The 1153433-nt window shown below is 47.9% G+C and overlaps 1 protein-coding gene across 6 annotated transcripts; it reads left to right on the forward strand.

The window, feature by feature from the left end:
• Window positions 1-62936: 62936 nt before the first annotated feature.
• Window positions 62937-910313, forward strand: agap3 (ArfGAP with GTPase domain, ankyrin repeat and PH domain 3). Of its 6 annotated transcripts, none has more exons than XM_041189384.1 (16): window positions 62937-63317; window positions 436770-436828; window positions 465876-465963; window positions 477354-477439; window positions 486520-486661; window positions 490720-490854; window positions 496407-496534; window positions 497454-497606; window positions 528518-528610; window positions 611291-611395; window positions 633424-633592; window positions 828109-828263; window positions 832221-832311; window positions 833601-833823; window positions 897371-897626; window positions 910080-910313. In XM_041189384.1, the coding sequence occupies exons 1-16, from the start codon at window positions 62957-62959 to the stop codon at window positions 910293-910295; spliced, it is 2460 nt and encodes an 819-aa protein (XP_041045318.1). In that variant the 5' UTR covers window positions 62937-62956; the 3' UTR covers window positions 910296-910313. The 6 variants fall into 6 exon arrangements, 5 of the variants coding, with proteins under 5 accessions (XP_041045318.1, XP_041045319.1, XP_041045317.1 ...); XM_041189385.1 differs by lacking the exon at window positions 62937-63317 and adding an exon at window positions 368691-368893; XM_041189383.1 differs by lacking the exon at window positions 62937-63317 and adding an exon at window positions 391926-393729.
• Window positions 910314-1153433: the final 243120 nt, after the last annotated feature.

Genomic DNA, 1153433 nt, shown 5'->3' on the forward strand with positions numbered 1-1153433 from the left:
GGCTGTTCACTTCAATGTTTCCCCCATAGAGTTAACCCTGGGTTGCCCTTTTAGCAGCAGTTAGCACATGGAGACAATCCTGCTGATTAAGCAACCTGTTTAGCTGTAACAAAGAACTGGCAAGCAGCTCGAGTCTGCTGTGATTCTACCATTTTGTACAGACTGAGGGTGGACTCTTCATATAAACAAAAACATTACTTTGAAGATCTCCCTTTTCACTCCTCACAGGCCTTTATCTGTGTGGTAACTTTTAACAGAGAATTGAAAATATTCAACCTCAGAGACTGAATGAAGCAGCAGATTCTAGCCTATAAAAGTGAATAGGTAAAAGCAATTATATGCAGTGTTACACCACTGTAAAATAATCTGTCACTGTCACAATGCGTGCCAGTATATGTGCTGATGTATTCTGTCTTTATAATACAGGTGCATTATATGGGACATCCACAATTGTTTGCATCAGTTTAAAATAGAGCAGATTAAAATTACAATATATATGAGAGTGATTTCTTGGTTACACAGTCTGTTGTGCAATATATAAAGTACTGTTATGCCATTGTAAAATATTGCTATTGTGAGTGTTGTGTAATATTGAAGAGGTGAGAATTTTTATCTCTGAGGGTTCTGCAACTTTGGAACTCTCTGCCTCAGAAGGTGGTGGAGGTGGGGTCATTGGATATTTTTAAGGCAGAGGTAGATAGATTCTTGTTAGGCAAGGGAATCAAAGGTTACCGGGGTTAGGTGGGAATGTGGAAATCAAAACAAGATCATCGGCCATGATCTTACTGAATGGTGGAGCAGGCTTGAGGGGCCGAAGGGTCCACTCCTGTTCATGTTTCTTATGTGTTCTTATACCCATTAGCCTCTAGTTGTGCTGTTAATTTATTTATGTTGTTCATTTCCTCACTGATTAAAAATGTGTTGATCTGAGCCTTGAATATATTTAACGACCCAGCCTCTATAGCCTCTGCGGTAAAAAATTCCACATATTCAGCACCTACCCTGTCAAACCCCCTCACGTTCTTAGATGTTTCAATAAAATTATCTCTCATTCTTCGAAACTGCAATGAGCATAGACCCAACCTACTCAACATTTCCTCATAGACATCCCCTTGGTCCAGTCAGTAGCATTCTCACCTCTGGGCTAGGTGGTTATCAATTCAAGCTCCACTCCAGGGACTTGTGCCCATTATCTAGATCGACACTCAATGCAGGACTGAGAGAGCGCGGCACTGCCAGAGGGTCAGCACTGAGGGAGTGTCGCACTGCTGGAGGGTCAGCACTGAGGGAGCGCCACACCGCTGGAGGGTCTGCACTGAGGGAGCGTCGCACTGCTGGAGGGTCAGCACTGAGGGAGCGCCGCACAGCCGGGGGTCGGCACATAGAGTGCACGGCACTGCTGGTGGGGTCAGTGCTGAGGGAGTGCCACACTGCTGGGAGGTCAGCACTGAGGGAGCGCCGCACTACCAGGGGGTCACTACTGAGAGAGTGCCGCACTACCAGGGGCCAGCACTGAGAGAGTGCGACACTGCCGGGGGGTCAGCTCTGAGAGAGTGCCATACTGTTGGGGGGTCAGCACTGAGAGAGTGCCGCACTGCCAGGGGTCAGCATTGAGAGAGTGCCACACTGCCAGGGGTCAGCTCTGAGAGAGTGCCATACTGTTGGGGATCAGCACTGAGAGAGTGCCACACTGCCAGGGGTCAGCATTGAGAGAGTGCCACACTGCCAGGGGTTAGCACTGAGAGAGTGCCACACTGCCAGGGGTCAGCACTGAGAGAGTGCCACACTGCCAGGGGTCAGCACTGAGAGAGTGCCACACTGCCAGGGGTCAGCACTGAGAGAGTGCCATACTGTTGGGGGGTCAGCACTGAGAGAGTGCCGCACTGCCAGGGGTCAGCATTGAGAGAGTGCCACACTGCCAGGGGTTAGCACTGAGAGAGTGCCACACTGCCAGGGGTCAGCACTGAGAGAAGGCCACACTGCCAGGGGTCAGCACTGAGAGAGTGCCACACTGCCAGGGGTCAGCACTGAGAGAGTGCCACACTGCCAGGGGTCAGCACTGAGAGAGTGCTACACTGCCAGGGGTCAGCACTGAGAGAGTGCCACACTGCCAGGGGTCAGCACTGAGAGAGCGCTGCGCTGCCAGGGGTCAGCACTGAGAGAGCGCTGCAGTGCCAGGGGTCAGCACTGAGAGAGCGCCGCACTGTTGGGGGGTCAGCGCTTAGAGAGTGCCACACTGCCAGGGGTCAGCACTGAGAAAGCGCTGCACTGTTGGGAAGGGGGTTCAACACTGAAGGAGCACTGCCCTGCTGGAGGGGTCAGCACTGAGAGAGCGCCGCACTGTTGGGGGGTCAGCACTGAGAGTGCCACACTGTTGGGGGGTCAGCACTGAGAGAGTGCCACACTGCCAGGGGTCAGCACTGAGAGAGTGCCACACTGTTGGGGGGTCAGCGCTGAGAGAGTGCCACACTGTTGGGGGGGTCAGCGCTGAGAGAGTGCCACACTGTTGGGGGGTCAGCACTGAGAGAGTGCCATACTGCCAGGGGTCAGCACTGAGAGAGTGCTGCACTGCCAGGGGTCAGCACTGAGAGAGTGCCACACTGCCAGGGATCAGCACTGAGAGAGTGCCACACTGCCAGGGGTCAGCACTGAGAGAGTGCTGCATTGTTGGGGGGTCAGCACTGAGAGAGCGCCACACTGCCAGGGGGTCAGCACTGAGAGAGTGCCACACTGTCAGGGGATCAGCACTGAGAGAGTGCCACACTGCCAGGGGTCGGCACTGAGAAAGTGCCACACTGCCAAGGTTCAGCACTGAGAGAGTGCCGCACTGTTGGGGGGCCAGCACTGAGGGAGTGCTGCACTGTCAGGGGTCAGCACTGAGAGAGCACTGCGCTGTTGGGGGGTCAGCACTGAGAGAGTGCCACACTGCCAGGGGTCAGCACTGAGAGAGTGCTGCACTGTCAGGGGGTCAGCACTGAGAGAGTGCCACACTGCTGTGGTGTCAGCACTGAGAGACTGCCACACTGCCAGGGGTCAGCACTGAGAGAGTGCCGCACTGTTGGGGGTCAGCACTGAGAGAGTGCCACACTGCCAGGGGGTCAGCACTGAGAGAGTGCTGCACTGCCAGGGGTCAGCACTGAGAGAGTGCTGCACTGTTGGGGGGTCAGCACTGAGAGAGTGCCACACTGCCAGGGGGTCAGCACTGAGAGAGTGCCATACTGCCAGGGGTCAGCACTGAGAGAGTGCTGCACTGCCAGGGGTCAGCACTGAGAGAGTGCTGCACTGTTGGGGGGTCAGCACTGAGAGAGTGCCACACTGCCAGGGGTCAGCACTGAGAGAGTGCCACACTGCCAGGGGTCAGCACTGAGAGAGTGCTGCACTGTTGGGGGGTCAGCACTGGGAGAGCGCCACACTGCCAGGGGTCAGCACTGAGAGAGCGCCACACTGCCAGGGGTCAGCACTGAGAGAGCGCCACACTGCCAGGAGTCAGCACTGAGAGAGTGCTGCACTGCCAGGGGTCAGCACTGAGAGAGTGCCACACTGCCAGGGGTCAGCACTGAGAGAGTGCCACACTGCTGTGGTGTCAGCACTGAGAGAGTGCTGCACTGCCAGGGGTCAGCACTGAGAGAGTGCCGCACTGTTGGGGGGTCAGCACTGAGAGAGTGCCACACTGCCAGGGGTCAGCACTGAGAGAGTGCCACACTGCCAGGGGTCAGCACTGAGAGAGTGCTGCACTGCTGTGGTGTCAGCACTGAGAGAGTGCCACACTGCCAGGGGTCAGCACTGAGAGAGCGCCGCACTGTTGGGGGGTCAGCACTGAGAGAGTGCTGCACTGCCATGGGTCAGCACTGAGAGAGTGCCACACTGCCAGGGGTCAGCACTGAGAGAGTGCTGCACTGCCAGGGGTCAGCACTGAGAGAGTGCCACACTGCCAGGGGTCAGCACTGAGAGAGCGCCGCACTGTTGGGGGGTCAGCACTGAGAGAGTGCTGCACTGCCAGGGGTCAGCACTGAGAGAGTGCCACACTGCCAGGGGTCAGCACTGAGAGAGTGCTGCACTGCCAGGGGTCAGCACTGAGAGAGTGCCACACTGCCAGGGGTCAGCACTGAGAGAGTGCCACACTGCCAGGGGTCAGCACTGAGAGAGTGCCACACTGCCAGGGGTCAGTACTGAGAGAGTGCCACACTGCCAGGGGTCAGCACTGAGAGAGTGCCACACTGCCAGGGGTCAGCACTGAGAGAGTGCCACACTGCCAGGGGTCAGCACTGAGAGAGTGCTGCACTGCTGTGGTGTCAGCACTGAGAGAGTGCCACACTGCCAGGGGTCAGCACTGAGAGAGCGCCGCACTGTTGGGGGGTCAGCACTGAGAGAGTGCTGCACTGCCAGGGGTCAGCACTGAGAGAGTGCCACACTGCCAGGGGTCAGCACTGAGAGAGTGCTGCACTGCCAGGGGTCAGCACTGACAGAGTGTGGCACTGCCAGGAGTCAGCACTGAGAGTGTGCTGCACTGCCAGGGGTCAGCACTGAGAGAGTGCTGCACTGCCAGGGGTCAGCACTGAGAGAGTGCTGCACTGTTGGGGGGTCAGCACTACGAGAGTGCCACACTGCCAGGGGTCAGCACTGCGAGAGTGCCACACTGCCAGGGGGTCAGCACTGCGAGAGTGCCACACTGCCAGGGGTCAGCACTGAGAGAGTGCCACACTGCCAGGGGTCAGCACTGAGAGAGCGCCACACTGCCAGGGGTCAGCACTGAGAGAGCGCCACACTGCCAGGAGTCAGCACTGAGAGAGTGCCACACTGCCAGGGGTCAGCACTGAGAGAGTGCTGCACTGTTGGGGGGTCAGCACTGAGAGAGTGCCACACTGCCAGGGGTCAGCACTGAGAGAGTGCCACACCGCCAGGGGTCAGCACTGAGAGAGTGCCACACTGCTGTGGTGTCAGCACTGAGAGAGTGCTGCACTGCCAGGGGTCAGCACTGAGAGAGTGCCGCACTGTTGGGGGGTCAGCACTGAGAGAGTGCCACACTGCCAAGGGTCAGCACTGAGAGAGTGCCACACTGCCAGGGGTTAGCACTGAGAGAGTGCTGCACTGTCAGGGGTCAGCACTGAGAGAGTGCTGCACTGCTGTGGTGTCAGCACTGAGAGAGTGCCACACTGCCAGGGGTCAGCACTGAGAGAGTGCTGCACTGCCAGGGGTCAGCACTGAGAGAGTGCCACAGTGCCAGGGGTCAGCACTGAGAGAGTGCCACACTGCCAGGGGTCAGCACTGAGAGAGTGCTGCACTGTTGGGGGGTCAGCACTGAGAGAGTGCCACACTGCCAGGGGTCAGCACTGAGAGAGTGCCACACTGCCAGGGGTCAGCACTGAGAGAGTGCCACACCGCCAGGGGTCAGCACTGAGAGAGTGCCACACTGCTGTGGTGTCAGCACTGAGAGAGTGCTGCACTGCCAGGGGTCAGCACTGAGAGAGTGCCGCACTGTTGGGGGGTCAGCACTGAGAGAGTGCCACACTGCCAGGGGTCAGCACTGAGAGAGTGCCACACTGCCAGGGGTTAGCACTGAGAGAGTGCTGCACTGTCAGGGGTCAGCACTGAGAGAGTGCTGCACTGCTGTGGTGTCAGCACTGAGAGAGTGCCACACTGCCAGGGGTCAGCACTGAGAGAGTGCTGCACTGCCAGGGGTCAGCACTGAGAGAGTGCCACAGTGCCAGGGGTCAGCACTGAGAGAGTGCCACACTGCCAGGGGTCAGCACTGAGAGAGTGCTGCACTGTTGGGGGGTCAGCACTGAGAGAGTGCCACACTGCCAGGGGTCAGCACTGAGAGAGTGCCACACTGCCAGGGGTCAGCACTGAGAGAGTGCCACACTGCCAGGGGTCAGTACTGAGAGAGTGCTGCACTGCCAGGGGTCAGCACTGAGAGAGTGCCACACTGCCAGGGGGTCAGTACTGAGAGAGTGCTGCACTGTTGGGCGGTCAGCACTGAGAGAGTGCTGCACTGCCAGGGGTCAGCACTGAGAGAGTGCTGCACTGTTGGGCGGTCAGCACTGAGCGAGCGCCACACTGCCAGGGGTCAGCACTGAGAGAGTGCCACACTGCCAGGGGTCAGCACTGGGAGAGTGCTGCACTGCCAGGGGTCAGCACTGAGAGAGTGCCACACTGCCAGCGGTCAGCACTGAGAGAGTGCCACACTGCCAGGGGGTCAGTACTGTGAGAGTGCCGCACTGTTGGGCGGTCAGCACTGAGAGAGTGCCACACTGCCAGGGGTCAGCACTGAGAGAGTGCCACACTGCCAGGGGTCAGCACCGAGAGAGTGCTGCACTGTTGGGCGGTCAGCACTGAGAGAGTGCCACACTGCCAGGGGTCAGCACTGAGAGAGTGCTGCACTGTTGGGAGGGGGTTCAACACTGAAGGAGCACTGCCCTGCTGGAGGGGTCAGAAATGAGAGAGCGCTGCACTGCTGGGGGCGTGTCAGCGCTGAGAGAGTGCTGCACTGTCAGGGTGGCAGGGGCTTTCAGCAACCTTATCTTGCTGTATCACTGTTCACTTTAAAGGGATTCTGCACTGCTGTCTCCTACCAGGAACTGACTGGAACTGGAACTTCTCCGAGAAGGAATCCTCCCTGGACTTTGATTTTCTGGACTCTAGAAATAATGTGAACTGATATCCATTTCTGTTTACTGTTAAGTTATTCATAGTTGTAAAACTCATCTTTTCTATCCCCCTTACTGCATGTGCATGATGTTGCAATCATTCCCTGGGGTTTAAATGTGTGAATAAACTAACCTTCTGCTTTAACCATAAAGAGAGTTTGCTGCGAGTCACTTTAACAATTGGACTTCACAAACTAAGAGCTTGGGGAAACACACTATTTTTAAACAATTGAAAACACGTCTGCTTAGAGGTAGGTGGCAAGAGGATAAAGGAGTTCTATTTTGCTTCTCTCTCCTGTCTAACACATTCTGCCAGTTTGTTTTCAGACAGTGCGAACCTTTATTCTGCTATTAACACCTATTCTTTGTGTCTTTAACATTAGCATTTCCATTCCCTTTATCTTGTGTTCTATGATATTTTTGTCATTTAATTTCCCCACCCTATAACCTATCCATGACCTTCTCTTTTGCTCCACCTGCCCCACCCCTTTTTTCAACAGCATAAAACCCATCTCATTTCTACCCCTCCTCGGTTTGGATGAAGATCATATTGGAACCAAAACTTTAACTCTGCCTCTCCTCAAGTGCTGCCAGACCTGCTGAGATTTTGCCAGCTCTTTGTTTTAATTCTATACAATAAAGTCAGCTTAATATTTCCGAAGGATGATCATCATGTACTTTAGATCTTTGCAACTACGTTGGAAAACTGCAGATGTGGTTGATGGCCCATGTTTCGACTTTCTGAAATTATTTGATAAACACTCTCAAGGGATGTAGAACAAAAGTGGTATTAAACTGCGGAATAGAATTAGAAGAAGAGTAATTCTAAAGGAATGGTTTAGACATTTAATCACTCCTGAGATCGCTGTTTCAAATCTATTTATCTGAATCATAAATTAAAAATCTTATATCCATGTACACTTTCTCTTGTTAGGAACTAGATATAGTTTAAGTAAGTTATATTAGTATTTATGGGTGTTAGGAATGAGTTTTAGCTTTAAGTTTAATTTGTATTTATGTATAAAGAAAGGGGTTGGGGGGGGGGACGAGTTTTAGTTTCACCTCAAAAGGTGCCTGCTTTTTAATGAGGTTTTACGATTCTTGAAGGGGAGTTAAAACAAACGAGAGCAAAAACTGTGCTGATGCCTAGCAACAGGAGGCCCACACAGAGTCGGGGACAAACAGAATAGCAGGTTTATAGTTCAGCTGAAGCCAGGAACCAGGAGAGGCTGGACACAGCAGAGGGAACTGCAGAGAGAGCAGATTTCCCAAAAGAATAGGAGAAGATCCAGAAACCTGGGAGCAGGTCCTAAATGGAAGAAAGAAAGTCCCAAGAAGACCTTCTAGTCCAAGGAAAAACCGGAGTCTGGAAAAAGGTCCTGTACAGTGGAAGTGAAAGTCAGAAGCAGAGAGGAAGACTCCAAGCTTAAAGGGAGAACGCAGCAAGATGTCAACTTAAAGCAAATAGACTCACGAGAAGCCAATAGATCCAAGGAGACAGCTGAAGGTCTGTAACTCTTTGGGCATATGAAGCAGTGGTGTTCATTGACACAGCCAAGTATATGAGAGAGAGAATGTGTGGAAGGCAAGGCTTGAATACGTGTGGCAATCCAGGGGAGAGGAACAACTGAAGGAGTGTTTGAAACCCTGGAGGAGGACCCTTATGGAAGGCGTCCAAGAGAAGTGTCATTTGGGAGAAGATTCCAACACGGATTCTTCAAGAGTGGAGACTGGAAACCCTCGTGTGAAAGACGGAGTTCACTGAGACTGGTTGGCTCACAGTGTGACAAGCATCTGGGGGCAGTTGATGAGGTTCCATAGCATCTGGTTGGTGTAGCATCTGTCACTTGGTTTCAGAGTGTGTTGTGCCTGACTACAGGTCACCTATTGATTCACATGGACTGTGTACTTGCTGTGAAGATGAAAGTATAAGATAGTTTTTGTAACTTGTGCTTTCCTTATGAATCTGTCTATATCTGTAAAGGTATAGTTGTGGATTAAGGAGTATTGTAATATAGTTAATCTTTTCTTGTTTAATAAATGTTTTATTCTTTTGTTAAAAGTTCAACACTGACTCCTGTGACTCTGTTCAGTAGCCACTCTCCATGTTTCTAAAGAAAAAAATAAAAGTATGGATTTATCAAGCTGGGTTCTACCCTGGGATCTGACTTGTCCAGTAGTACCATCAGCTGGGATCATAACACTCGAGACCACTTAACTTCCATTTGGCAGATTTTTTCACACTCGTTATATGAACACTTCCCAATTATAAATTATCTTCCCATTTATGATGGAAAATGTTGTTATTTTCTCTTCACTCAGATAATACAGTCTGGCAGCTGGGTGACATCAATTCTCAAAAAATGTCTGAGATTTTAAAATTTTTGTTATTCATTTCCCTATTATTCATTCATGGGGTATGGGCATCACTGGCTAGGCCAGCATTTATTGTGTATCCCTAATTGCCCTTGAGAAGGTGGTGGTGAGCTGACTTCTTAAACTGCTGCAGCACGTGTGGTGTAGATACACTCAAAGTGCTGTTAGGGAGGGAGCTCCAGGATTTTGACCCAGTGACAGTGAAGGGACAGCGTTATATTTCCAAGTCAGGATGGTGTCAAGTTTGGAGGGGAACTTGCAGGTGGTGGCGTTGCCATGCCTCCTGCTGCCCTTGTTCTTCTAGGTTGGAGGTTGCAGGTTTGGAAGTTACTGTCAAGGATGCCATGGTGAATTCCTGCAGTGCATCTTGTAGATGGTACACACTACTGATACTGTGAGTCAGTAGTGGAGGGAGTGAATGTTTAAGGTGGTGCATGGGGTGCTTTGTCCAGGCTTTGGGGAGTCAGGAAGTGAGTTACTTGCTGCAGAATTCCCAGTCTCTGACTTGCTCTTGTAGCCACTGTATTTATGGGCCTTGTCCAGTTAAGTTCTTATCCACCAATCCTGTTATCTTACCCTTAGATACTTTTTGTAACCCAATCAGAGTTATATCTTCTACTTTCAAAAAAGTTTTAGCCATGGATGCAGCCATTTTTCTAGTCTCACCACTTTAAAATCCCTCACACCAAGCCCTGAATTCAATGTGCTTCTGTTGCGCAAATGTTACTTGCCACTTGTCAGCCCAAGCCTGCATATTGTCCAGGTCTTGCTGCATTTGGACATGAACTGCTTCAGTATCTGAGGAGTCATGATTGATGCTGAAGATTGTGCAATCATCAGGAAACATCCCCATTTCTGACCTTATGCAGGAGAGAAGATCATTGGTGAAGGCATTGCTGAAACACCTTCCAAACCCACAACCACTACCATCAAAATGGACAAGGGCAGCAGATACATTGGAACACAACCACCTGGAAATTCCCTTCTAAGCCAATCATCATCCTGACTTGGAAATAGGTCACTGTTCCTTCAATGTCACTGAGTGTCATGAAACTAACATATAATTTTCATAATATTTTTCTGGTTTATTGTGGAGTGGGTTTATGGGGGTAAGTATAGTTGGGTCTGTCTGTGAATTAATTACATTTTGTAGTCAAGCAGACTGCAAACTTTAAATCATCAAAAGACACTCAATGCTTACATGCTAATAAGTAAACATGGATGCTCTCCTAGCATGTAAGATGTGAAAGGAATTTGCATTTTTAGATAAGTGAAGGGATATTTCAATTTCAAGGGATGTTAGTCTGTCTTACAACTAACCAGATAAGCAAGGCTAAGGAATATGTTTATTTTTCCCCAAAGGTTACTGGCAGTGTTGGCATCATGAAAGTTTTTATGTCATGAGGAAGATACAGTTTCAAAGACACATGGAGCAATAGCATTTACATGTTAAAGGAGAGAAACATATATAAAGGAGAATGAAAGGCTATGTGAGAGGATAAGGCTATGTAGGATCTAACTGGAGTGTGTGAAATAGCCTTAATGAAGCATTTGAGCATGATTCTGCTATGCCGCAGAACTGAAGTGGGGAGAACGCCATTTGGAATTCTACTGTCCAGGGTATTGTGTTAACTTGCTCAGTTTGTTTTAAATCTAAACTCTATTTTTGGACCATTGCCTTAAAGGGAGTGTAACTGGGAGCCAGGTTAATTAGAAATTATTATAGTAGTAATTGTAGCCTTACATGTGTGCTTGACATCTTTTATTCTGTTAATAAATATTTTCTTTTTTTTTAAATCTCTAAAGGTCTTGGTTGACGTATTAATTCTCAATTCGGTGCCTGCATCTCATAATAAATACAAATTGCAAAACCGTTGCGATAGCGCAACCAAGTTTCCCTCATTTCCATCATCTGCCATGTCATTACAAACTGGGGGCTTGTCCCGGAGTTTTAGAATTCCTTGATTGGCTTGGAGCTGGTGAATCTTAAGGTTACGAGTATGGGAAGCACATTGAATTCAGGGGTTGGTGTGAGGGATTTTAAAGTGATGAGACTAGAAAAATGGCTGCATCCATGGCTAAAACTTTTTTGGAAGTAGAAGATACGGAACCATAGAAAAGTTACAGCACAGCAGGAGGCCATTCGGCCCATCTTGCCCATGCCAGCCCAAGGACACCCAGGTGCCCTTTCTAATCCCACCTTCCTGCACCCGGCCCATAGCCCTGCAGCTTACAGCACTTTAGGTGCAGATCCACATACTTCTTAAAAGAGTTTCTGCCTCTACCACCAACTTGGGCAGCGAATTCCAGACACCCACTACCCTCTGCATAAAAAAGTTCTTCCTCATGTCCCCCCTACACCTTCTGACACTTATCTTGAATCTATGTCCCCTGGTTCTAGACTTCTCCATCAAGGGAAACAATTTTATCCTGTCCACTCTATCTATTCCCCTCATAATTTTGTACACCTCAATCAAGTCACCTCTCAGCCTTCTTTGTTCCAAGGAAAATAACCCCAATCTATCCAATCTCTCCTCATAGCTACACTTTTCTAACCCTGGCAACATTCTTGTAAACCTCCTCTGCACTCTTTCCAGAGCTATTACGTCCTTCCTGTAATGTGGTGACCAGAACTGCACACAATACTCCAGTTGTGGCCTCACCAGTGTTTTATACAATTCCAACATTATATCCATACTTTTATATTCTATACCTCTGCCAATGAAGGAGAGCATTCCACATGCCTTCTTTACAACCTTGTCTACTTGAACTGCTGCTTGTACACCAAGATCTCTCACTTCATCTACCCCTCTTAGTATATTCCCATTTATTTTATAATCCCTGTAACTGTTTGACCTCCCTAAATGCATGATCTCACACTTCTCTATGTTAAAATCCATCTGCCACTTTACCGCCCACTCCACCAACCCTGACCAATTTGCCATGTGGGACCTTGTCAAATGCCTCTGATTGGGTTAGATAAGGGTAAGATAATAGAATTGGTGGATAGGTTGCAGTTGAGGTTACCTGTAGGGGCAAAGAAAGCAGATATAGTTGAAGTGATAGAACAGCATTTGAATTTGAAGTGATGCCTGACACTAGTGAGTCACAGCTGGAAGAAGTGAGACTTAAGTTACAGATGAAGAAGCTTGAATTTGAACAAACAATGGAAACGAAAAATAATTTGAACTCGAGGCAACAGAAAAAGAGAGAGTATTTAAGAGGGAAATGGAAATGCGAAAATTTGACCTCCGGGGGTAAAAGTTTACAATGGCAGAGCAGGGGAAGGAAGGAGAAACAGAACGCCAGCTTAAAAAGTTGAACTTAAAAAGCTGAACTTTAAAAAAGAGACCTCAGATGCTGAGGGAGGTTCTGATGATGAAAAATCCTTCAACCGAAAACCCAGTGGGGTTTAAATTTGTGCAAGATCTTTCGAAGTTTGAAGAAAGAGATGTGGAGGCATTCTTTATTCCATTTGGGAAGATAGCTAAACCGATTAAATGGCCACAAGAAAACTGGATGTTGCTTTTACAGTCTAGGTTAGTGGGTAGAGTTCATGGAGTTTCTGTTTCGCTGTCAGAAGAAGAGTCAGTGGGTTATGATGCAGTGAAAAAAGGCTATTTTGAGTGCATATGAGTTGGTTCCTGAGGCATACAGTAAGAAATTTAGGAATAAAAGGAAAGAGCCTGTGTAAACTTACTTTGTTTTGCTCTCTAATTTTGACCGGTTGGTATGGGCATTAAAGATAGAGACAACATATGCAGCCCTTAGAGAAGTAATTCTTTAGGAAGAATTTAAAGATTCAATTCCTTCGGTAGTGAGAACTTATGCGGAAGGACAGAGGGTTAAAATGGCAAGACAAGCAGCAGAGATAGCTGATGATTGTGAGTTAGTTCATAGACCTAAGCCTTTTTTTGTCACCCTTTTAAATCATAGAAGGATTTAAAGTGGGAAGGTGAAAGGAAGGTGGGTCATCAGGGAAGAGAAGAAGTAGGTGGAAATTCCCAGGAAGTTTTTTCTTAGACTAAAAAGGAAGGTGCTGAGGGCAGAAGTGCCACTCGGAAATTGAGGTGTTTTCACTGTAATAAAGTTGGGCACAAGAAGTCAATTTATTGGAAATTACAGGGAAAATCTGTTACAATACTTGGAATGCAGAAAAGTCCTGGAAGTAAAAATACTGTGGGTTCTGAGGTCCAGGCACAGAAATAAACAATGGTTTGTGTACAGGTAAAACAGGAAGAATCAGTGATAGGTAAAGAAGTGGGAATGTGTTCACAATTTACCCAAGAGAATTCTAGGGAGCAGGTTGCAGAAATGTTTAAAGATTTTTATGTGAAGGGTAAGTCTTTCCATGTGTACAGGGTGGAGTAGGTAAAGATGTTAAGATTTTAAGAGACACAGGAGCTAGTCAATCCTTAATGTTATGGGTTGGTGATATTTGTTGTTCAGAGGGAATATTACAGGAACAGGTGATAGTAAGTGGGGTTCTTGGAGATGCTAAACCTATTCTATTGTGGAAGGTAAATTTAACGAGTAAGTGGAAAACAGTTAAGGTGATTGTTGGAGTAGTGGAAAAATTTCCCATTGTAGGGGTTCAATTTATTTTAGGTAATGTTATTGCTGATTAACAGATGTGGTTGATGCCTACAGTTGTTGAGCAGAATGTAGAGGTTTTCCAACAGAAGTTGTGGAAAGAGCATTCTGGATTGTTTCTAGATTGTGTACTTATGAGATCACAAGCTCGCAAGTTGAAACAGGATGGAGAGGAAGTTAAAAGGCAAGGACAGGGTGTTGAAGTTCAATTAGCTGATGCCATCTTTGATAAGATTATTCAGGAAGAGTAAATGGAAGAGAATGAAGTTGAAGTGTTTAGCTCAAGGCAGTTGGTAGAGCTACAACAAAAGGATCCACAAATAAAGCAGTTATATCAGACAGCTTACTCAGAAACAGGGGCAGAATGTATTCCAAAATGTTATTACCGTGAAGGTAATGTGTTAATGAGGAAGTGGTGACCATATCAAATTTCAACAGGTGAAAAATGGGTGGAATTGCATCAGATTGTTATACCATCTGGATATAGAAATGAGATACTGAGAATAGCTCATGGAATTCCAAAAGGAGGACGTTTAGGAGTTAGAAAGGCATAGGCGAAAATACAAAAGCATTTTTATTAGCCTGGATTGCAAAGAGATGTAGTCAAATTCTGTAGAACATGTCACACATGTCAGATGATAGGGAAACCACAAGCAGTGATTAAGTCAGCACCTTTAATTCCAACTCAAGCATTTGTGGAACCTTTTTCTAGAGTCATGAATGATTATGTAGGACCCCTCCCTAAGACTAAAAGTGGAAATCGGTACTTGCAGACAATAACGGATGTGTCTACAAGGTTTCCGGAAGTGATACCTTTGAGAAATATTATAGCAAAGAGAATTGTGGAAGAGTTGATTAAATATTTTACAAGGTATGTTTTACCAAAAGAAATACAATCAGATCAGGATTTGAATTTCATGTCACAGCTGTTTAAGAAAGTAATGAACAGTTTGGGCATAAAACACTTGAAGTCAACAGCTTACCATCCTGAGTCACAAGGGGCTTTGGAAAGATAGCATCAAACTTTAAAAACCATGATGGGGATTTACAGTCAAGACTATCCACAGGACTGGGATGTGGGAATTCCATTCTTGTTATTTGCTGTTAGGGATGCATCAAATGCATTGACTAGATTTAGTCTTTTTGAATGAGTCTATGGTCATGAGGTAAGGGGACCACTAAAGTTAATTCATGAGAAATTAGTGGGTCAAAATTCGGAAACGAGCCTCCTGGATTATATATCAAACTTCAGAGCAAGATTGGACAGAGCATGTGAGTTGGCTAGGGAACATTTAAAGATATCACAACAAGTGATGAAAGTGTTAGTTTTGTTACCAGTACTAAGTGAATCATTAATGGAAAGGCTTAATGGGCCTTACAGGATTGAAAAGAAACTGAGGGCAGAATTTTCTGCCTGTTGGACGGGCTGTGCAGGAGTGGGTGTGGGTGGGCGTGGACCTGATTGCGGACTGTGTGATGTCGGCTGCATTTGGCCAAGGGTGGGATGGGGGCAGGGGGGTGGGAACAGGCTTGGCATCTCTGTGTGAGTGTGCGGCAGCTGCGGGGTGAGGAGGCACTGGAGTCCTGCAATGTTCCAGTCTGGTTGGGGTGGGACAGCAGTGAAGAGATTCCAGGTACAAGTTGCACTAATCAATGCCCTTTTCTCCTTTTCAGGAGAAGAATGCTCATAATGCTGCCGAGCGGGTGAGGACTGGCGGAGAGCTGGCCCAGCTTGCCATCATTTCCAGGTTCGAGCTGGAGGCCCTTGATCTGGAGAGGCAGCAAGCGCCCAGGTCCACTGGTGTCGGTGAGGCTGGGGTGCCACGGGCAGGTTTGTTTGCCCAGCAGTGAGGTCAGCATTGTTCTCCCAGTCATGGGAACGTTGACCCTGCTGAATGTTCACTGATTGAAGTTTGCAACATGGCTTGACTATTGCTTATGGAAGGATGAGTGCATAATCATCAGGGTTCAGGGATGCACATTGACATTGTCTCCACGTTAATTAGTCAAATGTTCTTGTTCTTCCTTTCAGCATCAGTGGAGCAGGGCTGGGAGGAGGAGAAGCAGAGGCCCCTCTCACACCTGAGAGTCCTGAAGTCACTGACCCACCAGCATCATGCTATCTCTGCCAGGCAGGCACCAGCATAGATACCGGCACCTCAGTGGGAATTAGATCATTGGATAGTGTCCTGGGGCACAGCGGTGAGGGCACTTCACAGCCGCTGGAGGAGCCGGCAGAGAAGGAAAACGCCTATGGCGCCAGCAGTGGGAGGATGCAGGGGACCTGGCACAGGCTCAGTCAGTGGCTGATGATGGGCTTCTGGAGTCGTCCACGAGGCAGCAAATGCTGGAAGTGCAGCAGGGTTTGTGGGAAGATCTGGCGGAGATACATAAGGCTATGCTTGGCTTGGTCTCTGTGGTGAAGGAGTCCACGCAGACTCTTGCCAGTGCAGTGAGCCTCATGGCCAAGTGCCATGCTACCTCCATGGAGAGAGTGGCGACGCTTGTGGAGAGGCTCATCCACGAGACCAATCAGGGCTTCCTGGGGATGCACGAGGACCTCACAGTGGCATTGATCTCAGCTGGTCAGTGCCAGTATAGGAGATGGATTGGGCACCAAGTATCCCAGCTCGGTGCCCATCCATCCATGGTGAGCAGGGAGGTCCAAAGCGACTGTACGTCGGCGCAGCAGCTGCCTGTTGTCTCTGTGGGCTCCCCTCAGGGTGCTCCGGATGAGGGTGGCAGCTCCTCCGCCCCTCTGCCAGTGCCCATTGCATCCAACAAGGCTGTGACGGCTGGGGAGATGCCAGCCGTGGAACTGGCCCCAATGTCACCGTGCGTCATTTTACACATCGGTGTGTGGGGCCCACCCCCGCACGCCAATGGGAAAATTCTGCCCTGAGTGAAGTAAATTATTTAATAAATACTCCAGATAGAAGAAATTAGCAGTGGGTGTGTCATGCAAATATGCTTAAAAAGTACTTTGACAAGGAAGAGGACCAAAAGGAGATATTAGTGATGGTAGATAAGGAGAAAGAGTTAGAAATGAAGGATTCTGAAATTGATTTTCCTCTAATCAAATTGGATAATTCAAGGCTGAGATGGACAGATTTTTAATCAGTAAGGGACTCAAGGGTTATGGGGAAAAGGCAGGAGAGTGGAGTTGAGGATTATCAGATCAGCTGTGATCTTGTTGCATGGTGGAGCAGACTCAGTGGGCTGAATAGCCGACTTCTGCTGCTACTTCTTATGGTCTTATAATGAGGGGGTACTTAAAAAACTTTAAATGTAATATTGAGTTATCTTCTAGACAAGCATCAAAGTGATTTGGAGAAGCTATTGCGGTCACAAAAAGCTATATGTGGGAATGAGCTGGGAAGGACAAATTTAGCTACACATGATGTGCAGTAGGTGATTCATCTTCAATAAGGCAATATCCCTATAGAATAAGTCCAGCAAAGTTATGCTTCAACATGACATCATTGAGTCTAGTTGCAGTAACAGGAGTTTGCATATTGTGATGGTACCAAAACCAAATGGATCACAAAGACTGTGTGTGGACTATTGAAAGGTGAATGCAGTGAGAAAAACCGATTCATATCCTATACCATGGTTGGAAGATTATCCCAATTTCTCAATGCAATCAAAGTTTATCACAAAGATTGACTTGCTGAGAGGATATTGGTAAGGACCATTTTCAGAAAGAGCAAAGGAGGTATCACTTTTGTGATGCCAGATGGATTATATCAGTTTAAAGTCATGCCATTTGGTATGAAAAATGCACCAGCAACATTTCTGACAACAAGACTGACAAACAAAGTAATTGCAGGACTGAGCAATTGTGCTGTTTATGTTGACGACTTGATAGTTTTCATTCAAACATGGAAGGAGCATTTACAACATCTGCAAGAATTATTTAATCGATGCAAGAAGCTAATTTGGTGGTGAACTTGGCTAAAAGTCAGTCTTCAAAACGTAAGTTACAGATCTAGGTCATACCATTGGACATGGTAACCTGGCTCTGAGAGATGTGGAAGTTAAAGCCATCATGGCTTTCACCATGAGAAATGTTGAGATTTCTGGGCATGAGTGGGTTTTGCTGGAACTTTGTACCAAATTTTAGCAGCGTGGTTGCCCCATTGACTGAACTCGTAAAAAAGAACAATACGTTTCAATGGACACAGAAGCGTCAGAAGGCATTCAACAGTTTGAAAACTGTATTGACTATGACACCAGTTTTGGCAGTACCCAATTATACCAAGCACTTTAAGTTGGCCATTGACACGAGTGATTTAGGCACTGGAGCTGTACTGTTGCAAGAAGATGAAACTGAAATTGAAAAATCGATAGGGTATTTTTTATGGAATGTACAATAGAGAAAATATTGAATGATCAAAAAGGAGACTCTGGATCTGGTTGGTGTTGCAGCATTTCGAGGTTTATGTTGCAAACAGTTCATCAGAAATGATTGTTTATGTAGACAACAATCCTTTAAAATTTCTGGACAGATTTCAAGACCGAAGTGCAAGACTGTTCAGATGGAGTTTATTACTGCAACCATTTAATTTACAGATTATACATGTGGTTGGATGAGAACATCGAATTGCAGATGCATTGTCGAGAGTTTGTAGCTCAAAGGGAATTTGGACATTTAGAACCTGGACACTGGACTGAAATGACCTCTCTTGACACCAAGAATTTGTATATATCGTTATGTTAATGCTTGCATCAGGTAATATAATATTGTGGGTATATAAATAACTATAGAAGGTAGTGCAAAATGGGTTAAGAAAATGAAGCCGCCTATTAAAATAGTGATGGTTCATTTTCTCATAAGGATGGAGGTGTCATGAAACTAACAGATAATTTTCATAATATTTTTCTGGTTTATTGTGAAGTAGGTTAATGGGGTTAAGTATAATTTGGTCTGTTTGTGATTTAATTACATTTTGTAGTCAAGCAGACTACAAGCTTTAACTCATCAAAAGAAGCTCGGTGCTTGACATGAGTAAACATGGATGCTGGCTCAGCATGTAAGGTGTGAAGGACATTTGTGTTTTTAGATAAATGAATGGATTGTTGGATTTCAAATAGACCCCAGTCTGTTTACAACTAACCAAATAAGCAAGGCTAAGGAATGTGTTTATTTTTCCCAAAGGTTACTGGAAATGTTGGCATCATGAAAGTTTTTATGTCATGAGGAAGATACAGTTTCAAAGGCATATGGAACAATAGAATTTATGTATTAAAAGAGAGAAACATATATAAAGGAGAATGAAAGGCTATGTGAAAGGAGAAGGCCATGTAAGATCGAACAGAAGTGTGAGCAATAGCCTTAATGAAGCCTCCAGCATTTGAGCATGAGTCTGGTATGCCACGGAACTGAAGTGGGGGAAAAGCTATTTGAAATTCCACCGTCCAGGGTATTGTGTTAACTTGCTCGGTTTATTTTAAATCTAAAATCTATGTTTGGACCTTTGCCTTAAACAGTGTGTAACTGGGGGTCAAGTTAATAAGGAATTTTAGGAGTTATTATTGTAGTAATTGTAGTCTTATGTGTGTGCTTGACATCTTTCATTTTGTTAATAAATATTTTAATTTAATTTTTTTGAATCTCTAAAGGTCTTGGTGGACTTCTTACGTCTGAATTCAGTGCACACATCTTGTAATAAATACAAATTGCAACACTGTTGTGATAGCGCAATGACTGACCTCCAACAACCACAACCATCTTCCTTTGTGCTAGGTATGACTCCAACCAGCGGAGAGTTTTCCCCCTGATTCCCATTGACTCCAGTTTTGCTTGGGCTCCTTGATGCCACACTCGGTCAAATGCTACCTTGACTTCAAGGGCAGTCACTCTCACCTCACCTCAGGAGTTCAGCTCTTTTGTCCATGTTTTAACCAAGGCTGTAATGAGGTCAGGAGCTGAGTGGCCCTGGCGGAACCCAAACTGAGCGTCAGTGAGCAGGTTATTGCTAAGCAAGTGCTGCTTGATAGCACTGTTGATGACCCCTTCCATTACTTTACTGATGATCGAGAGTAGACTGATGGGGCGGTAATTGACTGGGTTGGATTTGTCCTGCTTTTTGTGTACAGGACATACATGGACAATTTTCCACATAGCTGGGTAGATGCCAGTGTTGTAGCTGTACTGGAACAGCTTGACTGGGGACCAGCAAGTTCTGGAGCACAAGTCTTCAGTACTATTGCTGGAATATTGTCAGGGCCCATAGCCTTTACAGTATCCAGTGCCTTCAGCCATTTCTTGATATCACGCGGAGTGAATCGAATTGGCTGACAACTGGCATCTGTGATCCTGGGGACCTCCGGAGGAGGCCAAGATGGATCATCCACTCAGCACTGCTGGCTGATGATTGCAGCAAATGCTTCAGTGTTACCTTTTGCACTGATGTGCTGGGCTCCCCATCATTGAGGATCGGGATATTTGTGGAGACTCTTCCTCCAGTGAGTTGTTTATTTGTCCACTACTAGTCACGACTGGATATGGCAGGACTGCAGAGCTTAGATATGATCCATTGGTTGTGGGATCGCTTAGCTCTGTCTATCACTTGCTGCTTATGCTGTTTTACATGCAAGTATCCCTGTGTTATAGCTTCACCAGGTAGACACCTCATTTTTAGGTATGGCTGGTGCTGCTCCTGGTATGCCCTCCTAGTCTTTTCATTAAACCAGGGTTGATCCCCTGGCTTCATGGTAATGGTCTTGAATTGCTAGATCTGTTCAAAATCCACCCATTGAGCATGGTGGCAGTGCTACACTACCCGATGGAGGGTATCCTCAATGTGAAGACAGGACTTCGCCTCCACAATGACTGTGAGGTGATCACTCCTACCGATACTGTCATGGACAGATGCATCTGCGACAGGCAGGTTGGTGAGGATGAGGTCAAGTATGTTTTTCCCTCTTGTTGGTTCCCTCACCACCTGGCACAGACCCAGTCTAGCAGCTATGTCCTTTAGGACTCGGCCAGCTCAGTCAGTAGTGCTGCTACCGAGCCACTCTTGGTGATGGACAATGAAGTCCCCCACCCAGAGTACATTCTGCACCCTTGCCACCCTCAGTGCTTCCCCCAAGTGATGTTCAACATGGAGGAGCACTGATTCATCAGCTGAGGGAGGGTGGTACGTGGTAATCAACAGGAGGTTTCCTGGCCCATGTTTAACCTGATGCTATGAGACGTCATGGGATCCGGAGTCAATGTTGAGGACTCCCAGGGAACTCCCTCTCGACTATATACCACTGTGCTGCCATCTTTGCTGGGATGGTAATGGTAGTCTGTAAGATATGATTCCGCGAGGATGACTGTGTCAGACTATTGCTTGAATAGTCTGTGAGACAGCTCTCCCAATTTTGGTAAGGAGAACTTTGCAGGGTCAACAGGGCTGAGTTTGCTGTTGTCGTTTCCGGTGTCTGGGTCGATACCGGGTGGTCCGTCCGGTTTCATTCCTTTTTTGTGACTTTGTAGCGGTTTGTAACAACTGAGTGTCTGGCTCAGCCATTTCAGAGTTAACCACATTGCTGTGGGTCTGGAGTCACATGTAGGCCAGACCAGGTAAGGACAGCAGATTTCCTCTGTTAAAGGACATTAGTGACCCAGATGGGTTTTTACAACAATCGACAATGTTGACAATGTTTTCATGGTCATCATTAGACTTTTAATTCCAGATGTTTTATTAAATTCAAATTCCACTATCTGCTATGGTGGGATTCAAACCTCAGTCCGCAGCTCATTACTATTCCATCGACAATATCATTATGCCATCACCTCCCCCCACTACATACCGATGTCTACAAAATTGCTACTCTAATAACTACAAAAAACTCCTAATTAATCTGACTATCAGTTACAACCCCGTTAAGGCAACAGTAAAACTCATGGATTTAACAGACCCTGGACAGTCGACGTCAAAATGAGTTTCTTTCAGCTCTGGGTCCTGCAGATAGACTTGAGGCTTACAGGCTGGAGGCTTCTCACACTTGGTGGATCTTAAAATGCCTCTCCCTTACACTCAATCTCCTTTCTCCTTGACACATATCTTTCTCTTTGAACATAAATTTTCCATTGTAGCACTAGGCTTTTAACTTTACCTCTTCTAACAATAACATCCTTTCATCCCACCAATTTTATTAGTAAGCTGAAAAAAAATAAATACATTGCCTGGCATCTTCTAGCTAGGTGTAATATTTCACCTGCAATCTTAATGGTTTCTTATAACAAATGCAAATTTACACTTTACCTTCTACCCTCCTCACGTTTAATTAACATCTCAAAACTACTATACATCAAAGCACCCAGACTAGCTGGCTTTAATCCAATTAAGACACACAGACACACACACAGACACTAGAATTCTATTTTAAAATAATTTACAATAACATTATTATATCTTCTTGACATAAGTGTTGTAGCTGAACTGGAACAGCTTAGCCAACAGTGCAGAAAGTTCTTGTGCACAAATCTAGCATTAGCTTGGTTCAATAGGCAGACTTTTGATCTTTGAGTCAAAGGTCATGGGTGCAAGTTCCATTCCATGGATTTCAGCATATTGTAGGCACTCCAGTGCAGCACTGAGGGCGTGCCACACTGTTGGAGGGTCAGTGTTGCGGGAGCGCTGCACTGTCGGGGGGTCAGTGCTGCGGGAGCGCCACACTGTCGGGGGGTCAGTGCTGCGGGAGCGCCGCACTGTCGGGGGGTCAGTGCTGCGGGAGCGCCGCACTGTCGGGGGGTCAGTGCGGCGGGAGCGCCGCACTGTCGGGGGGTCAGTGCTGCGGGAGCGCTGCACTGTCGGGGAGTCAGTGCTGCGGGAGCGCTGCACTGTCGGGGGGTCAGTATTGACGGGCCACCACACAGTCGAAGGGTCAGTACCGAGGGCATGCACATGTATTGGCTCAGTACTGAGATGTCACTGCACTGTGGGAGGCTCAGAATTGAAGCTGTGTGGCACTGTCGGAGAGTCATTACTGAGGGCATGCCACAGTGTCGGAGGATCAGTACTGAGGGTGCGCGCACTGTAGGAGCGTCAGTACTGAGGGTGCGCGCACTGTAGGAGGGTCACTACTGAGGGTGCGCGCACTGTAGGAGGGTCACTACTGAGGGTGCGCGCACTGTAGGAGGGTCACTACTGAGGGTGCGCGCACTGTAGGAGGGTCACTACTGAGGGTGCGCGCACTGTAGGAGGGTCACTACTGAGGGTGCGCGCACTGTAGGAGGGTCACTACTGAGGGTGCGCGCACTGTAGGAGGGTCACTACTGAGGGTGCGCGCACTGTAGGAGGGTCACTACTGAGGGTGCGCGCACTGTAGGAGGGTCAGTACTGAGGGTGCGCGCACTGTAGGAGGGTCAGTACTGAGGGTGCGCGCACTGTAGGAGGGTCAGTACTGAGGGTGCGCGCACTGTAGGAGCGTCAGTACTGAGGGTGCGCGCACTGTAGGAGCGTCAGTACTGAGGGTGCGCGCACTGTAGGAGCGTCAGTACTGAGGGTGCGCGCACTGTAGGAGCGTCAGTACTGAGGGTGCGCGCACTGTAGGAGCGTCAGTACTGAGGGTGCGCGCACTGTAGGAGGGTCAGTACTGAGGGAGTGCTGCACTGCAGGAGGGTCAGTACTGAGGGTGTGCGCACTGCAGGAGGGTCAGTACTGAGGGAATGCTGCACTGCAGGAGGGTCAGTACTGAGGGTGTACGCACTGCAGGAGGGTCAGTACTGAGGGAGTGCTGCACTGCAGGAGGGTCAGTACTGAGGGTGTGCGCACTGTTGGAGGGTCAGTACTGAGGGTGTGCGCACTGTAGGAGGGTCAGTACTGAGGGTGTGCGCACTGCAGGAGGGTCAGTACTGAGGGAGTGCTGCACTGCAGGAGGGTCAGTACTGAGGGTGTGTGCACTGCAGGAGGGCCAGTACTGAGGGAATGCTGCACTGCAGGAGGGTCAGTACTGAGGGTGTGCGCACTGTAGGAGGGTCAGTACTGAGGGAGTGCTGCACTGCAGGAGGGTCAGTACTGAGGGTGTGCGCACTGTAGGAGGGTCAGTACTGAGGGAATGCTGCACTGCAGGAGGGTCAGTACTGAGGGTGTGCGCACTGTAGGAGGGTCAGTACTGAGGGAGTGCGCACTATAGGAGGGTCAGTACTGAGGGAGTGCTGCACTGCAGGAGGGTCAGTACTGAGGGAGTGCTGCACTGCAGGAGGGTCAGTACTGAGGGAGTGCTGCACTGCAGGAGGGTCAGTACTGAGGGAGTGCTGCACTGCAGGAGGGTCAGTACTGAGGGAGTGCTGCACTGCAGGAGGGTCAGTACTGAGGGAGTGCTGCACTGCAGGAGGGTCAGTACTACGAGGCTGTCGCACTGTTGTAGGTTCATTAGGAAGACAGAAAAACTGGAACACAGGTGCAGGAGGAGGCCATTCAGCCCATCAAGCCTGCTCCACCATTCAATATGATCATGGCTGATCATCCACTTCAATGTCTTTTCCCCGCACTATCCCCATATCCTTTATGTCATTGGTACTTAGAAATCTGTCAATCTCTGCTTTAAACATACTCAGTGACTAAGCTTACACAGCCCCCTGGGGTAAAGAATTCCAAAATTCACAGCCCTCTGAGTAAAAAAAAAATCTCCCCATCTCAGTTCTAAGTGGCTTCCCCCTTTTTTGAAATTGTGTCCCCTGGTTCTCGACTCCCAACCAGGGAAAACATCTTACCTGCATCTACCCTGTCTATTCCTTTAAGTATTTGATAGATTACAAGGAGATCACCTCACATTTTTGAAATTCTAGGAATGCAGTCCCAGTTTCCCCAATCTCTCTTCATAAGACATTCCCACTATCCCCGGAACAAGTCTGGTGAACCTTCATCGCACTCCCTCTGCGTATATAATATCCTTTCAGAGGTAAGGGGACCAAAACTGCACACAGTACTCCAGATGCGGTCTAACCAAGCTTCTAAAACAAAAACAGAATTACCTGGAAAAACTCAGCAGGTTCTGTTGAAGGGTCATGAGGACTTGAAACGTCAACTCTTTTCTTCTCCGCCGAAGCTGCCAGACCTGCTGAGTTTTTCCAGGTAATTCTGTTTTTGTTTTGGATTTCCAGCATCCGCAGTTTTTTGTTTTTAACCAAGCTTCTATACAACTGAAGAAAGACTTAACTACTCCTGTACTCAAATCCTCTTGTAATATAGGGACACTCTCTAAAATGGCAGAGTTGAGCACATCAGGGAGTTAGGCGGAGGAAGAGAAAGAGATGTTTGGTTGCTTTTGCCTCAATCTTTTCAGCCTCCAGGAATTGATTCTTGCTCTGCCCAGGAGAAGAAGCTGGTTAATTGGTGAGTATCTAGTCACTGATTAAGGTTTATTCTATTCCTAACACTCAAAATAATATATTTTGAGCGAGAGGTGAGTGGGAGAGAGTAAAAGTTATGGATTGAGATGCCTACCTGCAATGAAACCAGCAGCGGAGTGATGTCACGAACCACAATGTGACACAAGCACACGGAAAGCAGCTGATTGGTGAGTAGGATCGGTGAGTATTTCTGTCTTTAAAGATAAAGTAAGATCTTTTGTTTGTGTTTAGGTCGCTAGTCTTTTGATCTCTCTTTTTCTTAAAAATAGCTTGTTAAGTATAAGATCGGTACTGGTGTAAAATAATTAATTACAATAAAGTGTAAAGAGCCAGGGATTCTTCAAGTATAAAGAGAAGGGATACAAAAGTAATTAATAAATACATTAAATTAAATATGATAGCGATGGCAGGATGGGTGTTGTGTTGCTGCTGCAGCATGTGGGAGCTGCTGGGCACCAAGGTGATCCAAAACGAATACATCTGTACCAAGTGTTTGTAGCTCGAGGAACTTCAGATCCGAGCTAAGGAGCTGGAGTCTGAACTGCAGATATTGTGTCACATCAGGGAGGGGGAAAGTTACCTTTGCCCCAGGAGGCAGTCACACCCCTCAGATTAGGTCATTCAAATTTGGTCTGTGGTCAGGGACAGGAGGGTGTGACTGCAGGTAAGGCAGGTTTGGGAACCCAGGGTGTATCGTTCAAGGAGCCTCGGCCCCTGCAACTGTCCAACAGTAATAAGGTTCTTGCAAGCTGTGTGGATGAGAGTGGGGACTGCAGGGAGGGTAAGTGAACTGACCACGGCACCGTGGTACAGGGAGACAGTCAAGTAGGGGGAGGAAATAGAAATGTAGTAGTGATAGGGGACAGGATAATTAGGGGGCTAGATACTGTTCTCTGCAGCCGTGAGCGTGAGTCCCAAAGGCTTTGTTGCCTGCCCGGTGCCAGGGTTAAGGACATCTCCTCAGGGTTGGAGAGGAATCCACGTTGGTACCAACAACATTGATAGAACTAGAAAGGAGGTTCTGCTGAAAGAATTTGAACAATTAGGAGCTAAAGTAAAAAGCAGAACCTCCAAGATAATAATCTACCTGAACCACAGGCAAACTGGCATAGGGTAAATAAAGTCAAAGAGTTAAATGCATGGCTCAGAGATTGGTGTGGGAGGAATGGGTTTCAGTTCATGGGACACTGGCATCAGTACTGGGGTAGGAGGGAGCTGTTCCTGTGGGGCGGGCTTCACTTGAACCATGCTGAGACCCGTGTCCTGGCGAATCGAATAACTAAGGCTGTAAAGAGGGTTTAAAACTAAATAGAGTAGGGGAGGGTTCTGGAAAGGAGATAAACAGGCTTACCAAGCAAAAGGATATGGCAGCCTTGCAGGGCAACTACGAGACTTAGAGTGTGACAGGAAGGGACAGAGTGTAGAAGCATTAAAAAAAAAAGCAGCAAATAGGGTCAAAAGGGGAAAAAACAGTAAAAAGGCAAAAGTAATGGCTCTTTATTTAAATACACGTAGTATTCGCAACAAAATAAATGAATTAACAGCACAAATAGAGATTAATGGGTATGATCTTGTAGCCATTATGGAGAAGTGGTTACAAGGAGATCAAAGCTGGGAACTAAATATTCAGGGGTTTGTGATCTTTTGAAAGTACAGGCAGGATGGAAAGGGTGGTGGGGTAGCTTTGTTAGTGCGAGATGGTATAAGTGCAATAGCAAGAAATGATCTTGGATCAGAAGATGTAGAATCCATATGGCAGGCCTCCTAACAGTAGCTATATTGTAGGGCAGAGAATAAATCAGGAAATAATGAGGGCATGTAAAAAAGGCAGTACATTAATCATGGGTGACTTTAATCTTCACGTAGATTGGGAAAATCAAATTGGCAGAGGTAGGCACAAGCAAGAATTCATTGAGCATATTCAGGACAGTTTCCTAGAACAATATATTGTGGATCCAACCAGGGATCAGGCTATCTTGGATCTGATAATGTGTAATAAGGCAGGTTTAATAAATGATCTCAGAGTAAAAGATTCCCAGGAAACAGTGACCATAACATGGTGGAATTTAGCATTCAGTTTGAGGGTGAGAAACTTGGGTCAGAAACAACTGTGCTAAACTTAAATAATAAGGGTAATTACAATGGAATGAGGGCAGAGTTGGCTGCAGTGGACTGGGAAAGGAATTTAGCAGAAAAGATGGTTGATGAACAAAGGCAGACGTTTAAGAAAATACGTCACGACTCACAACAAAGATATATCCCAGTGAGGAAGAAGGATTCTAGGGAGGGGATGAACCAACCACAGTTAACCGAGGAAGTTAAGGATGGTATCAAATTGAAAGAAAAAACATACAATGTGGCAAAGATTAGTGGTAAATCAGAGGATTGTGATGTTTTAAAAACCAACAGAAGGTGACCAAAAAATGATAAAGAGGGAGAAAATAAACTTTGAGGGTAAACTAGCAAGCAATATAAAAACAGACAGTAAGAGCTTCTTTAAATATATAAAAAGGAAGAGAGAGAACAAAGTGAACATAGGCCCCTTAGAGAATGAGGCTGGGGAAATAATAATGGGGAATCAGGAAATGGCAGAGAAGTTGAATAAATTCAGTCTTCATTGTAGACCACACTAATAGCATTCCAAAAATACTAAATAATCAAGGGACAAAAGCGGGGGAGGAAATAAATGCAATAAGCATCACTAGAGAAAAAGTATTGGGAAACTAATGGGACTAAAGGCCAATAAGTCCCCTGGACCTGATGGTTGCATCTGAGGATATTAAAAGGAAGTAGCTACAGTAGGGTGGATGCACCCGAAGTAATCTTCCAAGAATCCTTAGATCATTGGCCATTCCTTCACTGTCGCTGGGTCAAAATCCTGGAACTCCCTAACAGCACTGTGGGTGTACCTACACCACATGGACTGCAGCGGTTCAAGAAGGCAGCTCACCCCCACCTTCTCAAGGGCAACTAGGGATGGGAATTAAATGCTGGCCCAGCCAACGAAGTCCACATCCTGTGAATTAATAAAACAAATTTTTCTCTTGGGAACTAAAATAAGTTCCAAAATAACCAAAATAAAAAATGTTCAGCAAATTCACATAATTCAGACTTGATCAAGGAATAAGATGCTACCCAGGCCACAGTGAAAGAGGAGCTAATTCAGATACTTGAAGGGTTTAAAATTGATAAGGAGCAGGAATTGGAAAGGCTCCAGGATACAGCACCAGGACCGGATGAGATGCATCCAAGGATACTGAGGGAAGAGATGTTGGAAATTGCAGAACACTGGCTAAAATCTTTCAGTCTTCCTGAGACCCAGGGGTGGTGCTTTGTTCAAAACAGGGTGTAAAGATAAGCCCAGAAACTACAGGCCTGTCAGTTTAACTTCGGTGGTGGGAATACTTCTAGAAACAATAATTTGGGAGAAAATGAATAGTTACATGGACAAAAGCGGGTTAATTAAGGAGAGCCATCGTGGATTTCTTTAGGGAAATCCCTGCTTAACTAATGTCTGGTGTTTTTTGAAGAGGCATCAGAGAGGGGCGATGTGGGCAATGCTGTTGATGTCGTGTACATGGGCTTCCAAAAAACATTTGATACGGTGCCACACAATCAACTTGTGAGAAAAGTTTAGCTCATGGAATAAAAGGGACAGTAGCAACCTGGATACAGATTTGACTGAGGGATAGGAAACGGAGAGTAATGTTTATTGGATGCTTTTCAGGCCGGAGGAAGGTTTGTAGTGGAATTCCCCAGGGGGCAGTATTGGGACCCTTGCTTTTTCTGATCTAGATCTTAGTATAGAGGGAAAAATTTCAAAATTTGCCGGTGAAACAAACTTGGAAGCATTTTAAACTAGGAGATGGACAGTGTAGAACTTCAAAAGGACATAGACAAGTTGGTGGAGTGGCAGATAGTGGAGTTCAATGTGGAGAAGTATGAGGTGATGCATTTGATAAAAAAAATAGAGACTCAGTATAAAATTAAGGGCCCAACTCTAAAGGAGGTGTAGGAAAGAGGGACCTGCATGTATATGTGCATAAGTCATTGAAGATGTCAGGACAGGTTAAGTCCAGGTTAAGGGAGCAGTTAACAGCAGTGTGTGTGAAAGAGAGAAATTGGGAATGTTTTGATCACATTATATATAGTTGTCTTTGTTTTGTGTTTTATAAATGTATGTAAGAGAGAATATGTGAAACAGAGAGGGGCTGGGGTCAGGAAGAAAGGGAGACAGAGACAATGAGCAAATGGGACAAAGAGAAAGAGATAAAGATAGAACATGAGGGGGAGAGTAAGAGAGTGAGAGAGATAGACATAGGGAGAGAGAGAGAGACAAAGAGGGAGAGACAGAGAGACAAAGAGAGTACTCAAGACGGAGAGAGAGAGAGAGACAGTGGGAGACTTTGAGGGTTAGTGAGAGAGAGAGCGTACCTTTCTTCAAGTTAATCTGCAAACATCTGCATGCATGCCCTGTTAATTTTTAGTGTTATAAATTCCCATTTCTATAGAATTGAAATTTCCTATGTAAATTTGTCACATTGCTCCCGCCAGTGACAGCATTACAGCACCACCACTGATTCGTCACTCTTCTGGGAATCAGGTCAGCGTTTTGGAGATTGGATCAATGTTTTCAGTCTCCATTCCGTCTCTTCACACACTCTGAGCACCTGTGGCCAGGATTGTAGCTTCTGTGTGCTGGGGGTGGAAAGCTCGCATGAGCAGTGAAGGGGAGGAGGTGAGTACATTTGGAGAAAAATAATTCTTGAGAAGAGAGGGAATGCTGAGGGAGAGTAAGTGGAAAGAGGAGAATTCAGGGGATGGTGAGTTCCCTCCTTAAATATCTCTTCTTCTCCATCTCTGTCTCTCCCTCCTCCTTTCAGATGCTCCTTAAAACCTACCTCTTTGGCTAGGCTTTAATCACCTGTCCAAATATCACCATATGTGGAATGGTGTCACATTTTGTTGAATAATTAATCCTGTGAAGCATCTTTAGATGTTTTACCATGTTGTGAAGGTGCTATTGAAATGCAGCTTGGTGTTGTTGTACATCTGCCAGTTTAGACCAAGACGATGAAGAGATAGACAGACCTATTGAGGCCAAGGTACAGAGTTTATAGGATGCATTGAGCAAACCGTGTGCACAAACTGTGTGCAAGGATTAGAAGGGGTGAGCAGGAGAAGTACAATGTAAATGGCTGAGCCAAGAGCAAGTATTAGAGATGTTCACCTTGTACAGGCTGAAGACACACCTTTCATTAATTCTTTCACGGTACATATTGGTTTTTAAAATTCAGCTCTGCTGACAAGTAGTTGTGGAATTTAGTATTTTGCTTCAGGCAGGTGTCTGAGAGAAGGTCAAGCCATTCAATTTAAATACAAGCATCCTCACAGGATTGCCACAAACACTTATTTGACTGACTACAGACAGCTGTTGAATTTGCTTGTTGATGATAATATTTCTTACCCTGGTTGGTTCAAATTGAAGAGTCTGTCTAAGGCCTTCAGAAAGCAAAAGATAAAAATTACATTTACCTTTCACAGGGGTGGTTAACAGGAAATGTAATGATCCTGTTTAAAATGTGAAGGATTTTGGTAGATTGAATTGAGAAGAATTATTTCCTGCCGTTGGGAATGCAATGACGAGGGGACAATAATTTAGAATTATCATTAAGAGGGTGAATTAAAAGGTTAGGAGAAATTTGTTTACCCAGACAGCCGTTGAAATATGGAATGCTTTGTAATGCTTTACCGTACAGGATGGATTGAAAGACCTGTTAGTATCTTGTAAAGTGCTACAGTTCTAACTCTGCCACCAAAGGCTGTGCCTCTACTCCCCAAGCTCTTACTGCACTGTGGAAGATTGTAGTTACAGTGTGACAGCTTTATAGAATCAGTTTTCAGGTACATCTGATTATATAGGATATACAGCACAGAAACTGGCCATTCAGCCCAACCAGTCCATGCAGATGTTTAATGCTCCTCTTGAGCTTCCTCCCATCTTTTCTCATCTAAATCTACCATTGTAATCCTCTACTCCCTTCAAATTCAGTCACTTGTCCAGTTTCCCCTGAAATCCATCTATACTATTCACTTCAACCACTCCCTGTGGTAATGAGTTCCACATTCTCACCACTCTCTTGAGTAAAGGAATTTCTTCTGAATTCCCTGTTGGATTTCTTGGTGACTATCTTATATTGATGGCCTCTAGTTTTGCTCTTTCCCACAAGAGGAAACATTCTCTCTGTATCCATTCGATCAAAACCTTTCAGCATCTTAAAGAACTCTGTTAGTGACCCCTAAGCCTTTTTTCAAGAGAGAAGGGACCCAGCCTGTCAATCCTTTCCTGATATGTAAACCCACACATTTCTGGTTTCGTCCTTGTAAATCTTTCTGCACCCTCTCCAGTGCCTCTATATCCTTTTTATAATGTGCTGACCAGAATTGCATACAATGCTCTTGGTGTGGACTAACCAAGATTCAATCTAGGTTTAACATCTCTTTCCTAATTTTTAAATTCTATCCCTCTTGGTTCACTTCTTTTTATGGCCTTGCTAACCGGCAACTTTTAGTGATTGGTGCATTGAGACTCAGAGATCCCTTTGTTTCTCTACCCAACCTATACTCGCACCAATAAGTGACCTCCCAATTCTTCCCACCAAAATGCACTTACCTGACATTTATCTTTGTTGAAGTACATTTGCCAATTATTTGCCCATTCTGTAAGTTTAATAATATCCTGCTGTAATTTGTTGCAGTCATCCTCAAAATTGACTATCTCCATTCTCCATCCATGCCTCCCCCCCAAATTTGGTGTCATTCATAAATTTAGAAATTATGTATTTGATGCCAAAGTCCAACCTGTTAATGTAAATTATGAACCCAGTTAACCCAGCACTGACCCTTGTGAAACAGCATTTCCCACTTCCCATCACTCTGAATATTAACCCTTTACTCCCACTTTATGTCTTGAAGCCAGCCCGCAATTCATTCTGTCACTTGTGTTAGGAAATAGAGATAGTTTAGATAAGATATATTGGTATTTGTGGGTGTTAGGGATGAGTTTTAGCTTTAATATTTAAATTTGATTTGTATTTCTGTATCTGTGTGTTAAGGAAAGGTCAAATTGAGTTTTAGTTTCACTTTAAAACGTGCCTGCATTTCTAATGAGAGTTTACGACTCTAAGAGAGGTTAAGCAAACACAAGAGCAGAAAAAAACTGAGCTGCTGCTTTGCAACAGGTGTCCAGAGTGGCAGGCCCCACCCACAGACACACCCACAGACACACACACACACAAACTAAAGAGAAAAAAAAACAGTTTTGAGTTCAGTTTTGAAAACTGCTGCCAGGCAGAAGCAACCTAGTAGAAGCAGATAGCCAGCCTCAAACTAAAGTTGGTTGAAAGTAGCTGCCAGGGAGAGACTGGAGCAAAGGGGATAGAAAGCAAGTCCCAAGCTAAAGAAGAAAGTCCCAAATCCAGGGGAGTAGAAATTAGCAGTTCAGGAGGAAGTCCCAAGAAGACCTTCTAGTTAAAGGAAGGACAGGAACCTGAGAAAGGTTGTTCTCCCACCTGTCTCCGTCCATAACAGACACAGAACATTATCAGACAGGGCAGGAAAAGGTAAGGGAATGATGGGGTAGGAAAGGGCAGGGCAGGGTATTCTATTTCAGAAAGCTAGTTGGTGATGAGAGAACTGGGACCAATCTTTACACACTTTTATACGTATTTACAGAGTTTTACATTACAAACCTGCACCTCCTAATCCAACAATCTCAGTTTCAGTCCGTGTCTGTTTACATTTTATTTCGCAACTACTGTACATGAAGGCACAGTACCACAACAGACCAATGTACAAGATCTTCTCATGACCAGCATCTGAAGTGCCTCTAAATTGTTGGTCTTAGAAAAAGATGTACAAACAGAAGCGCAGAGTCCATTTGCCATGTAAGATTCAACAAAGACTGATCAGTACTGCATTTTCAGCAGTTGTTCACCTGGACCTCTGCCTCATCTTCCGTCTTTTACGCTTCAGCCTGCGCATACGCTTCTTCCGCCACTTAGCTCTCATGAGCTCAAGTGAATCCCCAGTTAACGTCCACCACTTACACACAATTAAACATAATTAGTATACAATTAGCACAGGGTTTGACAGGAGTAGAACAGGACAACAAAAACAACTTATATTTATATAAAAACACGAATAGAGAAACAAAATACTGCAGATACTGGAAATCAAAACAAAAAGTTCTGGAAATACTCAGCATGTCAGGCAGCATCTGTGGAGAAAAACAGAGTTAATGGGCAGAATGTTTCATCTATGAAGCACAATGCAGTAGCAGGTGGATTCACCCCCCTGCACTTGGAAGCTCATTAATTATACACGGGCAAGGATCAGGCTGAATCACCTGTCAGATCGGGAGCTGATTTGTCTGCCCGCTGTCAGCTGGCGGGGTCAAAGGTCCAGGGGCTACATTTAAATGCCAGTCCAACACGTACAACTGACTAAGATACAAGCAAAATACTGCGGATGCTGGAAATCTGGAACAAAAACAGCTGGAAAAACTCAGCAGGTCTGACAGCATCTGCAGAGAGGGATACAGTTAACATTTCAAGTCTGAATGACTCTTCATCAGAGGAAAAATAGAAAAGAGGTGAAATATAAGATGGTTTAAGGAGGGGGGGGGGAGAACAGGTAGAGCTGGATAGAGGGCCAGTGATAGGTGGAGATTGCCAAAATGTGTCATAGACAAAAGGACAAAGAGGTGTTGACGGTGGTGCCACGTGGGGTAAGTCGCAGATGGAGACAGTCATTGAAGAAAGTCCCACTGTTCCCTGAGCCGTGATGAATGTGAAAAGTTTGACCAAACCACCAGATTGCCCCAATTCTACTCAACAGTCTAACTTAGGTTAACAGAATACGAGCACCAAGTTTGTAAACTTAATAAGAAAATAACTGTTTATTGAACAAACTGTCGTTAACCAGTGGCAAAAGAAAAAATCATGAACTGCCAATTTCTAACTCTATAACTTAAACTCTACCCCTTCTTAAATCCCTATATATACACACACACACACACACACACACACACAACACATAAGACACACAAAACATGGATTTTCAGTTTGGGATAAAACAGTTCAATAGCACCAATTCCGGAGCACAGGATTCGGTGGGTTGATTTTGATCGATGTCTTCTAAATTCCTTTCCTTTGATGATACGAGGTGCAATTCCAGCACTTTCACTATTTACTTCACTGGTTGAGAACTTGCTTTTTAATGTCTCTAACAGCGATTTTCCCCTTTTCCTTTTTACAGGGGGTTCCTCAGAGAGACAGCAGGTTGTAGAGATATGAAGAAAAGAGATTTTAGATGTTTTCTCTTTACAAGCCAGGAGCTTTCTGTTGCATTGCTACCACACAAAACCTTGGTCACCCAGTCAGGGGCCACTTAAAATGTTATTGACAGGCAGCTCCCTTGGTCTAGACCTCCTTTCTGGTACCTGTATTTCACGGCACACTCTGTTCCAGGACTACAACATTGTATATATCTCTGATCCTGTTCCAGTGGACATGTCCTTTAAACTGCAGCCATTGTCATTTGACTGTCCAACAGAAAATAAAAAGTTATGCCCTTTACAACAGTCCAACAGAAATTAAAAGATATGTTCCTTACATGCCTCTACCCTTAAAAGAGATGAAACGCCATTTCAAAAATGTGTTTCATCACAAGGTATGTGACACATGGACAACAAAACATGAGACTGACTTTCATTCATCCTTCCTCCCGCTTATACAATCTTATACAATCTTCAGAATTCCTTACCCCTTTACTTATTTTAGTATTTTACACCCAGGACAATGCATCTGCAATCATATTATCTTTACCGGCAATGTGAACAACTTTTACATTGAATGGCTGAAACAATAGTCTCCATTTAAACAGTCTCGCATTGCGATTTTTAAACTTTTCAATAAATGCCAGCAGATTATGGTCAGTGTAGATTATTGTTTCTTTGTTCTCATGTCAGACATAAACTTCAATTTGTTGAAGAGACGACAACAATGCTAGAGTTTCTTTTTCCATTATAGAATACTTCCTCTGATATCGATTTAGTTTCTTGGAAAAGTACCCCACTGGCTTCTCTATCCCTAATTGATCATTTTGTAACAGGACTGCACCAATCCTCAAATTGCTAGCATCAATTGCCATTTTAAAAGGTTTGGTAAAGTCAGAGGTGGCCAACACTGGTTCATTTATTAAAACTGCCTTCAGCTTTTCAAAGGCTGCTTGGCATTCTGCTGACTGTACCACTTTTGCCTGTTTTCTTAACAAATTGGTGAGACGGACAGCTACTGTGCTGAAGTTCAGCACAAACTTCCTGTAAGCCCCACACATTCCCAAAAATCTCAGGCTTTCTCTTTTAGTTTTAGGAATGGGAAATTCTGTTAGAGCTTTCACTTTTGCTGTTCTCCTACCCTTGTCCGACAATGCGACCTAGGTAAGTTATCCTTGCTTTTGCAAATTCGCTTTTGGCCAAATTTATGACTAAGCCAGCCAACTGCAATTGCTTAAACAGGTCCTCTAATTGCTTTCCATGTTCTTCCCATGTGTTACTATATATTACGACATCATCTAAGTAAACCATACAGCTAGGTACTTCAGCTACAACTTGATTCATAACTCTCTGAAATGTAGCTGGGGAGTTTTAAATCCAAAAGGCATGACTAGACATTGATACAACACACCTAATGTAACAAAGGTGGATATATCTTTAACCCTTGATGGTAATGACACCTGCCAGCACCCCTTCAACTGATCAATTTTAGAAAGAAATGAGGCACTGCCCACCCTGTTGATGCAATATTCTAACCGAGGAGTTGGGTACAAATCTGTCCTCGTTACTATATTCACTTTCTGGTAGTCTATACAAAACCTAGTGGATGCATCTGGCTTAGGAACCAATAATATCGGTGAACTCCAGCCACTTTGGCTAGGCTCAATCAATTGATTGTCCAGCATATATTGGAGTTCTTTTTCTAACTGATTTTGTTTTTCTGGGTTCAACCGATAACGATGTTGTTTGATCGGCATTAATTCTCCTAGGCCCACATCACGTTTGGCTAACGTAGCATATCCAGGTGTATCCCTACAAATTCCTTTATATTTCACAAGTAACCTTATTAGATCTTTTCTTGGTCCTTCCTCTAAATACCTGCCCCAGTATTGTCATATTGGCTAGTCGAATTGTAGGAGGTTCACTCTGGACACTGTACAATTCTCCTTCTACCTTACCCTTATTGTCTCTGTCATCCTCCGCTATTCCTATCACCTGGCACACTTGCTGTGTTTTATCATCTTCTCAGTGATGATATTGCTTCAACATGTTTATGTGACGTAACCTTTTCTTCTTCCTACGCTCAGGAGTATCTATCAGATAAGTCCCTTTACCAACTCTCCTAACTATCATAGGGGCTACTGAATTTTGCTTTCAGGGGTTCACCCTGCAAAGTTAACAATACCAATACTTCATCTCCTGCTCGGAACGTTCTGTTGTCTGCCCATTCTTTCATTTTGGCTTGGGAAATTTTTAAGTGCTCCTGTGCTACTTTACATGCTCACGAGTCTTTCTAGAAACATGGACACGTAATCCAACATGGAGGATTTGTCTTTCCGCTTTCGGAACTTTTCCTTGATCACCTTTAATGGATCTCTTATTTCATGACCATAGATCAATTCAAATGAATTAAATCCAGAAGATTAATTCAGAGAATCTCTGGTAGCAAATAGTAAGAAATCTAATCCTTTGTCCAGTCCTTTTGGTATTTATGGCAATAGGTCTTACTCATAGTTTTGAGAGTCTGATAGTATCTCTCTAAAGCTCCCTGTGTCTGTGGGTGATAGGCAGTAGACTTTAGTCGTTTGATACCCAAATTGCTGATTATGTGCTGGAAAATTTTAGACATTAAGTTAGAACCTTGGTCAGATTGTATTTCAATTGGTAGGTCATAAAGAGTGAAAAACTGAATTAACTTTTCCACTACCACCTTAGGCTGTAACTGTCCTGAAAGGAATAGCTTCTGGGACTTGGGTTGTCATATCAATGATTGTAAGGATATACTGAAGTCCTGCTTTCCTTTTGGGTAATAGTCCTACACAATCTACTAATACTTGATTGAATGGTTCTTCAAAAATTCTTCAAAAATCTTCAAAGTCCCAAACATGCCAAACACTTCTTTTGAATTATCCTTATCCTTAAAGAAAGTTTCAGCTACTCTAACATCTGCTCATTGTATTACTTTGACCTCTGGTGATAGATTTTGTTTAGCCATTGCTCTGGCCACCACACACAATGAAAAAATACCAGAAACTTGTCCTTGAAACTGCTCCATCTCTTTAGCCTCTCTTGGACTTTCCATAGTTATGGGCAAAACTATAACCTTCACTCCTGCCAAATCATTCCCCAGGAGCAAATCAACTCCATCCATGGGTAATTTCTTAACCACTTCTACAACCACCGATCCAGACAACAAATCACATTCCAGTTGTACTTTGTACAGTGGAACCAGGATATACTCTCCACTTATCCCATTTACCAATACTTTATCTTTCATTGAACCCTCTGGAGGGAAAACTAGGCCCTTATCCAGCAAAAGAGTTTGAGTAGTTCCTGTGTCCCTTAATATAGTTATGGGTTTAGCTGCATCATTTGATGAAAAAGGGGTTATATTTCCTTTAGACAAAAATCCTTTATATGTCTCATCTACCTTATTCACTTCACCTGCATTAGAGCAGTGGCATTTTCTTTTTGAGTTCTCTTTTGGACTCACACTGACAAACTCTAATAAGTCCCATGGGTTTCCCTTGCAACTTCCAGCATTCTGAACCAATATGTCCCACTTTACTAAAATGGAAACATTTAGGTCTTTGAGTTTCACCACCACCCTCAGTACCTTCCTTCCTTCCTGATCTGGGGAGGAGATCTCAAGGTAATCCCAGCTATCCATTCTTTACTTTGGCTTCTTACCTTCCTTTCACTCTCCCACTTTCTATCCTTTTCAAATTAATGGTGGTGACGGAAAAAAAGTTTAGTTTTATGGATCAGCTCATAATCGTCAGCTATTATTGCCACCTGTCCAGCAATTGCAACCCTTTGGTCTTCAACGTGGGTTCTTATTAAAGAACATAAGGAGTTTTTTAATTCTTCCAAGAGAATGGTCTCTCTGAGAACTTCATAGGTAGTTTCAACTCCTATTGCTTGTATCCACCTGTCAAAATTACTTTGCTTGATGCTTTCAAATTCAATGTAAGTTTGCCCAGGATGTTTCCTTCAATTTCAAAACTTTTGTCTGTACGCTTCAGAGACCAATTCATATGCACATAAACTGGCCTTTTTCACCAAATCATAACCCCTAGAAACCTCCTCTGACAGTGAAGCATAAATTTCCTGTGCTCTCTCTCTCAATTTGCTCTGCATGGGCAATGTCCAGTTTTCCTTTGGCCAGTTCATCTGTTTAACTATCTTCTCAAATTAAACAAAGAATGCTTCAACATCCCTTTCCACAAATTTTGTAAGAGCTTGTACAAATTTAAACATCTCGTCTGGGTTCTGATCTGGAAATAAGTCCTGCCTCACCTCCTGGTGTCTCTTTTTAACTGCCAGCATTGTAAGCTAGAACTCACTCTCTCTCTTTCTCCTTCCTCCTTTTGTAACCTCGCCATTTCTAATTCCCTTTCTTGTTTTCTTTCTCTATCCTGCCTTTCTGCCTGTTCCCTTTGAAATGCCCTTTCTCTAGTTCCAATTTTTCCATTTGCAACTGAATTTGAGCCATTCCAATAAACCACCCCTTGGAGAACCCAGTCTCTCGGGTACTCCTTCCAGTTTTAAATGCTGTGCCATCTCCTCGATTAACTCAGCCTTCCTAGTTTTGGCAGGCAATCCTACTCTTACTTTACTTGCCGATTCAATTTACCTGGCTTTTAGGATCCCTTGTAAAATCATCAAGGACATCTCTTCCACTTGCAGGAATGCTTTAAGCAGTTTCCAGTGCCACCTTATAAACTTTTCAGCTTTTATTACTTACTAAATCTACATCTAAATCATCGTTTACTTTTGTTCCAATATATCCCAGACGAGCCCCCAAACTTTGTAATGACTCACAGGGGACAGTGTGCTGTCACATCAAACCCCACTGTTCCCTGGAGCACAACAAATGTGAAAAGTTTGACCAAACCACCAGATTGCGTCAATTCTACCAAACTGTTTAATTTGGATTAACAGAATACAAGCACCAGGTTTTTAAACTTAATAAGTAAATAACTGTTTATTGAACAAACTGTCATTAACCAGTGGCAAAACACACACACACTTTAAGGGTGGATAAAACAGTTCAATAGCACCAATCTGGAGTACAGGATACGATGGGTTGATTTTGATTGACGTCTTCCAGATTCTTTTCAGTTCTTGCTGATGGCCACAGGAGAAGTGCCAGAGGATTGGAGGACAGCCAATGTTGTATTCAAGAAGGGAGGAACAGATAAACCAGGGAACTACAGGCCAGTCAGTCTAACCTCAGTGGTGGAGAAACTATTGGAAGCAATTCTGAGGGACAGAATTAATCTACACTTGGAGAGGCAGGGATTAATCAAGGACAGTCAGCATGGTTTTGTTAAGGGGAGGTCATGTCTGACCAAATTGACTGAATTTTTCGAAGAGGTGACCAGTGTGTAGATGAGGGCAATGCATTTGACGTAGTCTACTTGGACTTCAGCAAGGATTTTGATAAGGTCCCACATGGGAGACTGATAACAAAGGTAGGAGCCCATGGGATCCAAGGCAATTTGGCAAATTGGATCCAGAATTGGCTGAGTGGCAGGAAGCAGAGGGTGATGGTCGAGGAGTGTTTTTGTGATTGGACGCCTGTGTCCAGTGGGGTTCCACAGGGATTGGTGTTGGGCCCCTTGCTGTTTGTGGTATAAAAACAATTTAGACTTGAATATAGGAGGGTTGATCGGTAAGTTCATGGATGACATGAAAATTGGTGGGGTGATAACTAGTGAGGAGGATAGCCTAAGATTACAGGAGGATACAGATGGCCGGTCAGATGGGCTGATCAGTGGCAAATGGAATTTAATCCAGATAAGTGTGAGGTGATGCACTGAGGCAGGACAGACAAGTCTCGGGAATACACAATGAATGGTAGGTCCCTGGGAAGTACCGAGGATCAGAGGGGCCTTGGTGTGCATGTCTATCGGTCCCGGACAGGTAGATAAGGTGGTTAAGAAGGCATATGGGATACTTGCCTTTATTAGCCGAGGCATAGAATATAAGAGCAGGGAGGTTATGCTGGAATGTATAAAACACTGATTAAGCCACAGCTAGAGTATTGCATGCAGTTCTGGAATCTGCATTATAGGAAGGATGTGATTGCACTAGAGAAAGTGCAGAGGAGATTTACCAGAATGTTGTCTGGGATGGAGAGTTTTAGTTATGAGGAGAGATTGGATAGGCTGGGGTTATTTTCCTGGGAGCAGAGGAGATTGAGGGGGGACATGATTGAGGTGTATAAAATTATGAGGGGCATAGATAGGGTAGACAGGAAGGAACTTTTCCTCTTGGTGGAGGGATCAATAACCAGGAGGCATAGATTTAAGGTAAGGGGCAGGAGGTTTAGAGGGGATGTGAGGAAGAATTTTTTCACCCAGAGGGTGGTGGGAATCAGGAGCTCACTGCCTGAAAGGATGGTAGAGGCAGAAACCCTCATAATATTTAAGAAGTATTTGGATGTGCACTTGTGATGCCATGACATACAAGGCTATGGGCCTAGTGCTGGAAATTGGGATTGACTGGCGCAGACTTGATGGGCCGAAGGGCCTTTTTCTGTGCTGTAAACCTCTATGACTCAATAACTCTATGACATGAGGAGGGCCTCCAGAACTTTCAGTATTTACTTCACTGGTTGAGAACTTGCTTTTCAATGTCTCTAACAGTAGTTTTCTCTTTTCCTCAGAGAGAGAGCAGGCGATAGAGATATAAGAAAAGAGATTTTAGATGTTTTCACTTTGCAGGCCAGGAACTTTTTGCTACATTGCTACCACACAAAACCCTGGTTACCTAGTCAGGAGCCAATTAAAATGCTGTTGTCAGGCAGCTCCCTTGGTCCAGAACTGCTTTCCGGCACCACCCTGTCTTTCAAGGCACAGTCTGTTCCAGGAATGCAATAGTGTATATCTCTCAACCTGTTCCAGTGGACATGTCCTTTAAACTGCAGCCATTATAATTCAAATCCATAGTCCAACAGAAAATAAAAAGATAGGTTCCTTACAGCGCATAGAGATGTCTTCCATCCACAAGAAAAAAGCCAAAAGCCTCAAGAAGACGGCAGCACCCCACTTCACCACCAGGCCCTCCAGGCCTTGACCAGAGGAGTGCAGGCACACAGGCATGTCCTGTATCCCAGAGATGCCTCCAGGAAGCACAGCGGCCTCACGTCTCCAGCCTGGGAAGTTGTCACAGAGCAGGTCAGCACGCTAGCAACCATGAACTGCTTCCAAAATGCTATCCAGAGCAGGCATTAGGATGAATGGTCTCATCTGCTCCACCAGGGAAAGTCGCCCTTCAACTGCCTCTAATATCAAACTTTCATCATAGCATTATACACTCAAACAGCTACTCTCTTCAGGGGTCTCACACAACAATTGGCAGGGGAGATATATCAACACTCATTCTCTCACAGAGTCTTTCACATCACCACCATCATATCTATCATGTTGCTTACACTCCATCCTCTGGCCTTTCTAGGGCCATGCACAGGAGACATGCACCTTGCCCAACATCTGCTCCATCCCTTCTCATCACATGCCTTTTTCCTTCGTACAGGCCAAGCGGGTGCAGAACCGGCGCGAGAGAGCACAGACTGGGGGAGGAGCGGCCGACATCGTTGCCCCCACTGAGTCCAAGAAGGATGCAGCGAGCTGGCTGAGGAGGACAGGGATCGCTCCTGTGGGGAAGGGGAGATCGGCCTCTACCAGCAACCTAGTACAGATCACAGCTCCATCACTTCATCAAACCCTGACAATCACAGTGAGTCTTGTGTAGTCTTCTATAGCTCATGCTCATTGACTGAAACACTATTTTATATTTTCTAGGCACCAGTAGATCGAGGCCCACAAAGCAGTTAGGCACCAGTCTGAGCCCCTAGACCATGTCCGAAGAGGAAGCTCTGGAAGAACCATTACGAAACTCACATGCACCCTCCACCAGCTCAGAGACACACATGTTGGTGGGGCACAGCTATAGATTGAGCTCAGGCTCACTTTCTGGAGAACACCTCACTGACACGTCCCCACAGCAGTCAGAGGCAAGGACAGGCAGGTCTCCGGCACTCGGAGGGCTGCTGGAGACCAGCCACCTCTCACTCCAAGTCAGATGATGAGCCTCTGGAAGTGGCTGTCAACTCAATGCTGGAGATGCAACGACAGGCGGAGGAACATCAGGCAGAGATTTGACAGTCACTCAGCAGACGAGAGTGAATGATGGAGAAGTCCGTCCACGTTCTGTCTGATGTCGTGGCCTCAAGGTCACCATGGGAAGGCTGGCAACCACCAGGGAAAGTTTGGTCCTGCAGGTATTGCCAGATTTGTGCTCGGTCCAGCACCATGGCCACACACCCTGGTGGGCACCATCAGGATGTAGGCGACATGGGGACGAGGCCACTTGACCTCCCTCTGGGTGCACCATCTCCTGCAGGTGCCAGGGCTGAGCCCCCCAGGCCTCGGGCCACCAGAGGACATGCACCAAGTTCATCACGGGTTCAGGATGTAGCAGTCAGCAGGCTGCATCTGCCTCTGCTGTGGATGTCAGGGCTGCTCCCAGGCGTAATGACCAGGTTAGGAAAGTTCAGAAATTTTGATGTCACTTTTGTCATGGGTGTGCTACACATGTAAAGAAATTGCATTCCTGATTTTGATGGTTATGTGAATGCTTTGGTCAGTTGAAGGCGTAATTTTATTCCTTGGAATCCTCTTATTTTGAGTTTAAACCATCATCCCATTGTGAGATTCACCTTCCTGTGATGTCAAACTAGTCTCCACACCCTTGTGCGATGCCAGGGAGATGTGTTTAAATCTTTATTTGAAGTGTGTGATGTAAGTGTTTCTAATTCTTCTTCCCCAAGGAACACCATTAAGAGAGGGTAGCTCATCAGCATTGATATTCTAGCAGCATTTGTCTCCTCAGTGGAAGGGGCAGAAGACAAGGCATGCACGGGAGGAGGAGATCTCTCGGCATGTCCACATCTCAGTCGGAGCAGTGCTTACATCATGAGATAGTGGCGAAGGGTTCAAGTCTTCTCTAACATCACTTTTATTCCTCAGTGACTCTCAGTTCCCAGGGTGAGCTCACTCACCAAAGCAAAGATCATGGCCTGGAGATTCATGAGGCCAGAACGCGCAAGTGTGAATGCAGGTCTCGTTCTCGCTGCAAGTGTTGGATATCCCCCAAGATGAAAAAAAATGGCATTGAGAGCAAGGAGAGATGTGGCTATATGCCCTCACTCAATTTTACTCTTCCTGGAACCTGTCAACAATTAACATATCACAGGCACATCTCCCATGTCCTCCTTCCTCCATGGTGTGATTGTGCTCATACTAACCCTCAGCAGCCTCCTGAGATTCCTGGGCCTCCGGATCCTCATCCTCTGAGAGGGAGTCACCTCTTTGCAATGCCAGATTGTGAAGCGTGCAACACACTGCGAGGATGCGGGAAACCCTGTTGGATGTGTATTGGAGAGAGCCACCTGAGTGGTCCAAACACCTGAAGCGCATCTTCAGAAGCCCTATGGTCTGCTCTAAGAGAGCATGTGGAGCTGTGAGCAGTGTTGTACCTCACCTCGGAAGGACTCTGAGGGAGGCGCTCTGGCATCATCAGCCAGGGTTCCAGTGGGCACCCCTTATTCCCAAGCAGCCATCCCTGAAGATGTAATGGCCCCTCGAAAATCTCAGGCAGGTGGCAATGACTCAGGATGTAGGGGTCATGGCAACTCCCAGGGTCCTGTGCACAAACATGCAGTATGTGCTCCTGGTGATCACATACCAGTTGTACATTGATGGAATAATAGCCCTTGCAGTTTATAAACACTAGGGGCTGCTGCCATGGAGCCCGTATAGCCACATGGGTGCAGTCTATTGCATCTTGCATTCTAGGGAAGGCTGAGAGGGGAGTGAATCTCGTAGCCAGGCTATCTTCATCCAGAGGAAACCTAACATAATGATGGGCCTTCCTGTAAAAGGGCATCTGTGACCTCCTTTATGCATCGATGTGTTGTGGACTGAGAGGTGCCACACAGGTCCCCTATTAAGCCTTGGAAAGGCCCAGAGGCAAAGAAATTGAGCGCTGCAGTCGCCTTCAAAGCCAACTCCACGTGGCATCAGGTCTTCATGAAGAATGTGGCATATGTGATGTACAGAGCTCGGGGCAAGGCAGATGTGCATGGCTTTGCCTCTCACTCATTTGTAAATATGAGGCTCTTCTACGATAAAGCCTAGGTCTGGCGAGTTGCCCCAGTTGTATGGGTCTCTCCTCCTGACCCTCCAGTTCATGCTCTGGCTCTACTCGACCATGTCCCTCCTGCTGGAGCTGAGTGTGGCATTGTCTCTCCCTTCATCTCCTCCATTGCATTAGGACCCTGACAAAAGCAGCATTGAGCCCTGAACCCCTATGTGCTTTTGCCTTTTCTCTGAAAGGAAACATTGAAGACATTAATGATTCAAGGGGCAAGAAAGTGAAGCTCAGAAGATGAAAGAATGGAAACTGTAAGAGCCCATAGCTTTTCCTGCCCCACTTGCATAGTGGCTGATGCTGCCTTGACCCTGAGACACTAACACACACATCGAGGTGACCAAGATGGCATCACAGGTATGTAACATCTTGAGCCCTGCGTGGGATGCTATAGTTTAACTGGGATGAGTGGCCCAACCTAGCTCTGTGCTCCAAGCTCTGATGTGGCAAATTAATGTACAATCAGTTACTCATGGTCAATGAGTGGAGGCTCTTTAGCTCATTAGGAATATCAAATCTGGAGAACTGTTTTGGCACAGCCAATGGTAAATGCTGAGCTGCTCAAATGCCAGAGGGAAACTTGAAGTAGTTGCCACAATTATTTTCAATTTGTATGTATTTTGAGACATGGCTTTTAAATTCAGTAATAATAAGAGCACCAAGTCTTGTTGGATTCTTACAAAACTAAATTAAACCTTTATTAATAGAAGAAATGATCTGAAGCATGCACATAGATCTACAAATTACTACTTTAACTCCTAAATCCTCTAGTTAATCTAACTCCTATTTACACTTTTGTTAAAGCAAAAGAAAGGCACATAGATTTTAAACAGATCCAGGCAAAGCACATACCCTGGACAGTCAAATTCAAAGTGACTTTTCTCTGTTTAAGTTCCTTGTGGACAGCAGCTTGAGGCTTAGATCCTGGAGGCTTTTCACACTTGTTAGATCTTAAAATGCTTGCCCTTACACACAGCCTTCTCTCCTTTAAACATATTTTCCCCTTTGAATGCAAATTTCCATTGTTTCACTATGTCTTTGGACTTCACCTCTCTAATAATAAAAAAAAATCATAGTGCTAATTTTACGAGTAATCTTTGGGAAAAGTAAGCATACTGTTTCTTAACTTTTCCTGGCTAGTGAAATATTTCACCCTCTTTTGAATTCAAGCTAGTCAGGTTTATTTAAAAATGCAAATATTCCCGTTACACTTTACATTCCAAAACTTCCCCCATGTTTACCTACTTAACATTTCAAACCTAACTTATCTTCTGATACATCAAAGCCTTTAGACCAGTTGCCTTTAATTCAAGTAAGTCATACACACACAAAGACAGGCATAGACACAAACCCCACTATTACTCTACAATAAGTTCCAATAACATTATGAAAATTATTCTTCCTGACATCCCCCTTATTAATATAAATGAACAGTCATAATTTTAAAAAGACGGCTTCATTTTCTGAACCCATCTTACATTACTTTCTATACTTATTACACTTTTACATTACCAGATGCATGCATTAATAATATAATATATACAACAAATCCTTGGTATCAACAGAAATCATTCTAGTCCGGTGTCCAGGTTTTTAAATGTCCAATTTTCCCTTTAAGCTTCAAACTCTTGACAACATATCATCAATCAGATTTTCTCATCCAGCCACACATATAATCTGGAGATTAAATGGTTGCAGTAATAAACTCAATCTGAATAGCCTTGCACTTCTATCTTGAAATCTGCCCAGAAACTTTAAAGGATTGTAGTCTGTATAAACAATTGTTTCTGACAAATTATTTGCAAAATGTAAATCTCAAAATGCTGCAACGCTAACACCAAAACCCAAAGTCTCCTTTTCAATCATTGAATATCTTCTTTGTTGTACATTCATCTTCGTGAAAAATACCCTTTTGGTTTTTCAATTCCAGTGTCATTTTCTTGTAACAATACAGCCCCAATGGCTATATCACTTGCGTCAATGGCCAACTTAAATTGCTTGGCATAATTGGGTACTGCCAACATTGGTGTCATAATTAATACAGTTTTCAAACTGTCAAATGCCCTCTGACACTCCTGTCTCCGTCAAAACTTGTTCATTTTTAATAGTTCATTCAATGGAGTGACCACTTGGCTAAAATTTGGTGCAAATTTCTAATAAAACCCACTCATGCCCAGAAATCTCAAAACTTCTCATTTTGTTCTAGGCGCTGGGAAATCTACAATATCCTTAACTTTCACATCTCTCGGAGCCACCTTACCATGTCCAATGGTTCGGCCCAGATACATAACTTGCACTTTTACAAATTCACTTTTAGCCAAATTCATCACCAAATTAGCTTCCTGTAATCAAGTAATTAATTCTTCCAGATGCTGTAAATGCTCCTAAGTCTGACTGAAAACTATCAAGTTGCCAATATACACAGCAGAATTGCCCAGATCTGCAATTATCTTGTCAGTCAGTCTTTGAAATGTTGCAGGTGCATTCTTCATACCAAACAGCATGACTTTAGACTGATATTGTTCATCTGGCATCACAAAAGCCGACATCTCCTTTGCTCTCTCAGATAATGGAACCTGCCAATATACTTTTTAACAAGTCAATCTTTGTGATAAATTTAGATTGTCCCACTTTCTCAATACAATCCTCCACCTGTAGTATAGGATAGAAATCTGTTTATGTCGCCACACTCACCTTCAATAATCCACAGACAGTCTTTGTCCTTGTCGGGCGGGGTTAGCAGGGGCAGGCGGGCTGGGTGGCAGCAGTCAGGAAGCTGACCACTGCCCACGATAGAGGCCGGAAGGCCATTCCATGCTGGTGGGCCAATTAAGGCCCGGCCAGTGTGAAACGTGAGCGGCAGTGCTCAGTGCTGCCTTTGCAGGCGGGGGAGGGGGTGAGTGCGAGCAGGGCGAGCACGAACTTCAGGCATGTGCGTGAGTGAGTGTTTCAAAATTTCTCTGAGGCACAGAGCTGCCTCAGGGAGATGAAGAGTTTAAAAAACTAAGGTTGGATGGGCAGTGAAAAATTCTGTTTCATTGATTCTTTGATGGCCTTAACAACCCTTTTAATTGTCAATGGGTGCACTGCAGAATCCAGTGTGCGCCCACCAAATGAAATAACATGTGACTGCGTGTTGACATCAGGATGCTCACCCGACATCAACCACGTCATCTTACATCCAAACAGGTTGGGCACACGCCTGTCCGCCGAGCTAAAAATTTTGCCCTTTGTGTTCCCTCTGGTTTTGGGACCAGCAGAATAGGTGAACTGCAGTTACTGCAACTAGACTCAAGGTTATCATTTTGAAGCATGAATTTGATTTATTTCTGTACTTGTGATAACTTTGCCGGGTTTATTCTATAAGGATGTTGCCTGAGCGAAGATGAAACTTCTACAGATACATTATGTAGAGCTAAATTTGAGCTTCCTAGTTTATTTCCTTTCATAAATAGATTTGTGTGACTGCAATAGCTTCTCCAAATCATTTTGACACTTGTCTGGAAGGTAACAATATTAAATTTATATTTTCAAGTACCCGCTTATTATCCAATTTGATTAGAGGAAAATCAGTTTCAGAATCCTGCATTTCTACTTCTTTCTTATTATCTACCACCAACAATACCTCCTTCTGGTCCTTTTCACCGTCAAAGTACTTTGTAAGCAAACTTACAAGATATACCTACTGCTTCTTCCTTCTGTTCAGAGCATTTGTCAAATAATTTACTTCACTCAGTTTCTTATCTTTCCTGGAAGGTCCACTAAACCTTGCCTTTAACGAGTCACCCAATACTGGTAACAGAACTAACACTTTCTCCCCAGCTACAAAACTACGGGCTGTAGTTTTTCTGTCTGCCTTCACTTCCATCATTTGCTATGATATCTTTATATGTTCCCTAACCAACTCACATGCTCTGTCCAATCTCTCTCTGAAATTTGATACATAATCCAGGAGACTATTTTCTGAATTTTGACCCAACAATTTCTCATGAATCAATATTGGTGGTCCCCTTACCTCATGACTGTAAATGAGTTCAAAAGGACTAAAACCAGTTGGTGCATTAGAAGCATCTCTAATAGCAAATAAAAAGAATGGAATTCCCACATCCCAATCCTGTGGATAATCCTGACTATACGTCCTCATCATAACTTTTAAAGTTTGATTCCATCTTTCCAAAGCCCCTTATGACTCAGGATGATAAGCTGTTGACTTCAAGTGTTTTATGCCCAAACTACACATTACTTCCTTAAACAGCTATGACATGAAATTCGAACCCTGATCTGATTGTATTTCTTTAGGTAAACCATACCTTGTAAAAAATTTATTTAACTCTTCCATAATGTTCTTTGTTGTAATATTTGTCGAAGGTATCGCTTCAGGAAATCTGGTAGACAAATCCATTGTCAGTAAGTACTGATTTCCACTTTTAGTCTTATGGATGGGTCTTACACAATCAATGATAACCCAAGTAAAAGGTTCTTCAAATGCTGGAATGGGAATTAAAGGTGCCGGTGTAATCACTGCTTGTAGTTTCCCTGTCACCTGACATGTGTGACATGTTCTACAGAATTTGACTACATCCCTTTGCAATCCAGGCCAAAAAAATGTTTTTTGTATTTTCGCCTGTGTCTTTCTAATTCCCTAAATGTTCCCCCATTGGAATTTCATGAGCTATCCTCAGAATCTCATTACTATATGCAAATTGTATTACAATCTGATGCACCTCCCTCCAGCTTCCATTGTTGAAGCATGATTAAGGCCTCAATTTTCTCATTAAAACATTACCTTTACGGTAATAACATTCTGGAAAACATTTTGCCTCTGTTTCTGAATAAGCTGCCTGATATAACTGTTTTATTTGCAAAACCTCTTTCTGTAGCTCCACTAATCATCTTGAGTTAAACACTTCAGCTGCATTGTCCTCTGTTCTTTCCTCCTGAACAACGTTATCAAACACAGTGTCAGATAATTGGACTTCCACACTTTCTCTCTGCCTTTGAACATCCTCCTCTTCTTGTTTCAACTTATGAGCCTGTGATCTAATTATCATACAATCTAGAAACAATCCAGGATGCTCCCTCTGCAACAAAGGTATTGCTTCTGTTGAAGACTCTTCCACTGGTTGCTCAACTACCATAGGCATCATTCACATCTGGGACCCAGCTATATCATTACCCAAAATAAATTGAAACCCTTCAATGGGCAATTTTTCCACAACTCCAACAATTGCCTCACCTGTTTTCCACTTACTCTTTGAATTTACCTTCCTCAATAGAATAGGTTTAGCATTTCCATGAACCCCACTTATTATCACCTGTTCCTGCAACAGTCCCTCTGAACAAATGTCACTATCCAACAGCATTAAGGATTGACTAGCCCCTGTATCTCTTAGAATTTTAACATCTTTACCTACTCCACCCTGTACACACGGAAAGACTGTCCCTTCACATACAAAATCTTTAAAATGTTTCTGCAAACTGCTCCTCAGAACTCTCTTGGGTAAATTGTGAACACATTCCCACTTCTTTACCTATCACTGTTTCTTCCAGTTTTACCTGCTACAACACTGGCATCTACCTGGCTATGTGGAAAATTGTCCAGGTCTGTCCTAACAATAAAACAGGACAAATCCAACCCAGCAAATTACCGCCCCACAGTCTACCTGGACAATATCCAGGCTTGGGCTGACAAGTGGCAAGTAACATTCACGACACACAAGTGCCATCTCCAACAAGAGAGAATCCAACCATAATCCCTTGATGTTCAATGGCATTATCATCACTGAATCCCCCAATATCAACATCCTGGGCATTACCATTGACCAGAAACTGAACTGGACAAGCCATATAAATACTGTGGCTACAAGAGCAGGTCAGAGGCTAGGAATCATGCAATGAGTAACTCACTTTCTGACTCCCCAAAGTCTGTCCACCATCAACAAGGCAGAAGTCAGGAGTGTGTTGGAATATCTCCACTTAGCTGGGTGAGTGCAGCTCCCACAACACTCAAAAAGCTCAACACCATCCAGGACAAAGCAGCCTGCTTGATTGCACCACATCCACAAACATTCACTCCCTCCACCATCGACGCACAGCTGCAGCAGTGTGTACCATCTACAAGATGCAATGCAGGAACTCACTGAGGCTCCTTCAACAGCACCTTCTAAACCCACGACCACTACGACCTAGAAGGACAAGGGCAGCAGATGGATGGGAACACGTGGAAGACCCCCTCCAAGTCACTCACCATCCTAACTCGGAAATATATCGCCATTCCTTCAATGTCGCTGGGTCAAAATGCTTCAGCATCTCTTTCCCCAAACTTTGGAAAAGCTTCTTCAAATTTAAACATCACCCCATTGGGTATTAGGTTAAAGGATTTTTCATCGTAAGAACTTTCCTCAGAATCTGAGATCTCTTTTTTAACTTCCAGCCTTTTAAGCTGGTATTCCCTTTCTTGTTCCTTCTCTCTTTCCCTTGTCTCTCTTTCTTTATCATTCTCTCTTGCCTGGAATTCCAGTTCCAGCTTCCTTTCTTAATCCTGCCCTTCCGCTTGCTCCCTTTGAAATTCCCTTTCTCTTTCTTTTTCTGCTGTCTCTAACTCAAGGGTTTTCAGTTCCTTTGTTTGTTCAAGTTTAAGCTTCTTCATTTCTAATTGAAGTCTCACTACCTCCAGCTGTGACTCATGAGTATCAGGTGTCACCTTTAACTTTAAATGCTGTGCTATACCTTAAATTAATCTGCTTTCCCAACCCCTGCAGGTAATCTCAATTGTAATTTATTCAACAATTCCAGTAACTTAACTTTAGTTACTTTTTGTAAGCCAGCCAAAGTTATAACTTCAACTCCCAGACAAGTCTTAGCAACTACCAAAGCCATATTGCAGTCTCACCACTATAAAAAACCCTCACACCAGCTCCTGAATTCAAAGTGCTTCTTGTACTCGTTACCTTAAGATTCACTAATCAAGGAATTTCAAACAGATCCCACAAAAAGCCCCCAACTTTTTCATAGCACAGCAAATGGTAAATGCTGAGCTGCTCAACTCCCAGAGGGAAACTTGAAGCAGCTGCCACAATTATTTTCAATTTGTATGTATTTTGAGATGTGGACTTTGAAGTCAGTGGTAATAAGACTACAAAGTTTTATAGTTTTCTTACAAAACTAAATTAAACCTTTATTAATAGAAAAAATGATTTGAAGTACACATATAGATCTGCAAATTACCACGATGATAACTTGTAAGTCTTCTAATTAGTCTAACTCCCAGTTACACTTGCATTAAGGCAACAGTAAGAGACATAGATTTTAAACAGATCCAGGCAAAGCACACACCCTGAACAGTTAAAGGCAAAGTGAGTTTTCTCAACTTTTAGTTCCTTGCAGATAGCAGCTTGAGGCTTAGATGCTGGAGGCTTTTCACACTTGTTAGATCTTAGAATGATTGCCCTTACACACAGCCTTCTCTCCTTTAAACATATTTTCCCCTTTGAATGCAAATTCCCATTGTCATGAAGAGATATTAATGCCGATAATATTACTGGAATTGTAGTGGGGTCTGTGTCTATGTATGTGGCTGTGTGTGTCTTAATTGGGTTAAAGCCAGCTAGTCTGGCTGCTTAGATGCATAGTAGTTTTGAGTGTTAATTAGATAAAACCTAAGGAGGATAGAAGGTAAAAGTGTAAATTTGCATTTGTTCAATAAAGTATTCAAGAGTGGGAGTAAAATCTTGCACCTAGCTGGGAGACACCCCAAGCAATGTGTTTATATTACTAATAAAATTAGTGGGATGAAAATGTTATTGTTAGAAGATGTGATGTTAAAAGCCTCAGTAATACAACGGGAAATTTACATTCAAAAGAAAAGCTAGGTATAAACAGAAAGGAGTTTGTGTGTGTGAGTCAGAGGCATTTAAGATCTAACCAGCCTATATGCCGACAACTGTGTCTGCAAGGAACCTCCTTTTGAATTCATAAGATCAAAAGTACTTTGCCTGGTGTCTTTTAAAATCTGTGAGTTTTATTGTTGCCTTAACAGGGGTGTAACTGAGAGTCAGATTAATTCAGGGATTTTTGTAGTTATTATAGTAGTAATTTTATAGACATATGTATGCACTTACAATCTTTCTCGAATTAATAAATATTTAATTTAGTTTTATAAAAAACCTTTTGAGACTCTGTGGTCTTATTACTACTCATTTCAAAGCCTGCATCTTGAAACATACAAATTGCAAAAATGGGTTATGACAGTTATTTTTAGTTTCCCTTTGGGATTTGAACAACTCAGCCTTTACCATTGGCTGTGTCCTAATACCATTGTTTCACTATGTCTTTGGACATTACATCTCTAATAATAAAAAAAATCTATCAGAGTACCAATTTTACCAGTAGTCTTTGGGAAAAATAAACACACTGGGCTGAATTTTATGGCTGACGCATGGGTGGCAGAGTCCACATGTCAGCGCTTAAAGTGTCGTGTGCTGATGTCATGTGAGCATCCCAATGTCAGCGCACTGCATCGCAATATTGAGGTGGGCGGGCGCTATGAAGCGCAACGCGAACCCGCCATTAACTAAAGGCCTTGTTAAGGCCCTTAACTCGGCAATTGAAGCTGATTTTGAGGAGCCCGTGTGAACTTCGGCTCAGTGCACAGGCCCAACGAGCAGGCAGGTAACTGATTTTTTTAACAAACCTCATCCACGGACAGGATACGTGGGCTCAGAGGTGTTGTTCATGTTTTTTCTGAAGTATTTAATGCAGAAAGTGTTTTAAACTTGTCTGTGTGATTGTTACCAGTTCAGATTGATATTCAATAGCTCTCTCTGTACTTTGAAGCTTCAGCTCAGCATTTCTGCAGACAGGAATCTTTATCGGGCCTGCAGCTTTCTGGAGGCCTCCATTTAGCCTGGGTATGGGTTCTGACATCTCCACTGGAGGCAGCTCCTCTGAGGAGGAAGGGAGGGTTAGAAGGAGGGGGAGGCCAGGAGTGGACAATCAGCCTCCAGGGGAGCCACCTTTGGGAGGACAGGCACAGACACAAGGGGCGCAGGGTCAAGAGATTGTCCAAGGTGGAAGGGGCCGCAGAAGATGCCATTATCCTGCTGCCAGGGTTTACAGGCAGCAAAGCAGCTACCGCAATATGACTGAGGTGCAGAGCCATAACGAGGCTCCGTCTGTCAAGAGAGACAGTCAACTACATCTGTCAGATGATTGGCCCTGAGATCTCCCCTAACTGTGTGGGTAGACACCCCATGCCAGTGGCTCTGAAGCTAACAGTTGCCCTCAACTTCTATACATCTGGCTCCTTCAGGGCTCGGTGGGTGATCGTTGTGGTGTCTCCCAATCAGCTGTCCACACTTGTGTCAAGCAGGTTACAGACACTCTGTTCAGACGGGCATTGACCTTCATCCACCTCCGCTGTGACCAAGCAAGTTAGACACAGCGAGCCAGAGGCTTCGCGGCCATTGCTGGCTTCCCCCGTGTCCAGGGTGCTATAGACTGTACACATGTGGCCATCAAGGCGCCAGCAGGTGGATACAGTTGACGATGAAGACCTTGACGCCCTGGATGAGGCTGCACATGATGAATCCAGCAGTGACTCAGAGGAAGCACAGGGCGATGATGAGGAGCAGCACGCTGACCCGCTACTACACCAAGGAGGCAGGGACACCCGGGACAATTTAATCCAATGAACCTTCAGCTAGCTCCACACACATCGATCAGCAGGAGCAGCATTGCCTGGAACTTCCACATGTGGCACTCGGGTGCAACATCTTCCACCTCATCAGCTGCAACTAAGGGCTGAGTACAGAAACATCAATGTCCACTCAAACACTCATGAGATGTCTGTGAAACATACAAATGCAGCACAAAGGAAACACCCTCAGCCCTGGTTAGAAAAGTGGACTTTATTCCATCCAAAATAAACAACAAATGTCGCTCTGAAGCACATTATATTTTCCCTAATCTAGGGCCAACACAAAATCACCAGTGACATACCCGTGGAGTGCCTAACGTGCCTTATGTTTATTTTTGCGGGTGCTACGTCTAGGTGCCGCCCCATCGCTCGGAGTGGTTTGTGAGACAGCTGCTGACTCTGCTGTCCTGTTGGCCTCGATGACCTTGGCGGCCATCCTCTGGCCTGTGAAGCCTATGATGGCCCAGCCTGGGAGGGAGTGGCCAGTTCCAGAACTGGCACCTCCCCAATTGTCGCAGTCTCAACGGATGCAACGGTCATTGGCAAAGGGGTGGAGGAGCTGCTGCCCTCATCCGGAGCGCCCTGAGAGGAGCTCACAGTGATGACAGGCAGCTGCTGCACCGACATGAGGTCACATTGGACCTCCCCACTCACCACAGATGGATGGGCACCGAGCGGCGACACTTGGGGCCCAGAACATCTCCCACATTGGGACTGACCACCTGTGGCCATTAATGCTGTGAGGGCTGCAGGTCAAAGCGTAAATCAATCAGAAGAGTCTCCATTCGATCGAAGCCCCTCTCCATGAGAGTCGCCAATCTCTCTGGAGGAAGCGTGAAGCTCTGTCCTGAGGTTCATGCCTTCACTTGCACTCTGCATGGACTCCTCCACCACAGAGACCAACTGAAGCACACCCTCATGCAACCCTGCCAGATGCTCCCACGCATCCTGCCGCTTGTCTTGCAGCTGCTGCATTGGTGACATCTCCAGAGGCACATCATCACTGCCGGACTCAGCATGTGCCTGGTCTCCTGCAGTCCTCTGGCTGCTGGTGCTATCGGCACTCTCTGTCCCTGCCATCTCCTCCAGTGATTGCCATCTCCACTGTGCCCCAGGACACCAGCCGACATTATATTCCCCACTGAAGTGTTTGTTGCTGCGCTGGTGCCTGACTGGCTGAAATGATGTGTTGCACGTCTTGGCCCTCAGGTGTGGAGGGGGGGCTGCGGTATCTCTGGCCGCGGCCATGTGGTGGTGATGCTGAAATTAACAACAAGGACAGTGCATCAGTTAGCGTTCAGTCAGTAACACCTTTCATCCCTTTCCCCCCCAGTCTCATTAGTCGCTCACCCTTCAAGAACCTAAGGAGACGAACATTGGTGGGGTGGAAAAGAGTCAAGAGGAGGCCCAAACATTACACGTGCAAACAGACAGGCTGGTCAGATGGCCTCAGGAATATATCATGGAATGTTATGTAGATAAGTGTGCAGTTAAGCACTTGGGCAAGACAAGCAAGGTATGGGAATACATGAGTAATGGTAGGACCGTGGGAAGTCACGACAATTACAGGGACCTTGCTGGGCAGACCCGTTAAGGTAGCAGAACAGGAACATAAGGCTTTTAACAAGGTCAAAGCCAGACTTGCCTTAATTAGCCAAGGAATAGAATGTAGGAAAAGAGAGGTCATGTTGCAAGTGCAGAAAACACCGTCAAGGCCACATCCACACTTCTACGTTCAGTTGTGACCTGCGCTTCGTGGGAGGGATGGGATTGGAGTGGGGAGAGTGCAGAGGTACCTGACCTGGATGCATGTGGCCTAGAGTGTTGGAGTGATGAGGAAACATTGCAAACACTTGCGACATTTGCCGTGGAGCACAGGAGATTGACAGGTCACATTATTGACCTTCATAACGTTATGAGGGGCATAGAACGGGTGGACAGAAGGCAACATTTCCCCTTGGCGCAGGGATGATTAACGTGGTGGCATTTATTTAGTTGAGTGTCATGAGGTTGACAGATGAGTTGCTGAGGAGCTTTTGGACAGAGTAATGTGGGACGCAGTGGCTGAAAGGGTGGTGGAGGTACAAATCCCCCTAAGATGCAATAAGTCTTTGGCTGTGCAGCAGCGATGCCATGGCATGTTAGGCCATGGAGATAGTGTCACAAATGGGATAAGGCGACTTTGGAAGGTGGTGGAGACGTGAATCCTCAAGGGGCCGAGGGACCTTTGTGTATAACCCTCACGTCAGAGTGTCTCAGTCTGTGAATGAGCAGTGTTGCAGCATTAATGATTGCAGCAACCATAAATGGTTTGGATGGTGGGCAGACAGAGTGGATGGGACTGTGGACCTCAAATACCTGGCTGCTGGACTCCAGCCTCGCTGACATCAGCCCCCCTGGCCTCCTGCCTCCTCCCCAGCTCCATGGCCTGCTCCTCATAGGAGTCACCACCAGTCCACTGCCGCTCTCTCATATTGTGCGCAGTTTTTGCCTGCAGAACAGAGAAGAGCATTTATTGGGGCTGATCGCTCATGTACTCTGCACACGCATGCCACACCCCAACCACAGTGGCCCATCTGAGGCCTCCAGCAGCTCCTGTCCACACTACTGGTGATCAGTCCCCAGAAGATAGTACGGCTGCTCCCAACCCCCTCCCCCAATGGCCACCTTGGACACATTCGGCGTCCATCACGTTGAATAACACACGGGTCTTAGCGCCCATGGCAAGGAGGCACAACTAGGTGCGGCACTGAGACCAGCAGATGGCTCTTGGCCACGACACCTTGAGTCTCCCCTTCCACCATCTCATCACCATCAATAAGACATGTATTGGAGTTCTGAGTATGTGTCGAGCTGCCTCCCTTGCAGGTTGCCCCCAGACTACTCAAATGCGACAAACACCAACATATGCTGCGGGGAGAACCCATCTTCTCATCAACCACCAAGGCTGATGTAAGCATGGTCACTATCTGTTTGCCCACCCAGCGTGTGCCAACTGCCCGATACAGTAATGATACGAAGACATGGGGGGGTCAAAGGCTAAGGCTACCTGCTGGGTCAAATGGCCAAAGCCGACATGGTCGTCACCCTTCCAGAGCGCAGCAAATCATTGAAGCGCTTGTGGCACTGCGTTCCAGTGCGCCACACATCGTCATGGGAGCTTACAGCCTCTGCCACCTGCCTGGTGATGTGGGGGGCCCTCTTCCTCCCATCCTCTGGAGGAGGACAGCAAGGCAAGCATCTGAGAACCGAGGTGCACAGTGTCTCCCCCACTGGCCTATCCTGCAGCCTGCACCCCCTCCTCTTCCTCTGCCCTCAAATCATGTCCTTCCCTGTGAGTGGCCATGGTGAACAGCCTAAAGGAGGCTGCCTGGCCATACAGACAGCCAGTTCCTCATTGGAACCAGTGGCCTGAACACGCCTGCCGCCGATTGGATTTTCCCGATGAACATGGGAGTCGCTAACCTGCTGGGCGGGCCTTAATTGGCTCTCCCGCGCAAAATGGCGGCGTGGCCCGTTTCGGCGGCGGCGATCGGCTGTCCGTTCACCACCGAGTCGGTCGGGCCTGCCCGCCTGTCAAGGGCAAAATTCAGCCCACTCTTTCTCAACTTCTCCTGGCTAGGTGAAACGTTTCACCCCCTCTTTTGAATTCAAGCTAGTCAGGTTTATTTAAAAATGCAAATGTTCCCTTTACACCTCACATTGTAAATCTTCCCCCATTTTTACCTACTGAACATTTCAAACCGAACTTAGCTTCTGATACATCAAAGCCTTTAGACCAGTTGCCTCTAATTCAGTTAAGTCACACACACACACACACACACACAGACACAGACATAGACACTGATCCCACTATTGCTCTACTCTACAATAAATTCCAATAACATCATGAAAATTATTCTATCTTCTTGACATGAACATTTGACAGGTCTTCACTGATGGAAGGCAGTATATGAAGCGGCTGCGTCTCCTTCACTACTGCCTTCATTCCCACACTCTAAATTCCTCTGTGTCACTCTTGAGATGCAGTGAATGTGATGTGAAGCCACTGAGTTCTGAGTAACCCTTTAACAGTGCTAATGAAGCCATTGGCTTTCAGTGGTTTTCATCACAAGGGGGTCTTCCTCCATTCTTTCTAAGCAGACTCCTGTTTGATCTTGCGGCAACAAATTAGAGGGTGACCCTGGAAAGGCCTCCTTGTGTTTGCCCTCCCCCCTCACAGCCCTTCCTTCCCATTGCCACGACTATTTTCAATTTGTATGAATTTCATGACGTGGCTTTTGAATTCAGTGGTAATAAAACCACTGAGTTTTATAGGTTTCTTACGAAACTAAATTAACCTTTATTGACCACCACCGCACAGTAATGTCCTTGTGGATAACGGTTTACCACTGGGAGTAGAAGACCCCCCGCACTCCCCAGCCCTGGCTGCAGGACTGGTCACTGCCTGAAAGTGGAGGCCTGCATGAGCACCACAGCACGGTGGTGTTCCTCGGGACAACACAGGCAAAGAGCAGGAGCAGACCCAGCAGTGTGGTGTTCATCACAACAAGACTGGCACAGCGCTATGGCGGCTAGGCTATGAATGTTCCCTCGAAGTTACGAGTGAACTGAGGTCGGACTTGTGTACGCGTTCCCTTTTCAAACGGGTTTGAGGCCGATGTAATTTCCCGCTGGCGTGATGGAAGATTGGAAGGAGTGACAAGATTCCGGTGAGCAGCTATTTTAATGAGCATTCATGAGATGTTAATGAATGCAAATAGCTTTCACTCCACTAGTCGGCGTGATAACTGACCCACCATAAACACACCATCAGGAGAATTGCAAACTACTTTTATGCTGGTGGATTCCTGACTTTTTGCCTGCTGTTGGATTCTCCACTCCCGCCCGCCGTGGAACTCATGGGAAAGTTGCACCCAATGTCTCAGGTCGATGATCTTTCATCAGAACAGTATTTCCAGCATTTTTTGTTTTTATTACTTATATTTATATAGCATCTTTAATGTAATAAAATATTCCAAGGTGCTTCACAGGGGCATTAGAAAACAAAGCATGACAATGAGCCATATAAGGAGATATTAGGTCTGATAACTGAAAGCTTGATCAAAAAGGTGTTTTAAGTAGTGTCTTATAGGAGACAAGCAAGGTAGAGAGGCGGAGAGGTATAGGGAGGACATTCCAGAACTTAGGGCCCAGACAACTGAAGGCATGGGCACCAATGGTGGAGCGATTAAAATCGGGGATGCACAAGAGGCCAGAATTAGGGGAGCACAAGTCAAAATCCAGGAACTCCCTCCCCAACAGCACTGTGGGTGTACCTACACAACATGGACTGCAGCGGTTCAAGAAGGCAGCTCACCACCACCTTCTCAAGGGCAATTAGGGATGGGCAATAAATGCTGGTCTAGCCAGCGAAGCCCACATCCCTTGAACGAATAAATTAAAAAAACCTGAAGAGGGAGAACTGTCAACGAGATTGGCTAACGTGGGACCAGGTGGGGAAGTTGGATGGTCAGCAGTTTAGTGAGAGAGGATTGAGGGAACAAGAGATGAGTCTCATGGAGAAGACAAGCTTGGAGAGAGCATGAAGGGTGATGAAAGAAAAACTATAGAAAGATGTAATTTCAGGGGTAAGCGAAAGGAACAGGCCAGGGAAGCTTCTGAGGAAAGGCAGGACAGACAGGGCTAGTGTTGTGCATGGGTAGCAAGACATTTATCCACTGAGCTACCAGGGAACTTGGGACAATAACATTTTAATCAGGCAATAATTAGATTGTGTTTTACATGTTTGTTACTTGTTATTTAATTTGGGAGTTGACTAAAGAGGTACTTATTATTCTCATAAGTGAAATATACCAAATTTATCTCCAGGCATTGCTTGCTCTTTGACTCATTACAGTTCAAACCCTCACAGATCAGTGGTTTTTGTGAAGATGATATACTTCAGGTCAGAGTATAGACATAGATTGCACAGATCCTTGGCCAACTCCTCCATCTGTCTCCCTCCTTTTACTCTGTTCCGTTTCCTGTTGGTAATGCCACCATCATATCCTTGGTGACTATTAAAGTGATTATTTTCCGCTTGAGTTACAATTCCCTAAACGATGAGGCAGCAATCTCCAGCCATTTGGGGCCTATCCACCACAATCTTCACACTGTAACATGATTTGTTAATGCATTTTTTTCTTCATTCTCTGAATGCAGCCAATGCCGACAAGTTCAGATTTAATTACCCTGAGGAGGTGAGGCACCTTCTTGTACTGTTCTAGTTCCCGTGGTGTAGGTACACCCACAGTGCTGCTTGGAAGCGTTTCCAGGATTTTGACCACGCTTTCTCCTTAGTGATGCCAAAGATACTCCTCTCATCATTGTCCAGCCCTTGGCTTTGCACTGGATTCTCGTTTCACATTGTTTTATCTTTCTGAGACGCTTCCAGTCCCAGCAATGCATCTCTTTGTCTCTTTCTTGGATCCCTTTGTGCAGATACAGCTTCCCACATGTATCATCTCATTTGTCACAGAATTACAAGGACTATATATGTGCACTGAGGATTGGGCTATTGTCCCATCAGCAGAGCCATCGCAACAGAGACTTATCTATTGACTCAATGGAAGGCTTCGTAACAGAATTTACAACACAAAAACCAGTCTATGTTTATCCTCCACATGTACCCCAATCCAATGTACCCATCCTCTTCCTTCAACTTCTCTTTATTTTCCGTATTCTCAAATGCTCATTCTTAAAAATTGATATGATCCCCAACTCTCGTAGTGAACAGCCTCACAATCCTCTGTGTAAAAAGATTTCTCTTGCTCGCTCTTCTCCTTGGTTCGTGGGTCCAATATTTAACTCTTGGACTATTCTCAATTCTTTAGTCCTTATCTGATACGGTCTTTCTTACACAATAGGCATGATCCCGGTCCCAGAGAAGTTGCTGTTGTGCTTTCATTTCTCCTCTTTATCGCGCAACTCCTTTGCCATCAGCATCCAGTAAGAATGGCATCGCCTTGCTCATATTTGAGATCCTAGCTTTCCAGCCTTTGTGTCTTGGCCTTTAATGTTAGTGCTGCCTCACCCGCGAGGGGATTGGCAACAGATCTGAATCAGAGGAAGAGAAAGTTTAGGGAAGGTTGTATGACCTGAAGGGATTACAGAGGGTAGGGAAATGTGGAACTTTCTTGCTGCTCTTCAAATAGTGTCATGAGAAATTTAACAACCACAAGAGCAGGCAGTTGGGGCCTTAGGCTTAGCTGAAAGCCTCTGGCAGTGCAGCACTCCCTCGATACTGCACGCAAAGAATCAGCTTGGATTGTGGTCTTGAATCTCTGGTGTGAAAGTAACAATCAAGCTGTACTTTAACTCTAGTCAGACTGAATCTTGGGCGCTGTGTGCAGTTCTGGTTACTGAGACGACACAAGGGAGACATTAAAGTGGTGGCTGAGGAATGAACGTTGACCAGGATAATTTCCTTGCTCTTTTGTAAATGATGTACCACTTCTGTTCCTCTGCTCCTGTTCCCACCATCACTCCCACACCCGGCCTCCTCCTCTACATGCCCCCACGTTGCTGCTCTCATTCCCGGGCTCCTGCCCCAGCTTCGGCCCCTGTCCCACCCTCACCTTCTCTTTGATCCATGTGCTGCTCGGCCTTTCCCGGCCAACTGGAAAGGGGAACAACGCTTCAGTCTGCTGATCCCTGTCAAACATCCTCATTCTATAATTAATAAAGCCTTCAAAAATATATGTCTTGTGATTTTTCTCCGTATTTGCCTGCTGGCAATTAATCTGTTACCACTGGAGGTTCCAGGATCCATCCTGCCCCCATCTGCAGGCAAGGCCTGAATGATTGGACAGGTGGTCTAGGCAGAGGCCCGGAGCACATGGGCAGATGGTGGGCGGGGTCTGTGGCGGGGCGGGGCCACGAGAGGGGCGGGGTCAAGAGCGGGACCTGTGGCAGGGGGGGGGGGTGGGGCCATGAGAGGGGCGTGGTCAGGAGCGGGCTGGGACCGTGCGAGGGGCGGGGGAAACCATTCGAGGAGCGGGGGGCGGGGCCAGGAGAGGGGGCGGATCTTGAAGAGCAGGCGGGGCCAGGAGGTGGGGTGGGGTTTGGGGGGGGGGGGGGGGTGGGGGGGGGTCGGGTCAAGGAGGGGGCGGGACCGGGCTGTCGTCGTCAGAAGTGGGGCTGCAGACAGGAGGAAAGGCGGGGGAAGGAGGCGGGGCCAGGCTGCGCCGGGGCGGGGCCAGGGGCGGAGGCGGGGGACATGAGGACTCATGGGTGGGGCCTGGCTCCCAGCGTGATGACGTTGTGCGTGATGCACGTACGCCGTTGGCGGTGAGGGAGTGCGGCTTGAGCTGTCCGTGTGGAGATTTTGATGTAAAAAGTCGCGGGGTTGAGGAAAATCCTCATCGATAATTATCCGAATCTGAGAGAGAGAGAGAGAGAGGAGGATGGAGCGGGACAGTAACGGGCTCCGGCAGCAGGCTGGCAGCGGCCTTCTGGGCACCAGGCTCTGAACTAACGGACTCTCCTTTTGTGATCGGAGCTGAGGAGGATCCGGCCGAGCCCGAGCCCCCCCCAGCCCCCTGACCTCTCACCCCCCCCTGACCTCTCACCCCCCTGACCCCTCACCCCCAGCCCCCCTCACTCACTCACTCACACACACACACACACACACACATACCCCCCCCCCCCCCCCACCCCTCTCCTCCCCACCCCCCCCCGGCCTCCTGGCCATGAATTTCCAGTCTCAGCCGTCTCTTCATGCCGGCTCCCCGGGCTCTGGCTCGGGGGGTTCGGGCGGCTCGGTGTCGGTGTCGGTGCTGGGACCTCCTGGCGGGGCGCTGGGTCTGGGCTGCGGCTCGGGTTCGGGCTCCATGCCGGTGTTGTCTCACTCCGGCTCCAACTCGGCCGCCTCGGCCACCTCCCCAGCCCAGGCTCAGCAGCTGGTGCTGTCCAACTCGGCGGCCATCCGAGCCGAGATCCAGCGCTTCGAGAGCGTCCACCCCAACATCTACGCCATCTACGATTTAATCGAGAGGATCGAGGACATGGGGCTGCAAAACCAGATCCGGGAGCATGTCATCAGCATCGAAGGTAGGAACGCGATCATTGCAAACATCGGATCGATAGCACACCGCTCACTGGGCATATCAACACCGATTACAATCGGATCTCGGATCGATATGGCAGTAGATATCTGCACTGATATCGCCTGGGATGTGTGACATGGCGATAGGTGTAAATTCCGACTGTTGGGAATAAATCTACTTTTGGTAAATGTTATGCAGATGTGCTTTGAAAAAATCCCCCTAAATATTCTGTTCGATACGTTGTTGAGAAGATTTCCTATCATTGTTATAAATGAGAAACTTTACATTCTGAGGTCCGTTCAAACAGATGCTGAATGTTCAAATAAAAGCCAAGTTATCTGAAAACCTGTCTTTATTGTGGTAAATACGCTGCTGCCTAATACTGGGACATATGAAAACTGAAGGCAAAGAATGCAATATTTCTGAGTAATGTTTCTTCTAGATGAACACTGCTTATTAGATTAGTGTGTAGGAGACTAGCTGGACATCAGTTCTGCTTTGTTTACAGGTAACCTGTGAGATTAAATAGTATCTTGGACAATTCTGATCATTTAATTTTGTACCTTTAATCTCATGTTTGAGATTGTATAACTTGCATATTGAAGAATAAAGATCAACTTCATGCTAAGATTTTGCTTATCAACAAAAGTGGATTATTATTTGATCATGTCACTGACCTTGTCAGTACTGAGCATAGATTGGACTAATTTATTTATTTTAGTATAATTTACATACTATACAAATGATCGTGATCACAACGTTTAGGACAATTGTGAGATTCAAATGCAACAGCACATATAAATTGTTATGTTTGTATGGGACAGCAAGGTTGTAAGCATTTGCTTGACTCTGTATCCATTCATTTAACTGTTATATCTCTTTAACACGTACTTATTGACATGAGGGTGAGATGGAACAGTTACTCCATTTAAAAACAGAAAATGCTGGAAACACTTGAGCAAATCAAGCAGCAGCTATGGAGGGAAAAACTGAGTTAACGTTTCAGGTTGATGGCTTATCGTCACTAAATACCTCATCCTCATAAATATTAAGGAATATCATATTAGCAGTTAAGATATGCTTTGCCATAAAATATATGGATTTAGGGGGATGAGATGTGGTGCTCCCAGATATGATTCCTGCTCCCTGTTCGGTCATTTGGATAGTGATTCTTGTTGCAATGTTTACTGAGTAAGAAAGATAATTTGCTCTTTGCTGATACAGATAAACAGATTAATCTTGCTTTCATTCTGTACCCAGTCAGTGTAGTGTTTATTTTAAAGCTATAATAGGGACTAGTTTACTCTCCAGGAAGAGGCGAGTTTGATCATGAATGTTACTTCAGGGGCTTAGGTTATTTAGACCGCAGGTTATCAATCAGTTTCTATCTCTATTCTTGAAGATTTGAGCAATCTTGCTGCACTTGTGAAAAAAAAGTGTTTTGAAATTGATCGAATGCTGTGTACCTTTTCTCGTTTTGGAGCATGGTCAGGACTGGACATGGTAAAAAAATGGATGTAAAATGTGCAATAAGCACATTGTGGTGCTGTGTGACACTGTTGCAATCTGGATGAAGACCTCATTGAATTGACAGCTCTGTTGCATTATTAGTTTCCCAGCTGTTCAAACACTGCACTGTGGTAGGCAGCACTGTGATTATATCAAACAATTAATTTAAATAGGATTCTGTTCTCTAGAACTATATCTCAAAGTGTATGAACCAAACATTAATTCTAATGCAGCATTGTAACATTTGTAGTAGATTGTGTGGGTGTCCCAGGAATTTAGAATTGGCAGTGAATATTGGTTTGCTCGACCATGGTAAATCATGGACAAGTAAATGCATCCCATTTCAGATCCTACGAGTGGGAGCTTTCTTTTGTGAGCCTTATATTTTACACATTCCGATAAGTGTTGAGGAGGGTCGTGAGATAATAAAGGACACTGTGTATATTATTGCATTGGGTCACTGTTGTTTGTCATTGTTCCTTTATATGTTAATTCTGAGTCCTGTCTCCGATCCAGAGCATTGTTGCTTGTCATCTTTACTTGAAAGTGAGCTTGAAATTTCTTTGGGAGTTTCAGGATAATCATATTGCTCATTGTGGGGCACTCACAGCAAGGAAGTTATGCTAAACCTTTATAAAGCTCTGGTCAGGCTGGAGTATTGTATCCAGATCTAGTCACACTTTAGGAAGGATGTGAAGGTCCTTGTGAGGGTGCAGAGGAGATTTACCAGAATGGTTCCAGAGTTGGCGGGGGGGAATGGGGTGAGAGGGGAGTGGGATGAGGGAGGGTTGTGGAGGGAGAAGTTTATGTACAGAATTAGTTAGGAAAGGCTGGGGTTGTTCTTCTTGGAGCAAAGGAGATTGAGGGGAGAATTGATAGAGGGGGACAAGATTCTGACAGGTTTGGATAAACTAGACAAGGGAAAACTCTTTCCATTGGCTAATGGTGCAAGGACTAGGCGATACAGATTTAAAAATTAGGGCAAGAGACGCAGGAGGAATGTGAAGAAAAACCCTTTTATACAGCGACGATGAAGTGGAAGCGGAGATGATCAATGATTTCAAAAGGAAATTGGGGTGGTCACTGTCAGGAAATAAATTGCAGAGACACGAGGATAAAGCAGGGAAAAGGACTGACTGAATTGCTCTGCAGGGAGCTGGCATGAACTAAATGGGCTGAATGGTCTTCTATGATGTAAATGACTCTATGACTCTAAATTATGCTTTGGACAAGCTCAAAATATTATGTGCAGTTTTGGGGATACCCTTAAAGAGAGGGTATTAGGCCATGGCGAATGCATATCTTGGATTCAGCAGAAATAAGACAGGGGTGTGAAACCATATTTATGAGAAGAGAGTTGAAACATGTTCAAACTATTTTCATAGGAGCTGAGTGGGCCAAGTGATTTAAGAGGTTTTAAAAAACAAACGGTTGAGGCTTTTGATAGAGTGAATAGGGAAAGACTGTTTCCTCTTGTTGGAGTGATGAAGGATCATCAATTTTAAACTGTCACTGAGAGTGAAGAAAGTTTGGGAGTAATGTATTCCAGTGGGTTGTTGGAGTATGGAATGATTTGAGGCAGAAAACACTTCACCTTTTAAGGAAAACATGGGTAAGTATTTGAAGCAGAGAAAGAAGCACGGCTAGTGGGGAGAGAACGAGGCAGTGGGATTTGTTATGGAGTTGACTCGAAACGTCAACTCTTTTCTTCTCCGCCGATGCTGCCAGACCTGCTGAGTTTTTCCAGGTAATTCTGTTTTTGTTTTGTTATGGAGTGCTGTGCCAAAGAGCCCATTCAGACACAATGGATTGAATGTCTTCCTCCTATGCTGTAAACATCTGTGATTCTGTTGCCTCTAATGTGCAAAACCTTAGGCCATATTTAGATTATTGTTTCCTGTTTTGGGAAACACAAACTAAGAAGAATATGAAAGTAATGTAAATGGAATAGTGTAGATTTACCAGGATATTCGTGGGGATAAAGGGGTTAAGAGTGATGTTAGAAGTTAAGGATCTTCACTGCAGCTGAAAAGCTGATAGAACTCATCAAGCGCACACAAGATTTTGAGAAAGTAATAATGATAAGTTCTTTCTACTGCTCAACAAAATGGTAACACGGCAGAAATTTAAGATAATCAAAATTTTTAAAGGGAGGCTAGAAAGAATTAATTTTAGAACGTGCAGTTCTCTGTCACAAAATAATAAAATATAGTGTCCATATATCCTTTTGAAAAGGATTTAGAAAGTTGTGTGAAAAGAAAAGTTGAGCATTGGACTTGGAAGCAGGAGGAGGCCATTTAGCCCTTCAAGCCTGTTCCGCCATTCAACCTGATAATGGTTGATCTGGTTGTGGTCTCAACTCCACTTTCCTGTCTGCCCCCATAACCTTTAATTCTCTTGTCTATCAAAAATCTATCAAACAGCCTTGAATAAATTAAAAAACCCAGCTTCTACTACCTCCTGGGGAAGACAATTCCATACACAAATAACTCTCTGAAAAGTATTCTCCTCATCTTTGTCTTAAAAGGGCGACCTCTTAGTTTAAAACTAGTCTCCCCCACAAGGTGAAACATCCTTTCAGCATCCACCCTGTCAAGTCCCCTCAGGGTCTTATACATTTCAATAAGATCACCTCTCATTCTTCTAAACTCTGATGGGTATCGGCCCAACCTGTTCAACCTTTCTTCATAAGATAAGCCCTTCATCCCAGGAATGGGTTGAGTGAACCTTCTCTGAAATGTTTCTAATGCAATTATATCTTTTTTCAAATAAGGAAACCAAAACTGTGCACAATATTCCAGATGTGGTCTCACCAAGGCCCTGTGCAGCTGCAGTAAAACATCCTACTTTTATATTCCATTCCCCTTGCATTAAACACCAACATTCCATTTGCCTTCTGAATCACTTGCTATAGTTGCATATTAAGTTTTTGTGATTCATGTACCAGGACACCCAGATCCCCCTGTACTACAGAGTTCTGCAATCTCTTTCTATTAAAATAAATGCTGCTTTTCTACCCTTACTGCCAAAATGGACAAGTTCACATTTTTCCACACTATACCCCATCTGCCAATTTTTTGCCCACTCACTTAACCTGTCTATATCCCTTTGCAGACTCACTATCTCCTCTTGACAACTAAACTTTTCTAACTCTCTTTGTGTCATCAGCAAATTTAGCGACCATCCATTCAGTTCCTTCACCCAAGTCATTGATATAGATTGTAGATAGTTGAAGCCACAGCACTGATACCTGTGAACACACCATTAGACCCATTGATCCCTACTCTTTGCTTTCTTTAGCCAACCAATCCTTTATCCATGCTAATATGTCAGCCCTTACACCATGTGCTCTTATCTTGTGTTGTTTCTTTTGATGTGGCACCTTATCAAATGCCTTTTGGAAATCCAAGTTCACCACATATACAGGTTCCCCTTTATCCACCTTGCTTGTTACTTACTCAAAAACTCTAATAAATTAGTTAAACATGATTGCCTTGCACAAAAAGATGTGGCGAGTGAGCAGGAGAGAGGGATTAGACTGGGTTGGGTATTAAAGGGTGTGGGGAGTTGGATTAGATTGGGTGGGACATTGAAGTGATGGGGAGAAAGTAGGAGAGGAGTGTTAAAAAGAGGTGCAGAAAAACACTGGCCCTGATTTGGGCTCAAATGGTTTAGCTATGTTCTGTAACAATTTGATATTCTGACTGCTTCCTTTCTATTATAAAAATATTGTTCTGGGGTCTTGGTTGCTTTAGTTGTTTAACATCATCTTTCACTTGTGGGATCTATGTTCAGTTACAAAAATAAAAATGGTGTACAGAGGTCTTTGATTCATGCAGATTGCATATAGCAAAATGTGCCCACAGCCTGAAACCAAGATAAATTATCATAGCATGAGAAGTGGAGGTTGGGTGCTGAGTAATTTATGCAAATATGCAAGCTTATATTTCTGTTCCCAGAGCAACATAAATTTATTTTTAGGCAATTTTAGCTCCAGGTTAGTTCCATTGTCTTCTGAACAGCAGCTGTAGCTGTGTGAAGCACGATACATATGCATGGTGATTTGTCCTTCCCCCAGGTTTTTCCACTCATGAACACAGTGGTTTGACTAGGTAATGGTTTTCTGGACTCTGGAGTGCCCTCCAATACCTCAATCAACAGTCCATATCTAATATGTGAGCGGAAATAACACCTGTCAGTTTGTTTTCCAAATGTTTCATGCCTAATCATGAGCACCACCACTGATCAGGAGAGGGATCCTTGGGTGGATTTTTTCCGTTTACCAAACTACCTTTAATTCTCTTCACCCCACTGCCACCCCAACCCCTCCCACCCCACTCTGGCCTTAATTTGAGGGATCCTGCAGACTCTTGAAGGATTACAAAGATTGGTTATTTGCTATAAAAACAGAAAATGCTGTAAAAACTCAGAAGTTCCAGCAGCATCTATGGAGAGAGAAACAGGGTTAGTGTTTCGAGTCCGTATGACTCTTCTTCAGTCATACGGATGCGAAACGTTTACTTTGTTTCTCACTTGTTGTACGGAGCCACTGGAAGCAACAATTCAGTGCGTGCAATTTACATGTAAATAAGGGGAACAAGGTGGGTTATTTGGCAAGTGTTTATGGATGTGTTGGTTGACTGTAAGTCTGTAAACCCAGTGTGAGGATAAAGGAAATGTTAGGTTCACTTGTGAGACTCTGTTGGCAGAAATATTTTGTGGCCTCAGTGTAAAGTTGGTCCTAGTACTGTTTTTGCACAGGACTGCTACTTTACAGGGTTGTACGTGCATGTCTGTGTGATTGTCGCGTTAGATTTCTTTCTAAATTGATTCTGGTATGATCAGCACTCTGAACTTTTGGAAGTTAGAATTTTTTTCCCCAGGGAGTTAATAGAAGATTAGACAAGTGGCTATTGAGCTTTAACATCATTTCAAAGGGAATTGAATAAGTGTTTCAAGAAGGATATAAAATGTACAAGAAAAAGAGAGTCTTGCATTTCCATAGTGCCCTTCATTACTTCCGGAAGTCCCAAAGTGTTTTAAAGCCAATAAAATACATTTGAATTGTGGTCACTGTTGTAAAGGAGGAAACATAGCACAGCAAGCTCCCGTGTACAGCAAGACGATAAGTATTGCTGAAAAAAGACATTTTGTCGAAACTTTTTGTCTTGTACTCGTGAGGGCAATCACAAGAATACCAACGTCAGGGGAAGCAATAACTTTATACTGCATGAGAAGAGAGTGTTGACTGGTTGGCAAGTGGACGCTGATTGCTAGAGGCGTTGCTGTGGAGAATGCACCATTTAGTGGTGATTGACAGTTAACTGCCAAGCACAGTTTGAAATTTAAACCAGGCAGCTTGACTCTGATTGGTTAAGTCATTGCCCTGAGGAATGAATCAGCGAATGGCTGTCACTTAGTTTGTTTAGCTGAAACAAGCGCAATGTGTGTACATGTTCTTTCTGTCTGCAAAGAACAGGACCCTGTGTATTAATATATGTAGCTTCCAGTACATGCAAATGCAGCACATTGTGAGTCCGAGTGACAATCTTAGACTGGTTGTCAGTGTCATTCTTAGCACATTGAGGATTATTCAGCAAATGCTGTCGAATCGTGAAATCATATCCAATGTTGGACACTGTGTTTTGAGTTTTGCAAACACAAGCTGATTGGGCATGGTCTGTACCTTGCCTGTTGTGAATAGCGGAAGAGACATGCTGTTTGATACGATCTGCCAGTCTTTGGGGTGTACGACCGACATATCTAGCATCACATGGCACTGAAATTCATTTATCGCATTACTCATTTGTGTGATAGGTAGAATGTCTCTTTGGCTTGACAGCAACACCCTGTTTGTGGCGAATACCACTCGTGTTGCTTCTGCATAGTAGCAGCGTGAAATAGCTAGCTTCACCTGTTGCTCAAATATTTGAGATGCCCAGGGTAATCTGAAGTAGGCTGAGCACTTTTCAGTGGATCTGGCTACCTGGTCAGATCATTTCACGATGTATATCGCGCAAACTCATGAATGGGCCCAAGGCTGTCACATTCGACCCAGAAAAGTGCCCAGTCTACCTCAGATTATCCTGGAAGGGTAAGGCATCTCAAACATTTGAGCAATAAGTGAAGCTACCTGCTTCACACTGCTACTATGCAGTAGCAACACGAGTGGTATTTGCCACTAACAGGATGCTGCAGTCAGGCCAAAAAAGACGTTTTGCCTATCATACAAATAGGTAATGTGTTAAATGAATCTCAGTGTTAGTGTGATGCTAGGTACGTAGGCCATACATCTCAAAGCTAGGTGGATTGTATCAAACAGCATGTCCTTTCCACTGTTCGCAGCAGGCAAGGTACAGACCATACCCAATCAGCCTATGCTTGCAAAATTCAAAGCACAGTGTCCAACATTGGATGTGATTTCACAATTGGACAACATTTGCTAAATAATCCTCAGTGTGCTAAGAATTACACTGACAACCAAGTTAAGATTGTCAGTCCGGCTTGCAGTGTGCGCATTTGCATGTACTGGAAGCCACGTATATTAATACACAGAACTCTGTTCCTTGCAGACAGAAAGAACATGTACACGCATAGTGCCTGTTTCAGCTAAACAAAATAAGTGACAGCCATTCGCTGACTCATTCCTTAGGGCAATGGCTTGACCAATCAGGGTCAAGCTGTCTGGTTTAAATTTCAAACAATGCTTGGCAGTTAACTGTCAGTCACCACTAACTGGTGACAGTTGGTGGCAAAGCCTCTAACGATCAGAGTCCATTTGCCAACCAATCAGCACTTTCTTCTCATACAGTATGGAGTTGTTGCTTCCCCTGACATTGGTATTCTGGCGATTCTCCTGATGAGTGCAAGATGAAAAGCTTTGACAAAATATATTTTTTCAACAATATTCAAGTTCTGTTCTATCAAATGGCTATTTAAGATGCTAAGTATCAAGTTTGCTTTTTTAATGATGTTGTTTTGGAGACAAATATTGGCCAGGACACTTCTGCTCTTTGAAATAGTTCCAGGGGATCTTCTGTCTACCTTTCAGAACAGATGAGGCCTTCATTTAGCAACAACTTGCAGTTGTATATTGCCATGAACATAAGAAGTCCCAAGGCACTTCATAGGAATGTTATGAAGCAAATTTTGGTGCTGATGACATAAGATGACATTAGGGGAGATAGCCAAAAGCTTGGTCAAAGGAGAAAGGGAGATGGAGAGGTTCAGGAGGTAATTCCAGAGCTTAAGACTGTGGCAGCTGAAGGTATGGCCACCAATGGTGGAACAGTTGAAATCACTAGTGCTCAAAAGGCCAGAATTAGCTGAGCACAGACATCTTGGAGGGCCATGAGGTTGGAGGAGATTAGAGATAGGGAGCAGTGAGGCCATGAAGTGATTTGAAAACAAGGTTAAGAATTTTAAAGTTGAGGCATTTCTCGAGTGGGAACCAGTGTAGATCAGCGAGCATAGGGATGGTGGGTGACTATGACTTGGTGGGAGTTAAGACAGGCAACAGAGTTTTTGATTACCTCAAATGTTAGGAGTGTGTTGGAATACTAAAGTCTTGAGGTAACAAAGGCATAGGAGTGTTTCAGCAGCACATGAAGTTGAGGCCTGGATAAAGTTGGGTCATTTAATGGAGGAGGAAATAGGCGGTCTTGATGATGGCATAGAAATGTGATTGGAAACTCTTCTTGGGATTGAGTATGACACCTTGGTTGCAAATAGTCAGGTTCAGCCTTAGATAGTTGCCCAGGTGGCAATTGGAGTTCGTAGCTAAGGAACAGTGTTTGCAGAGGGAAGTGACAGCAGTTTCTTCAGTCTTCCCAATATTAAATGGGAGAAAATTTCTGCTCATCCTGTACTGGATGTCGGATAAGCAATCTGGTAATTTAGCAACCCTGGAGGAGTCGAGCAAGTTGATGTTGAGGTGGGTGTTGTCAGTGTACAGTGAAACCCAGGTGATGTTACTGAGCAGTAGCATATAGATGAGAAATAGGAGGGGCCAAGGATAAATTTGGTGCCAGGCCAAGGTGTGATTTGCGGAAGAGCCACACTACCACTGCCAAAGGATGATGGGGTGAGTGGTAGAAAGTCTATTAGGCAGTGAGGCTTCATTTACCAGAATATGTCAGCACCGTTTGGGCAGCTTTCCATTATAGCCATGATGACCATGCAATCATCCACAGTAAGCCCATGCATTGCAGGGCCCTTATTGATTAGTGGACAGACAATCTGGCAGGACTTGTGGTGAGAACTGATTAGTTCACAGGGCCAACAATGGGAGGCATGAGTTGGACAGGGAGGAGATTGGCAAGAATATCTCCTTGTGGAGGCACTGGGCAAGAAGTTTGGTGAGCTAGTTGGACTGGGCAATTGGAGTTGTTGCTTATAATGAGCCAGCGTTGAGTGTCTGTCTCAATGAATCCTTCCAAGGATGCCAAGAGAGGCACAGAGGGAAACCGTAGGCTAACCTTAGAGGGCGTAAAGTCTGGAATGGTGGCAGGGGAGCAGGAAGGTTGCGGAGTACTAAAGAGAACTGGGAGGGCAGAGTACCTGAGAGGAGAGAAGTGAAAGGAGCCATGACGATTGAAGAGAGTTTACGAAGGGTAGAGAGAAAAGGTTTTAAAAAATATGGAAGTAGAAGTGATGGACTCTGGTTTGGAGTGATAGCCAAAATACACATGTGAATGAAAAAGGGAAAACTCAGCTATGTAGGCCTGGTTATGTAGCAGTTAATAAGAGATGCAAAATCCTGAGGATCGGGGATATGAGGAGGGAGATCAGAGTTAAAAACCAGTATTGGGGTCCTGATATAGGGAGAGTGGAGTCAGTATGAACATTGACATCTCATCTGAAAGATGGCACCTCTACCAATACAATATAGTAGATTGATATCATTTGTGCTATAAACTGCTGCATTTTGCCTCCTCATCACTTTGTTTCTGTGAGCATTTCAGAGATATGTTAAGTTTATTATTTGTTTTGTACATGTGCTGTTCCCCTTGAAAGTGAAATCTGGCACTAAACTTACCTACAGATTTCCATTATCTACCAGGAGGTTCCACTGCATTAAAAGTGTAAAGTATGCTAAGCAAGAAGTAAAAATAGAAATTTCATTTACAATTAATAAACAAAATCTGTTTATTTTTGCTCTCACCTCACATTATTTGTAACCTATTTGTGAGCTATCCTCATTATGATGTTTTGATTTATACAAACCTGTTTTAAGATGGTTACCTATCCTGTTCCCCTATCTTGCCAAATCTGATTTTAAAAAAGTATGTGTGTGTACTGAAGCAATTTACATTATAGATGAGGAAATGTTACAGGGAGTTTTGGAGTGTGCTGTAAACTAGCACCAGCTGCTTTGCACCCATTTCTAAGACCAAATTATCAACTGGAAACTGGTGTCTCATTCAGTCTGGGTCTATATTATCACCTGCCTGGGATACTAATGATAAAGGGGTTGGTGCTCAAAGCATAGATCAGCTCATTTTTTCCCCTGAAATGTCTCCCTTTGCTTCCTCACAATGCTGAAGTGTCTCATGCTAGGCTATGTGTTCATTAGAACTCGTAGCTATAAAACTATTAAGGTAACACTTGCAGCACACAAGCTGACCAGCGAATCAGGAAGAAATTAACTCTGATACAAAATGGATAGTCAAAAATAAAATTGACCTAGTCTACACTGAACCAGATGATCTCAGTCAAGGCAGCTGTGGAGTGCACTAGGGAGGGGCAAATCGTCCAAGATTCCTGCCTCTGACCATTATCCAGTGGCTTGTGACGCGTGGTGAAGACAGAATTAGGCTCAACAGTTGCTTTGCTAAAATGTTGTCAAATCAGGATTTTTTTGTTTTGATTGCTATATTATGAGAATATAAGAAATGGAAAATAGTGGTTATTGCAATTGCAGGTTTCTACGGTCTGCATTTTACATTCTGAATTCTTATTATCTGCCATGTTTCTGCAGTTGTATACTAATAAAACAAATGTTAGCTTCAGTGATAAGACTGCTTGTCATTGGTTTGCAGACACTGCCTTTCAGAGGCTGGTAGTGGAAGGAGTTGTTGAGGAATATGGAGGGAATGTCCTATCCGGAAAAGTTTGGAAATGATTGCTCCATCCAGCTGAATTGTCCATTTATAAGTCGACTGCCAATACTTGGTGAAACATCATAGCAGTCTGAGTAATTAATAGAGTGAAGGTAGATATTAGCCATGATCTAATAGATAACAGAACAAGATTAAGGTACTGAGTGGCCTACTTGTATTCATATGTAAACACGTCGTTGCTAGTTGCTGATTGTACTGGTGAATTTGGATAAGGACTTGGATCTGACTTATATAGAGTTGTCTTGGTAACAAAAGCGCTGATAGGTGACGATTGGCAGGATATTGACTTGAACGGTGAAAGGTCGGGGTTGGACTCTGTACTGATATATGTGGTAATGATTTTCAGCTGATATGTACTGCGACGAGGGATCTTCCAGTCTCAGCTTTTACAGCGAATATAAATTTTATGCTGCTAGGTGGTAGCAATGATAAGAAACAAATCCAAAATGAAAGGCTGAAATTTAAAAATGGCTTCTTGATTGTTACGGTTTGTTGGAATCTTGGGTGCATGTTTGGAGGTCTTGGCATTGTGTTTGACTTGGTTTCTTGGTGTGTGTCTGTGGTCCCGGCAGTGGGATTTATATAATAATAAAGCTGCTATTCTCATGAGAAACTTTGTGGTGATCAGATTTGGGTTGGGATGATCTGGGACAGTGGAACTAGATTAAGATGAAATACTGAATATTATAATGGGCAGTGTCATTAAGTGTGTTGGAACTCCTTGTGGCATAAACCTTTTCCCAGAACAAAGCCTTACATTTCAGATTAGGAAATAACTTTTCTCCAGTTTAGTTTTCAAAACTGTTAAAGAGGTAAGTGACTGGAGAGCACTGATGCTGGAATGATCTGCACACAAGAAGTAGGATGTTATGGTCCCCATGAACAATTTGGATTTGGTGAAGAATAAACTTGCATTTAGAGAGCTCGTTAGCACACTTCTCGTAAAGATTCCAGTATGCTTCAAATACAAGAAATGACCTGGTGTAGTTACAATTGTATAAAGATATAAAAGCAAAATACTGTGTGGATGCTGGAAATCTGAAATAAAAACAGAAAATGCTGGAAAAGCTCAGCAGGTCTGACAGCATTTGTGGAGAGAGAAACAGAGTTAACGTTTGGAGTCTGTATGATTCTTCTTCAGAGCTGAAGAAACATTAACTCTGTTTCTCTCTCCACACTTGCTGTCAGACCTGCAGTTACAAGTATGCTGTGAGTAAATGTAGCAGCCAGATTATATGTACTAAGGTTCCACAAAGAGCAGTGAGATGAATTTCCTTTTAATCTATTATTGGTGATGGAGGGAGGAATATTGATCGAGCTACTGGCCTGGTTCTTTAGGTGTAATGGAATCTTTAAGGTCCACTGGAACAGGAAGGTCTTGGTTTTTAATGTCTCATTTGAAGGATAATCCTCTGCAAATGTAGTTCATCAGTTTGATTTTCCAGAGGGCCTAGTGGCCATAGCATTTAGAAATACTAAACCACACAGAGCGGATGGTCCCAAGTTTGATCCCTCATTTGTACGTGGTTAGTTAACTTCAGTTGGGGCAGTGCTTGTGAGCAGAAGCAAATCAACCAAGGTCTGTGCTTCTGATTGCTACTGAGTGACCTTCCAAGAAAGTCCAAGTGTACTTGGTACGAGAGGACAGGATTGGTTTTGGGCAGGATGCTCTTCACAGACTGATATTAGCTTGCAAACATTCTTTAAAAATGGCCAACAGCACAAGGAATGAGCATGTGAATCTGCTGGCACTCAGTGTACCCAGCAAGAATACATCTCCTACAAAGTAGGGAGGAAGAAGATTGAGGGGAAAAAGTCAAAAGTGGAGAGTATGCTGTATTGAAGTAAGAAAAGAGGATGACACTAGGTTAGTTCAGCTCATTGACTTCCTGATGGTGAGCTGTGTCATAATGGAGGAAGATCCAGACCTGGAAGCTAACTCCATCCAGAGGGAAGAAGTTGTCACTGATTATAGTTTGATTTTTTTACCATCTTGACCTGTTGATAATGTTAGGGTACTGGTGGAAAAGATTTGAGGATGATTCATTTTCAGACACGACAGTATCGTGTCCTCTGAACATTTCCTTTGTTGCTATCATGAGAAAAGGTTTTCTGCTTAGTTTCTTGTCAAATCCATTGAATGTTTGGTGAGTACTCTGCCTCTTTTTTTTTGCAGTCTTGCGCTGAATGGTTGCATCGCTTGGAGTGGGAGGTCTTTTAAGTGTGTTGGATACTCTATCTAAGTCTTTATTAAGGATGTTGCACACATGGTTTGAAGCTAAGGAACTGCTCTGATTCCTGCAGCCTTCTGTGGGCTTTCAGGGAATATTTTCAGGAAACAGCTGTTGTGTTGGTGCTGTTGCAGCTATTGTTTTTCATTCCCTTCTCTTCAGAATTTTTAAGCTGGTTGCAGTCATTGCATACCACAATATCTGAAAAAGTATCCTAAGGAAAGCATTACTTCCTAGTTTCAGCCTTGTTACTGACGTGTATTTTATTTTAGTTGACTGATCACAATGCTTTTCAGCGCAGCTGTCATTCTAGTTGGTGCTACTTGCATGGATGAACTTTATGCCTCATTTCTATTGCTGGATGACCATCTTGAGAATAGTGTCTTTGTTATTTTCAATGCATTCTCCTTTCTTGCTCTCTCAAACACTTGGCAGTTATATGTAGGTGGCCTGTTCAGGCTACCCAGACCATCAGAGTTGCGCAAGAAGACTGGCATTTACTTTTTTTGTCCCCCCTGCCGTGCTCTGTCTCTCTTTCAGATTTTTTTTCTTGGGATATGGGCAACACTGGCAGGCTGTTATTAGTTACCTTAACCAAGCCAGGGAATCAACCCTGGTTCAAGAGGAGTGTAGAGGAGCATGCTAGGGGTAGCACCAGGCTTACTTACAAATAAGGTGCCAACCAGGCAAAGCTACAACATGAAAATAGTGGAAAACAGCGGAAGCAGCAGGCTACATACAGAGCTAAGTGATAACACAGTGAATGGATCAGATCAAAGCTCTGCAGTCCTGCCATGTTCAATCATGAGTGGTGGTGGACAATTCAACAACTAACAGGACGGGTGGTGACATGAGCATTCCCATCATCAGGGATGGAGGAGCCCAGCATATCAGTGCAAAAGAAAAGGCCGATGCATTTGCAGCCATCCTCAGCCAGAAGCATTGAGTGGATAATCCATATCGGCCTCCTCACATGTTCTTCACCATCAGAGCCCTCAGCCAAATCAATTCACTCCACGTCACATCATGAAATGGCTAAAGGCACTGGATACAGTGAAAGCTATGGGCCCTGACAACGTCTTGGCTGAAGTGCTGAAGTCTTGTGCCCCCTAGCCAAGCTATCCCCTACAGCTACAACACTGGCATCTACCCGACAATATGGAAAGTTGCTCAGATATGTCCTGTCTGCAAAAAGCAGAACAAATCCAATCTTGACAATTACCATCCCACCAGTCCAATCTCGATCATCCGCAAGGTGATTAAAGGAGTTGCTGATGAGCAGTGTGTACTTGCATATTGCCTGCTAACTGTCGCTGGGTCAAAATACTGGAACTCCCTCTCAAAGAGTATTATGGGAATGCTTGCACCACACAGACTGCAGTGGTTCAAGAATAAAGCCTACCACCACCTTGAGGATAATAAGTGATGTGGTAACTGCTGGCCTTGCTAAGGACAGTGCATCTTATCAATCAATTTTTAAAAACCATTTATTTTTGAGGGTGTTAAGAGCAAGCACATAGTTTGGGACTTGAATCGCATGTAAATCAGATAAGGTTAGGCAGGTGAGAGCCTTCCTGAGGGACATTAGTACACCAGCAACTTTCATGGCACCATTTCTGCTGTCAGCCGATAAATTACTGATTATTAAATTGAGTTTCAACACTTGCAATGGTGGAATTTGAAGTCATGACCTTTTGGTTCTATGTCCAATCTGCTAACCACTGAGCTGCCATTTCTTCTTCGCGTCGCTTCTGACATTTGAGTTCAATGTATCGCCTTGTTCTGTGATGAAGTGTGCTGGTACGCAGTTGCTGTGCCTCTGAGCTGCCCTTGAGCACTTGAAGAGCATCCAATTACTGTTGCAATGTGGTGTAGGTTTGTGCTACGCTTACGTCCTGAGAGCAATGATAGAGCTCCCTTTAGCAGCAGAAAGTAATATAGAAGATTTCCGCTAATTTCATAGAAAAACATGCTTTTATTTTTCATCTTTTCATGACCTCCGGATGTCCAGAAACATTTACAGCAGGTAAAGTACTTTAGAGGTGCAGTCATTGTTGTAATGTAGGAAACACTGAAGCCAACTTGTACACAGTGGGTCCCACAAACAACAATGTGATAATGACCACGCAATCTGTTCATTGAGGGATAAATATTGGCCAAGACATTAGAGTTAAACCCCCTGCTGTTGCTCAGAGTAGTGCTTTAGAATCTTTTACACATCCACTTGAGGGAGTTTGATGTTCATGAAAGAAGGCAGCTTTGACAGTGCAGCAGCCCCTCAGTACTGCATAGTGTCATCAGCCTGGATTTTTGTGCTTTGATTCATTGACTGGGATTTGAACCCACAATTTTCTGACTCTGAGATGAGAGCGCTACCAACTAATACACAGACCTGACAAATTCTCTTCTCTGATGAGGTTTGCAAGGCCTCTGATCTCAGACCAGTGGAATGCATCAACTAGTTTAAAACTCCACTTGGTTTGTGCATGTTGCCAGCAAGTTCCCATTTGTTGGCATTCTTTGGTTGAGAAAGAGGTGGTGGGGCAGCTTTTTGTATTGACGAGGGAGTCCCAAAATTTTGATCCAACTGCGATGAAGTAGGGATGATATGTGACCAGGAGCAGAACCTAGAGGTGATGATGTTTCCACAAAGTTGTCCTTGTCTTTGTTGGTGAAGGAACTTGGCGTTTGGGAAGTAATGCCCAGTTTGTGCCACCTTGTTACATGATTATTTATTGTATCTGGTGATGTATGTCTTCAGATTCTTCATTAAAATACTTAATTCATTGTGTTCTTAGGCAGAATTTTTACCTAAAAATTTAAACTGTAAAACTTGCTTAGTTTTATTGGCACTTAATACCTGGAAGTATCATGTTGATCTTTTGTTGTTGGTAACTTTATCCCTAGTCGTCCTCTTTGGAGGCAGTGAATTTGTGCTGGGAATGGATGCTGGATATTTCTGGTAACTTGCTGAAATGGTTATCACTTATGTATAAAGTTTGCCCTTGAATGCTGACAGGCTATTTGTCTGTGACAGACATCACAACTGAGCTTGCATTGACCCAACGCTGTTACATGATCACTTCCAGAAGTGGTCACCGATCAATGTTAGAGGAATTAAACCTGGAGAAGTGTGAGGTAATGCACTTGGGGAGGGCTAACAAGGCAAGGGATTACACTATGAATGGTAGGACCCTGGAGAGTACTGAAGATCAGAGGGACCTTGGTGTGCATATCCATAGGTCCCTGAAGGTAGCAGGGCAGGTAGGTGGTGGCATAGTGGTATTGTCACTGGACTAGTATTCCAGAGACCCAGGGTAATCTCGCCATGGCAGATAGTGGAATTTAAATTCAATAAAAACCTCAAATGATGACCATGAAGCCATTGTCGATTGTTGTAAAAACCCATCAGGTTCACTAATACCCTTTACGGAAGGAAATGTGCTGTCCTTACCTGGTCTGGCCTACGTGTGACAAGTAAATACTGGCTTGGTCCAGCAATGCGCAGACCCCGTGAATGCATAATAAAGGTAGATAAGGTGGTTGAGAAGGCATATGGGATACTTGCCTTTATTAGCTGAGGCATAAAATACAAGAGCAGAGAGATTATGCTGGAACTGTATAATACTGTTAGGCCTGGTTAGAATGTGATTGCACTGGAGAGGGTGCAGAGGATATTTACCAGGATGCTGAGCTATAAGGAAAGATAGGCTGGGGTTATTTTCCTTGGAGTAGTAGAGGTTGAGAGGGGATCTGATAGAGATGTATAAGATTATGAGGGGCGTGGCTAAGAGGAGAGTTGAGGAGAAACCTTTTCACTCAGAGGGTGGTGGGAGTCTGGAACCCACTGCCTGAAAGGGTGGTCGAGTCAGAAACTCTCCTAACGTTTAAGAGGCGTTTAGATAATCACCATAACATCCAGGGCTATGCGCCAAGTGCTGGAAAATGAGATTAGTGTAGTCAGATCTTTATTGACCGGCATGAACATGATGGGCTGAATGGTGTCCTCCTTTGCTGTAGATGTCTATGAGTCTCTGAGAATGGGAACTCTGGTTCATTTTTGCGCCTGCCCCTCCCTTTGCAGCAGAATTGAGGCTAAACATAGACAATACTGGAAGCCTTTGGAAAGTCGGGCACAGCACCTGTGGAGACAAGTGACAGGTTGTTATTTCAAGCATGACTCTACATCAGAATGGAGGCCAACCATACTTGACTCACAGGCACGTTGGTTAAAATCAGCAAAGTCACCATGTGCTAAGAATTATACCCGAGATTGCATGGTTTCTATGGTTCATCTAATGAGTGGAGAAACCTGCTGACCCGCGGGGAAACATTCAGTTGTTCCTTCCTTTAAAAGAAATTCTTCAACACTTCACGGTGGTGATGTAACTTTTTTTTAGCTGACCTACGATGGAGAATGTGCATGAACTTCAGGAGCTATAAGGGGTTAGCGTAGATGTAGACATTGTTACAGGTCGGCTTGTGAACCAGACTCTGTTCTGGCTTTCTATTGAAGACATTATGTTGAATGTTGGGAGTTAAGCTCTATATTGCTCTACCGAACTTTAGCCTGAGTTCAGTGGACCTGCTGTCCTTTGTCAAAGTACAGCTTTCCGCCTACAGCCATAATCTTTTAAACTGTTGCTATGGCACCCCAACTTCAATTTGTTTGGCAAGTCACAATTTTACTTGCATGCCAGAATATTTGGTGGTCAACTCCAGAGGCCAAACCTCATTTGTGGTAATCAGGGATGAAGTTAATTTTGGACAGTGTAATATTTAATAGAGGTGTGCTGAAAGTCTGCATTAAGTGCCCTTTTAAACTGAAATTTCAGATATGAATTTTCAGTATTTGGCCTCAAAGCCAATAATTTTACCCAATGTGACTCTGTTTCAACCACCAGAATATTAAGAGCTAAAAGCTGTTCAAGGTTTACTTGTTCTTAGGGAAATGTTTGTGACAAGCCATGTATGGTTTGAGCTAGGGACAGGGGACCAATTTAAATAAATTATTTGAATATAATGGCTACTTTGAGGTTTGGTTTGATTTTTAAAAAGCGGGAAGGTCAGGGACCTTTCAGTAATGGTACGAATATTGGCATTGGTGATTTAGATACATCTTTTAGACTATGACGAGGAATCCATTAGGAAATGTGTATTGGGGGAAAACTCTCGCTGGGTTGGAGTTACACCTAACGCAAATGAAGATGGTTGTGGTTGTTGGTGACCAATTAACTCAGTCCCAAGCCACTGCAGCGAGAGTTCCTTATGGACGGTGACCTAGACCCAACTATCTTCGTTACTGATCTTCCATCCATCATAAGGTCAAAAGTGGGATGTTGACTCCCTCCCTAACAGCACTGTGGGTGTACCTATACCACAAGGACTGCAGCGGTTCAAGAAGGCAGCTCACCACCCTGGCCTTGCTGTTCTTTCCAGCGATGTCCACATGTTGAGAGGAATGACAATACCTAAATAATCCAGACTTTTCTCATTGACATCTTAAGTGTTTCTCCTGTTTTGTCCCAGTTTAATGTCCTTTGTATTTCTTCTGTTTGTTTTCACTTCTCTTCCTTCTGATCCAGCCTATTCCTCCGTGAAGGATCACAGGAGTAGCAGGGGAAACAGTTGTTCATCTCATTTCTATATACCTTAGTTCTGATGAAGGGTCATACGGACTTGAAAGGTCAACTGTGTCCCTCTCTGCACATGCTGTCGGACCTGCTGAGTTTTTCCAGGTTTTTTTTGTTCTAGATTTCCAGCATCTGCAGAATTTTGCTTTTATCTCTTGTGCTTCTGTTCTTGGGCCTTACAATTGCTGCTATCCACTACTTTAAAATTCATAAGATTGTTGGGCATGGTTCGTCTTTAAACCAAGCACTGTTTTATTTTGAGAGGACTAGAATTGGAAAGTAGAGAAGCTATGCTATAACTGTATTGAACTTTATTTAGACTACGCTTACTATGTGCAGTCCCAATTGTCACATTATAAAAACATATAAAGGCATTGGAGAGAGTGCAAAGAAGATTTACAAGGATGATACCAGGAATATGTGGGTTTACTTATGAGGAAAAGGTTGACGGTCTGGGTCTCTTCTCTCTTGGAAAAAGAAGGCTGAAGGGTGACTTCCTGGAGGTCTTTAAAATTATGAAAGGTTTTGGTAGAATGAATCCAGAGAGAATGTTTCATTTTGTGAGGAAGAGCATAACTAGATTTAAGATAGTCACCAAGAAATCCAATTGGAAATTTAAAAGAAGCTTCTTCACTCAGAGAATCACAAAATTGTTGCAGGGCAGAAGGAGGTCATTCAGCCAGTTGTGTCTGCATTGGCACATTCTTCCTTTTCAGATAGGAGTCTAATTCTCTTCTGATTGAACCTCTACCACATGCTCAGGCAGTGCATTCCAGAGTCCAACCACCAACTGTGTGGAAAAGTTTTTCCTCCTGTTGCTTTTGCTTCTTTTGCCAAAAACATTAAATCTGTGCCCTCTCGTTCTCCATCCTATCACAAGTGGGAGCAGTTTCTCCCTATCTGCTAAGATAAAAGTAAAATACTGCGGATGCTCAAAATTTGAAACAAAAACAGAAAATGTTGGAAAAACTCAGCAGGTCTAGCAGCATCTGTGGAGAGAGAAACAGAGTTAACATTTTGAGTCGCGTATGACCCTTCTTCAGCTCTGCTTTTGTTTCTCCTTATCTATTCTGTCCAGACCCCTCACAATTTTGAATACCTCTGTCAAATCTCCTCTCTGCTTTCCCTTCTCCAAGGAAAACCGTCCCACTTTTCCAGTCTGTGTTAATAACTGAAGTCCCTTATCACTAGAACCATTCTCGTGAATCTTTTCTGCACTCTGTCTGATGCTTTCACATCTTTCCTAAAGTGCAACACCCAGAACTGGATGCAGTACTCCAATGGAGGCTGAACTGGTGCTATATACAAGTTCAACATAACCTCTTTGCTCTTGTACTCTATGCTCTTATTAATAAAACTTAGGATACTATCTACTTTATTAACCACGCTCTCAACCTGCCCTGCCACCTTCAATGACTTAGGCACATATGCACTCTGCTCCTGTACCCCCTTTAGAATTGTACCCTTTCTTTTATATTGTCTCTCCATGTTCTCCCTACCAAAATGAATTACCTCACATTTCGCCACATTGAACTTCATCTGCCATTTGTCTGCCCATTCCACCAAATTGCCTATGTCCTTCTGAAGTTCTACACTATCTGCCTCACAGTTCACAATGCTTCCAAGTTTCTTATCATCTGCAAACTTTAAAATTGTGCCCTGTACACCAAGGTTTAGGTCATTAATATATATCAGCAAAGGCAAGGTGCCAACACTAACCCCCGGGGAACTCCACTACAAATCTTTTCCCAGCTCAAAAAACACCCATTAACCACGACTCTTTGTTACCTTTCCCTCAGCCAGTTTTTTTTATCCATGTTGCTACTTTCCCTTATATTCCGTGAGCTATGACTTTACTCACAACTCTATTGTGCGGCACTTTATCACCTTCGGGAAGACCAGTCAGAGACGCAGATCTGCGGGAGATGCATGGAGTGGGGAGAGAATAAATACAGCCGGGGAGCATGGTCTACATACATAAGAACGTAAGAAATAGGAACAGGAGTCGACCATTCGGCCCCTCAAGTTTGCTTCACTATTCAAAAAGATCGTGGCTGATCTTGTGTTTCGACTTCCACATTCCCATCTACCCCTGATAAACTTTGATCCCCATGCCTGACAAGAATCTGTCTACCTCTGCCTTAAAAATACTCAATGACCCCGCCTTTCCTTAAATCACTCATCTTTGGGAAGAGCAGCTGGAGAGGTGCACCTATCAGCTGCTTGGTACAGCACAGAGTTCAAAAGCAGAGTGAAAAAAGACAAATTGTGACATCACAGCAAAGAAGCAATTTGATTGGTTGGAGAATAATCTAGCTGTTTGGTGAGTATGGTACCTAGGCTTGTATCTGCTGGAGTTAAGAGTAAGAGGCGATTTGATTGAAACATATAAAATCCTGAGGGGTCTTGACAGGGCAGATGTGGAGAGGATGTTTACGCTTGTGGGAGAATCTAGAACTAGGGGTCACTGTTTAAAAATAAGAGGTTGCTCATTTAAAACGGAGATGAGGCGAAATTTTTTCTCTGAGGGGTGAGAGTCTTTGGAACGCTCTTTTAGAAAAGGCGGTGGAAGCGGAGCCTTTGAATATTTTTAAGGCAGAGGTGGATAGGTTCTTGCTAAGCAAGGGGGTGATAGGCTATCGGGGGTAGGTGGGATGCAGATTTCAGTTTACTATCAGATCAGCCATGATCTTATTAAATGTCAGAGCAGGCTCAAGGGGCCGAATGGCCTACTCCTGCTCCATGATCTGTGTGTTTTTATGAAAGCTGGAGCTCAGGCTGCTGCAGCTGACGACACTTTATCCAGGACATGGGAAGCGTCTTGGAGTTCCCACATAGCACAGGATGTACGCTCCTGACAATGGAGATCCCTGTCCTTCCTCTATCTGTTGGTTAGTAACCTTGCTGCTGCTAATAAACCTTTACCAGTACTAATAAATCTTACTTCTGGTAATAAACCTTGCTGTTATTAATGAACCTTACCAAGACTAATAAACCTTACTAATACTGATAAACCCTAATAATACTTAGGCTTACTATTATTGGCAAGGTATATTTAGTTAAAAAAAATTAGATTCACCAGTTACTAAGCTTGTTTAGATACGGTAAATAAGAAACACTCTCAAGCCAATCACCTACTTGCTTCCCTGTGATGTCACACCCTGATTTTTATTTCCAAATGTGGCTTTGAATCTACAAACTGGCTCTTGGTGGTGGCAATAACCCCGCCCTGCTCTCGCTGTTTCCCACCACTCAAATCTAACATAAGAGTGGTAATGTTGCAGAACTTGGTGCTAGATGGAGTGGTTGAAGCGAATAGTATGGATGCATTTAAAGGGAAGCTGGATGAGCATTTGAGAGAGAAGGGAATAGAAGATTACGACACTAAATTTCGATGAGGAAAGATGGGATGAGACTTGAGTGGAGCATAAACACCTGACTGGTTGGACTGAACGGTCTGTTTCTGTTCTGTATATCCTACGTAATCCTAACTGGATGCTTTCCTGTAAACTATTCACTACCACTTGCACTATTTGAGGACTATTACAGCCAATTATGCACTGATTACTGCCACACAGGAGATTGGCTAACAACACAAATATTAGACCAACTACAGATGTGAACAGTGCAAAATTATAAGCTCTTTGGCCTGTGCCTTTTCCAAGCGATCCAAAGTTGCCCTGTGCTTTCGTTATATCCTTGTAATTTGCTCTACTAAAGCTTATCCGCTTTTCTCTTAAAGGATGCAATGGCCTATGTCTCAACTACTTTGCTCCTTCCTGGTTTTGTTGATGTAACACCACATCAGACAATTCAGTTTCCCTGTAAGCTGTCATGGACACTCACTTTCTATTTTTATCCATTTGCCTTTAAAGGGATGAGGATAATTTCATTTTTAAATAAATGGACAGATAGTACAATTTGTTCCTGCAGTTGTTCACTTCTGTTCTTAGCCACATGATCAGTTTGTGGAGGCATTTATAGAGGTCTTATGACAGAACAGATTGTCTGTACATTTCAAAAAAGAGAATTATGGAAACTGAATAGAGATGAGAGTGACACAATGTGTGCTGAATAGACAGTGGCTCATTTTGTGGTGTAAGCTAAAACAAAACCAATACATGTAGTCATTACTATAAAAAATATAGAGTATGAATTACATATTTCTGCTTTACGTTTAGTCAGGGTCATCTGAAAATTGAGGAATGATGAAAGACTGTATGAGGTTTGTTTGCATATTGCTATGATGCTAGACCAGACCCCCAAGTTGTAGCTAAGATCTGGTTAGGGAATGATAACGTTTTGTTTAAAGTAGACAAAGTTTGAGATTCAAGAAACTTGCTAATATATAATATAGCCACAAGATTCCACAGGTTTTTGAACAAACAAAAATAAGCTTTACCAGACAAGGTCAAAAAGATGAAACAATTTACAATATCTATCTTATTCTCTAACAATCAGGGTTAATATGAGGTAAATGTGAATTAACCAGCAAACTGGACGAACACACCAGATAAAACAAATTGCAGATGCAACCAAGGCAGAGTCCACTGATTTCTCAAAAGTCCATCCAGATGTCAGTAAACACTAAGTCAACCAATCTCTCTGAAACTCTGTCCCTCTCACAACAGATTCACCTGTGAAGATGTTGCCCTGGAATTCTCTCCACAAGTCTTTCCAATGGTGGCCCACTATGTCGGGTTGCAGTCCCAACTCCCGAGATTCCGTTCCCTGGGATTCCCGAGTGTGCACTAAAGCACCAACTCACAAGCACAACTTCATCTCTTTGGTTGTGCAGAGCAGAACACTGCTGCTCCAAAGGGGTACCCACTGCAGGGAGTCACCAACTTTCTGCTCCCTCCTTGGGTTACCAGGGCTTCACATGAGCCCTCTTCAATTACATAGAAACCAAGAAAATAGGAGCAGGAGTAGGTCATTTGGCCCTTCGAGCCTGTCGCCATTCAGGATGATCATGGCTGATTCTCTATCTCAAAGCCATGCCTCCGTGCTCTCCTCATACACCTTGACACCTTTGGTGTCCAGAAATCTACCTATTTCCTCCTTAAGTAAATTTAGTGACTCAGCCTCCTGTGGTAGAGAATTCCAAAGGTTCACTACCCTTTGAGTGAAGAAGTTTCTCCTCATCTCAGTCCTAAATGGCCTACCCCGTATCCTGAGACTATGACCCCTTGTTCTAGACCCCCCTCCCCCAGCCCGTGGAAACAATGTCCCTGCATCCAGTCCGTGCACCCTGTCAGAATTTTATAGAACCAGAGAAAAGTTAAGGTGCAGAAAGAGGCCATTCAGCCCATTGTGTCTATGCCGGCCAAAAAGATAAAAAAGAAACTAGCTGCTTATTTTAATTCGACTTTCCAGCACCTGGTCTGTGGCCTTGCAGGTTACAGCACTTCAGATGCAGATCCAGGTACCTTTTTAAATGAGTTGAATAGTTCAGCCTCAACCACCAACTTGGGCAGTGAATTCCAGGTGTCCACCGCCCTCTGGGTGAAAAAGTTTTGCCTCATGTCCCCTCTAATCCTGCTACCAATCACTTAAATCTATGCCCCTTGGTAATTGACCCCTCTGCTAGGGGAAACGAGTCTTTCCTTCCACCCTATCTAGGCCCCTCATAATTTTGTACACCTCAACTAGGTCACCCTTAGCCCCCTCTGTTCTAAGGAAAACAACCTCAGACCATCCAATTGCTCCTCATAGCTGCAATTTTCAAACTCTGGCAACATTCTTGTAAATCTCCTCTGTGCACTCTCCAAAGCAATTATGTCCTTCCTGTAATGTGATGACCAGAATTGTGTACACAGTTCCAGCTGTGGCCTAACCAGAGTTTTTTTTACCATGATTACATCCCTGCTTTTGTATTCAATACCTTGCCCAATAAAGGAAAGCATTACATATGCTTTCTTGACCATCTTGTCCACCTGTCCTGCCACCTTCAATGACCTGTGGACATGCACTTCAGGGTGTCTCACTTCCTCAACCCCTCTCAATAATTACCCATTTATTGAGTATTCTCTTGCTTTGTTTGCCCTCCCCAAATGTATTACCTTCCACTTTTCTGGATTGAATTTCATTTGCCTCTTCTCTGCCGATTCAGCCTAACCATTTGATATAATTCTGGAGTCGACAGCTATCCTCTTCACTATCAACTGCACAGCCAATTTTTGTGTAATTTGCAAATAAAAATATAAAATAAACAGCAGGGGTCCCTACACTGAGTCCTGTGGAACTCCACTGGAAACAGTTTTCCATTCGCAAAAACATCATCAACCATTACCCTTTGTTTCCTGTCACTGAGCCGAGTTTGGATCCAACCTGCTGCCTTCCCCTGTATCTCACGAGATCTGCTGACCAGTCTGCCATGTGGGACCTTGTCAGATGCCTTACTGAAATCCATGTAGACAACATCCACTGCACTACCCTCACCAATCCTCCTTGTTACTTGCTCAGAAAATTCTATGAAATTAGTAAGACATGATCTTCCCCTAACAAAACCATGCTGACTGTCCCTGATTAATCCGTGCCTTTCTAATAACAGTTTATCCTGTCTCTCAGAATTGTTTCGAACAGTTTGCCCACTACTGAAGTCAGACTGACTGGCTTACAATTTTCTGGCCTATCCCTTACATGCTTTTTAAATAATGGTACACCATCCGCAGACCTCTGATCCTCTGGGACCTCGCCTGTATCTAGTGAAGATTGGAAAATGATTCTCGGAGCATCTGCTATTTCTTCCTCGGCTTCCTTCAACAGCCTGGGGTACAATCCATCTGCCCTGGTGATTTATCCACCTTCAAGGATGCCAGTCCCTCCAGTACTTCCTCTCTCACAATGCTTATTGTATCTATATTTCACACTCCTCTTGAATTAGAAAGTCTGCATCATCCCTCTCCTTAGTGAAGACAGAGACAAAGTACTCATTGAGATCCCTGCCCACATCTTCAGCGTCAAATCACAAGTTGCCATGTGCATCTCTGACAGGCCCGACCCTTTTCCTTGATTATTCTCTTGCTCTTGATGTACTGGTAAAACATCTTAGGATTTTCTTTGATTTTACCTGCCAGTATTTTTTCATATCCTCTTTGCTTTCCTAATTTCCATTTTTACTTCACCCCTGTACTTTCTATACTCCTCTAGCCTTTTTACAGTCTTTTGTCACTGTCATAAGCTTTCTTTACTGCTTTATCTTACTGTATATGCTTCTGGATAACTAGAGGTCTCAAGATTTGGCAGTACCACCCTTTTTCTTTGTGGAAACATGTCTACACTATGCCCGCAGAATCTTGCCTTTGAATGCCTGCCACTGATTTGACACAATTTTCCCTTCTAATAGCTGTATCCAGTCCATTCTTGCCAGTTCACCTCTCAGCTTTGTAAAAAAATTGACTTCCCCCAATTCAGAACTTTTACTCCTGTTCTATCTTTTCTATCATGATGCTAAATCTAACTATTATGATCACTATCTCCGTACGTTTAAATGAGATCCCCTGTCATTCTTCTAAACTCCAGTGAATTCAGGCCTAGTTGGCCCAATCTCTCCTCATATGACAATTCTGCCACGCCAGGAATCAGTCTGGTGAACCTTCGCTGCACTCCCTCAATGGCAAGTATATCCTTTCTTAGGTAAGGACACCAAAACTGCACACAATCCTCCTGCTGCAGTCTCACCAAGGTCCTGTACAGCTGCAGTAAGGCTCCTGTACTCAAGGCCCCTTGCAATGAAGGCCAGCATACCATTTGACACTACTTGCTGCACCTGCATGCTTGCGTTCAGTGATTGGGTCGGCTTGGCCTAAATAGCCAAGTGGTTATGGTACTGGGCTTGGAACCCCAAGATCAAGAGTTCAAATCTCACAATGGCAAACTATGGAACAATGTGACTTCATCTGAAACAGATGGAAACGTGTTTGTGCTCGAAAGAGTTACACACTTGCACGTGGCACTGGGAGTAATCTGGAGATCAGAGACCCTGCTTGCTAATTCTCTACCTAGCTCCCTAAATTCGGATTGCAGGACCGCATCCCCTTTCCTACCTAAGTCATTGGTACCAGTGTGGACCATGACCTCTGGCTGTTCACCCTCCCCCAGAAAAACGTCCTGCAGCTGCTCTGTAACATCCTTAACCCTGGCACCAGGGAGTCAACATAACATCCTGGAGTCTTGTGTACAGCCGCAGAAATGCCTGTCTGTTCCCCTAACCAGTGAATCCTCTATCATTATTGCTCTTCCTTTCTTCTGCCTCCCCTCCTGTGCAGCCGAGCCGCTCGTGGTGCCACAAACTTGGCTTTGACTGCACTCCTGAGGAACCAGCTTCCAAAATGGAAAACTGATTTGTGAGCGGGACCCCAGGGGACTCCTGCACCACCTGCCTACTTCTCTTGGACTGCCTGGCAGTCACCCATTCCCCCTCTGTCTCCAGGCCCTTAAGCTGCAGTGTGACTACCTCACTGTACGTGCCTTCCGCGGAGCTCCCGGCCTCAGCTCTCAACACCAAGCAAAGTCTGGTTTTCATAATAGCATGATCCATGCATACTGCCAGCAAGAGAATTAAACTCCAGTTAGGGAACTGGGTAATTATTACATGTATTCTTGATGCAGCTAAAAATCAGTTCTTCTAGATTGGGCAAACTCAGTTCGCTGATACATGGCACATACTAATATTGGAGAAGGTGGCACTAATGTTGCTTATATCTGTATTTGTCTTCACATTCATCCTTCATTGTTGTCATGAGTTCTGTTTTTTGTATCTGTTCATTCCCAGATGAAGAAGCTGCAGATGCTCACTGAGCGGGGACTGAAGGAGGAGCGTATTGATGTTGAATTGTGATTCAGAATGTAACTGTAATAAACAGGCTGGCTGGATGACTGACTAAATATTCTGAATCTGACTCAGGGATTTGTGAGCACACGCATGCACGTGTGTATGTGCACCACAATTATTTGTGGAGTCTATCCAGCAGTCTAAAGTGGATTTTCTGGGTGACTAGCTCGGGACCAGCAAATGTGAGAGTGGGTCCTGATTTCAAAGCAACTTGGCAGAATTTTATGATACACTGCATGTGGATGCCTTGTTCTTGTGTCTCTTTCCATTGTCAGGTTCCACTTTTCCTCATTTTTTATTTAAAAAAACAAACAAGTTGTTGTCTGACCATGTCTTTGGCATTATTTTCCTCACTATTTTCCTTACTCCTCCTGAACATTCTAGCTTTGGTCCCAAGAATGTGAGGCAACACACTGTTTCTGTGCCATTTGATTATGGGGCACATCTAAACTCCAACCAATGTCAAAAGTGCTGTTTTCTCATAGGAGTCACTGGAAAATGGTCATAAACAGGAACCTTGGCTGATTTTCTTTTCCCAAAAGAAAAATACTGCAGATGCTGGAAATCTGAAATAACAAAACGTGCTGGAGACACTCAACAGGTCAGGTAGCAACTATGGAGAGAGAAACAGAGTTAGTGTTTTGGGTCTGTGATGAAATGTTCTAATGAAATGTTATTTCTGATTTTTATTTTCTTGGCGAGTTCTTGGGTACTGAAGCCAATTTTTAAAAAAGTTCGTCCGTGGGATGTGGGCATCCCTGACTAAGCCAACATTTATTGCCCATCTCTAAATGTCCTTGTTCAGAGGACATTTTAAGAGTCAACCACATTGCTCTGGGTCTGGAGTCACATGGAGGCCAGACCAGGTAAGGATGTCAGATTTCCTTCCCTAAAGGACGTTAGTGAACCAGATGGGTTTTTATGACCATCAGCAATGGTTTCATGGCCATCATCAGACTTCTGATTCCTGATTTTTTTTTATATAGAATTTAAGTTTCTCCATCTGCCATAGTGGGATTCGAACCTGGGTCCCTGGAGAATTACCCTGGGTCTCTGGATTACTGGTACAGCAACAATACCATTACGCCATCACCTCCCCCGAGTTCAGTATTTCCTACTATTGTGCTGCTTTGGCTAAAATTAGTCAGCTTAGCACAGACCAAGAATTAGTCCTTGGATCTTGGTCATATTTGACTGCAAACTGAACGAGTTTCTGACCACATAGCTGGACCATCACTAAAAACCAGCTATTTTCACCTCCGGAGTATTGCCTAACTCCATCCCAGTCCCACCTTAACTGTCGCCGAAACTTTCATCCTTGCCTTTGTTACGTATAGACTTGACTATTCCAACGTACTGCTGGCTGGCTACCCACCTTCTGCTCTTCGTAAACTTGAGGTCATCTGAAACTCTGCTGCCTGTATTCCAACTCTGATCAAGTCCCTTTCACCCATCACCCCTGTGCTCACTAAGCGACATTGGTTCCTGATTAAGCAACACATTGAAAACTCTCATATTTGTTTTTCAATTCCCTCCATGGCCTTTTCCCTCTATATTTCTGAAATCTCTTCCAGCCATACAATCCTCCTAGGTATCTGCACTCATTTAACCCTGACCACTTGAGAATCCCCGATTTTATTTGCTTCATCACTGGAGACCGTGTCATGAACTGCCTGGGCCCCAGCTCTGGAATTCACTTCCTAAGCTTCTCCATCTCTGTGCCTCTTTTCCCTTTTAAGACATTGTTTAAAAGCCACCACTTTAATCTGCCCAAATGGCTTGGTGTTAAGTTTTGTTTGATAACATTCTTGTGAAAGGCCTTGGGACATTTTACTACATTAAAGGTGTTATAAAAATACAAGTTGTTGTTTTCTAATCTATCTGGAGGGAATGGGATCTCTTACATTTCCTGTATTATCTCACTTGTCTTAAGGGAAATTGTATAATGTGATCCTGTTTCTTTCTTAAGACAATGGGCATTTAGACTCTCGTGATATTTCACCATTGGGGTTAGTGCTGGTTTGAATGCACGTTGGAAAATAATTTGGGTGTAGAGTATTAATGTGTTTCTGTTTTAAAAGAAAATATGCTTGAATAGACTTGGAAGATTGAGAAGGGCTCTTTTAGTAATTCTGTTTCACACTGAACCTGAGATGAATGTCAGTACTTCAAATAAGAAATGAAAATGTTGGAATCAGCATTCAGCAGGTCAAGGCAACATACATGGAGAGAGGAAGGTTGATGACCTTTGTCATAATCCTTGCTTTCCTCTTTTCACAGATGCTGTTTCCAGCACTGTTTTTATTTCCAATTGCTGGATTCAGTTGCAGCATTTATCTCTTTAATTAAATGATCGAAGTATGCTGTCAGTGAGAATGAAGATGCTTTAGTAATTTATAACTTGTATTAACAATTATCATAATTTCTTTCGCTTCGCTCACCTTTATATGTTGGTGTTTCACATCTGCTTTTGAGAACAGCATCTTTTCTGACAGTTTCATCCTTTCACTGTCTACAGCCTGTGTGTACCTGGTTGTGACACGGTGTGGTCTGGGCTCCAGTTCACCTGAAATGTTTTCCTCTGACCTCTGGTGTGGTTTGGGCCAGGGTTTGGTTCAGTGCAGTGGTGCGAAACTGGTTTAACTGTATGGTCGAAGGAGTGCACAATTATTGCTTTGGCATTTTTCTGAGGAGTATTGTGCGCTTTACAAATCTTCCTGCTGTGGCTGCTGCTCCTGTAATGTTTGAGATTGGGATTTAATCCTGCAGTGATAAAAACAAAAAAACTGCGGATGCTGGAAATCCAAAACAAAACAGAATTACCTGGAAAAACTCAGCAGGTCTGGCAGCATCGGCGGAGAAGAAAAGAGTTGACGTTTCGAGTCCTCATGACCCTTCGACAGAACTAAATGAATCCAAGGAAGGGGTGAAATATAAACTGGTTTAAGGTGTGTGGGTAGGGGGGGTGGGTTTGGGTGGGGGGAGAGAAGTGGAGGGGGTTGGTGTGGTTGTAGGGACAAACAAGCAGTGATAGCATATCATCAAAAGATGTCACAGACAACAGAACAAAAGAACACCTAGGTGTCGAAGTTGGTGATATTATCTAAACGAATGTGCTAATTAAGAATGGATGGTAGGGCACTCAAGGTATAGCTCTAGTGGGGGTGGGGGGAGCATAAAAGATTTAAAAATATTTAAAAATAATGGAAATAGGTGGGAAAAGAAAAATCTACATAATTTATTGGAAAAAACAAAAGGAAGGGAGAAGAAACAGAAAGGGGGTGGGGATGGAGGAGGGTGGTCAAGACCTAAAGTTGTTGAATTCAATATTCAGTCCGGATGGCTGTAAAGTGCCTAGTTGGAAGATGAGGTGTTGTTCCTCCAGTTTGCGTTGGGCTTCACAGGAACAATGCAGCAAGCCAAAGACAGACATGTGGGCAAGAGAGCAGGATGGAGTGTTAAAATGGCAAGGGACAGGGAGGTTTGGGTCATTCTTACGGACAGACCGCAGGTGTTCTGCAAAGCGGTCGCCCAGTTTACGTTTGGTCTCTCCAATGTAGAGGAGACCACATTGGGAGCAACGAATGCAGTAGACTAAGTTGGGGGAAATGCGAGTGAAATGCTGCTTCACTTGAAAGGAGTGTTTGGGCCATTGGACGGTGAGGAGAGAAGAAGTGAAGGCGCAGGTGTTACATCTTTTGTGTGGGCATGGGGTGGTGCCATAGGTGGGGGTTGAGGAGTAGGGGGTGATGGAGGAGTGGACCAGGGTGTCCCGGAGGGAACGATCCCTACGGAATGCCGCTGGTGGGGGGTGAAGGGAAGATGTGTTTGGTGGTGGCATCATGCTGGAGTTGGCGGAAATGGCGGAGGATGATCCTTTGAATGCGGAGGCTGGTGGGGTGATAAGTGAGGACAAGGGGGACCCTATCATGTTTCTGGGAGGGAGGAGAAGGCGTGAGGGCAGATGCACGGGAGATGGGCCGGACATGGTTGAGGGCCCTGTCAACGACCATGGGTGGAAAACCTCGGTTAAAGAAGAAGGAGGACATGTCAGAGGAACTGTTTTTGAAGGTAGCATCATCGGAACAGATGCGACGGAGGCGAAGGAACTGAGAGAATGGGATGGAGTCCTTACAGGAAGCGGGGTGTGAGGAGCTGTAGTTGAGGTAGCTGTGGGAGTCGGTGGGTTTGTAATGGATATTGGTGGACAGTCTATCACCAGAGATTGAGACAGAGAAGTCAAGGAAGGGAAGGGAAGGGAAGTGTCAGAGATCGACCACGTGAAAATGATGGAGGGGTGGAGATTGGAAGCAAAATTAATAAATTTTTCCAAGTCCCGATGAGAGCATGAAGCAGCACAGAAGTAATCATTGATGTACCGGAGAAAGAGTTGTGGAAGGGGGCCGGAGTAGGACTGGAACAAGGAATATTCCCCATAAGGAGACAGGCATAGCTGGGGCCCATGCAGGTACCCATAGCCACACCTTTTATTTGGAGGAAGTGAGAGGAGTTGAAGGAGAAATTGTTTAGTGTGAGAACAAGTTCAGCCAGACGGAGGAGAGTAGTGGTGGATGGGGATTGTTCGGGCCTCTTCGTGGAAGAAGCTAAGGGCCCTCAGACCATCCTGGTGGGGGATGGAGGTGTAGAGGGATTGGACGTCCATGGTGAAGAGGAAACGGTTGGGGCCAGGGAACTGGAAATTGTTGATGTGACATAAGGTGTCAGAGGAATCACGGATGTAGGTGGGAAGGGACTGGACAAGGGGAGAGAGAAGGGAGTCAAGATAACGAGAAATGAGTTCTGTGGGGCAGGAGCAAGCTGACACAATCGGTCTACCGGGACAGTTCTGTTTGTGGATTTTGGGTAGGAGGTGAAAGCGGGCCGTCCGAGGTTGGGTGACTATCAGGTTGGAAGCTGTGGGAGGAAGATCTCCAGAGGAGATGAGGTCAGTGACAGTCCTGGAAACAATGGCTTGATGTTCAGTGGTGGGGTCATGGTCCAGGGAGAGGTAGGAGGAGTGTCTGCCCCACAGAACTCATTTCTCGTTATCTTGACTCCCTTCTCTCTTCCCTTGTCCAGTCCCTTCCCACCTACGTCCGTGATTCCTCTGACACCTTACATCACAACAACAATTTCCGCTTCCCTGGCCCCACCCGCTTCCTCTTCACCATGGACGTCCAATCCCTCTACACCTCCATCCCCCACCAGGATGGTCTGAGGGCCCTTAGCTTCTTCCTCGAACAGAGGCCCGAACAATCCCCATCCACCATTACTCTCCTCCGTCTGGCTGAACTTGTTCTCACGCTGAACAATTTCTCCTTCAACTCCTCTCACTTCCTCCAAATAAAAGGTGTGGCTATGGGTACCCGCATTGGCCCCAGCTATGCCTGTCTCTTTATGGGGTATGTGGAACATTCCTTGTTCCAGTCCTACTCCGGCCCCCTCCCACAACTCTTTCTCCGGTACATCGACACCACCCCGTTCCCACGCAAAAGATGTAACACCTGCCCCTTCACTTCCTCTCTCCTCACCGTCCAAGGGCCCAACACTCCTTTCAAGTGAAGCAGCATTTCACTCGCATTTCCCCCAACTTAGTCTACTGCATTCGTTGCTCCCAATGTGGTCTCCTCTACATTGGAGAGACCAAACGTAAACTGGGCGACCGCTTTGCAGAACACCTGCGGTCTGTCCGCAAGAATGACCCAAACCTCCCTGTCACTTGCCATTTTAACACTCCACCCTGCTCTCTTGCCACATGTCTGTCCTTGGCTTGCTGCATTGTTCCAGTGAAGCCCAACGCAAACTGGAGGAACAACATCTCATCTTCCGACTAGGCACTTTACAGCCTTCTGCACTGAATATTGAATTCAACAACTTTAGGTCTTGACCACCCTCCTCCACCCCCACCCCCTTTCTGTTTCTTCTCCCTTCCTTTTGTTTTTTCCAATAAATTATGTAGATTTTTCTTTTCCCACCTATTTCCATTATTTTTAAATATTTTTAAATCTTTTTTGCTCCCCCCACCCCCACTAGAGCTATACCTTGAGTGCCCTACCATCCATTCTTAATTAGCACATTCGTTTAGATAATATCACCAACTTCGACACCTATGTGTTCTTTTGTTCTGTTGTCTGTGACATCTTTTGATGATCTGCTTCTATCACTGCTTGTTTGTCCCTACAACCACACCACCTCCCTCCACTTCTCTCCCCCCACCCAAACCCACCCCCCCTCCCCACACACCTTAAACTAGCTTATATTTCACCCCTTCCTTGGTTCTGTTGAAGGGTCATGAGGACTTGAAACGTCAACTCTTTTCTTCTCCGCCGATGCTGCCAGACCTGCTGAGTTTTTCCAGGTAATTCTGTTTTGTTTTTAATCCTGCAGTGTTGTTCCCTCGAGAACATCTGAAAGGGTTCCTGGTGCTTGCTTGGATTTGGATGATGATTATTTTTCCAAAGTCTTAATGACACTGCCAGGAAAGCACTGATATCAATACTCTTTCTCATCAAATAATCGATAGTCCTTTCTCATAAACTGTGGTTGTCCATGTAAAGAGAACAGTGTGTTGTCTGTGCAACTCAGTGCTTAATATACTCAGCAGTGTTTGACTTTTGACATAACCTAGGACTTGAATGAATTGGACGGAGAGTTCACTGCAGCCTTACTGCTTTGCATTTCACTGTGTGTGTGATCCCTGTTACTTATTCTCGCTGTCTTGTTCTGTGTGGACAGAACCCCAAGGTAAGGTTCTGATTTGGGGGTTTGAGCGGGAGGGCTGTTGAAAGAGAGAAAGTAAATGGCATTGCTAAAGATAAATTTATCATTTCATTCTATTCTAATACTGCCTGACCTGAAAAACACATGCTACTTTGCTAGCTCCTTCTGGCTTTTAGTGTGTACTGGAGCATTTTTCTGCATCCCCTTATTAAAATTGATGAGAATGTTGGTCACTTTGATACTTCACTTAGAGTTGTCACTAGTGAAGTATAATGGTGGTTGTGTGAATTTCTCATTCTGTATCTACTTGAATTGTGAAAAATACTCAAACCCCATTATAACTCTTTGACTTCCAGATTTTGATTGTATCTGTTAAGTGCATTTTAACGTATATGACATTGGGTGAAGTACTGGGAGTAGAGTTGCCACTTTGGACGCAGTGGGTGAGCTGAGCACAAATTGCATGTAAAATTGTGTTAGTTTTGAGCATTGCATTCGCTCCAGTCCCCTCGCAAGTTTCTGCTCAACTGTATTGCATATTGTATCACAAAATGTACCATGAATCAATCCAGTCAGGCAGTGTTTTAGAAAATACTTTTAAACCATGTGTTTTGCTTTATAAATATTCCACAATATATTTAAATGATAGCTTGGTGCAATTTTATTAAAACAACTAAAAATGGATTTTTCACAAAAGAAGCACTTTTGATCAGTCCGGTCCACCATCTATAAGTAACCTGATTTTAAATCGATGAAAATGAATTTTAAAAAACTGCACAGAATCATTTGCTAGTTATATTGGTCTACAGTAGTCAGTTTCTTAGTAAAGCAAGAAAGGCAAGATAAATGCAAATCTTTCAGGACCACCAAACATCTCAAAGCACTTTACAGCCAGTGAAGTACTTTTTGAAGTGTAGGCACTTGTATTATAGGAAACATAAGGCCATAAGAAACAGGAGCAGAAGTAGGCCATTTGATTCCATGAGCCGTCTCTGCAATTCATTGAAATTATGGTTGATCTGATTGTGGCCTTAACTCTATTTTCCTGCTTGCCTACCCATAACCCTTCATTTTCTTGCCTATCAAAAATCTAACTCAGCCTTGAATATATTTAATGACCCAGCCTACATTGTTCTCTGAAGAAGAGAATTCTAAAGTCTGACAACCCTCTGAAGGAAGAAATTCCTCCTCTTTTCTGTCTTAAAAGGAAGACACCTTATTTTTAAACTCTGCCCCTTCGTCCTGCCCCCACAACGGGAAACATCCAGCATCTACCTTGAGAAGTCCCCTCAGAGTCGTGTGTTTCAACAAGATCACCTCTCATTCTTCTAAACTGCAATGGATATAAGCCTAACCTGCTCAACCTTTCCTCATAAGGCAACCCATTCATCCCAGGAATCAGCCTAGTGAATCTTCCCTGAACTGCTTCCAATGCGGTTATATCTCTCCTTAAGTAAGGAGACCAAAACTGTATGTAGCACTCCAGGTGCGGTCTCACCAAGGCTCTGTACAGCTGCATCAACGCTTCCCTACATTTATATTCCATTCCCCTTGCAATAAAAGCCAATATTCCATTTACCTTCCCAATCACTTGCTGTACCTATGTGCTAGCTTTTTGTGATTCATGTACCAGGACACACAGATCCCTCTGTACCACAGCATTCTGCAGTCTCTCTCCATTTAAGCAATAATCTGCTTTTCTGTCCTTCCTGCCAAAATGGAGAAGTGCATATTTTCCCACATTATACTCCATCTGCCACATTTTTGCCCACTCACTTAACCTATCTGTATCTCTGTGTTCTCTTCACAACTTATTTTCCAAACTATCTTTTTTGTCATCAGCAAATTTAGCAACCATACATTCAGTCCCTTCATCCAAGTCATTAATATAGATTGTAAATAATTGAGTCCCCAGCACTGATCCCTGTGGCACTCCACTAGTTACAGTTTACCAACTCAAAAATGATCCATTTTTCTCTGCTTCCTGTTAGTTAGCCAGACTTCTTGTAATATTGTAATATATCGCCCCCAAAGTTTTATGCTCTTATCTTGTGTAATAATCTTTTATGTTGCACTTTATCAAATTCCTCCTGGAAATCCAAATATACCACATTTACTGGTTCTCTTTTATTCACTCTACTAGTTACTTCCTCAAGGGACTCGAATAAATTGGTCAAACATGATTTCCCTTTCACAATGCCATGTTATCTTTGCCTGGTTGTATTATGATTATGAAACAGGGCAACTAGTTTGTGTACAGCAAGCTCCCACAAACAGCAATGTGATAATGACCAGATAATCGTTTTTTTGATATTAGCTGAGAGATAAATATTGGTTATTGGACACCGGTGAGAAGCCCTCTGCTCTCCTTTGAAATAGTGCTATGGGATCTTTTTTGTGCACCTGAGAGGGCAGGCAGAACTTTGGTTTAATACCTCATCTGAAAGATGGCATCTCTGACAGTGCAGCACACCTTCAGTATTGCACTGAAGTATTGGCCTTGACATCGAACTCACCACTGCTAACACAAATGAAAAATATTATTTATTGAAAAAGTTTTAAAACGTGACTATTCACGTCCTTGCATCCAAAATATCCAGCTTGATTTTAAGAGTCTCAGCGAAGGCACACAAATGGTTGCAATTTGCAAAAATGGAAGCTTGCAGTGTTGATTAATTTGACCCGGGGCTGTGGCCAGTTTTGTGGGCGTGGCCAGCTTCAAATGCATTTTTTTTTTAAAGTAGCGCAAAAGATCTCCGAAACTTGATTTACATGAATCAATTTTGAAACTCTACAATCTTCTGTGTGGTTTGGCAGATTTTGTTTAAATCGTGCTGGAAGCCTGGTGGAAAGAAAGAAAGACTTAGATTTCTCTACTGCCTTTTAGGACCTCAGGATATCCCCACGTGCTTTAAAGCCGATGAAGTACTTTTGAATTGTAGTCACTGTTGTAGGAAATGTAGCAGCCAATACATGCAAGCAAGCTCCCACAAAGTGTAATGTATGATAATGACTAAATCATTTTTTTTTAACTGGTATTGATTGAGGGATTGGCTCGGACACAGGGCTGAACTCTCTGCTCTTCCTTGAAATAGTGCCATGGGATCTTTTGCGTCCACCTGAGGGCCTCAGTTTAACGTCTCATTCAAATTACAGCACCCCTGACAATGCAGAGCTGCTTTAGCATCAACCTAGATTTTTGTGCTAAAAGTTTCTGCCATGAGAACTCACTGCCTTCTGACTCAGTGGCCTGAGATTTACTGAGCCATAGCTGACTCTCTTCCTTGGTGCGTACAGGTGAGAACAATTTGAGGAGACAAATTACAAGCTTTATAAAATACATGAATACAAGTTGAATGTTTTTCAGTCCATTGTGGAGTTTTACTTGGAGCTGGTGTACCTTCCAACATGGCGTGCTTGGCCACTTCCCCGGACAGCAGCAGGCGCTCAGCGGTCTGGATCTCCCGGGAGCTGATGGTGCTGCACTTGTTGTGGTGAATGCCCATCTTGAAGTTCTGCTCTTCTTTCTGGCGGGATTTCCGTTTGTCTCTTTTATCTTGTCCACCTTCATTGCTTTCAATTTCCCTCCTTGAGTTACCTGTCCCTTTGCCTTTGCAACATGTCATTTAACCTCTCCTACCCTCCATCCTATCACAGACATCCCCTTTTGTTCTTTTTCCCTTCCTTCCTTCCTCCTTTCACTTGCCCAAAACTTATTCCCCATTTCTAGTTTTTCTCCATTGTGGTGAAAGGCCACAGACCTGAAACATTAACTCTGCTTCTGTCTCCACAGATGCTGCTAACTCTGCTTCTGTCTCCACAGATGCTGCTAGACCTGCTGAGGGTTTCCAACATTTTCTGTTTTTATTTTTGTAGGTCTTTTGGCTAGATTCAGCTTTTCCTAAGCATGCTGGCACATGAAAAAGTCCAATAACAACACTGACTGATTCTTCAGTTCTGTGCTAGTTTGAATTGTAGCCCTGTTCCGATTAAGAGCTCCCAGCCCACTACTCTAATTAACACAGTTAACTGTTCTGCAAATTGGGTACATGTAGGACAAGAAGAGCTGATACCTTCAGCAGCATCTGAAAATTAATATCTGAATATATCACACAGTAATGACAAACGTGAGATTCCCATTATCTTAATCTACAGAATGTGATCCTTGATTGAAGACCATGGTCCCAGTAATTGCCTAATATTTAATCTTTAGGGCTTCTGTTTCAGGTGCATTTGGGTCAATGAAATATGTCGTTTGGAGAAATATGATTGATTTTATCCATTTTTAAAAAATATTTCACCATGATAAGATTTAAAGCACTATTAATTCACAAAGGAATATCAGGTCTAAGTGGTTCAGAATGTAATGAAATACTTTAAGTCTGCCATGTAGAAATAATGCCTTAATATCTGTTTTTCAGCTAATGGAGTAGCCACCCAGAAACTCTTATTGAATCCTTTTTGCAAGAGATGGGAAGGAAGAAAATTAATGTTAGTCATAGAGTTGTGGAGTATTCTCTGATTTCTTCATTTTCCTCAAAGTTTCTACTCTTGCTTTCATGGGCACAAGTTGCATTCTGGTAGCATACCCAAGTGATGATGCTTGTTGGGCGCAGCGGTCATGAGGCATACACTGAATAATGACTTGGGACTGTAGTTCAGATAGATTTTTTCCTTCCTCAGTTACACAGAGCTGAGGCCAATTTAGCACCTCAGCTCTCCCTACTTTGGCTGTGGCTTTCTATTTTAATTCAGTTCAGGAATGGAATGTGTGTGTATAGTGTCCACTGTCTTTATTGACAGACCTGAGGAATATTCTTTTCTAACCAGCTACAAACCTTTGCCCATAATTAATGCTATTAGTATCATAGCATAGTATCTGGCAGAGATGAAAAACAGCCAGCTATTCTGGGGATCTGAAACTAACATAGAAACTGATAGAAGTGCTCAATGCTTTTGTTAGCTTCTGAAAGAGAAAAATGAGCTGACTTTCCAGGTATGACCAATCACCTGAAACAGCTAGTTTTGGTTCAGACTTCTTCAAAATCTTTCAGATATTGACAGACTTGCACTGTAGTCCCTGGTTTCTCTTCAAAGCATCCTATTAAAAAATGATTAAATTGATCCAGGCATATTTTTCATCAGCAGGTTACTGGACACAGCATACCAGAAAAAGTCATTATGGTTGGCGATATTAGTGGATTTAAGAGAAAATGCGGTGGATTTTAAATTCATTTATGGGATATGGGCATTGCTGGCAAGGCCAACATTTATTACCCATTCCTAATTGCCCTCAAGAAAGTAATAATATTGAGCCACCATTTTGGACTGCTGCAGTCCATGCGCTGTTAGGGAGGGAGTTCCAGGATTTTGATCCAGTGACAGTGAAGGAATGGCAATATATTTCCCAGTCTGGATGGTGAGTGGCTTGAACCTGAAAGGTCAGGTTCTTAATGGCATAATGAGGATGTGTAATCAGAGATCCATACCTTTAATGGAAGATTCACTCCAGGAAGCTCTGTGCATTGTTAGCTGAAGGAGTTGGTTCAACTCTAGAAGGTATTTGGTACAATTCATGACATTTCACCATCTGTGGATATTTTTGGCCCCTCTAATATTTGGCAGGTGATGAGAAAATTGCATCTTGGAGTTGTTAGTTCACATGACAGGATGATTTTCTTTTGCTGGTAAGCAAAGGAACTCTAGGATGGATATGCATAGTTTATAGTCAATAACTGAATGTGATGATGGAAGAAGATAGATCACCTAAATTAATCATGATCAGCCCAGAGGGAAAGGAGAACTGCACTGTATCTTGGAAGCCTTAAGTGGCATGGGGAAATGTTAGCTGAATGATTGTACAAGCTGATATATCTGCCGGCAGCAGCTAATGAGCCGCAATTGGAATTAGGATTTTTTAAACAAGGATCTTTATTCCCTAATTTTTTTCTGCTTCTCTCTTGAAGGTACTGTTTTATCCTGGTTATGGTTCCATTGGCTCAGTAACTCCCTGGCACTCCAAGCGAGGAATTCTGGTAGTGAGAAGGGGGAGGAATCATGGCTGATTTTATTTTTCTCTCCTTGACCTCCGAGTGCTGAGACTCATTTTAACTCTTCCAGTTCTGCTCAGGCTTTGAAATGATGGGGATTGAGCCTGCACTTCCTGGTTTGTGTAAAATGTTTTCTTTATTTTTTCATGGGATGTGGGTGTCACTGGCAAGGCCAGCATTTGTTACCCATCCCGAATTGCCCTTGAACTGAGTGGTTTGCTAGGTCATTTCAGAGGGCAGTTAAGAGTCAAGATAAGGATGGCAGATTTCCTTTACTAAAGGGCATTAGTGAACCAGATGGGTTTTTACAACAATCGATGATAGTTTTATCGTTATCTTTACTGATACTAGGTTTATATTCCAGCGTTATTGATGGAATTTAAATTCCACCAGTTACTGTGGCCGGATTTGATCCCAGAGCATTAGCCTGGGCCTCTGAATTACTAGTCCAGTGACATTACCACTATGCCACCACCTCCCCTGTGCATTTACCCACCAAGCATCTTTGAGAATTGTGATGGAGAAGTATGTGCCTGTTTTGTCTTTGATGCCAAATAAATTTGGCATCCTTATTCAACCTGGTGATACAGGGTAAAGTGCTTGTGTCCACAGTGTTTATAATGTATTCTGAATCTTGTCAAATTCTCAGCAACTGACATTTATTAATACATCTGTTGCTGTATCAGACACATTGTCAGAAATGTGCATGGCAATTTTTCAGCTCACGACTGAAACCTCTTCTGATTTCTGACTGAATGGCAGCACAAATGTAGTCTCTGAGAGTGCGTATCTCCATAAAACTGTATTGTTGGAAACAGGGGGAAATGTTTGCTGAGGGTGCAGGAGATGAGCTGGGAAGTAGAAAATTTCAGTATTGCAATTCCATGATTTGGAATCATTTATAATCCAAGTATTCTTATCGGGGAGCAGTAAGGATTCTATGAAGAAACATAGGAGCTGATTGTGTTCTTTTCAATTGAATTAAATTGCTGTCCTTTATCAAGATCTTTCCTCAGCCTTTTGTCAAGTGTTGGCAGACTGTTTGACTGCAATAGGCATCACAGCCAAATCTGATCCTCTCACGGAGGATGGGCATTGCTGGCTAGGCTAGTATTTATTGCCCATCCCTAATTGCCCTTGAGAAGGTGGTGGTAAGTCACCTTCTTGAACCACTGCAGTCCATGTGGTGTAGGTACACCCACAGTGCTGTTTGGGAGGAAGTTCCAGGATTTTGACCCAGTGACAGTGAAGGAAGGTGATATATTTCCAAGTCAGGATGGTGAGTGAGTTGGAGGGGAACTTGCAGGTGGTCGTGTTCCCATTGGATAGTTGGGGGTCGGTTTGCTCAGTTGGCTGGATGGCTGGTTTGTGATGTAGAGTGATGCCAACAGCACAGATTCAACTCCTGTACCGGCTGAGCTCATCTTTGAAGGCCTTGCCTTCTCAACCTCACCCTTCGCCTGAGGCGTGGTGGCCCTCAGGTTAAACTCACCACCACTGGTCTCTCTAATGAGAGAGCAGCCTATGGTCCTCTGGGACTACGTTGACTTTCTCTTCACTTTTCATTGGAAAATTGGGCTAACTAGTGGCAGGTTTCATTTATTATACCCAAATGCGCAGTCAGATTGTAAAGAACGATAAATGGTGGTAGTATAAGACAGCTGATATTCTGTGGGGCACAACGACAGGAGAGGGATTTTCAGAAACTGGTGGATAGTTTGCTGAAGCAATGTGTGACAGCAGTAAGAGAGCAAATAGGATGTTGGGTTAGTGACATTGCTAGAGCACAAATATTGGGAAGTGATCCTGGGTTTGAAATGAACACTAGTCTCGCCGTCTGTGTACTGGGTCCAGTTTTGGTCACTATTATGAGAAACACACCCCGGTATTAGAGTGGATACAACACAGAGCAGTTACATTGACCAATGGGACAGAGTACCTGATTTGACGAGGAAAGGTTGTGGAAGCTGGGAATGTTTACACCAGAGCAGGAAAGGTTCAGGATGATCATATTGAAGTATTAAAGATCCTAAATGGTGCAGACAAGATAATTTTCAGATTCTCCAAGAGAGCTGAGCCTGAAACTTGAAAGTGGAAGGGTGCAAAGGTATTTCAGATGTAACTGCTTCATGCACAATGTGATTAATTTGTGGAATCTGGGGAGATAATGAAGGCTGATTGCACCAAGAATGATTTGTACCATAAAATGATAAGAAATAGGAGCAAGAGTAGGCTATTCGGTCCATCCGCCATTCAATAGGGTCACCGTTGATCTGATTGTGGCCTTAACTGCACTTTCCTTCCTGTCCCCCATAACTCTTGACACTCTTTTCGATCAAAAATCCATCTAACACGACCTTGAATATATTTAGTGAGCCAGCCTCCACTGCTCAGTACCTGGAGAACAGTTTGATTCAGGGGTATGAGGTATGTTAGAATATAATTATTCCCCAGAGCCTGGATGGGTCACAGCCTTTTCTGCTTTTTACACTCCAAAGTTCCTGTGCTGATGGTGCTCACTCAGAATCCAGTCACAAACTGAACGAAGTGGCTTGCTAACAGTTGCTGTCGTGTGGTTCACTGCTGAATTTTTAAGCAGTTTTGAGGAGTTGTTAAGTTTTCATACACGACAACTACTGCTGAACGCAGTAAAACTCAGTCAATAAAAGATTTCCTTGTGGGGCTCTGGACTAATACTGACTGATTTACTCTCCTGTTATTCCCAGTTTTACCCATGTGGTTAATTATATTGTTTATTATGGAATTGTTTTTTGACCCATTTCTCTCAGTGCTTTTGAAAGAGATGGAAACCATTGCTGACAATTTCTAATCAAATCCCTGACTACATTTCAGCTGATTTATCTGAATCTTGGGTGTAACAAAATGTTTTGTACTGTTGCTTAATTAATCCTGGCACTATATGTTAATTAAATCTGCCACTGTATATTATAGAAACAGTTATTTTTAACTTTTTATACAAACTGGATTGTTGATTGGGAAAAGGAGGAGCAAATATTTTGCCATTGGGATAGTGCCTGAGAAATTGCAGTTTTATTCCTCTTGCAGGTCCACACTCTGCTGGGTGTATTTTGAATGTTGTGGTGACTTTGACACGCAAAATGCTGTTAGTGATCCCTTTCTCTCCCACCCACACCCCCTCCCAAACCACCCACACCCCCTCCCAAACCACCCACCCACACCCCCTCCCAAACTGTCCACACCCCCTCCCAAACTGTCCACACCCCCTCCCAAACCACCCACACCCCCTCCCAAACTGTCCACACCCACTCCCAAACCACCCACACCCCCTCCCAAACCACCCACACCCCCTCCCAAACCACCCACACCCCCTCCCAAACCACCCACACCCCCTCCCAAACCACCCACACCCCCTCCCAAACCACCCACCCACACCCCCTCCCAAACTGTCCACACCCCCTCCCAAACCACCCACACCCCCTCCCAAACTGTCCACACCCCCTCCCAAACCACCCACACCCCCTCCCAAACCACCCACACCCCCTCCCAAACCACCCACACCCCCTCCCAAACCACCCACACCCCCTCCCAAACTGTCCACACCCCCTCCCAAACTGTCCACACCCCCTCCCAAACCACCCACACCCCCTCCCAAACTGTCCACACCCCCTCCCAAACTGTCCACACCCCCTCCCAAACCACCCACACCCCCTCCCAAACCACCCACACCCCCTCCCAAACCACCCACACCCCCTCCCAAACCACCCACACCCCCTCCCAAACCACCCGCCCACACCCCCTCCCAAACCACCCGCCCACACCCCCTCCCAAACCACCCACCCCCCCTCCCAAACCACCCACACCCCCTCCCAAACCACCCGCCCACACCCCCTCCCAAACCACCCACACCCCCTCCCAAACCACCCACACCCCCTCCCAAACCACCCACACCCCCTCCCAAACCACCCACACCCACTCCCAAACCACCCACACCCCCTCCCAAACCACCCACACCCCCTCCCAAACCACCCACACCCCCTCCCAAACCACCCACACCCCCTCCCAAACCACCCACACCCCCTCCCAAACCACCCACACCCACTCCCAAACCACCCACAACCCCCTCCCAAACCACCCACACCCCCTCCCAAACCACCCACACCCCCTCCCAAACCACCCACACCCCCTCCCAAACCACCCACAACCCCCTCCCAAAACCACCCACACCCACTCCCAAACCACCCACACCCCCTCCCAAACCACCCACACCCCCTCCCAAACCACCCACACCCCCTCCCAAACCACCCACACCCCCTCCCAAACCACCCACACCCCCTCCCAAACCACCCACAACCCACTCCCAAACCACCCACACCCCCTCCCAAACCACCCACACCCCCCTCCCAAACTGTCCACACCCACTCCCAAACCACCCACACCCCCTCCCAAACCACCCACACCCCCTCCCAAACCACCCACACCCCCTCCCAAACCACCCACACCCCCTCCCAAACCACCCACCCACACCCCCTCCCAAACCACCCACACCCCCTCCCAAACCACCCACCCACACCCCCTCCCAAACCACCCACACCCCCTCCCAAACCACCCACACCCCCTCCCAAACCACCCACACCCACTCCCAAACCACCCACACCCACTCCCAAACCACCCCCCACACCCCCTCCCAAACCACCCACACCCCCTCCCAAACCACCCACACCCCCTCCCAAACCACCCACACCCCCTCCCAAACCACCCACACCCCCTCCCAAACCACCCACACCCCCTCCCAAACCACCCACACCCACTCCCAAACCACCCACACCCCCTCCCAAACCACCCACACCCCCTCCCAAACCACCCACACCCCCTCCCAAACCACCCACACCCCCTCCCAAACCACCCACACCCCCTCCCAAACCACCCACACCCCCTCCCAAACCACCCACACCCCCTCCCAAACCACCCACACCCCCTCCCAAACCACCCACACCCCCTCCCAAACCACCCACACCCCCTCCCAAACCACCCACACCCCCTCCCAAACCACCCACACCCCCTCCCAAACCACCCACCCACACCCCCTCCCAAACCACCCACACCCCCTCCCAAACCACCCACACCCCCTCCCAAACCACCCACACCCCCTCCCAAACCACCCGCCCACACCCCCTCCCAAACCACCCACACCCCCTCCCAAACCACCCACACCCCCTCCCAAACCACCCACACCCCCTCCCAAACCACCCACACCCCCTCCCAAACCACCCACACCCACTCCCAAACCACCCACACCCACTCCCAAACTACCCACACCCACTCCCAAACCACCCACACCCCCTCCCAAACCACCCACACCCCCTCCCAAACCACCCACACCCCCTCCCAAACCACCCACACCCCCTCCCAAACCACCCACACCCCCTCCCAAACCACCCACACCCCCTCCCAAACCACCCACACCCCCTCCCAAACCACCCACACCCCCTCCCAAACCACCCACACCCCCTCCCAAACCACCCACACCCCCTCCCAAACCACCCACACCCCCTCCCAAACCACCCACACCCACTCCCAAACCACCCACACCCCCTCCCAAACCACCCACACCCCCTCCCAAACCACCCACACCCCCTCCCAAACCACCCACACCCCCTCCCAAACCACCCACACCCCCTCCCAAACCACCCACACCCCCTCCCAAACCACCCACACCCCCTCCCAAACCACCCACACCCACTCCCAAACCACCCACACCCCCTCCCAAACCACCCACACCCCCTCCCAAACCACCCACACCCCCTCCCAAACCACCCACCCACACCCCCTCCCAAACCACCCACACCCCCTCCCAAACCACCCACACCCCCTCCCAAACCACCCACACCCCCTCCCAAACTGTCCACACCCACTCCCAAACCACCCACACCCCCTCCCAAACCACCCACACCCCCTCCCAAACCACCCACACCCCCTCCCAAACCACCCACACCCCCTCCCAAACCACCCCCCCCCACCCCCCCCCCAAACCACCCACACCCCCTCCCAAACCACCCACACCCCCTCCCAAACCACCCACACCCCCTCCCAAACCACCCACACCCCCTCCCAAACCACCCACACCCCCTCCCAAACCACCCACACCCCCTCCCAAACCACCCACCCACACCCCCTCCCAAACCACCCACACCCCCTCCCAAACCACCCACACCCCCTCCCAAACCACCCACACCCCCTCCCAAACCACCCACACCCCCTCCCAAACCACCCACACCCCCTCCCAAACCACCCACACCCCCTCCCAAACCACCCACACCCACTCCCAAACCACCCACACCCCCTCCCAAACCACCCACACCCCCTCCCAAACCACCCACACCCCCTCCCAAACCACCCACACCCCCTCCCAAACCACCCACACCCCCTCCCAAACCACCCGCCCACACCCCCTCCCAAACCACCCACACCCCCTCCCAAACCACCCACCCACACCCCCTCCCAAACCACCCACACCCCCTCCCAAACCACCCACACCCCCTCCCAAACCACCCACACCCCCTCCCAAACCACCCACACCCACTCCCAAACCACCCACACCCCCTCCCAAACCACCCACACCCCCTCCCAAACCACCCACACCCCCTCCCAAACCACCCACACCCCCTCCCAAACCACCCACACCCCCTCCCAAACCACCCACACCCCCTCCCAAACCACCCACACCCCCTCCCAAACCACCCACACCCCCTCCCAAACCACCCACACCCACTCCCAAACCACCCACACCCCCTACCAAACCACCCACACCCACTCCCAAACCACCCACACCCCCTCCCAAACCACCCACACCCCCTCCCAAACCACCCACACCCCCTCCCAAACCACCCACACCCCCTCCCAAACCACCCACACCCCCTCCCAAACCACCCACACCCCCTCCCAAACCACCCGCCACACCCCCTCCCAAACCACCCACACCCCCTCCCAAACCACCCACACCCCTCCCAAACCACCCCCACCCCCTCCCAAACCACCCACCCACACCCCCTCCCAAACCACCCACACCCCCACCCAAACCACCCACACCCCCTCCCAAACCACCCACACCCCCTCCCAAACCACCCACACCCCCTCCCAAACCACCCACCCACACCCCCTCCCAAACCACCCACACCCCCTCCCAAACCACCCGCCCACACCCCCTCCCAAACCACCCACACCCCCTCCCAAACCACCCACACCCCCTCCCAAACCACCCACACCCCCTCCCAAACCACCCACCCACACCCCCTCCCAAACCACCCGCCCGCACCCCCTCCCAAACCACCCACACCCCCTCCCAAACCACCCACACCCCCTCCCAAACCACCCACCCACACCCCCTCCCAAACCACCCACCCACACCCCCTCCCAAACTGTCCACACCCCCTCCCAAACCACCCACCCACACCCCCTCCCAAACCACCCACACCCCCTCCCAAACCACCCACACCCCCTCCCAAACCACCCACACCCCCTCCCAAACCACCCACACCCCCTCCCAAACCACCCCACACCCACTCCCAAACCACCCACACCCCCTCCCAAACCACCCACACCCCCCTCCCAAACCACCCACACCCCCTCCCAAACCACCCACACCCCCTCCCAAACCACCCACACCCCCTCCCAAACCACCCACACCCCTCCAAAACCACCCCACACCCCCTCCCAAACCACCCCACACCCCTCCCAAACCACCCACAGCCCACTAGCACCACCTCCGAAACCACCCACACCCCCCTCCCAAACCACCCACCCACACCCCTCCCAAACCACCCACACCCCCTCCCAAACCACCCACCACACCCTCCCAAACCACCCCACACCCCCTCCCAAACCACCCACACCCCCTCCCAAACCACCCACACCCCTCCCAAAACCACCCACACCCCCTCCCAAACACCCACAACCCCCTCCCAAACCACCCACACCCCCTCCCAAACCACCCACACCCCCCTCCCAAACCACCCCCACACCCCCTCCCAAACCACCCACACCCCCTCCCAAACCACCCACACCCCTCCCAAACCACCCCCCCACACCCCCTCCCAACCACCCGCCCACACCCCCCTCCCAAACCACCCACACCCCCTCCCAAACCACCCACACCCCCTCCCAAACCACCCACCCACACCCCCCTCCCAAACCACCCACACCCCCTCCCAAAACCACCCGCACCCCTCCCAAACCACCCACACCCCCTCCCAAACCACCCACACCCCTCTCCCAAACCACCCACACCCCTCCCAAACCACCCACACCCCCCTCCCAAACCACCCACACCCACTCCAAACCACCCCCACACCCCTCCCAAACACCCACACCCCCTCCCAAACCACCCACACCCCCTCCCAAACCACCCACACCCCTCCCCAAACCACCCACCACCCCCTCCCAAACCACCCACACCCCCTCCCAAAACCACCCACACCCCCTCCCAAACCACCCACACCCCCTCCCAAACCACCCACACCCCCTCCCAAAACCACCCACACCCCCTCCAAAACCACCCACAACCCCCTCCCAAACCACCCACACCCCCCTCCCAAACCGTCCACACCCCCTCCCAAACCACCCACACCCCCTCCCAAACCACCGCCACCCCTCCAAACCAACCCGCCCACACCCCCCTCCCAAACCACCCACACCCCCTCCAAACCACCCACACCCCCTCCCAAACCACCCACACCCCCTCCCAAACCACCCACACCCCCTCCCAAAACCACCCACCACACCCCCTCCCAAACCACCCGCCCACACCCCCTCCCAAACCACCCACACCCCCTCCCAAACCACCCACACCCCCCTCCCAAACCACCCACACCCCCTCCCAAACCACCACACCCCCTCCCAAACCACCGCTCACACCCCTCCCAAACCACCCACACCCCCTCCCAAACCACCCACACCCCCTCCCAAACCACCCACCCACACCCCCTCCCAAACCACCCGCCCACACCCCTCCCAAACCTCCCACACCCCCTCCAAACCACCCACCCCCCCTCCCAAACCACCCACACCCCCTCCCAAACCACCCCACCCACACCCCCTCCCAAACCACCCACACCCCCCTCCCAAACCACCACCCACACCCCCTCCCAAACCACCCACACCCCATCCCAAACCACCCACACACCCCTCCCAAACCACCCACACCCCCTCCCAAACCACCCACACCCCCTCCCAAACCACCCACACCCCCTCCCAAACCACCCACACCCCCTCCCAACCACCCACACCCCCTCCCAAACCACCCACACCCACTCCCAAACCACCCACACCCCCCTCCCAAACCACCCACACCCCCTCCCAAACCCACCCACACCCCCTCCCAAACCACCACACCCCCTCCCAAAACCACCCACACCCCCTCCCAAACCACCCACACCCCCTCCCAAACCACCCACACCCACTCCCAAACCACCCACACCCCCTCCCAAACCACCCACACCCCCTCCCAAACCACCCACACCCCTCCCAAACCACCCACACCCCCTCCCAAACCACCCACACCCCCTCCCAAACCACCCACACCCCCTCCCAAAACCGTCCACACCCCCTCCCAAACCCACCCCACACCCCCTCCCAAACCACCCACACCCCTCCCAAACCACCCACCACCCCCTCCCAAACCACCCACACCCCCTCCCAAACCACCCACACCCCCTCCCAAACCACCCACCCACACCCCTCCCAAACCACCCACACCCCCTCCCAAACCACCCACACCCCCTCCCAAACCACCCACACCCCCTCCCAAACCACCCACACCCCCTCCCAAACCACCCACACCCCCTCCCAAACCACCCCACACCCCCTCCCAAACCACCCACACCCCCTCCCAAACCACCCACACCCCCTCCCAAACCACCCACACCCCCTCCCAAACCACCCCCCACACCCCCTCCCAAACCACCCACACCCCCTCCCAAACCACCACCCACACCCCCTCCCAAACCACCCCCACCCCCTCCCAAACCACCCACACCCCCTCCCAAACCACCCACACCCCCTCCCAAACCACCCACACCCCCTCCCAAACCACCCACACCCCCTCCCAAACCACCCACACCCCCCCCCCAAACCACCCACACCCCCTCCCAAACCACCCACACCCCCTCCCAAACCACCCACACCCCCTCCCAAACCACCCACACCCCCTCCCAAACCACCCGCACCCCCTCCCAAACCACCCGCCCACACCCCCTCCCAAACCACCCACACCCCCTCCCAAACCACCCACACCCCCTCCCAAACCACCCACCCACACCCCCCTCCCAAACCACCCACCCACACCCCCTCCCAAACCACCCGCCCACACCCCCTCCCAAACCACCCACACCCCCTCCCAAACCACCCACACCCCCTCCCAAACCACCCACACCCCCTCCCAAACCACCCACACCCCCTCCCAAACCACCCGCCCACACCCCCTCCCAAACCACCCACACCCCCTCCCAAACCACCCACACCCCCTCCCAAACCACCCACCCACACCCCCTCCCAAACCACCCGCCCACACCCCCTCCCAAACCACCCACACCCCCTCCCAAACCACCCACCCCCCCTCCCAAACCACCCACACCCCCTCCCAAACCACCCACCCACACCCCCTCCCAAACCACCCACACCCCCTCCCAAACCACCCACCCACACCCCCTCCCAAACCACCCACACCCCCCTCCCAAACCACCCCACACCCCCTCCCAAACCACCCACACCCCCTCCCAAACCACCCACACCCACTCCCAAACCACCCACACCCCTCCCAAACCACCCACACCCCCTCCCAAACCACCCACACCCCCTCCCAAACCACCCACACCCCTCCCAAACCACCCACACCCCCTCCCAAACCACCCACACCCCCCTCCCAAACCACCCACACCCCCTCCCAAACCACCCACACCCCCTCCCAAACCACCCACACCCCCTCCCAAACCACCCACACCCCCTCCCAAACCACCCACACCCCCTCCCAAAACCACCCACACCCCCTCCCAAACCACCCACACCCCCTCCCAAACCACCCACACCCACTCCCAAACCACCCACACCCCCTCCCAAACCACCCACACCCCCTCCCAAACCACCCACACCCCCTCCCAAACCACCCACACCCCCTCCCAAACCACCCACACCCCCTCCCAAACCACCCACACCCCCTCCCAAACCACCCACACCCCCTCCCAAACCGTCCACACCCCCTCCCAAACCACCCACACCCCCTCCCAAACCACCCACACCCCCTCCCAAACCACCCACCCACACCCCCTCCCAAACCACCCACACCCCCTCCCAAACCACCCACACCCCCTCCCAAACCACCCACACCCCCTCCCAAACCACCCACACCCCCTCCCAAACCACCCACACCCCCTCCCAAACCACCCACACCCCCTCCCAAACCACCCACACCCCCTCCCAAACCACCCCCACACCCCCTCCCAAACCACCCACACCCCCTCCCAAACCACCCACACCCCCTCCCAAACCACCCACACCCCCTCCCAAACCACCCACACCCCCTCCCAAACCACCCACACCCCCTCCCAAACCACCCCCACACCCCCTCCCAAACCACCCACACCCCCTCCCAAACCACCCGCCACACCCCCTCCCAAACCACCCGCCCACACCCCCTCCCAAACCACCCCCACACCCCCTCCCAAACCACCCCCACACCCCCTCCCAAACCACCCACACCCCCTCCCAAACCACCCACACCCCCTCCCAAACCACCCACACCCCCTCCCAAACCACCCACACCCCCTCCCAAACCACCCACACCCCCTCCCAAACCACCCACACCCCCTCCCAAACCACCCACACCCCCTCCCAAACCACCCACACCCCCTCCCAAACCACCCACACCCCCTCCCAAACCACCCACACCCCCTCCCAAACCACCCACACCCCCTCCCAAACCAGGGTATTGACAGTTACATAGTCATAGTCATTACAGCACAGAAGCAGGCCACTCAGCCCATTGATTCTGTGCTGGCTCTCCGTAGAGCAACCCAGTTAGTCCCATTTCCCCATTCTGGTACTTTGTCCAAGTGACTATCATTTCATGTGTAACTGTACAACAGTGGGAGTACTTGCAGCAGTGGTGATTGGATAAAATTGAAAGCAGAAACTTAGCTCTAATCTATTTCCTGAGGCTGTTGGTAGCACACCCATCTGCACTCTAGACTTCTCAGTTCCATGTATTTTTCTGTCCCTTTCACTCTTCAAGTTGTTATGCCTTATTTATAATCTTGGAATGGTGGGTTAGTCACATTGCTAGAGCACAAATATCAGGAAGTGATCCTGGGTTGAAATGAACACTAGTCTCGCCATCTGTGTACTGGGGCCAGTTCTGGTCACTATTATGAGAAACACACCCAGGTATTAGAGTGGATACAACACACAGCAGTTACATTGACCAATGGGACAGGGCACCTGATTTGACAGGGAGAGATTTGAAATTAACTGGGTTGACTTATTTTGATTTTTGGAATGGTTAGCACAGAAGGAGGCCATTCGGATCATCATGTCTGTGTCAGCTCTCTGCAAGAGCAATTCAACTCATCCCACTCTGCAGCCTCTCCCTTTAGCCCTGCAATTTTATTCTGTTCATGAGTTTATCTCTTTTGAAAGCCATATTTAAACCTACCTCCATTACACTCTCTCTCTGATAGTGCATTCGAGATCCTAACCACCCGCTACGTTTAAAAAAAAAAGCTTTTCCTCATGTCACCATTGGTTCTTTCATCAATCACCTAAAATCAATGTCTTCTGGTTCTCCAAAACAAAAACAGAATTGCCTGGAAAAACTCAGCAGGTCTGGCAGCATCGGCGGAGAAGAAAAGAGTTGACGTTTCGAGTCCTCATGACCCTTCAGCAGAACTGGGTGAATCCAAGGAGAGAGGTGAAATATAAGCTGGTTTAAGGTGGGGTTGCGGCGCGCGGGGGTGGGGGGGGTGGGGGGTGGGGGGTGGTGGTGGTGGTGTAGGGACAAGCAAGCAGTGATAGGAGCAAATAATCAAAAGATGTCACAGACAGAAGAACAAAAGAACACAGAGGTGTTGAAGTTGGTGATATAACATCTTTTGATTATCTGTTCCTATCACTGCTTGCTTGTCCCTATAACCCACCCCCCCCCCCCCCCCCCCCCCCCCCCCCCCCCCCCCCCCCCCCCCCCAACCAGCTTATATTTCACCCCTCTCCTTGGATTCACCCAGTTCTGTTGGAGGGTCATGAGGACTCGAAACGTCAACTCTTTTCTTCTCCGCCGATGCTGTCAGACCTGCTGAGTTTTTCCAGGTAATTCTGTTTTTGTTTTGGATTTCCAGCATCCGCAGTTTTTTGTTTTTATCTTCTGGTTCTCGCCCTTTCTGTCAATGGGAATAATTTCTTTCTACTTTGTGTACTCTCATTGTATTTTTGAACACTTCTATCAAATCTCCACTCAACCTTCTCTAAGGACAACAATCCACCTTTCCAGTTTATCCATATAACTGAAGTCCCTCATTCCTGGAAACATTCTCATAAATCTTCTCTGCCTCCTCTCTAAAGCCTTTACATCTTCCCTAAGGTGTGGTCTGCAGTATTGAATTCATTACTCAAGTTGAAGCCAAACCAATGATTTATATAGGTTTGTCATAACTTCTTTGCATTTGTACCATGGGCCCCTATTTCTAAAGCCCAGAATCATATGCCCCTTTTCAACTACATTCTCAACCTCTCCTGCCACCTTTAATGATTTGGGCACATTGACCTCAAGGTCCTTCTGTTTATGCACCCCCTTTGGAATTGTACCCTTTATTTTATATTCCTTTTCTTTGTTCTTCCTACCAAAAAGCATAACTTTGCACTTCTCTGCATTAAATTTCATCTGCCATGTGTCTGCCCATACCACCAGCTTGTCTGTGTCCCCTTGAAGTGTATCACTATCCTCCTCACAGTTCACAATACTTCCAAGTTTCATGATATTGACAAATTTTGAAATTCGCCCTGTAAACCCTAGTCTATATTATTAACATAGATCAAGAAAAGCAGTTAGGGGTACTGTATACCACCTTCCACTACTATTCGTTGTTTCTTGTCACTTTGCCAACTTCATATCTTTGCTGCAATATTTCCAGATGCAGCAATAATTTGTTATCTACTTCACTGAAAGTGGCACCCTGAATCCAGCATATCTGTGGACCCAGGTCTTTGGGGTTGTGATGCTGCCAATGGCCTGATAATTGTGCTGTATTGGTTATATTATGGCGTGCAGTCCCACTGGCAGGAGACCCTTGCGCATTCTCAGCTGTATTTTTGTAAATATTTCCTTCGCTCATCTACTTGCCGAGGGGGAGAGTGGAGCTAATTAAAATATAAAAGACTGTTGTGCAATACCTGTTTATTTGATGTGTATGTCTGTACTGGAGATGATGCAAATACTGATGAACAGGAGTGACTGACGAGAGAATGCATCACTGATTTGTTTCACTCATTTGAAGATGAATGCTAAATTGGGAAAAATAAAATTCTGGATGGTAGCCTTTTGCTGCTAAGATTGTGTTTCTTTTTTTTCACCTGATGTAAGCTCAAGGCAGATGCCAGATTGTGGCTGCTTTTGTTCTATGCTGTGTGTCAGAGACACTGGGAACAGTGCAGTCAGTACAACACAATACATCTGCATTGGGCCCATCGAGACTGATGGAGAATCATCTCAGCGCGGGAGCCAGTTTTGAATATGTAATCTGCTTTATTGCTGTTAAGGTCTTTGGAGAATTAAGTTGCCACATGCTGTGTCCGCCCACCTCCTGGTTGTGTTTTCTACTGCTTCTCTCCACATCCAGCGCCTGAAAGCACCAACAGATTATGGCTCCTGAACACTGGCTGCTCTGTTGTCCTTTATCTAAGTGGCTGTTCTTTTATGAACTTGGACAGGTGTAAACAGGCTATTCTGACATGGATGATCGTTTCCCTACTTGATATCAAACTGAGCCACTGGACAGCAGTCAGGAGAGAGAGCATTGCCTGGTTTATTTTCGATCCCGGCCCCAGAGGAACTGAGACCAGTTCACACACTGCTCTGTTCACTGGCTGAGATGATTGGTACCTATAACATTTTAATTTATTTTTTATTATTCATTCATGGGATGTGGGCGTTGCTGGCCAGCATTTATTGTCCATCCCGAATTGCTCTTGTTCAACCACATTGCTGTGGGTCTGGAGTCACATGTAGGCCAGACCAGGTAAGGACGGCAGAATTCCTTCCCTAAAGGACATTAGCGGACCAGATGGATTTTTACAACAATCAGCAATGGTCACCATCAAACTTTTAACTCCAGATTTTTATTGACTTCAAATTCCGCCATCATCCGTGGTGGGATTCGAACCTGGGTTCCCAGAGTACACCCTGGGTATCTGGATTACCAGTCCAGTGACAATTCTACTATGCCACTGCCTTCTTTTTTCCTTTGAAATCTGACTTGACTGTTTATAAATGTAACATCTCTCATGCATGAACATTAGAACAAATCTGTTCTTCAATTCTTTTGAAGTACTATAAAGAAAGATTGGCCAATCTAGGTAGAACTGACCATAGTATCAGAGATGGTGCGGTGGTGTACTATTCAATAATTTCAACAAAGTTTAAGTCACTGCACTTGTATTACTATGTCTTCATTATGTAAGTTCCTTGCCCACCCTAGAGGTTCTAGGATTACCTGAAAAGCTGGCCACAATTGATTGCAGCGTTCTCCAGGCCTTCTGAAACAAGCTGACAGGCTGGTTTTCTGCACAAAGTGCAGATGATTCTGAGGAGACTAATGCCTGATTGCCTTTGGGGAGAAAGAGCCAATCATTGTTTAGCAAAATACAATCTCCCTTTTTAAAAAAAAGTAATCATGTTGCACTTTTCTGAACTCTTATTCTGAGTGAATTGCCATGTGCTAATTGTTTTAAAAAAAAAGGTCAGGTTTTAAAATACATGAAGATTTAATAATTTTGTAGAAAATAATGACAGGAATATTAATTGAATCCTGCAGTGCCTGTTTTTTAAAACATTCTTCTTGAGAATTGTGCAATTTTAGAAGCCATCATTTATTACCCATAGGACAATAAGAGTCAACCACATAGTATTAGAATAGAGTTGCAAGTAGGCCTGAATAGATATGAGTGTTAGGTTACCTTCCCTGATGATAGAGCTGTCCATCAAATTAGAGTGCATGTTGTGACTCTGTTGGGCTTTTAGCTTGGAGATTAGGACACTTAGAAAATCTCATTGCATCAGGCAGAGCCAACATGGTTTTGTGAAAGGAAAACCATATTTGCCTAATTTATTAGATTTCTTTCAGGAAGTAACAAGTAACATGGATAAAGGGGAACCTGTGGATGTGCTGTGTTTAGATTTCCAGAAGGCATTTGACAGGGTGCCACATCAAAGGTTACTACACAAAATAAGAGCCCAAGGTGTAGGGGGTAACATATCAGCATGGATAGAGGATTGGTTAGCTAACATAAAACAGAGAGTAGAGAAAAATGGATTAGAGTCATTAAGTCAATAACAGCACAGAAGGAGGCCATTCAGCCCATTGAGTTCATGCTGGCTCCCCACGGAGCAGTTCAGTTAGTCGTATTCCCACTCCAGTGACCACCCCAATTTCCTTCTGAAATCATTGATCATCTTTTTGCATAAAAGGGTTTTTCCCTCACATTCCCCCTATGTCTCTTGCCCTAAATTTTAAATCTGTATCGCCTAGTCTATGCACCATCAGCCAATGGGAAGAGTTTTCCCTTGTTTAGTTTATTCAACCATTTTGGAATCTTGTCCCCCTCTATCAATTCTCCCCTCAATCTCCTTTGCTCCAAGAACAAAAACCCCAGCCTTTCCAATCTAATTTTGTAAAAAACTCCCCGCCCCTGCCAATGCTGGAACCATTCTGGTAAATCTCCTCTGCACCCCAACAAGGACCTGCGCATCCTTCCTAAAGTATGACCAGATCTGGATACAATACTCTAGCCTGACCAGACCTTTATTAAAGTTTAGCATAACTTCCTTGCTTTTGAGTGCCCCACTCTGAGCAAGGTGATTATCCTGAAACTCCCAAAGAAACTTCAAGCTCACTTTCAAGTAAAGATGACAAGCAACAATGCTCTGGATGGGAGACAGGACTCAAAATTAACATATAAAGGAGCAATGACAAATAGCGGTGACCCAATGCAATAATATGAACAGTGTCCTTTATTATCTCATGTCCCTCCTCAAGTCTATCGGAATGTGTAAAATATATGGCTCACAAAAGAAAGCTCCCACTCGTAGGATCTGAAATGGGATGCATTTACTTGTCCATGAATTACCATGGTCGAGCAAACCAATATTCACTGCCAGTTCTGGTTGGCACGATGTGCTGAGTGGATCAATGCTGCAACTTTTACAATTTAAATCAAATTGGATGAAGGGACCAAATGCATTGTTGCTAAATTTGCTGATGTCACAAAGATAGGTAGGAAAGTAAGTTGTGAAGAGGAATTAAGGAGCCTGCAAAGGGACATAGTGAGTTAAGTGAGTGGGCAAAAAATTTGGCAGCTGGAAGAAAATATGAACATGCCTGGCTGCGGTAGGAACTTAGTGTTAGGGAGCAGGAGTAGGCCATTCAGTCTGTTCCGTTATTCAGTGAGATTATGGCTGATCTGGTTGTGCTCTCACTCCACTTTCCTGTCTGCCTCCCATAATCCTCGACTCCTATGTCTATCGAAAACTTATCTAACTTGGCCTTGAGTATATTCAGTGACCCAGCCTGCACTGCTTTTTGGAGAAAAGAAATCCACAGACTAATGATCCTGAGAGAACAAATTTCTTCTCGTCTCCCCTTTAAAAGGGAGATCTTTTATTCTTAAATTATGTCCCCTCCTTTTAGTCTCCCCCACCAGTGGAAACATCTTCTTGCTATCTACCCAGTCAGATCTCCTCAGGATCTTATATGTTTCAATCATCTCTTGTTTTTCTAAACTCCAATGGATATCGGTTCAACCTGTTTAACCTTTCTTCATAAGATAAGCCCTTCATCCCAGGAATCAGCCGAGTGAATATTCTCTGAACTGTTTCGAATGTAATTGTATCTTTTATCAAATAAGGAGACCAAAGCTGTACACAGACTTCCAGATGTGGTCTCACCAAGGCCCTGTATAGTAAAACTTTCCTACTTTTATATTTTATTCTCCTTGCAATAAACACCAACATTCAATTTGCCTTCCTAATCACTTGCTTTACCAGCATACTAAATTTTGTGATTCATGTACCAGGACACCCAGATTCCTCTGTACCACTGAGTCCTGCAATCTTCTGCCATTTAAATAGTTTGCTGCTTTTCTATTCTTCCTGCCAAAGTGGACATGTTCACATTTTCCAACATTATGCTCCATCTGCCAATTTTTTTGCTCACTCTCTTAACCTGTCTATATCCTCTTGACAACTTACTTTCCTACCTATCTTGGTAAGAACAGAAAAACAGCATATTATTGCAATGGAGAGAGGTTGCAGAATTCTGAGGTACAGAGGGATCTGGGTGTCCTGGTACCTTATTCAGGAAAAGTTAGCATGCAGGTACAGCAAATGATTAAGAATGGAAATGGGATGTTTGTCGTTTATTGCAAAGGGAATGGAATATATAAGTAGGGAAGTTTTGCTACAGTGGTATAGGGTCTTTTTAAAATTCATTCATGGGATATGTGTATTGCTGGCTAGGCGAGCATTTATTGCCCATCCCTAATTGCCCTTGAGAAGGTAGCGATGAGCTGCCTCTTGGACCGTTGCAGTCTATGTGATGAGACCACACCCAGAATATTGTGTACGGCTTTGGTCTCCTTACTTAACAAAGGATATAGATGCGTGAACAGCAGTTCAAAAAAGGTTCACGCAACAGATACCTGGGATGGGGTGATTATCTTGTGAGGAAAGGTTGGATAGGCTTGGAAGATTGAGAGGTGATGTTATTGAAACATACAAGAACCTGAGGAGACTTGACAGAGTGAATGCTGAAAGGATGTTTCCCCTTTTGGGAGAGACTCGAAATAGGGGAAACAGTTTAAAAACAAAGGGCCTCCCATTTAAGATGGAGATGAGAAGAAATTTTCTCTCTCGGAGGCTGTAAGTCTTTGGAGCTCTCTTCCTCAGAGAGCAGTGGAGGCAGAGTCTTTGAATATTTTTCAGGCAGCGAACAAGGAAGTCAGAGGTTTTCGGGGATGGGCAGAATGTCGAGTTGAGGCCACAGTCAGATTGGCCATGATCTTTTTGAATGGCGGAGCAAGCTCAAGGGGCCGAATGGCCTACTCCTGCTCCTAATTTGTATTTTTGTATGTATGTCCATATTCATTGAATTCTGATAACGGATATAGAGAAGGTTGATCACCCAGCATTGTGGCAACTCCCAAGTAAAATGGGAGAAGCTGAAAGAAGAAGACTAAACTCTGTAATGATCGGCCTTGATTTCTCAGCCTTTAGTTTGATGTGGTACCAAAAGCCATGAGGCTGCTATACCCCCACTATACTTTTCAAGGCCCTTGTTTCATCCCAGAAGCAGATACTGAGTGACTGATTTCACCTGCGCTACTGTGAGCAAAGGGACACCTGGATTCAAATACTAACCCACAGACTGGGAAGATCCAAGAGGTAATTGCCCTTGGATGGCTTTGAGTTCAATCAGAGACTAGGGTCTTATATCTAAACAAAGGAAACTATGAGGGTATGAGGTGCAAATTGGATATGTTAATTGGGAAACTATGTTAAAGGGTATGGCGATAGACAGGCAATGGCTATATTTAAAGAACTAATACATAGTTTATAACAAAAATACATCCCTTTAATGCATAAAATCCCCGCAAGGAAAATGTTCTAACTGGCTAACGGAAGAAATCAAAGATTGCATTAGATCAAAGGAAGAGGTGTATGAAAATGTCAAAAAAATGATAAGCCTGAGAATTGGGAGCGTTTTGAAATTCTGCAGAGGAGGACCAAGAAAAAGATTAAGGGGAAAATAGAATATGAGAGTAAACTAGCAGGAACAGAAAAACTGACTGTGAAAGCTTCTATAGGCATGTAAAAAGGAAAAGAATAGCAACAACAAATGGGGGTCCATTTTTAAAAATTTTACAGGATGTGGGCGTTGTTGGCTGGGCCAGCATTTATTGCCCATCCCTAGCTGCCCTTGAGAAGGTGGTGTTGAGCTGCCTCCTTGAACCGCTTGCAAGCAGAGCGGGGAATACAATGGCAGAGAAACTAAACAAATACTTTGTGTCTGTCTTAACGGAAGAAAATACTAAAAACCTCCCAGAAATAATGGAGAATCAAGGGACTAGAGTGAATGAGGAACTGCAAGATATTGATATTAGTAAAAAAAATAGTACTAGAGAAATTAATGGGACTGACAGTAGATAAATCACCTGGACCTGATGATCTACATCCCAGAGTGTTGTAAGAGGTGGCTGTAGAGACAGTAGATGCATTGGTGATCTTTCAAAATTCTCTCGATTCTGGAATGGTTCCTGCAGATTGGAAGGTAGCAAATATAACCGTACTATTTAAGAAATGAGGGAGAGAGAAAATGAGGAACAACAGGCCTGTTAACCTGACTACAGTAGTAGGGAAATGCTAGAATTTATTATAAAGGATGTGATAATTGGAGACATAGAAAATAATGGTTGGATTGGGCAGAGTCAACATAGATTTATGAAAGGGAAATCATGTTTAACAAGCCTGTTGGAGTCTTTTGAGGATGTAATAGGTAAGAGGGAACTGGTAGATGTGCTATATTTTGATTTTCAGAAAGCTTTTGGTAAGGTCCCACTCGAGGCTGGCAAACAAAATTAGAGCACATGGAATTTGGCGGGATGGGATATACTGTCATGGATTGAGAACTGGTTAAAAGACAGAAAACAGAGAGTGGGAATAAGTGGGTCATTTTCAGGATGGCAGGCTGTGTGTGACTAGTGGGGTACGCAAGGTTCAGTGCTTGGCCGCCAGCTGTTGACAATCTATATCAATGATTTTGATGTGGGGATTAAAGGTAGTATTTCCAAGTTCGCAGATGACACAAAACTAGGTGGATGTGTGAGTTTTGAGGAGGATGCAAAGATGCTTCAAGGGGATTTGGAGAGGCTAAGGAAGTGGGCAAAAGTTTGTCAGATGGAATACAATGTGGAGAAATGTTCCACTTTGGAAGGAAGAACAGAAATACAGAGTATTTCTTAAATGGTGAGAGGGTGGGAAGTATTCATGAGTCACTGAAAGCTAGTGGGCAGTTACAGCAAGCAGTTAAGAAGACATGGTATGTTGCCCTTTAATACAAGAGGATTTGAGTATAGGAGTAAAGATGTTTATTACGATCGGGATGGGAGGAGTGTGCGAATTATCAAGCCCACTCCACAGGCTGTACCATTAATTTAAATGTTTAATTTTCTTATCAAAATGGCCAATTGTGTACCTATACCTTTAGCACCCAGAAGAAAAGAGACTCTGACCAGGCTTCTTTCAAAACTCAGAATGATTAATTTAATTTTAAAACAAAACACTTTTTAACAAGTTGCAAGCCCTGGTTAACACACAATTGTAATCGGGAAGTATAACTATCTATCTCTTCCTAAAGAATTCCCCCAGCATGCACAGAGGCGCAGACAAACAGGTACACAAACAATAGACACACACGCATAGACAAAGGAGGATAAACAGATCTGCAGAGATGGGCTTTGGAGGATGGGTGTCATAAAATAAAGGAGAAAGTCCACAGGGTCTCGACTCTCTTGACCTGGAGTTCTCTCGTGTGCAGACGGGGCTGGTCCTGGTGGATGCCTGGAAGTTCCCACCCAACTGTCCACCTTTGCAGGTCCAAATGCAGACTGGTTACACTTGGATGAGGGTTTTCTGGCTACTGGTTGATGGCCACACACAATTTTAGGCAAGGTTGAAAGAACCTTCTTTCCTCTGCTTGATCTCCAACAAGACTGCCTCCCAAAGCAGGTTCACCACTTAAGTTTTTTTTCCCTCTTTCTCATGAGATTTTCAGCAAGTTACCAACCTTCCTTCAGTTTTTTCCCCCCATCAATTAAAGTGATTGCAGTTTAAACAAACAACAGATCTTCCTCAAGTACCATAAAGAGCAGGTGATTTCTTGGAGAAGGCCTGATTGTTTACAATTCCAAGGTGAACTTATGAGCTATGTGGCATCCACATGTTCAGATCGTATCAAAACCTTCCATTTTGTAAAAGAAAACTTCAGTCTTGACAGAAAGGATTTTTTTTATTCATTCAAGGGATGTGGGCTTCGCTGGCTGGGCCAACATTTATTGCCCATCCCTAATTGCCCTTGAGAAGGTGGTGGTGAGCTGCCTTCTTGAACTGCTGCAGTCCATGTGGTGTAGGTACACCCACAGTGCTGTTATGGAGGGAGTTCCAGGATTTTGACCCAGCAACAGTGAAGGAACGGTGACATATTTCCAAGTCAGGATGGTGAGTGGCTTGGAGGGGAACTTCCAGGTGGTCGTGTTCCCATCTATCTGCTGCCCTTGTCCTTCTAGATGGTAATGGTTGGGGGTTTGGAAAGATTCTAACATGTTTTACAGCAATTAAATAGAGCCTTGGTGAGACTGCACCTGAAGTATTGTGTGCAGTTTTGGTGTCTCAGAAAAAATATACTTGCAACAGAGGTTCACTAAAATAATTCCTGAGATGGGGGATTGTGCAATGAGCAATGATTAAATAGAATGGGCCTTTATTCTCTGGAGTTTAGAAGAATCAGAGGTGACCTCATTCGAATATAGAAAATTTTTACAGGGCTGAACAGGGTAAATGCAGGAAGGATGTTTCCCCTGGCTGGGGATGTCTAGAGCCAGGGGCCACAGTCTCAGAATAAGGAGCATGTCATTGAGGACTGAGATGAGGAGAAGTTTCTTCACTGAGGGTGGTGAATCTTTGGAGTTCCCTGCCCCAGAGGGCTGTGGAGGCAGAAGTTGAGTATGTTCACGACTGAGATCGATGGATTTCTACAAATTAAAAACATCAAGGCATAGTGCAGGAAAATGGCGTTGATGTAAAATTTCAGCCATGATTTCATTGAATGCTGGAGCGGGCTTGAAGGGCTGAATGGCCTACTACTGTTTCTCATGTTCTTATGAGCATCTCTTAGTGTCTGACTTGATTTTGAGAAGCTGGTTGCCTTCCTTTTTGCTGAGATGGTGTATAACGCAGTGAGGCAGAATGGAATGGTGAAAAATTACTTGAAACATTGAGAAGAAGGAATGAGAAGGTCACACAAACAGAAAGTCCCCATGTCCGCAGATCATTAAAGGACAAATTAAGGAAGTATGACTCTAAATAGATGAGTATAACAAACAGAAAAATACTTACAACAAACTTTACAAAGGGATAAAGGTGAGGAAAACTACTGGAAAGAATTCAGAAACTGTTATATTAAAAAAGTATATGTAAAAGGTGGTCAGGAGGCAAGAGTGTGTAGCTGCAGAAACCAAATATAACAACAGAAATTCCTCCAGTCAAACAGCAAAGTACATTTGAGATTCCTTACAGGTGGAAATGGGGTTCAAGCTAAGGATGAATAAAAACAATGAGTGTGTAGATTAAATCATTAATTCCTGGAAGCAGTCACTTGAGAAAGGACTCTGACTACAGGGAAATAATATAAACAAGCTTGCCCCATTCTGAACAGGTTAAAGGGCTCAAAAACCAATAAATCTTCACAATTAAATGTCATACACCTGAGGGCACAGTGAGATTAAGGATGAAATGGATGCTATTCTGACAGTCATCTTGGATAGGTAAGGTAAGGTGGGAGGTCCCACTGGATTGAAAAGAAAACAATATGCTCCTATATATAAGGAATGAATAAAACAAACCCATCAGTCTTAGATTTGTAACTAACAGAAGGTTATTAGGAAGAAAGCTGAGAAGTATATATAGAAAGTAACCCATTAACTGGCAAACAGGCAATACAGTTTCAGATTGGTCAGGTCCTGTCTCAATAAAGTTCATTACGTTTTTGTGACTTGGAGATGGATAAGGGAAATGAATAGCATTTATATTGTATCTTGCACAATCTCAGGCTGTCCCAAGTGCTTTAAAGTGAGCAATGTACTTTTGACCTGTAGTCGGTGTTGCAATATTTTTGCTCCACAAGTGTTCGGAAATGCCATGTCCAACAAGAGACATCTTTGTTTGATGTTCAGTGGCATGAACCATTGTTGAATCCGCTCAACATCTGCGGGGGGTTGGTTACCACTGACCACAAGCACAACTGGACCAGTCATATAAATACTGTGGCTACAAGAGCAGTTCAGAGACTAGGAATTTTGCGGCGAGTATCTCATTACCTGACTCCCCAATGCCTGTCCACTATCAACAAGGCACAAGTCAGGAGTGTGATGGAATACTCTTGCCTGGGTGAGTGCAGTTCCAACAACACTAGAAGCTTGACACCATCCAGGGCAAAGCAACCTGCTGATTGGCAACCCATCTGCCAACCTAAATATTCACCACTAACTCAGTGGCAGCAGTGTGCACCATTTATAAGATGCACTGCAGCAACTCACCAAGCCTCCATTGATGAACCTTCATACCCATGATTTTGATCACCTACGACAAGGCCAGCAGATGCATGAAAACATCATCACCTGCAAGTACCTCTGCTGGATGCTTGTATAAACCAGGGGTAATATGTCTGCAATAGGTGTTTGCAGCTTGAGAAGCTTCGGCTCAGAGTCATTGAGCTGGAGGCTGAGCTGCAGACACTGCAACACATCAGGGAGGGGGAGATTACCTGGATACTTTGTACCAGGAAGCAGTCACACCTCTTAGGATAGTGTCTTCTGATTTGGTCAGTGGTCAGGGACAGGAGGGTGCAACTGCAAGTGAGACAGGCAAGGGGACCCAGAGGGCAAGAAAGCAGGAGCCTCAGCATTTATACTTATCCTATAGGTTTGAGGTTCTTTCTGCTTGTTTGGATGTGAGTGGGGATTGCAGGGTGGATGAGCAAACTTACCATGGCACCATGGTACAGGAAGCCATTCAATTTGGGGGAGCAAAGAGAAATGTAAGTGGTGGTAGGGGACAGTGTAGTGAGGGGGATTAACACTGTTCTCTGCATCAAAGAGTGAGAGTCCAGATAGCTGTGTTGCCTGCCTGGTGCCAGGATTCGAGAGGAATTTGCAGTGAGAGGGAGAGCATCCCATTGTCGTGGTCCATGTAGGTACCAACAACTTAAACAGAACTAGGAAAGAGATTCTTTACAGAGAGTATGAGGAGCTAGGCACTAAATTAAAAAGCAGAGCCTCCAAGGTAATCTCTGGATTATTTACCTGAGTAAATTGTCATAGGATACATAAAATTAGAGAGATGAATGTGTGGCTCAAAGACTGGTGTGGGAGAAGTGGGCTTGGGTTGTGGGGCACTGGCACCAGTAATGGAGAAAGTGGGGGCTGTACTGTTGGGACGGTCTACACCTGAACCTAGCGAGTTGCCTAACTTGGGAAGTAGAGAGGCTTTTGAACTAAATAGTGGGGACAAGGGATCAAATGTGGGCAGATGTGGCAAATCAAAGAGCAGAGACAAGGCAAGAGAAAAAAATATTAATGTGGTAAAGATAAACAGACCATGACAGGAAAGGACAGAAAGCACAGGGGGTACTAATCTAAAAGTAAATCAGCAGATAAGGCTGGAGTTTACAAAAATAATAAAAGGACAAAACTAAAGGCAATGTATTTGAATACACCTAGCATTTAAAATAAAACAGATGAACTGATAGTGAAATTGAAGTAAATAAGTATGACCTGATACAAAAACAAAAAATGCTGGAAAAACTCAGCAGGTCTGACAGCATCTGTGGAGAGAAAAACAGAGTTAATGTTTTGGGGTAGGACGTTGTATGACTTCTACAGATCTATTTTGCCTTTATTTAAGTATGACCTGATAGCCATTACAAAGATATGGCTGCAGGATGGTATAGATTGGAACCTGAACATTGAAGGGTTCTTTTTTGTTCATTCAAGGGATTTGGGCTTCGCTGGCGGGTCAGCATTTATTGCCCATCCCTAGCTGCCCTTGAGAAGGTGGGGGTGAGCTGCCTTCTTGAACCGCTGCAGTCCATGTGGTGTAGGTACACCCACAGTGCTGTTAGGGAGGGAGTTCCAGGATTTTGACCCAGCGACAGTGAAGGAACGGTGATATAAGTCAGGATGGTGAGTGACTTGGAGGGGGACTTCCAGTTAGTGGTGTTCCCATCTATTTGCTGCCCTTGTCCTTCCAGATGGTAGTGGGCTTGGGTTTGGAAGGTGCTGTCTAAGGAGCCTTGGTGAATTCCTGCAGTGCAACTTGTAGATAGTAGATACTTCTGCGACTATGCATTGGTGGTGGAGGGAGTGAATGTTTGTGGATGTGGTGCCAGTCAAGCATGTTGCATTTTCCTGGACAGTGCCTAGCTACTTGGGTGTTGTGGGAGCTGCACCCATCCAGACAAGTGGGGAGTAATCCATCACACTCCTGATTTGTGCTTTGTAGATGGTGGACAAGCTTTGGGGAGTCAGGTGGTGAGTTACTCACCTCAGGATTCCCAGCCTCTGACCTGCTGTTGTAGCCACAGTATTTATTTGGTGAGTCCAGTTCAGTTTCTGGTCAATGGTAACCCCGAGGATGTTTAGTTAGTGGCGGATTCAGTGATGGTAATGCCATTGAACCATCAAGGGCGATGGTTAGATTCTTTCTTGTTGGAGATAGTCATTGCCTGGCACATGTGTTGTGCGAATGTTACTTGTCACTTGTCAGCCCAAGTCTGGATATTGCCCAGTTCTTGCTGCATTTGGACCTGGACTGCCTCAGTACCTGAGGAGTCACAAATGGTGCTGAACATTGTGCAATCATCAACGAACATCCCCACTCCTGACCTTATGATGGAAGGATGGTAATCGATGAAGCAGCTGAAGTTGGTTAGGCCTCGAACACTACCCTGAGGAACTCCTGTTGAGATATCTTGGAACTGAGATGATTGACCTCCAACAATCACAGCCGTCTTTCTTTGTGCTGGTCATGACTCCAACCAATGGTTCTCCTGATCCCGATTGATGCCAGTTTTGCTAGGACTCTCTTATGCCACACTCAGTTAAATGCTGCCTTGATGTGAAATGGTGCATGTATTGTATTTCGATTTCCAGAAGGCATTTGGTAAAGTGCTGTAAGCTATGGGTTATAAACAATGAGTTGGAAAGTAGGATTAAATTGGAAAGCTTGTTTCTGGCTGGCAGGGATAAGGTGTGTCCTGAATCAATCTACGTTTCTAAGCTCCCACACATGGCAATGAATTAGGTGATCAGATAATGTTTTTTTTTGTTGCTGTTGATTGAGGATAAATAATGACCAGGAGTTTGAAAGAGCTTCCCTGTTTTTTGAATGGTGCCATGGGATCTTTTACATCCACCTGTGAGGATAGATGGGGCCTCAGTTTAATATGGCATTAAAGAAAAGGCACTCCTGGCAATGCATTACTCCCTCAGCACTGGGCTGGAGCGTCAGCCTAAATTAAGTGTGCTCACTCAACTCACTGGATCGGGACTTAAGCTTGCAACCTCCTGACTTAGAGGCATGAGTGCTACTCGCTGAGCCAAGCTGACATGTGAAAAGGAATAAGTTGATAGATTGGAAGCAGCAGGTGCTAATTATTGATGTCACCATCACTTCTATAATCTGGAATGAGAACTGTAAATTGGTCATTTGGGTGAGGCATCATTTATGGGCTCTCAGACCCATATCATATTTGTTAATGGACAGATCTAAGGCAGGTAAACATGCAAGATCGGAATGGAACTGACTGGATTGCTCTATGGAGATCCAGCATGAACTTGATGGGCCACATGGTCTCCTTCAATGCCATAAATGACTCTATGGTTCTCTAAGATCTGGCAGGCTGGAATTAGAAATGGGGGATATGATGACCTTGATAGACATGTGGAGGAATGGCTGACTCAACACCAACCCTGTCCATTCATTGCAGAGCAACAAGCGAGAACTGGAATGCTCTCTGGATAGTTGAGTGGTGGTAAAAAGTTGAGTCATTTGAGAGGTAGTTAGGTTCTGGAATTGGTGTGGGAGGGATGTGGTCCTTTGTAGGTTTCTATGGAGGATGAACTAGATGGGTAGAACAACCTCTCTGATCTACATGACCCTTCATAAATATGGACAGAAAATGCTGAAAATGATCAGAAGTCTGTCAACATATGTGGAGAGGGCAATGGTGTTATTGTTTCAGGTCAATAACCTTTCATCAGTTCTGAAGGCCACAGAACTGAAACATTAATTCCAAATTTGCAGATGACACAACGCTGAGTGGGAGGGTGAACTGTGAGGAGGGTGCAAATATGCTTCAGTGTGATTTGGACAAGCTGAGTGAGTGGGCAAATACATGGCAGATGCAGTATAATGTGGATAAATGTGAGGTTATCCACTTTGGTAGCAAAAACAGGAAGGCAGATTATTATATGAATGGCTATAAATTGAGAGAGGGGAATGTGCAACGAGACCTGGTTGTCCTCGTACACCAGTCGCTGAAGGTAAGCATGCAGGTGCAGCAGGCAGTAAAGAATGCAAAAGGTATGCTGGCCTTCATAGCGAGAGGATTCGAGTACAGGAGCAGGGATGTTTTGCTGCAATTAGACAGGGCCTTGGTGAGACCACACCTGGAATATTGTGTGCAGTTTTGGTCTCCTTATCTGAGGAAGGATGTTCTTGCTATTGAGGGAGTGCAGCGAAGGTTTACCAGACTGATTCCTGGGATGGCGAGACTGACATGCAAGGAGAGATTGAGTCGATCAGGATTATATTCGCTGGAGTTCAGAAGAGTGAGTTGGAGGGGGGGTGATCTCATAGAAACCTATAAAATTCTAACAGGACTAGACAGGGTAGATGCAGGAAGGATGTTCCTGATGGTGGGGGAGTCCAGAACCAGGGGTCACAGTCTGAGGATATGGAGTAGTCCAGTTAGGACTGAGATGAGGAGAAATTTCCTCACCCAGAGAGTGGTGAGCCTGTGGAATTCACTACCACAGAAAGTAGTTGAGGCCAAAACATTGTATGTTTTCAAGAAGGAGTTAGACATAGCTCTTGGGTCGAAAGGGATCAAAGAGTATTGGGAGAAAGCGGGAGCAGGCTTTTGAGTTGGATAATCAGCCATGATCATAATGAATGGCAGAGCAGACTCGAAGGGCTGAATGTCCTGCTCCTAGTTTCTAGGTTTCTATGTTTTTCTCTCTCCACAGATTCTGCCAGACATGTTGAGTATTTATTTTAAATCTCCAGCATCTGCAATATTTTGCTTTTGTATTGTGGTAACCTCGTTTGAGTTAGTTTTCATGGGCACTAGAGCCAGTTGAAGCTTGTCTGCTGCAGGTCATGAATGCGGAAAATGGATGGGAAAGAAAAGTGCGGCTGGTCCATTAGGTCTGCTCTGCACTCATGATGGCCACAGCATCATGTTTGTCCTCCTTTTTGAATGTAATAACTACAATACTTAGCTTCCAGTCTAAGGAAACTACCCCTACTGTTAAACTATAGAAGATGTGAGCATACCCCATCTCTTTAATCATCCTTGGATGGATATTATATTGACCTCGAGCCGTATCAACTTTCAGCTTTACTAAACTATCTAAAGTTATTTTATTATTTCTAGCTTCTGGAGGTTTTCATATAATTTTTATTTAAATACAATGACTGTGGAACTCATAAGGATTGTCAATTGAATATTCTGTTGGAGTAGAATGAAATTGTATCCAAGTTTTTAACCTGCTACAGACATTGTGCCAGAAATTGCTCAATCATGAAAATGGCTTCCTCTTTGATTTTTCACTGTATAACAGTACATTATTTTAGGAATTACCAGTTACCAAACTATTTCATGCATCATGACCTGTGCAATTTCCTTGAAAATCTCCCATTTGATTTCAGAATTTATGGATATTTTCCAAGAAGTTTTGATGCAATTTCCTCACAAAAGTATCCTGGTCCCAAATTTGCTCTTTGTCTTTTGTGACCATTGGGATGATGTCATCAGAAGTTACTCTTCGCTAAAGACATTCTCTCTCTCTCTCTCTCTTTCTCTCTCGCTTGAGGTAAATTCCCTCTGAAGGAGGATCAGGCAGATATCAACTGAATGAGACAGTGGGCAGGCAAGTGGTTTTTGATCCTCAGTGGTGAGAAAGTGAGAAGAATAAGTTAACAGCTCTGAGTAAGCTCAACTATGATGGATTCCACCCACCTGTTTCTGTAGGCGTTGCAAACTTTCACATTATTTTGTTCAGTTTGGATTGTAAGAGCGTACACCAGCATTAACTCCTCACATTTACACTGCTAGATCAAGCTTCCTTATTCAAGCAGGAGAATTGTCTGTCCAGTTTTTCATTATCATTGATAGGATAGAAGAAACTCTGCTTCATCCCAACTCCATTTTTCGTAACATGAGCATTACATGGTTGGGATATCATCCCTTACAAAAACTTGTGAGGAGTTAGATTTACCTCCACTTAAGTCAAACTTTCATGTTCATGTGGAATATAAAACATAAATTGCAGTGACCTTCTCATTGAATTATACTATGTAACAGCAGGCCATGTGGCCCATCATGTCTGTGCCGGCTCTTTGAAACATTTATCCAATTAGTGCCAATGCTGCTGCTCTTCCCCCAGTTTGGCAAATTTATCCTTTTCAAGTAATTCCATTTTGAAAGTTATTGAATCATCATCTGCCTTTTCAGGCAGAACGTTCCAGATCACAACAACTCACTGTGTGAAAAGAATTCCCATCTCCCCTCTGGGTCTTATGCTGATTATCTTCAATTTGTGTCCCTGTGGTTACCGACCCTCCTGCCAGTGAAAACAGTTCCTCCTTATTTCCTCCATCAAAACTTGTCATGATTTTGAACATCTTATCTAAATCTTGTTTTAACCCTTCTGCTCTAAGGAGAGCAATCGCATCTTTCTCCAATCTTCCACATTAACTGAAGTCCCTCATCGTTACCCTCCTCAGCTTTGCAGTCTACCACTGTCATTAGTGTTGTGCCATGTGCAAATTTGGAACTGCAGTACTGTGTCCAACTCTGGGCACCACACATTAAAAAGAATGTCAAAGCCTTGGAGAGGGTGCAGAGGAGATTTATCAGAATTTGACCAGATTGTAACACAAGTAGGAATTGGTTAGATGACTTCTTGTGATGGCTTTGTTGGTTTACACAGTACATTGCTGAGTCATAGAAATGCACAGTCTGTACTGTGAGTGTACTCAATGCCCTTGAGTGAGGGAAGGTGAAATGAGCCAGGTTTCCTGTTCCTGTTTGTGCCCAGCAACTCCCTGTTTTGGCTTTGGTGAGTTCATACTTGGAATACTGTGTGCAGTTTTGATCTTCGTATTGAAGGAAGGATGTACTTGCATTGGAGGCAGTACAGCGAAGATTGTCCTAGATACTAGATTGGTCCCTGATACAAGAAGCTTGCCTTAAGATAAGAGGCTGAATAAACTGGAGCTGTGCTGTCTGAAGTTTAGAAGAATAAATCTCATTGGAACATCCAAGATTCCGAAGGGGCTGAACAGGATAGACCCTGAGAGGTTGTTTCCCAGAGCTGGATAATCAAGGACATGGGAGCACAGTCTACAAAGTTTGAAGTTGACAGAATTTTGTGTCTCAGGGAATTGAAGGATATGGAGAGTGGAAAGTATACCTGAGGCCGAGGATCAGCCATGAATGACAGAGCAAGCTTGAGGGGCCATTAGTCTACTGCTCATATTTCTTACATTCTTATGAGTCTTTACCTCTCATTGTGGAACTTTCAACTTCCTTAAATAAGGAGACCAACACTGCATGCAACATCCCTCTCGTAATAAAGGATAGCATTCCATTAGTCGTCTTAATTGCTTTAATAAGAACACTGAAGAAGCTTGACACTTTCCAGGACAAAGCAGCCCGCTTGATTGGCTCCCTTTTCACAAACATTCCCTCCCTCCACCACTGATGCACAGTAGCAGCAATGTGTACCATCTACAAGATGCAGCGCAACTACTCACCAACAGCACCTTCTAAACCCCTGACCTCTACCACCTAGAAAGACAAGGGCAGCAGACACATGGCAACCAACTGCAAGTTCCCCTCTAAACCACACACCATCCTGACTTGGAACTATACCGCTGTTCCTTTACTGTCGCTGGGTAAAAACCCTGGATCTCCCTCCCTAATGCTGACCTTGTCAGCAACACTCGCACCCACTGAACGCATGAACTGTGGAAATACGTTTGATCAGCTATAGTATCTGTGGAACACATCCAGTTAGAATCCTATTTAAATCTTTTTGTTCCCACGTGGGAAAGAAGTGCATAATTTCTACTGAAACAAGAATAGGCAGAGTGAAGTCCCAGGGGTCTTGTAGATAGGAACGTTGCTGGTGAAATGTGTGTTTATTCCATGTATGTAGGAGAAGGGAAATTTCTGTTGCCTCCAAAATACTCTTTAACTTAAAATTACATTTTTGTACTGTTCTCACCAAGCCTCACTGCTTTTTCCAAAATTATCCACTGGCTGAAATGTTAAAGATCACAGAGGCTTCACCCCCATTTAAGATTGATTGTTCACCTCAGCTGTTGGAATATATTTCACACCCATTTAGTTTAAGTTTGCACCATCAGAGGTGCTGTATTCCAGATAAGACAAGAACCGTCTTGTCTTCTCAGGTGGTCATAAAAAATCTTGGAAGAGGAGCAGGGAGTTCTATTTGGGCCCAGGCAGACGCAGAGTAATGTATCCAAGTTTGCTGCTGATACAAAGCCAGGTGAGAATGTTATCTGAGTGGAAGACATAAAGAGGCTGCAAAGAGATATAGACAGGTTAAGTGAATGGGCAACAAGATGGCAGAGGTAGTATAATGTGGAGAAGTATGGGATTATTCCCTATGATCGTAAGATTTAAAAAGCAAAATATTTTTAAAAGGCGTGAAACTTCTACATGTTGATGTTGAGAGGGACTTGGCTGTATTTTGACAATCAACATTAAAAGTTACCATGCAGGTACAGCAAGCAAATAAGAAGGCTAGTGGCACTTTGGCCTTTTCTTTAAAAAGGGGATTGGAGTAGTAGAATAAGGAAGTATTGTGACAACTGCAAGGAGTATGCTGAGACCAAACTTGGAATACTATGTCTGTGGAGAGAGGAACAAAGTTAACGTTTCAAGTATGACTTGAACATACGAGCATACGAATTAGGAGTGTGAGTAGGCCACTTGGCCCCTCAAAGATTCTGCTTCCACTGATTTTTGAGGAAGAGTTCTAAAGACTCACGACCCACTGAAAGAAAAAATTTCTCGTCTCTGTCTTAAATAAGTGACCCTTATTTTTAAACAGTGACCCCTAGATTATCCCACATGAGGAAACATCCTTTCCACATCCACCCTGTCAAGACCCCTCAGGATCTTTAACGTTTTGAACAAGTCACCTCTTAATCTTCTAAACTCCAGCAGATACAAGCCTGGCCTGTCCAATCTTTCCTCATAAGACAATCTGCCCATTCAAGGTATTAATCTAGTCAGCCTTCTTTGAACCACTTCCAATGCACTTACATCCTTCCTCAAATAAGGAGAGCAGGTCTGTACACAGTACTCCAGATACGGTCTCGCCAGGGCCCTGCACAGCTGAAGCATAACCTCTCTAATTTTGTATTCAATTACCCCAGCAATAAACAATATCATTCTATTAACTTAGCTAATTACTTGCTGCACCTGCACACTAGCTTTTTGTAATTCATGCACTAGGAAACCCAGATCCCCCTGCATTTCAGAACTCTGCAATCGCTCACCATTTAGATAATGAGCTTCATTTTTAGTCTTCATGCCAAAATGGACAATTTCACATTTTCCCGTATTATACTCCATTTGCCAGATCTTTGCCCACTCACTTCACCTGTCTATGTTCGTTTGTAGCCTCCTTGCGTCCTCTTCACAATTTAGTTTCCTTCCTATCTTTGTGTCATCAGGAAATTTAGCAACCATACCTTTGATCTGTACACATTAAGGTTGAGTTTAGAAGAATGAGAGAGGATCTGTTTGAAACACACAAAATTCTAACAGGGCTAGACAGAATAGATGCAGGGAGGATGTTTCCCCTGGTTAGGGAGTCTAGAACCAGGGGCCACAATCTTAGGATATGGGGCAAGCCGTTTAGGACTGAGATGAGGAAATATTTCTTCACCGGGGGTGGTCAACCTGTGGAATTCTCTACCAGAGAAGGCTGTGGAGGCTGGGTCACTGAGTATATTCAAGAAAGAAATAGAAATATTTTTGGATATTAGGGGCTTCAAGGGGTATGGAGAGAAAGTGGGAATATGGCGTTTAGATAGAGGATCAGCCATGATCATATTGAATGACGGAGCAGGTTTGAAGGGTCGAATGGTGTACTCCTGCTCCTGCTGCCAGGCCATTTCTGAGTCAACCACATTGCTGTAAGTCTGGAGTCGCGGGTAGGCCAGACCGCATAAGGCAGATTTCCTTCCTTAAAGGACTTTGGTGAACCAGATGGGTTTTTATAACAATGACAATTGTTTCACGGTCATCATCAGATTCCAGATTTTTATTGAATTCAAATCCCCTCACCTGCCGTGGTGGGATTCGACGCTGGGTCCCCAGAGCATTGCCCTGGGTCTCTGGATTATTAGTCCAGCGACAATACCACAATGCCATCGACTTCTGAAGTGAGAGTGACTGCCCTTGACATCAAGGCAGCAGTTAACTGAATGTGGCATTAAGGAGCGCTCAGCAAAGCTGGAGTCAGTGGGAATCAGGGGGAAAAATCTCCATTGGTTGGAGTCATACCTAGCACAAAGGAAGGTGGTTGTGGTTGTTGGAGGTCAGTCATCTCAGTTCCAGGGCATCGATGCAGGAATTCCTCAGGGCAGTGTCCTAGGCCCAACCATCTTCAGCTGCTCCAACAATGACCTTCCTTCCATCATAAGGTCAGAATTGGGGATGTTCACTGATGATTGCACAATGTTCAGCATCGTTCGCGACTCCTCAGATACTGAAGCAGTCCATGTCCAAATGCAGCAAGACCTGGATAATATTCAGGCTTGGGCTGAGAAGTGGCAAGTAACACTAGTGCTACACAATGACCATTTCCAACAAGGGTGGGCCTAACCATTCCCCCTTGACTTTCAATGGCATTACCATCGCTGAATCCCCTATCAACATTCTGGGAGGTTACCATTGACCAGAAACTGAACTGGTTGGGCATATGAATACTGTGGCTACAAGAGCAGGTCTGAGGCTCGGAATCCTGGGATGGATTAACTCACCTCCTGACTCACCAAAGCCTGCCCTCCATCCACAAGTCAGGAGTGTGATGGAATACTCTCCACTTGCCTGGCTGAGTGCAGCTCCAACAACACCCAAGAAGCTTGACACCATCCAGGACAAAGCTGCCCACCTGACACGCACCCCATCCATAAACATTCTCTCCCTCCAGTACCAACACACAATAGCAGCAGTGTGTACCATCGACAAGATACACTGCAAGCAGCCTCCTTGGACAGCACCTTCCAAACCCCATGACCACTGCTATCTAGGAGGACAAGGGCAGCAGACACATGGGAACACCACCACCTGGAATTTCCCCTCCAAGTCACTCACCATCCTGACTTGGCAGTGTGTTGCCGTTCCTTCACTGTCACTGGGTCAAAGTCACAGAATCACAGAATTGTTATGGTGTAGAAGGAGGCCATTCAGTCCATTCTGTCTGTACCGGCTCTCTGAGCATTTTAACTTAGTGCCAATCTCCTGTCTTTTCTCCCTAACCTGCACATTGGATGATTATCTAAATAGAAACAATGCCCTCCTTAAACACTTTAAAACTGTGTCCTCTGGCTTTCAATCCATTTACAAGCGGGAACACTTTCTCCCTATCTACTCTGTCCAGGTCCCTCATTATTTTGAAAACTTCTATCCAGGTTTCCCCTCAAACTTCTCCTCTCCAAGGAAAGCATTCCCAACTTCTCCAATCTTTTCTCATAACTGAAGCGCCTCATTCCTGGAACCGTTCTTGTAAACACCCCCTGCACTCTCTCCAATGCGCTCACACCCTTTCTATCATGTGGCACCCAGAACTGTACGCAATGATTCAGCAGAGGCCTAACCAGTGTCTTATTTCAGTTCATCATAACCTTCCTGCTCTTGTAATCTATGCCGCCATTAATGAAGCCAATTCCATACGCTTTACAAACAGCTCTCTCTACCTGTCCTGCCACCTTTAATGACTTATATACACATGCACCCTGGTTTCACTGCTCCTGCACACACTTTAGAATCGTATCCTTTATTTCATATTGTCTGTCCATGCTCTTCCTACCAAAATGCATCACCTCACACTTCTCCACATTGAACTTCATCTGCTGCCTGTCTGCCCACTTCACCAATGAGTCAATGCCCTTTTGAAGCTCTACACTGTCCACCTTATGGTTCACAATTCTCCCAAGTTTTATATCGTCCACATTCTTTGAAATTGTCCCCTGCACACCAAGATCTAGATCATTTATATATATCAGGAAAAGCAAAGGTCCCAATACTGACCCCTGGGGAACTCCACTACAAACCTTCCAGCCTGAAAAATATCCATTAACCATTACTCTGTTTCCTAACTCTCATCTAATTTTGTATGCACATTGCTACTGCCCCTTTTATTCCATAACCTATAACCTCCTTCACAAGTCTGTTCTGTGGCACTGTATCGAATGCCTTTTGGAAGTTCATATACACCACATCAATGGCCTTGCCCTCATCAACCATCTCTGATACCTCTTGAAAAAACTCCAGCAAACTAATTAGATATGGTACAAAAATACCTGGAAAAACTCAGCAGGTCTGATAGCATCTGCGGAGAGGAACACAGTTAACATTTCGAGTCCATATGACTCTTCTAATTTTCCTTAGTTCTGTTGAAAAGAGGTGAAATATAAGCTGGTTTAAGGGGGGGGGGGGGGTGGGACAGGTCGAGCTGGATAGAGGGCCAGTGATAGGTGGAGATAACCAAAAGATGTCACAGACAAAAGGACAAAGAGGTGTTGAAGCTGGTGATATTATCTAAGGAATGTGATAATAAAGATACAGATAGCCCTAGTGGGGGTAGGGTGGGGGGAAGGGATTGAAATAGGCTAAAAGGCAAAGATAAAACAATGGATGGAAATACATTTAAAAATAACGGAAATAGGTGGGAAAAGAAAAATCTATATAAATTATTGGAAAAAAGGGGGATCGGAAAGGGGGTGGGGATGGAGGAGAGCGCTCATGATCTAAAATTGTTGAACTCAATATTCAGTCTGGAAGGCTGTAAAGTGCCTAGTCGGAAGATGAGGTGCTGTTCCTCCAGTTTGCGTTGAGCTTCACTGGAACAATGCAGCAGGCCAAGGATGGACATGTGGGCACGAGAGCAGGGTGGTGTGTTGAAATGGCAAGCGACAGGGAGGTCTGGGTCATGCTTGCAGACAGACCAAAGGTGTTCCGCAAGGCAGTCACCCAGTCTGCGTTTGGTGTCTCCAATGTAGAGGAAACCGCATTGGGAGCAACGAATGCAGTAGACTAAGTTGAGGGAAGTGCAAGTGAAATGCTGCTTCACTTGAAAGGAGTGTTTGGACCCTTGGACGGTGAGGAGAGGGGAAGTAAAGGGGCAGCTGTTGCACCTTCTGCGGTTGCATGGGAAGGTGCCGTGGGAGGGGGTTGAGGTGTAGGGGGTGATGGAGGAGTGGAACAGGGTGTCCTGGAGGGAACGATCCCTGCGGAATGCCGCCAGGGGGTTGAAGGGAAGATGCGTTTGGTAGTGGCATCATGCTGGAGTTGGCGGAAATGGCGGAGGATGATCCTTTGAATGCGTAGGCAGGTGGGGTGATCAGTGAGGACAAGGGGGACCCTATCATGTTTCTGGGAGGGAGAGGAAGGTGTGAGGGCGGATGCGCGGGAGATGGGCCGGACACAGTTGAGGGCCACCGTGGGTGGAAAACCTTGGTTAAGGAAGAAGGAAGACATGTCAGAGGAACTGGTTTTGAAAGTGGCATCATCAGAACAGATGAGACAGAGGTTAAGAAACTGAAAAATGGGATGGACTCCTTACATGAAGCGGAGTGTGAGGAGCTGTAGTTGAGGTAGCTGTGGGAGTCGGTAGGTTTGTAATGGATATTGGTGGACAGTCTATCACCAGAGATTGAGACAGAGAGGTCAAGGAAGGGAAGGGAAGTGTCAGAGATGGACCACGTGAAAATGATGGAGGGATGAAAATTGGAAGCAAAATTAATAAATTTTTCTAGGTCCAGATGAGAGCATGAAGCAGCACCGAAGTAATGATCGATGTACTGGAGAAAGAGTTGTGGGAGGGGGCCGGAGTAGGACTGGAACAAGGAATGTTCCACATACCCCATAAAGAGACAGGCATAGCTAGGACCCATGTGGGTACTCATAGCCACACCTTTTATTTGGCAGAAGTCAGAGGAGTTTAGTAAGAAATTGCTCAGTGTGAGAACAAGTTCAGCCAGACAGAGGAGAGTAGTGGTGGATGGGGATTGCTTGGGCCTCTGTTCGAGGAGGAAGCGGAGAGCGATCAGACCATCCCGTGGGGGATGGAGGTGCAGGGGGATTGGACGTCCATGGTGAAGAAGAGGCGGTTGGAGCCAGGGAACTGGATATTGTTGATATGATGTCGCGTGTCAGAGGAATGACGAATGTAGATGGGAAGAGACTGGACAAGGGAAGAGAGAAGGGAGTCAAGATAGCAAGAGATGCGTTCCGTGGAGCAGGAACAGGCTGACACGATCGGTCTGCTGGGACAGTCCCGTTTGTGGATTTTGGGTAGGGGGTAGAAGCGGGCCGTCCGAGGTTGGGAGACTATGAGGTTGGAAGCTGTGGAAGGAAGATCTCCAGAGGAGATGAGGTCATTAACAGTCCTGGAAACAATGGCTAGATGTTCAGTGGTGGGGTCATGGTCCAGGGGGAGATAGGAGGAAGTGTCTGCGAATTGACGCTCAGCCTCTGCGAGGTAGAGGTCAGTGCGCCAGACAACAGCAGCACCACCCTTGTCAGCGGGTTTGATGATAGTGTCAGGGTTGGACCTGAGAGAACGGAGTGCAGCAAGTTCAGAGAGAGAGAGATTAGAATGGGTGAGAGGAGCAGAGAAATTGAGACGACTGATGTCACGCCGACAGTTCTCAATGAAAAGATCAAGAGAAGGTAAGAATCCAGAGGGAGGGGTCTAGGTGGAGGGAGAACATTGGAGGTGGGTGAAAGGATCCGTTGAACGGGGAGAGGACTCCTGCCCAAAGAAGTGAGCACGGAGATGAAGACGGCGGAAGAAGAGTTCAGCATTGTGCCGAGCCCGAAATTCATTGAGATGAGGGCGCAAGGGTATGAAACTAAGTCCTTTGCTGAGCACTGAACGTTCAGCATCGGAGAGGGGAAGGTCAGGGGGTATAGTGAATACACGGACGAGGCTGGGATTGGAAGATGGGTTGGGGACAGAGGGACAGGCAGGGGTGTGGGGTCCTGGATGGGTGTTGGTGTCGATGAGTTGTTGGAGCTTGCGTTCCTTTGCATCTGAAAGAAAGAGACAAAGTTTCTTGTTGAGACATTGGACGAGACGAAGAATAAAATGAAACTGGGGGCACGTGCAGCTTTGAAAAAGGGTGCGGTGGTGCTGCTGGAGGGAGAGGTCGAGTGTGTTCATATGGCAGCGCATGGCACTGAGTCTGGATCTCAGAATGTGACGGGAACAGCAGTCCAAGGAGAGTTGTATGTCCCGGAGATACCTGTAATCTTGGGTGGGTTTGAAACATGAGGGATGGAACTTGAGTTGAAATCCACGTGGGGTAAATCGGAGACGGAGACAGTCACTGAGGAAGGAAATATAGCTGTGAAAGCGAGTTTTAGTAAACATCTTTAGTTAGATATGATTTTCTTTTGACAAATCCATGCTGACTCTTCCGACTCAATCCAAATTTTTCCACGTGACTGTTGGTTCTATCTTGAAGTTTCCCCACCACTGAAGTTAAACTGACTGGCTTGTAAATCCTAGATCTCCCTTCCTTACAGCACTGTGGGTGTACCTACACCACATGGACTGCAGCGGTTCAAGAAGGCAGCTCACCACCAAGGTGAAGGGCGATTAGGGATGGGCAGTAAATGCTGGCCTCGGCAGCAACACCCACATCCCATGAATGAATTTTTAAAAAGCCTTCTCCTCTGCTGTAACCATCTGCGACTCCATTCTGTGATTCCTTTCTGCCTCCTTCTGTTCTTTCCAGCTGGCTTTCAATGGCCCGTTTGTATCCTAACTTCCTACCTGCCCTGGCTCCATATGCCTTAATAACCTTGGCAAGCCGTAAAATCTACTGATCTCAGATATTTGTGGGAGCATGTTCCTTGCTTGTGCCATGCTTTGCCTGAAGGTGTGATTCCTAACTTCTCTCCTGAATGGCCTTCCTCTGATTCCAATGTTATGTCTTCTCGTCCTGGGCTCCCCTGCCATCTACCCTATCAATTTCCTTTGAAATCTCAAAAGCCTCAATTGCCTTCAACCCTCAACCTTTCGACATTGCAATGTGTAAGCTCCCGGTTTATCTCATGACTGCTCATAATTTAACCGTTGGAATCCTGTAACGTTTTTGCAACATGCTGAAGTGGAGCGTTGCAGCGAGCTCAAGTCAAGCATTTTAAAAGGATGGTTCGCGCAGATGGACTGAGAGCACAGCACTGTGTAGCTGCTGTGAAAAATGGCTACACAAATGGGCAATGGCAGCAGCAGAAGCCCTTACATTTTCCAGTGGCCAGGTTTTATCTTTGGATACAAGGAATGCAGCCACCGTTCCTTGGCTGAAATGGAAGGTTGGAGACTTGCTCAATCCCATTCTGGTGTCCGCTTCCTTGAAGATACAGGCGAACGGTTCTGGAGATAGTCTCCACCTATTTTTAGTCCTTAGTATGTCCATTTTTTCCAAGGTCCTCCCTGTTGGTAGGTATCCGCTCAGTGTGTCCAATCGCCGCCTCAAATGCCAGTTATGGATTTGAATTTGTCATTTGACGAGCCTGCGTCCCTCATCGGCATGGCACAGCTTTGCAGTTGTTTGGAAGCCTTCTATTGGAAGGTAGTAATAGAGTTGGTTCCGGTACAAACCACACTTGCATTGTGTGGGCGTGGGTGTATGAGAGTTGTTCTGCTGTGAATAGTGCAGGTGAATTTCACACATCATTAATTGCTGTGCTGATTGTTTCAATTCACCTGATCAGACTGTGTTATCTGCCATGTGGCCAATGTTAAGCTTCAATATCAATGGCAATTTGTATTATATAGTACCTTTAATGTAATTGAATGTCCCAAGGCACCTCACATAAGCATTCTGAAACAAAATTTGAAACCAAGCCAAAAATGGAGGTAAGAGGATGGATGACCAAAAGCTTGATCGAAGAAGTAAGTTCTAGGGAGCACCATAAAGGAGAAAAGAGAGGTGGAGAGATTTTGGAGGAGTATCCCAGAGATCAGAACCTTGGCAGCTAAAGGCACGGTTACCAGTAGTAGAACTAATTAAAATCTGGGGAAGGCCAGGATTCGAAGAGCACAGAGGCTTGTGAGGCTGAAGGAGATGACAGAGATACAGAGGGGTTTCCCATGGAGGGATTTGAACATTAAGAATGAGAATTTTAAACTTAAAGCATTGTTTAACTGGCAGCTAATCGTGAGTCACAGGTAACAGAGGTGATTGGTGATAGGGCCTTGACGTGAGTTGAGACATGGGTAGCAAACTTTTGGATGATCTTGAGTTTACAGAGGGTAGAACATGGGAAACCAGTGAGGTCTGAGTTAGAATAGTCCAGACGTAACGAAGGCATGAATAAGGCTTTTGAGAGTAGATGAGCTGAGACAGGAGCAATGTTGAGCGATGTTATAGAGGTTGAAATAGGTATTCTTAGTGGTGGTGTGAATATGTGGTCAGAAGCTCATCTCAGGGTCAAATATGACACCAAGGTTGTGAACAGAGTAGCTTAATCTCAGACTGTTGCCAGGTAGAAGGATGGAGTTGGGAGCTAGGAATTGGAACTTGGAGCATAGCCTGAAAACAATTGCTTCAGTCTTCCCAATACTTAATTGGTGGAAATTTCTGCTGCTCCCCAAAACGCAAGTATTGAAGGAACTGAAATGCAGACTTATCACAGCTCGCATGGGGTGATGCTGCAGAGCAGGGTTGCACTGGTCATTATTTTGGACCCAGCCAGCATGAAGATCAGGGCATTTAGTGATGGCCACGGTCTCTCATCTCCCTCCTGAATCAGTGTTGACACTGGGTCTCTGCATATTTAGCAGCAGTTGGAGGCCTATTCTGGGAGTTTGTAAATCATGCCTTAACATCCACCCTGGTTTAAATTGGGCAGACCCAGAAATGCCCAGAATGTTTTCCTCACACAGTGAGAGGTGTGGCACCCTAACCAGGGTGCAGTGGAGTGTGATAAAATGACTTGCTTTAATTGGTTCCAGAAGATGATACAACATGCAGTATGTTAATATTCTAGCTGCCTCGGTAGTATGCAACATATGTAGAGATCAGAAAAGCATGCATTGTAAAGAAACTCAAAACCTGATATGTTGGCAGGGCACCTGGATTGAATGAGATGTAGCCCAGAATCCCTCGGTAAAGGAGTCAAGAAATAGACAGAGCTCTAAACAATTTTAGGAAATACTGGCTACCAGAAGGCATTGCTGCCATGTAACCACTTGTCGCTACACACTGAAACAATATTTCTCCTTCAAGCAACATCACTAAATAGATTGCCTTATCATTAACACGTAGCTGACATGGGAGCTTGCTGCACCCAGACTGGCTGCCACGTTCCTAAATGTCTGCACTCAAAAACACTTAGCTGGCTGTAAAGCCATTACCAGCATTTGGGTGGGGGTGGGGGGAAGGGTGGGGGGGGGGGGGGGGGGGAGAGAAGGGGGTGGGGGGGGGGGGGGGGGAAGAGGTGGGGGTGGGGGTGTGGGAGGGGAGGGGAGGGGGGTGGTTTACCATTGACCAGAAATTGAACTGGACTAACCATATAAATACTATTGCAACAAGAGCAGGTCAGAGGCTGGGAATTCTGCAGCGAATAATTCACCTCCTGTCTCCCCCAAAGCCTGTCCACCATTTACAAGGCACAAGTCAGCACTGTAATGGAATACCCACCACTTGCCTGGATGAGTGCAGCTCCAACAACACTCAAGAAGCTCGACACCATCCAGGACACCAAGTAGCCTGCTTGATTGGCACCCCATCCACCACTTTCAACATTCACTCCCTCGATCACTGAAGCACTTTGGCAGCAGTGTGTACCACCTACAAGATGCATTGCAGTAGCTCACCTAGGCTCCTTCAACAGCACCTTCACAACCCCCAAACGGCACCATCTAGAAGGACAAGGGCAGTGGATGCATGGGAACACCACCACCTACAAGTTCCCCTCCGAGTCACTCACCATCCTGACTTGGAACTATATTACTGTTTCTTCACTGTTGCTGGGTCAAAATCCTGGAACACTCCCTCTACACCACACGTACTGCAGCAGTTCAAGAAGGCGGCTTATCACCACCGTTTCACGGGCAGTGAATGCTGGGCGAGCCAGTGACTCCCATGAACAAATAAGTTACAAAAAATGCAGTTTTTGATGTCCCGAGGTTATGGAAGCTGCTGTATGAATGCAAGTCATTTTCTTTTTCAAACTTGATGTCACCTAAGCAATCGTCTCTGATTTCCTATTCCTTCTCACCTTCTGTTTGCAGTCCTAATGGTCTGCATCTAGGGCAGGGGTTTTGAAGTAAGGAGAAGCATGGAATACATTGCTCTGCAAACATGATCTTTTAATGCCTTTGCACCAATTACTTGGTTGATGGGGCTGCATTTTGTACGATCCCAAAGACTTATGATTTGCAGGAACCAAGTGGCTTTGAGTCAGAAAAAATCCACAAGTTCCATAAGTCAGAATCAAACCTTGATAAATTAAAAGTAAAGAAATGCTTTGAAGCACCTGGATTAGCAGCTGAAACAAAGTTTAGATAAACCCTTCATCAGGTTTCCAATGGTGGGGGGTGGGGGGGGGGGTTCCTTTAAAGAACCAACCAAAGCAAGAGGGGAAGGCAAATCAAGTAGAGGCCCTGACTGGTGAGCAGTAGCATAACCTGAGGTTAAGTTGAAAATGTGGGGAATGACCAAATCTGTGTAAAATAGAATGGAATAAGCAGCAGCAAGCTTGTACTTGGGGCAGTGGATTACTAAGGAATTGCTACTTCATCACAGAATCATAGAATTGTTACAGTGCAGAAGGAAGCCATAGAGCAATATCCTGAGTGCCATTCGCATGCCTTCTCCCTTTAACCCTGAACATTCTTCCTTTTAAGATAACAGTCTAATTCCCTTCTGAATGCTTCGATTGAACCTGCCTCCACCACCCTCTAGTCAGTGCTTTCCAGACCCTAACCACTCGCTGTGTGATAAAGTTTCTTCTCATATCGCTTTTGCTTCTTCACTAATCACTTGAAATCTGTGCCCTCTTGTTTTTGAACCTTTCAAGAATGGGAACAGTTTTTCCCTATCTACTCTGCCCAGACCTTTCATGATTTTGCATACCTCTATCATCTCACCTCTCAGCCGCCTTTTCTCCAAGGAAACCATTCTTAACTTACGAACATACAAACATATGAACAAAGAGCAGGAATAGGCCATTCAGCCCCTCGAGCCTGCTCCACCATTTACTAAGATCATGGCTGATCTTATAGTAACCTCAAATCTGCATCCTATCTACCGCCGATAACCTATCTCCCCCCTTGTTTACCAAGAATCTATCCACCCCTGCCTTTAAATATTCAAAGACTCTGCTTCCACCTCATTTTCAGGAAGAGAGTTCCAAAGACTCACAACCCTCTGAGTGAAAAAATTTTGCTTCATCCCTGTTTGAAATGGGCAACCCCTTATTTTTAAACAGTGACCCTTCCCCAATCTGTCTTCAAAGCTGAAGTTCGTCATCCCTGGAACCATTCTCTGCACTCTTTCCAATGCCTTCACATCGTTCCTAAAATGCGGCACCCAGAACTGGATGCAGTACTCCAGCTGAAGATGAACTGGTGACTTATACAAGTTCAACATAACCTCTTTGCTCTTGTACTCTCTGTCTCTCTTAATAAAACTTGGGATATCGTATGCTTAATTAACCACTCTTTAGAATTGTATCCTTTTTTTAATATTCATTCATGGGACGTAAGCTTTGCTGGCTAGGCCAGTGTTTATTGCCCATCCCTAGTTGCCCTTGAGAAGGTGGTGGTGAGCCAGGGAGCAGAGTTGGAGGGTGGAGTTCCAGAGAGGTGAGTATAAAAACCTTACCTCGGGGATTCATGGCCTAGTTCCAGGGAGCAGAGTCGGAGGGCGGAGTTCCAGAGAGGTAAGTATAAAAACCTTACCTCGGGGATTCGCGGCATAGTTCCAGGGAGCAGAGTCAGAGAGCGGAGTTCCAGAGAGATGAGTATAAAAACCTGACCTTGAGGATTTGCGGTCCTCGAGTCTTTAAAAAAAAAATTAAAAGTGGCGTCACGGTAAATCTGTGACCTGATTGGTTGGTAGAGAATCTACACTGAATTTGAAACTAAAACATTGTTAAACTAATTAAACCAAATAAATTAATCACTTAATTAATAAGTAGAGGGTATTTAGACCAGAATCAGGGGATTACTGTTTTTAGAATTTAGCATTTATAGTAGAAATCTAGCCCTAGGTAACGTATAGTTAATAAGGAGAAAATAAGCAGTTATTAGATTTAAATTAATTTATTAAATCGTTCTAGAAATGGCAGTTGCTGGGGTGAAGTGCTTCACCTGTGGGATGTGGGAAATCTGTGACACTTCAAGTGTCCCGGACAACTACATCTGCAGGAAGTGTACCCAATTGCAGCTCCTCAAAGACCCGCATGGATCGGTTGGAGCAGCAGTTGGATGCACTTAGGAGCATTCAGGTGGCAGAAAGCGTCATCGACAGGAGTTTTGCAGATGTGGTCACACCCAAGGTACAGACAGATGGGTGACCGCTAGAAGGGACAGGCAGTCAGTGCAGAAATCCTCTGTGGCTGTCCCCCTCTCTAACAGGTATACCGTTCTGGATACTGTTGGGGGGGATAGCCTATCAGGGGAAAACAACAGCAGTAGCCAGAGCAGTGGCACCACGGCTGTCTCTGTTGTTCAGCAGGGGGGTGGTGTCAAAGCACAGAAGAGCAATTGTTATAGGGGACTCTATAGTCAGGGGCTTAGATAGGCGCTTCTGTGGTCGTGAAAGAGACACCGGGACGGTATGTTGCCTCCCTGGTGCCAGGGTCCAGGATATCTCTGATCGGGTACGGGACATTCTGAAGGGGGAGGGAGAACAGCCAGAGGTCGTGGTACACATTGGTACTAACGACATAGGCAGGAAGAGTGACGAGGTCCTGCAGCGGGAGTTCAGGGAGTTAGGCAGAAAGTTAAAAAAAAGGACCTCTAGGGTTGTAATCTCAGGATTACTCCCTGTGCCACGTGCCAGTGAGGCTAGAAATAGGAAGATAGTGCAGCTGAACACGTGGCTGAACAGATGCTGTAGGAGGGAGGGTTTCCGATATCTGGATCATTGGGATCTCTTCCGGGGCAGGTGGGACCTGTACAAGAAGGAGGGGTTGCATCTAAACTGGAGGGGCACCAATATCCTGGCTGCAAGGTTTGCTAGTGTCACTCGGGAGGGTTTAAACTAGTATGGCAGGGGGGTGGGAACCAGAAGAATAGCTCAGCAGGTGAAATAAATGACTGGGAACTAGTGAATATGACCAGTAGGACTAAGAGGAAGGGCAGGCAGGGAGAAATTACTGAACACGGTGGGACTGGGGGTCTGAAATGCATTTGTTTCAATGCGGGAAGTGTAACAGGCAAGGCAGATGAGTTTAGAGCTTGGAGTAGTACTTGGGACTATGATGTTATTGCTATTACAGAGACTTGGTTGAAGGATGGACAGGATTGGCAGATAAACGTTCCAGGATTTAGATGTTTTAGGCAGGATGTAGAAGAGGTGGGGGAGTTGCACTGCTGGTTAAGGGGAATATCACAGCTTGGTGGGCTCATGCAGCAAGGCAATATTGGTAGAGCTCCGGAATAGGAAGGGTGCAGTCACAATGTTGGGGGTTTACTATAGGCCGCCCAATTGCTGGTGGGAGATTGAGGAACAGTTATGTAGGCAGATTTTGGAAAGATGTAAAAGCAATAGGGTTATAATGGTGGGTGATTTAACTTTCCCTATATTGATTGGGAATCACTTAGTGTTAGGGGTTTGGGTGGTGCAGAACTTAAGGTGCATCCAGGAAGGCTTCCTGAGACAATATTTAGATAGTCCAGCTAGGGAAGGGGCAATACTGGACCTGGTATTAGGGAATGAACCTGGCCAGGTGGTTGAAGTTTCAGTAGGGGAGCATTTCGGGAAAAGTGACCATAATTCAGTAAGTTTCAAGGCACTGGTGGATAAGGATAACAGGAGTCCTCGGGTTAAGGTGCTTAATTGGGGGAAGGCTAATTATAACAATATTAGGCAGGAACTGAGGAATCTAGACTGGAGGCGGATTTTTGAGGGCAAATCAACAACTGACATGTGGGGGGGCTTTCTATTAGTTGATAAGAATTCAGGACCGGCATGTTCCTGCTATGATGAAGGATAAGCATGGCAAGTTTCAGGAACCTTGGATAACGAAGGATATTGTGAGATTAGACAAAGAGAAAAGGGAAGCAATCGTAAGGGCTAGAAGGCTGGGAACAGATGAAGCCCGTGGAGAATATAAAGAAAGTAGGAAGAAACTTAAGCAAGGAGTCAGGAGGGCTAAAAGGAGTCATGAAAAGTCACTGGCAACCAGGAATAAGGAAAATCCCAAGGCCTTTTATACATATGTAAAAAGCAAGAGGGTAAAAAGCCAGGGAAAGGGTAGGCCCACTCAGGGACAGAGGTGGGAATCTGTGTGTGGAGCCAGAAGAAATGGGAGAGATACTAAATGAATACTTCTCATCAGTATTCACCAAAGAGAAGGACGTAGCGGTCGATTTGTCTAGGGAAGAGTGTGTAGAAAGCCTGGATCATGTTGAGATCAAAAAAGAGGAAGTGTTAGGCGTCTTGAGGAATATTAAGGTGGATAGGTTCCCAGGGCCAGATGGGATCTACCCCAGAGTACTGTGGGAGGCAAGGGAGGAGATTGCTGGGGCCTTGACAGAAATCTTTGTATCCTCACTGGCTATGGGTGAGGTCCCAGAGGACTGGAGAATGGCCAATGTTGTTCCACTGTTAAGAAGGGTAGCAAGGATAACCCAGGAAATTACAGGCCGGTGAGCCTTACGTCAGTGGTAGGGAAATTATTGGAGAAAATTCTTTGTGACAGGATTTACTACCATTTGGAAGCAAATGGGCGTATTAGTGAGAGGCAGCAAGGTTTTGTGAAGGGGAGGTCGTGTATCACTAACTTGATCGAGTTTTTCGAGGAAGTGACAAAGATGATCGACGATGGAAAGGCAGTGGATGTTATATATATGGATTTCAGTAAGGCCTTTGACAAGGTCCCTCATAGCAGACTGATACAGAAGGTAAAGTCGTACGGGATCAGAGGTGAGCTGGCAAGATGGTTGAAGGTAGCTCATTGTCCAGCTACTGTATTCCCTGCCAACCTTTGACTACAATTTATTTGACCCAGGTTTGTTCTTATCCGATTGAAGTTGGCTTTCCCCCAATTAATTATTCTTACTCAGACTGTCCTTTGCCCTTTACCATAGTCAGCCTAAACCTTATGATGCAATGATCACTCTTTCCTAATTGTTTTCTGACTCACACTTGATCCATTTGACCCACCTCATTCCCAAGAACCAGGTCTACCAGTGCCCACTGTTTTGTTGAATTGGAAACCTACTTCTGTCAAAAATGTTCATGAACACATTCAAGGAACTCTTATCCCTTTCTACCTTTTACACTAGTACTGTCCCAGTTTATAATTGGATTGTGAAAGTCCCCCATTATGACTGCTCGATAATTTTTGCACCTCTCTGTAATTTACCTGCAAATTTGTTCCTGTGCAAATTTCCCACTAGGTGGTCTATAGACTACACAAAGCCATGTAATTGCTCTTTTTTTGTTCCTTAGCTCTAACTAAATAGATTCTGTCCTTGACCCCTTTGGGACCTCCTCTTTCTCCTTCACTGCAATCCTCTCCTTAATCAATACCATCACCCCTCCTCTTTTCCTTCCTTTCCGATCTTTCCAGAACAGTTTGCATCCAGGAATATTTAACAACCAGTTCTGTCTTTCTTTGAGCCAGGTCTCTGTTTTAGCCACAACATCATATTTCCGCATGGCAATATGTGCCAGTAACTCACCAGTCTTATTAACCACATTCTGTGCATTCACTGGGACTAAATGATGACCATGGAACCATTGTTGATTGTTGTAAAAACCCATCTGGTTCACTAATGTTCTTTAGGAAAGGAAACCTGCTGTCCTTACCTGGCCTGGCCTATATGTGACTCCAGACTCTCAGCAATGTGGTTGCCTCTTAAATGCCCTCTGAACAAGGGCAATTAGGGTTGGACAATAAATGCTGGCCCAGCCAGTGATACCCACATCCCATGAATGAATAAAAAAAGTGCAAGTGCCTGGCAATGACCATCTCCAATAAGGGAGCATTTAACTGTCTTTCCTTGATGTTTAAGAGCATTACCATGGCTAAATCCCCCTGCATCAACATTTAGGGGCTTACCTTTGACCAGAAAACTAACTGGACCAGCCATATTTTTAAAAATTCATTCAGCCATGATCTTATTGAATGGCAAAGCAGACTTGAGGGGGTGAATGGCCTACTGCTGCTCCTATTTTGTGTGTTCGTGTGTGCATGTTTTCCTTTTTTTCTAGTGCTTATTTGTACTTGGATCTCTCCTCTGCCTTCACTTCCTCCCTCCACCCACCAATTATTTGCACATTCTTTGGTCCTTTTTCGAGGTCCAGCTAAACTCGTTGTTGTATAGCCTTTGTTTTCTATTTTGCAGCTTACAGGTTATCTAATACATAAACTATGATTGTTGCGTCTGTTGACTATCTCCCCTACCTTCCTTTGTTCTTCTGGATCCCACAATCCTCTGAGATATCTGATCCTATTGAATTGTGGTCTCTTGTGCATCATGGATTTTAGTCACTCAAGTGTTGGTGGCCTTACCTTCAGCTTCCTGGGCACTAAGCTCTGGAGTTTGCTCCTTAAACCACCTCCGTCTCTACATCTCTCTTTAGACTCCTTAAAACCTAACTCTTTAACAAAGCTTTTGGCTCTCTCCCTCGTATCTCCTTATGTGGCTTGGTGTTAAATTTTGTTATATTATGCTCCTGTGAAGTGCGTTGGGATGGTTTAATATGTAATTGAAAATATTCAAGGCTGAGTTAGACAGATTTTTGATCAACAAGGGAGTTGACAGTTAAGGGGGTCAGGCAGGAAAGTGGCGCTGAGGCCACAATAAGGTTAGCCATGATCTTACTAAATGGTGGAGTAGGCTGGAGGTGCTGAATGGCCTCCTCCTTTTCCTGATGTTCTTATGTTAAAGGTGCTATATAAATATAAGTTGTTGATGTATTTCCATCCTTACTAAAATGTCAATTGATCTCTTGCCCTTCAGGTTTGGTGAATGGTATATGCTTATTCATGAAGTGTCGGTGATACTGGTGAGCTTAGCACCTTGTACTTTCCCTTGTTGCCCTTGAGAAGGTGTGGGATCTTAATTTTGCACTGCTTGCAATGCTGTTAAGTAGGTTGTTCCATTGATGATGAAAGAATGGCAATGGATGTCTAAGATAAAATGGTGTTTGAATAGAAGAACTTTCAGGTTTTCACAGTGCTTGTTATTGTTTCTGATGTTACCTGAGCTCCTTGTTACAATTACAGCTGTGCAGCTCTATCTGACCCTGACTATTAACCTGTATTGTGATCATTTGACTCAGATTCGCAGAATGGTTACAGCGAAGAAGGAGACCATTCGGCCCATCGTGTCTGAGCTGGCTTTCTGAAGGAGCAATTCACCAAATGCTATTCACTCACCTTCTCGCCATAGCATTTTTTCTTTTCAGCTAACAGTCCTATTCCCTCTTGAGTGTCTCAATTGAACCTGCCTTGACCATAGTCTTGGGCAGCGCATTCTAGGTCCTAACCACCCGTTGCGTGGAAAAACTTTTCCTCATGTTTCCATTGCTTCTTTTGCCAATTACCTTAAAACTCTTGTTTCAACTGCAGCTGATGGTAATGCTGAGCAAGCCAGACGTCCGATAGAAATCCGCTTTGGCTGATTGTAATGTGTTTTTTTTGTATTGTGGAAATGAGGATGGATAACTACTAGACTCAAAAGCATGGAACTTCAGTGATAACTTTTAAAATTCAATAAATTAACGGTTTATTAAAAGAAGATAACACTTAAATAGAAAGATAAAAAATACAGAGTTAGAAAAGATCTTACAAAATAACCACAAAAATGTTTTACCAATAGTGCACAATGAGATTATCATTTTGGCAAACAGCCCTTATAGATTCTTAACTGTAAAATCCAGGAAATATTACTTAAATCAGGAAATTGCCTTTCACTGCAAGCAGAAGTACAATCCATGACTTCTCAGAACCACAGCACGCTGATGTGGTTTTCCAAAGGCAAATTCAAAGCAAATTGTTTCACAGGACAAATATTCTCCAGGCCTAAGACTGAGTTGCTTTTTTCACAGCCAAAACAACAGAGCTGGCCGTCAGTGAGACATCCCCCACAGCAGCTCACTCCGGCTGAAAATCTGTTCTCATAAATACTTTTTTTCCCTATCACCTTTGTTTTCCATTGTCTTCACAAATCCCTTTAAACTTAGTTCCCCCAAATAATAAAACCTTTTATGTTCCTACGTTACCTCCATTTTGGATCAATAAAATTTAAAATGTCTGCCCCAGGTTTCTCAAGAATCTCCTTTTAAGATGCAAATGTTCCTTGGAACTTTTGAAACTCTCTGGAATTGCAATAGCTACACATTAAGTTTCACTGCTTAACCCCAAATGTACATTTCAAATCTAGGAACAGCACCTCATCTTCTGACTAGGTACTTTACAGCCTTCCGGACAGAATATTGAGTTCAACAACTTTAGATCATGAGCTCTCTCCTCCTTCCCCACCCCTTTTCCAATCCTCCTTTTTCCAATAATTTATATATATTTTTCTTTTCCCACCTATTTCCATTATTTTTGAATGTATTTCCATCCATTGTTTTATCTCTACATTTTAGCCTATATCAATCCCTCCCCACCCCACCCCCACTAGGGCTATCTGTCCTTTGCTTGTCCTGCTTTCCACCCTTAATGTTCCCATTAGGACATTTCTTAGCAAATATCACCACCGTCAACACCTCTTTGTCCTTTTGTCTCTGATATCTTTTGGCAATCTCCACCTATCACTGGCCCTCTATCCAGCTCTACCTGTCCACCAGCTTATATTTCACCTCTTTTCTATTTTTCCTTAGTTCTGATGAAGAGTCATTCGGACTCGAAACGTTAACTGTATCCCTCTGTGCAGATGCTGTCAGACCTGTTGAGTTTTTCCAGGCATTTTTATTTTTGTTTTTGTTCTAGATTTCCAGCATCCGCAGTATTTTGCTTTTAAATTTCAAATCTGCTCTGTTGACTTGTAAATTAAAACCCACCATAAGGTTTTATTACAAGTATAAAGAGATAACACCTTTACTCTTTCATCCCTTAGACTCCACAGACAATTTGACTCCAAAAACCTCTCGTTTGATTAATCTGGGCGCACACAGGCACAGTTTCCCTTATACAGAATATGTACATGACACAAAAATAATACATGTCATTCACAACCTTCCACCGGTGTGAACGGTTTCAGCTGATCTTTTCTGTCCGGACCCCTCATGATTTGAATACCTCTATCAAATCTCCTGTTAACCTTCTCTGCTCCAAGGAAATAGTCCCAATTTTTCCAATCAATCCACATAACTGATGAATCTTTTCTGCACTCTCTTTGATGCCTTCACAGAGGCTGGATACAGTAATGATGACTTACCTTGCTGTTTGCTGATACTTCTACTTGTGGAGCATTATTCGGTTTATTAATCATATTTTCTTCTAGCACAGCACTGATTTCAGTTTAAGAGGGAACTGCATTGAATTGTGGAAATTTCAGCATCAATATAGCAGTAAGTCCCAGTTCTATTTTACACTGTTTCAGCCTGAAATGTATAGGATAAGATAGAACAAAACCCACTTCCACTAATGTACTATCAGGTTTATCGCTGCTGAAAAGATGGATAAAAGCCCTCCAGCAGAACTGCCATTGCCCAGTAATTGCACTTGCGTTTACATACTGTCGCTGCTCATCCCATTGCCCAGCAATGTGTCAAAGTGCTTCACATATTGTGAATTAGCCTTGAGGTGCAGTGATTTAAGGTAGGCCTCACAGCTATTTCTGTTTACAGCAATGGGATCAATGACCAGTTAAGTTGTTTTAAATATTGTTGGTAAAGTGAGGAAAGTTTGCCAAGACCCCAGAAGCACTTGCGGTTAGTTATTGTGTGCAATTTTAGGCTTTCAATTAAGCAAGGTTATGAAGGCAATGGAAATGACAGCACGGATCAGGGTGAGGGAATACAGTTATGGTATAAGTTACGGTTCATCTTGCTGGAGCTGAGATGGTTAAGGGGTAACCTGATGGAAGCTCACAAGATTATGGACAGTAAGGTGAATTGTTATGCATTGTTTCCACTGGTCAGTGAAATGGTAAAAAATTTAATAAGGGATGAATAATGATCAATGATATAATTTCAGCAATAAAAAAAAATGTAATGGAATTCCATTGGATTACCGGATATACAGCTCAGAAACAGTCCTTCAACCCAATTAGTCCATGCTGGTGTTTATGCTCCACCAGCCTCTTCCCATGTTTCCTTCTCTAGACTGTGTGGGATATTAAAGGGCACGGGGAGTGAGCAGGAGTGTGGGATTAGATTGGGTGGAATATTAAGGGTTTCCTTCCTGTAAGAGGAGTGGAAGCAAGAAATTGAGAGAAATGCTTTGATGAGTATAGTTAGGTGAGAAAATGGATTTTGACATGGATTTTGAAGGAGGAACGCGTTCTTGTAGAAAACAGGATTCTGCAAGCAGCTGAAAAACTTGCTACAGAGTGGGGTGAAGGGAGGGTTTGCATGGAGTTGAAGGCAGTTGGAAACAAACCAACAATGGAATCAAAGGGTATTGGGGATACGCAGGATAGTGGAGTTGAGGCTACAGTCAGATCAGCCGTGATCTTACTGAGTGGAGGAGCAGGTTCAAAGGGCTGAATGGCCTACTCGTGCTCCTAATTCATATGTTTGTATGAAATCTGAAGAAGATTCTCGAGGTAGGGTGGAGACAAGCCATGTGGGCATTGAAGCTAGTGGTAAGGATTTCACGTTTGAAGTGCTGAGGTCAAGGAAGTCAATAAGGATGGGAGTGATAAGCGAAGACTGCTTTATACATGGTAGGATAATGGCAGCTTTGTATGGACAAGCAAGACTATGAATTGTTGAAAAAGGAAGGCCAGCAAGGAAATAACTGATCCAGTACTACACTGGGCTATCAACCTAGATTATTTACTCAACTCCTGGAGGAAGACTTAAACTCTAAACTTTCTGACTCACGTGCATACTCAGACCAACAAAATCTTGCTCCAAATTGCGTCTCTCCCCATGTACTACAAGAATTAAACTCGTCCACTGTGCCTGGGCAATCTGCTAAAGTATCTTTAAGGAAACAGTGGAGATTGAGGGGGGATTTAATTGAGGTGTATAAATTTCAGAAGCTTAGATAGGACAGGAAGGACCTATTTCCTATAGCAGAGAGGTCAATAACAAGAGGGCATGGATTTAAAGTAATTGGTGGAAGGATTAGAGGACAGTTGAGAGAGTTTTCATCCAGAAGGTGGTTGCTTCTGGACCTCAAGCCTGAAAGTGTGGTAGAGGCAGAAATCTCAGAATTATAGAACAGTATGCACAGAAGGTCATTCATCCCATCGTGTCTGTGCCAGCTAGTTAAATGCAGCCTCAGATTCAGCTTGAACATAAAGATTGAACCAATCATTGAATTGTTTTCTAGAGAGGAACAATGATCCTCATTTAATCCTTAACACTCCATAAACACTGCCAAACTAAAGGTGCAATTGGTCTTTTTCGCTATTTCAAAGCAGAATGACTGAATTCATCCCTTCTCCATGATCTGGTGTTCCTGGAGTGTGGCCATGATTGGAAGTTAAATGGTTTTGGGAAGAGTGCTTCTTTGCTGTTAGATCAATCCTGAAGTGAGATCACGGCAGCAGCGCTTGTAGCCCATATCAGATTCCAGTCTCCAGTTTACTAAAACCTTTGCCAGATTTCTTCCTCATAATCAGCAGCCTGTCCTCAAATTCTACATCACACAGTAACTTCTTCCTAATATTTATTACTCAATCAGCATCTCTGAAGAAACTAATTACCTGGTCATTACCACATTGCTTTGTGGGACTTTGCTGTGCACAAATTGGCTGCCAAGTTTCCTACATTCAAGAGTGTTTCACAGAGTAACCTCTTCCTCTGCAAGAGCCACAGGATGTAATACAGCTCACTTTTCAGGATTCTGCAACCTTTCTCCACCAGCGCACACACCGCCCCCGCCCCTGCCCCTCTGCTGGGAGTAGGTGCTTTCTTCTCCTTATTTAGTTTCCTGCCCGAAGGCTGGTCTGACTCACCGTAACCTCCACCATGGGTAGGGCAAGGAGACAGGTCCAGAATCCACCCCAGCCGGAACAGGGATCGAACCCATGCTGTTGGCACCCATCTGATCCACACAGTCTTTGAGCCAACTGCCCCCCCCCCACCGCCCCAAAGGAGTCTTGAGTTGCTGTGGTGACATACACTTTGACATGCATGCTGTAGCCTGGAGCTATGAACAGTGATGGTGCGGTTCCAAGGTTTTTTCTATCACATGGCTGACCAAGAATCTCTTAATGCCTGCTGTTGGCGTATGTTGGAAGGATTTGCAGGTTGATACTCACTTTGTTTGGCAGCATTATGAACACACTGTCCTTTGGTCATCAAGTTGTGGAGTGGGACTTGAACCAGGATCTTCTGTCTCAGAGGCAGGGAGGTTACCCACTGCATCACAGGACCTCCAGTAGGTGCTTTAAGATGAATTAATTCCATATCGTCTTTTCAGACACATTTGCCTTCAGGTACAAATTAAAAAATAGTTGGTTATGTACGTGAAGTTCTGTAACTTACAGGACTATGGACCAAGAGCTGGAAAGTGGGATTAGCCTGGTTAGGTCTCCTTAGATCAGCACAAATACAATGGGCCAAATGGCCTCCTTCTTATGGTTATATAAAACCCAGGATTGAATCGTGCACCCTTACACTTTTCATGGTTCATATTAATGTGATAGAGTCATTAAGGAATAGAAGGGGACCATTTGGCCCATTGAATTCTTGACAGGACTCTGAGCCAAATCGGTGTCATGACTCTGGGTTGCCTAATCTGGTAAAATATTAAGATAAAGTACACCAGCTCCTTGGGATAGATTATTTTAATTGTCACTCCTTGACCTTTGAGTCAGGTGGTTGTGGGTTCAAGCCCTATTGCAGACTTGATTTGGACTGATGCTCCAGTGCATTTCTGAGGGTGAGCTGCATTTTATTTTGGATAAGATATTAAATTGACGCCCCATCTTCCTGTGCTTGTGCATGTAAACGCTCCCATGCTATTATTGGGAGGAGAACACATGAGTTCGTTCTTTCTCTTTGTACAGTTCTTTCTCTCCTTTTTGATCTCTTTTTCTTTTTTCTCTTTACTTTTTCTCGTTTTCTCAATATCTTTCTTTTTCTCTTTTGCTTTTCCTTTCTTTCTCTCTTCCATTCTCTATTCCACTATCAGGTTGACAGATGATGGTTTTATTTTTCTTCAGCTATTTAATTACTGATACAGTGCGCAGCTTGGCCATGATATACTGGCCGTGATATAACTACTTTCAGTATCCAGATGTAGTTGAACCCCATTGTTTGTACCTCTTGCAACTTGGCACTGGCCTGTCACATCTTGGAGATGTGCAGTGCCACCAATGAAACAGCACAATTTACCATAAAAATATCCTCAGCTGTTGACCAGCTCCCCTCTGAAATCTCCTTTCTCAGGAATGCTTTGATAAATATTTTAGAAAGAGAGAAGAATCCTGCTGTGGACACCTTGGATTGGCAGCGAACCCCTTTATCAGTCCATTCACAGACTCCCTGATTGACAGGAGCAGGTGGGCAATGGTGGAAAGTACAGGGTATAAGAAATAGGCTTAGCAGATCCACTTAGTTAACAGACCTTTCTGTACTTATGGGATCTCTTGTGCAATTTATATTTTGGTTGTGATCACAGCAAGGAAGGAAAATAACTTGCATCGATGAATTAACTTTAAAATGTAGCCGCTATTGTGCTGTTAGCAAACTCAACAGCCAGTTTGTACACAGAAAGATCCCACAAACAGCAGTGAAATAACTGACTAGTTAATCTGTTTTTTCGTGTTTGTTGTGGAATAAATGTTAGCTGGGTCATTGGGAGAATTAACCTGCTCTTTTTTGAATAGCGTTGTGGGATCTTGGGTCCAGAACCTGTCCTGTTTGTTCAACTGGATGATTTTGATCATTGCTGCTGCCCAGCACCCTATCTTTTGTTTTATTGGGAGGGTCCAGAGAGTATGTATGTCATTTTCCATTTTTGGCTCTGGTTTATGCCTGCTTATGGAACCTGGTACTGCATTTCCTTCTCATTCTTTTTCTCTCCCTGCTACTCCCACCCTGTCTGCAATTGGAGTGGGTGGAATGGACGTTCAGTACTATGGGAGTGGAGAAAGGTGGGGATGAGTTCTAAACCATTTGAGAAGCTAAGTTGACTGGATCGACAGCGTAGCAACCAGTAAGGTTTGATATGAGGTGAATTGGGAATAGTGATTGGATGAAGCTAGGCTTTGGTTTTGAAAATCTACTTGGACGATAGCAGGACTGAGGGAGCTAAGTTCCATAGTTTTCAGGCTCGAGGAAAGAATGATGAGTTTGGCTGGGCCACTGTTTGATGACTCTTGATTTGAACAATGAATGTACTGTATAACAGGGTGGTTTCGAAATTGAGAGGAAAGCTGAAGAAGCAGTGATCATTGGTAGTGATTAAGTAGAGAGTGGGATAAAGTGCGTTTCAAAGTTTTAATTCCCTGAGAAATACAGGGGTATTTATGAACAAAAATATTATAAATCATATAATTGTCCACTGCCATGTGATATGCTCTAGATATTTCCTTCAGTGCTGTACCCATTACGAGACATTTGAGACTTAATGTTGCAGATGTACAGTGCAGAGTTGTTCAGTACCTGATGAGTTGAGCTGCCAGGTATAAGATTATTTTGTTAGATTTTTTTCTCTCTCATATTTGCCAGACATCTGATTCACTTGCAGCTGTTGTTGCTGATAATACTTAACCTCAGAAGCTTTAGAGTTTATCCAATGCAGATTGTTTCCTGTCCAGCTTCCAGCAGAAACTCAGCAATTCAGCACAGAAAATGCAGTAGACATGGGAAATTTCAAAACAACATGTGGAGGAAAGAAAGACTTTTATTTTTCTTTTGTACTTGAATTTCTATAGCACCTTTCACAACCACAGGAAGTCCCAAAGTGCTTTACAGCTAATGAAATACTTTTAAATGTAGTCACTTCTTTTTCTTTCATGGGATGTGAGTATTGATGGCAAGGTCAGCATTTTTTGCTCTTCCCTAATTGCCCTTAAAAAGGTGGTGAGCCATCTTCTTGAACCCCAGCAATCTAGGTGGTTGTAGGTATGCTGGCATGTAGGTGTGTTGTTGGGAAGAGAGTTCCAGTGACTCCGAAGGACACAATATAGTTCCAAGTCAGGATGGTGTGTGACTTATAGATTCATGGTTGCAGTGCAGAAAGAGGCCAATCGGCCCATAGTGTCTGTGCTGGCTCTCTGCAAAAACAACTCACCATTCCCATTCCCCATCCTTTTCCATAAGATGTAGGAGCAGAAGTAGGCCATTTGGCCCATCAAGTCTGCACCACCAATCAGTGAGATCATGTCTGATCTGATAATCCTCAACTCCACTTTCCTGCCTTTTCTCCATAACCCTTGAGTCCCTTACTGATTAAAAAATCTGTTTATCTCAGCCTTGAATATACTTAGCGACCCAGCCTCTACAGCCCTCTGCGGTAAAGAATTCCACAGATTGACTACCCTCTGAGAGAAAAAATTCCTCCTCATCTCTGCCTTAAATGGCTGACCCCTTACTCTGAGATTATGCTCTCTGGTCCTAGATCCTCCTACAAGGGGAAACAATCTCTCAGCATCTACCCTGTCAAGCCCCCTAAGAATCTTATATCTTTCAATAAGGTCAACACTCTTATAAACTCCAATGAGTACAGGCCCAACCGATTCAACCTCTCCTCATAAGAAAATCCCTCCATACCCTAGTGAACCTTCTCTGGACTGCCTGCAGTGCCAGAATATCTGTCCTTACATAAGGGAACCAAAACTGTTCACCGTATTCTAGGTGTGGTCTAACTAGTGCCTTGTATAGTTTTAGCAAGGCTTCCCTACTTTTATACTCCATTCCCTTTGAAAAAATTCTATTTGCCTTCCCTATCTGCTGTTGAATTTGCATGTTAGCTTTTTGGGTTTCATGCAGAAGGTCCCCCAAATCCCTCTGTGTTGCAGCTTTCTGCAGTCTTTCTCCATTTAAATAACATTCAGCTCCTCTATTCTTGCTGCCAAAACGCAGAACCTCACATTTTCCCACATTATATTCCATCTGCCAAGTTTTTGCCCACTCACTTAACCTGTCTATATCCTTCTGTAGACTCCTTGTGTCATCCTCACCACTTGCCTTCCCACCAATTTTTGTATCATCTGCAAACTTGGCAATAGTAGATTTACTTCCCTCATCTAAGTCATTAATATATATTGTAAATAATTGTGGCCTCAGCAATGATCCCTGTGGCACTCCAAGAGTTACAGGTTGCCACCTGAAAATGCCCCCTTATACCAACTCTCTGTCTTCTATTAGTTAGCTAGCCCTGCAGATATTCCCTCTTCAGATGATTATCCAGTTCTCTTTTGAAGGCCACAATTGAATCTGCCTCCACCACACTCTCAGGTAATGCATTCCAGATTCTAACGATTTGCTACCCTTGCCAATCACTTTAAATCTTTGTCTTCTGATTCTTGATCATTCCACCAATGGGAGGAGTTTCTACCTAATAAATGATTTTAAAAACCTCTAAATCTCCTCTCAACCTTCTATTGAAAGAGAAACAGCCCAAGCTTCTCGAATCTATCTGCAAAACAGAAGTTCCTCTTCCCTGGAACCATTCTTGTGAATTTTTTCTGCACCCTCGCTAATGTCTTCATATTCTTCTTTGAATAGCTGCACTAACAACCAATTTAAGTTGATCAGTCAAGCTCGTAACGTGGTTCATTTAAGCTTGCTAGAAGCGGCATACTTTGGAGGGGAGCTTTCAGGTGGTGATCTTAGCATGCATCTGCTGTCCTTGCCTTTCTAGGTGGTAGAGGTAACAGGTTTGGAAAATGCTGTCGAAGGAGCCTTGTGAGTTCCTGAAGTGTATCTTGTCGGTGGTACACACTGCTGCCACTGCTGCATTGGTGGTGCAGGGAGTGGATGTTGAAGGTGGCGGATGGGGTGCCAATCTGGTGGGCTGCTTCGTCCTGGATGGTGTAAAGCTTCTTGAGTGTTGTTGGAGCTGCACGCATCCAGGCAAGTGAGGAGTATTCCATCACATTTCTGACTTTTGCTTGTGGATGGTGGACAGGTTTTGGGGAGTCAGGAAATTAGTTACTCTCCCTTGAATTCCCAGCACCTGACCTGCTCTTGTAGTCACAGCATTTCGATGGCTGGTCCAGTTCAGTTTCTGGTCAATGGTAACCCCCAGGATATTAATAGATTCTGTGATGGTAATGCTATTGAATGTCAAGGAGCGATGGATAGATTCTCTGTTGTTGGAGATAGTCATGGCCTGGCACTTGTGTGGCGTGAATGTTACTTGTCACTTATCAGCCCAAGCCTGGATTTTGACCAGGACTTGCTGCATTCAGTATCTGAGGAGTCGCGAATGGTGCTGAATATTGTGCAATCATCAGTGAAAATCCCCACTTCTGACCTTATGATGGAAGGAAGGTCATTGATGAAGCAGCTGAAGATTGGTGGACCTAGGACACTACCCTGAGGAACTCCTGCAGTGATGTCCTGGGACTGAGACGATTGACCCCCAACAAACGCAACCGTCTTCCTTTATGCCAGGTATGACTCCAACCAGGGGAGAGTTTCCCCCCTGATTCCCATTGACTCTGGTTTACTTCATGCCACACTCGGTTAAATGCTGCCTTGGTGTCAAAGGCAGTCACTCTCACCTCACCTCAGGAGTTCAGCTCTTTTGTCCATGTTTGGACCAAGGTTGTAATGAGGTCAGGAGTCTCCCAAACTGAGCATCAGGGAGCAGGTTTATTGCGAGCAGGTTATTGCTGCATAAGTGCCGCTTGATAGCAATGTCGAGGACCCCTTCCAACATAGCTGACGATCGAGAGTGGACTGATGGAGCAGTAATCAGCTGGGTTGGATTTGTCCTGCTTTTTGTGTACAGGACAGAAATGGGCAATTTGCAGTATTTGGGTAGGTGCCATTATTATTATAATATTGGAAACACAGCTGCGAGTTTGCTCACAGCAAGACCCTGCAAACAGCAATGCGATAAAGACTAGATAATCAGTTTTTGGCATGTTGATTGAAGGATAAATATTGGACAAGGCACTGGGGAAATCGCCCCTATTCTTTGTCAAAATAATGCCATGTGATTTTTTTGTGTTCACCTGAGAAGGCAGATGAGACCTTGGTTTAACATCTCACCTGAAAGACAGAACCTCCAGTAGTATAATGCTTCCTCAGTAATGCACTGGAGTGTCTGCCTTGGTTTTTGTGCTCAAGTCCTGGAGTGGGACTTGAATCCACAATATTCCGACTCAGGAGGCAAGAGTGCTTACAACTGAGCCACAAATGACTCATAGAAATGTGTACAATAATAAAATGCTGCATACAAAACTCAGGTACAGTGATGGCAGAGAGAGATTTGGTGGCTGATGAGCGATAGAAAGTGCAGAGAAGTCGATAGGTTTTTCTGAGACGGGCAGAGTGTTATAGCATGTGCCACAGAGCTGTGCTGTAACCTCTTCTCTTTATAAATGTCCCGGATCTTAGCACAGAGGGTACTAAATCTAAATTTGCTAAGATTAAATTGGAAGACTGTGAAAAGTGCTGTAGAACAGAGATGGAAAGGAGAGTTGGCAGCTGTGTGGCACATATTGGTGAACGTGAAGAACTTCCTTTCTTCTGAAAAATGGAGAGTGGAAATATACTTGAAAACCAAAATTCTCAGTGGAGGGACAGGGAAGTTTTATGGCATGGGGCGCAAATTTCTAAAAGCACAATTACAGTTGAAAAGGGCAAATTAAATTTTGGGTTTCAAACATTGGAATACAAAGGCAAAGGTGTGATGAGAAATCAACATGAGACATTCATTAGTTAGAGTATTGTAGCCATGGAAATAATGCAATACAATATACCAAGAATGAGAGGATATAGCACTGTAAAATGCTCAGCAAAGGAATACTGTGTGAAACTTGAAAAAAATCCAACTGGCCTTAGAGTGTTAGTTGGGAGGAGAGGGCTAATTGAAGCGTTCAAAATTTTGAAAGATCTAAGAGGATTATTTGCACTGGTTCATGAACTGAAAACAAGGGGGAGCAAATTTAGGAATAATCCCCTCAGTATTGTTCTGAGTAACGCTGTTTGGTGTGCAGCTTTGCTGTGCAGCTGTCGTGTTTTCTTTAAATCTTGGCATGGCCTTGCATAGTGACGACCTTTCTTGTGCGTTCTCTTCTGAGGCTGTGGATGGTTGCTTGAAGGACATTGCGCATTGTCTCCTCCATTCTAATAGTGACTACACTTCAGAAGTACTTGATTGGCTGAAAGTGCTTTCAGACGTGGCTGTGGTGAAAGGCACGATGTAAATTCCAGTTTTTCTTGTTTACATACTGACTTATCAAGGAGTGGGCAGTTCTGTTGTGGGTTTGGCCTATGGCTTGATGTTTGTTGTTGTTAACTTCTGTGTTGATGGATGCTTCTGGCGTAACAACAGATTTCTATAGATGTGGCTGTTTTGCGCTGTCTGTAGCTACTTAAGGGCCCTGGCTGGTAACTCTCAACCAATGGCAGGCAGTGAAACAGGAAGTTACACATCCAGCACCTAGAAAATGAAGATATTTTAAAAAATTGTTTTGCTGTGTTTTGCCAGAGTGTGATACATGTTGTACCCCTGATAGGTAGTTGGTAAAGGAAGAAACCAGAACCAGCCTTTGCTTGGAATAGATTTATTCACAGTGCGGAACATTACAGATATGTGCCTCCTCACCAACACATCCTCAAGGACAATTAGGGATGGGCAACAAATTCTGGCCTAGCCAACGATTTCCACATCCCATGAACAAACTTAAAAAAGCCCACACCCTTTTCCAGTGTATATTTCGGCTTATATTTCACCCCTTTCTTGGACTCACTCAAGTTCTGTCGAAGGGTCATGAGGACTCGAAATGTCAACTCTTTTCTTCTCCGCCGATGCTGCCAGACCTGCTGAGTTTTTCCAGGTAATTCTGTTTTTGTTTTCCCTTTTCCAGTAAGTGTCTCTTTATATGTGCTCAGATATCCATGTGACCAATGCCCTGCGCCTATACATACTTAACCTCAATTGATACAATTAACAATACATATCTGTTGTGATGAAACAACTTACATAGAATATACAGCAAAGAAACAGGCTATTTAGCCCAGCCCATGCCAGCCTTTGTGCTCCACTTGAGCATCTTCCTGTTCTTCCTCATCCAACCGTATCAGCATAAAGTCTCTATTCCCTTCCATCTCACATACTCTTCTAGCCTCCCCTTAAATGCATTTCTGCTATTTGTCTCAACCACTTTCTGTGGTAGCAAGTTTTGCATTCTTACCACTCTCTGGGTAAAGCAGTTTTTTCTGAATTCCCTACTTGGCTTCTATTTTATACTACAAGTTTGGTTTAACCAAGGTTCAGTGTGTGAAATGATGCAGAGTCAGAGTTCCACTCTGGAGTTTAATCTTTGTTGACATTTCAGTGGAATAATGAGGCAGCATTGTAATGTTGGAGATGCCATGATTCATATGAAACTTTAAATGAATGGCCAAGAGGCTCGGTCTGTGTGTGTTTAGGTTGATGTTAAAGATCCTGTGGAACTATTTGAAGAGGAGCAGGGGAGTTTTCCTATTAAGAAAACAAGTTATCCAGTCACTTAACCTATTCCTATTTGTGGGAGCTTGCTGTGCACAATCTGGCTCCCACATATTTTCTGCTTCAATTGCTGTGAAGCCCTTTGGGGTGCCATGAAGATGTGAAAGATGCTGCGTAAAATCATTTTGACCAGAATGTTTCTGAATAAAACAGAAAATGCTGGAAATACTCAGCAGATCTGGTAGCTTCTGTGAAGAGAGAAGCAGAGTTTCAGGTCGATAACTTGTCAGCCGATTTGAGTTCCACGAGAGCTGAAAGTATTCTCTCAAAAATCTGTCCTTTCATGGCAGAGGAGAAATGGGGCAGAAAATGGCACCATGTAGTTTGAGTACAGTATGTCCCACATTGAATCTGTGGGTGGCAATTTTACACATCTGAAACAGTCACATTTTTCTCGCACTGAACATTTTGATATGCTGAACTGTAGATCTCGCAGATTAAAACAAACAATTCTCATTGAGAGGCTGCAGTTCCAGCCAATTTGTTGGATCAGTCTTTTATCAAGTGGTTCCAGCTGCCAATATTTTACTTGTGACCCAGGCACCAGCTGAATATGCAGCAGTTTGAAAAAAAAAATTGTGCTCGAATGATACAATTGTCTCCAGAGTGTTGCCAATGCAAAAGTTACTTTTGTAGGCCCATCTTTGTGTCAGGTCCCTGGGAGCTGGGTATCAGTGCTTTCCTAACTTTCAGTTCTGTGGTTGACCTTTGTTATTTTCTCCAAATTTCCTTTTGGCATTTTTTTTTGCCTGTTTGTAATCATTAGTTTGGTGTTTGAGTTATTGATGGCTATTTTATTTCTGTATCAATATTTTTTTTTATCCTTTCATGGGATGTGGATGTCATTCGCAAGGCCCACATTTGTTGCCCATCCCTAATTACCCTTGAGCTGAGCGGTTTGCCACACCATTTCAGAGGGCTGTAAAGAGTCACCCACATTGATATGGATATGGAGTCACATGTTGGGTAAAGATGGCTGATTTCCTTCCTTAAAAAACATTAGTGAAACAGATGAGTTTTTATGTTAATCGACAATGGTTTCATGGTCACTATTACTGAGACTAGCTTTACAATTCTCTCCAAGGAGAACAGTTCCAACCTCTCCAATCTATCTTCTTAACTGAAGTTTCTCTTCCCTGGAACCATTCTTGTAAATCTTTGCTGTACTCTCTCCAGTGTGTTCACATTCTTCCTATAATGTGACCTCCAGAACTATACACAATATTCAAATGAAGTCTAACAAGTGTCTTATATTAATTCAGCATAACCTCCTTGCTCTTGTACTCTATGCCCCTATTAATAAAGCCCAGGATACTATGATTTTATTAACTGCTCTCTCCACCTATCCTGCCACCTTCAATGATCTATGAACATATACACCCAGGTCTTTCTGCTCCTGCACCCTCTTCAAAATTTCACCCCTTATCTCATAATGCCTGTCGATGCTCTTCCTACCAAAATGCATCACTTCACACTTCTCCACATTGACCTTCATCTGCCACCTATCTGCCCATTCCACCAAATTGTCAATGTCCTTTTGAAGTTCTACGCTGTCCTCTTCGCAGTTTACAACACTCCCAAACTTTGCATTATCCACAAACTTTAAAATTGTCCCCTGCACACCAAGATCTGGATCATTAACATATATCAGGAAAAGCAAGGGTCACAATATCGACCCCTGGGGAACTCCACTACAAACCTTCCTCCAGGCTGAAAAATATCCATTGACCATTACTCTCTGCTTCCTATTTTTCAGCCAATTTTGTATCCACATTGCCACTGTCCCTTTTATTCCATGAGCAATAACTTTGTGTGGCACTGTATCAGATGCCCTTTGATAGTCCATGTACACCACATTAGCAGCATTATCCTCATTGAACTTTTCTGTTACCTCTTCAAAAAACTCCAAGTTAGTTGATCACAATTTTCCATGCTGGCTCTTTCTTAACAACCCATACCTTTCCAGGTGACTACTAATTCTATCCCGAATAATTGTTTCTAGAATCTTGCCCACCACTGAAGTTAAACTGGCTGGTCTATAATTGCTGGGTTTATCCTTACAACCTTTTTTGAACAAGGGTGTAATGTTTGCAATTTTCCAGTCCTCTGTCACCTCCCCTGAGTCTAGGGAAGACTGAAAAATTGTGGCCAGTGCCCCTGCAATTTCTACTCTCACTTCTTCAAGATCTTTGGATGCATCTCATCCAGTCTACCTGACACCTGTCTACGCACACTTTTTCTTAATTTCTATCTCCCTTTTCATCCTGGATTTGTTTGCCCTACCTTTTCAATGAAATATACCTTGACTATGCCCGAACCAATTCTTTTTTGAAGGTAGCCCATTGTTCAACTAAGCTTTTTCCTATCAATCCTTTGTTCCAGTCTATCTGGCCCAATTCTGTTCTTGCCCCATCGAAGTCTGCTCTCGTTCAGTTCATTATTCTTACTCTGGATTGCCTATCATCATCTTCTATCATTATCCTAAAACATACAATACAATGATCACTCTCTCCTAAATGTTCCCCCACTGACACTTGATCTACTTGGCCCACCTCATTTCCCAGAACCAGGTCCAACAGTGCATCTTTTCCTAAACAAAAACAAAAATAAAAATACCTGGAAAAACTCAGCAGGTCTGACAGCATCTGCGGAGAGGAATACAGTTAACAATTCGAGTCTGTATGACTCTTCTACAGAACTATGCATCTTTTCCTATTGGATTGGACACATACTGCTGTAGAAAATTTTCCTGGGCACAATCTAGGAACTTTTGCCCCTCTCCGCTCTTTACACTACCACAGTGCCAGTCTACATTTGGGTAATTAAAGCCACCCATTATAACTGCACATAATGCCTGCATCTCTCTGCCATTTCCCTGCAGATTTGTTCTTCTATGTCCTTCTCACTATTTGACAGTCTATAGACTACATTGAGCAATGTAATTGCCCCTTTTTTGTTTCTTAGCTCCAGCCAAATAGATTCTGTCCTTGAATCCTCTGGGACATCCTCTTTCTCCAGCACTGCAATGCTCTCCATAATCAATATGGCCAGCGCCCCCACCTTTCCTATCTTTTCTGAACACCTTGTACCTGGGAATACTTAACACCTAGTTCTGCCCTTCCTTGAGCCAGGTCTCTGTTATCGCCACAACATCACATTTCCACATGGCAATCTGTGCCTTTATTTCCCCAATCTTATTCACTACACTCTGTGTGTTCACATACATGCATAGTAATCCTGAATTAGATTTTGTTACTTTCTCCCTCATCCTGACTTCACCTATTAACTTAATATTCTCTATACTAGTGCTATCTGCCACCACCCCCCCACCCCCCAGTATTTTGTGCACACTGGTATTCTTGTCTAATATTTTCTCTTGGTTCCCACATCCCTGCCGAGTTAGTTTAAAGCCCTCCAACAGCATTAGCACCACGCCCCGCAAGGAACTCAGTCCCAGCTCTGTTCAGGTGCAACCCGTCCGGCTTGTACAGGTGCCATCTTCCTCAGAGCCAGTCCCAGTGTCCCAGGAATCTAAAGCCCTCCCTCCTGCATCATCTTTCCAGCCACACATTATGCCTTAACCTCCTATTTCTGTACTCAATGGCACGTGGCACTGCGAGTAATATGGAGATTACACATTTGAGGTCCTACTTGCTAATTTTCTACCTAGCTCCCAAAGTTCTGATTGCAGGACCACATCCCCCTTCCTACCTAAGCCATTGGGTACCAATGTGGACCACAACCTCTGGCTGTTCATCCTCCCCCAGAAGAATATCATGGAGTTATAGAGTTATACAGCACAGAATGTCCCATCATGTCCGTGCTGGCTAATCCCATTTCCTAGCATTTGGCCCGTAGCCCTGTATGCTATGGTGTTTCAAGGGCTCATCTAAATACAACTTAAATGTTGTGAGGGTTCCTGCCTCTACCACCCTCTCAGGCAGTGTGTTCCAGATTCCAACCACCCTCTGGGTGAAAAATTTTTCCCTCAAATCCCCTCTAAGCCTCTTGCCCCTTACCTTAAATCTTTACCCCCTGGTTATTGACATCCCTGCCAAGGGAATAAGTTTTTTTTCCTATCTACCCTGTCTATGCCCCTCATAATTTTGAATCCCTCAATCAGGTCCCCCCTCAGCCTCCTCTGCTCTAAGGAAAACAACCCTAGCCTATCCAGTCTCTGTTCATAGCTGAAATGCTCCAGCCCAGGCAACATCCTGATGAATCTCCTCTGCACCCTCTCCAGTGCAATCACATCCTTCCTATAATGTGACAACCAGAACTGCGCACAGTGCTCCGGCTGTGGCCTAACTAGCGTTTTATACAGCTTCAATATAACCTTCCTGCTCTTTTTTCTATGCCTCGGCTAATAAAGGCAAGTACCCCATATACCTTCTTAACCACCATCAGGGTGCTGCTGCCTTCAGGGATCTATGGACATGTACACCAAGAACCCTTTGATCCTCTGTACTTCCTAGGGTCCTACCATTCATTGTGTGTTCCCTTGCCGTGTTAGTCCTCCCAAAATGCATCACCTCACTTCTAATGTCCTGCAGCTGTTCTGTGACATCCTTGACCCTGGCACCAGGGAGGCAACATAGCATGGAGTCACGTCTATGGCCACAGAAGCCTGTCTGTTCCCCTAACCAATGAATTGCCTATAACTATAGCTCTCCCTCACTTCTTCCTCCCCTCCTGTACAGCCGAGCCACTCATGGTACCACAATCTCAGTTCCGACTGTACTCTTCATAGGAACCAGCGCCCTCATAAGCTTCTAAAATGGAAGCTGAGTTGCGACCACCTCTCTGAACATGCTATCCACCTAGCTCTCAGCCTCATGGATGCGCCACAGTGTCTCCAGCCGCCGCTCGAGCTCTGAAGCCCGGAGCTCAAGTTTCTGCAGCTGACAGCGCTTCCTGTACATCTGGTCATCTAGGACATCAGTAGTGTCCATGACTTTGCACACATTATAGGACATGTATTCCACTTGACTGAGCTGCCCTGCCATGCCTGACCTTTACTTCCCTAACGTTAACTTTATTCTACTTTGGATTATTTATATTACTTTATTATATTGACTCTAAATTTCCCTTATTCCTGGCGCTTCTCAGTTAGATCCAAGTATAGTTCTTTGTTTAAAAATATTACACTTTTCTAATTTACTCACCAGGTCCTACTTATCAAGGCCGCTGCTCTTCTTTCTGAGGAAAGGTAGAAAAGGAAAGGACCACTTCCTCCCTCCTCACCAAACTCCATCAGTCACCTCTGCTCTGGAACATTTGCCGCTTCTCGTGCAGTTTTTATAGCTGTCCGCTCTCCTCTAGGTGCTGCTGACTCACTGTCCCATGGTGGTCCTCTCACATTCTCCCCCAGCTACCGTGGTATAATTTGCATCCTTGTCCTAGGAACATTAACCTGGGCTGCTGCTTTACTAGTCTAGTGACATTACCCCAACACCGCCCCTGAAGTTTTCCTCCACATTCTTTTATCACATAACTTTGAATTGATGTTAATTTGGCCTCTCTTCTGGCTTTTGCTATATGATTTCGGTAAGTATGGTGTAGTTATTGTAAAATTCTGAACAACATACATTTTGGTCTTTTACACCAAAGATTTTCGGTGTTTTACTTATATTCAAGGCTGAGATAGACAGATTTTTAATCAGTAAGAAAATCAAGGGTTATGGGGAAAAGGCAGGAAAGTGGAGTTGAGGATTATGATTTCATTGAATGGTCGAGCAGACCCGATGGACCGAATGGCCTATTTCTGCTCCTACATCTTATGGGCTTACACAGGAACATAGGACTTACCAGGAGGAGGTCATTCAACCCTGCAAGCCTGCTCTGCCAGCTTTTGAGTAAGATCATGGCTGATCTGGTTGTAGTCTCCATTTTACTTTCCTATTTGGCACCTATAACCTTTGACTACCCTGTTTATCAAAAATCTGTCTAACTCAGCCTTGAATAAATTCAGTGACCCAGCCTCCACTGCTCTCTGAGGAAGAGAATTCCAAAGACTAACGACCCTTTTAGAGAAAAGATTTCTTCTCATTTCAGTGTTAAAAGGGAACTCTCTTATTCTTAAACTGTGTCCAAGCAATAACAGGCCAAGAACTGACCATAACCAACCAGCCTGTGTTTACAAAACTCAAACATAGTGTCCAACTTTAGAGGTGATTCCGCGATTGGTCAACATTCCTGATTGTGCCAAGAATTAAACTGAAAACCAATTTAAGATTATCAGTTGGGCTTGCGGTGTGGCTTACTTACACATGCTAGAGGCCACATAAATTCACATACAAGTCCTGTCCTTAGCATGTCCATACATTGCGCCTTATTCAATGAAACAACAGCTTGGTGGACAGCCATTCTCTGGTTTACCAATTTACCAATCAGAGTTGACTTGCCTAGTTTGATTTGAAACAAAAGCTCAGCATGTAACTGTTCCCTGCTGCATTCTCCATGGTAATCTATCAATCAGAGTCCACTTGCCAACCAGGTAAGCCGACCAGATAACTGGCTTAAACAGGTTTTCAGAGGCTAGGTTCAGAGAGTATAAAAACAGGCCAACTTACAGTGTTGACTTTGCCTGTACTGGAGTGCTGCTTTGGGCTGCAGTAGAGTGCTTAAGTTGGAGCTTGGTGACTGAGGGAGATCAGTGAGGAGGGAATGAGGTGATTGTTTGAGTACTGTGAGTACGGTCAGGTAGGTATTTACTACTTTTATGACATAGCTTTTAAGGTCTTATTGTGCGGTTCATCGTTTGTAAGGGCTATATTCTGTAACAATGAGGAGCAGGGAAGAAGGGCCCTAGAGTAATTGATATTATTTGACATTAAGTATCTTCCAGAAGGTTTAATTTAATTTAAAGGGGTAAGTCATGGCAGGAGAGCTCAAAGCCATGGTGTGCTCCTCCTGCTCAACGTGGGAAGCTGGGAAAATTTCCAGTGCCGGGGGCCAGCACGTGTGCGGGAAGTGTCTCCAGTTGCAGCTCCTGGAAGCCCGGGTTTCGGAGCTGCAGCAGCGGCTGGGGACACGGTGGACTGTCCGTGAGGCGGAGAGTATTGTGGATAGCATGTATAGAGAGGTGGTCACACCGCAGGCTAAGAATCCACAGGCAGGAAGGGATGGGTGACCTCCAGGCAGAGCAGGAGGACGATGCAGGCAGTGCAGGAATCTCTTGTGGCTATTCTCCTGCAAAACAGATATACTGCTTTGGATACTGTTGAGGGCAATGGCCTCTCAGGGGAAAGCAGCAACAGCCAAATTTATTGCACCATGGTTGGCTGTACTGCACAGGGTAGGAGTAAAAAGTGTGGGAATGCAATAGTTATAGGGGATTCAATTGTAAGGGGGAATCGATAGGCATTTCTGTGGCCGCAAACAAGACTCCAGGATGGTATGTTGCCTCCTTGGTGCTATGGTCAAGGATGTTTCAGAGCTGCTACAGGACATTCTGACGGGGGAGGGTGAACAGCCAGTGGTCGTGGTACACATTGGTACAAACAACATAGGTAACAAAAAAAAGGGATGAGGTCCTAAAAGCAGAATATAGGGAGTTAGGAAGTAAGTTGAAAAGTAGGACCTCACAGTTAGTGAACTCAGGATTACTACCAGTGCCATGTGCTAGTCAGAGTAGAAATACCGGATGAATACGTGGCTGAAGAGATGGTGTGAGGGGGAGGGTTTCAGATTCCTGGGACATTGGGACCGGTCCTGGGGCAGGTGGGACCAGTACAAACTGGGTGGGTTACACCTGGGCAGGACTGGGACCGATGTCCTAGGGGGAACATTTGCTCAAGTGGATGGGGAGGGTTAAATTAAAATGGCAGGATGGTGGGAACTATGCAAGGAGTCAGAGGAGGGGGAATCAAGGACAAGAACAAAAGACAGAAAGGGGAATAAGAAAAGTGATAGGCAGAGAAATCAAGGGCAAGAATCAAACTGGGCCTCAGTGAAAAATAGTGGGAACGCGACAAGCAATGTTAAAAAGGCAAGCCTTTGGCGGATGAATTAACCACGCAAATAGATGTAAACAGGTATGATATGGTGCCGCACAGGAGGCTGCTCAGTAAGATAAGAGCCGAAGATTGGCTGTCTGACAGGAGGCAGAGAGTGGGGATAAGGGGGTCCTTCTCAGGATGGCGGCCGGTGACTAGTGGAGTTCCGCAGGGGTCAGTGTTGGGACCACAACTTTTCACTTTATACATTAATGATCTAGATGAAGGAACTGAGGGCATCCTGGCTAAGTTTGCAGATGATACAAAGATAGGTGGAGGGACAGGTAGTATTGAGGAGGCGGGGAGGCTGCAGAAGGATTTGGACAGGTGAGGAGAATGGGCAAAGAAGTGGCAGATGGAATACAACGTGAGGTAGTGTGAGGTCATGCACTTTGGTAGGAGGAATAGAGGCACAGACTATTTTCGAAATGGGGAGAGAATTCAGAAATCTGGAGTGCAAAGGGACTTGGGAGTCCTAGTCCAGGATTCTCTTAAGGTTAACTTGCAGGTTGAGTCGGTAGTTAGGAAGGCAAATGCAATGTTGGCATTTATTTCGAGAGGACTAGAATATAAAAGCATGGATGTGCTGCTGAGGCTTTATAAGGCTCTGGTCAGACCACATTTAGAATATTGTGAGCTATTTTGGGCCCCGTATCTCAGGAAGGATGTGCTGGCCCTGGAGAGGGTCCAGAGGAGGTTCACGAGAATGATCCCAGGAATGAAAGGCTTAACATATGAGGAACGTCCTTGATTCCCCCTTCTCTGACTCCTTGCATAGGTTCCCATCCCCCTGCCATTTTAATTTAACCCTCCCCAACCACTTGAGCAAATGTTCCCCCTAGGACATCGGTCCCAGTCCTGCCCAGGTGTAACCCACCCAGTTTGTACTGGTCCCACCTGCCCCAGAACCGGTCCCAATGTCCCTGGAATATGAGGAACGTTTGAGGACTCTGGGTCTATACTCGATGGAGTTTAGAAGGATGAGGGGGATCTGATTGAAACTTACAGAATACTGAAAGGCCTGGATAGAGTGGATGTGGGGAAGATATTTCCATTAGTAGGAGAGACTAGGACCCGAGGGCACAGCCTCAGAGTGCAGGGAAGACCTTTTAGAACAGAGATGAGGAGAAATTTCTTTAGCCAGAGAATGGTGAATCTATGGAATTCATTGCCACAGAAAGCTGTGGAGGGCAGGTCATTGAGTGTATTTAAGATTGAGATAAATAGGTTCTTGATTGGTAAGGTGATTAAAGGTTATGGGAAGAAGGTGGGATAATGGGGTTGAGAAACTTATCAGCCATGATTGAATGCCGGAGCAGCCTCGATGGGCTGAATGGCCTAATTTCTGCTCCAATGTCTTATGGTCTTATATAGTCGGGATTACGGAGACATGGCTGCAGGTTGACCAGGTATGGGAACTGAACATCCAGGGGTATTCAGTATTTAGGACAGACAAAAAGGAAAAGGCAGCAGAGTTGCATTGCTGGTTAAAGAGGAAATTAACACAATAGTGAGGAAAGATATTAACTCCGACGACGTGGAATCTGTATGGGTAGAGCTGAGAAACACTATGGGGAAAGAGATGTTAGTGGGGGGTTGGATAAAGACCCCCAAACTGTAGTGGCAATGTTGGAATGGCATTAAACAGGAAATTAGAGACGCATGCAATAAATGAGCATCTGTAATTAAGGGTGACTTTAATCTGCATGTAGATTGGGCAAATCAAATTAGTAACAATACCGCAGAGGAGGAACTCCTGGAGTGTGTACGGGATGGTCTTCTGGACCAATACATTGAGGAACCAACTAGAGAACAGGCTACCCTAGACTGGGTAGTGTGTAATGAGAAAGGAATAGTTGGCAATCTAGTTGTGCAAGGCCCCTTGGGGATGAGCGACCATAATATGATCGAATTCTTCATCAAGCTGGAGAGTGAAGTAAAAAACAAAAAAACTGCGGATGCTGGAAATCCAAAACAAAACAAAAACAGAATTACCTGGAAAAACTCAGCAGGTCTGGCAGCATCGGCGGAGAAGAAAAGAGTTGACGTTTCGAGTCCTCATGACCCTTCGACAGAACTCAAGTTCTGTCGAAGGGTCATGAGGACTCGAAACGTCAACTCTTTTCTTCTCTGCCGATGCTGCCAGACCTGCTGAGTTTTTCCAGGAGAGTGAAGTAGTTGATTCTGAGACTAGGGTCCTGAATCCTAATAAAGGAAACTACAATGGTATGAGGCGCGAGTTGGCTATGAAGGATTGAGAAATGTTACTTAAAGGGATGACGGTGGATAGGCAATGGCAAACATTCAAAGAGTGCATGGGTGAACTGCAACAATTGTTTATTCCTGTCTGGTGCAAAAGTAAAATAGGAAAGGTGATCAAACCATGGCTTATAAGGGAAATTAGAGATAGTATTAGATGCAAGGAAGAGTCATACAAATTGGCCAGAAGAAACAGCGGACCTGAAGATTGGGAGCACTTTAGAATTCAGCAAAGGAGTACCAAGGGATTGATTAAGAAGGGGAAAATAGAGTACGAGAGTAATCTTGCGGGGAACATAAAAACTGAGTGTAAAAGTTTCGATAGGTATGTGAAGAGAAAAAGATTGGTGAAGACACATGTAGGTCCCTAACAGTCAGAAACAGGGGAATTTATAATGGGGAACAAAGAAATGGCTGACCAGCTAAATACATACTTTGGCTCTGCCTTCACAAAGGAGGACACAAATAACATACCAGAAATGTTGGGGAACACAGCGTTTAGTGAGAGGGAGGAACTGAAAGAAATCAGTATTAGTAGGGAAATGCTTTTGCAGAAATTGGTGAGATTGAGGGCTGATAAATCCCCAGGGCCTGATAATCTACATCCCAGAGTATTTAAGGAAGTGGCCTAAGAAATAGTGGATGCATTGGTGGTCATCTTCCGAGATTCTATAGACTCTGGAACATTTCCTACAGATTGGAGGGTAGCTAATGTAACCCCACTATTTAAAAAGGGAGGTAGAGAGAAAACGGACTTATAGACCAGTAAGCCTGACATCGGTAGTGGGGAAAATTCTAGAGTCCATTATAAAAGATTTAATAGCTGAGCACGTGGAAAACAGTGGCAGAATCGGACAGAGTCAGCATGGATTTACGAAAGGGAAATCATGCTTGACAAATCTACTGGAATTTTTCGAGGATGCAACTAGTAGAGCTGATGAGTGGGAACCAGTGGATGTGGTTTATTTGGACTTTCAGAAGGCTTTCAACAAACTCTCACATAAGAGATTAGCGTGTAAAATTAAAGCATATGGGATTGGGGGTAGTGTATTGAGATGGATAGAAAACTGGTTGGCAGACAGGAGATAAAGAGTAGGAATAACTGGGTGTTTTTCCTAGTGGCAGACAGTGACACAGAGATCGGTGCTGGGACCCCAGCTATTCACAAAATATATTAATGATTTAGATGAGGGAACTAAATGGAATATCTCCAAGTTTGCAGATGACACAAAGCTGGGTGGGAGGATGAGCTGTGAGGAGGATGCAGAGATGCTTCAGTGTGATTTGGACAAGCTGAGTGAGTGGGCAAATGCATGGCAGATGCAGTATAATGTGGATAAATGTGAGGTTATCCATTTTGGCAACAAAAACTGGAAGGCAGATTATTATCTGAATGGCTATAAGTTGGGAGAGGGGAATGTGCAACGAGACCTGGGTGTCCTTGTACACCAGTCGCTGAAGGTAAGCATGCAGGTGCAGCAGGTGCTAAAGAAGGCAAATGGTATGTTGGCCTTCATAGCGAGAGGATTCGAGTACAGGAGCAGGGATGCCTTGCTGCAGTTATACAGGGCCTTGTGAGACCACACTTGGAATATTGTGTGTCGTTTTGGTCTCCTTATCTGAGGAAGGATGTTCTTGCTATAGAGGGAGTGCAGCGAAGGTTTACCAGACTGATACCTGGGATGGTGGGACTAACATATGAGGAGAGATTGAGTCGGTTAGGATTATATTTGCTGGAGTTCAGAAGAATGAGGGAGGATCTCATAGAAACCTATAAAATTCTAACAGGACCAGACAGGGTAGATGCAGGAAGGATGTTACCGATGGTGAGGGAGTCCAGAACCAGGGGTCACAGTCTGAGGATACGGGGTAAACCATTTAGGACTGAGATGAGGAGAAATTTCTTCACCCAGAGAGTGGTGAGCCTGTGGAATTCACTACCACAGAAAGTAGTTGAGGCCAAACCATTGTATGTTTTCAAGAAGGAGTTAGATATAGCTCTTGGGGCGAAAGGGATCAAAGGATGTGGGGAGAAAGCGGGAGCAGGCTATTAAGTTGGATGATCAGCCATGATCGTAATGAATGGTGGAGCAGGCTCGAAGGGCCGAATGGTCTACCCCTGCTCCTATTTTCTATGTTTCTATGTTTCAATCAGCATTCTTATCTCATGCAGTATAATTTATTCCCTTTACTGTCAGTAACCTTATGACCTGTCCTAATGTGTGCAGGATGAAAAGTTTAGACAGTGTGTCTCTTTTTCAGCAATAATCTGACTAATTTTGGAGGATTATCACCAATGCATCTACGATATTGGGGGAGATAGTGGCTTAGTGGTATTGTGTTTCCAAGACCCAGGGTAATGCCCTGGGGACTCGGGTTCGAATCCCACCATGGCAGATTGTGGAATTGGAGTTCAATAAATATCTGAAATTAAAAGTCTAATGATGACCATGAACCTATTGTCGATTGTTGTGAAAACCCATGTGGTTCATGAATAAAGGAAACCTATCATCCTCACCTGGCCTACATGTGACTCCAGACCCACAGCAATGTTTACTCTTTAAAAATGCCCTCTGAATAAGGGCAATTAGGGATAGGCAATAGATGCTGGCCTAACCAGCGACACCCACACCCCATGAATGAATAAAAGAACAAATCTGCAGCCACTTCTCAAAACCTTAAGATGCAGACCATCTGGTCCTGGCGACTTGTGAACCTTCAGTTCTAACAGTTTTCTCAGCACTTTTTCCTCATTTATGGTGATTGTTTTAAGTTCCTCCCATTCACTGTTTGATTTTGAAGTATCTTTGGGAAGTTTTCTAACTCTTCAACAGTGCAGACAGACACAAAATACCTGTTCAACATCTCCGTCATTTCCTTGTTCTCCATTCTCAATTCCCCAGACTGACTATCTGGAGGACCAGCACCAGTTTTGGTTATTCACTTCCTATTTAAGTACTTGTCGAAACTCTTACCATCTGTTTTTATATTACTAGCTAGCTTTTTCTCATACTCATACTTCTTCCTCTTTATTCTTTTTTTCAATCATTTTTTCTCTGGTTCTTAAAATCTGAGCAATCTTCTGACCTGTCACTAATCTTTGCAGATTTGTACAGTGTTTCTTTCAATTTGATGTAATCCTTAACTATTTTATTCAGCTACGGAAGATGCAGCCTCGCAAAGAGTCTTCCTTTCTTCATGGGATAAATCTTTGCTGAGGGTTATTAATACCTCCTTAAAAGTCTGCTGCTGCATCTCTAATCTCCTACCTTTTAAACTCGTCTTCCAGTTCACTTTAGCTAGCTCTGCTTTCATACCCTTATTCAGGTTTAAAACACTAGTCTCAGACCCACACTTCACCCCTTCAAAATGAACATGATATTAATTTTTCTTTTGTTCATTCATAGGATGTGAGCTTCATTGGTTGGGCCAGCATTTCTTGCCCATCACTGGTTGCCCTTGAGAAGGGGTGGTGAATCGCCTTCTTGAACCATTGCAGCCTATGTGGTGTAAGTACACCCACAGTGCTGTTAGGAAGGGAATTCTAGGATTTTGTCCCAGCGACAGTGAAGGAACGGCGATATATTACCAGGTCAGGACATTGATTGACTTGGACGGGAACTTCCAGGTGGTGATGTTCCCGTCTATCTGCTGCCCTTATCCTTCTCGATGGTAGTAGTCATGTGCTTGGGAGGTGCTGTCTCAGGAGCTTTGGTGAATTCCTGCAGTGTATCTTGTAGATGATACACACTGCAGCTACTGTCCATCGGTGGTGGAGAGAGGAAATGTTTTTGGATGCGGTGCCAATCAAGCGGGATGCTTTGTCCTAAATGATGTCAAGCTCATTGTGTGTTGTGGGAGCTGCACTCATCCAGGCAAGTGGGGAATATTCCATCACACTCCTGACTTGTGCCTTGTAGATGATGGACAGGCTTTGGGGAGTCAGGAGATGAGTTACTTGTTGCATGATTGCTAGCCTCTGACCAGCTCTTGTCGCCGCAGTATTTATATGGCTAGTCCAGTTCAGCTTCTGGTCAACGGAACCCCCAAGGATGTTGATAGTGGGGGATTCAGTCATGATAATGCCATTAAACACCAAGGGGTGATGGTTAGATTCTCTCTTGTTGGAGATGGTCATTGCCTGGCATTTGTGTGGCACTCATGTTACTTGCCACTTGTCAGCCTAAGGCTGAATATTGTCCAAGTCTTGCTGCATTTGGACATGGACTGCTTCAGTATCTGAGGAGTCGTGAATGGTGCTGAATATTGTGTATCATCAGCGAACACCCCCACTTCTGACCTTGTGATGGAAGGAAGGTCATTGATGAAGCAGCTGAAGATGGTTGGGCCGAGGACACTACCCTGAGGAACTCCTGCAGTGATGTCCTGGTGCTGAGATGACTGACCTCCAACAACCACAACTATCTTCTTTTGTGCTAGCTATGACTCCAACCAGCAGAGAGTTTTCCCCCCGATTCCCATTGACTCCGTTTTGCTAGGGCTCCTTGATGTTACACTTGGTCAAATGCTGCCTTGATGTCAAGGGCAGTCACTCCCACCTCAGCTCAGGAGTTCAGCTCTTTTGTCCATGTTTGCACCAAGGCTGTAATGAGGCCAGGAACTGAATGTCCCTGGCGGAATCCAAACTGGGCATCAGTGAGCAGGTTATAGGTAAACAAGTATCGCTTGGTAACACTGTTCCTGACTCATTCCATCACTTTACTGATGATGGAGAGTAGACTGATGGGGTGGTAACTGGCTGAGTTGGATTTGTACTGCTTTGTTTGTATACAGGACATATCTTGGGAATTTTCCACATTGCCGGATAGATACCGGTGTTGTTGCTGTACTGGAACAGCTTGGCTAGTGGCCTGGGACATTCTGGAGCACAAGTCTTCAGTACTATTTCTGGAATATTGTCAGGGCCCATCCAGTGCTTTCAGCTGTTTTTAGTTATCGGGTGGAGTGGATCGAATTGGCTGAAGACTGGCACCTGTGATGCTGGGGACCCTGAAGGAGGCTGAGATGGATCATCCGCTTTTCACTTATGTCCAAAATCTCTAGACTACTGGCCCTTCATGCTGGGGTACCTTTTACAGTTGGGTTTAACTATTTTTCTGTTAGTATATGTGTAGCTTTGCCTATAGGCTCCTTTTAAAATCAGTTTCTTATTTTTGAGTGCAATTTCTGCTGACTGTACAAATACATGTCATTTTCAGCATCAGTGCTCGAGAGATTTTTATGTTATCCCAGTTGATCTCCTACTCAAAGGGAGTGCAGCCTTCAAATGATTTTAGTGAAATAAGAGAATTGATAAAAACAAAAAACTGTGGATGCTGGAAATCCAAAACAAAAACAGAAACAGAAATACCTGGAAAAACTCAGCAGGTCTGGCAGCATCGGCAGAGAAGAGTACAGTTGACATTTTCTTCCGCCATTTCCAGCATGATGCCACCACCAGACACATCTTCCCTTCACCCCCCCCGGTGGCATTTCGAAGGGATCGTTCCCTCCATGACACCCTGGTCCACTCCTCCATCACCCCCTACTCCTCCTCCCACGGCACCTCCCCATGCAAACGGAGAAGATGCAACAGCTGCCCCTTCACTTCCCCTCTCCTCACCGTCCAAGATGCCTAAACACTCCTTTCAAATGAAGGAGCATTTCACTTGCACTTCCTCCAACTTAGTCTACTGCATTCGTTGCTCCCAATGCAGTTTCCTCTACATTGGAGAGACCAAACGCAGACTGGGTGACTGCTTTGCAGAACAACTTCGGTCTGTCCGCAAGCTTGACCCAGACCTCCCTGTCGCTTGCCATTTCAACACTCCACCCTGCTCTCTTGTCCACATGTCTGTCCTTGGCTTGCTGCATCGTTCCAGTGAAGCCCAACGCAAGCTGGAGGAACAGCACCTCATCTTCCGACTAGGCACTTTACAGCCTTCTGGACTGAATATTGAGTTCAACAATTTTAGATCTTGAACCCCCTCCTCCATCCCCACCCCCTTTCCGTTTCTTCCCCCTTCTTTTTGTTTTTTCCAATAATTTATATAGATTTTTTTCTTTTCCCACCTATTTCCATTATTTTTAAATGTATTTCCACCATTGTTTATTTCTACCTTTTAGTATTCCCCCACCCCCCAGTAGAGCTATCTGTACCTTATCTGAAAGAAAAATAGAATTACCTGGAAAAACTCAGCAGGTCTGGCAGCATCGGCGGAGAAGAAAAGAGTTGACGTTTCGAGTCCTCATGACCCTTCGACAGAACTTGAGTTCGAGTCCAAGAAAGAGTTGAAATATAAGCTGGTTTAAGGTGTGTGGGGGGGGGGGGGGGCAGTGGAGAGAGAGAGAGAGAAGTGGAGGGGGTTGGTGTGGTTGTAGGGACAAACAAGCAGTGATAGAAGCAGATCATCAAAAGATGTCACCAACAATAGAACAAAAGAACACATAGGTGTTAAAGTTGGTGCTATTATCTAAACGAATGTGCTAATTAAGAATGGATGGTAGGGCACTCAAGGTATAGCTCTAGTGGGGGTGGGGAGAGCCTAAAAGATTTTAAAATATTTAAAAATAATGGAAATAGGTGGGAAAAGAAAAATATATATAATTTATTGGAAAAAAAACAAAAGGAAGGGGGAAACAGAAAGGGGGTGGGGATGGGGGAGGGAGCTCAAGACCTAAAGTTGTTGAATTCAGTATTCAGTCCGGAAGGCTGTAAAGTGCCTAGTCGGAAGATGAGGTGTTGTTCCTCCAGTTTGCGTTGGGCTTCACTGGAACAATGCAGCAAGCCAAGGACAGACATGTGGGCAAGAGAGCAGGGTGGAGTGTTAAAATGGCAAGCGACAGGGAGGTTTGGGTCATTCTTGCGGACAGACCGCAGGTGTTCTGCAAAGCGGTCGCCCAGTTTACGTTTGGTCTCTCCAATGTAGAGTACCTTATCTGTCCTGTCTTAGACTCTTAATTAGCACATTCTTTTAGATAATATCACCACCTTCAACACCTCTTTGTTCTTTTGTCTGTGACATCTTTTGGTTATTTCCACCTATCACTGGCTGCTTGTCCCAACAAACCCTTTCCCACCTCCCCCTTAAACCAGCTTATATTTCACCCCTTTCCTAATTTTACTTAGTTCTGTTGAAGGGTCATGAGGACTCAAAACGTCAACTGCGCTCTTCTCCGCCGATGCTGCCTGACCTGCTGAGTTTTTCCAGGTATTTCTGTTTTTGTTTTTGTGAGAGAATTGATGGTAGGTTGGGAGTTGAAGCAGATGATCAGCCACATTGTTGAATGTTGGAGCAGGCTCAAGGGGCCATTTGGCTTACTTCTGATCCTATGGCTTATATTCTTATGAAGAAGAATTTGAAGGTGGGGAAATGAAACTAGACAGCACATATGACTGAGTCCCAGTTTAAGATCATACATTCTGTTCTCATTTTTACAAAGGTACATTAAACATGTGGACATGGGGGTTTAGAATGGAAGCTGCCTATGTACATTTGTCAGGTTGTAATCACACCCTGTGGAGTGTGGAGGTGCTACGGTGCCTCCATTTCTGGGGGTGTAATTGCAGTGTGATTAGTTTACGTAGGCAATTTCAGTTCCAGATGTGGAATTGAGAGTTTAAAAGTGGATAACAGTGACGGGCAGTTCATGTAGATTAAAACTTTTGACATGTTGCTAATTGACCCCCTGTGACGTTGTACTCTGTTGGACAATTTGGTCTCTGTCTTAGCTGCCTCTGCAGCCTCTTTTATGCTGTTCCTCTCTGTGCCTTGGTTCTCTCTCTCTCTCCTCTGCTTCTCTGTATCTTTCTTTCCTTTGGACTAGGAGGCAGTCACTGTTATGGTGTATTCATTTGATTCAGGGGGAAATGTGGCTGTCAGCTGCTGCTTTCGTATTGCTTCCTTCAATCGGTCCCCTTGCTTTCATTCCCTCCATCCCCTCGGTTTCTGTTACTTTTCTTCTCACACCCTTACCCTGTATAACTGACTGACTGACACTGGTATATCCTGGGGCATTTGGCACACAGACTTCTGTTTAAATTTAGGTCACAGCTGCAGAGTGAAATATTCACTCTTCTGGAAGCGGCTGAGACCTTCAAATAAAATTTTTAATAGAAGCGCCATGTTCTTGTGAATTAATTCATAATTTTGATTTTTTAAAACTTTATTTTGGATATACGAAATGTGAATTCATGAGGAAAATAAAATGGGTGAACATACATGTCAACGAGCATTCCTATCACCTTTCTTCTGTGCTCCTTGTTGCTATCTTCTCATCATCCCATATCGTAGTGCCCCAAGACCTATTCTTTACTTCCATCAGACCCTATTGTCTACTCACAATTTTCTCATAATCCCAATTTTCAAATCTCCCAAATAGTAAGTGGGTCGTAAGACTTGGGGTGAGTTCTATTTAAAACAAAGAAGCTGATTATGCTCAGAGGGACAGAGCAAGGTTAGAATGCTTGCTAAGTATTTTGTATCAGTGTTTACTAAGGAAGATGATGCTAACAAAATATCAATGGAGGAGGACATAGTGGAGGCAATGGATAGGATGAAAATTGAGGAGGAGAACATACTGGAAAGGCTGGGAATACTTCGAGTGGATAGATACATAGCAAATAGAAGAAGGAGTAGGCCAAAACAAAAACAGAATTACCTGGACAAACTCAGCAGGTCTGGCAGCATCGGCGGAGAAGAAAAGAGTTGAGTTTCGAGTCCTCATGACCCTTCAACAGAACTGAGTAGGCCGTTCGGCCCTTTGAGCCTGCTCCGCCTTTCAACATGATCATGGCTGATCCCCTATCTCAATGCCATTCTCTTGCTCTCCCCCCATACCCCTTGATACCTTTCGAGTCTAAAGATAAGTTGCCGGGTGGTTTGTATCCCAGGTTGTGAAGGGACATGGAAGCTGAGATGGTGAAAGTGCTTGCCATAATCTTCAAATCTTCTCTCGATGTTGGGGGGGGTGAGGAGGAGGAGGAGGGGGGGTGGGGGGGCGAGGGGTGAGGAGGAGGAGGAGGGGAGGGGGGTGGTGCCAGAGGATTGTAGAGTGGAAAATCTGACAGACACCCTTATTCAAGAAAGGGTGTTAGCACAGCCCCAGTAACTAGAGGTCAGTCACTTTAACATCACTGGTGGGTCAAGTTTTAATAATTAGGGAAAAAATCAACAGGTACTTGGAGAGGTTTGAGTTGATTAAGGAAAGGCAGTGCAGATTTGTAAAAGATAGATCATAATTGAATTTTTTGATGAAGTAACAGATGTTTGAAAGGTAAGCAGTGGACATTGTCTTCTGTACATACTTGAGTAAAAGTCAAAGTTTTGAGACTAATATTTTAGGCCAAAAGTCATTGGTAATGTTTGAGAGATTGACCTACATGATTTGGGCCCAAGTAAAATCTAAAAAAGGCTTTAATGAACCGTAGTTATGAGCGATAATTAATTCATAATTGCAACACCATTTGTCATTCATAATTTGCTCTTCAATAATTTGAATAAATGGATCAAAACTTAACTGTAGAAATGTTTTAAACCACCATCTACAAGGCACAAGTCAGGAGTGTGTTGGAATACTCCCCACTTGCCTGGATGAGTGCAGCTCCCACAACACTCACGAAGCTTGACACCATCCAGGACAAAGCAGCCCACTTGATTGGCACCACATCCACAAACATTCACTCCCTCCACCGCTGATGCACAGTAGCAGCAGTGTGTACCAACTACAAGATGCACTGCAGGAATTCACAAGGCTCCTTCGACAGCACCTTCCAAATCCACAAGCTCTACCATCTAGAAGGACAGGGGCAACAGATAGATGGGAATGCCACCACCTGGAAGTTTCCCTCCAAGCCACTCACCACCCTGACTTGGAAATATATCGCCGTTCCTTCACTGTCACTGGGTCAAAATCCTGGAACTCCCTTCCTAACACCACTGTGGGTGTACCTACACCACATGGACTGCAGAGGTTCAAGAAGGCAGCTCACCACCACCTTCTCAAGGGCAACTAGGGAGGGATGGGCAATAAATGCTGGCCCAGCCAGCGAAGCCCACATCCTATGAATGAATAATATATATTTTTTTAGAATAGGAGCAGAAGTAGGCCATTTGGCCCCTCAAGCCTGCTCCTCCATTCAATAGGATCTTGGCTGATCTGATTGTGGCCTTAACTCCACTCTCCTGTCTGCCCCCCTATAATCCTGAACGCCCTTGTTGATCAAAAGTCTTGAATATATTTAGTGCTTCAATGAGAGGTGGCGGTGAGGTAGAGCTGGGTGTCGTCGGTGAACACGTGAAAACTAATACTGTGCCTTCTGATGACGTTGCTGACACGTAGCATGTAGATGAACAATAGGAGGAAATATCACAATTTGTTATTTTCTGTCCTTAAGCCAAATTTTTAGTCAAGCTAGGATTGACCCTCATTTTCCATGATCCAAAATTTTTTGTTAATCAGCCTTTTAATTTGTCAACCATGTCAAAGGCTTTCTTAAAATTTATATTTCATATACTCATATTTTATATGCTCATGGAAAAGTCGATCTCTTTGTCAAAGTTGACCCTGTGATTTTTGGCCAGAAGTGCCCTGCACCTTATCGCTTTCTACCTTGCTTTCCTCCTTTAAAACACTCATTAAAACGTACCTCTTTGACCAAGCTTTTGGTCATCTGACCTCATAGCTCCTTCTGTGGCTCTGTGTCATACTTCATTTTATAATGTTCCTGTAAAGCATGTTGGGACATTTCATTATGTTCAAGGTGCTATATAAATACAAGTTGTTGTTGTTGTAATTGGTTCTTTTTCAGACTGGAGGGAGTTAACAGTGGTGTTTACCAAAGCTCAGTGATTTATATAAATGACTTGTATACTGGAATATAGAGTTCCATTTCAAAATTTGCTGCTCATTTCAAACTTGGATGTGTGGCTGACAGTGAGGATACCAGTTGAGTGCAACAAGACATGGATGGGCAACAGGATGGGCAGACAAATGATAGATGCAATTTAATAGAGAAGTGTGAGGCGATGCATTTTGGCAGAAAGGACAGGGAGAGGCAATAGCGACTTGATGACACAGTTCTAAAGAGTGTGCAGGAACAGAGGGACCTGGGGGTTCGTGTGCATTGATCTTTGAAGGTGGAAGGACATATTGAGAGAGCAGTTAGCCAAGTTTATGGGATCTTGGGCTTCTTAAATAGAGGCATTGAGTACATATGCAGGAATGTTATGCTGAACCTTTATGAAGCTTTGGTTAGGACACATTTGGAGAATTGCGTCCAGTTCTGGTCACCACACTTTCTGAAGGATGTTAGGGTGCAGAGGAGATTAATGGGAAAGGTTTGAGGGTTGAGGGATTTTAGCTACAAAGTTAGGATGGAGAAGCTGGTGGGTGGTGTTCTTGGAGGAAAGGATATTCAGGGAAGATTTGACAAAGGTGTATAGGAGTATGATAGTTTATATAAAGGAGAGAAAATCTATTCCCATTAGCTGATGGTACAAGGAACGGTGGGGGGTGGGGGGGGAGGGGGGCGTTGTGTGTGTGTGTGTGTGGTGGTGGTGGTGGTGGTGGTGGTTTACAGATTTAAGGTTTTGGGTAAGGATTGCAGGGAAGATGTGAGGAAGAAATTTTTTTTGCAGCAGTGGTAACGACCTAGAACTTACTGCCTATGAGGTGGAAGAAGACTCTAAGAATGATGTTAGAAGGAAATTGGATTGACACTTGATGGAAATAAACTTGAAGGGCTACAGGGATAGGGCAGGAATATGGGACTTGATGGGCCGAAGGGCCACTTCTGCACTGAGATTCTGTGATTGGACTGCTCTATAGAGAGCTGGCATGGATTCCATTTGGAAGAAGAGTCATATTTGATTCAGCTTTAACTCTGTCTCTCTCTATGCATGCTGCCAGACCTGAGCACTTAATGTTTTTATTTCAGGTCTCCAGCAACCACAATTTTTTGATTTTATTATAGACTCGATAGGCAGAATGGTTTCCTTCTGTGCTGCTATGACTCTCAGTTTTTAAAAAAATTAATTCTTTCATGGGATGTGGGTGTCACTGGCAAGGTCGTCATTTGTTGCCCATCCTTCATTGCCCTTGAACTGAGTGGCTTGCTAGGCCATTTCAGAGGGCATTTAAGAGTCAATCACATCACTGCGGGTTTGGAGTCACATATAGGCCAGACCGGGTAAGGATGGCAGATTTCCTTCCCTAAAGGACATTAAGTGAATCAGATGGGTTTTTAGAACAATCGATGATAGTTCCTTGGTCACCATTACTGAAATGAGCTTTCAATTCCAGATTTCATTAATTAAATTCTACTAGCTGCTGTGGTGGGATTTGAACCTGTACCCCCAGGAAATTATCCTTGGCATCTGGATTACTAGTCCAGTGACATTACCCACTATGTCATCATCTCCCCACAAATCTCCAGACTTCCCCATTTGGGGCTTGTTAAAAATGAATTTAACAGCCTGTTACCTTTCCTGCCCACCAGCTCCTTTCCAGGGCTCTCCAACCTCATGGACATCTTGCTGCATCATAGGAACAGTCTGTTCTACCTTTCAATTAGATCATGGCTGATCTGTATTTTAACATCATCTACCTGCCTACCCAATAATTTTCCCAACAAAAATCCATTAATTTCAGTTTAGAAATTTTTAAATAACCCACAGCCTCAGCAGCCAATTGGGGGAGAGAGTTCCAGATTTTCTCTCCTCTTGTGTGACGAACTGTTTCGTGAGTTTGATTCAAATTTTAAGGTTACGCCCCCTTGTTTGGGCTCTCCGACCAGACAAAATGAGTTCTTCCCTATCATCTTAAACCCTTCAATTAATTCACCCCTTAATTTTCTGTGCTCAAGGAATACAAATGTGGTTGATGCAACCATATGCATTAAAGAATATGCATTACATGTACAAAATATTTGAGACATAGAGAAGGGAGAAATGACAGAAGAGAGGATATGTGTGCAGAACGAGTGAGTCACCAATAGTTGGAAAACAAGTTGGACTTAGATAGAAACAATTGCAAAGGGAAACAATGCGAATGTGACAAAGAAAAGGAGACTGGATATGCTAGCACTTTATAAATGACTGGATAGTCATCGACTGAATTATTATTATATAACAAGGGGAAGAAGACACTGATGGGAGTAGTTTATAGGCCCCATAACTAGCTACACTGTTGGACAAAAAATAAGTCTGGAGATAATGAGGGCATGTAAAAAAAGGCAGTACATTAATCATGGGTGACTTTAATCTTCATGTAGATTGGGAAGATCAAATTGGCAGAGCTAGCCACAAGCAAGAATTCATGAAATGTATTCGGGACAGTTTCCTGGAACATTATGTTGTGGATCCACCTAGGGATCAGGCTATTTTGGATCTGGTAATGTGTAATGAGGCAGGCTTAATAGATAATCTCAGAGTGAAAGATCCCCTTGGAAACAGTGACCATAACATGGTAAATTTTAGCATTCAGTTTGAGGATGAGAAACTGGGTCAGAAACAACTGTGCAAGACTTAAATAAAGATAATTACAAAGGAGTGAGGGTAGAGTTGGCTGGAGGGAATGGGAAAGGAGTTTTAGCAGAACAGATGGTTGATGAACAATGGCAGACATTTAAGAAAATAGTTCATGACATAACAAAGATATATCCCAGTGAGAAAGAAGGATTCTAGGAAGGTGATAAACCAACCATAGTTAACCAAGGAAATTAAGGATAGTACCAAGTTGGAAGAAAAAACATACAATGTGGCAAAGATTAGTGGTAAGGCAGAGGATTGGGAAAGTTTTAAAAACCAACAAAAGATGACCAAAAAACTATTAAAGAGGGAGAAAATGAACTTTGAAGGTAAACTAGCAAGTAATATAAAAACAGACAGTAAGAATTTCTTTAAATATATAAAAAGGAAGATAGAGGCCAAAGTGAACATAGGCCCCTTAGAGAACGAGGCTGGGGAAGTAATAATGGGGAATCAGGAAATGGCAGAGGAATTAAATAAATACTTTGCATCAGTCGGCATGGTAGAACACACTAATAGCATTCCAAAAATACTAAATAATCAAGGGGAAAAAGGGGTGGAGGAAATAAATACAATAACTATCACTGAAGAGAACATACCAGGGAAACAAATGGGGCTAAAAGTTGATATGTCCCCTGGACCTGATGGGTTGCATCCTCGGATATTAAAGGAAGTAGCTGCACAAATAGTGGATGTACTGGTAGTAATTTTCCCATAATCCTTAGATTCTGGAGAAGCCCCAGAATATTGGAAAACTGCCATCGTAACACCCTTATTCAAAAAGGGAGGGAGACAAAAAACAGGTAACTATAGGCCAGTTAGCTTAACATCCAGCATTGGGAAAATGCTAGCGTTTATTACAACAGATGTAATAGGGCATTTAGAAATGCATAATATAATCAAGCAGAGTCAGCATGGCTTTATGAAGGGGAAATCATGCTTGACAAATTTATTAGAATTCTTTGATGTGTTAACAAGCAGGATAGATAAAGGGGAATCAGTAGATGTAATATATTTAGATTTCCAAAAGGTGTTCATTAAGCTACTGCACGTAAGGCGACTTAATAAGAAAAGTGCCCATGGTGTCGGGGGCAGTATATTAGAGGATTGGCTAACTGATAGCAAACAGAGTTGGAATAAGGGGGGCATTTTCAGGATGGCAACCTATAACTAGTGGAGTGCCACTGGGATCAGTGCTAGGGCCACAATTATTTACAATATATATTAATGACTTGGATGAGGAAAGTGAATGGACTGTTGCCAGGTTTGCAGATGACACAAAGATAGGTGGGAAGGCAAGTGGTCAGGATGATGCAAGGAGTCTACAGAGGGGTATAGATAGGTTAAGTGAGTGGGCAAAAACTTGGCAGATGGAATAAAATGTAGGAAAATGTGAGGTTCTGCATTTTGGCAGGAAGAATTGAGGAGCTGAATGTTATTTAAATGGAGAAAGACTGCAGAAAGCTGCAACACAGAGGGACTTGGGAGTCCTCATGCATGAATCCCAAAAAGCTAACATACAAATTCAGCAGCTAATAGGGAAGGCAAATAAAATGTTGGCCTTTATGTCAAAGGGAATGGAATATTAAAGTAGGGAAGCCTTGCTAAAACTACACAAGGCACTAGTTAGACCACACCTAGAATGCTGTGAACAATTTTGGTCTGCTTATCTAAGGAAAGATATACTGACATTGGAGGCAGTCGAGAGAATGTTCACTAGGTTGATCTTGGATATGGAGGGATTTTTTTATGAGGAGAGGTTGAGTAGGTTGGAGTTGTACTCAGTAGAGTTCAGAAGGAGAGGTGACCTTATTGAAACATAAAAGATTCTTAAAAGGCTCAACAGGGTAGATGTTGAGAGATTGTTTCCCCTTGTGGGAGAATCTAGGACCCGAGGGCATAATCTCAGAGTAAGTGGTCGCCCATTTAAGGCAGACTTGAGGAGGAATTTCTTCTCTCAGAGGGTAGTGAATCCGTGGAATTCTTTACCGCATAGGGCTGTTGAGGCTGGGTCGTTAAGTATATTCAAGGCTGAGACAGACAGATTTTTAATCAGTAAGGTAATCAAGGATTATGGGGAAAAGGCAGGAAAGTGGAGTTGAGGATTATCAGATCAGCCATGATCTCATTGAATAGCAGAGCAGATTCGGTGGGGCGACTGGCCTGCTTCTCCTAAATCTTATGATTCTGGGCATGACACTTCAGGGAAAATATCAAGGCCTTAGATAAAGAGCAGGTTTGTATATTCATTCACGGGATGTGGGCTTCGCTGGCTGGGCCAGAATTTATTGCTCATCCCTAGTTGCCCTTGAGAAGGTGATGGTGAGCTGCCTTCTTGAACCGCTGCAGTCCATGTGGTGTGGGTACACCCACAGTGCTGTTAGGGAGGGAGTTTCGTGATTTTTCCCCAGTGACAGTGAGGCTATGGTGATATATTTCCAAGTCAGGTTGGTGAATGACTTGCAGGAGAACGTCTAGGTCGTGGTTCTCCCATCTATCTGCTGCCCTTGGTTCTTCCAGATGGTAGTGGTCGTGGGTTTGGATAGTGCTGTGTAAGGAGACTTGGTGAATTCCTGCAGTGCATCTTGTAGATGGTATGCACTGCTGCCACTGTGCGTCGGTGGTGGAGGGAGTGAATGTTTGTGGATGTGGTGCCAATCAAGCAGGCTGCTTTTTTCTGGATGGTGCCAAGCTTCTTGAGTGTTGTTGGAGCTGCACTCATCCAGGCAATTGAAGAGTATTCCATCACACTCCTGGCTTGTGCCTTGTAGATAGTGGACTGGCTTTGGGGAGTCAGGAGGTGAGTTACTCATCATACGATTCCTAGCCTTTGACCTGCTCTTGTAGCCACAGTATTTATATGGCTAGTCCAGTTCAGTTTCTGGTCAATGGTAACCCCCAGGATGTTGATAGTGGGGGATTCAGTGATGGTAATGCCATTGAATGTCAAATGGCGATGGTTAGATTCCTTCTTGTTGGAAATACTCATTGATTGGCAATTATGTGGCGTGAATGTTACTAGCCACTTGTCAGCCCAAGCCTGGATGTTGTCCGGGTCTTGCTGCATTTGGACATGGACTGCTTAAGTATCTGAGGTGTTGCGAATGGTGCTGAACGTTGTGCAATCATCAGTGAACATCCCTATTCCTGACCTTGTGATGGAAGGAAGGTCATTGATGAAGCAGCTGAAGATGTTTGGGCTGAGGACACTACCATGAGGAACTCCTGCAGTGATGTTTTAGAGCTGAGATGAATGACCTCATACAACCACAACCATCTTCCTTTGTGCTAGGTATGACTCCAATCAGTAGAGAGTTTACCCCCTGATTCCCGTTGACTCCAGTTTTGCTCGGGCTCCTTGATGCCACACTGTCAAATGCTGCTTTGATGTCAAGGGCAGTCACTCTCATCTCACCCCAGGGGTTTAGCTCTTTTGTCCGTGTTTGAACCAAGACTGTAATGAGGTCAGGAGCTGAGTGGCCCTGGTGGAACCCAAACTGGGCATCAGTGAGCAGGTTATTGCTAAGCAGGTGCCACTTGATCGCACTATTGATGACCCCTTGCATTATTTACTGATGATGGAGAGTAGACTGATGGGCTGCATTGGATTTGTCCTGCATTTTGTGTACAGGACATACCTGGGCAATTTTCCACATAGACGGGTAGATGCCAGTATTGTAGCTGTACTGGAACAGCTTGGCTAGGGGCGCAGCAAGTTCTGGAGCACAAGTCTTCAGTACTGTTGCCAGAATATTGTGACGGTCCATAGCCTTTGCAGTATCCAGTTCCTTCAGCCATCCCTTGATATCACGTGGAGTGAGTCGAATTGGCTGAAGACTGGCATCCATGATGCTGGGGACCTCTGGAGAAGGCCGAGGTGGATTATCCATTTGGCATTTCTGGCTGAAGATTATAGCAAATGCTTCAGCCTTATCTGTTGCACTGATGTGCTGGGCTCCCCCATTGAGGATGGAGATATTTGTGGAGCCTCCTCTAGTGAGTTGTTTATCTGTCCACTACCATTCACAACTGGATGTGGCAGGACTGCAGAGCTTTGATCTGATCTGTTGGTTGTGGGATCACTTAGCGCTGTCTGTCACTTGCTGCTTGTGCTGTTTGACATGCAAGTAGTCCTGTGTTATAGCTTCACCAATGACACCTCATTTTTAGGTATGCCTGGTGCTGCTCCTCGCTTGCCCTCCTGCACTCTTCATTGAACCGGGGTTGATCCTCTGGCTTGTTGGTAATGGTAGAGTGGGGGATATGCTACACCATGGAGTCACAGATTGTGTTTGCGTATAATTCTGCTGCTGTTGAGGGCCCACCGTGCCTCATGGATGTCACATCTTGAGTTGCTAGATCTGTACGAAATCTATCCCATTTAGCATGGTGGCATTGCCACACAACACAGTGGAGGGTATTCTCAATGTGAAAGCGGGACTTTGTCTCCACAAGGACTGTGTGGTGGTCACTCCTACCGACACTGACATGGACAGATACATCTGTGGCAGGCAGGTTGGTGAGGATGAAGTCAAGTATGATTTTTCCCTCTTGTTGGTTCCCTCACCACCTGCCACAGACGCAGTCTAGCAGCTATGTCTAAGACAAGTTTACTGAGACAAGACTGGACAAGTTTACTAGGATAATACCTGGGATGACAGACTTCAGTTCTGAGGCGAACTTGGCAAAGTTAGGACTGTTCTTCCTTAGAAGACTGAAGGATAAGATATGAGCTAATATAAGTGTTCAAGATGATGAGAGGTTTTGGTGGAGGAGAGAAATATTATTTCCTCTGTCAAGTGACTCAGATTAGACATTCAGAGTCATTGGCAAGATATCTAGAGGAGAGATGAGGAGAAACCTTTCAACTCAGTTGACAGGGTCTGGATTGCTTGGCCTGAGAAGGTAGTGGTTAGCTGACTCCATAAAGAAGTGTAAAAGCGAATTGAACATGAACGTGAAGAGGAGGAACTTAGAGGGTTATGGACAAGAATTGAGGATCGGCATGACTGATCTTCCAAAGAGCCAACACAGGCATGATGGGCTGGATAGAGACAATATGAAATAAACGGTACAATTTGAAAGGAGGTTAAGGAGCAGAGGGACTGGGTGTTTCTGTGTCTAAGTCATTGAAGGTGGCAGGACAGGTTGAAAGAACAGTTAAAAAGTATACAGTATCCTGGGCTTTAGTAATGGACTACAAGAGCCATGAGATTATGTTGAACTTGTATAAGTCACTAGTTTGGTCTGAGCAAGGATATTGCTTCCAGTTCTTGGTGCTGCACTTTAGGAAGGATGTGAAGACATTAGAAGGGTGAAGAAAGGATTCACGCGAATGGCTCCAGGGATGTGGAAGTTCAGTTATGAAGATAGATTGGAGAGGTTAGGACTGTTTTCCTTGAGAAGGCTGAGATGAGATTTGATAAAGGCATTCAAAATCATGACAGTCTGGACAGAGTAGATAGGGAGAAGCTTCCCACTCATAAAAGGATTGAGAATGAGAGGGTACAGATTTAAAGTAATTAGTAAAAGAAGCAAAAGTGATATGAGGAAAAACATTTTCATGCAGCGAGTGGTTAATGTTTGGAATGTATTGTGTTACAATCCCACAGAATCACAGTGCAGAAGAGGCCCTTCGGCCCATCAAGTCTGCACCAACATGTGAGAAACACCTGACCTACCTACCTAATCCCATCTACCAGCACTTGGCCCATAGCCTTGAATGTTATGACGTGCCAAGTGCTCATCCAGGTACTTTTTAAAGGATGTGAGGCAACCCACCTCCACCAGCCTCCCAGGCAGCGCATTCCAGACCGTCACCACCCTCTGGGGAGAAAAGTTTTTCCTCAAATCCCCCCTAAACCTCCTGCACGTCACCTTGAACTTGTGTCCTCTTGTGACTGACCCTTCAACGAAGAGGAACAGCTGCTCCCTATACACCCTGACAATGCTCCCCATAATTTTATACACCTTGATCAGGTCGCCCGTCAGTCTTCTCTGCTCTAACAAAAACAATCCAAGTCTATCCAACATCTCTTCATAACTTAAATGTTCCATCCCAGGCAACATCCTGGTGAATCTCCTCTGCACCTCCTCCAGTGCAATCACATCCTTCCTATAATGTAGCAACCAGAACTGTACACAGTACTCCAGCTGTGACCTCACCAAGGTTCTATACAACTCCAACATGACCTCCCTACTTTTGTAATCTTAGCCTCAATTGATAAAGGCAAGTGTCCCATATGCCTTTTTCACCACCCCACTAAATGCCCCTCTGCCTTCAGAGATCTATGGACACACATGCCAAGGTCCCTTTGTTCCTCAGAACTTCCTAGTGTCATGCCGTTCATTGAATACTTCCTTGTCAAATTACTCCTTCCAAAGTGTATCACCTCACACTTTTCAGGGTTAAATTCCATCCGCCACTTATCCGCCCATTTGACCATCCCGTCTATATCTTCCTGTAGCCCAAGACACTCAACCTCACTGTTAACCACCCGGCCAAACTTTGTATCATCCACAAACTTACTAATCCTACCCCCCACATAGTCATCTGTGTCATTTATATAAATGACAAATAATAGGGGACCCAGCACAGATCCCTGTGGTACACCACTGGACACTGGCTTCCAGTCACTAAAGCATCCTTCTGTCATCACCCTCTGCCTCCTACAACTAAGCCAATTTTGAATCCACCTTATCAAATTACCCTGTATTCCATGTGCATTTGCCTTTTTAATAAGTCTCCCATGTAGGACCTTGTCAAAGGCTTTGATGAAATCCATAAAAACTACATCAACTGTACTACCCTCATCTACACACCTGGTCATCTCCTCAAAAAATTCAATCAAATTTGTTAGGCATGACCTCCCTCTGACAAAGCCATGCTGACTATCCCTGATCAAACCTTGCCTCTCCAAGTGGAGATAGATTCTCTCCTTCAGAATTTTCTCCAATAGTTTCCCTACTAACGTGAGATTCACTGGCCTGTAGCTCCCTGGCTTATCTCTGCAACCCTTCTTAAATAGCGGAACCACATTAGCTGTTCTCCAGTCCTCTGGCACCTCCCACGTGGCCAGAGAGGAATTAAAAATTTGGGTCAGAGCCCCTGCGATCTCCTCCCTTGCCTCCCTCAGCAGTCTGGGACACAAATCATCCGGACCTGGAGATTTGTACACTTTTAAGCCTGCCAACATCTCCAATACCTTGTCACTCTGTATATCAATTTGCTCAAGAGCCTCGCAATCCCTCTCCCCGGGTTCGATACCTTCATCCTCATTCTCTTGGGTGAAGATGGACGTGAAGTATTCATTCAACACTCTAGCGATGTCCTCTGGCTCCACCCATAGATTGCCCCCTTGGTGCCTAATGGGGTCCCTACTCTTCCTCTGGTTATCCTCATCCCATTGATATACTTACAGAATATCTTGGGATTTTCCCTACTTTAATCAGCCAGAGCTTTTTCATTTCCCCTCTTTGCTCTCCTAATTGCTTTCTTAAGCTCCACCCTGCACTTTTTGTACTCCACTAATGCCTCTGCTGATTTGTTTCCCTTGTACCTGCTAAAAGCCTCTCTTTTCCTTCTCATCGTATCCTGAATATCTCTGGTCATCCATGGTTCTCTGGGCTTGTTACTCCTTCCTATCACCCTAGAGGGAACATGTTAAGCCTGTACCCTCCCCATTTCCTTTTTGAACACCCCCAACTGCTCTCCTGTAGATTTCCCCACAAGTAACTGTTCTCAGTCTACCTTGGCCAGATCCTGCCTTATTTTACTAAAATCCACTCTCCCCCCCAATCCAAAACATTTTTTGCAACTTGTCAATTTCTTTGTCCATAACAAACTTAAACTGCACTGTCCCTTGTTGGACCCCCTACATACCCCAGCTGACAATACTGGACAAACTTGATCCCAGATTGAAACCTGACTTGATCATGGGTCCTAATTTTGTTTTAGAAACCATGGAGTAAAATCACAGAACAAATTCACATGAGTCTGCTGATGAACTTTTCACACGAAGAATAAAAGATTGATTAAACAAGAGAATGACCTATCTTACAGCAGACAAATAGTTTGGGAAAATCTCAATACAAACACAAGACGACGATTCAAATTCACACTACTACTAGCCCGGCAATATCTTTCCGGATAGTGGGAAAGAGCAGGGAAGTGGGATTAATTGGATAGTACCTGGTACTTTTAAAAAGAAGTGATTCATGTGATAATTGGTATAGTCATATACTTGTTATATGTGCAGAAGACATGGCCTGAAGGGCCTGCTTCATTGTTCTGTATCATTGTGTGATATTCACAGTACAGTAGTTAGGCCTGTTCTCCTTGGAGCAGTGGAATATGCAGAATGCGTAAGTTTAAAATATTTGTCCTTCAACATTGTCATGAGGCCAACTAATGTATTAATTGAAGGTCATGCAAGTATGCATTTGTTCGTTGTTCTTTTTTCTGTTGAATTTACACGGCCTGATTTATTTGTAGTTATTTTAATGCATGTCAGCATGTTCTCCTGATTTTGTGGGTTTTGGATCTTGCATGTTATTATTTTTTGCTCGTCTTAAGCAGCCCTGATGACTGCCCAGAGTTGCTCGGTGTGATTTGAAGCTGTGCAAACAGCACCAGTTATCTGGGCAAATTGCACCTCACTCAGTGAAAAGAATGATCAAAACTGCGTGTGTAGAAACCAGGTGGGAGTGTGTCAGGCTGCTGCATTTGTTAAAATCTGTTAAAGCTGCAACAGGACAAAGTGTCCAAAGTGGAAGACCATGGCTGTTTAAAATATTCTGTGAGGTGGTGGTGAAAGGTGGTGACATGCTGCCAGCTTTATTTTCAGTTTCCAAAGTGGGGAGGAGAAAATTATACAAAACCTTTCCCACCTCTCTGCCACACTGTGAATAAAACGTACTGGCAATTCAATAGCAACTTCAGCAAAATGATCATAATTACTAGTAATTAAACAGGAATAGAAACTTTCAAAGATAGCATCACAATAACCGGAATTTATACTGTGTGAGAATGCTTGCCTCATCACCACCAATGCTGAAAGGGTCAGTTGCTTTACCAGCATGGCATTTAATCCCAGTTCTGAAACAAGTATCTTCTGCATGTTTTAAAGTTCCTGCCTCTTTTGTGGCGAAGATATCATGTGAGACTGTTGTTGGAATGAATGACTGCAGTTATTGATCTGTTGTGAACTGTGGGAGTTGCACTTATGTGTCAGAATGGCTGGTTTAATATGGCCAGGAGACACTCTAGAAGTTCATGGTGTGTGAGTCTTGTGATAATTGGTATAGTCATATACCTGTTATAAATTTGAGACTGCCATACAAAACTCTTATGTTCAAAGGCATCCATTACTCTCATAACCAACCTGAGCCTCTTATTTTGATAGTAGACGGCTCACACTGCTCTCTAACTACCCCAAAATAACGTAGCCCTGAAGTGCACACTTGCCCTTCTTCAAACTCCCCAAAGATGCACTCAACAAACATATTGTGAAACAAGTCTGGTGCTAATCAAAAAGCCACTTTATTTGAAAGTGAAATGAACATGCAGAACAGTTAAGATTAATTTATTCAATTGATACAAAATCTAGAGGATGCTATGCTTCTCCCCACCGCACCCCCCCATCTTACTTGACTTCAGGAAGATGGCTTTTATCTGGCCTCCAGCATTTCTAACTTCTTAGTCTTGATAGCTTTTGCTTAAAAAAACCTGGCTGAATACCTGTGTCTCTGACTCAATTTTATCTTCCTCTGCTTGCAGCCAGAAAGAGATCAATGTTAAATCTTGGTTAGTGAGAGAGTGTAACGAATTCTTTATCATTTACGGTGTGGGGTTGGGGGTGGTGGTGTGGGTGGGGGGGGGGGGGGTGGAATTACATGAGTACTACCTTAATTATTTTTGTGGTGGAACTTTCACTTCTGTGGCAAAAGTATGTGGCTTCAAGCCCTGGTCCAGAGGCTGGAACAAGCATTTTAGGCTGACAGCTCAGTGAAATGTTGAGAAGTACTGCTTCGTCAGAAATGGCTGTCTTTTGGATGAGATGTTCAGCTGAGGCCTCTATTACTCCCTCAAGTGGATATAAAGGATCCCTTGGCACTGTTTGAAGAAGAGCTGAGTGGTTTTCTTAGTGTCCTGTTTATTGGAACATAGGAACGTAAGAAATAGGAGAAGGAGTAGGCCATTTTGGCTCTCGAGCCTGCTCCGCCACACAGCAAGATCATGGCTGATCTCCTACCTTAATGCCATTTTACCATATCCCTTGATGTCTTTGCGATTGGAAAATATATCAACCTCTACTCTGAACACATTCAGTGACTGAACCTCCATAGCTCTCTGATTTACCACCCTTGGAGTGAAGAAATTCCTCCTTGTCTCAGTCCTAAATGGCATATCCCTTATCCTGAGACTGTCCCTTGGTTCTACAACCCCCCAGCCAGGAGAAACATCCTTTCTGCATCTACGTTATTGTGCCATGTAAGAATTTTGTATGGTTCAATGAGATTGTCTCTCTATTTGTTTAGTTTCCCTGCCATTTCTTTATTCCCCATTATATATTCTCCTTCTTTGCTTGCAGCAGACCCACATTTGTCTTTGCTAACCTTTTTCTTTTTACATACCTATAGAAGCTTTTACAGTCCATTTTTACGTTTCTCGCTAGTTTACTCTCATTCTATTTTCTCTTTATCAGTTTCTTGAATCACTTTCCTGTTGGCTTTTTATGCTTCAAAGAATGTAAATCTGTTGTAAACCATGTATTAATTTGAAATGCTTATTATGAGAATGCAGGCCCAGTCCCTCAATCTGTCCCGTCATCTCAGGAATCGGTCTGGTGAACCTTTGTTGCTCTCCCTCTGTGGCAAATATACCCTTCCTTGGGTAAAGAAAGCAGAACTGTACACAATACTCTCGTTGAGGTCTCACCAAGGCTCTATACAATTGTAGGAGGACTTCCTTATCCCTGTGCTCAAATCCTTTTGCAATAAAGGTGAATATACCATTTTCCTTCCTAATTGCTTGCTGCACCTGCATGTTAGCTTTCGGTGACTCATGAACAAGGACACCTGGGTCGCTTTTGGACATCAGCATTTCCCAGACTCTCACCATTTAAGAAAAACTCGCATTTCTGTTTGCCTACCAAAGTCAATAATGTTACATTTTTTCACGTTATATTCCATCTGCCATGTTCTTGCCCATTCACTTAGTCTGTCTGAATCCCCTTGAAGCCTCTTTGTATCCTCTGCACAACTCACATTCCCACCCAGTTTTGTTTCATCAGCAAACTTGGAAATATTACATTTGGTCGCACAGCCACATAGATAGTGAATAGTTGGGCCCAGGTACCGATCCTTGTGGTAACCCACTAGTAACGGCCTGCCAACCTGAGAACGACCTGTTTATTCCTATCCTCTGTTTTCTGTCCGTTAACCAATTCTCAATCAATGCCAGTATAATACCCCCCAGTCTCATGTGCTCTAATTTTGTTCACGAACCCCCTGTGTGGGACCTTATCGAAAGCCTTCTGAAAATCCAAACACACCACATCCCTGCAAGTTATATCCTCAAAAAACTCCCAACAGGCTTGTCAAACATGATTTCCTAATTCTGCCATTATTTTCTAAGTGTTCAATTTTCATACCCTTTGTAATAGATTCTAGCATTTTCCCTACTACTGATGTCAGGATAACAGGTTTATGGTTCCCCCCCCCCCCCCCACCCTCCATCTTCCTTAAACAGTGGGTTTACATTTGCTCCCTATCCACCTGCATGAACCATTCCAGAATCTATAGAATTGCTGAAAAAAAGAGACACTTTTGTTGAAGCTTTTCGTCTTGTGCTGCAAAGGAATGTATATTTGTAGTTAACCATGTATTAATTCTTTAAATGACTATTTGGCTTTAAATGCTTAAAAGCTATATTTATACTTCAACCAACATCACTGGTCATTTATCTCCTTGCTGTTTATGGGACCTTGCTTTGCACATTTTGCTGCTGTGTTTTTTCATTTTGCAACTTCAAAAAGAACTTCACTAGTTGAAGTGCTTTGGGACATCCCAAGGCTGTCAATTGTCACAAATAAACACAACTTCCTTCCATCTCTCCCCTCCTTCCCCCACCCCCCTTGCCTCCTCTATTCCGCTCACTCTCATCCCCTCTCTCCCCCGCCACCCCTCCCGTTCTCTTTCCTTTTGTAGAGTCTTTCCGAGAGTTGCAAAGACATGGAGCTATAATTTATGAGTTAGCACCTTGAGGGTGGGCAGGGGAGTGAAACAATTGGGTGAACTCCAACTTCCCCACTTGGTGAGAAACAATGTTAGCAAACTGTTAGCCCATTATATATCAGGTCTTATTTTCCTGTTCCACTGATGTCAAAATGGAAGGAAAGTCAGGTGGTTGGGGGGGGGCGGAGGGAGAGATAAAATGGATGGCTGAGCTCTCACCACCAGTTTCTAATCAGCAGTACAAATTTCAAATCTACCCCGAAATGTCTTTCTTGCCATGAGGCTATAGTGCATTGTGGAGATGATACACTCCAATACCTATTTAAAATTGGTAGATATTTGAACTAGTAAAGTCCCTGTTTTTCTGCTTCACATTCTTATTTTATGCTTCCATCATCTAAACCATTACAACACTCAAATTATGTACATTTACACTGATATGACAACGGTTTAAAAAGTACAAGTCTATCATATAGTGGAAATTGCTTAAATCAGGCAGCTGCCTTATTCTCAGAAACTTGCAGTATGTTATCAAAATAAAAATTATAGTGTAGAGGAAAGTTTAGATCTGCGTATGACATAGCATGTACAGACTTTCAGGATGGAATTTTACAGCCCCTCCTGCCTGCAGGATCTTCCGGTCCCACCGAAGTCCATGGACATTTGAATGGCTCACTGCATTTTACAGCCTTGCCCCCACTTGCGACAGGGCCATAAAATTCCATCCTTAATTATCTTAATTTGAGAATTCCAGTACATAGCTTAATTCAAAGTATTGGTCGCTCATTTTTTGAAACAAAAACTGCCTTTTGTTTTTGGAAGTAGACTGTTCTACTCTTTGTTATGGTATTGGATGGGTTAATGAAGGAAATAATTGTTGCAGAACATGACCAAATCTCCAGACACGCTGAAGTTGTAAAAGATGAGAAGAACTCTTGAGGGTTATTCTCGCTGGAATACTGTTTCCTGTTCCTTTTTTAAAAATCTGTATAAAAATTATTGTTCCTGCCATCTATTTCCTGTCATGTCATGTGCATATATATATATATATATATATATATAATATATATATCTATTTAAGGATGGATGCTTCAGACTCTGGCCCTGGTTATTACGAGGAACACTTATGAAAGGTAAACAAAGACTTGCTTTTATATAGTGCTTTTAACAACCATAGGGCATCCCAAAGTGCTTTACAAAGTTTAAAGTAATTTTGAGATGTTGCACTTCCCGTGGAGGTTGATAACTTTTAAAAAGAAATTCAGATTCCCATTGGCCAGCTTAAAGGTATTGCACAACAAAATTTCAAGTTTTAAGACGTATACTGTAACAAACTAAAAGCAACATTGACCAAATAATATTTCTTATGTAAATTATGCTTTAAACTACAGAAAAATTCCCCTGTTAATGCTTTAACACAGCCCCCACCCTTATTCTTCAGTTGTGAACCTTAGAGACTTGCTGCCTCTAACTGTCAGCTCTTTTGGATTCTCACAGACAGAGACTGTGAGATTCAGTGATATTTTAAAAGAAAATGCCCTGTAACCCTATCCTACAGTGGCTTCCTGTGGTCTCTTACCCTGCTCACTGCCCCCCCAAGCCCACCTACATGGCAACATTTATCACATGGACTCTGTATCCAAATAGAAATAAATGCTAATTATTTGTCCTTTAAACTCCCAACTTCATTTTCTCTTGAAACTAATTAGACAGTAGTTCAACTAGAGATGGGAATAAATGCTGGCTGAGTCCCATATCTCAAGAATGAATTAAAAAATGAAACTTCCTGGAACACAGCTTGGACCCACAACCTTCTGACTGAGATGCGAGAGTGTGACCAACTGAGTCACTTAATAGGATTGAAGATGTTTTAATCAGTTCCCCCAGAGCTGCAGCACAAGTTTCTGAATTAGCAGTTCCCATGCCAAATGCAGCAATTCACCAGGATTATCTAAACAGCATGGTTCTTTCCTGTGACCTCTATCACCAAGGAGGAACAGAGCAGCAATATTGTGGAAAACAGTCACACACCATCTTAACTTGAACATATATTGTTGTTCCTCTATCGTAGCTGGGTCAAAATCCTGAAATTCCCAATCTAACAGCATTGCAGGAGGACCATCATCTGAATGACTACTGTAGTTCAAGGGAAGGCCCACTCTCCCCTTTTTCAGGGCAACTTAGGGATGCACAATAAATGCCAACCTTGCCAAAGCTGTTTACACACGCTCTGTGTCTTGTCTTTTATGAGCATATGAAATAGGAGCTGAAGTAGGCCATTCAGCTCCTTGAGCTTTTCAATAAAATCATGGCTAATCTGTGTTTCAAATTCCACATTCCCATCTACCCTGATAACTTTAGACTCTTGTTAGGCAAGGGAATCAATCTACCTCCGCCTTAAAAATATTGAATGACTCCACCTCTACTGCCTTCTGAGGCAGAGAGTTCCAAAGTCGCATAACTCTCAGAGGAAAAAAATTCTCCTCATCTCTCTCCTAAAAGGGCGACCCCTAATTTTAAAACAGGGACCCCTAGTTCTGGACTCACCCACAAGAGGAAACATCCTTTCCACATCCACCTCGCCAAGGCCATTCAGGATCTTATATACTTCAATCAAGTCACCTCACTTTTCTCAACTCCAGTGGAAACAAGCCCAGTCTGTCCAATGTTTCCTCTTAAGACAATCCATTCATTCCAGGTATCAATCTAGTAAACCTCCTCTGAACTGCCTCCAACCCATTTACAAATAAGGAGACTAAAACTGCACACAATACGAAATGTGGTCTCACCAATGCCCTGTATAACTGAAGCATAAAATTCTTACTTTTATGTTAAATTCCTCTCGTAATAAAGGATAGCATTCCATTACCTGCTTTAATTACTTGCTGTACCAGCATATTAACTTTCTGTGACTCATGCACCAGAACACCTAGATCCCTCTGCACCTCAGAATTCTGCAGCTGTTCTCCATTTAAGTAATACTCTGCTTTTTTATTTGCTCCCGTTCAGTTCCAAAACATCATGGGCAGAAGTTTACCATGGGGGGGGGGGGGGGGGGGGGCGCCCGCTCGCCGCCGTGTAAAATGACGCGGGATGATGTTGGGCGGAACCCCCGACATCATCTCGCCCCATTTAAATTTTCAGGAAGGCAGGAGGTGCAGCAAAATCGGCTGCAGGCCCGCTGACCTGTCAATGGCCAATTGAGGCTATTGACAGGATCAGTTAAGCAATTAAAGGACCTGCCCGTCCAACCTTATGGTTGCCGGGTCGGCCAGGAGCCCTAGTGGCAACTGGAAAAAGTATGAAACCTCATCCAGCGGCGGGATGAGATTTCATGTAGGGTTTTAAAAATTGTCATAAAGTTGTGATGGAAATTATGAACATGTCCCAGCTCTTGTGACATTGTGTGTATGTGTGAAAAAGCGCACTCTTGATTTCAGGGCTTCTCCCCCGCCCGCTCAGGGAGCGCATAGTGCTTCCCTGTGGACGTCACGCTGGGTAGGCCTTAATTGGCCCGCCCATGTAAAATGGCGGCGCGGCCCCAATCGGTCCACGCCCGCCCGCGATTGGGTCACCTCCACCCGCCCGACAAACGGAAAATTCAGCGCATGTCGTAGCCCACTCTGCTTTATTGGTGACAGCAGTGTGTATTACCCAGTCACAGCTGCCTACTCACCTCCTTAAAGCTGGCTTATCTCATCTTAGAGGACCTGGTCCATTGCAAAGTAAGGAGAATGTGCAACGACTTAAGGTTCTGTGCAAATTGTCACCACTAAAGACAAATGAAGCTTTGAACTTGTTTTTCTTTAAATGAGCTCTTTGCAAATCTTGTAAATGGGGTGTGTGTGTATGTGCGTGTGCATGTTAGGGATAGTTTTGTTTTGTGGTTTTCTATTATATAGTCTTCTATTTATGCCACTTGGGATTGGGGGTAGTGTATTGAGATGGATGGCAAACTGGTTGGCAGACAGGAAACAGAGAGTAGGAATAAATGGGTCTTTTTCCAAATGGCAGGCAGTGACTAGTGGGGTATCGCAGGGATCGGTGCTGGGACCCCAGCTATTCCTGATTTAGATGAGGGAACTAAATTTAATATCTCGAAATTTGGCACAAGGCTGGGTGGGAGGGTGAGCTGTGAGGAGGATGTAGAGATGCTTCAGTGTGATTTTGGACAAGCTGAGTGAATGGGTAAATGCATGGCAGATGCAGTATAATGTGGATAAGTATGAGGCTATCTATCCACTTTGGTAGCAAAAATAGGAAGGCAGATTATCATCTGAATGGCTATAAATTGAGAGAGGAGAATGTACAACGAGACCTGGGTGTCCTCGTATACCAGTCACAGGTGCAGCAGGCGGTAAAGAAGGCAAATGGTATGTTGGCCTTCATAGTGGGAGGATTAGAATTCAGGAGCAGGGATGTCTTACTGGGCCTTGGTGAGACCACATCTGGAATATTGTGTGCAGTTTTGGTCTCCTTATCTAAGGAAGGGTGTCCTTGCTATAAAGGGAGTGCAGCGAAGATTTACCAAACTAATTCCTGGGATAGCAGGACTAACATATGAGGAGAGATTGAGCTGGTTAGGATTATATTCACTGGAGTTCAGAAGAATGAGGGAGGATCTCATAGAAGCCTATAAAATTCTAACAGGACTAGACAGGGTGGATGCTGGAAGGATGTTCCCGATGGTGGGGGAGTCCAGAATCAGGGGTCACAGTCTGAGGATACGGGGTAGACCATTTAGGACTGAGATGAGGAGAAATTTCTTCACCCAGAGAGTGGTGAGCCTGTGGAATTCGCTACCACAGAAAGTAGTTGAGGCCAAAACATTGTATGTTTTCAAGAAGGAGTTAGATATAGCTCTTGGGGCGAAAGGGATCAAAGGACATGGGAGAAAGTGGGAGCAGGCTGTTGAGTTGGATGATCAGCCATGATCATAATGAATGCTGGAGCAGGCTCGAAGGGCCGAATGGCCTACTCCTGCTCCTAGTTTCTATGTTTCAGTTATTTAACATTATCCTCTTACGGATTTGAGCCTTTCGCAGAATATTATTTTTCTTTGTGAGGATGTATTTTTCCACCTCCCCCTTGTCGCTGTTCTGTTCTGTTCTTTTTTTAAATGCTGTCCATCCATAATATATTCTGGCAATCCTGGTGAATTGCTGCAGCTGGTTGTAAATCATGGGCACTAATTCAGATTAAACCATTGCTGCAGCCCTGGGGGCAAATGATTAAAATGTCTTTGGTTCTGATGAGGAATGCAGTCATACATGCAATAATGACAGCTGAAGATATTGGATGATTTTCGGTCCAGACATTCAGTGGTGAAGATGTGGCCCTGAGACCGGTGGGTTCATGATAATGTGCAGTTAGATCAACATGCCCGCAGTACTTCTTTCATTCGGATAATGCAGAAAATGAGGAAATTGTTAGGAGTACGCCTTTCACTCCTCTCAGCCAATACCCATTTCTGGAAGCTTATTCTGTTCTAGTTTACTGCATGCTCCTGTGCCATTTTGTCACAGAGTTTGTTTCAAAGCCTTGCAAGTGTTGTTTTGTAAATTCAATACTCGGAGATTTAATCACAACTGAACTACCTATAAGTCCCAGTAAATAACAGGTTACTCCTAGATTGAACAGCCAGAAAACAAACGTGACCAGTTAACAGCATGAGTGAGAGCTGGCTTAAGTAATCACTGTTTAAATTGCTGTTGGGACTAAATTGAACCCACTCAGTTCATTTCAGTTCTATTCAGCAGGATTCAACTGCCTTAAGGAGCAGTCTCTGCAGTGACTACAATCCAGGAATAAAGTAGAAATTGAGCCTGCTGTCTGGTCATAATTTACACAATTCTGTGCTTATATTTGAATTAATGAATGTGCGTGTCAGTGGTTTCTAGGAATTAAACCGGAACTCCCTGTCTGATTTTTAAAAGGACCCATAATGTTGCATCCAGAGGGAATGGTAAATAGGACTGGTAATGGAAAGGTCAAAGATCAGAAAGGCTTTTTGGATTATCATAGCTTGTCACACAACTGCTAAATCTGCTAATCAAATTGTTTTTAATAAGCCCAATATATTTGCCTCTGTTAAAAAATTCACAGCCACCGGACATCTCAAAGCACTTTACAGCCAATGAAGAACTTTTGAAGTGAAGTCACTGTTGTACTGTAGGAAACGGCGCAGCTAATTTGTTCACAGCAAACTCCCACTTACAGAAATGTGATAATGATCAGATTATCTGTTTTTGTGATGTCTATTGAGGGATAAATATTAGCCAGAACACCAAGGATGACTCCTCTATGCTCTTTCGAAATGGGATTTTTACATCCCCAAGCAGGCAGTTGGGACCTTATTTTAACATCTCATCTGAAAGATGGCACCTCAGAGACTGCAGCATTCCCTCAGTGCTGTGCTGCTGTGTTAACATAGATTTTAGTGCTCAAGGCCTGGGAGGGACTTGAACCTGGAAGCTTATGGCTCAGAGGCAAGACCCCTGAGCCGTAGCTGACACCCTTTTTAAACCCCTCCCAAATGTAATGCAAGGTGGTCTTTTAATCTAATGCTGTCGTTTTATCTATTTCGTTGGCCATGGGTGGACCTATTTTTCCTTCATGATGGGGGTAGATACGCTGTAGGAGGTGAAATTCATTGGGCTGAATAACCTTTCATTGGTCCACACATTATTTTCTTTTGTTTGTTGCTCTCCCTGTAAAGTAACCTGACCCATTGGATCTAAATCAGGGGCAAACCATGAAGATAAAACCAGCTAGGACTTCAAAGACAAAATTGTGGACTGTTTAAAAGAAATTATTCATCTGAATTAATTATTTGTTTTTTGTTTGCTGATATCATATTCTAATTGAATGCATATTCCGGACATATCTGCATTTCATTTCAGTTCTAAGCAATAATTTCCATTGAGTGTGAGTTTATGACCGAAACCAAAAATGACATTTTAAATCACAAATTAAAACAGGTTATAATTCTTCACTTGTGTACAATTTTTCGCTTTTGCTTGAGAAATAAATTGCCCGGAACACACATTATTGTTTGCTAAACTTGAGTGTGGCAAGATTTATAATCCATAATTTTATTTTGGGCGTAGTGAATATTCCAAGCATTTGCTAATGTCCTTCAACCTCCTGTCAAAACCGGCTGTCTGATACTGGGAAAGCTTTTCTTTAAGCTTCCACCAGGCAGTGGAGTGATATGCACATCTTCAGCCACTGCTGTGCCCTCACAAGGTGAAAATGGGGTCTTCTCCTGTGCTAGAGATTACCTAGCACTGAATTGAGGAAGGGCTTAATATTTTCAAATCACTGTGACAGAGGCAAACACATAGGGCTTATTAAAAAGTTTGATTCTATTGGAGGAGACTTAGCAATTGTGTGCAGAGCTTTGGTAGTCCAAAGAATCTTTCTGATCCCTGATCCTTCTCTTACCAGTTCTACTATTGCCAAGGAGTAAGCCTAAGATTGGGAGAGTTTTAAATATGACAAAGGTCTACCCCCAATGCCATGCAAGATCATGAATAGGAGGATAGACCAGACGAATGCATGGCTGGAGAAATGGTGCAGGAGGGAGGGATTTAGATTCCTGAGGCATTGGGACTGATTCTGGGGAAGATGGGGTCTGTACTAGCTGGATGGGTTGCACCCCAGCAGGACCGGGACCAATATCCTCGCAGGGGTACTCGTTAGTGCTGTGGGGGAGGGTTTGAACTAGAGTGGCAGGGGGATGGGAACCTGAGCAGAGAGACACAAGAGAGGAAACAAACATAGGAATGAAAGACAGAAAATTAGAAAACAAGAAGTGGAAGGGAGAGGAAACAAGGACTAGCAGCAAGTAGGACCATTGCGCAAAAAGAAGTGTAAAACTGTTTAAAAAAGGCAAGTCTGAAGCACTGTATCTGAATGCATGGAGCATTCGCAATAGGGCAGATGAATTAACTGTGCAAATAGATGTAAACAGATATGATTTGATTTGATTCCGGAGACATGGCTGCAGGGTGACCAAAGCTGGGAACTGAATATCCAAGGGTACTCGATATTTAGGGTGGACAGACAAAAGTGAAAGGAAAAGGAGGTAGAGTGGTGTTGTTAGTTAAGGATGAAATCAGTGTGATTGTGAGAGAGGATATTGGCTCAGAAAATCTAGATGTAGAATCAGTCTGGGTGGAGCTAAGCAGCAACAAAGGATGGAAAATGTCAGTGGCAATTGTCTATAGGCTTCCAAACAATGATGAAGAGGTAGAGGACAGCATTAAACAGGAAATTAGAGATGCTTGTAACAAGGGTGCTGCCGTAATCATGGGTGACTTTAATCTACCTATAGACTGGGCAAACCAAATTAGCAATAATACTGTGGCAGATGAATTCCTGGAGTGTATATGAGATGGTTTTTTTTAGACCAGTATGTCAAGGAACTGCCTAGGGAACAGGCTATCCTGGATTTGATGTTGTGCAATGGGAAGGGGTTAATTAATAATCTTGTTGTGCGGGGTCCTTTAGGGAACAGTGAGCATAACATCATAGAATTCTTCATGAGGATGGAAAGTGAAGCAGTTCGATCTGAAACTAGGGTCCTAAATCTAAACAAAGGGAACTACGAAGGTATGAGGTGTGAGTTAGCTAAGATAGATTATGGAACTTCATTAAAAGGCATGGTGGTGGATAGGCCAGTGGCAAATATTTAAGAAATGAATGTATACATTGCAACAGTTATTCCTTTCTGGCACAAAAACACAACAGGCTAACAAAAAAAAAAGAATAATAATATTAGATCCCAAGAGGAGTCATGCAAAGTTGCTAGAAAAAGTAGCAAGTCTGAGGATGGGGAGCAATTTAGAATTTGGCAGAGGAGGATTAAGAGAGGAAAATAGAGTATGAGAGTAAACTTACAAGGAACATAAAAGCAGACTGTAAAAGCTTCTATAAGTATGTCAAGAAAAAGATTGGTGAAGACAAATGTAGGTCCCTTACAGTCTAAAACAGGAGAATTTGTAATAAAAAAACAATGAAATGGCAGAGCAATTAAATAATTACTTAAGTTCTGTCTTCACAGAGGAAGACACAAATAACTTCCCAGAAGTGCTAAGGAACCAAGGGTCAAATGAGAAGGAGCAATTGAAGGAAATTCGTATTATCAAAACAATAGTGCTGGAGAAATTAGCAGAAATGAAAACCGATAAATCCCCAGGGCCTGATAAATCTCTAGCCCAGGGTGTCAATGTATCAGTAATTACATTGCATTGTAATTACATTGTTGAAGACAATTGCTAGATAAAACAGGTGATGGGCATTGGTTTCTCATCAAAACAGTATAAATAGATAACAGCTGGAATACTCTGGGATGGGAGGTATTAGAAGTGTTACACTGAAGAGCTGTCTCAAGAATAAACCAACTTGTGAAAAGGACTAGCTTAGGGCGATAAGACATAGGAGCAGAAGTAGCCCATTCAGCTCATCACGTCTGCTCCACCATTCAGTGAGATCTTGTCTGATCTGATAATCTTCAACTCCATTTTTCTGCCTTTTCCCCATAACCCTTGGTTCATTTACTGATTAAAAAATCTATCTATCTCAGCCTTGAATATACTTAACGACCCACCCTCTACAGCTCTCTGCGGTAAAGAATTCTACAGATTCACTACCCTCTGAGAAAAGAAATTCCTCCTCACCTCAGTTTTAAATGGGTGATCCTTACTCTGAGGTTATGCCCTCTGGTTCTAGACTCTCCCACAAGGGGAAACAATCTCTCAGCATCTACCCTGTCAAGCCCCATAAGAATCTGTTATGTTTCAATAAGGTCACTTCTCATTCTTCTAAACTCCATTGAGTACAGGCCCAACCTACTGAACCTCCCCTCATAAGAAAATCCCTCCATACCCAGGATCAACCTAATGAACCTTCTCTGGACTGCCTCCAATGCCTGTATGTCTTTCCTTAGATAAAGGGGACCAAAACTGTTTACAGTATTCTAGGTGTGGTCTAACAAGTGCCTTGTATAGTTTTAGCAAGACTTCCCTATTTTTATACTCTATTCCCTTTGCAATAAAGGCCAACATCCCATTTGCCCTTCCTATTACCTGACCTTGTATGTTAGCTTTTTGTGATGCATGCCCGAGGACCCCCAAATCCCTCTCTGCTGTAGCTTTGTGCAGTCTTTCTCCACTTAAATAATCTTCAGCTCCTCTATTCTTCCTGTTAAAACGCATAACCTCACATTTTCCCATATTATATTCCATCTGCCAAGTTTTTGCTTTAACCTGTCTGTTTCGCTCTGTAGGCTGTGTCATCCTCACCTTTTGCCTTCACACCTATTTGTGTGTCATCCGCAAACTTGGCAATTGTACATTCACTTCCCTCATATAAGTCATTAATTATAAACTTATCTTAAGCCGCCTTATGTGCGGAACCTTATTGAATGCCTTTTTGAAATCCAAATATATTACATCTACTGGTTTCCCTTTGTATATCCTGCTTGTTACCTCCTCAAAGAATTCTAATAAATTTATCAGGTATGATTTCCCCTTCATGAAGCCATGCTGACTCTTGCTTATATTATGCATTTCTAAATGCTCTGCTATTACATACTTTATAATAGACTTTAACATTTTCCCAATAATGGATGTTAAGCTAACTGGCCTATGGTTATCTGTTTTTTATCTCCCTTTTTGAAAAAGGGTGTTACATTGGCAGTTTTAAAAGGGTGTTACATTGGCAGTTTTCCAGTCCTCTGGGACTTTTCTAGAATCTAAGGATTCTTGGAAGATTACTACCAGTTCATCCACTATTTGTGTAGGTACTTCCTTTAACATCCTAGGGTGCAACCCATCAGGTTCAGGGGACTTACCGGCCTTTAGCCCCATTTGTTTCCCGAGCACTTTTTCTCTAATGATAGTTATTGTATTGATATTGTATTTATTTCCCACCCCCCCCCCCCCAACTTTTGCCCCTTGTTGACTTAATATTTTTGGAATGCTATTAGGGTCTTCTACCATGAAGACTGATGCAGAGTATTTATTTAACTCCTGCCATTTTCTGGTTTCCCATTATTATTTACCCAACCTTGTTCTCTAAGGGGCCTATGTTCATTTAAGCCTCTCTCTTCCTTTTTATATATTTAAAGACGCTCTTATTGCCCGTTTTTATATTACTTGCTAGGTTACCCTCAACATTTATTTTCTACTATCCCTTACCTTCCTGGTTTAACCATGGTTGGTTTATCCTCTTCCTAGAATCCTTCTTATATATCTTTGCTGTGAGTCATGGACGATTTTCTTAAACGTTTGCCATTGTTCATCAACTATTTTTTCTGCTAAACTCCTTTCCCAGTCCATTCCAGCCAACTCTGCCCTCATTCCATTGTAATTACCCTTATTTAAGTTTAGCACAGTTGTTTCCGACCCAAGTTTCTCACTCTCAAACTGAATGCTAAATTTAACCATGTTATGACCACTGTTTCCTAGGGGATCTTTTACTCTGAGAATGAGAGGATCTCATTGAAATGTATTAAGTTTTGACAGGGATGAACAGACTGCATGCGGCGATGATGTTTTCTCTGGCTGGGGTGTCTAGAACAAGGGCTCACAGCTTCAGGATATGAGACAGACTATTTAGGAATGAGATGAGGAGAAACCTCTTCACTCAGAGGGTGGGGAACTTGTGGAATTCTCTACCACAGAGGGCTGTGGAAGCCAAGTCACTGAACATACTTACAAAGGAAATAGATAGATTTTGGACTCTAAAAGGCGTCAAGCGGTTTGGGAGAGAGTGGGAGTATGGCATTGAGATAGAGGATCAGCTATGATCATATTGAATGGCAGAGCAAACCCGAAGGGCTGAATGACCTACTCTTCTTAATTTCTATGTTGCAATGTGGGGAAATGGCAGAGGCATCAAGCTAATATTTTGTTTGTCTTTTACAGTGAAAACATATCAGATATAGTGGGAAACAAAATCTTATGCGAGTGAGGAACTTAAAAAGTAATTAATATTAGTAAAAAGTAGAATTGAATAAAATAATGGAATTGAAATCTGACACATCCTTTGGACCTGAAGGGTTCTCAGATGGTGGCTGCAGAGGCATTGGATGCATTGCTTGTGGGTTTGCAAAATGTCCTCACTTCTGGAACTGTCCGATTGAATTGGACGGCAGCAAAAATATAACTTATTCAAGACAGAGGTGGGAGAAGAAAACGGAACTACAAGTCAGTTGAGTTGCATATGTAATAATCCCTTTTTTAAATGACTATCAGAGCTGCTCCTCCTGTCTTGCTGCTCATCTCTAGAGGCATCGCTCATAGTGAGGGTTCAGGAGAGGGAAATGGCAAGCAGGAGCATTTTAAAAATAAAAATGGATTGTAACCCCAGCTCAGAGCTTCTGCACCATTGGGACCTGCACTTTCACAATCCCAGAGCCCCTGCTTTGGATCTTGAACGGGAATGTTGGTTCAGGAGAGTGAAGCGGCGAGTGGGAGGGACTGCGGGTTGGAGTGGGAGAGGCTGTGAATCAGCGAAAGGGTCCGCAGTGACCAGGAGGCTTAGAGAGTGGGAGGCTTGGCAAACAGGATCAACGGTGAGCACAAGGTAGTGTAAGTAGAATATTACCATATTTCTTTTCTATTTTTAAATTTAGTTTATTTTTAAAAGCTACTAAATTTCTATATTGGTAAATAATGTGTAAAGTATGTCTACTTGCAGGGTATAATGTTTTAATATTTGTTCTTGATGAGCAAGATCCTACAGAACCGAACTACAGCTTTTACATTGGTTTTATTGGAAAAATGTGATTTGCTTAAAGTTGCAACTCTCAGAAATGCAACTACAACTTTAAGTGAGGACTTAGAGTATTTGGATTTTCAAAAGGCAGTTGATAAGGTATCTTCTGAAAGGTGGTTGCACAAGACAAGGTTTTTGGGGTAATGTATAGGTGATTAGTTATAGGACAAGAATGAATAGGTCATTTTCAGATTTGCAGTCTGCTACTAGTGGAGTGTCTCAAGGAACTGTGCTGGGACCTCAAGTATTTTAATTACTTAGATTAAGGAACCAGGTGTCATTTATCCAAGTTTTCTAATGGTACAAAGCTAGGTTGCAAAGTAAGCTGTGAGAAGGATACAAAGCCTGTAAAGGAATGTCAATATGTTAAGTGGGCAGGAAGGTGGCAGACTGAGTATAATGTGGAGAAATGTGAGGTTAGTCATTTTGGTAGGAAGCATAGAAAAACTGATTTTTTTATTTAAATGGTGGAGAACTATTAACCCTTGGGATTTGGGTTTGCTTGTACACAAAACACAATGTTTACATTCAGGTGCAGTACCAAGAACAAAGAAGTCTAGCTGCAGCTGTACAGGGCTTTGATGAGATCACACCTGGTCTACTGTGCACAGTTTTGGACTCTATCCAAGGAGGCATATACTTGGTCCATGAGATTGATTCCTGAGATGAGAGAGTTGTCCTATAAGAAGAAATTGAGTGGAGGCCTTTATCCTCTGAACTTTAGAAGAATGACAGATGATCTCATTGAAACTTAAGATTCAAAGAGGGTTTGATAGGGCAGATGCTGAGAGGCTGTTTCCCCTGCTTAGTATGTGTAGAACTGGGCAGCAGAGTCTCAGGTTAGGTGAGGTCATTTCAGACTGAGATGAGAAGTTTCTTTTGTGGGTTGTGAATCTTTGGAATTCTCTTACCCTAGAGGGTGATTGATGTTCAGTCATTGAGTATATTCAATGTTGAGATCAATAGATTTTTGAATTCCAGAGGCATCCAGGGATATGACGAAAAAAAAAGTGGAGGATGGGGAGGTGGAGGACCAGCCATTATCTTAGTGAATTGTGGAGTAGGCTTGAAGGACCCACTTAAATCACCGCAGTGCCACACTTCCTCTCACATTGAAGTATCCATATTTACCCCTGCACTAGATCCTTGGTTCTCTAGTATATCTACGAAGTTATTTGTGTCTTCCTCAGTGAAGGCAGAGCTAAAGTAGTTGTTTAATTGCTGCCATTTCCTTGTTCTCTATTGCAAATTCTCCCATTTCAGATTATGTAGATTAAAAGTCACCCATGATTACTGTAGCACCTTTGTTACATGCATCTCTAATTTCCTGTTTAATGCTGTCCTCTACCTTATCACCACTGTTTGGAGGCCTATAGACAATTCCCACTAACATTTTCCGTCCCTTGTTGCTTTTTAGCTCCACCCAGTCTGACTCTACATCTAGACATTCTGAACCAATATCCCCTCTCACTATCGCACTGATTTCACCCTTAACTAACAACGCTACTCTACCTCCTTTTCCTTTTTGCCTGTCCATCCTAAATATCGAGTGCTCTTGGATATTCAGTTTCTAGCCTTGGTCACCCTGCAGCTATGTCTCCATAATCACAATCATATTGTACCTGTTTACATCTGTTTGCACTGTTAATTTGTCTGCCTTATTGCGAATGCTCCATGTATTCAGATAGTGTCTTTAGACTTGTCTTTTTAACATTTTCACACATCTTTTTGTACTGTAGCCCTGTTTGCTGCTAGCCCTTGTTTCCTCTGTCTTCCACTATTTTCTATTTTTCTATCTCTCATTCCTATCTTTGCTTCCCTCTCGTGTCTCCCAACTCAGGTTTCCATCCCCCTCCCAATTTAGTTTAAACCCTCCCCCACAGTATTAGCGAGTACCCCCGTGAGGATATTGGTTCCAGTACTGCTGAGGTGCAACCCGTCCAGCTTGTACAGGTTCCCCTTCCCCAGAATCGGTCCCAATGCCTCAGGAATCTAAATCCCATCCTCTGACACCATCTCTCTAGCCACGCATTCATCTGGTCAACTCTCCTATTCCTGATCTCATTAGCACATGGCACTGGGAATAATCCTGAAATTACTACCTTTGAGGTCCTGCTTTTTAATTTATTTCCTAGCTCCCTATATTCTGCTTTCAGGACCTCATCCCTCTTTTTACCTGTGTTGTTGGTACCTATATGGACCAGAACCTCTGGCTGTTCACTCTCCCCCTTCAGAATGTCCTTGAGCAGCTGCTCAATGATATCCTCGACCCTGGCACCAAGGGGGCAACATACCATCCTGGTGTCACGTCTGCGGCTGCAGAAATGTCTATCTGTTTCCCTCACAATAGAGTCTCCTATCACTATTGCTCTCCCACTTTTCCCACTCTTCCCCCCCTCCCCCAATCCCCCTGTGTGCAGCTGAGCCACTGGTGGTGCCAGAGACTTGCTGCATTCCACTGAGAAGCCATCTCCCCCAGCAGTATCCAAAATGGAAAATCAGTTGGAGAGATAGATGGACCCAGGGGACTTCTGCACTACCTGCTTAATGCTTTTATTCTGCCTGGTGGCCACCCATTCCCTTTCTGCCTGTGAACTCTTACCTGCGATGTTACCACCCCACTGTATGCTGTCCATGAAGATCTCATCCTTGTGGATGCACCACAGTGACTCCAGGCACAGCTCCAGCTTCGAAACACGGATTTTGAGGAGCTGCAACTGGAGACACATCCTGCACACATGGTTGCCGTGGACACTGGAAGTGTCCCTGACTTCCCACACCAGACAAGAAGTGCCTTCCACTTGGTGGAGTTGCCCTGCCCTGTCTTACCCTTAAACTACTCCCTTTACTTTTACTTCCTCTAGTTTAGAGAATATTAATGACAGAAGAAATACTTACCAAGGCCACTGCTCTTCTTACTGAGGAAAGGTAGAAAATGAAAGGATCCCCTCTTCAGCAGTCTTCCCCCTTACACCAAACTTCAACTGAAGCACTCTTATGCTGCCTAAAGCAGTACTCCCGTGCAGACAAAAAGCCATATTGTAGATGGCTTTCATTTATGCTGTCTGAATCTAGCCTCTGGAAACTTGCTCAAGCCCGTTAACCTTATTTACAAGCTGCAGCAGCAAGCATAGCCTGTTTGGCCCCTGGTTTAAGGCTGGATTAAAACTCACCTTCCCCCAACCCAAAGAGCAACTTTTCATTAGTTGCTCAGTTAAAGAAAGGTTAGTCTTTAGATAGAAATTAATCCTTCAAAGTCCCTCTCTCACCAAACTCCAACTGAAGCACTCTAATGCAGCCCAAAACAGCATTCCAGTGCAGACAAATGCAGGACTGCAAGGAGTTTGGTGTAAGGGGGATGCAAGATGGCTTGCTTTTATGCTGTTTGAACCTAGCTTCTGAAAACCTGTTTAAGCTGGTTAACTAATTTAATAGTTATTAATTAAGCTTCTCCAGTCTATCCACATAACTGAAGTCCCTCACCCCTGGAACCATTCAGATGAATCTTTTCCACACTGTTTCCAAAGTCTTCACATTGGGCGGGTCTCAGAATTGGATGCTACATTCAGTTGAGGTTGAATCAGGGATTTATAAAGGTTTATTATCACTTCCTGGCTTCATACTCTGCCCCTATTTATTAAGTCCAGATTTGTGTATTCAACATCACTGCTTTCTCAAGGGTCCTGCCAGCTTCAATGATTTGTGCACATTTACCCCCAGGTGACTCTGCCTCTGCACTCCCTTTAGAATTGTACTCTTTTATTTAGTCTCTCCTCATTCTTCCTACCAATATGTATCACTTCACACTTCTCTGCTCTAAATTTCATCTGCCACTCATTCTACCAGCCTGTCTGTCTTGCTGAGTTCTATCATAATCCTTTTAACAGTTCAGAATACTTCCAACTTCTGTGTCATTTGCAAATTTTGAAATTGGTCTGTACACCCAAGTCTAGCTCAAGAATAGCAGTGATCCTGGAACCCCAGTATAAGGTTCCTGCTAACCACTACTCTGTTTCCTGTCCCTTGGCCAATGTTGTATCATGCTGCCACTACTCTTTTTACTCCATGGGCTTCAACTTTGCTGACAAGCCTGTTATGTGGCACTTTATCAAATGCCTTTTGGAAGTCAGTGTGCACCACATAAGCTGCATTATCCCCATCAATCCACTTTGTTACCTCATCAAAAAACTTCAGTCGGTTACACTTGATTTGCCTTTAACAAACCTGTACTGGCATCCTTTTATTAATCCGCACTCGTCAAGTTCAAGGGTGCTGAGCTTCTGAGACCTGCCTAAGTGGCTTTTCTTAATATGTGAACTGTATACTAAATGTTGGCAGGCATGTTAATTTGTTATGGATGGGAGAGGGGAGAGGATGGTTGCACTGCAGCCAAATGCTGCCTGCATTAGATGTTCGCACATGTGCACTTTACAGCAGGAATCGTTGGATGATGTCAGGAGCAGGAACCCTGGCTGTTATTCCTTCCCCATTCCAGGAACATTGCTGCTAATTATAGCATCTCAACTGCTGTTCAATTAATTCAGCACAGACTGGGGATTGAACACGACATCTTCCTGGTCTGTGTGGATCAATATTATACTGTGCAGTTCACTTGCCAACTGAGCATCAAAGGAACTTGAAGTGTTTGTTTCTGACCCATAACCTTGACATCAAGTCTCAGTGTAAGTGCACTATTGGCTATTGGTCTAGGATTTTGGGTGCTTAGCCTTTATTAGAGTCTCTTTGAATTCAAGCTATTCCTGTTACCAAGGTTTAGCTTTATTAATATTTGTTTTCTTTGATTTCTTTTCTCAGATCAGTCATGATGAAATAAAGGATTTACTGCTTCATTTAATTTTGAAGCAACTTGTAGGCAGCCTGTTTGACAGCAGTTGAATGAGGTGGTAGATGAGCTGTTAGATTTCTGAGCTGAAAAAGAAAATGACTGTTTATTCTTTGTCACTTGGCGTTACCAGGCTGTGTAATTAAATGAGGAGAAAAATCTTAGCATAACAGTACTACAGAGCACAGATCAGCTCATTTCATTCAGAACCCTTATCTGACTGATTGTCAACCAAGAATGAATATTCTTCCTTACAGAAGAAACCAAGTATCTCCTAATTGGATTTAATAAAAAATCACCTGCTTAGAATTTGTTTTCTCAGAGCGCAGGATGTTCTTCAGCCCTGCTCCATTTTCCCACTGAAGGTGCTGACTCATGATGGTGTGGGGATGTACTCTGGGAGCTTGCCTAGCTGGCAAGTCTTCATGTGAGTCTGATCCTGGGCGATGTTGTTCATACCAGTGGCACTGCTCTTACCTGATGCCCATACACACATGCTTTCCAGTGGGATTTACTGAGTAACTCTTTCGAGTACAAACACGTTTCCATCTGTTTCAGATGAAGTTACATTGTTTCATAGTTTGCCATTGTGAGATTTGAACTCTTGATCTTGGGGTTACAAACACAGTACCATAACCATTTTCTGAGTAATCATGTGGTCGGAAACCCAAGCTAATTGGATGCTAACCAGTTAAGACCAATTGTGCTGCCCATCTGCTCCTGGCTACTGTAAATGATCACAGGTGGGGGGATTGAACCTGCAACCTTCCAGTCTGGAAAGCCAATTACCGGACAGTGTGGTGCTTTTACTGCAGAAATTATTCAAATTGTTTTAGGCCTATATAAGTGGGGAACTGTTCTCCAGTACAAATTGTCATCTGATAGGACAGATCATGAGTATTGCTGAAAAAAGAGACATGTCTAAGCTTTTCATATTGCACTCATCAGGGCACCTCACAATATAATTTAGGGGGAAAACAACAATTCATACTGTATGTGAAGAGAGTACCGATTGATTGGCAAGTGATGTTGCCAGTGGAGAATGCACCACTGATGGTGATTGGCAGTTAATTGCCAAGTATTGTTGGAAATTTAAACCAGGCAGCTTGACCCTGATTGGTCAAGGCATTGTCCTGAGGAATGAGTCAACGAATGGCTGTCACTTATTTTGCTTAGCTGAAACAGGTGCTATGCGTGTACATGTTCTTTCTGTCTGAAAGGAACAGGGCTCTGTGTTTTAATATATGTTGCTTCCAGTACATGCAGATGTGCCACACTGTGATCACTACTGACAATCTTAAATTGGTTGTCAGTGTAATTCTTAGCACACTGAGGATTACTTAGTAAATGTTGTCCAATTGCAGAATTCCGTGATGTGAGCCCAGCCAGCGAAGCCCAAATCCCGTGAATGAAATTTTAAAAAATTGTTTTTGCTCTATATTAGCATTCTTGCGAAATGTGCTGATGAGTGCAAGATGAAAAGCTTAGACATATCTCTTTTTTCAGCAATGTTTTCTGGTAATGAGGGCAGTGCAGTCTGAGCTACTCCATGTAGGATTGCATTCTCCAATGAAAAGACCCACCTTGCGTCATCTTCCAGTGAGGAGTGGGATGAGCACTTCTCATAATGTGGTGTCTTCAAATGAGGAGAGTGGAAAAGACTGGTATGCTTCATACCTTGATGTGTCCAGAGGTGACAGTGGCGCTCTCTGAGTGTGAACTTCACATGATTGTGGGAGGTATGGCTGCAGCACCAACCCTTTTCCTGCAAAAAGGAGCCTCTGACCAAAATGAGGGGGGAGGGGGGGTCTCTTTTTTATTTTGATTCAATCATAATACACAAAGGCTAAACAACCTGCATGTTGTATGAAGGCTATTTTGCTGGATAGGAAAACGATTTAAACTTGAACTCCAATTTCTTTTTCCATAAGACAACAACTTCTTGGATTTACGTGGTACCTTTTAACCCAGTAAAACATACCAGGTGCTTCACAGGAGTGTAATGGGGCAAGGTTTTGACATTTTGTCATATAAGGAGATATTAGAACCAAAGGTCAAAGAAGTATCTTTTTTATTCTTTCATGGGATATGGGCAGCATTTGTTGTCCATCTCTAATTGCCCTCAAGAAGCTGATGATGAGGAACGTCATGAAAGCAGCAGAGATGTTTCCGGAGGGAATTTTGGGGCTGAGGGCCGAGGCGACTGAAGACACAGCCATCAATGGTGAGGCGATGGAAATCAGAGGAGTGCAAGAGGCCAAAATCAGAGGAGCACTGAGATCTTAGAGGTTGTGGGGCTGGCGGAGATTACAGAGATGGAAAAGTTGAGGCCATGGAGGTAGTTAGAAAGAAGGATGAGAATTTTGAAATTGAGGCATTTCAGAACTGGAGCCAATGTTGGTCAGTGGTGTGTTACTGAGGGAGAACTGCATGTCAGAAAGGGCGATAATCAGTAAGCTCTGCGTTGTTTGAAGGACTGTACTTCAGTTGAAACATTAGGTTGAAGTCCTGTGTACTTGCTCCAAGAATTCAAGTAGACATGTAAAAGTTCCCCTAGCAGCACTTAAAGGATAATCAGCACTACTAATACCAAGTTAGCTGCTCAGTCATAAAATAAAAACAGATAACGCTGGAAATACTTTACAGGTCAGGTATCTTCTGTGGAGAGAGAAACAGAGTTAATGTTTCAGGTCGATGACCTTTCATCAAAACTAGTAAAAATTCTAGATGTGATAAGTTTTAAGCAAGAGAAAGCAGGTGGGAGGAGTGGTGGGTGGGAAGTATTTGGTGTGGGAAGATGAACAAAAAGGAAAAATGAATAAAACCGAAAACTGCACGGAAAAGAAACAAAATGGGGAGGGCCGAGGTTATGATCTGAAATTGTTTGTCATGGCACAGTGAATGGTAAATACTGAGCTGCTCAAATCCCAGAGGGAAACTTGAAACTGCTGTCACAACTGTTTTACAATTTGTATTTTTATTTCGAGACGTGTACCTTGAATTCAGTAGTAATAAGTCCACTGAGTCTTAGAGGTTTTTTGTAAAACTAAATTGGACATTTATTAATAGAAGAAAAGATATTAAACACATACATAGGTCTGCAAATTACTACTATGATAACTCCTAGCTCCTCTAATTATTCTGACTCCCAGTTATACCTCTGTTAAGGCAACAGTAAAACAAAATTAGATTTCAACAGACCTAGGCAAAGCACACAATACCCTGGACAGTGATCTTCAAAGTGAGTTTTCTTAGCTTTGGTTACTGTAGACAGCAACTTGGTACCTGGAGGTTGGAGGCTTTTCACACTTGTTAGATCTTCCCTTGCACATAACCTTAGCTCCCTTATATAGGTTTCTCCCTTTTTAATGTAAATCCCATTGTTCCAGTATGTCTTTGCAACTTTACTTTTTCCATAATATAAATCTCCCATAGTACTCATATTATCAATAATCTTTGGGAAAGATAAACACACTCTTTGGCTTAGCCTCCGTTGGCCTTACCATCTCTCTGAAATTCATGACTCTTATCTAAAAATGCAAATGCCCTTCACACCTCACATTCTAAAACTTCAGCCATGTTTACGTTTTTAGCATTTCAAAGCTAGCTTCTCTTTTGATAACTTAAAAGTCTGCGATTCAGTTAAACCCCCCCGCCCCCCCCACACACACACACACACACACACACACACACACAGACACAGACACACAGACAGAGAAACTAATCCAAACCCCACTATTAACCTACCTTTACAATAAATCACAATAATATTATGAAAAGGATTATGTTTTCATGACATTGTTGAGCTCAATGTTGAGTTTAGATGGCTCTAAAGTGCCTATTCGAAAGTTGAGGCATTCTCCCTTGAGCTTGTGTTGAGCTTCATTGGAATATTGCAGAAATCGAGGACGGAGAGGTCAGCGTGAGAGCAAAGTGGAGAATTAAGTTGTTTTGGGTTAACTATTCAGTCATTTCATTGCTGCCCGTGAGGTTTGTGGTGTGCAAAATGGCTTTTATGTTTGCCTGCTGAAAACCAATACCTGAATTTTAAAGTAGTTCATCATGTGAAATGTTGAGGCTCTTGAGATATGATAAGGTGCTATATAAATATAAGTTCCTTACTAATGGATTTGCCAGTGTTTCAGGAATATTGAATTGTCATATTCTTGAGTAGGGAGGGTCTTAAAGCAGTGCAGATTGAAATGTACAATAGTGGAATAATCCTTGATTTGAATTTTTTTCGGGACTAAACTAGAGTACTGGTCCTGAAAGCTGCGTTGTCATGGTTTCAATGTTATTCTGTGACAAGCAAAAAAAAAAATCCATCATGTGTCACATATTCGTAGGATTGGAAATAGAAGATTAAATGACAATGATTAATCCCTATTTGTGATTTTATTTAAAAAGGTTGCTTAAAAAATTTTGAACAGAACAGACTTCATCCAGTTTCCCAGTTGTGTCTCTTCTTTCCTTGAAGGGGCTGACCTTTACTGGGTACAGTGGGTGCCTTTTGATTGTTTGACTTAATGATCATGGAGAGGTACCACAGCCAGGCCTGATCCTGTCCTTGCCATCAGCAGGGTCCTTGGGTTTGGTCTGGAGTATTTTCCATCTAGCCCCCCTTCATAGTTCAGGATGCTGAGGCCAATTCTGGCCCTCCAATACTGCCCTGGCTCTGTTAGACAAAGGCTTTATGAATGAAATCTAAGGAGAGTATTTTTTCAACGACAGTGCCACAGATTTGGACCTCATCTCACCTGATGTTTGCAGGCACCTTTGTGGGTACAGCAGTGAGTTTGCCAGTGTAACTGGGCTCATTGCAGGAGAGCAGCCATAGACTGTATAAGGTGCACTTCTTGACAGAACAGATGTGCTTATGCATCATTCTCACATGGTGAGTATCTGAACTGGGCCTTGGTTTCTAGGAGAGCCTCTCCTGTTAATACCTATACGATGGAAAAATAACAACAGCTGATGCCCAACAATGAATCATTTGCCAAACTGCTCAAGCAGGGAACTGTGCTGATGTACAGTCCTGACAGGGTGGAAGAAAATAACTTGTAGGATGCAAGGGGACAGGAAGGATGATGAAGTCTGTAGGTTGTTTTGTGCCAGAACTTAAGAAACTCGATGACCAGCTGGCCTTTTCCTATCCTCCTTTTCCAAATGTTCATACAGCAAAACAGATGTGCATTCTGACCTTGTTCCATGTTTCTCTCCTTTCGACAGTGGCCAAGGATAGCTGCTAAAAGGCAGCTGAACAATTTAATCAAACTGTACCACCCTCATATCTCTGGTCTTTTATCTGATTCATCAAGGCTTTACGTAGCAGCCATTGCAAGCTATGAACTGCCTTGGCTGGAGTAGGCGAATCAACCTTGGTTCCTGCTGCGAGTTGCAATCCAGTGGACTTTATTGAAAATGCAGCTACGTGATTGATTTGTCTGTAATGGTTTCTTTCATGGCTGAATAGCCTGCCGACATTCCATGTCTAAACTCTGATATGAAGAAAGGCCTTTTGGACAAATATCAGTGAGCTGCTGACACTCAGAAAACCGTGTTCAGCAAGAATCAGTAGATCCAGCAGAATCAGATTGGAGAAATCAATCCACCCACACCTCTGTATGCAACCTATTATCAATAAATCAATCACATCTACAATATAAATCTATTATATACGTATTATTTATAAGCCTTGCATCCATTGCACATGGTATGTCACAGTTCAGCTTTTAGACTACAAAGAGCCAAGAGCAGAAATGAAAACACTTCTATTTTATTCCGAACCTGGAGCTGGAAATATATAAGCATCTGCCAATCTACAAAAAATTGTTACAAACAGCAGTTTAACATCTGCTGTTTAATTAAAGACCTCAAAATAGCTCCACTTCAGGAGCAGAATAATGCCTCGTGAGTTGCATGGTGTGACTTCCTTGCTGTTGTTAAACTGTAAGCAAAGCTACAAGAGAACTGGTTGTTTGAAAAGTGATATCATGATAGGGATGCAGGAACCTTTGGATTCTGTTGGCTGCAAGTGTTGATGCTTGCCATTTTTGGAAGTGTCTGTGGGTACTGATGTGGACTGATCTGTATTAGAGTTCTGCATCTGCATTGTGTTCGAATGAGCTCTACAGTGCTTCCTCCCATCAACTTCACAAACCCACAGTTAACGGTTTATCAGTGTGTGTGGGCTACACTTGAGCCACCGTCTCACTTAAGTTGTCAGCCACCTCTGGTGCATTTTTACATTTCTGTCTCTTTGTTATTTAGACAAAACTAGAACTAAATAGTCAGGGTTTTAAGAAATGGTTTGGTAGAAATTTCGAGATTCATAATACAGGGTGATGAATATTTTCGATAAAATATTTGGTATTTTTCAGTATTTTGATGCAAAAAGGATTCAGTGGAATTTGGACACCCTTAGTGAGTGGAAAGAATATTGCTGTTGGAATATAATGTGGAAAAATATGAGGTTATCCACTTTGGTCGGAGGAACAGATGTGCAGAGTATTTCTTAAATGGTGAGAGATTAGAAAGTATCAATCTACAAAAGGACCTGGACATCCTTGTCAATAAGTCACTGAAAGCTAACATGCAGGTGCAGCTGATGATGAGGAAGGCTAATGGAATGTTAACCTGTATTGCAAGATGATTCGAGTACAGGAGAAGGCTTGGCCTAAATAGCCAAGTGGTTATAGTACTGGGTTTGTAACCCCAAGATTGAGAGTTCAAATCTCACAATGGCAAACTATGAAACAATGTAACTTCATAGGCTTGGCCTAAATAGCCAAGTGGTTATGGTACTGGGTTTGAAACCCCAAGATCAAGAGTTCAAATCTCACAATGGCAAACTATGTAACTGCATCTGAAACAGATGGAAACGGGTTTGTACTCGAAAGAGTTACAGGAGAAGGGAGGCTTGGCCTAAATAGCCAAGTGGTTATGGTACTGGGTTTGTAACCCTAAGATCAAGAGTTCAAATCTCACAATGGTAAACTATGAAACAATGTAACTTCATCTGAAACAGATGGAAACGTGTTTGTACTCAAAAGAGATACTTACTGGCACTCCCACTCTGAGTGGGAGGGTTTCATGTGCCTAAATAGCCAAGTGGTTATGGTACTGGGCTTATAACCCCAAGATCAAGAGTTCAAATCTCCCAATGGCAAACTATGAAATAATGTAACTTCATCTGAATAGGAACAGATGGAAACATGTTTGTACTTGAAAGAGTTACAGATAGGCAGATCTTTAGCTTGGCCTAAATAGCCAAGTGGTTATGGTACTGGGTTTGTAACCCTGAGATCAAGAGTTCAAATCTCACAATGGCAAACTATGAAACAATGTAACTTCATCTGAAACAGATGGAAACGGGTTTGTACTCGAAAGAGCTACAGGAGAAGGCTTGGCCTAAATAGCCAAGTGGTTATAGTACTGGGTTTGTAACCCCAAGATTGAGAGTTCAAATCTCACAATGGCAAACTATGAAACAATGTAACTTCATAGGCTTGGCCTAAATAGCCAAGTGGTTATGGTACTGGGTTTGTAACCCCAAGATTGAGAGTTCAAATCTCACAATGGCAAACTATGAAACAATGTAACTTCATAGGCTTGGCCTAAATAGCCAAGTGGTTATGGTACTGGGTTTGAAACCCCAAGATCAAGAGTTCAAATCTCACAATAGCAAAACTATGAAACAATATAAAGGCCTAAATAGCCAAGTGGTTATGGTACTGGGTTTGTAACCCCAAGATTGAGAGTTCAAATCTCACAATGGCAAACTATGAAACAATGTCACTTCATCTGAAACAGATGGAAACGTGTTTGTACTCGAAAGAGTTACAGGAGAAGGCTTGGCCTAAATAGCCAAGTGGTTATAGTACTGGGTTTGTAACCCCAAGATTGAGAGTTCAAATCTCACAATGGCAAACTATGAAACAATGTAACTTCATCTGAAACAGATGGAAACGGGTTTGTACTCGAAAGAGTTACATTCTATAAAAGGGCTTGGCCTAAATAGCCAAGTGGTTATGGTACTGGGTTTGTAACCCCAAGATCAAGAGTTCAAATCTCACAATGGCAAACTATGAAACAATGTAACTTCATCTGAAACAGATGGAAACGGGTTTGTACTCGAAAGAGTTACAGGAGAAGGGAGGCTTGGCCTAAATAGCCAAGTGGTTATAGTACTGGGTTTGTAACCCCAAGATTGAGAGTTCAAATCTCACAATGGCAAACTATGAAACAATGTAACTTCATAGGCTTGGCCTAAATAGCCAAGTGGTTATGGTACTGGGTTTGAAACCCCAAGATCAAGAGTTCAAATCTCACAATGGCAAACTATGTAACTGCATCTGAAACAGATGGAAACGGGTTTGTACTCGAAAGAGTTACAGGAGAAGGGAGGCTTGGCCTAAATAGCCAAGTGGTTATGGTACTGGGTTTGTAACCCCAAGATTGAGAGTTCAAATCTCACAATGGCAAACCATGAAACAATGTAACTTCATCTGAAACAGATGGAAACGGGTTTGTACTCGAAAGAGTTACAGGAGAAGGGAGGCTTGGCCTAAATAGCCAAGTGGTTATGGTACTGGGTTTGAAACCCCAAGATCAAGAGTTCAACTCTCACAATGGCAAAACTATCAAGAGTTCAAATCTCACAATGGCAAACTATGAAACAATGTAACTTCATCTGAAATAGATGGAAACGGGTTTGTACTCGAAAGAGTTACAGGAGAAGGGAAGTCTCGCTTCAATTGTATAGAACCTCGGTTAGATCGTACCTGGAGTAGTGTGTGCAGTTTTGGGCCCCTTACCTAAGGAAGGATATTATTGTCATAGGGGGAGTTTTTTTTAAAATTCATTTATGGGAATTAGGTATTGCTGGCTGGGCCAGCATTTATTGCCCATCCCTAATTGCCCTTGGGCAAGTGGTGGTGAGCTGGCTTCTTGAACCGCTGCAACCCATGTGGTGTAGGTACACCCATGGTGCTGTTAGGAAGGGAGTTCCAGGATTTTGACCCAGCGACAGTGAACGAATGGCAGTATATTTCCAAGTCAGGATGGTGAGTGAGTTGGAGGGGAACTTCCAGGCGGTGGCGTTCCTGTGCATCTGCTGCCCTTGTATTTCTAGATGGTAGCAGTTGTGGGTTTGGAAGGTGCTGCTTAGGCAGCACCTCAGAGGGTGGTGAACCCATGGAATTATCTGCCACAGAAGGCTATGGTGGTACCACAAAAGGTTGGGGAGGCCAAGTCACTGAATATATTTAAGAAGGAAATAGACTTCTGGACTCTAAAGGCATCAAGGGGTATGGGGAGAGCGTGGGGGTACAGCGTTGAGATAGAGGATCAGCGATGATCATATTGAATGGCAGAGCAGGCTCAAAGGGCCGACTGAGCTACTTGTGTCCTATTTTCTATGTTTCTATGAGCCTTGGTGAGTTTGTGCAGTGCATCTTGTAGATGGTACGTACTGCTGCCACTGGTTGCTGGTGGTGGAGGGAGTGAATGTTTGTGGAAGGGGTACCAATCAAGCCGACTGCTTTGCCCTCGATGTTGTCAAGTTTCTTGAGTGTTGTTGGAGCTGCACTCATCCAGGCAAGTGAAGACTAATCCATCAAATTCCTGACTTGTGCCTTGTAGATGATGGACAGGCTTTGGGGAGTCAGGAGGTGGATTACTCGCTGCAGGATTCCTAGCCTCTGACCTGCCCTTGTAGCCACAGTATTTATATGGCTAGTCCAATTCAGTTTCTGGCCAGTAACCCCCAGGAAGTTGATAGTGGCGGATTCAGCAATGGTAATATCATTGAATGTCAAGGGGCGATGGTTAAATTCTCTCTTCTTGGAGATGGTCATTGTCTGGCACTTGTATGGTACGAATGTAACTTGCCCCTTGTCAGCCCAAGCCTGGATATTGTTCAGGTCTTGTTGTATTTGGATACAGACTGCTTCAGTATCTGAGGAGTCACGAACGGTGCTGAACATTGTTCAATCACCAGCGAACATCCTGATGGAAGGATGCAGCTGAAGATGGTTGGGCCGAGGACACTACCCTGAGGAGCTCTTCCAGTGATGTCCTGGAGTTGAGATGACTGATCCCCAACAGCCACATTTTCCTTTGTGCTCGGTATGACTCCAACCAGCGGAGAGTTTTCCCCCTGATTCCCATTGACTCCAGTTTTGCTAGGGCTCCTTGATGCCACACTTGGTAAAATGTGGCCTTGATGTCAAGGGCAGCCACTCTCACCTCATCTCTGGAGTTCCGTTCTTTTGTCCATGCTTGAACCAAGACTGTAAAAAGGTCAGGAGCTGAGTGACCCTGGTGGAACCCAAACTGGACATCAGTGAGCAGGTTATTGCTAAACAAGTGCTGCTTGATAGCACTGTTCATGACCCCTTCCATCACTTTACTGATGATCAAGAGTAGACTGATGAGGTGATAATTGGCCAGGTTGGATTTGTCCTGCTTTTTGTGTACAGGACACACCTGGGGAATTTTTCACATAGCCGGGTAGATGCCAGTGTTGTAGCTGTACTGAAACAGCTTGGCTAGAGGCGCGGCAAGTTCTGGAGCAGAAGCCTTCAGTACTATTGTTGGAATATTGTCAAGATTCATAGACTTTGCAATATCCAGCGCCTTAAGCTGTTTCTTGATATCACGTGGAGTGAATCGAATTGGATGAGGAACTGGCATCTGTGATGCCGGGGACATCTGGAGGAGGTTGAGATGGATCATCCACTTGGCACTTGTGGCTCAAGATTGTTGTGAGTGCTTCAGCCTTATCTTTTGCATTGATGTGCTGGGCTCCTCCATTCTTGAGGATGGGGATATTTGTGGAGCCTCCTCCTCCAGTGAGTTGTTTAATTGTCCACCACCATTCACGACTGGCTGTGGCAGGACTGCAGAGCTTAGATCTGATCTATTGGTTGTGGAATGGCTTAGCTCTGTCTATCACTTGCTGCTTATGCTCTTTGACATGCAAGTATCCCTGTGTTATAGCTTCACCAGGCTGACACCTCATTTTAAGGTATGCCTGGTGCTGCTCCTGACATGCCCTCCTGCACTCTTCATTGAACCAGGGTTGACCCCCTGGCTTGATGATGATGGTAGAGTGGGGGATATGCTGGGCCATGAGGTTACAGATTGTGGTTGAGTAGAATTCTGCTGCTGCTGATGCCTAGTCTGAGTTGCTAGATCTGTTCAAAATCTATCCCATTTAGCACAGTGCCACACAACATGATGGAGGATATCCTCAATGTGAAGACAGGACTTCGTCTCCACAAGGACTGTGCAGTGGCCACTCCTATCAATAATATCATGGACAGATGCATCTTTGACAGGCAGGTTGGTAAGGATGAGGTCAAGAGTTCATGGGGGCCGGAGCTGATGTTGAGGACTCCCAGGGCAACTTACGGTATACCCCTGTGCTGCCACCTCTGCTGGGCCTGTCCCGCTGCTGGGACAGGACATACCCAGGGATAGTGATGGCGGTGCCTGGAATATTGTCTGTAAGGTATGATTCTGGAGGATGACTATGTCAGGCTGTTCTTGACTAGTCTGTGAGACAGCTCTCCCAATTTTGGCACAAGCCCCCAGATGTTAGTGAGGAGGACTTTGCAGGGTTGTCAGGGCTGGGTTTGCTGTTGTTGTTTCCGGTGCCTAGGTCAATGCCAGGTGTTATTTCCGGCTTCATTCCTTTTTATTGACTTTTTAGTGGTTCGATATAACTGAATGGCTTGCTAAGCCATTTCAGAGGGCATTTAAGAGTCAATAACATTACTGCAGATCTATCATCACATGTAGGCCAGACCAGTAAGGTGACAGATTTCTTTCCCTAAAGGACATTGATGAACCAGATGGGTTTTTACGATGATCGATAATGGTTTCATGGTCATTATCAGACTTTTAATTCCAGATTTTTATTGAACTCAAATTCCACCAAATGCCCCAGTGGGATTTGAACCTTGGTCCCCAGAGCATTACCCAGGGTCTCTGGATTACCGGTCCAGTGACAAAACTACTATGCTACCGCCTCCTCCCTAGCGCAATGAGGGTTCACCAGACTTGTTCCTGGGATGGCGGGACTGTCCTATGAGGACATATTGGGAGAACTGGGCCTGTATTCTCTAGGGTTTTGAAGAATGAGGGGTGATCTCATTCAAAGCTACAAAATACTTAATGGGATAGATAGGGCAGATGCAGATAAGATGTTTCCCCTGGTTGGGGAGTTGCGAACCAGGGGACACAATTTCAAAATAAGGGGGAAGTCACTTAGCACTGAAGTTTTTTTACTAGAGCGTTGTGAATCTTTGGAATTCTCTAGCCCAGTAGTCCGTGGAAGCTGAGTCATTGAGTACGTTTAAAACAGAGATTGACAAATTTCTAAATACCAGTGACATAAAGGGATAGGGGGATATTGTGTGTATTGAATGGCAGAGCAGGCTCACGTGGGCTGAATGGCCTGCTCCTACTCTGATGTTCTTATGACCCTAAAACTCTTGTGACAGTAGTGAGATGATGATGATGCTACGGGCAGGAGGGGATTAATTTAAACAGCTCTAATTTCTCCTCTCACCACACGTCCGTAAACAGAAAAGCATTTTTTATTTGCTTCCCCATATATTTCCCAATCCTTCAGTTTTGGTGTGATACAATTTTCTACTCATAACCCACAGCAAACTTGAAGTCAATGCGTTAGTTTATTTGCACAAACTCAAAATGCCAGTGGCGGGTGGCGGGTCGTAGCGTTGCCTCCATTGCAGTCATACAGTAAAAGAGACATAAAGGGACATAAATTTACAATGCAGATACCACAGAGGAAAGACATAGTTTTTCACATGGGTTCCAGAGTCTAGAATCAAAGCCCTATGAGGTATTCCTTCACTGGGGTCAGTGGGCTGAAAACTTTTCCAGTGGTGTTGAGTTCACACAATGCGGAGATGAGTCAGCCTTGTAAGTGATGGTACTGAATTCCTGGTAGTAGCAGTGTAGGTGGGAACCAGGTTTCCAACCCTGAGCGGAGACCCTTTTCTGTGAGGCTGCTGTTAGGATGGTAAACAACAGACTGAGCTTGCAGTTCCATAAGGCAATATTACTGGTTTCACAAACTCGAGGTCCATGTCACATGTCTCCCACCTCTCCACGTTGTCTTTGTCAAGGGCGTGTGTTCCTTGTCTGGGCCCCCAAGATTGCTAAATATCCCAATCATTTACAGGACCCTTTGTCCTAGCAGATTTACTTGTATGAGATGCTAGTTAGGCCTCACCTGGAGTACTGTGACTTGTTCTGGGCGCTATACTTGAGGAAGGATGTGAGAGTACAGAGGCAATTCACAAGAATGATTCCTGGGATGAAGAACTGAAGCTATGAGGATAGATTGGGGAGGTTGGGACTGTTTTCCTTGGAGAAAAGAGGGCTGAGAGGAGACACGATAGAGATATTCAAAATCCTGAGGGGAGTGGACAGGTAAGTAGTGAGAAACTGTTCCCAGTTAAGAGAGCTTCAAGAACTAGAGGGCACAGATTCAAAATAATTTGCAAAAGGAGTAAATATGATGTGAGGAAATATTTTTTCATCCAGAGGGTGGTTGGAGTCTGTAAAAAAGACTTCCTGAAAGGGTGGTGGAGGCAGGTTCGATTGAGGTATTCAAAAGGGAATTGGATTGCTGCCTGAAAAGAGAGAATCTACAAGGTTACACGGGCGAGGCATGGGAATGGGACTAGGTGGAATGCTTTATTAGAGAGCCAGTGCAGACTCGATGGACTGAATGGCCTCCTTCTGCACTGTAAAGACTGTGAGATGAGTAGACTCTGGTTGGCCAACCTGTTTGAAATGCAGATGGTCTTTGTACAGCTCTTTTTAAATTTGGTCTTTGCAGCTCCCAGGCGGATCATTAGTGTCTCGATACTGCCATGGTAGCTCCTTTTGTTCGAGGGTCACAGACAGACATAGCTTCAACCATTTTGAAAGATCTTTTTCCAGTTTTAAAAATTTTAGAAATCGCCGTGAGGATGTCTATATTTCATAAAAAATATACAGGGTAAGGTCTTCGTCCCTTCACAATGCACATCATGGTCCTGAATGACTCCCTACAACCTCCCTAATTTTTATCTTATACATTTTCTTCTTTTAAGCCCCAGAGGCTGCAAACAAATGCAGCAAGATAATGCTGTTCCAGCCCAGATCAACTAACCTAACATTAGCCTGGTGTTTCGGTGCCAGATCAGCCTAACAGAACAGGCTGGAGGGCTGAATGGACTACTCCTGCTCCTGTGTCCTTGTACTGAATGATGTTTTTGAAGGGCTTGAGAAGGTGGAGAGGTAGAATTGAATAAACCCAGTCTGACTATGACCACAGTTCGGGACAGTGTAAGAAGAGAGACCAGCACTATGATAGGTGCAAGTAGGTGATAACTGGATAGATTGAATGTAGGTTTTGAAGCTAAGGTTAGGATTGAGCAGATCAGTGAGGTTGTACGTCAAACTGTACCTGAACAGGCAAGGGCTAAGGCACTGAGTTACTCTAGGAACCTGAAAAGACCATCTAAGACCTAAAAATGTCAAGCTGCAGGAAGTCTCAACTTGTCCCAACTTCATTTCACAGTAGTGACAGTAGTACAATTGGTTGGTGGGGCAGTGGGGGTGTGTGTGGATTGTTAAAGCTCAGTATCATCAGCATACATGCGAATGCTGACCCCATATTCTGTAGGTAAAGTTGCCAAGAGGCAGGATGTATAGATGAGGAATAGGAAGGGATCTATCCAACAATAAAGAGCCTGGTTTAATTGAGGCAGGGAGGAGTAGAGCCATGGTAGGTCAGTGACATGAAGTTGGAGCATGGAGGTAAGGTGGTGGAGGAAGGTGGTATGGCATACATTATAAAAATTCCAGAGGTCAATATACAAACAAATTAATAGTAGGAGTAGGCCACTCAGCCTCTCGAGCCTGCTCCACCATTCAATAAGGTCATGGCTGATCTTGTGGCCTCAACTGCACATTCCCCCTTCTCCCAATAAACTTTGACTCCCTTGTTAGTCAAGAATATGTCTACCTCTTCTATCTAGATCAAAGAGGAACATGTTCAATTACATGTAAAAACTCTAAAAGATGATCTAGATGGAACGTGCAGTGAATAGTCAACATATTGGTCGAGCAGCAAACTCATGGTCATGCACAATAAGAAATCATCCGGTCCATTAATTAACTGTTTGTTGTATGAGTGGGCAATTCTAACTGAGGGAGAGCTATAAGGCAGAAGTGACCTTGCTAGCCTCTGGCGTTAGTATCATTCCAAGGTTATAAACTGACTGTGTGTTATTTGCTATCGGTCACTGTCGTGATTACACAGAGGGAATTGATGAAGTTGTTTTGGATCATTGTTGGTGGCTCTGCCAAGGCATGTAGGTATGGGCTGGAGCACATTGAGCTCCCTGGCATGGCTCCTTTCACTTTCTACTAACTTGAGCATTAAATACACTAACTGAGGTGCTTCAAAAACAAACTTAAGAGAATTTTAAAAAAGTTCCCTAAGATTTTTCTCAATTCAAGAATATTGAAAAGTGTGCAGCAAAAAACTGTGTTTATTTTAGCATTTTTTTTAAATAAAGGCAATATAAGAACTGCATTGCCATTGAGGTTTCCTTGCTCACCTGAGAATGGATGAATGAGAAAAAAAGCAGACGCAGTGATTTAAGTATTTTTAGATTAAAATTGAACCTTAGAGACTCGAGCCTGAAATAGGTGCAAAAACACAAGCGTTGAATTGCACTCAAGAAACTGGCTCAGAACTTTAGCTCCAGATTCTATGCCATTAAGTATTCCTGCTGACCACTAACTCGGCCTTAATATCCCGGCAAGAATCAGCATTCCATCACGGCAGCTGAGGAATTTGTATTCAGTTTATTAAATCTGGGATATAAAGCTTATTTCATTAATGGTGACCATGAAACTACTGGATTATTGTAAAAACTCATCTGGTTTCCTTGGCAGAGGGAATCTGCTGTCCTTCCCCGATCTGGCCTATATGTAACTTGTTGGAAATGTGGAAACGCCCACTTAATTGCAGTCTGGAGTAGCCTACAAGCCACTTTGCTATACAAAACCACTATACTTGTAGCGGTTTAAGAAGGTGGCTCACCACCAGCTTCTCCACAGCAATAAGAGACAGCAATAACTGACGGTAAGAGATGACCAATATTCTGCGAATGAATAGAAAACCATGTGCAGGGTCGGCTGGGAAAGAACTATTGAAAAAGTAAGTTCCACCTGCACTGCACTCTGCAGAATTATCACTTGCGGTCCCCTGTCAGTTACAAGTTATTAATCAGTATCTACTCTAAGGCTCGCACTTTACTTCTAAGTTAACGTGCTACAGGAAAAGAGCAGCAGATAAACGGGAACACCACCACCTTGAAGCTCCCCTCCAAACCACTCACCATCCTGACATGGAAATATATCACCGTTCCTTCACTGTCACTGGGTTAAAATCCTAGAATTCCCTCCCTAACAGCACGGTGGTTGTACCTACACCACATGGACTGCAGCGGTTCAAGAAGGCAGCTCACCACCATCTTCTCAAGGGCAACTAGGGATGGGTAATAAATACTGGTCTAGCCAGTGACGCCCCATGAAAGAAGAAAACAATTACTCGTGTTCGTTAGTGCATCTATAGCCATGGTCATTTTTAGTTTCTGATAACTGTCTTCTACTGAGTGTTGCATGCACTCTGAGTGTTTTAAGCAAAGGCAGTGCTGTGTATTTTGGATGGCTGTGCTGTATAAAAGGCCCATGCAATGCCTCACTTGCTTCTCAGTTCAGTGGAAGTATTATTATGTGTAGTGTAGCCTGATGTAGCTCATGAAGCCTTTAAAGACTCAGGGATAGTGACAGTACATTGCTGTAAGCTGCACTGATGATTGCAAATAGTGTATAGTGACGTCCTGTAATATGCAAATGCTTTAGGATGTGAAGGATCTTGAATAAAACCAGATGGAGCAGTGGAACCTTATGAAAAGACTATGCTAAAATCAAATTAAGTTTGTGGGGAGCTTCTGAACTTGCTGCAGTTTAACGCTGTAAGTCTGCTTGATGCTAAATGTCATACTGTAGCACGTACAGCAGAAAGGTCTAAGCTGCATTATCATACCTCTGCCATATAATTGGCCATGGTATCTGTAAGCTTGTCAAAGCAAAATAAAAAAACCCAGTTGTCAGGTTTGTCAGGTTTGCCCACTTACAAAGATAGGCATGTGCAGGGGTGGGGGCAACTGTGATCCCTCCTCCTCTGTGGTCAAATAAACTGCTCCCAGCTTCAAGAACCTTTGGCACCTGCTGAGCCTCAGTCTTCAACAGGGGAGGAGAGGAAGATGGTTGGGTAGGTGAGGGACAATGTCCTTGAAATTACTTTTGAATTTGCATATCGGTTTAAAAAAAGTTGACATTGCCTTTTCTGTTTACCCATTACTAGATCCAGTGAGTAACAGGTTACTGATCTGTTGGGTCCATATCCAAGCTCTTGGGTCCTCAATATACAAATGAAGAAGATTAAAAGGACTCTTTGGGATTGTCATTGATAGTCAAATGCATTTATCCAGGCAAACAGAAATGAGTGTTACACATTCAGTGTATTGGGAGCCAAAGTGGAATTAATAGTCTGAGGTGTACTTGTGCTTACTGTGGGTGAAGGTGCTGCAGTGTTCAGTGACATTAAAGCAAGCAGAATGTCCTGTGCGTAATATTGCTGTGACTGCAGGATGGGTTTCATTGGTTAGTTCAAGGCTCATGTTCATGGGCGTCAGTATGGGAGTGTTTGGCAAGGAGTGTGCAGTTGAAGGGAGTTTTGCTAAAGAGCATGAACAGCAAGTGTAGCTCATGGTGCCCATATATGGAGAGAGATTAGTCACGTTAAAAATTGTCTCTCTTGGTGTTATGGAATGAATAGAGAGTTCCAGTGAGTAGTCTGGCAATGAACATATGAAAAAGATCAAATTAAGACTGGTTGAGCTTCTCCCATTACAGTGCAATCACGCCCCTCCCCCCTCCCCCCACCACCAACCTCTCTCAATCTCCTGAGAAAGGGCAAAAAACAAGAAAAATCCTAGGCAAAAAAGACTCTCCAGGAAAGCCCTTTGATTTGCATCAGTGATCAAGTAAGTTCCTGGGACTGGGTGACAATGCAAAATTATCTTTCAAGATGTAGATAGATTGGCCACTGTTAGACCTTGACCAGTTTATTAGGAATTAACTTGCACTCATTTTATGTGCTGACAACGTATGCCAAAGATTGGTGATTCTCTGCAAAAAGTACTTCTGAGCATCTAACCTAGTTCTTTACCTCTGGAACTTATACTCATGTCCTTTATCTTCTCTAATGTATCTAGCTCAAATTGCCCATCCACTTGGACCGAGTTTCTTTTTTATTTGCAGAATTCTGAAGACTATGCTTTACTAAAGTTAAAAACCATAGCTCTCTCAGAATATCCTGGTCACTGAGGGCTGTTCAGCTAGTCATCAATCCAGTAGCTTCCTTGGAACCTATTCCAGGAATTTTATATCTCCAACTGTGTGAGGGAAACAATACTGTAAACAGTATTGCTAGAAGGCTCGAGAACCAGAGGGCATTGATCTCAAGTGAACGGCAAAAGAAGCAGTGTTTCGGATCTGTAATGCATTGCTTGACAGCGTAGCAGGGTTAGATTTAATCACAGTTTTTAAAAGGGTATTGAATAATTATCTGAAGAGAGAAAATTTACAGGGTTATTGGGGAAAAGGTGGGGGAGTGGGACAAAGCTGAATTGTTCTCGTGGAGGCCTGGCACAGACATGATGGGCTGAATGGCCTCATATGTTGTAACCATTCTATGATTTTATTCTAGATGTGGCTTGACTAAGACCTTATTTTAGAGAGCATTTTTACTTCTAGATTTAATTACCCTAGGCAGTGGAAAAGGCTGAACAGTTGCACACTTTGCTATCTCAGATGTACCCTTGGTATCTCTTGGCAGGACAAGGTCACCAACTCGGAGGTCCTGAAGCATGTTAACTCTATCATACACTCATTGCTAAGCCAGTGCTAGCTTGGCCATGAAACTATCATTGATTGTAATTAAAAACCCATCTGGTTCATGGATGTTCTTTAGGGAAGGAAATCTGCTGTCTTTATTTGGTCTGGCCTACATGTGGCTTCCGACCCACAACAATTTAGTTGACTCTTAACTATCCCTCTGAAATGGCCTAGCAAGCCTCTTAGTTCAAGGGCAATTAAGGATGGGCAACAAATGCTGACCTTGCCAGTGCTGCCCATATCCCATGAAAGAATTAAAAAAAATAACCAAAGACCATCAGTATACTGAACTGGCCACTGGGTCATGACCTTCTGAAAGTCCATGCCTCTTTCACAAGGGATGTGCAAGTGAGATACGTGTGTGCTCGTCCATTGAGAACTTGCTAACTAATGTAATCAAGAAGATGACCAAATGCCTGAAAGTGGCCTCCCGCTCTGAAAATCATATGAAAGCTTCAAACCTATCACCTTCCACAATGAAGACTAATGTAAAGTAGCTGTGTGAAATCCTTGTCATGTCCTTGTACTCCACCTGAATCTATCCTGTGGAATTCTTCAGGACTCTACAGCCCTTGTAGGCCCTCTGACTACCCACGCAGTTGAAGAAGACCTTTCTGTTGTTTACAAGATCTATTAAATCTTTCAGAGCCCTGTCCTCAATACTAGGTGGATCATTATTGATCAGTTGATAGTTGTGTTGTATCTGTTCCGAGTTTTCTTAAACTGTCAAACTTATAGGCCTTTTTGGGGTGTAGTTGACATCGGTGACATCTATTGCCAATTCATTGTTGTCCTCAGGGCTTTAAGAGTCAACCGCACAATGTGGGAACATAGTTATGTGGTGGCCCAGATTGGGTAAGGATGGTAGGTTTCCTTTCGTCAAAGGACAGTTGTGTTATGACCACCTTGGAGGAGCCGTAAACCAAAGTAACTAAATTTACCAAATTACCCCCAAATGAAGAAAGTACCAACAAGATTCTACATTTTGTAGTTTTACTTAAATACAAATCAAAGCCAATGCAAATTAAACATGAATTAACAAGAAAATAACATTTCAAATAAAAAGTTCAGTTTCACTTGAAATAGTTGATACAACAAAGATGCGACTTATACAACCACAAGCACCTGCTTCCCACATAAATGTGGCACTACGTAGCTACACAGTTCTACAATAAGCTGTTCTTTTTCATGCAGAGTAGTCAGGAGTCTTATCCGACAACAGCTTTCACCTTTGAGTTTCATGGGTTAAGATTACCATCAGCAAGACATACTTTTGTGAACACTCCTTGCATTGGATCACGACAGTCCTGATAGTGTAGCTTTCCAGAATTCATGTTTAACCAAACAACCAGTAATACTCTGGTTCATGGTTTGGCCACTTTAGGAAAAACACCCAGCAGTGTCTCAACATAGGGACATAGGGACATAGGACTTAGGAGCAGGAGTAGGTTACTTTGCCCTTTGGTCCTGCTCCACTATTTGATAAGATCATGGTGGATCTGGTTGTGGTCTCAACTCTACTTTAATGTCTGCCCTCCCATAACCCTTAGCTCCCTTGGGAAGAGAATTCCCACATATTGACAACCCTCTGAGAGAAAAAAATTCTCCTCATCCCAGTCTTAAAAGAGAGACCTCTTATTCTTAAACTTTGTTCCCCAATTCGAGTCTCCCCCATGAGTGGAAACAACCTTATAGTATCTACCCTTTCAAATCCCCTCATTTGTCTAAACTCTAAGAGGTATAGACCCTGTTCAATCTTTCTTCTTAGGATAAGCCCTTCAACTGAGGAAGTGAGTCGAATGAACCTCCTCTGAACTGCTGCTAATGTAATTATGTCCTTTATTAAGTAAGGAGACCAGATCTGTACACAGTATTCCAGATTTGTTTTTACTAAGGCCCTGTGCAGCTGCAGTAAAACTTCCCTACTTTTATACTCCATTCTCCATGCAGTAAACGCTAACATTCCATTTGCCTTCCTAATCACTTGCTGTACCTATATCCATACTTTGTGATTCCTGTACCAAGACACCCAGATCCCTCTGTACCACCGAGTTCTGCAATCCCTTTCCATTTAAATAATATGCTGCTTTTCCATTCTTCCTGCCAAAGTGGACAAGTGCACATTTTCCCACATTCTATTATATCTGCCAATTTTTTTTGCCTACTCACTTAAACTGTCCATATCCCTTTGCAGACTCTCCGCCTCCTCGTGACAACTTAACTTTCCTATCCATCTTGGTGTCATCAGCAAACTTAGCTGTCATACATTTGGTCCCTTTGCCCAAGTCATTGATGTAGATTGTAAAATAGATGAGGCCCCAGCACTGATCCCTGTGGTACTCCACTAGTTACAGCTTGCCAACCTGAAATGGATCCATTTATCCCTACTTCCTGCTTCCTTTTAACTAACCATTCTTTATCCATGCTAATGTTATCTCTGACAACATGTGCTCTTGTGTCGTAACCTTTGATGTGGCATCTTATCAAATGCCTTTTGGAAATATAGTATACCAAATCTACAAGTTCCCCTTTACCCACCTTATTTACAACTTGCTCAAAAAGCTCCAATAAATTAGATTTCCCTTTCACAAAGCCATGTTGACTCTGCCAAATTGCATTATGATTTTCTAAGTATCCTGCTATAACCTCTTTAACAATGGATTCCAGCAATTTCCCTTTGACAGATGTTGAGCTAACAGGCCTGTGATTTCCTGCTTTCTGTCTCCCTCCTTTCTTGAATAAAGGTGTTACATCAGCTATTTTCCAATCCACTGGAACCCTTGCAGAATCTAAGGAATTTTGGAAGATAATAGCAATGTGTCTATTATCTCTGCAGCCACTTCTTTTAAGGCCCTAGGATGTAGGCCATCTGGTCCTGGCGACTTGTTAAACTATAGGTCTGATAGCTTTCCAGCACCTTTTCATGAGTGATGGTGATTGTTCTAAGTTCCTCCAGCCCATTCACATTTAGATTTTCAAGTATCTTTGGGAGCTTTCTAAGTCTCTAGAATCTCCATTCTACCGCATTCAACACATCAGTCGCACAATAATTTGATCCAGCTAAGAGATTTTGCTGAGATTCAGAGATAAAACCAAACTTTATTCACAAAACAACACTATAATGGAGTCTGCACCCTCCCTTCCCACCTCTGCCCAATCCTGGCAGCAGTGGCAGATTAATTAAGGGAAGCATTTCCAACCTGAATTGCAATGTGTCCCTAAAAAAAATGTCAATTTCTTGCTCTATTTTGCACCTCTAACTTTGAATTATGCCCTTTAGACCTCGACTGATATGCCTGGCAGAATTACTTCTGTGGATCCAAATGCTGCATTGCTAACAAGTCCTCTCTCGTTCTCCTCTCCTAAGGAAAGTCAAGTCCCAGGGCAAATCACCTTTCCTCAACCTGTAATGAGTAGAGAATCCCAATCTTATTAAAAAAACCTCAGTTGTGTGCTATTCTCAGTGAGTGGTTGAGCACAGAAAGCTATCACAAGTAATGCGTGACTGCTAGTGCCATCAATGGCGATGGCGTAGTGGTATTGTTGCTGGACTAGTAATCCAGAGACCCAGGGTAATGCTCTAATGGACCTGGGTTTGATTCTTGCCAAAGCAGATGGTGGAACTTGAATCCAATAAAAATCTGGAATTATTGCTGATTGTTGCAAAAACCTCACCTGGTTCACTAATGTCCTTGAGGGAAGGAAATCCTTACCTTACCTGGTCGGGCCTACATGTGACTCCAGACCCATAGGAATATGGTTGATTCTTAAATGTCCTCTGAACTAGGTGACAACTAGGGATGGGTAATAAATGTTGGCCTCGCCAGCGACGCCCACATCCCATGACGGAATAAAAAAATCCGTGGACATTGAACTTTAGGACTGAAAACACTTGTATTAACATTAGCTTGAAGCATATAGTAAACATTCTGAGGAGGCCCACAGAGGAGAAATTTAATTAATATGAGGATTAAAGGAAATGACAAGGATTGGTTTGAAGGAGGAATGCAGATGAGATTTGGCAAGATAGAGAAATGTAGGGACAGAGTTCCAAACGGTAGTGACTAAATAACTGAAGGTTCTGCTAATGATGATAGAAAAGGTGGGGAGTGGGCAAGAAAGGTGAGTGTACTGGAAGCAGAGCAGAGAACCAAAGGGTGTAAGTTGGGAGATAGCACGAAAAAAAGTTGCAGAATCACAGAATCTCTACAGTGCAGAAGGAGACCATTGAGTCTGCACTGGCTCTCTGAAGCAGCATTCTACCTGGTCCCACTCCCCTGCCTTATCCCTGTAATCTTGCACATTCTTTCTTCTCAGAAAGCAATCCAATTCCATTTTGAATACCTCAATCGAACCTGCCTCCATCGCCCTCTCAGGAAGTTTGTTCCAGATTCCAACCACCGTCTGGATGAAAACAGCTTTCCTCACATCAGTATTATGCCAATTATTATGAATCAGTACCCTCTAGTTCTTGATGATTTTTTGCGTGGGAACAATTTCTCACTATTTACCCTGTCCATGCCCCTCAGGATCTTGAATATCTCTATCAAGTCTCCTCTCAGCCTTCTTTTCTCCAAGGAAAACAGTCCCGTACCTGCCCAATCTATCGTTACAGCTACAGTTCTTTATCCCTGGAATTATTCTTGCGAATCTGCCCTGTATTCTCTCCAATGTCTTCACTACCTCCCTCAAGTATGGCTCCCAGAACTGGATGCGGTCCTCCAGATGAGGCCGAACTAGTGTCTTATACAAGTTCAACATGACCATCTTAGCCTTGTACTCAGTGCCCTATTAATAAAAGCCTAAGATGCTATATGTTTTATCAATTGCTCTCTCAATCTACCCTGCCATCTTCAATGATTTAACAACCATTTATCACCACTCTTTGTTTCCTGTCACTCAGCCAATTTCTTACCCAAGTGGCTACTTTCCCTTTTATTCCACGAGCATCTAGGGATGGGCAATAAATGCTGGCCTAGCCAGTGAAGCCCACATCCCCTGAATGAATAAAAATGAAAATTGGGAGGACCAACTCTGCAATGGAATACACAATGAATGGTGGGACTCAAAGAAGTACAGAGGATCAGAGGGACCTTGGTGGACATATCCAAAGATCCCTGAAGACAGCAGCACCCTGAAGGTGGTTAAGAAGGCATATGGGATACTTGCCTTTATTAGCCAAGACATAGAATGTAAGAGCAGGGAGGTTATGCTGGAACTGTATAAAACGCTAATTCGGCCACTGCTGGAGTACTGTGTACTATAGGAAGGATGCGTTTGCATTGGAGAGGGTGCAGAGCAGATTCACCAGGATGCTGCCTGGGCTGGAGCATTTCGGCTATGAAGAGAGACTGGATAGGCTAGGGTTATTTTCCTTGGAAAAGAAGAAGGTGGAGGCGGAAACTGATAGAGGTATACAAAATTATGAGGGGCATAGATAGGGTAGATAGGAAGACACTTTTCCTCTTAGCGGAGGTGTCAGTTACCAGGGGGCATAGATTTGAGCTAAGGGGCAGGAGGTTTAGTGGGGATTTGAGGAAGATCTTTTTTGCCCAGAGGGCGGTTGCAATCTGGAACACACTGCCTGAGGAGGTGGTAGAGGCAGGAATCCTCACAACATTTAAGAAGTATTTAGATGAGTACTTGAAATGCCATAGCATACAGGGCTACGGGCCAAGCGCTGGGAAATGGGATTAGAATAGATACGTGCTTGATGGCCGGCACGGACACGATGGGCTGAAGGGCTTGTTTCTGTGCTGTATAACTCTATAACTGAAAGTTGCCTGATTGATGTCAGTTTGAAGGCACAAGTGTGTAGCAGTCATTAGGATGGACCTTGTCAAACTGGATAGAGAAGACACATGATGGAGTGGAACAGCTAGCATTTCTAATTAATAACCACTTAGTGCAACAAAGTGAAAGATGAGGCATAAAGCAATGTAAATGAAAGCATTGAGGAAATGAACCTGATTTGACTTGAAAGTGATTAACTATCTTAGAAGAACAAGAAGCCTGACATGAAAAATCAGTTCTTCTCATCTCTGTGTGACAGCTAAGCAAACAAAAGGCGAGCTGCACAAAATCAGCCTCTTTATTTGCAGCATTCACTGACTTACTAAACTACCTACATATCAAAGTAGGAAAAGGATGGAATACATTATCTGGCATCCATGTATACCAGTTACTCACACTCCCAGTCCACCTGCAGAAGCTCTTTAGGAAAATGCTAGAAAAGTCCCGACTGTTATGGCAGATCTCCGGATCATGGTAACTCGTACATCTTTCAGCGACAAGCAACCCCACGTTCCTTTGCTCTACAACTCACTCAGAAGTTTTTCCAGCACCCTTTTGAACTCTTGATCTTGGGGTTACAAGTCCAGTACCATAACCACTTGGCTATTTAGGCCAAGCTGTTTCATTGTTTGCCATTGTGAGATTTGAACTCTTGATCTTGGGGTTACAAACCCAGTAACTCTTTCGAGTACAAACACGTTTCCATCTGTTTCACATGAAGTTACATTGTTTCATAGTTTGCCATTGTGAGATTTGAACTCTTGATCTTGGGGTTGCAAGCCCAGTACCATAACCACTTGGCTATTTAGGCCAAGCAGCACCCTTTTGAAAGGTAGCATATTTTTCACACTCACTAAATACTTCATTAATTGACTCCAATGGGTGATGATTGTAAAAGGTAATGATTCCTAATTTCCAACTCTGCATGAAGACTTTATATGCATTTATATGCACTGTTCAAATCTATTTACAGGACAGTATCACATTATAATAGCCAGTCAGTGTACTTGTGCCCACTTACTGAAGTGTTTCTCCTATCGCTGAAATATTTTAGTGCTGTAAGATGTAATTTGTTAGTTTTCGCCCTTTCTCTTGATGCCCACAGGTATCATATGCCAACTCCCATTGAAAAGGACGAGATGTCCTGTCAAACATCAACCAGTGCTTGTTGAAACCATCGACTATGCACTGTTGGTAAGCTATTTCAAAAGATGCTCATATCCACTCCTCCTTCCATCCAAAGGCATTTAATGTCCATGTAGTTCCTGTGGCTAAGATCACTCACTGTATGGGGATTTGGGGCACACATTCATTGCATTTCGTTGATGCCAGCATCATATGTTTTGAAGCTCCCAGCTGCAAGTGGTGTGGGGGTAGCTGCATTCCAGTAAGTGTCTTGAGCAGCGCCCCAAACATATGAAACAAAAACAGAAATAGAAATACCTGGAAAAACTCAGCAGGTCTGGCAGCATCGGTGGAGAGGAGTACAGTTGACGTTTCGAGTCCTCATGACCCTTCAACAGAGCTAAGTAAAATTAGGAAAGGGGTGAAATATAAGGTGATTTAAAGTGGTGGGGGGAGGGGGGGTCGTTGTTGGGACAAGCAGCCAGTGATAGGAGGAGATAACCAAAAGCTGTCACAGACAAAAGAACAAAGAAGGTGGTGATATTATCTAAAGGAATGTGCTAATTAAGAGTATAAGACAGGGCAGATAAGGTACAGATAGCTCTACTGGGGGTGGGGGAATACTAAAAGGTAGAAATAAACAATGGTGGAAATACATTTAAAATTAGTAGAAATAGGTGGGAAAAGAGAAATCTATGTAAATTATTGGAAAAAAACAAAAAGGAGGGGGAAGAAACGGGAAGGGGGTGGGGATGGAGGAGGGAGTTCAAGATCTAAAGTTGTTGAATTCAATATTCAGTCCGGAAGGCTGTAAAGTGCCTAGTCGGAAGATGAGGTGCTGTTCCTTCAGTTTGCATTGAGCTTCACTGGAAGGATGCAGCAGGCCAAGGACAGACATGTGGGCATGAGAGCAGGGTGGAGTGTTGAAATGGCAAGCGACAGGGAGGTCTGGGTCATTCTTGCGGACAGACCGAAGGTCTTCTGCAAAGCGGTCACCCAGTCTGCGTTTGGTGTCTCCAATGTAGAGGAAACCGCATTGGGAGCAGCGAATGCAGTAGACTAAGTTGGGGGAAGTGCAAGTGAAATGCTGCTTCACTTGAAAGGAGTGTTTGGGCCCTTGGACGGTGAGGGGAGGGGAAGTGAAGGGGCAGGTGTTGCATCTTCTGCTATTGCATGGGGAGGTGCTGTGGGAGGAGGAGTAGGGGGTGATGGAGGAGTGGACCACAGTGTCACGAAGGGAACGATCCCTACGAAATGCCACCGGGGGGTGAAGGGAAGATGTGTTTGGGGGTGGCATCATGCTGGAGTTGGCGGAAATGGTGGAGGATGATCCTTTGAATGCGGAGGCTGGTGGGGTGATAAGTGAGGACAAGGGGGACCCTATCATGTTTCTGGGAGGAAGGAGAAGGCGTGAGGGCAGATGCATGGGAGATGGGCCGGACATTGTTGAGGGCCCTGTCAACCCCTGTGGGTTGAAAACCTTGGTTAAGGAAGAAGGAGGACATGTCAGAGGAACTGTTTTAGAAAGTGGCATCATCAGAACAGATGTGACGGAGGCGAAGGAACTGAGAGAATGGGATGGAGTCCTTACAGGAAGCGGGTGTGAGGTTCTGTAGTCGAGGTAGCTGTGGGAGTTGGTAGGCTTGTAATGGATATTGGTGGACAGTCTATCACCAGAAATTGAGACAGAGAGGTCAAGGAAGGGAAGGGAAGTGTCAGAGATGGACCATGTGAAACTGATGGAGGGGTGGAAAATGGAAGCAAAATTAATAAATTTTTCCAGGTCTAGACGAGAGCATGAAGCAGCACCGAAGCAATCATCGATGTACTGGAGAAAGAGTTGTGGGAGGGGGCCGGAGTAGGACTGGAACAAGGAATGTTCCACATACCCCATAAAGAGATAGGCATAGCTGGGGCCCATGCGGGTACCCATAGCCACACCTTTTATTTGGAGGAAGTGAGAGGAGTTAAGGGAGAAATTGTTCAGTGTGAGAACAAGTTCAGTCAGACGGAGGAGATTAGTGGTGGATGGGGATTGTTCGGGTTTCTGTTCGAGGAAGAAGTGGAGAGCCATCAGACCATCCCGGTGGGGGATGGAGGTGTAGAGGGATTGGATGTAAAATACAGGTTGTTGTTGGTTTTTGTCGCTGTGCCATTATCAATTTGTACTTGAAGCAATTTTATGGCCAAATATGTCTTGAACTGAAGGCTGTAGATGCAAGTTTCTCTAATGGCAGATGCTGTTAGATGTCCTACTGCATAAAATTCTGGTGCATTAATGTATACTGAGAGCAAAAGTGGACCCAGAGCAGATCACTTGGTTAAAGTAAAATACTGCAGAATTACCTGGAAAAACTCAGCAGGTCTGGCAGCATCGGCGGAGAAGAAAAAAGTTGACGTTTCGAGTCTTCATGACCCTTCAACAGAGATGATTGCTTCGGTGCTGCTTCATGCTCTCGTCTAGACCTGGAAAAATTTATTAATTTTGTTTCCAATTTCCACCCCTCCATCATTTTCACATGGTCCATCTCTGACAGTTCCCTTCCTTGACCTCTCTGTCTGTTGAAGGGTCATGAGGACTCGAAACATCAACTCTTTTCTTCTCTGCAGATGCTGCCAGACATGGTGAGTTTTTCCAGGTAATTCTGTTTTTGTTTTGGATTTCCAGCATCCGCAGTTTTTTATTTTTATCAAAATACTGCAGATACTGGAAACCTGAAATGAAAACATAAAATTCTGGTAAAACGCAGCAGCTCTAGCAGCATCTGTGGAGAGAGAAGGAGAGTTAATGTTTCCAGTCTGATATGGCTCTTTTTCAGAACTGGAGAGTGGTGTTTTGTGCTGTTGATAAAGGGACCCCTGGGTACCTCACTTGTAATCTAAGCAATGTTCATTAACCCCAATTCCTTATTTCCTGTCTGTCAGGCACCTTCCCACTCATGCTGCTACTTTTCATTTTTTTATAACAAACATCTTGTGAGACATCCTATTGAAAGTCGACTGAAAATCTTCACATGTGGCACAGATCTTTTATATTCATTCCTGGAGCTTTTCTTTTCATGTACACACACATACACACGGTGGATCTGAAAATCATTGAGTGACTGAATTAACTGAACTCAATTTGAATCTTTTTTGATCATTAACACCAGCTAGAATTTGTAGGCAATACAGCTCCAAACACATTTCAACTTGAATGACAAAATAAATCTGTGTGATGCAGTTTTCCATCTGGAGTTTTTTTTTCTCCTTGATGATTTTATGATGTTAGGTAGTCTCTATCCAAATTCTCCTGTGAACAAATTGACATTCCCACTCAAAGTTCATTGGGAAAGCTGTTGTGCAAAACAAAAATAACACTTTTTTTATTCGTTCCCGCCTTATCTCAGTATTGGGCAAATTATTGGAAAGAATTCTGAGAAACAGTATAAATCATCATTTAGAAAGGCACGGATTAATCAAGGATAGTCAACATGAATTTGTTAAGGGAAGGTCATGTTTGATGGACTTCATCAATTTTTTTGAGGTAAGGAGTGTCGATAAGGTTAGTGTTTCAAAGAACAAAGAAAAGTACAGCACAGGAACAGGCCCTTCAGCCCTCCAAGCCTGTGCTGATCATATTGCCTGTCAACTAAAACATTTTGCTCTTCCGGGGTCCATATCCCTCTATTCCCATCCTATTCATGTATTTGTCAAGCTGCCTGTTAAACACCACTATCGTACCTGCTTCCACCACCTCCTCTGGCAGCGAATTCCAGACACTCACTACCCTCTGCGTAAAAAAACTTGCTCCGCACATCTCCTCTATGGTTTTCTCCTCTCACATTAAATCTATGTCCCCTGGTAATTGACTCTTCCACCCTGGGAAAAAGCTTCATGCAGTCCACGTGGTTAAAGCAAGGCTTTTGTCAAAGTCCCACAAAGCAGACTGATCAGTAAATTAAAAGTTCATGGGATTCAAGTGAAAATGCTAAGTTGGATCCAAAATTGGCTCAGGGGCAAGAAGCAAAAGGCAATGGTCGATTGGTGTTTTTGTGGTTGGTAGGCTGCTTCTGATGGGATTTCACAGGACTGAGTACTGGGACCCTTACTGTTCATGTATATATCAGTGATTTGGACTTGAATGCTGTGGGCAAGATTAATAAATTTGGCAATGGTACAAAACTTGGTTGTGTGATTGGTAGTGAAGAAGAATCACTAGACTGCAGAAGGATATCAATGGGCTCGTCAAGTGGGAAAAAGAAGGACAGATTAATTTCAGTCCAGAGAAGTGCGAGGTAATGCATTTGGGAAGGAAAACAGGGCAAGGGAATACACAGTAAATGGTAGGATGCTGATAAGTGTAAAGGAACAGAAGGACCTTGGAGTGCATGCCCACAGATCCCGAAAGGTAGTAGCACAGGAGACAATGTAGTTAAGAAGGCATGTGGGATTCTTTATTGGCCAAGGCCTAGAGTATAAGAACAAGGAGGTTCTGCTCAAACTGTTTCAAATACTAGTTAGTGCTTCGTACATTTTTACAGGAAAGATGTGATTGCACATATGGACATCAGGGTTGAGGACTGTGAAATATTAGAGGAAATTAACATAGAGAGAGGAGCTACTAGCGGGTTAGTGACCTTAAAAGTGGATAAATCTGCAGGCCCAGATGAGATGTATCCCAGGCTGTTAAGGGAGGCAAGGGAAGAGATATCAGATGCCCTGGCAGTAATTTTCAAATCCTCTCTGGCCATATGTGAGGTGCCAGAGGACTGGAGGACTGCTAACATTGTCCCATTATTAAAGAAGGGAGGAAGGGATAGACCAGGAAATTACAGGAAGTCAGCCTAACCTCAGTGGTGGGGAAGTTACTGGAAAGAATTCTGAGGGGCAGAATATATCTGCACTGGGAGAGACACGGATTAATCAGGGATAGTCAGCATGGATTTGTTAAGGGAAGGTTGTGTTTGACAAATTTAATTGAATTTTATGAGGAGGTAACCAGGAGTGCTGGTGAGGCTAATGCATTTGATGTGGACTTTAGCAAGGCTTTTGATAAGGTCCCTTATGGCAGACTGGTCAAGAAACTGAGAGCCCATGGGATCCAAGGCAAAGTGGCAGGTTGGATCCAAAATTGGCTGAGAGGCAGGAAGCAGAGGGTGACACTGGAGGGATGTTTCTGTGACTGGAAGTCTGTTTCCAGTGGGGTTCCGCAGGGTTCGGTGCTGGGGCCCTTGCTGTTTGTGGTGTAGATAAATGATTTGGACTTAAATTTAGGGGGTATGATGAAGAAATTCGCAGGTGACATGAAAATTGATAGGGTGGTAAATAGTGAGGAGGATAGCGGTAAACTGCGGGAGGATATCAATGGACTGGTTAGGTGGGCAGAGCAATGGCAAATGGAATTCACCCCAGAAAAGTGTGAGGTAATGCACTTCGGAAGGGCTAACAAGACAAGAGATTACACTATGAATGGTAGGACCCTGGAAAGTACTGAGATCAGAGGAACTTTGGTGTGCATAACCACAGATCCCTGAAGGTAGCAGGGCAGGTAGAAAAGGTGGTTAAGAAGGCTTATGGGATACTTGCCGTTATTAGCCGAGGCTTAGAATACAAGAGCAGGGAGGTTATGCTGGAACTGTATAAAATGCTGGTTAGGCCACAACTGGAGTACTGTGTGCAGTTCTGGTCACCACATTATCGGAAGGATGTGATTGCACTGGAGAGGGTGCAGAGGAGATTTACCAGGATGCTGCCTGGGCTGGAGGGTCTGAGCTATGAGGAAAGATTGGATAGACTGGGGTTGTTTTCCTTGGAGCAGTGAAGGTTGAGATGGGGCCTTACAGAGGTGTATAAGGTTATGAGGGGCATATATAGGGTGGTTAGGAAGGCAATTTTTCCATTAGTGGAGGGGTCAATAACTAGGGGACATAGATTTAAGGTAAGAGGTAGAAAGCTAAGAGGGGAATTGAGGAGAAATTTTTTCACCCAGGGAGTGGTGGGAGTCTGGAACTCACTGCTTGAAAGGTTGGTTGAGTCAGAAACTCTTGGAACATTTAAGAAGTATTTAGATATTCACTTGCATTGCCACAGCCTCCAGGGCGATGGGCCAAGTGCTGGATAATGGGATTAGTGTAGTCAGATCTTTGTTGACTGGCGCAGTCACACTGGGCCGAATGGTCTCTTTTTGTGCTGTAAATGTCTGAGTCAAGGAGTCTATGAGACCTGTATGAGAAACTTTAGTTTAGGTGTACAAAGTTATAAAGGGCTTATATAGCATGGATAGGAAGGATTCATTTCCATTTGCAGAGGTCAGTAACCAGGGATTGTAGATTTTAGGAGATTGGCAGAAGGGAAAGAGGGGAGTTGAGGGGAATTTTACTCACCCAGGTGGAAGCCTGGAACACTCTACTTGAAACATTGGTAGAAACATCGAAACTAGGAGCAGGAGTAGGCCATTCGGCCCTTCGAGCCTGCTCCACCATTCATTATGATCCTGGCTGATCATCCAACTCAATAGCCTGCTCCCGCTTTCTCCCCATACCCTTTGATCCCTTTCACCCCAAGAGCAAGAGCTAACTCCTTGAAAACATACAATGTTTTGGCCTCAACTACTTTCTGTGGTAACGAATTCCACAGGCTCACCACTGTCTGGGTGAAGAAATTTCTCATCTCAGTCCTAAATGGTCTACTCCGTATCCTCAGACTGTGACCCCTGGTTCTGGACTCCCCCACCATCAGGAACATCCTTCCTGCATCTACACTGCCTAGTCCTGTTAGAATTTTATAGGTTGCTATGAGATCCCCCCCATTCTTCTGAATTCCAGCGAATATAATTCGAATCGACTCAATCTCTCCTCATATGTCAGTCCCGTCATCCCAGGAATCAGTCTGGTAAACCTTCGCTGCACTCCCTCTATAGCAAGAACATCCTTCCTCAGATAAGGAGACCAAAACTGCACACAATATTCCAGGTGTGGTCTCACCAAGACCCTGTATAATTGTAGTAGCAAATCTCATCACGTTTACAACATACTTGGATCTTGATTTGAAGTGCTGTAACAAAAACGATTCCGCATCAAGAGCTTCTCCTTATCATGTTCACGGACAGTCTATACATGGCCCAGCCAGAACTGGACACGTTTTTGTGCCTTGTTGTTGAATACGACAAGACCTGCAACAGTTCAGGGTTCCTCTAGCAATAGACATTGCAGGAGATGTTGCATAGTCTGTGGCTCAGGTAGAAGCGTTCACGTTGCGGCCCTGTTTCAGCCAATTCTACCACCATCATGTACAGCAAGTAGTGTATCAAGAGCTAGAAAGTGGGATCAGATTTTTTTTTTGGCTGGTATGGATTCAAAATCGCCTCCTACTGTGCTGTAAATTTTCTATTTTGCTATGTTCATAGCATTTGGGTGACATTGGTAAGGCCACATGGTCTGCTGCAGTCCATGTAGCGTAGGTACACCCACAGTGCTGTGAGGGAGGGAGTTCCAGGATTTTGACCCAGTGACAGTGAAGGAACGGAGATATATTTCCAAGTCAGGATAGTGTGCGGCTTCAAGGGGAACTTCTAGTTGGTGGTGTTCCCATGCGTCTGCTGTCCTTGTTCTTCCAGGTGGTAGAGGCCGTGGGTTTGGAAGATGCTGTCGAAGGAGCCTTGGTGAGTTGCAGCAGTGCATCGTGTCAATGCTGCCACTGTGTGTCGGTGGTGGAGGGGGTGAATATTTAAGGTAGCGGCTGAGGTTGAGTGGGCTAGTTTGTTTTGGATGATGTTGAGTTTCTTGTGTTTTGTGGGAGCTGTACTCATCCAGGCAAGTGGAGAGTATTCCATCACACTCCTGGCTTGTGCCTTGCAAATGGTGGATAGGCTTTGGGGAGTCAGGAGATATGTTACTCACTGCGGGATTCCTGGCCTCTGACCTGCTCATGTAACCACAGTATTTATATGGCTGGTCCAGTTCACTTCATGATTTACAGCTAATTAATTATTTTTGAAATGAGTTTATTATTGTAATGTAAAAAAATACTGCAGCCAATTTGCACAACAAAGTTCTACAAATAGCTAGGATATAAATGACTCATTAATCTTCAAAGTTATTTCCAACTTTCACCTAAGGTACTTGTTGACTGTCGGTTGCGTGCCAATATTTGGCCTTAGATGGAGCTTACCATCGCTTTGGGCTGCATTCACAAGCAACCCAACTCTGAGAAGAGTTGACCCCGATTGTGTTGTGTGGCACCACCACCATGCTAATGGGACAGATTTCCAACAGATCTGGCAACTCAAGACTGGGCAACCATGAGGTGCTATTGGCCATCAGCAGCAGCAGAATTGCACTCGAACACAATCTGTAACCTCATGGCCTGGCATATCCCCTACTCTACCATTACCATCAAGCCTGGGGAATCAACCCTGGTTCAATGGGATTAGATAAAATCAACGTGGAATTATGAAAGGGAAATCATGTTTGACAAACATATTGGAATTTTTTGGGGATGTAACTAGCAGAATAGATAAGGGAGAGCTAGTGGATGTGGTGTATTTGGATTTTCAGAAAGCTTTTGATAAAATTCTACATAAGAGATGACTGTGTAGAATTTAAAGCCAAAGCAACTGGGGGTAATGTTTTGGCGTGGATTCAGAATTGGTTAGCAAACAGGAAACAGAGTAGGAATAAACGGTCTTTTTCGATGTGGCATGTGGTTACTAGTGGGGTACTGCAGGGATCTGTGCTTGGGCCCCAGCTATTCACAATATATATCAATGATTTGAATGAGGGCAGCAAAGATTTCCAAGTTTGCTGACGACAGGAAGCTTGGTGGGAATGTGAGCGATGAGGAGGGTGTTAAGAGGCTTCAAGGCAATTTATACAATAAGACCATAAGATGTAGGAGCAGAAGTAGGCCATTCGGCCCATCAAGTCTGCTCTGCCATTCACTGAGATTATGGCTGATCTGATAATCCTCAACTTCACTATCCTACCTTTTCCCCATAACCCGTGATTCCCTTACTGATTAAAAATCTGCCTATCTCAGCCTTGAATATACTTAACGACCAGCTGAGTGAGTGGGCAAATACATGGCAAAAGCAATTTCACGTGGATAAGTGTGGTTATCCATTTTGGTAGGAAAAACAGAATGGCAGAGTATTATTTAAATGGCGATAGATAGAGAAATGTTGATGTACTAAGGGACCTGGATGTTCTTGTACATCAATCACTGAAAGCAAGCATGCAGGTGCAGCAAGCAGTTAAGAAGGCAAATGGTATGTTGACCTTCATTGCAAGAGGGCTTGGATACAGGAGCAAGGATATCTTACTGCAGCTGTACAGGGCCTTGGTGAGACCCCACATGGAATATCGTGTACAGTTTTGGCCTCCTTAGCTAAGAAAGGATATACTTGTTGTAGAGGGAGTGCAGTGAAGGTTCACCAGACTGATTCCTGGGATGGCAGGATTATCGTATGAGGAGAGATTGGGCTATCTAGGCCTGTATTCACTGGAGTTTAGAAGAATGGGAGGAGATCACATTGAGACGTATAAAATGATGTCAAGGCTGGACAGACTGGATGCAGGGATGATATTTCCTCTGACTGGGGGGTCTAGAACAAGGGGGTCACAGTCTCAGGATATGGGCTAGACCGTTTAGAACTAAGATGTGGATAATCATCTTCACTCAGAGGGTGGTGAACCTGTGGAATTCTCTACCACAAAAGGCTGTAGAGGCCAAGTCACTGAATATATTTAAAAGGGAATAGATAGATTTCTGGACTTCAAAGGTGTCTTGGGCTATGGGAACAGAGTGGGAGCATGGCATTAAGATAGATGATCAGCCATGATCATATTGAATGGTAGAGCAGGCCCGAAAGGCAGAATGACCTTCTCCTGCTCCTATTTGCTATGTTTCTATATTTCTACTCAACCACAATCTGTAACCCCATGCCATTGGCATATCCCCAACTCTACCATCACCACCAAGAAAGGGGATCATCCCTGGTTCAGTGATAAGTGTAGGAGGGCATGACAGGAGCAGCACCAGGCATATCTAAAAATGACATCTCAATCTGGTGAAGCTACAATACAGGACCATTTGCGTGCCAAACAGCATAAGCAACAAGTATTAGACAAAGCTAAGCAATTCCACAACAGACGGATTTGATTTAAGCTCTGCAGTGCTGCCACATGCAGCTGTGAATGGTAGTGGACAATTAAACAATTCACTGGAGGAGGAGGCTCCACCAATATCCCCATCCTCTTTGATGGAGGAGCCCAGCACATCAGTGCAAAAGATAAGGCTGAAGCATTTGCAACAACCTCCAGCCGGAAGTGCCGTGTGGATGATCCCCTCCATCATCACAGATGCCAGTCTTCAGCCAATTCAATTCACTCTGTGATATCAAGAAACGGTTGAAGGCACTGGATACTAGAAAAGCCATGGGCCCTTACAATAGCACTGAAGACTTGTGTTCTAGAACTTTCCGCTCCCCTAGCAAAGCTATTCCAGTACAGCAACAACACTGGCATCTACCCAGCATTGTGTAAAATTGCCCAGATATATCCTGTCCACAAAAAGCAGGACAAATCCAACCTGGCCAATTACTGCCCCATCAGCCTACTCTCGATCATTAGTAAAGTGATGGAAGGCTCATCAACAGTGCTATCAAGTGGCCCTTGCTTAGCAATAACCTGCTCACTGACGCTCAGTTTGGTTTTCGACAGGATCACTTAGTTTTAACCTTGATTCAAACTTGGACAAAAGAGCTGAACTCCTGAGGTGAGATGAATGTGTCTGCCCTTGACAGCAATGCTGCACTTGACTGAGTGTGGCATCACGGAGCCCTAGCAAAACTGGAGTCAATGGGGAATTAGGGGAAATCTCTCCGCTGGTTGGAGTCATATGTAGCATAAAGGAAACTAGCTGTGTTTGTTGGAGGTCAATCACCTCAGTCTTTTTTCATTCATTCATGGGCTATGGGCTTCGCTGGCTGGGCCAGCATTTATTGCCCATCCCAAGTTGCTATTGAGAAGGTGGTGGTGAGCTGCCTTCTTGAACCGGTGCAGTCCATGTGTCGTAGGAACATCCACAGTGCTACTAGGAAGGGAGTTCCAGGATTTTGACCCAGTGACAGTGAAGGAACGCGATATATTTCCACATCCAGATGGTTAGTGATTTGGAGGGGAACTTCCACATGGTGGTATTCCCATCTATTTGCTGCCCGTGTTCTTCTACATGGTAGTGGATATGGGCTTGGAAGGTACTGTCTAAGGAGCCTTGGTGAGTGCATCATTGCAGGAGTTCCTCAGGGTAGTGATCTAGGCCTAACCATCTTCAGCTGCTTTATGAATTGCCTTCTTTCAGTCATAAAGACAGAAGTGGGATGATCGCTGCTGATTGCACAATGTCCAGCACCATTCATGACTCCTCAGACACTGAAGCGGCCCATGTCCAAATGCAGAAACTCCTGGACCATATCTTGAGGGGGAGGCGATGGTGTAGTGGTATTGTCGCTGGACTAGTGATCCAGAGAGGGTAATGCTCAGGGGACCCGGGTTCAAATCCCACCATGGCAGATGATGCAATTTGAATTCAATATATATCTGGAATTAAAAAGTGTAATCACGGAATCTCACAGTGCAGAAGAGGCCCATCAAGTCTGCACCGACACGTGAGAAACACCTGACCTACCTACCTAATCCCATTTACCAGTACTTGGCCCATAGCCTTGAATGTTATGACGTGCCAAGAGCACATCCAGGTACGTTTTATAGGATGTGAGGCAACCCACCTCCACCACCCTCCCAGGGAGCGCATTCCAGACCGTCACCACCCTCTGGGTAAAAACGTTTTTCCTCACATCCCCTCTAAACCTCCTGCCCCTCATCTTGAATTTATATCCCCTTGTAACTGACCCTTCAACTAAGGAGAACAGCTGCTCCCTATCCACCCTGTCCATGCCCCTCATAATCTTGTACACCTCGATCAGGTCACCCCTCAGTCTTCTCTGCTCCAACAAAAACAATCCAAGTCTATCCAACCTCTCTTCATAACTTAAATGTTTCATCCCAGGCAACATCCTGGTGAATCTCCTCTGCACCCCCTCCAGTGCAATCACATCCTTCCTATAATGAGGCAACCAGAACTGCACACAGTACTCCAGCTGTGGCCTCACCAAGGTTCTATACAACTCCAACATGACCTCCCTACTTTTGTAATCTATGCCTCGATTGATAAAAGTAAGTGTCCCATATGCCTTTTTCACCACCCCACTAACATGCCCCTCTGCCCTCAGAGATCTATGGACACACATGCCAAGGTCCCTTTATTCCTCAGAACTTCCTAGTGTCATGCCGTTCATTGAATACTTCCTTGTCAAATTACTCCTTCCAAAGTGTATCACCTCACACTTTTCAGGGTTAAATTCCATCCGCCACTTATCTGCCCATTTGACCATCCCGTCTATATCTTCCTGTAGCCCAAGACACTCAATCTCACTTTTAACCACCCGGCCAATCTTTGTGTCATTGGAAAACTTGCTAATCCTACCCCCCACATAGTCATCTATGTCGTTTATATAAATAATGACTATGAAACCATTGTCAATTGTTTTCAAACCCATCTGGTTCACAAATGTCCTTTCGGGAAGGAAATCTGCTCTCCTTACCTGGTCTGGCCTACATGTGACTCGAGTCTGACAGCAATGTGGTTGATCCTTAAATGCCCACTGAACAAGCGCAATTAGGGAATGGCAATAAATGCCGGTCTAGCCAGCAACGCCCACTTCCCATGAACGACTAACTAAAAAAAACTTAGCCTGACAAGTGGCAAGTAATATTCACGCCACACAAGTGTCAAGCAATGACCATCTCCATCAAGAGAGAATCTAACCATCGCCCCTTGACAGGCAGCAGGCCTGAGGGGCCGAATGGCCTACTGCTGGTTCTAATTCATATGTATTCAATGGCATTACCAACCCTGAATCCCCCACTATCAACATCCTAGGGGTTACCATTGACCAGAAGCTAAACCGGACCAGCCATATAAATACTGTGGCTGCAAGAGCAGGTCAGAGGCTAGGAATCCTGCAGCAAATAACTTAGCACCTGACTCCCCATCGCCTTTCCACCATCTGCGAGGCAGAAGTTAGGATTGTGATGGAAGACTGTCCACTTGTCTGGATGAGTGCAGCTCCAACAACACTCAAGAATCTAGACACTGTCCAGGACAAAGCAGCCCGTGTGATTGGCATCATATCCATAAACATTCACTCCCTCCATCACTGAAGCACAGTGGCAGCAGTGTGTACCATCTACAAGATGCACTGCAGGAATTTACCAAGGCTCCTTAGATAACACCTTCCAAACCCATGACCACTACCACCTAGAAGGACAAGGGCTGTAGGCACATGGGAACACCACCACCTGTAGGTTCCCCTCCAAGCCACACACCATCCTGACTTGGAAATATATCACCGTTCCTTTACTGTCACTGGGTCAAAATCCTGCAACATGCTAACAGCACCTAATGTACTGCAGTGGTTCAAGAAGGCAGCTCACCACCACCTTCTCAAGGACAATTAGGGATGGGCAGTAAATGCTGGCCTAGCTAGCTACATGAATGAATTAAAAAAATTCTGTTTTAGGTGTTGATTGAAGGTTTAAATTTATCCAGGATACAAGGGGGGAGCTCCTGTCCCTGTTCAAATAATTCTGTTGGGCTTTTTAATGTCCAGCAGAGTGGTCTTCAGGATAGCCTTTCATCTGAACGATGGCCCCTTCATGGCACAATCATTGCTCAGTTCTGCACTGAAGTGTTAGAATAGATTTTGTCCCAGGTCTGGGGTGGGGACTGAAACCTAAACCTTCTGAGTCAGACAGCAGAATGCTACCCCCTGAGCTTTTGTCTGACTTTCCCCAAATAACTTACAAATGTTCTCACTGGAAGTTGAGGGAGGTTAGGTCTTCAGCTGCTAATTTGACTGCCTGTTTCTTGAAGGAATCATCTTGGGGGCACTCTGAGTATGTCTTTGTCACCGACGGATACATGTGAGGCGCAATGACAGATTCTGCGAAGAAAAATTTCAAATTATTTTTGAACTTTGGCTAAAGAGGAGACATTAGAAAGGCTGCGAGGACTGAATGCGATGCATCTGAGAATACTGAAGGATATAAGGGTGGAAATTAGGGTGGCCCTGTCCATAATCTTCCATTTCACCTTGGATACAGGAGTGGTGTCAGAGGACTGGAGAATTGCAAATTTTACATCCTTGTTCAAAAAAGGGCGCAAGTATAAGCACGGCAACTGCAGGCCAGTTACTTTAACCTTGGGAGTGGGAAAGCTTTCAAAACAATAATCTGGGGCAAAATTAACAGTCGTTTGGACAAGTGTGTCCTAATTAATGTTCAAAGGCAAATTGTATTTAACTAGCTAGATTGATTTTTTTAACGAGGTGACAGAGTGTTGATTTGGGTAATGCAATTGATGCGGTGTACATGAACTTCCAAAAGTCATTTGATAAAGTGCCACGTAGGCTTGTCATTAAAGTTAAAGTCCATAGAATAAAAGGGGCAGTGACAGCATGAATACTAAGTTGGCTGAGTGAAAGGAAACAGAGTAGTGGTGAACGGTTTCTTTTTGGACTGGAGGGACGGTACATAGTGGGAGTCAGTATTCGGACTGCTTTTCTTGACTCACATTAATGACCTAGAGTTAGGTGTACAGGGCAGGATTTCAAAATGTGCAAATGACACCAAACTTGGAAGTGCTGTGAACTGTGAAGAGGATACTGATTGGGTTGTGGACAGGCTAGTGAAATTGGGTTGACGTGTGGCAGATGAAATGTAATGCAGGGAAGTGGGAAGTTATTCATTTTGTTAAAAACAATAAGGAGGCAAAATAAAATAAAAGGTACAATTCGAAAGGAGCAACAAGATTAGAAAGACCTTGGGGTATGTGTGCACAAATTGGTGAAGATGGGAAGGGAAGTTGAAAAAACGGTTAATAAGGCATATAGGATCCTGGGTTTTATAAATAGAGACATAGAGTACAAAAGCAAGCAAGTAATAATGAATCTTTATGAAACACTTGCTCAGCTTCAACTGGATTATTTTGTTCAATTCTGGACATCACACTTTAGGAAGGATGTTAAAGCATTCGAGAGGGTGCACGAAAGATTTACAGGAATGGTTCTTGGGATGAGGCACTTCAGTTACATGGAGAGATTGGAGAAGCTGAGATTGTTTCAGAGAAGAAAGGTTGAGAGAAGATTTGATGGGTGTTGAAAATTAGCAAGGTTCTGGACGGGTAGTTGGGATGAAACTGTTACCATTGGCAGACACAGAATTAAGGTAATTGGTAAAGAAACCAATGGTGACATGAGAACAACTTTTTTAAGCAGAGTGTGGTTTGGATTGGGAATGCACTGCCTGAGGATGTGGTGGAGGCAGGTTCCATTGTGGTCTTCAAAATGGAATTTGATAAGCATTTGAAGGGAAAAAATGTTGCAAAGCCATGGGGGAAAGGCTTGGAGTGGGATTACTTCTGCAGAGAGCTGGCACAAACATGATGGGCTGAATGACCACTTCCAAGCTGTAATCATTATATGATTCTGCTGTTTTGAAATTATTGAAGTATTGTGTTTATGCGATATAAGACTACTAACTGGAATATAAATATAATTAACCTTTTATGAATGTTGTTTATATGCACTTCTATAAGGTATTGGATAAGGTTCCACACAAGTGACTGTCATTAAATGAGTTTGGGATCACTCAACATGTTGTACAGTCTTTTGTTGGAATATCTCTCATGTATTCTCCAAGCTCGAGCAGTGAGCGTGCTGCCCTTTGCCGGGAATTAGATGCATTAACAAAATTGGTCAGATGTAAAATAACTGCAAAACGTTGAGCTCTTGATTGGGACAGCAGTTTATGAAGTCCGGTTAGTATCAGAACCTGTATTTGCATGGTGCTGAGAACTTCTCTGTGGGAGAAAGGGGAGAGGATGGCTTACAGCTCAGAACATAGGAACAACTTGAGGCCATGCAACCCTTTGAGCACATTCTGCCACACAGTTAGATCATGGCTGATCTGTATCTTAACCCTTCCATAACCCTTTAATACCTTTAATCAACAAAATTCTATCAATTTCAAAATTTGGAATTTTAATTGACCTTCAGCCTCAACAGCTTTTTGGAAGACAGTTCCAGGTTTCCACACCCCTTTGAGTGAAGAAGTGCTTCCTGACATCACCCCTGAAGAGACTGGTTCTAATTTTCAGGTTACATCCCCTTCTGTAATCCCCACCAGAGGAAGCAGTTTCTTTTTGTCAACCCTATCAACTTCTTTAAACACCTCAATTAGATCACCCACAAATTCTCTATACTCAAGGGAATAAACATAGAACCTTTTCCTATGCAACTGGTCCTCATAATTTAGAAACATACTACTAAATTTTGCACGACTCCTGACTTACAGATGAGCTGTTGTGAGCATTCTGGTCCATTTTGGAAATAAATTCAGGCATCAGTGGTCTGGTGTGGAAGGGTTTAGTTACGATGATGTAAAAGCCCTAATACAGCATCTGTAACAGATCATTACAATATGAGCCTGAACATAAATCTATGTAATTAGTGCAATAGACAGAAAAATGAGCAGGCATGTCGATTTGATGTTTTTGTTTGTAATTAAGGATGATAAGGCTTGGGTTTCTAGCTGCCTTGTTCCCTCAGTGAGAGATAGTATGATTGTAAATGACTTTTCAATTATGTGTTTTTTAGGAATGGTGGAATGTCTTGTTGATTTAGGATGTGTTGTCTCCTTTCTCCTTTAGAGCTTCTCTTAGAAGCGTTGAATCATAGAAGGAGGCCATTCGGCTTGCCATGTCTAGGCAGCCTTCACCACCCTGAAGGAGCAATTCACCTTGTGCCACTCCCCTATCGTCCCCAGTACCTCTGCAAATTTTCTCTTTTCTGATAATGATCCAATTTCCTTTGAAAGTCTCAGTTGAACCTGTCTCCGCCACACATTGAGGCATCCCAGATCCTCACCACTCACTGCATGAAAATGTTTCCAGTCATGTCACCGTTGCTTCTTTTGCCAATTACCTCAAACCTGTCCTTTGATCCTCGATCCTTCCACCAATGGGAACACCATCTTGGGTCACCATTTTGTAGGATATTGTAAAACATGTACAAGACTCCAGTGTTGTTGTTGCTGGCCTATACATAAGTTCAAAATCACCATCAAATGAAAAGCAGGCATCCTATAAAGCAATTCTGATTGCAGTGAGGGTGAACGATTCTGTCGGATCCATTCTGGCATTTTCCTCAGAGTCATGCTACTGATTTTTGCAAACACAGACACTGGCCGCCGTCTGTACCTTGTCTAGGTGCATTCTTCTTTTGCATGAGCCTGGATGTGAAGTGGCTATTTGACTCATTACTGACTCAGATTCTCTGCTTGCCTGAAGTCTGCACATACAGTTTATAGGAGGTCAACAGTTGGAGCGGGTATGTGGGATGATTATTGCTCTGCTGAGAGCAGCTGTCTCTGCACAGGCTAGGGAAGGAACCTGGTACCTTCTGATCTGCATGGTTCACCACTATGTTAAATGATGCACTTATTGTTCAGCTAAGGTGCAATCACTGCTTACTATTGTTATTGAGATCTGATGAGTATTCCATTGATGAGAAATAATGACTGATGTTTGCATCACTGGCAATTTACTTAGTTTGTACCATCCTGTTTTCAGGTGCTGTGGCTGGCGTTTTTGCTAGCTTTGCTTCTGCTCAATTATTTTTTATTCTTTTATGGGATGTGGGTGTCGCTGGCTTGGCTAGCATTTATTGCCCATCCTTAATTGCCCTTGAGAAGATGGTGGTGAGCCACTGCCTTGAACTGCTTTGGATCATGTGGTGTAGGTGTACCCACAATGTTGTTAGGAAGTCCAGGCAAATGGAGAATATTCCATCACATTCCTGACTTGGACCTTATAGATGGTGGACAGGCTTTGGGGAGTCAAGAGTTGAGTTACTTGCTGCAGATTTCCCAGCCTTTGACCTGCTCTTCTAGCCACAGTATTTATATGGCTAGTCCAGTTCAGTTCTGGTCAATGGGAAGCCTCCCAGGATGTTGATAATGGGAGATTCAGTGATGGTAATGCCATTAAATGTCAAGGGAGAGGGTTGAATTTGCTCGTTAGAGATGGTCATTGCCTGACACTTGTGTGGCGCGAATGTTACTTGCCACTTATCAAGCCAAGCTGAATGTTGTTGAGGCTTTGCTGCATATGGACATGGACTGCTTCACCATCTATAAGACCATAAGACCATATGGCATAGGAGCAGAAGTAGACCATTTAGCCCATCGAGTCTGCTCTGCCATTCAGTGAGATCATGACTGATCTGATAATCCTCAACTCCACTTTCCTGCCTTTAACCCATAACCCTTGATTACCTTACTGATTAAAAATCTATCTATCTCCGTCTTGAACATACTTAACTACAGCTCTCTGTGGTAAAGAATTCCACAGATTGACTACCCCCTGAGAGAAGAAATTCCTTTTCATCTTCTATTTAAATGGGCAACCCCTTACTCTGAGATTATGCCCTCTGGCACTAGACTCTCCCAGAAAGGGGAAACAACCTCTCAGCATCTACCCTGTCAAACCCCGTAAGAATCTTATATGTTTCAATAAGGTCACCTCTCATTCTTCTAAACTCCAATGAGTACAGGCCCAACCTACTCAACCTTTCCTCATAAGAAAATCCCTCCATATCTGGAATCAACCTAGTGAACCTTCTCTGGACTGCCTCCAATGCCAGTATATCTTTCCTTAGATAAGGGGACCCAAACTGTTCACAGTATTCTAGATGTGGTCTAACTAGCACCTTGTATAGTTTTAGTAAGCCTTCCCTATTTTTATACTCCATTCTCTTTGAAATAAAGGCCAACATTCTATTTGCCTTCCCTATTACTTGTTGAACTTGTATGTTAGCTTTTTGGGATTCGTGTACAAGGACTCCCAAATCTCTCTGGGCTGCAGCTTTCTGCAGACTTTCTACATTTAAATAATCTTCAGATCTTCTATTCTTCCTGCCAAAATGCATAACCTCACATTTTCCCACATTATATTCCACCTGCCAAGTTTTTGCCCACTCATTTAACCTGTGTATATCTCTCTGTAGACTCCTTGTGTCACCCTCACCATTTTGCTTTCCCTCCTATTTTAATATATATTGTAAATAATTGAGGTCCCAGCACTGATCCCTGTGGCACTCCACAAGTTATAGGTTGCCATTCTGAAAATGCCCTCTTTATCCCAAATCTCTGTCTTCGATTAGTTAGCCAATCCTCTATCCATGTTAATATACTACCCCCAACACCATGGGCTTTCATCTTATTAAGTAGCCTTATGTGCGGTACCTTATCGAACGCCTTTTTGAAATCCAAATATACTACATCTACTGATTCCCCTTTATCTATCTTGCTTGTTACCTCCTCAAAGAATTCTAATATATTTGTCAGGCATGTTTTCCCCTTCATTAAGCCATTCTGACTCTGCTTGATTAGATTATGTATTTCCAAATGCTCTGCTATTACATCCTTTATGGTAGATTCCAACATTTTCCCAATGACAGATGTTAAACTAACTGGCCTATAGTTACCTGCTTTTTGTCTCCCTCCCTTTTTGAAAAGTGTGTTACATTGGCAGTTTTCCAATCCTCTGGGACTTTTCCAGAATCTATAGACTATTGGAAGATTACTACCAGTACATCCACTACTTCCTTTAATATCCTGGGATGCAACCCATCAGGTTCAGGGGACTTACCGGCCTTTAGCCCCATTCGTTTTTCTCTAGTGATAGTTATTGTATTTATTTCTTCCGCCCCCCTTTTGCCCCATGATTATTTAGTATTTTTAGAATGCTATTAGTATTTTCTACCGTGAAGACTGAAGCAAAGTATTTATTCAACTCCTCTGCCCATTCCTGGTTCCCCATTATTATTTCCCCAGCCTCATTCTCTAAGGGACCTATGTTCACTTTGGCCTCTATCTTCCTTTTTATATATTTAAAGAAGCTCTTACTGTCCATTTTTAGATCACCTGCTAGTTTACCTTCAAAGTTTATTTTCTCCCTCTTTATTATTTTTTGGCTTTTAAAGCTTTCCCAATCCTCAGACTTACCACTAATCTTTGCCACGTTGTATGTTTTTTTCTTTCAATTTGATACTCTCCTTAACTTCCTTGGTTTACCATGATTGGTTTATCCCCTTCCTATATCCTTCTTCCTGACTGAGATATATTTTTTTTGTGAGTCATGAGCTAGTTTCTTAAAACGTCTGCCATTGTTCATCAACTGTCTTTTCTGCTAAAGTCCTTTCCCAGTCCACTGCAGCCAACTCTGTCCACATTCCATTGTAATTACCCTTATTTAAGTCTAGCACAGTTGCTTCCGACCCAGGTTTCTCTCACTCAAACTGAATGCTAAATTCTACCATATTATGGTCACTGTTTCCTTGGGGATCTTTCACTCTGAGATCATTTATTAAACCTGCCTCATTATACATGACCAGATCGAAAATAGCCTGACCCCTGGTTGGATTCACAGCATATTGTGTGGCTATTCTTGCTCGTGGCTGCCTCTGCCAATTTGATTTTCCCAATCTACATGAAGATTAAAGTCACCCACGATTAATGTACTGCCTTTTTTATGTGCCCTCATCATCTCCTGATTTATCCTCTGTCCCACAGTATAGTTACTGTCAGGGGGATTATAAACTACTCCCACCTGTGCCATCTTCCCCTCGTTATTTCTTACCTCCACCCATATGGATTCTGCATCTTCCGATGCAAGATCCTTTATTGCTATTGTACTTATTCCATCTCATACTAACAAAGCTACCCCACCACCCTTTCCTTCCTGCCTGTCTTATCGGAATGTCATGTACCCCAGAATATTTAGTTCCCAGCTTTGATCTCCTTGTAACCATGTCTCCTTAATGGCTATAAGATCATACGCTTAAACCTTTATAAAAGCAAAATACTGTGGATGCTGCAAATCTAGAACAAAAACAAAAATTCCTGGAAAAACTCAGCAGGTCTGACAGCATCTGCAGAGAGGGATACAGTTAACGTTTCGAGTCCAAATGACTCTTCATCAGAACTAAGGAAAAATAGAAAATAGGTGAAATATAAGCTGGTTTAAGGGGTGGTGGGGAGGGGTGGTGGAGAACAGGTAGAGCTGGATAGAGGGCCAGTGATAGGTGGAGATTGCCCAAAGATGTCATAGACAAAAGGACAAAGAGGTGTTGATGGTGGTGAGATTATCTAAGGAATGTGCTAATGGTGACATTAAGGGTAGAAAGCAGGATGAGCAAGGTACAGATAGACCTAGTGGGGGTAGGGTTGGGGGTGGGGGGAGATCGAAATAGGCTAAAATGTAAGATAAAACAATGGATGGAAATACATTTAAAAATAATGGAAATAGGTGGGAAAAGAAAAATATATATAAATTATTGGAAAAGGGGGGAATCAGAAAGGGGGTGGGGATGGAGAAAGAGAGTTCATGATCTAAAGTTGTTGAACTCAATATTCAGTCCAGAAGGCTGTAAAGTGCCTAGTTGGAAGATGAGGTGCTGTTCCTCAATGACGGACATGTGGGCATGAGAACAGGGTGGGGTGTTGAAATGGCAAGTGACAGGGAGGTCTGGGTCATACTTTCAGACAGACCAAAGGTGTTCTGCAAAGCGGTCACCCTATCTGCGTAAACCTTTATTTGTGCTGTTAATTTTTTTATTTTGTTCCGACTACTATGTGTTTTTAAGTAAAGAGCCATTAATTTTGCCTTTTTACCATTTTTCCCTCCTTTGACCCTATGTGTTGCTTTTTTTTATGTTTGTACACACTGTCCCTTCCTGTCACACTCTGGGTATCATTACCTAAATAGCTGCCTTGCAATGCTGCCATATCCTTTTCATTTGTAAGCCTACGTATCCTCTCTCCAGAACTTGCCCCCCCCCACACCCATTTAGTTTAAAGGCCTCTCTACAGCCCTAAATATTCTATTCGCCAGGACACTGGCCCCAGCACGGCTCAAGTGTAGCCCGTCCCTCGGAACAGCTCCCTCCTACCCCAGTACTGGTGCCAGTGCCCCATGAACTGAAACCCATTCCTCCCACACCAATCTCTGAACCATGCATTTAACTCCTTGACTTTATTTACCCCATGCCAGTTTGCCCGTGGCTCAGGTAGTAATCCTGACAATTTTACCTTGGAGGTAATTTCAATTTCAATTTAGCTTCTAACTGTTCAAATTCTTTTAGCAGAACCTCCTTTCTAGTCCTACCAATGTCGTTGGTACCAACATGGATGATGACAACTGGATCCCTCCCCTCCCACTCCAAGTTCCTCCCCAGCCCTGAGGAGATGTCCTTAACCCTGGCACCAAGCAGGCAACACAGCCTTCGGGACTCATGCTCACGGCAGCAGAGAACAGTATCTATCCACCTAATTTTACTATTCCCTACCACCACTACTCTACCGTTTCCTCCTCCCACTAGAATGGTTCCCTGTACCACGGTGCCGTGGTCAGTTCGCTTACCCTCCCTGCAGTCCCTACTCTCATCTACACAGCTTGCAAGAACCTTGTAACTGTTGGACAGTTCCAGGGCCTGAGGCTCCTTGAATGCTACCTACACCTGCTTCACCTGCAGTCACACACTCCTGTCCCTGATCACAGACCAAATTTGAAATACCTAATCTGAGGGGTGTGACTGCCTCCTGGGGCAAAGTGTCCAGGTAACTTTCCCCCTCCCTGATGTGGTGCAATATCTGCAGCTCAGACTCCAGCTCCTTAGCTCGGATCCGAAGTTCCTCGAGCTGTGAACACTTGGTACAGATGTGCTCGCTCTGGATCACCTTGGTATCCCACAACCTGCAGCAGCAACACATCACCTGTGCTGCCATTGCTATTGTATTTTATTCAATTTATTAATTAATTACTCTAGTATCCCCACTCTTTGCACTTCATTATAATTATTGTTTTATACACACCAGTGTCAATCTTACACTTAACACGCTATCTTTAGGAGAAAGAGAAATAAAAGCCTGGGGATCTAAACACAAACTAAAGACCTTACTTTTACTTTAAAGACTAGAAATACTCATAAATCATATTCACCAATCAGCTGCTCTCTGCGCTCTTTTCCCTCTCATGCTCTTTAATGGTTTCACACTCTTCCCTCACTCTCTCATTGTTAAAAGCCCTGCTCCTCTCTCTCTCTCACTGTAAATGACCATGTTGTTTCTCACACACACTCTCGCTGTAAATGACCACACAGTTTCTCTCTCTCACTCTCACTGTAAATGGCCCCACTCCTCTCTCACTGTAAATGACCATGCTGTTTCTCTCTCACTCTCTCGCTGTAAATGGCCCCGCTGTTTCTCTCACACTCTCTCACTGTAAATGACCATGTTGTTTCTCACACACACTCTCGCTGTAAATGACCACACAGTTTCTCTCTCTCACTCTCACTGTAAATGGCCCCACTCCTCTCTCACTGTAAATGACCACGCTGTTTCTCTCTCACTCTCTCGCTGTAAATGGCCCCGCTGTTTCTCTCACACTCTCTCACTGTAAATGACCATGCTGTTTCTCTCACACTGAAGTGGGCCATAGGTGGTAACCAGCAGGAGGTTTCCTTGCTCATGTTTGATCTGATGCCATGAGACTTCATGGGGTGTGGAGTCAATGTTGAAGACCCCCAGGGCAATTCCCTCTCGACTGTATACCACTGAGAGTTTTGTGGGCTGTCCTGTCAGTGGAGCAAGACATACCCAGGGATGGTGATGGTGGTGCCTGGGACATTGTCTGTAGGGTACAATTCCGTGAGGATGACTATGTCAGGCTGTTGCTTGACTAGTCTGTGAGATAGCTCTCCAAATTTTGCCACTAGCCCCCAGTTCTTAGTAAGGAGGAATTTGCAGGGTCTAGAACTCTGGGTGTACTGTTGTCGTTTACGGTGCCGAGATCAATACCTTTGGTTTCATTCCTTTTTTTAGACATCGTAGCAGTTTGTTACAACTGAGTGGCTTGCTTGGGCTATTTCAGAGGGCATTTAAGAGTCAGTCACATTACTGTGAGTCTGGAGTCACGTGTAGGCCAGACCAGGCAAGGACCGCAGATTTCCTTCTCTAAAGGACATTAGTGAAGCAGATGGTTTTATTTTTGACGATAACCCTGACAATGGTTTTATAGTTACTGTAACTGAGACAAGGTTTTAATTCCGATTTATTAATTGAATTCAAATTCCACCAGCTGCCTTGGTAGGATTTAAAAACATGCACCCAGAGCATTAGTCTGGGCCTGTAAGTTACTAGTCTTTACCACTGGTACATTACCACTATGCTACCGTCTCCACTGGAATTACTATGAAAACTGCTGTAAAATTTCCTGGTAATTTTAAGCCAAGTTATGCATAAATCTCATTAGCTCCCCCGCTGTGTACATAATAGGCTTTGAATTAACCATCGGCTGCAGCCTTCTCTTTTTGCTCAGATGGACCTACTAATAAAGGCTAGTAAAATCTTTTAAAAAGAAGTTTGCAGATTAAAAGTTGAACTTCCAGAGCTACTTTCAAATATCTCCCTGTCTTTCATTCTCAGCAGCTAGGTGCTGTCATGTGATAATCCAGAGTCTCCAGATAATCATGTGATAATTGGTCCTGATTCCCAGTGTTTGTGAATAAAATCGATGTCAGCCTGAGAAATAAATCTCTGCATCATGATTGGTGTCATATTGACAATATTTCAGCCATCAGCTCAGGGACAGCAATAGCCACAATTGCTTTATTTGTCACTTTAGGGACTTTTCATACACTTTGAGGGTGGTGAAAGCTACATTGCATGACAATATGTCAAAGCTGCAGTCATCACAATGTGCAAATGAAATATTGCAGACTCTACTTATTGGCAAGTTTGCACAACCATAACTTGAAGATTACACCCAGCAGCCCATACATTGACTACCATTTACATATTACCCAACTCGTTAGCTTCCAGTCGATTTTCTCCTGTCTACTTTCCAGAAAGGATTGAAGAAGTACCTGGGAAGGAAGGCTGTCAGAGCTCGGTTACCTTGGACAATTGTTTTTTGCTTTTGAAAAAAACTTGCCAGCTGGCTGTTCGACTATGGGAGGCAGCACTGCTGAGTCAGATTCTCTCCGTCATTTACATTGTAGCTGGGCTCACTGGGTCATGTTCAAGGGTCATAAGCCTAATTTCTCCCTGTTGCCATTCCCCTCCTCATCCATCTGTGCAGGACTTGGCCATTGAGACACATGGCAGTGAATTCATCTGACTCTGGATTCAAGAGTAATTGTAGAATAATGAAAGCAGGCAGCAGATTAACGATTTGGATGGAACAATCATGGAACTATTTTTGAGTATATGAAAGCTGAAAAATTGGGATAAACTGATGTCAGGATCTCACTGTAATAGAAAAGAGTTGACGTTTCGAGTCCTCATGACTCGAAACGTCAACTCTTTTCTTCTCCGCCGATGCTGCCAGACCTGCTGAGTTTTTCCAGGTAATTCTGTTTTTGTTTTGGATTTCCAGCATCCGCAGTTTTTTTGTTTTTATCTCACTGTAATACTCCTTTTAAAAAGGACCAAGGGTGAATGCAGTAGAAATGTAGGAGTTGACAGGTTATAAGTGACCAACGTCCATCTAGTTTGCTCTTTACCACCCTTGTAGTTGGCACTGATAATGGAGAAGTTGACTAGTTAGGGCACAGTCATCTTTGTTGATCCTGGACAGTTGTGGAATTGCAGGAGTTTTGGCGTTTTGCCTATTCATAGCCCCAATGTTTGCGTTGGAGCTGGCCTCAGTCCAGGTTTTCTGTAACATTGCAGCAATCAGCTGAGCAATTTTAATTGTGTTTTTGTTGTGTTTATGTTTTTGGTTTCTTTATTCCTTCCCTCACTTTATACAAGCTCCTTGTCCTTGCTGCTTGCACCCCTCCAGTACACACTTCTCTACATGGAAAGGTTATTCCTCAGTCATTCCATGTTCTAGTAAACCCCTGAGGAGACTCTGGGTTACCCCAGTGGCATCAAACAAAGGCACAGAACTACTAATGAATTAAATCGCAAAACCAAAGGAGACTTTGAACTTAAATAATATTACTGCCTGCATCTAGAACATGTGTCAATCCCTGTGGTGCCCATCCAGTCCCAGCAGACAAGTCCTCTGTGTTCCTTCTCTAGGGGCATCTGATGTTGATAAGTTTGCAGAAGAGATGGCTCGGTGGATAACACATATGCCACAGGACATTGTTAGTTCAAACCCGACTGCATACTCTGGCATTCAACTTCATAAACTAGGGCAGCGCAGTGCTGAGTAAGTGCTGCACTGTCGATGATAATTGAAACCAAAGCTTACTCTTTCTGTTCTGGTGGCTTCCATATGAACTACAACATGGAGAAAGGCTGTTCAGCTTAATTAGTCTGTGTTGGTAACATGGTAACAGGGCACATTTTCAAAGAAGAGCAGCCAGAGTTCCCTTGGTGTTCTGGCCAACATTTATCTCTCAGCCAGAACAAATTAAGTAATGATTCAACACCTTTTCCCCCTGATTGAGAATCCATGGCTGCAGTTCTGGAGTGATCTCTCTCCCGGCCCTGACTGGGATTCCAGCAATAGAATGATATGGGGAAGCCTGGTTTCAATTTGTTTTCATTCCAGTACTGCAGTTTGTGTTTGTAAGCGGTCAGTCAGTCAGTGACTGGGGCTGTGGTCTCAGCCACACCCAGCCTGGCCGATTCACTGTTCTGAGAGCAAACTAACTCGGACATTCAGATGACTTTAGTGTTACAGTCACCTCTCTTCAGCACCACCAACCCCACCCCAGCAGTGTACTTCATCTGCTCTCACAGTTTGACTCTGCCTCCCCCTGAAATTTGGTTCTGATTGTGAGAGAACTGAGTCGGGTGAAGTCACATTTTGTTGCATAACTTGTTCTGGTTCTACTTAAGAGAAAAAGAACCACATTCCCACTAACCAAGTTTAACTGGAGGAGCAATTAATAACAGTGCCCGTCCTTTTGCAGCTTCCCTTGTGCTTGCATAAAACTTGTCAATTGCACGAGTGTGGATTTGTTGCAGTCATAAATTCGTTAGGTTTGTGGAGCTAATTTGTTTGTGTTGCCTGTGATACTATGTGACAGTGTCATCATGCGTATAGTGTGATGTGACTGCTTCCCTCTGTGCCTTACACCTTGTTTATTTAAAGAGAGCTATTTATTCCCAGTCTGCTTGTTAAGTGTTAGAGGATAGCCTGTAATGGATTACTGCCTTAGGGTAACAACATGATATGAGAGACTGAGATGGTGCAGCAAAGGGAAACCTGTGACTGTTGTTTGACATTTTTGGTTTCTTCTTTAGCTTCTGTTGTTTCAGAATGGCATTGAAACCTGTCCAAGTTATGTGAGGCAGGGTTCTGTCGTCATTTCTGCTGTTGCTTATCTCTGCCTATGCAGATTTTGTTGTTGCTTTTGCAGACATGCTTGGTCCCACAGTTTTGTTGTCAGGCTGTAAAGTGCGGCAACATTGCAACTGGATCATCTCCACGTGTGTTGTGTCCTCACTACAAGGAAGTGATCTAAAATCTCATTTGAAGCTCAGGCAAAATGCCTTGCACTAAGAGTTGTTGGATTTTATTGTGTGCTGTGGCTGGTGCTTCATGTTGTAAATTGCAGCAGTGTGAAGCAAGCATTTCCCAGAGTACTGTTGATTGGAGTCCTTACACCAGAGACCAACCAATCATTCAAAAGTTCTTGTTGATAATAAGCAAGCTGATTGGGTCCAATTCATTTTTTCTGAGAGTTGTGTGAAGCATGTGCCTTTCACAGCTATACCCTATTTACTTGGTGAAATCTTCAATGTTAAAGACTAGTCTTGCAAAAGAAACATGTCAGCAGGTTGAAATTGTAATTATTTCAGATTTTCTTCCACTTCACTGAAGCTTGGAGATGTGTTGTGAAATCGTGGCTTGCTGCGCGTGTTCACATGTTTTCTATTTCTGGGCAAACAGTGATGCAGCACTTGAAAACAGCACCTCAGTTAGTGAAAGTTTGGGTTGCCATACCTCTTCCAGAAGCCCTCATCAATCTGAATGTCTACTAGGCTCAACTGACAATCCCCCTGAAGGAGGCTGAACCAAACTTTGAGACCTTTCATCTTATTAACCCAGAACCAAGCTTCTGGCCTCATCATTAATACTACTCACTTTCACCTCCATCATATTACCCATTTCTGCCCCATCCTCAGCTTAACGTTTGCTGGAACCCTCATCCTTGCCTTTGTTGGTGATGGAACCAAAACTGGGCTTTGATGGTCAGGAATGTGTTGGGTTGCTTGTCAGTTGGCCGGAGAGTGCAGTTCCAACATCACTTAGGACCATCCAAGACAAAGCAGTCCATTTGATTGACACCCCATCCACCACCTTAAACTTTCACTCCCTCCACCACTGATGCACCATGGCTGCAGTGTGTACTGCAGCGACTCACCAAGGCGGCTTCGACAATACCTTCCAAACCCTTGAATTCAACCCTAGAAGAGTAAGGGCAGCAGATATATTGGAACGCCACTATCTGCAGCACTGTGGGTGGACTGCAGCAGTTCAAGAAGAGGGCTCAACGCTGCTTTCGAGGGCAATAAATGCTGGCCTAGCCAGCGATGTGAATATACCATGAAAAAAACCTTTTGCCTTATAGATGATATGGAGAGTCAGGAGGTGAGTGACTCACTAGATAACTAGACCCTGACTTCTGACTTGCTGTTGTAGCCACAGTATTATGGTTTAGTAAGCTTCTGCTCATGCTGATGCCCAGGATGATGTTGATGGGGAATTTGATGATGATAATGTTATTAAATATCAGGGGTGGTGATTGGACTCTCCCATTGCTGGCACTTGTGTGACAGGAATTTACTTGTCATTATTCAGCTCAAGCCTTAATATTGTGCAGGTGTTGCTGCGTATGGACATGGACTGCTTCATTATCTGAGGAGTTGCGAATGGTGCTGAACAATGTGCAATCATCAATGAATATCCCTACTTTTGATCTTAGGTTGGAGGGAAGGTCATTGATGAAGCAGCTGAAGATATTTGGACCTAGGACACCACCCTGAGGAACTCTTGCAGTGATGTCCCAGGACTGAGGTGATTGACCTCCAACAAGCACAGCCATCTTCCTTTGTACTAGGTGTGACTCCAACCAGCAGAGAGATTTCCTCTGATTCCCAGTGACTTCAGTTTTGTATTTCAAAGGCAGTCACTCACCTCTCGAGTTCTGCTCTTGTGTCCATGTTTGGACCAAAGCTGTATTGAGCTCTGTAGCTAATGGCCCTGCTGGAACCCAAACTTAGCATCAGTAAGCGGGTCATTGGTGAATAAGTACAGCTTGATAGCCCCATTGACAACACTTTCCATCACTTTGCTGATGATCGAGAGTGGACTGATGAGCCGATAGTTAGCCAGGTTGAGTTTGTCCTGCTTTTTGTGGACAGGACATACCTGGAAAATTACCGGGTAGATGCCAGTGTTGAATCTATACTGGAACAACTTGGTCAAGGGCATGGTTAGTTCTGGAGCACAAGTCATTAGTATTATTGCTGGAATGTTATCAGGGCCCCAAACCTTTGCAATATCTGGTGCCTTTCACTCTTTCTTGATAAACATGATGTGTAAGAAAAAGTTCAGAATCTCAGAATTTTACTGGCACAGAAGCAGGAGGCCATTTGGCTCATCATGTCTGCACCGGCTCTCCAAATGAGCATTATGAACTCGTGCCATTGTCCTGCCATTTTCCCTGTACCCCTACACACTGTTTCTATTCAAATAATCATCTGACGCCCTCTTGAATGCATCGATTGAGCCTGCCTCCACCACACTTCCAGGCAGTGCATTCCAGACTTGAAATAGTTTTTTCTCACGCCACATTTGCCTCTTTTGCAAGTCACTTTAAATCTGTGCTCTCTCGTTCTTGATCCTTTTACAAGTGGCAAGAGCTTCTCCCTATCTATTCTGTCCAGCCCCCTCATGATTTTGAACACCTCTATCAAATCTCCTCTTAGCCTTCTTCTCTCCAAGGAGAACAGTTCCAAGCTCTCCAATGTAACTTTGTAAGTTTCTCATTCCTGGAACAATTCTTGTAAACTTCTTCTGCACTCTCTCCAATGTGTTCACATCCTTCCTATAATGTGGTGCCCAGAACTGTACACAGTACTCCAGCTGTGGCCTAACGAGTGTCTTACATAAATTCAGCATAACCTTCCAGCTCTTGTACGCTATGCCCCGATTAATGAAGCCCAGGATACTGTAAGCTTTATTAACTGCTCTCTCCACCTGTCCTGCCACCTTCAATGATGTATGAACATGTACACCCAAGTCTTTCTGCTCCTGCACCCTCTTCAAAATTTCACCCCTTATTTTATATTGCCTGCCCATGTTCTTTCTACCAAAATGTATTACCTCACACTTCTCCACACTGAACTTCATCTGCCACCTATCAGCCCACTCCACCAACTTGTCTATGTCCTTTTGAAGTCATACACTGTTCTCCTTGCAGTTTACAACATTCCCAAGCTTTGTATCATCCACAAACTTTGAAATTGTGGCTTGCACATGAAGATCTAGATTATTAATATATACCTGGAAAAGAAAGAGTCTCAACACCGACCCCTGGGGAACCCCACTACAAATCTTCCAACAGCTTGAAAAATATCCATTGACCATTACCCTCTGCTTCCTATTTTTCAGCTAATTTTGTATCCACATTGCTACTGTCCCTTTTATTCCATGAGCAATAACTTTTCTCACAAGTCTGTTGTGTGGCACTGTGTCAAATGCCTTTTCAAAGTCCATGTACACCACATCAACAGCATCGCCCTATTTGACATTTTCTGTTACCTCTTCAAAAAAATTCCAGCAAGTTAGTTAAACATAATTTCCCCTTTAGAAATGCATACTGGCTCTTCCTTATCGACCCATATTTTTTCCATGTGACTACTAATTCTATCCCGAATAATTGTTTCTAGAATCTTGCCTACCACTGAAGTTAAACTGACTGGTCTGTAATATCTGGGCTTATCCTTGCAACCTTTTTTGAACAAGGGCGTAATGTTTGCAATTCTTAAGTCCTCTGGCACCTCCCCTGATGTTAGGGAAGACTGAAAAATTATGGTCAGTGCCCCTGCAATTTCATCTCTTCCTTCCTTCACTATCCTCGGATACATCTTGTCCGGTCCCGGTGCCTTTTCAACTTTAAGTACTGATAGTCTATTCCACACTTCCTCCTTATGAATTTTGAACCCTTCTAGTGACAGAGTTTCCTTGCCTGTCACCCTAGCCTGGGTAGCCTCTACATCCTTGGTAAAGACGGATGATAAGTATTCATTTAATAACTCAGCCATTGTCCCTTTGTCCATAGGTAAATTTCCTTTTAGGTCCTTAATCGGCCCTACTCCTCCTTTTACAACACTTTTACTATTTGTATGTATAAAGAAGACTTTGGGATTCCCCTTTATGCTGCCAGTCTTTCCTCATAATCCCTCTTCACTTCCCTAATATGCTTTTTCACCTCCCCTCTGAACCGTCAGTATTTCTCAAGGTTCTCAGTTGTATTTTCTACCTGACTCCTGTCATAAACACACTTTTTCTTCTTTGTCTTAATTTCTATCTCCTTTTTCATCCAGGGAGCTTTGTTTGACCTACTTTTCCCTTATGATGGAAAATATCTTGACTGTGCCTGAACCAATTCTTTTTTAAAGGTAGCCATTGTTCAACTACAGTTTTTCCCGTCAATCCTTTGTTCCAGTCTATCTGGCCCAGCTCTGTTCTTGCCCCACTGAAGTCGGCTCTCGTCCAGGTAATTATTCTTACTCTGGATTGCCTATCTTCCTTTTCTATCATCATCCTAAAGCATACAGTACTGTCTCTTAAATGTTCCCCCACTGACAATTGATCTACTTGGCCCACCTCATTTCCAAGAACCAGGTCTAACAGTGCATCTTTTCCTGTTGGATTGGACACAAACTGCTGTAGAAAGTTCTCCTCAACACAATCTAGGAACTTTTGCCCCTCTCCGCCCTTTACACTACCACAGAGCCAGTCTACATTTAGGTAATTAAAGTCACCCATTATAACTACTGTATAATGCTTGCATCTCTCTGCAATTTCCCTACAGATTTGTTCTTCTACACCATTCTCACTATTTGACAGTCTATAGACTACACTGAACAATGTAATTGCTCCTTTTGTTTCTTAGCTCTAGCCAAATAGATTCTGTCCTTGAACCCTCTTTCTCCAGCACTGCAATGCTCTCCTTAATCAATACGGCCAGCCCCCCTCCTTTCCTTCCTTTCCTATCTTTTCTGAATACCTTGTACCCGGGAATATTTAACACCCTTTCTTGAGCCAGGTCTCTGTTATCGTCACAACATAATATTTCCACATGGCAATCTGGGCCTGTAACTCCCCAGTCTTATTCACTATACTCTGTGCATTCACATACATGCATAGTAACCCTGATTTAGATTTCGTTACTTTCTCCCTCACTCCGACTTCACCTATTCCCTCCCAGTATTTTGTGCACGCTGGTGCTCGTCTCTCATATTTTCTCTTGATTCCCACAACCCTGCCGGGTTAGTTTAAAGCCCTCCAACAGCACTAGCACAACGCCCCACAAGGAACTCAATCCCAGCTCTGTTCAGGTGCAACCCGTCCGGCTTGTACAGGTGCCATCTTCCCCAGAGCCAGTCCCAGTGTCCCAGGGATCTAAAGCCCTTCCTCCTGCATCGTCTTTCCAGCTATGCATTCATATGCCTTATCCTCCCATTTCTGTATTCACTGGCACATGGCACTGGGAGTAATCTGGAGATTACTACTTTTGAGGTCCTACCTGCTAATTTTCTACCTGAAGATATCTTTCCTGGAATTTCTCTCAAGCTTTCTTCTCTAATTATTTCTTCTCCATTTTTTTCCTACATTTTTTTCTTCTCCACAGTTTTCCTTCTTCCATTTCTTGGCTACAATCACAACACACTGCTGCCTTACCACTGAGATTGGCAATTTTCCTGCCATCCTGCATCTGCCTTTGGTGCTCTCAGCCAGCTGGATGCCCAGGGTTATGACGTAGTTTGATGTGACCTGTGCTTTTACCTTTGCCTTGGCATCGATTGTGGAGAATCACAGGGGAAGCAGACACATTATCAGATCAGCATGTTGCACTTGACTGCTCGCGTCTGTTTAAACTTCAGCTCTATGTATGTGTTTGTGTTAGCTCTTGGCTGGAGCAATTCAAAACCAATTCCGCTACCCTGGACTCTGCCAATAGACCTAAAGATTTCTTTGCTTCAAATAATTATCCAATTTCTTCATAAAATATTCCATGGCCTTTGCCTCAACCACTCCCTGTGGCAAAGCATTCTCGGATGAAACAAATCTCTGTAAAGAAATTTCTCCTAATCCCTTTCATCACTCTCCTGGGGGTTCTAGAACAAGGGGTCACAGTCTCAGGACATGGCCCTGCCATTTAGGACTGAGATGAGGAGAAACTTCTTCACTCAGAAGGTGGTGAACCTATGGAATTCTCTATTACAGAAGGCTGTGGAGGCCAAGTCACTGAATATATTTAAGAAGGAAATAAATAGTTTTCTAGACTCTAAAGGCATCAAGGGGTTTGGCGATAAAGCGGGAGTATGGCATTGAGATAGAGGATCAGCCATGATCATATTGAACGGTGGAGCAGGCTTGAAGGGCCAAATGACCTATTCCTGCTCCTATTTTCCATGTTTCTAAGCACTTGTAAATTGATGGATCCTCAGGACTGACTTCCCAACCAGAGGAAATATTTTTGCACTCAAAACCCTTCATAACTTTAAATAGCTCCAAGAAATCTTATTGTTCCCTCTGCACCAAAAATTTGTAAGCCTTGCACATGAATTAAAACAATTTTTTAAAAATGTAACAAGTGCCTCAGTGGAAATGTGAGACTTGGGGAGGAAGGATTAATGTCAGACGCAAGCAGATAATATTCACCACAGAAGGTTTGTTTTTAAACTGAGAAGAATTGCATACGGAACATCGCCTCTGCTTCCTTCAGCTTTTACTGACGTGGGAAGGAAAGCTGCAGTTATTGGCCACTGACAGCTCAGCTTTGCTTTCAATTGCTGGGAACTAATGCTGTTGCTTAGCAACACAGTCAGTTGTAGAAGGATGTTGAAGAAAGCAAAGTGACTTTGACAGTGTCAAGGATCTAGTCTGGATACCCGTGTGTGAATGCACTGGGAAGGTTAAAACGTTTAAAGGGTCATTGCTCCAGGTGACACATCTGTTGCTCAGATTTTCATTTTCCCCACTCCTTTCTTGGACATGTTGAGTCTCACTACTGAATCGATCCATTGATACCCTGCCCAAGACAGTAAGCGTCAGCAGCCTGTTTGCAAATGTCAATAATTAGAACCAAACCCAGTCCTGTCCTCAACTAGTGCTAACGTAAAAAAGCGTCAGATAGGAAGAGACCAACTGATCTGTAATGCACTGTTTGGAAGGACAGTGGAAGCAGATTCAGGAATAACTTTCAAAATGGAATTGGATAAATACTTGAAGGGAAAATATTGCAGGACTGTGGGGAAAGAACAGGAGTGGAACTAGTTGGATAACTTTTCCAAAGAACTGTCACAGGCACGATAGGACGTATGACCTGCATCATTCTATGATTCTATGGCCTAACCAGCCTCTCATACGGATGTGATGCCTTATCCATCACATGCTCATGCTCAGAAGTGGAAACTGCACATTGATTGAGAGCATCAATGCTGGCTGATTTATCTCTTCACACCCTCACCCACCAAACCTAGACTAGTTGTAGCAGTCAAGCTGTTTCCCTAGTTAAGATTGGCTAACGTGGCTGGGAATCAAATCTAAGAGCTTTTTGTCTGCTGAACACCTTTTTCCCAGGAAGCCACAGGACAGCTTTCCTCAGCTTTGTTTTGCCACAGTTGCTGTTGACCACTACAACGCCAACTTGCATTTATATAATCCTTTAATGTGGGAAAATGCCGTAAGATACTTCACAGACCAGCATATTCAGACATAAAATGGATACCAAGCCAAAGATTGTGGCATACCACAGGGATCTGTGCTGGGTCCCCTATTATTTGTCATTTATATAAACGACCTAGATGACTATGTGGGGGATAGGATTAGTAAGTTTGCCAATGACACAAAGATTGGCTAGGTGGTTAACAGTGAGTTTGAGTGTCTTAGGCTACAGGAAGATATAGACGGGATGGTTAAATGGGCAGATAAGTGGCAGATGGAATTTAACCCTGAAAAGTGTGAGGTGATACTTTGGAAGGAGTAATTTGACAAGGAAGTATTCAATGAATGGCATGGCATGAGGAAGTTCTGAGGAAGTAAACGACCTTGGTGTGTGTGTCCATAGATTTCTGAAGGTGGAGGGGAATGTTAGTGGGGTGATGAAAAAGGCATATGGGACTTTATCATTTTATCAATCGAGGCATAGATTACAAAAGTAGGGAGGTCCTGTTGGAGTTGTATAGTACCTTGGTGAGGCCACAGCTGGAGTACTGTGTGCAGTTCTGGTCACCACATTATAGGAAGGATGTGATTGCACTAGAGGGGGTGCAGAGGAGATTCACCAGAATGTTGCCTGGGATGAATCATTTAAATTATGAAGAGAGGTTGGATAGACTTGGGTTGTTTTCATTGGAGCAGAGAAGACTGAAGGGCGACCTGATCGAGGTGTAAAAGATTATGAGGGGCATGGACAGGGTGGATAGGGAGCAGCTTTTCCCCTTAGTTGAAGGGTCAGTCACGAGGGGGCATAAGTTCAAGGTGAGGGGCAGGAGGTTTAGGGGGGATGTGAGGGAAAACTTTTTTCCCCAGAGGGTGATGACGATCTGGAATGCGCTGCCTGGGAGGGTGGTGGAGGTGGGTTGCCTCACATCCTTTAAAAAGTACCTGGATGAGCACTTGGCACGTCATAACATTCAAGGCTATGGGCCGAGTGCTGGTAAATGGGATTAGGTAGGTAGATCAGGTGTTTCTCACGTGTAGGTGCAGTCAATGGGCCGAAGGGCCTCTTCTGCACTGAGATTCTGTGAATATTAGGCAGGGTGATGAAATGCCTGCTCAAGGAGAGAGGTTTTTGGGATGGTCAACAACAACAACTTGCATTTATACAATCCCTGTCACAATGATTTTTATCTCACAGACTGGAAACATGAAATTGGACTTTTAAAAATAGACTTTTTTAAAAACAGTCTAAAAGTGACTTGAGCACAGTCAAGATGGCTATCTAATCTGCATTACTACACATCTCAAGTTCCAACCCCACTGGAATGAAGACAGCAAGTCTGCAAAGCCTGTCCCCTGAGGAGTGTGGAAGACCCCACATCTCTTGTCTCATTAACAAGGCACCTACAGCATTCACCTGAGGTATTCAACTGTTGGAAATGGACCATTCAAGGCTAATTGCTTAGACAGTGGAGCCCTGGTTTAAATTAATTTTCAGAACATGAGCTAACTGAGTTAGAATTGGAATATATGATTATGTTTGAATTCTGGCAGTTGTAGAGGAGAGGTCACATGACAAGCCATCTCCTTTGTGTGTTTTAAGCACATGCTTTGCTCTGAGCCCTGTGGAATGCCACTGGAAACCACTTTCCACATGCAAAAACATCCATCGACAATTACCCTTTATTTCCTGCCGCTGAGTCAATTTTGGATCCAACTCGCCACCTTCCTTTGTATCCCATGGGATCTCACTTTTCTAACCAGTCTGCCATGTGGGACCTTGTCAAATCCATGTAGACAACATTCACTGCACTACCCTCATCAATTCTCCTTGTAACTTCCTCAAAAAACTCTATTAAGTTAGTAAAACACAATCTTCCCCTAACAAATGCTGACTGTCCCTGCCTTTCTTAGTGACTTTTTATCCTGTGTCTAATAGAAGCAGGAGTGGGCCATTCGGCCCTTCGAGCCTGCTCCACCATTCATTATGATCATGGCTGATCATCCAACTCAATACCCTGCTCCCGCTTTCACCCCATACCCTTTGATCCCTTTCGCCCCAAGAGCTATATCTAACTCCTTCTTGAAAACATACAATGTTTTGGCCTCAACTACTTTCTGTGGTAGCGAATTCCACAGGCTCATCACTCTCTGGGTGAAGAAATTTCTCCTCATCTCAGTCCTAAATGGTCTACCCCATATCCTCAGACTGTGACCCCTGGTTCTGGACTCCCCCACCATCGGGAACATCCTTCCTGCATCTACCCTGTCTAGTCCTGTTAGAATTTTATAGGTTTCTGTGAGATCTCCCCTCATTCTTCTGAACTCCAGCGAATATAATCCTAACCGACTCAATCTCTCCTCATATGTCAGTCCCATCATCCCAGGAATCAGTCTGGTAAATCTTTGCTGCACTCCCTCTATAGCAAGTACATCCTTCCTCAGATAAGGAGACCAAATCTGCACACAATATTCCAGGTGTAGTCTCACCAAGGCCCTGTATAACTGCAGCAAGACATCCCTGTTCCTGTACTCGAATCCTCTCGCTGTGAAGGCCAACATACCATTTGCCTTCTTTACCGCCTGCTGCACCTGCATGCTTACCTTCAGCGACTGGTGTACAAGGACACCCAGATCTCGTTGCACATTCCCCTCCCTCAATTTATAGCCATTCAGATAATAATCTGCCTTCCTGCTTTTGCTATCAAAGTGGATAATCTCATATTAATCCACATTATACTGCATCTGCCATGCATTTGCCTACTCACTCAGCTTGTCCGAATCACACTGAAGCATCTCTGCATCCTCCTCACAGCTCACCCTCCCACCCAGCTTTGTGTCATCTTCAAATTTGGAGATATTACATTTAATTCCCTCATTTAAATCATCAATATATATATTGTGAATAGCTGGGGTCCCAGCACCAATCCCTGCTGTACCCCACTAATCACTGTCTGCCATTTGGAAAAAGATCCACTTATTCCTACTCTTTGTTTCCTGTCTGCCAACCGGATTTCTATCCATCTCAATACACTACCCCCAACCTCATGCGTTTTAATTTTACACACTAATCTCTTATGTGGGACTTTTGTCGAAAGCCTTCTGAAAGTCCAAATAAATCACATCCACTGGCTCCCCCTCATCAACTCTACTAGTTACATCCTTGAAAAATTCCAATAGATTTGTCAAGCATGATTTGGAAAATCAAAATAATTTATGGAAAATGATCTTCAGAGCTTCAGCTATTTCCTCCTTGGCTTCCTTTAACAACCTGGGATACAATCTATCTGGCCCTGGTGATTATTCCACCTTCAAGGATGCTGGTTCCTCCAGTACTTCCTTTCTCATCAAGCTTATTTTATCTAATATTTCACACTTATCCTCTTTAACTCGAATATCTGCATCATCCCTGTTGTGAAGACAGAGACAAAGTACTCATTGAGAACCCTGCCCACATCTTCAGCATCAATGCACAAGTTGCCATGTACATCTGATAGGCCCTACCCTTTCCTTAGGTATAAAAGCTGCATGGCCTGAATTTGCAGAAGGAGCTTCATCACCATCTCTCACGCTGGGACATGTCTATGCTTACCCTTCTGGCTGAAGATTTTCTGACTGAGATGTATATAAATTAAATGTATTGTGCAGGACTTACTAATGCAGGACTTTACAATTTGAAAAAGGAACAACATTCTTTATTCCAACACAGTTTGGATGAGCATCCTTTGGTATCATACCTCAGCAAGACTGCAGCCTTGAATGCTAAGAACAGAGGAGAACAGAATGCCTTACACAAGATTATTACACCAAACACTTGCTGATGATCAAAAATGTCAAGGTCTAACAAAACTGAAAGCTGCTATTTGGAACCATAGAAGGATAGCAATCAATAGTGACTTTTGTGTCCCAAGTGCAAATGATTGCCCAGCTCAGACCATCTTAAATTCTTGCAGCATCGGCGGAGAAGAAAAGAGTTGACGTTTCGAGTCCTCATGACCCTTCGACAGAACTTGAGTTCGAGTCCAGGAAAGAGCTGAAATATAAGCTGGTTTAAGGTGTGTGTGTATGGGGGCCGGAGAGATAGAGAGACAGAGAGGTGGAGGGGGTTGGTGTGGTTGTAGGGACAAACAAGCAGTGATAGAAGCAGATCATCAAAAGATGTCGTTTGACATCTTTTGATGATCTGCTTCTATCACTGCTTGTTTGTCCCTACAACCACACCAACCCCCTCCACCTCTCTGTCTCTCTATCTCTCCGCCCCCCACACACACACCTTAGACCAGCTTATATTTCAGCTCTTTCCTGGACTCGAACTCAAGTTCTGTCGAAGGGTCATGAGGACTCGAAACGTCAACTCTTTTCTTCTCCGCCGATGCTGCCAGACCTGCTGAATTTTTCCAGGTAATTCTGTTTTTGTTTTGGATTTCCAGCATCCGCAGTTTTTTTGTTTTTATCATCTTAAATTCTTAACAGGTTGGCTGTGGAAAAATGACAAAGTCAAGGGCAGTCTACCTGAATGCAATATCCTCTCCCAAGGTGTGTGCTCAGCAGGAACTATTTATCTAAGACATTATTGGACACATATGGAGCAGATTGAGTTTCTCTGGTACCAGTTTCTGTCACTGCAAGGGATTTATCAGATACCTTTCATACTCTTTGGATGTTCCAAATCGCAATGACCGATAAAAATACTGTGCATTCTCTGTTGCAATGAGAGCAAATGTAGCTGCCAAATTGCACAAAGCAAGCTCCCACAAACAGCAGTGAGATAACGACCAGATGATCAGTCTCGGAGATGTTGACTGGGAGCTAACCGTTAGATAGAAACAGGGGAAGTAGGAGTAGGACGTTTGGCCCATCGAGCCTCTTCTGCTATTCAAACAGACCATGGTTGATCATACACTTCTACCCTATTTTTGGTCGCACTATCCCTTGATGTCATTAGTATCCAGAAACCTAACGATTTCTGTCTTGAACATGCTCGATGGGTTGAGCTTCCACAGCCCTCTGGAATAGGGAATTCCAAAGACTCACAACCCTCTGAGTGAAGAAATTTCTTCCCATCTCAGTATTAAGTGGCCTACCCTTCATTCTGAGACTCTGTCCCCTGGTTCTAGACACACCAGCCAGGGGAAATATCCTATCCACATCTACCCCATCATGCTCTGTAAGAATTTTGTAAGTTTCAATGAGATCTCCTCTCATTCTTCAAAACTCAAGCGAATACAGACCGAGTTGCCTCAATCTCTCCTCACAAGACAATCCTACCATCCCAGGGATCAGCCTGGTGAACCTTTGCTGCATTCCCTTTTTGGCAAGTATATACTTTCTCAATTAAGGAGACCAAAACTGCACACAATACTCCAGGTGTGGTCTCACCAAGGTCCTGTACAGCTGCAGTAAGACATCCTTGCTCTTGTACTCAAGCCCTCTCGCAATGAAGGCCAACGTACCATTTGCCTCCTTAACTGCTTGCTGCACCTGCATGCTTGCTCTCAGTGATTAGTGTGCAAGGACACTCAGGTCCCTTTGTACATCAACATTTCCCTGTCTATCACTATCTAACTAATACTCTGCCACTCTGTTTTTCCTACAGAAGTGGATAACTTCACACTTATCCACGTGAAACTGCATCTGCCATGTATTTGCCCAATCACTCAACTTGTCTAAATCTCCATGATGCCTCTTAACATCCTCCTCACCACTCACATTCTCACCAAGTTTTGTGTTGTCGGCAAATTTGGAAATATTACATTTGGTTCCCCCATCCAAATCGTTGATATATATTGTGAACAGCTGAGGCCCATGCAGTGATTTCTTCAGTACCCCTCTAGTCACCGCCTGTCACTCCGAAAAAGATCTATTTATTCCTACTCATTGTTTCCTGTCTGTTAACCAATCCTTAATCCATGCTAATATATTACCCCCAATCCCATGTGCTTTAATTTTACGCACGAACCTCTTTTGTGGTACTTTATCAAAAGCTTTCTGAAAATCTAAACACGCCGTATCCACTGGCTCTCCCTTATCTATTCTGCTAATTAGGTCCTAAAAAAACTCCAGTGAGTTTGTCAAATATGATCTCCCTTCATAAATCCATGTTGACTTTGTCTAATCCCGTTGATTTTTTTTCTAAGTGTCCTGGAAATACATCCTTTATAATAGACTCTAGTATTTTCCCTACTATGATGTCAAGCAAACCAGTCTGAAATTTGCTGTTTTCTCCCTCCTTCCTTTTTAAAATAATGGGGTTCTATTTGCCATCCTCCAACTTGCCGGGACTGTTCCAGAATCGACAGAATTTTGGACAATGACAACCAATGCGTCCACTATTGCTATGGCCACCTCCTTTATTATCCTGGAATGTAGATTCTCAGGCCCTGGGGATTTATCGGCTCTCAGTCCCATTAATTTCTCCAACGCTATTTTTTTAGTAATAGTAATTTCCTTCAATTCCTCCTTCTCACTGGACCGTTGGTTCCCTAATATTTCTGGGAATTTATTTGTGTCTTCCTCTGTGAAGACAGAACTAAAATAGCTGTTTAATTACTCTGCCATTTCCTTGTTCTCTATTATAAGTTCTCCCATTTCAGCATTTCAGACTGTAAGGGACATACATTTATCTCCACCACTATACGCATCCATCTGCTGCCTTTGTCCTTCTAGGTGGTAGTGATCGTGGATTTGGAAGGAGCTGTCAAAGGAGCCTGGAGAAAGTCTTGCAGTGCATCTTGTAGATGGTACACACTGCTGCTACTGTGTGTCGGTGGTGGAGGGCGTGAATGTTTGTGGATGTGGTGCCAATCAAGTGGACTGCTTTGTCCTGGTTGTTGTCAAGCTTCTTGAGTGTTGTTGGAGCTGCACTGACCCAGGCAAGTGGGGAGTATTCCATCACACTCCTGACTTGCGCCATGTCAATGGTGGACAGGCTTTGGGGAGTCAGGAAGTGAGTTACTTGTCACAGGATTCCTAGCCTCTGACCTGCTCTTGTAGCCACAGTATTTATATGGCTAGTCCAGTTCAGTTTCTGGTCTGGGCTGTTGACAGTGGGGGATTCAATGATGGTAATACCGTTGAACATCAAAGGCGATGGTTAGATTCTCTCTTGTTGGAGATGGCCATTGTCTAACATTTGTTTGGTGCGAATGTTAGTTGTCCAGGTCTTGCTGCATTTGGAGATGGACTGTTTCAGTATTTGAGGAGTCGCAAATGGTTCTGAACATTGTGCAATCATCAGCGAACATCCCCACTTCTGACCTTATGATGGAAGGAAGGCCATTGATGAAGTGGGGAGGCGGTGGCCTACTGGTATTTTCCAGAGACCCAGGATAATTCTCTGTGGACCAGGTTCGAATCCCACCATGGTAGATGGTAGAATTTGAATCCGATAAAAATTTAGAATTCAAGGTCTGATGATAACCATGAAACTGTTGCACCATTGCCGATTGTCACAAAAACCTACCTGGTTCACTAATGTCCTTTAGGGATGGAAATCTGCCACTTACCTTGTCTGGCCAACATGTGACTCCAGACCCACAGCAATGTGGTTGACTCTTAAAAAAAATTCCCTCTGAACCATTAGGGATGGGCAATAAATGCTGGCCTAGCCAGCCACACCCACATCCTATGAATGGAGCTGAGATGACTGACCTCCAACAACCATAAACTTCTTCCTTTGTGCTCGGTATGACTCCAATCAGCGGAGAGTTTTCTGCCTGATTCCCATAGGCTCCAGTTTTGCCAGGGCTCCTTGATGGCACACTGATGTCAAGGGCAGTCACTCTGACCTCACCTCTTAAGTTCAGCTCTTTTGTCCATGTTTGAACCAAGGAGGTCAGGAGCTGAGTGACCTTGGTGGATCCCAAACTGGGCGTCAGTAAAGAAGTTATTGCTAAGCAAGTGCCATTTGTTAGCACTGTTGATGACACTCTGCTTTATTTTACTGATGATTGAGAGTAGACTGGGGCGGTAATTGGCTGGGTTAAGATTTGCCCTGCTTTTTATGTACAGGGCTTACCCAGGCAATTTTCCACATAGCCAGATTGATGCCAGTGTTGTAGCTGTACTGGAATAGCTTGGCTAGGGATGCGGCAAGTTCTGGAGCACAAATCTTCAGTACTAAGGCGGGACTTTGTCTCCATAATGACTGTGCAGTGGGGACTCCTACCAATACTGTCATGGACAGATACATCTGCGGTAGGCAGGTTGGTGAGGAAGAGATCAAATATAATTTCTGCTCTTGTTGGTTCCCTCACCACCTGCTGCAGACCCAGTCTAGCAGCTATGTCCTTTAGGACTCGGCCAGCTTGGTCAGTAGTGGTGCTACCAAGCCATTCTTGGTGATGGACATTGAAGTCCCCCACCCAGAGTACATTCCGTTCCCTTGCCACTTTCAGTGCTTCCTCCAAGTGGTGTTCAACATGGAGGAGCACTGATTCATCAGCTGAGAGCGGGTGGTATGTGATGATCAGCAAGAGGTTTCCTTCCTTGTGTTTGACCTGATGACATGAGACTTCATGGGATCCAGAGTTGATGTTGAGGACTCCCAGGGCAACTGCCTCCTGACTGTATACCACTGTGCCGCCACCCCTGCTGGGTCTGTCCTGCCGGTGGGACAGGACATACCCAGGGATGGTGATGGTGGTGTCTGGGACATTATCTGTAAGGTATGATTCCCTGAGGATGACTTTGTCAGGTGATTACCTGACTAGTCTGTGAGGCAGCTCTCCCAATTTTGGCACTAGCCCCTGTATGTTACGAAGGAGGACTTTGCAGGGTCGACAGGGCTGAGACGCTGTTATTGTTTCCGGTGCCTAGGTTGATGCTGGGTGGTCCGTCTTTCTAGTGGTTTGTTGCAACTGAGCAGCTTGCTAGGCCATTTTAGAGTCAACCACATTGCTGTGGGTCTGGTGTCAGCCAGACCAGGTAGGGATGACAGATTTCCTTCCGTAAAGGGGATTAGTGAACTAGATGGATTTTTACAACAATCGAGAATGGTTCCATGACTTTTAGCTCCAGATTTGTATTGAATTCAAATTCCCCCATCTGCTGTGGCAAGATTTGATCCCGGGTCCCCAGAGCATTACTTTGGGTCTCTGGATTATTGGTTCAGTGACCATACCACTATGCTTCCCTCCTAAGCCACTGGTTGATGATAGTTTGTTCAATAAACAGTTATTTTCTTATTAAGTTTACAAACCTGGTGCTCGTATTCTGTTAACTGAAATTAGACCGTTGGGTAGAATTGGGGCAATCTGGTGGTTTGGCCAAATTTTTCACATTTGTCGCAGCTCAGGGAACAGTGGGACTTGTTATTACAGCGCACTGTCCCCTGTGAGCTGTGACATGAGGAAAAGTCAGCTCTGTTGCAGTTCCAGAAGCCAGATTAGCCTAGTTAGCTAATTAACTAATTACAGCTGCACTCCAGTCAAGCTTGTTGATCCCTTCCTGAGATTGGAAGAAACTTATTTCACTTGCGTAGTAAATTTCAGTTAAATGCTAAATGCAGACAAGATTGGATTTTTAGAAAGAGATTGACCCTTAAGGTTTCCTATTCACCAAACTCCTAGCTTCTCACTTAGTTCAAGCCACACTCTGTTGGTCAGGATACTCCCTGATCATCATCAAAAAGTGTCATGGGATTTTTTAAACATCTGCCTCAGAGGACAAATAGCACCTCAGTTTTATGTGCCATCTGAAAGACTGGAACCCTGACTGTACAGAACACCCCTCAGTACTGCACTGGATTATCAGCCTGGATTATGGACTCACCTCCCTGGAGTAGGTCTCAATGACCTTGTGATCCCAGATGAGAATGCTACCACTGAGCCATGCCTTACACTGGTAGCCACTGTTATGATGACTCTGAAGCATGAAGCTGAGTTTCCATATGTCAAACAACTGGTTGTACGATAGCTAAAATATTTCACATTAATGTTATGCTGAAATGTTTTATGAAATTAATATTGCCCTCAGCAGACTTTGTGCTCTCTGAACCCATTCCTGCAGGTATTGATTTTTTTTCGGTGTTTGTCTTTTATTGCATTTCACCCCCTTCACTCTTGCTCTGAAGGTGCTGGCTTTTGCTGGAGTATATTATCGGCCCCTTTGGCGTCTTCCCCAAGCGATCGTTTTCATGTACGATCCTTGATTTTGAGTAATGACAGCTTATCCAACTGTGATAAGCCCATTCATTCCTCAGTCAGCATTGCAGAACACTTTGCTAATAGTCATTAGTAATGGAAAACTTGCCTGCTTTTTACTATTCCCCTACACCCGTGCTGAGGTGGATCTTACTATCATGTTGGTTCTGAACAGTGGACTCCGTGCAACATCAAGTTTGAACCTGGAGCGTTTTGTTGTGGATGGTATATGTGGACCAGTGTAGTTGTGTGGAAAATGGAAGCTATAGCTGGGAATACCATGGCCATGATAAAACAGACTGCTTAAGTATGCGATTTATATCTATCTGCAGCACCTTAGTCTACCTTACAGCTTTGTAACCTCTCTTTAGCATTTAGAAGATTAAGTGTAGTTTTATTACTTCACATTGTATAATGCATTGCCCTAAAGACTTAATAACAGCAGCCCACCTAGCATCAATGACAGGTGGGTGCAGAGTTTCGGTGATATTCACAGTCAGGTATGTAATAGCAGATGAGCAAAATGGACTTCTTAATCCATAACTATCTTGTGATCTTATCTTTCACTTTGGCAGCTCAGTTGCTGTGCATTCCCTGTTTTTAATGACTATAGTTTTTTTTAAATTTAAATAGGGAAAGGAAGAGAGGCACTGGCTGGATGGCATTTCACTTGTCACTTTGTCCATCCAACCCCAATCTAGAAGGCTGCTCAGTTTGAGTTGCCCACCGGCTGTTCGTTTTGGCATCAGGTGGCACCTCATAGCTGTGAAGTACCTCCATGATGAAGAAAGCCTGTATTAACTGTCGAGTTGTATAAGATTCTCTCTGTTATTAGTCACCATGCTGTTTTGCATTTAATAGATTGCAAATTAGGTTATGTAAGAAACTCCAGTGTAGGAGTATAGCCCTGCCTGGGTGAGGCTGGTGCAAGAAAATAACAAACAGGGAATGTCTCACTCCTGGTCTACGGTGAATGAAAGGAACTTGGCGGGGTTGGGGGGGGGGGGGGGGGGGGGGGGGGTGGAGTTGGGGGGGATGAAAATTTCAAGAAATTGTATTGAAGGGAGATTAGATTTTCTTCTTGCTTTCTCTACTTGCTTATGTCCCTGCAGTGTTATTTTAAAAGCAATCTCCCAGTTTCTCTTTGCCACCTCCTATTCCGCCCCCTGAACTGTTGACTCATACTTGGGGCTTAGTTACACAGGTGCTCACAGTTCTCTGGTTCCTCACCCATTTGGCCATTATTGATGTGTGAGCATGGACAATGAGTGGTGGCAGGATACTTCAAAGGAGCCTTTGTTAATGAACAAAATAAGTTAAGGAGCATTTTGGCTCGGTGCCCAATAAATGCCAGCCTTGCCAACAACACCCACGTCCTGCGAATGAATAAAAAGATTTGGAATTTTTCCTATGTTGCTTCAGGTGATGATGTGAGCTGTTGGTTGGGGAAAAACTACAGCATGATGAGAGAAAATATTTTATCAAATCATTCAGGGAGGAGAGGAGCAAAAAATCTATCATGATGAATCAGCTGTGCTTATCTGGGACGGTGGGGGTTTGGGTGCTACAACTAGCCTCAGAGCCCTTGTCTAATGTGGGCAAAAATTAGCCATTTCCCAATCCTGATTAGCATTCAGTGAACCCTTGTAGAAAGAGTGCATGGATGTTGGGTATTATAGGATTTGGAGTTGACTGTGATGCCTCCCAGGGACTGCCAGCATTCGTCATCCATGCTGATATGAAGAATAGCCATTGGATGAGGTATTAAAAGCTTCAAGTATGCCACTGGTACGGTGGAATTCAGCAGTGTCTCTTATCATATCTTGTTTCTTGTATCCAGTTTTCAGCAGTGACTATTTGTTACAAGTGGTGTAAACTTTCACCCAGACAATGGGAAAGTCTGTGAAATAGTTGCATTCCCTGATTTGTGAAATTCAGATTATTTGTCTCTTTGCGAAGGGGTCTTGACCTTTACTGCTTTCTTCCCAATAGTAGAGTCAGTGTTTTGCAGTTCTTGATGTTAGTTGAAATCCTGTTTATGGTAGTCGTACAGCTGCAGATTGTTGCTGTGTCGAACATTTGCCCTGTGGTACAGGATAGTGATTGTCACTGGGCAGTTTTCACTCTGGAAACAAGTTACAAGTAATTCTTCAGGTGTTAGTTTTGGGATCCTTACTAATTTACATAGAATATAGGGGTTCAAGCTAGACAATGTCATTCAGTAATTCTATCGCTGTCAGTATATGGCCTTCAACTCAAGCTGTTCGTTCTACGCGATGGCATAATGGCATTGTTGCTGGACTAGTAATCCAGAGTCCCAGGGTAATGCTCTGGGAACCCGGGTCCAAATCCCGCCACGGCAGATTGTAGAATTTGAATTCAGTAGAAATCTGGAATTAAAAGTCTAATGACGAATATTGTCGATTGTTGTAAAAACCCATTTGGTTCACTAACGTCCTTTAGGGAAGGAAATCTGCCGTCCTTACCTGGTCTGGCCTACACGTGACTCCAGACCCACAGCCATGTGGTTGATTTTTAAATGGCCTAGCAAGCCACTACAAACTTCTACAAAGTCACAAAAAAGGAATGAAACCGGACGGACCACCCCGCATCAACCTAGGCACTGGAAACGACAACGGCAATCTCAGCCCTGTTGACCCTGCAAAGTCCTCCTTACTAACATCTGAGGGCTAGTGCCACAATTGGGAGAGCTGTCTCGCAGACCAGACATGCAACAGCATACAACAGCCTGACATAGTCATCCTCACGGAAGCATACCTTATAGATAATGTCCCAGACACCACCATCATCATCCTTGGGTATGTCCTGTCCCACCAGCAGGACAGAGCCAGCAGAGGTGGTGGTACAGTGGTATACAGTTGGGAAGGAGTTGCCCTGGGAGTCCTCAACATTGATTCCGGACCCCATGATGTCTCATGGCATCAGGTCAAACATGGGCAAGGAAACCTCCTGCAGATAACCACATACCACCCTCCCTCAGCTGATGAATCAGTGCTCCTCCATGTTGAACACCACTTGGAGGAAGCACTGAGGGTGACAAGGGCGCAAATTTTACTCTGGGTGGGGACTTCAATGTCCATCACCAAGATGGCTCAGTAACACCACTACTGACGGAGCTGACCGAGTGATAAAGGACATAGCTGCTAGACTGGGTCTGTGGCAGGTGCTGAGGGAACCAACAAGAGGGAAAAACATACTTGACCTCATCCTCACCAACCTGCCTGCTGCAGATGCATCTGTCCATGACAGTATCGGTAGGAGTGTCCACCACACAGTCATTGTGGAGATGAAGTCCCACCTTCACATTGAGAATACCCTCTATTGTGTTGGGTGACGCTACCACTGTCCTAAATGGGTTCGAGTTTGAACAGATCTAGCAACTCAGGACTGGGCATCCATGAGGCTCTGTGGGCCATCAGCAGCAGCAGAATTGTACTCAAACACAATCTGTAACCTCATGGCCCAGCATATCCCCCACTCTACCATTACCATCAAGCCAGGGGATCAACCCTGGTTCAATGAAGAGTGCAGGAGAGCATCCCAGGAGCAACACCAGGCATACCTAAAAATGAGGTGTCAACCTGGTGAAGCTATAACACAGGACTGCTTGTGTGGCAAACAGCATAAGCAGCAAGTGACAGACAGGGCTAATCGATCCCACAACAAACGGATCAGACCTAAGCTCTGCAGCCCTGCCACATCCAGAAATGAATGGTGATGGACAATTAAATGGCTCACTGGAGGAGGAGAATCCACAAATATCCCCATCCTCAATAATGGAGGAACCCAGCACCTCAGTGCAAAAGATCAGGCTGAAGCATTTGCCACAATCTTCAGCCAGAAGTGACGAATGGATGATCCATCTTGGCCTCCTCCAGAGGTCCGAAGCATCACAGATGTCAGTCTTCAGCCAATTCGATTCACTCCACGTGATACCAAGAAACGGCTGAAGGCACTGGATACTGCAAAGGCTATGGGCCCTAACAATATTCCAGCAATAGTACTGAAGACTTCTGCTCCAGAACCTGCCATGCCCCTAACCAAGCTGTTCTAGTACAACACTGGCATCTACCTGGCTATGTGGAAAATTGCCCAGGTATGTCCTGTACACACAAAGCAGGACAAATTGAACCTGGCCAATTATCGCCCCATCTGTCTACTCTCGATCATTAAAGTAACAGAAGGGGTCATCAACAGTGCTATCAAGCGGCACTTACATAGCAATAACCTGCTCACGGACGCCCAGTTTGCCACTCAGCTCCTGATCTCATTACAACCTTGGTTCAAACATGGACAAAAGAGATGAACTCCCAAGGTGAGGTGAGAGTGATTGCCCTTGACATCAAGGCAGCATTCGACCAAGTGTGGCATCGAGTAGCCCCAGCAAAACTGGAGTCGATGGGAATCGGGGAAAACTTTCCGCCGGTTCGAGTCATACCAAGCACAAAGGAAGGCGGTTGTTGTTGTTGGAGGTCATCTCAGCTCCAGGACATCTCTGCAGGAGTTCCTCAGGGTAGTGTTCTTGGCCCAACATTTTTCAGCTGCTTCATCAATGACCCTCAGTCCATCACAAGGTCGGAAGTGAGGATGTTCGCTGATGATTGCACAATGTTCAGTGCCATTTGCGATTCCTCAGATACTGAAGCAGTCCATGTCCAAATGCAGCAAGACTTGGACAATATCGAGGATTGGGCTGACAAATGGCAAGTAACATTCGTGCCATACAAGTGCCAGGCAATGACCATCTCCAACAAGAGAGAATCCAACCATCGCCCCTTGATGTTCAATGACATTACCATCACTGAATCCCCCACTATCCTGGGGGTTACCATTGACCAGAAACTGAACTGGACTATCCATAGAAATACTGTGGCTACAAGAGCAGGTCAGAGGCTAGGAATTGTGTGACGAGTAAATCACCTCCTGTCTTCCGAAAGCCTGTCCACCATCTACAAGGCACAAGTGAGGAGTGTGATGGAATACTCCCCACTTGCCTGGATGAGTGCAGCTCCCACAGCACTCAAGTGGCTTGACACTGCCCAGGACAAAGCAGCTCACTTGATTGTCACCACATCCACAAACATTCGCTCTCTCCACCACCGATGCACAGTAGCTGCAGTGTGTAGCATCTACAAGATGCAATGCAGGAATTCATCAAAACTCCTTCAACAGTTCCTTCCAAACTCACGACCACAACCATCTAGAAGGATAAGGGCGGCAGATAGATAGGAACACCACCACCTGGAAGTTCCCCTCCAAGCAACTCACCATCCTGACTTGGAAATATATCACCGTTCCTTCACTGTCACTGGGGCAAACCCCTGGAACTCCCTCCCTAACAGCACTGTGGGTGTACCAACACCACATGGACTGCAGCGGTTCAAGAAGCAGCTCACCACCACCTTCTCAAGGGCAACTAGGGATGGGCAATAAATGCTGACCCAGCCATTGAAGCCCACATCCTGTGAATGAAGTTAAATAAAAACCTTTTTTCCTACCCTTTCCTGTAACATGGTCTTCTTTTTAAAATGTTTATACAGTAAACTTCAATGTGATGCTGCAGTTTGTGCCTGCACCTGGTACTCTGGGTGGGATTTCACCAAAGCCCTGTACAGATGTTGCAAGACTTCCTTATTCTTGTAATCTAGGTTCGTTAGCTTGGTCCTTGGGATGTAAAGATTGTCCTCTGAGGGGAGGCTGAGTAAATTAGGCCTATATTCTCTGGAAGCTAGAAGAATGAGAGTGATCTGATTGAAACATATAAGATTCTGAAGTGGCTTGACAGGGTAGACTCTGGAAGGATATCTATGCTGGCTGGGGAATCTAGAACATGGGGACATTGTCTCAGGAGATGAGGAAAAGTTCCTGCATTCGAAGGGCTGTGCATCTTTGGAATTCTCAATCCCAGAGGATTGTTAATGCTCCTTCATTGAATATATTTAAGGCTGAGATAGACAGAGTTTTGGTGCCTCACAGAATCGAAGGATACGGGGAGTGGGCTGGAAAGTGGAGTTGGAAGTGAGATCAGTCATGACTGTATTAAGTGGAGGAGAAAGTTTGATGGTCTGAATGGTCTACTCCTCCTATTCCTTATGTTCCCACACCACTTTTTGACCCACATGTTTAATTCTCTAATCTGCTTCACCCTATGTCAATTGGCATGTGATTCAGGTAACAATGCAGAGATTATTACCTTTGATGTCTGTGTTTTAATTTAGACCCTAATTCCTCAAACACTCTCAGCAGAACATCATTGCCAGCTTTATCTGTGTCGTGGGTTCCAACGTAAGGGCTTTAAACTAAATAGTGGGGACGAGGGATCACGCGAAGGAAGATGTGGTAAATTAAAGGGAAGGGACAAGGCAAGACAACAAGCATTAAAGGTTAAGCATTAAATCAGAACATTGTAGGATGGGACAGAATGTACAAGCTTAAGAGTGCGACAGCAGATAAGGCCAGAGTTTGTAAAAATAGTAGAAAGATAGAACTAAAGGCTCTGTATCTGAATGCCCGTAGCATTCGTAACAAAACAGATGAATTGCCAGCTTAAACAGAGATAAATATGTATGGCCTGAAGGCCGTTACAGAGACGTGGCTGCAAAGTGACCAGTGTTGGGGCCTGAATATTCAAGGGTGCTTGACCTTTCGGAATGTTGGGAAGCTAGGAAAGAGTGGTGGGGTTGCTCTGTTAATCAAGGATGACAGTACAATAATGACAGATTATGCTAGTTCTAAAGATCAATATGTAGAATCAGTTTGTGTCGAGATAAGAAATAGCAAAGGGAAGAAGTCAATTGTGGGAGTAGCTTATAGGTCTTCTAAAAGTAATGACACTTTAGGACAGGGTTCACAGGAAGAAATAATTGGGTTTTCTAATAAAGGCAACAGATTGGCAAAGGTAGCCTGGAAGGTGGTTCATCATGTTCTCAGGGCAGTTTCTTACAGCACCATGTTCTTGAGCAAACCAGAAAGCAGGCTATTCTGGACCTGACTATGAGGTAGGATTAATTAATCACAGTATTTTAACAGCACAGAAGAAGGAGGCCATTTGGCCCATCAGGTCTACACTGGCTCTCCAAATGAGTATGATGACCTAATGCCATTGCCCTGCCTTTTCCGTGTACCCTTGCACATTGTTTCGATTCAAATAATCATCTAATACCCTCTTGAATGCCTTGATTGAACCGGCCTCCACCACACTTCCAGGCAGTGTATTCCAGACCCAAACCACTCGTTGTGTGAAAAAGTTTTTTTCACGTCCCATTTGCTTCTTTTGCAAATCATTTTAAATCTGTGCACTCTCGTTCTTGATCCTTTTACGAGTGGGAACACCTTCTCCCTATCTACTCTGTCCACCCCCCTCATCATTTTGAACATCTCTATCCAAATACCAAAATCTCCTCTCAGCCTTCTTCTCTCCAAGGAGAACAGTTCCAACCTCTCCAATCTATCCTCAAAGCTGAAGTTTCTCTTCCCTGGAACCATTCTTGTAAACCTCTTCTGCACTCTGTCCAATGTGTTCACATCCTTCCTATGATGTGGTGCCCAGAACTGTACACGATGCTCCAACTGACGTCTAGCGAGTATCTTATATAAATTCAGCATAACCTCCCTGCTCTTGTACTCTATGCCCCTATTAATAAAGTCCAGGATTCCATATGCTTAATGACCTCATAGTAAAGGACCCTTTAAGTAGCAGTGGTCATAACATGATTGAATTTCACATTCGGCTTGAGGAAGGGAAGAGTGGGTCTAAGATTAGTGTTTACACTTAAATAAAGACAATTACAAGGGAATGAAGATGCTAAGGTGAACTGGGTAACTAGGTTAAGAGGTAGGTCAGTGGAAATGCAGTGGCAGAAATTTAAGGTGATAAATCATAATCTCCAGCAAAGATACATTCCAGTGAAAGAGAGACTCTAGGAGAAGGATGCACCATCCGTGATTAACTAAGGAAGTTAACAACAGTGTCAAATTGAAAGAAAAGTGTACAATCCTGAAAAAATTAGTGGGAGGTCAGAAGATTGGATAGAAAGAATGACTAAAAAATAAATAAAGAGGGAGAAGTTAGAGCACAATAGAAAACGAGCTACAAATATATAAACGGTAAGAATTTCTGCAAGCATTTAAAAGGAAAAGAGTGAGCGTGGGCCCTCTAGAGACTGTGTGTGGGGAATTAGTAATGGAAATAAGGAAACGGCAGAAGCGTTGAACAGATATTTTGTGTCTGTCTTCACTCTAGAGGACAGAAAATAGCATCTCAGAAATACTTCTAAGGAGGAACTTAAAATAGTTACAATCATCAGGGAAGGGGTACTGAGAAAACTATTAGAAACAAAGGCTGATATATTCCCAGGACCTGATGAACTTCATGCAAAGTTCTTAAAAGAAATGTTTGCAGAGATGATAGCTGAATTGATTTGGATTTTCCAAAATTCCCTTGATTCTGGAAAGGCCCCATCAGATTGGAAAATAGCAAGGCTGCAGACCACAAGGGTAAAGGTACCCTTTTGGAGCAGTGGTGTTCCGCTTGACACGGTTGAAGATCTGATATTGTGCTTGGAAAGTGAAGCTTAAGTGTACTCGGAGATCCTAGGGAAAGGAATCTTGGAAGGTAAAGATTTAAACTCTGGAAGAGGATCCTGGTTGAAGCTGTCGGAGTGGGAAAGATGTTTGGAGAGAATTCCAAGGCGAGTTTTCCAAAAGTGGAGATTGGAGACTCTGGTGAGAAAAACAGAGTTTCAGTGAGATGGGTATGAGGTACATGTGAAATAACTGGCGAGCTGCAGTCAGACACATGACACCATAATGTAAGTTACAGATGCGACCAATGCAGATTCTATGGATTTCTCAACAACCCACCCTGGCGCTTGTCACCGTGAGCCAACCCATCTCACTGAATCTCCACTTTTGGAGAACTCGCCTTGGAATTCTCTCCAAACGTCTTTCCCACTTCTTCAGTGGCTTCATCAATGACCTTCCTTCCATCATCAGGTCAAAAGTAGGGATGTTTGTTGATGATTGCACAATGTTCAGCACCAATTGCAACTCCTCAGATACTGAAGCTGTCCATGTTCAAATGCAGCAAGACCTGGACAATATCCAGGCTTGGGCTGACAAGTGGCAAGTAACATTCATGCTACACAAATGTCAGGCAATAACCATCTCCAACAAAAGAGAATCCAACTATTGCCCCTTGATGTTCAATGCGATTACCATCACTGAATCCCCCATTATCAACATAGAAAATAGGAGCAGCAGTAGGCCATTCAGCCCTTCGAGCCTGCTCTGCCAGTGATGATGATCATGGCTGATCATCCAACTCAATAGCCTGCTCCCGCTTTCTCCCCAGATCCTTTGATCCCTTTCGCCCTAAGAGCTATATCTAACTCCTTCTTGAAAACATACAACGTTTTGGACTCAACTACTTTGTGGTAGTGAATTCCATAGGCTCACCACTCTCTGGGTGAAGATATTTCTCCACATCTCAGTCCTAAATGGTCTACCCCATATCTTCAGCCTGTGACCCCTGGTTCTGGATTCCCCCACCATTGGGAACATCCTTCCTGCATCTACCCTGTCTAGTCCTGTTTGGATTTTTTAGATTTCTATGAGATCCCCCCTCACTCTTCTGAACTCCAGCGAATACAATCCTAATTGACTCAATCTCTCCTCATATGTCGGTCCTGTCATCCCAGGAATCAGTCTGGTAAACCTTTGCTGCACTCCCTCTATAGCAAAAACATCCTTCCTCAGATAAGGAGACCAAAACTGCACACAATATTCCAGGTGTAGTCTCACCAAGGCCCTGTATAATTGCAGCAAGACATCCCTGCTCCTGTACTCAAATCCTCTCGCTTTGAAGGCCAACATTATATTTCCCTCCTTTACTGCCTGCTGCACCTACATGCTTACCTTCAGCAACCCAGGTCTCGTTGGTCATTCCCCTCTCTCAATTTAGAGCCATTCAGATAATCTCCCTTCCTGCTTTTGCTACCAAAATGGATAACCACACATTTATCCACATTATACTGCATCTGCCATGCATTTGCTCACTCACTCAGCTTGTCCAAATCACACTGAAGCATCTCTGCGTCCTCCTCACAGCTCACCCTCCCACCCAGCTTTGTGTCATCTGCAAATTTGGAGATATTACATTTAATTCCCTTATCTAAATCATTAACATATATTGTGAATAACTGGGGTCCCAGCACCGATCCCTGCGGTACCCCACTAGTCACTGCCTACCATTCAGAAAAAGACCCGTTTATTCGTACTCTTTGTTTCCTGTCTGTCAACCAGTTTTCCATTCATCTCAGTACACTACCCCCAATCCCATGCGCTTTAATTTTACACGCTAATCTCTTATGTGAGAGTTTGTCGAAAGTCTTCTGAAAGTCCAAATAAACCACGTCCACTGGCTCCCCCTCATCAACTCTACTGGTTACATTCTTGAAAAATTCCAGATTTGTCAAGCATGATTTCCCTTTCGTAAATCCATGCTGACTTTTTCTGATTCTGCCCCCAGGAGGTTACCATTGACCAGAAACTGAACTGGACTAGCCATATAAATACTGTGGCCACAAGAGCAGTTCAGAGGCTAGGAATCCTGCGGTGAGTAACTCACCTCCTGACTTTGCAAAGCCTGTCCACCATTTACAAGGCACAAGTCAGGAGTGTGATGGAATACTCCCCACTTGCCTCGATGAATGCAGCTCCTGCAACACTGAAGAATCTGGACACTGTCCGGGACAAAGCAGCCTGCTTGATTGGCACCATATCCACCAACATTCACCCCCTCCACCACCGACGCACAGTAGCAGCAGTGTGTACCATCTACAAGATGCACTGCAAGAATTCACCAAGGCTCCTTCGACAGCACCTTCCAAACCCACGACCACTAACATCTAGAAGGACAAGAGCAGCAGTTGGATGGAGACACCACCACACTTGGAAGTTCCTCTCCAAGTCACTCACCATCATGACTTGGAAATATGTCACCGTTCCTTCACCATCACTAGGTCAAAATCCTGGAAATCCCTTCCTAACAGCACTATGGGTGTACTTATACCGCATGGACTGCTGCAGTTCAAGAAGGCAACTCACTGCCACCTTCTCAAGGGCAACTAGGGATGGGCAATAAATGCGAAGCCCACATCCCGTGAATGAATACCAAAAAAAAATTCTGCAGACTCCTGTGAATTTGTTCAGTAACTTAGCTCCACAGTTTTAAAAAAAAAATTGGATCTAGCAAACCAGGTTTCACTTTGGGATCTGACTTGTCCAGTATTAACATAAGCTGGGTTCGTAACACTGCAGCTTAGACTCCAGCTCAACAACTCTGAGCCAAAGTTCGTCAAGCTGCAGATGTGATTGTCCGGGGCTGGAGTACATTCCACTTAGTCCCACATGTTGCAGTCATGGCACACCACCTGCCCTAATATGTCTGTTTAACTTTATTTGTTTGTTTAGTTAATTATAATTTAGTAAGGAAATAACAAGTCTCCTAACTTATAGACAAAGGAAAAATACTCGTCAGCTACTGGAGGTAAAACATGAATAAAAAACAGCACCTCCTCCCGCCCCTGTTCACCAAATTCCCACTTGCATCAAATTCCTGACTTAACAGTATCTCCCCAATCACTTTAAGGCAGCAAACTCTGTCTTAAACGGAGAGCGTATGACTTACACCCAACCCATGATTGCTGGCCTCGTAATCCAGAGGTCCACAATAATCATCTGGAGACATGAGTTCAAATCCCACCATGGCAGCTGTGGAGTTTAAATTCAATTCATTACATAAAATCTGGAAGGGAAAGCTGGTATCCTAGTGGTGAGCATGGAACTACTGGATTATTGTTAAAAACCCGTTTGCTTCAGTATATTCTGTTAGGGAAGGAAATCTGCTGTCCTTGGCTGCTCTGGCCTATATGTGACTTCAGACTCTCAGCAATGTGGTCGATTCCTAACTGCCCTCTGAAATTGCCCAGCAAGCCACTCAGTTGAGTTCAAGAAGGTGATTCACCAACACTTTGTTATGGGCAATTAGGGATGGAATAATTGCTTGCCTTGCCAGGTGTGCCCACATCCTGTGAATGGAAATTGCCCAGAGTCTGGTGGACTGACAGTGTCAAAAGTGGAGGAAAGGCATTGCAGAGCACAGAGATCTGGCTAGTGGGATGGAAGCGGTGCTTTTGAGAGTATTTATAGACGAAAGGAGGGAATGGAGGGGTTGAGTGCAAGAGGATGTTAAGAAGAAAGAGCTAGAGACGTGATCAGAAAGAGCATGTTCTGGATGATTTCAGAATATGTGACATTTTTGGAGGGTTACTTTGAAATGCAATGATACCTTTTCACTGTCAGTTTGGTTACATATTGTGCTGAGCCAACAAATGGTTCTCAGTACTGCACAGAACGGAAATGAGCAGGAGCTGCTTGCCTAATTTGGTCATGATTTTGAGACCAGGCAAGACACAGTTGCCTGAATTGACGTCAGTTGAATTGCATGTACAGTGTTTAAACTACGACATCAATTGTATTCCTCTATCTCTCTGTCACCTCTGTGCCCATCAAGTGTTCATCTGTAATAACACATTCACTTGTGAATATTCTGATGCGAGGCAGGCTGGTATTAAAGTGGCTAGGCCGGAGCTGCTGTGTAGACCCTGTAGATCATAGTCTGGAATCATTACATAGGATTACATGGATATAAAGCACAGAAACAAGCAATTCAGCCCAGCCAATCACTGCTGGTGTTTCTGTTTCACTTGAGCCTCCTCCCATCTTTTCTCATCTAAATCTACCATTGTGACCCTCTACTCCCTTCTCCCTCAGTTACTTGTCCGGTTTCCCCTTAAATGCATCTATACCATTCACTTCAACCACTCCCTGTGGTAGTGAGTTCCACGTTTTCACCGCTCTTTGATACACAGGTTTCATCTGAATTCCTATTTCATAATGATCATCTTATATCAATGGCCTCTAGTTATGCTCTTCTCCACAGGAAGAAAGATTCTCTCTATCAAACCTTTCATAATTTTAAAGTCCTCTTTAAGGTCACCCCACAGCCTCCTTTTTTTCATGAGAGAAGAAACCCAGCCTGTCAATTCTTCCCTGATATGTATATCCACACATTTCTGGTGTCATCCTTGTAAATCTCTCTGCACCCTCTCCTGTGCCTCTATATCCTTTTCATAATATGGTTACTGGAAGTGCACGCAATAATCTGTGTGGTCAAATCAACGTTCGATACAGGCCTTGCATAATTTTCTCTAACTTCTCAATTTGGTGCTTGATTTTCTTTTTTTGAAGGCCTTGTTAATCTGTGGCGCAGCTTTTAGTGATCATTGTCGCTGTATGCTGAGATCTCTTTGTTCCTCTACCCAACTTAGACTTGCACCTTGGTTATGAAATGGCTGATGGTATTTGCCAGGCTGACCAAACCCACAAAGAAAACTTGGCCACGCCATCACAACGATTTTGCAATTTGTATTTATTACGAGAAAGCTGGTGCACTGAAGTCAGAAGTAATGAGTCCACTACTAGCTTTAGAGATTTTAAAGATTAAATTAAAACAAAAGAAGAAAAAACTTTAAACACACACAAAATTACAGTTACACAGTTATAACAGTTCCTAAAACTTCTACTTAACCAGACTATTAACTACACACCCCTTTAGGGCAACAGTCCAAACAGATTCCAAATTTCTAGAGTATTCAAGCAACATTACCACACGCACCCATTGGACAATGGAATTCCAAAAGCTTTTAACACAACTTTGGTTAATGGAATAGCAAATTTGATTCAGGGTGACTCGAGACTATTTCCCCAAGTCTGTTTCACACAGTCATCTTTCAAGATCTCACATGGCCACACCTCACGCAGCCTTCCATCCTTCTTTAAACATATTTTGATTTGTAAATCCCATTGTTTTCACTAGTCTTTAGAAGTTACTTTTCCCAGAATATAAAAGCTGTCATGTTCACATTATGGCCAGCACTTTTGGGAAAAATCAACCTCATAACCTTGCCTTATTTATCTTGCCAGCTGTAAACATTTACCATATCCTAGGTAGAACATGGACAGACAATATAAAATAAGGGGTGAAATTTTGAAGGGGGTGCAGGAGCAGAAAGACGTGGTTTTATATGTGCATAGATCATTGAAGGTGGCAGGACAGATGGAGAGATCAGTTAATAAAGCAGTTTCCTGGGCTTTATTAATAGGGCCACAGAGTACAAGAGCTGGGAGGTTATGCTGAATTTATATAATTTGTTAGACCTCAGTTAGGGAGTATTGTGTACAGTTCTGGCGCCACACTATAGGAAGGATGTGAACACATTGGAGATGGTGCAGAAAAGGTTTACCAGAATGGTTCCATGGATGAGTCACGAAGATAGATTGGAAAGATTGGGACAGTTCTCCTTGGAGAGAAGAAGGCTAAGAGGAGATTTGATCGGGATGTTGAAAATGATGAGGGGTGCTGGAAGAGTAGATAGGGGGAAGGTGCTCCCGCTCATAAAAGGATCAAGAACAAGAGGGCACGGATTTAAAGTGATTTACAAAAGAAACAAATGTGACATGAGAAAAATCTTTTTCACAGAATGCGTGGTTTGGGTCTGGAATGCATGGCCTGGAAGTGTGGTGGAGGCAGGCTCAATCAAAAAATTCAAGAGGGTATTAGATGTTTCCAATCAAATAATCGATGTGCAGGGGTCTGGGGAAAAGGCAGGGCAATGACTCTAGGTCATAATGCTCATTTGGAGAGCTGGTGCACACATGATGGGCCAAATGGCCTCCTGTGCAGTTAAAATTCAGTGATTTCAAATACCTGTTTTGCACCTCAGATATAAAAACAAAAAAACTGCGGATGCTGGAAATCCAAAACAAAAACAGAATTACCTGGAAAAACTCAGCAGGTCTGGCAGCATCGGTGGAGAAGAAAAGAGTTGACGTTTCGAGTCCTCATGACCCTTCGACAGAACTTGAGTGAGTCCAGGAAAGAGGTGAAATATAAGCTGGTTTAAGCTTGTTTGTCCCTGCAACCACACCAACCCCCTCCACTTCTCTCTCTCTCCCCAAACCCCGCCCCCGCACACACACACACACCTTAAACCAGCTTATATTTCACCTCTTTCCTGGACTCACTCAAGTTCTGTCGAAAGGTCATGAGGACTCAAAACGTCAACTCTTTTCTTCTCCGCCGATGCTGCCAGACCTGCTGAGTTTTTCCAGGTAATTCTGTTTTTGTTTTACACCTCACTTCTTTGATAATTTAAACCTTGCACTGCACCAGTATCATTAGGAACTCCTCCTCCAACCTCTCCTAAATCTCTGCTGTTCAGCTTTCTATCAGTCACACCCTCTCTTTCTGAACCTATTTTTATTGTGGATAGAACTCCTCCCCCTCCCTTTTGTGTCAGAGCCTCTCCAACCTGCAATCCTGCCCAATAGCTCCTTCAGCAGCACCTCCCACACTTGCGACCTCTACCTGTAGAAGGAGAAGGGCAGCCGATGCTTGGGAACACCACCACCTGCAAGTTCTCCTCTAAGCCACACATAATCCTGGTTTGGAAATATATCGCCATTCCTTCACTGTCACTGGATCTAAATCCTGGAACTCTCTACCTAACAGCACTGTGAGTGTACCTTCCCTACATGGGCTGCAGCGGTTCAAGAAGGCAGCTCACCACCACCTTCTCAAGGGCAATGAGGGATGGGCAATAAATGCTGGTCCTGCCAGCGACGCCCGCCTCCCATGAATGCATATATCTCTGGTGTTTATATTAGCTGGAATTCCAATAACCTGAGTCAGATCCTGCCAACTAGGGAAACAGTTCTAATTAACCACCTAAATTAGGTGCTAAATAGAAAACTTGTGTAGATTATAGAGCAAGATCAACCCTTATTATTCCCTCACTCATCAAATTCCCTGAGTTAAAGAAGTACTCTGTCTAGCAGTACTCCGTTGAGTTGGACTTCATGCTATTTACTTTGGACAAATGTGGATTCATTAAGGAAGCCAGCATAGATTTGTTAAAGGCAAATTATTTTTAATTAGCTTGATTATGTTTTTTGATGAGGTAACAGAGAGAGTTGTTGAGGGTAATGCACACGTACTTCCAAAGGTGTTTGATAAAGTGTCACCTAACAGGCTTGTTAGACAAGTTAAAGGACATGGAATAAAAGGGACAATGACTGCATGGATGTGAAGCTGACTGATCGCAAGAAACAGAGAGTAGGCAGAACATAAGAAATAGGAGCAGGAGTTAACCATACTGCCCCTTGAGCCTGCTCCACCATTCAGTACTATCATGGCTGATGATGGGCGTCATCTCCATTTTCTCAGGTGCTCCCCATTTCCTTTAATTCTCTGACAGACCAAAAATCTATCTAACCTAGCCTTAAATATACTCAGTGACGGAGCATCCACAACCCTCTGGGACAGAGAATTCCAAAGATTCACAACCCTTTGATTGAAGAAAATCCTTCTCATCTTAGCCGTATATGATTGGCCTTTTTATCCTGAGAACGTATTCCCATGTTTTTGGGTTGAATCGTATTTCAGACTGGAGAAAGATATATCGGGGGTTCCCCAGGAAGTCCGTATTAGGGGTCTAGGTCATAAATATTAATCCTAATATGGACCTTCTGTGATATAACCATTCTATGATTCTATCTTCTTTCTCCTTTCAAGCAATGTAGCTCAGAGCCTGAGATCTTCCACTCTGTCCTGTCAGGCACCGTATCAGCATGTGTAAACTCACAACAAGAGGAGATGGTGACTACCTGATTGCCATGCAGTATTACTCACTACAAATTACAATGTGTAAAGTGCATTCACAGTGAGGTGGGTAGAAGAAAGGTGCAGTGAAAGCTGAGGGAGTGGAACATTGTGGAAAAGGAACCTTTTACATTGTGACTCAGAATATGGTAACATTTGAAAGATATGGTAATGAAGCACTTTCTTCACTCTCTCTTGATGATGAACCTGGGGTCAAGTGATGCTCTCTCTTTCACATCCCCTGTTTTGGGTTTAGAGTGAAGGCTGGAGCTGATGTTCTGTAACTTCTATTTCAGCATATGGACCAGAGCTAGTTGTGCTCTTATGTCTTTGTGTGGTAGCTCGGAGACAGGATAGCGGGGACTTCGGGCTGTGCTGAGACCTCTGAGAGACAGTGAGATCATGGTATAAGTACAGTCAGTCCTAGGTTAAAGTTGTGGTTGCATTCCTGAAAATGACAACTTTAAGTGAAACATTGGTTCCCATGGGAATCAATGGTAAAACTATAGTTAGGTTCTGTAGGACTTTCCTTATCAGAAAAACAAATATTAAAACAATAAACCCTGTAAGTTGAAATATTTTACACTGATAAATTCCTATATTGGTAAACAGAAATAATTTTTTGATATATGTTTGAAAATATGGAAGAAAAATGTAACTATCTACTTACGGTACCTCCTGTTTGCCACGGATTCAACTTCCTGAAACTCCCGCTCCCAGATCGTCCTAGTTGCTGCACATCCTCCCCCTCCCTGAATCTCCCACTTGCAGCCTCCCCCTCTCTGAATCTCCCACTTGCAGCCTCCCCCTCTCTGAATCTCCCACTTGTGGCCTCTCCCCACTCCCCCACCCTCCAAGTTGTGGCTTTTTTCCTCTCACCGACCCACCCACTCCCTGACTCATCCTCTTGCTGCTTCCCTTTCCTGGACTTGTGTTCCCGTTCAAGATCCAGATCTGATCTGAACTGGAGCTCCGATGTGTAGAAGTGCCGAGCAGTGGCTGTGCTACAATCCATGTTTTTTAATGCAATGACTGTTGAAGCTGCTCTTGCCTCACTGCTTTTCTGCTGAGCCCTACCTCATAGCGAGGGTACAAGGGAAGGAAGTGGCGAGTGGGAGCATTTAAAAAAAAATTAGATTGTAGCAGCCCTAGCTTGGCACTTTTACACCATCTTACCAATGTTAAAGTGAAACAACATTAAATGGGAGAACAAGGATTTACTGTACAGAAAGGGTACAAAGAGTTAAGGCATTGCTTTGAACCATGCGGAGGTGGATGGAGAATGGAGGCTGCGACACTGGATATGTCTGGATATTTGAAACTCCTGAGTCTGTGTGGCTCGGGGATCGCAGCTGAATATTAACTCTGTAGGTGAAGGAGTTGAGTCTGTTGTGTGAACCTCTTTTGTACTGACTGAGTCAAAGCCATACCACAAACCCCACTGAGTCGGGGAAGGTTAAGGTGTGTCATGAATGCAGATGATGGGAGCAATCAACACTGCATTTCTATAACAAAAACAGAATTACCTGGAAAAACTCAGCAGGTCTGGCAGCATCGGCGGAGAAGAAAAGAGTTGACGTTTCGAGTCCTCATGACCCTTCAACAGAACTGATCTTTCTTTACAAGGAGAGGGAAATATAAGCTGGTTTAAGGTGGGGGGTGGGGGGAGAAGTGGGGGGGTGGGGGGTGCATTTCTATAGACAGGTCTGTGCATTGAGCCTCGTTGGGTTGTATATTGAACACCGGTATCTACCTCTGGTGCCCCTAACTAAGGATATGTTGGAAGTTAATAGATGCAATTCAAGTGTTGTTGGGGAAGTCGGGGGTCGGGGGGTGGGTGGGGGTTGTCCAGGGTCCGGGGTGAGGCTGGGATATACATTGCTGTCGGGGAGGGGATGGGGTGTACATTGTCAAGGGGGAGGGACCAGGGTTTACATTGATGAGGAGGGAGGGGCCATGTTGTACATTGAAGAGGTGGGAGGGGCTAAGGTGTACATTGCTGAGGCGGGAGGGGACGGGATGTACATTGAAGAGGGGGATCGGGACAGATATATATTGCATTCATAGGTTGTGGTGGGGGAGAGGGTGGTGGGTGAGGGTGGGATATGTATTGCCAATGCGGGAGATGGTGAGAGCTTTAATGGTGAGGATCCGGTGTGATTTCTTCACTTACTTTCCTTTCTCAGCATCTGCACTGGGTAACTTTTTATCCTGTCTGATTTCAAGGTCCATCTCAGTTTTGTGTCCTCACTCTCCTCTGAGTTCATTGTTCCCTGTCCCACCCTTAGTCTCTTCATTTAAAAAAAGACTCCTTAACCTATATTTACAATCACTGCATTGATCTTTCTATCTCATTGAAATGTACAAGATCCTGAGGGGACTTGACAGGAGAGATGCTGAGCGATTGTTTCCGCTGCCCGGGGAGCCTAGAACACGGGTCACAATCTCAGGATAAGGGGACAATCATTTAGGAGTGGGATGAGGAGAAATTCTTCACTCAAAGGATTATGAATCTTTGGAATTCTCTATTCCATTGGGTTGTGGATGCTCCATTACTTAAGACTGGGAGAAACAGATTTTTGATGTCTCAGGGAATTAAGGGATATGGTCGAAAAGTGGAGTTGAAGCCCAAGATCAGCCATGATTGTACTGAAAGGCGGAGCAGGCTCCATGGACCTTGTGGTCTCCTCCTGTTCCAATTTCTTATGTTCTTATCTCACATGACTTTGTGACTCACATGGAGTCAATCACTGTTTAAGCTATCTCTGATCACAACCTTCTATTGCTCTCCACTCATGCCTACCATCCCCCTTCCTACCTCCCCCTCCCTACCCTACTGCCCATTCTCTACCCTTCCTCCCCCTACATCTGGTCCTGGAAAAAGACTCCCAATTAAAACTCAACTTTCAAAATCTCAGCTGTCTAACCTTTGGGTTACCATTCACCACAGCGTTTCTGCAGTTAATGATTTGTTCAACGACACCATCTCTTGCATCTCTGTTGCCCTAGCCCCCTTTAAAACCATTACTCTCTCTCAACTTGCCTGTTCCACCTGACACGGCTCTCATCCCCACTCCTTCAATTCCAAGGGATACAGATTTAGCAATCTCCCACCAGTTCTGGCCAGACTGCTCACTATTTCATAATAATCCTGGAATGCAAAGATAACCCTTGGCTTATTTTCTTGACCGAAAATCGCCTACTTAAACCCCTCTCCCCACCTCCTCCACCGTCACCTCCAACAGGAAGTGAAAGGAGCTCATGAACTACTTTGTCATTTAGGATTCAAACTATCCAGTCAGTGACCTCTACTGCTTCCCTTGTTTACCATAACCCACTGATCAAACTCATATAAGGTTCCCCTTGAATGTGCATCTTTCTCCAGTTTCTATTCTATTTCCCCTAATGCCTTCTCCAAGCTCCTTGTACATGAATCACAAAAAGTTAGTATGCAGGTACAGCTAGTGATTAGGAAGGCAAATTGAATGTTGGCCTTTATTGCAAAAGGAGTGGAACATACAAGCAGGGAAGTTCGAATGCAGCTGTACAGGGCCTTGGTGAGGCTGCGTCTACAATAATGTGTACAGTTTTGGTCTCCTTACTTAAGAAAGGATATAACTGCATTAGAAGCAGTTCAAAGAAGGCTCACTCAACTGATTCCTGGGTTGAAGAGAATGAGAGGTGATCTTACTGAAACATATAAGATTCTGAGGTTATTTGACAGGATGGATACTGAGAGGATGTTTCCCCTTATGGGAGAGAATAAAGCTAGGGGACACACTTTAAGAATAAGGGATCTCCCATTTAAGACTGAGATGAGGAGAAATTTTTTTCTCTGAGGGTTATTCTCTGTGTAATTCTCTCCCCCAGAGAGCAATGGAGGCTGGATCATTGAATATATTCCAGGCTGAGTTCGAAAGATTTTTGATTGACAAGGGAGTCAAGTCAAGGGTTAGGGGGGCAGATAGGAAAGTGGAGTTGAGATCACGGCCAGATCAGCCGTCATCTTACTGAATGGTAGAGTAGGCTTGAAGGGCAGAATGCCTACTTCTCCCATTTTGTTCCTGTGATTTTCTGGTGACAACTATATAGCACTGTGGATGTACGTACACCACATGGACTGCAGTGGTTCAAGCAGGCGGCTCACCACCACCTTCTCAAAGGCATTTAGGGATGGGCAATAAATGCTGGACTAGCTAGTGACGCCCACATCCCATAAAAACTATATAAAAAAGAATGGAACTAGGCGAGTGCATTATCACCAGCTGGACAATTAATAAGAGGTGATGGAGATGGATAATGTGGTTAATTGTGTTAAAGACTGCAGACGGGATGAAAAGAACAAGGGACGGATAGCTCATGGAACCATAGGCCTGAATTTTGAGCTCGTCAGTTGCACGCGATTGGCGGGCCCAAAAGCAGACACGAACCTTGCTTTTGGCCCCCAACCGCAATCTTACGCTGGCTGGCCAATTAACAGCCAGCCAACATGAAACACAGCCGAAGAAAGGCTCAGCATTGCCGTTGGGTGCGGGGAGAGGGCGGGCGTCGACGTCACTGTGGGTGCGGGTGAGCGCTTTGACAGAGCTCCCGGAAGGCAGACAGCTGCAGACCCCCAAGTAAGAAAATAAAGCCCAAAAATGCAGCAATAAATGTCCATGCAGCACAATCAAGCACCTGAAGGCAGATCTCATTAAAAGAAAAACAATCCCCAGATATTTTTCCTTATTTTAAATCCGCCCAGCCCGCCCTTGGATGAGGTTTCATCAAAAATATAAACCCGCCGGGCTGTTTGGCCCACCCGCCAACCATAAGATTGGACGTGCCACGAAAAGTGGCTGACATTGGGGCCATTAATGGGCTTAATTGCCCACTTAATTATCGGTGGGCGCTCTTCCAACTTCTGTGCATGCCCGCTGAGTGAAATATCACGCGATGACATCGGGGCACTTGCCCAACGTCATCCCGCACGATTTCCCACCCGTTCGAGTCAGGCACCCACCAGTGGGATGTAAAATTCTGGCCACAGAACAGTTATGGTGCAGAAGGAGGCCTTTGGCCTGTCAGGATGGTGCCACTCTGCAAGAGCAATTTAATTTGTCCCACACCCCTCCTCTTTCCATGTAGCCCACAAATAGTTTCCCTTCAGTTGTTTATCCCATTTTCTTTTGAAAGTCACAATTGAACCTGCTTCCACCACATTTTCAGGCAGTGCATTCCAGATTCATAAGGTCCATAAGACGTAGGAACAGAATTAGGCCATTCGGCCCATCGAGTCTGCTCCGCTATTCAATGAGATCATGGCTGATCTGATAATCCTCAACTCCACTTTTCTGCCTTATTTCCATAACCCTTGATTCCCTTAATAATTAAAAATCTGTCTACCTTAGCTTTGAATATACTTAATGACCCAGCCCCTACAGCCCTCTGTGGTAAAGAATTCCACAGATGGACTACCCTCTGAGAGAGGAAATTCCTCCTCATCTCTGTTATAAATGGGCGCCCCCTTACTCTGAGATTATGCCCTCTGGTCCTAGACTCTCCAATAAGGGGAAACAACCTCTCAGCCTTTACCCTGAGAAGCCCCCTAAGAATCTTATATGTCTCAATAAGGTTCCCTCTTAATCTTCTAAACTCCAATGGGTACAGGCCCAACCTACTCAACCTCTCCTCATAAGAAAATCCCTCCATACCCAGGATCAACGTAGTGAACCTTCTGTGGACTGCCTCCAATGCCAATATATCTTTCCTTCAATATGGGGACCAAACCTGTTCACAGTATTCTAGGTGTGGACTAACTAGTGCCTTGTATAGTTTTAGCAAGACTTCCCTATTTTTATACTCCATTCCCTTTGAAATAAAGGCAGACATTCCATTTACTTTTCCTTTACCTGCTGAACTTGTATGTTAGCTTTTTGGGATTCATGCTACTTGCTATGTAAAAAAGTTTTCCCCCATGTCATCTTTTGCTAACTGCCTTAAAGCAGTGACCTTTGGTTCTTGATCATTCCTCTAATGGGAACAATTTTTCTTTGTCAACTGAAGCCATTGTTACCGGGCCCACCACAAACTCTGTTTCTTAGGCACCAACTAAATCCCTGGCATGTGCCTGAGGCTTAACCAGACTGTTTACAACCTTGGTGTCGTATTTGACGATAGGTGATTTTCTGACTATGTAATCTGAGACATCACTAAGACCATCTATTTCAATCTCCATGCCATTGCTCGATTCTGCCCCTTCCTCAGCTCACCTGCTGCTGAAACCCTCCATGCATTTGTTAGCTTTGCATTAACTATTGCCACGCACTGTTGGCCAACTACCCAGCACAGATTTGTAAAGGGCAGATTGTGCTTGACTAATCAAATTGAATTTTTTGATGAAGTAACAGAGAAGATTGATGAAGGGAATGCAGTGGATGTTATCTATATGGATTTTGAAATGATTGACAAAGTACCACATAAAGGACTTGTTAAAAAAATTAAGGCTCATGAACAGGAAGGTCAGTGTCAGCTTGGATAAAGAAATTGGCAGAAGGACAGAAATCAGTGAGTTGTGGTAAGGCCTTCTACTTCAACTCTACCTTCCCATATCCCTTCATTTCCTTAATATTCAAAGATCTGTCGACCTCTGTCTTGAATATTCTCAATGACTGAGCATCTACAGCTCTCTGGGCTAGAGAATTCCAAAGATTCACAACCCTTTGAGTGAAGCAATTTCTCCTCATCTTAGTTCTAAATTGCTGAATCCTAAACCTTAAATAGTTCCCTGTGTTCTCAATTCTCCAACCATGGTCTCACCCACTCCTTATCTCTGAAATCTCCTCCAGTCGCACAACCCTCCAAGGTTTCTGTGCTCTTCCAGCTTTTCTGGCCTGACGAGCCTGTCTGATTTTAATTGCTGTACCATTGGTGGCTGTGCCTTTGGCTGCCTGAGCCCTAAGTTCTGGCATTCCCTCCCCAAAACTTTCTGCCTCACTTTCCTCCTTTAAGACACTGCTTAAAACCTAACTCTTTGACCAAGCTATTGATCACCTGCCCTAACACCTCACTATTGTCAAAATTTGTTTGATGACGTGCCTGATGAGGCGCTCGAGGGGCAGGGAAGAGGAGAGCTGCATGGATGGGGTGGGGGAGAACTGCAGGGACGAGGGAAGGGGAGAGCTGCAGGGAAGAGGGGAGAAGCTGCAGGGATGAGGGGAGGGGGAGAGTTGCAGGGACGAAGGATGGGGAGAGCTGCAGGAATGGGGGAGCAGGAGAGCTGCAAGAATGAGTGGGGGTGGAGACTGCTGGGACGAGGGAAGGGGAGAGTTGCAGGAATGAGGGGAGGAGCTGCAGGGATGAGGGAGGGGGAGAGTTACAGGAATGGGGGAGGGGAGAGCTGCAGGAATGGGGGAGGAGGAGAGCTGCAGGGATGAGGGGAGGGGGAGAGCTGCAGGAATGGGGGAGGGGGAGAGTTACAGGAATGGGGGAGGGGGAGAGCTGCAGGAATGGGGGAGGAGGAGAGCTGCAGGGATGAGGGGAGGGGGAGAGCTGCAGGAATGGGGGAGGGAGAGAGCTGCAGGGATGAGGGGAGGGGGAGAGCTGCAGGAATGGGGGAGGGGGAGAGTTACAGGGATGAGGTGAGGGGGAGCGCTGCAGGAATGGGAGAGGGGGAGAGCTGCAGGGATGAGGGGAGGGGGAGAGTTACAGGGATGAGGGGAGGGGGAGAGTTACAGGGATGAGGGGAGGGGGAGAGCTGCAGGGATGGGGGAGGGGGAGAGCTGTAGGGATGAGGGGAGGGGGAGAGCTGCAGGAATGGGAGAGGGGGAGAGCTGCAGGGATGAGGGGAGGGGGAGAGTTACAGGGATGAGGGGAGGGGGAGAGCTGCAGGAATGGGAGAGGGGGAGAGCTGCAGGGATGAGGGGAGGAGGAGAGCTGCAGGGTCGATGGGAGGGGAGAACTGCAGGGATAGGGGAAGCTGTATGAATGGAGGGAGCTGATGGGACAGGGACAGGGGAAGGGAGAGCTGCAGCGATTGGGGAAGCTGCAGGGACAGAGGGAGGGAGAGCTGCAGGGATTGGGGGAGCTGCAGGGACAGGGGAAGGGAGAGCTGTAGGGACAGGGGGAGGGAGAGCTGCAGGAATTGGGGGAGCTGCAGGAACAGGGGAAGGGAGAGCTGTAGGGACAGGGGGAGGGAGAGCTGCAGGACCTGGGGGAGCTGCAGGGACAGGGGAAGGGAGAGCTGCAGGGACAGGGGGAGGGAGAGCTGCAGGAATTGGGGGAGCTGCAGGAACAGGGGAAGGGAGAGCTGTAGGGACAGGGGGAGGGAGAGCTGCAGGAACTGGGGGAGCTGCAGGTACAGGGGGAGGGGGAGCTGCAGGGACAGGGGAAGCTGCAGGTACAGGGGGAGGGGGAGCTGCAGGGACAGGGGGAGGGGGAGCTGCAGGGATTGGGGGAGCTGCAGGGACAGGGGAAGGGAGAGCTGCAGGGACAGGGGGAGGGAGAGCTGCAGGAATTGGGGGAGCTGCAGGTACAGTGGGAGGAAGAGCTGCAGGGACAGGGGGAGCTGCAGGTACAGGGGGAGGGAGAGCTGCAGGTACAGGGGGAGGGGGAGCTGCAGGGATTGGGGGAGCTGCAGGGACAGAGGGAGGGAGAGCTGCAGGAACAGGGCAAGGGAGAGCTGCAGGTACAAGGCAAGGGAGAGCTGCAGGGACAGGGGGAGCTGCAGGGACAGTGGGAGGGGGAGCTGCAGGGACAGGGGAAGGGAGAGCTGCAGGGACAGGGGAAGGGAGAGCTGCAGGGACAGGGGAAGGGAGAGCTGCAGGGACAGGGGAAGGGAGAGCTGCAGGGACAGGGGGAGGGAGAGCTGCAGGGATTGGGGGAGCTGCAGGTACAGTGGGAGGAAGAGCTGCAGGGACAGGGGGAGCTGCAGGTACAGGGGGAGCTGCAGGTACAGGGGGAGGGGGAGCTGCAGGGATTGGGGGAGCTGCAGGGACAGGGGAAGCGAGAGCTGCAGGGATTGGGGGAGCTGCAGGGACAGAGGGAGGGAGAGCTGCAGGGTCAGGGCAAGGGAGAGCTGCAGGTACAAGGCAAGGGAGAGCTGCAGGGACAGGGGGAGCTGCAGGGACAGTGGGAGGGGGAGCTGCAGGGACAGGGGAAGGGAGAGCTGCAGGGACAGGGGGAGCTGCAGGTACAGGGGGAGGGGGAGCTGCAGGGATTGGGGAAGCTGCAGGTACAGGGGAAGGAAGAGCTGCAGGGACAGGGGGAGCTGCAGGTACAGGGGGAGGGGGAGCTGCAGGGATTGGGGGAGCTGCAGGGACAGGGGAAGGGAGAGCTTCAGGGACAGGGGAAGCGAAAGCTGCAGGGATTGGGGGAGCTGCAGGGACAGAGGGAGGGAGAGCTGCAGGGACGGGGAGCTGCAGGGACAGTGGGAGGGGGAGCTGCAGGGACAGGGGAAGGGAGAGCTGCAGGGACAGGGGGAGCTGCAGGTACAGGGGGAGGGGGAGCTGCAGGGATTGGGGAAGCTGCAGGGACAGGGGAAGGGAGAGCTGCAGGGACAGGGGAAGCGAGAGCTGCAGGGATTGGGGGAGCTGCAGGGACAGAGGGAGGGAGAGCTGCAGGGACAGGGCAAGGGAGAGCTGCAGGTACAAGGCAAGGGAGAGCTGCAGGGACAGGGGGAGCTGCAGGGACAGGGGAAGGGAGCGCTGCAGGGACAGGGGGAGGGGGAGCTGCAGGGACAGGGGAAGGGAGAGCTGCAGGGATTGGGGGAGCTGCAGGGACAGGGGGAGGGGGAGCTGCAGGTACAGGGCAAGGGAGAGCTGCAGGGACAGGGGGAGCTGCAGGTACAGGGGGAGTGAGAGCTGCAGGTACAGGGGGAGTGAGAGCTGCAGGTACAGGGGGAGGGAGAGCTGCAGGTACAGGGGGAGGGAGAGCTGCAGGGACAGGGGGAGGGAGAGCTGCAGGGACAGGGGGAGCTGCAAGTACAGGGCAAGGGAGAGCTGCAGGGACAGGGGGAGGGAGAGCTGCAGGGACAGGGGGAGCTGCAAGTACAGGGCAAGGGAGAGCTGCAGGGACAGGGGAAGGGAGAGCTGCAGGGACAGGGGAAGGGAGAGCTGCAGGGATTGGGGGAGCTGCGGGGACAGGGGGAGGGGGAGCTGCAGGTACAGGGCAAGGGAGAGCTGCAGGGACAGGGGGAGCTGCAGGTACAGGGGGAGTGAGAGCTGCAGGTACAGGGGGAGGGAGAGCTGCAGGGACAGGGGGAGAGGGAGCTGCAGGGACAGGGGGAGAGGGAGCTGCAGGGACAGGGGGAGAGGGAGCTGCAGGGACAGGGGGAGAGGGAGCTGCAGGGACAGGGGGAGAGGGAGCTGCAGGGACAGGGGGAGCTGCAGGGACAGGGGGAGGGGGAGCTGCAGGGACAGGGGGAGAGGGAGCTGCAGGGACAGGGGGAGGGGGAGCTGCAGGGACAGGGGGAGAGGGAGCTGCAGGGACAGGGGGAGAGGGAGCTGCAGGGACAGGGGGAGAGGGAGCTGCAGGGACAGGGGGAGCTGCAGGGACAGGGGGAGGGGGAGCTGCAGGGACAGGGGGAGAGGGAGCTGCAGGGACAGGGGGAGAGGGAGCTGCAGGGACAGGGGGAGCTGCAGGGACAGGGGGAGGGGGAGCTGCAGGGACTGGGGGAGAGGGAGCTGCAGGGACTGGGGGAGGGGGAGCTGCAGGGACTGGGGGAGGGGGAGCTGCAGGGACTGGGGGAGGGGGAGCTGCAGGGACTGGGGGAGGGGGAGCTGCAGGGACTGGGGGAGGGGGAGCTGCAGGGACTGGGGGAGGGGGAGCTGCAGGTACAGGGCAAGGGAGAGCTGCAGGGACAGGGGGAGCTGCAGGTACAGGGGGAGTGAGAGCTGCAGGTACAGGGGGAGTGAGAGCTGCAGGTACAGGGGGAGGGAGAGCTGCAGGTACAGGGGGAGGGAGAGCTGCAGGGACAGGGGGAGGGAGAGCTGCAGGGACAGGGGGAGCTGCAAGTACAGGGCAAGGGAGAGCTGCAGGGACAGGGGGAGGGAGAGCTGCAGGGACAGGGGGAGCTGCAAGTACAGGGCAAGGGAGAGCTGCAGGGACAGGGGAAGGGAGAGCTGCAGGGACAGGGGAAGGGAGAGCTGCAGGGATTGGGGGAGCTGCGGGGACAGGGGGAGGGGGAGCTGCAGGTACAGGGCAAGGGAGAGCTGCAGGGACAGGGGGAGCTGCAGGTACAGGGGGAGTGAGAGCTGCAGGTACAGGGGGAGGGAGAGCTGCAGGGACAGGGGGAGAGGGAGCTGCAGGGACAGGGGGAGAGGGAGCTGCAGGGACAGGGGGAGAGGGAGCTGCAGGGACAGGGGGAGAGGGAGCTGCAGGGACAGGGGGAGCTGCAGGGACAGGGGGAGAGGGAGCTGCAGGGACAGGGGGAGCTGCAGGGACAGGGGGAGGGGGAGCTGCAGGGACAGGGGGAGAGGGAGCTGCAGGGACAGGGGGAGAGGGAGCTGCAGGGACAGGGGGAGCTGCAGGGACAGGGGGAGGGGGAGCTGCAGGGACTGGGGGAGAGGGAGCTGCAGGGACTGGGGGAGGGGGAGCTGCAGGGACTGGGGAAGGGAGAGCTGCAGGTACAGGGCAAGGGAGAGCTGCAGGGACAGGGGGAGCTGCAGGGACTGGGGGAGGGGGAGCTGCAGGGACTGGGGGAGGGGGAGCTGCAGGGACTGGGGGAGGGGGAGCTGCAGGGACTGGGGGAGGGGGAGCTGCAGGGACTGGGGGTGGGGGAGCTGCAGGGACTGGGGGAGGGGGAGCTGCAGGGACAGGGGGAGCTGCAGGGACAGGGGGAGAGGGAGCTGCAGGGACAGGGGGAGAGGGAGCTGCAGGGACTGGGGGAGCTGCAGGGACTGGGGGAGCTGCAGGGACAGGGGGAGAGGGAGCTGCAGGGACTGGGGGAGCTGCAGGGACTGGGGGAGCTGCAGGGACTGGGGGAGGGGGAGCTGCAGGGACTGGGGGAGGGGGAGCTGCAGGGACTGGGGGAGGGGGAGCTGCAGGGACAGGGGCAGGGGGAGCTGCAGGGACAGGGGGAGGGGGAGCTGCAGGGACTGGGGGAGAGGGAGCTGCAGGGACTGGGGAAGGGAGAGCTGCAGGTACAGGGCAAGGGAGAGCTGCAGGGACAGGGGGAGCTGCAGGGACAGTGGGAGGGGGAGCTGCAGGGACAGGGGAAGGGAGAGCTGCAGGGACTGGGGGAGCTGCAGGGACTGGGGGAGGGGGAGCTGCAGGGACTGGGGGAGGGGGAGCTGCAGGGACTGGGGGAGGGGGAGCTGCAGGGACTGGGGGAGCTGCAGGGACTGGGGGAGGGGGAGCTGCAGGGACTGGGGGAGCTGCAGGGACTGGGGGAGGGGGAGCTGCAGGGACTGGGGGAGGGGGAGCTGCAGGGACTGGGGGAGCTGCAGGGACTGGGGGAGGGGGAGCTGCAGGGACAGGGGAGGGGGAGCTGCAGGGACTGGGGGAGCTGCAGGGACTGGGGGAGGGGGAGCTGCAGGGACTGGGGGAGGGGGAGCTGCAGGGACTGGGGGAGGGGGAGCTGCAGGGACTGGGGGAGAGGGAGCTGCAGGGACTGGGGGTGGGGGAGCTGCAGGGACTGGGGGAGGGGGAGCTGCAGGGACAGGGGGAGAGGGAGCTGCAGGGACAGGGGGAGGGGGAGCTGCAGGGACTGGGGGAGGGGGAGCTGCAGGGACTGGGGGAGGGGGAGCTGCAGGGACTGGGGGAGGGGGAGCTGCAGGGACAGGGGCAGGGGGAGCTGCAGGGACAGGGGGAGGGGGAGCTGCAGGGACTGGGGGAGAGGGAGCTGCAGGGACTGGGGAAGGGAGAGCTGCAGGTACAGGGCAAGGGAGAGCTGCAGGGACAGGGGGAGCTGCAGGGACAGTGGGAGGGGGAGCTGCAGGGACAGGGGAAGGGAGAGCTGCAGGGACTGGGGGAGCTGCAGGGACTGGGGGAGGGGGAGCTGCAGGGACTGGGGGAGGGGGAGCTGCAGGGACTGGGGGAGGGGGAGCTGCAGGGACTGGGGGAGAGGGAGCTGCAGGGACTGGGGGTGGGGGAGCTGCAGGGACTGGGGGAGGGGGAGCTGCAGGGACAGGGGGAGAGGGAGCTGCAGGGACAGGGGGAGGGGGAGCTGCAGGGACTGGGGGAGGGGGAGCTGCAGGGACTGGGGGAGGGGGAGCTGCAGGGACTGGGGGAGGGGGAGCTGCAGGGACAGGGGCAGGGGGAGCTGCAGGGACAGGGGGAGGGGGAGCTGCAGGGACTGGGGAGGGGGAGCTGCAGGGACAGGTGAAGGGAGAGCTGCAGGTACAGGGCAAGGGAGAGCTGCAGGGACTGGGGGTGGGGGAGCTGCAGGGACAGGGGGAGGGGGAGCTGCAGGGATTGGGGAAGGGAGAGCTGCAGGGATTGGGGGAGTTGCAGGGACTGGGGGAGCTGCAGGGATTGGGGGAGGGGGTGCTGCAGGGACTGGGGAAGGGAGAGCTGCAGGGACAGGGGGAGGGGGAGCTGCAGGGATTGGGGAAGGGAGAGCTGCAGGGACAGGGGGAGGGGGAGCTGCAGGGATTGGGGAAGGGAGAGCTGCAGGGACAGGGGGAGGGGGAGCTGCAGGGATTGGGGAAGGGAGAGCTGCAGGGATTGGGGGAGTTGCTAGGTGGGTATGAGCTCTTTGGTGCTGTTTCTGGAAGCTTGTTGATGTGCCAGGATGTGAAAGTGGATGTGGTTTGTGTTGAGTGAATGCAGCTTTACTGCCTTGCGTTTATGTGGGTTGATTATTTTGTGGTTTGGTTTTTCTCTCGCCCAAGAACTGGTTTCACACCTTAGACATCCTTTTAAAAAATTCTCTAAATCTTCATGGTTGATTGTGTTTTTTTACTGGGTTTCTCCTCACCTCTGTTCTCCTAAAGCTGCTGACTTCATTTGGTGCACAGTTCAAAAGGCATTTACAGTCCTTTTGTATCTTGCAGAAATGCCCCTTTTTTCTTTCGTGTGGGTTTTATAAAGAGGCAGTACACATCCCTCAACTCGTATATTCCTAAGTTTTATAAAGCTGTGTTCTTGAACCTCTGCAGTCTATGTGGTGCAGGTATACCCACAGTGCTGTTAGGGAGGGAGTTCCAGGATTTTGCCCAGCGACAGTGAAGGAACGGTGATATAGACTTGAGCTGGTTTTGTGTGTGTCTGTTTTTTAAAACTTTCTCATGGGATGTTGGCGTCGCTGGCAAGGCCAGCATTTGTTGCCCCCCCCCCCAATTGCCCTTGAACTGAGTGGCTTGCTCGGTTATTTCAGAGGGCAGTTAAGAGTCAACCACATTGCTCTGGGTCTGGAGTCACATGGACATTAAAGGGCATTAGTGAACCAGATAGATTTTTACAACAATGATGATAGTTTCATGGTCGTCATGACTGACACTAACTTTATATTCCAGATCTATTAACTGAATTTAAATTGTACCAGCTGCCATGATGGGGTTTGAACCTGTGTTCCCAGGACATTGGCTGGGGTCTCTGGATTACTGGCCCAGTGATAACACCACTACACCGCCATCTCCCCCTTAAACATTGTTATTTTTCTTAATTCTTTGAAACACAGGATGGAATGCAACCAATATGATGGGAATGTTGAGTTTAATTGGTGTTCAAGATGGATTGTAACATACAGTTCTCCCAAAGTCTTCCGATTCTTTATTCTAAGACTGTGTACCCGTGTTTTAGATTCCTCAGGCAGGGGACACAAGCTCTCAGTGTCTTCCCAGACAAACTTCTCCAGAATGTTCTATGTTTCAACAAGATCGCCTCTCATTCTTCTAAACTCCAGAGAATGTTGACCCAATCTACTCAGCCTTTCATCATAGGACAACCCCCTCATTCCAGGGACCAATCTAGTAAAACTTCGCTGTACTGCCTCCAATGCAAATATATCCTTCCTTAAATATGGAGACCAAAACTGCACCACCTGGGATGCATGCCATTCAGACCAGATGGTTTATCTACTAGCCTTTCCAGTACCACCAACAAGAGTGCAATTAGGGAAAGACTTGGATACTAAAATAGGGCTCTGGAAGTTTGGGACCCCTGCCTGCAAATGGTAATTGGTATTGAGACAATTGTTCATTTTAAATCTGAGATTGATAGATTTTTGTTACCAAAACCTAACAGAAATATGGGATTATGTTGCAGATCACTCGTGACGTTATTGATTGGGGGAACAGACTCAAGAGGCTCAGTGGTCTTTTTTTTCATTTACGGGATGTAGGCATCACTGACTAGACCAGCATTTATTGCCCATCTTAGTTGCCCTTGAGAAGGTGGTGGTGAGCTGCCTTCTTGAACCGCTGCAGTCCATGTGGTGTAGGTACACCCACAGTGCTATTAGGGAGGGAGTTCCAGGATTTTGACCCAACGACAGTGAAGGAACAGTGATATATTTCCAAGTCAGGATGGTAAGTGACTTGGAGGTGAACTTCCAGGTGGTGGTGTTCCCTTGCATCTACTCCCCTTGACCTTCTAGATGGTAGCGGTCGTGGGTTTGGAATGTGCTGCCTAAGGAGCATTGGTGACTTTCTGCATTAATAATCTTGTGCAGGATCCTTTAGGGAATAGTGACCATAACAGGATAGAATTCTTACTTAGGTTGGAAAAGTGAAGTAGTTTAATCCGAAACTAGGTCCCAAAATCTAAACAAAGCTATGAGGCATGAGTTGGCTAAGATAGATCGGGGAACATCATTAAAAGGTGGATAGACAATGGCTAATATTTAAGGAACAAATATATGCATTGCAACAGTTATATATTCCTTTCTGGTGCAAAAACACAACAGGAAAGTGGCCCAACCATGGCTAATAAAATAAATTAAGGATAACATTATATCTAAAGAGGAGTCATATAAAGTTGCTAGAAAAAGCAGCAAGCCTGAGGATTGGGAGTGGTTTAGAATTCAGCAAAGTAGGACCAAGAGATTGATTAAGAGGGAAAAATAGAGTATGATAGTAAACTTGCAAGGAACATAAAGCGGACTGTAAAAGCTTTGATTAGTATGTAAGAAGAACAAAAGACAAATGTAGGTCCCTTACAATCTGAAACAGGAGGATTTATAACAGAGAACAAGGAAATGGCAGAGCAATTAAACAACTGCTTTAGTTCTGACTTCACGGAGGAAGTCACAAATAAATCCCCAGAAATACTAGGGAATCGAAAGTCGAGTGAGAAGGAGGAATTGAAGGAAACTTGTATTACTAAAAAAAAGTGCGGGAGAAATTAATGGGACTGAAAGCTGATAAATCCCCAGGGCCCGATAATCTACATCCCAGGGTACTAAAGGAGGTGGCCATGGAAATAGTGGATGTGTTGGTTGTCATCTTCCAAAAATCTGTAGATTCTGAAACAGTTTCAGCAGATTGGAGGGTCGCAAAAGTAACCCCACTATTTGAAAAAGGAGGGAGAGAAAACAGACCGGTTAGTCAACATCAGCAGTAGGGAAAATGCTAGAGTCTGTTATAAAGGAAGTGATATCAGGACATTTAGAAAATATCAAGGGGATTAAACAAAGTCAACGTGGATTTATGAAAGGGAAATCATGTTTGACGAACCTACTGGAGGGTTTTGAGATGTAACTAGCAGAATAGATAAGGGAGAACCAGTGGATGTGATGTATTTGGATTTTCAGAAAGCTTTTGTTAAAATCCCTCATAAGAGGTTAGTGTGTAAAATTAAAGCATGTGGGATTGAGGGTAATATATTGGCATGGATTGAGAATTAGTTAACAGACAGGAAACAGAGAGTAGGAATGAATGGGTCTTTTTCGGAATGGCAGGCAGTGAATAGCAGGGTACCACAGGCATCAGTGCGTGGTCCCAACTACTCACAATATATATCAATAATTTAGATGAGGGAGCCAAATATAATATTTCCAAGTTTGGTGACGACACCAAACTAGGTGGGAATGTGAATGGTGAGGAGGATGTTAAGAGGCTTCAAACCGATTTAGACAAGTTGCGTGAGTGGGCAAATACATGGCAGATTCACGTGGATGAATGTAAAGTTATCCACTTTGCTAGAAAAAACAGAATGGCAGAGTATTATTTAAATAATGGTAGATTGGGAAATGTTGATGTACAAAAGTACCTGGGTGCCCTTGTACACCAATTACTGAAAGCAAACAGTTAAGAAGGCAAATGTTATGTTGACCTTCATTGTGAGAAGACTTGAGTACAGGAGCAAGGATGTCTTACTGCAGTAATACAGGACCTCGGTGAGACCACACCTGGAGTATTGTGTGCAGTTTTGGTCTCCTTACTTAAGAAAGGATATACTTGCTGTGGAGGAAGTGCAGTGAAGATTCACCAGACTGATTCCTGGGATGGCAGGATTGTCATATGAGGAGAGATTGCGCCAACTAGGGCTGTATTCATTGGAACTTAGAAAAATGATAGTGCTGTAAATTCTAGATTTACCTCCTGAGCTATGAATAGGAATTAGTATGAGACTCATTGAGGTGAGTGTGGTTGGAAAACCCTTGAGCTACTAGTCTGATGAGTCAGCACTTAACTAAACAGGTAGACCTGACAGGAAAGGCTCCTACAGAATGCTCTGTGATCTTGTCAGCAGTCCTCACTGCCGTCAATTTGAATTCTACTTTGGATTGACTCCAGGCCGTTAAATGTTCTGATTTGTTATTGTCACTGTGTGACACAGCCGTGAAGCCTTATTGATGTGACACTTGGTTTAAGTATGGAGCACCTGGAGTGGATGCAGATCAATGAAGAACATGACACATTACGGGACTTGGTGTGTGATTAGATTGTTACGCCACATTTCCTTATTGAGCTGTGTGGATTATTTCCCTGCTTGTTTCTCCCAGTGCTTATATGCAGTGGTTTCACACTTCTTCCAGAAGTCCACTAGCTGCCATTATGTAGGCAAACATAGCAGCCACTATCGATGGCCAAGTCATAGAATCATAGAATGGTTACAGTGCTGAAGGCCATTCAGCTTGTGATGTCTATGTTGGCTTTCTGCAAGAGCAATTCACCTAGTCCTTGTGCCACACCTTTTCCCTGTAGCCCTGCAAATTTTTCCTTTTCAGATAATGATTCAATTTCTTTTTGAATGCCACAATTGAACCTGCCTCCATCACACTTTCTGGCACCGCATTTCAGTTCTTTACCTCTTTCTGTGTAAAAAAAGGTTTTCCTCACGTTGCCATTGCTTCTTTTGCTGATTATCTTAAATCAAGCCCTCTGGTTCTCCATGACGTTAGCTAAAAACATTGTGGACCACTTGAAGATTGTCATCTCTGAGCCACCATAAGTAGGTTGCACTGCCATACTTCACATGTATGGCATTTGATATACTGCTGTATTTAGTTCAAAGCAATAGATGCAGAGCTTGGAGGCACTGGATACATCACAAGTGTGTGTCTCTTGGAGAACAAGAACACCTTTGGCAGTTCTTGACAGGTAGTTACACTTGGTCGCAACATACCTCTGACATTTAATTGGTAAATGCGAAGAGTTCTCCCCATTCAATAAGATGAACTGCCACCTGAACTCAGCCTCCCTTGAAACCATTGGCCTACACTCAACAGGATCCGCACGCTCCATGCAAGGATATCACATCTACTCCACAAACAGAATTTCAAGGGCAGTACATCTTGTGACTGTGGGCACCCAGATCAGACAGTTTACCACATTGGGAATGAATGTGGCCTATGAAAATATGCATTGAGATTTAAGGTGATCCACCTGATAATGCACGGTACTGTGACTTGGCTGCCCAACTTGGACTTAGTCTTGTAAAGCTGCAAGATGTCATACACAAGAAGGTAGCAGCCAATCTCCAACAACAGTGCCTGGCCAACAGCAATCAGCTCAACAGATAAGGAAAAACTAAAATAAAAACAGAAAATGCTGGAAAAACTCCAGGTCAGTCAGCCCCTGTGGCAAGAGAAGCAGAGTTAACGTTTCGAGAGTTGGCATCTCTCCATAGATGTTGCCAGATCTGCTGAGTTTTTCCAGCATTTTCTGTTTTTTATTTCAGATTTCCAGCATCCACAGAATTTTGCTTCTATGTTAATGAAAAACTGAATGCTGGAAATAAATGGCAGGACCATCAATGCAAACTGAGAACAAACAGGTTGATACGTCACACACTAAAACAAAAATTGCTGGAAAAACTCAGCAGGTCTGACAGCATCTGTGGAGACAAAGACAGAATTAACGTTTCAAGTCTGTATGACTCTTCTTCAGAGCTAAAGGGAAGTAGAAATGTGGTGCAATATATACTGTTTAAGGTGGGGGGGCTGGTGGGACAGGTGAAGCTGGATAGAAGGCCAGCAATAGGTGGAGGCAAAGGAGAGATTGACAAAGATGACATAAACAAAAGGTCAAAGGGGTGTTAATAGTGCTGGTGCTGGCTAAAGGATGTGCTAATGGTGACATAAAGAGTGGAAAGCAGAATGTGATGATGGCAGGACCATGGTAAGCTCTCTGGAAAATGACCGATGGCCCTAGTGGGGGCGGGGTAGGGAAGGGGATGGTGGTGGGGAAAAAGATCGAAAAGGCTAAAAGCTGGGGATAAAATGATGCATAAAATGGAAATAAATAATAATGATGAAACTAAGTGGGAAAAAAAATCATAAATAAAAATTTAAAAATACAAGTGAATAAGAAAAAAGGGGGGATCAAAAAGCGGTGGGGATGGAGGAGAGAGTTCATGGTCTGAAGTTGTTGAACTGAATGTTAAGTCCTTTATATTAGGTTGATACGTCAGGTGGGTGGCTCTTTATTGGAATTAAAACTGTAAGATAAACAACATTTTAGCAAGTGTGGAAAAAAAATAGGGAATAGAAGGGGGGAAAGAGAGAGATATGCCAATCACAGAGAGGGACTGAGGTGGAAAGGCTTTATAAGCTGCTTAATAGAGGAGTGTCCGATGATGTAAAAAAAGTAAATGTAATGTAAAAAAAAATCATCAGTGTAGTGGAGAGACCAAACATGAAAAAACATGAGAGCCCCCTCACTGCTCCTCCCCCCAAAACACACACAGTAAAAGAGCAATAAAATGAGGAAAATAGAGATTTGATCTTAGAAGAGAAAATTCTCCCAATAGTGGGTCAACATTGAGATCACCTGCTTGTGCTGTGCTCAGATGAAGGGTTTCTGTTCCAGAGATCAACCTGTCTCCCTCTCCAAAGACATCAAAAAGACCCTCACCTCATTCACCCCTGCTGCAAAGAAATCAAGTTACTAAAGTCACTGTTCAGATCAGGGAGCTGCAGAGTGCCAAGCAAAACGAGGAACTACAGTTCTTCATACTGGCATTGAACTTTGTCCATACAAAATGGGAGATCAGAGAGTGGGGGAGGAGCTACATAGAAACTTGGAGCAGGAGTATGCCATTTGGAACTTCGGGCCTGCTCCGCCATTCAATATGATCATGGCTGATCCTCTATCTCAACACCATACTCCCGCTTTCTCTCCATATCCCTTGATGCCCCTAATATCCAAAAATTTATCAATTTCTTTTTTGAATATACTCAATGATTTGGCCTCCACAGCCTTCTCTGGTAGAGAATTCCACAGGTTGACCACCCTCTGAGGGAAGAAACTTTTCCTCATCTCAGTTCTAAATGGCCTGCCCCATGTCCTGAGACTGTGGGCCCTGGTTGTAGACTCCCCAGTCAGGGGAAACGTCCTCCCTGCATCTAGTCTGTCTAGTCCTGTTAGCATTTTATATGTTTCAATCAGATCCCCTCTCATTCTTCTAAACTCTAGTGAATACAGGCCCAGTTGAACCAATCTCTCCTCATACGACAGTCCTGCCATCCCCGGTATCAGCCTGGTGAACCTTCACTGCACTCCCTGTATGGCAAGTATATCCTTTCTTAGGTAGGGAGACCAAAACTACACACAATACTCCAGGTGTGGTCTCACCAAGGCCCTGTATACAGTAAGGCACATGAAACAATAAGGCACATGGAACAGAAAATCAAAATCAGTGCTCAGGAAGGTGGTCATCTAATCTTTATTAGAAAATAAACCACACAGTGAGCAGTGAATGCAGTAAATTGGATTAGATGGAAGTGCACCAGAACTGTAGTCTCACTCAGAACAATTGTTTTGGGCTCTGGATATAGTACATGTGAAAAAGCTGCATCTTCAGTGGTTGCAAAGGAAACTGCCAGGGCAAGGACATCAGGAAGTGGGATTGAAGAATGAGATGCCAGTCCTCGAGGGAAGGTAATTAGCAAAAGAAGCAATGGCAACATGAGGAAATATACGGCAAATCTGGAGGTTGGTCATAGAATGGTTACAGCACAGAAGGAGGCCATTTGACTTGCTGTGTCTGTGCCGGCTGTCTGCAGGAGCACTAGTCCCGCTTCCCCACCCTTTCCCTGTAGCCTTGCAATTTCTTTTCTCATTCCCTTTTTAAAAGTCATGACTGAATCTGCCTTCACCACACTACAGGCAGTGCATTCAACTTGCTGCCCGCTCAGGTGAATGTCAAAGATCCCATGCTACGCTTTTAAAGACAAGCAGGGGAGTTCTCCCCTGTGTCCTGGCCGGGAGAATTGAGTCAAGAGGAAGCAAATTTACTGGGATACAGGCAGGTTGAGACAAGAGGTCAGCCAGGGACAGCTCTTTAGTGGACCTTGGAGGGGGTAGAGTAGCTTTGCAGTGACTGGAAACTATAAGATTGGAGACAGTGGCAGAGAGATCTCTAGAAGCGATGAGGTTATTAACAGTCTGAATGTTCAGTGGTGGGGCGATAATAGAAATTGTTAGAGAATTAGTGTTCAACATTGGTAAGGTAGGAAAAGATTGAGAGAGGGTAGGAGATAGGCACAGGAGGTCTAGGTGGATTGCAGGTCTTGAGAGGAGAAGGGGTCAGACATTCAGGGAGAGGTGAGCACAGATATTAAGTTGGCAGAAGAGTTGCTCAACACCATGTCAAATTCAACTTTTGTCAAGGTTGAGATATCGGGTAGCTAAGCTGAGGAGGCCCTTTCAGTGGGTCAGAGAGGAGAGATTAGAGGGATAGTGACAATAGACAGTTAGGGAAATTGAAAGGAGAGATGGGGTCAGAAATGATGGCATCCAGGAGTTGTTGAAGTTTACTGTCCTTGCCACCTGAAAGGAACATCCAAAGTTTTTTTGGTATAGGTATTGGATGCCCTGAGGGCCAGATCAAGTTGGTGCTCCTGAAGAGAGATTGAGAGTGAGCTTTCATTGTGCACTGTGGACTTCAGGAAGTAGGGGATTGGTAATAACACGATAAGATGCCAGTGGTTATGTGTGATTCTAAAGCAGGCGGTGTTAACAGACAAATGGCAATCATGTCAGTGAGAGAGAAGTGGGAAACTTACAGAGAAATGGCAGTGGTTAAAACAATATGAAGAAATAGATGCAGATGCTGGAAATCTGGAACCAAAACAGAAAGTGCTGCAAATGCTGTGCAGGTCCTAATTGAAGTGAATTAGGATTCAGTTACTGACAGAGGTTAAAAATAAAGGCTTTGAAATGTAGATGCCTGTGATTGACCATGGAATGGACATCATGACCTATTAAAATGCAATATTTGTAGGCCGACTTTATTACCTATAATGGGGGAGTGGGCTCGATGGGCCATATGGTCCACTCCTGCTCCTACTACTCGTGTTCTTGTGTATCTGCACATTAACATGCCACTGCACTTGGTGTGAGAGGTATTTCAGACAACTTGTAAACTGAATTTTCATCAGATAAATCAGTGTGCAGGTCATTGCTGTTGTAAAGTTCTGATTGTGTGCTGTGGGAATTTGTATCATCTTTTTAACCATCACACTGGAGGTAAAGGAAAGACTGTTCAGTTTTTTGGCTTTTTAAGCTGTGTGGGAAATATGGGTACTTCAGCTTCTTGTGGACTGATTCAATCCTTATTGGTTTGAATATTGTGCTTGCTCCCTTTTGCCCTGTGTGTGTTATTTAACACTGCCGGGGGAGGCAGTGGTGCAATGGTGTTGACACTGGACTAGTAATGCAGAGACCCAGGGTAATGCTCTGGGGACCCGGGTTGGAATCCCACCACAGCAGATGGTAGAATTTCAATTCAATAAAAATCTATAATTAAAAGTCTAATCATGACCATTGCCGATTGTTGTAAAAATCCAACTGGTTCACTAATGCCCTTTAGGGAAGGAAATCTGCTGTCCTTACCTGGTCTGGCCTACATGTGACTCCAGACCCATGGCAATGTGGTTGACTCTTAAATACCCTCTGGGCAATTGGGGATGGGCAATAAATGCTGGGCTAGCCAGCAATGCCCACATTCCATGAATGAATTTTAAAAAATGTAAAAGACACGTCCATTAACTTTACCCTGTATTCACTCGTCTGACAACATTGCATTTGTTGATTGTGCTGGGTATGCAACATGATCCATGATGTGCCATGTGCTGTCATTAGGTGCCTGATGGTGCTGACTGCTCCACACATGATTTGTATAACAGCAGAACCACTGTCAGCTTATTGAACATAGAACTATTGGCAGAGACAGAAATTGTAATAAAAAGTCGAGGTTTTACATCAGATTGATGATTTTCTTTTAACTCAAGTAATTTTTGCAACTGTTTTCAAACCTGAGAATTCATAGCTTGGACTCATGGTTGTTGGAAAGTTGAGAAGTTATGTGTGCTTGGTTCCAGCTGGGGGCCCAGTGGGCAGAAGGGGAGGGGCACACTGGCTGGGCTGGAGGAGAGGGGCACACTGGCTGGGCAGGAGGAGCAGGACATATTGGCTGGGGAAGAGGAAAGGGGCACACTGGCTGGGCAGGAGGATGGGGAACACTAGCTGGGCAGGAGGAGCAAGCACACTGACTGGGCAGGAGGAGAGGGTACACTGGCTGGGCAGGAGGAGAGAGTACACTAGCTGGGCTGGAGGAGAGGGTACACTGCTGGGCTGGAGGAGAGGGTACACTGGCTGGGCAGGAGGAGGAGACATACTGGCTGGGCATGAAGAGTGGGCACACTGGCTGGGCAGGAGGAGGGGGTACACTGGCTGGGTGGGTGGAGGGGGCTAGCTGGGCATGAAGCGGGCGTACACTGGCTGGGCAGGCGGAGGGGGTTCATTGGCTGGGTAGGTGGAGGGGGCACTGGCTGGGCAGATGGAGGGGGCACTGGCTGGGCAGGAGGAGGGGGCACATTGACTGGGCAGGAGGAGGGGAGTACACTGGCTGGGCAGGTGGAGGGGGCACTGGCTGGGCAAGAGGAGGGAACACACTGGCTGGGCATGAGGAGGGGGCACACTGGCTGGGCAGGAAGGGAGGGACACACTGGGCAGGAAGGGAGGGACACTGACTGGGCAGGAAGGGAGGGACACACTGGGCAGGAAGGGAGGGACACACTGGGCAGGAGGAGAGGGGCACACTGGCTGGGCAGGAGGAGGGGGCACATTGACTGGGCAGGAGGGGAGGGGCACACTGGGCAGGAAGGGAGGGACACACTGGGCAGGAGGAGAGGGGCACACTGGCTGGGCAGGAGGAGGGGGCACACTGACTGGGCAGGAGGGGAGGGGCACACTGGGCAGGAGGAGAGGGGCACACTGGCTGGGCAGGAGGGGAGGGGCACACTGGGCAGGAGGAGAGGGGCACACTGGGCAGGAGGAGGGGGCACACTGGCTGGGCAGGTGGAAGGGGCACTGGCTGGGCACGAGGAGGGGACACTGGATGGGCATGAGGAGGGGGAACAGGGGCTGGACAGGAGGAGAGGGGCACACTGGCTGGGCAGGAGGGGAGGGGCACACTGGCTGGGCAGGAGGGGAGGGGCACACTGGCTGGGCAGGAGGGGAGGGGCACACTGGCTGCGCAGGAAAAGGGTGGAGAAACATGAAGTTTAACCAGTTGGAATGAATCTGAAAGAGGAACTAAATGTAAAGCTAAAGTATAATAAAAACTGGTGATTTTCTGGACCTTTGCCGTCCCTCCTCACTTGAGTGATATGCATTGTTTTATTCTTTCATGGGGTGAAACTAACTAGTGATGCCGCTTTGCCATAAGATTATTCCCTGGATTGGAATCTTTAAGTGGTGAATAGAGACTGCTGTATTATCGAGGAGCTGACTGCAGATACTTTGAGAAGTGCAGCTGCTGAGTTTGAAATTTATAATGTGTTTCACACCGATGACAGCAGCACAGTCTTGTCATTGATTGCAGTCATTAGGCCAGTGATTGAATTTAAACAATGGGCTTCGTGACCTGCCTGCTAGGATGTAAAAGCTCTGGGTCAGGCCATTACAAGCTGATCCCTTGAATGAAAGGAGCTGTGTCACGGTGTGTGAGCTGTAAAACTGTCAGTGAGGCTGGCCTTTAGTGGAATGATGCAGTCACAGGGGAACATCACATCAGCCGCATTTCGCTGAGAATCGAGCCTCTCTGATGGATTGTGGGGACACAGCCTCTGCTAGGGAATGGAGGTGGGGGGGGTTGTCTTTCTTACTTGCTCCACTTTGGCTGTGGGCACTGCAGTGCTGAGCAGTTTTCATATCGATCCAGATGTGTTTGCTCGTGCGGTGTGGGCCTGGTACCATCAGTAAGCACATCAAGAAAATGAGACTAGATTACTAAACAAAAGACTGGGAAAACTTATCATTTTTCCCTTCATGCAGATAAACTGGTGCTATACCTCAGCTCTGAGCTTACTTTGCGCCAACTGGCTGTCTCTTTTCTTAAATTACAACATTGATTACACTTCAGAAGCAATTAATTGGTTGTGGTGCGCTTTGGGACATCCTGAGAACACAAAAGACATAGCAACGTATTGAAATACCTATTGTTCTGCAAAGTGTAGCATGCAAAGCTTCAGAATGTTGATTTGCACATTTTCACTATAGAAACCTGGCTTACGTACAGACATATGAATTATGAGCAGGAATCGGTCACTTGGCCCTTTGTGCCTCCTCTGCTATTTAAAGTAAGATTGTGGCTGACCTGATTTTAATCTCAACTCCACATTTAGTTGTTTGGTAGTACAGAACTTGAGGAACCGTCAGTAACTATCACTGGTGCATTCTCCATGGCAACACCCCTACCAATCAGAAACCACTTGCCAACCAATCAGCACTCTCTTCATACAGTATAAATTATTGTTTTCCCCTTATATTTGTATTCCTGCAAAGTGTCCTGATGAGTACAAGACAAAAAACTTTGACATGTTGCTTTTTTCAGCAATACTCAATTCCACATTCTTGCCCACTCCCAATAACCTTTCACCCCCTCGCTTAGAACCATAGAAAAGTTACAGCACAGAAGGAGGCCATTCGGCCCACCTTGTCCATGCCAGCCAGAGGACACCCAGGTGCCTTTTCTAATCCCATCTTCCTGCACCCGGCCCATAGCCCTGCAGCTTACAGCACTTAAGGTGCAGATCCAGGTACTTTTTAAAAGAGTTTAGAGTTTCTGCCTCTACCACCAACTTGGGCAGTGAATTCCAGACACCCACTACCCTCTGCGTAAAAAATCTCTTCCTCATGTCCCCCCTACACCTTCTGCCACTTATCTTGAATCTTTGTCCCCTGGTTCTAGAATTCTCCACCAAGGGAAACACTTTTATCCTGTCCTCTCGATCTATTCCCCTCATAATTTTGTACACCTCAATCAAGTCACCTCTCAGCCTTCTTTGTTCTAAGGAAAATAACCCCAACCTATCCAATCTCTCCTCGGAGCTACACTTTTCTAACCCTGACAACATTCTTGTAAACCTCCTCTGCACTCTCTCCAGAGCTATTACGTCCTTCCTGTAATGTGGTGACCAGAACTGCACACAATACTCCAGTTGTGGCCTCACCAGCTTATCAAGAATCTATGTACCTCAGCTTTAAAAATATTCAAAGATTCAGCTTCCACCATATTTTGGTGAAGAGTTTCAAAGACTCATGACACTGAGAGAAAAAATTTCTCCTCCTCTCTTTAATAAGGGCAGCCCCTTATTTTTCAACAGTAACCCCTAGTTATAGGTTCTCCCACATCTCCACATCCAGCCAGTCAAGACCCTTCAGAATCTTATATGTTTCAATTAAGTTGCCTCTTACTCTTCTAAACTCCGGCTTACTGGCATCCATCATCTCCCACTCAGTACCTCAGCAGGACAGCAAAACCGAGATTGGTTCATCCACACTTAAAGCTGTATGAGCATTAATGGAAAGATGGATTTTTCTGGCACATTAATCTTCTAGCCAAAGGCCACACTTCCAATATGTGTACTAGAAACAAGGGCTCTTTTCATGTAGTTAAGAGGAAGTTTCAGAGAGATCGGGCAGAGATGTTTAAACATATGAGATGTTTTGATGATGAAAATCAGAAGAAACTGTGTTCACTGATCAATGAGTTGATAACAAGGGAGCATTAATTTTAGCATCACCCACTGATAGAGATTGGCTGCAATTTATTTTGCACATGGAACTTAAAAAAAAATATTCATTATTAATGGGATGTGGGCGTCGCTGGCTAGACCAGCATTTATTGCCCAACTCTAATTGCCCTTGAGAAGGTGGTGGTGAGCTGCCTTCTTGAACCGCTGCAGTCTATGTGGTGTAGGTACACCCACTTTGCTGTTAGGGAGGGAGTTTCAGGATTTTGACCCAGCATCAGTGAAGGAACGGTGATATATTTCCAAGTCAGGATGGTGAGTGACTTGCAGGGGGACTTCCAGGTGGAGGTGTTCCCATGAATGTTTTGACCTTGTCCTTCAAGGTGGTAGAGGCCATGGGTTTGGAAGATGCTGGCAAATGAGCATTGCTGAGTTGTTGCAGTGCATCTTGTAAATGGTGCACACTGCTGCCCTGGTGCATCGGTGGATGGGGTTTCGAACAAGCGGGCTATTTTGTCCTGGATGGTATTGAGTTTCTTGAGAATTGTTGGAGCTGCACTCATCCAGGCACGTGGAGAGTATTCCATCACACAAAAAAACAAAAACAGAAAAGGCTGGAAAAACTCAGCAGGTCTAACAGCATCTGTGGAGAGAGAAAAAAAAACAAAGTTAACATTTTGAGTCTTTATTTCTTCAGAGCAGAGCAAAGAAGAGTCATAAGGACTCGAATCGTTAACTTTTTTTTTCTCTCCACAGATGCTGTTAGACCTGCTGAGTTTTTCCAGCATTTTCTGTTTTTGTTTCAGATTTCCAGCATCCGCAGTATTTTGCTTGTATTCCATCACACACCTGACTTGTGCCTTGTAGATGATGGATAGGCTTTGGGGTGTCAGGAGGTGAGTTACTTGCTGCAGGATTCCTAGCCTCTGACCTGCTCTTCTAGCCACAGTATTTATATAGCTGTTCCAGTTCAGTTTCTGGTCAATGGTAACCCCCAGGACATTGATAGTGGGGGATTCAGTGATGATAATGCTATTGAACATCAAGGGGCAATGATTGGATTCTCTCTTGTTGGAGATGGTCATTGCCTGACACTTGTGTGGCATGAATGTTACTTGTCACTTGTCAGCCCAAGCCTGGATATTGTCCAGGTTTTGCTGCATTTGGACATCGACTGCTTCAGTATCTGAGAGTTGCGAATGGTGTTGAACATTGTGTAATCATCAGCGAACATTCCCACTCCTGACATTATGATGGGAGGGAGGTCATTGATGAAGCAGCTGAAGTTGGGCAGAGGACACTGAGGAACTCCTGCAGTGACGTCCTGGAACTGAGATGATTGACCTCCAACAACCACAGCCTTTGTGCTAGGTATGGCTCCAAACAATGGAGAGTTTCCCCCTGATGGTCATTAATATATTTCGGGAAAAGCAAAGGTACCAACGCTGATACCTTGGGGTTGATGCTGTATTGCCTGGTTTAAATGAACTCTTGTCAAAAAGTAATTTTAGAATTTACTGAACAAAAACAGATATTTCATGATAACTTTTGGTTTGATTGATTTTGAAATGTTTTCTTAAGGCGAGGCTGTTGCTAATTACAAATTATGTTTGTTACATGCTGCTGGGGTACAGGGGCCCAGGGACCTGTGTATCAGGTATAAATGAACTGTGTTTATTCAAGGTCACAGCCCTCTCTGTGGGCAATACTGTGAGTTACTTCTATCGCGCTTGTGTGAGTGGAATTTAGATTAAAGTGCTGCTTGCACACTGGTTTCAAACATGGTAACCTGGTTAGTGTATCTTATGTATTTTATATTTATATGCCGTGTTCACACTAGCTCCTTGGGATTTAATTGTTGCAGCTTCAATCCAGGGCCCTTTGCCTTTTCACAGTGTGACATCTTAATTACAGGCGCTGAGGTACTCATTAAGATGGAAAGTTCCAGCATCCTCTTGTTGTTAGTCTCCTTGTAGTCACAGCAGTGGTTGGAACAGTGTTATTATTACATACTCTCCCCATTCCCCCCGGATTTGTAACCAGGGGGCATGGGTATAATTGATGTACTGCAGAAATATAATGTCAGGGTGTTGTTGGGTGGAATGTCCATAATAAGACTTCAGTAAGTGAGCCCACAGGTCTTGGGGTGACCTACACGACATGGTGCTGAATTGAAGTGTGAGATTACAGCAGGTTCTGTGGCGGGATAGGGACCTGAGAGTGGAAGAGCTGAGTACAGAAGTTTCTATTGAGTCTGTTCCACTATAAAAGCTGGTGGACTCAACACCTTCCATAGCCTTATTTTAATATTGGTTTTGTGCACATTTCTTCTGAAGCATTAAGATAAAAGCAAAATACTGCGGATGCTGGAAATCTGAAACAAAAACAAAAATTGTTGGAAAAACTCAGCAGGTCTGACAGCCTCTGTGGAGGGGAAGACAGAGTTAATGTTTCGAGTCTGTATGACTCTTCATTAGAACAGATGATGAGTCATATGGACTCGAAATGTTAACTCCGCCTTCCTCTTCACAGATGCTGTCAGACCTCCTGAGTTTTTCCAACAATTTTTGCTTTTGTTTCTTCTGAAGCATTGTTGTGTTGGCTTTTTTAGCATTACACCAGATGGAAACATGGAGACATCAGAAAAACTGTGTGAAAAAAGACCACAGTCCAACCCATTTCATCTTCTACCATCCTGTTAAGTTGGAGAATGCAATGGTAATGGAGTCGCTGAGTGTTCATGGCAATCAGCCTCTCAATTAGTCTACAAATGCTAATACTGGAAGTTTGATGTGTGATTCCCAGGCGAGGCTCAATTAGCTGCGCTTGGTGTTAGCTTGACTTAGTAGGTGACTCTCTCATCTCTGAATCAGTGGCTGTTAGGTTAAGCCCCACTCCAGAATGTAGCAGTCTCGGGTGATGAGAGATTGCTACATTATCAAAGGTTTTATATTATTAAAATTATGAGGTTGATAAGGTTATATTTTGTGACAGTAGCTTCAAATTTAAGGTAAATGAAGGGGTCATGTGACTTGTTCTGCAGTCTGCCTGATAGAATGACTGGTGGTTGGATTGTTCGAGATCAAAGGAAGGCTTGGATTATTTTACTGGGAAGGAGTGCAAGGTACTTGGAGACAACGAAACAGTTTCTGACTTTATAATGAGTAGATTCTGAGTCTCCCAAAGTCCCACACACACAAAATGGATACAGATAGTGCATTTTTACAGAATACAGTTAATTCAGCCTCTGATTTATGATTTCCGATTTCCCATGTGCTCGAATCGATTCAACAACTTAAAGTTGAAGTTCGAATCTTGTAAAGTGAAGATTTCACAGCAGGCTGTGAGGTTTCTTGTAGCCAAATATCTAATAAGCTGGTTCTCAGGTGAACTTTGAAACTGGAACAGGTGAAGTACTTTGGCTTAAAAATAAAAAACTGCGGATGCTGGAAATCCAAAACAAAAACAGAATTACCTGGAAAAACTCAGCAGGTCTGGCAGCATCGGCGGAGAAGAAAAGAGTTGACGTTTCGAGTCCTCATGGTCATGAGGACTCGAAACGTCAACTCTTTTCTTCTCCGCCGATGCTGCCAGACCTGCTGAGCTTTTCCAGGTAATTCTGTTTTTGTTAAGTCCTTTGGCTGTTTGATGACTTGCAGCCAGTTGCTGAGTCTGGTTCTCAGACTGGCTGACTACTGATGGTGCTGATGGATCTGCTGGGTCCTGGATGCAGTCCCTGAAACCAGCTTTGACCACATGACTGCTGGGTTAATACTTCTGAGGCCCACCCAGTCTAGTCTGGATGAGGGAGACCATTGTGATACAATGGGAAGTTGATAGTGGCCATTGAGTTGCGATCTTCCTTTTTGCCCAGCATGTAACATGGAGACAGGCAGTCTGGAAACTCCATAGTCTTTAGGTGTTGGCCCATCCTTAAACAATGAGATGTGTGAATTCTACACGTGGCTGTTAGGTATCCTCACCTATATCCATATTTCATTAGGTATTCGCTGGAGACTTGGTACTGTCTGTAGGCCAAATGCCAAAATTCACATGATTTACGGCAGCCATCTTAACAGCTTGTTTTTGTCCAATGTGCATAAGTTTTGACTGAAAGTTCATAACATGACAAGCCTGTGCTAGGCATGACAGATGGTATGTTAAACTGTGCCTGTGAATTTCCCAGGTGGATTTTAAAGATCTCAAGGTGCTATTGGAAAAAGAACACCAGGTTTTCCAGATGTTCTGGCCAACATTCTTCTCTCAACCAGTAATTGAAAACAAGTTAATTGAACATTTATTTCAGTGCAGTTTATGGGATGTTGCCCTGCACAAAATTGCTATTACTCAAAACAATAAATAGATTTCAGAGTAATTCATTTCTTGAAGCATTGATAAGTATTTCTGAGAGGAGTAAGATCAGGTGCTGGATAAATGTGAATAGGACATTGCACTGGGTAGACAAGTTTTTGTATACTAAGGGAATCAAGGATATGAAGATAGAGTGAGAAGGACTGTGGCAGATGGAATGGGCTTCCTTGTCATATCTAAGTTCTAATCATATTCATGAAGGATCAGTCATGATCCTATTGAGTGGCAGATCAGGCTCAAGGGGCCAATTCCCCCTTTTTCCTAAGTTCTTATATTCTTGGGAAGGGAAAGCATTTTGAGTCTTGCTTCTGATTGTCATGCAGTGACTGACTTGTATGCATACGTTGTTAAGAGTTGAGAATAGAATTAGAGACTGCTGTGATCCCCTTCAGGTAAGAACCGCCAGAGAATCCTTGGTCATTGCAACTGCTTGCTTATCCTTTTACTCAGGAATGAATGGGTTTACCAGTTGGGTTCTGAGTCACATTCTCATATAGTGTTGTTTTGCTGCCTTTTGAATGTCGAGCAAGGTCATGTGAGGACATATTACAGAATCACTCAGGGCCATACTAATTCCTCAAGATACTGTGGCTCACTTACAGGAGTGGTATGAAACAAACCCACAAAACAACAGAACAGATGTCGACTGCAGTACCTGATACTCCATTGAAGTGCTGAAGGAGCAGTGAATGCCAAGTCACCATCCTTTGAAAAGGAATTTACACCGAGATCCTATTTGCATGTTCTTCAGGGATCAAAGGGCGGATTCAGCTTGTGTGTCTTTTAGGTCATCCTTCAATTTCCTGCAAGTGAGATTCAGAGAGTGTCAGCAGCCATCCACTAGCTTGACCAACTGACCATCTTGTGAGGGCCTGGATGAGTGCTGGTGGCCCAGCCACTGTGGGCTTTGAAATGCTTAAAGTGAAAGAGAGAAGCTATACATACATATGAACTAGGAGCAGGAGTAGGCCATTCAGCCCCTCAAGCCTGGTCCTGGTGCAATGGGGGTGTTTGAGGACATGTGTATGTGCAGTGTGCTCTTCTGTGTGGGTGTGCAAGCATGTTTGTGTGTCTGAGCATAAACATGACTGTGTGTGCCCATTCATTTGTTAGTGTGTACACGATACTAATGCACTGTCAGTGTTCAGGTGATCTTCATGAATATGATCCGAATTTAGATATGACAAGGAAGGCCATTCCATTCAAAAAGAGCCTGGCGCCTACTTTCCCTTCCTGAATCCATCACGGAGCCAACTCTTTCTTAAATAATTCTCTAGTTTTTATTTACACGGCCTTCTGTTGATAAAGATGTGATATCATCACAGCCAAGGATATGATATTGATCCTGTACGAGCAGCCCAGAAGCAGTGAGCGCAGCCTACCAGTTTGAATTCAGTAAATCTGGTCACTTAGGTTGTTCTTGTTGTTGAATTGATTGTCTGCCAGTCTGTCTCGCCACACTGATTGCCTCTTCATGCTCCTGGAGTGGCTCATCAAGTCAACCAGTTATAAACGCGGTCACTCCAATAAAATATGGGAATGGCATAGAACCATAGAACACTACAGCACAGAAAACAGGCCATTCGGCCCTTCTAGTCTGTGCCAAAATATTATTCCGCTAGTCCCATTGACCTGCACCCAGTCCATAACCCTCCAGACCTCTCCCATCCATGTATCTATCCAATTTATTCTTAAAACTTAAGAGTGAGCCCGCATTTACCACGTCAGACGGCAGCTCGTTCCACACCCTCACCACTCTCTTAGTGAAGAAGTTCCCCCTAATCACCAAATGTATTGGAGTGAAAAGGAAACGGCCCATCAGCATAGTCTTAAGGTTTACAGTAAGCCCATTCTTGCCAGTGGCAAACATGTCCCAGGACCAGATGAATTGTGCAAGCTAAAACGAAATCAGAGAGACACTGTACGCACTGATACTCGAGCAGAGACAATGTACACTGACACATGAGCAGAGACTGTAAACACTGACGCATGAGCAGAGACTGTACACGCTGATGCACAAGCAGAAACTGTACACACTGATGCATGAGCAGAGACACTGTATACACATAAAGACTCACAAGCAAAGACACTGTACACGCTGACGCACGAGCAGAGACTGTACATCCTGACGCACAAGCAAAGACACTGTACATCCTGATGCACAAGCAGAGACACTGTACACGCTGATGCATGAGCAGAGACATTGTACACACTGACTCACAAGCAAAGACACTGTACATCCTGACGTACAAACAGAGACACTGTACAAGCTGACGCACAAGCAGAGACACTGTATACTCTGACGCATGAACACCGGCAGAGACTGTACACACTGAGGCACAAGCAGACACTGTACACACTGATGCACGAGCAGAGACATTGTACACTCTGACACACAAGCAGAGACAACGTACACACTGACGCACGAGCAGTCACTATACAAGCTGATGCAAGAGCAGAGACACTGTACAAGCTGACTCATGAGCAGAGACAATGTACACACTGATGCACGAGCACGGGCAGAGACTGTACACACTGAGGCACAAGCAGACACTGTACACACTGAGGCACGAGCAGACACTGTACACACTAATGCACAAGCAGAGACACTGTACGTACTGACGCACGAGCAGAGACAATGTACACACTGGCGCACGAGCAGAGACTGTACACAGTGAAGCACGAGCAGAGACTGGACAAACGGACGCACGAGCAGAGACTGTATACACTAACACACGGCAGAGACTACATAGTGACACACAGGCAGATGCTATACACACTGACACACAAACAGAGATACTGTATGCATTGACACAGGCGGAGATGATGTACTGTCATGAAGCTATTAATGTACACAATATTATTGGAAAATATTTTTCTTTTAAAATAGAAGTTTAGTCTGTGGGTGTGTCTTATTTGGATTAAAGCCAGCTAGTTTTGATGTGTGCTAGTTTTGAAATGTAAGAGAGGTAAAATATATTTGCATTTTTTTGAATAGAGCATTCAAGAAGGGGTGAAATCTGTTACCTAGCTCGCAGAAACCAAGCAATATGTTTATGTTACTAATAAAATTGGTACTATGAAAGGGGCTTTATTGTTAGAAGAGGGGGAATTCAAAGGGCTGATGATACAATGAGAATTTACATCCAATGGGCTGTGTTGAGTATAACAGACAGCAGATCTGTGTGTGCAGGGCAGAGGCATGTAACATCAAAGCAGCTGTAAGCCTACCACTGTCAGTACAGGAACCAAAGTGAAAAGAAGCTCATTTTGAATTTGTAAGGTGAAAATGCATTGTCTGGCATCTGCTTGAAGTCTGTGTGTTGTTGTCTTAATGGAGATTAGTTTGGGAATTTGTTCAAAGTTATGATAAAATAGGGTTGGGGTAGAGGGTTCTGGAGTGGGGATAAGTAGGTTTATAAAGCAAAAGGATATGGTGGCATTGAAGGGCAGTTACTTAGATAATGATACCCAGAGTGTGACAGAAAGGGACAGAGTGTACAAACATAAAAAACAGCAGCAAATAGGGTCAAAGGGGGGAAAAATGGTAAAAAGGCAAAATTAATGGCTCTTTACTTACAGGCACGTAGTATTTGGAACAAAATATATTAATTAATGGCACAAATAGAGATTAATGGATATGATCTTTTAGCCATTACGGAGACATGGTTACAAGGAGATCAAAACTGGGAACTAAATATTCTGGGGTATGTGACTTTTCAAAAGGACAGGCAGGAAAGAAAGGGTGGTGGGGTAGCTTTGTTAGTACGAGATGGAACAAATATGATAGCAAGCAATGGATCGGAAGATGTGGAAGTCATATGGGTGGAGGTAAGAAATAACAAGGGGAAGAACACACTGGTGGGATTAGCCTATAGGTCCCTAACAGTAGCTGTGCTCTCAGACAGAGGATAAATCAGGAAATAATGAGGGCATGTAAAAAAGGCAGTATATTAATCATGGGTGACTTTAATCTCTGTGTAGATTGGGAAAAGCAAATTGGCAGAGGTATCCATGAGCAAGAATTCATAGAGTGTATTCGGGACAGTTTCCTAGAACCATATGTTGTGGATCCAACCAGGGATCAGGCTATTTTGGATTTGGTAATGTGTAATGAGGCAGGTTTAATAAATAATCTCAGATTAAAAGATCCCCTAGGAAACAGTGACCATAACATGGTGGAATTTAGCATTCAGTTTGAGATTGAGAAACTTAGTTCAGAAACGTCTGTGCTAAACTTAAATAAGGGTAATTTCAATGGAATGAGGGCAGAGTTGGCTGCAGTGGACTGGGAAAGGAATTTAGCAGAAAAGACAGTTGATGAACAAAGGCAGACGTTTAAGAAAATATTTCATGACTCACAACAAAGATATATCCCAGTGAGGAAGAAGGATTCTAGGAAGGGGATAAACCAACCATGGTTAACCAAGGAAGCTAAGGGTAGTATTAAAGTGAAAGAAAAAACATACAATGTGGCAAAGATTAGTGATAAGCCAGAGGATTGGGAAATTTTAAGAACCAACAGAAGATGACCAAAAACAATAAAAAGGGAGAAAATAAACTTTGGGGGTAAACTAGCAAGTAATATAAAATTGACAGTAAGAGCTTCTTTAAATATATAAAAAGGAAGAGGCCAAAGTCAATATAGGCTCCTTAGAAAATGAGGCTGGGGAAATAATAATGGGGAACCAGGAAATGGCAGAGTTGAATAAATACTTTGCATCAGTCTTCACGGTAGAAGACATTAATATTATACCAAAAATACAAAATAATCAAGGGGAAAAAGCGGGGGAGGAAATAACTACAATAACTATCACTACAAAAAAAGTACTAGGGAAGCCAATGGGGCTAAAGGCCGATAAGTCCCCTGGACCTGATGGGTTGCATCCTAGGATATTGAAGGAAGTAGCTGCAGAGTTAGTGGATACACTGGTAGTAATCTTCCAAGAATCCTTAGATTCTGGAAAAGTCCCAGGGGATTGGAAAACTGTCAATGTAACACCCTTACTCAAAAAGGGAGGGTGACAAAAAAACAGGTAACTATAGGCCAGTTAGCTTAACACCTGTCATTGGGAAAATGTTGGAGACTATCATAAAGGATGTAATAACAGAGCATTTAGAAATATATAATCCAATCAAGCAGAATCAGCATGGCTTCATGAAGGGGAAAACATGCCTGACAAATTTATTAGAATTCTTTGAGGAGGTGACAAGCAGGATAGTTAAAGGGGAATCAGTAGATGTAATATATTTGGATTTCAAAAAGGCGTTCGATAAGGTACCGCACACAAGGCTACTTAATAAAATGAAAGCCCATGGTGTTGGGTGTAGTATATTAGCGTGGATAGAGGACTGGCTAACTAACAGAAGACAGAGAGTTGGGATACGGGGGCATTTTTGAGATGGCAACCTTAACTAGTGGAGTGCCACAGGGATCAGTGCTGGGGCCACAATTATTTATAATATATATTAATGACTTGGATGAGGGAAATGAATGTACTATTGCCAAGTTTGTGGATGATACGAAAATAGGTGGGAAGGGAAGTGTTGAGGATGACATAAAGAGTCTATAGAGGGATATAGACAGGTTAAGTGAGTGAGCAAAAAACGTGGCAAAATATAACGTGACAGAATATAGTATGGGAAAATGTGAGGTTATGCACTTTGGCAGGAAGAATAGAGGAGCTGAATATTATTTAAATTAGAAAGTCTGCAGAAAGCTGCAGCACAGAGGGATTTGGGGGTCCTCGTGCATGAATCCTAAAAAGCTAACATACAAGTTCAACAGGTAATAGGGAAGGCAAATGGAATGTTGGCCTTTATTTCAAAGGGAATGGAGTATAAAAATAGGGAAGTCTTGCTAAAACTAGTTAGACCACACCTAGAATAGTGTGAACAGTTTTGGTCCCCTTATCTAAGGGAAGATATACTGGCATTGGAGGCAGTCCAGAGAAGGTTCACTAGGTTGATCCCGGATATGAAGGGGTTTTCTTATGAGGAGAGGTTGAGTAGGTTGGGCCTGTACTCATTGGAGTTTAGAAGAATGAGAGGCACCATTATTGAAACATATAAGATTCTTCAGGGGCTTGACAGGGTAGATGCCGGGAGGTTGTTTCCCCTTGTGGGAGAGTCTAGGACCTGGGGACATAATCTCAGAGTAAGGAGGCACCCATTTAAAACAGAGATGAGGAGGAATTTCTCCTCTCAGAGGGTAATCGACCTGTGGAATTCTTTACTGCAGAGGGCTATAGAGGCTGGGTCATTAGGTATATTCAAGGCTGAGATAGATTTTTAATCAGTAAGGAAATCAAGGGTAATGGGGAAAAGGCAAGAAAGTGGAGTTGAGGATTATCAGATCAGCCGTGATCTGATTGAATGGCAGAGCAGACTCGATGGGCTGAATGGCCTACTTCTGCTCCTACATTTTATGGTCTTATTGTAATTTGTAGCCATGTATATTATCTTTAATGTGTTGTAACTTAATAAAATGTTTAATTTAGTTTAGTATAAAACCCCTCGAGAACTGGGGACCTAATTCCTGAATTTAGAATTGCATCTCAAACATACCACTTAAAAATATAAGTTATGACAGTTGTTTAAGGTCTCCCCTCTGGGGTTTTTAAATAACTCAGTTTTACCAACTACTGGGTCATAATAGTACGCACTAACATATAAGTGGAGACGATGTACGCATTGACACATGAGCAGAGACAGCGTACACACCAATGCATCAGCAGAGAGTTTTACTTTTATACGTTCATGGGATGTGGGTGTCGCTGTCTAGGCCAGTATTTTATTGCCCATCCCTTGTTCAGAGTCAACCACATTGCTGTGGGTGTGGAGTCACATGTATTCCATAAGGACAACAAATGTCCTTTCCTAAAGGACATTAGTGAACCTGATGGGTTTTTACAACAATGGTTTCATGGTCATCATCAGACTTTTAATTCCAGTTATTTTTATTGTATTCAAATTCCACCATCTGCCGTGGTGGGATTGGAACCTGGCACCCCACTGGAATACCAGTCCAGTGACAATACCACTATGCCACTGCCTCCCTGATGCAGGAGCAGGGACTGTACACACTGACACTTGAGCAGAGACAACGTACACACTGACGCACGAATGGATACATTGTTCATACTGATACAGGAGTGGAGACACTGTACGCATTGACACATGAACGGAGACGTTGTACACACTGATACAGGAGTGGAGACACTGTACACAATGACACATGAACAGAAAAATTGTACACACTGACACACGAGCAGAGACATTGTACAAACTGATACAGGAATGGAGACACTGTACACACTGACACATGAACAGAAACACTGTACACACTGACACGAGCGGAGACATTGTACACACTGATACAGGATTGGAGACACTGTACACACTGACACATGAACAGAAACACTGTACACACTGACACACGAGCGGAGACATTGTACACACTGATACAGGAGTGGAGACACTGTACACACTGACACATGAACAGAAAAATTGTACACACTGACACACAAGCAGGCTGATGAGATGAAATTCTGTGAATGCTAGAAATCTGAAAGAAGTAAGAAGTTGCTGCTCCTCCATACCTGGGATTGTTTGGAGGAATGCCTGCCTGGTTATCATTGAATTTAGACTCCACCCTCCTGCTAGCTGATATTCTTGATTGCTGCCCATCCCCTGATGCTGATGTGATTGTTTATTAATGGCTTGCTATATTTTTCTCCCCCTAAAGATGGTTCTAGCTGAGATGTTCCTGTGAAGTCCAGCTCTGCCTCCTCCTCCATTCTAGTGCGGTTACATTCCAGAGAAGATGCAGCTGTTCTCTGAAGCAGCCTTCCATTTCCTCCTGCAGTCATGAAGCAGTGGTTCAGTGATCTCTGATCTCAGTTTTAGTGTCAGGGGAAGGGTTGAATGGATTCTTGAGAGTGTGGGTGTTACCTACAGATTGCCTAGAGTATGGCAGCAGTGAATTCACTAAAAATACAGTCTGTGGCCGTGTGAGCCATCAGAAATAACGCGAGTGTTTTTGTCTGTATAGAAGTTAATTCTAACTTTCGGAATGGATGCAACCTCCACTGTTAGTGCTGCCTTACGGATGCCGTTTTATGTACATTCATCAGGATTCTCAGGCTCATTGCTGTAAATGTGGCTGCTTTGATAGTTATTTAGACACTCGGTGCGATGTACTGTCACGCTGCATGGTGCCATTTCTATAAAAAGCAAAGTGCATTGGAGCGTGCGGAGTCTGCGTGGTTGTTTACTTCTCCAGGAAAGCGGAGCTGTTGGAAGACAATGCTTTTGTGTCTGTTTTGTCTGTTTGATCCTGGAGCTGTCCTGAAGAGTTGCCTTAATTGAAGAGCGTAATTTTCAGTGAGCAGCTGTCATAAGCTTGTGATGTGTTTAACTCTCCAGTCTCTGGCATGTGGGTGGGAGGGAGGCAGTGTAGACAAAAGCTTCTCAGCACGGCCTTGTCATATTGGATGTCTCTGCCCTTTTCTCCTTTTCTCTCTTTCCTGAAAAAGTGACTGCTAATGAAAAAGGAAGATCACTGTAAACTCTCCGCTTTTTGTCTTATTTATTTCATTTTTCCCTTCCTCATAAAGTTTTGGAGTTTTACTTTCCCCTTGCACTGCCCCTCAAATTGTTCACAGCCTTCTTGAGTTGTGAGTGTAGCAGCCGTGTGGCCTGTCTCTCAGACTGGGGTTTGGTGTTTGATGTGTCTGAAACTGCAGAGGGATTAGAATTAGAAGGTGATGAGAGCTAGGAGCCCTGATAATTACTGAGATAACTTCATCACCTAAAACCAATGGCAACAAATTGGATGACACGTAGTTAGAAGGGGATGAATCACTGTCAGATATCAGAGTTTTAGTGTGGAGGGGAATGGATCTCTGTGTCAGATATCAGAGTTTTGATGTGGTTTGAGATACAGTCAGTTCTCACTCTAAGTCTTAAATGTGGTTTTGCTTTAACGCCATACATTGTTTAGAGCCTTTCTTTTCCAAGTTGCGTTGCCATTTTTGGTTTATTGTTATCTTCACTCTGGCCCTGCTCCCCTGCACTGAACTCTGGGACAGCCGCCAACATGCTCAGAGGCCAGAGCCGCCGCTGCAATCACCAGAGGCCCAGGCTGCAAGGAGAGGTCATGGCCCGAGATCTGGGAGCTGGGGTGCAGGGCACGGATGGGCCGCTGACTGGAGATGAATTTTGAGTAAGCCGGGGCAGGAGGGAGCGGGGCCTTGGCTCCATCCACAGCCCCACCCCTGCTGCCCCCCCCCCGGCTCAATCACACCCCTCATGCCCAGCTCCATCAGCAGCCTGGGACAGGGGCTCAGCTCCAACAGACTGTCAGAAACGGGTCCAGGCACTGGAGAGAGAGCCAGAGAGAGAAAGACAGTGGGAAAAGAGAGAGAGAGAGAGACAAAGTGGGAAAAGAGAGAGAGGCAGACAGACAGAGACAAAGTGGGAAGGGAAAGCAAGCAGAAAGTTGAGCTGATTTTTCAGGAGTGATGTGGGTGAGGCACAGAAGTTGTGCCACTCAGGCCTTTCTCGGGTGGTTCACTGTTATCTAATTTGAATTTGTACATTATTTCTGTTATATTCAGTGATTTATTTTATTTTGCAAGTTACCTCAGTTGGGAATGCACAACGCTGCACATGTATGGGACAGTATTTCAACTTGGACATTTGTTTCTCTAGGCAAGAAATGTCCAAAGGACCCTAACTCTGGCTTTAACATTGATTCCTCTGGGAACCTATGATTCACATTAAGTTGTTCCACTGAAAGAAAGTTGCAATTTTCAGGAATGCAACCACAACTTTAAGTGAGGACTTACGGTGATGGATGATTCTGCTGTGTTAGACACCAGAGTTTGGATGTAAAAGGGAATGGATCCCTGTGTTAGATATCAGTTTTGGTGTGGATTTAGATAATGGATCACTGTGTTAGATATCAGTCTTCCCAACCTTATCCTGTAACTCAGGGGTGACATTCAGGATCAATCTCGTAACAGTTGTTTCCAGTTATCACTCTACTGCTGAAATAAAGTACACAGCCTCCAGATATTTCAGCTGGATGCATGGTGATGGAAATACACAGCAGGTACATCAGCATCTGTGAAAAGGCAGGTTGACGTTTTGGGTCGGAACCTTTCGACCATTTATTTGACAGAAAAGCCAAGTGTTTCCAAACATTAAATCACTTGATTTCTATCTACAGATGTTGAAGTACCTGCAGTGTATTTGCAGAATTTGTTATTTATCAATGATGTGGTTGGGTAGTGCTCATGGTGCTGAACGAGAAACCCGCAAGGGCAAAGGGAGCTTATATCCGCTAAATCTGGTCATTTGTGAATTAGCTCCAGAAAATTGCTAAGTTGTTTTACAAACTCAACTGGATCACCAGTGAATCTTCCAGTCCTATCTGGTCAAGTCCACACATGACCCCAGACCCATGCTGTAGTGAACTTTTAGTTGCCTGAGTCTGCCACTCCGGGCCACAAAAGTTGGCAGTGAATGTTTCCATCACCTTTCACATTCAAGAACAAATATTAAAAAGATTAGTGGATCCCGTTTTGGTTATACAGTTTTTTAAATTCTTTACTTGTTCATGGGATGTGGGCTTCGCTGGCTAGGCCAGCTCTTATCGCCCATCCCTACTTGAGCTTGAAAAAGGTGGTGGAGAACCACCTTCCTGAACTGCTGCAGTCCATGTGGTGTAGATACACCCACCGTGCTGTTAGGGGAGGGAGTTCCAGGATTTTGACCAAGTGATAGCGATATAGTTTTAAGTCAGGATGGTGTGATGGAGGGGAACTTCCAGGTGGTGGTGTTCCCATGCATCTGCTGCCCTTGTCCTTCTAGGTGGCAGAGGTCACAGGTTTGGAAGGTACTGTCGAAGGAGCCTTGGTGAATTCCTGCAGTGCATCTTGTAGATGGTACACACTGCTGATGCTGTGCGTCAGTGATGGAGGGAGTGAATGTTTGTGGATGTGGTGCCAATCAAGCAAGCTGCTTTGTCCTGGACAATGTCCAACTTCCAGGCAAGTTGAGAGTATTCCATCACATTTTTGACTTGCGCCTTGTTGATGGTGGACAGGGTTTGGGGCATCAGGAGGTGAGTTACCTGCTGCAGGATTCCTAGCCTCTGACCTGCTCTTGTAGCCACAGAATTTATATGGCTAGTCTAGTTCAGTTTCTGGTCAATGGTAACCCCCAGGATGTTGAAAGAGGGGGATTCAGTGATGATAATGCCATTGTCTTTCAAGGGGAGATGGTTAGATTCTCTCTTGTTGGAGATGGTCATTGCCTGGCACTTGTGTGGCATGAATGTTACTTGCCACTTGTTAGCCCAAGTCTGAATATTGTCCAGGTCTTGCTGCATTTGGATATGGACTGCTTCAGTATCTGAGGAGTCGTGAATGGCGTTGAACATTGTGCAATCATCAGTGAACATCCCCACCTCTGATCTTATGATGGAAGGAAGGGGATTGATGAAACAGCTGAAGATGGTTGGGCCTAGGACACTACCCTGAGGTACTCCTGCAGTGATGTCCTGGAACTGAGATGATTGACCTCCACCAGCCACAACCATCATCTTTTGTGCTGGGTATGACTAACCAGTGGAGAGCTTTCCTCCATTCCCATTGACTCCAGTTTTGCTCGGGCTCCTTGATGCCACACTCGGTCAAATGCGGCCTTGATGTCAAGGGCAGTCACTCTCACCTCACCTCGGGAGTTCAACTCTTTTGTCCATGTTTGAACCAAGGCTGTAATGAGGTCAGGAGCCGAATGACCCTGGCAAAACCCAAACTGGGCATCAGTGAGCAGGTTATTGTTGAGTAAATGTTGACAACACCTTCCATTGATGATGGAGAGTAGACTGTTGGGGTAATAATTGACTGGGTTGGATTTGTTCTGCTTTTTCTGTACAGGCCATACCTGGGCAATTTTCCACATAGCCGGGTAGATGCCAGTGTTGTAGCTGCAGTGGAACAGCTTGGCTAGGGGCGCGGCAAGTTCTGGAGCACAAGTCTTCAGTAGTATTGCTGGAATATTGTCAGGGCCCATTAGAACCACAGAAAAGTTATGGTGCAAAAAGAGGCCATTCAGCCCATCATGTCTGTGCCGGCTAGAAAAAGGTGAAAAAGAAACTAGTCTCTCATTTTAATCTCACTTTCCAGCATCTGGTCCGTAGCCTTGCAGGTTCCAGCAGTTCACATGCAGATCCAAATACCTTTTGAATGAGCTGAATGTTTCAGCCTCAACCACTGATTTAGGCCATGAATTCCAGAAGCCCACCATCCTCTGGGCTAAAAAGATTTTCCTCATGTCCCCTCTAATCCTTCTACCAATCACCTTAAATCTACGCCCCCTGTTATCTTTGCAGTATCCAGTGCCTTCAGCCATTTCTTTATCATGTGGAGTGAATCGAATTGGCTGAAGACTGGCATCTGTGATGCTGGGGACCCCGAAGGAGGCTGAGATGAATCATCCACTCAGCACTTCTGGCTGAATATTGTTATAAATGCTTCAGGCTTGTTTTTTGTACTGATGTGCTGGGTTCCGCCATCATTGAATGGGGATATTTGTGGAGCCTCCTCCTTCTGTTAGTTGTTTAATCGTCCACCACCATTCACGACTGGATGTGGCAGGACTGCAGAGCTTAGGTCTGATCCACTGGTTGTGGATTGCTCAACTCCATCTGTCGAATTCTGCTTCCACTGTTTGACACGCAAAGTATCCCTGTGTTATAGCTTCACCAGGTTGAAACCTCATTTTTAGGTATGCCTGGTGCTGCTCCTGGCATGCCCTCCTGCACTCTTCATTGAACCAGGGTTAATCCCTCAGTTTGATGGTAATGGTAGAGTGGGGGATATGCTGGGCCATGAGGTTACAGATTGTGGTTGAGTACAATTCTGCTGCTGCTGATGGCCCACAGCACCTCATGGATGCCCAGTCTTATTGTTAGATCTGTTTGAAATCTATCCCATTTAGCACAGTGGTAGTGCCACACAACACAATGGAGGTGGGACGTCGTCTCCACAATGACTGTGCGGTGATCACTCCTACTGATACTGTCATGGACAGATGCATCTGCAGTAGGCAGGTTGGTGAGGATGAGGTCAAGTATGTTTTTCCCTCTTGTTGGTTCCCTCACCTCCTGCCGCAGACCCAGTCTAGCAGCTATGTCCTTTAGGACTCAGCCAGCTCGGTCAGTAGTGGTGTTACTGAGCCACTCTTGGTAATGGACATTGGAGTCCCCCATCCAGAGCTCATTCTGCGCCCTTGCCACCCTCAGTGCTTCTTCCATTTGGTGTTCAACATGGAGGAGCACTGATTCATCAGCTGAAGAAGGGCGGTACACAGTAATCAGCAGGAGGTTCCCTTGCCCATGTTTGACCTGATGTCATGAGACTTCATGGGGTCCGGAGGCAATGTTGAGGACTCTCAGGGCAACTCCCTTCTGACTGTATACCACTGTGCTGCCACCTCTGCTGAATCTGTGCTGCTGGTGGGACAGGACATACCCAGGGATGGTGATTGTGGTGTCTGGGACATGGTCTGTGAATATGACTATGTCAGGCTGTTGCTTGACTAGTCTGTGAGACAGCTCTCCCAATTTTGGCACAAGTCCTCCATATGTTAGTAAGAAGGACTTTGCGGGGTCGACAGGGCTGGCTTTGCCATTGTCATTTACACCGTCTGTCCTTTTAGAATTTGGAGTGGCTTGATACAACAGAGTGTATTTCAGAGGGCATTTCAGAGTCAGCCACATTGCTCTTGGTCTGGAGTCACATGTAGGCCACACCAGACAAGGTTGGCAGATTCCATTCTCTAAAGGGCTTTAATGAACCAGATGGGTTTTCACAACTGAGAATGATTTCAAGGTCACCATTACTGAGACTAGCTTTTAATTCCTGATTTATTAACTGAATTTAAATTCTACCAGCTGCCGTGGTGGGATTTGAACCGATGTCCCCAGAGCAATAGCCTGGGTCTCGCACTGTCCGCACCCAGCTCACGCTGCCCACACCCAGCTCACACTGCCCGCACCCAGCTCACACCCAGCTCACACCCAGCTCACACTGCCCGCACCCAGCTCACACCCAGCTCACACCCAGCTCACACTGCCCGCACCCAGCTCACACTGCCCACACCCAGCTCACACTGCCCACAGCCAGCTCACACTGTCCGCACCCAGCTCACACTGCCCGCACCAAGCTCACACTGCCCGCACCCAGCTCACACTGCCCGCACCCAGCTCACACTGCCCACAGCCAGCTCACACTGCCCACACCCAGCTCACACTGCCCGCACCCAGCTCACGCTGCCTGCACCCAGCTCACACTGCCCGCACCCAGCTCACACTGCCCGCACCCAGCTCACACCCAGCTCACACCCAGCTCACACTGTCCGCACCCAGCTCACACTGTCCGCACCCAGCTCACACTGCCCGCACCCAGCTCACGCTGCCCGCACCCAGCTCACACTGCCCACACCCAGCTCACACTGCCCACACCCAGCTCACACTGCTCACACCCAGCTCACACTGCCCACAGCCAGCTCACACTGTCCGCACCCAGCTCACACTGTCCGCACCCAGCTCACACTGCCCGCACCCAGCTCACACTGCCCACACCCAGCTCACACTGCCCACACCCAGCTCACACTGCCCACACCCAGCTCACACTGCCCACACCCAGCTCACACTGCCCACATCCAGCTCACACTGCCCACACCCAGCTCACGTTCCCCGCAACCAGCTCACACTGCCCACACCCAGCCCACACTGCCCACACCCAGCTCACACTGCCCACACCCAGCTCACACTGCCCACACCCAGCCCACACTGCCCACACCCAGCTCACACTGCCCACACCCAGCTCACACTGCACACACCCAGCCCACACTGCCCACACCCAGCCCACACTGCCCACACCCAGCTCACACTGCCCACACCCAGCTCACACTGCCCACACCCAGCTCACACTGCCCACACCCAGCTCACACCCAGCTTACACTGCCCACACCCAGCTCACACCCAGCTCACACTGCCCACACCCAGCTCACACCCAGCTCACACTGCCCACACCCAGCTCACACTGCCCACACCCAGCTCACACTGCCCACACCCAGCTCACACCCAGCTCACACTGCCCGCACCCAGCTCACACTGCCCACACCCAGCTCACACTGCCCACACCCAACTCACACTGCCCACACCCAGCTCACGCTGCTCACACCCAGCTCACGCTGCTCACACCCAGCTCACACTGCCCACACCCAGCTCACACTGCCCGCACCCAGCTCACACTGCCCACACCCAGCTCACACTGCCCGCACCCAGCTCACACTGCCCGCACCCAGCTCACACTGCCCACATCCAGCTCACGCTGCCCACACCCAGCACACACTGCCCACACCCAGCACAAACTGCCCACACCCAGCTCACACTGCCCACACACTGCCCACACCCAGCACACACTGCCCACACCCAGTTCACACCCCCCACGCCCAGTTCATGTTCCTCACACCCAGCTCTCATTCCACAGCCAATCTGCTCTCCCAGTTGACCTGTAGGTGGACCCTGAACATGGTGTCTAATCAGGAGTTATATGCAGTGATTGAGTAACTGGAATTGAAGCAGTAATGAAATTTGGAGACTTGCAAACCTGTATGCATGAGTGCTGCATCTCCTGGTACTTTAACAGCATTGTCATGGGGAGACGGAGGAGTGAGGCTGAACAAATCAGGCACCACCAAAGTTTTCACAGAGACCTGGTTGTAACGTCTATCGATCTACAGTAATTATGTAGTAAATAAATTTGAGGAAATGCAGGTTCTTCATATATGAGGGGAAGTATATACGAGAGGACTTTGTTGGAATTTACCAGAGACTAAGTTAAAATACTAATGCAGGACAAGGTGATATAGATGCAAGTTAAGAGAGACAAGTTGAGCACTGATGTTGGGAAACATTTCACAATGGTGGAATTGATATCTAGAATGGAGTCCATGTAGGGGAATAGAGGTGAAATCTCAGCAATCATTCACAAGGTGAATGCACTGATTGGGGTCAGTTTTCTAAGGAGGTGAATGAGCTTAATGGGCCGAAAAGCACCTCTTATCCTTATCGATCTGTGTGAATCTAGCTGAGATTTAAATCCCTCCCTAAATCTCTCCACTTCTCATCTCTTTGTCCAAGCTTTTGATTATCTGCCCTAATATTTCCTTATGTGGCTTGGTGGCAGATTTTGTTTTCTAATACTCCAGGAAAATGCCTTGATATGTTGTTCTATGTTAAAGGTGTGATATAAGTACATGTTTTTTGCTTTAACTGCAAGATCTAGAAACTGAGTGAGTGACTGTTCTGCACAGAGCTGCTACCTCAGTCATACAGGAACAACTGCTGCCCTCTTGTGGCTTACTGTTGATTTGCTGCAGCCCGATGTTTAATTCTTCCTCAGTTTTCATTTTACTTCGTCTCCAGAACATTCCCCTCTTTGTCCTTCGAAACTGTACCTATGTGGACAGCACGCAAGTGAGTGAACCAAAATTGCAGCATATTGAATGCGCAACTTCAGGGCTGAACCAAATCCTCTTGCTTGCCTGAGTGTATTCAATATGTACTTGGAAAGGAAATATTTGCAGGGCTGTAGGGAAAGGGGTGTGGGAAGGACTAGCTGTATCGTTCTTTCAGAGAGCCAGAATAGGCATGTTGGACTGAATGGCTCCCTGTATGACATGATTGAGTTGAACATATCCTGATGGCATGGCCTGTCCATGGTCATGCTCATAGCCAAACACGCATGATCACCCATTCATCCCCCGCCCACCTCTGCCATACATTATGCTCCACTACTGCAGCCTGTTAACCATCAGCTCAAACACACTGGGCAGAGACACAGGAAAAGGCCATGTAGCTTTCTGTCTGATGGGGGGATGGTGTGTGACTCGTAAGGAAAAGATGATATGTCAGCCGATTGCTGGAGGGAGATGAAGAAAGAGGAATATATGACAATGATCACACCACCTATACACACAAAGCACCAATGTCCTGACAGCATGGACAGGAATCAGCTGCAGAATCTATGTCAAATTCATGTATATTCCATGGAGTGACCCATGCTGAAGCTTCATGTTTTCTGAAAAGTCTGAGATTGGTGTTGCAGTGAGTTAATACTCCTGCCAGATTTTATCTCGGCAAATATCTCTCACAGAGAATTTGACCCAAATGGTATTGAACTCAGGTGAATGTTAAAATCCCACAGTGCTATAGGAAGAAGAACAGGGCCTGATGCCTAGTCAAGGCTTATCCCTCAAGCAACATTGACTAAAGACGTTATTTATAACACTTCCCTGAAGACATTTGTTAAAGTCCCTCATTAGAGACTGTCAGCTGAAGTTGGAGCTCATGGGATTGAGGGCAAATATTGACCTGGTTAGAAAATTGGCTGAGTGGTAGGAGACAGAGAGCTGAGATAATGGGCAGGTACTTGAATTGGCAGGGTTTGACTCGTCATGATTCACTGGGATCTGTATGAGAGCCTCAACTATTCACTATTTATTAATAACTGGATGATGGGATAGAGAGTCACATATATGCTGACGACACAAAGAAAGATGACATTTAAGCAGTGTAGATTGTAGAAAATTGCAAAGAGATATTAGAGATGACATGACTGGACAAAACTGTGAAAATGGATTTCTATGTAGGGATGTGTGGTCATCCACCTTGAGTCTAAGAAGGATAGAACATGGTATTTTCTAAATGGTGGAAAGCTAGAAACAATGCAGGTCCAAAGAGGTATGCACCTACTCAAACCATTAAAATGTCATGAGCAGGTACAGGAAATAATCAGAAAGGCTAATGGAATGCTGGCCTTCTAGAGGATTAGAATAGAAGTGGGTAGAAGTTATTCTTTAGCTATACACCTGTAGTCACTGTGAGCAGTTCTGAGTACCACACCTTTGGGTGGAGAGCAGTGTAGATTTGCCAAAATGATATCTGGACTCCAAGGGTTAAATTATGAGGAGAGATTACACAAACTAGGATTGTATCCTGGAATTTAGAAGTTTTGAGAATATCAAGGGGATCAGCTAGAGTAGATAGAGAGAAACTATTTCTGCTGTTTGGGGAGTCTTGGATAAGGGGTGCAGTCTAAAAATTAGAGCCAGTCCTTTCAGAAATGAAGTTAGGAATCATGTCTTCAGGCAGTCTCAGATTTAAAATTAGCAATTGACCTGGCTCAGTTACCATTTGCAGAAGAGAGTTCCAAATTTCTGCCACCCTTTGTGTGTAGAAGTGTTTCTGAATTTTGCTCCTGGTCAATAATTTGTCTTCAATTCTATGAACTTTAACTAACAGTCCCTTGTGAGCGACTTTATCAAATGCCTTCTGGAAACCAGTGTAACTTACATCCATAGACATTCCCTTGTCCACTATTTTAGTCACCTCTTCAAAAAATTCAACTGGGCTCTTCAGGCATGACCTACCCTTTGCAGATGCATGTCCCCATTAACACAACATCCTCACTTGGAAATGTTTTACCATCCTTTTGTTGTCACTGGGTCAAAATCCTGGGAAAGCACTGTGGGTGTACTTACACCACATGGACTGCAGTCACTCAGGAAGGTGGCACACCACCATCTTTTCAAGGGTAATTAGGGATGGGCAATGAATGCTGGTCTTGCCAGCAATATTTATAATCGTAGAGTATCGCAGCACAGAAGGAGGCCAGTTGTCTCATGGTATCTATGCTGGCTCTTTTATCAATTAGTTTCACTCCTCCTCTCTTTAGCGGTGTAAATTTTTCTCTTTTGGATGTTTATCCCATTTCCTTTTGAAAGTTAGCATTGAATTGGATTCCACTGCCCTTTCAGGCAGCGCATTTTAGATCATCAAAGCTCACTGTGTAAATGTTTTCTCTTCATGTCACCTATGGTTCTTTTGCCAGTTGCCTTAAATTTGTGTCCCTCCGGTTGGTGACCTTCCTGCCAGTGAAAACAATTTCTCTTTCCTTTACTCTATCCAAACCATTCATGACTTTAGAATACCTTGATCAAATTTTTTCTGCTGTAAGGGGAACAACCCCAGCTTCTCCAGTCACTCCATTTAACTGAAGTCCCTCATTCCTGGTACCCCATTCTAATAAATCCCCTCTGCACCCTCTTCAAGACCTTGACATCCTTCCTGAAGTGTGATGTCCAGAATTGAGGCCCAACTGGGGTGTCTTATGAAGAATCAGCAGAACTTCCCTGATGTTGTACTCTATGCCTGTATTAATAAAGCCAAATATCCTGCCTGTCTTTTCTAACAGGCTTCTCAACTTGTCCTGTCACCTTCGAAGATGTCCAAGAATGAATGAAATAATCAATGCAACCCACACCCCTCCCTGCTTTCATTGTTCCTATTACTCATCAAACTGCTGTCTGTTTCTACTGGGGATTTTGAAAGTTCTGGGTCCGTTGAGCTTATAGCTCCACCAATGGGATCATTTACTCATGTAGCTCTGTAGCAGCTCAGTATAGAGCAGTTCTCAAAGGCAGTAACTGCATCAGATTGTCTCTTCCTGTGTTGATTCCAAAATATAAACATTGTCTCTATTGCTTGGGCAGGTATAATGAGGCTGATCTCACTTATTGAGCAGTTAACCTCTGTACACATGGCACATGCAAACAGGGCAAGTAGGGTGGGCTTGAAACTAAATAATGGGTGGTGGGGGGAGGGGGGCAGTCAGGGTTTACGTGAGGGGAGATTTGGAAAGTTAAAGAGAAAGGACAAGGCAATCGGGCAGGGTAATCATAAAGGTAATTATAACCTGAGTATGACAGGAAGGGACAGAGTGTGCAAATGTAAGTGTGCATCAGCAAATAAGGTTAGAGTAGGCAACAATGGAAAGGTCCCAGTGGGTTGGAAAACCACAAATGGAACAGCTTTGTTCAAGAAAGGAGGGAGACAGAAAGCAGGAAACTCTAGGTCAGTTAGTCTAACATCTGTCATTGGGAAAATGCTAGATTACATTATTAAAGAGATAGTAGCAGGTTATTTAGCAAATCATCATGCAATCAGGCAGAGTCAACATGGTTTTGTGAAAGGAAAATTGTGTCTGACAAATTTATTAGAGTTCCTGAGGATGTTAACAAACAGATTGGATAAAGGGGAACCGATAAATGTAGTTTATTTGGATTTTCAAAAGGCATTCAATAAGGTGCAATATAAAAGATTACTGCACAAGATAAGAACATAAAGTGAAGGGGGTGATATACTTGAATGGATAGAGGACTGGCCAACTAACAGGAAGCAAAGAGTCAGGATAAATGGGTCATTTTCAGATTGGCAAACTAACTAGTGGAGTGCTGCAGGAATCAGCGCTGGGGCCTCAAATGTTTACAATCCATAACAGGGGTGTCCAAACTATTCGCATGAAAGGCCACATTTCAATTTTTTCTCACGCAAGGGGAAAATTAGCAAATTTCCGAAAACATAAAATTTGGCAATAAACATGCATTAAAAATAAAACGTCAAAGCAATGAAATGATCATTTTAAAAAAAAGAGTAGTGAATAAAAATGACAGTTAAAAAGTGCCAAGCGACAGAGCCACTAAAACCTTTTTTGCCTTTTCGCTTAAGAATGGAGAGTTAGAGAGATGGACTAGGCCCCAAGTCCTGGTCACCATGGAAGGGGTTGGGGCCTGGGGACAAGCTAAGGAGTTGAGCTTAACCAACACTGACCTTTTGTTCGCCTCTGGAGGCAAACACTCCTCCTGCCCTTCACTTCCTCTCTCCTCACCGTCCAAGGACCCAAACACTCCTTTCAAGTGAAGCAGCATTTCACTTGCATTTCCCCCAACTTAGTCTACTGCATTCGTTGCTCCCAATGTGGTCTCTTCTACATTGGAGAGACCAAACGTAAACTGGGCGACCGCTTTGCAGAACACCTGCGGTCTGTCCGCAAGAATGACCCAAACCTCCCTGTCGCTTGCCATTTTAACACTCCACCCTGCTCTCTTGCCCACATGTCTGCGCTTGGCTTGCTGCATTGTTCCAGTGAAGCCCAACGCAAATTGGAGGAACAGCACCTCATCTTCCGACTAGGGACTTTACAGCCTTCCGAACTGAATATTGAATTCAACAACTTTAGGTCGTGAGCTCCCTCCCCCATCCCCACCCCCTTTCTGTTTCCCCCTTCCTTTTTTTTCCAATAAATTATAAAGATTTTCCTTTTCCCACCTATTTCCATTATATAAAAAAAAATAAAAAAACCCCACTAGAGCTATACCTTGAGTGCCCTACCATCCATTCTTAATTAGCACATTCGTTTAGATAATATCACCAACTTTAACTTTAACACCTATGTGTTCTATTGTACTATTGTGGTTGACATCTTTTGATGATCTGCTTCTATCACTGCTTGTTTGTCCCTACAACCACACCCCCCCCCCCACTCCACCTCTCTCTCTCTCTCTCTCTCCGCCCCCCACACACACACCTTAAACCAGCTTATATTTCAACTCTTTCTTGGACTCGAACTCAAGTTCTGTTGAAGGGTCATGAGGACTCGAAACGTCAACTCTTTTCTTCTCCGCCGATGCTGCCAGACCTGCTGAGTTTTTCCAAATAATTCTGTTTTTGTTTTGGATTTCCAGCATCCGCAGTTTTTTTGTTTTTAACTCCTCCTGGCCTGCTTTGTAGATAAGTTCTTGGAGAGGGAGGAGCAGGAGGGGAAGGGTGTCTGCGCCTGTGTCTGTGTCCCTGTTCGGCTTACTCCCAGTCTCAGGGCTCTTACTCTTACAGACACACGTGGCACACACACACACACACACACACACACATGGCTCACTCTCACTCACTCACTCGCTTTCTCAGGCTCTCCCATATACTCTCTCAGACTCTCTCACTCAGACTCACTCAATCACCTAGTGTCCTTGACCCAACCATCTTCAGCTGCTTCATCAATGACCTCCCTTCCATCATAAGGTCAGAATGGGGATGTTCACTGATGATTGCACAGTGTTCAGCACCATTCGTGACTCCTCAGATACTAAAGCAGTCCATTTCCAAATATCCAGGCTTGGGCTGACAAGTAGCAAGTAACATTCATGCCACACAAGTGCCAGGCAATGACCATCTCTAACAAGAGAGAATCTAACCATCACCCCATGACATTCCATAGCATTACATCGCTGAATTCCCCACGAACAACACTCTGGATGTAACCATTGACCAGAAACTGAACTGGACTAGCCATATAAATACTGCAAGAGCAGGTCAGAAGCTAGGAATCCTACGACAAGTAACTCACCTCCTGACTCCACAAAGCCTGTCCACCCTGTACAAGGCACAAGTCAGGAGTGTGATGGAATACTCCCCACTTGTCTGGATGAGTGCAGCTCCCACAACACTCAAGAAGCTGGACACCGTCCAGTACAAAGCAGCCCTCTTGATTGGCACCACATCCACAAACATTGACTCCCTTCACCACCAATGCACAGTAGCAGCAGTGTGTACCATCCACAAGATGCACTGCAGAAATTCACCAAGTCTCCTGAGACGGAACTGTCCAAAACCACGACTGCTACCATCCAGAAGGAAACACACACACACACACTTACCCCTACAGATTCATTCACTCACTCCCACAGACTCACTCACTCACTCCCACAGACTCACTCACTCACTCCCACAGATTCACTCACTCACTCCCACAGACTCACTCTCTCTCTGACATACACGCGTGCGCGCACACACACACACACTCGCACTCTTAGTTATGAACAAAGACTAACTCACATCCACACAGACCCTCTCACACACTCACTCGAACAGGCTCTCCCATACTCTCCCACTGACTCACTCAGACTAAAACACACACTAACACACACACACAAACACTCACCTTTCCCACGCACACTCGCACAGACTCACACACACACTTAACACACTCAGACTCATACAGTCACACAGACTCACTCACTCACATGGACTCTCACACTCTCACAGACTCACTTACTCACATAGACACACTCACTTAGACACACACACAGATGCACTTGCATATACTCGCAGACACACACTTGTACATACTTGCACAGAGACTCACACAGACTTACTCTCGCGCAGACTCATTCACTAACCCACACATGCGCACGCTTGCACGCACGCACACAAACACACACATTAACATACGCTCACACACAGACACACTCCTCACACACAGACACACTCCTCACACATAGACACACTCCTCACACACAGACACACTCCTCACACACAGACACACTCCTCACGCACGGACACACTCCTCACACACAGACGCACTCCTCACGCACGGACACACTCCTCATGCACGGACACACTCCTCACGCATGGACACACTCCTCACGCACGGACACACTCCTCACACACAGACGCACTCCTCACGCACGGACACACTCCTCACGCACGGACACACTCCTCACGCACGGACACACTCCTCACGCACGGACACACTCCTTGCCTACGAACACACTCATCACCTACGGACACACTCCTCACGCACGGACACACTCCTCACGCACGGACACACTCCTCGCCTACGAACACACTCCTCACACACAGACGCACTCCTCACGCACGGACACACTCCTCACGCACGGACACACTCCTCACGCACGGACACACTCCTCACGCACGGACACACTCCTCGCCTACGAACACACTCATCACCTACGGACACACTCCTCACACGCAGACACACTCCTCACACACAGACACACTCCTCGCCTACAAACACACTCATCACCTACGGACACACTCCTCACACGCGGACACACTCCTCACACACAGACACACTCACACCCGGCTGGGTCCTGCGAGGCTTGACATTTTACAGCCGAGGAGGATTTCGGGATGTTTTTGTTTCAGATTTCAGGATGGCTGTGAAGATGCCAGGTTGTACTTCCTCACTCTGCCCAGCAGGAGACCCCAGCCGTCTGGGCAGTTGCTGCGACTGCTGTTCTTTGTGTCTGCTCCACCAGCTTGACCTCTGCACTCTTTAAGGGGCTGCCGCCTGAATGGGAGGGTGAGAGTGAAGTGGGGAGGAAATGCACCATGGCCACTCACCTTTACACTGCTCACTGCTCCTCCAGTGCCAGACTGTTTTTCTCCCTGGATCTGTGATTGGAGGAGTATTTCCTTACAGACCTGTCCCTCCCACTTACTGCGGGCTGAGAGGCATGGCGGGCTAGATTGGTTCCTGTGCGCCATATATCAGGCAATCCTGATTGATCTTGATGATGTGGATGAAGGGACTCGACTATTGTAGCCAAATTTGCTGATGATACAAAGATTGGTCAGAAAACAAGTTGTGAGGAAGGTACAAAGAGTCTGCAAAGGGACATAGATAGGTTATTTGAGTGGGCAAAAATTTGGCAGATGGAATATAATGTGAGAAAATGTGAGATTGTCCAGGCAGGAAGAATAGAAAAGCAGAATATTGTTTAAGTGGAGAGATTGCAGAATATTTTTTTCATTTGTTCGTGGGATGTGGGTGTCATTGGCTAGGCCAGCATTTATTGCCCATTCCTAATTGCCCTTGTTCAGAGGGTATTTAAGAGTTAACCACATTGCTGTGGGTCTGGAGTCACATATAGGCCAGACCAGGTAAGGACGGCAGATTCCCTTCCCTAAAGGACATTTGTGACCCAGATGGGTTTTTATGACAATTGTCAATGGTTTCCTGGTTGTCATTAGAATTTTAATTTCAGAATTCAAATTTCACCAACTGGTGGGATTTGAACCCAGGTCCCCAAAGCATTACCCTGGGTCTCTGGAACACTGGTCAGTGACAATACCACTATGCCACTGCCTCTCCCCACATGAATTTCAAAAAATCAGCATGCAGGTACAGCAAATAATTAAGGAGGCAAATGAAATGTTGGCCTTTTTTGCAAGGGGGGTGGGTGGGGGGGTTGCTGGTGGTGGAGTATATAAGTGTGTAAGTCTTGCTAGAACAGTAACAGGGCATTGGTGAGGCCACACCTCGAGTACTGTGTGAAATTTTGGTCATCTTACTTAAGGAGGGATATACTTGCATTGGAAGCAGTTCAGAGAAGGTTCACTAGGCTGATCCCTGGGTTGAAGGGGTTATCTTATGAGGGAAAGCAGAGGAGGTTGGGCCTGTACTCATTGGAGGAGAATGAGAGGTGATCTTATTGAAACATATAAGATTCTGTGGGGACTTGACTGAGTAGATGCTGAAAGGATGTTCTCCCTCAGGAGGAGGAATCTAGAACTAGGGAGCCATAATTTCAAAATAAGGGGCTTCCCATTTAAAATGGAGATGAGAAATTTCTTTGTTAGTGTTTGGATTTTTCTTTCCCAGTAAGCAGTGGAGGCTGGGTCCTTAAATATTTTTAAGGCTGATTTAGACAGATTTTTGATTGACACGAGAGTCAAGGGTTATGGGGGACAGGCAGGATGTGTAGTTGAGGCCACTATCAGATCAGCCATGATTATATTCAATAGCAGGGCAAGCTCGAAAGGGATGAATGGCCTACTGCTGCTTTTTCTTATGTTCCTGTGTTCATGGATTTAGTGAGGTGGATTGACAGGTTAATCAGTTTAACAATGGAGCCTCTGTATTCCTCCATCAGATGGAAACAGGAACCGCTTTCAATCGAGATTGGGAGGGAACTTTCACTCAGCAGCTTTGTATCTGAGGAAGCAATGTGTTTTTCAGAGCAGACTGGACAAATCCTTGCTACCTGTACATGCTCCATTGGGATTGCTTCACAGTGTGCAGAAGCTTCCTGTAAATCACCAATTGTTCACATAGACCTGCACACTGGGTCAGAGTGTTTAGGGTTATGGAGCCTAGGCAGGTGGATAGAGTCAATATGCAGATCAACCATGATCCAATTGAATAACAGAACATACTTGAAGGGCTGAATGGCCCCCTCCTTACCTCTGATACTCTGCCAAGTTAGTGCAGGTGGGGGAGGGCAGGCAGAGCTAGGGGAATAGCAGCTTCCCAGTTTTTTCGATGTTGACAGTTGAGAATGTATTGGACTCTCAGGCTGACACAGTGAAGCAGCCTGTTAACCCCCTCTGGTGTGTGCAGTTTGGGTTTCTGATAGCAGTGAGCCTGGAGCACAAAGAACATTTATGGAGTGCTGGCAGCCATGGTGGTATTATCTGGAAACTGGACTCTTATGTTTGAATTTTGAACCGGGGCCAAAAGCTGAGGAATTTTCCAGTTTTGAAACTTTAACTGCCCCGACCAGTCAGGTTTCCTGCAGTCAGGCAGTTTGTTTGCCGTGTTTATGTGAGGATCTTCTTGGTGCAGAGCAGCACTGCAGCAGCTTTAACAATTTCAGTGCAAAGTGTCTTTGGCACAGGCAGCTATGTGAAGAGAAGTGTCAGACAGAGACACAATGATGTGCTTGGGGACCGGCCGGCTGCAGAAACTATTGAGGCAGGAGGAGGAGGAAGATGATGTGTTGGTCATCGCGAATCCATACAGTTTGGAGACAGGTACAGCAGAGTGCTGGGACCCACGGGCAGGCAGTTGTGTTCACTGCAGTTTACACCAGATATTTAACCAATGTTAAATACCAGTGGCAGAAGCAGTGACACTTGCTGCAGGCGTGTTTGCTTGGTCACTGTCTGTGATTGCAGCTACATGAACTTAAAGATCAGACACTGAGCAGAGCCGTTGGAATGCACTTTATTCACTCATTGTCAATTGTGGAAACTGAGCTCAGGGTTGCACAGGATCCAAGGTTCTGTACTTCCTGACCTGGAGACCTGGGTACTTGTGGGAGCCAAAGTAGTTTCTCTATCATTAAGTGCGAGGGAATTTTGGCATGTCGGTAAGATAATGTCCGACAGACAGCTAGAGGAGGTGACAGGCTTCAATCCACTGGGGGAGGGGGAGCTGTGAGTTATGGCTGGGTATGATTACCATGTAATTTAAAGCTGTATTTCCCTCTTCAGTGGAGTTTAGTGTATAAATCAAGCATAGGGTGAGCTAGAGGTGACAAAACAGAGAAGATGTTGAAAGGGATGTACTCTTTCTTAGATTTTTTACTTGATGCTAAATATTTAGTAATACCTGGTGAGAGGGAGTGAGTTTCAGGAGATGTTACCTTGATCTGGGCTGTAGAGTAGAGATCCTGGAGAAAGAGAGAGTTGTCAATGCTAGACCATAATAGACCATAAGATGTAGGAGCAGGATGCTTTTCGGCCCATCGAGCCTGCTCCGCCATTCAATAAGATCATGGCTGATTGGATAATCCTCAGCCCCACTTCCTTGCCTTTTCCCCATTGCCCTTGATTCCCTTACTGATTAAAAATCTGTCTGTCTATCTCAGTCTTGAATATACTTAATGACCCAGCCTCTACAGCCCTCTGTGGTAAAGAATTCCACAGATTGACTACCATCTGAGAGAAGAAATTCCTCCTCATTTCTGTTTTAAATGCGTGATCCCTTACTCTGAGATTATTTCCTCTGGTCCTAGACTCTCCCACAAGGGGAAACAACCTCTCAGCATCTACCCTGTCAAGCCTCCTAAGAATCTTATATGTTTCAATAAGGTCACCTCTCATTCTTCTAAACTCCAATGAGTACAGGCCCAACCGACCTGATCTCTCCTCATAAGAAAATCCCTCCTTACCCAGGATCAACTTAGTGAGCCTTCTTTGGACTGCCTCCAATGCCAGTATATCTTTCCTTTCCTAAGGGGACCAAAACTGTTCACAGTATTCTAGATGTGGTCTAACTAGTGCCTTGCATAGTTTTAGCAAGACTTCCTTATTTTTATACTCCATTCCCTTGAAATAAAGGCCAACATCTCATTTGCGTTCCCTATTATCTGTTGAACTTGTATGTTAGCTTTTTGGGATTCATGCACGAGGACCCCCAAATCCCTCTGTGCTGCAGCTTTCTGCAGACTTTCTACATTTAAATAATATTCAGCTCCTCTATTCTTCCTGCCAAAGTGCATAACCTGACATTTCTCACATTATATTCCATCTGCCAAGTTTTGCCCACTCACTTAACCTGTCTATATCCCTATGTAGACTCTTTGTGTCATCCTCACCACTTGCCTTCCCACCTATTTTTACGCCATCTGCAAACTTGGCGATAGTACATTCACTTCCCTCATCTACTGGTTCCTCTTTACCTATCCCATCTGTTACCTCCTCAAAGAATTCTAATAAGTTTGTCAGGCATGATTTCCCCTCCATGAAGCCATGCTGACTCTGCTTGATTAGATTATGCATTTCTAAATGCTCTGCTATTACATCCTTTATGATAGAATCTAACATTTTCCCAGTGACAGATGTTAAGCTAACTGGCCTATAGTTACCTGATTTTTTGCCTCCCTCCTTTTTAGAATAAGGGTGTTACATTGGCAGTTTTCCAATCCTCTGGGACTTTTCCAGAATCTAAGGATTCTTGGAAGATTATAGCTACTATTTGTGTAGCTACTTCCTTCAATATCCTAAGATGCAACCCATTTGGTCCAGGGGACTTATCGACCTTTAGTCCTATTAGTTTCCCTAGCACTTTTTCTCTAGTGATAGTTATTGTATTTATTTTCTCCCTCCCCTTTTGCCCCATGATTAGTTAGTATTTTTGGAATGCTATTAGTGTCTTCTACAGTGAACACTGATGCAAATTATTTATTCAACTCCTCTGCCATTTCCTGGTTCACCATTATTATTTCCCCATCTCATTCTCCAAGGGGCCTTTATTGACTTTGGCCTCCATCTTCCTTTTTATATATTTAAAGAAGCTCTTACTGTCCATTTTTACATTACTTGCTAGTTTACCCTCAAAGTTTATTTTCTCCCTCTTTATTATTTGTTGGTCATCTTTTGTTGGTTTTTAAAACTTTCCCAATCTTGTGACTTACCACTAATCTTTGCCACATTTTTTCTTTCAATTTAATACTACGCTTAACTTCCTTGGTTAACCATGGTTGGTTTATCCCCTTCCTAGAATCCTTCTTCCTCACTGGGATATATCTTTGTTGTAAATCATGAACTATTTTCTTAAACGTCTGCCATTGTTCATCAACCGTCTTTTCTGCTAAACTCCTTTCCCAGTCCACTCTGCCCTCATTCCTTCATAATTACCCTTATTTAAGTTTAGTACAGTTGTTTCCGACCCAAGATCTTACTCTCAAACTGAATGCTAAATTCCACCATGTTATGGTCACTGTTTCCTAGGGGATCTTTTACTCTGAGATCATTTATTAAACCTATCTCAATACACAGGACCAGATCCAAAATAGCCTGATCCCTGGTTGGATCCATGACATATTGTTCTGAGAAACTGCCCTAAATATACTCTATGAATTCTTGCTCATGGCTACCTCTGCCAATTTGATTTTCCCAATCTACATGAAGATTAAAGTCACTCGTGATTAACATACTGCCATTTTTACATGCCCTCATTATCTCTTGATTTACTGTCTGTCCTATAGTATAGCTACTGTTAAGGGGCCTGTAGACTACACCCACCAGTGTCTTCTTTCCCTTGTTATTTCTTACCTCCACCCATATGCATTCTACATCCTCCGATCCAAGATCATTTCATGTTATCATACTTATTCCATCCCTAACAAAGCTACCCCACCACCCTTTCCTTCTTGCCTGTCCTTTTGAAAAGTCAAAACTTTTCCAATCTTGTGGCTTACCACTAATCTTTGCCACATTTTTTCTTTCAATTTAATACTACGCTTAACTTCCTTGGTTAACCTTGGTTGGTTTATCCTCTTCCTAGAATCCTTCTTCCTCACTGGGATATATCAGTTTCCAGTTTTGATCTCTTCATAACCATGTCTCTGTAATGGCTATAAGATCATACCCATTAACCTCTATTTGTGCCGTTAATTCATTTATCTTGTTGTGAATATTATGTGCATTTGAGCAAAGAACCATTAATTTTGCCTTTTTACCATTTTTTTCCCCTTTGACCCTATTTGCTGCTGTTTTTTTATGTGTGTACTCTCTGCCCCTTCCTGTCACACTCTGGGTATCATTACCTAAATAGCTGCCCTACAATACTACCATATCCTTTTGCTATGTTAGCCTACATATCCCCTCTCCAGAACCCTCCCCCCTTCTATTTAGTTTATAGCCCTCTCTGCAGCCCTGATTATTCTATTCGCCAGGACACGGGTCCTAGCACAGTTCAAGTGAAGCCTGCTCTACCAGAACAGCTCCCTTCTACCCCAGTACTGGTGCCAGTGCCCCATGAACTGAAACCCATTCCTCCTACACCAGTCTCTGAGCCATGCATTTAACTCTTTGACTTTATTTACCCTATGCCAGTTTGCCCGTGGCTCAGGTTGTAATCCTGAGATTATTATCTTGGAGATTCTGCTTTTTAATTTAGCTCCTAACAGTTCAAATTCTTTCAGCAGAACCTCCTTTCCAATCCCATCAATGTTGTAGGTACCAATGTGGATAATGACAACTGGATCCCTCCCCTCCCACTCCAAGTTCCTCTCCAACCCTGAGGAGATGTCTTTAACCCTGGCACCGGGCAGGCAACACAGCCTTCAGGACTCATGCTCACGGCTGCAGAGAACAGTATCTATCCCCTTAATTATACTGACCCCTACCACCACTATGTTCCTATTTCCTCCCCCTGCCTGACTGTCTCCCCGTACCATGGTGTCGTGGTCAGTTTGCTCATCCTTCCTGCAGTCCCCACTCTCATCCACACAGCTTGCAAGAACCTTATAACTGTTGGACAGTTGCAGGGGCCGAGGCTCCTCGAACGCTACCTCCTGGGTCCCCAAACCTGCTTCACCTGCAGTCCTCCTGTCTCTGATCATAGACCAAATTTGAATGACCTAATCTGAGGGGTGTGACCGCCTCCTGGGGCAAAGTGTCCAGGTAACTTTCCCCCTCCCTGATGTGACGCAATATCTGCAGCTCAGACTCCAGCTCCTTAATTCGGATCCGAAGTTCCTCGAGCTGTGAACACTTACTCCAGATATGTTTGCTCTGGATCAACTTGGTGCCCAGCAGCTCCCACATGCTGCAGCAGCAACACAACAGCCATCCTGCCATCGCTATCATATTTAATTTAATTTATGAATTAATTACTCTGGTATCCCTGCTCTTTACATTTGCAGAAATTCCTGCTCTTTACACTTTGTGATTTTTTTTACACACCAGTATCGATCTTATACTTAACAAACTATTTTTAAGAAAAAGAAAATAAAAGACTAGAGACCTAAGCACAAACTAAAGACCTTACTTTTACTTTAAAGACTAGGAATATTCACCAATATGCTGCTCTCTGCCCTCTTTAATGGACTCTCACTCTTCTGGCACTCTAAAAAAGCCCCACCGCTCCTCACACTCCCCCGCTGTTAATGGCCCCACTGCTTCTCTCGTTCTCTCACTGTTAATGGCCCCGCTGCTCCTGTCGCTCTCTCACTGTTAATGGTATTGAAGGGCAGTGAAGAGTAAAGAGGCAATAGCTTGCAAGGTGTCACTGTGGCTCAGTCAGTAGTACTCATGCTTCTAAGTCTGAAGGTTGTGAGTTCACTCTTAAGATTTAAGCACAAAAATGAAAGCTGCCAATTCGGTGCAGCGCTGAGAGTGAACGGCATTGTCAGAGGTTCCGTCTTTTGGATGAGATGTTAAACCTCTCAGGTGAGCATAAAAGATCCCATGGCATTACTTGGAAGAAGGGGAAGGTCCCTGGTGTCCTGGACAATATTTATCCCTGAAACAACATCACCAATAACAGATCATCTGGTTATTATTAAGTTGCTGTTTGTCGGATCTTGCTGTGTGCAAATTGGCTGCCGTAGTTCCTACATTAAAACACTTCAAGAGCACGTCATTGGCTGTAAAGTGTTTGAAGACATCCAGTGTTCATGCGAGGTGCTATATAAATGCAAGTCTTTCTTTGCACAGTGCCTTTATTGGAGAAAAACCTTCTGAGGTGCAAACAGACCTTAACTCCTGTTTGGTGCATTTGTGTCAAAGGGGTGGGTTTGAGGAGATGGTTGGTAGATATGAGAAGAAAAGCTGTAATTGTATTTGCTCTCCAGCATGATCCTGGAGTAGTGAGTGTTCTGACAGTAATGCTCTGCAGTCTGCATCCTATGGATTTGAGGGAGATACAGGAGGGACCATGCAGGATGGCAGACAGTGAAGAGTTTACTGGAGACAAGGACATCATCAGTAGAGATGAGGGAAGGTTTGAGAGATTAGCAGCTGCAGAAGTGCGCTGGTGAATGGCTGGCCATAGGCTAGACTACTGGCTTTTTGGGGCTAGCTTTTTCAAGGGGTGTACACTGAAGGGGATTGTATTGGAAGAGGACTGAGGTGTGTGGGAGTTGAGGGATTTGTGGATGTGGGCAGGGATGGTCTTCTCTGTGAATGAGATGATGGGAATCGAGAGGCCATGGTAGATGGCAAGGCCTGTGGGGTGACCATGAATATGGGTGGAAGTTTATATGGAGGACAGTGAAGAGGATAAGGAGAGATGACAGCAATATGCATTTCACAGAATCACAGAATTGTTATAGCGCAGGAGGAGGCCATTTGGCCCATCTTGTACACATCAGCTCTCCGGATGAACAATTCATCTAGTTCCATTCTTCTGCCTTCTCCCTGTAACCCTGCACATTCATTATTTTCAGATAACAGTCTAATTCCCTTTTGAATACCTCAGTGAACCTACCTCCGCCACACTCTCCGCCAGTGCATTCCAGACCCTGCCCACTGGCTGCGTAAAAAAGTTTCTCCTCACATCACTATTGCTTCTTTTACTAATGACTTTAAATCTGTGCCCTCTCATCCTCGATCCTTTCACGAGCGGGAACAGTTTCTTCCTATCTACTCTGTCCAGACCCCTCATGATTTTGAATATCTCTATCAAATCTCTTTTCTGCCTTCCTTTTTCAAAGAAAAATAGTCCTAACTTCTGCAATCTATCTTCAACTGAAGCTCCTCATCCCTGGAGCCATTCCCGTGAATCTTTTCCGCACTCTCTCCCTTGCCATCACATCCTTCCTAAAGTGTGGCACCCAGAACTGGACACAGTACTCCAGCTGAGGCCGAACTAGTGACTTATACAAGTTCAACATAACCTCCTTGCTCTTGTACTCGATGTCCTGGATACTGTATACTTTATTAACCATGCTCAAAACCTGCCCTGCCACCTTCAATGATTTATGCACATATACACCCAGGTGCCTCTGCTCCTGCACCCCATTTAGAATTGTACCCTCTATTTTATACTGTCTCTCCATGTTCTTTCTGCCAAAATAAATCACTTCACATTTCCCTGCGTTGAACTTCATCTGCCACCTGCCCGCAAATTTCACCAACTTGTCTATGTCCTTTTGAAGCTCTACACTGTACCCCTCACAGTTCACCTTCTGAGTTCTATATCATCCACAAACTTTGAAATTGTGCCCTGTACACCAAGGTCCAGGTCATTCACATATATCAGGAAAAGCACAGGTTCCAATGCTGGGTAACTCCACTACAAACCTTCCTCCAGCCCGAGAAACATCCATTAACCACTACTCGCTGTTTCCTGTCACTCACCCAATTTTGTAACCATGTTGCTACTGTCTCTTTCATCTTATGAGTTACAACTTTTCTCACAAGCCTATATCAAATCCCAGAATTTTGAATCTAGAGAATGTAGAGGAGGCCATTTTATACCATATCAACAACATTGCTCTCATCAACCCTCTTTGCTACCTCTTCAAAAAACTCCAGCAAGTTAGTTCAGCATGAGTTTCCCTTAACAAATCCAAGCAGGCTTTCTTCAATTTTTAAAAATTTGTTCATGGTATGTGGGCATCACTGGCTAGGCCAGCATTTATTGCCCATCCCTTGATCATAGGGCATTTAAGAGTCAACGATATTGCTGTGGGTCCTGAGTCACATGTAGGCCAGACCAGATAAGGACAGCAGACAAAGGACATTAGTGAACCAGATGGGCTTGTACGACAATCAACAGTGGTTTCATGGTCACCATCAGACTTTTAATTCCAGATTTTTATTGAATTCAAATTCCACCATCTACCGTGGTTGGATTTGAACCCAGGTCCCCTGAGTTTCTGGGTTACCAGTCCAGTGACAATGCCTCTGTGCCACCACCTCCCCATGAACCTGCATTTGTCCACGTCACGATAAAATTTGTCCAGAATTATTGTTCCTAGAAGTTCCTCCACCACTGAAGTTAAACTGACTGGCCTGTTGTTGCTGGGCTTATCCTTACACCATTTTTTGAACAAGCGTTTAACGTTTGCAATTCTTCAGTCCCTTGGCACCACCCCTGAGTCTAAGGAAGACTGAAAAATTCTGGCCAGTGCAATTTCCACTCTCACTTCTTGTAGTATCCTTGGATGCATCTCATCCAGTCCCGGTGTGTTATCAACTTTAAGTACAGACAGTCTACCCTTCTTTATCAATTTTAAACCCTTCTAGTGTCTGAATTATCGCTTTCACCATGGCCTGGTTGTCATCTTCTTCCTTGGTGATGGCAGATGCAAAGTATTTATTTAATACCTCAGCTATGCCCTCTGCTTCCATGTGTAAATTCCCTTTTTGGTCCCTTATTGCTCCATCTCCTCCTATTACCACCCTTTTACTATCTATGTGCTTATATAATACTTTGGGATTCCCTTTCATGTTAGCTACCAGTCTCTTTTCATACTCCCTCTTTGCTTCCCTTATTTGTTTCTTCACCTCTCTTCTGAACTTTTTAATGTTCTTTAGGGAAGGAAATCTGCCATCCTTACCTGGTCTGGCCTACATGTGACTCCAGACCCACAGCAACGTGGTTAACTCTTAAAAATGTCTTCTGAACAAGGGCAATTAGGGATGGGCAATAAATGCTGGCCTCACCAGCGGCGCTCTCATCCCAAGAACGATTTAAAAAAAAAATTCAGCCTGGTTCCCCATTTTATTTTCTACCTGACTCCTGTCAGTTTATCTCCTTTGTCATCCAGGGAGCTCTGGATTTATTAGCCCTTACCCTTTTGAGGGAATATACCTTGACTGTGCCTGAACTATCTCTTCTTTGAAGGTAGCCCATTGCCCAGTTACCGTTTTTCCTGCTAACCTTTGACTCCAATTTATTTGGCCCTGATCCATTCTTACTCCATTGAAGTTGGCTTTCCCCCAGTAACTTATTCTTACTCTGGACTGCTCTTTGTCCTTTTCCATAGTCAGCCTAAACCCTATGATGCAATGATCATTGACCCCTAAATGTTCTCCTACTGACACTTGTTCTACTTGGCCCACCTCATTTCCAAGAACCAGCTCTATTAGTGCCTCCTTCCTTGTTGAACTGGAAACATACAGCTGAAGAAAATGTTGCTGAATACACTCTAGGAACTAGGATTTCTGCCCTTTACACTAGTATTATCCCATTCTATATTTGACAGTTAAAGTCCCCCATTATAATGGCTCTATTATTTTTGCACCCCTTTGTAATTTCCTTGCAAATTTGTTCCTGTATACCCTTCCCACTTGTTGGTGGCCTATAGACTAGACCGAGCAATGTAATTGCACCTTTTAGTTCCTTAGCTTGAGCCAAATAGATTCTGGCCGTGATCCTTGTAGATCATCCATTTCTCCAGTAGTGCAATGCTCTCATTAATTAATACTGCCCCTCCCACTTTTCTTCCTTTCTTATCTTTTCCTGAACACCTTGTATCCTGGAATATTTAACACCCAATCCTGCCCTTCTTTGAGCCAGGTCTCTGTTTTTAGCAACAACAATATATTTCCACACAATAACGCAACAATCTTACTTACCACACTCCGTACATTCATATACATGCACAGTGACCCTGATTTAGACTCTATTACTTTCATCTTTACTTTGAACACACCTAGTAACTTACTCTTCCCTACTCTAGTGCTATCTATCTCTTCCAATATTTTGTGCACCTTGGTATTCCTCTCTGATAATATCTTCTGAAGGAGAGAATCTATCTCCACTTGGAGAGGCAAGGTTTGATCAGGGATAGTCAGCATGGCTTTGTCAGAGGGAGGTCATGCCTAACAAATTAGATTGAATGTTTTGAGGAGGTGACCAGGTGTGTAGATGAGGGTAGCGCAGTTGATGTAGTTCATATGGATTTCAGCAAAGCCTTTGACAAGGTCCCACATGGGAGACTTATAAAGAAGGCAAATGCACATGGGATACAGGGTAATTTGATAAGGTGCATTCAAAATTGGCTTAGTTGTAGGATACAGAGGGTGATGACAGAAGGATGCTTTAGTGACTGGAAGCGAGTGTCCAGTGGTGTACCACAGGGATCTGTGCTGGGTCCCCTATTATTTGTAATTTATATAAATGACATAGTTGACTATGTAGGGGGTAAGATTAGTAAGTTTGTGGATGACATGAAGATTGGCCGGGTGGTTAACAGTGAGGTTGAGTGTCTTGGGCTACAGGTAGACGGGATGGTCAAATGGGCAGATAAGTGGCAAATGGATTTTAAGCCTGAAAAGTGTGAGGTGATACACTTTGGAAGGAGTAATTTGACAAGGAAGTATTCAATGAACGGCATGACACTAGGAAGTTCTGAGGAACAAAGGGACCTTGGTGTGTGTGTTCATAGATCTCTGAAGGCAGAGGGGCATGTTAGTGGGGTGGTGAAAAAGGCATATGGGACACTTGCCTTTATCAATCAAGGCATAGATTACAAAAGTAGTGAGGTCATGTTGGAGTTGTATAGAACCTTGGTGAGGCCACAGCTGGAGTACTGTGTGCAGTTCTGGTCTCCACATTATAGGAAGGATGTGATTGCACTGGAGGGGGTGCAGAGGAGATTCACCAGGATGTTGCCTGGGATGAAACATTTAAGTTATGAAGAGAGGTTGGATAGACTTGGGTTGTTTTCGTTGGAGCAGAGAAGACTGAGGGGCGACCTGATGGAGGTGTACAAGATTATGAGGGGCATGGACAGGGTGGATAGGGAGTAGCTGTTCCCCTTAGTTGAAGGGTCAGTCACGAGGGGGCATAAGTTCAAGGTGAGGGGCAGGAGGTTTAGGGGATGTGAGGAAAAACTTTTTTACCCAGAGAGTGGTGACAGTCTGGAATGTGCTGTCTGGGAGGGCGTTGGAGGCGGGTTGCCTCACATCCTTTAAAAAGTACCTGGATGAGCAATTGGCACATCATAACATTCAAGGCTATGGGCCAAGTGCTGGTAAATGGGATTAGGTAGGTAGGTCAGGTGTTTCTCACGTGTAGGTGCAGACTCGAAGGGCCAAAGGGCCTCTTCTGCACTGTGATTCTGTGAAAGCTGAGGTTTCAGAGAAAATTCGGCGGGCCCTAAGGCAATGCATAAGACCATCAGAAATACAGTTAGACAAGGAGACATGGTGTATTATAAAAGGGAAGGCCAGAAAGAATGGAAAGGACCTGGCAAGGTTATAGGGAGTGACGGGAAAGTAGTAATTGTGTAACACGGCAATCAATCTTTTAGGGTACAGTCTTCATGTTTAATTGGTACTGACTATACCTTTACAGGCTCTGGACAGGACATAGAACGCGAGGACGCACCATTCACTTCACATACACATACACTGGGTAGTTATGAGAAGCAGACGACGGCAGATACAGGGTTGATTGACTATGAATAAAGTAATACTGAGGCACAGGACAATGCTATTTGTCCATAAGGGCAATTACCCAAAGTAGGAACAAAGTTAGTTCTGGTATGATAGCCAAGTGGTTATGGTACTGGGCTTGTAACCCCAAGATCAAGAGTTCAAATCTCACCATGGCAAATTATGAAACAATGTAATTTCATCTGGGCAGGGAAAAGATCCAGAAGGGTGCAGTGGAAATTGCATTTTAATACTCGAAAGAGTTACATGCTAGAAGGCACCAATGTGTGGAGGGATGACACCATCATAGGGGGAGCAGGAAAGGCCACTGGTAAATACAAACATTGGCTAAATGTGCAGGATGAAGGACAGGAGACAAGACCTAACGATTGGCAAACTGAGGTAAAGATGTGGAAACCCAGAAAACACAATATGAGTTCTGACAGTGGACCAGAAAGTGATCGTGGCCTTAAAAAAAAAATCACGGACTTGTGAACAGAGTTCTGTTCACATAGGAGGATGATCGTATCGTAGCAGCCCAGAAGGGGAGAGGGATGTGAGTAGAGGCCGTAGCTTAACAAGGAAGACTAGAAAGCAAGCTAGCAATCTCAATAGAAGCAGAAGTCCTTATGATATAGATTCTAGTAGGTGCCAATAAATTGGAAAATAAGCTGATAAAGGAAGCCAAACAGAAAGAGTTGGAAGGATTTTGGGGTACATTCTGAAATACCTGACAGAGGACAGCCAGCTTTATCTCTCAGATGGATCTGTACAGAAAAGATACTCCCATACGGTACATATAAGGCCAAAGCGAGAATAGTAGCCCGAGGCTTTGAAGAGAGACTAGGAGATCAGGATGTCAGAATGGACTTGCCTACTATGGGGAACGTGAGTTTGAAGACGTTTTTAGCTATTTTGGCATCCTTTTCCTGGGAGTGCAAATCGATTGATATAAAGGCTGCGTTTTTACAGGGGGAGAAGTTTCAAAGGGAAGTTTCTTTGAAACCCCCTAAAGAAGCCGGGGATGTTGAAGGAAAGCTATGGGAATTGAATAAGCGCATTTATGGGTTGAATGATGCATCAAGAGCTTGGTATTTTTCTGTGAGGTCTGTCTTGTTGAAAACAGGTTACATTCAGTTAAAGGCAGACCCCGCAATGTTCTACTGGTACCATACGGGGAAACTAGCTGGGATCTTTATCATGCATGTTGATGATTTCCTGTGGGAGGCTCTGTAGAATTTGAACAATGAGTAATCGAGACGATAAAGAAGGAATTCCAGATCGGGAGTCAGGTTTCTGGGGCCTTTAAATACTTTGGTTTAGATATTAAGCAGAGCCAGTTAGCATTGACATTGAATCAACAATCTTATCCAGAAAATGTTAATCATACCCCAATAACTCGTGGTAGATCCCCACAAAAAGAGGATCCTGCTACCAAGGAAGAAATGGAACAGTAGAGAAGTTTGGTTGGGCAGTTGAACTGGTTGTGCCTGATGCTAGTTATGATGTGTTGGAGCTGAGCACCATGATGAAACAGTTGGAAGTTCTGAGAGCAAATAAAACACTTAAAAAATTAAATTCTGAGAGATGTGCGCTCTAGTTTCCAGCCTTTGGTGATGCAGAAGATATGAGGTTGGTCATTTTTAACAATGCTTCACAATCCAATCTTCCAGATGGGTCCTCTAGCACAGCCGAGTTCATCATATTCTCTAGCACAGCCGAGTTCATCATATTCTCTAGCACAGCCAGGTTCATCATATCCTTGGTAGGAAAGAACGATAAATGTTGCACACTGGCTGGGGAGACCGAGAAAATAAAAAGGGGGAGTGAAAGGCACTTTAACTACTGAAACTTTAGCCTTAGTAGAAGCATTAGATATGGGGGTTTACTTGTCCAATATATTGACAGAAATATTACATAGGGCAATGTGGGAAATGTTTGCCCATAGAATGTTATGTTGATAACCGGTCTCTTTGGGACAACGTTCATTCCCTGAAAAGCGTCACGGAGAAAAGACTACGAATAGACCTAGCCAGCGTGACGGAGATGTTAGAAAGAATAGAGATCTCTAGAATAAAATGGGTTGATGCAAGTCACCAACTATCAGACTGTTTTACAAAAAGAAGGGCCTATTCTCAAAAAAACAATTATTAAGTGTGTTGGAAGAGGGGTGTCTTATAATGATGCAATGAAAAAAACCTTGTTTTTGTTTTATAATTGTGTGTATATATGTGGTAAAAGAAATTCGGGAATTATAGATGTGGAAATACGTGACATTATTTCCTTCAGCTTTTTTAAAAAAAGTGTTCAACATGGCAATCTTCTTGTTAAAACCAATTGGTAGTTAAACAGGTGATGGGCATTAATTGTTCCAACTGAATAGAATAGAAAGATACAGCTGGAACACTTTGGTTGGAAGCTACTAGGAAGTTCGTGGCACTGAGAAATTGTCTTGGAAATAAACCAGCTTTAACCAAGAGACCTGCCTGGATTAATTCTTCCACCACAAGCTCTTATTGCGAGTAACATCCCTGAGTCTCCCCGGAGCCCTCACCCCGAGCCATAACTCTGTCTCTTTTGTAGTGTGATTATTTTAAATCTCTGCTAATGGAAATGGGTCCTTCCTATCCACTCTAGCTAGGCCCCTCATAATTTCATACACCTCCATTAAATCTTCCTCATCTGTGTCCATCTTGACTGGCATTTCCAGAGTTTTTTATTCATTCTTGGGATATGAGTATTGGCCTTCACAAGGTGGTGGTGAGCAGTCTTGTTGAATTGCTGCAATCCACTTACTGTTCATAAAACCATTGAATGGTTACATTCAGAAGGATGCCATTTGTCTGTATTGTATTTCGTATGATCTTCAACTTGTTCTTGCAGACCTTTCCCAATGCTCTTGTTGCTGATCTACTTCAAGTCATTTTCCAGTTGCCAGTGGCCTAGCCTATGGCCATTCACCCACCAGGATCCACCAGTCTCTTCACCTTAGCCACAGACCGGAGGCTGCACAGTTGATTTCCTATCTGTATGGTTGCCTTGGTACACAGCAGAGAGAGATGGATATTCAGAGAGAACATTCAATTTCCCGATCAGTTGTTGGGAAAGTGCTAGAATCTATTACTGAGGAGGTCTTAACAATGCACTTAGGAAAGAATAGTCTGATTAGCTACAACAAGTCAGCATGGTTTTACTGAAGGGCAATCCTATTTGACAAATTTCTTAGAGTTTTCTGAGGAGGTAACTGTTAAGGTAGATAAAGGGAAACCAGTAGATGTAGTATACCTGGATTTCCAAAAGGCATCCGATAAGGTGCCACACAAAAGGTTAATAGGTAAGCAAGGGCTCACGGAGTTGTGGATAATATATTAACATGGATAGAGCATTGGGAAATGGATAGAAAGCAGAGAGTGGGTGTTTATGGGGCTTTTTCAAGTTGGCAGGCAGCGAATAATAGAGTGCCACAAGGATCAGTGATGGGCCTTCCGATATTTACACTCAATATTAACGACTTATATGAAGAGATAATGAGTAATGTATCAAGGTTTGCTGATGGTACAAAGCTAGGTGGGAAGGTAATCTGTGGGGAGGACGCAGAGGCTGCGAAGAGATATAAACAGGTTCAGTGAGTGGGCAACAGAAGGGCAGATGGAGCACAATGTAGAAAGTGTGAAGGTATTCGCTTTGGTTGTAAGAATAGAAAAGCAGAATAATGTTTAAAAGGTGTGAAATTTGTAAATGTTGATGTGCAAAGGAACACAGAAAGTTAGCATTCCGGTGCAGTTAGCAATTAGGAAGACAAATGGCATGTTGGCCTTTATTGTAAGAGGATTGACGTACAAGAATAAAGAAACCTTGTCACAGTTGCACAGGGTTTTCGTGAGACCACAGCTGGAATACTGAGTGCAGTTTTGGTCTCCACATTTAAGAAAGGATGTACTTACGTTGAATATGGTACAGCAAAGGTTCACTTGATTGGTCCCTGGGGTGAAGGAGTTGTCCGATGTTGAGAGGCTGAGTAAATTGGGCTGATATTCTCTGGAGCTTAGAATAATGACGAATTATCTTTTTGAAACCTACAAAATTCAGAAAGCGTTTGATAGGGTAGGCACGGCGAGATTGTTTCTGTTGGCCAGGGAATCTAAAACACGGGCACTGAGATGAGGAGAAATTTCTTCACTCAAAGGGCTGCGAATCTTTGGAATTCTCTGCCCCAGAAGGTTGTGTATGGCCCAACATTGAATACATTTAAGGCTGGGAGAGACAGATTTTTGGTCTCTCAGGGAATTAAGAGATATGGTAGGAAAATGGAATTGAAGCCCAAGATCAGCTATGATCATATTGAATGGCAGAGCAGGCTTGATGGGCTATGTGCTCTCCTCCTGCTATTTCTTGTGTTCTTCTATTCTTGAGGAGAGCCAGGGTTCCAGTTCCTGGCTGCTCTGGAGTATCTGATGTCTTGATCCCCTGCTTTGTTTATTTTGGGTGAGTTTGGGCCAATGCTCCCCCAGGGTATCTCACGGGCAGGGGCAGGCCTGCATTAATTGCTGATTGGGCCTGAAACTGAGCCTGTCTATTGGAGGTGAACTTTCCCCAAGGCAAACTCATTAACAATATCTCAAATTGCCCAGCATATTTGATTTGTGACTGGGACAGAGCCAATTGGACCTGAAGATGCTGGAATGGGCAAGTATAAACGGTGAAGATAAGCACTCCTTCAGTGCACGGGTGGAGACTAGAAACAACACTTTGCTCTTTGCCCTCCAAACTTCTACAGCTGTGAATTCAAATCACCCTGCAGAACCATTGACAAAGAAAGCTGCTTTAAAAAACAGATTTCTGCAGCAGTAAGCTGTTCAAGGCTTCACTGCTCCTGTACTGATTTGTGCTGATTCCTGTGAACTTGACAATCTGGGGGTGAAATCCCAGTGGGGAGATCAGTGCCTGGGCTCTTGGGAAGAGGCTGGTTTTGTTGAGTGATGTTGGGTTTGGATGAAGGATTCAATGCACTTCATACGCAGTTACTTGGACATGTTAAAGTAACTCAATTATGCCTAAATTTCCAGCATCTTTTTACGCTGTTTTATTTGGTTGCATCTAGATTAAATTGTTAAACTTTCACTTTCTTATCCTTCCCCTACTGTCATCGGCAGTAATGGGTGCAAGGACAATGCAGGTTATAGGCAGCAGGTTAAGATGAGCTGGTGTTTTCAGAGCATGGAGGCCGTTCAGGAGAATGTTGGAGTAGTTGAGTTGGGAGGCGACCAGGGCATGGATGAGAATATTGGCAGCATATGAGCTGCAACAGAGGTGAAGATAGAGGATGGTTGAGAAATGGAGGTCAATGACAATAGCCATAGTTAGAAACTACCGATATCTGGGCAAGTATGTACCCGAGGACTCTGTGGATCAAGGAGCAGAGAGACAGAGTGTGCACACTGTATTCACACTTTAGTGGAAAGAAGAGACTGATTCTCCATCGCTGGATTTGATCCAGATACAGTTCAATCTTTTGATTTCTCCTCTCCTCAAGGGCCCCACATTTCTGGTGACAGCCCTCGATTCCCTCACTCAATAAGTAATGGCAGGTAACATGGAGGTCACCATAGACAGGCCTGGTCTTAGTCTCACCAAATATTCTCTTTCACTTTCCAAGAAGAATATTATTGTAGAGTGAACGACATGGGTGATGGGTTTCGTGGAAAGATGAATGAACTTGGATCCCCAACAATCTCACAGCCGCGTGCAATAAAAGCTGAATGTAACTTTTTCAGCCCGTGTATGTCAGTGACTGCAGCAATCTAGAGTCGGAACTTTGCATCGTATTCACTGTTCCTCCCCAGTCCAGGGTGATCAGCCCAACTGCTGCCTTAACTGAGAGCAGTTAACTCACCTCAGGCCACTTACACTGTATGGTAGGTCTGTCTAGAGGGAGGAATATGGGACTTAGGAGCAGGCATAGGTCATTTGGCCTTTCAAGCCTGCTCGACAATCCAAGAAGATCATGGCTGATCTGGTTGTGATCTCAGTTCCACTTTCCTGTCTGCACACATAGCCCTTGATTCTCGTATCTATCAAAAATTTGTCTAAGTCAGCCTTGAATAAATTTTACAAAACCCTGCCTCCACTATCTTCTGGGGAAGAGAGTTCCACTCTAATGACCTCAGAGAAAACAATTTCTCCTCATCTGTCTAAAAGGGAGAGCACGCTTGCACTTGCTGCTCATGAACCCAATGGTTCTTTGTTTCCAGTGAGTTCGATCCCAAGACATAAGGTGGAGGGACCCCCGAAAGCCCCTAAAATCACTGACAGACAATATCCGGTGAGGGGGGTGTTCAGGTCCTCATCACCAGAGGGCGCTGTGTGTCCAGGCTTGGCCAGTGTGCAGTGGAGGAACAGCAGAAATCAGTGTGTTGAGGTAAAAGGGGGATCAGCTTTTCTCAAAACAAAAATAGAATTACCTGGAAAAACTCAGCAGGTCTGGCAGCATCGGCGGAGAAGAAAAGAGTTGACGTTTCGAGTCCTCATGACCCTTCAACAGAACTTTTTCAGCTTTTCTCATCTGGCTCGTACCCAGTAGCTGCTGTAAATAATTCTCAAGGACGTTTGATGGGAGTTTGAGGTTGAACACACTTCACTCTGATCATACTCTGAACCTGTCTCTGGTGACTGGTTGCTTTCTTCCCCACCCCCCCCCCCTCACTCCCATTCCCATATTACATTGCTCCCAGCGAGGGCTTCCTTACTGATTAAACATTGCTGGAAATGTACAGGAGGAAGTCAGCATTTGAAAGACACTCGCTGACCTCCTTCCCTTCTTGTCAGGTTTCATATTCCAACATTTACGCCAAATGAATGGCATCAGGTCTGTTACCAGGAGCTACCTTTCAGGGTTACTGAACTCATTGGAACCATAGACCCATAGAACCCTACAGCACAGAAAAACAGGCCATTCGGCCCTTCCAGTCTGTGCCGAAATATTATTCCGCTAGTCCCATTGACCTGCACCTAGTCCATAACCCTCCAGACCTCTCCCATCCATGTATCTATCCAATTTATTCTTAAAACTTAAGAGTGAGCCCGCATTTACCACGTCAGATGGTAGCTCGTTCCACACTCTCACCACTCTCTGAGTGAAGAAGTTCCCCCTAATGTTCCCCCTAAAGCTTTCACCCTAAAGCCATGTCCTCTCGTGTTTATTTCTCCTAATCTAAGCGGAAAGAACCTACTTGCATTTACTCTGTCTATACCCCTCATAATTTTGTAAACTTCTATCAAATCTCCCCTCATTCTTCTACGCTCCAAGGAATAAAGTCCTAACCTGTTTAATCTTTCCCTGTAACTCTACTCCTGAAGAGTAGCAACATCCTAGTAAATCTTCTCTGCACTCTCTCAATCTTACTGATATCCTTCCTGTAGTTAGGTGACCAGAACTGCACATAGTACGCTAAAGTTGGCCTCACCAATGTCTTATACAACCTCACCATAACATCCCAACTCCTACACTCAACACTTTGATTTATGAAGGCCAGTATGCCAAAAGCTTTCTTTACAACCCTGTCTACCTGTGACGCCACTTTCAGGGAACTATGTATCTGAATTCCCCGATCCTTTTGTTCCTCCGCACTCCTCAGTGCCCTACCATTTACTGTGTATGTCCTACCTTGGTTTGTCCTTCCAAAATGTAACACCTTACACTCTTCTGCATTAAATTAAATCTGCCATTTTCTGGCCCATTTTCCCAGTTGGTCCAGATCCCTCTGCAAGCTTTGAAAGCCTTCCTCGCTGTCCACAACGCCTCCAATCTTAGTGTCATCAGCAAATTGCTGATCCAATTTACCACATTATCATCCAGATCATTGTTATAGACAACATCAACAATGGTCCTAGCACAGATCCCTGAGGCACACCACTAGTCACAGACCTTCAGTCTGAGAAGCAATCATCCACTACCACTCTCTGTCTTCTTCCACAAAGCCAATTTCGAACACAGTTTACAACCTCTCCATGGATACCCAAGTGTCTGAACCTTCTGAACTAACCTTGTCAACGGCCTTACTAGAGTCCATGTAGACAACATCCATAGCTTTTCCTTCATCTACTTTCTTGGTAACCTCCTTGAAAAACTCTACAAGGTTCGTTAACCATGACCTACCACGCACAAAGCCATGCTGACTATCCTTAATCAGGCCTTGGCTGTCCAAATAATTGTATATCCAATCTCTCAGAGCACCTTCCAATAATTTACCTACTACTGACGTCAGGCTCACTGGCCTGTAATTACCTGGTTTATTTGTGAAGCCTTTTTTAAACAACGGAACAACATGAGCTACCCTCCAATCCTCCGACACCTCACCTGTGGCTAAGGACATTTTAAATATTTCTGCCAGGGCCCCTGCAATTTCTACACTAGTCTCCCTCAAGGTCCGAGGGAATATCATGTCAGTCCTGGGGGATTTATCTACCTTTATTCGCTGTAAGGCAGCAAGCACCTCCTCCTCTTTAATCTCTATATGTTCCATGACACGACTGCTTGTTTCCCTTCCTTCCTTATACACTATGCCAGTTTCCTGAGTAAATACTGATGAAAAAAAACTGTTTAAGATCTCCCCCATTTTGTGAGGCTCCACACATAGACGACCACTCTGATCTTCAAGGGGACCAATTGTGTCCCTTACTATCCTTTTACTCTTAATATACTTGTAGAAATCCTTCGGGTTTACCTCCACATTATCTGCCAAAGTAACCTCATGTCTTCTTTTTGCCTTCCTGATTTCCTTCTTTAGTATTTTCTTATATTTTCTATACTCTACAAGTACCTCATTTGCTTCATGTTGCCTCATTGGCTTGTCTTTTGTGGTACAGAATGGTCAGAGCGATCCCAGCTTGTATTTCTGGCCTGCCCAGTTAACAGCCCTTAGCTGGACATTAAGTAAGGCCCTAGAATATGTCTCAAAAAATGAGGTTCACAGGAGGGGGAAGTTCAGCTTCGATTCTAGCCCTGAATAGCTGAGTATAAGCAGCGTGGGACAGCAATAGGAGAGGCAAAGTGCACAGATTAGGGAAGCAATATGGATCTCCGATGCTGGAATAATATAATGGAATAGGATCAGGATCACCAGATGAATATACAGAAATATATTGGCTCAATGAAGGGTGCAGGAAGGCATGTCAGGAGCAGCACCAGGCATACCTAAAAATGAGGTGTCAACCTGGTGAAGCTATAACACAGGATTACTTGCGTGCCAAACAGCACAAGCAGCAAGTGATAGACGGCGATAAGCGATCCCACAACCAACGGATCAGATCTAAGCTCTGCAGTCCTGCCACATCCAGTCGTGAATGATGGTGGACAATTAAACAACTCACTGGAGGAGGCAGCTTCACAAATATCCCCATCCTCAATGATGGGGGAGTCCAGCACATCAGTGCAAAAGATAAGGCTGAAGCATTTTCTACAATCTTCAGCCAGAAGTGCCGAGTGGATGATCCATCTCAGCCTCCTCTGGAGGTCCCCAGCTTCACAGACGACAGCCTTCAGCCAATTCAGTTCACTCCACATGATATCAAAAAACAGCTGAAGGCACTGGATACTGCATAGGTTATGGGCCCTGACAATATTCCAGCCATAGTACTGAAGACTTGAGCTCTAGAACTTGCCGTGCCCCTAGCCAAGCTGTTCTAGTACCAGCTACAAAACAGGCATCTACCTGGAAATATGGAAAATCTTTTTCCTTTTTTTGATTCATTTATGGGATGTGGGTATCACTGGCGAGGCCAGCATTTGTTGCCCATTCCTAAATGCCCTTGAGAAGGTGGTGATGAGCTGCCCCTTGAACTGCTGCAGTGGTGTAGGTACACCCTCAGTGCTGTTAGGGAGGGAGTTCCCAGATTTTGACCCAGCAACAGTGAAGGAACAGCGATATATTTCTAGGTCAGGATTGTGAGTGATTTGGAGGGAAACTTCCAGATGGTGATGTTTCCATTTATCTGCTGCCCTTGTCCTTCTAGGTGGTAGCAGGCGTGGGTTTGGAAGATGCTGTCAAAGGAGCCTTGGTGAGTTCCTGCAATGCATCTTGTAGATGGTACACACTGCTGCTACTGTGCGCCAGCAGTGGAGGGAGTGAATGTTTGTGGATGGGGTGCCAATCAAGGCTGCTTGGTCCTGGGTGCTGTCAAGCTCCTTGAGTGTTGTGGCACTTATCCAGGCAAGTGGAGAATATTCCATCACATTCCTGAGTTCCCCAGGTATGTCATGCAGGAGAAAACCAACTCGGCCAATTACCGCCTCATCAGTCTGCCCTTGATCATCAGTAAGGTGATAGAACATGGGATCATAGGAACAGGAGTAGGCCATTCAGCCTCTTGAGTCTGCTGTGCCATTCAACAAGAACGTGACTGATCATCTATCTCAATGCCATTTTCACTCCCTGTCCCAATATCTCTTGATGTCATTAGTATCCAGATCTCTGGATTTCTGTCTTGAACATGCTCAATTGACCGAGCTTCCACAGTCCTTTTGGGTAGAGAATTCCAAAGACTCACCACCTTCTGAGTGAAGAAATTCCTCCTCATCTCAATCTTAAATTGCCTACCCCTTATTGTGAGACGGTGTCCCCTGATTCTAGACTCACCAGCCAGGGGAAACATCCTATCCACATCTACCCTGTCTACATCTTAAGAATCTTGTAGGTTTCAATGAGATCACCTCTTATTCTTCTAAACGCTGGAGAAAAAAGGCCCAGTCTCCTCAACCTCTCCTCATTGAACATTTCCACCCTCCCAGGAATTAGCCTGGCGAATTTTTGCTCTCCTCCCTCTATGGCAAATATCCCTTCCTTAGATAAGGAAATGCAATACTCCAAGTGAGGTCTAACCAAGGCTCTGTACAATTGCAGCAAGACACCTTTACTCCTGTACCCATAAATCCCCTTGTGATGAAGGCCAATGTACTGTTTTCCTTCCTAATTGCTTGCTGCACCTGCATGTTAGCATTTAGTGACTCATGAACAAGGACACCCAGGTTACACTTGGTCCTCACATCTAAATCATATAGATTGAGAATTGGTGGGGCCCAAGCACTGATCCTTGTGGTACTTCACTAGTCACAGCCTGCCATCCTGAGAATGGCCCTACTTTAAGCCTACTCTCTGTTTTCTGTCCTTTAACCAATTCTCAATCAATGCCAGTAAATTTCCCCCTATCCCATGTGCACTAATTTTGTTTACCAACCTCCTGTGAGGGACCTTATTGAAAGCCTTCTGAAAATCCAAATACACCACATCCACTGGTTCCCCTGTATCATTTCTGCTAGTAACATCCTCAAAAAAATTCCAACAGGTTTGTCAGACATGGTTTCTCTTTCATAAATCCATGTGGACAGTACTGTCGATAGTGCTATCAAGCAGCACTTATTGACGCTCAGTTTGGGTTCCGCCAGGGCCGCTCAGCTCCAGCTGTAAGTGAGACTGGGCATGCAAAGGAATTGGCTAACCAATGCAGTGGTTAGTGACACTGAGCCCAAGGTGTTGAATGTGAAATGGAAGGGCAGAAGCTACAGTTTAACTGAACAGTCACACACAATCTGCTTGTGGCAGCCCCACTTTCCCAAATCTCTCTCAGTCTGCTCTTTCTGCCACTCTACCTTCAGTCAGTATCAATGTCCTGCTTACCGTTGCCTCAACTCAGCTGTACATTTCCTCTTCAGGACGGTATGAGCTGGCACTGGGAGTGAAGTGGATCCATTCCATGTTTTCCCTCTCTCTGTACTGATAGATACAGTACAAGGTGCAGGCATGCAGGCGCGGTGTGTGAACATTTCTCAACTAATCACGTCCAGGTCTGACACAGAAAGCAACTGACATGTTGCAGTTTTGAGTGCAAGCCACAACAAGAGGTTAGCAGCCAGGAGCTCACAGCAGTATTGCTATATGCTGTACTTGGAGAAGAGAATTCAAGTTTGTTCAGCGCTTGTTGCAATAGCTGGAACATTGTTAAACTGAGAGGATAGACGCTTGTATGCTGTAGAATTCCGACTTTGAAGCAGCATGTGGGAGAACTCTTCCAGCAACACTCATGTCTAGTTACTGCTTGGTCAAAACTCCCTCACATACTGCGCGTGGATTGTTATTTTTTAAAAGCTGGTTTAGCTCCAGTTTTTGAAGTGACTCAAGCAGAGTGGAATGTTTTCCTTTGGGCTGGGAGACTCCAGCACCCAATGAGACGCCTGAGGGTAAAAGATGTTGGTGGTGCCTGACAGGCCAGTGTTCTCCCTCAACAGCAGCAGTTCCCAGCGTAAAGTTGTGTGTAACACAGAGGACAGGGGTGGCACAGAGTTACAGGTCAGTTTGCAAGTGTACAGCGGCTGAAGAAATTGTATTCATCAGATGGCTTTGTTCTCCCGGCTCCTTGAGGGACCAAGCTGAGTTTGGGCAGTGTGGGAGATGGTGTGACTGGCAACTGTGAGGGCACTGACAGAGAGCTAGGAATGGAGTCCAGCAAACTGGAACACAAGAGGATATTGCAGGCAGAAGCTGATCTCAGTGTAAAGAAATGTCGCTGCTGTCACCCAGCTGGTGAACAGGCTGAGGTTGCTCAATCTGCTGCTGTGTCTGAACAGGTAAATATCACCGGTACCTTACAGGTTAAATTCAAGAAATTAATTGAGGGCCGGGCAGGTTGGCCCCGGAAAGAGACCAAGCCCAGTGACGCTATCGAGTTCTCCAGAAAGCTGTCAAGTGTGATGGTTGATTCCCCGCTGAACTCCGTCAGTGACAGACTGAGACGGCCTAGGAGCATCTGTGTCCCAGAGAACAGGATCGGATTATTCCCAGAGCTGGAATCACAGTCACTGCTGCCAGCTGTAAGGAAGAGAGGGATTGATCGCAATTCACTGAGTAAAGGGGGACATTCTCAGCAGCACGATGAAGCAGCAACAGTAACTGTACAGCCTAGAGTGTGCATTTTGCACCCTGGAAAGAAGGAACTACGCCGACCTCTCAGCATGAGTTTCCTTGAGATTAACAGAAGTGCTTCACATGGTCGCGTTGGGGTACCAGACAGTGAAGTGGCTGAACGGACCACCACTGCCACCAGATCCGACAGCACGAGCTTTCTCCGAACCAGCTACCGATGGTCCAGTCACCGATGGGTTAGTGCTGCCGGGAAAGCGGCGAGTGCAAAAGAAGCAACGAATGATCACAAGGCCCAAAATTCCAAAATATCCCTGAAATCGTTGAGAAGAAGCCTGAGCTTTCGGATCAGGAGAGGGGCTGAGAACAAAAAAGAGTGTGAGAGCAGCAGGGCCAGGACACAGAGTGTTGGAGACTCCTTTCCACAAAGACTGAAGTCACCTGTAAGTGCGTGCTCGTCCCCCTCAGAAACACCAAGCCGAGAAATGCCCAGCTGGCATGAACAAGGTCAGAATTGCTTGGTGCATCAGCAGCCTCTTACCGATACCCACACAGCTCCAACAGTGAAGTCTGCACGTTCGCCAAAAGGAAACTTAGAGGAGAACAGCTGGTGGAAGTTTCTGACTGCTCATTTTCGCAAAAAAAATTCACCTGTGGGCAAAGACTCCTGGAAAACTGACGGATTGAGATCTGAGATACAGAGCAATGGCTGGACTTTGACCGAGGAACAGGATGTAGCCTCATGTAGGATCCTTGAGCCTTGCTCCATCACTGAGTCTATTACGGAGAGCTGTCATCATCTGTCCAGATGTGAAGTGTCATCACCATCATCAGAAGGTAAGCAGGAACAGCAAGAAACATTTTTTAAAAATTCATTGGATGTGGGCATCACTGCCCAGTTATTGCCCATTCCGACTTGTCCTTGTTCAGGGGGCATTTAAGAGTCAACCACATTGCTGTGGATCTGGAGTCACATGTAGGCCAGACCAGGTACAGACAGCAGATATCCTTTCCTAAAGGACATTAATGAATCAGATGGGTTTTTACAACAGTTGACAATGGTTTCATGGTCATCATTAGACATCTAATTCCAGATTTTTATTGAATTTAAATTCCACCATCTGCCACGGTAGGATTCGAACCCAGGTCCCCATAGCACTAACTTGGGTATCTGGATTATTAGCCCAGCAACAATACCACTATGCCATCGCCTCCCCTGTAATCAGGGTGATACAGTTGCGTTGCTTATCATGCAGGACTGGTTTGGAGTGCGTGTGTATAAGTAAATGTAGTCCATATAATGAAGGTAATCAGGTATTGCAGAATGCCATTAACCAAACAATAAATAACCATAAAAGTTGGGTATCTATGTATGAACCGACCCAACCTGCCATCTCTTAGCAAACCCTGTCTTGGATTTGGACACGCATGGTGCCATGAATAAGTGTGAATTTAAGGAGCAATTGTGGGATTTGGGTGAATCCAGCATCCCTGGTGCTAGATTTTCACAATTCAGTTTGCTTTAAGGAGATGTGGATTTGTAACCAGGATTTCTCTGGAATGAAGCTTGGGAACTTGCTTGCCATGGAAAGGTTATCAGCTCAGGGGGTAATGACAGATGGGTTAGGATGGAGTATTGAAATTGTCATGTTAACCTTGCAGTATCAAAGGCCTCTTTGTGAACTGGGATACTGAGTTCCACCAACACTTATAAGGATAAAGTAAGTTGATGGCAAAGGGTTGAGGCAGGAATTGGAACTTTTGACAGTTATACACTTTACCCCATGTAGGGAGCATTGTTACAGGGGACACAGAGTGTTGAGACTTTTTTATGAAGGAACTCTTTCAGGGGAGTCCTTACAGGTTGTTAATTCCATTTTAATTGTACACAAGTGATGGGCATTAACTGGGGATTCATTCCTGTCCATATAGATACTGACTGAAGTTCTGATATGATAGCCAAGTGGTTATGGTACTGGGCTTGTAACCCCAAGATCAAGAGTTCAAATCTCACCATGGCAAATTATGAAACAATGTAATTTCATCTGGGCAGGGAAAAGATCCAGATGTTCACTGTTGATTGCACAGTGTTTAGTACCATTCACAACTCCTCAAATGATGAAGCAGTGCATGCTGGCATGAAGCAAGACCTAGATACTGACTGAAGTTCTGGTATGATAGCCAAGTGGTTATGGTACTGGGCTTGTAACCCCAAGATCAAGAGTTCAAATCTCACCATGGCAAATTATAAAACAATGTAATTTCATCTGGGCAGGGAAAAGATCCTAGATACTGACTGAAACTGTGGCTGTTGTGTTAGGAGGTGTATGCTTGTAATGTGTATCTCTGTAAATAAATGCTCATAAAAGTGTGTAAAGGTTGGCTCAAGTTCTATCCTTTGCCAACTGGCTTTCAAGAGTATAACACAGAATACAGAGCTGTCCCATTACTGGGGCCCAGCAGGATTGAATTTCTGTCTGACCCATAGTGACTGGTCCAATCTTTATGGAATATTAAAATTCTACTGAGCAGAAGGAGGCCATTCAACCTAACATGTTTCTAAAAGACCCATTGATTCTTTGCCCCATTTCCCCAGCCATTTCTTATACTGATATTAAATTTTAAATTTTCAAATATTTATGCATTTTTCCTTTCCAAAATAGTTTCCTTTTCATGTTTCAGATGAACAAAAGACCTGAATAAATTTCAGCCTTTATGAATACTGCATCTAGTGGATGTATTACTCCAATTTTTGCTCATCAGTAGATAGCACACTCACCTCTCAATCAGAAGGTTGTGGGCTCAAGTCCCATTCCACAGACTTGTGCATTTAATGCAGACTGATGCTCCCTGTGCAGTGTTGAGGGAATGCTGTCTTTTGAATCAGGGCTTGGTTACCTGAATGTTGCTGAAAAGAGAGACATGTTGCTGAAGCTTTTCATTTTGCACCCATCAGGACAAACACAAGAATACTAAGTTCAGACATCTGAAATTTGTGCTGATGAGTGCAAGATGATAAAGCTTCAGCAACATGTGTTTCTCTTCTGCAGATATTCAAGTTGTGTGCTACCAAGTGACTGCCTGGTTACCTCTTCAGGTGAATGTGAAAGATCCCCTGACATTGTTTGAAAAAAGCATTTCTCACTGAGGCTAATACTGTGTTGTCTGTCAGTGCAAGTTGTTGTTGGTGTGTTTATCATTCTAACTCTGCACAGATCAGGCCTCGAATCTGAGCACTTCTGAAAGCAGACTTCTATTTCTTGCCCTCTTGATGAGCGAGTAACGCAAGGCTGCTTTTGCCTGAGTACAGTCACCCATGTCAGTGAGTGAGCACAGCCAGCTAAAGGTTAAGAGGAAGAAACAGTGAATAGGAGCACTTAAAGCAAATGAATTTCTTGGTGTCATCTGCATCACACCTGCCCCATTCAATTGCTTGTTTCTGGGATGAGCCATAGACTCATTAAGGCACAGAAGGAAGCCATTTTGGTCAGTTTAGTCCGTGCTGGCTCTCTGTACAGCAATCTAATCAGTCACACTTTCCCACTCTGTCTCTATAGCCTTGCAAGTTTATTTCCCTCAAGTGCTCATCCAATCTCCTTTTGAAAGCATTGATTGTCTCCAATTCCACCGGCCTCGTAGGCAGTGAGTTCCAAGCCATTAACATTTGCCGCATTAAAAAAAAATCCTCACATTTCCCCTGCATCTCTTGCTCTCTGCATCTCTTTATTCTGTGTCCCCTTGTCCTTGTACCATCAGCTAATATGAACATTCACTTGAAGGGGAAAGAAGTGCAGGACTGTGGGAAAGAGCTGGAGGAGTGGACCTAATTGGATAGCTCTTTCAAAGAGCTGACACAGGCACGTTGGGCCAAATGGACTCCTGCGCTGCATCATTCTATGCTTCTAACCCTGGCTTTACTGGGATTACGGATTTTATTCCATAAATTGATCGGTTATCCTTTTTCTGGGAAATAAGATGATACACGCCTGAGTTTGAGGCTGTTGGTTATGTATCTGTGTTCATGCTCTACAACTTTGAGGCTGTTGGTTATGTGTCTGTGTGCTCATTGTGATGACCCATTTTCTGGGAAAAGCCTACAATTTCTTTGGTGCAAGAGCAAAGTGGGCTGGGAATATTCTGAAAGAGGGTTAATTGGTTTGCTGATTGTTTCATCATTAGGTTCAAGAAAATGCCCATGTGACCTGAGGTTGCCATGGGGATGAACAGCTAAGAGGTGAAGGGTAAATAGAAAGCAAATTGCAGTGAGGTTGGATCAGCCAGTGTTTTCTGCTAGGTAGTTAATGGACACGCTGAAAATTTTGCAAAGAGGAAACTAGCAAGATTCACTGAATGGAGCAGGTGTTCTGTTCGTCAGCCTTTGAACAGATCCTGGTGTTGAAGGTCTGTGCTCTATTTTCAGAGACTATGTTACTGTGTGTGTTATACCGTTGAAAAGAACGGAGAATGCAGGAAGGGCAACAGATCGTGGATTGGGTAAGACCCTTGCTGCTGTTTCAGTGTTGCCAGAGCCCACCAGATCATTTAAAGGGGTCAGAGAAGGGAATCTCTGAGGATTCTTTGCCTTCAGGACTGTTGTGGCCCGAGTGAGAGAGGGTTCATGGACTTGCACCTTATCAGTAGTAACCATGTCCAGGGACTTCAGAATGAACATGACTGCTGGTGAATGAGACTCTGCTAAAATATAGAGTGGGAAGTGAGAGACCCTATATAGTGGAGGTCGAGTTGGAAAGACTGTGAGATTTCATGTGGTGCCACATTTGTGTGGGAAGTAAAATGAATGCTTGTAACTACATGAGGCGTACCTTTGGTGTATTGACTATTTAAAGTGAAATTTACCTTTTTTATTTGAAATATCCTTCACCTGTTAATTTTTGAATTATGTTTGTTTTCATTGGCTTGTTATAGTAAAAGTTTTAAAAAGTGATATCTTGTCCAGTGATTTTCTTTCCATTGATGTAGTAGGGTTCCTTTCTTTTTGAAACATTGGCCTCTATGGGAATTGTAACATTATGCATTTTTCTGTCCCAGCCTGGCTACAGTAGGCCCTATTTACCCATCACCCCCTATGCTCGCTGATCTACGGTGACTGTATTAACTATAAAATACTGTCAGGTCCCTAAGGCATGAATGAGAGCCTAAACTGTTTACGTCAAACCTTACAAAAAGTGGATGTTGCTGAACCAAAAAATGGCTGCTACAGGTCACATGATTCACAAGTTGGCTACAGATTCTGAAAATTTCTATCAGTAGTTACAGGACAAAAGCTTAACCTTCAGATAAAAACAAAAAAACTGCGGATGCTGGAAATCCAAAACAAAAACAAAAACAGAATTACCTGGAAAAACTCAGCAGGTCTGGCAGCATCGGCGGAGAAGAAAAGAGTTGACGTTTCGAGTCCTCATGACCCTTCGACAGAACTTGAGTTCGAGTCCAAGAAAGAGTTGTAATATAAGCTGGTTTAAGGTGTGTGTGTGTGGGGGGCGGAGAGAGAGAGAGAGAGAGGTGGGGGGGTGTGGTTGTAGGGACAAACAAGCAGTGATAGAAGCAGATCATCAAAAGATGCCAACAACAATAGTACAAAAGAACACAGGTGTTAAAGTTAAAGTTGGTGATATTATCTAAACGAATGTGCTAATTAAGAATGGATGGTAGGGCACTCAAGGTATAGCTCTAGTGGGGGTGTTTTTTTAATATTTTTTTAAAAAAATAATGGAAATAGGTGGGAAAAGGAAAATCTTTATAATTTATTGGAAAAAAAAAGGGAGGGGGAAACAGAAAGGGGGTGGGGATGGGGGAGGGAGCTCACAACCTAAAGTTGTTGAATTCAATATTCAGTCCGGGAGGCTGTAAAGTGCCTAGTCGGAAGATGAGGTGTTGTTCCTCCAGTTTGCGTTGGGCTTCACTGGAACAATGCAGCAAGCCAAGGACAGACATGTGGGCAAGAGAGCAGGGTGGAGTGTTAAAATGGCAAGCGACAGGGAGGTTTGGGTCATTCTTGCGGACAGACCGCAGGTGTTCTGCAAAGCGGTCGCCCAGTTTACGTTTGGTCTCTCCAATGTAGAGGAGACCTCATTGGGAGCAACGAATGCAGTAGACTAAGTTGGGGGAAATGCAAGTGAAATGCTGCTTCACTTGAAAGGAGTGTTTGGGTCCTTGGACGGTGAGGAGAGAGGAAGTGAAGGGGCAGGTGTTGCATCTTTTGCGTGGGCATGGGGTGGTGCCATAGGAGGGGGTTGAGGAGTAGGGGGTGATGGAGGAGTGGACCAGGGTGTCCCGGAGGGAGCGATCCCTACGGAATGCCGATAGGGGGGTGAAGGGAAGATGTGTTTGGTGGTGGCATCATGCTGGAGTTGGCGGAAATGGCGGAGGATGATCCTTTGAATGCGGAGGCTGGTGGGGTAATAAGTGAGGACAAGGGGGACCCTATCATGTTTCTGGGAGGGAGGAGAAGGCGTGAGGGCGGAAGCTTAACCTTCATCCTTGTGGAATCTCACACCTCTCCATGTGAGCGCACATTACAATCAATGAAGCCAGGGACCGGCTGGGACTATAGCAAAGGGAGAGCCATTGAAACTCATGATAACTGCAGAGGTGCTAAAAGGTGAACAATGGATTTTGACCAGAGGCATAGAAACTGCTTGTTAGCCTGCAACTGACTCATTAATGGGGCAATGCTAGGAAATAAATAGTTTAAGTATGTTATATTTGTATTTGTGAGTGTTAGGAATGAGTTTTAGCTTTAAATTTTAAGTTTGATTTGTATTTCTGTATCTCTGTGTTAAGAAAGGTCAATTTGAGTTTTCGTTTCACTTTAAAAGGTGCCTGTATTTCCAATGAGAGTTTTACAATAGTTGCAGCTAAGTAAAGCAAACAAGAGTGGAGAAACTGAGCTGTTGCCTAGCAACAGGGGTCCAGAGAGGCAGGACCCTCCCACAAATACACACAAAAGAAACTAGAAGCAACAGTTTGATTTGGAAGCTGTTTGAGTTCAGTTGGTTTTGAAGACAGCTACCAGGAGAGACTGGAGCAAAGGGGATAGATAGCCAATCCCAAGCTAAAGATAAGACTCTAAAATTGAGGGGAGTGGAACAGGAGAAAGTCTCAAGAAGACCTTCTAGTCAAAGGAAAGGACAGGAACCTGGAAAAGGTCCTATTAAGTGAAGTCAAGAGTGAGGGACAGAGAGAAAGCTTCAGATTTACAAAGACACAAGTGGCAGAAAGCAGAATTTAAAGCGAGAACAGCTTGTAAGAGGCTGAAGTTCCAAAGAGGCGGCTAAAGGTCTGTAACTCTTTGTTATGGGCATTTGAAGCAGTGGCGTACTGTTGACGGCTGAGTCAGTGAGAGAGAGTGTGTGACAGTTTGAATGCATGTGGTGACCCAGGGCAGAGGAACATCGGAAGGAGAATTCGAAACCCTGGAGGTGAACCCTTGCAGAAGGCACCTCAGAAAAAGTGTTGGTTTGGGAGAAGATTTCAAAGTGAGTTCTTGGGGGGTGGAGATTGGAAACCCTCATGTGAAAGATGGAGTTCAGTGAGACCGGTTGGCTCACAGTGTGACAAGCGTCCATGGGGGGAGTTGAGGAGAGATCCATAGCATCTGGTTGAGCTAGCCTCAGTCACTTTCACAGTGCGGTGTGTCTGACCACGGGTTGCCTATTGGTTTACATGGACTATGAACTTTCTGTGAACATTAGAGAATAAGATAGTTTTTGTAACTTGTGTTATCCTTACAAACCTGAAGGAGTGTTGTAATATAGTTCACCTTTTCTTGTTTAATAAATGTTTTATTCTTTTGTTAAAAGTTCACTAGCTGACTCTGTTCAGTAGCCCCTCTCCATGTATATAAACAAACAGATAAAAGCTGGCTTCGTCTCTGAGGTTAGGCTTGTCCAGGGGTAACCTCAACTGCGATCATATCAGCAAAATCACATGACTATGCTCTGGCCTTTGGAAAGTTTTAACTTTACAGACTCGAAACGCAGTCTGCTGTTTAACCTCCAGCCTGCAAACACAACAGCAGGACTCCAGGCTGACCAACGGCCTGCATCAAATCTAAGTCTCCTCAATCCTGTTTCTCTGGAAGATTCCTGCCATTGCCTGCTGAACAGTCTCAGTATATCAACCTTATCTCACTGTGTCACCATCAACTTCAAAGGAATTCTGTAGCTTCTGCTTTAGGGAGCTGAACCCACCTGAACTCTAACTCTTCCATGAAGGAACCCATACTGGATTCTGACTTCCTGTACTCTGGCAATCATGTGAACTGATATCCATATCTCTGTGGCTCTATTTCTTTTAAGTTATTCATAGTTGTATTCTTATTGTATGCTTGCGCATGTCTGTGTTTGTGCGCGTGTCTATGTATGTGCACGTGTCTGTCTCTGTGTTTGTGCGCGTGTCTGTGTCTATCTGCGAGTGTGTGCGCATCTGTGTCTGTGTGTGCACGTGTACGCGTGTCTGTGTGTGCGTGTGCGCATGTCTATGTACGTGCGTGTGTCTGTGTGTACATGCGCGTGTCTGTCTGCGAGTGTGCGCATCTGTGTCTGTGTGTGCACGTGTACGCGTGTCTGTGTGTGCGTGTGCACACGTGTCTGAAAAGTTCTGATCATCCCCGGGTTTGAATGTGTGAATAAACTATTCTTCTGATTTAACCCTAAAGAGAATTTGCTGAGAGTTACTTTAAAAATTGACTCTCCAAACTGATGGTTTGGGGAAACATGCCTTAGCCTATTTCAAAAACTAAAACGCTTCTGCTTGTGGACAGGCAGTGAGATAAGTAAAGGAGATCAGGTTTGTCTCTCCCTTGTTGGTAACAATGCTATCCTTGTGTTTAAATCCCCCAGGTCAACCTGTACCCTTTGCCTGTAACCTTCCAGCAGCCTGACAACCACACCATCCCCACCCTCTCCACTGCCCTCCCCCTTCCTTTGGCCCGGCCACTTGTGCACCTGCCTTCCTCATTATTGGCCTTCAACTTCCTGGGCTCCATGTTCTGGAAATATCTCCGTAAACTATTTCACCTCCCAGCCCGTAATACCTTGCGATATTAAAGGTGTTTTAGAAATGTAAACTAGTTTTTTTTAGACCCAATCTGGTTTTGTGTGTGTGTATTTGCATGTGTGCCTGTGTGGGTGGGTGCTTTATTCTTTCATGGGACATGGGTGTCGCTGGCAAGGCCAACATTTGTTACCCATCCCTGATTGCCATTGAACTGAGCAGCTTGCTCGGCTGTTTCGGGGGCAGTTAAGAGTCAACCACATTTCTGTGGGTCTGGAGTCACATGTAGACCAGACCAGGTAAGGATGGCAGATTTCCTTCCCTAAAGGACATTAGTGACCCAGATGGGTTTTTTTCAACAATGCAGTAGCACTGAGACTAGCTTTATATTCCAGATTTATTATTTGAATTTAAATTCCACCAGCTGCCGTGGTGGGATTTGACTCCTGTCCCTCGACTATTAGCCTGGGCCTCTGGATCACTAGTCTAGTAATATTACCTTCTCCTTGCGTATCGGCATGTGCGTGTTTGTGTACCCATCGTGTGTGTGTGTGTGTGTGTGTGTATATATATTTGTGTTCCCACGTGTGAGTGTGTGTGCGCTTTCATGCATGTGTGTATGATTGAAGGCCCGTGTATTCATCTGTGTAGTACTGGACTGTAACCTTGCAAGCTCTGCTTTTGTTTATGTCTAACACCATCACAAAAGTTTTTTTCAGATCTGATAAAGTATTTTTGTGATGTGGAAGTGTGACTATTAAAGCTCTGGGTGTTAAAGTTGGTTTTGGGTTCTGATTTGTAACCTGATTAAGGTTGTTCCAGGCAGCACTGAGCAGGTGAAAATTGTAAAGTGTGCTCTTCCATCTGTCCTTAAAACCGAGCAAGTGACCTTGCTGCCCCTTTGTTCCTCTGTGGAATGCAAACAACGGTGTTTAAAAAACCGACTGCCGTTTAACTGACTGACTGGTCTCCAGTGTGACACTTCCACCTCAATCTCTGATGAATTATTAACATATTCTTCCTATAACCATTACCCTCAGGTATCTCACATGCAGTGCTAAGAGAATCAGAAAATACTGGAAATGCTCAGCAAGTCAGGCAGCATCTGTGGAATGAGAGAAACAGAGTTAATGTTTCAGGTCAATAATTTTTCATCACATACAGTGGGTTTGATTCTATTAAATGATCACAATTTATCTGTTTTCCCTTTGAATATATTTGCTGTGTAAAGCCCCTCCTGAAGTTCCTTAACTTGTTGCTTGAAGGCCCCCCCCCACCACCCTTTGTGTTGATGTGATTGTCAAGTTGGGGCTGTACATACACATGTATAGGTTGAGGTTTGAACATATTGTCTCACTGTGGCACTGATTAGGTTGGATTAGATTTTTTAAAATTCATTTATGGGTTATGGCTAGGCCAGCATTTATTGTCTGTCCCTAATCTCCCTTGAGAAGGTGGTGGTGAGCTACCTTCTTGAACCGCTGAAGTCCATGTGGTGTAGATATTCCAACAGTGCTGTTAGCGAGAAAGTTCCAGGATTTTGACCCAGCTCCTCACCCTGGTGACTGCACTCAACTGTTCTTTTCATACCATTCTCTCCTGTTTATTGTGGGCTCACCAACAGTGTTTCCTTTTCACAGAGTCCCAGTGGCTGGCTCTCTTCCTCATTTCCTTGCTTCTCTGGTTTAAAGTCTCATCTGAAAGAGGGCACCTCTGACAGTGCAGCACTCCCTCAATATTGACCTCTGACAGTGCAGCACTCCCTCAATATTGACCTCTGACAGTGCAGCACTCCCTCAATATTGACCACTGACAGTGCAGCACTCCCTCAATATTGACCTCTGACAGTGCAGCGCTCCCTCAATATTGACCTCTGACAGTGCAGCGCTCCCTCAATATTGACCTCTGACAGTGCAGCGCTCCCTCAATATTGACGTCTGACAGTGCAGCGCTCCCTCAATATCGACCTCTGACAGTGCAGCGCTCCCTCAATATCGACCTCTGACAGTGCAGCGCTCCCTCAATATCGACCTCTGACAGTGCAGCGCTCCCTCAATATCGACCTCTGACAGTGCAGCGCTCCCTCAATATCGACCTCTGACAGTGCAGCGCTCCCTCAATATCGACCTCTGACAGTGCAGCTCTCCCTCAATATCGACCTCTGACAGTGCAGCGCTCCCTCAATATCGACCTCTGACAGTGCAGCGCTCCCTCAATATCGACCTCTGACAGTGCAGCGTTCCCTCAATATCGACCTCTGACAGTGCAGCGCTCCCTCAATGTCGACCTCTGACAGTGCAGCGCTCCCTCAATGTCGACCTCTGACAGTGCAGCGCTCCCTCAATGTCGACCTCTGACAGTGCAGCGCTCCCTCAATGTCGACCTCTGACAGTGCAGCGCTCCCTCAATATCGACCTCTGACAGTGCAGCGCTCCCTCAATATCGACCTCTGACAGTGCAGCGCTCCCTCAATATCGACCTGTGACAGTGCAGCGCTCCCTCAATGTCGACCTCTGACAGTGCAGCGCTCCCTCAATGTCGACCTCTGACAGTGCAGCGCTCCCTCAATGTCGACCTCTGACAGTGCAGCGCTCCCTCAATGTCGACCTCTGACAGTGCAGCGCTCCCTCAATGTCGACCTCTGACAGTGCAGCGCTCCCTCAATATCGACCTCTGACAGTGCAGCGCTCCCTCAATATCGACCTCTGACAGTGCAGCGCTCCCTCAATATCGACCTCTGACAGTGCAGCGCTCCCTCAATATCGACCTCTGACAGTGCAGCGCTCCCTCAATATCGACCTCTGACAGTGCAGCGCTCCCTCAATATCGACCTCTGACAGTGCAGCGCTCCCTCAATGTCGACCTCTGACAGTGCAGCGCTCCCTCAATGTCGACCTCTGACAGTGCAGCGCTCCCTCAATGTCGACCTCTGACAGTGCAGCGCTCCCTCAATGTCGACCTCTGACAGTGCAGCGCTCCCTCAATGTCGACCTCTGACAGTGCAGCGCTCCCTCAATGTCGACCTCTGACAGTGCAGCGCTCCCTCAATGTCGACCTCTGACAGTGCAGCGCTCCCTCAATGTCGACCTCTGACAGTGCAGCGCTCCCTCAATGTCGACCTCTGACAGTGCAGCGCTCCCTCAATGTCGACCTCTGACAGTGCAGCGCTCCCTCAATGTCGACCTCTGACAGTGCAGTGCTCCCTCAATGTCGACCTCTGACAGTGCAGCGCTCCTTCAATGTCGACCTCTGACAGTGCAGCGCTCCTTCAATGTCGACCTCTGACAGTGCAGCGCTCCTTCAATATTGACCTTCTGACAGTGCAGTGCTCCTTCAATATTGACCTTCTGACAGTGCAGCGCTCCTTCTATATTGACCTTCTGACAGTGCAGCGCTCTCTCAACATTGACCTCTGATAGTGCAGTGCTCCTTCAATATTGAACTTCTGACAGTGCAGCGCTCTCTCAATATTGACCTCTGATAGTGCAGCACTCCCTCAGTATTGACCCTCTGTCAGTGCAACTCTCCCACACCACTGACCTTCCAACAGTGCGGTGCTCCCTCAGTACTGATACTTCGACAGTGCAGCACTCTCTGAGAACTACATTAGGAATGCCTTCCTGGAATACGGGCTCAAGTTTTTGGAACGCAGAACCCCTTGAACCTACAGTCATCTGATTCAGAGGTGAGAGCCACTGAGCCACAGCTGACACCTAAAAAGCAAAAGTGTTCAGGTGGCAATGACAATAGTCGGAGGGACCTGGTGTCACACACACTTTAGCCTTGAAGAGTCACATTTGACCTTGTGTCTCATGTGCATTGGCTGCAATTCACTAACTGAAGTTGTTTCCTGCTGTAAGCTGCTTGTGACTATTGTCACACTTTCTGAGCTTAAGTACTTTGTAGGAGTGCCTGGCTGATGGAATGTTTGATCCTGATCATTGCAGAAACAGCATTTGCTGTGACAGCTGAGTTAGTGAGGCTGTCGGGAGGTGATTTAACGCTGAGGGCGGGAATGTTGAAATTGCCAAGAATAATTTTCACAGCGTGTACTTCATGATGTCGTCGTCCTCAGCTGGAGGATTGCGCCCGGTTCTGGGCACCGCACTTTAGGAAGGATGTGAAAGCAATGGAGAGGGTGCAGAAAAGATTTACAAGAATGGTTCCAGAGATGAGAAATTTCAGTTATGAAGATAAATTGGGGAAGTTGGGACTGTTTTCCTTGGAGAAGAGAAGGCTAAAGGAGATTTGATAGAGGTATTCAAAATCATGAGAGGTCTGGACAGCGTAGATAGGGAGAAGCTGTTTTCACTCATGAAAGAGTTGAGAACAAGAGGACACAGATTGAAAGTATTTGGCAATAGTAGCAAAAGCAACACGAGAAAAATCTTTTTCATGCAGCGAGTGTTTAAGGTCTGGAATGCTCTGCCTGAGAGTGTGGTGGAGGCAGGTTCAGTCAAGGCATTCAAAAGGGAATTAGACTGTTATCTGCAGAGGAAGAATATGCAGGGTTACAAGGAGAAGGTGGGAGACTGGCACTAAGTGAATTGTTCATTTGGAGAACCGGTGCTGACACAATGGGCTGAATGGCCACCTCCACAGTAAAGATTCTGTGAAGAGGAATGATATGATAGAAGGAGCATCAATTGAAACCATTACCCTAATATTAATTGAAATACATTCTGTATAAGAGGTATGGAGGGCACAGAATTCTTCAAATATATTCAGAAGTTTTTTTTTTAACCAGTATGTAGCATACCCAGTAACAGAAGGGCCAGTTCTGGGCTTAGTTTTAGCGAATGAATGTGCAGAGGTGGAAGGGGGTATCAGTGGGAGAGCATTTTAGTGGTAGAGATCATAATTCAGTTAGATTTAGAGTAATTATGGAAAAGGACATAAACCAAGAGTAAAAGTTTGAAGTTAGGGAAAGGCCAATTTTACTAAGCTAAGATATGATTTGGCAAAGGTGGGCTGGAAACAGTTACTTAAAAGTAAATTAGTGTCACAGCAATAGATGACATTCAGAAGGAGGTAGAGGGTGTTCAGAGCAAATATGTTCCCACAAAGAAAAAGGGTGAGAATTACAAATTCAGAATCCCACCCCTTCCCGTTCAATGTCAAAAAGCACACAGAGTAGGGATAAGAGAAAAGAAGATGGCATCTGACATAAACTAAGAGTTCAACACTGAAGAAAGCCTAGAGGAGTATAGTAAGTGCAGGGGTAAAATTGAAAAGAAAATTAGGAAAGCAAAGAGAGGACATGAAATCATATTGGCAAGTAAATTAAGGAAAAACCACAGATGTTTTATAAATGCATAAAGAACAAACGGCTAAATAAGCAAAGAGTAGGGCCTGTTGTAGACCAAAAATGTGGAGGTGCAAGACATGGCCATCGTTCTTAATGAACATTTGCATTGATTTTCATAGGAGAAGGATGAAGCAGACATTGTTGTTAAGGAAAAGTGTGAAATATTGAATGAGATAAACATGGAGAGGGAGGAATTTGTAAGGGGTATTAACACCTTTGAAAGTGGATAAATCCCGAGGCCCGGATGAAATGTATTCCAGGCTGCTGAGAGAAGCAAGGGAAGAAATAGCAGAGGCTCTGACCATCATTTTCAATCCTCTCTGACTATAGGCATCATGCTGGAGGATAGCTAATGCTGTACGGTTGTTTAAAAAGGGAGGAAATGATAGACTGAGTAATTATAGACCAGTCAGCCTAACCTCAATGGTGGGAAAATGATTGGAAAAAATTCAGAGAAACAGTATAAATTGTTATTTAGAGAGTCAGGGGTTGATCAAGGCTAGTCAGTATGGATATGTTAAGGAAGGTCCTGCCTGACTAACTTGATTGAATTTTTTGAGGTAACAAGATGGCTGACGGTGGAGGATTTGATGAAGTCAACATGGATTTTCACAAGGCTTTTGACAAAGTACCACATGTTAGACTGGTCAGAAAATTAATAGCTCATGGGACCCAAGGGAAAGAGGCAAATTGGATCCAGTGGCAGGAAAAGTGTTTTTATGACTGGAAGGCTGTTAACAATGGGATTCCTCAGGTCTTGTTACTGGCTGTCACTTGTATATATCAAAGATTCAAATTTTTAAAAATTTGTCCATGGGATGTGGGTGTCACTGGCCAGGCCAGCATTTATTAGCCATCCCTAGTTCAATGTGTCAACCATGTTGCTGTGGGTCTGGAGTCACATGTAGGGATTTCCTTCCATAAAGGACATTAGTGAACCAGATGGGTTTTTACAACAATTGACAGTGGTTTCATGGTCATCATTAGACTTTTAATTCCAAATTTTTATTAAATTCAAATTCCACCATCTGCCGTGGCAGGATTTGAACCTGGGTCCCCAGATTACTAGTGCAGTGACAACACCACTATGCCATTGCCTCTCCCACTTAAATATGAGGGTATGATTAAGAAGTTTGCAGATGAGATGGACCATTGACCATGTGATTGATGCTGAGGGAGAAAACTGTACGTTTATATTTTCCTGCATTGTACGTTTAGTTCTTTCCCGAGTCAGTAGTTGCAAAGCAAATAGAGTATATCATAAGGCCTTCAAACGTTCATAAATAGTGTTTGAACAGCATTAACAATCATAAAACCCTAGTCCTCAGCTGACCCTGCCTTTGATTTGTCTTGCTGCTTGGCTGACATTCAATATTGGATGAGCAGTAATTTCCTCTGATTAGACATTGGAAAGCCTGAAGACATTGTCTTTGGCCCATGCTACAAATTCTCTTCCCTTTCCACAGTTCCATCCCTCTCCCTGGCCTTGTACCAGACTGAGCCAAATTGTTCACAACCTTTGATGACTGTTGACCCTGAGCTGAGCTTCCAACCCCATAAACTCTCCATCAGAAAGACTGGGTCCTTCCACCTTCATAACATCACCTGGCTTCCTTCCTGTCTCAGCTTATCCACTGCTGAAACCCTCATCCATGCCTTTCCACCTCTGGACTCGACTAATCTAACACACTCCTGACTGGCCTCCAACCCTCCAAACCTTGCTGCTCTTAGCCTAACTTGCACAAACTCCCATTTATTTATCTTCCCTGTGCTGGCTGACCTACTTTCGCTCCAGGCCTAGCAACACCTTGATTTTAAAATTCTCATCCTTGTTTTCAAATCCCTCCATGGTCCCAGCCTTCCCGACCTCTGTAATCTCCTCCAGCCTCACAACCCTGTGAGATATCTGCACTCCTGTAGTTCTGGCCTCTTGTGCATTCCCAATTTTAATCGCCTCACCATTGGAGGCTAATCCTTACACTGCCTGGGCCCTAAGCTCTGGAATTCTCCCACTAAACTTCTCTGTCTCTCTCCTCTTTTAGACAGACGCGCCTTAAAACCAACCTTTTTGGCCAAGTTTTTGATTACTTGCCCTATTACCTCCTTGTATGCCTTGGTCTCAAATTTTGATTATGCCCTTTGAGATTTTTAAAAATTCTTTCATGGATTTGAGCATAGCTGGCAAGGCCAACATTTGTTGCCCATCCCTAATTGCCCATGATAAGGTGGCAGTGAGCTGTCTTCTTGAACCGCTGCAGCCCTATAGTGCTGTTTTACAACAGCAACTTGCATTTATATAGTGTCTTTAACATGGTTAAAAAAAGCCCAACGCATTTTACTGTGTTCAGGATGCTATATAAATGCAAGTTGTTCTCATTTACAGACTTCCTCCTAACAGCACTGTGGGTGTACCTACATCACAGGGACGGCAGCGGTTCAAGAAGGCAGCTCACCACCACCTTCTCAAGGACATTTGGGAATGGGCAATAAATTCTGGCCTTGCCAGCAAAGCTCAGATTCCAAGAACAAATATAAAAAAAAACTCCTCCATGATCTCAGACTCTCTATCTCTCCACCCTCCTTCATTCCTACCTGCCGGTGTATATTGCCCTGCTCCTACCTCTGGCCTCTTCTGCCTTGTTCACTCTCTCCTATCCCATTTTGGCCCTGAACTCTGAAATGTTTTTTCCTGTCTTAACAGCTTTCAGTAGGTTTAAAAGCTTCTTAAAAGTTAGTTCCTTGATAAAGCATTTGGTAACTTTTGCTGATTCCTCTCTCTCAGCTGCTTGTTAAAGGTGTTGTCTTATCTTAGTGCTATCTGCTGCTCTGGGCTATGCTGCCTTCTTTATGTTACTTGCATTCAGAGAAAATGAACCTGCCTTGCTTGGGTCTGACGTTGCTTGGATACTGGGTTGATGGAACTTGTTCTATTCTTAAATAAAGGCAGTGGTTCTTTAAGTTCGTTTGTTTGGACAGGTTGCACCTTAGGGGATGAAACCTAAAGTGCAGAGTTTGGAAATGACAAGAGTCTGCATTTCTCTGATGGCGAGAAGGACTTTGTTTCTCTGTTGAGGATTTGAAGTCCCCTGTGAAGGTTTTAACTTGCTCAGCTGGTTCTGGACACTTGGGATCCCAGTAGTCAGAAAAAACAAAGTAAGTTTGTCATATTACAAAAAGCTGTCAGCCGCAAATTGGTGACACAAAACCTGTACTGAGTGCAACATTAAAGCAACTGTAATCTGTGGGAGGGCATGTAGAGGCAAATGCCAACTTCTCTCTCACTGTACCTGTGGGAGGGCAGAACAACAATGGAAATAACATATTTACATAGCACCTTTAATCTGGTAAAACATCCCAAGGTGCTTCATGGGAGTTTTATTGAACAAAATTGGACACTGAGAGACAGGAGATATTAGGGCAGATGGCCAAAAGCTTGGCAGAAGAGGTGGCTTTTAAGGAGCTTTCAAAGAAGAGAAGTGAGTAAGGGAGGTGAAGAGGGGTAGGGAGGGAATTCCAGAGTTTGGTGCCTAGGCAGCAGAAACCAAGACCGCCAACACTGGGATACAGAGATTGAGAGGGACCAGGCCATGGAGGGATTTGAAAATGAGGATGAGAATGTTAAAACTGAGGTGTTGTTTAACTGAACTCAGGCAAGGTAGGACTTTGTGCAAGTTAGGATGTTAGAATTTTTGAATGTGGGAGGTTGACCAGGAAAGTATTAGAATAGTTAAATTTCTTCATTCTTTCATGGGAGGTGGGCGTTGCTTGAAAGGCTAGCATTTGTTGCCCATCCTTAATTGCCCTTGCTAGGTAATTTCAGAGGGAATCTGGAGGTAACAAAAGCCTGGATGAGGGTTTGAGCAGCAGATGACCTGATGCACGGTAGTGTCGGGTGATCTTACAGAATTGGACATGGATGGTCTTAGTGACAGTGTAGATCTGTGGTCAAAAGCTCATCTTTCAGTCAGATACGACACTAAAGTTGTGAACAGTTTAGTTCAGCTTCACAAAGTTATCAGGAAGAGGGATGTAGTCAATAAATAAGGAACAGAGTTTGGAGTGGGAACCAAAGATGATAGCTTCAGCCTTTCCAATATTTAATTGGAGGAAATTTCCTCACATCCAGTGTTGGATGTCAGATGAGCAGTCTGATAATTTAGATACAGTGGAAGAATTGGGAGAGATGGTGATGAGGTAGAGCTGGGGTGTCATCAGTGTACATGTGAAACTCTGTTTTTAGACGCTGTCGCCAAGGGGCAGCATGCAGGTATAAAATAGGAAGCGGCCAAGGATAAATTCTTGGGGGACACCAGAGGAAATGGTGCAAGAACAGGAAGAGAAGCCATTGCAGGAGATTCTGTAGAGCTGAATGGGTAAATAAGAACAGACTCAGACAGGTGCACTCGCACCCAGCTGGGCGACAGTGGGCAGAGACAAATAGCAACTTCTCACTGTCTCTCGCTACAACCTGTAGTAGTATGGCTCATGGGGTAGTGTTATTTTCAAGCTCTCTGCAGGATCTGGTAATGTCGATGACAGGACATTGTTGTGAGATTTTATTGTGAGAGTTTTATTGCACTGATTGCAGGTGTACAAACAAGTCACAACTCGAACAAGAGCAAAATACTGCAGATGCTGCAAATGCAAATTACTGTAGATTGTGGCGGATAAGTCGACCTGGCATATAAGACGACCACATTTTTCTCAGCTTCAAGAATCATATACTCTGCGTATAAGTTGATTCCCCCTTTTCAGCTATGAAATGCTATACTTACATTAGTAGTTGGTCTCAATTTTTCACCCCAGAAATGCATGTTTTACTGACCTTACACTGTAACTTGGTAGCAGACAGGATGGGATCAAGCAGGTTATATGGGCTGTGTGCGAAGAAGGTACACTGGAGTTTAAGACACGCCTAAGCAGAGCAGACTGTTCAAGGCATGGCAAGTGATGAACTGAAGTGGATCCTCCAGCAAAAAGAATGAAGTATGAAGCTACTTTCAAGTTGAAGTTGTAACATTTGCTAACTCCTCAAATAACTGCTGCAGCAAAGGAATTCAGTGTTAACGTGAAACTGGTGTGAGACTGGAAGGAGAAAGAATCCGCTCTGAAGAAGATGCCCAAGATCAAATGCGCCATGAGAACAGGGACCAGCCATTGGCATGACTTTGAGAAGTTTGTACCAGAATGGGTCCTTGAACATCATTGAAATAGTTACCTTGTCACCAGAACTGCAATGTGTATATATTAAGTGGGCTAAATCAAACTCCGAATCCAGTGAAGATTTTGGAACAACAGCTGGCTGGTGTAGTCGCTTTGTGGAATGAACCAGTCTAGTGTTGTGACTGAAGACCAAAGTTGCTCAGAGACTACCAAGAGACAGTGATGTCAAAATTAACAGTTTCCAGCGGTTTATCATCAGACAGTGACAAGAACATGCACCTAGGCAGAAAAATTGAAGAAACCGTTGAAGAAGCTTCACTTAAAGTGTGAGGAATCCACCAGAATGAGTGGAAGTCCATTGAGAGACCCCTGAGTGGCGCTTAGTTCACAAGATGGTGTGTAAAAGTACAAAAATTGTAAGACCCTGTGTAATGCAGAGTCAAAGAACCTGGACAGTTTAAAAAACGGGCCCTGATCAGACCACAAGCCTGCCAAAACTCCAAAGAAGAGGACCGACAGAGAAAAAAAGGAAAGAATCGCAGAGAAAAGCAATACTCCTACCTGGAAAGTTCAGAAGTTCAGGAACAAAAGCAGCCACGATCACTGGAGAGCCCACCAAAACCTAAATAAGTGTGGGAACCTCGCTGCACAGGCAGCCGACAGCTACAGACAAGCCGAGTGGGGAGAAAGGTTACTGCACTGACAGTCTTAAAGCAGTAATAGCATTTAAAGCAGTAACTAGAAAAGGAAGAAAACAGCCGTGGACAGAAAGTTAGAAGAGCCTGATGCCTTTGTGCCATGGAAAGGACTATACCAGACCCAAGAGTGGGAAACTTGGAGAAGACAATTTTTAGTTTTATTTTGTACTCAGACAAATGTAATTCCAGCTGACCCTTCAAAAAACCATCTAGTGTCTGTAACTGTTCGGGTTGGACAGGTCACAGCAATACTCTGTTTACATAAAATAGTTTAATGTGCATTTGTGCTATGGATAAAGGGGAACCGGTGCATTTACTGTATTTAAATTTCCAGAAGGCATTTAATAAAGTGCCACATCAAAGGATATTGCAGAAAATGAAAGCTCACGGCATAGGGGGTAACATATTGGCATGGATAGAAGATTGGCTGGCTAACAGGAAGCAGAGAGTAGGCATAAATGGGTTTTTTTCAGATTGGCAAGATGTAACGAGTGGTGTGCCACAGGGATCAGTGCTGGGATCTTAACTGTTTACAATTTATATAAATGACTTAGATGAAGGGATGGATGGGATGGTTGCCAAATTTGCTGATGACACAAAGTTAGGTAAGAAAGTAAGTTGTGAAGAGGACAAAAGGAGGTTACAAAAATATATAGATAGGTTAAGTGAGTGGGCAAATATATGGCAAATGAAGTATAATGTGGGAAAATGTGCAATTGCCCATTTTGGTTAGAAGGATAAAAGAGAAGCATATTATCTAAATGGTGAGAGATTGAAGAGCTCTGAAATGCAGAGGGATTTGGGTGTCTTAGTGCATGAATCGCAAGAGGCTGGTGTGCAGGTAAAGCAAGTAATTAGGAAAGCTAATAGAACATTATTGTTTATTACGAGGGGAATGAATACAGAAGTAGGGAAGTTATGCTTCAGTTATACAGAGCACTAGTGAGACCACATCTGGATTGGTCAGCTAATTTGAGGAAGGATGTAAATTCATTCGAAGCAGTTCAGAGAAGGTTTACCAGAGTAACACCAGGAGTGGGCGAGTTATCTAATGAGGAAACATTGGACAGGTTAGGGTTGTATCTGCTGGAGTTTAGAAGAGTAAGAGGCGACTTGATTGAAACATATAAGACCCTGAGCGGCCTTGACAGGGTGGATTTGGGGAGGATGTTTCCCCTTGTGGGAGAACCTAGAATTCCGGGGTGGTGGTGGGGGGTGGAGGGTCACTGTTTCAAAATAAGGGGTCACCTATTTAAAAAGGTGACTAGGTGGAATTTTTTCTCTCAGAGGACCGTAAGACTTTGGAACTGTCTTCCTGAAAAGGTGGTGGAAGCAGAGTCTTTGAATATGTTTAAGGCAGAGGTGGATAGATTCTTGGTAAGCAAGGGGGTGATAGATTATTGGGGTTAGGTGGGATGCACTATCAGATCAGCCATGATCTTATTAAATGGAAGAGCAGGATCGAGGGGGCTGAATGGCCTACTCTTGCTCCTTGTTCGTATGTAGTTTACAGGAGACTGACAGGATTAAGTAAGGAATCAGAAGTTGATAAGCTTTTATTCATGTTTGGTTCATTTGCTGGTCAAGTACTGCACAGCCAATAGATCAATACTCGACAACATTTGATGAGATATTAAAAGGCTTTGACAGATGTTTGAAACTCCAAATTGTGGAGAGCACTGACCCTAGAACAAGGTCTAGCGCATCCCCAATAAAATGCCGAGGGCAACAAGCGACCCCAGAGAGAGGGCAACTGTGAATAAAGCAGCGAGGGCAACAAAAGACTCCAGAGAGTGGTTGCCAAAAGACCCCAGAGCGAGGGAGACAGATAGCAGTGCAGAGTGAGCAGATAGCTGTGAATGAAGTAAAGCGGTAACTCAAAAGAGGCAAAACGTAAAAAATAAGCGGGGCTGTTCTACAGGAAAATGTTGGCATCAAAGCTGAGCTGGAAGATATGAAAGACAAGATTCAAGCTGAGTATATATCTGTGACAACGCATGATAAACTGAAATCTTCAATGAAGCATTTTCTTTAGCTCTGAAGAAGAGTCATACAGACTCAAAATGTTAACTCTGTTTCTTGCTCCACAGATACTGTCAGACCTGCTGAGTTTTTCCAGCATTTTCTGTTTTTTGTTTTCAATGAACCAAGCTGTTTGATTTCTGAACAAATAAATTTCAGAGATGACTTGGGCTGGAGCGGTTCAAGAAGGCAGCTCACCACCACCTTCTTGAGGGCAACTAGGGATAGGCAATAAACGCTGGCCCAGCCAGCGAAGCCCACACCCCGGATAAAACAAAACACAAAGGTATCAGAAGGAAATAACGATCCTCAATTGCGCAGTTGGCAAATCAAAGCAGGAGTTGGGAAAACTCAATCAGACATACAGCCAGGCAAAGTAGCAGGCAGAAAAGGCACACAAAAAAGTTGTGACCCTGAAAGTCTCCTTGAAGAATCAACGTGCATATATGGAAAGATATGAGGAACTACCTAGGATGTTGAATATTGCTTCGGAAAAAGCTGTGTTGGAATTATCAGTAACAATGAAATGATGCAATGAAGCCCAGATTGAGTTGACAAAATGTTAACAAGAAAATAAACAGTTGAAAGAATTGATCACCATTCAGCAACATGAAGAAATGAAGATTGTCTTAAACAGTAGAATGGAAAAACAGCAGAAGATACTTGAAGAGACTCTGCTGCACTACAGGAAAACTCAAGATGAAGCAAGTGAGCTTTGCCAAGAAAAGGAAAACCTGGTGAAGGACCTTCACATGTTACAACAATCCTTTAGGCCAAAGCTTATTCTTCTGGAAAATTACAAAGAGAAAGAACGAATTTGACGTCAGTATAAACAAACTGAAGAATCAGTTGGCAGGAAAGACTCAGCGATGTTTGATATTTCAGGAGGAAACTGAAAGCTACAAGAAACAGACTGGAGAGCTGAGGGAGCAGTTGAATGAAAAAGAGGAAAAAATGAATGGAATAACCATAGATCTTTCCAAACTGTGAGCGGATAATGAAGCCATGAGTAGCACAATTACAGAACTGAAACAAATTAAGACTTTGCTGGAGACAGACCTGACCAACAGTAAAATCAAAATGAAGGACAAGGACAAAGTTCTATCGTAGACAGAGAATGAGATTGGAAAATGTAAATCCAACACTGAAGAGCAAGGAACTAGAAGAAGAAAGAGCCCTGGATGTCTGAGATGTAATGAGAATCATTCAGCTGAATTAAATGATTTATAAACTTGCAAAATGATTTGAAAATAAGATACCAAACAAATGTTTGGTTTTAATTGTGAAACAAGTGGTTACACCCGTTAGAAGGGAGGAAAGTTCTCTTAAAGAAGGAAGGGACGTGTTGTATGATGCTGTGTGTGCCTGTAAGCCATTGTAATGTAAAGATGCTCGACAGAGCAAGGGTTAATGTGGGACTGGAGAATAGCACTACCAGTGGTATGATGTATAGAGTTACATGGTAATAGACTGAGAGAGCAGTCCAGAGAGAACACTCTGGAACGTAGGCAGCAGCACTATAGATGATGGTAACCTGGGATAACAATAAACGCTTCATGGTTAAATATACAAGTCTCAAGATCTCATCATTGAGACATCTGAAGAACCCTTATTACAACATCCATTTTGTCACATCAGCAAAATGGATGAAGCTCCCATGAATTTCGATATGCCCAACAGCCAAACTGTGGAGTAGAAAGGTTTGAAAACAGTTCTAGTGAAATGAGAAGACAAGATTCATGATGGTACAAGCCTATATGGCCAACGAGACAAAATTAAAGCCTGTGGTAATTTTCAAACTTAAACCCATGATGAACATCAAGTTCCTTGCAGGAGGTTTTGTGCATGTTCTTGACAACAATTGGATGGATGAGGATGGAGTGAAGATACAGATGGATAATGTGTAGAATAGGCGTCCAAATAGCCTATGTAAAGAATGCAGCTTATTAATGTGGGACATGCTCAGATCCCATTTAACCAATGAGATCAAGAGATGCCTGCGAAGAAATAGCATCCACATTGCAGTTATACCTGGAGGGTCGAACGCCTGTGGTTCAACCTTTGGTTGTGTGCCTCAGCAAGTCACGTTTGCACCGAATCGAATAGGTGGATAGTTGGCTGAGAAAAAACCTCAACAAAGAGTGGAAATATGTGTGCTGCCCCACAGGATTTTTGTGTGGTTTCATTATCAAATCGTGGAATGCTATCAGAGCCCAAAATATCATCAGATGGTTCAAAAAATGCGAAATATCTGTTCAATGGATGGCGATGAAGATGATTTGTTGTGGAAGGATGATTTTGAAAGCAAAAGCACCACATCAGATCCAGAGTGGGAACCTTACGATGATACCATTGCCAAAGTGACTCAGAACGAATTCAATAAATTCTTTGTGTTGGTGAGTTGCAAGAACTCACCCAGGCTCCTTTTAAGATTTTTTTTTATTCATTCATGGGATGTGAGTGTTACAGGCTAGGACAGCATTTATTGCCCATCCCTAATTGTCCTTGAGAAGATGGTGGTGAGCCGCCTTCTTGAACTACTGCAGTCCATGTGGTGTAGGTACACCCACAGTGCTGTTAGGGAGGGAATTCCAGGGTTTTGACCCAGTGACAATGAAGGAACGGTGATATATTTCCAAGTCAGGATGGTGCGTGGCTTGGAGGGGAACTTGCAGGTGGTGGTGTTCCCATTTGGTCTGCTGTCTTGTCTTTATAGGTGGTAGTGGTCGTGGGTTTGGAAGGTGCTGTCTAAGGAGCCTTAGTGAATCCCTGCAGTGCACCTTGTAGATGGTACACACTGCAGCTACTGTGCGTTGGTGATGGAGGAAGTGAATGTTTGTGGATGTGGTGCCAATTAATCGGGGCTGCTTTGTCCTGGATGGTGTCGAGCTTCTTGAGTGTTGTTGGAGCTGCACTCGTTCAGACAAGTGGAGAGTATTGCATCACACTCCTGACTTGTGCCTTGTAGATTGTGGGCAGGCTTTGGTGAGTGAGGAGGGGAGTTACTCACTGCAGGATTCCTAGCCTCTGACCTGCTCTTGCAGCCACAGTATTTATGTGGCTAGTCCAGTTCAGTTTCTGGTCAATGGTAATCCCCAGGATGTTGAATGCCAAGGGCCAGTGCTTAGATTCTCTCCTTGTTGCAGATGGTCATTCCCTGACACTTGTGTGATACGAATGTTACTTGCCACTTGTCAGCCCAAGCCTGGATATTGTCCAGGTTTTGCTGCATTTGGATATGGACTGCTTCAGTACCTGAGGAGTCACAAATGGTACTGAACATTGTGCAATCATCAGCGAACATCCCCACTTCTGACCTTATGATGGAAGGAAGGTCATTGATGAAGCAGCTGAAGATGTTTGGACCTAGGATACTACCCTGAGGAACTCCTGCAGTGATGTCCTGGAGCTGAGATGATTGACCTCCAACAACCACAACCAGCTTCCTTTGTGCTAGGTATGCCTCCAACCACTGGACAGTTTTCCACTGATTCCCATTGACCCCAGTTTTGCTGGGGCTCCTTGATGCCACACTCTGTCAAATGTGGCCTTGATGTCAAGGGCAGTCACTCTCACCTCCCCTCTGGAGTTCAGCTCTGTTGTCCATGTTTTAACCAAGGCTGTAATGAGGTCAGGAGCTGAGTGGCCCTGGCGGAACCCAAACTGAGCATCAGTGAGCAGGTTATTGCTAAGCAAGTGCTGCTTGAGAGCACTGTTGAAGTGTTCCATCACTTTACTGATGATCGAAAGTAGCTGATGGGGCGGTAATTGGCCGGGTTGAATTTGTCCTGCTTTTTGTGTATAGAACATACCCAGGCAATTTTCCACAATGCCGACTGTATGTCAGTGTTGTAACTGTACTGGAACAACTTGACTAGGGGCGCAGCAAGTTCAGTACTATTGCTGGAATATTATCAGGGCCTGTACTCTTTGCAGTATCTAGTGCCTTCAGCCATTTCTTGATATCACATGGAATGAATCAAATTGGCTGAAGACTGGCATCTACGATGCTGGGGACCTTTGGAGGAGGCCAAAATGGATCATCCACTTGGCACTTCTGACTGAAGATTTTTGCAAATGCCTCACCTTATCTTTTGCACTGATGTGCTGGCTCCCCCATCATTGAGGATGGGGATATTTGTGGAGCCTCCTCCTCCAGTGAGTTGTTTAATTGTCCACCACCATTCACGACTGGGTGTGGCAGGACTGCAGAGCTTAGATCTAATTCATCGGTTGTGGAATCGCTAAACTCTGTCTATCACTTGCTGCTTATGCTGTTTGGCAGGCAAGTATCCCTGTGTTGTAGCTTCACCAGGTTGATACCTCATTTTTAGATATTCCTGGTGCTGCTTCTGACATGCCCTCCTGCACTCTTCATTGAACCAGGGTTGACCCCCAGGTTTGTTGGTAATGGTAGAGTTGGGGGTAATCTGGGCCATGAGGTTACACATTGTAGTTGTGTATAATTCTGCTGCTGATGGCCCACAGTGCCTCATGGGCACCCAGTCTTGAGTTGCTGGATGTATTCGAAATTTATCCCATTTAGTGTGATGGAGGGTATCCTCAATGTGAAGGCAGGACTTCGTCTCCACAAAGGCAGTTTGTTGGTCACTCCTACCGATAATGTCATGGACGGATGCATCTGTGGCAGGTAGGTTGGTGAGGATGAGGTTAAGTATGTTTATCTCTCTTGTTTGTTCCCTCACCACCTGCACCAGATCCAGTCTAGCAGCTATGTCCTTTAGGATTTGGCCAGCTTGGCCAGTCATGGTGCTACCGAGCCACTCTTGGTGTTGGACATTGAAAATATTCGAAATACTGAACAGGTCAGGCAACATCTGTGGAAGGAGAAACAGAATTAATGTTGCAGATCTGTGACCTTGCATCAAACTGGGAAAATTGCAAAATGTAATGGGTTTGAAACAAGTGAAAAGGGGGAAGGGTGGTAAAAGAACAAAAGGGGAGATCTGTGATGGGGTTTAACTGAGGAGACATTAAATGACAAAAAAGTTGGTGCTGCAAGGCCAAAGGGAGTGGCAATGGGGCAAGTAGAAAAATAAAAGATGGGTCCAGAGGAGGTGTGACTAGCAGAATAATGAACAGCTGTGGCCTGAAAGCAATAACAGGAGGAAAACAAGGTGAAGACCAAAAAACTTGCTAAGAGTAGGAAACAAGGTGGGGGCAGAGATTACAGTCTGAAATTATTGAACTCGGTGTTAAATCTCGAGCTTGCCATTCAGCACCACCTTCTCAAGAGCAATTAAAATGGACAATAAAGCTGGCCTTGTCAGTGACTCTCACATCTCATGGGAAAAGATTTTTAAAAATCCCAAAATGTGGTTTTCAGAAAGAGGTCTTGTGCAATGTTTTATCAGCTGTCCCTGCTCAAGGCCTTCTTGGAGCAGAAGAATTGGATGCAAAGCAAAAGCAGGACCCGAGGGATATTTGTAAACTATGATTGGATAAATCGTCTCCCTTTATAGCAACACATGAGTTTCAGCCTTTTGTAAACCCTTTTCCTGCTGCTGTACCTGAGCGCCCTCAGCCCCTACCCACGGCTCCTGGATTCCATTAATCTCAGTATTGCAAACTGGACATTTTGCTCAATCTTCTTTCTGAAGCCTGGAGAGAGCAAAAGTACATTTGAAAGAAAATCACATTTCTAATTAAAGATTGAGGGAAGCAATGGAACTGGAAACTATTGTAAGAAAACCTCTTTCATGATGGGCGGAAACAGACATCAACACTTGCTCACTTGTCCAGTCTGTTCAGCTTCCATTAAATCAAACAAAATACCATTGCACTGAATTGATGGAGTGCCTGCTGGTGTTGGTAAAGCTTTCTCTGTGCTGCACTGAGCTTGTGATTGGACAGAGAGAGACTGCTTAGCACAAGGGCTCGTCAGTGGAACATTCTGATCAGGAGCACACTGCTCTGCTTCATGTGCTGCTGAATGCTAATCTATTTCTCTTTTTCTTAGTTTGTTCTTTAGAATTCGGAGTGGCCACACTGGTGCTTTTGTCATTTATTTGGTACATTTTCATTATAGAATGTTTCTGTGAGAACCTTCCTGTTTGGTCCCTGTACTGATGGGCTCTCTGTGTATGTCTCTTGATATATCCTTTTCAAAATTCATGCTTCCTGTATTTAAAAAGCTTCTTATTAATAGTTGACACTTCCAATATCAGGCCTTTCAGTTGATTAAAAGTTTGGAGTCACTGATACAGGTGGATAAGCTGTACTTAGTCCAATAATCCATTGTGTTTATGTGCCATGGAAAGTTGGCTTTAAGTGGAGGATTGGAATGTTTTTTGGTATTAAGAAATGCAGCTTAGTGTTGCTATTCTTCGGCTCAGGAATGTGCGACAGATGTATGTTAAATCAAGAGAGGAAGTGAAAGTCTAACAAGGTTGTGTGGTTTCTTTCATCCCAATTTCTTTGCCCCAATAAATTTTCAAAAATAAAGGCAAGCGATTACCGTCAGGCACATTGAGGCTGACCCATCAGGTCAGTACACCAAATGTGTACACCAAGCACCCCTTCCAGTGTACTGGGAGAGACAGCAATCATGTACACCAAGCACCCCTTCCAGTGTACTGGGAGAGACAGCAACTATGTACACCAAGCACCCGTTTTTGCTTAGAGGGGAGAAACTGAGCTCTAGGTCATTGTTGACTCCTTCTCTGAAGTATATGAGAAAATGAGCCTTTCACAAAACGCTGAGAAAACTAATGTCTGCTTCCAACCAGTAACCAAAGTACAACACCTCCCCCTGTCGATTAAGATCAGTGGCGAGACCCTGGCAAATGTGGGCCATTTTCAGTACCTTGGGCGTCCCTGATGAAGGCTGGCATAGACGACAAAATTCATCATCGCTTCAAATGTACCATTTCAGCACGCCTGACACCAGATTCCCGAAGCAATTGCTGCTCTTGAAACTCAGTTGTGGCAGGGAAAGGCTTTAGGGATGCTCTCAAAAAATCCCTGCAGAGGTCAAGTATCCCTTCCGACTCATGAGGACTGCGGTGATTGATCTGAGTGATCGTCGGCTAGAGAGGGACGTATTTTCCATTGATTGTTGATCACTGTCCAGTACCTGTTTTCCCCCTCATTCTTGAGCCTGGCTGTCTGTGTTGTCCTCTCTGTTTGAACAGCCTGTTTGAGCTCATATCTGATGAAATTGGACAAAGTGCTGCTAATACACTCACACGTGAATCGGAGAACTGAGAGAAGAGAAAGATAATAACAGTGTAGTGTGTGGTGTAGTGCAAGAGATGAAGATCATGTGGGATACCTGTCTGCTCTTGACATGTCCTGGGGTCAAGACCAGTGTGCTTGGGTTCAATATGTGAGGTCATCTCTACTTGCAAGTTAATTAATGTTTAGAAGCTAAATAATAACAGGATGGTGAGAGTACAATAACTAGATCAATATACTCGATAGACTGGTTCAAAACAAGAGGGAAAGGCTCAAAATCCACATTAATCATTCAGCATTCTGTGAGAAATAATTTCTGATCAAAGCCAAACGAGGAATGATCCACACAAGAGGAAGAGCAAAGCAGGAACTGAAAAGTGCACAATAATGATGTGTGTTTAGCCTGATGGCAAAATGCATCTGCTTAATGCTCCAGCAATTTGTTACTCCCAGTGCAGCACTCTGCTTTTGATCAGCACAAAGATGAAGTTGCCCCATCAGGGCAGGTTTCTGTTACCGGCTCATGAAACTGACTCTTAAACAATGACACATGCCCAGAGATCCACTTGGTTCAACCAACCATAAATCCCTTAAAAATCAGAGCAAATATAGGCGTTGTCAAGTCTTAGTGAAGCTCCTGGAAATTGAGAGAAAATGTTATATTGTAGTTCCAGGGTTTGCAACAGAGGCTGGGATCTTCCGGTCCCACCGAAAGACTTCTGGCTGGCCCGCTGCTCCCTAGCGGCAGGTCCCACCACGAAGGGGCCGGAAAATCCCGGCCAGAATCTTAACAGTTATTGTATGACTATCAAACCATGTATTGGTACGGTGAAAAATACCCTGCAATGCCATGATAGAACTTCAATTTTTAAAAAATTTATTCACGAGATGTGGGCTTCGCAGGCTGCGTCAGCATTTATTGCCCATCCCTAGTTGCCCTTGAGAAGGTGGTGGTGAGCTGCCTTCTTGAACCGCTGCAGTCCATGTGGTGTAGGTACACCCACAGTGCTGTTAGGGAGGGAGCTCCAGGATTTTGACCCAGTGACAGTGAAGGAACGGCGGATATATTTCCAAGTCAGGATGATATGTGATTTGGAGGTGGTGGTGTTCCCATGTGTCTGCTGCCCTTGTCCTTCTAGATGGTAGTGGCTGTGGGTTTGGAAGGTGCTGTCTAAGGAGCCTTGGTGAATTCCTGCAATACATCTTGTAGATGGTACACACTGCTGCTACTGTGCATCAGTGGTGGAGGGAGTGAATGTTTGTGGATGTGGTGCCAATCAAGCGGGCTGCTTTGTCCTGAATAGTGTCTAGCTTTTTGAGTGTTGTGGGAGCTGCACTCATCCAGGCAAGTGGGGAATATTCCATCACACTCCTGACTTGTGCCTTGTAGATGGTGGACAGATTTTGGGGAGTCAGGAGGTGAGTTACTCATCGCAGCATTCCTAACCTCTGACTTGGGTCACATCTGAAAGGATACTTTGATCAATCTAACGCTGACTTCCCAGTAGATACAGGTCTGTCACCATAGAACACTGGAGTACAGTACTGGTGGGGACAGGTCTGTCACTGCATAACACTGGGGTACAGTACTGGTGGGGACAGGTCTGTCACTGCATAACACGGGGGTACAGTACTGATGGGAACAAGTCTGTCATTGTATAACACTGGGGTACAGTACTAGTGGGGACAGGTCTGTCACTGCATAACATTGGGGTACAGTACTGGTGGGGACAGGTCTGTCATTGTATAACGCTAGGGTACAGTACTGGTGGGGACAGGCCTGTCACTGTATAACACTGGGGTACAGTACTGGTGGTGACAGGTATGTCACTGTGTAACACTGGGGTACAGTACTGGTGGATACAGGTTTTAATATACGTCTACAATACCAACGTATAGAAGAAGCATAGACAACATAGGTAAAAGCAAAATGCTGCTGATGCTGGAAATCTGAAATAAAAACAGAAAATGCTGGATAAACTCAGCAGGTCTGGCAGTATCTGTGGAGAGAGAAACAGAGTTAACATTTTGAGTCCGAATAACTCTTTTTCAGACAACATATGGCTGTATTCTTTCTTGGCATGAAGACTGCAGGATGCTGTTAGGAAAATTTGTGTGCATCTGTGTCACTGCAGTTGCTGTTCATGCTTTTACCCAGATAAGTCAATATACTCAGCTGTAATCACACAGCAGGTAACATGCAGTAACTAGTATATTTCTAGCCAAGCCCCTTAATTGAAGCACAGGCTCCAATGAGTCAGTTTGTACTGAAATAATTGATGGAGCAAGGGCTTGCAGCGCTCCTTAACTCATTGAAGGCAAAGCGTTGACATCTTTCACATTGAAGTGGCGTGATGACGTGTGTGACGGTGGACTGAAGATGCGTCTGGGAAACCGCTTGAAGCTCATGCTGTATTACTGGGCCAAATCTAACAACCCTCACAGCCTAGGCAACTCTCTGCCAGTTCTTCATTTCCACTCACTGGTTTATCCTGTTTGTATTTTATACACCTGAGGGTTGGAAAGGGTTGGTCTTAGTACTAATGCCTAATTGGTGCATACATCCAACATCCGAATGCAAAGATCTGTTGATATGTAAGGAAAGTGAGCAGGGATTTATACCCAAGAATCTAGGGCTGAGCAGTAATTTGTCTCCTTTTCCTCGTGTGAATAAACTGTTTGAGAGCACCCTCAGTCCTGCGTCTTTCTGTAGTTTGAACAAATCAGGTTTAACTCGGCAAAACTACCCCATGAGGCACCCCTCACAGGTGGTCACTCAAAGTTTCTTTTTTAGGGGTTTGACTTTACCCTCATAAATGTGCACTACCCTGGCATGCTGCCATTCCAAACTGATGAGCTTAATGATATTAGATCCAAAGCAGAAAGCTGTGAATGCTGCTAATCTGAAACATAAACAGAAAATGCTACAAACACTCATCAGGTGGAGAAAACTGGACAAAGGGTCAACAGTAAAATGTTAAAACATCTGTTCTCTCCACAGACACTAACTGACCTGAGAAAGTTTGATTGCTTCCTCTCTAAGCCCTGTTTCAAATTGAATGTTCTGCCTCTTCCAAACTGTAATTTTGGGATGTGGATATCATTGACAAAGCCACATTTAGGAACAACATAGGAACAGTCCATTCAGCCCCTTGAGATTGTCCCATTGTTAAATTAAATCATGGCTGGTCTGTACCTTTACTCCATCTACCTGCTTTGATTCTGTAACCTTTAATCCCCTTCCCTAATGAAAATCTACTGATCTCAGCTTTGAAATGTCCACTTGGCCAGCTCCCAGTCTCAACAGCATTTTGAGGAGAGAGCTGCAGATTTCCACTTCCCTTTGTGTGGAAAAATGTTTCCTGACATAACTCCTGAATGGCTGGGTTCTAATTTTATTGCCCTTCCCTGAGAAGGTGGTGGTGATTCTTCTTGAACCTCTCTGGTCCCTGCAGGTCCTGCAGGAGTTTGTTTGTATGGGTTCGGGGAGGGTTGTGCTTAATGTTAGCTTCAGTAAAGATTAAGGTCAACATTAATTAAGATTAAATGCCACAATGACTCTGGTTTTAGAATTCGTTAAACACTGGCAAATGTGGCTGGGCAGCATCATCTCTCTACAGTGCTATGATACATAAAAGTTCCAATCCAGGTTTGATTCATCCCTCTGGGCCCATTTCCTGACTGAGCAAAGTGGGTGGACAGGGGGAGGTGTCACATCATTCCAATTGCATTTTTTGGGGGCATTTTGGCATAAACCCCATGTACCTCTTGAAGCAGCTTGTGAGTTAATCATCACAGGACACAATCCATCAGGCTTTCCTCTGTGCCAGATTTTACTGAGCGCACAATCACTGCTAGAGATCAGAGCAAACTAGTCCAGGAGCACCTGAAGCAAACCACACCCCACTGTATAGTTAGCACTTCATTATCAGGCATACTGCCTGCAGACAGCAGTTCACTGCACATGAGAACAGTGCCCCAGCCTGATCTGTGGATGTGTGAATGGAAGGGGTTTACTATGCTCTACAGGCCCTCGGACGTTTCCAGCTCCAATCTCTTACACATCGCTTGTTTATGGTTAGCTGTGTCATCTCACAATGATGGCACCAGCTACTGGGCAGGGTGATAACAGAGTGCTGGAACTGACAGACCACCAATCTATACTGTAACACAGGGCTAGAAACATACATAGACAATGTGTCACATGGTAGATATATGGAGCAATTGTACTTTAAAATGGTGTGTGTGTTGGCTTATTTAAGTTCTACAGTTTGCCAACACCTAGCCCAGATATGATTTTGAATAACAGCAGAATGTCATGACTTCATCCTATGTTGCAATATATGTTCACATTATCTTTCCTTGCTAGTTTGTGCCTATGAATGAAGTCTGATTGGTGAGAGCAGAGGATCTGAGATTGTGAACTCCTGTTTGTCCAGTCTAACATTTCAGTTCAAAGGTAATTTCAAACTATATGGGGAGGAGAGACACAGCATTAGTTGAACTCAGCCAATATTAGGGATGCCTAAGATTCTGGAGATTGTATTGAAGAGAGGTTTTGTTGCAGATGCTATCAGTATGGGAAGAGAGGAAAGCAAGTGGTTGATTATAGAACAGGAATTCTACAGTGTGAAGCTGAAATGACTGGTGGAGCAAGAGTGCACAGGTGACAGGATGAACTTGTGCCTGTCTGATTTTACAAATGGCACTTATAAATACATGAATGACTCAAACAGTTTGGGTGATGTAAATTGAGGGATTAATATTGGCTCAGATGTTTGGAGAACCCCGCTGCTGCTCTTTGAATCATGGTATGGGATCTTTTACATCCACCTGAGAGAGCCTCAGCTTAATGTCTCATCCAAAAGAGAGCATCAATTCAGAGAGCCAGCACAGACACAAAGAACTAAATGGCCTCCTCCTGTGCTGTAATCAGAGGAACATTGGGATGGGAGTGGGCCATTCAGCCCGTCGAGCCTGCTCCACCATTCAGTGAGATCATGGCTGATTGTTTACCTCAGTGCCAGTTTCCTAAGTTATCTCCATATCCCTTGATGTCATTAGTCTCTAGAACTCTTATCGATTTCTGTTTTGAACATACTCAATGATTGAGCTTCCACAGCCCTCTGGGGTAGAGAATTCCAAAGATTCAACACCCATGAGTGAAGAAATTCCTCTTCACCTTAGTCTCAGAATAAGGGGCAGGACATTTAAGACTATGTCCCCTGCTTCTAGACTCACCAGCTCATAACATCTCTTATCATAAGGCAATACTGAAATCCCAAGGATTAATCTGGTGAACCTTCATTGCACTCCTTCAATGGCAAGTATATCCTGCCTTACATAGGAGACCAACACTGTACGCAATACCTCAGCGGCTCTATACAATTGCAGCAAGATACCTTTACTCCTGTATAATATAAAATAAAAACGAATTACTGTGGATGCTGGAAATCTGAAACAAAAACAAATATTGCTGGAACAGCTCAGCAGGTCTGACAGCATCTGTGGAGAGGAAGACAGAGTTAACGTTTTGAGTCCGTATGACTCATCATCAGAACTAAAGAGAAATAGAAATGTGGTGAAATATAAGCTGTTTAAGAGGGGTGGGACAGGTGGAGCTGGATAGAGGGCCAGTGATAGGTGGAGGGAAAGGAGAGTTTGCCAAAGATGTCATAAATAAAAGCTCAAAGGGGTGTTGACGGTGGTGATATTAGCTAAAGGATGTGCTAATGGTGACATTAAGAGTAGAAAGCAGGATGAGCAAGTGACAGCCCTAGTGAGGGTGGGGTGGGGGGAGGGGATCAAGGTAGGCTAAAAGGTGGAGATAAAACAATGGATGGAAATACATTTAAAAATAATAATAGAAATAGGTGGGAAAAGCAAAAAATATATAAAAATAAAATAATAATTATTAGAAAAAAGGGGATCAAAAAGGGGTGAGGATGGAGGAGAGAGTTCATGATCTGAAGTTGTTGAACTCAATATTCAGTCCGGAAGGCTGTAAAGTGCCTAGTCAAAAGATGAGGTGCCGTTCCTCCAGTTTGCATTGAGCTTCACTGGAACATTGCAGCAGGCCAAGGACAGACATGTGGGCAAGAGAGCAGGGTGGTGTGTTGAAATGGCAAGCGACAGGGAGGTCTGGGTCATGCTTGCGGACAGACCGAAGGTGTTCTGCAAAGCGGTCACCCAGTCTGCATTTGGTCTCTCCAATGTAGAGGAAACCGCATTGGGAGCAACGAATACAGTAGACTAAGTTGGGGGAAATGCAAGTGAAATGCTGCTTCACTTGAAAGGAGTGTTTGGGCCCTTGGCCGGTGAGGAGAGAGGAAGTGAAGGGGCAGGTGTTGCATCTTCTGCGGGTGCATAGAAAAGTGCAGTGGGAGGGGGTTGAGGTGTAGGGGTTGTTGGAGGAGTGGACCAGGGTGTCCCGGAGGGAATGGCCTCTATGGAATGCTGACGGGGGTTGAAGGGAAGGTGTGTTTGATGGTGGCATCGTGCTGGAGTTGATTTACCCCCGTACTCAAATCTCCTTGTGATGAAGTCCAACATACCATTTGCTTTCCTAATTGCTTGCTGCACTTGAACGCTAGCTTTTAGTTTTTCTTTATTCATTCATGGGATGTGAGCTTTGCTGGCTGGGCCAGCATTTATTGCCCATCCCTAGTTGCCCTTGAGGTGGTGGTGGTGAGCTGCCTTCTTGAACCACTGCAGTCCATGTGGTGTAGGTACACCCGCATTGCTGTTAGGAAGGGAGTTCCAGGATTTTGACCCAACGACAGTGAAGGGACATGATATTTTCCAAGTCAGGGTGGTTCGTGACTTGGAGAGGAACTTCCAGTTGGTGGTGTTCCCATGTATCTGCTGCCTTGTCCTTCCAGATGGTAGTGGTCGTGGGTTTGGAAGGTGCTGTCGAAGGAGCCTTGGTGAATTCCTGCAGTGCATCTTGTAGATGGTACACACACTGCTGCTACTGTGCATCGGTGGTGGAGGGAGTGAATGTTTGTGGATGTGGTGCCAATAAAGTTGGCTGCTTGTTCTAGATGGTGTCAAGCTTCTTGAGTGTTATAGGAGCTGCACTCATCCAGGCAAGTGGGGAGTATCCCACCACACTCCTGACTTTTGCCTTGTAGATGGTGGACAGGCTCTGGGGAGTCAGGAGGTGAGTTACTCATCACAGGATTGCTAACCTCTGACCTGTTCTTGTAGCCACAGTATTTATATGGCTAAAACAAAAACAAAAATACCTGGAAAAACGCAGCAGGTCTGGCAGCATCTGTGGAGAGGAACACAGTTAACGTTTCGAGTCCGAATGACCCTTCAACAGAACTAAGGAAAAGTAGAAAAGAGGTGAAAAAAAAGCTGGTTTGGGGGGAGGCGTGGGGGGGGAACACAGATAGAGCTGAATAGAGGGCCAGTGATAGGTGGAGATAACCAAAAGATGTCACAGACAAAAGGACAAAGAGTTGTTGAAGGTGGTGATATTATCTAAATGAATGTGTTAATTAAGGGTAGAAAGCAGGACAAGCAAGGTACAGATAGCCCTAGTCGGGGTGGGGTGGGGTGAAGGAATCGAAAAAGGCTAAAAGGTAGAGATAAAACAATGGATGGAAATACATTTAAAAATAATGAAAATAGGTGGGAAAAGAAAAATCTATATAAATAATTGGAAAAAACAAAAAGGAGGGGGAAAAATCAGAAAGGGGATGGGGATGGGGATGGAGGAGATAGTTCATGATTTAAAATTTCAACAATTTTTCCCCCTCCTTTTTGTTTTTCCTATTGTTTTTCTATTTTTACTTAGTTCTGTTGAAAGGTCATTCGGACTCGAAACGTTAACTGTGTTCCTTTCCGCAGATGCTGCCAGACCTGCTAAGTTTTTCCAGGTATTTCTGTTTTTGTTTTGGATTTCCAGCATCCGCAGTTTTTTGCTTTTATTTATATGGCTAGTCCAGTTCAGCTCCTGGTAATCCCCAGGATGTTGATAGTGGGGGATTCAGTGATGGTAATGCAATGAACATCAAGGGGTGATGGTTGGGCTCTCTCTTGTTGGGGATGGTCATTGCCTGATACTTGTGTGGTGTGAATGTTATTTGCCACTTGTCACCCCAAGCCTGGATATTGACCAGCTCTTGCTGCATTTGCACATGGACAACTTCAGTATCTGAGGAGTTGCGAATGTTGCTGAACATTGTTAATTCAGCAGAGACAAAGTCCCACCTTAACATAGAAAATACCCTCCATTGTGTTGTCTGGCAGTACCACCATGTAAAACGGGATAGATTTCGAACATATCTAGCCACTCAAAACTGGGCATCCATGAGGTGCTGTGGACCATCAGCCACACTTATCCAGGCAACAGGTGAGTCTTCCATAACACTCCTGACTTGTGCCTTGTAGATGGTGGACAGGCTTTGGGGAGTGAGGAGGTGAGTTACTCTCCACAGGATTCCTAGTCTCTGACCTGCTCTTATAGCCACAGTATTTATATGGCTGACCCAGTTCAGTTTCTGGTCAATGGTAACCCCAGGATGTTGATAGTGGGGTATTCAGTGATGGTAATGCTGTGGAACAAAAAAAGAGAGATGGTTATATTCTTTCTTATTGGAGATGGTCATTGTCAGGATGTTGTGTTGTGTGAATGTTACTTGCCACTTATCAACCCAAGTCTGAAAGTTGTCCACACCTGAATGTTGTGCATGTCTTGAAGCATGTGGGCTCAGACTGTCTCAGTGTGTGTGGAGTCATGAACGGGACTGAATACAGCAATCATCCCTGAACATCCCCACTTCTGACCTAATGATGGAAAATTGATGAAGCAGCTGAAGATGGCTGAGCCGAGGACACTACCCTGAGGAACTCCTGCAGTGATGTCCTGGAACTGAGATGATTGATTGAACTCCAACAACCACAACCATCTTCCTTTGTATTTTAGAAGTGATGCTGCTGTTTGGAACGATGATAAAGTGAAAGCTTTGAAGCAGCCCAGATACAGATTTTGTTGCGGGTGGCCCTGTACCTGATGGGTGAATATTCCCCTCAGTGGTAGAGAAATTATTGGAAGTAATTCTGAGGGCTAGAATTAATCTACACATGGAGAGGCAGGGATTAATTAAGAGCAGTCAGCATAGTTTTGTTAAGGGTTTGTGGGTCAAGAATATTGTGTGGGTTTTGATAGATACATGGATGGGAGAGGTCTGGAAGGTTATGGACTAGGTGCAGGTCAATGGGACTAGTGAAATAATATTTTGGCACAGACTAGAAGGGCTCAATGTCCTGTTTTCTGTGCTGTAGTGTTCTATGGTTCTATGGGAGGTCATGTCTGACCAATTTGATTGAATTTTTCGAAGAGATGGTCAGGTGTGTAGATGAGGGCAATGCATTTGACACAGTCTACTTGGACTTCAGCAATGCTTTGGATAAGGTCCCGCATGGGAGACTGATAACGAAGGTAAGAGCCCATGGGATCCAAGGCAATTTGGCAAATTGGATCCAGAATTGGCTGAGTGGCAGGAAGCAGAGGGTGATGGTCGAGGGGTGTTTTTGTGACTGGATGCCTGTGTCCAGTGGGGTTCCACAGGAATCGGTGTTGGGTCCCTTGATGTTTTTGGTATATATAAACGATTTAGACTTGAATGTAGGAGGGTTGATCAGTAAGTTCGCAGATGACATGAAAATTGGTGGGGTGGAAAATAGTGAGGAGGATAGCCTTAGATTACAGGAGGATATAGACGGGTTGGTCAGATGGGCTGATCAGTGGCAGATGAAATTTAATCTGGACAAGTGTGAGGTGATATGCTTGGGCAGGACAAACAAGGCATGGGAACACACGATGAATGGTAGGACCCTGGGAAATACCGAGGATTAGAGGGACCTTGGTGTGCATGTCCACCGGTCCCTTAAGGTAGTGGGACAGGTAGATAAGGTGGTTAAGAAGGCATATGGGACATTTTATTAGCTGAGGCATAGAATATAAGAGCAGGGAGGTCATGCTGGAACTGTATAAAATGCTGGATAAGTCACAGCTAGAGTATTGAGCAGTTCTGGAATCCACATTATAGGAAGGATGTGATTGCACTAGAGAGAGTGCAGAGGAGATTTACCAGGATGTTGCCTGGGCTAGAGAGTTTTAGTTATGAGAGAGATTGGACAGACTGGGGTTATTTTCCCTGGAGCAGAGGAGATTGAGGGGGGGGACTTGAGGTGTATAAAATTATGAGGGGCATAGATGGGGTAGATAGGAGGAACTTTTCCCCTTGGCAGAGGGATCAATAACCAGGGGGCACAGATTTAAGATAAGGGGCAGGAGGCTTAGAGAGGATGTGAGGAAGAATGTTTTCACCCAGAGGGTGGTGGGAATCTGGAACTCACTGCCTGAAAGGGTGGGAGAGGTAGGAACCTTCATAACATTTAAGAAGTATTTGGATATGTACTTGCGATGCCATGGCATACAAAACTATGGGCCTAGTGCTTGAAAATGGGATTAGAATAGTTAGGTACTTGGTTGACTGGCGCAGATGGGCCGAAGGGCTTTTTTCTGGGCTTTGGACCTCCAAGAATCTATTATTCAGTTGGTGCCGATTCAGCGACACAGAGTAGGATGGTGGTAAGTTCAAATCCCAGGCCATGGTGCTTTAACGGGTCTTGGCTGAGATGATTGGGTTACTACAATTGTCCTCTGTGTTCCTGGGCTACTCTGTGTTGCTGTCATTTTTTTCTTCCCTCTTTTTTCTGCTGATGTCCTCCTGTGCCTCTTCTTTCCCAGGTGTAACCTCTTGCCCAAGCTACTGTTTTTCAGAGGTCACATAATGGCGCACATGGCAGTGTCTCTAGATGGTGACCTAAAGCAGCATATGATAAGTTTTTGCACAAGAGATTAGTAGCAAAAAATGCTGAATTGGAGGTAACTTTGCGAAGAGGGCTGTTAACTGGTTGAGAGGCAGGAGATGGAACATGGAGATCAAAGGAATGGTCTCTGATTGGTGGGATGTGGTAGGTGGTGTCTCCCGAGGTCTATCCTGGCGCCCCAACTTTTCACCACATTTCTTATTAGCTTGGATGAAGGAATAGCGAGTTATATATTCAAGTTTGCAGAAGGCATTATGTTGGGGGTGGGGGGGACAGGAAGTTGCATGGATGGGAGCATGAGGTTACAAAGAGACATGGACAGATCAAGCGAGTGGGCAAACGATGGCAGATGGAATTCAATGCAGGAAAGTATGAGGTCATCAATTTGGCTTGGATATTGCTCCAACAAGTAGTGAAAAAGCTAAAGGAATGTTGTCTCGAGGGCTGACATAGAAAAATATGTTACAATTGTACAGAGTGCTAGTTAGCCCCTTCTGTAGTAACCACGTTCAGTTTTAGGTCCCACCTTAGGAAGGACATATTGGCCTGAGAGGGGGCGCAGCACCAAAAATATTGTGTGGGTTTTAAATCTTAAATTATTATGAAGCTAGTTTGTACTCTCTTGATTTTAAAAGTCTGAAAGATGATTTAAACGAGGCATTTAAAGTAGTGGGTACATACAGAGAATCTTTCCTTTTTTATTCTTTCTCAGGACGTGGGTGTCGCTGGCTGGGCCAGCATTTTTGTTGCCCATCCCTAATTGCCCTTGAGAAGGTGGTGGTGAGCTGGCTTCTTGAACCGCTGGAGCCCATGTGGTGTACGTATACCCACAGTGCTGTTAGGGAGGGAGTTCCAGCATTTTGACCAAGTGACAGGGAAGGAACGGTGATATATTTCCAAGTCAGGATGATGGGTGGCTTGGAGGGGAACTTCAAGATGGTGGTGTCACTTTGAGTCTGCTGCCCTTGTCCTTCTAGGTGGTAGAGGCCGCGGGTTTAGACTATAAGATCATAAAAAGTGGGAGCAGATAGGCCATTTGGGCCCATCGAGTCTGCTCCACCATTCAATGAGATCATGGCTGATCTGATAATCCTCAACTCCACTTTCCTGCCTTTTCCCCATAACCTTGATTCCCTTACTGATTAAAAATCTGTCCATCTCAGACTTGAATATACTTAATGACCCAGCCTCTACAGCCCTCTGTAGTAAAGAGTTCCACAGATTGACTACCCTCTGAGAGAAGAAATTCCTCCTCAACTCTTTTAAATGGGTGCCTCCTTACTCTGAGATCATGCTCTCTGGTTCTAGACTCTCCCACAAGGGGAAACAACCTCTCAGCATCTACCCTGTCAAGCCCCCTAAGAATCTTATATGTATCAATCTTATATTGCCTCTCGTTCTTCTAAACTCCAATGAGTACAGGCGCAACCTGTTCAACCTCTCCTCATAAAAAAACCCCTCCATACCTGGGATCAACCTAGCGAACCTTCTCTGGACTGCCTCCAATGCCAGTATATCTTTCCTTAGATAAGGGGACCAAAACTGTTCACAGTATTCCAGGTGTGGTCTAACTGGTGCCTTGTATAGTTTGAGCAAGACTTCCCTATTTTTATACTCCATTCCCTTTGAAATAAAGGCCAACGTTCCATTTGCCTTCCCTATTACCCGTTGAACAGCTTTTTGGGATTCATACACAGGGACTCCCGAGTCCCTCTGTGCTGCAGCTTTCTGCAGTCTTTCTCCATTTAAATAATCTTCAGATCCTCTATTCTTCCTGCCAAAGTGCATAACCTCACATTTTCCCACATTATATCCCATCTGCCAAGTTTTTGTCCACTCACTTAACCCGTCTATATCCCTCAGTAGACTCCTTGTGTCACCCTCACCACTTGCCTTCCCACCTATTTTTGTGTCATCTGCAAACTTGGCAATAGTACATTCACTTCTCTCATCTAAGTCATCCCTCTGACACACCATTAGTTACAGGTTGCCATCCTGAAAATGCCCATCCCCGCTTATCCCAACTCTTTGTCTTCTATTAGTTAGCCAATCCTCTATCCATGTTAATATACTACCCCCAACACCATGGGCTCTTATCTTATTAAATAGCCTTATGTGTGGCACCTTATCAAACACCTTTTGAAAATCCAAATATATTACATCTACTATCCTGCCTGTTACCTCCTCAAAGAATTCTAATAAATTTGTCAGGCATGATTTCCCCTTCATGAAACCATGCTGACTCTGCTTGATTAGATAATGTATTTCTAAATGCTCTGCCATTACATCATTTATAATAGACTCCAACATTTTCCCAATGACAGATGTTAAGTTAACTGGCCTATAGTTACCTGTTTTTTTGTCTCCTTCCCTTTTTGAATAAAGGTGTTACATTGTGAGTTTTCCAATCCTCTGGGACTTTTCCAGAATCTAAGGGTTCTTGGAAGATTACTATCAGTGTATCCACTATCTCTGTAACTACTTCCTTTAATATCCTACGATGCAATCCATCAGGTCCAGGAGACTTATTGGTCTTTAGCCCCATTAGTTTCCCTAGTACTTGTTCTCTAGTGATAGCTATTGTATTGGAAGGTGCTGTTGAAGGAGCCTTGGTGAGTTGCTTTGGTGCATCTTGTAGATGGTATGCATAGCTGTCACTGTGCTTTGTTGGGAGCGAGTGGATGTTGTAAGTGGTGGACGGGGTGCCAGTCAAGCGGGCCGCTTTGTCCTCGATGATTGTCGTTGGAGCTGCACTCATCCAGGCAAATGGAGAGTATTCCATCACGCTCCTGACTTCTGTCTTGTAGATGGTGCACAGGCTTTGGGGAGACAGGCTTCTTCAACAGCACCTTCCAATACAATAACTATCACTAGAGAAACCGTTGAATTCTGAGCCTCTGACCTGCTCTTGTAGCCACAATATTGATGCGGTTAGTCCAGTTCAGTTTCTGGTGGAGGGATGCCAGAAGTCTTCAAATTGGAGCTAAGCTCTTCTTCATACTTCCTCATCCAAAAATAGTGGAAATCTAGAACACTCACCAAAAGATGTTGATGCTTTGGGTCAGTTTTCAGCTTTGAAGACCTACAGAATTCTGTAAGGCTATCAAAGGATGCAGAACAAAAGTGAGTAAATGGGTTTGAGGCACAAATCACTTGTAATATCATAAAGTGCAGAATGAGCTGTAAGGCTGAATGGCTTTTCCTGTTCTTATCTTCCCATGAATGCAGTCAGTTAGATTTTTACAGCACAGGTAAGCAGTGTTTGGATGCCTAGGGACATTTACTGTTAAAGACGATACATGTTCCTGTTGTTGTTAAATAGAACAAAAATGACTAATCCTCCAAGGCAGCTTGTGCCAACTCGGCTCAGTCCTATTACAGCAGTAACTTCACAAGTGACTTAATGGCTGTAAAGTACTTTGAGATGTCCTGAAGATGTGAAAGGTGCTAACGCTAAAGATTTAAGCAAAATACTGCGGATGCTGGAAATCTGAAACAAAAACAAAAATACCTGGAAAAGCTCAGCCGGTCTGTCAGACCTGCTGAGTTTTTCAATGCTAAAGATTTGTTGTTTAGCTGTGGGGTGAACCTTTAACTAACATGGCCTGTGGTGTTTGTTACAGACTCGTTTGTGAACAGTCAGGAGTGGACGCTGAGTCGGTCTGTCCCAGAACTGAAAGTGGTAAGTGATCTTCTGTAACTTGTCTGGTTTTGTTTGAATCAAAAATCGTATTCCTTCAATGTTTAACATCACTTGGAGGAAGCACTGAGGGTGGCAAAGGTGCAGAATGTACTCTGGGTGGGGGACTTCAGTGTCCATCAACAAGCGTGGCTCGGTGGCACCACTACTGACTGAGCTGACTGAGTCCTAAAGGACATAGCTGTTTTACTGTGTTTGTGGGAGGTGGTGAGGGAACCAACAAGAGGGAAAAACCTACTTGACCTCGTCCTCACCAATCTACCTGTCGCAGATACATCTGTCTATGACAGTATTGGTGGAATTAAAAAAGTCTAATGATGACCATGAAACCATTGCCAATGTTGTAAAAACCCATCTGGTTCATTAATGTCCTTTAAGGAAGAAAATCAGCTGTCCTTACCTGGTCTAGTCTGCGTGTGACTCCAGACCCACAGCAATGTGGTTGACTCTTAAATGGCCTAGCAAGCCACTCCGTTGTATAAGTTGCTGTGAAGTTTTAAGGAACGTAACTGCACGGACTACTTGGCATCGACTTAGACACTGGAAACGACAATGGCAAACTCCCTCCCTAACAGCACTGTGGGTGTACCTACACCACATGGACTGCAGTGATTCAAGAAGTCAGCTCACCCCCACCTTCTCTAGGGCAATTAAGAATGGGCAATAAATGCTGGCCTAGCCAGCGACACCCACATCCCACAAGTAAATAAAAAAGGAGTGACCACTGCACATTCATTGTGGAGATGGCATCCCAATTCACATAGAGGATACGCTCCATTGTGTTGTTTGCAACAGCCACTAAATGGAATAGCTTTTGAACAGATCTAACATCTCAAAACTGGGCAACCATGAGGTGCTGTGGGACTTCAGCAGCTGCAGAATTGTACTCAACCACAATCTATAACCTCATGGCCTGGCATATCCTCCACTCTACCATTACCATCAAGCTGGGGAATCAGGCCTGCTTCAATGAAATGTGCAGGAGAGCATGCAAGGAGCAGCACCAGGCATACCTAAAAATAAGGTGTCAAGCTGTTGAAGCTATAACACAGGACTATTTGTGTGCCAGACGCAGCATGTGATAGGCAGAGCTAAGCTACCTCACAACCAACGGATCAGATCTAAACTCTGCAACTCACTGGCGGAGGAGACCCCACAAATATCCCCATCTTCAATGATGGAGAGTCCAGCACATCAGTGCAAAAGGCAAGCCTGAAACATTTGCAGCCATCTTCAACTAGAAGTGCTGAGTGGATGATCCATCTTTGCCTCCTTCTGAGGTCCCCAGAATTACAGGTGCCAGTCTTCAGCCAATTCAAGTCATTCTAGGTGTCACAAGCAGGAGAGGGTTTAAATTAGAACAACTCTGATTTCCCCACTCATTACCCATGCGTAAACAGAAAGGCATTTTTTTATTCTTGATTTCCCCCTTTATAAGTGGTGGTGTATTTTCTCCAATCCTTCAGTTTTAGAGTGATCCAATCCTCTTTTCATAACCCCACAACAAACTTGAGATAGGGTAAAAGAAGGGAGCTGCTTTATTTCACGCACACTCAAAACGTGGGCAGGGGTTTTGCAATATCCACCCCTTCTTGCATTCATATAACAAAAGAGGAGTTCAGGGCAAAGGCCACAAACAAAAAAAATAAGGATTATGGTTTCATGTGAGCCCAGAGTCCAGGATCAAAAAGACAAGTGTTGTATCCCTTCAGAGGTTAGCAAGCTGAAACTGTTGCAGGCTGATCTGCTTTTCCAGAAGCGATGACTTCCATAATGGAAAAAAGCACGTGGGGATGAATTAGTCTTAATACAAAAGTTCAAATTGTTCCAGTAGAACATAGTGTAAATGAAGGCCAGGCAATTTAAACCTGGGCTGAGCTCTGTTGCTACCTGTTAGGTGGTAAATGGTAGACAGAGGCAAGCTGCTAACCTGGAGTCCTGCTTCTCTTCTGAGGCTAAACAGCGACTGATGATAGAACCCAAAAGCTGTATAAATAAAGAAATTCAAACAGCTGAAGTCTCAGTCATGTGACAGGGTGGTTTTGGGTCAAGCTATTCAGCTAACAAGTCCCCCCTTGTTAAAACCCGTTGTGCTTTCAGCAGGTAACTGTGGAAGCATTAGCAAGAATTTGGAGATGAGGAGTCCCAATAGCTCTGCCTTTGTCTCGTGCTGGCTGGTGCAGATGCCCTGTCTACTAACCCTTTGAGTTGGCTTGGATGGAATGTTTATAAAATTCAAGGAGTGTTACATTCCAAGAGTTCAGTAATTTAGCCTTTGTCCATCTTTAAACTGCTCAGAAACTTCCAAAACAACCATCATGTGGTTAGCTGCGACCAGTTTATTAGTTCAGCTATTTGTCCATTTTAAAACAAAGTAATGTTTATAAAGTAGCCAGGATGATATGGAGATATATATTTTTCCACCTGTCTTCTGATTGTGACACTAAGCGATATCTAGAAATGGCTGAAGGGCACTGGATACTGCAAAGACTATGGACCTGGAGAACATTCTGGCAGTAGTACTGAAGACTTGTGCTCCTGAATTAGCTAAGCTGTTCCAGTACAGCTGCAACACTGGCATCTACCCGGCTATGTGGAAAATTGCCCAGGCATGCCCTATCCATAAAAAAAAAGCAGGACCAATCTAACCCGGCCAGTTACCCTTTTTCAAAGCTGCGCGTGCCCCAGTTTCATTTTATCCTTCGGCTCATCTGACGCCTCAACAAGAAACTTTTTCTCTTTCTCTCAAGTGCTAAGGAACGCAAGCTCCAACAACTCATCGACACCAACACCCATCTAGGACCCTCCACCCCTGCCTGTCCCTCCGTCCCCACCCTTTCTTCCAATCCCAACCCCAGCCGTGTATTCACTATACCCCCTGACCTTCCCCTCTCCGATGCTGAACGTTCAGTGCTCAGCAAAGGACTTAGTTTCATACCCTTACGCCCTCACCTCAATGAATTTCGGGCTCGGCATGATGCTGAACTCTTCTTCCGCCGTCTTCGTCTCCGGGCTCACTTCTTTGGACAGGAGTCCTTTCCCAGTTCAATGGATCCTTTTACCCATCTCCAATATTCTCCCTCCACCTGGACCCCTCCCTCTGGATTCTTACTTTCTCTTGATCTTTTCATTGAGAACTGTCGGCGCGACATTAGTCGTCTCAATTTCTCTGCTCCTCTCACCCATTCTAACCTGTCTCTCTCTGAACTTACTGCACTCCATTCTCTCAGGTCCAACCCTGACATTGTCATCAAACCCGCTGACAAGGGTGGTGCTGTTGTTGTCTGGCGCACTGACCTCTACCTCGCGGAGGCTGAGCGTCAACTCGCAGACACTTCCTCCTACCTCTCCCTGGACCATGACCCCACCACTGAACATCAAGCCATTGTTTCCAGGACTGTCACTGACCTCATCTCCTCTGGGGATCTCCCTCCCACAGCTTCCAACCTGATAGTCGCCCAACCTCGGACGGCCCGCTTTTATCTCCTACCCAAAATCCACAAACAGAACTGCCCCGGTAGACCGATCGTCTCAGCTTGCTCCTGCCCCACAGAACTCATTTCTCATTATCTTGACTCCCTTCTCTCTCCCCTTGTCCAGTCCCTTCCCACCTACATCCGTGATTCCTCTGACACCTTACGTCACATCAACAATTTCCAGTTCCCTGGCCCCAACCGCTTCCTCTTCACCATGGACGTCCAATCCCTCTACACCTCCATCCCCCACCAGGATGGTCTGAGGGCCCTTAGCTTCTTCCTCGAACAGAGGCCCGAACAATCCCCATCCACGACTACTCTCCTCCGTCTGGCTGAACTTGTTCTCACACTAAACAATTTCTCCTTCAACTCCTCTCACTTCCTCCAAATAAAAGGTGTGGCTATGGGTACCCGCATGGGCCCCAGCTATGCCTGTCTCTTTATGGGGTATGTGGAACATTCCTTGTTGCAGTCCTACTCCGGCCCCCTTCCGCAACTCTTTCTCCGGTACATCGATGATTACTTCGGTGCCGCTTCATGCTCTCGTCGGGACTTGGAAAAATTTATTAATTTTGCTTCCAATCTCCACCCCTCCATCATTTTCATGTGGTCCATCTCTGACACTTCCCTTCCTTCCTTGACCTCTCTGTCTCAATCTCTGGTGATAGACTGTCCACCAATATCCATGACAAACCCACCGACTCCCACAGCTATCTCGACTACAGCTCCTCACACCCTGCTTCCTGTAAGGACTCCATCCCATTCTCTCAGTTCCTTCACCTCTGTCGCATCTGTTCCGATGATGCTACCTTCAAGAACAGTTCCTCTGACATGTCCTCCTTCTTCCTTAACCGAGGTTTTCCAACCACGGTCGTTGACAGGGCCCTCAACCGTGTCCGGCCCATCTCCCGCGCATCCGCCCTCATGCCTTCTCCTCCCTCCCAGAAACATGATAAGGTCCCCCTTGTCCTCACTTATTACCCCACCAGCCTCCGCATTCAAAGGATCATCCTCCGCCATTTCCGCCAACTCCAACATGATGCCACCACCAAACACATCTTCCCTTCACCCCCCCTATCGGCATTCCGTAAGGATCGCTCCCTCCGGGACACCCTGGTCCACTCCTCCATCGCCCCCTACTCCTCAACCCCCTCCTATGGCACCACCCCATGCCCACGCAAAAAATGCAACACCTGCCCCTTCACTTCCTCTCTCCTCACCGTCCAAGGACCCAAACACTCCTTTCAAGTGAAGCAGCATTTCACTTGCATTTCCCCCAACTTAGTCTACTGCATTCGTTGCTCCCAATGTGGTCTCCTCTACATTGGAGAGACCAAACGTAAACTGGGCGACCGCTTTGCAGAACACCTGCGGTCTGTCCGCAAGAATGACCCAAACCTCCCTGTCGCTTGCCATTTTAACACTCCACCCTGCTCTCTTGCCCACGTGTCTGTCCTTGGCTTGCTGCATTGTTCCAGTGAAGCCCAACGCAAACTGGAGGAACAACACCTCATCTTCCGACTAGGCACTTTACAGCCTCCCGGACTGAATATTGAATTCAACAACTTTAGGTCGTAAGCTCCCTCCCCCATCCCCACCCCCTTTCTGTTTCCCCCTTCCTTTTTTTTCCAATAAATTATAAACATTTTCCTTTTCCCACTTATTTTTAAAAAAAAACACCCCCACTAGAGCTATACCTTGAGTGCCCTACCATCCATTCTTAATTAGCACATTCGTTTAGATAATATCACCAACTTTAACTTTAACACCTATGTGTTCTTTTGTACTATTGTTGTTGACATCTTTTGATGATCTGCTTCTATCACTGCTTGTTTGTCCCTACAACCACACCACCCCCCCCACCTCTCTCTCTCTCTCTCTCTCCGTCCCCCACACACACACCTTAAACCAGCTTATATTTCAACTCTTTCTTGGACTCGAACTCAAATTCTGTCGAAGGGTCATGAGGACTCGAAACGTCAACTCTTTTCTTCTCCGCCGATGCTGCCAGACCTGCTGAGTTTTTCCAGGTAATTCTGTTTTTGTTTTTGTTTTGGATTTCCAGCATCCGCAGTTTTTTTGTTTTTATACCGGCCAGTTATCTCCCCTTCAATCTGATCTTGATCAACAGCTTAGTGATGGAAGGTGTTGTCGATATTGCAAACATATGAATTAGGAGCAGGAGTAGGCCATTCGCTCCCTCGTATTATGACACAGCCGATGGTAAAGGCTGAGTTGTTCAAATCCCAGATGGAATCTTGAAACCACTGTTATAACCCATCTTTGCAATTTGTATGTTTCGAGATGCAGACTTTGAATTCAGTAGTAATAAGACCACAGAGTCTTGAGGTTTTTTATAAAACTAAATTAAACATTTATTATTACAAGAAAGATTGTAAACGCACACATAGGTCTACAAAATTACTACTATAATAACTACAAAAATCCTCTAATTAACCTGACTCTTAGTTACACACTCATAAAGGCAACAGTAAAACAGACCCTGGACAGTCGCATTCATAATGAGTTTCTTTTAGCTCTGGGTCCTTGCAGATTGACTTGGGGCTTACAGGCTGGAGGCTTCTCACACTTGTTAGATCTTAAAATGCCTTTCCCTTACACTCAATCCCCTTTCTCCTTTATACATATCTTTCTCTTTGAATGTAAATTTTCCATTGTATCGCTAGACTTTTAACTTTACCTCTTCCAACAATAACATCCTTTCATCCCACCAATTTTATTAGTAAGCTGAAAAAAAATAAACACGTTGCCTGGCATCTTCTAACTAGGTGTAAGATTTCATCTGCAGTCTTAAATGGTTTCTTTTAACAAATGCAAATTTATGCTTCATCTTCTACCCTCCTTACGTTTATCTAATTAACATCTCAAAACTACTATCCATCAAAGCACCTAGACTAGCTGGTTTTAATCCAATTAAGACACACAGACACATACATAGACATAGACCCCACTAGAAATTTATTTTAAAAAATGAGTTCCAATAACATTATAGACATTAATATATTTTCATGACACTCGAGCCTGCTCCCCTATTCAATAAGATCATGGCTGATTTGAATGTGACTTCAAATCCTTTTTTGCTTACCTCCCGATAATCTTTGACTCCCTTGTTTGTCAAGAATCTATCTACCTCTGTCTTGAAGATATTCAATGACCCTGCCTCCACCACATGTTGGGGAAGAGAGTTCCACAGCTTCATGACCCTCTGGGAGAAAAAAAATTCTCCTCATCTGTGCCTTCAATGGGAGGCACCTTGTTTTTAAACTGCGTCCCCTGGTTCTAGCCTTTCCCAGAAAGGGAACCCTCCTTTCAGCATGCACCATGTGAAATTCCCTGAGGATCTTTATATCACCTCTCTCTTCTAAACTCCAATGGATACCTGTCCAACCTTTCTTCATAAGATCACGTTCCTCCCATCCCAGTTAACAGTTAAGTGAACTTTCTCTGAACTCTATCTTATGTATTTACATCTTTCTTTAAGTAAGGAGACCAAAACTGTACACAGCACTCCAGATGTGGTCTGACCAATGCCCTGTAGAAAACATCATGACTTTTATGTTCCATTCCCCTTGCAATAAACGACAAAATTCCATTTGACTTCCTAATCACTTGCTCTACCTGCAGCCTTCTGTGATTCATGTACCAGCACAACCAGATCCCTCTGTACGTCAGAGTTCTTTAATCTCTCTCCATTTAAACATGATGCTACTTTTCTGTTCTTCCAGCCAAAGTGGACAAGTTCACATTTTCCCACATTATACTCCATCTGCTAAATTTTTGCCCACTCACTTAACCTGTCTATATCCCTTTGCAGACTCCTTATGTCCTCTTCACAACTTACTTTCCTACCTATCTTTGTGTCATCAACAAATTTAGCAACCATACGCTGTATCCCTTTATCCAAGTCATTGATATGAATTGTAAATAGTTTAGGTCCCAGCACTGACCCCTGTGGCTCGCCACTCGTCACAGCTTGCCAACCCGACAATGACCTGTTTATGACTACTCATTGTTTCCTGTTAGCCAACCAATTTTTTATCCTTGCTATTACGTTAAACCCTACTCCATGAGCTCTTATTTTGCAGTCACTTTTGCTGTGGCACCTTATCAAATGCCTCTGGAAACCTCAGTGCACCACACCCACAGGTTCCCCTTTATCCAGGTTGCTTCTTACCTCTTCAAAGAACTGCAATAAATTAGGGAAACATGATTTCCCTTTCATAAAACCATGTTGACTCTGCCTGATTGCTTTGAAATTTTCTAATTTCCCCACTATAACCTCCTTAACAATAGATTCCAGCAACTTTCCTATGGTAGGTGTTAAGTTAACTGGCCTGTAGTTTCCTGCTTTCAGTCTCCCGCCTTTCTTCAATAGAGGAGTCACATTCACTATTTTTCAATCTGATAGGACCATTCCCGAAATTAGGAAATTTTGGAAAATTAAAACCAATGCATCTACTCTCTCAGCAGCCATTTCTTTTAAGGCCCTAGGATGAAATCCATCAGGACCTGGGGATTTGTCAGCTTTTATTTGTAATAATTTTCTCAGTACCCTTTACCTGGTGTTTGTAATTGTTTTAAGTTCCTCCCTCCCTTTCACCTCCTAATTCGCAATTATTTCTGGGATGTTATTTGTTTCCTCTACAGCCATTTCCTTATTTTCCATTATTAATTCTCTAGACTCACTCTCCAGAGGACCAATGCTCACTTTACTTATTTCCTTTTGAAATACCCGTAGAAACTCTTACTATCTGTTTTTATATTTCTAGCTAGCTTTCCCTTGTACCCTAATTTCTCTGTTCTTATTAATCTTTTCATCATTCCTTACTGTTCTTTATATTCTGTCCAATTTTCTGATTTGCCAATGTCATCCTTAATTAACGGAGCAGCCCTTCTACCTTTTTCTAGCTTCTTGTCCTTTTTAAATGCCTTGAATATTCAGGTACTGGTCTTTGTCATCCTGTAACCATGTCTCTGTAATGGTTATCAGATCATATATATTTATTTCTATTTCTGCTGTCAATTTATATGTTTTGTTACGAGTTATATGTGCATTCAAATACAGAGCCTTTAGTTCTGTATATTTACTATCTTTGTATCCTCTAGCCTTATCTGCTAATGCACTCTTAACCTTGTACAGTCTGCCCCTTCCTGCCTGCTTTGATTATCAATTTAGATATTCCTACCTTGCTCCTTTGTCTTGTCTTCCCTGTTTAATTCATCACACCTTCCCAAACTTGATCCCTTGCCCCCATATTTAGTTTAAAGCCCTCTTTACTGCTCTAGTTTTGTAACTCGCCAGAACATGGTTCAGGTGAAGACCCTCCCAATAGTACAGCTGCCATTTCCCCAGTACTGGTGCCAGTGCCCCATAAAATGTAACCCATTTCTCCCACAGCAACCTTTGAGCCACGCATTTAACCATCTAATCTGATTTACCCTATTGTTATGACACAGCTATTGGTAAAGGCTGAGTTGTTTAAATCCCAGAGGAACTGTCATAACCAACATTTTCAATTGGTATGTTTGTGATGCAGCTCTGAATTTAGGAATAAAACCACCGAGCCTCAAGCCTCAAGAGGTTTTTTTATATAAAACTAAATTAAAGATTACAACAAATTAAATACATACACATGTCTACAAATTACTACCATAATAACTTTTAAACAAATCCCCAACTTAATCATTCCCAGGTAAATCAAGGCAGCAATAATCCACAGGCCAGGATTTTACTTTCAGCATGTGGGGGTGGGTGTGTGTCCCAATGTCATCATGCTGTCTCGTGATATTTTGTTCCGTGGGCGCACGCTGGAATTGGCTGCATGCCCGCCGCTAATTGAGAGGCCTATTAAGGCCATTAACGAAGTAATTAATTTCAACTTTACGCTGCCCGTCCAATCTTAAGGTTGGCGGGCAGATGAGAAGGCCAAGCAGCCTTTACGTTTTTTAGGAAACCTCACCCACGAGTGGGATGAGGTTTCCTAAAGCTTTTACTACTTAAATAAAAAGTTTCTATGAAAAATAAAAACATACCCCATCTCATGTGACAGTCACACGAGGGGAAATGTTTCATTAAATTTTTAATGTCTTTAAAAGTTTTTTAATAAACCGCTTCATTCTCCCTGAGGCAGCTCCATGGCTCAGAGAGATTGAAGCGCTCTTTAGTGCGCATGCGCAAAAGAGTGCTGGACCCGACTCTCCCTCCCCACCAGCCTGCATAGGTAGCCCGCTCGCATATTGCACTGGGTGGGCCTTAATTGGCCCACCCATGTAAAATGACAGTGCAGAGCTTCTCAGGGGTGGTGTTTGGCTCCGCGACTGCTCCTGCCAAGCCCGCCCGACGTGGGAAAAATTCAGGCCATCGGCTTTAAACAGATACCAGGTAAAGCACGTTTGACCCATATGGATTCAAAATGAAATTCCTTTGCAGACACAGTTGTAGGCTTCCAGGCTGGTTAGATCTTGAATGCCTCTTACTGACATACAAACTCCTTTCTGTTTATACCTAGCTTCCCCTTTGAATGTAAGTTTTCCATTGTGTTACTATGTTTTTTAATTTTACCTCTCCTAACATTAACCCTATCATCCCACCAATTTTATTAGTAATATACACATTGCTTGGCGTCTCCCAGATTGGTGCAAGATTTCACCCATTCTTTTCAATGGTTTGTTTAAAAATGCAAATTGTATTTTACCTTCTTACATTTATCTAATTAACATCTCAAACTACTATACATCAATGCATCCGGACTAGCTGGCTTTATCCAACACACAGACACACACATAGACACAGACCCTACTACAATTCCAACTTAACAATAATTTCCAATAACCTTATAGACGTTAATATCTCTTCTTGACACCGACACCAGATTCCTCGAGGCTGAGGTATTAACCCAGAAATTATTACCTTTGAGGTTCTGCTTTTTAATTTGGCCCCTTGCTGTTCATAGTCCCTCAACACAGAAATACAAAATCACAGAATTTTGCAGTGCAAAAGGAAGCCATTTGGCCCGTTGAGTCTGCACTGGTTCTGTGCAAGAGCATTCTACCTAGTCCCACTCTCCTGTCTTATTCCCATAACCTTGCACATTCTCTCTTTTCAGATAGAGACCCTATTCCCTTTTGAATCCCTCGATTGAACCTGCCTCCACCACCCTTTCAGGAAGTTTGTTCCAAACTCCAGCCACCCGCTGGTTGAAAAAAATTTTCCTCATGTCACTTTTACTCCTTTTGCTGATTATTTTGAATCTGTGCCCTCTAGTTCTTGATGCTCTCTTAAATGGGAACAGTTTCTCACTATTCACCCTGTCCATGCCCCTCAGGATCTTGAATACCTCTATCAAGTCTCCCCTCAGCCTTTGTTGCTCCAAGAAAAACAATCTCTCCAATCTATCCTCATAGCTACAGTTTTTTATCCCTGGAATCTTGTGAATCTGCTCTGTACTCTCTCCAATACCTTCACACCCTTCCCCAAGCATGGCACCCAGAACTGGACACAGTACTCCAGATGGGGCCTAACTGTTGTCTTATACAAGTTCAACATGACCTCCTTACTCTTGCAGTCAATGCCCCAATAATAAAGCGTAAGATACTATCTGCTTTATTAACTGCTCTCTGAACATGCCCTGCCACCTTCAATGACTTATGAACAGAACCTCTTTCCTAGTGCTACCTAAGTCATTGGTATCTACGTGGACCGTGAAAACTGGATCCTCCCCCTCCCACTGCAGGTTCCTCTCCAGCCCAGAGCAGATTTCCTGAACCCTGGCAATAGCCAGGCAACACAGCCATCTGTACTCTCGCTCTTGACTGCAGAGAACTGTGTCTATCCCTCTGACTAAACTGTCTCCTACTACCACTACATTCCTATTAATGCCCGCTGCTTGAGTGGCTTCCTGTATCACAGTGACATGGTCAGTTTGCTCATCCACTCTGCTGCCACTGCTTTCATCTATACAGGTTGCAAGAACCTCAAACCTATTGGACAATTGCAAAGGCTGAAGGTCCTCCACTTATACCTTCTGGGTCCCCATACCTCCCTCACTTGCAGTCAGACCCTCCTATCTCTGACCACTGACTAAATTAGAAGACCCTATCCTAATGGGAGTGACTGTCTCCTGGAACAAGTGTCCAGGTCACTTTCTACCTGCCCAATGCATCGCAGTGTTTGCAGCTTGGTCTCCAGCTCAATGTCTCTGAGCCAAAGCTCCCCAAGATGCAGACACTTACTGAGGCATGTTTGCCCTCGATAACACCGGTGTCCAGGAGCTCCCACATTCTGCAAGCTGGCACACTTGACCTGCCCTTCCATCTTTATTATTATGTGCTAATTAATTTATTTTCTTAATTAATTTTGAATTAATAAACCTTACTACTCCCAATAAGCTTTATTACCACTAATGAACTTCTCCAATACCAATTAAATATTACAATTACAAATAAATTACCTGAGTTTTGAAAGGTAAATGAGTAAAGCACTCACCAACCAATCACTTATCTGAAACAAAAATAAAAATAGCTGGAAAAACTCAGCAGGTCTGACAGCATCTGCAGAGAGGAACACAGTTAACGTTTCGAGTCCGTATGACTCTTCATCAGAACTGAGGAAATATAGAAATGAGGTGAAATATAAGCTGGTTGAGGGAGGGTGGGACAGGTAGAGCTGGATAGAGGGCGAGTGATAGGTGGAGGCAAAGAGGAGATTTCCAAAGATGTCATAGACAAAAGGACAAAGAGGTGTTGATGGTGGTGATATTAGCTAAGGAATGTGCTAATGGTGACATTAAGGGTGGAAAGCAGGACGAGCAAGTGACAGATAGCCCTAGTGGGGGTGGAGTGGGGGGAAGGGAACGAAATAGGCAAGAAAGTGGAGATGAAACAATGGATGGAAATACATTTAAAAATAATGGAAATAGGTGGGAAAAGAAAAATATATTAAAAAATATAAATTATTGGAAAAAGGAGGATCAGAAAGTGGGTGGGGATGGAGGAGAGAGTTCATGATCTGAAGTTGTTGAACTCAATGTTAAAGCCGGCAGGCTATAAAGTGCCTAGTCGGAAGATGAGGTGCTGTTTCTCCAGTTTGCGTTGAGCTTCACTGGAACAATGCAGCAGGTCAAGGATGGACATGTGGGCATGAGAGCAGGGTGGTGTGTTGAAATGGCAAGTGACAGGGAGGTCTGGGTCATGCTTTCAGACAGACCGAAGGTGTTCCGCAAAGTGGTTACCCAGTCTGTGTTTGGTCTCTCCCTTGTAGAGGAGACCGCATTGGGAGTAACGAATGCAGTAGACTAAATTGAGGGAAGTGCAAGTGAAATGCTGCTTCACTTGAAAGGAGTGTTTGGGCCCTTGGACGGTGAGGAGGGGGGAAGTAAAGGGGCAGGTGTTGCACCTTCTGCGGTTGCATGGGAAGGTGCAGTGGGAGGGGGTTGAGGTGTAGGGGCTGATGGATGAGTGGACCAGAGTGTCCCAGAGGGAACGATCCCTGCGGAATGTCACCGGGGTCGGGGGGGTTTGGGGGGGAGGTGAAAGGAAGATGTGTTTGGTGGTGGCATCATGCTGGAGTTGGTGGAAATGGCAGAGGATGATCCTTTGAATGTGGAGGCTGGTGGGGTGACATGTCACAGGAACTGTTTTGGAAAGTGAAATCATCGGAACAGATGTGAAGGAACTGAGAGAATGGGATGGAGTCCTTACAGGAAGCGGGGTGTGAGGAGTTGTAGTCACTTATCTGTTTCCCTGTGATGTCAAACTTTGATTTTTCTCCAAACCTGATTAACGTTCAGTCTACCTAGCTCTCCGCACCCTTTTTTAAAATACAATGGCATACTGAATCCCACTCTATCAACGTCCTGGGGGTGCCCTAAAATAAAAGCAAAAAACTGCGGATGCTGGAAATCCAAAACAAAAACAAAAATACCTGGAAAAACTCAGCAGGTCTGGCAGCATCTGCAGAGATGAACACAGTTAACGTTTCGAGTGTATGACTCTTCAACAGAACTAAGGAAAAATAGAAAAGGGGTGAAATATAAGCTGGTTTAAGAGGGCGGAGGGGGCTGGGGTGTGGTGTGGTGAAACAGGTAGAGCTGACCTGCTGAGTTTTTCCAGATATTTTTGTTTTTATCCAGGGGGTGCCCATTCACCAGAAACTGAACTGGACGAGCCATATAAATACTGTGGCTTCAAGAGCAGCTCAGAGGCTGGGAATCCTGTAGCAAGTAACTCACCTCCCGACTCCTCAAAGCCTGTCCACCATCTACAAGGCACAAGTCAGGAGTGTGATGGAATACTCCCCCTTGCCTGGATGAGTGCAGCTCCCACAACGCTCAAGAAGCTTGGCAGCATCCTGCCCCACTTGATTGGCACCCCATTCACCACCTTCAGCATTCACTCCCTGCATCACTGATGCACAGTGGCAGCAGTGTATAGTTTCTACAAGATGCACTGTAGCAACTCACGAAGGCTCCTTCAACAACACCTTCCAATCTCATGACCTCTACCACCTAGAAGGTCAAGGGCAGCAGACACATAGGAACACCATGACCCGCAAGTTCCCCTCCAAGGCACTCACCATCCTGACTTGGAAATATATCGCCGTTCCTTCACTGTTCCTGGGTCAAACTCGTTCCCTAACGCACTGTGGGTGTACTTATACCACAGGGACTGCAGCGGTTCTAGAAGGCAGCTCAGCACCACCTCCTCAAGGGCAATTAGGATGGGCAATAAATGCTGGCCTAGCCAACGATGCGCACATCCTGTGAAAGAATAAATTTTAAAAATCCAAGCCTAAATGGTCTAGGTCTTACTTATATGGACATGGATGTCTTCAGGATCTGTGGAATCATGAGTAAGAGCATAAGAAGTAGGAGCAGGAGTAGGTCATTTGGCCCCTCAAGCCTGCCCCACCATTCAGTAAGATCATGGCTGATCTGCCCTGGGCCTCAACTCCTCTTTCGTGCCAGCTCCTCGTAGCCCTCAACTCCCCGATATTTCAAAAATCTATCTACCTCCTTTTTAAATACTTTAAGTGATCTCGCCTCCACAACTCTCTGCAGTAGAAAATTCCAGGCATTCACTCTGAGAGAAGAAATTCCTTCACTTTTTAGTTTTAAATGAGTTTCCCCTTATTCTGTAACTATGTCCCCTAGTTCAAGATTCCTCCACTAGTGGAAACATCTTCTCAACATCTACCCTGTCAAGCCCATTCAGAATCTTATACGTTTCAATAAGATCACCCCTCATTCTTCTAAACTCTAATGAATAAAGGCCTAACCTGTTTAGCTGTTCTTGATAAGTCAACCCCTTCATCCTATGAATTAACCTGGTGAATCTCTTTTGAATTGCCTCCAATGCCAGTATATCCTTTCTTAAATACGGGACCAAAACAGTACACAGTGCTCCAGGTGCGGCCTCACCAACACCCTGTACAGTTGTAACAAGTCTTCCCTATTTTTAAACTCCAACCCCCGAGCAATATTGGCCAAAATTCCATTTGCTTTCTTAATTCCTTGCTACACCTTCATGCTAACTTTTTGTGTTTCATGCCCAAGAACACCCAGATCCCTCTGTACTGCACTTTTTTGCAGTCTCTCTCCATTTAAATAATAGTCTGCCTTTTGATTCTTCCTATCAAATAGCATGTCCTAACATTTAAACTCCTTCTGTCAAGTTTTTGCCTACTCACTCAACCTTTCTATATTCCCTTACAGATTCCGTATGCCCTCATCACAACATGCCCTCCCACCTATTTTTGTATTGTCAGCAAATTTGGATACATTACTCTCTGTCCCCTCCTCTAAGACATTAATATAGATAGTAAATAATTGAAGCACGAGGACTGATCCTTGTGGTACTCCACTAGTTTGGTCTTTCCAACCCTGAAAAAGACCCATAAATCCCAACTCTCTGTCTTATGTGTGTCAACTAACCCTCAATCCATGCTGACACATTACCCCCAATACCATGAGCTCCTAGCTTGTGCAATAACCTTTTATGTGGCACCTTATTGAGTGCCTTCTGGAAATCCAAATACGCTACATCTACCCGTTCCCCTTTATCAGCTCTGCTTGTTATATCCTCAAAAGAACTCGAGCAAATTTGTCAAATTTGATTTCCTTTTCACAAAACCATGATGACTCGGTTTGATTGTGTTAAGCTTTTCTAAATATCCTGCTATTTCTTCCTTAATAATGGACCCTAGCATTTTCCCAATGATAGATGTTAGGCTGACTGGCGTATAGTTTCCTGCTTTTTGCTTCCCTCCTTTCTTGAACAGGGCGTCACATTATTGGTTTTCCAATCTGCTGGGACCCACCTGGAATCCAGTGAGTTCTGGAATATTTTGACCAATACCTCCACTATCTCTGCAGCCACTTCCTTTAAAGCCCTTGGATACAGGCCATCAGGTCCTGATGATTTGTCTGCCTTTAGTCCCATTAGTTTGTCAAATACTTTGTCCCTCATGCTAGAGACAGTTACAAGATCTTCCCTCCCATTAGCTCCTGGTTTCTCTGATATGTTTGGGGTGTTTATACTGTCCTTCACCATGAAGACTGATGCAAAATATTGGTTTAAATTACCTGCCATTTCCTTGTTCCCTGTCATTAATTCTCTAGTCGCATCCTCCCATGTTCACTTTAGCCACTCTCTTTTTGTATCCCCGTAGAAACTGTTTGTTTTTATATTTCTTGCCAATTTACTTTCATAATCAATTTTCTTCCTCTTTATTAGCTTTTTAGGCATCCACTGCTGGTTCCTAAAAAAAATTCCCAATCCTTTGGCCTACCACTAATTTTTGCTGCTTTGTATGCCTTAGTTTTTGATTGGATACTCTCCTTGACCACCTTTGTTAACCACAGCTGGTTCATCCTTCTCACCGATTCCTTCTTTTTGACCGGGATGAATTTTTGCCGAGCTTTATGAAATATGTACTTAAATGACTGCCATTGCTCATCCACTGACCTTCCCCTTAGTCTATTTTCCCGCTTTAGACAACTCGTTCTTCATAGCTCTGTAATTACCCTTATTTAAGTTGAAGACACTGGTTTGAGACCCGAGTTGCTTGCTCTCAAATTGAATTTGAAATTCTAACATTTTGTGATCGCTACCCCTTAGAGGATCCTTAACTACAATATCTCTTATCAATCCCACGTCATTACACATTACTAGATCCAAAATAGCCTGTTCCTGGGTAGATTCTGCAATATATTGTTCCATGAAACAATCCCTGATGCACTCTACAAATTTGTCTTCCATGCTACCCCTGCCAATCTGATTTGTCCAGTCAACATGCAGATTAAAATCACCCATGACAATTGTTGTTCTTACATGCCTCCATAATTCCCAGATTTATACTTTGTCCTACAGTGAGGCAACTCTTCGGGGGCCTATAGACCACTCCCACCCATGACTTCTTCACCTTGCTATTCCTTATTTCCACCTAAACTGATTCCACATCACGATCTATTGCACCTATATCACTACTTAGCACTGCACTGATACCTTCCTTTATTAACAAAGCTACCCCACCTCCTTTTCCTTTTGCCTATTTTTCTGGAATGTTGAATACCCTTGAATATTGACTCCCCCAGTCTTCTTCACCCTGCAGCTACGTCCCTGTAATAACTATCAAGTCATATTCATTTATTTCTATTTGTTCCATCAACTCATATATCTTGTTACAAATACTGTTTGCATTCAAATAAAGAGCCTTAAGCTTTGACTTTTTACCATTAGTACTCATTCTGGTTCTAATTTCTGCTGCACTCTTCTGCTTGTATTTTCTGCCCCTTCCTGTCACACTTTGATTATCGTTTGCCTCTCCACTACTCTGCACCTCTGCTCTCTCGTTTCTTTTTGATTTTTAAACTTCCCTTCAATTGAATCTTTCCCCCACTAATTAGTTTAAAGTCCTACCTACAACCCTAGTTATACAATTCGCCAGGACACTGGTCCCAGCATGGTCCAAATGAAGCCTGTCCCAGTGGAACAGCTCTCTCCTTCCCCAGTACTGGTGCCAGTGCCCCATGAATTGGAACCCATTTCTCCCACACAAATCTTTGAGCCATGTATTTACCTCTCTTATCTTATTTACCCTATGCCAATTTGCACATGGCTCAGGTAGTAATCTGGAGATTATTACCTTTGTGGCTCTGCTTTTTAACTTAGCCCCGATCTGCTCATAGTCCCTCAGCAGAACCTCTTTCCTAGGCCTACCTATGTCGTTGGTACCTATGTGGACCACAACCTGATCCTCCCCCTCCCACTGCAAATTCCTCTCCGGCCCAGAAGAGATGTCCTTGACCTTCACACCAAGTAGGCAACACAGCCTTCGGGGCTCTCTATTTGCTGCGGAGAACAGTATCTATTCCCCTAACTATGCTGTCCCCTATTACTACTACATTTCTCTTTTCTCCTCCAACTTGAATGGCGCTCTATACCATGGTGTTGTGGTCTTCGCTCATCCTCCCTGCGGTCTGTGCCCTCATCCACATTGGGAGCAAGAACCCATTGGACAATGGCACCGGCTGAGGCGTCTTCAAAACTAAATTCTGGATCCCCTTACCTGCCACATTCGCAGTCATACCCTCCTGTCCCTGACCACGGTCCATATTTGATGTAATTAATCTAAGGGTGTGACTGTCTCCTGAAACACCGAGTCCAGGCAACTCTCCCACTCGCTGATGCGCCACAGTGTCCGCAGCTTGGACTCCAGCTAATCAACTTTGAGCTGAAGTTCCTCGAGCAGCCAACAGATGGTGCAGACGTGGTCACCATGGATTGCACCGGTGACCACCAGCTCCCACATACTACAGCCGCAACACCTCACCTGCCCAGCCATCTCTATTCTATTTAAATTCATTAATTTGGATGTTAAATATTTAAAACTGAATTTCTTAACTGTACTCTTCAGCTGTATTTACGCCTCCTGATTTAAACCACTTGGCCAATTGAAAGAGACACAGAAGAGATACCCTGGCTCTCCTTGCTGTTTTAAACTGAACTCCAGGCTTTCCTCGCTGTTTTAAACTGAACTCCTGGCTCTCTCTTCTCTGTTTTAAGCTGAACTCCCAGCTCTCTCCTTGCTGTTTTAAACTGAACTCCTGGCTCTCCTTGCTGTTTTAAACTGAACTCCTGGCTCTCTTCCCTGTTTTAAACTGATCTCCTGGCTCTCCTCGCTGTTTTAAACATGGTGTTGAACATTGTGAAACCGTCAGTAAACATTCCCACTTCTTATTTCTCTAATCATAGCCAGAGAATAACTTGCAATGGCTTCACTTCCTGCTCCTGCACTGTTACCTTGGTCTCCCTCAAGGATCTGCCCTTGGCCCCTCCTATTTCTTACCTACTTGCTGTCCTGCAGCCATATCATCTGAAAGCAGAGTGTTTGTTTTCACATTATCACTGATCTCTTTCTCAGCCTCTCCTCTCCTGCTCCTTCACTGTTGCTAAATTATCAAACTGCTTGTTGCACATGTAGTACTGGATGAGCAGAAAATTCCTCCAATTAAATATTGACAAGTCTGAAACCATTGTCTATGGTCCCTGCTATGAACAATACAGTCCCTGCTATGATCAAGGTTCCTTGGCTACTGACTCCATCCCTCTCCCTGGCAGCTGTCTGAATCTTAGCCAGACTGTTTAAAACCTTGGTGTCACATTTGGCTCCAAGATGGACTTTTGACCACACATTTGAGCCTATTTCCATCTCAGTTACATTGCCTGACTTTGCCCCTGTCTCAGGTCATGTGCTGCTGATACTCTGTGATACCTTGTTACCTGCAGACTTGACTGTTCCAATGCTTTCCTAGCTGATGTCCCTCATTCTACCCCCTGTACACTTGAGGTCATCCAACACTTTGCTGCCTCAACCCCATAATTTTAAAATTTTCATCCTTGTTTTCAAATCCCTTCATGGCCTCGCCCCTCCCTTTCTCTGTAATCTCCTCCAGCCCCACACTGTGTAATAAGCCGTTTTTAGAATAACGAGAAGTTGTGGATGCTCCATGTGTCCCTGACAAACACAGCTGTACAACGTGTCACCAGCTACACAAGCTTGAGCTCCAGCTTTTGGAATTTCAGTGGTGGCTGAAGTCACAGTTGTGCATCCGCGAGGCAGATGACTACGTGGATACCTCGTTTAGGGAGGTGGTCACATCCCAGGTCACAAGCGTACAGCCAGAGAGGGAATGGGTGACCACCAGGCAGTCTAAGAGAACCGGGCAGGTAGCGCAGGAGTCCCCATCCTGCTTGCTAATCAGTCTTTTCCATTTTGGATGCTGATGAAGGTGATGGTTCTTCAGGGGAGTGCAGCCAAATCCATGACATCATGGGCAGCTCAGCTGTACATTAGAGAGGAAGAAGAATAGAAGGGCAATAGTGATAAGGGATTCCATAGCCAGGGGATCAGACAGGTGTTTCTGCGGCAGTAAACGTGACTCCAGGATGGCATGTTGCCTCCCTGGTGCCAAGGTCAAGGAAGTCACGGAGAGGCTGCAGAGCATCCTTTGAGGGAAGGGGATCAGCCGGAAGTCATGGTCCACGTTGGTACCAATGGCATAGGTAGGAAGAGGGATGAGGTCCTGAAAGCAGATTTCAGGGACTTTGGAAGGAAATGAATATTCAGGACCTCAAGAGCAGTAATCTCGGGATTACCCCCAGTGCCAAGTGCTAGTGAGCATAGGAATAGGAGGACTGATCAATTAAATATGTGGCTGGAGAACTGGTGTAGGATGAAGGGCATCAGATTTCTGAGGTATTGGGACTGGTTCTGGCAGATGGGATCTGTACAAGCTGGATGGGTTGCACCTGAACAGGACTGAGACTGATATACTCGCAGCGAGATTTGCTAGAGCTGTTGGGGTGTGTTTAAACTAGCTTGTCAAGGAGGTGGGAACCTGTGTGGCCAAAATTGGAAGAAAGTAAAGTTGGTAACAGGAAGTAGCAGTGAGACTAGAAGGCAGGAAAAACAAAGCAGAGAACTGAATATGCTTCGAATGCGAATGACATCAAAATGATTGGGAACTGAATAGTCAAGGATATTTGACATTTAGGATGGACAGACAAGAAGGGAAAGGAGACGGAGTTGTGCAGATAATAAGGGATGGAGTCAGTGCATTAGTAAGGGAGGATCTCAGATCGGAACGACAATGTGTGGAATCTGTTTGGGTGGAGCTAAGAAACAGCAAAGGACAGCAGAGATTGGTTGGAGTTGTTTATAGGCAACCAAACAGTAGTGGTAATGTGGGGCATGGTGTTAATCAGTAGATGAAAGAAGCATGTAGCACGGGCAATACAGTAATCATGGGTGACTTCAATCTGCATATAGACTGGGTAAATCGATTGAGCACTAATGTTGTGGAATTCGAGTTTCTGGACTGTGTGAGGGATGGTTTTCTGGAGCTGTATGTTGAGGAGCTGACTAGAGAACAGGTTACTTTAGATCTAGTATTGTGTAATGAAAGAGGCTAATTAATAATCTTGTTGTAAAAGAACGTTTAGGGATGAGTGACCACAATATGATAAAATTTTGCTTTATGTTTGAAAGTGAGGTAGTTCACTCTGAAACAAGGGTGTTAAAGTTGAATAAAGGAAATTATGAAGGCATGAGGGACAAGTTGGCTGAGGTGGTTTGGGAAAGTACATTAAAAGGTATGACTGTACCTAGGCAATGGATAGTCTTCAAAAAACTATTACATTAGCTTACAGCATCTATACATTCCTTCAAGGTGCAAAAACCCAGAAAAATTCAGTCAACTGTGGCTGACAAAGGAAGTTGAGGATTGTATAAGATTAAAAGAAAAAGCTTATAAAGTTGCTAGAAGTAGTAGTAAACCTGAGGATTGGGAGGTTTTTGGAATACAGCAAATGAAGACCAAGAAACTGGTAAAGAGAGGGAGAATAGAATATGAATGCAATCTAGCAAAAAACAAAAAGAGACTATAAAAGCTTCTATAGGTTTGTAAAAAGGAAGCGTTTGGCTAAGACAAATGTGGGTCCATTACAGGCAGAGTCAGGAGAATTTATATGGGGAATAGAGCAATGGCAGAGACGCTAAATGATTATTTTGTGTCTGTCTTCACTGAGGAAGATACAGGAAATCACCCAGATTTAGAGACCCAAGGGACATGGGAGAATGACGAATTGAAGGAAATTAGTATAAGTAGGAAGGTTGTATTGGAGAAATTAATGGGACTGAAATTTGCTAAGTACCCAAGACCTGATATTCTGCATCTCAGAGTGTTGAAAGAAGTTGCTATAGAGATAGTGGATGCATTGGTGATCATTTTCCAAAATTCTATGTATTCTGGAATGGTTCCTGAAGATTGGAAGGTGTTATGGCACAGCCGATGGTAAATGCTGAGTTGTTCAAATCCCAGAGGGAAACTTGAAACAACTGCCACAACTTGTTTTGCAATTTGTGTAAATTTTGAGATGTGTGCCTTGAATTCAGTGGTAATAAGACCACCAAGTCTTATAGGTTTTTACAAAACTAGATTAAACATTTATTAATAAGAGAAATGATTTTAAATACATACATAGATCTACAAATTGTTACTGTGATGACTTCTAAATCCCCTAGTTAATCTGACTCCCAGTTACACTTTTGTTAAGGCAACAGTAAAACACACAGATTTTAAAAGACCCAGGCAGGGTGACACACGATACCCGAACCTGTCGAATTCACAGTGAGTTTTCTTAACTTCAGTTCTTTGAAAACAGAAGTTTGAGGCATAGATGCTGAAGGCTTTTCACACTTGTGATCTTAAAAATGCCTACCCTTACACACAGCCTTCGCTCCTTTTTACATACTTTCCCCTTTGAATGCAAATTCCCATTATTTCACTATGTCTTTGGACTTTATCTTTCTGGTAATAAAAATTTCATAGCAATAAGTTTTACCAGTAATCTTTGGGAAAAATGAATATACTGCTTCTAAACTTCACCTGGCTAGGTGACACAGGTGACCTCCTTTGAAAACAATCTAGGCTGGTTTATTTAAAAATGCAAATTCCCTTTTACATCTTACATTCTAAGCTTCCACCATGCTTACCATGTTTATATCAAAGCCTTCGGATGAGCTGCCTTTAATCCATTTAAGTCTCACACACACAGACACCACTATTTTACAATAAATTCCAGTAACATTATGAGAATTATTATATTTTCTTGACAATGGCAGCAAATATCACCCCATTGTTTAAGAAGGATGGAGAGAGAAAATAGGGAACCACAAACCTGTTAGCCTTACATCAGTAGTAGGGAAAATGCTAGAATGTATTATAAAGGATGTGATAAATGGACACTTGGATAATCATGATCTAATTGGGCATAGTCAGCGTGGATTTGCGAATGGGAAATCATGTTTGATGACCTTGTTGGAGTTCTTTGAGGATGTTACTAACAAAATTGAAGAGGAGAATTGATGGATGTAGTATACTTGGATTTTCAGAAGATTTTTGATAAAGTCCCCCACAGGAGGTTGATTAGCAAAATAAAAGCACATGAGATAGGAGGCAATATACTGACATTGATTAAGGATTGGCTAGTAGGCAGAAAACAGAGAGTAGGAATAAATGGGTCACTCTCGTGTTGACAGGCTGTGACTAGTGGGGTACCACAAGGATCAGTACTTGGGCTCCAGCTGTTCACAACATATATCGATGATTTGGTCGATGGATGCTCTTGCGAATGGAAAGTTGTCTCAAGTGGTGTTCCACAGGGCTCGGTGTTGGGACCCTTGCTGTTTGTGTTATATATTAACTATTTGGACGTGAACGTGGGGGACATGATTGGGAAATTTGCAGATGACACAAAGATTGGCCGAGTAGTGGATAGTGTAGAGGATAGCCATAATCTCCAAAACGATATAGGTGGGTTGGTGGAGTGGGCAGTAAAGTGGCAGATGGATTTTAACATAGAGACATGTGAGGTCATACAATTAGGGAGGTCAAACAGTTACAGGGATTACACAATAAATGGGAATATACTAAGAGGGGTAGATGAAGTGAGAGATCTTGGTGTACAAGTACACAGGCCCCTGAAGGCAGTAGAGGGTAGTGGGTGTCTGGAATTCGCTGCCCAAGTTGGTGGTAGAGGTTATAAAGAAGGCATATGGAATGCTCTCCTTCATTGGCAGAGGTATAGAATATAAAAGTAAGGATATAATGTTGGAATTGTATAAAACACTGGTGAGGCCACAACTGGAGTATTGTGTGCAGTTCTGGTCACCACATTACAGGAAGGATGTAATAGCTCTGGAGAGAGTGCAGAGGAGGTTTACAAGAATGTTGCCAGGGTTAGAAAAGTGTAGCTACGAGGAGAGATTGGATAGGTTGGGGTTATTTTGCTTAGAACAAAGAAGGCTTGATTGAGGTGTACAAAATAATGAGGGGAATAAATAGAGTGGACAGGATAAAATTGTTTCCCTTGGTGGAGATTTCTAGAACCAGGGGACATAGATTCAAGATAAGTGTCAGAAGGTGTAGGGGGACATGAGGAAGAAGTTTTTTATGCAGAGGGTAGTGGGTGTCTGGAATTCGCTGCCCAAGTTGGTGGTAGAGGCAGAAACTCTAAACTCTTTTAAAAAGTACCTGGATCTGCACCTAAAGTGCTGTAAGCTGCAGGGCTATGGGCCGGGTGCGGGAAGGTGGGATTAGAAAAGGCACCTGGGTATCCTCGGGCTGGCATGGGTCGAATGGCCTCCTTCTGTGCTGTAACTTTTCTATGGTTCTATGGATGTGGGGACCAAATGTAATATTTCCAAATTCACAGATGATACAAAGCTAGGCGAGATTGTGTGTTGTGAGGAAGATGTAAAGCGACTATAGGAGGTTTTGGACAGACTTAGTGAGTGGCCAAAAACATGGCAGAATACAATGTGGAAAAATGTGAGGTTATCCACTTTGACAGGAGGAATAGATGTGCAGAATATTTCCAAAATGGTAAAAGATTAGAAAAGTGCCTGGGTGTCCTCATCAATAAGTCACTGAAGGTTAACATGCAGGTCCAGTAGGTGAATAGGAGCTAATGGAATGTTAGCTTTTATCGCAAGAGGATTTGAGTACAGGAGTAGTGAAATCTTGCTTCAATTGTATAGAAGCTTGGTTAGTCTGCACCTGGAATACTATACGCAGTTTTGGTCCTCTTACCTCAGAAAGGACATTATTGTCATAGAGGGAGTGCAATGAAGGTTCACTAGACTTGTTTCAGGGATGGTGGGACTGTTTTATGAAGAGAGATTGGGCAAACTGGGCCTGTATTCTCTGGAGTTTTGAAGACTGAGAGGTGATCTCATTGAAACTTACAAAATACTTAAAGGAATAGACAGGGTAGATGCAGGTAAGATGTTTACCCTGGTTGGGGAGTCCAGAACCAGGGGACACAATTTCAAAATAAGGGGGAAGCCACTTAGGACCAAGATGAGGAGAAATTTCTTTACTCAGAGGGCTGTGAATCTTTGGAATTCTCTACTCCAGAGGGCTGTGGAAGCTCAGTCATTGAGTATGTTTAAGGTAGAGATTGATAGATTTCTGATTAGCAATAACATAAATGGTTATGGGGATAGTGTGGGTAAAAGGCATTGATCAAACATGAGCAGGCTGAATGGCCTGAATGCCTTCTCCTGTTCCTATGTTCCTAATCCTTTGCGGTTTCTGCGCTCCTTGATTCTGACCTGTGGAGCTTCCTCCGTTTCCATTACTGCATCATTGGTGTCCAAGTTTCAGCTGCTTGGGCTCTAATCTACGGAATTCCTTCCCTAAACCTCTCTACCTCTCTTTCGCCTTTAAAATATTCTTGAAAAACTACCTTTTTATAGCTCCTTATGCGGCTCAGTGTTATAATTTGTTTGATAACGATCCTGTGAAGCACTTTGGGGCTTTTTACTGTGTTACGGGTGCTATATAAACACAATTTTTTGTTGTTCTCCTCCTGATGGCCTCTCCTTTCCATAGTGACCCTGGTATATTGCATGTTTATCAACTCTGAAATTGAGCCCAGTTTACCCTCCTATTGCTCTGTGGAGAGTGAAGAGGACACCATGAAACTGGTGTGAACTTTCCAGGGTTTGGCAGGGTGACAGAGGCCCAGGTATCCATTACTTTATTCCTCGTGACCAGGACCAAAGGATTGTGTGCCCTCCTACCAATCCTCACCGTTGGTTGTCAGGTACCATCAAGGGCCGTTTGTTCACTTAATGAAGGGGTGGATCCTCACTGAAGACTCTTTGTCTTGTTTGTGTTGATTTTGGGCTGTACTATGTAATTATCAGTCTGTGCTGACGCAGAACAAAGTGTACAACCCAAAAAACAAGCCTGATCAGCCCAAGTGCCCAGAATGGCAGTATCAGCTTGTTTAAAAAAACACACAAGAAAGCCTCCAATTGCATAATGCTCAGGCATGACTTAAAGTGTACCACACACAATACATTACTATGATTTTGTTAAATACAATCATTGCTGCTTTGTAGAATGAAGGGTCACCCCTTTGGGCACTGTATCCGAGAGAGGCACTTAGCTATTGTTCTCCGAAGAGCATGTGTGTGTAAATGAGAGAGAAAGAGCCTTTGGGTATTGTATGCCAGAGGGGTGCATTGTACCTTGACTTCACAATCATCTGTTAGCATGCAGTGGAAGAAGGGGCAGGAATCCTCTGTTAGCATGCAGTGGAAGAAGGGGCAGGGAGTTTGAACCGGTGTGTGTTTCTTTTCCCAGTCATCCTCTGCATTGCTCAGGAATGCTGAGATCATTGTCCACATCCTGACTGTCATTTGAAGTCACTGAGTGCAGGCTGGGTGGACTTGGGGTTTTTTAAAACCTGCAGAGTTTATCTGGATGGTGCAGTTACCAGCTGAGGAGCTGTGTAGACTCTGGACACTTGTTCATGTGAAAGTACAGTGTGGACTGACCTGGGGGTCTGCAGTGTGCCAGGTGTTTGTGCAGAGTATATGAGGTATCTCTGTAAACACGGTGCTCTGATATCAATCCACAGACTCATTCTTCTGTGAAGCAAGACATATTCCATAAAAAGAGCAGTTAGAGATTGATATCAGTTCTTACTCGAGAAATACTCTCATAAATTCAATATTTTCCTGTCCCTGTGTGAGCTGAAAGTTTACAGGTATAAATACAGTGTGAGCTGACAATCTCTGCTCTCCCCAGGGCAGCACTTACTTGGAAAACATAGTTACCTCACTCCCCCTGATGGCTTAGTGGGAAATGGCACTATTCGACAACATTGAGCCAGACACAAAGATGCACAAAATCATGATGGCTAATGTATTATTTTTGAAGTTTAATCACCATTGTTAATAAAGCAAAGATGGCAGTCAATTCGTTCACAGCAAATTGAAGCAAAAAAACCATCTATAAATGACCACATGGGGGAGGCGGTGGCAGAGTGGTATTGTCACTGGATTAGTAATCCAGAGACCCCGGGTAATTCTCTGGGGACTGGGTTCAAATCCTGCCGTGGCAGATGGTGAAGTCTGAATTCAGTAAGAAAAAACCTGGAATTAAAAGTCTCATGATGACCACAAAAACCATTGTCCTAAAAACCCACCTGATTCACTAATGCCCTATAGAGAAGGAGGAGATCTGCTGCCCTTACCTTGTCTGGTCTGGCCTACACGTGACTCCAGACCCACAGCAATGTGGTTGACTCTTAAATGCCCTCTGAACAGGGCAATTAGGGTTGGGCAATGAACGCTGGCTAGCGACACCCACGTCCCATAAACAAATAAAAACAATCTGTTTGTGATGACTGAGGATCAAATTGGCCAGACCTAGGCACCATTGACCAGAAACTGAAGCTAATTGAACTGGACCAGCCATATAAATACGATGGCTACAAGATCAGGTCAGACGCTGGAAATCTTGGAGTGAGTAACTCCTCAAAGTCTGTCCACCATCTGCAAGGCACAAGTCAGGAGTGTGATGGAATACTCTCCTCTTGCCTGAATGAGTGCAGCTCCCACAACACTCAAGAGGCTGGACACCATCCAGGACAAAGCAGCTCACTTGATTGGCACCCCATGATGCACAGTAGCAGCAGTGTGTGTACCATCTACAAGATGCACTGCAGGATTTCACCAAGGTCCCTTCAACAACACCTTCCAATCCCATGACCTCTCCCACCTAGAAGGACAAGGACAACAGACACATTGGAACACCACCACCTGGAAGTTCCCCTCCAAGTCACTCACCACCCTGACTTGGAACTATATCACCGTTGCTTCACTGTCACTGGGTCAAAATCCTGGAACCCGCTCCCTAACAGCACTGTGGGTGTACCTACACCACATGGACTGCAGCGGTTCAAGAAGGCAGCTCACCCCCACCTTCTCAAGGGCAATTAGGGATGGACAATTAGGGTTGGCCCAGCCAGCGAAGCCCAAATCCTGTGAATGAATAAAAAAAAATACCTTGCTTCATCATCAAAGGGATCTTTCTTATGATTGGACAGTTTAATATCTGATCCAAAAGACTTCAACTCCAGCAGTGCCCTCATTACTGACCGTCCAACAGTGCAGCGCTCCCTCAGTACTGACCCTCCAACAGTGCATTACTCATTCAGTACTGACCCTCCGGCAGTGCAGCACTCCCTCATTACTGACCGTCCAACAGTGCAGCGCTCCCTCAGTACTGATCCTCCAACAGTGCAGCACTCCCTCAGTACTGACCCTCCAACAGTGCAGTACTCATTCAGTACTGACCCTCCGGCAGTGCAGTACTCATTCAGTACTGACCCTCCGGCAGTGCAGCACTCCCTCAGTACTGACTGTCCAACAGTGCAGCGCTTCCTCAGTACTGATCCTCCAACAGTGCAGCACTCCCTCAGTACTGACCTTCGGACGGTGCCATGCTACCTCAGTACTGACCCTCCAAGCGGGCGGTGGTCCCTCAGCACTGACCCTCCGACAGTGTAGCTCTCCCTCAGCCCTGACCCTCTGACAGTGCAGCTCTCCCTCAGTACTGACCCTCCAACAGTGCGGCGCTCCCCCTATACTGACCTTTTGACAGTGCAGCGTTCCCTCAGTACTGACCCTCCGACAGTGCAGCACTCCTTCAGTACTGACTCTTTAACAGTGCAGCACTCCCTCAGTACTGATCTGCCGACTCCCTTGGTACTGACCTTCCGACGGTGCAGTGCTCCCTTAATAACGACCCTCCGACAGTGTAGCTCTCCCTCAGCCCTGACCCTCTGACTGTGCAGAGCTCCATCAGTATTGCCCGTCTGACAGTGCGCCATTTCTTCAGTACTGCACTGGAGTGTCCTTCTGGATCCTGTGCTGAAGTTTCTGAAGTGACACTGAAACACATAAACCTCTGATTCAGAGACCAGACTGTCTGTCAATCCATTGTTCAATGGCTGTATTTTCAACAGCAACAACTTGCATTAGCTTCCATTTCCCACAGCCAAGGAAATTTTAGTGAATCAGAGTGCTGAGTGACCTTTTCTCATCATCGCTGAACTAGCTGGTGGTCACTGAGATTATATCATGACTGAGCTCACTATGTTCTCTTTTCCAGGGAATCGTGGGGAATCTGTCGAGTGGGAAGTCTGCTCTTGTTCACCGGTATTTAACTGGCACCTACGTGCAGGAGGAGTCCCCAGAAGGTAAGATGTGTGTTGCCTGTATGTTGATCGTCCTGATGAAACTATGTTGGACGCAATGTGATGGGGCTGCATCCATGATTTTCTTCCTATTCTTGCAATGTGATAAAGGCATTGATTGATCACAGTGATTGATACCCAGGAGCTCATTGTTAAAGGTAGATTCGATGCTATATCCTCACCCAAAAACTGAAATGGATCAGCACAGATAGCGAGAGGAAGTCTGCTTGTAATATGGTTGGTCTGTGCATAAAAGATTAAAGAGTGCAGGAGATAGGCAGGAATCCATTAAAGAGCATGAAGAGAGAGGCGAGAGTCCAGTGAAGAACAGAGGGAGAGGTGAGAGTCCACTAAAGAGCAGAGAGCTAGGCAAGAGTCCATTAAAGAGCATGGAGAGAGAGGCGAGAGCCCACTAAAGAATGCGAAGAGGCGAGATTCTATTAAAGAGTGCAGAGCGAGACGTGAGAGTCCATTAAAGAGTGAGGAGAGAAAGCTGAGAGTCCATTAAAGAGTGCAGAGCGATAGGCAATAATCCATAGAAGAATGTGGAGAGAGAGAGGTGAGAGTCTATTAAAGAGTGTGGAGAGAAGGCTCGAGTCCACTAAGCAGTGTGGATAAAGAGGCAAAAGGATGTGGAGAGAGAGCTGATAGTCCACTAAAGAGTGCTGTGAGAGAGGTGAGAGTTCATTAAAGAACGTGGAGAGAGAGGCGGGAGTCTATTAAAGAGCTTGGAGAGAGAGGAAAGAGTCCATTAAATAGTGCATTGAGAGAGGCGAGAGTCCATTAAAAAATGCAATGAGATAGGCAAGAGCCCATTGAAGAATGCGGCGAAAGAGAGGTGAGAGTCTATTAAAAGGTGCTGTGAGAGAGGTGAGAGCTCATTAAAGAGCGTTAAAGAGAGGAAAGAGTCTATTAAAGAGTGTGGAGAGGAGGCGAGAGTTGACTAAGCAGTGTGGAGAGACAGGCGAAAGCCCACTAAAGAGTGCGGAGAGACAGAGGCGAGAGTCCATTAAAGAGCACAGAGAGAGAGGCAAGAGTCCTTTGAAGAATGTGGAGATAGAGGTGAGAATCCACTAAAGAGTGTGGAGAGAAAGGCGAAAGTTCTTTAAAGACCGAGGACAGAGAGAAGAGAGTCTATTAAAAAGTGCAGAGAGAGAGAGAGAGAGGTGAGAGTCTATTAAGGAGTGTGGAAAAAGAGACAAGAGTCTATTAAGGAGTGTGGCGCGAGTCCATTTAAGAGTGCGGAGAGAAAGGTGAGAGTACGTTAAAGAATGCAGAGGGATGGACAAGAGTCCATAGAAGAATGTGGAAAGAGAGAGGTGAGAGTCTACTAAGGAGTGTGGAAAGAAGGCGAGAATCCACTAAGCAGTGTGGAGAGAGAGCCAAAATTCCACTAAAGAGTGCGGAGAGAGAGCTGATGGTCCACTAAAGAGTGCTGTGAGAGAGATGAGAGTCCATTAAAGAGCGTGGAGAGAGAGGTGAGAGTCCATTAAAGAGCTTGGAGAGAGAGGTGAAAGTCCATTAAAGAGCGTGGAGAGAGAGGTGAGAGTCCATTAAAGAGCTTGGAGAGAGAGGAGAGAGTCCTTTAAAGAGCGCAGAGCGATAGGCAAGAGTCCATTGAAGAATGCGGAGAGAGAGAGAGAGAGGTGAGAGTCTATTAAAGGGTGCGACGAGAGAGGTGAGAGTTCATTAAAGAGCATGTTAAGAGAGGCGAGAGTCCATTAAAGAGTGATGTGAGAGAGGAGAGAGTCCATTGAAGAATGCGGAGAGAGAGGCACGAGTCTATTAAAGAGTGCAATGAGAGAGGCAAAGTCCATTAAGGAGCATGGAGAGAGAGGAGAGAGTCCATTAATAAGTGCGGAGAGAGAGGTGAGAGTTCACTAAAGAGTGTGAGAGAGAGACAAGAGTCCATTAAAGAGCCTTGGAGGGAGAGGTGAGAACCCATTAAAGAGCTCATTGAGAGAGGAAAGAGTTAATTAAAGTGTGCAGAGAGAGGTGAGAGTCCATTAAAGAACATGTAGAGAGGTGAGAGTGCGAGAGGGAGAGGCGAGAGTTCATTAAGGAGTGTGGAGAGAGAGATGAGAGTCCATTAAAGACATGGAGAAGAGGTGAAAGTCCATTAAAGAGTGCGGTGAAACAGGTGACAGCCCGTTAAAGAGAGCAGAGAGAGAGGCGAAAGTTCAGTGAAGAGCTCAGTGAGACAGGCGAGAGTCCATTAAAGGGCCTTAGACAGAAAGGTGAGAGTTCATTAAAGAGCGAGGAGAGAGAGAGAGGTAAGAGTCCATTAAAGAGTGTGGAGAGAGAGGTGAGAGTCCGTTAAAGGGTGCGGAGAGAGAGAGAGGTGAGAGTCCATTAAAGAGGATGAGAAAGAGCTGAGAGTCCATTAAGAAGCTTGGAGAGAAAGGTGACAGTTCATTAAAGAGCATGGAGAAAGAGATGAGAGTTCATTAAAGAATGCGGTGAGAGAGATGAGATTCCATTGAAGAGAGAGGAGAGAGTCCATTAAAGAGAGTGGAGAGAGGGGCAAGAGTTCATTAAAGAGCATGGAGAGAGAGGCGAGACTCCATTAAAGAGAGCGGGATGAGAGTCCATTAAAGATCATGGTGAGCGAGGTGAGTGACCAAAGAGCTTGGAGAGGTGAAATTGTTGAAGAGTGCGGAGAGAGAGGAGAGAGTCCACTAAAGAACTTGAAAAGAGTGGTGATACTCCGTTAAATAGAGTGGCGGGAGGGGCGAGAGTTTATTGACGAGCTTGGAGAGAGGGGTGAGAGTCCATTAAAGATCACGGTGAGAAAGGCAAGGGTCATTTGAAGAGTGGGGAGAGAGGAGCGAGAGTTCATTCAAATGTGCAGAGAAAGGAGCACAAGTCCATTAAAGAGCTTGGATAGATGCAAGGGTCCATTTAAGAGCTTGGAGAGAGAGAGGCGAGACTCTGTTAAAGAGAGCGAAGAGAGGGGCGAGAGTTCATTAAAGAGCTTGGAGAGAGAGAGGGGCGAATTCATTTAAGAGTGCGGTGAGAAAGGCAAGGGTCTTTTAAAGAGTGGGGAGAGAGAGGTGAGAGTCCATTAAGATGTGCAGAGAAAGTGGTGTAAGTCCACTAAAGAGCTTGGACAGAGGCAAGAGTCCATTAAAAAGCACGGAGATAGAAATGAGTGTCCACTAAAGAACCTTAGAGAGAGAGAGAGAGGTGAGAGTTCATTAGAGAGCGTGGAGAGAAAGGCATGGGTCCATTAAAGAGCGCGGAGAGACATGAGTCCATTAAAGAGCTTTGGAGAGAGAGGCACAAGTGCAATAAAGAGTCTTAGAGAGGTGAGAGTTCATTAAACAGTGTGGAGAGACAGGCGAGAGACCATTAAAGAGCTTTTTTTTATTCATCCGCGGGATGTGGGCTTCACTGGCTGGGCCAGCATTTATTGCCCATTCCTTGTTGCCTTTGAGAAGGTGGTGGTGAGCTGCCTTCTTGAACTGCTGTAGTCCATGTGGTATAGGTAAACCCACAGTGCTGTTAGGGAGGAACTTCCAGGATTTTGACCCAGTGACTGTGAAGGAACAGTGATATATTTCCAAGCCAGGATGGTGAGTGACTTGGGGGGGAACCTCCAGGTGGTGGTGTTCCCATGTCGCTGCTGCCCTTGTCCTTCTAGATGGCGGTGGTCATGGCTTTGGAAGGTGCTGTCTAAGGGGTCTTGATGAATTCCAGCAGTGCACCTTGTAGATGGTACACCCTGCTGCTACTGTATGTCGGTGGTGGAGGGAGTGAATGTTTATGGAAGTGGTGCCAATCAAGTGGGATGCTTTGTCCTGGATGGTGTCAAGCTTCTTGAGTGTTGTGGGAGCTGCACTCATCCAGGCAAGTGGGGAGTATTCCATCACACTCCCGAATTGTGCCTTGTAGATGAACAGACTTTGGGGAGTCAGGAGGTGAATTACTCGTCGCAGGATTCCTAACCTCTTGTAGCCACAGTATTTATATGGCCAGCCCAGTTCAGTTTCTGGTTAATGGTTACCCCCCCAAGATGTTGATAGTGGGGGATTCAGTGATGGTAATGCCATTGAACGTCAAGGGGCGATGGTTAGATTCTCTCTTGTTGGAGATGATCATTGCCCGGCACTTGTGTGGCGCGAATGTTACTTGCCACTTGTCAGCCCAAGTCCAAGTCTTAGCTGCATTTGGACATTGACCACTTCAGTATCTGAGGAGCCACGAATGGTGCTGAACAGTGATCGTCCCCACTTCTGACCTTATGATGGAAGGAAGGTCATTGATGAAGCAGTTGAAGATGATTGGGCCGAGGACACTACCCTGAGGAACTCCTGCAGTGATGTCCTGGAGCTGCGGTGACTGATCTCCAACAACCACAACCATCTTCCTTTGTGCTAGGTATGACTCCAACCCACAGAGAGCTGTCCCCCTGATTCCCATTGACTCCAGTTTTGCTAGGGCTCCTTGATGCTTTGACACTTGGTCAAATGCTGCCTTGATGTCAAGGGCAGTCACTGTCACCTCACCATGAGAGTTCAGCTCTTTTGTCCATATTTGAACCAAGGCTGTAATGAGATCAGGAGCTGGGCGATAGTGAGAAGGTTATTGCTAAGCAAGTGCCCCTTGATAGCATTGTTGATGACCCCTTCCATTACTTTACTGATGATGGAGAGTAGACTGATGGCATGGAAATTGGCTGGGTTGGATTTGCCCTGCTCTTTGTGTACAGGACATATCTGGGCAATTATCCACATAGCCGGGTAGATGCCAGTGTTGTAGCTGTACTGGAACAGCTTGGCTAGGGGCGCGGCAAGTTCTAGAGCATAAGTCTTCAGTACTATTGCCGGAATATTGTTAGGGTCCGTAGCCTTTGCAGTATCCAGTGCCTGCAACCATTTCTTGATATCAGGTGGAGTGAATCGAATTGACTGAAGGCTGGCGACTGTGATACTGGGGAGCTCCAGATGAGGCTGAGATGAATCATCCACTTGGCAATTCTGGCTGAAGATTGTTGCAAATGCTTCAGCCTTATCTTTTGCACTGATGTGCTGGGCTCCTCCATCATTGAGGATGGGGATATTTGTGGAGTCTCCTCCTCCAGTGAGTTGTTTAATTGTCCACCCCCATTCATGACTGGATGTGGCAGGACTGCAGAGCTTTCTCGTTGGTTGTAGGATCTGTCTAAGACTTGCTGCTTATGCTGTTTGGCATGCAAGCAGTCCTGTGTTATAGCTTTACCAGGTTGACACCTTGTTTTCTGGTTTTGCTCCTGGCATGCCCCCCTGCAATTTTCATTGAACCAGGATTGATCCCCTGGCTTGATGGTTATGGTAGAATATGGGATATGCTAGGCCATGAGGTTACAGATTGTGTTCGAGTACAATTCTGCTGCTGCACATGGCCCACAGCGTCTTGTCTCACAGGTGTCCAGTCTTGAGTTGCTAGACCTGTTTGAAATCTATCCCATTCAGCACGGTGGTAGTGCCACACAACACGATGGGGGGATTCCTCATTTTGAAGACGGGAGCTTGTCTCCACAAGGACTGTGCAGTGGTCACTCCTACCAATACTGTAATGGACAGGTGCATCTGGGACAGGCAGGTTGGTGAGGATGAGGTCAAGTCTGTTTTTCCCTCTTGTTGGTTCCCTTACCACCTGCCGCAGACCCAGCTTAGCAGCTATGTCCTTTAGGACTCAGCCAGCTTGGTCAGTAGTGGCACTACCGAGCTACTCTTGGTGATGGACATTGAAGTCCCCCACTCAGAATGCATTTTGCGCCCTTGTCACCCTCAGTGCTTCCTCCAAGTTGTGTTCAACATGGAGGAGCACTGATTCGTCAGCTGAGGGAGGGTGCTAGGTGGTATTTCAGAGTCAACCACATTGCTGTGGGCCAGGAGTCGCATTAAGGATGACAGATTCTGAACCAGATGGGTTTTTACAACAATCAACAATGGTTTCATGGTCATCATTAGACTGTTAATTCCAGATTTTTATTGAATTGAAATTCCACCATTTGCCGTGGTGGGATTCGAACCCAGGTCCCCAGAACATTACCCTGGCTCTCTGGATCACTAGTCCAGTGACAATACCACAGCACCATCACCGAGAGATGCGAGAGTCCATTAAGGAGCGCGGTGAGAAAGGCAAGGATCCTTTAAAGACTAGGGAGAGAGAGAGGCGAGGGTCCATTAAATAGCTTGGAGAGAAAGGCAAGAGTCCTTGAGTGCAGAGAGAGAGGTGAGAGTCCATTAAAGAGCCTTGGTGAGAGAGAGAGGTGAGAGTCCATTAAGGAGCCTTGGTGAGAGAGAGAGGTGAGAGTCCATTAAGGAGCCTTGGAGGGAGAGGTGAGAGTCCATTAAAGAGCCTTGGAGGGAGAGGTGAGAGTCCATTAAAGAGCCTTGGTGAGAGAGGTGAGAGTCCTTTAAAGAGCCTTGGAGAGAGAGGTGAGAGTTCATTAAAGTGCACCAAGGGGGAGAGGCGATAGTTCAAGATGTTGGTATTTATTGCAAAGGGAACAGAATATAAAGTAGGGATGTTTTGCTACATTTGTACAGGGCGTTGATAAGACCACATCTGGAGCATTGTGTACAGTTTTGGTCACCTTATTTAAGAAAGAATATAAATGAGTTAGAAGCAGTTCAGAGAAGGCGCGGTAGACTGATAGCTGAGATGGCAGGGCAGAGTTATCTAACGAGGGAGGCTTGGACAGGCTAAGGAAAGGCTGCGCTTGTATTGGAGTTTAACAGAATAAGAGGATGATCTTATCGAAACATATAAGATCTTGAGAGGACTTGACAGGATGGATGCTGAAAGGATGTTTCCCTTGTAGGAGAGACTAGAACTGGAAGACAGTTTAAAAATAAGGGGTCTCTTATTTAAGATGAAGATGGGAAGAACTTTTTTTCTCAGAGGGTTGTGAATTTTTGGAACACCCTTCCCTGGAGACTGGTGGAGGCAGGGTGAATGAATATTTTTTAGGCAGAGGTAGGTAGGTTATTGATTAACAAGGGAGTCAAAGGTTATCAGGGCTAGGGGCGATTGTGGAGTTGAGGCCACAATCAGATCAGCCATGATCGTATTGAATGGCAGAGAAGCCTCGAGGGGCTGAATGGCCTACTCCTGCTCCTGATTTGTATATTTGTATGTTCATAGGCTTCAAGAGGATTTAGACAGGCTAAGTGAGTGGGCAGGAATATAGCAGATGAAGTATAATGTGGAAAAATGTGAAATTATCCACTTTTGTAAGAGAAATGTTGATGTCCAAAGTGACCAGGGTGCCATTGTTCATGAGTCACTGAAAGCTAGCATGCAGGTGTAGCAAGCAAGTAGGAAGGGGAATGGTATGTTTACCTTTATCACGAGGGGGTTTGAGTACAGGAGTAAAGATGTTTTGTTGCAATTGTACAGAGCCTTGATGACACCACACCTGGAGCATTGTGTACAGTTATGGTCTCCTTACCTAAGGAAGGATATACTCACCATAGAGGGAGTGCAATGAAGGTTCACCAGACTGATCCCTGGGATGATGGGATTGTCCTGAGTAGAGATTGAGGAGACTAGGTCTGTATTCTCTCAAGTTTAGGAGAATGAGAGGTGACCTCATTGAAACATACAAAATTCTTATAGCGTTCAACAAGGTAGATGCAGGAAAAATGTTTCCCCTGGCTGGAGTCTCTAGAACCAGGGGCCACAATCTCAGAATAAGGGATAGGCCATTTAGGATTGAGATGAGGAGGAATTTCTTCACTCAGAGGGTGGTGAATCTTTGGAATTCTCTACCCCAGAGGTCTGTGGAAGCTCAGTCATTGAGTATGTTCAAAACAGAGATCAGCAGACATCTAGGTATTAAAGGCATCAAGGGATACGGGTATAGTGTGGGAAAATGATGCTGAGGTGAAAGCTCGGCCATGATCTAATAGACTAGAGGAGTAGGCTCAAGGGGCTGAAGGACCCACTGCTGCTTCGATTTCCTATGTTCGTATATGACTGTGACAAAGGTAAACTTTCCCATCTAATCCTTCTAAACCTGTCTGCAGTCTTTGACACAGTTGACCACATCATCCTCCTCTAGCTCTCTCCACTGTTGTCCAGCTGGGTGGGACTGCTGTTACCTGCTTCCACTCTTATCTACCCAAATCATGGCCAGAGGATCACTTGAAATGGTTTCTTTCCTGATCTGTGTCCCCCAAAGATCTATCCTTGCACCCCACCTCTATTTCTCATCTACGTGCTGCCCCTTGGGGACATCAGCTGAAAGCACAGCGTTAGTTTTCACATGTTCGCTGACGACACCCAGCTCTACCTCAGCACCACTTCTCTCGATGACTCCACTGTTGCTAAATTATCCGACCCCCATACTGGAGGAGCGGAAATTTCCTCCAGTTAAATATTGGGAAAACTGAAGCCATTGGTTTCAGCCCTCCTCCAAATTCTGTTCACTAGCTACCGACTCCATCCCTCTCCCTGGCAACAGCCTGAGATTAAAATGCATTGTTTGCCAACACACTGGACCCTGAGATGAGCTTCTGACCTCATATTCATGCCACCAGTAAGATTGCTTATTTTCACCTCTGTAACATTGCCTGATATCGCCTCTGTCTCAGCTCAAAATATGATAATTAGCTGAAGAACAAAAGATTTGCAGAGCTACAGGAAAGAAGTGTGGAATTAGGACTTGCTGAGTTGCTCTTGCAGAGAGCCAGCACAGATACAGCAGGTCGAATGGCCCCCATCTGTGCTCTTAAGTATTTCACGATTCCATGATCAGCTGTTGAAACCCTCAGCCACGCTTTTTTGACTTCCAGACTTGACTTTTCCACTGCTTTCTTGGCCCGCCTCCCACATTTAATCTCTGCAAACTTGGAAGTCATCCAAAACTCTACTGCTTATGTCCTTACATGCTCCAATCATCCATTTCCCCATCACCTCTGTATTTGCTGACCTGCATTGGCTCCCAGTCAAGCTCCTGGTCAAGTAATATCTTGATTTTAAATTTCTCATCCTTGTTTTCAAATCCCTCCATGGCCTCACTCCTCCATATCTCTGTAACCTCCTCCAGCCCCACAACCCCCTGAGATCTCTGCAATCCTCTATCATAGAATCACAGAATCACAGTGCAGAAGAGGCCCTTTGGCCCATCGAGTCTGCATCGACACATGAGAAACACATGACCTACCTACCTAATCCCATTTACCAGCACTTGGCCCATAGCCTTGAATGTTATGACCTGCCAAGTGCTCATCCAGGTACTTTTTAAAGGATGTGAGGCAACCCACCTCCACCACCCTCCCAGGCAGTGCATTCCAGACCGTCACCACCCTCACATCCCTCCTAAACCTCTTGCCCCTCAATTTGAACCTATGCCCCCTTGTGACTGACCCTTCAACTAAGGGGAACAGCTGCTCCCTATCCACCCTGTCCATGCCCCTCATAATCTTGTACACCTCCATCAGGTCGCCCCTCAGTCTTCTCTGCTGCAACGAAAACAACCCAAGTCTATCCAACCTCTCATCATAACTTAAATGTTTCATCCCAGGCAACATCCTGGTGAATCTCCTCTGCACCCCCTCCAGTGCAGTCACATCCTTCCTATAATGTGGCGACCAGAACTGCACACAGTACTCCAGCTGTGGCCTCACCAAGGTTCCATACAACTCCAACATGACCTCCTTACTTTTGTAATCTATGCCTCAATTGATAAAGGCAAGTGACCCATATGCCTTTTTCACCACCCCACTAACATGCCCCTCTGCCTTCAGAGATCTATGGACACACACGCCAAGGTCCCTTTGTTCCTCAGAACTCCCTAGTGTCATGCCGTTCATTGAATACTTCCTTGTCAAATTACTCCTTCCAAAGTGTATCACCTCACACTTTTAGGGTTAAATTCCATCTGCCACTTATCTGCCCATTTGACCATCCCGTCTACATCTTCCTGTAGCCCAAGACACTCAACCTCACTGTTAACCACCCGGTCAATCTTTGTGTCATCCACAAACTTACTAATCCTACCCCCTACATAGTTATCTATGTCGTTTATATAAATGATAAATAATAGGGGACCCAGCACAGATCCCTGTGGTACACCACTGGGCACTGGCTTCCAGTCACTAATTCTGGCCTCTTGCACATTCCTGATTTCAATTGCTTCACCGTTGAGGGCCGTGCATTCAGCTGCCTGGGCCCCAAGCTCTGGCATTCCCTTCCTAAACCTATCTGCACTTTGACTTCTCGTTCTCCATTTAAGGCATTCCCAGGAGCCTGTCAGTGTTTGTGGATGAATTCCTGGGAGACTGTCAGTATTTGCAGGGGATTCCTGGGAGTGTGCCAGTGTTTGTAGGGCATCCTGGAATATGTCGATATTTGCAGGGCATTCCCAGGACTTACAAGTATGTGCAGGGAAGTCCTGGGAGTGTGCCAGTGTTTGTAGGGCATCCTGGAATATGTCGATATTTGCAGGGCATTCCCAGGACTTACAAGTATGTGCAGGGAAGTCCTGGGAGTGTGCCGATTTGTAAGGGGGATTCCAGGGAGTGTGCCTGTATGTGGAGGGGTATTCCCAGGAGTGTACATGTGTGGGGGGATTCCCGGGAGTGTGCGCGTATGTAAGGAGGGGATTGCCAGGAGTGTCCTGCATGTACAGGGGATCCCTGGGAGTGTGCCAGTGTGTACAGGGGATTCCTGGGAGTGTGTGTGAGGGGATTCCTGGGAATGTGTGTGTGTGGGGGGATTCCTGGGCGTGTGCCAGTATGTATGTAGGATTCCCAGGAGTGTTCCTGTATTAATAGGGGATTCCCAGGAGAGTTTTGGTGTTTGCAAGTGTGGTTGTGAGTGTGTGGGAATCACCCAGTGTATCCTCCAAGGATGATGTGTCTTTTCTGTCTTGGACAGTTATAAGTGGCAGTGGAATGGGGTCTTTCTTGTTTTTGAAAGATAAATAAAGACTTGGATTTATATAGAGGTTTTCATGACTAGCGAATGCCTCAAAGCGCTTTCCAGCCGACAAAGTACTTTCTGAATTGTAGTCACTGTTGTAATGTAGGAAACCCAGTAGCCAATTTGTGCACAGGAAGCTGCATTATGATGATGAGCAGGTAATCTGTTTCTGTGATGTCGATTGAAGGATAAATATTAGCCAGGACACAAGAATAACACCCCTGCTCCTTTTCAAGATAGTGCCCTGAGATCTTTTACATCCGTCTGAGAGGATAGATGCGATCTTGGTTTAATGTCTCATCTGAAAGACGGCACCTCCGATTGTGAAGCACTCCCTTGGTGCTGTGTTGGAGTGGCAACCTGGATTACATACTCAAGTCCTGGAGTGGGACTTGTATCCCCAACCTTCTGACGCACAGGCAGGAGTTCTACCCACTGAGCCGTAGCTGACAGCTTTTGTTTTTTTTATCTTGAAGGTGGTCGCTTTAAGAAGGAGATTGTGGTTGATGGACAGAGCTACCTCCTGCTTATTCGGGATGAGGGAGGACCTCCTGAAGTGCAGGTAAGCAATGACACTCCAGCTGCTGAGCTGCGTAACTTTACCCTGTGGGTTCTAGTCACAGCCTGTTGCACACTCACCAGTTTCTTCCAGATGTCAGCACTTGGATAGGTGGGCTGTTCAGCATTGGACCCCACTGAAAACCCTGCAATAACTTTATACCTGCGCCCTAGGTTTAACATCTCACTCAAAAGAGCATCTGATTTTGCTTGAGTAGAAAATGATTTCCTTTGTTGATTGGGTCAATGGATTACAAATCTATTTGTAGATTTAAAATAAATGGAAAAGCATCTAGAGGGGTGCTGAGGTGAAACCTTTTCACTTGGAGAGTTGTTGGGACCTGGAGGCTGATTTCATCGATAATTTTAAACTTAAAAGGGAATTGGACAGGAATTTGAAGATGGGGTATTTACAGGGTTACGGATAAAAAGCAGGAACGTAGGATTAAGCATGATTGCGCTTTCAAATCTCAAGTACAGACACAACAGGCAGAATGGCCTCCTTCTGTGCTCTACCTTTCAATGTTCCCTGACAGTGCAGCACTCCCTCAGCACTGAACTGGAGCTCCAGCCTAGTTTCTGTGCTTAAGTGGATTGAGGTGAATTTGAAGCCGTGTACTATTGACTCAGAGGTGTGAGTGTTGCCAATTGAATCACAGCTGACACCGCAGAGCTAAGATAGAGTGGATGGTGTGGAGGGCTGGTCCTGGAATTATCACTAGGCTTGTCAGTGCTTTACCAAAGTTTAATAGCTCATGTTCGGCAGTTGATGGTTAATGAGCTTTTTCAAAGTTAACGATCACACACTGGTGCTGTTACCAGGTGTGCCACTGGCAAAATGCTCAGTAAGGATATAATGACTGATAAACTCCGTCCGTGGTAATACATAGCCCACTCTCAATGGACTCTAGCAAGAGCAAATCTGGATCAACACTCTTGATTCCTAAAAATTTGAGGCAGAAGTCAGGATGATCCATTCTTGCACTCTTTGGTCCAGGGGCCCAGTAATACATTTTTCGCAGTGTTTACCTTAATTGTCTGTAATATTCAATCTTTTTACCGTCTGATTCACTGCTCAGTGATTCTGGCAAGATGTTGACATTGCTGCCAAGGCCGGCGTTTATTGCCCATTCCTAGTTACCCCGAAGTTGCTGGTGAACCTTTGTACTCAGTGTTTGGAATGGTTTCATACAACTGAGTTGTCTTGAGGATTCAGTTCAGTTACATAGATGGTTTGGAGGAACTGGGACTGTTCTCCTTGGAGAAGAGAAAGTTGAGAGGAGATTTGATAAAGATGAACAAACATATGAAGGGTATGAACAGAATACATAGGGAGAACCTGTGGTGGAAGGATCGAGAATCAGCGGTCACAGATTTAAAGTACTTGGCAATAGAAGCAATGGCAACTTGAGGGAAAACCTTTTCACACAGCGAGTCGTTAAGATTTGGAAATAAAAACAAAAAACTGCGGATGCTGGAAATCCAAAACAAAAACAGAAACAGAAATACCTGGAAAAACTCAGCAGGTCTGGCAGCATCGGTGGAGAAGAGCACAGTTGACCTTTCGAGTCCTCCTGACCCTTCAACAGAACTAAGAGAAAATAGGAAAGGGGTAAAATATAAGCTGGTTTGGGGGGGTGGGGGCGTTGTTGGGACAAGCAGCCAGTGATAGGTGGAGATAACCAAAAGCTGTCACAGACAAAAGAACAAAGAGGTGTTGAAGGTGGTGATATTATCTAAAGGAATGTGCTAATTAAGAGTAGAAGACAGGACAGATAAGGACAAAACAAAAACAGAATTACCTGGAAAAACTCAGCAGGTCTGGCAGCATCGGCGGAGAAGAAAAGAGTTGACGTTTCGAGTCCTAATGACCCTTCGACAGAACTTGAGTTCGAGTCCAGGAAAGAGCTGAAATATAAGCTGGTTTAAGGTGTGTGTGTGGGGGGCGGAGAGATAGAGAGACAGAGAGGTGGAGGGGGTTGGTGTGGTTGTAGGGACAAACAAGCAGTGATAGAAGCAGATCATCAAAAGATGTCAACCACAATAGTACAATAGAACACATAGGTGTTAAAGTTAAAGTTGGTGATATTATCTAAACGAATGTGCTAATTAAGAATGGATGGTAGGGCACTCAAGGTATAGCTTTAGTGGGTTTTTTTTTAATTTTTTTATTTTTTTTTATTTTTTTTTATATAATGGAAATAGGTGGGAAAAGGAAAATCTTTATAATTTATTGGGAAAAGAAAAAAAGAGGAAGGGGGAAACAGAAAGGGGGTGGGGATGGGGGAGGGAGCTCACGACCTAAAGTTGTTGAATTCAATATTCAGTCCGGAAGGCTGTAAAGTCCCTAGTCGGAAGATGAGGTGTTGTTCCTCCAGTTTGCGTTGGGCTTCACTGGAACAATGCAGCAAGCCAAGGACAGACATGTGGGCAAGAGAGCAGGGTGGAGTGTTAAAATGGCAAGCGACAGGGAGGTTTGGGTCATTCTTGCGGACAGACCGCAGGTGTTCTGCAAAGCGGTCGCCCAGTTTACGTTTGGTCTCTCCAATGTAGAGGAGACCACATTGGGAGCAACGAATGCAGTAGACTAAGTTGGGGGAAATGCAAGTGAAATGCTGCTTCACTTGAAAGGAGTGTTTGGGTCCTTGGACGGTGAGGAGAGAGGAAGTGAAGGGGCAGGTGTTGCATCTTTTGCGTGGGCAAGGGGTTGTGCCATAGGAGGGGGTTGAGGAGTAGGGGGTGATGGAGGAGTGGACCAGGGTGTCCCGGAGGGAGCGATCCCTACGGAATGCCGATAAGGGGGGTGAAGGGAAGATGTGTTTGGTAGTGGCATCATGCTGAAGTTGGCGGAAATGGCGGAGGATGATCCTTTGAATGCGGAGGCTGGTGGGGTGATAAGTGAGGACAAGGGGGACCCTATCATGTTTCTGGGAGGGAGGAGAAGGAGTGAGGGCGGATGCGTGGGAGATGGGCCGGACACGGTTGAGGGCCCTGTCAACGACCGTGGGTGGAAAACCTCGGTTAAGGAAGAAGGAGGACATGTCAGAGGAACTGTTTTTGAATGTAGCATCATCGGAACAGATGCGCCGGAGGCGAAGGAACTGAGAGAATGGGATGGAGTCCTTACAGGAAGTGGGGTGTGAGGAGCTGTAGTCGAGATAGCTGTGGGAGTCGGTGGGTTTGTCATGGATATTGGTGGACAGTCTATCACCAGAGATTGAGACAGAGAGGTCAAGGAAGGGAAGGGAAGTGTCAGAGATGGACCACGTGAAAATGATGGAGGGGTGGAAATTGGAAGCAAAATTAATAAATTTTTCCAAGTCCTGACGAGAGCATGAAGCAGCACCAAAGTAATCATCGATGTACCGGAGAAAGAGTTGTGGAAGGGGGCCGGAGTAGGACTGCAACAAGGAATGTTCCACATACCCCATAAAGAGACAGGCATAGCTGGGGCCCATGCGGGTACCCATAGCCACACCTTTTATTTGGAGGAAGTGAGAGGAGTTGAAGGAGAAATTGTTCAGCGTGAGAACAAGTTCAGCCAGACGGAGGAGAGTAGTGGTGGATGGGGATTGTTCGGGCCTCTGTTCGAGGAAGAAGCTAAGGGCCCTCAGACCATCCTGGTGGGGGATGGAGGTGTAGAGGGATTGTACGTCCATGGTGAAGAGGAAGCGGTAGGGGCCAGGGAACTGGAAATTGTTGATGTGACGTAAGGTGTAAGAGGAATCACGGATGTAGGTGGGAAGGGACTGGACAAGGGGAGAGAGAAGGGAGTCAAGATAACGAGAAATGAGTTCTGTGGGGCAGGAGCAAGCTGAGACGATCGGTCTACCGGGGCTGTTCTGTTTGTGGATTTTGGGTAGGAGATAGAAGCGGGCCGTCCGAGGTTGGGCGACTATCAGGTTGGAAGCTGTGGGAGGGAGATCCCCAGAGGAGATGAGGTCAGTGACAGTCCTGGAAACAGTGGCTTGATGTTCAGTGGTGGGGTCATGGTCCAGGGAGAGGTAGGAGGAAGTGTCTGCGAGTTGACGCTCAGCCTCCGCGTGGTAGAGGTCAGTGCGCCAGACAACAACAGCACCACCCTTGTCAGCGGGTTTGATGACAATGTCAGGGTTGGACCTGAGAGAATGGAGTGCAGTAAGTTCAGAGAGAGACAGGTTAGAATGGGTGAGAGGAGCAGAGAAATTGAGACGACTAATGTCGCGCCGACAGTTCTCAATGAAAAGATCGAGAGAAGGTAAGAATCCAGAGGGAGGGGTCCAGGTGGAGGAAGAATATTGAAGATGGGTAAAAGGATCCGTTGAACTGGGAGAGGACTCCTGCCCAAAGAAGTGAGCCCGGAGACGAAGACGGCGGAAGAAGAGTTCAGTATCATGCCGAGCCCGAAATTCATTGAGGTGAGGGCGTAAGGGTATGAAACTAAGTCCTTTGCTGAGCACTGAACATTCAGCATCGGAGAGGGGAAGGTCAGGGGGTATAGTGAATACACGGCTGGGGTTGGGACTGGAAGAAAGGGTGGGGACGGAGGGACAGGCAGGGGTGGAGGGTCCTAGATGGGTGTTGGTGTCGATGAGTTGTTGGAGCTTGCGTTCCTTAGCACTTGAGAGAAAGAGAAAAAGTTTCTTGTTGAGGCGTCGGATGAGCCGAAGGATAAAATGAAACTGGGGGCACGCGCAGCTTTGAAAAAGGGTACGGCGGTGCTGCTGGAGGGAGAGGTCGAGTGTGTTCATATGGCGGCGCATGGCACTGAGAGTGGATTTCAGAATGTGACGGGAACAGCAGTCCGAGAAACGTTTTATGTCCCGGAGATACCTGTAATCCTGGGTGGGTTCGAAACATGAGGGGTGGAATTTCAGTTGAAATCCATGTGGGGTAAGTCGGAGACGGAGACAGTCACTGAGAAAGGAGATATGGCTGTGAAAGCGGGTTTTAGTAAACACCTTGTCAAACACTAGGAGAGAAATGGAAAGCAATGAAGGTGAACAAGGCAACAGAGAGATCCGGAAATCTTGTCGCAGAGAGGAACAGAACTTCTTCAAGGAGGTAGGCATTTCTTGAAGAGCAGTGGCAGTCAATTAAACACAGAGATAAAAACAAAAAAACTGCGGATGCTGGAAATCCAAAACAAAAACAGAATTACCTGGAAAAACTCAGCAGGTCTGGCAGCATCGGCGGAGAAGAAAAGAGTTGACGTTTCGAGTCCTCATGACCCTTCGACAGAACTTGAGTTCGAGTCCAGGAAAGAGCTGAAATATAAGCTGGTTTAAGGTGTGTGTGTGGGGGGCGGAGAGATAGAGAGACAGAGAGGTGGAGGGGGTTGGTGTGGTTGTAGGGACAAACAAGCAGTGATAGAAGCAGATCATCAAAAGATGTCAACCACAATAGTACAATAGAACACATAGGTGTTAAAGTTAAAGTTGGTGATATTATCTAAACGAATGTGCTAATTAAGAATGGATGGTAGGGCACTCAAGGTATAGCTTTAGTGGGTTTTTTTTTTTAATTTTTTTATTTTTTTTTTATTTTTTTTTATATAATGGAAATAGGTGGGAAAAGGAAAATCTTTATAATTTATTGGGAAAAGAAAAAAAGAGGAAGGGGGAAACAGAAAGGGGGTGGGGATGGGGGAGGGAGCTCACGACCTAAAGTTGTTGAATTCAATATTCAGTCCGGAAGGCTGAAAAAAAAATCTATATAAATTATTGGAAAAAACAAAAAGTAGGGGGAAGAAACGGGAAGGGGGTAGGAATGGAGGAGAGAGTTCAAGATCTAAAGTTGTTGAATTCAATATTCAGTCCGGAAGGCTGTAAAGTGCCTAGTCGGAAGATGAGGTGCTGTTCCTCCAGTTTGTGTTGAGCTTCACTGGAACAATGCAGCAAGCCAAGGACAGACATGTGGGCAAGGGAGCAGGGTGGAGTGTTGAAATGGCAAGTGACAGGGAGGTCTGGGTCATGCTTGCGGACAGACCGAAGGTGTTCTGCAAAGCAGTCACCCAGTCTGCGTTTGGTCTCTCCAATGTAGAGGAAACTGCATTGGTAGCAGCGAATGCAGTAGACTAAGTTTGGGGAAGTGCAAGTGAAATGCTGCTTCACTTGAAAGGAGTGTTTGGGCATCTTGGACGGTGAGGAGAGAGGAAGTGCATCTTCTGCGATTGCATGGGAAGGTGCCGTGGGAGAGGGTTGAGGAGTAGGGGGTGATGGAGGAGTGGACCAGGTTGTCACGGAGGGAACGATCCCTACAGAATGCCGCCAGGGGGGTGAAGGGAAGATGTGTTTGGTGATGGCATCATGCTGGAGTTGGCGGAAATGGCGGAGGATGATCCTTTGAATGTGGAGGCTGGTGGGGTGATAAGTGAGGACAAGGGGGACCCTATCATGTTTCTGGGAGGGAGAGGAAGGTGTGAGGGCGGATGCATGCGAGATGGGCCGGACATGGTTGAGGGCCCTGTCAATGACCGTGGGTGGAAAACCTTGGTTAAGGAAGAAGGAGGACATGTCAGAGGAACTGTTTTTGAAAGTAGCATCATCAGAACAGATGCGACGGAGGCGAAGGAACTGAGAGAATGGGATGGAGTCCTTACAGGAAGCGGGGTGTGAGGAGCTGTAGTCGAGGTAGCTGTGGGAGTCGGTAGGCTTGTAATGGATATTGGTGGACAGTCTATCACCAGAGATTGAGACAGAGATGTCAAGGAAGGGAAGGGAAGTGTCAGAGATGGACCATGTGAAAATGATGGAGGGGTGGAAATTGGAAGCAAAATTAATAAATTTTTCCAAGTCCCGACAAGAGCATGAAGCAGCACCGAAGCAATCATTGATGTACCGGAGAAAGGAAGGGGGCCGGAGTAGGACTCGATCAAGGAATGTTCCACATACCCCATAAAGAGACAGGCATGGCTGGGGCCCATGCGGGTACCCATAGCCACACCTTTTATTTGGAGGAAGTGAGAGGAGTTAAGGGAGAAATTGTTCTGTGTGAGAACAAGTTCAGTCAGACGGAAGAGAGTAGTGGTGGATGGGGATTGTTCGGGCCTCTGTTCGAGGAAGAAGCAGAGAGCCATCAGACCATCCTGGTGGGGGATGGAGGTGTAGAGGGATTGGACGTCCATGGTGAAGAGGAAGCGGTTGGGGCCAGGGAACTGGAAATTGTTGATGTGACGTAAGGTGTCAGAGGAATTATGGATGTAGGTGGGAAGGGACTGGACAAGGAGAGAGAGAATGGAGTCAAGATTGCGAGAAATGAGTTCTGTGGGGCAGGAACAGGCTGAAGTGATCGGTCTGCCGGGACAGTTCTGTTTGTGGATTTTGGGTAGGAGGTTCCAACAGCTTTCAAACTGATAGTCGCCCAACCTCGGACGGCCCGCTTCTACCTCCTACAAAGGTGTAATATTTGCAATTCTCCAGTCCCCTGGCACCACTCCTGAGCCTTAAGGAAGACTGGAAAATTATGGCCAGTGCCCCTCCAATTTCCACTTTCACTTCCTCAGCATCCTTGGATGCATCTTACCTGGTCCTCATCAGCTTTAAATATAGACAGCCTGTCCAATACTTCCTCCATATCAATTCTAAACCCTTTAAGTGTCTGAACTACCTCCTCTTTCACTATGGCATGAGAACCATTTTCTTACTTGTTAAAGAAAGATGCAAAGTGTTCATTTAATACCTCAGCTATGCCCCTCTCCTCCTTTCTCACCCTTTTACTATTTATATGCCTATATAAATTGGGATTCCCTTTTATGTTGGCTGCTAGCCTCTTTTCATATTTTCTCTTAGCTTCTCTTGTTTGCTTTTTCACTTCCCCTTTGAACCTTCTATATTCAGCCTAGTTGTACATTGTATTGTCCGCCTGACATCTGTCTGAAGCACACTTTTTAACTTCGTCTTAATCCCTATCTCTTTTGTCATCCACAGAGCTCTGGATTTGTTTGTCCTACCTTTCCCCTTTGTGGGAATATACCTTGACTGTATCTGAGCTTTCTGACCTTTAAAAGTAGTCCATTGTACAGCTCCTGCTTTTCCTGCCAACCTTTGATTCCAATTTATTCAGCCCAGATCCATTCTTACCCCATTGAAGTTGCCTTTCCCCCTAGTTAATTATTCTTACTTTGGGCATTGCCGAAGGTTTTTGTCTTGCACTCAGCAGGACAAATGCAAAAATGCCAAATTTCAAATGATCATAATAATTTATACCACAGGAGAAAAGAGGTGCTGATTGATTGGCAGATTGACTCTGATTGGCTGAGGATTTGCCATGGAGAAAGCAATGGGGAACTGTAGGCTCCCCAAGCTCCTAGATAATTCAAAGAAGGTGCAAGGCTTGAACTTGCTCATTTTGTTTGCAGAGAGTGGGTCCCTATGGATGAATGTATGTCACTTATAGCAAATGTAAATGAGCCACGTTACAATCTAGACTGATTATCTTAATTGGTTATTAGTGTAGCTGTTAGCAAGCTCAGGATTGTTCAGCAAGTGCTGCTCAATTGTGGAATCACATCTAGCAGTAGACATTTTGTTTTGGGTTTTGCAAGCGCAGGCTGGTTGAGTACAATCTGTACTCTGCCTATTACAAACAGCTGGAGGAACATGTTGTTTGATTCGATCAGTCAGTCATTGGGATGCATGGCCTACATACCTGGCTTTGCATTGGCACTGAAATTCATGCACAGCGCTGCTCCATTGTGTAGTCGGCAGAGCTTTTCATTCTTCCGCTGTGCAGTGGTAATACGAGTAATATTTTCCACTAATAGGATGCTGCCGTCAATCCAAATAGATTTTCTGTTTATAGTATGGAGACAACTGGCTGAATGGCCTCCTTCTGTGCTGTGTAACCATTCTCTGATTTTACTGAGTGGAGTGTGCCCGGTATTGACTTGGGAATGATGTAGTGAGGGGAGTGTGACAGGGACTCGGTAAGTGGGGAAGAGGAATTTGGTGCAGTAGCTGGGCCTGGAGGGTATGGAGAGAAAGTGGGGAGGTAGGGTCGAGGGATATAGGGAGAAGGTGGGTTTTTTGCATGATACAGGGAGATGGTGGGATATATTTGTTGGATCCATCCATTAATCCTCCGGTTTGTTTGTGTCCTCTGCAGTTTGCAGCCTGGGTGGACGCCGTGATCTTTGTCTTCAGTCTAGAGGACGAGATCAGCTTTCAGACAGTTTACAATTATTACATGCGACTCTCCAGTTACCGTAATACAGCTGAGATTCCGATGGTACTTGTAGGGACACAGGGTAAGTGAACCGTGCATTGCTTTCTATAATGTCAGTTTGTGACAATAGTATGAATAGTCAGTGGGAGAGACCAATTAAAATAGAATGACGTTAGCACAGTGGAAGGAGCTGGTGAGTGTGTGTTTAAGTCTTAAATTTATTTACCTTAATTTATTTAACAGTCTAATAAATAGAGACTTGGCAGAGCACTTCAGTCCCGTGGAATGCGTTTCTCGGGTTCTGAGCAAACACATGCAGGAAGTGTAGTCAGTCAGATGAGCTTGAACCACAGTTGGTGTCAATGCATCTGCCAGGCTGAGAGTTTCATGGATTGTACATTCCTGGGGGGTAGTCATTTCAGGTTGTGATAGAAGAGAGGGAATGGGTGATGGCCAGGCAGTCCAGAATGCCCAGGCAGATAGTGCGGGAGTTCCCAGAGTGCATCTCACTCTCCAACCTGTATTGAGTTTGAATATTGATGTATGTGATTGTTCATCTGGGGGGTGCACCATGGCTGGCTCAGCTGTACAGTGGGATAGGATGAAAATTGGAACAACAATAGTGATGTGGCATTCGATAGAGGAACATAGGCATTTCTGCTGCTGCAGATGTGAATCCAGGATGGTACGTTCCTTCCTTGGTGCTAGGGCCAAAGAGCGGTTGCAAAGCACTCAGAGTGGGGGAGGATGAACAACCAGTGGTTGTGATCCGTATCGGTACCAAAAACATTGGTCGGAAGAGGGATGAGATCCTGCAGTCAGAGTTTAGGGAGTTAGGTAGCAAGTAGGACCTCAATGTCCGGATTACTCCGAGTGCCATGCACTATTATGTACAGAAATAGGAGGATTGAGCCAATTAATGTATGGCTGGAGAGATGGTGCAGGAGGGAGCACTTTAGATTCCTGGGACACTAGGACAGGTTCTGGGTAAGTTTGGACCCCAGAAGTTTGGAACAAGGTCCTAACATGGCAGTCTGCTGGGGAGCGTTTAAACTATAATAATAAAAACAAAAAACTGCGGATGCTGGAAATCCAAAACAAAAACAGAATTACCTGGGAAAACTCAGCAGGTCTGGCAGCATCGGCGAAGAAGAAAAGAGTTGACGTTTCAAGTCCTCATGACCCTTCAGCAGAACTCCTCGAAACGATAACTCTTTTCTTCTCTGCCGATGCTGCCAGACCTGCTGAGTTTTTCCAGGTAATTCTGTTTTTGTTTTGAGCGTTTAAACTAACTTGATAGAGGGTTGGGCACCAAGATGTAGCATTAGAAAGAAGAAACACGGTGCACAAAGGATTGGGAGAGACAGAAATATTAAAGTATTAAGTGGGATCAGAGGAAGAGAAAATGCAATATGAAGAGCAAAATACTGCAGATACTAGAAACCTGAAATAAAGCAGAAAATGCTGGAAAAACTCAGCAGGTCTAGCAGCATCTGTGGAGAGAGAAACAGTTAATGTTTCGTGTTGACTATGGCTCTTCAGTTCTGTTTTTATTTAAGATCTAAGTTGGGTTTACAGTGCACCCATGTGGATGCACAAATTATGGTAAAGAAGGTTGGTGAACTGCAGGCTCATTGGAAATAGCCACATGGGAATATAATGTTGTAGCAATAATGCAAACCTGGCTCAAAAGAAGGGTAGGAATAGGTACTAAACATTCCTGGATTCATGGTGTTCAGGAAAGATAGGGAAGGATGGAAAAGAGGAGGAATGGTAGCATTCATTAACAAGCTACGGTGGAGAGAGAAAGTTTTGGAGGGCCCATGGATAGAATCTATTTGGTGAGAGCTAAGAAACAATAGCGGTACCAGTACACTACTGGGTGCATTCTATAGGCCAACAACTAGTGGAAAAGATATAAAGGAACAAATTTGCCAAGAAATACAGAGAGGTGCAAAAATTCTTGAGCCCTGATAGGGGTGAACTTCAACTATTCTAACGTACTCAAGGATAGTAATAGTATAAAGGGTGGAGGGGGGAAGACTTTCTGATGTACATTCAGGAGAATTTTCGCTATCAGTATGTTTCTGTTCCAACGAGGAGGGAGGCACTGCTCCTGCTAGATCTGGTTCTGATGGATGAGGTGGATCAAGTGCTAAGTTGGAGAACATTTAGAGAGTAGTGATCACAGTATTGTGAAGTTTAGGTTAGCTATAGAAAAGAACAAGGAGCAGTTTAGAGGATTAGACTTCATTGGAGAAGGACTAATTTCAGTAAGGTGAGAATGGATCTGGCTCAGGTAAATTGGAATCAAAGATTGACAGGCAAAACTGTAATTGAATAATGGGCTGCCTTTAAAGAGGAGATAGTTCATGGGCAGACAAGGTACATTCGCACAAGAGGGAAAGATAGGACAAACAAATCCAGAGCTCCTTGGATGGATATAAAGAGTAAGGTGAAGCAGAAAAGGGTGCATATGGAATATGTCAGGTCGATAATACAATTAAGAATCAGGCTCAGTGTAGAATGTCCAGTGGAGAAGTGATAAAAGAAATGAGAGAGATTTTAAGAAGAGACTGGGAGCTAACATAAATGGGAATCCCTAACTCTTCTGCAGGCTTTTAAATAGTAAAAGGTGTGGGCTTGGTTAGAGACCAAAAAAGGGATCTACGCATGGAGGCAGGAGCCATGGCTGAAGTAATAAATGAGCACTTTCCACCTGTCTTTATAAAGGAAAAGATGCTGCCAAAGTCATCGTGAAAGAGGAGATGGATGAGATGCTGGATGGGCTAAAAATTGATGAAGCAGAGGTATTAAGCTGGCTGTACTTAAAAGTTGATAAGTAACCAGGACCCAGATGAGATGCATCTAAGAATACTGAGAGAAGTGAGGGTGGAAATTGCAGAGGCACTGGCCATAATCTTCCAATTCTCCTTGGCTACAGGGGGTGATGTCAGAGGACTGGAGAACTGTAAATGTTACACCCTTGTTCAAAAAAGGGTGCAAGGATAAATCCAGCAACTGCAAGCCAGTCAGTTTAACCTCAGTGGTGGGAAAGCTTCTAGAAACAATAATCCTGGACAAAGTCAACAGGAATTTGGACAAGTGTGGATGAATTGAAGAAAACCAGCATAAATTTGTTAAAGGCAAATTTTGTTTAATTAAATTGCTTTGAATTTTTTGTTGAGGTAACAGAGAGGGTTGATGAGGGTAATATGGTTGATGTAGTTTACGTAGACTTCCAAAGACATTTGATAAAGTGCCACATAATAGGCTTTCCAGCAAAGTTGAAGCTTAAGGAATAAAAAGAACAAGAACAGAATGGATACAAAATTGGCTGTGTGATAGGAAACAGAGGAGTGGTGAACAGTTATTTTTCGGACTGGAGGAATGTCTTTTGGAGTTCCCAGGGATCAGTATTAGGACCAGTGCTTTCCTTGAATTGGACTTGGATTACAGGGCACAATTTTAATATTTTCAGATGACACAAACTTTGGAAGTATTGTGAAATCTGAGGAGGATAGTGATAGACCACAAGAGAACTTAGACTGATGGAATGGACAGACACATGGTGGAGGAAATTTAATGCAGAGAAGGGTGAAGTGATGCATTTTAGCAAGAAGAACACAGGGAGACAATATGAAATAAAGAGTACATTCTAAAGGGGGTACAGGAGCAGAGGGACCTGGAGGTATATATGTACAAATCAACGAAGATGGCAGGGCAGGTTCAGAGAGGGGGTAATATGGCATATGGGATCCTTTGCTTCATAAACAGTGACATAGTGAGAAAAAGTAAGGACTTTATATGATAAACCTGTCAAAAGAAACAATGACAGCATGAGGAAAATATTTTTCACACAGCAAGTGGTTAGGATCTGGGATGCGCTGCCTTGAGAGTGTGATGGAGGCAGGTTCGATTGAGACTTTCAAAAGGTAATTGTATAATTATCTGAAGGGAATAAATGTACAGAGCTACTGGGAAAAGGTGAGGGAGTGGGACCAGACGATTTGTCCCTACAGAGAGCTGGCACAGACGTGATAGGCCAAATGGCCTCCTATGCTGTAACCATTCTATGATTCTATGCCTGTATTAATCTGTGACTGTTTATTAACCACCTGTAGTTGGTCCATTTATTAGATGCAATCAGTGCAACGAACCCTAGGGTTATCGATGATGCTCGGGCCCGGAAGCTGTCCAATGACTTGAAGCGATGCACATACTACGAGACGTGTGCTACATATGGACTGAATGTAGAACGGGTCTTCCAGGATGGTAATGTCACCTTCTGATCTTTTACAGCACACATTCAGTTTACAGGAGCAGCATTTCAGCCAGCTGTTTCAGCAGTCAGGGTCCCTGTCAGGAAGCATTGTTTTCTTTCGTCCCTTTGCTCTCTTTCTTTGATTTTGCTGTTCCTTAAGGACTTAAAAAATAGGAGCTCAAGTTGGCCATTTGACTCCTCAAATCCACTCTGTAATTCAAGACAATTAAGGCTGATCTCCTACTTCAACTTCGCTTTCCTGCTCTTTCCCTTAATTCCCTTAGTACCTAAAAATATATCAATCTCAGTCTTGAATATACTCAACGACTAAACATCCACAACCCCCTCGGGTAGAGAATTCCAAAGATTCATGACCCTCTGAGTGAAGAAATTTCTCCTCATCTCAGTAATAGATAACTGACCCATTAATCTGAGAATTTGACCCCTACGTTCAGGTTCCCCAACCAGGTGAAACGTCCTTCCAGCATCTAATCATTCTGATAAAAGATCACAGACCTGAAATATTAACTCTGTTTCTCTCTCTGCTGATCCTGCCAGACCTGCATTTCCAGCTGTTGTTTATTCTTTCAGCATCCACCCTGTCAGGCACCTTAAGGATTTTATACGTTTCAATGAGATCCCTGCTCATTCTTCTGAATTCCAGGGAATATAGGTTTCGTCTACTCAATCTCTTATAGGAAGACCTCCTCAACATAGAAACCAGTCTAGTGAACTTTCATTGCACCCCCTCTAAAGCAAGTTTGTCCTTCCTTAGGTAAGGAGACCAATAATGTACACTGAATTCCAGATGTGGTTTTATTAAAGCCCTATGTAATTGTAGTAAGACTTCTTTACTCTTATACTCCAATTCCTTTGTAATAAATACTATTTGCCTTCCTAATTGCTTGCTGTACCTGCATGTTAACTTTACGTGATTCATATTTGTATGCCAAAGGTCCCTCTGAATACAAAAGTTTCCAGTCTCTCACCATTGAAAAAAAATTCTGCTTTTTTTTATTTTTCGTACCAAAGTCGATAACTTCATGCTTTGCAATATTAAAGTCCATCTGCTGTATTCTTGCCCATCACCCAACCTGTCTATGTCCTTCTGCAGTCCCTCTGTGTCCCCCTGACCGCTTACTTTCCACCTAGCTTTATATTGTCAGCAAACTTGGATCCATTACACTCAGTTGCTTCACCTGTCATTACTATAGATTGTAAATAGCTGAGGACCAAGTACTGATCCTTTTGGCGCTCCAGTAACTACCCCACTAGCCTGCCAAGCTGAAAATGCCCTGTTTTTCTCTTCGCTGTGTTTTCTGTCAATTAACCAATCCTCAATCTATGCTAATATATTACACCCAATCCCATGAGCCCTAATTTTGTGTAATAACCTCTTGTATGGCATCTTACTGAATTCTTTTTGAATTCCAAATAGATGACATCTTCTGGTTCCCCGTTATCCTCAAGAACTCTAACCAATTTGTCAAACACTATTTCCCTTTCATAAATCCATGCTGACTCTGCTTAACCATATGACTTTTCAAATGCCCTATTATACAGTTCCTAATAGTAGATTCTAGCATTTTGACAATGACAGATTTCAGGCTATGTGGCCTATAGTTATCTGTTTTTCTCACTGCTTGATGTTCAATGGCATTACCATCACTGAATCCCCCACTATTCTCCACTGTCGCTGGGTAGAAATCCTGGAACTCTCTTCCTAACAGAAGAGAGTGTGGGTGTACCTACACCACATGGACTGCAGCAGTTCAAGAAGGCAGCTCACCACCACCTTCTCAAGGGCAACTAGGGACGGGCAATAAATGCTCCTGGAGGTTACCATTCATCAGAAACTAAACTGGACTAGCCATATAAATAATAACAAATAAATAAAATAAGTCACTGTAGTCCCAGAGGATCTTAGGCTGCTCCCTCATTAGAGAGCCATAGTAATACTGTGGCTACAAGAGCAGGTCAGAGGCTGGGAATCCTGTGATGAGTAACTCACCTCCTGACTCCCCAAAGCCTGTCCACCATCTACAAGGCACAAGTCAGGAGTGTGATGGAATACTATCCACTTGCCTGGATGAGTGCAGCTCCCAAAGCACTCAAGAAGCTCGACACCGTCCAGGACAAAGCAGCCCATTTGATTGGCAACCACATCCACAAACATTCACTCCCTCCACCACTGACACACAGTAGCAGCAGTGTGTACCACCTACAAGATGCACTGCAGTAACTCATCAAGGCTCTTTTGAAAGCACCTTCCAAACCTGTGAACTCTACCACCTAGCAGGACAAGGGCAGCAGATAAAAGCAAAATACTGCAGATGCTGGAAAACTGAAACAAGAACAGAAAATGCTGGAAAAACTCAGCAAGTCTAACAGCATCTGTGGGAAAAAAAAGCCTCTCTTCCTGCTCCTGTGTGTCCCCTAATGATCAAGCCTTGGTGTCCCCTCCCATTTCTCATCTGCAAGATGCCCCTCAGCAACACCATCTGTAGGTACAGCATTAGTATTCACATGAACACCGATGACATGCAGATCTGCCACTACCTCTCAGAGCTACAGTTACTAAATCATCACCTTAAACTTTCACTCCCTCCACCACTGGCGCAGAGCAATAGCAGTATGTACATATACACGATGGACTGCAGGAATTCACCAAGGCTTTTTCGACAGTAGCTTCCAAACCCACGACCTCTGCCATCTAGAAGGACAAGGGCAGCAAATAGATGGGAACACCACCACCTGGAAGTTCCCCTCCAAGTCACTCACCCTCCTGACTTGGAAAAATATCACCGTTACTTCACTGTCGCTGGGTCAAAATCCTGGAACTCCCTCCCTAACAGCACAGTGGGTGTACCTACACCACATGGATTGCAGCGGTTCAAGAAGGCAGCTCACCACCACCTTCTCAAGGGCAACTAGAGATGGACAATAAATGTTGGCCCAGTCAGCGATGCTCATCTCATGAAAGAATACAAAAGAAATCAGATTGCTTATCCAATATTCATGATTGGATGAGGAGGAAATTGCTCCAGTTAAATATTGGAAAGTCTGAAGCCATTGTTTTCAATCCTGCTCCAAACTCAGTTTTTTAGTTACCGACTCCATCCCTCTCAGCAGACAACAGTCTGCAATTCAGCCAGTCTGTTCATAATCTTGATGTCGCACTTGAATCCGAGATGAGCTTCTGATCTCATATTCATCCACTTTTAAGTCTGCCTATTGCTACCTCTGTAACATCGCCTGACTTTGCCTCTGTTTCAGTTCATCTGCTGCTGAAACTCCCATAATAGCCTTCGTTCCCTCTAAATGTCACTATTCCAATGCACCCCTGGCTGGTCCTCCCATTCTCTACTCTCTGTAAAGTTAAGGCCATCCACAACTGCTGAGCATGCCGTAACTCACAGCAAGTCCTGTTCCCCCATCACCCCTGTGCTTGCTGTCCTGCATTGGCTCCCGGTCAAGAAATGTCTTGACTTTAAAAGTTTCACCATTATCTTCAAGCCTCTCCAGTGCTTTGCCCCTCCCTATCTGAGTAATGCCCTCCAGCTGCACGACCTTCCAAGGTACCTGCACTTCTTTAATTCTGGCCTCTTGAGCGTCTCTGATTTTAATTGCTCCACATTTAGTCGCTGTACCTTCAGTTGCCTAGGCAGCAAACTCTGGAATTCCCTCACTAAACCTTTCGCCTTTTACCTCACTTTCCTCCTTCCCAATGCACCTTCAAACCGACCCTCTTTGACTAAGCGTTTGGTCAGCCAACCTCATATCTCCTTCTGTGTCTCGATGTCATTCTTTTGTTTTATAATGATCTTTGTGAAGTGTCTTGGGACATTTTATTACCTTAAAGATGCCATATAAATATAATGTATTTTATCTCTTCCTCCTTTTTTAAATTGTGAGGTTAATCTTTTTTCAGTTTATCCACCTGTTCTAAAGTCAAGTACCCTGGAATATTTAGTTCCCAACTTTGGCCACTGCACAACCACGTCCCAGTAATGGTTATTGGATCAAATTCATTCGTTTCTGCCCTGGATATGAATCCATCTATTTTGTTGTGAATGTGTTGTGCAATCAGATATAATATCTTTTGCTTAACTTTTTTCTTGTTTTTACCTGATCTCACTTTTGTCACTCTGCTCTACAGCCCTTGGCATTTTTCTTTCCTGCCTTTGTATTTATCTTTTGTCGAACCCTCTCCCTCTCTCCACCCTCTCAATTAGTTTAAAGCTCTGTCTACTGACCCAGTGATTTGATTTGGGAGGACACTGATCCCAGCTTGCTTTAAGTGGAGCCACTTCCAGTGGAACAGCTCCCACTTTCTCAGTATTGCTGCTGGTGCCCCATGAATTGAAACCCCTTTTTTCCCACGTAACACTTTCAGCCACGCACTTCAGCTTTTTACCTGTTTGCCCCTATGCCGATTTGTGAATGGTTCAGGTAACAATCCAGAGATTAGTATCTTTGATGCATTTTAATTTGGACCCTAACTCCTCAAACTCTTCATCACATTGTTCCTGGTTCTACCAATATCATTGGTTCCAATGTGAATCACAACAACTGGATCCTCTGGTCCCCCCCACTCCAAGTTCATCTCCCGCTGTGAGCAGGTGTCCTTAACCTGGCACTGGGCAGGCAACATAACTTTCGCAACTCCCGAGTCACGACTGCAGAGAACAGAATCTCTTCCCCTAAGTAAACTGTCCCTTATCACTACCACATTCCTTTTCACTCCACCTACTTGAACGGCCTCTTACAAAATGTTCCCACAGTCAGTTTGTCTGTCTACCTTGTAGTTTGCATTCATCCACACAGGCAGTAAGAACCTTGTACCGGTCTGATGAGTGCAAAAGAGGCTCCTCCAACACTTAGCTGCCTGATTCTCAGTCGTACTTTTGACAGAATGCTTTCTGCTGCAGATCTTTGAGCAGTTGATTATTGTTTTTAACCTGTATTAATGACATAGCAAATTGATACCTGTTAAAATTCACACATGGCTGGCATGGCTGCAGTACCACTGAGCTATCTGCAGGTGGTGGTGTTGATCCAACTGAAATCACAGGTCTCACTGGCACCCTTTGCTGGTTCTCTGTGGTACCGCAGCTGTGCAGCAGAGTAATAAAAATCCCTCAGACTATTAGGATTTGACTGAGAAGTTGTAGCATTTGTTGCTGCTCTGTTTATATCATCTGGTTTGTGTGTAGCCACCTCTCTGCCTGGCCCTCAACAACAAGGTGAGCTACAGCTAACCTCAGCTAGGGTTGGAACTGGTATGGTCTCAAACAATACCTGTTGCTGGGGAGGGGTGAGGAGTGCATTGGGTTCGGTGGTGATGCTGCTGCAGGTGGATAGCTTTCTGTCAGTTGGTGTCTCCGCTCACTAGTGGAAAGTGGTTGCTTGGGTGAAGTACCTGGAAGTGTTGCAACTTTGTTGAGTGAGAGTCAGCACCTTAATGAAAAAGGAGATGCTGAGTCTGTCTGTACAGGATCTCTGTAGATAATCGATTAGCTCAGTCAGAAGATTTAATCTTGCCTGCTGTTCACTCATTTAGTGGCTCAGAAGATTGTGGCATTACGGAAGAAGCAGCAGTTATCGATTGGACCCTGCAAGTCACTGCCAAACTCTCCCAGTCATTCCTCTGTTCCTAATGCCTCCATCCCATCTGTGCACATCAACCAGGTGAGGTTCTGCTGTTTGTGTCTGTCAGCCTATCAGAAATTGAGGGAGTTAGTGGTAATGTCACTGGAGTAATAATCCAGAGACCTAGGCTAATGCTGTGGAGACACAGGTTCAAATCCCTAATTTTAATTAATAAAAAAAACAATTCAGTTAGAAAAAACCTGGGATTGAAAGCTAGTCTTCGTCATGGTGACCATGAAAATATTATGGATTGCTCTAAAAACCCATCTGGGTCACTAATGTCCCTTACCTGGTCTGGCCTACGTGTGACTCCAGACCCACAGCAATGTGGTTGACTCTTAACTGCCCTCTGAAATGACCCTAGCAAGCCGCTCAGTTGTACCAAAAGCACTACAGAGAAGTTGACAGCACTGTGGGTGTACCTACACCACATGGACTGCAGTGGTTCTAGAAGGCAGCTCACCACCACCTTCTCAAGTGCAGTTATGGATGGGCAATAAATGTTGGTCTTGCCAGCGATGTCCACATCCCAGGAAAGAACAAAATAAAAATTGGGTTGAGTGTGAGTGCCAGCTGTGCTGTTTGATGTTGGAGCTGGTATCTCCTTTCTTACCTGTTACTGCCAGAGCGAAAAAGACAAAGGTGAAGAGACCGCTACACATAAGCACACACGTATGCAAACACGCATTCCCCTGTCCTGCTGATTGGAGAAGGTGGGGTTGAGGGAGATGACCCATCTCATCTCCAGTCTCAGTAGGGACCATTGCACAGCTAAGAAACAAGATGGATTTATACCACCCTTTCACAGCTTCAGGACCTCCCAGAGTGTTAGAAGTTTAGTTTAGAAGTGTTGTCAGTCAGGGTGAAAATTGGTGGCTTGTTTAATAGTGTTAGATTGGGCCCTGCTTAGTGGAGGCTGTTGTATTTTGATGGTTTTAATATGTTGTGAATCCCACAGGCTGCTAATGGAGGGGTCTTCAGTGACTATTCCTCTTCAGTGCCATCCACACCCAGTATGAGTCAGAAGGAACTGCGAATTGAGACAATTGCTGCGTCCAGCACTCCCACTCCCGTCCGCAAACAATCCAAGCGACGCTCCAACATATTCACGGTAAGTACAGAGCTCAGAACCCGATTGCTCGGCACCTCCTGGATCCGATGTTTAATGATAGCCTGAGCCTTGTAAATTCACTGGGATGGTTTTTGGCATCAGACGTTTAAAAAAGGCGGATATTTATGTAGCACCATTTTGCCTACAGCAAGGTGTAGCAAACAGCAATGATGAATGAGCAGTTGATCTGTTTATGTTGCTGTTGGTTTTGGGAGAAGAATTGACCAAGGACATCACATAAACTCCCTGCTCTCCAGATAGTGCTTAAGGATCTCAAACATCCACCAGATCAGGGTTGCAATAATTTGCATTTATAAGAACCTTTAATGTCCCATGGCACTCGTTAAGAACATAAAGAAAAGATTGACACTGGGCTAAGGAACGAGATATTAGGGTGAGCTTAGTCAAAGCTTAGTCAAAGAAGAAGGTTTTAAGGATGGCCTTAAAGGAAGAGAGAGAGGCGGAGAGGTTTAGAAAGCACAGAGCTTTACATGTAGCACTCCTTCAGTATAGTACTGAAGTGTTAGCCTAGGCTATCGGCTCAAATCTATATCGGAAGACGGCAGTGAGCTTGCATTCAATACAGAAAGTGCGGGAAATACTCAGCAGGTCAGGCAGCAGGTGTGGAGAGAGAAACAGAGTTAACATCGCAGCTCAGCAGGTCAGGCAGCAGGTGTGGAGAGAGAAACAGAGTTAACATCGCAGCTCAATGACCTGAGGCAGAACGTGGGCTGTCAACCTCAAACACTAACTCTGTGTTTTTCTTCCTGCACCGATGCTGCCTGAACAGCTGAGAATTTTTTCATATTCTTTCACAGGATGTGGGTCTCGCTGGCTGGGCCAGCATTTATTGCCCATTCCTAATTGCCCTTGGGAAGGTGGTGGTGGGCTGCCTTCTTGAACTCTACAGTCCATGTGGTATGGTTCAAGTTCCAGGATTTTACCCAGTGACTGTGAGGGAATGGTGACATTGTTTAAGCGTGCTGGGACCAATGTCGAATAATATGTAGAGAGGGCTTTAACCTAAATAGAGGGAGGGGGGGACATTCTGGAGAGAGGATACAGAGACTTACAAAACAAAAGGGTATGGCAGCATTGCAGGGTAGCTATTTAGGTAATGATACCCAGATTGTGACTGTGTACAAACAAAACAACAGCAAAAAGGGTCAAAAGGGGAAAAAATGGTAAAAAGGCAAAATTAATGGCTCTTTACTTAAATGCATATAGTATTCAGAACAAGATAAACTAATTTACGGCAAAAATAGAGGTTAATGGATATAATTTTATAGCCATTACGGTGACATGGTTACAAGGAGATAAAGCTGGGAACTAAATATTCAAGGGTATGTGAGTTTTCGAAAGGACAGGCAAAAAGGAAAAGGTGGTGGGGTAGCTTTGTTAGTACAAGATGGAATATGTACAATAGCAAGAAATGATCTTGGATCTGAAGATGTAAGTCCACATGGGTAGCGGTAAGAAATAACAAGGGGAATAAGACGCTGGTGGGAGTAGCCTATAGGCCCTCAAACAGTAGATCTACTGTAGGACAGAGAATAAATCAGGAGATAATGAGGGCATGTAACAAAGTACATTAATCATGTGTGACTTTAATTGTCATGTAGATTGGGAAAATCAAATTAGCAGAGGTAGCCACAAGGAAGAATTCATAAAGTGTATTCGGGACAGTTTCCTAGAACCATATTTTGTGGATCCAACCAGGGATCAGGCTATTTTGGATCTGGTAATGTGTAATAAGGTAGGTTTAATAAATGATCTCAGGAAACAGTGACCGTAGAGTTTAACATTCAGTTTGAGAGTGAGAAACTTGGGTCGGAAACAACTATGCTAAACTTAAATAAGGGTAATTACAAATGAATGGGGACAGAGTTGGCTGGAGTGGACTGGGAAGGGAGTTTAGCGGAAAAGATGGTTGATGAACAATGGCAGATGTATAAGAAAATAGTTCAAGATTCAGAACAAAGATATATCCCAGTGAGGAAGAACGATCCTAGGAAGGGGATAAACCAACCATGGTTAACCAAGGAAGTTAAGGAAAGTATCAAAGTGAAAGATAAAACATAGAATCATAGCAAAGATTAGGGATAACCAAAGGTTTGGGAAGGTTTTAACAACCAACAGAAGATGACCGAAAAACTAACAAAGAAGGAGAAAATAAATTTTGAGTGTAAACTAGCATATAATATCAACTTGTAATATATTTAAAGAAGCTAATAATAATAGAAATTGCTGGAAAATGGTCTCTCCAAGGCATACACTATCCTGACTTGGACTATAAGACCATAAGACGTAGGAACAGAAGTAGGCCATTCGGCCCATCGAGTCTGCTCCGCCATTCAATGAGATCATGGTTGATCTGATAATCCTCAACTCCACTTTTCCCCATAGCCCTTGATTCCCTTACTTATTAAAAATCTGTCTATCCCAGCCTTGAATATACTTTTCTTAAATATATAAAAAAGGAAGAAAGAGGCCAAAGTGAACATAGGCTCCTTAGAGAATGAGGCTGGGGAAATAATAATGGGGAACCACAAAAGGGCAGAGGAGTTGAATAAATACTTTGCATCAGTCTTCACGGTAGAAGACACTAATAGCATTCCAAAACTACTAAGTACTCAAGAGGCAAAAGGGGCGAGGAAATAAATATAATAACTATCACTAGAGAAAAAGTACTCGGGAAACTAATGGGGCTAAAGGCTGACCCCTGGACCTGATGAGTTGCTTCCTAGGATATTGAAGGAAATAGCTGCAGTGTTAGTGGATGTACTGGTAGTAATTGTCCAAGAATCCTTAGACTCTGGAAAAGCCCAGTGGATTGGAAAACTGCCAATGTAACACCCTTATTCAAAAAGGGAGGGAGACAAAAAAACAGGTAACTATAGGCCAGTTAGCTTAACATCTGTCATTGGGAAAGTGTTGGAGTCTATTATAAAGGATGTAATAGCAGAGCATTTAGAAATACATAATCTAATCAAGCAGAGTCAGCGTGGCTTCATGAAGGGGAAATCATGCCTGACAAATTTATTAGAATTCTTTGACCCGGTAGCAAGCAGGATAGATAAAGGGGAACCTTTATTTGTATTTGGATCTGCAAAAGGCGTTTGATAAAGTACCACACATAAGGTGACTTAATAAGATAAAAGCCCATGGTGTTTGGCGTAGCATATTAGCGTGGATAGACGATTGGCTAACTAATAGAAGACAGAGAGTTGGGATATGGGGTGGAGGGCATTTCCAGGACAGCATCCTGTAACTAGTGGAGTGCCACCGGGATCAGTGCTGGGGCCAAAATTGCTTACAGTATATATTGACTTAGATGAGGGAAGTGAATGTACTATCACCAAGTTGCAGATGACACAAAAATAGATGGGAAGGCAAGTGATGAGGATGACACAGAGTCTACAGAGGGATATACACAGGTTAAGTGAGTGGGCAAAAACTTGGCAGATGGAATATAATGTGGGAAAATGTGAGGTTATGCACTTTGGCAGGAAGAATAGAGGAGCTGGATATTATTTAAATGGAGAAAGATTGCAGAAAGCTACAGCACAGAGGGATTTGGGGGTCCTCGTGCATGAATCACAAAAAGCTAACATACAAGTTCAGCAGGTAATAGGGAAGGCAAATGGAATGTTGGCCTTTATTTCAAAGGGAATGGAGTATAAAAATAGGGAAGTCTTGCTAAAACTAAACAAGGCACTCGTTAGACCACACCTAGAATACTGTGAACAGTTTTGGTCCCCTTATCTAAGGAAAGATATCCTGGCATTAGAGGCAGTCCAGAGAAGGTTCACTAGGTTGATCCCGGGTAAGGAAGGATTTTCTTATGAGGAGAGGTTGAGTAGGTTGGGCCTGTACTCATTGGAGTTTAGAAGAATGAGAGACGACCTTATTGAAATATATAAGATTCTCAGGGAACTTGACACTGTAGATGCTGAGGGGCTATTTCCCCTCGTGGGAGAGTCTAGGACCAGGGGGTATAATCTCAGAGTAAGGGGTCACCTATTTACAACAGAAATGAGGAGGAATTTCTCCTCAGAGGGTAGTCAATCTGTGGAATTCTTTAACACAGAGGCCTGTAGAGGCTGGGTTGTTAAGTACATTCAAGGCTGAGATAGACAGATTTTTAATCAGTAAGAGAATCAAGGGTTATGGGGAAAAAGCAGGAGATGGAGTTGAGGATTATCAGATCAGACATGATCTCATTGAATGGGGGAGCAGACTCGATTGGCCGAATGGCCTACTTCTACTCGTACATCTTATGGTCTTATAGTTCCAAGTCAGGATAGTGGGTGCCTTGGAGGGACCATTTTCCAGCAGTTTCTATTATTATTTCAAACTTCTAGTATCCACAGTATTTTGCTTTAGTGAGAATGCATTGCCAGGCTGTAGACAACTGAATCGGGTCCTGAGAGAGGGGATGAAAGAGGGTGGATGAGAGCTGGGTGAATCGCTGCGGTTCCTGCCTTGGGCATCAGCATTCTCTTTCACATTGAGGCTAAGGACCCTGGTCCAGCCACAAGAAGGCTGGCCTGACAATATGGAGAGCTGATCTATGCTAACCCTCACTGTGACTGGGTGATATGGAGAGCTGATCTATGCTAACCCTCACTGTCACTGGGTGATATGGAGAGCTGATCTATGCTAACCCTCACTGTGACTGGGTGATATGGAGAGCTGATCTATGCTAACCCTCACTGTGAGTGGGTGATATGGAGAGCTGATCTGTGCTAACCCTCACTGTGACTGGGTGATATGGAGAGCTGATCTATGCTAACCCTCACTGTGAGTGGGTGATATGGAGAGCTGATCTGTGCTAACCCTCACTGTGACTGGGTGATATGGAGAGCTGATCTATGCTAACCTTCACTGTGACTGGGTGATATGGAGAGCTGATCTGTGCTAACCCTCACTGTCACTGGGTGATAGGCAAAATAAAGTCGTTGGTTATTCAGCCTGGCTGCACAGTGTAACGAGTGTATAGCACAAGAAGGCCCTATTCGTCCCAGTTGATCTATGCCAGTGTTCATGCTCCACACTAGCCTCTTTCCACTCTACTCCAAATCCTTCCAACACCCCTATTGCAGGCAATAAGAGTGGGAGAGACTGCTGCTCAGCCATTCTTGATGCAGAGTGGCCCCCTACCCCTCCCACCTTTAGGCCAGCAACTGAAAAATAAGCTGTGGAAAACAGACTTCATCATGTCTTTGTCTGCTTCATGCACCTTGAGAAGTGAGATATCTTCTAAGTCTAAGTTACTCTCATATTCTATTTTCTTCCTCTTATTTATTCCTTTATTACAAGCCCCCATTTATGCGGGATGAATACTCTGCCCTAGAGTGTAGATATTGTTATGGGTCCTGTAAACTACTCTTCTCAGTGAATTTTTCCCTTGTTATTTCTTATCTCCACCAAAACTGATTCTACATCTTGGTTTTCCTAACCAAGATGATTTCTCAGGATTGTAATGATCTCATCCTTTATTAACCAGTTTGACCACAGCAAGATCCAACATAGAGCAGTGAGATAAAGTATCAATTAATCTGCCTTTTTCAGGTGTTGGCTCAAGAGGAATGTTGGTCTGGATGTATTGCCCTTTGTCAAATACAACCAGTGAATCTTTCGAAACTTCCTGAATCAGAACCATCCGGCAGCCAGGACCTTAGTTTAAACCCTTAGCTAAAAGACAGCACCCTCGACAGTGCAGCACTCCCTCAGTACTGACCCTCTGACAGTGCAGCACTCCCTCAGTACTGACCCTCTGACAGTGCAGCAGTCTCTCAGTACTGACCCTCTGACAGTGCAGCACTCCCTCAGTACTGACCCTCTGACAGTGCAGCACTCCCTTCAGTACTGACCCTCCGACAGTGCAGCACTCCCTCAGTACTGACCCTCTGACAGTGCAACAGTCCCTCAGTACTGACCCTCTGACAGTGCAGCACTCCCTCAGTACTGACCCTCTGACAGTGCAGCACTCCCTTCAGTACTGACCCTCCGACAGTGCAGCACTCCCTTCAGTACTGACCCTCCGACAGTGCAGCACTCCCTCAGTACTGACCCTCTGACAGTGCAGCTCTCCCTCAGTACTGACCCTCCGACAGTGCAGCTCTCCCTCAGTACTGCCCCTCCGACAGCACAACACTCCCTCAGTACTGCCCCTCTGACAGTGCAGCACTCCCTCAGTACTGCCCCTCTGACAGTGCAGCACTCCCTCAGTACTGACCCTCTGACAGTGCAGCACTCCCTCAGTACTGACCCTCTGACAGTGCAGCAGTCCCTCAGTACTGCCCCTCTGACAGTGCAGCACTCCCTCAGTACTGACCCTCTGACAGTGCAGCACTCCCTCAGTACTGTCCCTCTGACAGTGCAGCACTCCCTCAGTACTGTCCCTCTGACAGTGCAGCACTCCCTCAGTACTGCCCCTCTGACAGTGCAGCAGTCCCTCAGTACTGACCCTCCGACAGTGCAGCACCCACAAAGTACTGACCCTCTGACAGTGCAGCAGTCCCTCAGTACTGACCCTCTGACAGTGCAGCACTCCCTCAGTACTGTCCCTCTGACAGTGCAGCACCCACAAAGTACTGACCCTCTGACAGTGCAGCACTCCCTCAGTACTGACCCTCTGACAGTGCAGCACCCACAAAGTACTGACTGTCTGACAGTGCAGCACTCCCTCAGTACTGACCCTCTGACAGTGCAGCACTCCCTCAGTACTGTCCCTCTGACAGTGCAGCACTCCCTCAGTACTGACCCTCTGACAGTGCAGCACTCCCTCAGTACTGACCCTCTGACAGTGCAGCACTCCCTCAGTACTGACCCTCTGACAGTGCAGCACTCCCTCAGTACTGACCCTCTGACAGTGCAGCACTCCCTCAGTACTGACCCTCTGACAGTGCAGCACTCCCTCAGTACTGACCCTCTGACAGTGCAGCACTCCCTCAGTACTGACCCTCCAACAGTGCAGCACTCCCTCAGTACTGACCCTCTGACAGTGCAGCACTCCCTCAGTACTGACCCTCCGACAGTGCAGCACTCCCTCAGTACTGACCCTCTGACTGTCTGACAGTGCAGCACTCCCTCAGTACTGACCCTCTGACAGTGCAGCACTCCCTCAGTACTGACCCTCTGACTGTCTGATAGTGCAGCACTCCCTCAACATCCCCGTCCATCAGTGCAATGCTTCCTCACAATGGCAGCACATTTTATTTTGTTCTTTCACACGATGTGGGCGTCGCTGGCTGGGCCAGCATTTTGTGCACGTCTCTAATTACACTTGAGAAGGTAGTGGTGAGCTGCCTTCTTGAACCGCAGCAGTCCATGTGGTGTAGGTACACCCACAGTGCTGTTAGGGAGGGAGTTCCAGGATTTTAATCCAGCGACAGTGAAGGAACGGTGATATATTTCCAAGTTAGGATGGTGTAGCTTGGAGGGGAACTTGCAGGCCCTTGTCCTTCTACTGGTCGAGATCAGGGGTTTGGAAGGTGCTGTTGTAGGAGCCTTGGTGAGCTGCTGCAGTGCATCTTGTAGATGGTACACACTGCTGCTATTGTGTGTTGGTGGTGAAGGGAGTGAATGTTTGTGGATGTGGTGCCAATCAAGTGGGCTGCTTTGTCCTGGATGATGTCAAGCTTCTTGAGCGTTGTGGGAGCTGCACTCATCCAGGCAAGTGGGGAGTATTCCATCACACTCCTGACTTGTGCCTTGTAGATGGTGGACAGGTTTTGGGGAGTCAGCAGGGTCAGAAGGGTCAGCACTGCTGCTGATTGAGAGTAGACTGATGGAGCAGTAATTGGCTGGATGGATTTGTCTTGCTTTTTATGGACAGGCTATACCTGGGCAATCTTCCTCAATGTCGGGATGTCAGTCGTGTAGCTGTGCAGGAACACTTTGAAAAGGCGTATGGCCATGGGCCACATGGAACGTGCTGCAGCCTTGAAATGGAGTTTTAAGATGCCATCTTTTCCTCTCACACTACAAGTCGAATATTGGATAAATTTCTTTTTATTTGCTCTGTGGGATTGGATTGATAACAATGTACCACAGGGATCTGTGCTGGGTCCTCTATTATTCGTCATTTATATAAATGACATAGTTGACTATGTGGGGGGTAGGCTTAGTAAGTTTGTGGATGACACAAAGATTGGCCGGGTGGTTAACAGTGAGGTTGAGTGTCTTGGGCTACAGGAAGATATAGACGGGATGGTCAAATGGGCAGATAAGTGGCAGTTGGAATTTAACCCTGAAAAGTGTGAGGTGATACACTTTGGAAGGAGTAATTTGACAAGGAAGTATTCAGTGAACGGCATGACACTAGGAAGTTCTGAGGAACAAAGGGACTTGGTGTGTGTGTCCATAGATCTCTGAAGGCAGAGGGGCATGTTAGTGGGGTGGTGAAAAAGGCATATGGGACACTTGTCTTTATCAATCGAGGCATAGATTACAAAAGTAGTGAGGTCATGTTGGAGTTGTATAGAACCTTGGTGAGGCCACAGCTGGAGTACTGTGTGCAGTTCTGGTCGCCACATTATAGGAAGGATGTGATTGCACTGGAGGGGGTGCAGAGGAGATTCATCAGGGTGTTGCCTGGGATGAAACATTTAAGTTATGAAGAGAGGTTGGATAGACTTGGGTTGTTTTTGTTGGAGCAGAGAACACTGAGGGGTGACCTGATCGAGGTGTACAAGATTATGAGGGGCATGGACAGAGTGGATAGGGAGCAGCTGTTCCCCTTAGTTGAAGGGTCAGTCACGAGGGGGCATAAGTTCAAGGTGAGGGGCAGGAGGTTTAGGGGGGATGTGAGGAAAAACTTTTTTCCCCAGAGGGTGATGACGATCTGGAATGCGCTGTCTGGGAGGGTGGTGGAGGCGGGTTGCCTCACATCCTTTAAAAAGTACCTGGATGAGCACTTGGCACGTCATAACATTCAAGGCTATGGGCCAAGTGCTGGTAAATGGGATTAGGGAGGTAGGTCAGGTGTTTCTCACATGTCGATGCAGACTCGATGGGCCAAAGGGCCTCTTCTGCACTGTGATTCTGTGGATAACAGGAGGTTGATGCTGGTCTCAGGGTTGTGAGGGGCTGAAGGAGCAGTTGGGAAGTGTGGAGTGAGGTAGTGTGAAGCTGAATGGGCAGCTAGTGATGTGAGAGCAAAGGACAGCGAGGGTCACTGAACGTGGCGGGAGAGTATGCAGAAGAGGAGAGTGAGGGGCAGAGTGGGAGAGTGAGGAGAATTGGCCAGTGGGCAGTGTGGGAGAGTGAGTCGAAGAGGGCAGTGTGAGAGGGTGAGCAAAGAGGGCAGTGGGCAGTGTGGGAGGGTGAGCAGAGAGGGCAGTGGGCAGTGTGAGAGAGTGAGTCGAAGAGGGCGGTGTGGGAGAGTGAGTTGAAGAGGGCGGTGTGGGAGAGTGAGTTGAAGAGGACAGTGTGGGAGAGTGAATCAAAGAGGGCAGTGGGCATTGTGGGAGAGTGAGTCGAAGAGGGCAGTGGGCAGTGTGGGAGAGTGAGCAGCAGAGGGCAGTGGGCAGTGTGGGTGTGAGCAGCAGTGGGCAGTGGTCAGTGTGGGAGAGTGAGTAGCAGTGGGCAGTGGGCAGTGTGGGAGAGTGAGCAGAGAGGGCAGTGGTCAGTGTGGGAGAGTGAGCAGCAGTGGGCAGTGGGCAGTGTGGGAGAGTGAGCAGCAGAGGGCAGTGGGCAGTGTGGGAGAGTGAGCAGAGGGCAGTGGGCAGTGTGGGAGAGTGAGCAGCAGTGGGCAGTGTGGGAGAGTGAGCAGCAGAGGGCAGTGTGGGAGAGTGAGCAGCAGTGGGCAGTGTGGGAGAGTGAGCAGCAGAGGGCAGTGGGCAGTGTGGGAGAGTGAGCAGCAGTGGGCAGTGTGGGAGAGTGAGCTGTGGGCAGTGTGGGAGAGTGAGGGGCAGTGGGTAGTGTGGGAGAGTGAGCAGCAGAGGGCAGTGTGGGAGAGTGAGCAGCAGAGGGCAGTGTGGGAGAGTGAGGGGCAGTGGGCAGTGTGGGAGAGTGAGCAGCAGAGGGCAGTGTGGGAGAGTGAGCAGCAGTGGGCAGTGTGGGAGAGTGAGCAGCAGAGGGCAGTGTGGGAGAGTGAGCGGCAGTGGGCAGTGTGGGAGAGTGAGCAGCAGAGGGCAGTGTGGGAGAGTGAGCAGCAGAGGGCAGTGTGGGAGAGTGAGCAGCAGAGGGCAGTGTGGGAGAGTGAGCAGCAGAGGGCAGTGTGGGAGAGTGAGCAGCAGTGGTCAGTGTGGGAGAGTGAGCAGCAGTGGGCAGTGTGGGAGAGTGAGCAGCAGTGGGCAGTGTGGGAGAGTGAGCAGCAGTGGGCAGTGTGGGAGAGTGAGCAGCAGTGGGCAGTGTGGGAGAGTGAGCAGAGAGGGCAGTGGGCAGTGTGGGAGAGTGAGGGGCAGTGGGCAGTGTGGGAGAGTGAGCAGCAGAGGGCAGTGGGCAGTGTGGGAGAGTGAGCAGCAGTGGGCAGTGGGCAGTGTGAGAGAGTGAGCAGCAGAGGGCAGTGTGGGCAGTGTGGGAGAGTGAGCAGCAGAGGGCAGTGTGGGAGAGTGAGCAGCAGAGGGCAGTGTGGGAGAGTGAGCAGCAGAAGGCAGTGTGGGAGAGTGAGCAGCAGAAGGCAGTGTGGGAGAGTGAGGGGCAGTGGGCAGTGTGGGAGAGTGAGCAGAGAGGGCAGTGGGCAGTGTGGGAGAGTGAGCAGAGGGCAGTGGGCAGTGTGGGAGAGTGAGCAGAGAGGGCAGTGGGCAGTGTGGGAGAGTGAGCAGCAGAGGGCAGTGTGGGAGAGTGAGCAGCAGTGGGCAGTGTGGGAGAGTGAGCAGCAGAGGGCAGTGTGGGAGAGTGAGCAGAGAGGGCAGTGGGCAGTGTGGGAGAGTGAGCAGCAGAGGGCAGTGTGGGAGAGTGAGCAGAGAGGGCAGTGGGCAGTGTGGGAGAGTGAGCAGCAGTGGGCAGTGTGGGAGAGTGAGCAGCAGAGGGCAGTGTGGGAGAGTGAGCAGAGAGGGCAGTGGGCAGTGTGGGAGAGTGAGCAGCAGTGGGCAGTGTGGGAGAGTGAGCAGCAGAGGGCAGTGTGGGAGAGTGAGCAGAGAGGGCAGTGGGCAGTGTGGGAGAGTGAGCAGCAGAGGGCAGTGTGGGAGAGTGAGCAGCAGAGGGCAGTGTGGGAGAGTGAGCAGCAGAGGGCAGTGTGGGACAGTGAGGGGCAGAGGGCAGTGTGGGAGAGTGAGCATTGTGGGCAGTGTGGGAGAGTGAGCAGCAGAGGGCAGTGTGGGAGAGTGAGCAGCAGAGGGCAGTGTGGGAGAGTGAGCAGCAGAGGGCAGTGTGGGAGAGTGAGGGGCAGAGGGCAGTGTGGGAGAGTGAGGGGCAGAGGGCAGTGTGGGTGAGTGAGGGGCAGAGGGCAGTGTGGGAGAGTGAGCAGCAGTGGGCAGTGTGGGAGAGTGAGCAGCAGAGGGCAGTGTGGGAGAGTGAGCAGAGAGGGCAGAGGGCAGTGTGGGAGAGTGAGGGGCAGTGGGCAGTGTGGGAAAGTGAGGGGCAGTGGGCAGTGTGGGAGAGTGAGCAGCAGTGGGCAGTGTGGGAGAGTGAGGGGCAGAGGGCAGTGTGGGAGAGTGAGGGGCAGAGGGCAGTGTGGGAGAGTGAGGGGCAGAGGGCAGTGTGGGAGAGTGTGGGGCAGAGGGCAGTGTGGGAGAGTGAGGGGCAGAGGGCAGTGTGGGAGAGTGAGCAGCAGAGGGCAGTGTGGGAGAGTGAGCAGCAGACGGCAGTGTGGGAGAGTGAGTAGAGAGGGCAGAGGGCAGTGTGAGAAAGTGAGGGGCAGTGGGCTGTGTGGGAAAGTGAGGGGCAGTGGGCAGTGTGGGAGAGTGAGCAGCAGAGGGCAGTGTGGGAGAGTGAGCAGCAGAGGGCAGTGTGGGAGAGTGAGGAGCAGTGGGCAGTGTGGGAGAGTGAGCAGCAGAGGGCAGTGTGGGCCGTGTGGGAGAGTGAGCAGCAGTGGGCAGTGTGGGAGAGTGAGCAGCAGAGGGCAGTGTGGGAGAGTGAGCAGCAGAGGGCAGTGTGGGAGAGTGAGCAGCAGAGGGCAGTGTGGGAGAGTGAGCAGCAGTGGGCAGTGTGGGCAGTGTGGGAGAGTGAGGGGCAGTGGGCAGTGTGGGAGAGTGAGCAGCAGAGGGCAGTGTGGGAGAGTGAGGGGCAGTGGGCAGTGTGGGAGAGTGAGGGGCAGTGGGCAGTGTGGGAGAGTGAGGGGCAGTGGGCAGTGTGGGATAGTGAGGGGCAGTGGGCAGTGTGGGAGAGTGAGGGGCAGTGGGCAGTGTGGGAGAGTGAGTCAAAGAGGGCAGTGTGGGAGAGTGAGGGGCAGTGGGCAGTGTGGGAGAGTGAGCAGCAGAGGGCAGTGTGGGAGAGTGAGCAGCAGAGGGCAGTGTGGGAGAGTGAGCAGCAGAGGGCAGTGTGGGAGAGTGAGCAGCAGAGGGCAGTGTGGGAGAGTGAGCAGCAGAGGGCAGTGTGGGAGAGTGAGCAGCAGAGGGCAGTGTGGGAGAGTGAGCAGCAGAGGGCAGTGTGGGAGAGTGAGCAGCAGAGGGCAGCGTGGGAGAGTGAGCAGCAGAGGGCAGTGTGGGAGAGTGAGCAGCAGTGGGCAGTGTGGGAGAGTGAGCAGAGGGCAGTGGTCAGTGTGGGAGAGTGAGCAGAGAGGGCAGTGTGGGAGAGTGAGCAGCAGAGGGCAGTGTGGGGGAGTGAGGGGCAGTGGGCAGTGTGGGAGAGTGAGCAGCAGTGGGCAGTGTGTGAGAGTGAGCAGCAGAGGGCAGTGTGGGAGAGTGAGCAGAGAGGGCAGAGGGCAGTGTGGGAGAGTGAGCAGCAGAGGGCAGTGTGGGAGAGTGAGCAGCTGTGGGCAGTGTGGGAAAGTGAGGGGCAGTGGGCAGTGTGGGAGAGTGAGCAGCAGAGGGCAGTGTGGGAGAGTGAGCAGCAGAGGGCAGTGTGGGAGAGTGAGGGGCAGTGGGCAGTGTGGGAGAGTGAGTAGCAGAGGGCAGTGTGGGCCGTGTGGGAGAGTGAGGGGCAGTGGGCAGTGTGGGAGAGTGAGCAGCAGAGGGCAGTGTGGGAGAGTGAGGGGCAGTGGGCAGTGTGGGAGAGTGAGGGGCAGTGGGCAGTGTGGGAGAGTGAGGGGCAGTGGGCAGTGTGGGAGAGTGAGCAGCAGAGGGCAGTGTGGGAGAGTGAGTCGAAGAGGGCAGTGTGGGAGAGTGAGCAGCAGTGGGCAGTGTGGGAGAGTGAGCAGCAGAGGGCAGTGTGGGCTGTGTGGGAGAGTGAGGGGCAGTGGGCAGTGTGGGAGAATGAGCAGCAGAGGGCAGTGTGGGAGAGTGAGGGGCAGTGGGCAGTGTGGGAGAGTGAGGGGCAGTGGGCAGTGTGGGAGAGTGAGGGGCAGTAGGCAGTGTGGGAGAGTGAGGGGCAGTAGGCAGTGTGGGAGAGTGAGGGGCAGTGGGCAGTGTGGGAGAATGAGGGGCAGTGGGCAGTGTGGGAGAGTGAGGGGCAGTGGGCAGTGTGGGAGAGTGAGTCAAAGAGGGCAGTGTGGGAGAGTGAGGGGCAGTGGGCAGTGTGGGAGAGTGAGCAGCAGAGGGCAGTGTGGGAGAGTGAGCAGAGAGGGCAGTGTGCAGTGTGGGAGAGTGAGCAGAGAGGGCAGTGGGCAGTGTGGGAGAGTGAGGGGCAGTAGGCAGTGTGGGAGAGTGAGGGGCAGTGGGCAGTGTGGGAGAGTGAGTCAAAGAGGGCAGTGTGGGAGAGTGAGGGGCAGTGGGCAGTGTGGGAGAGTGAGCAGCAGAGGGCAGAGGGCAGTGTGGGAGAGTGAGGGGCAGAGGGCAGTGTGGGAGAGTGAGCAGCAGAGGGCAGTGTGGGAGAGTGAGCAGCAGAGGGCAGTGTGGGAGAGTGAGCAGCAGAGGGCAGTGTGGGAGAGTGAGCAGCAGAGGGCAGTGTGGGAGAGTGAGCAGCAGAGGGCTGTGTGGGAGAGTGAGGGGCAGTGGGCAGTGTGGGAGAGTGAGCAGCAGAGAGCCGTGGGCAGTGTGGGAGAGTGAGGGGCAGAGGGCAGTGTGGGAGAGTGAGCAACAGAGGGCAGTGTGGGAGAGTGAGCAGCAGAGGGCAGTGTGGGAGAGTGAGCAGCAGAGGGCAGTGTGGGAGAGTGAGCAGCAGAGGGCAGTGTGGGAGAGTGAGCAGCAGAGGGCAGTGTGGGAGAGTGAGCAGCAGTGGGCTGTGTGGGTGAGTGAGGGGCAGAGGGCAGTGTGGGAGAGTGAGCAGCAGAGGGCAGTGTGGGAGAGTGAGCAGCAGAGGGCAGTGTGGGAGAGTGAGGGGCAGTGGGCAGTGTGGGAGAGTGAGCAGCAGAGGGCAGTGTGGGCCGTGTGGGAGAGTGAGCAGCAGAGGGCAGTGTGGGAGAGTGAGCAGCAGAGGGCAGTGTGGGAGAGTGAGCAGCAGAGGGCAGTGTGGGAGAGTGAGCAGCAGTGGGCAGTGTGGGCAGTATGGGAGAGTGAGCAGCAGAGGGCAGTGTGGGCCGTGTGGGAGAGTGAGGGGCAGTGGGCAGTGTGGGAGAGTGAGCAGCAGAGGGCAGTGTGGGAGAGTGAGGGGCAGTGGGCAGTGTGGGAGAGTGAGGGGCAGTGGGCAGTGTGGGAGAGTGAGGGGCAGTGGGCAGTGTGGGAGAGTGAGTCAAAGAGGGCAGTGTGGGAGAGTGAGGGGCAGTGGGCAGTGTGGGAGAGTGAGCAGCAGAGGGCAGTGTGGGAGAGTGAGCAGCAGAGGGCAGTGTGCGAGAATGAGCAGCAGAGGGCAGTGTGGGAGAGTGAGCAGCAGAGGGCAGTGTGGGAGAGTGAGCAGCAGAGGGCAGTGTGGGAGAGTGAGCAGCAGAGGGCAGTGTGGGAGAGTGAGCAGCAGAGGGCAGTGTGGGAGAGTGAGCAGCAGAGGGCAGTGTGGGAGAGTGAGCAGCAGAGGGCAGTGTGGGAGAGTGAGCAGCAGTGGGCAGTGTGGGAGAGTGAGCAGAGGGCAGTGGTCAGTGTGGGAGAGTGAGCAGAGAGGGCAGTGTGGGAGAGTGAGCAGCAGAGGGCAGTGTGGGAGAGTGAGGGGCAGTGGGCAGTGTGGGAGAGTGAGCAGCAGTGGGCAGTGTGTGAGAGTGAGCAGCAGAGGGCAGTGTGGGAGAGTGAGCAGAGAGGGCAGAGGGCAGTTTGGGAGAGTGAGCAGCAGAGGGCAGTGTGGGAGAGTGAGCAGCTGTGGGCAGTGTGGGAAAGTGAGGGGCAGTGGGCAGTGTGGGAGAGTGAGCAGCAGAGGGCAGTGTGGGAGAGTGAGCAGAGAGGGCAGAGGGCAGTGTGGGAGAGTGAGCAGCAGAGGGCAGTGTGGGAGAGTGAGGGGCAGTGGGCAGTGTGGGAGAGTGAGCAGCAGAGGGCAGTGTGGGCCGTGTGGGAGAGTGAGGGGCAGTGGGCAGTGTGGGAGAGTGAGCAGCAGAGGGCAGTGTGGGAGAGTGAGGGGCAGTGGGCAGTGTGGGAGAGTGAGGGGCAGTGGGCAGTGTGGGAGAGTGAGGGGCAGTGGGCAGTGTGGGAGAGTGAGCAGCAGAGGGCAGTGTGGGAGAGTGAGTCGAAGAGGGCAGTGTGGGAGAGTGAGCAGCAGTGGGCAGTGTGGGAGAGTGAGCAGCAGAGGGCAGTGTGGGCTGTGTGGGAGAGTGAGGGGCAGTGGGCAGTGTGGGAGAATGAGCAGCAGAGGGCAGTGTGGGAGAGTGAGGGGCAGTGGGCAGTGTGGGAGAGTGAGGGGCAGTGGGCAGTGTGGGAGAGTGAGGGGCAGTAGGCAGTGTGGGAGAGTGAGGGGCAGTGGGCAGTGTGGGAGGAGTGAGGGGCAGTGGGCAGTGTGGGAGAGTGAGGGGCAGTGGGCAGTGTGGGAGAGTGAGTCAAAGAGGGCAGTGTGGGAGAGTGAGGGGCAGTGTGGGAGAGTGAGCAGCAGAGGGCAGTGTGGGAGAGTGAGCAGCAGAGGGCAGTGTGGGAGAGTGAGCAGCAGAAGGCAGTGTGGGAGAGTGAGCAGCAGAAGGCAGTGTGGGAGAGTGAGGGGCAGTGGGCAGTGTGGGAGAGTGAGCAGAGAGGGCAGTGGGCAGTGTGGGAGAGTGAGCAGAGGGCAGTGGGCAGTGTGGGAGAGTGAGCAGAGAGGGCAGTGGGCAGTGTGGGAGAGTGAGCAGCAGAGGGCAGTGTGGGAGAGTGAGCAGCAGTGGGCAGTGTGGGAGAGTGAGCAGCAGAGGGCAGTGTGGGAGAGTGAGCAGAGAGGGCAGTGGGCAGTGTGGGAGAGTGAGCAGCAGAGGGCAGTGTGGGGAGTGAGCAGAGAGGGCAGTGGGCAGTGTGGGAGAGTGAGCAGCAGTGGGCAGTGTGGGAGAGTGAGCAGCAGAGGGCAGTGTGGGAGAGTGAGCAGAGAGGGCAGTGGGCAGTGTGGGAGAGTGAGCAGCAGTGGGCAGTGTGGGAGAGTGAGCAGCAGAGGGCAGTGTGGGAGAGTGAGCAGCAGAGGGCAGTGTGGGAGAGTGAGGGGCAGAGGGCAGTGTGGGAGAGTGAGGGGCAGAGGGCAGTGTGGGAGAGTGAGGGGCAGAGGGCAGTGTGGGAGAGTGAGCAGCAGTGGGCAGTGTGGGAGAGTGAGCAGCAGAGGGCAGTGTGGGAGAGTGAGCAGAGAGGGCAGAGGGCAGTGTGGGAGAGTGAGGGGCAGTGGGCAGTGTGGGAAAGTGAGGGGCAGTGGGCAGTGTGGGAGAGTGAGCAGCAGTGGGCAGTGTGGGAGAGTGAGCGGCAGAGGGCAGTGTGGGAGAGTGAGGGGCAGAGGGCAGTGTGGGAGAGTGAGGGGCAGAGGGCAGTGTGGGAGAGTGTGGGGCAGAGGGCAGTGTGGGAGAGTGAGGGGCAGAGGGCAGTGTGGGAGAGTGAGCAGCAGAGGGCAGTGTGGGAGAGTGAGCAGCAGACGGCAGTGTGGGAGAGTGAGTAGAGAGGGCAGAGGGCAGTGTGAGAAAGTGAGGGGCAGTGGGCTGTGTGGGAAAGTGAGGGGCAGTGGGCAGTGTGGGAGAGTGAGCAGCAGAGGGCAGTGTGGGAGAGTGAGCAGCAGAGGGCAGTGTGGGAGAGTGAGGAGCAGTGGGCAGTGTGGGAGAGTGAGCAGCAGAGGGCAGTGTGGGCCGTGTGGGAGAGTGAGCAGCAGTGGGCAGTGTGGGAGAGTGAGCAGCAGAGGGCAGTGTGGGAGAGTGAGCAGCAGAGGGCAGTGTGGGAGAGTGAGCAGCAGTGGGCAGTGTGGGCAGTGTGGGAGAGTGAGGGGCAGTGGGCAGTGTGGGAGAGTGAGCAGCAGAGGGCAGTGTGGGAGAGTGAGGGGCAGTGGGCAGTGTGGGAGAGTGAGGGGCAGTGGGCAGTGTGGGAGAGTGAGGGGCAGTGGGCAGTGTGGGATAGTGAGGGGCAGTGGGCAGTGTGGGAGAGTGAGGGGCAGTGGGCAGTGTGGGAGAGTGAGTCAAAGAGGGCAGTGTGGGAGAGTGAGGGGCAGTGGGCAGTGTGGGAGAGTGAGCAGCAGAGGGCAGTGTGGGAGAGTGAGCAGCAGAGGGCAGTGTGGGAGAGTGAGCAGCAGAGGGCAGAGTGGGAGAGTGAGCAGCAGAGGGCAGTGTGGGAGAGTGAGCAGCAGAGGGCAGTGTGGGAGAGTGAGCAGCAGAGGGCAGTGTGGGAGAGTGAGCAGCAGAGGGCAGTGTGGGAGAGTGAGCAGCAGAGGGCAGTGTGGGAGAGTGAGCAGCAGAGGGCAGTGTGGGAGAGTGAGCAGCAGTGGGCAGTGTGGGAGAGTGAGCAGAGGGCAGTGGTCAGTGTGGGAGAGTGAGCAGAGAGGGCAGTGTGGGAGAGTGAGCAGCAGAGGGCAGTGTGGGGGAGTGAGGGGCAGTGGGCAGTGTGGGAGAGTGAGCAGCAGTGGGCAGTGTGTGAGAGTGAGCAGCAGAGGGCAGTGTGGGAGAGTGAGCAGAGAGGGCAGAGGGCAGTGTGGGAGAGTGAGCAGCAGAGGGCAGTGTGGGAGAGTGAGCAGCTGTGGGCAGTGTGGGAAAGTGAGGGGCAGTGGGCAGTGTGGGAGAGTGAGCAGCAGAGGGCAGTGTGGGAGAGTGAGCAGCAGAGGGCAGTGTGGGAGAGTGAGGGGCAGTGGGCAGTGTGGGAGAGTGAGCAGCAGAGGGCAGTGTGGGCCGTGTGGGAGAGTGAGGGGCAGTGGGCAGTGTGGGAGAGTGAGCAGCAGAGGGCAGTGTGGGAGAGTGAGGGGCAGTGGGCAGTGTGGGAGAGTGAGGGGCAGTGGGCAGTGTGGGAGAGTGAGGGGCAGTGGGCAGTGTGGGAGAGTGAGCAGCAGAGGGCAGTGTGGGAGAGTGAGTCGAAGAGGGCAGTGTGGGAGAGTGAGCAGCAGTGGGCAGTGTGGGAGAGTGAGCAGCAGAGGGCAGTGTGGGCTGTGTGGGAGAGTGAGGGGCAGTGGGCAGTGTGGGAGAATGAGCAGCAGAGGGCAGTGTGGGAGAGTGAGGGGCAGTGGGCAGTGTGGGAGAGTGAGGGGCAGTGGGCAGTGTGGGAGAGTGAGGGGCAGTAGGCAGTGTGGGAGAGTGAGGGGCAGTAGGCAGTGTGGGAGAGTGAGGGGCAGTGGGCAGTGTGGGAGAATGAGGGGCAGTGGGCAGTGTGGGAGAGTGAGGGGCAGTGGGCAGTGTGGGAGAGTGAGTCAAAGAGGGCAGTGTGGGAGAGTGAGGGGCAGTGGGCAGTGTGGGAGAGTGAGCAGCAGAGGGCAGTGTGGGAGAGTGAGCAGAGAGGGCAGTGTGCAGTGTGGGAGAGTGAGCAGAGAGGGCAGTGGGCAGTGTGGGAGAGTGAGGGGCAGTAGGCAGTGTGGGAGAGTGAGGGGCAGTGGCCAGTGTGGGAGAGTGAGTCAAAGAGGGCAGTGTGGGAGAGTGAGGGGCAGTGGGCAGTGTGGGAGAGTGAGCAGCAGAGGGCAGAGGGCAGTGTGGGAGAGTGAGGGGCAGAGGGCAGTGTGGGAGAGTGAGCAGCAGAGGGCAGTGTGGGAGAGTGAGCAGCAGAGGGCAGTGTGGGAGAGTGAGCAGCAGAGGGCAGTGTGGGAGAGTGAGCAGCAGAGGGCAGTGTGGGAGAGTGAGCAGCAGAGGGCTGTGTGGGTGAGTGAGGGGCAGAGGGCAGTGTGGGAGAGTGAGCAGCAGAGGGCAGTGTGGGAGAGTGAGCAGCAGTGGGCTGTGTGGGTGAGTGAGGGGCAGAGGGCAGTGTGGGAGAGTGAGCAGCAGAGGGCAGTGTGGGAGAGTGAGCAGCAGTGGGCAGTGTGGGAGAGTGAGCAGCAGTGGGCAGTGTGGGAGAGTGAGCAGCTGTGGGCTGTGTGGGTGAGTGAGGGGCAGAGGGCAGTGTGGGAGAGTGAGCAGCAGAGGGTAGTGTGGGTGAGTGAGGGGCAGTGGGCAGTGTGGGAGAGTGAGCAGAGGGCAGTGGGCAGTGTGGGAGAGTGAGGGGCAGTAGGCAGTGTGGGAGAGTGAGAAGCAGTGGGCAGTGTGGGAGAGTGAGTCAAAGAGGGCAGTGTGGGAGAGTGAGGGGCAGTGGGCAGTGTGGGAGAGTGAGCAGCAGAGAGCCGTGGGCAGTGTGGGAGAGTGAGGGGCAGAGGGCAGTGTGGGAGAGTGAGCAACAGAGGGCAGTGTGGGAGAGTGAGCAGCAGAGGGCAGTGTGGGAGAGTGAGCAGCAGAGGGCAGTGTGGGAGAGTGAGCAGCAGAGGGTAGTGTGGGAGAGTGAGCAGCAGAGGGCAGTGTGGGAGAGTGAGCAGCAGTGGGCTGTGTGGGTGAGTGAGGGGCAGAGGGCAGTGTGGGAGAGTGAGCAGCAGAGGGCAGTGTGGGAGAGTGAGCAGCAGAGGGCAGTGTGGGAGAGTGAGGGGCAGTGGGCAGTGTGGGAGAGTGAGCAGCAGAGGGCAGTGTGGGCCGTGTGGGAGAGTGAGCAGCAGAGGGCAGTGTGGGAGAGTGAGCAGCAGAGGGCAGTGTGGGAGAGTGAGCAGCAGAGGGCAGTGTGGGAGAGTGAGCAGCAGTGGGCAGTGTGGGCAGTATGGGAGAGTGAGCAGCAGAGGGCAGTGTGGGCCGTGTGGGAGAGTGAGGGGCAGTGGGCAGTGTGGGAGAGTGAGCAGCAGAGGGCAGTGTGGGAGAGTGAGGGGCAGTGGGCAGTGTGGGAGAGTGAGGGGCAGTGGGCAGTGTGGGAGAGTGAGGGGCAGTGGGCAGTGTGGGAGAGTGAGTCAAAGAGGGCAGTGTGGGAGAGTGAGGGGCAGTGGGCAGTGTGGGAGAGTGAGCAGCAGAGGGCAGTGTGGGAGAGTGAGCAGCAGAGGGCAGTGTGGGAGAGTGAGCAGCAGAGGGCAGTGTGCGAGAATGAGCAGCAGAGGGCAGTGTGGGAGAGTGAGCAGCAGAGGGCAGTGTGGGAGAGTGAGCAGCAGAGGGCAGTGTGGGAGAGTGAGCAGCAGAGGGCAGTGTGGGAGAGTGAGCAGCAGAGGGCAGTGTGGGAGAGTGAGCAGCAGAGGGCAGTGTGGGAGAGTGAGCAGCAGAGGGCAGTGTGGGAGAGTGAGCAGCAGTGGGCAGTGTGGGAGAGTGAGCAGAGGGCAGTGGTCAGTGTGGGAGAGTGAGCAGAGAGGGCAGTGTGGGAGAGTGAGCAGCAGAGGGCAGTGTGGGAGAGTGAGGGGCAGTGGGCAGTGTGGGAGAGTGAGCAGCAGTGGGCAGTGTGTGAGAGTGAGCAGCAGAGGGCAGTGTGGGAGAGTGAGCAGAGAGGGCAGAGGGCAGTTTGGGAGAGTGAGCAGCAGAGGGCAGTGTGGGAGAGTGAGCAGCTGTGGGCAGTGTGGGAAAGTGAGGGGCAGTGGGCAGTGTGGGAGAGTGAGCAGCAGAGGGCAGTGTGGGAGAGTGAGCAGAGAGGGCAGAGGGCAGTGTGGGAGAGTGAGCAGCAGAGGGCAGTGTGGGAGAGTGAGGGGCAGTGGGCAGTGTGGGAGAGTGAGCAGCAGAGGGCAGTGTGGGCCGTGTGGGAGAGTGAGGGGCAGTGGGCAGTGTGGGAGAGTGAGCAGCAGAGGGCAGTGTGGGAGAGTGAGGGGCAGTGGGCAGTGTGGGAGAGTGAGGGGCAGTGGGCAGTGTGGGAGAGTGAGGGGCAGTGGGCAGTGTGGGAGAGTGAGGGGCAGTGGGCAGTGTGGGAGAGTGAGCAGCAGAGGGCAGTGTGGGAGAGTGAGTCGAAGAGGGCAGTGTGGGAGAGTGAGCAGCAGTGGGCAGTGTGGGAGAGTGAGCAGCAGAGGGCAGTGTGGGCTGTGTGGGAGAGTGAGGGGCAGTGGGCAGTGTGGGAGAATGAGCAGCAGAGGGCAGTGTGGGAGAGTGAGGGGCAGTGGGCAGTGTGGGAGAGTGAGGGGCAGTGGGCAGTGTGGGAGAGTGAGGGGCAGTAGGCAGTGTGGGAGAGTGAGGGGCAGTGGGCAGTGTGGGAGGAGTGAGGGGCAGTGGGCAGTGTGGGAGAGTGAGGGGCAGTGGGCAGTGTGGGAGAGTGAGTCAAAGAGGGCAGTGTGGGAGAGTGAGGGGCAGTGTGGGAGAGTGAGCAGCAGAGGGCAGTGTGGGAGAGTGAGCAGCAGAGGGCAGTGTGGGAGAGTGAGCAGCAGTGGGCCGTGTGGGTGAGTGAGGGGCAGAGGGCAGTGTGGGAGAGTGAGCAGCAGTGGGCAGTGTGGGAGAGTGAGCAGCAGTGGGCCGTGTGGGTGAGTGAGGGGCAGAGGGCAGTGTGGGAGAGTGAGCAGCAGAGGGCAGTGTGGGAGAGTGAGCAGCAGTGGGCAGTGTGGGAGAGTGAGCAGCAGTGGGCAGTGTGGGAGAGTGAGCAGCAGTGGGCCGTGTGGGTGAGTGAGCGGCAGAGGGCAGTGTGGGAGAGTGAGCAGCAGTGGGCAGTGTGGGAGAGTGAGCAGCAGTGGGCCGTGTGGGTGAGTGAGGGGCAGAGGGCAGTGTGGGAGAGTGAGCAGCAGAGGGCAGTGTGGGAGAGTGAGCAGCAGTGGGCAGTGTGGGAGAGTGAGCAGCAGTGGGCAGTGTGGGAGAGTGAGCAGCTGTGGGCTGTGTGGGTGAGTGAGGGGCAGAGGGCAGTGTGGGAGAGTGAGCAGCAGAGGGCAGTGTGGGTGAGTGAGAGGCAGTGGGCAGTGTGGGAGAGTGAGCAGAGGGCAGTGGGCAGTGTGGGAGAGTGAGGGGTAGTAGGCAGTGTGGGAGAGTGAGGGGCAGTGGGCAGTGTGGGAGAGTGAGTCAAAGAGGGCAGTGTGGGAGAGTGAGGGGCAGTGGGCAGTGTGGGAGAGTGAGCAGCAGAGGGCCGTGGGCAGTGTGGGAGACTGAGGGGCAGAGGGCAGTGTGGGAGAGTGAGCAGCAGAGGGCAGTGTGGGAGAGTGAGCAGCAGAGGGCAGTGTGGGAGAGTGAGCAGCAGAGGGCAGTGTGGGAGAGTGAGCAGCAGAGGGCAGTGTGGGAGAGTGAGCAGCAGTGGGCTGTGTGGGTGTGAGGGGCAGTGGGCAGTGTGGGAGAGTGAGGGGCAGTGGGCAGTGTGGGAGAGTGAGCAGCAGAGGGCAGTGTGGGAGAGTGAGCAGCAGAGGGCAGTGTGGGAGAGTGAGGGGCAGAGGGCAGTGTGGGAGAGTGAGCAGCAGAGGGCAGTGTGGGAGAGTGAGCAGCAGAGGGCAGTGTGGGAGAGTGAGCAGCAGTGGGCTGTGTGGGTGAGTGAGGGGCAGAGGGCAGTGTGGGAGAGTGAGCAGCAGAGGGCAGTGTGGGAGAGTGAGCAGCAGAGGGCAGTGTGGGAGAGTGAGCAGCAGTGGGCAGTGTGGGAGAGTGAGCAGCTGTGGGCTGTGTGGGTGAGTGAGGGGCAGAGGGCAGTGTGGGAGAGTGAGCAGCAGAGGGCAGTGTGGGTGAGTGTGGGGCAGTGGGCAGTGTGGGAGAGTGAGCAGAGGGCAGTGGGCAGTGTGGGAGAGTGAGCAGCAGTGGGCAGTGTGGGAGAGTGAGCAGCAGAGGGCAGTGTGGGAGAGTGAGCAGCAGAGGGCCGTGGGCAGTGTGGGAGAGTGAGCAGCAGAGGGCAGTGTGGGAGAGTGAGCAGCAGTGGTCAGTGTGGGAGAGTGAGCAGAGAGGGCAGTGTGGGAGAGTGAGCAGAGAGGGCAGTGTGGGTGAGTGTGGGGCAGTGGGCAGTGTGGGAGAGTGAGCAGCAGTGGGCAGTGTGGGAGAGTGAGCAGCTGTGGGCAGTGTGGGAGAGTGAGGGGCAGTGTGCAGTGTGGGAGAGTGAGCAGCAGAGGGCAGTGTGGGAGAGTGAGGGGCAGAGGGCAGTGTGGGAGAGTGAGCAGCAGAGGGCAGTGTGGGAGAGTGAGCAGCAGAGGGCAGTGTGGGAGAGTGAGCAGCAGAGGGCAGTGTGGGAGAGTGAGCAGCAGAGGGCAGTGTGGGAGAGTGAGCAGCAGAGGGCTGTGTGGGTGTGAGGGGCAGAGGGCAGTGTGGGAGAGTGAGCAGCAGAGGGCAGTGTGGGAGAGTGAGCAGCAGAGGGCAGTGTGGGAGAGTGAGCAGCAGAGGGCAGTGTGGGAGAGTGAGCAGCAGTGGGCAGTGTGGGAGAGTGAGCAGCAGTGGGCCGTGTGGGTGAGTGAGGGGCAGAGGGCAGTGTGGGAGAGTGAGCAGCAGTGGGCAGTGTTCGAGAGTGAGCAGCAGTGGGCAGTGTGGGAGAATGAGCAGCTGTGGGCTGTGTGGGTGAGTGTGGGGCAGAGGGCAGTGTGGGAGAGTGAGCAGCAGAGGGCAGTGTGGGTGAGTGAGAGGCAGTGGGCAGTGTGGGAGAGTGAGCAGAGGGCAGTGGGCAGTGTGGGAGAGTGAGGGGTAGTAGGCAGTGTGGGAGAGTGAGGGGCAGTGGGCAGTGTGGGAGAGTGAGTCAAAGAGGGCAGTGTGGGAGAGTGAGGGGCAGTGGGCAGTGTGGGAGAGTGAGCAGCAGAGGGCCGTGGGCAGTGTGGGAGACTGAGGGGCAGAGGGCAGTGTGGGAGAGTGAGCAGCAGAGGGCAGTGTGGGAGAGTGAGCAGCAGAGGGCAGTGTGGGAGAGTGAGCAGCAGAGGGCAGTGTGGGAGAGTGAGCAGCAGAGGGCAGTGTGGGAGAGTGAGCAGCAGAGGGCAGTGTGGGAGAGTGAGCAGCAGAGGGCAGTGTGGGAGAGTGAGCAGCAGAGGGCAGTGTGGGAGAGTGAGCAGCAGTGGGCTGTGTGGGTGAGTGAGGGGCAGAGGGCAGTGTGGGAGAGTGAGCAGCAGAGGGCAGTGTGGGAGAGTGAGCAGCAGAGGGCAGTGTGGGAGAGTGAGCAGCAGTGGGCAGTGTGGGAGAGTGAGCAGCTGTGGGCTGTGTGGGTGAGTGAGGGGCAGAGGGCAGTGTGGGAGAGTGAGCAGCAGAGGGCAGTGTGGGTGAGTGTGGGGCAGTGGGCAGTGTGGGAGAGTGAGCAGAGGGCAGTGGGCAGTGTGGGAGAGTGAGCAGCAGTGGGCAGTGTGGGAGAGTGAGCAGCAGAGGGCAGTGTGGGAGAGTGAGCAGCAGAGGGCCGTGGGCAGTGTGGGAGAGTGAGCAGCAGAGGGCAGTGTGGGAGAGTGAGCAGCAGAGGGCAGTGTGGGAGAGTGTGCAGCAGTGGTCAGTGTGGGAGAGTGAGCAGAGAGGGCAGTGTGGGAGAGTGAGCAGAGAGGGCAGTGTGGGTGAGTGTGGGGCAGTGGGCAGTGTGGGAGAGTGAGCAGAGAGGGCAGTGGGCAGTGTGGGAGAGTGAGCAGCAGAGGGCAGTGTGGGAGAGTGAGCAGCAGAGGGCAGTGTGGGAGAGTGAGGGGCAGTGTGGGAGAGTGAGCAGCAGTGGGCAGTGTGGGAGAGTGAGCAGCTGTGGGCAGTGTGGGAGAGTGAGGGGCAGTGTGCAGTGTGGGAGAGTGAGCAGCAGAGGGCAGTGTGGGAGAGTGAGCAGCAGAGGGCAGTGTGGGAGAGTGAGCAGCAGAGGGCTGTGTGGGAGAGTGAGGGGCAGTGGGCAGTGTGGGAGAGTGAGCAGCAGAGGGTAGTGTGGGTGAGTGAGGGGCAGTGGGCAGTGTGGGAGAGTGAGCAGAGGGCAGTGGGCAGTGTGGGAGAGTGAGGGGCAGTAGGCAGTGTGGGAGAGTGAGAAGCAGTGGGCAGTGTGGGAGAGTGAGTCAAAGAGGGCAGTGTGGGAGAGTGAGGGGCAGTGGGCAGTGTGGGAGAGTGAGCAGCAGAGAGCTGTGGGCAGTGTGGGAGAGTGAGGGGCAGAGGGCAGTGTGGGAGAGTGAGCAACAGAGGGCAGTGTGGGAGAGTGAGCAGCAGAGGGCAGTGTGGGAGAGTGAGCAGCAGAGGGCAGTGTGGGAGAGTGAGCAGCAGAGGGCAGTGTGGGAGAGTGAGCAGCAGAGGGCAGTGTGGGAGAGTGAGCAGCAGTGGGCTGTGTGGGTGAGTGAGGGGCAGAGGGCAGTGTGGGAGAGTGAGCAGCAGAGGGCAGTGTGGGAGAGTGAGCAGCAGAGGGCAGTGTGGGAGAGTGAGGGGCAGTGGGCAGTGTGGGAGAGTGAGCAGCAGAGGGCAGTGTGGGCCGTGTGGGAGAGTGAGCAGCAGAGGGCAGTGTGGGAGAGTGAGCAGCAGAGGGCAGTGTGGGAGAGTGAGCAGCAGAGGGCAGTGTGGGAGAGTGAGCAGCAGTGGGCAGTGTGGGCAGTATGGGAGAGTGAGCAGCAGAGGGCAGTGTGGGCCGTGTGGGAGAGTGAGGGGCAGTGGGCAGTGTGGGAGAGTGAGCAGCAGAGGGCAGTGTGGGAGAGTGAGGGGCAGTGGGCAGTGTGGGAGAGTGAGGGGCAGTGGGCAGTGTGGGAGAGTGAGGGGCAGTGGGCAGTGTGGGAGAGTGAGTCAAAGAGGGCAGTGTGGGAGAGTGAGGGGCAGTGGGCAGTGTGGGAGAGTGAGCAGCAGAGGGCAGTGTGGGAGAGTGAGCAGCAGAGGGCAGTGTGGGAGAGTGAGCAGCAGAGGGCAGTGTGCGAGAATGAGCAGCAGAGGGCAGTGTGGGAGAGTGAGCAGCAGAGGGCAGTGTGGGAGAGTGAGCAGCAGAGGGCAGTGTGGGAGAGTGAGCAGCAGAGGGCAGTGTGGGAGAGTGAGCAGCAGAGGGCAGTGTGGGAGAGTGAGCAGCAGAGGGCAGTGTGGGAGAGTGAGCAGCAGTGGGCAGTGTGGGAGAGTGAGCAGAGGGCAGTGGTCAGTGTGGGAGAGTGAGCAGAGAGGGCAGTGTGGGAGAGTGAGCAGCAGAGGGCAGTGTGGGAGAGTGAGGGGCAGTGGGCAGTGTGGGAGAGTGAGCAGCAGTGGGCAGTGTGTGAGAGTGAGCAGCAGAGGGCAGAGGGCAGTGTGGGAGAGTGAGGGGCAGTGGGCAGTGTGGGAGAGTGAGCAGAGAGGGCAGTGTGGGAGAGTGAGCAGCAGAGGGCAGTGTGGGAGAGTGAGCAGAGGGCAGTGGTCAGTGTGGGAGAGTGAGCAGAGAGGGCAGTGTGGGAGAGTGAGCAGCAGAGGGCAGTGTGGGAGAGTGAGGGGCAGTGGGCAGTGTGGGAGAGTGAGCAGCAGTGGGCAGTGTGTGAGAGTGAGCAGCAGAGGGCAGTGTGGGAGAGTGAGCAGAGAGGGCAGAGGGCAGTTTGGGAGAGTGAGCAGCAGAGGGCAGTGTGGGAGAGTGAGCAGCTGTGGGCAGTGTGGGAAAGTGAGGGGCAGTGGGCAGTGTGGGAGAGTGAGCAGCAGAGGGCAGTGTGGGAGAGTGAGCAGAGAGGGCAGAGGGCAGTGTGGGAGAGTGAGCAGCAGAGGGCAGTGTGGGAGAGTGAGGGGCAGTGGGCAGTGTGGGAGAGTGAGCAGCAGAGGGCAGTGTGGGCCGTGTGGGAGAGTGAGGGGCAGTGGGCAGTGTGGGAGAGTGAGCAGCAGAGGGCAGTGTGGGAGAGTGAGGGGCAGTGGGCAGTGTGGGAGAGTGAGGGGCAGTGGGCAGTGTGGGAGAGTGAGGGGCAGTGGGCAGTGTGGGAGAGTGAGCAGCAGAGGGCAGTGTGGGAGAGTGAGTCGAAGAGGGCAGTGTGGGAGAGTGAGCAGCAGTGGGCAGTGTGGGAGAGTGAGCAGCAGAGGGCAGTGTGGGCTGTGTGGGAGAGTGAGGGGCAGTGGGCAGTGTGGGAGAATGAGCAGCAGAGGGCAGTGTGGGAGAGTGAGGGGCAGTGGGCAGTGTGGGAGAGTGAGGGGCAGTGGGCAGTGTGGGAGAGTGAGGGGCAGTAGGCAGTGTGGGAGAGTGAGGGGCAGTGGGCAGTGTGGGAGGAGTGAGGGGCAGTGGGCAGTGTGGGAGAGTGAGGGGCAGTGGGCAGTGTGGGAGAGTGAGTCAAAGAGGGCAGTGTGGGAGAGTGAGGGGCAGTGTGGGAGAGTGAGCAGCAGAGGGCAGTGTGGGAGAGTGAGCAGCAGAGGGCAGTGTGGGAGAGTGAGCAGCAGTGGGCCGTGTGGGTGAGTGAGGGGCAGAGGGCAGTGTGGGAGAGTGAGCAGCAGTGGGCAGTGTGGGAGAGTGAGCAGCAGTGAGCCGTGTGGGTGAGTGAGGGGCAGAGGGCAGTGTGGGAGAGTGAGCAGCAGAGGGCAGTGTGGGAGAGTGAGCAGCAGTGGGCAGTGTGGGAGAGTGAGCAGCAGTGGGCAGTGTGGGAGAGTGAGCAGCTGTGGGCTGTGTGGGTGAGTGAGGGGCAGAGGGCAGTGTGGGATAGTGAGCAGCAGAGGGCAGTGTGGGTGAGTGAGAGGCAGTGGGCAGTGTGGGAGAGTGAGCAGAGGGCAGTGGGCAGTGTGGGAGAGTGAGGGGTAGTAGGCAGTGTGGGAGAGTGAGGGGCAGTGGGCAGTGTGGGAGAGTGAGTCAAAGAGGGCAGTGTGGGAGAGTGAGGGGCAGTGGGCAGTGTGGGAGAGTGAGCAGCAGAGGGCCGTGGGCAGTGTGGGAGACTGAGGGGCAGAGGGCAGTGTGGGAGAGTGAGCAGCAGAGGGCAGTGTGGGAGAGTGAGCAGCAGAGGGCAGTGTGGGAGAGTGAGCAGCAGAGGGCAGTGTGGGAGAGTGAGCAGCAGAGGGCAGTGTGGGAGAGTGAGCAGCAGAGGGCAGTGTGGGAGAGTGAGCAGCAGTGGGCTGTGTGGGTGAGTGAGGGGCAGAGGGCAGTGTGGGAGAGTGAGCAGCAGAGGGCAGTGTGGGAGAGTGAGCAGCAGAGGGCAGTGTGGGAGAGTGAGCAGCAGTGGGCAGTGTGGGAGAGTGAGCAGCTGTGGGCTGTGTGGGTGAGTGAGGGGCAGAGGGCAGTGTGGGAGAGTGAGCAGCAGAGGGCAGTGTGGGTGAGTGTGGGGCAGTGGGCAGTGTGGGAGAGTGAGCAGAGGGCAGTGGGCAGTGTGGGAGAGTGAGCAGCAGTGGGCAGTGTGGGAGAGTGAGCAGCAGAGGGCAGTGTGGGAGAGTGAGCAGCAGAGGGCCGTGGGCAGTGTGGGAGAGTGAGCAGCAGAGGGCAGTGTGGGAGAGTGAGCAGCAGTGATCAGTGTGGGAGAGTGAGCAGAGAGGGCAGTGTGGGAGAGTGAGCAGAGAGGGCAGTGTGGGTGAGTGTGGGGCAGTGGGCAGTGTGGGAGAGTGAGCAGCAGTGGGCAGTGTGGGAGAGTGAGCAGCTGTGGGCAGTGTGGGAGAGTGAGGGGCAGTGTGCAGTGTGGGAGAGTGAGCAGCAGAGGGCAGTGTGGGAGAGTGAGGGGCAGAGGGCAGTGTGGGAGAGTGAGCAGCAGAGGGCAGTGTGGGAGAGTGAGCAGCAGAGGGCAGTGTGGGAGAGTGAGCAGCAGAGGGCAGTGTGGGAGAGTGAGCAGCAGAGGGCAGTGTGGGAGAGTGAGCAGCAGAGGGCAGTGTGGGAGAGTGAGCAGCAGAGGGCTGTGTGGGTGTGAGGGGCAGAGGGCAGTGTGGGAGAGTGAGCAGCAGAGGGCAGTGTGGGAGAGTGAGCAGCAGAGGGCAGTGTGGGAGAGTGAGCAGCAGAGTGCAGTGTGGGAGAGTGAGCAGCAGTGGGCAGTGTGGGAGAGTGAGCAGCAGTGGGCCGTGTGGGTGAGTGAGGGGCAGAGGGCAGTGTGGGAGAGTGAGCAGCAGTGGGCAGTGTGGGAGAGTGAGCAGCAGTGGGCAGTGTGGGAGAGTGAGCAGCTGTGGGCTGTGTGGGTGAGTGAGGGGCAGAGGGCAGTGTGGGAGAGTGAGCAGCAGAGGGCAGTGTGGGTGAGTGAGAGGCAGTGGGCAGTGTGGGAGAGTGAGCAGAGGGCAGTGGGCAGTGTGGGAGAGTGAGGGGTAGTAGGCAGTGTGGGAGAGTGAGGGGCAGTGGGCAGTGTGGGAGAGTGAGTCAAAGAGGGCAGTGTGGGAGAGTGAGGGGCAGTGGGCAGTGTGGGAGAGTGAGCAGCAGAGGGCCGTGGGCAGTGTGGGAGACTGAGGGGCAGAGGGCAGTGTGGGAGAGTGAGCAGCAGAGGGCAGTGTGGGAGAGTGAGCAGCAGAGGGCAGTGTGGGAGAGTGAGCAGCAGAGGGCAGTGTGGGAGAGTGAGCAGCAGAGGGCAGTGTGGGAGAGTGAGCAGCAGAGGGCAGTGTGGGAGAGTGAGCAGCAGAGGGCAGTGTGGGAGAGTGAGCAGCAGAGGGCAGTGTGGGAGAGTGAGCAGCAGTGGGCTGTGTGGGTGAGTGAGGGGCAGAGGGCAGTGTGGGAGAGTGAGCAGCAGAGGGCAGTGTGGGAGAGTGAGCAGCAGAGGGCAGTGTGGGAGAGTGAGCAGCAGTGGGCAGTGTGGGAGAGTGAGCAGCTGTGGGCTGTGTGGGTGAGTGAGGGGCAGAGGGCAGTGTGGGAGAGTGAGCAGCAGAGGGCAGTGTGGGTGAGTGTGGGGCAGTGGGCAGTGTGGGAGAGTGAGCAGAGGGCAGTGGGCAGTGTGGGAGAGTGAGCAGCAGTGGGCAGTGTGGGAGAGTGAGCAGCAGAGGGCAGTGTGGGAGAGTGAGCAGCAGAGGGCCGTGGGCAGTGTGGGAGAGTGAGCAGCAGAGGGCAGTGTGGGAGAGTGAGCAGCAGAGGGCAGTGTGGGAGAGTGTGCAGCAGTGGTCAGTGTGGAAGAGTGAGCAGAGAGGGCAGTGTGGGAGAGTGAGCAGAGAGGGCAGTGTGGGTGAGTGTGGGGCAGTGGGCAGTGTGGGAGAGTGAGCAGAGAGGGCAGTGGGCAGTGTGGGTGAGTGAGGGGCAGAGGGCAGTGTGGGAGAGTGAGCAGCAGAGGGCAGTGTGGGAGAGTGAGCAGCAGAGGGCAGTGTGGGAGAGTGAGGGGCAGTGTGGGAGAGTGAGCAGCAGTGGGCAGTGTGGGAGAGTGAGCAGCTGTGGGCAGTGTGGGAGAGTGAGGGGCAGAGGGCAGTGTGGGAGAGTGAGCAGCAGAGGGCAGTGTGGGAGAGTGAGCAGCAGAGGGCAGTGTGGGAGAGTGAGCAGCAGAGGGCTGTGTGGGAGAGTGAGGGGCAGTGGGCAGTGTGGGAGAGTGAGCAGCAGAGGGCAGTGTGGGAGAGTGAGCAGCAGTGGGCAGTGTGGGAGAGTGAGCAGCAGAGGGCAGTGTGGGAGAGTGAGCAGCAGAGGGCAGTGTGGGAGAGTGAGCAGCAGAGGGCAGTGTGGGAGAGTGAGCAGCAGAGGGCAGTGTGGGAGAGTGAGCAGCAGAGGGCAGTGTGGGAGAGTGAGGGGCAGTGGGCAGTGTGGGAGAGTGAGCAGCAGAGGGCAGTGTGGGAGAGTGAGGGGCAGTGGGCAGTGTGGGAGAGTGAGCACAGTGGGCAGTGTGGGTGGGTGAGGGGCAGTGGGCAGTGGGCATTGATTGGATGCACGCTTGTGAATGCCTGACTAGGTGTTAGTGTATGTTCTGGGACATGTCTTTGGGCAGGAATGAGTTCCTGGGGGTGGGGAGTTGGGTGCGGTTGATTGTGATAGAAAGTCTTAACAATTTTTAATATTTTTTAATCTCTGTTTTTTCCTCTTTTACCTTAGTCTCGAAAGGGCAGTGACACTGATAAGGACAAGAAAAGCTTAGATGGTAAAACAGACAATATCGGGAGTGGACGAGCTATCCCCATCAAACAGGTAAGCAGCTTTTTTACTTGTTGGTTCTCTGTCAGTGGAGTCTGTTCCCACAATATCAGAAAACCCTACGTTCCTCGGGATAATGCAGGTGCTGAGGGGCAGGGGCCTCCCCCTAACTGAATCTGTTGGTATAGTCAGATCTCACTCAGACTGTTTCCATTCGGTAGCCATTCCTGTTGTAGTCCTGGGTTCAAAAATCTTTCGACAACCTAAAGGCACTAAAAGAGTTTTAAGATAATGAACAAGACTTGAAGGCTGAAATAGGTGCCATGCCTTTTGCAGCTGTGATGCAGTAATGGCTGGGTCATCCAGTACCTCCCCCAATGGCAGGTATTAGTACCTGTGCCCTTGGCATAGAACCTGCACCAATGGCTGATCAGGGTATCATCTGAAACTGTTTAAATGATGTTGAGAGGTTGTCACTTTCCAGGAGAGAGGCAGGTTCTGTTGTCACTGCTTTATTGTGAGATGAAAGAGCTGAATGAGATCGGACTTTGTGATTCATTAGCCCCATAGGCACTTGTGCTGTTTCAGACCTGTAATCAGGCATTTCATTGTGGTGATCATTTGAAGGCCATCTGTTTATACCACAAGTTGCAGGCCTGTGCTTTATAGTGAACTTTGGGTATGTCACTGAGAATGGTCAAAAGTAGAGCAAGTGGGTGGGGTGTAATCAGCCAACCTACCTGTGTCAGGCCAGTTCTGTAACTGGAATTATTCCATTATTCCGAATGCTCTTCTCACACTCTGCATCCTTTAATATTGGGCACATTTGTACTGCTTCATGGATATGCTATAGCTTATTTGTAATGTGCCTGTTGTTTATTACACCTGTTTGTAGCATTTGGAGTGTATGTCATATAGCCTTTCTGGGTGCCTTGTCCATATTACAGATCTGTTTAAAGCAGATATGTATATTACTGGGTGATTGATGATGTGTTTTTATGTGACAGGTATGCTTAACTCGGGTGTTGCATTTTATCAGTGTCTGTATCGTATCTGTAGTGTGTGTATAAAGACTGTTATATACCATGTGCTCTGTATGCATGGGTCTGCTTAGAGCATGTTTGGTTATAGAACCATTACAGCAATAAAGGAGGTCATTTGGCTCATCAAGTCCATGCCAGCTCTTAGTTCCATTACTCCATTCTATCCCTGTGGACCTGCCAGTTTATTTCCTATAACTGACCAGCCAATTTCCCCTGGAAATCACTGATCGTCTCTATCTCCACCTCCCTTGTCGGCAATAAAAGTTCCAAGTCGTTACCACTCACAGCCTTAAAAAATGTTCTTTCTAACATGCCCCTTCCCAACACCTTAAACCTGTGTACCCTCTACTCCTTGTACCATCATCTCAAGGGAACAGCATTATTTTGTCTTGGGGGGTAATTAGCACGGAGGCTAGTTTGATGGAGTGCAGCTTCAATGGTACCTAACTTGAGAGTTTGGCGAGTGAGGGAATCCTTGAGGAAGGAGGTGCTGTTCAGGTCTTTTACAAGACAAGGAGAGTCTCAGAGAGGTAGTGGGACGCAGCAAGACCTGAGAGCTGAGGTCTTAAGGCATTAATTAGGTGAATAGGCAGGTGAATGGTTGGTGAGTTTTACAATTTTCTTTTTCTAAACTGGGGCAGTGGTTTAAATTAACACTGGGGAGCTATAAGTGCTGTATTAAATTTATAATTCAACTACTTAATTTTAAGTAGAAATAATTGCTGAGTGATCATTTTAAACTTCAAACCCTAATCACTTAAACAAACCACAGGAAAGATGGCAGGGCAGGTTGCATCGGTAGTATGTGGGACTGGTGGATGCAGTGTGATCCACGGCACTCACATCTCCAATCAGTGCCTGCAGCTCCAGGAATCTTGGCTCAGAGCTAATGAACTGGAGTCTGAGCTTTGAACACTGCAACGCATCGGGAGGAAGAAAGTTATCTGCAAACTTTGTTCCAGGAGGCATTCATACCCCTTACTTTAAGTAACTTAGATTTGGTCTGTAGTTGGAAATAGGAGGGTGTGACTATGAGTGAGGCAAGTATGGGGACCCCAAAGGTAGTGCTGGAGGAGATTCAGCCCTTGCACTTGTCCAGCAGGTTCAAAGTTCTTGGAGCCTGTGTGAACAAGAGCAGGGACTGCAGGAAGTAGGAGCAAACCAACCACAATATCATTATACAGGGTGACATTGAAATGGGGCAAGTAAAAAAGGGATGTAGCAGTGGTGGGGGTCAGTATAGTCAGGGGGATAGATACTGTTCTCCACAGCCAAAAGCGTGAGTCACGAAGGCTGTGTTACCTGCCAAGTGCAGGATGAAGGACATCTCCTCAGAGCTAGAGAGGAACTTGGAGTTGGAAGGGAAGGATCCAATTGTTGTGCTCCACTTGGTTACCAACAACATAGGTTGAACTATGAAGGAAGTTCTGATAAGTGAGTATGAACAGCTAGGGCTTAAAATCAAAAAGCAGAACCACAAAGGTAATCATCTCCAGATTACTACCTGAGCCATGAGCAAAGTGACATAGAGTACGTAAGATCAGGGAGTTGAAAGTATGACACAAAGATAGGTCTGGGAGAAATGGGTTTCCATTCATGAGGCCTTGACACCAATACTGGGGAAAGAGGGAGCTGTACCACTGGGATGGTCTTCACTTGAACCGCGCTGGGACCAGTGTCCTGGCTAATTGCATAACTCGGGTTGTAGAGCAGGTTTTAAACTAAGTAGTAGGCAAAGTGGTGGGTGAGATGGAGAGGAGGATTCACGTGAGGTGAGATATGGAAAGTTAATGAGAAAAGACAAGGGCAATAGCGCAAGGTAACAATACAGGTAATGATAACCAGAGTGTGACAGGAAGGGATAGAGTGTACAAACATGAGTGCACCAGCAAGTAAGATTAGAGTAGGGAAAAATAGTAAAAAGACAGAATTGAAGGCTCTTTATCTGAATGCACAGAACATTCGAGACAAGATAGTTGAGTTGACAGTACAGATTGAAATAAATAAGTATGATCTGAAACCACAGAGCTGTGGTTGCAAAGTGATCAAAGGTGGGAACTGAATTTTCAGGGTATCTGATATCTCAGAACGACCGGAAAAAAGGATAAGGAGGTGGAGTAGCCCTGTTAATAAATGATGAGTACAGTGGTGAGAAATGACCTTGGCTTGGAACGTCAAGATGTAGAATCGGTTTGGGTGGACATAAGAAATAGCAAAGTAAAGAGTAGCAGTTTATTGTCCCCTAATAGTAGCTATACTATAGAACAGAGTATAAATCAAGAAATAATGGGGTCTTGTAAGAAAGGTACTGCAATAATTATGGGTGATTTTAATCTTCATATATGTTGGACAAATGAAATTGTCCAAGGTATCATTGAAGATGAGCTCACAGAGTGTATTCAGGACAGCTTCTACAATATGTTGTGGAACCAACCAGGACCAGATTATTTTAGACTGGTAAAGTATAATGAGGCAGGAATAATGAATGATCTCATAGTGAAGGATCCTCTAGGTAAGAGTAATCATAACATGATAGAATTTCACATTCAGTTTGAGGGTGAGAAACCTGGGTTTGAAACTAGTGTCTTAAACTCAAAGGCAATTACAAAGGAATGAAGACAGAGATGGCTAAAGTGGACTGGGAAAATAGATTAAAAGGTAAAACAGTGGATGAGCAGTGGCAAACCCTTGAGGTGATACTTCATAACGCACAAAAAGATATGTTCCATTGAGAAGGGAAGACTCTATGAGAAGGATGTGGCTAAATAAAGAGGGGTGGCGGTAGCAAAGTGGCATTGTCACTGGACTAGTAGCCCAGAGGTCCAGCTAATGCCCATAGCAGCTGATGGAATTTAAAAAAAGAGGAAAAAAATTACAGGAGAATTTGAGTACAGGAGTAAAGATGTCTTGATACAATTGCATAGATTCTTGCTGAGACCACACCTGGAGTATTGCATACAGTTTTGGTCTTATCTAGAGAAGGATGTACTTGCCATAGAGGGAGTGCAACAAAGGTTTGCCAGGCTGACTCCTGGGATGGCAGGGTTGTCCTGTGTGGAGAGATTGAGGAGACTGGATCTGTATTTTCTAGAGTTTAGATGCATAAGTGACGATTTCATTGAAGCATACAAAATTCTTACCAGGCTCGACAGGTTAGATGCAGAAAGGATGTTCCCCCTGGCCCAGGGTCTCTGTAACCATGGGACAAAAGTTGGGACTTCCTGGCCCCATTGTGGCAGGACCTGCCAGAGGAGATTCAGATGCCCAGCCAAGAGGCCATTGACTTTCCGCAGGATCAGACAATCCTGGCAGCTTGTGGGGCCAGAAAAATCCTGCTCACAGTCTCAGAATAAGAGGTAGACCATTTAGGACTAGAATGAGGAGGAATTTCTTCATTCAGAGAATGGTAAATCTTTGGAATTCTCTACCCCAGAAGGCTGTGGAGGCTCAGTCATTGAGTATGTTCAACAACTCAAGGGATCTTGGGATAGTCAGGAAAATGATGACAATGTAGATTAGCCATGATATAACAATGGTAGAGCAAGCTCAAGGGGCCAACTGGCCTAATCCTGCTCCTATTTCCTATGTTCTTTTGTCCCTCAGTAAGCTAAGGATTGTATTGAAATGAAAGAAAAGGCACACAATGATGCAAAGATTAGTGGTCATTGGATGAATGGGAAAATTTTAGGAACTAGAAAAGGATAATTAGAAAAAAAAATAGAGGGAGAAATTAGAATATGAGAAAAAAAACCAGCAAGAAATATAAAAACTATAAAGGCTTCCACTATTATCCAAAAAGGAAGAGAGTAGCTAAAGTACACATTGGTCCTATAGAGGATGAGACTAGGAAATTAGTACTGGAAAACAAGGAAATGGCAGAGATTCTGAACAGGTAATTTGTATTTGTCTTCATGGTATAAAACACAAAAATATTCCAAGAATAGTAGAAAGTCAAGAGGCAAAAGTGAGGGAGGGACATTTAAAAATCACTATCACTAGAGGAAAAGCGCTAGAAAAACTATTGTGACTAAAGACTAACAAGTGCCCTGGGCCTGATGGTCTACATCCTGGGATCTGAAGTGGCTGCAGAGGTAGTGGATGCATTGGTTGTAATCTTCCAAAATTCACTTGATTCTGGAAGGATCCTGGTGAATTGGAAAACTGCCAATGTAACATCTCTATTCAGGAAAGCAGGGAGCCTGAGGGATGAAACTGTAGGCTAATTTGTCTAATGTTTGTAATTGAGAAAATGCTGGAACCCATTCTTAAGGAAGTAGTAGCAGAACATTTAGAAAATCATAGTACAATCAAACAGAGTCAACATAGTTGTATTAAAGGGAAATTGTGTTTGACAAATTTATTAGAGTTCTTTGAGGATGTAATAAATGGGATGGATAAAGGGGAGTCAGTATATAAATATAGTTGAGGTTGGATTTCCAAAAGGCATTTGATAAGGTGCCACATAAAAGGTTATCTCACAAGATAAGAGCTCGTGGTATTGGAGTCTATATTAGCATGAATAGAGAATTGGCTAATTAATATGAAAATGAGAGTCGGGATAAATGGGTAATTTTCAGGTTGGCAAGCTGTAACTCATGGAGTGTCACAGGGATCAGCACTAGGGCCTCAACTATTTACAATCTATATTAATGATTTGGATGAAGGAACCAACTGTATTGCAGCCAAATTTGCTGGTGATATAAAAATAGTTAAAGAAGAACATTATAGTGGAAGACATGAAGATTCTACAAAGGGCTTTGGATGGGTTAAATGAGTGTGAAAAGATTGACAGATGGAGTATAGAAACATAGAATATAGAAACTAGGAGCAGGAGTAGGTCATTCAGCCCTTCGAGCTGCTCTGCCATTCAATATGATCATGGCTGATCCTCTATCTCAATGCCTCATGGCCACTCTCTGCCCATACTCTTTGATGCCTTTAGAGTCCAGGAACCTATGTATTTCCTTTTTAAATATATTTAGTGACTTGGCCTCCACGGCTTCTGTGGTAGAGAATTCCACACGTTCACCACCTCCTGCGTGAAGAAAATGTGGGATAATGTGAGGTTGTCCACTTTGGTGGGAAGAATAGAAAACCAGAATATTATTTAAATTGAGAGAGACTGCAGAATGCTGCGGTACAGAGGGATCTAGGTGTCCTTGTACATGAATCGCAAAATATTAGCGTGCAGATACAGCAAGTAATTAGGAAGGCAAATGGAATGTTGGCCTTAATTGCAAAGAGAATAGAGTATAAAAGTAGGGAAGCCTTGCTACAAGTGTACAGGGTATTAGTGAGACCACATCTAGAGTACAGTTTTAGTCTCTGTACTTAAGGAGGGATATACTTGCATTGGAGGCAGTTCAGAGAACGTTCATTAGGTTGATTCCTGGGATGAAGCCGTTGTCTGATGAGGGAAGGTCGGGCAGGTTGGATCTCAACCCATTGGAGTTTAGAAGGAGGTGATCTTATTGAAACATACAAGACTCTGATGGGTCTTGTCAGGGTAAATTTACATCATTTATGGCAAGGAGGAGACCATTCAGCCTATCGAGTCCACACCGGCTCTCTGTGGATCAACCCAGTCAGTCCCACTCCTCTGCTCGGTCCCTTTAGCCCTGCAAGTTTATTTCCTTCAAGTGCCCAGGATATTTCCATAGAAACATAGAAAATAGGAGCAGGAGTAGGCCACTCAGCCCCTCGAGCCTGCTCCACCATTCAGTATGATAATGGCTGTTCCTCTATCTCAACACCGTACTCCTGCACTCTCCCAATATCCTTTGATGCCTTTAGAGTCCAGAAATCCATTTCCTTCTTAAATATATTCAGTGACTTGACCTCCACAACCTCCTGTAGTACAGAATTCCACAGGTTCACCACTCTCTGAGTGAAGAAGCTTCTCCTCATCTCAGTCCTAAATGGTCTACCTTGTATCCTGAGACTGTGACCCTTGTTCTAGACCCCCAGCCAGAGAAAACATCATCCCTGCATCCAGTCTGTCCAGTCCTGTCGGAACTTTATACATTTCAATGAGATCCCCACTAGTTCTTCTAAACTCCAGTGAATACAGCCTAGTCAGCCCAAGCTCTCCTCATACGACAATCCTGCCATCCCAGGAATCAGCCTGGTGAACCTTCGCTGCAATCCCTCTATTGCAAGTATATCCTTTCTTAGGTAAGGAGACCAAAACTACACACAACACTTCAGGTGTGGTCTCACCAAGGTAAGACATCCTTGCTCCTGTACTCAAGTCCTCTTGCAATGTAGGCCAACATACCATTTGCCTCCTTAACTGCTTGTTCCTTTGTTTCCTCATCCATCACTCTCATGGGCAGTGATTTCCGGATCATTGCCACTTACAGTGTGAAACAGTTCTTCCTAATATTCCCCTTCATTCTCTTGCCCAAAGCTTTTAATCTGTGTCCCTTAGTCCTTATACAATCAACTAATGGGAAAAGTTTTTTTCCTCGTCTACCTTATCCAAGCCTGTCATAATCCTGTGCACCTCTGTCAAATTTCCCCTTGTAACTAAAACCCCCTCATCCCTGGAACCATTCTGGTAAATCTCCCCTGCACCCTCTCAAGGATCTTCACATCTTTCTTAAAGTGTGACCAGAACTGAATGCAATACTTCAGCTGAATCAGAGATTTATACAGGTTCAACATAACTTCCCTGCCTCTATTTATGAAGCCCAAGATCCCATATGCTTTGCCAATCATTCTCTCAATATGTCCTGCTACCTTCAAAGATCTATATGCATGTACCCCCAGCTCCCACGGTTCCTGCATACTCTTTAGAATGGGGCAATAATGCTTATATTGCCTTTCTCCATCGCTTCTGCTATAATGTATCACCCCATACTTCTCTGTATTAAATTCCATCTGTCACTTGTCTGCCCATTCTGTTAGCCTACCTATGTCCTATGGCAGTCAATTGAAATCATCGTCACTGCTTTCCGCTCCTCCAAGTTTGGTATAATTGGCAAATTTGGAAATTTTACTCTTATTTCAAAATTGAAGTCATTCATATATAGCAAAGAAAGCTTGGTACTGTGTCCCTTGGGGAACGCCACTATCCACCATCCCCTGTCTGATAATTAACCATTTACCACAACTCATTGTTTTCTGTCCTTAAGCTAATTTTTTATCTAAGGCTGACCCTCCTATTCCATAATCCTCAAATTTGTTAAACAGCCTTTCATGTGGTGACTTGTCAAATGCTTTTTTAAAATCCATATAGACAATATCCACTGCATTCCCTTCATCAACCTTCTTTGTTACTTCATCAAAAAATTCAATTCGCTTAGTCGAACACGATCTGCCTTTTACAGATCTATGCTGGTTAACCTTAATTAACTCAAACCTCTCCAAGTCACTGGTGATTTTTTTTCCCTGATTAAGGATTCCAAAACCTTACCAACCACTGATCTTAGATTAACATTTGAACTTACAAAATAGGAGCAGGAGTAGGCCATTTTGCCCTTTGAGTCTGCTCTGCCATTCATTAAGATCATGGCTGATCTGTTTGTATTACTAGTTAACTGGCCTGCAGGTACTAGGACTGTCCTTGAACTCTTTCTTGAGGAAGGGTGTTATATTTGCCACTCTCCAATCCTCCCTTAGGGAAGATTGGAAGATTATGGCAAGCCCTTTTGCTACCCCCACTCCCACTTTCTTTAGCAATCTTGGATACAAGCCATTTGAACTTATCAACTCTAAGCCAACCTTTCCAGTACATCCTGCCTCTCAATTTTCACCCCATCCATTACCTCTATCATCTTCGCATCTACCAATATTTTGTCAGCTTCCTCATTCTTAGTGAACACTGATACTAAATACTCATTAAGTATTTTAGCCTTGTCCTGTGTCTCTATACAAATATCACCTTGTTGGTTCCTAATAGGCCCCATCACGCCTCTTACTACCTTCTTACTATTTTCAAGCTGGTTGAAGATTTTTGGATTCCTTTTATGTTGACTTCCATTCTATTCTCAAATTCTCTCTTTTCCAATCTTATTTTCCTCTTCACTTCCCATCTCAACTTATTGTATTTGGCTTGGTTCTTGCTTGAAGAATTCACCTGACATGCATCATACACCCTCTCTTATTGTTTCATCATATTCTCAATCTCCTTCAAATCCTGGCTTTGATTCCCTATCTAGCCTGTACCTGAAACATGGCCTCCTTGAAGGTTACCTGTTGTACGGTTACAGTTTTTCTTCTAAGTCCTTGTTTTCATGATCCCTTCTCATCACATTGAAATCAGCCCTCTTCCAATTCTACTTTAGATTGTTTCTTGCTCTTTTACATTACTAGTCTAAATCATATAATACAATGATTACTCTTATCCAATTGCTCCTCCTCAGACACTTGACCCACCTCATTCCCCAGCACCAGATCCAGCAATGTCTCCTTGCGAATTGGGCTAAGAACATACTGATGAAGGAAGCTCACCTTAACACATTTCAGAAATTCCTCAGCCTCCTTACTCTTTATTCTAACATGATCCCAATTGATATTTGGGCAATTAAAGCCCCTCTGAATAGTCCTTGTACATCTCTGATTTCCCTGCTGATTTCCCTGCCTCTATCTCTCTCATTATTTGGAGGCCTATAAAATACCCTCGTATCATGGTCATATCCTTTTCTTGCTTCTTAACCCTAACCAAATGAATTCTGAGTTTGCTCCCTCAAGGACATTCCCTCTTTCCAATACTCTAATATCTTCCCTAATCAGTATTGTAACCCAACTTCCCTTTTACCTTCCCTATCTTTTCTGAACATTTTGTATCCTTGGTGTATGCATGAGCATGTTAATAGCATGTGTGGTGTATGCAACGGTGTGTTTATAGCATGTCGGTATGCATAAACATATTTATAATGTGTTTACATGAGTGTTAATAATCATGTATGTTGCATGCATGAGCATGTTTATAAGCATGTGGTGTATGTATAAGCCTGTTTATAGCAAGTGGAATGTGCATGAAGATGATTACAGCCTGTGTAGTATGTTATGGGGCCATTATCATGAGCATTGCAGTAGAATCGGGAATTATTCGCCGTGTTGGCTGTTGATGGCCACATAGTCCTCAGACCTGTTCCCTGTGGTATGAAACAAGAGTGATGGGAAGTAGGAGAAGGCACTAACTGCAGCTGTGAGTTAAGTGAATATGCAATGCTGTACTGAAGGAACTAGGCAGCTTCAGAATTGCCTCCACATCTCCTTTCTGTTTCATTTATTTTGTATTTTATTTTGATTTGTTGACAATACAAGTTTTGATTTCTTTTCATGTGAGAGTGTGGTCAATTTGCCAGCTTGTTGCAGCTGTTCCATCGCTAATCTGTTTGTACTTTCCTGAGTGACCATATTTCAACTGATTTGCAGCATTTCTCTCGCTGGGTGGGTGGGGAAATGAAAGCTTGAAACCTTCTTGTCTGTCTGTGTATGAGCATCTTTCTACATTTGTAAATGTTTCTGTATCTCAAAAAAAAAACCAAACACTCATATCTCACCCAGCCTTGGTGGGATAGAGTCTCTGCACATTCTGATATCTCAGCCTGCACGCAATGCTTTCAATGTGTTTGTGTCCTTTTGTTCGCGGTCCGAGGTGTTTGCTGGAAGCAGTGTTCCCATTGTGTTGGTGGCAGTGAGAGGTTAAAGCTCGTGCAGGGCATGTTGTTCTGCAGCACCTACACATCCTGGGGGTGAACGTGCACAGGCACCATCGCCATCGCTATCACCTTCATCGCCATCACCATCGCCATCGAAGTCGTGCAGAGATCTGAGCCCGTGCGTTCCCTCACCACGATCGGAGGCCCCAAGATCGGGCCTGTGCCCCCAGATGGACAAACGGAACAGAAGAGCTTGGATCACTTCACCCCATCCTACCAGCTACTGCCAACTCTTCAGCTCATTTGTCCTATGGCATTTCACACAAATGTTCTTGGTGCAGCCTCCTCCCCAGATCTAGGGTCAGAACATTTTTACTATTGCTTCAACTCCTGGCCCCTGGAAATGAAGAGCTGAGCTTTAATTTAGCTTTGAAGAGCTCAGCCCTTTCGGTAAAGCTTCTTAGCCCTGCTATCTGGGACAGAACCACTTCAGTCTGTGATCCATGCTCTCTGCAGAATCCTGTGCTACTAGTTACAAACAAGAGGTTCAAGTGTTGACCTGCTTCTTGCACCAGTCCCTCTGCTCAAATCTCTCTCCTGCTCACCCTACTGCACATTCTCTGTCACTGTCTCTGGGTTACCCTGAATTAGGGGCTTGCCTCCTGCCCAGCACACTCTGCCCACAATAAAGCTCAGAAGAAAAGTTGCTCCAGTGCCCCTGTGTCATTGACCTGGTTTAACATTGGGCAATTGGTTGGGTCAAGTGAGAGTGACAAAACGTGAGTCAGGGGAGTGCCTTCCTAAATTGCAACTTTTCTTATTTTTCTAGAGAAATGTAGAAAGGACAAGGATAGAGTGTGCTTCGGCTGTTAATGTGTGATGTTATTCAGCAATTATCGGTGGTTAAATGGCGGGTTGTTTAGTTTGTGGGATAACTATGCAGAGTCACTAAGATAAAAGTAAAATACTGCAGCTGCTGGAAATCTGAAACAAAAACAGAAAATGCTGGAAAAACTCACTAGGCCTGATAGCATCTGTGGAGAGAGAAACAGTTAACATTTTGAGTTCGTATGACCTTCTTCAGGGGTCAAACGGACTCGAAACATTAACTCTGTTATACGGGGTCATACAGACTCAAAACGTTAACTCTGTTTCTGAGTCACTGTTTATTCAGTGTACTGATTACTCAGTGTAACTGTACAGAGTCACTATACTGATTACTCACTAACTGTACAGAGTCACTATACTGATTACTCAGTGTAACTGTACAGAGTCACTATACTGATTACTCAGTGTAACTGTACAGAGTCACTATACTGATTACTCAGTGTAACTGTACAGAGTCACTATACTGATTACTCACTGTAACTGTACAGAGTCACTGTTTATTCAGTGTACTGATTTCTCACTGTAACTGTACAGAGTCACTGTTTATTCAGTGTACTGATTTCTCACTGTAACTGTACAGAGTCACTGTTTATTCAGTGTACTGATTTCTCACTGTAACTGTACAGAGTCACTGTTTATTCAGTGTACTGATTTCTCACTGTAACTGTACAGAGTCACTGTTTATTCAGTGTACTGATTATTCACTGTAACTGTACAGAGTCACTGTTTATTCAGTGTACTGATTTCTCACTGTAACTGTACAGAGTCACTGTTTATTCAGTGTACTGATTACTCACTGTAACTGTACAGAGTTACTGTTTAGTCAGAGTAAGGATTACTCACTGTAACTATGCAGATTCACTGTTTATTCAGGGTTAAGTTTGCTCACTTTGTAACTGTACAGAGTCACTGTTTATTCAGGATAAGGGTTACTCACTGTAACTGTACAGAGTCACTGTTTATTCATTAGGGTAAGGTCACTCACTGTGTAACTGCACACTCACTGTTTACTCATTAGGGTAAGGGTCACTCAACGTGTAACTGTACACTCACTGTTTATTCAGCACAGTAAGGGTTACTCACTGTGAAACTATATAAAGTCACTGTCTAATTAGGGCAAGAGCTGCTCACTGTGTAATTGTACGGAATCACTGTTTAATCAGGATAAGACTCATTCCCTGTGTATCTGTACAGAGTCACTGTTCATTCAGGCTAGGGGTCATTCACTGTGTAACTGTTCAGAACCACTGTTTATTCAGAGTAAGGGATATTCACTATTATTGCTGTTTACTGAGCAGAGCAATAGTTATTTACAACAATAATAAGAGCAACTTGTATTTATATCATTGGTTTAATGTGGAAAAAATTCCCAAAATTGATATAAGGGAAAGAAAAGCAAATTGGGGGGCTTTAGGAAAGGTTTAAAAAGAAGTGCTGAAGGTGGAGAAACAGAGGGATTTAGGGAGGGAATTCAGGACATGGGGCCTGGACAGGTGAGGTCATTGTGCCGGTGGTGGGAGAAGGGACAGAATATGCACAAGGGGCCAGATTCAGAGAAATGTGAAGTTCTTTGGGGGAGGAGGCAAGTCTAGGCAAGGCAGCAGTGTGGGAAGGGTGAGGCTGTGAAGAGGTTTAAAGGCAAGGATTAAATGTTAAATTTGATGCGATGGAGCAACAAGCACAAGCACAAATGTATGTTGGTCAGACCAAGGGTGGATGGGTGAACAGGACTTGGTGCAAGTTAGGATACAGGCAGCAGAGTTTTGGGAGGGCGGTGGATGAGAGACTGGCCAAGCAAGCATTGGAAACAACAAGCTTGAGGTTGACAAAGGCATGGACGAGAATTTCACAAACTGATGAGCTGAGACAGGCTTGGAGATGGGCGATGTTACAAAGCTCAAAGTAGGTGAGTTATGTGATGGAGACGGTATGTGATTGGAAGCTCAGCTTGAGGTTGAACATGGATTTGCAGGAAGATGGGCATTGTTTAGGGGGACAACACATTCAGTTCAGAAGATGTTTGCTAGGTTGATTCCTGGATGAGAGGTTGTCTTATGAGGAGAGGTTGAGCAGGTTGGGCCTATACTCATTGGAGTTTAGAAGAATGAGAGGTGACCTTATTGAAACATAAGATTTTGAGGGGGCTTGACAGGGTAGATGCTGAGAGGATGTTCCCCTCATGGGGGAATCATCATCAGTTCAAAAATAAGTGTTCTCCCACTTAACACAGAAATGAGGAGGAATTTATTTTCTCAGAGGGTCATTAGTGTTTGAAATTCTCTTCCCCAGAGAGCAGTAAAGGCTGGGTCATTGAATATATTCAAGGCTGAGTTAGACAGATTTTTGACCTGCAAATTGGTTCAGGGTTTTGAGGAACAGGCAGGAAAGTGGGGTTACAGCCACAATCCAATCACCTTTTATTTTATTGAATGATGGAGCAGGCTCTATGGGCTGAATGGCCTACTCCTGCTCCAGCTCCCATTTCTTATGGTCTTATGATTCAAGAACTTTGGAAAGGAAAGGGAGTTTGGGGATAATTTCCAAGAGCAGAAAAGCTGATGGTTGCGTTTTTTTATGGAGGGGTGGGAGAAATTTTTGTTTAAAATGGCGAACCTGAGAAGCGAGAATCATTTGCAATATCAGCTAACTGGGAGTCGGGAAGGGAAGTTGGCTGATCAGGTTAGTGGGAATAGGATTAAAGGAGCAGGAAATGGATCCCGTGGACAAAATGAGCTTTTGAAGGGCATGGCGGAGATACAAGAGGACTAGAGATGGCCACGGGATCAGTCTAAGGCAGACGCAAACCTTGGGGGAGATTTGGCTTGGAAATCAAGTGGAAGGGAGGGAAGCAGCCAAGGCAGCTGAAAGGATGGCCTCAATCTTTATGACAAAGTGTTCAATGAACTCTTTGCACTTTGTTGGAACTAAAAGTGAAGAGAGAGCGTCACCACCTCTCTCGATTGCCTGTGGTTGCCAAATTATCAGACTGTTTATCCAGCATACTAGTACTGGATGAGGAGAAATTTCTTCCAATTAAATATTGAAAATACTGAAGCCATTGTTTATAGTCCCTCTCCAAACCCTGTTCCCTGGCTATCGACTCCATCCCTCTCCCAGCAACAATCTGAGATAAAGCCAGAGATCACCCTGAGATGAGTTTTGATCTCTCATTTGTGCCATCGTTAAGGCTGCCTAGTTTCCACCTCTGTAACATTACCTGACTTTGCCCTTGCCTCAGCTAATCTGCTGCTGAAGCCCTTACTCATGCCATTGTAACCTCCAGACTCGATTATTCTAATGCACTGCTGATGACCTCCCACATTCTACCCTCCATAAACTTGAAGCCATCCAAATCTCTGCTGCCCGGCACCTATGTTCACTGACCTACATTGGCTCCCAGTCAAGCAACATCATGATTTTAAAATTTTCATCCTTATTTTAAATCCCTCCTTGGCCTTGCCACTCCCTATCTCTGAAACCTCCTGCCCTACAACTCTCCGAGATATCTGCACACCTTTAATTCTGGCCTTTTGTGAATCCCCAATTTTAATTGCCCCACCTTTGGTGGCTGTACCTTCCATTGCCTAGGTCCTAGGTTCTAGAATACCCTGTCTACACCTCTTCACCTTTCTACCTCGTTTTTCTCCTTTAAGACACTACTTAAAACCTACCTGTTTGGCCAAGCATTTGGCCACTTGGCCTATTATCTCAATCTGCATATGGGCACAGACTGCCGGAGCAGTCGGTGCTCATATGCAGCAAGACCTGAACAACATTCAGGCTTGGGCTGATAATTGGCAAGTAACAAGCAATTCGTGCCACACAAGTGCCAGGCAATGACCACCTCCAGCAGGAGAGAATCTAACCATCTCCCCTTGACATTCAATGACATTACTTCACTGAATCCCCTACTATCAACATCCTGGGGGTTACCATTGATCAGAAACTGAACTGGATCAGCCACATAAATACTGTGGCTACAAGAACAGGTCAAAGGCTGGGAATTCTGCAGAGACTAACTCGCCTCCTGACTCCCCAAAGCCTGTCCACCATCTACAAAACACTCTGCACTTGCCTGGATGAGCACAGCTCAAAAACACTTAAGGACAAAACAGCCCACTTGATTGGCACCCCATCCACCACCTCCAATATTAATTTCCTCCACTACTGAAGCACAGTATCAGCAGTGTGCACCATCTACAAGATGCACTGCAGCAACTCATCAAGGCTTCTTCAACTGCACCTTCCAAACCCTGACGTCTACCACCTAGAAGGACAAGGCTAGCAGATCCATGGGAACACCACCACTCGCAAGTTCGCCTCCAAGCCACACACCATCCTGACTTGGAAATATATCACCGTTCCTCCACTGTCGCTGAGTCAAATCCTGGAGCTCCCTCCCTTAACAGCACTGTTGGTGTACCTACACCACATGTACTGCAGCAGTTCAAGAAGGCAGCTCACCACCACCTTCTCAAGGGCAATTAGGGATGGGCAACTAAATTGCTGGCCTAGCCAACGATGCCCACATCCCATGAAAGAATAAAAATAAATATGGCTCCTTGTCATACTTTGTTTTGCAAAGCTTCCGTGAAGCACTTTGGGGCATTTATTAAGGTAAAGGTGCTGTATTGTTGTTATTAGTGTTTAAGGAGGGAATTGACAATGGAGGAGAGAAGCCAGGGTTATCTTTGCATTCCAGGATGATCCTGGAAGAGTGGCTGGATTTTGGTTGAGGGGTGCAGGGCCCAATGGTGCTGGATGTTCTTCTGCTGAGTCTGTCGATAGATGGCTAAACCAGTTGTGTGCCGTAGACACTGCACACTCTGCACCTGCAACTTGAGGGTGTGAAGATCAGGGCCATATCAGGAGGTGTGACTGGGTGGGAACGAGTAGAAACTTCACTGGGGAAAGGGGAATAGTTGAGCATATTAACTGCTGCAGAGTATTGTGGGAAAATGGAAAAGCTAGGCAGCTGGGAGTTTGAAATGGCAGTTTGAGTGAGTTGGAGGAGATTTTTTTCCAGAAGCAGAGAGTAAAGCAAGTGGGATTAGAAGAGAGCGGAAGGATGTGGGTGATGAGAAATGCAAGGAAGTGGTCAGAAATAGTTTTGATTGAGATGAGGGCACGGGGTGGTGGTGGTGGTTGAAAGATGGCAAGAATGAGGGGGTGACCATGAATATGGGTTGGAGGGTATCTGTGGAGGGAAGGGTTTAAGAAGGGCAACGATTCTGCACTTTACATAGTGGCCCAAGTACAAAAATAAAGAACTTTTGCGAAACCTCAAAAGAATACTGGTTTGACCTCAGTGAGTATTGTGTCCAGTTCTGGGCACCACACTTTTGAAAGGATATCAAGACCTTGGAAACAGTGCAAAAGAGATTTACTAGAATGATACTAGAGGTTAGGGACTTCAATTAATGTGGAAAGACGGGAGAAACTGGAATTGTTTGCCTTAGAGCAGGGAAGGTTAAGGGGTGATTTAACAGCGATGTTCAAAATTCTGAAGGGTTTTGATGGAGTAAATAAGGAGAAACTTTCCGCTAGTAGGCAGGTCAGTAACCAGTGGGCACTGATTTAAGATAATTGACAATAGAACCAAAGAGGAGATGAGAATTTTTTTATGCAGCGAGCTGTTATGATCTGGAGAGTGCTGCCTGAAAGGGCAGGTGAAGCAGATTCAAAAATTACTTTCAAAGAGAATTGAATAAATATCTGAAATGGTTATGATGTGTAGGTTAGGATTGCTAAGTCAGGGTGGAGCAGCTTTTCGTTCTGTTCGTTCAACCTTTACCCCTTCCTAGTAGTGTTCTCTCATTATCCCTGTCCCTCTCTCTACCCACCGTTCTCAGGAATATGATTTCTGCTGCTCTCTTGCCAGCTTGTGTGCAATACGAAACAATCACTGCACAATATCAAGAAGCCAGGGATCATCTTAATGTTGTTAGTTGGAGCCTTGGATTGCAAGTAAGAGCTATGGTGCTGGGCCATTTCAGCCCTACACCATTCAGCCATAATACTCTACATGACCCCTTCACACTAATGTGGAACCCTCTCAAAGGCCCGTGTGTAAACTGCCAAGAGGAGTGATTCAGATGCTGTGGGCTGTACTAAATGGTACAAGGGAGAGACCTGCAGAGTTTCAGTATCCTCCATCCCTCTGGAAAGTATTTACTTTCACTAGTGCTGAACAAATCTCACACTACAAGCAATCTGAGAACGATCTGTACAATTGTTGCAGCAATGGCCCATTTGTTTTCAACAAAGCAATCCTTCTGCTAGAAAAGATAGTCTGAATGACAACTGGCTTCAATGGCTTTGGCTTGCTGCTCTTCATTCATCTTGTTTTTGTTGCATTATTGCACCATTTTCAGTCAGTATGCTGCGTCTTGATGTTTTTCTGTTGAAAATGGATCATGCCATTGAAAGCTGGAAGTATAAGCATTTTGTTAGCTAGACAGAGTGTGTGATGCTTACTTTTCATTATCTGTACTGTCTGGTTCTGTTTCCATGTTCGAGGGTAACAGAATCCGAGTCAGTCTAACAGTAAACATTACTGTCAGACAGATAACTGGGGCCTGTTACCCAGCCTTTTGGAGAATTCTAATTCATTTTATGCTTTTGGAAAATTGACTTCAATAAGTTATTACTTAAATGGTCAAAGGTATTGATTCGATTATAGCTAGTATAGTAGGCATTTAGTCATAGCTGTAGAAGCACAGTTAGTGTAGACATGATGAGCCAAAGATCTAGAGAAGGTTGCAGTGAGAAGAGATTTGCCAGTACGGGTGTGATGAGTAAAAGTTATAAATCTAGAAGTAATATAGGAGTAAGTCAAAATATATAGTTAAGAGCGGGTTGAAAATGTCAACCTATAGTTGATATGGAGTTGTGCTGCCCACTTACAAGATGATGATTATAACCGTGAAATTTGAAAAGGCAGGTGGTCCAAGGCTATAGAACTGAAAGGAGTTAGTTCTTTATGGGGAGAGTAGAGTTAATGGTGTCAGTTGAACTGGAGCTGAGAAACTGGAAGGGTCGTTTGGCCATGGAGAGGGAGGTAGAGTTGGAAGGTCCAGCTGAGATGGGACCATAGAGTGAAGGTGAAACTTGGATGGGAGTCATAGATGTATAAGGAGCAGTTGGCTTGGAAAGAAGTGGGGGAAGGATCCAGCTGACCTGGGGGTGGTAAGGTTTAAAGGGCATACTTTGGCACCAGGGTATGGTTTACAGACCACGGAGTTGGAAAGAGACAGTGGGGATGATGGCTGTACACTTTAGTGATGGAGAGTTGGAAGGCTTTGAGTTGGGAAAGAGCTGTGCAGTGGAAGAGGATGACTGGTTAGAACTTTTGAGTCAGGATGCAGTTTGGAGAATAGAAGTGGTGTTATGGTACCTTGTAATAAGGTAACAATGTGGGGATACAGCAGTAATAGAAAGTCAGGAAGCTAGTGTAGCTTATGAAAACCAAGTGTTATCTTGTGGGCTATAGTGGTGAGATTTTAAGTGCTGTACAGTTGGCTTGGCAGGTTCACTCAGCTCTTGCAGGCCAGAAACTTGCCAAACTTGATTCCTGGTTTGTGCTAAGTGAGTTGCTCTCAGCCTTGACTGTAGAAGAAGCAAAATTAAATTTGGCATCCCTAGATCAGGATTTAGAAAGAAATAGACAGTCATCCTTATCCCGATTGCTATTCTGTATCCTCAGTGGGAATTACTGTGTGGCTTTCAGTTAAGGACAGAATTGTGTTTGGCTTGATTGTGATGCTCACCATCATTCCGGCCAACTCTAACTGTCAAGGATCATGAGTTAATTGTGCCCAGTTCAGTGGGATGCCAGGGATGCCTATTCTTCATGGAACTGCACCCAACAGGAAGACTGTATCTTCCTGAGTAGGAGAGGAAAAGAGTAGGAAGAGAGAAGTGGGCCTTTGTTGGGTTAGGTAAATTAAAAAGGGAAATAGATTTAGAAGCCTATGAGCAGCAACAGGAGTTGGGTAAGATCTGCAGATATAGATGTAGATGTAATAGGATACTTGAGAATTAGGCTGCAAAGCAGAAGGGGACTATTTAAAATAGGACATCTGAAATAAAGTGAATCATAATGTGGAAGGTAGGAAGTGGAGATAACAGACTGCAATGATGAATAAGAAGGCAAACATAAGTCCAACCTGGCTTGCAGGGGTGAGGTGTACTGGGAAAGATGTGTGTTTTAGAGTTAGAATGGGAAGGAATCTGGACTAAAAAGCACTGGACTTTGAGAGTAAAGTTCAAGCACAGATGTTAGAGTAAAAGGGTATAGCCATTGGTGGGAGGGAGGGGGAGAAAGAGATGGAGCATTGGGCTGTCCAGTGGAAGGTTAAATTAGGTGATGGGCTGCAGAGTTGGAGCTGGTTCAACATAGATGACAAGCTTGGAGTTGGATAGAAGACTCGGGGAGAGCATAGTGAGAGCACGGCAGTAGAGTGGAGGTTAGGAATTGTGCAGTAGGGTAGAAGAGGAGAGGGTAGAGTAGGAGTGTGGCTTTGGAGAAGAACAAGGGCAACGTGAGCAAATACTGCATGCAATAGAATATACACAAGAATCAGAGGCTTAGGGGAGGGGGTGGGGGTGGGGGGGGGTATGTCATCTTGTATAGTAAAGCAAAAGCCAATACTCCCAAGGCTGTAATAACACTCTAAAGCTTGCATTCCTCCATGTGACATGAATATTTTGAATTCTGATGAAAGATTGTGCACTGACAGTTCTCCAATGGGCTCCATTTTTGTCAGTCAGCTACATTGCTGCCTTAAATGTTTAAAGCTCTGAAGCTGAATTTAAAGATTTTTCCAACTCTTATTATTGGAGGGAAATTGGGTAGCTGCCTGTTCTATGCCAGGAAACTGAGACTTGAAGGACAAGACCTTCAGGTTAGGTCCTCTATTCACCCTGTTGTCCTGTAATGCCCGGTACAATACACATTACCATCCATCCATTACTGCTCTTCGATCATACCTTGTCATTTTTCTCCCCCAGAAATTTATCATGCTTTTTTTCTTTTCCCGTTATTTTCCTGTAGGCTTCGTTGGCGATTTGGCGCCATTGCTGAGGCTTGTTGCTTGAGGGTCTCCTCAATTGTGCCGAGGCATCCTCAATCGTAGTTGAAAGTGCAGCGTTCAGCCAAACAGAACGCTACACTTGGCAGAAGGTATGATCGAATGAGTGATTGCTGCTCACCATAACGTCTGCATTCTCTTGGTTAATAATTTTTCAACGTGGAGGCTGTTGAGTGTTTGGGAGGGAGGCAGGGAGCAGTTTGAGGGCATACGAAATAAGATTGATCATAATGCAGATGGTAGAAAGTTGGGATAACAAACCATAGTGGCAAGTGAGAAGGCAAACATAGTGTGAAATAGCCTGCTGAGGTGAAAGCATGACTTCATTAGATTGTCTCGTTCCCTCTGTATAGCAGAGATTGTCTCATTCCCCCTGTATAGTAGAATGAATGACTCTTCTCTGCCCCACACCAAAACTTTGCCCTGCTTCTGTGAAGCAACCAAGCTTTGCCACAAATAGAAGTTGCAACACAAACTGGCAGTTTGGCCCAATCAATCCATATTGCTGATTACTCTCTTTACGAGCTAATAGTCCCCATTACATTTTATCCATCCTGTTCCATAGCCCTTCAATCCTTTTTCCTTCACCTCTCCAAACTACTCACACATATTGACACAGACTAAATTTCACAGCCTCACTGCGCTGTGTGAAGAGGTTTCTCATAATTCCTGTTCTAAATCTTTCCCATGTCCCACCCTTTCATCATTTGAAACACTTCTATCATATCACTGCATAATCTGTGTTGCTCAAATGGAAAAAACAAACATTATTTCAAGTTTTTCTTTGTATTTGCATCCTAGTGAATCTGCGTTGAACACATTCTAAAATCTTAATATCCTTTCTTTGTAGTCCTCTCCAAACCTCCTCCTATATTCCTACACAGCCTCTATCCTTCCTCTATTCTCCTACCTACTCTCTATCCTTCCTCTATTCCAGCTTCCATCCCATCGTGGGAGGCGATGGTGTAGTGGTGTTGTCGCTGGACTGCTGATTTACAGACCCAGGGTAATGCTTTGGGGACTTGGGTTTGAATCCCACCACGGCAGATGGTGGAATTAAAAAAAAAAGAATCTGGAATTAAAAGTCTAATCATGACCATGAAACCATTGTCGATTGTTGTAAAAACCCATCTGGGTCACTAATGTCCTTTAGAGAAGGAAATCTGCTGTCCTTACCTGGTCTGGCCTACATGTGACTCCAGACCCACAACAACATGGTTAACTCTTAAATGCCGTCTGAACAAGGGCAATTCCGGGATGAGCAACAAATGCTGGCCTAGCCAGCGATGCCCACATCCCATGAATAAATAAAAACAAAATTCTCCTACCCACCCTCCATCCATCCTCTATACTCCTTTCCAAATTCGGTCCTTCCTTTATACCTAAGCTTTGCCTTGCCTTTCTGCATTCATTTTCTAGAATCAGAGACAGCACCGAAACAGACAGCCTGACCAACCTTGTTCACCCTGATCTTTTCTCCACATGAGCCATATTGCAAAGAATTCCTCAGGGGAGGCGATGGAGTCACTGGACTAGTATTCCAGAGACCCAGCGTGATGCTGTGGGGACTCTGGTTCGAATCCCACCACAGCAGATGGTGGAATTTGAAATCAATAAAAATTTGGAATTGAAAGTCTCATGATAGCCATGAAACCATTGTCGATTGTAAAATGGTTCCCTAATGTCCTTCAGGGAAGGAAATCTGCTGTTCTTACCTGTTCTACCTGTGACTCCAGATCCACAGCAATGTGGTTGGCTCTTAAATGTCCTCTGAACAAGGGTCATTAGGAATGGGTAATAAATGCTGGCCTAACCAGTGACCCCACATGAATATAAAAATCCCAAAGATTTTTTTCTAAACTGCCCTTTAATTTTTGCGGTTACCCTGAACCAAAGAACAAAGAAGAACAAAGAAAAGTACAGCACAGGAACAGGGCCTTCGGCCCTCCAAGCCTGTGCCGATCATATTGCCCGTCAACTAAAACATTTTGCACTTCCATGGTCCGTATCCCTCTATTCCCATCCTATTCATGTATTTGTCAAGCTGCCTCTTAAACACCACTATCGTACCTGCTTCCATCACCTCCTCTGGCAGCGAATTCCAGACACTCACTACCCTCTGCGTAAAAAACTTACCCCGCACATCTCCTCTATAGTTTTCTCCTCTCACTTTAAATCTATGTCCCCTAGTAATTGACTCTTCCACCCTGGGAAAAAGCTTCTGACTATCTTCTCTGTCCATGCCACTCATAATTTTGTAAACTTCTATCAAGTCGCCCCTCAATCTCCGTCGCTCTAGTGAGAACAATCCGAGTTTCTCCAACCTCTCCTCATAGCTAATAACCTCCAGACCAGGCAGCATCCTGGTAAACCTTCTCTGCACCCTCTCCAATGCCTCCAAATTGTTCTGGTAATGTGGCGACCAGAATTGCACGCAATATTCCAAGTGGGCCTAACCAAGGTTCTATACAGCTACAGCATGACTTCCCAGCTTTTATACTCAATACCCCTGCCAATGAAGGCAAGCATGCCGTATGCCTTCCTGACTACCTTATCCACCTGCGTTGCCACTTTCAGTGACCTGTGGACCTGTACACTCAGATCCCTCTGCTCGTCGATGCACTTAAGGGTTCTGCCATTTACTGTATAATTCCTGCCTGTATTAGACCTTCCAAAATGCATTACCTCGCATTTGTCTGGATTAAACTCCATCTGCCATTTCTCCGCCCAAGTCTCCACCCGATCTATATCCCATTGTATCCTTTGACAATCCTCTTCACTATCTGCAACTCCTCCAACCTTAGTGTCGTCTGCAAACTTACTAATTAGCCCAGTTACATTTTCCTCCAAATCATTTATGTATACTACAAACAGCAAAGGTCCCAGCACTGATCCCTGTGGAACTCCACTAGTCACAGCTCTCCATTCAGAAAAGCACCCTTCCACTGCTACCCTCTGTCTTCTATGACCAAGCCAATTCTGTATCCATCTTGCCAGCTCACCTCTGATCCCGTGCGACTTTACCTTTTGTACCAGTCTGCCATGAGGGATCTTGTCAAAGGCCTTACTGAAATCCATATATATAACATCCACTGCCCTTCCATTGTCGATCATCTTTGTCACTTCCTCGAAAAACTCGATCAAGTTAGTGAGACACGACCTCCCCTTCACAAAACCATGCTGCCTCTCACTAATACGCCCACTTGCTTCCAGTTGGTAGTAAATCCTATCACAAAGAATCTTCTCCAATAATTTCCCTACCACTGACGTAAGGCTCACTAGCCTGTAATTTCCTGGGTTATCCCTGCTACCCTTCTTAAACAATGGAACAACATTGGCCATTCTCCAGTCCTCTGGCACCTCACCCTTAGCCAGTGAGGATACAAAGATTTCTGTCAAGGCCCCAGCAATCTCCTCCCTTGCCTCCCTCAGTACTCTGGGGTAGATCCAATCTGTATCCATTTACCTTATTATTACCGGGTATCCGTTTAAATTTCACAATTAACTCAACATTCCTACACGGCTTCTTTTATGTCTTTTTATTCTTTGGGCGTGGTCTCTGCTGGCATTTGTTGCCCGTCCTTAGTTGCCCTGAGATACTTTCCTTGGGCAGAGTGTCTTCCTAGGTCACTTCAGAGGGGAGTTAAGAACCAATCCTGTTGGTGTAGGGACTGGAGTCCCGTATAGGTCCAGGCTGGGTAAGGACAAAAGGTTATCCTTCCTTAAAGGACGTTAGTGAATTAGTTGCGTTTTTAATGACAGTCTGATAGTTCCGTGGCCACTTATACCGATATTAGCTTTTTATTTCCCAGATCCTTACACTGGATTTAAATTCTCTCACGGCCGTGGTGAGAATTGGTCTCTGGATTATTGGTGAATAATAGAAACACTAAACTGCGTACTTCCTGTAATGGGACATCCACCACAGTACATAACACTGCACTACAGCCTGAATAGGGTTTGCCCAAGCGGGGCAATGGGAAACAAAGCTGGGAAATGGGTCCTATTGGACGGCTTTCAAAGAGTCGGCACAGGCACCACAGACCAAATGAGGTGTTTTCAGATTCTGTGATTCTAAGGCCACTATTATTTCCCCGCTTTTTCATTTTATACATCCAGATATAAAATCAAGGATACATTTGCCTCTTTTAGACTCTCCCACTGCTACCTTTAATGGCCTGTATATCTGAGCACGCAAGGCCCCTTTACTCCTCAACTCTTTTAAAATCTTACTATTTAAGGTGTATCTCCTCTCCCTACTCTTGACAAGGTATTTAATAAACGTAAACATTTTCCCATGCTGAAGTACCTTTTTGCCTATCCTGCCAGTGAATTCCCATAGTCTCACTCTCCAAACCCAATTCATTTTTGTGGAGCATCACTACCTCACCTTTTCAGCCCAAGAACCTTACTATTAAGTCCTTGCTTTGATCCTTCACCAATCCCTCTTTCCATGTAGCCTCATCCCCCTTAATTCCAATGTTTAAGTCTCCTCTGTTTCAAATTTTTTCAGGTTAGTACTTTAGGACAGGGGCTGTGGGAGGGACAGGAAAAGGGGAGCCTTAGGCAGCTGGGATGTAGGCTTGACCATGCGACAGGTTCCCCGTCACGTAATGTGAGCTGTCCTGTAATGCCAGAGCTTGGGGGTGTGGGGGGGGTGCTGTGCCCTTAAAGTTATTTGTGTGGTGGAAACCAGATGCCCACTAGGAGAATGAAGACTGTTATGGTGAAAAGTCATCTCTCCTGAATGATGTCCAAAAACACGTTTATTGTACAAAATAACTTGAAAGGTAAGGCAGCCCCAGAGCAACTCACATGATCCAATGTGCTGTTTGAATGTGGAAGGGAATGTATTCTGCTGCACCATTCTGAGGAGGGAGTAAGTAAGTCAGTGCTCACTTTCTTAATACAGTACTAGGCAGGACTGCGATACTGGGGTAACAACACCTCTCCCACGGTCGAAGGATGGACCGCATTATCACTGTGTGTGGCAGCCTGCGAGTACATGTTAAGTCCTGCACAAGGGAGGTTGGAGTGCTTTTGGAAAGAATTTTGAGACATCTGAGACTCGCACATTTCATCTGACCAAATCCATAGCCGACACCAATGGCAATGGACTCCTGTCGACCATCTTTGCTTTGCCAGAGAATAAATTGACTGACTTGAATCCACGGAGTGTTGCCTCTAATTATATATTAAGAGCAAACTGATTTAATGTACGCTGTATACATCGGATTGTCTTGCAGTGTGTTTGATATCTTGTCTGCATTGTCCACTGTACAAGGAGCTGTTTTCAGGTGAATCATTCTTCTGTATTATTCTTGTTGTAAAACCAATAAAAACATAAATTATAATAAGTTGTGTATAATTATTAAAAATAATGTTATTGCAACTTTACACTAAATTTGCTTGGATATTTTTTTGGCCATGTTTTGAAAGGGAATTCAGTTTTCTGGAGGTTGGGCAGGCATGAGGAGCAATCGCATTGTCTTATAAATATCAGCTGCTTCAAATGAGCACAGCCACTGGGTTAAAATACACATTCAGATATTGGTGCAATCTGTAACTTATAGCAGACTGAACCCCTGCACCTAGAATAAGGTCCAGGATTCAATTACAGAAACCTGCCCTTCACATGAGGACCTCAGTTCACAGTCTGGGAAACTGCTGAAGCTTGCGATGTACCAGACAGATTATAACAGCTTCAACGCTAAACACCTAAAGAAGTTGCCTTTCTGACAATGGCCAGAGTTGTGGTGGGTTGTGGAAACCCTGTCTCCTATATTTTATTAGAGTGGGACTCTGTGTCCAGGATTAGGAGATGGGAGCTCAGCCAGCATGCCTGACGTAACTTAGACTTCTGTCCCAGACCCCTTTTCACCAGGTTTCTGACCAATGTCATTGTACTGCACAAATACATCACATTCAGAACTTGCTGCAAAAGGCTTGAGGGAAATGAGAATGTTGCAGAACCATTTACAAATGTGTGGAGACTCTTAACAAACCTTCAGTGATGGATTGATCTTAATTAAACATCATAACAATGTGATGTGCAAATGATATTATACAATGAAGTTATGTCTGGGATAGAGTGACTCAGTGGATAAGTACAAATTGCTCAATTCTTTGTCTTCTGTTTTAATGGAATGTTATGTCCCTTCATCAGTGTTTATTTCCCTCACCTCAGCAATTTAATTACTTGAGAGCTAGGATTCATGAATCTCTTAGTCTCTGCTATTCCTTCAAGAATGTTGCATGTGAAGTGCTGTTGTTTGGTTTTCCATTGAATTCCAGTAGGTGGAACTATTGTACTGTCAGTCACTTGCCTGTCTCACTGGTAAGTATTTACACACTCTCACAAACAGGTGGATTCCTCTTTTCACAAATCACAACTTATTGTGGTAAGTTTGAATCTTAAGTATCGGCTGGTCAGAGTCCAAGCATTAAAACTGGCTGTGAATCATTATCATCTCACTGATTGTTTCTCCTTAAATCTCCAATGCAGTTAACTGCATGGTACAGACACAGTTTGAGAACGGTTTGCAGTCAGTATAGCTAACAGTGAAGGGAATACTGGGATGCAGTCTGCTAGGGGTGATACAGTCTCTAAAACTTAACCCTCTAATTACATGTTCACTCAAGATAATAGTTGAGATTTATAAAACTAAGGGAGTCTTATATTCAATTGTTCCTTTCACAGTCTCAGAACATCCCAAAGTGCTTTACAGCTTGAAGTGTAGTCACTGTTATTATGTAATACTCCCTTAGTACTGCACTGTGGTGTCAGTGTGGATAATGGACTGAAATTTCTGAAGCAGGACTTGAATGTACAATCTTATTATGACAAGACGAGAGTGCTACCCATTGAACCGAATTGTTTTCTCTCAATAAATGTTCAAGCACTGGTGACTAGGTATCCATTTGTCCTGTGAATTTCTAAAACTGTTGTTTCAAGAACAAACTCCAGCCCACAACCTGCGATAGCTCTGCAGTCCCACAATTCTGGCCATTAATGTATCTCAGATTTTCTTCGTCTCACCATTGGCAGTCATGCTTTGGCATTCCCTCCCTCAACCTCTCTATCTATCTCTCCTCCTTTAAGACAGTCCTTAAAACCTACCTCTTAGGTCAACCTTTTGATTACCTGCCTTAATATCTCTTTATGTGGCTCAGTCAAATTTTGTCTAATAATTGCTTCTGTCAAGCACCTTGTAACGTTTTACTATGTTAAAAGCATAATCTGATTGCAGGTTGTTGTTCAGTACCATAGGGAAAGGGGGACATGTTTGATGGGATGCATTTGAAAGTTAATGCTGTCCCCTGTACAGGAACGGTAACTGAGATGAGGATGCATCGGTATTAATATAGGTTATACTGTCGTTCTGCTTATCCGTTACCTTGGGATAATTAGCAAATATTAATGGGTTATTAATTTAATAAGCATGACTAAGAACACAGCTGTGTTTATAGTATATAATTTAGTATGCAATTAGAACAAATATTAGATAGTTTGAAATGCTAAAGCCCATAATTCTCTAATTGGCAAAATGTAAGACTGTGGTACAACTTGTGTGACAAGAGGTGTATTTCTAAGGAACTTGCATGGATACAGCATCTTACACATCTCTTGGAATGTCCCACAGTGCTTCACCTACAGTGAATTACTTGTGAAGTGCAGTCATTGTTATACAAAACCCCACAAACAGCAGCCTGGCCACTTTATCTGAGTTTGGTGGCGTTGGTCGAGGGATGAATCTCTGGGAGATATATAAATACTGTGGCTGCAAGAGCAGGTCAGAGGCTGGGAATCCTGCAGCAAGTAACTCACCTCCTGACTCCCCAAACCTGTCCACCATCTACAAGGCACAAGTCAAGAGAGTGATGGAATACTCCCCACTTGCCTGGATGAGTGCAGCTCCCACAACACTCAAGAAGCTCAACACCATCCAGGACAAAGCAGCCCCTCTTGATTGGCACCACATCCACCAACATTCACTCCCTCCACCACTGAAACCAGTGGCAGCAGTGTGTACCATCAACAAGATGCACTGCAGCAGCTCACCAAGGTTCCTTAGGCAGCACCTTCCAAACCCACGACTGCTACCAACTAGAAGGACAAGGGCAGCAGAGACATGGGAACACCACCACCTGGAAGATCCCCTCCAAGTCACTCACCATCCTGACTTGGAAATATATCACCGTTCCTTCACTGTCACTGGTTCAAAATCCTGGAACTCTCTTCCTAACAGCATTGTGGGTGTACCTACACCACATGGACTGCAGCGGTTCAAGAAGGCAGCTCACCACCACCTTCTCAAGGGCAATTAGGCATGGGCAATAAATGCTGGCTTAGCCAGCAATGCCTATATCCCGGAAATGAATTTAAAAAATCTCACCAAGCTTATCTTGGAAGTTTTACATGCACCTGAATGGGAGACGGGGCCTTAGGTTGCTGCAGTGGAATATCAGCCTAGATTATAGGCTGGTCTGCAGTGGTGATGCAATCACAGCTTTCTGACCCAGAATGCTACTGAAGCTTGCTAATGGTTGTAAGATAAGTGTGAAAGGCTGTGTCTCTGCTAATGCTGAGCAGCCCTGTGTTAGGAATGATTGCAATGTGTGGATCAGGATGGAGTGTGAGGGGTTCAGTGGGACAGAAACACTTTGTCCTGTTTGCATCAAAGTTTAACGTGGGAGTGGTTTCTGTTAAACAGTAAGACAGTTTAGGAATAGGAAAAACAGATTAGGCCCAGTTCCTTGTCTCTGTTTGTAGATCAGACCCACCTACCCCTATCATAGTAAATCCCTCAGCCCCACTACCCCATCTCAGTAAATTCTTCAGCCCCATTACCCATCGTCTCCTCTTTTCTCTGCATCTCACGTACCTACCCTGTCCTCATATCCTTTAATCCAATCTTTTGCTCCATCCCTGAATCCCATTTCCCCACCCTCCCTCTATATTTCTCAGCCCCACCTGCTCGCCTTCTCCCCACATCCCTCAATCCCACCTACTACCCATATACCACAACAACGATTTATGGGGCACCTTTAACATAACGAAACATTCAAGGTACTTCATAGGAGCACTGGAACACAATGTATGACACCAAGCCAATTAAGGAATAGTAGGTCAGATGACCAGAAGGCTTTAAAGAGTGTCTTAAAGGAAGAAAGTGAGGCGGAGAGGTGGAGGGAGGGTATTTGAGAGGTGATCTCATGGAAACATACAAGAAATTGGGGAGGTTTCACAAGGCAGGCACGGAAAGGTTATTTCCCCCAGCTGGGGGAATCTAAAACACGGGGGCACAGTCTCAGGATAAAGGGTCGAGCATTTAGGACTGAGATGAGAAATCTCTCAAAGGATTGTGAATCTTTGTAATTCTCTACCCCAGAGGGTTGTAAAGCTCCATCATTGAATACGTTTAAGGCTGGGATAGACAGATTTTTGTACTCCAGGGGAATTAAGGGGTATGAGGAATGGGCAGGAAAGTGGAGTTGGGGCAGAAGATTAGCCGTGATGGTATTGAATGCCAGAGCAGCCTCCATGGCTGTAGGATTCACTTCTGCTCCTATTTCTTATGTTAGGGGGCCAGAATTAGAGGAGCCCAGCTATCCCAGAGATGGCAGAGAGAGGGAGGGGCAAGGCCAGGGAGAGTTTTGAAAACAAGGATGAGAATTTTACCATCATGATGCTGCCTGACCGGGAGCCAATGTGGGTCAGTGAGCACAGGGTGATAGGGGAACGAGTTAGGACACGGGCAGCAGAGCTTTGGATGACCACAAGTTTACAGAGGGTGGAATGCAGGAGACGAGCCAGGAGTGCATTGGAATAAAAATACCTGGAAAAACTCAGCAGGTCTGGCAGCATCTGCGGAGAGGAACACAGTTAACGTTTCGAGTCCGTACGACTCTCTGCAGATGCTGTCAGACCTGCTGAGTTTTTCCAGGTATTTTTGTTTTTGTTTTGGATTTCCAGCATCCACAGTTTTTTGCTTTTATCTTAGTGCATTGGAATAGTTGAGTCTGGAGGTTACAGCGGTCTGGTTAAGGGTTTCAGCAGCAGATTACAAAAGTAGGGAGGTCCTGTTGGAGTTATATAGAACCTTGGTGAGGCCACAGCTGGAGTACTGTGTGCAGTTCTGGTCGCCTCATTATAGGAAGGATGTGATTGCACTGGAGGGGGTGCAGAGGAGATTCACCAGGATGTTGCCTGGGATGAAACATTTAAGTTATGAAGAGAGGTTGGATAGACTTGGGTTGTTTTCGTTGGAGCAGAGAAGACTGAAGGGCGACCTGATCGAGGTGTACAAGATTGTGAGGGGCATGGACAGGGTGGATAGGGAGTTGTTCCCCTTAGTTGAAGGGTCAGTCACGAGGGGACATAAGTTCAAGGTGAGGGGCAGGAGGTTTAGGGGTGATGTGAGGAAAAACTTTTTTACCCAGAGGGTGGTGACGGTCTGGAATGCGCTGTCTGGGAGGGTGGTGGAGGTGGGTTGCCTCACATCCTTTAAAAAGTACCTGGATGAGCACTTGGCACATCATAACATTCAAGGCTATGGGCCAAGTGCTGGTAAATGGGATTAGGTAGGTAGGTCAGGTGTTTCTCATGTGTCGGTGCAGACTCGATGGGCCGAAGGGCCTCTTCTGCACTGTGATTCTGAGATTAGCTGAGGCAGGGAAAGGTTGGACAATATTACAGAGGTGGAAAAAGGCGTCTTAGTGAGGTCAGAATCTCATCTCAGGGTCGAATGTGACCATAAGGTTGCAAACAGATAGGGTTAGCCTCAGAAAAGGGAGGAATGTGGCGTTAATAGCTAGGAACGGGGTTTGGAGTGGGGGCCAAAACTAATGGCTTCAATTTTTCCACAATTCCAGACCCACAGCAATGTATTTGACTCTTAAATGCCCTCTGGAACGGCCTAGCAAGCCACTCAGTTGTATCAAATCGCTAAAACGTCAATAGGAAATGAAACCAGACAGACCACCTGGCATTGATGTAGGCACCTGAAATGACAATGGCAAACTTAGCCCTGTCGACCCTGTAAAGCCCTCCTTACTGGGGGCTAGTGCCAGAATTGGGAGAACTATCTCACAGATTAGTCAAGCAACAGCTTGACGTAGTCATACTCATGGAATCATACCTTACAGCTCATGTTCCAGACACTACCATTATCATTCTTGGTTATGTTCTGTTCCACCAGCAAGACAGACCCTGCAGAGGTGGGGGCATGGCAGTAAGCAGTCGGGAGGGAGTTGCCCTGGGAGTCCTCAACATCGACCCCGCGCCCCATGAAATCTTATTGGCTTCAGGTCAAACATGGGCAAGAAAACCTCCTGCTGACTACCACGTACCACACACACACACCCCCACCCACCCACTCAGCCGATGGATCAGTGCTCCTCCATTTTGAACACCACTTAGAGGAAGCACTGAGGGCGGCAAGGGCACAGAATGTACTCTGGGTGGGGACTTCAATGTCCATCACCAAGAGTGGCTCGGTAGCACTGCTACTGATCGAGTTGGCTGAGTCCTAAAGGACATAGCTGTTGGACTGAGTCTGCAGCAGGTGGTGGGTGAATCAACAAGAGGGAAAAACATACTTGACCTCATCTTCACCAACCTGCCTGTCGCAGATGCGTCTGTCCATGACAGTATCGGTAGGAGTGACATCTGTACAGTCGTTGTGAAGCCTTTACATTGACGATACCCTCCATTGTGTTGTGTAGGACTACCATCGTGCTAAATGAGATCGATTTTTAACAGACCTGGCAGCTCAAGACTGAGCATCCATAAGGCTCTGTGGGCCATCAGTAGCAGCAGAATTGTACTTGAACACAATCTGTAACGTCATGAACCAGCGTATCCCCCACTCTACCATTACACCATGCCAGTGGATCAACCTTGTTCAATGAAGAGTGCAGGAGGGCATGTCAGGAGCAGCACCAGGTATACCTAAAAATGTGGTATCAGCCTGGTGAAGCTACAACACATGACAAACAGTAATAGCAGCAAGTGATGAGCTAAGTGATTCCAAAACCAATGGATCAGATCTAAGTGCTGCAGTCCTGCCACATCTGGTTGCAAATGGTGGTGGACAATTAAGCAACTCACTGGAGGAGGAGGCTCCACAAATAGCCCCATCCTCAATGATGGAGGAATCCAACACATCAGTGTAAAAGATAAGGCTGAAGCATTTGAGTGAATGATCCATCTTGGCCTCCTCCAGATATCCCCAGCATCACATATGCCATTCTTTAGCCAATTTAGTTCACTCCATGTGATACCACGAAATGACTGAAGGCACTGGATACTGCAGAGGCTATGGGCCCTGACAATATTCTGGCAATAGTACTGAAGACTTGTGCTCCTGGACTTGCCCTAGCCAAGCTGTTCCAATACAGCTACAACATGGGCATCTACCCACCAATGTGTAAAATTGCCAGGTATGTCCTGTACACAAAAAGCAGGACAAATCCAACCCGGCTAATTACCGCCCCATCAGTCTGCTCTCGATCATCAGTAAAGTAATGGAAGGGATCATCAACAGTGCTATCAAGCGGCACTTGCTTAGCAATAACCTGCTCACTAATGCTCAGTTTGGCTTCCACCAGGGCCACTCAGCTCCTGACCTCATTACAGCCTTGGTTCAAACATGGACAAAAGAGTTGAACTCCCGAGGTGAGGTGAGAGTGACTGCCCTTGACATCAAGGCAGCATTTGACCGAGTGTGGCATCAAGGAGCCCTAGCAAAACTGGAGTCAATGGGAATCAGAGAGAAAACTCTCCGCTGGTTGTGGTTGTTGGAGGTCAATCATCTCAGCTCCAGGACATCACTCTAGGAGTTCTTCAGGGTAGTGTCCTCGGCCCAACCATCTTCAGCTGCTTCATCAATGACCTTCCTTCCATCATAAGGTCAGAAGTGGGGATGTTCACTGATGATTGCACAATGTTCAACAACATTCACAACTCCTCAGATACTGAAGCAGTCCATGTCCAAATGCAGCAAGACCTGGACAATATCCAGGCTTGGGCTGACAAGTGGCAAGTAAAGTTCCTGCCACACGAGAACACTCAAGAAACTTGATGCCATCCAGGACAAAGTACTCTGCTTGCTTGGCACCCCATCCACAAACATTCACCCTGTCTGCCACCAATGCACAGTTGCAGTAGTTTCTAGCATCTTCAAGGTGCACTGCAGTAACTCATCAGGGCTCCTTTGAAACCACCTTCCAAACCCAAGACCTCTACCATCTAGAAGGGAATGGGAACACCACCAACTGGAAGTTCCCTTCCAAGTCACTCACCATCCTGACTTGGCAATATATCGCCTTTCTTTCACTGTCGCTGGGTCAAAATCCTGGAACTCCCTCCCTAACAGCACTGTGGGTGTACCCTACACCACATGACTGCAGAGGTTCAAGAAGGCAGCTCACTACCACCTTCTGAAGGGCAACTAGGGAGGGGCAATAAATGCTGGCCCAGCCAGCAACACCCATAACCCATGAATGAATTTAAAAAATAGTTAATTTGAGGATTTGCTGCTCATCCAGTACGCGGTGTCGGTTAAGCAGCCTGATAATTTTTCAACAGTGGAGGAGCCGAGAGAGGTGGTACTGAGGTAGAGCTGGGTGTCCACAGTGTACATGTGAAAACTAACACTGTGCCTCAGATGATGTCACCGAGGGGCAGATGAGAAATAGAAGAGGACCAAGGAGAGATCCAAGGATCTAACCAAACCCCACCTGCCTATTAAGATATCTTTTAATTTTTTTCTCTCCAGAATCTCACTCATTGCCTCAATTATTCATTTAGATTTAATGTTTTTCCCAGGTGAAATATACTATTAGTTGAGTATCTTTGGAATCTTTGGAATTCTCTGCCCCAGAGGGGCTGTGGAGGCAGATGTTGAGTATGTTCACGACAGAGGTCGATAGATTTCTACATATTTAAAACATCAAGCAATACGGGGATAGTGCGGGAAAATTATGTTGAAGTAGAAAATCAACCATGTTCTCACTGAATGATGGAGCAGGCTCGAAGGGCTGAATGGCCAACTCCTATTCCTGTTTCTTATGTACTAACCCTTCAGGTGAAAAATTTGTATACTTGCCTTATTCCATATTTCATTTTATTTGTCGTCCTTAGAAATTGAATCTTCCAACACCAGGGACAATTTGTCCCTGATGCTTTGAGAATTTTGTAAAGTTCAGTTGCTTCACCTCATATTAGCTTCCAAATAAATAAAGCAGTTTTTAATGATGACATGGAGGGAGTTGGTAAGGGCATCAAGGGAGCACCTACTGCTCTTCTCCCAATGGTGACATTGCATCTTTTACATCTACTTGAACAAGCAGACAGGACCTCAGTTTTAACATTTCACTTGAAAGTTACCTCACATAATACGCTACTCCCACAGAAGTGTTTAAAATTATGAAATGATTATGAAACTACATTTTCAATAGTTGAGGGGTCTAGGATGAGGGAACTTAGGAACAGGATTAGGCCAGAAACAAAATATTTCAGATACTGAAAATCTGAAATAAAAACAGAAATGCTGGAACTCTTAGCAGATCAGGGAGCACCTGTGCAGAAGAACTGAGCTAACGGTTCAAATTGAAAACGTTTCCTAGCTGTTGAAAGACATTTCCAGCATTTTCTGTTTTTACAAGAGGAGGAGGCCGATTAGCTGCTCAAGCCTGTTCCATCAGTCAATGAGATCATGGTTGAGCTGCAACCTAACTCCATATACACCCCTCTGCCCCATATACCTTATAGGGGCCACAGATGGAATATTAAACATAAGAAGTGAAGAAGAAAGAACAAGAGGAACCTGTCCACATGGGATTTGTGAGGCAGTGGAATTCACTTCGGGGATGGCGTTTGAGAGAGAAATAGAATCACCATTCATGATTAGATTTAAATGGAGATAAAAGGACATGGGAGCAGGGCAGATAAATGTGATCAAGAACATAAGAAATAAGAACAGGAGTGGACCATTCGGCCCCTCAAGCCTGCTCCGCCATGCAATAAGATCATGACTGATGTTGTGTTTGGATTTCCACATTCCCACCTAACCCTGATAACCTTTGATTCCTTTGCTTAACAAGTACTTATCTACCTCTGCCTTAAAAACATTCAATGACTCTGCCTCCACCACCTTCTGAAGCAGAGAGTTCCAAAGTTGCACGAATCTCTGAGAGAAAAAATTTCTCCTCATCTCTCTCCTAAAAGGGCGACCCCTAATTTTAAAACAGTGCCCCCTAGTCCTGGACTCACCCACAAGAGGAAATATCCTTTCAGTGTCCACCTTGTCAAGGCCGTTCAGGATCTTGTACACTTCAATTTAATCACCCCTCACTCTTCTAAACTCCAGTGGAAACAAGCCCAATCTGTGCAACCTGTCCTCATAAGACAACCCACTTATTCTTGGTATCAATCTAGTAAACCTCCATTGAACCGCCTCCAATGTATTTACATCCTTCCGTAAACAAGGAGACCAAAGCTGCCCACAGTATTCGAGGTGCGGTCTCACCAATGCCCTGTTTAACTGAAGCATAACATCCTTACTTTTATGCTCAATCCCCCTCGTAATAAAGGATAGCATTCCATTAGCCTTAATTATTTGCTGTGCCTGCAAACTAACTTTTTATGATTCACGTACTAGAACGCCTAGATCCCTCTGCATCTCAGAATTATGCAACCGTTCTCAATTTAAATATTACTCTGCTTTTTTGTTCTTCCTGCCAAAGTGAACAACTTCACATTTCCCATATTAAACTCCATTTTCTAGATCTTTGCTCATCTGTAACCTCCTCATGTCCTCTTCACAACATACTTTCCTACCTGTCTTTGTGTCATCTCCAAATTTAGCTACCATGTCTTCACACCGCTTATCTAAGTCATTGATGTAAATCATAAAAAGTTGAGGTCCCAGTGCAGACCCCTGTGGGACTCCACTCGTCACATCCTGCCAATCCCTGAAAAAGACCCATTTCTGCATACACCCTGCTTTCTGCCAACCAGCCAATCTTCTATCCGCGCTAATATGTTACCCCCTACACTATGCACTTTTATCTTCCGTAATAATCTTTATGTGGCACCTTATCAAATGCCTTCTGGAGATCCAAGTGCAATACTTCTACAGGCTCCCCTTTATCCACTCTGTATGTTACTCCTTCTAAAAACTCCAATAAATTGGTTAAGTATGATTTTCCTTTCACAAAACCATGCTGACTCTTCCCAATTGAGCTCTTCTAAGTGCCCAGCTATAACCTCCTTAATGACCGATTCTAATAACTTCCCCATGACAGACGTCAAGCTAACTGGTCTATAATGTCCTGTTTCTGCCTCCCTCCCAATCTGATGGAACCTTTCCAGAATCTAGCGAATTTTGGAACATTAACACCAGCGCATAATGACTACCTCATTAATCACCTCTTTTAAGACCTAAGGATGTAGTCGGTCGAGACCCGGAGACTTGCCAGCCTGCAGCTCCATAAATTTGCTCGGTCCCATTTCACTAGCAATTTCAATTTCACCACAGAATCACAGAATCTCACAGTGCAGACGAGGCCCTTCGGCCCATCAAGTCTGCACCGACATGTGAGAAACACCTGACCTACCTACCTAATCCCACTTACCAGCACTTGGCCCATAGCCTTGAATGTTATGATGTGCCAGGTGCTCATCCAGGTACTTCTTAAAGGATGTGAGGCAACCCGCCTCCACCACCCTCCCAGGCAGCGCATTCCAGACCGTCACCACCCTCTGGGTAAAAAAGTTTTTCCTCACATCCCCCCTAAACCTCCTGCCCCTCACCTTGAACTTATGCCCCCTCGTGACTGACCCTTCAACTAAGGGGAACAGCTGCTCCCTATCCACCCTCAATCTTCTCTGCTCCAATAAAAACAACCCAAGTTTATTCAACCTCCCTTCATAACTTAAATGTTTCATCCCAGGCAACATCCTGGTGAATCTCCTCTGCACCCCCTCCAGTGCAATCACATCCTTCTTATAATGTGGTGACCAGAACTGCACACAGTACTCCAGCTGTGGCCTCACCAAGGTTCTATACAACTCCAACATGACCTCCCTACTTTTGTAATCTATGCCTCAATTGATAAAGACAAGTGTCCCTTATGCCTTTTTCACCACCCCACTAACGTGCCACTCTACCTTTAGAGATCTATGGACACACACGCCAAGGTCCCTTTGTTCCTCAGAACTTCCTAGTGTCATGTCGTTCATTGAATACTTCCTTGTCAAATTACTCCTTCCAAAGTGTATCACCTCACACTTTTCAGTGTTAAATTCCATTTGCCACTTATCTGCCCATTGACCATCCCGTCTATATCTTCCTGTAGCCCAAGTCACTCAACCTCACTGTTAACCACCTGGCCAATCTTTGTGTCATAAACAAACTTACTAATCCTATCCCCAAATAGTCATCTATGTCGTTTATATAAGTGACAAATTATAGGGGACCGAGCACAGATCCCTGTGGTACACCACTGGACACTGGCTTCCAGTCACTAAAGCATCCTTCTGTCACCCTCTGTCTCCTACAACTAAGCCAATTTTGAATTCACCTTATCAAATTACCCTGTATTCCATGTGCATTTGCCTTCTTTATAAGTCTCCCATGTGGGACCTTGTCAAAGGCTTTGCTGAAATTCATATAAACTACATCAACTGCGCTACCCTCATCTACACACCTGGGCACCTCCTCAAAAAATTCAATCAAATTTGTTAGGCATGACCTCCCTCTGACAAAGCCATGCTGACTATCCCTGATCAAACCTTGCCTCTCCAAGTGGAGATAGATACTCTCCTTCAGAACTTTCTCCAATAGTTTCCCTGCCACTGACGTGAGACTCACTGGCCTGTAGTTCCCTGGCTTATCTCTACAACCTTTCTTAATTAGCGGAACCACATTAGCTGTTCTCCTGTCCTCTGGCACCTCCCCCGTGGCCAGAGAGGAATTAAAAATTTGGGTCAGAGCCCCTGCGATCTCCTCCCTTGCCTCCCTCAGCAGTCTGGGACACAAATCATCCGGACCTGGAGATTTATCCACTTTTAAGCCTGCCAACACCTCCAATACCTTGTCACTCCCTATATCAATTTGGTTAAGAGCCTCGCAGTCCCTCTCCTCGAGTTCATCCTCATTCTCTTGGGTGAAGATCAATGTGAAGTATTAATTCAACACTCCAGCGATGTCCTCTGGCTCCACCCATAGATTGCCCCCTTGGTCCCTTATGGGCCCTACTCTTTCCCTGGTTATCCTCTTCCCATTGATATACTTATAGAATATCTTGCGATTTTCCCTACTTTTACCAGCCAGAGCTTTCTCATATTCCCTCTTTGCTCTCCTAATTGCTTTCTTAAGCTCCACCCTGCACTTTCTGTACTCCACTAATGTCTCTGCCGATTTGTTTCCCTTGTACCTGCTAAAAGCCTCTCTTTTCCTTCTCATGGTAACCTGAATATCTCTGGTCATCCATGGTTCTCTGGGCTTGTTACTCCTTCCTCTCACCCTAGAGGGAACATGTTGAGCCTGGACCCTCCCCATTTCCATTTTGAACACCCCCCACTGTTCCTCTGTAGATTTCCCCACAAGTGACTGTTCCCAGTCTACCTTGGCCAGATCCTGCCTTATTTTACTAAAGTCCACTCTCCCCAATCCAAAACACTTTTTTGCAACTTGTCGATTTCTTTGTCCATAACAAACTTAAACTGTACCATGTTGTGGTCGCTATCACTAAAATGCTCACCCACCACCACCTCAGCCACCTGTCCGGCTTCATTCCCCAGAATTAAGTCCAGCAATGTCCCTTGTTGGACCCTCTACATATTGACCTAAAAAGTTCTCTTGCACAGATTTCAAGAAATCGACTCCATCCAAGCCCTTAACACTACGTCGATCACAATTACTGTTGGGAAAGTTGAAATAACCTATAATTACCCTATTGTTATTGCTTTTACACACCTCCACAAATCGTGCACATAATTGATCCTCAATTTCCTGCTGACTATCTGGGGATCTATAATAAACACCTAATAATGTGGTTGCATCTTTTTTATTCCTAGGCTTTACCCACAAAGCTTCATTCGATGCCCCCTCCAAAATATCATCTTTCCTTACTGCAGTAACTGACTCCTTAACTAACAATGCAACACCTCCTCTTTTACCCCCTCCCCTGTCTCGCCTGAAGATTCTATATCCCGGAATGTTGAGCTGCCAATCCTGCCCTTCCCTCAACCATGTCTCAGTGATGGCTACTATATCATAATTCCACATGTCACCTCACCCTTAACTCATCCGTTTTACCTGTAATACTCCTGGCATTAAAGTAGAGGTCATCTAGCCTTGCCTTACTCCCTTGAATCTTATTGCAGCTGTACTCCCTCTGACTTGATTGTTTTACTGTATAATAATGGTTCCCTATTCTGCTAACATTCTGTGTCCCCACCCCTTGCTGAATTAGTTTAAACTCCTCCCAACAGCACTAGCAAACCCGCCCGCAAGGACGTTAGTCCCGCTCTGGTTCAGATGTAGACCGTCCCGCTTGTACAGGTCCCACCTTCACCAGAAACCGTCCCAATGATCCAGGAATCTAAAACCCTCCCTCCTGCACCAACTCTTTAGCCATGTATTTATCTGCGCTATTCTCCTATTTCTGAGCTCGCTAGCACGTGGCTCTGGGAGTAATCCAGAGATTACAACCCGAGAGGTCTTGCTTTTTAGTCTACTGCCTGACTCCCTGAATTCTTGATGCAAGACCTCATCCCTCTTTCTAGCTATGTCATTGATTCCAACATGTACCATGACCTCTGGCTTATCACCCTCCCCCTTCAGGATGCCCTTCAGCCGTTCAGTGACATCCCGGACCCTGGCACCAGGGAGGCAACACACCATCCTGGAGTCACGTTGACGGCCACAGTAGTGCCTATCTGTTCCCCTGACTATAGAACCCCCTATTACTATTGCTTTTCATCCCTTCCTCCCCTCCTCTACAGACAGGCTGCTTGTGGTGCCAAAAGCTTGGCTCTGTCTGCACTCCCTGGAGGAACCAGCGCCCTCATCAGCCTCCAAAATGGAATACCAATTTGTGAGCGGGACCCCAGGGGACTCCTGAACTACCTGCCTATTTCTCTTGGATTGCCTGGTGGTCACCCATTCCCTTCCTTCCTCAAGTCCCTTCATCTGCGGTGTGACCACCTCTCTAAACGTGCTATCTACGATGCTCTCAGACTTGCGGATGCTCCACAGTGTCCCCAGCTGCCGTTCCAGCTCTGAAACCTGAGCTTCCAGGAGCTGCAGCTGGACACACTTCCTGCACACATGCTGGTCCCGGGCACTGGAAATGTTCCCGGCTTCCCACATTGAGCATGAAGAGCAGACCACAGCTCTGAGCACTCCTGCCATGACTTATCCCTTGAAATTAAACCTTTTAAGTCAATTACTGTAGGGCCCTTCTTTACTGATCCTCGTTTTTGTAGAGTATACAAACTGTAAACCACAAAAAGACCTTAAAGTATAAGCAGTTAAAGTAATAAAACCTTACCCACTACTTACCAGTGATTCCTTTCCCTTGTAGCCTCGCCTGCTGCAGCACGCTCTGAAGATTTAAGCAGTTGGATAGCAAGGAAAAAGTGCTAAGAGCACCTCATCCCCTATGTACCTAATTCCCACTTTGCACCAAATTCCGAATACCCTCTCTGGCTGTGCCCCACTCAGGAAGTGCTCACTCTCACGTTCAAGTGCAAGTTCCGTTCTCCTCGTTCACATCCTGATTTGTAGCTATTACTGAAATGATTTTTAGGACTTGCTTGCTTGTGTGAAGAGTAAACAGTAGCATGGGTACCAGACCTTAGGAAGGATGTGAAGGCATTCGAGAGAGTGCAGAAGATTCACGAGATTGGTTTCAGGGATAAGGGATTGGAGAAGCTGGGGCTGTTCTCCTTGGGGAAGGTTGAGATGAAATTTGATAGAGGTGTTCATGATGGATCCGGACAGGGCAGGAAGGGCAAACCTGATGCCATTGGCAGAAGGGTTAAGAACTGGAGGACACTGCCAAAGGTGACATGAGGAAGAAGCTTTTTCCACAGAAAGTGGTTAGGATCTGGAATGCACTGTCTGAGAGTCTGGTGGAGGCAGATTCAATCATGGCATTCAAAAAGGAATTGAATCATTATTTGAAGACAAAGAATTTGCAGGGCTATGGGGAAAACGTAGGGGAATGGAACTAGCTAGGTTACTTTTGCAGTGATCTGGCACAGACACAAAGGGCCGAATGGCCTCCTGTGCTGTAACTTTTCTAAGATTATTGCATTCCTTCTTAATCTGACCCCATCAAATATCTTGTTATTTGTTACTCTAGTGTTATCTCCCTCCTGCTATCCTTTATGCATCTTGTTTCTCCTTTCTAATGCCAGATCCTGGTTGCCATCTGATTGCCAGGCAAGTTTAACTCCGTCCCAGTATCCCCAGAACCTCGCTGCACAAGGACATGGAGTTTCAATCTGTCCAGGTGCCCCCGAACTGCTACAAATGGAATCTAAAGCCTACCCTTCTGCACAAAACCTCCAGCCAGGCATTAACCTGCTTTATCCTCCTACTCCTCTGCTCACCAGCAACAATCCTGAGCTTACCACATTTGAGGTTCTGCTTTCTAGTTTCTTTCCTAACTCCCTAAACTTTTTTTAAAAATTAATTCATAGGATGTGGGCTTCGCTGGCTGGGCCACCATTTATTGCCCATCCCTAGTTGCCCCTTGAGAAGGTGGGGGTGAGCTGCCTTCTTGAACCGCTGTAGTCTATGTGGTGTAGGTACACCCACAGTGCTGTTAGGGAGGGAGCTCCAGGATTTTGACCCAGCGACAGTGAAGGAACAGCGATATATTTCCAAGTCAGGATGGTGAGTGACTTAGAGGGGAACTTCCGGGTGGTGGTGTTCCCATGTGTCTGCTGCCCTTGTCCTTCTAGATGGAAGTGGTCGTGGGTTTGGAAGGTGCTGTTGAAGGAACCTTGGTGAATTCCTGCAGTGCATCTTGTAGTTGGTACACACTGCTGCTACTGTGTGTCTGTGCTGGAGGGAGTGAATGTTTGTGGATGTGGTGCCAATCAAGTGGGCTGCTTTGTCCTAGATGGTGTTGAGCTTCTTGAGTGTTGTGGGAGCTGCACTCATCCAGGCAAGTGGGGAGTATTCCATCACACTTGCGCCTTGTAGATGGTGGACAGGCTTTTGGGAGTCAGAAGGTTAGCTACTCATCGCATAATTTGTAGCCTCTGACCTGCTCTTGTAGCCACAGTATATATATGGCTAGTCCAGTTCAGTTTCTGGCCAATGTTAACTTCCCAGGATAAAAGCAAAATACTGCGGATGCTGGAAATCTGAAACAAAAACAGAAAATTCTGGGAAAACTCAGCAGGTCTAACAGCATCTGTGGAGAGAAAGGCAGAATTAACGTTTCGAGTCTGTATGGCTCTTCTTCAGAGCGGTGAAGTTCTGAAGAAGACCATAAGACATAGGAGCAGAAATTAGGCCATTCGGCCCATCGAGTCTGCTCTGCCATTCAATCGTGGTTGATAAGTTTCTCAACCCCATTCTCCTGCCTTCTCCTTGTAACCTTTGATTCCCTTACCAATCAAGAACCTATCTATCTCGTTCTTAAATACACTCAATGACCTGGCCTCCACAGCTTTCCGTGGCAATGAATTCCACAGATTCACCACTCTCTGGCTAAAGAAATTTCTCCTCATCTCTGTTCTAAAAGGTCTTCCCTTTACTCTGAGGCTGTGCCCTCGGGTCCTAGTCTCTCCTACTAATGGAAACTTCTTCCTCACGTCCACTCTATCCAGGCCTTTCAGTATTCTGTAAGTTTCAATCAGATCCCCCCTCATCCTTCTAAACTCCATCGAGTATAGACCCAGAGTCCTCAAACGTTCCTCATATGTTAAGCCTTTCATTCCTGGGACTATTCTCGTGAACCTCCTCTGGACCCTCTCCAGGACCAGCACGTCCTTCCTGAGTTACGGGGCCCAAAATTGCTCACAATATTCTAAATGTGGTCTGACCAGAGCCTTATAAAGCCTCAGCAGCCCATCCCTGCTTTTATATTCTAGTCCTCTCAAAATAAATGCCAACACTGACTGCATTTGCCTTTCTAACTACCGACTCAACATGCAAGTTAACCTTAAGAGAATCCTGGACTAGGACTCCCAAGTCCCTTTGCATTCCAGATTTCTGAATTCTCTCCTCATTTAGAAAATAGTCTATGCCTCTATTCTTCCTACCAAAGTGCATGACCTCACACTTCCCCATGTCTTATTCCATCTGCCACTTCTTTGCTCATTCTCCTCACCTGTACAAATCCTTCTGCAGCCTCCTCAATACTACCTGTCCCTCCACCTATCTTTGTATCATTTGCAAACTTAGCCAGGATGCCCTCAGTTCCTTCATCTAGATCATTAATGTATAAAGTGAAAAGTTGGGGTCCCAACACTGACCCTGTGGAACTCCACTAGTCACCGGCCGCCATCCTGAGAAGGACCAGAAGAAGAGTCATACGGGCTCGAATCATTAACTCTGCCTTTCCCTCCACAGATGCTGTTAGACACGCAACGTTTTTCCAGCATTTTCTGTTTTTGTAACCCCCAGGATGTTGATAATGGGGGATTCAGTGATGTTAATGCTTTCAACATCAAGGGGCGATGGTTGGATTCTCTCTTGTTGGAGATGGTCATTGCCTGACACTTGTGTGGCATGAATGTTATTTGCTACTTGTCAGCCCAAGCCTGGATATTGTCCAGGTCTTGCTGCATTTGGACATGGACTGCTTCAGTATCTGAGGAGTCTTGAATGGTGCTGAACATTGTGTAATCATCAGCGAACATCCCACTTCTGACCTTATGATGGAAGGAAGGTCATTGTTGGAGCAGCTGAAGATGGTTGGGCCGAGGACACTACCCTGAGGAACTCCTGCAGTGATGTCCTGGAGCTGAGATGACTGACCTCCAACAACCACAACCATCTTCCTTTGTGCTAGGTATGACCAATCCAGTGGAGAGTTTTCCCCTGGATTCCCATTGACTTCAGTTTTGCTAAGGTTCTTTGATGCCACACTTGGTCAAATGTGGCCTTGATGTTAAGGGCAGTCACTCTCACCTCACCTTGGGAGTTCAGCCCTATTGTCCATGTTTGAACCAGGAGCTGAGTGGCCCTGGCGAAACACAAACTGGGCACCAGTGAGCAGGTTATTGCTAAGCAAGTGCTGCTTGAGAGCACTGTTGATGGCCCCTTCCATTACTTTATTGATGATCGAGAGTAGACTGATGGGGCGGTAATTGGCCGGGTTGGATTTGTCCTGCTTTTTGTGTGCAGGACATAGCTGGAACATTTTCCACATAGCCGGGTAGATGCCCGTGTTGTAGCTGTACTGGAACAGCTTGGCTAGGGGCGCAGCAAGTTCTGGAGCACAAGTCTTCAGTACTATTGCTGGAATATTGTCAGGGCCCATAACCTTAGCAATATCCAGTGCCTTCTGCCCTTTTTTGATATCACGTGGAGTGAATCAAATTGGCTGAAGACTGGCACCTTTGATGCTGGAGGAGGCCGAGATGGATCATCCAGTCTGCATTTCTGGCTGAAGATTGTAGCAAATGCTTCAGCCTCATCTTTTGCACTGATGTGCTGGGCTCCTCCATCATTGAGGATGGGGATATTTGTGGAGCCTCCTCCCCAAGTGAGTTGCTTAATTGTCCACCACCATTCATGACTGGATGTGGCAGGACTGCAGAGCTTAGATCTGATCCATTGGTTGTGGGATCGCTTGGCTCTGTCTATCACTTGCTGCTAATGTTATTTGGCACACATGTAGTCCTGTGTTATAGCTTCACCAGGTTGACACCTCATTTTTAGGTATGCCTGGTGCTGCTCCCGGCATGCCCTCCTGCACTCTTCATTGAACCAGGGTTGATCCCCTGGCTTGATGGTAATGGTAGAGTGGGGGATATGTTGGGCCATGAGGTTACAGATTGTGTTTGAGTACAATTCTGCTGCTGCTGATGCTCCACAGCGCCTCATGGATGCCCAGTCCTGAGTTGCTAGATCTGTTTGAAATCTATCCCATTTAGCACAATGGTAGTGACACACATGATGGTGAGTATCATCAGTGTGAAGACAGGACTTTGTCTCCACAACAACTGTGCAGACATCACTCCTACCGATACTGTCATGGACAGGTGCATCTGCAGCAGGCAGGTTGGTGAGGATGAGGTCAAGTATGTTTTTCCCTCTTGTTGGTTCCCTCACCACCTGTCACAGACCCAGCCTAGCAGCTATGTCCTTTAGGACTTTGCCAGCTCAGTCAGTAGTGGTGCTACTGAGCCACTCTTGGTGTTGGACGTTGAAGTCCCCACCCAGAGTGCATTGTGAGCCCTTGCCACTCTCAGTGCTTCCTCCAAGTGGTGTTCAACATGGAGAAGCACTGATTCATCAGCTGAGGGAGGGTGGTACTTGATAACCAGCAGGAGGTTCCGTTGCCCATGTTTGACCTGATGCCATGCAACATCCTGGGGTTCCGGAGTTGATGTTGAGGACTCCCAGGGCAACTCCCTACCAACTGTAAACCACTGTACCACCACCTCTGCTGGATCTGTCCTGCTGGTGGGATAGAACATGCACAGGGACGGTGATGGTGGTGTCTGGCAGATTATCTGTAAGACAATCATTACATTATCTGTAAGATATTCTTTCGTGAGGATGACTATGTCAGGCTGTTTCTTGACCAGTCTGTGAGACAGCTCTCCCAATTTTGGCATGAGCCCCCAGGTGTTAGTAAGGAGGACTTTGCAGGGTCGACAGGGCTGAGTTTGCAGTTGTCATTTCCGGTGTCTGGGTCGATGCCGGGTGGTTCGCCCAGTTTCATTCCTTTTTTGTGACTGTAGTGGTTTGTTACAACTGAGTGTCTGGCTCGGCCATTTCAGAGTCAACCATATTGCTGTGGGTCTGGAGTCACATGTAGGCCAGACCAGGTAAGGACAGCAGATTTCCTTCCCTAAAGGGCATTAGTGACCCAGATGAGTTTTTACAACAATCAACAATGGTTTCATGGTCATTGTTAGACTTTTAATTCCAGATTTTTATTGAATGCTGTGACCGCAGGACCTCATCCATCTTTCTACCTCGATGGTTGGGACTGATATGGACTATGACTACAGTGACAGACCTGTCCGCACCAGTGCTGTCCCCTAGTTTTTGTACTGTGACAGACCTGTACTCAGCAGTACTGTACTCCAGTGTTATACAGTGACTGTCCCAAACAGTGCTGTAATGCAGTGACAGACCTGTCCCCACGAGTTCTCTACCTCAGTGCTATACAGTGTCAGACCTGTACCCACCTGAACTGTAAAAGTGTTATACAATGACAGTCCTGTCCTCGCCTGTACTGTACCCCACCGTTATACAGTGACAGACCTGTGCCCACCAGTACTGTAACCCAGTATTATACAGTGGCAAACCTGTATCTACCATAAAGTAACCTTGTGCTATTCAGTGACAGAGATGTCCCCACCATATCTGTACCCTAGTGTTGCACAGTGACAGACCTGTTCTCACCAGCACTCTACGCCTGTGCTGTACAGTGACTGACTGCCCCAACCAATATACTGTGAAATACGGTGACAGAACTTGTGACCAACAGTAATGTACCCTGTGTTGTACCGTGACAATCTGTAATCACCAGTACTGTACCCCAGTGTTATACAGTGACAGACCTGTCCCCACTAGTACTGTACCCCAGTGTTATACACTGATAGACCTGTCCCCACCAGTACTGTACCCCAGTGTTATACAGTGACAGACCTGTCCCCACCAGTACTGTACCCCAGTGTTATACAGTGACAGACCTGTCCCCAGCAGTACTGTACCCCAGTGTTATACAGTGACAGACCTGTCCCCACCAGTACTGTACCCCAGTGTTATACAGTGACAGACCTGTCCCCACCAGTACTGTACACCAGTGTTAGACAGTGACAGACCTGTCCCCACCAGTACTGTACCCCAGTGTTATACAATGACAGACCTGGCCCCACCAGTACTGTACCCCAGTGTTATACAGTGACAGACCTGTCCCCACCAGTACTGTACACCAGTGTCATACAGTGACAGACCTGTCCCCACCAGTACTGTACCCCAGTGTTATACAGTGACAGACCTGTCACCACCAGTACTGTAGCCCAGTGTTATACAGTGACAGACCTGTCCCCACCAGCACTGTACCCCAGTGTTATACAGTGACAGACCTGTCCCCACCAGTACTGTACCCCAGTGTTATACAGTGACAGACCCGTCCCCACCAGCACTGTACCCCAGTGTTATACACTGATAGACCTGTCCCCGCCAGTACTGTACCCTAGTGTTATACACTGATAGACCTGTCCCCACCAGTACTGTACCCCATTGTTGGATAGTGACATTCCTACCCCCACCAGCACTGTATGCCATTGTTATACATGACAGACCTGTACCCATGTGTACTGTATCACAGTGTTAAGCAGTGACAGACCTGTACCCCCACCAGTACTATACCCTATTGCTATTCAATGACTGACTGTCCCTACCAGCGCAGTACCACAGTGTTATACAGTGAGCGACCTGTCCTTGCCAATAAGGTACACCAATGTTATCCAGCAGCAGACCTGCCCCACCAGTACTGTGTGCCAGTGCTATACAGTGCCGACCTGTCCCCACTAGCACTGTAAAAGCGTTTTACAGTGACAGACCTGTACCCACCTGTACTGTACCCCAATGTTAAACAGTGACAGACCTGTGCCTCTCTGCACTGTAACCCCATGTTATACAGTGACAAACTTGTGCCCACTTGTACTGTACCCCAATGTTAGAATGGCAGTTCTCTAACCACCAGTACTGTACCCCAGTGTTATACAGTGAAAGCCTCTACCCACCAATACTGTACACCAGTGTTATACTGTGACAGACCTGTCCCTACCAGTACTGCACTCCAGTGTTATACAGACAGACCTGCCCCATCAATACTGTACACCAATGTTATATAGTGAAGGGCCTGTCCCTACCAGTGGTGTACCCCCGTGTTATACAGTGACAGAGCTGTCTCCAACAGCACTCTACCCCAGTGTTATACACTGACAGACCAGTACCCAGCAGTGCTGTATCTCAGTATTGCACAATGACAGACCTGTTCCCGTCAGTACTCTACCCAGTGTTGTACAATGACAGATCTCTTCCAGCCAGTACTGAACCCTAGTGTTGTTCAGTAATAGACCTGCCCCCACCAGTACTGTGCCCCCGTGTTACACAGTGACAGAACTATTCCCACCAATAATGTACCCCAGTGTTATACAGTAACAGACCTGGCCAACATGTACCATACCCCAGTGTTATACAGTGATGGACCAGTCCCCATTTGTACTGCACCCCAGTGTTTTACAGAGTCAGACCTGTCCCTACCAGTACTGTACCCGTGTTTACAGTGACAGACCTATTGCCACCAGTACTATACCCTAGTGTTATAAATTGACAGACCCATCCCTGCCAGTATTGTACCCCAGTATTATACAGTTACAGACCTGTCCCCACCAATACTGTACCCCAGTGTTATACAGTTACAGACCTGTCCCCACCAGTACTGTACCCCAGTGTTATACAGTTACAGACCTGTTCCCAATATTACTGTACCCCAGTGTTATACAGTGACAGACCTGTCCCCAATATTACTGTACCCCAGTGTTATACAGTGACAGACCTGTTCCCACCAGTACTGTACCCGTGTTTACAGTGACAGACCTGTCGCCACCTGTACTATACCCTAGTGTTATAAATTGACAGACCCATCCCTGCCAGTATTGTACCCCAGTGTTATACAGTGACAGACCTGTTCCCACCAGTACTGTACCTGTGTTTTACAGTGACAGACATGTCGCCGCCAGTACTGTATCATAGTTTATAAATTGACAGACCCATCGCCATCAGTATTGTACCTCAGTGTTATACAGTGACAGACCTGAATCCATCATTACTGTGTGCCAGTGTTAAAGGATGACAAAACTGCACCCAACTCAACTGTACCGCAGTGTTATACATTGAGCGACCTGTCCCCGCCACTACTGTAGCCCAGTGTTATACAGTGACAGACCTGTCCCCACCAGTACTACAGTGTTCTAAGTGACAGACCTGTCCCCAACACAACAGCACAGATTTTTCTACTCTTGTGTTTGCTTTAACCTCTTCGCAGGAGTCGTAAAAATCTCATTAGAAATGCAAGTATAAAAATAGCTTTAGACCTACTTCCTCCCTCAAAAATGATATTAGATCCCAGGTTTCATCTTTTAAAGTGAGACTAAAACTCAACTTGAGTTAGCACACAAATACAGAAGTACAAGTCAAAGTTAAACTTTAAAGCCAAAACTCATTTCTAACATACACAATGAAATCTCATGGCACCAGGTCAACCGTGGGCAAGGAAACCTCCTGCTGATTACCACATACCGCCCTCCCACATCTGATGAATCAGTGCTTCTCCATGTTGAACACCACTTGGAGGAAGCTCTGAGGATGGCAAGGGCACAGAATGTACTCTGGGTGGGGACTTCAATGTCCATCACCAAGAGTGGCTCGGTAGCACCACTACTGACCGAGCTGGCCGAGTCCTAAAGGACATAGCTGCTAGACTGGGTCTGCAGCAGGTGGTGAGGGAACCAACAAGAGGGAAGAACATACTTGACCTCATCCTCACCAACCTGCCTGCTGCAGCTGCATCTGTCAATGACAGTATCGGTAGGAGTGTCCACCGCACAGTCATTGTGGAGACGAAGTCCCACCTTCACATTGAGGATGCCCTCCCCTAACAACAAACGGATCAGATCTAAGCTCTGCAGTCCTGCCACATCCAGTCATGAATGGTGGTGGACAATTAAAAACTTGCTGGAGGAGGAGACTCCACAAATATCCCCATCCTCAATGATGGGGGAGCCCAGCACATCAGTGCAAAAGATAAGACTGAAGCTTTGCTACAATCTTCAGCCAGAAGTGCCAGGTGGATGATCCATCTCGGCCTCCTCCGGAGGTCCCCAGCATCACAGATGTCAGTCTTCAGCCAATTCGAGTCACTCCACGTGATATCAAGAAATGGCTGAAGGCACTGGATACTGCAAAGGCTATGGGCCCTGACAACATTCCGGCAATAGTACTGAAGACTTGTGCTCCAGAACTTGCCGCGCCCCTAGCCAAGCTGTTCCAGTACAGCTACAACACTGGCATCTACCCAGCTATGTGGAAAATGTTCCAGGTATGTCATGTACACAAAAAGCAGAACAAATCCAACCCAGCCAATTACCGCCCCATCATTCTACTCTTGATCATCAGTAAAGTAATGGAAGGCGTCATCAACAGTGCTATCAAGCTGCACTTGCTTAGCAATAACCTGCTCACTGACGCCCAGTTTGGGTTCTGCCAGGATCAATCAGCTCCTGACCTCACTGCAACCTTGGTTCAAACATGGAAAAAAGAACTGAACTCCCGAGGCGAGGTGAGAGTGACTGACCTTGACATCAAAAGGCCTCATTTGACCGAATGTAGCATCAAGGAGCCCTCGCAAAATTGGAGTCAATGGGAATCAGGGGTAAAACTCTCCGCTGGTTGGAGTCATACCTAGCACAAAAGGAAGATGGTTGTGGTTGTTGGAGGTCAGTCACCTCAGCACCAGGACATCACTGTAGCAATTCCTCAGGGTCAAACCATCTTCAGCTGCTTCATCAATGACCTTCCTTCCATCATAAGGTCAGAAGTGAGGATGTTCACTGATGATTACACAATGTTCAGCACCATTTGTGACTCCTCAGATACTGAAGCGGTCCATGTCCAAATGCAGCAAGACCTGGACAATATCCAGGCTTGGGCTGAGAAGTGGCAAGTAACATTCATGCCACACAAGTGTCAGACAATGACCATCTCCAGCAAGAGAGAATCTAACCATCGCCCCTTGATGTTCAATGGCATTACCCCCCACTATCACCATCCTGGAGGGGGTTACCATTGACCAAAAACTGAACTGGACTAGCCATATAAATACTGTGGCTACAAGAGCAGGTCAGAGGATAGGAATCATGTGACAAGTAACTCACTTCCTGACCTCCCGAAGCCTCTCCACCATCTACAAGGCACAAGTCAGCAGTGTGATTGGATGCTCCCCCCTTACCTGGATGAGCACAGCTCCCACAACACTCAGGAAGCTTGACATTGTACAGGAAAAAGCAGCCTGCTTGATTGGCACCAAGCCACAAACATATAACATCGTCGGCTTTATTAATTGGGGCATAGAGGGCAAGAGCAGGGAAGCTATGCTAAATTTATATTAGACACTTTTTAGACCTCAGCTGGAATATTGTGTACAGTTCTGGTCCCCACATTATAGGAAGGATGTGAACACATTGGAGAGAGTGCAGAAGAGATTTACAAGAATGGTTCCAGGGATGAGAAACTTCAGTTACGAAGATAGATTGGAGAGGTTGGAACTGTTCTCCTTGGAAACAACGTGCAGGGGTACAGGGAAAAGGCAGGGCAACGCCCCTAGTTCATAATGCTCATTTGGAGAGCCAGTGCAAGCATGATGGGCCAAATGGCCTCTTTCTGTTACGTTAAAATTCTGTGATTCACTCCTGTCACCACCGATGCACAGTGGCAACAGTGTGCACCATCTATAAGATGCACTTAGGAATTCACCAAGGCTCCTTCAACATCGCCTTCCAAACCATGACCACTTCCATCTAGAAGGACAAGGGCGGCAGATAGATGGGAATACCACCACCTGGAAGTTCCCCTCCAAGTCACTCACCATCCTGACTTGGAAATATATCGCCGTTCCTTAACTGTCACTGGGTCATAATCCTGGAACTCCCTCCCCAACAGCACTGTTGGTGTACCTACACCACATGGATTGCAGCTGTTCAAGAAGGCAGCTCACCACCACCTTCTCAAGGGCAACTAGGGATGGGCATTAAATACTGGCCCAGTCAGCAATGCTGACTGACTGAATCCCATGAATGAATAAAAAAACACAAATATGAATATAAATTACTTACTTAATCCGTCTTTATTCCCTAACAAGTGACAGACTTGCTCCCACCAGTACTGTATAACACTATATAGTGACTGGCCTGTACCTAATAATACGGTACTCCAGCAGTACGGGAGAAAAATCTATCCTTGGCAATGAAATCCCACCAACAGGACAGATCCCCGGCAATGTGACTAATGTGGTAAGTACATGGCCTCCCTTCTGCCTGTGCGGCTCGACACCATGCAGCATCGATGGATTTCTGGATATAATGACATGAAGGGATTGCATGTGAAAATGGCGTGAGCTAGATTGGCAGCCATGATCTAATTGAATGGCGGAGCTGGTTGTTGGGTCTAATGGCCTACTCCTGTTCCTACATCCAAACCCTCAGCTTGAGCGACCAACACAAACTGCAGCAGTGTGTAGTCAGGGAAGGAGAAATCTGATGAAGGTATTAATCTGATTGAGGGAGGAGATAAGCAGAATAGCAGAAAGTATTTTCTGTCCGGAGGTGTCCAGAATCAGGGGTTAAAGTTAGAGCCAGGAAGCACTTATTCAGTGAAAGAGGAGTGCAAATCTGGAACTCACTTTGCTAATCAGCTATTGATGCTGGGAGTTAATAGAAAGTTTCATAACTGAATTCGATAGATCTTTTTTAGGGGTTATTGAGGAAGCAAGACATGCTAGGATCTCTGGAACCTGCACCCCAGTGTCACAACTCAGTGGGGTTGGTGCGGTGTGTTATCAAGCCCCAGTGTTCTCTGAGCCGTGACAAATCTGAAATGCTTGCCAAAACCAGCCGATTGCCCCAATTCTATCTAACTGTTTAATTTAGGCTTTTGTTTATTCATTCAGGGGATGTAGGCTTTGCTGGCTGGGCCAGCATTTATTGTCCACCCCTAATTGCCCCTTGAGAAGGTGGTGATGAGCTGCCTTCTTGAACCGCTGCAGTATACCCACTGCAGTATACCTGTTAGGAAAGGAGTTCCAGGATTTTGACCCAGAATAACAGAATATGAGTGTCAGGTTTGTAAACTTAATAAGTAAATAACTTTATTGAACAAATTGTCTTTAACTAGTGGCATAAGAAAGAAATATGAATTGCTAACTTCTAACACTATAACTTAAACTCTACCCCCTTCTAAAATTTCTATGTACACACACACAACACACATAAGGCACATAAAACATAGATTTTATGGGCGGGATAAAACAGTTCAGTAGCACCAATCCGGAGTACAGGATTCGAAGGGTTGATTTTGATCAATGTCTTCCAAGTTCCTTTCAGTTCTTGTTGATGACACAAGGTGGTCTTCTAGCACTTTCAGTATTTAGTTCACTGGTTGAGCATTTGCCTTTCAATGTCTCTGACAGTAGTTTTCTCCTTTGCCTCTTGGCAGGGATTTTCAGAGAGAGAGCTGGTTATAGATATGAGGAGAAAAAAACAGCTAGCTATTATTGTAGAATTACTGTTATCTTCCACACACAGGAGAAAGAGGTTTTAGGTCTTCAAAAAAATGCTACCTTCAAAAACAGTTCCTCTGACATGTCCTCCTCCTTCCTTAACCGAGGTTTTCCACTCACGGTCGTTGACAGGGCCCTCAACCGTGTCCGGCCCATCTCCCGCGCATCCGCCCTCACGCCTTCTCCTCCCTCCCAGAAACATGATAGGGTCCCCCTTGTCCTCACTTGTCACCCCACCAGCCTCCGCATTCAAAGGATCATCCTCCATCATTTCCGCCAACTCCAGCATGATGCCACTACCAAACACATCTTCCCTTCAACCCCACTGTCGGCATTCCGTAGGGATCGTTCCCTCTGGGACACCCTGGTACATTCTTCCATCACCCCCTACTCCTCAACCCCCACCTATGGCACCATCCCATGCCCACACAAAAGATGTAACACCTGCCCCTTCACTTCCTCTCTCCTCATCGTCCAAGGGCCCAAACACTCCTTTCAAGTGAAGCAACATTTCACTTGCATTTCCCCCAACTTAGTCTACTGCATTCGTTGCTCCCAATGTGGTCTCCTCTACATTGGCGAGACCAAACGTAAACTGGTTGACCGCTTTGCAGAACACCTGCGGTCTGTCCGCAAGAATGACCCAAACCTCCCTGTCGCTTGCCATTTTAACAATCCACCCTGCTCTCTTGCCCACATGTCTGTCCTTGGCTTGCTGCATTGTTCCAGTGAAGCCCAACGCAAACTGGAGGAACAACAACTCATCTTCCAACTAGGCACTTTACAGCCATCCGGACTGAATATTGAATTCAACAACTTTAGGTCTTGACCTCCCCCATCCCCACCCCCCCTTTCTGTTTCTTCCCCCTTCCTTTTGTTTTTTTCCAATAAATTATATAGATTTTTCTTTTTCCCACCTATTTCCATTTTTAAATATTTTTAAATCTTTTATGCTCCCCCCACCCCCACTAGAGCTATACCTTGAGTGCCCTACCATCCATTCTTAATTAGCAAATTCGTTTAGATAATATCACCAACTTTAACACCTATGTGTTCTTTTGTTCTGTTGTCTGTGACATCTTTTGATGATCTGCTTCTATCACTGCTTGTTTGTCCCTACAATCACACCACCCCCCTCCACTTCTCTCCCCCCACCCAACCCACCCACCCCCCCACACCTTAAACCAGCTTATATTTCACCCCTTCCTTGGATTCACCTAGTTCTGTTGAAGGGTCATGAGGACTTGAAACGTCAACTCTTTTCTTCTCCGCCAATGCTGCCAGACCTGCTGAGTTTTTCCAGGTAATTCTGTTTTTGTTTTGGATTTCCAGCATCCGCAGTTTTTTGTTTTTATCTTTAGGTTTTAGGTCTTGTTACTTTCAGGCTAGGAGCTATTCTATACACTGCGCTTACACAAAACCCTGGTCACCTGGTCAGGAGCCAAATAAAATGCTGTTGTTAGGCAGCTCCCTTGGTCCACGACTCCTTTCCGGCACCACCCTGCCTTTCATGGCATCTCCACTAAGAAAGAACCTGACCATTGCCCCTTTACCTTCAATGGCATTACCATCACCTAATCCCCCAGTATCAACATTCTGGGAGTTACCATTGACCAGAAACTGAACTGGACTAGTCATATAAATACTGTGGCTACAAGAGCAGGTCAGAGGCTAGGAATTGTGCGACGAATAACTCACCTCCTGACTCCCCAAAGCCTGTCCACCATCCAAAAGGCACAAGTCAGGAGTGTGCTGGAATACTCTCCACTTGCCTGGATGAGTGCAGCTCCCACAACACTCAAGAAGCTTGACACCGTCCAGGACAAAGCAGCCCGCTTGATTGGCACCACATCCACAAACATTCACTCCCTCCACCACTGATGCATAGTAACAGCAGTATGTACCATCTACAAGATGCACTGCAGCAACTCATGAAGACTCCTTAGACAACACCTTCCAAACCCACAACCCCTACCATCTAGAAGGACAAGAGCATCAGACAAATGGAAACACCACCACTTGGAAGTTCCCCTCCAAGCCACACACCATCCTTCACTTGGAAATATATCGCTGTTCCTTCACTGGGTCAAAATCTTGGAAATCCCTTCCTACACCACATGGGCTGCAGTGGTTCAAGAAGGCAGGTCACTACCTTTTCTCAAGGGCAGCTAGGGATGGGCAATAAATGCTGGCCCAGCCAATGAAGCCCATATCCCGTGGGTGAATTAAAAAAAGCCATATCCCAGTGAGAATCTGTGTGTGTGGAACCTGTACCCCAGTGAGAGTCGATGTGTGCGTATGGAACCTGTACCCCAGTAAGGGTCAGTGTGCATCTAATTATCAGTACTCCAACAGGAGTGGGAGGAGTGTGTGAATGATCAAGCCCCACTGCTCTGCAGGCCATACCATTAATTTACATGTTTAATTTTCTCTCCAAAATGGCCAATTGTGTACCTATACCTCTAGTAGCCAGGAGAAAGAGACTCTTTCAAAAAACGCAGAATGATTAATTTATTTTAAAACAAAACTTCTTTTAACAGGTTGCAAGTACTGGTTAACACACAGTTGTGATCAGGAAGTATATCTATCTATCTCTTCCTAAAGAATTCTCCCAGCACACACAGGCAAACAAAGGACAAACAGACAGAGTCTCTCTGCAGAGATGAGCTTTTGGAGGGTGCATATTATAGAATAAAGGACAAAGTCCGCAGGTCTCGACGCTGTCGAGCTGGAGATCCCTCATCTGAAGGCTGGTCCTGGTGGATGCCTGGAAGTTCTCACCAACTGGTCTCAGCTTTGCAGGTCCAAATGCAGACTAGTTACACTCAGATGAGGGTTCTCTGGCTACTGGTTGATAGTCACACACAGTTTTAGGCAAGGTAGAGAGAAAGAGAGAGAAACAGCTAGGGTCGCCTTCCTCCCTCAGCTTGTTCTCCAACAAGGCTGCCTTCAAAACAAGCAGGTAAACAACTTGAGTTTTTTTCTCTCTCCGGTGTGATTTGCAGCAAGTTACCAACCTTTTGCCTTTTCAGTTTTTTTCCTCCATCAATTATAGTAATTGCTGTTCAAAACAAAAAAAACAGATTTTCTTCAAGGACCATATAACGCAGGTGATTTCTTGGATGAGGCCGGCTTGTTGACAGTTCCAAGATGAACTTATGACCTTTTAAAAAAAGTTCCAGGTTAACATCCATATGCCCAGATCATGCCATGTCCACCTTGAGAGATATGCTTCTAACATTAGCCCATGAGAATGGTGCCCATACCTCAGTGGCAGTCAGTGTAATCAGGTGTGGAGAGGTGGAGTTGATATTAGCTGGGATCCTAGCAGCAAGCAATCCCTTCCTGAGCAGTGAGCAAGGCCTCTCAGGAACTGATGCATTGTGGCACTGCTGGAAAGAAAATCACATGTTAATTTTCTTTTTGATTGATGCAAGTTTTTTTTTGCTTCACAAGGGACGTTGCTCGTAGACTAAATTTTAATTGAGTCCTGAATTTGTGACGGTGTCTCAATAATGAGAACTTGACAAGGAATCTTGCCCTTTCTGAAAAATGAGTTCCCACAAGTGGATTCAGTATATTCAGCGTATACATTTGATGAACTTGTGAGGAACTGGAATCCATTTGGGGAAGTAGTCTAGAGTCCTTTAGCTGTCTACAAACTGTCTGCTGTATTTGTGACAATCTGGTGGTTTAGTAGTACTGGACTAGTAATTGCATTTGGAATAACACAGGAGGAACTTATGCCAGTAACTGGAGTAACTGGGATCAGAGAGGGAGAAACTATTTCCTCTGGTTGTGTCGGGTGGTGCGTGTGGAGGAGGGGAGTCCAGAACAAGTGGGCAAAACCTTAAAATTCGAACCTCATCTTTCAGGGGTGATGTCAGGAAGCACTTCTTCACACAGAGGAGAGTGGAAATCTGGAACTCTGTACCAACTGGCTCACTAAAGTCCTCTGGCGAAGGAAACCTGCTGCTCCTTCCTGGCCTTGGCCTACATGTGACACTTCATAGTTTACTCAGGAGATACTCAGAGTTGGCCAGGTTAACAATCACTACCGAGCACCACATGATCACTATGTAAGCACCATCATCTGTAGGACTGCAACAGTCCCAGTCAGAAAAAGAAAGACATGCATTTCTATAGCACCTTTCACCTGGTTAGCAAAATTAAAGCACATCGGATAGAAGGTAACATTCTGGCAGGGATTAAGGATTGGCTAACCGGCAGAAAACAGAGAGTCGGAATAAATGGGTCATTCTTTGTTGGCATGCTGTAACTCTGGGGTACGGCAAGGATCAATATTTGGGCCCCAGATGTTTATAATGTATATCCATGATTTGGATGTGGGGACCAAATGTAATATTTGCAAATTCACAGATGACGCAAAGCTAATGTGTATTATGTGGAAGATACAAAGTGGTTTCAAGAGGAGTTGGACAGACTTAGGGCAGAATTTTTACCTGGTTGGATGGGTATGTAATGGACCGCTGCCTGTGATCAGTCCCTGACTGCGATTTCACGCTGGCTGGCCAATTAACGGGAGGAGTGCGAGCACTGAAGTTTGCACATGTGCACTGGATGAGCTCAGTGAAAGCTCCCTCAAGGCACAGAACTGCCTCAGGGAACTGAAGATTTTGAACATAAAAATAAAGAATTCACAAATAAGGAAAACGTGTCCCCTCGCGTGTCTCTGTCACATGAGCAGGGACATGTTAAAAACGAGTTTGAAGATTTTAAACTTTTTTTAAATCACTGTCTGAACCCTTATCCCGTCCGTGGATGAGGTTTCATTAAAAATGCAAAGGCTGCCTGGCCTATTGGCCCGCCTACCGGCCGAACACTTGGACAGGCCGCAGAAAATTCCATTTAATTAATTGATAAGGGCCTTAATAGGCCTGTTAATTGTCGGCGTGCATGCTGTTGCCTCTTGTGCACGCCTGCCAAGCAAGACATTGCGAGTGTGTCTGATGTAATCGCGGACTATTTTCCTCCTGTTGGGGTTGGGTATGCGCCTGCCCGACAAGGGTAAAGTCCTGCCCTTAGTGAGTGGGCAAGAACATGGCAGATGGAATATAATGTGGAAAAATGTGAGGTGATCCACTTTGACAGAAGGGACAGATGTGCAGAGTATTTCCTAAATGGTGAGAGATTGGAAAGTGTGGATGTACAAAGGGACCTGGGTGTCCTTGTCCATAAGTCACTGAAAGCTAACATGCCGGTGCAGCAGGCAAGTAGGAAGGCTAATGGAATATTAGCCTTTATCGCAAGAGGATTTGAGTACAGGAGTAGTGAAGTCTTTCTTCAATTGTATAGAAGCTTGGTTAGACCACACCTGGAGTACTGTGTGCAGTTTTGGTCCCCTTGCCTCAGAAAGGACATTATTGTCATAGAAGAGAAATTGGGCAAGCTGGGTCTGTATTCTGTGGAGTTTCAAAGGGTGAGAGGTGATCCCATTGAAACCTACAAAGTACTTAATGAGTAGACAGGGTAGATGCAGGTAAGATGTTTCTCCTGGTTGGGGAGTCTAGAACCAGGGGGGACAATCTCAAAATAAGGGGACCAAGATGAGGAGAAATTTTTCTTACTCAAAGGGCATTGAATCTTTGGAATTCTGTACCCCAGAAGACTGTGGAAGCTCAATCATTGAGTAATTTTAAAGCAGAGATTGACAGATTTCTAAATTCCAATGACGTAAAGGGATATGGGGGTAGTGTGGGAAAAAGTTATTGAAGTGGATGATCAGTCATGATCGTATTTAATTGCGGAACAGGTTTGATGGGCTGAATGGCCTACTCCTGCGTTCCTATGTTCCAAACCTCAGGATGTTGCAAAGTGTTTTACAGCTAAATGTGTTTTTGAAATGTACTCGTAGTTGCAATTTAGGAACCAGGCAGTCAGTTTGCACCCAGCATGCTCCCACTAACTGAAGCTAACTGTGGTTGTTTTCTCATTGTGGTTAGGTTGGTTCAGGGATGAATGTTGGCAAGGACACTAAGGAGAACTCCCAGCTCTTCTGCAAACTGACTTGCCAGTGATTCCCACATCCTGAGAGAGGATCTAAAAACTGTGATAGGAGTTTAACATGAGAATTTTTCAATTTGATCTGTAGCTATTGAAACAATGTTCATTATGAGGAGGGGGAGTACACCTCTGACACTGCCTTACTCAGTGAATAACAGGGAGAAGGGGGAGTGTGGGGGGAGGGAGAAGGGGGAGTGTGGGGGGAGGGAGAAGGGGGAGTGGGGGGAGCGAGAAGGGGGAGTGTGGGGGGAGCGAGAAGGGGGAGTGTGGGGGGAGTGTGGGGGGAGGGAGAAGGGGGAGTGTGGGGGAGAGAGGAGGAGTATGGGGGGAGGGAGAAGGGGGAGTGTGGGGGGAGGGAGAAGGGGGAGTGTGGGGGGAGGGAGAAGGGGGAGTGTGGGGGGAGGGAGAAGGGGGAGTGTGGGGGGAGGGAGAAGGGGGAGTGTGGGGGGAGGGAGAAGGGGGAGTGTGGGGGGAGGGAGAAGGGGGAGTGTGGGGGGAGGGAGAAGGGGGAGTGTGGGGGGAGGGAGAAGGGGGAGTGTGGGGGGAGGGAGAAGGGGGAGTGTGGGGGGAGGGAGAAGGGGGAGTGTGGGGGGAGGGAGAAGGGGGAGTGTGGGGGGAGGGAGAAGGGGGAGTGTGGGGGGAGGGAGAAGGGGGAGTGTGGGGGAGAGAGGGGGAGTGTGGGGGAGAGAGGGGGAGTGTGGGGGGAGGGAGAAGGGGGAGTGTGGGGGGAGGGAGAAGGGGGAGTGTGGGGGGAGGGAGAAGGGGGAGTGTGGGGGGAGGGAGAAGGGGGAGTGTGGGGGGAGGGAGAAGGGGGAGTGTGGGGGGAGGGAGAAGGGGGAGTGTGGGGGGAGGGAGAAGGGGGAGTGTGGGGGGAGGGAGAAGGGGGAGTGTGGGGGGAGGGAGAAGGGGGAGTGTGGGGGGAGGGAGAAGGGGGAGTGTGGGGGGAGGGAGAAGGGGGAGTGTGGGGGGAGGGAGAAGGGGGAGTGTGGGGGGAGGGAGAAGGGGGAGTGTGGGGGGAGGGAGAAGGGGGAGTGTGGGGGGAGGGAGAAGGGGGAGTGTGGGGGAGAGAGGGGGAGTGTGGGGGGAGGGAGAAGGGGGAGTGTGGGGGGAGGGAGAAGGGGGAGTGTGGGGGGAGGGAGAAGGGGGAGTGTGGGGGGAGGGAGAAGGGGGAGTGTGGGGGGAGGGAGAAGGGGGAGTGTGGGGGGAGGGAGAAGCGGGAGTGTGGGGGAGAGAGGAGGAGTGTGGGGGGAGGGAGAAGGGGGAGTGTGGGGGGAGGGAGAAGGGGGAGTGTGGGGGGAGGGAGAAGGGGGAGTGTGGGGGAGAGAGGGGGAGTGTGGGGGGAGGGAGAAGGGGGAGTGTGGGGGGAGGGAGAAGGGGGAGTGTGGGGGGAGGGAGAAGGGGGAGTGTGGGGGGAGGGAGAAGCGGGAGTGTGGGGGAGAGAGGAGGAGTGTGGGGGGAGGGAGAAGGGGGAGTGTGGGGGGAGGGAGAAGGGGGAGTGTGGGGGGAGTGTGGGGGGAGGGAGAAGGGGGAGTGTGGGGGCGAGAGGAGGAGTATGGGGGGAGGGAGAAGTGTTGAGGGTGTGGGGGGGAGGGTAGAGTGTGGGGGTTGTGTGTGTGGGGGAAACGTTGAGGGTGGAAGGGAGGAGGGGAGTGTGTAGTGTGAGAGGGTGGACAATAATGTGGAGGTAAAGTAAAAATGTGTTAAGGAGCAGAGAAGGGCCAGAAATCCACGTGTTGCGATCGGACACGTGGCCAACCTGAACTAGTGCAAATGGGTTGGACGGGCTGAGGACCCTGTCAGCCACGGTAGGGGGGAATCCTTGGCTGATGAAAAAGGAAGACATGTCAGGAGTGCTGTTTTGGAAGGTAGCATCACCAACAGATGCGATGGAGGCAAAGGAACTAAGAGAACGGGATGGAGTCCTTACAGGAAGCGGGGTGTGAAAAGCTGTACTGGAGGTAGGTGGGAGTCGGTAGGCTTGTAATGAATATTGGTGGACAGTCTATCACCAGAAATGGAGACAGAGAGGTCAAGGAAGGGAAGTGTTAGAGATGGACCACGTGAAGGTGAGAGAGGGGTGGAAATGGGAAGCAAAATGGATTAACTTTTCCAATTCCAGGCAAGAGCATGAAGTGGCACCGATACAGTCATTGACATGCCAGAGGGGGTCTGTGGTTTTTTTGAAAAATATACTTTATTCATGAAATATCTGGAAGAATATTCCAAAACATTTCAAAATCACCATCACAAAAGTACAATCAGATTCAACTTTTATACGTGGATCACGAGGTGCATCAATACAATCAATGAATATTACAATCATTTTAATATGGTCGTTACAGACAATCAGACAATGGGATTGGAGTTATCAACATACATCGTGTTGCAGTCTGAGGTGCTTCAATACAATTATAATACAATTAGTATTCAGTGCGAGGGGGCCTGTATTGGACTGGAACAAGGAATGTTCCACATACCCCATAAAGAGACAGGCATAACTGGGGCCCATGTGTGTACCCATCGCCACACCTTTTATTTGGAGGAAGTGAGAGGAGTTGAAGGAGAAATTGTTCAGCGTGAGAACAAGTTCAGCCAGACGGAGGAGAGTAGCGGTGGATGGGGATTGTTCGGGCCTCTGTTCGAGGAAGAAGGGAGAGCCACCAGACCATCCCGGTGGGGGATGGAGGTGTAGAGAGATTGGACCTCCATGGTGAAGAGGAGGCGTTTAGGGCCTGGGAACTCGAAATTGTTGATATGGGCAGTACTTGTGACCCTGTGTTATCAGCACATGCCTGTTATCCATTCTCTTTGTGAATATTTTTCTGATGCGCCATGGCTTCTTGTTGATTCTAGTTGGCCGATTATGTACTTAAACAAGGGTGTTTAGGCTCTGTCCCTAATTGGTTTGAAAAGGACTCCATTGCATTTCATAGGACACATAATTTTCTGTATTTACCGTGTGAGAGGTAATGACAGGAGGGTATCTTCCCTCTGCCAGCCTGTATCCTGTTTCATCGGAAGTAATTGTGTCTTGCTCAGTGAGAGATGTGAAGGCAGGCAGATTTCTGCTGCTGCAAGCCCCTTACTTTAATAGAAAAGGTTAAAAGGTCACTCTTTCGACTCAGTAAATGAGCAATTTGTGCTTTGAGGATGGCAATAGTCATGCAGAAACCAATGGATTAGCCATATGAAGTACCTCATGAATACATGCAGACTGCCTGGGATTCTGCTGCAGGGGTTCAGCATCCATACATTAGGGTCAGGCCCAAAGCTCTTTAAATATTTAAATCTCATTGATCTAAACAAATTAAAGCCACCAATTCCGTCTAATTTAATTAGACCTAGTTTTCCACGGCCAAGTGGAACTGGAAGACTGACTCACCAGGTATTATCACAACACATAAAGGATCAAAGTTTACATAACAGCTACTTTTTGCCAGTTTCATCCAATTAAGGGATGATTGCTTCACAACAATCCAATCAAAGAAGAAAGTGCTGGGATCAAAGGTTGCCTATTAATATCATTACCTCCCCCCCCCGTAGGTTGTATTACATCCCAAAGCTGATCATTTGCCCAACAAAACCTTAGATTTAACAAGGAGTTTCTGTGCTACTGTGTTCCATTGTCAAAAGTGCTTCCTCCCCTCTCTCTATCTTCCTCTTTGCTTTTTGGACTTATTAATGTGACTGTGATCCCTGCTCCTGCTGTCTGTAAACCCTCCACCATACAAACACAGAATCAGAGAATGAAAAAGAACAGAGGCCATTCAACCCATCGTCCATAGTTACTGAGCCTTCTGCCATAGAAACAGTTTCTCCTTATTTACTATTTACTGTATCAAAACCATTCGTGATTTTCAACACCTCTATCAAGTCTGCTCTGAGCCTTCTCTGCTCTAAGGAGAACAATCCCAGCTTCTCCAGTTTCTCCGCAGAACTGAAGCTCCCCCATCCCAGGTAACATTCTAGTAAATCTCTTTTGCACCCTCGCCAAATTGTGGTGCCCAGAACTGGACACAGTGTTCCAGTTGAGGCTGGATGTGAGTTTTATAAAGGTTTATCATAACTTGCTTGCTTTTACCCTCTCAGCTTCCATTTAGAAAACCCAGGCTTCTGTGTGTCTTTTTAACCACTTTCTCAACCTATCCTGTCACCTTCAACGAACTTTGTAAGGTGTCTCCGTTCCTACAGTGTACTACAGAATGTAAACTCAGGGAATTTGGTTCCTACCTGGTACTTCAAAAAAAAACGCAAGGAATGATCCAAGAGAGAGAATGGGAAACAGTGAGATCTTAGAGTTAAGATCTGGAGAAGTTAATTAAAATTAGTAGTTTAAACAAAGCCCTAACTAGATTCCAAAAGAGGAAATAGAGATATTTTAGATCACAAATGGGCAGCTGAGACCTGCAATCCCTGTGCCAAGTGGTAACTTCAGGACACTTCATGGGTCTTGGGGAAACCATGTGTGCAGAAAGTGTCTTCAGCTGATGCCCAGTTTGGGTTCCACCAGGGCCTCTCAGATCCTGACCTCGTTACAGCCTTGGTTCAAACTTGGACAAAAGAGCTGAATTCCCGAGGTGAGGTGAGATTGACTGCCCTTGACATCAAGGCAGCATTTGTCTGAGTGAGACATCAAGGAGCCCTAGCGAAACTGGAGTCAATGGGAATCGGAGAAAACTCTCCACTGATTGGAGTCATACCTAGCACAAAGGAAGATGGTTGTGGTTGTTGGAGGTCAGTCATCTCAGCTCCAGGACATCACTGCAGGAGTTCCTCAGGGTAGTGTCCTCGGCCCAACCATCTTCAGCTGCTTCATCAAGAGCATAAGATCATAAGACATAGGAGCAGAAATTAGGCCATTCGGCCCATCCCATCGAGTCCACTCTGCCATTCAATCATGGCTGATAAGTTTCTCAACCCCATTCTCCCGCCTTCTCCCTGTAACCTTTGATCCCCTTACCAATCAAGAACCTATCTATCTCGGTCTTAAATACACTCAATGACCTGGCCTCCACAGCCTTCTGTGGCAATGAATTCCATAGATTCACCACTCTCTGGCTAAAGAAGTTTCTCCTCATCTCTGTTCTAAAAGGTCTTCCCTTTACTCTGAGGCTGTGCCCTCGGGTCCTAGTCTCTCCTACTAATGGAAACTTCTTCCCCACGTCCACTCTGTCCAGGCCTTTCAGTATTCTGTAAGTTTCAATCAGATCCCTCTCATCCTTCTAAACTCCATCGAGTATAGACCCAGAATCCTCAAACACATGTTAAGCCTTTCATTCCTGGGATCGTTCTCGTGAACCTCCTCTGGACCCTCTCCAGGGCCAGCACATCCTTCCTGAGATACGGGGCCCAAAATAGCTCACAGTATTCTAAATGTGGTCTGACCAGAGCCTTATAAAGCCTCAGCAGCACATCCCTGCTTTTATATTCTAGTCCTCAATGACCTTACTTCCATCATAAGGTCAGAAGTGAGGATGTTCACTGATGATTGCACAATGTTCAGCACCATTTGTGACTCCTCAGATACTGAAGCAGTCCATGTCCACATGCAGCAAGACCTGGACAATATCCAGGCTTGGGCTGACAAGTGGCAAGTAAAATTCAGCCACACAAGTGTCAGGCAATAACCATCTCTAACAAGTGAGAATCTAACTATCGCCCCTTGATGTTCAATGGCATTACCATCACTGAATCCCCCCACTATCAACTTCTTGGGGGTTACCATTGACCAGAAACTGTACTGGACCAGCCATATAAATACTGTGGCTGGAAGAGCAGGTCAGAGGCTAGGAAACCTGTGACGGATAGCTCACTTCCTGACTCTCCAAAGCCTGTCCACCATCTACAAGGCACAAGTCAGGAGTGTGATGGAATACTCCCCACTTACCTGGATGAGTGCAGCTCCCACAACACTCAAGAACCTGGACACCATCCAGGACAAAGCAGCCCACTTGATTGGCACCACATCCACAAGCATTCACTCCCTCCACCACTGATGCACAGTAGCAGCAGTGTATACCATCTACAAGATGCACTGCAGGAATTCACCAAGGCTCCTTAGAAAGCACCTTCCAACCCCACAACCACTACCATCTAGAAGAACAAGGGCAGCAGATAGTTGGGAACATCACCAAGTCACTCACCATCCTGACTTGGAAATATATCACCGCTATTTCACTGTTGCTGGGTCAAAATCCTGCAACACCCTCCCTAACAGCACTGTGGGTGTACCTACACCACATGGACTGCAGTGGTTCAAGAAGACAGCTCACCACCACCTTCTCAAGGGCAACTAGGGATGGGCAACAAATGCTGGCCCAGCCAGCAAAGCCCACATCCCATGAATGAATATAAGAAAAAGTACTGACTCTCCGACAGTGCAACACTCCCTCAGTACTGACCCTACATTAGTGTGGCACACCCTCAGTACTGACTCTCTGACAGTGCTGCACTCCCTCAGTACTAACACTGCAACAGTGTTGACCCTCAGTGTTGACACACTGACAGTTCAGCACTCGCTCAATCCTGACCCTCTGATGTGCAGCACTCCCTCAATACTGACCCTCTGACGTGCAGCACTCCCTCAGTGCTGACCCTCTGACAGTGCAGCACTCCCTCAGTACTGAGCCTCCCACAGTGCAGCACTTCCTCAGTACTGACCCTCTGACAGTGCAGCACTCCCTCAGTACTGACCCTCCGACAGTGCAGCGCTCCCTCAGTACTGACCCTCCGACAGTGCAGCGCTCCCTCAGTACTGACCCTCCGACAGTGCAGCGCTCCCTCAGTACTGACCCTCCGACAGTGCAGCGCTCCCTCAGTACTGACCCTCTGACAGTGCAGCGCTCCCTCAGTACTGACCCTCCGACAGTGCAGCGCTCCCTCAGTACTGACCCTCCGACAGTGCAGCGCTCCCTCAGTACTGACCCTCCGACAGTGCAGCGCTCCCTCAGTACTGACCCTCCGACAGTGCAGCGCTCCCTCAGTACTGACCCTCCGACAGTGCAGCGCTCCCTCAGTACTGACCCTCCGACAGTGCAGCGCTCCCTCAGTACTGACCCTCCGTCAGTGCAGTGCTCCCTCAGTACTGACCCTCCGACAGTGCAGCGCTCCCTCAGTACTGACCCTCCGACAGTGCAGCGCTCCCTCAGTACTGACCCTCCGACAGTGCAGCGCTCCCTCAGTACTGACCCTCTGACAGTGCAGCGCTCCCTCAGTACTGACCCTCCGACAGTGCAGCGCTCCCTCAGTACTGACCCTCCGACAGTGCAGCGCTCCCTCAGTACTGACCCTCTGACAGTGCAGCGCTCCCTCAGTACTGACCCTCTGACAGTGCAGCGCTCCCTCAGTGCTGAACCTCCAACAGTGCAGCACTACCTCTGCAGCACTTACTCCCTTAATTTTTGTGCTCAAGGCCTGGGTTGGGAGTTTAACTTACTTTAACCTTCTGACTCAGAGCCGAAATTGCTCCCTACTGCGCTTTAGCTGACACTTAAATTTTTTGGATCATCTAAGGTCAACAGTTTTCCTTTCCTAAAGGATGTTGTTGAATTAAACAGTTATTTCTGGAACTCAGGAGTTCCTCGTATACTGTTACTGATTATAGCTTTTTATTCCAGGTTTATTTAATTATTTAAGGGATTTTAAATTTCCCCGTTGATATGGTGACATTTGAAGTCAGGTGGCCGGATCATTGTTCCAGGCCTCTGGATTACGAGTCCATTTTCAGAACCACTTTGCCACTGTCCCCATCTTGAATAGCCTGGCTGTTCACCCACAAACTTGGAGTAAACTATTGATAATTTCAGGATTTGCCTTCCTCTCTCGCTGGTCCCTCGAATTATGAAAGAAGTAACATGGTCAGCAAGGAGAAACTCACTGGGGCAGCTGATCTTTGTCTGCTTTTCACTCTCAAACATTGTTAAGTGTAGACTAAAGCCTGTGACTTGGCACCGGAGATGGAAATTGGTCCAAATGATTCCAGTCCACAGAGGAGCTCTTTTTCACTCATGGTTCCATCTGTTGGTACATCTTCAATGAAACTACACAATATAAACTATTCCCTTCCTGCCCATTTCTCCCATTCTCCACTATATTGTGCAAGGTGCTCTGCAAAGATGTGATTGCACTGGAGGGGCTACAGAGGAGATTCACCAGGATGTTACCTGGGATGAAACATTTAAGTTATGAAGAGAGGTTGGATAGACTTGGGTTGTTTTCGTTGGAGCAGAGAAGACTGAGGGGCGACCTGATCGAGGTGTACCAGATTATGAGGGGCATGGACAGGGTGGATAGAGGGGCATGGACAGGGTGGATAGAGAGCAGCTGTTCCCCTTAGTTGAAGGGTCAGTCACAAGGGGGCATAAGTTCAAGGTGAGGGGCAGGAGGTTTAGGGGGGATGTGAGGAAACACCTTTTTACCCAGAGGGTGGTGACGATCTGGAATGCGCTGCCTGGGAGGGTGGTGGAGGCGGGTTGCCTCACATCCTTTAAAAAGTACCTGGATGAGCACTTGGCACATCATAACATTCAAGGCTATGGGCCAAGTGCTGGTAAATGGGATTAGGTAGGTCAGGTTTTTCTCACGTGTCAGTGCAGGCTCGATGGGCCGAAGGGCCTCTTCTGCACTGTGATTCAGTGATTCTGTGAATTGTGACACAATTTGAAACGAAGGAGCAAGTCGGAAACAAGATAGCTTCAGTGAGTGAGTGCACAGCTCGGAGTAATCATGGGTAAGGAAATCAGCGAGGGTTCCTGATCCCGATCACTGTCCAGTGATCCCTGGGTTAGAGAGAGAGAGAGAGAGGGGAAATCAGCCAGGGTTCCTGCTCCTGATCACTGTCCAGTGATCCCTGGGTAATAGAGAGAGAGAGGGGGGAAATCAGCCAGGGTTCCTGCTCCTGATCACTGTCCAGGGATCCCTGGGTTAGAGAGAGAGAGGGGAAATCAGCGAGGGTTCTTGCTCCTGATCACTGTCCAGTGATCCCTGGGTTAGTTAGATAGAGAGAGAGAGGAAATCAGCCAGGGTTCCTGCTCCTGATCACTGTCCAGTGATCCCTGGGCTAGAGAGAAAGAGGGGAAATCAGCCAGGGTTCCTGCTCCTGATCTCTGTCCAGTGACCCCTGGATTAGACAAAGAGAGGGGAAATCAGCTTGGGTTTCTGCTCCTGATCACTCTGCAGTGATCGCTGGCTTACAGAGAGAGGCTAAATCAGCCAGGGTTCCTGCTCCTGATCACTGTCCAGTGATCCCTGAGTAATAGAGAGAGAGAGGGGGGAAATCAGCCAGGGTTCCTGCTCCTGATCACTGTCCAGGGATCCCTGGGTTAGAGAGAGAAAGGGGAAATCAGCGAGGGTTCCTGCTCCTGATCACTGTCCAGTGACCCCTGGATTAGACAAAGAGAGGGGAAATCAGCTTGGGTTTCTGCTCCTGATCACTCTGCAGTGATCACTGGGTTAGAGAGAGAGAGGGGAAATCAGCCAGGGTTCCTGCTCCTGATCACTGTCCAGGGATCCCTGGGTAATAGAGAGAGAGGGGAAATCAGCGAGGGTTCTTGCTCCTGATCACTGTCCAGTGATCCCTGGGTTAGACATTGAGAGGGGAAATCAGCCAGGGTTCCTGCTCCTGATCACTCTGCAGTGATCGCTGGCTTACAGAGAGAGGCTAAATCAGCCAGGGTTCCTGCTCCTGATCACTGTCCAGTGATCTCTGGGTTAGAGAGAGAGGGGGGGGAAATCAGCCTGGGTTCCTGCTCCTGATCACTGTCCAGTGATCTCTGGGTTAGAGAGAGAGAGGGGGGAAATCAGCCTGGGTTCCTCCTCCTGATCACTGTCCAGTGATCTCTGGGTTAGAGAGAGAGAGAGAGGAAATCTGCCTGGGTTCCTCCTCCTGATCACTGTCCAGTGATCCCTGGGTTAGAGAGAGAGAGAGAGGAAATCAGCCAGGGTTCCTGCTCCTGATCACTGTCCAGTGATCCCTGGGTTAGAGAGAGAGAGAGAGAGAGGGGAAATCAGCGAGGGTTCCTGCTCCTGATCACTGTCCAGTGACCCCTGGATTAGACAAAGAGAGGGGAAATCAGCCAGGGTTCCTGCTCCTGATCACTGTCCAGTGACCCCTGGATTAGACAAAGAGAGGGGAAATCAGCCAGGGTTCCTGCTCCTGATCACTCTGCAGTGATCGCTGGCTTACAGAGAGAGGCTAAATCAGCCAGGGTTCCTGCTCCTGATCACTGTCCAGTGATCTCTGGGTTAGAGAGAGAGAGGGGGAAATCAGCCAGGGTTCCTGCTCCTGATCACTGTCCAGTGATCCCTGGGCTAGAGAGAAAGAGGGGAAATCAGCCAGGGTTCCTGCTCCTGATCTCTGTCCATTGACCCCTGGATTAGACAAAGAGAGGGGAAATCAGCTTGGGTTTCTGCTCCTGATCACTCTGCAGTGATCGCTGGCTTACAGAGAGAGGCTAAATCAGCCAGGGTTCCTGCTCCTGATCACTGTCCAGTGATCCCTGAGTAATAGAGAGAGGGGGGAAATCAGCCAGGGTTCCTGCTCCTGATCACTGTCCAGGGATCCCTGGGTTAGAGAGAGAAAGGGGAAATCAGCGAGGGTTCCTGCTCCTGATCACTGTCCAGTGACCCCTGGATTAGACAAAGAGAGGGGAAATCAGCTTGGGTTTCTGCTCCTGATCACTCTGCAGTGATCACTGGGTTAGAGAGAGAGAGGGGAAATCAGCCAGGGTTCCTGCTCCTGATCACTGTCCAGGGATCCCTGGGTAGTAGAGAGAGAGGGGAAATCAGCGAGGGTTCTTGCTCCTGATCACTGTCCAGTGATCCCTGGGTTAGACATTGAGAGGGGAAATCAGCCAGGGTTCCTGCTCCTGATCACTCTGCAGTGATCGCTGGCTTACAGAGAGAGGCTAAATCAGCCAGGGTTCCTGCTCCTGATCACTGTCCAGTGATCTCTGGGTTAGAGAGAGAGAGGGGGGAAATCAGCCTGGGTTCCTGCTCCTGATCACTGTCCAGTGATCTCTGGGTTAGAGAGAGAGAGGGGGGAAATCAGCCTGGGTTCCTCCTCCTGATCACTGTCCAGTGATCTCTGGGTTAGAGAGAGAGAGAGAGGAAATCTGCCTGGGTTCCTGCTCCTGATCACTGTCCAGTGATCCCTGGGTTAGAGAGAGAGAGAGAGGAAATCAGCCAGGGTTCCTGCTCCTGATCACTGTCCAGTGATCCCTGGGTTAGAGAGAGAGAGAGAGAGAGGGGAAATCAGCGAGGGTTCCTGCTCCTGATCACTGTCCAGTGACCCCTGGATTAGACAAAGAGAGGGGAAATCAGCCAGGGTTCCTGCTCCTGATCACTGTCCAGTGACCCCTGGATTAGACAAAGAGAGGGGGAAATCAGCCAGGGTTCCTGCTCCTGATCACTCTGCAGTGATCGCTGGCTTACAGAGAGAGGCTAAATCAGCCAGGGTTCCTGCTCCTGATCACTGTCTGAGTCTAATTGTTTCATTAAATGACATCAAATGGAATTTCCAGCATTTGAACAGGAGCAGGAAGCATGGTTGATTTCCCCACCCTCTGTAACTGACTCCAGCGGGACGGTACACTGAACACTAGCGGGACAGTACACTGAACACTAGCGGGACGGTACACTGAACACTAGCGGGACGGTACACTGAACACTAGCGGGACGGTACACTGACTCCAGCGGGACGGTACACTGACTCCAGCGGGACGGTACACTGACTCCAGCGGGACGGTACACTGACTCCAGCGGGACGGTACACTGACTCCAACGGGATGGTACACTGACTCCAACGGAACGGTACACTGAACACCAGCGGGACGGTACACTGAACACCAGCGGGACGGTACACTGACTCCCGCGGGACGGTACACTGACTCCCGCGGGACGGTACACTGACTCCAACGGGACGGTACACTGACTCCAACGGAACGGTACACTGAACACCAGCGGGACGGTACACTGAACACCAGCGGGACGGTACACTGACTCCCGCGGGACGGTACACTGACTCCCGCGGGACGGTACACTGACTCCCGCGGGACGGTACACTGAACACCAGCGGGACGGTACACTGACTCCAGCGGGACGGTACACTGACTCCCGCGGGACGGTACACTGACTCCAGCGGGACGGTACACTGAACACCAGCGGGACGGTACACTGAACACCAGCGGGACGGTACACTGAACACCAGCGGGACGGTACACTGACTCCAGCGGGACGGTACACTGACTCCAACGGGACGGTACGCTGAACACCAGCGGGACGGTACACTGACTCCCGCGGGACGGTACACTGAACTCCAGCGGGACGGTACACTGAACTCCAGCGGGACGGTACACTGAACTCCAGCGGGACGGTACACTGAACTCCAGCCGGACGGTACACTGAACTCCAGTCTGTGGATGAGGTTTCTAAAAAATGCGAAGGCTGCTTGGCCTTTTCACCTGCCGACAACCGTGAGGTTGGACAGGCAGCGAAGAATTTAAGTTAATTGATACTTTAATGGCCTTAATTGTCCTTTTAATTGTTGGCGGGCACACGGCCGATTCTTCACGTGCCCACCGACTGAGCTATCGCGCAACTGTGCGTTGATGTTGGGATGCTCGCCCAATGTTCACGTGCGTCATTTCACCCTCGAGCGGGTTGGGTGTGCATCCGGCCACCGAGGTGAAAATTCTGCTCCTGATGTGGCACCTTATCAAATGCCTTCTGGAAATCTAAGTACAGAACATCCACCGGTTCCCCTTTATCCACAGCACATGTTACTCCTTCAAAGAACGCCAATAAATAGATTAAACGTGATTTGCCTTTCACAAGACCAAATCAGCCAAGAATCTATCTATCTACCATGTTAATCAAGAATCTATCTAACTCGGTTTTAAAAATATTCTATGACCCTGCCTGTATTGCTTTCAGCCCAACCTGTATAATTTTCCTCATAAGATAAGCCCTTCATCCAAGGAATCAGTCGAGTGAACCTTCTCTGAACTGCTTCTAATGGCAATTAACCCTCTGATCCTCGGTACTTCCCAAGGTCCTACCATTCATTGTCTATTCCCATGCCTTGTTTGTCCTGCCCAAGTGCATCACCTCACACTTATCCAGATTAAATTCCATTTGCCACTGATCAGCCCATCTGACCAGCCCATCTATATCTTCCTGTAATCTAAGGCTATCCTCTTCACTATTTACTACCCCACCAATTTTCGTGTCATCCGTGAACTTACTGATCAACCCTCCTACATTCAAGTCTAAATCGTTTATATATATCACAAACAGCAAGGGACCCAACACCGATTCCTGTGGAACCCCACGGGACACAGGCATCCAGTCACAAAAACACCCCTCAACCATCACCCTGTGCTTCCTGCCACTCAGCCAATTCTGGATCCAATTTGCCAAATTGCCTTGGATCCCATGGGCTCTTACCTTCGTTATCAGTCTCCCATTCGGGACCTTATCAAAAGCCTTGCTGAAGTCCAAGTAGACTATGTCAAATGCATTGCCCTCATCTACACACCTGGCCATTTCTTCAAAATATTCAGTCAAATTGGTCAGACATGACCTCCCTTTAACAAAACCACGCTGACTGTCCTTGATTAATCCCTGCATCTCCAAGTGTAGATTAATTCTGTCCCTCAAAGTTGCTTCCAATAGTTTCCCCACCACTGAGGTTAGACTGACTGGCCTGTAGTTCCCTGGTTTATCCCTTCCTCCCTTCTTGAATAATGGTACCACATTGGCTGTCCTCCAGTCCTCTGGCACCTCTCATGTGGCCAAAGAGGTATTGAAAATTATTACCAGCGCCCCTGCTATCTCCTCCCTTTCCTCACTCAACAGCCTGGGATACATTTCATCCGGGCCTGGAGATTTATCTACTTTTAAGCCTGCCAGACCACTTAGAACCTCCTCCCTTTCTATGCTAATTTCTTTAATTATATCACAGTCCTTCTGCTTGATTTCCATACCCACGTCATCCCTCTCACTTATGAACACAGACACAAAGTATTCATTTAGAACCCTACCTACCTCTTCCGGCTCCACACACAAATTACCACTGTGGTCCTTAATAGGCCCTATTCTTTCCCTAGTTATCCGCTTACTCTTAATGTACTTGTAAAATAACTTTGGATTTTCCTTTATTCTACCTGCCAATGTTTTTACATGCCCCCTTTTTGCTCTCCTAATTTCCTTTTTAAGTTCCCCCCTACACATTCTAACATCCTCTGGGGCTTCCGCTGTTTTGAGTCCTCGGTATCTGCCATAAGCCTCCCTTTTTCTCTTTATCCATTCCTGTATATCCCTCGACATCCAGGGTTCCCTGGATTTGTTGGTCCCACCCTTTGTTTTTACTGGAATATGTTGGCCTTGTACTCTCCCTGTTTCCTTCTTGCATGAGTCCCACTGCTCTGACACAGATTTACCTAAAAGTAGCTGCTCCCAGTCCACTCTGGCCAAATCATATTTGATCTTATTAAAATCGGCCTTCCCCCAATTTAGAACTCTGATTTCTGGCCCATCCTTGTCCTTTTCCATAACAACCTTGAATCTAATGGAGTTATGATCACTATCTGCAAAATACTCCCCCACTGATATTTCTACCACTTGCCTGGCTTCATTCCCTAAAATTAAGTCCAGGACCGCCCCCTCTCTTGTAGAACCTTCTACGTACTGGCTTAAAAAGCTCTCCTGGATGCATTTTAAGAATTCCGCTCCCTCTAAACCTATTACACTATGACTAACCCAGTTAATGTTGGGGAAGTTGAAATCTCCCACCATTACTACCCTATTATTTTTACACTTCCCTGAAATTTGCCTATGTATCTGCTCTTCTATTTCTCTCTGACTGTTTGGGGCTTATAGTACATTCCCAGTAATGTGATTGCTCTTTATTTGCTTTTCAGTTCTACCCATATGGCTTCATTTGAGGAGCCTTCTAAGATGTCATCCCTCCTTACTGCTGTAATTGATTCCTTGATCAATATTGCAATACCCCTTCCTCTTTTACCTCCTTCCCTGTCTCGCCTGAAGACCCTATATCCTGAAATATTGAGCTGCCAATCCTGCCCCTCTCTCAACCATGTCTCTGTGACAGCAATGACATCATACTTCCATGTGTTAATTTGTGACCTCAACTCATCTGCCTTATTCGTCAGACTCCTTGCATTAAAATAAACATCATCCAACCTTGCCAAACTCCCTTGTGTCTTAACTGGCCTATAATTTCTATGCCTTTCAGACACACTTGCTCTCTCTTCTAATTTTGGCTGTGCATCTCCCCCTACTGAACCTCCTCTCAGGATCCCATGCCCCTGCCAAGTTAGTTTAACCCTCAACAGCACTAGCAAACCTCCCTGCAAAGATGTTGGTCCCATTCCGGTTCAGGTACAACCCGTCTGCCTTGTACAGGTCCCACTGACCCCAGAAATGGTCCCAATGTCCCAAAAATCTAATGCACTGTCTCCTGCACCATCTCTCCAGCCACACATTCATCTGGACTAACCTCTTATTTCTATACTCACTAGCACATGGCAACAGAAGTAATCCCGAGATTACTACATTTGAGGTCCTGTTTTTTAATCTGCTTCCTAGCTCCCTAATTTCTGCTTGCAGGACCTCATCCCACTTTCTACCTATGTCATTGGTACCAATACGTACCACGACCTCTGTCTGTTTGCCATCCCCCCTTTAGAATGCCCTGCAGCTGTTCAGTGACATCCCTGACCCTGGCATCAGGGAGACAACATCCCATCCTGGAGTCATGTCTACGGCTGCAGAAACTACTGCTTTCACCCCCCCCTCCCTGTGCAGCTGAGCCACTCACAGTGCCATGAGTGTGGCTGCTGTCCCCAGAGGAACCATCACTCTCACCGTTTCCCAACACAGAAAAACGGTTCTCGAGTGAGATGCACCCTGGGTATTTCCTGACTATCTGCCTGATACCTTTCTTCTGACTGATGGTCACCCATTCCCCCTCTGTCTGCACTTCCATAAGCTGTGGGGTGACCACGTCTAAAAACCTGCTATCACAGAATCACACAGTGTGGAAGAGGCCCTTCAGCCCATCGAGTCTGCACCGACATGTGAGAAACACCTGACCTACCTACCTAATCCCATTTACCAGCACTTGGCCCACAGCCTTGAATGTTATGACGTGCCAAGTGCTCATCCAGGTACTTTTTAAAGGATGTGAGGCAACCCGCCTCCACCACCCTCCCAGGCAGCGCATTAATGCTCACTGTTAACCACCTGGCCAATTTTTGTGTCATCCGCAAACTAACTAATCTTACCCCCCCCATATAGTCATTTATGCTGTCCATGAAACTCTCAGCCTCACGTATGCACCTCAGTGCCTCCAGCTGATGCTCAAGCACTGAAACTTGGAGATCAGGTAGCTGCAGCTGGTGGAACTTACTGCACACGTGGTCTTTCAGAGCATAAGGAGCGTCTAGGGCTAGCCACATGCTGCAGGCTGTACATAACACAGGACTGAGCTGCCCTGCCGTGCTTCTAGTTGAAAAGAAACCCCTTACTTTAAGTTAAATACAGTAAAAAAAAATGTTAAATTATTTATGTATTTTAAGTAAAAACTAGAACCCTTTCCTCTTTTTAATCTTATTTTAAACTGGAGAAAAACATTTACCCACTACTCACCAATCAGCTCTCACCTTTGTGATGATGTCACTTTATGAAGGTTCCCTGCACTGGTGCTGGTTCTGATCTCTGCCGCTCTCTCGCGCTGTTTTGTGATGTCACTTATTATTTTCAACAAGAAGTAGCTGCAGGACGCTTTTCCCAGACTGCTTCACCGTGATGCTGACTGCAGGACGCTCTTCCCAGACTGCTTCACTGCGATGCTGACTGCAGTACACTCTTCCCAGACTACCTTCACCGTGATGCTGACTGCAGGACACTCTTCCCAGGCTGCTTCACCATGATGCTGACTGCGGGACGCTCTTCCCAGACTGCTTCACCACGATGCTGACTGCGGGACACTCTTCCCAGACTGCTTCACCACGATGCTGACTGCGGGACACTCTTCCCAGACTGCTTCACCGTGATGCTGACTGCGGGACACTCTTCCCAGACTGCTTCACCACGATGCTGACTGCGGGACACTCTTCCCAGGCTGCTTCACCGTGATGCTGACTGCGGGACACTCTTCCCAGACTGCTTCACCGCAATGCTGACCGCAGGACACTATTCCCAGACTGCTTCACCGTGCTGCTGACTGTGGGACGCTCTTCCCAGGCTGCTTCACCGTGCTGCTGACTGCGGGGCACTCTTCCCAGGCTGCTTCACCGTGCTGCTGACTGCGGGACACTCTTCCCAGATTGCTTCACCACAATGCTGACTGCAGGACACTCTTCCCAGACTGCTTCACCGTGATGCTGACTGCGGGACACTCTTCCCAGGCTGCTTCACCGTGATGCTGACTGCGGGACACACTTCCCAGACTGCTTCACCGTGATGCTGACTGCAGGACACTCTTCCCAGGCTGCTTCACCATGATGCTGACTGCGGGACACTCTTCCCAGACTGCTTCACCGTGATGCTGACTGCAGGACACTATTCCCAGACTGCTTCACCGTGCTGCTGACTGCGGGACACTCTTCCCAGACTGCTTCACCGTGCTGCTGACTGCGGGACACTCTTCCCAGGCTGCTTCACCGTGATGCTGACTGCGGGACACTCTTCCCAGACTGCTTCACCACGATGCTGACTGCAGGACACTCTTCCCAGACTGCTTCACCGTGATGCTGACTGCGGGACACTCTTCCCAGGCTGCTTCACCGTGATGCTGACTGCGGGACACTCTTCCCAGACTGCTTCACCGTGATGCTGACTGCGGGACGCTCTTCCCAGACTGCTTCACCATGATGCTGACTGCGGGACGCTCTTCCCAGACTGCTTCACCACGATCTGACTGCAGGACACTCTTCCCAGACTGCTTCACCGTGATGCTGACTGCAGGACACTCTTCCCAGACTAATTCACCGTGATGCTGACTGCAGGACACTCTTCCCAGACTAATTCACCGTGATGCTGACTGCAGGACACTCTTCCCAGACTAATTCACCGTGATGCTGACTGCAGGACACTCTTCCCAGGCTGCTTCACCGCGATGCTGACTGCAGGACACTCTTCCCAGACTGCTTCACTGCGATGCTGACTGCAGGACGCTTTTCCCAGACTGCTTCACCGTGATGCTGACTGCAGGACGCTCTTCCCAGACTGCTTCACCGTGATGCTGACTGCAGGATGCTCTTCCCAGGCCTCATCATCTGGGTGCTGACTGCAGGACGCTCTTCCCAGACTGCTTCACCGCGATGCTGACTGCAGGACGCTCTTCCCAGACTGCCTCACCGCGATGCTGACTGCAGGACACTCTTCCCAGACTGCTTCACCGCGATGCTGACTGCAGGACGCTTTTCCCAGACTGCTTCACCGTGCTGCTGACTGCGGGACACTCTTCCCAGGCTGCTTCACCGTGATGCTGACTGCAGGACACTCTTCCCAGACTAATTCACCGTGATGCTGACTGCAGGACACTCTTCCCAGACTAATTCACCGTGATGCTGACTGCAGGACACTCTTCCCAGACTAATTCACCGTGATGCTGACTGCAGGACACTCTTCCCAGACTAATTCACCGTGATGCTGACTGCAGGACACTCTTCCCAGACTAATTCACCGCGATGCTGACTGCAGGACACTCTTCCCAGGCTGCTTCACCGTGCTGCTGACTGCAGGACACTCTTCCCAGACTGCTTCACCGCGATGCTGACTGCAGGACGCTTTTCCCAGACTGCTTCACCGCGATGCTGACTGCAGGACACTCTTCCCAGACTGCTTCACTGCGATGCTGACTGCAGGACACTCTTCCCAGACTGCTTCACCACGATGCTGACTGCAGGACACTCTTCCCAGACTAATTCACCGTGATGCTGACTGCAGGACACTCTTCCCAGACTAATTCACCGTGATGCTGACTGCAGGACACTCTTCCCAGACTAATTCACCGTGATGCAGACTGCAGGACACTCTTCCCAGGCTGCTTCACCGCGATGCTGACTGCAGGACACTCTTCCCAGACTGCTTCACTGCGATGCTGACTGCAGGACGCTTTTCCCAGACTGCTTCACCGTGATGCTGACTGCAGGACGCTCTTCCCAGACTGCTTCACCGTGATGCTGACTGCAGGATGCTCTTCCCAGGCCTCATCATCTGGGTGCTGACTGCAGGACGCTCTTCCCAGACTGCTTCACCGCGATGCTGACTGCAGGACGCTCTTCCCAGACTGCCTCACCGCGATGCTGACTGCAGGACACTCTTCCCAGACTGCTTCACCGCGATGCTGACTGCAGGACGCTTTTCCCAGACTGCTTCACCGTGCTGCTGACTGCGGGACACTCTTCCCAGGCTGCTTCACCGTGATGCTGACTGCAGGACACTCTTCCCAGACTAATTCACCGTGATGCTGACTGCAGGACACTCTTCCCAGACTAATTCACCGTGATGCTGACTGCAGGACACTCTTCCCAGACTAATTCACCGTGATGCTGACTGCAGGATACTCTTCCCAGACTAATTCACCGTGATGCTGACTGCAGGACACTCTTCCCAGACTAATTCACCGCGATGCTGACTGCAGGACACTCTTCCCAGGCTGCTTCACCGTGCTGCTGACTGCAGGACACTCTTCCCAGACTGCTTCACCGCGATGCTGACTGCAGGACGCTTTTCCCAGACTGCTTCACCGCGATGCTGACTGCAGGACACTCTTCCCAGACTGCTTCACTGCGATGCTGACTGCAGGACACTCTTCCCAGACTGCTTCACCACGATGCTGACTGCAGGACACTCTTCCCAGACTAATTCACCGTGATGCTGACTGCAGGACACTCTTCCCAGACTAATTCACCGTGATGCTGACTGCAGGACACTCTTCCCAGACTAATTCACCATGATGCTGACTGCAGGACACTCTTCCCAGACTAATTCACCGCGATGCTGACTGCAGGACACTCTTCCCAGACTGCTTCACTGCGATGCTGACTGCAGGACACTTCCCAGACTGCTTCACCACGATGCTGACTGCAGGACACTCTTCCCAGACTGCTTCACCACGATGCTGACTGCAGGACACTCTTCCCAGACTGCTTAACCGTGATGCTGACTGCGGGACACTCTTCCCAGGCTGCTTCACCATGATGCTGACTGCAGGACACTCTTCACAGACTGCTTCACCATGATGCTGACTGCAGCACGCTCTTCCCAGGCCCCATCATCTGGGTGCTGACTGCAGGACACTCTTCCCAGGCCTCATCATCTGGGGGCTGACTGCGGGACACTCTTCCCAGACTGCTTCACCGTGATGCTGACTGCAGGACGCTCTTCCCAGGCCTCATCATCTGGGTGCTGACTGCAGGACGCTCTTCCCAGACTGCTTCACCGCGATGCTGACTGCAGGACGCTCTTCCCAGACTGCTTCACCGCGATGCTGACTGCAGGACACTCTTCCCAGACTGCTTCACCGTGCTGCTGACTGCAGGACACTCTTCCCAGACTAATTCACCGTGATGCTGACTGCAGGACACTCTTCCCAGACTAATTCACCGTGATGCTGACTGCAGGACACTCTTCCCAGACTAATTCACCGTGATGCTGACTGCAGGACACTCTTCCCAGACTAATTCACCGTGATGCTGACTGCAGGACACTCTTCCCAGACTAATTCACCGTGATGCTGACTGCAGGACACTCTTCCCAGACTGCTTTACCGCGATGCTGTCTGCAGGACACTCTTCCCAGACTGCTTCACTGCGATGCTGACTGCAGGACGCTTTTCCCAGACTGCTTCACTGCGATGCTGACTGCAGGACGCTTTTCCCAGACTGCTTCACCGTGATGCTGACTGCAGGACACTCTTCTCAGACTGCTTCACCGTGATGCTGACTGCGGGACACTCTTCCCAGACTGCTTCACTGCGATGCTGACTGCAGGACACTCTTCCCAGACTGCTTCACTGCGATGCTGACTGCAGGACACTCTTCCCAGACTGCTTCACCGCGATGCTGACTGCAGGACACTCTTCCCAGACTGCTTCACCGCGATGCTGACTGCGGGACACTCTTCCCAGACTGCTTCACCATGATGCTGACTGCAGGACACTCTTCCCAGGCCCCATCATCTGGGTGCTGACTGCAGGACACTCTTCCCAGGCCTCATCATCTGGGTGCTGACTGCAGGACGCTCTTCCCAGACTGCTTCACCGTGATGCTGACTGCAGGATGCTCTTCCCAGGCCTCATCATCTGGGTGCTGACTGCAGGACGCTCTTCCCAGACTGCTTCACCGCGATGCTGACTGCAGGACGCTCTTCCCAGACTGCCTCACCGCGATGCTGACTGCAGGACACTCTTCCCAGACTAATTCACCGCGATGCTGACTGCAGGACGCTTTTCCCAGACTGCTTCACCGTGATGCTGACTGCAGGACGCTCTTCCCAGACTGCTTCACCGCGATGCTGACTGCAGGACACTCTTCCCAGACTGCTTCACCGCGATGCTGACTGCAGGACGCTCTCCCAGACTGCTTCACTGTGATGCTGACTGCGGGACCCTCTTCCCAGACTGCTTCACCGCAATACTGACTGCAGGACATTCTTCCCAGACTGCTTCACCGCGATGCTGACTGTGGGACGCTCGTCCCAGACTGCTTCACCATGATGCTGACTGCAGGACGCTCTTCCCAGACTGCTTCACTGCGATCAGTATTAGAATATATTAAAAATTAGAAAATTGGCCTTATCAGCATCTTTTTTAGCCCTTGCCACTACCATTGACCCTCCTTTTGTCCTTTAGCTCATGACATTTTTTGTCAACTTCTCCTTTATCCCCACCTAACGCTGGCCTTCTATCCAGCTTCGTCTGCGCCATCCTCCTTAAACAGTATAAATTTCATCAAATCTCCAATTCTCTCCAGCTCTGAAGAAGGGTTATACGGACTCGAAACGTTAACTCTGTTTCTCTCTCCACAGATGCTGCCAGACCTCCTGAGTTTTTCCAGCATTTTCTGTTTTTGTTTTAGAAATTATTAGCATGTTTTGAAAGCTGCAAGGGCCATTCCACACCAAATTAAATAATTAACCTTAGCCAACCCTTCCACAGCCTTGTGGCCACCCCTTGCTATAATCCTGTCAGTCCCCCCATCAGTCACAAAAGTTTCAACCAAGTCACTTCAGCCCAATGAACTCATCCCTCTCAAATATTAAGTTTACCCTTTTCCTGTTGAAGTATGTGACATGCCGTTGGTGTATGTTGATGTAAATGTTCATCCGTTCTTTTTTATTACTCTGTATAATAATCAGGAACAATGAGGCTAACTCGAAGAGAGATTTCAGGTTATGTAAAAATAATGTGTATTTGTGAACTGTGTCCAGATGCTTTTCTGTGTTAGAAAAAGATGCAGTTTTTCTGATTCTGTGTTTGTTCTGTAGGGGATTCTCTTGAAGAGGAGTGGGAAATCACTCAACAAGGAATGGAAGAAGAAATATGTGACACTCTGTGATAATGGTGTCTTGACCTACCATCCCAGTTTACATGTAAGTGTTCAATCTCAGCTTATTAAATATTCAACCTCACTCTTAAAGTGACCATGAATGCACTGTGTAAAAACATCCCTAACTAAGTTAGAAATGAAGCTTAGTATTGGACTTCTCGATCTCTTGGCCACAGCTTTGAAACAGCTCTTATCAGCGTCAGTACTGACATCCCATGTGACTGTGATCATGGTAAATTTTTCTTACTCATCCTTCTTGATCTATCTGCAGCCTTTGACATGGTTGATCACAAAATCCTCCTCCACTGTCTCTCCATTTTTGTCCAGCTGGGTGGAACCTGGTTCAATTCTTATCTATCTAATTGTAGCTAGAGAACAGCTTGCAATGATTTCTCTTCCCTGCTACTTTTCTTCTGGTGTCTTCCAAGGATCTACCTTGGCACCTTCGTATTTCACATCAGCATGCTGACCCTCAGTGACATCATCCAAAAACACAGTGTAATTTCCCACATCTGCACTGACAATGCTCACCTCTACCTCGCCACCACTTCTCCCCTCCTGTCACAGTCTTTAAATTATCAGACTTTTTGTCCATCATCCATCTAAATGTCCTTTAGGGAAGGAAATCTGCCATCCTCATCTGGTCTGGCCTACATGTGACCCCAAACCCACAGCAATGTGTTAGCTTCTGAAATGCCTCCTGAAATGGCCTAGGAAGCCCCTCAGTTGTATCAAACTGCTACAAAGTCAGAGAAAAAGAAAGGAACCGGACAGACCACCCAGCATCGACCTCAGCACCAGAAGCGACAACAGCAATCTCAGCCCTGGCGACCCTGCAAAGTTCTCCATACAAACATCTGGGGGCTAGAACCAAAATTGGGAGAGCTGTCTGACAGACTAGTCAAGCAACAGCCTGAGATAGTCATCCTCAGGGAATCATACCTTACAGATAATGTCCCAGACACCACCATCACCATCCCTGGGTATGTCCTGTCCCACTGGCAAGACTGACTCAGCAGAGGTGGGGACACAGTGGGATACAGTCGGGAGGGAGTTGCCCTGGGAGTCCTCAACATCAACTCCGGACCCCATGAAGTCTCATGGCAACAGGTCAGACATGGGCAAGGAAACCTCCTGCTGATTATCATGTACTGACATACCACTCGCACCACCCCCAACCCAGCTGATGAACCAGTACTCTCCATGCATGTTGAACATCACCTGGAGGAAGCACTGAGGGTGGCAAGGGCGCAGAATGTACTCTGGGTGGGGAACTTCAATGTCCATCACCAAGAGTGACTCGGTAGCACCATCATAAGGTCAGAATTGGGGATGTTCACTGATGATTGCACAATGTTCAGCACCATTTGCGACTGCTCAGATACTGAAGCAGTCCATGTCCAAATGCAGCAAGACCTGGACAATATCCAGGCTTGGGCTGACAAGCGGCAAGTAACATTCGCACTACACAAGTGCCAGGCAATGACCATCTCCAACGAGAAAATCTAACCATTGCCCCCTGATGTTCAATGGCATTACCATCACTGAATCCCCCACTATCAACATCCTGGGGGTTACCATTGACCAGAAACTGACCTGGACTAGCCATATAAATACTGTGGCTACAAGAGCAGTCAGGGTGTGGGAATGGTGCAATGAGTAATCCATCACCTGACTCATTCACTCCCCCCACCACTGACGCACAGTAGCAGCAGTCTGTACCATCTACAAGATGCACTGCAGGAATTCACCAAGGCTCCTTCGACAGCTCCTTCCAAACCCACGACCACTTCTGTCTATAAGGACAAGGGCAGCAGGTAGATGGGAACACCACTACCTGGAAGTTCCCCTCCAAGCCTCTCACCATCCTGACTTGGAAATATATCACCGTTCCTTCACTGTCGCTGGGTCAAAATCCTGGAACTCCCTTCCTAACAGCACTGTGGGTGTACCTACACCACATGGACTGCAGCAGTTCAAGAAGGCAGCTCACCACCACCTTCTCAAGGGATGGGTAATAAATGCTGGTCCAGCCAGGGAAGCCCACATCCCATGAAAGAATAAAAAAAACAAGTGGCGATTAGAATTTAATACAGAGAAATGTGAGGTGATGCATTTTGACAGATGGTCTTGGGAGAGGCAATACAGAATTATTGACACTGTTCTAAATAGTGTGCAGGAACTGAGGGACCTGGGGGTTTATGTGCATTGATCTTTGAAGGTGACAGGACATATTGAGAGACTAGTGAACAAAGCATATGGGATTTTGGGCTTCAAATTTGATTGAACTTTTGGAGGAGGTGACCAGGTGTGTAGATGAGGGTAGCGCAGTTGATGTAGTTTATATGGATTTCAGCAAAGCCTTTGACAAGGTCCCACATGGGAGACTTATAAAGAAGGCAAATGCACATGGGATACAGGGTAATTTGAGAACGTGGATTCAAAATTGGCTTAGTTGTAGGAGGCAGAGGGTGATGACAGAAGGATGCTTTAGTGACTGGAAGCCAGTGTCCAGTGGCGTACCACAGGGATCTGTGCTGGGTCCCCTATTATTTGTCATTTATATAAATGACATAGATGACTATGTGGGGGGTAGGATTAGTAAGTTTGCGGATGACACAAAGATTGGCCAGGGGGTTAACAGTGAGGTTGAGTGTTTTGGGCTACAGGAAGATATAGACGTGATGGTCAAATGGGCAGATAAGTGGCAGATGGAATTTAACCCTGAAAAGTGTGAGGTGATACACTTTGGAAGGAGTAATTTGACAAGGAAGTATTCAATGAACGGTATGACACCAGGAAGAGAGGTTGGATAGACTTGGGTTGTTTTCGTTGGAGCAGAGAAGACTGAGGGGAGACCTGATCGAGGTGTACAAGATTATGAGGGGCATGGACAGGGTGGATAGGGAGCAGCTGTTCCCCTTAGTTGAAGGGTCAGTCACGAGGGGACATAAGTTCAAGGTGAGGGGCAGGAAGTTTAGGGGGGATGTGAGGGAAAACCTTTTTACCCAGAGAGTGGTGACGGTCTGGAATGCGCTGCCTGGGAGGGGGTGGAGGCAGGTTGCCTCACATCCTTTAAAAAGTACCTGGATGAGCACTTGGCACGTCATAACATTCAAGGCTATGGGCCAAGTGCTGGTAAATGGGATTAGGTAGGTAGGTCAGGTATTTCTCACATGTAGGTGCAGACTCGATGGGCCGAATGGCCTCTTCTGCACTGTGATTCTGTGATTCATAAATAGAGGCATTGAGTACAAAAGCAGGAAAGTTTTGCTGAACCTTTATAAAATTCTGATTAGGCCACAACTAGAGTATTGAGTCCAGCTCTGGTCACCATGCTTTAGGAACGATGTGAGGATCTTTGAGAGGGTGCAGAGGAGATTTACCAGAATGGCTCCAGTGATGATAAATTTTAGCTGCAAGGTTATTTTGGGGAAGCTGGGGTTGTTCTCCTTATAGGAAAAGAGATTGAAGGGAGATTTGACAAAGCCGTACAAGATTATGACAGGTTTAAATGAAATAGACGAAGAAAAGCTGTTCCCATTAGCTGATGACACAAGGAATAGGGGACACAAATTTAAGGTTCACAGAATCTCTACAATGCAGTGGGAGGCCATTCAGCTCATTGAGTCTGCACTGGCTCTCTTAAAGAATATTTTACTTAGTCCCACTTACCTGCCTTATCCCCATAACCTAGCACATTCTTTCTTTTCAGATAGCAATCCAATTCATTTTTGAATACCTCAATTGAACCTGCCACCACCACCCTCTCAGGAAGTTTGTTCCAGTCTCCAACCACATCACTTTTTGCTCCTTTTGCCAATTGTTTTGAATCTGTGTCCTCTAGTTCTTGGTGCTCTCTTGAGTGGGAACAGTTTCTCACTATTTACCCTGTCCATACTCCTCAGGATCTTGAATACCTCCATCAAGTCTCCTCTCAGCCTTCTTTTCTCCAAGGAAAACAGTCTTAACCTCTCCAATCTATCCTCATCGCTACAGTTCTTCATCCCTGGAATCATTCTTGTGAATTTCCTCTGAGTTCTCTCAAATGCCTTCATATCCTTCTTCAGGTATGGTGCCCAGAATTGGCCACAGTACTCCAGATGAGGCCTAACTAGTGCCTCATACAAGTTCAACATGACCTCCTTATTCTTGTGCTCAATGCCCCTATTAATAAAGCCTAAGATGCTATATGCTTTATTACCTGCTCTCTCAACATGCCCTGCCATCTTCAATGACCTATGTACGTATACACCGAGGTCCCTCTGTTCCTGCACCTCTTTTAGAGTTTCTCCCTTTATTTTATACTGTCTCTCCATTTTCTTCTTGCCAAAATGAATCACCTCACACTTCTCTGCATAGAGCTTCATCTGTCACTTGTCTGCCCAACTCACCAACATGTCTATGTCCTTTTGAATTCAAGGCTATCCTCGTTGCAGCTGACACTGTTGCAATCTTCATATCATCCACAGAATTTGAAATCATGCCCTGCACACCACAGCTTAGATCATTCATATATATCAGGAAGAGCAAAGGTTCCAAAACTGACCCGTGAGGAACTCCACTACAAATCTTCCTCCAACCTGAAAAACATCCATTAGCCACTACTCTCTGTTTCCTGTCACTCAGCCAATTTCTTATCCAAGTGCCTACTTTCCCTTTTATCCCATAAGCTAGAATTTTGCTCACTAGTCTGTTGTGTGACACTGTATCAAATGCCTTTTGAAAATCCAGATACACCACATCAACAGCATTGCCCTTATCAACCTTCTCTGTTACCTCCTCAAAGAACTCCAGCAAATTAGTTAAACAAGATTTTCCTTAATAGATCCATGCTAGCTTTCCTTAATTATCCTACACCTGTCTAAGTGACTATTGATTTTGTCCCGAACTATAGTTTCCAGAAGTTTCCCTACCACTGAAGTCAAACTGACTGATCTGCAGTTGCTGGGTTTATCCTTGCACCCGTTTTTGAACAAGGGTGTAGCATTCACAATTCTCTAGTCCTCTGGCACCACCCCTGTGCCTAAGGAAGGCTGGAAGATTATCACTAGTGCCTCTGGAATTTCCACTCTCACCTCCCTCAGTACTCTTGGATGCATCTAACCTGGTCCTGGTACTTTATCTATTTTAAGTGAAGATAGCCTTTCTAATATCACCTCCTCCTCAACTGTAAATTCTCTAGTGTGCCAGTTACTTCCTCCCACACCTCAACCCAGGTAGCATCTTCTTCCTTTGTAAAGACAGATGCAAAGTACTCATTAATACCTCTGTTATTTCTCCAGTCTCCACATGCAAGTTTCCCTTTTGTCCCTAATCAGCCCTATTCTTTCCTTTGCCACCCTTTTATTATTTACATGCTTATAAAAGACCCTGGGTTTCCCTTTTATGTTCGCTGCCAGTCTCTTTTCATGCTCTCTCCTTGCTTTTCTTATTCGTTTTCTCACTTCCCCTCTGGTCCTTCAATATTCAGCCCAATTCTCCTTTGTACTTGCTAGCTGACACCTGTTGTACGCACACTTCTTCCTTTTCATCTTCACCTCTATCTCTCCCATCATCCAGGGTGTTCTGGATTTATTTGTCCTACAAGGGAATATAACTTGACATTGCCTGCGGTGCTGTCTCTTTGAAGGTAGCCCATTGTTCAGCCACCGTCTTTTCTGACATTTGATTCCAATTCACATGACTCAGCTGTATTCTCACCCCATTGAAGTTGGCTTTCCCCCTATTAATTATCCCTGCTCTGGATTGTTCCCTATCCTTTTCCAAGGCCAACCTAAACCTTATGCTACAATGGTCACTGACCCTAGAGGCTCTCCCAATGTTATTTGATCCACATGGTCTAACTCATTCCCCAGAACCAGGTCCAACAGTGTCTGCCTCTCGTTGGACTGGAAACAAACTGCTGCAGAAAATGATCTTGAACTAATTCCAGGAACTCTCGCCCCTCTTGTTCCTTTGCACTATTCCTATTCCAGTTATATTTGGATAGTTGAAGTCTCCCATTATAATTACTCTATAATTCTTGCACCTCTCTGTTATTTCTTTGCAAATTTGTTTCTCTAAATCCCTTCCACTAGTTGGTGGTCTATATACTACACCGTTCAATGTTATTGCACCTGTTTCATTCCTTACCTCTAGCTAGAGAGATTTCATTCTTGACTCCTCTGGAACATCCTCTTTCTCCAGTACTGTAATACTACCTTTAATCAATACTGCCACTCCACCACCACCTCAGCCCCTGCCCCTCCACTCCCACCAACCCCTTTTCTTCCTTTCCTGTCCCTCCTCCACACCTGGGATATGAGGAGAACATTTTACACAGCGAGTGTTAATGACGCAGAACTTGCTGCCTATGAAGTTGGGGTAACGGAGACAATGAAGGATTTTGAAAGGAAATTGGCTGGGCATTTGATGGAAATAAACTTGCAGAACCACAGGGATAGAGCGGGAGTGAGGAGTGGGACTGGCTGGATTGCTCTCTACAGAGAGCCAGCAAGGACTCTATGGGCTGAATGGCCTCCTTCTGTGCCATAATGACTTCGATTCTTTGAGGGAGTTAATTATCCGAGGTCATTGCAATAGTTGGTGACGTAGGACTCACAGCAAAGAAAAATATTCGCATTATGGTTTAAAATAGAATTTACAAACCATTTATAAATTCCTGTCATATTAATGAGATGACTGCAATGAACAATTTTAGAAATGTGATAACTGCCCATTTGGCTTCATTGTAACACACTCACTCTGAATCAGTCAGCTGTGGGTTCAAGCTCCACTGCAGGACCAGTGGAGAGCTTTCCCCCAATTTCCATTGACTCCAGCTTTGCTAGGGCTCCTTGATGTCACACGTGGTCAAATATTGCCTTGATGTCAAGGGCAGTCACGCTCGTGGAACCCAAACTGAGTGTCAGTGAACAGTTTTTGTTATATTTGTTCATGAGATGTGGGCATCATTGGCTGGGCCAGCATTTATTGCCCATCCCTAATTGCCCTTGAGAAGGTGGTGGTGAGCTGCCTTCTTGAACCGCTGCAGTCCGTGTGAAGTCCATGTGTAGTCCAAGGCTCCTTTCACAGCACCTTCCAAACCCACAACTGCTACCACCTAGAAGGACAATGACAGCAGATACATGGGAACAGCACCGCCTGCAAGTTCCCCTCCAAGTAACTCACCATCCTGACTTGGAAAGATATCGTCGTTCCTTCACTGTCACTGGGTCAAAATCCTGGAACTCCCTCCCTAACAGCACTGTGGGTGTACCTACACCACATGGACTGCAGCGGTTCAAGAAGGCAGCTCACCACCACCTTCTCAAGGGCAATTAGGGATGGGCAATAAATGCTGGCCCAGCCAGCGAAGCCCACATCCCCTGAATGATGTGCTGTTAGGGAGGGTTATTGCTGTGTCCTGTGTCAGTGCTACTTGATGACACTTTACATCACTTTGCTGATGATTGAGAGTAGACTATAATGCAATATGGGGAGAAAGCGGTAGCAGGCTTATTGAGTTGGATGATCAGCCATGATCATAATGAATGGTGGAGCAGGCTCGAAGGGCCGAATGGCCGCCTCCTGCTATTTTCTAATTGTTTCTATATGTCTATAACTAGTGCGCTATTCTGCATTTCATCTGCTGCCCAGTTCAGTGTTACTCTGTGCTGTGTGTCGCTGAGCTCAGTGTTACTCTGTGCTGTGTGTCGCTGAGCTCAGTGTTACTCTGTGCTGTGTGTCGCTGAGCTCAGTGTTACTCTGTGCTGTGTGTCGCTGAGCTCAGTGTTACTCTGTGCTGTGTGTCGCTGAGCTCAGTGTTACTCTGTGCTGTGTGTCGCTGAGCTCAGTGTTACTCTGTGCTGTGTGTCACTGAGCTCAGTGTTACTCTGTGCTGTGTGTCACTGAGCTCAGTATTACTCTGTGGTATGTGTCACTGAGCTCAGTGTTACTCTGCTGTGTGTCACCGAGCTCAGTGTTACTCTGCTGTGTGTCACTGAGCTCAGTGTTACTCTGTGGTGTGTGTTGCTGAGCTCAGTGTTATTCTGCTGTGTCACCGAGCTCAGTGTTACTCTGCTGTGTGTTGCTGAGCTCAGTGTTACTCTGTGGTGTGTGTTGCTGAGCTCAGTGTTACTCTGTGGTGTGTGTTGCTGAGCTCAGTGTTACTCTGTGCTGTGTGTTGCTGAGCTCAGTGTTACTCTGTGGTGTGTGTTGCTGAGCTCAGTGTTACTCTGTGGTGTGTGTTGCTGAGCTCAGTGTTACTCTGTGGTGTGTGTTGCTGAGCTCAGTGTTACTCTGTGGTGTGTGTTGCTGAGCTCAGTGTTACTCTGTGCTGTGTGTTGCTGAGCTCAGTGTTACTCTGTGCTGTGTGTTGCTGAGCTCAGTGTTACTCTGTGGTGTGTGTTACTGAGCTCAGTGTTACTCTGTGGTGTGTGCTGCTGAGCTCAGTGTTGCTCTGTGCTGTGTGTTGCTGAGCTCAGTGTTACTCTGCTGTGTGTCACCGAGCTCAGTGTTACTCTGCTGTGTGTCACTGAGCTCAGTGTTACTCTGCTGTGTGTCACTGAGCTCAGTGTTACTCTGTGCTGTGTGTTGCTGAGCTCAGTGTTACTCTGTGCTGTGTGTTGCTGAGCTCAGTGTTACTCTGTGGTGTGTGTTGCTGAGCTCAGTGTTACTCTGTGCTGTGTGTTGCTGAGCTCAGTGTTACTCTGTGGTGTGTTGCTGAGCTCAGTGTTACTCTGTGGTGTGTGTTGCTGAGCTCAGTGTTACTCTGTGGTGTGTGTTGCTGAGCTCAGTGTTGCTCTGTGGTGTGTGTTGCTGAGCTCAGTGTTACTCTGCTGTGTGTCACAGAGCTCAGTGTTACTCTGCTGTGTGTCACCGAGCTCAGTGTTACTCTGCTGTGTGTCTCCGGGGTCAGTGTTACTCTGCTGTGTGTCACCGAGCTCAGTGTTACTCTGCTGTGTGTCACTGAGCTCAGTGTTACTCTGCTGTGTGTCACGGAGCTCAGTGTTTTTCTGCTGTGTGTCACCGAGCTCAGTGTTACTCTGCTGTGTGTCACTGAGCTCAGTGTTACTCTGCTGTGTGTCACTGAGCTCAGTGTTACTCTGTGGTGTGTGTTGCTGAGCTCAGTGTTACTCTGTGGTGTGTGTTGCTGAGCTCAGTGTTACTCTGTGCTGTGTGTTGCTGAGCTCAGTGTTACTCTGTGCTGTGTGTTGCTGAGCTCAGTGTTACTCTGTGGTGTGTGTTGCTGAGCTCAGTGTTACTCTGTGGTGTGTGTTGCTGAGCTCAGTGTTACTCTGTGGTGTGTGTTGCTGAGCTCAGTGTTGCTCTGTGGTGTGTGTTGCTGAGCTCAGTGTTACTCTGCTGTGTGTCACCGAGCTCAGTGTTACTCTGCTGTGTGTCACTGAGCTCAGTGTTACTCTGCTGTGTGTCACCGAGCTCAGTGTTACTCTGCTGTGTGTCTCCGGGGTCAGTGTTACTCTGCTGTGTGTCACCGAGCTCAGTGTTACTCTGCTGTGTGTCACCGAGCTCAGTGTTACTCTGCTGTGTGTCACCGAGCTCAGTGTTACTCTGCTGTGTGTCACCGAGCTCAGTGTTACTCTGCTGTGTGTCACGGAGCTCAGTGTTACTCTGCTGTGTGTGTTGCTGGGCTCAGTGTTACTCTGTGCTGTGTGTCACCGAGCTCAGTGTTACTCTGCTGTGTGTCACCGAGCTCAGTGTTACTCTGCTGTGTGTCACCGAGCTCAGTGTTACTCTGCTGTGTGTCACCGAGCTCAGTGTTACTCTGCTGTGTGTCACCGAGCTCAGTGTTACTCTGCTGTGTGTCACTGAGCTCAGTGTTACTCTGCTGTGTGTCACCGAGCTCAGTGTTACTCTGCTGTGTGTGCTGCTGGGCTCAGTGTTACTCTGCTGTGTGTGTTGCTGGGCTCAGTGTTACTCTGTGGTGTGTGTTACTCAGTTTGTGCCAGCAGTGTGTGTCATGTGCTACTTTACCCCTATGGATCTCTGTGCTATTTTCCCAGCTGTGTGATGTTCTACATGTAATGAGCTGTTCAGTTATCCTTGCCTTGTATCTATCTGCAATGTTTTGTGTCTCGCATGTTGCACACTGTGCTGCCCCGGGATACTCTGTGTTAGTTGCTGTTCAGCCCGTGAGGTCCTGTCATTTGGATGCTCCTGGCCTGCTATTGAAGTTTGAGTACTTGCCTGCTGTAAGTGCTCTATCTCCATACAACTGCATCATTTTCATGTATCTAAATGTGCTGCTGAGGTTATAAAAACAGCATTAAATCCTCATGGTCATTAGCAATGGTTCTACAGAAATGGAAATTAATAGACAATAAATTATTATTTTATATTTTATTGCATGGATGATGAGCTTCCTAATACTTTTTGAATTACTTAAAGCGAATGATTTATTGCTGTGTTCTGGCCACTCAAAGTCAAGTCGATCTGAAGAATCCTTCAGATGAGGAGTGAGATATTTTATTGTGAAGTGTTACAAATGTTGAGCCAGTGAACTGTTGCAGTGGCTTATGGAGCAGAGGGACATCATCACACGAGCTCAGTGATGCTCATGGTCACTGTTCCTGATCACTGTCCAATGACTCTCGGATTAGAGAGAGGTGGGAAATCAGCCAGGGTTCCTGCCCCTGGTTAATGTCCAGTGACCCCTGAGTTAGAGGGAGAGGAATTTTTGTTCTATTATCTTTCAAGGGGTGTGAGCATAGACCAGCATTTACTGCCCATCTTTAAATGCCTTGAGAAGGTGGTGGTGAGCTGCCTTCTTGAACTGCTGCAGTCTCTGCGGTGCAGATACACCCACAGTGCTGTTAGGGAGAGTGTTCCAGGAATTTGACCCAGCGACAATGAAGGAACAGCGATATGTTTCCAAGTCAGGATGATGTGTGACTTGGAAGGGAACTTCCAGGTGGTGCTGCCTTTGCCCTTCTAAGTGGTAGAGTTCATGTGTTTGAATGGCACTGTTGAAGGAGTCTTGGTGAGTTGCTACAGTGTGTGATGGCCCAGTGGATGGTAAATACTGAGCTGCTCAAATCCCAGAGGGAAACTTGAAACAGCTTCCACAACTGTTTTGCAATTTGTATTTTATTCTGAGACGTGTGCCTTGAATTCAGTAGTAATAAGCTACTGAGTCTGAGAGGTTTTTTACAAAACTAACTTAAACATTTATTAATTGTAGTAAAGATTTTAAGCACATTCATAGGCCTACAAATTACTACTCTAATAATTCAACTCCCCCAGTTAATCTGACTCCCAGTTATACCTCCATTAATGCAACAGCAAAAACAAATAAATTTCAACAGACCCAGGCAAAGCCACACAATAACCTGGACAGTGATATTCATAGTGAGCTTTCTTAGCTTTGCTTACTGTAGACAGCAACTTGGTGCAAATAGGCTGGAGGCTTTTCACACTTGTTAGATCTTAGAGTTCTTTCTCCGCTTATACAAAATCTCATCTCCTTTATATGTGTTTCTACCTTTTTAATGTAAATTCCATTGTTCCAATATGTCCATGCAGCTTCACTTTTTCCATAATATAAATCTTCCATAGTACTGATCATCAGCAACCTTTGGCAAAAATAAACATACTGTTTGACTTAGCTTCACATTGCTAGGTGTAACATCCCAACATCTCTTTGAAATTCAGACTACTCTGTTTTATCCATAAATGCAAATGTTCCCTCACCCCTCACATTCTTAAACCTTTGCCATGTTTACGTATTTAGCATTTCAAACCTAGCTTACCCTTTTCACTCAAAAGCACCAGACTAGCTGTTTCTAACTCAATTAAATCCATCACACACACAAATCCACCCGGAGAAACTAATCCAAACCCCACTATTAACCTACCTTTACAATAAATCACAGCATTATTATGAAAATTATTATATTTTCATGACATGTGCATCTTGTAGATAGTACAGACTACTGCTACAGTGTGTCGGCGATAGAGGGAGTGGATGTTGGATGCGGTGGATGTGGTGCCAGTCAAGTGGGTTGCTTTGTACTGGATGGTTCGAGCTTCTTGAATGTTGATGGAGCTGCACTCGTCCAGGCAAGTGGGGAGCTGAGATGATTGACCTCCGGCAACCACAGCCATCTTCGTGCTAGGCTGACTCCAAGAGGAGAGTTTTCCCTGATTCCCTTTGACTTCAGTTTTGTTAGGACTCCTTGATGCCACACTTGGTAAATTGTGGCCTTAATGTCAAGGGCAGTCACTCTCACCATATCTCAGTCACGGTCCCTGTTCTTGATCACTGTCCAGTGACCCCTGGTTTAGAGAGAGGGGAAACAAGCCAAGGTTCCTGCTCCTGTTCACTGTTCAGTGACTCCTGGGTTTGAGAGAGAGGGGAAATCAGCCAGGGCTCCTGTTTGTGATGAGGTGCATTAAATTCATTTGGATACATTTATCCAATGAATAATGGCATATTGTTGCTGGTTAGGTTTTTACTGGTAGAAGTAATTTAACAATGGGAACAAATCCACTCTATTTCTGATTTTGTTTAACAGTCTCGAACTTTCTCTCTCACTAATTTCATCTTTCACTCACTCACTCACTGATATTCTCAGTCACTCACTCATAGATATTCTTAGAGTCATTCACTTGCTCACTCATATATACATTCAGTCACTCACTCACTGATATTCTCGGTCCCTCGCTCACTGATATTCTCAGTTACTCACTCACTCACTCACATATATGCTCAGTCACTCACTCAGATATTCTCATTCAGTCACTCAGATATTCTCAGTCACTCACTTGGAGATATTCTTATTCATTCACTCACTGATATTCTCACTCAGAGATATTCTCAGTCACTTACTCATTCGCTCACAGATACTGTCACTCGCTCTTTCAGAGATATTCCCAGTCACTCACTCACTCGAACACATGGCATTTCACTCACTCATTGATTGACCTTTCATCCTTAAACTTGTGAACTTGGCACATTGCACAGTTGTGTTCAGTTTTAATGACACCATGTAAACCCAAACAGATGGTATTACCATGGGATCCCCTCTAGGCTCAGCTCTAACTAACATCTTTGTTGGCTTCTGTAAGAAACGTGCGAACAAAGGGATGATACCCAACCTCCTACCCCTTGCATATTTCCAATATGTGGATGATTCATTTGCGATACTTAAATCCGCAGCTGCATGTTATAATTTCCTTACATGTCTTAATGGGCTCCATCCTGTGCTCAAATTCAGCTTTGAAATTGAGCAGTCACATGAACTCCCTTTCCTTGACGTACTAATTGAGAAGTCTGCCAGAGGATTCTCTACCATGGTCTACCGCAAGCCTGCCTTCACTGGTCAATATACACATTGGGATTCCTACAGTTCCACACGCTATAAGATTGGTTTTATCGGCAACCTCGTAATTAGGGCCTGAGGCGTTTGCTCTCTGTGCAAGCTTGATGCTGAAATAGGGGCATCAAAGGCATCCTATGGAATAATGGCTACACTGATCAGATGATTTCGCGCTGTATATCACACAAACTCACAAACTAAGGCCATCACTCTCAGCCCTGTAAAGTGCCCAGTCTATTTCACATTACCCTGGAAGGGCAAGGTATCTCAAACATTTGAGCAACAGGTGAAGCTAGCTGTTTCACGCTGCTACTGTGCTGTAGCAGCTAACAGGAAGCTGCTGTCAAGCCAAAAAGATGTTCTGCCTATCACACAAATGAGTAATGCGATATATGAATTTCAGTGTCGGTGTGACGCTAGATATGTAGGCCGTACATTCCAACGACTGGTGGATCGTATCAAACAGCATGTCCCAGCCGCTGCTCACAACAAGCAAGGTACAGACCATACCCAACCAGCTCGTGCTTACAAAACTTAAAACACAGTGTCCAACATTAGATGTGAACGATTGGACAGCATTTGCTAAATAATCCTCAATGTGCTAAAAATTATGCTGACAACCAGTTTAAGATTGTCAGTCGGACTCACAATGTGCTGCATTTGCCTGTACTGGAAGCTCCATATATTAACACACAGGGTCCTGTTCCTTGCAGACAGAAAGAACATGTACACACATTGCACCTGTTTCAGCTAAACAAAATAAGTAACAGTCATTTGCTGACTCTTTCCTCAGGGAAATGCCTTGACCAATGAAGGTCAAGCTGCCTGGTTTAAATTTCGAACAATGCTTTGCAGTTAACCATCAGTCACCTTCAGTGATGCATTTTCCATGGCAACACCACTTTCCAACCAATCCACTATCTCTTCACATACAGTATAAATTGTTGTTTTCCCCCTTCTGTTGGTATTCTTGTGAGTGCGAGACAAAAAGCTCAGACATGTCTCTTTTTTCAGCAATACTCAAATCTCACAACTAATAGCCACAGAAGAGGCGACACTGGAGATCAGTGTTGCTTTGATGTCCCTGGCTGTTGGACAGAGAGTTGGGATAAGGGGCAGAATTTTCAGGATGGCAGCCTGTAACTAGTGGAGTGCCACAGGGATCAGTGCTGGGGCCTCAATTATTTACAATCTATATTAATGACTTGGATGAGGGAAGTGAATGTACTATCGTCAAGTTTGCGGATGATACAAAAATAGGTGGGAAGGCAAGTGGTGAGGGTGACACAAGGAGTCTACAGAGGGATATAGACAGGTTAAGTGAGTAGGCAAAAACTTGGCAGATGGAATATAATGTGAGAAAATGTGAGGTTATGTAATTTGGCAGGAAGAATAGAGGAGCTGAATATTATTTAAATGGAGAAAGACTGCAGAAAGCTGCAGCACAGAGGGATTTGGGGGTCCTCATCACAAAAAGCTAGCATACAAGTTCAGCAGGTAATAGGGAAGGCAAATGGAGGGAATGGAGTATAAAAATAGGGAAGTCTTGCTAAAACTAAACAAGGCGCTAGTTAGGCCACACCTAGAATACTGTGAACAGTTTTGGTCCCCTTATCTAAGGAAAGATATACTGGCATTGAAGACAGTACAGAGAAGGTTCACCAGGTTGATCCCGGGTATGGAGGGATTTTCTTATGAGGAGAGGTTGAGTAGGTTGGGCCTGTACTCATTGGAGTTTAGAAGACTGAGAGGCAACCTTATTGGAAGATATAAGATTCTTAGGGGGCTTGACAGGGTAGCTGCTGAGAGTTTGTTTCCCCTTGTGGGAAGGTCTAGGACCAGAGGGTATAATCTCACAGTAAGGGGTCACCTATTTAAGACAAGAGATGAGGAGGAATTTTTTCTCTCAGAGGGTAGTGAATCTGTGGAATTCTTTACCGCAGAGGCCTGTAGAGGCTGGGTTGTTAAGTACGTTCAAGGCTGAGATAGACAGATTTTTAATCAGTAAGAGAATCAAGGATTATGGGGAAAAGTCAGGAAAGTGGAGTTGAGGATTATCAGATCAGCCATGATCTCATTGAATGGTGGAGGAGACTTGATGGGCTGAATGGCCTACTTCTACTCCTAAGTCTTATGGTCTTATGGCAGGGGAGTGGGACTAGGTAGAATGCCCTTTCAGTGAGCCAGTGTGGATTTTTTGGGCTAAATGGCGTCCTTCTGCACTGTGACGATTCTGTGATGTGTGCACTTGACAATGTTCTGCATCTGTGGTGAGCCAGCCAGGGCCGTAAACCCAAGCATTCACACTCATATTAACATTCACACAGTCACACACACACTCTCACACATACACACTCGCACAGACACACACTTTCGCACAGACACTCACTCACTCACAAACACAGAAACGCACACACTCACACACACAAACACAGAAACACACACACTCACTCAGACACAGACACACACATGCTGACTCTCACACATACTCACACACAAACTCACTTGCACCCTCTCTCACACACGCTCACTCACACACTCACACTTACGCACACATATGCACTCCCATACAGTCCCTCACACACACACTCACATACCTTCTCTCACACATGCACTCACACATTCACACACACACTTACTCACCCGCACACACTCACACATACAATCACACTCACTCCGGCCTTACCTGTGATGCCCAAATCCCATGATAGAATAAATGAACTTCACTCATACTCACTCACACACACACATTCACGTATACTCTCATGTGCACTCACACTCACTCACACTAACTTCGACCTTGTCAGTGCCGTCCACATCCCATGAAAGAAAAAACCTCACTCTCACACACACACACACACACACACACACACACACACACACACACACACTCTCTCACACACACACACACACACACACACACACACACACACACACACACACACACACACATACTTGCACACTGACTCACGCACGCTTGCGCACGTACACGTGTGTCTCTCACACTCATTCTCTCATGTCTCTTTGACTACTCATTTTCTACCTGACATGCCTCTCGGTCCTCATGCTGTCGTATGCACTCTCACCAGGCCACACCATTACGTTTTTTTTTATCAAAACTGCCTCCCTAACCCAGTTAGTGAGAGGGGAATATTCCTGAAACGTAAGATTGTTGCGTGTTCTAATCAGGAGTAGTTTGGAATAAGAGACTGTGTTTTTAGTGAGATTGTTGACGCGGGGCCGATGGAGGCTGAATTGCTCTCCGACAGCCGAGTAATTCACACGTTCACCTTCTGTTAATTCCTATCTGCAACATCAATTAAATTGTTTGTAGAAACTAATTGAATGTGGCTTAATCACACATCTTAATAGCTTTACACGGTTTGAACTTCCTGTTAATTCGAGTAATAAAATAAAATGAGTGCGCTGGCTGTGTAATTAGCGAGGTGGCTTGTGAAGAAATTAGTGCTTTATGGCTTGTAATAAAGAGAGTGCTGCCGCCTAATTCTGACGGACTCTCGCTGCAATCTGCTGATTCTGAATTTTTCCTTTTAATTTGCACTTCGCTCCTGAGTGTTAATTGTGTTTTAAAGAGGCAGGCACGCTCTTGGTTTCTCAGTCCCCACCAATGAATTCACCGGCCCCTCCACCCAACCCGATTTTCCCCTTCCTCTCTTGAAGTCGCAGACTCCCGCTCATGTTTAGAAACCTAGGCTGTGAATGTTCTCATACCCCTCCCCGGGTGTCTTGTAACTTTCGTATTTACCTCTGAGAAAGATCACAGGTGCACCAAAATGGGACTTGAAAGTCATAAACCACACTGATACTCCAACGCAGCACTAAGGGAGTGCTGCACTGTCGGAGGGTCAGTACTGAGGGAGTGCTGCACTATCTGAGGGTCAGTACTGAGGGAGTGCGGCACTGTCAGAGGGTCAGTACTGAGGGAGTGCGGCACTGTCAGAGGGTCAGTACTGAGGGAGCGCTGCACTGTCGGAGGGTCAGTACTGAGGGAGTGCTGCATTGTCAGAAGGGCAGTAGTGAGGGATTGCTGAACTGTCGGAGAATCAGTATTGAGGGAGTGCTGCACTGTCGGAGGGTCAGTATTGAGGGAGTGCTGCACTGTGGGAGTGTCAGTACTGAGGGAGCGCTGCACTGTCGGATGGTCAGTACTGAGGGAGTGCTGCATTGTCAGAGGGTCAGTACTGAGGGAGTGCTGCACTGTCGGAGGGTCAGTACTGAGGGAGCGCTGCACTGTCAGAGTGTCAGTATTGAGGGAGTGCTGCACTGTCGGAGGGTCAGTACTGAGGGAGTGCCGCACTGTCAGAGGGTCAGTACTGAGGGAGTGCTGCACTGTCAGAGGGTCAGTACTGAGGGAGTGTTGCACTGTCAGAGGGTCAGTATTGAGGGAGTGCTGCATTGTCAGAGGGGCAGTACTGAGGGATTGCTGAACTGTCAGAGGATCAGTATTGAGGGAGTGCTGCACTGTCAGAAAGGCAGTACTGAACGAGTGGTGCATTGTTGGAGGGTCAGTACTAAGGGAACACTGCACTGTCAGAGGGTCAGTACTGAAGGACAACTTCACTGTTATGGAGTCAGTACTGAGGAAGCGCTGCACTCTTCGAGGGTCAGTGGTGATGGAGTGTTGGTACCGAGGGAGTGCTGCACTGTCAGAGAATCAGTATGGAGGAAGCACTGCACTGTTGGTGGGTCAGCACTGAGGGAGTGCTGCAGTGTCAGAGAGGCAGTTCCAAAGGAGGGTCAGTAGTGTTGCAGTGTCAGTACTGAGGGAGTGCTGCACTGTCAGAGGGGCAATACTGAGGGGTGCTGCACTGTCGGAGGGTCATTACTGAGGGAACAGTACACTGTGGAGGGTCAGTAATGAGGGAGTGCTGCACTGTCAGAGAGTCAGTATTGAGGGAATGCTGCACTGTTGGAGGGTCAGTACTGAGGGAGCGGTGCACTGTCAGAGGGTCAGTACTGAGGGGGTGCTGCACTGTCAGAGGGTCAGTACTGAGGGAGTGCTGCACTGTCAGAGGGTCAGTACTGAGGGAGTGCTGCACTGTCAGAAGGTCAGTACTGAGGGATTGCCGCACTGTCAGAAGGTCAGTACTGAGGGAGTGCTGCACTGTCAGAGGGTCAGTACTGAGGGAGTGCTGCACTGTCAGAGGGTCAGTACTGAGGGAGTGCTGCACTGTCAGAGGGTCAGTACTGAGGGAGTGCAGCACTGTCAGAGAGTCAGTACTGAGGGGGTGCTGCATTGTCAGAGGGTCAGTACTGAGGGAGTGCTGCACTGTCGGAGGGTCAGTACTGAGGGAGCGCTGCACTGTCAGAGTGTCAGTATTGAGGGAGTGCTGCACTGTCGGAGGGTCAGTACTGAGGGAGTGCCGCACTGTCAGAGGGTCAGTACTGAGGGAGTGCTGCACTGTCAGAGGGTCAGTACTGAGGGAGTGTTGCACTGTCAGAGGGTCAGTATTGAGGGAGTGCTGCATTGTCAGAGGGGCAGTACTGAGGGATTGCTGAACTGTCAGAGGATCAGTATTGAGGGAGTGCTGCACTGTCAGAAAGGCAGTACTGAACGAGTGGTGCATTGTTGGAGGGTCAGTACTAAGGGAACACTGCACTGTCAGAGGGTCAGTACTGAAGGACAACTTCACTGTTATGGAGTCAGTACTGAGGAAGCGCTGCACTCTTCGAGGGTCAGTGGTGATGGAGTGTTGGTACCGAGGGAGTGCTGCACTGTCAGAGAATCAGTATGGAGGAAGCACTGCACTGTTGGTGGGTCAGCACTGAGGGAGTGCTGCAGTGTCAGAGAGGCAGTTCCAAAGGAGGGTCAGTAGTGTTGCAGTGTCAGTACTGAGGGAGTGCTGCACTGTCAGAGGGGCAATACTGAGGGGTGCTGCACTGTCGGAGGGTCATTACTGAGGGAACAGTACACTGTGGAGGGTCAGTAATGAGGGAGTGCTGCACTGTCAGAGAGTCAGTATTGAGGGAATGCTGCACTGTTGGAGGGTCAGTACTGAGGGAGCGGTGCACTGTCAGAGGGTCAGTACTGAGGGGGTGCTGCACTGTCAGAGGGTCAGTACTGAGGGAGTGCTGCACTGTCAGAGGGTCAGTACTGAGGGAGTGCTGCACTGTCAGAGGGTCAGTACTGAGGGAGTGCTGCACTGTCAGAGGGTCAGTACTGAGGGAGTGCAGCACTGTCAGAGAGTCAGTACTGAGGGGGTGCTGCATTGCCAGAGGGTCAGTACTGAGGGAGCGCCGCACTGTCAGAGGGTCAGTACTGAGGGAGTGCTGCACTGTCAGAGGGTCAGTACTGAGGGGGTGCTGCACTGTCAGAGGGTCAGTACTGAGGGAGTGCTGCACTGTCAGAGGGTCAGTACTGAGAGAGTGCTGCACTGTCAGAGGGTCAGTAGTGAAGGAGTGCAGCACTGTCAGAGGGGCAGTACTGAGGGAGTGCTGCACTGTTGGAGGGTCAGTCCTCTAGGAATATAACACTGTCAGAGGGGCAGTACTGAGGGAGTGTTGCATTGTCAGAGGATCAGTACTGAGGGGGTGCAGCACCGTCTGAGGGGCAGTACTGAGGGGGTGCAGCACCGTCTGAGGGTCAGTACTGAGGGGGTGCAGCACCGTCTGAGGGGCAGTACTCAGGGAGTGCTATACTGTCAGGGTCATTACTGAGGGAGTGCTGCACTGCTGGAGGCTCAGTACTGAGGGAGTGCTGCACCATCAGAGGGTCAGTACTGAGGGAGTGCCGCACTGTCAGAGGGTCAGTACTGAGGGAATGCTGCACTGTCAGAGGGTCAGTACTGAGGGAGTGTGCACTGTCCAAGGGTCAGTACTGAGGGAGTGCTGCACTGTCCAAGGGTCAGTAGTGTTGGAGTGTCTGTACTTAAGGAGTGTTACATTGTCAGAAGGTTAATACTGAGGAAGTGCTGCACTGTTGGAGGCTATGTACTGAGGGAATGCTGCAGTGACAGAGGGGCAGTTTCGAGGGAATACTGCACTGTCAAAGAGTCAGTAATGAAGGGGTGCTACACCGTTGGGAGGGTCAGCAATGACGGAGTGCTGCAATGTTGGAGCGGCAGTACTGAGGGAGCACTGCACTGTTTGAGGGTCAGTACTGAGGGTGGGCTGTAGTCAGAGGGTCAGGAGTTTTTGAGTGTCAGCACTTAGGGAATGCTACACTGTCGGAGGGTCAGTACTGAAGAACTGCTGCACTGTCTGAGGGTCAGTACTGAGTGAGTGCTGCACTGTGAGAGGGTCAGTACTGAGGGAGTGCTGCACTGTCAGAGGGTCAGTACTGAAGGAGTGCTGGGCTGTCAGAGGGTCAGTACTGAGGGAGTGCTGCACTGTCAGAGGGTCAGTACTGAGGGAGTGCTGCACTGTTGGAGGGGTAGAACTTGTTCAAAACCTCTGCCTTTTCCTCAGTTTTCATTGTTAATGCCCAGTCTCGTCCTCTGAACGACAAACACTTGCTTTAGCTATTCTTTTCCTTGTTGTATACTAGTAGAAACTTTTACTCTGTTTTTATATTTCTTGCTAGTTTTTCTCAGACTCCAATGTTTCCCTCTTTGTTTTTTTAGTCATCCTTTTTTTACCAATCTTCTGGGCTGCCACTAATCCTGTAGCATTCTACATCCTTAACTTCCTTAACTTCGCCAGGCATCATGCATCTTTCTTGTCAAATCTTTCTTTCTCAGTGGAATATATCTTTGTTGACAGTAATGTAATATCTCCTTAAATATCTGCCACTGCTTTTCTACCATCTTATCTTTTTACCTATTTTCCCAGTCACTTTTGCCAACTCTGTCTTCATACCTTTATGTAAGTTTAGTACTTCAGTTTCAGGCCCAGTTTTCTGAGCCTCCAACTGAGTGTGAAATTCCATCATGTTACAGTCACTCTTATCTAGAGGATCCTCTGCTGTAACCTCATTAATTAATCCTGTCTCATTGCACATTTCCAGGTCTAAAAAAAAGCTTGTTTTCTGGTTGGTTCTGGAATATATTGTTCTAAAAAACTTGTATGAACTCATTTTCCAGGCTACCTTTCCAAATTTGATTTGTCCAATTTTTAAAATTAAAATCTTCCACAATTATTGCCTTTCTTACAAGCCCCCGTTATTTCTTACTGTACACTCTGTCCTACAGTGTAGCGATGTCAGGGGGCCTAATACCACTCCCGATAATGACTTCATTCCTTTGCTATTTGTTATCGCCACCCTAACTGATTCTATATTTTGATCTTCCAAACCAGATCATTTCTCACGACTGTACTGATCTTATCCTTGGTTAACAGAGCTACCCCACCTCCTTTTCATTTCTTCCAGTCCTCCTGAAATACCTTGAATATTCAGGTCCCAGCCTTGGTCACTTTGCAACCATGTCTCTGTAATGGCTAACAGATTAAACTCATTTATTTCTATTTGTGCTATCAATTCATTCATCTTGTTATGAATGTTGTATACGTTCAGATAAAGAGCTTGGCGTTGCTTCTGGCATGTTCTCCCAGTCACCCCGTTGAACCAGGGTTTGTTGCCTGACTTGATGGTAATGGTAGAGTGGCAGATTTGCTGGGCCATGAGGTTACAGGTTGTGATTGAATAAAATTCTGCTGCTGCTACTGACGGCCCTTAGTGACTCATGGATGTCCAGTTTTGAGCTGTTGGATCTGTTCCATATCTGTTGCATTTAGCACCATGATGGAGGCATGATATAGATCATAACGTTTTGTCCCTGTTGCCCTTTAGGATTATATGCAGAACGTTCATGGCAAGGAAATTGACCTATTGCGGACTACGGTGAAGGTCCCGGGTAAGAGGCCTCCACGGGCGACAGCAGGAAATGCTCCGAGCGCCAGTCCCAAGACCAATGGGCTCACCAAGGATAGGAGTAACCTGCAACTGTCTGGGAATCAGGGTAAGTGTTAATGCCTTTACTCCATATACTTGTGGCATGCTCAATTGATAGAAGTATGTTTATACTCGGTAAATGTGGCGAGCTTTGAATTGTGCTAGTTATTGGTGTCAGTGCCGGTCGGTGATTGGCGCCAGTGCCAGTCAATGATTGTTGTCAGTGCCGGTCGGTGATCGGTGTCGGAGCTGGTCGGTGATTGGTGTCGGTGCCGGTCAGTGATTGGTGTCGGTGATTGGTGTCAGTGCCGGTCGGTGATTGGTGTCGGTGCCGGTCAGTGATTGGTGTCGGTGATTGGTGTCAGTGCCGGGCGGTGACGGGTGTCAGTGCTGGTCAGTGATTGGTGTCGGTGATTGGTGTCAGTGCCGGTCAGTGATTGGTGTCGGTGATTGGTGTCGGTGCCGGTCAGTGATTGGTGTTGGTGATTGGTGTCGGTGCCGGTCGGTGATTGGTGTTGGTGCCGGTCAGTGATTGGTGTCGGTGATTGGTGTCAGTGCCGGTCGGTGATTGGTGTCGGTGCCGGTCAGTGATTGGTGTCGGTGCTGGGCGGTGCCGGGTGTCAGTGCTGGTCAGTGATTGGTGTCGGTGCCGGTCGGTGACGGGTGTCAGTGCCGGTCGGTGCCCGTTGGTGATTGGTGTTGGTCGGTCGGTGATTGGTTTTGGTGCCGGTCAGTGACTGCTGTTGGTGCCGGTCGGTGATTGGTGTCGGTGCCGGTTGGTGATTGGTGTCGGTGCCGGTCGGCACTACTGCCGGTGCCGGTCGGTGACTGCTGTCAGTGCCGGTCGGTGACTGCTGCCGGTGCCGGTCGGTGACTGCTGCTGGTGCCGGTCGGTGACTGCTGCCGGTGCCGGTCGGTGACTGTTGTCGGTGCCGGTCGGTGATCGGTGTCAGTGCCGATTGGTGTCGGTGCCGGTCGGTGACTGCTGTTGGTGCCGGTCGGTGACTGGTGTCGATGCTGGTCGGTGACTGGTGTCAGTGCCGGTCGGTGACTGGTGTCGGTGCCGGTCGGTGACTGGTGTCGGTGCCGGTCGGTGACTGGTGTCGGTGCCGGTCGGTGACTGGTGTCGGTGCCGGTTGATGGTTGGTACCAGTTTAAGTCCAGTGCCGACTGGTGGAGCATTTGGTCAGTGCTGATGAAAATAGTCATTGTCCCTAACTGAAAATCCCCAATGTGTTAATCCAATGTTTGAGATAGAGATGTTGGTAATTGTAAGGTGTGAGCAGAAGGTGGGTATGAGGGATCTTTGTGTGAAGGATGTTCTGTGTACTGATTGGATCTCCAGAAGCTGTGATTCAAATGTTTCACTGTACACAGTAAATGATTAAATTGTGTGGAGCAGGATGGAACAGCCCTGCTGGAGCAGGATGGAGCAGGATGGAACAGCCCTGCTGGAGCAGGATGGAGCAGGATGGAACATCCCTGCTGGAGCAGGATGGAGCAGGATGGAACAGCCCTGCTGGAGCAGGATGGAGCAGGATGGAACAGCCCTGCTGGAGCAGGATGGAGCAGGATGGAACATCCCTGCTGGAGCAGGATGGAGCAGGATGGAACAGCCCTGCTGGAGCAGGATGGAGCAGGATGGAACAGCCCTGCTGGAGCAGGATGGAGTAGGATGGAACAGCCCTGCTGGAGCAGGATGGAACAGCCCTGCTGGAGCAGGATGGAACAGCCCTGCTGGAGCAGGATGGAGCAGGATGGAACAGCCCTGCTGGAGCAGGATGGAGTAGGATGGAACAGCCCTGCTGGAGCAGGATGGAACAGCCCTGCTGGAGCAGGATGGAACAGCCCTGCTGGAGCAGGATGGAACATCCCTGCTGGAGCAGGATGGAACAGCCCTGCTGGAGCAGGATGGAGCAGGATGGAACAGCCCTGCTGGAGCAGGATGGAGCAGGATGGAGCAGGATGGAACAGCCCTGCTGGAGCAGGATGGAACAGCCCTGCTGGAGCAGGATGGAACAGCCCTGCTGGAGCAGGATGGAACATCCCTGCTGGAGCAGGATGGAACAGCCCTGCTGGAGCAGGATGGAGTAGGATGGAACAGCCCTGCTGGAGCAGGATGGAACATCCCTGCTGGAGCAGGATGGAACAGCCCTGCTGGAGCAGGATGGAGCAGGATGGAACAGCCCTGCTGGAGCAGGATGGAGCAGGATGGAACAGCCCTGCTGGAGCAGGATGGAACAGCCCTGCTGGAGCAGGATGGAGCAGGATGGAACAGCCCTGCTGGAGCAGGATGGAGCAGGATGGAACAGCCCTGCTGGAGCAGGATGGAGTAGGATGGAACAGCCCTGCTGGAGCAGGATGGAACAGCCCTGCTGGAGCAGGATGGAACAGCCCTGCTGGAGCAGGATGGAGCAGGATGGAACAGCCCTGCTGGAGCAGGATGGAGCAGGATGGAACATCCCTGCTGGAGCAGGATGGAGCAGGATGGAGCAGGATGGAACAGCCCTGCTGGAGCAGGATGGAACATCCCTGCTGGAGCAGGATGGAGCAGGATGGAACAGCCCTGCTGGAGCAGGATGGAACAGCCCTGCTGGAGCAGGATGGAGCAGGATGGAACAGCCCTGCTGGAGCAGGATGGAACATCCCTGCTGGAGCAGGATGGAACAGCCCTGCTGGAGCAGGATGGAACAGCCCTGCTGGAGCAGGATGGAACAGCCCTGCTGGAGCAGGATGGAGCAGGATGGAACAGCCCTGCTGGAGCAGGATGGAGCAGGATGGAACAGCCCTGCTGGAGCAGGATGGAGCAGGATGGAACATCCCTGCTGGAGCAGGATGGAACAGCCCTGCTGGAGCAGGATGGAACAGCCCTGCTGGAGCAGGATGGAACAGCCCTGCTGGAGCAGGATGGAGCAGGATGGAACATCCCTGCTGGAGCAGGATGGAGCAGGATGGAACAGCCCTGCTGGAGCAGGATGGAGCAGGATGGAACATCCCTGCTGGAGCAGGATGGAGCAGGATGGAGCAGGATGGAACAGCCCTGCTGGAGCAGGATGGAACAGCCCTGCTGGAGCAGGATGGAGCAGGATGGAACATCCCTGCTGGAGCAGGATGGAGCAGGGTGGAACAGCCCTGCTGGAGCAGGATGGAACAGCCCTGCTGGAGCAGGATGGAACAGCCCTGCTGGAGCAGGATGGAGCAGGATGGAACATCCCTGCTGGAGCAGGATGGAGCAGGATGGAGCAGGATGGAACAGCCCTGCTGGAGCAGGATGGAGCAGGATGGAACATCCCTGCTGGAGCAGGATGGAGCAGGATGGAGCAGGATGGAACAGCCCTGCTGGAGCAGGATGGAACAGCCCTGCTGGAGCAGGATGGAACAGCCCTGCTGGAGCAGGATGGAGCAGGATGGAACATCCCTGCTGGAGCAGGATGGAGCAGGATGGAACAGCCCTGCTGGAGCAGGATGGAACAGCCCTGCTGGAGCAGGATGGAGCAGGATGGAACAGCCCTGCTGGAGCAGGATGGAACAGCCCTGCTGGAGCAGGATGGAGCAGGATGGAACATCCCTGCTGGAGCAGGATGGAGCAGGATGGAGCAGGATGGAACAGCCCTGCTGGAGCAGGATGGAACAGCCCTGCTGGAGCAGGATGGAGCAGGATGGAACATCCCTGCTGGAGAAGGATGGAGCAGGATGGAACATCCCTGCTGGAGCAGGATGGAGCAGAATGGAGCAGGATGGAACAGCCCTGCTGGAGCAGGACGTAATACAGTCGTGCAGAAAGCTGTTAAACCTGTTGAAGAGATCCTATTTTAATTCTTCTGTGGGATCTGGGTGTCGCTGGCCAGACGAGGCATTTATTGTCCATCCCTAGTTGCTCCTTGAGAAGGTGGTGATGAGCTGCTTTCTTCAACCGCTGCGGTCCATGTGGTGTAAGTACACCCACAGTGCTGTTAGGGAGGGAGTTCCAGGATTTTGACCCAGCGACAGTGAAGGAACAGTGATATATTTCCATGTCAGGATGATGAGTGACTTGGAGGGGAACTTCCAGGTGGTGGTGTTCCCATGTGTCTGCTGCCCTTGTCCTTCTAGATGGTAGTGGTCATGGGTTTGGAAGGTGCTGTCAAAGGAGCCTTGGTGGAAGCAAGTTGGTAGATGGCAAACTGATCAAACGATTACTTTGTCCTGGATGGTGTCGAGCTTCTTGAGTGTTGTGGGAGCTGCACTCATCCAGGCAAGTGGGGAGTATTCCATCACACTCCTGACTTGTGCCTTGTAGATGGTGGACAGGATTTGGGGAGTAAGGAGGTGAGTTACTTGCCACAGGATTCCCAGCCTCTGACCTGCTCTTGTAGCTACTGTATTTATATAGTCCATAAGACCATATGCCCATAAGACGTAGGGCCTCCTTATCTTACCCACACTTGATGCAGAGTGGTTCCCAAGCTATATAGCCAATCTTATCTCTCTAATGGAGATGCCTATATTGGTTCATAGACTAAGGCTAATTACCTTAGGCCTAAGGCTGTTATGTGATCTGAAGCCAAGTGATCCTGGTGGAACAGAAACAGCTTCAGTGAGCAGGGGAAATGGTGGCTCTGGTGACATAGGTTCAAATCCCACTACAGCAACTGGTGGAATTTAAAATCAGTTAATGGATCTGGAATGTAAAGCTAGTCTCGGTAATGGTGACCATGACAACAATCAGTGATTATCGTAAAAACCCATCTGGTTCACAAAGGTCCTTCATTTAGGGAAGGAAATCTGCTGTCCTTACCTGGTCTGGTCTACATGTGACTCCAGACCCACAGCCATGTGGTTGACTCTTAACTGCCGTCTGAAATGGCCGAGCAAGCAACTCAATTGAAGGGCAAGCACTACTCGCTCCTGTCCTGCTCCAGTTACTACACGTGTTTTGTGGTTTTGCAGTCGATTTAATTATCGGCTGGTGCCGAACATGTTTAGTGGAGCGAACGTCCTGTATATTTCATGTCTTGGCAGTTTTGTCCTGGTCCCACTGGACTTTGCTGAAGTTAGAGGGGGACAAATTCAGACATGAATTTGCAGAAAGGTTAATTAGGCTGGAGGAAGAGAAGGAGATGAGAATGGTGCACAGGAGACTCTGTTTTCAAATCAGACCTCACAAACAATTAACCTTTCGAACAAATATAGTTTGTGTAGGAGGGGAGTGGGTGATCCATCGGAGAAATGTTTCTGGCAAGATTTTTGCTAACCATTAATGCCTTGTCTTTCCAGCGTATTTAGATAGCTGGGTGTCAAGCTAATTAACCCTTTCTGTTCCCAGCCCATTGCCCACCCAGCTTCACAACCATTTGCACGCAATGCTCATCAATGATTTACTCTGTTTCTTCTGTGCTGGCTGTTTACACATCGTTTCTCTAACACTGGAGTTCAGCAAGCTAAAGTAACAGCAGTTAGTGTGGTGTGTTTATGGTAACGTTTCGTTTTATTTCGTGTTGTGTGCACAGCAATGCGGTATGCTCTGTTAGTAGTGTGTGTACAGGAACAGCGCAGTAAATTAGTGCTGCATGTACATTGTCAGCAGTATATTAGGCATGTGTACAGTAACACGATGTTGTATATTAGGGGTGTGTGTACAAAAACACTGCAATATATTAGGGGTGCATTTACAGTACTTGTGTGGTTTTTAGGGTGTGTACAGGAACAGCGGTATATTAGGGGTGTGTGTACAGGAAGTATGGTACATTAGAGGTGTGTGTACAATAATGCTGTATTTTAGGGGTGTGTACATTAACTGGTATATGGACGTGAGTGTACAGTAATGCAGAGCAGTATATTAGGGGTGTATGTGCAGTAACTGTGTGGTATGTCAGGGATTTGTGTACAGGAACTGTGGTATATTACAGGGGAGTGTACAGTAATAGTTCGGTATATTAGGATGGGCAAACAGTAACTGCAGTAGATTAGGGGTGTGTGTACAGTAGCAGTTCAGGATATTGGTATATGTGTACAGTAACTGCGGTACATTAGGGCTGTGTACAGTAAATGTGTGGTAAAATATACAGTAAATGTGAGTGTACAGTAACTAGTATATTAGGATGTATATGGGACTGGTACAGTTTATGGTGTGTACAGTAACTGGTATATTGTGATGGGTACAGTAACACAGTGTGGTATATTAGGGGTGTGTGTACAATAGCAGTTTTGTATATAAGGGACATGTACAGTAACACAGTGTAGTATATCAGGACTGTGTATATGGAGATGTAACTTACTCATGTTCTGGTTACTTATGCGTATTTAGTGGGTTTTGCTGTTTCTAGCAAGAGCAATCGAATTAATTAATGGTTTATTTCAAATACGTTGACTGAAGTGAATGTCCTGTATTAGGACATTCCCCTCTGTGACACCCTGGTCCACTCCTCCATCACCCCCAACACCTCATCCCCTCCTCACAGCACCTTCCCATACAATCACAGAAGGTGCAGCACTTGCTCCTTTACCTCCTCCCTCCTCACCGTCCAAGGGCCCAAACACTCTTTTTAGGTGAAGCAGCATTTCACTTGCATTTCCCTCAATTTAGTCTGTTGCATTCGCTGCTCCCAATGCTGTCTCCTCTACATTGGAGAGACCTAACGCAGACTGGGCTACCGCTTTGCAGAACACCTTCGGTCTGTCCGCAAGAATGACCCTGACCTCCCTGTCGCTTGCCATTTCAACACTCCACCCTGCTCTCATGCCCACATGTCTGTCCTTGGCTTGCTGCATTGTTCCAGTGAAGCCTGATGTGGAACAGCACCTCATCTTCTGATTAGGCACTTTACAGCCTCCCGGACTGAATATTGAGTTCAACAACTTCAGACTTTCTCCTCCATCTTTACCCCTTTTCTATCCCTTTTAAAAAATTTATTGTTTTTTTTTCTCTACTTATTTTTGTTTTTATTCATTTATTCATTGTTTTATCCCCTTTTTCTATTCTTTTTCCTCAACCACAACCCCCTGCCCCCACCCCTTCCCCAAAAGGGCCATCTGTTACTTGTTCTATGTTGCTCTTTCACACAATCTACCCTTGTTCTGCTATTCACACATTTGGCTTTCTTGCCTTTATGCCATTATCAGCACCTTCTTTTCGCCCTTACCACTGCAATTAACATTCCCTTTGTCCTTTTGTCCATGACATCTTTGTCAATCTCTCCTTTGCCCCCACGTATCGCTGGCCTTCTATCCCCCCTGCTTCACCACCCCCCCTTAAACAGTATAAATTTCATCACATTGCTACTTCTATTTAGCTCTGAAGAAGGGTCAGATGGACTCGAAACTTTAACTCTGTTTCTCTCTCCACAGATGCTGTCAGACCTGCTGAGTTTTCCCAGCATTTTTTGCTTTTATTTCAGATTTCCAGCATCCTCGGTATTTTGCTTTTGGCCCTGTGTTAGCAATTAAACAGTTATTGGTAAAGTCACATCAACTGGAATCTCTGGGGTGTTGTGAGCAGCAGAGGTTTGGAGTGGTGGGATACTGTGGGGTGAAATTCAGGAGGTTGTACAGGAAAGTGTTGAGTCTTGAGGGAACCGAATCCTGGTTCACAGTTCCATGGTATCGAGGTGGATGGACATGACCCAATATTCTGAGGTGAAGGAACCAGTCCTGAAGATGCAGCACTTGTGAGGTTTGGAACTCCATGTTTCACTGGATACTGAAGTTATGGCCACTCCTGTTCATGCTGAATGAGCAGGATGAGGGAATAAAATACGAGTTGTGAGTATGGGGCTTTTGGAGGAACTGCATAAGATGGAGTCTATTCTCCTGGTGCCTAGTTGGGAGCACGTTCAGTTTCACTCACAACTTGGTGTCAGAGAGGCAGTCTGACTGCAAACGGACAGCCATGTGAAAGCAATAAAAAGCACATTTACCCACCATCTCTCTGCCCGATGACCTACATTGCCTGCTGGTCTGGCAGTGGCTCAATTTTAAAATCCTCGTTCTAGTTTTCAAATCCCTCCATTGCCTCGCCTTTCACTATCTCTACCTCCTTCAATTTACAACACTCTGAGAGCCCTGCATTCCTCCAATATGGCCTTGTGCATATCTCCTAACTTCCATCATTAAACCGTTGGTGGCCATGCCTTCAACTGCCTGGGTCCTGAGCTCTGGAATTTCCTCCCACAAACCTCTCTAACTCTCTCTTCTCCTTCAAATCTACCTCTTTGATGAAGCTTTTTGCTCACCTGTCCAAATATTGCCCATGTAGCTCGATGTTAAAGTTTGTTTCATGATGCTCCTGTGACATGCCTTGGGACATTTTACTATAGTTGAGGAGCTATGTAAATACAGGTGGTTATTTGTAATTAAACTACAGATTCAGCCGCAGTGTAATTGAATGGCAAAAGTTGCTTGAGGAAATGAATGGGGTTTGTGGAGGTGGGGTGGTGCTGAGTGACTATTCTTGGTTGGTGTGAGTATTGGGATGGTGTGAGTGTTGGGATGGTGTGTGTGTGGGGATGGTGCGAGTGTGGGGATGGTGCGAGTGTTGGGATGGTGCGAGTGTGGGGATGGTGCGAGTGTGGGGGTGGTGTGTGTGTGGGGATGGTGTGAGTGTGGGGATGGTGTGAGTGTGGGGATGGTGTGAGTGTGGGGATGGTGCGAGTGTGGGGATGGTGCGAGTGTGGGGATGGTGCGAGTGTGGGGATGGTGCGAGTGTGGGGATGGTGTCAGTGTGGGGATGGTGGGAGTGTGGGGATGGTGGGAGTGTGGGGATGGTGGGAGTGTGGGGATGGTGGGAGTGTGGGGATGGTGGGAGTGTGGGGATGGTGCGAGTGTGGGGATGGTGCGAGTGTGGGGATGGTGCGAGTGTGGGGATGGTGCGAGTGTGGGGATGGTGCGAGTGTGGGTATGGTGCGAGTGTGGGGATGGTGCGAGTGTGGGGATGGTGCGAGTGTGGGGATGGTGGGAGTGTGGGGATGGTGGGAGTGTGGGGATGGTGGGAGTGTGGGGATGGTGGGAGTGTGGGGATGGTGGGAGTGTGGGGATGGTGCGAGTGTGGGGATGGTGGGAGTGTGGGGATGGTGGGAGTGTGGGGATGGTGGGAGTGTGGGGATGGTGGGAGTGTGGGGATGGTGCGAGTGTGGGGATGGTGCGAGTGTGGGGATGGTGCGAGTGTGGGGATGGTGCGAGTGTGGGGATGGTGCGAGTGTGGGGATGGTGTGTGTGTGGGGATGGTGTGAGTGTGGGGATGGTGTGAGTGTTGGCCTTTCTGGATGGTCAGTATCACTGGAGCTTTCTTTTAACAAAGTTGGGACCTTGTCGAACCTCTTTGCTCCATCTCTTTCTATTACAGTAGGCCTGAATCAGGCTTGAATATAAATCCAGAGGTGAAAAGTGAAGAGTTTGGACTCTGTTTCCATATCTTGAGTCTCCTGACTGGGTTTTGTTTGTTACTGTTGGGAATCTATTGCAAAGTGAACATTGGAAATTGTGATGGCCATTCAATCACTGGCACAATGGGTCAATAATCACTGAAAACTCAGGGTCACGGGTTAAATCTGTGCCATTGATTTTTATATCATGTTGACTGTACAGATTAAAATCTCTTTTGATGTGAAAATTTTCGCTGACATTCAGTGTGACAGGCAGTGGTTTGTGCTGATAAGATGTGTGTTTGGACAATAGGAGCATGAGTTGGCAGGCAGTCACATTACAGAGCTGACAGGATAAGGTATGATAGTTCTGTGCTATTTATATTTGAGAGCTGCCTCTTGTGGAAACCATTCCAAACCTCAGTCAATTCCATTTGATGTCCAGTCTCTGCCCTATTTGTACCAGAATGTGATTAGATATTAGTGGAAGGGTAACACATTCATTCACAGCACAGCTCACATTCAACCATCAAAATGATATTAACTGGTCAATCTTCTCATTGTTGTTTATGAGATCTTGCTGTGCATAAAGTGGCTGTAGTGTTTGACTGCAGTGAATTCAGAACAGTTCACAGTATTTGGAGTGCCTTGGGATGTTTTTGAGTGATGTGATGCGATGCTGTGTGCGCATGTTAATTTTTGCTTGTTGCTCTATCTTTAATGTCTCCTATCCCCAAGCTCGTTACAGATGGGGAGACCATGCGACCCATTTAATTCATCTATCCAGAGAACCAGCATAGTCTCTGCTCCTCCCATCATCTCCACAATTGCTGTTGCTTAAGTGATTCCCAGATCTTTATTGTTTCCACTCCATCCACTCTCTATGTGAAGAACCTCCTACTATTGGTTTTCGATGGACATTTCACTCATTTGAACCCATGTTGGCTTGTTCTATTCCCACTGATTAATTTAATATTGTTGTTCCAGATTAACTTTTTCTGTACCATTTACGATATCATTCCCCTCTTTACGATTAACTCTCAGATGCATCCATTCCACCTGGAATAGCCCAGGTCTCTCCAGTCTCTCCCCATAAATCAGACCCTGAGACTAGAGCCTATCTCCTGGCTCTTCTCTGCTCTGTATCCAGTCCTTGTGTCTCAGTGACCAGAACTGGACACAGTGCCCAAGGTGGGTCTGACAAGCACTTCGCACAAGAGCAAAATACTTTGGATCCTGTAAATCTGAAATAAAATCAGAAACTGCTGGGAATATTCAGCAGGCCAGATAGCTTCTGTGGAGAGAGAAACAGAGTTAACATTTCAGGTTGATGAACGTTCATCAGAACTGGGAACAGTTGGAAATATAAAAGGTTTTAAGCAAGTGAAAAAGGGGAGGGTGGAAAAAAAACAAATGGTCTATGATACGTTGGAAGACAGGAGAGATTAAATAACAAAAAAGATGGTGGTACAGGTCCAAAGGGAGTGGGAATGGGACAAATAAAGAAACAAAAGGTTGTGTAGAGGAAGTGAGAATGGCAGGATGATGAGCTGCCCTTCAAAAAATATAAACAAGAGAAAAAAAGAGTAAAACCAAAATCTTCAAAGAACCGGAAGCAAAATGCGGACAGAGATTACTGTCTGAAATTGATGGATTCAATGTTGAGTCTGGAAGACTGTAGAGTACCTAATAGAAAGATGAGATGCTGTCCCTCGAACTTGCGTTGAGCTTCACTGGAACACTGCAGGAGAGTGATGGTCAGAGTGGGAGCAAGGTGTAGGTAGCTGTAAACACAGACCCAGCTGTTACAATCCTCAGACAGGCCAGTGGCGATGAGGAACACTGGTCCTAGGTCACGAGTATCTGCCCTCTTGGCACCTCACTGTCAACAGTAGATTGTTTGGTAAGCTTTAATACCTAATTGACTTCCTGAATTTCCTGGGCAGAACTGGCCTGGGCATTCGCAAAGAGTTGGGAATATTTAGAACATGGGTTAAGGGCAGTTGTCATATCCAGCGATGGCATGTTATAGTCCTTACCTTTAAGATAGGAATTTAATTCAATGCGGACTCTTTGAAATTGACTTTCCCTTTAAAAAGCAGACAGTGTGCTACAGAGATGGCTGCTGAAGGTCAAATGGCCAACTCTGCGTATTCAAAAATTGACTCATTGTCCAACAAAAGGGCACCTCCCAGACAAAAAGGTGTATCCTGAGACCATCAAAAGACGTTCCCGAATTGAATGGGTGTTTTTTGAAACAAAGAAGGTGATTGTCTTAAGATAAAAGCAAAATACTGCGGATGCTGGAAATCTGAAATAAAAACAGAAATTGCTGGAAAAGCTCAGCAGGTCTAACAGCATCTATGGAGAGAAAAAAAAGTTAATGTTTTGAGTCCATGTGACTCTTCTTCAGAAGATGATTGTCTTAATACCCCTAGGATGAATATCTTCAAACAATAAACCAAGATATGGCTAATCAGCCCAAGACCACCAACATATTTGGAAAAGGAACTGTAATTGTGAGCAGCCACATATTAAGGCATCCAGGTTTGTCCCTTTGTATTCTTTAAATGCTGACTATAGAAGGTAGGCAGCAGCAGCAGAAAACAAACAGGTTTGGAGACCTTATGATGTTACAGCCTCTGGTTTTTAGGCCATAGATGGGCCCTGATAACGTCCTGGCAATAGGACTGAAGACTTGTGCTTCAGATTTGCTGTTCCCCTAGCCAAGCTGTTCCTGTACAGCTACAAGACTGGCATTTACCCAACTATATGGACAATGTCCAGCTATGTCCTGTGCACAAAAAGCAGGACAAATCCAAACCGGCCAATTACTGCTCTATCAGTCTACTCTCCATCATCAGTAAAGTCGTCCTCTTATCGTGTCCAAGGACAGTCTATACCTGGCCCAGCCAGAACTGGGCACCTTTTTGCGCCTTGTTGTTGAATTTGGCAAGATCTGCAACAGTGCAGGGTCCCTCTAGCGATAGGCATTGCAGGAGATGTTGCATAGTCTGTGGCTCAGCTCCACATAAGCAAGTTGTCGGGCAGGTTGTATATCCCCATTTGCTTGAACGACCTACACCAGTCCTAAGTCTGTTAAGGCACTTCCAGGTTGCCCAGTTGCAATTAGCTCCTGGGGGAAGGCTTTCATCCGGTAGAGTTTCCATTGCTGGGAGTTGTTTGAGACTGGCGAGCCGGTCTTTCCACAAGGCGATGTGGGCTTCAGATGGGGTTGAGTGTAATGGAACAACACTGTTCATGAAGCTCTTCCTTGGCTTTAGACGGCTGGGTGTAGGTGTATGACCATGTAGAGGGTGCCTCTCATCTGATGTTTGACGGAGTCGCTCTTTCTTGCTGGCTACTGTTCTTCTTATATCGGGGGGAGTGATACCCACCAGGATATATAGGCTGTTGGTGTTTGTTGGTTTTGAACAACCTGTGATAAGTCGGCAGCTTGCATTCAGAACGGCATCTATCTTCTTAGCATGGGTAGATCTTTCCCATGCAGGGCAGGCGTATTCGGCAGTGGAATAGCAAAGAGCAAGTGCACTGGTTCGCAATGTTTTCCAGCTTGCTCCCCATTTTGTGTTAGTGAGCTTATTCAGGGTGTTGTTTCGTGCGCTCACTTTTGCCTTTGTCTTTTCGATGTGGTTCTTGAAGCTGAGGCATCTGTCAAGGGTGATTCCTAAATAGATAGGGTGGTCGCAATGTGTCAGTGTTGTTCCACACCAGGTTACATTAAGCTGGCGTTTGTCTTCACTGTTTCTGAGGTGGAATGCACAAACTTGCGTCTTTGATGGGTTTGCACGAAGGTGGTTTTCTTCATAGTAGGATGTTAGTCCCTCCAGGGCCTCAGTAAAGTGATGGAAGGGGTCATCAACAGTGCTAGCAAGTGGCAATTACTCAACAATAACTTGCTCACTGACACCCAGTTTGGGTTCTGCCAGGCCACTCAGCTCCTGACCTCATTACAGTCTTGGTTCAAACATGGGCAAAAGAGTTGAACTCCCGAGGTGAGGTGAGAGTGACTGCCCTTGACATCAGGGCCGTAGATGACCGAGTGTGGCATCAAGGAGCCCTAGCAAAACTGGAATCAATGGGAATCAGGGGAAAACTTCGCTGGTTGGAGTGATACCTAGCACAAAGGAAGATGGTTGTGATTGTTGGAGGTCAGTCATCTCAGCTCCAGGACATCACTGCAGGAGTTCCTCAGGGTAGTGTCCTCGGCCCAACCATCTTCAGCTGCTTTATCAATGACCTTCCTTCCATCATAAGGTCAGAAGTGGGGATGTTCGCTGATGATTGCACAATGTTCAGCACCATTCGCGACTCCTCAGATACTGAAGCAGTCTATGTCCAAATGCAGCAAGACCTGGACAATATCCAGACTTGGGCTGACAAGTGGCAAGTTACAATCAAACTGCACAAGTGTGAGATGGGCGTTATGTTTTTGTGGTGCTGTCATTTGCCCATTTATTTGGAGACTTTAATGGAGCAGAAGCGCTGGAAATGTCCCATCCTGCCATCTGAAACACTCGGTGTCTGCTGATGGACAATCGTGCTGTCTGTGTTGTCCACTCGCACTACAGTGCAGACATTTAAAATGGCATCAGACCAGCTTCCCACCCTTGGTGTTGTTTCGGCTGACTTTGGCATTGAGTTACTGAGTTTGGGCTGACAAGAGAAGTGGATTTTCCGTGTATAGAAAGGTAGTAGCTGAATTTGCTTGGTTGGGACGGACTGACCAAGACGATGCTGTATCGAGGACGGTAGTCAGTGAGGACTTGTTACAGGGCCCCGAGTGGTCAGGAGCAAGTGAGTAGGACCATCTGAGGTCTGGGAAGCATTTGTATCAATGATCCGATTCCTGCCAGGGCCACAAAAGAAGGGAAAGAACGGACCTGGATTGATTGCTTGTGGGTGAAGAGACTCAAGGCCACTTGGAGCTGCAGAAAGTTTTTACAGCACATCTTCCAGCAGCGATCTCTGAGTGGGTCTTCGATGCTTGGAAACTGGCTGGGTAGGGCAAGTGAGTGTACTTGCATTGCCAAAATAGCAACCCCTCTCCAGTGAGGGTATCGCTGAGATGCCTGATGTGTTTTCGTGCAGCACTCACTGAGCAGCTGTGCCTCAAGCACTGTCTCAGGAGCCCTGCTGCAGCAGCACTGTCCCTGCTGCACTGTCTCAGCAGCACTGTCCCTGCAGCACTGTCCCTGCAGCACTGTCCCTGCAGCACTGTCCCTGCAGCACTGTCCCTGCAGCACTGTCTCAGCAGCACTGTCCCTGCAGCACTGTCCCTGCAGCACTGTCTCTGCAGCACTGTCTCTGCAGCACTGTCCCTGCAGCACTGTCCTTGCAGCATTGCCTCAGCAGCACTGTCCCTGCAGCATTGCCTCAGCAGCACTGTCCCTGCAGCACTGTCTCAGCAGCACTGTCCCTGCAGCCCTGTCCCTGCAGCATTGCCTCAGCAGCACTGTCCCTGCAGCACTGTCTCAGCAGCACTGTCCCTGCAGCACTGTCCCTGCAGCACTGTCCCTGCAGCACTGTCTCTGCAGCACTGTCTCTGCAGCACTGTCTCTGCAGCACTGTCCCTGCAGCACTGTCCCTGCAGCACTGTCCCTGCAGCACTGTCTCAGCAGCACTGTCCCTGCAGCATTGCCTCAGCAGCACTGTCCCTGCAGCACTGTCTCAGCAGCACTGTCCCTGCAGCACTGTCCCTGCAGCACTGTCTCTGCAGCACTGTCTCTGCAGCACTGTCTCTGCAGCACTGTCTCTGCAGCACTGTCTCAGCAGCACTGTCCCTGCAGCACTGTCCCTGCAGCACTGTCCCTGCAGCACTGTCCCTGCAGCACTGTCCCTGCAGCACTGTCCTTGCAGCATTGCCTCAGCAGCACTGTCCCTGCAGCACTGTCTCTGCAGCACTGTCCCTGCAGCACTGTCCCTGCAGCACTGTCTCTGCAGCACTGTCTCTGCAGCACTGTCTCTGCAGCACTGTCTCTGCAGCACTGTCTCAGCAGCACTGTCCCTGCAGCACTGTCCCTGCAGCACTGTCCCTGCAGCACTGTCTCTGCAGCACTGTCTCTGCAGCACTGTCCTTGCAGCATTGCCTCAGCAGCACTGTCCCTGCAGCACTGTCCCTGCAGCACTGTCTCAGCAGCACTGTCCCTGCAGCACTGTCCCTGCAGCACTGTCCCTGCAGCACTGTCTCTGCAGCACTGTCTCTGCAGCACTGTCTCTGCAGCACTGTCCCTGCAGCACTGTCCTTGCAGCATTGCCTCAGCAGCACTGTCCCTGCAGCATTGCCTCAGCAGCACTGTCCCTGCAGCACTGTCTCAGCAGCACTGTCCCTGCAGCCCTGTCCCTGCAGCATTGCCTCAGCAGCACTGTCCCTGCAGCACTGTCTCAGCAGCACTGTCCCTGCAGCACTGTCCCTGCAGCACTGTCTCTGCAGCACTGTCTCTGCAGCACTGTCCCTGCAGCACTGTCCCTGCAGCACTGTCCCTGCAGCACTGTCCCTGCAGCACTGTCTCAGCAGCACTGTCCCTGCAGCATTGCCTCAGCAGCACTGTCCCTGCAGCACTGTCTCAGCAGCACTGTCCCTGCAGCACTGTCCCTGCAGCACTGTCTCTGCAGCACTGTCTCTGCAGCACTGTCTCTGCAGCACTGTCTCTGCAGCACTGTCCCTGCAGCATTGCCTCAGCAGCACTGTCCCTGCAGCACTGTCTCTGCAGCACTGTCTCTGCAGCACTGTCCCTGCAGCATTGCCTCAGCAGCACTGTCCGTGCAACACTGTCCCTGCAACACTGTCTCTGCAACACTGTCTCTGCAGCACTGTCTCTGCAGCACTGTCCCTGCAGCACTGTCCCTGCTGCACTGTCCCTGCAGCACTGTACCAGCAGCACTGTCCCTGCAGCACTGTCCCTGAAGCACTGTGTCAGCAGCACTGTCCCTGCAGCACTGTCCCTGAAGCACTGTGTCAGCAGCACTGTCCCTGCAGCACTGTCCCTGAAGCCCTGTCCCTGCAGCACTGTCCCTGCAGCACTGTCTCTGCAGCACTGTCTCTGCAGCACTGTCTCTGCAGCACTGTCCCTGCAGCATTGCCTCAGCAGCACTGTCCCTGCAGCACTGTCTCTGCAGCACTGTCTCTGCAGCACTGTCCCTGCAGCATTGCCTCAGCAGCACTGTCCGTGCAACACTGTCCCTGCAACACTGTCTCTGCAACACTGTCTCTGCAGCACTGTCTCTGCAGCACTGTCCCTGCAGCACTGTCCCTGCTGCACTGTCCCTGCAGCACTGTACCAGCAGCACTGTCCCTGCAGCACTGTCCCTGAAGCACTGTGTCAGCAGCACTGTCCCTGCAGCACTGTCCCTGAAGCACTGTGTCAGCAGCACTGTCCCTGCAGCACTGTCCCTGAAGCCCTGTCCCTGCAGCACTGTCTCAGCAGCACTGTCTCAGCAGCACTGTCCCTGCAGCACTGTCCCTGAAGCACTGTGTCAGCAGCACTGTCCCTGAAGCACAGTGTCAGCAGCACTGTCCCTGCAGCCCAGGAGTATAGATGTAAATGAGCTTGTCTATAGGGGGTGTGCGTACAGCGTGGTGTGCCCGGAGCGAGTGTGCGGTCCGATGTGTGGAGTTTGGCTGAGGAAACTGTACAGTTTCGGCCTTATTTGAAAATGGATATAATTGTCTTAAAAGCAGTTCGGGGAGTTCACTTGTCTCATTCCTGGGATGATTCTTAGGAGGAAAGTTTGAACAGCTGGGTCTGTGTCCATTGGACTTCCGAAGGCTGACTCAGATTCTTTGATCGCCAGTGTAATCAGAGGTTAGTGGGGCCAACAGGAAGGTGGAGCTGAGACCACTATCAGATCAGCTGTGACCTTATCGAATGGCAGAGAAGGCCGAATGGCCTCCTCCTGCTCCTAAGTCCTGTGTTCCTGTGAAACGATTGGCTCTGCTTGTGATGACCACTGGGTTAAAAATGCCCCAACTAATGTCTGCTGCCCTATTCACTAACAAGGAGCAGGGAGTTTGTTGCAATGTCATTGGGCCACCAGCCCTACAAAGGTCAGGACAGGGGTAGGAATTGTCGGAGAAAAGGCAGCTGATCCATAGTTCAATATTAATGCAGTGCAGGTGACATGGGAGCTGCTTGCTTGAACCTAGTCCAGCTCAGCTTAGCCCATTCCAGCCCGGCCCAGCACTGTCCGACCCGTCCTGGCCTTACTCAGCTCAGCTCAGCCTAGGCCAAGCCTGTTGTTCTCGGTTTCAGTCGGCCAGACTGTGACAGGATCTTGCTACAGGAATTGGCTGCTCCAAAGGTTTTGGTTAAGATCAGCAGGGTAACTGAGGCAATTAAGTAGATGACCTGTGCAGATCACTATTATACAGGGCAAAGATTCTTCAACAGAGGCTCCCGATGTGTTTTAAGCAAGTGATGACTTGGTGTGGTAGAAAGATCGCGAATTACATGGAAAAGAAACAGTTGAAGGCATTAGTGGTAACGCTTCATTATCCCACTATGTGTATAATGGTGTTAACACAACATGAGGTCTGAGGAGTAAATGCGCCTCATGAATTCCTGACAAAAACCTCTGGTCGCTTGATGCCAGTTTGGGGGAAAACTCCTTAACTAACTGAGTGACTAGAGCAGCCTAACTGAACCCTAACGGGGGTGTGGCAGTTACAGGTATGGTCTGCGAGGAAGGAAGGTTGAATCAGAGAGGAGCCACGTCCTCGTTTGGACTTAGGAAGCTGTATCGCCGAAATAATAAATGTCCCAGAGCAGAGTGTGTCATCAGTGGGGAGGCAGGAAGAGAACTGAATCCTTTGCCCAAGACAGATTCTTGAAGCTTCTAACCTACAGCAAGATCCAAATCAGCAGAGGGGTGAATTTGGGCACTTGTGCCAGGACTTGATCTGTGCTTTGCTGATGTTGAAAATTCATTGAAAGGATGACTGAAAGTCCTTTTGTATTTCCAGAGACAGAAACAGTCTATTACTTTAAATATATCGCTTTATTACTATTGGTAACAATGAAGTCATCTTCCAGCAGTCTGAACAAAAATCCAGACTGTACCGGGACAGATATTACCCACCAAGGACACTCGGCCCATCCTGGGACACACACGTCCTGGGACACACACAGGATGTCCTGGGACACACACGTCCTGGGACACACACAGGATGTCCTGGGACACACACGTCCTGGGACACACACATCCTGGGACACACACATCCTGGGACACACACGTCCTGGGACACACACAGGCCGTCCTGGGACACACGACCTGGGACACAGACGTCCTGGGACACAGGTCCTGGGACACAGGTCCTGGGACACACAGGTCCTGGGACACAGGTCCTGGGACACACACGTCCTGGGACACACACAGAATGTCCTGGGACACACACAGAATGTCCTGGGACACACACGTCCTGGGACACACATGTCCTGGGACACACACGACCTGGGACACACACATCCTGGGACACACACGTCCTGGGACACACACGTCCTGGGACACACACGTCCTGGGACACACATCCTGGGACACACACGTCCTGGGACACACACGTCCTGGGACACACACGTCCTGGGACACACACGACCTGGGACACACATCCTGGGACACACACGTCCTGGGACACACACGACGTGGGACACACATCCTGGGGCACACACGTCCTGGGACACACATCCTGGGACACACACACGTCCTGGGACACACACACGTCCTGGGACACACACGTCCTGGGACACACACACGTCCTGGGGCACACACAGACCATCCTAGGACACACACGTCCTGGGACACACACAGGCCGTCCTGGGACACACGTCCTGGGACACATACAGGCCGTCCTGGGACACACACGTCCTGGGACACACACACGTCCTGGGACACACACACGTCCTGGGACACACACAGACCGTCCTGGGACACACACACGTCCTGGGACACACACACGTCCTGGGACACACACAGACCGTCCTGGGACACACACGTCCTGGGACACACACACGTCCTGGGACACACACAGACCGTCCTGGGACACACACGTCCTGGGACACACACAGGCCGTCCTGGGACACACGTCCTGGGACACACACGTCCTGGGACACACACGTCCTGGGACGAATGCTGTCCATCCAGGATGAACACAGCCTGTGTTCATGATGCTCGGTTGTGCCACTGAACAGATTTTCAGGTGAAGAATGAGCCTCACTGAGTTGGAGCAAAAGCAGTTTCCACATGTTACTGTGACTCAGATCAGGATTAGAGAATATTCGGAACAGGAGGAGGCCATTCAGCCTCTTGAGTCTGTTACACAGGAACAGGAAGCAGCCATTTTTATTGTATCTGAAAAAAATACACTGTAATTCCGATTTGACACTGAACATAACTAGACTGCAATCCAGATTTGACTCTGAATGTACATAGACTACAATCTGGATTTGACTGTGAATGTACATGCACTGTAATGCTAATTTGACCCCGAATATAAATGACTGTAATCTAGATTTGATTCTTAATTTACATTGACTTTAACCCATTTTGACCCTGGGTTTACATGCACTGTAATCCAGGATTGATTCTGTATTTGTATGGACTGTAATCTAGGACCGAATCTGGATTTGTATGGACTGTGATCCAGGATTAATTCTGAATTTGTGTGGACTGTAATCCAGGATTGATTTTGGATTGTAATCCAGAGGTTTGACTCTGGATTTACTCTGACTGTAATCTGGGTTTGATTCTGTGTTCAGTGTCCTGTTGCCTATTAGCTAATCTTGTAAATGGTTGCGTTTAACATCAGAAGTACAGGATAACCTCCAGCTCATTAATTAGGGCAGGTGAGACAGCCAATCGGGTATTAAAATATCTGGATGAATAACTTAGGATTCTTCATTACATCACTGTGTTGGACAAGTAATGACCAATCATAAATCTCCTTCAGTCAGTCAGAAGCAGTTTATGGACAATATTGTCAACAAAGCCTCACAATCCTGATCACTCTCCTGCTCTGAGCCAGTGGTATTGAGGGGACTGGTCCAGGTGGGGTAGGTTTGGGGGAGTTCAGCACGATTGATGGGGGGAGGTGTCCGTCAGTGTGGGGCTCTGCAAGTTCCTGTACTGTACCCAGAGACAATTTGTTTGGAAAGGTTATTCTCTGGGCTTTCAAAACACCAACAAAGAAGATGCAGAAAACTGTCCCAAGACAGAAGCCGGATCAGAAGCCAAAGGAGGAGTTTTGAGACATCCTGACAAAACGCCATTGACCTGAAACATCCCCTCAGATCCTGTCTGACCTGCTGAATGTAATAAGGAGACATTAGGACAGGTGCCCAAAAGCTTGGTCAAAGTGGTAGGTTTTTAGAAGTGTCTTAACAGAGGAAAGTGAGGAAGAGAATCGGAGAGGTCTCGGGAGGGACTTCCAGAGGTTGGGACATAAGCAACTGAGGTCATGGCCATTGAGGGTGGAGTGGTTGTAATTGGGAAAGTTCAGGAGGCCAGAATTACTGGAGTGCAGCTATCTCGGAGGGTTGTGGGGCTGGAGGAGGTTACAGAGATAGGGAGGGGGCGAGGCCATGGAGGGATTTCAAAACAAGGATGAAAATCTTAAAATCAAGATGTTGCTTGACTGGGATCCAATGTAGGTCAGCAAGCACAGGGAGGGTTGGTGAATGGAACTTGGAGCGAGTTAGGACACAGACAGCAGAGTTTTGGATGAACCCTCGAGTCTATACAGGGTAGGATAGGGGAGAACAGCCAGGAGTGCGTTGAAATAGTCAAGTCTGGAGGTACCTTATATTTTGTGAATGGTGGTGTGCGCAGGCTTTGCAGGCAGAGACTTGGTGAAAGCAATTGATTTGATTTCTCTCTTCCCGTCAGCATGCTGATTAGCTGGGTCGATACATGTTATGTGGAAACTGCCATCTTCTTGCATGTGCTAAGGGGCTGTCCCAATTGTGTGTTTAAAACTAAGAGAGCATACAGACCCACTAAATGTCACGCACCAGCCGCCATTCCTTCAGAATGAGACATATATAATATGGAAAATATAATTCTTTGCCACCTGACTCAGCGGCAGAAGTTAGCTGGGTTAAACCTGGCTCTCCCTTTCCACATGCTCACTACCCACTGAGAATTCCCAGAACACAGATCTTGTTTGTTTAGATTGCATCACCTCCCACAGCTCTGAGGAACATGAAGATACTCACTGCCAACTCATTCTCAAGCTTCTCCGGAGAGCCTCAGCAAAGATAGGAACACACCACGCCTCACAATGCAAACAGATCTGGGCCTCTACTTCTCTATCCCCACCAGGGTTTATACACCAGGGAGGTGGTTCCATAGTGGTATTGTCACTTGGCTAGTAATCTAGAAACCTGGGGTAACGCCCTGGGATCCAGGTTCAATTCCCACCATGGCTGATGGTGGAATTTAAATTCAATGAAGTCCAATGAAATTGTTGTTGATTGTTGTAAAATCCCACCTGGTTCACTAATGGGAAAGAAATCTGCTGTCCTTACCTGGTCTGGCCTACATGTGACTCCAGACCCACAGCAATCTGGCTGACTCTTAGGGCAATTAGGGATGGGCAATAAATAAAAAAAAACTAAAAACAAATTAAAAAAAAACGTCTGTACCTCTGCAGAGTGTGAGATTGTGCCCCTGATGGATTGTGAGACTATATCCTATGGCGTACTCCCCAGCAGAATGTGAGACTTTACGTACCTTTCAGAGCAAGAGAATATCCCCCAGTAGACTATGAGACTGTACCCACAGGCAGAGTGTAAGACTATAGCCCCGCATGTATGTGACTGTACCCCTGGCAGTGTGATATACTGTAGCCTCTCTTGGCAGAGTGAGAGTCTGTAGCCCTGGTGGAGCACTAGCCTGTACCCTGACTGTGTATGAGACTGTACCCCTGGCGGGGTGTGAGACTGTACCCCTGGCGGTGTGTGAGACTGTACCCCTGGCGGGGTGTGAGACTGTACCCCTGGCGGTGTGTGAGACTGTAACCCTGGCGGTGTGTGGGACTGTACCCCTGGCGGTGTGTGAGACTGTACCCCTGGCGGTGTGTGAGACTGTACCGCTGGTGGTGTGTGAGACCGAACCGCTGGCGGGGTGTGCGACTGTACCCCTGGCGGTGTGTGAGACTGTACCCCTGGCGGTGTGTGAGACTTTACCCCTGGCGGGGTGTGAGACTGTACCCCTGGCGGGGTGTGAGACTGTACCCCTGGCGGGGTGTGAGACTGTACCCCTGGCGGGGTGTGAGACTGTACCCCTGGCGGTGTGTGAGACTGTGCCCCTGGCGATGTGTGAGACTTTACCCCTGGCGATGTGTGAGACTGTACCTCTGGCGGGGTGTGAGACTGTACCCCTGGCGATGTGTGAGACTTTACCCCTGGCGGGGTGTGAGACTGTGCCCCTGGTGGCGTGTGAGACTGTACCCCTGGCGGGGTGTGAGACTGTACCCCTGGCAGGGTGTGGGACTGTACCCCTGGCGATGTGTGGGACTGTACCCCTGGCGGTGTGTGAGACTGTACCCCTGGCGGTGTGTGAGACTGTACCCCTGGCGGGGTGTGAGACTGTAGTCCCTCCATCACTTGTGTATAATTTACTTGGAAATTGCTGTGGGCCAGTCCTAGACCTTGCAGCTTCCCCCCCCCCACCATTCTTCAGGGCACTTTTGTGAAGTTTGAGTGCTGAAATATGAAAGCTGATTTAAATTATTTTTCTGATAAATAGACTGGATGAATAATTTCTCAATAGCGTAATTTTTCATTGATTGGCCCTGTGCGAAACCTTTCACGGTGGCACGATTCTGTGAAATAGCTTTCAAAAAATGCCAGCCTTTTAACGTCAAAATTATACCACTGTTGATTTTCAATTTGTTTTTTAATGTTGCTGCATTGAGTCATTGTGGCAAACCTTCAATGTATTTTTTGGTCTATTACATTAAGGAGATTTGGATGCATTCTCTTGTTCCTCCTCCTCCGTCCTACCACTCCCCCCACCCCCCAACCCCATCCCCGTCTCTGTTCACACACACACACCCCCCCACCCCCACCCCTCTTTTCTCTCTCTCTCTCTCTGTCACACACGCGCGCGCACACACACACACACACACACACACACACACACACACACACACACACACACACACACACAAACAACACCCCCACCCTGTCCCTGTTCAAACAAACAACCCCCCCACCCCCACCCCTCTTTTCTCTCTCTCTCGCTCTGTCTCTCACACACACACACACACACACACACAAACAACACCCCCACCCCCACCCCGTCCCTGTTCTCACACACACACCCCCCACTCCCATCTCACTGCTGCTTTCCTTCCAAGCGTCCCCTGGTGAGAAATGAAAGATTAATTTAGTCTGGTCTAACAGGCTAATTACCGATACTAATTAGAGCTAATTACTGGATAGACACTGTTATTACTCTGTATGATGGGAGAGAATTGCGTTTAATGAAATTAACACGGATGGCATCTTCAATCGCCGTGCGGCACATCACAAAAAATTTAAATCACAGCGCTTACAAATTTGAAAATGATGGATTTCAATCCATTTACTTCTTTTGTCATATTTTATTCTCATCTGTTACTTATAGCGTTGATGCTTGTTCAGATGAAGACACCTCATCCCCCAGTTTAGAGCCCCTCATGCTCCAGGGCAGAGCTCCCCATGCCCCAGAGTGAAGCCCCCCCCAAGCCAAGCTCCTCATCCCAAGGCAGAGCTCCTGTGCTGGTGTGTGACACTGGCTGTGTTGGTGTGTGGGACTGGCTGTGCTGGTGTGTGACACTGGCTGTGCTGGTGTGTGTAACTGGCTGTGCTGGTGTGTGACACTGGCTATGCTGGTGTGTGGGCCTGGCTGTGCTGGTGTGTGACACTGGCTGTGCTGGTGTGTGACACTGGCTGTGCTGGTGTGTGACACTGGCTGTGCTGTTGTGTGGCACTGGCTGTGCTGGTGTGTGACACTGGCTGTGCTGGTGTGTGACACTGGCTATGCTGGTGTGTGGGCCTGGCTGTGCTGGTGTGTGACACTGGCTGTGCTGGTGTGTGACACTGGCTGTGCTGGTGTGTGACACTGGCTGTGCTGTTGTGTGGCACTGGCTGTGCTGGTGTGTGACACTGGCTGTGCTGGTGTGTGACACTGGCTGTGCTGGTGTGTGACACTGGCTGTGCTGGTGTGTGGGACTGGCTGTGCTGGTGTGTGACACTGGCTGTGCTGGTGTGTGACACTGGCTGTGCTGGTGTGTGACACTGGCTGTGCTGTTGTGTGGCACTGGCTGTGCTGGTGTGTGACACTGGCTGTGCTGGTGTGTGTAACTGGCTGTGCTGGTGTGTGACACTGGCTATGCTGGTGTGTGGGCCTGGCTGTGCTGGTGTGTGACACTGGCTGTGCTGGTGTGTGACAATGGCTGTGCTGTTGTGTGGCACTGGCTGTGCTGGTGTGTGACACTGGCTGTGCTGGTGTGTGACACTGGCTGTGCTGGTGTGTGACACTGGCTGTGCTGGTGTGTGGGACTGGCTGTGCTGGTGTGTGACACTGGCTGTGCTGGTGTGTGACACTGGCTGTGCTGGTGTGTGACACTGGCTGTGCTGTTGTGTGGCACTGGCTGTGCTGGTGTGTGACACTGGCTGTGCTGGTGTGTGACACTGGATGTGCTGGTGTGTGACACTGGCTGTGCTGGTGTGTGGGACTGGCTGTGCTGGTGTGTGACACTGGCTGTGTTGGTGTGTGACACTGGCTGTGCTCGTGTGACACTGGCTGTGCTGGTGTGTGGGACTGGCTGTGCTGGTGTGTGACACTGGCTGTGCGGCACTGGCTGTGCTGGTGTGTGACACTGGCTGTGCTGGTGTGTGTAACTGGCTGTGCTGGTGTGTGGCACTGGCTGTGCTGGTGTGTGACACTGGCTGTGCTGGTGTGTGACACTGGCTGTGCTGGTGTGTGACACTGGCTGTGCTGGTGTGTGTAACTGGCTGTGTTGGTGTGTGACACTGGCTGTGCTGGTGTGTGTAACTGGCTGTGCTGGTGTGTGACACTGGCTGTGCTGGTGTGTGGGACTGGCTGTGCTGGTGTGTGTAACTGGCTGCGCTGGTGTGTGACACTGGCTGTGATGGTGTGTGACACTGGCTGTGATGGTGTGTGGGACTGGCTGTGATGGTGTGTGACACTGGCTGTGCTGGTGTGACACTGGCTGTGCTGGTGTGTGGGACTGGCTGTGCTGGTGTGTGACACTGGCTGTGATGGTGTGTGACACTGGCTGTGCTGGTGTGTGACACTGGCTGAGCTGGTGTGTGGCACTGGCTGTGCTGGTGTGTGACACTGGCTGTGCTGGTGTGTGTAACTGGCTGTGCTGGTGTGTGACACTGGCTGTGATGGTGTGTGACACTGGCTGTGATGGTGTGTGAGACTGGCTGTGATGGTGTGTGAGACTGGCTGTGATGGTGTGTGACACTGGCTGTGATGGTGTGTGACACTGGCTGTGCTGGTGTGTGACACTGGCTGTGCTGGTGTGCGAGACTGGCTGTGCTGGTTTGTGACACTGGCTGTGCTGGTGTGTGACACTGGCTGTGCTGGTGTGACACTGGCTGTGCTGGTGTGTGACACTGGCTGTGCTGGTGTGTGAGACTGGCTGTGCTGGTGTGTGACACTGGCTGTGCTGGTGTGTGGGACTGGCTGTGCTGGTGTGTGACACTGGCTGTGCTGGCGTGTGACACTGGCTGTGCTGGTGTGTGACACTGGCTGTGCTGGTGTGTGACACTGGCTGTGCTGGTGTGTGACACTGGCTGTGCTGGTGTGTGGGACTGGCTGTGCTGGTGTGTGGGACTGGCTGTGCTGGTGTGTGACACTGGCTGTGTTGGTGTGTGACACTGGCTGTGCTGGTGTGTGACACTGGCTGTGTTGGTGTGTGACACTGGCTGTGTTGGTGTGTGACACTGGCTGTGCTGGTGTGTGACACTGGCTGTGCTGGTGTGTGACACTGGCTGTGCTGGTGTGTGACACTGGCTGTGCTGGTGTGTGGGACTGGCTGTGCTGGTGTGTGGGACTGGCTGTGCTGGTGTGTGACACTGGCTGTGCTGGTGTGTGACACTGGCTGTGTTGGTGTGTGACACTGGCTGTGCTGGTGTGTGACACTGGCTGTGCTGGTGTGTGACACTGGCTGTGCTGGTGTGTGACACTGGCTGTGCTGGTGTGTTGCACTGGCTGTGCTGGTGTGCGAGACTGGCTGTGATGGTGTGTGGGACTGGCTGTGCTGGTGTGTGACACTGGCTGTGCTGGTGTGTGTAACTGGCTGTGCTGGTGTGTGACACTGGCTGTGCTGGTGTGTGACACTGGCTGTGCTGGTGTGTGACACTGGCTGTGCTGGTGTGTGTAACTGGCTGTGCTGGTGTGTGAGACTGGCTGTGTTGGTGTGTGAGACTGGCTGTGTTGGTGTGCGAGACTGGCTGTGTTGGTGTGTGACACTGGCTGTGTTGGTGTGTGACACTGGCTGTGTTGGTGTGTGAGACTGGCTGTGTTGGTGTGTGAGACTGGCTGTGTTGGTGTGCGAGACTGGCTGTGTTGGTGTGTGTGTGTCTGACTGTGTTGGTTTGCGAGACTGACTGTGTTGGTGTGTGAGACTGACTGTGTTGGTGTGTGAGACTGACTGTGTTGGTGTGCGAGACTGGCTGTGTTGGTGTGTGAGACTGGCTGTGTTGGTGTGCGAGACTGGCTGTGTTGGTGTGCGAGACTGGCTGTGTTGGTGTGCGAGACTGACTGTGTTGGTGTGTGAGACTGGCTGTGTTGGTGTGCGAGACTGACTGTGTTGGTGTGCGAGACTGGCTGTGTTGGTGTGTGGGTCTGGCTGAGTTGGTGTGCGAGACTGGCTGTGTTGGTGTGCGACACTGGCTGAGTTGGTGTGCGAGACTGGCTGTGTTGGTGTGTGAGACTGGCTGTGTTGGTGTGTGGGTCTGGCTGTGTTGGTGTGTGACACTGGCTGTGTTGGTGTGCGAGACTGGCTGTGCTGGTGTGTGGGACTGGCTGTGTTGGTGTGTGAGACTGGCTGTGTTGGTGTGTGAGACTGGCTGTGTTGGTGTGTGAGACTGGCTGTGTTGGTGTGTGAGACTGGCTGAGTTGGTGTGCGAGACTGACTGTGTTGGTGTGCGAGACTGCCTGTGTTGGTGTGCGAGACTGGCTGTGTTGGTGTGTGAGACTGGCTGTGTTGGTGTGTGGGTCTGGGTGTGTTGGTGAGTGGGTCCGGGTGTGTTGGTGTGCGAGGCTGACTGTGTTGGTGTGTGACACTGGCTGTGCTGGTGTGTGACACTGGCTGTGCTGGTGTGTGAAACTGGCTGTGTTGGTGTGTGACACTGGCTGTGCTGGTGTGTGACACTGGCTGTGCAGCACTGGCTGTGCTGGTGTGTGACACTGGCTGTGCTGGTGTGTGTAACTGGCTGTGCTGGTGTGTGGCACTGACTGTGCTGGTGTGTGACACTGGCTGTGCTGGTGTGTGGCACTGGCTGTGCTGGTTTGTGTAACTGGCTGTGCTGGTGTGTGTAACTGGCTGTGCTGGTGTGTGACACTGGCTGTGCTGGTGTGTGACACTGGCTGTGCTGGTGTGTGACACTGGCTGTGCTGGTGTGTGACACTGGCTGTGCTGGTGTGTGGGACCGGCTGTGCTGGTGTGTGAGACTGGCTGTGCTGGTGTGTGACACTGGCTGTGTTGGTGTGGGACACTGGCTGTGCTGGTGTGTGACACTGGCTGTGCTGGTGTGCGAGACTGGCTGTGTTGGTGTGTGACACTGGCTGTGTTGGTGTGCGGGCCTGGCTGTGCTGGTGTGTGACACTGGCTGTGCTGGTGTGCGAGACTGGCTGTGCTGGTGTGTGACACTGGCTGTGCTGGTGTGCGAGACTGGCTGTGTTGGTGTGTGACACTGGCTGTGCTGGTGTGTGACACTGGCTGTGCTGGTGTGTGGGACTGGCTGTGCTGGTGTGTGACACTGGCCGTGCTGGTGTGTTGCACTGGCTGTGCTGGTGTGTGTAACTGGCTGTGCTGGTGTGTGTAACTGGCTGTGCTGGTGTGTGTAACTGGCTGTGCTGGTGTGTGGGACTGGCTGTGCTGGTGTGTGACACTGGCTGTGCTGGTGTGTGTAACTGGCTGTGCTGGTGTGTGGGACTGGCTGTGTTGGTGTGTGACACTGGCTGTGCTGGTGTGCGGGACTGGCTGTGTTGGTGTGTGACACTGGCTGTGTTGGTTTGCGAGACTGGCTGTGCTGGTGTGTGACACTGGCTGTGCTGGTGTGTGTAACTGGCTGTGCTGGTGTGTGGGACTGGCTGTGCTGGTGTGTGACACTGGCTGTGCTGGTGTGTGGGACTGGCTGTGCTGGTGTGTGACACTGGCTGTGCTGGTGTGTGACACTGGCTGTGCTGGTGTGTGACACTGGCTGTGTTGGTGTGTGACACTGGCTGTGCTGGTGTGTGACACTGGCTGTGCTGGTCTGTGACACTGGCTGTGTTGGTGTGTGACACTGGCTGTGCTGGTGTGTGACACTGGCTGTGCTGGTGTGTGGGACTGGCTGTGCTGGTGTGTGGGACTGGCTGTGCTGGTGTGTGAGACTGGCTGTGCTGGTGTGTGACACTGGCTGTGTTGGTGTGGGACACTGGCTGTGCTGGTGTGTGACACTGGCTGTTTTGGTGTGTGACACTGGCTGTGCTGGTGTGTGACACTGGCTGTGCTGGTGTGTGACACTGGCTGTGCTGGTGTGTGACACTGGCTGTGTTCGTGTGTGACACTGGCTGTGCTGGTGTGTGACACTGGCTGTGCTGGTGTGTGACACTGGCTGTGCTGGTGTGTTGGTCTGGCTGTGTTGGTGTGCGAGACTGGCTGTGCTGGTGTGTGAGACTGGCTGTGCTGGTGTGTGAGACTGGCTGTGCTGGTGTGTGACACTGGCTGTGTTGGTGTGTGACACTGGCTGTGTTGGTGTGCGAGACTGGCTGTGTTGGTGTGCGAGACTGGCTGTGTTGGTGTGTGAGACTGACTGTGTTGGTGTGCACGACTGGCTGTGTTGGTGTGCGGGTCTGGCTGTGTTGGTGTGCGAGACTGGCTGTGTTGGTGTGTGAGACTGGCTGTGTTGGTGCGTGAGACTGGCTGTGTTGGTGTGCGAGACTGGCTGCGTTGGTGTGTTACACTGGCTGTGATGGTGTGTGAGACTGGCTGTGTTGGTGTGTGAGACTGGCTGTGTTGGTGTGCGAGACTGGCTGTGTTGGTGTGTGACACTGGCTGTGTTGGTGTGTGACACTGGCTGTGTTGGTGTGTGAGACTGGCTGTGTTGGTGTGTGAGACTGGCTGTGTTGGTGTGTGTGTGTCTGACTGTGTTGGTTTGCGAGACTGGCTGTGTTGGTGTGTGAGACTGGCTGTGTTGGTGTGCGAGACTGGCTGTGTTGGTGTGCGAGACTGGCTGTGTTGGTGTGTGAGACTGACTGTGTTGGTGTGTGAGACTGACTGTGTTGGTGTGCGAGACTGGCTGTGTTGGTGTGTGAGACTGGCTGTGTTGGTGTGCGAGACTGGCTGTGTTGGTGTGCGAGACTGGCTGTGTTGGTGTGCGAGACTGGCTGTGTTGGTGTGCGAGACTGGCTGTGTTGGTGTGCGTGACTGACTGTGTTGGTGTGTGAGACTGGCTGTGCTGGTGTGCGAGACTGGCTGTGCTGGTGTGCGAGACTGGCTGTGTTGGTGTGCGAGACTGGCTGTGTTGGTGTGTGACACTGGCTGTGTTGGTGTGTGAGACTGGTTGTGTTGGTGTGTGAGACTGGCTGTGTTGGTGTGTGAGACTGGCTGTGTTGGTGTGCGGGACTGGCTGTGTTGGTGTGTGTGTGTCTGACTGTGTTGGTTTGCGAGACTGTCTGTGTTGGGGTGTGAGACTGGCTGTGCTTATGTGTCGGTCTGGCTGTGTTGGTGTGCGAGACTGGCTGTGTTGGTGTGCGGGACTGACTGTGCTGGTGTGTGGGTCTGGGTGTGTTGGTGTGCGAGACTGGCTGTGTTGGTGTGTGACACTGGCTGTGTTGGTGTGCGAGAGTGGCTGTGTTGGTGTGCGGGACTGACTCTGTTGGTGTGTGGGTCTGGCTGTGTTGGTGTGCGAGACTGGCTGTGTTGGTGTGTGGGTCTGGCTGTGTTGGTGTGCGAGACTGGCTGTGTTGGTGTGCGAGACTGGCTGTGTTGGTGTGCGAGACTGGCCTGTTGGTGTGCGAGACTGGCGGTGTTGGTGTGCGAGAGTGGCGGTGTTGGTGTGTGAGACTGGCTGTGTTGGTGTGTGAGACTGGCTGTGTTGGTGTGTGACACTGACTGTGTTGGTGTACGAGACTGGCTGTGCTGGTGTGTGACACTGGCTGTGTTGGTGTGTGAGACTGATTGTGTTGTTGTGTGAGACTGATTGTGTTGGCGTGCGAGACTTGCTGTGTTGGTGTGTGACACTGACTGTGTTGGTGTGTGACACTGACTGTGTTGGTGTGTGAGACTGGCTGTGTTGGTGTGCGAGACTGGCTGTGCTGGTGTGTGACACTGGCTGTGTTGGTGTGCGAGACTGGCTGTGTTGGTGTGCGGGACTGACTGTGTTGGTGTGCGAGACTGGCTGTGTTGGTGTGTGGGTCTGGCTGAGTTAGTGTGCGAGACTGGCTGTGTTGGTGTGCGACACTGGCTGAGTTGGTGTGCGAGACTGGCTGTGTTGGTGTGTGAGACTGGCTGTGTTGGTGTGTGAGACTGGCTGTGTTGGTGTGTGGGTCTGGCTGTGTTGGTGTGTGACTCTGGCTGTGTTGGTGTGCGAGACTGGCTGTGCTGGTGTGTGGGACTGGCTGAGTTGGTGTGTGAGACTGGCTGTGTTGGTGTGTGAGACTGGCTGTGTTGGTGTGTGAGACTGGCTGTGTTGGTGTGTGAGACTGGCTGTGTTGGTGTGTGAGACTGGCTGTGTTGGTGTGTGAGACTGGCTGAGTTGGTGTGCGAGACTGGCTGTGTTGGTGTGCAAGACTGGCTGTGTTGGTGTGCGAGACTGGCTGTGTTGGTGTGTGAGACTGGCTGTGTTGGTGTGTGGGTCTGGGTGTTTTGGTGAGTGGGTCTGGGTGTGTTGGTGTGCGAGGCTGACTGTGTTGGTGTGTGAGACTGGCTGTGTTGGTGTGCGAGACTGGCTGTGTTGGTGTGTGGGACTGGTTGTGTTGGTGTGCGTGACTGGCTGTGTTGGTGTGTGTGTATGACTGTGTTGGTGTGCGAGACTGACTGTGTTGGTGTGCAAGACTGACTGTGTTGGTGTGCGAGACTGGCTGTGTTGGTGTGTGACACTGGCTGTGTTGGTGTGCGAGACTGGCTGTGTTGGTGTGCGAGACTGGCTGTGTTGGTGTGCGAGACTGGCTGTGTTGGTGTGCGAGACTGGCTGTGTTGGTGTGCGAGACTGGCTGTGTTGGTGTGTGGTCTGGCTGTGTTGGTGTGTGAGACTGGCTGTGCTGGTGTGTGAGACTGGCTGTGTTGGTGTGCGAGACTGGCTGTGTTGGTGTGTGTGTCTGACTGTGTTGGTGTGCGAGACTGAGTGTGTTGGTGTGCAAGACTGACTGTGTTGGTGCGCGAGACTGGCTGTGTTGGTGTGTGACACTGGCTGTGTTGGTGTGCGGGTCTGGCTGTGTTGGTGTGCGAGACTGGCTGTGTTGGTGTGCGAGACTGGCCTGTTGGTGTGCGAGACTGGCGGTGTTGGTGTGTGGGTCTGGCTGTGTTGGTGTGCGAGACTGGCTGTGTTGATGTGCGAGACTGGCTGTGTTGGTGTGTGACACTGGCTGTGTTGGTGTGCGAGACTGGCTGTGTTGGTGTGCGAGACTGGCCTGTTGGTGTGCGAGACTGGCGGTGTTGGTGTGCGAGACTGGCGGTGTTGGTGTGCGCGACTGGCGGTGTTGGTGTGCGAGACTGGCTGTGTTGGTGTGTGAGACTGGCCTGTTGGTGTGCGAGACTGGCTGTGTTGGTGTGCGAGACTGGCGGTGTTGGTGTGCGAGACTGGCTGTGTTGGTGTGTGACACTGACTGTGTTGGTGTGCGAGACTGGCTGTGTTGGTATGTGACACTGACTGTGTTGGTGTGTGACACTGACTGTGTTGGTGTGTGACACTGACTGTGTTGGTGTGTGACACTGGCTGTGTTGGTGTGTGACACTGACTGTGTTGGTGTGTGACACTGGCTGTGTTGGTGTGTGACACTGGCTGTGTTGGTGTGTGAGACTGGCTGTGTTGGTGTGTGAGACTGGCTGAGTTGGTGTGCGAGACTGGCTGTGTTGGTGTGTGAGACTGGCTGTGTTGGTGTGTGAGACTGGCTGTGTTGGTGTGCGAGACTGGCTGTGTTGGTGTGCAAGACTGGCTGTGTTGGTGTGTGAGACTGGCTGTGTTGGTGTGTGGGTCTGGGTGTGTTGGTGTGTGAGACTGGCTGTGTTGGTGTGTGGGTCTGGGTGTGTTGGTGTGTGGGTCTGGTTGTGTTGGTGTGTGCGTCTGGTTGTGTTGGTGTGCGGGACTGGTTGTGTTGGTGTGTGAGACTGACTGTGTTGGTGTGTGAGACTGACTGTGTTGGTGTGTGTGACTGGCTGTGTTGGTGTGTGGGTCTGACTGTGTTGGTGTGCGAGACTGGCTTTGTTGGTGTGCGAGACTGGCTGTGTTGGTGTGCGAGACTGGCTGTGTTGGTGTGTGAGACTGGCTGTGTTGGTGTGCGAGGCAGGCTGTGTTGGTGTGTGTGTCTGACTGTGTTGGTGTGCGAGACTGACTGTGTTGGTGTGCAAGACTGGCTGTGTTGGTGTGCGAGACTGGCTGTGTTGGTGTGCGACACTGGCTGTGTTGGTGTGCGAGACTGGCTGTGTTGGTGTGTGACACTGGCTGTGTTGGTGTGTGACACTGGCTGTGTTGGTGTGTGAGACTGGCTGTGTTGGTGTGTGAGACTGGCTGTGTTGGTGTGCGAGGCAGGCTGTGTTGGTGTGTGTGTCTGACTGTGTTGGTGTGCGAGACTGACTGTGTTGGTGTGGAAGACTGACTGTGTTGGTGTGTGAGACTGGCTGTGTTGGTGTGCGAGACTGGCTGTGTTGGTGTGTGTGTCTGACTGTGTTGGTGTGCGATTCTGACTGTGTTGGTGTGCGAGACTGGCTGTGTTGGTGTGCGAGACTGGCTGTGTTGGTGTGCGAGACTGGCTGTGTTGATGTGCGAGACTGGGTGTGTTGGTGTGCGAGACTGGCTGTTTTGGTGTGCGAGACTGGCTGTGTTGGTGTGCGAGACTGGCTGTGTTGGTGTGTGACACTGGCTGTGTTGGTGTGTGGGTCTGGCTGTGTTGGTGTGCGAGACTGGCCTGTTGGTGTGCGAGACTGGCTGTGGTGGTGTGTCTCACTGGCTGTGTTGGTGTGCGAGACTGGCTGTGTTGGTGTGCAAGACTGACTGTGTTGGTGTGTGAGACTGGCTGTGTTGGTGTGCGAGACTGGCTGTGTTGGTGTGCGAGACTGGCTGTGTTGGTGTGTGTGTCTGACTGTGTTGGTGTGCGAGACTGACTGTGTTGGTGTGCAAGACTGACTGTGTTGGTGTGCGAGACTGGCTGTGTTGGTGTGCGAGACTGGCTGTGTTGGTGTGCGAGACTGGCTGTGTTGGTGTGCGAGACTGGCTGTTTTGGTGTGCGAGACTGGCTGTGTTGGTGCGCGAGACTGGCTGTGTTGGTGTGCGAGACTGGCTGTGTTGGTGTGTGACACTGGCTGTGTTGGTGTGTGGGTCTGGCTGTGTTGGTGTGCGAGACTGGCCTGTTGGTGTGCGAGACTGGCCTGTTGGTGTGCGAGACTGGCCTGTTGGTGTGCGAGACTGGCCTGTTGGTGTGCGAGACTGGCTGTGGTGGTGTGTCTCACTGGCTGTGTTGGTGTGCGAGACTGGCTGTGTTGGTGTGCGAGACTGGCTGTGTTGGTGTGAGGGACTGGCTGTGTTGGTGTGCGGCTCTGACTGTGTGGATGTGCGAGACTGGCTGTGTTGGTGTGCAAGACAGGCTGTGTTGGTGTGCGAGACTGACCTTGTCAATGTGCGAGACTGGCTGTATTGGTGTGTGGGTCTGGGTGTGTTGGTGTGTGGACCTGTCTGTGTTGGTGAGTGGGTCTGGGTGTGTTGGTGTGTGGACCTGTCTATGTTGGCGTGTGGGTCTGTCTGTGTTGGTGTGTGGACCTGTCTGTGTTGGTGAGTGGGTCTGGGTGTGTTGTTGTGTGGGTCTGTCTGTGTTGGTGTGTGGGTCTGGGTGTGTTGGTGTGTGGGTCTGGGTGTGTTGGTGTGTGGGCCTGTTTTTGTTGGTGTGTGGGTCTGGGTGTGTTGGTGTGTGGGTCTGGGTGTGTTGGTGTGTGGGTCTGGGTGTGTTGGTGTGTGGGCCTGTTTGTGTCGGTGTGTTAGTCTGGGTGTGTTGGTGTGTGGGTCTGGGTGTGTTGGTGTGTGGGTCTGTCTGTGTTGGTGTGTGGGTCTGTCTGTGTTGGTGTGCGGGTCTGGGTGTGTTGGTGTGTGGGCCTGTTTGTGTTGGTGTGTGGGCCTGTTTGTGTTGGTGTGTGTGTCTGGGCGTGTTGGTGTGTGGGTCTGTCCGTGTTGGTGTGTGGGTCTGTCTGTGTTGGTGTGTGGGTCTGGGTGTGTTGGTGTGTGAGACTGGCTGTGTTGGTGTGCGAGACTGGCTGTGTTGGTGTGTGGGTCTGGGTGTGTTGGTGTGCGAGGCTGACTGTGTTGGTGTGCGAGACTGGCTGTGTTGGTGTGTGGGTCTGGGTGTGTTGGTGTGCGAGGCTGGCTGTGTTGGTGTGCGAGACTGGCTGTGTTGGTGTGCGAGACTGGCTGTGTTGGTGTGCGAGACTGGCTGTGTTGGTGTGCGAGATTGGCTGTGTTGGTGTGTGACACTGGCTGTGTTGGTGTGCGAGACTGGCTGTTTTGGTGTGTGAGACTGACTGTGTTGGTATGCGAGACTGGCTGTGTTGGTGTGCGAGACTGGCTGTGCTGGTTTGCGAGACTGGCTGTGTTGGTGTGTGGGTCTGGCTGTGTTGGTGTGTGACATTGGCTGTGTTGGTGTGCGAGACTGGCTGTGCTGGTGTGTGGGTCTGGCTGTGTTGGTGTGCGGGTCTGGCTTTGTTGGTGTGCGAGACTGGCTGTGTTGGTGTGTGGGTCTGGCTGTGTTGGTGTGCGGGACTGGATGTGTTGGTGTGCGGGTCTGACTGTGTTGATGTGCGAGACTGGCTGTGTTGGTGTGCGAGGCAGGCTGTGATGGTGTGCGAGACTGGCTGTGTTGGTGTGCGAGACTGACTGTGTCATTGTGCGAGACTGGCTGTGTTGGTGTGTGGATCTGGCTGTGTTGGTGTGTGCGTCTGGGTGTGTTGGTTTGTGGGTCTGGGTGTGTTGGTGTGTGGGTCTATCTGTGTTGGTCTGTGGGTCTGTGTGTGTTGGTGTGTGGGTTTGGGTTTGATGGTTTGTGGGTCTGGGTGTGTTGGTGTGTGGGTCTATCTGTGTTGGTGTGTGGGTCTGGGTGTTTTGGTGTGTGGACCTGTCTGTGTTGGTGTGCGGGTCTGGCTGTGTCAATGTGCGAGACTTGCTGTGTTGGTGTGTGGGTCTGGCTGTGTTGGTGTGTGGGTCTGTCTGTGTTGGTGTGTGGGTCTGTCTGTGTTGGTATGTGGGTCTGTCTGTGTTGGTGTGTGGGTCTGGGTGTGTTGGTGTGTGGGCCTGTCTGTGTTGGTGTGTGGGTCTGGGTGTGTTGGTGTGTGGTTCTGGGTGTGTTGATGTGTGGGTCTGGCTGTGTTGGTGTGTGGGTCTGTCTGTGTTGGTGTGTGGGTCTGGGTGTATTGGTGTGTGGGCCTGTTTGTGTCGGTGTGTGGGTCTGGGTGTGTTGGTGTGTGGGTCTGACTGTGTTGGTGTGTGGGTCTGGATGTGTTGGTGTGTGGGTCTGGGTGTGTTGGTGTGTGGGTCTGTCTGTGTTGGTGAGTGGGTCTGTCTGTGTTGGTGTGTGGGTCTGGGCATGTTGGTGTGTGGGTCTGGGCGTGTTGGTGTGTGGGTTTGGTGTGTTGGTGTGTGGGTCTGTCTGTGTTGGTGTGTGGGTCTGGGTGTGTTGGTGTGTGGGTCTGTCTGTGTTGGTGTGTGGGTCTGTCTGTGTTGGTGTGTGGGTCTGTCTGTTGGTGTGTGGGTCTGGGTGTGTTGGTGTGTTGGTCTGGGTGTGTTCGTGTGTGGGTCTGGCTGTGTTGGTGTGCAAGACTGGCTGTGTTGGTGTGTGGGTCTGGCTGTGTTGGTGTGCGAGACTGGCCTGTTGGTGTGCGAGACTGGCCTGTTGGTGTGCGAGACTGGCCTGTTGGTGTGCGAGACTGGCCTGTTGGTGTGCGAGACTGGCTGTGGTGGTGTGTCTCACTGGCTGTGTTGGTGTGCGAGACTGGCTGTGTTGGTGTGCGAGACTGGCTGTGTTGGTGTGAGGGACTGGCTGTGTTGGTGTGCGGCTCTGACTGTGTGGATGTGCGAGACTGGCTGTGTTGGTGTGCAAGACAGGCTGTGTTGGTGTGCGAGACTGACCTTGTCAATGTGCGAGACTGGCTGTATTGGTGTGTGGGTCTGGGTGTGTTGGTGTGTGGACCTGTCTGTGTTGGTGAGTGGGTCTGGGTGTGTTGGTGTGTGGACCTGTCTATGTTGGCGTGTGGGTCTGTCTGTGTTGGTGTGTGGACCTGTCTGTGTTGGTGAGTGGGTCTGGGTGTGTTGTTGTGTGGGTCTGTCTGTGTTGGTGTGTGGGTCTGGGTGTGTTGGTGTGTGGGTCTGGGTGTGTTGGTGTGTGGGCCTGTTTTTGTTGGTGTGTGGGTCTGGGTGTGTTGGTGTGTGGGTCTGGGTGTGTTGGTGTGTGGGTCTGGGTGTGTTGGTGTGTGGGCCTGTTTGTGTCGGTGTGTTAGTCTGGGTGTGTTGGTGTGTGGGTCTGGGTGTGTTGGTGTGTGGGTCTGTCTGTGTTGGTGTGTGGGTCTGTCTGTGTTGGTGTGCGGGTCTGGGTGTGTTGGTGTGTGGGCCTGTTTGTGTTGGTGTGTGGGCCTGTTTGTGTTGGTGTGTGTGTCTGGGCGTGTTGGTGTGTGGGTCTGTCCGTGTTGGTGTGTGGGTCTGTCTGTGTTGGTGTGTGGGTCTGGGTGTGTTGGTGTGTGAGACTGGCTGTGTTGGTGTGCGAGACTGGCTGTGTTGGTGTGTGGGTCTGGGTGTGTTGGTGTGCGAGGCTGACTGTGTTGGTGTGCGAGGCTGACTGTGTTGGTGTGCGAGACTGGCTGTGTTGGTGTGTGGGTCTGGGTGTGTTGGTGTGCGAGGCTGGCTGTGTTGGTGTGCGAGACTGGCTGTGTTGGTGTGCGAGACTGGCTGTGTTGGTGTGCGAGATTGGCTGTGTTGGTGTGTGACACTGGCTGTGTTGGTGTGTGACACTGGCTGTGTTGGTGTGCGAGACTGGCTGTTTTGGTGTGTGAGACTGACTGTGTTGGTATGCGAGACTGGCTGTGTTGGTGTGCGAGACTGGCTGTGCTGGTTTGCGAGACTGGCTGTGTTGGTGTGTGGGTCTGGCTGTGTTGGTGTGTGACATTGGCTGTGTTGGTGTGCGAGACTGGCTGTGCTGGTGTGTGGGTCTGGCTGTGTTGGTGTGCGGGTCTGGCTTTGTTGGTGTGCGAGACTGGCTGTGTTGGTGTGTGGGTCTGGCTGTGTTGGTGTGCGGGACTGGATGTGTTGGTGTGCGGGTCTGACTGTGTTGATGTGCGAGACTGGCTGTGTTGGTGTGCGAGGCAGGCTGTGATGGTGTGCGAGACTGGCTGTGTTGGTGTGCGAGACTGACTGTGTCATTGTGCGAGACTGGCTGTGTTGGTGTGTGGATCTGGCTGTGTTGGTGTGTGCGTCTGGGTGTGTTGGTTTGTGGGTCTGGGTGTGTTGGTGTGTGGGTCTATCTGTGTTGGTCTGTGGGTCTGTGTGTGTTGGTGTGTGGGTTTGGGTTTGATGGTTTGTGGGTCTGGGTGTGTTGGTGTGTGGGTCTATCTGTGTTGGTGTGTGGGTCTGGGTGTTTTGGTGTGTGGACCTGTCTGTGTTGGTGTGCGGGTCTGGCTGTGTCAATGTGCGAGACTTGCTGTGTTGGTGTGTGGGTCTGGCTGTGTTGGTGTGTGGGTCTGTCTGTGTTGGTGTGTGGGTCTGTCTGTGTTGGTATGTGGGTCTGTCTGTGTTGGTGTGTGGGTCTGGGTGTGTTGGTGTGTGGGCCTGTCTGTGTTGGTGTGTGGGTCTGGGTGTGTTGGTGTGTGGTTCTGGGTGTGTTGATGTGTGGGTCTGGCTGTGTTGGTGTGTGGGTCTGTCTGTGTTGGTGTGTGGGTCTGGGTGTATTGGTGTGTGGGCCTGTTTGTGTCGGTGTGTGGGTCTGGGTGTGTTGGTGTGTGGGTCTGACTGTGTTGGTGTGTGGGTCTGGATGTGTTGGTGTGTGGGTCTGGGTGTGTTGGTGTGTGGGTCTGTCTGTGTTGGTGAGTGGGTCTGTCTGTGTTGGTGTGTGGGTCTGGGCATGTTGGTGTGTGGGTCTGGGCGTGTTGGTGTGTGGGTTTGGTGTGTTGGTGTGTGGGTCTGTCTGTGTTGGTGTGTGGGTCTGGGTGTGTTGGTGTGTGGGTCTGTCTGTGTTGGTGTGTGGGTCTGTCTGTTGGTGTGTGGGTCTGGGTGTGTTGGTGTGTTGGTCTGGGTGTGTTCGTGTGTGGGTCTGGCTGTGTTGGTGTGCAAGACTGGCTGTGTTGTTGTGCGAGACTGGCTGTGTTGGTGTGCGAGGCAGGCTGTGTTGGTGTGCGAGAATGGCTGTGTTGGTGTGCGAGAATGGCTGTGTTGGTGTGCGAGACTGACTGTGTCAATGTGCGAGACTGGCTGTGTTGGTGTGTGGGTCTGGCTGTGTTGGTGTGTGGGTCTGGCTGTGTTGGTGTGTGGGTCTGGGTGTGTTGGTTTTTGGGTCTGGGTGTGTTGGTGTGTGGGTCTATCTGTGTTGTTGTGTGCGTCTGGGTGTGTTGGTGTGGGTCTGGGTGTGTTGGTTTGTGGGTCTGGCTGTGTTGGTGTGTGGGTCTATCTGTGTTGGTGTGTGGGTCTGGGTGTTTTGGTGTGTGGGTCTATCTGTGTTGGTGTGTGAGACTGGCTGTGTTGGTGTGTGGGTCTGGGTGTGTTGGTGTGTGGGTCTGTCTGTGTTGGTGTGTGGGTCTGTCTGTGTTGGTGTGTGGTTCTGTCTGTGTTGGTATGTGGGTCTGTCTGTGTTGGTGTGCGAGACTGGCTGTGTGGGTGTGTGGTTCTGGGTGTGTTGATGTGTGGGTCTGGCTGTGTTGGTGTGTGTGACTGGCTGTGTTGGTGTGCGAGACTGGCTGTGTTGGTGTGCGAGACTGGCTGTGTTGGTGCGTGTGTCTGACTGTGTTGGTTTGCGAGACTGGCTGTGTTGGTGTGCGGGACTGGCTGTGTTGGTGTGCGGGACTGGCTGTGTTGGTGTGCGAGACTGGCTGTGTTGGTGTGCGAGACTGGCTGTGTTGGTGTGCGAGACTGGCTGTGTTGGTGTGCGAGACTGGCTGTGTTGGTGTGCGAGACTGGTTGTGTTGGTGTGCGGGACTGGTTGTGTTGGTGTGCGGGACTGGTTGTGTTGGTGTGCGAGACTGGCTGTGTTGGTGTGCGAGATTGGTTGTGTTGGTGTGCGGGACTGGTTGTGTTGGTGTGTGGGTCTGGCTGTGTTGCTGTGTGAGACTGGCTGTGTTGGTGTGTGGGTCTGTCTGTGTGGTGTGCGAGGCTGACTGTGTTGATGTGCGGGTCTGGCTGTGTTGGTGTGCGAGACTGGCTGTGTTGGTGTGCGAGACTGGCTGTGTTGGTGTGTGGGTCTGGGTGTGTTGGTGTGCACGACTGGCTGTGTTGGTGTGCACGACTGGCTGTGTTGGTGTGCGCGACTGGCTGTGTTGGTGTGCGCGACTGGCTGTGTTGGTGTGCGCGACTGGCTGTGTTGGTGTGTGTGTCTGACTGTGTTGGTTTGCGAGACTGTCTGTGTTGGGGTGTGAGACTGGCTGTGCTGGTGTTTCGGTCTGGCTGTGTTGTTGTGCGAGACTGGCTGTGTTGGTTTGCGAGGCAGGCTGTGTTGGTGTGCGAGAATGGCTGTGTTGGTGTGCGAGACTGACTGTGTCAATGTGCGAGACTGGCTGTGTTGGTGTGTGGGTCTGGCTGTGTTGGTGTGTGGGTCTGGCTGTGTTGGTGTGTGGGTCTGGGTGTGTTGGTTTGTGGGTCTGGGTGTGTTGGTGTGTGGGTCTATCTGTGTTGTTGTGTGCGTCTGGGTGTGTTGGTGTGTGGGTCTGTGTGTGTTGGTTTGTGGGTCTGGGTTTGTTGGTGTGTGGGTCTATCTGTGTTGGTGTGTGGGTCTGGGTGTGTTGGTGTGTGGGTGTATCTGTGTTGCTGTGTGAGACTGGCTGTGTTGGTGTGTGGGTCTGGGTGTGTTGGTGTGTGGGTCTGTCTGTGTTGGTGTGTGGGTCTGTCTGTGTTGGTGTGTGGTTCTGTCTGTGTTGGTATGTGGGTCTGTCTGTGTTGGTGTGCGAGACTGGCTGTGTTGGTGTGCGAGACTGGCTGTGTTGGTGCGTGTGTCTGACTGTGTTGGTTTGCGAGACTGGCTGTGTTGGTGTGCGGGACTGGCTGTGTTGGTGTGCGGGACTGGCTGTGTTGGTGTGCGAGACTGGCTGTGTTGGTGTGCGAGACTGGCTGTGTTGGTGTGCGAGACTGGTTGTGTTGGTGTGCGGGACTGGTTGTGTTGGTGTGCGGGACTGGTTGTGTTGGTGTGCGAGACTGGCTGTGTTGGTGTGCGAGATTGGTTGTGTTGGTGTGCGGGACTGGTTGTGTTGGTGTGTGGGTCTGGCTGTGTTGCTGTGTGAGACTGGCTGTGTTGGTGTGTGGGTCTGTCTGTGTGGTGTGCGAGGCTGACTGTGTTGATGTGCGGGTCTGGCTGTGTTGGTGTGCGAGACTGGCTGTGTTGGTGTGCGGGTCTGGGTGTGTTGGTGTGCGAGACTGGCTGTGTTGGTGTGCGAGACTGGCTGTGTTGGTGTGCGGGTCTGGGTGTGTTGGTGTGCGGGTCCTGGGTGTGTTGGTGTGCACGACTGGCTGTGTTGGTGTGCACGACTGGCTGTGTTGGTGTGTGCGACTGGCTGTGTTGGTGTGCGCGACTGGCTGTGTTGGTGTGTGTGTGTCTGACTGTGTTGGTTTGCGAGACTGTCTTTGTTGGGGTGTGAGACTGGCTGTGCTGGTCTGTCGGTCTGGCTGTGTTGGTGTGCGAGACTGGCTGTGTTGGTGTGTGGGTCTGTCTGTTTTGGTGTGCGGGACTGACTGTGCTGGTGTGTGGGTCTGGGTGTGTTGGTGTGTGGGTCTGGCTGTGTTGGTGTGTGAGACTGGCTGTGTTGGTGTGTGAGACTGGCTGTGTTGGTGTGTGAGACTGGCTGTGTTGGTGTGTGAGACTGGCTGTGTTGGTGTGTGAGACTGGCTGTGTTGGTGTGTGAGACTGGCTGTGTTGGTGTGCGAGAGTGGCTGTGTTGGTGTGTGGGTCTGGGTGTGTTGGTGTGTAGGTCTGGCTGTGTTGGTGTGTGGGTCTGGCTGTGTTGGTGTGCGAGACTGGCTGTGTTGGTGTGTGGGTCTGGCTGTGTTGGTGTGTGAGACTGATTGTGTTGATGTGTGAGACTGGCTGTGTTGGTGTGTGAGATTGGCTGTGCTGGTGTGTGACACTGGCTGTGTTGGTGTGTGAGACTGATTGTGTTGGTGTGCGAGACTGGCTGTGTTGGTGTGTGAGATTGACTGTGTTGTTGTGTGGGTCTGGCTGTGTTGATGTGCGAGACTGGCTGTGTTGGTGTGTGGGTCTGGCTGGGTTGGTGTGCGAGACTGACTATGTTGGTGTGTGAGACTGACTGTTGGCGTGCGAGACTGGCTGTGTTGGTGTGCGAGACTGGCCTGTTGGTGTGCGAGACTGGCGGTGTTGGTGTGCGAGACTGGCGGTGTTGGTGTGTGAGACTGGCTGTGTTGGTGTGTGAGACTGGCTGTGTTGGTGTGTGACACTGACTGTGTTGGTGTGTGACACTGGCTGTGCTGGTGTGTGACACTGGCTGTGCTGGTGTGCGAGACTGGCTGTGTTGGTGTGTGACACTGGCTGTGTTGGTGTGTGACACTGGCTGTGCTGGTGTGCGAGACTGGCTGTGTTGGTGTGTGACACTGGCTGTGTTGGTGTGTGACACTGGCTGTGCTGGTGTGCAAGACTGGCTGTGTTGGTGTGTGACACTGGCTGTGTTGGTGTGTGACACTGGCTGTGTTGGTGTGCGAGACTGGCTGTGCTGGTGTGTGGCACTGGCTGTGTTGGTGTGTGACACTGGCTGTGTTGGTGTGCGAGACTGGCTGTGTTGATGTGTGGGTCTGGCTGTGTTGGTGTGTGACACTGGCTGTGTTGGTGTGTGAGACTGGCTGTGTTGGTGTGTGACACTGGCTGTGTTGGTGTGTGACACTGGCTGTGTTGGTGTGTGACACTGGCTGTGTTGGTGTGTGACACTGGCTGTGTTGGTGTGCGAGACTGGCTGTGTTGGTGTGTGACACTGGCTGTGCTGGTGTGCGAGACTGGCTGTGTTGGTGTGCGGGACTGGTTGTGTTGGTGTGCGGGACTGGCTGTGTTGGTGTGTGTGTCTGACTGTGTTGGTGTGCGAGACTGACTGTGTTGGTGTGCGAGACTGACTGTGTTGGTGTGCGAGACTGGCTGTGTTGGTGTGCGAGACTGGCTGTGTTGGTGTGCGAGACTGGCTGTGTTGGTGTGCGAGACTGGCTGTTTTGGTGTGTGAGACTGGCTGTGTTGGTGTGTGGGTCTTGGTGTGTTGGTGTGCGAGACTGGCTGTGTTGGTGTGCGAGACTGGCTGTGTTGGTGTGTGGGTCTGTCTGTGTTGGTGTGTGGGTCTGGGTGTGTTGGTGTGTGAGACTGGCTGTGTTGGTGTGAGGGAGTGGCTGTGTTGGTGTGCGAGACTGGCTGTGTTGGTGTGAGGGACTGACTGTGTTGGTGTGCGGGCCTGACTGTGTTGATGTGCGAGACTGGCTGTGTTGGTGTGCAAGACAGGCTGTGTTGGTGTGCGAGACTGACTGTGTCAATGTGCGAGACTGGCTGTGTTGGTGTGTGGGTCTGGGTGTGTTGGTGTGTGGACCTGTCTGTGTTGGTGAGTGGGTCTGGGTGTGTTGGTGTGTGGGTCTGTCTGTGTTGGTGTGTGGGTCTGGGTGTGTTGGTGTGTGGGTCTGGGTGTGTTGTTGTGCGGGTCTGTCTGTGTTGGTGTGCGGGTCTGTCTGTGTTGGTGTGTGGGTCTGGGTGTGTTGATGTGTGGGTCTGGGTGTGTTGGTGTGTGGGTCTGGCTGTGTTGGTGTGTGGGTCTGGCTGTGTTGGTGTGTGGGTCTGGGTGTGTTGGTGTGTGGGTCTGGGTGTGTTGGTGTGTGGGTCTGTCTGTGTTGGTATGTGGGTCTGGGTGTGTTGGTGTGTGGGTCTGGCTGTGTTGGTGTGTGGGTCTGGCTGTGTTGGTGTGTGGGTCTGGGTGTGTTGGTGTGTGGGTCTGGTTGTGTTGCTGTGTGGGTCTGGGTGTGTTGGTGTTTGGGCCTGTTTGTGTCGGCGTGTGGGTCTGGGTGTGTTGGTGTGTGGGTCTGGGTGTGTTGGTGTGTGGGTCTGTCTGTGTTGGTGTGTGGGTCTGTCTGTGCTGGTGTGTGGGTCTGGGTGTGTTGGTGTGTGGGTCTGGCTGTGTTGGTGTGTGGGTCTGGCTGTGTTGGTGTGTGGGTCTGGGTGTGTTGGTGTGTGGGTCTGGGTGTGTTGGTGTGTGGGTCTGGGCGTGTTGGTGTGTGGGTCTGGGCGTGTTGGTGTGTGGGTCTGTCTGTGTTGGTGTGTGGGTCTGGGTGTATTGGTGTGTGGGCCTGTTTGTGTTGGTGTGTGGGTCTGGGTGTGTTGGTGTGTGGGTCTGACTGTGTTGGTGTGTGGGTCTGGATGTGTTGGTGTGTGGGTCTGGGTGTGTTGGTGTGTGGGTCTGTCTGTGTTGGTGAGTGGGTCTGTCTGTGTTGGTGTGTGGGTCTGGGCATGTTGGTGTGTGGGTCTGGGCGTGTTGGTGTGTGGGTCTGGTTTGTTGGTGTGTGGGTCTGTCTGTGTTGGTGTGTGGGTCTGGGTGTGTTGGTGTGTGGGTCTGTCTGTGTTGGTGTGTGGGTCTGTCTGTTGGTGTTTGGGTCTGGGTGTGTTGGTGTGTTGGTCTGGGTGTGTTCGTGTGTGGGTCTGGCTGTGTTGGTGTGCAAGACTGGCTGTGTTGGTGTGCGAGACTGGCTGTGTTGATGTGCGAGACTGGCTGTGCTGTTGTGTCTCACTGGCTGTGTTGGTGTGCGAGACTGGCTGTGCTGGTGTGTCTCACTGGCTGTGTTGATGTGCGAGACTGGCTGTGTTGGTGTGCGAGGCAGGCTGTGTTGGTGTGCGAGACTGACTGTGTTGGTGTGCGAGACTGACTGTGTCAATGTGCGAGACTGGCTGTGTTGGTGTGTGGGTCTGGCTGTGTTGGTGTGTGGGTCTGGCTGTGTTGGTGTGTGGGTCTGGGTGTGTTGGTTTGTGGGTCTGGGTGTGTTGGTGTGTGGGTCTATCTGTGTTGTTGTGGTGTCTGGGTGTGTTGTTGTGTGCGCCTGGGTGTGTTGGTGTGTGGGTCTGGGTGTGTTGGTGTGTGGGTCTGGGTGTGTTGGTGTGTGCGTCTGGGTGTGTTCGTGTGTGGGTCTTGGTGTGTTGGTGTGTGGGTCTGGGTGTGTTGGTGTGTGGGTCTGGGTGTGTGGGTGTGTGGTTCTGGGTGTGTTGATGTGTGGGTCTGGCTGTGTTGGTGTGTGGGTCTGTCTGTGTTGGTGTGTGCGTCTGGGTGTATTGGTGTGTGGTCCTCTTTGTGTTGGTGTGTGGGTCTGGGTGTGTTGGTGTGTGGGTCTGGATGTGTTGGTGTGTGGGATTGGGTGTGTTGGTGTGTGGGTCTGTCTGTGTTGGTGAGTGGGTCTGTCTGTGTTGGTGTGTGGGTCTGGGCATGTTGGTGTGTGGGTCTGGGCGTGTTGGTGTGTGGGTTTGGTGTGTTGGTGTGTGGGTTTGGTGTGTTGGTGTGTGGGTTTGTCTGTGTTGGTGTGTGGGTCTGGGTGTGTTGGTGTGTGGGTCTGTCTGTGTTGGTGTGTGGGTCTGTCTGTTGGTGTGTGGGTCTGGGTGTGTTGGTGTGTGGGTCTGGGTGTGTTGGTGTGTGGGTCTGGGTGTGTTGGTGTGTTGGTCTGGGTGTGTTCGTGTGTGGGTCTGACTGTGTTGGTGTGCAAGACTGGCTGTGTTGGTGTGCGAGGCTGGCTGTGTTGGTGTGCGAGACTGGCTGTGCTGTTGTGTCTCACTGGCTGTGTTGGTGTGCGAGACTGGCTGTGCTGGTGTGTCTCACTGGCTGTGCTGGTGTGCGAGACTGGCTGTGCTGGTGTGTCTCACTGGCTGTGCTGGTGTGTCTCACTGGCTGTGTTGGTGTGCGGGACTGGTTGTGTTGGTGTGCGGGACTGGCTGTGTTGGTGTGTGTGTCTCACTGTGTTGGTGTGCGAGACTGACTGTGTTGGTGTGCGAGACTGACTGTGTTGGTGTGCGAGACTGGCTGTGTTGGTGTGCGAGACTGGCTGTGTTGGTGTGCGAGACTGGCTGTTTTGGTGTGTGAGACTGGCTGTGTTGGTGTGTGGGTCTTGGTGTGTTGGTGTGCGAGACTGGCTGTGTTGGTGTGCGAGACTGGCTGTGTTGGTGTGTGGGTCTGTCTGTGTTGGTGTGTGGGCCTGACTGTGTTGATGTGCGAGACTGGATGTGTTGGTGTGCAAGACAGGCTGTGTTGGTGTGCGAGACTGACTGTGTCAATGTGCGAGACTGGCTGTGTTGGTGTGTGGGTCTGGGTGTGTTGGTGTGTGGACCTGTCTGTGTTGGTGAGTGGGTCTGGGTGTGTTGGTGTGTGGGTCTGTCTGTGTTGGTGTGTTGGTCTGGGTGTGTTGGTGTGTGGGTCTGGGTGTGTTGTTGTGTGGGTCTGTCTGTGTTGGTGTGCGGGTCTGTCTGTGTTGGTGTGTGGGTCTGGGTGTGTTGATGTGTGGGTCTGGGTGTGTTGGTGTGTGGGTCTGGCTGTGTTGGTGTATGGGTCTGGCTGTGTTGGTGTGTGGGTCTGGGTGTGTTGGTGTGTGGGTCTGGTTGTGTTGCTGTGTGGGTCTGGGTGTGTTGGTGTGTGGGCCTGTTTGTGTCGGCGTGTGGGTCTGGGTGTGTTGGTGTGTGGGTCTGGGTGTGTTGGTGTGTGGGTCTGTCTGTGTTGGTGTGTGGGTCTGTCTGTGCTGGTGTGTGGGTCTGGGTGTGTTGGTGTGTGGGTCTGGCTGTGTTGGTGTGTGGGTCTGGGTGTGTTGGTGTGTGGGTCTGGGTGTGTTGGTGTGTGGGTCTGGGCATGTTGGTGTGTGGGTCTGTCTGTGTTGGTGTGTGGGTCTGGGTGTATTGGTGTGTGGGCCTGTTTGTGTTGGTGTGTGGGTCTGGGTGTGTTGGTGTGTGGGTCTGACTGTGTTGGTGTGTGGGTCTGGATGTGTTGGTGTGTGGGTCTGGATGTTTTGGTGTGTGGGTCTGTCTGTGTTGGTGAGTGGGTCTCTCTGTGTTGGTGTGTGGGTCTGGGCATGTTGGTGTGTGGGTCTGGGCATGTTGGTGTGTGGGTCTGTCTGTGTTGGTGTGTGGGTCTGTCTGTGTTGGTGTGTGGGTCTGGGTGTGTTGGTGTGTGGGTCTGTCTGTGTTGGTGTGTGGGTCTGTCTGTTGGTGTGTGGGTCTGGGTGTGTTGGTGTGTTGGTCTGGGTGTGTTCGTGTGTGGGTCTGGCTGTGTTGGTGTGCAAGACTGGCTGTGTTGGTGTGCGAGACTGGCTGTGTTGGTGTGCGAGACTGGCTGTGCTGTTGTGTCTCACTGGCTGTGTTGGTGTGCGAGACTGGCTGTGCTGGTGTGTCTCACTGGCTGTGTTGATGTGCGAGACTGGCTGTGTTGGTGTGCGAGGCAGGCTGTGTTGGTGTGCGAGACTGACTGTGTTGGTGTGCGAGACTGACTGTGTCAATGTGCGAGACTGGCTGTGTTGGTGTGTGGGTCTGGCTGTGTTGGTGTGTGGGTCTGGGTGTGTTGGTTTGTGGGTCTGGGTGTGTTGGTGTGTGGGTCTATCTGTGTTGTTGTGTGCGTCTGGGTGTGTTGTTGTGTGCGTCTGGGTGTGTTGGTGTGTGGGTCTGGGTGTGTTGGTGTGTGGGTCTGGGTGTGTTGGTGTGTGCGTCTGGGTGTGTTCGTGTGTGGGTCTGGGTGTGTTGGTGTGTGGGTCTGGGTGTGTTGGTGTGTGGGTCTGGGTGTGTTGGTGTGTGGGTCTGGGTGTGTGGGTGTGTGGTTCTGGGTGTGTTGATGTGTGGGTCTGGCTGTGTTGGTGTGTGGGTCTGTCTGTGTTGGTGTGTGCGTCTGGGTGTATTGGTGTGTGGTCCTCTTTGTGTTGGTGTGTGGGTCTGGGTGTGTTGGTGTGTGGGTCTGGATGTGTTGGTGTGTGGGATTGGGTGTGTTGGTGTGTGGGTCTGTCTGAGTTGGTGAGTGGGTCTGTCTGTGTTGGTGTGTGGGTCTGGGCATGTTGGTGTGTGAGTCTGGGCGTGTTGGTGTGTGGGTTTGGTGTGTTGGTGTGTGGGTCTGTCTGTGTTGGTGTGTGGGTCTGGGTGTGTTGGTGTGTGGGTCTGTCTGTGTTGGTGTGTGGGTCTGTCTGTTGGTGTGTGGGTCTGGGTGTGTTGGTGTGTTGGTCTGGGTGTGTTCGTGTGTGGGTCTGGCTGTGTTGTTGTGCAAGACTGGCTGTGTTGGTGTGCGAGACTGGCTGTGTTGGTGTGCGAGACTGGCTGTGCTGTTGTGTCTCACTGGCTGTGTTGGTGTGCGAGACTGGCTGTGCTGGTGTGTCTCACTGGCTGTGCTGGTGTGCGAGACTGGCTGTGCTGGTGTGTCTCACTGGCTGTGCTGGTGTGTCTCACTGGCTGTGTTGGTGTGCGAGACTGGCTGTGGTGGTGTGTCTCACTGGCTGTGTTGGTGTGTGGGTCTGGGTGTGTTGGTGTGCGAGACTGGCTGTGTTGCTGTGTGAGACTGGCTGTGTTGGTGTGCGAGACTGGCTGTGTTGGTGTGTGTGACTGACTGTGTTGGTGTGCGAGACCGGCTGTGTTGGTGTGTGACACTGGCTGTGTTGGTGTGTGTGTCTGACTGTGTTGGTTTGCGAGATTGGCTGTGTTGGTGTGCGATACTGGCTGTGCTGGTGTGTGACACTGGCTGTGTTGGTATGCGAGACTGGCTGTGTTGGTGTGCGAGACTGGCTGTGTTGGTGTGTGGGTCTGGCTGTGTTGGTGTGTGGGTCTGGGTGTGTTGGTGTGTGAGACTGGCTGTGCTGGTGTGTGGGTCTGGCTGTGTTGGTGTGTGTGTGTCTGACTGTTGGTTTGCGAGACTGGCTGTGCTGGGGTGTGAGACTGGCTGTGTTGGTGTGCGAGACTGGCTGTGTTGGTGTGCGAGATTGGCTGTGTTGGTGTGCGAGATTGGCTGTGTTGGTGTGTCTCACTGGCTGTGCTGGTGTGTCTCACTGGCTGTGTTGGTGTGCGAGACTGGCTGTGGTGGTGTGTCTCACTGGCTGTGTTGGTGTGTGGGTCTGTCTGTGTTGCTGTGCGAGACTGGCTGTGTTGCTGTGCGAGACTGGCTGTGTTGGTGTGTGACACTGGCTGTGTTGGTGTGTGAGACTGGCTGTGTTGGTGTGCGAGACTGGCTGTGTTGGTGTGCGAGACTGGCTGTGTTGGTGTGCGAGACTGGGTGTGCTGGTGTGTGGGTCTGACTGTGTTGGAGTGCGAGACTGGCTGTGTTGGTGTGCGAGACTGGGTGTGTTGGTGTGTGGGTCTGACTGTGTTGGTGTGCGAGACTGGCTGTGTTGGTGTGTGGGTCTGGGGGTGTTGGTGTGTGAGACTGGCTGTGTTGGTGTGCGAGACTGGCTGTGTTGGTGTGTGGGTCTGGGTGTGTTGGTGTGCGGGACTGGCTGTGTTGGTGTGTGGGTCTGGGTGTGTTGGTGTGTGAGACTGGCTGTGCTGGTGTGTGGGTCTGGCTGTGTTGGTGTGTGAGACTGGCTGTGTTGGTGTGTGACACTGGCTGTGTTGGTGTGTGAGACTGGCTGTGTTGGTGTGCGAGACTGGCTGTGTTGGTGTGCGAGACTGGCTGTGTTGGTGTGCGAGACTGGCTGTGTTGGTGTGCGAGACTGGCTGTGTTGGTGTGTGAGACTGGCTGTGTTGGTGTGTGAGACTGGCTGTGTTGGTGTGTGAGACTGGCTGTGTTGGTGTGTGAGACTGGCTGTGTTGGTGTGCGAGACTGGCTGTGTTGGTGTGCGGGTCTGGGTGTGTTGGTGTGTGGGTCTGTCTGTGTTGGTGTGTGGGTCTGGGCATGTTGGTGTGTGGGTCGGGGCATGTTGGTGTGTGGGTCTGGGCGTGTTGGTGTGTGTGTCTGTCTGTGTTGGTGTGTGGGTCTGGGTGTATTGGTGTGTGGGTCTGTCTGTGTTGGTGTGTGGGTCTGGGCATGTTGGTGTGTGGGTCTTGGCTTGTTGGTGTGTGGGTCTGTGTGTGTTGGTGTGTGGGTCTGTCTGTGTTGGTGTGTGGGTCTGTCTGTGTTGGTGTGTGGTTCTGGCTGTGTTGGTGTGTGGGTCTGGGTGTGTTGGTGTGTGGGTCTGGGTGTGTTGGTGTGTTGGTCTGGGTGTGTTGGTGTGTGGGTCTGGGTGTGTTGGTGTGTGGGTCTGTCTGTGTTGGTGTGCGAGACTGGCTGTGTTGGTGTGCGAGACTGGTTGTGTTGGTGTGCGAGACTGGCTGTGTTGGTTTGCGAGACTGGCTGTGTTGGTGTGTGTGACTGGTTGTGTTGGTGTGTGGGTCTGTCTGTGTTGGTGTGTGGGTCTGTCTGTGTTGGTGTGTGGGTCTGGGCGTGTTGGTGTGTGGGTCTGGGTGTGTTGGTGTGTGGGTCTGTCTGTGTTGGTGTGTGGGTCTGTCTGTGTTGGTGTGTTGGTCTGGGTGTGTTGGTGTGTTGGTCTGGGTGTGTTGGTGTGTGGGTCTGGGTGTGTTGGTGTGTGGGTCTGTCTGTGTTGGTGTGTGGGTCTGTCTGTGTTGGTGTGTGGGTCTGGGTGTGTTGGTGTGTTGGTCTGGGTGTGTTGGTGTGTGGGTCTGGCTGTGTTGGTGTGTGGGTCTGGGTGTGTTGGTGTGTGGGTCTGGGTGTGTTGGTGTGTGGGTCTGTCTGTGTTGGTGTGTGGTTCTGTCTGTGTTGGTGTGTGGGTCTTGGTGTGTTGGTGTGTTGGTCTGGGTGTGTTGGTGTGTGGGTCTGTCTGTGTTGGTGTGTGGGTCTCTCTGTGTTGGTGTGTGGGACTGGGTGTGTTGGTGTGTGACACTGGCTGTGTTGGTGTGCGAGACTGGCTGTGTTGGTGTGCGAGACTGGCTGTGTTGGTGTGCGAGACTGGCTGTGTTGGTGTGCGAGACTGGCTGTGTTGGTGTGCGAGACTGGCTGTGTTGGTGTGCGAGACTGGCTGTGTTGGTGTGCGAGACTGGCTGTGTTGGTGTGCGAGACTGGCTGTGTTGGTGTGCGAGACTGGCTGTGTTGGTGTGCGAGACTGGCTGTGCTGGTGTGTGACACTGGCTGTGTTGGTGTGTGAGACTGGCTGTGTTGGTGTGCGAGACTGGCTGTGTTGGTGTGCGAGACTGGCTGTGCTGGTGTGTGACACTGGCTGTGTTGGTGTGTGACACTGGCTGTGTTGGTGTGTGACACTGGCTGTGTTGGTTTGCGAGACTGGCTGTGTTGGTGTGCGAGACTGGCTGTGCTGGTGTGTGACACTGGCTGTGTTGGTGTGTGAGACTGGCTTTGTTGGTGTGTGACACTGGCTGTGTTGGTGTGCGAGACTGGCTGTGTTGGTGTGTGAGACTGGCTGTGTTGGTGTGTGAGACTGGCTGTGTTGGTGTGCGAGACTGGCTGTGTTGGTGTGTGTGTCTGTCTGTGTTGGTGTGTGGGTCTGTCTATGTTGGTGTGTGGGTTTGTCTTTGTTGGTGTGTGGGTTTGTCTGTGTTGGTGTGTGGGTCTGGGCGTGTTGGTGTGTGGGTCTGGGCGTGTTGGTGTGTGCGTCTGGGTGTGTTGGTGTGTGGGTCTGTCTGTGTTGGTGTGTGGGTCTGGGCGTGTTGGTGTGTGCGTCTGGGTGTGTTGGTGTGTGGGTCTGTCTGTGTTGGTGTGTGGGTCTGGGCGTGTTGGTGTGTGCGTCTGGGTGTGTTGGTGTGTGGGTCTGTCTGTGTTGGTGTGTGGGTCTGGGTGTGTTGGTGTGTGACACTGGCTGTGTTGGTTTGCGAGACTGGCTGTGTTGGTGTGTGAGACTGGCTGTGTTGCTGTGTGAGTGTGGCTGTGTTGGTGTGCGAGACTGGCTGTGTTGGTGTGCGGATCTGACTGTGTTGGTGTGTGACACTGGCTGTGTTGGTGTGCGAGACTGGCTGTGTTGGTGTGTGAGACTGGCTGTGTTGGTGTGCGGATCTGACTGTGCTGGTGTGTGAGACTGGCTGTGTTGGTGTGTGAGACTGGCTGTGTTGGTGTGCGGATCTGACTGTGCTGGTGTGTGAGACTGGGCTGTGTTGGTGTGCGAGACTGGCTGTGTTGGTGTGTGAGACTGGCTGTGTTGGTGTGTGTGTCTGGCTGTGTTGGTGTGTGACACTGGCTGTGTTGGTGTGTGACACTGGCTGTGTTGGTGTGTGAGACTGGCTGTGTTGGTGTGTGAGACTGGCTGTGTTGGTGTGTGAGACTGGCTGTGTTGGTGTGTGAGACTGGCTGTGTTGGTGTGCGAGACTGGCTGTGTTGGTGTGTGAGACTGGCTGTGTTGGTGTGTGAGACTGGCTGTGTTGGTGTGTGAGACTGGCTGTGTTTGTGTGTGAGACTGGCTGTGTTGGTGTGTGACACTGGCTGTGTTGGTGTGTGACACTGGCTGTGTTGGTGTGTGAGACTGGCTGTGTTGGTGTGTGAGACTGGCTGTGTTGGTGTGTGAGACTGGCTGTGTTGGTGTGCGAGACTGGCTGTGTTGGTGTGTGACACTGGCTGTGTTGGTGTGCGAGACTGGCTGTGTTGGTGTGCGAGACTGGCTGTGTTGGTGTGCGAGACTGGCTGTGTTGGTGTGCGCGACAGGCTGTGTAGGTGTGCAGGACTGGCTGTGTTGGTGTGTGTTTGTCTGACTGTGTTGGTTTGCGAGACTGTCTGTGTTGGGGTGTGAGACTGGCTGAGTTGGTGTGTGTGACTGGCTGTGTTGGTGCGTGGGTCTGGCTGTGTTGGTGTGCGAGACTGGCTGTGTTGGTGTGTGGGTCTGGGTGTGTTGGTGTGCGGGACTGACTGTGTTGGTGTTTGTGTCTGACTGTGTTGGTGTGCGAGACTGGCTGTGTTGGTGTGCGAGACTTTCTGTGTTGGTGTGTGACACTGGCTGTGTTGGTGTGTGAGACTGGCTGTGTTGGTGTGTGAGACTGGCTGTGTAGGTGTGCAGGACTGGCTGTGTTGGTGTGTGTGTGTCTGACTGTGTTGGTTTGCGAGGCTGTCTGTGTTGGGGTGTGAGACTGGCTGAGTTGGTGTGTGTGACTGGCTGTGTTGGTGTGCGTGTCTGGCTGGGTTGGTGTGCGAGACTGGCTGTGTTGGTGTGTGGGTCTGGCTGTGTTGGTGTGCGGGACTGACTGTGTTGGTGTGTGTGTCTGACTGTGTTGGTGTTCGAGACTGGTTGTGTTGGTGTGCGAGACTTTCTGTGTTGGTGTGTGAGACTGGCTGTGCTGGTGTGTGGGTCTGGGTGTGTTGGTGTGCGGGACTGACTGTGTTGGTGTGTGTGTCTGACTGTGTTGGTGTGTGTGTCTGACTGTGTTGGTGTGCGAGACTGGCTGTGTTGGTGTGCGAGACTGGCTTTGTTGGTGTGTGGGTCTGTCTGTGTTGGTGTGTGGGACTGGGTGTGTTGGTGTGTGACACTGGCTGTGTTGGTGTGCGCGACTGGCTGTATTGGTGTGCGCGACTGGCTGTGTTGGTGTGCGAGACTGACTGTGTTGGTGTGCGAGACTGGCTGTGTTGGGCTGTGAGACTGGCTGTGTTGGTGTGTGAGACTGGCTGTGTTGGTGTGCGAGACTGACTGTGTTGCTGTGTGAGACTGGCTGTGTTGGTGTGCGAGACTGGCTGTATTGGTGTGCGAGACTGGCTGTGTTGGTGTGTGAGACTGGCTGTGTTGGTGTGCGGATCTGACTGTGCTGGTGTGTGAGACTGGCTGTGTTGGTGTGTGAGACTGGCTGTGTTGGTGTGCGGATCTGACTGTGCTGGTGTGTGAGACTGGCTGTGTTGGTGTGCGAGACTGGCTGTGTTGGTGTGTGAGACTGGCTGTGTTGGTGTGTGTGTCTGGCTGTGTTGGTGTGTGACACTGGCTGTGTTGGTGTGTGACACTGGCTGTGTTGGTGTGTGACACTGGCTGTGTTGGTGTGTGAGACTGGCTGTGTTGGTGTGTGAAACTGGCTGTGTTGGTGTGTGAGACTGGCTGTGTTGGAGTGCGAGACTGGCTGTGTTGGTGTGTGAGACTGGCTGTGTTGGTGTGTGAGACTGGCTGTGTTGGTGTGTGAGACTGGCTGTGTTTGTGTGTGAGACTGGCTGTGTTGGTGTGTGACACTGGCTGTGTTGGTGTGTGACACTGGCTTTGTTGGTGTGTGAGACTGGCTGTGTTGGTGTGTGAGACTGGCTGTGTTGGTGTGTGAGACTGGCTGTGTTGGTGTGCGAGACTGGCTGTGTTGGTGTGTGACACTGGCTGTGTTGGTGTGCGAGACTGGCTGTGTTGGTGTGCGAGACTGGCTGTGTTGGTGTGCGAGACTGGCTGTGTTGGTGTGCGCGACAGGCTGTGTAGGTGTGCATGACTGGCTGTGTTGGTGTTTGTTTGTCTGACTGTGTTGGTTTGCGAGACTGTCTGTGTTGGGGTGTGAGACTGGCTGAGTTGGTGTGTGTGACTGGCTGTGTTGGTGCGTGGGTCTGGCTGTGTTGGTGTGCGAGACTGGCTGTGTTGGTGTGTGGGTCTGGGTGTGTTGGTGTGCGGGACTGACTGTGTTGGTGTTTGTGTCTGACTGTGTTGGTGTGCGAGACTGGCTGTGTTGGTGTGCGAGACTTTCTGTGTTGGTGTGTGACACTGGCTGTGTTGGTGTGTGAGACTGGCTGTGTTGGTGTGTGAGACTGGCTGTGTAGGTGTGCAGGACTGGCTGTGTTGGTGTGTGTGTGTCTGACTGTGTTGGTTTGCGAGGCTGTCTGTGTTGGGGTGTGAGACTGGCTGAGTTGGTGTGTGTGACTGGCTGTGTTGGTGTGCGTGTCTGGCTGGGTTGGTGTGCGAGACTGGCTGTGTTGGTGTGTGGGTCTGGCTGTGTTGGTGTGCGGGACTGACTGTGTTGGTGTGTGTGTCTGACTGTGTTGGTGTTCGAGACTGGTTGTGTTGGTGTGCGAGACTTTCTGTGTTGGTGTGTGACACTGGCTGTGTTGGTGTGTGAGACTGGCTGTGTTGGTGTGCGAGACTGGCTGTGTTGGTGTGCGGGACTGGCTGTGTTGGTGTGTGAGACTGGCTGTGTTGGTGTGTGAGACTGGCTGTGCTGGTGTGTGGGTCTGGGTGTGTTGGTGTGCGGGACTGACTGTGTTGGTGTGTGTGTCTGACTGTGTTGGTGTGTGTGTCTGACTGTGTTGGTGTGCGAGACTGGCTGTGTTGGTGTGCAAGACTGGCTTTGTTGGTGTGTGGGTCTGTCTGTGTTGGTGTGTGGGACTGGGTGTGTTGGTGTGTGACACTGGCTGTGTTGGTGTGCGCGACTGGCTGTATTGGTGTGCGCGACTGGCTGTGTTGGTGTGCGAGACTGACTGTGTTGGTGTGCGAGACTGGCTGTGTTGGGCTGTGAGACTGGCTGTGTTGGTGTGTGAGACTGGCTGTGTTGGTGTGCGAGACTGACTGTGTTGCTGTGTGACACTGGCTGTGTTGGTGTGCGAGACTGGCTGTATTGGTGTGCGAGACTCACTGTGTTGGTGTGTGTGTCTGACTGTGCTGGTGTGTGAGACTGGCTGTTTTGGTGTGTGAGACTGGCTGTGCTGGTGTGTGACACTGGCTGTGTTGGTGTGCGGGACTGACTGTGCAGTTGTGTGGGTCTGACTGTGTTGGTGTGTGGGTCTGGGTGTGTTGGTGTGTGTGTCTGACTGTGTTGGTGTGCGAGACTGACTGTGTTGGTGTGCGAGACTGACTGTGTCAATGTGCGAGACTGGCTGTGTTGGTGTGTGGGTCTATCTGTGTTGGTGTGTGGGTCTGGGTGTGTTGGTGCGTGGACCTGTCTGTGGTGGTGAGTGGGTCTGGGTGTGTTGGTGTGTGGGTCTGTGTCTGTTGATGTGCGGGACTGGCTGTGTTGGTGTGTGGGTCTGGGTTTGTTGGTGTGTGGGTCTGTCTGTGTTGGTGTGTGGGTCTGGGTGTGTTGGTGTGTGGGTCTGTCTGTGTTGGTGTGTGGGTCTGTCTGTGTTGGTGTGTGGGTCTGGGTGTGTTGGTGTGTGGGTCTGTCTGTGTTGGTGTGTGGGTCTGTCTGTGTTGGTGTGTGGGTCTGGGTGTGTTGGTGTGCGGGTCTGTCTGTGTTGGTGTGTGGGTCTGTCTGTGTTGGTGTGTGGGTCTGCCTGTGTTGGTGTGTGGGTCTGGGTGTGTTGGTGTGTGGGTCTGTCTGTGTTGGTTTGTGGGTCTGTCTGTGTTGGTGTGTGGGTCTGGGTGTGTTGGTGTGTGAGACTGGCTGTGTTGGTGTGCGAGACTGGCTGTGTTGGTGTGCGATACTGGCTGTGTTGGTGTGCGAGACTGGCTGTGTTGGTGTGCGAGACTGGCTGTGTTGCTGTGCGAGACTGGCTGTGTTGGTGTGTGAGACTGGCTGTGCTGGTGTGTGACACTGGCTGTGTTGGTGTGTGGGTCTGGGTGTGTTGGTGTGCGAGGCTGACTGTGTTGGTGTGCGAGACTGGCTGTGTTGGTGTGTGACACTGGCTGTGTTGGTGTGCGTGACTGGCTGTGTTGGTATGCGAGACTGGCTGTGTTGGTATGCGAGACTGGCTGTGTTGGTGTGCGAGACTGGCTGTGTTGGTGTGCGAGACTGGCTGTGTTGGTGTGCGAGACTGGCTGTGTTGGTGTGTGACACTGGCTGTGTTGGTGTGCGACAGTGGCTGTGCTGGTTTGTGAAACTGGCTGTGTTGGTGTGTGGGTCTGGCTGTGTTGGTGTGCGGGTCTGGCTGTGTTGGTGTGTGACACTGGCTGTGTTGGTGTGTGACACTGGCTGTGTTGGTGTGCGGGTCTGACTGTGTTGATGTGCGAGACTGGCTGTGTTGGTGTGCGAGACAGTCTGTGTTGGTGTGCGAGACTGACTGTGTCAATGTGCGAGACTGGCTGTGTTGGTGTGTGGGTCTGGCTGTGTTGGTGTGTGGGTCTGGGTGTGTTGGTTTGTGGGTCTGGGTTTGTTGGTATGTGGGTCTATCTGTGTTGGTGTGTGGGTCTGGGTGTGTTGGTGTGTGGACCTGTCTGTGTTGGTGAGTGGGTCTGGGTGTATTGGTGTGTGGGCCTGTTTGTGTTGGTCTGTGGGTCTGGGTGTGTTGGTGTGTGGGTCTGGGTGTGTTGGTGTGTGGACCTGTCTGTGTTGGTGAGTGGGTCTGGGTGTATTGGTGTGTGGGCCTGTTTGTGTTGGTGTGTGGGTCTGTCTGTGTTGGTGTGTGGGCCTGTCTGTGTTGGTGTGTGCGTCTGGGTGTGTTGGTGTGTGGGTCTGTCTGTGTTGGTGTGTGGGTCTGTCTGTGTTGGTGTGTGGGTCTGTCTGTGTTGGTATGTGGGTCTGTCTGTGTTGGTGTGTGGGTCTGGGTGTGTTGGTGTGTGGGTCTGGGTGTGTTGATGTGTGGTTGTGGCTGTGTTGGTGTGTGGGTCTGTCTGTGTTGGTGTGTGGGTCTGGGTGTATTGGTGTGTGGGCCTGTTTGTGTTGGTGTGTGGGTCTGGGTGTGTTGGTGTGTGGGTCTGTCTGTGTTGGTGTGTGGGTCTGGGTGTGTTGGTGTGTGGGTCTGGGTGTGTTGGTGTGTGGGTCTGTCAGTGTTGGTGTGTGGGTCTGGGTGTGTTGGTGTGTGGGTCTGGGTGTGTTGGTGTGTTGGTCTGTCTGTGTTGGTGTGTGGGTCTGGGCGTGTTGGTGTGTGGGTCTGGGTGTGTTGGTGTGTGGGTCTGGGTGTATTGGTGTGTGGGCCTGTTTGTGTTGGTGTGTGGGTCTGGGTGTGTTGGTGTGTGGGTCTGTCTGTTGGTGTGTGGGTCGGGGTGTGTTGGTGTGTTGGTCTGGGTGTGTTGGTGTGTGGGTCTGACTGTGTTGGTGTGCAAGACTGGCTGTGTTGGTGTGCGAGACTGGCTGTGCTGTTGTGTCTCACTGGCTGTGTTGGTGTGCGAGACTGGCTGTGTTGGTGTGCGAGACTGGCTGTGCTGGTGTGTGGGTCTGGGTGTGTTGGTGTGTGGGTCTGGGTGTGTTGGTGTGCTAGACTGGCTGTGTTGGTGTGCTAGACTGGCTGTGTTGGTGTGCGAGACTGGCTGTGTTGGTGTGCGAGACTGGCTGTGTTGGTGTGTGAGACTGGCTGTGTAGGTGTGCAGGACTGGCTGTGTTGGTGTGTGTGTGTCTGACTGTGTTGGTTTGCGAGGCTGTCTGTGTTGGGGTGTGAGACTGGCTGAGTTGGTGTGTGTGACTGGCTGTGTTGGTGTGCGTGTCTGGCTGGGTTGGTGTGCGAGACTGGCTGTGTTGGTGTGTGGGTCTGGCTGTGTTGGTGTGCGGGACTGACTGTGTTGGTGTGTGTGTCTGACTGTGTTGGTGTTCGAGACTGGTTGTGTTGGTGTGCGAGACTTTCTGTGTTGGTGTGTGACACTGGCTGTGTTGGTGTGTGAGACTGGCTGTGTTGGTGTGCGAGACTGGCTGTGTTGGTGTGCGGGACTGGCTGTGTTGGTGTGTGAGACTGGCTGTGTTGGTGTGTGAGACTGGCTGTGCTGGTGTGTGGGTCTGGGTGTGTTGGTGTGCGGGACTGACTGTGTTGGTGTGTGTGTCTGACTGTGTTGGTGTGTGTGTCTGACTGTGTTGGTGTGCGAGACTGGCTGTGTTGGTGTGCAAGACTGGCTTTGTTGGTGTGTGGGTCTGTCTGTGTTGGTGTGTGGGACTGGGTGTGTTGGTGTGTGACACTGGCTGTGTTGGTGTGCGCGACTGGCTGTATTGGTGTGCGCGACTGGCTGTGTTGGTGTGCGAGACTGACTGTGTTGGTGTGCGAGACTGGCTGTGTTGGGCTGTGAGACTGGCTGTGTTGGTGTGTGAGACTGGCTGTGTTGGTGTGCGAGACTGACTGTGTTGCTGTGTGACACTGGCTGTGTTGGTGTGCGAGACTGGCTGTATTGGTGTGCGAGACTGACTGTGTTGGTGTGTGTGTCTGACTGTGCTGGTGTGTGAGACTGGCTGTTTTGGTGTGTGAGACTGGCTGTGCTGGTGTGTGACACTGGCTGTGTTGGTGTGCGGGACTGACTGTGCAGTTGTGTGGGTCTGACTGTGTTGGTGTGTGGGTCTGGGTGTGTTGGTGTGTGTGTCTGACTGTGTTGGTGTGCGAGACTGACTGTGTTGGTGTGCGAGACTGACTGTGTCAATGTGCGAGACTGGCTGTGTTGGTGTGTGGGTCTATCTGTGTTGGTGTGTGGGTCTGGGTGTGTTGGTGCGTGGACCTGTCTGTGGTGGTGAGTGGGTCTGGGTGTGTTGGTGTGTGGGTCTGTGTCTGTTGATGTGCGGGACTGGCTGTGTTGGTGTGTGGGTCTGGGTTTGTTGGTGTGTGGGTCTGTCTGTGTTGGTGTGTGGGTCTGGGTGTGTTGGTGTGTGGGTCTGTCTGTGTTGGTGTGTGGGTCTGTCTGTGTTGGTGTGTGGGTCTGGGTGTGTTGGTGTGTGGGTCTGTCTGTGTTGGTGTGTGGGTCTGTCTGTGTTGGTGTGTGGGTCTGGGTGTGTTGGTGTGCGGGTCTGTCTGTGTTGGTGTGTGGGTCTGTCTGTGTTGGTGTGTGGGTCTGCCTGTGTTGGTGTGTGGGTCTGGGTGTGTTGGTGTGTGGGTCTGTCTGTGTTGGTTTGTGGGTCTGTCTGTGTTGGTGTGTGGGTCTGGGTGTGTTGGTGTGTGAGACTGGCTGTGTTGGTGTGCGAGACTGGCTGTGTTGGTGTGCGATACTGGCTGTGTTGGTGTGCGAGACTGGCTGTGTTGGTGTGCGAGACTGGCTGTGTTGCTGTGCGAGACTGGCTGTGTTGGTGTGTGAGACTGGCTGTGCTGGTGTGTGACACTGGCTGTGTTGGTGTGTGGGTCTGGGTGTGTTGGTGTGCGAGGCTGACTGTGTTGGTGTGCGAGACTGGCTGTGTTGGTGTGTGACACTGGCTGTGTTGGTGTGCGTGACTGGCTGTGTTGGTATGCGAGACTGGCTGTGTTGGTATGCGAGACTGGCTGTGTTGGTGTGCGAGACTGGCTGTGTTGGTGTGCGAGACTGGCTGTGTTGGTGTGCGAGACTGGCTGTGTTGGTGTGTGACACTGGCTGTGTTGGTGTGCGACAGTGGCTGTGCTGGTTTGTGAAACTGGCTGTGTTGGTGTGTGGGTCTGGCTGTGTTGGTGTGCGGGTCTGGCTGTGTTGGTGTGTGACACTGGCTGTGTTGGTGTGTGACACTGGCTGTGTTGGTGTGCGGGTCTGACTGTGTTGATGTGCGAGACTGGCTGTGTTGGTGTGCGAGACAGTCTGTGTTGGTGTGCGAGACTGACTGTGTCAATGTGCGAGACTGGCTGTGTTGGTGTGTGGGTCTGGCTGTGTTGGTGTGTGGGTCTGGGTGTGTTGGTTTGTGGGTCTGGGTTTGTTGGTATGTGGGTCTATCTGTGTTGGTGTGTGGGTCTGGGTGTGTTGGTGTGTGGACCTGTCTGTGTTGGTGAGTGGGTCTGGGTGTATTGGTGTGTGGGCCTGTTTGTGTTGGTGTGTGGGTCTGGGTGTGTTGGTGTGTGGGTCTGGGTGTGTTGGTGTGTGGACCTGTCTGTGTTGGTGAGTGGGTCTGGGTGTATTGGTGTGTGGGCCTGTTTGTGTTGGTGTGTGGGTCTGTCTGTGTTGGTGTGTGGGCCTGTCTGTGTTGGTGTGTGCGTCTGGGTGTGTTGGTGTGTGGGTCTGTCTGTGTTGGTGTGTGGGTCTGTCTGTGTTGGTGTGTGGGTCTGTCTGTGTTGGTATGTGGGTCTGTCTGTGTTGGTGTGTGGGTCTGGGTGTGTTGGTGTGTGGGTCTGGGTGTGTTGATGTGTGGTTGTGGCTGTGTTGGTGTGTGGGTCTGTCTGTGTTGGTGTGTGGGTCTGGGTGTATTGGTGTGTGGGCCTGTTTGTGTTGGTGTGTGGGTCTGGGTGTGTTGGTGTGTGGGTCTGTCTGTGTTGGTGTGTGGGTCTGGGTGTGTTGGTGTGTGGGTCTGGGTGTGTTGGTGTGTGGGTCTGTCAGTGTTGGTGTGTGGGTCTGGGTGTGTTGGTGTGTGGGTCTGGGTGTGTTGGTGTGTTGGTCTGTCTGTGTTGGTGTGTGGGTCTGGGCGTGTTGGTGTGTGGGTCTGGGTGTGTTGGTGTGTGGGTCTGGGTGTATTGGTGTGTGGGCCTGTTTGTGTTGGTGTGTGGGTCTGGGTGTGTTGGTGTGTGGGTCTGTCTGTTGGTGTGTGGGTCGGGGTGTGTTGGTGTGTTGGTCTGGGTGTGTTGGTGTGTGGGTCTGACTGTGTTGGTGTGCAAGACTGGCTGTGTTGGTGTGCGAGACTGGCTGTGCTGTTGTGTCTCACTGGCTGTGTTGGTGTGCGAGACTGGCTGTGTTGGTGTGCGAGACTGGCTGTGCTGGTGTGTGGGTCTGGGTGTGTTGGTGTGTGGGTCTGGGTGTGTTGGTGTGCTAGACTGGCTGTGTTGGTGTGCTAGACTGGCTGTGTTGGTGTGCGAGACTGGCTGTGTTGGTGTGCGAGACTGGCTGTGTTGGTGTGCGAGACTGGCTGTGTTGGTGTGTGAGACTGGCTGTGTTGGTGTGTGGGTCTGGCTGTGTTGGTGTGTGTGTCTGACTATGTTGGTGTGCGAGACTGGCTGTGTTGGTGTGTGGGTCTGGCTGTGTTGGTGTGTGTGTCTGACTGTGTTGGTGTGCGAGACTGGCTGTGTTGGTGTGTTGGACTGGGTGTGTTGGTGTGCGTGGCTGACTGTGTTGGTGTGCGAGACTGACTGTGTTGGTGTGCGAGACTGACTGTGTTGGTGTGCGAGACTGACTGTGTTGGTGTGCGAGACTGGCTGTGTTGGTGTGTGACACTGGCTGTGTTGGTGTGCGTGACTGGCTGTGCTGGTATGCGAGACTGGCTGTGTTGGTGTTTGAGACTGGCTGTGTTGGTGTGCGAGACTGGCTGTGTTGGTGTGCGAGACTGGCTGTGTTGGTGTGCGAGACTGGCTGTGTTGGTGTGCGAGACTGGCTGTGTTGGTGTGCGAGACTTGCTGTGTTGGTGTGTGACACTGGCTGTGTTGGTGTGCGTGTCTGGCTGTGTTGGTGTGCGTGACTGGCTGTGTTGGTGTGTGACACTGGCTGTGTTGGTGTGCGACAGTGGCTGTGCTGGTTTGTGAAACTGGCTGTGTTGGTGTGTGGGTCTGGCTGTGTTGGTGTGCGGGTCTGGCTGTGTTCGTGTGTGACACTGGCTGTGTTGGTGTGTGACACTGGCTGTGTTGGTGTGCGAGACTGGCTGTGTTGGTGTGCGGGACTGGCTGTGTTGGTGTGCGGGACTGGATGTGTTGGTGTGCGGGTCTGACTGTGTTGATGTGCGAGACTGGCTGTGTTGGTGTGCGAGACAGTCTGTGTTGGTGTGCGAGACTGACTGTGTCAATGTGCGAGACTGGCTGTGTTGGTGTGTGGGTCTGGCTGTGTTGGTGTGTGGGTCTGGGTGTGTTGGTTTGTGGGTCTGGGTTTGTTGGTGTGTGGGTCTGGGTGTGTTGGTGTGTGGGTCTGGGTGTGTTGGTGTGTGGACCTGTCTGTGTTGGTGAGTGGGTCTGGGTGTATTGGTGTGTGGGCCTGTTTGTGTTGGTGTGTGGGTCTGGGTGTGTTGGTGTGTGGTTCTGGGTGTGTTGGTGTGTGGACCTGTCTGTGTTGGTGAGTGGGTCTGGGTGTATTGGTGTGTGGGCCTGTTTGTGTTGGTGTGTGGGTCTGTCTGTGTTGGTGTGTGGGCCTGTCTGTGTTGGTGTGTGCGTCTGGGTGTGTTGGTGTGTGGGTCTGTCTGTGTTGGTGTGTGGGTCTGTCTGTGTTGGTGTGTGGGTCTGTCTGTGTTGGTATGTGGGTCTGTCTGTGTTGGTGTGTGGGTCTGGGTGTGTTGGTGTGCGGGTCTGTCTGTGTTGGTGTGTGGGTCTGTCTGTGTTGGTGTGTGGGTCTGTCTGTGTTGGTGTGTGGGTCTGGGTGTGTTGGTGTGTGGGTCTGTCTGTGTTGGGTTGTGGGTCTGTCTGTGTTGGTGTGTGGGTCTGGGTGTGTTGGTGTGTGAGACTGGCTGTGTTGGTGTGCGAGACTGGCTGTGTTGGTGTGCGATACTGGCTGTGTTGGTGTGCGAGACTGGCTGTGTTGGTGTGCGAGACTGGCTGTGTTGCTGTGCGAGACTGGCTGTGTTGGTGTGTGAGACTGGCTGTGCTGGTGTGTGACACTGGCTGTGTTGGTGTGTGGGTCTGGGTGTGTTGGTGTGCGAGGCTGACTGTGTTGGTGTGCGAGACTGGCTGTGTTGGTGTGTGACACTGGCTGTGTTGGTGTGCGTGACTGGCTGTGTTGGTATGCGAGACTGGCTGTGTTGGTATGCGAGACTGGCTGTGTTGGTGTGCGAGACTGGCTGTGTTGGTGTGCGAGACTGGCTGTGTTGGTGTGCGAGACTGGCTGTGTTGGTGTGTGACACTGGCTGTGTTGGTGTGCGACAGTGGCTGTGCTGGTTTGTGAAACTGGCTGTGTTGGTGTGTGGGTCTGGCTGTGTTGGTGTGCGGGTCTGGCTGTGTTGGTTTGTGGGTCTGTCTGTGTTGGTGTGTGGGTCTGGGTGTGTTGGTGTGTGAGACTGGCTGTGTTGGTGTGCGAGACTGGCTGTGTTGGTGTGCGATACTGGCTGTGTTGGTGTGCGAGACTGGCTGTGTTGGTGTGCGAGACTGGCTGTGTTGCTGTGCGAGACTGGCTGTGTTGGTGTGTGAGACTGGCTGTGCTGGTGTGTGATACTGGCTGTGTTGGTGTGTGGGTCTGGGTGTGTTGGTGTGCGTGACTGGCTGTGTTGGTATGCGAGACTGGCTGTGTTGGTATGCGAGACTGGCTGTGTTGGTGTGCGAGACTGGCTGTGTTGGTGTGCGAGACTGGCTGTGTTGGTGTGCGAGACTGGCTGTGTTGGTGTGCGAGACTGGCTGTGTTGGTGTGCGAGACTGGCTGTGTTGGTGTGTGACACTGGCTGTGTTGGTGTGCGACAGTGGCTGTGCTGGTTTGTGAAACTGGCTGTGTTGGTGTGTGGGTCTGGCTGTGTTGGTGTGCGGGTCTGGCTGTGTTGGTGTGTGACACTGGCTGTGTTGGTGTGTGACACTGGCTGTGTTGGTGTGCGGGTCTGACTGTGTTGATGTGCGAGACTGGCTGTGTTGGTGTGCGAGACAGTCTGTATTGGTGTGCGAGACTGACTGTGTCAATGTGCGAGACTGGCTGTGTTGGTGTGTGGGTCTGGCTGTGTTGGTGTGTGGGTCTGGGTGTGTTGGTTTGTGGGTCTGGGTTTGTTGGTATGTGGGTCTATCTGTGTTGGTGTGTGGGTCTGGGTGTGTTGGTGTGTGGACCTGTCTGTGTTGGTGAGTGGGTCTGGGTGTATTGGTGTGTGGGCCTGTTTGTGTTGGTCTGTGGGTCTGGGTGTGTTGGTGTGTGGGTCTGGGTGTGTTGGTGTGTGGACCTGTCTGTGTTGGTGAGTGGGTCTGGGTGTATTGGTGTGTGGGCCTGTTTGTGTTGGTGTGTGGGTCTGTCTGTGTTGGTGTGTGGGCCTGTCTGTGTTGGTGTGTGCGTCTGGGTGTGTTGGTGTGTGGGTCTGTCTGTGTTGGTGTGTGGGTCTGTCTGTGTTGGTGTGTGGGTCTGTCTGTGTTGGTATGTGGGTCTGTCTGTGTTGGTGTGTGGGTCTGGCTGTGTTGGTGTGTGGGTCTGGGTGTGTTGATGTGTGGTTGTGGCTGTGTTGGTGTGTGGGTCTGTCTGTGTTGGTGTGTGGGTCTGGGTGTATTGGTGTGTGGGCCTGTTTGTGTTGGTGTGTGGGTCTGGGTGTGTTGGTGTGTGGGTCTGTCTGTGTTGGTGTGTGGGTCTGGGTGTGTTGGTGTGTGGGTCTGGGTGTGTTGGTGTGTGGGTCTGTCAGTGTTGGTGTGTGGGTCTGGGTGTGTTGGTGTGTGGGTCTGGGTGTGTTGGTGTGTTGGTCTGTCTGTGTTGGTGTGTGGGTCTGGGCGTGTTGGTGTGTGGGTCTGGGTGTGTTGGTGTGTGGGTCTGGGTGTATTGGTGTGTGGGCCTGTTTGTGTTGGTGTGTGGGTCTGGGTGTGTTGGTGTGTGGGTCTGTCTGTTGGTGTGTGGGTCGGGGTGTGTTGGTGTGTTGGTCTGGGTGTGTTGGTGTGTGGGTCTGACTGTGTTTGTGTGCAAGACTGGCTGTGTTGGTGTGCGAGACTGGCTGTGCTGTTGTGTCTCACTGGCTGTGTTGGTGTGCGAGACTGGCTGTGTTGGTGTGCGAGACTGGCTGTGCTGGTGTGTGGGTCTGGGTGTGTTGGTGTGTGGGTCTGGGTGTGTTGGTGTGCTAGACTGGCTGTGTTGGTGTGCTAGACTGGCTGTGTTGGTGTGCGAGACTGGCTGTGTTGGTGTGCGAGACTGGCTGTGTTGGTGTGCGAGACTGGCTGTGTTGGTGTGTGAGACTGGCTGTGTTGGTGTGTGGGTCTGGCTGTGTTGGTGTGTGTGTCTGACTATGTTGGTGTGCGAGACTGGCTGTGTTGGTGTGTGGGTCTGGCTGTGTTGGTGTGTGTGTCTGACTGTGTTGGTGTGCGAGACTGGCTGTGTTGGTGTGTTGGACTGGGTGTGTTGGTGTGCGTGGCTGACTGTGTTGGTGTGCGAGACTGACTGTGTTGGTGTGCGAGACTGACTGTGTTGGTGTGCGAGACTGACTGTGTTGGTGTGCGAGACTGGCTGTGTTGGTGTGTGACACTGGCTGTGTTGGTGTGCGTGACTGGCTGTGCTGGTATGCGAGACTGGCTGTGTTGGTGTTTGAGACTGGCTGTGTTGGTGTGCGAGACTGGCTGTGTTGGTGTGCGAGACTGGCTGTGTTGGTGTGCGGGACTGGCTGTGTTCGTGTGTGACACTGGCTGTGTTGGTGTGTGAGACTGGCTGTGTTGGTGTGTGACACTGGCTGTGTTGGTGTGCGAGACTGGCTGTGTTGGTGTGTGAGACGGGCTGTGTTGGTGTGCGAGACTGGCTGTGTTGGTGTGCGAGACTTGCTGTGTTGGTGTGTGACACTGGCTGTGTTGGTGTGCGTGTCTGGCTGTGTTGGTGTGCGTGACTGGCTGTGTTGGTGTGTGACACTGGCTGTGTTGGTGTGCGACAGTGGCTGTGCTGGTTTGTGAAACTGGCTGTGTTGGTGTGTGGGTCTGGCTGTGTTGGTGTGCGGGTCTGGCTGTGTTCGTGTGTGACACTGGCTGTGTTGGTGTGTGACACTGGCTGTGTTGGTGTGCGAGACTGGCTGTGTTGGTGTGCGGGACTGGCTGTGTTGGTGTGCGGGACTGGATGTGTTGGTGTGCGGGTCTGACTGTGTTGATGTGCGAGACTGGCTGTGTTGGTGTGTGGGTCTGGCTGTGTTGGTGTGTGGGTCTGGGTGTGTTGGTTTGTGGGTCTGGGTTTGTTGGTATGTGGGTCTATCTGTGTTGGTGTGTGGGTCTGGGTGTGTTGGTGTGTGGACCTGTCTGTGTTGGTGAGTGGGTCTGGGTGTATTGGTGTGTGGGCCTGTTTGTGTTGGTCTGTGGGTCTGGGTGTGTTGGTGTGTGGGTCTGGGTGTGTTGGTGTGTGGACCTGTCTGTGTTGGTGAGTGGGTCTGGGTGTATTGGTGTGTGGGCCTGTTTGTGTTGGTGTGTGGGTCTGTCTGTGTTGGTGTGTGGGCCTGTCTGTGTTGGTGTGTGCGTCTGGGTGTGTTGGTGTGTGGGTCTGTCTGTGTTGGTGTGTGGGTCTGTCTGTGTTGGTGTGTGGGTCTGTCTGTGTTGGTATGTGGGTCTGTCTGTGTTGGTGTGTGGGTCTGGGTGTGTTGGTGTGTGGGTCTGGGTGTGTTGATGTGTGGTTGTGGCTGTGTTGGTGTGTGGGTCTGTCTGTGTTGGTGTGTGGGTCTGGGTGTATTGGTGTGTGGGCCTGTTTGTGTTGGTGTGTGGGTCTGGGTGTGTTGGTGTGTGGGTCTGTCTGTGTTGGTGTGTGGGTCTGGGTGTGTTGGTGTGTGGGTCTGGGTGTGTTGGTGTGTGGGTCTGTCTGTGTTGGTGTGTGGGTCTGGGTGTGTTGGTGTGTGGGTCTGGGTGTGTTGGTGGGTTGGTCTGTCTGTGTTGGTGTGTGGGTCTGGGCGTGTTGGTGTGTGGGTCTGGGTGTGTTGGTGTGTGGGTCTGGGTGTGTTGGTGTGTGGGTCTGTCTGTTGGTGTGTGGGTCGGGGTGTGTTGGTGTGTTGGTCTGGGTGTGTTGGTGTGTGTGTCTGACTGTGTTGGTGTGCAAGACTGGCTGTGTTGGTGTGCGAGACTGGCTGTGCTTTTGTGTCTCACTGGCTGTGTTGGTGTGCGAGACTGGCTGTGCTGGTGTGTGGGTCTGGGTGTGTTGGTGTGTGGGTCTGGGTGTGTTGGTGTGCTAGACTGGCTGTGTTGGTGTGCTAGACTGGCTGTGTTGGTGTGCGAGACTGGCTGTGTTGGTGTGCGAGACTGGCTGTGTTGGTGTGCGAGACTGGCTGTGTTGGTGTGTGAGACTGGCTGTGTTGGTGTGTGGGTCTGGCTGTGTTGGTGTGTGTGTCTGACTGTGTTGGTGTGCGAGACTGGCTGTGTTGGTGTGTGGGTCTGGCTGTGTTTGTGTGTGTGTCTGACTGTGTTGGTGTGCGAGACTGGCTGTGTTGGTGTGTGGGACTGGGTGTGTTGGTGTGCGTGGCTGACTGTGTTGGTGTGCGAGACTGACTGTGTTGGTGTGCGAGACTGACTGTGTTGGTGTGCGAGACTGGCTGTGTTGGTGTGTGACACTGGCTGTGTTGGTGTGCGTGACTGGCTGTGTTGGTATGCGAGACTTGCTGTGTTGGTGTTTGAGACTGGCTGTGTTGGTGTTTGAGACTGGCTGTGTTGGTGTGCGAGACTGGCTGTGCTGGTGTGTGAGACTGGCTGTGTTGGTGTGCGAGACTGGCTGTGTTGGTGTGCGAGACTGGCTGTGTTGGTGTGCGAGACTGGCTGTGTTGGTGTGCGAGACTTGCTGTGTTGGTGTGTGACACTGGCTGTGTTGGTGTGCGTGACTGGCTGTGTTGGTGTGCGTGACTGGCTGTGTTGGTGTGTGACACTGGCTGTGTTGGTGTGCGACAGTGGCTGTGCTGGTTTGTGAAACTGGCTGTGTTGGTGTGTGGGTCTGGCTGTGTTGGTGTGCGGGTCTGGCTGTGTTCGTGTGTGACACTGGCTGTGTTGGTGTGTGACACTGGCTGTGTTGGTGTGCGAGACTGGCTGTGTTGGTGTGCGGGACTGGATGTGTTGGTGTGCGGGTCTGACTGTGTTGATGTGCGAGACTGGCTGTGTTGGTGTGCGAGACAGTCTGTGTTGGTGTGCGAGACTGACTGTGTCAATGTGCGAGACTGGCTGTGCTGGTGTGTGGGTCTGGCTGTGTTGGTGTGTGGGTCTGGGTGTGTTGGTTTGTGGGTCTGGGTTTGTTGGTGTGTGGGTCTATCTGTGTTGGTGTGTGGGTCTGGGTGTGTTGGTGTGTGGACCTGTCTGTGTTGGTGAGTGCGTCTGGGTGTATTGGTGTGTGGGCCTGTTTGTGTTGGTGTGTGGGTCTGGGTGTGTTGGTGTGTGGGTCTGGGTGTGTTGGTGTGTGGACCTGTCTGTGTTGGTGAGTGGGTCTGGGTGTATTGGTGTGTGGGCCTGTTTGTGTTGGTGTGTGGGTCTGTCTGTCTGTGTTGGTGTGTGGGCCTGTCTGTGTTGGTGTGTGCGTCTGGGTGTGTTGGTGTGTGGGTCTGTCTGTGTTGGTGTGTGCGTCTGGGTGTGTTGGTGTGTGGGTCTGTCTGTGTTGGTGTGTGGGTCTGTCTGTGTTGGTGTGTGGGTCTGTCTGTGTTGGTGTGTGGGTCTGTCTGTGTTGGTATGTGGGTCTGTCTGTGTTGGTGTGTGGGTCTGGGTGTGTTGGTGTGTGGGTCTGGGTGTGTTGATGTGTGGTTGTGGCTGTGTTGGTGTGTGGGTCTGTCTGTGTTGGTGTGTGGGTCTGGGTGTATTGGTGTGTGGGCCTGTTTGTGTTGGTGTGTGGGTCTGGGTGTGTTGGTGTGTGGGTCTGTCTGTGTTGGTGTGTGGGTCTGGGTGTGTTGGTGTGTGGGTCTGGGTGTGTTGGTGTGTGGGTCTGTCTGTGTTGGTGTGTGGGTCTGGGCGTGTTGGTGTGTGGGTCTGGGTGTGTCTGGTGTGTGGGTCTGGGTGTGTTGGTGTGTGGGTCTGGTGTTGGTGTGTGGGTCTGTCTGTTGGTGTGTGGGTCGGGGTGTGTTGGTGTGTTGGTCTGGGTGTGTTGGTGTGTGTGTCTGACTGTGTTGGTGTGCAAGACTGGCTGTGTTGGTGTGCGAGACTGGCTGTGCTTTTGTGTCTCACTGGCTGTGTTGGTGTGCGAGACTGGCTGTGCTGGTGTGTGGGTCTGGGTGTGTTGGTGTGTGGGTCTGGGTGTGTTGGTGTGCTAGACTGGCTGTGTTGGTGTGCTAGACTGGCTGTGTTGGTGTGCGAGACTGGCTGTGTTGGTGTGCGAGACTGGCTGTGTTGGTGTGCGAGACTGGCTGTGTTGGTGTGTGAGACTGGCTGTGTTGGTGTGTGGGTCTGGCTGTGTTGGTGTGTGTGTCTGACTGTGTTGGTGTGCGAGACTGGCTGTGTTGGTGTGTGGGTCTGGCTGTGTTTGTGTGTGTGTCTGACTGTGTTGGTGTGCGAGACTGGCTGTGTTGGTGTGTGGGACTGGGTGTGTTGGTGTGCGTGGCTGACTGTGTTGGTGTGCGAGACTGACTGTGTTGGTGTGCGAGACTGACTGTGTTGGTGTGCGAGACTGGCTGTGTTGGTGTGTGACACTGGCTGTGTTGGTGTGCGTGACTGGCTGTGTTGGTATGCGAGACTTGCTGTGTTGGTGTTTGAGACTGGCTGTGTTGGTGTTTGAGACTGGCTGTGTTGGTGTGCGAGACTGGCTGTGTTGGTGTGTGAGACTGGCTGTGTTGGTGTGCGAGACTGGCTGTGTTGGTGTGCGAGACTGGCTGTGTTGGTGTGCGAGACTTGCTGTGTTGGTGTGTGACACTGGCTGTGTTGGTGTGCGTGACTGGCTGTGTTGGTGTGCGTGACTGGCTGTGTTGGTGTGTGACACTGGCTGTGTTGGTGTGCGACAGTGGCTGTGCTGGTTTGTGAAACTGGCTGTGTTGGTGTGTGGGTCTGGCTGTGTTGGTGTGCGGGTCTGGCTGTGTTCGTGTGTGACACTGGCTGTGTTGGTGTGTGACACTGGCTGTGTTGGTGTGCGAGACTGGCTGTGTTGGTGTGCGGGACTGGATGTGTTGGTGTGCGGGTCTGACTGTGTTGATGTGCGAGACTGGCTGTGTTGGTGTGCGAGACAGTCTGTGTTGGTGTGCGAGACTGACTGTGTCAATGTGCGAGACTGGCTGTGTTGGTGTGTGGGTCTGGCTGTGTTGGTGTGTGGGTCTGGGTGTGTTGGTTTGTGGGTCTGGGTTTGTTGGTGTGTGGGTCTATCTGTGTTGGTGTGTGGGTCTGGGTGTGTTGGTGTGTGGACCTGTCTGTGTTGGTGAGTGCGTCTGGGTGTATTGGTGTGTGGGCCTGTTTGTGTTGGTGTGTGGGTCTGGGTGTGTTGGTGTGTGGGTCTGGGTGTGTTGGTGTGTGGACCTGTCTGTGTTGGTGAGTGGGTCTGGGTGTATTGGTGTGTGGGCCTGTTTGTGTTGGTGTGTGGGTCTGTCTGTGTTGGTGTGTGGGCCTGTCTGTGTTGGTGTGTGCGTCTGGGTGTGTTGGTGTGTGGGTCTGTCTGTGTTGGTGTGTGGGTCTGTCTGTGTTGGTGTGTGGGTCTGTCTGTGTTGGTATGTGGGTCTGTCTGTGTTGGTGTGTGGGTCTGGGTGTGTTGGTGTGTGGGTCTGGGTGTGTTGATGTGTGGTTGTGGCTGTGTTGTTGTGTGGGTCTGTCTGTGTTGGTGTATGGGTCTGGGTGTATTGGTGTGTGGGCCTGTTTGTGTTGGTGTGTGGGTCTGGGTGTGTTGGTGTGTGGGTCTGGGTGTGTTGGTGTGTGGGTCTGTCTGTGTTGGTGTGTGGTTCTGGGTGTGTTGGTGTGTGGGTCTGGGTGTGTTGGTGTGTGGGTCTGTCTGTGTTGGTGTGTGGGTCTGGGTGTGTTGGTGTGTGGGTCTGGGCGTGTTGGTGTGTGGGTCTGGGTGTGTTGGTGTGTGGGTCTGGGTGTATTGGTGTGTGGGCCTGTTTGTGTTGGTGTGTGGGTCTGGGTGTGTTGGTGTGTGGGTCTGTCTGTTGGTGTGTGGGTTGGGGTGTGTTGGTGTGTTAGTCTGGGTGTGTTGGTGTGTGGGTCTGACTGTGTTGGTGTGCAAGACTGGCTGTGTTGGTGTGCGAGACTGGCTGTGCTGTTGTGTCTCACTGGCTGTGTTGGTGTGCGAGACTGGCTGTGTTGGTGTGCGAGACTGGCTGTGCTGGTGTGTGGGTCTGGGTGTGTTGGTGTGTGGGTCTGGGTGTGTTGGTGTGCTAGACTGGCTGCGTTGGTGTGCGAGACTGGCTGTGTTGGTGTGCGAGACTGGCTGTGTTGGTGTGTGAGACTGGCTGTGTTGGTGTGTGGGTCTGGCTGTGTTGGTGTGTGTGTCTGACTGTGTTGGTGTGCGAGACTGGCTGTGTTGGTGTGTGGGTCTGGCTGTGTTGGTGTGTGTGTCTGACTGTGTTGGTGTGCGAGACTGGCTGTGTTGGTGTGTGGGACTGGGTGTGTTGGTGTGCGTGGCTGACTGTGTTGGTGTGCGAGACTGACTGTGTTGGTGTGCGAGACTGACTGTGTTGGTGTGCGAGACTGGCTGTGTTGGTGTGTGACACTGGCTGTGTTGGTGTGCGTGACTGGCTGTGTTGGTATGCGAGACTGGCTGTGTTAGTGTTTGAGACTGGCTGTGTTGGTGTGCGAGACCTGCTGTGTTGGTGTGCGAGACTGGCTGTGTTGGTGTGCGAGACTGGCTGTGTTGGTGTGCGAGACTGGCTGTGTTGGTGTGCGAGACTTGCTGTGTTGGTGTGTGACACTGGCTGTGTTGGTGTGCGAGAGTGGCTGTGCTGGTTTGCGAAACTGGCTGTGTTGGTGTGTGGGTCTGGCTGTGTTGGTGTGCGGGTCTGGCTGTGTTGGTGTGTGACACTGGCTGTGTTGGTGTGCGAGACTGGCTGTGTTGGTGTGCGGGTCTGGCTGTGTTCGTGTGTGACACTGGCTGTGTTGGTGTGCGGGACTGGATGTGTTGGTGTGCGGGTCTGACTGTGTTGATGTGCGAGACTGGCTGTGTTGGTGTGCGAGACAGGCTGTGTTGGTGTGCGAGACTGACTGTGTCAATGTGCGAGACTGGCTGTGTTGGTGTGTGGGTCTGGCTGTGTTGGTGTGTGGACCTGTCTGTGTTGGTGAGTGGGTCTGGGTGTGTTGGTGTGTGGGTCTGTCTGTGTTGGTGTGTGGGTCTGGGCGTGTTGGTGTGTGGGTCTGGGCGTGTTGGTGTGTGGGTCTGTCTGTGTTGGTGTGTGGGTCTGTCTGTGTTGGTATGTGGGTCTGTCTGTGTTGGTATGTGGGTCTGTCTGTGTTGGTATGTGGGTCTGTCTGTGTTGGTGTGTGGGTCTGGGTGTGTTGGTGTGTGGGTCTGGGTGTGTTGGTGTGTGGTTCTGGGTGTGTTGATATGTGGGTCTGGCTGTGTTGGTGTGTGGGTCTGTCTGTGTTGGTGTGTGGGTCTGGGTGTATTGGTGTGTGGGCCTGTTTGTGTTGGTGTGTGGGTCTGGCTGTGTTGATGTGTGGGTCTGGCTGTGTTGGTGTGTGGGTCTGGCTGTGTTGGTGTGTGGGTCTGTCTGTGTTGGTGTGTGGGTCTGGGTGTATTGGTGTGTGGGCCTGTTTGTGTTGGTGTGTGGGTCTGGGTGTGTTGGTGTGTGGGTCTGGGTGTGTTGGTGTGTGGGTCTGTCTGTGTTGGTGTGTGGGTCTGGGTGTGTTGGTATGTGGGTCTGGGTGTGTTGGTGTGTGGGTCTGTCTGTTGGTGTGTGAGTCTGGGTGTGTTAGTGTGTGGGTCTGACTGTGTTGGTGTGCAAGACTGGCTGTGTTGGTGTGCGAGACTGGCTGTGCTGTTGTGTCTCACTGGCTGTGTTGGTGTGCGTGACTGGCTGTGCTGGTGTGTCTCACTGGCTGTGCTGGTGTGTGAGACTGGCTGTGCTGGTGTGTGAGACTGGCTGTGTTGGTGTGTGACACTGGCTGTGCTGGTGTGTGACACTGGCTGTGTTGGTGTGCGAGACTGGCTGTGTTGGTGTGTGACACTGGCTGTGCTGGTGTGTGACACTGGCTGTGCTGGTGTGTGACACTGGCTGTGTTGGTGTGCGAGACTGGCTGTGTTGGTGTGTGAGACTGGCTGTGTTGGTGTGTGGGTCTGGGTGTGTTGGTGTGCGAGACTGGCTGTGCTGGTGTGCGAGACTGGCTGTGTTGATGTGCGAGACTGGCTGTGTTGGTGTGTGACACTGGCTGTGTTGGTGTGTGAGACTGGCTGTGCTGGTGTGTGAGACTGGCTGTGCTGGTGTGTGTGACTGGCTGTGTTGGTGTGTGGGTCTGTCTGTGTTGGTGTGTGACACTGGCTGTGTTGGTGTGTGGGTCTGGGTGTGTTGGTGTGCGAGACTGGCTGTGTTGGTGTGTGGGTCTGGGTGTGTTGGTGTGCGAGACTGGCTGTGTTGGTGTGAGAGACTGGCTGTGTTGGTGTGCGAGACTGGCTGTGTTGGTGTGCGAGACTGGCTGTGTTGGTGTGTGAGACTGGCTGTGTTGGTGTGCGAGACTGGCTGTTTTGGTGTGTGGGTCTGTCTGTGTTGGTGTGCGAGACTGGCTGTGTTGGTGTGCGAGACTGGCTGTATTGGTGTGCGAGACTGGCTGTGTTGGTGTGTGAGACTGGCTGTGTTGGTGTGTGAGACTGGCTGTGTTTTTGTGTGAGACTGGCTGTGTTGGTGTGTGAGACTGGCTGTGTTGGTGTGTGAGACTGGCTGTGTTGGTGTGTGACACTGGCTGTGTTGGTGTGTGACACTGGCTGTGTTGGTGTGTGAGACTGGCTGTGTTGGTGTGTGACACTGGCTGTGTTGGTGTGCGAGACTGGCTGTGTTGGTGTGTGGGTCTGGGTGTGTTGGTGTGCGGGACTGACTGTGTTGGTGTGTGTGTCTGACTGTGTTGGTGTGCGAGACTGGCTGTGTTGGTGTGCGAGACTGGCTGTGTTGGTGTGTGGGTCTGTCTGTGTTGGTGTGTGACACTGGCTGTGTTGGTGTGTGAGACTGGGTGTGTTGGTGTGTGACACTGGCTGTGTTGGTGTGCGAGACTGACTGTGTTGGTGTGCGAGACTGGCTGTGCTGGTGTGTGACACTGGCTGTGTTGGTGTGCGAGACTGGGTATGTTGGTGTGTGACACTGGCTGTGTTGGTGTGCGAGACTGACTGTGTTGGTGTGTGAGACTGGCTGTGTTGGTGTGCGAGACTGGCTGTGTTGGTGTGCGAGACTGACTGTGTTGCTGTGTGACACTGGCTGTGTTGGTGTGCGAGACTGGCTGTATTGGTGTGCGAGACTGACTGTGTTGGTGTGTGTGTCTGACTGTGCTGGTGTGTGAGACTGGCTGTTTTGGTGTGTGAGACTGGCTGTGCTGGTGTGTGACACTGGCTGTGTTGGTGTGCGGGACTGACTGTGCAGTTGTGTGGGTCTGACTGTGTTGGTGTGTGGGTCTGGGTGTGTTGGTGTGCGGGACTGGCTGTGTTGGTGTGCGAGACTGACTGTGTCAATGTGCGAGACTGGCTGTGTTGGTGTGTGGGTCTATCTGTGTTGGTTTGTGGGTCTGGGTGTGTTGGTGTGTGGACCTGTCTGTGGTGGTGAGTGGGTCTGGGTGTGTTGGTGTGTGGGTCTGTCTGTGTTGGTGTGTGGGTCTGTCTGTGTTGGTGTGTGGGTCTGGGTGTGTTGGTGTGTGGGTCTGTCTGTGTTGGTTTGTGGGTCTGTCTGTGTTGGTGTGTGGGTCTGGCTGTGTTGGTGTGCGAGACTGGCTGTGTTGGTGTGCGAGACTTTCTGTGTTGCTGTGTGAGACTGGCTGTGTTGGTGTGCGAGACTGGCTGTGCTGGTGTGTGACACTGGCTGTGTTGGTGTGTGGGTCTGGGTGTGTTGGTGTGCGAGGCTGACTGTGTTGGTGTTCGAGACTGACTGTGTTGGTGTGCGAGACTGACTGTGTTGGTGTGCGAGACTGACTGTGTTGGTGTGCGAGACTGGCTGTGTTGGTGTGCGGGACTGGATGTGTTGGTGTGCGGGTCTGACTGTGTTGATGTGCGAGACTGGCTGTGTTGGTGTGCGAGACAGTCTGTGTTGGTGTGCGAGACTGACTGTGTCAATGTGCGAGACTGGCTGTGTTGGTGTGTGAGACTGGCTGTGTTGGTGTGTGGGTCTGGGTGTGTTGGTGTGTGGGTCTGGCTGTGTTGGTGTGTGGGTCTGGGTGTGTTGGTTTGTGAGTCTGGGTTTGTTGGTGTGTGGGTCTATCTGTGTTGGTGTGTGGTTCTGGGTGTGTTGGTGTGTGGACCTGTCTGTGTTGGTGAGTGGGTCTGGGTGTGTTGGTGTGTGGGTCTGGGTGTGTTGGTGTGTGCGACTGGCTGTGTTGGTGTGCGCGACTGGCTGTGTTGGTGTGTGTGTGTCTGACTGTGTTGGTTTGCGAGACTGGCTGTGTTGGTGTGTGAGACTGGCTGTGTTGGTGTGTGAGACTGGCTGTGTTGGTGTGCGAGACTGGCTGTGTTGGTGTGTGTGCCTGACTGTGTTGGTGTGCGAGACTGGCTGTGCAGTTGTGTTGGTCTGACTGTGTTGGTGTGTGGGTCTGACTGTGTTGGTGTGTGAGACTGGCTGTGTTGGTGTGTGAGACTGGCTGTGTTGGTGTGCGGGACTGGCTGTGTTGGTGTGTGAGACTGACTGTGTCAATGTGCGAGACTGGCTGTGTTGGTGTGTGGGTCTGGGTGTGTTGGTGGGTGGGTCTGGGTGTGTTGGTGTGTGGGTCTGTCTGTGTTGGTGCGTGGGTCTGGCTGTGTTGGTGCGTGGGTCTGGGTGTGTTGGTGTGTGGGTCTGTCTGTGTTGTTGTGTGGGTCTGTCTGTGTTGGTGTGTGGGTCTGGGTGTGTTGGTGTGTGGGTCTGTCTGTGTTGGTGTGTGGGTCTGTCTGTGTTGGTGTGTGGGTCTGTCTGTGTTGGTGTGTGGGTCTGGGTGTGTTGGTGTGTGAGACTGGCTGTGTTGGTGTGCGAGACTGGCTGTGTTGGTGTGCGAGACTGGCTGTGTTGCTGTGTGAGACTGGCTGTGTTGGTGTGCGAGACTGGCTGTGTTGGTGTGTGGGTCTGGCTGTGTTGGTGTGTGAGACTGGCTGTGTTGGTGTGCGAGACTGGCTGTGCTGTTGTGTGACACTGGCTGTGTTGGTGTGTGGGTCTGGGTGTGTTGGTGTGCGTGGCTGACTGTGTTGGTGTGCGAGACTGACTGTGTTGGTGTGCGAGACTGACTGTGTTGGTGTGCGAGACTGGCTGTGTTGGTGTGTGACACTGGCTGTGTTGGTGTGCGTGACTGTCTGTGTTGGTATGCGAGACTGGCTGTGTTGGTGTGCGAGACTGGCTGTGTTGGTGTGCGAGACTGGCTGTGTTGGTGTGTGAGACTGGCTGTGTTGGTGTGCGAGACTGGCTGTGTTGGTGTGCGAGACTGGCTGTGTTGGTGTGTGACACTGGCTGTGTTGGTGTGCGAGAGTGGCTGTGCTGGTTTGAGAAACTGGCTGTGTTGGTGTGTGGGTCTGGCTGTGTTGGTGTGCGGGTCTGGCTGTGTTCGTGTGTGACACTGGCTGTGTTGGTGTGCGAGACTGGCTCTGTTGGTGTGCGAGACTGGCTGTGTTGGTGTGCGAGACTGGCTGTGTTGGTGTGCGGGACTGGCTGTGTTCGTGTGTGACACTGGCTGTGTTGGTGTGTGAGACTGGCTGTGTTGGTGTGTGACACTGGCTGTGTTGGTGTGCGAGACTGGCTGTGTTGGTTTGCGAGACTGGCTGTGTTGGTGTGCGAGACTGGCTGTGTTGGTGTGCGGGACTGGATGTGTTGGTGTGCGGGTCTGACTGTGTTGATGTGCGAGACTGGCTGTGTTGGTGTCCGAGACTGGCTGTGTTGGTGTGTGAGACTGGCTGTGTTGGTGTGCGAGACTGACTGTGTCAATGTGCGAGACTGGCTGTGTTGGTGTGTGGGTCTGGCTGTGTTGGTGTGTGGATCTGGCGGTGTTGGTGTGTGGGTCTGGGTGTGTTGGTGTGTGGACCTGTCTGTGTTGGTGTGTGGGTCTGGCTGTGTTGGTGTGTGGGTCTGGGTGTGTTGGTGTGTGGGTCTGTCTGTGTTGGTGTGTGGGTCTGTCTGTGTTGGTGTGTGGGTCTGTCTGTGTTGGTGTGTGGGTCTGGGTGTGTTGGTGTGCGAGACTGGCTGTGTTGGTGTGCGAGACTGGCTGTGTTGGTGTGCGAGACTGGCTGTGTTGCTGTGTGAGACTGGCTGTGTTGGTGTGCGAGACTGGCTGTGTTGGTGTGTGGGTCTGGCTGTGTTGGTGTGTGAGACTGGCTGTGTTGGTGTGCGAGACTGGCTGTGCTGTTGTGTGACACTGGCTGTGTTGGTGTGTGGGTCTGGGTGTGTTGGTGTGCGTGGCTGACTGTGTTGGTGTGCGAGACTGACTGTGTTGGTGTGCGAGACTGACTGTGTTGGTGTGCGAGACTGGCTGTGTTGGTGTGTGACACTGGCTGTGTTGGTGTGCGTGACTGTCTGTGTTGGTATGCAAGACTGGCTGTGTTGGTGTGCGAGACTGGCTGTGTTGGTGTGCGAGACTGGCTGTGTTGGTGTGTGAGACTGGCTGTGTTGGTGTGCGAGACTGGCTGTGTTGGTGTGCGAGACTGGCTGTGTTGGTGTGTGACACTGGCTGTGTTGGTGTGCGAGAGTGGCTGTGCTGGTTTGAGAAACTGGCTGTGTTGGTGTGTGGGTCTGGCTGTGTTGGTGTGCGGGTCTGGCTGTGTTCGTGTGTGACACTGGCTGTGTTGGTGTGCGAGACTGGCTCTGTTGGTGTGCGAGACTGGCTGTGTTGGTGTGCGAGACTGGCTGTGTTGGTGTGCGGGACTGGCTGTGTTCGTGTGTGACACTGGCTGTGTTGGTGTGTGAGACTGGCTGTGTTGGTGTGTGACACTGGCTGTGTTGGTGTGCGAGACTGGCTGTGTTGGTTTGCGAGACTGGCTGTGTTGGTGTGCGAGACTGGCTGTGTTGGTGTGCGGGACTGGATGTGTTGGTGTGCGGGTCTGACTGTGTTGATGTGCGAGACTGGCTGTGTTGGTGTCCGAGACTGGCTGTGTTGGTGTGTGAGACTGGCTGTGTTGGTGTGCGAGACTGACTGTGTCAATGTGCGAGACTGGCTGTGTTGGTGTGTGGGTCTGGCTGTGTTGGTGTGTGGATCTGGCGGTGTTGGTGTGTGGGTCTGGGTGTGTTGGTGTGTGGACCTGTCTGTGTTGGTGTGTGGGTCTGGCTGTGTTGATGTGTGGGTCTGGCTGTGTTGATGTGTGGGTCTGGGTGTGTTGGTGTGTGGGTCTGTCTGTGTTGGTGTGTGGGTCTGGGTGTGTTGGTGTGTGGTTCTGGGTGTGTTGGTGTGTGGGTCTGTCTGTGTTGGTGTGCGGGACTGGCTGTGTTGGTGTCTGGGTCTGTCTGTGTTGGTATGTGGGTCTGTCTGTGTTGGTGTGTGGGTCTGTCTGTGTTGGTGTGTGGGTCTGGGTGTGTTGGTGTGTGGGTCTGTCTGTGTTGGTGTGTGGGTCTGTCTGTGTTGGTATGTGGGTCTGTCTGTGTTGGTGTGTGGGTCTGGGTGTGTTGGTGTGCGAGACTGGCTGTGTTGGTGTGTGGTTCTGGGTGTGTTGATATGTCGGTCTGGCTGTGTTGGTGTGTGGGTCTGGGTGTGTTGGTGTGTGTGTCTGTCTGTGTTGGTGTGTGGGTCTGGGTGTATTGGTGTGTGGGCCTGTTTGTGTTGGTGTGTGGGTCTGGCTGTGTTGATGTGTGGGTCTGGCTGTGTTGGTGTGTGGGTCTGGCTGTGTTGGTGTGTGGGTCTGTCTGTGTTGGTGTGTGGGTCTGGGTGTCTTGGTGTGTGGGCCTGTTTGTGTTGGTGTGTGGGTCTGGGTGTGTTGGTGTGTGGGTCTGGGTGTGTTGGTGTGTGGGTCTGTCTGTGTTGGTGTGTGGGTCTGGGTGTGTTGGTGTGTTGGTCTGTCTGTGTTGCTGTGTGGGTCTGGGCGTGTTGGTGTGTGGGTCTGGGTGTGTTGGTGTGTGGGTCTGTCTGTGTTGGTGTGTGGGTCTGTCTGTTGGTGTGTGGGTCTGGGTGTGTTGGTGTGTGGGTCTGACTGTGTTGGTGTGCAAGACTGGCTGTGTTGGTGTGCGAGACTGGCTGTGCTGTTGTGTCTCACTGGCTGTGTTGGTGTGTGACACTGGCTGTGCTGGTGTGTCTCACTGGCTGTGTTGGTGTGTCTCACTGGCTGTGTTGGTGTGCGAGACTGGCTGTGCTGGTGTGTGAGACTGGCTGTGCTGGTGTGTGAGACTGGCTGTGTTGGTGTGCGAGACTGGCAGTGTTGGTGTGTGAGACTGGCTGTGTTGGTGTGTGGGTCTGGGTGTGTTGGTGTGCGAGACTGGCTGTGTTGATGTGCGAGACTGGCTGTGCTGGTGTGTGTGACTGGCTGTGTTGGTGTGTGGGTCTGACTGTGTTGGTGTGCGAGACTGGCTGTGTTGGTGTGCGAGACTGGCTGTGTTGGTGTGCGAGACTTGGTGTGTTGGTGTGCGAGACTGGCTGTGTTGGTGTGTGAGACTGGCTGTGTTGGTGTGCGAGACTGGCTGTGTTGGTGTGCGAGACTGGCTGTGTTGGTGTGTGGGTCTGACTGTGTTGGTGTGTGAGACTGGCTGTGTTGGTGTGTGGGTCTGACTGTGTTGGTGTGCGAGACTGCCTGTGTTGGTGTGTGAGACTGGCTGTGTTGGTGTGCGAGACTGGCTGTGTTGGTGTGCGAGACTGGCTGTGTTGGTGTGCGAGACTGGCTGTGTTGGTGTGTGAGACTGGCTGTGTTGGTGTGTGAGACTGGCTGTGTTGGTGTGTGAGACTGGCTGTGTTGGTGTGCGAGACTGGCTGTGTTGGTGTGTGAGACTGGCTGTGTTGGTGTGTGGGTCTGTCTGTGTTGGTGTGTGGGTCTGGGTGTGTTGGTGTGCGAGACTGGCTGTGTTGGTGTGTGGTTCTGGCTGTGTTGGTGTGCAGGTCTGTCTGTGTTGGTGTGCGAGACTGGCTGTGTTGGTGTGCGAGACTGTCTGTGTTGGTGTGCGAGACTGGCTGTGTTGGTGTGTGAGACTGGCTGTGTTGGTGTGCGAGACTGGCTGTGTTGGTGTGCGAGACTGGCTGTGTTGGTGTGTGAGACTGGCTGTGTTGGTGTGTGGGTCTGGCTGTGTTGGTGTGTGGGTCTGGCTGTGTTGGTGTGTGGGTCTGACTGTGTTGGTGTGCGAGACTGGCTGTGTTGGTGTGTGTGTCTGATTGTGTTGGTGTTTGAGACTGGCTGTGTTGGTGTGCGAGACTGGCTGTGTTGGTGTGCGAGAGTGGCTGCGTTGGTGTGTGAGATTGGCTGTGTTGGTGTGTGGGTCTGGGTGTGTTGGTGTGTGGGTCTGTCTGTGTTGGTGTGTGGGTCTGTCTGTGTTGGTGTGTGGGTCTGGGTGTGTTGGTGTGCGAGACTGGCTGCGTTGGTGTGCGGGTCTGGCTGTGTTGGTGTGCTGGTTTGTCTGTATTGGTGTGTGTGTCTGGGTGTGTTGGTGTGTGGGCCTGTCTTTGTTGGTGTGTGGGTCTGTTTGTGTTGTGTTTGGGTCAGGGTGTGTTGGTGTGTGGGTCTGGGTGTGTTGGTGTGTGGGCCTGTCTGTGTTGGTGTGTGGGCCTGTCTGTGTTGGTGTGTGGGTCTGGGTGTGTTGGTGTGCGGGTCTGTGTTTGTTGGTGTGTGGGTCTGGGTGTCTTGGTGTGCGCGTCTGGATGTGTTGGTGTGCGGGTCTGGGTGTGTTTGTGTGCGGGTCTGGGTGTGTTGGTGAGTGGGTCTGGGTGTGTTGGTGTGTGGGTCTGGGTGTGTTGGTTTGTTGGTGTGTGGGACTGGGTGTGTTGGTGTGTGGGTCTGGGTGTGTTGGTGTGTGGGACTGGGTGTGTTGGTGTGTTGATGTGTGGGTCTGGGTGTGTTGGTGTGTGGGTCTGGGTGTGTTGGTGTGCGCCTCTGGTTGTGTTGGTGTGTGGGTCTGTGTGTGTTGGTGTGTTGGTGTGTCGGTCTGGGTGTGTTGGTGTGTGGGTCTGGGTGTGTTGGTGTGTGGGACTGGGTGTGTTGGTGTGTGGGTCTGGGAGTGTTGGTGTTTTGGTGTGTGGGACTGGGTGTGTTGGTGTGTGGGTCTGGGTGTGTTGGTTTGTGGGTCTGGGTGTGTTGGTGTGTGGGTCTGGGTGTGTTGGTGTGTGGGTCTGGGTGTGTTGGTGTGTTCGTCTGGGTGTGTTGGTGTGTGGGTCTGGGTGTGTTGGTGTGTTGGTGTGTTGTTCTGGGAGTGTTGGTGTGTGGGTTGGGTGTGTTGGTGTGTGGGTCTGGGTGTGTTGGTGTGTGGTTCTGGGTGTGTTGGTGTGTGGGTCTGGGTGTGTTGGTGTGTGGGTCTGGGTGTACGAGGCTTGTTGTGCTGGGATTATTGCTCTGAGATTCACATCATCTGTACAGTCTGATCATGTTTCTAAATCAAAATAATGATTGCCTCAAGTGTCTGTTAATTTTTTGAGGATGCTGTAAAAAAGGCTCTGTTGCAGCCTGAGATTAGAATTCCTGATGATGATTTTCAGATCCTTTAATTTCTAGCAAGATAATAGAAAATCAGGTGAGCTTTCTGACAGAATATTTTAAACTGATTTTGTGGAGACCTATTTGCTGAAATTATCCTAATGAGAGGCATCCGAGGAGGAGATGAACTTACAGCACCTATAAATGCTGAAGTTAAGTATGTGGCCTGAGCTGACAGTCGTGTCCAGGGGTGAAGATGTTTAAATAGAAGGGGGCAAAGAAAGAGAAAGGGGAGAGAGAGAGCGAGAAGGAAGAGGCTAAACTGAAGTTAAATAGTGATAAAAGACAGCACTGTGCACGGTGACTAATCAATGTCACAGCTTAATTGAAAAATATTATCGCCTGGAGGAAGCATCACCACAGGGCCAATTTTACATTAATGGAAAAAAAAGTGCAGCAGAGTTAACTCCTTCCTGCCCAGGCAGGGTGCTGGGATCTGCCAAAGGCTGTGCCTTCGGCAAGCACAGAGCCTGGTGAAGGGAAACTCTGGTGAGCTCTTGTCAGACATTGGCTAACCTTTCTCCAACATGCAAACAACTAACCAGCTAATCTGTCATGCCAGTCTTATATACCAAATCCCTTTGTGTTTAGTTTATCTCCCTGACCATCTCCCCCTAACTAGTAGAGCAATAAATTATCCTCCAATTCCAAATTCACATCCTCCTTTCAAATCCATCTGCACCCTCGTACCTCCACAACTCCCGCTGCCCTCCAACACTCTACCACAGTGTAAATACTGTGGGTCAATGTTAATGCTGGTATTCTGTGCATCAGTAATATTACTGGTGTTCTGAGGGTTAGTATTATTACTGGTATTCTGTGGGTCAGCATTATTAATGGTATTCTGTGGGTCAGCATTATTTTTTTTTATTCATTCTTGGGATGTGGGTGTCGCTGGCTAGGCCAGCATTTATTGCCCATCCCTAATTGCCCTTGTTCAAAGGACATTTAAGAGTAAACCACACTGCTGTGGGTCTGGAGATACATGTAGGCCAGACCAGGTAAGGATGCAGATATCTTTCCCTAAAGGACATTAGTGATGGGTTTTTACAACAATGGACATCATTAGACTTTTAATTCCAGAATTTTATTGAATTCAAATTCTACAATCTGCTGTGGGATTCTAACCCAGGTCCCCAGAGCATTAATCTGGGTCCCTGGATTACTAGTCCAGCGACAATACCATTACGCCATCACCTCCCCCTTATTGCTGGTATTCTGTGGGCCAGTATTATTACAGGTTCTATGTGTCAGTATTATTATTGGTATTCTGTGGGCCAGTATTATTACTGGCACCCTGTGGAAAATTTGTGACTTACGATGGTTAAAGACCATTGAGAGTCTCATTCTTCATTTGGTGTGGACAGGGCCTGGGGGTATCAGGGTTTCTCCGGTTGGTGTGGACAGAGTCTGGGGGTATCAGGGTCTCCCCGGATTGTGTGGACAGGGCCTGGGGGTATCAGGGTCTCTCCGGTTGGTGTGGACAGAGCCTGGGGGTATCAGGGTCTCTCCGGATTGTGTGGACAGGGCCTGGGGGTATCAGGGTCTCTCCGGTTGGTGTGGACAGTCTGGGGGTATCAGGGTCTCTCCGGTTGGTGTGGACAGAGTCTGGGGGTATCAGGGTCTCTCCGGTTGGTGTGGACAGAGTCTGGGGGTATCAGGGTCTCTCCGGTCGGTGTTGGCACTGTCTTTTTCGTACAGTTAGTCCTGGTTTGAACTTTGACTTTCTTTTTTGTCTGTGTGATTCCAGCAGCCTGAACTCACATTGTGTGTATGTGAGTCTGTGAACTCACATTGTGTGTATGTGAGTCTGTGAACTCACATTGTGGGTATGTGAGTCTGTGAGTATGTGTGTATATGAACTCACATGGTGTGTATGTGAGTCTGAGAGTATGTGTGTGTACGTGAACTCACATTGTGGGTATGTGAGTCTGCACCTGTTAAAAATTTAGTGACGACCTACACGATGCAAAGAATCATATACCATCTGTGTCAATTGGCTCAGTGCTAGCACTATTGTCTCTGAGTGACCTGGTTCAAGAACTACTCCAGTACTTGAGCACAAGATTCAAGCAGACACTCACGGTGCAATACTACAGAGTGTCAGTGCTACACTGTCGAAGGGTCAGTATTGAGGGTGCGCTGCACAGTCACTGGATCAGCACTGAGAGAGTGCTGCACTGTCGGAGGGTCAGTGCTGAGGGAGCGCTGCATGGTCAGAAGGTAAGTACTAAGGGAGCATCGAACTGTCACAGGGGTAGTACTGAAGGTCCGTTGCATTGTTGGAGGGTCAATAATGAGGCAGAAGAGAACTGAAGGGCCGATACTGAGGGGGTGCGACACCTTCCGTGGGTTAGTACTCGAGGGCACGGCACTGTGGGAGGGTCAGTACTGTGGGAGTGCTGCACTGTCAGAGAGTCAGTCTGAGGTGTGGCTGCACTTTTGGAAGGTGGTTCCTGAGAGAGTGCTGCACTATCGAAGGGTCAGTACTGAGGGAGCTTTGCGTTGTCAGAGGGTCAGTACTGAGGGAGTGCTGCACTTTTAGAGGGACAGTACTGAGGGAGTGCTGCACTGTCAGAGGGTCAGTACTGAGGGAGTGCTGCACTGTCAGAGGGTCAGTACTGAGGGATTGCCGCACTGTCAGAGGGTCAGTACTGAGGGAGTGCCGCACTGTCAGAGGGTCAGTACTGAGGGAGTGCCACACTGTCAGAGGGTCAGTACTGAGGGAGTGCTGCACTGTCGGAGGGTCAGTACTGAGGGAGTGCTGCACTGTCAGAGGGTCAGTGCTGAGGGAGTGCTGCACTGTCGGAGGGTCAGTACTGAAGGATTGCTGCACTGTCAGAGGGTCAGTACTGAGGGAGCGCCGCACTGTCAGAAGGTCATTACTGAGGCAGTGCTGCACTGTCTGAGGGTCAGTACTGAGGGAGTGCCACACTGTCAGAGGGTCAGTACTGAGGGAGTGCTGCACTGTCGGAGGGTCAGTACTGAGGGAGTGCTGCACTGTCAGAGGGTCAGTACAAAGGGAGTGCTGCACTGTCAGAGGGTCAGTACTGAGGGAGTGCTGCACTGTCAGAAGGTCATTACTGAGGGAGTGCTGCACTGTCTGAGGGTCACTATTGAGGGTCACGAGACCAACAATTCATTTTGTGAACACCTGAATGGTTCCCTGAGACCGTGTGAGCTCCTGGTAAAGTGCAGTTTTGTTCTTTGGCACTGGCTCCATTTTTGAATCCAATAACTGAAGAGTTGGTGTGAATCTTCAATTGGTAAATGTGTGCAACCAACTTTCTCTGTGCGTTGCTCCAAATCAGCACATTCATAACAAGTTAATGTGGCTATTTTGTGCCATAAAGTTAACAGGATGTTCTTGTGCTTGGTGTTCGGAGCTGTACCCCAGTGAGCATTAGCACTTCCTCTTGAGGAAGAGCACCGCTAATCTGTTCTGCAGAGGAGAGTACAGGAGAGCTACTCTTTCCTGTACCCCAGTGAGAGTCAGCACCTTCAGGAGAGGAGGGGCCCATACCCAGTGAGAAATAGCACCTTCAGGAGAGAAGGAGACCTGGATCCCAGTGACAGACCATAAGACACAGGGGCTGAAGTAGGCCATTTGGCCCATCAAGTCTGCTCCGCCATTCAATAAGATCATGGCTGATCTGACAATCCTCAACTCCACTTTCCTGCCTTATCCCCATAGCCCTTGATTCTCTTACTGATTAAAAATCTTTCTGTCTATCTCAGTCTTGAATATACTTAATGACCCAGCCTCTACAGCCCTCTGTGGTAAAGAATTCCACAGATTCACTACCCCCTGAGAGAAGAAATTCCTCCTCAACTCTGTTTTAAATGGGTGACCCTTTACTCTGAGATTATGCCCTCTGGTCCTAGACTCTCCCACAAGGGGAAACAAACTCTCAGCATCTACCCTGTCAAGCCTCCTAAGAATCTTATATGTTTCAATAAGGTTCCCTCTCATTCTTCTAAACTCCAATGAGTACAGGCCCAACCTACTCAACCTCTCCTCATAAGAAAATCCTTCCTTACCCGGGATCAACCTAGTGAATCTTCTCTGGGCTGCCTCCAATGTCAGTATATCTTTCCTTAGATAAGGGGTCCAAAACTGTTCACAGTATTCTAGGTGTGGTCTAACTAGTGCCTTGTATAGTTTTAGCAAGACTTCCCTATTTTTTTCACAAAACAAAAACAGAATTACCTGGAAAAACTCAGCAGGTCTGGCAGCATCGGCGGAGAAGAAAAGAGTTGACGTTTCGAGTCCTCATGACCCTTCGACAGAACTTGAGTTCGAGTCCAAGAAAGAGTTGAAATATAAGCTGGTTTAAGGTGTGTGTGTGGGGGGCGGAGAGATAGAGAGAGAAAGAGTTGGGAGGAGGGGGGGTGTGGTTGTAGGGACAAACAAGCAGTGATAGAAGCAGATCATCAAAAGATGTCAACGACAATAGTACAATAGAACACATAGGTGTTAAAGTTAAAGTTGGTGATATTATCTAAACAAATGTGCTAATTAAGAATGGATGGTAGGGCACTCAAGGAATAGCTCTAGTGGGGGTTTTTTTTTTAAATAATGGAAATAGGTGGGAAAAGGAAAATCTTTATAATTTATTGGAAAAAAAAGGAAGGGGGAAACAGAAAGGGGGTGGGGATGGGGGAGGGAGCTCACGACCTAAAGTTGTTGAATTCAATATTCAGTCCGGAAGGCTGTAAAGTGCCTAGTCGGAAGATGAGGTGTTGTTCCTCCAGTTTGCGTTGGGCTTCACTGGAACAATGCAGCAAGCCAAGGACAGACATGTGGGCGAGAGAGCAAGGTGGAGTGTTAAAATGGCAAGCGACAGGGAGGTTTGGGTCATTCTTGCGGACAGACCGCAGGTGTTCTGCAAAGCGGTCGCCCAGTTTACGTTTGGTCTCTCCAGTGTAGAGGAGACCATATTGGGAGCAACGAATGCAGTAGACTAAGTTGGGGGAAATGCAAGTGAAATGCTGCTTCACTTGAAAGGAGTGTTTGGGTCCTTGGACGGTGAGGAGAGAGGAAGTGAAGGGGCAGGTGTTGCATCTTTTGCGTGGGCATGGGGTGGTGCCATAGGAGGGGGTTGAGGAGTAGGGGGTGATGGAGGAGTGGACCAGGGTGTCCCGGAGGGAGCGATCCCTACGGAATGCCGATAAGGGGGGTGAAGGGAAGATGTGTTTGATGGTGGCATCATGCTGGAGTTGGCGGAAATGGCAGAGGATGATCCTTTGAATGCGGAGGCTGGTGGGGTGATAAGTGAGGACAAGGGGGACCCTATCATGTTTCTGGGAGGGAGGAGAAGGCGTGAGGGCTGATGCGCGGGAGATGGGCCGGACACGGTTGAGGGCCCTGTCAACGACCGTGGGTGGAAAACCTTGGTTAAGGAAGAAGGAGGACATGTCAGAGGAACTGTTTTTGAATGTAGCATCATCGGAACAGATGCGACGGAGGCGAAGGAACTGAGAGAATGGGATGGAGTCCTTACAGGAAGCGGGGTGTGAGGAGCTGTAGTCGAGATAGCTGTGGGAGTCGGTGGGTTTGTAATGGATATTGGTGGACAGTCTATCACCAGAGATTGAGACAGAGAGGTCAAGGAAGGGAAGGGAAGTGTCAGAGATGGACCACGTGAAAATGATGGAGGGGTGGAGATTGGAAGCAAAATTAATAAATTTTTCCAAGTCCCAACGAGAGCATGAAGCGGCACCGAATTAATCATCGATGTACCGGAGAAACAGTTGTGGAAGGGGGCCGGAGTAGGACTGCAACAAGGAATGGTCCACATTCCCCATAAAGAGACAGGCATAGCTGGGGTCCATGCGGGTACCCATAGCCACACCTTTTATTTGGAGGAAGTGAGAGGAGTTGAAGGAGAAATTGTTCAGCGTGAGAACAAGTTCAGCCAGACGGAGGAGAGTAGTGGTGGATGAGGATGGTTCGGGCCTCTGTTCGAGGAAGAAGCAAAGGGCCCTCAGACCATCCTGGTGGGGGATGGAGCTGTAGAGGGATTGGACGTCCATGGTGAAGAGTAAGCGGTTGGGGCCAGGGAACTGGAAATTGTTGATGTGACGTAAGGTGTCAGAGGAATCACGGATGTAGGTGGGAAGGGACTGGACAAGGGGAGAGAGAAGAGAGTCAAGATAACGAGAAATAAGTTCTGTGGGGCAGGAGCAAGCTGAGACGATCGTTCCGTTTCCCTCCTAGAGTTTACCTTCTCTCGATCTTTTCATTGAGAACTGTCGGCGCGACATTAATTGTCTCAATTTCTCTGCTCCTCTCACCCATTCTAACCTGTCTCTCTCTGAACTTACTGCACTCCATTCTCTCAGGTCCAACCCTGACATTGTCATTAAACCCGCTGACAAGGGTGGTGCTGTTGTTGTCTGGCGCACTGACCTCTACCTCGCGGAGGCTGAGCGTCAACTCGCAGACACTTCCTCCTACCTCGCCCTGGACCATGACCCCACCACTGAACATCAAGCCATTGTTTCCAGGACTGTCACTGACCTCATCTCCTCTGGGGATCTCCTTCCCACAGCTTCCAACCTGATAGTCGCCCAACCTCGGACGGCCCGCTTCTATCTCCTACCCAAAATCCACAAACAGAACTGCCCCGGTAGACCGATCGTGTCAGCTTGCTTCTGCCCCACAGAACTCGTTTCTCGTTATCTTGACTCTCTTCTCTCTCCCCTTGTCCAGTCCCTTCCCACCTACATCCGTGATTCCTCTGACACCTTACATCACATCAACAATTTCCAGTTCCCTGGCCCCAACCGCTTCCTCTTCACCATGGACGTCCAATCCCTCTACACCTCCATCCCCCACCAGGATGGTCTGAGGGCCCTTTGCTTCTTCCTCGAACAGAGGCCCGAACCATCCCCATCCACCACTACTCTCCTCCGTCTGGCTGAACTTGTTCTCACGCTGAACAATTTCTCCTTCAACTCCTCTCACTTCCTCCAAATAAAAGGTGTGGCTATGGGTACCCGCATGGACCCCAGCTATGCCTGTCTCTTTATGGGGAATGTGGACCATTCCTTGTTGCAGTCCTACTCCGGCCCCCTTCCACAACTCTTTCTCCGGTACATCGATGATTAATTCGGTGCCGCTTCATGTTCTCGTTGGGACTTGGAAAAATTTATTAATTTTGCTTCCAATCTCCACCCCTCCATCATTTTCACGTGGTCCATCTCTGACACTTCCCTTCCCTTCCTTGACCTCTCTGTCTCAATCTCTGGTGATAGACTGTCCACCAATATCCATTACAAACCCACCGACTCCCACAGCTATCTCGACTACAGCTCCTCACACCCCGCTTCCTGTAAGGACTCCATCCCATTCTCTCAGTTCCTTCGCCTCCGTCGCATCTGTTCCGATGATGCTACATTCAAAAACAGTTCCTCTGACATGTCCTCCTTCTTCCTTAACCAAGGTTTTCCACCCACGGTCGTTGACAGGGCCCTCAACCGTGTCCGGCCCATCTCCCGCGCATCAGCCCTCACGCCTTCTCCTCCCTCCCAGAAACATGATAGGGTCCCCCTTGTCCTCACTTATCACCCCACCAGCCTCCGCATTCAAAGGATCATCCTCTGCCATTTCCGCCAACTCCAGCATGATGCCACCATCAAACACATCTTCCCTTCAGCCCCCTTATTGGCATTCCGTAGGGATCGCTCCCTCCGGGACACCCTGGTCCACTCCTCCATCACCCCCTACTCCTCAACCCCCTCCTATGGCACCACCCCATGCCCACGCAAAAGATGCAACACCTGCCCCTTCACTTCCTCTCTCCTCACCGTCCAAGGACCCAAACACTCCTTTCAAGTGAAGCAGCATTTCACTTGCATTTCCCCCAACTTAGTCTACTGCATTCGTTGCTCCCAATATGGTCTCCTCTACATTGGAGAGACCAAACGTAAACTGGGCGACCGCTTTGCAGAACAGTTCTGTCGAAGGGTCATGAGGACTCGAAACGTCAACTCTTTTCTTCTCCGCCGATGCTGCCAGACCTCCTGAGTTTTTCCAGGTAATTCTGTTTTTGTTTTGGATTTCCAGCATCCGCAGTATTTTTGTTTTTTTCCCTATTTTTATACTCCATTCCCTTTGAAATAAAGGTCAACATTCCATTTGCCTTCCCTATTACCTGTTGAACATGTATGTTAGCTTTTTGGGATTCATGCACGAGGACCCCCAAATCCCTCTGTGCTGCAGCTTTCTGCAGTCTTTCTCCATTTAAATAATATTCAGCTCCTCTATTCTTCCTGCCAAAATGCATAACCTCACTTTTTCGCACATTATATTCCATCTGCCAAGTTTTTGCCCACTCACTTAACCTGTCTATATCCCTCTAGACTCTTTGTGTCACCCTCACCACTAGCTTTCCCACCTATTTTTGTATCATCCCCAAACTTGGCAATAGTACATTCACTTCCCTCATCCAAGTCATTAATATATCTTGTAAATAATTGAGGTCCCAGCACTGATCCCTGTGACACTCCATTAGTTACAGGTTGCCATCCTGAAAATGCCCCCCCTTATCCCAACTCTCTTGTCTTCTATTATTTAGCCAATCCTCTATCCATGTTAATATACTACCCCAACACCATGGGCTCTTATCATATTAAGTAAACTTATGTGTGGCACCTTATCGAACGCCTTTTGGAAATTCAAATATATTACATCTTTGGTTCCCCTTTATCTAACCTGTTTGTTACCTCTTCAAACAATTCTAATAAATTTGTCAGGCATGATTTCCCCTTCATGCACTTTGGTAGGAAGAATTGAGGCATAGACTATTTTCTAAATGGGGAGAGACTTCAGAAATCTGGAGTGCAAAGGGACTTGGGAGTCCTAGTCCAGGATTCTCTTAAGGTTAACTTGCAGGTTGAGTCGGTAGTTAAGAAGGCAAATGCAATGTTGGCATTTATTTCAAGAGGACTAGAATATAAAAGCAGGGATGTGCTGCTGAGGCTTTATAAGGCTTTGGCCTGACCACATTTTTGGCCCCGTATCTCAGGAAGGATGTGCTGGCCCTGGAGATGGTCTAAAGGAGGTTCACGAGAATGATCCCAGGAACGAAAGGCTTAACATATGAGGAACGTTTGAGGACTCTGGGTCTATACTCGATGGAGTTTAGAAGGATGAGGGGGGATCTGATTGAAACTTACAGAATACTGAAAGGCCTGGATAGAGTGGACGTGGGGAAGATGTTTCCATTAGTAGGAGAGACTAGGACCCGAGGGCACAGCCTCAGAGTAAAGGGAAGACCTTTTAGAACAGAGATGAGGAGAAACTTCTTTAGCCAGAGAGTGGTGAATCTATGGAATTCATTGCCACAGAAGGCTGTGGAGGCCAGGTCATTGAGTGTATTTAAGACCGAGATAGATAGGTTCTTGATTGGTAAGGGGATCAAAGGTTACAGGGAGAAGGCGGGAGAATGGGGTTGAGAAACTTATCAGCCATGATTGAATGGTGGAGCAGACTCGATGGGCCGAATGGCCTTATTTCTGCTCCTATGTCTTATGGTCTCATGAATCCACGCTGACTCTGCTTGATTAGATTATGCATTTTTAAATGCTCTGCTATTACATCCTTTATAATAGACTCTCACGTTTTCCTATTGATGCATGTCAAGCTAACTGGCCTATAGTTACCTGTTTTTTGTCTCCCTCCCTTTTTGAATAAGGGTGTTACATTGGCAGTTTTCCAATCCTCTGGGACTTTTCCAGAATCTTAGGATTATTGGAGAGATTACTACCAGTGTATTCACTATCTCTGTAACTACTTCCTTTAATATACTAGGATGCAACCCATCAGGGGACTTATCAGCCTTGAGCCCCATTAGTTTCCCTGGTACTTTTTCTGCAGTGATAGTTATTGTATTTATTTACTCCCCGCCTTTTGCCCCTCGATTATTTAGAAAGCTATTAGTGTTTTCTACCGTGAAGACTGATGCAAAGTATTTATTCAACTCCTCTGCCATTTCCTGGTTTCCCATTATTACTTCCCCAGCCTCATTCTCTAAGAGGCCGATGTTCACTTTGGCCTCTCTCTTTCTTTTTATATATTTAAAGAAGCAGCGCTTCCAGGAGAGGAGGGGACCTGTACCCCAGTGAGAGTCAGCACCTTCAGGAGAGGAGGGGGACCCTGTACCCCAGTGAGAGTCAGCACCTTCAGGAGAGGAGGGGGACCCTGTACCCCAGTGAGAGTCAGCACCTTCAGGAGAGGAGGGGACCTGTACCCCAGTGAGAGTCAGCACCTTCAGGAGAGGAGGGGACCTGTACCCCAGTGAGAGTCAGCACCTTCAGGAGAGGAGGGGACCTGTACCCCAGTGAGAGTCAGCACCTTCAGGAGAGGAGGGGGACCTGTACCCCAGTGAGAGTCAGCACCTTCAGGAGAGGAGGGGGACCTGTACCCCAGTGAGAGTCAGCACCTTCAGGAGAGGAGGGGGACCCTGTACCCCAGTGAGAGTCAGCACCTTCAGGAGAGGAAGGGGACCCTTACCCCAGTGAGAGTCAGCACCTTCAGGAGAGGAGGGGACCTGTACCCCAGTGAGAGTCAGTACCTTCAGGAGAGGAGTGGGACGTGTACCCCAGTGAGAGTCAGCACCTTCAGGAGAGGAGGGGGACCTGTACCCCAGTGAGAGTCAGCACCTTCAGGAGAGGAGGGGACCCTGTACCCCAGTGAGAGTCAGCACCTTCAGGAGAGGAGGGGCACCTGTACCCCAGTGAGAGTCAGCACCTTCAGGAGAGGAGGGGGACCTGTACCCCAGTGAGAGTCAGCACCTTCAGGAGAGGAGGGGGACCCTGTACCCCAGTGAGAGTCAGCACCTTCAGGAGAGGAGGGGACCTGTACCCCAGTGAGAGTCAGCACCTTCAGGAGAGGAGGGGACCTGTACCCCAGTGAGAGTCAGCACCTTCAGGAGAGGAGGGGGACCTGTACCCCAGTGAGAGTCAGCACCTTCAGGAGAGGAGGGGGACCTGTACCCCAGTGAAAGTCAGCACCTTCAAACAGGAGGGGGACCTGTACCCCAGTGAGAGTCAGCACCTTCAGGAGAGGAGGGGACCTGTACCCCAGTGAGAGTCAGTACCTTCAGGAGAGGAGTGGGACGTGTACCCCAGTGAGAGTCAGCACCTTCAGGAGAGGAGGGGCACCTGTACCCCAGTGAGAGTCAGCACCTTCAGGAGAGAAGGGGGACGTGTACCCCAGTGAGAGTCAGTACCTTCAGGAGAGGAGGGGACCTGTACCCCAGTGAGAGTCAGCACCTTCAGGAGAGGAGGGGGACCTGTACCCCAGTGAGCGTCAGCACCTTCAGGAGAGGAGGGGACCTGTACCCCAGTGAGAGTCAGCACCTTCAGGAGAGGAGGGGGACCCTGTACCCCAGTGAGCGTCAGCACCTTCAGGAGAGGAGGGGGACCCTGTACCCCAGTGAGCGTCAGCACCTTCAGGAGAGGAGGGGGACCCTGTACCCCAGTGAGAGTCAGCACCTTCAGGAGAGGAGGGGGACCTGTACCCCAGTGTGAGTCAGCACCTTCAGGAGAGGAGGGGGACCTGTACCCCAGTGAGAGTCAGCACCTTCAGGAGAGGAGGGGGACCCTGTACCCCAGTGAGAGTCAGCACCTTCAGGAGAGGAGGGGACCTGTACCCCAGTGAGAGTCAGCACCTTCAGGAGAGGAGGGGGACCCTGTACCCCAGTGAGAGTCAGCACCTTCAGGAGAGGAGGGGGACCTGTACCCCAGTGAGAGTCAGCACCTTCAGGAGAGGAGGGGGACCCTGTACCCCAGTGAGAGTCAGCACCTTCAGGAGAGGATGGGGACCCTGTACCCCAGTGAGCGTCAGCACCTTCAGGAGAGGAGGGGGACCCTGTACCCCAGTGAGCGTCAGCACCTTCAGGAGAGGAGGGGGACCCTGTACCCCAGTGAGAGTCAGCACCTTCAGGAGAGGAGGGGACCTGTACCCCAGTGAGAGTCAGCACCTTCAGGAGAGGAGGGGGACCTGTACCCCAGTGAGAGTCAGCATCTTCAGGAGAGGAGGGAAAATAGGGTGGGGAGCTGCTTGTGACGCCGGGGCCAGGATTTATGGCTCCAGTGCAGCTTGTGCCCCTCCAGTAGCTGCGGCGAGCCACTTAAATCTCCAATCAGTTTGGCCGGAATGTAATATCTCGCCAGGCGGGAAGAGCCATAAAATCCAGGCCCAGGCTTTCTCTTTTTTTGCTTTGATTTGTGCCCCTTTACTGCTGTAGTCCTCAACCCCTCAGCCAACCTCAACAGGCTTGTCTCCAAGCAGAACCTGAGAAAATGCCTTAAGCAACACATGCAACCTCCAAACATCATCTTCCATAAACTGAGAATCTCCCGAGGAAAGTTATTAACTTTTAAAAGCTTTGATAAGTGAGCAAAATGGTATGGCAAATGTGTTTTTCACTTAACGGGCTGGAGGAGAATGAGCAACACCAGCAGGGTTAGACTGCGTCTATTCATAGACACTCTGAGATATGACAGGCAGGGGCTGTAGCGAGATAATTGCTGTCCTGAGTGTATCTTGTTAATTAAGCTCTAATTAGAGAACGAGTCAGCGGTGTCATTTACAAGTGTTCCTCTAACTGCTTACATGGAAGCCGATGATATTTGGTTTAAACTGACTGAGCGGTGGAGCTCTGGGAGCCGGGATGGGAAGGAGACGAAGCAGAACTGATAGGAACACGCAAGCTATCATTAAAATCTCTGCTTTTATTACTCGTTCGCATATGATTACCATCTGAAGAGCTATCACTGTCACCCTGAAGAAATGAACAGAGAGCGAGGGAGACGGTTCTGAATGTAACCCTTTCTGCTCTGTTTGTGGCTGAGTTTAGCCTGCATCTGAGGGACACAGCAACACGGACATTTGACAAATGTAGTTTTTACTGACTTTCCTCTGTTAAATATTCCTTCATATGAAATCCTACATGAGCACATTCTGCTCTGCAGTTTCTCACTGTTTGCAACTCAAACAAAAAGCTGTTCGAGAAAAATATCCCAGTCAGTCAGTCATCGTCAGGGTCAGTCCCATCGTCAGGGTCAGTCTTATCGTCAGGGTCAGTCTCATCGTCAGGGTCAGTCTCGTCGTCAGGGTCAGTCCCATTGTCAGGGTCAGTCCCATCGTCAGGGTCAGTCTCATCGTCAGGGTCAGTCTCGTCGTCAGGGTCAGTCCCATCGTCAGGGTCAGGGTCAGTCCCATCGTCAGGGTCAGGGTCAGTCCCATCGTCAGGGTCAGTCTCATCGTCAGGGTCAGTCCCATCGTCAGGGTCAGTCCCATCGTCAGGGTCAGGGTCAGGGTCAGTCCCATCGTCAGGGTCAGTCCCATCGTCAGGGTCAGGGTCAGTCCCATCGTCAGGGTCAGTCCCATCGTCAGGGTCAGGGTCAGTCCCATCGTCAGGGTCAGTCCCATCGTCAGGGTCAGTCCCATCTTCAGGGTCAGTCTCATCGTCAGGGTCAGTCTCATCATCAGGGTCAGGGTCAGGGTCAGTCCCATCGTCAGGGTCAGTCCCATCGTCAGGGTCAGTGTCATCGTCAGGGTCAGGGTCAGTCCCATCATCAGGCTCAGTGTCATCGTCAGGGTCAATGTCATCGTCAGGGTCAGTGTCGTCGTCAGGGTCAGTCTCATCGTCAGGGTCAGTCCCGTCGTCAGGGTCAGTCTCGTCGTCAGGCTCAGTCTCGTCGTCAGGGTCAGTGTCATCGTCAGGGTCAGTCTCATTGTCAGGGTCAGTCCTGTCGTCAGGGTCAGTCCCCTCGTCAGGGTCAGTCCCCTCGTCAGGGTCAGTCCCATCGTCAGGGTCAGGGTCAGTCCCATCGTCAGGGTCAGTCCCGTCGTCAGGGTCAGTCTCGTCGTCAGGCTCAGTCTCATCGTCAGGGTCAGTCTCATCGTCAGGGTCGGTCCCATCGTCAGGGTCAGTCTCATCGTCAGGGTCAGTCCCTTCGTCAGGATCAGTCCCGTCGTCGGGGTCAGTCCCGTCGTCGGGGTCAGTCCCATCGTCGGGGTCAGTCTCATCGTCAGGGTCAGTCTCATCGTCAGGGTCAGTCCCATCGTCGGGGTCAGTCTCATCGTCAGGGTCAGTCTCATCATTAAGGGACAGTTCCTCAGGAGGACAGGGAAACACGCACTATTGGATATAAAAGTAGATCCTTGAGTGTCTGAATGAGAAAAGGCAGCTTTGTGTTTCAGGGAGGGTTTCTTAGTAGATCTTTTATAGGAACCTCTTTAACTGCACTAGTTTCTGCTGCACTAGGTACACAGAGTGGGGTATATAAGATGCACTGTGTGGTTTTTTACCCTGGGGACTTGTGCCCCAATTAGGAGCGCTGCCCTCAGACTAATCAAGTAACTGCCTGAAATAAAACAGCCATACTCATAAAACCACGTCTTCCAACCTCCATCACAAAATAAAAACAAAATATTGTGGATGCTGGAAACCTGAAATAAAAACAGGAAATGCTGGAAAGAGTCAGCAGGTCTGACAGCCTCTGTGAAGAGAGAAAAAGAGCTAATGTTTGGAGTCTGTATGACTCTTCAGACTTGAAGAGAAGTAGTAATGTGAAAGGTTTTATCCTGTTGAAAAGTGGGGAGATGGAGCAGGTCGAGCAAAATATAAGGTCAGGGATAGGTTGGAGATCAAAGATCAATGACAAGGATATTGTGGACACATATGAACATGGGGATTAGGAGCAGGAGTTGGCCCTTTGAACCTGTTCCACTGTTCAATAAGATTATGACTGATCTGGTTGTAACATCAACTCCACATTTCCGCTTACTGCCTTTAACCTTTCACCCCCTTGCTTATCAAGAATCCACATCTTTGCCTTAAAAATATTCAAAGCCTTTTGAGGAAGAGAGTTCTAAAGACTCATAACCCTCTGAGAGAAGAACATGGACAGACAACTTAAAATAAGGGGTGAAATTTTGAAGGGGCTGCAGGAGCAGTGGGACCTGAGTGTATATGTTCATAGATCATTGAATGTGGCAGGACAGGTGGAGAGAGCAGTTAATAAAGCACAGTTTCCTGGGCTTTATTAATAGGGGCATAGAGTACAAGAGCTGAGAGGTTATGCTGAACTTTTATAAGACACTCATTAGACCTCAGCTGGAGTATTGTGTACAGTTCTGGGCGCCACATTATAGGAAGGATGTGAACGCATTGGAGAGAGTGCAGAAGAGGTTTACAAGAATGGTTTCAGTGATGAGAAACTTCAGCTATGAGGATAGATCGGAGAGGTTGGAACTGTTCTCCTTGGCGAGAAGGCGGCTAAGAGGAGATTTGATAGAGGGTTCAAAATGATGAGTGGGCTAGATAGAATAGATAGGGAGAAGCTGTTCCTGCTGCTAAAAGGATTGAGAAGAGGGCATAAATTTAAAGTGATTTGCAAAAGAAGCAAGTGTGACGTGAGAAAAAACTTTTTCACACAGCGAGTGGTTTGGGTCTGGAATGCACGGCCTGGAAGTGTGGTGGAGGCAGGTTCAATCGAGGCATTCAAGAAGGTATTAGAAGATTATTTGAATAGAAACAGTGTGCAAGGGTAAAGGTAAAAGGCAAGAGAATGGCACCAAGTCAGAATGCTCATTCCGAGAGCTGGTGCAGACATGATGGGCCGAGTGGCCTTTTCCTGTACTGTAACCGTTATGTGATTCTGTGATTAATCTCTGTCCTAAATTGGCCACCCTTTAATTTTAAACAGTGACCCCTAGTTCTAGATTTTCCCACAAGAGGAAACATCCTCTCTACATCCTCCCTGTCAAGACCCCTCAGGATCTTATATGTTTCAAATCAAGTTGCCTCTTCTAAACTCCAGTGGATACAAGCCTAGCTTGTCCAACCTGTCCTCAAAAGACAACCCACCCATTTTAGCATTAATGCTCCCTTTGTCTTGTGTCCATGACATCTTTGTCAAACTTCTCCTGAGCTCCCATCTACCCCTGACCTTCTATTTTGCTCTACCTGCTCCATCCCCTCTAAAACAGAATAAAATCCATCACATTTTTGCCTCTCTTCAGCTCTGGAATGGGACTTGAATCCACGACTCCTGATTCAGAGGCGGTTATCCACTCAGCCACAATTCACAAAGAGCCAGATCTCGGACATAACCTCTATTTCTTAATGCTGAGGTTTGTAAAATAAAACAGGGATGATTGACCCCCCCATTCTGGGAGTGTGTGAAAGGCTTTGGTTAAAATTCCCTCACTTTACTCTGTAAAGGGAAAGCAGTGTTTTAATTGACTGTACACGTTTGTAAATGAAAAGGCCAGTGCTGACAAGATTATGTAAATATTTTGTGTCATTAGCTGCCTTCTCTGCTGCTGTTTAGTCCGGTCAGCTCCCTTCTGTAGGCCCCTGTCCAATTGACTAATCTCAGTAATTTTTATTGAGAACTCACAGGCTTGGTATTTTTCTTTTTCTCTTTCTTTTCTCCACATTGTCTCCCGACCAAGATCTTGGCGCAGTTCAGTGAAATAAAATAATACATTTACCCCTGTGATTCCACTTTGGAGAAATTGGAAGATAAATGCTTTTCTGGGACATTCATCAACCTTTATTTCTGTTTCTGTGCGTGGCTGTAAAAAAGCACTTAAATGCACATCAGCAGAGTAACAGCCATTTCTCGGCATCTTCTGTCCCCTTGTAGTTCTCATTAGTGTGGCAGCTCCCCCTTCGTGCTCCCATGGGCTTTCGCAGTTTAAAGAGTGCTTTTGATGATCATTACTGGAGTCTGACTGTGCAGCCTACGATTTGCAGATGAGAAAGGCCTCATTTATAACTGTGAAAAACTATCAATTTCACAAAGGCTGATGCCAGGTCTTCATCATCGAGGCCATCAGCGCCCCACTGAAAGGGAATTAATCAGATTGTTAGCACTGCCGGAGGTACAAAGCAGGCGAGCGGGTACTCTCGCAGGATGGTAATGATGTCACTGAGCATTAATACATCACAACCCTTCCCTCCTGACAGATATAGAGGACACCTCGATTGAAAGCTGAACGACGCAACTCTGTACTGAACCTCGACACAGTGCTCCCCAGGTGTTAACTCCTGCATTATTTGTCACTCACCCCATCCCACCTCCCCCTCTGCTGGATCAGGTGGTCCTCAATGCTGGAGAACTCCTCCCCACACTCCGTTCATGCTCTCTCCCTACAATCTGCAGCCTTTTAAATCCCAAGCTTGCTATTATTTGCCCATGTTTCCTGATTGTCCTCTTTTCACCCTCAACACTTGCCAGTCTTATGTCAGTTACCTAAAGTCTCCAATATAAAGTTGGTCAGATTAGCTCCTGTTTTTCCTTCCATTTCTGGTTGAAACAGCTTGAAATCACCTTTTGTTAGCATTGAAAATTCCTGAAACAATACTTAAATTCCCGAACAACCAAACATCCATCAGCTATTCAAAATAATGTTGGCAATTCAGAACTTTGTTTGCTCTGAAGAAGGGTTCATATGGATTCGAAACGTTAACTTTGTTTTTCTCTCTCCACAGATGCTGTCAGATCTGCTGAGTTTTTCCAGCATTTCCTGTTTTTGTTTATGTTTGTTCGACCATTCCAATGCTGTCCTGGCAGGTCCCCCACATTCTACCCTCTGTAAACTTGAGCTCATCCAAAACACTGCTGCCCATGTCTTAATTTGCACTAAGTTCTATTACCCTCGAGCCCCTGTACTCACTGACCCACATTGACTCCTGGTGAAATTTAATTTTAATCTTAATTTTTAAAATTATCAGCTTTGTTCCCAAATGGCCTCTAAAAGCATTACAATCCTCCCAAACCTCAATACATGATGAACAACAACCACGTGCATTTATATAGCACCATTTATATAGCATTACATGGCCTCTGTAATTTTCTCCAGCTCCACAAGCCACTGAGATATTTGCACTTATCTAATTCTAACCTCTTGCACATCCCTGATTTTAATTAAAAACAAAAAAACTGCGGATGCTGGAAATCCAAAACAAAAACAGTTCTGTCGAAGGGTCATGAGGACTCGAAACGTCAACTCTTTTCTTCTCCGCCGATGCTGCCAGACCTGCTGAGTTTTTCCTGATTTTAATTGCTCTGCCATTGACGTGGATGCTAAAACCTCTAGAATTTCCTCCTAAATCTCTTTGTCTCTCTGCCTCTCCTCTTTTAAGACACTCCTTAAAGTCTACCTCTCCAACTAAACTTTTGCACATCTGTCCTTATAGCTCCTTGCATGGTTTGGTATCATATTTTGTTTGATAATGCTTCTGTGAAGCTCCTTGAGACATCTTTCTACATTGTTGGTGCTACATATATGCACGTAGTTGTTGTTCATCATGTACTGAGGTTTGGGAGGTTTGTAATGCTTTTAGATCCCTGAAGGGCTGAACTTTGCTTTTGCTACAGATAATCCCAGTTAGATTCCAAGAGGGACAATCGTGATTAGTTTCCTAAACTTAAAGCGGTTACATTCCAATAGGCATCAACCCTGTTCCATTAAACCCATTAAATTTCAAATGGTATTAACCTCAATAGGTTTAGACCGAGATTAACCCCAATAGATTTAGACAGAGATTAGCCTCAATAGATTTAGATCAGAATTAACCCCAATAGGTTTAGATATAGATTAACCCCAATAGATTTAGACAGAGATTAACCCCAATAGATTTAACAGAGATTAACCCCAATAGATTTAACAGAGATTAACCCCAATAGATTTAACAGAGATTAACCCCAATAGATCTAGACAGAGATTAACCCCAATAGATTTAGACAGAGATTAGCCCCAATAGATTTAGACAGAGATTAACCCCAATAGATTTAGACAGAGATTAACCCCAATAGATTTAGAAGAGATTAACCCCAATAGGTTTAGATAGAGATTAATCCCAATAGATTTAGATAGAGATTAACCCCAATAGATTTAGACAGAGATTAACCCCAATAGATTTAGAAGAGATTAACCCCAATAGATTTAGAAGAGATTAACCCCAATAGGTTTAGATAGAGATTAATCCCAATAGATTTAGACAGAGATTAACCCCAATAGGTTTAGAAGAGATTAACCCCAATAGGTTTAGATAGAGATTAATCCTAATAGATTTAGACAGAGATTAACCCCAATAGATTTAGAAGAGATTAACCCCAATAGATTTAGACAGAGATTAACCCCAATAGATTTAGACAGAGATTAACCCCTATAGATTTAGAAGAGATTAACCCCAATAGATTTAAATAGAGATTAACCCCAGAAGATTTTTTCAGAAGATTCATGCCTGTTGGAGTCCAATTCAGAAAATGCTAATTGATTGCCCCTTAGCTTCTGATAGGAACAAATCCGGTTGATTCCATTAAGAATGGAAGTAGCTTCAGAGAAAGTGAATACACTGGTAGTAATTTTCCAAGAATCTTTAGATTCTGGAAAAGTCCCAGAGGATTGGAAAACTGCCAAATTCATTGGACACCAGATCCGAGGATTGTCTTTGTCTAACTGATTGTGTCGGGTTCAACAAGCTGCATGTTTAGTGAAAATTGCTAGTGTCAGTGGTGCCAGCCTTAATTAAAAATTCACAAGTAATGTCACAATTCTGCTCTGTTTAAAAATAGGTCCAATTTTCAGTGGGTTTGCTTTGGGTCTCTAACACCTTTAAATATGTTGAGGTAAATAACTGGGCCTTTGCTAAATGTGTCGTGACCTCTTGATCCTCACCTGGCATCTTTGGGGAGACTGTTACCTTTTGCCCCCAGACAGTAGTGATTGAGTGAGGCTCCCCCTTGATGCTGATCACTGTCTCTCTGATGATCTAATTGGGCTGAGATTGTATTTCTCGGCATTTCTAAAAGCCTCTTTGCTGAAAATCAGCATTAAATTAAGATTTTTAAGAGCTCCTCTTTTTTTTTTGAGGTGATAAAATTGAATGTCAGCGTTTGATTTTGTTCCTGGTCTGTAATGAAATTTGACATTTAGTGTTCAGCACAGAATTTCAGAGCATGCTAGCTTGATTAGGGAGCTGTAATTGAGAGTAATTAGAGAAGGCTGCAATTGTTTCTAATTCTGCTATTAATTGTAACAGATGATGTGATTGAAGATAAATGTTGTATGTTGTTGCCACAGGCTTGAGAGCAGTGAACTTTCCACTCTATCCCAATCAGCAATGAATACAATTGCCTGGGTTTAGCTGGATACAGGGTGGGCAGGGGACAGGATTATTGGGGGGGGTGGGGGGGAGATGGGAATTGGTTGGCGGGTGGTAATTAGTGCGCGGGGACAGCACGGGGACGGAACGGAATTTGGGGGGGAATGGGATGGGATGGGATGCAGGATGGGCGTGGTGGAGGGGGGGAGGGGTGAAGGGTTCGCTCCTCTCCAGTGTGTTAAAATCACAAACAAGGGATGGTTGGAACCGTGTAACAGTGGGTGCTGAAACAGCCCTTCTCCATGGCAGCTTTGTGATAAATGAATGCTCCTCATGTCTCTGGCAACGTTCATGTAGAATATCTTTGCTTTACCGGTAGGTGGGGGGGGGGGGGGGGTTTGTGTAACGGAGAAGGAACAACATGACATCAGACGCAGGAAAGATTTGAGGGGAAAGGGGGGAAATGGAGGAGACGAGAGAGGAAACGTGTGAAGTGCATGGGCCAGGAGAGGAGGGCAGAGCTGCGATGATTTTAAAAACTCTCTGGTTTTTGCTTTTTCCGTTTGGTGTGTTGTTTCATTCCCGTCTCTCAAATATTTGCTGCTTGCAGGTTGCAGGCTCCCACTTTAGCGCAAAGTTGTGGATTGGATCTTTTTTTGATTTGTTCACTGGCAAGGCCGATATTTATCACCAATCCCTAATTGCCTTTGAATACAATCAGTACGTTTATATCTGTTTCTGTTTGGTTTCTGGGTAAGTTCAGTACTTTGGTAGTTCTGTTGTTACCTGGACCTCTACCGCAGGTATTCCCTCCTTTCAATTTGGTTCACCACAGGGAGCAATGCGAGGAATCCACTTAATTGCCACTCACTGACCCAGCTAAGGACCCCTGCAAGAAAGTCAGTAATAACTTGGATTTCTTTGGCACTTTTCATAACCGCAGGACATCATAAGGAGCTTTAGAAACAATGAAATACTTAGTAATGCAGGTGATGCAGTAACAGATTTGTGCACAGCAAGCTCCCACAAATAGCAAAGTGATTATGGCCAGATAATTTGTTTTAATTATGTTGATAGGAGGATAAATATTGGCCAGGATACCAGGGAGAACACTCCTGTTCTTGCTCTTTTTCAAAATAGTGGGGACAATAACTTTTGCATCCACCTGAGAGAGAAGACAGGGACAGAGTTAATCAACCCAGCTCCCACGGTGCAGCACTCTCTCAGTACTGACCCTCCGACAGCGCTGCACTCTCTCAGTACCGACCCTCCAACAGCGCTGCACTCCCACAGTACTGACCCTCCGACAGTGCAGCGCTCCCTCAGCACTGAGCCTCTGAGAGTGCAGCGCTGCTTCAGCACTGACCCTCCGACACTGCAGCACTCCCATCAGTACTGACCCTCCGACAGTGCAGTGCTCCCTCAGTACTGACCCTCTGACAGTGCAGCACTCCCTCAGTACTGACCCTCCGACACTGCAGCACTCCCATCAGTACTGACCCTCCGACAGTGCAGTGCTCCCTCAGTACTGACCCTCCGACACTGCAGCACTCCCATCAGTACTGACCCTCCGACAGTGCAGTGCTCCCTCAGTACTGACCCTCTGACAGTGCAGCGCTCCCTCAGCACTGACGCTCCCACAGTGCTGCTCTCCCTCAGTGCTGACCCACCGACAGTGCAGCACTCCCTCAGTACTGACCCTTCGACAGTGCAGCGCTCCCTCAGTACTGACCCTCTGACAACGCAGCGCTTCCTCAGTACTGACCCTCTGACAGTGGAGCACTTCCTCAGTACTGATCCTCCGACAGTGCAGCACTCCCTCAGTACTGCCCTTCCGACAGTGCAGCACTCCCTCAGTACTGACCCTCCTACAGTGCAGCGCTCCCTCAGTACTGACCCTCCGACAGTGCAGTGCTCCCTCAGTACTGACCCTCTGACAGTGCAGCGCTCCCTCAGCACTGATACTCCGACAGTGCTGCTCTCCCTCAGTACTGACCCACCGACAGTGCAGCACTCCCTCAGTACTGACCCTTCGACAGTGCAGCGCTCCCTCAGTACTGATCCTCTGACAACGCAGCGCTTCCTCAGTACTGACCCTCTGACAGTGCAGCACTTACTCAGTACTGATCCTCCGACAGTGCAGCACTCCCTCAGTACTGCCCTTCCGACAGTGCAGCACTCCCTCAGTACTGACCCTCCGACAGTGCAGCGCTCCCTCAGTACTGACCCTCCGACAGTGCAGCACTCCCTCAGTACTGACCCTCCGACAATGCAGCACTCCCTCAGTACTGACCCTCCAACAGTGCAGCACTCCCTCAGTACTGACCCTCCGACAGTGCAGCACTCCCTCAGTACTGACCCTCCGACAGTGCAGCACTCCCTCAGTACTGACCCTCTGACAGTGCAGCGTTCCCTCAGTACTGACCCTCTGACAGTGCAGCACTCCTTCAGTACTGCACTGAAGAGATGAGCCAAGATTACCTGATTCCCTCTCCACCTGGTAACTCCTGCTGGCTGTGGACAGGATTGAGTTTAGCTGGGCGTTAACTGTATCTCAAAAGGTTAATAAATCTGACCAGGGTAATGTTTGGAGTAGCTGGACTGCAGAAGGCATCAATTTCAGTGCAAGGTGAAGAGTAATGGGGAAAAACTGCAAAAAGTTAAAGATTTGCGCTATTTAACGCACTTCGAATGTTTCCCTTTGTCAATGAAGGGCTTCTCAGGCGGACGATAATTTAATTTCTCTACACACCCACGCGCAAACTTCACTTTTTTGATGGCTTTCAAACTAGCTATTAGAGCTTACAGACTTCAGAGTAGCTATTAGCTTCTCACATTGGTGAGAAGCAGCTTCATTTAAGTTTCCTTCATTACTGCTTGTTTAAGTGTGAGTGAGCAACATTTTGTTTTGGTCTTTGCCCGTCAAAGTTTAATCAACCTCTGCTGAAGAATCCTGCATTCCTGAAACGTCGTACAAGAGCAGAGAGGTAAGGATTGCACCAATCAGACTCGGCCATTCCCTGAGAGACCTTCCCCCTGTCACTGCCTCACTGCCCAGACTCCCCCATTCCCACAGAGACCTTCCCCCCGTCACTGCCTCACTGCCCAGACTCCCTCATTCCCAGAAAGAGGATTTGTGCTCAGTTCTGAGGGTGAAAGATCAGTGTAACACACAGTCACCCGTCACAGAGGAGCAGTTCTTTTTTTTATATCAAAGGCTGGGAATCCTGTGGTGATCTCCTGCAACTCATCTCCTGACCCCCCCAAAGCCTGTCCACCATTGACAAGGCACAAGTCAGGAGTGTGATTGAATACTCCCCGCTTACCTGGATGAGTGCAGCTCCCACAACATTCAAGAAGCTTGACACCATCCAGGACAAAGAAGCCCAGTTGATTAGCATCCCATCCACAAATATTCACTCCCTCCACCACCCACACACAGTAGCAGCAGTGTGTACCATCTACAAGATGCACTGCAGGAATTCACTTACGCCCCTTAGACAGCACCTTCCAAATCTGTGATCTCTGCCACCTAGAAGGACAAGGGCAGCAGACACATGGGAACACCACCACCTGGAAGATCCCCCCCCCCAAGTCACTCACCATCCTGACTTGGAAATATATCGCCATTCCTTCACTGTCGCTGGGTCAAAATCCTGGAACTCCCTCCCTAACAGCACTGTGGGTGTACCTACACCACATGGACTGCAGCGGTTCAAGAAGGCAGCTCACCACCATCTTCTCAAGTGTTTCTCAAATGTTAACTCAGGTTATGGGAATGTAGGCAATTTAGATGTACCTCACACAAATCCGGTAACGTTGTCTTTAAATCCAAAGTCACTACATTTAAGGAAATATCTGCAGGACATTAAACTCCTCCAGCCCCTCCCCCTCACCATTCAATACCCCCCACCATACTTCTGTGATAGTTGTGACATTCATTGTTTGTTTGTTTTCTATTCATCCTGGTGATGTGGGCATCAGTGAGAATGCTGGCATTTATTGTCCACCTCTAGTTGCTCTTGAGAATTTGGTGGTGAACTTCCTTGAATAACTGTGTTCAGTGTGGTGTTAGGAGCTGCTAGGTCAGAATTACAGGAGCTGGCCTAACGTTATATGAGGAAGTCAGAATGGTGTGTAAGGAGAGGAAGGGCTTAGCGATGATGGTGTATTCACTTGAGTAGTAAGTAAGACTAAGGTGGATTGACCTTTCCTTTCATCCCTGATGTCCTCATAAGGACATAAGAAAATCCAGGATTGGAAGAGGCTGCAGTCTCAATTGCCCATTTACCTATATCCATCCAATTCTCCCTTAAAGAGTCCCACACTATCCACCTCTGGATACTCTGTTCCACATGTAGTGGAATAACACAGTCTCTCTTTCTGCCCATGATTCACAGTGAATCAGCAGCTGAGCCACATCTTCTTTCTACTAAAGTCCACAGAACGACAGAACACGGAAGTTTGGTACGTGGTGTATAATGTAGGAAAATGTGAGCTTGTCCACTTTGTCAGGAAGAATTGAAAAGCAGAATATTATTTAAATGCAAAGAGACTGCAGAATGCTGTGGTACAGAGGGATTCGGGTCCTTGTACGTGAATCACAAAAAGTTAGCATGTAGGTACATTAAGTGATTAGGAAGCCAAATGGAATGTTGGCCTTTATTGCAAGGGGAATGGAACATAAAAGTAGGGAAGCCTTGCTACAACTGTACAGGAAATTGGTGAGATCCACCTGGTATATTTTGTGCAGTTCTGGCCTCCTTACTTAATGAGGGATATGCTTTCATTGGAGGCAGGTCAGAGAAAGTTCACAAGGCAATTTCCTGGGTTGAAGGGGTTGTCTAAGGAGGAAAGGTTGAACACGTTGGGCCTATATTCATTGGAGTTTAGAAGAATGAGACATGATGTTATTGAAACGTGTAAGATTCTGAGGGGGCTTGACAGGGTAGATGCTGAGAGCATGTTTCCTCTCGTGGGGGAACCTTGAACTAGGGGACACAGTTTAAAAATAAGGAGTTTCCCATTTAAGACAGAGGTGAGGGGGAATTTCTTCTCTCAGAGGGTCATTAGTCTCTTGAATTCTCTTCCCCAGAGAGCAGTGGAGGCTGGGTCGTTGAATGTACTCAAGGCAGGGTTAGACAGATGTTTGATTGACAAGGGAGTGAAAGGTTACAGGGGCCAGACAGGAATGTGCAGTAAAGACCACAATCAGATCAGCCATGATCTTAATAAATGGCAGCGCAGGCCGGGGCTGAATGGCCAATTTCTTATTTCTTATGATCAAACTCTGCCACCTTCACTTGAAATTTAAAATCTTGGCCATGTTTTCCAAAATTAAAACTAGCATGGTGAAAACTCAGCTGCTGATTTTCTCTCAGCCTGTTTCACATTCCTGGTCTAACCCACTTTCCACTCAGGTTCAGGCCAAGCTCCCTATGGCCCTTCTTTCTTCTCAGAGTCAGCCAGTGTTCCCAAGCTCAAGAGGCCTTGGGAGAGTCCCACATGTTATTGGGGTTCAAGTTAACCAATTCCTCCACCTTCCCCAGGTCTTGAATATCTGACATCATACAACATTTGTTCTGGTCTGTATCTCACATGACTCATGAAAGGATCAGTTGCCAACCTCTGGCTATTTCCCGATTTTAATGTTCATCTTCTCTTTCCGATACCCTCCATGCAAGTGTACAACCCCATTCCTTGAGTTCAAGTCTGCATGTGTCGAGTGCAACCAGTCCAGAGTTAGAACCTGTCTCCTCATGCCAATAGGAGGAAGAAGTTGCGGAATATGAAGACAGACAATTCTTCTCCAGCAATACGAGTCACTTCCATGTCTCACAGGAAAGTTATGCTAGTAGAGATTGCCCAAGTGCTTCATCATGTCTGTGTCTCAAGTTAACAATACCTCATTCATATGATATGGGGCCATTTGTCCATTTGCAACAGTTGAGAAGAACATAGGAATGCAAAGCCCTGGAACCGATCTTTAGCACATCTGGCTTTTCTCTGAAACGACAAAAAAAAACACACAATATTACACCTCAGTCATTTTTTTGTACCAAAATCCATCTTGCTCCTTCTTCAAAATACCAGTACTAGGGGAACTCTGAGTCTGGCTTGGGAACATAGGAGCAGGGGTAGGCCATTCAACTTGTTGAGCTTGTTCCACCATTCAGTTAGATCATGGCTGTTTTCTGTTTTGAAAATGCTCAATGATTAAACTTCCACAGCCCTCTGAGGTAGAGAATTCCAAAGATTCATCACCCTTTGAGTGAAGAAATTCCTACTCATCCCAGTCTTAAATGGCCTATCCCTTATTCTGAGATTATGACCCTCATTTTAGACTCACCAGCCAGGGAAAACATCTTATTTACATCCACCCTGTCAAGCCCTGTAAGATTTTTGTAAGTTTCATTGAGATCACTTCTCATTCTTCAAAACTCTAGAGAATACAGGCCCAGTTTCCTCTTTCTCTCCTTATAAGACAATCGCACCATCCCAGGGATTAATCTGGTGAACCCTCCGTTGTACTCCCTCTATGGCAAGTATGTCCCCCCTTACATAAGAGGGCCAAAACTGTACACAGTACTCCTGGTGAGGTCTCACCAAGGCCCTCTACAACTGCAGTAAGACTCTTGACTCCTGTACTCAAATCCTCTCATGGTGAAGGCCAACATACATTCAGCTTCCTAATTGCTTGCTGTACCTGCATATTAGCTTTCAGGGACTTATGAACAAGGACATTCACGTCCCTTTGGAAATTAATACTTCCCAACCTCTCACCGTTTAAGAAATATTCTGCTTTTCTGCTTTTTCTACCAAAGTGGATAACTTCACACTTATTCACATTATATCCCACCTGCCATGGTCTAGCCCATTCACTTAGCCTGTTCAAGCCCTTTTGAAGCCTCCTTGCATCCTCCTCACAATTTACGTTCTCACCTTGTTTTGTGTCATCAGCAAATTTGGAAGTGTTACAGTTGGTCCCCACATCCAAATCCTTGATATGGATTGTGAACAGCTGTGGACCCAACACTGATCCTTGTTTTACCCCACTAATAACAGCCTGCCATCCTGAGAATGATCCATTTATTCCTACTCTCTAATTTCTGTCTGTAAACCAGTTCTCAATTCAAACCAGTATCTTATCCAATCTAATGCGCTCTAATTTTATTTGCTAACCTCCTGTGTGCGACTTCATCAAAAGCCTTCTGAAAATCCAAATACACCACATCCACTGGTTCTCCTTTATCAATGGTCCTACTAATATCCTAAAAAAAAATCAAACAAGTTTGACAAACGAAGCTTCCTCACTAACAACACTTGGACTGCAGCAGTTGAAGAAGGCAGCTTGCCACCAAATTTTCAAGGGCAATTAGGGACGGGCAATAAATGTTGGCCCAGCCAGCGAAGCCCACATCCCAGGAATGAATTTGAATAAGCACATGATTTCCCTTTCATAAATTCATGTTGACTCTGCCCAATTTTAGCATTCTTTTGTAAGAACAGAATGTTTTGCTGAGTGGGTGGGCGGGTTCCTGATCTGCTCAAGTACAAATTAGCACTCGAGTCGAGTGAGACTCCTGATTTCAGTCGGCAGGCGCGTGCTAAACTCAGAAGCGTGCCCGCTGACAATTAAGAGGGCAATTAAGCCCTTTTATGGTGCAATTAACAGAGATCTTTCGGTGCTCGTCCAACGTTATGGTTGGAGAGCAGGCAAATCGGCCAGGAAGCCTTTGCATTTTTTAGGAAACCTCATCCATGGGCAGGATGAGGTTTCCGTGATAAATTAAAATAAAATTTTCTGTGGAGAGCATTTTCAGTGCCTACGTTTTCAGGTGACTGATTATGAAGCTTGGACACTTTTCCCCAGTTCCTGTGACCTTTATTTCAGGTTGTTCAGGCCGTCAGCTCCCTGAGACAGCTTTCTGCCTCCAGGAAGCCTTCTGTGAGCGTTTGTCCTTGCTCACACTGACGTCAGCGCTCACCTTCCTCCTGCACCCCCCCCCGACCCTGACAGAGCTGAGCCTTTCATGGCGTGTTTCACACTGGCTGGCTGTTCATTGACCAGCCAGCGTGAAATCGTGGTCAGGGGCTGATTGCGGCTGGTGACCTGTTCACTGGCAGCCCCCGGGCCCACCAAACTAAAACTCCTGCCCTAAATCCAGTTATTACATCATTTATAATAAATTCTAACATTTTCCCCACTACTGATGTCAAACTAGCAAGTCGGCAGTTCTTCATTCTCCCTCTTCTTCCCTTCTTAAATAGTGGGGTTACATTTGCTACTTCCCAGTCTGCAGGAACCTTTCCAGAATCTATAGAATTTTGAAAGATAACCACCAATGCATCCACTGTCTCTCTCTAGCCACCTCCTTCAACACTCTGGGATGAAGCTCACCTGGTCCAGGGGATTTATCCAGCTTCAAACAGTTAACTTTTCAAGTACCACCTCTTTACTCATACTAATTTCTTTTTGTTCCTCAATTTCACAAGTCCCTTGGTCGCTTTGTATTTTTGGGAGATTTTCTGTATTTTCTTCCATGAAGACAGACACAAAGTGACTGTTTCGATTCTCCGCCATTTCCCCTTCTCCACTATAAATTCTCCTGCCCCACTGTAATGGGCCCACATTTAGCTAATCTTTTCCTATTCACACCCCTACAGAAGCTTTTACAATCTGCCTTTATGTTCCTCACTAGTTTGTATTCACATTGAATTTTCTCTTTCTTATCAGTTTCTTGCTGGGTTCAAAATTGCTGCCAATCCTCAGGCTTACCACTTTTTCTGGCAACCTTATAAGTTATTTCCTTTGATCTAATGCAATCTTTAACTTCTTTTGTTAACCACGGTTGATTTACCTTTCACTTTGGGTGTTTGTGCCTTAGAGGAATGTATATCTACTGTGGACTTTGTAGTATTTCTTTAAGTACTAGCCTTTGCCAGCGTACCGTCAAATCTTTAAGTGTACTTTCCCAATCCACCATAGCCAACTTGCCCCTCATACCTTCAGAATTTCCTTTGTTCAGATTTAAGACCCAAGTTTCAGAGTGAACTATATCACATTCAAACTTAATACAAAAGTCTATCATATTATGGTCACTATTTCCCAAAGGCACCTTTACAGCAAAGTTATAAATTAGCCCTTTCTCATTACACAACACTAAATCCAAAAGAACCCGATCCCTAGTGGGCTGCTCAAAGTAATACTCCAGACACTCCAGGAAGTCCTTCTCTAGAGCATTAGCGCTGATATGGTTAACCCAGTCTACGTGTAAATTGAAGTTGCTCATTAGTATTGTATTACCCATGTTACATGCATCTCTAATTTCCTGATTTATACTGTGCAGAACATTAGCACAACAGTTTGGTGGCCTATAAACAACTCCCACTAATGTTTGCTGCCCCTTGCTGTTTCTTAGCTGATTCTACATCTTGATCCTTTGATCTAAGATCCTCACTTAGTAATATACTGATCTTGTCCCTTATTAAGAGTGCCACCCCATCTCCTTTTCCTTTTCACCTATCCTTCTTATGCTAAATATTCTTGGATATTTAGCTCCCAATCTTGGTCACCCTGTAGCCTTGTCTCCATAATGACAATTCAATCATACTCACTTACCTCAATTCATGCATTCAAATCATCAATATTTTTGCAAATGCTATGTGCATTCAGATAGAGTGCTTTTAATTCTGATTGTTTTAGCATTACCCCTATTCTGATCCTATTTGATGCTTGCCTTTGCCAGCCTATCCATGCCTATGGGTGTCTGGAGTATTTTGAGTCAAGATTGAGTGTCTGAAATCTCTGGGTCTTGCCTGGGTGTCTGGAATCTCTGGGTCTAGACTGGATGCCTAGAATCTTTGGGTCTGGACTGGGTGTCTGGAATCTCTGGGTCTAGACTGGGTGTCTGGAACCTCTAAGTCTAGACTGGGTGTCTGGGATCTTTGGTCTGGACTGGGTTTCTGGAATTTCTAAGTCTAGACTGGGTGTCTGGAATTTTTGGGTCTAGACTGGGTGCCTGGAATCTCTGAGTCTAGACTGGGTGCCTGGAATCTCTGGGTCTGGACTGTATGTCTGGAATCCCTGGGTCTGGACTGGGTGTCTGGAATCTCTGGGTCTAGACTGGGTTTCTGGAATCTTCGGTCTGGACTGTGTGTCTGGAATCCCTGGGTCTGGACTGGGTGTCTGGAATCTCTGGGTCTAGACTGGGGTTCTGGAATCTTCAGTCTGGACTGGGTGTCTGGAATCTCTGGGTCTCGATCACCTTGATGTCTCAGTGTTCTGTATAGACTTAATCTCGCTTTAATATTTCTGCTGGACTATTGGTTAAATTCTTTCTCACTTGGCATGGCATGTATAGGGTTACACATGGGTTCGCACTCACTGTTTTTGTCAGTAATATGGGAGCTTATATTTGGCTAATTTTCACACTTTAGAACAAGGTACAGGTGTTTGTAATACCAGAAAATCTTGTGGCAGTTTCGTTGCTGTCATTATATGTTGACAGAGACCAATCCGGAATTAAAAGTCTAATGATGACCATGAAACCATTGTCGATTGTTGTAAAAACCCATCTGGGTCACTAATGTCCTTTAGGGAAGGAAATCTGCTGTCCTCACCTGGTCTGGCCTACATGTGACTCCAGACAACAGCAATGTGGTTGACTCTAAAAAATGCCCTCTGAACAAGGGCAATTAGGGATGGGCAATAAATGCTGGCCTAGCCAGCGACACCCACATCCCATGAATGAATTTAAAAAATCAAATAGGTCATTCAGCGTATTAGACACTATCCACCAAAACAATGCCAGTCTGGCCAACTTGTTCAACTTGGTACTTTGCTGAGAGAATGTCTACAAACAGAAGCGGTACTTGTGGAGAAAAACATTGGGACTATTGACCATCTGTGACTGACTGTTTATCTGATGTGATCATGGGGATTTAGTTAACCAGTATCTCTGAAGGATATTGACTGATATCTGTGTGTCTGAGTTTATATGTCTGAGTCCATCCAAAGCCAACAGGGAAGCCGAGATAGGTCAGTGTCTCCGTGACAGTAATCTGTCACCACGTGAATGAGCAGATTTTAAAGGTCAGTACTATATTAGGGTCAGCAAGGGTCTTTGTTCTGCTCACAATTTGAAATCAGTGAATTTTGATATCCTATCTGTACTGAATAATGTTCCTTTACCTGGTTAATGCTAAATAAATTCTGTTGATTGGTGACCTGGATTGGGTTAGGAGAGTCACATGACAGAGGGTGCGATGCAGAGCAATGAGAAGGGATGCCTCTTTGACCCCTGAATCTCACTTTTTACCTCAACATTTGCCTGGTTTGTAGGAAATATGAGATCCACTGATGGGAGCAGTCAGTGACACTAAAACCGCCTGAGTTATCTATAGAGACTTGGACTGAAGGTTCAGTGATTTCTCTCGATCTGATCTGGAGAGCTCAATAATCACAAGAAGACAAGAAATAGCAGGAATAAGCCACTTGGCCCATCAAGCCTGCTCCACCATTCAGTACGATCATGGCTGCTTCAACTCAATTTTCCCACCTGCTCCCCATATCCCTTAATTTCCTGAGAGACCAAAAATCTGTCTCTCCCAGCCTTAAATGTATTAAACAATGGACACAACCCTCTGAGCTGGAGAACTCCAAAGGTATAAAATCATTAAATCATTACATCTGATCTGGTCTCAGAGGCCTCTATCTGACCCAGGCTAATCCCACTCTCCCCCTCACTCCCCACACCCTTTAATGCCAGTCCAGACTATCCCCACTTTCCCCCTCACTCCCCACACCCTTTAATGCCAGTCCAGACTATCCCCACTTTCCCCCTCACTCCCCACACTCTTTGATAGGTCAGCCAGTCTATTTCCAAACTCCACCTCACTTTCTATACTCTTTAATATCCCACTCAGGCTAATCCCATTCTCCCCCTCATTCCCTGTACCCTTTAATATCCCAACCAGTCTAGTCAATCTCTCCCTCTTACTCTCTGTACACTTTAATACTCCATGAAGATCTGTGTTTATTAAAGCCCACTGTTTAACAACCAGGTTCCTCTGGTCTGAGCTCACTGAGAACAGAGTGTGAACAGCTGGAATTGTACATTCAATGTGATGTTAAATTCAGACTGAGACCACATTTTGTTGAGGATATTAGAGTTCACATGACGCCCGTTCCTCACTCCCACCCACTCCTCACTCCCACCCACTCCTCACTCCCACCCACTCCTCACTCCCACCCACTCCTCACTCCCACCCACTCCTCACTCCCACCCACTCCTCACTCCCACCCACTCCTCTCTCCCACCCACTCCTCACTCCCACCCACTCCTCACTCCCACCCACTCCTCACTCCCACCCACTCCTCACTCCCACCCACTCCTCACTCCCACCCACTCCTCACTCCCACCCACTCCTCACTCCCACCCACTCCTCTCTCCCACCCACTCCTCACTCCCACCCACTCCTCTCTCCCACCCACTCCTCACTCCCACCCACTCCTCTCTCCCACCCACTCCTCACTCCCACCCACTCCTCACTCCCACCCACTCCTCTCTCCCACCCACTCCTCACTCCCACCCACTCCTCACTCCCACCCACTCCTCACTCCCACCCACTCCTCACTCCCACCCACTCCTCACTCCCACCCACTCCTCACTCCCACCCACTCCTCACTCCCACCCACTCCTCTCTCCCACCCACTCCTCACTCCCACCCACTCCTCTCTCCCACCCACTCCTCTCTCCCACTCACTCCCACCCACTCCTCACTCCCACCCACTCCTCACTCCCACCCACTCCTCACTCCCACCCACTCCTCTCTCCCACCCACTCCTCACTCCCACCCACTCCTCTCTCCCACCCACTCCTCACTCCCACCCACTCCTCTCTCCCACCCACTCCTCACTCCCACCCACTCCTCACTCCCACCCACTCCTCTCTCCCACCCACTCCTCTCTCCCACCCACTCCTCACTCCCACCCACTCCTCACTCCCACCCACTCCTCTCTCCCACCCACTCCTCACTCCCACCCACTCCTCACTCCCACCCACTCCTCTCTCCCACCCACTCCTCTCTCCCACCCACTCCTCTCTCCCACCCACTCCTCTCTCCCACCCACTCCTCTCTCCCACCCACTCCTCACTCCCACCCACTCCTCACTCCCACCCACTCCTCTCTCCCACCCACTCCTCTCTCCCACCCACTCCTCACTCCCACCCACTCCTCTCTCCCACCCACTCCTCTCTCCCACCCACTCCTCTCTCCCACCCACTCCTCACTCCCACCCACTCCTCTCTCCCACCCACTCCTCACTCCCACCCACTCCTCTCTCCCACCCACTCCTCACTCCCACCCACTCCTCTCTCCCACCCACTCCTCACTCCCACCCACTCCTCACTCCCACCCACTCCTCACTCCCACCTACTCCTCTCTCCCACCCACTCCTCTCTCCCACCCACTCCTCTCTCCCACCCACTCCTCTCTCCCACCCACTCCTCACTCCCACCCACTCCTCACTCCCACCCACTCCTCACTCCCACCCACTCCTCACTCCCACCCACTCCTCTCTCCCACCCACTCCTCACTCCCACCCACTCCTCTCTCCCACCCACTCCTCTCTCCCACCCACTCCTCACTCCCACCCACTCCTCACTCCCACCCACTCCTCACTCCCACCCACTCCTCACTCCCACCCACTCCTCACTCCCACCCACTCCCACCCACTCCTCTCTCCCACCCACTCCTCACTCCCACCCACTCCTCACTCCCACCCACTCCTCACTCCCACCCACTCCTCACTCCCACCTACTCCTCTCTCCCACCCACTCCTCTCTCCCACCCACTCCTCACTCCCACCCACTCCTCTCTCCCACCCACTCCTCACTCCCACCTACTCCTCACTCCCACCCACTCCTCACTCCCACCCACTCCTCACTCCCACCCACTCCTCACTCCCACCTACTCCTCACTCCCACCCACTCCTCACTCCCACCCACTCCTCACTCCCACCCACTCCTCACTCCCACCCACTCCTCACTCCCACCCACTCCTCTCTCCCACCCACTCCTCTCTCCCACCCACTCCTCACTCCCACCCACTCCTCACTCCCACCCACTCCTCTCTCCCACCCACTCCTCTCTCCCACCCACTCCTCTCTCCCACCCACTCCTCACTCCCACCCACTCCTCACTCCCACCCACTCCTCACTCCCACCCACTCCTCACTCCCACCCACTCCTCTCTCCCACCCACTCCTCACTCCCACCCACTCCTCACTCCCACCCACTCCCACCCACTCCTCACTCCCACCCACTCCTCACTCCCACCTACTCCTCTCTCCCACCCACTCCTCTCTCCCACCCACTCCTCACTCCCACCCACTCCTCTCTCCCACCCACTCCTCACTCCCACCCACTCCTCTCTCCCACCCACTCCTCACTCCCACCCACTCCTCACTCCCACCCACTCCTCACTCCCACCCACTCCTCACTCCCACCCACTCCTCTCTCCCACCCACTCCTCACTCCCACCCACTCCTCACTCCCACCCACTCCCACCCACTCCTCACTCCCACCCACTCCTCACTCCCACCTACTCCTCTCTCCCACCCACTCCTCTCTCCCACCCACTCCTCACTCCCACCCACTCCTCTCTCCCACCCACTCCTCACTCCCACCCACTCCTCTCTCCCACCCACTCCTCACTCCCACCCACTCCTCACTCCCACCCACTCCTCACTCCCACCTACTCCTCACTCCCACTCACTCCCACCCACTCCTCACTCCCACCCACTCCTCACTCCCACCCACTCCTCTCTCCCACCCACTCCTCACTCCCACCTACTCCTCACTCCCACTCACTCCCACCCACTCCTCTCTCCCACCCACTCCTCACTCCCACCCACTCCTCACTCCCACCCACTCCTCACTCCCACCCACTCCTCACTCCCACCCACTCCTCACTCCCACCCACTCCTCACTCCCACCCACTCCTCACTCCCACCCACTCCTCACTCCCACCCACTCCTCTCTCCCACCCACTCCTCACTCCCACCCACTCCTCACTCCCACCCACTCCTCTCTCCCACCCACTCCTCACTCCCACCCACTCCTCACTCCCACCCACTCCTCACTCCCACCCACTCCTCACTCCCACCCACTCCTCTCTCCCACCCACTCCTCACTCCCACCCACTCCTCACTCCCACCCACTCCTCACTCCCACCCACTCCTCACTCCCACTCACTCCCACCCACTCCTCACTCCCACCCACTCCTCACTCCCACCCACTCCTCACTCCCACCCACTCCTCACTCCCACCCACTCCTCACTCCCACCCACTCCTCACTCCCACCCACTCCTCACTCCCACCCACTCCTCTCTCCCACCCACTCCTCTCTCCCACCCACTCCTCACTCCCACCCACTCCCACCCACTCCCACCCACTCCTCTCTCCCACCCACTCCTCACTCCCACCCACTCCCACCCACTCCTCTCTCCCACCCACTCCTCTCTCCCACCCACTCCTCACTCCCACCCACTCCTCTCTCCCACCCACTCCTCACTCCCACCCACTCCTCACTCCCACCCACTCCTCTCTCCCACCCACTCCTCACTCCCACCCACTCCTCACTCCCACCCACTCCTCACTCCCACCCACTCCTCACTCCCACCCACTCCTCACTCCCACCCACTCCTCACTCCCACCCACTCCTCACTCCCACCCACTCCTCTCTCCCACCCACTCCTCACTCCCACCCACTCCTCACTCCCACCCACTCCTCTCTCCCACCCACTCCTCTCTCCCACCTACTCCTCTCTCCCACCCACTCCTCACTCCCACCCACTCCTCACTCCCACCCACTCCTCACTCCCACCCACTCCTCACTCCCACCCACTCCTCACTCCCACCCACTCCTCACTCCCACCCACTCCTCACTCCCACCCACTCCTCACTCCCACCCACTCCTCACTCCCACCCACTCCTCACTCCCACCCACTCCTCACTCCCTCCCACTCCTCTCTCCCACTCACTCCTCACTCCCACCCACTCCTCACTCCCACCCACTCCTCACTCCCACCCACTCCTCACTCCCACCCACTCCTCTCTCCCACCCACTCCTCACTCCCACCCACTCCTCTCTCCCACCCACTCCTCACTCCCACCCACTCCTCACTCCCACCCACTCCTCTCTCCCACCCACTCCTCACTCCCACCCACTCCTCACTCCCACCCACTCCTCTCTCCCACCCACTCCTCACTCCCACCCACTCCTCACTCCCACCCACTCCTCACTCCCACCCACTCCTCACTCCCACCCACTCCTCACTCCCACCCACTCCTCACTCCCACCCACTCCTCACTCCCACCCACTCCTCTCTCCCACCCACTCCTCACTCCCACCCACTCCTCACTCCCACCCACTCCTCACTCCCACCCACTCCTCACTCCCTCCCACTCCTCACTCCCACCCACTCCTCACTCCCACCCACTCCTCACTCCCACCCACTCCTCACTCCCACCCACTCCTCACTCCCACCCACTCCTCACTCCCACCCACTCCTCACTCCCACCCACTCCTCACTCCCACCCACTCCTCACTCCCACCCACTCCTCACTCCCACCCACTCCTCACTCCCACCCACTCCTCACTCCCACCCACTCCTCTCTCCCACCCACTCCTCACTCCCACCCACTCCTCACTCCCACCCACTCCTCACTCCCACCCACTCCTCACTCCCACCCACTCCTCACTCCCACCCACTCCTCACTCCCACCCTCTCCTCTCTCCCACCCACTCCTCACTCCCACCCACTCCTCACTCCCACCCACTCCTCACTCCCACCCACTCCTCTCTCCCACCCACTCCTCACTCCCACCCACTCCTCTCTCCCACCCACTCCTCTCTCCCACCCACTCCTCTCTCCCACCCACTCCTCACTCCCACCCACTCCTCACACCTGTCCACTCCTCACTCCCTCCCACTCCTTACTTCAGCCGCCACTCCTCTCCTGCTTACTCATCTTACACTCATTTTTCTCCTGTCCACTGCTGCTCTTTTAAAGAACTCTATTGGATCACCCCTCAGCCTTCTCTTTGCTGGAGAGAAGTGCCATAATCTGTTCCTTCAGTACTGATCCTTCGATAGTGCAGTACTCCCTCAGTACTGCCCCTTCTACAGTGCAGTACTCCCTCAGTACTGCCCCTTCTACAGTGCAGTACTCCCTCAGTACTGCCCCTTCTACAGTGCAGTACTCCCTCAGTACTGCCCCTTCTACAGTGCAGTACTCCCTCAGTAATGCCCCTTCTACAGTGCAGTACTCCCTCAGTACTGCCCCTTCTACAGTGCAGTACTCCCTCAGTACTGCCCCTTCTACAGTGCAGTACTCCCTCAGTACTGCCCCTTCTACAGTGCAGTACTCCCTCAGTACTGCCCCTTCTACAGTGCAGCACTCCCTCAGCACTGTTCCTCTGACAATGCAACACTACATGAGTACTGCTCCATTGGCAGTGCAGCACTCCCTCAGTACTGATCCTCTGACAGTGTAGCACTCCCTTAGAATTGCTCCTCTGACAATGCTGTGCTCCATCAGTATTGACTCTACAACAGTGCAGCACTCCCTTGTAGATCATAAGAAATAGGAGCAGGCCAGTCAACCCCTCGAGCCCGGTCTGCCATTCGGTAAGATATCTGATTGTGGCTTTAGCGCCACTGTCCTGACTGCCACCCATAAACCTTGACTCCCTTGCCAGTCTGATCTGCCTCCAGTGCAAGTATATCACTCCTTAAGCAAGGGTGCCAAACAGTACCCTAGGTGTGGCCTCACCAGTGTCATGTGCACCTGGAACAAAACTTCACTACTTTTATACTCCATCTTGCTCACAAGAAAGGTCAGCATTCCACTTGCCTTCCTAATGACTTGCTGTACCGGTGTAAGGGTGTGAGAGTCCCCTGTGGATTCTCCTTTAGGCTCAGAGCCATGCTCTGGACATGACAGGAATGAGTGACAATGCCAAGTAATGTGTTAAAACAGCAATTTTATTGAATCTTGAATAATAATAGTTAGAACTTGAGTCTTGCTGAAAAGAGACATTTTGTCGAAGCTTTTCGTCTTGTACTCATCAGAATAATTGCCAGAATCCCAGTGTCAGGGTGTGAGAAGAGAGTGCTGATTGGTTGGCAAGTGGCCTGATTGATAGAGGTGTTGCCATGGAGATAATATTATTCTCCTTATTTAAGGAAAGATGTGAATGCAGTAGAAGCAGCTTGGAGAATGTTTACTACGTTAATACATGGTATGGAAAGCAATACTGTGTCCATGTCAAAAACAAAACCAGAATTACCTGGAAAAACTCAGCAGGTCTGGCAGCATCGGCGGAAAAGAAAAGAGTTGACGTTTTGCGTCCTCATGACCCTTCGACAGAACTTGATTTCGAGTCCAAGAAAGAGTTGAAATATAAGCTGGTTTAAGGTGTGTGTGTGGGGGGCGGAGAGAGAGAGAGAGAGTGTCCATGTGTTCATTTGACATTGCTAGCCTATTCACGAATGTTCCACATAAGGGAGCCATAGATATTTGCGCTGCAGCACTATATCATGGTGATCTAGGCCCACCACCATGTGTGAATCAGTATTCATTGAGCTTGTGAACATGGTAACTCGCGCAGTTGAGTTCAGCTTTAACAACACTATGTATGCCCAAATGGATGGTGCTGCCATGGGATTCCCCTCTATGATAGTGTAGTGGTATTGTCGCTGGACTAGTAATGCAGAGACACCTGGGTTCGAATCCCGTAACGGCAGATGGTAGAATTTGAATTCAATTAAAAAAAATCTGGAATTAAAGTCTAAAGATGACCATGAAACTATTGTCGATTGTAAAGACCCACCTGATTCCCGAATGCCCTTTAGGGACAGAATGAAATCAGTTGTCCTTACTGGTCTGACTTCCAAGCCGCTCAGTTGTATCAAACCGCTTCAAAGTCACAAAAAAGGAATGAAACCGGGCGGACCACCCGGCATTGACCTAGGCACCAGAAAAGACAACGGCAAACTCAGCCCTGCAAAGTCCTCCTTACTAACACCTGAGGGCTAGCACCAAAATTAGGAGAGCTGTCTCACAGACTAGTCAAGCCTGACATAGTCATCCTCACGGAATCACACCTTACAGATAATGTCCCAGACACCACCATCACCAGCCTGGGGTATGTCCTGTCCCACTAGCAGGCCAGACCCAGCAGAGGTGGAGGCACAGTGGTATACAGTCGGGAGGGAGTTGCCCTGGGAGTCATCAACATCGACTCTGGGCCCCATAAAGTCTCATAGCATCAGGTCAAATATGGGCAAGGAAACCTCCTGCTGATTACCACATACCGCCCTCCCTCAGCTGATGAATCAGTGCTCCTCCATGTTGAACACCACTTGGCGGAAACACTGAGGGTGACAAGGGTACAGAATGTACTCTGGGTGAGGGACTTCAATGTCCATCACCAAGAGTGGCTCAGTAGCACCACTACTGACCGTGCTGGCCGAGTCCTAAAGGACAAAGCTGCTAGACTGGGTCTGTGACAGGTGGTGAGGGAACCAACAAGAGGGAAAAACATACTTGACCTCATCCTCACCAACCTGCCTGTCACAGATGCACCTGTCCATGGTAGTATTGGATGGAGTGACAGCTGCATGGCTGTTGTGGAGACAAAGTCCTGTCTTCACATTGAGGATACCCTCCATCGTGTTGTGTGGCACTACCACCGTGCTAAATGGGATACATTTCAAACAGATCTAGTAACTCAAGACTGGGCATCCATGAGGTGCTGTGGGCCATCAGCAGCAGCAGAATTGTCCTCGAACACAATCTGTAACCTCATGGCCCAGCATATCCCCCATTCTACCATTACCATCAAGCCAGGGGATCAACCCTGGTTCAATGAAGAGTGCAGGAGGGCATGTCAGGAGCAGCACCAGGTATACCTAAAAATGAGGTGTCAACCTGGTGAGGCTATAACACCTGCTGTAGTATATCTACACACCACTTGTGTGCCAAACAGCATAAGCAGCAAGTGACAGACAGAGCTAAGCAATCTCACAACCAACAGATCAGATCTAAGCTCTGCAGTCCTGCTACATCCAGTCTTGAATGGTGGTGGACAGATAAACAACTCACTAGAGGAGGCGGCTCCACAAATATCCCCATCCTCAATGGAGGAGCCCAGCACATCAGTGCAAAGGATAAGGCTGAAGCATTAGCTACAATCTTCAGCCAGAAGTGCCGAGTGGATGATCCACCTCGGCCTCCTCCGGAGGTCCCCAGCATCACAGATGTCAGTTTTTAGCCACCTTGATCCACTCCATGTGATATCAAGAAATGGCTGAAGGCACTGGATATTGCTAAGGTTATGGGCCCTGACAATATTCCAGCAATAGTCCTGAAGACTTGTGCTCCAGAACTTGCTGCGCCCCTAGCCAAGCTGTTCTAGTATATCTACAACACTGGCATCTACCCGCTATGTGGAAAATTGCCCAGGTATGTCCTGTACACAAAATGCAGGACAAATCCAACCCGGACAGTTACTGCCCCATCAGTCTACTCTCCATCATCAGTAACGTAATGGAAAGGATCACCAACAGTGCTATCAAGCAGCACTTGCTAAGCAAGAACGTGCTCACTGCCAGAGCCACTCTGCTCCCGACCTCATTACAGTCTTGGTTCAAACATGGACAAAAGTGCTGGACTCCCGAAGTGAGGTGAGAGTGACTGCCCTTGACATCAAGGCAGCATTTGACCGAGTGTGGCATCAAGGAGCCCGAGCAAAACTGGAGTCAGTGGGAATCAGGGGGGAAACTCTCCACTGGTTGGCATCATACCTAGCACAAAGGAAGATGGTTGTGGTTGTTGGAGGTCAGTCATCTCAGCTCCAGGACATCACTGCAGGAGTTCCTCAGGGTAGTGTCCTCGGCCCAACCATCTTCAGCTGCTTCATCAATGACCTTCTTTCCATCATAAGGTCAGAAGTGGGGATGTTCGCTGATGATTGCACAATGTTCAGCACCATTCGCGACTCCTCAGATACTGAAGCAGTCCATGTCCAAATGCAGCAAGACCTGGACAATATCCAGACTTGGGCTGACAAGTGGCAAGTAACATTCACACCACACAAGTGTCAGACAATGACCATCTCCAACTAGAGAGAATCCAACCATCACCCCTTGATGTTCAATGGCATTACCATCACTGAATCCCTCACTATCATCATCCTGGGGGTTATTATTAACCAGAAACTGAACTGGACTTGCCATATAAATACTGTGGCTACAAGAGCAGGTCAGAGGCTAGGAACCGTGTGATGAGTAACTCACCTCCTGACTCCCCAAAGCCTGTCCACCATCTACAAGGATTGTGATGGAATAATCCCCACTTGCCTGGATGAGTGCAGCTCCAACAACACTCAAGAAGCTCGACACCGTCCAGGACAAAGCAGCCCCACTTGATTGGCACCCCATCCACAAACATTCACTCCTTCCCCGATGCACAGTAGCAGCAGTGTGTACCATCTACAAGATGCACTGCAGGAACTCACCAAGGCTGCTTAGGCAACACCTTCCAAACCCATGACCACTACCATCTAGAAGGACAAGGGCAGCAGACACATGGGAACACCACCACCTGGAAGTTCCCCTCCAAGTCACTCACCATCCTGACTTGGAAATATATCACTGTTCCTTCACTGTCACTGGGTCAAAATCCTGGAACTCCCTCCCCAACAGCACTGTGGGTGTACCTACACCACATGGACTGCAGCGGTTCAAGAAGGCAGCTCACCACCACCTTCTCAAGGAGCAACTAGGGATGGGCAATAAATACTGGCCCAGCCAGCGAAGCCCACATCCCGTGAAAGAATAAAAAAACCTGATCAAATGCTTTTCCTCTGCCCTGCCAGCCTAAGGCACTGAGATAAGTTGCAATAGCCAAAACCCTACTCCAGGTGAGAGAGACTGTTCCTCACAGGCACCTTCCAAATTGGTTTCAGTGTGTTTTAACAGCAACTCTTCAATATGGTCCGGTTCTCTATTTCCCACAAACAATAAATGATCCTGCCTCTCCATCCTGAGTAAATGTAGATTCTGCACTCATTGCTGCCTTGTCATGTCTGTCAGCCCCTACACCTGAACGGTAGATTGGGATAAGAGGAATCAGCACATTGACACAAAGGTGGCAGATTTCCCTCCAAAGTTCTGTCAGCAGATTAACGTTCTCCCGGCCCTTGAAATAAATGATCGTGGCAAATCACTTCTTGTCTGGCTGCCTTGATTGATGCTTAAATTGTTTTTGCAGTTTCCCATTACTTTGCTGTGTACAGGCTGATGCACAGAAGTAACAGTGAAACTAATGTAATCAGATGATAATGAATGCGGATATCAGGACGAGCCTGTTTAACAATACCATTCTTGGGATGCACCAGTTACAAATCAGCTTACTAGGCAGCGGCAGAGAGTTAAAGAGACAGCACCCTCCTTCATAGGGTTTAATAACATTAATAGCAAATTGGATGGTGGGAGGAGGTTGAAGGTTTGATTACTATTCTAGTCTTGTATATTGGTTTACTAATTAGAAATATTTTAAGTAGTCCAGTTTGGCAGCCTTTGAGTCCAAGCTTCAAGTCTGACTCCAGGACTTGAGTTTAAAATCTAGGTCAATATTTCCAGTGTATTACTGAGGAAGCGCGCTGCTCTATGGGAGGATCAGGACTGAGGGAGCACTGCACAGTCAGAGGATCAGTGCTGAGGGAACGCTACACTGTTGGAGGGGCATTACTGAGGGAGTGCTGCACTGTCAGAGTGTCAGTACTGAGAGACTGTTGCACTTTTGGAGGGGCAGTACTGAGGGAGCACTACTGTCAGAGGATCAATATTGAGGGAGTGCTGTATACTGTCAGAGGGTAAATATTGAGGGCATGCAGCACTGTCAGAGGGTCAGCACTGAGTGAGCCCTGTACTGTCGGAGGGTCAGCACTGAGCAAGTGCTGCATTGTTGGAGATTCTTTACTGAGGCGGTGCTGCACTATTGGAGGGTCAGTATTGAGTGAGCACTGAGCTGTCAGTGTCGTGTCTTTTAGGCATAACTTTCTGATTGCATCCAATGTGAGGGGCTCTACCCCACTCTTAGAGCCAAGGTAAGACTGGAAGCTTGGCGTGTTCAGAGTCTTCGGTTTGGAAACCGTCCCACCCTGTGGATTCATGAATCCAGTGCCCAGTATCCTGGGCCTTTCAGAGAGCCAACATTGACATTTTTACCTGTTTCAGCAATGATCTTCCTTTGTTGGATGTAGAGATGGACAGGATGATGCTATAGGCTTTCTTTGTTCAGAACTTCATTGGATTGAAATACAACAATGGAACACATATTTGGGAGTTCATGAGATCCACATGATAGTCATTAAAGTTCAATCTTAGCAGAGTCAGTGACAGCACACTCACAGAGTGGTAGATTCACTGTGCTGGTCTCATCAGGCAAAGAGTTTGGCAGCTGGATAATGTGATAACATGGAACAGAATTACACAGAACGTACAGCACAAAATGAGGCCATTTGGCCCAAATGATACATGCTGTGTGTTGATGCTGTTTGTGAAATTCCTCCACTCTGTTTAATTCATCTCACCCTAAGAGCATATCCTTCTATTCCTTTCCTCTTCAAGTTTCTCCAGAATTTCCAGAAATTCAGTGTGATTTGGACAAGCTGAGTGAGTGAGCAAATGCATGGCAGATGCAGTATAATGTGGATAAATGTGAGGTTATCCACTTTGGTAGCAAGAACAGGAAGGCAGATTATTATCTGAAAGGCTATAAATTGAGAGAGGGGAATGTGCAACGAGACCTGGGTGTCCTTGTACACCAGTCGCTGAAGGTAAGCATGCAGGTGCAGCAGGCTGTAAAGAAGGCAAATGGTATGTTGGCCTTCATAGCGAGAGGATTCGAGTACAGGAGCAGGGATGTCTTGCTGCAATTATACAGGGCCTTGGTGAGAACATACCTGGAATATTGTGTGCAGTTTTGGTCTCCTTATCTGAGGAAGGATGTACTTGCTATAGAGGGAGTGCAGCAAAGGTTTATCAGACTGATACCTGGGATGGTGGGACTGACATATGAGGAGAGATTGAGTCGGTTAGTATTATATTCACTAGAGCTCAGAAGAATGAGGGGGGATTTCATAGAAACCTATAAAATTCTAACAGGACCAGACAGGGTAGATGCAGGAAAGATGTTCCCGATGGTGGGGGAGTCCAGAACCAGGGGTCACAGTCTGAGGATACGGGGTAAACCATTTAGGACAGAGATGAGGAGAAATTTCTTCACCCAGAGAGCGGTGAGTCTGTGGAATTCACTACCACAGAAAGTAGTTGAGGCCAAAACATTGTATGTTTTCAAGAAGGAGTTAGATATAGCTCTTGGGGTGAAAGGGATCAAAGGATATGGGGAGAAAGCGGGAGCAGGTTATTGAGTTGGATGATCAGCCATGATCGTAATGAATGGCAGAGCAGGCTCGAAGGGCCCAATGGCCTACTCCTGCTCCTAGATTCTATGTTTCTATGTTTCCTATTGGGTTTGTTAGTGAATGCCTTGTATTGATGGTCTCTAGTTTTGGAGAACGTTTGTCATCTCCTCGATGAGGGCTGAGTTATCACAGTGGGGACTGTAATATTAGTGTGATCTATGACTAAGTAGCAGTAACACTACTGGAGGTTTAGTAATAGAAGGGTCACAAACATCAATGTAGGCTTTACCAGTGCTAGATATTTTTACCAGGCTTCTCTCCTACTGGCAGATTCTTCTCCATGGGGCTGCCTCTGTCTCAGTGTAATTTCCAGCATCGGCCCAAAGCTTGTTATTCAGACTTTGCCTTGTCATTGTTCTTGGAAAATCTACAACTTTTGTTTGAAAGTGCACAGAGTGGGTTCCTGGTCATTGGATCCAGACCTCGGGCTTCTTCAGACAGAGTTTTATTTCACACAGAGTTGTGAGCCTGTTGAGGAAGGGATGCTTCATTCTGTTATGTTTCATTGCTGCTTCTTAGCTGTCGGCAGGCGGAGAATCCCACGGGAGGATTCCCCGATCTCCTCCTCTATGCCAGAGGTCTGCCACATCAAACCCCCTCTTAATCTTTAGCCCGAGCTGGGGAGTTGAGCCTGTTAACTTTATCACATTCAGCTTTCTGACCTTAATGCCACCATCAGCACCTCCTTTAGCCTGTACCCCTATCATTACCACTTCCTTTGTCCTTTTCTCCATGACATCTCTGGCAATCTCTCCTTTGCCTCCACCTATCACTGGCCTTCTATCCAGCTCCATTAAGCAGTATAAATTTCATTACATTTTTACTTCTCCTTAGCTCAGAAGAAGAGTCATAAGGACTTGAAACATTAACTCTGTTTTTTTTTCTCTCCGCAGATGCTGTTAGACCTGCTGAGTTTTTCCAGCATTTTCTGTTTTTGTGTCAGGAACCAGCCGTTGTGTTGGAAACAACAGTGCTCTGAAAGCAATCTTTGAATGATGCCCCAGTGATCTTCCCACTTGGGTCATTGATCTAGATGTAAGGACAAGCTATCCTCATTGCACATTTGCAAAAGTTGCACTTCACTTGGTCATAGTTCCTCCAGTCTTCCTCAACCTTAGCTAACATTGATCTTTGTAGTTAGTCATTTTGTGACTGTCTCTTTGTCTGCAACCAGTTCGTTCTTGTCTCCTTCACCATGCTTAAGAGTTACTGTGATAGGTACTGTGCTAATGCTTGGGTCAGTTTCCAGCTGATAGGCATTGCTTGACCTGTCCAAAGTAGTCTTCACCTTGAAACACAACATCCAACTTTCCAATGAGAAAGTGAAGTGCAGTTTAGCAGAGCCCTGCGTTGGGCTCTGCCTTATATGCCCAGTCTGCCCTTGTACCCTGCCCTTCTCTGGACCCCTCAGAGGTTCTTTTGTGGCACCAGTCATGTCAACACTGACAACAAAGGAATGGCAGAGGCTTGGGTTCTCTGCAGAAAATGACTCACCTCACAGCCTCATTTCCATCTTCAAAGTTTTATTCAGGAGTGTACTGGAGTCCCCTCTACTTGCCTGGATGGAGCTTTCACAACAACACTTGACATCAATATCCAGGACAGAGCGGAACTCTAGATCAGTGTCTCTGCCACTGGCCTCATTGTCCACTCACGGTGCACCATGGTTATAGTGTTTACTAACTACGAGGTGAACTGCTGCAATTTGCCAAGATTACTTCAACAGTACCTTTCCCTCAAGTGAAGACCACCAATGAGAAGAAGAACAGCAAGTTGTGGGAACACCATCACTTCCAAGATCTCCTCCAAATCACACACCATTCTGACATGAAAATATATCCCTGTTCCTCTATCATGGTTGGGTCAAAATCCTGGAATTCCATCCCTGACAGTATTGTGGGAGCATTTTCACCACCCAGACTACAACGGTTCAAGGAGAGGACCCATCACTATCTTCTCAAGGGCAATTAGGGATGGCCAATAAATGCTTGGTCAATGATGATCACATCACAAAAACAAATCAAAGATGATGGAGGGTCTTCTTCAGCTGTGATTTTGTGAACAGCTTACCCAGTGCCCTTGGCCAGAGGAGGAAATGTGATGGTAATTGGTCAAGAGCTGCTGGGCTCACAAAAGACTCTACCACTGCCTGACCCCTGCCTTACAGATCTGTGCTCTTGGTGATGTATTGCAGAGTGTTCTGTGTTCTTGGTGGTGATTGGCTGACTGTGTCCATTGTCCTCGTGGTGATTAGCTGACTGTGTCCATGGTCCTAGTGGTGATTGGCTGACTGTGTCCATGGTCCTAGTGGTGACTGGTTGACTGTCTGTATCAGTGGTCCTACTGGTGATTGTCCGACTGTTTCTTTGGTCCTCGTGGCGATTGGCTGAGGGTGACTTGCCCTTTGAGTTAGACTATATTTGAGAAAGTTCTGGAGCAATTTGGAGTATTTAGTATTTGAAGAGGTCCAGTAGAGTTAGCGTGATTGGTGCAAACAATATTAAATGATGCAGGAAAGTACAGAGCACAACTGTGAGAAAAATGATGAAAGTATAAGGTCAGCCTGGCAAAAGAGCAGGAAATGATATACATGAAAAGAAACCACACTTGCACAGGAATTTGGTAGTGGCAGAGACCACAGAACCAGTTTGGAAACAATGCCTGTCTTGAGGTCAGGTGGGTAAGGCTAATTGTGTTTTTGGATGGATTGAATGACCCTCCTCATCATTAACAATCTTGTGATATGGGGACTAGGAACAGAACATGGGTTTGGTAACAAGCCAGTCATTGCACAGAATACAAACCGTGTATGTAAATATCAGAGTCACTCATGGAGAATCATTTCAGCTCTTTTTTTTGGAAGTTGGTAAGGAGTGAGAGCAAATTGCTATCAGTTTATCTCATTTAGCAGGTAATCACGGTCCAGGGACGCACTCTGAAATTGAATTTTAGCTGTTTTGAAGTGTCATAAATCAAATAGCGCCTGTTGCGTGTTCCACAGGCAGTGTCTTGAAGGATAAGTGGCAGAAACAGACCTCTCCGCTCTAATCCGCTCACCATCTCTGACAGACCACGCAGAGATAATGAACTTCTCATGTGCTTAAGAATGATGCAGGATGCATGGAGATTTTACTGACAGCTCTTAATACGTTTCTCAGCAGCTCCGAGAATGATGGGCTTTGTCTTAGTTATTTCCTCCTCTTTAAACCCACAGCAGAATTGATGGCCAGTGAAGATTCTGTTCTGGGGCGGTGTTTATGATTAATACCAACTGCCAGTGTCTGTCTCGAAAAGCTTGGTGTAAATTTTCTGCATTTCAAATCGCAGTGAAGTTGCATCTTTTGTACGTACACTGTATGAGAGATCACCTCAGCGCTGGAGCACAGCTGCAATCTTTTCACTTGACATCCTGGTTATGTGCTGAGTTTGACAAGGTACGGTGTAGGGCAAGGGTGGGTGGCAGCTCTATATCTGTTGCATTTTTTTTTCTATGAGTTTCCTGGGTGGCTGAGAAAGCAAGTGATCAAGCTGTACTGATCAGGAATTCCTAGAATCAATCCCTGTCCACAGACATCCAAGTCTCACTCCATTGGCAATTCCTCAGATTATAAAACTGTCGATGCCCACATAAAGCAAGACCTGGACAACATTCATAGAGTCATAGGGGTCCACAGCTCAGAAAAAAGCCCTTCGACCCATCGAGTCTGCGTCGGTCAAACCAGTACCTAACTATTCTAATCCCATTTTCCAGCACTAGGCCCATAGCCTTGTATGCCATGGCATCGCAAGTGCACATCCAAATACTTCCTAAATGTTATGAGGGTTTCTGCCTCTATCACCCTTTCAGGCAGTGAGTTCCAGATTCCCACCACCCTCTGGGTGAAAACATTCTTCCTCACATCCCCTCTGAACCTCCTGCCCCTTACCTTAAATCTATGCCCCCTGGTTATTGATCCCTCCACCAAGAGGAAAAGTTCCTTCCTGTCTCCCTATCTACGCCCCTTATAATTTTATGCACCTCAATCATGTCCCCCCTCAATCTCCTCTGCTCCAGGGAAAATAACCCCAGTCTATCCAATCTCTCCTCATAACTAAAACTCTCCAGCCCAGACAACATCCTGGTAAATCTCCTCTGCACTCTCTCTGGTGAAACCACATCCTTCCTATAATACAGATTCCAGAACTGCACACAATATTCTAGCTGTGGCCTAACCAGTGTTTTATACAGCATAACAAAAACAGAATTACCTGGAAAAACTCAGCAGGTCTGGCAGCATCGGCGGAGAAGAAAAGAGTACACATTTCGAGTCCTCATGACCCTTCGACAGAACTTGAGTTCGAGTCCAGGAAAGAGCTGAAATATAAGCTGGTTTAAGGTGTGTGTGTGTGTGGGGCGGAGAGATAGAGAGACAGAGAGGTGGAGGGGGGGGGTGTGGTTGTAGGGACAGAGAGACAGCATAACCTCCCTGCCTGTATATTCTATGCCTCAGCTAATAAAGGAAAGTATCCCATGTGCCTTCTTAATCACCTTATCTACCTGTCCCGCTACCTTAAGGGACCGGTGGACATGCACACCAAGGTCCCTCTGATCCTCGGTACTTCCCAGGGTCCTACTATTCTCGTGCCTTGTTTGTCCTGCTCCAGTGCATCACCTCACACTTATCCGAATTAAATTCCATTTGCCACTGATCAGCCCATCTGACCGGCCCATCTATATCCTCCTGTAATCTAAGGCTATCCTCCTCACTATTTACCACCCCACCAATTTTTGTGTCATCCGTGAACTTACTGATCAACCCTCCTACATTCAAGTCTAAATCGTTTATCTATACCACAAACAGCAAGGGACCCAACACTGATCCCTGTGGAACCCCACTGGACACACGCATCCAGTCACAAAAACACCCCTCGACCATCACCCTCTGCTTCCTGCCACTCAGCCAATTCTGGATCCAATTTGCCAAATTGCCTTGGATCCTATGGGCTCTTACCTTTGTTATCAGTCTCCCATGTGGAAGCCTTTCTGAAATCCAAGTAGACTATGTCAAATTCATTGCCCCTATCTACACACCTGGTCACCTCATCGAAAAATTCAATCAATTTGGTCAGACATGACCTCCCCTTAACAAAACCACGCTGACTGTCCTTGATTAATCCCTGCCTCTCCAAGTGTAGATTAATTCTGTCCCTCAGAATTGCTTCCAATAGTTTCTCCACCACTGAGGTTAGACTGACATTCATGCTTGCACTAATAAGTGGAAAATAATACTCATGCCACACAAGTGCCAGGCAATGATGAGAGAGTCTAACCATCTCCCCCTAATATTTAATGACATTACTGTCACTCAATCACCTACCATCAGCAACCCAAGAGTTCCAATTCACAGAATGACAGTGCAGAAGAGGCCCTTCGGCCCTTCGAGTCTGCACTGACATGTGAGAAACACCTGACCTACCTACCTAATCCCATTTACCAGCACTTGGCCCATAGCCTTGAATGTTATGACATGCCAAGTGCTCATCCAGGTACTTTTTAAAGGATGTGAGGCAACCCACCTCCACCACCCTCCCAGGCAGCGCATTCCAGACCATCACCACCCTCTGGGTAAAAATGTTTTTCCTCACATCCCCCCTAAACCTCCTGCCCCTCACCTTGAACTTATGTCCCCTCGTGACTGACTCTTCAACTAAGGGGAACAGCTGCTCCCTATCCACCCTGTCCATGCCTCTCATAATCTTGTACACCTCGATCAGGTCGCCCCTCAGTCTTCTCTGCTCCAACGAAAACAACCCAAGTCTATCCAACCTCTCTTCATAACTTAAATGTTTCATCCCAGGCAACATCCTGGTGAATCTCCTCTGCATCCCCTCCAGTGCAATCACATCCTTCCTATAATGTGGCGACCAGAACTGCACACAGTACTCTAGCTGTGGCCTCACCAAGGTTCTATACAACTCGAACAGGACCTCACTACTTTTGTAATCTATGCCTCGATTGATCAAGACAAGTGTCCAATATGCCTTTTTCACCACGCCACCCCTCTGCCTTCAGAGATCTATGGACACACACACCAAGGTCCCTTTGTTCCTCAGAACTTCCTAGTGTCATGCCGTTCATTGAATACTTCCTTGTCAAATTACTCCTTCCAAAGTTTATCACCTCACACTTTTCAGGGTTAAATTCCATCTGCCCATTTGACCATCTCGTCTATGTCTTTCTGTAGCCCAAGACACTCAACTTCACTGTTAACCACTTGGCCAATCTTTGTGTCATCCACAAACTTACTAACCCTATCCCCCATATAGTCATCTATGTCGTTTATATAAATGACAAATAATAGGGGACCCAGCACAGATCCCTGTGGTACGCTACTGGACACTGGCTTCCAGCCACTAAAGCATCCTTGTGTCATCACCCTCTGCCTCCTACAACTAAGCCGATTTTGAATGCACCTTATCAAATTACCCTGTATCCCATGTGCATTTGCCTTCTTTATAAGTCTCCCATGTGGGACCTTGTCAAAGGCTTTGCTGAAATCCATATAAACTACATCAACTGCACTACCCTCATCTACACACCTGGGCACCTCCTCCAAAAATTCAATCAAATTTGTTAGGTATGACCTCCCTCTGACAAAGCCATTCTGACTATCCCTGATCAAACCTTGCCTCTCCAAGTGGAGATAGATTCTCTCCTTCAGAATTTTCTCCAATAGTTTCCCTGCCACTGACGTGAGACTCACTGGCCTGTAGTTCCCTGGCTTATCTCTACAACCCTTCTTAAATAGCGGAACCACATTAGCTGTTCTCCAGTCCTCTGACACCTCCCCCGTGGCCAGAGAGGAATTAAAAATTTGGGTCAGAGCCCCTGCGATCTCCTCCCTTGCCTCCCTCAGCAGTCTGGGACACAGATCATCCGGACCTGGAGATTTATCCACTTTTAAGCCTGCCAACACCTCCAATACGTTGTCTCTCCCTATATCAATTTGCTTAAGAACCTCGCAGTCTCTCTCCCCGAGTTCGATACCTTCATCCTAATCCTATCGGGTAAAGACAGATGTGAGGTATTCATTCAACACAAAAGCGATGTCCTCTGGCTCCATCTATAGATTGCTCCCTTGGTCCCTTATGGACCCTACTCTTTCCCTGGTTATCCTCTTCCCATTGATATAATTACCCAGGAAATTAATGGACTAGCCACATAAATACTTTAGCATGTTAGAGGCTGGGAATTCTGCAGCGCGTAACTCACCTCCTGACTCCCCAAAGTCTGTCACCATCTACAAGACACAAGTCAGGAGTGTGATGGAATGCTCTTCACTTGCTTGGATAAGTGCAGCTCCAACAACACTCAAGAAGCTTGACACCATCCAGGACAAAGCAGCCCACTTGATTGGCACCACATCCACAAACATTGATTCCCTCCAGTACTGAGGGAGTGCTGAACTGTCAGAGGGTCAGTACTGAGGGAGTGATGCACTGTCAGAGGGTCAGTACTGAGGGAGTGCTGCACTGTCAGAGGCTCAGTACTGAGGGAGTGCTGAACAGTTGGAATGTCAGTACTGAGGGAGTGCTGAACTGTTGGAGGGGGAGTGCTGAACTGTTGGAGGGTCAGTACTGAGGGAGTGCTGCACTGTTAGAGGGTCAGTACTGAGGGAGTGCTGCACTGTCAGCGAAGTCATCTTTCTAATGAGATGTTAAAGCAAGGCCCACCTGACCCCTCGTGGATATAAAAGGTTCTATGCCACTATTTTGAAGATGAGTGCAGAAGTTTTTCCCAGTATCCTAGACCAAAATTTATCCGTCACTAAAAACGGATTGTTTGACCATTATCTCATTGCTGTTTTTTGGGATCTTGTTGTGCATAAATTGGCTCCTGCGTTTCTTATAATACAACTGACTACACTCCAAAAGATACTTCATTGTCTGTAAAGCACTTCAGAACATTCTGAGATTGTGACTGTGCCAGAGAAATGCAAGGCTTTCTTTAGCACTGAGTAAGCTGATCTCTCAATTGGGGTCCAGATGAACCATGAACTAATGAAATGCTGGAGTCGTAGAGATACTTTTGATATTGGACAAGATGAGAATGGTATTCAAAATCTGAGTTTTAAAAACCTTTACATTGTTGTTGGAAGGAAGGATTAAAGATGAGTAAAGCTGCAGGTTTCATCTCCTGAGACAGGGTGAGTTGAGGACAATGAATCTCAATTTCAGTAAAGTTGCAGAGATGAGGATAAGTGTATCAGATGATTTTGCTGCTTATAAAAAGCAAGAGCATTACACACGAACATACGAGTTAGGAGCAGAAGGAGGTCACTCAGCCCCTTGGAGCCTGCTTCACCATTCAATAAGATCATGGCTGATCTGACTTCATCCTCAATTCCACATTCCTGCTTTCTTCCAATAACCTTTCACCCTCTTGCTTATCAAGAGTTAATCTAGCAAAAATATTCAAAGGCTCTGTTTCCACCTTTTGAGGAAGAGAGCTCCATAGACTCACAACGCTCTGAGACAAACACATAATCCTCATTTCTGTCCTAAATTGGTGACCCATTATTTTTAAACAGTGACCCCTAATTCTAGATTCTCCCACAAGAGGAAACACCCTCTCCACATCCACCCTGTCAAAATCCTTCAGGATCTTATATGTTTCAATGAAGTCACCTCTTTCTCTTCTGAAGTCCAGTGGATAAAAACCTAGTCTGCCCAACCTTTCCTCAGAAGACAACCTGCCCATTCCAGGTATTAGTTCAATAAACTTTCTCTGAACTGCTTCCAATGCATTTATGACCTTCCTTAAATAAGGAGACCAATATTGTACACAGTACTCCAGATGTGGTCTTACCAATGCCCTGTATAACTGAAGCATAACCTACCTACTTTTGTATTTAATTCCCCTCACAATAAATGATAACATTCTATTAGCTTTCCTAATTACCTGCTGTACCTGCATACTAACCTTTTGTGATTCATGCACTAGGACAGCCAGATCCCTCTGCACCTCAGAGCTCTGCAATCTCTCACCATTTAAATAATGCAATTCTGTTTTTCCCCCTGCCACAACAGACAACTTCACACCTTCCCACATTATACTCCATTTGCCAGATCTTTCTTTTCTCTCAGAGGGTAGTCAATCTGTGGAATTCTTTACCACAGAGGGCTGTAGAGGCTGGGTCATTAAGTATATTCAAGGCTGAGATAGACAGATTTTTAATCAGTAAGAGAATCAAGGGTTATGGGGAAAAGGCAGGAAAGTGGAGTTGAGGATTAGCAGATCAGCCATGATCTCATTGAATGGCGGAGCAGACTTGATGGGCCGAATGGCCTACTTCTGTTCCTACATCTTACGGTCTTAAGGTTACATCCTGCCAACCAGAAAAAGACCCATTTAAGCCAACTCTCCGCTTCCTGTTAGCTAGCCAATCTTATCTCCATGTCGATATGTTACACCCTGCACCATGAGCATTTGTTTATCTGCAATAACCTTTGATGTGGCACTTTATCAAATGCCTTCTGGAAATCTGAGTATATTTCATCCACCAGTTCCCCTTTATCCACAGCAAATATGACTCCTTCAAAGAACTGCAATAAATTGGTTAAACATGATTTCCCTTTCACCAAACCATGTTGACTCTACCTGATAGCCTTGAAGTTTTCCAAGTGCCCTGCTATAACTTCTTTAATAATAACTTCTGATATTTCCCTATGACAGATGTTAGGCTAACTGGCCTGTAGTTTCTTGCTTTCTGTCTCCCTCCTTTTTTTGAATAAAGGAGTTACATTTGCTATTTTTCAATCTAATGAAACCTTCCGCAAATCTTGGGAGTTTTGGAAAATTAAAACCAATGCATCAACTGTCTCACTAGCCACTTCTTTTAAGACCCTCGGATGAAGTCCATCAGGACCCAGGGATTTGTACAAACTTATGAATTAGGAGCAGGAGTAGACCACTCGACTCATTGAGCCTGCTCCGCCATTCAATAAAATCATGGCTGATCTGAATGTAACCTCAAGCCCACATTCCTGCCTTCTCCTGATAACCTTGTCAGCCCACAACTGCAACAATTAACTCAGTACCACTTTCCTGGTGAATGTAATTTTCCTGAGTTCCTCCCTCCCTTCCATTTCCTGATTTACACCTATTTCTGGGATGTTATTTGTATCCTTCATAGTGAAGACTGATGCAAAATATCTGTTCATTTCATCTGTCATCTCCTTATTTTCCATTATTAATTTCCCAGACTCACTTTCTATAGTACCAGTGCTCATTTTGTTAACTCTTTTTTAAATAATGATAGAAACTTATTTTTTATTCATCATGGGATGTGGGCATCCCTGGCTAGGTTAGCTGGGTGGTGTTCCCATGCATCTGCTGCCCTTGTCCTTTTAGATGGTAGCGCTCGTGGGTTTGGAAGGTGCTGTCTAAGGAGCCTTGATGAAATGCTGCAGTACATCTTGTAGATGGTACACACTACTGCTACTGTGTGTCGGAGGTGGAGGAAGTAGAATGTTGGTGGATGTGGTGCCAATCAAACAGGCTGCTTTGTCCTGGATGGTGTCAAGTTTCTTGAGTGTTGTGGGAGCTGCACTCATCCAGTTCAGTAAGTGGGGAGTATTCCATCACACTCCTGACTTATGCCTTATTGATGGTGGACAGGCTTTGGGGAGTCAGGGGGTGAGGTGAGTTACTCGCCTCAGGTTTCTTATCCTCCGACCTGCTCTTGTAGCCACAGTATTTATATGGCTAGTCCATTTCAGTTTCTGGTCAATGGTAACCCCCCCCCAGGATGTTGATAGTGGGGGATTCAGTGATGGTAATGCCATTGAACGTCAAGGGGCCACAGGTAGATTCTCTCGTGTTGGAGAAGGTCATTGCCTGGCACTTGTGTGGCACGAATGTTAATTGCCACTTGTCAGCCCAAGCCTCAGTGTTGTTCAGGTCTTGCTGCACTTGGACATGGACTGCTTCAGTATCTGAGGAGTCGCGAATGGTGCTGAACATTGTGCAATCATCAGCGAACATCCCCACTTATGATGGAGTGATGAAGCAGCTGAAGATGATTGGGTCAAGGACACAACCCTGAGGAACTCCTGCAGTGATGTCCTGGAACTGAGCTGATTGACCTCCAACAACCACAACCATCTTCCTTTGTGCTAGATATGACACAAGCCAGTGGAGAATTTTCCCCCTAATTCCCATTAACTCCAGTTTTGCTGGGGCTCCTTGATGCCACACTCGGTCAAATGCTGCCTTGATGTCAAGGACAGTCACTCTCACCTCACCTTGTGAGTTCAGCTCATTTGTTCATGTCTGAACCAAGGCTGTAATGAGGTCAGGAGCTGAGTGATCCTGGCAGAACACAAACTGAGTGTCATTGAGCAGGTTATTGCTAAGCAAGTGCCCCTTGATAGCACTATTGATGACCCCTTCCATCATTTTACTGATGATCAAGGGTAGACTGATGGGACAGTAATTGGCTAGGTTGGATTATGTGTGACACTGGCTGTGCTGGTGTGTGGGACTGGCGGTGCTGGTGTGTGACACTGGCTGTGCTGGTGTGTGACACTGGCTGTGCTGGTGTGTGACACTGGCTGTGCTGGTGTGTGTAACTGGCTGTGCTGGTGTGTGACACTGGCTGTGCTGGTGTGTGACACTGGCTGTGCTGGTGTGTGACACTGGCTGTGCTGGTGTGTGACACTGGCTGTGCTGGTGTGTGACACTGGCTGTGCTGGTGTGTGGGACTGGCTGTGCTGGTGAGTGGGACTGGCTGTGCTGGTGTGTGACACTGGCTGTGCTGGTGTGTGGCACTGGCTGTGCTGGTGTGTGGGACTGGCTGTGCTGGTGTGTGACACTGGCTGTGCTGGTGAGTGGGACTGGCTGTGCTGGTGTGTGACACTGGCTCTGCTGGTGTGTGGCACTGGCTGTGCTGGTGTGTGACACTGGCTGTGCTGGTGTGTGTAACTGGCTGTGCTGGTGTGTGACACTGGCTGTGCTGGTGTGTGACACTGGCTGTGCTGGTGTGTGGGACTGACTGTGCTGGTGTGTGACACTGGCTGTGCTGGTGTGTGTAACTGGCTGTGCTGGTGTGTGACACTGGCTGTACTGGTGTGTGACACTGGCTGTGCTGGTGTGTGGGACTGGCTGTGCTGGTGTGTGACACTGGCTGTGCTGGTGTGTGACACTGGCTGTGCTGGTGTGTGACACTGGCTGTGCTGGTGTGTTGCACTGGCTGTGCTGGTGTGTGGGACTGGCTGTGCTGGTGTGACATTGGCTGTGCTGGTGTATGGGACTGGCTGTGTTGGTGTGTTGCACTGGCTGTGCTGGTGTGTGTAACTGGCTGTGCTGGTGTGTGACACTGGCTGTGCTGGTGTGTGACACTGGCTGTGCTGGTGTGTGTAACTGGCTGTGCTGGTGTGTTGCACTGGCTGTGCTGGTGTGTGACACTGGCTGTGCTGGTGTGTGTAACTGGCTGTGCTGGTGTGTTGCACTGGCTGTGCTGGTGTGTGACACTGGCTGTGCTGGTGTGTTGCACTGGCTGTGCTGGTGTGTGACACTGGCTGTGCTGGTGTGTGTAACTGGCTGTGCTGGTGTGTTGCACTGGCTGTGCTGGTGTGTGACACTGGCTGTGCTGGTGTGTGGGACTGGCTGTGCTGGTGTGTGACACTGGCTGTGCTGGTGTGTGACACTGGCTGTGCTGGTGTGTGACACTGGCTGTGCTGGTGTGTGACACTGGCTGTGCTGGTGTGTGTAACTGGCTGTGCTGGTGTGTTGCACTGGCTGTGCTGGTGTGTGACACTGGCTGTGTTGGTGTGTGACACTGGCTGTGTTGGTGTGTGACACTGGCTGTGCTGGTGTGTTGCACTGGCTGTGCTGGTGTGTGGGACTGGCTGTGCTGGTGTGCGAGACTGGCTGTGCTGGTGTGCGGGACTGGCTGTGCTGGTGTGTGACACTGGCTGTGCTGGTGTGTGGCACTGGCTGTGCTGGTGTGTGACACTGGCTGTGCTGGTGTGTGGGACTGGCTGTGCTGGTGTGTGGGACTGGTTGTGCTGGTGTGTGACACTGGCTGTGCTGGTGTGTGGCACTGGCTGTGCTGGTGTGTGACACTGGCTGTGCTGGTGTGTGACACTGGCTGTGCTGGTGTGTGTAACTGGCTGTGCTGGTGTGTGTAACTGGCTGTGCTGGTGTGTGACACTGGCTGTGCTGGTGTGTGGGGCTGGCTGTGATGGTGTGTGACACTGGCTGTGCTGGTGTGTGACACTGGCTGTGCTGGTGTGTGACACTGGCTGTGCTGGTGTGTGACACTGGCTGTGCTGGTGTGTGTAACTGGCTGTGCTGGTGTGTGACACTGGCTGTGCTGGTGTGTGGGACTGGCTGTGATGGTGTGTGACACTGGCTGTGCTGGTGTGTGTAACTGGCTGTGCTGGTGTATGGGACTGGTTGTGCTGGTGTGTGACACTGGCTGTGCTGGTGTGTGACACTGGCTGTGCTGGTGTGTGGGACTGGCTGTGCTGGTGTGTGACACTGGCTGTGCTGGTGTGTTGCACTGGCTGTGCTGGTGTGTGTAACTGGCTGTGCTGGTGTGTGACACTGGCTATGCTGGTGTGTGACACTGGCTGTGCTGGTGAGTGGGACTGGCTGTGCTGGTGTGTGACACTGGCTGTGCTGGTGTGTGGCACTGGCTGTGCTGGTGTGTGACACTGGCTGTGCTGGTGTGTGACACTGGCTGTGCTGGTGTGTGGCACTGGCTGTGCTGGTTTGTGACACTGGCTGTGCTGGTGTGTGGGACTGGCTGTGCTGGTGTGTGACACTGGCTGTGCTGGTGTGTGACACTGGCTGTGCTGGTGTGTGTAACTGGCTGTGCTGGTGTGTGGGACTGTCTGTGCTGGTGTGTGGGACTGGTTGTGCTGGTGTGTGACACTGGCTGTGCTGGTGTGTGACACTGGCTGTGCTGGTGTGTGGCACTGGCTGTGCTGGTGTGTGTAACTGGCTGTGCTGGTGTGTGACACTGGCCGTGCTGGTGTGTGGCACTGGCTGTGCTGGTTTGTGACACTGGCTGTGCTGGTGTGTGACACTGGCTGTGCTGGTGTGTGGGACTGGCTGTGCTGGTGTGTGACACTGGCTGTGCTGGTGTGTGTAACTGGCTGTGCTGGTGTGTGACACTGGCTGTGCTGGTGTGTGACACTGGCTGTGCTGGTGTGTGACACTGGCTGTGCTGGTGTGTGGCACTGGCTGTGCTGGTGTGTGTAACTGGCTGTGCTGGTGTGTGGCACTGGCTGTGCTGGTGTGTGTAACTGGCTGTGCTGGTGTGTGACACTGGCTGTGCTGGTGTGTGACACTGGCTGTGCTGGTGTGTGTAACTGGCTGTGCTGGTGTGTGGGACTGGTTGTGCTGGTGTGTGACACTGGCTGTGCTGGTGTGTGGCACTGGCTGTGCTGGTGTGTGACACTGGCTGTGCTGGTGTGTGTAACTGGCTGTGCTGGTTTGTGACACTGGCTGTGCTGGTGTGTGACACTGGCTGTGCTGGTGTGTGGGACTGGCTGTGCTGGTGTGTGACACTGGCTGTGCTGGTGTGTGACACTGGCTGTGCCGGTGTGTGTAACTGGCTGTGCTGGTGTGTGGGACTGGCTGTGCTGGTGTGTGGGACTGGTTGTGCTGGTGTGTTGCACTGGCTGTGCTGGGGTGTGGCACTGGCTGTGCTGGTGTGTGACACTGGCTGTGCTGGTGTGTGTAACTGGCTGTGCTGGTGTGTGACACTGGCTGTGCTGGTGTGTGGGTCTGGCTGTGCTGGTGTGTGTAACTGGCTGTGCTGGTTTGTGACACTGGCTGTGCTGGTGTGTGACACTGGCTGTGCTGGTGTGTGACACTGGCTGTGCTGGTGTGTGGGACTGGCTGTGCTGGTGTGTGACACTGGCTGTGCTGGTGTTAGGGACTTGGTGAGGATGAGGTCAAGTATTTTTTTCCCTATTATTGGTTCCCTCACTGCCTGCTGCAGACCCAGTCTTGCAGCTATGTCCTTTAGGACTTGGCCAGCTCGGTCAGTGGTGTTGCTGCCGAGCCACTCTTGGTGATGGACATTGAAGTCCCCCACCCAGAGTACATTCTGTACCCTTGTCACCTTCAGTGCTTCCTCCAAGTGGTGTTCAACATGTAGGAGCACTGACTCATCAGCTGAGGGAGGGCGGTATGTGGTAATCAGCAGGAGGTTTTCTAGCCCATGTTTGACCTGATGTCATGAAGCTTCGTGGGGTCTGGAGTCGATGTTGAGGACTCCCAGGCCAACTCCCTCCCCACTGTACCCCCACCTCTGCTGGGTCTGTGCTGCCAGTGGGACAGGACATACCCAGGGATGGTGATGGTGGTGTCTGGGACATTATCTGTCAGGTATGTTCCCATGAGGATGACTATGTCAGGCTGTTGCTTGAAATGTCTGTCAGACTGCTCTCCCAATTTTGGCACAAGCCTCCAGATGTCAGTAAGGAGAACTTTTCAGGGTTGACAGGGCTGAGTTTGCTGATGTCGTTTCCAGTGCCTTGACCAAAGTTGAATGGTCGGTCCAGTTCCATTTTGTTTTGACGTTTTCATGGTTTGATACAAATGAGTGGCTTGCTAGCCCATTTCAGACGGCATTTAAGAGCCAACCACATTGCTGTGTGTCTGGAGTCACATGTAGGCCAACCAGGTAAGGATGACAGATTTCCTTCCCCATTAGTGAACCAGATGGGTTTTTACGGCAATCGACAATAGTTTTATGGTCATCATTAAACTTGTAATTCCAGATTTTGATCTGTTGTATTGAAATTCTGCCTTGGTTGAATTTGAACCCAGGCCCCGGAGTAATCCGGAGACCCATTATAGTAATCCAGTGACAATACCACTATGCCACTGCCTCTTGTTATCTGCCTTTATATTTCTAGCTAGCTTTCTCTTGCACTCCAGTTTTTCCTTCCTGATCAATCTTTTGTTCATTCTTTGTTGTTTTTATATTCTGTCCAAAGCCACCCAGCTTTACGCAATTGTAAGCTTTTCCTTTGAGTTTGATACTGTTTTTAACTTTTTTACTTAACCACGGATGGTGGGTCCTCCCATTGGAATGTATCTATTCTGTGTATTCTGAAATATCCCTTAACCTAATTTGCTGGTTCACTTTAGGTAGCTCTGGTTTCATAATTGCCCTTATTTAAGTTTAAAATACTGGTGTTTGGCCCACTCTTCTTTCCCTCAAGCTGAATGTACAATTTAGCCATATTATAATTGCTGCGACCTTGGGGCACCTTCGTTATGAGGTCGTTAATTAATCTCGTTGCACAATACCAGGTCTAGTGTAGCCCGCTCTCTGGTTGGTGCCAGAACATGCTGCTCTGAAAGACTATTGCTAAAACTTTCTATGAATTCCTCATCTCAGCTACCCTTGCCATCTGATTTTTCCAGCCCGTATGTAGATTGCACATAAAAGCAAACCTACTGCGGATGCAGGAAATCGGAAATAAGAACAGAAAGTGCTGGCAATACGCAGTGATTCTGGCAGTATCTGTGGAGAGAGAAATGGAGTTAATAATTCCGGTCTGCCACGTTTCCTCCTTACCTTACTGGAGTAAGTCTGCAAGAAGGAAGGATATCGGTGTAAAAGGTCTTCAAAGGTGTCAGTGTGCTTTTTGCCATGCTCCACACTTTAGCCATTCTTTCTGCCAAGAGTGACCTTTGTGGATGGACTGTTTCAAACTCTAGCCTGTGCAGCCGGCCATCTCTCATAGATTTTCCCTTAATCTCATTTAATGCGGCTGCACACGATAAATGTTTTGACAAATTGTGTTTAAACTGTGTTTGTAATTAGACCCAGCTCCTGTGAGGAGCTGGAGAGATTTCTCTTCCTGCAGGGCAAGTTTTTCCTTGAAAACAAATGGCAGCTGTGAAATGGAAATGGCACTGCCTCCACGATGGATATTTCCGGAATCATTTTGTATCTTCTGTCGCTCTCCCCCTAACATCTGAAGCTTTTTAGATCAGAAATGGATGAACTGAAATTTCCCATAGAGAGATGGATAGATTTTGTAGTGTAAGGGTGTCAGGGGTTTGGAACAAAGGTGGGAAAATGGACTTCAGATACATATCAGCCCTGATCTAATTGAACGGTCAAAGAGTCTCGAGGGGATGAAAGGTTTTATTCTTTCATGGGTTGTAGGCATTGCTGGTAAGGCCAGGATTTGTCACCCATCCTTTATTGCCCTTGAGAAGGTGGTGGTGAGCTGTCTTTATGAACCGCTGCAATTGACCTGGTGGAACAGGCACATGGGGCTGAATGACAGAACAGGGTGAAAGGGCTGAATGGCCTCCTCCTATTCCAATGTTCCCTTCCCTGTCAAACATCATGGTTTCCCGGGGATGTGACCATCTTCTGTTGGAAGGTTTTAAGTATTCATGAGGAACAGCCAGATCTTTCCTGCTACACATTAGTGTTCTGCAAAGCACAAGCTCCTCCTCTGGTTGTAGCGAGCATTCACCCACTGTACCTGGTGAGACCATAAGACATAGGAAGGAAATTAGGCCATTCGGCCCATCGAGTCTGCTCCACCATTCAATCATGGCTGATAAGTTTCTCAACCCCATTCTCCCGCCTTCTCCCCATAACATTTGATCCCCTTACCAATCAAGAACCTATCTATCTCGGTCTTAAATACACTCAATGACCTGGCCTCCACAGCCTTCTGTGGCAATGAATTCCATAGATTCACCACTCTCTGGCTAAAGAAGTTTCTCCTCATCTCTGTTCTAAAAGGTCTTCCCTTTACTCTGAGGCTGTGCCCTCGGGTCCTAGTCTCTCCTACTAATGGAAACATCTTCCCCACATCCACTCTATCCAGGCCTTTCAGTATTCTGTAAGTTTCAATCAGATCCCCCCTCATCCTTCTAAACTCCATCGAGTATAGACCCAGAGTCCTCAAATGTTCCTCATAAGTTAAGCCTTTCATTCCTGGGATCGTTCTCGTGAACCTCCTCTGGACCCTCTCCAGGGCCAGCACATCCTTCCTGAGATACGGGGCCCAAAATTGCTCACAATATTCTAAATGTGGTCTGACCAGAGCCTTATAAAGCCTCAGCGGCACATCCCTGCTTTTATATTCTAGTCCTCTCGAAATAAATGCCAACATTGCATTTGCCTTCCTAACTACCGACTCAACCTGCAAGTTAACCTTAAGAGAATCCTGGACTAGGACTCCCAAGTCCCTTTGCACTCCAGATTTCTGAATTCTTTCCCCATTTAGAAAATAGTCTATGCATCTATTCTTCCTACCAAAGTGCATGACCTCACACTTCCCCACGTTGTATTCCATCTGCCACTTCTTTGCCCATTCTCCTCACCTGTCCAAATCCTTCTGCAGCCTCCCCGCCTCCTCAATACTACCTGTCCCTCCACCTATCTTTGTATCATCTGCAAACTTAGCCAGGATGCCCTCAGTTCCTTCATCTAGATCATTAATGTATAAAGTGAAAAGTTGTGGTCCCAACACTGACCCCAGCGGAACTCCACTAGTCACCAGCCGCCATCCTGAGAAGGACCCCCTTACTCCACTCTCTGCCTCCTGTCAGACAGCCAATCTTCTATCCATGCTAGTACCTTGCCTCTAACACCATGGGCTCTTATCTTACTGAGCAGCCTCCTGTGCGGCACCTTGTCAAAGGCCTTCTGGAAGTCCAAGTAGATAACATCCATTGGCTCTCCTTTGTCTAACCTACTCGTTACCTCCTCAAAGAATTCTAATAGATGTGTCAGGCATGACCTCCCCTTGATGAAACCATGCTGACTTTGCCCTATTTTACCATGCACTTCCAAGTATTCTGAAATCTCATCCTTAATAATGGACTCTAAAATCTTACCAACGACCGAGGTCAGGCTAATCGGCCTGTAATTTCCTGTCTTTTGCCTCACTCCCTTCTTAAACAGGGGGGTTACATTAGCGATTTTCCAGTCCTCTGAGATCCTCCCTGACTCCAGTGATTCCTGAAAGATCACCACTAACACCTCCACTATCTCTTCAGCTATCTCCTTCAGAACTCTGCGGTGTAATCCATCTGGTCCAGGTGATTTATCCACCTTCAGACCTTTCAGTTTTCCTAGCACCTTCTCCTTGGTAATGGCCCCCATACTCACCTCTGCACCCCCCCCCCCCCGAATCTTTTGAACTTTGGGGATGTTACTCGTGTCTTCCACGTGAAGACTGACGCAAAGTACCTATTCAGTTCCTCCGCCATTTCTTTGTTCCCCACTACTACTTCTCCAGCGTCATTTTCCAGTGGCCCAATGTCCACTTTTGCCCCTCTTTTATATATCTAAAAAAAACTCTTGCAATCTTCTTTTATATTACTGGCTAGTTTACCCTTATATTTAATCTTCTCCCTCCTTATTTCTTTTTTAGTTGTCCTCTGTTGGTCTCTGTAGGCTTCCCTATCCCCTGGTTTCCCACTGCTCTTCGCCGCATTGTATGCTTTCTCTTTAGCTTTTATGCTGTCCCTGAGTTCCCTTGTCAGCCATGGTTGCCTCGTCCTCCCTTTAGTATGCTGCTTCTTCCTAGGGATGAATTTTTGCTGTGTCTCCCAAATTATTCCCAGAAACTCCTGCCATTGTTGTTCCACTGTCTTTCCTGCTAGGCTCACCTCCCAGTCAATTCTGGCCAGCTCCTCCCTCTTCCTCTGTAGGTGCCTTTATTCATCTGTAATACCATTACATCTGGTTCCAGCTTTGTCCTCTCAAATTGCAGGGTAAATTCTATCATATTATGGTCACTTCCTCCTAAGGGTTCCTTCACCTTAAGCTCCCTTATCAAATCTGCCTCATTACACATCACTAAATCTAGAATTGCCTGTTCCCTAGTGGCTCCACCACAAGCTACTCCAAAAAGCCATCTCGTAGACATTCCACAAATTCCTTTTCTTGGGATCCACAACCAACCTGATTTTCCCAGTCTACCTGCATATTGAAATCCCCCATGATCACTGTAACCTTGCCTTTCTTACACGCCTTTTCTATCTCCTGGTGTATCTTGTGCCCCACATCCTGACTACTGTTCAGAGGCCTGTACATAACTCCCATTATGGTTTTTTTACCTTTGCGGTTCCTCAATTCTACTCACACAGATTCTACATCATCTGACCCTACATCATTTCTTGCTATCGATTTAATTTCATTTCTTACTAACAAAGCAACCCCACCCCCTCTGCCTACCTGCCTATCTTTTCGATAGGATGTATATCCTTGGATATTTAGCTCCCAGTCCTGATCCCCTTGCAGCCATGTCTCCATGATGCCCACCACATCATACCTGCCAATTTCAATCTGCGCCACAATCTCATTTACATTATTTCGTATACTGCGTGCATTCAGATACAACACCTTCAGTCCTGTATTTCCTGTCCCCTTTCTCATTGTCGTCCCTTTATCTGATGTGCTTGAAGTTAGATTCCTAGCCCTTTGCAAACACTCTGTCCTATTTTGTGTTCTGGGGACTTTAATAGCCTCTCCTGGGCTCTCCTTTCTTTTTAGTTTTTTCATAATTTTCCATGAAGTTGAATCCACCCCCCCACACGCTAACCTGCTGCTTTGTTTCCCATTAGTCATTCTTCTTGGAGTTTTACCCTTCCCTCCCCCTCAACTTTCTAGTTTAAAGTCCTGTTTACCCTTGAGAAAATGCTAGGCACTCTCTTGATAAAATTAACTGATACCACATGGGCCGCTATCATTGGACTGTGACATGGCAGTCAGAACTGAGAGGCTGGATAACATCTATTGAATTCCAGAGTAAGATAGTCACACCAAGAACAATTTGAACTCTACCTGCATGGATGGGTGGCTGGTTAAAAACAGGCAGGTGAATAACCCACCCAGATCGCCACCCTTGGCCCATTCCTGAGTTGAATATGTGATTGTCGAGGCAAGTGGTTCATTGCCTAAAGCAGATGGAGCCCTTGTGAGTTGTTGCAACTTCAAGTCCAGTTACATGACTTGGATACCCAATGGATTTTAATTTAGCTCACAGTGGGGAAACTGGGTTGCACACAGATGGTATAAGCTCCACAAGGACTTCCACAGCCTCCCTGGACTCGCCAACCCCATCCTCCCACTCAGCTGCCTGCCAGCGAGCCTCCCCTTGGTGCCCGCCAGAAGCTTCTAGCTGCCCAAAGGTTCTGCTTTTCCCTGGCCAGTGGGCCAGCTGCCACTTTCTGCCTGTTTTGGTTGGGCAGCTGATAACTGGCCTGCATTTGAAGCCCAGGCATTGAAATACCCCAGGGCCTCAAACTTAGGCCTATGAGTGTGTTTTGTACCCCCACCCCCACCGGCCCAAAACCCTCCGAACTCCCAGTTGCTGCTGGGGTTCAGCTTTACAAAGTAGATCCCAGTTTCTGAAGTGGTGGTGATATAATAATAAATAACGATGCACCTTGGGCTAGTACAGAACTGGCCAAAAATTCTGATTCGGCAGCATGTGGAAGGATAAACAGGGAAAAACAGAGAGGATAACACAGGAGTCAGTGCAAAAGTTGATGCTGTCCTTTATTGAGTAGCTGACCAACGCTCCTTTTCACTTGCATTGTGAGTCTGACAGGACACCCAGCTGTCGTGTTCCAGTAGGGTGGTACCCATGCAGGTTCACCTAGGAGGCTGTAATTTGGGATGAAGGTGTGCAGGCTGCAGTGTGTCAGGATGGGGAAAGAACATTTGTTCTGTTGGTCCTTTCCAATCCTTGAATCGTATGTCTATAGAATCTTCATGGAAGATGGTTTGTAAAGGCACAGAGCGACTGCGACATATATTAGACAATGGGCTGTGAGCCATTCCAGAAACCTTTACTCCAGGGAATTCCTCCTCTGATATTCCCCCAACTAATGACACCGGAAAGGCCCCACACAGATTGACAGGGTTCTCAATTACAGCTGTCTTTGGGATCACAAAAGGAAGGAGGTGAGAGTATTGTAGAAAATTATAATTTTCCAAAGTTCATTCAATTCATTCATTCAAAGTTCCTTAGATTGGAAAATTATACATGTCACTGTGCAATTTAAGAAAGGTGATAGAGAAAACCAGGAAATTATAGACTGGTTAGTCCAACATCTGTTGTCAGGAAATTACAGGAGTCTGTCCTTAAGGATAGGATGAATGAACACCTTGACAACTTTCAGCTGAGGTCGTCCATTTTGGACCCAAGATGGTGAAAGATTAGAAGCAATGGGGTCCAAAGAGACATGGTGGTCCAGGTAAAACGTCATGAACAGGTACAAAAACTCATCAAAAAGGTTAATGAAATGCTGGCTTCCTATCTCGAGGGTTAGAACACAGAAGTGTAGAAGTCTGCTTCAACTAAGGCTGTTTAAACCACACCTGGAGTGACTGTGAGCCGTTCTGGGCACCACACCCTAGGAAGGATATATTGGCCTCAGAGGGAGTGCCGTGTGGATTGGTCAGAATGAGACCTGGACTCCAGGGGTTCAATTACAGGGAGATATTTCACAAACTAGGATTGTATTCCCCGCAATTTAGAAGGTTAACACAGGATTTGAATGAAGTTTTAAGGGAAACAGATTGAGCAGATAGAGAGAGGCCATTTCTAAGTCTAAGACAAGGGGGCAGAGTCTCAAAATGAGAGCCAGACTTTTCAGGAGTGAGATTAGGAAACACTTTTACACGCAAAGGGTGATCAATTTTTATTTTTAAATCTGAGATCGATAGTTTTTGAGAACAAATGTATTAAGGGATATGGGGCAAAAGGTGTGTGGAATTAGGTCACGCAATGATCTCATTGAGTGATGGAACAGGCTTGAGGGGCTGAATGGCCTCTTCCTGCTCCTGTCATGCTGAGCACAAAATGGCTGTCACAATCACCACAGGACAGTGACTGACTGAAGCTTTCAAAGGTGTTTCGGGGAGTTCTGAGCAGAATCTTGCTGAGAGGCCCTCGAGCTCACAGTGTAGGTCACGACTCACCCATTGAGGGAGGGGAAGAAATACTGAGGCTGGCCCAGTTGGGGGGTCAGGGAGTGGTCACAGTGCACAGGAACAGACAGGCTGTGTGAGCAATGGGCAACTAAAACAGGGAATTGAATTGCTATTAAGTCCAGGTTCTTTGCATGCAATGAATGCCTCTGGAGTGTAGGTACTGTCCATGTGAAAGTTGAGGGACCTGTTCCTTTTGCTAATTGGATAACCCTTTCATAAAGCTGTACAGGCACGATGTGCCAAATGGCAGCTTCCTGTGCTGTATAATTCTGTGATTCTATTTGACTTCATTTTTCATTAATAACGAATGAGGAATAATTAAAATCAAATGTTCTGACAGCCCCGGAAGCCGGAATTTTGCAGAGTTTAACCCTGGATTTTAAGAATTGATGTGCAGCTCTGAGCTGCCGCTATCAGATAACAGTTCCACTGCTGTCACTCTCTGTTAGACACACATCACGCTGAAGGCATTTATAAACTAGTGACAAAGTGATAGCAGCGTATTGGGTGTGTTTGCACATGTCTGATTTGAAGAGAGCTTCTGATTAATCTCGGCAGTGTTGGCACTTGCTTAGCCGGGCCCAAGAAACGGAACATTCATTCACTCCAACCCATGAGCACTAAACTTACCCAGCAAGCTGCACCTCTTCTCATTCTCTTCCTCTCCTGTTTCTGGCACTTTCCCTCAGGCCTGTATCTCCATAATGGCTGAGGTCTGATTGCACTAATACAGGTTAGGAATATTGGGTTTAATGATCTGCAAAATGAGGAGGCTGTACACTGACATTTACGGATGGTGGCTGTTTTGTTTGTGCTTGCAGTACCTCCGCAATTTGCAGTTCTCTCTCATTCCAGATACACCTTTCTGTAATGATCTAATGTACTTGCAGCCTCACAACAGAATTTATAAATAACTGCCAGCCTTTTCCAATCATGACCTTCCTGCCCCAGTTGCAGGAGGTTCTGGCACCCCCCTCAATACTGTCTGGGCCATTGTTCACTGGCAATGCAAGTACCAGTATTGCTGAATGGCCTCAAACTGCCTGTTTAACAGAAGTCATTGCTTGAACTACATAAACTCTGCTCAGGTGATGTGTAGGGTTATCCTTCACAGGAGCCGTGTGTTTGAGACTCTGAAACCTGTCGTTTGTATGCGTGGATTGAACAGATCTCACTTTGTGTATTGCACTCATGTCTGTTAGAGCTCAAACTGAAGCTGCACCAGTACAGCAGTGACACCATCTGGCACAGAGAAAAGAGCACAAGTGATTAGGAACTGTCCCAATAAAACCTTCAGAAACCAATCCCACCGTCTCCCAGTAATGCTCGATCCACCTACTCCCCATATCCCTCACTCCGACCCATGACCTCGCCTCCGCATCCCTCACTCCGACCCATGACCTCGCCTCCGCATCCCTCACTCCGACCCATGACCTCGCCTCCGCATCCCTCACTCCGACCCATGACCTCGCCTCCGCATCCCTCACTCCGACCCATGACCTCGCCTCCGCATCCCTCACTCCGACCCATGACCTCGCCTCCGCATCCCTCACTCCGACCCATGACCTCGCCTCCGCATCCCTCACTCCGACCCATGACCCCGCCTCCGCATCCCTCACTCCCACCCACCCACCATGCCCCCATACCCCTTAACCTTTCCTCCATAGCCTTTCCCGATTCAAAATAACTACAGCATTGTCACTCCCTGATGATTTATTCCAGGCCTCAACTACTCTTTGTATGGAAATGTTTCCTTCGCATCCCCTGCTGCTCCTTGTTTTGTATTTGCCACTCTGAGTGTTTGAACCCTTTGCTATTGGGAACACTTGGCTTGAATTGTTCTCCCATATCCCTTATGGATTCGCTGAAGCAGCAGCGCAATGTCCAGCAGCTGCTTTACCTGAACTGACATAACAATCATTAAAAATGACTGTATATACACAGAAGTGCAAATCTATATTTAAATAGGATATATATGGCACAAGAACAGGCCATTCATCCAAACCAGTCCATGACAGTATTTATGCTCCACTCGTCCCTAATAAGCAAAAGGGTGTGTTCCACCAGGGCCACTCACCTCCTGACCTCATTACAGCCTTGGTCCAAACATGGATAAGAGAGTTGAATTCCAGAGATGAGGTGAGAGTGACTGCCCTTGACATCAAGGCCTAATCAAGGAGCCCTAGCAAAACTAAAGTCAATGGAAGTTGGGGAAAACTCCGCTGGTTGGACTCATACCGAGCGTAAAGAAAGATGGTTGTGGCTGTTGGGGGACCATCATCTCAGTCCTGGGATGTCACTACAGGAGTTCCTCAGGATAGTGCACTAGGTCCAATCATCTTCAGCTGCTTCAGCAATGACTTTCGTCTATCTTAAGGTCAGAAGTGGGGATGTTCACCATTGGTTGCACAGTGTTCAGTACTATTCGCAACCAATCAGATACTGAAGCATCCCATGCCTACATACAGCAAGACTTCAACAACATCCAAACTTGGGCTGAGCAGCAGCAAGTAACATTCGCGCCACACAAGTTCCAGGCAATGACCATCTCCAACAAGAGAGAATGTAACCATCTCACTTTTATAAATCAACAATATTACCATCACTGAGTTCACCATTGTCAATATCCTGAGGGTTACCATTGACCAGAAACTGAACTGGACCAGCTATATAAATACTGTGGCTACAAGAGCAGGTCAGAGGGTAAGTCCAAAAGTCCAAAGAGATAGGAGCAGAAGTAGTCCATTTGGCCCATCAAGTCTGCTCTGCCATTCAGTGAGATTATGGCTGATCTGATAATCCTCAACTCCACTTTCCTACCTTTTCCCCATAATCCTTGATTCTCTTACTGATTAAAAATCTATCTATCTCAGCCTTGAATATACTTAATGACCCAGCCTCTACAGCTCTCTGTGGTAAAGAATTCCACAGATTGACTACCCTCTGAGAGAAGAAATTCCTCCTCATCTCTGTTTTAAATGAGCAATCCCTCACTGAGGTTATGGCCTCTGGTCCTAGACTCTCCCAGAAGGGGAAACAACCTCTCAGCAGCTACCCTGTCAAGCCCCCTAAGAATCTTATATCTTTCAATAAGGTCGTCTCTCATTCTTCTAAACTCCAATGAGTACAGGCCCAACCTACTCAACCTCTCTTCATAAGAAAATCCCTCCTTACCCGGGATCAACCTAGTGAACCTTCTCTGGACTCCCTCCAATGCCAGTATATCTTTCCTTAGATAAGGGGACCAAAATTTCTCAGTATTCTAGGTGTGGTCTGACTAGTGCCTTGTGTAGTTTTAGCAAGACTTCCCTATTTTTATACTTCATTCCCTTTGAAATAAAGGCCAACATCCCATTTGCCTTCCCTATTTCCTGTTGAACATGTATGTTACCTTTTTGTGATTCATGCATGAGGACCCCCAAATCCCTCTGTGCTGCAGCTTTCTGCAGTCTTTCTCCATTTAAATAATATCCAGCTCCTCTATTCTTCCTGCCAAAGTGCATAATCTCACATTTTCCCGCATTATATTCCATCTGCCAAGTTTTTGCCCACTCACTTACCCTGTCTATATCCCTCTGTAGACTCTTTGTGTCACCCTCACCACTTGCCTTCCCACCTATTTTTGTGTCATCTGCAAACTTGGCGATAGTACATTCATTTTCTTCATCCATTAATATATGGTGTAAGTAATTGTGGCCCAGCACTGATCCCTGTGGCACTCCACTGGTTACAAGTTGCCATCCTGAAAATGCCCCCGTATCCCAACTCTGTCTTCTATTAGTTAGCCAATCCTCTATCCATGCTAACATACTACACCCAAAACCATGGGCTCTTATCTTATTAAGTGGCCTTGTGTGGTACCTTGTCGAACGCCTTTTGGAAATCCAAATATATTACATCTACTGGTTCCCCTATCCTGCTTGATATCTCCTCAAAGAATAGAATCTTGTGATGAGTAACTCACTTCCTGAGTCACCAAAGTCTGTCCACCATCTACAAGGCACAAGTCAGGAGTGTGATGGAATACTCACATGCTTGGTTGAGTGCAACTCCAGCAACACTCAAGATGCTTGACACCATCCCAGGACAAAGCAGCCCCGCTTGATTGGCACCACATCCACCACCTCCAACATCCACTCCCTCTACAACTGATGCATAGTGGCAGCAGTGTGTCCCATTGACAAGATGCACTGCAAGAACTCAACAAAGTTCCTTCAACAGCATCTTTCAAACCTGTGACCTCTACCACCTAGAAGGACAAGATCAGCAGATAGACAGGAGCACCACCACCTGGAAGTTCCCCTCCAAATCATTCAACGGTCCTGACTTGGAAATATATCGTTGTTCCTTCACTGTCGCTGGGTCAAAATCCTGGAACTCTCTCCCCCCCAATAAATACTGTGGGTGCACCTACACCACATGGACTGCAGTGATTCAAGACGACAGGAACAGGTGTATGCCCTTCAAACCTGCTCCGCCATTCAGTTGGATCATCTACCTCAACATCACTTTCCTGCACTATCTCCTTATCCCTTGATATCATGTGCCTCAAGAAAGCTATCGGTTTCTGTTTGGAACATGCTCAATGATTGAGTTTCCACAGCTCTCTGGGGTGGAGAATTCCAAAGGTTCACCACCCTCTGTGCGAAGAAATTTCTCCTCATCCTAATCTTAAATAACCTGCCCCTAATCTGAGATTATGATCCTCATTTTAGTCTCACCAGTCAGGGGAAACATCTTATCTACATCCACCCTGTCTCACCCTGTAAGAATTTTGTACACTTCAATGAGATTACCTCTCATTCTTCAAAACTCTAGGGAATACAAGCCCAGTCTCCCCAATTTCTCCTCATACAACAATCCCTCCATCCTAGGGATTAGTCTGGAGAACCTCCGTTGCACTCACTCTATGGCAAGCATATCCTTCCTTAGGTAAGGAGACCAAAACTGTACACAATACTCCAGATGAGGCCTCACCAAGGCTCTATACAATTATGGAAAGACATTTTTACCTCTGTACTCAGATTCCCTTGTGATGAAGGCCAACATACCATTTGCCTTCCTAAATGTTTGCTGTACCTGCTTGTTAATTTTTAGTGACTCATGAACATGGACACCCAGGTCCTTTTGGACACCCACACTTTCTAATGTCTCACCATTTAAGAAATATTCTGCTTTTTTGTTTTTTCTACCAAAGTGAATAACTTCACATTTATTCACATTATATTCCATCTGTTATGTTCTAGCCCATTCACTTAGCTTGTATTAGTCCTCTTGAAGTCTCCTTGTATCTTCCTCGCAACTTATTCTCACTGAATTTTGTGCCATCAGCAAATTTGGAAGTGTTACAATTGATCCCCACATCCAAATCATCTATATAGATTGTGAACAGTTGTGGAACTGATCCTTGCAGTACCCCACTTGTAACAGCTTGCCATCCTGAGAATGATCTGTTTATTCCTACCACCTGCCTGTTAACCAATTCTCAATCCATCCTAGTATATTACCCTAATCCCTTGCGCTCTACTTTTATTTACTAACCTCCTGTGTGGGACTTTACCAAAAGCTTTCTGAAAATCCAAATATACCACATCCTCTGGTTCTCCTTTATTAATGTTACAAGTAATATCCTCAAAAAACTCCAACAACTTTAAACTCCAAAAAGTTTGTCAAACTTTCCCTTTCATAAATCCATGTTGATCCTGCCCAATTTTACTATCAGACTAACAGCTCTGTACTTCTCCATTCTCCCTCTCCCTCCCTTCTTAAATAGTGGGGTTATTTTCCAGTCTGCAGGAACCTTTCCAGAATCAATAAAATTTGAAAGATAAGCATTAATGCATCCACTGTCTCTCTCTAGCTACCTCCTTCAACACTCTGGGATGAAGCTCATTCTGGGATTGAGCAGCTTTCAATCCAGTTAACTTTTCAAGTACTTCCTCTTTACTTGGTCGCCTAGTATTTCTGGGAGATTTTCTGTACCTTCTTCTGTGAAGAAAGACTCAAAGTAACTACTTTGTTTCTCCACCATTTCCCTGTTCTCCATTATAAATACTTCTGTCCCACCTGTAGTAGACCCACATTTGCCCTCACTAATCTTTTCCATTTCACATGCCTAAAAAAGCTTTTACAGTCGGCTTTTATGTTCCTCACTACTTTGCATTCGTATTCTCTTTTCCATTTCTTAAATAGTTTCTAGGTCCTCCTTTGCTGGATTCTAAATTGCTCCCAACCCTCAGGTTTACCACTTTTCCTGGCAACCTAATAAGCCACATGCTTTGATCTAATGCAGTCTTTAACTTCTTTTGATGATTTACCTTTCCATTTGGGTGTTTGTGCCTTAGAGGAATGTATATCTGTTTTAGACCATGTAGTATTTTTTGTAATACTAGCTATTGCCATCTACCCTCAAATCTTTTAGTGTATTTTCCCAATCCACCATAGCCAACTTGCCCCTCATACCTTCATAATTACCTTTCTTCAGATTTAAGACCCTAGTTTCAGAATGAACTATATCACATTCAAACTTAACTCAGTGTATTGCACTCTGAATCAGAAAGTTGTTAGTTTGGGGCTGACTGCAGAGACTTGAGCAAAAATCCAGTTGATACAATGTAGTACTGCATGAGCTCCTCATTGTTGGAGGGTGCGAGGACTGAGGGAGTACTGCACTGTCAGAAGTGCCTTCTTTCAGATGAGAGTTAAACAGGCCCAGTTTGACATGATTTTATTGAATAATGGAGCACGCTCAAGGGACTGAACGACTTGCTCCTGCTCCTATTTCTTTTGTTCCTATGCCTGTCTCTTTATGGGGTATGTGGAACATTCCTTGTTCTAGTCCTACTCAGGCCCCCTCCCACAACTTTTTCTCTGGTACATCGATGACTGCTTCAGTGCGGCTTCATGATGGATCTGGAAAAATTTATTAATTTTGCTTCCAATCTCCACCCCTCTGTCATTTTCACATGGTCCATCTCTGACACTTCCCTTCCCTTCCTTGACCTCTCTGTCTCAATCTCTGGTGATATGTTGTGACCCGTGGAACTAGAGACAGACAGGAGGAGGTGATGGCCCAGTGGTATTGTCACTGGACTAGTAATCCAGAGACCCAGGGTAATGCATCTGGCCACAGCAGCTGGTGGAAGTTGAATTCAGTACAAATCTGGAATTAAAAGTCTAATGATGACAATGAAACCATTGTCGATTGTTGTAAAAACCCATCTGGTTCACTAATGTGTTTGAGGAAGGAAATCTGCTGTCCTTACCTGGTCTGGCCTACATGTGACTCCAGACCCACAGCAATGTGGTTGACTCTGAAATAGCCGAGCCAGACACTCAGTTCTATCACACCGCTACAAAGTCACAAAAAAGGAATGAAACTGGACGGACCACCCAGCATCGACCTCAGCATTAGAAACAATAACGGCAAACTCAGCCCTGTCAACCCTGCAAAGTCCTCCTTCCTAACATCTGGGGACTAGTGCCAAAATTGGGAGAGCTGTCTCACAGACTAGTCAAGAACAGCCTGACATAGTCATACTCACAGAATCATACCTTACAGACCATGTCCCAGACACCACCATCACCATCCCTGGGTATGTCCTGTCCCACCAGCAGGACAGAGCCAGCAGAGGTGGCAGCACAGTGGTATACAGTCAGGAGGGAGTTGCCCTGAGAGTCCTCAACATCAACTCTGGACCCCGTGAAGTCTCATGGCATCAGGTCAAACATGGGCAAGGAAACCTCCTGCTGATTACCACATACCACCCTCCCTCAGCTGATGAATCAGTGCTCCTCCACGTTGAACACCACTTGGAGGAAACACTGAGGGTGGCAAGGGTGCAGAATGTACTCTGGGTGGGGGACTTCAATGTCCATCACCAAGAGTGGCTCGGTAGCACCACTACTGACCGAGTCCTAAAGGACCTAGCTGCTAGACTGGGTCTGTGACAGGTGGTGAGGGATCCAACAAGAGGGAAAAACATACTTGACCTCATCCTCACCAACCTGCCTGCTGCAGATGCATCTGTCCATGACAGTATCGCTGGGAGTGACCACCACACAGTTGTTCTGGAGACGAAATCCCGCCTTCACCTTGAAGATACCCTCCATCGTGTTGTGTAGCACTACCACTGTGCTAAAGGGATAAATTTCAAACAGATCTAGCGACTGGGCGTCTATGAGGTGCTGTGGGCCGTCAGCAGCAGCAGAATTGTACTTGAACACAATCTGTAACCTCATGGCCTGGCATATCCCCCACTCTACCATTACCATCAAGCCAGGGGATCAACCCTGGTTCAATGAAGAGTGCAGGAGGGCATGTCAGGAGCAGCACCAGGCATACCTAAAAATGAGGTGTCAACCTGGTGAGGCTATAACACAGGCCACTTGTGTGCCAAACAGCATAAGCAGCAAGTGATAGACAGAGCTAAGCAATCCCACAACTAATGGATCAGATCTAAGCTCTGCAGTCCTGCTACATCCAGTCGTGAATGGTGGTGGACAATTAAACAACTCACTGGAGGAGGAGGCTCCATAAATATCCCCATCCTCAATGATGGGGGAGCCCAGCAGATCAGTGCAAAAGATAAGGCTGAAACATTTACAACAAACTCCAGCCAGAACTGCTGAATGGTTGATCCATCTCGGCCTCCTCCGGAGGTCCCCAGCATCACAGATGCCAGTCTTCAGCCAATTGGATTCACTCCACGTGATACCAAGAAATGGCTGAAGGCACTGGATACTGCAAAGGCTATGGGCCCTGACAACATTCTGGCAATAGTACTGAAGATTTGTGCTCCAGAACTTGCCGCGCCCCTAGCCAAGCTGTTCCAGTACAGCTACAACACTGGCATCTACCCGGCTATGTGGAAAATTGCCAAGGTATGTCCTGTACACAAAAAGCAGGATAAACCCAACCCGGACAGTTACCACCCCATCAGTAAGGTAATGGCAAGGGTCATCAACAGTGCTATCAAGCCGCACTTGCTTAGCAATAATCTGCTCACTGGCGCCCAGTTTGTGTTCTGCCAGGATCACTCGGCTCCTGACCTCATTATAGCCTTGGTTCAAACATGGACAAAAGAGCTGGACTCCTGAGGTGAGGTGAGAGTGACTGTCCTTAACATCAAGGCAGCATTTGACCGAGTGTGGCCTCAAGGAGCCCGAGCAAAACTGAAGTCAATGGGAATCAGGGGAAAAACTCTCCGCTGGTTGGAGTCATACCTAGCACAAAGGAAGATGGTTGTGGTTGCTGGAGTTCAGTCACCTCAGCTCCAGGACATCACTGCAGGAGTTCCTCAGGGTAGTGTCCTCGGCCCAACCATCTTCAGCTGCTCCATCAATGACCTTCCTTCCATCATAAGGTCAGAAGTGGGGATGTTCGCTGATGATTGCACAATGTTCAGCACCATTCACAACTCCTCAGATACTGAAGCAGTCCATGTCCAAATGCAGCAAGACCTGGACAATATCCAGACTTGGGCTGACAAGTGGCAAGTAACATTCACGCTACACAAGTGCCAGGCAATGACCATCTCCAACAAGGGAGAATCCAACCATCGCCCCTTGATGTTCAATGGCATTACCATCACTGAATGTCCCACTATCAACATCCTGGGGGTTACCATTAACCAAAAACTGAACTGGACTAGCCATATAAATACTGTGGCTACAAGAGCAGGTCAGAGGCTAGGAATCGTGTGATGAGTAACTCACCTCCTGACTCCCCAAAGCCTGTCCACCATCTAGAAGGCGGAAGTCAGGAGTGTGATGGAATACTCCCCACTTGCCTGGATGAATGCAGCTTCTACAACACTCAAGAAGCTTGTCACTGTCCTGGACAAAGCAGCCGCTTGATTAGCACCACATCCACAAACATTCACTCTCTCCAGCACCAATGCACAGTAGCAGCAGTGTGTACCATCTATAAGATGCACTGCAGGAATTCACCAAGGCTCATTCGACAGCATCTTAAACCCATGACCAGGACCATCTAGAAAGACAAGGGCAGCAGATAGATGGGAACACCACCACCTGGAAGTTCCCCTCCAAGCCACTCACCATCCTGACTTGGAAATATATCACTGTCCCTTCACTGTCGCTGGGTCAAAATCCTGGAACTCCCTCCCTAACAGCACAGTGGGTGTGCCTACAGCACATGGACTGCAGCGGTTCAAGAAGGCAGCTCACCACCACCTTCTCAAGGGCAACTAAGGATGGGCAATAAATGCTGGCCCAGCCAGCAAAGCCCACATCCCGTGGATGAATAAAAATCTCCTGCTATCTTGGTCGTAACACTGAACACAGTCAGTGCCGGGGTCAGGAGCAGTTTGGCACACTTCATTGCCTGGGCTCCCAATGATTCAGATGGGGTTATTCAATGTCGAAGGGGGAATGCAGCAGTATCAGAACCGAAGCATAATTCCCAGCTCCCACACTAAGCTGCTCATACCTCAGAGTGACTGAATGGGCAGCACCGATTAGACCTACACTCTCTTCCAAAACTACAAGCGGATTTTAATTTTTTTCCTTATGCTGTCTGCTAATTAATGGAAAATCATATTTGCCCTTTTAGCAGGGCTGAGTTTGGTATTGGATTTAAATTGCATCTCTTCATCCATGCAACACTGCACTGCCTTTCTTAATTTACCTCTAATTTGAAAGCACTTGTTGCTGGCATAGTGTTTCAGATGGGATCACAGGGTTAACGTGCATTACAAGCTGTAGGTTCTACTGATTCGTGTCCTCTCCAGCTCTCCAATGATCCTAGGCTTTTAAAAACTTATTAAATAACAAAGACACAAGGTGCTGGCTTGGAGTTTTTTCTGTTGCTAATTACTCAGGCACTGAATGGAGTTGATGATTTTGTATTTGCTCCCTCTCTTTAGAGATCTGGTATTCCCTTCTCTGTGTGTTTTTGTAGTGTTACACTGACTCTAAAGCTGCAGCTTTGCAGAGTTACTGTGCTCATCCCAGAGAAAACGGTGAAAAGAGAATATTCGCAGATCCAACCACCAAATGCTCACCTAAAAAAAAAAACAATTAGGAAGTAAAATGAATCTCTAATAATATAGCTCATTATTATTGATATGTCAGTGTAGTTCCATTCCTTCTGCCCTGTGCATGGTAGCTGGATGCAGTGGACTGCTATTGTCGGGTCACCATTTATTCAGGGTAAGAGAAACTCACTGTGCGCTGCACAGAGTTACTGTGCATTCAGGGTAAGGGTCACTCACTATGTAACTGTACACAATCACTGTTTATTCAGGGCAAGGAACTTAGGAGCAGGAGTAGGCCATTCAGCCCTTTGAGCCTGCTCCACCATTCAGTTCGATCACAGCTGATCTGATTGTGTCTCAAACCCACTTTGTCATCTGCCCCCCCGTAACCCTTGACTCCCTTGTCTATCAAAAATCTAACTCTAACTTGAATTAATTCAGTGACCCAGCCTCCACTGCTTTTTGGGGAAGAGAATTTCACAGCCCAACAACCATTTGAAAGAAAAAAAACTCTTCTCATCTCTGTCTTAAATGGTAGTGTCCCCCCTGGTTCCAATATCTTCCACGTGGAAACATCCTCCCAGTATCCATCCCATCAAATCCTCCCAGATCTTATGTGTTTCAATAAGATTACTTCTCATTGTGTACAGGCTCAATCTGCCCAAACTTTCTTCATAAGATAAGCCCCTCATTTGTGTAACTGCACAGAGTCTCTTGGCTGTTCAGCAGGATAAGGATCACTCACTCACTCACATCTCAGGATCAAGTATATGGCAAAGGTTACAAAGAGCCTGATGTAATCTCAGACAGTTACCAGAGAGAGGGGTGGAGTCTAAGGAACAGAATTAATGATGGGGAACAAAGATGATAGCTTTAATATTCCCAATACTTAATTGGGAGAAATTTCTGCTCCACCATTACTGGATCTTAGCCAAGCAGTTTGAAAATTTAGAGACAATGAAGGAGTTGAGAGAGGTGGTGGTGAGATAAAGCTGGGTGCTGTCAGAGTACATGTGAAAATAACACTGTGATTTTGGATGATGTCACCAAGGGGCAGATGTAGATGAGAAATGGGAGGGGCCAAGGATGGATCCTTGGGTGATACCAGAGATAACAATGCAGGAGCAAAGTTGGCAAATGACAACAGTGATATTGGCAGTGAAAATAAGGAAATAGTAGACGTTAAATAATTATTTGCTTCAGCATTTACAGTAGGGGAAGGGATCAAAATGCTGGACATCCCAAGGAAACTAACATTGAATCAGGGACTAACAGTAAACAAATTAACATTAATGAAGCAAATAATGGCTCTAAAGAGTGACAAGTCCCCAGGAGCCAGATGGTTTTCATCACAGGATTTTAAAGGAAGTAATTGAGGACATTGCAAATGCCAGATTGACAAATCTTCTAAAGTTCTCCTGATCTTTAGATTGAAAGATTGTTTATGTCGCTCTGCTGTTTAAGGAAATGTTCAGCTGACCAGAGAACCAGCATGGATTTGTAAAGGATAAGTCATGCCTGAAAATGTGGTTGAGTTCTTTTTGAAGAGATGCCTAAAGTAGTGGAAAGGGAAATGTCTTTGGATGTTATTTACATGGACTTCAAGAAGGGGTTTGATAAAGTCCCTCATGTTAGCAAAGTTGAACCTCATGGAATTGAAGGCAAATCATTGACCTGGTTAGAAAATTGGTTAAGCAGCAGGTGACAGAGAGAATGGGCAGGCATGCCAATTGGTAGCATGTGACTAGTGGGACCTCACAAGGACCTATGCACCATAATTATTGATGACCCAGATGATGGGCTAGAGAGCCACATATCCAGATTCGGCAATGACAAAGATAGGTGGTATCGTAGGTAGTGTGGGTGGAAATGTAAAATTACAAAGAGATTTGATAGAGTAAGTGAATGGGCAAAACTGTGACAAATGGATTTCTGTGTAAACAAATGTGAAGTCATCCACTTTGGCCCTAAAAAGGACAGAACAGGGTACTTTTTAAAATGGTGAAAAGGTTAGAAACTGTGCAGGTCCAAGGAGACTTGGGGTGTCCAGGTACATAGATCATTAAAATATCATGAGCAGGTACAGAAAATAATCAAAAAGGCAAATGGAATATTGAGTAGAGGACAAAAATACAAGGGGGTAGAAATTATGCTTCATTAATACAAAACCTTGGTTCGACCATACCATGAGTATTGTGACCAGTTCTGGGCTCCATTCCTTGACTTTGGGGGAAGTGCAGTGTAGACTTACCAGAATGATACCTGGGGCCAGATTTTCCTCTCCCAGTGGAGGTGTGAATTGGGTCATGAAACACTGAACTTCGTTTTCTTTTGCTGGAAGAACTATTTCTCTGCTTTCCTGACCCCGTGCCATTGTCATGTGGCTTTTTGGCAAGTCAGGATGGCCTTTGGTGCAGAATGCACATGCACCTCTTCAGAGGTCAGGTCCCCATTGTGAGGACTGCAGACAAATTGTATTTCCACCTTACACTATATTAATGTGCTGGTGTGGGTTTTGGAAGCAATAAAAATAAAATACACCTCCTTGGAGAGTTCATGACCACTGCAGAAATCTTACTGAGGAATCAGGAACATTCTAACAGGTAACTGTCAACTGTTTTGACAGCTTCAAATGTCATTATTAATTAGATTCTGTATTGTAGTCTAGATGTATTTGATGCAGTGTATCATCATAGGGCTCTGTCCTGTAAAGATAAGTTAGCCATTACATTGACCACTATTGTGCAGTTGTTGACATGCATGACAGTACATTTGCCAATGGAGAAAGTGCAATGGTGCATTCAGAAATGTAGAAAAAAGTGTTGAGGTAAGCTCTCCTTTTACTTATGAACATACAAATTAGGAGCAGGAATAGGCCACGGCCCCTCGAGCCTGCTCCGCCATTCAATAAGATCATGGCTGACCTGAATATAACCTCAACTCCACATATCCCTGATAACCTTTTACCCCTTGTTAATCAAGAATCTATCTAGCTCTGCCTCAAAAATATTCAAAGAATCTGCTTCCACCAACTTTTGAGGAAGAGAGTTCCAAAGAGTAAACCATCTGAGAAACGTCTTAAATGAGCGACCCCTTATTTTTAAACAGTGACCCCTAGTTCTAGATTCTCCCACAAGAGGAAACATCCTCTCCGCATCCACTTTGTCAAGACCTCCCAAAATCTTAAAGGTTTCAATCAAGTTCCCTCTTACTCTTCTAAATTCCGGTGGATACAAGCCTAACCTGTCCAGGCTTTCCTCATAAATCAACCCGCCCATTCCTGGTATTAGTTTATAAATCTTCTCTGAAGTGCTTCCAACGTATTTACACCTTTCCTTAAATAAGGAGACCAATACTGTACATAGTACTTCAGATGTGGTCTTACCAGTGCCCTGTATAACTGAGGCATAACCTCCCTACTATTGTAATCAATTCCCCTCACAATAAATGAAAATATTGTTATCTTTCCTAATTACCTGCTGTACCTGCATACTAACCTTGTGTGATTCATGCACGAGGACACCCAGATCCCTCTGGATCTCAAGAGCTGTGCAATCTCTCACCATTTAGATAATAAGCTTCCTTTTTATTCTCCCTGCCGAAATGAACGATTTCACATTTGCCCACATTATACTCCATTTGCCAGATCTTTACCCACTCACTTAACCTATCCATGTCACTTTGTAGCCTTTTTACATCCTCTTCACAATTTACTTCTTTCTGTTCATTCATAGGATGTGGGTTTCGCTGGCTGGATCAGCATTTATTGCCCATCCCTAGTTGCCTTTGAGAAGGTGGTGGTGAGCCACTTTCTGGAACCAGTGCAGTAGGTACACCCACAGTGCTGTGAGAAAGGGAGTTCCAGGATTTTGACACAGTGACAGTGAAGGAACGGAGATATATTTCCAAGTCAGGATGGTGGGGAACAACAAAGAAAAGTACAGCACAGGAACAGGCCCTTCGGCCCTCCAAGCCTGCGCTGATCATATTGCCCGTCAACTAAAACATTTTGCACTTCCGGGGTCCATATCACTCTATTCCCATCCTATTCATGTACTTGTCAAGCTGCCTCTTAAACACTACTATCGTACCTGCTTCTACCACCTCCTCTGGCAGCGAATTCCAGACACTCACTACCCTCTGTGTAAAAAACTTGCTCGGCACATCTCCTCTATAGTTTTCTCCTCTCACCTTAAATCTATGTCCCCTAGTAATTGACTCTTCCACCCTGGGAAAAAGCTTCTGACTATCTACTTCCAGGTGGTGGTGTTCCCATCTATCTGCTGCCCTTGTCCTTCTAGATGGTAGTGGTCGTGGGTTACACTGCTGCTACTGTGCATCAGTGGTGGAGGGAGTGAATGTTTGTGGATGGGGTGCCAATCAAGCGGGCTGCTTTGTCCTGGATGGTGTCAAGCCTCTTGTGTTGTGGGAGCTGCACTCAGCCAGGCAAGTGGGGAGTATTCCATCACACTCCTGATTTGTGCCTTGTAGATGGTGGACAGGCTTTGGGGAGTCAGGAGGTGATTTACTCCTCACATGATTCCTAGCCTCTGACCTGCTCTTGTAGCCACAGTATTTATGACTTAGTCCAATTCAGTTTCTGGTCAATGGTAACCCCCAGGATGTTGATAGTGGGGGATTCAGTGATGGTGATGCCATTGAACATCAAGGGGCGATGGTTCGATTTTTGCTTGTTGGAGATGGTCATTGCCTGACACTTATGTGGGACGAATGTTACTTGCCACTTGTCAGCCCAAGCCAGGATATTGTCCAGGTCTTGCTGCATTTGGACATGGACTGCTTCAGTATCTGAGGAGTTGTGAATGGTGCTGAACATTGTGCAATCATCTGCGAACATCCCCACTTCTGACCTTATGATGGAAGGAAGGTCACTGATGAAGCAGCTGAAGATGGTTGGGCCGAGGACACTACCCTGAGGAACTCCTGCAGTGATGTCCTGGAACTGAGATGACTGACCTTCAACAACCACAACCATCTTCCTTTGTGCTAGAATTTTCTCCCTGATTCCCATTGACTCCAGTTTTGCTTGGGCTCCTTCATGCCACACTCAGCCAAATGCAGCCTTGATGTCAAGGGTAGTCACTCTCACCTCACCTTGGGAGTCCTTTTGTCCATGTTTGAACCAAGGCTGTGACGAGGTCAGGAGCTGAGTGGCTCTGGTGGAACCCAAACTGGGCGTCAATGAGCAGGTTATTGGTAAGCAAGTGCTGCTGATAGCACTGTTGATGACCCTTTCCATTACTTCGCTAATGACGGAGAGTAGATTGATGGGGCCATAATCGGCCGGGTTGGATTTGTCCTGCTTTTTGTGTACAGGGCATACCTGGGCAATTTTCCACATTGCTGGGTAGATGCCAGTGTTGTAGCTGTACTGGAACAGCTTGGCTAGGGGCGCAGCAAGTTCTGGAGCACAAGTCTTCAGTACTATTGCCGGAATGTTGTCAGGGCCCATAGCCTTTGCAGTATCCAGTGCCTTCAGCCGTTTCTTGATATCACATGAAGTGAATCAAATTGGCTGATGACTAGCATCTGTGATGCTGGGGACCTCCGGAGGAGGCCGAGATGGATCACCCACTTGGCACTTCTGGCTGACGATAGTAGCAAATGTTTCAGCCTTATCTGTTGCACTAATCTGCTGGGCTCCCCCATCATTGAGGATGGAGATATTTATGGAGCCTCCTCCTTTAGTGAGTTGTTTAATTGTCCACCACCATTCACAACTGAATGTAGCAGGATTGCAGAGCTTAGATCTGATCCTTTGCTTGTAGGATCGCTTAGCTCTGTCTATCACTTGCTACTTATGCTGTTTGGCATGCAAATAGTACTGTGTTATAGCTTCACCAGGTTGACACCTCATTTTTAGGTATGCCTGGTGCTGCTCCTGACATGCCCTCCTGCACTCTTCATTGAACCAGGGTTGATCCCCTGGCTTGATGGTAATGGTAGAGTGGGGGATATGCTGGGCCATGAGGCTACAGATTGCGTTCGAGTACAATTCTGCTGCTGCTGATGGCCCACAGCACCTCATGGATGCCCAGTCTTGAGTCGCTAGACCTGTTTGAAATCTAACCCATTTAGCACAGTAGTAATGCCACACAACACGATGGAGGGTATCCTCAATGTTAAGGCGGGACTTCATCTCCACAATCAAAATAGGGAAGTGTTGTTGTAACTGTACAAGGCATTGGTGAGAACGAACTTGGAATACTGTGCACAGTTTTGGTCCCCTTACTTGAGGAAGGATGTAGTTGCATTGGAGGCAGTTCAGAGGAGGTTCACTAGATTGATTCCAGAGATGTGGGGCTTGTCTTATGAGGAGAGATTGAGCAATTTAGGTTTATACTCGCTAGAGTTTAGAAGGATGAGAGGAGATCTAATTGAGGTATATAAAATGCTAAAGGGGATAGACAAAGTAGACGTGGAGTGGATGTTTCCCCTTGTGGGGCATTCTAGAATGAGAGGCCATAGTTTTAGGCTAAGGGGTGGTAGATTTAAATCAGGGATGAGAAGGAATTACTTTTCTCAAAGGGTCGTGAATCTGTGGAATTCACTACCTCAGAGTGCAGTGTATGCCGGGACGCTGAATAAATTTAAGGAGGAGACAGACAGATTTTTAATTAGTAATTGGTTGAAAGGTTATGGGGAGAGGGTGAGAAATTGGAGTTGAGGGTGAAATGAGATCAGCCATGATCATAATGAATAGCGGGGCAGGCTCGAGGGGCTGAATTGTCTACTCCTGGTTCTTATGTTCTTATGATCCCCTGGCTTGACGGTAATGGTAGAGTGGGGGATATGCTGGGCCATGAGGTTACTGATTGTGTTCGAGTACAATTCTGCTGCTGCTGATGGCCCACAGCGCCTCAAGGATGCTCAGTCTTGAGTTGCTAGATCTGTTCGAAATCTATCCCTTTAGCACAGTGGTAGTGCCACATAACACGATGGAGGGTATCCTCAATGTTAAGGTGGGACTTTGTCTCCACAACGACTATGCAGTGGTCACTCCTACCGATACTGTCATGGACAGATGCATTTGCAGTAGGCAGGTTGGTGAGGATGAGGTCAAGTATGTTTTTCCCTCTTGTTGGTTCCCTCACCACCTGTCACAGACCCAGTCTAGCAGCTATGTCCTTTAGGACTCGGGCAGCTCAGTCAGTAGTGGTGCTACCGAGCCACTCTTGGTGATGGACATTGAAGTCCCCACCCAGAGTACATTCTGTGCCCTTGTCACCCTCAGCGCTTCCTCCAAGTGGTGTTCAACATGGAGGAGCACTGATTCATCAGCTGAGGGAGGGTGGTACGTGGTAATCAGCAGGAGATTTCCTTGCCCATGTTTGACCTGATGCCATGAGACTTCATGGGGTCCAAAGTCAGTGTTGAGAACTCCCAGGGCTACTCCCTCCCAACTGTATACCACTGTGCCGCCACCTCTGCTGGGTCTGTCCTGTCGGTGGGTCAGGACATACCCAGGGATGGTGATGGTGGTGTCTGGGACATTATCTGTAAGGTATGATTCCGTGAGGATGACTATGTCAGGCTGTTACTTGACTAGTCTGAGAGACAGCTCTCCCAATATTGGCACTAGCCTATCTTTGTGTCGTTAGCAAATTTAGCCACCATTCCTTCAGCCCCTTCGTCCAAGTCATTTATATAAATTGTAAACAGTTGAGGTCCCAGCACTGATCCCTGTGGCGCACCACTTGTTACATTCTGCCAACCAGAAAAAGACCCATTCATGCCAACTCTGCTAACTAATCTTCTCTCCATGCCAATATGTTACCCCCTACACCATGAGCTTTTATTTTCTGCAATAGCACTTGATTTGGCACTTTATCAAATCCCTTCTGGAAATCTGAGTGTGGTACATCAATTGTTTCCTCTTTATCCACAGCACATGTGACTCCTTCAAAGAACTCAAATGAATTGGTTAAACATGATTTCCCTTTTACAAATGTTAGGAAATAGAGATGGTTTAAGTAAGTTATATTTGTATTTGTAGGTGTTAGGAATGAATGAATTTTAGCTTTAATGTTTAAGTTTGATTTGAATTGCTGTATCTGCGTGTTAAGAAAGGTCAAATTGAGTTTTAGTTGCACTTTAAAAAGTACCTGCATTTCTAATCAGAAGTTTACGACTGTAAACTAAGTAGAGCAAACAAGCATTTAAAAAAACTGGGCTGTTGCCTAGCAACGGGGATCCAGAGAGGCAGGTCCCTCCCACAAGCACACACACAAGAAATTAGAAACAGCAGTTTGATTTGGAAACTGTTTGAGTTCAGTTCATTTTGAAAGTAGCTGCCAGGAGATTCTGGAGCAAAGAGGACAGATAGCCAGTCCCAAGCTAAAGAAAAGACTCTAAAATCAACGTGAGTGGAAGAGGAGAAAGTCCCAAGCAGACATTCTAGTCAAAGGAAGGACAGGAACCTGGAAAAGGTCTTGTTAAGTGAAGTCAAGAGTGTGCGGCAAAGAGAAAGGCTCCAAGCTTCAGATTTAATGAGATAAAAGCTACAGAAAGCAGATTTAAAGTGAGAACAGCTTGCAAGAGGCAAGAAGGTCCAAAGAGATGGCTGAAGGTCTATAACTCTTTGTTATGGGCATGTGAAGCAGTGGCGTACTGTTGGCAGCTGAGTCATTGAAAGAAAGTGCGTGGAAGACGGCTTGAATATATGTGGTCACCCAGGAGGAAGAATTTCAGAAGGAGAGCTCAAAACCCTGGCAGTAGGCATCTGAGAGAAAGCGTCGGTCTGGGAGAAGATTCCAAAGCGAGTACTTGGAGAGTGGAGATGGGAGATCCTCATGTGAAAGACAGAGTGCAATGAGACTGGTTGGCTCATGGTGGGACAAGTGTCTGGGAGGAGTTGTTGAGAGATCTGTAGCATCTTGTTGAGATGGCACCTGTCACTTGGTTTCAGAGTGTGATGTGTCTGACCACAGGTCTTCTTACTTAAGGTGTACTCGCTGTGAACATTAGAGTATAAGATAGTTTTTGTAACTTGTGTTATTCTTACAAATCTGTATACATCTGTAAAGGTGTAGTTCTAGGTGAAGGAGTATTGTAATATAGTTAATCTTTTCTTGTTTAATGAATGTTTTATTCTTTTGTTAAAATTTCATCTGCTGACTTCTCTTCCTCCCTTCGATATCTGGTATTCTGATATAAATGTAAAGACAGCTCTGACTGTAAAAAAAGTAAAAACAGAAAATGCTGGAAAATCTCAGCAGGTCAGGCAGCATCTGTAGTGAGAAACATAGTTCATGTTTCCAGTCCGTATAACTGTTCTTCAGAGCTGAAGAGAGGTAGAAATGTGATGGGTTTTATGCTGTTGAAGAGGGGATGGAGCAAAATAGGGAGCTCAGGAGAGATTTGATAAAGATGTCATGGACGCAGGATGGTAATACTAGTGTTAACAACTGAGGCAGGAGTTAATAGTGGCCTAAAGATCAGATAGCAGAATGTTTTAATAGCAGAACAAGGGTCAGTGCTCTCCAAAAGCAAGGCATACAAACAAACATACTATCGCCAAATTTGTGGATGACAAAAGTAGGTGGAAAGGCAAATGGTGAGGATGACACAGAGAGTCTACACAGGTTAAGTGAGTGGGCAAAAACTTAGCTGAAGGAATATAATGTGGGAAAATGTGAGGTTATGCATCTTGGCAGGAAGAATAGAGGAGCTGAATGGAGAAAGACTGCAGAAAGCTGCAGCACAGAGGGATTTGGGGGTCCTCATCACAAAAAGCTAACATACAAGTTCAGCAGGTAATAGGGAAGGCAAATGGAATATTGGCCTTTATTTCAAAGGGAATGGAGTATAAAAATAGGGAAGTCTTGCTAAAGCCATACAAGGCACTAGTTAGACCACACCTAGAATAGTGTGAACAGTTTTGGTCCATTTAGGATTAGAATAGTTAGGTACTTGTTTGACTGGCACAGACTCGATGGGCTGAAGGACCTTTTTCTGTGCTGGAGACCTCTATGGCTCTATCTAAGGGAAGAAATACTGGCATTAGAGGCAGTCCAGAGAATGGTTCACTAGGTTGGTCCCTGGTATGAAAGGATTTTCTTTTGAGGAGAGGTTGAGTAGTTTGGGCCTGTACTCATTTGGAAAAATGAGTGATTACCTTATTGAAACATAAGTTTCTCAGGGGGTTTGACAGGGGCGATGCTGAGAGGTTGTTTCCCCTTGTGGGAGAGTCTAGGACCAGAGGGCATAATCTCAGAGTAAGGGGTCACCCATTTAAGACAGATGAGGAGGAATTTCTTTTCTCAGATGGTAGTGAATCTGTGGAATTCTTTACCGCAGAGGGCTGTAGAGGCTGGGTCATTCAGTATATTCAAGACTGAGATAGACAGATTTTTAATCAGGAAGGGAATCAAGGGTTTTGGGGAAAAAGCAGGAAAGTGGAGTTGAGGATTATCAGATCAGCCATGATCTCATTGAATGGTGGAGCAGATTTGATGGGCCGAATGGCCTACTCCTGTCTTATGGTCTTACAGTCTAAGTTACAGACTGGCCCTGTGGAGGGAGGAGGTTGGGGGGAAAAAAAGTCGCTGGAGGAACGGCACCTCATCTTCTGATTAGGCACTTTACAGCCTTCTGGACTTAACATTGAGTCAACAACTTCAGACCATGAACTCTGTCCTCCAATCTGGTCTTTTTTTTTTAAGGCTGAGTTAGATTCTTGATTGATAAGGGAGTTAATCTAAATGTATCAGGGGTAGACAGGAAAGCCAAGTTGAGGCTACAATCAAATCAGCCATGATCTTATTGAATGTAAAGCAGGTCAAGGGGCCAAATGGCCTGCTCCTGCTCCAAATTCTTATGCGGCTATTAGGAATTCTTGGCTGAGTTCCAAAAGTTGTGAAAGTACTCAATCCTGTTGACACAGATGTTCAGGGTAATGACTTGACTGTTTTGTGTTGTAAGAACATCCTACGCCTTTGATGTGGTTTCAGAGTACATGGTTGTTTGTTTACACAACTTAATGGCCACTTAAATTATGAGCTTTTTTTTAAAAAAAGAACATTTTTGCAATATATGTGACAGAGTTTTGAGAGATATTTATTATCTTATCACAGGTGTAATTTTTTTTTTTTACAGCTGCACTTAATTCTAATTGCTATTGCATGGCTCCTGCTAGATACTGGGTGAGTGGCTCTGGAGGATACATGGAGGAATGGGTGATCTGAGGGGATATTGGGTGGCCTAGGATTGCAAGTGGGCATGGAGGTGGCATGGGGATCTGAAGGCACATAGGAACATAAGAGCAGGTATAAGCCATTTAGTCCATCAAACTTGCTCTGCGATTCAATACGATCATGGCTGATCATCCACCAATGCCTTTCCCACCCATACTGTCCCCATATCCCTTTATGTTATTGGTATTTAGAAATCTGTCAATCTCTGCTTTAAAGTTACTCAGTGACTGAGTTTCCACAGTCCCCTAGGTAGAGAATTCCAAAGATTCACAACCCTCTGAGTAAAGAAATTTCTCCTCAACTCCACCCTAAGTGGCTTCCCCCTTATTTTGAAATTGTGTCCCCTGGTCCCAGACTCCCCAAACAGGAGAAACATCTTACCTGCATCTACCCTGTCTACCCCTTTAAGTATTTTATAGGTTTCATTGAGATCACCTCTCATTCTTCAAAACTCTAGAGAATACAGGCCCAGTTTCCTCAATCTCTCTCTTCATAAGACAGTCCCACTATCCTGGGAACAAGTCTGGTGAACCTTTGTTGCACTCCCTCTATAGCAATAATACCCCTCATAAGGCAAGGGGACCAAAACTGCGCATAGTATTCCAGGTGCAGTCTAAGCAAGGTTCTATATAATTGAAGCAAGACTTCACTACTCCTGTACTCAAATCCTCTTGCGGTAAAAGCTAACATTCCATTAACTCCTATTCACCTACTGGACCTGCATGTTAACCTTCAGTGACTTATTGATGAGGACACCCAGGCACTTTTCTAATCTTTTACCATTTAGGAAATATTCTGCACATCTATTCCTCCTGTCAAAGTGGATAACCTCACATTTTTCCACTTTGTATTCTGTCTGCCATGTTCTTGGCCACTCACTAAGTCTGTCCAAATCCTCAAAGCTGCTTTGCATCTTCCTCACAATGCCTGTGTCACCTGCACACTTGGAAATATTACATTTGGTCCCCATATTGGAATCATTGATATATATTGTGAACAGCTGGGTCCCAAGTACTGTTCCTTGTGGTACCCCACTAGTCACAGCCTCCCAGCGTGAGATGACTCGTTTATTCTGACTCTGTTTTCTGCCTGTTAACCAATCCTTAATGGATGCTAGTATATTACCTCCTATTCCATGTGCTTTAATTTTGCTAATCAACCTCCTGTGGGGGACTTTATCAAAAGCCTTCTGAAAATCCAAGTACTATGCTCACTTGGAGAGCCGATGCAGACACGATGGGCCGAATGGCCTCCTGTGCCATTATTCCTGTTATTCATTCATGGGATGTGGGCTTCATTGACTAGACCAGCATTTATTGCCCATCCCTAATTGCCCTTGAGAAGGTGGTGGTGAGCTGCCTTCTTGAACCGTTGCAGTCCGTGTGGTGTAGGTGCACCCACAGTGCTGTTAGGGAGGGAGTTCCAGGATTTTGACCCAGTGACAGTGAAGGAACGGTGATATATTTCCAAGTCAGGATGGTGAGTGGCTTGGAGGGGAACTTTCAGGTGGTTGTGTTCCCAACTATCTTCTGCCCTTGTCCTAGTTGGTAGCGATTGTGATTCTGAGATTCTAAGACTATGTCCACCTTTTATGAATTCCGTTAGTAACACCCTCAAAAAAACTCCAAAGGGCTCATCAAACATGATTTCCCATCCATAAATCTATGTTGACTATGCCTAATCAGATCATTATTATCCAAGTATCTATTTATCACATCCTTTAGAACAGATTCTGGATATTGGATAGATTGGGGTTATTTTCCTTAGAACAAAGAAGGCTGAAAGGTGACTTGGTTGAGGTGTACAAAATTATGAGGGGAATAGTTAGAGTGGACAGGATAAAATTGTTTCCCTTGGTGGAGAATTCTAGAACCAGGGGACATAGATTCAAGATAAGTGACAGAAGGTGTAGGGGGGACATGTGGAAGAACCTTTTTACACAGAGGGTAGTGGGTATCTGGAATTCACTGCCCAAGTTGGTAGTAGAGGCAGAAACTCTAAACTCTTTTAAAAAGTAGCTGGATCTGCACTTTAAGTGCTGTAAGCTGCAGGGCTATGGGCCGGGTGCAGGAAGGTGGGATTAGAAAGGGCACCTGGGTGTCCTTGAGCTGGCGTGGACAAGATGGGCCGAATGGCCTCCTTCTGTGCTGTAACTTTTCTATGGTTCTATTCTAGCATTTTCCCTACAAGGCTTACAGGTCTGTAGCTCCCTGTTTTCTCTCTCCCTGCCTTAAATCTGCAGGAACTGTCCCAGAATCTTTAGAATTTTGGAAGATGATCACCAATGCATCCACCATCTCCATAGCTGCCTCTTTCTGCACTTCAAGATGTAGACTATCAGTTCCTGTGGACTTATCAACTTTCAGTCCCTTTAATTTCTCCAATACAACCTTCTTACTGATACTAATTTCCTTCAATTCCTCATTCTCCCTAGTCCCTTGGGTCTCTAAATCTGGGAGATTTCTTGTGTCTTCCTCAGTGAAGACAGACACAAAGTAATCATTTAGTTTCTCTGTTCCCCATTATAAATTCTCCTGACTCTGCCTGTAATGGACCCACATTTGTCTCAGCCAAATGCTTCCTTTTTACATACCCATTGAAACTTTTACAGTTTTTTAAAATATATTTTGCTAGTTTACATTCATATTCTATTCCACCTTTTTTTTTTATCAGTTTCTTGGTCCTCCTTTGCTTTATTCTAAAATCCTCCAAATCTTCAGGTTTACTACTATTTCTGGCAACTTTATAGGCCTTTTCTTTTAGTCTTATACAATTTTTAACTTCCTTTGTTAGCCAGTTGACTGACTTTTCTTTGAGTTTTTGTGCCTTGAAGGGCTGTATAATTGCTGTAAACTATGTAATAATTCTTGAAAGACTATCTATTGCCTATGTACTGTCATACCTTTTCATGTATTTTCCCAATCCACCTCTGTCAATTTGCCCCTCATACCTTCATAATTTCCTTTGTTCAAATTTAACAACCTGGCTTCAGATTGAACTACCTCACTTTCAAACAGACTGTAAAATCCCTAAAAGTTCTAACACAAGATTATTAATTAGCCCTTTCTCATAAGAAATAGGAACAGGAGTAGACTATTCAGCCCCAAAAAGCCTGCTCCACCATTCAATAAGATCATGGCTGATCTTCTTGTGTTTAGATTTCCACATTCCCATCTAACCTCAATAACCTTTGATTCCCTTGCCTAACAAGAATCTATCCAAAACAAAAACAAAATTACCTGGAAAAACTCAGCAGGTCTGGCAGCATCGGCGGAGAAGAAAAGAGTTGACGTTTCGAGTCCTCATGACCCTTCGACAGAACTAAACACCTCTGCCTTAAAAATATTCAATGACCCCGCCTCCACCACTTTCTGAGGCAGAGAATTCCAAAATCGCAGAACCCTCAGAGAAAAAAAATTCTTCTCATCTCTGTCCTAAAAGGGCGACCCCTAATTTTAAAACAGTGCCCCCTAGTTTTGGACTCACCCGCGAGAGGAAACATCCTTTCTACATCCACCTTGTCAAGGCCATTCATGATCTTGTATACTTCAATCAAATTACCCTTCACCCTTCTAAACTCCAGTGGAAACAAGCCCAGTCTGTCCAACCTTTCCTCATAAGGCAACTCACTCATTCCAGGTATCAATCTAGTAAACCTCCTCTGAACCTCCTCCAACACATTTACATCCTTCCGTAAATAAGGAGAGCAAAACTGCACACAGTATTCGAGGCGCGGTCTCACCAATGTCCTGTGTAACTGAAACATAACATCCTTACTTTTATATTCAATTCCTCTTGTAATAAAGGATAGCATTCCATTAGCCTTCTTAATTACTTGCTGTACCTGCATACTAACTTTTTGTGACTCATGTACTAGAACACCTAGATCCCTCTGCACCTCAGAATTATGCAGCCGTTCTCTATTTAAGTAATACTTTGCTTTTTTGTTCTTCCCGCCAAAGTGAACAATTTCACATTTTCTCACATTAAACTCCATTTGCCAGATCTTTGCCCACTCACTCAACCTAACTATATCCATCTGCAACCTCATGTCCTCTTCACATGATACTCTCCTACCTCTCTGTGTCATCTGCAAATTTAGCTACCATGACTTCACTCCCCTCATCTAAGTCATTGATGTAAATCATAAAAAGTTGAGACCCCAGCACAGACCCCTGTGGGACTCCACTCGTCACATCCTGCCAATCAGAAAAAGACCCATTTATACATGCTCTCTGCTTTCTGCCAGTGAGCCAATCTTCAATCCATGCTAATATGTTATCCCCTATACCATGCACTTTTATTTTCTGTAATAATCTTTGATGTGGCACCTTATCAGATGTGTTCTGGAAACCCAAGTACAGTAAGCCTGCAGGCTGCACTTTATCCACTGTGTATTTTACTCCTTCAAAAAACTCCAATAAATTGGTTAAACATGATTTTCCTTTCACAAAACCATGCTGACTCTTCCCTATTGCCTTGAGCTCTTCTAAGTGCCCAGCAATAACCTCCTTAATGATCGATTCTAACAAGTTCCCCACAACAGACGTCAAGCTAACTGGCCTATAGTTTCCTGGTTTCTGCCTGGCTCCCTTCTTACTTTGCAGTTTGAGGAACCTTTCCAGAAGATAGCAAATTTTAGAAAATTAACACCAGTGCAGAAACCACCTCACTGGCCACCAAGGACGTAGTCCATCGGGATCCGCAGACTTGTCAGCCCGCAGCTCCATCAATTTTCTCAGTACCATTTCCCTAGTGATTTCAATTTCACCAAGTTCCTCTCTCCCTTCCACCTCCTGACTTGCAGCTATTACTGGAATTTTTTTTGTATCCTCTATAGTGAACACAGAAGGAATATATTTGTTCATTTCTTCAACTATTAATTCCCCACTGTCACTCTCTAGAGGACAAACACTCACTTTACTTACTCTTTTCATTTTAAAATACCTATAGAAACTCTTGCTATCCATTTTTACATTTCTGGCTAGCTTCCTATCATACTTTAATTTCTTTTGTTACTTAATACTAGATCTAAAAAAGCCTGTTCTCTAGTCAGTTCCTCAACATATTGCTCTAGAAAACCCTCCCTAACACACCGCAGAAACTCGTCTCCCACAACATTAGTGCTCATTGGGTTTACCCAGTCCATATACAGTTTGAAGTCACCCATGATTACCATATTGCCAATGCTACAAGCTTCTCTCATCTCCTGATTAATACCATGCCCACAGTAACACTACTGTTTGGTGGCCTATAAACAACTCTGACCAATGTTTGCTGCCACTTGCTGTTTCTTAGCTCCACCCAAACAGATTCCACATTTTGTTCTTCTCATCTGAGATCCTCACTTATCAATGTCCTGATCCCATCCCTTGTTATCACACAACACCACCTCCTTTTCCTTTGTGCCTGTCCTTCCTAAATGTCAAATATCCTTGAATATTCAGTTCCCATCCTTGGTCACCCTGTAGCCAGGTTTCCACAACTGCAATTAGATCATACCCATCTACCTCTATTTGTGCCCTGAACTTAGTTTTTTTTTAACATAATCTAGAATGTTGAATTAGTTGATGCTTCCCTTTCTTTCACCTGCCTTCTAATTTCACTTGTTACTTTTCTACTTGCTATTACCAGCTTTACTTTCTTCCAATTTGAGCTACCCCTCAGGCTCCCAACCCCCTGACAAGGTCATTTAAACTCTCCCAACAGCACTAGCAAATTTCTCTGTAAGGATATTAGTCCCAGTCCTGTTAAGGTGTGACCCATCTTGTACAGGTCCCACCTGCCCCAGAACCAGTCCCAAAGTCAGAGAAATCTGATTCCCTCCTTCCTACGCCAGTTCTCCAGCCAAATGTTCAATCACTCAATCCTCCAATTCCTATGCTCACTAGCACATGGCACTGTGAGTAATCCTGAGATTACTGCTCTTGAGGTTCTGCTTTGTAATTTCCTTCCTAACTCCCTAAAATCTGCTTTCAGGAGCTCATTCTTGTTCTTACATGGCTCTGCATGTTTTTCTGCCTTGCAGATGCACCATTGTGACTCCAGCCACCACTCAAGTTCTGAAAACCAGAGCTCAAGCTTCTGCAGCCAGTGACACTTCCTACGGCTGTGTTCATCTATGACATATGGTGCATCCATGGCTTCCCACATACCACAGGATGTTCATTCCTCTCAGCCAAGCTGGCCTGCCATACTGTAACTTTAAAAACCATTACAATTAGACTAAGTAGAATAGCTTACCAGTTACTCACCAATTGGCTTCTTCCTCTGTACCAAAGAGCCAATTACTGGAGGCTGAAAAAGAAAGGAGCACCTCTCTTACCTATCAAATTCCCAGCTTGATACTCTGTGCACCCAGTGCAGCACACAGAAAAGATGAGGCACACTGAGGAAACCCTGTTTTTATACTTAATGAAAATACAACTGATTTAAGCTTCTGAAAACCAGTTTAAACTAGTTACCTAATTAACCAGTTACAGCTGCTCTCAGAGAGCTTCTATACCCATTTTAAGACTGGAATAAAACTTAGCTTCTCTTAGTTTCAGGAGTAATTTTTAGTTAATTGCTAAATTAAAGAAAAAAACCTAGACATTAGAGAGAAATTAACCCCTTACAGCTCTCTCACTCACCTGCTCTCAGTGCAGATTGTTTCTCTAATTTCCCTTCATAAGACAGGCCCACCAAAACAGGCCCAGTTTCTCCAATCACTCTTCATGGGACAGTCTCACCATCCCAGGACCAAGCCTGGTGAACATTTGTTGCACTCCCTCTATGGCAAAAATATCCTTCCTTAGGTAAGGGGACCAAAACTGCAAGCGGTACTCCAGGTGTGGCCTAACCAAGGTTCTATGCAATTAAAGCAACACCCCACTACTCTGTACTCAAATCCTCTTGCAGTAAAGATTAACATATCATTAGCCTTCCTAATTGCTGGCTGCCTGGAGGGCATAGTGGTGGCATGGGGGATCTGAGGGGGTGGGGAGATAGTATGGGGATCGGAGGGGATGTGGAGGAGGTATGGAGGATCTGAGGGGGTATGGAGGATCTGAGGTGGTGTGGAGGTGGTATGAGGATCTGAGGGGGTGTGGAGGAGGTATGGAGGATTTGAGGTAGTGTGGAGGAGTTATGGGAATTCTGAGGGGGTGTGGAGGAGGAATGGAGGATCTGAGGGGGTGTGGAGGTGGTATGGAGGATTTGAGGTGGTGTGGAGGTGGTATGGGGATCTGAAGTGGTGTGGAGGAGGTATGGGGATCTGAGGGGGTATGGAGGTGGTATGGAGGATCTGAGGGGGTGTAGAGGAGGTATGGAGGATCTGAGGGGGTGTGGAGGAGGTATGGAGGATCTGAGGGGGTGTGGAGGAGGTATGGGGATCTGAGGGGGTGTGGAGGAGGAATGGAGGATCTGAGGGGATGTGGAGGTGGTATGGGGATCTGAGGGGGTGTGGAGGAGGAATGGAGGATCTGAGGGGGTGTGGAGGTGGTATGGAGGATTTGAAGTGGTGTGGAGGTGGTATGGGGATCTGAGGTGGTGTGGAGGAGGTATGGAGGATTTGAGGTGGTGTGGAGGAGGTATGGGGATCTGAGGGGGTATGGAGGAGGTATGGAGGATCTGAGGGGGTGTGGAGGAGGTATGGAGGATTTGAGGTGGCGTGGAGGAGGTATGGGGATCTGAGGGGGTATGGAGGTGGTATGGAGGATCTGAGGTGGTGTGGAGGAGTTATGGAGGATTTGAGGTGGTGTGGAGGAGGTATGGGGATCTGAGGGGGTGTGGAGGAGGTATGGGGGTCTGAGGTGGTGTGGAGGAGGTATGGAGGATTTGAGGTGGTCTGGAGGAGGTATGGGGGTCTGAGGGGGTGTGGAGGAGGTATGGAGGATTTGAGGTGGTGTGGAGGAGGTATGGGGATCTGAGGTGGTGTGGAGGAGGTAAGGAGGATCTGAGGGGGCATGGAGGAGGTAAGGAGGATCTGAGGGGGTGTGGAGGAGGTATGGAGGATCGGAGGGGGTGTGGAGGAGGTATGGAGGATCTGAGGGTGTATGGAGGAGGTATGGGGATCTGAGGGGGTGTGGAGGAGGTAAGGAGGATCTGAGGGGGTATGGAGGAGGTAAGGAGGATCTGAGGGGGTGTGGAGGAGGTAAGGAGGATCTGAGGGGGTATGGAGGAGGTATGGGGATCTGAGGGGGTATGGAGGAGGTATGGGGATCTGAGGGGGTGTGGAGGAGGTAAGGAGGATCTGAGGGGGTATGGAGGAGGTATGGGGATCTGAGGGGGTATGGAGGAGGTATGGGGATCTGAGGTGGTGTGGAGGAGGTATGGGGATCTGAGGTGGTGTGGAGGAGGTATGGGGATCTGAGGTGGTGTGGAGGAGGTAAGGAGGATCTGAGGGGGCATGGAGGAGGTAAGGAGGATCTGAGGGGGTATGGAGGAGGTATGGAGGATTGGAGGGGGTGTGGAGGAGGTATGGAGGATCTGAGGGTGTATGGAGGAGGTATGGGGATCTGAGGGGGTGTGGAGGAGGTAAGGAGGATCTGAGGGGGTATGGAGGAGGTAAGGAGGATCTGAGGGGGTAGTGGAGGAGGTATGGGGGATCTGAGGTGGTGTGGAGGAGGTATGGAGGATCTGAGGTGGTCTGGAGGAGGTATGGGGGTCTGAGGGGGTGTGGAGGAGGTATGGAGGATTTGAGGTGGTGTGGAGGAGGTATGGGGATCTGAGGTGGTGTGGAGGAGGTATGGAGGATCTGAGGGGGCATGGAGGAGGTATGGAGGATCTGAGGGGGTGCTGGAGGAGGTATGGAGGATCGGAGGGGGTGTGGAGGAGGTATGGAGGATCTGAGGGTGGTATGGAGGAGGTATGGGGATCTGAGGGGGTGTGGAGGAGGTAAGGAGGATCTGAGGGGGTATGGAGGAGGTAAGGAGGATCTGAGGGGGTGTGGAGGAGGTAAGGAGGATCTGAGGGGGTGTGGAGGAGGTATGGAGGATCTGAGGGTGTATGGAGGAGGTATGGGGATCTGAGGGGGTGTGGAGGAGGTAAGGAGGATCTGAGGGGGTATGGAGGAGGTAAGGAGGATCTGAGGGGGTATGGAGGAGGTATGGGGATCTGAGGGGGTGTGGAGGAGGTAAGGAGGATCTGAGGGGGTATGGAGGAGGTATGGAGGATCGGAGGGGGTGTGGAGGAGGTATGGGGATCTGAGGGGGTATGGAGGAGGTAAGGAGGATCTGAGGGGGTGTGGAGGAGGCAAGGAGGATCTGAGGGGGTGTGGAGGAGGTAAGGAGGATCGGAGGGGGTGTGGAGGTGGTAAGGAGGATCTGAGGGGGTGTGGAGGATCTGAGGGGGTGTGGAGGAGGTAAGGAGGATCTGAGGGGGTGTGGAGGAGGTATGGGGATCTGAGGGGGTGTGGAGGAGGTAAGGAGGATCTGAGGGGGTGTGGAGGAGGCAAGGAGGATCTGAGGGGGTGTGGAGGTGGTAAGGAGGATCTGAGGGGGTGTGGAGGAGGTAAGGAGGATCGGAGGGGGTGTGGAGGAGGTATGGAGGATCTGAGGCGGTATGGAGGAGGTATGGAGGATCGGAGGTGTTGTGGAGGTGGTAAGGAGGATCTGAGGGTGTGTGGAGGCTCTGAGGGGGTGTGAAGGAGGTAAGGAGGAGCTGAGAGGGTGTGGAGGAGGTATGGAGGATCTGAGGGGGTATGGAGGAGGTATGGAGGATCTGAGGGGGTGTGGAGGAGGTAAGGAGGATCTGAGGGGGTGTGGAGGAGGTAAGGAGGATCTGAGGCGGTGTGGAGGAGGTAAGGAGGATCTGAGGTGGTGTGGAGGAGGTATGGGGATCTGAGGGGGTATGGAGGAGGTATGGTGATCTGAGGGGGTGTGGAGGAGGTAAGGAGGATCTGAGGGGGTGTGGAGGAGGTAAGGAGGATCTGAGGGGTTGTGGAGGAGGTAAGGAGGATCTGAGGGGGTGTGGAGGAGGTAAGGAGGATCTGAGGGGGTGTGGAGGAGGTAAGGAGGATCTGAGGGGGTGTGGAGGTGGTAAGGAGGATCTGAGGGGGTGTGGAGGAGGTAAGGAGGATCTGAGGGGGTGTGGAGGAGGTAAGGAGGATCTGAGGGGGTGTGGAGGAGGTAAGGAGGATCTGAGGGGGTGTGGAGGAGGTAAGGAGGATCTGAGGGGGTGTGGAGCTGGTAAGGAGGATCTGAGGGGGTGTGGAGGAGGTAAGGGTGTGGAGAGGTAGGGGACTGAGGGGGTGTGGAGAGGTAAGGAGGATCTGAGGGGTGTGAGAGTACGGAGGATCTGTGGGGGTGTGGAGGAGGTAAGGAGGATCTGAGGGGGTGTGGAGCTGGTAAGGAGGATCTGAGGGGGTGTGGAGGAGGTAAGGAGGATCTGTGGGGGTGTGGAGGAGGTAAGGAGGATCTGAGGGGGTGTGGAGGAGGTATAGGATTCTAAGGCAGCTCCTAATTCTTGTCTTCTTGTGTTAAGTTGCGTGTGCAGTTCGGACGCTGCAAAATTGCGCAAGTTGCATTTTCCCAAAGTACTCAGAAATCTGGGCCCTGGACTCCAGTGGTTAAATTATAAGGAGAGATTAGCAAACTAGTTATGTTCCCTGAAATTTAGAAGGTTAAGGGATGATTTGATATTTTCAAGATATTACAGGGATCTGATAGGGTAGATAACGAGAAACTATATCCACCGGTAGGGACTCTAGGATCAGGGAGTATTGTCTAAAACTGAGAGCCAGACCTTTCAGGAGTGAAATTATGAGACACTTCTACACACAAAGGGTGGTAGAAGTTTGTAACTCTTCCACAAGTTGCAATTAATGCTGGATAAATTGCTAATTTTAAATTTGAGATTGATAGATTCTTGTTCAGCAAAGATATTGAGGGATGTGGGGCAAAGATGGGTATATGAAGCTGGCAGATCAGACATGATCCCATTGATTGGTGGAAATGGCTCAAGAGGTTAAGTGGCTTCCTCCTGTTCCAATGGGCTGGGTTTGATACCCAGAGTGAACGTGGACTGGGCTCATTATAGATCAATACAAACAGGCTGAGCGGTGGTGCTGCCATTTCTGATTTCAAGGTTAAGTGTTTTCATGCCCTATTCCTGGAGTGGGGAATTGAGACCACAACTAATCTGACACTCCAGTGTAATATACAACACTTCCAGAGGTGTCATCCTTTGGATGAAAGGATATTCCAAGGCCCAGTCTCTGCTTTAGTGAGTGTTAAATATCTCAGTGCAGTGTTTGCAGAAGAGGGAGGAGCTCTCCCCAGTCATTATCACATTGTTGTTTGTGGGAGCTTGCTGTGCACAAATTGGCTGCTGCGTTCCCTGCATTACAACAGTGACTACACTTCAGAAAGTACTTAATTGGCTGTCAAGTGCTTTGGGACATCCTGAGGTCATGAAAAGTGCTGTATGAACGCAAGTCTTTTTTGGCAACTGCTGAACTTGGTGTCCGATTAAACTTGCTTTCACAGCTTGGTTCGTGAGGCAGCACAGCATGCCAGGCTGCAGGTGTAGAATGTAATAAACTATATTGTGCTGACGTCAGTCCCTGTGCAACACAAACAAAGCCTGATGCTAATAAGAAGAGCAGAAATGTAATGACAAAACCCTCCTGCTGTGTTGCTGTGTATTGGCAAGTTCCAAAAACCTATTGAGTTCTCGGACTGGTTTATCTAGCGTGAGATGAGAGATTTCCATCCTCTAATCACGTCCATTAGGAACAATGGAGCTGGTGATGTCCCTTTTTTTCTCATTATTATCAGGTATTCTAATGAGCACACTGATTATTGAACTCCGCAATAGTGACTGGTTTAGGGAAATAAATGAGTTCCACTGACTGTTGGACTAAAAAATTACAACCATTTAGATTCTAGCACCAAATTCAGCTGTTCTTAAAGAGATACCATACGGCTATTTCATTTATTCTCTTCCTTTAAGATGCTCCTTAAAATCTACCTCTTTGACCAAGCTTTTGATCACCAGTCCTAATAAGTCCTTACTTGGCTTGGTGTCAAATTTTGTTTGATAACACCACTGTGAAACCTCTTAGGACGTTCTGCTAAGATAAAGGCAAAATACTGCAGATGCTGGAAATCTGAAAGAAAAATAAAAAATGCTGGAAAAACTCAGCAGGCCTGACAGCATCTGTGGAGAGAAAGACAGAGTTAACGGTTCGAGTCTGTAAGACTCTTCTTCAGAACTAGAGAGAGCTCGGAAGAAGAGTCACACGGACTCGAAACGTTAGCTCTGTCTTTCTCTCCACAGATGCTGTCAGGCCTGCTGAGTTTTCCCAGCATTTGTAGTTTTTCTTTCAGGACATTCTGCTACATTGAGTGCCCTTTATAAATGCCAGAAGTTGTTGTTGGGTGGCAAAGTGACCGGTTTCACTGATTACCACGAGAATAGCCAGATAACTTTCTGACACCTTCCAATGGTCTCAGTGAAGCAATAATCAGACCATAAACACAAACAGAAAATACTGGAAGTACTCAGCAGGTCAGCCAGCATCTTGGAAGGACAAACAGAATTAACGTTTCACGGTGTTGACTTTTCATCAGACCAGTTGAGAGTAGATTATGCTCAGCCAAAAATAATGCCACTTGTCACAATTCTTAAATACTAGCCAGTCACAACCATAAGAATTAAATACTAGTCAGTCACAACCATAAGACTTAAATACTAGTCAGTCACAACCATAAGAATTAAATACTAGTCAGTCACAACCATAAGAATTAAATACTAGCCAGTCACAACCATAAGAATTAAATACTAGTCAGTCACAACCATAAGAATTAAATACTAGTCAGTCACAACCATAAGAATTAAATACTAGCCAGTCACAACCATAAGAATTAAATACTAGCCAGTCACAACCATAAGAATTAAATGTGGGCCAATATATTTGCAATATGCACAAAATATATAGTCAATATATCATCGAAATTTACAGCACAGAAGGAGGCCATTTGGCCTGTCCTGTCTGTGCTTGCTATTTGAAAGCACAGTCATGCTTTTATTTATTCATTCATGGGATATGGGCATTGCTGGTACCGCAAGGACCAGTGCTTTGGCCCCAGCTGTTCACAATCTATATCAATGATTTGGATGTGGGAACCAAATGTAATATTTCCAAGTTTGTTGATGAAACAAAACTAGGTGGGAATGTGAGTTGTGAGGAAGATGCAAAGATGCTTCAAGAGAATTTTGACAGGCTAAGTGAGTGGACAAGAACATGGCAGATGGAATATAATGTGGAAAAATGTGAAGTTATCCACTTTGGTAGGAAGAACAGAAATGCTGAGTTTTTCTTAATTGGTGAGATTAGGAAGTGTTCATGTCAAAGGGTCTTGGGTGTTCTTGTTCGTGAGTCTCTGAAAACTAGCATGCAACTGCAGCTGGCAATTAAGGGAGACAAATGGTACATTGGCCTTCATTGCAAGAGGATTTGAGTACAGGAGTAAAGATGTCTTGCTGCAACTGTATAGAGCCTTGGTGAGACCTCACCTGGAGTATTGTGTACCATTTGGTCACCTTATCTAAGGAAGGATGTATTTGCTAAAAAGGGAGTGCAGCAAAGGTTCACCAGACTGATCCCTGGGATGGCAGGATTGTCCTCTGAGGAGACTGGGCCTGTATCGATAGAGTTTAGAAGATACCTGCATGAGTGCAACTCCAACAACTCTCAAGAAGCTTGGCACCATCCAGAACAAAGCAGCCCACTTGATTGGCACCACATCCACAAACATTCACTCCCTCCACCACTGATGCACAGTAGCAGCAGTGTGTACCATCTATAAGATGCACTGCAGAAACACACCAGGGGTCCTTTATAGCACCTTCTAAACCCACGACCAGCCACACCTAGGAAGACAAGAGCAGCAGACACATGGGGACACCACCAACTGGATGTTCCCCTCCAAGTCACTCACCATCCTGACTTGGAAATATATCACCGTTCCTTCACTGTCGCTGGGTCAAAATCCTGGAACTCCCTCCCTAACAGCACGGTGGGTGTACCTACACCACATGGACTGCAGCGGTTCAAGAAGGCAGCTCACCACCACTTTCTCAAGGGCAATTAGGGATGGGCAATAAATGCTGGCCCAGCCAACAAAGCCCACATCCCATGAATGAGTAATAAAGAAAAAGAGAGGTAATCTCATTGAACAATACAAAATTCTTAGAGGGCTTGACAAGGAAGATGCAGAAAGGATCTTTTCCCTAGTTGTGGGGTGGGGTCTAGAACCAGGGTACACTGTCTCAGAATAAGGTGCAGGCCATTTAGGACTGAGATGCAGAGATATTCCTTCACTCAGAGGGTGGTAAATCTTTGGAATTCTCTATCCCAGAGGGCTGTGGAGGGCCAGTAATTGAGTATGTTCAAGACAGAGATCAATAGATTTCTAAATGTTAGATACATCAAGGAATCTGGGGATAGTGTGGGAAAATGACATTGCGGTTCAAGGGGCCAACTGGCCTACTCCTGCTTCCATTACCAATGTTCCTATCGTATTGAATGGTGGAGCAGGCTCGATGGGTCGCGTGGTCTACCCTGCTGCTAATTCTTGTGACCTTGTAACCCAGTCGCCAAAGGGAATCGTTTTCTACTCAAGCAAAATCAAAAGCTTTCTTTTGAATGAGATGTTAAACCGAGGGCACAGGTATAAAGTTATTGCAGGGTTTCCAGTGGGGTCTAATGCTGAACAGCCCACCTATCCAAGTGCTGACATCCAGGAGAAACTGGTGAGTGTGCAACAGGCTGTGACTAGAACCCACAGGGTAAAGTTATGCAGCTCAGTAGCTGGAGTGTGGAAGTAGACTGTACAGCCTGCTCTGCTATTCTGTACCATTATGGCTGATCTTGGGCCCGACTTTCCAGTCCACTCCACATACGCCTTGATTCCTTGAGAGACCAAAAATCTGTCTATCTCAGATTTAAATGTATTCAGTGATGGAGCATCCTCCACCTTCTAGCGTAAAGAATTCCAAAGATTCACAACCCTTCATTTTCAGGGACTACACAATGTATTCACAATACGCACACTATATATACACACTATTTAAACACATTATATATGCACACAATATGTACACACTGTCTAAACACACTATATATGCACACAATATGTACACACTGTTTAAACACACTATATATGCACACAATATATACACACTGTTTAAACATACTATATATGCACACAATATGTACACACTATTTAAACACACTATATATGCACACAATATATACACACTGTTTAAACACACTATATATGCACACAATATGTACACACTGTTTAAACACACTATATATGCACACAATATGTACACACTGTTTAAACACACTATATTTGCACACAATATGTACACACTGTTTAAACACACTATATTTGCACACAATATGTACACATTGTTTAAACACACTATATTTGCACACAATATGTACACATTGTTTAAACACTATATATGCATACAATATTTACACACTATTTAAACACACTATATGTACACACTGTTTAAACAAACTATATATGCACACAATATGTACACACTTTTTAAACACACTATATATGCACACAATATGTACACACTAAACACACTATATATGCATACAATATATACACACTATTTAAACACTATATATGCACATAATATGTACACATTGTTTAAACACACTACGTATGCACACAATAAATACACACTATTTAAACACACTATATGTACACACTGTTTAAACACACTATATATGCACACAATATGTACACACTTTTTAAACACACTATATATGCACACAATTTGTACACACTATTTAAACACACCATATATGCACACAATATGTACACACTATTTAAACACACTATATATGCACACAATATATACACACTATTTAACACTATATATGCACATAATATGTACACATTGTTTAAACACACTATATATGCACACAATATGTACAGGCTGTTTAAACACACTATATATGCACACAATATATACACACTATTTCAACACACTATATATACACACAATGTGTAAACACTGTTTAAACACACTGTTTAAACACACTATATATGCACACAATATGTACACACTGTTTAAACACACTATATATGCACACAATATGTACACACTGTTTAAACACACTGTATATGCACACAATATGTACACACTGTTTAAACACACTATATATGCACACAATATGTACACACTGTTTAAACACACTATATATGCACACAATATGTACACACTGTTTAAACACACTATATATGCACACAATATGTACACACTTTTTAAACACACTAAATATGCACATAATATGCACACATTGTTTAAACACACTATATATGCACACAATATGTACACATTGTTTAAACACACTATATATGCACACAATATGTACACACTGTTTAAACACACTATATATGCACACAATATGTACACACTGTTTAAACACACTATATATGCACACAATATGTACACATTCTTTAAACACACTATATATGCACACAATATGTACACACTGTTTAAACACACTATATATGCACACGATATGTACACACTGTTTAAACACACTATATATGCACACGATATGTACACACTATTTAAACACACTATATATGCACACGATATGTACACATTGTTTAAACACACTATATATGCACACGATATGTACACACTGTTTAAACACACTATATATGCACACAATATGTACACACTGTTTAAACACTATATATGCACACAATATGTACACATTGTTTAAACACACTATATATACACACAATATGTACACACTGTTTAAACACAGCAAAGGAGGAATTGTCCGGTCCCTTTGACGGCAGGCAAAAAGGCCAATAACCGGTTTTACATCGTCGTGAACCAGTTTGCGATCGCCCGCTCCACCCAGCAACGGCTGGCCACATTTCCTGCTGCCGCAGTTCAAGAACCTAATATCAAAACTTTAGCATCTCATTATAAGCCCTCCTCGCTGGAATCATCCCCTCATGCTCGATCATCTGGATCACGCTGACTTGTTTCACAACCGTACATAAGTGACGTGCACCTGGCGGGCTGCACTTCGCTTGGGACTTTGAGGTTTGTTTGCCCATCGTGCTTCAGGGAACACTCGTGGTTTTCAGTGCCAGGCTTCGCAGACAGCACCTCATCACTTTTAAGGGGCTCAGCAGGTCTCTACCTACCAGACCAGCCACAAGGCGGGGACGGCTTTTCAAGGGCTTGCTTGGGGAAAGGGGAGAAGTGGCCTCAGGCAAGGGAAGCCTCTGCAGGCGTGGGCTGTAGTGGAGAAGAGGGTGTGTGTGGGGGCACATGTTGATCTGTGCAAGTGGCCTCAAAATGGTGGGAGGCGAAGAGGCAGCCTCCAGAGGAGATGAGGCCAGATGGAGATGTGAGGGTGTGTGTGAGGGAGTGAGTGGTGATGCCCCTTGAGCTGGCAGTGAGTGAGATGCCAGTTATTATGTGATGGCCTTGTGAGTGTGTGAGTTTAGAGTGGTGAGATGGTTGCCTTGCCCTGGTGGCACAGATGAGATCATTCATCCCTTTTCTGCACTGGATGGGCAGCCTCTCATGTGCAGCATTGGCACTGACCACCTCTGGCACCGCCACCCAAGCCGGAGTGGTGAGACTAATGGGCCTTTTGTGGCCAGAGTGGTGGTGGAGGACATCGTGTCGGGCCTCCATGGGATCCAGAAGGCGTCCCAGGGATGGGTCACTGAATCAGGGGGCTGCAATCTTCTGGGCTTTTGGGGCCACGTCTTCACCGGAGCAGTCCTGGGCTGCAAGCATTGAGAAGTGTCTGCACGCAGCTGCAGTTTAAATATGGTGCCTGGCATTTGGAAGCGGCGAGATAACGGCGTGACGAACAAATCAAAGCCGCCCGCCATTGCGGCCGGAGAGTAAAAGGTCTTTTTTTTCACAGCCGCTGCTGCACTTATTGCAAACCTGGGATGATTCCACCCTGTATCCACACACTACATATAGACACTATATAAACACACTATATAAACACACTATATATACACACTATATAAACACGGGAAATTGGAATAGTAAGTGTACGTTAGATCACTTCTCTTCTGCAGACTCTCCCAGTGATAGGCAGCTCTGCCTCCTTTGACCTTTAGGAATCTTTCACCTTGGCAGCTTTCCTCTAGATTGCTGGAATCCTCACAATCCCCGTTGTCTCTGCACCTTCTCGTCATCTAAGGTTAGGCCTTATCCCTCCCTGGATCCCCAGGATGCTCCCTGCCCCAGAAGGACCTGCTCCATTCCTGGGATTCTCCCAATCCCGGGAAGACCAATCTCTCCCTGGATCGGTAGGATTCTCGCAGCACTAAGCGAGAGGTAGATGAAGTTATCAGTTTGAGTTGCTGAGCTGTGTGCTGCTAGCGATAATTTTTTAGCTGTTTGTCTTGTGTGGAGACAATTGGCCGACAGCGTACACAGCTCAGGGAATGAGGCATTATGCTAATGAGCATGGTATTTGCATAACCCTAATTAGGTAATTACTAATCCGTTTGCTATGAGATCAAGTATGTGTGGAGATGTATATTGTTATCATTCGCTATTCACTGGCTGCCTTTACTAATCAGACTCAAGGACCCAATTCCTTCTATTGGTGAACAGCCGTTTTTTGGGATAGATTGGCAGGGGTCAGGGTGTGGGATGGCGGGTGAGAAGAGAGTGAGTGGTTCAGTGTGATAATGTTTCTTTAAATCAGTGATGCCCATACCCGAAATTGACCAAGTAATTAAAGGTCCTCAGGCTGTACGAGACCATATTTTATTGTCTCTGTTTGCTCCTCCTTCCTGGGGTCACGGTGGCATATTTTACATGGGTCTTGCACACCCTCTTGTACCCTGTTCAAATGAACCTTAGACATCAATGATTTGGACAAGTGGGTAAAGGGAGCAGTGCCCGAATCAGACAACACAAAACAAGAGAACCAGTAAATCAAAATGATGCAGCAAGGGGATATTACTGAGACTCTAGAATAGAGAAACAGACTGTCAGGAGGAATGCAATGTTCATAAATTTGAGTTATTAAGTTCACAGGCCATCCTTGTTTGGAAATATATCACCGTTCCTTCACTGTCGCTGGGTCAAAATCCAGGAACTCCCTCCCTAACAGCACTGTGGGTGTACCTACACCACATGGACTGCAGCGGTTCAAGAAGGCAGCTCACCACCACCTTCTCAAGGGTAACTAGGGATGGGCAGTAAATGCTGGGTCCAGCTGGTGAAGCCCATATCCTGAGAATGAATTTTTTAAAAAATTGCAATTACGGAGACGTGGCTGCAGGACAACAAATATTGGGCCCTTAATATTGAGGGGTACATGACATTCAAGAAGTATAGGATGCTAGGTAAAGGTGGAGGGGTAGCGCTGTTAATCAAAGAGGGCATTGGTGCAATATTTAGAGATAACCTTGGTTCAGCAGATCAGGATGTAGAATCAGTTTGGGTGGAGATGAGGAATAGCAGGGAGAAAAGGTTATTAGTGGGAGTGGTTTACAGGGCCCCTAACAGTAGCCACAGTGTAAGATAAAGTATTCAAGAGAAAATATTGGGTGCTTGTGATAAAGGGACAGCAATAATCATGGGTGATTTTAATCTATACATAAACTGGAAAAATCAGGTTGGCAGTAGTAGCCTGGATGAGGAGTTCTTTGAATGCTCTTGAGATAGTTTCTTAGACCAGCATGTTCTGGAACCAACTAGAGAGCAGGTTATATTAGACTTGGTATTGCGTAACGTGACAGGATTAATTACTTCCCTCAGAGTAAAGGCACCCTGGGTAGCAGCATATGATTCAATTTTATATTCAGTTTGAAAGGGAGAAAAGTGGGTCTAAGACTAGTATCTTAAACTTAATAAGGGCAATTATGTGGGGTTGAAAGCTGAGCTAGCTGAAGTGAACTGGGAAACTAGGCTAGAGGATAGATCAATAGAGAAGCAGGGGCAGATATTTAAGGGGATATTTCAGAGTACTCAGAATAAGTGCATCCCTACTATAAAGAAAAATTCTAAGGGAAACCTAAGGAAAAAGCATACAACTCTGCAAAGACGAGCAGCTGTACAGATGGTTGGACAGAACATAAAGAACGGCAGAGAATGACTAAAAGGTTAATCAGGAGAAGGCAATTAGAGTATGAGAGGAAGCTAGCTAGAAATGTTAAAACGGATAGCAAGAGTTTCTACAGGTATTTAAAATGGAAAAGAGTAAGCAAAGTGAGTGTTGGCCCTCTAGAGAGTGACCGTGGGGAGTTCATGGTTGATAATAAGGAAATGGCGGAAGAATTGAACAAATATTTTGCTTCTGTGTTCACTATAGAGGATACAAAAAACACTCCAGTAATAGCTGCAAGTCAGAAGGTGAAAGGCAGAGAGGAACTTGGTGAAATTGAAACCACTAGGGAAACAGTACTGAACAAATTGATGGAGCTGGGGCCTGGCAAGTCTCCAGGTCTCAATGGACTACATCCTAGGGACTTAAAAGAGGTGGCTAATGAGGTAGTTGATGCACTGGTGTTAATTTTCCAAAATTTGCTAGATTCTGGAAAGGTTTAATCAGATTGGAAAGTAGTAAATATAACCCCTCTATTCAAGAAGAGAGGGAGGCAGAAACCAGGGAACTGTAGGCCAGATAGCTTGACATCTGTTTTGGGGAAGTTATTAGAATCGATCATTAAGGAGGTTATAGCTGGGCACTTAGCAGAGCTCAAGGCAATACGGAAGAGTCAGCATGGTTTTGTGAAAGGAAAATCATGTTTAACCAATTTACTGGAGTTTTTTGAAGGAGTCACAAGTGCAGGGGATAAAGGGGAGCCTGTAGACGTGCTGTACTTCGATTTCCAGAAGGTATTTGATAAGGTGCCACATCAAAGATTAAGACAGAAAATAAAAGTGCATGGTATAGGGAGTAACATATTAGCATGGATTGAAGATTGGCTGGCTGGCAGAAAGCAGAGAGTATGCATAAATGGGTCTTTTTCTGATTGGCAGGATGTGACGAGTGGAGTCCCACAGGGGTCTGTACTGGGGTTTCAGTTTTTTATGATTTACATCAATGACTTAGATAAGCGGTGTGAAGACATGGTAGCTAAATTCGTAGATGACACAAAGACAGGTAGGAAAGTATGTTATGAAGAGGACATGAGGTTGCAGATGGATATAGTTAGGTTGAGTGAGTGGGCAAAGATCGGCAAATGGAGTTGAATGTTGGAAAATGTACAGTTGTTCACTTTGGCAGGAAGAACAAAAAAGCAGAGTAGTACTTAAATGGAGAACGGCTGCATAATTCTGAGGTGCAGAGGGATCTAGGTGTTCTAGTACATGAGTCACACAAAGTTAGTATGCAGATACAGCAAGTAATTAAGAAGGCTAATGGAATGCTATGTTTTACTATGAGAGGGATTGAACATAAAAGTAAGGATGTTATGCTTCGGTTATACAGGGCATTGGTGAGACTGTACCTCGAATACAGTGTGCAGTTTTGCTCTCCTTATTTAATGAAGGATGTAAATGCATTGGAGGCGGTTCAGAGGAGGTTTACTAGATTGATACCTGGAATGAGTGGGTTGTCTTATGAGGAAAGGTTGGACAGTCTGGGCTTGTTTCCACTGGAGTTTAGAAGAGTGAGGGGTGATTTGATTGAAGTACACAAGATCCTGAACAGCCTTGACAAGGTGGATGTGGAAAGGATGTTTCCTCTTGTGGGTGAGTCCAGAACTAGAGGTCCCTGTTTTAAGATTAGGGGTCTCCTATTTAGGACAGAGATGAGGAGAAATTTTTTCTCTCAGAGGGTTCTGCGACTTTGGAATTCTCTGTCTCAGAAAGTGGTGGAGGCGGGGTCACTGAATATTTTTCATGCCGAGGTAGATAAATTCTTGTTAGGCACAGAATCAAAGGTTATTGGGGTTAGATGGGAATGTGGAAATGTAAACACAAGAAGATCAGCCATGGTCTTATTGAATGGCGCAGCAGACTCAAGGGTCCGAATAGTCTACTCCTGTTCCTATTTCTTATGTTCTTATGCACTTATGTTGTCAGTAAATCACAGTTGGAGCAATTTGGGGTTCCACACTATGGGAAGGATTTTGATGCATTAGAGGAGTTTCAGGAGGAAGGAGACCTGGATATAAGATTAAACGCGTGTGTTGTACATTTGGAAAGGACAGAACACTGAAGACAGGAAGAACGAGGGATTGTGAATTGTGCAACACCCATTACTGCTGTTGAAGTGGGGCCAGAGCCCACTCGACTATATAAAGGAGTCAGAAGAGGAAATCTCTGGGAATTCTGTGACCCAAGTGAGAGAGGGCTCATAGACACACGCTTTGTCGGTGATAGCCGTGTCTGGAGAACTTGGATGGAATATGGCTGCTCGTGAATGCAATTGGAGGATCAAAACAATTGGCTGGGAGTTGAGACACGCTGCATCAGAGGAGCCGAGTTGGAAAGACAGTGGCCGGGATTTTCCGGCCCCCCCACTGTCAGGATCTTCTGATTCCTCCGGAAGTCTTTTGGCTGGCCTGCCACATCATCCAGTGTTGGGTTGAATATTAGGGACTGGTACCAGACCCTAAAATTGCTAAAAGGGGAAGGAAAGCTCAGAGAGGCATAAAGTCATCCCCACCCCACCTGGTCAGGAACAAGATATTGAGTAACTGGTTAGATCCTGTCCTTTCCTGGAATCACTGAGACAGGGTAAAGCTCCTTCTACACTATCCCAATCAAACATTCCCAGAATAAGTACAGCACGGGGTTAGATACAGAGTAAAGTGCCCTGAGCTGGTAATGATGAGGTGCAGTGAGTGGGTGCTTTGTTGGATTGGGGGTGAGGTAATCAAGGTCCTGAACTCTCTTGTTGTGTCGACGCCGATTCTGACTGTCCCACTCTCTCACTTTTTATCTTACAGATGGTGAAGAATCCTATGAGTTTGTGATTGTGTCGCTAACTGGGCAAACTTGGCATTTTGAGGCCTCGAACTCTGATGAGAGAGAATCATGGGTGCTAGCGATTGAGAGTCAGATCTTTGCCAGTCTACAGTCATGTGAAAGCAGCAAAAATAAGGTGAGACTGTACACAAGAGCGCGAGAGCTCCCTGTTAAATTTGGTGAGAAGGAAACCGACTAGACTGACATGTTTCCATCCCTGCATGCTGGGAGCTCAGGTACATGAGAGGATCAGTGTGAGTGTACTACTGTGTCCAGGCATTGCTTCCCTTCTGAAGGTTGGACACCCTGTGCCGGCCCATGACTCTCAAGTGGTTGACCGACTGCAGCTTTCCCTGTGCCCTGCGGTTACATAGTTCCTGAAACTTTGGTGTGAGTGACCTCAAGCCCTCAAGTGAGTGGCCACCTTTTGTCAGTCGGATTAACTACCCTTAGCTCCCCCTCTTCTCTGTTTTCTGATTTGTAAACAGTTTGGTGTCAGTTCTGAATAACCTCCTTACAGATACAACCAGCAGGATTGAGTGTCACACTGCCCTGGAATTGGAGTTTGCAGGTCACTGAGTAAGCATCACACCAGCTCCAGTAATGGAGATTATCCGGTTAATGTGTACCGATTGCTGTTTACTCACTCTCCTGTAATGGAGATACCCAGTTCATGATAACTCTCGCTTTCCAGCACACATCAAGGCTGATCCACTCTGAGTGAACTGCATTCTCTGCTTCTGGCAGCTGCTGCCCCCTGTCTGTCAGAACCAGTCTGAGCCTGGCTCAGGTACAGTGTGTTCACAGGTAGTATTATTACAGGTGACAGGCCACTGATGTACAGAGGTCTTTGTCAGACAGTGATAAAGAGCTTAATTTTAATATCCTTTTATGCATGCAGCAATGGCTGTTGTGAAAAAAATAGAAAAAGTCTCTCCAGATAATACACTGCCTGTGCTGAAACATGAGCAACAAAAACTAATACCAAGGACGTCAGGGACAAGAGCAATCTTCAGCCAGAAGTGCCGAGTGGATGATCCATCTTGGCCTCTGGAGAAGGCCCACAGCATCACAGATGCCAGTCTTCATCCAATTCGATTCAGTCCACGTGATATCAAGAAACAGCTGGAGGCACTGGATACTGCAAAGGCTATGGACCCTGACAATATTCTGACAATAGTACTTGCCGTGCCCCTAGCCAAGCTGTTCCAGTACAGCTACAACACTGGCATCTACCCGGCTATGTGGAAAATTGCCCAGGTATGTTCTGTACACAAAAAGCAGAACAAATCCAACCCGGCCAATTACCGCCCCATCAGTCTACTCTCCATCATCAGCAAGTTAATGTAAAGCATCACTTATTCAGCAGTAACCTGCTCACTGACACCTAGTTTGGGTTCTGCCAGGGTCACTCAGCTCCTGACCTCATTTCAGCCTTGGTTCAAATATGGACAAAAGAGCTGAACTCAAGAGGTGAGGTGAGAGTGACTGCTCTTGACATCAAGAGAGCATTTGACCAAGTGAGGCATCGAGGAACTCCAGCAAAACTGGAGTTAATGGGAATCAGGGGAAAAACTCACCACTGGCTGGGGTCATACCGAGCACAAAGGAAGATGGTTGTGGTTGTTGGAGGTCAGTCATCTCAGCTCCAGAACATCACTGCAGGAGTTCCTCAGGGTAGTGTCCTTGGCCCAACCATCTTCAACTGCTTCCTCAATGACCTTCCTTCCATCATAAGGTCAGAAGTGGGGATGTTCACTGATGATTGCACAATGTTCAGCACCATTCGCGACTCCTCAGATACTGAAGCAGTCCATGTCCAAATGCAGCAAGACCTGGACAATATCCAGTCTTGGACTGATAAGTGGCAAATAATATTTGTGACACACAAGTGTCAGGCGATGACCATCTCCAACATGAGAGAATCTAACCATCGCCCCTTGACATTCAATGGCATTACCATCACTGAATCCCCCACTATCATCATCCTGTGGGTTACCATTGACCAGAAACTGAACTGGACCAGCCATATAAATACTGTGGCTACAAGAGCAGATCAGAGGCTGGGAATCCTGCGGACAGTAACTCACCTTATCGTTCCCCAACTGCAAGGTACAAGTCAGGAGTGTGGTGAAATAATCCCCACTTGCCTGGATGAGTGCAGCTCCCACAACACTCAAGAAGCTCAACATCAGCCAGGGTAAAGCAGCTGCCTTGATTGCCACCCCATCTCCCACTTTCAACCTTCACTCCCTCCACAATCGAAACACAGTAGCAACAGTGTGTGCCATCTACAAGATGCACTGCACCAACTCATCAAGCACCTTCCAAACCTGCGAACTCCACCACCTAGAAGGACAAGGGCAGCAGATAGATGGGAACACCACCACCTACAAGTTCCCCTCCAAGTCACTCACCATTCTGACTGAAATATATCACTGTTCCTTCACTGTCGTTGTGTCAAACTCCTGGAACTCCCTTCTTAACAGCACCGGATGTACCTACTGCAGTGGTTCAAGAAGGCAGCTCACCACCACCTTCTCAAGGGCAACTAGGGATGGGCAATAAATGCTGCTCTAGCCAGCGAAGCCCACATCCTATGAAAGAATAAGAAAGGAAAGGAGATGCATTACACCCAAAAATAACAAGTGGTGGAATAAATTAGCTGGGAAGAACATTGCAAATAGGATGAGACAGTCAGATTTGTTTCTGAAGAGAGAAAGCATTGAGGGATATGCGGTGTGGTAGAGTTAAGGGATATGGGGTGTGGGTGGTGTTGAGGGATATGGGGACAAGGTGGTGTTTAGAGAATCATACAGTCATTTACGGCATAGAAGGAGACCATTTGGCCCATCAAGTCCATGCTGGCTCTCTATGGAGCAATCCAGTCAGTTCCATTTTGATCTTGCATGTTTATCTGCCTTAGATCTGTCTATTAACAAATATGATCTTGGTCTGAGAGCCCATAACTGATGCCTCACCCAAATGACCAATTTACAATTCTCATTCCAGATTATTGTTGTCACCATCACTTCTATAATTAGCTCCTGCCGCTTCCCATCTTTCAACTTATTCCTTTCCACCTGTCAGCTTGGCTCAGTGGGTAGCACTCATGCCTCTAAGTCAGGAGGTTGCAAGTTCAAATCCCAATGCAGTGAGCTGAGCATATTTAATTTAGGCTGATGCTCCAGCAGAGTACTGCATTGCCAGGAGTGCATTTTCTTTAATGCCGTATTAAACTGAGGCCCCATCTATCCTCACAGGTGGATGTAAAAGATCCCATGGCACTATTCAAAAAACAGGGAAGCTCTTTCAAACTCCTGGTCATTATTTATCCTCAATCAACAGCAACAAAAAAAAAGTCAATTTTAACGTAATTATGGAAAAGGATAAAGATTAAACATGAGTTAAAGTTCTAAATTGAGGCAAGGCCAATTTTACTAAGCTGAGAAGTGATTTAGTAAGTGTGGACTGGAAACAGCTTCTTGAAGGTAAATCAGTGTCAGAGCAGTGGGAGACAATCACAGGGGAGATTCAAGGAGTTCAGGGTAAACATGTTCCCACAAAGAAAAAGGGTGCGATGGCCAAATCTAACGCCCCCTGGATGTCACGGAGATTACAGAGCAAGAGGCAGAAAAGGAAAGCTTATATCAGACACTGAGAGCTCAACACTACAGGAAGCCGAGAGGAGTATAGAAAGAGGAGGGGTGAAATCAACAAGGAAATTCGGAAATCAGTGAGAGGGCATGAAAGAATATTGGCAAAAATCAAGGAGAACCCAAAGATGTTTTATCAATACATTAAGAGTAAGAGAATAACTAAGGAAAGAGTAGGGCCCATAAAAGACCATAAAGGTCACCTGTGTGTAGAGGCAGAGGAAGTGGGTATGGTTCTTAATGAATACTTTATAGGGAGTGGATGGGGGTTGAGGGATATGGGGAGTGGGTGATGTTGAGAGGAGGACTGGGTGGGATTGATGTTTGTAAAAAGGTTGGGATTTTGGATGGAATGCTCCTGCTGCTGCTGGACTTGCTCTTAAATGAAAACAGTCACTATCCTGATTAAATTACATCTCTTCTCTGTTTGGTTTTAGTCCCGATTGGGAAGCCAGAGCGATGCTATCGCTATCCAGTCAATCCGGAACATGCGAGGGAATGGTTTTTGTGTTGACTGTGATACGCCAAGTGAGTATTCTGCAGGACGGTGCAGAGTCCCACATTACAGGACAGTGCAGAGTCCCACGTTACAGGACAGTGCAGAGTCCCACATTGCAGGACAGTGCAGAGTCCCACATTACAGGACAGTGCAGAGTCCCACATTACAGGACAGTGCAGAGTCCCACGTTACAGGACAGTGCAGAGTCCCACATTACAGGACGGTGCAGAGTCCCACATTACAGGACGGTGCAGAGTCCCACATTACAGGACGTTGCAGAGTCCCACGTTACAGGACGGTGCAGAGTCCCACGTTACAGGACGGTGCAGAGTCCCACGTTACAGGACGGTGCAGAGTCCCACGTTACAGGACGGTGCAGAGTCCCACGTTACAGGACGGTGCAGAGTCCCACGTTACAGGACGGTGCAGAGTCCCACGTTACAGGACGGTGCAGAGTCCCACATTACAGGACGGTGCAGAGTCCCACATTACAGGACGGTGCAGAGTCCCACATTACAGGACGGTGCAGGGTCCCACATTACAGGACGGTGCAGGGTCCCACATTACAGGACGGTGCAGAGTCCCACATTACAGGACGTTGCAGAGTCCCACACTACAGGACGGTGCCGAGTCCCACAGTGCAGGACGGTGCCGAGTCCCACAGTGCAGGACGGTGCAGAGTCCCACATTACAGGACGGTGCAGAGTCCCACAGTGCAGGACGGTGCAGAGTCCCACAGTGCAGGATGGTAATGAGGCCTCAGAGCAGGACCGTAATGGGACCCACGGTACAGGAGTGTAATGAGGCCCATGGCGCTGGATTGTAATGAGACCCACGGCGCAGGACTCTAATGACAGCCACAGTGCAGGACTGTAATGGAAGGCACAGCACAGGACTAATAGATGGTCCATTTAGAGAAGGTGTTGGGATTGCCCAGTTTACTGAGGTAATAGTTGGATTTCCAGCAATCGCAGTTTTTTGTTTTTATTACTGAGGTAACAGTTTGGATGCTGCAGGAATCAGTGGGACTCAGTCTAGATCCCCAGGTCTAGATGTCGAGGGCAGATTGAAGCCCTGTGTATGGCCCTTCCTCAAACCAGAGTGTAAAGGTCCAGTGCTGAAGAGGTTGATTGCAGCTCACCTCATGCCCAGTGCCCCCTGCTCCCAATCGGTTGTGACATTCATGGTTTCAGCCAGGCTGTGAATCCCCAGGCGGCTGTTTGATGAGATTTCCCTCGCTTACAGCACTGATAGAGGCAGCTTTCTTGCTCTGATTTTGAATGTGCGTGATATGCTAATGTCTCCACACTTTTCGCAGATCCTGACTGGGCGAGCTTGAACCTTGGAGCCCTAATCTGCATAGAATGTTCTGGCATCCACCGGAATCTGGGTACGCACCTGTCGCGGGTACGCTCCCTCGACTTGGACGACTGGCCTGTTGAACTCATCATGGTGATGACAGGAATCGGGAACGCCATGGCCAACAGTGTGTGGGAGGACTCCATGCAGGGACTGACTAAACCCAACCAGGACAGCAGCAGGTACAGCGCAGGACCCATGCAGCACAGGCGCACTCTGGATCCCAGCAACACAGGCAGACACAGAACCCATGTAGCATAGGCAGACACAGGACTTGTGTAGCACAGGCAGAAACAAGACCCCTACAGCACAGACAGACTCCAGACCCCCACAGCACAGGCAGACACAAGACCTGTGTAGCACAGGCATGCGCAGGACCCCTACCACGTAGGCAGACACAGGACCCTTACAGCACAGGCAGACACAGGACCCACGTAGCACAGGCAGACACAGGACCCCAGCAGCACAGGCAGACGCAAGACCCATGTATCACAGGCAGACATAAGACCCATGTAGCACAGGCAGACGTAAGACCCATGTAGCACAGGCAGACATAAGACCTGTGTAGCACAGACTGACACATGACCCCTACAGCACAGGCAGGTACAGGACCCCTACAACCCAGGCAGACATAGGACCCGTACAACACAGGCAGACACAAGACCCATGTAGCACAGAAAGGCAAAGGACCCCTACAACACAGGTGGACAAAGGACCTGTGTAGCACAGACAGGCACAAGACCCGTGTAGCACAGGCAGATACAGGACCTCTGCAGCACAGGTAGACACAGGGCCCATGTAGCACAGGCAGATACAGGACCCCTGCAGCACAGACAGATGCAGGACCCCTACTGTACAGGCAGACACAAGACCCGTGCAACACAGGCAGACACCATACCCGTGTAGCACAAGCAGACACAGGACCCATGGAGCACAGGCAGACACAGGACCCATGTAGCACAGGCAGACACAGGACCCCTACAACACAGACCCACACTTAGCCATGCAGCAGACGCGCACACATTACTCATGCAGTGGTTCTGACCCTAGTTTGGTGAACCACAGACTATGGGTTCAAACCCCACTGTGCCAAATCATAAAGCTGACATTTGTGGCACCTGGAAAAATCACCATGAAAACTGCTGGATTGTTGTAAAAAGCCACCGATGTCCTTCGGGGAGGGGAACCTGCTGTCTCCACCCAGTCTGGACCTACATGTGACTCCAGTCCCACACTGATCGACTAAGCATAACATGGAATGAGCTATAATTACATCCTTGCCCCAGTGTTGCCTGTATTTAATGTTTCTCAGTCAGTTTTGCAGCAAAACCTCCTGAATTTGTCTGGGAGTGAAGAATGATGTGTGCCTGAGGGTCATCTGTGATCAACATGTGTCAATGTTAGTAAGCGTGCACTGAGAGTTCAGAAAGGGGAGGCTTCTAATGGTTATGTGCAGGACCATGTGCCTTTCCCAGATAACGATGAGTGTTTGGAGAGGGGGGCTACCTTTTCTCACCAGAAGAGTTTTAACAAGGTCATTTATACAGATGCAAAGGGACAGGTGTAGGTCGTTCATTAATAAGTTTGCAGATGACACTAAGATTGGCCGGGTGGTTAAACATGAGGTTGAGTGTCTTGGGCTAGCTTGGCCTAAATAGCCAAGTGGTTATGGAACTGGGTTTGTAACCCCAAGATCAAGAGTTCAAATCTCACAATGGCAAACTATGAAACAATGTAACTTCATCTGAAACAGATGGAAACAGGTTTACTCAAAAGAGTATCAAGAGTTCAATTTAAAAGATTATCAAGAGTTCAGGGCTTGGCCTAAATAGCCAAGTGGTTATGGTACTGGGTTTGTAACCCCATGATCAAGAGTTCAAATCTCACAATGGCAAACTATGAAACAATGTAACTTCATCTGAAACAGATGGAAACGTGTTTGTACTCGAAAGAGTTACAGGAACTTATAGACAGGATGGTTAAATGGGCAGATAAGTGGCAGATGGAATTTAACCCTGAAAAGTGTGAGGTGATACACTTTGGAAGGAGTAATTTGACAAGGAAGTATTCAATGAACGGCATGACACCAGGAAGTTCTGAGGAATAAAGGGACCTTGGTGTGTGTGTCCATAGATCTCTGAAGGCAGAGGGGCATGTTAGTGGGGTGGTGAAAAAGGCATATGGGACACTTGCCTTTATCAATCGAGGCATAGATTACAAAAGTAGGGAGGTCATGTTGGAGTTGTATAGAACCTTGGTGAGGCCACAGCTGGAGTACTGTGTACAGTTCTGGTCGCCACATTATAGGAAGGATGTGATTGCACTGGAGGGGGTGCAGAGGAGATTCACCAGGATGTTGCCTGGGATGAAACATTTAAGTTATGAAGAGAGGTTGGATAGACTTGGTTTGTTTTTGTTGGAGCAGAGAAGACTGAGGGGTGACCTGATCGAGGTGTATAAGATTATGAGGGGCATGGACAGGGTGGATAGGGAGCAGCTGTTCCCCTTAGTTGAAGGGTCAGTCACAAGGAGACATAAGTTCAAGGTGAGGGGCAGGAGGTTTAGGGGGATGTGAGGAAAAGCTTTTTTCCCCAGAGGGTGGTGATGATCTGGAATGCACTGCCTGGGAGGGTGGTGGAGGTGGGTTGTCTCACATCCTTTAAAAAGTACCTGGATGTGCACTTGGCACATCATAACATTCAAGGCCAAAGGCCAAGTGCTGGGAAATGGGATTAAGTAGGTAGGACAGGTGTTTCTTACATGTTGGTGCAGACTTGATGGGCCGAAGGTCCTCTTCTGCACTGTGATTCTGAGATTCAGCCCTTTGGGCCCGTTCTGTCAAGATACCGGGTCAATGCAGTGAGGTATTGGTGGAAACGCATCCGTCAAGTGACTATAATAGAGCTCAAGCCTTGCACTGGGACTGTTGGTTTGGGATTCTAACACTGCACTGCTGTAGCTACTTTTATGTGTCTGCCTTAGAGCTAATGAGATAGTATTGCACTGTGCTGTGTACTGTTGGTATCTGACATCTCAGTCACCTGTCCACCAAATGCTATTCCTGTTGGATGAAATGGAATCACAGTTGGTGACCAGTTAATTGGAAAGAGGGACATCAATGGACTTTATTTTCTTTCCTCTCTTGTACATTTCTTTCTTTCAGAAAAACGCTAAACTAAATCTTTTACTACCTTCTAAGTTCGACATAAGATATCCCACGGTGCTATTTTGAAGAAGATTGGCGAGTTCCCTCTGGTTCTTGGGCCAATATTTATTCTTCAAACAGCTTCACTAAAGCAGATTAACCAGCCCTTATCACATGGTTGAAGTTGCTGCCTGGAAACTGGCGGCTGTGTTTCCTACATTACAACAGTGATTACACTTCAAAAAGTGACCCATTGGCTGTAAAGCACTTTGGGAAGTCCTGAGGTTGTGAAAGGTTCTATATAAATGCAGATCTTTCTTTACTACTGTCCTTCTCATTAAATGCAACTCAATATTTGTGGAACGCAGTGAGTGGTGTTCCTGCTCAATACAGTGACCAAAACCCTCAGGAGTTACTGCTGCTGACCCTGACAATCCACTGAAATAAGGAGATTGCTGGGAGCAGCTACACCACAGTCCATGGGGAGGCGATGGCAGAGTGCTATTGTCACTGGACGAGTGATGTTCAAATCCCGACATGGCAGATGGTGGAATTTAAATTTAAAAAAAAACTCTGCAATTAAAACCATTGTTGTAAAAACCCATCTGGTTCACTAATGCCCTTTAGGGAAGGAAATCTACTGGTCCTTACCTGGTCTGGCCTACATGTGACTCCAGACCCACAGCAACGTGGTTGACTCTTAACAGCCCCCTGAACACCCACATCCCATGAATGAATAATAAAAAAAAACATGGACTACAGCAATCCGACTTTCACAACCTTCTCAAGGCAATTAGGAGTGGGCAATAAAATGCCAGCCTTGCCAGCATGCCCAGAGTCTGAGGATAGATTTAAAAAATGTAAGATTAATCCTATCCCAGCAAACTGGAGGTGTCTGTACCCATGGAGTTAATCATCACCAGTACCTGGGGTGTCTGAGGGACTGTTTGCTGGTTTTTCTCATATTGTTTTATTTAAACCTCAGTAACTGCCATTCTGAGTGGGTGATCCTATTCATCTTGTCTGCAGGTAATCAATAGAGATAATTCTTTGAATGAAGATGCCTTAGGGACTCTGCAGCCTTTCTCCAAAGTCTGTGTAACCATTGCACTGCTGCAGATTTCTGCTTAGGGCTGGTTTGAAGTGCTGGAGGGCTGGTACCAACACTAGTTATCTCCAGCAGTGAACTTCTCCTGACACCTCTCTGCATTTTACCCACATTCATTGCATCAAGATGGCCATTAACAGTTCATTGCTCTTTCTCAACATACTCAGGATGAAAGATGGTCAAAACAAAAAGGGAAGTGGTTTCAGCCCTACGACCCTCAATCTCACCTACCCACCTCCTGTCCATATCCCTCAATCTCACCTACCCACCTCCTCTCCATATCCCTCAATCTCACCTACCCACCTCCTGTCCATATCCCTCAATCTCACCTACCCACCTCCTTTCCATATCCCTCAATCTCACCTACCCACCTCCTGTCCATATCCCTCAATCTCACCTACCCACCTCCTGTCCATATCCCTCAATCTCACCTACCCACCTCCTCGCCACATCCCTCAATCCCAACTACCCACCTCCTCTCCATATCCCTCAATCTCACCTACCTACCTCCTATCCATTTCCCTCAATCCCACCTACCCACCTCCTCCCCATATCCCTCAATCCCACATACCCACCTCCTCTCCATATCCCACCTCCTCCCCATATCCCTCAATCCCACACACCCACCTCCTCTCCATATCCCACCTCCTATCTATATCCCTCAATCCCACCTCCCCCCATATCTCCCAACTCTAACTACTCACCCACCCTAACCCATTTCTGGCTGTTCTCTCTTTCTCCCAGTCACACCCTATCCCACTGTCCTATTTTAAAGCACATTATAACCCTTGATTTCCTTCCCAGCAGCACCTCCAGACCCATCACTCTCCCCAAACATGTACAGTCCCTGTGAAGGAGAGCCTACACATTCAGACAGATTCACATCTTTCATGCATGAAAGATACCCATACCCTTCATACTCTAAATCACAGAGCCCTGCTTGCACACTCACTGATTCGGAAAGCGATCTTTGCACACTTGCAGAAACAGAAAGTGATCCTAGCACACTCGCTGAATCGGAGAATGATCCTCTCACACTCACCGAATCAGAGCGTGATCCTCGCACACTCGCCGAATCAGAGCATGATCCTCGCACACTCACCGAATCAGAGCATGATCCTCGCACACTCGCCGAATCAGAGCATGATCCTCGCACACTTGCTGAATCAGAGTGATGCTCTCACACTTGCTGAATTGGAGTGAGCCTTGCACATTTGATGAAACAGGGAGTGATCCTCACACACATGCTGAATCAGAGAGTGATGCTCACACATTTGCTGAATTGGAGAGTGAACCTCGCATGCTCACTGAATCAGAGATCCTCACACACTCACTGAATCAGAGAGATCCCCTCACACACTCACTGAATCAGAGAGATCCTCACACACTCACTGAATCAGAGAGATCCTCACACACTCACTGAATCAGAGAGATATCCTCACACACTCAATGAATCAGAGAGATCCCCTCACACACTCACTGAATCAGAGAGATCCTCACACACTCACTGAATCAGAGAGATCCTCACACACTCACTGAATCAGAGAGATCCCCTCACACACTCACTGAATCAGAGAGATCCTCACACACTCACTGAATCAGAGAGATCCTCACACACTCACTGAATCAGAGAGATCCTCACACACTCACTGAATCAGAGAGATCCTCACACACTCACTGAATCAGAGAGATCCTCACACACTCACTGAATCAGAGAGATCCTCACACACTCACTGAATCAGAGAGATCCCCTCACACTTGCTGAAATTTTCTTTATTCATTCACGAGCTGTGGGCTTCGCTGGCTGGGCCAGCATTTATTGCCCATCCCTAGTTGCCCTTGAGAAGGTGGTGGTGAGCTGCCTTCTTGAGCCGCCGCAGTCCATGTGGTGTAGGTACACCCACAGTGCTGTTAGGGAGGGAGTTCCGGGACTTTAACGCAGTGACAGTGAAGTGTGATATATTTCCAAGCCAAGATGGTGAGTGACTTGGAGGGGAACTTGCAGGTGGTGGTGTTCCCATGTGTCTGCTGACTTTCTAGATGGTAATGGTCATTGGTTTGATAGTTACTGTCGAAGAAGCCTTGGTGAGTTGCTGCAGTATATCTTGTAGATGGTACACACTGCTGCTACTGTGCATCGGTGGTGGAGGGAATGAATGTTTGTGGATGGGGTGCCAGTTAAGTGGGGCTGCTTTGTCCTGGATGGTGTTGAGCTTCTTGAGTTTTGTGGGAGCTGCACTCATCCAGGCAAGTGAGGAGTATTCCATCACACTCTGACTTGTGCCTTGTAGATGGTGGACAAGCTTTGGGGAGTCAGGGGGTGTGTTACTCACCACAGAATTCCTAGCCTCTGACCTGCTCTTGTAGCCATAGTATTTACGTGGCAAATCTAGTTCAGCTTCTGGTCAATGGCAACCCCCAGGATGTTGATAGCGAGGCATTCAGTGATAGTAATGCCATTGAATGTCATGGGGTGATGGTTAGATTCTCTCTTGTTGGAGATGATCATTGCCTGGCACTTGTGTAGCGTGAATGTAACTTGCCACTTGTCAGCCCAGTCCTGGATATTGTCCAGGTCTTGCTGCATTTAGACATGGACTACTTCAGTATCTGAGGAGTTGCGAATGGTGCTGAATAATGTGTATCATCAGCGAACATCCCCACTTCTGACCTTATGATGGAAGGAAGGTCATTGATGAAGCAGCTGAAGATGGTTGGGCCGAGGACACTACCCTGAGGAACTCCTGCAGTGATGTCCTGGAACTGAGATAATTGCTCTCCGACAACCACAACCATCTTCCTTTGTGCTAGGTATGACTCCAACCAGCGGAGAGTTTCCCCCCTGATTCCCATTGATTCCAGTTTTGCTGGGGCTCCTTGATACCACACTCGGTCAAATGCTGTCTTGATGTTAAGGACAGTCACTCTCACCTCACCTCGGGAGTTCAACTCTTTTGTCCATGTTTGAACCAAGGCTGTAATGAGGTCAGGAGCAGAGTGACCCTGGTGGAACCCAAACTGGATGTTAGTGAGCAGGTTATTGCTAAGCAAGTGCCGCTTGATAGCACTGCTGATGAACCCTTCCATCACTTTACTGATGATCGAGAGCAGACTGATGGGGCGTTAATTGTCCGGGTTGGATTTGTCCTGTTTTTTGTGTACAGGACATACCTGGGCAATTTTCCACATAGCCGGGTAGGTGCCAGTGTTTTAGCTGTACTGGAACAGCTTGGATATGGTTGCGGCAAGTTCTGGAGCAAATAACTTCAGTACTATCGCTAGAATATTGTCAAGGACCATAGCCTTTGCAGCATCCAGTGCCTTCAGCCATTTCTTGATATGTGGAGTGAATGGAATTGGCTGAAGACTGGCATCTGTGATGCTGGGGACCTCCGGGGGAGGCCGAGATGGATTATCCACTCGGCTCTTGTGACTGAAGATTCTTGTAAGTTCTTCAGCCTTATCTTTTGCATTGATGTGCTGGGCTTCTCCATCATTGAGGATGGGGATATGTGTGGAGCCTCCTCCTCCAGTGAATTGTTTAATTGTCCACCACCATTCACAACTGGATGTGGCAGGGCTGCAGAGCTTAGATCTGATCCGTTGTTTGTCAAATTACTTAGCCCTGTCTAACACTTGCCGCTATGCTGTTTGGCACAAAAGTATCCCTGTGTTATAGCTTCACCAGGTAGACACTCATCTTTAGGTTTCCCTGGTGCTGCTCCTGACATGCCCTCCTGCACTCTTCATTGAACCAGGGTTGACCCCCTGGCTTGATGGTAATGGTAGAGTGGGGGATATGCTGGGCTATGAGGTTACAGATTGTGGTTGAATACAATTCTGCTGCTGCTGATGGTCCAAATGGGAGGCAGTGGCAGTGGTATTTTCGCTGGACTGGTATTCCAGAGACACCAGGCAATGCTCTGGGCCCTCAGGATCAAATCCCACCACAGCAGATGTGAATTCAATCAAAATCTGGAATTAAAAGTCTAATGATGCATTGTTGATTGTTGTAAAAACCCATCTGGTTCACTAATGTCCTCTGAACAAGGGCAATTAGGGATGGGCAATAAATGCTGGCCTAGCCAGTGACACCCCTAACCCATGAATGAATAAAACAAAAAAAGTTGCCCAGTCTTGCATTGCTAGATCTGTTTGAAATCTACCCCATTCAGCACGGTGGTGGTGCCACACAACACGATGGAGGGTATCCTCAGTGGGAAGACAGGAGTTCGTCTCCGTAAGGATTGTGTAGTAGTCACTCCTACTGATACTGTCATGGACAGGTGCATCTGCAGCAGGCTGGTTGGTGAGGATGAGGTCAAGTATGTTTTTCCTTCTTGTTGGTTCCCTCACCACCTGTCACAGACCCAGTCTAGCAGCTATATCCTTTAGGACTCAGCCAGCTCAGTCAGTAGTGGTGCTACCGAGCCACTCTTGGTGATGGACACTGAAGTCCCCCACCCAGAGTGCATTCTGCGCCCTTGCCACCCTCAGTGCTTCGTCCAAATGGTGTTCAACATGGAGGAGCACTGATTCATCAGCTGCTGAGGGAGGGTGGTGGGTGGTAATCAGCAGGTTTCTTTGCCCATGTTTGACCTGCTGCCATGAGACTTCATGGGGTCCAGATTCAATGTTGAGAACTCCCAGGGCATTTCCCTCCCGATTGTATACCATTGTGCCACCACCTCTGCTGTGTCTGTCCTGGGACAGGACTTAAAGGGATGGTGATGGTCGTGACTGGGACATAGGCAGTCTCATGTCAGGGTGTTGTTTGATTTGCAGTGAGACAGCTCTCCCAATTTGGCACAAGCCCCAGGGTGTTACTTAGATATTGTTTCCGGTGCCAAGGTCAATGCTGGGTAATCCGTCCGGTTTCATTCTATTTTGTAGACTTAGTAGTGATTTTGATACAACTCAGTGTCTTGCTCGGCCATTTCAGAGGGCAGTTAAGAGTCAACCACATTGCTGTGGGTCTGGAGTCACATGTAGGCCAGACCAGGTAAGGACAGCAGATTCCCTTCCCTAAAGGACATTGGTGACCCAGATCGATTTTTACGACAATTAACAGTGGTTTCATGGACACCATTACTGAGACTAACTTTATACCTGATGTTGATTAACTGAATTAAATTCCGCCATCTGCCATGATGTGATTTGAACCCATAACCCCAGAGCAGTTGCCTGGTCCTCTGGATTACTAGTCCCATCACATGACCACTGCGCCCCCGCCTCCCCCAAAGAGAGTGATCCTCACTCACTTGCTGGATCGGAGTGATCCTCGCTCGCTCGCTGGATCGGAGTGATCCTCGCTCGCTTGCTGGATCGGAGTGATCCTCGCTCGCTCGCTGGATCGGAGTGATCCTCGCTCGCTCGCTGGATCGGAGTTATCCTCGCTCGCTCGCTGGATCGGAGTGATCCTCGCTCGCTCGCTGGATCGGAGCGATCCTCACTCGCTCGCTTGTTCGGAGCGATCCTCACTCGCTCGCTGGATCGGAGCGATCCTCACTCGCTCGCTGGATCGGAGCGATCCTCACTCGCTCGCTGGATCAGAGCGATCCTCACACGCTCGCTGGATCGGAGCGATCCTCACAATCACATATCTAGCTCATGCATGTGCTGGCTCCTAGTGAGAGTGGAGCATAATTGCTGTCATTCCCGGAGCTGATAAAGTTCAGAGTGCGTGTGGGTCAGGCTGATGATACATTTATTCATGTAATTTTGTGACAGATGAGGTTGGCGTCATGAGCTTGAGATGCCGTTTTGATCTAATGACATTCTAGTAATTAACAGCACAATTATAGTGTTAACTCTGACCCCCCGGCACAGCTCTGGGACCCTGCCACACTGACTCGCTGATCTGTCACTGTTAGACTTCAGATGCAGCTGACTTGGTGCTGGGTGACACACAGACATTTCTGGAGCCTCTCACTTTGTACGTTAAACATTGCAGAGAAATTCCAGTTGTCAGTGGCTTTCTTTTTTTAAAATAGATAGTTTTCTTGTCTCTTCTCTATATTTCAGCTCTGAATCTTGGATCCGGTTAAAGACCCACTCAGCCTAGATCGTTCAGAGTAACAAGGTTAATCAATTAGGGAGGAACTTTTAAGGTTTTCTTATTTACTTGCAGTTATTTTTGTGCTATGAATTTAGGTAATTAACTAGGCTAAAAGGATGAACAACTCAGCATCTGCAGCATTGATATAATTACTGATAATCTCCCACCCTGAACCCTGTCCAGGATATTTAGTGGGTAATGTACAGAATCATCGGTCACTCTACTCCCTGCCCCCCAGTCACACTGCTCCATGCCCCCCAGTCACCCAGCTCCATGCCCCCCAGTCACCCAGCTCCATGCCCCCCAGTCACTCTACTCCCTGCCCCCCAGTCACCCAGCTCCATGCCCCCCAGTCACCCAGCTCCATGCCCCCCAGTCACCCAGCTCCATGCCCCCCAGTCACTCTACTCCCTGCCCCCCAGTCACCCAGCTCCATGCCCCCCAGTCACCCAGCTCCATGCCCCCCAGTCACCCAGCTCCATGCCCCCCAGTCACTCTACTCCCTGCCCACCAGTCACCCAGCTCCATGCCCCCCAGTCACCCAGCTCCATGCCCCCCAGTCACTCTACTCCCTGCCCACCAGTCACCCTGCTCCATGCCCCCCAGTCACCCAGCTCCATGCCCCCCAGTCACTCTACTCCCTGCCCACCAGTCACCCAGCTCCATGCCCCCCAGTCACCCAGCTCCATCCCCCCCAGTCACTCTACTCCATGCCCCCCAGTCACCCAGCTCCATGCCCCCCAGTCACTCTACTCCATGCCCCCCAGTCACCCAGCTTCATGCCCCCCAGTCACTCTACTCCCTGCCCACCAGTCACCCTGCTCCATGCCCCCCAGTCACCCAGCTCCATGCCCCCCAGTCACTCTACTCCCTGCCCCCCAGTCACCCAGCTCCATGCCCCCCAGTCACCCAGCTCCATGCCCCCCAGTCACTCTACTCCATGCCCCCCAGTCACTCTACTCCATGCCCCCCAGTCACTCTACTCCCTGCCCCCCAGTCACCCAGCTCCATGCCCCCCAGTCACCCAGCTCCATGCCCCCCAGTCACTCTACTCCCTGCCCACCAGTCACCCTGCTCCATGCCCCCCAGTCACCCAGCTCCATGCCCCCCAGTCACTCTACTCCCTGCCCACCAGTCACCCAGCTCCATGCCCCCCAGTCACCCTGCTCCATGCCCCCCAGTCACCCAGCTCCATGCCCCTCAGTCACCCAGCTCCATGCCCCCCAGTCACTCTACTCCCTGCCCACCAGTCACCCAGCTCCATGCCCCCCAGTCACCCTGCTCCATGCCCCCCAGTCACCCAGCTCCATGCCCCCCCAGTCACTCTACTCCCTGCCCACCGGTCACTCTGCTCCCTGCCCACTGAAGAAGCAGTGACATATTGAAGTAGTAAATCCACAGACCCAGGGTAATGCTGTGGAGACCCGGGGTAATACTGTGGAGACCCAGGGTAATGCTCTGGAGACCCAGGGTAATACTCTGGAGACCCGGGGTAATGCTCTGGAGACCCGGGGTAATGCTCTGGAGACCCAGGGTAATACTCTGGAGACCCGGGGTAATACTCTGGAGACCCGGGGTAATGCTGTGGAGACCCGGGGTAATGCTGTGGAGACCCAGGGTAATACTCTGGAGACCCAGGGTAATACTCTGGAGACCCAGGGTAATGCTGTGGAGACCCAGGGTAATACTCTGGAGACCCAGGGTAATACTGTGGAGTCCCAGGGTAATACTCTGGAGACCCAGGGTAATACTCTGGAGACCCAGGGTAATACTCTGGAGACCCAGGGTAATGCTGTGGAGACCCGGGGTAATACTCTGGAGACCCGGGGTAATGCTGTGGAGACCCGGGGTAATGCTCTGGAGACCCAGGGTAATGCTGTGGAGACCCGGGGTAATACTCTGGAGACCCGGGGTAATGCTGTGGAGACCCGGGGTAATGCTCTGGAGACCCAGGGTAATGCTGTGGAGACCCGGGGTAATGCTCTGGAGACCCAGGGTAATACTCTGGAGACATAGGGTAATGCTGCGGAGACCCGGTGTAATGCTCTGGAGACCCGGGGTAATACTGTGGAGACCCGGGGTAATACTGTGGAGACCCGGGGTAATACTGTGGAGACCCGGGGTAATACTGTGGAGACCCGGGGTAATGCTGTGGAGACCCAGGGTAATACTCTGGAGACCCGGGGTAATGCTGTGGAGACCCGGGGTAATGCTGTGGAGACCCGGGGTAATACTGTGGAGACCCGGGGTAATGCTCTGGAGACCCAGGGTAATACTCTGGAGACCAAGGGTAATACTCTGGAGACCCAGGGTAATACTGTGGAGACCCGGGGTAATGCTCTGGAGACCCAGGGTAATACTCTGGAGACCCAGGGTAATACTGTGGAGACCCGGGGTAATGCTGTGGAGACCCGGGGTAATGCTGTGGAGACCCGGGGTAATACTCTGGAGTCCCGGGGTAATACTCTGGAGACCCAGGGTAATACTGTGGAGACCCGGGGTAATGCTGTGGAGACCCGGGGTAATGCTGTGGAGACCCAGGGTAATACTGTGGAGACCCGGGGTAATGCTCTGGAGACCCAGGGTAATACTCTGGAGACCCAGGGTAATACTGTGGAGACCCGGGGTAATGTTGTGGAGACCCGGGGTAATGCTGTGGAGACCCAGGGTAATACTCTGGAGACCCAGGGTAATACTGTGGAGACCCGGGGTAATGCTGTGGAGACCCGGGGTAATGCTCTGGAGACCCAGGGTAATACTCTGGAGACCCGGGGTAATACTCTGGAGACCCGGGGTAATGCTGTGGAGACCCGGGGTAATGCTGTGGAGACCCAGGGTAATACTCTGGAGACCCAGGGTAATACTCTGGAGACCCGGGGTAATACTCTGGAGACCCGGGGTAATGCTGTGGAGACCCGGGGTAATGCTGTGGGGACCCAGGGTAATACTCTGGAGACCCAGGGTAATGCTGTGGAGACCCGGGGTAATACTGTGGAGACCCGGGGTAATACTCTGGAGACCCGGGGTAATACTCTGGAGACCCAGGGTAATACTCTGGAGACCCGGGGTAATACTCTGGAGACCCGGGGTAATACTGTGGAGACCCGGGGTAATGCTCTGGAGACCCGGGATAATGCTGTGGAGACCCAGGGTAATACTCTGGAGACCCGGGGTAATGCTCTGGAGACCCAGGGTAATGCTGTGGAGACCCAGGGTAATGCTGTGGAGACCCAGGGTAATACTCTGGAGACCCGGGGTAATGCTGTGGAGACCCGGGGTAATGCTCTGGAGACCCGGGGCAATACTGTGGAGACCCAGGGTAATACTCTGGAGACCCGGGGTAATACTCTGGAGACCCGGGGTAATACTCTGGAGACCCGGGGTAATGCTCTGGAGACCCGGGGTAATGCTGCGGAGACCCGGGGTAATACTCTGGAGACCCGGGGTAATACTCTGGAGACCCGGGGTAATACGCTGGAGACCCAGGGTAATACTGTGGAGACCCGGGGTAATGCTGTGGAGACCCGGGGTAATACTGTGGAGACCCGGGGTAATGCTGTGGAGACCCAGGGTAATACTCTGGAGACCCAGGGTAATACTGTGGAGACCCGGGGTAATGCTGTGGAGACCCGGGGTAATACTCTGGAGACCCGGGGTAATGCTGTGGAGACCCAGGGTAATGCTGTGGAGACCCAGGGTAATACTCTGGAGACCCGGGGTAATACTGTGGAGACCCAGGGTAATACTCTGGAGACCCGGGGTAATGCTGTGGAGACCCAGGGTAATACTCTGGAGACCCAGGGTAATACTCTGGAGACCCGGGGTAATGCTCTGGAGACCCGGGGTAATACTCCGGAGACCCGGGGTAATGCTCTGGAGACCCGGGGTAATACTCTGGAGACCCAGGGTAATACTGTGGAGACCTGGGTTTGAACTCCACCATGGCAGATGGTGAAATTTAAATTCAATAAAAACCTGGAAGTAAAAGTCTGATGACCATAAAACCATTGCCAATTGTCGTAAAAATGCACCTGGGTCACTGTTATCCTTACCTGGTCTGGCCTACATGTGACTCCAGACCCACAGCAATGTGGTTGACTCTTAAATGCCCCCAGAATAAGGGCAATAAAGGATGGGAAATAAATGCTGGCCCAGCCAGCGACACCCATGAACGAATAAGAAAAAAACTTTGCTCCCTGCCCATTGGTCCCCCTACTCCGTGCACACTGGTCACTCTGCCCCCTGCTCACTGTCACTCTGCTCTTTGCCCAGTGGTACTGATGCCCACAAGCCCAGGGTATGGAGGCCCACTGGCACAGGGTGCTGAGGTCCAGTATAGTTTCCCAAGCGCTGCTCCTTTTCAGATCAGTGTCCTCCACCATGAAAACAAAATATTGGGGGAATCAGTGTACTTTAGTGGGATGCCCCGTGATCCTGTGCTGGAACGATCGCAGCTCAAACTCTGAATCCACAGAAATTGAAACCAGAAACTGGGCTGAAAATTAACAAATGCAAATTGGATTAAAATGGTATGGGAATTGTGGAATTGTGATGTTTCTGATTGAGAAGGCTGCTGATGTGAAGGTATCTGTTCTCCTATCTGACTAGGGTTCCAATACTGGCTGCTCTCGGCTACCAGGCTGCCAATAACAGGTGGATACCAGCTGCTCACAAACCAATACAAAAACACCTAAAAACCAATGCTTTCTACACCAGACTGAAAACTTTTTCATGAGTTAAATCAAAAAACCCTTTAAATGCATTGAAATATTTGATGCTAACGCAATCAGCTACATTACTGCTCCCATACTTAATTCAGAGTGAGTACTAGTCAGTTATTTATGTTCAGGCTTTGTTGAGATGGGCGATGGGACACATGTACAAATTGTCCTTGGTTCAAAACCACCAGTGTTGCACTGGGTCAACACAGACTTCCAGATCCAGGTCCATCGATAAATCAATAAGCAATATCAGCAAAAGGCAGGGTCACAAAGTAACCTACAGAGACCCCTGGGTTATAGAGAGAGAGGGGGGAAATCAGCCAGGGTTCCTGCTCCTGATCACTGTCCAGTGACCCCTGGCTTAGAGAGGGGAAATCAGCCAGGGTTCCTGTTCCTGATCTCTGTCCAGTGATCCCTGGGTTAGAGAGGGGAAATCAGCCAGGGTTCCTGCTCCTGATCTCTGTCCAGTGATCCCTGGCTTAGAGAGGGGAAATCAGCCAGGGTTCCTGCTTCTGATCACTGTCCAGTGATCCCTGGGTTAGAGAGAGAGAGAGGGGGGAAATCAGCCAGGGTTCCTGCTCCTGATCTCTGTCCAGTGATCCCTGGCTTAGAGAGGGGAAATCAGCCAGGGTTCCTGCTCCTGATCACTGTCCAGTGATCCCTGGGTTAGAGAGAGAGAGAGGGGGGAAATCAGCCAGGGTTCCTGCTCCTGATCACTGCCCAGTGATCCCTGGGTTAGAGAGAGGGGAAATCAGCCAGGGTTCCTGCTCCTGATCACTGTCCAGTGATCCCTGGGTTAGAGAGCGAGAGAGGGGGGAAATCAGCCAGGGTTCCTGCTCCTGATCACTGTCCAGTGATCCCTGGGTTAGAGAGCGAGAGAGGGGGGAAATCAGCCAGGGTTCCTGCTCCTGATCACTGTCCAGTGATCCCTGGGTTAGAGAGCGAGAGAGGGGGGGAAATCAGCCAGGGTTCCTGCTCCTGATCACTGTCCAGTGATCCCTGGGTTAGAGAGCGAGAGAGGGGGGAAATCAGCCAGGGTTCCTGCTCCTGATCACTGTCCAGTGATCCCTGGGTTAGAGAGCGAGAGAGGGGGGAAATCAGCCAGGGTTCCTGCTCCTGATCACTGTCCAGTGACCCTGGGTTAGAGAGCGAGAGAGGGGGGAAATCAGCCAGAGTTCCTGCTCCTGATCACTGTCCAGTGACCCTGGGTTAGAGAGCGAGAGAGGGGGGAAATCAGCCAGGGTTCCTGCTCCTGATCACTGTCCAGTGATCCCTGGGTTAGAGAGCGAGAGAGGGGGGAAATCAGCCAGGGTTCCTGCTCCTGATCACTGTCCAGTGACCCTGGGTTAGAGAGCGAGAGAGGGGGGAAATCAGCCAGGGTTCCTGCTCCTGATCACTGTCCAGTGATCCCTGGGTTAGAGAGGGGAAATCAGCCAGGGTTCCTGCTCCTGATCTCTGTCCAGTGATCCCTGGGTTAGAGAGAGAGGGGGGGAAATCAGCCAGGGTTCCTGCTCCTGATCACTGTCCAGTGATCCCTGGGTTAGAGAGGGGAAATCAGCCAGGGTTCCTGCTACTGATCACTGTCCAGTGATCCCTGGGTTAGAGAGAGGAAATCAGCCAGGGTTCCTGCTCCTGATCACTGTCCAGTGACCCTGGGTTAGAGAGAGAGAGGGGAAATCAGCCAGGGTTCCTGCTACTGATCACTGTCCAGTGATCCCTGGGTTAGAGAGCGAGAGAGGGGGGAAATCAGCCAGGGTTCCTGCTCCTGATCACTGTCCAGTGATCCCTGGGTTAGAGAGAGGGGAAATCAGCCAGGGTTCCTGCTACTGATCACTGTCCAGTGATCCCTGGGTTAGAGAGCGAGAGAGGGGGGAAATCAGCCAGGGTTCCTGCTCCTGATCACTGTCCAGTGATCCCTGGGTTAGAGAGAGAGAGGGGGGAAATCAGCCAGGGCTCCTGCTCCTGATCACTGTCCAGTGATCCCTGGGTTAGAGAGAGAGAGAGGGGGGGAAATCAGCCAGGGTTCCTGCTCCTGATCACTGTCCAGTGATCTCTGGGTTAGAGAGAGAGAGAGGGGGGAAATCAGCCAGGGTTCCTGCTCCTGATCACTGTCCAGTGATCCCTGGGTTAGAGAGAGAGGGGGGAAATCAGCCAGGGTTCCTGCTCCTGATCACTGTCCAGTGATCCCTGGGTTAGAGAGCGAGAGAGGGGGGAAATCAGCCAGGGTTCCTGCTCCAGATCACGGTCTATTGACACCTGGGTTAGAGAGAGAGAGAGAGAGAGAGAGGAAATCAGCCAGGGTTCCTGCTCCTGATCACTGTCCAGTGATCCCTGGGTTAGAGAGAGAGGGGGGGAAATCAGCCAGGGTTCCTGCTCCTGATCACTGTCCAGTGATCCCTGGCTTAGAGAGGGGAAATCAGCCAGGGTTCCTGCTCCTGATCACTGTCCAGTGATCCCTGGGTTAGAGAGAGAGAGAGAGGGGAAATCAGCCAGGGTTCCTGCTCCTGATCACTGTCCAGTGATCCCTGGGTTAGAGAGAGAGAGAGAGAGGAAATCAGCCAGGGTTCCTGCTCCTGATCACTGTCCAGTGATCCCTGGGTTAGAGAGCGAGAGAGGGGGGAAATCAGCCAGGGTTCCTGCTCCTGATCACTGTCCAGTGATCCCTGGGTTAGAGAGAGAGCGGGGGAAATCAGCCAGGGTTCCTGCTCCTGATCACTGTCCAGTGATCCCTGGGTTAGAGAGCGAGAGAGGGGGGAAATCAGCCAGAGTTCCTGCTCCTGATCACTGTCCAGTGATCCCTGGGTTAGAGAGAGAGGGGGGGAAATCAGCTAGGGTTCCTGCTCCTGATCACTGTCCAGTGATCCCTGGGTTAGAGAGAGAGGGGGGGAAATCAGCTAGGGTTCCTGCTCCTGATCACTGTCCAGTGACCCTGGGTTAGAGAGCGAGAGAGGGGGGAAATCAGCCAGGGTTCCTGCTCCTGATCACTGTCCAGTGATCCCTGGGTTAGAGAGCGAGAGAGGGGGGAAATCAGCCAGGGTTCCTGCTCCTGATCACTGTCCAGTGACCCTGGGTTAGAGAGCGAGAGAGGGGGGAAATCAGCCAGAGTTCCTGCTCCTGATCACTGTCCAGTGATCCCTGGGTTAGAGAGAGGGGAAATCAGCCAGGGTTCCTGCTCCTGATCACTGTCCAGTGATCCCTGGGTTAGAGAGAGAGAGAGGGGGGAAATCAGCCAGGGTTCCTGCTCCTGATCACTGTCCAATGATCCCTGGGTTAGAGAGAGGGGAAATCAGCCAGGGTTCCTGCTCCTGATCACTGTCCAATGATCCCTGGGTTAGAGAGCGAGAGAGGGGGGAAATCAGCCAGGGTTCCTGCTCCTGATCACTGTCCAGTGATCCCTGGGTTAGAGAGCGAGAGAGGGGGGAAATCAGCCAGGGTTCCTGCTCCTGATCACTGTCCAGTGACCCTGGGTTAGAGAGCGAGAGAGGGGGGAAATCAGCCAGAGTTCCTGCTCCTGATCACTGTCCAGTGATCCCTGGGTTAGAGAGAGGGGAAATCAGCCAGAGTTCCTGCTCCTGATCTCTGTCCAGTGATCCCTGGGTTAGAGAGCGAGAGAGGGGGGAAATCAGCCAGGGTTCCTGCTCCTGATCACTGTCCAGTGATCCCTGGGTTAGAGAGAGGGGAAATCAGCCAGGGTTCCTGCTCCTGATCACTGTCCAATGATCCCTGGGTTAGAGAGAGAGGGGGGGAAATCAGCCAGGGTTCCTGCTCCTGATCACTGTCCAGTGACCCTGGGTTAGAGAGCGAGAGAGGGGGGAAATCAGCCAGGGTTCCTGCTCCTGATCACTGTCCAGTGATCCCTGGGTTAGAGAGCGAGAGAGGGGGGAAATCAGCCAGGGTTCCTGCTCCTGATCACTGTCCAGTGATCCCTGTGTTAGAGAGCGAGAGAGGGGGGAAATCAGCCAGGGTTCCTGCTCCTGATCACTGTCCAGTGATCCCTGGGTTAGAGAGCGAGAGAGGGGGGAAATCAGCCAGGGTTCCTGCTCCTGATCACTGTCCAGTGATCCCTGGGTTAGAGAGAGAGAGGGGAAATCAGCCAGGGTTCCTGCTCCTGATCACTGTCCAGTGATCCCTGGGTTAGAGAGAGAGCGGGGGAAATCAGCCAGGGTTCCTGCTCCTGATCACTGTCCAATGATCCCTGGGTTAGAGAGCGAGAGAGGGGGGAAATCAGCCAGGGTTCCTGCTCCTGATCACTGTCCAGTGACCCTGGGTTAGAGAGCGAGAGAGGGGGGAAATCAGCCAGGGTTCCTGCTCCTGATCACTGTCCAGTGATCCCTGGGTTAGAGAGGGGAAATCAGCCAGGGTTCCTGCTCCTGATCTCTGTCCAGTGATCCCTGGGTTAGAGAGAGAGGGGGGGAAATCAGCCAGGGTTCCTGCTCCTGATCACTGTCCAGTGATCCCTGGGTTAGAGAGGGGAAATCAGCCAGGGTTCCTGCTACTGATCACTGTCCAGTGATCCCTGGGTTAGAGAGAGGAAATCAGCCAGGGTTCCTGCTCCTGATCACTGTCCAGTGACCCTGGGTTAGAGAGAGAGAGGGGAAATCAGCCAGGGTTCCTGCTACTGATCACTGTCCAGTGATCCCTGGGTTAGAGAGCGAGAGAGGGGGGAAATCAGCCAGGGTTCCTGCTCCTGATCACTGTCCAGTGATCGCTGGGTTAGAGAGAGGGGAAATCAGCCAGGGTTCCTGCTACTGATCACTGTCCAGTGATCCCTGGGTTAGAGAGCGAGAGAGGGGGGAAATCAGCCAGGGTTCCTGCTCCTGATCACTGTCCAGTGATCCCTGGGTTAGAGAGAGAGGGGGGGAAATCAGCCAGGGTTCCTGCTCCTGATCACTGTCCAGTGATCCCTGGGTTAGAGAGCGAGAGAGGGGGGAAATCAGCCAGGGTTCCTGCTCCTGATCACTGTCCAGTGATCTCTGGGTTAGAGAGAGAGAGAGGGGGGAAATCAGCCAGGGTTCCTGCTCCTGATCACTGTCCAGTGATCCCTGGGTTAGAGAGAGAGGGGGGAAATCAGCCAGGGTTCCTGCTCCTGATCACTGTCCAGTGATCCCTGGCTTAGAGTAGAGAGAGAGGGTCAATCAGCCAGGGTTCCTGCTCCAGATCACGGTCTATTGACACCTGGGTTAGAGAGAGAGAGAGAGAGAGAGAGAGGAAATCAGCCAGGGTTCCTGCTCCTGATCACTGTCCAGTGATCCCTGGGTTAGAGAGAGAGGGGGGGAAATCAGCCAGGGTTCCTGCTCCTGATCACTGTCCAGTGATCCCTGGCTTAGAGAGGGGAAATCAGCCAGGGTTCCTGCTCCTGATCACTGTCCAGTGATCCCTGGGTTAGAGAGAGAGAGAGAGGGGAAATCAGCCAGGGTTCCTGCTCCTGATCACTGTCCAGTGATCCCTGGGTTAGAGAGAGAGAGAGAGGAAATCAGCCAGGGTTCCTGCTCCTGATCACTGTCCAGTGATCCCTGGGTTAGAGAGAGAGAGAGGGCGGAAATCAGCCAGGGTTCCTGCTCCTGATCACTGTCCAGTGACCCCTGGGTTAGAGAGAGAGAGAGGAAATCAGCCAGGGTTCCTGCTCCTGATCACTGTCCAGTGATCCCTGGGTTAGAGAGCGAGAGAGGGGGGAAATCAGCCAGAGTTCCTGCTCCTGATCACTGTCCAGTGATCCCTGGGTTAGAGAGAGAGGGGGGGAAATCAGCTAGGGTTCCTGCTCCTGATCACTGTCCAGTGATCCCTGGGTTAGAGAGAGAGGGGGGGAAATCAGCTAGGGTTCCTGCTCCTGATCACTGTCCAGTGACCCTGGGTTAGAGAGCGAGAGAGGGGGGAAATCAGCCAGGGTTCCTGCTCCTGATCACTGTCCAGTGATCCCTGGGTTAGAGAGCGAGAGAGGGGGGAAATCAGCCAGGGTTCCTGCTCCTGATCACTGTCCAGTGACCCTGGGTTAGAGAGCGAGAGAGGGGGGAAATCAGCCAGAGTTCCTGCTCCTGATCACTGTCCAGTGATCCCTGGGTTAGAGAGAGGGGAAATCAGCCAGGGTTCCTGCTCCTGATCACTGTCCAGTGATCCCTGGGTTAGAGAGAGAGAGAGGGGGAAATCAGCCAGGGTTCCTGCTCCTGATCACTGTCCAATGATCCCTGGGTTAGAGAGAGGGGAAATCAGCCAGGGTTCCTGCTCCTGATCACTGTCCAATGATCCCTGGGTTAGAGAGCGAGAGAGGGGGGAAATCAGCCAGGGTTCCTGCTCCTGATCACTGTCCAGTGATCCCTGGGTTAGAGAGCGAGAGAGGGGGGAAATCAGCCAGGGTTCCTGCTCCTGATCACTGTCCAGTGACCCTGGGTTAGAGAGCGAGAGAGGGGGGAAATCAGCCAGAGTTCCTGCTCCTGATCACTGTCCAGTGATCCCTGGGTTAGAGAGAGGGGAAATCAGCCAGGGTTCCTGCTCCTGATCTCTGTCCAGTGATCCCTGGGTTAGAGAGCGAGAGAGGGGGGAAATCAGCCAGGGTTCCTGCTCCTGATCACTGTCCAGTGATCCCTGGGTTAGAGAGAGGGGAAATCAGCCAGGGTTCCTGCTCCTGATCACTGTCCAATGATCCCTGGGTTAGAGAGAGAGGGGGGGAAATCAGCCAGGGTTCCTGCTCCTGATCACTGTCCAGTGACCCTGGGTTAGAGAGCGAGAGAGGGGGGAAATCAGCCAGGGTTCCTGCTCCTGATCACTGTCCAGTGATCCCTGGGTTAGAGAGCGAGAGAGGGGGGAAATCAGCCAGGGTTCCTGCTCCTGATCACTGTCCAGTGATCCCTGTGTTAGAGAGCGAGAGAGGGGGGAAATCAGCCAGGGTTCCTGCTCCTGATCACTGTCCAGTGATCCCTGGGTTAGAGAGCGAGAGAGGGGGGAAATCAGCCAGGGTTCCTGCTCCTGATCACTGTCCAGTGATCCCTGGGTTAGAGAGAGAGAGGGGAAATCAGCCAGGGTTCCTGCTCCTGATCACTGTCCAGTGATCCCTGGGTTAGAGAGAGAGCGGGGGAAATCAGCCAGGGTTCCTGCTCCTGATCACTGTCCAATGATCCCTGGGTTAGAGAGCGAGAGAGGGGGGAAATCAGCCAGGGTTCCTGCTCCTGATCACTGTCCAGTGACCCTGGGTTAGAGAGAGAGAGGGGAAATCAGCCAGGGTTCCTGCTCCTGATCACTGTCCAGTGACCCTGGGTTAGAGAGCGAGAGAGGGGGGAAATCAGCCAGAGTTCCTGCTCCTGATCACTGTCCAATGATCCATGGGTTACAGAGAGAGGGGGGAAATCAGCCAGGGTTCCTGCTCCTGATCACTGTCCAGTGACCCTGGGTTAGAGAGCGAGAGAGGGGAGAAATCAGCCAGGGTTCCTGCTCCTGATCACTGTCCAGTGATCCCTGGGTTAGAGAGAGGGGAAATCAGCCAGGGTTCCTGCTCCTGATCACTGTCCAGTGACCCTGGGTTAGAGAGAGAGGGGGGGAAATCAGCCAGGGTTCCTGCTCCTGATCACTGTCCAGTGATCCCTGGGTTAGAGAGAGAGAGAGAGGGGAAATCAGCCAGGGTTCCTGCTCCTGATCACTGTCCAGTGATCCCTGGGATGGAGAGAGAGGGGGAATCAGCCAGGGTTCCTGCTCCTGATCACTGTCCAGTGATCCCTGGGTTAGAGAGAGAGGGGGGGAAATCAGCCAGGGTTCCTGCTCCTGATCACTGTCCAGTGATCCCTTGGTTAGAGAGAGAGTGAGGGGAAATCAGCCAGGGTTCCTGCTCCTTTTCACTGTCCAGTGATCCCTGGGTTAGAGAGAGAGGGAGGAGAAATCAGCCAGGGTTCCTGCTCCTGATCACTGTCCAGTGATCCCTGGGTTAGAGAGAGAGAGAGAGGGGGGAAATCAGCCAGGGTTCCTGCTCCTGATCACTGTCCAGTGATCCCTGGGTTAGAGAGAGAGGGGGGGAAATCAGCCAGGGTTCCTGCTCCTGATCACTGTCCAGTGATCCCTGGGTTAGAGAGAGAGGGGGGAAATCAGCCAGGGTTCCTGCTCCTGATCACTGTCCAGTGATCCCTGGGTTAGAGAGAGAGAGAGAGGGGGGAAATCAGCCAGGGTTCCTGCTCCTGATCACTGTCCAGCGACCCTGGGTTAGAGAGAGATGTATGGATAGAAGCAGGTTGAGTTGATGAGCCTCTGAACATTGTCTCTCTGCAATTATACAAGATAATGGGCCCTTGTCTCTGAAACTGCCAGTGGACTGGTGCCTATAAAGTGTGTCTTCAGGGAACAGGAGGGTGAGAATTGAGAGCAATTGGCAGAGAATATCCAGCGGCCAGAGGGTTAATTGATGTTGAGTAAATTAGGATTGTTGGTATAATTTTACTACAGACTCTAATGGATATAGAAGCAGAATCCCTTTAATTATCAGAGAGGTATTACTGTATTCCCCTGACAGCCTTAATTAAGTGCAGGGAATGTTGTTGGTTAGTGTTGGAGCGAGAGTGTCTGTCTGCCCTACTACATTACTCTTGCCCTCCTCATTAATCTCCTCACCTCTGCTCTCCTCTCTCTGTACTGTTATTGCTCACCATCTCTCATCCTTTGCAGCTGTCCTGTCAGGCAGTTCTGCACACTCCAGCCCCTTGGGCGAGACAGTAAATAGCTCTGATCAGCACCTTCCACTTCGTTTCAGAACTGATTTCCTGACCTGTCCCCTTGCGGGTGTGTCTGGTAATGAGGTCTGGATCATTAACCCACTATTGCCACTGCAATGCCAATGCTGCCCGCGTACTCCAAGAGCTCGAACAGCCCCTTATTGCCATGTTTATGCCGCATGCTGAGATACCCAGTATAAGGCCAGGGGCCCCATGGTGTTGGACAGCAGGGAAGGGCCAAGTTCTCATGGTTTAAGAATATCATGGGAAAGATGTAGGAAAATCTGTGTGGTGTCCAGACCAGCACAATGAGGTGGTAGTTGGTACAGGATGATGTTTTTGAAACAGGAGGAAGAAGAGAGGAAATTTGGGGAGTAACAGTGTTAATAAATGTGAGAAAGAGACATGAGGCAAACTGTAACCTACTGGCAAGAGGCTTTTCCTAAATCCTGTCTGGATGCAGAGTGATTCCATGCCACAAAGTCCCATTCCGATTAAACCTGATATAGAATAATCAAACTGATGCCCGTCCAGTGCTTCCTAATCCTGCTGATTAACAGCAGCGTTATGTCGTACGGTTAAATTGGTAGCAGCATGCTGCAATGTCACAAAGGTGGTTGTCGGTGTCGGGGTGCAGCTTGGCTGTCTCTGTCACATCCCAGCTGCACTTCCTGTCATCAGTCAGTCCTTCTGCTCCAAAGGCCATGAGGTCCAAATCCCAAACTTGACCCTTTTGTTGATTACAGACAATTAATGTTTGGTTAAATTTTAATCGACTATTTCCTCAACCTTCACATGCTACCCTGATTTAATTAGTCCATTTCCTTCACACAGGAAGTCTTATTTTGCAACCTGCCTTTTTCATTTTGTTCCTTTACATCCCACCTTGTTAATTTAATTACTCAGCCCTTTGCCTAGCCTCCTTGCATTACTAATGAGTTCTGTGTCTCTTACACACTTGGAGGTTCGTTATTCCTCGAGGGTTATGACGTGTAGACCAGGATTAAAATTTTGTCATTCTTTTACATATTTGGTAGTTTTATTCCTTCAAAGAATATACCCATCTTTACTGAAGACACTGACTCTCACTGGGGTACGGGTCCCACACACACTGACTCTCACTGGGGTACAGGTCCCACACACACTGACTCTCACTGGAGTACGGGTCCCACACACACTGACTCTCACTGGGGTACAGGTCCCACACACACTGACTCTCACTGGGGTATGGGTTCCACACACACTGACTCTCACTGGGGTAAGGGTTCCACACACACTGACTCTCACTGGGGTATGGGTCTCACACACACTGACTCTCACTGGGGTACAGGTCCCACACACACTGACTGTCACTGGGGTACGGGTTCCACACACACTGACTCTCACTGGGGTACAGGTCCCACACACACTGACTCTCACTGGGGTACTGGTCCCACACACACTGACTCTCACTGGGGTACGGGTCCCACACACACTGACTCTCACTGGGGTACGGGTTCCACACACACTGACTCTCACTGGGGTACGGGTCCCACACACACTGACTCTCACTGAGGTACGGGTCCCACACACACTGACTCTCACTGGGGTACGGGTTCCACGCACACTGACTCTCACTGGGGTACAGGTTCCACAAACACTGACTCTCACTGGGGTACGGGTCCCACACACACTGACTCTCACTGGGGTACGGGTCCCACACACACTGACACACACTGGGGTATGAGTTCCACACGCACTGATTCTCAATGAGATGGGGGTTACACTGTTGCTGACTCCTGTTGAGATATAGTTTCACCTACAATGACTCTCAATGAGGTATGGGTTCCACAGCCCTGACCCTTTTTTTATTCATTCATGAGGTGTGAACATCACTGGCTCGGTCAGCATTTATTGCCCATCCCAAAATACCCTTGAGAAGGTGGTGGTGAGCTGCCTTCTTGAGCTGCTGCAGTCCATGTGGTGTAGATACACCCACAGTGCTGTTAGGGAGGGAGTTCCAGGACTTTGACTCAACGACAGTTTCTCACGTGTCGGTGCAGACTCGATGGGCCGAAGGGCCTCTTCTGCACTGTGCGATTCTGAGTGGGGTGGTGAAAAAGGCATGTGGGACACTTGCCTTTATCAGTCGAGGCATAGATTACAAAAGTAGTGAGGTCCTGTTGGAGTTGTATAGAACCTTGGTGAGGCCGCAGCTGGAGTACTGTGTGCAGTTCTGGTCGCCACATTATAGGAAGGATGTGATTACACTGGAGGGGGTGCAGAGGAGATTCACCAGGATGTTGCCTGGGATGAAACATTTAATTTATGAAGAGAGGTTGGATAGACTTGGGTTGTTTTTGTTGGAGCAGAGAAGACTGAGGGGCGACCTGATCGAGGTGTACAAGATTATGAGAGGCATGGACAGGGTGGATAGGGAGCAGCTGTTCCCCTTAGTTGAAGGCAGGAGGTTTAGGGGGGGATGTGAGGAAAAACTTTTTTACCCAGAGGGTGGTGACGGTCTGGAATGCGCTGTCTGGGAGGGTGGTGGAGGCGGGTTGCCTCACATCCTTTAAAAAGTACCTGGATGAGCACTTGGCACATCATAACATTCAAGGCTATGGGCCAAGTGCTGGTAAATGGGATTAGGTAGGTAGGTCAGGTGTTTCTCACGTGTAGGTGCAGACTCGATGGGCCGAAGGGCCTCTTCTGCACTGTGATTCTGTGATATAGTCACAAGGCAGGATGGTGAGTGGCTTGGAGGGGAACTTGCAGGTGGTGGTGTTCCCATGCACCTGCTGCCCTTGTCCTTCTAGATGGTAGATGTCATGGGTTTGAAAGGTGCAGTTGGACACGCTTTGGTGAGTTGCTGCAGTGCATTTTGTAGATGATAGACTTAGCTACCATTGTGCGTGGCGGAGTGAGTGAATATTTAAGGTGCCAATGATGAAGTGCCAATCAAGCAGGCTGCTTCATCTTGGTAGGTGTCAAGCTTCTTGACTGTTGTGGGAGCTGCACTCATCCAGGCAAGTGGGGAGTATTCCATCACACTCCTGACTTGTGCCTAGTGGACAGGCTTTAGGGAGTCAGGAGATGTGTTACTTGCCACGTGGGGGAGCCACTGGCCTAATGCAAACGTCATTGGACTAGCAATCCAGCGGACAGGGCTATTGCTCTGGGGACACGGGTTCAAATCCCACCATGACAGCTTGTGGAGAAGGCTTGAGGAGCCAAATGACCTAGCTCTGGCCCTGATTCACATGTTTATTCCCAGTCTCTGACCCACTCTTGTAGCCACAGTATTTATATGGCTGGTCTAGTTCAGTTTCTGGTCAATGGTAACCCCCAGGATGTTGATAGTGGGGGACTCAGCAATGGTAATGCCATTGAATGTCATGGGGCAATGGTTAGATTTTTTCTTATTGGAGATGGTTGGTGTTGAATATTGTGTAGTCATCAGCGAATGTCCCCACTTTTGACCTTATGATGGAGACAAGACCATTAATGAAGGTGGTTGGGCCTTGGACACTACCCTGAGGAATTTTGGAATTAAAAGCTTGTTTCAGTAATAGTGCCAATGAGACTATCAGCGATTGTTGTAAAAAGCCATCTGGTTCACAAATGTCCTTTAGGGAAGGAAATCTGCCTTCCTTACCTGGTCTGATCTACATATGGCTCCAGACCCACAGCAATGTGATTGATCCTTAGCTGCCCTCTGAAATGACCTAGCAAACCACTCAGTTTAAGGGTAATTAGGGACAGACAGCAAATGCTGGCCTTGCCAGTGATGCCCACATCTCATGAAAAAATTTTTAAAAAGCACCTGCAGCAGTGTCCTGGGACTGAGATGATTGGCCTCCAACAACCATAACTATCTTGTTTTTCGTTCAGTATGATTCCAACCAGTGAAGAGTTGATTCCTATTGACTTCATTGTTGCTCGGGGTCCTTGATACCACACTCGGTCACATATTTTCTTGATTTCAAGGGCAGTCACTCGTGAACTCTTTTGTCCATGTTTGGGCCAAGGCTGAAGTGGGATCAGGAGCCAAATGTCCCCGCTGAAACCCAAACTGAACATCGATGAGCAGATGTAAGTGCCACTTGATAGCACAGTCGACGACACCTCCCTTCACTTTGCTGATGATCAAGAGTGGGCCAGTAATTGGCCGGATTGGATCGGTCCTGCTTTGTGGGTAGGACACACCTGAGCTATCTTGCCAGTGAGGAAGCTGTACTGGAAATCCTTGGCTAGGGGCACAGATAGTTCCGGGACAAACCCCTTCTGTGGTTGTAGTTCTATTTGTGTCTGATTGTCTCACACTTCAGCCAACCACAAGCCCACAGGTGCTGTGCACATGCACTACACACACCCATATACACCACAGACCACAATCACACAGTTACAAACGTACACACTACACATCCACATGCGCACAGCCGCCGGCACTCACAACACTCATCCACCCGACAAAACCACCTCACCCATTCTCTGCCACTGTGGGCAGAAAAGATGTGGCAAGAAGCGGGAGCTACTGAAAACATCATTGCAGGCAGCTTCACAGCCACCAGGCAAGAGAATCGTTTGGGAAGTGTTCATTCCAGCCCCTTAGCAACCTTTGAAGGTTCTGAGCTCTTGCTGGGAAGCCAGCATTCTGCGCAAGTTTATAGTGTGCAGTGCACTTCCCCAGAATCAGGGAACGCCGACCCCCTGCTGAGGAGGAGAGCTTTTGTTTGAATTCTTTTCCCTGTAAGGGTCTGGTAATGTGTCATCCGGGGCTGTAAAGTTGTAAGACAGAATTTGGATTTTGGCCACGATTGTGCAAAGACCCTTTTGTTGTCGGTGAGACAATGCAGTTTGCCCCTCACTGTGGCCATTCAGCTAGGGGCACTCCAGGGGAGGAGGCTGCTCCTTTTGTCCTGATATTTACACCACTTCCTCTCACTCCTCGTGTCTCAGTAATTAGTCAGCTGTCTGTTCTTGGTTTCCAGTTGATTGAAATGTAGAGCTGGTGTCAGGCTTCAGTGGTGAGGAAGGAGATCACAGTATGGTGGGGTATGCTATGAATGTGAGAAAGAGCTTGGAGTAAAGGTGGTGGGCTTGAATAGAAATGTTTCCCATGCTGACTTAACCCTTTGATGACTGGAGCAATAATACTTTCTTTGTTGGTGATTTTTCAGAGTGCAGGAATTTGTGGAATTGGTGTTCCTATAATTCTGGAGTGAACGATTTGGAGGCTGTGGGATGTCCATGGCAGGGTTGTCTGTTGGGCAGGAGGATCAGTGCTTCTGGCTTAAGACTGGAATATTCTTCTCAGTCTTTCCACTGACTCTGATTTGTTACATGACGTGTCCAACACAAACTCCATTCTCCAGACACTGACTCCGCGCCTCTCAGTGTCTGTCGCTAAACCAGACTGTCTGTAACAGACTGTAACATAGGTGCCCTATCTACCATGAGCTGAGCTTCCAATTCCACATCCTCTCAGTCACGGGGCCTCCTTCAATCTCTGTAATATCACCTCACTCCACCCCGCCTCAACGCATCTGCTGCTATAATCCCCATCCATGACTTTGTCACCTTCAACTCATTCAAAAACCTGCTGTCCACATCCTGCACTATAATGAGGCTGGGGACAGTAATGTGTGTATTTTTGAGCCTGTGTTTGCACATGTGTGTGCACCAGTGAGTTGTTTATATCCATATATACATATATGGCCTCCTAGTACTTGGGAATCCTTGCATTTTTGCAGGCGTGCACTGTGCTATCCATCAGATCTAAAAAATTGATAGTCTAATTAAGTGCAAACTTTACTAGAACTGAGAGGAATCTTCTGTTATTGTTTAGTCCGCTTAGCAACGGTGAGTGGCTCACTCTCGTCACTGAATGTAAGGGTCTCACTCAGTGTTGGCAGTTGGCCAGCCTTTGGGCTGTAAGCAGAGAGTCCCTGCTGGCTTCTGGTAATGTACACTCACACAGTCTCATTCCAATTGCATTCACATTAAAAGGCTCACAGCAAAGAGGGCAGCAGAGGTAAGTGATTTGTGTTTCCCTATTAAAATGTGTTAGGAACTAATTAATCAGTAGTTACGGCACTTCCCAAATCCCAGCCTTTGGAATGTCTCCAGTCAGCTAACTGAAGCTTGATATTAATTCTAATTATAGGGTCCCTATTACTGAGGGCTGCGTACTAAATGAATATGCAGGATACACTGTTAAAGGGACAGGATTCCGAATACAGAGTGAGTGCAGGCTGCACCTTTAAAGGGACATAAGATTGTAAGAAATAGGAGCAGGAGTAAGCCGTTCAGCCCTTTGAGCCTGCTGTGAAAGAGAGTTCTCTGAGAGAAGAAATTCCTCCATCTCCATCTTCAATGGGAGAGTCCTTATTCTGAAACTGTGCTCCCTAGTTCTAGATTCCCCCATGAGGGGAATTGTTACTGAGTGAATATACAGGCTGCACTGTTAAAGGCACATGGTTGCAAATATCCATATAGTAATAAGGGTAACTGTACTGAGTGAATGAGGGAGCACCTTTACCACATGGACTAAAGTAGCTCAAGAAGAATGCCTGTTACCACCTTTTCAAGGCAATAGGGATGGGCAATAAATATCAACCTTGCCAACGACACCACATCTCAAAAAAACATTCCATTTCTTATTTTGGCATACAGCTGGTCTTTCCTGTGTCAGGAAGATATTGCTGCAATTGGGGAGCTTTGAGGTGAACTTGGCACCAGAAGAAACAGTTACAGCAAAGCAGCAAATTGCAGAGACAGTCCATTGGGTGAAGGCAATGGGTCCATTGGCTTGGAACTGCACCACATAAATTGGGGCTGGAGGCGTGTGGGGAGTGGGGATGATATCCATAGCTCATCTGGGATGCTGCATACACCTGAACTCAGTGCCCTGGGTTAGGGAAGGAAATGGGGGTTGGCAATGGCAGAGTGGGTATTGTTGCTGGACTAGCTATCCAGAGACCCAGGGTAATGCTCTGGGGACCCAGGCTCAAATTCTGCCATGACAGTTGGTGGAATTTGAGTTCAATAAAAATCTGGAATTAAAAGTCTAATGTTGACCATGAAACCATTGTCAATTCTTGTAAAGACCCATCTGGGTCACTAATGTACTTTAGGGAAGGAAATCTGCTGTCCTTACCTGGTCTGGCCTACATGTGACTCCAGACCCACAGCAATGTGGTTGACCTTAAGATGTAGGAGCATATTCTCTGAAATGGTCTAGCAAGCCTATCAGCTCTCCAAAGCCTGGCCACTCAGTCCAGACCTCATTACAGCCTTGATTCAAACATGGATAAAAGAGCTGAACTCCTGAGGTGAGGTGAGAGTGACTGCCCTTGACATCAAGGCTGCATTTGACTGAGTGTGGCAAAACTGGAGTCAATGGGAATCAGGGGGAAAAACTCTCCGCTGGTTGGAGTCATACCGAGCACAAAGGAAGATGGTTGTTGTTGTTGGAGGTCAGTCATCTCAGCTCCAGGACATCACTGCAGGAGTTCCTCAGGGTAGTGTCCTCAGCCCAATCATCTTCAGCTGCTTCATCAATGACCTTCCTTCCATCATAAGGTCAGAAGTGGGGATGTTCACTGATGATTGCACAATGTTCAGCACCATTCGCGACTCCTGAGATACTGAAGCAGTCCATGTCCAAAAGGTTTAAAGTTTGAGGAACTAAGAGAAAGATTAAAGAAACGGACCTCAAAGGCAGTGATGTGCTGATTAATCCAGTTCTTCTTGTTTGGAGAGTATGTGACCAGGAGGATAGTGCAGGTGACTGGATGTGACCAGTGAGTATGGGACCAGGAGGATAGTGCAGGTAACTGGATGGATGAAGGAATGCTGCAGGAGGGAGAGCTACAGATTGCTCGGACATTGGGACCAGTTTTGAGGCAGGAGGGAATGGTGCGTGGATTTGTTGAATTTTAACCTCATTGATTAATTTATCCAATTAATCTCTCCAGTTCTACTAATTTCTTTAAGTTCCTCATTCTTGCCAGACCCATCGTTTCTTCACTATTTCTGAATGTTTTTTGTGTTTTCTACATTGACAGATGCAGTTTAATGCAGATTAGTGTGATATGATGCACTTTGCAAGGGATAACGTGGAGAGGCTGTATAATCTCAATTTTGCTCTAATAGAAGTACCTAGGGTGTATGTTCACAAGCCATTGAAGGTGGAAGGGCAAGTTTCTAAGGCCGTTAAGAAAGTGTGGAATATGTGAGCATATGGCTTTGTAAATTGGGACTTTGAATATAAAAACAAGCAAGTGAGTCAGCAATTAGCATGACTCTCTACCCTACTAACTCCTCCAACTCCCGACAGTGACTACCACTCTTGCCCTTTTCCCCCATGTCTGCGATTTAAAAAAATATGTTCATGAGCTTCACTGGCTAGGCCAGCATTTGCCCTTGAGAAGCAACTTAGTGCTGCCTCTCGATGGAAGCTGACATATTCTGTGCTGTCTACCTCAGTGTCACAGCAAACAGTGCCAGTAAATTTCAAAACATCATTACTCCCCACATGTACTCTGGGACTGCAATGTTTAAACTATTGCAAATTAATGAATGCAGCAAGGAAAGCAATAGGACCGGGTGAATATAACAATGGGACAGGGTGAATATAACAATGGGACAGGGTGAATATAACAATGGGACAGGGTGAATATAACAATGGGACAGGGTGAATATAACAATGAGACAGGGTGAATATAACAATGGGACAGGGTGAATATAACAATGGGACAGGGTGAATATAACAATGGGACAGGCTGAATATAACAATGGGACAGGGTGAATATAACAATATAACAGTGGGACAGGGTGAATATAACAATGGGACAGGGTGAATATAACAATGGGACAGGCTGAATATAACAATGGGACAGGGTGAATATAACAATGGGACAGGCTGAATATAACAATGGGACAGGGTGAATATAACAATGGGACAGGGTGAATATAACAATGGGACAGGCTGAATATAACAATGGGACAGGGTGAATATAACAATGGGACAGGCTGAATATAACAATGGGACAGGGTGAATATAACAATGGGACAGGCTGAATATAACAATGGGACAGGGTGAATATAACAATGGGACAGGGTGAATATAACAATATAACAATGGGACAGGCTGAATATAACAATGGGACAGGGTGAATATAACAATGGGACACGGTGAATATAACAATGGGACAGGGTGAATATAACAATGGGACAGGGTGAATATAACAATGGGACAGGGTGAATATAACAATGGGACAGGGTGAATATAACAATATAACAATGGGACAGGCTGAATATAACAATGGGACAGGGTGAATATAACAATGGGACAGGGTGAATATAACAATATAACAATGGGACAGGCTGAATATAACAATGGGACAGGGTGAATATAACAATGGGACAGGGTGAATATAACAATGGGACAGGGTGAATATAACAATGGGACAGGCTGAATATAACAATGGGACAGGGTGAATATAACAATGGGACAGGGTGAATATAACAATATAACAATGGGACAGGCTGAATATAACAATGGGACAGGGTGAATATAACAATGGGACAGGGTGAATATAACAATATAACAATGGGACAGGCTGAATATAACAATGGGACAGGGTGAATATAACAATGGGACAGGCTGAATATAACAATGGGACAGGCTGAATGTAACAATGGGACAGGGTGAATATAACAATGGGACAGGGTGAATATAACAATGGGACAGGGTGAATATAACAATGGGACAGGCTGAATATAACAATGGGACAGGGTGAATATAACAATGGGACAGGCTGAATATAACAATGGGACAGGGTGAATATAACAATGGGACAGGGTGAATATAACAATGGGACACGGTGAATATAACAATGGGACAGGCTGAATATAACAATGGGACAGGCTGAATATAACAATGGGACAGGGTGAATATAACAATGGGACAGGGTGAATATAACAATGGGACAGGGTGAATATAACAATATAACAATGGGACAGGGTGAATATAACAATGGGACAGGGTGAATATAACAATATAACAATGGGACAGGGTGAATATAACAATGGGACACGGTGAATATAACAATGGGACAGGGTGAATATAACAATGGGACAGGGTGAATATAACAATGGGACAGGGTGAATATAACAATATAACAATGGGACAGGGTGAATATAACAATGGGACAGGGTGAATATAACAATGGGACACGGTGAATATAACAATGTGACAGGGTGAATATAACAATGGGACAGGGTGAATATAACAATGGGACAGGGTGAATATAACAATGGGACACGGTGAATATAACAATGGGACAGGGTGAATATAACAATGGGACAGGGTGAATATAACAATGGGACAGGGTGAATATAACAATGGGACAGGGTGAATATAACAATGGGACAGGCTGAATATAACAATGGGACAGGGTGAATATAACAATGGGACAGGGTGAATATAACAATATAACAATGGGACAGGGTGAATATAACAATGGGACAGGGTGAATATAACAATGGGACAGGGTGAATATAACAATGGGACAGGCTGAATATAACAATGGGACAGGGTGAATATAACAATGGGACAGGCTGAATATAACAATGGGACAGGGTGAATATAACAATGGGACAGGGTGAATATAACAATGGGACAGGGTGAATATAACAATGGGACAGGGTGAATATAACAATGGGACAGGCTGAATATAACAATGGGACAGGGTGAATATAACAATGGGACAGGCTGAATATAACAATGGGACAGGGTGAATATAACAATGGGACAGGGTGAATATAACAAAATGGACAGGGTGAATATAACAATGGGGACAGGGTGAATAACATAACAATGGGACTAGGCTGAATACATAACAATGGGACAGCGGTGAATATAACAATGGGACCTCGGCTAATATAACAAGGGGACAAGGGTGATGAATATAACAATGGGACAGGGTGAATATAAAACATGGGACCAGGTGGTGAATATAACACAATGGACAGGGGTGAATATAACAATGACAGATAAACAATGCGGACAGGGCTGAATATAGCAATGGGACAGGGTGAATATGAACCTAAACAATGGGACAGGGTGAAATATAACAATATAACAATGGGACAGGCTGAATATAACAATGGGACAGGGTGAATATAACAATGGGACAGGGTGAATATAACAATGGGACACAGGGTGAATATAACATTGGACAGGCTGAATATAACAATGGGACAGGGTGAATATAACAATGGGACAGGGTGAATATAACAATATAACAATGGGACAGGCTGAATATAACAATGGGACCAGGGTGAATATATACAATGGGACAGGGTGAATATTACAATATAACAATGGGACAGGCTGAATATAACAATGGGACAGGGTGAATATAACAATGGGACAGGCTGAATATAACAATGGGACAGGCTGAATATAACAATGGGACAGGGTGAATATAACAATGGGACAGGGTGAATATAACAATGGGACAGGGTGAATATAACAATGGGACAGGCTGAATATAACAATGGGACAGGGTGAATATAACAATGGGACAGGCTGAATATAACAATGGGACAGGGTGAATATAACAATGGGACAGGGTGAATATAACAATGGGACACGGTGAATATAACAATGGGACAGGCTGAATATAACAATGGGACAGGCTGAATATAACAATGGGACAGGCTGAATATAACAATGGGACAGGGTGAATATAACAATGGGACACGGTGAATATAACAATGGGACAGGGTGAATATAACAATGGGACAGGCTGAATATAACAATGGGACAGGGTGAATATAACAATGGGACAGGGTGAATATAACAAAATAACAATGGGACAGGCTGAATATAACAATGGGACAGGGTGAATATAACAATGGGACAGGCTGAATATAACAATGGGACAGGGTGAATATAACAATGGGACAGGGTGAATATAACAATGGGACAGGCTGAATATAACAATGGGACAGGCTGAATATAACAATGGGACAGGGTGAATATAACAATGGGACAGGGTGAATATAACAATGGGACAGGGTGAATATAACAATGGGACAGGGTGAATATAACAATGGGACAGGGTGAATGTAACAATGGGACAGGGTGAATATAACAATGGGACAGGGTGAATATAACAATGGGACAGGGTGAATATAACAATGGGACAGGGTGAATATAACAATGGGACAGGGTGAATATAACAATGGGACAGGGTGAATATAACAATGGGACAGGCTGAATATAACAATGGGACAGGGTGAATATAACAATGGTACAGGGTGAATATAACAATATAACAATGGGACAGGGTGAATATAACAATGGGACAGGCTGAATATAACAATGGGACAGGCTGAATATAACAATGGGACACGGTGAATATAACAATGGGACAGGGTGAAAATAACAATATAACAATGGGACAGGGTGAATATAACAACGGGACAGGGTGAATATAACAATGGGACAGGGTGAATATAACAATGGGACAGGGTGAATATAACAATGGGACAGGGTGAATGTAACAATGGGACAGGATGAATATAACAATATAACAATGGGACAGGCTGAATATAACAATGGGACAGGGTGAATATAACAATGGGTCAGGCTGAACATAACAATGAGACAGGGTGAATATAACGATGGGACACGGTGAATATAACAATGGGACAGGGTGAATATAACAATGGGATAGGGTGAATATAACAATGGGACAGGGTGAATATAACAATGGGACACGGTGAATATAACAATGGGACAGGGTGAATATAACAATGGGACAGGCTGAATATAACAATGGGACAGGGTGAATATAACAATATAACAGTGGGACAGGGTGAATATAACAATGGGACAGGGTGAATATAACAATGGGACAGGGTGAATATAACAATATAACAATGGGACAGGGTGAATATAACAATGGGACAGGGTGAATATAACAATGGGACAGGGTGAATATAACAATGGGACAGGGTGAATATAACAATGGGACAGGGTGAATATAACAATATAACAATGGGACAGGGTGAATATAACAATGGGACAGAGTGAATATAACAATATAACAATGGGATAGGGTGAATATAACAATGGGACAGGGTGAATATAACAATGGGACAGGGTGAACATAACAATGGGACAGGGTGAATATAACAATGGGACAGGCTGAATATAACAATGGGACAGGGTGAATATAACAATGGGACAGGGTGAATATAACAATGGGACAGGGTGAATATCACAATGGGACAGGGTGAATATAACAATGGGACAGGGTGAATATAACAATGGGACAGGGTGAATATAACAATATAACAATGGGACAGGCTGAATATAACAATGGGACAGGCTGAATATAACAATGGGACAGGGTGAATATAACAATGGGACAGGGTGAATATAACAATATAACAATGGGACAGGCTGAATATAACAATGGGACAGGGTGAATATAACAATGGGACAGGGTGAATATAACAATATAACAATGGGACAGGGTGAATATAACAATGGGACAGGGTGAATATAACAATGGGACAGGGTGAATATAACAATGGGACAGGGTGAATATAACAATGGGACAGGGTGAATATAACAATGGGACAGGGCTGAATATAACAATGGGACAGGGTGAATATAACAATGGGACAGGGTGAATATAACAATGGGACAGGGCTGAATATAACAATGGGACAGGGTGAATATAACAATGGGACAGGCTGAATATAACAATGGGACAGGGTGAATATAACAATGGGACAGGCTGAATATAACAATGGGACAGGGTGAATATAACAATGGGACAGGCTGAATATAACAATGGGACAGGGTGAATATAACAATGGGACAGGCTGAATATAACAATGGGACAGGGTGAATATAACAATGGGACAGGGTGAATATAACAATGGGACAGGGTGAATATAACAATGGGACAGGGTGAATATAACAATGGGACAGGCTGAATATAACAATGGGACAGGGTGAATATAACAATGGGACAGGGCTGAATATAACAATGGGACAGGGTGAATATAACAATGGGACAGGCTGAATATAACAATGGGACAGGGTGAATATAACAATGGGACAGGGTGAATATAACAATGGGACAGGCTGAATATAACAATGGGACAGGGTGAATATAACAATGGGACAGGGTGAATATAACAATGGGACAGGCTGAATATAACAATGGGACAGGGTGAATATAACAATGGGACAGGGCTGAATATAACAATGGGACAGGGTGAATATAACAATGGGACAGGGTGAATATAACAATGGGACAGGCTGAATATAACAATGGGACAGGGTGAATATAACAATGGGACAGGGTGAATATAACTGATGGACAGGGTGAATATAACGATGGGACAGGGTGAATATAACGATGGGACAGGCTGAATAAACAATGGGACAGGTGAATATAACAATGGGACAGGGTGAATATAACAATGGGACAGGGTGAATATAACATGGGACAGGGTGAATATAACAATGGGACAGGCTGAATATAACAAATGGGACAGGGTGAATATAACAATGGGACAGGGTGAATATAACAATGGGACAGGGTGAATATAACAATGGGACCAGGCTGAATATAACAATGGGACAGGCTGAATATAACAATGGACAGGGTGAATATAACAATGGACAGGGTGAATATAACAATGGGACAGGGTGAATATAACAATATAACAATGAGACAGGGTGAATATAACAATATAACAATGAGACAGGGTGAATATAACAATATAACAATGGGACAGGGTGAATATAACAATGGGACAGGGTGAATATAACAATGGGACAGGGTGAATATAACAATGGGACAGGGTGAATATAACAATGGGACAGGGTGAATATAACAATATAACAATGGGACAGGCTGAATATAACAATGGGACAGGGTGAATATAACAATGGGACAGGCTGAATATAACAATGGGACAGGGTGAATATAACAATGGGACAGGCTGAATATAACAATGGGACAGGGTGAATATAACAATGGGACACGGTGAATATAACAATGGGACAGGCTGAATATAACAATGGGACAGGCTGAATATAACAATGGGACAGGCTGAATATAACAATGGGACAGGGTGAATATAACAATGGGACACGATGAATATAACAATGGGACAGGGTGAATATAACAATGGGACAGGCTGAATATAACAATGGGACAGGGTGAATATAACAATGGGACAGGGTGAATATAACAATATAACAATGGGACAGGCTGAATATAACAATGGGACAGGGTGAATATAACAATGGGACAGGCTGAATATAACAATGGGGACCAGGGTGAATATAACAATGGGACAGGGTGTATATAACAATGGGACAGGGTGAATATAACAATGGGACAGGCTGAATATAACAATGGGACAGGCTGAATATAACAATGGGACAGGCTGAATATAACAATGGGACAGGCTGAATATAACAATGGGACAGGGTGAATGTAACAATGGGACAGGGTGAATATAACAATGGGACAGGGCTGAATATAACAATGGACAGGGTGAATATAACAATGGGACAGGGTGAATATAACAATGGGACAGGGTGAATATAACAATGGGACAGGGTGAATATAACAATGGGACAGGCTGAATATAACAATGGGACCGGGTGAATATAACAATGGGACAGGGTGAATGTAACAATGGGACAGGGTGAATATAACAATGGGACAGGGTGAATATAACAATGGGACAGGCTGAATATAACAATGGGACAGGCTGAATATAACAATGGTACAGGGTGAATATAACAATATAACAATGGGACAGGGTGAATATAACAATGGGACAGGCTGAATATAACAATGGGACAGGCTGAATATAACAATGGGACAGGGTGAATATAACAATGGGACAGCGTGAATATAACAATATAACAATGGGACAGGGTGAATATAACAACGGGACAGGGTGAATATAACAATGGGACAGGGTGAATATAACAATGGGACAGGCTGAATATAACAATGGGACAGGGTGAATATAACAATGGGACAGGGTGAATGTAACAATGGGACAGGGTGAATATAACAATATAACAATGGGACAGGCTGAATATAACAATGGGACAGGGTGAATATAACAATGGGGCAGGCTGAACATAACAATGAGACAGGGTGAATATAACGATGGGACACGGTGAATATAACAATGGGACAGGGTGAATATAACAATGGGACAGGGTGAATATAACAATGGGACAGGGTGAATATAACAATGGGACAGGCTGAATATAACAATGGGACAGGGTGAATATAACAATATAACAGTGGGACAGGGTGAATATAACAATGGGACAGGGTGAATATAACAATGGGACAGGGTGAATATAACAATATAACAATAGGACAGGGTGAATATAACAATGGGACAGGGTGAATATAACAATATAACAATGGGACCGGCTGAATATAACAATGGGACAGGGTGAATATAACAATGGGACAGGGTGAATATAACAATATAACAATGGGACAGGGTGAATATAACAATGGGACAGAGTGAATATAACAATATAACAATGGGATCGGGTGAATATAACAATGGGACAGGGTGAATATAACAATGGGACAGGGTGAACATAACAATGGGACAGGGTGAATATAACAATGGGACAGGCTGAATATAACAATGGGACAGGGTGAATATAACAATGGGACAGGGTGAATATAACAATGGGACAGGGTGAATATAACAATGGGACAGGGTGAATATCACAATGGGACAGGGTGAATATAACAATGGGACAGGGTGAATATAACAATGGGACAGGGTGAATATAACAATGGGACAGGCTGAATATAACAATGGGACAGGGTGAATATAACAATGGGACAGGGTGAATATAACAATGGGACAGGCTGAATATAACAATGGGACAGGGTGAATATAACAATGGGACAGGGTGAATATAACAATGGGACAGGGTGAATATAACAATGGGACAGGCTGAATATAACAATGGGACAGGGTGAATATAACAATGGGACAGGGTGAATATAACAATGGGACAGGGTGAATATAACGATGGGACACGGTGAATATAACGATGGGACAGGGTGAATATAACGATGGGACAGGCTGAATATAACAATGGGACAGGGTGAATATAACAATGGGACAGGCTGAATATAACAATGGGACAGGGTGAATATAACAATGGGACAGGGTGAATATAACAATGGGACAGGGTGAATATAACAATGGGACAGGGTGAATATAACAATGGGACACGGTGAATATAACAATGGGACAGGGTGAATATAACAATGGGACAGGCTGAATATAACAATGGGACAGGGTGAATATAACAATGGGACAGGGTGAATATAACAATGGGACAGGCTGAATATAACAATGGCACAGGGTGAATATAACAATGGGACAGGGTGAATATAACAATGGGACAGGGTGAATATAACAATGGGACAGGGTGAATATAACAATGGGACAGGGTGAATATAACAATATAACAATGAGACAGGGTGAATATAACAATATAACAATGAGTCAGGGTGAATATAACAATATAACAATGGGACAGGGTGAATATAACAATGGGACAGGGTGAATATAACAATGGGACAGGGTGAATATAACAATGGGACAGGGTGAATATAACAATATAACAATGGGACAGGGTGAATATAACAATGGGACAGGGTGAATATAACAATATAACAATGAGACAGGGTGAATATAACAATATAACAATGAGACAGGGTGAATATAACAATATAACAATGAGACAGGGTGAATATAACAATATAACAATGGGACAGGGTGAATATAACAATATAACAATGAGACATTGTGAATATAACAATATAACAATGGGACAGGGTGAATATAACAATATAACAATGAGACAGGGTGAATATAAAAATATAACAATGGGACAGGGTGAATATAACAATATAACAATGGGACAGGGTGAATATAACAATATAACAATGAGACAAGGTTTATATAACAATATAACAATGGGACAGGGTGAATATAACAATATAACAATGGGACAGGGTGAATATAACAATATAACAATGGGACAGGGTGAATATAACAATGGGACAGGGTGAATATAACAATGGGACAGGGTGAATATAACAATGGGACAGGGTGAATATAACAATATAACAATGGGACAGGGTGAATATAACAATGGGACAGGGTGAATATAACAATATAACAATGGGACAGGGTGAATATAACAATGGGACACGGTGAATATAACAATGGGACAGGGTGAATATAACAATGGGACAGGGTGAATATAACAATGGGACAGGGTGAATATAACAATATAACAATGGGACAGGGTGAATATAACAATGGGACAGGGTGAATATAACAATGGGACACGGTGAATATAACAATGTGACAGGGTGAATATAACAATGGGACAGGGTGAATATAACAATGGGACACGGTGAATATAACAATGGGACACGGTGAATATAACAATGGGACAGGGTGAATATAACAATGGGACACGGTGAATATAACAATGGGACAGGGTGAATATAACAATGGGACAGGGTGAATATAACAATGGGACAGGGTGAATATAACAATGGGACAGGCTGAATATAACAATGGGACAGGCTGAATATAACAATGGGACAGGCTGAATATAACAATGGGACAGGGCGAATATAACAATGGGACAGGGTGAATATAACAATGAGACAGGGTGAACATCACAATGGGACAGGGTGAATATAACAATGGGACAGGGTGAATATAACAATGGGACAGGGTGAATATAAGAATGGGACAGGGTGAATATAACAATGGGACAGGCTGAATATAACAATGGGACAGGGTGAATATAACAATGGGACAGGGTGAATATAACAATGGGACAGGCTGAATATAACAATGGGACAGGGTGAACATAACAATGGGACAGGGTGAATATAACAATGGGACAGGGTGAATATAACAATGGGACAGGGTGAATATAACAATGGGACAGGGTGAATATAACAATATAACAATGAGACAGGGTGAATATAACAATATAACAATGAGTCAGGGTGAATATAACAATATAACAATGGGACAGGGTGAATATAACAATGGGACAGGGTGAATATAACAATGGGACAGGGTGAATATAACAATGGGACAGGGTGAATATAACAATATAACAATGGGACAGGGTGAATATAACAATGGGACAGGGTGAATATAACAATATAACAATGAGACAGGGTGAATATAACAATATAACAATGAGACAGGGTGAATATAACAATATAACAATGAGACAGGGTGAATATAACAATATAACAATGAGACATTGTGAATATAACAATATAACAATGGGACAGGGTGAATATAACAATATAACAATGAGACAGGGTGAATATAAAAATATAACAATGGGACAGGGTGAATATAACAATATAACAATGGGACAGGGTGAATATAACAATATAACAATGAGACAAGGTTTATATAACAATATAACAATGGGACAGGGTGAATATAACAATATAACAATGGGACAGGGTGAATATAACAATATAACAATGGGACAGGGTGAATATAACAATGGGACAGGGTGAATATAACAATGGGACAGGGTGAATATAACAATGGGACAGGGTGAATATAACAATATAACAATGGGACAGGGTGAATATAACAATGGGACAGGGTGAATATAACAATATAACAATGGGACAGGGTGAATATAACAATGGGACACGGTGAATATAACAATGGGACAGGGTGAATATAACAATGGGACAGGGTGAATATAACAATGGGACAGGGTGAATATAACAATATAACAATGGGACAGGGTGAATATAACAATGGGACAGGGTGAATATAACAATGGGACACGGTGAATATAACAATGTGACAGGGTGAATATAACAATGGGACAGGGTGAATATAACAATGGGACACGGTGAATATAACAATGGGGACACGGTGAATATAACAATGGGACAGGGTGAATATAACAATGGGACACGGTGAATATAACAATGGGACAGGGTGAATATAACAATGGGATAGGGTGAATATAACAATGGGACAGGGTGAATATAACAATGGGACAGGGTGAATATAACAATGGGACAGGGTGAATATAACAATGGGACAGGCTGAATATAACAATGGGACAGGCTGAATATAACAATGGGACAGGCTGAATATAACAATGGGACAGGCTGAATATAACAATGGGACAGGGCGAATATAACAATGGGACAGGGTGAATATAACAATGAGACAGGGTGAACATAACAATGGGACAGGGTGAATATAACAATGGGACAGGGTGAATATAACAATGGGACAGGGTGAATATAAGAATGGGACAGGGTGAATATAACAATGGGACAGGCTGAATATAACAATGGGACAGGGTGAATATAACAATGGGACAGGGTGAATATAACAATGGGACAGGCTGAATATAACAATGGGACAGGGTGAACATAACAATGGGACAGGGTGAATATAACAATGGGACAGGCTGAATATAACAATGGGACAGGCTGAATATAACAATGGGACAGGGTGAGTATAACAATGGGACAGGGTGAATATAACAATGGGACAGGGTGAATATAACAATGGGACAGGGTGAATATAACAATGGGACAGGCTGAATATAACAATGGGACAGGGTGAATATAACAATGGGACAGGCTGAATATAACAATGGGACAGGCTGAATATAACAATGGGACAGGCTGAATATAACAATGGGACATGGTGAATATAACAATGGGACAGGGTGAATATAACAATGGGACAGGGTGAATATAACAATGGGACACGGTGAATATAACAATGGGACAGGCTGAATATAACAATGGGACAGGGTGAATATAACAATGGGACAGGGTGAATATAACAATGGGACACGGTGAATATAACAATGGGACCGGCTGAATATAACAATGGGACAGGGTGAATATAACAATGGGACAGGGTGAATATAACAATGGGACAGGGTGAATATAACAATGGGACAGGCTGAATATAACAATGGGACAGGGTGAATATAACAATGGGACAGGGTGAACATAACAATGGGACAGGGTGAATATAACAATGGGACAGGGTGAATATAACAATATAACAATGGGACAGGGTGAATATAACAATGGGACAGGGTGAATATAACAATGGGACAGGCTGAATATAACAATGGGACAGGGTGAATATAACAATGGGACAGGGTGAATATAACAATATAACAATGGGACACGGTGAATATAACAATTTGACAGGGTGAATATAACAATGGGACAGGGTGAATATAACAATGGGACAGGCTGAATATAACAATGGGACAGGGTGAATATAACAATGGGACAGGGTGAACATAACAATGGGACAGGGTGAATATAACAATGGGACAGGCTGAATATAACAATGGGACAGGGTGAATATAACAATATAACAATGGGACAGGGTGAATATAACAATGGGACAGGCTGAATATAACAATGGGACAGGCTGAATATAACAATGGGACAGGCTGAATATAACAATGGGACAGGGTGAATATAACAATATAACAATGGGACACGGTGAATATAACAATGGGACAGGGTGAATATAACAATGGGACAGGCTGAATATAACAATGGGACAGGCTGAATATAACAATGGGACAGGGTGAATATAACAATATAACAATGGGACAGGGTGAATATAACAATGGGACAGGGTGAATATAACAATGGGACAGCGTGAATATAACAATGGGACAGGGTGAATATAACAATGGACACGGTGAACATAACAATGGGACAGGGTGAACATAACAATGGGACAGGGTGAATATAACAATGGGACAGGGTGAATATAACAATGGGACAGGGTGAATATAACAATGGGACAGGGTGAATATAACAATGGGACAGGGTGAATATATCAATGGGACAGGCTGAATATAACAATGGGACAGGCTGAATATAACAATGAGACAGGGTGAACATAACAATGGGACACGGTGAATATAACAATGGGACACGGTGAATATAACAATGGGACAGGGTGAATATAACAATGGGACAGGGTGAATATAACAATGAGACAGGGTGAACATAACAATGGGACACGGTGAATATAACAATGGGACAGGGTGAATATAACAATGGGACAGGGTGAATATAACAATGAGACAGGGTGAACATAACAATGGGACAGGGTGAATATAACAATGGGACAGGGTGAATATAACAATGGGACAGGGTGGATATAACAATGAGACAGGGTGAATATAACAATGGGACACGGTGAATATAACAATGGGACAGGCTGAATATAACAATGGGACAGGGTGAATATAACAATGGGACAGGGTGAATATAACAATATAACAATGAGACATTGTGAATATAACAATATAACAATGGGACAGGGTGAATATAACAATATTAGAATGAGACAGGGTGAATATAAAAATATAACAATGGGACAGGGTGAATATAACAATATAACAATGGGACAGGGTGAATATAACAATATAACAATGAGACAAGGTTTATATAACAATATAACAATGGGACAGGGTGAATATAACAATATAACAATGGAACAGGGTGAATATAACAATATAACAATGGGACAGGGTGAATATAACAATGGGACAGGGTGAATATAACAATGGGACAGGGTGAATATAACAATGGGACAGGGTGAATATAACAATATAACAATGGGACAGGGTGAATATAACAATGGGACAGGGTGAATATAACAATATAACAATGGGACAGGGTGAATATAACAATGGGACACGGTGAATATAACAATGGGACAGGGTGAATATAACAATGGGACAGGGTGAATATAACAATGGGACAGGGTGAATATAACAATATAACAATGGGACAGGGTGAATATAACAATGGGACAGGGTGAATATAACAATGGGACACGGTGAATATAACAATGTGACAGGGTGAATATAACAATGGGACAGGGTGAATATAACAATGGGACACGGTGAATATAACAATGGGACACGGTGAATATAACAATGGGACAGGGTGAATATAACAATGGGACACGGTGAATATAACAATGGGACAGGGTGAATATAACAATGGGACAGGGTGAATATAACAATGGGACAGGGTGAATATAACAATGGGACAGGGTGAATATAACAATGGGACAGGGTGAATATAACAATGGGACAGGCTGAATATAACAATGGGACAGGCTGAATATAACAATGGGACAGGCTGAATATAACAATGGGACAGGCTGAATATAACAATGGGACAGGGCGAATATAACAATGGGACAGGGTGAATATAACAATATAACAATGGGACAGGGTGAAGATAACAATGGGACAGGGTGAATATAACAATGGGACACGGTGAATATAACAATGTGACAGGGTGAATATAACAATGGGACAGGGTGAATATAACAATGGGACACGGTGAATATAACAATGGGACACGGTGAATATAACAATGGGACAGGGTGAATATAACAATGGGACACGGTGAATATAACAATGGGACAGGGTGAATATAACAATGGGACAGGGTGAATATAACAATGGGACAGGGTGAATATAACAATGGGACAGGCTGAATATAACAATGGGACAGGCTGAATATAACAATGGGACAGGCTGAATATAACAATGGGACAGGCTGAATATAACAATGGGACAGGCTGAATATAACAATGGGACAGGGCGAATATAACAATGGGACAGGGTGAATATAACAATGAGACAGGGTGAACATAACAATGGGACAGGGTGAATATAACAATGGGACAGGGTGAATATAACAATGGGACAGGGTGAATATAAGAATGGGACAGGCTGAATATAACAATGGGACAGGGTGAATATAACAATGGGACAGGGTGAATATAACAATGGGACAGGCTGAATATAACAATGGGACAGGGTGAACATAACAATGGGACAGGGTGAATATAACAATGGGACAGGGTGAATATAACAATGGGACAGGGTGAATATAACAATGGGACAGGGTGGATATAACAATATAACAATGAGACAGGGTGAATATAACAATATAACAATGAGTCAGGGTGAATATAACAATATAACAATGGGACAGGGTGAATATAACAATGGGACAGGGTGAATATAACAATGGGACAGGGTGAATATAACAATGGGACAGGGTGAATATAACAATATAACAATGGGACAGGGTGAATATAACAATGGGACAGGGTGAATATAACAATATAACAATGAGACAGGGTGAATATAACAATATAACAATGAGACAGGGTGAATATAACAATATAACAATGAGACAGGGTGAATATAACAATATAACAATGGGACAGGGTGAATATAACAATATAACAATGAGACATTGTGAATATAACAATATAACAATGGGACAGGGTGAATATAACAATATAACAATGAGACAGGGTGAATATAAAAATATAACAATGGGACAGGGTGAATATAACAATATAACAATGGGACAGGGTGAATATAACAATATAACAATGAGACAAGGTTTATATAACAATATAACAATGGGACAGGGTGAATATAACAATATAACAATGGGACAGGGTGAATATAACAATATAACAATGGGACAGGGTGAATATAACAATGGGACAGGGTGAATATAACAATGGGACAGGGTGAATATAACAATGGGACAGGGTGAATATAACAATATAACAATGGGACAGGGTGAATATAACAATGGGACAGGGTGAATATAACAATATAACAATGGGACAGGGTGAATATAACAATGGGACACGGTGAATATAACAATGGGACAGGGTGAATATAACAATGGGACAGGGTGAATATAACAATGGGACAGGGTGAATATAACAATATAACAATGGGACAGGGTGAATATAACAATGGGACAGGGTGAATATAACAATGGGACACGGTGAATATAACAATGTGACAGGGTGAATATAACAATGGGACAGGGTGAATATAACAATGGGACACGGTGAATATAACAATGGGACACGGTGAATATAACAATGGGACAGGGTGAATATAACAATGGGACACGGTGAATATAACAATGGGACACGGTGAATATAACAATGGGACAGGGTGAATATAACAATGGGACACGGTGAATATAACAATGGGACAGGGTGAATATAACAATGGGACAGGGTGAATATAACAATGGGACAGGGTGAATATAACAATGGGACAGGGTGAATATAACAATGGGACAGGGTGAATATAACAATGGGACAGGCTGAATATAACAATGGGACAGGCTGAATATAACAATGGGACAGGCTGAATATAACAATGGGACAGGCTGAATATAACAATGGGACAGGGCGAATATAACAATGGGACAGGGTGAATATAACAATGAGACAGGGTGAACATAACAATGGGACAGGGTGAATATAACAATGGGACAGGGTGAATATAACAATGGGACAGGGTGAATATAAGAATGGGACAGGGTGAATATAACAATGGGACAGGCTGAATATAACAATGGGACAGGGTGAATATAACAATGGGACAGGGTGAATATAACAATGGGACAGGCTGAATATAACAATGGGACAGGGTGAACATAACAATGGGACAGGGTGAATATAACAATGGGACAGGCTGAATATAACAATGGGACAGGCTGAATATAACAATGGGACAGGGTGAGTATAACAATGGGACAGGGTGAATATAACAATGGGACAGGGTGAATATAACAATGGGACAGGGTGAATATAACAATGGGACAGGCTGAATATAACAATGGGACAGGGTGAATATAACAATGGGACAGGCTGAATATAACAATGGGACAGGCTGAATATAACAATGGGACAGGCTGAATATAACAATGGGACATGGTGAATATAACAATGGGACAGGGTGAATATAACAATGGGACAGGGTGAATATAACAATGGGACACGGTGAATATAACAATGGGACAGGCTGAATATAACAATGGGACAGGGTGAATATAACAATGGGACAGGGTGAATATAACAATGGGACACGGTGAATATAACAATGGGACCGGCTGAATATAACAATGGGACAGGGTGAATATAACAATGGGACAGGGTGAATATAACAATGGGACAGGGTGAATATAACAATGGGACAGGCTGAATATAACAATGGGACAGGGTGAATATAACAATGGGACAGGGTGAACATAACAATGGGACAGGGTGAATATAACAATGGGACAGGGTGAATATAACAATATAACAATGGGACAGGGTGAATATAACAATGGGACAGGGTGAATATAACAATGGGACAGGCTGAATATAACAATGGGACAGGGTGAATATAACAATGGGACAGGGTGAATATAACAATATAACAATGGGACACGGTGAATATAACAATTTGACAGGGTGAATATAACAATGGGACAGGGTGAATATAACAATGGGACAGGCTGAATATAACAATGGGACAGGGTGAATATAACAATGGGACAGGGTGAACATAACAATGGGACAGGGTGAATATAACAATGGGACAGGCTGAATATAACAATGGGACAGGGTGAATATAACAATATAACAATGGGACAGGGTGAATATAACAATGGGACAGGCTGAATATAACAATGGGACAGGCTGAATATAACAATGGGACAGGCTGAATATAACAATGGGACAGGGTGAATATAACAATATAACAATGGGACACGGTGAATATAACAATGGGACAGGGTGAATATAACAATGGGACAGGCTGAATATAACAATGGGACAGGCTGAATATAACAATGGGACAGGGTGAATATAACAATATAACAATGGGACAGGGTGAATATAACAATGGGACAGGGTGAATATAACAATGGGACAGCGTGAATATAACAATGGGACAGGGTGAATATAACAATGGGACACGGTGAACATAACAATGGGACAGGGTGAACATAACAATGGGACAGGGTGAATATAACAATGGGACAGGGTGAATATAACAATGGGACAGGGTGAATATAACAATGGGACAGGGTGAATATAACAATGGGACAGGGTGAATATATCAATGGGACAGGCTGAATATAACAATGGGACAGGCTGAATATAACAATGAGACAGGGTGAACATAACAATGGGACACGGTGAATATAACAATGGGACACGGTGAATATAACAATGGGACAGGGTGAATATAACAATGGGACAGGGTGAATATAACAATGAGACAGGGTGAACATAACAATGGGACACGGTGAATATAACAATGGGACAGGGTGAATATAACAATGGGACAGGGTGAATATAACAATGAGACAGGGTGAACATAACAATGGGACAGGGTGAATATAACAATGGGACAGGGTGAATATAACAATGGGACAGGGTGGATATAACAATGAGACAGGGTGAATATAACAATGGGACACGGTGAATATAACAATGGGACAGGCTGAATATAACAATGGGACAGGGTGAATATAACAATGGGACAGGGTGAATATAACAATATAACAATGAGACATTGTGAATATAACAATATAACAATGGGACAGGGTGAATATAACAATATTAGAATGAGACAGGGTGAATATAAAAATATAACAATGGACAGGGTGAATATAACAATATAACAATGGGACAGGGTGAATATAACAATATAACAATGAGACAAGGTTTATATAACAATATAACAATGGGACAGGGTGAATATAACAATATAACAATGGAACAGGGTGAATATAACAATATAACAATGGGACAGGGTGAATATAACAATGGGACAGGGTGAATATAACAATGGGACAGGGTGAATATAACAATGGGACAGGGTGAATATAACAATATAACAATGGGACAGGGTGAATATAACAATGGGACAGGGTGAATATAACAATATAACAATGGGACAGGGTGAATATAACAATGGGACACGGTGAATATAACAATGGGACAGGGTGAATATAACAATGGGACAGGGTGAATATAACAATGGGACAGGGTGAATATAACAATATAACAATGGGACAGGGTGAATATAACAATGGGACAGGGTGAATATAACAATGGGACACGGTGAATATAACAATGTGACAGGGTGAATATAACAATGGGACAGGGTGAATATAACAATGGGACACGGTGAATATAACAATGGGACACGGTGAATATAACAATGGGACAGGGTGAATATAACAATGGGACAGGGTGAATATAACAATGGGACAGGGTGAATATAACAATGGGACAGGGTGAATATAACAATGGGACAGGGTGAATATAACAATGGGACAGGGTGAATATAACAATGGGACAGGCTGAATATAACAATGGGACAGGCTGAATATAACAATGGGACAGGCTGAATATAACAATGGGACAGGCTGAATATAACAATGGGACAGGGCGAATATAACAATGGGACAGGGTGAATATAACAATATAACAATGGGACAGGGTGAAGATAACACTGGGACAGGGTGAATATAACAATGGGACACGGTGAATATAACAATGTGACAGGGTGAATATAACAATGGGACAGGGTGAATATAACAATGGGACACGGTGAATATAACAATGGGACACGGTGAATATAACAATGGGACAGGGTGAATATAACAATGGGACACGGTGAATATAACAATGGGACAGGGTGAATATAACAATGGGACAGGGTGAATATAACAATGGGACAGGGTGAATATAACAATGGGACAGGCTGAATATAACAATGGGACAGGCTGAATATAACAATGGGACAGGCTGAATATAACAATGGGACAGGCTGAATATAACAATGGGACAGGGAGAATATAACAATGGGACAGGGTGAATATAACAATGAGACAGGGTGAACATAACAATGGGACAGGGTGAATATAACAATGGGACAGGGTGAATATAACAATGGGACAGGGTGAATATAAGAATGGGACAGGCTGAATATAACAATGGGACAGGGTGAATATAACAATGGGACAGGGTGAATATAACAATGGGACAGGCTGAATATAACAATGGGACAGGGTGAACATAACAATGGGACAGGGTGAATATAACAATGGGACAGGGTGAATATAACAATGGGACAGGGTGAATATAACAATGGGACAGGGTGGATATAACAATATAACAATGAGACAGGGTGAATATAACAATATAACAATGAGTCAGGGTGAATATAACAATATAACAATGGGACAGGGTGAATATAACAATGGGACAGGGTGAATATAACAATGGGACAGGGTGAATATAACAATGGGACAGGGTGAATATAACAATATAACAATGGGACAGGGTGAATATAACAATGGGACAGGGTGAATATAACAATATAACAATGAGACAGGGTGAATATAACAATATAACAATGAGACAGGGTGAATATAACAATATAACAATGAGACAGGGTGAATATAACAATATAACAATGGGACAGGGTGAATATAACAATATAACAATGAGACATTGTGAATATAACAATATAACAATGGGACAGGGTGAATATAACAATATAACAATGAGACAGGGTGAATATAAAAATATAACAATGGGACAGGGTGAATATAACAATATAACAATGGGACAGGGTGAATATAACAATATAACAATGAGACAAGGTTTATATAACAATATAACAGTGGGACAGGGTGAATATAACAATATAACAGTGGGACAGGGTGAATATAACAATATAACAGTGGGACAGGGTGAATATAACAATGGGACAGGGTGAATATAACAATGGGACAGGGTGAATATAACAATGGGACAGGGTGAATATAACAATATAACAATGGGACAGGGTGAATATAACAATGGGACAGGGTGAATATAACAATATAACAATGGGACAGGGTGAATATAACAATGGGACAGGGTGAATATAACAATGGGACAGGGTGAATATAACAATGGGACAGGGTGAATATAACAATGGGACAGGGTGAATATAACAATATAACAATGGGACAGGGTGAATATAACAATGGGACAGGGTGAATATAACAATGGGACACGGTGAATATAACAATGTGACAGGGTGAATATAACAATGGGACAGGGTGAATATAACAATGGGACACGGTGAATATAACAATGGGACACGGTGAATATAACAATGGGACAGGGTGAATATAACAATGGGACACGGTGAATATAACAATGGGACAGGGTGAATATAACAATGGGACAGGGTGAATATAACAATGGGACAGGGTGAATATAACAATGGGACAGGGTGAATATAACAATGGGACAGGGTGAATATAACAATGGGACAGGCTGAATATAACAATGGGACAGGCTGAATATAACAATGGGACAGGCTGAATATAACAATGGGACAGGCTGAATATAACAATGGGACAGGGCGAATATAACAATGGGACAGGGTGAATATAACAATGAGACAGGGTGAACATAACAATGGGACAGGGTGAATATAACAATGGGACAGGGTGAATATAACAATGGGACAGGGTGAATATAAGAATGGGACAGGGTGAATATAACAATGGGACAGGCTGAATATAACAATGGGACAGGGTGAATATAACAATGGGACAGGGTGAATATAACAATGGGACAGGCTGAATATAACAATGGGACAGGGTGAACATAACAATGGGACAGGGTGAATATAACAATGGGACAGGCTGAATATAACAATGGGACAGGCTGAATATAACAATGGGACAGGGTGAATATAACAATGGGACAGGGTGAATATAACAATGGGACAGGGTGAATATAACAATGGGACAGGGTGAATATAACAATGGGACAGGCTGAATATAACAATGGGACAGGGTGAATATAACAATGGGACAGGCTGAATATAACAATGGGACAGGCTGAATATAACAATGGGACAGGCTGAATATAACAATGGGACATGGTGAATATAACAATGGGACAGGGTGAATATAACAATGGGACAGGGTGAATATAACAATGGGAAAGGGTGAATATAACAATGGGACACGGTGAATATAACAATGGGACAGGCTGAATATAACAATGGGACAGGGTGAATATAACAATGGGACACGGTGAATATAACAATGGGACCGGCTGAATATAACAATGGGACAGGGTGAATATAACAATGGGACAGGGTGAATATAACAATGGGACAGGGTGAATATAACAATGGGACAGGCTGAATATAACAATGGGACAGGGTGAATATAACAATGGGACAGGGTGAACATAACAATGGGACAGGGTGAATATAACAATGGGACAGGGTGAATATAACAATATAACAATGGGACAGGGTGAATATAACAATGGGACAGGGTGAATATAACAATGGGACAGGCTGAATATAACAATGGGACAGGGTGAATATAACAATGGGACAGGGTGAATATAACAATATAACAATGGGACACGGTGAATATAACAATTTGACAGGGTGAATATAACAATGGGACAGGGTGAATATAACAATGGGACAGGCTGAATATAACAATGGGACAGGGTGAATATAACAATGGGACAGGGTGAACATAACAATGGGACAGGGTGAATATAACAATGGGACAGGCTGAATATAACAATGGGACAGGGTGAATATAACAATATAACAATGGGACAGGGTGAATATAACAATGGGACAGGCTGAATATAACAATGGGACAGGCTGAATATAACAATGGCACAGGCTGAATATAACAATGGGACAGGGTGAATATAACAATATAACAATGGGACACGGTGAATATAACAATGGGACAGGGTGAATATAACAATGGGACAGGCTGAATATAACAATGGGACAGGCTGAATATAACAATGGGACAGGGTGAATATAACAATATAACAATGGGACAGGGTGAATATAACAATGGGACAGGGTGAATATAACAATGGGACAGCGTGAATATAACAATGGGACAGGGTGAATATAACAATGGGACACGGTGAACATAACAATGGGACAGGGTGAACATAACAATGGGACAGGGTGAATATAACAATGGGACAGGGTGAATATAACAATGGGACAGGGTGAATATAACAATGGGACAGGGTGAATATATCAATGGGACAGGCTGAATATAACAATGGGACAGGCTGAATATAACAATGAGACAGGGTGAACATAACAATGGGACACGGTGAATATAACAATGGGACACGGTGAATATAACAATGGGACAGGGTGAATATAACAATGGGACAGGGTGAATATAACAATGAGACAGGGTGAACATAACAATGGGACACGGTGAATATAACAATGGGACAGGGTGAATATAACAATGGGACAGGGTGAATATAACAATGAGACAGTGTGAACATAACAATGGGACAGGGTGAATATAACAATGGGACAGGGTGAATATAACAATGGGACAGGGTGGATATAACAATGAGACAGGGTGAATATAACAATGGGACACGGTGAATATAACAATGGGACAGGCTGAATATAACAATGGGACAGGGTGAATATAACAATGGGACAGGGTGAATATAACAATATAACAATGAGACATTGTGAATATAACAATATAACAATGGGACAGGGTGAATATAACAATATAACAATGAGACAGGGTGAATATAAAAATATAACAATGGGACAGGGTGAATATAACAATATAACAATGGGACAGGGTGAATATAACAATATAACAATGAGACAAGGTTTATATAACAATATAACAATGGGACAGGGTGAATATAACAATATAACAATGGAACAGGGTGAATATAACAATATAACAATGGGACAGGGTGAATATAACAATGGGACAGGGTGAATATAACAATGGGACAGGGTGAATATAACAATGGGACAGGGTGAATATAACAATATAACAATGGGACAGGGTGAATATAACAATGGGACAGGGTGAATATAACAATATAACAATGGGACAGGGTGAATATAACAATGGGACACGGTGAATATAACAATGGGACAGGGTGAATATAACAATGGGACAGGGTGAATATAACAATGGGACAGGGTGAATATAACAATATAACAATGGGACAGGGTGAATATAACAATGGGACAGGGTGAATATAACAATGGGACACGGTGAATATAACAATGTGACAGGGTGAATATAACAATGGGACAGGGTGAATATAACAATGGGACACGGTGAATATAACAATGGGACACGGTGAATATAACAATGGGACAGGGTGAATATAACAATGGGACACGGTGAATATAACAATGGGACAGGGTGAATATAACAATGGGACAGGGTGAATATAACAATGGGACAGGGTGAATATAACAATGGGACAGGGTGAATATAACAATGGGACAGGCTGAATATAACAATGGGACAGGCTGAATATAACAATGGGACAGGCTGAATATAACAATGGGACAGGCTGAATATAACAATGGGACAGGCTGAATATAACAATGGGACAGGGCGAATATAACAATGGGACAGGGTGAATATAACAATGGGACAGGGTGAACATAACAATGGGACAGGGTGAATATAACAATGGGACAGGGTGAATATAACAATGGGACAGGGTGAATATAAGAATGGGACAGGGTGAATATAACAATGGGACAGGCTGAATATAACAATGGGACAGGGTGAATATAACAATGGGACAGGGTGAATATAACAATGGGACAGGCTGAATATAACAATGGGACAGGGTGAACATAACAATGGGACAGGGTGAATATAACAATGGGACAGGGTGAATATAACAATGGGACAGGCTGAATATAACAATGGGACAGGGTGAATATAACAATGGGACAGGGTGAATATAACAATGGGACAGGGTGAATATAACAATGGGACAGGGTGAATATAACAATGGGACAGGGTGAATATAACAATGGGACAGGCTGAATATAACAATGGGACAGGGTGAATATAACAATGGGACAGGGTGAATATAACAATGGGACAGGCTGAATATAACAATGGGACAGGCTGAATATAACAATGGGACAGGGTGAATATAACAATGGGACAGGGTGAATATAACAATGGGACACGGTGAATATAACAATGGGACCGGCTGAATATAACAATGGGACAGGGTGAATATAACAATGGGACAGGCTGAATATAACAATGGGACAGGGTGAATATAACAATGGGACAGGGTGAACATAACAATGGGACAGGGTGAATATAACAATGGGACAGGGTGAATATAACAATATAACAATGGGACAGGGTGAATATAACAATGGGACAGGGTGAATATAACAATGGGACAGGCTGAATATAACAATGGGACAGGGTGAATATAACAATGGGACAGGGTGAATATAACAATATAACAATGGGACACGGTGAATATAACAATTTGACAGGGTGAATATAACAATGGGACAGGGTGAATATAACAATGGGACAGGCTGAATATAACAATGGGACAGGGTGAATATAACAATGGGACAGGGTGAATATAACAATGGGACACGGTGAATATAACAATGGGACAGGCTGAATATAACAATGGGACAGGGTGAATATAACAATATAACAATGGGACAGGGTGAATATAACAATGGGACAGGCTGAATATAACAATGGGACAGGCTGAATATAACAATGGGACAGGCTGAATATAACAATGGGACAGGGTGAATATAACAATATAACAATGGGACACGGTGAATATAACAATGGGACAGGGTGAATATAACAATGGGACAGGCTGAATATAACAATGGGACAGGCTGAATATAACAATGGGACAGGGTGAATATAACAATATAACAATGGGACAGGGTGAATATAACAATGGGACAGGGTGAATATAACAATGGGACAGCGTGAATATAACAATGGGACAGGGTGAATATAAGAATGGGACACGGTGAACATAACAATGGGACAGGGTGAATATAACAATGGGACAGGGTGAATATAACAATGGGACAGGGTGAATATAACAATGGGACAGGGTGAATATAACAATGGGACAGGGTGAATATAACAATGGGACAGGGTGAATATATCAATGGGACAGGCTGAATATAACAATGGGACAGGCTGAATATAACAATGAGACAGGGTGAACATAACAATGGGACACGGTGAATATAACAATGGGACACGGTGAATATAACAATGGGACAGGGTGAATATAACAATGGGACAGGGTGAATATAACAATGAGACAGGGTGAACATAACAATGGGACACGGTGAATATAACAATGGGACAGGGTGAATATAACAATGGGACAGGGTGAATATAACAATGAGACAGGGTGAACATAACAATGGGAGAGGGTGAATATAACAATGGGACAGGGTGAATATAACAATGGGACAGGGTGAATATAACAATGGGACAGGCTGAATATAACAATGGGACAGGCTGAATATAACAATGGGACAGGCTGAATATAACAATGGGACAGGGTGAATATAACAATATAACAATGGGACACGGTGAATATAACAATGGGACAGGGTGAATATAACAATGGGACAGGCTGAATATAACAATGGGACAGGCTGAATATAACAATGGGACAGGGTGAATATAACAATATAACAATGGGACAGGGTGAATATAACAATGGGACAGGGTGAATATAACAATGGGACAGCGTGAATATAACAATGGGACAGGGTGAATATAACAATGGGACACGGTGAACATAACAATGGGACAGGGTGACCATAACAATGGGACAGGGTGAATATAACAATGGGACAGGGTGAATATAACAATGGGACAGGGTGAATATAACAATGGGACAGGGTGAATATAACAATGGGACAGGGTGAATATATCAATGGGACAGGCTGAATATAACAATGGGACAGGCTGAATATAACAATGAGACAGGGTGAACATAACAATGGGACACGGTGAATATAACAATGGGACACGGTGAATATAACAATGGGACAGGGTGAATATAACAATGGGACAGGGTGAATATAACAATGAGACAGGGTGAACATAACAATGGGACAGGGTGAATATAACAATGGGACAGGGTGAATATAACAATGGGACACGGTGAATATAACAATGGGACAGGCTGAATATAACAATGGGACAGGGTGAATATAACAATGGGACAGGGTGAATATAACAATGGGACAGGCTGAATATAACAATGGGACACGGTGAACATAACAATGGGACACGGTGAATATAACAATGGGACAGGGTGAATATAACAATGGGACAGGGTGAATATAACAATGAGACAGGGTGAACATAACAATGGGACACGGTGAATATAACAATGGGACAGGGTGAATATAACAATGGGACAGGGTGAATATAACAATGAGACAGGGTGAACATAACAATGGGACAGGGTGAATATAACAATGGGACAGGGTGAATATAACAATGGGACAGGGTGGATATAACAATGAGACAGGGTGAATATAACAATGGGACACGGTGAATATAACAATGGGACAGGGTGAATATAACAATGGGACAGGGTGAACATAACAATGAGACAGGGTGAATATAACAATGGGCCACGGTGAACATAACAATGAGACAGGGTGAATATAACAATGGGACACGATGAATATAACAATGGGACAGGGTGAATATAACAATGGGACAGGGTGAACATAACAATGAGACAGGGTGAATATAACAATGGGACACGGTGAATATAACAATGGGACAGGGTGAATATAACAATGGGACAGGGTGAACATAACAATGAGACAGGGTGAATATAACAATGGGCCACGGTGAATATAACAATGGGACAGGGTGAATATAACAATGGGACAGGGTGAATATAACAATGGGCCACGGTGAACATAACAATGAGACAGGGTGAATATAACAATGGGACACGGTGAATATAACAATGGGACTAGGTGATCTTTAAAAAATTACTCATTCATGAGATGTGGGTGTCGCTGGCTAGACCAGCATTTATTGCTCATCCCTAGTTGCCCTTGAGAAGGTGGTGGTGAGCTGCCTTCTTGAACTGCTGCAGTCCATGTGGTGTAGGTACACCCACAGTGCTGTTAGGGAGTCTTCTTGGGAGCTGCACTGACCCAGGCAAGTGGAAACTATTCCATCTCACTCCTGACTTGCACCTTGTAGATGGTGGACAGGCTTTGGGGAATCAGGAGTTGAGTTACTCGTCGCACGATTCCCAGCCTCTGACCTGCTCTTGTAGCCACAGTATTTATATGGAACTAGGTGAAGAGAATAAACAAGACTGGAAAGTGCTCCTATTCCTGAGTGGCATCCATGACCATCTGTTCTTGAAATAAATATTTGCCTGAACTCTCTCTGTGAATGCGGAGGAGACTGAACTGCTGCAGTCAGTGTTCAAACAATTCACCAAAAGCAGTGTTACTGGTTATTGTTCACATTTACTGTTTGTGGGAGTTTCTGTGTGCAGATTGGCACCCACGTTAATTTACAAAGCAACATGATGGCAATTTGAAAGTCATTTATCAGCTGTGAAACACTTTTGGATGTTCTGAGGTCATGAAATGTGCTAAAGAAATGCAAGTCTTGTCTTCCAGCAATTCTCATTTCACAGTCATAGCTCATTCTCCCCCATAACCTTCAAAATGCAGAATACCATCTGCGTAAGTCTTCCCTTCCTACACAAACTCAGTGCCCTCAGTGTTTCTGCATTTACTCAGTTTGTAGGCAACACTGGTGTGGTAGTGTTAATGTAATCCAGAGGCCCAGGTTAATGCTTTGGGGACATGTGTTCAAATCTCACTACAGCAGCTGATAGAATTTAATTTCAATTAATAAGTCTGGAATTTAAAGCTAGTCTCAGTATTGGTGACCATGAAACTATCACCAATTGTTGTAAAAATCTTATCTGGGTCACTAATGTCCCTTTAGGGAAGGAAATCTGCTGTCCTTACCCAGTCTGGCCTACATGTGACTCCAGACCCACAGCAATGGGGTTGACTCTTTACTGCCCTCTGAAATAGCCTAGCAAGCCACTCAGTTCAAGAACAACTGGGAATGGGCATCAGATGCTGGCCTTGTCAGCAACATCTACATCCCGTGAAAGAGTAAGGAAATAAAAGCATAAAGAAATAAAATATCCCCAGACCAGGTGGGGAGGGCAGGTTCCCTGAAGGACATCAGTGACCCGGTTGGGTTTTTATGGCAATCCAGCCATTTTCATGGTGATTTTTCCTGGTGTCGGACCACAAACTACCGGATTTATTCCATTTCACAATGCCCTGATGGGATTATGAACTCACAATCTCTGGGATTGTCTAGGACAGAACCACGAGGTTAGTCTTCTTTGCCTCAGTGGTGTCCCTTCCTGCTCCTTCGTCAGGGTTTCATGGTGGATATCAATAATCTAGCACTCCCATACCCTGAAAGGGTTAATTATGTAATGACGTTGATAAGCGGGAGGGTGGTCTCAGAGGGGCTGGCACTTGAAAGCTGTGTGTTGTTAGTCGATATCAGGCCAAGGTACTGTCAGTCACTCATTCAGACAACAGTACAACAGTCAGGCGTCTGTAAGCTCTTATCAGTTAATGCAGACAGTTCAGAGGTCAGCTGTGTTCTGAGCATGCTCCTAGAAGCTGGTGGTATTGATTCCATTTTTTATCCAGATACAGATGGATAAGAGTTATGAAGCGAGATGGATTTCTTTTTTGTGAAAAGTGACTTGGACAGTGTGGGTGTATTATTCAGTCCAATCGATTTCGCACTCCCTCGGGCGGGTTAAATCGTGGCTGAACAGCGGGAGCCATTGTTAGTGACACTTCAAACACACGGAGACAAGAGCTGGACGGAATTGGAAGCTGCTGATAAAATGCGCACATCGTTGCTTTGTTAAAGTGATTGCTCAGATCACAGAGCTCCACTCTGTTCCCATCACTGACCTTTACAAACCCTCCAAGTTTAATTCTCCTCTCCATCACAGTTTCTCTCTCTCTCTCAAACATTGAGGCCAAAGTAGAGACCAATCATACACTTACATAGCAAAACTCAGGTAGTGGATCAACCAGATATAAAGCCAAGCCTTAAACAGCAGAATTTGCCCATGTGCCACTTTCCATTTCAGGTACCCAGAGGCAACATCAAACACTCCCAGGACAGGTACAGCATGGGGTTAGATACAGAGTAAATCTCCCTCTACTCTGTCCCCATCAAACACTCCCAGGGCAGGTACAGCATGGGGTTAGATACAGAGTAAATCTCCCTCTACTCTGTCCCCATCAAACACTCCCAGGACAGGTACAGCACGGGGTTAGATACAGAGTAAAGCTCCCTCTACACTGTCCCCATCAAACACTCGCAGGACAGGTACAGCACGGTGTTAGATACGGAGTAAAGCTCCCTCTACACTGTCTTCATCAAACACTCCCAGGACAGGTACAGCATGGGGTTAGATACAGAGTAAAGCTCCCTCTACACCGTCCCCATCAAACACTCCCAGGACAGGTACAGCACAGGGTTAGATACAGAGTAAAACTCCCTCTACACTGTCCCCATCAAACACTCCCAGGGCAGGTACAGCACGGGGTTAGATACAGAGTAAAACTCCCTCTACACTGTCCCCATCAAACACTCCCAGGGCAGGTACAGCACGGGGTTAGATACAGAGTAAAACACCCCTACAGCATTTATTGCCCATCCCTAGTTGCCCTTGAGAAGGTGGTGGTGAGCTGCCTTCTTGAACCGCTGCAGTCCATGTGGTGTAGGTACACCCACAGTGCTGTTAGGGAGGGAGTTCCAGGATTTTGAACAAACAAGATCCTTTTTGTTCCAGATCCTTATATGGAAATACTCCCAGCATTTAAATTCTCCTTATAGTTTTAAATTCCCATCCCTGCTATCATAGTGAATCTATGTATACAACTTTAATGTTCTTTCTGTGGTCCAATGTTTGCCTATTGTTTCTGGAGTGAGAAGATTCTATGCTTTGTTTTGAGAGATCGGGTTAGTTATAGGAGCAGTGCCTGATGCCTGGCTTTTCTGTTTTGATGATCTTTCTGGTAGAGAGGAAAAGGAGCGCTGGATCAGAGCCAAGTACGAGCAGAAACTTCTGCTGGCCGCCCTCCCGCAATCGGACATTCCCCTGGGACAGCAGTTACTCCGTGCTGTGGTGGAGGATGATCTAAGACTCGTTGTCCTGCTGCTTGCCCACGGCACGAAAGAAGAGGTGAACGAGACGTATGGGGACGGAGATGGCCGGACCTCACTGCACTTGTCCTGTGCTATGGCTAATGTCGTCATAACACAGCTCCTTATATGGGTAAGAAACCAACCATGTGTACTGCCTCACTCAGACTGCAGACATACTCAAACATCTCATTGCCTCCCAAATACATCTACACACACCTCCCACACACACACACACCTCCCACACACACACACACCTCCCACACACCCACACACACCTCCCACACACACACCTCCCACACACACACCTCCCACACACACACACACCTCCCACACACACACACCTCCCACAAACACACACACACCTCCCACACACACACACACCTCCCACACACACACACACACACACCTCCCACACACACACATACCTCCCACACACACACACACCCCTCCCACACACACACACACCTCCCACACACACACACACACACACCCACACACACACACACACCTCCCACACACACACACACATCTCCCACACACACATACACCTCCCACATACACACACACACACTTCCCACACACACACACACACCTCCCACACACACACACCTCCCACACACACACCTCCCACACACACACACACCTCCCACACACACACACACACACCTCCCACACACACACACACCTCCCACACACACACACACCTCCCACACACACACACACACACCTCCCACACACACACACACCTCCCACACACACACACACACACCTCCCACACACACACACCTCCCCCACACACACACACACACCTCCCACACACACACACACACACACACCTCCCACACACACACACACCTCCCACACACACACACCTCCCACACACACACACACCTTCCATACGCACACACCTCCCACACACACACACCTCCCACACACACACACCTCCCACACACACACACACACACACCTTCCATACGCACACACCTCCCCCACATACACACCACCCACACACACACACCTCCCACACACACACACGCACCTCCCACAGACACACACACACCTCCCCCACACACACACCTCCCACACACACACACACCTCCCACACACCCACACACACCTCCCACACACCCACACACACCTCCCACACACACACACACCTCCCACACACACACACACCTCCCACAAACACACACACACACCTCCCACACACACACACACACCTCCCACAAACACACACACACCTCCCACAAACACAAACACACACCTCCCACACACACACACACACACACCTCCCACACACACACACCTCCCACACGCACACACACACACGTTACACACACACACACTTCCCACACGCACACACACACACCTTACACACACACACACCTTCCATAAGCACACACTTTCCATACGCACACACACCTTTCACACGCACACACCTCCTACACGCACACACCTTTCACACGCACACACCTCCTACACGCACACACCTTTCACACGCACACACCTCCTACACGCACACACCTTTCACACGCACACACCTCCTACACTCACACACATCCCACACGCACACACCTCCCACACACACACACCTCCCACACACACACACACCTCCCACACGCACACGCACCTTTCACACGCACACACCTTTCATACGCACACACCTCCCACACGCACACACCTTTCGTACGCACACACCTTTCACACACACACACCTCCTACACGCACACACACCTTCCATATGCACACACCTCCCACATGCACACACCTTCCACACACACACACCTCCCACATGCACACACCTTCCACACACACACACCTCCCACATGCACACATCTTCAACACACACACACACACCTTCCACACACACATACACTTCCCACATCCACACACCTTCCACACACACACACACCTCCCACATGCACACACCTTCCCCACACACACACACACCTTCCACATACACACGCCTCCCACATGCACACACCTTCTACACACACACACCTCCCACACACACACGCACCTTTCACACGCACACATCTTCTTCACGCGCACACCTTTCACACGCACACACCTTTCACACGCACACACCTTTCACACGCACACACCTCCCACACGCAAACACCTCCCACACGCACACACCTCCCACACGCACACACCGCCCACACACACACGCACCTTTCACACGCACACATCTTCTACACTCACACACCTTCCATATGTGCACACCTCCGACACACACACACACGCACCTCCTACACTCACGCACCTCCCACACACACACACCTCCTACACTCACACACCTTTCACACGCACACACCTCCTACACGCACACACCTTTCACACGCGCACACCTCCTACACTCACACACCTTTCACACGCACACACCTCCTACATGCACACACCTTTCACACGCGCACACCTCCTACACGCACACACCTTTCACATGCGCACACTTTTCACACACACACACATACACACACCTTCCACACACACGCACCTCCTACACACACACACATTCCACACACACACACACCTTCCACATACACACACCTCCCACACACACACACCTCCTACACACACACACACACACCTCCCACACACACACACACACCTCCCACACACACACACCTCCTACACACACACACCTTCCACACACACACACCTTCCACACACACACGCTCTCCCACACACACACACCTCCTACACACACACACCTCCTACACACACACACCTCCCACACACACACACCTCCTACACACACACACCTTCCACACAAACACACCTCCCACACACACACAACTCCTACACACACACACCTTCCACACACACACACCTCCCACACACACACACCTCCCACACACACACTCCTTCCACACACATACACCTTCTACACACACACACCTTCCGCACACACACACCTTCCACACACACACACCTTCTACACACACACATCTTCCACACACACACACCTCCCACACACACACACCTTCCACACACACACACCTTCCACACACACACACCTTCCACACACACACACCTTCTACACACACACACCTTCCACACACACACACCTTCCACACACACACACCTCCCACACACACACACCTTCCACACACACACACACACCTCCCACACACACACAAACACCTCCCACACACACACACCTCCTACACACACACACCTTCCACACACACACACCTTCCACACACACACACCTCCCACACACATACACCTCCCACACACACACACACCTCCCACACACACACACCTCCCACACACACACACCTCCTGCACACACACACCTTCCACACACACACACCTCCCACACGTACACCTACACACACACACACCTCCCACACACACACCTCCCACACGCACACACCTTCCACATGTACACCTACACACACACACCTTCCACACACACACACACCTTCCACACACACACACCTTCTACACACACACACCTTCTACACACACACACCTTCCACACACACACACCTTCTACACACACACACCTCCCACACACACACACCTTCCACACACACACACCTTCCACACACACACCTTCCACACACACACACCTTCCACACACACACCTTCTACACACACACACCTTCTACACACACACACCTTCCACACACACACACCTTCCACACACACACACCTTCTACACACACAACCCTTCCACACACACACACCTTCCACACACACACACCTTCCACACACACACACACCTTCTACACACACACACACACACTTTCCACACGCACAACCTTCCACACACACACACCTTCCACACACACACACCTCCCACTCACACACACCTCCCACACACACACACCTTCCACACACACACACCTCCCACTCACACACACCTCCCACACACACACCTTCCACACACACACACCTTCCACACACACACACCTACCCACACACACACCTCCCACACGCACACACCTTCCACACGTACACCTCCACACACACACCTTCCACACACACACACCTTCCACACGCACACACCTTCCACACGTACACCTACACACACACACCTTCCACACACACACACCTTCCACACGTACACCTCCACACACACACCTTCCACACACACACACCTTCCACACGCACACACCTTCCACACGTACACCTACACACACACACCTCCCACACACACACATCTCCCACACACACACCTCCCACACGCACACACCTTCCACACGTACACCTACACACATACACCTCCCACACACACACACACCTCCCACACACACACCTCCCACATGCACACACCTTCCACATGTACACCTTCCACACACACACTTTCCACACACACACACACCTTCCACACACACACACCTTCCACACACACACACCTTCCACACACACACACCTTCCACACACACACACCTTCTACACACACACACCTTCCACACACACACACCTCCCACACACACACACCTTCCACACACACACACCTTCCACACACACACACCTTCCACACACACACACCTCCCACACACACACACCTTCCACACACACACACACACCTCCCACACACACACCTCCCACACACACACACCTTCCACACACACACACACACCTTCCACACAAACACACCTTCCACACACACACACCTCCTACATGCACACACCTTTCACACGCACACACCTTCCACACACACACGTTCCACACACACACACCTTCCATACGCACACCTTCCACACACACACACCTTCCATATGCACACCTTCCACACACACACACCTTTCACACACACACACACCTTCCACACGTACACCTACACACACACACCTTCCACACATACACACCTTCCACACACACACACACCTCCCACACACACACACCTTCCACACACACACACACCTTCCACACACACACACCTCCCACACACACACACACACACCTTCCACACACACAGACCTTCCACACACACACACCTACCCACACACACACCTCCCACACGCACACACCTTCCACACGTACACCTACACACACACACCTCCCACACACACACACCTCCCACACACACCTTCCATACACACACACCTTCCACACACTCACACCTTCCACACACACACACCTTCCATATGCACACACCTTCTACACACACACACCTTCCACACACACACACCTTCCACACACACACACCTCCCACACACACACACCTTCCACACACACACACACACCTCCCACACACACACAAACACCTCCCACACACACACACCTCCTACACACACATACCTTCCACACACACACACCTTCCACACACACACACCTCCCACACACATACACCTCCCACACACACACACCTTCCACACACACACACCTTCCACACACACACACCTTCTACACACACACACCTTCCGCACACACACACCTTCCACACACACACACCTCCCACACACACCTTCCACACACACACACACACCTCCCACACACACACAAACACCTCCCACACACACACACCTCCTACACACACACACCTTCCACACACACACACCTCCCACACACATACACCTCCCACACACACACACACCTCCCACACACACACACCTCCCACACACACACACCTCCTGCACGCACACACCTTCCACACACACACACCTCCCACACGTACACCTACACACACACACACCTCCCACACACACACCGCCCACACGCACACACCTTCCACATGTACACCTACACACACACACCTTCCACACACACACACACCTTCCACACACACACACCTTCCACACACACACCTTCCACACACACACACCTTCCACACACACACCTTCTACACACACACACCTTCTACACACACACACCTTCCACACACACACACCTTCCACACACACACACCTTCTACACACACAACCCTTCCACACACACACACCTTCCACACACACACACCTTCCACACACACACACACCTTCTACACACACACACACACACTTTCCACACGCACAACCTTCCACACACACACACCTTCCACACACACACACCTCCCACTCACACACACCTCCCACACACACACACCTTCCACACACACACACCTCCCACTCACACACACCTCCCACACACACACCTTCCACACACACACACCTTCCACACACACACACCTTCCACACACACACACCTTCCACACACACACACCTTCTACACACACACACCTTCCACACACACACACCTCCCACACACACACACCTTCCATACATACACACCTTCCACACATACACACCTTCCACACACACACACCTTCCACACACACACACCTTCCACAGACACACACCTTCCACACACACACACCTCCCACACACACACACCTTCCACACACACACACACCTCCCACACACACACCTCCCACACGCACACACCTTCCACATGTACACCTACACACACACACCTTCCACACACACACACACCTTCCACACACACACACCTTCTACACACACACACCTTCTACACACACACACCTTCCACACACACACACCTCCCACACACACACACCTTCCACACACACACACCTTCCACACACACACCTTCCACACACACACACCTTCCACACACACACCTTCTACACACACACACCTTCTACACACACACACCTTCCACACACACACACCTTCCACACACACACACCTTCTACACACACAACCCTTCCACACACACACACCTTCCACACACACACACCTTCCACACACACACACACCTTCTACACACACACACACACACTTTCCACACGCACAACCTTCCACACACACACACCTTCCACACACACACACCTCCCACTCACACACACCTCCCACACACACACACCTTCCACACACACACACCTCCCACTCACACACACCTCCCACACACACACCTTCCACACACACACACCTTCCACACACACACACCTACCCACACACACACCTCCCACACGCACACACCTTCCACACGTACACCTCCACACACACACCTTCCACACACACACACCTTCCACACGCACACACCTTCCACACGTACACCTACACACACACACCTTCCACACACACACACCTTCCACACGTACACCTCCACACACACACCTTCCACACACACACACCTTCCACACGCACACACCTTCCACACGTACACCTACACACACACACCTCCCACACACACACATCTCCCACACACACACCTCCCACACGCACACACCTTCCACACGTACACCTACACACATACACCTCCCACACACACACACACCTCCCACACACACACCTCCCACATGCACACACCTTCCACATGTACACCTTCCACACACACACTTTCCACACACACACACACCTTCCACACACACACACCTTCCACACACACACACCTTCCACACACACACACCTTCCACACACACACACCTTCTACACACACACACCTTCCACACACACACACCTCCCACACACACACACCTTCCACACACACACACCTTCCACACACACACACCTTCCACACACACACACCTCCCACACACACACACCTTCCACACACACACACACACCTCCCACACACACACCTCCCACACACACACACCTTCCACACACACACACACACCTTCCACACAAACACACCTTCCACACACACACACCTCCTACATGCACACACCTTTCACACGCACACACCTTCCACACACACACGTTCCACACACACACACCTTCCATACGCACACCTTCCACACACACACACCTTCCATATGCACACCTTCCACACACACACACCTTTCACACACACACACACCTTCCACACATACACCTACACACACACACCTTCCACACACACACACCTTCCACACACACACACACCTCCCACACACACACACCTTCCACACACACACACACCTTCCACACACACACACCTCCCACACACACACACACACACCTTCCACACACACAGACCTTCCACACACACACACCTACCCACACACACACCTCCCACACGCACACACCTTCCACACGTACACCTACACACACACACCTCCCACACACACACACCTCCCACACACACCTTCCATACACACACACCTTCCACACACTCACACCTTCCACACACACACACCTTCCATATGCACACACCTTCTACACACACACACCTTCCACACACACACACCTTCCACACACACACACCTCCCACACACACACACCTTCCACACACACACACACACCTCCCACACACACACAAACACCTCCCACACACACACACCTCCTACACACACATACCTTCCACACACACACACCTTCCACACACACACACCTCCCACACACATACACCTCCCACACACACACACCTTCCACACACACACACCTTCCACACACACACACCTTCTACACACACACACCTTCCACACACACACACCTTCCACACACACACACCTCCCACACACACCTTCCACACACACACACACACCTCCCACACACACACAAACACCTCCCACACACACACACCTCCTACACACACACACCTTCCACACACACACACCTCCCACACACATACACCTCCCACACACACACACACCTCCCACACACACACACCTCCCACACACACACACCTCCTGCACGCACACACCTTCCACACACACACACCTCCCACACGTACACCTACACACACACACACCTCCCACACACACACCGCCCACACGCACACACCTTCCACATGTACACCTACACACACACACCTTCCACACACACACACACCTTCCACACACACACACCTTCCACACACACACCTTCCACACACACACACCTTCCACACACACACCTTCTACACACACACACCTTCTACACACACACACCTTCCACACACACACACCTTCCACACACACACACCTTCTACACACACAACCCTTCCACACACACACACCTTCCACACACACACACCTTCCACACACACACACACCTTCTACACACACACACACACACTTTCCACACGCACAACCTTCCACACACACACACCTTCCACACACACACACCTCCCACTCACACACACCTCCCACACACACACACCTTCCACACACACACACCTCCCACTCACACACACCTCCCACACACACACCTTCCACACACACACACCTTCCACACACACACACCTTCCACACACACACACCTTCCACACACACACACCTTCTACACACACACACCTTCCACACACACACACCTCCCACACACACACACCTTCCACACATACACACCTTCCACACATACACACCTTCCACACACACACACCTTCCACACACACACACCTTCCACAGACACACACCTTCCACACACACACACCTCCCACACACACACACCTTCCACACACACACACACCTCCCACACACACACCTCCCACACACACACACCTTCCACACACACACACACCTTCCACACAAACACACCTTCCACACACACACACCTCCTACATGCACACACCTTTCACACGCACACACCTTCCACACACACACGTTCCACACACACACCTTCCATACGCACACCTTCCACACACATACACCTTCCATATGCACACCTTCCACACACACACACCTTTCACACACACACACACCTTCCACACGTACACCTACACACACACACCTTCCACACACACACACCTTCCACACACACACCTCCCACACACACACACCTTCCACACACACACACACCTTCCACACACACACACACCTCCCACACACACACACACACACACACCTTCCACACACACAGACCTTCCACACACACACAGCTACCCACACACACACCTCCCACACGCACACACCTTCCACACGTACACCTACACACACACACCTCCCACACACACACACCTCCCACACACACCTTCCATACACACACACCTTCCACACACTCACACCTTCCACACACACACACCTTCCATATGCACACCTTCCACACACACACACCTTCCACACACACACACACCTTCCACACACACACACCTTCCACATGCACACCCCTTCCACACGTACACCTACACACACACACCTTCCACACACACACACCTTCCACACACACACACCTACACACATACACATCTTCCACACACACACACCTTCTACACACACGCACCTTCTACACACACACCTTCCACACACACACACACCTTCTACACACACACACCTTCCACACACACACACCTCCCACACACACACACCTTCCACACACACACACACCTCCCACACACACACACCTTCCACATACACACACCTCCCACACACACACCTCCCACACACACACACCTTCCACACACACACACCTCCCACACATGCACACCTTCCACACACACACACCTCCCACACACACACACACCTCCCACACACACACACACCTCCCACACACACACACACCTTCCACACACGCACACCTTCCACACGCACAACCTTCTACACACACACACCTCCCACACACACACACCTCCCACACACACACACACCTTCCACACACACACACCTTCCACACACACACACCTACCCACACACACACCTCCCACACGCACACACCTTCCACACGTACACCTACACACACACACCTTCCACACACACACACCTCCCACACACACACACCTTCCACACACACACCTTCCATACGCACACCTTCCATACACACACACCTTCCACACGTACACCTACACACACACACCTTCCACACACACACCTTCCACACACACACACCTTCCACACACACACACCTTCCACACGCACACACCTTCCACATGCACACACCTCCCACACGCACACACCTTACACACACACACACCTCCCACACACACACTCCTTCCACACACACACCTTCCATACGCACACACCTTCCACACGTACACCTACACACACACACCTTCCACACACACACACACCTTCCACATGTACACCTACACACACACACCTTCCACACACACACACCTTCCACACACACACACCTTCACACGTACACCTACACACACACACACCTCCCACACACACACACACCTTCCACACACAGACACACCTCCCACACACACACACCTTCCACACGTACACCTACACACACACACCTTCCACACGTACACCTACAAACACACTCCTCCTACACACACACACCTCCCTCACACACACACCTTCCACACACACACACCTCCCACACACACTCACCTTCACAAGTACACCTACACACACACACACCTTCCACACACACACACCTTCCATACGCACACCTACACACACACACCTCCCACACACACACACACACCTTCCATACGCACACACCTTCCACACGTACACCTACACCCACACACCTCCCACACAGACACACACACACCTTCCATATGCACACACCTTCCATACATACACCTACACACACACACTTCCCACACACACACACCTTCCACACACACACACCTTCCACACACACACACCTTCCACACACACACACACACCTTCCACATGCACACACCTTCCACACGCACACACCTTCCACACACACACACACCTTCCACACACACACCTTCCACACACACACCTTCCACACACACTCCTCCCACACTCACAAACCCTCCACACCCTCAAACCCCCCACACCCTCAAACCCTCCACATGCACATACTTCCCACACACATACACACCTCCAACACCTACACAAATGTCATTCATGCTCAACACACCCCATGCACATTTACAGTACACACATTTCTTACATACTGTCCTATCAAGCTCCGTGAATATTTACATTCCAATGCAATAATCCACATTCTCAAATCTGGGGGAGACATTAGTAGTTTGGTGGTGTTACTGGACTCGTAATGCAGGGGCCTGGCCCATGCTCCAGAGACATGAGTTCTAATCCCACCGTGACAACCAGGGAATTTCAATTTAATTAATGAATAAATACACCTGAAATGAAATGCTAGTGATAATGATCATGAAACTGGATTGTTATAGAAACCCATCTGGGTCACTAATGTCCTTTAGGGAAGGAAATCTGCTGTCCTTAGCTGGTCTGGCCTACATGTGACTCCAGGCCCACAGCAACGTGGTTGACTCTTAACTGTCCTCTGAAATGGCCGAGCAAGTCATTCAAGAGCAATTAGGGATGGGCAGTAAATACTGGCCCAGCCAGCGATGCCCACGTCCCGTGAAAGGTATTAAAAAGGAAACAATCACAGGGACATTTTTTTACATGACAGCAAAATCACCCTTCCCTGGTACTACTTGCATTTATAAAGCATAGAAAATGCCCTCAAGTGCTTTTATGTCACTGCCTCTACCTTTTAGTCATTCTTCATTATTTCTCTCCCTTCCTCTTTTTCTTCCTCTAGCTACGTCTCTCCCTTTCCTCTCTCGCTCTCTCTCCCTCGCTGTCTCTCTCCTTCCCCCCCTCCTTGCTTTCTGTCTCCCTTGCTGTCTCATTCCAACTCTCTCCCACCCTCTCTTCCTCCCTCTCCATGTCTCTTCCCAGACCCATTGCTCCCTCTCCTATGTCATGCTGTTCCTTTTTGATGCTTCGGGTGATGGTTTATCTGCTCCAACCCCACCCTCCTGCCTTCTGCCTCTGTTCTGTGCAGTGTTTGTGAGTGATGCTGTTTGCTGTTGTTTTTTACAGTATGGAGTAGATGTGAAGAGCCGAGATGCTCGTGGACTGACACCGATGGCTTACGCTCGGCGAGCAGGAAGTCAGGAGTGTATCGAGATTCTGACACAGTACGGCTGCCCCAGCGACAACCTCATCCCCATCCCAACCCCAAACCTGTCCCGTAGGAACACCAATGTTAATAACAACTCACAGTCAGAGCTGAATCGAAGTGCCAGCATTATCTAACATACCGCGCCGCTCAATGGACACTGGTCCCAGCCGTACCTTGTATATCTGTTCTCTCCCCCCCCCGGCACCACCCTTGTATCAAAGAGCAGACTGACAGATGCTCCTCCTCGCTGACCATTGCTGCTCTGACTGAATATTGGAGAGTGTTTGTTTTTTTTATTGTTATTACGTGGTCTGGTGCGGTGATGCCCAAGCCTGAAATCCTGATGGACGAGTCTTGGGGACCAGGGTGGAATTGACATTGAGTCTGATTGGGGCTGGACACTGACTGCAGAGTAGCTCACAGCGACTCCATTCGCCTGTCATTATAAAAGGCAGAATCATGTCACTGAAAAGCAGCGTAGATTTCATTCACAAACCGCAGCACACACCCAGAGTGGTGTCAGCATCTGAGAGGCTGCTGTACGCTAATGTTACAGGCACTGTATACTGTTACCTTGGGTGTGAGACCGTGCGTTAAACGCTAATGATGAATGCCCTGTATAATGCTGGATGTGAAATGTGGATGATAGTTTGACTCTGCTTGTTTCAGTCTTTCTCTTGCAGTGTTTTCAGTGCAGGAAGAGTGTGGATACTGGGAACCTGAAACATAAACAGAAAATGCTGGAAAATCTCAGCAGGTCTGGCAGCATCTCTCCACAAATGCCATCAGACCTGCTTAGTTTTTTAGGGTTTTTATTTCAGTCCAGCCGCACTGTGCAGCAGTCGTTCCATTTTCTCTGCTCTCTTTGCTCCCACTTGTGTTTGAAACCGGGACACAGAATGACAGGAAAATCTCTCCCAAGGCTGTAGAGAGTGGAGCCTCTTCAGTCCCCTCCAGAACGAGTGTACAGCACTTTGCACAGAACTCACAGTCTGGTCCTGTAAATCCCTTCCCAATTCTGCAGATTGCTGTCGGCAAAATGGCATTGACAGCAAAGGGTGATCACTGTGCAGTTCATACTGACCCGCTGCCCAGAAACCACCTGGCTTCATTTCTCCCAGCAAAGAAAACAGAGTTCCTGTGACAATAGGATTCAGTAAGAGGGTTTCAAACTCTGCTCTGAAAAGGATAGTTGCTGTTGGCCTGGCAGCTTAGCCCCTGATGGAAGTCCCTTGGGGAAGGCCACGCTGGAGGACTGCAGGCCTCACCCTGTGTATATTGGGGGATTGTATACAGGCCCCACCCTGTGTATATCGGGGGATTGTATACAGGCCCCACCCTGTGTGTATCGGGGGATTGTATACAGGCCCCACCCTGTGTGTATCGGGGGATTGTACACAGGCCCCACCCTGTGTGTATCGGGGGATTGTATACAGGCCTCACCCTGTGTGTATCTGGGGATTGTATACAGGCCCCACCCTGTGTGTATCGGGGGATTGTACACAGGCCCCACCCTGTGTGTATCGGGGGATTGTATACAGGCCCCACCCTGTGTGTATCGGGGGATCGTACACAGGCCCCACCCTGTGTGTATCGGGGGATTGTATACACGCCCCACCCTGTGTGTATCTGGGGATTGTATACAGGCCTCACCCTGTGTGTATCTGGGGATTGTATACAGGCCTCACTCTGTGTGTATCGGGGGATTGTATACAGGCCTCACCCTCTGTTTATCTGGGGATTGTATACAGGCCTCACCCTGTGTGTATCGGGGGATTGTATACAGGCCCCACCCTGTGTGTATCTGGGGATTGTATACAGGACTCACCCTCTGTTTATCTGGGGATTGTATACAGGCCTCACCCTGTGTGTATCGGGGGATTGTATACAGGCCTCACCCTGTGTGTATCTGGGGATTGTATACGGGCCTCACCCTCTGTATATCTGGGGATGGTATACCGGCCTCACCCTGTGTATATCTGGGGATTGCATACAGGACTCACCCTGTGTGTATCTGGGGATTGTACGCAGGCCCCACCCTGTGTGTATCTGGGGTTTGTATACAGGCCCCACCCTGTGTGTATCTGGGGATTGTATACAGGCCCCACCCTCTGTATATCTGGGGATTGTATACAGGCCTCACCCTGTGTATATCGGGGGATTGTATACAGGCCTCACCCTGTGTATATCGGGGGATGGTATACCGGCCTCACCCTCTGTTTATCTGGGGATTGTATACAGGCCTCACCCTGTGTATATCTGGGGATTGTATACAGGCCTCACCCTATGTATATCTGGGGATGGTATACCGGGCTCACCCTGTGTGTATCGGGGGATTGTATACAGGCCTCACCCTGTGTATATCGGGGGATTGTATACAGGCCCCACCCTGTGTATATCTGGGGATTGTATACAGGCCTCACCCTGTGTATATCGGGGGATTGTATACAGGCCCCACCCTGTGTGTATCGGGGGATTGTATACAGGCCCCACCCTGTGTATATCTGGGGATTGTATACAGGCCTCACCCTGTGTATATCGGGGGATTGTATACAGGCCTCACCCTGTGTATATCGGGGGATTGTATACAGACCTCACCCTGTGTATATCCTGATTCTGTCAGATTCTGGGTCACTCCTGTGAAAGTTACACCTGTGCAGGTACTCACAGGAATAAGTGGAGAAAGTTGATCTATATTTTAAACACCAAATTTTAGAATTTTGAGTTGAAGGCAAACAGATGCCTCCCCAGTTGAAGTGGTCAGTGTGGACAGGGCCTGGTGGAGTGGTCAGTGTGGACCGGAACTGGGGTCTATTCTGGTGGGGTGGTCAGTCTGTAGAGGGTCTGAGGTCTGTTCTGAGGGAGTGGTCAGTTTGAACAGGATCTGGAGCCTGTCCTTGATGAGTGGTCAGTCTGGACAGGATCTGGGGTCTGTCCTGGTGAAGTGACCAGTTTGGGCAGGGTCTGGGGCCTGTCCTTGATGAGTGGTCAGTCTGGACAGGATCTGGGGCCTGTCCTGGTGAAGTGGCCAGTTTGGGCAGGGTCTGGGGCCTGTCCTGGTAGGGTGGTCAGTCTGGACAGTGTCTGGGGCCTGTCCTGGTGATGTGGCCAGTTTGGGCAGGGTCTGGGGCCTGTCCTGGTAGGGTGGTCAGTCTGGACAGTGTCTGGGGTCTGTCCTGAGAGAGCTGATCAGTCTGGACAGCGTCTGGGACCTATCACCAGCTGTTTGTGATGTAGGAGTTGGACAGTCCTGAGTTTTCTAGACACTTCACCGACAGGACATTGTGGAATATGTAAAGTTGTTCACCAATTCCAATCATGTTTACCGTGGAATCATGATCAGCAATTAGGATAAAGATAAAATGAAGCGTAAAGTTTGAGATATCCCCACCGTCTTTCCCACCCCCAACCCAAGGTGAATCATTGATCTCCTGCATCAGAAAGGAGCCTGTGACCTGCCCATAAACCCCTCATGGTAAAATGCTGATCCTGAGTCAGTGCGACAAGGAGAATTCGGCTGAATCACACTCCACACTGATGGTGCAGTTCATGGGTTACAGCACATGGCTACATTCGCGCTGCATAATCTGGAACACCCACAACCCTTGTGATCTGCGTACACTGTGGCACTTGTGTTCATGTATGTACTTACATTCGGTGTGTCTATGTGTGTGTGTGGGTGAGTGTGTGGGTCAGTGACTCTATGAGTGTGAGTTAGTCTGTAAGTGTGGGCGTCTGTCAGTGTGGGTAGCTTGTCAGTATGTCAGTGTGGGTGCGTGTGTTAGTGCGCATTGGTGTTTGAGTGAGTGTGTCAGTGTGGGTGACTGTATCAGTGTGGGTGAGTGTGTTAGTGCACATTGGTGTGTGAGTGAGTGTCTGTGAGTGTCAGTGTGGGTGACTGTCAGTGTCACATTGAGTGTGTTAGTGCACGTTGGTGTATGAGTGAGTGTCTCTGTAAGTGTGTCAGTGTGGGTGACTGTCAGTGTGGGAATATGTCAGTGTGGGTGACTGTGTCAGTGTGGGTCAATATGTCAGTGTGGTTGACTGCCGGTGTGGGTAGTGTGTCAGTTTGGGTGAGTGTGAATGTGTGCGTGTGTTAGTGCATGATTGAGTGTCTCTGAGTGTGTCAGTGGGCATGTGTGTGAATGAGTGTCTCCCTGAGTGTGTCAGTGTGGGTGATTGTGTGAGTTAGTGTGTGATTGATTGTGTGTTAGTGTATCAGCATGGGTGATTGTGTGAGTGAGTGTCTCTTGAGTGTGTCAGTGTGTGATTGTGTGAGTGAGTTAGAGTGTGATTGAGTGTCTCAGTGAGTATGTCAGTGTGCATTAGTGTATGAACAAAAGTTGAAGGGTTAAAATGAAATTCATTGAGGAATCATGAGAATAAGTCAATAGCTTCTATCAGGAGAGATCCAAGTTCCTCCTTGGATTTTGTTTAGGAATAATCTGCACCTCAAGGCAGCCTGGTCAAAAACATTTCTTGTGTTACCAGCTCACTGATAGCACTCACCAAAACTGGGACTGAATCCTTGGACTGATTGTGACTGACTAACCCACTTCAATTCTAAACTCAGGTTGGACATCCAAACATCTGAGTGGGTTTGCTGGCCATGCCAGTGTAGTTCATCGTGTCCAGTCAATATCAGGCACAGCCCTTTGCTGAATGGAAGCTGCCATGTTCATTGAAACCTGAACAGATTTATTTGGAGTGAATAATTGTTAGCACTCTCTGGGTACATGTACAGACAATGGTATCTGTGTAGCTACAGGCACCATAAAACAATGATATCAGTACAACCATCATATTAGTGATGTTATCAGTATAGCTATGGGAACCGTGCAGACAATGTTATCAATATAGGTACGGGCACCATACGGTGTAGATGTGGCCATCATATAGCGATGGCATTGGTGTAGATATGGGCATCATATAGCGATGGTACCGGTGTAGATATGGGCACTGCATAGTGAGGTATTGCTATAGGCACGGGCACTGCAATGTGATGGTATTGGTGTAGGGTTGGACACCATATAGCAATGGTATTGGTGTAGGTATGGGCACTATATGGACAATGTTGTCAGTGCAAGTGCTCATCAACCCTCTGGAACACCAGCCCTAACTCTGGGTCTGTGTGCCTCGCTCTGTGCCAATGTTTCCTGTCTATTTATTGACTCCAGATCACATGAGGACCCCAAGGCTCCAGTTACAAAAAGTGCAGGAAACAGTCCCAGCTTAGTCCCCACATCACCCTCACATCACCTGCACAAGCCCATTGTTTTAATTCTAAAAGAATCATTTTCATCAGTTGGAATTTTCTCTATCATGGGTAGTTGGAGCTGGTTTCTCTCCCTGTAACTGCCGATTGGGACCCTCGATTACTGAAGCACATGATTTCCATCTCACCTGCTGTTTCTGTAGCAAGGCAAAGGGTCAGTGGATGGGGTTCAGATGTAAGAAGTGTCTGCAAATATTTGCAGTGTAGAAAGATTCCAAAACTGAACTCAACAGTCGTCCATGTGAAAGGTCCCAGTGTCAGCTGTCCTCAGCTCAATGAATCAAATCATAATTACCCTCAACGAGGGAGGGGTCGTCATAGTGAATCATGCTTTAATATCCCTCCGTTTGAAACAGTCGCTGTTAACAATCGTGGATGAAGTTGCTCCTAAATGGTGTACATGGACTTCTATTAACCCTTTCATGTTCTCCTCCCAAAGCAGCATAATTTACTGGAGTCATCAAATATAAAAAACACTAAAACCTCTTACATTTTAGGAATTAGGTCCATACTACCATATTTATACGTCCTTCACCATAAAGGTACTCATGTATAATATGTATATTCTAAATATTTATATTGCCGGCTGTAAATATTGTTTGGATGTTGCTCTGTGTTCAGTTTTTTGCCGTGTGCTTGGACAGTGTTGACAGATCCATACCCAGCTTAATAAAAAACAGCAGCTGTGCTCAGTTCCTGCGGAGAACCCACAGTCTCTGTCTCTCTCTCTCCCTCTCTGTCTCTGACCATCCCTCTCTCTCTGTGTCTCACACTGTCTCTGTATCTCTCACCATCTGTCCTTCTCTCTGTCTCAATCTCTGTCTCTCTATCTCAACGAGACTGAGGAGACTGGGCCCCAGGTTCCTTGGAGTTTGAAAGAATGAGAGGCGATCTCATTAAAATATTCAAAATTCTTAAAGAGCTAGACAGGTTAGATGCAGGAAAGATGTTTCCCCTGGGTGGGGGGGGGTCTAGAACCAGGGTACACAGTCTCAGCATAAGGAGTGGGTCATTTAGGACTGTGATGAGGAGGAATTTCTTCACTCAGAGGGTGGCGAATCTTTGGAATTCTCAACCCCATAGGGCAGGGGAGGCTTAGTCATCGAGTATGTTCAAGACAGGGCAGGTGGTGACGTAGTGGTGAAGTCACTAGCCTAGCTTTTCGGAAGCCCAGGCTTTTACTCAGGGGACGTGGGTTCAAATCCCACCACGGCTTCTGGTGGAATTTAAATTCAATTAATAAATCTGGAATTAAAAGCTAGACTCCGTAAGGGTGACAATGAAACAGCTATCGATAGTCATAAAAACCCATCTTGTTCACAAAGGCCCTTTAGGGAAGGAAATCTGCTGTCACTACCTGATCTGTGATTCCAGACCCACAGCAATGTGGTTGACTCTTAAATGCCCTCTGAAATGGCCCAGCAAGCCACTCAGTTGTATCAAACTGTTATAAAGTCTAAAAGGAGTGAAACCAGATGGACCACCTGGAATCTAGGCACTGGAAACAACAACAGCAATCTCAGCCCTGTCAACCCTGCAAAGTCCTCCTCACTAACATCTGGGGGCTTGTGCCAAAATTGGGAGAGCATCTCACAGACTAGTCAAGCAACAGCCTGACACAGAATCATACCTTACAGATAATGTCCCAGACATCACCATCACCATCTCTGGGGTATGTCCTGTCCCACCGGCAGTACAGACCCAGCAGAGGTGGGGACACAGTGGTATACAGTCGGGAGGGAGTTGCCCCGGGAGACCTCAACGTTGACTCTGGACCTTATGAATTCTCATAGCATCAGGTCAAACATGGGCAAAGAAACCTCCTGCTGATAACCACGTACCGCCCTCCCTCAGCTGATGAATCAGTGCTTCTCCATGTTGAACGCAGAATGAGCTCTTGATGGGGGACTTCAATGTCCATCACCGAGAGTAGCTCGGTAGCACCACTACTGACTGAGCTGGCTGAGTCCTAAAGGACATAGCTGTTAGACTGGGTCTGTGCCAGGTGGTGGGGGAACCAACAAGAGGGAAAAACATACTTGACCTCATCCTCACCAACCTGCCTGTCACAGATGCATCTGTCCGTGACAGTATCGGTAGGAGTGACCACCTCACAGTCATATTGGAGACAAAGTCCTGACTACACATTGAGGATACCCTCCATTGTGTTGTGTGGCACTACCACCGTGTTAAATGGGATACATTTCAAACAGACCGAGCAACTCAAGATTGGGCATCCATGAGGTGCTGTGGAGCATCAGCAGCAGCAGCAGAATTGTACTCAAACACAATCTGTAACCTCATGGCCCAGCATATCCCCCACTCTACCATTACCATCAAGCCAGGGGATCAACCCTGGTTCAATGAAGAGTGCAGGAGGGCATGTCAGGAGCAGCACCAGGCATACCTAAAAATGAGGTGTCAAACTGGTGAAGTTACGACACAGGATTACTTGCGTGCCAAACAGCATAAGCAGCAAGTGATAGAGCTAAGCGATTCCACAACCAATGGATCAGATCTAAATTCTGCAATCCTGCCACATCCAGTCGTGAATGGTGGTGGACAATTAAATAACTAACAGGAGGAGGAGGAGGCTCCACAAATATCCCCATCCTCAATGATGGAGGAGCCCAGCACATCAGTGCAAAAGACAAGGCTGATGCATTTGCAACAATCTTCAGCCAGAAGTGCTGAGTGAATGAACCATCTCGGCCTCCTCTAGAGGTCCCCTGCATCACAGATACCAGTGCTCAGCCAATTTGATTCACTCCATGTGATACCAAGAAATGACTGAAGGCACTGGATACTGCAAAGACTATGGGTCCTGACAATATTCCAGCAATGGTACTGAAGACTTGTGCTCCAGAACTAGTCATGCCCATAGCCAAGCTGTTCCAACACTGGCATCTACCCGGCTAAGTGGAAAATTGCCCAGGTATATCCTGTCCACAAAAAGCAGGACAAATCTAACCTGGCCAATTATTGCCACATCAGTCTACTCTCAATCATCAGAAAAGTGATGGAAGGTGTCGTTGACAAGACTCAAGTGGCACTTCCTCAGCAATAACCTGCTCACATGCTCAGTTTGGGTTTTTCCGGGGCCACTCAGCTCCTGATCTCATTTCAGTCTTGGTCCAAACATGGACAAAAGAGCTGAACTGAAGAGGTGAGGTGAGAGAGACTGCCCTTAACATCAAGACAGCATTTGTCTGAGTGTGGCATCAAGGAGCCCTAGCAAAACTGGAGTCAGTGGGAATCGGGGAAAATTCTCCACTGATTGGAGTCATACCTAGCACAAGGGAAGATGGTTGTGGTTGTTGGAGGTCAGTCATCTCAGCTCCAGGACATCACTGCAGGAGTTCCTCAGGGTAGTGTCCTCGGCCCAACCATCTTCAGCTGCTTCATCAATGACCTTCCTTCCATCATAAGGTCTGAGTGGGGATGTTCGCTGATGATTGCACAATGTTCAGCACCATTCGTGACTCTTCAGATACTGAAGCAGTCTGTGCCCATATGCAACAAGACTTGGACAATATCCAGGCTTGGACTGATAAGTGGCAAATAATATTTGTGACACACAAGTGTTAGGCAATGACCATCTTCAACAAGAGAGAATCTAACCATCTCCCCTGAAATCCAATGGCATTATCATCACTGAATCCCCCAATGATCAACATCTTGGGGGTTATCATTTACCAGAAACTGAGCTGGACTAGCCATATAAATACTGTGGCTACAAGAGTAGGTCAGAGGCTAGGAATCCTGCAACGAATAACACCTCCTGACTCCCCAAAGCCTGTCCACCATCCACAAGGCACAAGTCAGGAGTGTGATGGAATACTCCCCACTTGCCTGGATGAGTGCAGCTCCCACAACACTCAAGAAGATCGACACCATCCAGGACAAAGCAACCCCGCTTGATTGGCACCACATCCACAAACATTCACTCCCTCTACCACAGACACACAGTGGCAGCAGTGTGTACCATCTACAAAACCTCTGCAGCAACTCATCAAGGCTCCTTCAGCTGTACCTTCCAAACACACGACCTCTACCACCTAGAAGGACAAGGACAGCAGATGCATGGGAACGCCATCACCTAGAAGTTCCCTTCACCTTCCTGGTTTGGCAATAGATTGCCATTCCTTCACTGTCGCTGGGTCAAAATACCCTGGAACTCCCTCCCTAACAGCACTATCAGTGTATCTGCACCAGATAGACTGCAGTGGTTCAAGAAGGCAGCTCACCACCACCTTTTCAAGGGCAACTAGGGATGGGGAACAAATGCTGGCCCAGCCAACAATGCTTACAGCCCATGAATGAATTTAAAAAATTAACAGGGGTATTGGGGCCTGTTTGTCTATATACATAAACATCTAAGCCGTCAGGACAAGTTAAGAAGGCTGTTAAACAAAGCATATAGGTCCCTTGGCTTTATAAATAGAGGCATTGAATACAAAAGTAAAGAAATTATGCTAAATTTTTACTCAGCACTGGTTTGGATTTTGTCCCATATTTTAAGAAGGATCTCAAGACCTTGGAGATGGTGCAGAAGAGATTTACTAGAATGCTCCCAGAGATGAGAAACTTCAGCTATGTGGAGAGACTGGAGAAGTAGAGAAAAGTTAAGAGGAGTTTTTATAGAGGTGTTCAGAATCAATAAGGGTTTTGATAAAGTAAATAAGGAGAAACCGTTTCCATTGACTGAAGTGTTGATAATGAGAGGGCACAGATTTAAGGTAATTAGGCAGAAGAACCAGAGGCAGGATGAGGAAATGTTCCTTCAGTGAGTTGTTGTGACTTGCAATATCTGTCTGCAGTAGTGGTGGAAGCAGATTCAATCGCTTTCAAAGGAAGTTTGTGTGCTGTGGAAAGAGCAGGTGGTGGTACTAATTGGTAAGCTCTTTGATAAAGCCTGTACAGGCACAATGGGCTAAATGGCCTCCTTCTGTGCTTATCATCCTGTGATTGGCCAGTACTTGGCTAGTTTCTCACCTGGTTAAAGTGCCAGATAGTCCCCCTCTGGAAAAAGGAAATAACTTCCTTTATTCTACTTCATGAGAAGTGGAATGCCCATTCTGTGAAATGTGGAAAGTCATGGATGCTTCCTTTGTTCTGGACGACTACTTGTGCAGCAAGTGTCACTGGCTGCAAAAACCTGAGCCCTGGGGTTTTGGAACTCGAGCGGCAGCTGGAGTCACTGTGGCACATCCATGAGGCTGAGATCTATGTGGATAGCACATTTAGGGAGGTGGGCACACCGCAGGTTAAGAGAATAAAGGCAGAGAGGGAATGCGTGACAAGCTAGGAGGATCAGGCAGATACTGCAGGAGTCTCTTAAGAACATCTCCCTCACTAACTGGTTTTCCATTTAAGATACTGGTGAGGTCAATGGTTCCTCAGAGGAGCACAACCAGAGCCAAGTCTGTGGCACCACATGTGGTTCAGCTGCACACAAGGGGAGAAGGAGAGTGGAGGAGCAATAATGCTAAGGGTTTCAATGGTTAGCGGAACAAACAGGCGTTTCTGCTGTCGTAGCTGTGCTTCCCTGTGCCAGGATCAAGGATGTCATATGAACAAGGAGTGGGAATAGGTCATTTGGCCCGCAAGCCTGCTCTGCCATTCAATAAGATTGTGGCTGATCTGATGGTAACTTCAAACCTGCATCCTGCCTATCCCCAATAACCTATCGCCCCCTTGCTTACCAAGAATCTATCCACCTCTGCTTTAAAAATATTAAGACTCTGCTTCCACCGCCTTTTGGGGATAAGAGTTCCAAAGACTCACAAACCTCTGAAAAAAAATTTCACCTCACCCCTGTCTTATATGGATGACCCCTTATTTTTAACCAGTGACCTCTAGTTCTAGATTCTCCCACAAGAGGAAACATCCTCTCCACATCCACCCTGTCAAGACCCTTCAGGATCTTATATGTTTCAATCAAGTCACTTTTTACTCTTCTAAACTCCAGTGGATACAAGCCTAGTCTGTCCAACCTTTCCTCATAAAGACAACCTGCCCACTCCAGGTATTAATCGGGTAAATCTTCTCTGAACTGCTTCCAACGCATTTACATCCTTTCTTAAATAAGGTGACCAGTATTTCAGATGTGGTCTCACTAGTGCCCTGTGTAACTGAAGTATAACCTCCCTACTTTTGTATTCAATTCCCCTCACAATAAATGAACATTCTGTTAACTTTCCTAATTACCTGCCTTTTGCAATTCATGCAGTAGGACACCCAGACCCCTCGGTAGCTCAGAGCTCTGCAATCTCTCACCATTTAGATAATAAGCTTCTCTTTTATTCTTCCTGCCAAAATAGACAATTTCACCTTTGCTCACATTATGTTCCATTTGCCAGTTCTTTGCCCACTCACAGCCGATCTATGTCCCTTTGTAGCCTCCTTATGTCATCTTCACAATTTACTTTTCTACTCATCTTTGTGCCATCAGCAAATTTGGCAACCATCCCAACCATCCCTACATCCAAGTCATTTATATAAATCATAAACAGTTGAGGTCCCAGCACTGATCCTGTGGCACACCGCTCATTACATCTTGCCAACCTGAAAAAGACCCCCTTATGCCTACTCTCTGCTTCCTGTTAGCCAGCTAATCTATCTATACCAATATGTTACCCCCTACTCCATGACCATTTATTTTATGCAATAACCTTTGATCTGACACTTTATCAAATGCCTTCTGGAAATTAAGTACAGTACATCTACTGGCTCCCTTTATCCACAGCACATGTGACTCCTTCAAAGAACTCCAATAAGTTGGTTAAACATGATTTCCCTTTCACAAAACCATGTTGACTCTGCCTGGTTACCTTGAACTTATCCATGTTCCTTGCTCTAACATCTTTAGTAATAGTTTCTAACATTTTCCCTATGACAGATGTTAAGCTAACTGGCCTGTAGCTTCCTGCTTTCTGCCTGCCTTTTTGAATGGTGGAGTTACATTTGCTATCTTCCAATCTCATGGGTCCTTCCCAGAATCTAGGGAGTTTTGGAAAACTAAAACCAATGCATCAATTGTCTCACTAGCCACTTCTTTTAAGACCCTAGGATGAAGTCAATCTGGCAGCTCGAACAATTTGATCAATACCACTTCTCTGGGGATTGTAACTTTCCTGAGTTCCTCCCTACCTTCCATTTCCTGATTTACAGCTATTTCTGGGATGTTACTTATATCCTCTATTTTGGAAATATCTGCCATCTCCTTAATAATTCTCCAGACTAACTTTCAAAAGGACCAAGGCTCACTTTGTTAACTTGTTTCTTTTTAAAATATTTATAGAAACTCTTGCTATCTGTTTTATATTTATGCCTAGCTTTCTCTCATACTCTAATTTTCCCTTCCTTATTAATCTTTTAGTCATCCTTTGCTGTTCCTTATATTCTGTCCAATCTCCTGACACAATTTAATGCGTTTTCTTTAAGTATGACACTATCTTTAACCTTTCTAGTTAACCACAGATGGTGTGTCCAACACTTGGACTTTTTTTCACTTGGAATGTATTCTGTGAATCCTGAAATATCCCTTTAAATGTTTGCCACTGCATCTCTATTGAACTATCCATTAACCTAATTTGCCATTTCACTTTAGCCAGCTGTGCTTTCATGCCCTCATAATTGTCCTTATTTAAGTTTAAAAACATGATCTCGGACCCACTTCTCCCTCCCTCAAACTGAGTGTAAAATTCAATTATATGGTTGCTGCTACCTAGGGGTGTCTTCACTGTGAGATCATTAATTAATGCCATCTCATTGCACAATACCAGTTCCACTATAGCCTGCCCTGTGGTTGGCTCCAAAACACGCTGTCCTAAGAAACTATCCCGAAAACATTTTATGAACTCATCTAGGCCATCTTTGCCCATTCAACTTTTCCAGTCTATGTGTAGATTAAAATCTCCCATGATTCTTGCTGTGCCTTTCTGACAAGCTCCCATTATTTCTTCCTTTACGCTCCACCCTACCATGTGGTTACTATTAGGAGGCCTGTACATGATGCCCATAAGTGACTTCTTGCCTTGCCCATTTCTCAGCTCTATCCAAACTGTTTCCACATCCTGATTTCCTGAACTTAAGTCATCCCTCTCTATTGTGCTAATACCATCATTAACTTGCAGAGCCAGCCTTCCACCCTTTCCTGGCTTCCTGTCCTTCCTAAATGTGCTGTACCCTTCAATATTTAGGTCCCGATCCATGTCCCCCTGCAGCCATATGTCTGTAATGGCTATCAAATCATACTTATTTATTTCTATATGCATTCTCAGTTCATCTGTTTCGTTTCAAATACTTCGTGCATTCAGATACAAAGCCTTTAGTTTTATCCTTTTATTCTTTTTATAACCTCAAGTCTCATCTGCTGATTTACTGTTAGGTTTGTACTGCCCATCCCTTCCTGTCATCGTTAGTTTTTCATTTCCCGTAATAATAATGTTCTCTTTTGCCTTACCCTTTGATATACCACATCTTCCGAAATTTAACCCCTTGCTCCCACTACTTTGTTTAAAACTGTCTCTACCTCCCTAGTTATGCTGCTCACAAGAACGCCGGTCCCAGCATGGTTCAGGTGTAGATCATCCCAATGGTACAGATCACACTTTCCCCAGTACTGATGCCAGTGCCCCATGAACAGGAACCCCTTTCTCCCACACCAGTTTTTGAGCCATGCATTCACCTCCCTAATCTGATTTGTCTTTTGCCAAATTGCACGTGGCTCAGGTAATAATTCAGAGATTATGACCTTTGAGGTTGGTGCCAAGCTCCTCATACTGACTATGCAGAACTTCCATTTTTATCCTACCTATGTCTTTGGTGCCTACATGGAGAATTATGACTGGGTCCTCCCCTACCCACTGCAAGCTCCTCTCTAATCCCGAGCAGATGTCCTGAATCATGGTGCCAGTGCACAGTAGCAGCAGTGTGTACCATCTACAAGATACACTGCAGGAATTCATCTAGGCTCCTTCGACAGCACCTTCCAAACCCACAACCACTACCATCTAGAAGGACAAGGGCAGCAGATAGATGGGAACACCACCACCTGGAAGTTCCCCTCCAGGACACACACCATCCTGACTTGGAAATATATCACCATTCCTTCACTGTCCTGGGTCAAAATCATGGAACTGCCTCCCTAACAGCACTGTGGGTGTACCTACCCCACATGGACTGCAGCAGTTGAAGAAGGCAGCTCACCACCACCTTCTCAAGGGCAACTAAGGATGGGCAATAAATACTGGCCCAGCCAGGGAAGCCCACATCCCGTGAATGAATAAAAATAATAATAAAGCCTACACCTCCCAATAAGTTTTGGTACTGCCAGTAAACTTTACAATACTGATAAAACTTAGTTTCTAATAATACCCGTTACTGATTTATCTGCTCCTTCTACTGCACCAATGTGGAAATCAAATACTGGAGGCTGAAAAAAAGTAGAATAAAAAAACTCTTCCTCCCCACCCTTCACTGAACTCCCCATTCAGCACACTTTACTTCTTGCAGTAAGCATTACCTAAAGCACTTCATTCCCCCTATGCATTGAATTCCCACTTTGAACCAGATTCCCAATTAAATTCACTTAGTGTCTGTCTCAGTCAGACAAAGTCTCCCTCACTGACCGTGCACCCTCACTGACTGTCACTGAGTGGCTGCAGCACATTCTTGTGGGGGAGGGTGAACAGCCAGAGGTTGTGGTACCAACAGCATAGGGGGATGAGGTCCTGATAGCAGATTTTAGAGAGCGAGGAAAGAGATTAAAAAAACAAGACTTCAAAGGGAATAATCTCAGGATTACAGTGCCGTGTGCTGATGAGCATAAAAATAGAAATATAAAGCAAATCAACATTTGGTTGGAATGATGATGGGAGAGGGAGCGCTTTAAATTTCTGAGGCGTTGGGACTGGTGCAGGCGGGACCTGTACAAGTCAGATAGCTTAGACCTTAGTAGGACTTGGACCAATATCCTGGCAGGGAGGTTTGCTAGTGCTGTTGGGAAGGGTTTAAATGAGTTTGGCAGGGGGATGGGATCCTGAGAGACAGTTTAGATGGGAGAGAAACAAAGCTGGTAATGGTAGGAAAAAAAAGTAACAAAATGGTAAGACAGTGGAAACGAAGGCCAGCATCAAATAGGGTCAATATATGGAAAATGTTAAAATGCCAAAATTAAAGGCACTCTCTGAAACGCAGCAATTTTAAAAATATTCATTCATGTGGGCATTGCTGGCTAGGCCAGCATTTATTGCCCATGGTTTGGAAGATGCAGTCTAAGGAACCTTGGCGAATTCCTGCAGTGCATCTTGTAGATGGTACACACTGCTGCTACTGTGTGTCAGTGGTGGAGGGAGCGAATATTTGTGAATGTGGTGCCAATCAAGTGGGCTGCTTTGTCCTGGATGGTGTCTAGCTTATTGAATGTTCATGGAGCTGCACTCATCCAGGCAAGTGGAAAGTATTCCATCATACTCCTGACTTGTGGCTTGTAGATGGTGGACAGGCTTTGGGGAGTCAGGAGGTGAGTTACTTGTCACAGGATTCCCAGCCTCTGACTGGCTCTTGTAGCCACAGTATTTATATGGATAGTCTAGTTCAATTTCTGATCAATGGTAACCCCCAGCTTGTTAATTGTGGGGGACTCAAAGTCCAACAAAGTCCACCATTGACAAGGAGATCCAACACCAGATCGGCCGTGTCAGCCCAGCCTTCTACAAACTACTGGAGCGAGTGTTTGACAACAAAGACCTCTGCTAGTCAACCAAAGCCCTAGTGTATAGAGCAGGTGTCGCCACTTTAGTATAAGGGTATCTGGCATAGTAAGGGTTAATATGGGACTGGGAAAAAGTAACACCCACAGTGTGACATAAAGAGACACATCACCTGAGACTAAAGTCAGTTGTGGACTTTTTTTTAATTCATTCATGAGATGTAGGCATTGCTGGCTAGGTCAGCACTTATTGCCCATCCCTAACTGCCAGAAACCTGTGTAGAAGCAAGCATGGAATTAGCTCACAGCTTGGGCTAAACCCTGTATATATGTACATAGTTATGTGTTGTTAATAAACATTTAATGTTCAACCATATGAGACTCAGAACCTCTTCATGAGACCTACTGAACATACAACATGGTGGCAGCGAATGGAAAAACCCAGAACCTCAGAGAAACCGGAGCAGAAATTCAAAATCTGGAAAATGAAAGGAGCAGCATTCCAAGCTGACTGACAGTCTCTGAAGCGAAGACAGAGGGAGAGCGCCTGAAAGAAGCTCCATTGCAGGATTGGAAGCGGAAAGGCAGCAGGAGAAAACTCCACAAGATCTCGTGGGGGTCCATCGTGAATGCCCACAGAGTGCAGAGCCAAAGGACTGAGCAGGGGTGAGCAAAATACTCCGCTCTGAGCCAGGAGTAGTTTGAAAAGCTTCAGTGCTGCAAACAGGTCAGGACAGCCTGTTTCCTAAAGCAGAGGGGCCAGCCTGGGTTCAGAGTCAACACCACCCCACACGGCAGCCAAGCTCATTGTGAGAAAGGAAAAGGTTTAAAAAATCCTGCACCAAAGGCGAGAATTGATTGTGAAACAAAAATCCCCCAATATCACAGCGAAGGCTCAGAATAGTTGACTGAGTAAAATCGCTGCACAAAAGCTAAAGACAAAGAGGTCGGGACCCACCACGGCCCATGGGAACCCACCAAAACCCAACCAGTGGGGAGATTCTGAGAAAAAACAGTTACTGTGGCACCATCTTTAAAACCGGCACAGCATTTAAACTTTAAAGTGGGCAACAAATCCAGGGGGAGATTGGCATGGTGGTAGTAATCCAGAGAACCAGGGTAATGGTCTGGGTACTGGGAACCCGGGTTCGAATCCCTCTTTGGCAGATGGTGGATTTTGAATTCAATAAAAATCTGGAATTAAAAGTCAGATGATGACGATGAAACCATTATCGATTGTTGTAAAAACCCATCTGGGTCACTAAATCTGTTGTCCTTACCTGTTCTGGCCTCCATGTGGCCTAACAAACTACTCAGCTGTAACAAACCACGACATGGTCACGAAAGAGGAATGAATGGAAAGATGGACCACCCGGCATCGACCCAGGCACTGGAAACGACAACGGCAATCTCAGCCCTGTCGACGCTGCCAAGTCCTCCTGACTAACATCTGGGGGCTCGTGGCAGAGGCTGACTCAGATAAGTCAAGCAACAGCCTGACATACCATCAGCAGCAGGAAAACTGTGCTCAAATCTGTACAAACACAATCTATAACCTCATGGTCTGGCATATCCCCTGCTCTACCACTACCATCAAGCCAGGGAACCAAAAACAAAAAATGCTGGAAAAACTCAGCAGGTCTGACAGCATCTGTGGGGAGGAAAAGCAGATCAGACCTGTCATACGGACACGAAACTCAGACTCTGTCTGTCTCTCCACAGCTGCTGTTGGACCTGCTTTTTCCAGCACTTTTTGTTTTGTTTCAGGTTTCCAGCATGAGCAGCATTTTGCCTTTAAGCCAGGGGATCAACCCTGGTTCAATGAAAAGTGCAGGAGGGCATGTCAGGAGCAGCACCAGGAATATCTAAAAATGAGGTGTCAACCTGGTGAAGCTACAACACAGGACAACTTGCGTATCAAACAACATAAGCAGCAAATGATAGAGCTAAGCAATTCCACAACCAATGAGTCAGATCTAAGCTCTGCAGTCCTGCCACATCCAGTCATAAATGGTGGTGGACAATTAAACAACTCACTGGAGGATGAGGCTCCACAAATATCCCCATCCTCAATGATGGAGAAACCCACATCAGTGCAAAAGATAAGGCTGAAACATTCGCAACAATCTCCAGCCAGAAGTCCTGATTGGATGATCCATCTCAGCCTCCTCCGGAGGTCCCCAGCATCACAGATGCCAGTCTTCAGCCAATTCGATTTACTCCACGTGTTATCAAGAAATGGCTGAAGGCACTGGATACTGCAAAGACTATGGGCCCTGACAATATTCCGACAATAGTACTGAAGACTTGTGCTCCAGAACTTGCCACGCCCCTAGCCAAGCTGTTCCAGTACAGCTACAACACTGGCATCTACCCGGTTATGTGGAAAATTGCCAGGTATGTCCTGTACACAAAAAGCAGGACAAATCCAACCCAGACAATTACCGCCCCATCAGTCTACTCTCCATTATCACTAAAGAAATGGAAGGAGTCATCAACAGTGCTATCAAGCGGCACTTACATAGCAATAACCTGCTCACTATCGCCCAGTTTAGGTTCCGCCAGGGCCACTCAGCTCCTGACCTCATTATGCCTTGGTTCAAACATGGACAAAAGAGTTTAACTCCAGAGGTGAGGTGAGAGTGACTGCCCTTGACATCAAGGCAGCATTTCACCCAGTTTGGCATCACTGCAGGAGTTCCTCAGGGTAGTGTCCTAGGCCCAGCCATCTTCAGCTGCTTCATCAATGACCTTCCTTCCGTCATAAGGTCAGAAGTGGGGATGTTCACTGATGATTGCACAATGTTCAGCACCATTCACAACTCCTCAGATACTGAAGCAGTCCATGTCCAAATGCAACAAAACCTGGACAATATCCAGGCTGCGCTGACAAGTGGCAAATAACATATGCACCCACATGTGTCAGGCAATGACCATCTCCAACAAGAGAGAATCCAACCATCTCCTCTTGATTCTCAATGGCATTACCATCACTGAATCCCTCACTATCAACATCCTGGGTGTTACCATTGACCAGAAACTGAACTGGACTAGCTATATACATACTGTGGCTCCAAGAGCAGGTCAGAGGCTAGGAATCCTGTGACGAGTAACTCACCTCCTGACTCCCCAAAGCCTGTCCATCATCTACAAGGCACTTGCCTGGATGAATACAGCTCCCACAACACTCAAGAAGCTTGACAACATCCAGGACAAAGCAGCCCACTTGATTGGCACCACATTCACAAACATTCACTCTCTCCACCACCGATTCACAGTAGCAGCAGTGTGTACCATCTACAAGATGCACTGCAGGAATTCACAAAGGCGCCTTAGACAGCACCTTCCAAACCCATGACTTCCACCATCTAGAAGGACAAGGGCAGCAGATAGATGGGAACACCACCACCTGGAGGTTTCCTCCAAGTCACTCATCATCCTGACTTGGAAATATATCAGCATTCCTTCACTGTCACTGGGTCAAAATCCTGGAACTCCCTCCCTACCTAGACCACAGGGACTGCAGCAGTTCAAGAAGGCACCTCACTACCACCTTCTCAAGGGCAACTAGGGATGGGCAATAAATGCTGGCCCAGCCAGGGAAGCCCACATCCTGTGAATGAATAAATAAAAAACATCACCAGACTAATTTGGACTAATCCAAGGGCCAGACCTAACACAACATTGGGGACTTTGGCAGAAAAGATTCTTAAGATACATGGTAGCTTCAGGATTTGATAGAAAGCCAGAAGCTGAACAAATTAACACACTACTTCATTCAGTTGGTCCAATAGCCGATGATATCATTGCGAGGCAAGGAATAAGTGAACCCTCAGATAAATTTGATGAATTTCTAAAATCATTCCATACATATTTTAATCTAAGACACAGCAACATTTTAAAGATAAAAAAATTCAATAAACATGTTCAACAGCCTGGGGAAGCAGTTAATTCTTTTATAAATGAATTATACAGATTGGCTGATTCATGAGTAAGGGTGAAGAATTTCTATGTTCTACTAATCTCCGATTCATAGTTAATTGTACAAGAGTATGGTTAAAGTAAGTAAGAGTAAGTAAACTTTAAATAAAAGAGTGATTTAAAAGTTTAAGGTTAGGGCATGGAAGGACAGCTCAGCCAAGTGGAATGCCTGTCCTGGGGTACTTGAGGAGTTGTAGACACTTCTCGTGACCCAGACAAGCCCATGTGCAGGAAGTGTCACCGGCTGCACAAGCTTGAGCTCCACGTTTCAGAGTTTGCGCAGCGGCTGGAGTCACTGAGCTGCATCCATGAGGCAGAGAACTACATGGATAGCACGTTCAGAGAGGTGGTCACACCACAAGTTAGGGGCAAGCAAGCAGATAGGGAATGGGTCACCGCCTGGCAGGTAGCACAGGAGTCCCCAGAGGTCTCGCTCACTAACCGGTTTTCCTTTCTGTACATCGGTGAGGGTGATGGATCCTTGGAGGAGTGCAGATAGAGCCAAGCCCTTGGCACCACAGGTCAGCTGTACAGGAGGGGAGGAAGAAGAGAGGGAGGGCAGGACTGATAGGGGATTCTTTAGTTAGGGGAGCGGACAGACGTTTCTGCGGCTGTCAACGTGACCCCAGGATGGTTTGTTGCCTCCCTGGTGTTAGGGTCAAGGATGTCACAGAGTGGCTGCAGGACATTCTTGTGGGGGAGGGTGAACAGCCAGAGGTCATAGTCCACATTGGTACTAATAACAAAGGTAGGAAAGGGGATGTGGTCCTGCAACTGGAATTTAGGGAGCCAGGTAGAAAATGAGCAAACAGGACCTCTAAAGAAGTAGAAGGAAATCCCAAAGTATTCTGTAAGCACATCAATAGTAAAAGGATGGTACAAGGAGGAGTGGCGCTGATTAGGGACCAAAAAGGACATAACATGGAAAATTTCCCAGGTATGTCCTGTACACAAAAACCAGGACAAATCCAACCCAGCCAATTACCGTCCCACCAGTCTACTCTCCATCATCACTATAGTAATGGAAGGTGTCATCAACAGTGCTATCAAGCAGCATTTGCTTAGCAATAACCTGCTCACTGATGCCTAGTTTGAGTTCCACCAGGGCCACTCAGTCCAGACCTCATTACAGCCTTGGTTCAAACATGGACAAAAGAGCTGGACTCCTGAGGTGAGGTGAGAGTGACTGCCCTTAACATCAAGGCAGCATTTGACCGAGTGTGGCATCAAGGAGCCCTAGCAAAACTGGAGTCAATGGGAATCAGGGGAAAAACTCTCCACTGGTTGGAGTCATATCTAGCACAAAGGAAGATGGTTGTGGTTGTTGGAGGTCAGTCATCTCAGCTCCAGGACATCACTGCAGGAGTTCCTCAGGGTAGTGTCCTCGGCCCAACCATCTTCAGCTGTTTCATCAATGACCTTCCTTCCATCATAAGGTCAGAAGTGGGGATGTTCACTGATGTTTGCACAATGTTCAGCACCATTCACAACTCCTCAGATACTGAAGCAGTCCATGTCCAAATGCAGCAAGACCTGGACAATATCCAGGCTTGGGCTGACAAGTGGCAAGTAACATTCACACCACACAAACATCAGGCAATGACCATCTCCAACAAGAGAGAATCTAACCATCGCCCCTTGATGTTCAATGGCATTACCAGCACTGAGTCCCCCACTATCAACATCTTGGGGGTTACCACTGACTAGAAACTGAACTGGACTAGCCATATAAATATAGTGGTTACAAGAGCAGGTCAGAGCCTGGGAATTCTGTGGTGAGTAACTCACCTCCTGACTCCCCAAAGCCTGTCCACCATTTACAAGGCACAAATCAGGAGTGTGATGGAATACTCCCCACTTGCCTGGATGAGTGCAGCTCCCACAACACTCAAGAAGCTCAACACCATCCAGGACAAAGCAGCCCACTTGATTGGCACCGCATCCACAAACATTCACTCCCTTCACCACTGACGCACAGCATCAGCAGTGTGTGTACCATCTATAAGATGCACTGCAGGAATTCACCAAGGCTCCTCAGACAGAACCTTCCAACCCCACAACCACAATCACAGAATCACAGTGCAGAAGAGGCCCTTCGGCCCATCGAGTCTGCACCGACATGTGAGAAACACCTGACATACACTACCATCTAGAAGGACAAGGGCAGCAGATAGATGGGAACACCACCACCATGTGGAAGTTCCTGTTCAAGTCACTCACCATCCTGACTTGGAAATATATCACTGTTCCTTCACTGTCACTGGGTCAAAATCCTGGAACTCCCTCCCTAACAGCACTGTGGATGTACCTACACCACATGGACTGCAGCAGTTCAAGAAGGCAGCTCACCACCACCTTCTCAAGGTCAGCTACAGCTGGGAAATAAATGCTGACCCAGACAGCAAAGCCCACATCCCGTGAATGAATAAATAAAAATGGGATTTACACAGAAGCAAGAGGCATGACCGAGGTGTTAAATGAATACTTTGCATCTGTCCTTACCTATGAGGCAGTAGGTGCCCAGACCATGGTGACAGAGGAGGAAACCCAGTCACTGGAAGGGTTTAAAATTGATAAGGAGGAGGTATTGGATAAGTTCTCGGTACTTAAAGTTGATAAGGCACCAGGACCGGATGAGATGCATCCAAGAATGTTGAAGGAAGAGAAATTACAGAGACATTGGCAATAATCTTTCAATGTTTCCTGGATTTGGGAGAGGTGCCGGTGGACTGGAGAATTGCAAACATTACACCCTTGTTCAAGAAAGGTTGTAAAGATCTATCCAGCAATTACAGACCAGTCAGTTTAACTTCAGTGATGGGGAAACTTCCAGAAACAAGTATTCAGAATAGAATTAATAGTCACATGGAAAAATGTGTTTTGATTCAGAAGAGACAGCATGGCTTTGTTAAATGCCTAACTAACTTGCTGGAGGTTTTTGAGGAGGTAACAGAGATGGTGATGAGGACAAGCTCATAGATGTGATGTGTATGGACTTCCAAAATGTGTTTGATGCAATGCCACAGGTCAGACTTGTGAGGAAAGCTATTGGTCATGGAAAAAAGGGACAGTAACAACATGGATACAAAATTGGCTGAGGGATAGGAAACAGAGAGTAATGGTTAATGGGTACTTTTTGGGCTGGAAGAAGGTTTGTAGTGGATTTCCCCAAGGGTCAGTGTTGGGACCCTTGCTTTTCCTGATATATATAAATGATCTAGATCTTGGTGTGCAGGGGACAATTTCAAAGTTTGCGGATGACATAAAACATGGGAGAATTGTAAACTGTGTGGAGGACAGTGTAGGACTTCAAAAGGACATTGACACATTGCTGGGAGGAGTGTGAGGTGATACACTTTGGTATAAAGAAATGGAGAGACAGTATAAAATAAAGGATACTATTCTAAATGGTGTGTAGGAGCAGAGAGACTGGGTGAAGATGTACTTAAGTCATTAGAGGTGGCAGGACAGTTAGCGAGAGTAGTTTCTAAAACATACAGTATTCAAGGCTTCTTTAATGGGGACATAGAGCATAAGAGCAGGGAGTTTATGATGAACTTATATAGGACACTGGTTAGCCCTCAGCTAGAGCATTGTGTACAGTTCTGGGCACCACATTATAGGAAGGATGTGAACGCATTGGAAAGAGTACAGAAGAAGTTTACAAGAATGGTTCCAGGGGTGAGACACTTCAGCTACGAGGATAGATTGGGGAAGTTGGGGCTGTTTTCCTTGGAGAGGAGAAGGCTGAGAGGAGACTTGATAGAAGTTTTTAAAATCATGAGGGGTGTGGACAGAGTAGACAGGGAGAAACTGTTTCCACTCGTAAATGGATTGAGAACCAAAGGGTACAGTTTTACAAAGGAAGCAAATGCGAGGTGAGAAAAATCTTTTTCACAGTGAGTAGTTAGAATTTGGAATGTACAGCCTGTAAGTGTGGTGGAGGCAGGTTCAACTGAGGGCATTGGATTCATGAGGGCATTGGATGATTGTTTATATATAGAAACAATGTGCAGGGTTATATGTGTCACTGAGTTAAAATGCTCAGAGAGCCGGTGCAGACATGATGGGCTGTCTTCTCCGCTGTAGGAATTCTGTGATTCTGTGGCTGAAGGCTGTAACTATGGTGACCTTAAGTCAGAATTCATAATGGACAGAAGTGTTGTCAGAGTGGCTGACGATGTCCTTTCAGACACATTACAGGACAAAGAAGATAGGTGTCTGGAAAAGGCCATCCAGATAGGCACAGTCTGAAATCCACCAACAGCATGGATCCATTTTACATTGTGAAAGCAAGTCGTGGTATCGAGCAACCTCACCTGTCCAGCTGGTAAAGTGACAAAGGGACAGTGAGACTCCAGGACAAGGAGGGCAATACCCAAACAGACCACAAGAGGGTGACAACCAGGTCAGCACTGTGCAGCCAAACGGCCTCCCAGCGAGAGCAACGCCCAGCGATCTCAGTGCGGTGTTTCAACAGCAACCGTCTGGGACATGTCGCATAACGATACAAAGCTAAGACACCCAGACAGGCGGAGATCCCAACACAATCCATGAGATTGAGGTACCACACCACAAAGAGACACATCTGTCCTTGTTGGATGAGGTCAGGAATCCTGGATTCTGTCTTTGGGACATGTCATGTAAGTAAATGGTCACCTCACCAACTTCAAACTGGACCCAGGAACCAGTGTTATGGTCCCTTTTGGATAAAGAACTATAGCTGAGAGACCCCTGGCTATGAACGACAGACACCACAACCCTACAGGCCTGGAAGAACTTGACTTCTGGCTATAGGAATGATTCTCGAACCACTAAGGCAACAAGCAGATAGTCAAAGTCACGTAGATATCCGAAACCAATCTTCTTCTCTCTTGAGCAGAGATGCCTGTGTTGTTCTTAACCTTCTTAAAATGGTAGAAGACACTGAGCCAATCTCTGTCATCAGTTATCTGGAGCTGCAATTTCCTGAGAGGCCCATCCATAAAGAGACTCTCGGCTGGGACTTCCACTCTGAATTGTCTTCACTCTCCGCAGAGCCACTTTGTCCAATTGTTTTTGCAGGTGGTAGAAGCTCCTCCTTGGTCAGACCAGCCAACCCTTCAGGTAATTCCCACTCTACCTCGAGTGGGAGACACAGGAAAATGACCAGCAACAGAAGAATGATCCCCAACCCCAGACTCCAACGGTTGCTGTCACACACTAACTGTAAACACCACAGAAAAGAAACTTCAACCTCCAGCCAACACACAAAGCTGCCGGCGATGCTGGGGCAAAGAACAAACGACCATCAACTCGCCAGAGCGCAGCTCAGTGAGGCACAGAGACACACAGGAGAAACACCGTGTCACAAGAAACCCCAGCCTGCAAGGTGAGCCCACTGCTGAGGGCCATCCATACGACAGAGAGCGGCACCTTCAACACCCACAAAGACCACGGCAGGGCACACGGAAAAGTTAAAAACCCGACTCGCACCATGAACGGACGGAGTGAACACTCTCTCCGGAAAGATGGGGAGATGACAAAGAAAAGTTCAAATCCAAGCAGCGGAAAAATACGCCTCAGAAGAAGGTGACAGAAACCAGATGACAACTTAAATTGTGAATCAGCAAAGGCTGCCCAAATCACCAGAGCCTCCCATTCCCCCGAATGAGATCTGAAAGAATATGGGGCAGGCCATTTAGGGCTGAGATGAGGAGAAACCTCTTCACTCAGGAGGTGGTGAACCTGTGGAATTCTCTACTACAGAAGCTGTGGAGGTCAAATCACTGAATATATTTAAGAAAGAAATAGATTGATTTCTGGATCTTAAATGCATCAAGGGATACGGGGAGAGAGCGGGAGTATGGTGTCGAGATAGAGGATCAGCCATGAGCATATTGAATGGTGGAGCAGATTCGAAGGGCCAAATGGCCTATTCCTGCTCCTATTTTCTACATTTCTATATTTCTAACTGTCAAGCCTCCAGATCATCTGAATTTGTAAAGTCAGAAACTTGAGGGGGGACTGTAGGGGTGGGGAGTGGTTGGGAGAAGGGGTAGCATGATTGTCATGTAAATATGTTGAGTAAATACTTGGGGAGGGGGGTGTAGTATAAAGGTATCTGGCAGAGCAAGGGTTAATATGGGACTGGGACAAAGTACTGCCCACAGTGTGATGTAACAAGACACATGACCTGACCCTTCATGAGGCCTACTGAACATACAGCATACAAAAGTCACCACATTCCTGTACTGCATTGAGTCCTGGACTTCGTATCAATGACACATAAGAGCATTAGAGAAATTCAACCAGCACTGCTTCTATCACACCCTCCAGATTCAATGGGAGGGCTGTTGAACAAACACTAGTGTCCTTGAGGTCAGCTGCACAAGGATTCAGGCAAAACTCCTGCAAAATCAACTGTGATGGGCTGGACACCATGTGCAGACGGCCAAGAAGTGTGCACCCATCAGGTCCTCTTTTCTCAACTCACAAACGGCCAGTGTACCTGATGAGGGCAAAGAAAATACTACAGGTAACTCTGAAACTCTTCTTGAAGAGCAGCAGCACCGGGATTAATTCCAACTGTTCGAATTGGCGACATCAGCCAGCATCGCGCTTTGAGTCCCAATGTCTTAATGATGAGGCAAAGGGGGGAAGAGAAGGAAAGAAACAGAAGCAAATCCTTCATTGTGGATCCCACTACCTGGGATGTCCTGCCTATGTGCCCAAAGATCAGTGGTTGAAGAATCAGCCTGCTCATTTAAATGAAGACCCACGGCAGAAACTCATGACCCTGAGCAGAAATCACCCTCGAATTGAGGGACAGCCAATGACGATGACTCTGCACCTATTGATAAAGCTCAGGATGCCAAGTTCTTTAGTAACCATTCTCTCAACCTGTCCTGTCACCTTCAATGATCTATGCACATATATACCTCAGACCCTCTGCTCCTGCACCCCCTTTATTTGATATTGCCTTTCTGCATTCTTCTCACCAAAATGAATCTCTTCACACTTCTCTGCATTAAATTTCATCTGCCACTTGTAAGCCTATTCCACCAACTTGTCTATACCCTGTTTAAGTTCCGCATTATCCTTCTGATGGTTCACAATGCATCCAAGTTTCTCATCAGCTGCACATTTTGAAATTGTGTCCTATACACCAAGGTCTAGGTCATTAATATATATCAGGAAAAGCAAGGGCCCCAACACTGACCCCTGGGGATCTCCACTGCAAACCTTCCTCCTGAAAAATATCCTTTAACCATTACCCTCTGCTTCCTGTCATTTAGCCAATTTCACATCCATATTGCTACTGTCCCTTTTATTCCATGAGCTATAAGTTTGCTCACAAATCTGTTTAGATTGGTTCACCAGATCGGACCCTGGCACGAGAGGTTTAAAAATAAGGGGTCTCCCATTTAAGATGGAGATGAGGAGGAATTTCTTCTTTCAGAGCGTTGTTAGTCTCTCCACCTTATATACCTCTTTAAAACCTATATATCTCCACATTATATACCTCTATAAAACCTATATATATTAAAGATTTAGATGAGGGAATTAAATGTAATATCTCCAAGTTTGCAGATGACACAAAGCTGGATGGGAGGGTGAGCTGTGAGGAGGATGCAGAGATGCTTCAGTGTAATTTGGACAAGCTGAGTAAGTGGACAAATGCTTGGGAGATGCAGTATAATGTGGATAAATGTGAGGTTACCACTTTTGTAGCAAAACAGGAAGGCAGTTTATTATCTGAATGGCTATAAATTGAGAGAAGGGAATATGCAACGAGACCTGGGTGTCCTTGTACACCAGTCGCTGAAGGTAAGCATGCAGGTGCAGCAGGTGGTAAAGAAGGCAAATGGTATGTTGGCCTTCATGGCGAGAGGATTCGGGTACAGGAACAGGGATGTCTTGCTGCAATTATACAGGGCCTTGGTGAGACCACACCTGGAATATTGTGTGTAGTTTTAGTCTCCTTATCTGAGGAAGGATGTTCTTGCTGTAGAGGCAGTGCAGCGAAGGTTTACCCGACTGATTCCTGGGATGGCGGGACTGACATATGAGGTGAGATTGAGTAGGTTAGGATTATATTCGCTGGAGTTCAGAAGAATGAGGGGGGATCTCATAGAAACCTATAAAATTCTAACAGGACTAGACAGGGTAGATGCAGGAAGGATGTTCCCGATGGTGGGGGAGTCCAGAACCAGGGGTCACAGTCTGAGGATATGGAGTAGTCCAGTTAGGACTGAGATGAAGAGAAATTTCTTCACCCAGAGAGTGGTGAGCCTGTGGAATTCGCTACCACAGAAAGTAGTTGAGGCCAAAACATTGTATGTTTTCAAGCAGAAGTTAGATATAGCTCTTGGGGTGAAAGGGATCAAAGGATATGGGGAGAAAGCGGGAGCAGGTTATTGAGTTGGATGATCAGCCATGATCATAATGAATGGCGGAGCAGGCTCGAAGGGCCGAATGGCCCACTCCTGCTTCTAGTTTCTATGTTTCTGTGTTTCTATATATCTCCACCTTATATACCTCTATAAAACATATATATCTCCACCTCACATACTTCTATAAAATCTATATATCTCCACCTTATAAACCTCTATAAAACCTATATATTTCCACCTTATATACATCAAAAAAGCCCCAGTCACCTCTCTAAACTGGAAAGCTCAATCTTTGCTCTAATTTTGTAAAATTCACGTTGATGAAATCTAACAGGTAATGTTGCATTGATCTTACACAGTGTGTTACACATTACAGAAATCAAGGACACTATGTGACTATCGCTAGAGCCATCCCATCAAACACAAGAGTCTCTCACTGATCTGAATGGCATGTGATGATGACAGAGCTGGCAAGGATATCTTGTTGTATATTGTACATTAATACTTCACACAGACTACGTGTTCACTTTCTGTACTGTCGGATCCTGTGGATCCTCGTCGCAAGTTTGTTGTGAGTGGTGACCGAGTTGGTACTATTGATAGAGTTGATCAGCAGACACTCCTTAGGTGGAAAACTTCTAGTTTATTTACAAAGGTACTCAGCAGCAACTACACATGTGCTTTCACTACAAAGTCTATCTTGACACTCTGACTACGAACTACAGAGGTAGCCGGCACTAATCTCCAATTGGGTATTAAAGATCATGTGATCTCCTGAACAAACATTCTTCGTAAAGGAATATTACACATTAGATAAAACCATAGTTACCACATGTATGCACCTGGTAGAGGTGTGCGAACAGGTGATTGTTTCTCAGCCCTGGAAGGGCTGTGTTGGTATGTTAGAGCTCCACACATTCAGTTTGGTGCTGAGATCAGTTGTTCTGTTGTTAGCATTGTTGTTAATTACATACCCAGTACCGAATATAATTAACTACTTGGGAAGTGTCTGCAGGTTCCTTTGATACATATTGTTGCAGCACTCCACCATATCCGAGTTGGAGCTATTTAATACACTCCTGTCAACTCTCTTGTTGCTTTGGTAAATGAATTCTGTTAAAAGCAATGAGGGGTTGCTTCAATAGTTCTAACACTTGTAATTGTGTTTTCTGGTTTATGTGCATGTTTGCAAGACACGCCTGTCCCTCTGTTCAGAAATGCCGCAGCCTAGATTTCAACATTGCCCATATGAAATATTCAATGAAAATTAGACATTTCCAATGTAAGATTGAGCATTGCTGAACACTGTACCAAATCAATGCTACAAACTACAAAATTAACTTGTTGGCATTCAGCCCATCATTTCTGGCCCAGTAGTTTAGTAGGACATGCCAAACTAATCTCACTGCCCCACTCTCTCCCTATCGCCCTGTATCAACCCCAAACTAATCCCACTGCCCCACTCTCCCCATCGCCCTGTATCAACCCCAAACTAATCTCACTGCCCCACTCTCCCCATCGCCCTGCATCAACCCCAAACTAATCCCACTGCCCCACTCTCTCCCTATCGCCCTGTATCAATCCCAAACTAATCCCACTGCCCCACTCTCTCCTTATCGCCCTGTATCACTCCCAAACTAATCCCACTGCCTTGTTGCCTTGTCCTACCTTAAATTACCCTGGAAAAACAAAATATCTCAGCAATTTTGAACAACAGTTAAGCAATTTGAACAACAGTTGAGCCAGCCACTTCATGCTGCAATTATCCGAGTGATATTTCCCATTAACAGGATGCTACCGTCAATCCAGAAAGATATTCTGCCTACCAAACAATTTAGAAACATTGTCTATGAATTACAGTGCTGGAGTGATGCCAGGTACATCGGGTGTACATCCTAAAGATTGGCTGATCAGATCAAACAGTATGTTGCTTTAGTTGTTACAGGCCAGACCTTACTGAACCAGCCTGCGCTTGCTAAATCCAAAACAACAAGGCAAATCTTCCATGTGATTCCATGATTGGGCAGCACTTACTGAACAATCTGAGTGTGTTAATAGCCACACGAAGAAACAATTTAAGGTAATCAGTCTAGATTGTAACGTGGCTCATTTACGTTTGCTGTAAGTGACATACATTCATCCACAGGGACCCAATCTCTGCAAACAAAATGAACATGTTCAAGCCTTGCACCTTCTTTGAATTACCTAGGAGCTTGGGGAGCCTATAGTTCCCCGTTGCTTTCTCCATGGTAATGCATCATCCAATCAGAGTCAATTTGCCTACCAATCTGCATCCCTTCCGCCTGTGGTATAAATTGCTGTGATTGTTTGAAATTTGGCTTTCTTGCATTTGTCCTGATGACTGCAAGATGGAAATCTTCAGCAACATGTCTCTCTTTTCAGCAAGATTCAAGCGCTGTGTTGCCAATCAAATTAACGTAGGTTTTCATCATTCTCAGGAATTCACCAAGGCTCCTTCAACAGCAACTTCCAAACCCACGACCTCTACCATCTAGATGGACAAGGGCAGCAGACACATGGGAACACCACCACCTGGAAGTTCCTCTCCAAGTCACTCACCATCCTGACTTGGAAATATTTCGCCGTTCCTTCACTGTCACTGGGTCAAAATCCTGGAACTCCCTCCCTAACAGCACTGTGGGTGTACCTACACCATATGGACTGCAGCGGTTCAAGAAGGCAGCTCACCCCCACCTTCTCAAGGGCAATTAGGAATGGGTAATAAATGCTGGCCCAGCCAGCGACGCCCACATCCCGTGAATGAATAAATAAAAAAGGATGCGAGTTATGCTAAATCAGAACAGAGAAGCAATTTGGTAAATATGTAAATGCATATCTATAAATTGTACCTGGAAGAAAATATTCAACACTGACTGAAACCTCTCAAAGATTGGTCACTTAGGGAGATGGGAGAGTGGTGATTGAGGGAGACTGGAAAGTGGGGATTGAGGGAGATTGGAGAGTGGGGATTGAGGGAGATCGGAGCGTGGGGATTGAGGGAGATTGGAAAGTAGGGTTAGAGGATGTTTGGAGAGTGGGGACTGAGGTATTTAGGGGATTGAGGGAGATTGGAGAGTGGGATCAGAAGAAGATTATAGAGTGGAGACTGAGGGAGATTGGAGAGTGGGGATTGAGGGAGATTGGAGAGTGGGATCAGAAGAAGATTATACAGTGGAGACTGAGGGAGATTGGAGAGTGGGGATTGAGGGAGATTGGAGAGTGGGATCAGAAGAAGATTATAGAGTGGAGACTGAGGGAGATTGGAGAGTGGGGATTGAGGGAGATTGGAGAATATGGAACAAGGAAGATTATAGATTAGGGACTGAGGGAGATTGGAGTTTGAGGGAAATTGGTGAGATGGGTCTGAGGGAGATTGGAGAGTGAGGATTGAGGGAGTTTGGAGAGTTGGGATTGAGGGAGATTGGAGAGCTGGACTGGAGAGATTGGAGAGTTGGGATTGAGGATTGAGGGAGATTGGAGAGCTAGACTGAGGAGATAAGAGGGTGAGGACTGAGGGAGATTGGAAAGTGGGCATTGAGGCAGATTGGAGAGTGGGGATGGAAGGAGATTGGACAGTGGTGATTGAGAGAGATTGGAGAGTGGGGGCAATGTAAGATTATAGAGTGGGGACTGAGGAAGTTTGGGGTATAAAGGAGATTGGAGAGTGGGGATTGAGGGAGATTGGAGAGTGGAGACTGAGGGAGATTGGAGAGTGGGGATTGAGGGAGATTGGAGAATGGGGATTGAGGGAGATTGGAGAGTGGGGATTGAGGGAGATTGGAGAATGGGGATTGAGGGAGATTGGAGAGTGGGGACTGAGGGAGATTGGAGAGTGGGGACTGAGGAAGATTGGAGAGTGGAGATTGAGGGAGATTGGAGAGTGGAGATTGAGGGAGATTGGAGAATGGGGATTGAGGGAGATTGGAGAGTGGGGATTGAGGGAGATTGGAGAATGGGGATTGAGGGAGATTGGAGAGTGGTGACTGAGCAGATTGGAGATTGAGGGAGATTGGAGAGTGGGGATTGAGGGAGATTGGAGAATGGGGGTTGAGGGAGATTGGAGAGTGGAGATTGAGGGAGATTGGAGAATGGGGATTGAGGGAGATTGGAGAATGGGGATTGAGGGAGATTGGAGAATGGGGATTGAGGGAGATTGGAGAGTGGGGATTGAGGGAGATTGGAGAATGGGGATTGAGGGAGATTGGAGAGTGGGGATTGAGGGAGTTAGAAGGTTGGGATTGAGGGAAATTGGAGAGTGGTGACTGAGGGAGATTGGAGAGTGGGGACTGAGGGAGATTGGGGAATGGGGATTGAGGGAGATTGGAGAGTGGTGACTGAGGGAGATTGGAGAGTGGGGATTGAGGGAGATTGGAGAGTGGGGATTGAGGGATATTGGAGAGTGGGGATTGAGGGAGATTGGAGAGTGGGGACTGAGGGAGATTGGAGAGTGGGGATTGAGGGAGATTGGAGAATGGGGATTGAGGGAGATTGGAGAGTTGGACTGAGGAAATAAGAGTGTGAAGACTGAGGGAGATTGGAAAGTGGGGATTGAGGGAGATTGGATGATGGGGACTGAGGGAGATTAGAGCGTGGGGCAAAGTAAGATCATAGAGTGGGGACTGAGGAAGTTTGGGGTATAAAGGAGATTGGAGAGTGGGGATTGAGGGAGACTAGAGAGTTGGGATTGAGGGAGATTGGACAGTTGGGATTGAGGGAGATAGGGGAGTGGGGATTAAGGGAGATTGGAAAATTGGGGTTGAGGGAGATAGTAGAGTGGGGATTGAGGGAGATTGGAGAGTGGGGTTGAGAAGATAGAAAAATAGGGACTGAGGAGATTGGTGAGAGGGGAATGAGGGAGATTGTATAGCGGGGATTGAGGGAGATTGGAGAGTGGGGATTGAGGGAGATTGGAGAATGGGGATTGAGGGAGATTGGAGAGAAGGGGCTGAGCAGGGCTGGAGAGTGCAGACTGAAGAAGTTTGATGAGTGGGGATTGAGGAGATGGTAGGCTGGAGATTGAGGGAGATTGGAGAGTTGGGATTGAGGGAGTTAGGAGGTTGGGATTGAGGGAGATTGGAGAGTGGGGATTGAGGGAGATTGGAGAATGGGGATTGAGGGAGATTGGAGAGTGGGGATTGAGGGAGATTGGAGAGTGGGGACTGAGGGAGATTGGAGAGTGGGGACTGAGGGAGATTGGAGAGTGGGGACTGAGGGAGATTGGAGAGTGGGGACTGAGGGAGATTGGAGAGTGGGGATTGAGGGAGATTGGAGAGTGGGGACTGAGGGAGATTGGAGAGTGGGGACTGAGGGAGATTGGAGAGTGGGGATTGAGGGAGATTGGAGAGTGGGGATTGAGGGAGATTGGAGAGTGGGGATTGAGGGAGATTGGAGAGTGGGGACTGAGGGAGATTGGAGAGTGGGGACTGAGGGAGATTGGAGAGTGGGGATTGAGGGAGATTGGAGAGTGGGGATTGAGGGAGATTGGAGAGTGGGGATTGAGGGAGATTGGAGAGTGGGGACTGAGGGAGATTGGAGAGTGGGGACTGAGGGAGATTGGAGAGTGGGGACTGAGGGAGATTGGAGAGTGTGACCTGAGAGAAATTGGAGAGCAGTTTCTGAAGAGATTGGAGAGTCAGGATGGAGTGAGATTGTAGAGCTGGATTGAGGGAGATTGGAGAGTGGGGACTGAGGGAGATTGGAGAGCAGGTTCTGAAGAGATTGGAGAGTCAGGATGGAGTGAGATTGTAGAGCTGGATTGAGGGAGATTGGAGAGTGGGGACTGAGGGAGATTGGAGAGTGGGGACTGAGCAGATTTGAGAGTGGGGATTGAGGGAGATTTGAGAGTGGGGATTGAGGAAGATTGGAGAGTGGGGATTGTGGGAGATTGGAGAGTGGGGGTGAGGGAGATTGGAGAGTGGGGATTGAGGGAGATTGGAGAGTGGGGATTGAGGGAGATTGCAGAGTGGGGATTGTGGGAGATTGGAGGATGTGGACTGAGGAGAATGGAGGGTGGGGACTGAGGGGGATTGGATAGTGAGGATGGAGGGAGATTGGAGGGTATGGGCTGAGGTAGATTGGAGAGTGGGGACTGAGGGAGATTTGAGAGTGGAGACTGAAGGAGATTGGAGAGTGGAGACTGAAGGAGATTGGAGAGTGGAGACTGAAGGAGATTGGAGAGTGGAGACTGAAGGAGATTGGAGAGTGGAGACTGAAGGAGATTGGAGAGTGGAGACTGAAGGAGATTGGAGAGTGGAGACTGAAGGAGGTTGGAGAGTGGAGACTGAAGGAGATTGGAGAGTGGAGACTGAAGGAGGTTGGAGTGTGGAGACTGAAGGAGATTGGAGAGCTGGACTGAGAGACATTTGAGAGTGGGGACTGAGGAAGTTTGGAAGGTGGGGTTTGAGGGAAATTGGAGATCAGAGAGTGAGGGAGATGGGGGAGCAGTGACTGAGGGAGATTGAGGAGCAAGGACTGAGGTGATAAGAGAGTGGGGACTGAGGGGGATTTAAGAGTGGGAACTGAGGGAGATTAGTGAGTGGAGATTGAGGGAGATTAGAGAGTGGGGACTGAGGGAGATTGGAGATCCGGGACTGAGGGAGATTGAGGAGCAAGGACTGAGGTATTAGGAGTGTGGGAACTGAGGAAGGCTTAAGAGTGGGGCTGAGGAGATGGCAGAGTGGGGGCTGAGGGAGATTGTAGAGCTGGACTGAGGGAAGTTAGATTGTGAGGATTGAGGAGTTTGGAGAGCAGGGACTGGGAGATTGGAGAATGGGGGCTGAGAAGGTTATCAAGTGGGGACTGAGGAAGATTAAGGAGTGAGGATTGAGGAAGAATGGCGAGTGGGGATTGTGGAGAGTGGAGAGTGGAGGTTGAAGGAGATTAGAGAGTGGGGACTGAGAGAGATTGGACCAAGGGAGATTTGAGAGTGGGGAATGAGGAGATAGGAGAGTGGGGATTGAGGGGGATTTGAGAGTGTGGACTGAGGAGATTGGAGAGCAGGGACTGAGGAGATAGGGAATTGAGGGAGATTTGAGAGTGGAGAAAGAGGAGATTGGAGAGTGGGGATTGATGGAGATTGTAGAACTGGACTGAGGGAGATTTGAGAGCGGGGATTGAGCAGATTGGAAATTGAGGGAGATTGGAGAGTGGGGATTGAGGAGATTGGAGAGTGGGGATTGAGGAGATTGGAGAGTGGGGACTGAGGGAGTTTGGAGAGTGGGGACTGAGGGAGATTGGAGAGTGGGGACTGAGGGAGATTGGAGAGTGGGGATTGAGGGAGATTGGAGAGTGGGGATTGAGGAGATTGGAGAGTGGGGATTGAGGAGATTGGAGAGTGGGGACTGAGGGAGTTTGGAGAGTGGGGACTGAGGGAGATTGGAGAGTGGGGACTGAGGGAGATTAGAGAGTGGGGATTGAGGGAGATTGGAGAGTGGGGACTGAGGGAGATTGGAGAGTGGGGATTGAGGAGATTGGAGAGCTGGTCTGAGCGATAATTGAGAGTGAGAACTGAGGAGATTGAGGGAGATTGGAGAGCTGGCCTGAGGAGAAAGGAGCATGGGGACTGAGGGAGATTGAACAGCAGGGATCGAGGGAGATTTGTGAGTGGGGATTGAGGGAGTTTGGAAATCAAGGACTGAGGAGATGGGAGAATGGGGATTCTGTAGACTGGAGAACAGTGAGTGAAGAAATCAGAGAGTGGGATTGAAGGAGATTGGAGAGCAGGAATGAAGGAGATTGGAGAGTGGGGCCTGAAGAAGATAGGAAAGTGGTGATTGAGGGAAAATGGAGGGTAGAGACTAAGGATTTAGGGATACCAGGGAGCTGGACTGAGGGAGATTTGAGAGTGGGAACTGAGGGATATTGGAGAGTGCGTCTTGATGGAGAAGGAGAGTGGGAGTTGAGGGACATTTGAGAGTGGTGACTGAGGAGATTGGAGAGCAAGGACTCAGGGGATAGTAGAGCAGAGATTATGAGAGATTGGAGAGCTCTTATTTATTTGTTCATGAGATGTGAGCATTGCTGCCTAGGCTAGCATTTTTACCATCACTCAGAGTCTCACGTAGGCCAAACCAGGTAAGGACTTAAAGGACCTCAGTGAACCAGATGGGTTTTTACAGCAATCAGCAATGGTTTCTTTAATTCATTATTGAATTGAAATTCCGCCATCGCCTGTGGTGGGATTTGACCCTGGATGCCCAGGGAATCAGCCTGAGTCTCTGGAATACTGGTCCAGAGACAATACCACTATGCCACCACCAGCCCTTGAGGGCTGAGGGAGATTGGAGAGTGGGGGTGAGGGAGTTTGGAGAGTAGGGATTGAGAGAGATTGGAGAGTGGAGATTGAGGGAGATTGGAGAGTGGGGATTGAGGGAGATTGGAGAGTGGAGATTGAGGGAGATTGGAGAGTGGGGATTGAGGGATATTGGAGAGTGGGGATTGAGGGAGATTGGAGAGTAGGGATTAAGAGAGATTGGAGAGTGGAGATTGAGGGAGATTGGAGAGTGGGGATTGAGGGAGATTGGAGAGTGGGGATTGAAGGAGATTGGAGAGTGGGGATTGAGGGATATTGGAGAGTGGGGATTGAAGGAGATTGGAGAGTGGGGATTGAGGGAGATTGGAGAGTGGGGATTGAGGGATATTGGAGAGAGGGGATTGAGGGAGATTGGAGAGTAGGGATTGAGAGAGATTGGAGAGTGGAGATTGAGGGAGATTGGAGAGTGGGGATTGAGGGAGATTGGAGAGTGGGGATTGAGGGAGATTGGAGAGTGGGGATTGAAGGAGATTGGAGAGTGGGGATTGAGGGATATTGGAGAGTGGGGATTGAAGGAGATTGGAGAGTGGGGATTGAGGGAGATTGGAGAGTGGGGATTGAGGGAGATTGGAGAGTGGGGATTGAGGGATATTGGAGAGAGGGGATTGAAGGAGATTGGAGAGTGGGGATTGAGGGATACTGGTGAATGGAGACTGAGGGTGTTTGGAGAAGGACAGGACCAGCATAAGAAAGATGAATTCTGAAGGAAGCTGACAAGATTGGTAAAGGCCAGGGAAAAATCAATAAAGGTAGTTTCAGCTTTTGTGTTTCCTCACTCTGTTGCTCTTGCACTCACCCCTGAAGGGTAAAGGTCATGGAGATTGAGCTAAACCACCTCCTTTTTGTATTACATCAAGGAGGAGGAGTTGAGAAGCAGCCCGGTCGCTCCCCCTCTCTCCGCCTGACACTCCCAAATCTGCCTGCTGCTTCAGCAGTGCTGTCCTGACATCTGGCTGGTGAACACTGACACAGGGGCAACACCAACCTATCAAACCTCTGAGCCTGTGTTGGGGTCAAGTCAACACAGATGCTGCTGTCTCCCTCACTTGTGGGAATTTCAGACTTGGGCCCAGAATACTTTGGTTTGTGGGCTCTCCCACTCTGAGATCAGAATTACCGACAGTCTCTGAAGCAGGGGCAGCATTGTCCCACCAAGCCTCCCACACCAATCCCTCCACCGAGGCTGGACTCCTCCTGCCTTGCTGAATGTCACCTCATCGGGGAACACTGTTGGAGTATGACATCAGGAACTAGAGCACATACGTTAACTCATAGAATGGTCCATTGTTCCCGTTGTGACTGTACTGGTTCTTTGATACAAAGGTAATCTCTGTAATGAGTAGTTTTAGAAAGGGATAGTATATTTTTTTATTCATTAAGGGAATGTGAGATTCGCTGGCTAGGCCAGTATTTATTGCCCATCCCTAGTTGCCCTTGAGAAGATGGTGGTGAGCTGCCTTCTTGAGCCGCTGCAGTCCACGTGGTGTAGGTACACCCACAGTGCTTTTTGGAAGGGAGTTCCAGGATTTTGACCCAGTGACAGTGAATATATTTCCAAACAAGGATGGTGAGTGACTTGGAGGGGAACTTCCAGGTGGTGGTGTTCCCATCTATCTGCTGCCCTTGTCCATCTAGATAGTAGTGGTTGTGGGGTTGGAAGGTGCTGTCTAAGGAGCCTTGGTGAGTTCCTGCAGTGCATCTTGTAGATGGTACACACTGCTGCTACTGTGCGTTAGTGGTGAAGGGAGTGAATATTTGTAGATGTGGTGCCAATCAAGCAGCTGCTTTGTCCTGGATGGTGTCGAGCTTCTTGAGTGTTGTGGGAGCTGCACTCATCCAGGCAAGTGGGGAGTATTCCATCACACTCCTGACTTGTGCCTTGTAGATGGTGGACAGGCTTTGGGGAGTCAGGAGGTGAGTTAATTATTGCAGGATTCCTAGCCTCTGACCTGCTCTTGTAGCCACAGTATTTATGTGGCTAGTCCAGTTCAGTTTCCAGTCAATGGTAACCCTCAGGATGTTGATAGTGGGGGATGTTGATAGTGGGACTGTTCTCCTTGGAGAGAAGAAGGCTGAGAGGAGATTTGATCAAGGTGTTCAAAATGATGAGGGCTGGACAGAGTAGGTAAGGAGAAACTGTTCCCACTCGTAAAAGGATCAAGAACGAGAGGGCACAGATTTAAAGTGATTTGCAAAAGAAGCAAATGTGATGTGAGAAAAACTTTTTCACACAGCGAGTGGTTCAGGTCTGGAATACACGGCCTGGAAGTGTGCGAACATATGAACATATGAGTGGAGAGCAGGAGTAGGCCATTCAGCCCCTTGAGCCTGTTACTCCATTTAATAAGATCATGATCTGATAGTAACTTCAAATCTGCATCCCACCTACCCCCAATAACCTATCACCAACCCCTCGCTTACCAAGAAACTATCCACTTCTACCTTAAAAATATTCAAAGACTCTGCTTCCACCACCTTTTCAGGAAAAGAGTCCCAAAGACACACGACCCTCTGCGAGAAAAGAATTTGCCTTATCTCCATTTAAATAGTGACCCCTAGTTCTGGTGGAGGCAGGTTCAATCGAGGCATGCAAGAGGGTACTGGATAATTATTTGAATAGAAACTATGTGCAGGGGTACAGGGTAAAGGCAGGGCAATGGCACTAGGTCATAATGCTCATTTGGAGAGTTGGTACTAACATGATGGGCCAAATGGCCTCCTTCTATGCTGTAACAACTCTGTGATTCTGTGATTCTGTGAAGATTGATGCACATGGACCCCCAGGTTCCCCCTGTCCCCCCAGATCCCCCTGTCCTCCCCCAGATTCCCCTGTCCTCCCCCAGATTCCCCTGTCCCCCCCCAGATTCCCCTGTCCCCCCAGGTTCCCCTGTCCCCCCCCAGATTCCCCTGTCCCCCCAGGTTCCCCTGTCCTCCCCCAGATTCCCCTGTCCTCCCCCAGATTCCACTGTCCCCCCCCAGATTCCCCTGTCCCCCCAGGTTCCCCTGTCCCCCCCCAGATTCCCCTGTCCCCCCAGGTTCCCCTGTCCTCCCCAAGATTCCCCTGTCCCCTCCCAGATTCCCCTGTCCCCCCAGATTCCCCTGTCCTCCCCCAGATTCCCCTGTCCTCCCCCAGATTCCCCTGTCCCCCCCCAGATTCCCCTGTCCCCCCAGATTCCCCTGTCCCCCCAGATTCCCCTGTCCCCCCAGGTTCCCCTGTCCTCCCCCAGATTCCCCTGTCCCCCCAGATTCCCCTGTCCTCCCCCAGATTCCCCAGTCCTCCCCCAGATTCCCCTGTCCTCCCAGATTCCCCTGTCCCCCCAGATTCCCCTGTCCTCCCCCAGATTCCCCTGTCCCCCAGATTCCCCTGTCCCCCCAGATTCCCCTGTCCTCCCCCAGATTCCCCTGTCCTCCCCCAGATTCCCCTGTCCTCCCCCAGATTCCCCCTGTCCCCCCAGATTCCCCTGTCCCCCCAGATTCCCCTGTCCCCCCAGATTCCCCTGTCCCCCCAGGTTCCCCTGTCCTCCCCCAGATTCCCCTGTCCCCCCAGGTTCCCCTGTCCTCCCCCAGATTCCCCTGTCCTCCCCCAGATTCCCCTGTCCTCCCAGGTTCCCCTGTCCCCCCAGATTCCCCTGTCCCCCCCAGATTCCCCTGTCCCCCCAGGTTCCCCCTGTCCCCCCAGATTCCCCTGTCCTCCCAGATTCCCCTGTCCCCCCAGATTCCCCTGTCCCCCCAGATTCCCCTGTCCCCCCCAGATTCCCCTGTCCTCCCCCAGATTCCCCTGTCCTCCCAGATTCCCCTGTCCCCCCAGATTCCCCTGTCCCCCCAGATTCCCCTGTCCCCCCAGGTTCCCCTGTCCCCCCCAGATTCCCCTGTCCCCCCAGGTTCCCCTGTCCTCCCCCAGATTCCCCTGTCCTCCCCCAGATTCCCCTGTCCCCCCCTCAGGTTCCCCCTGTCCCCCCAGATTCCCCTGTCCTCCCAGGTTCCCCTGTCCTCCCCCAGATTCCCCTGACCTCCCCCAGATTCCCCTGTCCCCCCAGATTCCCCCTGTCCTCCCCCAGATTCCCCTGTCCCCCCAGATTCCCCTGTCCTCCCCCAGATTCCCCTGTCCTCCCAGATTCCCCTGTCCCCCCAGATTCCCCTGTCCCCCCAGATTCCCCTGTCCCCCCAGATTCCCCTGTCCTCCCCCAGATTCCCCTGTCCCCCCAGATTCCCCTGTCCCCCCAGGTTCCCCTGTCCCCCCAGATTCCCCTGTCCCCCCAGATTCCCCTGTCCCCCCAGGTTCCCCTGTCCTCCCCCAGATTCCCCTGTCCTCCCCCAGATTCCCCTGTCCTCCCCCAGATTCCCCCTGTCCCCCCAGGTTCCCCTGTCCTCCCCCAGATTCCCCTGTCCTCCCCCAGATTCCCCTGTCCTCCCAGGTTCCCCTGTCCCCCCAGATTCCCCTGTCCCCCCAGATTCCCCTGTCCCCCCAGGTTCCCCCTGTCCCCCCAGATTCCCCTGTCCTCCCAGATTCCCCTGTCCTCCCCCAGATTCCCCTGTCCCCCCAGATTCCCCTGTCCCCCCAGATTCCCCTGTCCCCCCAGGTTCCCCTGTCCCCCCCCAGATTCCCCTGTCCCCCCAGGTTCCCCTGTCCTCCCCCAGATTCCCCTGTCCTCCCCCAGATTCCCCTGTCCCCCCCTCAGGTTCCCCCTGTCCCCCCAGATTCCCCTGTCCTCCCAGGTTCCCCTGTCCTCCCCCAGATTCCCCTGACCTCCCCCAGATTCCCCTGTCCCCCCAGATTCCCCCTGTCCCCCCAGATTCCCCTGTCCCCCCAGATTCCCCTGTCCCCCCAGATTCCCCTGTCCTCCCCCAGATTCCCCCTGTCCCCCCAGATTCCCCTGTCCCCCCAGATTCCCCTGTCCCCCCAGATTCCCCTGTCCTCCCCCAGATTCCCCTGTCCCCCCAGATTCCCCTGTCCCCCCAGATTCCCCTGTCCTCCCCCAGATTCCCCTGTCCCCCCAGATTCCCCTGTCCTCCCAGATTCCCCTGTCCCCCCAGATTCCCCTGTCCTCCCCCAGATTCCCCTGTCCCCCCAGATTCCCCTGTCCTCCCCCAGATTCCCCTGTCCCCCCAGATTCCCCTGTCCTCCCAGATTCCCCTGTCCCCCCAGATTCCCCTGTCCTCCCCCAGATTCCCCTGTCCTCCCCCAGATTCCCCTGTCCTCCCCCAGATTCCCCTGTCCTCCCCCAGATTCCCCTGTCCCCCCAGATTCCCCTGTCCCCCCAGATCCCCCTGTCCTCCCCCAGATTCCCCTGTCCCCCCAGATTCCCCTGTCCTCCCCCAGATTCCCCTGTCCCCCCAGATTCCCCTGTCCCCCCAGATCCCCCTGTCCTCCCCCAGAGTCCCCTGTCCCCCCCCAGATTCCCCTGTCCTCCCCCAGATTCCCCTGTCCCCCCAGATTCCCCTGTCCTCCCCCAGATTCCCCTGTCCCCCCAGATTCCCCTGTCCCCCCAGATTCCCCTGTCCTCCCCCAGATTCCCCTGTCCCCCCAGGTTCCCCCTGTCCCCCCAGTCCCCCCAGATTCCCCTGTCCTCCCCCAGATTCCCCTGTCCCCCCAGATTCCCCTGTCCTCCCCCAGATTCCCCTGTCCCCCCAGATTCCCCTGTCCCCCCAGATTCCCCTGTCCCCCCAGATTCCCCTGTCCTCCCCCAGATTCCCCTGTCCCCCCAGATTCCCCTGTCCCCCCAGATTCCCCTGTCCTCCCCCAGATTCCCCTGTCCTCCCCCAGATTCCCCTGTCCCCCCAGATTCCCCTGTCCCCCCAGATTCCCCTGTCCCCCCAGGTTCCCCTGTCCCCCCCCAGATTCCCCTGTCCTCCCCCAGATTCCCCTGTCCCCTCCCAGATTCCCCTGTCCCCCCAGATTCCCCTGTCCTCCCCCAGATTCCCCTGTCCCCCCAGATTCCCCTGTCCTCCCCCAGATTCCCCTGTCCCCCCAGATTCCCCTGTCCCCCCAGATTCCCCTGTCCCCCCCCAGATTCCCCTGTCCTCCCAGATTCCCCTGTCCTCCCCCAGATTCCCCTGTCCTCCCAGATTCCCCTGTCCCCCCAGATTCCCCTGTCCTCCCCCAGATTCCCCTGTCCTCCCAGATTCCCCTGTCCCCCCAGATTCCCCTGTCCTCCCCCAGATTCCCCTGTCCCCCCCCAGATTCCCCTGTCCCCCCAGATTCCCCTGTCCCCCCCCAGATTCCCCTGTCCCCCCAGATTCCCCTGTCCTCCCCCAGATTCCCCTGTCCCCCCAGATTCCCCTGTCCTCCCAGATTCCCCTGTCCCCCCAGATTCCCCTGTCCCCCCAGATTCCCCTGTCCCCCCAGATTCCCCTGTCCTCCCAGGTTCCCCTGTCCCCCCAGATTCCCCTGTCCCCCCAGATTCCCCTGTCCCCCAGATTCCCCTGTCCCCCCAGATTCCCCTGTCCCCCCAGATTCCCCTGTCCCCCCAGATTCCCCTGTCCCCCCAGATTCCCCTGTCCTCCCCCAGATTCCCCCTGTCCCCCCAGATTCCCCTGTCCCCCCAGATTCCCCTGTCCCCCCAGATTCCCCTGTCCCCCCAGATCCCCCTGTCCTCCCCCAGATTCCCCTGTCCCCCCAGATTCCCCTGTCCTCCCCCAGATTCCCCTGTCCTCCCCCAGATTCCCCTGTCCCCCCAGATTCCCCTGTCCTCCCCCAGATTCCCCTGTCCCCCCAGGTTCCCCTGTCCCCCCAGATTCCCCTGTCCCCCCAGATTCCCCTGTCCTCCCCCAGATTCCCCCTGTCCCCCCAGATTCCCCTGTCCCCCCAGATTCCCCTGTCCCCCCAGATTCCCCTGTCCCCCCAGATCCCCCTGTCCTCCCCCAGATTCCCCTGTCCCCCCAGATTCCCCTCTCCTCCCCCAGATTCCCCTGTCCTCCCCCAGATTCCCCTGTCCTCCCCCAGATTCCCCTGTCCCCCCAGATTCCCCTGTCCTCCCCCAGATTCCCTGTCCTCCCAGATTCCCCTGTCCTCCCAGATTCCCCTGTCCCCCCAGATTCCCCTGTCCCCCCAGATTCCCCTGTCCCCCCAGATTCCCCTGTCCCCCCAGATTCCCCTGTCCCCCCAGATTCCCCTGTCCTCCCCCAGATTCCCCTGTCCTCCCCCAGATTCCCCTGTCCCCCCAGATTCCCCTGTCCCCCCAGATTCCCCTGTCCCCCCAGATTCCCCTGTCCCCCCAGATTCCCCTGTCCTCCCCCAGATTCCCCTGTCCTCCCCAGATTCCCCTGTCCCCCCAGATTCCCCCTGTCCCCCCAGATTCCCCTGTCCCCCCAGATTCCCCTGTCCCCCCAGATTCCCCTGTCCCCCCAGATTCCCCTGTCCCCCCAGATTCCCCCTGTCCTCCCCCAGATTCCCCTGTCCCCCCAGATTCCCCTGTCCCCCCAGATTCCCCTGTCCCCCCAGATTCCCCTGTCCTCCCCCAGATTCCCCTGTCCTCCCCCAGATTCCCCTGTCCCCCCAGATTCCCCTGTCCTCCCCCAGATTCCCCTGTCCCCCCAGATTCTCCTGTCCCCCCAGGTTCCCCTGTCCTCCCCCAGGTTCCCCTGTCCTCCCCCAGATTCCCCTGTCCCCCCCCAGGTTCCCCTGTCCTCCCAGGTTCCCCTGTCCTCCCCCAGATTCCCCTGTCCTCCCCCAGATTCCCCTGTCCCCCCAGATTCCCCTGTCCCCCCAGATTCCCCTGTCCCCCCAGATTCCCCTGTCCCCCCAGGTTCCCCTGTCCCCCCCCAGATTCCCCTGTCCTCCCCCCAGATTCCCCTGTCCCCCCAGATTCCCCTGTCCCCCCCCAGATTCCCCTGTCCTCCCCCAGATTCCCCTGTCCTCCCCCAGATTCCCCTGTCCCCCCAGATTCCCCTGTCCCCCCAGATTCCCCTGTCCTCCCCCAGATTCCCCTGTCCCCCCAGATTCCCCTGTCCTCCCCCCAGATTCCCCTGTCCCCCCAGATTCCCCTGTCCCCCCAGATTCCCCTGTCCCCCCAGATTCCCCTGTCCCCCCAGATTCCCCCTGTCCCCCCAGGTTCCCCTGTCCTCCCCCAGATTCCCCCTGTCCCCTCCCAGATTCCCTGTCCTCCCAGGTTCCCCTGTCCTCCCCCAGATTCCCCTGTCCTCCCCCAGATTCCCCCTGTCCCCCCCAGATTCCCTTGTCCCCCCCCAGATTCCCCTGTCCTCCCCCAGATTCCCCTGTCCTCCCCCAGATTCCCCTGTCCCCCCAGATTCCCCTGTCCCCCCAGATTCCCCTGTCCTCCCCCAGATTCCCCTGTCCTCCCAGATTCCCCTGTCCCCCCCCAGATTCCCCTGTCCTCCCCCAGATTCCCCTGTCCTCCCAGATTCCCCTGTCCCCCCAGATTCCCCTGTCCCCCCCAGGTCCCCTGTCCTCCCCCAGATTCCCCCTGTCCCCCCAGATTCCCCTGTCCCCCCAGATTCCCCTGTCCCCCCAGATTCCCCTGTCCTCCCCCAGATTCCCCTGTCCCCCCAGATTCCCCTGTCCTCCCAGGTTCCCCTGTCCCCCCCCAGATTCCCCTGTCCTCCCAGGTTCCCCTGTCCCCCCCAGATTCCCCTGTCCCCCCAGGTTCCCCTGTCCCCCCAGATTCCCTCTGTCCCCCCAGGTTCCCCTGTCCTCCCCCAGATTCCCCCTGTCCCCTCCCAGATTCCCTGTCCTCCCAGGTTCCCCTGTCCTCCCCCAGATTCCCCTGTCCTCCCCCAGATTCCCCCTGTCCCCCCAGATTCCCTTGTCCCCCCCCAGATTCCCCTGTCCTCCCCCAGATTCCCCTGTCCTCCCCCAGATTCCCCTGTCCCCCCAGATTCCCCTGTCCCCCCAGATTCCCCTGTCCTCCCCCAGATTCCCCTGTCCTCCCAGATTCCCCTGTCCCCCCCCAGATTCCCCTGTCCTCCCCCAGATTCCCCCTGTCCCCCCAGATTCCCTTGTCCCCCCCCAGATTCCCCTGTCCTCCCCCAGATTCCCCTGTCCTCCCAGATTCCCCTGTCCCCCCAGATTCCCCTGTCCCCCCCAGGTCCCCTGTCCTCCCCCAGATTCCCCTGTCCCCCCAGATTCCCCTGTCCCCCCAGATTCCCCTGTCCCCCCAGATTCCCCTGTCCTCCCCCAGATTCCCCTGTCCCCCCAGATTCCCCTGTCCTCCCAGGTTCCCCTGTCCCCCCCCAGATTCCCCTGTCCTCCCAGGTTCCCCTGTCCCCCCCCAGATTCCCCTGTCCCCCCAGGTTCCCCTGTCCCCCCAGATTCCCCTGTCCTCCCAGATTCCCCTGTCCCCCCCCAGATTCCCCTGTCCCCCCAGGTTCCCCCTGTCCCCCCAGGTTCCCCCTGTCCCCCCAGATTCCCCTGTCCTCCCAGATTCCCCCTGTCCCCCCAGATTCCCCTGTCCCCCCAGATTCCCCTGTCCCCCCAGGTTCCCCCTGTCCCCCCAGATTCCCCTGTCCTCCCAGGTTCCCCCTGTCCCCCCAGATTCCCCTGTCCTCCCAGATTCCCCCTGTCCCCCCAGATTCCCCTGTCCTCCCCCAGGTTCCCCTGTCCCCCCAGATTCCCCTGTCCCCCCAGATTCCCCCTGTCCCCTCCCCCCCCAGGTTCCCCTGTCCCCCCCCAGGTTCCTTTGCCCCCATATGCTTTTTAGCCCATCCCTTCTATCAAAATGCATCACCTCACACTCCTCTGTATTAAACTGCATCTTCCACTTCTCTGCTCAGCCTGCTAGCCATCCCATGTCCTGTGGTAGTTCACTGTTGTCATCCTCGCTGTTTTCCACTCCTCCAAGTTTGGTTCCACTGGCAAATATTGAAATCTTACTCTGTATTCCAATATCTAATCCATTTATATATTTTAAAAAAGCAGTGGTCTTAGCACTGACCCTTGGGGAATGCTGCCCTCCACCAGCCTCCCATCAGAAAAATAACCCTTTACTACAACTTGCTGTTTTCTGTTCTTAAGCCAATTTTTTTATCCAAGCCGAAACCAATCCCTCTATTCCATGAGCCTTAACGTTGTTAACCAGCCTTTCATATGAATTTCTGTCAAAGGTTTTCTTAAAACCTACATCGACAACATTCATTGCATTCCCTTCATCCAGTCCTGAGTGTTTTCTCCTGATTTCTGTTGACTTCAGTGTTGCTCCTTGAGATTACACTTGGTCAAGAAATTTACACCCGCCAATTTATAACCATCTGATTAAACCCTCTTCATTTACACCTATCCTAGTTTGACCATCCCAATTTACACCCACCTACAGCAACTGCCAGAAATGGAACTTTGGCTATTTTGAAGCAGGCTAGTGATTCACTTTTTCCCATTCTCCATTACTGCACAAGAACAATTTCATTCCATGTGGATCTCTCCCTTCACTTTTCTCCTCAATTTCCCTCTCACACTCTGTCTCCACAACTTGCATTTATATAGCATCGAAAGATGTCCACGATGCTTCACAGAAGCGTTATCAAACATAAGCAGGTGTTAGGTCTGATGGCCAAAAGCTTGTTAAAGAGATAGGTTTTAGGAAGTGCCTTAAAGGAGGATAATAAGGTAGAGAGCGGTGAGGTTTAGTGCTTGGGGTCCAGGCAGTTGAAGGCACAGCCTCCAATGGTGGAGCGATGGAAATCAGGGACGTTCCAGAGGCTGGAATTGGATGAGTACAGAGATCTTGGAGGGTTTGGGGGCTAGAGGAGGTTACAGAGATGAAAGTCCAAGGAGAAATTCAGAAACCGAGGATGTGAATTTTAACCAGGAGCCATTTTAGGTCAGAGAGCAATGGGATGACAGGTGAATGGAATTTGATGCAAGTTTGGATACAGATAGCAGAAATCTGGCCAATCTGAAGCTTATGGAGTCTCCTGATCTTTATCAACTTTTCTAACCACTTTCATTTCTTTTTAACATGGATCTGTGTGAATTTCTGTCTGTTCTTTCTACCTTTATCCATCCCCTTAAATATTTTATCCATTTTCCCTGTCTCCTACCTCTCACTCTAACTCTTCCTTTCTCTCTAACCCCCTGCATTTCTCTGACTGTTCACTTCCCCCTCTTTTCCTCCTCTCTCTCTCTCTCTCTCTCTTTAGCTGTCTCACCATCTTTTTCTTTGTTTTTCTCTCCCCTTCTTTCTCTCTTTCTCCCCTTACATCTGTGTCTATCTCTTCCTCTGTTCACCCTTTCCCATTTTTGCATGTTGTCTGTGTCACCCATATCTGCAGGTTTCGCTCCCTATCCTCACTTTGTTTCTCTGCCTCTATCTCTCTCACTCACTCTTCTCTCCCTCCCTCTGCTTGTCTGTATCTTTCTACGTCTCTGTCTCTTTCTGTCCCTCACCCTCTCTATTTTTCTGTCGATTCCTGTCAGTCTCTCTGTTTCTCTTTTTGCCTCTTCATCTCTTTGCTTTTCTCTCTCTGTCTCTCTTGCTTTCTCTTTGTTTTACTCTGTCTCTCACTATCTCTTTCCCTGCCTCTCTCTCTCTCTCTCTGTCTTTGAACTGAGTAGTTATCATTTGCCTAAACGATCTCTGCTTCCATCAGAATTAATCAGAGGCTGTTCTCAGAGACACGTATACAAGTTAGTGTTAATTTGCCTGTGAATGCATTAAAGCTAATGAAACCTGAGTGGTGGGGAATCCTCTGGGGGCCCATTAATCACTCGCCTCGACAGGCTGCCTTGATTACAAGTGGCAAGAAATTCATTAGAGTGGAGTCACTGACAACTTATATCTATCTGCTAGATCTGAGTCATTAGGCAGCCAAATTAAAGCTATGATGGTGATGATGAAATTCATCGGTTGTTTATCTTGTGTGGTTTAATCCATGTGACTGTTCATCATCAGATGGAGCTGGTGTGGCAGGACACATGCTTACCACGTAGCACAACCGGGAATGGCAATGGAAATGGACATAAGTTACACAATGTCGACTCCCTCATGCAGCATCTCCCTGTTTCTCTTGCTAGCTATCTCTCCTTCCCTCTCTCTCCTCTTTCTCTCACTCTTTCCCCCTTCTCTCTCCCTTCTCTCTACCTCTCTCCCTTATCTCTCCACTCCCTCTCCCTCACTCGCTAATTTCTCTGTCCACCCTGCACCTCTCCATCTGTTACTCTCTCCCTGTACCTCCTCCTGCTACACTCCCCCTGTATCTCTCTGTCTGTTACTCTCTCCCTGTACCTCTGCCTGTTACACTCCCCCTGTATCTCTCTGTCTGTTACTCTCTCCCTGTACCTCTGCCTGTTGCACTGCCCCTGCATCTCTCTGTCTGTTACTCTCTCTCTGTATCTCTCTGTCAGATTCTCACTCCCTGTACTGCTTTGCCTGTTTCTCTCCCCGTATCTCTCCATCTGTTACTGTCCTCCATATCTCTGTCAGTTTCGTTCCCTGTATCCCTCTGTTACTCTCTCCCTGTATCTCTCTCTTTGTTGCTCTTCCTGTATCTCTTTCTGTTACTCTCCCCTGTAACTCTCTGCATATTTCTTTCCCCCTGCATCTCTGTCTGTTTCTCCCCCGTATCTCTCTGTCTGTTACACTCTCCCTCTATCTTCGTCTGTTTTTCTCCCTCTGTATCTGTTTCTCTCGCCTGTATCTCTCTGTTTGTTACTGCACCTGCATTTCTCTGTCTGTTTATCTCCCTGTATCTCTCTGTCTGTTACTCTCCCCTGTATCTTTCTATCTGTTCTCTCCCCTGTATTTCTCTGTCTGATACTCTCTGTCCCTATGTCTGTTTCTCTACTTCTGTATCTCTGTCAGTTTCTCTGCTCAGTATGTACCTGTCTCTCTCTCTCTCTGTATCTCTCGGTCTGTTCTCTCCTCTGTATTTCTCTGTCTGTTACTCTCTCCCTGTATCTCTCTGCCTGTATCTCTCCCCTGTATCTCCCTGTCTATCTCTCTCACAGTATCTCTCTGTTACTCTCTCCCTGTATATCTCTGTCTGTTTCTCTCCCCTGCATCTCCCTGTCTGTTACCATCCCCTGTATTTCTCTGTCTGTTATTCTCCCCTGTATTTCTCTGTGTGTTTCTCTCCCCTGTATCTCTCCGTCTGTTTCTCTTGCAGGATCTCTCAGACTGCATCACTTCCTCTGCCCATCTGTCTGTTTCTCTCCCCCTGTATCTCTCTGTCTGTTTCTCTCCCCCTGTATCTCTCTGTCTGTTACCGTCCCCTGTATTTCTCTGTCTGTTATTCTCCCCTGTATTTCTCTGTGTGTTTCTCTCCCTGTATCTCTCTGTCTGTTTCTCTCCCCTGTATCTCTCTTTCTTTCCTCTCCCTTGTGCTGTTCTGCTTCTCTCCCAGTATCTCTTTGTCTGTTACTCTCACCTTTATCTCTCTGTCTGCTACGCCTTCCCTGTATCTCCATGTCTCTTTCTCTGCCCCATGTCCCTCTGTCTGTCTCTCTCCCCCTGTATTGCTCTGTCTGTTATTCTCTGCTATATCTATCTGCCTGTTTCTCTCCCAACATCTCTGTCTGGTACTCTCTCCCTGTATCTCTCTGTCTGCTTCTCTCCCATGTATTGCTCTGTCTGTTTCTCTCTTGCTGTATCTCTCTGTGTGTTTCCCTTCCTGTTTCTCTCAGTCTGTTATTCTCCCCTTTATCTCTCTGTCTGTTTCTCTCCCTGTATGTCTCTGTCTGTTATTCTCCCCTGTATATCTCTGTCTGTTTCTATCCCTGTATCTCTCAGTCTGCATCTCTTCCTCTGCCCATCTGTCTGTTTCTCCTCCCCTGTATCTCTCTGTCTGTTTCTCTCCCTTTATCACTATGTCTGTTATTCTCCCCTGTATACCTCTGACTGTTTCTTTCCCTTACAGCTTTCTGTCTGTTTCTCCCTCTATATCTCTATGTTGGCTTCTCTTCCTGGATCTCTCTGTCTGTTACTCTCCTCTGTATTTCTCTGTCTGTTTCTCACCCAGTATCTCTCTGTATGCTTCTCTCCCTCCTTATCTCTCTCAGTCTGGTTCTCTCCCCGTATCTCTCTGTCTGTTTCTCTCCCTGTATCTGGCTTTCTGTTACTCTCACCTGTACCTCTATGTCTGTTACTCCCTCTCTGTATCTTCCTGTCTGTTTCCCTCCCCTGTATCTCTCTGTCTGTTTCTCTCCCTGTATCTCTCTGTCTGTTTCTCTCCCCCTGTATCTCTCTTTCTGTTCCTCTCCCCTGGATCTCTCTGTTTCCCTCCTCCTGTATCTCCCCCCATATCTCTCTGTCTGTTACTCTCCCCTGTCCCCCTTTGTCTGCTTCTTTCCCCTGTATTCCTCTGTCTGTTTCTCTCCCCCTGTATCTCTCTGTCCGTTTCCCTTCCTGTATCTCTCTGCCTGTTATTCTCCCCTGTATCTCTCTGTCTGTTTCTCACCCAGAATCTCTGTGTATGCTTCTCTATCCCGTATTTCTTTCAGTCTGTTCCTCTCTGTATCTTCAGTATCTCTCTGTCTGTTTCACTCACCTGTATCTCTCTGTTTCTCTCCTCCTGTATCTCCCTCCGTATCTCTCTGTCTGTTACTCTACCCTGTCCCTCTGGCTGTTCCCTCTGTCTGTTTCTCTCCCTGTATCTCTCTGCCAGTTTCTCTGCTCAGTATGTACCTGTCTCTCTCCCTGTATCTCCCTGTATCTCCCTCTGTCTGTTTCTCTCCCTATAAATTTTAGTCTGTTACTCTCCCCTGCTTTTGTCTGTTTTTTTCTCTCCCTGTTTGTCCCTGTCTGTTACTCTCCCTTGTATTTCTCTGTGTGTTTCTCTCCCCTGTATCTCTCCGTCTGTTTCTCTTGCAGTATCTCTCAGACTGCATAACTTCCTCTGCCCATTTGTCTTTCTCTCCCTGTATCTCTCTTTCTGTTCTTCTCCCCTGTATCGTTCTGTTTCTCTCCCAGTATCTCTTTGTCTGTTACTCTCACCTTTATCTCTGATATGTCCTCCCTGTATCTCCATGTGTCTTTCACTGCCTCGTATCCCTCTGTCTGTCTCTCTCCCCCTGTATCTCTCTGTCTGTTTCCCTCCCCTGTATCTCTCTCTGTCTGTTACTTTCCCCTGTATCCCTCTGTCTGCCTCTCTTCCCCTGTTTCTCTCTGCCTGTTTCTCTCTCTGTATCTCTCTGTTTGTTTTTCTCCCCTGTATCTCTCTGTCTTTTTCTTTCCCCTATACCTTCCCCTATACCTCTGTTTCTCTTGCTGTATCTCTCTATCTGTTTCACTCCCTGTATCTGTCTGTTTTGCTCCCCTGTATTTCTCTGTCTGTTATTCTCCGCTATATCCATCTGCCAACATCTCTGTCTGGTACTCTTTCCCTCTCTCCCTGTATCTCCCTGTCTGCTTTTCTTCCCGTATCTCTCTGTCTGCTTCTCTCCCCTGTATCTCTCTGCCTGTTTCTCCCCCTGTATCTCTCTGTCTGTTTCCCTCTATTTCTCAGTCTGTTTCTCCCTCTGTATCTCTCTGTCTGCTTCTCTCTCCCTGTATCTCTCTGTCTGCTTCTCTCCCTGTATCTCTCTGCCTGTTTCTCGCCCCTTCATTCCTCTGTTTCTCTCCCTGTATGTCTGCATTTTTTCCCTGGATGTTTCTCTATGCATGTTTCTGCCTTTTACTTTATCTCAGTATCGCTCTATCTCTTTCTCTACCCTGTTTCTCACTGGATGTTTCTGCCTTTTACTCTCTCCCAGTATCCCTCTGTCTCTTTATCTCCCCTGTATCTCCCTGTTTCTGCCCATGTATCTCTCTGTCTGTTTCTCTCCCTTGTTTCTCACTGTCTGCTTCTCTCCCTGTATCTCCCTGTCTGTTATTCACCCCTGTATCTCTCCGTCTGTTTCTTTCCTCTTTACATCTCAGTCTGTTTCTCTCCTTGTATCTCTCCGTCTGTTTCTTTCCCTTTTACCTCTCTGTCTGTTTCTCTCCCCTGTATCTCTCTGTCTATTACGCTCTCCCTTTTCTCCCTGTCCGTTACTCTCCCCTGTATCCATCGATTTCTTTCCCTGTATCTCTCTGTCTGTTTCTTTCCCTTTTACCTCTCTGTCTGTTTCTCTCCCTGTAGCTCTCTGCCTGTTATTCTCACCTATATCTCTCTGTCTTACTCCCTCCCTGTCTCTCTCAGTCTGTTTCTCTCCCTTTTATCTCTCTGTCTGTTCCTTTCTCTGTATCTCTCTGTCTGTTATTCTCCCCTGTATCTCTCTGTCTTTTTCTTTCCCCCATATCTCTATGTCTTTTTCTCTCCCTGTATCTCTGTATCTGTTTCACTCCCTGCACCTGTCTGTCTGGTTTTCTCCTCTGTATTTCTCTGCCTGTCATTCTCGCTTGTATCCCTCCATCCGTTTCTCTCCCTGTATCTCTGTCTGTTCCTCTCCCAATATCTCTCTGTCTGTTACTCTCCCCTGTATTTCACAGTTTGTATCTCTCCCTGTATTTCTTTGTCTGTTATTTTCCCCTGTATCACTCTGTCTGTTTCCCTCCCCTGTATCAATCTGTCTGTTTCCCTCCCCTGTACCTCTCGGTCTGTTTCTCTCCCTATATCTCTCTGTCTCTTTCTCTCCCCTGGATCTCTCTGTCTATTACTCTACCCTATGTCTCCCTGTCCATTACTCTTCCATGTATCTCTCTGCCTTTTACTCCCTCCCAGTATCTCTCTGTCTCTTTCTCTCCCCTGCATCTCTCCGTCAGTTTCTTTCCTCTTTACCTCTCCTTCTGTTTCTCTCCCTGTATCTCCCTGTCTGTCTTCTCACCACTATCTCTCTGTCAGTTACTCCCTCCCTGTATCTCTTTGTCTCTTCCTCTCCCCTGTATCTCTCTGTCTGTTACTCTCCCTGTATCTCTCAATCTGTTTCTTTCCTCTTTACCTCTCTGTTTCTTTCCCTGTAGCTCTCTGCCTGTTATTCTCAACTGTATCTCTCTGTCTGTTTCTCTCCCTGTATCTCCCTGTCTGTTATTCTCCCCTGTAGCTCCCCGTCCATTTCTTTCCACTATACCTCTCGGTCTGTTTCTCCCCTGTATCCCTGTCTGTCACTCTCACCTCTATCTCTCTGTTACTCCCTCGCTATATCTCTGTTTCTTCCTTTCCCCTGTACCTCTCTGTCTGTTTCTCTCCCCTAGATCTCTCTGTCTATTACCCTACCCAATATCTCCCTGTCCATGACTCTCCCCTCTATCTCTCTGCCTTTTATTCCCTCCCAGTATCTCTCTGTCTCTTTCTCTCCCCTGAATCTCTGTCTGTTTCTGCCCATATATCTTTCAGTGTGTTTCTCTCCCTGTAACTCTCTACCTGTTATTCTCACCTGTGTCTCTCTGTCTGTCACTCTCACCTCTATCTCTCTGTCTGTTACTCCCTCCCTGTCTCTCTTTTTCTGTTCCTCTCCCCTATATCTCTTTGTCTGTTTCTCTCCATGAATCCCCCTGTCTTTTTCTCTCCCCTGTATCTCTCTGTCTATTACACTCCCCCTTTTCTCCCTGTCCATTACTCTCCCCTGTTTCTCTCTATTTCTCTCACTGTATCTCTCTGTCTGTTACTCTCCTTGTATCTCTCCATCTGTTTCTTTCCCTTTAACCTCTCTGTCTGTTTCTCTCCCTGTAGCTCTCTGCCTGTTATTTTCAGCTGTATCTCTCTGTCATACTCCCTCCCTGTCTGTCTCAGTCTGTTTCTCTCCCTTTCATCTCTCTGTCTGTTCCTTTCTCTGTATCTCTCCATCTGTTATTCTCCCCTGTATCTCTCTGTCTTTTTCTTTCCCCCATATCTCTATGTCTTTTTCTCTCCCTGTATCTCTGTATCTGTTTCACTTCCTGTACCTGTCAGTCTATTTTTCTCCTCTGTATTTCTCTGTCTGACATTCTTCCTTGTATCCCTCTGTCTCTTTCTCGCCCTGCATCTCTGTCTGTTTCTCTCCCAATATCTCTCTGTCTGTGACTTTCCCCTGTATTTCTCTGTTTGTATCTCTCTCTGTATTTCTCTGTTTGTTATTCACCCCTGTATCACTCTGTGTGTTTCTGTCCCCTGTATCTCTCCGTCTGTTTCTCTCCCTTGTATCTCTCTGTCTATTACGCTCCCCTATTTCTCCCTGTCCGTTACTCTCCCCAGTACCCGTCTATTTCTCTCCCTGTATCTCACTGTCTGTTACTCTCACCTGTACTTCTCTGCCTTTTACTCCCTCCCAGGATCTCTCTGTCTCTTTCTTTCCCCTGTATCTATCTGTATGTTTCTGTCCATGTATCTCTCAATCTGTTTCTCCCCCTGTATCTCTCTGGATGTTACTCTGCTCTGTATCTCTCTATCTGTTTCTCTCCCCTTTATTCCTCTGTTTCTCTCCCTGTATGTCTGCATCTTTTCTATCCCTGCATCTGCCTGCCTGTTTTTCTGCCCTGTATTTCTCTGTGTGTTATTCTCCCTTGTATCACTCTGTCTGTTTCCCTCCCAGTATCTCTGTCTGGTACTCTCTCTGCCTCTTTCTCTCCCTGTAGCTCTCTGCCTGTTATTCTCACCTGTCTCTCTCTGTCTTACTCCGACCCTATATATCTCCTTTCTGTTATTCTCCCCTGTATCTCTCCGTCCATTTCTTTCCTCTTTACCTCTCAGTCTGTTTTTCCCCTGTATCTCTCTGTCTGTCACTCTCACCTCTATCTCTCTGTCTGTTACTCCCTCATTGTATCTCTTTGTTTCTTCCTCTTCCCTGTATCTCTCGGTCTGTTTCCCTCTCCTGCAACTCTCTGTCTGTTTCTCTCCCTGTATCTCTCTTTCTGTTTCTCTCCGCTGGATCTCACTGTCCATTACTCTACCCTATATCTCTATGTTAATTATTCTCCCCTGGATCTCTCTGTGTTTTACTCCCTCCCAGTATCTCTCTGTCTCTTTCTCTCCCCTGTATCTCTCCGTCTGCTTCTTTCCTCTTTACCTCTCTGTCTTATTCCTACCCTGTACATCTCCTTCTGTTTCTCTCCCCTGTATCTCTCTGTCTGTTACACCCTCCCTTTATCTCTTTGTCTCTACCTCTCCACTGTACCTCTTTCTCTGTTTCTCTCCCTGTATCTCTCTGTCTGTTTCTTTACCCTGGATCTCTCTGTCTATTACTCCCCCCCATATCTCCCTGTCTGCTACTCTCCCCTGAATCGCTCTGCCTTTATCTCTCTTCCCAGTATCTCTTTGTCTCTTTCTCTCCTCTGTATCTCTCTGTCTGTTTCTGTCCGTGTATCTCTCTGTCTGTTTCTCAGTGTATTTCTCTGTCTGTTTCTTTCTTCTTTACCTCTCTGTGTGTTTCTCTCCCTGTAGCCCTCTGCCTGTTATTCTCACCTGTATCTCTCTGTCTGTTTCTGTCAGTGTATCTCTCTGTCTGTTTCTCTCTCTGTATCTCTCTCTCTGTTATTCTCACCTGTATCTCTCCATCCGTTTCTTTCCTCTTTACCTCTCGGTCTGTTTCTCCCCCGTATTCCTCTGTCTGTCACTCTCACCTCTATCTCTCTGCCTGTTACTCCCTCCTTGTATCTCATTGTCTCTTCCTCTTCCCTGTGTTTCTCTGTCTGTTTCTCTCTCTGTATTTCTCTGTCTGTTTCTCTCTCTGTATCTCTCTCTCTATTCTCCCCTGTATATCTCCGTCTGTTTCTTTCCTCTTTACCTCTCGGTCTGTTTCTCCCCTGTATCTGTCTGTTTGTTTCTTTCCCCCTGTATCTCTCTGTCTGTCACTCTCACCTCTATCTAAGTCAGTTACTTCCTCCTTGTATCTCTTTGTCTCTTCCTCTCCCCTGTAACCCTCTGTCTCTTTCTCTACCCTGAATTTCTCTGTCTATTTCTCTCCCTGTATCTCTCCGTCTGTTTCTATCCTCTTTAACTCTCTGCGTGTTTCTTTCCCTGTAGCTCTCTGCCTGTTATTCTTATCGGCATCTTTCTGTATTACTCAGACTCTGTATATCTCCTTCTGTTTCTCTCCTCCTGTATCTCTCTGTCTGTTTCTCTCCCCTGGATCTCTCTGTCTATTACTCTCCCCTATATCTCCCTGTTCGCTAGTCTCCCCTGTATCTCTCTGCTTGTTACTCTCTCCCAGTATCTCTCTGGCTCTTTCTCTCCCCTCTATCTCTCCGTCCGTTTCGTTCCTCTTTACGTCTCTGTCTGTTTCTCTCCCGGTATCTGTCTGCCTGTTATTCTCAACTGTATCCTTCTGTCTTACTCTCTCCCTGTATCTCCCTGTCTTTTATTCCTTCCCGTTATTTCTCTGTCAGTTTCTCTCCCCTTGTATTTCTCTGTCTGTTTCTTTCCTCTTTACTTCTATGTCTTTTTCTCTCCCTGTATCCCTCTATTTGTTTCACTCCCTGTACCTGTCTGTCTGTTTTTCTCCTCTATAATTCTCTGCCTGTCATTCTCGCATGTATCCCTCCGTCCATTTCTCTCCCTGTATCTCTCTGTCTGTTTCTTTACCCTGGATCTCTCTGTCTATTACTCTCCCCCATATCTCCCTGTCTGCTACTCTCCCCTGAATCTCTCTGCCTTTATCTCTCTTCCCTTTGTCTCTTTCTCTCCTCTGTATCTCTCTGTCTGTTTCTGTCCGTGTATCTCTCTGTCTGTTTCTCAGTGTATCTCTCTGTCTGTTTCTTTCCTCTTTACCTCTCTGTCTGTTTCTCTCCCTAAAGCCCTCTGCCTGTTATTCTCACCTGTATCTCTCTGTCTTACTCCCTCACTGTATGTCTCTGTCTGTTTCTCTCTCTGTATCTCTCTGTCCGTTTCTTTCCTCTTTACCTCTCGGTCTGTTTCTCCCCTGTATCTCTCTGTCTGTCACTCTCACCTCTATCTCTCTGTCTGCTACTCCCTTGCTGTATCTCTTTGTTTCTTCCTCTCCCCTGTATCTCTCGGTCTATTGTTCTCCCCTGTAACTCTCTGTCTGTTTCCCTCGCTGTATCTCCCTGTCTGTTTCTCTCCCTGTATCTCTCTGTCTGTTTCTCTCCCCTGGATCTCTCTGTATATTACTCTACCCTATATCTCCCTGTCCATTAGTCTCCCCTGTATTCCTCTGTCTCTTTCTCTCCCCTGAATTTCTCTGTCTATTTCTCTCCCTGTATGTATTCGTCTGTTTCTATCCTCTTTAACTCTCCGAGTGTTTCTCTCCTTGTAGCTCTCTGCCTGTTATTCTCACCTGCATCTCTCTGTCTTATTCGGACCCTGTATATCTCCTTCTGTTTCTCTCCCCTGTATCTCTCTGTCTGTTCATCTGCCTGTATCACCCTGTTTTTTCTTCTCCCCTGTATCTCTCTGTCTATTTCTATCCTCTTTACCTCTCGGTCTCTTTCTCCCCTGTATTCCTCTGTCTGTCATTCTCACCTCTGTCTCTCTGTCTGTTACTCCCTCCTTGTATCTCATTGTCTCTTGCTCTTCCTTGTATTTCTCTGTCTGCTTCTCTCTCTGTATCTCTCTCTCTGTTATTCTCCCCTGTATATCTCCGTCCGTTTCTTTCTTCTTTACCTCTCGGTCTGTTTCTCCCCTGTATCTGTCTGTTTGTTTCTTTCCCCCTGTATCTCTCTGTCTGTCACTCTCACCTCTATCTTTCTGTCAGTTACTCCCTCCCTGTATCTCTTTGTCTCTTCCTCTCCCCTATATCTCTTTGTATCTTCCTCTCCCCTGTATCTCTCTGTCTGTTTCTCTCCCCTGTACCTCTCTGTCTGTTTCTGTCTCCTGTATCTCTCTGTCTGTTTCTCTCCCTGTATCTCTCTGTCTGTTTCTCTCCCCTGTGTCTCTCTGCCTTTTTCTCTTTTAATATTTTGAATGCAACCTTCTCATGGTGAGAAATCTTTTTTCAGTTGAATGCATAATGCTGAGACAACCTTTTTCTCATAAAAATCTTTAAACTTACACTTGCAGAGAATTAATTGAATAAAACCACTGTTGAGTTTGACCCCTCTCCGTGCATGGTGATTGGATCTCTGGATATTTGGGGGTGATGCAGTGAGTGGGAATTGACTGTGGGATGAACACCAATACCAGTTACAAAGGGGCCTTCAATCATTAATGAATTGCAGCCAATCATAAAAAACACGCTCAGATTCAATCTGTCCCAGAGCCTCAATTTTTAAATTTTTTCATGCGACATGGGCTTCGCTGGCTGGACCAGTGTTTATTGCCCATCCCTAATTGCCCCTTGAGAAGGTGGTCTTGAGCTGCCTCCTTGAACCGCTGCAGTCCATGTGGTGTAGGTACATCCACAGTGCTGTTAGGGAGGGAGTTCTAGGATTTTGACCCAGTGACAGTGAAGGAACAGTGATATATTTCCAAGTCAGGATGGTGAGTGACTTGGTGTTGTTCCCATGTATCTGCTGCCCTTGTCCTTCTAGATGGTCGTGGTCTTGGGTTTGGAAGGTGTTGTTGAAGGGGCCTTGGTTAATTCCTGCAGTGCACCTTTTAGATGGTACACACTGCTGCTACTGTGCGCCAATGGTGGAGGGAGTGAATGTTTGTGGATGGGATAACAATCAAGCGGGCTGCTTTGTCCTGGTGTCAAGCTTCTTGAGTGTTGTTGGGGCTGCACTCATCCATGCAAGTGGAGAGTATTCCATCACACTCTTGACTTGTAACTTGTCGATGGATAGGCTTTGGGGAGACAGGAGGTGAGTTACTCCTCACAGGATTCCCAGCCTCTGACTTGCTCTTGTAACCACAGTATTTATATAGCTAGTCTAGTTCAGTTTCTGGTCAATGGTGACCTGCAGGCTGTTGACAGTGGGAGATACAGTGATGGTACATTGAACATCAAGGGGTGATGGTTATTTTTCTCTCTTGTTGGAGATGGTCATTGGCTGGCACTGTGTGTCGTGAGTGTCATTTGTCACTGATCAGCCCAAGCCTGGATATTGTCCAGGTCTTGTTGCAGATAGACACGGACTGCTTTTGAGAAGTCACAAATGGTGCAACAAACAGATTGTATGAGCTCCTACAAATAAGTAAAAGGAAGAGAGAAGCAAAAGTAACTGTGATACTCTTAGAGGCTGAGACAGGGGAAATTATAATGGGGAATAAAGAAATGGCAGAGACATTACACAAATATCTTGTCTGTGTTTTACAGGGAAAACGTATCAGAAATAGTGGGGAACAAAGAGCCTGATGAAACCAAAGAACATAAAGTAATTAATATTAATAAAAAATAGTATTGGAGAAAATAATGGAACTGAAATGTGACAAATCCCCTGGACCTGATGGGTTCTCGAGAGGTGGTTGCAGAGATCTTGGATGCATTGCTTGTGGGTTTGTCCTCAACTCTGGAATGGTCTCAATAGATTTGAAATTAGCAGGAAAGGAGGGAGAGAGAAAACAGGGAACTACAGGCCAGTTAGCCTGACATCAGTATTAGGGGAAAATGATCGAATCTTTACATAAGATTACATTGAATAAGAAGGCACAGAAAGAGGCCCTTCAGCCCATCCGGTGCATGCTGGTGTTTTTGCTCCACTTGAGCCTCCTCCCATCTTTCCTCATCTAAATTTACCATTGTCAGTCTCTATTCCCTCCTCCCTCAAATGCTCAAATCTACTATTAGGTTTGTGTTAACAGGGTATTTAGAGAATCCCACTATTATTGGGCAGTTTTATAAAGGGAAAATCATGTTTGGCAAATTTATTTGGGTTTTTTTGTAACTGGAAGCACATGGTATATTCAGATTTTCAGAAAACATTCAATGAACAGTCACACTAGAGGCAGTTTCACAGGGCTGGACTCATGGAATTGGAGGGTAATATATTAATTTAGATTAGTTAACGGTCAGAAATCAGGAATTGCAGAGAGTAATGATTGGAGTGCTGCAATAATCAGTGATAGAGCATTAGCTGTTTGCAATTTATATATTGATGATTTAGATGAGGGTGCTGAGTGTAATATATCCAAGTTTGCTGATGATACAGAAATACTTGGTAAAGTAAGCCCTGAGGAGAATAAGAGGAGGCTGCAAAGGGTTTTGATCAGGTCAGTGTTTGGGCAGGAGTGTGAGAGAGGCATTACAATGTGGGGAAATTTGTAATTATCCACTTTGAGTAGGAAGAATAGGAAAAAAGAATATGTTTTGAAAGGAACAATTCCAGTAAGTGTTGGGGTTCAACAGTGTTTGGATGTCCTTGTAAACAAATCACAGTAAGATAGCATGCAGATACAGCATGCAGATACAGCATGCAGATACCGCATGTAGATACCGCATGCAGATACAGCTTGCAGATACAGCATGCAGATACAGCAAGCAGATACAGCATGCAGATACAGCATGCAGATACCGCATGCAGACACAGCATGCAGATCCAGCATGCAGATACAGCATGCAGATACCACATGCAATTACAGCTTGCAGATACAGCATGCAGATACAGCAAGCAGATACAGCATGCAGATACAGCATGCAGATACCGCATGCAGATACAGCATGCAGATACAGCATGCAGATACAGCAAGCAGATACAGCATGCAGATACAGCAAGCAGATACAGCATGCAGATACAGCATGCAGATACCGCATGCAGATACAGCATGCAGATACAGAATGCAGGTACAGCAAGCAGATACAGCATGCAGATACAGCATGCAGATACAGCAAGCAGATACAGCAAGCAGATACAGCAAGCAGGTCCAGCATGCAGGTACAGCAAGCAGATACAGCATGCAGATACAGAATGCAGATACAGCATGCAGATCCAGCATGCAGATCCAACATGCAGATACAGCATGCAGATACAGCAAGCAGATACAGCAAGCAGATACAGCATGCAGATACAACATGCAGATACAGCATGCAGGTACAGCATACAGATACAGCAAGCAGATATAGCATGCAGAAACAGCAAGCAGATACAGCATGCAGATCCAGCATGCAGATACAGCATGCAGATACAGCATGCAGATACAGCAAGCAGATACAGCAAGCAGATACAGCAAGCAGGTCCAGCATGCAGGTACAGCAAGCAGATACAGCATGCAGATACAGAATGCAGATACAGCATGCAGATCCAGCATGCAGATCCAACATGCAGATACAGCATGCAGATACAGCAAGCAGATACAGCAAGCAGATACAGCATGCAGATACAACATGCAGATACAGCATGCAGGTACAGCATACAGATACAGCAAGCAGATATAGCATGCAGAAACAGCAAGCAGATACAGCATGCAGATCCAGCATGCAGATACAGCATGCAGATACAGCATGCAGATACCGCATGCAGATACAGCATGCAGATACAGCATGCAGATATAGCATGCAGATACAGCAAGCAGATGCAGCAAGCAGATACAACATGCAGATACAACATGCAGATACAGCATGCAGGTACAGCATGCAGATACAGCAAGCAGATACAGCAAGCAGATACAGCAAGCAGATACAGCAAGCAGATACAGCATGCAGATACAGCATGCAGATACAGCAAGCAGATACAGCATGCAGATACAGCATGCAGATACCGCATGCAGATACAGCATGCAGATACAGCATGCAGATATAGCATGCAGATACAGCAAGCAGATGCAGCAAGCAGATACAACATGCAGATACAACATGCAGATACAGCATGCAGGTACAGCATGCAGATACAGCAAGCAGATACAGCATACAGATACAGCAAGCAGATACAGCATGCAGAAACAGCAAGCAGATACAGCATGCAGATACAGCATGCAGATCCAGCATGCAGATACAGCAAGTAGATACAGCATGCAGATCCAGCATGCAGATACAGCAAGCAGATACAGCATGCAGATACAGCAAGCAGATACAGCATGCAGATACAGCATGCAGATACAGCAAGCAGATACAGCATGCAGATACAGCATGCAGATACAGCAAGCAGATACAGCATGCAGATACAGCATGCAGGTACAGCATGCAGGTACAGCAAGCAGATACAGCATGCAGATACAGCATGCAGATACAACATGCAGATCCAGGATGCAGATACAGCATGCAGATACAGCAAGCAGATACAGCATGCAGATACAGCATGCAGATCCAGCAAGCAGTTACAGCTTGCAGATACAGCATGCAGATCCAGCATGCAGATACAGCAAGCAGATACAGCATGCAGATCCAGCATGCAGATCCAGCATGCAGATCCAGCATGCAGATACAGCAAGCTGATACAGCAAGCAGATACAGCAAGCAACTAGGAATGCAAATGGAATTGCAAGAGGCACAGAGTACATCAGTAAGGGATTTTGCTGCAAATTATATTGGCCACACCTGGAGTACTGCGTACAGCTTGTGTGTCTTTACCTAAGGAGGAATATATTTCCCTGAGAGCTGAGGTATAACAAAGGTTCACCAGACTAATTCCTGAATGAGAGGATTATCCTATGTGGAAACATTGGGTAAATTGGGTCTATATTCTCTGGAGTTTAGATGAATGAGACGTGATCTCACTGAAACATACAAGAGTCTGGTATGTTCAAGGTATGTTCCCTCAAAAGGGAAGGGTAGGACAAACAAATCCAGAGCTCTCTGGATGACAAAGGAGATAGAAATTATGATAAATAAGAAAATGTGTGATTATGACAGGTGCGAGGAAGCAAATACACTTGAGAACCAAGCTGAATATAGGAGCTTCAGGAGTGATGTGAAAAAGCAAATACGAGAAGCAAAGAGAAGTTATGAAAAAAGACTGGCAGCTGATATAAAAGGATATCCCAAAGTATTCTGTAAGCACATTAAAGGTAAAAGAGAAGTAAAAGCAGGAGTAGGGCCGAAAAGGGGATTTACACATAGAGGCAAGAGGTATGACCGAGGTGTTAAATGAATACTTTGCATCTGTCCTTACCTATGAGGCAGTAGGTGCCCAGACCATGGGACAGAGGAGGAAACCCAGTCACTGGAAGGGTTTAAAATTGATAAGGAGGAGATATTGGATAAGTTCTCGGTACTTAAAGTTGATAAGGCACCAGGACCGGATGAGATGCATCCAAGAATGTTGAAGGAAGAGAAATTACAGAGACATTGGCAATAATCTTTCAATGTTTCCTGGATTCGGGGGAGGTGACTGGAGAATTGCAAACATTACACCCTTGTTCAAAAAAGCTTGTAAAGATCTGCCCAGCAACTACAGACCAGTCAGTTTAACTTCAGTGGTGGGGAGACCTCGAGAAACAATTATTCGGGATAGAATTAATAGTTAATGTGGACTGATTTGGAAAAGCCAGTATGGATTTCTAAAGGGGAAATCATGTTTAATTAACTTGCTGGAGTTTTTTGAAGAGGTAACAGAAAAGGTCAATGAGGGCGATGCTGTTGATGTGGGGTATATGGACTTTGAAATGGCATTGGATACAGTGCCACACAACAGACTTGTGAGAAAAGTTACTGAAAAATAGGAAGCAGAGAGTAATGGTTAATGGATATTTTTCGGGCTGGAGGAAGGTTTGTAGTGGAGTTCCCCAGGGGTTAGTATTGGGACCCTTGCTTTTCCTGATGTATATTAATAATCTGGATCTTGGTGTGCAGGGGACAATTTCAAAGTTTGGGAGTGTTGTGAAATGTGAGGAGGACGGTGTGGAACTTCAAGAGGACATAGACAAGTTGGTGGAGTGGGCAGATAGGTGGCAGATGAAGTTCAATGTGGAGAAGTGTGAGATGATGCATTTTGGTAGGAAGAACATGGACAGACAATATAAAATAAGGGGTGAAATTTTGAAGGGAGGAGAAAGACTCTATATGTGTATATGTGCATAGATCTTTAAAGTTGCCAGGACAGGTGGAGAGAGCAGTTAATAAAGCATACAGTATCCTGAGCTTTATTAATAGGGGCATAGAGTACAAGAGGAGAGGGGTTATGCTGAATTTATATAAGACACTTGTTAGACCTCAGCTGGAGTATTGTGTACAGTTCTGGGCACCACATTATAGGAAGGATGTGAACACATTGGACAGGGTGCAGAAGAAGTTTACAAGAATTGTTCCAGGAATGAGAAACTTCAGTTATGAGGATAGATTGGAGAGGTTGGGACTGTTCTCCTTGGAGAGAAGGCAGCTAAGAGGAGATTTGATAGAGATGTTCAAAATCATGAGGGGTGTGGACAGAGTAGATAGTGAGAAACTGTTTCCACTTGTAAATAGATCGAGAACCGGGGACACAGATTTAAAATGATTTACAAAAGAAGCAACTGTGACATGAGAAAAAACTTTTTCACACAACGAGTGGTTTGGGTCTGGAATGCACGGCCTGGAAGTGTGGTGGAGGCAGGTTCAATTGAGGCATTCAAGAGGGTATTAGATAATTATTTAAATAGAAACACTGTGCAGGGGTACAGGGGAAAAGGCAGGAGAATGGTATAAAGTTAAAATACTCAGAGAGCCGGTGCAGACACAATGGGCCAAATGACCTCCTTCTACATCGTAACAATTCCGTGATTTTGTGAACAGGGGAGTGACCGAGAGATTGTTTCTGTTAGTCAGGGAATCTAGAACACAGGGGCACACTCTCAGGATAAGGGGTCAATCATTTAGGACTGAGATGAATGAAGAGGAATGTCTTCACTCAAAGGGTTGTGGATTTTGGGAATTTGCGAGTGCTCAGGGTTAGGGATGGTCCAACATTGAGAATATTCAAGACAGAGGTCAATAGATTTTTGGATATTAAAGGAATTACAGGGAACAAGAAAGTGGAGCTGAGGGGGGTAAAATACCAGCCATGACCTTATTGAGTGGTGTAGCAGACTTGAGGGCTGAATGGCCTACTCCTGCTCCTAATTCTTATTTCTGATATCCCCAAAGCCCCAGAGTTCACATTTCAGCCTTGGTTGTGAGTACTGGAAATGATGGCTGTCACACATTCAGAGTCAGGGCTCAGCAACCAGGGCAAAGTACCCGGCTGATGATTTTTTCCCACCTCCTTTGCAATCCAGGGATTCTGAGGCCAATTAGAACCCAGGCACTTCTCAGAGTTGGGCTCAGTGTCACACCAGGTGGTATATTCACTCCACATTACCAAGAACATGGGAGTTTCACCCATTTCTTCAGTCTTTGTTTCTCTTCATTTGCCTGAACAGAGACCCAGTGACTGTTCTCATCCCTGGTCTCACACACTGAAGGAGCTTCCCCTAACCAGGATTCTCTCAGAGACCAATAGGTTGCTGCAGCATTGACTGCAGGTATTTTGCTGATTTCAATTCAAAACTCCGTGTTTTGTGTCAATGAACACTCAGCGCTCACTCTCTGTGCAGCTCAGTGTTTAAGTGCACACACAGCGGTCACTCTCTGTGGTGCTCAGAGTGTCAATGCACACTCAGCGCTCACTCTCATTGGTGCTCAGTTTGTGAATGCACACTCAGCACTCACTCTCATTGGTGCTCAGAGTGTGAATGCACACTCAGCACTCAATCTCATTGGTGCTCAGAGTGTGAATGCACGCTCAGATCTCACTCTCTCTGGTGCTCAGGGTGACAATAAACATTCAGCGCGGACTCTCTTTGGTGCTCAGAGTGTGAATGCACACTCAGTGCTCACTCTCTGTGCAGCTCAGATTGTCAGTGCACACTCAGCGCTCACACTCTGTGCAGCTCAGAGTGTCAGTGCACAGTCAGAACTCACTCTCTGTGGTGCTCAGAGTGTCAGTGCACACTCAGCGCTCACTCTCTGTGGTGCTCAGATTGTCAGTGCACACTCAGCGCTCACACTCTGTGCAGCTCAGAGTGTCAGTGCACAGTCAGAACTCACTCTCTGTGGTGCTCAGAGTGTCAGTGCACACTCAGCGCTCACTCTCTGTGGTGCTCAGAGTGTCAGTGCACACTCATCGCTTACTCTCTGTGGTGCCTAGAGTATCAATGCACAATCAGTGCTCACTCTCTGTGGTGCTCAGAGTGTCAGTACACACTCAGCTCTTACTCTCTGTGGTGCTCAGAGTGTCATTGCACACTCAACGCTCAATCTCTGTGCAGCTCAGAGAGTCAGGGCACACTCAGCGCTCACTCTCTGTGCAGCCCAGAGTGTCAGTGAACAATAAGCCCTCACACTATGTGCAGCTCAGTGTGTCAGTGCACACTCAGCGCTCAAACTCTGTGCAGCTCAGAGTGTCAGTGCACACTCTGCGCTCACTATCTGAGCAGTTCAGAGTGTGAGTGCACACTGAGCAGTCACTCTCTGTGCATCCCAGAGTGTCAGTGAACAATAAGCGCTCACTCTATGTGCAGCTCAGAGTGTTAGTGCACACTCAGCGCTCATTCTCTGTGGTGCTCAGCGTGTCAATGCACACTCAGTGCTCCCTCGCTGTGCAGCTCAGAGTGTGTCAGTGCACACTCAGTGCTCAATCTCTGTGCAGCTCAGAGCGTCAGTGCACACTCAGTGTTCACTCACTGTGCAGCTCAGGGAGTCAGTGAACACTCAGTGCTCACTCTCTGTGGTGCCCAGAGGGTCAATTCACACTCAGCGCTCAAACTCTGTGCAGCTCAGAGTGTCAGTGAACACTCAGTGCTCACTCTCTGTGCAACTCAGAGTGTCAGTGCACACAAAGCGCTCACTCTCTGTGCAGCTCATAATGTCAGTGCACACTCAGCGCTCACTCTATGTGTAGCTCAGTGTCAGTGCACACTCAGCACTCTCACTCTTTGTAGCTCAGAGTGTCTTTGCACACTCACGATCACTCTCTGTGGTGCTCAGAGTGTCAATGCACACTCAGCGCTCACTCTCTGTGGTGCTCAGATTGTCAATAAACACTCAGCGCTCACTCTCATTGGTGCTCAGAGTGTGAATGCACACTCAGCACTCACTCTCATTGGTGCTCAGAGTGTGAATGCACGCTCAGATCTCACTCTCTCTGGCGCTCAGGGTGACAATAAACATTCAGCGCGGACTCTCTTTGGTGCTCAGAGTGTGAATGCACACTCAGTGCTCACTCTCTGTGAAGCTCAGATTGTCAGTGCACACTCAGCGCTCACACTCTGTGCAGCTCAGAGTGTCAGTGCACAGTCAGAACTCACTCTCTGTGGTGCTCAGAGTGTCAGTGCACACTCAGAACTCACTCTCTGTGCAGCTCAGAGTGTCAGTGCACACTCATCGCTTACTCTCTGTGGTGCCTAGAGTATCAATGCACAATCAGTGCTCACTCTCTGTGGTGCTCAGAGTGTCAGTACACACTCAGCTCTTACTCTCTGTGGTGCTCAGAGTGTCATTGCACACTCAACGCTCAATCTCTGTGCAGCTCAGAGAGTCAGGGCACACTCAGCGCTCACTCTCTGTGCAGCCCAGAGTGTCAGTGAACAATAAGCCCTCACACTATGTGCAGCTCAGTGTGTCAGTGCACACTCAGCGCTCAAACTCTGTGCAGCTCAGAGTGTCAGTGCACACTCAGCGCTCACTCTCTGAGCAGTTCAGAGTGTGAGTGCACACTGTGCAGTCACTCTCTGTGCATCCCAGAGTGTCAGTGAACAATAAGCGCTCACTCTATGTGCAGCTCAGAGTGTTAGTGCACACTCAGCGCTCACTCTCTGTGGTGCTCAGCGTGTCAATGCACACTCAGTGCTCCCTCGCTGTGCAGCTCAGAGTGTGTCAGTGCACACTCAGCGCTCAAACTCTGTGCAGCTCAGAGTGTCAGTGCACACTCTGCGCTCACTATCTGAGCAGTTCAGAGTGTGAGTGCACACTGTGCAGTCACTCTCTGTGCATCCCAGAGTGTCAGTGAACAATAAGCGCTCTCTCTATGTGCAGCGCAGTGTGTCAGTGCACACTCAGCGCTCACTCTCTGAGCAGTTCAGAGTGTGAGTGCGCACTGAGCAGTCACTCTCTGTGCATCCCAGAGTGTCAGTGAACAATAAGCGCTCACTCTATGTGCAGCTCAGAGTGTTAGTGCACACACAGCGCTCACTCTCTGTGGTGCTCAGCGTGTCAATGCAAACTCAGTGCTCCCTCGCTGTGCAGCTCAGAGTGTGTCAGTGCACACTCAGTGCTCAATCTCTGTGCAGCTCAGAGCGTCAGTGCACACTCAGTGTTCACTCACTGTGCAGCTCAGGCAGTCAGTGAACACTCAGTGCTCACTCTCTGTGGTGCCCAGAGGGTCAATTCACACTCAGCGCTCAAACTCTGTGCAGCTCAGAGTGTCAGTGAACACTCAGTGCTCACTCTCTGCGCAACTCAGAGTGTCAGTGCACACAAAGCGCTCACTCTCTGTGCAGCTCATAATGTCAGTGAACACTCAGCGCTCACTCCATGTGTAGCTCAGTGTCAGTGCACACTCAGCACTCTCACTCTTTGTAGCTCAGAGTGTCTGTGCACACTCAGCGCTCACTCTCTGTGCAGCTCAGAGTGTCAGTGCACACTCAGCGCTCACTCTCTGTGAAGATCAGACTATCAATGCACAATCAGCGCTACAATCAGCGCTCACTCTCTGTGCATCTCAGACTATCAACGCACAATCAGCGCTCACTCTCTGTGGTGCCCAGAGGGTCAATTCACACTCAGCGCTCAAACTCTGTGCAGCTCAGAGTGTCAGTGAAGAATCAGGGCTCACTCTATGTGTAGCTCAGTGTCAGTGCACACTCAGAGCTCACTCTCTGTGAAGCTCATAATGTCAGTGCACACTCAGCACTCTCTCTCTTTGTAGCTCAGAGTGTCAGTGCACACTCAGCGCTCTCTCTCTGTGCTGCTCAGAGAGTCTGGGCACAATCACCGCTCACTCTCTCTGCAGCCCAGAGTGTCAGTGAACAATAAGCGCTCACACTATGTGCAGCGCAGTGTGTCAGTGCATACTCAGCGCTCACTCTCTGTTCAGATCAGAGTGTCAGTGCACATTCAGCACTCACTCTCTGAGCAGTTCAGAGAGTGAGTGCACACTTTGCAGTCACTCTTTGTGCAGCTCAGAGTGTCAGTGCACACTCAGCGCTCACTCTCTGCGCAGCTCAGTGTGTCAGTGCACACTTTGCGCACACCCTCTGTGCTGCTGAGATTGTCAGTGCACACTCAGCGCTCACTCTCTGTGAAGCTCATAATGTCAGTGCACACTCAGCACTCTCTCTCTTTGTAGCTCAGAGTTTCAGTGCACACTCAGCGCTCACTCTCTAGGCAGCTCAGATTGTCAGTGCACACTCAGCGCTCACTCTCTGTTCAGATCAGAGTTTCAGTGCACACTCAGCGCACACTCTCTGTGCAGCTCAGAGTGTCCGTGCACACTCAGCGCTCACTCTCTGTGCAGCTCAGAGTGTTAGTGCACACTCAGCGCTCACTCTCTGTGCATCACACTGTCAGTGCACACTCAGTGCTCACTCTCTGTGCACCTCAGAGTGTCAGTGCACGCTGGGTGCTCACTCACTGTGCAGCTCAGTGTTTAAGTGCACAATCAGCGCTCACTCTCTGTGGTGCTCAGAGTGTCAGTACACACTCAGCGCTTACTCTCTGTGGTGCTCAAAGTGTCATTGCACACTCAGCGCTCACTCTCTGTGCAGCCCAGAGTGTCAGTGAACAATAAGCGCTCACACTATGTGCAGCGCAGTGTGTCAGTGCACACTCAGCGCTCACTCACTGTGCAGCTCAGAGAGTCAGTGAACACACAGCGCCCACTCTCTGTGCAGCTCAGAGTGTCAGTGCACACTCAGCGCTCACTCTCTGTGCAGTTCAGAGCATCAGTGAACAATAAGCACTCACACTATGTGCAGCGCAGTGTGTCAGTGCACACTCAGCGCTCACTCTCTGTTCAGATCAGAGTGTCAGTGCACACTCAGCACTCACTCTCTGAGCAGTTCAGCGTGTGAGTGCACACTTTGCAGTCACTCTTTGTGCAGCTCAGAGTGTCAGTGCACACTTTGCGCACACCCTCTGTGGTGCTGAGAGTGTCAGTGCACACTCAGCGCTCACTCTCTGTGAAGCTCATAACGTCAGTGCACACTCAGCACTCTCTCTCTTTGTAGCTCAGAGTGTCAGTGCACACTCAGCGCTCACTTTCTGTGCAGCACATTGTGTCAGTGCATACTCAGCGCTCACCCTCTGTGCAGCTCAGAGTGTCAGTGCACACTCAGCGCTCACTCTCTGTGCAGCCCAGAGTTTCAGTGCACAGTCAGCTCTCAATCTCTGAGCAGTTCAGATTGTGAGAGCACACTGTGCAGTCACTCTCTGTGCAGCCCAGAGTGTGAGTGCACAGTCAGAACTCACTCTCTGTGCAGCTCAGAGTATCAGTGCACACTCAGCGCTGACTCTCTGTGCAGTTCAGAGTGTCAGTGCACACTCAGCGCTCACTCTCTGTGGTGCTCAGTGTGTCAGTGCACACTCAGCGCTCACTCTCTGTGGTGCTCAGAGTGTCAGTGCACACTCAACGCTCACTCTCTGTGGTGCTCAGAGTGTCAGTGAACACTCAGAACTCACACTCTGTGCAGCTCAGAGTGTCAGTGCACACTCAGCGCTTAATCTATGTGGTGCTCAGAGTAACAATGCACAATCAGCGCTCACTCTCTGTGGTGGTCAGAGTGTCAAGAAACACTCAGCGCTCACTCCCTGTGGAGCCCAGAGGGTCAATGCACACTCAGCGCTCAAACTCTGTGCAGCTCAGAGTGTCAGTGCACACTCAGTGTTCACTCTCTGTGCAGCTCTTTGTCAGTGCACACTCAGCGCTCACTGTCTGTGCAGCTCAGAGTGTGACTGCACACTCAGTGTTCAGTCTCTGTGCAGCTCAGAGTGTTAGTGCACACTCAGCAGTCACACTCTGTGAAGCTCATAATGTCAGTGCACACTCAGCACTCACTCTCTTTGTAGATCAGAGTGTCAGTGCACATTCAGCGCTCTCTGTCTGTGTAGCTCAGAGTGTCCGTGCACACTCAGTTCTCACCCTCTGTGCACCTCAGAGTGTCAGCTCTTACTCTCTGTGCAGCCCAGAGTGTCAGTGAACAATAAGCGCTCACACTATGTGCAGCGCAGTGTGTCAGTGCACACTCAGCGCTCACTCTCTGAGCAGTTCAGAGTGAGAGTGCACACTTTGCAGTCACTCTCTGTGCATCCCAGCGTGTCAGTGAACAATAAGCGCTCACTCAATGTGCAGCGCAGTGTGTCAGTGCACACTCAGCACTCACTCTCTGTTCAGATCAGAGTGTCAGTGCACAGTCAGCGCTCACTCTCTGAGCAGTTCAGAGTGTGAGTGCACACTTTGCAGTCACTCTTTGTGCAGCTCAGAGTGTTAGTGCACACTCAGCGCTCACTCTCTGTGGTGCTAGAAGTGTCAATGCACACTCAGTGCTCACTCGCTGTGCAGCTCAGAGCGTCAGTGCACAATCAGTGTTCACTCTCTGTGCAGCTCAGAGTGTCAGTGAACACTCAGCGCTCACTCTCTGTGCAGCTCAGTGTGTCAGTGCACACATAGCGCACACCATCTGTGGTGCTGAGAGTGTCAGTGCACACTCAGCGGTCACTGTCTGTGAAGCTCATAATGTCAGTGCACAATCAGCACTCACACTCTTTGTAGCTCAGAGTGTCAGTGCACACTCAGCGCTCACTCTCTGTGCAGCTCAGCGTCAGTGCACACTCAGCGCTCACTCTCTGTGGTGCTCAGTGTATCAAGGCACACTCAGCGCTCACTCCCTCTGGTGCCCAGAGGGTCAATGCACACTAAGTGCTCAAACTCTGTGCAGCTCAGAGTGTCTGTGAACACTCAACGCTCACTCTCTGTGCAGCTCAGAGTGTCAGTGCACACTCAGTGTTCACTCTCTGTGCAGCTCAGAGTGTCAGTGCACACTCAGCGCTCACTCTCTGTGCAGCTCAGAGTGTCAGTGCACACTTAGCGCACACCCTCTGTGGTGCTGAGAGTGTCAGTGCACACTCAGCGGTCATTCTCTGTGAAGCTCATAATGTCAGTGCACACTCAGCACTCACTCTCTTTGTAGCTCAGAGTGTCAGTGCACACTCAGCGCTCACTCTCTGTGCAGCTCAGAGTGTCCGTGCACACTCATCGCTCATTCTCTGTGCAGCTCAGAGTGTGAGTGCACACTCAGTGTTCACTCTCTGTGCAGCTCAGAGTGTCAGTGAAAACACAGCGCTCAAACTCTGTGCAGCTCAGGGTGTCAGTGAACACTCTGCGCTCAATCTGTGTGCAACTCAGAGTGTCAGTGCACACTCAGTGCTCACTATATGTGCAGCTCAGTGTCAGTGCACACTCAGCGCTCACTCTCTGTGCAGCTCAGAGTGTCAGTGCACACTCAGCGCTCACTCTCTGCGCAGCTCAGTGTGTCAGTGCACACTTTGCGCACACCCTCTGTGCTGCTGAGATTGTCAGTGCACACTCAGCGCTCACTCTCTGTGAAGCTCATAATGTCAGTGCACACTCAGCACTCTCTCTCTTTGTAGCTCAGAGTTTCAGTGCACACTCAGCGCTCACTCTCTAGGCAGCTCAGAGTGTCAGTGCACACTCAGCGCTCACTCTCTGTTCAGATCAGAGTTTCAGTGCACACTCAGCGCACACTCTCTGTGCAGCTCAGAGTGTCCGTGCACACTCAGCGCTCACTCTCTGTGCAGCTCAGAGTGTTAGTGCACACTCAGCGCTCACTCTCTGTGCATCTCACTGTCAGTGCACACTCAGTGCTCACTCTCTGTGCACCTCAGAGTGTCAGTGCACGCTGGGTGCTCACTCACTGTGCAGCTCAGTGTTTAAGTGCACAATCAGCGCTCACTCTCTGTGGTGCTCAGAGTGTCAGTACACACTCAGCGCTTACTCTCTGTGGTGCTCAAAGTGTCATTGCACACTCAGCGCTCACTCTCTGTGCAGCCCAGAGTGTCAGTGAACAATAAGCGCTCACACTATGTGCAGCGCAGTGTGTCAGTGCACACTCAGCGCTCACTCACTGTGCAGCTCAGAGAGTCAGTGAACACACAGCGCCCACTCTCTGTGCAGCTCAGAGTGTCAGTGCACACTCAGCGCTCACTCTCTGTGCAGTTCAGAGCATCAGTGAACAATAAGCACTCACACTATGTGCAGCGCAGTGTGTCAGTGCACACTCAGCGCTCACTCTCTGTTCAGATCAGAGTGTCAGTGCACACTCAGCACTCACTCTCTGAGCAGTTCAGCGTGTGAGTGCACACTTTGCAGTCACTCTTTGTGCAGCTCAGAGTGTCAGTGCACACTTTGCGCACACCCTCTGTGGTGCTGAGAGTGTCAGTGCACACTCAGCGCTCACTCTCTGTGAAGCTCATAACGTCAGTGCACACTCAGCACTCTCTCTCTTTGTAGCTCAGAGTGTCAGTGCACACTCAGCGCTCACTTTCTGTGCAGCACATTGTGTCAGTGCATACTCAGCGCTCACCCTCTGTGCAGCTCAGAGTGTCAGTGCACACTCAGCGCTCACTCTCTGTGCAGCCCAGAGTTTCAGTGCACAGTCAGCTCTCAATCTCTGAGCAGTTCAGATTGTGAGAGCACACTGTGCAGTCACTCTCTGTGCAGCCCAGAGTGTGAGTGCACAGTCAGAACTCACTCTCTGTGCAGCTCAGAGTATCAGTGCACACTCAGCGCTGACTCTCTGTGCAGTTCAGAGTGTCAGTGCACACTCAGCGCTCACTCTCTGTGGTGCTCAGTGTGTCAGTGCACACTCAGCGCTCACTCTCTGTGGTGCTCAGAGTGTCAGTGCACACTCAACGCTCACTCTCTGTGGTGCTCAGAGTGTCAGTGAACACTCAGAACTCACACTCTGTGCAGCTCAGAGTGTCAGTGCACACTCAGCGCTTAATCTATGTGGTGCTCAGAGTAACAATGCACAATCAGCGCTCACTCTCTGTGGTGGTCAGAGTGTCAAGAAACACTCAGCGCTCACTCCCTGTGGAGCCCAGAGGGTCAATGCACACTCAGCGCTCAAACTCTGTGCAGCTCAGAGTGTCAGTGCACACTCAGTGTTCACTCTCTGTGCAGCTCTTTGTCAGTGCACACTCAGCGCTCACTGTCTGTGCAGCTCAGAGTGTGACTGCACACTCAGTGTTCAGTCTCTGTGCAGCTCAGAGTGTTAGTGCACACTCAGCAGTCACACTCTGTGAAGCTCATAATGTCAGTGCACACTCAGCACTCACTCTCTTTGTAGATCAGAGTGTCAGTGCACATTCAGCGCTCTCTGTCTGTGTAGCTCAGAGTGTCCGTGCACACTCAGTTCTCACCCTCTGTGCACCTCAGAGTGTCAGCTCTTACTCTCTGTGCAGCCCAGAGTGTCAGTGAACAATAAGCGCTCACACTATGTGCAGCGCAGTGTGTCAGTGCACACTCAGCGCTCACTCTCTGAGCAGTTCAGAGTGAGAGTGCACACTTTGCAGTCACTCTCTGTGCATCCCAGCGTGTCAGTGAACAATAAGCGCTCACTCTATGTGCAGCGCAGTGTGTCAGTGCACACTCAGCACTCACTCTCTGTTCAGATCAGAGTCAGTGCACAGTCAGCGCTCACTCTCTGAGCAGTTCAGAGTGTGAGTGCACACTTTGCAGTCACTCTTTGTGCAGCTCAGAGTGTTAGTGCACACTCAGCGCTCACTCTCTGTGGTGCTAGAAGTGTCAATGCACACTCAGTGCTCACTCGCTGTGCAGCTCAGAGCGTCAGTGCACAATCAGTGTTCACTCTCTGTGCAGCTCAGAGTGTCAGTGAACACTCAGCGCTCACTCTCTGTGCAGCTCAGTGTGTCAGTGCACACTTAGCGCACACCATCTGTGGTGCTGAGAGTGTCAGTGCACACTCAGCGGTCACTGTCTGTGAAGCTCATAATGTCAGTGCACAATCAGCACTCACACTCTTTGTAGCTCAGAGTGTCAGTGCACACTCAGCGCTCACTCTCTGTGCAGCTCAGCGTCAGTGCACACTCAGCGCTCACTCTCTGTGGTGCTCAGTGTATCAAGGCACACTCAGCGCTCACTCCCTCTGGTGCCCAGAGGGTCAATGCACACTAAGTGCTCAAACTCTGTGCAGCTCAGAGTGTCTGTGAACACTCAACGCTCACTCTCTGTGCAGCTCAGAGTGTCAGTGCACACTCAGTGTTCACTCTCTGTGCAGCTCAGAGTGTCAGTGCACACTCAGCGCTCACTCTCTGTGCAGCTCAGAGTGTCAGTGCACACTTAGCGCACACCCTCTGTGGTGCTGAGAGTGTCAGTGCACAGTCAGCGGTCATTCTCTGTGAAGCTCATAATGTCAGTGCACACTCAGCACTCACTCTCTTTGTAGCTCAGAGTGTCAGTGCACACTCAGCGCTCACTCTCTGTGCAGCTCAGAGTGTCCGTGCACACTCATCGCTCATTCTCTGTGCAGCTCAGAGTGTGAGTGCACACTCAGTGTTCACTCTCTGTGCAGCTCAGAGTGTCAGTGAAAACACAGCGCTCAAACTCTGTGCAGCTCAGGGTGTCAGTGAACACTCTGCGCTCAATCTGTGTGCAACTCAGAGTGTCAGTGCACACTCAGTGCTCACTATATGTGCAGCTCAGTGTCAGTGCACACTCAGCGCTCACTCTCTGTGCAGCTCAGAGTGTCAGTGCACACTCAGCGCTCACTCTCTGTGCAGGTCAGAGTGTCAGTGCACACTCAGTGTTCACTCTCTGTGCAGCTCAGAGTGTCAGTGAACACTCAGCGCTCACTCTCTGTGCAGCTCAGTGTGTCAGTGCACACTTAGCGCACTCCCTCTGTGGTGCTGAGAGTATCAGTGCACACTCAGCGGTCATTCTCTGTGAAGCTCAGAGTGTCAGTACACACTCAGCGCTTACTCTCTGTGGTGCTCAGAGTGTCATTGCACACTCAGCGCTCACTCTCTGTGCAGCCCAGAGTGTTAGTGAACAATAACCGCTCACACTATGTGCAGCGCAGTGTGTCAGTGCACACTCAGCGCTCACTCACTGTGCAGCTCAGAGAGTCAGTGAACACTCAGCGCTCACTCTCTGTGCAGCTCAGACTATCAATGCACAATCAGCGCTCACTCTCTGTGGTGCCCGCAGGGTCAATTCACACTGAGCGCTCATATTCTGTGCAGCTCAGAGTGTCAGTGAACACTCATTGCTCACTGTCCGTGCAACTCAGAGTGTCAGTGCACACTCAGGGCTCACTCTATGTGTAGCTCAGTGTCAGTGCACACACAGCGCTCACTCTCTGTGCAGCTCTGTGACAGTGCACACTCAGCGCTCACTCTCTTTGCAGCTCAGAGAGTCAGGGCACACTCAGCGCTCACTCTCTGTGCTGCTCAGAGCATCAGTGAACAATAAGCACTCACACTATGTGCAGCGCAGTGTGTCAGTGCACACTCAGCGCTCACTCTCTGTTCAGATCAGAGTGTCAGTGCACACTCAGCACTCACTCTCTGAGCAGTTCAGAGTGTGAGTACACACTTTGCAGTCACTCTTTGTGCAGCTCAGAGTTTCAGTGCACACTCAGCGCTCACTCTCTGTGCAGCTCAGTGTGTCAGTGCACACTTTGCGCACACCCTCTGTGGTGCTGAGAGTGTCAGTGCACTCTCAGTGCTCACTCTCTGTGAAGCTCATAACATCAGTGCACACTCAGCACTCTCTCTCTTTGTAGCTGAGAGTGTCAGTGCACACTCAGCGCTCACTCTCTGTGCAGCACATTGTGTCAGTGCACACTCAGCTCTCAATCACTGTGCAGCTCAGAGAGTCAGGGCACACTCAGCGCTCACTCTCTGTGCAGCTCAGAGTGTCAGTGCACACTAAGCGCTGACTCACTCTGCAGCTCATAGTGTCAGTGCACACTCAGTGCTCACTCTCTGTTCAGATCAGAGTGTCAGTGCACACTCAGCGCTCAGTCTCTGAGCAGTTCAGAGTGTGAGTGCACAGTCAGAACTCACTCTCTGCGCAGCTCAGAGTGTCAGTGCACACTCAACGCTCACTCTCTGTGGTGCTCAGAGTGTCAGTGCACACTCAGAACTCACTCTCTGTGCAGCTCAGAGTGTCAGTGCACACTCAGCGCTTACTCTTTGTGGTGCTCAGAGTATCAATGCACAATCAGCGCTCACTCTCTGTGGTGCCCAGAGGGTCAATGCACACTGAGCGCTCAAACTCTGTGCAGCTCAGAGTGTTAGTGAACACTCAGCGCTCACTCTCTGTGCAGCTCAGAGTGTCAGTGTACACTCAGCAATCACTCTCTGTGCAGCTCTGTGTCATTGCACACTCAGTGCTCACTGTCTGTGCAGCTCAGAGTGTGAGTGCACACTCAGTGTTCACTCTCTGTGCAGCTCAGAGTGTCAGTGAAAACACAGCGCTCACGCTCTGTGCAGCTCAGTGTGTCAGTGCACAATTAGCGCATAGTCTCTGTGGTGCTGAGAGTGTCAGTGCACACTCAGCAGTCACTCTCTGTGAAGATCATAATGTCAGTCCACACTCAGCACTCACTCTCTTTGTAGCTCAGAGTGTCAGTGCACACTCAGCGCTCACTCACTGTGCAACTCAAAGTGTCAATAAACACTCAGCGCTCACTCTCTGTGCAGCTCAGAGTGTCAGTGAACACTCAGCGCTCACTCTCTGTGCAGCTCAGTGTGTCAGTGCACACTTAGCGCACTCCCTCTGTGGTGCCGAGTGTATCAGTGCACACTCAGCGGTCATTCTCTGTGAAGCTCAGACTGTCAGTACACACTCAGCGCTTACTCTCTGTGGTGCTCAGAGTGTCATTGCACACTCAGCGCTCACTCTCTGTGCAGCCCAGAGTGTTAATGAACAATAAGCGCTCACACTATGTGCAGCGCTGTTTGTCAGTGCACACTCAGCGCTCACTCACTGTGCAGCTCAGAGAGTCAGTGAACACTCAGCGCTCACTCTCTGTGCAGCTCAGACTATCAATGCACAATCAGCGCTCACTCTCTGTGGTGCCCGCAGGTTCAATTCACACTGAGCACTCATATTCTGTGCAGCTCAGAGTGTCAGTGAACACTCATTGCTCACTGTCTGTGCAACTCAGAGTGTCAGTGCACACTCAGGGCTCACTCTATGTGTAGCTCAGTGTCAGGGCACACTCAGCGCTCACTCTCTTTGCAGCTCAGAGAGTCAGGGCACACTCAGCACTCACTCTCTGTGCTGCTCAGAGCATCAGTGAACAATAAGCGCCCACACTATGTGCAGCGCAGTGTGTCAGTGCACACTCAGCGCTCACTCACTGTTCAGATCAGAGTGTCAGTGCACACTCAGCACTCACTCTCTGAGCAGTTCAGAGTGTGAGTACACACTTTGCAGTCACTCTTTGTGCAGCTCAGAGTTTCAGTGCACACTCAGCGCTCACTCTCTGTGCAGCTCAGTGTGTCAGTGCACACTTTGCGCACACCCTCTGTGGTGCGGAGAGTGTCAGTGCACTCTCAGCGCTCACTCTCTGTGAAGCTCATAACATCAGTGCACACTCAGCACTCTCTCTCTTTGTAGCTCAGAGTGTCAGTGCACACTCAGCGCTCACTCTCTGTGCAGCACATTGTGTCAGTGCACACTCAGCTCTCAATCACTGTGCAGCTCATAGTGTCAGTGCACACTCAGCGCTCACTCTCTGTTCAGATCAGAGTGTCAGTGCACACTCAGCGCTCAGTCTCTGAGCAGTTCAGAGTGTGAGTGCACAGTCAGAACTCACTCTCTGCGCAGCTCAGAGTGTCAATGCACACTCAACGCTCACTCTCTGTGGTGCTCAGAGTGTCAGTGCACACTCAGAACTCACTCTCTGTGCAGCTCAGAGTGTCAGTGCACACTCAGCGCTTACTCTTTGTGGTGCTCAGAGTATCAATGCACAATCAGCGCTCACTCTCTGTGGTGCCCAGAGGGTCAATGCACACTGAGCGCTCAAACTCTGTGCAGCTCAGTGTGTTAGTGAACACTCAGCGCTCACGCTCTGTGCAGCTCAGTGTGTCAGTGCACAATTAGCGCATACTCTCTGTGGTGCTGAGAGTGTCAGTGCACACTCAGCAGTCACTCTCTGTGAAGATCATAATGTCAGTCCACACTCAGCACTCACTCTCTTTGTAGCTCAGAGTGTCAGTGCACACTCAGCGCTCACTCCCAGTGCAACTCAAAGTGTCAATAAACAGTCAGCGCTCACTCTCTGTGCAGCTCAGAGAGTCAGTGCACACTCAGCGCTCACTCTCTGTGCAGCACATTGTGCCAGTGCACACTCAGCGCTCACACTCTGTGCAGCTCAGAGAGTCAGGGCACACTGTGCAGTCTCTCTCTGTGCAGCGCAGTGTGTCAGTGAACAATAAGCGCGCACACTATGTGCAGCGCAGTGTGTCAGTGCACACTCAGTGCTCACTCTCTGAGCAGTCCAGAGTGTGAGTGCACAGTTTGCAGTCACTCTTTGTGCAGCTCAGAGTGTCAGTGCACACTCAGCGCTCACTCTCTGTGCAGCTCAGTGTGTCAGTGCACACTTTGCGCACAACCTCTGTGGTGCTGAGAGTGTCAGTGCACACTCAGCGCTCACTCTCTGTGCAGCTCAGAGTGTCCGTGCACACTCATCGCTCATTCTCTGTGCAGATCAGAGTGTCAGTGCACATTCAGCGCTGACTCTCTCTGCAGCTGAGTGTCAGTGCACACTCAGCGCTCACTCTGTGCAACTCAGAATGTCACTGCACACTCAGTGTTCACTCTCTGTGCAGCTCTGAGTGTCAGTGCATACTTAGCTCTCACTCACTGTGCAACTCAAAGTGTCAATAAACAGTCAGCTTTCACTCTCTGTGCAGCTCAGAGTGTCAGTGAACACTCAGCGCCCACTCTCTGTGCAGCTCAGAGTGTCAGTGCACACTCAGCGCTCACTTTCTGTGCAGCCCAGAGTGTCAGTGAACAATAAGCGCTCACTCTATGTGCAACGCAGTGTGTCAGTGCACACTCAGCGCTCACTCTCTGTTCAGATCAGAGTGTCAGTGCACACTCAGTGCTCACTCTCTGAGCAGTTCAGACTGTGAGTGCACACTTTGCAGTCACTCTTTGTGCAGCTCAGAGTGTCAGTGCACACTCAGTGCTCACTCTCTGTGCAGCTCAGTGTGTCAGTGCACACTTTGCGCACACCCTCTGTGGTGCTGAGAGTGTCAGTGCACACTCAGCGCTCATTCTCTGTGAAGCTCATAATGTCAGTGCACACTCAGCACTCACTCTCTTTGTAGCTCAGTGTGTCAGTGCACAGTGAGCGCTCATTCTCTGTGCAGCTCAGAGAGTCAGGGCGCACTCAGTGCTCACTCTCTGTGCAGCCCAGAGTGTCAGGGAACAATAAGCGCTCACACTATGTGCAGCGCAGTGTGTCAGTGCACACTCAGCGCTCACTCTCTGTTCAGATCAGAGTGTCAGTGCACACTCAGCGCTCACACTCTGTGCATCACACTGTCAGTGCACACTCAGTGCTCACTCTCTGTGCACCTCAGAGTGTCAGTGCACGCTGAGCGCTGACTCACTGTGCAGCTCAGTGTTTAAGTGCACACTCAGCGCTCACTCTCTGTGGTGATCAGAGTGTCAGTGCGAACTCAGCGGTCACTCTCTGTGCAGCTCAGAGTGTCAGTGCACACTCAGCGCTGACTCTCTCTGCAGCTCATAGTGTCAGTGAACACTCAGCGCTCACTCTCTGAGCAGTTCAGAGAGTCAGGGCACACTGTGCAGTCTCTCTCTGTGCAGCGCAGTGTGTCAGTGAACAATAAGCGCGCACACTATGTGCAGCGCAGTGTGTCAGTGCACACTCAGCGCTCACTCTCTGTTCAGATCAGAGTGTCAGTGCACACTCAGTGCTCACTCTCTGAGCAGTTCAGAGTGTGAGTGCACACTTTGCAGTCACTCTTTGTGCAGCTCAGAGTGTCAGTGCACACTCAGTGCTCACTCTCTGTGCAGCTCAGTGTGTCAGTGCACACTTTGCGCACACCCTCTGTGGTGCTGAGAGTGTCAGTGCACACTCAGCGCTCACTCTCTGTGAAGCTCATAACGTCAGTGCACACTCAGCACTCTCTCTCTTTGTAGCTCAGAGTGTCAGTGCACACTCAGCGCTCACTTTCTGTGCAGCACATTGTGTCAGTGCATACTCAGCGCTCACCCTCTGTGCAGCTCAGAGTGTCAGTGCACACTCAGCGCTCACTCTCTGTGCAGCCCAGAGTTTCAGTGCACAGTCAGCTCTCAATCTCTGAGCAGTTCAGATTGTGAGAGCACACTGTGCAGTCACTCTCTGTGCAGCCCAGAGTGTGAGTGCACAGTCAGAACTCACTCTCTGTGCAGCTCAGAGTATCAGTGCACACTCAGCGCTGACTCTCTGTGCAGTTCAGAGTGTCAGTGCACACTCAGCGCTCACTCTCTGTGGTGCTCAGTGTGTCAGTGCACACTCAGCGCTCACTCTCTGTGGTGCTCAGAGTGTCAGTGCACACTCAACGCTCACTCTCTGTGGTGCTCAGAGTGTCAGTGAACACTCAGAACTCACACTCTGTGCAGCTCAGAGTGTCAGTGCACACTCAGCGCTTAATCTATGTGGTGCTCAGAGTAACAATGCACAATCAGCGCTCACTCTCTGTGGTGGTCAGAGTGTCAAGAAACACTCAGCGCTCACTCCCTGTGGAGCCCAGAGGGTCAATGCACACTCAGCGCTCAAACTCTGTGCAGCTCAGAGTGTCAGTGCACACTCAGTGTTCACTCTCTGTGCAGCTCTTTGTCAGTGCACACTCAGCGCTCACTGTCTGTGCAGCTCAGAGTGTGACTGCACACTCAGTGTTCAGTCTCTGTGCAGCTCAGAGTGTTAGTGCACACTCAGCAGTCACACTCTGTGAAGCTCATAATGTCAGTGCACACTCAGCACTCACTCTCTTTGTAGATCAGAGTGTCAGTGCACATTCAGCGCTCTCTGTCTGTGTAGCTCAGAGTGTCCGTGCACACTCAGTTCTCACCCTCTGTGCACCTCAGAGTGTCAGCTCTTACTCTCTGTGCAGCCCAGAGTGTCAGTGAACAATAAGCGCTCACACTATGTGCAGCGCAGTGTGTCAGTGCACACTCAGCGCTCACTCTCTGAGCAGTTCAGAGTGAGAGTGCACACTTTGCAGTCACTCTCTGTGCATCCCAGCGTGTCAGTGAACAATAAGCGCTCACTCTATGTGCAGCGCAGTGTGTCAGTGCACACTCAGCACTCACTCTCTGTTCAGATCAGAGTGTCAGTGCACAGTCAGCGCTCACTCTCTGAGCAGTTCAGAGTGTGAGTGCACACTTTGCAGTCACTCTTTGTGCAGCTCAGAGTGTTAGTGCACACTCAGCGCTCACTCTCTGTGGTGCTAGAAGTGTCAATGCACACTCAGTGCTCACTCGCTGTGCAGCTCAGAGCGTCAGTGCACAATCAGTGTTCACTCTCTGTGCAGCTCAGAGTGTCAGTGAACACTCAGCGCTCACTCTCTGTGCAGCTCAGTGTGTCAGTGCACACTTAGCGCACACCATCTGTGGTGCTGAGAGTGTCAGTGCACACTCAGCGGTCACTGTCTGTGAAGCTCATAATGTCAGTGCACAATCAGCACTCACACTCTTTGTAGCTCAGAGTGTCAGTGCACACTCAGCGCTCACTCTCTGTGCAGCTCAGCGTCAGTGCACACTCAGCGCTCACTCTCTGTGGTGCTCAGTGTATCAAGGCACACTCAGCGCTCACTCCCTCTGGTGCCCAGAGGGTCCATGCACACTAAGTGCTCAAACTCTGTGCAGCTCAGAGTGTCTGTGAACACTCAACGCTCACTCTCTGTGCAGCTCAGAGTGTCAGTGCACACTCAGTGTTCACTCTCTGTGCAGCTCAGAGTGTCAGTGCACACTCAGCGCTCACTCTCTGTGCAGCTCAGAGTGTCAGTGCACACTTAGCGCACACCCTCTGTGGTGCTGAGAGTGTCAGTGCACAGTCAGCGGTCATTCTCTGTGAAGCTCATAATGTCAGTGCACACTCAGCACTCACTCTCTTTGTAGCTCAGAGTGTCAGTGCACACTCAGCGCTCACTCTCTGTGCAGCTCAGAGTGTCCGTGCACACTCATCGCTCATTCTCTGTGCAGCTCAGAGTGTGAGTGCACACTCAGTGTTCACTCTCTGTGCAGCTCAGAGTGTCAGTGAAAACACAGCGCTCAAACTCTGTGCAGCTCAGGGTGTCAGTGAACACTCTGCGCTCAATCTGTGTGCAACTCAGAGTGTCAGTGCACACTCAGTGCTCACTATATGTGCAGCTCAGTGTCAGTGCACACTCAGCGCTCACTCTCTGTGCAGCTCAGAGTGTCAGTGCACACTCAGCGCTCACTCTCTGTGCAGGTCAGAGTGTCAGTGCACACTCAGTGTTCACTCTCTGTGCAGCTCAGAGTGTCAGTGAACACTCAGCGCTCACTCTCTGTGCAGCTCAGTGTGTCAGTGCACACTTAGCGCACTCCCTCTGTGGTGCTGAGAGTATCAGTGCACACTCAGCGGTCATTCTCTGTGAAGCTCAGAGTGTCAGTACACACTCAGCGCTTACTCTCTGTGGTGCTCAGAGTGTCATTGCACACTCAGCGCTCACTCTCTGTGCAGCCCAGAGTGTTAGTGAACAATAACCGCTCACACTATGTGCAGCGCAGTGTGTCAGTGCACACTCAGCGCTCACTCACTGTGCAGCTCAGAGAGTCAGTGAACACTCAGCGCTCACTCTCTGTGCAGCTCAGACTATCAATGCACAATCAGCGCTCACTCTCTGTGGTGCCCGCAGGGTCAATTCACACTGAGCGCTCATATTCTGTGCAGCTCAGAGTGTCAGTGAACACTCATTGCTCACTGTCTGTGCAACTCAGAGTGTCAGTGCACACTCAGGGCTCACTCTATGTGTAGCTCAGTGTCAGTGCACACACAGCGCTCACTCTCTGTGCAGCTCTGTGACAGTGCACACTCAGCGCTCACTCTCTTTGCAGCTCAGAGAGTCAGGGCACACTCAGCGCTCACTCTCTGTGCTGCTCAGAGCATCAGTGAACAATAAGCACTCACACTATGTGCAGCGCAGTGTGTCAGTGCACACTCAGCGCTCACTCTCTGTTCAGATCAGAGTGTCAGTGCACACTCAGCACTCACTCTCTGAGCAGTTCAGAGTGTGAGTACACACTTTGCAGTCACTCTTTGTGCAGCTCAGAGTTTCAGTGCACACTCAGCGCTCACTCTCTGTGCAGCTCAGTGTGTCAGTGCACACTTTGCGCACACCCTCTGTGGTGCTGAGAGTGTCAGTGCACTCTCAGTGCTCACTCTCTGTGAAGCTCATAACATCAGTGCACACTCAGCACTCTCTCTCTTTGTAGCTGAGAGTGTCAGTGCACACTCAGCTCTCAATCACTGTGCAGCTCAGAGAGTCAGGGCACACTCAGCGCTCACTCTCTGTGCAGCTCAGAGTGTCAGTGCACACTAAGCGCTGACTCACTCTGCAGCTCATAGTGTCAGTGCACACTCAGTGCTCACTCTCTGTTCAGATCAGAGTGTCAGTGCACACTCAGCGCTCAGTCTCTGAGCAGTTCAGAGTGTGAGTGCACAGTCAGAACTCACTCTCTGCGCAGCTCAGAGTGTCAGTGCACACTCAACGCTCACTCTCTGTGGTGCTCAGAGTGTCAGTGCACACTCAGAACTCACTCTCTGTGCAGCTCAGAGTGTCAGTGCACACTCAGCGCTTACTCTTTGTGGTGCTCAGAGTATCAATGCACAATCAGCGCTCACTCTCTGTGGTGCCCAGAGGGTCAATGCACACTGAGCGCTCAAACTCTGTGCAGCTCAGAGTGTTAGTGAACACTCAGCGCTCACTCTCTGTGCAGCTCAGAGTGTCAGTGTACACTCAGCAATCACTCTCTGTGCAGCTCTGTGTCATTGCACACTCAGTGCTCACTGTCTGTGCAGCTCAGAGTGTGAGTGCACACTCAGTGTTCACTCTCTGTGCAGCTCAGAGTGTCAGTGAAAACACAGCGCTCACGCTCTGTGCAGCTCAGTGTGTCAGTGCACAATTAGCGCATAGTCTCTGTGGTGCTGAGAGTGTCAGTGCACACTCAGCAGTCACTCTCTGTGAAGATCATAATGTCAGTCCACACTCAGCACTCACTCTCTTTGTAGCTCAGAGTGTCAGTGCACACTCAGCGCTCACTCACTGTGCAACTCAAAGTGTCAATAAACACTCAGCGCTCACTCTCTGTGCAGCTCAGAGTGTCAGTGAACACTCAGCGCTCACTCTCTGTGCAGCTCAGTGTGTCAGTGCACACTTAGCGCACTCCCTCTGTGGTGCCGAGTGTATCAGTGCACACTCAGCGGTCATTCTCTGTGAAGCTCAGACTGTCAGTACACACTCAGCGCTTACTCTCTGTGGTGCTCAGAGTGTCATTGCACACTCAGCGCTCACTCTCTGTGCAGCCCAGAGTGTTAATGAACAATAAGCGCTCACACTATGTGCAGCGCTGTTTGTCAGTGCACACTCAGCGCTCACTCACTGTGCAGCTCAGAGAGTCAGTGAACACTCAGCGCTCACTCTCTGTGCAGCTCAGACTATCAATGCACAATCAGCGCTCACTCTCTGTGGTGCCCGCAGGTTCAATTCACACTGAGCACTCATATTCTGTGCAGCTCAGAGTGTCAGTGAACACTCATTGCTCACTGTCTGTGCAACTCAGAGTGTCAGTGCACACTCAGGGCTCACTCTATGTGTAGCTCAGTGTCAGGGCACACTCAGCGCTCACTCTCTTTGCAGCTCAGAGAGTCAGGGCACACTCAGCACTCACTCTCTGTGCTGCTCAGAGCATCAGTGAACAATAAGCGCCCACACTATGTGCAGCGCAGTGTGTCAGTGCACACTCAGCGCTCACTCACTGTTCAGATCAGAGTGTCAGTGCACACTCAGCACTCACTCTCTGAGCAGTTCAGAGTGTGAGTACACACTTTGCAGTCACTCTTTGTGCAGCTCAGAGTTTCAGTGCACACTCAGCGCTCACTCTCTGTGCAGCTCAGTGTGTCAGTGCACACTTTGCGCACACCCTCTGTGGTGCGGAGAGTGTCAGTGCACTCTCAGCGCTCACTCTCTGTGAAGCTCATAACATCAGTGCACACTCAGCACTCTCTCTCTTTGTAGCTCAGAGTGTCAGTGCACACTCAGCGCTCACTCTCTGTGCAGCACATTGTGTCAGTGCACACTCAGCTCTCAATCACTGTGCAGCTCATAGTGTCAGTGCACACTCAGCGCTCACTCTCTGTTCAGATCAGAGTGTCAGTGCACACTCAGCGCTCAGTCTCTGAGCAGTTCAGAGTGTGAGTGCACAGTCAGAACTCACTCTCTGCGCAGCTCAGAGTGTCAATGCACACTCAACGCTCACTCTCTGTGGTGCTCAGAGTGTCAGTGCACACTCAGAACTCACTCTCTGTGCAGCTCAGAGTGTCAGTGCACACTCAGCGCTTACTCTTTGTGGTGCTCAGAGTATCAATGCACAATCAGCGCTCACTCTCTGTGGTGCCCAGAGGGTCAATGCACACTGAGCGCTCAAACTCTGTGCAGCTCAGTGTGTTAGTGAACACTCAGCGCTCACGCTCTGTGCAGCTCAGTGTGTCAGTGCACAATTAGCGCATACTCTCTGTGGTGCTGAGAGTGTCAGTGCACACTCAGCAGTCACTCTCTGTGAAGATCATAATGTCAGTCCACACTCAGCACTCACTCTCTTTGTAGCTCAGAGTGTCAGTGCACACTCAGCGCTCACTCCCAGTGCAACTCAAAGTGTCAATAAACAGTCAGCGCTCACTCTCTGTGCAGCTCAGAGAGTCAGTGCACACTCAGCGCTCACTCTCTGTGCAGCACATTGTGCCAGTGCACACTCAGCGCTCACACTCTGTGCAGCTCAGAGAGTCAGGGCACACTGTGCAGTCTCTCTCTGTGCAGCGCAGTGTGTCAGTGAACAATAAGCGCGCACACTATGTGCAGCGCAGTGTGTCAGTGCACACTCAGTGCTCACTCTCTGAGCAGTCCAGAGTGTGAGTGCACAGTTTGCAGTCACTCTTTGTGCAGCTCAGAGTGTCAGTGCACACTCAGCGCTCACTCTCTGTGCAGCTCAGTGTGTCAGTGCACACTTTGCGCACAACCTCTGTGGTGCTGAGAGTGTCAGTGCACACTCAGCGCTCACTCTCTGTGCAGCTCAGAGTGTCCGTGCACACTCATCGCTCATTCTCTGTGCAGATCAGAGTGTCAGTGCACATTCAGCGCTGACTCTCTCTGCAGCTGAGTGTCAGTGCACACTCAGCGCTCACTCTGTGCAACTCAGAATGTCACTGCACACTCAGTGTTCACTCTCTGTGCAGCTCTGAGTGTCAGTGCATACTTAGCTCTCACTCACTGTGCAACTCAAAGTGTCAATAAACAGTCAGCTTTCACTCTCTGTGCAGCTCAGAGTGTCAGTGAACACTCAGCGCCCACTCTCTGTGCAGCTCAGAGTGTCAGTGCACACTCAGCGCTCACTTTCTGTGCAGCCCAGAGTGTCAGTGAACAATAAGCGCTCACTCTATGTGCAACGCAGTGTGTCAGTGCACACTCAGCGCTCACTCTCTGTTCAGATCAGAGTGTCAGTGCACACTCAGTGCTCACTCTCTGAGCAGTTCAGACTGTGAGTGCACACTTTGCAGTCACTCTTTGTGCAGCTCAGAGTGTCAGTGCACACTCAGTGCTCACTCTCTGTGCAGCTCAGTGTGTCAGTGCACACTTTGCGCACACCCTCTGTGGTGCTGAGAGTGTCAGTGCACACTCAGCGCTCATTCTCTGTGAAGCTCATAATGTCAGTGCACACTCAGCACTCACTCTCTTTGTAGCTCAGTGTGTCAGTGCACAGTGAGCGCTCATTCTCTGTGCAGCTCAGAGAGTCAGGGCGCACTCAGTGCTCACTCTCTGTGCAGCCCAGAGTGTCAGGGAACAATAAGCGCTCACACTATGTGCAGCGCAGTGTGTCAGTGCACACTCAGCGCTCACTCTCTGTTCAGATCAGAGTGTCAGTGCACACTCAGCGCTCACACTCTGTGCATCACACTGTCAGTGCACACTCAGTGCTCACTCTCTGTGCACCTCAGAGTGTCAGTGCACGCTGAGCGCTGACTCACTGTGCAGCTCAGTGTTTAAGTGCACACTCAGCGCTCACTCTCTGTGGTGATCAGAGTGTCAGTGCGAACTCAGCGGTCACTCTCTGTGCAGCTCAGAGTGTCAGTGCACACTCAGCGCTGACTCTCTCTGCAGCTCATAGTGTCAGTGAACACTCAGCGCTCACTCTCTGAGCAGTTCAGAGAGTCAGGGCACACTGTGCAGTCTCTCTCTGTGCAGCGCAGTGTGTCAGTGAACAATAAGCGCGCACACTATGTGCAGCGCAGTGTGTCAGTGCACACTCAGCGCTCACTCTCTGTTCAGATCAGAGTGTCAGTGCACACTCAGTGCTCACTCTCTGAGCAGTTCAGAGTGTGAGTGCACACTTTGCAGTCACTCTTTGTGCAGCTCAGAGTGTCAGTGCACACTCAGTGCTCACTCTCTGTGCAGCTCAGTGTGTCAGTGCACACTTTGCGCACACCCTCTGTGGTGCTGAGAGTGTCAGTGCACACTCAGCGCTCACTCTCTGTGAAGCTCATAACGTCAGTGCACACTCAGCACTCTCTCTCTTTGTAGCTCAGAGTGTCAGTGCACACTCAGCGCTCACTTTCTGTGCAGCACATTGTGTCAGTGCATACTCAGCGCTCACCCTCTGTGCAGCTCAGAGTGTCAGTGCACACTCAGCGCTCACTCTCTGTGCAGCCCAGAGTTTCAGTGCACAGTCAGCTCTCAATCTCTGAGCAGTTCAGATTGTGAGAGCACACTGTGCAGTCACTCTCTGTGCAGCCCAGAGTGTGAGTGCACAGTCAGAACTCACTCTCTGTGCAGCTCAGAGTATCAGTGCACACTCAGCGCTGACTCTCTGTGCAGTTCAGAGTGTCAGTGCACACTCAGCGCTCACTCTCTGTGGTGCTCAGTGTGTCAGTGCACACTCAGCGCTCACTCTCTGTGGTGCTCAGAGTGTCAGTGCACACTCAACGCTCACTCTCTGTGGTGCTCAGAGTGTCAGTGAACACTCAGAACTCACACTCTGTGCAGCTCAGAGTGTCAGTGCACACTCAGCGCTTAATCTATGTGGTGCTCAGAGTAACAATGCACAATCAGCGCTCACTCTCTGTGGTGGTCAGAGTGTCAAGAAACACTCAGCGCTCACTCCCTGTGGAGCCCAGAGGGTCAATGCACACTCAGCGCTCAAACTCTGTGCAGCTCAGAGTGTCAGTGCACACTCAGTGTTCACTCTCTGTGCAGCTCTTTGTCAGTGCACACTCAGCGCTCACTGTCTGTGCAGCTCAGAGTGTGACTGCACACTCAGTGTTCAGTCTCTGTGCAGCTCAGAGTGTTAGTGCACACTCAGCAGTCACACTCTGTGAAGCTCATAATGTCAGTGCACACTCAGCACTCACTCTCTTTGTAGATCAGAGTGTCAGTGCACATTCAGCGCTCTCTGTCTGTGTAGCTCAGAGTGTCCGTGCACACTCAGTTCTCACCCTCTGTGCACCTCAGAGTGTCAGCTCTTACTCTCTGTGCAGCCCAGAGTGTCAGTGAACAATAAGCGCTCACACTATGTGCAGCGCAGTGTGTCAGTGCACACTCAGCGCTCACTCTCTGAGCAGTTCAGAGTGAGAGTGCACACTTTGCAGTCACTCTCTGTGCATCCCAGCGTGTCAGTGAACAATAAGCGCTCACTCTATGTGCAGCGCAGTGTGTCAGTGCACACTCAGCACTCACTCTCTGTTCAGATCAGAGTGTCAGTGCACAGTCAGCGCTCACTCTCTGAGCAGTTCAGAGTGTGAGTGCACACTTTGCAGTCACTCTTTGTGCAGCTCAGAGTGTTAGTGCACACTCAGCGCTCACTCTCTGTGGTGCTAGAAGTGTCAATGCACACTCAGTGCTCACTCGCTGTGCAGCTCAGAGCGTCAGTGCACAATCAGTGTTCACTCTCTGTGCAGCTCAGAGTGTCAGTGAACACTCAGCGCTCACTCTCTGTGCAGCTCAGTGTGTCAGTGCACACTTAGCGCACACCATCTGTGGTGCTGAGAGTGTCAGTGCACACTCAGCGGTCACTGTCTGTGAAGCTCATAATGTCAGTGCACAATCAGCACTCACACTCTTTGTAGCTCAGAGTGTCAGTGCACACTCAGCGCTCACTCTCTGTGCAGCTCAGCGTCAGTGCACACTCAGCGCTCACTCTCTGTGGTGCTCAGTGTATCAAGGCACACTCAGCGCTCACTCCCTCTGGTGCCCAGAGGGTCCATGCACACTAAGTGCTCAAACTCTGTGCAGCTCAGAGTGTCTGTGAACACTCAACGCTCACTCTCTGTGCAGCTCAGAGTGTCAGTGCACACTCAGTGTTCACTCTCTGTGCAGCTCAGAGTGTCAGTGCACACTCAGCGCTCACTCTCTGTGCAGCTCAGAGTGTCAGTGCACACTTAGCGCACACCCTCTGTGGTGCTGAGAGTGTCAGTGCACAGTCAGCGGTCATTCTCTGTGAAGCTCATAATGTCAGTGCACACTCAGCACTCACTCTCTTTGTAGCTCAGAGTGTCAGTGCACACTCAGCGCTCACTCTCTGTGCAGCTCAGAGTGTCCGTGCACACTCATCGCTCATTCTCTGTGCAGCTCAGAGTGTGAGTGCACACTCAGTGTTCACTCTCTGTGCAGCTCAGAGTGTCAGTGAAAACACAGCGCTCAAACTCTGTGCAGCTCAGGGTGTCAGTGAACACTCTGCGCTCAATCTGTGTGCAACTCAGAGTGTCAGTGCACACTCAGTGCTCACTATATGTGCAGCTCAGTGTCAGTGCACACTCAGCGCTCACTCTCTGTGCAGCTCAGAGTGTCAGTGCACACTCAGCGCTCACTCTCTGTGCAGGTCAGAGTGTCAGTGCACACTCAGTGTTCACTCTCTGTGCAGCTCAGAGTGTCAGTGAACACTCAGCGCTCACTCTCTGTGCAGGTCAGAGTGTCAGTGCACACTCAGTGTTCACTCTCTGTGCAGCTCAGAGTTTCAGTGAACACTCAGCGCTCACTCTCTGTGCAGCTCAGTGTGTCAGTGCACACTTAGCGCACTCCCTCTGTGGTGCTGAGAGTATCAGTGCACACTCAGCGGTCATTCTCTGTGAAGCTCAGAGTGTCAGTACACACTCAGCGCTTACTCTCTGTGGTGCTCAGAGTGTCATTGCACACTCAGCGCTCACTCTCTGTGCAGCCCAGAGTGTTAGTGAACAATAACCGCTCACACTATGTGCAGCGCAGTGTGTCAGTGCACACTCAGCGCTCACTCACTGTGCAGCTCAGAGAGTCAGTGAACACTCAGCGCTCACTCTCTGTGCAGCTCAGACTATCAATGCACAATCAGCGCTCACTCTCTGTGGTGCCCGCAGGGTCAATTCACACTGAGCGCTCATATTCTGTGCAGCTCAGAGTGTCAGTGAACACTCATTGCTCACTGTCTGTGCAACTCAGAGTGTCAGTGCACACTCAGGGCTCACTCTATGTGTAGCTCAGTGTCAGTGCACACACAGCGCTCACTCTCTGTGCAGCTCTGTGACAGTGCACACTCAGCGCTCACTCTCTTTGCAGCTCAGAGAGTCAGGGCACACTCAGCGCTCACTCTCTGTGCTGCTCAGAGCATCAGTGAACAATAAGCACTCACACTATGTGCAGCGCAGTGTGTCAGTGCACACTCAGCGCTCACTCTCTGTTCAGATCAGAGTGTCAGTGCACACTCAGCACTCACTCTCTGAGCAGTTCAGAGTGTGAGTACACACTTTGCAGTCACTCTTTGTGCAGCTCAGAGTTTCAGTGCACACTCAGCGCTCACTCTCTGTGCAGCTCAGTGTGTCAGTGCACACTTTGCGCACACCCTCTGTGGTGCTGAGAGTGTCAGTGCACTCTCAGTGCTCACTCTCTGTGAAGCTCATAACATCAGTGCACACTCAGCACTCTCTCTCTTTGTAGCTGAGAGTGTCAGTGCACACTCAGCGCTCACTCTCTGTGCAGCACATTGTGTCAGTGCACACTCAGCTCTCAATCACTGTGCAGCTCAGAGAGTCAGGGCACACTCAGCGCTCACTCTCTGTGCAGCTCAGAGTGTCAGTGCACACTAAGCGCTGACTCACTCTGCAGCTCATAGTGTCAGTGCACACTCAGTGCTCACTCTCTGTTCAGATCAGAGTGTCAGTGCACACTCAGCGCTCAGTCTCTGAGCAGTTCAGAGTGTGAGTGCACAGTCAGAACTCACTCTCTGCGCAGCTCAGAGTGTCAGTGCACACTCAACGCTCACTCTCTGTGGTGCTCAGAGTGTCAGTGCACACTCAGAACTCACTCTCTGTGCAGCTCAGAGTGTCAGTGCACACTCAGCGCTTACTCTTTGTGGTGCTCAGAGTATCAATGCACAATCAGCGCTCACTCTCTGTGGTGCCCAGAGGGTCAATGCACACTGAGCGCTCAAACTCTGTGCAGCTCAGAGTGTTAGTGAACACTCAGCGCTCACTCTCTGTGCAGCTCAGAGTGTCAGTGTACACTCAGCAATCACTCTCTGTGCAGCTCTGTGTCATTGCACACTCAGTGCTCACTGTCTGTGCAGCTCAGAGTGTGAGTGCACACTCAGTGTTCACTCTCTGTGCAGCTCAGAGTGTCAGTGAAAACACAGCGCTCACGCTCTGTGCAGCTCAGTGTGTCAGTGCACAATTAGCGCATAGTCTCTGTGGTGCTGAGAGTGTCAGTGCACACTCAGCAGTCACTCTCTGTGAAGATCATAATGTCAGTCCACACTCAGCACTCACTCTCTTTGTAGCTCAGAGTGTCAGTGCACACTCAGCGCTCACTCACTGTGCAACTCAAAGTGTCAATAAACACTCAGCGCTCACTCTCTGTGCAGCTCAGAGTGTCAGTGAACACTCAGCGCTCACTCTCTGTGCAGCTCAGTGTGTCAGTGCACACTTAGCGCACTCCCTCTGTGGTGCCGAGTGTATCAGTGCACACTCAGCGGTCATTCTCTGTGAAGCTCAGACTGTCAGTACACACTCAGCGCTTACTCTCTGTGGTGCTCAGAGTGTCATTGCACACTCAGCGCTCACTCTCTGTGCAGCCCAGAGTGTTAATGAACAATAAGCGCTCACACTATGTGCAGCGCTGTTTGTCAGTGCACACTCAGCGCTCACTCACTGTGCAGCTCAGAGAGTCAGTGAACACTCAGCGCTCACTCTCTGTGCAGCTCAGACTATCAATGCACAATCAGCGCTCACTCTCTGTGGTGCCCGCAGGTTCAATTCACACTGAGCACTCATATTCTGTGCAGCTCAGAGTGTCAGTGAACACTCATTGCTCACTGTCTGTGCAACTCAGAGTGTCAGTGCACACTCAGGGCTCACTCTATGTGTAGCTCAGTGTCAGGGCACACTCAGCGCTCACTCTCTTTGCAGCTCAGAGAGTCAGGGCACACTCAGCACTCACTCTCTGTGCTGCTCAGAGCATCAGTGAACAATAAGCGCCCACACTATGTGCAGCGCAGTGTGTCAGTGCACACTCAGCGCTCACTCACTGTTCAGATCAGAGTGTCAGTGCACACTCAGCACTCACTCTCTGAGCAGTTCAGAGTGTGAGTACACACTTTGCAGTCACTCTTTGTGCAGCTCAGAGTTTCAGTGCACACTCAGCGCTCACTCTCTGTGCAGCTCAGTGTGTCAGTGCACACTTTGCGCACACCCTCTGTGGTGCGGAGAGTGTCAGTGCACTCTCAGCGCTCACTCTCTGTGAAGCTCATAACATCAGTGCACACTCAGCACTCTCTCTCTTTGTAGCTCAGAGTGTCAGTGCACACTCAGCGCTCACTCTCTGTGCAGCACATTGTGTCAGTGCACACTCAGCTCTCAATCACTGTGCAGCTCATAGTGTCAGTGCACACTCAGCGCTCACTCTCTGTTCAGATCAGAGTGTCAGTGCACACTCAGCGCTCAGTCTCTGAGCAGTTCAGAGTGTGAGTGCACAGTCAGAACTCACTCTCTGCGCAGCTCAGAGTGTCAATGCACACTCAACGCTCACTCTCTGTGGTGCTCAGAGTGTCAGTGCACACTCAGAACTCACTCTCTGTGCAGCTCAGAGTGTCAGTGCACACTCAGCGCTTACTCTTTGTGGTGCTCAGAGTATCAATGCACAATCAGCGCTCACTCTCTGTGGTGCCCAGAGGGTCAATGCACACTGAGCGCTCAAACTCTGTGCAGCTCAGTGTGTTAGTGAACACTCAGCGCTCACGCTCTGTGCAGCTCAGTGTGTCAGTGCACAATTAGCGCATACTCTCTGTGGTGCTGAGAGTGTCAGTGCACACTCAGCAGTCACTCTCTGTGAAGATCATAATGTCAGTCCACACTCAGCACTCACTCTCTTTGTAGCTCAGAGTGTCAGTGCACACTCAGCGCTCACTCCCAGTGCAACTCAAAGTGTCAATAAACAGTCAGCGCTCACTCTCTGTGCAGCTCAGAGAGTCAGTGCACACTCAGCGCTCACTCTCTGTGCAGCACATTGTGCCAGTGCACACTCAGCGCTCACACTCTGTGCAGCTCAGAGAGTCAGGGCACACTGTGCAGTCTCTCTCTGTGCAGCGCAGTGTGTCAGTGAACAATAAGCGCGCACACTATGTGCAGCGCAGTGTGTCAGTGCACACTCAGTGCTCACTCTCTGAGCAGTCCAGAGTGTGAGTGCACAGTTTGCAGTCACTCTTTGTGCAGCTCAGAGTGTCAGTGCACACTCAGCGCTCACTCTCTGTGCAGCTCAGTGTGTCAGTGCACACTTTGCGCACAACCTCTGTGGTGCTGAGAGTGTCAGTGCACACTCAGCGCTCACTCTCTGTGCAGCTCAGAGTGTCCGTGCACACTCATCGCTCATTCTCTGTGCAGATCAGAGTGTCAGTGCACATTCAGCGCTGACTCTCTCTGCAGCTGAGTGTCAGTGCACACTCAGCGCTCACTCTGTGCAACTCAGAATGTCACTGCACACTCAGTGTTCACTCTCTGTGCAGTTCTGAGTGTCAGTGCATACTTAGCTCTCACTCACTGTGCAACTCAAAGTGTCAATAAACAGTCAGCTTTCACTCTCTGTGCAGCTCAGAGTGTCAGTGAACACTCAGCGCCCACTCTCTGTGCAGCTCAGAGTGTCAGTGCACACTCAGCGCTCACTTTCTGTGCAGCCCAGAGTGTCAGTGAACAATAAGCGCTCACTCTATGTGCAACGCAGTGTGTCAGTGCACACTCAGCGCTCACTCTCTGTTCAGATCAGAGTGTCAGTGCACACTCAGTGCTCACTCTCTGAGCAGTTCAGACTGTGAGTGCACACTTTGCAGTCACTCTTTGTGCAGCTCAGAGTGTCAGTGCACACTCAGTGCTCACTCTCTGTGCAGCTCAGTGTGTCAGTGCACACTTTGCGCACACCCTCTGTGGTGCTGAGAGTGTCAGTGCACACTCAGCGCTCATTCTCTGTGAAGCTCATAATGTCAGTGCACACTCAGCACTCACTCTCTTTGTAGCTCAGTGTGTCAGTGCACAGTGAGCGCTCATTCTCTGTGCAGCTCAGAGAGTCAGGGCGCACTCAGTGCTCACTCTCTGTGCAGCCCAGAGTGTCAGGGAACAATAAGCGCTCACACTAAGTGCAGCGCAGTGTGTCAGTGCACACTCAGCGCTCACTCTCTGTTCAGATCAGAGTGTCAGTGCACACTCAGCGCTCACACTCTGTGCATCACACTGTCAGTGCACACTCAGTGCTCACTCTCTGTGCACCTCAGAGTGTCAGTGCACGCTGAGCGCTGACTCACTGTGCAGCTCAGTGTTTAAGTGCGCACTCAGCGCTCACTCTCTGTGGTGATCAGAGTGTCAGTGCGAACTCAGCGGTCACTCTCTGTGCAGCTCAGAGTGTCAGTGCACACTCAGCGCTGACTCTCTCTGCAGCTCATAGTGTCAGTGAACACTCAGCGCTCACTCTCTGAGCAGTTCAGAGAGTCAGGGCACACTGTGCAGTCTCTCTCTGTGCAGCGCAGTGTGTCAGTGAACAATAAGCGCGCACACTATGTGCAGCGCAGTGTGTCAGTGCACACTCAGCGCTCACTCTCTGTTCAGATCAGAGTGTCAGTGCACACTCAGTGCTCACTCTCTGAGCAGTTCAGAGTGTGAGTGCACACTTTGCAGTCACTCTTTGTGCAGCTCAGAGTGTCAGCGCACACTCAGTGCTCACTCTCTGTGCAGCTCAGTGTGTCAGTGCACACTTTGCGCACACCCTCTGTGGTGCTGAGAGTGTCAGTGCACACTCAGCGCTGATTCTCTGTGCAGCTCAGAGAGTCAGGGCACACTCAGTGCTCACTCGCTGTGCAGCTCAGAGCATACTCAGCTCTCACTCACTGTGCAACTCAAAGTGTCAATAAACAGTCAGCGTTCACTCTCTGTGCAGCTCAGAGAGTCAGTGAACACTCAGCGCCCACTCTCTGTGCAGCTCAGAGTGTCAGTGCACACTCAGCGCTCACTTTCTGTGCAGCCCAGAGTGTCAGTGAACAATAAGCGCTCACTCTATGTGCAGCGCAGTGTGTCAGTGCACACTCAGCGCTCACTTTCTGTGCAGCCCAGAGTGTCAGTGAACAATAAGCGCTCACTCTATGTGCAGCGCAGTGTGTCAGTGCACACTCAGCGCTCACTCTCTGTTCAGATCAGAGTGTCAGTGCACACTCAGCGCTCACTCTTTGAGCAGTTCAGAGTGTGAGTGCACACTTTGCGGTCACTCTTTGTGCAGCTCAGATTGTCAGTGCACACTCAGCGCTCACTCTCTGTGGTGCTCAGAGTGTGAATGCACACTCAGTGCTCACTCGCTGTGCAGCTCAGAGTGTGTCAGTGCACACTCAGTGCTCACTCTCTGTGCAGCTCAGAGTGTCAGTGCACACTCAGTGTTCACTCTCTGTGCAGCTCAGAGTGTCAGTGCACACTTAGCGCACACCATCTGTGGTGCTGAGAGTGTCAGTGCACACTCAGCGGTCACTGTCTGTGAAGCTCATAATGTCAGTGCACAATCAGCACTCACACTCTTTGTAGCTCAGAGTGTCAGTGCACACTCAGCGCTCACTCTCTGTGCAGCTCAGCGTCAGTGCACACTCAGCGCTCACTCTCTGTGGTGCTCAGTGTATCAAGGCACACTCAGCGCTCACTCCCTCTGGTGCCCAGAGGGTCCATGCACACTAAGTGCTCAAACTCTGTGCAGCTCAGAGTGTCTGTGAACACTCAACGCTCACTCTCTGTGCAGCTCAGAGTGTCAGTGCACACTCAGTGTTCACTCTCTGTGCAGCTCAGAGTGTCAGTGCACACTCAGCGCTCACTCTCTGTGCAGCTCAGAGTGTCAGTGCACACTTAGCGCACACCCTCTGTGGTGCTGAGAGTGTCAGTGCACAGTCAGCGGTCATTCTCTGTGAAGCTCATAATGTCAGTGCACACTCAGCACTCACTCTCTTTGTAGCTCAGAGTGTCAGTGCACACTCAGCGCTCACTCTCTGTGCAGCTCAGAGTGTCCGTGCACACTCATCGCTCATTCTCTGTGCAGCTCAGAGTGTGAGTGCACACTCAGTGTTCACTCTCTGTGCAGCTCAGAGTGTCAGTGAAAACACAGCGCTCAAACTCTGTGCAGCTCAGGGTGTCAGTGAACACTCTGCGCTCAATCTGTGTGCAACTCAGAGTGTCAGTGCACACTCAGTGCTCACTATATGTGCAGCTCAGTGTCAGTGCACACTCAGCGCTCACTCTCTGTGCAGCTCAGAGTGTCAGTGCACACTCAGTGTTCACTCTCTGTGCAGCTCTTTGTCAGTGCACACTCAGCGCTCACTGTCTGTGCAGCTCAGAGTGTGACTGCACACTCAGTGTTCAGTCTCTGTGCAGCTCAGAGTGTTAGTGCACACTCAGCAGTCACACTCTGTGAAGCTCATAATGTCAGTGCACACTCAGCACTCACTCTCTTTGTAGATCAGAGTGTCAGTGCACATTCAGCGCTCTCTGTCTGTGTAGCTCAGAGTGTCCGTGCACACTCAGTTCTCACCCTCTGTGCACCTCAGAGTGTCAGCTCTTACTCTCTGTGCAGCCCAGAGTGTCAGTGAACAATAAGCGCTCACACTATGTGCAGCGCAGTGTGTCAGTGCACACTCAGCGCTCACTCTCTGAGCAGTTCAGAGTGAGAGTGCACACTTTGCAGTCACTCTCTGTGCATCCCAGCGTGTCAGTGAACAATAAGCGCTCACTCTATGTGCAGCGCAGTGTGTCAGTGCACACTCAGCACTCACTCTCTGTTCAGATCAGAGTGTCAGTGCACAGTCAGCGCTCACTCTCTGAGCAGTTCAGAGTGTGAGTGCACACTTTGCAGTCACTCTTTGTGCAGCTCAGAGTGTTAGTGCACACTCAGCGCTCACTCTCTGTGGTGCTAGAAGTGTCAATGCACACTCAGTGCTCACTCGCTGTGCAGCTCAGAGCGTCAGTGCACAATCAGTGTTCACTCTCTGTGCAGCTCAGAGTGTCAGTGAACACTCAGCGCTCACTCTCTGTGCAGCTCAGTGTGTCAGTGCACACTTAGCGCACACCATCTGTGGTGCTGAGAGTGTCAGTGCACACTCAGCGGTCACTGTCTGTGAAGCTCATAATGTCAGTGCACAATCAGCACTCACACTCTTTGTAGCTCAGAGTGTCAGTGCACACTCAGCGCTCACTCTCTGTGCAGCTCAGCGTCAGTGCACACTCAGCGCTCACTCTCTGTGGTGCTCAGTGTATCAAGGCACACTCAGCGCTCACTCCCTCTGGTGCCCAGAGGGTCCATGCACACTAAGTGCTCAAACTCTGTGCAGCTCAGAGTGTCTGTGAACACTCAACGCTCACTCTCTGTGCAGCTCAGAGTGTCAGTGCACACTCAGTGTTCACTCTCTGTGCAGCTCAGAGTGTCAGTGCACACTCAGCGCTCACTCTCTGTGCAGCTCAGAGTGTCAGTGCACACTTAGCGCACACCCTCTGTGGTGCTGAGAGTGTCAGTGCACAGTCAGCGGTCATTCTCTGTGAAGCTCATAATGTCAGTGCACACTCAGCACTCACTCTCTTTGTAGCTCAGAGTGTCAGTGCACACTCAGCGCTCACTCTCTGTGCAGCTCAGAGTGTCCGTGCACACTCATCGCTCATTCTCTGTGCAGCTCAGAGTGTGAGTGCACACTCAGTGTTCACTCTCTGTGCAGCTCAGAGTGTCAGTGAAAACACAGCGCTCAAACTCTGTGCAGCTCAGGGTGTCAGTGAACACTCTGCGCTCAATCTGTGTGCAACTCAGAGTGTCAGTGCACACTCAGTGCTCACTATATGTGCAGCTCAGTGTCAGTGCACACTCAGCGCTCACTCTCTGTGCAGCTCAGAGTGTCAGTGCACACTCAGCGCTCACTCTCTGTGCAGGTCAGAGTGTCAGTGCACACTCAGTGTTCACTCTCTGTGCAGCTCAGAGTGTCAGTGAACACTCAGCGCTCACTCTCTGTGCAGGTCAGAGTGTCAGTGCACACTCAGTGTTCACTCTCTGTGCAGCTCAGAGTTTCAGTGAACACTCAGCGCTCACTCTCTGTGCAGCTCAGTGTGTCAGTGCACACTTAGCGCACTCCCTCTGTGGTGCTGAGAGTATCAGTGCACACTCAGCGGTCATTCTCTGTGAAGCTCAGAGTGTCAGTACACACTCAGCGCTTACTCTCTGTGGTGCTCAGAGTGTCATTGCACACTCAGCGCTCACTCTCTGTGCAGCCCAGAGTGTTAGTGAACAATAACCGCTCACACTATGTGCAGCGCAGTGTGTCAGTGCACACTCAGCGCTCACTCACTGTGCAGCTCAGAGAGTCAGTGAACACTCAGCGCTCACTCTCTGTGCAGCTCAGACTATCAATGCACAATCAGCGCTCACTCTCTGTGGTGCCCGCAGGGTCAATTCACACTGAGCGCTCATATTCTGTGCAGCTCAGAGTGTCAGTGAACACTCATTGCTCACTGTCTGTGCAACTCAGAGTGTCAGTGCACACTCAGGGCTCACTCTATGTGTAGCTCAGTGTCAGTGCACACACAGCGCTCACTCTCTGTGCAGCTCTGTGACAGTGCACACTCAGCGCTCACTCTCTTTGCAGCTCAGAGAGTCAGGGCACACTCAGCGCTCACTCTCTGTGCTGCTCAGAGCATCAGTGAACAATAAGCACTCACACTATGTGCAGCGCAGTGTGTCAGTGCACACTCAGCGCTCACTCTCTGTTCAGATCAGAGTGTCAGTGCACACTCAGCACTCACTCTCTGAGCAGTTCAGAGTGTGAGTACACACTTTGCAGTCACTCTTTGTGCAGCTCAGAGTTTCAGTGCACACTCAGCGCTCACTCTCTGTGCAGCTCAGTGTGTCAGTGCACACTTTGCGCACACCCTCTGTGGTGCTGAGAGTGTCAGTGCACTCTCAGTGCTCACTCTCTGTGAAGCTCATAACATCAGTGCACACTCAGCACTCTCTCTCTTTGTAGCTGAGAGTGTCAGTGCACACTCAGCGCTCACTCTCTGTGCAGCACATTGTGTCAGTGCACACTCAGCTCTCAATCACTGTGCAGCTCAGAGAGTCAGGGCACACTCAGCGCTCACTCTCTGTGCAGCTCAGAGTGTCAGTGCACACTAAGCGCTGACTCACTCTGCAGCTCATAGTGTCAGTGCACACTCAGTGCTCACTCTCTGTTCAGATCAGAGTGTCAGTGCACACTCAGCGCTCAGTCTCTGAGCAGTTCAGAGTGTGAGTGCACAGTCAGAACTCACTCTCTGCGCAGCTCAGAGTGTCAGTGCACACTCAACGCTCACTCTCTGTGGTGCTCAGAGTGTCAGTGCACACTCAGAACTCACTCTCTGTGCAGCTCAGAGTGTCAGTGCACACTCAGCGCTTACTCTTTGTGGTGCTCAGAGTATCAATGCACAATCAGCGCTCACTCTCTGTGGTGCCCAGAGGGTCAATGCACACTGAGCGCTCAAACTCTGTGCAGCTCAGAGTGTTAGTGAACACTCAGCGCTCACTCTCTGTGCAGCTCAGAGTGTCAGTGTACACTCAGCAATCACTCTCTGTGCAGCTCTGTGTCATTGCACACTCAGTGCTCACTGTCTGTGCAGCTCAGAGTGTGAGTGCACACTCAGTGTTCACTCTCTGTGCAGCTCAGAGTGTCAGTGAAAACACAGCGCTCACGCTCTGTGCAGCTCAGTGTGTCAGTGCACAATTAGCGCATAGTCTCTGTGGTGCTGAGAGTGTCAGTGCACACTCAGCAGTCACTCTCTGTGAAGATCATAATGTCAGTCCACACTCAGCACTCACTCTCTTTGTAGCTCAGAGTGTCAGTGCACACTCAGCGCTCACTCACTGTGCAACTCAAAGTGTCAATAAACACTCAGCGCTCACTCTCTGTGCAGCTCAGAGTGTCAGTGAACACTCAGCGCTCACTCTCTGTGCAGCTCAGTGTGTCAGTGCACACTTAGCGCACTCCCTCTGTGGTGCCGAGTGTATCAGTGCACACTCAGCGGTCATTCTCTGTGAAGCTCAGACTGTCAGTACACACTCAGCGCTTACTCTCTGTGGTGCTCAGAGTGTCATTGCACACTCAGCGCTCACTCTCTGTGCAGCCCAGAGTGTTAATGAACAATAAGCGCTCACACTATGTGCAGCGCTGTTTGTCAGTGCACACTCAGCGCTCACTCACTGTGCAGCTCAGAGAGTCAGTGAACACTCAGCGCTCACTCTCTGTGCAGCTCAGACTATCAATGCACAATCAGCGCTCACTCTCTGTGGTGCCCGCAGGTTCAATTCACACTGAGCACTCATATTCTGTGCAGCTCAGAGTGTCAGTGAACACTCATTGCTCACTGTCTGTGCAACTCAGAGTGTCAGTGCACACTCAGGGCTCACTCTATGTGTAGCTCAGTGTCAGGGCACACTCAGCGCTCACTCTCTTTGCAGCTCAGAGAGTCAGGGCACACTCAGCACTCACTCTCTGTGCTGCTCAGAGCATCAGTGAACAATAAGCGCCCACACTATGTGCAGCGCAGTGTGTCAGTGCACACTCAGCGCTCACTCACTGTTCAGATCAGAGTGTCAGTGCACACTCAGCACTCACTCTCTGAGCAGTTCAGAGTGTGAGTACACACTTTGCAGTCACTCTTTGTGCAGCTCAGAGTTTCAGTGCACACTCAGCGCTCACTCTCTGTGCAGCTCAGTGTGTCAGTGCACACTTTGCGCACACCCTCTGTGGTGCGGAGAGTGTCAGTGCACTCTCAGCGCTCACTCTCTGTGAAGCTCATAACATCAGTGCACACTCAGCACTCTCTCTCTTTGTAGCTCAGAGTGTCAGTGCACACTCAGCGCTCACTCTCTGTGCAGCACATTGTGTCAGTGCACACTCAGCTCTCAATCACTGTGCAGCTCATAGTGTCAGTGCACACTCAGCGCTCACTCTCTGTTCAGATCAGAGTGTCAGTGCACACTCAGCGCTCAGTCTCTGAGCAGTTCAGAGTGTGAGTGCACAGTCAGAACTCACTCTCTGCGCAGCTCAGAGTGTCAATGCACACTCAACGCTCACTCTCTGTGGTGCTCAGAGTGTCAGTGCACACTCAGAACTCACTCTCTGTGCAGCTCAGAGTGTCAGTGCACACTCAGCGCTTACTCTTTGTGGTGCTCAGAGTATCAATGCACAATCAGCGCTCACTCTCTGTGGTGCCCAGAGGGTCAATGCACACTGAGCGCTCAAACTCTGTGCAGCTCAGTGTGTTAGTGAACACTCAGCGCTCACGCTCTGTGCAGCTCAGTGTGTCAGTGCACAATTAGCGCATACTCTCTGTGGTGCTGAGAGTGTCAGTGCACACTCAGCAGTCACTCTCTGTGAAGATCATAATGTCAGTCCACACTCAGCACTCACTCTCTTTGTAGCTCAGAGTGTCAGTGCACACTCAGCGCTCACTCCCAGTGCAACTCAAAGTGTCAATAAACAGTCAGCGCTCACTCTCTGTGCAGCTCAGAGAGTCAGTGCACACTCAGCGCTCACTCTCTGTGCAGCACATTGTGCCAGTGCACACTCAGCGCTCACACTCTGTGCAGCTCAGAGAGTCAGGGCACACTGTGCAGTCTCTCTCTGTGCAGCGCAGTGTGTCAGTGAACAATAAGCGCGCACACTATGTGCAGCGCAGTGTGTCAGTGCACACTCAGTGCTCACTCTCTGAGCAGTCCAGAGTGTGAGTGCACAGTTTGCAGTCACTCTTTGTGCAGCTCAGAGTGTCAGTGCACACTCAGCGCTCACTCTCTGTGCAGCTCAGTGTGTCAGTGCACACTTTGCGCACAACCTCTGTGGTGCTGAGAGTGTCAGTGCACACTCAGCGCTCACTCTCTGTGCAGCTCAGAGTGTCCGTGCACACTCATCGCTCATTCTCTGTGCAGATCAGAGTGTCAGTGCACATTCAGCGCTGACTCTCTCTGCAGCTGAGTGTCAGTGCACACTCAGCGCTCACTCTGTGCAACTCAGAATGTCACTGCACACTCAGTGTTCACTCTCTGTGCAGTTCTGAGTGTCAGTGCATACTTAGCTCTCACTCACTGTGCAACTCAAAGTGTCAATAAACAGTCAGCTTTCACTCTCTGTGCAGCTCAGAGTGTCAGTGAACACTCAGCGCCCACTCTCTGTGCAGCTCAGAGTGTCAGTGCACACTCAGCGCTCACTTTCTGTGCAGCCCAGAGTGTCAGTGAACAATAAGCGCTCACTCTATGTGCAACGCAGTGTGTCAGTGCACACTCAGCGCTCACTCTCTGTTCAGATCAGAGTGTCAGTGCACACTCAGTGCTCACTCTCTGAGCAGTTCAGACTGTGAGTGCACACTTTGCAGTCACTCTTTGTGCAGCTCAGAGTGTCAGTGCACACTCAGTGCTCACTCTCTGTGCAGCTCAGTGTGTCAGTGCACACTTTGCGCACACCCTCTGTGGTGCTGAGAGTGTCAGTGCACACTCAGCGCTCATTCTCTGTGAAGCTCATAATGTCAGTGCACACTCAGCACTCACTCTCTTTGTAGCTCAGTGTGTCAGTGCACAGTGAGCGCTCATTCTCTGTGCAGCTCAGAGAGTCAGGGCGCACTCAGTGCTCACTCTCTGTGCAGCCCAGAGTGTCAGGGAACAATAAGCGCTCACACTAAGTGCAGCGCAGTGTGTCAGTGCACACTCAGCGCTCACTCTCTGTTCAGATCAGAGTGTCAGTGCACACTCAGCGCTCACACTCTGTGCATCACACTGTCAGTGCACACTCAGTGCTCACTCTCTGTGCACCTCAGAGTGTCAGTGCACGCTGAGCGCTGACTCACTGTGCAGCTCAGTGTTTAAGTGCGCACTCAGCGCTCACTCTCTGTGGTGATCAGAGTGTCAGTGCGAACTCAGCGGTCACTCTCTGTGCAGCTCAGAGTGTCAGTGCACACTCAGCGCTGACTCTCTCTGCAGCTCATAGTGTCAGTGAACACTCAGCGCTCACTCTCTGAGCAGTTCAGAGAGTCAGGGCACACTGTGCAGTCTCTCTCTGTGCAGCGCAGTGTGTCAGTGAACAATAAGCGCGCACACTATGTGCAGCGCAGTGTGTCAGTGCACACTCAGCGCTCACTCTCTGTTCAGATCAGAGTGTCAGTGCACACTCAGTGCTCACTCTCTGAGCAGTTCAGAGTGTGAGTGCACACTTTGCAGTCACTCTTTGTGCAGCTCAGAGTGTCAGCGCACACTCAGTGCTCACTCTCTGTGCAGCTCAGTGTGTCAGTGCACACTTTGCGCACACCCTCTGTGGTGCTGAGAGTGTCAGTGCACACTCAGCGCTGATTCTCTGTGCAGCTCAGAGAGTCAGGGCACACTCAGTGCTCACTCGCTGTGCAGCTCAGAGCATACTCAGCTCTCACTCACTGTGCAACTCAAAGTGTCAATAAACAGTCAGCGTTCACTCTCTGTGCAGCTCAGAGAGTCAGTGAACACTCAGCGCCCACTCTCTGTGCAGCTCAGAGTGTCAGTGCACACTCAGCGCTCACTTTCTGTGCAGCCCAGAGTGTCAGTGAACAATAAGCGCTCACTCTATGTGCAGCGCAGTGTGTCAGTGCACACTCAGCGCTCACTTTCTGTGCAGCCCAGAGTGTCAGTGAACAATAAGCGCTCACTCTATGTGCAGCGCAGTGTGTCAGTGCACACTCAGCGCTCACTCTCTGTTCAGATCAGAGTGTCAGTGCACACTCAGCGCTCACTCTTTGAGCAGTTCAGAGTGTGAGTGCACACTTTGCGGTCACTCTTTGTGCAGCTCAGATTGTCAGTGCACACTCAGCGCTCACTCTCTGTGGTGCTCAGAGTGTGAATGCACACTCAGTGCTCACTCGCTGTGCAGCTCAGAGTGTGTCAGTGCACACTCAGTGCTCACTCTCTGTGCAGCTCAGAGTGTCAGTGCACACTCAGTGTTCACTCTCTGTGCAGCTCAGAGTGTCAATAAACAGTTAGTGTTCACTCACTGTGCAGCTCAGAGAGTCAGTGAACACTCAGCGCTCACTCTCTGTGCAGATCAGACTATCAATGCACAATCAGCGCTCACTCTCTGTTGTGCCCAGAGATTCAATGCACACTCAGCGCTCAAACTCTGTGCAGCTCAGAGTGTCAGTGCACACTCAGTGCTCACTATATGTGCAGCTCAGTGTCAGTGCACACTCAGCGCTCACTCTCTGTGCAGCTCTGTGTCAGTGCACACTCAGCGCTCACTCTCTGTGCAGTTCAGAGTGTCAGTGCACACTCAGTGCTCACTCTATGTGCAGCTCAGTGTCAGTGCACACTCAGCGGTCATTCTCTGTGAAGCTCATAATGTCAGTGCACACTCAGCACTCACTCTCTTTGTAGCTCAGAGTGTCAGTGCACACTCAGCGCTCACTCTCTGTGCAGCTCAGAGTGTCCGTGCACACTCATCGCTCATTCTCTGTGCAGCTCAGAGTGTTAGTGCACACTCAGCGCTCACTCTTTGAGCATCTCAGAGTGTCAGTGCACGCTGAGCGTTCAATCACTGTGCAGCTCAGTGTTTAAGTGCACATTCAGCGCTCACTCTCTGTGGTGATCAGAGTGTCAGTGCACACTCAGCGCTCCATCTCTGTTCAGATCAGAGTGTCAGTGCACACTCAGTGCTCACTCTCTGTGCATCACACTGTCAGTGCACACTCAGTGCTCACTCTCTGTGCACCTCAGAGTGTCAGTGCACGCTGAGCGCTCACTCTCTGTGGTGCTCAGAGTGTCAGTGCACACTCAGCGGTCACTCTCTGTGCAGCTCAGAGTGTCAATGCACACTCGGTGCTCACTCTCTGTGGTGCTCAGAGTGTCAGTACACACTCAGCGCTTACTCTCTGTGGTGCTCAGAGTGTCATTGCACACTCAGCGCTCACTGTCTGTGCAGCCCAGAATGTCAGTGAACAATAAGCGCTCACACTATGTGCAGCGCAGTGTGTCAGTGCACAATCAGCGCTCACTCTCTGTGCAGCTCAGACCATCAATGCACAATCAGCGCTCACTCTCTGTGGTGGTCAGAGTGTCAATGAACAGTCAGCGCTCACTCACTGTGCAGCTCAGAGTGTCCGTGCACACTCAGCGTTCACTCACTGTGCAACTCAGAGTGTCAGTGCACACTCAGCGCTCACTCACTGTGCAACTCAGAGTGTCAGTGCACACTCAGTGCTCACTCTATGTGCAGCTCAGTGTCAGTGCACACTCAGCGCTCACTCTCTGTGCAGCTCTGTGTCAGTGCACACTCAGCACTCACTGTCTGTGCAGCTCAGAGTGTCAGTGTACACTTAGCGCACATCCTCGGTGGTGCTGAGAGTGTCAGTGCACACTCAGCAGTCACTCTCTGTGAAGCTCATAATGTCAGTGCACACTCAGCGCTCACTCACTGTGCAACTCAAAAAGTCAATAAACACTCAGCGTTCACTCACTGTGCAGCTCAGAGAGTCAGTGAACACTCAGCGCTCACTCTCTGTGCAGCTCAGAGTGTAAGTGCACTCTCAGCGCTCACTCTCTGTGGTGCTCAAGAGTGTCAGTGCACACTCGGCGCTCACTCTCTGTGGTGCTCAAGAGTGTCAGTGCACACTCGGCGCTCACTCTCTGTGGTGCTCAGAGTGTCATTACACAGTCAGCGCTCACTTTCTGTGCAGCCCAGATTGTCAGTGAACAATAATCACTCACACTATGTGCAGCGCAGTGTGTCAGTGCACACTCAGCGCTCACTCTCTGTGCAGCTCTGTGTCAGTGCACACTCAGCGCTCACTCTCTGTGCAGCTCAGAGCATCAGTGAACAATAAGCGCTCACACTATGTTCAGCGCAGTGTGTCAGTGCAAACTCAGCGCTCACTCTCTGTGCAGCCCAGAGTGTCAGTGAACAATAATCACTCACACTATGTGCAGCGCAGTTTGTCAGTGCACACTCAGCGCTCACTCCCTGTGCAGCTCAGAGTGTCAGTGCACACTCAGCGCTCACTCTCTGTGCAGCTCAGCGTCAGTGCACACTCAGCGCTCACTCTCTGTGCAGCTCAGCATCAGTGCACACTCAGCACTCTCTCTCTTTGTAGCTCAGAGTGTCAGTGCACACTCAGCGCTCATTCTCTGTGCAGCTCAGACTATCAATGCACAATCAGCGCTCACTCTCTGTGGTGCCCAGAGGGTCAATTCACACTCAGCGCTCAAGCTCTGTGCAGCTCAGAGTGTCAGTGAACACTCAGTGCTCACTCTCTGTGCAACTCAGAGTGTGAGTGCACACTCAGGGCTCACTCTCTGTGCAGCTCTGTGTCAGTGCACACTCAGCGCTCACTCCCTGTGCAGCTCAGAGTGTCAGTGCACACTCTGCGCTACTCTCTGAGCAGTTCAGAGTGTGAGTGCACACTGTGCAGTCACTCTCTGTGCATCCCAGAGTGTCAGTGAACAATAAGCGCTCACGTTATGTGCAGCGCAGTGTGTCAGTGCACACTCAGCTCTCACTCACTGTGCAGATCAGAGAGTCAGTGAACACTCAGCGCTCACTCTCTGTGCAGCTCAGATTGTCAGTGCACACTCAGCGCTCACTCACTGTGCAGCTCAGAGAGTCAGTGAACACTCAGCGCTCACTCTCTGTGCAGCTCAGACTATCAATGCACAATCAGCGCTCACTAACTGTGGTGCCCAGAGGGTCAATTCACACTCAGCGCTCAAACTCTGTGCAGCTCAGAGTGTCAGTGAACACTCAGTGCTCACTCTCTGTGCAACTCAGAGTGTCAGTGAACACTCAGTGCTCACTCTCTGTGCAGCTCAGAGTGTCAGTGCACACTCAGGGCTCACTCTATGTGTAGCTCAGTGTCAGTGCACACAAAGCGCTCACTCTCTGTTCAGATCAGAGTGTCAGTGCACACTCAGCGCTCACTCTCTGAGCAGTTCAGAGTGTGAGTGCACACTTTGCAGTCACTCTCTGTGCATCCCAGAGTGTCAGTGAACAATAAGCGCTCACACTATGTGCAGCGCAGTGTGTTAGTGCGCACTCAGCACTCACTCTCTGTTCAGATCAGAGTGTCAGTGCACAGTCAGCGCTCACTCTCTGAGCAGTTCAGAGTGTGAGTGCACACTTTGCAGTCACTCATTGTGCAGCTCAGAGTGTTAGTGCACACTCAGCCCTCACTCTCTTTGTAGCTCAGAGTGTCAATGCACACTCAGTGCACATTCTCTGTGCAGCTCAGAGTGTCAGTGCACACTCAGCGTTCACTCACTGTGCAACTGAAAGTGTCAATAAACAGTCAGCGCTCACTCACTGTGCAGCTCAGAGAGTCAGTGAACACTCAGTGCTCACTCTATGTGCAGCTCAGTGTCAGTGCACACTCAGCGCTCACTCTCTGTGCAGCTCTGTGTCAGTGCACACTCAGCGCTCACTGTCTGTGCAGCTCAGAGTGTCAGTGCACACTTAGCACACACCCTCTGTGGTGCTGAGAGTGTCAGTGCACACTCAGCAGTCACTCTCTGTGAAGCTCATAATGTCAGTGCACACTCAGCACTCACTCTCTTTGTAGCTCAGGGTGTCATTGCACACTCAGCGCTCACTGTCTGTGCAGCTCAGAGTGTCCGTGCACTCTCAGCGCTCACTCTCTGTGCAGCTCAGAGTGTTAGTGCACACTCAGTTCTCACCCTCTGTGCACCTCAGAGTGTCAGTACACACTCAGCTCTTACTCTCTGTGCAGCCCAGAGTGTCAGTGAACAATAAGCGCTCACACTATGTGCAGCGCAGTGTGTCAGTACACACTCTGCGCTCACTCTCTGTTCAGATCAGAGTGTCAGTGCACACTCAGCGCTCACTCTCTGAGCAGTTCAGAGTGTGAGTGCACACTTTGCAGTCACTCTCTGTGCATCCCAGAGTGTCAGTGAACAATAAGCGCTCACTCTATGTGCAGTGCAGTGTGTCAGTGCACACTCAGCACTCACTCTCTGTTCAGATCAGAGTGTCAGTGCACAGTCAGCGCTCACTCTCTGAGCAGTTCAGAGTGTGAGTGCACACTTTGCAGTCACTCATTGTGCAGCTCAGAGTGTTAGTGCACACTCAGCGCTCACTCTCTGTGGTGCTCAGAGTGTCAATGCACACTCAGTGCTCACTCGCTGTGCAGCTCAGAGCGTCAGTGCACACTCAGTGTTCACTCTCTGTGCAGCTCAGTGTGTCAGTGCACACTTAGCGCACACCATCTGTGGTGTTGAGAGTGTCAGTGCACACTCAGCGGTCACTGTCTGTGAAGCTCATAATGTCAGTGCACACTCAGCACTCACACTCTTTGTAGCTCAGAGTATCAGTGCACACTCAGCGCTCACTCTCTGTGCAGCTCAGCGTCAGTGCACACTCAGCGCTCACTCTCTGTGGTGCTCAGTGTATCAAGGCACACTCAGCGCTCACTCCCTCTGGTGCCCAGAGGGTCAATGCACACTAAGGGCTCAAACTCTGTGCAGCTCAGAGTGTCTGTGAACACTCAGCGCTCACTCTCTGTGCAGCTCAGAGTGTCAGTGCACACTCAGTGTTCACTCTCTGTGCAGCTCAGAGTGTCAGTGCACACTCAGCGTTCACTGACTGTGCAACTCAAAGTGTCAATAAGCAGTCAGCGTTCACTCACTGTGCAGCTCAGAGAGTCAGTGAACACTCAGCGCTCACTCTCTGTGCAGCTCAGAGTATCAATGCACAATCAGCGTTCAATCTCTGTGGTGCCCAGAGGGTCAATGCACACTCAGCGCTCAAGCTCTGTGCAGCTCAGAGTGTCAGTGCACACTCAGTGCTCACTATATGTGCAGCTCAGTGTCAGTGCACACTCAGCGCTCACTCTCTGTGCAGGTCAGAGTGTGAGTGCACACTCAGTGTTCGCTCTCTGAGCAGCTCAGAGTGTCAGTGAACACTCAGCGCTCACTCTCTGTGCAGCTCAGAGTGTCAGTGCACACTTAGCGCACACCCTCTGTGGTGCTGTGAGTGTCAGTGCACACTCAGCGCTCACTCTCTGTGAAGCTCATAATGTCAGTGCACACTCAGCACTCACTCTCTTTGTAGCTCAGAGTGCCAGTGCACACTCAGCGCTCACTCTCTGTGCAGCTCAGAGTGTCCGTGCACACCCATCTCTCATTCTCTGTGCAGCTCAGAGTGTTAGTGCACACTCAGCGCTCACTTTTTGAGCATCTCAGAGTGTCAGTGCACGCTGAGCGTTCAATCACTGTGCAGCTCAGTGTTTAAGTGCACATTTAGCGCTCACTCTCTGTGGTGATCAGAGTGTCAGTGCACACTCAGCGCTGACTCTCTCTGCAACTCAGAATGTCACTGCACACTCAGTGTTCACTCTCTGTGCAGCTCTGAGTGTCAGTGCATACTCAGCTCTCACTCACTGTGCAACTCAAAGTGTCAATAAACAGTCAGCGTTCACTCTCTGTGCAGCTCAGAGAGTCAGTGAACACTCAGCGCCCACTCTCTGTGCAGCTCAGAGTGTCAGTGCACACTCAGCGCTCACTTTCTGTGCAGCCCAGAGTGTCAGTGAACAATAAGCGCTCACTCTATGTGCAGCGCAGTGTGTCAGTGCACACTCAGCGCTCACTCTCTGTTCAGATCAGAGTGTCAGTGCACACTCAGCGCTCACTCTTTGAGCAGTTCAGAGTGTGAGTGCACACTTTGCAGTCACTCTTTGTGCAGCTCAGATTGTCAGTGCACACTCAGCGCTCACTCTCTGTGGTGCTCAGAGTGTGAATGCACACTCAGTGCTCACTCGCTGTGCAGGTCAGAGTGTGTCAGTGCACACTCAGTGCTCACTCTCTGTGCAGCTCAGAGCGTCAGTGCACACTCAGTGTTCACTCTCTGTGCAGCTCAGAGTGTCAATAAACAGTTAGTGTTCACTCACTGTGCAGCTCAGAGAGTCAGTGAACACTCAGCGCTCACTCTCTGTGCAGATCAGACTATCAATGCACAATCAGCGCTCACTCTCTGTTGTGCCCAGAGAGTCAATGCACACTCAGCGCTCAAACTCTGTGCAGCTCAGAGTGTCATTGCACACTCAGTGCTCACTATATGTGCAGCTCAGTGTCAGTGCACACTCAGCGCTCACTCTCTGTGCAGCTCTGTGTCAGTGCACACTCAGTGCTCACTCTCTGTGTAGGTCAGAGTGTCAGTGCACACTTAGCGCTCACTCTCTGTGCAGCTCAGAGTGTCAGTGCACACTTAGCGCACACCCTCTGTGGTGCTGAGAGTGTCAGTGCACACTCAGCGGTCATTCTCTGTGAAGCTCATAATGTCAGTGCACACTCAGCACTCACTCTCTTTGTAGCTCAGAGTGTCAGTGCACACTCAGCGCTCACTCTCTGTGCAGCTCAGAGTGTCCGTGCACACTCATCGCTCATTCTCTGTGCAGCTCAGAGTGTTAGTGCACACTCAGCGCTCACTCTTTGAGCATCTCAGAGTGTCAGTGCACGCTGAGCGTTCAATCACTGTGCAGCTCAGTGTTTAAGTGCACATTCAGCGCTCACTCTCTGTGGTGATCAGAGTGTCAGTGCACACTCAGCGCTGACTCTCTCTGCAGCTCAGAGTGTCAGTGCACACTCAGTGTTCACTCTCTGTGCAGCTCTGAGTGTCAGTGCATACTCAGCTGTCACTCACTGTGCAACTCAAAGTGTCAATAAACAGTCAGCGTTCACTTTCTGTGCAGCTCAGAGAGTCAGTGAACACTCAGCGCCCACTCTCTGTGCAGCTCAGAGTGTCAGTGCACACTCAGCGCTCACTTTCTGTGCAGCCCAGAGTGTCAGTGAACAATAAGCGCTCACTCTATGTGCAGCGCAGTGTGTCAGTGCACGCTCAGCGCTCACTCTCTGTTCAGATCAGAGTGTCAGTGCACACTCAGCGCTCACTCTTTGAGCAGTTCAGAGTGTGAGTGCACACTTTGCAGTCACTCTTTGTGCAGCTCAGATTGTCAGTGCACACTCAGCGCTCACTCTCTGTGGTGCTCAGAGTGTGAATGCACACTCAGTGCTCACTCTCTGTGCAGCTCAGAATGTCAGTGCACACTCAGTGTTCACTCTCTGTGCAGCTCAGAGTGTCAATAAACAGTTAGCGTTCACTCACTGTGCAGCTCAGAGAGTCAGTGAACACTCAGCGCTCACTCTCTGTGCAGCTCAGACTATCAATGCACAATCAGCGCTCACTCTCTGTTGTGCCCAGAGAGTCAATTCACACTCAGCGCTCAAACTCTGTGCAGCTCAGAGTGTCAGTGAACACACAGTGCTCACTCTCTGTGCAACTCAGAGTGTCAGTGCACGCTGAGCGCTCACTCACTGTGCAGCTCAGTGTTTAAGTGCACACTCAGCGCTCACTCTCTGTGGTGCTCAGAGTGTCAGTGCGAACTCAGCGGTCACTCTCTGTGCAGCTCAGAGTGTCAGTGCACACTCGGTTCTCACTCTCTGTGGTGCTCAGAGTGTCAGTACACACTCAGCGCTTACTCTCTGTGGTGCTCAGAGTGTCATTGCACACTCAGCGCTCACTCTCTGTGCAGCCCAGAGTGTCAGTGAACAATAAGCGCTCACACTATGTGCAGCGCAGTGTCAGTGCACACTCAGCGCTCACTCTCTGTTCAGATCAGAGTGTCAGTGCACACTCAGCACTCACTCTCTGAGCATTTCAGAGTGTGAGTGCACACTTTGCAGTCACTCTTTGTGCAGCTCAGAGTGTCAGTGCACACTCAGCGCTCACTGTCTGTGCAGCTCAGAGTGTCAGTGCACACTTAGCACACACCCTATGTGGTGCTGAGAGTGTCAGTGCACACTCAGCAGTCACTCTCTGTGAAGCTCATAATGTCAGTGCACACTCAGCACTCACTCTCTTTGTAGCTCAGGGTGTCATTGCACACTCAGCGCTCACTGTCTGTGCAGCTCAGAGTGTCCGTGCACTCTCAGCGCTCACTCTCTGTGCAGCTCAGTGTATAAGTGCACGCTCAGTTCTCACCCTCTGTGCACCTCAGAGTGTCAGTACACACTCAGCTCTTAATCTCTGTGCAGCCCAGAGTGTCAGTGAACAATAAGCGCTCACACTATGTGCAGCGCAGTGTGTCAGTACACACTCTGCGCTCACTCTCTGTTCAGATCAGAGTGTCAGTGCACACTCAGCGCTCACTCTCTGAGCAGTTCAGAGTGTGAGTGCACACTTTGCAGTCACTCTCTGTGCATCCCAGAGTGTCAGTGAACAATAAGCGCTCACTCTATGTGCAGTGCAGTGTGTCAGTGCACACTCAGCACTCACTCTCTGTTCAGATCAGAGTGTCAGTGCACAGTCAGCGCTCACTCTCTGAGCGGTTCAGAGTGTGAGTGCACACTTTGCAGTCACTCATTGTGCAGCTCAGAGTGTTAGTGCACACTCAGCCCTCACTCTCTTTGTAGCTCAGAGTGTCAGTGCACACTCAGTGCACATTCTCTGTGCAGCTCAGAGTGTCAGTGCACACTCAGCATTCACTCACTGTGCAACTGAAAGTGTCAATAAACAGTCAGCGCTCACTCACTGTGCAGCTCAGAGAGTCAGTGAACACTCAGTGCTCACTCTATGTGCAGCTCAGTGTCAGTGCACACTCAGCGCTCACTCTCTGTGCACCTCTGTGTCAGTGCACACTCAGCGCTCACTGTCTGTGCAGCTCAGAGTGTCAGTGCACACTTAGCAAACACCCTATGTGGTGCTGAGAGTGTCAGTGCACACTCAGCAGTCACTCTCTGTGAAGCTCATAATGTCAGTGCACACTCAGCACTCACTCTCTTTGTAGCTCAGGGTCTCATTGCACACTCAGCGCTCACTGTCTGTGCAGCTCAGAGTGTCCGTGCACTCTCAGCGCTCACTCTCTGTGCAGCTCAGAGTATAAGTGCACACTCAGTTCTCACCGTCTGTGCACCTCAGAGTGTCAGTACACACTCAGCTCTTACTCTCTGTGCAGCCCAGAGTGTCAGTGAACAATAAGCGCTCACACTATGTGCAGCGCAGTGTGTCAGTACACACTCTGCGCTCACTCTCTGTTCAGATCAGAGTGTCAGTGCACACTCAGTGCTCACTCTCTGAGCAGTTCAGAGTGTGAGTGCACACTTTGCAGTCACTCTCTGTGCATCCCAGAGTGTCAGTGAACAATAAGCGCTCACTCTATGTGCAGTGCAGTGTGTCAGTGCACACTCAGCACTCACTCTCTGTTCAGATCAGAGTGTCAGTGCACAGTCAGCGCTCACTCTCTGAGCAGTTCAGAGTGTGAGTGCACACTTTGCAGTCACTCATTGTGCAGCTCAGAGTGTTAGTGCACACTCAGCGCTCACTCTCTGTGGTGCTCAGAGTGTCAATGCACACTCAGTGCTCACTCGCTGTGCAGCTCAGAGCGTCAGTGCACACTCAGTGTTCACTCTCTGTGCAGCTCAGTGTGTCAGTGCACACTTAGCGCACACCATCTGTGGTGCTGAGAGTGTCAGTGCACACTCAGTGCTCACTCTCTGTGCAGCTCAGAGCGTCAGTGCACACTCAGTGTTCACTCTCTGTGCAGCTCAGAGTGTCAATAAACAGTTAGTGTTCACTCACTGTGCAGCTCAGAGAGTCAGTGAACACTCAGCTCTCACTCTCTGTGCAGATCAGACTATCAATGCACAATCAGCACTCACTCTTTGTTGTGCCCAGAGAGTCAATGCACACTCAGCGCTCAAAATCTGTGCAGCTCAGAGTGTCAGTGCACACTCAGTGCTCACTATATGTGCAGCTCAGTGTCAGTGCACACTCAGCGCTCACTCTCTGTGCAGCTCTGTGTCAGTGCACACTCAGTGCTCACTCTCTGTGCAGGTCAGAGTGTGAATGCACACTCAGTGTTCGCTCTCTGAGCAGCTCAGAGTGTCAGTGCATACTCAGCTCTCACTCACTGTGCAACTCAAAGTGTCAATAAACAGTCAGCGTTCACTCTCTGTGCAGCTCAGAGAGTCAGTGAACACTCAGCGCCCACTCTCTGTGCAGCTCAGAGTGTCAGTGCACACTCAGCGCTCACTTTCTGTGCAGCCCAGAGTGTCAGTGAACAATAAGCGCTCACGCTATGTGCAGCGCAGTGTGTCAGTGCACGCTCAGCGCTCACTCTCTGTTCAGATCAGAGTGTCAGTGCACACTCAGCGCTCACTCTTTGAGCAGTTCAGAGTGTGAGTGCACACTTTGCAGTCACTCTTTGTGCAGCTCAGATTGTCAGTGCACACTCAGCGCTCACTCTCTGTGGTGCTCAGAGTGTGAATGCACACTCAGTGCTCACTCGCTGTGCAGCTCAGTGTGTCAGTGCACACTCAGTGCTCACTCTCTGTGCAGCTCAGAGTTTCAGTGCACAGTCAGCTCTCAAACTCTGAGCAGTTCAGATTGTGAGAGCACACTGTGCAGTCACTCTCTGTGCAGCCCAGAGTGTGAGTGCACAGTCAGAACTCACTCTCTGTGCAGCTCAGAGTATCAGTGCACACTCAGCGCTCACTCTCTGTGGTGCTCAGAGTGTCAGTGCACACTCAGCGCTCACTCTCTGTGGTGCTCAGAGTGTCAGTGCTCACTCAACACTCACTCTCTGTGGTGCTCAGAGTGTCAGTGAACACTGAGAACTCACACTCTGTGCAGCTCAGAGTGTCAGTGCACACTCAGCGCTTACTCTATGTGGTGCTCAGAGTAACAATGCACAATCAGCGCTCACTCTCTGTGGTGGTCAGAGTGTCAATAAACACTCAGCGCTCACTCCCTGAGGAGCCCAGAGGGTCAATGCACACTCAGCGCTCAAACTCTGCAGCTCAGAGTGTCAGTGCACACTCAGTGTTCACTCTCTGTGCAGCTCTTTGTCAGTGCACACTCAGCGCTCACTGTCTGTGCAGCTCAGAGTGTGACTGCACACTCAGTTTTCAGTCTCTGAGCAGCTCAGAGTGTCAGTGAAAACTCTGCGCTCACTCTCTGTGCAGCTCAGTGTGTCAGTGCACACTTAGCGCACACCCTCTGTGGTGCTGAGAGTGTCAGTGCACACTCAGCGCTCACTCTCTGTGAAGATCATAATGTCAGCGCACACTCAGCCCTCACTCTCTTTGTAGCTCAGAGTGTCAGTGCACACTCAGTGCACATTCTCTGTGCAGCTCAGAGTGTCAGTGCACACTCAGCGTTCACTCACTGTGCAACTGAAAGTGTCAATAAACAGTCAGCGCTCACTCACTGTGCAGCTCAGAGAGACAGTGAACACTCAGTGCTCACTCTATGTGCAGCTCAGTGTCAGTGCACACTCAGCGCTCACTCTCTGTGCAGCTCTGTGTCAGTGCACACTCAGCGCTCACTGTCTGTGCAGCTCAGAGTGTCAGTGCACACTTAGCACACACCCTACGTGGTGCTGAGAGTGTCAGTGCACACTCAGCAGTCACTCTCTGTGAAGCTCATAATGTCAGTGCACACTCAGCACTCACTCTCTTTGTAGCTCAGGGTGTCATTGCACACTCAGCGCTCACTGTCTGTGCAGCTCAGAGTGTCCGTGCACTCTCAGCGCTCACTCTCTGTGCAGCTCAGAGTGTTAGTGCACACTCAGTTCTCACCGTCTGTGCACCTCAGAGTGTCAGTACACACTCAGCTCTTACTCTCTGTGCAGCCCAGAGTGTCAGTGAACAATAAGCGCTCACACTATGTGCAGCGCAGTGTGTCAGTACACACTCTGCGCTCACTCTCTGTTCAGATCAGTGTGTCAGTGCACACTCAGCGCTCACTCTCTGAGCAGTTCAGAGTGTGAGTGCACACTTTGCAGTCACTCTCTGTGCATCCCAGAGTGTCAGTGAACAATAAGCGCTCACTCTATGTGCAGTGCAGTGTGTCAGTGCACACTCAGCACTCACTCTCTGTTCAGATCAGAGTGTCAGTGCACAGTCAGCGCTCACTCTCTGAGCAGTTCAGAGTGTGAGTGCACACTTTGCAGTCACTCATAGTGCAGCTCAGAGTGTTAGTGCACACTCAGCCCTCACTCTCTTTGTAGCTCAGAGTGTCAATGCACACTCAGTGCACATTCTCTGTGCAGCTCAGAGTGTCAGTGCACACTCAGTGTGCACTCTCTGAGCAGTTCAGACTGTGAGTGCACACTCAGTGCTCACTCTCTGAGCAGTTCAGAGTGTGAGTGCTCACTTTGCAGTCACTCATTGTGCAGCTCAGAGTGTTAGTGTACACTCAGCCCTCACTCTCTTTGTAGCTCAGAGTGTCAATGCACACTCAGTGCACATTCTCTGTGCAGCTCAGAGTGTCAGTGCACACTCAGTGCTCACTCTCTGAGCAGTTCAGAGTGTGAGTGCACACTTTGCAGTCACTCTCTGTGCATCCCAGAGTGTCAGTGAACAATAAGCGCTCACTCTATGTGCAGTGCAGTGTGTCAGTGCACACTCAGCACTCACTCTCTGTTCAGATCAGAGTGTCAGTGCACAGTCAGCGCTCACTCTCTGAGCAGTTCAGAGTGTGAGTGCACACTTTGCAGTCACTCATTGTGCAGCTCAGAGTGTTAGTGCACACTCAGCGCTCACTCTCTGTGGTGCTCAGAGTGTCAATGCACACTCAGTGCTCACTCGCTGTGCAGCTCAGAGCGTCAGTGCAACTCAGTGTTCACTCTCTGTGCAGCTCAGTGTGTCAGTGCACACTTAGCGCACACCATCTGTGGTGTTGAGAGTGTCAGTGCACACTCAGCGGTCACTGTCTGTGAAGCTCATAATGTCAGTGCACACTCAGCACTCACACTCTTTGTAGCTCAGAGTATCAGTGCACACTCAGCGCTCACTCTCTGTGCAGCTCAGCGTCAGTGCACACTCAGCGCTCACTCTCTGTGGTGCTCAGTGTATCAAGGCACACTCAGCGCTCACTCCCTCTGGTTCCCAGAGGGTCAATGCACACTAAGGGCTCAAACTCTGTGCAGCTCAGAGTGTCTGTGAACACTCAGCGCTCACTCTCTGTGCAGCTCAGAGTGTCAGTGCACACTCAGTGTTCACTCTCTGTGCAGCTCAGAGTGTCAGTGCACACTCAGCGTTCACTGACTGTGCAACTCAAAGTGTCAATAAGCAGTCAGCGTTCACTCACTGTGCAGCTCAGAGAATCAGTGAACACTCAGCGCACACTCTCTGTGCAGCTCAGAGTATCAATGCACAATCAGCGTTCACTCTCTGTGGTGCCCAGAGGGTCAATGCACACTCAGCGCTCAAACTCTGTGCAGCTCAGAGTGTCAGTGCACACTCAGTGCTCACTATATGTGCAGCTCAGTGTCAGTGCACACTCAGCGCTCACTCTCTGTGCAGCTCTGTGTCAGTGCACACTCAGCGCTCACTCTCTGTGCAGGTCAGAGTGTGAGTGCACACTCAGTGTTCGCTCTCTGAGCAGCTCAGAGTGTCAGTGAACACTCAGCGCTCACTCTCTGTGCAGCTCAGAGTGTCAGTGCACACTTAGCGCACACACTCTGTGGTGCTGAGAGTGTCAGTGCACACTCAGCGGTCATTCTCTGTGAAGCTCATAATGTCAGTGCACACTCAGCACTCACTCTCTTTGTAGCTCAGAGTGTCAGTGCACACTCAGCGCTCACTCTCTGTGCAGCTCAGAGTGTCCGTGCACACCCATCGCTCATTCTCTGTGCAGCTCAGAGTGTTAGTGCACACTCAGCGCTCACTTTTTGAGCATCTCAGAGTGTCAGTGCACGCTGAGCGTTCAATCACTGTGCAGCTCAGTGTTTAAGTGCACATTTAGCGCTCACTCTCTGTGGTGATCAGAGTGTCAGTGCACACTCAGCGCTGACTCTCTCTGCAGCTCAGAGTGTCAGTGCACACTCAGCGCTCACTCTGTGCAACTCAGAATGTCACTGCACACTCAGTGTTCACTCTCTGTGCAGCTCTGAGTGTCAGTGCATACTCAGCTCTCACTCACTGTGCAACTCAAAGTGTCAATAAGCAGTCAGTGTTCACTCTCTGTGCAGCTCAGAGTGTCAGTGAACACTCAGCGCCCACTCTCTGTGCAGCTCAGAGTGTCAGTGCACACTCAGCGCTCACTTTCTGTGTAGCCCAGAGTGTCAGTGAACAATAAGCGCTCACTCTATGTGCACCGCAGTGTGTCAGTGCACACTCAGCGCTCACTCTCTTTTTAGATCAGAGTGTCAGTGCACACTCAGCGCTCACTCTTTGAGCAGTTCAGAGTGTGAGTGCACACTTTGCAGTCACTCTTTGTGCAGCTCAGATTGTCAGTGCACACTCAGCGCTCACTCTCTGTGGTGCTCAGAGTGTGAATGCACACTCAGTGCTCAGTCGCTGTGCAGCTCAGAGTGTGTCAGTGCACACTCAGTGCTCACTCTCTGTGCAGCTCAGAGCGTCAGTGCACACTCAGTGTTCACTCTCTGTGCAGCTCAGAGTGTCAATAAACAGTTAGTGTTCACTCACTGTGCAGCTCAGAGAGTCAGTGAACACTCAGCTCTCACTCTCTGTGCAGATCAGACTATCAATGCACAATCAGCGCTCACTCTTTGTTGTGCCCAGAGAGTCAATGCACACTCAGCGCTCAAACTCTGTGCAGCTCAGAGTGTCAGTGCACACTCAGTGCTCACTATATGTGCAGCTCAGTGTCAGTGCACACTCAGCGCTCACTCTCTGTGCAGCTCTGTGTCAGTGCACACTCAGTGCTCACTCTCTGTGCAGCTCAGAGTTTCAGTGCACAGTCAGCTCTCAAACTCTGAGCAGTTCAGATTGTGAGAGCACACTGTGCAGTCACTCTCTGTGCAGCCCAGAGTGTGAGTGCACAGTCAGAACTCACTCTCTGTGCAGCTCAGAGTATCAGTGCACACTCAGCGCTCACTCTCTGTGGTGCTCAGAGTGTCAGTGCACACTCAGCGCTCACTCTCTGTGGTGCTCAGAGTGTCAGTGCACACTTTGCAGTCACTCTCTGTGCAGCTCAGAGTGTCAGTGCACACTCAGTGTTCACTCTCTGTGCAGCTCAGAGTGTCAATAAACAGTTAGCGTTCACTCACTGTGCAGCTCAGAGAGTCAGTGAACATTCAGCGCTCACTCTCTGTGCAGCTCAGACTATCAATGCACAATCAGCGCTCACTCTCTGTGCAACTCAGTGTTTAAGTGCACACTCAGCGGTCACTCTCTGTGCAGCTCAGAGTGTCAGTGCACACTCGGTTCTCACTCTCTGTGGTGCTCAGAGTGTCAGTACACACTCAGTGCTTACTCTCTGTGGTGCTCAGAGTGTCATTGCACACTCAGCGCTCACTCTCTGTGCAGCCCAGAATGTCAGTGAACAATAAGCACTCACACTATGTGCAGCGCAGTGTGTCAGTGCACACTCAGCGCTCACTCTCTGTGCAGCTCTGTGTCAGTGCACACTCAGCGCTCACTCTCTGTTCAGGTCAGAGTGTGAGTTCACACTCAGTGTTCGCTCTCTGAGCAGCTCAGAGTGTCAGTGAACACTTAGCGCTCAGTCTCTGTGCAGCTCAGAGTGTCAGTGCACACTTAGCGCACACCCTCTGTGGTGCTGAGAGTTTCAGTGCACACTCAGCGGTCATTCTCTGTGAAGCTCATAATGTCAGTGCACACTCAGCACTCACTCTCTTTGTAGCTCAGAGTGTCAGTGCACACTCAGCGCTCACTCTCTGTGCAGCTCAGAGTGTCCATGCACACCCATCGCTCATTCTCTGTGCAGCTCAGAGTGTTAGTGCACACTCAGCGCTCACTTTTTGAGCATCTCAGAGTGTCAGTGCACGCTGAGCGTTCAATCACTGTGCAGCTTAGTGTTTAAGTGCACATTTAGCGCTCACTCTCTGTGGTGATCAGAGTGTCAGTGCACACTCAGCGCTGACTCTCTCTGCAGCCCAGAGTGTCAGTGCACACTCAGCGCTCACTCTGTGCAACTCAGAATGTCACTGCACACTCAGTGTTCACTCTCTGTGCAGCTCTGAGTGTCAGTGCATACTCAGCTCTCACTCACTGTGCAACTCAAAGTGTCAATAAACAGTCAGCGTTCACTCTCTGTGCAGCTCAGAGAGTCAGTGAACACTCAGCGCCCACTCTCTGTGCAGCTCAGAGTGTCAGTGCACACTCAGTGTTCACTCTCTGTGCAGCTCAGAGTGTCAATAAACAGTTAGCGTTCACTCACTGTGCAGCTCAGAGAGTCAGTGAACATTCAGCGCTCACTCTCTGTGCAGCTCAGACTATCAATGCACAATCAGCGCTCACTCTCTGTGCAACTCAGAGTGTCAGTGCACGCTGAGCGCTCACTCACTGTGCAGCTCAGTGTTTAAGTGCACACTCAGCGCTCACTCTCTGTGGTGCTCAGAGTGTCAGTGCGAACTCAGCGGTCACTCTCTGTGCAGCTCAGAGTGTCAGTGCACACTCGGTTCTCACTCTCTGTGGTGCTCAGAGTGTCAGTACACACTCAGTGCTTACTCTCTGTGGTGCTCAGAGTGTCATTGCACACTCAGCGCTCACTCTCTGTGCAGCCCAGAGTGTCAGTGAACAATAAGCGCTCACACTATGTGCAGCGCAGTGTGTCAGTGCACACTCAGCGCTCACTCTCTGTGCAGCTCTGTGTCAGTGCACACTCAGTGCTCACTCTCTGTTCAGGTCAGAGTGTGAGTGCACACTCAGTGTTCGCTCTCTGAGCAGCTCAGAGTGTCAGTGAACACTTAGCGCTCAGTCTCTGTGCAGCTCAGAGTGTCAGTGCACACTTAGCGCACACCCTCTGTGGTGCTGAGAGTGTCAGTGCACACTCAGCGGTCATTCTCTGTGAAGCTCATAATGTCAGTGCACACTCAGCACTCACTCTCTTTGTAGCTCAGAGTGTCAGTGCACACTCAGCGCTCACTCTCTGTGCAGCTCAGAGTGTCCATGCACACCCATCGCTCATTCTCTGTGCAGCTCAGAGTGTTAGTGCACACTCAGCGCTCACTTTTTGAGCATCTCAGAGTGTCAGTGCACGCTGAGCGTTCAATCACTGTGCAGCTTAGTGTTTAAGTGCACATTTAGCGCTCACTCTCTGTGGTGATCAGAGTGTCAGTGCACACTCAGCGCTGACTCTCTCTGCAGCCCAGAGTGTCAGTGCACACTCAGCGCTCACTCTGTGCAACTCAGAATGTCACTGCACACTCAGTGTTCACTCTCTGTGCAGCTCTGAGTGTCAGTGCATACTCAGCTCTCACTCACTGTGCAACTCAAAGTGTCAATAAACAGTCAGCGTTCACTCTCTGTGCAGCTCAGAGAGTCAGTGAACACTCAGCGCCCACTCTCTGTGCAGCTCAGAGTGTCAGTGCACACTCAGCGCTCACTTTCTGTGCAGCCCAGAGTGTCAGTGAACAATAAGCGCTCACTCTATGTGCAGCGCAGTGTGTCAGTGCACACTCAGCGCTCACTCTCTGTTCAGATCAGAGTGTCAGTGCACATTCAGCGCTCACTCTTTGAGCAGTTCAGAGTGTGAGTGTACACTTTGCAGTCACCCTTTGTGCAGCTCAGATTGTCAGTGCACACTCAGCGCTCACTCTCTGTGGTGCTCAGAGTGTGAATGCACACTCAGTGCTCACTCGCTGTGCAGCTCAGAGTTTGTCAGTGCACACTCAGTGCTCAAACTCTGTGCAGCTCAGAGCGTCAGTGCACACTCAGTGTTCACTCTCTGTGCAGCTCAGAGTGTCAATAAACAGTTAGCGTTCACTCATTGTGCAGCTCAGAGAGTCAGTGAACACTCAGCGCTCACTCTCTGTGCAGATCAGACTATCAATGCACAATCAGCGCTCACTCTCTGTTGTGCCCAGAGAGTCAATGCACACTCAGCGCTCAAACTCTGTGCAGCTCAGAGTGTCAGTGCACACTCAGTGCTCACTATATGTGCAGCTCAGTGTCAGTGCACACTCAGCGCTCACTCTCTGTGCAGCTCTGTGTCAGTGCACACTCAGTGCTCACTCTCTGTGCAGGTCAGAGTGTGAGTGCACACTCAGTGTTCGCTCTCTGAGCAGCTCAGAGTGTCAGTGAACACTCAGCGCTCACTCTCTGTGCAGCTCAGAGTGTCAGTGCACACTTAGCGCACACCCTCTGTGGTGCTGAGAGTGTCAGTGCACACTCAGCGGTCATTCTCTGTGAAGCTCATAATGTCAGTGCACACTCAGCACTCACTCTCTTTGTAGCTCAGAGTGTCAGTGCACACTCAGCGCTCACTCTCTGTGCAGCTCAGAGTGTCCGTGCACACTCATCGCTCATTCTCTGTGCAGCTCAGAGTGTTAGTGCACACTCAGCGCTCACTCTTTGAGCATCTCAGAGTGTCAGTGCACGCTGAGCGTTCAATCACTGTGCAGCTCAGTGTTTAAGTGCACATTCAGCGCTCAATCTCTGTGGTGATCAGAGTGTCAGTGCACACTCAGCGCTGACTCTCTCTGCAGCTCAGAGTGTCAGTGCACACTCAGTGTTCACTCTCTGTGCAGCTCTGAGTGTCAGTGCATACTCAGCTCTCACTCACTGTGCAACTCAAAGTGTCAATAAACAGTCAGCGTTCACTCTCTGTGCAGCTCAGAGAGTCAGCGAACACTCAGCGCCCACTCTCTGTGCAGCTCAGAGTGTCAGTGCACGCTCAGCGCTCACTCTCTGTTCAGATCAGAGTGTCAGTGCACACTCAGCGCTCACTCTTTGAGCAGTTCAGAGTGTGAGTGCACACTTTGCAGTCACTCTTTGTGCAGCTCAGATTGTCAGTGCACACTCAGCGCTCACTCTCTGTGGTGCTCAGAGTGTGAATGCACACTCAGTGCTCACTCGCTGTGCAGCTCAGAGTGTGTCAGTGCACACTCAGTGCTCACTCTCTGTGCAGCTCAGAGCGTCAGTGCACACTCAGTGTTCACTCTCTGTGCAGCTCAGAGTGTCAATAAACAGTTAGCGTTCACTCACTGTGCAGCTCAGAGAGTCAGTGAACACTCAGCGCTCACTCTCTGTGCAGCTCAGATTATCAATGCACAATCAGCGCTCACTCTCTGTTGTGCCCAGAGAGTCAATTCACACTCAGCGCTCAAACTCTGTGCAGCTCAGAGTGTCAGTGAACACACAGTGCTCACTCTCTGTGCAACTCAGAGTGTCAGTGCACGCTGAGCGCTCACTCACTGTGCAGCTCAGTGTTTAAGTGCACACTCAGCGCTCACTCTCTGTGGTGCTCAGAGTGTCAGTGCGAACTCAGCGGTCACTCTCTGTGCAGCTCAGAGTGTCAGTGCACACTCGGTTCTCACTCTCTGTGGTGCTCAGAGTGTCAGTACACACTCAGCGCTTACTCTCTGTGGTGCTCAGAGTGTCATTGCACACTCAGCGCTCACTCTCTGTGCAGCCCAGAGTGTCAGTGAACAATAAGCGCTCACACTATGTGCAGCGCAGTGTGTCAGTGCACACTCAGCAGTCACTCACTGTGAAGCTCAGAGTGTCAGTGAACACTCAGCGCTCACTCTCTGTGCAGCTCAGACTATCAATGCACAATCAGCGCTCACTCTCTGTGGTGCCCAGAGGGTCAATACACATTCAGCGCTCAAACTCTGTTCAGATCAGAGTGTCAGTGCACACTCAGCACTCACTCTCTGAGCATTTCAGAGTGTGAGTGCACACTTTGCAGTCACTCTTTGTGCAGCTCAGAGTGTCAGTGCACACTCAGCGCTCACTCTCTGTGCAGCTCAGTGTGTCAGTGCACACTTTGCGCACACCCTCTGTGCTGCTGAGAGTGTCAGTGCACACTCAGCGCTCACTCTCTGTGAAGCTCATAATGTCAGTGCACACTCAGCACTCTCTCTCTTTGTAGCTCAGAGTTTCAGTGCACACTCAGCGCTCACTCTCTAGGCAGCTCAGAGTGTCAGTGCACACTCAGCGCTCACTCTCTGTTCAGATCAGAGTTTCAGTGCACACTCAGCGCACACTCTCTGTGCAGATCAGAGTGTCCGTGCACACTCAGCGCTCACTCTCTGTGCAGCTCAGAGTGTTAGTGCACTCTCAGCGCTCACTCTCTGTGCATCACACTGTCAGTGCACACTCAGTGCTCACTCTCTGTGCACCTCAGAGTGTCAGTGCACGCTGAGTACTCACTCACTGTGCAGCTCAGTGTTTAAGTGCACAATCAGCGCTCACTCTCTGTGGTGCTCAGAGTGTCAGTACACACTCAGCGCTTACTCTCTGTGGTTCTGAAAGTGTCATTGCACACTCAGCGCTCTCTCTCTGTGCAGCCCAGAGTGTCAGTGAACAATAAGCGCTCACACTATGTGCAGCGCAGTGTGTCAGTGCACACTCAGCGCTCACTCACTGTGCATCTCAGAGAGTCAGTGAACACACAGCGCTCACTCTCTGTGCAGCTCAGAGAGTCAGTGAACACTCAGCGCCCACTCTCTGTGCGGCTCAGAGTGTCAGTGCACACTCAGCGCTCACTCTCTGTGCAGTTCAGAGCATCAGTGAACAATAAGCGCTCACACTATGTGCAGCGCAGTGTGTCAGTGCACACTCAGCGCTCACTCTCTGTTCAGATCAGAGTGTCAGTGCACACTCAGCACTCACTCTCCGAGCTGTTCAGAGTGTGAGTGCACACTTTGCAGTCACTCTTTGTGCAGCTCAGAGTGTCAGTGCACTCTCAGCGCTCACTCTCTGTGCAGCTCAGTGTGTCAGTGCACACTCAGCGCTCACTCTCTGTGAAGCTCATAACGTCAGTGAACACTCAGCACTCTCTCTCTTTGTAGCTCAGAGTATCAGTGCACACTCAGCGCTCACTCTCTGTGCAGCACATTGTGTCAGTGCATACTCAGCGCTCACCCTCTGTGCAGCTCAGAGTGTCAGTGCACACTCAGTGCTCACTATATGTGCAGCTCAGTGTCAGTGCACACTCAGCGCTCACTCTCTGTGCAGCTCTGTGTCAGTGCACACTCAGTGCTCACTCTCTGTGCAGGTCAGAGTGTGAATGCACACTCAGTGTTCGCTCTCTGAGCAGCTCAGAGTGTCAGTGAACACTCAGCGCTCACTCTCTGTGCAGCTCAGAGTGTCAGTGCACACTTAGCGCACACCCTCTGTGGTGCTGAGAGTGTCAGTGCACACTCAGCGGTCATTCTCTGTGAAGCTCATAATGTCAGTGCAAACTCAGCACTCACTCTCTTTGTAGCTCAGAGTGTCAGTGCACACTCAGCGCTCACTCTCTGTGCAGCTCAGAGTGTCCGTGCACACTCATCGCTCATTCTCTGTGCAGCTCAGAGTGTTAGTGCACACTCAGCGCTCACTCTTTGAGCATCTCAGAGTGTCAGTGCACGCTGAGCGTTCAATCACTGTGCAGCTCATTGTTTAAGTGCACATTCAGCGCTCACTCTCTGCGGTGATCAGAGTGTCAGTGCACACTCAGCGCTGACTCTCTCTGCAGCTCAGAGTGTCAGTGCACACTCAGTGTTCACTCTCTGTGCAGCTCTGAGTGTGAGTGCATACTCAGCTCTCACTCACTGTGCAACTCAAAGTGTCAATAAACAGTCAGCGTTCACTCTCTGTGCAGCTCAGAGAGTCAGTGAACACTCAGCGCCCACTCTCTGTGCAGCTCAGAGTGTCAGTGCACACTCAGCGCTCACTTTCTGTGCAGCCCAGAGTGTCAGTGAACAATAAGCGCTCACGCTATGTGCAGCGCAGTGTGTCAGTGCACGCTCAGCGCTCACTCTCTGTTCAGATCAGAGTGTCAGTGCACACTCAGCGCTCACTCTTTGAGCAGTTCAGAGTGTGAGTGCACACTTTGCAGTCACTCTTTGTGCAGCTCAGATTGTCAGTGCACACTCAGCGCTCACTCTCTGTGGTGCTCAGAGTGTGAATGCACACTCAGTGCTCACTCGCTGTGCAGCTCAGAGTGTGTCAGTGCACACTCAGTGCTCACTCTCTGTGCAGCTCAGAGTTTCAGTGCACAGTCAGCTCTCAAACTCTGAGCAGTTCAGATTGTGAGAGCACACTGTGCAGTCACTCTCTGTGCAGCCCAGAGTGTGAGTGCACAGTCAGAACTCACTCTCTGTGCAGCTCAGAGTATCAGTGCACACTCAGCGCTCACTCTCTGTGGTGCTCAGAGTGTCAGTGCACACTCAGCGCTCACTCTCTGTGGTGCTCAGAGTGTCAGTGCACACTTTGCAGTCACTCTCTGTGCAGCTCAGAGTGTCAGTGCACACTCAGTGTTCACTCTCTGTGCAGCTCAGAGTGTCAATAAACAGTTAGCGTTCACTCACTGTGCAGCTCAGAGAGTCAGTGAACATTCAGCGCTCACTCTCTGTGCAGCTCAGACTATCAATGCACAATCAGCGCTCACTCTCTGTGCAACTCAGTGTTTAAGTGCACACTCAGCGGTCACTCTCTGTGCAGCTCAGAGTGTCAGTGCACACTCGGTTCTCACTCTCTGTGGTGCTCAGAGTGTCAGTACACACTCAGTGCTTACTCTCTGTGGTGCTCAGAGTGTCATTGCACACTCAGCGCTCACTCTCTGTGCAGCCCAGAATGTCAGTGAACAATAAGCACTCACACTATGTGCAGCGCAGTGTGTCAGTGCACACTCAGCGCTCACTCTCTGTGCAGCTCTGTGTCAGTGCACACTCAGCGCTCACTCTCTGTTCAGGTCAGAGTGTGAGTTCACACTCAGTGTTCGCTCTCTGAGCAGCTCAGAGTGTCAGTGAACACTTAGCGCTCAGTCTCTGTGCAGCTCAGAGTGTCAGTGCACACTTAGCGCACACCCTCTGTGGTGCTGAGAGTTTCAGTGCACACTCAGCGGTCATTCTCTGTGAAGCTCATAATGTCAGTGCACACTCAGCACTCACTCTCTTTGTAGCTCAGAGTGTCAGTGCACACTCAGCGCTCACTCTCTGTGCAGCTCAGAGTGTCCATGCACACCCATCGCTCATTCTCTGTGCAGCTCAGAGTGTTAGTGCACACTCAGCGCTCACTTTTTGAGCATCTCAGAGTGTCAGTGCACGCTGAGCGTTCAATCACTGTGCAGCTTAGTGTTTAAGTGCACATTTAGCGCTCACTCTCTGTGGTGATCAGAGTGTCAGTGCACACTCAGCGCTGACTCTCTCTGCAGCCCAGAGTGTCAGTGCACACTCAGCGCTCACTCTGTGCAACTCAGAATGTCACTGCACACTCAGTGTTCACTCTCTGTGCAGCTCTGAGTGTCAGTGCATACTCAGCTCTCACTCACTGTGCAACTCAAAGTGTCAATAAACAGTCAGCGTTCACTCTCTGTGCAGCTCAGAGAGTCAGTGAACACTCAGCGCCCACTCTCTGTGCAGCTCAGAGTGTCAGTGCACACTCAGTGTTCACTCTCTGTGCAGCTCAGAGTGTCAATAAACAGTTAGCGTTCACTCACTGTGCAGCTCAGAGAGTCAGTGAACATTCAGCGCTCACTCTCTGTGCAGCTCAGACTATCAATGCACAATCAGCGCTCACTCTCTGTGCAACTCAGAGTGTCAGTGCACGCTGAGCGCTCACTCACTGTGCAGCTCAGTGTTTAAGTGCACACTCAGCGCTCACTCTCTGTGGTGCTCAGAGTGTCAGTGCGAACTCAGCGGTCACTCTCTGTGCAGCTCAGAGTGTCAGTGCACACTCGGTTCTCACTCTCTGTGGTGCTCAGAGTGTCAGTACACACTCAGTGCTTACTCTCTGTGGTGCTCAGAGTGTCATTGCACACTCAGCGCTCACTCTCTGTGCAGCCCAGAGTGTCAGTGAACAATAAGCGCTCACACTATGTGCAGCGCAGTGTGTCAGTGCACACTCAGCGCTCACTCTCTGTGCAGCTCTGTGTCAGTGCACACTCAGTGCTCACTCTCTGTTCAGGTCAGAGTGTGAGTGCACACTCAGTGTTCGCTCTCTGAGCAGCTCAGAGTGTCAGTGAACACTTAGCGCTCAGTCTCTGTGCAGCTCAGAGTGTCAGTGCACACTTAGCGCACACCCTCTGTGGTGCTGAGAGTGTCAGTGCACACTCAGCGGTCATTCTCTGTGAAGCTCATAATGTCAGTGCACACTCAGCACTCACTCTCTTTGTAGCTCAGAGTGTCAGTGCACACTCAGCGCTCACTCTCTGTGCAGCTCAGAGTGTCCATGCACACCCATCGCTCATTCTCTGTGCAGCTCAGAGTGTTAGTGCACACTCAGCGCTCACTTTTTGAGCATCTCAGAGTGTCAGTGCACGCTGAGCGTTCAATCACTGTGCAGCTTAGTGTTTAAGTGCACATTTAGCGCTCACTCTCTGTGGTGATCAGAGTGTCAGTGCACACTCAGCGCTGACTCTCTCTGCAGCCCAGAGTGTCAGTGCACACTCAGCGCTCACTCTGTGCAACTCAGAATGTCACTGCACACTCAGTGTTCACTCTCTGTGCAGCTCTGAGTGTCAGTGCATACTCAGCTCTCACTCACTGTGCAACTCAAAGTGTCAATAAACAGTCAGCGTTCACTCTCTGTGCAGCTCAGAGAGTCAGTGAACACTCAGCGCCCACTCTCTGTGCAGCTCAGAGTGTCAGTGCACACTCAGCGCTCACTTTCTGTGCAGCCCAGAGTGTCAGTGAACAATAAGCGCTCACTCTATGTGCAGCGCAGTGTGTCAGTGCACACTCAGCGCTCACTCTCTGTTCAGATCAGAGTGTCAGTGCACATTCAGCGCTCACTCTTTGAGCAGTTCAGAGTGTGAGTGTACACTTTGCAGTCACCCTTTGTGCAGCTCAGATTGTCAGTGCACACTCAGCGCTCACTCTCTGTGGTGCTCAGAGTGTGAATGCACACTCAGTGCTCACTCGCTGTGCAGCTCAGAGTTTGTCAGTGCACACTCAGTGCTCAAACTCTGTGCAGCTCAGAGCGTCAGTGCACACTCAGTGTTCACTCTCTGTGCAGCTCAGAGTGTCAATAAACAGTTAGCGTTCACTCATTGTGCAGCTCAGAGAGTCAGTGAACACTCAGCGCTCACTCTCTGTGCAGATCAGACTATCAATGCACAATCAGCGCTCACTCTCTGTTGTGCCCAGAGAGTCAATGCACACTCAGCGCTCAAACTCTGTGCAGCTCAGAGTGTCAGTGCACACTCAGTGCTCACTCTCTGTGCAACTCAGAGTGTCAGTGCACACTCAGGGCTCACTCTATGTGTAGCTCAGTGTCAGTGCACACACAGCGCTCACTCTCTGTGCAGCTCTGAGTCAGTGCACACTCAGCGCTCACTCTCTGTTCAGATCAGAGTGTCAGTGCACACTCAGCGCTCACTCTCAGTGCACCTCAGAGTGTCAGTGCACGCTAAGTGCTCACTCACTGTGCAGTTCAGTGTTTAAGTGTACACTCAGCGCTCACTCTCTGTGGTGCTCAGATTGTCAGTGCACACTCAGCGGTCACTCTCTGTTCAGCTCAGAGTGTCAGTGCACACTCGGTGCTCACTCTCTGTGGTGCTCAGAGTGTCATTGCACACTCAGCGCTCACTCTCTGTGCAGCCCTGAGTTTCAGTGAACAATAAGCGCTCACACTATGTGCAGCGCAGTGTGTCAGGGCAAAATCAGCGTTCACTCACTGTGCAGCTCAGAGAGTTAGTGAACACTCAGCGCTCACTCTCAGTGCAGCTCAGACTATCAATGCACAATCAGCCCTCACTCTCTGTGATGCCCAGAGGGTCAATTCACACTCAGCGCTCAAACTCTGTGCAGCTCAGAGTGTCAGTGAACACTCAGGGCTCACTCTATGTGTACCTCAGTGTCAGTGCACATTCAGCGCTCACTCTCTGTGCAGCCCAGAGTGTCAGTGCACACTCATCGCTCACTCTCTGAGCAGTTCAGAGTGTGCGTGAACGCTGTGCAGTCACTCTCTGTGCAGCTCAGAGTGTCAGTGCACACTTAGCGCACACCCTCTGTGGTGCTGAGAGTGTCAGTGCACACTCAGCGGTCATTCTCTGTGAAGCTCATAATGTCAGTGCAAACTCAGCACTCACTCTCTTTGTAGCTCAGTGTCAGTGCACACTCAGCGCTCACTCTCTGTGCAGCTCAGAGTGTCCGTGCACACTCATCGCTCATTCTCTGTGCAGCTCAGAGTGTTAGTGCACACTCAGCGCTCACTCTTTGAGCATCTCAGAGTGTCAGTGCACGCTGAGCGTTCAATCACTGTTGCAGCTCAGTGTTTAAGTGCACATTCAGCGCTCACTCTCTGCGGTGATCAGAGTGTCAGTGCACACTCAGCGCTGACTCTCTCTGCAGCTCAGAGTGTCAGTGCACACTCAGTGTTCACTCTCTGTGCAGCTCTGAGTGTCAGTGCATACTCAGCTCTCACTCACTGTGCAACTCAAAGTGTCAATAAACAGTCAGCGTTCACTCTCTGTGCAGCTCAGAGAGTCAGTGAACACTCAGCGTCCACTCTCTGTGCAGCTCAGAGTGTCAGTGCACACTCAGCGCTCACTTTCTGTGCAGCCCAGAGTGTCAGTGAACAATAAGCGCTCACGCTATGTGCAGCGCAGTGTGTCAGTGCACGCTCAGCGCTCACTCTCTGTTCAGATCAGAGTGTCAGTGCACACTCAGCGCTCACTCTTTGAGCAGTTCAGAGTGTGAGTGCACACTTTGCAGTCACTCTTTGTGCAGCTCAGATTGTCAGTGCACACTCAGCGCTCACTCTCTGTGGTGCTCAGAGTGTGAATGCACACTCAGTGCTCAGTCGCTGTGCAGCTCAGAGTGTGTCAGTGCACACTCAGTGCTCACTCTCTGTGCAGCTCAGAGTGTCAGTGCACACTCAGTGTTCACTCTCTGTGCAGCTCAGAGTGTCAATAAACAGTTAGCGTTCACTCACTGTGCAGCTCAGAGAGTCAGTGAACATTCAGCGCTCACTCTCTGTGCAGCTCAGACTATCAATGCACAATCAGCGCTCACTCTCTGTGCAACTCAGAGTGTCAGTGCACGCTGAGCGCTCACTCACTGTGCAGCTCAGTGTTTAAGTGCACACTCAGCGCTCACTCTCTGTGGTGCTCAGAGTGTCAGTGCGAACTCAGCGGTCACTCTCTGTGCAGCTCAGAGTGTCAGTGCACACTCGGTTCTCACTCTCTGTGGTGCTCAGAGTGTCAGTACACACTCAGTGCTTACTCTCTGTGGTGCTCAGAGTGTCATTGCACACTCAGCGCTCACTCTCTGTGCAGCCCAGAGTGTCAGTGAACAATAAGCGCTCACACTATGTGCAGCGCAGTGTGTCAGTGCACACTCAGCGCTCACTCTCTGTGCAGCTCTGTGTCAGTGCACACTCAGCGCTCACTCTCTGTTCAGGTCAGAGTGTGAGTGCACACTCAGTGTTCGCTCTCTGAGCAGCTCAGAGTGTCAGTGAACACTTAGCGCTCAGTCTCTGTGCAGCTCAGAGTGTCAGTGCACACTTAGCGCACACCCTCTGTGGTGCTGAGAGTGTCAGTGCACACTCAGCGGTCATTCTCTGTGAAGCTCATAATGTCAGTGCACACTCAGCACTCACTCTCTTTGTAGCTCAGAGTGTCAGTGCACACTCAGCGCTCACTCTCTGTGCAGCTCAGAGTGTCCATGCACACCCATCGCTCATTCTCTGTGCAGCTCAGAGTGTTAGTGCACACTCAGCGCTCACTTTTTGAGCATCTCAGAGTGTCAGTGCACGCTGAGCGTTCAATCACTGTGCAGCTTAGTGTTTAAGTGCACATTTAGCGCTCACTCTCTGTGGTGATCAGAGTGTCAGTGCACACTCAGCGCTGACTCTCTCTGCAGCCCAGAGTGTCAGTGCACACTCAGCGCTCACTCTGTGCAACTCAGAATGTCACTGCACACTCAGTGTTCACTCTCTGTGCAGCTCTGAGTGTCAGTGCATACTCAGCTCTCACTCACTGTGCAACTCAAAGTGTCAATAAACAGTCAGCGTTCACTCTCTGTGCAGCTCAGAGAGTCAGTGAACACTCAGCGCCCACTCTCTGTGCAGCTCAGAGTGTCAGTGCACAGTCAGCGCTCACTTTCTGTGCAGCCCAGAGTGTCAGTGAACAATAAGCGCTCACTCTATGTGCAGCGCAGTGTGTCAGTGCACACTCTGCGCTCACTCTCTGTTCAGATCAGAGTGTCAGTGCACACTCAGCGCTCACTCTTTGAGCAGTTCAGAGTGTGAGTGTACACTTTGCAGTCACTCTTTGTGCAACTCAGATTGTCAGTGCACACTCAGCGCTCACTCTCTGTGGTGCTCAGAGTGTGAATGCACACTCAGTGCTCACTCGCTGTGCAGCTCAGAGTTTGTCAGTGCACACTCAGTGCTCAAACTCTGTGCAGCTCAGAGCGTCAGTGCACACTCAGTGTTCACTCTCTGTGCAGCTCAGAGTGTCAATAAACAGTTAGCGTTCACTCATTGTGCAGCTCAGAGAGTCAGTGAACACTCAGCGCTCACTCTCTGTGAAGATCAGACTATCAATGCACAATCAGCGCTCACTCTCTGTTGTGCCCAGAGAGTCAATGCACACTCAGCGCTCAAACTCTGTGCAGCTCAGAGTGTCAGTGCACACTCAGTGCTCACTATATGTGCAGCTCAGTGTCAGTGCACACTCAGCGCTCACTCTCTGTGCAGCTCTGTGTCAGTGCACACTCAGTGCTCACTCTCTGTGCAGGTCAGAGTGTGAGTGCACACTCAGTGTTCGCTCTCTGAGCAGCTCAGAGTGTCAGTGCACACTTAGCGCACACCCTCTGTGGTGCTGAGAGTGTCAGTGCACACTCAGCGGTCATTCTCTGTGAAGCTCATAATGTCAGTGCACACTCAGCACTCACTCTCTTTGTAGCTCAGAGTGTCAGTGCACACTCAGCGCTCACTCTCTGTGCAGCTCAGAGTGTCCGTGCACACTCATCTTCATTCTCTGTGCAGCTCAGAGTGTTAGTGCACACTCAGCGCTCACTCTTTGAGCATCTCAGAGTGTCAGTGCACGCTGAGCGTTCAATCACTGTGCAGCTCAGTGTTTAAGTGCACATTCAGCGCTCACTCTCTGTGGTGATCAGAGTGTCAGTGCACACTCAGCGCTGACTCTCTCTGCAGCTCAGAGTGTCAGTGCACACTCAGTGTTCACTCTCTGTGCAGCTCTGAGTGTCAGTGCATACTCAGCTGTCACTCACTGTGCAACTCAAAGTGTCAATAAACAGTCAGCGTTCACTTTCTGTGCAGCTCAGAGAGTCAGTGAACACTCAGCGCCCACTCTCTGTGCAGCTCAGAGTGTCAGTGCACACTCAGCGCTCACTTTCTGTGCAGCCCAGAGTGTCAGTGAACAATAAGCGCTCACTCTATGTGCAGCGCAGTGTGTCAGTGCACGCTCAGCGCTCACTCTCTGTTCAGATCAGAGTGTCAGTGCACACTCAGCGCTCACTCTTTGAGCAGTTCAGAGTGTGAGTGCACACTTTGCAGTCACTCTTTGTGCAGCTCAGATTGTCAGTGCACACTCAGCGCTCACTCTCTGTGGTGCTCAGAGTGTGAATGCACACTCAGTGCTCACTCGCTGTGCAGCTCAGAGTGTGTTAGTGCACACTCAGTGCTCACTCTCTGTGCAGCTCAGAGTGTCAGTGCACACTCAGTGTTCACTCTCTGTGCAGCTCAGAGTGTCAATAAACAGTTAGCGTTCACTCACTGTGCAGCTCAGAGAGTCAGTGAACACTCAGCGCTCACTCTCTGTGCAGCTCAGACTATCAATGCACAATCAGCGCTCACTCTCTGTTGTGCCCAGAGAGTCAATTCACACTCAGCGCTCAAACTCTGTGCAGCTCAGAGTGTCAGTGAACACACAGTGCTCACTCTCTGTGTAACTCAGAGTGTCAGTGCACGCTTAGCGCTCACTCACTGTGCAGCTCAGTGTTTAAGTGCACACTCAGCGCTCACTCTCTATGGTGCTCAGAGTGTCAGTGCGAACTCAGCGGTCACTCTCTGTGCAGCTCAGAGTGTCAGTGCACACTCGGTTCTCACTCTCTGTGGTGCTCAGAGTGTCAGTACACACTCAGCGCTTACTCTCTGTGGTGCTCAGAGTGTCATTGCACACTCAGCGCTCACTCTCTGTGCAGCCCAGAGTGTCAGTGAACAATAAGCGCTCACACTATGTGCAGCGCAGTGTGTCAGTGCACACTCAGCAGTCACTCACTGTGAAGCTCAGAGTGTCAGTGCACACTTTGCGCACACCCTCTGTGGTGCTGAGAGTGTCAGTGCACACTCAGCGCTCACTCTCTGTGAAGCTCATAATGTCAGTGCACACTCAGCACTCTCTCTCTTTGTAGCTCAGAGTTTCAGTGCACACTCAGCGCTCACTCTCTAGGCAGCTCAGAGTGTCAGTGCACACTCAGCGCTCACTCTCTGTTCAGATCAGAGTTTCAGTGCACACTCAGCGCACACTCTCTGTGCAGATCAGAGTGTCCGTGAACACTCAGCGCTCACTCTCTGTGCAGCTCAGAGTGTTAGTGCACAATCAGCGCTCACTCTCTGTGCATCTCACTGTCAGTGCACACTCAGTGCTCACTCTCTGTGCACCTCAGAGTGTCAGTGCACGCTGAGTGCTCACTCACTGTGCAGCTCAGTGTTTAAGTGCACAATCAGCGCTCACTATCTGTGGTGCTCAGAGTGTCAGTACACACTCAGCGCTTACTCTCTGTGGTTCTGAAAGTGTCATTGCACACTCAGCGCTCTCTCTCTGTGCAGCCCAGAGTGTCAGTGAACAATAAGCGCTCACACTATGTGCAGCGCAGTGTGTCAGTGCACACTCAGCGCTCACTCACTGCGCAGCTCAGAGAGTCAGTGAACACACAGCGCTCACTCTCTGTGCAGCTCAGAGAGTCAGTGAACACTCAGCGCCCACTCTCTGTGCAGCGCAGTGTGTCAGTGCACACTCAGCGCTCACTCTCTGTTCAGATCAGAGTGTCAGTGCACACTCAGCGCTCACTCTCCGAGCAGTTCAGAGTGTGAGTGCACACTTTGCAGTCACTCTTTGTGCAGCTCAGAGTGTCAGTGCACTCTCAGCGCTCACTCTCTGTGCAGCTCAGTGTGTCAGTGCACAATTTGCGCACACCCTATGTGGTGCTGAGAGTGTCAGTGCACACTCAGCGCTCACTCTCTGTGAAGCTCATAACGTCAGTGCACACTCAGCACTCTCTCTCTTTGTAGCTCACAGTATCAGTGCACACTCAGCGCTCACTCTCTGTGCAGCACATAGTGTCAGTGCACACTCAGCGCTCACCCTCTGTGCAGCTCAGAGTGTCAGTGCACACTCAGCGCTCACTCTCTGTGCAGCTCAGAGAGTCAGGGCACACTCAGTGTTCACTCTCTGTGCAGCTCAGAGTGTCAATAAACAGTTAGCGTTCACTCACTGTGCAGCTCAGAGAGTCAGTGAACACTCAGCGCTCACTCTCTGTGCAGCTCAGACTATCAATGCACAATCAGCGCTCACTCTCTGTTGTGCCCAGAGAGTCAATGCACACTCAGCGCTCAAACTCTGTGCAGCTCAGAGTGTCAGTGCACACTCAGTGCTCACTATATGTGCAGCTCAGTGTCAGTGCACACTCAGCGCTCACTCTCTGTGCAGCTCTGTGTCAGTGCACACTCAGCGCTCACTCTCTGTGCAGGTCAGAGTGTGAGTGCACACTCAGTGTTCGCTCTCTGAGCAGCTCAGAGTGTCAGTGAACACTCAGCGCTCACTCTCTGTGCAGCTCAGAGTGTCAGTGCACACTTAGCGCACACCCTCTGTGGTGCTGAGAGTGTCAGTGCACACTCAGCGGTCATTCTCTGTGAAGCTCATAATGTCAGTGCACACTCAGCACTCACTCTCTTTGTAGCTCAGAGTGTCAGTGCACACTCAGCGCTCACTCTCTGTGCAGCTCAGAGTGTCCGTGCACACTCATCGCTCATTCTCTGTGCAGCTCAGAGTGTGAGTGCACTCTCAGTGTTCACTCTCTGTGCAGCTCAGAGTGTCAGTGAAAACACAGCGCTCACTCTCTGTGCAGCTCAGAGTGTCAATAAACAGTTAGCGTTCACTCACTGTGCAGCTCAGAGAGTCAGTGAACACTCAGCGCTCACTCTCTGTGCAGCTCAGACTATCAATGCACAATCAGCGCTCACTCTCTGTTGTGCCCAGAGAGTCAATTCACACTCAGCGCTCAAACTCGCTGCAGCTCAGAGTGTCAGTGAACACACAGTGCTCACTCTCTGTGCAACTCAGAGTGTCAGTGCACACTCAGCGCTCACTCTATGTGTAGCTCAGTGTCAGTGCACACTCAGCGCTCACTCTCTGTGCAGCTCAGAGAGTCAGTGCACACTCAGCGCTCACTCTCTGTGCAGCTCTGTGTCAGTGCACACTCAGCGCTCACTCTGTGTGCAGCTCAGAGAGTCAGTGCACACTCAGCGCTCAGTCTCTGTGCAGCCCAGAGTGTCAGTGAACAATAAGCGCTCACACTATTTGCAGCGCAGTGTGTCAGTGCACACTCAGCGCTCACTCTCTGTTCAGATCAGAGTGTCAGTGCACACTCAGCGCTCACTCTCTGAGCAGTTCAGAGTGTGAGTGCACACTTTGCAGTCACTCTTTGTGCAGCTCAGAGTGTCAGTGCACTCTCAGCGCTCACTCTCTGTGAAGCTCATAATGTCAGTGAACACTCAGCACTCACGCTCTTTGTAGCTCAGTGTGTCAGTGCACAGTCAGCGCTCACTTTCTGTGCAGCCCAGAGTGTCAGTGAACAATAAGCGCTCACTCTATGTGCAGCGCAGTGTGTCAGTGCACACTCAGCGCTCACTCTCTGTTCAGATCAGAGTGTCAGTGCACACTCAGCGCTCACTCTCGGAGCAGTTCAGAGTGTGAGTGCACACTTTGCAGTCACTCTTTGTGCAGCTCAGATTGTCAGTGCACACTCAGCGCTCACTCTCTGTGGTGCTCAGAGTGTGAATGCACACTCAGTGCTCACTCGCTGTGCAGGTCAGAGTGTGTCAGTGCACACTCAGTGCTCACTCTCTGTGCAGCTCAGAGCGTCAGTGCACACTCAGTGTTCACTCTCTGTGCAGCTCAGAGTGTCAATAAACAGTTAGCGTTCACTCACTGTGCAGCTCAGAGAGTCAGTGAACACTCAGCGCTCACTCTCTGTGCAGCTCAGACTATCAATGCACAATCAGCGCTCACTCTCTGTTGTGCCCAGAGAGTCAATGCACACTCAGCGCTCAAACTCTGTGCAGCTCAGAGTGTCAGTGCACACTCAGTGCTCACTATATGTGCAGCTCAGTGTCAGTGCACACTCAGCGCTCACTCTCTGTGCAGCTCTGTGTCAGTGCACACTCAGCGCTCACTCTCTGTGCAGGTCAGGGTGTGAGTGCACACTCAGTGTTCGCTCTCTGAGCAGCTCAGAGTGTCAGTGAACACTCAGCGCTCACTCTCTGTGCAGCTCAGAGTGTCAGTGCACACTTAGCGCACACCCTCTGTGGTGCTGAGAGTGTCAGTGCACACTCAGCGGTCATTCTCTGTGAAGCTCATAATGTCAGTGCACACTCAGCACTCACTCTCTTTGTAGCTCAGAGTGTCAGTGCACACTCAGCGCTCACTCTCTGTGCAGCTCAGAGTGTCCGTGCACACTCATCGCTCATTCTCTGTGCAGCTCAGAGTGTGAGTGCACTCTCAGTGTTCACTCTCTGTGCAGCTCAGAGTGTCAGTGAAAACACAGCGCTCACTCTCTGTGCAGCTCAGAGTGTCAATAAACAGTTAGCGTTCACTCACTGTGCAGCTCAGAGAGTCAGTGAACACTCAGCGCTCACTCTCTGTGCAGCTCAGACTATCAATGCACAATCAGCGCTCACTCTCTGTTGTGCCCAGAGAGTCAATTCACACTCAGCGCTCAAACTCGCTGCAGCTCAGAGTGTCAGTGAACACACAGTGCTCACTCTCTGTGCAACTCAGAGTGTCAGTGCACACTCAGGGCTCACTCTATGTGTAGCTCAGTGTCAGTGCACACTCAGCGCTCACTCTCTGTGCAGCTCAGAGAGTCAGTGCACACTCAGCGCTCACTCTCTGTGCAGCTCTGTGTCAGTGCACACTCAGCACTCACTCTGTGTGCAGCTCAGAGAATCAGTGCACACTCAGCGCTCAGTCTCTGTGCAGCCCAGAGTGTCAGTGAACAATAAGCGCTCACACTATTTGCAGCGCAGTGTGTCAGTGCACACTCAGCGCTCACTCTCTGTTCAGATCAGAGTGTCAGTGCACACTCAGCGCTCACTCTCTGAGCAGTTCAGAGTGTGAGTGCACACTTTGCAGTCACTCTTTGTGCAGCTCAGAGTGTCAGTGCACACTCAGCGCTCATTCTCTGTGAAGCTCATAATGTCAGTGAACACTCAGCACTCACGCTCTTTGTAGCTCAGTGTTTCAGTGCACAGTCAGCGCTCATTCTCTGTGCAGCTCAGAGAGTCAGGGCACACTCAGTGCTCACTCTCTGTGCAGCCCAGAGTGTCAGGGAGCAATAAGCGCTCTGACTATGTGCAGCGCAGTGTGTCTGTGCACACTCAGCGCTCACTCTCTGTGAAGCTCAGAGTGTCAGTGCACACTCAGCGCTCACTCTCTGTTCAGATCAGAGTGTCAGTGCACACTCAGCGCTCACTCTCTGTGCATCACACTGTCAGTGCACACTCAGTGCTCACTCTCTGTGCACCTCAGAGTGTCAGTGCACGCTGAGCGCTCACTCACTGTGCAGCTCAGTGTTTAAGTGCACACTCAGCGCTCACTCACTGTGGTGCTCAGAGTGTCAGTGCGAACTCAGCGGTCACTCTTTGTGCAGCTCAGAGTGTCAGTGCACACTCGGTTCTCACTCTCTGTGGTGCTCAGAGTGTCAGTACACACTCAGCGCTTACTCTCTGTGGTGCTCAGAGTGTCATTGCACACTCAGCGCTCACTCTCTGTGCAGCCCAGAGTGTCAGTGAACAATAAGCGCTCACACTATGTGCAGCGCAGTGTGTCAGTGCACACTCAGCAGTCACTCACTGTACAGCTCAGAGAGTCAGTGAACACTCAGCGCTCACTCTCTGTGCAGCTCAGACTATCAATGCACAATCAGCGCTCACTCTCTGTTGTGCCCAGAGGGTCAATACACATTCAGCGCTCAAACTCTGTGCAGTTCAGAGTGTCAGTGAACACTCAGTGCTCACTCTCTGTGCAACTCAGAGTGTCAGTGCACACTCAGGGCTCACTCTATGTGTAGCTCAGTGTCAGTGCACACACAGCGCTCACTCTCTGTGCAGCTCTGAGTCAGTGCACACTCAGCGCTCACTCTCTGTTCAGATCAGAGTGTCAGTGCACACTCAGCGCTCACTCTCAGTGCACCTCAGAGTGTCAGTGCACGCTAAGTGCTCACTCACTGTGCAGTTCAGTGTTTAAGTGTACACTCAGCGCTCACTCTCTGTGGTGCTCAGATTGTCAGTGCACACTCAGCGGTCACTCTCTGTTCAGCTCAGAGTGTCAGTGCACACTCGGTGCTCACTCTCTGTGGTGCTCAGAGTGTCATTGCACACTCAGCGCTCACTCTCTGTGCAGCCCTGAGTTTCAGTGAACAATAAGCGCTCACACTATGTGCAGCGCAGTGTGTCAGGGCAAAATCAGCGTTCACTCACTGTGCAGCTCAGAGAGTTAGTGAACACTCAGCGCTCACTCTCAGTGCAGCTCAGACTATCAATGCACAATCAGCCCTCACTCTCTGTGATGCCCAGAGGGTCAATTCACACTCAGCGCTCAAACTCTGTGCAGCTCAGAGTGTCAGTGAACACTCAGGGCTCACTCTATGTGTACCTCAGTGTCAGTGCACATTCAGCGCTCACTCTCTGTGCAGCCCAGAGTGTCAGTGCACACTCATCGCTCACTCTCTGAGCAGTTCAGAGTGTGCGTGAACGCTGTGCAGTCACTCTCTGTGCAGCTCAGAGTGTCAGTGCACACTTAGCGCACACCCTCTGTGGTGCTGAGAGTGTCAGTGCACACTCAGCGGTCATTCTCTGTGAAGCTCATAATGTCAGTGCAAACTCAGCACTCACTCTCTTTGTAGCTCAGTGTCAGTGCACACTCAGCGCTCACTCTCTGTGCAGCTCAGAGTGTCCGTGCACACTCATCGCTCATTCTCTGTGCAGCTCAGAGTGTTAGTGCACACTCAGCGCTCACTCTTTGAGCATCTCAGAGTGTCAGTGCACGCTGAGCGTTCAATCACTGTTGCAGCTCAGTGTTTAAGTGCACATTCAGCGCTCACTCTCTGCGGTGATCAGAGTGTCAGTGCACACTCAGCGCTGACTCTCTCTGCAGCTCAGAGTGTCAGTGCACACTCAGTGTTCACTCTCTGTGCAGCTCTGAGTGTCAGTGCATACTCAGCTCTCACTCACTGTGCAACTCAAAGTGTCAATAAACAGTCAGCGTTCACTCTCTGTGCAGCTCAGAGAGTCAGTGAACACTCAGCGTCCACTCTCTGTGCAGCTCAGAGTGTCAGTGCACACTCAGCGCTCACTTTCTGTGCAGCCCAGAGTGTCAGTGAACAATAAGCGCTCACGCTATGTGCAGCGCAGTGTGTCAGTGCACGCTCAGCGCTCACTCTCTGTTCAGATCAGAGTGTCAGTGCACACTCAGCGCTCACTCTTTGAGCAGTTCAGAGTGTGAGTGCACACTTTGCAGTCACTCTTTGTGCAGCTCAGATTGTCAGTGCACACTCAGCGCTCACTCTCTGTGGTGCTCAGAGTGTGAATGCACACTCAGTGCTCAGTCGCTGTGCAGCTCAGAGTGTGTCAGTGCACACTCAGTGCTCACTCTCTGTGCAGCTCAGAGTGTCAGTGCACACTCAGTGTTCACTCTCTGTGCAGCTCAGAGTGTCAATAAACAGTTAGCGTTCACTCACTGTGCAGCTCAGAGAGTCAGTGAACATTCAGCGCTCACTCTCTGTGCAGCTCAGACTATCAATGCACAATCAGCGCTCACTCTCTGTGCAACTCAGAGTGTCAGTGCACGCTGAGCGCTCACTCACTGTGCAGCTCAGTGTTTAAGTGCACACTCAGCGCTCACTCTCTGTGGTGCTCAGAGTGTCAGTGCGAACTCAGCGGTCACTCTCTGTGCAGCTCAGAGTGTCAGTGCACACTCGGTTCTCACTCTCTGTGGTGCTCAGAGTGTCAGTACACACTCAGTGCTTACTCTCTGTGGTGCTCAGAGTGTCATTGCACACTCAGCGCTCACTCTCTGTGCAGCCCAGAGTGTCAGTGAACAATAAGCGCTCACACTATGTGCAGCGCAGTGTGTCAGTGCACACTCAGCGCTCACTCTCTGTGCAGCTCTGTGTCAGTGCACACTCAGCGCTCACTATCTGTGGTGCTCAGAGTGTGAGTGCACACTCAGTGTTCGCTCTCTGAGCAGCTCAGAGTGTCAGTGAACACTTAGCGCTCAGTCTCTGTGCAGCTCAGAGTGTCAGTGCACACTTAGCGCACACCCTCTGTGGTGCTGAGAGTGTCAGTGCACACTCAGCGGTCATTCTCTGTGAAGCTCATAATGTCAGTGCACACTCAGCACTCACTCTCTTTGTAGCTCAGAGTGTCAGTGCACACTCAGCGCTCACTCTCTGTGCAGCTCAGAGTGTCCATGCACACCCATCGCTCATTCTCTGTGCAGCTCAGAGTGTTAGTGCACACTCAGCGCTCACTTTTTGAGCATCTCAGAGTGTCAGTGCACGCTGAGCGTTCAATCACTGTGCAGCTTAGTGTTTAAGTGCACATTTAGCGCTCACTCTCTGTGGTGATCAGAGTGTCAGTGCACACTCAGCGCTGACTCTCTCTGCAGCCCAGAGTGTCAGTGCACACTCAGCGCTCACTCTGTGCAACTCAGAATGTCACTGCACACTCAGTGTTCACTCTCTGTGCAGCTCTGAGTGTCAGTGCATACTCAGCTCTCACTCACTGTGCAACTCAAAGTGTCAATAAACAGTCAGCGTTCACTCTCTGTGCAGCTCAGAGAGTCAGTGAACACTCAGCGCCCACTCTCTGTGCAGCTCAGAGTGTCAGTGCACACTCAGCGCTCACTTTCTGTGCAGCCCAGAGTGTCAGTGAACAATAAGCGCTCACTCTATGTGCAGCGCAGTGTGTCAGTGCACGCTCAGCGCTCACTCTCTGTTCAGATCAGAGTGTCAGTGCACACTCAGCGCTCACTCTTTGAGCAGTTCAGAGTGTGAGTGCACACTTTGCAGTCACTCTTTGTGCAGCTCAGATTGTCAGTGCACACTCAGCGCTCACTCTCTGTGGTGCTCAGAGTGTGAATGCACACTCAGTGCTCACTCGCTGTGCAGCTCAGAGTGTGTTAGTGCACACTCAGTGCTCACTCTCTGTGCAGCTCAGAGTGTCAGTGCACACTCAGTGTTCACTCTCTGTGCAGCTCAGAGTGTCAATAAACAGTTAGCGTTCACTCACTGTGCAGCTCAGAGAGTCAGTGAACACTCAGCGCTCACTCTCTGTGCAGCTCAGACTATCAATGCACAATCAGCGCTCACTCTCTGTTGTGCCCAGAGAGTCAATTCACACTCAGCGCTCAAACTCTGTGCAGCTCAGAGTGTCAGTGAACACACAGTGCTCACTCTCTGTGTAACTCAGAGTGTCAGTGCACGCTTAGCGCTCACTCACTGTGCAGCTCAGTGTTTAAGTGCACACTCAGCGCTCACTGTCTATGGTGCTCAGAGTGTCAGTGCGAACTCAGCGGTCACTCTCTGTGCAGCTCAGAGTGTCAGTGCACACTCGGTTCTCACTCTCTGTGGTGCTCAGAGTGTCAGTACACACTCAGCGCTTACTCTCTGTGGTGCTCAGAGTGTCATTGCACACTCAGCGCTCACTCTCTGTGCAGCCCAGAGTGTCAGTGAACAATAAGCGCTCACACTATGTGCAGCGCAGTGTGTCAGTGCACACTCAGCAGTCACTCACTGTGAAGCTCAGAGTGTCAGTGCACACTTTGCGCACACCCTCTGTGGTGCTGAGAGTGTCAGTGCACACTCAGCGCTCACTCTCTGTGAAGCTCATAATGTCAGTGCACACTCAGCACTCTCTCTCTTTGTAGCTCAGAGTTTCAGTGCACACTCAGCGCTCACTCTCTAGGCAGCTCAGAGTGTCAGTGCACACTCAGCGCTCACTCTCTGTTCAGATCAGAGTTTCAGTGCACACTCAGCGCACACTCTCTGTGCAGATCAGAGTGTCCGTGAACACTCAGCGCTCACTCTCTGTGCATCTCACTGTCAGTGCACACTCAGTGCTCACTCTCTGTGCACCTCAGAGTGTCAGTGCACGCTGAGTGCTCACTCACTGTGCAGCTCAGTGTTTAAGTGCACAATCAGCGCTCACTATCTGTGGTGCTCAGAGTGTCAGTACACACTCAGCGCTTACTCTCTGTGGTTCTGAAAGTGTCATTGCACACTCAGCGCTCTCTCTCTGTGCAGCCCAGAGTGTCAGTGAACAATAAGCGCTCACACTATGTGCAGCGCAGTGTGTCATTGCACACTCAGCGCTCACTCACTGCGCAGCTCAGAGAGTCAGTGAACACACAGCGCTCACTCTCTGTGCAGCTCAGAGAGTCAGTGAACACTCAGCGCCCACTCTCTGTGCAGCGCAGTGTGTCAGTGCACACTCAGCGCTCACTCTCTGTTCAGATCAGAGTGTCAGTGCACACTCAGCGCTCACTCTCCGAGCAGTTCAGAGTGTGAGTGCACACTTTGCAGTCACTCTTTGTGCAGCTCAGAGTGTCAGTGCACTCTCAGCGCTCACTCTCTGTGCAGCTCAGTGTGTCAGTGCACAATTTGCGCACACCCTATGTGGTGCTGAGAGTGTCAGTGCACACTCAGCGCTCACTCTCTGTGAAGCTCATAAAGTCAGTGCACACTCAGCACTCTCTCTCTTTGTAGCTCACAGTATCAGTGCACACTCAGCGCTCACTCTCTGTGCAGCACATTGTGTCAGTGCATACTCAGCGCTCACCCTCTGTGCAGCTCAGAGTGTCAGTGCACACTCAGCGCTCACTCTCTGTGCAGCTCAGAGAGTCAGGGCACACTCAGTGTTCACTCTCTGTGCAGCTCAGAGTGTCAATAAACAGTTAGCGTTCACTCACTGTGCAGCTCAGAGAGTCAGTGAACACTCAGCGCTCACTCTCTGTGCAGCTCAGACTATCAATGCACAATCAGCGCTCACTCTCTGTTGTGCCCAGAGAGTCAATGCACACTCAGCGCTCAAACTCTGTGCAGCTCAGAGTGTCAGTGCACACTCAGTGCTCACTATATGTGCAGCTCAGTGTCAGTGCACACTCAGCGCTCACTCTCTGTGCAGCTCTGTGTCAGTGCACACTCAGCGCTCACTCTCTGTGCAGGTCAGAGTGTGAGTGCACACTCAGTGTTCGCTCTCTGAGCAGCTCAGAGTGTCAGTGAACACTCAGCGCTCACTCTCTGTGCAGCTCAGAGTGTCAGTGCACACTTAGCGCACACCCTCTGTGGTGCTGAGAGTGTCAGTGCACACTCAGCGGTCATTCTCTGTGAAGCTCATAATGTCAGTGCACACTCAGCACTCACTCTCTTTGTAGCTCAGAGTGTCAGTGCACACTCAGCGCTCACTCTCTGTGCAGCTCAGAGTGTCCGTGCACACTCATCGCTCATTCTCTGTGCAGCTCAGAGTGTGAGTGCACTCTCAGTGTTCACTCTCTGTGCAGCTCAGAGTGTCAGTGAAAACACAGCGCTCACTCTCTGTGCAGCTCAGAGTGTCAATAAACAGTTAGCGTTCACTCACTGTGCAGCTCAGAGAGTCAGTGAACACTCAGCGCTCACTCTCTGTGCAGCTCAGACTATCAATGCACAATCAGCGCTCACTCTCTGTTGTGCCCAGAGAGTCAATTCACACTCAGCGCTCAAACTCGCTGCAGCTCAGAGTGTCAGTGAACACACAGTGCTCACTCTCTGTGCAACTCAGAGTGTCAGTGCACACTCAGCGCTCACTCTATGTGTAGCTCAGTGTCAGTGCACACTCAGCGCTCACTCTCTGTGCAGCTCAGAGAGTCAGTGCACACTCAGCGCTCACTCTCTGTGCAGCTCTGTGTCAGTGCACACTCAGCGCTCACTCTGTGTGCAGCTCAGAGAGTCAGTGCACACTCAGCGCTCAGTCTCTGTGCAGCCCAGAGTGTCAGTGAACAATAAGCGCTCACACTATTTGCAGCGCAGTGTGTCAGTGCACACTCAGCGCTCACTCTCTGTTCAGATCAGAGTGTCAGTGCACACTCAGCGCTCACTCTCTGAGCAGTTCAGAGTGTGAGTGCACACTTTGCAGTCACTCTTTGTGCAGCTCAGAGTGTCAGTGCACTCTCAGCGCTCACTCTCTGTGAAGCTCATAATGTCAGTGAACACTCAGCACTCACGCTCTTTGTAGCTCAGTGTGTCAGTGCACAGTCAGCGCTCACTTTCTGTGCAGCCCAGAGTGTCAGTGAACAATAAGCGCTCACTCTATGTGCAGCGCAGTGTGTCAGTGCACACTCAGCGCTCACTCTCTGTTCAGATCAGAGTGTCAGTGCACACTCAGCGCTCACTCTCGGAGCAGTTCAGAGTGTGAGTGCACACTTTGCAGTCACTCTTTGTGCAGCTCAGATTGTCAGTGCACACTCAGCGCTCACTCTCTGTGGTGCTCAGAGTGTGAATGCACACTCAGTGCTCACTCGCTGTGCAGGTCAGAGTGTGTCAGTGCACACTCAGTGCTCACTCTCTGTGCAGCTCAGAGCGTCAGTGCACACTCAGTGTTCACTCTCTGTGCAGCTCAGAGTGTCAATAAACAGTTAGCGTTCACTCACTGTGCAGCTCAGAGAGTCAGTGAACACTCAGCGCTCACTCTCTGTGCAGCTCAGACTATCAATGCACAATCAGCGCTCACTCTCTGTTGTGCCCAGAGAGTCAATGCACACTCAGCGCTCAAACTCTGTGCAGCTCAGAGTGTCAGTGCACACTCAGTGCTCACTATATGTGCAGCTCAGTGTCAGTGCACACTCAGCGCTCACTCTCTGTGCAGCTCTGTGTCAGTGCACACTCAGCGCTCACTCTCTGTGCAGGTCAGAGTGTGAGTGCACACTCAGTGTTCGCTCTCTGAGCAGCTCAGAGTGTCAGTGAACACTCAGCGCTCACTCTCTGTGCAGCTCAGAGTGTCAGTGCACACTTAGCGCACACCCTCTGTGGTGCTGAGAGTGTCAGTGCACACTCAGCGGTCATTCTCTGTGAAGCTCATAATGTCAGTGCACACTCAGCACTCACTCTCTTTGTAGCTCAGAGTGTCAGTGCACACTCAGCGCTCACTCTCTGTGCAGCTCAGAGTGTCCGTGCACACTCATCGCTCATTCTCTGTGCAGCTCAGAGTGTGAGTGCACTCTCAGTGTTCACTCTCTGTGCAGCTCAGAGTGTCAGTGAAAACACAGCGCTCACTCTCTGTGCAGCTCAGAGTGTCAATAAACAGTTAGCGTTCACTCACTGTGCAGCTCAGAGAGTCAGTGAACACTCAGCGCTCACTCTCTGTGCAGCTCAGACTATCAATGCACAATCAGCGCTCACTCTCTGTTGTGCCCAGAGAGTCAATTCACACTCAGCGCTCAAACTCGCTGCAGCTCAGAGTGTCAGTGAACACACAGTGCTCACTCTCTGTGCAACTCAGAGTGTCAGTGCACACTCAGGGCTCACTCTATGTGTAGCTCAGTGTCAGTGCACACTCAGCGCTCACTCTCTGTGCAGCTCAGAGAGTCAGTGCACACTCAGCGCTCACTCTCTGTGCAGCTCTGTGTCAGTGCACACTCAGCACTCACTCTGTGTGCAGCTCAGAGAATCAGTGCACACTCAGCGCTCAGTCTCTGTGCAGCCCAGAGTGTCAGTGAACAATAAGCGCTCACACTATTTGCAGCGCAGTGTGTCAGTGCACACTCAGCGCTCACTCTCTGTTCAGATCAGAGTGTCAGTGCACACTCAGCGCTCACTCTCTGAGCAGTTCAGAGTGTGAGTGCACACTTTGCAGTCACTCTTTGTGCAGCTCAGAGTGTCAGTGCACACTCAGCGCTCATTCTCTGTGAAGCTCATAATGTCAGTGAACACTCAGCACTCACGCTCTTTGTAGCTCAGTGTGTCAGTGCACAGTCAGCGCTCATTCTCTGTGCAGCTCAGAGAGTCAGGGCACACTCAGTGCTCACTCTCTGTGCAGCCCAGAGTGTCAGGGAGCAATAAGCGCTCTGACTATGTGCAGCGCAGTGTGTCTGTGCACACTCAGCGCTCACTCTCTGTGAAGCTCAGAGTGTCAGTGCACACTCAGCGCTCACTCTCTGTTCAGATCAGAGTGTCAGTGCACACTCAGCGCTCACTCTCTGTGCATCACACTGTCAGTGCACACTCAGTGCTCACTCTCTGTGCACCTCAGAGTGTCAGTGCACGCTGAGCGCTCACTCACTGTGCAGCTCAGTGTTTAAGTGCACACTCAGCGCTCACTCACTGTGGTGCTCAGAGTGTCAGTGCGAACTCAGCGGTCACTCTCTGTGCAGCTCAGAGTGTCAGTGCACACTCGGTTCTCACTCTCTGTGGTGCTCAGAGTGTCAGTACACACTCAGCGCTTACTCTCTGTGGTGCTCAGAGTGTCATTGCACACTCAGCTCTCACTCTCTGTGCAGCCCAGAGTGTCAGTGAACAATAAGCGCTCACACTATGTGCAGCGCAGTGTGTCAGTGCACACTCAGCAGTCACTCACTGTACAGCTCAGAGAGTCAGTGAACACTCAGCGCTCACTCTCTGTGCAGCTCAGACTATCAATGCACAATCAGCGCTCACTCTCTGTTGTGCCCAGAGGGTCAATACACATTCAGCGCTCAAACTCTGTGCAGTTCAGAGTGTCAGTGAACACTCAGTGCTCACTCTCTGTGCAACTCAGAGTGTCAGTGCACACTCAGGGCTCACTCTATGTGTAGCTCAGTGTCAGTGCACACACAGCGCTCACTCTCTGTGCAGCTCTGAGTCAGTGCACACTCAGCGCTCACTCTCTGTTCAGATCAGAGTGTCAGTGCACACTCAGCGCTCACTCTCAGTGCACCTCAGAGTGTCAGTGCACGCTAAGTGCTCACTCACTGTGCAGTTCAGTGTTTAAGTGTACACTCAGCGCTCACTCTCTGTGGTGCTCAGATTGTCAGTGCACACTCAGCGGTCACTCTCTGTCCAGCTCAGAGTGTCAGTGCACACTCGGTGCTCACTCTCTGTGGTGCTCAGAGTGTCACTGCACACTCAGCGCTCACTCTCTGTGCAGCCCTGAGTTTCAGTGAACAATAAGCGCTCACACTATGTGCAGCGCAGTGTGTCAGGGCAAAATCAGCGTTCACTCACTGTGCAGCTCAGAGAGTTAGTGAACACTCAGCGCTCACTCTCAGTGCAGCTCAGACTATCAATGCACAATCAGCCCTCACTCTCTGTGATGCCCAGAGGGTCAATTCACACTCAGCGCTCAAACTCTGTGCAGCTCAGAGTGTCAGTGAACACTCAGGGCTCACTCTATGTGTACCTCAGTGTCAGTGCACATTCAGCGCTCACTCTCTGTGCAGCCCAGAGTGTCAGTGCACACTCATCGCTCACTCTCTGAGCAGTTCAGAGTGTGCGTGAACGCTGTGCAGTCACTCTCTGTGCAGCCCAGAGTGTCAGTGAACAATAAGCGCTCACACTATGTGCAGCGCAGTGTGTTAGTGCGCACTCAGCACTCACTCTCTGTTCAGATCAGAGTGTCAGTGCACAGTCAGCGCTCACTCTCTGAGCAGTTCAGAGTGTGAGTACACACTTTGCAGTCACTCATTGTGCAGCTCAGAGTGTTAGTGCACACTCAGCGCTCACTCTCTGTGGTGCTCAGAGTGTCAATGCACACTCAGTGCTCACTCGCTGTGCAGCTCAGAGCGTCAGTGCACACTCAGTGTTCACTCTCTGTGCAGCTCAGTGTGTCAGTGCACACTTAGCGCACACCATCTGTGGTGTTGAGAGTGTCAGTGCACACTCAGCGGTCACTGTCTGTGAAGCTCATAATGTCAGTGCACACTCAGCACTCACACTCTTTGTAGCTCAGAGTATCAGTGCACACTCAGCGCTCACTCTCTGTGCAGCTCAGCGTCAGTGCACACTCAGCGCTCACTCTCTGTGGTGCTCAGTGTATCAAGGCACACTCAGCGCTCACTCCCTCTGGTTCCCAGAGGGTCAATGCACACTAAGGGCTCAAACTCTGTGCAGCTCAGAGTGTCTGTGAACACTCAGCGCTCACTCTCTGTGCAGCTCAGAGTGTCAGTGCACACTCAGTGTTCACTCTCTGTGCAGCTCAGAGTGTCAGTGCACACTCAGCGTTCACTGACTGTGCAACTCAAAGTGTCAATAAGCAGTCAGCGTTCACTCACTGTGCAGCTCAGAGAATCAGTGAACACTCAGCGCACACTCTCTGTGCAGCTCAGAGTATCAATGCACAATCAGCGTTCACTCTCTGTGGTGCCCAGAGGGTCAATGCACACTCAGCGCTCAAACTCTGTGCAGCTCAGAGTGTCAGTGCACACTCAGTGCTCACTATATGTGCAGCTCAGTGTCAGTGCACACTCAGCGCTCACTCTCTGTGCAGCTCTGTGTCAGTGCACACTCAGCGCTCACTCTCTGTGCAGGTCAGAGTGTGAGTGCACACTCAGTGTTCGCTCTCTGAGCAGCTCAGAGTGTCAGTGAACACTCAGCGCTCACTCTCTGTGCAGCTCAGAGTGTCAGTGCACACTTAGCGCACACCCTCTGTGGTGCTGAGAGTGTCAGTGCACACTCAGCGGTCATTCTCTGTGAAGCTCATAATGTCAGTGCACACTCAGCACTCTCTCTTTGTAGCTCAGAGTGTCAGTGCACACTCAGCGCTCACTCTCTGTGCAGCTCAGAGTGTCCGTGCACACCCATCGCTCATTCTCTGTGCAGCTCATAATGTCAGTGCACACTCAGCACTCTCTCTTTGTAGCTCAGAGTGTTAGTGCACACTCAGCGCTCACATTTTGAGCATCTCAGAGTGTCAGTGCACGCTGAGCGTTCAATCACTGTGCAGCTCAGTGTTTAAGTGCACATTTAGCGCTCACTCTCTGTGGTGATCAGAGTGTCAGTGCACACTCAGCGCTGACTCTCTCTGCAGCTCAGAGTGTCAGTGTACACTCAGCGCTCACTCTGTGCAACTCAGAATGTCACTGCACACTCAGTGTTCACTCTCTGTGCAGCTCAGAGCGTCAGTGCACACTCAGTGTTCACTCTCTGTGCAGCTCAGAGTGTCAATAAACAGTTAGCGTTCACTCACTGTGCAGCTCAGAGAGTCAGTGAACACTCAGCGCTCACTCTCTGTGCAGCTCAGACTATCAATGCACAATCAGCGCTCACTCTCTGTTGTGCCCAGAGAGTCAATGCACACTCAGCGCTCAAACTCTGTGCAGCTCAGAGTGTCAGTGCACACTCAGTGCTCACTATATGTGCAGCTCAGTGTCAGTGCACACTCAGCGCTCACTCTCTGTGCAGCTCTGTGTCAGTGCACACTCAGCGCTCACTCTCTGTGCAGGTCAGAGTGTGAGTGCACACTCAGTGTTCGCTCTCTGAGCAGCTCAGAGTGTCAGTGAACACTCAGCGCTCACTCTCTGTGCAGCTCAGAGTGTCAGTGCACACTTAGCGCACACCCTCTGTGGTGCTGAGAGTGTCAGTGCACACTCAGCGGTCATTCTCTGTGAAGCTCATAATGTCAGTGCACACTCAGCACTCACTCTCTTTGTAGCTCAGAGTGTCAGTGCACACTCAGCGCTCACTCTCTGTGCAGCTCAGAGTGTCCGTGCACACTCATCGCTCATTCTCTGTGCAGCTCAGAGTGTGAGTGCACTCTCAGTGTTCACTCTCTGTGCAGCTCAGAGTGTCAGTGAAAACACAGCGCTCACTCTCTGTGCAGCTCAGAGTGTCAATAAACAGTTAGCGTTCACTCACTGTGCAGCTCAGAGAGTCAGTGAACACTCAGCGCTCACTCTCTGTGCAGCTCAGACTATCAATGCACAATCAGCGCTCACTCTCTGTTGTGCCCAGAGAGTCAATTCACACTCAGCGCTCAAACTCGCTGCAGCTCAGAGTGTCAGTGAACACACAGTGCTCACTCTCTGTGCAACTCAGAGTGTCAGTGCACACTCAGGGCTCACTCTATGTGTAGCTCAGTGTCAGTGCACACTCAGCGCTCACTCTCTGTGCAGCTCAGAGAGTCAGTGCACACTCAGCGCTCACTCTCTGTGCAGCTCTGTGTCAGTGCACACTCAGCACTCACTCTGTGTGCAGCTCAGAGAATCAGTGCACACTCAGCGCTCAGTCTCTGTGCAGCCCAGAGTGTCAGTGAACAATAAGCGCTCACACTATTTGCAGCGCAGTGTGTCAGTGCACACTCAGCGCTCACTCTCTGTTCAGATCAGAGTGTCAGTGCACAGTCAGCGCTCACTCTCTGAGCAGTTCAGAGTGTGAGTGCACACTTTGCAGTCACTCTTTGTGCAGCTCAGAGTGTCAGTGCACACTCAGCGCTCATTCTCTGTGAAGCTCATAATGTCAGTGAACACTCAGCACTCACGCTCTTTGTAGCTCAGTGTGTCAGTGCACAGTCAGCGCTCATTCTCTGTGCAGCTCAGAGAGTCAGGGCACACTCAGTGCTCACTCTCTGTGCAGCCCAGAGTGTCAGGGAGCAATAGGCGCTCTGACTATGTGCAGCGCAGTGTGTCTGTGCACACTCAGCGCTCACTCTCTGTGAAGCTCAGAGTGTCAGTGCACACTCAGCGCTCACTCTCTGTTCAGATCAGAGTGTCAGTGCACACTCAGCGCTCACTCTCTGTGCATCACACTGTCAGTGCACACTCAGTGCTCACTCTCTGTGCACCTCAGAGTGTCAGTGCACGCTGAGCGCTCACTCACTGTGCAGCTCAGTGTTTAAGTGCACACTCAGCGCTCACTCACTGTGGTGCTCAGAGTGTCAGTGCGAACTCAGCGGTCACTCTCTGTGCAGCTCAGAGTGTCAGTGCACACTCGGTTCTCACTCTCTGTGGTGCTCAGAGTGTCAGTACACACTCTGCGCTTACTCTCTGTGGTGCTCAGAGTGTCATTGCACACTCAGCGCTCACTCTCTGTGCAGCCCAGAGTGTCAGTGAACAATAAGCGCTCACACTATGTGCAGCGCAGTGTGTCAGTGCACACTCAGCAGTCACTCACTGTACAGCTCAGAGAGTCAGTGAACACTCAGCGCTCACGTCTCTGTGCAGCTCAGACTATCAATGCACAATCAGCGCTCACTCTCTGTTGTGCCCAGAGGGTCAGTACACATTCTGCGCTCAATCTCTGTGCAGTTCAGAGTGTCAGTGAACACTCAGTGCTCACTCTCTGTGCAACTCAGAGTGTCAGTGCACACTCAGGGCTCACTCTATGTGTAGCTCAGTGTCAGTGCACACACAGCGCTCACTCTCTGTGCAGCTCTGATGTCAGTGCACACTCAGCGCTCTCTCTCTGTTCAGATCAGAGTGTCAGTGCACACTCAGCGCTCACATCTCAGTGCACCTCAGAGTGTCAGTGCACGCTAGTGCGTCACTCACTGTGCAGCTCAGTGTTTAAGTGTACACTAGCGCTCACTCTCTGTGGTGCTCAGAGTGTCAGTGCACACTCAGCGGTCACTCTCTGTCCAGCTCAGAGTGTCAGTGCACACTCAGCGCTCACTCTCTGTGGTGCTCAGAGTGTCATTGCACACTCAGCGCTACACTCTCTGTGCAGCCAGAGTTTCAGTGACAATAAGCGCTCACTCTATGTGCAGCTCAGTGTGTCAGGGCAAAATCAGCGTTCACTCACTGTGCAGCTCAGAGAGTTAGTGCACACTCAGCGCTCACTCTCTGTGCAGCTCAGAGTGTCAGTGCACACTCAGCGCTCACACTATGTGCAGCGCAGTGTGTCAGTGCACACTCAGCGCTCACTCTCTGTTCAGATCAGAGTGTCAGTGCACACTCAGCGCTCACTCTCTGTGCAGCTCAGTGTCAGTGCACACTCATCGCTCGTTCTCTGTGCAGCTCAGAGTGTTAGTGCACACTCAGCGCTCACTCTCTGTAGCTCAGAGTGTTAGTGCACACTCAGCGCTCACATTTTGAGCATCTCAGAGTGTCAGTGCACACTAGGCGTTCAATCACTGTGCAGCTAAGTGTTTAAGTGCACACTCAGCGCTCATTCTCTGTGGTGCTCAGAGTGTCAGTGCACACTCAGCGCTGACTCTCTCTGCAGCTCAGAGTGTCAGTGCTCACTCAGCGCTCACTCTGTGCAACTTAGAATGTCATTGCACACTCAGTGTTCATCTCTGTGCAGCTCAGAGTGTCAGTGCATACTCAGCGCTCACTCACTGTGCAACTCAAAGTGTCAATAAACAGTCAGCGTTCACTCACTGTGCAGCTCAGAGAGTCAGTGAACACTCAGCGCTCACTCTCTGTGCAGCTCAGACTATCAATGCACAATCAGCGCTCACTCTCTGTTGTGCCCAGAGAGTCAATGCACACTCAGCGCTCAAACTCTGTGCAGCTCAGAGTGTCAGTGCACACTCAGTGCTCACTATATGTGCAGCTCAGTGTCAGTGCACACTCAGCGCTCACTCTCTGTGCAGCTCTGTGTCAGTGCACACTCAGCGCTCACTCTCTGTGCAGGTCAGAGTGTGAGTGCACACTCAGTGTTCGCTCTCTGAGCAGCTCAGAGTGTCAGTGAACACTCAGCGCTCACTCTCTGTGCAGCTCAGAGTGTCAGTGCACACTTAGCGCACACCCTCTGTGGTGCTGAGAGTGTCAGTGCACACTCAGCGGTCATTCTCTGTGAAGCTCATAATGTCAGTGCACACTCAGCACTCACTCTCTTTGTAGCTCAGAGTGTCAGTGCACACTCAGCGCTCACTCTCTGTGCAGCTCAGAGTGTCCGTGCACACTCATCGCTCATTCTCTGTGCAGCTCAGAGTGTGAGTGCACTCTCAGTGTTCACTCTCTGTGCAGCTCAGAGTGTCAGTGAAAACACAGCGCTCACTCTCTGTGCAGCTCAGAGTGTCAATAAACAGTTAGCGTTCACTCACTGTGCAGCTCAGAGAGTCAGTGAACACTCAGCGCTCACTCTCTGTGCAGCTCAGACTATCAATGCACAATCAGCGCTCACTCTCTGTTGTGCCCAGAGAGTCAATTCACACTCAGCGCTCAAACTCGCTGCAGCTCAGAGTGTCAGTGAACACACAGTGCTCACTCTCTGTGCAACTCAGAGTGTCAGTGCACACTCAGGGCTCACTCTATGTGTAGCTCAGTGTCAGTGCACACTCAGCGCTCACTCTCTGTGCAGCTCAGAGAGTCAGTGCACACTCAGCGCTCACTCTCTGTGCAGCTCTGTGTCAGTGCACACTCAGCACTCACTCTGTGTGCAGCTCAGAGAATCAGTGCACACTCAGCGCTCAGTCTCTGTGCAGCCCAGAGTGTCAGTGAACAATAAGCGCTCACACTATTTGCAGCGCAGTGTGTCAGTGCACACTCAGCGCTCACTCTCTGTTCAGATCAGAGTGTCAGTGCACACTTAGCGCTCACTCTCTGAGCAGTTCAGAGTGTGAGTGCACACTTTGCAGTCACTCTTTGTGCAGCTCAGAGTGTCAGTGCACACTCAGCGCTCATTCTCTGTGAAGCTCATAATGTCAGTGAACACTCAGCACTCACGCTCTTTGTAGCTCAGTGTGTCAGTGCACAGTCAGCGCTCATTCTCTGTGCAGCTCTGTGTCAGTGCACACTCAGCACTCACTCTGTGTGCAGCTCAGAGAGTCAGGGCACACTCAGTGCTCACTCTCTGTGCAGCCCAGAGTGTCAGGGAGCAATAAGCGCTCTGACTATGTGCAGCGCAGTGTGTCTGTGCACACTCAGCGCTCACTCTCTGTGAAGCTCAGAGTGTCAGTGCACACTCAGCGCTCACTCTCTGTTCAGATCAGAGTGTCAGTGCACACTCAGCGCTCACTCTCTGTGCATCACACTGTCAGTGCACACTCAGTGCTCACTCTCTGTGCACCTCAGAGTGTCAGTGCACGCTGAGCGCTCACTCACTGTGCAGCTCAGTGTTTAAGTGCACACTCAGCGCTCACTCACTGTGGTGCTCAGAGTGTCAGTGCGAACTCAGCGGTCACTCTCTGTGCAGCTCAGAGTGTCAGTGCACACTCGGTTCTCACTCTCTGTGGTGCTCAGAGTGTCAGTACACACTCAGCGCTTACTCTCTGTGGTGCTCAGAGTGTCATTGCACACTCAGCGCTCACTCTCTGTGCAGCCCAGAGTGTCAGTGAACAATAAGCGCTCACACTATGTGCAGCGCAGTGTGTCAGTGCACACTCAGCAGTCACTCACTGTACAGCTCAGAGAGTCAGTGAACACTCAGCGCTCACTCTCTGTGCAGCTCAGACTATCAATGCACAATCAGCGCTCACTCTCTGTTGTGCCCAGAGGGTCAATACACATTCAGCGCTCAAACTCTGTGCAGTTCAGAGTGTCAGTGAACACTCAGTGCTCACTCTCTGTGCAACTCAGAGTGTCAGTGCACACTCAGGGCTCACTCTATGTGTAGCTCAGTGTCAGTGCACACACAGCGCTCACTCTCTGTGCAGCTCTGAGTCAGTGCACACTCAGCGCTCACTCTCTGTTCAGATCAGAGTGTCAGTGCACACTCAGCGCTCACTCTCAGTGCACCTCAGAGTGTCAGTGCACGCTAAGTGCTCACTCACTGTGCAGTTCAGTGTTTAAGTGTACACTCAGCGCTCACTCTCTGTGGTGCTCAGATTGTCAGTGCACACTCAGCGGTCACTCTCTGTCCAGCTCAGAGTGTCAGTGCACACTCGGTGCTCACTCTCTGTGGTGCTCAGAGTGTCATTGCACACTCAGCGCTCACTCTCTGTGCAGCCCTGAGTTTCAGTGAACAATAAGCGCTCACACTATGTGCAGCGCAGTGTGTCAGGGCAAAATCAGCGTTCACTCACTGTGCAGCTCAGAGAGTTAGTGAACACTCAGCGCTCACTCTCAGTGCAGCTCAGACTATCAATGCACAATCAGCCCTCACTCTCTGTGATGCCCAGAGGGTCAATTCACACTCAGCGCTCAAACTCTGTGCAGCTCAGAGTGTCAGTGAACACTCAGGGCTCACTCTATGTGTACCTCAGTGTCAGTGCACATTCAGCGCTCACTCTCTGTGCAGCCCAGAGTGTCAGTGCACACTCATCGCTCACTCTCTGAGCAGTTCAGAGTGTGCGTGAACGCTGTGCAGTCACTCTCTGTGCAGCCCAGAGTGTCAGTGAACAATAAGCGCTCACACTATGTGCAGCGCAGTGTGTTAGTGCGCACTCAGCACTCACTCTCTGTTCAGATCAGAGTGTCAGTGCACAGTCAGCGCTCACTCTCTGAGCAGTTCAGAGTGTGAGTACACACTTTGCAGTCACTCATTGTGCAGCTCAGAGTGTTAGTGCACACTCAGCGCTCACTCTCTGTGGTGCTCAGAGTGTCAATGCACACTCAGTGCTCACTCGCTGTGCAGCTCAGAGCGTCAGTGCACACTCAGTGTTCACTCTCTGTGCAGCTCAGTGTGTCAGTGCACACTTAGCGCACACCATCTGTGGTGTTGAGAGTGTCAGTGCACACTCAGCGGTCACTGTCTGTGAAGCTCATAATGTCAGTGCACACTCAGCACTCACACTCTTTGTAGCTCAGAGTATCAGTGCACACTCAGCGCTCACTCTCTGTGCAGCTCAGCGTCAGTGCACACTCAGCGCTCACTCTCTGTGGTGCTCAGTGTATCAAGGCACACTCAGCGCTCACTCCCTCTGGTTCCCAGAGGGTCAATGCACACTAAGGGCTCAAACTCTGTGCAGCTCAGAGTGTCTGTGAACACTCAGCGCTCACTCTCTGTGCAGCTCAGAGTGTCAGTGCACACTCAGTGTTCACTCTCTGTGCAGCTCAGAGTGTCAGTGCACACTCAGCGTTCACTGACTGTGCAACTCAAAGTGTCAATAAGCAGTCAGCGTTCACTCACTGTGCAGCTCAGAGAATCAGTGAACACTCAGCGCACACTCTCTGTGCAGCTCAGAGTATCAATGCACAATCAGCGTTCACTCTCTGTGGTGCCCAGAGGGTCAATGCACACTCAGCGCTCAAACTCTGTGCAGCTCAGAGTGTCAGTGCACACTCAGTGCTCACTATATGTGCAGCTCAGTGTCAGTGCACACTCAGCGCTCACTCTCTGTGCAGCTCTGTGTCAGTGCACACTCAGCGCTCACTCTCTGTGCAGGTCAGAGTGTGAGTGCACACTCAGTGTTCGCTCTCTGAGCAGCTCAGAGTGTCAGTGAACACTCAGCGCTCACTCTCTGTGCAGCTCAGAGTGTCAGTGCACACTTAGCGCACACCCTCTGTGGTGCTGAGAGTGTCAGTGCACACTCAGCGGTCATTCTCTGTGAAGCTCATAATGTCAGTGCACACTCAGCACTCTCTCTTTGTAGCTCAGAGTGTCAGTGCACACTCAGCGCTCACTCTCTGTGCAGCTCAGAGTGTCCGTGCACACCCATCGCTCATTCTCTGTGCAGCTCATAATGTCAGTGCACACTCAGCACTCTCTCTTTGTAGCTCAGAGTGTTAGTGCACACTCAGCGCTCACATTTTGAGCATCTCAGAGTGTCAGTGCACGCTGAGCGTTCAATCACTGTGCAGCTCAGTGTTTAAGTGCACATTTAGCGCTCACTCTCTGTGGTGATCAGAGTGTCAGTGCACACTCAGCGCTGACTCTCTCTGCAGCTCAGAGTGTCAGTGTACACTCAGCGCTCACTCTGTGCAACTCAGAATGTCACTGCACACTCAGTGTTCACTCTCTGTGCAGCTCTGAGTGTCAGTGCATACTCAGCTCTCACTCACTGTGCAACTCAAAGTGTCAATAAGCAGTCAGTCTTCACTCTCTGTGCAGCTCAGAGTGTCAGTGCACACTCAGCGCTCACTCTCTTTTTAGATCAGAGTGTCAGTGCACACTCAGCGCTCACTCTTTGAGCAGTTCAGAGTGTGAGTGCACACTTTGCAGTCACTCTTTGTGCAGCTCAGATTGTCAGTGCACACTCAGCGCTCACTCTCTGTGGTGCTCAGAGTGTGAATGCACACTCAGTGCTCACTCGCTGTGCAGCTCAGAGTGTGTCAGTGCACACTCAGTGCTCACTCTCTGTGCAGCTCAGAGCGTCAGTGCACACTCAGTGTTCACTCTCTGTGCAGCTCAGAGTGTCAATAAACAGTTAGTGTTCACTCACTGTGCAGCTCAGAGAGTCAGTGAACACTCAGCTCTCACTCTCTGTGCAGATCAGACTATCAATGCACAATCAGCGCTCACTCTTTGTTGTGCCCAGAGAGTCAATGCACACTCAGCGCTCAAACTCTGTGCAGCTCAGAGTGTCAGTGCACACTCAGTGCTCACTATATGTGCAGCTCAGTGTCAGTGCACACTCAGCGCTCACTCTCTGTGCAGCTCTGTGTCAGTGCACACTCAGTGCTCACTCTCTGTGCAGGTCAGAGTGTGAGTGCACACTCAGTGTTCGCTCTCTGAGCAGCTCAGAGTGTCAGTGAACACTCAGCGCTCACTCTCTGTGCAGCTCAGAGTGTCAGTGCACACTTAGCGCACACCCTCTGTGGTGCTGAGAGTGTCAGTGCACACTCAGCGGTCATTCTCTGTGAAGCTCATAATGTCAGTGCAAACTCAGCACTCACTCTCTTTGTAGCTCAGTGTCAGTGCACACTCAGCGCTCACTCTCTGTGCAGCTCAGAGTGTCCGTGCACACTCATCGCTCATTCTCTGTGCAGCTCAGAGTGTTAGTGCACACTCAGCGCTCACTCTTTGAGCATCTCAGAGTGTCAGTGCACGCTGAGCGTTCAATCACTGTTGCAGCTCAGTGTTTAAGTGCACATTCAGCGCTCACTCTCTGCGGTGATCAGAGTGTCAGTGCACACTCAGCGCTGACTCTCTCTGCAGCTCAGAGTGTCAGTGCACACTCAGTGTTCACTCTCTGTGCAGCTCTGAGTGTCAGTGCATACTCAGCTCTCACTCACTGTGCAACTCACAGTGTCAATAAACAGTCAGCGTTCACTCTCTGTGCAGCTCAGAGAGTCAGTGAACACTCAGCGTCCACTCTCTGTGCAGCTCAGAGTGTCAGTGCACACTCAGCGCTCACTTTCTGTGCAGCCCAGAGTGTCAGTGAACAATAAGCGCTCACGCTATGTGCAGCGCAGTGTGTCAGTGCACGCTCAGCGCTCACTCTCTGTTCAGATCAGAGTGTCAGTGCACACTCAGCGCTCACTCTTTGAGCAGTTCAGAGTGTGAGTGCACACTTTGCAGTCACTCTTTGTGCAGCTCAGATTGTCAGTGCACACTCAGCGCTCACTCTCTGTGGTGCTCAGAGTGTGAATGCACACTCAGTGCTCAGTCGCTGTGCAGCTCAGAGTGTGTCAGTGCACACTCAGTGCTCACTCTCTGTGCAGCTCAGAGTGTCAGTGCACACTCAGTGTTCACTCTCTGTGCAGCTCAGAGTGTCAATAAACAGTTAGCGTTCACTCACTGTGCAGCTCAGAGAGTCAGTGAACATTCAGCGCTCACTCTCTGTGCAGCTCAGACTATCAATGCACAATCAGCGCTCACTCTCTGTGCAACTCAGAGTGTCAGTGCACGCTGAGCGCTCACTCACTGTGCAGCTCAGTGTTTAAGTGCACACTCAGCGCTCACTCTCTGTGGTGCTCAGAGTGTCAGTGCGAACTCAGCGGTCACTCTCTGTGCAGCTCAGAGTGTCAGTGCACACTCGGTTCTCACTCTCTGTGGTGCTCAGAGTGTCAGTACACACTCAGTGCTTACTCTCTGTGGTGCTCAGAGTGTCATTGCACACTCAGCGCTCACTCTCTGTGCAGCCCAGAGTGTCAGTGAACAATAAGCGCTCACACTATGTGCAGCGCAGTGTGTCAGTGCACACTCAGCGCTCACTCTCTGTGCAGCTCTGTGTCAGTGCACACTCAGCGCTCACTCTCTGTTCAGGTCAGAGTGTGAGTGCACACTCAGTGTTCGCTCTCTGAGCAGCTCAGAGTGTCAGTGAACACTTAGCGCTCAGTCTCTGTGCAGCTCAGAGTGTCAGTGCACACTTAGCGCACACCCTCTGTGGTGCTGAGAGTGTCAGTGCACACTCAGCGGTCATTCTCTGTGAAGCTCATAATGTCAGTGCACACTCAGCACTCACTCTCTTTGTAGCTCAGAGTGTCAGTGCACACTCAGCGCTCACTCTCTGTGCAGCTCAGAGTGTCCATGCACACCCATCGCTCTTTCTCTGTGCAGCTCAGAGTGTTAGTGCACACTCAGCGCTCACTTTTTGAGCATCTCAGAGTGTCAGTGCACGCTGAGCGTTCAATCACTGTGCAGCTTAGTGTTTAAGTGCACATTTAGCGCTCACTCTCTGTGGTGATCAGAGTGTCAGTGCACACTCAGCGCTGACTCTCTCTGCAGCCCAGAGTGTCAGTGCACACTCAGCGCTCACTCTGTGCAACTCAGAATGTCACTGCACACTCAGTGTTCACTCTCTGTGCAGCTCTGAGTGTCAGTGCATACTCAGCTCTCACTCACTGTGCAACTCAAAGTGTCAATAAACAGTCAGCGTTCACTCTCTGTGCAGCTCAGAGAGTCAGTGAACACTCAGCGCCCACTCTCTGTGCAGCTCAGAGTGTCAGTGCACAGTCAGCGCTCACTTTCTGTGCAGCCCAGAGTGTCAGTGAACAATAAGCGCTCACTCTATGTGCAGCGCAGTGTGTCAGTGCACACTCTGCGCTCACTCTCTGTTCAGATCAGAGTGTCAGTGCACACTCAGCGCTCACTCTTTGAGCAGTTCAGAGTGTGAGTGTACACTTTGCAGTCACTCTTTGTGCAACTCAGATTGTCAGTGCACACTCAGCGCTCACTCTCTGTGGTGCTCAGAGTGTGAATGCACACTCAGTGCTCACTCGCTGTGCAGCTCAGAGTTTGTCAGTGCACACTCAGTGCTCAAACTCTGTGCAGCTCAGAGCGTCAGTGCACACTCAGTGTTCACTGTCTGTGCAGCTCAGAGTGTCAATAAACAGTTAGCGTTCACTCATTGTGCAGCTCAGAGAGTCAGTGAACACTCAGCGCTCACTCTCTGTGCAGATCAGACTATCAATGCACAATCAGCGCTCACTCTCTGTTGTGCCCAGAGAGTCAATGCACACTCAGCGCTCAAACTCTGTGCAGCTCAGAGTGTCAGTGCACACTCAGTGCTCACTATATGTGCAGCTCAGTGTCAGTGCACACTCAGCGCTCACTCTCTGTGCAGCTCTGTGTCAGTGCACACTCAGTGCTCACTCTCTGTGCAGGTCAGAGTGTGAGTGCACACTCAGTGTTCGCTCTCTGAGCAGCTCAGAGTGTCAGTGCACACTTAGCGCACACCCTCTGTGGTGCTGAGAGTGTCAGTGCACACTCAGCGGTCATTCTCTGTGAAGCTCATAATGTCAGTGCACACTCAGCACTCACTCTCTTTGTAGCTCAGAGTGTCAGTGCACACTCAGCGCTCACTCTCTGTGCAGCTCAGAGTGTCCGTGCACACTCATCTTCATTCTCTGTGCAGCTCAGAGTGTTAGTGCACACTCAGCGCTCACTCTTTGAGCATCTCAGAGTGTCAGTGCACGCTGAGCGTTCAATCACTGTGCAGCTCAGTGTTTAAGTGCACATTCAGCGCTCACTCTCTGTGGTGATCAGAGTGTCAGTGCACACTCAGCGCTGACTCTCTCTGCAGCTCAGAGTGTCAGTGCACACTCAGTGTTCACTCTCTGTGCAGCTCTGAGTGTCAGTGCATACTCAGCTCTCACTCACTGTGCAACTCAAAGTGTCAATAAACAGTCAGCGTTCACTTTCTGTGCAGCTCAGAGAGTCAGTGAACACTCAGCGCCCACTCTCTGTGCAGCTCAGAGTGTCAGTGCACACTCAGCGCTCACTTTCTGTGCAGCCCAGAGTGTCAGTGAACAATAAGCGCTCACTCTATGTGCAGCGCAGTGTGTCAGTGCACGCTCAGCGCTCACTCTCTGTTCAGATCAGAGTGTCAGTGCACACTCAGCGCTCACTCTTTGAGCAGTTCAGAGTGTGAGTGCACACTTTGCAGTCACTCTTTGTGCAGCTCAGATTGTCAGTGCACACTCAGCGCTCACTCTCTGTGGTGCTCAGAGTGTGAATGCACACTCAGTGCTCACTCGCTGTGCAGCTCAGAGTGTGTTAGTGCACACTCAGTGCTCACTCTCTGTGCAGCTCAGAGTGTCAGTGCACACTCAGTGTTCACTCTCTGTGCAGCTCAGAGTGTCAATAAACAGTTAGCGTTCACTCACTGTGCAGCTCAGAGAGTCAGTGAACACTCAGCGCTCACTCTCTGTGCAGCTCAGACTATCAATGCACAATCAGCGCTCACTCTCTGTTGTGCCCAGAGAGTCAATTCACACTCAGCGCTCAAACTCTGTGCAGCTCAGAGTGTCAGTGAACACACAGTGCTCACTCTCTGTGTAACTCAGAGTGTCAGTGCACGCTTAGCGCTCACTCACTGTGCAGCTCAGTGTTTAAGTGCACACTCAGCGCTCACTCTCTATGGTGCTCAGAGTGTCAGTGCGAACTCAGCGGTCACTCTCTGTGCAGCTCAGAGTGTCAGTGCACACTCGGTTCTCACTCTCTGTGGTGCTCAGAGTGTCAGTACACACTCAGCGCTTACTCTCTGTGGTGCTCAGAGTGTCATTGCACACTCAGCGCTCACTCTCTGTGCAGCCCAGAGTGTCAGTGAACAATAAGCGCTCACACTATGTGCAGCGCAGTGTGTCAGTGCACACTCAGCAGTCACTCACTGTGAAGCTCAGAGTGTCAGTGCACACTTTGCGCACACCCTCTGTGGTGCTGAGAGTGTCAGTGCACACTCAGCGCTCACTCTCTGTGAAGCTCATAATGTCAGTGCACACTCAGCACTCTCTCTCTTTGTAGCTCAGAGTTTCAGTGCACACTCAGCGCTCACTCTCTAGGCAGCTCAGAGTGTCAGTGCACACTCAGCGCTCACTCTCTGTTCAGATCAGAGTTTCAGTGCACACTCAGCGCACACTCTCTGTGCAGATCAGAGTGTCCGTGAACACTCAGCGCTCACTCTCTGTGCAGCTCAGAGTGTTAGTGCACAATCAGCGCTCACTCTCTGTGCATCTCACTGTCAGTGCACACTCAGTGCTCACTCTCTGTGCACCTCAGAGTGTCAGTGCACGCTGAGTGCTCACTCACTGTGCAGCTCAGTGTTTAAGTGCACAATCAGCGCTCACTATCTGTGGTGCTCAGAGTGTCAGTACACACTCAGCGCTTACTCTCTGTGGTTCTGAAAGTGTCATTGCACACTCAGCGCTCTCTCTCTGTGCAGCCCAGAGTGTCAATGAACAATAAGCGCTCACACTATGTGCAGCGCAGTGTGTCAGTGCACACTCAGCGCTCACTCACTGCGCAGCTCAGAGAGTCAGTGAACACACAGCGCTCACTCTCTGTGCAGCTCAGAGAGTCAGTGAACACTCAGCGCCCACTCTCTGTGCAGCGCAGTGTGTCAGTGCACACTCAGCGCTCACTCTCTGTTCAGATCAGAGTGTCAGTGCACACTCAGCGCTCACTCTCCGAGCAGTTCAGAGTGTGAGTGCACACTTTGCAGTCACTCTTTGTGCAGCTCAGAGTGTCAGTGCACTCTCAGCGCTCACTCTCTGTGCAGCTCAGTGTGTCAGTGCACAATTTGCGCACACCCTATGTGGTGCTGAGAGTGTCAGTGCACACTCAGCGCTCACTCTCTGTGAAGCTCATAACGTCAGTGCACACTCAGCACTCTCTCTCTTTGTAGCTCACAGTATCAGTGCACACTCAGCGCTCACTCTCTGTGCAGCACATTGTGTCAGTGCATACTCAGCGCTCACCCTCTGTGCAGCTCAGAGTGTCAGTGCACACTCAGCGCTCACTCTCTGTGCAGCTCAGAGAGTCAGGGCACACTCAGTGTTCACTCTCTGTGCAGCTCAGAGTGTCAATAAACAGTTAGCGTTCACTCACTGTGCAGCTCAGAGAGTCAGTGAACACTCAGCGCTCACTCTCTGTGCAGCTCAGACTATCAATGCACAATCAGCGCTCACTCTCTGTTGTGCCCAGAGAGTCAATGCACACTCAGCGCTCAAACTCTGTGCAGCTCAGAGTGTCAGTGCACACTCAGTGCTCACTATATGTGCAGCTCAGTGTCAGTGCACACTCAGCGCTCACTCTCTGTGCAGCTCTGTGTCAGTGCACACTCAGCGCTCACTCTCTGTGCAGGTCAGAGTGTGAGTGCACACTCAGTGTTCGCTCTCTGAGCAGCTCAGAGTGTCAGTGAACACTCAGCGCTCACTCTCTGTGCAGCTCAGAGTGTCAGTGCACACTTAGCGCACACCCTCTGTGGTGCTGAGAGTGTCAGTGCACACTCAGCGGTCATTCTCTGTGAAGCTCATAATGTCAGTGCACACTCAGCACTCACTCTCTTTGTAGCTCAGAGTGTCAGTGCACACTCAGCGCTCACTCTCTGTGCAGCTCAGAGTGTCCGTGCACACTCATCGCTCATTCTCTGTGCAGCTCAGAGTGTGAGTGCACTCTCAGTGTTCACTCTCTGTGCAGCTCAGAGTGTCAGTGAAAACACAGCGCTCACTCTCTGTGCAGCTCAGAGTGTCAATAAACAGTTAGCGTTCACTCACTGTGCAGCTCAGAGAGTCAGTGAACACTCAGCGCTCACTCTCTGTGCAGCTCAGACTATCAATGCACAATCAGCGCTCACTCTCTGTTGTGCCCAGAGAGTCAATTCACACTCAGCGCTCAAACTCGCTGCAGCTCAGAGTGTCAGTGAACACACAGTGCTCACTCTCTGTGCAACTCAGAGTGTCAGTGCACACTCAGCGCTCACTCTATGTGTAGCTCAGTGTCAGTGCACACTCAGCGCTCACTCTCTGTGCAGCTCAGAGAGTCAGTGCACACTCAGCGCTCACTCTCTGTGCAGCTCTGTGTCAGTGCACACTCAGCGCTCACTCTGTGTGCAGCTCAGAGAGTCAGTGCACACTCAGCGCTCAGTCTCTGTGCAGCCCAGAGTGTCAGTGAACAATAAGCGCTCACACTATTTGCAGCGCAGTGTGTCAGTGCACACTCAGCGCTCACTCTCTGTTCAGATCAGAGTGTCAGTGCACACTCAGCGCTCACTCTCTGAGCAGTTCAGAGTGTGAGTGCACACTTTGCAGTCACTCTTTGTGCAGCTCAGAGTGTCAGTGCACTCTCTGCGCTCACTCTCTGTGAAGCTCATAATGTCAGTGAACACTCAGCACTCATGCTCTTTGTAGCTCAGTGTGTCAGTGCACAGTCAGCGCTCACTTTCTGTGCAGCCCAGAGTGTCAGTGAACAATAAGCGCTCACTCTATGTGCAGCGCAGTGTGTCAGTGCACACTCAGCGCTCACTCTCTGTTCAGATCAGAGTGTCAGTGCACACTCAGCGCTCACTCTCGGAGCAGTTCAGAGTGTGAGTGCACACTTTGCAGTCACTCTTTGTGCAGCTCAGATTGTCAGTGCACACTCAGCGCTCACTCTCTGTGGTGCTCAGAGTGTGAATGCACACTCAGTGCTCACTCGCTGTGCAGCTCAGAGTGTGTCAGTGCACACTCAGTGCTCACTCTCTGTGCAGCTCAGAGCGTCAGTGCACACTCAGTGTTCACTCTCTGTGCAGCTCAGAGTGTCAATAAACAGTTAGCGTTCACTCACTGTGCAGCTCAGAGAGTCAGTGAACACTCAGCGCTCACTCTCTGTGCAGCTCAGACTATCAATGCACAATCAGCGCTCACTCTCTGTTGTGCCCAGAGAGTCAATGCACACTCAGCGCTCAAACTCTGTGCAGCTCAGAGTGTCAGTGCACACTCAGTGCTCACTATATGTGCAGCTCAGTGTCAGTGCACACTCAGCGCTCACTCTCTGTGCAGCTCTGTGTCAGTGCACACTCAGCGCTCACTCTCTGTGCAGGTCAGGGTGTGAGTGCACACTCAGTGTTCGCTCTCTGAGCAGCTCAGAGTGTCAGTGAACACTCAGCGCTCACTCTCTGTGCAGCTCAGAGTGTCAGTGCACACTTAGCGCACACCCTCTGTGGTGCTGAGAGTGTCAGTGCACACTCAGTGGTCATTCTCTGTGAAGCTCATAATGTCAGTGCACACTCAGCACTCACTCTCTTTGTAGCTCAGAGTGTCAGTGCACACTCAGCGCTCACTCTCTGTGCAGCTCAGAGTGTCCGTGCACACTCATCGCTCATTCTCTGTGCAGCTCAGAGTGTGAGTGCACTCTCAGTGTTCACTCTCTGTGCAGCTCAGAGTGTCAGTGAAAACACAGCGCTCACTCTCTGTGCAGCTCAGAGTGTCAATAAACAGTTAGCGTTCACTCACTGTGCAGCTCAGAGAGTCAGTGAACACTCAGCGCTCACTCTCTGTGCAGCTCAGACTATCAATGCACAATCAGCGCTCACTCTCTGTTGTGCCCAGAGAGTCAATTCACACTCAGCGCTCAAACTCGCTGCAGCTCAGAGTGTCAGTGAACACACAGTGCTCACTCTCTGTGCAACTCAGAGTGTCAGTGCACACTCAGGGCTCACTCTATGTGTAGCTCAGTGTCAGTGCACACTCAGCGCTCACTCTCTGTGCAGCTCAGAGAGTCAGTGCACACTCAGCGCTCACTCTCTGTGCAGCTCTGTGTCAGTGCACACTCAGCACTCACTCTGTGTGCAGCTCAGAGAATCAGTGCACACTCAGCGCTCAGTCTCTGTGCAGCCCAGAGTGTCAGTGAACAATAAGCGCTCACACTATTTGCAGCGCAGTGTGTCAGTGCACACTCAGCGCTCACTCTCTGTTCAGATCAGAGTGTCAGTGCACACTCAGCGCTCACTCTCTGAGCAGTTCAGAGTGTGAGTGCACACTTTGCAGTCACTCTTTGTGCAGCTCAGAGTGTCAGTGCACACTCAGCGCTCATTCTCTGTGAAGCTCATAATGTCAGTGAACACTCAGCACTCACGCTCTTTGTAGCTCAGTGTTTCAGTGCACAGTCAGCGCTCATTCTCTGTGCAGCTCAGAGAGTCAGGGCACACTCAGTGCTCACTCTCTGTGCAGCCCAGAGTGTCAGGGAGCAATAAGCGCTCTGACTATGTGCAGCGCAGTGTGTCTGTGCACACTCAGCGCTCACTCTCTGTGAAGCTCAGAGTGTCAGTGCACACTCAGCGCTCACTCTCTGTTCAGATCAGAGTGTCAGTGCACACTCAGCGCTCACTCTCTGTGCATCACACTGTCAGTGCACACTCAGTGCTCACTCTCTGTGCACCTCAGAGTGTCAGTGCACGCTGAGCGCTCACTCACTGTGCAGCTCAGTGTTTAAGTGCACACTCAGCGCTCACTCACTGTGGTGCTCAGAGTGTCAGTGCGAACTCAGCGGTCACTCTCTGTGCAGCTCAGAGTGTCAGTGCACACTCGGTTCTCACTCTCTGTGGTGCTCAGAGTGTCAGTACACACTCAGCGCTTACTCTCTGTGGTGCTCAGAGTGTCATTGCACACTCAGCGCTCACTCTCTGTGCAGCCCAGAGTGTCAGTGAACAATAAGCGCTCACACTATGTGCAGCGCAGTGTGTCAGTGCACACTCAGCAGTCACTCACTGTACAGCTCAGAGAGTCAGTGAACACTCAGCGCTCACTCTCTGTGCAGCTCAGACTATCAATGCACAATCAGCGCTCACTCTCTGTTGTGCCCAGAGGGTCAATACACATTCAGCGCTCAAACTCTGTGCAGTTCAGAGTGTCAGTGAACACTCAGTGCTCACTCTCTGTGCAACTCAGAGTGTCAGTGCACACTCAGGGCTCACTCTATGTGTAGCTCAGTGTCAGTGCACACACAGCGCTCACTCTCTGTGCAGCTCTGAGTCAGTGCACACTCAGCGCTCACTCTCTGTTCAGATCAGAGTGTCAGTGCACACTCAGCGCTCACTCTCAGTGCACCTCAGAGTGTCAGTGCACGCTAAGTGCTCACTCACTGTGCAGTTCAGTGTTTAAGTGTACACTCAGCGCTCACTCTCTGTGGTGCTCAGATTGTCAGTGCACACTCAGCGGTCACTCTCTGTTCAGCTCAGAGTGTCAGTGCACACTCGGTGCTCACTCTCTGTGGTGCTCAGAGTGTCATTTCACACTCAGCGCTCACTCTCTGTGCAGCCCTGAGTTTCAGTGAACAATAAGCGCTCACACTATGTGCAGCGCAGTGTGTCAGGGCAAAATCAGCGTTCACTCACTGTGCAGCTCAGAGAGTTAGTGAACACTCAGCGCTCACTCTCAGTGCAGCTCAGACTATCAATGCACAATCAGCCCTCACTCTCTGTGATGCCCAGAGGGTCAATTCACACTCAGCGCTCAAACTCTGTGCAGCTCAGAGTGTCAGTGAACACTCAGGGCTCACTCTATGTGTACCTCAGTGTCAGTGCACATTCAGCGCTCACTCTCTGTGCAGCCCAGAGTGTCAGTGCACACTCATCGCTCACTCTCTGAGCAGTTCAGAGTGTGCGTGAACGCTGTGCAGTCACTCTCTGTGCAGCCCAGAGTGTCAGTGAACAATAAGCGCTCACACTATGTGCAGCGCAGTGTGTTAGTGCGCACTCAGCGGTCAAACTCTGTTCAGATCAGAGTGTCAGTGCACTGTCAGCGCTCAAACTCTGAGCAGTTCAGAGTGTGAGTACACACTTTGCAGTCACTCTTTGTGCAGCTCAGAGTGTCAGTGCACACTCAGCGCTCACTCTCTGTGCAGCTCAGTGTGTCAGTGCACACTTTGCACACACCCTCTGTGGTGCTGATAGTGTCAGTGCACACTCAGCGCTAACTCTCTGTGAAGCTCATAACGTCAGTGCACACTCAGCACTCTCTCTCTTTGTAGCTCAGAGTGTCAGTGCACATTCAGCGCTCACTCTCTGTGCAGCTCAGTGTCAGTGCACACTCAGCTCTCACTCTCTGTGCAGCTCAGACTATCAATGCACAATCAGCGCTCACTCTCTATGGTGCCCAGAGGGTCAATTCACACTCTGCGCTCAAACTCTGTGCAGCTCAGAGTGTCAGTGAACACTCAGTGCTCACTCTCTGTGCAACTCAGAGTGTGAGTGCACACTCAGGGCTCACTCTCTGTGCAGCTCTGTGTCAGTGCACCCTCAGCGCTCACTCTCTGTGCAGCTCAGAGCATCAGTGAACAATAAGCGCTCACACTATGTGCAGCGCAGTGTTTCAGTGCACACTCAGCGCTCACTCTCTCTGCAGCCCAGAGTCTCAGCGCTCACTCTCTGAGCAGTTCAGAGTCTGAGTGCACACTTTGCAGTCACTCTTTGTGCAGCTCAGAGTGTCAGTGCACACTCAGCGCTCACACTCTGTGCAGCTCAGAGTGTCAGTGCACACTCAGCGCTCACTTTCTGTGCAGCCCAGAGTGTCAGTGAACAATAAGCGTTCACACTATGTGCAGCGCAGTGTGTCAGTGCGCACTCAGCGCTCACTCTCTGTGCAGCTCAGAGTGTCAGTGCAGACTCTGCGCTCACTCTTTGAGCAGTTCAGAGTGTGCGTGCACACTGTGCAGTCACTCTCTGTGCATCCCAGAGTGTCAGTGAACAATAAGCGCTCACTCTATGTGCAGCGCAGTGTGTCAGTGCACACTCAGCGCTCACTCTCTGTTCAGATCAGAGTGTCAGTGCACACTCAGCGCTCACTCTCTGAGCAGTTCAGAGTGTGAGTGCACACTTTGCAGTCACTCTTTGTGCAGCTCAGAGTGTTAGTGCAAATTCAGCGCTCACTCTCTGTGGTACTCAGATTGTGAATGCACACTCAGTGCTCACTCGCTGTGCAGCTCAGAGTGTGTCAGTGCACACTCAGTGCTCACTCTCTGTGCAGCTCAGAGCGTCAGTGCACACTCAATGTTCACTCTCTGTGCAGCTCAGAGTGTCAATAAACAGTCAGCGTTCACTCTCTGTGGTGCCCAGAGGGTCAATTCACACTCAACGCTCAAACTCTGTGCAGCTCAGAGTGTCACTGAACACTCAGTGCTCACTCTGTGTGCAACTCAGAGTGTCAGTGCACACTCAGCGCTCACTCTATGTGTAGCTCAGTGTCAGTGCACACAAAGCGCTCACTCTCTGTTCAGCTCTGTGTCAGTGCACACTCAGTGCTCACTCTCTGTGCAGCTCAGAGAGTCAGTGCACACTCAGCGCTCACTCTCTGTGCAGCCCAGAGTGTCAGTGAACAATAAGCGCTCACACTATTTGCAGCGCAGTGTGTCAGTGTACACTCAGCGCTCACTCTCTGAGCAGTTCAGAGTGTGAGTGCACACTTTGCAGTCACTCTTTGTGCAGCTCAGAGTGTCAGTGCACACTCAGCGCTCACTCTCTGTGCAGCTCTGTGTGTCAGTGCACACTTTGCGCACACCCTCTGTGGTGCTGAGAGTGTCAGTGCAGACTCAGCGCTCACTCTCTGTGAAGCTCATAATGTCAGTGCACACTCAGCACTCACTCTCTTTGTAGCTCAGTGTTTCAGTGCACACTCAGCGCTCAATCTCTGTGCAGCTCAGAGAGTCAGGGCAGACTCAGCGCTCACTCTCTGTGCAGCCCAGAGTGTCAGTGAACTAAAAGCGCTCACACTATGTGCAGAGCAGTGTTTCAGTGCACACTCAGCGCTCACTCTCTGTTCAGCTCAGAGTGTCAGTACACACTCAGCGCTCACTCTCTGTTCAGATCAGATTGTCAGTGCACACTCAGCGCTCACTCTCAGTGCATCACACTGTCAGTGCACACTCAGTGCTCACTCTCTGTGCACCTCAGAGTGTCAGTGCACGCTGAGCGCTCACTCACTGTGCAGCTCAGTGTTTAAGTGCACACTCAGCGCTCACTCTCTGTGGTGCTCAGATTGTCAGTGCACACTCAGCGGTCACTCTCTGCGCAGCTCAGAGTGTCAGTGCACACTCGGTTCTCACTCTCTGTGGTGCTCAGAGTGTCATTGCACACTCAGCGCTCACTCTCTGTGCAGACCTGAGTTTCAGTGAAAGATAAGCGCTCACACCATGTGCAGCGCAGTGTGTCAGTGTAAAATCAACGTTCACTCACTGTGCAGCTCAGAGAGTTAGTGAACACTCAGTGCTCACTCTCTGTGCAACTCAGAGTGTTAGTGCACACTCAGGGCTCACTCTATGTGTAGCTCAGTGTCAGTGCACACACAGCGCTCAATCTCTGTGCAGCACTGAGTCAGTGCACACTCAGCGCTCACTCTCTGTGCAGCCCAGAGTGTCACTGCACACTCAGCGCTCACTCTCTGTGCAGCTCTGAGTCAGTGCACACTCAGCGCTCACTCTCTGTGCAGCTCAGAGAGTCAGGGCACACTCAGCACTCACTCTCTGTGCAGCCCAGAGTGTCAGTGCACACTCAGCGCTCACTCTCTGAGCAGTTCAGAGTGTGTGAACGCTGTGCAGTCACTCTCTGTGCAGCCCAGAGTGTCAGTGAACAATAAGCGCTCACACTATGTGCAGCTCAGTGTGTCAGTGCACACTCAGCGGTCACTCTCTGTTCAGAACAGAGTGTCAGTGCACTGTCAGCACTCGCTCTCTGAGCAGTTCAGAGTGTGAGTGCACACTTTGCAGTCACTCTTTGTGCAGCTCAGAGTGTCAGTGCACACTCAGTGCTCACTCTCTGTGCAGCTCAGTGTGTCAGTGCACACTCTGCGCTCACTCTCTGAGCAGTTCAGAGTGTGAGTGAACACTGCGCAGTCACTCTCTGTGCAGCCCAGAGTATCAGTGAACAATAAGCGCTCACACTATGTGCAGCGCAGTGTTTCAGTGCCCACTCAGCGCTCACTCTCTGTTCAGATCAGAGTGTCAGTGCACACTCAGCGCTCACTCTCTGAGCAGTTCAGAGTGTGAGTGCACACTTTGCAGTCACTCTTTGTGCAGCTCAGAGTGTCAGTGCACACTCAGCGCTCACTCTCTGTGCAGCTCTGTGTGTCAGTGCACACTTTGCGCACACCGTCTGTGGTGCTGAGAGTGTCAGTGCAGACTCAGTGCTCACTCTCTGTGAAGCTCATAATGTCAGTGCACACTCAGCACTCACTCTCTTTGTAGCTCAGTGTTTCAGTGCACACTCAGCGCTCAATCTCTGTGCAGCTCAGAGAGTCAGGGCAGACTCAGCGCTCACTCTCTGTGCAGCCCAGAGTGTCAGTGAACTAAAAGCGCTCACACTATGTGCAGAGCAGTGTTTCAGTGCACACTCAGCGCTCACTCTCTGTTCAGCTCAGAGTGTCAGTACACACTCAGCGCTCACTCTCTGTTCAGATCAGATTGTCAGTGCACACTCAGCGCTCACTCTCAGTGCATCACACTGTCAGTGCACACTCAGTGCTCACTCTCTGTGCACCTCAGAGTGTCAGTGCACGCTGAGCGCTCACTCACTGTGCAGCTCAGTGTTTAAGTGCACACTCAGCGCTCACTCTCTGTGGTGCTCAGATTGTCAGTGCACACTCAGCGCTCACTCTCTGCGCAGCTCAGAGTGTCAGTGCACACTCGGTTCTCACTCTCTGTGGTGCTCAGAGTGTCATTGCACACTCAGCGCTCACTCTCTGTGCAGACCTGAGTTTCAGTGAAAGATAAGCGCTCACACCATGTGCAGCGCAGTGTGTCAGTGTAAAATCAACGTTCACTCACTGTGCAGCTCAGAGAGTTAGTGAACACTCAGTGCTCACTCTCTGTGCAACTCAGAGTGTTAGTGCACACTCAGGGCTCACTCTATGTGTAGCTCAGTGTCAGTGCACACACAGCGCTCAATCTCTGTGCAGCACTGAGTCAGTGCACACTCAGCGCTCACTCTCTGTGCAGCTCAGAGCATCAGTGAACAATAAGCGCTCACACTATGTGCAGCGCAGTGTTTCAGTGCACACTCAGCGCTCACTCTCTCTGCAGCCCAGAGTCTCAGCGCTCACTCTCTGAGCAGTTCAGAGTCTGAGTGCACACTTTGCAGTCACTCTTTGTGCAGCTCAGAGTGTCAGTGCACACTCAGCGCTCACACTCTGTGCAGCTCAGAGTGTCAGTGCACACTCAGCGCTCACTTTCTGTGCAGCCCAGAGTGTCAGTGAACAATAAGCGTTCACACTATGTGCAGCGCAGTGTGTCAGTGCGCACTCAGCGCTCACTCTCTGTGCAGCTCAGAGTGTCAGTGCAGACTCTGCGCTCACTCTTTGAGCAGTTCAGAGTGTGCGTGCACACTGTGCAGTCACTCTCTGTGCATCCCAGAGTGTCAGTGAACAATAAGCGCTCACTCTATGTGCAGCGCAGTGTGTCAGTGCACACTCAGCGCTCACTCTCTGTTCAGATCAGAGTGTCAGTGCACACTCAGCGCTCACTCTCTGAGCAGTTCAGAGTGTGAGTGTACACTTTGCAGTCACTCTTTGTGCAGCTCAGAGTGTCAGTGCAAATTCAGCGCTCACTCTCTGTGGTACTCAGATTGTGAATGCACACTCAGTGCTCACTCGCTGTGCAGCTCAGAGTGTGTCAGTGCACACTCAGTGCTCACTCTCTGTGCAGCTCAGAGCGTCAGTGCACACTCAATGTTCACTCTCTGTGCAGCTCAGAGTGTCAATAAACAGTCAGCGTTCACTCTCTGTGGTGCCCAGAGGGTCAATTCACACTCAACGCTCAAACTCTGTGCAGCTCAGAGTGTCACTGAACACTCAGTGCTCACTCTGTGTGCAACTCAGAGTGTCAGTGCACACTCAGCGCTCACTCTATGTGTAGCTCAGTGTCAGTGCACACAAAGCGCTCACTCTCTGTTCAGCTCTGTGTCAGTGCACACTCAGTGCTCACTCTCTGTGCAGCTCAGAGAGTCAGTGCACACTCAGCGCTCACTCTCTGTGCAGCCCAGAGTGTCAGTGAACAATAAGCGCTCACACTATTTGCAGCGCAGTGTGTCAGTGTACACTCAGCGCTCACTCTCTGAGCAGTTCAGAGTGTGAGTGCACACTTTGCAGTCACTCTTTGTGCAGCTCAGAGTGTCAGTGCACACTCAGCGCTCACTCTCTGTGCAGCTCTGTGTGTCAGTGCACACTTTGCGCACACCCTCTGTGGTGCTGAGAGTGTCAGTGCAGACTCAGCGCTCACTCTCTGTGAAGCTCATAATGTCAGTGCACACTCAGCACTCACTCTCTTTGTAGCTCAGTGTTTCAGTGCACACTCAGCGCTCAATCTCTGTGCAGCTCAGAGAGTCAGGGCAGACTCAGCGCTCACTCTCTGTGCAGCCCAGAGTGTCAGTGAACTAAAAGCGCTCACACTATGTGCAGAGCAGTGTTTCAGTGCACACTCAGCGCTCACTCTCTGTTCAGCTCAGAGTGTCAGTACACACTCAGCGCTCACTCTCTGTTCAGATCAGATTGTCAGTGCACACTCAGCGCTCACTCTCAGTGCATCACACTGTCAGTGCACACTCAGTGCTCACTCTCTGTGCACCTCAGAGTGTCAGTGCACGCTGAGCGCTCACTCACTGTGCAGCTCAGTGTTTAAGTGCACACTCAGCGCTCACTCTCTGTGGTGCTCAGATTGTCAGTGCACACTCAGCGGTCACTCTCTGCGCAGCTCAGAGTGTCAGTGCACACTCGGTTCTCACTCTCTGTGGTGCTCAGAGTGTCATTGCACACTCAGCGCTCACTCTCTGTGCAGACCTGAGTTTCAGTGAAAGATAAGCGCTCACACCATGTGCAGCGCAGTGTGTCAGTGTAAAATCAACGTTCACTCACTGTGCAGCTCAGAGAGTTAGTGAACACTCAGTGCTCACTCACTGTGCAACTCAAAGTGTCAATAAACAGTCAGCGTTCACTCACTGTGCAGCTCAGAGAGTCAGTGAACATGCAGCGCTCACTCTCTGTGCAGCTCAGAGTGTCAGTGCACACTCAGCGCTCACTCTCTGTGGTGCTCAAGAGTGTCAGTACACACTCAGCGCTCACTTTCTGTGCAGCCCAGAGTGTCAGTGAACAATAAACGCTCACACTATTTGCAGCGCAGTGTGTCAGTTCACACTCAGCGCTCACTCTCTGTGCAGATCAGAGTGTCAGTGCACACTCTGCACTCACTCTCTGAGCAGTTCAGAGTGTGAGTGAACACTGTGCAGTCACTCTCTGTGCATCCCAGAGTGTCAGTGAACAATAAGCGCTCACTCTATGTGCAGCGCAGTGTGTCAGTGCACACTCAGCGCTCACTCTCTGTTCAGATCAGAGTGTCAGTGCACACTCAGCGCTCACTCTCTGAGCAGTTCAGAGTGTGAGTGCACACTTTGCAGTCACTCTTTGTGCAGCTCAGAGTGTCAGTGCACACTCAGCGTTGACTCTCGGTGGTGCTCAGAGTGTGAATGCAGACTCAGTGCTCACTTGCTGTGCAGCTCAGAGTGTGTCAGTGCACACTCAGTGCTCACTCTCTGTGCAGCTCAGAGCGTCAGTGCACACTCAGTGTTCACTGTCTGTGCAGCTCAGAGTGTCAATAAGCAGTCAGTGTTCACTCACTGTGCAGCTCAGAGAGTCAGTGAATACTCAGCGCTCACTCACTGTGCAGCTCAGAGAGTCAGTGAACGCTCAGCGCTCACTCTCTGTGCAGATCAGACTATCAATGCACAATCAGCGCTCACTCTCTGTGGTGCCCAGAGGGTCAATTCACACTCAGCGCTCAAACTCTGTGCAGCTCAGATTGTCAGTGAACACTCAGTGCTCACTCTCTGTGCAACTCAGATTGTCAGTGCACACTCAGTGCTCACTCTCTGTGCAGCTCAGTGTCAGCGCACACTCAGTGTTCAATCTCTGTGCAGCTCAGAGTGTCAGTGAATACTCAGCGCTCACTCTCTGTGAAGCTTAGTGTGTCAGTGCACACTTAGCGCACACCCTCTGTGGTGCTGAGAGTGTCAGTACACACTCAGCGGTCATTCTCTGTGAAGCACATAATGTCAGTGCACACTCAGCACTCACTCTCTTTGTAGCTCAGAGTGTCAGTACACACTCAGCGGTCATTCTCTGTGAAGCACATAATGTCAGTGCACACTCAGCACTCACTCTCTTTGTAGCTCAGAGTGTCAGTGCACACTCAGCGCTCACTATCTGTGCAGCTCAGAGCGTCCGTGCACACTCAGCGCTCACTCTCTGTGCAGCTCAGATTGTCAGTTCACATTCAGCGCTCACTCTCTGTGCAGCACACTGTCAGTGCACACTCAGCGATCACTCTCTGTGCGGCTCAGAGTGTCAGTGCACACTCAGCGCACACTCTCTGTTGTGCCCAGAGGGTCAATGCACAATCAGCGCTCACTCTCTGTGGTGGTCAGAGTGTCAATAAACACTCAGCGCTCACTCTCTGTGGTGCCCAGATGGTCAATGCACACTCAGCGCTCAAACTCTGTGCAGCTCAGAGTGTCAGTGAACACTCAGCGTTCATTCACTGTGCAGCTCAGAGAGTCAGTGAACACTCAGCGCTCACTCTCTGTGCAGCTCAGAGTGTCAGTGCACACTCAGCGATCACTCTCTGTGCAGCTCAAAGTGTCAGTGCACACTCAGCGCTCACTGTCTGTGCAGCTCAGAGTGTGAGTGCACACTCAGTGTTCACTCTATGTGCAGCTCAGAGAGTCAGTGCACACTCAGTACTCACTCTCTGTGCAGCTCTGTGTCAGTGCACACTCAGCGCTCACTGTCTGTGCAGCTCAGAGTGTGAGTGCACACTCAGTGTTCACTATCTGTGCAGCTCAGAGTGTCAATGAACACTAAGCGCTCACTCTCTTGTGCAGCTCAGTGTGTCAGTGCACACTTAGCGCACACCATCTGTGGTGTCAGTGCAATCTCAGCGGTCACTATCTCTGAAGATCATAATGTCAGTGCACACTAAGCACTCACTCTCTTTGTAGCTCAGAGTGTCAGTGCACACTCAGCGCCCACTCTCTGTGCAGCTCAGTGTGTCAGTGAACACTCAGCGCTCACTCTCTGTGCAGCTCAGATTGTCAGTGCACACTCAGTGTTCACTCTCTGTGCAGCTCAGAGTGTCAATGAACACTAAGCGCTCACACTCCTGTGCAGCTCAGTGTGTCAGTGCACACTTAGCGCACACCATCTGTGGTGCTGAGAGTGTCAGTGCACACTCAGCGCTCACTGTCTGTGCAGCTCAGAGAGTCAGTGCACACTCAGCGCTCACTCTCTGTGCAGCCCAGAGAGTCAGTGAACAATAAGCGCTCACACTATGTGCAGCGCAGTGTGTCAGTGCACACTCTGCGCTCACTATCTGAGCTGTTCAGAGTGTGAGTGCACACTGTGCAGTCACTCTCTGTGCATCCCAGAGTGTCACGGAACATTAAGCGCTCACTCTATGTGGTGCTCAGAGTGTCAATGCACACTCAGTGCTGACTCGCTGTGCAGCTCAGAGTGTGTCAGTGCACATTCAGTGCTCAATCTCTGTGCAGCTCAGAGCGTCAGTGCACACTCAGTGTTCACCCTCTGTGCAGCTCAGATTGTCAGTGAACACTCAGCGCTCACTCTCTGTGCAGCTCAGTGTGTCAGTGCACACTTAGCGCACACCATCTGTGGTGCTGAGAGTGTCAGTGCACACCCAGCAGTCATTCTCTGTGAAGATCATAATGTCAGTGCACACTCAGCATTCACTCTCTTTGTCACTCAGAGTGTCAGTGCACACTCAGCGCTCACTGTCTGTACTGCTCAGTGTCAATGCACACTCATCGCTCATTCTCTGTGCATCTCAGAGTGTTAGAACACACTCAGCGCTCACTCTCTGTGCATCTCAGAGTGTCAGTGCACGCTGAGCGTTTAATCACTGTGCAGCTCAGTGTTTAAGTGCACACTCAGTGCTCACTCTCTGTGGTGCTCAGAGTGTCAGTGCACACTCAGCGCTGACGCTCTCTGCCGCTCAGAGTGTCAGTGCACACTCAGCGCTCACTCTGTGCAACTCAGAATGTCAATGCACCCTCAGCGGTCACTTTCTGTGCAGCTCAGAATGTCAGTGCACACTCAGCGCTCACTCTCTGTGCAGCTCAGAGTGTCAGTGCACACTCAGCGCTCACTCTCTGTGAAGCTCATAATGTCAGTGCACACTCAGCAGTCACACTCTTTGTAGCTCAGAGTGTCAGTGCACACTCAGCGCTCACTCTCTGTGCAGCTCAGCATCAGTGCAAACTCAGCGCTCACTCTCTGTGGTGCTCAGAGTATCAAGGCACACTCAGCGCTCACTCCCTCTGGTGCCCAGAGGGTCAATGCACACTAAGTGCACAACCTCTGTGCAGCTCAGACTATCAATGCCCAATCAGCGCTCACTCTCTGTGGTGCCCAGAGGGTCAATGCACACTCAGCGCTCAAACTTTGTGCAGCTCAGGGTGTCAGTGAAAACTCTGCGCTCAATCTCTGTGCAACTCAGAGTGTCAGTGCACACTCAGTGCTCACTATATGTGCAGCTCCGTGTCAGTGCACACCTAGCGCTCACGCTCTGTGCAGCTCAGAGTGTCAGTGCACACTCAGTGTTCACTCTCTGCGCAGCTCAGATTGTCAGTGAACACTCAGCGCTCACTCTCTGTGCAGTTCAGTGTGTCAGTGCACACATAGCGCACACCCTCTGTGGTGCTGAGAGTGTCAGTGCACACTCAGCAGTCATTCTCTGTGAAGCTCATAATGTCAGTGCACACTCAGCATTCCCTCTCTTTGTCACTCAGAGTGTCAGTGCACACTCAGCGCTCACTGTCTGTGCAGCTCAGAGTGTCCATGCACACTCATCGCTCATTCTCTGTGCAGCTCAGAGTGTTAGAACACACTCAGCGCTCACTCTCTGTGTGTTCTCAGAGTGTCAGTGCACACTCAGTGCTCACTCTCTGTGGTGCTCAGAGTGTTAGTGCACACTCAGCGCTGACGCTCTCTGCAGCTCAGAGTGTCAGTGCACACTCAGCGCTCACTCTGTGCAACTCAGAATGTCAGTGCACACTCAGCGCTCACTCTCTGTGCAGCTCAGAGTGTCAGTGCACACTCAGCGCTCACTCTCTGTGCAACTCAGACTGTCAGTGAACACTCAGCGCTCACTCTCTGTGCAGCTCAGTGTGTCAGTGCACACTTAGCGCACACCATCTGTGGTGCTGAGAGTTTCAGTGCACAGTCAGCGGTCACTCTCTGTGAAGCTCATAATGTCAGTGCAAACTCAGCACTCACTCTCTTTGTAGCTCAGAGTGTCAGTGCACACTCAGCGCTCACTCTCTGTGCAGCTCAGCATCAGTGCACACTCAGCACTCACTCTCTGTGGTGCTCAAAGGGTCAATGCACAATCAGCGCTCACTCCCTCTGGTGCCCAGAGGTTCAATGCACACTAAGTGCTCAAACTCTGTGCAGCTCCGAGTGTCCGTGAACACTCAGAGCTCACTCTCTGTGCAGCTCACAATGTCAGTGCACGCTCAGCGTTCGCTCTCTGTGCAGCTCAGAGTGTCAGTGCAATCTCAGCGCTCACTCACTGTTCAACTCAAAGTGTCAATAAACAGTCAGTGTTCACTCACTGTGCAGCTCAGAGAGTCAGTGAACACTCAGCGCTCACTCTCTGTGCAGCTCAGATTGTCAGTGCACACTCAGCGCTCACTCTCTGTGCAGCTCTAAGTATCAATGCACAATCAGCGCTCACTCTCTGTGGTGCTCAGAGTGTCAATAAACACTCAGCGCTCACTCTCTGTGGTGCCCAGAGGGTCAATGCACACTCAGCACTCAAACTCTGTGCAGCTCAGAGTGTCAGTGAACACTCAGTGCTCACTCTCTGTGCAACTCAGAGTGTCAGTGCACACTCAGTGCTCACTATATGTGCAGCTCAGTGTCAGTGCACACTCAGCGCTCACTCTCTGTGCAGCTCTGTGTCAGTGCACACTCAGCGCTCACTCTCTGTGCAGCTCAGAGTGTCAGTGAACACTCAGCGCTCACACTCTGTGCAGCTCAGTGTGTCAGTGCACACTTAGCGCTCACTCTGTGCAGTTCAGAATGTCAGTGTACACTCAGTGTTCACTCTCTGTGCAGTTCAGAGTGTCAGTGCACACTCAGCGGTCACTCTCTGTGCAGCTCAGAGAGTCAGTGAACACTCAGCGCTCACTCTCTGTGCAGCTCAGAGTGTCAGTGCACACTCAGTGTTCACTCTATGTGCAGCTCTGTGTCAGTGCACACTCAGCGCTCACTCTATGTGCAGTTCAGAGTGTCAGTGCACACTCAGTGCTCACTCTATGTGCAGCTCAGTGTGAGTGCACACTCAGTGCTCGCTCTCTGTGCAGCTCAGAGATTCAGTGCACACTCAACGCTCACTCACTGCACAGCTCAGTGTGTCAGTGCACACTCAGTGTTCACTCTCTGTGCAGCTCAGAGTGTCAGTGAATACTCAGCACACACTCTCTGTGCAGCTCAGTGTGTCAGTGCACACTTAGCGCACACCCTCTGTGGTGCTGAGATTGTCAGTGCACACTCAGCGGTCACTGTTTGGGAAGCTCATAATGTCAGTGCACACTCAGCACTCACTCTATTTGTAGCTCAGAGTGTCAGTGCACACTCAGCGCTCACTCTCTGTGGTGCTCAGAGTGTCAGTGCACACTCAGTGCTCAATCTCTGTGCAGCTCAGAGCGTCAGTGCACACTCAGCGCTCACTCTCTGTACAGCTCAGAGTGTCAGTGCACACTCAGTGCTCACTCTATGTGCAGCTCAGTGTCAGTGCACACTCAGTGCTCCCTCTCTGTGCAGCTCAGAGAGTCAGTGCACACTCAGCGCTCACTCACTGCGCAGCTCAGAGTGTCAGTGCACACTCAGCGCTCACTCTCTGTGGTGCTCAGAGTATCAAGGAACACTCAGCGCTCACTCCCTCTGGTGCCCAGAGGGTCAATGCACACTAAATGCTCAAACTCTGTGCAGTTCAGAGTGTCTGTGAACACTCAGCACTCACTCTCTGTGCAGCTCAGAGTGTCAGTGCACACTCAGTGTTCACTCACTGTGCAACTCAAAGTGTCAATAAACAGTCAGCGTTCACTCACTGTGCAGCTCAGAGAGTCAGTGAACACTCAGCGCTCACTCTCTGTGCAGCTCAGAGTATCAATGCACAATCAGCGCTCACTCTCTGTGGTGCCCAGAGGATCAATGCACACTCAGCGCTCAAACTCTGTGCAGCTCAGGGTGTCAGTGAACACTCTGCGCTCAATCTCTGTGCAACTCAGAGTGTCAGTGCACACTCAGCGCTCACTATATGTGCAGCTCAGTGTCAGTGCACACTCAGCGCTCACTCTCTGTGCAGCTCTGTGTCAGTGCACACTCAGCGCTCACTCTCTGTGCAGCTCAGAGTGTCAGTGAACACTCAGTGCTCACTCTCTGTGCAGCTCAGAGTATCAATGCATACTCAGCGCTCACTCTCCGTGGTGCCCAGAGGGTCAGTGCACACTTAGCGCACACCCTCTGTGGTGCTGAGAGTGTCAGTGCACACTCAGCGGTCATTCTCTGTGAAGCTCATAATGTCAGTGCACATTCAGCACTCACTCTCTTTGTAGCTCAGAGTGTCCGTGCACACTCAGTGCTCACTCTCTGTGCATCTCAGAGTGTCAGTGCACGCTGATTGCTCAATCACTGTGCAGCTCAGTGTTTAAGTGCACACTCAGCGCTCACTCTCTGTGGTACTCAGAGTGTCAGTGCACACCCAGCGCTCACGCTCTGTGCAGCTCAGAGTGTCATTGCACACTCTGTTCTCACTATCTGAGCAGTTCAGAGTGTGAGTGCACACTTTGCAGTCACTCTTTGTGCAGCTCAGAGTGTCAGTGCACACTCAGCGCTCACTCTCTGTGGTGCTCAGAGTGTCAAAGCACACTCAGTGCTCACTCGCTGTGCAGCTCAGAGTGTGTCAGTGCACACTCAGTGCTCAATCTCTGTGCAGCTCAGTGCGTCAGTGCACACTCAGCGCTCACTCTCTGTTCAGCTCAGAGTGTCAGGGCACACTCAGCGCTCACTCTCTGTGCAGCTCAGTGTGTCCGTGAACACTTAGAGCACACCATCTGTGGTGCTGAGAGTGTCAGTGCACACTCAGCGGTCACTCTCTGTGAAGCTCATAATGTCAGTGCACACTCAGCACTCACTCTTTGTAGGTCAGAGTGTCAGTGCACACTCAGCGCTCACTCTCTGTGCAGCTCAGTGTCAGTGCACACTCAGCGCTCACTCTCTGTGGTGCTCAGAGGGTCAATGCACACTAAGTGCTCAAACTCTGTGCAGCTCAGAGTGTCTGTGAACACTCAGCGCTCACTCTCTGTGCAGCTCAGAGTGTCAGTGCACACTCAGTGTTCACTCTCTGTGCAACTCAGAGTGTCACTGCACACTCAGTGTTCACTGTGCAGCTCAGAGTGTCAGTGCATACTCGGCGCTCACTCACTGTGCAACTCAAAGTGTCAATAAACAGTCAGCGTTCACTCAATGTGCAGTTCAGAGAGTCAGTGAACACTCAGCGTTCACTCTCTGTGCAGCTCAGAGTGTCAGTGCACACTCAGCGCTCATACTCTGTGCAGCTCAAAGTCAGTGCACACTCAGCGCTCACTCTCTGTGCAGTTCAGAGTGTCAGTGCACACTCAGTGCTCACTCACTGTGCAGCTCAGAGTGTCAGTGCACACTCAGCGCTCACTCTCTGTGCAGCTCAGAGTGTCCGTGCACACTCATCGCTCATTCTCTGTGCAGCTCAGAGTGTTAGTGCACACTCAGTGCTCACTCTCTGTGCATCTCAGAGTGTCAGTGCACGCTGAGTGCTCAATCACTGTGCAGCTCAGTGTTTAAGTGCACACTCAGCGCTCACTCTCTGTGGTGCTCAGAGTGTCAGTGCACACTCAGCGCTGACTCTCTCTGCAGCTCAGAGTGTCAGTGCACACTCAGCGCTCACTCTGTGCAACTCAGAATGTCACTGCACACTCGGCGGTCACTCCCTGTGCAGCTCAGAGTGTCAGTGCACACTCAGTGTTCACTCTCTGTGCAGTTCAGAGTGTCAGTGCACACTCAGCGGTCACTCTCTGTGCAGCTCAGAATGTCAGTGCACACTCAGCGGTCACTCCGTGTGCAGCTCAGAATGTCAGTGCACACTCAGCGCTCACTCTGTGCAACTCAGAATGTCACTGCACACTCAGCGGTCACTACCTGTGCAGTTCAGTGTGTCAGTGCACACTCAGTATTCACTCTCTGTGCAGTTCAGAGTGTCAGTGCACACTCAGCGGTCACTCTCTGTGCAGCTCAGAGAGTCAGTGAACACTCAGCGCTCACTCTCTGTGCAGCTCAGAGTGTCAGTGCACACTCAGTGCTCACTCTATGTGCAGCTCTGTGTCAGTGCACACTCAGCGCTCACTCTATGTGCAGTTCAGAGTGTCAGTGCACACTCAGTGCTCACTCTATGTGCAGCTCAGTGTGAGTGCACACTCAGCGCTCGCTCTCTGTGCAGCTCAGAGATTCAGTGCACACTCAGCGCTCACTCACTGCGCAGCTCAGTGTGTCAGTGCACACTCAGTGTTCACTCTCTGTGCAGCTCAGAGTGTCAGTGAATACTCAGCACTCACTCTCTGTGCAGCTCAGTGTGTCAGTGCACACTTAGCGCACACCCTCTGGGGTGCTGAGATTGTCAGTGCACACTCAGCGGTCACTGTTTGGGAAGCTCATAATGTCAGTGCACACTCAGCACTCACTCTATTTGTAGCTCAGAGTGTCAGTGCACACTCAGCGCTCACTCTCTGTGGTGCTCAGTGTGTCAGTGCACACTCAGTGCTCACTCTAAGTGCAGCTCAGTGTCAGTGCACACTCAGCACTCCCTCTCTGTGCAGCTCAGAGAGTCAGTGCACACTCAGCGCTCACTCACTGCGCAGCTCAGAGTGTCAGTGCACACTCAGCGCTCACTCTCTGTGGTGCTCAGAGTATCAAGGAACACTCAGCGCTCACTCCCTCTGGTGCCCAGAGGGTCAATGCACACTAAATGCTCAAACTCTGTGCAGTTCAGAGTGTCTGTGAACTCTCAGCACTCACTCTCTGTGCAGCTCAGAGTGTCAGTGCACACTCAGTGTTCACTCACTGTGCAACTCAAAGTGTCAATAAACAGTCAGCGTTCACTCACTGTGCAGCTCAGAGAGTCAGTGAACACTCAGCGCTCACTCTCTGTGCAGCTCAGAGTATCAATGCACAATCAGCGCTCACTCTCTTTGGTGCCCAGAGGATCAATGCACACTCAGCGCTCAAACTCTGTGCAGCTCAGTGTGTCAGTGAACACTCTGCGCTCAATCTCTGTGCAACTCAGAGTGTCCGTGCACACTCAGCGCTCACTATATGTGCAGCTCAGTGTCAGTGCACACTAAGCGCTCACTCTCTGTGCAGCTCTGTGTCAGTGCACACTCAGCGCTCACTCTCTGTGCAGCTCAGAGTGTCAGTGAACACTCAGTGCTCACTCTCTGTGCAGCTCAGAGTATCAATGCATACTCAGCGCTCACTCTCTGTGGTGCCCAGAGGGTCAGTGCACACTTAGCTCACACCCTCTGTGGTGCTGAGAGTGTCAGTGCACACTCAGCGGTCATTCTCTGTGAAGCTCATAATGTCAGTGCACACTCAGCACTCACTCTCTTTGTAGCTCAGAGTGTCCGTGCACACTCATCGCTCATTCTCTGTGCAGCTCAGAGTGTTAGTGCACACTCAGTGCTCACTCTCTGTGCATCTCAGAGTGTCAGTGCACGCTGATTGCTCAATCACTGTGCAGCTCAGTGTTTAAGTGCACACTCAGCGCTCACTCTCTGTGGTGCTCAGAGTGTCAGTGCACACCCAGCGCTCACGCTCTGTGCAGCTCAGAGTGTCATTGCACACTCTGTGCTCACTATCTGAGCAGTTCAGAGTGTGAGTGCACACTTTGCAGTCACTCTTTGTGCAGCTCAGAGTGTCAGTGCACACTCAGCGCTCACTCTCTGTGGTGCTCAGAGTGTCAATGCACACTCAGTGCTAACTCGCTGTGCACCTCACAGTGTGTCAGTGCACACTCATTGCAGCTCAGAGCGTCAGTGCACACTCAGTGTTCACTCTCTGTGCAGCTCAGAGTGTCAGTGCACACTCAGCGCTCACTCTCTGTGGTGCTCAGAGTGTCAAAGCACACTCAGTGCTCACTCGCTGTGCAGCTCAGAGTGTGTCAGTGCACACTCAGTGCTCAATCTCTGTGCAGCTCATAATGTCAGTGCACACTCAGCACTCACATTCTTTGTAGGTCAGAGTGTCAGTGCACACTCAGCGCTCACTCTCTGTGCAGCTCAGTGTCAGTGCACACTCAGCACTCACTCTCTGTGGTGCTCAGAGGGTCAATGCACACTAAGTGCTCAAACTCTGTGCAGCTCAGAGTGTCTGTGAACACTCAGCGCTCACTCTCTGTGCAGCTCAGAGTGTCAGTGCACACTCAGTGTTCACTCTCTGTGCAACTCAGAGTGTCACTGCACACTCAGTGTTCACTGTGCAGCTCAGAGTGTCAGTGCATACTTGGCGCTCACTCACTGTGCAACTCAAAGTGTCAATAAACAGTTAGCGTTCACTCAATGTGCAGTTCAGAGAGTCAGTGAACACTCAGTGCTCACTCTCTGTGCAGCTCAGAGTGTCAGTGCACACTCAGCGCTCACTCTCTGTGCAGCTCAGTTTGTCAGTGCACACTCAGCGCTCATACTCTGTGCAGCTCAAAGTCAGTGCACACTCAGCGCTCACTCTCTGTGCAGTTCAGAGTGTCAGTGCACACTCAGTGCTCACTCACTGTGCAGCTCAGAGTGTCAGTGCACACTCAGCGCTCACTCTCTGTGCAGCTCAGAGTGTCCGTGCACACTCATCGCTCATTCTCTGTGCAGCTCAGAGTGTTAGTGCACACTCAGTGCTCACTCTCTGTGCATCTCAGAGTGTCAGTGCACGCTGAGTGCTCAATCACTGTGCAGCTCAGTGTTTAAGTGCACACTCAGCGCTCAATCTCTGTGGTGCTCAGAGTGTCAGTGCACACTCAGCGCTGACTCTCTCTGCAGCTCAGAGTGTCAGTGCACACTCAGCGCTCACTCTGTGCAACTCAGAATGTCACTGCACACTCGGCGGTCACTCCCTGTGCAGCTCAGAGTGTCAGTGCACACTCAGTGTTCACTCTCTGTGCAGTTCAGAGTGTCAGTGCACACTCAGCGGTCACTCTCTGTGCAGCTCAGAATGTCAGTGCACACTCAGCGGTCACTCCGTGTGCAGCTCAGAATGTCAGTGCACGCTCAGCGCTCACTCTGTGCAACTCAGAATGTCACTGCACACTCAGCGGTCACTACCTGTGCAGTTCAGAGTGTCAGTGCACACTCAGTGTTCACTCTCTGTGCAGTTCAGAGTGTCAGTGCACACTCAGCGGTCACTCTCTGTGCAGCTCAGAGAGTCAGTGAACACTCAGCGCTCACTCTCTGTGCAGCTCAGAGTGTCAGTGCACACTCAGTGCTAACTCGCTGTGCACCTCAGAGTGTGTCAGTGCACACTCAGTGCAGCTCAGAGCGTCAGTGCACACTCAGTATTCACTCTCTGTGCAGCTCAGAGTGTCAGTGCACACTCAGCGCTCACTCTCTGTGGTGCTCAGAGTGTCAAAGCACACTCAGTGCTCACTCGCTGTGCAGCTCAGAGTGTGTCAGTGCACACTCAGTGCTCAATCTCTGTGCAGCTCAGTGCGTCAGTGCACACTCAGCGCTCACTCTCTGTTCAGCTCAGAGTGTGAGGGCACACTCAGCGCTCACTCTCTGTGCAGCTCAGTGTGTCCGTGAACACTTAGAGCACACCATCTGTGGTGCTGAGAGTGTCAGTGCACACTCAGCGGTCACTCTCTGTGAAGCTCATAATGTCAGTGCACACTCAGCACTCACACTCTTTGTAGGTCAGAGTGTCAGTGCACACTCAGCGCTCACTCTGTGCAGCTCAGTGTCAGTGCACACTCAGCGCTCACTCTCTGTGGTGCTCAGAGGGTCAATGCACACTAAGTGCTCAAACTCTGTGCAGCTCAGAGTGTCTGTGAACACTCAGCGCTCACTCTCTGTGCAGCTCAGAGTGTCAGTGCACACTCAGTGTTCACTCTCTGTGCAACTCAGAGTGTCACTGCACACTCAGTGTTCACTATGCAGCTCAGAGTGTCAGTGCATACTCGGCGCTCACTCACTGTGCAACTCAAAGTGTCAATAAACAGTCAGCGTTCACTCAATGTGCAGTTCAGAGAGTCAGTGAACACTCAGCGCTCACTCTCTGTGCAGCTCAGAGTGTCAGTGCACACTCAGCGCTCACTCTCTGTGCAGCTCATAATGTCAGTGCACACTCAGCATTCCCTCTCTTTGTCACTCAGAGTGTCAGTGCACACTCAGCGCTCACTGTCTGTGCAGCTCAGAGTGTCCATGCACACTCATCGCTCATTCTCTGTGCAGCTCAGAGTGTTAGAACACACTCAGCGCTCACTCTCTGTGTGTTCTCAGAGTGTCAGTGCACACTCAGTGCTCACTCTCTGTGGTGCTCAGAGTGTTAGTGCACACTCAGCGCTGACGCTCTCTGCAGCTCAGAGTGTCAGTGCACACTCAGCGCTCACTCTGTGCAACTCAGAATGTCAGTGCACACTCAGCGCTCACTCTCTGTGCAGCTCAGAGTGTCAGTGCACACTCAGCGCTCACTCTCTGTGCAACTCAGACTGTCAGTGAACACTCAGCGCTCACTCTCTGTGCAGCTCAGTGTGTCAGTGCACACTTAGCGCACACCATCTGTGGTGCTGAGAGTTTCAGTGCACAGTCAGCGGTCACTCTCTGTGAAGCTCATAATGTCAGTGCAAACTCAGCACTCACTCTCTTTGTAGCTCAGAGTGTCAGTGCACACTCAGCGCTCACTCTCTGTGCAGCTCAGCATCAGTGCACACTCAGCACTCACTCTCTGTGGTGCTCAAAGGGTCAATGCACAATCAGCGCTCACTCCCTCTGGTGCCCAGAGGTTCAATGCACACTAAGTGCTCAAACTCTGTGCAGCTCCGAGTGTCCGTGAACACTCAGAGCTCACTCTCTGTGCAGCTCACAATGTCAGTGCACGCTCAGCGTTCGCTCTCTGTGCAGCTCAGAGTGTCAGTGCAATCTCAGCGCTCACTCACTGTTCAACTCAAAGTGTCAATAAACAGTCAGTGTTCACTCACTGTGCAGCTCAGAGAGTCAGTGAACACTCAGCGCTCACTCTCTGTGCAGCTCAGATTGTCAGTGCACACTCAGCGCTCACTCTCTGTGCAGCTCTAAGTATCAATGCACAATCAGCGCTCACTCTCTGTGGTGCTCAGAGTGTCAATAAACACTCAGCGCTCACTCTCTGTGGTGCCCAGAGGGTCAATGCACACTCAGCACTCAAACTCTGTGCAGCTCAGAGTGTCAGTGAACACTCAGTGCTCACTCTCTGTGCAACTCAGAGTGTCAGTGCACACTCAGTGCTCACTATATGTGCAGCTCAGTGTCAGTGCACACTCAGCGCTCACTCTCTGTGCAGCTCTGTGTCAGTGCACACTCAGCGCTCACTCTCTGTGCAGCTCAGAGTGTCAGTGAACACTCAGCGCTCACACTCTGTGCAGCTCAGTGTGTCAGTGCACACTTAGCGCTCACTCTGTGCAGTTCAGAATGTCAGTGTACACTCAGTGTTCACTCTCTGTGCAGTTCAGAGTGTCAGTGCACACTCAGCGGTCACTCTCTGTGCAGCTCAGAGAGTCAGTGAACACTCAGCGCTCACTCTCTGTGCAGCTCAGAGTGTCAGTGCACACTCAGTGTTCACTCTATGTGCAGCTCTGTGTCAGTGCACACTCAGCGCTCACTCTATGTGCAGTTCAGAGTGTCAGTGCACACTCAGTGCTCACTCTATGTGCAGCTCAGTGTGAGTGCACACTCAGTGCTCGCTCTCTGTGCAGCTCAGAGATTCAGTGCACACTCAACGCTCACTCACTGCACAGCTCAGTGTGTCAGTGCACACTCAGTGTTCACTCTCTGTGCAGCTCAGAGTGTCAGTGAATACTCAGCACACACTCTCTGTGCAGCTCAGTGTGTCAGTGCACACTTAGCGCACACCCTCTGTGGTGCTGAGATTGTCAGTGCACACTCAGCGGTCACTGTTTGGGAAGCTCATAATGTCAGTGCACACTCAGCACTCACTCTATTTGTAGCTCAGAGTGTCAGTGCACACTCAGCGCTCACTCTCTGTGGTGCTCAGAGTGTCAGTGCACACTCAGTGCTCAATCTCTGTGCAGCTCAGAGCGTCAGTGCACACTCAGCGCTCACTCTCTGTACAGCTCAGAGTGTCAGTGCACACTCAGTGCTCACTCTATGTGCAGCTCAGTGTCAGTGCACACTCAGTGCTCCCTCTCTGTGCAGCTCAGAGAGTCAGTGCACACTCAGCGCTCACTCACTGCGCAGCTCAGAGTGTCAGTGCACACTCAGCGCTCACTCTCTGTGGTGCTCAGAGTATCAAGGAACACTCAGCGCTCACTCCCTCTGGTGCCCAGAGGGTCAATGCACACTAAATGCTCAAACTCTGTGCAGTTCAGAGTGTCTGTGAACACTCAGCACTCACTCTCTGTGCAGCTCAGAGTGTCAGTGCACACTCAGTGTTCACTCACTGTGCAACTCAAAGTGTCAATAAACAGTCAGCGTTCACTCACTGTGCAGCTCAGAGAGTCAGTGAACACTCAGCGCTCACTCTCTGTGCAGCTCAGAGTATCAATGCACAATCAGCGCTCACTCTCTGTGGTGCCCAGAGGATCAATGCACACTCAGCGCTCAAACTCTGTGCAGCTCAGGGTGTCAGTGAACACTCTGCGCTCAATCTCTGTGCAACTCAGAGTGTCAGTGCACACTCAGCGCTCACTATATGTGCAGCTCAGTGTCAGTGCACACTCAGCGCTCACTCTCTGTGCAGCTCTGTGTCAGTGCACACTCAGCGCTCACTCTCTGTGCAGCTCAGAGTGTCAGTGAACACTCAGTGCTCACTCTCTGTGCAGCTCAGAGTATCAATGCATACTCAGCGCTCACTCTCCGTGGTGCCCAGAGGGTCAGTGCACACTTAGCGCACACCCTCTGTGGTGCTGAGAGTGTCAGTGCACACTCAGCGGTCATTCTCTGTGAAGCTCATAATGTCAGTGCACATTCAGCACTCACTCTCTTTGTAGCTCAGAGTGTCCGTGCACACTCAGTGCTCACTCTCTGTGCATCTCAGAGTGTCAGTGCACGCTGATTGCTCAATCACTGTGCAGCTCAGTGTTTAAGTGCACACTCAGCGCTCACTCTCTGTGGTACTCAGAGTGTCAGTGCACACCCAGCGCTCACGCTCTGTGCAGCTCAGAGTGTCATTGCACACTCTGTTCTCACTATCTGAGCAGTTCAGAGTGTGAGTGCACACTTTGCAGTCACTCTTTGTGCAGCTCAGAGTGTCAGTGCACACTCAGCGCTCACTCTCTGTGGTGCTCAGAGTGTCAAAGCACACTCAGTGCTCACTCGCTGTGCAGCTCAGAGTGTGTCAGTGCACACTCAGTGCTCAATCTCTGTGCAGCTCAGTGCGTCAGTGCACACTCAGCGCTCACTCTCTGTTCAGCTCAGAGTGTCAGGGCACACTCAGCGCTCACTCTCTGTGCAGCTCAGTGTGTCCGTGAACACTTAGAGCACACCATCTGTGGTGCTGAGAGTGTCAGTGCACACTCAGCGGTCACTCTCTGTGAAGCTCATAATGTCAGTGCACACTCAGCACTCACTCTTTGTAGGTCAGAGTGTCAGTGCACACTCAGCGCTCACTCTCTGTGCAGCTCAGTGTCAGTGCACACTCAGCGCTCACTCTCTGTGGTGCTCAGAGGGTCAATGCACACTAAGTGCTCAAACTCTGTGCAGCTCAGAGTGTCTGTGAACACTCAGCGCTCACTCTCTGTGCAGCTCAGAGTGTCAGTGCACACTCAGTGTTCACTCTCTGTGCAACTCAGAGTGTCACTGCACACTCAGTGTTCACTGTGCAGCTCAGAGTGTCAGTGCATACTCGGCGCTCACTCACTGTGCAACTCAAAGTGTCAATAAACAGTCAGCGTTCACTCAATGTGCAGTTCAGAGAGTCAGTGAACACTCAGCGTTCACTCTCTGTGCAGCTCAGAGTGTCAGTGCACACTCAGCGCTCATACTCTGTGCAGCTCAAAGTCAGTGCACACTCAGCGCTCACTCTCTGTGCAGTTCAGAGTGTCAGTGCACACTCAGTGCTCACTCACTGTGCAGCTCAGAGTGTCAGTGCACACTCAGCGCTCACTCTCTGTGCAGCTCAGAGTGTCCGTGCACACTCATCGCTCATTCTCTGTGCAGCTCAGAGTGTTAGTGCACACTCAGTGCTCACTCTCTGTGCATCTCAGAGTGTCAGTGCACGCTGAGTGCTCAATCACTGTGCAGCTCAGTGTTTAAGTGCACACTCAGCGCTCACTCTCTGTGGTGCTCAGAGTGTCAGTGCACACTCAGCGCTGACTCTCTCTGCAGCTCAGAGTGTCAGTGCACACTCAGCGCTCACTCTGTGCAACTCAGAATGTCACTGCACACTCGGCGGTCACTCCCTGTGCAGCTCAGAGTGTCAGTGCACACTCAGTGTTCACTCTCTGTGCAGTTCAGAGTGTCAGTGCACACTCAGCGGTCACTCTCTGTGCAGCTCAGAATGTCAGTGCACACTCAGCGGTCACTCCGTGTGCAGCTCAGAATGTCAGTGCACACTCAGCGCTCACTCTGTGCAACTCAGAATGTCACTGCACACTCAGCGGTCACTACCTGTGCAGTTCAGTGTGTCAGTGCACACTCAGTATTCACTCTCTGTGCAGTTCAGAGTGTCAGTGCACACTCAGCGGTCACTCTCTGTGCAGCTCAGAGAGTCAGTGAACACTCAGCGCTCACTCTCTGTGCAGCTCAGAGTGTCAGTGCACACTCAGTGCTCACTCTATGTGCAGCTCTGTGTCAGTGCACACTCAGCGCTCACTCTATGTGCAGTTCAGAGTGTCAGTGCACACTCAGTGCTCACTCTATGTGCAGCTCAGTGTGAGTGCACACTCAGCGCTCGCTCTCTGTGCAGCTCAGAGATTCAGTGCACACTCAGCGCTCACTCACTGCGCAGCTCAGTGTGTCAGTGCACACTCAGTGTTCACTCTCTGTGCAGCTCAGAGTGTCAGTGAATACTCAGCACTCACTCTCTGTGCAGCTCAGTGTGTCAGTGCACACTTAGCGCACATCCTCTGTGGTGCTGAGATTGTCAGTGCACACTCAGCGGTCACTGTTTGGGAAGCTCATAATGTCAGTGCACACTCAGCACTCACTCTATTTGTAGCTCAGAGTGTCAGTGCACACTCAGCGCTCACTCTCTGTGGTGCTCAGTGTGTCAGTGCACACTCAGTGCTCACTCTAAGTGCAGCTCAGTGTCAGTGCACACTCAGCACTCCCTCTCTGTGCAGCTCAGAGAGTCAGTGCACACTCAGCGCTCACTCACTGCGCAGCTCAGAGTGTCAGTGCACACTCAGCGCTCACTCTCTGTGGTGCTCAGAGTATCAAGGAACACTCAGCGCTCACTCCCTCTGGTGCCCAGAGGGTCAATGCACACTAAATGCTCAAACTCTGTGCAGTTCAGAGTGTCTGTGAACTCTCAGCACTCACTCTCTGTGCAGCTCAGAGTGTCAGTGCACACTCAGTGTTCACTCACTGTGCAACTCAAAGTGTCAATAAACAGTCAGCGTTCACTCACTGTGCAGCTCAGAGAGTCAGTGAACACTCAGCGCTCACTCTCTGTGCAGCTCAGAGTATCAATGCACAATCAGCGCTCACTCTCTTTGGTGCCCAGAGGATCAATGCACACTCAGCGCTCAAACTCTGTGCAGCTCAGTGTGTCAGTGAACACTCTGCGCTCAATCTCTGTGCAACTCAGAGTGTCCGTGCACACTCAGCGCTCACTATATGTGCAGCTCAGTGTCAGTGCACACTAAGCGCTCACTCTCTGTGCAGCTCTGTGTCAGTGCACACTCAGCGCTCACTCTCTGTGCAGCTCAGAGTGTCAGTGAACACTCAGTGCTCACTCTCTGTGCAGCTCAGAGTATCAATGCATACTCAGCGCTCACTCTCTGTGGTGCCCAGAGGGTCAGTGCAAACTTAGCGCACACCCTCTGTGGTGCTGAGAGTGTCAGTGCACACTCAGCGGTCATTCTCTGTGAAGCTCATAATGTCAGTGCACACTCAGCACTCACTCTCTTTGTAGCTCAGAGTGTCCGTGCACACTCATCGCTCATTCTCTGTGCAGCTCAGAGTGTTAGTGCACACTCAGTGCTCACTCTCTGTGCATCTCAGAGTGTCAGTGCACGCTGATTGCTCAATCACTGTGCAGCTCAGTGTTTAAGTGCACACTCAGCGCTCACTCTCTGTGGTGCTCAGAGTGTCAGTGCACACCCAGCGCTCACGCTCTGTGCAGCTCAGAGTGTCATTGCACACTCTGTGCTCACTATCTGAGCAGTTCAGAGTGTGAGTGCACACTTTGCAGTCACTCTTTGTGCAGCTCAGAGTGTCAGTGCACACTCAGCGCTCACTCTCTGTGGTGCTCAGAGTGTCAATGCACACTCAGTGCTAACTCGCTGTGCACCTCAGAGTGTGTCAGTGCACACTCAGTGCAGCTCAGAGCGTCAGTGCACACTCAGTGTTCACTCTCTGTGCAGCTCAGAGTGTCAGTGCACACTCAGCGCTCACTCTCTGTGGTGCTCAGAGTGTCAAAGCACACTCAGTGCTCACTCGCTGTGCAGCTCAGAGTGTGTCAGTGCACACTCAGTGCTCAATCTCTGTGCAGCTCAGTGCGTCAGTGCACACTCAGCGCTCACTCTCTGTTCAGCTCAGAGTGTGAGGGCACACTCAGCGCTCACTCTCTGTGCAGCTCAGTGTGTCCGTGAACACTTAGAGCACACCATCTGTGGTGCTGAGAGTGTCAGTGCACACTCAGCGGTCACTCTCTGTGAAGCTCATAATGTCAGTGCACACTCAGCACTCACATTCTTTGTAGGTCAGAGTGTCAGTGCACACTCAGCGCTCACTCTCTGTGCAGCTCAGTGTCAGTGCACACTCAGCACTCACTCTCTGTGGTGCTCAGAGGGTCAATGCACACTAAGTGCTCAAACTCTGTGCAGCTCAGAGTGTCTGTGAACACTCAGCGCTCACTCTCTGTGCAGCTCAGAGTGTCAGTGCACACTCAGTGTTCACTCTCTGTGCAACTCAGAGTGTCACTGCACACTCAGTGTTCACTGTGCAGCTCAGAGTGTCAGTGCATACTTGGCGCTCACTCACTGTGCAACTCAAAGTGTCAATAAACAGTCAGCGTTCACTCAATGTGCAGTTCAGAGAGTCAGTGAACACTCAGTGCTCACTCTCTGTGCAGCTCAGAGTGTCAGTGCACACTCAGCGCTCACTCTCTGTGCAGCTCAGTTTGTCAGTGCACACTCAGCGCTCATACTCTGTGCAGCTCAAAGTCAGTGCACACTCAGCGCTCACTCTCTGTGCAGTTCAGAGTGTCAGTGCACACTCAGTGCTCACTCACTGTGCAGCTCAGAGTGTCAGTGCACACTCAGCGCTCACTCTCTGTGCAGCTCAGAGTGTCCATGCACACTCATCGCTCATTCTCTGTGCAGCTCAGAGTGTTAGTGCACACTCAGTGCTCACTCTCTGTGCATCTCAGAGTGTCAGTGCACGCTGAGTGCTCAATCACTGTGCAGCTCAGTGTTTAAGTGCACACTCAGCGCTCAATCTCTGTGGTGCTCAGAGTGTCAGTGCACACTCAGCGCTGACTCTCTCTGCAGCTCAGAGTGTCAGTGCACACTCAGCGCTCACTCTGTGCAACTCAGAATGTCACTGCACACTCGGCGGTCACTCCCTGTGCAGCTCAGAGTGTCAGTGCACACTCAGTGTTCACTCTCTGTGCAGTTCAGAGTGTCAGTGCACACTCAGCGGTCACTCTCTGTGCAGCTCAGAATGTCAGTGCACACTCAGCGGTCACTCCGTGTGCAGCTCAGAATGTCAGTGCACGCTCAGCGCTCACTCTGTGCAACTCAGAATGTCACTGCACACTCAGCGGTCACTACCTGTGCAGTTCAGAGTGTCAGTGCACACTCAGTGTTCACTCTCTGTGCAGTTCAGAGTGTCAGTGCACACTCAGCGGTCACTCTCTGTGCAGCTCAGAGAGTCAGTGAACACTCAGCGCTCACTCTCTGTGCAGCTCAGAGTGTCAGTGCACACTCAGTGCTAACTCGCTGTGCACCTCAGAGTGTGTCAGTGCACACTCAGTGCAGCTCAGAGCGTCAGTGCACACTCAGTATTCACTCTCTGTGCAGCTCAGAGTGTCAGTGCACACTCAGCGCTCACTCTCTGTGGTGCTCAGAGTGTCAAAGCACACTCAGTGCTCACTCGCTGTGCAGCTCAGAGTGTGTCAGTGCACACTCAGTGCTCAATCTCTGTGCAGCTCAGTGCGTCAGTGCACACTCAGCGCTCACTCTCTGTTCAGCTCAGAGTGTGAGGGCACACTCAGCGCTCACTCTCTGTGCAGCTCAGTGTGTCCGTGAACACTTAGAGCACACCATCTGTGGTGCTGAGAGTGTCAGTGCACACTCAGCGGTCACTCTCTGTGAAGCTCATAATGTCAGTGCACACTCAGCACTCACACTCTTTGTAGGTCAGAGTGTCAGTGCACACTCAGCGCTCACTCTGTGCAGCTCAGTGTCAGTGCACACTCAGCGCTCACTCTCTGTGGTGCTCAGAGGGTCAATGCACACTAAGTGCTCAAACTCTGTGCAGCTCAGAGTGTCTGTGAACACTCAGCGCTCACTCTCTGTGCAGCTCAGAGTGTCAGTGCACACTCAGTGTTCACTCTCTGTGCAACTCAGAGTGTCACTGCACACTCAGTGTTCACTATGCAGCTCAGAGTGTCAGTGCATACTCGGCGCTCACTCACTGTGCAACTCAAAGTGTCAATAAACAGTCAGCGTTCACTCAATGTGCAGTTCAGAGAGTCAGTGAACACTCAGCGCTCACTCTCTGTGCAGCTCAGAGTGTCAGTGCACACTCAGCGCTCACTCTCTGTGCAGCTCAGTTTGTCCGTGCACACTCATCGCTCATTCTCTGTGCAGCTCAGAGTGTTAGTGCACACTCAGTGCTCACTCTCTGTGCATCTCAGAGTGTCAGTGCACGCTGAGTGCTCAATCACTGTGCAGCTCAGTGTTTAAGTGCACACTCAGCGCTCAATCTCTGTGGTGCTCAGAGTGTCAGTGCACACTCAGCGCTGACTCTCTCTGCAGCTCAGAGTGTCAGTGCACACTCAGCGCTCACTCTGTGCAACTCAGAATGTCACTGCACACTCGGCGGTCACTCCCTGTGCAGCTCAGAGTGTCAGTGCACACTCAGTGTTCACTCTCTGTGCAGTTCAGAGTGTCAGTGCACACTCAGCGGTCACTCTCTGTGCAGCTCAGAATGTCAGTGCACACTCAGCGGTCACTCCGTGTGCAGCTCAGAATGTCAGTGCACGCTCAGCGCTCACTCTGTGCAACTCAGAATGTCACTGCACACTCAGCGGTCACTACCTGTGCAACTCAGAGTGTCATTGCACACTCTGTGCTCACTATCTGAGCAGTTCAGAGTGTCAGTGCACACTTTGCAGTCACTCTTTGTGCAGCTTAGAGTGTCAGTGCACACTCAGCGCTCACTCTCTGTGGTGCTCAGAGTGTCAATGCACACTCAGTGCTAACTCGCTGTGCACCTCAGAGTGTGTCAGTGCACACTCAGTGCAGCTCAGAGCGTCAGTGCACACTCAGTGTTCACTCTCTGTGCAGCTCAGAGTGTCAGTGCACACTCAGCGCTCACTCTCTGTGGTGCTCAGAGTGTCAAAGCACACTCAGTGCTCACTCGCTGTGCAGCTCAGAGTGTGTCAGTGCACACTCAGTGCTCAATCTCTGTGCAGCTCAGTGCGTCAGTGCACACTCAGCGCTCACTCTCTGTTCAGCTCAGAGTGTGAGGGCACACTCAGCGCTCACTCTCTGTGCAGCTCAGTGTGTCCGTGAACACTTAGAGCACACCATCTGTGGTGCTGAGAGTGTCAGTGCACACTCAGCGGTCACTCTCTGTGAAGCTCATAATGTCAGTGCACACTCAGCACTCACACTCTTTGTAGGTCAGAGTGTCAGTGCACACTCAGCGCTCACTCTCTGTGCAGCTCAGTGTCAGTGCACACTCAGCGCTCACTCTCTGTGGTGCTCAGAGGGTCAATGCGCACTAAGTGCTCAAACTCTGTGCAGCTCAGAGTGTCTGTGAACACTCAGCGCTCACTCTCTGTGCAGCTCAGAGTGTCAGTGCACACTCAGTGTTCACTCTCTGTGCAACTCAGAGTGTCACTGCACACTCAGTGTTCACTGTGCAGCTCAGAGTGTCAGTGCATACTCGGCGCTCACTCACTGTGCAACTCAAAGTGTCAATAAACAGTCAGCGTTCACTCAATGTGCAGTTCAGAGAGTCAGTGAACACTCAGCGCTCACTCTCTGTGCAGCTCAGAGTGTCAGTGCACACTCAGCGCTCACTCTCTGTGCAGGTCAGTTTGTCAGTGCACACTTAGCGCTCATACTCTGTGCAGCTCAAAGTCAGTGCACACTCAGCGCTCACTCTCAGTGCAGTTCAGAGTGTCAGTGCAACTCAGTGCTCACTCACTGTGCAGCTCAGAGTGTCAGTGCACACTCAGCGCTCACTCTCTGTGCAGCTCAGAGTGTCCGTGCACACTCATCGCTCATTCTCTGTGCAGCTCAGAGTGTTAGTGCACACTCAGTGCTCACTCTCTGTGCATCTCAGAGTGTCAGTGCACGCTGAGTGTTCAATCACTGTGCAGCTCAGTGTTTAAGTGCACACTCAGCGCTCAATCTCTGTGGTGCTCAGAGTGTCAGTGCACACTCAGCGCTGACTCTCTCTGCAGCTCAGAGTGTCAGTGCACACTCAGCGCTCACTCTGTGCAACTCAGAATGTCACTGCACACTCGGCGGTCACTCCCTGTGCAGCTCAGAGTGTCAGTGCACACTCAGTGTTCACTCTCTGTGCAGTTCAGAGTGTCAGTGCACACTCAGCGGTCACTCTCTGTGCAGCTCAGAATGTCAGTGCACACTCAGCGGTCACTCCGTGTGCAGCTCAGAATGTCAGTGCACGCTCAGCGCTCACTCTGTGCAACTCAGAATGTCACTGCACACTCAGTGTTCACTCTCTGTGCAGTTCAGAGTGTCAGTGCACACTCAGCGGTCACTCTCTGTGCAGCTCAGAGTGTCAGTGCACACTCAGTGCTAACTCGCTGTGCACCTCAGAGTGTGTCAGTGCACACTCAGTGCAGCTCAGAGCGTCAGTGCACACTCAGTGTTCACTCTCTGTGCAGCTCAGAGAGTCAGTGAACACTCAGCGCTCACTCTCTGTGGTGCTCAGAGTGTCAAAGCACACTCAGTGCTCACTCGCTGTGCAGCTCAGAGTGTGTCAGTGCACACTCAGTGCTCAATCTCTGTGCAGCTCAGTGCGTCAGTGCACACTCAGCGCTCACTCTCTGTTCAGCTCAGAGTGTCAGGGCACACTCAGCGCTCACTCTCTGTGCAGCTCAGTGTGTCCGTGAACACTTAGAGCACACCATCTGTGGTGCTGAGAGTGTCAGTGCACACTCAGCGGTCACTCTCTGTGAAGCTCATAATGTCAGTGCACACTCAGCACTCACACTCTTTGTAGGTCAGAGTGTCAGTGCACACTCAGCGCTCACTCTCTGTGCAGCTCAGTGTCAGTGCACACTCAGCGCTCACTCTCTGTGGTGCTCAGAGGGTCAATGCACACTAAGTGCTCAAACTCTGTGCAGCTCAGAGTGTCTGTGAACACTCAGCGCTCACTCTCTGTGCAGCTCAGAGTGTCAGTGCACACTCAGTGTTCACTCTCTGTGCAACTCAGAGTGTCACTGCACACTCAGTGTTCACTGTGCAGCTCAGAGTGTCAGTGCATACTCGGCGCTCACTCACTGTGCAACTCAAAGTGTCAATAAACAGTCAGCGTTCACTCAATGTGCAGTTCAGAGAGTCAGTGAACACTCAGCGCTCACTCTCTGTGCAGCTCAGAGTGTCAGTGCACACTCAGCGCTCACTCTCCGTGCAGCTCAGAGTGTCAGTGCACACTCAGTGTTCACTCACTGTGCAACTCAAAGTGTCAATAAACAGTCAGCGTTCACTCACTGTGCAGCTCAGAGAGTCAGTGAACACTCAGCGCTCACTCTCTGTGCAGCTCAGAGTATCAATGCACAATCAGCGCTCACTCTCTGTGGTGCCCAGAGGATCAATGCACACTCAGCGCTCAAACTCTGTGCAGCTCAGGGTGTCAGTGAACACTCAGCGCTCAATCTCTGTGCAACTCAGAGTGTCAGTGCACACTCAGCGCTCACTATATGTGCAGCTCAGTGTCAGTGCACACTCAGCGCTCACTCTCTGTGCAGCTCTGTGTCAGTGCACACTCAGCGCTCACTCTCTGTGCAGCTCAGAGTGTCAGTGAACACTCAGTGCTCACTCTCTGTGCAGCTCAGAGTATCAATGCATACTCAGCGCTCACTCTCTGTGGTGCCCTGAGGGTCAGTGCACACTTAGCGGTCATTCTCTGTGAAGCTCATAATGTCAGTTCACACTCAGCACTCACTCTCTTTGTAGCTCAGAGTGTCCGTGCACACTCCTCGCTCATTCTCTGTGCAGCTCAGAGTGTTAGTGCACACTCAGTGCTCACTCTCTGTGCATCTCAGAGTGTCAGTGCACGCTGATTGCTCAATCACTGTGCAGCTCAGTGTTTAAGTGCACACTCAGCACTCACTCTCTGTGGTGCTCAGAGTGTCAGTGCACACTCAGCGCTGACTCTCTCTGCAGCTCAGAGTGTCAGTGCACACTCAGCGCTCACTCTGTGCAACACAGAATGTCACTGCACACTCAGCGGCCACTCCCTGTGCAGCTCAGAGTATCAGTGCACACCCAGCGCTCACTCTGTGCAACTCAGAATGTCACTGCACACTCAGCGGTCACTCCCTGTGCAGCTCAGAATGTCAGTGCACACTCAGCGCTCACTCTGTGCAACTCAGAATGACACTGCTCACTCAGCGGTCACTCCCTGTGCAGCTCAGAGTGTCAGTGCACACTCAATGTTCACTCTCTGTGCAGTTCAGAGTGTCAGTGCACACTCAGCGCTCACTCTCTGTGCAGCTCAGAGAGTCAGTGAACATTCAGCGCTCACTCCCTGTGCAGCTCAGAGTGTCTGCACACTCAGTGTTCACTCTCTGTGCAGTTCAGAGTGTCAGTGCACACTCAGCGCTCACTCTCTGTGCAGCTCAGAGAGTCAGTGAACACTCAGCGCTCACTCTCTGTGCAGCTCAGAGTGTCAGTGCACACTTAGCGCACACCCTCTGTGGTGCTGAGAGTGTCAGTGCACACTCAGCGGTCATTCTCTGTGAAGCTCATAATGTCAGTGCACACTCAGCACTCACTCTCTTTGTAGCTCAGAGTCTCCGTGCACAATCATCGCTCATTCTCTGTGCAGCTCAGAGTGTTAGTGCACACTCAGTGCTCACTCTCTGTGCATCTCAGAGTGTCAGTGCAGGCTGAGTGCTCAATCACTGTGCAGCTCAGTGTTTAAGTGCACACTCAGCACTCACTCTCTGTGGAGCTCAGAGTGTCAGTGCACACTCAGCGCTGAATCTCTCTGCAGCTCAGAGTGTCAGTGCACACTCGGCGCTCACTTTGTGCAACTCAGAATGTCACTGCACACTCGGCGGTCACTCCCTGTGCAGCTCAGAGTGTCAGTGCACACTCAGTGTTCACTCTCTGTGCAGTTCAGAGTGTCAGTGCACACTCAGCGGTCACTCTCTGTGCAGCTCAGAATGTCAGTGCACACTCAGCGGTCACTCCCTGTGCAGCTCAGAATGTCAGTGCACGCTCAGCGCTCACCCTCTGTGCAGCTCAGAATGTCACTGCACACTCAGCGGTCACTCCCTGTGCAGCTCAGAGTGTCAGTGCACACTCAGTGTTCACTCTCTGTGCAGTTCAGAGTGTCAGTGCACACTCAGCGGTCACTCTCTGTGCAGCTCAGAGAGTCAGTGAACACTCAGCGCTCATACTCTGTGCAGCTCAGAGTGTCAGTGCACACTCAGTGCTCACTCTATGTGCAGCTCTGTGTCAGTGCACACTCAGCGCTCACTCTATGTGCAGTTCAGAGTGTCAGTGCACACTCAGTGCTCACTCTATGTGCAGCTCAGTGTCAGTGCACACTCAGCGCTCACTCTCTGTGCAGCTCTGTGTCAGTGCACACTCAGCGCTCACTCTCTGTGCAGTTCAGAGTGTCAGTGCACACTCAGTGCTCACTCTATGTGCAGCTCAGTGTGAGTGCACACTCAGCACTCGCTCTCTGTGCAGCTCAGAGAGTCAGTGCACACTCAGTGTTCACTCTCTGTGCAGCTCAGAGTGTCAGTGAATACTCAGCACTCACTCTCTGTGCAGCTCAGTGTGTCAGTGCACACTTAGCGCACACCCTCTGTGGTGCTGAGATTGTCAGTGCACACTCAGCGGTCACTGTACTGTTTGTGAAACTCATAATGTCAGTGCACACTCAGCACTCACTCTATTTGTAGCTCAGAGTGTCAGTGCACACTCAGTGCTCACTCGCTGTGCAGCTCAGAGTGTGTCAGTGCACACTCTGTGCTCAATCTCTGTGCAGCTCAGAGTATCAATGCACAATCAGCGCTCACTATCTGTGGTGCCCAGAGGGTCAATGCACACTCAGCGCTCAAACTCTGTGCAGCTCAGGGTGTCAGTGAACACTCTGCGCTCAATCTCTGTGCAACTCAGAGTGTCAGTGCACACTCAGCACTCACTATATGTGCAGCTCAGTGTCAGTGCACACTCAGCGCTCACTCTCTGTGCAGCTCTGTGTCAGTGCACACTCAGCGCTCACTCTCTGTGCAGTTCAGAGTGTCAGTGCACACTCAGGGCTCACTCTATGTGCAGCTCAGTGTCAGTGCACACTCAGCACTCGTTCTCTGTGCAGCTCAGAGAGTCAGAGCACACTCAGCGCTCACTCTCTGCGCAGCTCAGAGTTCAGTGAATACTCAGCACTCACTCTCTGTGCAGCTCAGTGTGTCAGTGCACACTTAGTGCACACCCTCTGTGGTGCTGAGAGTGTCATTGCACAATCAGCGGTCACTGTTTGTGAAGCTCATAATGTCAGTGCACACTCAGCACTCACTCTATTTGTAGCTCAGAGTGTCAGTGCACACTCAGCGCTCACTCTCTGCGCAGCTGAGAGTGTCCGTGCACTCTCAGCGCTCACTCTATGTGCAGATCAAGGTGTCCGTGCACACTCAGCGCTCACTGTCTGTGCAGCTCAGAGTGTCCGTGCACACTCAGCGCTCACTGTCTGTGCAGCTCAGAGTGTTAGTGCACACTCAGCGCTCACTCTCTGTGCAGCACGCTGTCAGTGCACACTCAGTTCTCACCCTCTGTGCACCTCAGAGTGTCAGTGCACGCTGAGCGCTCACTCACTGTGGTGCTGAGAGTGTCAGTGCACACTCAGTGGTCATTCTCTGTGAAGCTCAGAGAGTTAGTGCACACTCAGTGCTCACTCTCTGTGCATCTCAGAGTGTCAGTGCACGCTGAGTGCTCAATCACTGTGCAGCTCAGTGTTTAAGTGCACACTCAGCGCTCAATCTCTGTGGTGCTCAGAGTGTCAGTGCACACTCAGCGCTGACTCTCTCTGCAGCTCAGAGTGTCAGTGCACACTCAGCGCTCACTCTGTGCAACTCAGAATGTCACTGCACACTCGGCGGTCACTCCCTGTGCAGCTCAGAGTGTCAGTGCACACTCAGTGTTCACTCTCTGTGCAGTTCAGAGTGTCAGTGCACACTGAGCGGTCAATCTCTGTGCAGCTCAGAATGTCAGTGCACACTCAGTGGTCACTCCCTGCGCAGCTCAGAATGTCAGTGCACACTCAGCGCTCACTCTGTGCAGCTCAGAATGTCACTGCACACTCAGCGGTCACTCCCTGTGCAGCTCAGAGAGTCAGTGCACACTCAGTGTTCACTCTCTGTGCAGTTCAGAGTGTCAGTGAACACTCAGCGCTCACTCTCTGTGCAGCTCAGAGTGTCAGTGCACACTCAGTGTTCACTCTCTGTGCAACTTAGAATGTCATTGCACACTCAGTGTTCATCTCTGTGCAGCTCAGAGTGTCAGTGCATACTCAGCGCTCACTCACTGTGCAACTCAAAGTGTCAATAAACAGTCAGCGTTCACTCACTGTGCAGCTCAGAGAGTCAGTGAACATGCAGCGCTCACTCTCTGTGCAGCTCAGAGTGTCAGTGCACACTCAGCGCTCACTCTCTGTGCAGCTCTTTGTCAGTGCACACTCAGCGCTCATACTCTGTGCAGCTCAAAGTCAGTGCACACTCAGCGCTCACTCTCTGTGCAGTTCAGAGTGTCAGTGCACACTCAGTGCTCACTCACTGTGCAGCTCAGAGTGTCAGTGCACACTCAGCGCTCACTCTCTGTGCAGCTCAGAGTGTCCATGCACACTCATCGCTCATTCTCTGTGCAGCTCAGAGTGTTAGTGCACACTCAGTGCTCACTCTCTGTGCATCTCAGAGTGTCAGTGCACGCTGAGTGCTCAATCACTGTGCAGCTCAGTGTTTAAGTGCACACTCAGCGCTCAATCTCTGTGGTGCTCAGAGTGTCAGTGCACACTCAGCGCTGACTCTCTCTGCAGCTCAGAGTGTCAGTGCACACTCAGCGCTCACTCTGTGCAACTCAGAATGTCACTGCACACTCGCGGTCACTCCCTGTGCAGCTCAGAGTGTCAGTGCACACTCAGTGTTCACTCTCTGTGCAGTTCAGAGTGTCAGTGCACACTCAGCGGTCACTCTCTGTGCAGCTCAGAATGTCAGTGCACACTCAGCGGTCACTCCGTGTGCAGCTCAGAATGTCAGTGCACGCTCAGCGCTCACGCAATGCAAGTCAGAATGTCACTGCACACTCAGCGGTCACTCCCTGTGCAGCTCAGAGTGTCAGTGCACACTCAGTGTTCACTCTCTGTGCAGTTCAGAGTGTCAGTGCACACTCAGCGGTCACTCTCTGTGCAGCTCAGAGAGTCAGTGAACACTCAGTGCTCACTCTCTGTGCAACTCAGAGTGTCAGTGCACACTCAGCGCTCACTATATGTGCAGCTAAGTGTCAGTGCACACTCAGTGCTCACTCTCTGTGCAGCTCTGTGTCAGTGCACACTCAGCGCTCACTCTCTGTGCAGCTCAGGGTGTCAGTGAACACTCTGCGCTCAATCTCTGTGCAGCTCAGAGTGTCAGTGCACACTCAGCGCTCACTCTCTGTGCAGCTCAGAGAGTCAGTGAACACTCAGCGCTCACTCTCTGTGCAGCTCAGAGTGTCAGTGCACACTTAGCTCACACCATCTGTGGTGCTGAGAGTGTCAGTGCACACTCAGCGGTCACTCTCTGTGAAGCTCATAATGTCAGTGCACACTCAGCACTCACACTCTTTGTAGGTCAGAGTGTCAGTGCACACTCAGCGCTCACTCTGTGCAGCTCAGTGTCAGTGCACACTCAGCGCTCACTCTCTGTGGTGCTCAGAGGGTCAAAGCACACTAAGTGCTCAAACTCTGTGCAGCTCAGAGTGTCTGTGAACACTCAGCGCTCACTCTCTGTGCAGCTCAGAGTGTCAGTGCACACTCAGTGTTCACTCTCTGTGCAACTCAGAGTGTCACTGCACACTCAGTGTTCACTATGCAGCTCAGAGTGTCAGTGCATACTCGGCGCTCACTCACTGTGCAACTCAAAGTGTCAATAAACAGTCAGCGTTCACTCAATGTGCAGTTCAGAGAGTCAGTGAACACTCAGCGCTCACTCTATGTGCAGCTCAGGGTGTCCGTGCACACTCAGCGCTCACTGTCTGTGCAGCTCAGAGTGTCCGTGCACACTCAGCGCTCACTCTGTGCAACTCAGAATGTCACTGCACACTCAGCGGTCACTCCCTGTGCAGCCCTGAGTGTCAGTGCACACTCAGTGTTCATTCTCTGTGCAGTTCAGAGTGTCAGTGCACACTCAGCGGTCACTCTCTGTGCAGCTCAGAGAGTCAGTGAACACTCAGCGCTCAATCTCTGTGCAGCTCAGAGTGTCAGTGCACACTCAGTGCTCACTCTATGTGCAGCTCTGTGTCAGTGCACACTCAGCGCTCACTCTCTGTGCAGTTCAGAGTGTCAGTGCACACTCAGTGCTCACTCTATGTGCAGCTCAGTGTCAGTGCACACTCAGCGCTCACTCTCTGTGCAGCTCTGTGTCAGTGCACACTCAGCGCTCACTCTCTGTGCAGTTCAGAGTGTCAGTGCACACTCAGTGCTCACTCTATGTGCAGCTCAGTGTGAGTGCACACTCAGCACTCGCTCTCTGTGCAGCTCAGAGAGTCAGTGCACACTCTGTGCTCACTATCTGAGCAGTTCAGAGTGTCAGTGCACACTTTGCAGTCACTCTTTGTGCAGCTTAGAGTGTCAGTGCACACTCAGCGCTCACTCTCTGTGGTGCTCAGAGTGTCAATGCACACTCAGTGCTAACTCGCTGTGCACCTCAGAGTGTGTCAGTGCACACTCAGTGCAGCTCAGAGCGTCAGTGCACACTCAGTGTTCACTCTCTGTGCAGCTCAGAGTGTCAGTGCACACTCAGCGCTCACTCTCTGTGGTGCTCAGAGTGTCAAAGCACACTCAGTGCTCACTCGCTGGTGCAGCTCAGAGTGTGTCAGTGCACACTCAGTGCTCAATCTCTGTGCAGCTCAGTGCGTCAGTGCACACTCAGCGCTCACTCTCTGTTCAGCTCAGAGTGTGAGGGCACACTCAGCGCTCACTCTCTGTGCAGCTCAGTGTGTCCGTGAACACTTAGAGCACACCATCTGTGGTGCTGAGAGTGTCAGTGCACACTCAGCGCTCACTCTCTGTGCAGTCATAATGTCAGTGCACACTCAGTGCTCACTCTATGTGCAGCTCAGTGTCAGTGCACACTCAGCACTCGTTCTCTGTGCAGCTCAGAGAGTCAGAGCACACTCAGCGCTCACTCTCTGCGGCAGCTCAGAGTGTCAGTGCACACTCAGTGCTCAATCTCTGTGCAGCTCAGAGTGTCAGTGAATACTCAGCACTCACTCTCTGTGCAGCTCAGAGTGTCAGTGCACACTCAGTGTTCACTCTCTGTGCAACTAGAGTGTCACTGCACACGCGTGTTCACTGGTGCAGCTCAGAGTGTCAGTGCATACTCGGCGCTCACTCATGTGCAACTCAAGTGTCAATAACAGTCAGCGTTCACTCAATGTGCAGTTCAGAGAGTCAGTGAACACTCAGCGCTCACTCTCTGTGCAGCTCAGAGTGTGTCAGTGCCACTCTCAGCGCTCACTCTCTGTGCAGGTCAGTTTGGTCAGTGCACACTTAGCGCTCATACTCTGTGCAAGCTCAAATGTCAGTGCACAATCAGCGGCTCACTCTCATGTGCAGTTCAGAGTGTCAGTGCAACTCAGTGATCACTCACTGTGCAGCTCAGAGTGTCAGTGCACACTCAGCGCTCACTCTCTGTGCAGCTCAGAGTGTCCGTGCAAACTCATCGCTCATTCTCTGTGCAGCTCAGAGTGTTAAGTGCACACTCAGTGCTCACTCTCTGTTGCAGCTCTGTGTCAGTGCACACTCAGCGCTCACTCTCTGTGCAGTTCAGAGTGTCAGTGCACACTCAGTGCTCACTCTATGTGCAGCTCAGTGTCAGTGCACACTCAGCGCTCACTCTCTGTGCAGTTCAGAGTGTCAGTGCACACTCAGTGCTCACTCTATGTGCAGCTCAGAGTGTCAGTGAATACTCAGCACTCACTCTCTGTGCAGCTCAGTGTGTCAGTGCACACTTAGCGCACACCCTCTGTGGTGCTGAGAGTGTCAGTGCACACTCAGCGGTCACTGTTTGTGAAGCTCATAATGTCAGTGCACACTCAGCACTCACTCTATTTGTAGCTCAGAGTGTCAGTGCACACTCAGCGCTCACTCTCTGTGCAGCTGAGAGTGTCCGTGCACACTCAGCTCTCACTCTATGTGCAGCTCAGCGTGTCAGTGCACACTCAGCGCTCACGCTCTGTGCAGCACACTGTCAGTGCACACTCAGTGCTCACTCACTGTGCACCTCAGAGTGTGTCAGCGCTCACTCTCTGTGCAGCTCAGAGTGTCAGTGCACACTCAGCGCTCACTCTCTGTGCAGCTCAGAGTGTCAGTGCACACTCAGCGCTCACTCTCTGTGGTGCTCAGAGTGTCAGTGCACACTCAGCGCTCACTCTCTGTGCAGCTCAGAGTGTGTCAGTGCACACTCAGCGCTCACTCTCTGTGCAGCTCAGAGTGTCAGTGCACACTCAGCGCTCACTCTCTGTGCAGCTCAGAGTGTCAGTGCACACTCAGCGCTCACTCTCTGTGCAGCTCAGTGTGTCAGTGCACACTCAGCGCACACCATCTGTGGTGCTCAGAGTGTCAGTGCACACTCAGCGCTCACTCTCTGTGCAGCTCAGAGTGTCAGTGCACACTCAGCGCTCACTCTCTGTGTAGCTCAGAGTGTCAGTGCACACTCAGCGCTCACTCTCTGTGCAGCTCAGAGTGTCAGTGCACACTCAGCGCTCACTCTCTGTGGTGCTCAGAGTGTCAGTGCACACTCAGCGCTCACTCTCTGTGCAGCTCAGAGTGTCAGTGCACACTCAGCGCTCACTCTCTGTGCAGCTCAGAGTGTCAGTGCACACTCAGCGCTCACTCTCTGTGCAGCTCAGAGTGTCAGTGCACACTCAGCGCTCACTCTCTGTGCAGCTCAGAGTGTCAGTGCACACTCAGCGCTCACTCTCTGTGCAGCTCAGAGTGTCAGTGCACACTCAGCGCTCACTCTCTGTGCAGCTCAGAGTGTCAGTGCACACTCAGCGCTCACTCTCTGTGCAGCTCAGAGTGTCAGTGCACACTCAGCGCTCACTCTCTGTGCAGCTCAGAGTGTCAGTGCACACTCAGCGCTCACTCTCTGTGCAGCTCAGAGTGTCAGTGCACACTCAGCGCTCACTCTCTGTGCAGCTCAGAGTGTCAGTGCACACTCAGCGCTCACTCTCTGTGCAGCTCAGAGTGTCAGTGCACACTCAGCGCTCACTCTCTGTGCAGCTCAGAGTGTCAGTGCACACTCAGCGCTCACTCTCTGTGCAGCTCAGAGTGTCAGTGCACACTCAGCGTCCACTCTCTGTGCAGCTCAGAGTGTCAGTGCACACTCAGCGCTCACTCTCTGTGCAGCTCAGTGTCAGTGCACACTCAGCGCTCACTCTCTGTGCAGCTCAGTGTCAGTGCACACTCAGCGCTCACTCTCTGTGCAGCTCAGAGTGTCAGTGCACACTCAGCGCTCACTCTCTGTGCAGCTCAGAGTGTCAGTGCACACTAGGCGTTCAATCACTGTGCAGCTCAGAGAGTCAGTGCACACTTCAGTGTTCACCTCTGTGCAGTTCAGAGTGTCAGTGCACACTCAGCGGTCACTCTCTGTGCAGCTCAGAGAGTCAGTGAACACTCAGCGCTCACTCTCTGTGCAGCTCAGAGTGTCAGTGCACACTCAGTGCTCACTCTATGTGCAGATCTGTGTCAGTGCACACTCAGCGGTCACTCTCTGTGCAGCTCAGAGAGTCAGTGAACACTCAGCGCTCACTCTCTGTGCAGCTCAGAGTGTCAGTGCACACTCAGTGCTCACTCTATGTGCAGCTCTGTGTCAGTGCACACTCAGCGCTCACTCTATGTGCAGTTCAGAATGTCAGTTCACGCTCAGCGCTCACGCAATGCAAGTCAGAATGTCACTGCACACTCAGCGGTCACTCCCTGTGCAGCTCAGAGTGTCAGTGCACACTCAGTGTTCACTCTCTGTGCAGTTCAGAGTGTCAGTGCACACTCAGCGGTCACTCTCTGTGCAGCTCAGAGAGTCAGTGAACACTCAGTGCTCACTCTCTGTGCAACTCAGAGTGTCAGTGCACACTCAGCGCTCACTATATGTGCAGCTAAGTGTCAGTGCACACTCAGTGCTCACTCTCTGTGCAGCTCTGTGTCAGTGCACACTCAGCGCTCACTCTCTGTGCAGCTCAGGGTGTCAGTGAACACTCTGCGCTCAATCTCTGTGCAGCTCAGAGTGTCAGTGCACACTCAGCGCTCACTCTCTGTGCAGCTCAGAGAGTCAGTGAACACTCAGCGCTCACTCTCTGTGCAGCTCAGAGTGTCAGTGCACACTTAGCGCACACCCTCTGTGGTGCTGAGAGTGTCAGTGCACACTCAGCGGTCATTCTCTGTGAAGCTCATAATGTCAGTGCACACTCAGCACTCACTCTCTTTGTAGCTCAGAGTCTCCGTGCACAATCATCACTCATTCTCTGTGCAGCTCAGAGTGTTAGTGCACACTCAGTGCTCACTCTCTGTGCATCTCAGAGTGTCAGTGCAGGCTGAGTGCTCAATCACTGTGCAGCTCAGTGTTTAAGTGCACACTCAGCACTCACTCTCTGTGGAGCTCAGAGTGTCAGTGCACACTCAGCGCTGAATCTCTCTGCAGCTCAGAGTGTCAGTGCACACTCAGCGCTCACTTTGTGCAACTCAGAATGTCACTGCACACTCGGCGGTCACTCCCTGTGCAGCTCAGAGTGTCAGTGCACACTCAGTGTTCACTCTCTGTGCAGTTCAGAGTGTCAGTGCACACTCAGCGGTCACTCTCTGTGCAGCTCAGAATGTCAGTGCACACTCAGCGGTCACTCCGTGTGCAGCTCAGAATGTCAGTGCACGCTCAGCGCTCACCCTCTGTGCAGCTCAGAATGTCACTGCACACTCAGCGGTCACTCTCTGTGCAGCTCAGAGTGTCAGTGCACACTCAGTGTTCACTCTCTGTGCAGTTCAGAGTGTCAGTGCACACTCAGCGGTCACTCTCTGTGCAGCTCAGAGAGTCAGTGAACACTCAGCGCTCATACTCTGTGCAGCTCAGAGTGTCAGTGCACACTCAGTGCTCACTCTATGTGCAGCTCTGTGTCAGTGCACACTCAGCGCTCACTCTATGTGCAGTTCAGAGTGTCAGTGCACACTCAGTGCTCACTCTATGTGCAGCTCAGTGTCAGTGCACACTCAGCGCTCACTCTCTGTGCAGCTCTGTGTCAGTGCACACTCAGCGCTCACTCTCTGTGCAGTTCAGAGTGTCAGTGCACACTCAGTGCTCACTCTATGTGCAGCTCAGTGTGAGTGCACACTCAGCACTCGCTCTCTGTGCAGCTCAGAGAGTCAGTGCACACTCAGTGTTCACTCTCTGTGCAGCTCAGAGTGTCAGTGAATACTCAGCACTCACTCTCTGTGCAGCTCAGTGTGTCAGTGCACACTTAGCGCACACCCTCTGTGGTGCTGAGATTGTCAGTGCACACTCAGCGGTCACTGTTTGTGAAACTCATAATGTCAGTGCACACTCAGCACTCACTCTATTTGTAGCTCAGAGTGTCAGTGCACACTCAGTGCTCACTCGCTGTGCAGCTCAGAGTGTGTCAGTGCACACTCTGTGCTCAATCTCTGTGCAGCTCAGAGTATCAATGCACAATCAGCGCTCACTATCTGTGGTGCCCAGAGGGTCAATGCACACTCAGCGCTCAAACTCTGTGCAGCTCAGGGTGTCAGTGAACACTCTGCGCTCAATCTCTGTGCAACTCAGAGTGTCAGTGCACACTCAGCACTCACTATATGTGCAGCTCAGTGTCAGTGCACACTCAGCGCTCACTCTCTGTGCAGCTCTGTGTCAGTGCACACTCAGCGCTCACTCTCTGTGCAGTTCAGAGTGTCAGTGCACACTCAGTGCTCACTCTATGTGCAGCTCAGTGTCAGTGCACACTCAGCACTCGTTCTCTGTGCAGCTCAGAGAGTCAGAGCACACTCAGCGCTCACTCTCTGCGCAGCTCAGAGTGTCAGTGCACACTCAGTGCTCACTCTCTGTGCAGCTCAGAGTTCAGTGAATACTCAGCACTCACTCTCTGTGCAGCTCAGTGTGTCAGTGCACACTTAGTGCACACCCTCTGTGGTGCTGAGAGTGTCATTGCACAATCAGCGGTCACTGTTTGTGAAGCTCATAATGTCAGTGCACACTCAGCACTCACTCTATTTGTAGCTCAGAGTGTCAGTGCACACTCAGCGCTCACTCTCTGTGCAGCTGAGAGTGTCCGTGCACTCTCAGCGCTCACTCTATGTGCAGCTCAGGGTGTCCGTGCACACTCAGCGCTCACTGTCTGTGCAGCTCAGAGTGTCCGTGCACACCAGGCTGCCGCTCACTCTCTGTGCAGCTCAGAGTATCAGTGCACACTCAGCGCTCACTCTCTGTGCAGCTCAGAGTATCAGTGCACACTCAGCGCTCACTCTCTGTGCAGCTCAGTGTGTCAGTGCACACTCAGCGCTCACTCTCTCTGCGGCTCAGAGTGTCAGTGCACACTCAGCGCTCACTCTCTGTGCAGCTCAGAGTGTCAGTGCACACTCAGCGCTCACTCTCTGTGCAGCTCAGAGTGTCAGTGCACACTCAGCGCTCACTCTCTGTGCAGCTCAGAGTGTCAGTGCACACTCAGCGCTCACTCTCTGTGCATCTCAGAGTGTCAGTGCACACTCAGCGCTCACTCTCTCTGTGCAGCTCAGAGTGTCAGTGCACACTCAGTGCTCACTCTCTGTGCAGCTCAGAGTGTCAGTGCACACTCAGCGCTCACTCTGTGCAGCTCAGAGTGTCAGTGCACACTCAGCGCTCACTCTCTGTGCAGCTCAGAGTGTCAGTGCACACTCAGTGTTCACTCTCCTGTGCAGTTCAGAGTGATCGTGCACACCTCCGGGTCACTCTCTGTGCAGCTCAGAGAGTCAGTGAACACTCTAGCGCTCACTCTCTGTGCAGCTCAGAGCGACAGTGCACCTCAGTGCTCCACTCTATGTGCAGCTCTGTGTCAGGGCACACTCAGCGGTCCACTCCTCTGTGTCAGCTCAGTGGTCAGTGAAACACTCTGCGCTCACTCTCTGTGCAGCTCAGAGTGTCAGTAGCACACTCAGTGCTCACTCTATGTGTAGCTCTCTGTGTCAGAGCACACTCAGCGCTCACTCTATGTGCAGTTCTGAAGTCCAGTTCACACGCTCAGCGCTCCACGCAATGCAAAGTCCAGAATGTCACTGCACACTCGAGCGGTCACTCCCATGTGCACTCAGAGTGTCAGTGCACACTCAGTGTACACTCCTCTGTGCAGTTCAGAGTGTCAGTGCACACTGCAGCAGTCACTCTCTGTGCAGCTCAGGAATGTCAGTGCACACTCAGCGCTCACTCTCTGTGCAGCTCAGAGTGTCAGTGCACACTCAGCGCTCACTCTGTGAAGCTCAGAGTGTCAGTGCACACTCAGCGCTCACTCTCTTTGCAGCTCAGACTATCAATGCACACTCAGCGCTCAAACTCTGTGCAGCTCAGAGTGTCAGTGCACACTCAGCGCTCACTCTCTGTGCAGCTCAGAGTGTCAGTGCACACTCAGCGCTCACTCTCTGTGCAGCTGAGAGAGTCAGTGAACACTCAGCGCTCAATCTCTGTGCAGCTCAGATTGTCAGTGCACACTCAGTGCTCACTCTATGTGCAGCTCTGTGTCAGTGCACACTCAGCGCTCACTCTCTGTGCAGTTCAGAGTGTCAGTGCACACTCAGTGCTCACTCTATGTGCAGCTCAGTGTCAGTGCACACTCAGCGCTCACTCTCTGTGCAGTTCAGAGTGTCAGTGCACACTCAGAGCTCACTCTATGTGCAGCTCAGAGTGTCAGTGAATACTCAGCACTCACTCTCTGTGCAGCTCAGTGTGTCAGTGCACACTTAGCGCACACCCTCTGTGGTGCTGAGAGTGTCAGTGCACACTCAGCGGTCACTGTTTGTGAAGCTCATAATGTCAGTGCACACTCAGCACTCACTCTATTTGTAGCTCAGAGTGTCAGTGCACACTCAGCGCTCACTCTCTGTGCAGCTGAGAGTGTCCGTGCACACTCAGCTCTCACTCTATGTGCAGCTCAGCGTGTCAGTGCACACTCAGCGCTCACGCTCTGTGCAGCACACTGTCAGTGCACACTCAGTGCTCACTCACTGTGTACCTCAGAGTGTCAGTGCACGCTGAGCGCTCACTCTCTGTGCAGCTCAGAGTGTCAGTGCAAGCTCAGCGCTCTCTGTGCAGCTGAGCGTTTCAGTGCACACTCAGCGCTCACTCTCTGTTGTGCTCAGAATGTCAGTGCACACTCAGCGCTCACTCTCTGCGCAGCTCAGTGTGTCAGTGCACACTCAGCGCTCATTCTCTGTGCAGTTGAGTGTCAGTGCACACTCAGCGCTCACTCTCTGTGGTGCTCAGAGTATCAATGCACAATCAGCGCTCCCTCTCTGTGGTGCTCAGAGAGTCAATAAACACTCAGCGCTCACACTTTGTGGTGCCCAAAGGTTCAATACACACTCAGCGCTCAAACTCTGTGCAGCTCAGAGTGTCAGTGCAAACTCAGCGCTCACTCTCTGTGAAGCTCATAATGTCAGTGCACACTCAGCACTCTCTCTCTTTGTAGCTCAGAGTGTCAGTGCACACTCAGCGCTCACTCTCTGTGCACCTCAGAGTGTCAGTGCACGCTGAGCGCTCACTCACTGTGCACCTCAGAGTGTCAGTGCACACTCAGCGCTCACTCTCTGTGCACCTCAGAGTGTCAGTGCACGCTGAGCGCTCACTCACTGTGCAGCTCAGTGTTTAAGTGCGCAATCAGCGCTCACTCTCTGTGGTGCTCAGAGTGTCAGTGCACACTCAGCACTGACTCTCTCTGCCGCTCAGAGTGTCATTGCACACTCAGCGCTCACTCTCTGTGCAGATCAGACTATCAATGCACAATCAGCGCTCACTCTCTGTGGTGCCCAGAGGGTCAATTCACACTCAGCGCTCAAACTCTGTGCAGCTCAGAGTGTCAGTGAACACTCAGTGCTCACTCTGTGTGCAACTCAGAGTGTCAGTGCACACTCAGGGCTCACTCTATGTGTAGCTCAGTTTCAGTGCACACACAGCGCTCACTCTCTGTGCAGCTCTGTGTCAGTGCACACTCAGCGCTCACTCTCTGTGTAGCTCAGAGAGTCAGTACACACTCAGCGCTCACTCTCTGTGCAGCTCAGAGCATCAGTGAACAATAAGCCCTCACACTATGTGCAGCGCAGTGTGTCAGTGCACTCAGTGCTCACTCTCTGTGCAGCTCAGAGTGTCAGTGCACACTCAGCGCTCATACTCTGTGCAGTTCAGAGTGTCAGTGCACACTCAGTGCTCACTCTATGTGCAGCTCTATGTCAGTGCACACTCAGCGCTCACTTTCTGTGTAGCCACGAGTGTCAGTGCACATTCAGCCCTCACTATCTGTGCAGCTCAGAGTGTCAACAAACACTCAGCCCTCACTCTCTGTGGTTCTCAGATTGTCAATAAACACTCAGCACTCACTCGCATTGGTGCTCAGAGTGTCAAGAAACATTCAGCGCTGACTTTCTTTGGTGCTTAGAGTGTGAATGTACACTCAGTGCTCACTCTCTGTGCAGCTCAGATTGTCAGTGCACACTCAGCGCTCACTCTCTGTGGTGCTCAGAGTGTCAATGCACAATCAGCGCTCACTCTCTGTGCAGGTCAGTGTGTCAGTGAACACTCAGTGCTCACTCTCTGTGGAGATCAGTGTGTCAGTGCACACTCAGCGCTCACTCTCGGTGGAGATCACAATGTAAGTGCACACTCAGCATTCACACTCTGTTGTGCTCAGAGTGTCAGTGCACACTCAGCGCTCACGCTCTTTGCAGCTCAGTGTGTCAGTGCACAATCAGCGCTTACTCTCTGTGGTGATCAGAGTATCTGTGCACACTCAGCGCTCACTAACTGTGGAGCTCAGTGTGTCAGTGCACATTCGGCACTCAATCTCTGTGGTGCTCAGTGTGTCAGTGCACACTCAGCGCTCACACTCTGTGGTGCTCAGATTGTCAGTGCACACTCAGCGCTCACTCACTGTGGTGCTCAGAGCGTCAGTGCACAGTCAGCGCTCACTCTCTGTGCAGCACAGTATGTGAGTGCACACTCAGCGCTCACACTCTGTGGTGCTCAGAATGTCAGTGCACACTCAGTGCTCACTCTCTCTGTAACTGTGCATGTCAGTGCACACTCAGCGCTCACTCTCTGTGGTGCTCAGAATGTCTTTGCACACTCAATGCTCACTCTCTGTGGTGCTCTGAGTGTCAGTGCTCACTCTCTGTGCAGCGCATTGTGTCAGTGCACACTTAGCACTGACTCTCTGGGCAGCTCAGTGTGTCAGTGCACACTCAGAGCTCACTCTCTGTGCAGATCAGTGTGTCAGTGCACAAACAGCGCTCACTCAATGTGCACCTCAGAGTGTCAGTGCACACTCACCGCTCATACTTTTTTCAGCTCCGAATGTCATTTCACACTCAGTGCTAACTCTGTACAGCATAGAATGCCAATAAACACTCAGCTCTGACTCTCTGTAGAGCTCAGAGTGTCAGTGCACACACAGCGTTCACTCTCTGTGCAGCTGAGAGTGTCAGTGCACACTCAGCGCTCACACTCTGTGGTGCTCAGAGCGTCAGTGCACAGTCAGCGCTCACTCTCTGTGCAGCACAGTATGTGAGTGCACACTCAGCGCTCACACTCTGTGGTGCTCAGAATGTCAGTGCACACTCAGCGCTCACTCTCTCTGTAACTGTGCATGTCAGTGCACACTCAGCGCTCACTCTCTGTGGTGCTCAGAATGTCTTTGCACACTCAATGCTCACTCTCTGTGGTGCTCAGAGTGTCAGTGCACACTCAGCGCTCACTCTCTGTGCAGCTGAGAGTGTCAGTGCACACTCAGCGCTCACGCTCTGTGGAGATCAGAGTGTCATTGCACACTCAGCGCTCAGTATCTGTGGAGCTCTGAGTGTCAGTGCACTCTCAGAGTTCACACTCTGTGCAGATCAGTGTGTCAGTGCACAAACAGCACTCACTCAGTGTGCACCTCAGAGTGTCAGTGCACAATCACCGCTCACACTTTTTTCAGCTCCGAATGTCAGTGCACACTCAGCACTCACTATCTGTGTTGTTCAGAGTGTCAGGACACACCCAGCGCTCACTCCATGTGCAGCTCAGATTATCAGTGCACACACAGCGCTCACTCTCTGTGCAGGTCACTGTTTCAGTGCACACTCAGTGCTCACTCTCTGTGCATCTCAGATTGTTAATGAACACTCAGCACTCACTCTCTGTGCTGCTCAGAGTGTCAGTGCACACTCAGCACTCACTATCTGTGGAGATCAGTGTGTCAGTGCACACTCAGCTCTCACTCTCGGTGGAGATCAGAATGTAAGTGCACACTCAGCGCTCACTGTCTGTTGTGCTCAGAGTGTCAGTGCACAGTCAGCGCTCACGCTCTGTGCAGCTCAGTGTGTCAGTGCACAATCAGCGCTTATTCTCTGTGGTGCTCAGAGTATCAGTGCACACTCAGCGCTCACTCACTGTGGTGCTCAGAGTGTCAGTGCACACTCAGCGCTCACTCTCGGTGGAGATCAGAATGTAAGTGCACACTCAGCGCTCACTGTCTGTTGTGCTCAGAGTGTCAGTGCACAGTCAGCGTTCATGCTCTGTGCAGCTCAGTGTGTCAGTGCACAACCAGCGCTTACTCTCTGTGGTGCTCAGAGTATGAGTGCTCACTCAGAGCTCACTCTCTGTGCAGCTCAGTGTGTCAGTGCACACTCAGCGCTGATTCTCTGTGGGGCTCAGAGCTTCAGTGCACACTCAGCACTCACACTCTGTGGTGCTCAGAGTGTCATTGCACACTCAGCGCTCATTCTCTGTGGAGCTCAGTGTGTCAGTGCACACTCAGCACTCACACTCTGTGGTGCTCATACTGTCATTGCACACTCAGCGCTCATTCTCTGTGGAGCTCAGAGTGTCATTGCACACTCAGAACTCACTCTCTCTGTAGATCTAAGTGTCAGTGCACACTCAGCGCTCACTCCATGTGCAGCTCAGTGTGTCAGTGCACACACAGCGCTCACACTCTGTGCAGCTCAGAGTGTCAGTGCACACACAGCGCTCTCTCTCTGTGCAGCTCAGTGTGTCAGTGCACTCTCAGCGCTCACTCTCTGTGTATCTCAGAGTGTAAGTGCACAGTCAGCGCTCACTCTCTGTGCAACTCAGTGTGTCAGTGCACACTCAGCGCTCACTCTCTGTGGAGTTCAGTGTGTCAGTGAGCACTCAACACTCAATCTTTCTGCAGCTCATAGTGTCAGTGCACACTCAGCGCTCACTCTCTGTGCAGTTCAGAGTATCAGTGCACACTAAGGGCTCACTCTCTGTGCAGCTCAGAATGTCATTGCACTCTCGCGCTCATTCTTTGTGGAGCTCAGTGTTTCAGTGCACACTCAGCGCTCACTCTCTCTGCGGCTCAGAGTGTCAATGAACACTCAGCGCTCGCTCTCTGGTGCTCAGAGCGTCAGCGCACACTCAGCGCTCACTCTCTGTGGTGCCCTGAGTGTCGGTGCACACTCAGCGCTCCCTCTCTGAGCAGCTCAGAGTGTCAGTGCACACTCAGCGCTCACTCTCTGTGCAGCTCAGTGTGTCAGTGCACACTCAGCACTCATACTCTGTGGTGCTCAGAGTGTCATTGCACACTCAGCGCTCATTCTCTGTGGAGCTCAGAGTGTCATTGCACACTCAGCGCTCACTCTCTCTGTAGATCTAAATGTCAGTGCACTCTCATTGCTGACTCTCTGTGGTGCTCAGGGTGTCAGTGCACACTCAGTGCTCACTCTCTGTGGAACTCATTGTCAGTTCACACTCAGTGCTCACTCCCTGTGGCACTCAGAGTGTCGTTGCACACTCAGCGCTGACTCTCAAGCAGCGCAGTGTGTCAGTGCACACTCAGTGCTCACTCTCGAGCAGCGCAGTGTGTCAGTGCACACTCAGCGCTCACTCTCGAGCAGCGCAGTGTGTCAGTGCACACTCAGCGCTCAATCTCTGTGCAGCTCAGCGTGTCAGAGCACACTCAGCGCTCACTCTCTGTGGAACTCATTGTCAGTGCACACTCAGTGCTCACTCCCTGTGGCACTCAGAGTGTCATTGCACACTCAGCGCTCACTCTCTGTGGTGCTCAGTGTCAGTGCACACTCAGTGCTCACTCTCTGTGGAGCTGAGTGTCACTGCACACTCAGCGCTCACTCTCTGTGCAGCTCAGAGTATCAGTGCACAGTCAGCGCTCACTCTCTGTGCAGCTCAGTGTGTCAGTGCACACTTAGCGCTCACACTCTGTGCAGCTCAGAGTGTCAGTGCACACTCAGCACTCACACTCTGTGGTGCTCAGATTGTCAGTGCACACTCAGTGCTCACTCTCTGTGGAGCTCAGAGTGTCATTGCACACTCAGAACTCACTCTCTCTGTAGATCTAAGTGTCAGTGCACTCTCAGTGCTCACTCTCTGTGGTGCTCAGGGTGTCAGTGCACACTCAGCACTCACTCTCTGTGCAGCTCAGTGTTTCAGTGCACACTCAGCGCTCACTCTCGAGCAGCACAGTGTGTCAGTGCACACTCAGCACTCACTCTCTGTGCAGCTCAGAGTGTCAGTGCACACTCAGCGCTCACTCTCTGTGCAGCTCAGAGTGTCAGTGCACACTCAGCGCTCACTCTCTGTGCAGTTCAGAGTGTCAGTGCACACTCAGCGCTCACTCTCTGTGCAGCTCAGTGTGTCAGTGCACACTCAGCGCTCAATCTCTGTGCAGCTGAGTGTGTCAGTGCACACTCAGTGCTCACTCTCTGTGCTGCTCAGGTTGTCAGTGCACACTCAGCACTCACACTCTGTGGTGCTCAGAGTGTCATTGCACACTCAGCGCTCATTCTCTGTGGAGCTCAGTGTGTCAGTGCACACTCAGCACTCACACTCTGTGGTGCTCATAGTGTCATTGCACACTCAGCGCTCATTCTCTGTGGAGCTCAGAGTGTCATTGCACACTCAGAACTCACTCTCTCTGTAGATCTAAGTGTCAGTGCACACTCAGCGCTCACTCTCTCTGGTGCTCAGAATTTCACTAAACCATCAGCGCTCACTCTCTGTGCAGTTCAGATTGTCAGTGCACACTCAGCGCTGATCTCTGTGGTGCTCAGAGTGTCAATGAACACTCAGCGCTCACTCTCTGTGCAGCTCAGTGTGTCAGTGCACAATCAGTGCTCACTCTCTGTGTTTTCAGCGTCTCAGTGCACACTCAGCGCACACTCTCTGTGGAGCTCAGTGTGTCATTGCGCACACAACGCTCAATCTTTGTGCAGCTCATAGTATCAGTGCACACTCAGCGCTGATCTCTGTGGTGCTCAGAGTGTCAATGAACACTCAGCGTTCACTCTCTGTGCAGCTCAGAGTGTCAATAAACACTCAGCGCTCACTCTCTGTGGTGCTCAGCGTCTCAGTGCACACTCAGCGCTCACTCTCTGTGGTGCTCAGCGTCTCAGTGCACACTCAGCGCACACTCTCTGTGGAGCTCAGTGTGTCATTGCACACTCAACGCTCAATCTTTGTGCAGCTTATAGTGTCAGTGCACACTCAGTGCTGATCTCTGTGGTGCTCAGAGTGTCAATGAACACTCAGCGCTCACTCTCTGTGCAGCTCAGATTATCAGTGCACAGTCAGCGCTCACTCTCTGTGCAGCTCAGAGTGTCAGTGCACACACAGCATTCACTGTCTGTGCAGCTGAGAGTGTCAGTGCACACTCAGCGCTCACTCTCTGTGCAGCTCAGAGTGTCAGTGCACACACAGCATTCACTGTCTGTGCAGCTGAGAGTGTCAGTGCACACTCAGCGCTCACTCTCTGTGCAGTTCAGAATATCAGTGCACACTAAGGGCTCACTCTCTGCGCAGCTCAGAATGTCATTGCACTCTCAGCGCTTATTCTTTGTGAAGCTCAGTGTTTCAGTGCACACTCAGCGGTCATTCTCTCTGCTGCTCAGAGTGTCAATGCACACTCAGCGCTCACTCTCTGTACAGCTCAAAGTGTCAATAAACACAGAGTGCTCACTCACTGTGGTGCTCAGTGTCAGTGCACACTCAGCGCTCACTCTCTGTGCAGCTCAGAGTATCAGTGCACAGTCAGCGCTCACTCTCTGTGCAGCTCAGTGTGTCAGTGCACACTTAGCGCTCACACTCTGTGCAGCTCAGAGTGTCAGTGCACACTCAGCACTCACACTCTGTGGTGCTCAGATTGTCATTGCACACTCAGTGCTCATTCTCTGTGGAGCTCAGAGTGTCATTGCACACTCAGAACTCACTCTCTCTGTAGATCTAAGTGTCAGTGCACTCTCAGTGCTCACTCTCTGTGGTGCTCAGGGTGTCAGTGCACACTCAGCACTCACTCTCTGTGCAGCTCAGTGTTTCAGTGCACACTCAGCGCTCACTCTCTATCAGCACAGTGTGTCAGTGCACACTCAGCACTCACTCTCTGTGCAGCTCAGAGTGTCAGTGCACACTCAGCGCTCACTCTCTGTGCAGCTCAGAGTGTCAGTGCACACTCAGCGCTCACTCTCTGTGCAGCTCAGTGTGTCAGTGCACACTCAGCGCTCAATCTCTGTGCAGCTGAGTGTGTCAGTGCACACTCAGTGCTCACTCTCTGTGCAGCTCAGGTTGTCAGTGCACACTCAGCACTCACACTCTGTGGTGCTCAGAGTGTCATTGCACACTCATCGCTCATTCTCTGTGGAGCTCAGTGTGTCAGTGCACACTCAGCACTCACACTCTGTGGTGCTCATAGTGTCATTGCACACTCAGCGCTCATTCTCTGTGGAGCTCAGAGTGTCATTGCACACTCAGAACTCACTCTCTCTGTAGATCTAAGTGTCAGTGCACACTCAGCGCTCACTCTCTCTGGTGCTCAGAATTTCACTAAACCATCAGCGCTCACTCTCTGTGCAGTTCAGATTGTCAGTGCACAGTCAGCGCTTACTCTCTGTGCAGCTCAGTGTGTCAGTGCACACACAGCGCTCACTCTCTGTGGTGCTCAGATTGTCAGTGCACAGTCAGCGCTCACTCTGTGCAGCTCAGGGTGTCAGTGCAAACTCACGCTCACTCTTTGTGCAGCTCAGTGTGTCAGTGCACACACAACGCTCACTCTCTGTGGTGCTCAGCGTCTCAGTGCACACTCAGCGCTTACTCTCTGTGGAGCTCAGTGTGTCATTGCGCACTCAACGCTCAATCTTTGTGCAGCTTATAGTGTCAGTGCACACTCAGCGCTGATCTCTGTGGTGCTCAGAGTGTCAATGAACACTCAGCGCTCACTCTCTGTGGTGCTCAGAGTGTCAATGAACACTCAGCGCTCACTCTCTGTGGTGCTCAGAGTGTCAATGAACACTCAGCGCTCACTCTCTGTGCAGCTCAGAGTGTCATTGCACACTCAGCGCTCACTCTCTGTGCTGCTCAGATTGTCAGTGCACACTCAGCACTCACACTCTGTGGTGCTCAGAGTGTCATTGCACACTCAGCGCTCATTCTCTGTGGAGCTCAGTGTGTCAGTGCACACTCAGCACTCACACTCTGTGGTGCTCATAGTGTCATTGCACACTCAGCGCTCATTCTCTGTGGAGCTCAGAGTGTCATTGCACACTCAGAACTCACTCTCTCTGTAGATCTAAGTGTCAGTGCACACTCAGCGCTCACTCCATGTGCAGCTCAGTGTGTCAGTGCACACTCAGCGCTCTCTCTCTGTGCAGCTCAGTGTGTCAGTGCACTCTCAGCGCTCACTCTCTGTGTATCTCAGAGTGTAAGTGCACAGTCAGCGCTCACTCTCTGTGCAACTCAGTGTGTCAGTGCACACTCAGCGCTCACTCCATGTGCAGCTCAGAGTATCAGTGCACACTCAGCGCTCACTCTCTGTGGAGTTCAGTGTGTCAGTGAGCACTCAACACTCAATCTTTCTGCAGCTCATAGTGTCAGTGCACACTCAGCGCTCACTCCATGTGCAGCTCAGAGTATCAGTGCACACTCAGCGCTCACTCCATGTGCAGCTCAGAGTATCAGTGCACACTCAGCGCTCACTCTCTGTGGAGTTCAGTGTGTCAGTGAGCACTCAACACTCAATCTTTCTGCAGCTCATAGTGTCAGTGCACACTCAGCGCTCACTCTCTGTGCAGTTCAGAGTATCAGTGCACACTAAGGGCTCACTCTCTGTGCAGCTCAGAATGTCATTGCACTCTCGCGCTCATTCTTTGTGGAGCTCAGTGTTTCAGTGCACACTCAGCGCTCACTCTCTCTGCGGCTCAGAGTGTCAATGAACACTCAGCGCTCGCTCTCTGGTGCTCAGAGTGTCAGCGCACACTCAGCGCTCACTCTCTGTGGTGCCCTGAGTGTCGGTGCACACTCAGCGCTCCCTCTCTGAGCAGCTCAGAGTGTCAGTGCACACTCAGCGCTCACTCTCTGTGCAGCTCAGTGTGTCAGTGCACACTCAGCACTCATACTCTGTGGTGCTCAGAGTGTCATTGCACACTCAGCGCTCATTCTCTGTGGAGCTCAGAGTGTCATTGCACACTCAGCGCTCACTCTCTCTGTAGATCTAAATGTCAGTGCACTCTCATTGCTGACTCTCTGTGGTGCTCAGGGTGTCAGTGCACACTCAGTGCTCACTCTCTGTGGAACTCATTGTCAGTTCACACTCAGTGCTCACTCCCTGTGGCACTCAGAGTGTCGTTGCACACTCAGCGCTGACTCTCGAGCAGCGCAGTGTGTCAGTGCACACTCAGTGCTCACTCTCGAGCAGCGCAGTGTGTCAGTGCAAACTCAGCGCTCACTCTCGAGCAGCGCAGTGTGTCAGTGCACACTCAGCGCTCAATCTCTGTGCAGCTCAGCGTGTCAGAGGACACTCAGCGCTCACTCTCTGTGGAACTCATTGTCAGTGCACACTCAGTGCTCACTCCCTGTGGCACTCAGAGTGTCATTGCACACTCAGCGCTCACTCTCTGTGGTGCTCAGTGTCAGTGCACACTCAGTGCTCACTCTCTGTGGAGCTGAGTGTCACTGCACACTCAGCGCTCACTCTCTGTGCAGCTCAGAGTATCAGTGCACAGTCAGCGCTCACTCTCTGTGCAGCTCAGTGTGTCAGTGCACACTTAGCGCTCACACTCTGTGCAGCTCAGAGTGTCAGTGCACACTCAGCACTCACACTCTGTGGTGCTCAGATTGTCATTGCACACTCAGTGCTCATTCTCTGTGGAGCTCAGAGTGTCATTGCACACTCAGAACTCACTCTCTCTGTAGATCTAAGTGTCAGTGCACTCTCAGTGCTCACTCTCTGTGGTGCTCAGGGTGTCAGTGCACACTCAGCACTCACTCTCTGTGCAGCTCAGTGTTTCAGTGCACACTCAGCGCTCACTCTCGAGCAGCACAGTGTGTCAGTGCACACTCAGCACTCACTCTCTGTGCAGCTCAGAGTGTCAGTGCACACTCAGCGCTCACTCTCTGTGCAGCTCAGAGTGTCAGTGCACACTCAGCGCTCACTCTCTGTGCAGCTCAGTGTGTCAGTGCACACTCAGCGCTCAATCTCTGTGCAGCTGAGTGTGTCAGTGCACACTCAGTGCTCACTCTCTGTGAAGCTCAGTGTGTCAGTACACACTTAGCGCTCACTCTCTGGGGAGCGCAGTATGTAAGTGCACATTCAGTGCTCAATCTCTGTGCAGCTCAGTGTGTCAGAGCACACTCAGCGCTCACTCTCTGTGGAGCTCATTGTCAGTGCACACGCAGTGCTCACTCTCTGTGGGACTCAGAGTGTCATTGCACACTCAGCGCTCACTCTCTGTGGTGCTCAGTGTCAGTGCACACTCAGTGCTCACTCTCTGTGGAGCTCAGAGTGTCATTGCACACTCAGCGCTCACTCTCTGTGCAGATCAGAATGTCAGTGCACAATCAGTGCTCACTCTCTCTGTAGCTTTGCATGTTAGTGCACACTCAGCATTCACTCTTTGTTGTGCTCAGATTGTCAGTGCACACTCAGCACTCACTCTCTGTGCAGCTCAGCGGGTCATTTCACACTCACCGCTCACTCTCTGTGGTGCTCAGTGTGTCTTTGCACACTCAGCGATCACTCTCTGTGCAGCTCAGAGTGTCAATGCACACTCAGCGCTCACTCTCTATGGTGCTCAGAATTTCACTAAACCGTCAGCGCTCACTCTCTGTGCAGCTCAGTGTGTCAGTGCACACACAGCACTCACTCTCTGTGGTGCTCAGCGTCTCAGTGCACACTCAGTGCACACTCTCTGTGGAGCTCAGTGTGTCATTGCGCACTCAACGCTCAATCTTTGTGCAGCTTATAGTGTTAGTGCACAGTCAGCGCTGATCTCTGTGGTGCTCAGAGTGTCAATGAACACTCAGCGCTCACTCTCTGTGGTGCTCAGAGTGTCAGTGCACAGTCAGCGTTCACACTCTGTGCAGATCCGAATGTCATTGCACACTCAGTTCTCACTCTCTGTGCAGCGCAGAATGTCAATAAACACTCAGCGCTCACTCTCTGTGCTGCTCAGATTGTCAGTGCACACTCAGCACTCACACTCTGTGGTGCTCAGAGTGTCATTGCACACTCAGCGCTCACTCTCTGTGGTGCTCAGTGACAGTGCACATTCAGTGCTCACTCTCTGTGGCACTCAGAGTGTCATTGCACACTCAGCGCTCACTCTCTGTGCAGCTCAGAATGTCAGTGCACAATCAGTGCTCACTCTCTCTGTAGCTTTGCGTGTTAGTGCACACTCAGCATTCACTCTGTGTTGTGCTCAGATTGTCAGTGCACACTCAGCGCTCACTCTCTGTGCAGCTCAGTGTGTCATTTCACACTCAACGCTCACTCTCTCTGGTGCTCAGATTTTCACTAAACCATCAGCGCTCACTCTCTGTGCAGTTCAGATTGTCAGTGCACAGTCAGCGCTTACTCTCTGTGCAGCTCAGTGTGTCAGTGCACACACAGCGCTCACTCTCTGTGGTGCTCAGATTGTCAGGGCACAGTCAGCGCTCACTCTGTGCAGCTCAGGGTGTCAGTGCAAACTCACGCTCACTCTTTGTGCAGCTCAGTGTGTCAGTGCACACACAACGCTCACTCTCTGTGGTGCTCAGCGTCTCAGTGCACACTCAGCGCACACTCTCTGTGGAGCTCAGTGTGTCATTGCGCACTCAACGCTCAATCTTTGTGCAGCTTATAGTGTCAGTGCACACTCAGCGCTGATCTCTGTGGTGCTCAGAGTGTCAATGAACACTTAGCGCTCACTCTCTGTGGTGCTCAGAGTGTCAATGAACACTCAGCGCTCCCTCTCTGAGCAGCTCAGAGTGTCAGTGCACAGTCAGCGCTCACTCTCTGTGCAGATCCGAATGTCATTGCACACTCAGTTCTCACTCTCTGTGCAGCGCAGAATGTCAATAAACACTCAGCGCTCACTCTCTGTGCAGCTCAGTGTGTCAGAGCACACTCAGTGCTCACTCTCTGTGGAGCGCAGAATGTCAATAAACACTCAGTGCTCACTCTCTGTGGAGCTCATTGTCAGTGCACACTCAGCGCTCACTCTCTGTGGTGTTCAGTGAGTCAGTGCACACACTGCGCTCACTCTCTGTGCAGCTCAGAGTGTCAGTGCACACACAGCGCTCACTCTCTGTGCAGCTCAGAGCATCAGTGCACACTCAGTGCTCACTCTCTGTGGAGCTCAGTGTCAGTGCACACTCAGCGCTCACTCTCTGTGGTGCTCAGTCGGTCAGTGCACACTCAGCACTTACTATTTGAGTTTTTCAGTGAGTCAGTGCACAACCAGCGCTCACTCCATGTGCAGCTCAGAGTATCAGTGCACACACAGCGCTCACTCTCTGTGCAGCTCAGTGTTTCAGTGCACACACAGCGCTCTCTCTCTGTGCAGCTCAGAGTATCAGTGCACACTCAGCGCTCACTCTCTGTGTAGCTCAGAGTGTCAGTGCACAGTCAGCGCTCACTCTCTGTGCAGCTCAGAGTGTCAGTGCACACTCAGCACTCACTCTCTGTGCAGCTCAGTGTGTCAGTGCACACTCAGCGCTCACGCTCTGGGGAGCACAGTTTGTAAGTGCACATTCAGTGCTCAATCTCTGTGCAGCTCAGTGTGTCAGAGCACACTCAGCGCTCACTCTCTGGGGAGCTCATTGTCAGTGCACACTCAGTACTCACTCCCTGTGGCACTCAGAGTGTCAGTGCACACACAGCGCTCACTCTCTGTGCAGCTCAGTGTGTCAATGCACACTCAGCGCTCACTCGCTGTGCAGCTCAGAGTGTCAGTGCGCACTCAGCGCTCACTCTCTGTGCAGCTCAGAGTGTCAGTGCACACAAAGCGCTCACACTCTGTGGTGCTCAGAGTGTCAGTGCACAATCAGCGCTCACTCTCTATGGTGCTCAGTGTCAGTGCACACTCAGTGCTCACTCTCTGTGGAGCTCAGAGTGTCAATGAACACTCAGCGCTCACTCTCTGTGCATTTCAGATTGTCAGTGCACACTCAGCGCTCACTCTCTGTGCAGCTCAGAGTATCAGTGCACACTCAGCGCTCACTCTCTGTGCAGCTCAGTGTGTCAGTGCGCACTCAACACTCAATCTTTCTGCAGCTCATAGTGTCAGTGCACACTCAGCGCTCACTCTCTGTGCAGTTCAGAGTATCAGTGCACACTAAGGGCTCACTCTCTGCGCAGCTCAGAATGTCATTGCACTCTCGCGCTCATTCTTTGTGGAGCTCAGTGTTTCAGTGCACACTCAGCGCTCACTCTCTCTGCGGCTCAGAGTGTCAATGAACACTCAGCGCTCGCTCTCTGGTGCTCAGAGTGTCAGCGCACACTCAGCACTCACTCTCTTTGGTGCCCTGAGTGTCAGTGCACACTCAGCGCTCCCTCTCTAAGCAGCTCAGAGTGTCAGTGCACACTCAGCGCTCACTCTCTGTGCAGCTCAGTGTGTCAGTGCACACTCAGCACTCACACTCTGTGGTGCTCAGAGTGTCATTGCACACTCAGCGCTCACTCTCTGTGGAGCTCATTGTCAGTGCACACTCAGCGCTCATTCTCTGTGGAGCTCAGAGTGTCATTGCACACTCAGAACTCACTCTCTCTGTAGATATAAGTGTCAGTGCACTCTCAGTGCTGACTCTCTGTGGTGCTCAGGGTGTCAGTGCACACTCAGCGCTCACTCTCCGAGCAGCTCAGTGTGTCAGTGCACACTCAGCGATCACTCTCTGGGGAGCGCAGTATGTAAGTGCACATTCAGTGCTCACTCTCTGTGCAGCTCAGTGTGTCACAGCACACTCAGCGCTCACTCTCTGTGGAGCTCATTGTCAGTGCACACTCAGTGCTCACTCCCTGTGGCACTCAGAGTGTTATTGCACACTCAGCGCTCACTCTCCGAGCAGCTCAGTGTGTCAGTGCACACTCAGCGATCACTCTCTGGGGAGCGCAGTATGTAAGTGCACATTCAGTGCTCACTCTCTGTGCAGCTCAGTGTGTCAGAGCACACTCAGCGCTCACTCTCTGTGGAGCTCATTGTCAGTGCACACTCAGTGCTCACTCCCTGTGGCACTCAGAGTGTTATTGCACACTCAGCGCTCACTCTCTGTGGTGCTCAGTGTCAGTGCACATTCAGTGCTCACTCTCTGTGCAGCTCAGAGTGTCATTGCACACTCAGCGCTCACTCTCTGTGGTGCTCAGTGACAGTGCACATTCAGTGCTCACTCTCTGTGGCACTCAGAGTGTCATTGCACACAGCGCTCACTCTCTGTGCAGCTCAGAATGTCAGTGCACAATCAGTGCTCACTCTCTCTGTAGCTTTGCGTGTTAGTGCACACTCAGCATTCACTCTGTGTTGTGCTCAGATTGTCAGTGCACACTCAGCGCTCACTCTCTGTGCAGCTCAGTGTGTCATTTCACACTCAACGCTCACTCTCTCTGGTGCTCAGAATTTCACTAAACCATCAGCGCTCACTCTCTGTGCAGTTCAGATTGTCAGTGCACAGTCAGCGCTTACTCTCTGTGCAGCTCAGTGTGTCAGTGCACACACAGCGCTCACTCTCTGTGGTGCTCAGATTGTCAGTGCACAGTCAGCGCTCACTCTGTGCAGCTCAGGGTGTCAGTGCAAACTCACGCTCACTCTTTGTGCAGCTCAGTGTGTCAGTGCACACACAACGCTCACTCTCTGTGGTGCTCAGCGTCTCAGTGCACACTCAGCGCACACTCTCTGTGGAGCTCAGTGTGTCATTGCGCACTCAACGCTCAATCTTTGTGCAGCTTATAGTGTCAGTGCACACTCAGCGCTGATCTCTGTGGTGCTCAGAGTGTCAATGAACACTCAGCGCTCACTCTCTGAGCAGCTCCGAATGTCATTGCACACTCAGCGCTCATTCTCTGTGGTGCTCAGAGTGTCATTGCACACTCAGCGCTCACTCTCTGTGCAGCTCAGTGTGTCAGTGCACACTCAGCACTCACACTCTGTGGTGCTCATAGTGTCATTGCACACTCAGCGCTCATTCTCTGTGGAGCTCAGAGTGTCATTGCACACTCAGCGCTCACTCTCTCTGTAGATCTAAGTGTCAGTGCACACTCAGCGCTCACTCCATGTGCAGCTCAGTGTGTCAGTGCACACACAGCGCTCACTCTCTGTGCAGCTCAGAGTGTCAGTGCACACACAGCGCTCTCTCTCTGTGCAGCTCAGTGTGTCAGTGCACTCTCAGCGCTCACTCCCTGTGCAGCTCAGTGTGTCAGTGCACTCTCAGCGCTCACTCTCTGTGTATCTCAGAGTGTAAGTGCACAGTCAGCGCTCACTCTCTGAGCAACTCAGTGTGTCAGTGCACACTCAGCGCTCACTCTCTGTGGAGTTCAGTGTGTCAGTGAGCACTCAACACTCAATCTTTCTGCAGCTCATAGTGTCAGTGCACACTCAGCGCTCACTCTCTGTGCAGTTCAGAGTATCAGTGCACACTAAGGGCTCACTCTCTGCGCAGCTCAGAATGTCATTGCACTCTCGCGCTCATTCTTTGTGGAGCTCAGTGTTTCAGTGCACACTCAGCGCTCACTCTCTCTGCGGCTCAGAGTGTCAATGAACACTCAGCGCTCGCTCTCTGGTGCTCAGAGTGTCAGCGCACACTCAGCGCTCACTCTCTGTGGTGCCCTGAGTGTCGGTGCACACTCAGCGCTCCCTCTCTGAGCAGCTCAGAGTGTCAGTGCACACTCAGCGCTCACTCTCTGTGCAGCTCAGTGTGTCAGTGCACACTCAGCACTCATACTCTGTGGTGCTCAGAGTGTCATTGCACACTCAGCGCTCATTCTCTGTGGAGCTCAGAGTGTCATTGCACACTCAGCGCTCACTCTCTCTGTAGATCTAAATGTCAGTGCACTCTCATTGCTGACTCTCTGTGGTGCTCAGGGTGTCAGTGCACACTCAGTGCTCACTCTCTGTGGAACTCATTGTCAGTTCACACTCAGTGCTCACTCCCTGTGGCACTCAGAGTGTCGTTGCACACTCAGCGCTGACTCTCGAGCAGCGCAGTGTGTCAGTGCACACTCAGTGCTCACTCTCGAGCAGCGCAGTGTGTCAGTGCACACTCAGCGCTCACTCTCGAGCAGCGCAGTGTGTCAGTGCACACTCAGCGCTCAATCTCTGTGCAGCTCAGCGTGTCAGAGCACACTCAGCGCTCACTCTCTGTGGAACTCATTGTCAGTGCACACTCAGTGCTCACTCCCTGTGGCACTCAGAGTGTCATTGCACACTCAGCGCTCACTCTCTGTGCAGCTCAGAGTATCAGTGCACACTCAGCGCTCACTCTCTGTGCAGTTCAGAGTATCAGTGCACACTCAGCGCTCACTCTCTGTGCAGCTCAGTGTGTCAGTGCGCACTCAACACTCAATCTTTCTGCAGCTCATAGTGTCAGTGCACACTCAGCGCTCACTCTCTGTGCAGTTCAGAGTATCAGTGCACACTAAGGGCTCACTCTCTGCGCAGCTCAGAATGTCATTGCACTCTCGCGCTCATTCTTTGTGGAGCTCAGTGTTTCAGTGCACACTCAGCGCTCACTCTCTCTGCGGCTCAGAGTGTCAATGAACACTCAGCGCTCACTCTCTGGTGCTCAGAGTGTCAGTGCACACTCATCGCTCACTCTCTTTGGTGCCCTGAGTGTCAGTGCACACTCAGCGCTCCCTCTCTAAGCAGCTCAGAGTGTCAGTGCACACTCAGCGCTCACTCTCTGTGCAGCTCAGTGTGTCAGTGCACACTCAGCACTCACACTCTGTGGTGCTCAGAGTGTCATTGCACACTCAGCGCTCACTCTCTGTGGAGCTCATTGTCAGTGCACACTCAGCGCTCATTCTCTGTGGAGCTCAGAGTGTCATTGCACACTCAGAACTCACTCTCTCTGTAGATATAAGTGTCAGTGCACTCTCAGTGCTGACTCTCTGTGGTGCTCAGGGTGTCAGTGCACACTCAGCGCTCACTCTCCGAGCAGCTCAGTGTGTCAGTGCACACTCAGCGATCACTCTCTGGGGAGCGCAGTATGTAAGTGCACATTCAGTGCTCACTCTCTGTGCAGCTCAGTGTGTCACAGCACACTCAGCGCTCACTCTCTGTGGAGCTCATTGTCAGTGCACACTCAGTGCTCACTCCCTGTGGCACTCAGAGTGTTATTGCACACTCAGCGCTCACTCTCTGTGGTGCTCAGTGTCAGTGCACATTCAGTGCTCACTCTCTGTGCAGCTCAGAGTGTCATTGCACACTCAGCGCTCACTCTCTGTGGTGCTCAGTGACAGTGCACATTCAGTGCTCACTCTCTGTGGCACTCAGAGTGTCATTGCACACAGCGCTCACTCTCTGTGCAGCTCAGAATGTCAGTGCACAATCAGTGCTCACTCTCTCTGTAGCTTTGCGTGTTAGTGCACACTCAGCATTCACTCTGTGTTGTGCTCAGATTGTCAGTGCACACTCAGCGCTCACTCTCTGTGCAGCTCAGTGTGTCATTTCACACTCAACGCTCACTCTCTCTGGTGCTCAGAATTTCACTAAACCATCAGCGCTCACTCTCTGTGCAGTTCAGATTGTCAGTGCACAGTCAGCGCTTACTCTCTGTGCAGCTCAGTGTGTCAGTGCACACACAGCGCTCACTCTCTGTGGTGCTCAGATTGTCAGTGCACAGTCAGCGCTCACTCTGTGCAGCTCAGTGTGTCAGTGCACTCTCAGCGCTCACTCTCTGTGTATCTCAGAGTGTAAGTGCACAGTCAGCGCTCACTCTCTGTGCAACTCAGTGTGTCAGTGCACACTCAGCGCTCACTCTCTCTGCAGTTCAGAGTATCAGTGCACACTAAGGGCTCACTCTCTGCGCAGCTCAGAATGTCATTGCACTCTCGCGCTCATTCTTTGTGGAGCTCAGTGTTTCAGTGCACACTCAGCGCTCACTCTCTCTGCGGCTCAGAGTGTCAATGAACACTCAGCGCTCGCTCTCTGGTGCTCAGAGTGTCAGCGCACACTCAGCGCTCACTCTCTGTGGTGCCCTGAGTGTCGGTGCACACTCAGCGCTCCCTCTCTGAGCAGCTCAGAGTGTCAGTGCACACTCAGCGCTCACTCTCTGTGCAGCTCAGTGTGTCAGTGCACACTCAGCACTCATACTCTGTGGTGCTCAGAGTGTCATTGCACACTCAGCGCTCATTCTCTGTGGAGCTCAGAGTGTCATTGCACACTCAGCGCTCACTCTCTCTGTAGATCTAAATGTCAGTGCACTCTCATTGCTGACTCTCTGTGGTGCTCAGGGTGTCAGTGCACACTCAGTGCTCACTCCCTGTGGCACTCAGAGTGTCGTTGCACACTCAGCGCTGACTCTCGAGCAGCGCAGTGTGTCAGTGCACACTCAGTGCTCACTCTCGAGCAGCGCAGTGTGTCAGTGCACACTCAGCGCTCACTCTCGAGCAGCGCAGTGTGTCAGTGCACACTCAGCGCTCAATCTCTGTGCAGCTCAGCGTGTCAGAGCACACTCAGCGCTCACTCTCTGTGGAACTCATTGTCAGTGCACACTCAGTGCTCACTCCCTGTGGCACTCAGAGTGTCATTGCACACTCAGCGCTCACTCTCTGTGGTGCTCAGTGTCAGTGCACACTCAGTGCTCACTCTCTGTGGAGCTGAGTGTCACTGCACACTCAGCGCTCACTCTCTGTGCAGCTCAGAGTATCAGTGCACAGTCAGCGCTCACTCTCTGTGCAGCTCAGTGTGTCAGTGCCCACTCAGTGCTCACTCTCGAGCAGCGCAGTGTGTCAGTGCACACTCAGCGCTCACTCTCTGTGCAGCTCAGAGTATCAGTGCACAGTCAGCGCTCACTCTCTGTGCAGCGCAGTGTGTCAGTGCACACTCAGTGCTCACTCTCGAGCAGCGCAGTGTGTCAGTGCACACTCAGCGCTCACTCTCGAGCAGCGCAGTGTGTCAGTGCACACTCAGCGCTCAATCTCTGTGCAGCTCAGCGTGTCAGAGCACACTCAGCGCTCACTCTCTGTGGAACTCATTGTCAGTGCACACTCAGTGCTCACTCCCTGTGGCACTCAGAGTGTCATTGCACACTCAGCGCTCACTCTCTGTGGTGCTCAGTGTCAGTGCACACTCAGTGCTCACTCTCTGTGGAGCTGAGTGTCACTGCACACTCAGCGCTCACTCTCTGTGCAGCTCAGAGTATCAGTGCACAGTCAGCGCTCACTCTCTGTGCAGCTCAGTGTGTCAGTGCACACTTAGCGCTCACACTCTGTGCAGCTCAGAGTGTCAGTGCACACTCAGCACTCACACTCTGTGGTGCTCAGATTGTCATTGCACACTCAGTGCTCATTCTCTGTGGAGCTCAGAGTGTCATTGCACACTCAGAACTCACTCTCTCTGTAGATCTAAGTGTCAGTGCACTCTCAGTGCTCACTCTCTGTGGTGCTCAGGGTGTCAGTGCACACTCAGCACTCACTCTCTGTGCAGCTCAGTGTTTCAGTGCACACTCAGCGCTCACTCTCGAGCAGCACAGTGTGTCAGTGCACACTCAGCACTCACTCTCTGTGCAGCTCAGAGTGTCAGTGCACACTCAGCGCTCACTCTCTGTGCAGCTCAGAGTGTCAGTGCACACTCAGCGCTCACTCTCTGTGCAGCTCAGTGTGTCAGTGCACACTCAGCGCTCAATCTCTGTGCAGCTGAGTGTGTCAGTGCACACACAGTGCTCACTCTCTGTGAAGCTCAGTGTGTCAGTACACACTTAGCGCTCACTCTCTGGGGAGCGCAGTATGTAAGTGCACATTCAGTGCTCAATCTCTGTGCAGCTCAGTGTGTCAGAGCACACTCAGCGCTCACTCTCTGTGGAGCTCATTGTCAGTGCACACGCAGTGCTCACTCTCTGTGGGACTCAGAGTGTCATTGCACACTCAGCGCTCACTCTCTGTGGTGCTCAGTGTCAGTGCACACTCAGTGCTCACTCGCTGTGCAGCTCAGAGTGTCATTGCACACTCAGCGCTCACTCTCTGTGCAGATCAGAATGTCAGTGCACAATCAGTGCTCACTCTCTCTGTAGCTTTGCATGTTAGTGCACACTCAGCATTCACTCTTTGTTGTGCTCAGATTGTCAGTGCACACTCAGCACTCACTCTCTGTGCAGCTCAGCGGGTCATTTCACACTCACCGCTCACTCTCTGTGGTGCTCAGTGTGTCTTTGCACACTCAGCGATCACTCTCTGTGCAGCTCAGAGTGTCAATGCACACTCAGCGCTCACTCTCTATGGTGCTCAGAATTTCACTAAACCGTCAGCGCTCACTCTCTGTGCAGCTCAGTGTGTCAGTGCACACACAGCACTCACTCCCTGTGGTGCTCAGCGTCTCAGTGCACACTCAGTGCACACTCTCTGTGGAGCTCAGTGTGTCATTGCGCACTCAACGCTCAATCTTTGTGCAGCTTATAGTGTTAGTGCACAGTCAGCGCTGATCTCTGTGGTGCTCAGAGTGTCAATGAACACTCAGCGCTCACTCTCTGTGGTGCTCAGAGTGTCAGTGCACAGTCAGCGTTCACACTCTGTGCAGATCCGAATGTCATTGCACACTCAGTTCTCACTCTCTGTGCAGCGCAGAATGTCAATAAACACTCAGCGCTCACTCTCTGTGCTGCTCAGATTGTCAGTGCACACTCAGCACTCACACTCTGTGGTGCTCAGAGTGTCATTGCACACTCAGCGCTCACTCTATGTGCAGCTCAGTGTGTCAGTGCACACTCAGCACTCACACTCTGTGGTGCTCATAGTGTCATTGCACACTCAGTGCTCATTCTCTGTGGAGCTCAGAGTGTCATTGCACACTCAGAACTCACTCTCTCTGTAGATCTAAGTGTCAGTGCACTCTCAGTGCTCACTCTCTGTGGAGCTCATTGTCAGTGCACACTCAGCGCTCACTCTCTGTGCAGCTCAGAGTATCAGTGCACACTCAGTGCTCACTCTCTGTGCAGCTCAGAGTGTCAGTGCACACACTGCGCTCACTCTCTGTGCAGCTCAGAGCATCAGTGCACACTCAGTGTTCACTCTCTGTGGAGCTCAGTGTCAGTGCACACTCAGCGCACACTCTCTGTGGTGCTCAGTCGGTCAGTGCACACTCAGCACTCACTATTTGAGTTTTTCAGTGAATCAGTGCACAACCAGCGCTCACTCCATGTGCAGCTCAGAGTATCAGTGCACACACAGCGCTCACTCTCTGTGCAGCTCAGTGTTTCAGTGCACACTCAGCGCTCACTCTCTGTGTAGCTCAGAGAGTCAGTGCACACTCAGCACTCACTCTCTGTGTAGCTCAGAGTGTCAGTGCACACTCAGCACTCACTCTCTGTGCAGCTCAGTGTGTCAGTGCACACACAGCGCTCACACTCTGTGGTGCTCAGAGTGTCAGTGCACACTCAGCGCTCACTCTCTGTGGAGTTCAGTGTGTCAGTGCGCACTCAACACTCGATCTTTCTGCAGCTCATAGTGTCAGTGCACACTCAGCGCTCACTCTCTGTGCAGTTCAGAGTATCAGTGCACATTAAGGGCTCACTCTCTGCGCAGCTCGGAATGTCATTGCACTCTCAGCGCTCATTCTTTGTGGAGCTCAGTGTTTCAGTGCACACTCAGCGCTCACTCTCTCTGCTGCTCAGAGTGTCAGTGCACACTCAGCGCTCACTCTCTCTGCTGCTCAGAGTGTCAGTGCACACTCAGCACTCACTCCATGTGCTGCTCAGAGAGTCAGTGCACACTCAGCACTCACTCCATGTGCTGCTCAGAGTGTCAGTGCACACTCAGCGCTCACTCCCTGTGCAGATCAGAGTGTCAATGAACACTCAGTGCTCACTCTCACTGGAGCTCAGTGTCAGTGCACACTCAGCGCTCACTCTCTGTGCAGCTCAGTGTGTCAGTGCACTCTCAGCGCTCACTCTCTGTGTATCTCAGAGTGTAAGTGCACAGTCAGCGCTCACTCTCTGTGCAACTCAGTGTGTCAGTGCACACTCAGCGCTCACTCTCTGTGGAGTTCAGTGTGTCAGTGAGCACTCAACACTCAATCTTTCTGCAGCTCATAGTGTCAGTGCACACTCAGCGCTCACTCTCTGTGCAGCTCAGTGTGTCAGTGCACTCTCAGCGCTCACTCTCTGTGTATCTCAGAGTGTAAGTGCACAGTCAGCGCTCACTCTCTGTGCAACTCAGTGTGTCAGTGCACACTCAGCGCTCACTCTCTGTGGAGTTCAGTGTGTCAGTGAGCACTCAACACTCAATCTTTCTGCAGCTCATAGTGTCAGTGCACACTCAGCGCTCACTCTCTGTGCAGTTCAGTGTTTCAGTGCACACTAAGGGCTCACTCTCTGTGCAGCTCAGAGTGTCAGTGCACACAAAGCGCTCACACTCTGTGGTGCTCAGAGTGTCAGTGCACAATCAGCGCTCACTCTCTATGGTGCTCAGTGTCAGTGCACACTCAGCGCTCACTCTCTGTGCAGCTCAGTGTGTCAGTGCGCACTCAACACTCAATCTTTCTGCAGCTCATAGTGTCAGTGCACACTCAGCGCTCACTCTCTGTGCAGTTCAGAGTATCAGTGCACACTAAGGGCTCACTCTCTGCGCAGCTCAGAATGTCATTGCACTCTCAGCGCTCATTCTTTGTGGAGCTCAGTTTTTCAGTGCACACTCAGCGCTCACTCTCTCTGCGGCTCAGAGTGTCAATGAACACTCAGCGCTCACTCTCTGGTGCTCAGAGTGTCAGTGCACACTCATCGCTCACTCTCTTTGGTGCCCTGAGTGTCAATGAACACTCAGCGCTCCCTCTCTGAGCAGCTCAGAGTGTCAGTGCACACTCAGCGCTCACTCTCTGTGCAGCTCAGTGTGTCAGTGCACACTCAGCACTCACACTCTGTGGTTCTCAGAGTGTCATTGCACACTCAGCGCTCATTCTCTGTGGAGCTCAGAGTGTCATTGCACACTCAGAACTCACTCTCTCTGTAGATCTAAGTGTCAGTGCACTCTCAGTGCTGACTCTCTGTGGTGCTCAGGGTGTCAGTGCTCACTCAGCGCTCACTCTTCGAGCAGCTCAGTGTGTCAGTGCACACTCAGCGATCACTCTCTGGGGAGCGCAGTATGTAAGTGCACATTCAGTGCTCACTCTCTGTGCAGCTCAGTGTGTCACAGCACACTCAGCGATCACTCTCTGTGGAGCTCATTGTCAGTGCACACTCAGTGCTCACTCCCTGTGGCACTCAGAGTGTTATTGCACACTCAGCGCTCACTCTCTGTGGTGCTCAGTGTCAGTGCACATTCAGTGCTCACTCTCTGTTGAGCTCAGAGTGTCAGTGCACACAAAGCGCTCACACTCTGTGGTGCTCAGTCGGTCAGTGCACAATCAGCGCTCACTCTCTATGGTGCTCAGTGTCAGTGCACACTCAGAGCTCACTCTCTGTGGAGCTCAGAGTGTCAATGAACACTCAGCGCTCACTCTCTGTGCATTTCAGAGTGTCAGTGCACACTCAGCGCTCACTCTCTGTGCAGCTCAGAGTGTCAGTGCACACACAGCGCTCACTCTCTGTGGAGCTCAGTGTCAGTGCACAATCAGCGCTCACTCTCTATGGTGCTCAGTGTCAGTGCACACTCAGCGCTCACTCTCTGTGGTGCTCAGTGTCAGTGCACATTCAGTGCTCACTCTCTGTGGAGCTCAGAGTGTCAATGAACACTCAGCGCTCACTCTCTGTGGTGCTCAGAGCATCAGTGCACACACAGCGGTCACTCTCTGTGCAGCTCAGAGCATCAGTGCACACTCAGTGCTCACTCTCTGTGGAGCTCAGTGTCAGTGCACACTCAGCACTCACTCTCCGTGCAGCTCAGAGTGTTATTGCACACTCAGCGCTCACTCTCTGTGGTGCTCAGTGTCAGTGCACATTCAGTGCTCACTCTCTGTTGAGCTCAGAGTGTCAGTGCACACAAAGCGCTCACACTCTGTGGTGCTCAGTCGGTCAGTGCACAATCAGCGCTCACTCTCTATGGTGCTCAGTGTCAGTGCACACTCAGAGCTCACTCTCTGTGGAGCTCAGAGTGTCAATGAACACTCAGCGCTCACTCTCTGTGCATTTCAGATTGTCAGTGCACACTCAGCGCTCACTCTCTGTGGTGCTCAGTGTCAGTGCACATTCAGTGCTCACTCCCTGTGGCACTCAGAGTGTTATTGCACACTCAGCGCTCACTCTCTGTGGTGCTCAGTGTCAGTGCACATTCAGTGCTCACTCTCTGTTGAGCTCAGAGTGTCATTGCACACTCAGCGCTCACTCTCTGTGCAGCTCAGAGTGTCAGTGCACACACAGCGCTCACTCTCTGTGCAGCTCAGAGCATCAGTGCACACACAGCGCTCACTCTCTGTGCAGCTCAGAGCATCAGTGCACACACAGCGGTCACTCTCTGTGCAGCTCAGAGCATCAGTGCACACTCAGTGCTCACTCTCTGTGGAGCTCAGTGTCAGTGCACACTCAGCGCTCACTCTCTGTGGTGCTCAGTCGGTCAGTGCACACTCAGCACTCACTATTTGAGTTTTTCAGTGAATCAGTGCACAACCAGTGCTCACTCCATGTGCAGCTCAGAGTATCAGTGCACACACAGCGCTCACTCTCTGTGCAGCTCAGTGTTTCAGTGCACACACAGCGCTCTCTCTCTGTGCAGCTCAGAGTATCAGTGCACAGTCAGCGCTCACTCTCTGTGTAGCTCAGAGTGTCAGTGCACAGTCAGCGCTCACTCTCTGTGCAGCTCAGAGTGTCAGTGCACACTCAGCACTCACTCTCTGTGCAGCTCAGTGTGTCAGTGCACACACAGCGCTCACACTCTGTGGTGCTCAGAGTATCAATGCACACTCAGCGCTCACTCTCTGTGGAGTTCAGTGTGTCAGTGAACACTCAACACTCAATCTTTCTGCAGCTCATAGTGTCAGTGCACACTCAGCGCTCACTCTCTGTGCAGTTCAGAGTATCAGTGCACACTAAGGGCTCACTCTCTGTGCAGCTCAGAATGTCATTGCACTCTCGCGCTCATTCTTTGTGGAGCTCAGTGTTTCAGTGCACACTCAGCGCTCACTCTCTCTGCGGCTCAGAGTGTCAATGAACACTCAGCGCTCGCTCTCTGGTGCTCAGAGTGTCAGCGCACACTCAGCGCTCACTCTCTGTGGTGCCCTGAGTGTCGGTGCACACTCAGCGCTCCCTCTCTGAGCAGCTCAGAGTGTCAGTGCACACTCAGCGCTCACTCTCTGTGCAGCTCAGTGTGTCAGTGCACACTCAGCACTCATACTCTGTGGTGCTCAGAGTGTCATTGCACACTCAGCGCTCACTCTCTGTGCAGCTCAGTGTGTCAGTGCACACTCAGCACTCATACTCTGTGGTGCTCAGAGTGTCATTGCACACTCAGCGCTCATTCTCTGTGGAGCTCAGAGTGTCATTGCACACTCAGCGCTCACTCTCTCTGTAGATCTAAATGTCAGTGCACTCTCATTGCTGACTCTCTGTGGTGCTCAGGGTGTCAGTGCACACTCAGTGCTCACTCTCTGTGGAACTCATTGTCAGTTCACACTCAGTGCTCACTCCCTGTGGCACTCAGAGTGTCGTTGCACACTCAGCGCTGACTCTCGAGCAGCGCAGTGTGTCAGTGCACACTCAGTGCTCACTCTCGAGCAGCGCAGTGTGTCAGTGCACACTCAGCGCTCACTCTCGAGCAGCGCAGTGTGTCAGTGCACACTCAGTGCTCAATCTCTGTGCAGCTCAGCGTGTCAGAGCACACTCAGCGCTCACTCTCTGTGGAACTCAGAGTGTCATTGCACACTCAGCGCTCACTCTCTGTGGTGCTCAGTGTCAGTGCACACTCAGTGCTCACTCTCTGTGGAGCTGAGTGTCACTGCACACTCAGCGCTCACTCTCTGTGCAGCTCAGAGTATCAGTGCACAGTCAGCGCTCACTCTCTGTGCAGCTCAGTGTGTCAGTGCACACTTAGCGCTCACACTCTGTGCAGCTCAGAGTGTCAGTGCACACTCAGCACTCACACTCTGTGGTGCTCAGATTGTCATTGCACACTCAGTGCTCATTCTCTGTGGAGCTCAGAGTGTCATTGCACACTCAGAACTCACTCTCTCTGTAGATCTAAGTGTCAGTGCACTCTCAGTGCTCACTCTCTGTGGTGCTCAGGGTGTCAGTGCACACTCAGCACTCACTCTCTGTGCAGCTCAGTGTTTCAGTGCACACTCAGCGCTCACTCTCGAGCAGCACAGTGTGTCAGTGCACACTCAGCACTCACTCTCTGTGCAGCTCAGAGTGTCAGTGCACACTCAGCGCTCACTCTCTGTGCAGCTCAGAGTGTCAGTGCACACTCAGCGCTCACTCTCTGTGCAGCTCAGTGTGTCAGTGCACACTCAGCGCTCAATCTCTGTGCAGCTGAGTGTGTCAGTGCTCACTCAGTGCTCACTCTCTGTGCTGCTCAGGTTGTCAGTGCACACTCAGCACTCACACTCTGTGGTGCTCAGAGTGTCATTGCACACTCAGCGCTCATTCTCTGTGGAGCTCAGTGTGTCAGTGCACACTCAGCACTCACACTCTGTGGTGCTCATAGTGTCATTGCACACTCAGCGCTCATTCTCTGTGGAGCTCAGAGTGTCATTGCACACTCAGAACTCACTCTCTCTGTAGATCTAAGTGTCAGTGCACACTCAGCGCTCACTCTCTCTGGTGCTCAGAATTTCACTAAACCATCAGCGCTCACTCTCTGTGCAGTTCAGATTGTCAGTGCACAGTCAGCGCTTACTCTCTGTGCAGCTCAGTGTGTCAGTGCACACACAGCGCTCACTCTCTGTGGTGCTCAGATTGTCAGTGCACAGTCAGCGCTCACTCTGTGCAGCTCAGGGTGTCAGTGCAAACTCACGCTCACTCTTTGTGCAGCTCAGTGTGTCAGTGCACACACAACGCTCACTCTCTGTGGTGCTCAGCGTCTCAGTGCACACTCAGCGCTTACTCTCTGTGGAGCTCAGTGTGTCATTGCGCACTCAACGCTCAATCTTTGTGCAGCTTATAGTGTCAGTGCACACTCAGCGCTGATCTCTGTGGTGCTCAGAGTGTCAATGAACACTCAGCGCTCACTCTCTGTGGTGCTCAGAGTGTCAATGAACACTCAGCGCTCACTCTCTGTGGTGCTCAGAGTGTCAATGAACACTCAGCGCTCACTCTCTGTGCAGCTCAGAGTGTCATTGCACACTCAGCGCTCACTCTCTGTGCTGCTCAGATTGTCAGTGCACACTCAGCACTCACACTCTGTGGTGCTCAGAGTGTCATTGCACACTCAGCGCTCATTCTCTGTGGAGCTCAGTGTGTCAGT

The sequence above is a fragment of the Carcharodon carcharias genome, chromosome 6 (genome assembly GCF_017639515.1).
Source record: "Carcharodon carcharias isolate sCarCar2 chromosome 6, sCarCar2.pri, whole genome shotgun sequence".
NCBI lineage: Eukaryota > Metazoa > Chordata > Chondrichthyes > Lamniformes > Lamnidae > Carcharodon > Carcharodon carcharias.

Coding starts and splice junctions, on each gene's coding strand:
- agap3 (XM_041189383.1), top strand. CDS start 392,469: ATGGAGTCCAGCAAACTGGAACACAAGAGGATATTGCAGGCAGAAGCT. Junction 528,611..611,290: donor GAGCTATCCCCATCAAACAG/GTAAGCAGCTTT, acceptor TTTGTTCTGTAG/GGGATTCTCTTGAAGAGGAG. Junction 633,593..828,108: donor GCAACTGTCTGGGAATCAGG/GTAAGTGTTAAT, acceptor TTTATCTTACAG/ATGGTGAAGAATCCTATGAG.